The 891,013-nt window shown below is 46.2% G+C and overlaps 5 protein-coding genes, 1 long non-coding RNA gene and 2 pseudogenes across 12 annotated transcripts; 5 read left to right on the top strand and 3 right to left on the bottom strand.

Moving 5' to 3' along the window:
* Positions 1–46,726: 46,726 nt before the first annotated feature.
* On the top strand, positions 46,727–557,662 carry plcb4a (phospholipase C, beta 4a). 6 transcript variants are annotated; one of them, XM_078230348.1, is made up of 42 exons: positions 46,727–47,510; positions 61,030–61,084; positions 187,359–187,474; positions 204,901–204,965; positions 328,251–328,348; positions 337,890–337,970; positions 342,093–342,152; positions 345,668–345,811; positions 351,113–351,192; positions 355,019–355,072; positions 356,616–356,697; positions 363,437–363,537; positions 366,040–366,097; positions 371,488–371,596; positions 381,270–381,480; positions 387,257–387,350; positions 392,576–392,655; positions 392,764–392,848; positions 393,412–393,502; positions 397,018–397,113; positions 397,223–397,243; positions 400,832–400,935; positions 404,900–404,935; positions 413,893–414,034; positions 417,386–417,470; positions 421,335–421,459; positions 422,809–422,860; positions 427,051–427,153; positions 428,110–428,274; positions 433,556–433,760; positions 435,773–435,861; positions 441,216–441,366; positions 449,144–449,193; positions 455,310–455,375; positions 483,533–483,648; positions 492,563–492,638; positions 498,757–498,932; positions 514,021–514,122; positions 515,503–515,560; positions 520,087–520,173; positions 526,247–526,283; positions 556,170–557,662. In XM_078230348.1, the coding sequence occupies exons 5-42, from the start codon at positions 328,265–328,267 to the stop codon at positions 556,256–556,258; spliced, it is 3,645 nt and encodes a 1,214-aa protein (XP_078086474.1). In that variant the 5' UTR covers positions 46,727–47,510; positions 61,030–61,084; positions 187,359–187,474; positions 204,901–204,965; positions 328,251–328,264; the 3' UTR covers positions 556,259–557,662. The 6 variants fall into 6 exon arrangements, with proteins under 6 accessions (XP_078086474.1, XP_078086475.1, XP_078086473.1 ...); XM_078230349.1 differs by having other exon boundaries at positions 204,904–204,965; XM_078230347.1 differs by lacking the exon at positions 187,359–187,474 and adding an exon at positions 237,683–238,094.
* On the bottom strand, positions 309,763–340,441 carry LOC144504667 (uncharacterized). The gene is made up of 3 exons (XR_013499689.1): positions 340,349–340,441; positions 311,034–311,142; positions 309,763–309,931 (listed from the first exon to the last, which is right to left on the bottom strand). It is a non-coding gene; the product is annotated as an uncharacterized LOC144504667 (long non-coding RNA).
* Positions 530,137–530,338, top strand: LOC144504960 (U2 spliceosomal RNA; annotated as a pseudogene).
* A 19,264-nt stretch (positions 557,663–576,926) lies between the features above and the next one.
* Positions 576,927–588,434, top strand: lamp5 (lysosomal associated membrane protein family member 5). Its single transcript, XM_078230498.1, has 6 exons — positions 576,927–576,993; positions 578,567–578,739; positions 581,895–582,026; positions 584,479–584,584; positions 586,907–587,095; positions 587,712–588,434. The coding sequence occupies exons 1-6, from the start codon at positions 576,927–576,929 to the stop codon at positions 587,888–587,890; spliced, it is 846 nt and encodes a 281-aa protein (XP_078086624.1). The 3' UTR covers positions 587,891–588,434.
* Positions 588,435–597,007: 8,573 nt separating this feature from the next.
* Positions 597,008–801,658, bottom strand: pak5 (p21 protein (Cdc42/Rac)-activated kinase 5). 2 transcript variants are annotated; one of them, XM_078230354.1, is made up of 10 exons: positions 801,512–801,658; positions 790,918–791,019; positions 696,404–696,627; positions 645,744–646,550; positions 615,840–616,304; positions 612,709–612,842; positions 604,714–604,840; positions 603,523–603,648; positions 602,419–602,553; positions 597,008–598,183 (listed from the first exon to the last, which is right to left on the bottom strand). In XM_078230354.1, the coding sequence occupies exons 3-10, from the start codon at positions 696,605–696,607 to the stop codon at positions 598,028–598,030; spliced, it is 2,154 nt and encodes a 717-aa protein (XP_078086480.1). In that variant the 5' UTR covers positions 696,608–696,627; positions 790,918–791,019; positions 801,512–801,658; the 3' UTR covers positions 597,008–598,027. The 2 variants fall into 2 exon arrangements, with proteins under 2 accessions (XP_078086480.1, XP_078086479.1); XM_078230353.1 differs by lacking the exons at positions 790,918–791,019; positions 801,512–801,658 and adding an exon at positions 735,257–735,335.
* LOC144504950 (U2 spliceosomal RNA) lies at positions 777,816–777,991 on the top strand (annotated as a pseudogene).
* Positions 801,659–828,607: 26,949 nt separating the features above from the next.
* Positions 828,608–838,297, top strand: LOC144504756 (D-beta-hydroxybutyrate dehydrogenase, mitochondrial). Its single transcript, XM_078230499.1, has 5 exons — positions 828,608–828,983; positions 833,867–834,019; positions 836,384–836,517; positions 836,604–836,855; positions 838,205–838,297. Exons 1-5 carry the CDS (start codon positions 828,608–828,610, stop codon positions 838,295–838,297), a joined length of 1,008 nt encoding a protein of 335 aa, XP_078086625.1.
* An 11,555-nt stretch (positions 838,298–849,852) lies between these two features.
* ankef1a (ankyrin repeat and EF-hand domain containing 1a) lies at positions 849,853–885,713 on the bottom strand. The gene is made up of 9 exons (XM_078230613.1): positions 885,365–885,713; positions 872,596–872,795; positions 871,703–871,852; positions 868,100–868,223; positions 863,943–864,765; positions 861,399–861,625; positions 855,506–855,704; positions 853,200–853,314; positions 849,853–850,011 (listed from the first exon to the last, which is right to left on the bottom strand). Exons 1-9 carry the CDS (start codon positions 885,711–885,713, stop codon positions 849,853–849,855), a joined length of 2,346 nt encoding a protein of 781 aa, XP_078086739.1.
* Positions 885,714–891,013: the final 5,300 nt, after the last annotated feature.

Genomic DNA, 891,013 nt, shown 5'->3' on the forward strand with positions numbered 1-891,013 from the left:
CACTACCTCACCCATTCCCCCTGCCTCTCCTTGCCAATCCATGCCCCCTCAATCCCTCAATGGGCCCTCATATCAACTCATAAAATCATAGAATCCTACAGTGCAGAAGGAGGCTATTCAGCCCATCACATCTGCACCGATCACAACCCTACCAGGCCCTATCCCCATAACCCCATGTATTTACTCTAGCTAGTCCCCCTGACACAAAGGGGCAATTTACCATGGCCAATCAACCTAACCCGCACATCTTTGGACTGTGGTAGAAAACCGGAGCACCCGAAGGAAACCCATGCAGACACAGGGAGAATGTGCAAACTCCACACGGACAGTGACCCAAGCCGGGATTCGAGCCCGGGTCCCTGGTGCTGTGAGGCAGCAGTGCTAACCACTGTGCCACCATGCCGCCCATTCATAGCACTTCCGTGCCCATTCACCAATGAGCCCTCAAGTAACAATGGCATGTATGTAAATGCTTAAACAAACATTTTTAAAAAAAACTACCATTGCATCAACCCTTTAAAAGTGTCAATTGAACAGGACCTTTCCAGTATCAAAAACAGAAACTATGAGACCTTGGAACCTCTTTATCTTATGCAAATAACCATTGAGCCACTGACAAAATAGATCACAGGAAGAAACAAGTCAAACTATCAATCAAGCCTTCTGTCTCAAAAACAGAAAATGCTGGAAAATCTCAGCAAGTCTGTCTACCTTCCATCAAGCCTTCTGTCTCCCTGTTTCAACAAAGAAATTGTTTTAATGGAAGTTTGGGCTCTCAGCCCAGCCTCATTATGTATGCTTTATTTTTGATTACCCTGCTTGATTTGACCTGGCAATAAAGTCATCACTACTCCCCATGTAGCTCAGGCCTCAGATTAAGATGGCAGGTGCGGTCCGATCTTCAACATCAGAGATCCATCTTACAAATTAAAAAAGAGGACCCCACACATTGGAAAGGGGCGTTTGACCTTAGCGTCAAATATTTAAAAGTGGAGTTGACGATTTTGGTAGGACGGTGGCAAAGGAGCGGGAAAGTCTGTGTGAAGTCTGAACGTTCTCCCCATTTCTGCGTGGGTTTCCTCCGGGTTCCTCCCACAGTCCAAAGATGTGCAGGTTAGGTGGATTGGCCATGCTAAATTGCCCTGAGTATCAGAGGGATTAACAGGGTAAATATGTGGGGTTACGGGGATGGGTGGGATTGTGGTCGGTGCAGACCCGATGGGCCGAATGGCCTCCTTCTGCACTGTCGGGATTCTCTGATTCTATGGAAGTGGTGGTACGCCTCCTGTCTGCCTGCCTCGCCTTTGCCACGTTGGGGGTAGGTGGGGTCGGGGGGGGGAGGGGTGGTGGGGGAGCTAAAACTGATTTCTACTTCTGAAATCTGGCCCCTCAGCCCGTCACTGCTGGCAAAGAGAAGCATCTTCATTTGAGCTCCACCCTTGGAAATTACCTTCCGAATTACAATTGATACACTTTTACTGTGGAGAGCCACAAAATTAATTTGCTTTTCATTTCCAATTCAACTAAAACATTAAAAGTAATTATGTATCTATGAATATTAAGTGTATGTGACACAGCTGAGGTGCGTGGTTGTAAACATGGAGTAATTTTATTTGAAAACTCAAATGTCAGTCTCATTTTGAAGGCTCTGGTGAACATGATTAGATGTGACCTAACATACAACTGCAGTGTTACAAGTAAAATAAGAATTGTAAACTAGGATTATCATGCTGATTTGGCACAGTGGACCTTCCCTAGGGGTGAGAAGGTCATCTGCTCAGGCTCACAGATCAACCCCGCAAAACACCATGCTCCACATAGAGATAGAAGGATGTGCATTTATATAGCACCTTTCACAACTAGTGAACATCGCAAAATGCTTTACAGCCAGTCGGGAACTTTAAAGTGAAGTCATTAAGTTTAAATTTATTTATTAGTGTCACTAGTAGGCTTACATTAACACTGCAATGAAGTTACTGTGAAAATCCCCTAGTCGCCACACTCCGGCGCCTGTTCGGGCACACTGAGGGAGAATTTAGCACGGCCAATGCACCCAACCAGCACATCTTTTGGAGTCAATAAGAAGTCTCACAACACCAGGTTAAAGTCCAACAGGTTTATTTGGAATCACGAGCTTTCAGAGCGCTGCTCCTTCATCAGGTGAGTCACTCACCTAGAGGGTATATATCTATATGTAGGATATAAACCTGGTGTTGTGAGACTCCTTACTCTGCCCATCCCAGCCCAATGCTGGCATCTCCATATCATCTTTTGGACTGTGGGAGGAAGCCAGAGCGCCCGGAGGAAACCCACGCAGACACGGGGAGAATGTGCAGCCTCCACATAGACAGTGACCCAAGCTGGGAATCGAACCCGGGTCACTGGCACTGTGAGGCAGCGGTGCTAACCACTGTGCCACCGAGTCATTGGTGTAATGCAGGAAATGCAGCAGGCATTGTGTGCATGGAGTCAGCATACTGAAACATCAGTGTTTAATATACTAGCAAGCATTGGTGATTATGTGGGATATAAAGCACAGCATGAGGACATTCATCCAGCCTCATTATCTGAAAGATTGCAAGGACAGAGCAGTTGCAGGGACACTGCTGCCTGCAGGGAATTGGCTAAAGCCTTGTAGGAAAGGGACTGGAGAGATCAATGCAGACACCTCCTCAAATTTATATCCCACTGCTATTCAAGGGTTTCCCAGTGGGGTTAACACCCTATGATGTTGCAAGGAGTGCAGGCAATGATATAGGTGGGGTTTAGACACGCAAAGCAGGCAACCAGAAGACCAAATCCAATTAAAAAACAATTTACGTGAAGGCGCGTAGCCAAGTTCATAATCGCAGGAACGGATAAAAAATTAAAGTTACCGAGGAAGGTTCTTATCCAATCGGTAATCAGATTCCAAAGCGGCACGGTGGCACAATGGTTGGTACCGCTGCCCCACAATGCTAGGGACCAATTCTGGTCTCGGGTGACTGTCTGTGTGGAGTTTGCACATTCTCCCCATGTCTGCAGTTTCCTCCCACAGTCCAAAGATGCGCTGGGTGGATTGGCCGTGCTAAATTACCCCTCAGTATCAGGGGAATTAACAGGGTAAATACATAGGGTTACAGGGATAGGGCCTGGGTACAGGCTTGATGAGCCAAACAGCCTCCTTCTGCACTATAGGGATTCTATGATTCTATAATTATTAATTACTGCCACTGTTACCAGGTCAAAGACAATCCACTGTCAAATTAAACACCACATAATGTTTCCAGAATCAACATTATGTTAATTTTTATCTATATTACTGCAGCATCTTATCTTCTGGGAGTCAAGGCTGGAGGAGACAGTGACAGCTGGCAACAATGCAGTGTGCTATAAATGTGTTAATCATTCACTCAGCTTAGGCAGCACTTGTAGCATCACAGTGCCTTTCCCATTCCCCTTAAACACAGCCTAAATCATAGGGGACGAGGGAAAGGCTCACACGGGGCATGTTGGCTCATTTTCTGCATCAGCTATCGCCACGATTGAAGAACATTTGTTGATGCTTGGGTTGGATCATTATCCTTCTTCCCAAACACTCGCTGAGGGATTTTTTTTTTCATGGGATGTGGGCGTCACTGGCTGGAAGTTGCCCACCCCTAATTGCTCCTTGAACTGCAGGGCTTGCTAGGCCATCTCAGATGGCAGTTAAAAGTCAACCATGTTGCTGTGGTTCTGGTGTCACATGTAGGCCGTGGAGCCACAATGGTTAGCAGTGCTGCCTCACAACGCCAGAGACCCGGCTTCGATTCCCGGCTTGGGTCACTGTCTGTGTGGAGTCTGCACATTCTCCCCGTTCTGCATGCGTTTCCTCCAGGTGCTCCGGTTTCCTCCCACAGTCCGAAAGACGTGCTGGTTGGGTGCATTGGCTGTGCTAAATTCTCCCTCAGTGTACCCAAACAGGCGCCGGAGTGTGGCGACTAGGGGATTTTCACTGTAACTTCATTGCAGTGTGAACGTAAGTCTACTTGTGGCACTAATAAATAAACTTTAACTTTAAAGAACAGGCGCCGGAGCGTGGCAACTAGGGGATTTTCACAGTAACTTCATTGCAGTGTCAATGTAAGCCTACTTGTGACACTAATAAATAAGCTTAACATAGGCCAGACCAGGTAAGGACAGCAGATTTCCTTCCCTCAACGGCATTAGTAAATCAGATGGGCTTTTACAACGATCACTTCATGATCATCATTAGATTTCTAATTCCATATTTTTTACTGAATTCATATTTCACCATCTGCCGTGGTGGGATTTGAACCCAGGTCCCCAGAGCATTCCCTGGGTCTCTGAATTACTAGCCTGGCAATAATATCACTCTGCCACTGCCTCCCCAGAGTTGGAGTCCAGAGGGGCCGCGGATGAATGAAAAATGCAGAATCAGATCTCTGGGGTCCCACACGTATCAGAGGCTTTCTGGAGCATAGAACATAGTGAACAAACATTTACGCAACTTTGACTCTGGTGCCACTCAACAGGTGTCACCAGAGAAAACCTGACCTCTAAGGTGACCTTGGCACTGACCTTGATGCAGCAAGCAATGGTGGTGTGATAGACTGATTCATAATGAATGAACACATTATGACAGCTTCATTAGCTTGCTTGGCAAGGTGGCTGCAATCTGACATCAGGGACAGGAACCTTTCCTGTTGTATTAGTTAATAACCTACATATGAGCAATCCATCACGCCTTGCACTTCATAAAAAATTTTTCTTTGACGGGATGTGGGCATCATTAGATAGGCCAGCATTTATTGCCCATCCTTGACTGCCCTTAAGAAGCTGGTGGTAGGCCACTTTCCTGAACCACTGCAGTCCATATGCTGTAGGGACACTCTCCATGCCATAATCGAAGGAGGCTTGGAGGGCCGAAGGGCCTGTTGCTGTGCTGTACTGTTCTTTGTTCTTTATAGGTGTTTGTAGGCTATGATTTATTCCAGTGTGAGTGAGATGTCAGTTTGACATTCAGTGGCTTCTATGTTTTTGAAGCGAGAGAAATGATCCTTAGGATTAACTGGCAGCATTTAAAACACAGTAAGAAGTCTCACAGCACCAGGTTAAAGTCCAACAGGTTTATTTGGTAGCACAAGCCACTAGCTTTCGGAGTGCTGACCCTTCATCAGGTGAGTGGGAGTTGTGTTCACAAACAGGGCAAATAAACACAAACTCAATTTACAAAATAATGGTTGGAATGCGAGTCTTCACGGGTAATCAAGTCTTAAAGGTACAGACAATGTGAGTGGAGAGAGCGTTAAGCACAGGTTAAAGAGATGTGTATTGTCTCCAGCCAGGACAGTTAGTGAGATTTTGCAAGCCCAGGCAAATCGTGGGGGTTACAGGTAGTGTGACATGAACCTAAGATCCCGGTTGAGGCCGTCCTCATGTGTGCAGAACTTGGCTATCAGTCTCTGCTCACGACTCTGCGTTGTCGTGTGTCGTGAAGGCCACCTTGGAGAACGCTTACCCGAAGAAGGCATGAGTCAAACTTATAACTCTTGAAGTGTCTCAAAGCTTGAAAGTGTATCTTCAGGTCACGTTCAACCTTGTAAGAAACTTAATCTCTTTATTATTTTCTGACATGTTCTGCCAATGCATCGTTCTACCAATGCATCGTCCCCTGGTGGAGGCTTGTGGAATCAAGGCAGCTTTATGGAGCACCCAATTGGCCATGATCTAAATAAACAAAGGAGCTGAATGGCCTATTGTTGTTAGCAGTGCATCCATGTTCCTATGTTAACCTATGTCCCTATGGGTGGCACAATGGTTAGCACTGCTGCCTCACAGTGTCAGGGATCTGGGTTTGATTCCAACCTCGGGTCACTGTCGGTGCGGAGTCTGCACATTCTCCCCGTGTCTGAGCGGGTTTCCTCCGGGTGCTCCGGTTTCCTCCCACAGTCCGAAAGATGTGCTGGTTAGGTGCATTGGCCGTGCTAAATTCTCCCTCAGTATACCCGAACAGGCTACGGAGTGTGGCGACTAGGGGATTTTCACAGTAACTTCATTGCAGTGTTAATCTAAGCCTACTTGTGACACAAATAAATAATAATAATATAACCACCTGTGGTTTCAAGAATGATGCAAAGTATTAATCGCCAGGGCTACGATCATAAGTAGAAATGTGCTTGTGCTGTATTAACCCTCCAACTGGATGCTATATTCATCTTGATTTGATTTGATTTATTATTGTCACATGTATTAACATACAGTGAAAAGTATTGTTTCTTGCGCGCTATACAGGCAAAATATACCGTTCATAGAGAAGGAAACGAGTGAGTGCAGTGTTACAGTCATAGCTAGGGAGCAGAGAAAGATCGACTTAATGCGAGATAAGTCCATTCGAAAGTCAGGGAAGAAGCTGTCCTTGAATTGGTTGGTACGTGACCTCAGACTTCTGTATCTTATTTTTAAGATCGCAGTTAGAGTCATAGAGGTTTGCAGCATGGATACAGGTCCTTCGGCCCAACTTGTCCATGCCTCCCCTTTGGGAAAAGATATTGACGATCTAGGGCGGCACGGTAGCACAGTGGTTAGCACTGCTGCTTCACAGCTCCAGGGTCCCGGGTTCGATTCCCGGCTCGGGTCACTGTCTGTGTGGAGTTTGCACATTCTCCTCGTGTCTGCGTGGGTTTACTCCGGGTGCTCCGGTTTCCTCCCACAGTCCAAAGATGTGCGGGTTAGGTTGATTGGCCAGGTTAAAAATTGCCCCTTAGAGTCCTGGGATGCGTGGATTAGCGGGTAAATATGTGGGGGTAGGGCCTGGGTGGGATTGTGGTCGGTGCAGACTCGATGGGCCGAATGGCCTCCTTCTGCACTGTAGGGTTTCTATGATTTCTAGCTGATCTGTGCCCCTCATTATTTTATAGACCTCTATAAGATCACCCCTAAGCCTCCTACGCTCCAGAGAAAGAAGTCCCAGTCTATCCAACCTCTCTTTATAACTCAAACCATCAAGTCCCGGTAACATCCTAGTAAATCTTTTCTGCACTCTTTCTAGTTTAATAATATCCTTTCTATAATAGGGTGACCAGAACTGTACACAGTATTCCAAGTGTGACCTTACCAATGTCTTGTACAACTTCAACAAGACGTCCCAACTCCTGTATTCAATGTTCTGACCAATCAAATCAAGCATGCCGAATGCCTTCATTACCACTCTGTCCACCTGTGACTCCAGTTTCAAGGAGCTATAAACCTGTACTCCTCGATCTCTTTGTTCTATAACTCTCCCCAACGCCTACCATTAACTGAGTAAGTCCTGCCCTGGTTCAATCTACCAAAATGCATCACCCCACATTTATTTAAATTAAACTCCATCTGCCATTCGTCAGCCCACTGGCCCAATTGATCAAGATCCCGTTGCAATCCTAGATAACCTTCTTCACTGTCCACTATGTCACCAATCTTCGTGTCATCTGCAAACTTACTAATCATGACTCCTATATTCTCATCCAAATCATTAATATAAATGGCAAATAACACTGGACCCAGCACTGATCCCTGAGGCACACCACTGGTCACAAGCTTCCAGATTGAAAAACAACCCTCTATCTTCTGTCATCAAGCCAATTTTGTATCCATTTGGCTGCCTCACCCTGGATCCCATGAGATTTAACTTTATGCAACAAACTACCATGTGGTACCTTGCCAAAGGCGAGCTAGCTTGAAAGTCGATAAGCATGTGGGAGTCGCAGTAGTGTCTGTGTGGAGTCTGCACGTTCTCCCCGCGCCTGCATGGGTTTCCTCCGGGTGCTCCGGTTTCCTCTCACAGACTGAAAGATATACTGGTTAGGTGCATTGGCTGTGCTAAATTCTCCTTCAGTGTACCCGAACAGGCGCCGGAGCATGGCGACAAGGGGATTTTCACTGTAAATTTATTGCAGTGTTAATGTAAGCCTACTTGTGACACTAATAAAATAACTTTGGAAAAAAAAGGAGAGATTATAATGTAGGGGACTGCAGTATAAAAATTGTCTTGCTTGCTGAGCCTTGGAAACCTTCAGTGCAATATCAGTGTTCAGATTTGACATTTCAAGGGACATCTAAACGAAACAGCTTCTGAAGCTGCACAACATTAATTTCGCTACAAGAGCGTTATTTGCTGGTATTTTGCAAGATTGAAGATAACTGCGAACACTTAGAGGCCTGGGACATGATAATTATGTAATTGCGTTGCAAAGTAGTTCCGTAATAGCCAACAGCTATTTAGAAATAAGATTCCCTGGCAACTGCAGTAAGGGGTGAAATAATACGACTAAACTTTATCTACACTGCAGCAGTACAGGAACAGCGACTCCCAAATTCCATTTCAAAAACAGCTCACAAATCAAGTGAAGAAATACGTTCCAGTTCGAACAGTGTTTGTAAAAACTATCCCCTCTGCCAATTTTCACTGTGTTTCCCTGTGGTGTTAAGAGTTTGTTGGCACTTTGTTCCTTCTGACTATGTGAGTCCCACATAGTGAGCATCAGCAGTTAAGGATAACAGCACAGCCAAGGTCAATTCCACCCTCCCGCCATTCAAAGGTGGCAGGAGTCACTGTAGATCAGTCAGGATGTACCAACAACTGATTTCCATTTCACTCACTAGCCCGTAAGCCCATTAAATGAATATGTGAATATGCCAGTGTTTTAAAAAATAACCCCAGTGGATGATAGAACGTGGTAGGGGCAATGGCAGCGTGGTCATAACGTCACTGGCCAGCAAGAGGACCAAGCTAATCATAGAATCCCTACCGTGCAGAAGGAGGCCACTCGGTCCATCGAGTCTGCACCAACTTGGCACAGTGGTTAACACTACTGCCTCACAGCGCCAGGGACCCTGGTTCGATTCCCGGATTGGGTCACTGTCTGTGCGGAGTCTGCATGTTCTCCCCTTCGCTGTGTGGGTTTCCTCCGGTTGCTCCGGTTTCCTCCCACAGTCCAAAAGATTCCACCATCTGCCCATGGTGGGACTTGAACCCATGTTCCCAGGGCATTGTTGTGCTGGTTAGGTGCATTGGCCGTGCTAAATTATCCCTCAGTGTACCCGAACGGGTGCCGGAGTGTGGCGACTAGGGGATTTTTACAGTCACTTCATTGCATCATTAATGTAAGCCTACTTGTGACACTGATAAATTCTTAAAAATCTCTCCGACAGAGCATCCCACCCAGGCCTATCCTCGTAGCCCCACACATTAACCCCACTGACTTATACATCTTGGGACACTTAAGGGACAACTTAGCATGGCCAATCCACCTAACATCACTGCTCTGAGAACGTGGGTTCAAGTCCCACCATGGGCAGCCAGTGGAATTTAAATCCAATGAATAAATCTGGAATAGAAAGCTAGTCTCAGTGATTGTAATAACAGCAACCATCACCAATTGGTGTTTAAAAACCCCATCTGGTTCACTAATGTCCTTCATAGAATGGAAGGAAATCTGCCATCCTTACCCAGTCTGGTCTGGTCTACATGTGACTCCAACTATTTTGTATAAAACCAAGTAAACTAACTCAAACAAACAGAGGCACAGCCACAGCAATGTGGTTGACTCTTAACTGCCCTCTGAAATGATCTAGCAAGCCACTCAGTTCAAGGGCAATTAGGGATGGACAATGTGACAATGCGACTTGGGGGAGAACTGGGCTACCATCAGGATCTAAAACACGCAAACCAGCCTCCCATCTATTGGCTCTGTCTACACTTCCCGCTGCCTCGGAAAAACAGCCAGCATAATCAAAGACCCCACCCACCCCGGACATTCTCTCTTCCACCTTCTTCCGTTGGGAAAAAGATACAAAAGTCTGAGGTCATGTACCAATTGACTCAAGAACAGCTTCTTCCCTGCTGCCGTCAGACTTTTGAATGGACCTACCTCGCACTAAATTGATCTTTCTCTACACCCTAGCTATGGCTGTAACACGACATTCTGCACTCTCCCCTTTCCTTCTCTATGAATGGTACGCTTTGTCTGAATAGCGTGCAAGAAACAATACTTTTCACTGTATGTGGGGGGCACCGTGGCAAAGTGGTTAGCATTGCTGCCTCACAGTGCCAGGGACCCACATTCAATTCCCAGCTTGGGTCACTGACTGTGTAGAGTCTGGAGTTTTTCCCCGTGTCTGCATGGGTTTCCTCCGGGTGCTCCGGTTTCCTCCCACAGTCTGAAAGACATGCTGGTTAGGATAAAATTCTCCCTCAGTGTACCCGAACAGGTGCTGGAGTGCGGCGACCAGAGGATTTTCACAGTAACTTCATTGCAGTGCTAATGTAAGCCAACTTGCGACTAATGAATAAAATTTACTTTACTTTACTTTGCTAATACATGTGACAATAATAAACCAAATCAAAAATCAGATCAAATCAAAAATCAAATCAAATCAAAAATCAAATCAAACCAAATCAAAAATCAAATCAAATCAAATCAAAAATCAAATCAAAAATCAAATGATCCCAACCGTCATTTGAAAACTAAAGGGGGTAAAATTTCACGCTATAGCTTCATCCTATGGTGCTTATGTAGCAACTTCACCTGTGGCAAATGAATGCAATGTGCACAATAAGTACATCCTGAGTAAATCTGCCCACTCCCTATTAATTGCTGCTTCGATTAATTAGTCAACAACCACTTAAAAACTTCCAATGCCAGATTGTTGTGTTGATCTGTTTTGTGGCCAACTAGTCCCAGAGCAATTTTGGTGTATGCAATAAAGTTACTGCTCATTCTGCAAATGCTGACTCATTAAACTAATACCATTGAAACATGTACAATCAGTTTGAAGCAAATTAAATCTCAGGGGTTTGTGGAACCAACTAACAACAGGCAATTTAAGCAAACTAATAGGAAAACTTTGATTTCAAATGGATTAGAATATTTTTAATTTGACATCCGCCATCACTCAAACCAGCCCCCCATCCATTGACTCTGTCTCCACTTCCCGCTGCCCCAGAAAAGCAGCCAGCATAATCAAGGACCCCCACGACCCCGGACATTCTCTCTTCCACCTTTTCCATCAGGAAAAAGATACACAAGTCTGAGGTCACGTACCAATCGACTCAAGAACAGCTTCTTCCCTGCTGCCATCAAACTTTTGAATGGACCTATCTCACATTAAGTTGATCTTTTTCTGCACCCTCGCTATGACTAACACTACATTCTGCACTCTCTCCTTTCCTTCTCTATGAACGATATGCTGTGTCTGTATAGTGCGCAAGAAACAATACTTTTCACTGTATACTAAACCATAGAATCCCTACAGTGCAGAAGGAGGCCATTCAGCCCATCAAGTCTGCACCGACCACAATCCCACCCAGGCCCTATTCCCATAACCCCACACATTTACGCTGCCAATCCCCCTGACACTAAGGGCAATTTAGCACGGCCAATCAACCTAACCCGCACATCTTTGGACTGTGGGAGGAAACTGGAGCTTCCGGAGGAAACCCACACAGACACAGGGAGAATGTGCAAACTCCACACAGACAGTCACCCGAGGCCAGAATTGAACCCAGGTCCCTGGCGCTGTGAGGCAGCAGTGCCAACCACTGTGCCACCGTAAATCAGATCAAATTACATCAAATCAAGTCAAACCAAAGCAGGCGACAGATGGAAAGTGATATACAAATTCTGAAAAATTATCTTAAATGACAGGGCAAACCTGACATAGCAATTTTTTGTCATCCATGGAGTCACACATTATTATATTCTATATTTTGAATGATAATATCATAAAGTGAATATGTTATAGAGAACTACTTTAACAATTTACAACACCTCATTGCTGATGTGTTTCTAACTGTCTCATTCGCTGTCAAAACCTGTTTAACCATCAAATATTCTGGAATTAGCCTATTATTTACTATCAGATTCACTGCGAACAGTTTTTCAGAACTGACAGCTATTGTGGTTGCATCATCAGCTGGTAGTGCTGACATTAAATGCTATATAAATAAATGCATAAATAAATGCAGTTATGTGAACGTTACAGACAGAAAGGAGTGAATTTAAACTGCTCTAATTTCACCTCTCATTATCCGTCGATAAAACAGAAAGGTCTTCCTCAGAAAAGCAGCCAGCATAATCAAGGACCCCATGCATCCCGGACATACTGGGCAGAGTTCTCCCAAAAAAATTCTTTGGGGGCGATTCTCCCCCAAAAAATTTGAAGTGTTGAATTTGCGGGACAACTGGAGTAATTCACGCTGGTTTTTTCAGTGGGTGTTCGCACTAGAATCTTCCACACTCTGTGCAATGCAGAGGACATCAGCGTGAATATCATTAAATTTCAGGGGGTGGGGCCTATCCCCACGCGGGAGACTGAAACCAGCGGGCCTCGGCACATGCGCAGTGACCCTGCACAGACAGTCTCCCGTTTGCTGGCCAGCTCGATCACTGGCCAGCTCGGGACCTCCGCAGTGCTGCCCGCACCCCACCCACCCCCAACCATTTCCAGGCCCCCCTATGCCAGACCACCCCATCATCATTTCACGATGGGAGAGGGCACCTAGAGTTGAATTAGGCTTGAGGACACCATTTCCAATGTTTTTTTGTTCACTTGTGGACACGGGCATCGCTGGCTGGCCAGCATTTATTGCCCATTCTTGGTTGCCCTTGGAGGGCTGTTGAGAGTCAACACATTGGAGTCACATGTAGGCCAGACCAGGTAAGGATGGCAGATTTCCTTCCCTAAAGGGCATTAGTGAACCAGATGGGTTTTTCCGACAATCGACAATGGTTTCATGGTCATCAATAGATTCTTAATTCCAGATATTTTTATTGAATTCAAATTCCACCACCTGCCGTGGATTTGAACCCGGGTCCCCAGAACATTAGCTGAGTTTCTGGATTAATAGACCAGTGATAATACCACTAGGCCATCGCCTCCCCAGTAATCCAAAGTGTAGATGAGGGCCAGGTGATTGTATCTGAGCAGAGCTTCTTCTATTGCTCCCTGTTCAATGATAAGATGGTAGACAGCAACATTTGCCTGGAGTTCCATTCTCTTTGGTTGTCAAAATAGTGACCAAAGTTAAGATCCAACCGGTTATTAAAGGAATTTGAACAGCTCAAGTCTCGTTCATATGACAGTTTTGGGTTGACCTAACAAGGCCCCTGGTTGAAACCCATTGTGTTTTGGAGCAGGTAAGTGGGCAGGTCATTAACACATATTGGATATTAGGAGTCACAAAGCTCTGCCCTTGTCCTTGGAGACAACTCTGCTGGTCAGAATTCCACTTTAGAAATGCAAAGAAGCCTTTGGGGAGGGGCACTGGTGTCTTTTTTATTTTAAAGATAACAAGACTCTGCTGGTTTGTCTGAAGGTTAGAGATTTCTCTAGTATGAGTCACGGCTAGTCAAGGTAAAGCCCTGGTCCTTTATTTCAGAATAGAAACTTTAATATTACAGACTAGCCCAGTTGGCTTATATTTATGACTTTATATCTTCCTTCTTGTCTCAAACAGAACATAAATCTGATGAACATAAGAGCCAAAACGAAAAGATTTACTGAAATCAGACTCCTGAGACGAAGGGTCATCCAGACTTGAAATGTTAACTTTGTGGGCGAGAGTTGGCGGCCGCAGCCTGGGGGTGATCAGTCACCCATGATGGGTTCCTACCCCTTGCCAGCAAGTGGGAGCTCAGTGCAACCAACAGGAATGTACAAGAACATAGCTGCTGTAAACCAGAAGAGGTGGGAAGCTAGTGTCCTTAAGGTTCAATGCACTTTAACTGAGACCCTTACCTTGGACCAAGACCTTCAGCAGCTTCATGCTGGGACCTTAACTGCAAGGAGAGCAAGCACTTACTAGCTTCACCCCACAGAGACTGCAAACCAAATGGATTGGTGAATCCTTCATTCCCCTTCAGCATTAGCCAACTTGACAATGTACTGGGCAGAGGGGCATTTACCATGAGCCTATTGCCAGAATCAAGTATTTATTGCACAATTTTGTTTTAAAGTTTATTTATTAATGTCACAAGTAGACTTACATTAACACTGCAATGAAGTTACTGTGAAAATCCCCCAGTCACCACACTCCGGTGCCTGTTCGGGTACACTGAGGGAGAATTTAGCACCTAACCAGCACATCTTTTGGACTGTGGGAGGAAACCGGAGCACCCGGGGGAAACCCACGCAGACACGGGGAGAAGGTGTAGACTCCGCACAGACAGTGACCCCAGCCGGGAATCGAACTCGGATCCTTGGCGCTGTGAGGCAGCAGTGCTAACCACTGTGCCACCGTGCCGCCCTCTTGGAGTCCAAAACAATGAGTAAATTGATTGATCCACTGTAATTGCATTCCAATATATCCCCAAGAACCTGTGCAACGTCCTACAGTCCATCAGCCTGATGATTGCCTCTGGCAGTCCGGCAGTATATTTGCAAACTTTCACAGAACCTCGTTCATGAACCGTGCTGTCTTGCCATTCAGATGGTCAAAACTCCATGGTTGCCGCAAACACTTTAAATGTATTACTTACCTTTGTTTCAAAACTTGAAAGATACCAAATACCGTGTCTGCTAATTTACCTTTCAGCCAGAGGATCAGACAGTGGTTTATCACTTTAAAAAGCTTCTTCTTTTGCTGAGGCAGTCACTCGGCATCGAAGACAACTTGCTTCCATTCCGGTTCAATGGATTCTGAAAAGTCCAACGTGCGATCTGCGGACTCTGTCACAGGCAGGGCAGGTGGTGCTCGAAGGGCTGGGTAGATGAGTTGTTTGAATGTTTGTGCCCTCCCTCCAATGCCTCCTTCTCACCTCTGCCTGTTTCCTGACAAAGTCCCTCCATGTTTTCCGTGCCTTCCCAAATGAACCGTCTCCATTCTTCTCGGTCATGGGGCAGGATTTCCCATGAGTCAGTGGGCATGTTTGACCTCTTCAGGGAGGCATTGTGGACCTCCCTCAAGTGTTTGCGCTGTCCTCCTGGGGGTCTCCTGCCGTGACCAAGTTCTAAGTAGAGTAGTCACTTCAGGAGTCTGGTGTCAGGCATTCAAGTGATATCTCCTGCCTGGTGGGGTTGGATTAACATTGATGGTGAGATCCTGGAAAATGTGGAGCATTTTCTCTATCTTGGGATGAAGGCAGGCATGGATGACAGAATTTACCATAATCTCCAATGTGGCAGCTCAGCCTTTGGCTGATGGTGGATAAGAGTATTTGGTCTCTAGGATCTTAAATCGGAGAGTACAGTCATCGTTTATTGGGCAGCAGTTATCCCCACTTTGCCATATGCTTCAGAGAGTTGGACAACCAACGGCAAGAACCAGCACTGGAGGAGAATGAGCAGCAATGTCTTCACAAACTCCTCTGCGTGCTGCATTCTGAATCATAGAATCATAGAGTCCCTACAGCGCAGAAGGATGCTATTTGGCCCATTTATTCTGCACCAACTCTGCAACAGAGCATCTTACCCAGGCCCTACCCAGTACCCCCATGTATTTAAAGTAAAGGAAAGTGAAGTTTATTTATTAGTCACAGGTAAGGCTTACATTAACACTGCAACGAAGTTACTGTGAAATTCCCCTAGTCGCCACATTCCGGCACCTGTTCAGGTCAATGCACCTAACCAGCACGTCTTTCGGACTGTGGGAGGAAACCGGAGCACCCGGAGGAAACCCACGCAAACACGGGGAGAACATGCAAACTCCACACAGACAGTGACCCAAGCCAGGAATGGAACCCAGGTCCCTGGCGCTGTGAGGCAGCAGTGCCACCGTGCCGCCCCCTACCCCACTAATCCCATAACCTCCAAATCTTGGGATACTAAGGGACAATTTACCATGGCCAATCAACCGAACCTGAACATCTTTGGGCACTAAGAGGCAATTAACAATGACCATTCCAACTAACCTACCCATCTTTGGACACTTGGAGCAATTTAGCATGGCCAGTCCATAAGACCATAAGACCATAAGACCATAAGACATAGGAGCGGAAGTAAGGCCATTCGGCCCATCGAGTCCACTCCACCATTCAATCATGGTTGATTTCAACTCCATTTACCCGCTCTCTCCCCATAGCCCTTAATTCCTCGAGAAATCAAGAATTTATCAATTTCTGTCTTGAAGACGCTCAACGTCTTGGCCTCCACAGCCCTCTGTGGCAATGAATTCCACAGACCTACCACTCTCTGGCTGAAGAAATTTCTCCTCATCTCTGTTCTAAAGTGACTCCCTTTTATTCTAAGGCTGTGCCCCCGCGTCCTAGTCTCCCCTGCTAATGGAAACAACTTCCCTACATCCATCCTATCTAAGCCGTTCATTATCTTGTAAGTTTCTATTAGATCTCCCCTCAACCTCCTAAACTCCAATGAATATAATCCCACGATCCTCAGACGTTCATCGTATGTCAGGCCTACCATTCCTGGGATCATCTGTGTGAATCTCCGCTGGACCCGCTCCAGTGCCAGTATGTCCTTCCTGAGGTGTGGGGCCCAAAATTGCTCACAGTACTCCAAATGGGGCCTAACCAGTGCTTTATAAAGCCTCAGAAGTACATCCCTGCTTTTGTATTCCAAGCCTCTTGAGATAAATGACAACATTACATTTGCTTTCTTAATTACGGACTCAACCTGCAAGTTTACCTTTAGAGAATCCTGGACTAGGACTCCAAGTCCCTTTGCACTTTAGCATTATGAATTTTGTCACCGTTTAGAAAATAGTCCATGCCTCTATTCTTTTTTCCAAAGTGCAAGACCTCGCACTTGCCCACGTTGAATTTCATCAGCCCACCTAATCTGCACGTCTTTGGACTCTTAGGGGCAATTTAGCATGGCTAATCCACCTAACCTACCCATTTTTGGACACTTAGGAGCAATTTAGCATGGCCAATCCACCTAACCTGCACTTCTTTGGACTGTGGGAGGAAACCAGAGTACCCGGAGGAAACCCACGCAGACAGAGGAAGAAGGTGCAACCTCCACACGGACAGTCACCCAAGGCCAGAATTGAATCCGTGTTTCTGGCGCTGTGAGTCGGCAGTGCTAATCACTGTACCAGCCCATGTTTTCGAACATTGTGTGTTTCGATCATCAAGAGGATTTCAAAAGAAAATCTCGCAGTTACAATAATTCTGTTCAGTACAGTTACTTTTGATATGTTTCATGCAAAGACTCAACTGCGAATCTCTGTCCGAACGTCGGGAGAATTGACCTTCAAGACTCGAGTAAAGATGGAAAACAGAAAACAACTGTTTTTAAAAATTATATCAAGGGCACGGCATATTGAAGAAAGTTCCTTTCATAAGTTGAGGGACTCTGTTTCAGAGGCGAGTTAGCATGGGCACCAGCTGTGACTGACCAGTATCTCTCCTTTGTTACGGAAAGCCATATGACTGAACATTTCCCAGACATGTTTAAAGATTCCAAAATTGCTGCAAGTGGTGGAGGGGGGGGGGGGGGGGGGGGGGGGTGTGGCGGTAGGGGGGAATGAAAGGTTTGATTGTAAGTGCCATTTGCAGATGGGAATGCAAAAAATTCTCGCTGAGAAGGATAAAATTACAATACTTCATAACTGAATCTGATGAAAGAAGTAATCAGAGCCACACAGCCAGTCAGACAGAATTGCAGAATGGATTAAGATGCAGCAAAGTCAGTAAGTGGGGTGAAATGGAACAAACTCAAGAAGAGATATAAAGGGGATCCTGCCAAGATTTGAAGACAAGTCGGCAGTGAGGAGTATTTAGTCAGGGCAGCGCAGTGGTACAGTGGTTAACACTGCTGCCTCGCAACACCAGGGGCCCAGATTCTGTGGCAATGAATTCCACAGATTCACCACCCTCTGGCTGAAGAAATTCCTCCTCACCTCTGTTCTAAAGGATCATCCCTTTACTCTGAGGCTGTGCCCTTGAATCCTAGTCTTTCCTACTAATGGAAACACCTTCTACCCAGGTCTTTCAGTATTCTATAAGTTTCAATGAGATCCCCCCCCACCTCATCCTTCTAAACTCCATCAAGTACAGACCCAGAGTCCTCAAACGTTCCTCAAACATCAAGTTCTTCATTCCAGGGATCATTCTTGTGAACCTCCTCTGGGCCCTTTCCAAGGCCAGCGCATCCTTCCTTAGATATGGGGCCCAAAATTGCTCATAATACTCCAAATGTGGTCTGACCAGAGCCTTATAAAGCCTCAGCAGTACACACCTAGTTTTGTATTCTAGTCCTCTTGAAATGAATGCTAACATTTCTCATGATGCAGCACGGTGGCACAGTGGTTAACACTGCTGCCTCACAGTGCTAAGGACCCGGGTTCAATTTCAGCCTCGGGTGACTGTCTGTGTAGAATTTGCACATTCTCCCCGTGTCTGCGTGGGTTTCCTCTGGGTGCTCTGGTTTCCTCCCACAGTCCAAAGATGTTCGGGTTAGGTTGATTGGCCATGCTAAATTGCCCCTCAGTGTACCAAGATGTGTAGGTTAGGGGAGCTGGCAGGGTAAATACTTGGGGTTACGGGAATAGGGGCTGTGTGGGATTGTTGTCAGTGCAGGCTCGAAGGACCAAAAGGCCTCCTTCTTCATTGTGGGAATTCTATGATTCTATGAACATTGCATTTGCTTCCCTAACTACTATTGCCAGAGTAAGAAGTCTCACAACACCAGGTTAAAATCCAACAGGTTTATTTGGAATCACGAGCTTTTGGAGCGCTACTCCTTCATCAGGTGAGCGATGACCAGGACTCACCTGAGGAAGGAGCAGCGCTCCGAAAGCTCGTGATTCCAAATAAGCCCGTTGGACTTTAACCTGATTTTATGAGACTTCTTACTGTGCTTATCCCAGTCCAACGCCGGCATCTCCACCTCATGACTATAGTCAAAAGCATTGTGGCTGATTGTTGGCTTAAGCAGTGGCTCTCTCCTTCCCAGTTGCCTCGCTATTCTCGCTCCACAGTCGCGCTTATTAATCAGGAGGCCTTGGCATCATTTTTTGACGATGGATCGCCACTTCGGTCATGCTTAGGCACCTGCCGCGCACGTGTCGATGTTATTGGAGCAGGCGTTCACGAAGGCTTTTGAGATTGCCTTTGAAGCATCTCATTTGGCCCCTGTGTGAATGGGCTCCCTCATCTGCAGCTAGCTTAACGTCGCAAGTGACGCATTTAGAGTTAAGTAGCCGCTGAGCCGCATCAGAATTGTGAAAATGTCATTATCGGATGTAATTTCAAATTGGCCAGATTTCCAGTGTTAACAGCTATGCCAAAGTGAGGAAAGATTGGTCCCTGCGGCAGAAACATGCGGAGCTTCTTGGCGTTAATAAACCGGACGAATTGGGATATTAACACTCAAGGATCAACAGCAGAAAACATCCATAAGAAGCCCTTTTGTAATCTCCACAATGGCTGTGAAAGATTGCAAACTGGAAAAAGCAGCTCCTTTGTTACCACAAATATTTTTTATTACCTTACATTGTTACATTTCATTATCTTTGTAAAACCAAGAGGGATGAATTCTAGGAAGTGTGTATTGAAGGTAAAATGTCAGCATTGTTCAGGACAACTAAACTTAATGGGTGGTGCATTTTGCTTATTTGACCAAGAAGTTATATGACCCTGAAAGTTAGTGTGAATAAAGATGTCAGAGAGAGCACTGGGCCCCCTTACTGGTGACCGAATGCAGGTCACGGCTACATCAAGTCCAGTTTATATAAATTTAGCACTTCCGTTAATTAAATCTCTGCCCCTTGCCGTTTCCAATATTGCATTTGGTGACACTTCTGTTTGGATTCCGGATTATTCATGCTTAACAACCAGACTGTTTCACCCTACAGGTACTGTTGCCTCACAGTACAGCTTCAGAGAAAATATGTCATAACATATGGCATCCAAGTGATTACAGCCACAAACAGTGGCACCCTTAGCAGCAACACAAAAGACTGCTCTTTAAGTGTTTCCTTTCCTTATGTGGATCCAGAATCATTAAGTAAATTATCTATTATTTATTAGCACCAAAGAAAAGATGGGTGGGGTTTTTTTATTCATTCATGGAAATGGGTGTCGCTGGCTGGGCCAGCATTTATTGTGTGGAGATGCCGGCGTTGGACTGGGGTAAACACAGTCAGAAGTTTAACAACACCAGGTTAAAGTCCAACAGGTTTATTTGGTAGCAAAAGCCACACAAGCTTTCGAAGCTCTAAGCCCGTTCTTCAGGTGAGTGGGAATTCTGTTCACAAACAGAGCTTATAAAGACACAGACTCAATTTACATGAATAATGGTTGGAATGCGAATACTTACAACTAATCAAGTCTTTAAGAAACAAAACAATGGGAGTGGAGAGAGCATCAAGACAGGCTAAAAAGATGTGTATTGTCTCCAGACAAGACAGCCAGTGAAACTCTGCAGGTCCACGCAACTGTGGGAGTTACAAATAGTGTGACATGAACCCAATATCCCGGTTGAGGCCGTCCTCGTGTGTGCGGAACTTGGCTATCAGTTTCTGCTCAGCGTTCTCCAAGGCGGCCTTCACGACACACGACAGCGCAGAGTCGCTGAGCAGAAACTGATAGCCAAGTTCCACACACACGAGGACGGCCTCAACCGGGATATTGGGTTCATGTCACACTATTTGTAACTCCCACAGTTGCGTGGACCTGCAGAGTTTCACTGGCTGTCTTGTCTGGAGACAATACACATCTTTTTAGCCTGTCTTGATGCTCTCTCCACTCCCATTGTTTTGTTTCTTAAAGACTTGATTAGTTGTAAGTATTCGCATTCCAACCATTATTCATGTAAATTGAGTCTGTGTCTTTATAAGCTCTGTTTGTGAACAGAATTCCCACTCACCTGAAGAAGGGGCTTAGAGCTTCGAAAGCTTGTGTGGCTTTTGCTACCAAATAAACCAGCATTTATTGCCCAGGGCAGTTGAGAGTCAACCACATTGCAGTGACTCTGGAGTCACATATAGGCCACACTAGGTAAGGACGGCAGATTTCTTTCCCTGAAGGACATTAGTGAGCCAGATGGGTTTTTCCGACAATCGACAATGGTTTCATGGTCATCAGTAGATTCTTAATTCCAGATATTTTTTAATGAATTCAAATTTCACCATCTGCCGTGGCGGGATTCGAACCCGGGTCCCCAGAACATTGGCTGAGTTTCTGGATTAATAGTCTTATCAATAATACCACTAGACCATCGCCTCCTTCGTCACAAAACCGTAAAATCCCACCTGAGATCAACGGACCTTCCCATTGTCCGTCCTTCGCCCGCTCTGATTCCCGTAGCAGGCGGGGCGGTAACATTCCATCAATGTGTTTGAAATTGTGTGTAAAGGATACTGATAGGGCAGCACGGTGACACAATGGTTAGCACTGCTGCCCCACAGCACCAGGGACCCGGGTTCGATTCGATTCCCGGCTTGGATCTCTGTCTGTACGGAGTCTGCACGTTCTCCCCGTGTCTGCATGGGTTTCCTCCAGGTGCTCCTGTTTCCTCCCACAGTCTGAAAGACGTGCTGGTTAGGTGCATCGGCTATGCTAAATTCTCCCTCAGTTTAATTTGATTTGATATATTATTGTCACATGTATTAATAGACAATGAAAAGTATTGTTTCTTGCATGCTATACAGCCAAAGCATACCATTCATAGAGAAGGAAAGGAGAGAGTGTAGAATGTGGTGATATAGTCATAGCTAGGGTGTAAGGAAAGATCAACTTAGTGCGAGGTAGGTCCATTCAAAAGTCTGATGGCAGCAGGGAAGATGCTGTTCTGAAGTCGTTCAGTACCTGATCTCAGACCTTTGTATTTTTTCCCGACAGAAGAAGGTGGAAGAGGGAATGTCCAGGGTGCGTGGGATCCTTGATTATGCTGGCTGCTTTTCTGAGGCAGCGGGAAGTGAAGACAGAAACAGTGTACCCAAACAGGCGCCGAAGTGTGGCGACTGGGGGATTTTCACAGTAACTTAATTGCAGTGTTAATGTAAGCCGACTTCATAGAATCATAGAATCCCTACAGTGCAGAAGAAGGCCATTCGGCCCATCGAGCCTACACCGACAACAATCCCACCCAGACCCTATCCCCGCAACCCTGTGCATTTACCCTAGCTAGTCCACCTAACACTAAGGGGCAATTTAGCATGGCCAATCCACCTAACCTGCACATCTTTTGGACTTGTGACACTAATAAATGAACTTTAAAAAATTTGGAGAGCTGTCTCCCCAAATTTTCCTGTTCTGCCCACAAAAATCCCCGGTATTAAAGTTCTGTGGTAGAGAATTCCACGTGTTCTCTGAGTGAAGAGGTTCTTCCTCAACTCAGTCCTGAATGGCTTGCCCCTTATTCTTAGGCTGTGACGCCTCATTCTGCACTTCCCCAACATCAGGAACATTCTTCCCACATCTCGCCTGTCCAGTCCCGTCAGGATTTCACCTGTTTCTCTGAAATCCCCTCTCATTATTCTAAATTCCAGTGAGTACAAGCCCATGAATAAAACAATTCGTTGGCTTGGTTTCTTCTCAGAGATCTGCAACACGCACTGTCAATTGAATAACCAGAAATGGAGAAAAGGCAGGAACAGGTCAGGTTTTTAAATTACATAGAAATCCTGCCATAAAACAGTCAAACACAGTACAGCAAGCCTGGAGCTCCTGTGGGTCAGTTGGATTGAAATAGATATGTGGGTCATTTAAACAATTAAAATATAAATGACATATTTGGCAGAAACCAGATTGCAACTGCGTACAATTTGGCTTTGGTCTGTGAGACTGAAACATGTGTTCCTGTACAAACATCAGTCCTAATCATATACACACTGCAGCCAACAAAAATGTACAATTCTTGTCAAAGTAGCAAGACCAGTGTTTTAACAGAAACCCAAGATCGCTGGATATGTCAAAGACCTTCTTGTATTCACCTACGGAAAGCAATAGAAGAAACACTGTCAGGACATCTATAATAATAACAGATAACAAAGACCAGGACATAATTATCAGACGATAATAACTTAATGAGTGTATCAATTCCGTCCCGAATGCAGAAATACAAAGACATTTTAATCGCGGCTGTCATATCCCTATAGGTGATTATGAACGGCACGCTGGCACAGTGGTTAGCACTGCTGCCTCACAGCGCCAGGGACCCGGGTTCAATTCCAGCCTCAGGTCACTGCCTGTGTGGGGTTTGCACATTCTCCCCGTGTCTGCATGGGTTTCCTCCAGGTGCTTGGGTTTCCTCCCACAGCCCAAAGATGTGTGGGTTAGGTGGATTGGCCATGCTCAATTGACCCTAGTGTCAGGGAGATTAGTAGGGTAAATGTGTGGAGTTACGGGAATAGGGCCTGGGTGGGATTATGTTCAGTACAGACTCGATGGGCTGAATGGCCTCATTCTGTACTTGTAGGGATTCTATGATTCTATTCTATGAATATATGTATATTCTTATATATTTCTAAAAATAAATAAATCATCATAAATATAAATAAATAATAAAAGTTAAATATATATAGAAATAAATATATATATTCTTGGTGAGAAGGTTCTCTTGCTGAAACTGTGGTGAAATTACTAAGAATAAAGCAGCTGTATGCAACTCAAGACTTGCCAATAGAAAAACATTCCCTGTTACTCAGACATCTCCATGGCTACTTCATTCACTTTACAATATTAATCTTCATTCCAAGCTTTTATGCTCCTCTACAACACATTCCAACTGGGCACAAACACTGCAGGAAACAAGGATTATGCATTAGTAATAGATGCAATCTCGCTAAAGATTACAGATGAGTGGTTAGTTCATTTGCTTTGGTATAATTGGATGAGTTACAACTGTTGAGAAGGTCCCCTGCTCCCTTTTGAATGTTGTCACTGGACTAATGTCCAGCAGCAAGCACTACAGTGGGCAGAAGGTTCCTCAGTTTACTCCTTCTCCAATGGGTAGCACCTCTGGCAGTGCAACACTCCTGCAGTAAGCCATGTCGTCTCGGGATGGGCCATGAGCACAAAGGAAAGTTAACCCAGAGCTGAGACTGCTGCCCCCTAACCCAAGCTAAGGTAATGAAATCAGAATGTATATAGATGTGTATGTGGGGGATAATGAGGGTTTGATGTGTGCTTGCTCAGACCATTGCAAATGCAAGTAATATCTATTTGCTTCATCACGTTTAAGAACACAATCACAGCACTGTGAAGTCTATGCTTATCAAGTGGGAAAAAAAACAATTCCAAGAACTAATATCAGTACTGGGGAAGTCCTAATATCAGTACTGGGGAAGTCCTAATATCAGTACTGGGGATGTTGCTAGAGTCCATTATCAAGGATTTCATAGCTCAGCATTTGGAAGGCAGTGGTATAATCAGACATAGTCAACATGGATTTACAAAAGGGAAATCATGTTTGACAAATCTATTGGAATTCTTTGAGGATGCAGAATTGACCAAGGAGAACCAGTGGATGTGGGTTATTTAGACTTTCAGAAGGCCTCCTTCTAAGGTCTCGCATAGCAGACTGCAATGTAAAGTGAAAGTGCATGGGATTCATAGGATCATAGAATCCCGACAGAGCAGAAGGAGGCCATTCGGCCCACCGAGTCTGCGCCGACCACAATCCCATCCAGGCCCTATTCCCATAACCCCACATATTTACCCTGTTAACCCCCTGACACGATGGTCAATTTAGCATGGCCAATCAATCTAACCCACACATTTTTGGACTGAGCCCTCTCTTCACCCTCTCTTCCCCTTCCCCACCCTCTCCCCCCTTCACCGTGCCCTTTCCTCGGCCTATCCAGCAGCACTTGACCTTTGTTTCATCGTCCAATTTGAAATTGTTCCCTAAATGCCTTCAACCAAGTCATTAATAAATTTATTAGTGTTACAAGTAGGCTTACATTAACACTGCAATGAAGTTACTGTGAAAATCCCCTAGTCGCCACACTCCGATGCCTGTTCGGGTACACTGAGGGGGAATTTTGCACGGCCAATGCGCCTAACCAGCACGTCCTTCGGACTGTGGGAGGAAATCGGAGCACCCGGAGGAAACCCATGCAGACACGGGAAGAATGTGCAGACTCCGCACAGATAGTGACCCAAGCCGGGAATCGAACTGGGGCCCCTGGCACTGTGAGGCAACAGTACTAACCACTGTGCCACCGTGGTTCCTTGCAGGATTCAATTAGTAACTGGACCCTATGCATGACTTCAATGGTTCCTAATTACCATCTGCCGCAACAAATGCAACCAATTCAATGTTCATCTTAAAATTTGCTTGCCAATACCAGGGGATGAGTCACTTCATTGAAGTGGTTAGACTGCTGCCTCACAGCTCCAGGGACCCGGATTTGATTCCCGGCTTGGGTCACTGTCTGTGTGGAGTTTGCACGTTCTCCCCGTGTCTGCTTAGGTTGCCTCTGGGTGCTCCGGTTTCCTCCCACAGTCCAAAAGACGTGCTGGTTAGGTGGATTGGCCATGCTAAATCGCCCCTTAGTATCAGGGGCCTCGTCAGGGTAAATGCATGGGGTTATGGGGATAGGGCCTGGGTGCGATTGTGGTTGGTGCAGACTCAATGGGCCGACTGGCCTCCTTCTGCACTGTAGGATTCTATGATTCTATGAAGGAATTTTCAAAATGGAGCCACACAATATCGATTGGACTATCACCAACCTGCAACCGCCAGTTTCCTAATAATCTCTGCTTTTTCCAAGTGTTCTGCAGCCTACATCTAATAATTCCTTCCAGCAACATACCGACAACAAAAGGCAAAGTAACTCACAGCTTCTGATTTACCATCTATCTTAATTATTTTGACCATATGGGCCTCTCTCCAGTCTTTGGGAAGAAGCCCAAATCCTACCAAGGTAACAGGTTGCATATCACAGCCCCATTTTTATGTACCCCGGGGTGAACACCATCAGGGCGAGTGGTACAAATCTGTTTAAAGAGTCCAATGTTCTTTGATTGCCTGGATGATTGCAGCTCCAATATTCAACAAACTCAACATGATTGAAGCAGCCTGCTTGAATGGTCTCTCATTCGCTGCCTTACTCTCTCCACCACCTGCACACAGCAGTGTGGACCATCTACAGGACACTTCGCAAAAACTCGCCAAGGGTTTTTTGACAGCACCATCCAAACCTATCACGTTCGCCATCTAAAAGGACAAAGGCAGCAAATGCACAGGAACAGCACCATCTGCAAATACCCCTCCAAGGGACTCACCATCCCAACTTGAAACTATATTGCTGTTTCTTCAATATAGTTGGGTCAAAATCCTGGAGCTCCCTGCAAGGTGTAGCTTCATCACATGGCCTGCAGCGGTTCAAGAAGGCATTTCCACAACACCTTCCCAAGAGCAACTCGGGATGGGCAATAAGTCCTGGTCATGTGGGAAACATTTACAGTGAGTGAGAAAAACGGCCTGTTTATGACTATTTCTACAATCCCAGAATCCTACAGTGCAGAAGGAGGCCATTCAGCCCATCGAGCCTGCTCCAACAACAATCCCACCCAGACCCTATCCCCGTAATCCTAGGTACTTACTCTGCTAATTCTCCTGACACTAAGGGGCAATTTACCATAGCCAATCCACCTAATCTGCACATCTTCAGACTGTTGGAGGAAACCGGAGTACCCGGAGGAAACCCACGCAGACACGGGGAGAATGTGCAAACTCCGCACAGACAGTTACCTGAGGTCAGAATTGAATCTGGGTCCTTGGCGCTGTGAGGGATCAATTTGATCACTATCTGTTACCACTGGCAACTCAGCACCATCAATAGTAACAAGAATATATGGAAAGCATCCATTGGATATCTCAGCTAAATCTGTGGACACCACCAGAATATGCCCTGCCCAAAGGCTTCAATTAGTTCTCAATCACTATCAAAAGAATTGTTATCATTAATGCACCATCTCTGGTGTACTAAAAATGTCCAAAGATGTGCGGGTCAGGTTGATTGGCCCTGTTAAATTGACCCGTGTCATGGGGATTAGCAGGGGAAATAAGTGAGGTTACGGGGATAAAGTCTGGGTGGGATTGTGGCCAGTGCAGACTCGATGGGCCGAATGGCCTCCTTCTGCACTGGAGGGATTCTATCACCTTCCAATTGCTTATTTGGCATTCTCTTAGATTCTTTTTCTTATCCTCAAATAAATCTGATAGTTTTTACTATTCTCTTGAGAACTATTTCTCTTGCATCTGGTAGCTTACTTTTTTGTGGGTTAAATTGTCTGCAGATGTTATTATTAAACAATTTGGTTTCATCTTACCTTGTATCCAGCCTTTAATCCAGGGAAGATAGTTTCCATCTCCATTAGTACAGCGTTAAAAGCATTCCACTTTCCATCTGCACTAACAATTAGCCCTTTCTCGTAACATCACCCTAATTGGGAAGTCAGATGTGCTCATAATGTTTTTTGCAACAATAGAATTTACCATGACCAATCCACCCAACCTACCCATCTTTGGACATTAAGGGGCAATTTAGCATGGCCAATCCACCTAACCTAAGGGGAGGCGATAGCCTAGTGGTGTTATTGCTAGACTATTAATCCAGAAACTCAGCCCATGTTCTGGGGACCTGGGCTCAAATCCCGCCACGGCATATGGTGGAATTTGAATTCAATAAAAAAAATATGGAATTAAGAATCTACTGATGACCATGAAACCATTGTCAATTGTCAGAAAAACCCATCTGGTTCACTAATGTCCTTTAGCGAAGGAAATCTGCTGTCCTTACCCGGTCTGGCCTACCTGTGACTCCAGAGCCACAGCAATGTGGTTGACTCTCAACTGCCCTCTGAAATGGCTTAGCGAGCCCCTCAGTTCAAGGGCGGCTCGGGATAGACAATAAATGCTGGCCGAGCCAGCGACGCCTATGTCCCATGAATGAATAAAGAATAAAACAGAGGAACCTACACATCTTTGGATACTAAGGGAAAATTTATCATGGCCAATCCACCTAACCTACACATCTTTGGATACTAAGGAGCAATTTTGCATGCCAATCCACCTAGCTTGCCAATCCACCACATCTGTGGCACGGGTGGCACAGTGGTTAGCACTGCTGCCTCACAGCGCCAGAAACCCAGGTTCAATTCCGGCCTCGGGTCACTGTCTGAGTGTAGGTTGCACATTCTCCCTGTATCTGCATGGGTTTCCTCTGGGTGCTCCAGTTTTCTCCCACAATCCAAAAATGAGCAGGTTTGGTTGATTAGCTATGCTAAATTGCCCCTTAGTGTCAGGGGATTAACAGGGTAAATATGTGGGGTTACAGGAATAGGGCCTGGGTGGGATTGTGGTCGGTGCAGACTCAATGGACCGAGTGGCCTCCTTCTGCACTGTAGGGATTCTATAATATGATTCCATGATCTTTGGAGTGTGGGAGGAAACCGGAGCACCCGGAGGAAACCCATGCAGACAGGGGGAGAATGTGGCGGCATAGTGGCACTGCCTCACAGCACCAGGGACTAGGCTTCGATTCCGGCTCGGGTCACTGTCTGTGTGGAGACTGCACTTTCTCCCCGTGCCTGCGTGGGTTTCCTCTGGGTGCTCTGGTTTCCTCCCACAGTCCGAAAGATGCACAAGTTAGATGCATTGGCCGTGCTAAATTCTCCCTCAGTGCACCTGAACAGGCACCGGAGAGTGGCGACTAGGGGATTTTCACACTAACTGCATTGCAGTGTTAATGTAGGCCTACTTGTGACAAATAAATTAATCAAATAACCGTGCAAACTCCATACTGATGGTCATACATTCACCCGAGGCCCGAATCGAACTTGGGTCCGTGACGCTGTGAAGGCAGCAATGCCAAACACTGTGCCACCATGTCGCTTTTTGAAGTTTGCGTGATATCTCCATAATTGAATGATTCAGGAGTGTTTGTGTACCTGAGGTGATTGATATTAAATTACTTTATTGCTGACTCAGGGACCAGTCGATCTGCTCTTTCAGAATTATGTGCAAGTGTTTCGATGAGTTTCAAATTTGAATTCCTGGATTTAAGCATTGAATATTCTGTAAAATGTAGCTACTGTTTAATTAAACTCTCCGTGGAAATATTCTACCTGACAATTTCACATCTTTCTTAGGAAGTAATTAAGTCCAAGGCCAGTCAGAATATGTTTAGTTCCTTTGCTCTGTGTTCCACCATTATGCACTGTTGACCTCTGTACTAACAAGCTGTGAGGAAAAAGTAGCATTCCATGCAATACGCTTTCATTAATTACCTTGAATCAGAAGTTGAAAAATATTCTGTTAGCAGTAGACGAGTTTTGTCACCTATGGGTTAATTATTCTAAGATTTAAATATGTTACGTAGTGAAAATGCCTCTGTCTGAAGCCAGTGGTCATTTAAAACACTCAAGATGCCATTCAATACATATCACCTTGTAATGATGGACCAGGTCTATTCCAGTGCCTGCTTTCTATGTTAATGAACAATCCAAGCTTCCTTTGAAACCAATGCCACTGTGAGCCACACAAAGTCCAAGGGCGGATTTTCTGGCCGCCATACCCCCAAGACCAGAAAGTCCCGCCTGAGGTCAACAGACCCTTGCATGGTCCGTGACCCGCCCGCTATGATTCCCATGGCGGGCAGGACGGGAAGATTCCGCCCCAAGTCTGCCTTCAGAAACTCCTGAGTTCAATTCCGCCCTGGGTCACTGTCTGTGTGGACTTTGCATGTTCTCCCTGTGTCTGCATGGGTTTCCTCCGGGTGCTCCGATTTCCTCTCACAGTCCAAAAGACGTGCTGGTTAGGTGCATTGGCCATGCTAAATTCTCCCTCAGTGTACCCGAACAGTCGTTGGAGTATGACACCGTAACTTCATTGCAGTGTTAATGCAAGCCTACTTGCGGCACTAATAAATAAACTTGATGTTTAAAAAGTACCTGGATGAGTACTTGGCGCGCCAGAACATTCAAGGCTATGGGCCAAGTGCTGGCAAGTGGGATTAGGTGGGCAGGTCAGGGCCTTTCATGCGTCGGTGTGGACTCGATGGGCTGAAGGGCCTCTTCTGCATTGTAGGATTCTGTGACTTGGTGATTATAAAGCCTCAGGAGTACTCTGACATCTCCTGAAATTTTGAACGGATATCCCATTATGAATCATAATTGGAAGACAAAAGGGGGTTGAAAGAACTGTACCAGACACATCCTTCAAAGCAAAGTAGCAGAAGGAAGAGATTGCAGTGCAAAACTAATACGTCTGAAGGAAGATGGGAGGGAAAGTGGAGCACCAATAGCATAAATCAGTAAAGTCAAATGTCCTGTTTTTGTGCTGTGTACGCTGTGTATTGCTATGTGATTTCATCATAAACTCATTTAGAAGGCAGTAGATAGATGGTCCAACATCTCAAAGGATATGAATTCTATGTTTTGTCTCACTGTGAGTCACACGCTGCAATATCGCAGAATCTCCTGACTATTTCCCTCCCTGGGTACATTTTAACATAACATCAAATTTTAATATGAAAGCCACGCAAGCAAGCTGGTTTTTCTCTGCAATGAATCACCCGATTGAAGGAATTGGGGAAACGCACGACTGACTTTTATCCTAATTCACCCAGTGGGTGAGTTTTCCCCCCCCCCCCCCCCGAGCGACTTAGCTGAAAATGACCCCGCCTGATTTCTGAGGTTGTAGCCTTGTCAGCGGGGTGATTAATGAGGCTGAAACGCGAGCATTCTCCATTAAGGCGGCAATTTAATTCCCCGCTTACTAACACCTTCCACAAGCAGAATGCAATTATAACATACGGAATGCAATTTCCCACTCTTAACATTATTTTCAACTTCGATTCAAACACAACCCTACAAAATTATTCAGGCTGTTGCAAGCAGCTCCCTCTATTGGGTAATGGCAACAGCAGTGCACCAAGTCAAGAAAATAACAAATCCCCAATGTCACCACTTGTCCGGTTTAATGTCAATGATTTGATTTGATTTATTATTGTCGCATGTATTAGTAAAAGTGAAAAGTATTGTTTCGTGCACGCTATACAGACAAAGCATACTGTTCATAGAGAAGTCTGAAAGACATGCTGGTTAGGTGCATTGACCCGAACAGACGCCAGAGTGTGGCGACTAGGGCAATATCACAGTAACTTCATTGCAGTGTTAATGTAAGCCTTACTTGTGACTAATAAATAAACTTTTAACTTTAGGGAGGGAGAGAGTGCAGAATGTGGTGTTACAGTCATAGCTAGGGTGTAGAGAAAGATCAACTTAGTGCGAGTTAGGTCGCTAACCCCCGCTGCGACCTCTGGCCAGGCCACCCAGGGTCAAACAGGAGGGCCTCCTTTTACTGGAGGAGCGTCTCTAGGGAGGTTTCACTGTAAAGTAAAGTTTCTTTATTAGTGTCGCAAGTAGGCTTACATTAACACTGCAATGAAGTTACTGTGAAAATCCCCGAGTCGCCACACTCCGGTGCCTGTTTGGGTACACTGAGGGAGAATTTGGCATGGCCAATGCATCTAACCAGCACGTCTTTCAGATTCTGGGAGGAAACTGGAGCACCTGGAGGAAACCCACGCAGACACGGGGAGAACGTGCAGACTCCACACGGACAGTGACCCAAGCCGGGAATCGAACCTGGGTCCCTGGCACTGTGAGCAGCAGTGCTAACCACTGTGTCAACGTATTGCAATATAAATCTGGATTAAAAGGTGACTGTGAAACAATTGTCGTTAAAAATCCACCTGGTTCACTAATGTCCTTTAGGGAAGGAAATCTGCCGTCCTTACCTGGTCTGACCTACATGTGACTCCAGAGCCACAGCAATGTGGTTGACTCTTAAATGCCCTCAGAGATGGGCAATAAGTGCTGGCCCAGCCAACGATGCCCACATCCCATGAATGAATAAAAAGTTAAGAAAAAAGATCTTTAGTCAGGGAAAGGTTGGAGGGGCAGAGGGTTAAAATACCACTCACCTTGTGATCAGTGGAAATGTTTGTGCTCAGGAGAAAAACACACTCCAAGAAAACATTATTAAAAATACACATATCTGAAGGAGGATGAGAGAAAAAAACAGTGTAAGAAATATGAAAAGCACTTGTATATATTTATTATCCCTTCTTCCTTAGACAGATCGCTTGGGATCGACGTTGACTTGTTTCCATCTCAGTCTGATCGGTTCTGAGGTGCTTAATAATGTCAATGTGTCTTTTGACCTGATTAACCCACCCAAACTACTGATAAGAGGCAGCATTCACTGGTCGTTCACGCCCTGCCACCGTGAATGGAGAATTTGGTGCTCAGCCAAATCTCTATTCCCCACAGCGGGACCGGAAAATCCCAGCGGCAAGCGAGGTCGGAGAATCCAGCCAAAGATCTTCAGACTTCCCCACCCCTCCCAACACATGTTAGAGAGGGGCCTACACTTCACAGCATCGTGCGTAGATTTCTGAAGCCAGTGGCCTACCGAGGAGACGTTCTTAGAATCATAGAAACCCTACAGTGCAGAAGGAGGCCATTCGGCTCATCATGTCTGCACCGACAACAATCCCACCCAAGGCCCCATCCCCACAACCCCATGCATTTAACATGCTAATCTCTTCAAACTACTCATCCCAGGACACTAAGGCGCAATTTAGCACGGCCAATCAACCTAACCCGCACATCTTTGGATTGTGGGAGGAAACCGGAGCACCCGGAGGAAACCCACGTAGACACAGGGAGAAGGTGCAAACTCCGCACAGACAGTGACCCAAGCCGGGAATCGAACCCAGGTCCCTGGAGCTGTGAGGCAGCAGTGCTAACCACTGTGCCACCGTGCCGCCCAGCCTTGACGAGGCTGAAATGCTGAAAGCACAGTGATTGTACCAAAGAGTGAGAACCGGGGTCCCTGTTACTGTGAGGCAGCAGGGCTAACCACTGTGCCAACGTGCCACCCCCATGGATGAAGCTAAGATATAGATCCGCCATAATCTCGTTCAATGGCAGAACAAGTTTGAGGGATTGAATGGCCTACTCTTGTTCCAATGTTCTGAAAGTTTTGTTGAATGCTGAGAAATCCTCCATGAATGATTCAAGTTGGCATTTCTGCCAATTTCTCCATCAAAGCCACCTCGAAAGTAGGTGTTTGTTTACAGGGGAAATCAGAGGTACTTCCCGGACAGAATAAAACACCACAATTTTTTTTTAAATGGGTTCATTCATGAGATGCCGGCATCACTGGCTACACCAATATTCATTGTCCATCCTCTGATGATGCACCTAACCCTATGTTAAAAAATATTCTGTTTAAGTGGTCAAAGGGACCCCTCAAGTTGCAGTGGCAATGCCGTACATTGGCCTTCCAGTTCACTGTTTAGTGGAACAACGCACTTCTGGGGACATTTAATTCTGACAGGAAAATAATACTCCTTGGATGTACACGCGGTGGCACAGTGGTTAGCACTGCTGCCTCACAGCAGCCAAATACCCTGGTTCAATTCCCGACTTGGGTCACTGTGCGGAGTCTGCACGATCCCCCCGTGTCTGCGTGGGTTTCCTCCGCGTGCTCCGGTTTCCTCCCACAGTCCACAAATGTGCAGGTTAGGCTGATTGGCCATGCTAAATTGCCCCTAGCGCAGGGGGATTAGCTGGGTAAATGAAAATTACGGGAATAGGGCCTGGGTGGGATTGTGGTCAGTACAGACTCGATGGGCCAAATGGCCTCCTTCTGCACTGTAGGGATTCTATGATACACAGCTCAATAGTCTCTGTAAATTATCAGTTTAGGTGCAACCTTTTCTCAGTATCTGAAATGGTGCCGCATGAAACATTAATCGGGATTTTAGCTTTGAAAATACAGCCTTATCTATCCTATCTTCTCAGTATTTTGTTTCTCATTTCAGGTTTCTCACATTTCCGGAAGAAAGGGCCCTGTTTGAGTGGCACCCTGCCCACTCCCTTCAACTTCCACTCTCTTCACTACTGACACACCAAGGCTCCTTCAGTAGCATCTTCCAAACCCAGGACCTGCACCACCAAGAAGGAGAAGGGCAGCAGTTGCATGGGAACACCACCAGCTTCGAGTTGCCCCATAAGCCACTCACCAGCCTGACTTGGAAATATATCGTTGTTCCTTCTTTGTCACTGGGTCAACAACCTGGACTTCCCTCCCATGGGCAGCACAGTGGCACAGTGGTTAGCACTGCTGCCTCACAACACCAGGGACCCAGGTTCAATTCCCGGCTTAGGTCACTGTCTATGCGGAGTCTGTACGTTCTCCCCATATCTGCGCGCGCTCTGGTTTCCTCCCACAATCCAAAGATGTGCAGGTTAAATGGATTGGCCATGCTAAATTGCCCCTTAGTGTCTCACGATGTGCAGGTTAGGTGGATTGGCCATATGGTAAACTGCCCCTTAGTGTCCAAAGACGTGTCAATTAGTTAAATTAGCCATGGTAATTGCACGGGGTTGTGGGGATGGGATGGAAGAGAGAATCTGTGTGGGATGTTCTTTCAGAGAAACGGTGCAGACTCGATGGGCTGAACGGCCTCCTCCTGCACTGTAGGGATTCTATGGATTCTATATCAAAATATAATTGGATGGGGGGATAATGTCATAACAAGGGACTTGGGGGGAAGGTGGGATAGGATATTGAATCTGATGATCAGTCGTGATCAGGATGAATGGCAGAACAGGCTCGAAGGGCCGAATGGCCTACTCCTGCTTCTGTTTTCTATGTGTGTTTCGATGTAACCTTTCGGGCTCTAGTTATACCAGTGAAGTTTCTACCATTGGAACTAGACCGTGTGTAAATCCACTAAATGCAGCTTTCACTGATTCTTTGCTGCCATTTTGGGAATCCGAAAGAAACTAAACTGAGACAACACTGGGAATGCAGGGGAGATCAGTCAGTGTTCGTAAAAACAGGTGAACGTTTTGCAGATATCACCATAACAGTGGATTCCACCCACAATATGAATTTGCTTTATTTACATTGGTAAATGCATTGTGGTTGATGAGTAAAATGTAGTCAATGGAACACAATGGAACACCTGGTCCATGTGACTGAGGGAAGACCTGATTATTCACAAAGGCATTATGAAAGCTTTCCTCATGAATTTTAAAGTTGGCAGAAAGGCAAAACATCATCAGGTGCGACACGGTGGCACAGTGGTTAGCACTGCTGCCTCACAGTGCCAGGGACCTGGGTTCGATTCCCGGCTTGGGTCACTGTCTGTGCGGAGTCTGCGCATTCTCTGGGTGCTCCAGTTTCCTCCCACAGTCCGAAAGATGTGCTGGTTGGGTGCATTGGCCGTGCTAAATTCTCCCTCAGTGTACCCGAACAGGTGCTGGAGTGTAGTGACGAGGGGATTTTCACAGTAACTTCATTGCAGTGTTAATTAAGTGCACTCACCTGGTGAAGAAGCAGCGCTCCGAAAGCTCGTGCTACCAAATAAACCTGTTGGACTTTAACCTGGTGTTGTGAAACTACTTACTGTGCCTACCCAAGTCCAACGCTGGCATCTCCACATCAGTAGGAGTTTTAACAACACCAGGTTAAAGTCCAACAGGTTTATTTGGTAGCAAATGCCATTAGCTTTCGGAGCGCTGCTCTTTCGTCAGATGGAGTGGAAATCTGCTCTCAAACTGGGCACAGAGACACAAAATCAAGTTACAGAATACTGATTAGAATGCGAATCTCTACAACCAACCAGATCACATTGTCTGTATCTTTAAGACCTGGTTGGTTGTAGAGATTCGCATTCTAATCAGTATTCTGTAACTTGATTTTGTGTCTCTGTGACCTGTTTGAGAGCAGACTTCCACTCCATCTGACAAAGGAGCAGCGCTCCGAAAGCTAATGGCATTTGCTACCAAATAAACCTGTTGGACTTTAACCTGGTGTTGTTAAAACTCTTACTGTGTTTACCCCAGTCCAACGCCGGCATCTCCACATCATGCAGTGTTAATGTAAGCCTAGTTGTGACATTGATAGATACATTTTAAACATGTTGCTATTCCTTGGCTCACTGCTGCTGTTCCTATTTCATACATTAATAACTCCATTAATCAATTTATTTTTCTTTCTCCTTCATGTTTTGTACCATAGGTTCAAGCTCTCCAACTTTCACGGTCTTGGGTGATGAAGAAGATCCATGTGTTGTTCTCAAACCTTATACCTGTCCTGCTCTTTAACTCTCCCTTAAGAGTCAAGGAAGTCTCTAAATCGTTTGGACTTGTTGTTATTTACGAGCGCTGAGGTTTCCATTTTTCTCTTTTTTGTACTCAATCTCGGGATGTGAGCATTGCTGGCGATGGTGGTGGTAATCCCATGCATCTGCCTGGGAAGAAGGCAGGAAAATGGGAATGAGGAGCATATCAGCCAGGATCGAATGACAGAGCAGATTCGATGGGCCAAATGGCCTAATTCTGCTCCTATATCTTATGAACTTATGAAATTATGAACATAGAATCCCTACAGTACAGAAGGAGGCCAATCAGCCTATTAAGCCCGCACCGACAACAATCCCACCCAGGCCCTATCCCCTTACCCCTGGGAATGCAGGGGAGATCATTTCTCCCATTGGCCATGCTAAACTGCCCCTTAGTGTCAGGGTAAATTAGCAGGGTAAATCTACCCTGCTAATTTACCCTGACACTAAGGGGCAATTTAGCATGGCCAATCCATCTAACCGACACATCTTTGGAGTATGGGAGGAAACCGGAGCACCCGAAGGAAACCCACGCAGACACAGGGAGAATGTGCAAACTCCAAACGGACAGTTATCCAAGGCCGAAATTGAACCTGGGTCCCTGTCGCTGTGAGGCAGCAGTGCCAACCACTGTGCCACAGTGCTGCCATGTGCCTTCTGGAGCCACTGCTGTTCATCAGGTTGTGGTGTTCCCATGTGTCTGCTGTTCTTGTCCTTCTAGATTGCTAGAGGTTGCAGGTTTGGACACTGCTGTCGCTGGATCCTTGGTGAGTTGTTGCAGTGTGTTTTGTAGATGGTACACATTGCTGCCATGTTGCGCTGGCAGTGCAGCGGTGCTTCACAATTGTACCGAACTGTATTGGAGGTTTTGTTAGAAATGTTGTTCACAATTTTGTCTTTGTACGTCAAGGAGGGCTGGTTATGGAGCACTGGAAGTGATCTGCTTTGCTTAGTTTGCGGTTCAGGTTGCTCATGTTTGTTATTAACTCAAAAGTTCTCCCCCCCACCCCATCCAAGTGCCCCAGAAGATTCTGCCAAACAATAACAAAGTGATGGATGAGAGACCTTGAAATGTAATTGCTACAATGTGCTTGCTCCCATCAGGAGGCTATCTAATCTTCAGTTAGCTTTAAGCACCATACCTCGCCCTGTGCCCATCTCCACACTCCATTTCTGCCCCATAGAATTACAAAGTGAACATTGTCAAGGGTTGGCAATTGAAAAAATAAAGACATTCAGCAAATCATAGAATCCCTACAGTGCAGAAGGAGGCCATTTGGCCCATCGAGCCTGCACTGACAACAAGCCCACCCAGGCCCTATCCCCATAACCCCACCTATTCACCCTGCCAGTCCACCTGACACTAAGGGGCAATTTAGCATGGCCAATCAACCTAACTCCCACATATTTGGAGTGTGGGAGGAAACTGGAGGAAACTGGAGAAACCCACACAGTCAGTGCAAACTCCACACAGAGAGTGACCCGAGCCGGGAATCGAACCCGGGTCCCTGGCGCTGTGAGGCAGCAGCGCTAACCACTGTGCTGCCGAGCTGCCCACATTGCCCAAATACATCAGGCAGTAGTGTGATTCAAAAGATAACCTGATAGCATGCAGGAAAGATGGGTTACCCATCACTGCTATCATTGCCTTCGCTGATTCCTGCATCCTCAAAATCCTACAGGTTACCACTTATTAAAAAAATTACCTGAATGAGCCACAAAAATAATTTGACTACAAATCAAAGGCTAGGAATTTTACAAATAACCCATCTCCTGACTTTCCAAAGACTGTCCACTTAAGTACAAGTAGGAGTGTGGTGCAATGGGTGCAGCTCCAACAACACTCGAGAAACTCCACATCATCCAGGACAAAGCAAGCCGTTTGATTGGCACCCCATTAAGTATTCACTCCTTCCACCACTGTGAAGACAAAAACAATGGTCGCTACTCCAATGGAGTCATGACTTTTGAAGTGTTACAGTGCGTAGGTGGTTCCCCCTTTGAGACGTAACGCTGAATCTCCCAATGAGGAATAACTCACCTCATAATCTGTTAAAAGTGTTTGGGAAGGCGAACTGTCCTTCAGTAATGGTTAGTGGGTAACTAACAGAAATACCTGATACTCACTTTAAAATAAACACTTAACAATTTATTTATTTAACTGACAGGGAACCTTAACTGAACAAGTAAAATACCGAATAAAATAAGATTCTACTGGAATGCTGTTCAAATAAATACAATATCCATTCATTAATTTAAAAATTAATAATAGAATTTAGTCACTCTCAAAAAGATATATAATCAGGTTTTGTGGCTTTTGGAATCTTCTGGAGTTTCTCAGTTGATTTCTCTGTCTGTAAGTTCTCTTTTGATTTGGTACCTTTTGTTGGTTCGATAGCGTGTTCTGGCAAGGTGGAGAGCTACTCTCTCCCTCTCAAGACGTGCTATCTCCTGTTTTTCCCCCTTGCACTCTCTTTTATACCTGCGATGACCTATCAATTTTCCAACAATAGGATTGCTCTGCTGTTGTCAACAACATCAAATTCAAATCTTATAGGTTCTTGGTAGCTGAGCACCTGCTTTAAATTGATTGGGCCAAATTCAAAAACATTCAAATGCCTGAAGCCTGTTCCCTTCATAATCTTATATCTTTCCATAAGATCTCCCCTCATTTCTCTGAATTCCAATGAGTATAGCCCCAGTCTACTCAGCCTCTCCACATAAGCTAACCCTCGCAACTCCGGTAACTACAGGATTTCTAGCTATTACTTCAACAAGGACTTTAACAAAACCAAAACCTGGATAAAACTACATAAAACAGTCCTTGTGTAAAAACAGACTTAGAAATTTAAATACATATTTTGTTAAGATTCTGGTGAATTGCTATATTTTCAGAGTTGGGAAATGTTTTCTCTTGAGCTGGGAAGGCAGCCTTGCATCTGATGGGCTCAACATTATTCGAGGAATGAATACTACTGCCTTGAAATCTGCCTTGTTCGAATTTCAGCATCGTAAAAAACAGCTCCCTAACTACCAATTTCATGATGAAGTCCTTGTTTAGGGTTCACGTTTCATAGCAACAGTATAACTTAATCCTTCCTTAAACTTGTTTGGGTGGTGGCGTGCTCTATTGGAGTTAGACCGTGCAGAAGGTCTAGAAGGTATAGACAGTTAGCATCTTTAGGATCAGTGCTGAGGTACTCGTTTAAATTGTCCTGGCCGATGCTTATCACTCAATCAACATCACTAAAACAACAGATTGTCTGCTCCTTGTCACATTGCTGTTTGTGGGAGCTTGCTGTGCACAAATTGACTGCTGCATTGTAACGGTGATTATGCTACAAAGGTACTAGACCACAAGACCATAAGATATAGGAACAGAATTAGGCCATTCGGCCCATCGCGTCTGCTCCGCCATTCAATCATGGCTGATATGATTCTCATTCCCATTCTCCTGCCTTCTCCCCATAACTCTTGATCCCCTTATTGATCAAGAACCTATCTATCTCTGTCTTAAAGACACTCAATGATCTGGCCTCCACAACCCTCTGCAGCAATGCGTTCCACAGATTCACCACTCTCTGGCTGAAGAAATTCCTCCTCATCTCTGTTTTAAAGGAGGGCCCCTTCACTCTGAGACTGTGCCCTCGAGTTCTAGTCTCTCCCACTAATGGAAACAGCCTCTCCAAGTCCACTCTATCTAGGCCTCTCAGTATTGTGTAAGTTTCAATTAGATCCCCCCCTCATCCTTCTAAATCCATCGAATACAGACCCAGGCTCCTCAACCGCTCCTCATATGACAAACCCTTCATTCTTGGGATCATTCTTGTGAACCTCCTCTGGACCCCCTCCAAGGCCAGCACATCCTTCCTTAGGTATGGGGCCCAAAACTGCTCACAATATCCGATATTACATTGGCTTAAAGCGCTTTGGGCTGATAATTAGTCGTGAAAGATGCTACATAAATGCAAGGCCCGCTTTCTATTTTCCTTCCTTGGGTTCACCTGACAGACTTAGCACAAAGAATATCTTTCAAATAATAGTTGTATCAAATAATTGCCCCTGCCGTTTGCCATTAACTCAGTCCATGGTCTCTTCCGCCCTTCCCAAGACGTCCCCTCCCTCCCTCCCGTTTCCATCCTTTCACAGTAACAATCTCTCCAGCCATTGCAGCTTAGCTGTTGTTCTCCACTTACCTTCCGCTGTTTTTTACCTCCATAACCATCCCATAAGACCATATTTCATCTTCTCCACCCTTATTGTTTTTTAACTTGTTCTCTGCTTGCTTTTAAAGGCTTCCCAATCCTGTGGGTTCCCACGACTCCTTGCTTCATGTTGTGCTCTTTCCTTTGCTTTTATGCTATCCCTTGTCAGCCATGGTTGCCTCATCCTCCCCTTAACATGCTTCCGCTTCCTTGGAATGAATTTATGTTGTGCCTCCTGAATTATCCCCAAGAACTCCTGCCACTGTTCATGGAATCTTAGAATTCCTACAGTGCAAAAGTAGGCCATTCGGCCCATCGAGTCTACACCGACAACAATCTCACCCAGGCCCTGTCTCCGTAACCCCACATATTTACCCTGTTAATCCCTCTAACCTACGCATCCCGGGGCACTAAGGGGCAATTTAGCATGGCCAATCAACCGAACCCGCACATCTTTGGACTGTGGGAGGAAGCCTGAGCACCCGGAGGAAACCCAACCAAACACAATCCTACCCAGGCCCTGTCCCCATCACAGCATGCATTTACCCTAGCTTGTCCCCATGACACTAAGGGGCAATTTAGCATGACCAATCCATCTAACCCGCACATCTTTGGAATGTGGGAGGAAACCGGAGCACCTGGAGGGAACCCACGCAGATATGGGGAGAACATGCGAACACCACACAGACAGTGATCCAAGCTGGGAATTGAACCCAGGTTCCTAGAGATGTGAGGCAGCAGTGCTAACCACTGTGCCACCGTGCTGCCACTTCTGTTCCACAGTCTTTCCTGCTAGGCTCCCTTTCCAATCAAATCTGGCGAGCTCCTCCCTCATGGCCTTGTAGTTTCCTTTACTCAATCCCATGATTAGCCTTGCTCCACTGCCCCCATCCATTGGAAGCCTTCATATGTTCCACATCCCAAGTGCCTCTGCATGTTCCAAACTGACAAGGAAAGAAATCAGGATGGGCAAAAGCTGAGTGTTGTTGTTATAGATTTAATCAAATTGACATAAATATGTTCCGGCATTGATATCACTCAGGACATGGTTGTAACTGGTAATGAATCATAGAATCCTACAGTGCAGAAGGAGGCCATTTGATCCATCGAGTCTACACCGACAACAATCCCACCCAGGCCCTATCCCCATGCATTTACCGCCTGCTAGTTCCCCTGACACTAATGGGCAATTTAGCATGGCCAATCTACCTTAACCCACGCATCTTTGAAACCATAGAAACCCTACAGTACAGAAAGAGGCCATTCGGCCCATCGAGTCTGCACCGACCACAATCCCACCCAGGCCCTACCCCCATATCCCTACATATTTACCCACTAATCCCTCTAACCTACGCATCTCAGGACACTAAGGGCAATTTTTAGCATGGCCAATCAACCTAACCCGCACATCTTTGGACTGTGGGAGGAAACCGGAGCACCCGGAGGAAACCCACGCAAACCCACGCAAACCCAAGCCGGGAATTGAACCCGGATCTCTGGCGCTGTGAGGCAGCAGTGCTAACCACTGTGCCACCCCACTGAGAAGAAGGATGGCCACTCAGGTGGCCCAGTCACTAGCCTAGGTTTTTTTTTGGTTGATGGCTGAGTCTATGGATCCAGGTAGAATACAGACACAGTTTAAGAACCAAACATCGTTCACGCCCTGTTACAGTGTTGCAAGCATCATTATTACATAGTTACAGGCTGGAAATTGAATTCTTCAGATGTCAAGAACACTGTGTGATTGTTTCCATCTGTACATGACTTGCTGTTCTTTTTTGATCCTGATCAAATACTATAAATTTCCAGTAACTCTGGATCGGCATATAAAAGAGCTGCCTGCGCTGGTTCAACTAAAAGGTCAGTTTTTACAAACTGCTCAATGTGAACTGCAGGAAGAGAAAGAAGATTCTGAGGCCACATTTTGAATTACAGTAATGAGTGACAATAAACTCTCAGAGAGACACCCGCATTTAGAAGTTGTTTTCAACAAATGAACTTAATGCTCTGGGATTTAATCATTTCATTATTTCGTCAGCTGAAAGCTCATAAAATATCGATTGAAAGTTGACATTCTTTCACTGGTATAAAATGACATGGAGAAAAGAAATGTGTGCATTTAAATAATTTTTAGGATCACTGGATGTCTCACAAAGTGGTTTACAGTCAAAGAAATACTTTTCAAAATTTGATTTGATTTATTATTGTCACATGTATTAACATACGTGAAAAGTGTTGTTTCTTGCACGCTATGCCAGCAAAGAGAAGGAAAGAAGACAGTGCAGAATGTAGTGTTACAGTCATAGCTAGGGTGTAGAGAAAAATCAACTTAGTGCAAGGTAGGTCCATTCAAAAGTCTGATGGCAGCAGGGAAGAAGCTGTTCTTGAGTTGGTTGGTACGTGACCTCAGACTTTTGCATCTTTTTCCCGACGGAAGAAGGTGGAAGAGAGAATGTCCGGGGTGCGTGGGGTCCTTAATTATGCTGGCTGCTTTTCCGAGGCAGCGGGAAGTGTAGACAGAGTCAATGGATGGGAGGCTGGTTGGAATGTGGGGAACACGGCGTCTAATTTGTGCACAGTAAGCTCCCACAAACAGCAATGATGGCACAGTGATCAGCACTGCTGCCTCACAGCGCCAGGGACCCGGGTTTGATTCCCGGCTTGGGTCACTGTCTGTGTGGAGTTTGCACGTTCTCCCACGTGTCTGCGTAGGTTTCCTCCGGGTGCTCCAGTTTCCTTCCACAGTCTGAAGGATGCGCTGGTTAGGTGCATTGGCTGTGCTAAATTTTCCCTCAGTGTACCCGAACAGGCGCCGGAATGTGGCGACTAGGAGATTTTCACAGTAACTTCATTGCAGTGTTAATGTAGCCATGATGTGGAGTTGCCGGTGTTGGACTGGGGTAAGCACAGTAAGTAGTCTCACAACACCAGGTTACCTGAAGGGGCAGCGGTCCGAAAGTTTGTGCTATCAAATAAACCTGTTGGACTTTAACCTGGTTTGTGAGATTACTTACAGTGTTAATGTAAGCCTACTTGTGACACTAATAAATAAACTTTAAAATTTTAATGGGTGGGATTTTCCAGCCACACTCACTCCAAACCCAGAAAATCCCGCCTGATGTCAATGGACCTTTGCAAGGTCCACCCCCTCCCGCCTGCTACAATTCCCATGGCAGGTGGAATGGGAAAATTTCCCTCATCTGTTTTATGGCAATATTGATTCAGTGATAAATATTGGCCAGGACAAGGGGATAACTTGCCTCTTCCTTGAAATATCGCCATGGGATCTTTTACATCCACCTGAATAGGCAGCTGCATGTCTCACTCTCGGACAGTGCAGTGCTGCCTCATTACTGCACTGGAGTGTTGGCCTTGCTTCTCAAGCCCTGGACATAGAATAGAATCATTGCAGAAGAAGGCCATTCAGCCCATCAGGTCTGCACCGACTCTCTGACAGAGCAGCTTACCAGGCCCACTCCCCGCCCTATCCCCGTAACCCCACACATTTACCATGGCTAATCCTCCAAATCTACACATCTTTTGATTTGATTTGATTTATTATTGTCACCTGTATTGGATACAGTGAAAAATGTTGTTTCTTGCATGCTATACAGACAAAGCATACCATTCATAGAGTACACAGGGGAGAAAGAAAGGAAATGGTGCAGAATGTAGCTAGGGTGTAGAGAAAGATCAACTTAATATAAGGTAGGCCCATTTAAAAGTCTGATGGCAGCAGGGAAGAAGCTGTTCTTGAGTCAGATGGTACAGCTAATCCACCTAACCTACACATTTTGGGACACAAAGAGGCAATTTACCATGGCTAATCCACCTAACCTACACATCTTGGGGCACTAAGGGGCAACTTAGCATGGCCAATCCACACATCTTTGGACTGTGGGAGGAAACCAGAGCACCCGAGGAATCCCACGCAGATGCCACACAGTCATCCGAGGCCGAAATTGAACCCGGGTCCCTGGTCCTGTGAGGTTGCAGTGTTAACCACAGCTGCAAAGATCAATGGCATCAATTGTGGTGTGAGAATACTCACGGACATGCAGAGTGTGGGTAACTCCTATCCAGAAGATACCGTATATCGTTTACAAGCAGAGTGTGAAAGGATGAAGTCCCTGAGGTTGAGCGTCAACCACATTGCTGTGGCTTTGGAGCCACATGTAGGCCAGACCGGGTAAGGACAGCAGATTTCCTTCCCTAATAGACATTAGTGAACCAGATGGGTTTTTCCGACAATCGACAATGGTTTCATGGTCATCAGTAGATTCTTAATTCCAGATATTTTTTTATTGAATCCAAATGCCACCATCTGCCGTGATGGGATTCGAACCCAGGTCCCCAGATCGTTAGCTGAGTTTCTGGATTAATAGCTTAGCGATAATACCACTAGGCCATCGCCTCCCCGTTGCTGGCAACCACAGCTGATCAAGAGACACTACAATTCTTTACTTGATGCTTGGGAGGGCAGAACTAGAACATCTGCTACCGACGGGTAAAATTGAGGGCAGCAGGGCTGAAGAGAGAGAGAAAGGAGGAAATGCATCGATAGTTTAGGAAGCGGGACAGGCACAAGATTTGAGAACAACACCAAAATGTTATCAAAGATGGTGAAAGTTATAATTCCAGGATCTCCAACAGTGCAAAACAGGAGAAGAAGGCCTATGGACTGAATGCAGGATGGTGGGATTAGAAAGGGCACTTAGTTCAGCATTGGCAAGATAGGTTGAATGGCTCTTTCTGTGCTGTATCATTTAAAGTTTATTTATTAGTGTCACAAGTAGGCTTACATTCACACTGCAATGAAGTTACTGTGGAAATCCCCTAGCTGCCACACTCCAGCGCCTGCTCGGGTACACTGAGGGAGAATTTAGCATGGCCAATGCACCCTAACCAGCATGTCTTTGGGACTTTGGGAGGAAACCGGAGGAATTCATTACCACAGGAAGTAGTTGATGCCAAAACATTGAATGTATTCAAGAGACGGCTTGATACAGCACTTGGGGTGAATAGGATCGAAAGTTATGGGGAGAAAGCAGGATTAGGCTATTGAGTTGGGCGATCAGCTGATCGTAATGAATGGAGGAGCAGGCTCGAAGGGCCAAATGGCCTCCTCCTGCTCCTATCTTCTATGTAACTCACGCAGACACTGGGAAAACATGCAGACTCCATCACACAAGGCCAGGAATCGATCCCTGGTGCTGTGAGGCCAGTAAGAAGTCTCACAACACCAGGTTAAAGTCCAACAGGTTTATTTGGTAGCAAATACCATAAGCTTTCGGAGCACTGCTCCTTCGTCAGATGGAGTGGAAATGTGAGGCAGCAGTGCTAACCACTGTGCCAATAGATAGAGGCCACTGGACCATAGTATCCTGTTGCACCTGTAGTCTATCTGTCATAAGAAACTTGTTTTCAGGCCAATTTCACAGAGAGAGAAAGAAGTGAATTGCAGAATGCACTCCCTCAGGTACCAGTGACAGTCTCAGTTAATGAGAATGGAATCTTAGCTATTGAGTAACCACAATGTGAAAGTCCTGGTCACAGACCTGTTTGTTATAAGATTGTTGCTTGCTTTCTCAGGTTACAACCTCCTTTCATTGTCCCTCCCTCCCGGTGCAAACTGCCCCGATTTATTTTCTCTCTAGTTGCAACATCAGCAATACATTCGGCATCAAATGTTAAAGGTAAAGCCACACTCTCAGCGCGCAAGAATGCAACAAAGTGTTTTTTTAGTGCATGTTATTTTTCGGGCAAAACAGCAAATCGCCTAAAACATTCGGGGGGCGGGGGGAGCTCAAGCCTGCCATTCTCGGATGCTGCACCAGAGGAGAGAATGTGTCCTCGGGTCCCTTTCACTTTGCACAGCAGCCGAGCCTTCCTGCTACTGCTTTATTATTGGAAAATAGAGGCAAAAAAATAACAATCTTCCACCCAATGCTGGTAAATAAGTTTGCAAAATTTAAAAAAAATGTCTCATTCATTTAGGCAGAGCAATCGTTAATCAGAAGAATCAGGACGTTAGATGCTGGTTAAAATGTTGCGGCATCTTTGCAACAGAGGACAAGGGGCAGCTACAATATGCACAGACGGTGCTAAAACTCACAACCCTGAATTATTATTTTTTATCTACAAGACAATGACGTATGTATTTCCCTAGTAATAGTGGTCACATGTCATTTGAGAGGGACGGTCCAATTGGCTTCCCCTTTGCTGACTGCAGAGTTCCCACCGACTGGAGGATTTTACAGTGAGAATTGCATTAACCTTGGCCGGCGCAGGCTGCACAGCGCTCATTCAGTCTGTTCCATCTGAATGCAATGCTTTTCCCACCTTCCCTCCCTCCTTTCCCTGCTCCTGTGGAGGGAAGCTTGCACCGGGGGGGGCCGCTAGATGAAGCTGGGGCGGGTGGTGTTTGATGGGTGTTTGGCTGCAGAACGTTGGCAGGGAGTTTAGAATCTGAGCCCGGGATAATAGAACGTTGACCCGGGAGTTTAGAATCTGAGCCCGGGATAATGGAACGTTGACCCGGGAAGGGTAGAATCTGAGCCCGGGATAATAGAACGTTGACCCGGGAAGGGTAGAATCTGAGCCCGGGATAATAGAACGTTGACCCGGGAAGGGTAGAATCTGAGCCCGGGATAATAGAACGTTGACCCGGGAGTTTAGAATCTGAGCCCGGGAATGGAACGTTGACCCGGGAAGGGTAGAATCTGAGCCCGGGAATGGAACGCGGCGGAGCGGAGTGAAGCGTGTGCTCCGGGTTGACAGCGGGCGCTTTTCTCCCTCTGTCTCGCAAGTCTTGACATTGTATTTTCCTGCAGCGGTGTGTGTGAGGAGGGAGTGCATGTTTTCCCTCATCTCCTCCCCTCCCCAACCACCCCCCCTGTGAGGTTCAGTTGCGGGGAGGGGCTGGATTTATTTAATTCAGTCCCGAGAATGAAGGGAGACTGAGGACAAGTGGGTGGCAACTGGACAGAAAACCCCCCTCATCGCCACAGCAACCAGCACGCCCACGGCTTCTCCTCCTGCCCGCTGGGTGTAAGACTTTCTCTCTCTCTGTCTAATGCACGCATATGTTTATGTATTACTTCCTATCGCCTTCCTGACGCGGTGTCATTTGAAGGAAGCTGCTCTAATGAGAGGCGCTGGGGCTGGATGCACGAGTGGATTCTGCCGGGGCGAATGCAAAGGACAGCGCTGTGTGCTGACAGGTAGGAGGACAGCCAAGTGTCCCCACTCTCCCCCTGCTCTCACTCTCCCCCTTCATTCCCCCCCCCCCACTCTCCCCCTTCATCACCCCCCCACTCTCCCCCTTCATCACCCCCTCCACTCTCCCCTTCATCCCCCCCACTCTCCCCTTCATCCCCCCCACTCTCCCCCTTCATCACCCCCACTCTCCCCTTCATCCCCCCCACTCTCCCCTTCATCCCCCCCACTCTCCCCTTCATCCCCCCCACTCTCCCCTTCATCCCCCCCCACTCTCCCCTTCATCCCCCCCACTCTCCCCCTTCATCACCCCCCCACTCTCCCCTTTCATCCCCCCACTCTCCCCCCTCCGTCCCCCCTCACTCTCCCCCCTCCGTCTCCCCCCACTCACCCCTCTCCGTCCACCCCCACTCTCCCCCCTCCGTCCACCCCCACTCTCCCCCCTCCGTCCGCTCCCACTCTCCCCCCTCTGTCCCCCCACTCTCCTCCCACCGTCCCCCCCCACTCTCCCCCCTCCGTCTCCCCCCACGCTCCCCCTCCGCCTCCCCCCATTCTCCCCCCTCTGTCCCCCCCCACTTTCCCCCCTCTGCCCCCCCCCACTCTCCCCCCTCCCCCCCCCCACTCTCCCCCTTCATCACCCCCACTCTCCTCCTTCGTCACCCCCACTGTCACCCTTCGTACCCCCCACTCTCCCCCTTCGGCCCCCCCACTCTCCCCCTTCGGCCCCCCCACTCTCCCCCTTCGTCCCCCCCACTCTTCCACTTCGTCCCCCCTACTCTCCCCCTTTGGCCCCCCCACTCTCCCCCTTCGTCACTCCCACTCTCCCCCTTCGTCACCCCCACTCTCCCCCTTCGTCACCCCCACTCTCCCCCTTCGTCACCCCCACTCTCCCCCTTCGTCACCCCCACTCTCCCCCTTCGTCACCCCCACTCTCCCTCTTCGTCCCCCCCACTCTCTCCCTTCGTCCCCCCCACTCTTGCCCCCCTTTGCCCCCCACTCTTGCCCCCCTTTGCCCCCCCCACTCTTGCCTCCCTTTGCCCCCCACTCTTGCCCCCCTTTGCCCCACCCACTCTTGCCGCCCACCCTTGCCCGCCACCCTTGCCTGCCACCCTTGCCCACCGCCCTTGCCAGCCGCCTTTGCCAGCCACCTTTGCCAGCCACCTTTGCCAGCCACCCTTGCCCCCCTTTGCCCCACCCACTCTTGCCCCCCCTTTGCCCCCCACTCGTGCCCCCCTTTGCCCCCGCATCCTTACCCCCTTTGCCCCACCCACTCTTCCCCCCTTTGCCCCAACCACTCTTCTCCCCTTTGCCCCACCCACTCTTCCCCCCTTTGCCCCACCCACTCTTCCCCCCTTTGCCCCACCCACTCTTTCCCTACCTTGCCCCTCCCACTCTTCCCCCCCTTTGCCCCACCCACTCTTCCCCCCTTTACCCCACCCACTCATCCCCCCCTTTGCCCCCCCTCTCTTGCCCCCCTTTGTCCCCCCCACTCTTGCCCCCCTTTGATCCACCCACTCTTGCCCCTCTTTGCCCCCCGCTCTTGCACCCCGCTCTTGCCCCCCGCTCTTGCCCCCCGCTCTTGCCCCCCTTGACCCCCACTCTTGACCCCCACTCTTCCCCTTTGCACCCCCACTCATCCCCCCTGTACCCCTCACTCTTGCCTCCCCTTTGCCCCCCACATTTGCCCACTTTTGCCCCCACTCTTGCCACCCGTTAGCCCCCCAGCCGCCTTTGCCAGCTACCCTTGCCAGCCACCCTTGCCAGCCACCCTTGCCCCCCCTTTGCCCACACCCTTGCCCCCCTTTGCCCCCCACTCTTTACCCCCTTTGCCCCCCACTCTTGCCCCCCTTTGCCCCACGCTCTTGCCCCCTTTCCCCCCACTCTCCCCCACCCACCCTTGCCCCACTTGCCCCACCACCCTTGCCCCCCCTTTGCCCCCCACCCTTTCCCCCTTTTCCCCCCACCCTTGCCCCCTTTGCCACCCCACCCTTGCCCCCTTTGTCCCCCACCCTTGCCCCCTTTGCCCCCCCACTTTTGCCCCCCCACCCTTGCCCCCCTTTGCGTTGCCCCCCTTTAACCCCCACCCTTGCCCCCCTTCGCCCCCACCCTTGCCCCCCACCTTTGCCCCCCCCACCCTTGCCCACAATTGCCCCCCACCCTTGCCCCCCTTTGCCCCCCACCTGTGCCCCCTACCCTTGCCCACCTTTGCGCCCCACCCTTGCCCCACTTTGCCCCCCACCCTTGCCCCCCTTTGCCACCCCCCACCCTTGCCCCCCTTTGCCGCCCCACACTTGCCCCCTTTGACTCCCCACCCTTGCCCCCTTTGCCACCCCCACCCTTGCCCCCCTTTGCCCCCCCACCTTTGCCCTCCCCACCCTTGCCCCCCTTTGCCCCCCCACCCTTGCCCCCCTTTGCCCCCTACCCTTGCCCCCCTTTGCCCCCCCACCTTTGCCCCCCCACCCTTGCCCCCCTTTGCCCCCCCCACCCTTGCACCCTTTGCCCCACCACCCTTGCCCCCCTTTGCCCCCACACCCTTGCCCCACCCACCCTTGTCCCCCTTTGCCCACCACCCTTGCCCCCCTTTGCCCCCCACCCTTGCCCCCCTTTGCCCCCACACCCTTGCACCCCTTTGCCCCACCCTTGCACCCCTTTGCCCCCACCCATGCCCCCCTTTGCCCCACCCACTCTTCCCCCCTTTGCCCCACCCACTCTTCCCCCCTTTGCCCCACCCACTCTTCCCCCCCTTTGCCCCACCCACTCTTCCCCCCCTTTGCCCCACCCACTCTTCCCCCCCTTTGCCCCACCCACTCTTCCCCCCTTTGCCCCACCCACTCTTCCCCCCCTTTGCCCCACCCTCTCTTCCCCCCTTTGCCCCACCCACTCATCCCCCCCTCTCTTGCCCCCCTTTGGCCCCCCCACCCTTGCCCCCCTTTGCCCCCCACCCTTGCCCCCCCTTTGCCCCCCCACCCTTGCCCCCCTTGGCCCCCCCACCTTTGCCCCCCCATCCTTTGCCCCCCACCCTTGCCCCCCTTTGCCCCCACCCTTGCCCCCTTTGCCCCCCCCTTTGCCCCCCACCCTTTCCCCTCTTTGCCCCTCACCCTTGCACCCCCACCCTTCGCCCCCCCCACCCTTCGTCCCCCCACCCTTCGCCCCCCCACCCTTCGCTCCCCACCCTTCGCTCCCCACCCTTCGCCCCCCACCCTTCGCCCCCCCCACCCTTCGCCCCCCACCCTTCGCCCCCCACCCTTCGCCCCCCACCCTTCGCCCCCCCACCCTTCGCCCCCCCACCCTTCGCCCCCCCACCCTTCGCCCCCCCCACTCTTCGCCCCCCCACTCTTCGCCCCCCCACTCTTCGCCCCCCCACTCTTCGCCCCCCCACTCTTCGCCCCCCCACTCTTCGCCCCCCCACTCTTCGCCCCCCCACTCTTCGCCCCCCCACACTTTGCCCCCCCACCCTTTGCCCCCCCCACCCTTTGCCCCCCCACCCTTTGCCCCCCCCACCCTTTGCCCCCCCACCCTTCGCCCCCCCACCCTTCGCCCCCCCACCCTTCGCCCCCCCACCCTTCGCCCCCCACCCTTCGCCCCCCACCCTTCGCCCCCCCACCCTTCGCCCCCCCACCCTTCGCCCCCCCACCCTTCGCCCCCCCACCCTTCGCCCCCCCACCCTTCGCCCCCCCAGCCTTCGCCCCCCCCACCCTTCGCCCCCCCCACCCTTCGCCCCCCCACCTTTCGCCCCCCCCACCCTTCGCCCTCCCACCCTTCGCCCTCCCACCCTTCGCCCCCCCACCCTTTGCCCCCCCACCCTTCGCCCCCCCCACCCTTGCCCCCTTTGCCCCTCCACCCTTGCCCCATTTGCCCCACCACCGTTGCCCCCTTTGCCCCACCAACCTTTCCCCCCCTTTGCCCCCCACCTTTGCCCCCCTTTGCCCCACCACCCTTGCCCCCCTTTGCCCCCACTCTTGCCCCCCTTTGCCCCCCAATCTTGCCACCCTTTGCCCCCCACTCTTGCCTCCCTTTGACCCCCCATTCTTGCCCCCCTTTGCCCCCCACTCTTGCCCCCTTTGCCCCCCTCTTGACGCCCTTTGCCCCCCCACTCTTGCCCCCCTTTCCCCACCCACTCTTGCCGCCCACTCTTGCCGCCCACTCTTGCCGCCCACTCTTGTCCCCCACCCTTGCCCGCCACCCTTGCCCGCCACCCTTGCCCGCCACCCTTGCCCGCCACCCTTGCCAGCCACCCTTGCCCCCCCTTTGCCCACACCCTTGCCCCCCTTTGCCCCCCACTCTTGCCCCCCTTTGCCCCCGCACCCTTCCCCCCTTTGCCCCCGCACCCTTCCCCCCTTTGCCCCCGCACCCTTCCCCCCTTTGCCCCCGCACCCTTCCCCCTTTGCCCCACCCACTCTTCCCCCCCTTTGCCCCACCCACTCTTCCCCCCCTTTGCCCCACCCACTCTTCCCCCCCTTTGCCCCACCCACTCTTCCCCCGTTTGCCCCACCCACTCTTCCCCCCTTTGCCCCACTCACTCTTCCCCCCCTTTGCCCCACCCACTCTTCCCCCCCTTTGCCCCACCCACTCTTCCCCCCTTTGCCCCACCCACTCTTCCCCCCCTTTGCCCCACCCTCTCTTCCCCCCTTTGCCCCCCCTCTCTTGCCCCCCTTTGGCCCCCCCACCCTTGCCCCCCCACCCTTGCCCCCCTTTGGCCCCCAACCTTGCCCCCCTTTGTCCCACACCCTTGCCCCCCTTTGCCCCTCACCCTTGCCCCTCTTTGCCCCTCACCCTTGCCCCCCTTTGCCCCCCTTTGGCCCCCCACTCTTGCCCCCCTTTGCCCCCCCCTTTGCCCCCCCACCCTTGCCCCCTTTGCCCCCCAATCCTTGCCCCCCACCCTTCGCCCCCCCACCCTTCGCCCCACCCACCCTTCGCCCCACCCACCCTTCGCCCTCCCACCCTTCGCCCCCCCACCCTTCGCCCCACCCACCCTTCGCCCCACCCACCCTTCGCCCCACCCACCCTTCGCCCCACCCACCCTTCGCCCCACCCACCCTTCGCCCCACCCACTCTTCGTCCCACCCACCCTTCGCCTCACCCACCCTTCGCCCCACCCACCCTTCACCCCACCCACCCTTCGCCCCCCCACCCCTCGCCCCCCCACCCTTCGCCCCACCCACCCTTCGCCCCCCCACCCTTCGCCCCCCCACCCTTCGCCCCCCCACCCTTCGCCCCCCCACCCTTCGCCCCACCCACCCTTCCCCCCACCCACCCTTCGCCCCCCCCCTTTGTCCCCCCCTCCACTCTTCCCCCAGCAACTTAGACCCAGCGCCTTCCTTTCCAACTCTACCTTTTCATGCAATGTTGCTCTCGAAAAACTAAGTGCTCCGGAGGGTGGCATTTCCTTTTTGCCTTGTGTCGGGCCATCAATTCTCTCCTGGTAGAAATGTCTCCTACAGTTGTAGCGGGCCAAACACAGCCACCTTAAATACCCGAGATAAAAGTGGGAGAACTTGCTGCAAAATGGATGGTTTCAGTATCGACTGCATGGAAAAGATTAAAAAGCTTTGCAATCAGTCCTGACATTTTTTTTAGTCCTAAGTTTGCAGTTGCAACTGGTTCCTGATTGTGACAAGCCCACACTTGATACTTTGTATTGACAAAGGATACTGATTTGATTTGATGTTTAAAACCCCGCAGCAGAGGCTCTTAGATTGCACACGCTGTCTTCAATATTTCAACCTCTGGCCAATATTTAGGGCGACACGGTGGCACAGTGGTTAGCACTGCTGCCTCACAGCGCCAGGGACCTGGGTTCGATTCCCGGCTTGGGTCACTGTGTGGAGTCTGCACGTTCTCCGTGGGTCTGCGTGGGTTTCCTCCGGGTGGTCCGGTTTCCTTCCATAGTCCAAAAGACGTGCTGGTTAGGTGCATTGGCCGTGCTAAATTCTCCCTCCAGGAGAACAGGCGCCAGAGTGTGGCAACTGGGGGATTTTCACAGTAACTTGATTTGATTTATTATTGTCCCATGTATTAGTAAACAGTGAAAAGTATTGTTTCTTGCGTGCTATACAGACAAAGCATACCGTTCATAGTGAAGGAAACGAGAGAGTGCAGAATGTAGTGTTACAGTCATAGCTAGGGTGTAGAGAAAGATCAACTTAATACATGGTAGGTCCATTCAACAGCAGGGAAGAAGCTGTTCTTGAGTCGGTTGGTACGTGACCTTAGATGTTTGTATCTTTTTCACAAAGGAAGAAGGTGGAAGAGAGAATGTCCAGGGTGTGTGGTTATCATTATGCTGGCTGCTTTGCTGAGGCAGCGGGAAGTGTCAATGGATGGGACGCTGGTTTGCATTCATGCCCCCCCCACTCTCATTGCAGTGTTAATGTAAGCCTGCTTGTGACACTAATATATAAACCTTTAAGAAACTATTTGGATTGTGTTATTGTCCCTGAGATTTTTAAGTTCAAAGTTTATTTATTAGTCACAAGTCGGCTTACATTAACACTGCAATGAAGTTGCACACTCCGGCACAATTCGCCACACTCCGGCACCTGTTCGGGTACACTGAGGGAGAATTTAGCATGGCCAATGCACCTAACCAGCACGTCTTTCGGACTGTGGGAGAAAACCAGAGCGCCCGGAGGAAACCCACGCAGCCACGGGGAGAGAACGTGCAGACTCCGCACAGACAGTGACCCAAGCCGGGAATCGAACCCGAGTCCCTGATGCTGTGAGGCAGCAGTGCGAACCACCGTGTCACCCCAATTTCACCTGTTCTAAATGAAGTTTGCATTGTTTGTGAAGGATGCAGTTTGTCTACGCTGCTGTTTCTCGTTTGATATTGCACTTCAGTTCAGAACTTCTTGGGGAAACAAGCTTGTTGGGGTTTTGTTCTGTTAGAGCAGGAACAGTTGTGTCAGTCAGTGTGCCCAGTCGCACTTCCATTAGCTTGATGGGTGCATTGGGTCCTTCTATTGAGCAGCTTGTGGACAGGAGGAGCCCCATTCAGCCCCTCGAGCCTGTTCTGCCCCTTGAACTGGATCTGGGCTGATCATCCATCCTCGCGCCATTTTCCCAAGTCACAGAATCCCTACAGTGCAGAAGGAGGCCATTTAGCCCACCGAGCCTGCACCGACAACAACCCTGCCCAGGCCCTATCCCAGTAACACCACATATTTACCCCCTAATCCCCCTGACACTAAGGGGCAATTTAGCATGACCAATCCACCTAACCTACACATTCTGGGATACTAAGGGACAATTTAGCATGATCAATCCACCTAACCTGCATGTCCTGGGACACTAAGGGGCAATTTAGCATGGCCAATCCACCTAACCTGCACATCTTTGGACATTAAGGGGCAATTTAGCATGGCCAATCCACCTAACCCGCACATCTTTGGACATTAAGGGGCAATTTAGCATGGCCAATCCACTTAACCTGCTTGTCTGTGGACTGTGGGACATGCAGACACGGAGAATGTGCAGACTCCACACAAAATCACCCAAGGCTGGAATGAACCCAGGTCCCTGATGCTGTGAGGCAGCAGTGCTAACCACTGCGCCACCCGCCAAATCCCTGGCTGTTATCAGCTTCCTGGAGACCTGCGGATCTCTCTCTCGAACGTACCCAGCGACTGAGCTTCTGCATCCCTCTGCAGTCGAAAATGCCAAAGGTTCACCACCCTCAAGAGTGAAGAAATTCCTCCAGCATCACTTAGAGTAACGCTGTGGTCCAAGAAGTGGCGCAGAAATATTCTTTCTCCCAGTCGCTCACGTTTTAGCAGCAATTTATTGGGTCAGAGTGTGAGTGAGGGTTGTGAGTTAGGCAATGTGAATAGGGAAAAAAGAATCTTCATGGCCCAACTTTTAAAGCAACCTGAAAAATGCACCCACAGAACCCGATGGGCTGAATGGCCCTGTTGCTGCATGGTAACGTTCCTATTGTTCTATAAAAGCATGTTTGAGTTGCTGTCTTTGTTTAAGAGAAGGATCTCTTCTAATGATTGACAATGTGGCAGGTCGTTGAAGTGTGATTTTGCCGTGGCACCTTTTATTTCTAGACAGTCGCATTGGCAAAATGGAGTTTGACTCGAACTTCACTTGGTAAAGTGGACACACTTGTCGCTGGCATGATGCTTTGTGAGATTTTGTTAAAAAATGATTCCTGGATATGTTTTTTGATGCAAATCCAAGTGGTTGGCAATTCCGATGTGTGGAGGCAGATTCTAGAATTTTGATTCAAGTCACCATTCTCGGCCAAATTTGACGCATTAATAACAAAGTAAATAAGGACAGTCATGTCAATATTACCTTTCTGGTTGCTCAGTGAGAGACTCTGTACAGAAGGGAAGTTGAACCTGTTGGGTTGGAGTTTCAGGGAAAGTCTCTCTTCCAGGGTGGCACGGTGGCACAGTGGTTAGCACTGCTGCTTCACAGCGCCAGGGACCTGGGTTCGATTCCCGGCTTGGGTCATTGACTGTGTGGAGTCTGCACGTTCTCCCCGCGTCCGTGTGGGTTTCCTCTGGGTGCTCTGGTTCCCTCCCACATTCTGAAAGACGTGCTGGGTGGATTGATCCGAACAGGCGCCGGAGTGTGGCAACTCGGGGATTTTCACAGTAACTTTATTGCAGTGTTAATGTAAGCCTACTTGTGACACTAATAAATAAACTTTGACTTTGAAACCTGTTTGCGGATTGTGGGCTATGTCTGCGCACTGACTGAATGTGCTAACTGCTCATTTAAACATTTTGTTATTTCGGAAATTCCGGAGTTAGATTTAAATCCATGTCGAACACAAAGTGAATCAGCTTTTGGGAAGAGGTGGATGTCTTCCTCAGTGAATAATGCGTAAACGGCATAAACACCTTCGGACACACGGATTTAATATTTGTCCCATCTATTTGCGATCCTTTTTGCTGCATTTATTGCTACTGATCGTTGTAATAAACTGAGTTAATTTTAAATTTAATACACCACATTTTCTCTCTGTCTCCCCCTCTCTGCATTAGTCCCGAGCCCATTCTCTCTCCACCCGGATCATCTCTCGCTCAACCTCATTAATTTCTGTCTTGCTTTCACTCCTATCTCTCCCCTCCCCATCGCCCACGCCCGCGCTCGCTCTCTCCCCTCCCCCCCCTCGCACACTCTCGCTCCCTCCCCTTCACCCGCCCTCGCTCCCCTTCCCCACCCCCTCCCCGCCACCCTCACGTGCGCCCGCTCCCTCGACCCCGCCCACCTCACGCGAGCCCGTTCCCTCGATCCCCCCCTCGTGCGCGTCCACTCCCTCGACCCCGCCCCCTCGCGCGCGCCCGCTCCCTTGACCCCGCCCCCCGCGCGCGTGCCCACTCCCTCGACCCTGCTCCCTCGATCCCGCCCCCCTCGCGTGCGCCCGCTCCCTCGACCTCGCCCCCCTCGCGCGCGCCCGCTCCCTCGACCTCGCCCCCCTCGCGCGCGCCTGCTCCCTCGACCCCGCCCCCCTTGCCCGCTCCCTTGACTCCGCCCCCTTCGCGTGCTCCCTCGAACCCGCCCCCCTCGTGGGCCCGCTCCCTCGGCCCCACCCCCCTCATGCGCGCCCGCTCCCTCGACCCCGCCCCCCTCACACGCGCCCGCTCCCTCGACCCCGCCCCCCTCGCGTGGGCCCGCTCCCTCGACCCCGCCCCCCTCGCGCGCGCCCGCTCCCTCGACCCTGCCCCCCTCGCGTGGCCCCGCCCCCTCGCATCGGCCCGCTCCCTCAACCCCGCCCCCCTCGTGCACGCCCGCTCCCTCGACCCCGCCCCCCTCGCGCGTGCCCGCTCCCTCGATCCCGCCCCCCTCGCGCACGCCCGCTCCCTCGACCCCGCCCCCCTCACGCACGCCCACTCCCTGGACCCCGCCCCCCTTGCCCACGCCCGCTCCCTGTACCCCGCCCCCCTCGTGCGCCCCCGCTCCCTTGCTCCCGCCCCCCTCACGCGCGTGCACTCTCCCGCCCCCCTCGCGTGCTCTCCCTCGCCCCCGCCCACCCTCATGGAAGCCCACTTACGCCTCCACTTTCTCAGAAGACTAAGGAAATTTGACATGTCAGCTACGACTCTCACTAACTTGTACAGATGCACCATAGAAAGCATTCTTTCTGCTTGTATCACAGCTTGGTATGGCTCCTGCTCTGCCCAAGACCGCAAGGAACTACAAAGCGTCGTGAATGTAGCCCAGTCCATCACTCAAACCAGCCTCCCATCCATTGACTCTGTCTACACTTCCTGCTGCCTCGACAAAGCAGCCAGCATAATCAAGCACCCCACGCACCCCGGACATTCTCTCTTCCACCTTCTTCCGTTGGGAAAAAGATCCAAAAGTCTGAGGTCACGTAGCAACCGACTCAAGAACAGCTTCTTCCCTGCTGCCATCAGACTTTTGAATGGACCTACCTCGCATTAAGTTGATCTTTCTCTACCCCCTAGCTATGACTGTAACTCTACATTCTGCACTCTCTCCTTTCCTTCTCTGTGAACGGTCTGCTTTGCGCGAGAAACAATACTTTTCACTGTATGTTAATACATGTGACAATAATAAATCAAATCAATCAAACTGCCGAACGTTAAGTGGGATTGATTAGAATTTAACCGGATGGTCCAGTGTGGTGTGTCCCCCAATCGGATATTGTTTCCCTGTGATGTATCGCCTGACTGGTGAAACGTGACTGCAGTAATTGCTGTAAATGGTTTAAAAGGATGAGCAGTCGCAGTGTCACATTTGCCCAGCCTGGGATGAGGTCAGTCCTGCTTGAGCAATCATTGTCTTCCTCAACCCTGATCCTTGTTCTTTTAATCGCTTCTAAAATCAAAACGCTTCTCACCACGTGTCAGAACTCTGGTGTTATTGTTGACCATCCGATTCTTCAATGACCGCTTTTGCTTACGACCGGTTAGATTTGTTGAAAAATAAAGTGTTTTTATAATCAAGTTAAACAAACCAACTTTAAAAGAAGCTGTGTCCTTTGAGCAGCGAAAGCTTCAAAGGGAAGATTGCTTATTTACAAAGCACAATAATGCATCAATATTTGCTTTAAGCAGTCCATTCTCAGGCCGTGCCTCCAGCTAATAGCTGACATAAATATACATGCATAAAAATTACTTGCGTCATTTACTTTGTAATTTCAATTGCGGAAGATATTTTTGACTGAAGCTGCTTCCTCGGCTGTTTAATGACATTCGAAAGTGCTAATTTTAAAATTTTGCTGTCGCGACACGTAAAATTATCCTGTGATATTGATGCTATTGATGCCTTTTTTGGGGCGTTTGTTTAAAATAGCATGGAGTGAACTCTGCATCTGCGGCGTTGGCATTTTAAGTCAAAAGGGTTCAGGGGTCGCTGGCTACTTTCTGATTTGGTATCATGCCTTTGGTATTTGGTATTACGCCTTATTGCGTAACCTACGCGAGTGTCTGGCTTTAGATTGAGTTTAAAGTTTATTTATTCGTGTCACAAGTCGGCTTGCATTAACACTGCAATGAAGTTACTGTGAAAACCCCCTAGTCGCCACACTCCGCCGCCTGAGGGAGAATTTAGCACGGCCAATGCACCTAACCAGCGCATCTTTCGGGCTTTGGGAGGAAACCGGAGCACCCGGAGGAAATCCACGCAGACACGGGGAGAACGTGCAGATTCCCAAGCCGGGAATCGAACCCGGATCCCCGGCACTGTGAGGCAGCAGTGCTAACCACTCTGCCAATTGAAGTAAGGTTTATTTATTAGTCACAAATAGGCTGATATTAACACTGCAACAAAGTTACTGTGAAATTCCCCTAGTCGCCACACTCAGGCGCCTGTTCGGGTCAATGCATCCTAACCAGCACATCTTTCAAACTGTGGGAGGAAACCGGAGGAAACCCACACAGACACGGGGGAGAACGTGCAGACTCCACGCAGACAGTGACCCAAGCCGGGAATCGAACCTGGGTCCCTGGTGCTGTGAGGCAGCAGTGCTAACCCACTGTGCCACCGTGCTGACCCAATGCCTCAGATGATAAAAGCCGAAAGTGCTGGAAAAGCTTTGTGGGTCTGATAGTCTCTGTGGACAGAGAAGACTCCAATCAATGGCTGGGATTTTTCTCTGACCGAGCTGGCTCACCATTGGTCAGTGGTGGGATCTTCCAGTCCCGCCAAAGGTAATGGTTGTTTTCTTTGGCTCACCAGGAAACCCATTGGCCAATGGAGACGGAAAACCCAGTAGGGTGGTGACGGGTCCTGGCTATTAACTCTGGCTGGAATTAGGCCATTCGGCCCATTGAGTCTGCTCCGCCATTCGATCATGACTGATAGGTTTCTCAACCCCATTCTCCCGCCTTTGCCCTTTGAGTCCAAAATGACACTTCAAAAACTGTCCATAGATACTACCAGACCGACAAAAGTTTTCCAGCACTTTGGGATTTTAGTACCCGAGGCATCAGGTGACATGGTGGTTAGCACTGCTGCCTCACAGGACCCGGGTTCGATTTCCCCGCTTGGGTCAGTGTGTGTGTGGAGTTTGCACGTTCTCCCCGTGTCTGCGTGGGTTTCCTCACACAGTCCGAAAGACATACAGGTTAGGTGCATTGGCCAGGCTAAATTCTTCCTCGGTGTACCCGAACAGGCGCCGGAGTGTGGCGACTGGGGGATTTTCACAGTAACTTCATTGCAGTGTCAATGTCAGCTGACTTGTGACACTAATGAATAACTTTTGATCCCATTACCAATCAAGAACCTATTTATCTCTGTCTTAAATACACTCAGTGACGTGCCCTCCACAGCCTTCTGTGGCAATGAATTCCACAGATTCACCACCCTCTGGCTGAAGAAATTCCTCCTCATCTCTGTTCTAAAGGGTCGTCCCTTTACTCTGAGGCTGTGCCCTCGGATTCTAGTCTCTCCTGCTGATGGAAACATCTTCCCCATGTCCACTCTATCCAGACCTTTTGGCATTCTGCAAGTTTAAATGAGATCCCTCCTCATCCTTCTAAACTCCATCGAGTTGCAATATATCAAGATGCTTGTGGTTATTTTTAATATTCTTTAATGACACTGATTTTTCCTTTCTGTCAACTTCTGATTTTTTGATTTGATTTATTATTGTCACATGTATTGGGATACAGTGAAAAGTATTGTTTCTTGCGCGCTATACAGACAATATATACTAATTCTGCTCCTATATCTTATGGTCTTGCCGGCAATGCCCACATCCCATGAAATAATTTTTTAAATCTCAAGTTTTTAGCAAACCTTTCTCTTGGGCTAATTTAGTTTTGATTTAAGTTGGAAAAAGACCCGACCTTTATTGGAATTTAAGGCCTGTGTTTTGGTTGGCATCCACCTTTGTAAGGAGATAAGAAAGCTACGGTGTCTCAACTTCTCAGTATAACATGATAGCAAGGTTTGTTTTGTCAGCGCTGATGCATTTTTTAAATATCAGATCTATTGCAAGCAGCTGAGTCATTCTGCTTATTTAAGAACTTTTTTTTCCCAGAAGAAATGTTATAACATCTTTACAGTGAGGATTGAAAAATAATTTCTTTTTTTTAGGGAAAGAAGAAATTTCTTTACAATGCACACCGACAAATAATTAGATGTGGAACTGGTAAGTGAGCGGCCATTTTGCATTCGGTCTGTGTTGGTGAATGGGTTTGACTTGATTTATAATTGTCGTGTGTATTAGTGTACAGTGAAAAGTATTGTTTCTTGCATGTTATACAGACACAGCATACCATTCATAGAGAAGGAAAGGAGAGAGTGCAGAATGCAGTGTTACAATCATAGCTAGGGTGTAGAGAAAGAGCAACTTAATGCAAGGTAGGCCCATTCAAAAGCCTGCTGGCAGCAGGGAAGAAGTTGTTCTTGAGTCGGTTGGTACGTGACCTCAGACTTTTGTATCTTTTTCCCGACGGAAGGAGGTGGAAGAGAGAATGTCCGGGGTGCGTGGAGTCCTTGATTATGCTGGCTGCTTTGCCAAGGCAGCGGGAAGTGTCGACAGAGTCAGTGGATGGGAGGCTTGTTTCGTGATGGATTGGGCTACATTCATGACCCTTTGTAGTTTCTTGCGGTCTTGGACAGAGCAGGAGCCATACCAAGCTGTGATACAACCAGAAAGAATGCTTTCTATGGTGCATCTGCAAAAGTTGGTGAAAGCCGTAGCGGACATGCCAAATTTTCTTAATCTTTTGAGAAAGTAGAGGCGTTGGTGGGCTTTCTTAACTATAGGTGTCGGCATGGGGGGGACTTGGACAGATTGTTGGTGATCTTGATACCTAAGAACCTGAAGCTCTCGACCAAAAGTCTGATGGCAGCAGGGAAGAAGCTGTTCTTGAGTCGGTTGGTACGTGACCTCAGACTTTTGTATCTTTTTCTCGACGGAAGAAGGTGGAAGAGAGAATGTCCGAGGGTTCCTCGGTTATGCTGGCTGCTTTCCCGAGGCAGCGGGAAGTGTAGATGGGGTCAGTGGATGGGAGGCTGGTTTGCATGATGGACTGGTTCTACCTTGGAGCATGACGCCAGTTCTACAACCTCCTAAATTTGTTGCAGAAAGGACTTGTCTTGAAATATCCTTTTCTCTAGAGCTGGAAAGGTCCAAGGAAGGTTCTTTTCCCAGCTGAACAACACCTGGGACTCCTGTCAATTGAGCGATCCTGTTTATCATCCAGGTCTCTTGTCCCAGCATTGAACCATAGCAAGGTCTTTAAGCCAAGTGATTCATTACGGCTTTGTAAAATAATGCTCTTTGAGTTAATAGTAGCAATTGTAGCCACTGTTTCCTGAGTGGTTGAATTGCTTGTGTACAGATCAGATAATACTTCAGTAGAGTTGATAGTGCTGCGTTACTTACTGCGCCATTGGCTTGAGGAGACAGTTTAACATTTGGACGTATAGTTGTCTAAATTCTTGCCGGAAATCTCCACTCGGCTGTGGCTGGGGTTCTCTGGTGCTGCTGAAAGTGAATATAACAAAGAACAGTACAGCACATAAACAGGCCCTTTGGCCCACCTGTGCCGACACATGACGCCTTTCTAAACTAAAGACCTTTTGCCTTTGACAAAGGGTCATCTGGACCCGAAACGTCAGCTCTTTTCTCTCCTTACAGATGCTGCCAGACCGGCTGAGATTTTCCAGTGTTTTCCCTTTTGGTTTCAGCTTTCAGCATCCGCAGTAATTTGATTTAATCTTTTGCCTCGACATGTTCCGTATCGTTCTATTCGCTGTCTATTCATGTATCTGTCAAGCTGCCTCTTAAATGTTGCTATTGTATATGTTTCTACCACCTCCTCTGGCAGCGCGTTCCAGGCACTTACCACCCTCTGTGTCAAAAACACTTGCCTCTCACGTTTCAGTTCCCCCTTTTACCTTAAACCCATGTCCCCTAGTAATTGACATTTCTGCTCTGGGGAAATAGACCCCGACTATCCATTCTATCCGTGCCTCTCATAATTTTGCAAACTTCTGTCAGGTCGCCCCTCAGCCTCCGACGTTCAAGTGGAACGCCAAGTTCTCCGTTCTCACCTGCAGCAGGGCGGGGCGGACACAGATGAGATTGGAGAATCCCGCCCTCTATCTTTGTTCCAACTAGGTCTGTTTATTTATCGTCCGAGACACGGGTTGTCTTCTCACGCCTTCCAAAACCCCATGCATACTGTGGGATCCTCACCCAAATATTTTCCTTCCCATCCTGTTGGGGAGATCCAAGTTTCACTCAACACCACATAGCGATGCCGTGACCAAAGTATAACGAGCTTGTTGTGTGGGGACCAGTATTGTTATTTAATAATTTGTCTGGTTCTACACTATAATGTGTCACTGTATGCTGCACTACCAGAGTCCCGACAGTGCAGAAGGAGGCCATTCGGCCCATCGAGTCTGCACCGACCACAATCCGACCCAGGCCCTATTCCCACAACCCCACATATTTACCCTGCTAATCCCCCTGACACTAAGGGTCAATCTAGCATGGCCAATCCAAAGCCTGCACGTCTTGGACTGAGAGGGGAAACCGGAGCACCCGGAGGAAACCCACGCAGACACGGGGAGAATGTACAAACTCTACACAGACAGTGACCTGAGGCCGGGAATCGAACCTGGTTCCCTGGCGCTGTGAGGCAGCAGTGCCTGCCACCGTGCCACCCGTAACATGTAAGGTTAGTTTCTCTGGCTGGATGCTCATGTCCGTGGAAATTAAGCTTTTGGCCTACTTTCTCGCCGCAATCTCTTTCCAAAAGAGTACATTTCCGTGCTCATAGAGCCTCATTTGAAAGCAGCAAACTAACCTCAAAAATAGCAAACCAAAACATGGGCTCATTTCCAGAGGGCTGGAATTGAAAAGCAGACAAATATTACTGATGGACCGTGCCTTGGTTAGGCAGCTCTTAGAAGTACAGTGGGCAATTTTGCTCCATGTTACAAATGCCCACATGCGTGGTGGTGATGTGGTTGAACTCTAGAGGACCAGGTATGGGCCACGGGTTCAAATGCAGCTGGTGGAGTTTAAGTTCAATGAGTTAATAGTCTGGAGTATGAAAGTAATTTCAGTCAAGGTGGCTGTGAAATTGTCAATAAAAACCCATCTGGTTCACTAATGTTCTTTAGCGAAGGAAATCTGCTGTCCTTACCTGGTCTGGCCTACATGTGACTCCAGAGCCACAGCAATGTGGCTGGCTCTCAACTGCCCTCTGAAATGGCACAGCGAGCCATTTTTAGTGTTATGTTTTGCTATTAAAGCAGCATTTTAAAAATTGGAGATAATTTTCATTTACCAATGGTAAGGATTTCTCAGGACTTCTTCAAATGTTGCCCATTATTAGGCCCCTGGAGCGTTGACTGTAAGTGAAGCATTTCCAAGGGTGGAATTTTCCCATCTCGCCCGCCACAGGAATTGTAGCAGACGGGACAGAAAATTTGGCGGATCGCTTACAGGTCCGTTGACCTCGGGTGGGAATTTCTGGTTTTGGGGCGTGTGGGGCTAGAAAGACCAGCCCCAGAAGAGGGAATGTGCGAGAACAGAGGAGGTCTTCCAATACCAACATTGACAAGAGCTTGCGGTGATAGTGAGATACAAGTGGAACTTAGAAAACCAAGTGAACTCGAATAATGGGGTCGGTTTAAGGTAACACAAAGTCGGTATTTCTTGGTCGATGAACGAAAAGGCGAAGGAAGCAGATGAGGACTTGCACCATCTGTTCAGGCACCAATTCTATTAATAGGCTTGAGCACACTCCTTCCTCTTTCAGGCAACATGTCCTTATAGAATCCCTACAGTGCAGAAGGAGGCCATTCAGCCTACTGAGTATGCACTGACTCTCTGACAGACTATCTTACCCAGGCCCTCTTTCCCCCACCTTATCACCATATCAGTACACATTTATCATGGCCAATCCACCTAACCTACACATCTTTAGACACACGGGGGCAATTTGGGGCATGACCAATCCACCTAACACACGCATCTTTGCGCACACTGGGGCAATTTAGCATGGCTAATCCATCTAACCTACACATCTTTGGACACTAAGGGGCAATTAAGCATGGCCAATCCACCTAACGCACACATCTTTGTGCAGACGGGGGGCAATTTAACATGGCCAATCCACCTAGCCTACATATCTTTGGACATTAAGGGGCAATTTAGCATGGCCAATCCACCTAACCTGCACATCTTTGGACAACACTGGGGCAATTTAGCATGGCCAATCCACCTAACCTACACATCTTTGCACACTAAGGGGTAATTTAGCATGGCTAATCCACCTAATACACATATCTTTGGACAACACTGGGGCAATTTAACCTGGCTAATCCAGTTAACGTACACATTTTTGGAGTGTGGGAGGAAACAGGAGCACCCGGAGGAAACCACGCAGACATGGGGAGGGCGTGGAGACTCCACACAGTCACCTGAGGCAGGAATCGAACCCGGGTCCCTGGCGTCTTGAGGCTGCCATGCTAACCACCGTGCCACCGTGACGCCCCGGGTTCTAAGAGGGCATTGACGACCATGGACTTCCATTGTTTTGGTCCATGTTTATACTGAGCAAAGTACTGCATTGATTTGCCGTTGCCTTCTGAACAGGAAGCTCCCCTGGCTCTCTCTGCCTGCCGTCAGGCACACCGGAGGGATTTGCTGTCGGGGCGTGTTGCAAACAGCCTCTCTTGACTATCGAGTCCTGAAGTGGGATTTAGAATAGGAGTTGCAGATGTAGAGCTGGGGAGGCTGCCTCTGCGCCACAAGACCTTCGCACACTGGCCATCAGAACTCGAGGAGATTTTCCATTTGGTACAAACACTCATCCAGTATTATTGCAGCAAGGAGCTGGCACTGTCTCTGGCCAGTCTCAAATGTTTAGCTCACAACTTGTCCCAAATGAGCTGCGGTTGCTGTTTTTTTTTGTTTATTCATTCGTGGGACATTCGAGTGGCCAGCATTTATCGCCCATCCCTAGTTGCCCTTGAAACTTGAGCCCTTGAGAATCTCGCTAGGCCATTTCAGAAGGCAGTTGAGAGTCAACCACATTGCTGTGGCTCTGGACTCACATGGAGGCCAGACCAGGCAGCAGATTTCCTTCCCTAAATGCATTGCAAAGTCATAACTGGGTTCTGTGTATAACCACCCATTTTAAAAATAGACATAAAATGACAAAGCAGAATGCAGTGGTTAGCACTGCTGCCTCACAGCGCCGGGGGCCCGGGTTAGATTCCCGGCTAGGGTCACTGCCTGTCTGGAGTTTGCACGTTCTCCCCGTGTCTGCGTGGGTTTCCTGCGGGTGCTCCGGTTTCCTCCCACAGTCCAAAGATGTGCGGGTTAGGTTGATTGGCCATGCTAAATTGACCTTTAGTGTCAGGGGGTTAGCAGGGTAAATAAGTGGGGTTATAGGGATAGGGTCTGGGTGGGATTGTGATCGGTGCAGACTCGATGGGCCAAATGGCCTCTTTCTGCACTGTAAGGATTCTGTGATTCTATCCTGGTATCTGCAATGTCAGGCTTTTCCTCTCTCACTTATCCTGATGCACTTGATTCTGTTTGCTTGTGGTTTTATTAGTTCGGGTTTTAAAAAATTTATTCATTCGTGGCATCACTGGCTGGGTGTGTATTTATTGCCCATCCCTAGTTGCCCTTGGAGGGCAGTTGAGAGTCAACCACATTGCTGTGGCTCTGGAGTCACATGTAGACCAGACCGGGTAAGGACGGCAGGTTTCCTTCCCTAAAGGGACATTAGTGAACCAGATGGGTTTTTCCCACAATGGTTTCATGGTCACCAGTGGGTTCTTAATTCCAGATATTTATTATTGAATTCGAATTCCACCACCTGCCGTGAAGGAATTTGAATCCGGGTTCCCAGAACACAAGCTGAGTTTCTGGATTAATAGCGATAATATCTTAGAAACCCTACAGCACAGAAAGAGGCCATTCGGCCCATCGAGTCTGCACCGACCACAATCCCACCCAGGCCCTACCCCCATATTCCTACATATTTTACCCGCTAATCCCTCGAACCTACACATCTCAGGACACTAAGGGGCAATTTTAGCATAGCCAATCAACCTAACCTGCACGTCTTCAGACTGTGGGAGGAAACCGGAGCACCCGGAGGAAACCCATGCAGACACGGGGAGAATGTGCAAACTCCACACAGACAGTGACCCAAGCCGGGAATCGAACCCAGGTCCCTGGAGGTGTGAAGCTGCCCAATATTACAAACAAAGGCTGGTGGCTGCACTTCTTTGGGTTGTCTAATTGCCGGGATCTGCACTGCAAACCTGGGTGGAAAACAAAAGAACAAAGACTTGTATCTGTGCCGTGCCTGTTAGGACTGTCGGACTTTATAGCCAATGAATTGTAATATAGGAGGACACAAGGTGCCTTGCACTACAATCTTCTTCTGGGCAAAGCCACGACTGGGAGCTTTCTCTCCCAGAACTGCAATGACCAAAACAGAACAAATATTAAAATGCTGGTTCCTAGATACAAGTTGAAACAGAACTGGCATTGCGGTTAATGTGTGTGTTCTTCATGTTTGCCTCCAGGGAAAATGAGTGATAAATAGGCCGACACGTAAGAACAGAATGTGCTAGACTGGAGAGCAGAGTCTGGCTGTGGCTTCATTGTTTCCAATGTTCCCCCCATTCTATTATATTTTTTATTCATCCGTGGGACATGGGCATCGTTGGCTGGCCAGCATTTATTACCCATCCCTCGTCGCCCTTGGAGGGCAATTGAGAGTCGACTACATTGCTGTGGCTCTGGAGTCACATGTAGGCCAGACCAGGTAAGGACAGCAGATTTCCTTCCCTAAAGGGCATTAGTGAACCAGATGGGTTTTCCTGACAATGGTTTCACGGTCATCAGTGGATACTTAATTCCAGATATTTTTTATTGAATTCAAATTCCACTGTCTGCCGTGGCGGGATTCGAACCCGGGTCACCTCTGAACATTAGCTGAGTTTTGGGATTAATAGTCTAGCAATAATGTGGCACAGTGGTTAGCACTGCTGCCTCACAGCGCCAGGGACTGGGTTCGATTCGCAGCTTGGGTCACTGTCTGTGCGGAGTCGGCACGTTCTCCCCGTGTCTGCGTGGGTTTCCTCTGGGTGCTCTGGTTTCCTCCCACAGTCCGAAAACGTGCTGGTTAGGTGCATTGGCCGTGCTAAAATCTCCCTCAGTGTACCCGAACAGGCACCGGAGTGTGGCGACTGGAGGATATTCACAGTAACTTCATTGCAGTGTTAATGTAAGCCTGCTTGTGACGCTAATAAATAAACATCAACCTAATACCACTAGGCCTTTGTGAGAAAATAGGGTCCATAGTCCTCAGCCTGACTCCAGGTCTGTTCCCTTGCTGCGACCTCTTGTTTAGCATGATAGCACGTAGATGTTGGAAGTTGAAGTATCATCTATGCGTTAACACAACCTGTACATGACCTGGAGCTGATTGTGGGTGTCAGTGACTAGCCCCGCTTGGGTTTGTGGTGTTTTTAATGTGTGAATTCTCAGATGATATGAAGGTGCCAGGGTTTACTATTGTAAGTTGAGGTCTGAACGTGCGTGGTACTGAAACGTCAGATGAAATGAAAAAGGTCAACACGGTTGGCCACGAGGCCCTGACCCAGGCCAGAAGCCTGTTCGGCAGTGAAGAGTTAACCATGTGGTTCATGTGGGCCAATGGTGCGATCCAAAGATGTGTAGGTTAGGTGGATTAGCCATGGTAATTGCACAGGGATAGGGTGGGAGGCCATGGGGAACATGCTCCTTTGGGGAGTCAGTGTGGACCCGCTGGGCCAAATGGCCTCCTCCTGCACTGTAGGGATTCTCTATGGTTCCGAAATCACAATGTGCAGGAAGTTTAAAAGATTGCTACTTAAAGGTTAATACTGGGGAAGGTGTAAATTTTCGTAGCCTTTAGAAATGTTCACAATGTTATCTCCGCACATCGGTGACACTTCCTGAGATTAAAAACCGGGAAGGATAAAGGTGTAAAAGTAAAGTGAGAGGAGTGTGCGGAACTGATGCAGACGCTGTGGCCAAATGATAGAGTGGTTCGTCACTCCTTCCTCTCTTTGCTGGCTGGCAGAGTGGATATCGTACAAAGGTAGGCGCAAGAGGAGTTGCTGCAGTGCTCTGTACAACTCCCACTCTGACAGCGCAGCATCTCTGGACCATGCTCCCCTGACCCAGAGCTTCTGGAGGTTATTCTCCTCCGTTGCCAGCACATTAGCATGTCAGAGTGCCAAGGCCAGGAAGTGTGATGGGTGCACCTGCCTACTGCGGTGCTGGCATCTAATGTTCTCCGTGACATTTCGTACAACTTTGGTCACAGCATGTTAGTTTTGGACATCGTTCAAAGAGAACCTCGGCTTGGAACTCTGCCTTCACTTTCTGCCTGCACCTGGAAGTCTTGGGAGCCCTTGAAAGTATTTGTAAATCAATTGTGGAGCAACTTTTTAAACCTTTCTCTTGCACCGCTGAAGTCCTGTCAGTAATTCATATAAAGACATTTGATTTGATTTATTCTTGTCACATAAGATATTGGAGCAGAATTAGGCCAATCGGCCCATCGAGTCCGCTCCTCCATTCGATCATGGCTGATATGCTCCTCATCCCCATTTTCTTGCCTTCTCCCCATAACCCTTCAAATTAAAAATCTGTCTAACTCCTCCTTAAATTTACTCACTGTCCCAGCATCCACCGCACTTTGGGGTAGCGAATCCCACAGATTAACAACCCTTTGGGAGAAGTAGTTTCTCCTCAACTCTGTTTTAAGTTTGCTACCCCTTATCCTAAGACTATGACCTCTCGTCCTAGAATGTCCCACCAGTGGAATCATCCACTCCACGTCTACTTTATCCATACCATGTTTAGGGATTCAGTGAAAAGTATTATTTCTTGCATAGAAGCATAGAAGATAGGAGCAGGAGGAGGCCATTCGGCCCTTCGAGCCTGCTCCGCTACTCATCACAATCATGGCTGATCATCCAACTCAATTGCCTAATCCTGCTTTCTCCCCATAACCTTTGATCCCATTCGCCCCAAGTGCTATATCCAGCCGCCTCTTGAATACATTCAATGTTTTGGCATCAAAGACTTCCTGTGGTAATAAATTCCACAGGAAGTAGTTGGTGCCAACTACATATGCATGCTATACAGACAAAAACATACTAGGATGGCATGGTGGCACAGTAGTTAGCCCTGCTGCTTCACTGCACCAGGGTTCAATTCTGGCCTTGGGTCACTGTGTGGAGTGTGTACGTTCTCCTCGTGTCTGTGTGGGTTTCCTCTGAGTGCTCTGGTTTCCTCCCACAGTCCAAAGATGTGCAGGTTAGGTGCATTGGCCATGCTGAATTGACCCTAATGTCAGGGAATTAGCAAGGTGAATATAAGAGGTTTATGGGGATAGGGCCTGGGTGGGATTGTTGTCAGTGCAGTCTTGATGGGCCGAATGGCCTCCTTCTGCACTGAAGGGATTCTATGATACTGTTCATAGAGTACATTGGGGAGAAGGAAAGGAGTGAGTGCAGAATATAGTGTTACGGGTGTAGAGAAAGATCAACTTAATATAAGGTAGGTCCATTCAAAAGTCTGATGGCAGCAGGGAAGAGGCTGTTCTTGAGTCAGTTGGTACGTAACCTCAGACTTTTGTATCTTTTTCCCGATGGAAGAAGGTGGAAGAGAGAATGTCCGGAGTGTGTGGGGTCCTCGATTATGCTGGCTGCTCTTCCAAGGCAGCGGGAAGTGTAGACAGAGTCAATGGATGGGAGGCGGGTTTGCCTTTGTGGTTACTTAGCAGCCAATAATGAAATTTCAATACAGACTTGCCATAATAATTCCCCTTCATTTCACAAATTCAGAAGTATTATTAAAACCACAGTCCATTGCAAAATCCCAAAGTCTTTTCCACTTTAAGAGCTGATTTGGACATGAAACCTCCTTTGTACCCATTCACAATAATTGCCTTGAGTCTCTTGCACAGAAATAGGCCATGTCCAACTGATTATCTCCCACTCTGATTATTGAATACTTAGATTACAGAAGTGACTATGTTCCAATAGCAGTTAATCGGTTGTGAAGTGCTTCATAATGTCCGAAAACTGCTGTATAAATGCTAATCATGCAAGCGTGCGCGTATGTACCTACACCACCTGGAGCGGTTGGAGAAGGTGGCTTACTACTGCCTTCTGGGGGACAGTGCTGACCTAGCCAGCGACACACTCCTCCTGTGAACAATATTTTTATTCATTCATGGGCTGTGGGCATCGCTGTCTGGGCCACTGTTTATTGCCCACATTGCTGAGGCTCTGGAGTCACATGTAAGCCAAGACCAGGTAAGGACGGCAGATTTCCTTCCCTAATGGACATTAGTGAACCAGATGGGGTTTTTACGGCAATGGTTTTATTTGTGGCCACCATCAGACTTTTAATTAGACTCAAATTTCACCATCTGCCGTGGTGGGATTCGAGCCCGGGTCCCCAGGGTATTAGTCTGGGTCTCTGGATTACTAGTCCAGTGACAATGCCACTATGCCACAGCCTGCCCCTAACTTATTTAAGATAACAACGCTTCAGCTGCATCCTCCAACTGCTATTCTGACTGATCTTCCGGAAACTTCTCGGTGGATGCCCTCTTTTAGTGAATTTGTTTACGGTTTGCAAATGAGACATGAGGCACCTTTTCTACTCATTCATGCACTGTTAATTGGCAGTCACACATGTCCGCAGTAACCTCTGAGGCAAAAAAGAAGGGAGGTGGGGCACCTTAACTGCACTGACAAACATGCCACAGATCCTACTGCAGCCAGTCATGTAGACCATATCCATGGTAAATATATATATTTATTAATGTCACAAGTAGGCTTACATTAACACTGCAATGAATTTACAGTGAAAATCCCCTTGCTGTCACACTCCAACACCTGTTCGGGTGCGCTGAGTGAGGTGACTAAGGGATTTTCATGGTAACTTCATTGCAGTGTTAATGTAACCTTACTTGTGACACTAATAAATAAACTTTTAAAAAAAATTCATGGTCACCATTACTGAGGTGAGCTTTCAATTGTAGATTTTTTTTGTAGTGAATTGAATTTAAATTTTAGCAGTTGCCACAGTGGAATTGGGGCCTGTGTCCTCAGTGTGTTAGCCTGTTCCCTGGCCATTCACACCGGTAGGATTCTCTTGTCCGGCTGGCAACGCACCCCCTGCCATGGGTTTCCCGGCGGCATGGGGAGCTTTAGTGGGAATTCCCATTGCCAGTGGCGGGACCAAAGGATCCCATCACCAGTGAACGGCACGTCACCTCCCGCTGCCGAGGAAATCACTGAAGGCAGGCCAGAGATTCTCGCCACGTGCCTCTGGATATCTCGATCAGTTACGTTCTGACTACATCGCCATCTCCCCGAATGAAATTTATACAGAAATTTCTAACCTTTGCCCTAACCTCTGCAACTGGTCCTGAACTTTCTAACCCACAGACCGTAATCAGTAAGGACAGGCAACAACACCTCCATGTTTATCCTCAACACCGGTGCCCCACAAGGCCGTGTTCTCAGCCCCCGACTATACTCCTTATACACCTATGACTGTGTGGCCAAATTTCTCTCTAACTCGATGTTCAAGTTTGCTGATGACACCACCGTAGTGGGTCAGATCTCAAACAATGATAAGGTGGAGTACAGGAATGAGATAGAGAATCTGGTGAACTGGCGTGGCAATGACAATCTCTCATCAGCAAAACGAAGGAGATAATCATTGACTTCAGGAAGCGGAGTGGAGGACATATCCCCTGTCTATATCAATGGGGCTGAACTGGAAATGGTCGAGAGCGTCAAGTTTCTAGGTGTCCAGATCACAACAACCTGTCCTAGTCCCTCCGACGCTATAGTTAAGAAAGCCCACCAACGACTCGCTTTCCTCCGGAGGCTAAGGAAATTTGGCATGTCAGCTACGATTCTCACCAACTTTTACGGATGCACCATAGAAAGCATTCTTTCTGGTTGTATCGTAGCTTGGACCCCACGCACCCCAGACATTCTCTCTTCCACCCTCTTCTGTTGGGAAAAAGATACAAAGTCTGAGGGCACGTACCAACCGACTCAAGAACAGCTTCTTCCCTGCTGCCATCGGACTTTTGAATGGACCTACCTCATATTAAGTTGATCTTTCTCTGCACCCTAGCTATGAATGTTACACTTCATTCTGCACCCTCTCCTTCTCTATGTACAGTATGCTTTGTCTGTATAACATGCAAGAAACAATACTGTATTTGAATACATGCGACAATAAATCAAATCAGTTTATGGTTGTTGCAAGTCAAAAGCTAGGATTTCACAACTGGCTCTAATCATTACAAGGACTGCAGTGGGTTAGGGAGAATTCTCACTACCATCGATACAAACCAGCAAATGTCGGCTTGATTCTTATCATGATGTGGAGATGCCGGCGTTGGACTGGGGTAAACACAGTAAGGTGTCTAACAACACCAGGTTAAAGTCCAGCAGGTTTATTTGGTAGCAAACGCCACTAGCTTTCGGAGCGCTGCTCCTTCGTCAGGTGAGTGGGAGATCTGCTCATAAACAGCAAACAGGGCATATAAAGACACAAACCCAATTTACAGAATAATGAATACTGATTGGAATGTGAGTCTTTACGGCTAATCAAGTCTTAAAGGTACAGACAATGTGAGTGGAGAGAGCATTAGCACAGGTTAAAGAGATGTGTATTGTCTCCAGACAGGACAGCCAGTGAGACTTTGTGAGTCCAGGCAAGTTGTGGGGGGGTTACAGATAGTGTGACATGAACCCAAGATCCCGGTTGAGGCCGTCCTCATGTGTGCGGAACCTGGCTATCAGTCTCTGCTCAGCAACTCTGCGCTGTCGTGTGTCGTGAAGGCTGCCTTGGAGAACACTTACCCGGAGATCAGATGCTGAATGCCCGTGACCGCTGAAGTGCTCCCCCACAGGAAGAGAACAGTCTTGCCTGGTGATTGTATCACACAGACCCTAAAAGCGATTGGTGACTGAAAGCTTTACACTGATTTCAACAGAACATTTGAATAGATACATTTTGTAATTGTAGAACTGCTACAATAACGCTGAACAATAATTCAAACTCAATATTCAAAGCCTCCTACATACTAAAATGTCTGTGTAGGGCGAAGGTTAGTCTTGAGCGTTACAGGTTTTGCACACAGGGACATCTTTGTTAAGGCACTTACTTTAAATTGGGTTTTTGTTTGAAATAGGAGTTTTTCAGCAGGAAAACCTATGAGTAACAGGAACAGAATAAAAGCACCACAGAATTTCATAGAATAGAATCCCTACAGTGCAGAATGGGGCCATTCGGCCCATCGAGTCTGCACCGACCACAATCCCACCCAGGTCCTATTCCTGTAACCCCAAGTATTTACCCCAGTTAGTCCCCCGGCACTAGGAGTCAATTTAACATGGACAGTCCACCTAACCTGCACATCTTTGGATTTATGAAGGATGGCGCTGAAAAGATTTTCGTCCTACATTCTCTGCTTTTAGACTGTGATGTTTATTGGGCAGGGGTATGAGCTAGAATCATAGAATCCAACAGTGCAGAAGGAGGCCCCATTCGGCCCATTGAGTCTGCACTGACCACAATCCCACTCAGGCCCTATTCCCATAACCTCATGCATTTACCCTAGCTAATCCCCCTGACACTAAGGGTCAACGTAGCATGGCCAATCCACCTAACCCACACATCTTTGGACTGTGGCAGGAAACCGGAGCACTGGGAGGAAACCCACGCAGACCCGGGGAGAACGTGCAAACTCCACACAGTCAGTGACCCAAGGCCGGAATTGAACCCGGGTCCCTGGCGCTGTGAGGCAGCTGTGCTGCCCCAATGTTTAAGTACTATTTGTGACCCCTCAAATACTGAAGCAGTCCATGTCAATATGCAGCAAAACATGGACAATATCACTCATCAGCCCAGGCCTGAGTAAGTAACATTTGTGTCACAAAAGTGCCAGGCAGTGACCATCTTCAACCAACAAGAGAGAATCTGACCGTCTCCCTTTGACATTCATTGGCAGCACCATTGCTGAATTCCCCAATATCACCATCCTGGAGGTTATCATTGACCTGAAATTGAACTGGACCAGCCATATAAATACTGCCTGCATCAGCGTTGCTGCAGGATTGGGTAATGAGCAGGAAGAAAAGGGGAGGTTGTAAGGGGGGTTTTCAAGGCAGCAGACTGTGACCAGTGCAGTGCCCCAGGAAGCATTGCTGGGGACACAGCTTTTGAGAATCTAAATAGATGACTTGGACAAAGAGACCGAGAGTCATGCTTCTTGGACAATACAAAGGGAGGTGGAAATGTAATTTTGGAGGAGGACACAGAGGCTGCAAAGAGAAATGGATGGGTTAAATGAATGAGCAACAAGGTGGCAGATGGATTATAATGTGGGGAAATGTGAAGCTTTTTGCTTTGGTCATAAGAATAGGAAAGAATGGCCGGAATTCTCTGGCCATTCACGCCCCATCTCTGCTACCAGCAAGGATGGAAAACTTGTCTCTCAGCCAAAACTCCATCCACTGCAGCGGGACTGGAGAATCCCACTGGTGTGAACAGTCAGAGAACCCCACCCAATGTTTCTTTAAAAGGGCTATATTATTGCAAATGTTGGTTTTTCCAACAAGCTGCGTTCCATTCGTACAAGGAAAATAAAGTTAACATGCAGGTGCAGCAAGAAATACAGCAAGAGGTGGCACAGTGGTCAGCACTGCTGCCTCACAGCGCCAGGGACCCGGGTTCGATTCCCGGCTTGGTCACTGTGTCTGTGCAGAGTCTGCGTGTTCTCCCCGTGTCTGCGTGGGTTATACCTCCGGGTGCTCCGGTTTCCCATCTCAGTCCGAAAGACGTGCTGGTTAGGTGCATTGGCCGTGCTAAATTCTCCCTCAGTGTACCCGTACAGGCCGGAATGTGGTGACTAGGGGGTTTCCAAGGTAACTTCATTGCAGTGTTAATGTAAGCCTACTTGTGACACGAATAAATAAACTTTTTAAAAAAACTTTAGCCAGGAAGGCAGATTGCGTGTTGGCCTTTACTGAATGGGGATTGAGTAGAGGAGATTGGAGTGCAAGAAAAAGCAAGTCTTGTTACAATTGTACAGGCATTTGGTGAGGCCACACCTGGAATATTGGGTGCAGCCTTGGGCCGGAATGTTACCGACACGCCTGCCCAAGGCTTGTAAGACTGCGCCTGAGACCAACGGAGAATGCTGTTCTGCAAGCCTTGGGGCGGGCGTGCTGGTAAGATCAGGGCCTTGGTCTCCATATTGAAAGGAAGATAGACCGGCCTTGGAGGCGGTACAGAGAAGATTCACCAGGTTGCCCCCTGGGTTGAGAGGGTTGCCCGAAGATGAGAGGCTGAGTAAATTGGGCTTATGTTCTCTGGAGTCCAGAAAAATAAGAGGTGATCTTATTGAAACATACAAGATTCTGAAGGGGCTTGACGGAGTGGACACTGCGAGGCTGCTTACCCCCTTGCTGGGAGCGCTAGACTGGCAGCCGCAGTCTCAAGATAAGGGGCTGATCATTTAGAACCGGGCGGAGGAATTTCTTCACTCAAGAGTTGTGAATCTTTGGAATTCTCTATCCTGAAGACAGCAGATGGCCCCATCTTTGATTATGTATAAAGCCGAGATAGATGGATCTCTCGGAACCAGAGTTTGGGGAATAGATGGGAAAGTCGAGATGAGGCAGGAGATCAGCCATGGTCATATTGAATGGCAGAACGGACTCAAGGAACCGTGCGCACAACCTCCGCTTGAATGCAGTCCTGAAGTTGAGATGAATGGTGGAGTACGGTGCCTTTAACAGTCTATTTACAGAATTGGGACAAATGCTAAATTATGCAAAGTAAGAATGATACTCATTCCAAAAATAAGTGATACAGATGCACGAGAGAAAGCATCCCTTTCGGCTGTTTTTTAAAATTCATTCATGGGACATGGGCATCGCTGGCTGGGCCAGCATTTATTGTCCATCCCTAGTTGCCTGAGCGCAGTTGAGAGTCAACCACATTGCTGTGGCTCTGGAATCACATGTAGGCCAGACCGGGTAACAACGGCAGATTTCCTTCCCTAAAGGACATTAGTGAACCAGATGGGTTTCATGGTTTCATGGTCATCAGTAGACTCTTAATTCCAGGTATTATTTATTGAATTCAAATTCCCCCATCTGCCGTGGCGGGATTCGAACACGGATCCCCCGAACATTAGCTGAGTTTCTGGATTAATTGTCTAGCGATAATACCACGAGACCACTGCCTCCCCTCACAGCTTGTGTGGCTCCTGCACTGACCAAGACTGCAAGAAACTACAAAGGGTTGTGAACGTAGCCCAGTCCATCACGCTAACCAGCCTCCTGTCCATTAACTCTGTCTACACTTCTCACTGCCTCGGAAAAGCAGCCAGCATAACCAAGCACCCCTGACGTACTCTCTTCCACCTTCTTCCGTCGGGAAAAAGATACAAAGGTCTGAGGTCACGTACCAACCGACTCAAGAACAGCTTCTTCCCTGCTGCTGTCAGACTTTTGAATGGACTTACCTCGCATTATGGACCTACCATATATCAAGCTGATCTTTCTCTACACCCTAGCTGTCTGTGACTGTAACACTATGGGCTGGATTTTCCGGTTGCGCCCACCCAAAGTCCGGAAAATCCCGCCCAAGGTCAGCGGGCCTCTGCATGCTCCGTGTCCCGCTTGCTACGATTCCCGTGGCGGGAGGGATAGAAAAATTCCGTCCTACATCCTGAACTCTCTCCTTTCCTTCTCTATGAACAGCATGTTTTGTCTGTCTAACTTTTCACTCTATACTAATACATGTGACAATAAATCAAAACAGAAGTTAAATGCTTTAAATACTCTTCTATAAATGATAAATTAATAAGTGAGGAGTCAGGCCAGGCAGTGAATTGGAGATGGTTTCAAATTTGGTCCCAATTGATGGAATAAAATCTCCCAGCTCTCCATTGCCTGATTAGTTTCCATTTGGATAGAATTTGGACTGTAAGACTGGTGACTGAGAAACACACATCATCATGATTCAGTAACTAACAGACTAAATTCATCACCCATGAGGTGAAATGTGTCAGATGGCTTTTCTCACTTTTAATTACTTAGTGACACACAAAAATGACTGTCGTGAGGAGTGGAAAGATAGCAGTTCAGTGTTAGTGCCCTAAAGGTTGAGATTAAGCCGTTTGAGAAGCCACTTGTCTCTGCCTCTGATGCTAATTCACTTGTCTTTCGGCATTGCGTTAACAAAGAATAAAGAAAAGTACAGCACAGGAACAGGCCCTTCGGCCCTCCAAACCTGCATCGATCATGATGCCTGCCGAAATTAAAACCCTATGCACTTAGAGGCCGTATCCTTCCATTCCCACCCTATTCGTGTATTCGTGTAGTTATCCCTTAAATGCCGCTATCATACCTGCTCCCACCACCCCCCGGGCAGTGCGTTCCAGACATTCACCACCCTCTGTGCAAAAAAAAAACCTGCCTCGCACATCTCCTCTAAACTTTCCCCCACGCAAAGAACAAAGAACAATACAGCACAGGAACAGGCCCTTCGGCCCTCCAAGCCCGCGCCACTCCCCGGTCCAGGATTGAATCCTGAATCCAGGATCCCCGCCCAATTTTCCAGCCTATCTACATACCAATATCCTATCCACCGAGCTGTCCCTCACAGCTACGATGCTTTGTTCATTACAACCTATTAACTCACCCCCACCCCCCCATTCCAGACCATGTGATCTCCAGGGAGAGGCGAAAACCCAGAGTGAAAAACCCCAGGGCCAATATGGGGAAAAAAAAAAATCTGGGAAATTCCTCTCCGACCCCCTGAGGCGATCGAAACGAGTCCAGGAGATCACAATGGCCCTGATCGGAAAATGCTTCCCAACCCTAGTCATTTCCACTTCCACGAACACCATATGAATTCCCTGCACTTTAAACCTATGTCCCCTTGTACTTGACTTTTCTACCTGAGGAAAGAGCATCTGACTATCCACTCTGTCCATGCCACTCTTCATCTTGCAAACCTCTATCAGGTCGCCCCTCAACCTTCGTCGTTCCAGTGAAAACAAAATGAGTTTCTCCAACCTCTCCTCATAGCTAATACCCTCCAGACCAGGCAACATCCTGGTAAACCTCTCCTGTACCCTCTCCAAAGCATCCACATCCTTCTGGTAGTTAAGGTTGTTCTGATTTTAAGTGTGGCACACTAAAATTAACGGAGGTCAGGCAGGATTTTACGACCTCGCTCAGGCGCGACCCGGAAATTCCCGCCTGAGGTCAACAAAGATTTCTGCTGTCGGTCCCTCGCCTGCGCCGATTACATGGAGGGCGAGGTGGTAGAGTTCTGGCCATTATGTTTGACCTTGTCTCGAAGCCTGGTGGGGACTACATTTGGAGTACAGGACTGTGAACCGGGTCTCCTCCATCTTAGGAAAATGGTATAGAAGCCGTGAAGCAAGATGGAAGAAAACGTTGACTTGGATGTTAGTGGAATGGAGAGGTTTTACTGACGAGAAAAGATTAAGCAAGACTGAAGGGTGGCCTTACAAAGACTATCAAGACACTACAAGGTTTTGAGAAGGCAGACCTGGAGAACATATTTTCCACTTGCAGGCAAGGCCAGAAGTAAGGGTCACAAATCTAAGATGGTCATTAATAAATGCAATAGGGAATTCAGGAGAATTGTCCTTACCCGGAGAGTGATTGGAATATGGAAATTGCTACCACATGGAGTATTTGAGTTGAAGAGTGTAGATGTATTTAAGGGGAACCTTACTATATACCAGAGGGACAAAGGAACAGAAGGAGATGTTGATGGGCATTTATCATAGAATCCCTGCAGTGCAGGAGGAGGCCATTCGGCCCATTGAGTCTGCACTGATGCTCCGACAGAGCACCTTATCCAGGCCCTATCCCCGTAACCCCACATATTTACCCCGCCAATCCCGCTAACCGACACATGTTGGGACACTAAGGGGCAATTTAGCACGGCCGATTCACCTAACCTGCACATCTTTGCACTGTGGGAGGAAACCGGAGCACCCGGAGAAAACCCACGCAGACACTGGGAGAATGTGCAGACTCCACGCAGACAGTCACCCAAGACCAGAATTGAACGCTGGTCCCTGAAGCTGTGAGGCAGCAGTGCTAACCATTGTGCCACCGTGCAGATAAAGGTGGGTGGAGAGAAGCTGGTGGATCTTAGGCACCAGTGCAAATCCGTGTACCCAAACAGGCGCTGGAGTGTGGCAACAAAGGGATTTTCACCGTAGCTTCATTGCAGTTTTAATGTAGGCCTACTTGTGACACTAATAAATAATCTTAAACTTTACTAATTGGACTGAAGCAAGAGTTCTGAACGTAAATAACTCTGAGTTGAATTGTGCTGATCTTTTTCTTCTCATTTGAGCCCATTCCTGTGCAAACATCAATTCTGGGTAGCCTCAGCAGAATCGGACAAGCGCTAGGATCCATGATAACTGATATTGTGTAGGTAAACAAATGAGGAAGCAGACAGTGAGCCGGGTAATTAATTATGACCGATTACAGTACTATAATTCTAACCATAGAGCATTCAATATTTGTTTATGAGGGAGAAGGTTAGTATTAATGTTTCCCCTACAGTTATCATCTTCAGGGTGGAGCTGCATTACTCGTAAAGTTTAATATTTATTTATTAGTGTCACAAGTAGGCTTACATTAACACCGCAATGAAGTTACTGTGTAAATCCCCTAGTCACTACACTCCGGACCCTGTTCGGGTAACACTGAGGGAGAATTTAGCACGGCCAATGCACCCTAACCAGCACGTCTTTCGAGCTGTTGAAGGAAACTAGGGCACCCGGAGGAAACCCACGCAGACACGGGGAGAATGTGCAGACTCCACACAGACAGTGACCCGAGGCCGGGAATCGAACCCGGGTCCCTGACACTGTGAGGCAGCAGCGCTAACCACTGTGCCACCGTGCTGCCCTGTTAGTCTTACTCGAATTCTTATTCTTGAGCAGATCATTGCTCTTCTGTTAATAGAGGAAATTGTCAATTAGGCACAGGCCTAATTGATGGTACAGATTGTGGCCGAGACTGCAACTTAACCAGGAGGCTTTGGTGAAGTTCATTTGCAGCTGACAGGCTTTTTTCAGAGTTTAAAAGACAGATTGTAGTCAGAATACAAGGCTGAAGTGGAAAAAAAGAAGCACTTCCATTTTCTTATAGCCCCATTCAAGACTATGAGATATGTCAAAATGCTTTGGAGCCTTTGCGGTGTTGGTGTTGTTTTGAAATGTATTCACTGTTGTAATGGGTGGCACAGTGGTTAGCACTGCTGCCTCACAGTGCCAGAGATCTGGGTTCAATTCCCGGCCTCGGGTCACTGTGTGGAGTCTGTACGTTCTCCCCGTGTCTGCGTGGGTTTCCTCTGGGTGCTCCGGTTTCCTCCCACAGTCCAAAGATGTGTAGGTGGATTGGCCATGCTAAAATTGCCCCTTGTGTGTGTGGGGAATTAGCAGGGTAAATGTGTTGGGTTACGGGAATAGGGCTTGGGTGGGATTGTGGTCGGTACTGGCTTGGTGGGCCGAATGGCCTCCGTCTGCACAGTAGGGATTCTATGTAATGCAGGAAATGTGGCAGCCAATTTGTTGCATAGCAAGCTCCCACAAATAACAATCTGATCGTGATGATCTCTTTGATGTTGATTGAGGGATGAATATTGGCCAGGACACTGTGGCTAACTCCCCTGCTCTTCTCCGAAACAGTGCCTTGGGATCTTTTGTGTCCACCTGACAGGGTGGTTTATCATTTTATTTGTGCAGAACCTGCTCAGCGTTGCACCGGAGAGTCAACCTTATTTTTTAATTTGAGTGATTATTGTCACATGTATTGGGATACAGTGAAAAGTATTGTTTCTTGCGCACTTTACAGACAAAGCATACCATTCGTAGAGTACATGGGGAGAAGGAAAGGAGAAGGTGCAGAATGTAGTGTTACAGTCTCAGCTAGGGTGTAGAGAAAGATCAATTTAATATATGGTAGGTTCATTCAAAAGTCTGACAGCAGTAGGGAAGAAGCTGTTCTTGAATCGATTGGTATGTGATCTCAGACTTTTGTATCTTTTTCCCGACGGAAGAAGGTGGGAGAGAGAATGTCCAGGGTGCGTGAGGTCCTTGGTTATGCTGGCTGCTTTTCCAAGGCAGCGGGAAGTGTAGACAGAGTCAATGGATGGGAGGCTGGTTTGCGTGATGGATTGGGTTGATTTATTATTGTTACATGCATTGGGATACAGTGAAAAGTATTGTTTCTTGTGCACTATACAGACAAAGCATAGAGGACATAGGGGAGAAGGAAAGGAGAGGGTGCAAAATACAGTGTTACAGTCATAGCTAGGGTGTGGAGAAAGATCAACTTAATGCGAGGTAGGTCCATTCAAAAGTCTGACGGCAGCATGGAAGAAGCTGTTCTTCAGTCGATTGGTATGTGACCCCAGGCCTTTGTATCTTTTTCCCGATGGAAGAAGGTGGAAGAGAGAATGTCCGGGTTGCGTTAATTATGCTGGCAGTTTTTCCGATGTAGCAGGAAGTGTAGACAGAAAGGTTTTTTGTGGAACTTGGATGCAATGCTTGTGCAATGCATTGAACTATGGTTGACATTATTTAACTCATTGTTAAATGCTTAACGTTTAACATTTTGTTTGCATGCTAACATTATTACTTTACCCTTTTTACGAAATGCTACAGTTGAGTTTTTGTAAAGTTAAATTCACTGACTGCCACTCAGAGTAATTATTGGTTAGGTTTGACCACAGCACGACAAAACTGGAATCGAAAATCTTTGCTAGAAGTTATTGTGTTGTGTGTGGCAAATGGAATATACCCGTGCTTTTAAGTAATTTGTAGCGAGGCTGGAGTGCAGTTGAATTATAGAAACATAAAAACTAGAAGCAGGAGTAGGCTATTCATTTTGATCATGGTTGATCATCAAATTCAACATCCCGATCCCCCCTTCCCCCCATATCCCTTGATCCCTTTAGCCCCAAGAGCTATATCTAATTTCTTCTTGAAAGCACACAATGTTTTGGCCTCAATTACTTTCTCTCGTGAATTCCACATATTCATCACTCTCTGTTTAAAGTTTATTTATTAGTGTCACAAGTAGGCTTACATTAACACTGCAATAAGGTTACTGTGAAAATCTCCTAGTCGCTATACTCCGGCACTTGTTCGGGTACACTGAGGGGAGAATTTAGCATGGCCAATGCACCTAACCGGCACATCTTTTGGACTGTGGAAGGAAACCGGAGCACCCAGAGAAAACCCACCCAAACATGGGGAGAACGTGCAGACTCCGCACAGACAGTGACCCAAGCTGGGTCCCTGGTGCTGTGAGGCGGCCATGCTAACCGTTGTGCCACCGTGCTGCTCTGGGTGAAGAAATTTCTCCTCCCCTCAGTTCTAAAAGGTTTACCCCTTATCCTCAAACTATGACCCCTAGTTCTTGACTCCCCCAACCATCGGGAACATTCTTTCTGAATCTACCGTTAGAATTTTATAAGTTTCTGTGAGATCCCCTCTCACTCTTGTAAACCCCAATGAGTACACTCCTAACCGACTTAGTCTCTCCACGTATGACAGAGCTGTGTTATATTGAAGTGCAGCTGAGCTTTGTACCATGGATACCATGAATGAGTATACAAATTGATAAATTGTGCTAGTGGTATACGTAGAAAATGAGTGTTCTCTGCAAGAAAGTAAACGTGAAGTTTATTGCTCACTCATTTTCAGAAGCTTCATTTGCCCAACATTAAATCAATTTGTAGTAGCCATTTTCTCTGAGGTAATCTTGTGTATTTTTTTTAAAGCCAGATTACAGCAACCATCATTTCTGGAGCACTCATTAATCACAGCGAGAAATGAGAAAGAGGCAATGAAGACAACTTCAGATGATTAGCTCCACCCCACCTTGACCCCTTTGATTTTATTTTTAAATTTTAACTGTTCTCGACCTTTTATTTCTTCATTGTCTTTATTCTTCATTCCTCCCTCACTCTTTCCCCCAATTTTATCCCCCCCCATTCCTTATCTTTTCTCCCCCTTTGCTTCCCCTTCCCCCTTCTTCTCCATTTTAACTCTCTGCTACATCTTCATCTGTCACAGCTTACCTTGTGATTTCAGCTTCTCTGCCGTTTGGCCATTCACACCTTTTATCCTCTCTGTGGACTGCCATTAGCAGCCTTTCCCCTTGTTTTTGTGGCTCTGACTCATCTTTCATTCCCTCACCCCACAGTATAAAAGTTTATTTATTAGTCACAAGTAAAGCTTACATTGACATTGCGATGAAGTGACAGTGAAATTCGCCTAGTCGCCACACTCCGGCGTCTGTTCGGGTCAGCACTCCTTTTGAACTGTGGGAGGAAACCGGAACACCCGGAGGAAACCCACGCAGACACGGGGAGGACGTGCAAACTCCACACCGACTGTGACCCAAGCCGGGAGTCGAACCTGGGTCCCTGGCTGCTGTGAGGCAGTAGTGCTCACCACTGTGCCACCATGCCGCTTAATTACATCGCTCCCCCTTTCTATGCCTTTTAGCTTTGACAAACAGTCATCTGGACTCGAAACGTCAGCTCTTTTCTCTCCTTGATGCTGCCAGACCTGCTGAGATTTTCCAGCATTTTCTCTTTTGGTTTCAGATTCCAGCATCCGCTGTAATTTGGTTTTGTTTTAGAAAGAGGCTGGTTGTTAAATGGTGAAGGGGTCAGTCGAGGAACTGGCAAATACTTTTCCAGTGGACAGATCGCTATGGTAAAGTGGCACAAGTTTTCCTTGCGCAAGTTTTATCTTTTGTTCAATTTTAATTGCAGAATTGATTCTGGGGAATTCCCCCTCATCCCTTGTCTTATGTTTGTTCACTGTCGGGGAGCTTTTGTTTTCACTTCAGAACACGTGTTGGGCTCCATAGCTCTGTACATTTGCTCAAAAGCACTCAGTGTCACTTTAATTAATCGTACTTCATCTGAACTGCTTGGATCTTTTAGTAAATGACTTCCTGTCATTAGACTCTGGATTCCTGTTCAGAGGGGAACAGTTCGCCTCATGTCCACTGGTTTATTTGTAACAACTTCATTACAAATTGGACAGAAGTAAGAGTTCTGAACATACTCCTTTGAGTCCATTCCTGTGCAAACATCTGAGAGTTCTGGGTGTGGTTCCATGATTTGAAGTTAAGTGATGGGCTTCTTAATTAAAAGCTAAATTATTAGTCCCTTGTTCGAGTGACTTTCTTCCATTCGTCTTAACTTGGAGATTGATGTATTGAATGCTTCTTTTTAGTTTAGTAATAGGATCTCTGACATTGCTGATTGTAAATGGATTATTATTGCCGTATCGGTCTTTATTTTGATTTGATTTATTATTGTCACATGTATTAACATACAGTGAAAAGTGTTGTTTCTTGCGCGCTAAACAGACAAAGCATACCATTCATGGAGAAGGAAAGGAGAGAGTGCAGAATGTAGTGTTACAGTCACAGCTAGTGTGTAGAGAAATATCAACTTAATCCAAAGTAGGTCCATTCAAAAGTCTGACAGCAGCAGGGAAGAAGCTGTTCTTGAGTCAGTTGGTACGTGACCTCAGACTTTTTTTCTTTTTCCCGACAGAAGAAGGTGGAAGAGAATATGTCCGAGGTATGTAGGGTCCTTAATTATGTTGGCTGCTTTTCTGAGGCAGCGGGAAGTGTAGACAGAGTCAGTGGATGGGAGGCTGGTTTGAATGATGGAATGGGCTTCATTCACGACCCTTTGTCGTTTCTTGTGGTCTTGGTCAGCGAGTAACCAAAAAATAGACTGTGGGACAAATCGTAGAATCCCTGCACTACAGAAGGAGGCCATTCGGCCCATCAAGCTTGTACCAACAGCAATCCCACCCAGGCCCTATTCCTGTATTTACCCGAGTTAATCCCCCTGACACCAGGGGGCAATTTTTTAGCACGGCCAATCCACCTAACCTGCACATCTTTGGAGTGTGGGAAGAAACCGGAGCACCCGGAGGAAACCCACGCAGACACGGGGAGAATGTGCAAACTTCACACAGGCAGTGACCCAAGCCAGGAATCGAACCCGGGTCCCTGGCGCTGTGAGGCAGCACTGCTAACCACTGTGCCACTCCCAAATTTTTTATCAGTTAACTGATTTAATTAACTCTATCATTGTTTGCGGGAGCCAGTTTGTAAGGCATGAAATTAAAAGCAATAGCTTGCAAACATACATAAACTCTCAGCTTTGCGTGAGTTATGTAGCTGGTTAGAATTCTTTAAATGGCTTCTATGAAGGCTTGAGTCATAGTCAATTATGTCTTTGAGGCTGTACCATTACTCATGCTTTGTGTGTAATTTCAGTTATATATTCAAAGACATGCTTTTCATTTTGAAATTTGGTTCTGAAGAATATTGGTTGGTTTAAAAATAGGTTTGCCCTTTTGATAGGCCTGCCATTTTTGAAACGAATATTGTTGCCGTCCGTCGCCACACTCTGGCGCCTGTTCGGGGACACTGAGGGAGAATTCAGCATGGCCAATGCACCTAATCAGAGCGTCTTTCGGACTGTGGGAGGAAACCGGAGCACCCGGACGAAACCCACGCAGACACGGGGAGAACATGCAGACTCCGCACAGATAGTGACCCAAGCCGGGAATCGAACCTGGGTCCCTGGCGCTGTGAGGCTGCAGTGCCAACCACTGTGCCACCGCGCCACCAGGGTGATTTACCCACTAAAATTCAATATTGGTGCCACCGTCTTGCATTTTAACCCTCTCTTTTGAACGGGCCATTTGATGCTGCAGGATCTCTTAAGATTGTGCCATCGACTCCCAGGTGCAATTTTAACCTCACAGCCCAAGCAGGGAGCTTGTTATGTGGCTTTCTTGTAAGGTGAAGGGCAGCAGGAAAATTAGAGACCTGTAGACCTCCAGCGTTGCTGTACTCTTTCTCCCCGCGCCCACTGCGCAAACACACAGTCCTCTCAGCCCTTCCTTCCCGTTGTTACCTCTGCATTTAAAAACAACACACAAGTTCATAGAATCCCCGCAGTGCAGGAGGAGGCCATTCAGCCCATCACGTCTGCACTGATGCTCCAAGAGACCATCCCACCTCGGACCACCCATAACCCCACACATTTACCCACCAATCCACCTGGCCCACACATCTTGGGACACTAAGGGGCAATTTAGCATGGCCAATCCACCCAACCTGCACATCTCTGGAGTGTGGGAGGAAAACGGAACACCCGGAGGAAACCCACACAGACACTGGGAGAACGGTGGCACGGTGGTTAGCACTGCTGCCTCACAGCGCCCGGGACCCGGGTTCGATTCCTGGCTTGGGTCACTGCCTTTGTGGGGATTGCACGTTCTCCCCGTGCCTGCGTGGGTTTCCTCCGGCTGCTCCGGTTTCCTCCCACAGTCCGAAAGGCGTGCGGGTTAGGTGGATTGGCCGTGCTAAATTCTCCCTCGGTGTACCCGAACAGGCACCAGAATGTGGCGACTAGGGGATTTTCACAGTAACCTCATTGCCGTGATAATGTAAGTCTACTTGTGACTAATAAATAAACTTTAAAAACGTGAAAACTCGACACAGGCAGTCAGCTGAGGCTGGAATCGAACCTGTGTCCCTGGCGCTGTGAGGGCGCTGTGAGGGAACTGTGGCAACTGTGCCACCGTGCCGCTGATGGCTCACGTGAGCCTCTGCTTCATTTTCCTGCCTTTGCTCCATGTCCATTACCCAACAAAAATCAGCCTTGAAAGCTTCAATTGGCCGACTATCAGTAGTCTGTAGGGAGATGCTTTTAGGAGAGAGTGTTCTGAAGCGTTTGTGATGAAGTGCTTTTTGCTATTACTGCTGAGGGATTATATGTGCTTTCTGAGAGCATTATCTTGGGTTTAATAAGGTAAGCTGTGAAAATCAAGTCATCATCCAACAAACATTCTTGTTAAAAATTCTAAACTTTATTGCTTTTGGGAGTCCTGCCCTTGCCCAGTTGAGCTACATTTGTGAAATACCAGATGAGAGACGGTACGATAAGGTTAGCAGGTGATATTGTAAATATGTCCAAGCACTCTAAGTTCTGGTGAAGGAACATTGCGTGCGGCTTCACCATCAGTGTTGGGCAGCCGCGGGCCAGATTGTTTATGTGGGACCAGGAGGAATGTTCCTTCTCATTGGCCAAACTAATATAAATGTACCTGCTGAACTGTACGTTGGCAGATCCGGGAATTGCTGCGGTGTAGAGCCTGATGCACAGCCTTCTGCCAGTGCAGCTGGAATACCCATTATCCCAAATCCTGGGAGCCCTTCCAGATTTCGGCTCATTTTGATTCTTGGGTACCGCACATCGGACTAGGTCTCCTTACATTACGATAATATGAAAGCAAAAATACTGCGGATGTTGGAATCGGAAACAAAAAAAAACAGGAAAATGCTGGAAAATCTCAGCAGGTCTGACAGCATCTGTGGGGAGAGAATAGAGCTAATGTTTCGAGTCTAGATGATCCTTTGCCTGACGACGGGTCATCCAGATTCAAAACGTTGGTTCTATTCTCTCCCCAAAGATACTGTAAGACCTGCTGAGATTTTCCAGCATTTTCTGTTTTCTTGTTACATTCCATTAACCTAAGCCTAGACTAGCTATAGTCTGAAGTAAAATGGCTACGAAAGTAAGATGTGTCACTGAATAATAAATACAGCATACGTGTAATAGGTTGCTGCCCATGGGTGGCATGGTGGCACAATGGTTAGCACTGCTGCCTCTCAGGGACCCGCGTTTGATTCTGGCCTTGGGTGACTGCCTGTGTGGAGTTTGCACATTCTCCCCATGTCTGCGTGGGTTTCCTTCCACACTCCAAAGATGTGCAGGTTAGGTGGATTGGCCATGCTAAATTTCCCCTTGGTATCCATAGATGAGCAGGTTAGGTGGATTGGCCATGCTAAATTGCCCCTTAGTGCCCCAAGATAGAACATAGAAAAGCTACAGCACAAACAGACCCTTCGGCCCACAAGTTGCGCCGAACCTGTCCCTACCTACTAGGCTTACCCATAACCCTCTATCTTACTAACTTCCATGAACTTATCCAAAAGTCTCTTAAAAGACCCTATCGAATCCGCCTCCACCACCACTACCGGCAGCCGATTCCACGCACCCACCACCCTCTGAGTGAAAAACTTACCCCTAACATCTCCTCTGTACCTACTCCCCAGCACCCTAAACCTGTGACCTCTTGTGGCAGGTTAGATGTGCAGGTTAGGTGGATTGGCCATGCTAAATCTCCCCTTAGTGCCCCAAGATGTTGACCTCTTGTGGCAGGTTAGATGTGCAGGTTAGGTGGATTGGCCATGCTAAATCTCATAAAAATATCTTACTCTTTCCTCGATATCCCTTAATGGATTGGCCATGTTAAATTTCTCCTTAGTGTTCTGAGATGTGAGGGTGAGGTAGAGCAGTGGGGTAAATACATAAGGTTGCAGAAATAGAGCCTGGTCTCTGTCAGAGTCTCAGTGCAGACTCGATGGGTCAAAGGGCCTCCTGCACTGTAGTTATTCTGTGGTGCCATGTGCGATTTTGCTTTTAAGAGGAGCTACAACATGCCGATGTGAAGACAACAACTAGACTTCCTGTGCGAAAAGTCGGGTGCAGTTGACGAGGTTCATGTTGGCTTGGGTCGTGTTGGCTCGGGTCAGGGACCTCCCCCGCACTAAAGGTCGATGAGAGTCAGCAAAAGTGGGGTTCTTGGATGTGTCGAGGTTTTGAGATTTACAGGTTAAAGGATACCTAACCTGTACTGTCCTATAGTGACCGGTGAAGTCCGGTGTACATCGTAGGACCACCATTTGTACATTCAAAGGACCTAATGCCTGTTGCAGCCCCTTCTTCAGGCTGCCCAGAGACTGAGATGTTGACGGGGGAAGTGGGGGAATTGTCATAGAGTCGTAGGGGTTTACAGCATGGAAAAAGTCAGAGTGAATAAGGCAGTCAGTAAAATTCTTGGGAGAATGGAACAAGTGCGTTTTGTCTTCAGCACTTGTCTGAGTTGAACGCATTATGAGTACCCTGTTTGGAATGTGCTGTATTGTTTTTTAAACAAATTAATTACCCAAACTTTATTTTGAAATTCCAGTTCGTATATTTGTTCATATTCTTTTCCATGGCTACAAAGAAATTTGGGCACCATACATGGGCATCAAGGTCCTCCAGCACTGTACAAGGTTATAACTAATGTTATAACACTTGTGTGGTTTACTGGACATTCCATTAATATTTTTAGTCAGTTTGATAACCCCCAGGGCTTGCATGGGGGAATCACTGATTGACCTCACTGTAGGACTCGTTGAACACGAGCTCCCTGAGGATTTGTGATTAACTAACCAGGTGGACCTCGTATACCAAGCCCCTGTATAAAGCAGGCCCCTGAGCGGGTCCATTATTCCAATGTCCCGGTTGGGACCAGTTTGTGTTCACCACCGGCTTGTGGTTTTTGCTTTGTTTTGTGCAAGAAAGCACTGCTCCTTTACAGCTGATTCCTGCAATCACTATCGTGGCACAGTGGTTATCAATGCTCCCTCACAGTGCCATGGAGCCGGGTTCCATTCCAGCCTTGGGTCACTGTCTATATGGAGTTTGCACATTGTCACCGTGTCCATGTGGGTTTCCTCCAAGTGCTCCGGTTTCCTCCCACAGTCCAAAGATGTGCAGGTTAGGTTGATTGGCTGTGCTAAATTGACCTTAGTGTCAGGAGATTAACAGGGTAAATATGTGAGGTTGTGGGAATAGGGCTTGGGTGGGATTGTGGTTGGTGCAGAGTTGATGGGCCGAATAGCCTCCTTCTGCACTGCAGGGATTCTATGATCCTATTCTTTAAGCCAAGTAGAAATATTAGAAAATAACTGAGCTTAAAGCCATGATGAATTCTTTTTTGCGAACAGCATTGGATCGGACGAAGCTAAGGGTGACAGTAAGCTTTTCCACTCACTTTTCCAAGTGCAGCATTGCTACTGGTTGGATTTGTTGGTTTGGTTGATTGTTTCAAAGATTTTTGAGCGATTCAGAAATATATTGTCCCTCATATATAGCCACATCTGCATCAGCGAATATTTCCTGCACCAGGACATTCTTAGGATAATGGCGTCGAAATAGACTTGGGAGGCGATGGCCTCATGGTATCATCGCTAGACTATTAATCCAGAAACTCAGCTAATGTTCTGGGGACCCGGGTTCGAATCCCGCCATGGCAGATGGTGGAATTTGAACTCAATCAAAAATATCTGGAATTAAGAATCTACTAATGGCCATGAAACCATTGCCGATTGTTGGAAAAACCCATCTGGTTCACTAATGTCCTTTAGGGAAGGAAATTTGTCGTCCTTACCCGGTCTGGCCGACATGTGACTCCAGAGCCACAGCAATGTGGTTGACTCTCAACTGCCCTCCAAGGGCAACTAGGGATGGGCAATAAATGCTGGCCAACCAGCGACACCCATGTCTGACGAATGAATAAAAAAGAAGTTGGGGTGTGGAGAAAGATCAATTTAATATGAGGTAGGTCCATTCAAAAGTCTGATGGCAGCAGGGAAGAAACTGTTCTTGAGTCGGTTGGTACGTGTCCTCAGACTTTTTCCCGACGGAAGATGATGGAAGAGAGTATGTCCGGGGTGCGTGGGGTCCTTGATTGTGCTGGCTGCTTTTTCGAGGAAGCGGGAAGTGTAGACAGAGTCAGTGGATGGGAGGCTGGTTTGCGTGATGGACTGGGCTACATTCACGACCGTTTATTGTTTCTTGTGGTCTTGGACAAAGCAGGAGCCCATACGAAGCTGTGATGTGACCAGAAAGGATGTTTTTTAATGTAAATATTGGTGAGAGCTGTAGCAGAAATGCTGAATTTCCTTAGCCTCCTGAGGAAGTAGAGGCATTGGTGGGCTGTCCTAACTGTAGCGCCGGCGTGGAGGGACCAAGGCAGGTTGTTCCCAATGCTTCTCGCTGGCGATGTCATCATTGCTCTGGCTGAAGGGTGAGTTGAAGACTGAATGGCCTTCACCATTTTTCTGAGACTACCTTCTGACCCGCAGGTTCCGTTTCTATCCAGGACATTAGTTTTGCAGATTCTAAACATAAAATGAAACGAGGCAAGTTATTACATCAGTTGCGCTGGGGCCTGAGCACAAAGAAATCTTGATCAGATTAATGTTTCATGTGTTTTATGAGCAAAATAAGTTTTGGAGATCAGGGGACTAATAATTTCCGTTTTTATCACCAGCAGTGCCCTTGCAAATGTGTTGCCTTGAATTTATTAGTGGAGGTTTTCAATAAAGGCCGCAGTTTAGTCACAAATGGCTGAAATTGAACACAAGGCTCGACTGAAGGGTAATTTGCCATTCTCCAACGGCTGCTGAATTATCATCATTTCATTGCTTGATTTGGGCCTTGTTTGTAGGGTTCTAGCTCAAGGAGGGAACTGGAAATTTGCAACACTTGAACACTTTTAAGAGGCGTGGCAGAATGGAGCAGAAGCTCAAAAAGAGCTTAAACCAATTGTCGGTGATGTGAAAGGGAGAGAGAGGGGAAACAGCCATTGGTCAGAACCGAAGGTGAGTCAGAAATCAAGCCATGACACAGAGCCTTCACTCGAGCAAGTGTTAGAGGAGCAGAGCATCTGATCCCTGTTCGATGGCTGGTAAACTGACGATGGTGGTGATGCACGACATTGCATCACAGCAAAGATAGATTTGAATCATAGAATCCCTACAGTGCAGAGGGAGGCCCTTCAGCCCATCAAGTCTGCACCGACTCTCTCCCCACCCTATCCCCTTAATCGCCCACATTTACCATGGCTAATCCACATAACCTGCATGTCTTTGGACACTAAGGGCAATTTAGCATGGCCAGTCCATCTAACCAGCACATCTTTGGACACCAAGGGGCAATTTAGCACGGCCAATCCACCTAGCCAGCATGTCTTTCGGACTGTGGGAGGAAACCCACGCAGACAAGGGGAGAACTTGCAAACTCCACACAGACAGTCACCCAAGCCAGGAATCGAACTCAGGTCCCTGGCGCTGAGTCAGCAGTGCTGACCACTGTGCCACCGTGCCGGAACACGTAACTCGTGAACGACGCAAATGTACGTGCAAAGTCATTTGCAGCAATATCCAAGAGTAAAGACAGCACAAATAAGCCGCAAGCCAAATATCTTTTGGAAAAAGAGGTACAAATCTGCTTTGACATAGGAGCAGGAGTAGGCCCCTGGAGCTCATTCCACTGTGCAATTGGATCACAGCCTGTCCGTACCTGACCTCCCTCGACCTGCTATGGTTCTGCAGCCCCGTCAGCGCCCCTTTCAAAATTTTCAACTGGCTCGTAGCCACAACCATTTTCCGGGTGTGAGGAAGGAGCAGCAGGGAAAGTAAGTTCCAGATCTCCACTATCCTTTGTGTGAAGGACTACCTCCTGACAAAAGCACGCTGCCAGGTGTGGTGGTGCGGGCAGATACAATAGGGGCATTTAGATAAGCACATGAATATGCGAGGAATAGAGGGATATGGACCAAAGGCAGATGGGGCGAGTTTAATTTGGCATCATGTTCAGCACAACATTATGGGCCGAAGGGCCTGTTCTTGTGCTGTTCTATGTTCTATCAACACTGAATGGCCTTAGTCCAATTTTAAAGTTTACACGCCCTTTTTCTGGACTCTCCCATCAAAGGAAATAATTTCTCTCTCAGTCCCGCAATCCCATCAAATCCTTTTATCATCTTAAACATTTCAATTGGATCACTGTTTTAATCTTTTCGATCAAGCGATTACAAGCCTTGACTTCGCAACCTGCTCTCATACCTTAACCCAATATCATCCTGGTAATTCTGCACTGCACCACCTCTGAGGTAGGTTAGCTCTGAGGGAGGTTTCCTCCCACAGTCCAAAGATGTGCGGGCTAGGAGGATTGGCCATGCTAAATTGCCCCTTAATGTCTGGGGGACTAGCTAGGGTAAATGCATGGGGTTATCGGGATAGGGCATGGGTAGGATCGTGGTCGGTGCAGACTCGATGGGCTGAATGGCCTCCTTCTGCACTGTAGGATTCTGATACTGAGCTTGCATAGAATCGGGGAACTTGTGTGTTTCTTGCCTATTAACCTGTTCTGATAGGTGGTAAATATACACCAATATTTTGGAGGCAACATGGCTTGAGTTTCATTGTTTTGTAGTTAATTTTATGGCATCTTATGGAGACTTGCTTTTTATCCACCTGGGACTGCTTTTCTGTTGCATTTACAAAATGAAAAAAAATTCCAACAATTGCATGCACAGAGGAGGCGGTGGCGTAGTGGTATTGTCACTGGGCTAGTGATCCAGGATATTCCTCTGGGGACGGCACGGTAGCACAGTGGTTAGCACTGCTGCTTCACAGCTCCAGGGTCCCGGATTCGATTCCCGGCTCGGGTCACTGTCTGTGTGGAGTTTGCACATTCTCCTCGTGTCTGCGTGGGTTTCCTCCGGGTGCTCCGGTTTCCTCCCACAGTCCAAAGATGTGCGGGTTAGGTTGATTGGCCAGGTTAGAATATTGCCCCTTAGAGTCCTGGGATGCGTAGGTTAGAGGGATTAGCGGGTAAAATATGTGGGGGTGGGGCCTGGGTGGGATTGTGGTCGGTGCAGACTCGATGGGCCGAATGGCCTCCTTCTGCACTGTAGGGTTTCTATGATTTCTATGACACAGGTTCGAATCCCACCACGGCAGATGGTAAAATTTGAATTCAACAAAAATCTGGTACGAAAAGTATAATGATGACCATGAAACCATCATTGATTGTTGTAAAAATCCATCTGGTTCACCCATCTGGTCCCGTAGGGAAGGGAATCGGTTTTCCTTACCCTTTCCTTACATGTGACTCCAGATCCACAGCAATGTGGTTGATTCTTAAACACTCTTGGTGACGGACAATAAATGCAATAAAATTCGAGGTATGTTGGTCTGTGGAGTTTGTTCCACATCTGTGCCTAAAAAAAAAATCTGTGCCTACGCATCTCGGCCTTTTGGCTAAGATGCAAATGAGATCAAGCCTTGGAGGAGGAAACCTCCCCCTCCTCCAATCAGCTTGGCTCATGTAGATCAAGCCCAAGACAGGTGTGAAGGCCCTGTCTTGTCAGCCTGGATCGGAAATGTCTCAACTTGTTGAGACTCTGAATTGGACTTGATTTGATTGAATTGGAAAAGTAAATCTGTGCCTACGAATAAGCTTCATCTGAAGGGTTGTTTTTTAGTTATTTGTGCAGTTACAGTTGCCAAAGCCTCCTCATTCTTTTGCAACCTTTTGTCAAACCATCCACCCAAATCAATCCCTACCCCACAAAAAGGCCACACTTCTGACTCTAGGGCGGGTATCAGTTAATTGCGTTCTGTTAGGAGGCTCTATTCACCTTGCGAGTAGATTCTCGTGCTCAGTGGCAGCGAGGAAAGTTGGCCTTCTGGTGTTTTATTGAACCTTTAGGGCACTTAAACAAAAATCTCTCTCAGACCTGCGCTGTATTTTCCGTTTCTTTTGATGGATTTTTATGGTCGATGTGGAAGTCGCATTAAAAATTGAAAAGCTTCTCTGTGCCGAAGGTTCTGACACTTGCTGTGCCCATGTTGGATAAATGGTATTTAATTGAGTTGAAACGTTCATTTTCTGTCTTCAGGAGGCACTATGTGGTGTCCATTTGGCTTTCTCCCTGGGGTCCAGATCATTTACATTGATTTCAGACCATTTTGGGTGGCACAGTGGTTAGCACTGCTGCCTCACAGCTCCAGGGACCTGGGTTCAATTCCGGCCACGGGTTACTGTCTGGGTGGAGTTTGCAACTTCTCCCCATGTCTGCGTGGGTTTCCTCCGGGAGCTCCGGTTTCCTCCCACAGTCCAAAGATGTGCAGGTTCGGTGGATTGGCCATGCTAAATTGACCCTTAGGGTCAGGGGGAGTGGCAGAGTATTGTGGTTGGTGCAGACTCGATGGGCCGAATGGCCACCTTCTGCACTGTAGGGATTCTATGATTCTAATTTTGGGCATATTGCGATGGAGTTGGGAGAATACATGAGCACAACCTGACAAAGTTTAAAGTTTATTTATTAATGTCACAAGTAGGCTTACACTGCAATGAAGTTACTGTGCAAATCCCCTAGTCACCACACTCCTTGCCTGTTTGGGTACACTGAGGGAGAATTTAGCATGGCCAATGCATCTAACCAGCACATCTTTCGGACTGTGGGAGGAAACCGGTACACCCGGAGGAAACCCACGCAGACATGGGGGGAATGTGCAGACTCCACACAGACAGTGACCCAAGCCAGGAATCGAACCCAGGTCCCTGGTGCTGTGAGGCAGCAGTGCTAACCACTGTGCCACCATGCCACCGGCAGTGAAAGTACATTTGGCAACAAGGTGTATTTTGCACTTACTGACGCTGGACTCCTGACAAGAAGCGATGGCCTAGTGGTATTATCACTAGACTATTAATCCAGAAACTCAGCTAATGATTTGGGGACCCGGGTTCGAATCCCGCCACGCCAGATGGTGGGATTTGAATTGAATAAAAAAAAATGTCTGGAATTAAGAAGCTACTGATGACCATGAAACCATTGTCGATTTGGAAAAAACCCATCTAGTTCACTAATGTCCTTTTAGGGAAGGAAATCTGCCGTCCTTACCCGGTCTGGCCTACATGTGACTCCAGATCCACAGCAATGTGGTTGACTCTCAACTGCCCTCAGGAAACTAGGGCTGGGCAATAAATGCTGGCCCAGCCAGCGACACCCGTGTCCCACGAATGAATAAAAAGAGGAAAGGTATGCGTGCAAGGCAGGAAAGCACCATGTAGCCCAACTTGTTCTGGTGGAGAAGGAAAGGTGACATCTTGCCTCCACAATTGACCCAAAAGGTCAATGTTGAAGGGCACCGTTCACATCCAGTGGCTGATCTGGACGCTGACTTCATTGGACAAGCTGGCAGACAAGAATTGGGTGTTGAGCGGGGTTTTGGAATGCATTGTGCATTGTTAGCAGGTTACAAGAAGACGCCGAGGGGAATAGATTAAAAGTTCACTCCACTTAACGCCACAGATGTTTGGACACCCTCCCAATCAGCTTCCACTTGATGGCATTATGCAAGGCTGCCACATGGAAGGTTTCCCATGCCATTACTAAACAGTGTTGCCTACATTTGCAGCACCAATTAGCAATTGGCAGTTGGTTTTATGGGCCCCTCTGTATTTGATTGTTGTTGTGCTCTTATTGACAGGAAGGGAGGGTGTGGAAATAGTGGAATAATGAAAAGAAATGATGACCTACCTTTTACTGTAAGACCTGCGTACAACATCATACATCCTAATCCCCTCACATTGTCCAGTTTTAAAGCTTATTTATTAGTGTCACAAGTGAGCTCACATTAACACCGCAATGAAGTTACTGTGAAAATCCCCCAGTCGCCACACTCTGGCGCCTGTTCGGGTACACTGAGGGAGAATTTAGCATTGGCCAATCAGCACGTCTTTCGGACTGTGGGAGGAAACCGGAGCACCCGGAGGAAACCCACGCAGACACGGGGAGAACATGCAGACTCCGCACAAACAGTAACTCAAGCCGGGAATCAAACCCGGGTCCCTGGCGCTGAGAGGCAGCAGTACTAACCACTGTGCCGCCCAGTAGACAGACAAAATGGTTTTCAGATATATACGCCGGAATTTTACCACCCCGCCCACCACGGGAATCGGAGCGGGCGACGGGCAGACAATGGGTAGTTCCGTTGACCCCGGGCAGGATTTTAACGGTTTTGAGATGAACAAGGCCTTAAAGTCGCACCCATAAACTTTGTTTACCAGTGATATCAACTGTAAGTGGATGGACTTTGAGTCCAGCTGCTGTGTTGCTAACGTCTTATTGACTCACGTAATTTCTGGCAAAGTCTGGTTAAATATTTAAATGCGTTCAGCATAGTTTATGCATCGCGTGCGTGTGGTGTCGAGGGTCCGTGGATCGCCTTTCGTATTGTCGAGCTATGTCTTTGGGTTGAAATTCATCTTAAGCTGAAAGATGTGAAGTTACCTTCATTTTTATTAACTGGCATTTTCCCTCGGGAAGCTGAACTGATTATTCCTTCAGTCATCTTCAACCTATGGTTTCATAATTGTCTTTTATTGCTCACAGCTGAGAACTATAAAAAGTTGGTTGAAGTAACAGGAGCTAGTGTTTCCAATTACCCTACTGATCCTAACCTTCAATGCCTCCCCTCAAGGATTTGTTGCAAAAATGTCTTTCTGGTGTGCTATAGGACCATTGCAGAAATGTTACTATTAATATATACAAATTTTATATAAATTGTCAAACCCTGGAGGGGGAAAGATTTTAAAATAAATTGCACATTGGGTAAACCAGAGATTGGGTGTAAAGGTTTTATACATGAGATATAAAACACAAGGAACTAATTAAAACATCACGTTGGCCTTATTTATCTGAATGTGTCAAATCTATCCAGACAATTGATTCATAGATGATAAATTCTTTGTAGTATTCAAGCTGACTTTTGAAAAATAAATCAATTTTGCTGTATAGGAATTTTCAAGATCTTAAGCTTAGGATTTACTTAAGGGATCAATTTCAACTGTCCAGTCTGTTGTATTCGCTGCTTGTAATGTGGTCTCCTCTCCATGGCGGAGACCAAATACATATTGGGCAACCGCTTTGTGGAACATGTCCGCTCCGTCCGCAAGCATGACCTCCAAGCTTCTGGTGGTCTGCCATTTTAATTCTCCACCTTGCTTGATCCCCCGCTGATATTTCTCCCCTCGGCCTGCTGCACTGAAGCGTGACAGAATGGAGGTGACGGCCCAGTGGTACTATCGCTAGACTATTAATCCAGAAGCTCAGCTAATGTCCTGGGGACCCTGGTTCGAATCCCACCATGGCAAGTGGTGGAATTTGAATTCAATTTTAAAAAATCTGGCACTAAGAATCTAGTGACCATTTTCAATTGTCATAAAATGACAATCCTCACTCACCTGATGAAGGGACAGTGCTGCAAAAGCTCTTGTTCCAAATAAACCTGTTGGACTTTAACCTGGGTGTTGTGAGACTTCTTACTGTGCTTACCCTAGTCCAACGCCAGCATCTCCACGTCATGTCATAAAGTGAGACCATTGTCAATTGTCATTAAAAACCCATCTGGTTCGCTATTGTCCCTTTAGGGAAGGAAATCTGCCATCTTTACCCGGTCTGGCCTACATGCGAGTCCAGAGCCTCAGCAATGTGGTTGACTCTCAACCGCCCTCTGGCAACTCGCGATGGGCGATAAATGCTGGCCAGCCGCCGACGCACATTTCCTACGAATGAATAGAAAAATACCTTGGCTGGAATTTTACCGCCCCGCTCGCCACGGGAATCGGAGTGGGCGAGGGGCGCACCATGGAAAGGTCTGTTGACCTCGGGCGGGATTCTATGGTCTCGGGATGAGCGAGGCCGTAATATCGCGCCCCTTTGTCTTTCGATTGTGCAACTTGCAACCTTCCAGACTCAATGCTGAGTTCAACAATTTCAGATCACAATCTGTGTGCCATTTTGTTTCCTTTTCTTTGCATGTTTTGTTTTTTTTTCTCTTTATTTTGGGCTTGAACCAAGCGCACCTTTTGTTTCTCTCCCCATCACCACTCCCTTTGTTCCTGGAAGACTTGACTCTTCTGTTATGCCGTCTGTCCTGTCGTCCATCCTATCACTTACCGACTTTTATTGTCCTTGTCCCATCCACCCCTCGCTCAAAACCTTATACACCTCTAACATCTCCCACTTCTGATGTCCTGAAAACACACATTCTTGTTGCTTTATCCAGTGATGCTGCCATACCTGCTGAGTATTTCCAACGTCCGCAAAATACCGCTTTTATGTTGATCATTTGCATCCCTGTGTTATTTTGCTAATATATTAGCCCGTCTGTTTTAGTTTGGTTAACTCAGGGTGGCACAATGGTTAGCACGACTGCCTCATAGCGCCAGGGACCCGGATTTGCTTCCCGGCTTGAGTCACTGTCTGCACATTCTCCCCGTGTCTGCGTGGGTTTCCTCTGGGTGCTCTGGTTTCCTCCCACAGTCCGAAAGACATGCAGGTTAGGTGCATTGGCCGTGCTAAATTCTCCCTCAGTGTACCCGAACAGGCGCCGGAGTGTGACGACTAGGGGATTTTCACAGTAACTTCATTGCGGTGTTAATGTAAGCCTACTTATGACATTAATCATTAAACTTCATCCTCTTGTTGAAATAACAGAGAAGTTTGTGATGAATGAGTTGAGTATTTGTCACTTATAGCAGTGAGTTTCTGCTCACGGTAACAGACGCCATCTTGTTCTTCTCACAATAACGTGTCCTATCTTGAAGTAAATTCAACTTTTGGTATAATCCAAAATCTTATAACTGCAAGATGTTCCTTGCATAGCACCTTTCACGACCTCCAGAGTTCCCCAAGCACTTTACGGCCAATTAAGTACTTTGGGAGTGCAGTCACTCCTGCAATAGAGGAATAGACAGTAGTCCACTTTAGATACAGTCCATTGGCATACAGCAAAATCCCACCAGCAGCCGCGGGATAAGTGAGGAGAGGATCTATCTTTTAGTGATGTGGATGCATAATGAAATGTTCACCATGGGATCCCAGCTTAGCGCCTCATCCCAAAATATAGCTCTTCCCCGAGTACCGCATTGAAGATTAGCCTGGGTGATGTGCTCTCGTCGGATTTGAACCAATCATTTTTGTATGGAACTTGGAGTCATAGAGATATACAGTATGGATACAGGCCCTTAGGCCCAACTCATCCATGCCGACCAGGTTTCCTAAACTGAACTAGCCCCAGTTGCCTGCGTTTTGTTACACCTGTCCCATCCATGTACCTGTCCAAATGTCTTTTAAATGTTGTAATTAGAATCCTACAGTGCAGAAGGGGGCCATTCGGCCCATTAGGTCTGCACTGACCACAATCCCACCCAGGTCCTATCCCCACAATCCCACGCATTTACCCTAGCTAGCTCCCCTGACACTCAGGGGCAATTCAGCATGGTCAATCCACCGAACCTGCACATCTTTGGACTGTGGGAGGAAACCGGAGCACCCGGAGGAAATCCACGCAGACACGGGGAGAACATGCAGACTCCGCACAGACGGTGACCCAAGCCGGGAATCAAACCCTGGGTGTGTGATGCTGTGAGGCAGCATTGCTAACCACTGTGCTACTGTACCCGCCTCTACCCCATCTGGCAACTCATTCCATATACACACCAACCTCTGTGTGAAACATTTGCCCCTCCAGTCCTTTTTCAATCTTTCCCCTCTCACCTTAAACCTATGCCCTCTAGTTTTTGACTCCACTACCCTGGGGGAAAGGACCTTGGCTATTCACCTTATCTATGCCCCTCATGGATTTTATAAACCTCAATAAGGTCACCCCTCATCCTCCTATGCTCCAGGGGAAAAAAGTCCCAGCCTATCCAGCCTTTTCTTTTAATTCAAACCTTCCAGTCCCAGTAACATGCTTGTAAATCGTTTTTGCACCCCTTTCCAGTTTAATAACATCTTCCTATAGCAAGGCGACCAGAATTGTGCGCGGTACTTCAAGTGTGGTCTTATCAATGTCTTGTACAGTCTCCACACGTCTTCCGGAATGTACTCAAGGGCGGATTTACTGCAGATGACTAAAATTGTTACATGCTCCAAGAAGTCCAAGAGATGGATCGGGTCGGATCTCCTGTGTCGAAAGCAGTGTTGACATTCTTTGATAGATTATTGGAAAGATAATCCTCAAATTTACGACTGGTAACCAATTCCATTACTTCAACGTGGAATTGAAGTAAGATTAATGGGTTGGTACTTGGGCTGTGTCAGGGGATTGATTTTGTCTTAAACCCATCACCGTGCCTCATTTTTGTTGAAGGTTTGAATTGTGCCTTGCTGTTCTTATCGAGGTAGGGTCTTGCTGTTTATGTCTTCCCTAGTGAATACCTTGAGGAAATAATCAACCCTCAGTGGATATTGGTGCACCAGTTAGCTTTTTTATTTCACGCCAATTTGATGGCTCAGAATAGAATCCATAGAACAGTGAAGAAGGAGGCCATTCAGCCCATTGAGTTTGCACCGACCACAATCCCACCCAGGCCCTATCCCTGTCACCCCATGTATTTACCCTGCTAATCTCTCTGACAATAAGTGACAATTTAGCACGGCCAATCAACCTAACCCGCATATCTTTGGACTGTGGGAGGAGACCGGAGCACCCGGAGGAAACCCACGCAGACACAGGGAGAACGTGCAGACTCCGCACAGATAGTGACCCAAGCTGGGAATCAAACCCGGGTCCCTGGCGCTGTGAGGCAGCAGTGCTAACCACTGTGCCATCCCGAAGTATACTTAATGTATACTTTCTAACTGACCAGCTTTTTATTCCTGAGTTTATTTTTTGAACTGAAGTCAAATTATCAAAGAACCACAATGAGATTTGAGTCTGCCATATTTGGAACATATTGATTTGATTTATTATTGTCACATGTATTAGTATACAGTGAAAAGTATTGTTTCTTGCAAGCTTTACAGACAAAGCATGCCATTCATAGAGAAGGAAAAGAGATGGTGCAGAATGTAGTGTTACAGTCATAGCTAGGGTGTAGAGAAAGATCAACTTCACGTGAGGTAGGCCCATTCAAAAGTCTGATGGCAGCAGGGAAGAAGCTGTTCTTGAGTCGGTTGGCACGTGTTTTCAGACTTTTGTATCTTTTTCTCAACGGAAGAAGGCTGAAGAGAGAATGTCCGGGGTGCATGGGGTCCTTGATTATGCTGGCTGCTTTTCCGAGGCAGCGGGAAGTGTAGACAGAGTCAATGGATGGGAGGTTGGTATATGTCCCGCCTTTTCGGTTACTAGACCAGTGACTCAAACCTTTGACTACTGCACCATACTTGATGAATTTTATGGCCACTATCCCTTAGGTAGCATACCTATGACTGAATTGTTTACACATTATCTGGGTCCAAAGAACTGTACAGCGCAAGAACAGGCCCTTCGGCCCACCAAACCTGCACTAACACATGACGTCTTTCTAAACTGAAGACCTTTTGCTTTGATGTGGTTTGTATCTCTCTATTCCCTGTCTATTCATGTATCTGTCAAGTGTTCTCAGTCCAAGCTGTCCATTTTTCTTGCAGAGTGTTGATGGCTTATGCAGCACACTGTTTAAATGAGCTTGGACTTACTGACTGGTCTGGAGTAGTTTTTTTCCGAGACTTGCTGCCTCTCAGAGGATCAACTTCTGGATCAACTGGAATACTGTGTACAGTTTTGGTCTCCTTACTTGAGAAAGGATATACTGGCACTGGAGGGGGTGCAGAGGAGATTCACTAGGTTGATTCCGGAGTTGAGAGGATTGGCTTATGAGGAGAGACTGAGTAGACTGGGAGTATATTCATTGGAATTCAGCCGAATGAGGGGAGATCTTATAGAAACATATAAGATTATGAAGGGAATAGATAAGATAGAAGCAGGGAGGTTGTTTCCACTGGCGGGTGAAACTAGAACTAGGGGCCATGGCCTCAAAGTAAGGGGGAGCAGATTTAGGACTGAGTTGAGGAGGAACTTCACCACACAAAGGGTTGTGAATCTGTGGAATTCCCTGCCCAGTGAAGCAGTTGAGTCTACCTCGTTGAATGTTTGTAAGGCAAGGATGGATAGATTTTTGAACAGTAAAGGAATTAAAGGTTATGGTGAGCGGGCGGGTAAGTAGAGCTGAGTCCACAAAAAGATCAGCCATGATCTTATTGAATGGCGGAGCAGGCTCAAGGGGCCAGATGGCCTACTCCTGCTCCTAGTTCTTATGTTCTAACTTTCTTAAATCCGTTTTTGGGATGAGGATGTAACTGGCAAATCCATCATTTATTGCCCATCACCTACGGGAAGATGAGGATAATCATGGATGGGCAGATAGTGAGTAAGGGAGACAGTGGTGTAGCACTGGACTAAAGCAGAGGCCCAGGTTCATCCTCTGGGAAAAGATCCCACTCTAGCAGCTGGTGGAAGTTAAATTCAATTAATTAACAATAAGAATCTGGAGTTGAAAGCTTGTCTCAGTAATGGTGCCCATGAAACTGTCATTGATTGTCATAAAAACCCATCACTAAAGTCCTTATGGGAAGGAGGATTGACAACCTTACCTGGTCTGGCCTACAAGTGGCTTCCCATCCATTGACACTGTCTACACTTCCCACTGCCTCGGCAAAGCAGCCAGCATAATCAAGGACCCCACACACCCCGGTCATTCTCTCTTCCGCCTTCTTCTGTCGGGAAAAAGATACAAAAGTCTGAGTTCGCATACCAACTGATTCAAGAACAGCTTCTTCCCTGCTGTCATCAGATTTTTGAATGGGCCAACCATATATTAAGGGATCGTTCTCTCCACCCTAGCTATGACTGTAACACATTCTGCACTTTCTAATAAAAGCAAATTACTGCGGATGCTGGAATCTGAAACCAAAAGAGAAAACGCTGGAAAATCTCAGCAGGTCTGGCAGCATCTGTAAGGAGAGAAAAGAGCTGATGTTTCGAATCCAGATGACCCTTTGTCAAAGCTTTGACAAAGGGTCACCTGGACTTGAAATGTCAGCTCTTTTCTTCCCTTACAGATGTTGCCAGACCTGCTGAGGTTTTCCAGCGTTTTCTCTTTTGGATTCTACACTCTCTCCTTTCCCTCTCTATGAATGGTATGCTTTGTCGGTATAGCGCACAAGAAACAATACTTTTCACTGTACATTAATACATGTGACAATAAATCAAATCAAATGATGTGACTCCTGACCCACCACAATGTGGTTGACTCTTTAACTGCCCTCTGAAATGGCCTGGGAAGCCATTTAGCTATTTAGGGGTTGGGCAGCAGATGCTGGCCTTGTCAGCGATGCCCCCACATCCCATGAAGGAATAAAATAAAAATGAGGGTGGGACTGCTGAAACATGCGGGGTGAAGGGGCTCCCACAATACTGTTGGATCGGTCCTTCCAGGAAGTTCTTGCAACAATGGTGGAAAGAATGGCGATTGTATTCTTGGGTCCAGGGGGTGATTGGCTCAGAGAGAAAATGTTTGTGTTGGTGTTCCCATGGCTTTGTTGCTTTGGTGCCTCTAGGTGGCATGAGGTTTCTAGGTACTGCCGAAGAAGCCTTGGCATGTGGTTGCAAGGGTGGCAGTGGCAAAGTGGTATTGTCATTGGACTCGTAATCCAGAGACCCAAGACAGGATCCAGTGACCCAGGTTCAAGTCTCACCACGGCAGGTGGTAAAATTTAAGTTCATTAAAAATCTGGAATTAAAAGTCTAATGATGACCATGAAACCATTGCTGATTGCCGGTTTCCTCCCACAGTCCAAAGACGTGTGGGTCAGGTGGATTGGCCTTGCTAAATTGCCCCTTAGTGTCGGGATTAGAAGGGTAAATACATGGGGTTACTGTGATAGGGGCTAGGTGGGATTGTGGTCGGTGCAGACTCGATGGGCTGAATTGCCTCCTTCTGCACTGTACGGATTCTATGATTTGTTAGAAAAACCCATCTGGTTCACTAATGCCTTTTAGGGAAGAAAATCTGCTGCCCTTATTTGGTCTGGACGACACATGACTCCAGAGCCACAGCAATATGGTTGACTCTCAACTGCCCTCGGGCAACTAGGAATGGGCAATAAATGCTGGCCCAACCAGCGACACCCATGTCCCATAAAATGAATTTTTAAAAAAATCCTTTAAGTTCCCTCTACCCCACTGATGAAACAAGTGGATGTTTAAGTCGTTTACTCCCCTGTTTTCTTGATGTATGTGCTTATCTTACTTTAGTCATCCACCTTGGATCTAAAATTATAGATCAGAGTATGTTCTAAATGGTGAATAGCCAGAAGCAGCCGAGGCCCAATTAATCTGTTGGGGACAAGTGTAGAAAAGACAAAACCAAAAAGGCTAATGAAGCCTCGTTCAGCACTTGTTAGCACTGCTGCCTCACAGTGCCAGGGACCCGGGTTCAATTCCGGCCTCAGGTCACTGTCTGTGCGGAGTCTGCACGTTCTCCCCGTGTCTGCGTGGGTTTCCTCCGGGTGCTCTGGTTTCCTCCCACAGTCTGAAGGATGTGCTGGTTAGGTGCTAAATTCTCCCTCAGTGTACCCGAACAGGCGCCGGAGTGTGGCGACTAGGGTATTTTCACAGTAACTTCATTGCACTGTTAATGTAAGCCTACTTGTGACACTAATAAATAAAATAAACTTTATATCCAGAAAACCAGAATGCAAGGGGGTAGAAAACATACTACAACTATGGAAAGTCCTGCACAGACCATAGTTGGAGTACTGTGAGCAATGGAGGGAAGATATTTTAGCCTTCGTGACAGTGTGGTCGATATACTGGAGTGATTCCTGAACTCCCCAAGGGGTAAAATGAGAGATTTTACAAACCTGAAGCATTTTTATCCTTGGCCCATAGGTCAACCCCTGTGTCTGGGAAGGTTTCAGGGATCATCATCTCCTGAAAGTTTAACTTTCACGTTTATTTATTTTCCAACAATGGTTTCATGGTCATCAGTAGATTCTTAATTCCAGATTTTTTTTTTGTTGAATTCAAATTTCACTATCTGCCGTGGTGGGATTCGAACCTGGGTCCCCAGAGTATTACCCTGGGTTTCAGGATTACTAGTCTTGTAACAATACCACTACGCCACCGCCTCCCCTCAATCAGTCAGCTGACCCCATGTTTTGCGTGGTTTAGTTTAGACATCGATGTGACTCACCAAAAAAAATGAGATACAGCAGAAGGAACCAGGCACCTTGTAATAATTAGCTTTCAGCGGTTGAGTTCCCTCTTGCTATCGAGTGACATGAAGTTGGGTATACAGCTGCCCCTATCCAATGTCAATGTCCCTGCCTCAACCATTTCTTCCAGCAGCTCATTCCACATATGTACCACCCTCTGTGTAAAAAAAGTTGCTCCTCTGTTTCCTATTAATTCTTTCCCCTCTTAACTTAAACCTATGTCCTCTAGTTCTCGATTTTCCCAACCCTGGGAAAAAGACGGAGTGCATTCACCCTACCCATGCCTTTCACGATCATATACACATCTATAAGATCACCCTTCAGTCTATGCTCTAACGAAAAAAGTCCTAGCCTCTCCAATCTCTCCCTATAACTCAGTCCCTTAAGTCCTGGCAACATCCTTGTAAATCGCGCTCTCTCCACATCTTTCCTTCAACAAGGCGACCAAAACTGAACACAGTACTCCAGTTCTGGCCTCAGTTGCTGGTGCATCAGTTCGAATCAATAGGCCAAGACTTTTTATTGGATTCTGTGTAACTTTTTGAAGGAAAGAAACTGCCAAGTATCAGCCCTGCCTCTGGGTCCAAAGGTCGTAGCTTCAACTCTCACTCCAGGGACTTAGAATCATAGAATCCCTACAGTGCGCAAGGAGGCCATGTGGTCCATCAGGTCTGCACCGACCACAATCCCACCCAGGCCCAATTCCCATAACCCCACATATTTACCCTGCTAATCCCCTGACACTAGGGTCAATTTAGCATGGACAATCCACCTAACCCCCTCATTGGACTGTGGGAGGAAACCGGAGCACCCGGAGGAAACCCACGCAGACATGGGGAGAAAGTGTAACTCCACACAGACAGGCCGGAATTGAACCCAGGTCCCTGGCGCTGTGAGGCAGCAGTGTTAACCACTGTGCCACCGGGCCACCCATAACTTGAGCAAATAATGCAGATTAATGCTCGACTGCAGGAGTGCTGCACTGTCTAAGGTGTAACCTTTTGCATGAATCATTCACCTCACCCCGTCAGATGGGCATAAAGGATCCCACTTTTTGGAGAAGAGACAGGTAGTTATTTTCTGGTCGCCAGGCCAATATTTGCCCTTCCAACAACATCGCTGACATAGATCAGGTCATTATAACATTGCCGCTTGTTATATGCAGATTGGCAGCCGAGCTTCCTACATTTGCAACAATGCCCACACTTCAAAAGTACTTCATTAGCATATCCTGGAGTTCTGAAAGTTGGAGTCAAAATTTTTTAAATTCATTTTTATGGGATGTAGGCGTCGCTGGCTGGGCCAGCATTTCTTGCCCATCCCTAACTGCCCTCCATTCCAGTGGGCATTTGAGAGTTGACCCCATTGCTGTGGCTCTGGAGTCACATGCAGGCCAGACCAGGTAAGGACGGCAGATTTCCTTCCCTAAAGGATATGAGTTGAACCAGATGTGTTTTTGCGACAATTGACAATGGTTTCACGGTGATCATTTGAATCACAGAATCCTACAGTGCAGAAGGAGGTCATTTGGCCCATCGAGTCTGCACCGACCACAATCCCTCCCAGGCCCTATCCCCATAGCCCCATGCATTTACCCTAAGGTAGTCCCCCTGACACTAAGGGGCAATTTAGCATGGCCAATCCACCTAACCCACACATCTTTGGACTGTGGGAGGAAACAGGAGCACCCGGAGGAAACCCACGCAGACATGGGGAGAACGTACAACCTCCACACAGACAGTGACCCAAGCCGGGAATCAAACCGGGGTCCCTGGCACTGTGAGGCAGCAGTGCTAACCGCTGTGCCACCCCAAATTTGATTTGATTTATTATTGTCACATGTATTAATTGTATTAATACATTAAAAATGTATTAGTATACAGTGAAAAGTATTGTTTTTTGCGCGCTATACGGACAGAGGATACCGTTCATAGAGAAGGAAAGGCGAGAGTGCAGAATGCAGTGTTGCAGTCATATCTAGGGTGTAGAGAACGATCAACTTAATATAAGATTCGTTCATTCAAAAGTCTGATGGCAGCAGGGAAGAAGATTATTAGACTCTTAATTCCAGATTTTTAAAATTGAATTCAAATTTCACCATCCGCCATGGTGGGATTCGAACCGGGTCACCGGATTTGCTGGTCCAGTGACCATCCACTGTACCACTGCCTCCCCTAAAATGGCAACTTCTTTTTGTGTAAGGGAACCTAACGGGAATTGAATCCTTCCCACTATAGGTGGGCCCAAGTAGTTTTTATCTGGTGACGGGATACTTCTCACGATACTTTTCATTGTATACTAATACGTGTGAGAATAAGAATAAATCAAATCAAATCGGACAGCAAAATGACCTTTTTCACTATTTGACTTTCCTTGTGACAGCACCATGACAACACATGATGCAAAGTAACACCCGGTGGTCAGAGCTATGTCACCAGATGCGAGCACGTGGGGTTAATTTTTCGGTTATCGGGTGGTATCTGACAGTTTATAGATCAGCTTCACATTATAGGCCTCAGCTTGGCTTTTCTTGCCAGGGGTTCCAATGGGGCTGAAGGGGGGGGGGGGGGGGGAGCAGTGGGATATCTGACAGGGAAAATTGGCCCCATGAACTCAGTATACAGTAGCATCGACTTTGTCGGCAGTTAATGTGTTACTAAACTCAGCTGCCAACTAAACATGGGAAACCTCGGAGCACTGTTATCAACAGGGCGCACTGGTCTTGCAGGTGCCTTTCAGTGGAAAATGCCACGGGGAATTTACAGTGCATTTTAAAGTGGAATGTTGTTAGCCACAAGACTATTTTTGTCATTCAATAGACAGCCAATACCTGTTGGCTGTTTGCACTTCCTGGTAAGCCATCAATTACTTCATAATTTCAGTTTAATTGGATTCAGTCAGAATTGTTAACTGCGGTGTAGTGGGTGGCACAGTGGTTAGCACTGCTGCCTCACAGCGCCAAGGACCCACGTTCGGTTCCCGGCTAGGGTGACTGTGGACTTTGCATGTTCTCTGGGCCACTGTGTAGAGTCTGCACGTTCTCCCCGTTTCTGCGTGGGTTTCCTCCGGGTGCTCTGGTTTCCTCCCACACTCCAAAGATATGCAGGTTAGGGTGATTGGCCATGCTAAATTTCCCCTTAGTGTCAGGGGGATCAGCTGGGTAAATACATGGGGTTATGGAGATAGGGCCTGGGTGGGATTGTTATCGGTGGAGCCTTGACGGGCTGAATGGCCTCCTCCTGCACTGTAGGGATTCTATGATGTGCTGGCACCATTAAATGTGTCAGATGCATGCAATTTTTATATTGGTAACAGAATCAAAGCCGCCAATAATGAAACTGAACCATCTCGATGAAGTTCTTACAATGTACTGCAGTCTGCATGTTCTCCCCGTGTCTGCGTGGGTTTCCTCCAAGTGTTCCAGTTTCCGCCCACGGTCCGAAAGATGCTCTGGTTAGGCGCATCGGCCGTGCTAGTGTACCCAAACAGACGCCAGATTGTGGCGACTAGGGGATTTTCACAGTAACTTCATTGCAGTGTTAATGTAAGCCTACTTGTGACAATAATAAATAAACTCAAATGTAGTAGGAATAGAGTTGAAGCTGGAGGAACATGAAGAGTAACAGAGCCCGGAAATGGTGAGACGCGGACAATTAAACTGAGCGCAAAGTGTTTAGATGTGGAAGAGTCATTTACAGAAGTTTACACTGTCAATGTCGATTAGAAACGTTAAAATAATGACATTTGGAAGTTGGATTTGCCTAATTTTCTTCTCCGTTGCTGCTTTAAACTTTAGAATCTCTTCCTTTCTCCAAATTGGTAATGTCGAGCCCTTACCCTCATCCAGCAAAAATTGCAGGCACTGGGAATGGGAATCCCAGGATCACCCGCTATTTATAAAGGCCACTGGAGTTAGCCCGACTCTGTGAGAATCCGGCCTTTCATTACGTTGTATCTTGCCAATCGTCCTATCCGAGACGTCTAATATTGTGCAAAGGAATAATGCATGTTCTGTCCTTCAAAGTGAAATATCCGAGACTTTTATTGATGCAATGTTATCATTTCTGTCACAACCATCTTGCAGTCCTTCATGGGCAGTCGGGCAGATTAAAAAATGTTAACCTGATCAGAAATCAGGTAGTCATAGAATCCCTACGGTGCAGAAAAGGCCATTTAGCCCATCGAGTCTGTACTGACTCTCTGACAGAGTATCTTACACAGGCCCTCTCCCTCATCCTACCTCTATGCATTTAGCACGGCCAATCCACCTAACGTGCACATTTTGGGACACTAAGGGGCAATTTAGCATGGTCAATCCCCCTAATCTGCAAATCTTTGGATACTAAGGGGCAATTTAGCATGGCCAATCCCCCTAACCTGCACATCTTTGGATACTAAGGGGCAATTTAGCATGGCCAATCCCCCTAACCTGCACATCTTTGGACACTAAGGGGCAATTTAGCATGGCCAATCCACCTAACCTGCACATCTTTGGATACTAAGGGGCAATTTAGCATGGCCAATCCCCCTAACCTGCACATCTTTGGATACTAAGGGGCAATTTAGCATGGCCAATCCCCCTAACCTGCACATCTTTGGATACTAAGGGGCAATTTAGCATGGCCAATCCCCCTAACCTGCACATCTTTCAGACTGTGGGAGGAAACCGGAGCAAACCCACAGAGACACCGGGAGAATGTGCAGACTACACACACGCGCGCGGCTGGAGCCCGGGGTCCCTGGCGCTGTGAGACAGCAGTGCTGACCACTGCGCTGCCCCAACTGAATGAGAAGTGTGATAAATGAACTTTGACATTGCGCGTAGTGCTTCCTTCTTCCCAGCTTTATTGTATCATTCAGCATTGCCAGTGTGCCTGTGATTTGTGCTCTACTTCAGTAAGTTTATTCATGCAGTGAAACCTCTTGGGCTGCCTCCACTGAGTGTGGGAGCTTGCTAGCACACAGATTTGTGTGCCAATCCCAGTCAGCACTAATACGCCTCTGAGATGATTGGAAGTGCATTTTATGCTGAACGCTATTCTGTGGCTATTTGCAAAATATTCCAGTGTCCCAAGTGGGAGCCGCTGTCACAATTGTAGGAAAATAATTAGGCTGTGTTCTGCTTTCAAGGAAGCTACATAACCCCATCCACTATTACTTTATAGGTTTATTTATTGGTGTCACATGTCAGCTCTCATTAACACTGCAATGAAGTTAGTGTGAGAATCCCCCAGTTGCCACACTCTGGCGCCTGTTCGGGTACACTGAGGGAGAATTTTTAAAATACTTTTCCAATTCAATCAAATCAAATCCAATTCAGAGTCTCAACGAGTTGAGACATTGCCGATCCAGGCTGACGAGACAGGGCCTACACTCCTGTCTTGGGCCTGATCTACATGAGCCAAGCTGATTGGAGGAGGGGGAGGTTTCCTCCTCCAAGACTCGATCTCATTTGTATCTTAGCCAAAAGGCCGAGATGCCGCTTTTAAAAATTGCTTCATATGAAAATGAAGCTTAAATGTGACCCAATGGCCTCAACCAAGCACAGCATCCGATCCACACTACACTTGATCTTAGCCAAAAGGCCGGTACACTGAGGGAGAATTTAGCCTTGCCAATCCCCCTAACCTGCACGTCTTTGGACACTAAGGAGCAATTTAGCATGGCCAATCCATCTAACCTGCACATTTTGGTACACTGAGGGAGAATTTAGCACGGCCAGTGCACCTAACCAGCACGTCTTTCGGACTGTGGGAGGAAACCGGAGCACCCGGAGGAAACCCACGCAGACACCGGGAGGGGGAACTTGCAGACTCCACACAGACAGTGACCCAAACCGGGAATCGAACCTGGGTCCCTGGTGCTGTGAGGCAGCAGTGCTAATCACTATGCATCCATTAAATTTGGCGTATTGCAATCTTTTTACGATTGGCCATTCCAGTTTTTATTTATTTGACTTATTTAAGTCTCTTTGGTTTCCTCCGGAGAGTTCCTGTTTCCTCCCACAGTCCAAAGATGGGTTAGGTGGATTGGCCATGCTAAACTTCCCCTTAGTGTCAGGGGATTAGCAGGGTAAATACATGGGGTTACGGGGATAGGGATGGGTGGGATTGTGGTCGGTGCAGACTCGATGGGCCAAATGGCCTCCTTCTGTACTGTAGGGATTCTATGATAAGAAATGGGAGCAGGAAGAGGCCATTCAGCCCATCGAGGCTATTTCACCAATCAATAAGATCATGGCTGAGCTGATGTGGCCTTAACACCACTTTCCTGCCTACTCCACGTAACCCTTAAAAGCCTTTTGAAAGAAAGACCTGCATTTATATGCAGGGTGGCACAGAGGTTAGCACTGCTGCCTCACAGCGCCAGGGACCCAAATTCAATTCCCAGCCTCGGATCACTGACCGCGCAGAGTCTGCACGTTCTCCCCGTGTCTGCGTGGGTTTCCTCCGGTTGCTCCGGTTTCCTCCCTCGGTCCGAAAGACGTGCTGATTAGCTGCATTGGCCATGCTAAATTGCCCCTTAGTGTAAGGGGATTAGCAGGGGAAATGTGTGGGGTTATGGGAATAGGGCCTGGGTGGGATTGTGGTCGGTACAGACCCGATGGGCTGAATGGCCTCCTTCTGCACTGTAGAGATTCTATTCTACGATTATTTTTCTGAATGAGTGGCTGTTTAACAGCAGAGTTTTTACAGCTGCCTAATAACACTGCTAATGGAAACAGATACGTCTTTTATGTAATTTAACACTTGTACTGATAACATAATCAGCGGTAGAATGTTTTTGCATTTTACAGATACGCTGTAATAAAATAATCATACTCTGATTTTCACTGCTCATGCTGGATATGACCTTATTTCCATAATTTTTCAATGGATTGAGTTATTGCTGTGGGATTTGCTGCTTTTACTGTACATCTACTTGAAGGTCGACGCATTTTTGGGTGGCGCATTCACAGAATTAAGTTTGTTGCTTCTGAAATAAAATATAGATCATCTTGTGGTGGGTGAGGATTGTCTTTGGGGAAGCTGGTAGCATGTGTGTCCGATACCAGTTTGTCCAATAGTTCACAGCCTTGTATTGATTTTCTGAAAGAATCTACCTTTGGTCAGTTGTAAGAACTGCACCGTTTTTTTTATTGTTGTCTGAGTGTTCTGTCGTCTGCATAAAGTGTTGATCCATCATCTGTGCGCCCTGCTGGTTAAACTGACACGCAATCTGTTTCTCCCAGGTTCAGATTGAACCTGTTAAAAATTGCCCGCCTCCTTGGCAAAGACCTTCCTTGAACCCCCGCAGTTGCTTCTCACCTCCGGGCCGCCCGTTTCCCAAGCACGAAGCAGGAATATGCTGATCATTTGTTCATCCACTTTGTGAACATGGTATCCAGGAATTGGATTCTCCAGTATGTACAGGCGCACGCACTCTCTTTCTCTCTCTTGCTCTCTTGTTCGCTCTCTTGTTCGCTCTCTTGTTCGCTCTCTTGTTCGCTCTCTTGTTCGCTCTCTCGTTCGCTCTCTCGTTCGCTCTCTCGTTCGCTCTCTCGTTCGCTCTCTCGTTCGCTCTCTCGTTCGCTCTCTCGTTCGCTCTCCCTTTCGCTCTCCCTTTCGCCCACCCTTTTGCTCTCGTGCTCGTTCTCCTCGCTCTCCAATGAAGACCTTAAAATGGAACCTCAGTTCAGACCAGTACCAGTCATTTCCAAATTTATTCTCTTCTGCTGGCCCCCACGCACCGCCCTCACTGCTCTCAATCTTGGTGGCACAGTGGTTGTCACTGCTGCATCACAGCATCAGAGACCAGGGTTCAATTCCCGACTTGGGTCACTGTCTGTGCGGCGTCTGCACGTTCACCCCGTGTCTGCGTGGGTTTCCTCTAGGTGCTCCAGTTTCCTCCCATAGTCCAAAAGATGTGCTGGTTAGGCCGTGCTCAATTCTCCCTCAGTGTAACCCGAACAGGCGCCAGAGTGTGGCGACGAGGGGATTTTCACAGTAACTTCATTGCAGTGTTAATGTGAGCCTACTTGTGACAATAATAAATAAACTTAAAACTTAACGCCCTTTGGGGAAGGAAATCTGCCGTCCTTACCCTGTCTGGCCTCCATGTGACTCCGGAGCCACAGCAATGTGGTTGACTCTAAACTTCCCTCCAAGGGCAACTAGGGATGGGCAATAAATGCTGGCCAGCCAGCGATGCCCATGTCCCACGAATGAATAAAAACAACAGATTAATGCTGTATACTCCCAGTGCTGTGCGCATCAATATGCAAATGTGTTATTTCCTTCACAAACTGAAGGGAAGGAGATTGAGCACAGCAGTATGTGCTGGACTGTGCATCTGAAAAATCCCTGACCTTTAATTTCCACATCATAGCGCTGGAGGGAACTGGGGGACTGGTAAGAAGAGGGTGAAGGGGAAGCGGGGAAGACCTTTTTTGCAGGAAAGGCGAGAGAATGAGTTTGCACCCACTATAATTAATTTGGAGAGAGGACGACAATATTTTCATTGAATCATAGAATCCCTACAGTGCAGAAGGAGGCCATTCAGCCCAAGGAACCTGCACTCATAACAATGCCATTCTATCCCCATAACCCCTGTGTATTTACCCTAGCTAGCCCCCCTATACTGAGGGGCAATCGTAGCATGGCCAATCCGCCTAACCACCTCACCTAACATTTGTGGGAGTGTTGGAGGAATCCCACGCAGACACGGGGAGAACGTGCAGATTCTACACCGGACAGTGACCCAAGCTGGAATTGAACCCGGGTCCCTGGCACTGTGAGGCAGCGGCGCTAACCGCTGTGCCACCTTTTGGTTGTTCCTCCAAACGTTAGCTCTGGTTCTCTCTCCACCGATCCTGTCAGACCTGCTCAGAATTTCTGGCATTTTCTGTTTTGGCTTGGTACAATGATATTTTTTGTCTCTTTTAGGTTTGTGCATGCTTTTCTTCTTTAGCTGCCCCTTGGGTTTGAGGATGACTTGTGGCTGGATGAGTCCAAAGGTGCAATGCCCAGACTGTTGGGGGAAGTGATGCTTGAAGAGTTGGATTGTTTATTCAAGGGCTGGGTAGAGGTTTATTTGTTCCCTCCAAAGCCTCGGCCTGGTGCCTGCGTGTTCCCAACAAAGTCTTTCGATGTGTTCAGTGCCTTTCTGAATCGGCCATCTCCAATTGGGTCGGTCACGAGCCAGGGATTCTCAGGAATTGGTGGTTTGAACTCTTCGGGGAGACTCTAAGGCCCTCCCTGGTGTCCCCCTGGCGATCTTGTGCCGTGACCAGGCAAGGTAGTCCATTGGAGAGCACCTGTCAGCCACGCCTCTCCAACATCCATTGTGATGCGTTAAAATCGACCTCTAACCCCTCCTCAGCCGTAACCACCGTTTATTCCCTGCCACAAGACTTTTCACCCAAATATTTATTGGGATCGGGTGGGGATTTCTTTCCTTGCTGCAAGTCTTTGCCAAGTAACATGACCAGGAAGCTGCGAAATTCAGCAGTCAGGGGAAAACCTCTTGAGATTGTTGACCTGAATCCGACTGACTGGCTTGCTGCAAGTGCTTCATTATGAAAGCATTGTGCAAGAGGCAGAAAGTTCTCGTATTGTGCTGGACTATTCATTTCACCTGAGGAAGGCTTGAAAACCGTAAGTTAACCTCCTTGCGAACTGCTTAGAAATCCCCCGTAAACCTACCGTGCCTCGCAATAGTTGCCTGATTTGTTGGAAGTATAAAGAATTTAATTTAGTTTCAGCCTGTGCCAATCAGGTGCTGAGTAGCGTATGCTTTTTGTCTTTTGGACTGGCAGAGAAGACGGAATGAGAACATTAAGTGAATTCCTATTCCTATTGTTGTTGTTAAATAGGGTAATTGTTGGCCCTAAGCTATGTAATCTCAGATGTAAACTCCGTTCATGAAGGACAAAACCCACCTGAGGACAGGAATGTGTTATACAAGCATTGGCAGAAAATTGGATGGCTTGCATGGTAACTGGAGACTGAGAGAGAGATCTTATTTGGGGCACGAAGAGGAACAGAGGAAGCCTTTAGAACAGGGAACTTTTTTGGGGGTGGGGTTAGTGGGAAGCAGCACTTGTCAAAGGTGCAGCAAGTAATTAAGAAGGTAAATGGAACTTTCTCCTTCATTGCTGGAGGGATGGAGTTTAAAAACAGCGAGGTTATGTTGCAACTGTATAAGGTGCTGGTGAGGCCACACCTGGAGTACTGTGTACAGTTTTGGTCTCCTGACTTGAGAAAGGATATACTGGCACTGCAGGGGGTGCAGAGGAGATTCACTAGGTTGATTCTGGATTTGAGAGGGTTGTCTTATGAGGAGAGACTGAGTAGACTGGGACTATACTCATTGGAGAGAAGAATGAGGGGAGATTTTGATTTGATTTGATTTGATTTATTATTGTCACATGTATTAACATACAGTGAAAACTATTGTTTCTTGCGCGCTATACAGACAAAAACATACCGTTCATAGAGAAGGAAATGAGAGAGTGCAGAATGTAGTGTTACAGCCCTAGCTAGGGTTAGAGAAAAATCAACTTAATGCAAAGTAAGTCCATTCAAAAGTCTGAAAGCAGCAGGGAAGAAGCTGTTCTTGAGTTGGTTGGTACGTGACCTCAGACTTTTGTATCTTTTTCCCGAAGGAAGAAGGTGGAAGAGAGAATGTCCAGGGTGCGTGGGGTCCTTAATTATGCTGGCTGCTTTGCCGAGGCAGCAGGAAGTGTAGACAGAGTCAATGGATGGGAGGCTGGTTTGCGTGATGGATTGGGCTACATTCATGACCTTTTGTAGTTCCTTGCGGTCTTGGGCAGAGCAGGAGCCATACCAAGCTGTGATGCACCATGGAAAGCATTCTTTCTGATTGTATCTGTAAAAGTTGGTGGGAGTCGTAGCGGACATGCCAAATTTCCTTAGTCTTCTGAGAAAGTAGAGGCATTGGTGGGCTTTCTTAAATACAGTGTTGGCGTCTTATAGAAACATATAAGATTATGAAGGGAATAGATAAAATAGAAGCAGGGAGGTTGTTTCCACTGGCGGGTGAAACTAGAACTAGGGGGCATGGCCTCAAAATAAGGGGGAGCAGATTTCAGACTGAGTTGAGGAGGAACTTCTTCACCCAAAGGGTTGTGAATCTGTGGAATTTCCTGCCCAGTGAAGCAGTTGAGGCTACCTCATTGAATGTTTTTAAGGCAACGATAGATAAATGTTTGAACAGTAAAGGAATTAACGGTTATGGTGAGCGGGTGGGTAAGTGGAGCTGAGTCCACAAAAAGATCAGCCATGATCTTATTGAATGGCGGAGCAGGCTCGAGGGGCCAGATGGCCCACTCCTGCTCCTAGTTCTTATGTTCTTATGTAAGGAAGAAATCCAGTTAAGGTGGCAAGAGAGATGGTCTCCTGGTTCCGCATTGTGCGGCGGATTGTCACAGAAACAAATTGAGGGAGAAATTCTGTGGGGTTTGATCTCTGACTTTGCTGGGAGCAGGAGCAAAAGTGTTCACCTGACCTGACTAGGCCCAACTTATAAAACACTGTGCTACTGATGCACACCAGTAGAGGACGCGCAGTTATGCCAATTTAAGGACTAGTCCTGTCACTCCTTCAACTTACTCAAATTAGCATCTTTGATTTTGTGGCTGGAATTTTCCCCGTCCCGCCTGCCACGGGAATCGTAGCGGACGGGTCACGGGGACCATGCAAAGGTCCGTTGACCTCGGGTGGGATTTTCCGGCCTTGGGGCAAGCACGGCCAGAAAATCACAGAATCCTGCAGTGCAGAAGGAGGCCATTCAGCCCATCGAGTCTGCACCAACCACAATCCCACCCATGCCTTATCCCCATAACCCCATGCATTTACTCTAGCTAGTCCCCCTGACACTAAGGGGCAATTTAGCATGGCCAATCCATCTAACCTACACATCTTTGGATGCTAAGGGGCAATTTTAGCATGGCCAATCCACCTAACCTACACATCTTTGGATGCTAAGGGGCAATTTTAGCATGGCCAATCCACCTAACCTACACAACTTAGGACTGTGGCAGGAAACCGGAGCACCCGGAGGAAACCCACACAGACATGGGGAGAATGTGCAAATTCCACACAGACAGTGACCCAAGCCGGCAATCGAACCCGGGTCCCTGGCGCTGTGAGGCAGCAGTGCTAACCACTATGTCACCGTGCCGCCCACATCCTTTTTTTAAATTGTGTAAATAAAGTTTCATGGGTATTGATGAAAAAGAACAAAAAAGATCCGCAATGTTTTAAAAGCAAACAACACCGACTTATATCTTGCTTTTCATGTAATGAAAGATCCCAAGCTACTTAAAGCCTGAGCAAAAGTATTAATATCTTTGGCACAAATGCTACACGCGGGTTTTGTTTGAAGCAGATAATTGCTTTGATCGACAGAATCTATGGCCAAATTTAGCTCCTGAGAATTTGAAGCTTCTCTTTGGAAGGCAGTCCCCCTTGATACGATGAAAAGCATCAAAGGGCCATCCAGTGCATTGCTTTTTTTAACCAGAAATGGAATATAGAATGAGGCATAAGAATGGAGATTTTTGATTTGATTTGATTTATTATTGTCACAATTTTTTTTCATTCATTCATGGGAGATGGGCATCTCTGGCTGGGCCAGCATTTATTGCCCATCCTTAGTTACCCTTGCACTGAGTGACTGGCATGGCCATTTCAGAAGGCAATTGAGAGTCAACCACATTGCTGTGGCTCTGGAGTCACATGTAGGCCAGACCGGGTAAAGACAGCAGATTTCCTTCCCTAAAGGACATTAGTGAACCAGATGGGTTTTTCCAACAATCGACAATGGTTTCATGGTCATCATTAGATTCTTAATTCCAGATATTTTTTTATTGAATTCGAATTCCACCACCTGCTGTGGCGGGACTTGAACCCGGGTCCCCAGAACATTAGCTGAGTTCCTGGATAGCAATAATACCACTGGGCCATCACCTCCCTGCATGTATTAGTACACAGTGAAAAGTTTTATTTCTTGCGCGCTATGCAGACAAAGCATACCCTTCATACAGAAAGTATAAACACACAGAGGGATCTGGGTGTGCAAGTCCACAGATCCTTAAAGGTGGCAGCACAGGTGGAAAAGGTGGTGAAGAAGGCATATGGCCATGCTTGCCTTTATTGGATGGGCCATAGAGTATAAAAGTTGGCATATGATGTTGCAGTTATATAGAACGTTGGTTAGGCCACATTTGGAATACTGCGTCCAGTTCTGGTCGCCACACTACCAGAAGGACGTGGAGGCTTTGGAGAGAGTGCAGAAAAGGTTTACCAGGATGTTGCCTGGTATGGAGGGTATTAGCTATGAGGTGAGATTGAGTAAACTAGGGTTGTTCTCCCTGGAAAGACGGAGGTTGAGGGGCGACCTAATAGAAGTTTATAAAATTATGAAGGGCATAGATAGGGTGAACAGTTGGAAGCTTTTTCCCAGGTCAGAAATGACAAACACAAGGGGTCACAAGTTCAAGGTAAGGGGGGCAAGGTTCAATACAGATATGCGGGGGACGTTTTTTTACACAGAGGGTGGTGGGGGCCTGGAATGCACTACCAAGCAAGGTGGTTGAGGCAGACACGCTAGGATCATTTAAGACTTATCTAGATAGCCACATGAACAGACTGGGAATAGAGGGATACGAACGGATAGTCTAGTTAGGAACACATGATCGGTGCAGGCTTGGAGGGCAGAAGGGCGTGTTCCTGTGCTGTATTGTTCTTTGTTCTTTGAAAGGCAAGAGTGCAGAATGTAATGTTACAGTCATAGCTGGGGTGTAGAGAAAGATCAACTTAGCGCGAGGTAGGTCCATTCAAAAGTCTGATGGCAGCAGGGAAGAAGCTGCTCTTGAGTCAGTTGGTACGTGATCCCAGACTGTTGTATCTTTTTCCCAACGGAAGAAGGTGGGAGAGAGAATGTCTGGGATGAATGGGGTCCTTGATTATGCCGGCTGCTTTTCCGAGGCAGCGGAAAGTGTAGATGGAGTCAATGGATAGAAGGCTGGTTTGCGTGATGGACTGGGCTACATTCACGACTCTTTGTAGTTTCTTGTGGTCTTAGGCAGGGCAGGAGCCATACCAAGCTGTGATACAGATAGATGAAAATATCCAGTTCATTCTCTGAAGGATGATGAAGGAGCAGCGCTCCGAAAGCTCGTGATTCCAGATAAACCTGTTGGACTTTAACCTGGTGTTGTGAGACTTCTTACTGTGCCCACCCCAGTCCAACGCCGGCATCTCCACATCATGTTTAAATGGGCTTGTGAATGTTAATGCTGCAAACTTGCAGAAGATGAGAACGTCTACAGAATCTTTTTATTCCAAGTGAATGAACATGTCAAGTCAATGTACGTGCCTGTCGTAAACTGATAGATTCAAAGAGGATCATGGTCTCAGGGCATTTACGTGTTGCACCGTACTCTCAGGATAATAAGTGCCAAATGCCAATCACACACCCTCAGAATTTGTGCTTTTTTAAACAAATTCCTGTTTCCTCCAAGGTTTTGGCAAGGATTTTGGGGAACAGGCTTTGGTCTCCTGGGACAAGTGTTCAGTATGTCAAGATACACCACCCTCCTGCTGTGGGGTCTTTTCCGTAATTAGAAATTGGAAAAGATCAGGGCAGAAGGTGGTCTTAAAATCATGCAAATGTAAAGCTTGGGGCCCACACTTCTACAGATGACTAAATTTTCCCAGTTGAGTAATATGACACTCTGGCAGGTAAGACCGAATGAAAACAAGTCAAAATATAAATTGTCCTAAACTAGATTTGGCTCCCCCCCCACACACACACCCCCCACGACCTTTGTCGGGTTTTGATTGACAAGCCATTGTGTCTAATCCTTGTGATGGGAAAATTAATCGTATCACTCCTCTGCACTTCCCTTAGTCGATGTGATTCTCGGGTGAGTGGGAGTGGCAGCTTCAAAGAACAAAGAACAGTGCAGCACAGGAACAGACCCTTCGGCCCACCAAGCCTGCACCGATCACGCTGTCTCATCCAGACCTCTGTCCCTTCTATTCCCTGCCTGTTCACGTGTCTATCCCAGAATTCTGTTCTGCGAGCCTCACCACCCCCCTCCCCCCCCTTTGAACTAGTGGCCCCTTGTGATTGTCATTTCTGCCCTGGGAAAAGGCTTCCAATTGTTCACCTTATCTACGCCCCTCATAATTTCATAAACTTCCGATCAGGTCACCACTCAGCCTCTGCTTCCTGAGAGAGGTTGCAGTCTGCTTGTCTTCCAGCTGGACGAGAGTTGGATCCAGGTGGTCCTTCATCCACGTACAGTGAATAGCGCGTTTTGAGACTTCTTTTGGCAGCAGCAGCAGAGAACTGCCAGCTATTTGAGAGCCTATTCCCATGCTCTTCATCAAATACCATACAGATGGCTCATGCTTAATGTCAACCGCTGCGCACTCCAAGCGCACAATCTTGTACCGCCGTGAGATCCCTGAACCCCCACCTGTTATTTTCTAGAATCTATTCAAGCTGGCCGTTGGCTGTGCAGGGCACATGGCACAATGGTTAGCACTGCTGCCTCACAGCACCAGGGACCCGAGTTCAATTCCCGGCTTGGGCCACTGTCTGTGTGGATTTTGCACGTTCTCCCCACTGTCTGTGTGGGTTTCCTCCCACAGTCTGAAAGACGTGCTGGTTAGGTGCGTCGGCCATGCTAAATTCTCCCTCAGTATACCCGACCAGGCGCTGGAGTGTGGCGACTAGGGGATTTTCATCGTAACTTCATTGCAGGGTTAATGTAAGCCTACTTGTGACACTAAAAAATAAACTTTAAAACTTGTCACCTGACGAAATGTAGATGTCAATGTGCATTATCAACGGCATGACTTTTTGCAGCGATGCCCGCATTCCCGAGGGCTTCCCTGCTGCAGCACGGTGGAACAGTGCTGCCTCATAGCGCTAGGAACCCGAGTTCGATTCCCACCATGCCACCCTCCTTTAAGAAGCCAGTTTGAAGAACTGTCTACCAGAAGACGGCACGGTGGCACAGTGGTTAGCACTGCTGCCTCACAGTGCCAGGGACCACGGTTCGATTCCCGGCTTGGGTCACTCTCTGTGTGGAGTCTGCACGTTCTCCCCGTGTCTGTGTGGGTTTCCTCAGGGTGCTCCGGTTTCCTCCCACGGTCTGAAAGACATGCTGGTTAGATGCATTGACCTGACCAGGCGCCGGAGTGTGGTGACTAGGGGAATTTCACAGTAACTTCATTGCAGTGTTAATGTAAGCCTTACTTGTGACTAATAAATAAACTTTACTTTAAAAAAATGATGGAAAATCTGGCCTATACATTCGATGCATGTCAGAAGCGTGAACTGATTCAACAGGGCCCATAACAAATGCTTTGTTGGTGACCACCAGCCTTCAGTCACTGTCTCCCCTGCTCATATACCCTGCGTGTGTATCATACCCTCCCTCGGGACTCCCTTAGAGTCCGCTTGTGGGCTGAGGGCTATTGAAGTGATGACACTAAAAGTTGTGCTGAGGCTTGTTGCAGGAATGCTTGTTCCTTCAGGTCACCTTGTGTCAGCTCCGCAGTGATGTTGCAGAAGGCACACAGTGCATATTTAGGCTTGTTGTTGCTAGGCAGATAGGAAATTGTAATGGTCTGATTCATTGATTTCCTGAAAATAAGCACGTATTTGAGCGTGTTTGCTAGCTCACTGAGCATATTATAATCTCATCGACAGCACACAATTACAGTGTCAGTCTTTCTCAGCCTCTGCATTCGAGGATCTTTTTTGGTTCCTGCTTATGTTGATTTTCAACCTTTTACTGCAAATTCCCTCCAGGCGGTTACTGGATTAGTGAGGTTTGCTTAACATGCGTGTACCTATCTGATACCTGTCATTGTCTCTGACTCTGACAATCACTGACATATACGGGCATGAGTGTTTTTAGCCTTCATTCTTACTTCACGCTGTGGCGCCTATCATTAACTCCGCTCCTTGTCTCTGGTTGTTTGTATGAATTTTATTTCACTTTCTGTCACTTGGGCGGCACAGTGGTTAGCACTGCTGCCTCGCGGTGCCAGGGACTCAGGTTCGATTCCCGGCTTGGGTCACTGTCTGTGCGGAGTCTGCACATTCTCCCCGTGTCTGCGTGGGTTTCCTCCGGGTGCTCTGGTTTCCTCCCACAGTCCAAAGATGTGCGGGTTAGATTGATTGGCCATGCTAAATTGTCCCTTAGTGTCAGGGGGATTGAAACTATAGAACACCATAGAGTCCCTACAGTGCAGAAGAAGGCCATTCAGCCCATCGAGTCTGCACCGACAACAATCCCATCCCAGGCCCTATCCCCACAACTCCACACATTTACCCTGCTAATCCTTCTAACCTACACATCCCTGGACACTAAGGGGCAATTTAGCACGGCCAATCCACCCAACCCGCACATCTTTGGACTGGGGGAGGAAACCAGAGCACCCGGAGGAAACCCACGCAGACACGGGGAGAACGTGCAAACTCCGCACAGACAGTGACCCAAGCCGGGAATTGAACCCAGGCCCCTGGCGCTGTGAGGCAGCAGTGCTAACCACTGTGCCACTGTGCTGCCCATGGATTGGAATGGAAGGATAAATGCATGGAGTTATGGGTAGCTCCTGGGTGGTGTTGGTGTGGGCTCGATGGGCCCAATGGCCTCCTTCTGCACTGTAGAGATTCTCTGCGCTGGAAGTTCTCTGATGCTCCAACAAATAGACGCCCATGGCCAGTAATACCCATGGAACACTATGCACAAGTTGGCTGCCATGTCCATTGCTCCGAAAGCTAATGCTATTTGCTACCAAATAAACCTGTTGGACTTTAACCTGGTGTTGTGAGACTTCTTACTGTGCTTACCCCAGTCCAACGCCGGCATCTCCACATCATATTTACAAAAAGACATGGGCTACATTTTGAGCAACACATTGGCTTGAAAACATTTTGGGCCAGGATGCTTTTGAGGGCAGAATGGACTGAGGGATGAGGGACACCCAAAGTCCTCATGATCTGGAAGTCAGGATTGGGCCCAGAATTTTAACCTTCAAATTAGTTCACACGAAAGACTTGCAAGTGTTCTGAGCGGCACGGTGGCGAGCACTGCTGCCTCACAGCGCCAGGGACTCGAGTCCGATTCCCGGCTTGGGCCACTGTCTGTGTGGAGTCTGCACGTTCCCCCCATGCCTGCGTGGGTTTCCTCCGGGTGCTCCGGTTTCCTCCCACACTCCAAAGATTTGCGGGTTATCGGTGGGTTCGGTTGCGATAAATTGTGATAAATTGCCCCTAAGTGTCAGGGGGATGGGTAAATCTGTGGGGTTACGGGAATGGGATTGCGGTCAGTGCAGACTCGATGGGCTGATTGGCCTCCTTCTGCACTGTCGGGATTCGGAGTCCTCTTTGCTGAAATTGAGTGTCCCTCCCTCAGTATTGTGCTTCCGAGAGGAGCGGTGGTTTCTCACTGTGAAGACTGGCAGCAAGAAATGCCTAATTTTACGTACTCCCCAGTGCCGTGGGATAATGAACCCTGCACTTAAAATCAATTAAATCCATTGGGTGCACAGCCTTGGCACTGTTAGTCAGGTAGCTCCTTAACCAATCGCAGCTGAGCAATTAAGCAATACTAATGCAGATGAGCATTAGTGCCTGGCAGTGTACCAACAGCGACTGATATCCAGTCCCCAAAGCAGAGCGGTAGAGTTCTCGCTACAGTTTCCTCAGCTATGCTTAATCTGGGCGCTTACGGCTTCAACTTCGAATGTGACTGCGCTGTAAGAGGATCAGTGAAGTGACTTCTGAGCAAGGTGGCAAGAGCCCTTTGAACGTAGCCCAGGTAACGGTTGCATGGTGATCGCCCATAAATGCTTGCGGTTTGAGTGGGCCGCCTCTGGTAACTTGGTTCCGATTTCAGTCCCTGAATTTCTCCTTCGCGTGGGTGAGCGCTTCGTGTCAAGGCCTCCCATAAGAGTCGGGAAGCTGCAAGGAATTATCGGAAAGACGGTTTCCGCCCCCCCTCCTTTATTTTCGTGCGGTGATGGATGGGGGGGGGGGGTTCCTTGATGTAGTGCGGGGAGCCGGATCAGTGGGTGCGTGGGGACGTGAAGCAGAATTTCCTCGCGGCTTCTCCTGGTCGGCTGCTGGGATTTCACGTATCAAATAAACGCACAGAATTCTGAAGGGAATAAATAGGATAGAAGCAGGGAGGCTGTTCCCACTGGCGGGTGAAACTAGAACTAGGGGGCAAGGCCTCAAAATAAGGGGAAGCAGATTTAGGACTGAGTTGAGGAGGAACTTCTTCACCTAAAGGGTGGTGAATCTGTGGAATTCCCTGGCCAGTGAAGCAGTTGAGGCTACCTCATTGAATGTTTTTAAGGCAAAGATAGATAGATTTTTGGACAGTAAAGGAATTAAGGATTGTGGTGAGCGGGCTGGTAATTGGAGCTGAGTCCACGAAAAGATCAGCCATGATCTTATTGAATGGCGGAGCAGGCTCGAGGGGCCTACTCCTTCAGCTAATTCTTATGTTATTATGTTCTTATGCACACCGGTCTTGTTTTACATCCCACCTTGACACATTCCTTTGCTGTGTTGCCGTGTGCTATGTGGAAATTCCATCCGAGGGCAACTGAGCCTGGCCACAGCGCACAATGGCTGCGGGATGGGTTGCCGTGGAGAAAGTCATCTTTCCACCAACCTTGCTTCCGGGCGCTGAGCTGTCCGCACACCACCTCCCTGTTTCTCCCCAACCCCATTCTCAATATGCAGCCCATGGAGTTCAGTTCTCTTCAAGGGCAGGTACTGAACAGAATCCTACAGTGCAGAAGGAGGCTGTTCGGCCCATTGAGTCTGCGCCAACCACAATCCCACCCAGCCCCTATCCCTGTAACCGCTTTCCCTTACCCTAGCTAATCCCACTGACACTAAGGGGCAATGTAGCATGGCCAATCCTCCTGACCCGCACATCTTTGGACTGAGAGAGGAAACCGGAGCATCCGGAGGAAGCCCACACAGACACGGGGAGAATGTGCAACTCTACACAGTAAGAAGTTTAACAACACCAGGTTAAAGTCCAACAGGTTTCAACAGGTCCAACCTGTTGGACTTTAACCTGGTGTTGTTAAACTTCTTACTGTGTTTACCCCAGTCCAACGCCGGCATCTCCACATCACAACTCTACACAGACAGTGACCCAAGCCGGGAATCGAACCAGAGTCCCCGACGCTGTGAGGCAGCAGTGCTAACCACTGTGTTCTATGCCACCCCCCCAATATGGTATAATATATGGTGGGTCCATTCAAAAGTCTGATGGCAGCAGGTAAGAAGCTGTTCTTGTGTCAGTTGGTATAGGATGTCAGGCGTTTGTATGTTTTTCCCGACGGAAGAAGGTGGAAGAGAGAATCATAGAAACCCTACAGCACAGAAAGAGGCCATTTGGCCCATCGAATCTGCACCGACCACAATCCCACCCAGGCCCCACTTCCACATATTTACCCACTAATCCCTCGAACCTACGCATCCCAGGACACTAAGGGGCAATTTTAGCATGGCCAACCAACCTAACCCGCACATCTTTGGACTGTGGAAGGAAACCGGAGCACCCAGAGGAGACCCACGCAGACACGAGGAGAATGTGCAAACTCCACACAGACAGTGACCCAAGCCGGGAATCGAACCCAGGTCCCTGGAGCTGTGAAGCAGCAGTGCTAACCACTGTGCTACCGTGCCGCCCTATATCTCCAGGTTGCGTGTGGTCCTTAATTATGCTGGCTGCTTTTCCCGAGGCAGTGGGAAGTGGAGACAGAGTTAGTGGACGGGAGGTTGGTTTGCGTGATGGATTGGGCTACGTTCACAACCCTTTGTAGTTTCTTGCGGTCTTGGGCAGAGCAGGAGCCATACCAAGCTGTGATACAACCAGAAAGAATGCTTTCTATGGTGCATCTGTAAAAATTGGAGAGAGTTGGGGAAAGAGTCTGGGTAAGATGCTCTATCAGAGTGTTGATGCTGGCAGGATGGGTCGAATGGCCTCCTTCTGTACTGTAGGAATTCTATGATTCTTTGAACTCTCGAATATTAATGAATCTCAGGATCCACTTTGATTTAAGGTGGGGCATGATTTGCAAATACAAATTGAAGTTGAATTGCTTCTTGTATATATCTTGATTGATAAAGATCTGTTAACACCGACAGAAGTTTAGAATCAGAAACTGTGGCTCCACGATCTGTATTCAAGAACATTTTTGAGGTTGTCTCCAATTAACTTGTGGGGCATTCCCAAGGCATCGTCCATCGCCCCCAAGTGAAGTAACAAAAATAATTTCTTTCAGTTGCGTATGCACAGTTTATTGGTGCATCTGAGAAGTCACGATGGACGAAGGCTCGGGATGCATGAGGACACTATCGCTTGGCAAGCTCCTCTCAATGCCAAGCACCGCCTTGACTTGGGCGTATGTCAGTCATCATCGCTGGGGGCAAAGTCCTGAGACACTCTACACAACAGCATGTTTGGGAGTTTTTAATCCTCTCACGGGGTGTGGGCGTTGATGGCAAGGCCAGCTTTTCCTGCCCATCCCTAATTGCGTATGCAAAGGTGGTGGGGGTGAGCCTCCATCTTGGACCGCTGCAGTCCATGTGGTGTAGGTAAACCCATCGTTCTGTTAGGGAGGGAGTTTTAGGATTTTGACCCAATGACAGTGAAGGGGCAGTGATATATTTCCAAGTCAGCATGTCGTGTGGGGCTTTGTAGGGAACTTGCATGTGATGGCGCTCCCGTGCATCTGCCGTCCTCGTCCTTCTGGAGGTTGTGGTTTAGAAAGGGCTGTGAAGGAAACCCTGGAGTGTGTCTTGTCGATGGTTCATTCTGCTGTCAATGTTGAAGGGGTGAATGTCGAAGGTGGTGGAATGGGGTGCCATTCAAGCAGGCTACCTTGTCCTGGATAGTGTCAAACCTCTTGTGTTGTGGGAGCTTCATTCTTTTATCACGCTCCTGATGTGCTTTGTACATTTTGGACATGTTTATAGAATCCCTACTGTGCAGAAGAGACCTTTCGACAGAGTGTCTTTCCGAGGCCTCTCCCCTGCCCTATCCCCGTAACCCCACTAATTTCCCATGGCCAATGGGACACTAAGGGGCGATTTACCTGGACCAATCCACCTAACAGTGGTTCGTACTGTTTGATTACAGCCTTGGGTCACTGTCTGTGTGGAGTCCGCACATTCTCCCCGTGTCTGTGTGGGTTCCCTCCGGCTGCTCCGGTTTCCTCCCAGAGTCCAAAGATGTGCGGGTTCGGTGGATTGGCCATGCTCAATTGCCCCTCTGGGTAAATACGTGGGGTTATGGGGATGGGGCCTGGGTGGGATTGTTGTCGGTGCAGGGTCGATGGTCAAATGGCCTCTTTCTGCACTGCAGGGATTCTATGGATTCTATCTTTGGAATGTGGGAGGAAACCGGAGCACCCGGAGGAAACCCACGCAGACACAGTGAGAACATGCAAACTCCACACAAGGCAGTCACCCCAGGCTGGAATTGAACCCGGTTCCCTGGTGCTAGGAGGCTGCAGTGCTAACCACTGTGCCGCCACGTCACCCATGGTGCGTCAAATGTTTGCCAACTGGTCCCAGTCGTGGGTGGAATTCTCCCGTGGCTTCACTGGTGTTCAGTGTCAGGAGGGAACGGGGGAGAAGAAACTTTTGCAGGAATGAAAAGAATCAGTTTCTCCCTGGATTTTACCCTGGTACCCGCCATGGTGAATCGTGAGACCAGCTGGAGGCCAGCGTGAAACTGATTTGCAACCCGCCATTGGGATGTCCGGTGATTGGAGGCCACGTTTAATTTTAATAGGTGTTGTTTCAGAGTCGATGTGCAGTGAGTGCTGTTTTGCAACCATCTCAAACCTTGCATTTGGGTTGTCAGTGGTAGGAATTTTTGAGCTAATTAACTTTCCCGTTGTGCTGTGTCGGCACAGGTATTTTTACATCGAATGCATAAGGTTACAGAAATGTTATTATCAACTTGTAAATTGTGTTATTGAACAAGGGCTCTGCAGACGTTAGCTCAGGAATTTTAACAAGAGGATCGGGGTGAGTATTTTATCTTTTCAGGGAATGTGAGCATCCATCCTTGGCTGCTCATCCCTAATTGCCGTTGAAACGGGTGCCTGTCTAGGCTGTGGGTCGGGTGTCAGACGTCCAGGTCAGGCAGAGTAAGAACAGCAAATTTCCTTCCCCAAAGCAGTGGCACAGTGGTTAGCACTGCTGCTTCACAGCGCCAGGGTCCCCGGTTTGATTCCCGGCTTGGATCACTGTCTGTTGGAGTCGGCACGTTCTCCCCGCGTCTGCGTGGGTTTCCTTCGGGTGCTCCGGTTTCCTCCCACAATCCGAAAGACGTTTTGGTTAAGGTGCATTGGCCATGCTAAATTCTCCCTTAGTGTACCCGAACAGGCTCCGGAGTGTGGTGACTAGGGGATTTTCACAGTAACTTCATTGCAGTATTGATGTAAGCCGACTTGTGACGCTTATAAATAAACTTAAAGCTTAAACTGAAGTGGACAGAATGGGTTTTTGCAACAATCAATGGTGGCCTCTTAGTCGATGTTACCGAGAGAAGCTGCGGGTGCAATCTTACGACTTTGTCCCACCTGACTTTCGGCAAGGCAATGTGCCACGATCGGTAGAGACGAAACATGAGAAATGTGCCTGGTTTTGTGCCTCCCCTGATCATACTGGCCCAGTTTTGCTGGCGAAATTGGCTTTGTGCCCAAGAGTTAAAAGTTAAAGCTTATTTATTAGTCACAAGTAAAGCTTACATTAACACTGCAATGAAGTTACTGTGAAAATCCCCTAGTCGCCACATTCCGTTGCCTGTTCGGGTCAATGCATCTAACCAGCACGTCTTTCAGACTGTGGGAGGAAACCGGAGCACCTGGAGGAAACCCACGCAGACACGGGAAGAACATGCAAACTCCGCAAGCCAGTGACCCAAGCCTGGAATCGAACCCAGGTCCCTGGCGCTGTGAGGCAGCAGTGCCAACCCCTGTGCCACCGAGCTCAGCAGCTGGCTCCCCTCCCCCCACCCCCGCTGGCGAGATTCGCATCCTGGCACTCCTTTTGCACTTAGTGCCGTAAGATTGTGACCCGCAGCTCACCGGAAGAAAAAACTGTGCCATTTTCTTCCGTTTTCTCACTCATTCGGCACGTAGAACTTTTTTTTGTAAGATCATGCCATAAATATCAAATATATATCCTTGAAGGTGGAGTCACAGGTGGACAGAGTGGTGAAGAAGGCATTCAGCATGCTTGGTTTCATTGCTCAGAACATTGAATACAGGAGTCAGGACGCCTTGTTGAAGTTGTACAGGACATAGGTGAGGTCACACTTGGAATGCTGTGTGTAGTTCTGGTCACCCTATTATAGAAAGGATATTATTAAACTAGAAAGAGTGCAGAAAAGATTTACTAGGCTGCTACCGGGACTTGATGGTTTGAGTTATAAGGAGAGGCTGGATAGACTGGGACTTTTTTTCCCCTGGATCGTAGGGGGCTTAGTGGTGATCTCATAGAGGTCTACAAAATAATGAGGGGCATAGATCAGCTGCATAGTCAACATCTTTTCCCAAAGGTAGGGGAGTCTAAAACTAGAGGGCATAGGTTTAAGGTGAGAGGGGAGAGACACAAAAGGGTCCAGAAGGGCAATTTTTTCACTCAGAGGATGGTGAGTGTCTAGAATGAGCTGCCAGAGGTAGTAATAGAGGCGGGTACAATTTTGTCTTTTAAAAAGCATTTAGACAGTTACATGGGTAAAATGGGTATAGAGGGATATGGGCCAAACGCGGGCAATTGGGACTAGCTCTGTGGTTTAAAAAAAAGGGCGGCATGGACAAGTTGGGCCGAAGGCCCTTTTTCCATGCTTTAAACCCCTATGCCTCTCTAAATTTAAATCTGATATAGATTCTGCTAGCTGCATAAGTGGGATTTGAACCCATATTCTCCCTGAGCCTCTTGATTACTAGCCCTTTATGCCACAGCCTCCCTCTAACAAGAACTGTTATTTCTCTCCTTTTAAGGAATGCGGTCTCTGTGATGCGAACATTTTCTGGGCGCCAAAATACTTTGAGGGATAATTTTAAAGTGGGGGCGGGGGGAACCTTTCATGTCAGTCTTATGTTTAAACCAGTTGTGAAGTTGAAGTGCGTTCTTTTATATATAAGTGTATTGCAGCAATTACTCTGAATGTAGTGTTTGGCCATGAACTACCAAGCCATGCAAAACGGAAAAGATGGATAAGTTTGTTTCAACTTATACGTCAGTTCCAAAATATTTAACAGAAAGAGACTATAATACATACTGATTGTTGTTTTTTGGAACAGTAATTACTAAAGTACGTGACGTAGATAAGATTGGAGAGATTGGGTCTATTGCCCTTGGTGAAGTTGAGGGGATTTGATTGAGATCTTCACAATCAAGAGACATCTGGGCAGAGTAAATTTTCTTTTTAGGGGAGATGATGGCCTAGTGGTATTATCGCTAGACTATTAATCCAGAAACTCAGCTTATGTTCTGGGGACTCGGGTTCGAATCCCGTCATGGCAGCTGATGGAATTTGAGTTCAATAAAAAAAATTTGGAATTAAGAATCTACTGATGACCATGAAACCATTGTCGATTGTTGGAAAAACCCATCTGGTTCCCTTTAGGGAAGGAAATCTGCCGTCCTTATCTGGTCTGGCCGACATGTGACTCCAGAGCCACAGAGTGTGGTTGACTCTCAACTGCCCTCTGGACAAGAGCAATAAGGGAAGGGCTATAAATGCTGGCCAGCCAACCCACAAATGAATAAAGAAAAGTAAAATAAGGAGAAACTGGTGGAAAGATCGAGAGCGAGAGGAAATTGGCAAAAGAATCAGATGTGACATGAGAAGTATTTTCACGCATCAAGTGGTTAGGATCCAGAATGTGCGTGCTCTCTCTCTCTCTCTCGCACGCACGCTCTCTCTCGCTCTCTCTCTCGCGCACATGCTTTCTCTCGCTCTCTCTCTCTCACGCACATGCTCTCTCTCTCGCGCACACGCTCTCTCTCTCTCTCGCGCACACGCTCTCTCTCTCGCGCACATGCTCTCTCTCGCTCTCTCTCTCTCGCGCACACGCTCTCTCTCTCGCGCGCACGTTCTCTTTCGCGCACATGCTCTCTCTCTCTCTCTCTCTCTCTCTCGCGTGCGCTCTCTGCTCTACCTGTACCCCTCCCAGGCGAACAACCCAAACTTCTCCCATCTGTCCATGCCCAGTCTATTGTCGTGTTTGCAGATGCTTGGGAACAGTTTGTCCACAGGGTATGTGACGTGGGGGAGTCTGAAGGGGGATAATTCAAGGAAAAGGTTTGGCCAACACTCCCTCAGCTCAATGTTAAACGAATCGCTCTTTGTAATGGTAATGATATGAATTTGAAGGTATTATGAAATATTTCTCCCAGATCGTTATTTCCTTCAATCATAAGTACTCCAGGTATGTATTTTGTGTGCCAAGAACATAGGTTTGAATTAATGTGAGCCCTTAATCTTTATTCTTTTTTAAGCAACTTTCCAGATAATTGCAGCAACGCTGTAAAAGGAAAGGGATGCACAGAAATGACACTCGCCAAAGAAATCAGTGCTTAGAATATCTGCTTCTTGTCACTGATGTCAGCATGTTGGCTATGGTTCCAAATTCAACAAACGCTGCCTTTAATTCCACCGGATTTCTCCTCAGAATCACAGGATACTACGGTGCAGAAGAGGCCCTTCGGCCCATCGAGTCTGCACCAACGCATGAAAGGCCCTGACCTGCCCACCTAATCCCACTTGTCAGCACTTGGCCTTGAATGTTATGGCGTGCCAAGTACTCATCCAGGTACTTTTTAAAGGCTGTGAGGCATCCCGCCTCCACCACCCTCCCAGGCAGCGCATTCCAGACTGTCACCACCCTCTGGGTAAAAAGGTTTTTCCTCAAATCCCCCCCTAAACCTCCCACCCCTCACTTTTAACTAGTGATACCCTTGTAACTGACCCTTCAACTAACTTCTCCTTCCATCTCGGTCTCTGCTGAGTGAGCCGGTTAGCTGACCGGAGCTGGTCTCTGCAGCAAAGCAAAAACAAAAAAAACCATAGAACCCATCCGTTTTATACTTATAATCGACATCCTCTTCCGCATTTAAATTTTAGACTCAAAAGTAATGGACTTTTGCGCCATCACCTCAATGCTGAAGGTGAGAGCTTGTTTTCTGCTGTGGATAGATTTATATTGTTCAAATATACAAGGAATCATAGAATCCCTACAGCACAGAGGAGGCCATTCGGTCCATCCGGTCTGTACTGACTCTCTGACAGAGTTTCTTACCCAGGACCTCTCCTTCGCCCTATCCCTATAACCCCACACATTTTCCATGGCCAATCCAACCTACCTACACATCTTGGGACACTAAGGGACAATTTAGCATGGCCAATCCAACTAACCTACACATCTTGGGACACTAAGGGACAATTTAGCATGGCCAATCCACCTGATCTGCTCATTTTTGGACACTAATGGACAATTTAGCATGGCCAATCCACCTAACCTACACATCTTGGGACACTAAGGGACAATTTAGCATGGCCAATCCACATGATCTGCACATTTTTGGACACTAATGGGCAATTTAGCATGGCCAATCCACCTAACCTGCACATCTTTGGACTATGGGAGGAAACCGGAGCACCTGGGGGAAACCCACGCAGACAGAGGGAGAACGTGCAAACTCCACACAGAAAGTGACCCAAGCCGGGAATTGAACCCGGGTCCCTGGAGCTGTGAAGCAACAGTGCTAACCACTGTGTCACCGTGCTGCCCCTAAGAAGCAAAATAGAAATAATATTCTGCAGTTTTATGGGTACTTAATTCATATAGTTGTGAGTTGTAGTCAGTCAACCAATTGTAACTGCTGCGTTAACATTCGGATTTCCCCCAGACTGTAATAATATTTTGTTTAGTTTTTGTAGATAGTAATTCAAGTTACACATGAACTAAATTTATACCAGAGGTTTAATTTTACTCTCCCCCACCAGCAGGGTGGATTCCCTCTGGGCTCCCGCCTGTGCCAACCACACAGCAGTTTTACATTGGGGTGGGCAAGACCTCAGATGGCAGACCCACCCAGGCCTCAGTTGAGGCCCTTAAGTGGCCAATTAGTAGCCACTTAAAGGCCCCTTCTCCACCCAGCATTATTTGGCTGGTGAGACCAGTGAATCTCCATGGAGGGAGGCGGGAAAGAATCAAAGGAAGTGATTGAGGAGTGGGGTGGGGGTGTCTCCATCAGAGCCCCCTTTTGTCTGGGAACACCCTCCCCTTATGGCCTGGTGACATGTGGACTATTCCTCTTCCCTCACCCCACACCTCCCCCAAGACTCCAATCGCCCCCACGGTGACCCACTCCCACTCCAGCCGTCCCTCCAATCTGATTGGCCGGCAGCTCTCTAAGACGGAACTTCCTCTCGAGTGAGGAGCAGAAATCCCGCCTCCAGCCAATCATTGCTTCTTGGAGTGTAGATTGTCTTTGGCGTAGTTGGATGGGGGCGTGGGGTGGTGCTGAGGTGTGTTCCCCACTGACTCTTTGGATGGCTGGAGGTAAGCGGCACGGCGGCACAGTGGTTGGCGCTATTGCCTCACAGCGCCAGGGACCAGGTTCAGTTTCAACCTCGGGTCACTGTCTCTGTGGAGTTTGCACATTCTCCCCGTGGCTGTGTGGGTTTCCTCCGGGTGCTCCGGTTTCCTCCCACATTCCAAAGATGTGTGGGTTAGGTTAATTGGCCATGCTAAATTCTCCCTTAGTGTCCGAGGGATTAGCAGGGTGAATGCGTGGTGTTACGGGGATAGGTGGCGGGGATAGGGCATGGGCAGGATTGTTGTGGGTACAGGTTTGATGGGCTGAATGGCCTCCTCCTGCACTGTAGTGACTCTGTGATCCGGAAGATTCAAGTCCCTGTCGATTGCTGTGTGCAGGAATGACTATTGTGAGTCAGATAACGTGCTAAGCCAGAACAATTAAATATAAGTGCACTCGAATCCAACTCGTCGGCAATTTCCCAAATTGCTCTGGTTGCAGGGAGAACCGTAAAGTTTTATTTGGTACTATTTTCAAAACTCTTGCTTTTCGAGTCTTTGCACGCGCTTTATTCTGAGGAATTCCTCATGTAATTGATCTAAAGTAAAATTTATCTATTAGTGTCACAAGTAGGCTTACATTAACACTGCAATGAAGTAACTGTGAAAATCCCTGAGCCGCCACTCTGCGGCGCCTGTTCAGGTACACTGAGGGAGAATTTAGATGGTCAACACACCTAAGCAGCACGTCTTTCGGACTGTGGGAGGAAACCCACGCAGACATGGGGAGAACGTGCAGGCTCCACACAGACAGTGACCCAAACCAGGAATCAAACCCGGGTGCCTGGCGCTGTGAAGCAGCAGTGCTAACCACTGTGCCACCGTGCCACCCTGCCTTGCGTTAGTTCTAGCTGCATTGGCTAGGAAAGATTTTACAAGTAAATATCAAAATGTGTAAATACTGATCCAATTCAGCAATCGGAAGCCAGGTGGTGTAATTCTCAAACCTGGGGGTTGGGGGGGTGGAATCACCCTTTTCTCCTGTCATGTAAATTGTTGTGATGGTTTGAAATTTGGCATTCTTGTGTTTGTCCTGATGAGTCCAAGATGAAAAGCTTCTGCAATGCCTCTCTCTCTCTGCAGCAATTTTCAGGTTAGCAGGTTACGTGACTCACAACGGTCATTCCTGCACAGAGCAGTAGATTTGAGCTTGAATCTTCCGGATCACAGAAGGAGGCCATTCGGTCCATCAAACCTGCACCCACAACAATCCCACCCAGATCCTATCCCCCACCGCCATCACCTCTTGTGTACCACCAAGGTTTCCTGAATCCATCGCATATATCCGGCGCGCGGCAGCATAGCTTAATTTATAAGCGCATGTTAAGAAATGAACAGTGGGCTGAGATTTTTACAACCTCACTCGTCCTGAGACCCGCTCCGATTCCCACGGTAAAATTCCAGCCCATGTGTCTGCCACAGGGGTGTGGAGGTGAATAACATTGATGCATTTAGGGAGAGGTTAGATGAAGACGTGAGGGGAAAGGAATGGAAGGGTGATCTATATGCACCAGCATGGCTCTGCCTGGCTGACTGTTTTTTCTGTGCTGTAACTACATTGCTGTGTCAAGCCATGAAATCCACTAACATTCGGTCAAGTATTTGCATGAAATTTTCAATTTGCGTTTCCCACACAATGCAGGTTTTTTAAAATGCAGTCGGAGAAGGATGTCTGAAGATAAGTAATATAGGAATTGGATAAATGGAAAAAGACCAACATCTTTTTACCATCCCGGTAGTTATATCAGTGATAATTGGCAGTGATAATTGAGTCGTTGTTGAACATTATCTGATCGAGGTGGACAAGATTATGAGGGGTGTGGACAGAGTGGATAAGGAGCAGCTGTTCCCCTAAGTTGAAGGGTCAGTCACGAGGGGACACAAGTTCAAGATGAGGGCCAGCAGGTTTAGGGGAGATTTGAGGAAAAACCTTTTTACCCAGAGGGTGGTGAGGGTCTGGAATGCGCTGCCTGGGAGGGTGGTGGAGGCGGGATGCCTCACATCCTTTAAAAAGTACCTGATCGAGCACTTGGCACTCCATAACATTCAAGGCTATGGGCCAAGGGCTGGTAAATGGGATGAGGCAGGAGGTCAGGTGTTTCATGTGTGTCGGTGCAGAGGCCAAAAGGCCTCTTCTGCACTGTGTGTCTGAGGTCACGTACCAATGGACTCAAGAACAGCTTCTTCCCTGCTGCCATCAGACCTTTAGTCCTATCACATATTAAGTTGATCTTTCTCTGCACCCTAGTTATGTCTGTAACACTACATTCTGCACTCCCTCGTTTCCTTCTCTCTGAACGGTATGTTTTGTCTGTATAGCACGCAAGAAACAATACTTTTCACTGTATCCCAATACAGTGGAAAATAATAAATCAATTTGATGATTCTCTGATAAGCTGTGATGCATAACAATTGGCTTCTGCTACTGATATTTCTAGTTTTAAAAAAAATCTTTCAATCACAATGCAGAACAGAAACCAGTTTAGAAATATTGGGTGGTATTTAACCCCCCCCCCCCGTCTCCAGGGAAGGCCCACTGCACCTGCATACTTCAACTGATGAGGCCTCCCCAATGTGACAGGCACGGAGGCTGCAATGTTAGCGTCTAAGAAATAAGGATGAGTAATTCTTTCAGGCAGAAATTCTTGATAGCGACCAAACTGGTACTGACTGGGCATTGGCTGGTTGTGAATCAATGGCTGGATCCCACTGGGCAGGGTTGGTGGCTGGATCCCACTGGGCAGGGTTGATGGCTGGATCCCACTGGGCGGGGTCGGTGGCTGGATCCCGCGGGGGGGGTGGTGGGGGGTTCAGCGGCGGCTGGATCCCACGAAGGTCATGGAAATGCCCATCGAGACTTGTTGGCCATTCTCCCCCTCTTTGACAATTACCCTCCACTCTTGCGATGAGTGGAATCCGGACCAGTTAAATTCTAATTCTATTCCTGCTCAAGTAATGGAACAAAAGATCAAATAAACATTTCTTCAAAGATTCAGTCGCAGGAAGGTTGTTGCCAAAATGACCATCATTCCATTGGGCAAGATGTTTTGTCTTCACGAGTAATTTTATCTGTGGGACGAGGAGCAAAATAGGCTTTGCTGCAGTGATTGGTTGTTGGGGAAACCAGAGGAAAGAATCTGCAGCATGTTGGTTTGCCATGACGTAGACTGTCAAAGCCCAAGGGATCTGAACCGTAGCAGGGGCCGTTCAAACCGCAAAGAGCCCAGAATCATTCTTCCAAGTTAACTGTTCTTGGGTTTGTGATGAGTAAGTCGACGGGAACTCCTATTGCTGCTTGCTAACAAGCAACCTGTTGTGGTGGTGCGTGGATTTTGGGTGAGGAACTGGGACAGGGTTGTCCTTATCTCCTTGTGCCTCTCGTAGTAAGATTAAGGTGTGTGGTGAACCATCGTTGGTTCACCACTGGGGTTGTTATTGTGTTACTGTTGGGCTAGGGTGTTGTTGTTATGGGGGTTGTACTATGTTGTTGGGATAGGGTGTTTACCTGTCCTAAGTGTTATCATGGCACACTCCAGTGGGGTCCCGCCTCCGGTGGCAGGGTATAAGACCCCCTGCTCCGGCAGGACCCCTTCAGTCTGAACGGGTGAATTTGTGTTAGTAGTTTCATTGTTAATGTATTAAAGCCTTCAGTACTAAAGCCTTGTTTCCGGGTGCTCATTGAGGTGCATCAATTTAATACATTAACTGAGAATATGGAGCAGATCCTAAAACCGGATCGTCTGACACTGGACCCACGTGCGGTCGGTGCAGCTAACACGTTCGAACATTGGTGGAAGTGCTTCGAGGACTACCTGGCAGCCTCGGTAGCTATCACTACGGACAGTGATAGACTCCAGGTCCTCCACGCAAGGGTAAGCGACACGATTTACCTAGCCATTCGTGCAGCTTCCACTTACCAGGGTGCCGTCGAGCTCCTAAAGAATAGGTACATTACGCCACCCAACGAGATTCACGCTCGTTATCTCCTCGCTACACGACGTCGGCAGTCGGGCGAGACCATAGAAGACTACGCCAATGAACTCCTGCAGCTTGCCAGGGCTTGTGACTGTAAGGACGTCTCCGCTGAGCAGTACATGCACGACCTCGCCCGAGACGCGTTCGTAGCAGGGGTAGGGTCCTCGTATATCAGACTTAAATTACTAGAAAAGGGGAAACTCAACTTGACCCAGGCAATGGGGATGGCCGTGAGGTTGGAGGCGGCGTCGAAGAGCTTGGCGCTGTACCCCGAGGACCACGTGCAGTCAACGTGGTTGGAGCAAGCTCTGCTCCCTCCTCGCCCCGCGAACCCGCGCTCCCAGATCGATTCGACGACGGCGGCAGCTCCAGGGGGCCAGCGATGCTATTTTTGCGGTGGGGCTAAGCATCCACGGCAGCAGTGTCCGGCAAGAACGGCAATCTGCAGCCAGTGCGGTAAAAAAGGCCACTACAGCAAAGTCTGCAGGTCCAAACCTAAAAACGGCAGTGCAGCTTGTAACCCTCCAGAACGGAGACCATCTCCTTCGGCGCTGCAGTACCCACGAGGTCCGACCACGTGCGACCTCAGGACGGCGCCATCGTGGCAAACAGAGGAGGAGGAAGACCACCAGGAGTCGCTGCGCTTGGCGCCCTCGCCCATGTGCGATTCATGGGGGCGGCCATCATGGTCCACGACGACTAGGAGCGACCAGCAGGGGTCCTCAGCATCCACATCGGCAGCATGCAGTGACGCCCAGGGGCCAACGGTGGCGTCGATCTCTCTGGATCAGACCAGGCATTTCAGACTGGAACATTCTATGATGGAGGTAAAGGTTAGTGGCAGAACTGTAAATTGTCTGTTTGACAGTGGGAGCACCGAAAGTTTCATACACCCTGAAACTGCTAAAAGGTGTGGACTCCGGGTTCTCCCTGCCAAGCAGACCATTTCCATGGCATCACAGTCCCGGTCTGTACCGATCCAAGGACGATGTATGGTAACTCTTGAGGTACAGGGCACAGTCTACGAGCAATACAGGCTCCTTGTGTTACCTCACCTTTGCGCGCCAATTCTCCTCGGACTAAATTTTATGGTCCACATGAAGAGTGTGATCCTACAGTACGGTGGGCCACTCCCTTCACTGGCCGTAGGGAACCAGCCGCAGCCTCCAAATTGCCCAAAACGCCCCGCGTGCAATCTATCCACCCTGAAGATCACGACACCATCCCTTTTTAAAAATCTGGTACCTGGCTGCAAGCCCATCGCTACTAAAAGTAGGCGTTACAGCGCTGAGGACCGGATCTTTATTAGATCTGAGGTTCAGCGGCTCCTCAAGGAAGGGATCATACAGGCCAGTGCTAGTCCGTGGAGAGCGCAGGTCGTGGTAGTCAAAAGCGGGAACAAACCTCGGATGGTCATCGACTATAGTCAGACCATTAATAGATACACGCAGCTGGATGCGTATCCTCTCCCGCGCATTTCTGATATGGTCAATCAGATTGCGCAGTACCGAGTGTTTTCTACCATAGACCTTAAGTCCGCCTACCATCAACTCCCCATCCGCCCAGAGGACCGACAATATACGGCCTTTGAGGCGGATGGTCGTCTATACCAATTCCTCAGGGTTCCATTTGGTGTCACCAATGGGGTCTCGGTCTTCCAGCGTGCTATGGACCGAATGGTGGACCAGAACGGGTTGCGGGCTACCTTCCTGTACCTGGATAACGTCACCATCTGCGGCCATGACCAGCAGGACCATGACACGAATCTCCAACACTTTCTGCGCACTGCATCTCGCCTGAATCTGACCTATAACAGGGAGAAGTGCGTATTCCGTACGCGTAAGTTAGCCATCCTCGGATACGTGGTGGAATACGGGGTCATTGGCCCTGATCCAGACCGTATGCGACCACTCACTGAACTTCCCTTGCCCGCTAGCACGAAAGCACTCAGGAGATGCCTCAGGTTCTTTTCGTACTATGCACAGTGGGTCCCCAACTATGCGGACAAAGCTCGTCCGCTCATTAAGTCCACGACCTTCCCACTTACGCCGGAGGCCCAATTGGCCTTCAAGGTTTTGAAAAGCGACATTTCGAAAGCCACGATGCACGCGGTGGATGAATCCATCCCCTTCCAGGTGGAGAGTGATGCATCTGATTTCGCCCTAGCCGCCACACTAAACCAGGCAGGCAGGCCCGTCGCGTTTTTTTCCCGCACCCTTCAAGGCCCCGAAATTCGGCACTCAGCGGTGGAGAAGGAGGCTCAGGCCATTGTGGAGGCAGTCAGACACTGGCGCCATTACCTGACAGGTAAGCGGTTCACCCTGATCACGGATCAACGATCCGTGGCGTTTATGTTTAGTAACACGCAGAGGGGCAAGATCAAGAACGATAAGATCTTGCGGTGGAGAATTGAGCTCTCCACCTATAATTACGATATTATGTATCGTCCAGGGAAGCTCAATGAGCCCTCGGATGCCCTCTCGCGCGGAACATGCGCCATCATGCAGGAGGACCGCTTGAAGGCTCTCCACAATGATCTGTGTCATCCTGGAGTCACCAGACTCTACCACTTCATAAAAGCCCGCAACCTACCCTACTCGGTGGAGGAGGTCAGGTCAGTTACTAGAAGTTGTCGGATTTGCGCAGAATGCAAACCACACTTTTATCGACCAGACCGGGCACATTTGGTCAAGGCCACTCGCCCTTTTGAGAGGCTGAGTGTAGATTTTAAGGGCCCCCTTCCCTCAACGGATCGGAATGTCTATTTTCTTAACATAATAGACGAATTTTCCCGGTTTCCGTTTGTTTTCCCCTGTGCGGACACGTCGACTGTCACCGTCATCAAGGCATTCAGTGAGCTTTTTACCCTGTTCGGGTACCCCTGCTATATTCATAGCGACAGGGGCTCGTCGTTCATGAGCAACGACTTGAGGCAATTCCTGCTCTCATTCGGGATTGCCTCTAGTAGAACCACGAGCTACAACCCTAGGGGTAACGGACAGGTGGAAAGGGAGAATGCTACAGTCTGGAAGGCTGTCCTACTGGCACTGAAATCCAAGGGCCTTCCAGTCTCCCGGTGGCAGGAGGTCCTTCCAAATGCGCTCCATTCTATCCGCTCCCTCCTGTGTACGGCAACCAATGCTACTCCCCACGAGAGGATGTTCTCATTCCCTCGGAAGTCGTCCTCGGGGACCTCATTGCCAGCCTGGTTGACGTACCCAGGACCCGTCCTTCTGCGGCGCCATGTGAGGGCTCGCAAGTCCGACCCCTTGGTCGAACCGGTCCAACTCCTCCACGCCAACCCTCAGTATGCCTATGTGGCATATCCTGACGGGCGAGAGGACACTGTCTCCATTAGAGACCTGGCGCCCGCAGGGGACGTAGCAACTCCTGTCGCTCCTATTCCCCCAGTCACAGATCCACTACTCCTCATTACTTCCCCAGACGTGGCGCGGTCAGCACCGGGACCAGTGCATAACACTTTTACTCCCATGTACAGCTTGCCTGAGACTCGGAGATCGGCGCCACCATCACCACCACCACCACCACCAAACGTTCCAGGATCCCCTGCACCATCGCCTCATCAGGGCCGGCCGGCCCGGGAGTCTTTGAGGGGACAGCCAGATGTTGCTTTGAGAGAGCCACCGCAAGCACCTGCTCCGGTTTCGCAACCGGTGTTGAGAAGATCGCAGCGTCGGTGTGGTCCTCCAGACCGTCTGGACTTGTGAATCCTGTTATTTTTTTTTGTCATTGTCTGTTTTCATCCACCCCGCCACCTTTGGTTCCTAAAGGAGGGGTGAATGTGGTGAACCATCGTTGGTTCACCACTGGGGTTGTTATTGTGTTACTGTTGGGCTAGGGTGTTGTTGTTATGGGGGTTGTACTATGTTGTTGGGATAGGGTGTTTACCTGTCCTAAGTGTTATCATGGCACACTCCAGTGGGGTCCCGCCTCCGGTGGCAGGGTATAAGACCCCCTGCTCCGGCAGGACCCCTTCAGTCTGAACGGGTGAATTTGTGTTAGTAGTTTCATTGTTAATGTATTAAAGCCTTCAGTACTAAAGCCTTGTTTCCGGGTGCTCATTGAGGTGCATCAAGGTGGCACAGAGGTTAGCACTGCTGTCTCTCAGCGCCAGGGACCTGACTTCGATTCCCGGCTTGGGCCACTGTCTGTGTGGAGTTTGCACATTCTCCCCTGTGTCTGGGTGGGTTTCCTCCGGGTGCTCCGGTTTCCTCCCACAATCCAAAGATGTGCTGATTAGGGTGGATTGGGCATGGTAAATTGCCCCTTAGTGTCCAAGGATGTGTCAGTTTAGGGGGATTAGGGAGGTAAATGTGTGGGGTTACAGATGTTTTTTATCCCACCCAGGCCCTATCTCCATAACCTATGTATTTACCCTGCTAATCCTTCTGACACTAAGGGGCAATTTACCATGTCCAATCAACCTAACCCGCACATCTTTGCACTGTGGGAGGAAACCGGAGCACCCGGAGGAAACCCACGCAGACACGGGGAGAACGTGCAGACTCCACACAGACAGTGACCCGAGGCCGGAATCAAACCCGGGTCACTGGCACTGAGAGGCAGCAGTGCTAACCGCTGTGCCACCGCGCCGAGTGATTATACCACTAGGCCATCACCTTCCCTGCTCTTTACGGGTGCTACTGGGCATTTCCAGTATTTTGGGGGATTTTTTGTGCAGATATCCAGCACCGCAATGTTTTGCTTTTATATAAATGCAAGTGTTTTCTCTGCCTTGCCAGTCTGTAGTTTAAATAGAAATGCCTTACGTACATGATGATGGCACAGGAACCGATGAGTGAAGTGAATTCAGCAGCTGATTCATAATATTTTGCTGCAAAAATAATTGCATTTTCAAGCTTCGTTTTAGTTTATTAGTGTCACAAGTAGGCTTACATTAACACTGCAATGAAGCTACCATGAAAATCACCCAGTTGCCACACTCCGGCCCCTGTTTGGGTACACTGAGGGAGAATTCAGCATGGCCAATGCACCCTAGTTTCCCCGAGGGCAGTTGAGAGCCAACCACATTGCTGTGACTCGAGTCACATGTAGGCCAGACCAGGTAAGGACGGCAGATTTCCTTCCCGAAAGGACATTAGTGAACATGATAGGTTTTTCCGACAATCAACAATGGTTTCGTGATCACCAGTAAATTATTAATTCCAGAGTGTTTTATATGGAACTCAAATCCCACTCGTAACCCCACGTATTTACCCTGCTAGTCCCAGTGTTTTGGAATGTGGGAGGAAACCGGGGAACCCAGAGGAAACCCACGCAGAAAAGGGGAGAACGTGCAAACTCTGCACAGTCAGTGATCTGAGCTGGGAATCGAACCTGGGTCCCTGGCGCTGTGAGGCGGCAGTGCTAACCACTGTGCCCCCGTGCCGCCCATTACCGATAGTTGCAGAAATTTGAGGGCACGATCTTGCTGGCCATTGCTGGGGAAGAGGCAGGAGAATGGGGATGAGAAAAATATCAGCCATGATTGAATGGCGGAGCAGATACGATGGGCCGAGTGGCCTAATTCTGCTCCTATGTCTTATGGCCATTCACGCTAAGCTCCCGCGGCAGTGAGGTCGGAGAATTTGGCGCCCAGCCAAATTTCCGTTCGCTGCGGAGGAATGGGAAAATCCCTCCGGCGTGACCGGTGGTAAGATTCCTGGCCTGAGAGTTCACCTGCTTCTGATTATTGACATATTAAAGTTCTGGTGGTTATACGTCAGTACAGTGAGCCTGTTGAGTGATGTTCTGCCGTGTCGCAATCACGCTTTCTTTCTGCAGTGCAGTCCTGAAGGTCACAAGTACAAATCAATCCATTACCAGCTCCCTTCCATGTCACTTTCTGAGAGAAATTGTAGCACAGTTCTCAGGGGAAAGTTCTTTTGATATCTGGCTTGCCGTGTTATCTAACACACTGATCTGTATCCACAGGGATAAAAAACGACATCTTCCTGGCACCCCAGCTGGGTGCAAGACGACTGATGGAAGTCGATGGCACAATTATTGTGATGCACTGGTTACTAGGCAGCCTCTGTACAGCCCCAGATAGAATCAGTGCCTCTACAGTGGGAGCAACAGACCAAATAGCAGAGTAATTATTTCTTGAGCTGTGTGCGCGACACCTCTCATTTCAACACCAGCAACAACTAATAGGGGAGATGATGGCATAGTAGTATTATCGCTACGCTACTAATCTAGAAACTCTGGGGACCCGGGTTCGAATCCTGCCATGGCAGCTGGTGGAATTTGAATTCAAAGTTTATTTATTCGTCACACGTAGGCTTACATTAACACTACAATGAAGTTACTGTGAAAATCCCCTAGTCGCCACACTCCGGCAGCTGTTCAGGTACACTGAGGGAGAATTTAGAAAGGCCAATCAACCTAACCAGCACGTCTTTGGACTGTGGGAGGAAACCAGAGCACCTGGAGGAAACCCACGCAGACACGGGGAGAACGTGCAAACTCTTCACAGACAGTGACCCAAAGCGGGAATTGAACCCGGGTCCCTGGCGCTGTGAGGCAGCAGTGCTTGCCACTGTGCCGTCCCCATTGCCACATCAATAAAAAAAAATCTGGAATTAAGAATCTACTGATGACCATGAAACCACTGTCGATTGTCAGAAAACCCATCTGGTTCAGTAATGGCCTTTAGAGAAGGGAATCTGCCATCCTTATCTGGTCTGGCCTACAATGGGATAATGGCAATCTCATTGGACGAGTAATTCAGACTCAGGTTCTGAGGATATGGGTTCAAATTATCCCACCCCTAATGAATTCAATTATTTAACCTGGAATATTAAGTCAGTCTCCGTAATCGTGACCACAAAACCGTGGTCGATCGTTGGGAAAAACCCATTTGGTTCACTAATGTTTTTCAGGGAAGGAAATCTGCCGTCCTTACCCGGTCTGGCCTACATGTGAGTCCAGAGCCACAGCAATGTGATTGACTCTCAACTGCCCTCCAAGAGCAACTGGGGATGGGCAATAAATGCTGGCCAGCCAGCGACGCCCATGTCCCATGAATGAATAAGTAACAAACCTTTGTTATGCAATCAAAATGTTGTAAGGAACTTCAGAGGAACTTCATGTTCCAATGGTCATGCGTCACCCAGCAAGCTACTTGGAATTGCGTGCATTACATTTTTCTCAGTAATGCCAACTCTGGTCCCAATTACACTGAGCCGCTTCTGGATAAATGGTCCATTAAACAGGAAAGGAGGAGAGAATCCAAATTCCTAGTAGACTATAAATACTTTTCTCACCTGGGTGGTGACGATTTCTTATTTATCTTGGCAAGGATAAAGTTTTTTTTCAAAGCGTAAGAAAGGTTTCACTTGCAGATTATCAAATGTTTTTCATCACTAAACACAATGATTGCCAGCTTGTTTTTTTTTCTATTCTTGTATATTATTCTCCGCGATTAATGTACTATTATGTTAGCATGGTGGCACAGTGGTTAGCACTGCTGCCTCACAGCGCCAGGGACCCAAGTTCAGTTCCAGCCTCAGGTCATTGTCTGTGTGGAGTTTGCACCTTCTCCCCGTGTCTGCGTGGGTTTCCTCCGGGTGCTCCGGTTTCCTCCCACAGTCCAAAGATGGGCGGATTAGGTGGATTGTCCATGCCAAATTGCCCCTTAGCGTCAGGGGGGTTAGCAGGGTAAATACGTAGGTTACGGGGATAAGGTCTGGGTGGGATTGTTGTCGGTGCAGGCTCGATGGGCCGAATGGCCTCCTTCTGCACTGGAGGGATTCTATGATACTAAGCCTGGATATTTGACAAGATTTGATTGCGTTGATGAAATGAGTGAAACATTTCATGTGAAATAAGCATGTTGGATGAAAACATAAGTTCCTTTTTGTTCCAGTTATTACGATCATTTGGACATGCTTCCAAAGGTTAGCAAAGGGGGAAAACATGTCCGGAATTATTTAACACGGCAAAATGATTTTATACATGACCTCTTTAAAATAAGCTTTTTTTAATCATTCAAAGGACATGGGTATCGCTGGCTGTGCCAGCATTTATTGCCCATCCCTAGTTGCCCTTGAACTGAGCATCTTGCACGATTATTTCAGAGGGCAGTTGAGAGTCACATGTAGGCCAGACAAGGCAAGGACAGCAGATTTCCTTCTCTGAAGGCCATTAGTGAACCAGATGAGTTTTTTTGACAATCGACAATGGTTTCATGGTCATCTGTAAAGTTAGAAGTTTATTTATTAGTCACAAGTAAGGCTTACATTAACACTGCAATGAAGTTACTGTGAAATTCCCCAATTCGCCACACTCCGGCGCCTGTTTGGGTCAATCCACCTAACCAGCACGTCTTTCAGACTGTGGGAGGAAACCGGAGGAAACCCACACAGACACAGGGAGAAGGTGCAAACTCCACACAGACAATGACCCAAGCGGGAATCGAACCCGGCTCCCTGGCGCTGCGAGGCAGCAGTGCTAACCACTGTGCCATCCAATTCCAGATTTGTAATTCCAGATTTTCATTGAATTCCTATTTCACCATCTGCTGTGCCGGAATTTGAACCGGGGTCCCCAGAGCACTACTCTGGGTCACTAAGCCAGCGACAACACCATTATGCCACCACCTCCAATGCCAATTAAGTAGTGATAAAAATGAAGCATATTCTAATTGGTGTGTAACTGAAGAGTCAAGTGGAGATTGGGCATTCTCACAGGAGGAAATGTTAGCTCAAACCACTCTTGCATGTCTCTCGCTTTCTGGTCGGAGTGCTTATCAGAGGCCTTACACAAAGTCTGCAGCTCGTTCTCTGGGAAGGTGTAAACATTGGAGAATTAATTATCTGTTGTGACAGCGATGGGGAGATTGTCAATAGATCTCCCCGTGGGCCGATTGGGCGAGTGGGGGCTCGTCCCAAGTTTATTTATTAGTGTCACAAGTAAGGCTTACATTAACACTGCAATGGAGTTACTGTGAAAATCCCCTGGTCGCCACACTCCAGCGCCCGTTCAGGTACACTGAGGGAGAATTTAGCACAGCCTTTCGGACTGTGGGAGGAAACCGGAGCAGCCGGAGGAAATCCACGCAGACACGGGGAGAATGTGCAGACTCCGCACAGACAGTGACCCAAGCTGGGAATCGAACCAGGGTCCTTGGCGCTGTGAGGCAGCAGTGCTAACCACTGTGCCGCCGTGCTATAGAGAGGGTTCAAAACCAGCTGGCTCCACCCAGGCTGGCAGTTGAAGGATTCCAGGCCTTGACCTGTACACTGTAGGCACCAGGCAGTACTTTACACACATTGTAAATAAAAAAGAGTGTTGGTAACGGAAGACTGACCTTGGTGAGATTATTACACATCCTCAGGAAAGAAATAATTCAAAATAAATTGGGAATAAATGCTGTGTTCAGTTTCAAATTCTACATTTTGCTCGCATTGTTTAATTAGCACGAATGAATGAGTTTGATTTGATTTATTATTGTCACATGTATTGGGATACAGTGAAAAGTATTGTTTCTTGTGCGCTATACAGACAAAACATGCTGTTCATTGAGTACATAGGGGAGAAGGAAATGAGAGAGTGCAGAATGTAGTGTTACAGTCATAGCTAGGGTGTAGAGAAAGATCAGCTTAATGCGAGGTAGGTCCATTCAAAAGTCTGATGGCAGCAGGGAAGAAGCTGTTCTCGAGTCGGTTGGTACATGACCTCAGACTTTTGTATCTTTTTCCCGACGGAAGAAGGTGGAAGAGAGAATGTCCGGGGTGCGTGGGGTCCTTGATTATGCTGGCTGCTTTTCCGAGGCAGCGGGATGTGTAGACGGGATGTGTAGATGGAGTTAACAGATGGGAGGCTGGTTTACGTGGACTGGACTATGATCGCAACCCTTTGTAGTTGTAGAATGAGTTTGATTTGGAAGGATTTGATGAGTAAACTTGGAGTGCAAAGCAATTCCAAGTGAGCCTCTTGGCTAATGCACGCAGCCAGTGCTAAATGCTGGTAATGTATATATAGTTCCTCTTTGTTAACAGAGTCTGTGGCTTGTTTTTCCCAGGCGTTAAGACCAGCATTATCATGTTCATTCTTGGTGTGAGCTCTTGTTGAATATACAGATCTCCTTCTGAAGGCGGAGGTCAGAACTGACTCCACTAAAGCTAAACTAACAAATTCCGATTAGAACCAAAATGCCCTTGAGACCTATCACTCCATTCACCCTGATGGGAAGCATATTTTATTGTTAGTCTTAAGGGCACCGTTTTCTCTCACCCGCATCATTAGCAACGAGTTAACCAAATATTTGTTCATTTCTCACCATTAAAATGTTCTTATTCTGGTCAGACCCCATTTGGAGTATTGCGAGCAGTTTTGAGCCCCATACCCAAGGAAGGATGTGCTGGCCTTGGAAAGGGGCCAGAGGAGGTTCACAAGAATGATCCTGGAAATTGAAGAGCTTGTCATATGAGGAACGGTTGAGGACTCTGGGTCTGTACTCGTTGGAGTTTAAAAGGATGAGGAGGGATCTTATTGAAACTTACAGGATACTGCGATGCCTGGATAGAGTGGACGTGGAGAGCATGTTTCCACCAGTAGGAAAAACTAGAACCAGAGGGCACAACCTCAGGCTAAAGGGACAATTCTTTAAAACGGAGATGAGGAGGAATCTTTTCAGCCAGAGATTGGAGAATCTGTGGATGTCTTTGCTGCAGAAGGCTGTGGAGGCCAGGTCATTGAGTGTCTTTAAGACAGAGATAGATAGGTTCTTGATTAATAAGAGGATCAGGGGTTATGGGGAAAGGGCAGGAGAATGGGGATGAGTAAAATATCAGCCATGATTGAATGGCAGAGCAGACTCGATGGGCCGAGTGGCCTAATTCTGCTCCTATGTCTTATGGTCTTGTTCAGCATTCACCGTGGTTGAATTGGTAACAAACTGACCTCTACGTCAGAAGGTTGTGGATTCAAGGACTTGAGGACAGATATCCAGGCTGACACCCCAATAATAGAATGTGCTGGAAATAATCAGGTCTGCCAGCATCTCTGGACAGGGAAACAGAGTTCACTGTTCCGGTTGATAGCCTTTCATCACTCCACTGCAGTACTGGCGGGGGGTACCGCGCTGTCTGAGGAGCCTGCCTTGGATGGGATGTTAATCCAGGGCTCCTTCTGTCCTCTCAGGTGCCCATACAAGACCCCAAGGCATGATCTTGACCTGGCCAACATTCATCCCTCGATCGACATCACAAACCTGGCCTTCTCGCATTGTTGTTTGTGGGAGCTTGCTGTGCACAAATTGACTGGCTTGTTTCCCACATTGCAACAGTGGCTCCACTTCAGAAAATACTTCATTGGTTGTAAAGTGCTTTGGAATCATAGAATCCCTACAGTGCAGAAGGAGGCCATTTGGCCCATCGAGTCTGCGCTGACATCTTTTTGTCTTACCCAAGTAGCCCCATGTATTCATCCAGTTAATCCCACTAACCTGGACATCTTTGGACACTAAGGGACAATTTAGCATGGCCAATCCACCTAACCTGCACATCTTGTGACATAAAGGGGCAATTTAGCATGGCCAATCCACCTAACCTGCACATCTTTGAAGTGTGGGAGGAAACCAGAGCACCCGGAGGGAACCCACGCAGACACAGAGAGAAGGTGCAAACTCCACACAGGCAATGACCCAAGCCGGGAATTGAATCCGGGTCCCTGATGCTGTGAGGCAGCAGTGCTAACCACTGTGCCACCATGCCGCCCCCGAGCATTTGAAAGGCACGATCGAATTGCAAGTACTTAATTTTGTTTTTGTGATTACAGTATTTGTTTACTTAAAAACTGTGACTCACACTCTAAAGATCAATTAATAGAATTAAAGCACTTGATAAGGTGTAATAAGAATGCAAGGTGGTTTGTTCTTTTAAAATAACATTTGCTTTCTGTTTATCACCTTACCACATAGTTTCCTGTTATCGATTGTGGCTATCGTAATACAGAAAGGGCCTTGTTCTCATATCATTTACAAACATAGCAAGAAGCATGGCACCCAGGATAGACTTGTGTGTGTCTTATAGAATCATAGAAACTCTGCAGTGCAGAAGGAGGTCATTCAGCCCATCGAGTCTGCACCGACATTAATCCCCCCCCCCCCGGGCCCTATCCCCGTAACCCCACATATTTACCCCGCTAATCCCTCTAACCTACGCATCCCGGGACACTGAGGGAGAATTTCGCATGGCCAATGCACCTAACCCACACATCTTTGGATTGTGGGAGGAAACCGGAGCACCCGGAGGAAACCCACGCAGACACGGGGGAGAATGTGCAAACTCCACACAGACCGTGATCCGAGGCTGGAATTGAACCCTGTTCCCAGGCTGTGTGAGGCAGCAGTGCTAACCACTGTGTCACCCTAATCTTTCCTAACTTCTATTTTGCCTAACTTTTATTTTGATGCAATTACACGCACAAACATTCCTATAAACCCAACTTCAAGGATGCGATATTCTATCAAAAACAATGCCGATTCTATTCCGATTGGACTCACTTGGACATTTGGGGCAGCAGTGCTGCCTCACAGCGCCAGGGACCCCGGTTCGATTCCGGCCTCGGGTCGCTGGCTGTGTGGAGTTTGCACATTCTCCTCGTGTCTATATGGGTTTCCTCCGGGTGCTCCGGTTTCCTCCCACAGTCCAAAGATGTGCAAGTTAGGTGGATTGGCCATGCTAGATTGCCCCTTAGTGTCAGGGGGACTAGCTAGGGTAAATGCATGGGGTTGTGGGGATGGGGGCCTGGGTGGAAATGTGGTCGGTGCAGACTCAACGGGCCGAATGGCCTCCTCCTGCACTGTATAATTCTATGTTTGGTGCGTTTTGCCAAAGACCTGTGCCACACGGGGTGGAATTTTCCTGGGAATCGTAGTGGGCAGGACACGGACCATGCAGAGATCCATTGACTTCGGAAGGGATTCTCCCATCTTGGGGCGAACACGGCCGGAAGATCCTGCCCAGGGATACTTGCCATTTTCAGTTTTGTTGAGCTGCTGCAGATGGCGGAGATGGGCTTTGGATAGGCACGGAATTTACCAAATGATGCATCCCCGATCACTGTTTTTCCCACAAACAAACCGCGAGCCGCAACTTCACTTCAAATCAATGTGTGGAATTCACTGCCACAGAAAGTAGTTGAGGCCAAAACGTTGTGTGATTTCAAGAAGAAATTAGATATAGCTCTTGGGGCTAAAGGGATCAAGGGATATGGGGGGAAGTGGGGATCAGGATATTGAATTCAATGATCAGCCATGATCAAGATGAATGGCGGAGGAGGCTGGAAGGGCCGAATGGCCTCCTGCTTCTAGTTTCGATGTTTCTGTGCTGTCATCAGACTTTTGAATGGACCTACCTTATATTAAGCTGATCTCTCTCTACACCCGAGCTATGAGACTGTAACACTAGCTTCTGCACCCTCTCCTTTCCTTCTCCCCTGCGTGCTCTATGAATGGTATGCTTTGTCTGCATAGTGCGCAAGAAAGAATACTTTTCACTGTATCCCAATACATGTGACAAATCAAATAAAAGGAAGGAGCTGTGAGAAACAAAAGTAAGGACACAAGCGAGAGGAGAGGAAAGGGTAGGTTTTGCTTTTCCCAGAGGGTTGAATGTTTTTTTCTGACAGTCGTGGACTCTGTGTCACTCTCAAGGGATAGCGAATCCCATGGCCGGCAGCTATGTGTCATCTGTGATCAAAGTGAGCCACTGTCCTCCTGTATCACTGATGCTTTTCAGACAGAAACAGATGATGTCTGTTGCCCTCTGGTCTAAATATATCTGTCTCACCAACTGTAGTATTGGTGGGGAGGGGGGTGGCGGGGGAAAGGAAAACAGGTCGCATCATCCTTATAACAGAAGTGACAGCAACAGCAAACCAGATGCGCATGATAGCGGCATTGGTAGAGTCGAGACATTTATTGTACTGTGTGCCTTCACTTCATCTTGCATGGCTTGGTGCTTGCTGCCGATACGGCTTACCTCTGCACGTGTAGGACTGCTGGTGTTTTAATCGCACCTTATCTGACAGGTACAAGTCATTGTTATCTTCCCACTTAGGAATGAGTGAGGTCTTCACCACGAGGACAGAAATTGTTGGAAGTTAACACAGTGGCTCAGGCAGCCCCGGTGGAGAAGTGGAAAAGCCTGAGCCATTGGCTGGGATTTTTCAGTCCCGCCCCCGTGGCGGGAATCGCTAGAGGCGGGGCGGAGAATTTACAGACCAGCTGGAGAACTTTTGGGCAGGAGTTGACAGAGATGGCACAGCGGTTAGCACTGCGGCCCCACAGCGCCAGAGACCCGGGTTCAATTCCCGGCTCGGGTCACTGTCTGTGCGGAGTCTGCACGTTCTCCCCGTGTCTGCGTGGGTTTCCTCCCACAGTCCAAAGATGTGTAGGTTAGCTGGATAGGGCAGTGGGGTGGGCCTGGGTACAAAGAACAAAGAACAATACAGCACAGGAACAGGCCCTTCGGCCCTCCAAGCCCGCGCCGCTCCCCGGTCCAGGATTGAATCCTGAATCCAGGATCCCCGCCCAATTTTCCAGCCTATCTACATACCATTGTAATTTGCTCTGTTCAGAGAGTTGGTGCAGATTTGATGGACCGAATGGCCTCTTGCTGCACTGTAGGGATTCTATGGATTTGCAGCCCTGCGGTCGGCGGGATTGGAAAATTCTCGGTGATTCGCTCTGTTTCTCACTTTCTGTTTTCAGTTCAGATTTCCACCACTAACAGCACCTTGCTTCTGGATCAGTGAGGTCCTGCCTCGATGAGTCCTTTTCTCTTTAATGTCGAGGGTGATCCTTCTTGAACCTTTGGACATGCAGCATTCCTGGCCACCTTTTACTCTGGCCTGGATAACAAGTGTAATTTATCACCCAACTCCCTTATCTTATTCTTTCTGTAGCCTTATCAAATGCTTTGCCTCCGGGTGGGATTTTTCCGGCCCTTTCCTGTTGCTGGGATCCCCACCCGGAACATCCCACCCAGGCCCTATTCCCCTAACCTACACATCTTTAGACACTAAGGGACAATTTAATATGGCCAATCCACCTACCCTGCACATCTTTGGACACTAAGGGACAATTTAGCGTGGCCAATCCACCTGACCTGCACAACTCTGGACACTAAGGGGCAATTTAGACTGGCCGCTCCCCCTAACCTGCACATCTTTGGACTGTGGGAGGAAACAGGGACACCTGGAGGAAACCCACGCAGACACGGGGAGAACGTGCAGATTCCGCACAAACGGTCACCCAAGACAGGAATCGAACCTGGTGCTAGCCACTGTGCCACCCTGCTGCCCAAATAACTCCATTAAGAAGCTCTAATAAAGAGCCAGAATAGGCATGGTGGGCAGAATGGCCTCCTGACCTTTCCATGATCTAATGGCAGCAATAATGCATATTAACTGCCTGCAGCAATCAACTTTGGACTATCACACAGTCTGCAATAACGACCATAAATCAGGTTGTATACATCAACCTGGCTTGTAAGACAACCCTATTTTTCCCAGTCCCAAAATTCATCCTTTAGCATCTACTCAGAACATAAGTCGATCCCCCTTTTCTAGCCATGAGCTGTTGAGCCGAGCGTTAGTAATCACAGTTATGTATGCGGTCTAAGAATGGAGTATAAAGAGACCACAAGGTAAGTAGGTGTAAACTAACTGGAACTGTTTATTAACATGTCATATCTCAAGCACAGTCAGTCCAAGACTAGCTTGGCAAGCTCTGCTCAGGGTGGAGCTTGTGTCTCGGGTCACCTGACACATTTTCTTAAAGGGGCATGCGCCCAACATACAATGCCTTCACACCGAGGTGTAAGGTGTCGAGCAGGACTGTGCTGTGAAGATGCGTGGGAGTTCAAGGTGTGCCCACTCATTAGGTTGCAACCTGATAACATTTCAAAATGGTGACCACCAACGCTGATGTTTTTTGATTTGATTTCTTATTGTCACATGTATTAGTATACAGTGAAAAGTATTGTTTCTTGCATGCTATACAGACAAAGCATACCATTCATAGAGAAGGAAAGGAGAAGGTGCAGAATGTAATGTTACAGTCATAGCTAGAGTGTAGAGAAAGATCAACTTAATGCAAGGTAGGTCCATTCAAAGGTCTGACAGCAGCAGGGAAGAAGCTGTCCTTGAGTCGGTTGGTACGTGACCTCAGACTTTTGTATCTTTTTCCCGAAGGAAGAAGGTGGAAGAGAGAATGTCCGGGATGCATGGGGCCCTTGATTATGCCGGCTGCTTTTCCGAGGCAGCGGGAAGTGTAGACAGAGTCAATTGATGGGAGGCTGGTTTGCTTAAAGGACTGGGCTTTGTTCACGACCCTTTGTAGTTTCTGGCGGCCTTAGCAAAAGCAGGATCCCATATTAGGCTGTGATACATCCAAAAAGAATGCTTTCTATGGTGCATCTATGATTTCACTTTTATAGCCGGGGGAATAGGGCAGCTCGGTGGCACAGTGGTTAGCACTGCGGCCTCACAGCATCAGGGACCCAGGTTCGATTCCTGGCTTGAGTCACTGTCTGTGTGGAGTTTGCACATTCTCCCTGTGTCTGTGTGGGTTTCCTCCGGGTGCTCCGGTTTCCTCCCACACTCCAAAGATGTGCGGGTGAGGTGGATTGGCCGTGCTAAATTGCCACTTAGTGTCAGGGGGACTAGCTAAGAGAAAGTCATGGGGTTATGGGGATAGGGCCTGGGTGGGATTACGCTTGGTGCAGACTCGATGGGCTGAATGGCACTGTAGGAGCCTATGACTCTTAGATAGGTTTCTGACTGGTTTTTCTGAGGCTTCAGAAGAGGACCTCCATGGTAAAGCGAGTATGAGGGGATGTGCAGAACCTGGTGAGGAGCTACCCTGTAAATAGTGGGAAGACTGGAGCAAGAGGGCCTTTTATCTCTGGGACTGATTCTAGTGTCTGCTCTGGCTAGCTCAGTAACAGCAAGGATAGAAGCTTGGAAGACATAATGCGCCTCATTAGTGTGTGACCGAGGGAGACCAGAAAAATAAGATTTACTTTCGCCCGTAATGATTGTTAAGATTGCAGTTGGACAGGGTGAATTTAAAATGGATAGTAAACATTGATTTGGCTGCACTAGATTGCAGTGCTTATCTGTTGTGCTGGTCGGTAATGCCTGACTGCCAATGAAATGCAGTGTCAGTGTACTTGTGTGACTGGTGCTACTAAAAATGCCTCGGAGATTATATTGGCAAGTTGAGTTGCTCCCGTTCCATGCTGCAAAGCTGATTATCTGTGACTGTTGTGTCTTGCTGCTGTACCAAGGAGAATGTGGTATTCACATCAGAACTCTGCTATTCATTTTCCACTGTTGATATATCTGCAGTATTGGAAAACATCTCTCTGACTAGCCCTGTATATTTAAGTGCAAATTGGAAACAACTCCTCCCGTCTCTTGTGTGTTCCAGTGTTGACTTTTAAATCCTCAAATGTGGCTAATTAAAACATACCTCAAGTTTTATTGATGTCTTTTTTAAAGGAATTTCTGCACCAAGGAGTGTGGTGACAGTACTGATAAGGTCCAGATCAGAAACTCCACACTATATTAGGAAGATAGCCTAAACCCTAAGTTTTACATTTGATTTCGTCTGGAGTTTAAACGAATGAGGGGGGATCTCATAGAGACTTATAAAATTCTAACAGGACCAGACAGGGTAGATGCAGGAAGGATGGTCCCGATGGTGGGGGGAGTCCAGAACCAGGGGGTCACAGTCTGAGGATTCAGGGTAGACCATTTAGAACGGAGATGAGGAGACATTTCTTCACCCAAAGAGTGATGAGTCTGTGGAATTCATTGCCACAGGAAGTAGTTGATGCCAAAACCTTGAATGTATTCAAGAGGCGGCTGGATATAGCACTTGGGGCGAATGGGATCAAAGGTTATGGGGAGAAAGCAGGATTAGGCTATTGAGTTGGATGATCAGCCATGGTCGTGATGAATGGCGGAGCAGGCTCGAAGGGCCAAATGGCCTCCTCCTGCTCCTATCTTCTATGTTTCTATGTCTGTGTTTCTATTAGGGTGAGCATAAGATGTTTCACTCCAGGTATGATTCGAGTGACCCACTAGGAAGCTTTTATCAACACAAACTTTATTTAAAGACACAGAATATAACAAAAAGCATTAGTATAACTTCTGCCAACTAAAATACATATACATGGCAAAGTACAGTCCTTAACAGCTAGCTATCTCTGTTGTTCCAATTTAAAGCAATACCCCATAGACATACACCCTTCTTCAAAACTGGATTGCACAAAAATAAATATTCTCACGTAATGCTGCGTTTTCATCTTTTTAACACTTCTGGACAGAGATCCAGACAACACTTTCTAAAACAGCAACTCTCAGAGAGAGATCCACTCTCCTACAGCAGAATCTCCAAGAAATAAACTTATCTCCTGGCGGATTTCAGTCTCCAACTTCAGAGAGGGGAAAAGTGAGATACTGCTCCCTCTCGACTCCAAAAGCAGCGTCTAAGCTTGAACATTCTGTGTAAGCCCAGCTTCCCCATCACCATGACCATACATGCTAACCATCCCAATTATGCCCCACTCTGCAAAGTCCCGGGGAAAACAGCATTAGTTCAGATTAAAAGCCACATTGTAGCGATTAGAAGCAATTATGTTGATGCAGCCACAATACAGGATGTCAGTAGACAGGACGGCACCGCATGCATAAAAAACTGCTACAACAGACCCTGCACAGGAACGTGGCTCAACTACACCTCTTAAAGGCACAGTATCGTCACAGTTCAAAGTGTTAGATAGGAGCAAAGGTAGGCCACTCGAGGCTGTTCCATAAGATTCTGGCCAGGATTTTTCTCCCCCTCGCAGCATTTTTCCCATTGAGTACAACCCATGCCGCTGGGAAAGCGGCGGCGGTGGTGCTCCGTCGGTGGGACCGTAAGATTCCGTTGCGGTGAACGGCAGCAAGATTTTGGCATACGGTTGATCTCAGCTCCACCTTCCTGCCTGCACCCCCCAAAAACCTTGACTTGCTTGCTTACCAAAAAGCACCATCTAACCCAGCCCGAAATAATTTCCAAGATCCCAGCCTTCTTTCCAGGGAAGAGAATTCACGACCTTTGGGAGAAAAAGTTTCTCCACATCTCTGTCTGAAAAGGGGAATGTAATGACTTTAATTAGGCAATTAATGTGGGCCTGTTAGAATATGAACTCCCTGATTAAGGGCCAAATTGATGGGCCAATCAGGGAGCCATTTGCTTTGTATTTAACCAGGCGTGTCAGTTCCTCTGGAACACCGAGTGTAGACCACTAACTGAAAGCACTCTGTGTGCTGCTGCCAGACTTGTAAATACAGGGGTTTTGGTGAAGGGCCTTCTGCCTCCGGGGACTTATTACAGGGAACCTCTTATTTTTAAATTAAAATCCCGTGGTTTCAGTGTCCCCAACGAGAGGGATCAATCTTTGGCTATCCACCCTGTCAAATCCCCTCAGGATCTTGTGTGTTCCAGTAAGCTCATCTCTCAGTCTTCTAAACTCCAAGGGGTGTGGGTTTAACTTGTTTAACCTTTATTTTATATATATTTAGTGTGTAGGTGCAGGCTGGACTTCTCTGACCACCACCACCGCCCCCCCCCCCCCCCCCCCGCCCCCCTGCCCCCCCCGGCAGCTGGGATCTTCCAGTCCCGCTGCAGTGAGTGGAGAATTGGCTATGCGTCGAATTCTCCGCTCTCGCCGCAGCAGTAGCGGGTCATGAGAGACCGGAGAATTTCAGCCCAAAGTTCAAAAACAGTATGTAACTAACTCAACCTGATAACGTATGAATCCTGAGCGTCAACAGAAAATTCAGAGCCTTTTCACTTTCATTCTGTAAATTAAGAGACCTGCATTTTGTAACGTATTACAATTATGGTGTATACTTATTTAAGTTTAAAGTTTATCTAGTAGGCTCACATTAACACTGCAATAAAGTTACTGTGAAAATCCCCTAGTCGCCACATTCCGGTGCCTGTTTGGGTACACTGAGGGAGAATTTAACCCGGCCAATGCACCTAACCAGCATGTCTTTCGGACTGTGGGTTAAAACTGGAGCACCCGAAGGAAACCCACGCAGACATGGGGAAGAACATGCAGACTCCACATAGACAGTGACCCAAGCTGGGAACCAAACCCAGGTCCCTGGTGCTGTGAGGCTGTGCCACCGTGAAAATCATGTTCTGCACATCCTATGCGTGATAGAAAGCATTCTTTCTGGTTGTGCCACAGCTTGGTATGGCTCCTGCTCTGACCAAGACCACAAGAAACTACAAGGGATTGTGAATGTAGCCCTCTATTCATAACTGTGCAATCCTTTTATTATTTCATACCTTGTGGCCACACAATGGCACAGTGGTTAGCACTGCTGCCTCACAGCATCAAGGACCCGAGTTCGATTCCTGGCTTGGGTCACTGTCTGTGTGGAGTCTGCACATTCTCCCCGTGTCTGCATGGATTTCCTCCGGGTGCTCCAGTTTCCTCCCACAGTCTGAAAGACGTGCTGGTTAGGTGCATTGGCCATGCTAAATTCTCCCTCAGTGTGCCCGAACAGGCGCCGGAGTGTAACTTCATTACAGTGTTAATGTGAGCCTACTTGTGATACTAAAAATAAACTACACTTTTGATTTCAGTCAGTTGTGCATAACTATGAATAACGATTTCTTGTTTTTTTTTGTATTCATGTCACATTTTCCTTCCACCTTGATTTTTCAATAAACCAATTATTCGAGTGCTATATGTGTGGAAACATATATATGTTTTAAATTCATTTGTGGGATATGGGTGTCGCTGGCTGGCCAGCATTTATTGCCCATCCCTAGTTGCCCAAGGGCAGTTGAGAATCAACCACATTGCTGTGGCTCTGGAGTCACATGTAGGCCAGACCGGGTAAGGACAGCAGATTTCCTTCCCTAAAAGACATTAGTGAACCAGATGGGTTTTTCCAACAATCGACAATGGTTTCATGGTCATCAGTAGATTCTTAATTCCAGATTCTTATTTTTATTGAATTCAAATTCCATCGTCTGCCGTGGCGGAGATTTGAACCCGAGTCCCCAGAGCTGAGATTCTGGATTAATAGTCTCGCGATAATGCCACTAGGCCATCCCCTCCCCTAAAATACTAAATGTGTGTGCTGAATGTAAGATCAACTGGATAGGCCAGCCACATAATCTTGTATTCCCAGATCATATGAGTTTGCAGTTGAGCTGAATCTTGTGGTCAGCGGACTGTATCTAAGTTATAATTAATAATACCAAACTTATAAAGCTGCGGTGACCCACGTGGGAATGAGGACGGGTAATCTTTTCCACGCAAAATAATTGAAAATTAATACCGGGTAACTTAATTTGAGCAAGCGAGTCTTCGCAACATGGGACCAGGCAAACTGCAGCACTGCATTGGAAAAGTTTAGCAGCAAACATGGGAAAGGTCAGCCACAGGGCATTGTCATTTGTGCCAAGCGGCAGTGTTTCTTTTTAGCGGAACCCCAACACTATCGGAGCAAGGACGATGGAGGCGCAAAGAATGAGTCCAGACGTTTAAATTGGTAATTCATGGAAGCCACTAATATTACCATAAATTCTGGCATACAAGTCGACTTGATATAGGAAATCCTGTTTCGCATATACTATGCGCCATAGAAAGCATTCTTTCTGGTTGTATCACAGCTTGGTATGGCTCCTGCTCTGTCCAAGACCGCAAGGTAGCATGGTAGCACAGTGGTTAGCACTGCTGCTTCACAGCTCCAGGGTCCCGGGTTCGATTCCCGGCTCGGGTCACTGTCTGTGTGGAGTTTGCACATTCTCCTCGTGTCTGCGTGGGTTTCCTCCGGGTGCTCCGGTTTCCTCCCACAGTCCAAAGATGTGCGGGTTAGGTTGATTGGCCAGGTTAAAAATTGTCCCTTGGAGTCCTGGGATGCGTAGGTTAGAGGGATTGGCGGGTAAAATGTGTGGGGGTAGGGCCTGGTTGGGATTGTGGTCGGTGCAGACTCGATGGGCCGAATGGCCTCCTTCTGCACTGTAAGGTTTCTATGTTTCTAAGAAGGGTTGTGAACGAAGCCCAGCCCATCACGCAAACCAGTCTCCCATCCATTGACTCCGTCTACACTTCCCGCTGCCTCGGCAAAGCAGCCAGCATAATCCAGGACCCCACACACCCCGGACATTCTCTCTTCCAGCTTCTCCCGTCAGGAAAAAGATACAACAGTTTGAGGTCACGTGCCAACCGACACAAGAACAGCTTCTTCCCTGCTGCTGTCAGACTTTTGAATGGACCTACCTCGCATTAAGTTGATCTTTCTCTACACCCTAGCTATGACTGTAACACTACATTCTGCGCTCTCCTTTCCCTCTCTATGAACAGTATGCCTTGGTCTGGATAGCGCGCAAGAAACAATACTTTTCACTGTATACTAATACATGTGACAATAATAAATCAGGAAAAAGATACAAAAGACTGGGATCACGTATGTGCCTTAAGTATGTCTTAGGAGGCTTAGGAGTGATCTTACAGAGGTCTATAAAATAATGAGGGGCATAGATCAGCTAGATAGTCAACATCTTTTCCCAAAGGTAGGGGGCCTAAAACGAGAGGGCATAGGTTTACGATTAGAGGGGAAAGATACAAAAGGGTCCAGAGGGGCAATTTTTTCGCACAGAGGGTGGTGAGTGTCTGGAACGAGCTGCCAGAGGTAGTAGTAGAGGCAGATAGAGTTTTGTGTTTTAAAAAGCATTTAGACAGTTACATGGGTAAGATGGATTTGGAGTGATATGGGCCAAATGCAGGCAATTGGACTAGCTTAGTGGTTAAAAAAAGGACAGCATGGGACAAGTTGGGCCGAAGGGCCTGTTTCCATACTGTAAACCTCTATGACTATGTCCCACCCGCAATTAAATAAAGATGTTTAGTTATCACTATTATTTGCCACCCTCACATAATTAGGAACAGGATATGCGTACCACACACAGGGACCATTTCTAGACAAAAATGTTGTATCGGGAACTACCAACTGGTCCACTAGTATGAATATATCTATCATCAGCCAAATTAAAGGGCAGCGAGATTAATTTCTGCTCAAGCCTTCCACTTTGATTTGATTTGATTTATTATTGTCACATGTATTAGTGTAGAGTGAAAAGTATTGTTTCTTGCACAGTCTACGGACAAAACATGCTGTACATCGAGAAGGAAAGGAGAGAGTGCAGAATGTAGTGTTACAGTCACAGCGAGGGTGTAGAGAAAGATCAACTTAATGCGAGGTAGGTCCATTCAAAAGTCTGACAGCAGCAGGGAAGAAGCTGTTTTTGAGTCAGTTGGTACGTGACCTCAGACTTCTGTATCTTTTTCCTGACGAAAGAAGGTGGAAGAGAGAATGTCTGGGGTGCGTGGGGTCCTTAATTATGCTGGCTGCTTTGCCGAGGCAGCGGGGAGTGTAGACAGTGTCAATGGATGGAAGGCTGGTTTGCGCGATGGATTCTGGGCGAAGATGCAAGTTTAGGCCTCCCGCTCTGATTCCCTCCTGCAGGAGAGTGAAGTAGTGATGGAAAGTGGATGGATTTATCACCTTGCCGGAGTTCAGCCCATTTTCTGTGCCCTGGAATTGCTGAGGGTTTGCATCGATACCAGCAGAAGCACTCACCTCAAGTTGCTGGACACTTCATTGGCATCGTGGCCATTCTGACTGCCATTTTCTGTTGGCCTGATTGACAAGATGTCAGGGGGAAAATGCACACACAAGCTTCAGATAGCTGAAGTTGTGAAGCAATGTCCTGTATCCACCCATCTCCCAGTGCGTACTCACCTCACTGAGCAAACCTGTGAAGAGATCGGAGGGGTTGATGGGGTAGGACAGATGGACAGCACTCAAAAGGGAACCGAGCAGAAGGAAGTAGAGTATGAAAGAATATTTTGATGTTTACACAAGAAAATGAGTATTACTTATCACGTAGCAACATCGTGTAGCTCCGGTTCTCTCTTGTGAAACCCCATTTGAAAGCAAGGAGACCGTCACGATGACTTGAATCATAGAATTCCTTCAGTGCAAAAAAAGGCCATTCGGCCCATCAAGTTTGCACCGACTCCCCGACAGAGCGTTTTACCCAGGCTCTCTCCCCCACCCTATCCTCATATCCCCACACATTTAGCATAGCCAATCCACCTAACCTCCACATCTTTGGACACTGAGGGGCAATTTAGCATGGCCAATCCACCAAATCTGCACATCTTTAGACACCAAGGGGCAATTTGGCATGGCCAATCCACCAAGTCTGCACATCTTTGGACACCAAGGGGCAATTTAGCATGGCCAATCCACCCAACCTGCACATCTTTGGACACCAAGGGGCAATTTAGCATGGCCAGTCCACCCAACCTGCACATCTTTGGACTGCGGGAGGAAACCCACGCAAACACGGGGAGAATGTGCAAACTCCACACGGACAGTCTCGCGAGGCCGGAATTGAATCCAGATCCCTGGCGCAGTGCTAACCGCTGTGCCACCACATTTGCATTCCATTGCCAGGTGTTGTGGTTGATGCCTTTGTTGTTCCCTGTGAAAAGATCCAATCCGTCTAGCCTCCTTATGCTAGCTTTCAGAATAAAAATGCAATGTGCGTGCTCAGTAATATCTGCAAGCAAAAAGCTTGGGATGCTGGCCAAGGTAATGTTCCCAAAATGCTCGATTCCCAATCAAATCATCTTGACATTTCATATTTCAAATTATCCAGAGGTAGCAGATCTTATAATGGTGGCTTTATTGAATCTTGGCATCATTTGTTCCATCAGTTGGCTGATTTCCATTGCACTGAACTTTTCTTTTGCCTCTCCCTGTCGCTTTTGTGATATTTTAAAGTAAGATATTTTACTCCTTTAAGACATGCTGCAAATAAGATTTCAACAGATAATGCCTCAATGGGATAAAAACGTTTTTGGGTGCTCGACATGGTTTTCATCACCTCACCCAACAATAAAACATCAGGAAGACTAAAGCCATTGGCTGGCTTGCACAGGGCACCATGGTCCCCGCCACATCCACAAACATCCACTCCCTCCACCACCGACGCTCAGTAGCAGCAGTGTGTACTATCTACAAGGTGCACTGCAGCAATTCACCAAAGATCCTTAGACAGCAACTTCCAAACCCACGACCACTTCCACCTAGAAGGACAAGGACAGCAGATACATGGGAACACCACCACCTGCAAGTTCCCCTCCAAGCCACTCACCATCCTGACTTGGAAATATATCGCCGTTCCTTCACTGTCGCTGGGTCAAAATCCTGGAATTCCCTCCCTAACGGCATTGTGGGTCAACCCACAGCACATGGACTGCAGCGATTCAAGAAGGCAGCTCACCACCACCTTCTCAAGGGCAACTAGGGATGGGTAATAAATGCTGGCCAGCCAGCGACGCCCATGTCCCGTGAATGAACTAGGAGGCCAGGCAATCCCTGAGGAAGAAGACCCATGGAGGCCAGACTTGAAGGGAAGGCTGAGATTTCAGTTCGGCCCCAGTTGGGGGTGGGAGAGAGGGCAGAGAGGCTGTGTTAATGGGAGGTTACGATCTTGGAGGCAGGGGGTTGCCTCTGATTTGCACAGGAGACCCCCTCCTCCTCGCCCTACAACAAGATGCACAGTGAAAGCTGCTGTACTAACTCCCCTGGCTTCCACTTGCGCCAGCCCCATGTAACATAGAGTCAGAATCATAGATAGAATCATAGAATCCCTACAGAGCAGAAGGAGGCCATTCGGCACATCAAATCTGTGCCGACCACAATCCCACCCAGGCCTTATTCCTGTAACCCCACACATTTACCCTGCTAATCTCCCTGACACGAAGGGGCAATTTACCATGGCCAATCAACCTAATCCTCACATTTTTGTACTGTGGGAGGAAACCGGAGCACCAGGAGGAAACCCACGCAGACACAGGGAGAATGTGCAAACTCCACACCGACAATAACCCGAGGCCGGAATTGAACCTGGGTTGCTGGTGCTGTGAGGCAGCAGTGCTAACCACTGTGCCACCCCAAAGGGCACATGAGGCCCATCAGTGGTTATTCATTGACCAGTAAAGAGCCTCAATCGATCTTATGCCTTTGCCCATTACAATATACGGGCAGGTGAGGGCAACATGGAAAATAGGAGCAGGAGGAGGCCACTCGGCCCTTCGAGGCTGCTCCACCATTCATTATGATCTTAGTTGATCATCCAGCTCAATAGCCTGATCCCATCTCTCCCCCCACCCTCCCCGCCCATATCCTTTGGTCCCCTTTGCCCCGCGTGCCATATCTAATTGCTTCTTGAAAACATTCAATGTTTTGACCTCAGCTACTTTCTGTGACAGTGAATTCCACAGGCCGACCACACACTGGGTGCAGAAATTTCTCCTCACCTCAGATGAGATCCAACTATAAATGATTTTGGTTCCCTTATCTGGATGGTCCTCTTCACGGAATCGCACAACCACCACTGTACAGTGGCCCATCGAGTCCACACTGGCTCACTGCAAGAGCATCCCCGTAACCTTGCACATTCGTTCTTTCCAGATAGCAATCCAATTCCCTTTTGATCGAACCCTCCTCCACCACTCTCTCGGGAAGTTTGTTTCAGATTCCAACCATCCTCTGGATGAAAAATGACTCCCTCGTGTCAGTTTTACTCCTTTTGCCAATTATTTTGAATCTGTGTCCCCTGGTTCTTGAATGGGGACAAGTTACTCATTACTTACCCTGTCTGTGCCCCTTGGGATCTTGAACACCTCTGTCAAGTCTCCTATCGGCCTGTGTTTCATCCAGGGAAACAGACCCCACCTTTGCAAGCTGTCCTCACAGCTGGAATTCTTGAGTGGCACAGTGGTTAGCACTGCAGTCTCACAGCTCCAGGGACCCGGGTTTGATTCTCGGCTTGGGTCACCGTCTGTGTGGAGTTTGCACGTTCTTCCCATGCCCCCTGTGGAATTCCTTGCCCAGTGAAGCAGTTGAGGCTACCTCATTGAATGTTTTTAAGGCAACGATAGATAGATTTATGAACAGTAAAGGAATTAAGGGTTATGGTGAGCGGGCGGGTAAGTGGAGCTGAATCTACGAAAAGATCAGCCATGATCTTATTGAATGGCGGAACAGGCTCGAGGGGCCAGATGGCCTACTCCTGCTCCTAGTTCTTCTGTGTCTGCCTGGGTTTCCTCTGGGTGCTCTGGTTTCCTCCCACAGTCCGAAAGACGTGCTAGTTAGGTGCGTTGGGCCGTACTAAATTCTCCCTCAGTGTACCCGAACAGGTGCCGGAGTGTGGCAACTCGGGGATTTTCACAGTAACTTCATTGCAGTGTTAATGTAAGCCTACTTGTGACACTAATAAATAAACTTTAAGCTCCTTTCTCCCTGGAATCATTCTCCGCTCACCTGATGAAGGAGCAGTGCTCCAAAAGCTCGTGAATGCAAATAAACCTATTGGACTTTAACCTGGTGTTGTGAGACTTCTTCCTTTATCCCTGGAACCATTCTTGTGAACCTCCTCTGTACCCTCTCCAATGCTCTTTGTCAAATGTATTTCTGATTAGATGTTATAATTCAATTACCTAATCGGATTGGGTGCTGTACGATGGGAGGAGAAGGGCTGATCGTTCACTGCAATGTGTAATTAAAATGTGGCAGTGCGATGGTTCTGTGATGGGAGGTTACGATAATGGGTGAACACACGCAGCTGGATCAGCTTGTTGTACACTTGGGCTTGGCCCAGGAACTGAGCAATGACAGACAGGTTTTTTTGGAACTGTCAGTTGGTTCGGCTCCTTTTGTTGGAGGGCGGGGGGGGGGAGATGTCATTCGGCACCGCTCTTTTCTTCCTCCCCCCCGGCACCAGCTGTGAGCTGAATCCTACAGGTGCATCCGTGCGGGGAGCCCTTCGTTAAGAGGAGAGTGAATATTTGGCTCAATGATAGGATCAATTCTCCGTTCCCCCACCACCCCCAATGCTGGCGTGCTGAATTTAAAACTGCACCGGCAGCCTTCGGAGTTTCAACATTTGTAATTCCAACCCGCCATCACCAGGCGTCGTTCCAGCGTTGGGAGAACTTGCAAGTAAAACGCGCCCTCCAAACGGAGCTCGGCCGGGCTATTTGCAAAAGAAACAATTTTGGATGGAAAGACATTATTCCCTTTAGATATTGAATAGGCTAGTGGCGAGATCGTACAGCCCCATTCACTCCATTTGGCAGCCAGCCAAATCTCCGTTCAATGCGGTGGGATTGGAAAATCCCACCGGCGTGGATGGTGGTAAGATTCCGGCCATGGTTTTTTCCCCAGGGTCGGGAAGTCCAAAACTAGAGGGCATTGGTTTAAGGCGAGAGGGGAAAGATTTAAAAGGGACCTGAGGGGGCAACTTTTTCACACAGAGGGTGATGCGTGTATGGAATGTGTTGCCAGGGGAGATTTGATTTATTATTGTCACATGTGTTAACATACAGTGAAAAGTATTGTTTCTTGCGCGCTATACAGACAGAGCATACCGTTCATAGAGAAGGAAAGGAGAGAGTGTAGAATGTAGTGTTACAGTCAGGGTAGAGATAGATCAACTTAGTATGAGGTAGGTCCATTCAAAAGTCTGATGGCAGCAGGAAAGAAGCTGTTCTTGAGTCGGTTGGTATGTGGTAGAGATGGGTACAATTACAACATTTAAAAGACATTTGAACAGGTACGTGGATGGGAAAGGTTTAGAGGAATATGGGGCCAAACGCTGGCAAATGGGACTGGTTCAGTTTAGGAAAACCTGGTCGGCATGGACGAGTTGGGCCGAAGGGCCTGTTTCAATACTGTATATCTCCATGATGCTATGGGCAAAATTTCCCCGTCCCGCCCGTCACGGGAATCATAGCGGGCGGGACGCGGACCATGCAAAAGTCCGTTGACCTCAGGCGGGATTATCCGGCCGCGCTCGCCCCGAAACCGGAAAATCCCACCCGAGGTCAACGGACCTTTCCATGGTCCACCCCCTCACCCACTCCGATTCCCGTGGTGGGCGGGACGGTGAAATTCCGGCCAATGATGCTGTCCCTTCAGGGCAGCTCACACCTGCGTCTTCAGTGGTAATATTTTCAAACAATTTTTCTTTTTTTTTTGCTGACAAATTGAGAAAGCTGGTTTATTATTCTTGGTTGTGGAAATTGGTTTCAATGATTTTTAATTTGATTTGTTATTGTCGCATGTATTAGTATACAGTGAAAAGTATTGTTTCTTGAGCGCTGTGCAGACAAAGCATACTGTTCATAGAGAAGGAAAGGAGAGAGTGCAGAATGTAGTGTTACAGTCATAGCTAGGGTATAGAGAAAGATCAACTTAATGCGAGGTAGGTCCATTCAAAAGTCTGACAGCAGCAGGGAAGAAGCTGTTCTTGAGTTGGTTGGTACGTGACTTCAGACTTTTGTATCCTTTTCCCGATGGAAGAAGGTGGAAGAGAGTATGTCTGGGGGTCCTTGATTATGCTGGCTGCTTTTCCGAGGCAGCGGGAAGTGTAGACAGAGTCAATGGATGGGAGGCTGGTTTGCATGATGGGCTGGGCTTCATTCACAACCCTTTGTAGTTTCTTGCAGTCTTGGGCAGAGCAGGAGCCGTACGAAGCTGTGATACAACCAGAAAGAATGCTTTCTGCGGGGCATCTGTAAAAGTTGATGAGAGTCGTCGCTGACATGCCGAATTTCCTTAGCCTCCTGAGAAAGTAGAGGCGTTGGTGGGCTTTCTTAACTATAGTGTCGGCATGGGGGGACCAGGACAGGTTGTTGGTGATCTGGACACCTAAAAACCTGAAGCTCTCGACCATTTCTACTTTGTCCCCATTGATGTAGACATGCCCTCACTACTCTTGTGACACTAGTTGCGATGGAATGAGCTCTGTCAGCAGGTTGGTCAGTGCAGCATCTGAATATGTTTCTTAGCATTTTGCTGATCTGAGTATGCGCTCACGAGTGGTATAGAGCAAGATTGTCTTCATAGGTGATCTAATGGGCCTATGATGTTGGGTTTCCATATTTTGCGTTCTTTTTGTCTTTTGAAGTAGAAACTTAAAGGGAAAAAAATCGAATGGCTGTTCTTCCTAGTACATATTATTTCGCCAATTGCAGACATGAGACACAGAAACAGGATTGTTTTTCGTTCTGAGTTTTAGTCCCAAGTTCCCTAAGCCAGTCCACCTGCTTATTTTATTCATTCATTCACGGGGTGTGGGCATCGCTGGCTAGGCCAGCATTTATTGCCCATCCCTGATTGCCCTTGAGAAGGTCGTGCTGAGCTGCCTTCTTGAACTGCTGCAGTCTATGAGCCACAGTAGTTAGCATTGCTGCCTCACAGCGCCAGGGACCCGGGTTCGATTCCAGCCTTGGGTCACTGTCTGTACGGAATCTGCACGTTCTCCCCATGTCTGCATGGGTTTCCTCCGGTTTCCTCCCACAGTCCAAAGATGCGCGAGTTAGATGGATTGGCCATGCTAAATTGCCCCTTAGTGTCCAAAGATGTGCAGGTTGGGTGGATTGGCCATGCTAAATTGCGCCTTAGTGTCCAAAGATGTGCAGGTTGGGTGGACTGGCCATGCTAAATTGCACCTTAGTGTCCAAAGATGTGCAGGTTGGGTGGATTGGCCATGCTAAATTGCCCCTTAGTGTCCAAAGATGTGCAGGTTGGGTGGATTGGCCATGCTAAATTGCGCCTTAGCGTCCAAAGATGTGCAGGTTGGGTGGATTGGCCATGCTAAATTGCGCCTTAGTGTCCAAAGATGTGCAGGTTGGGTGGATTGGGGGGTGTCCCTGTCGTCTCTACCATTGAGATCTCCCACATCAGTGTAACTTACCTTGGTACAGGGCAAATTGGGTGGCACGATGGCGCAGTCGTTAGGACAAAACAAATCAATCGGCTCCAGTGAAAAAAGCCAGGAGTGTAATATTAGACGAAGGCAGAGCTGCTATTCATAGTTAATTTACTTGAAATACGATTAGATGTTCCTCGGTTTGAAAACAGCTTTTCATATATTGAATGCAAAGACTGGAAATCTGACCAATTTAAAAAGAAAAATAAATATGTCCTGGGTCAGTGTCTTGGGGATTTTTCTTTATTAAGTTGTGCTAAAAATGCAAATAGTTGTACTGAGCCAGACCATATTAACTTCTCAATCTGATGTGGAAAGTTTTGAAAGTGCTTTTTACAGTGCATTTGTTAGACATTAGTTTATGAATTTACTATCAATGCCAAGCGAAGGGAATTTTTCTCAAAGTACTCCCAGAATCCGCTCAAACAAATGGATTCTTACCCCCATTTTTATTTCGCTTCTTCATAAAATGCTGGGAGTCCGGTGGAATTGGGAGTCCGGTGGAATTGGGAGGCTGGTGGGATTGGGAATGCGTTTGTACATGATATTTTCCAAGTGGTAGCTGATATCATAGAATCTTAGAATCCCTACGGTACAGAAGGAGGCCATTCGGGCCAGTGAGTCTGTGCCGACCACAATCCCACCCAGGCCCTATCCCCATAACCCAACATACGTACCCCATTAATCCCCCTAACCTACACATCTTGGGACACTAAGGTAGAATTTAGAATGGCCAATCCACCTAACCAGCACTTCTTGGGACTGTGGGAGCACACACACATATAGATAGACACACACGTACACACACAAACACACACCCCCACCCACACACCCCAGACGAACACACACCCCCCAGACAAGCACACACATACACACCCCAGACAAGCACACACACACACCCCAAACAAGCACACGCACATGCTCCAGACAAGCACACACACACACCCCAGACACGCACACACACACACCCCACCCACACACACACTCCCCACCCACACACACTCACTCCCCACCCACACACACACACCCCATCCACCCACACACCCCACCCACCCACCCACCTACACACACACACACACACACACACACACACAGCTCACACACACATCCTACCTACACACACGCACCCCACCCACACCCCCACCCACACACACACCTCACCCACCCCCACACACACGCATACATACATGCACACATACACATACACACACACACCGCACATGCAGCTCCAGGGTGGGGAGGGTAGTGCTTAGAAGGGCATTTGGGAGTGATGCAGGGTCGGGGGTGTGTGGAGGGGTGGCTGGGGGTCAGGAGAGTAGTCAGGGGTGTGGGAAGGATAATCAGAGCTATGCAGTGGCTGGTGGGGGTGTTTGGGTGGGAAGAGGCAGCGTTCTGTTGCCACGTGGCGGGAAGCTTGGGCAGATGGTCAGTGCTATAGTTACCCAGCAGTTAGAAGTGATTTCAATTATTCTAACTGTTCCTGGGCAACTATTCCGATAAGACAGTCAGAACTATCCAAATTCTCTGACTTATATCGGATTATTGGATGGTTCCCAGTACATCAGGGCTGAAATTTGCCCTGCTGCCGCTGTCAGAGAGGGCGAAGAATTTGGCGCTCAGCCAAATCTTCGTTCACTGCAGCGGGATGGGAGATTCCCGCTGGCATGAACAGCCGGATAATCCCTCCCAGAAGTCTGAACATCCTGGCAATTCCTGTGCAATCCTTAAATGGGGACTTTGGAAAAGGTCTCCCCAACTCATCTACTGGGATAACTCCTGGATATCATGCCAAAGCCCCACCCTGCCTGGAGATGGGAAGTTTGGGGCCAATATTTAGATATTATCTAGAATCAAGAATCTACTGATGACCATGAAACCATTGTCGGAAAAACCCATCTGGTTCACTAATGTCCTTTGGGAAGGAAATCTGCCCTCCTTACCTGGTCTGGCCTACATGTGACTCCAGAGCCACAGCAATGTGGTTGACTCTCAACTGCCCTCCAAGGGCAACTAGGGATGGGCAATAAATGCTGGCCAGCCAGCAACGCCCATGCCCCATGAATGAATAAAAAGATTTGAGGCATAATTCCTTTCGTAATACCACACCACAGTCCAGTGGGCAGTATTTTTTATTTCCTGTTCTGTAACCAGGAAGAAAAAGTTCTTGCCGTGCCAAAGTATCGAGGTGTATTTTCAAGTTCGGAAAACTCAAACTTTCTGAACTGCGCACAATTAAAAGGGGAATAACAGGCTAAAGTTCTGCTTCATCAGATTTCAGATCGAAAGCCTGTTTTTGAGGTTACACTCTGAGATTATCCTTTCTGAAGATATTTGGGGATCAAAATGTTAGAAGTTGAAATCTGTGCAATGAATATATATTTCTGTAATATTTTCTGGACTTGAGAAAGGAAGTTTTAGAAGACTCCCAAATCCTGGTGAATGCACCAAATAAAGTATCAAAAAGAACTATTAACTGACATCCTTCATAGAAAATAGGAGCTAGGCCCTTCGAACCTGCTCCACCATTCAGTGTGCTCAGGCTAATCCTCTATCTCAATTTGATTTGATTTATTATTGTCACATGCATTAGTGTACACTGAAAAGTATTGTTTCTTGCATGCTATACAGACAAAGCATACTGTTCATAAAGAAGGAAACGAGAGAGTGCAGAATGTAGTGTTACAGTCATAGCTAGGGTGTAGAGAAAGATCAGCTTAATGCAAGGTAGGTCCATTCAAAAGTCTGACAGCAGCATGGAAGAAGCTGTTCTTGAGTCAGCTGGTACGTGACCTCAGACTTTTGTACCTTTTTCCCGATGGAAGAAGGTGGAAGAGGGAATGTCCGGGGTGCGTGGGGTTCTTAATTATGCTGGCTGCTTTTCCGAGGCAGTGGGAAGTGTAGACGGAGTCAATGGATGGGAGGCTGGTTTGCGTGATGGATTGGGCTTCATTCACGACCCTTTGTAGTTCGTTGCGATCTTGGACAGAGCAGGTGCCATACCAAGCACCTACATACAACCAGAAAGAATGCTTTCTATGGTGCCTCTGTAAAAATTGGTGAGAGTTATAGCTGACATGCCAAATTTCCTTACTCCATACTCCTGCACTCTCCTTGGTGCCTCCAGTGTCTAGAAATACATGCAATGACTTGGTCTTCACAGCGTTCCGTGGTAGAGAATTCCACAGGTTCACTACCCTCTGAGTGAAGAAACCTCTCCTCCTCCCCAGTCCTTAATGGCTCACCCCGTATCCGAGACTGCGACCGCTTGTTCTAGACGCCCCCGCACCCCCCCACTCCAGCCAGAGGGAACATCCTGCATCTAGTCTGCTCAGCCCTGTCAGCATTTTATACGTTTCAATGAGCTCCCCATCTCATTCTTCTTGGGTGGCACGGTGGCACAGTGGTTAGCACTGCTGCCTCACAGTGCCAGGGACCTGGGTTCGATTCCCAGCTTGGGTCACTGTCTATGTGGAGTTTGCATGTTCTCCCCGTGTCTGTGTGGGTTTCTTCCAGGTGCTCCGGTTTCCTCCCACAGTCCAAAGGTGCGTGGGTTAGGTGTATTGGCCAGGCTAAGTTGCCCCTTAGCGTCAGGGGGACTAGCTAGGGTAAATGCATGGGGTTATGGGTGGGATTGTGGTCAGTGCAGACTCGATGGGCCAAATGGCCTCCTTCTGCACTGTAGGATTCCACGATAAACTCCAGTGAATACAGGGCCAGTCGACCCAATTTCTCCTCGTACAAGAATCCTGTCATTCCAGGAATCAGTCTGGAGAACTTTTCCCCTGACGGACTTGGGAAATAAATCCGAACATTTCAGCTGTCATTTCTGAATGCATAAATCAGCTATGACTGCAGAGGTCATTCTGTATACTTTCCATTTTCTTTCTGAATAAGTGATTCGGAATTCTCAATCCATTTGCAGCTTTGGTTGCAGTGAAGTCACTGCTGTTCTGGTGTAATTATGATTTTGGTGTTATTACTTTGTCACCTCTGTTCAGAGCTGTTGTAAATCTTCACATTATTTGAGGGCTTGTGGCTAACTCGTTGTCTGGGCTGCGTTTATACAGCAGCGTTGCCTAAAGTCTCCCTCAGGTGGTGGTGGTGGTGAGGCATGGTGGCACAGTGATTAGCACCGGGACCCGGGTTCGATTCCTGGCTTGGGTCACTGTCTGTGCAGAGTCTGCACGTTCTCCCCGTGTCTGCAGGGGTTTCCTCCGGGTGCTCCTGTATCCTCCCACAGTCCAAAGATGTGCGGGTTATCATAGAAATCATAGAAACCCTACGGCGCAGAAGGAGGCCATTCGGCCCATCGAGTCTGCACCGACCACAATCCCACCCAGGCCCTACCCCCATATCCCTACATATTTTACCCACTATTCCCTCTAACCTACGCATCTCAGGACTCTTAAGGGGCAATTTTTAGCATGGCCAATCAACCTAATCCGCACATCTTTGGACTGTGGGAGGAAACCGGAGCACCCGGAGGAAACCCACGCAGACACGAGGAGCATGTGCAAACTCCACACAGGGTTAGGTGGATTGGCCTTGCTAAATTGCCCCTTAATGTCAGGGGGACTAGCTAGAGTAAATGCATGGGGTTATGGGGGTAGGCCTGGGTGGGATTGTAGTCTGTGCAGACTCGATGGGCCGAATGGCCTCCTTCTGCACTGTAGCATTCTATGATTCTATGACTAATAAAATAAACTTTGAAAAATTTAAGATGGTTCACGCAATTACTAGACCAAATGTGACATCTAAGTGCACATATTAGGACTAAAAGCTTCGTCAAAGTGGGAGATTTTAAGGAGTGCCCTGGAGGAGATGGCAACGTTTAGGGAGGAAATTTCCCGAGTTTAAGGCCGACCAGTGACCCGGTGGCCGACCAAAGAAATTTCGGATACAGGAGAGGCCGGAATCGGAGCAGCACCAGAGACGAGGGCAGCAGGTACATGGGAAACACCACGACCTGCAAGTTCCCCTCCAAGCCACTCACCATTCCGACTTGGAAATATATCGCTGTTCCTTCGCAGTCGCTGGCTCAAATTCCTGGAATTCCCTCCCTAATGGCATTGTGGGTCAGCACAGTAAGAGTTTTAACAACACCAGGTTAAAGTCCAACAGGTTTATTTGGTAGCAAATGCCATTAGCTTTCGGAGCGCTGCTCCTTCATCAGATGGAGTGGATATCTGCTCTCAAACAGGGCACAGACACAGAAATCAAGTTACAGAATACTGATTAGAATGCGAATCTCTACAGCCAGCCAGATCTTAAAGATACAGACAATGTGAGTCGACAATCACCAGGCAAGACTGTTCTCTTCCTGTGGGGGAGCACTTCAGCGGTCACGGGCATTCAGCCTCTGATCTTCGGGTAAGCGTTCTCCAAGGCGGCCTTCACGACACACGACAGCGCAGAGTCGCTGAGCAGAAACTGATAGCCAAGTTCCGCACACATGAGGACGGCCTAAACCGGGATCTTGGGTTCATGTCATACTATCAGTAATCCCCACAGCTTGCCTCCTGGACTTGCAGAATCTCACTGGCTGTCCTGTCTGGAGACAATACACATCTCTTTAACCTGTGTTTAATGCTCCCTCCACTCACATTGTCTGTATCTTTAAGATCTGGTTGGCTGTAGAGATTCGCATTCTAATCAGTATTCTGTAACTTGATTTTGTGTCTCTGTGCCCTGTTTGAGAGCACATTTCCACTCCATCTGACGAAGGAGCAGTGTGCCGAAAGCTAATGGCATTTGCTACCAAATAAACCTGTTGGACTTTAACCTGGTGTTGTTAAAACTCTCACTGTGTTTACCCCAGTCCAACGCCGGCATCTCCACCTTGTGGGTCAGCACGTGGACTGCAGCGATTCAAGAAGGCAGCTCACCACCACCTTCTCAAGGGGCAATTAGGGATGGGCAATAAATGTTGCCAGCGAGGCTTATGTCCTGTGTTGAATTAAAAAGAAGTCAAACCTGGTAACGTCACAGGGTCGGGAGGCAAGAAGAGAGACGGCTGTTAAGACCATAGAAGGATTTGAAAACTAGGATGATAATTTTAAAGTCGAGGCACTCATGGACTCGAAGCGCAATGTAGGTCAGCGAGCGCGTTGGTGATTGATGAGCATGACTTGGTGAGACAGGCAGCAGTGGTTTTAGATGATTATTTTGTACAGACAGTGCATGTTAGGAAAACAGCCAGAGAGACCAGTGGAATACCGAAGCCCGGAGATAATAAGAGCAATGGATCAGTGTTTGAAAAGCAAGAAGAATTGAAAACAGAATAAATAAGGGGCCTTTTTTCCATTGGGTGAGGGGTTGACAAAGAGGTTTCAAATGTCCGGCAGGGATCATGAGGCAAAAGGTTTTGACACAGGATGTTAGGGTGTGGAATGAATTCCCTCATAACGGGCTGGATGCTGGTTCGATAGCTGCCTTCAAAAGGGATAAACACCAAAATCATAGGATCATAGAATCTCTACAGTGCAGAAGGAGCCAGCTGGCCCATTGAGCCTGCACCGACTCACTGATAGAGCATACCACCCAAGTCCCCTCCCCCGCTGCACCTCCCTATCCCCTTAACCCTGCATATTTATCCTGCTAATCTCCCTAATCTACACATCCATGGATACGAAGGGGCAATTCAGCATGGCCAATCCACCTATGGGCGGCATGGTGCAACAGTGGTTAGCGCTGCTCCTTCAGTTGAGTCTGATGAAGGGGCAACGCTCCGAAAGCTGGTGATTCCAAATAAACCTGTTGGGACTTTACCTGGTGTTATGAGACTTCTTACTGTGCCCATCCCAGTCTAATGCCGGCATCTCCACATCATGGCTACCATTTTGATCATGGCTGATCATCGAATTCAATATCCTGATCCCCCCCCCCTTCTCCCCATATCCCTTGATCCCTTTAGCCCCAAGAGCTATATTTAATATAGATACTCCTCATGATTGATGCCTTTCACTCAATCTTGGCTTTCTATTTTATAAGTTAAGAATATTTTCGCACAATTCTAAGAGATATGGACATGAAGCATTTAAAGCAAATCAATTAGGGACATGGGTTTAAGGTGCGAGGGGCAAGGTTTAAAGGAGATGTACGAGACAAGTTTTTTTACGCAGAGGCTGGAGGATGCCTGGAACTCGTTGCTGGGGGGAGATAGTGGAAGCAGTCCTCAACCGTTCCTCATACAACAACATGTAGGGATATGGGGGTAGGGCCTGGGTGGGATTGTGGTCGGTGCAGACTCGATGGGCCGAATGGCCTCTTCCTGCATTGTAGGGTTTCTATGATCTCTATGATCTCTATGATTTCTATGATATTTATTTTTAAAAATGGGCAGCACAGTAGCATAGTGGCTTCACAGCTCCAGGGACCTGGGTTCGATTCCCGGCTTGGGTCACAGTCTGTGTGGAGTTTGCACATTCTCCTCGTGTCTGCGTGGGTTTCCTCCGGGTGCTCCGGTTTACTCCCACAGTCCAAAGACGTGCGGGTTAGGTTGATTGGCCAGGTTAAAAATTGCCCCTCAGAGTCCTGAGATGTGTAGGTCAGAGGGATTAGCGGGTAAATATGTGGGGGTAGGGCCTGGGTGGGATTGTGGTCGGTGCAGACTCGATGGGCCGAATGGCCTCCTTCGGCACTGTAGGGTTTCTATGATTTCTATGATTTCTATGAACAAGCTCTTCATTCCCAGGATCATTCTTGGGAACCTCCTCTGGACACTTTCCAAGGCCAGCACATCCTTCCTTAGACATGGGGCCCAAAACTGGTCACAGTATTCCAAATGGGGTCTGACCAGAGCCTTATACAGCCTCAGAAGTACATCCCTGCTCCTGTATTCTAGCCCTTTCGACCTCTAGTCCTCTGTTCCACTCGTCTGCCAAAATAAATCCCTCAAATTTGACGAACTCGCTTCTCTATTTGTCGGCCGTCATTATTGCAGCTGTCAGTTTCTTGGGGAAGTGTCCCACCCTCGAGAGGTGGGATGTTTCATTAACATATTTAAATCGTGCTCCCTGAGAACCAGATTTACATTCGGCAGTTACCACACGGCTTTCTCAAGGCCTTGGGAACAATGCAGTAAAAGGGAGGTGGCCTTTGCCCATCACCCTGCAGCTTTCCTCCTTTTATTTGATTTGATTTGATTAGTATATCGTGAAAAGTATTGTTCCTCGTGGACCATACAGACTAAGCATACTGTTCATAGAGTAAATAGGGGAGAGGGAAGGGACAGAGTGCAGAATGTAGTGTTACAGTTATAGCTAGGGTGTAGAGGAAGGCCAGCTTAATATATGGTAGGTCCATTCAAAAGTCTGACGGCAGCAGGGAAGAAGCTGTTCTTGAGTCGGTTGGTACGTGACCTCAGACTTGTGTATCTTTTTTCGAACGGAAGAAGGTGGAAGAGAGAATGCCCGGGGTGCGTGGGGTCCTTAATTATGCTGGCTGCTTTACCGAGGCAGCGGGAAGTGTAGACAGAGTCAATGGATGGGAGGCTGGTTTGCGTGATGGATTGGGCTACATTCATGACCCTTTGTAGTTTCTTGCGGTCTTGGACAGAGCAGGAGCCATACCAAGCTGTGATACATCCGGAAAGGATGCTTTCTATGGTGCATCTGTAAAAATTAGTAAGAGTTGTAGCAGGCATGCCAAATTTCCTTAGCCTCCTGAGCAAGTAGAGGCGTTGGTGGGTTTTCTTAGCTATAGCATCAGCATGAAGGGACCAGGACAGGTTGTTGGTGATCTGGACACCTAAAAACTTGAAGCTCTCGACCATTTCCACTTCATCGCTGTTGATGTAGACAGGGGCATGACCTGCACTACACTTCCTGAAGTCGATGACCATCTCCTTTGCTTTACTGACATTGAGGGAGAGATTATTGTCGATGCACCAGTTCACCAGATTCTCTATCTCTTTCCTGTACTGGGTCTCATCATTGTTTGAGATCTGACCCACTACGGTGGTGTCATCAGCAAACTTGAAAATGGAGTTGGAGGGGAATTTGGCCACACAGTCATAGGTGTACAAGGAGTATAGTAAGGGGCTGAGGACACAGCCTTGTGGGGGACCGGTGTTGAGGATAATGGTGCTATTCCATTTTACCCATTTCTGCTCTGAAGACTACTGTTGGACCTGTATCGACTACTCTTGAGGCAGTGTATTAACACCCTAAAAACTCATGGGGTGCGATCTTACCGGCTGCTCACGCAACTCTCCCACTGCAGCGAAGTTGGAGAATTTGGGAAAATCCCACTGGCACGAACGGCCGTAACATTCCGGCCATGGCTTAAAAATGTTGTTCCTCATGCCACCTCTGCTTTTGTTGCCAAACATTTTATATCTGCGGCCTCCACCCTCTTTATCAACTCTTCAGCCGTTGGGAACAGTTTCTCGTTCACTCTCGCTAAACTCTTCATGATATTCGAACCCTCATCCATTAGTTCGGGACCAGATCAGAAACTCCATGGTATATTATGAAGTTAGCCTGGACCCCAGTTTTGTTTTGATTTTGGCATTAGCCTAGGCATAAGGTGTTTCACTCCAGGTGATTCTATTGATCCACGAGGAAGCTTTTATTAAAACAAATTTTATTTAACAACACTGTTAAAATATAACAAAAAGAATTAGCATAACTTTTACCATGACCAGATATAATTCTTAACAGCTATCTATCTATACAGTTCCAATGTAAGCAATAACCCCAGAGACATAAATCCCTCGACTAAACCAGTTAGCACCTCAATAAAATTGCATGGATTTTAGATTTTTAACCGCTCTGGACCGATACAGACAGACACACGTGTCTTCTTGACTCACATACAGCAGCTTCCAGAGAAAGATCCATCCACTAGCAGCAGAACCTCAGAGAAAGAAACCCATTTTCTGGCAGATCCCAGTCTCCAAATCCAGAGCGAGACAGAGACAGAGAGAGCCGCCTCTCTCTAAAAATCCCAAGCAGCAACTGACTTGATTTCTCTAATCAAGCTCTACTCTGAAAAACCCCAGGGGAAAACACCAAAATACAACACTGCTTTAGCCCAGATTAAAACAAACATTCTAGCAATTAGAACCAATTATGCTTCTGCAGTATCAACAGGGACTGCCGGTTACAGACAAAGCGGCGCTGGGTGAATAGAACTGACTGTTTAAAAAACAATTCCTGCACAAGAAACATGACACAAATATGTTTCTAAAAGGCACAGTATCATCACTCATGCCAGATGATAAGCACATTTTGCAGCACTCCTTGTGGGCCAGGAGAATTGGGTGTTTTTCTAAAAGCCTCTGAAGGAAGCCTTCGCCCTCCCCTCTGCAGAATAGAACATAGAACAGTACAGCACAGAACAGGCCCTTCGGCCCACGATGTTGTGCCGAGCTTTATCTGAAACCAAGATCAAGCTATCCCACTCCCTGTCATCCTGGTGTGCTCCATGTGCCTATCCAATAACCGCTTAAATGTTCCTAAAGTGTCTGACTCCACTATCACTGCAGGCAGTCCATTCCACACCCCAATCACTCTCTGTGTAAAGAACCTACCTCTGATATCCTTCCTATATCTCCCAGGATCTTCTCTCTGCTCCATGCCCTAATTGCTAGCCTCATTATTGGGATAGTACTTCTCCAGGTTTAGGTGTCTGGGAATATGCAATGTCCCATGTTCGGGGGTTGTGGGTTTTAAACAAAAAGAAAAAGACATGGCTTGTACACTTTATTTCAAACTAACAATAGGTTTATTGAAAGAGATGTTCTCTGCACAGAACAAAAACTGAAACTAAACAGCAGCCTGTGCAACAACCTAATGACATCACCATCAAATCATGTGATCAGCTCTTAAAGCAACCATGCAACCATTTAAATATGTAACAGTATAAAATTGTGATGTTGACTTGACAGCATTCAGAGCAAAGTGACGGAATCCTATTTTGCCGAATGACACCTGTTTAGTGATCAGTAGTTGATGGAACCTGCTACAGACACAATCTGAACTGACTATTATATGTGAAGGATCGCAGCACACTCATTGGGCTTGAAGTACTTGTGTTTGAAGCAATGAATTCAGGCTGTAGTGCAGGAAAGAATCACATCATAATAGCATTATACCAGGAGATCCACGCACTCTCCACTCCACCTTTAGAATGGGCAGCAGAATGTCTCTTGCAAGGGTTTATGACTAATTCGGTAATCATGATTTATGGGAAAAGCTGCTTGAAGGAATTAGCCTAGGGTAGTCTGTGTGTGAAGTTTCCAGGCAATGTTCCATTGCAGAGCAATTTCAGGCAATAATATTAAACAAGGTACCTAAATGGATACAAATTGGCTTCTTGACAGAAGCCAGAGGGTGGTTGTAGAGGGTTGTTTTTCAAACTGGAGGCCTGTGACCAGCGGTGTGCCTCAGGGATCAGTGCTGGGTCCACTGTTATTTGTCATTTATATTAATGATTTGGATGAGAATATAGGAAGCATGTTTAGTAAGTTTGAGGATGACACAAAGATTGGTGGCATAGTGGACAATGAAGAAAGTTATCTCCAATTGCAACGGGATCTTGATCAATTGGGCTAGTGGGCTGACAAATGGCAGATGGAGTTTAATTTAGACAAATGCGAGGTGATGCATTTTGGTAGATTGAACCAGGGCAGGACTTACTCAGTTGTAGTGCGTTGGGGAGAGTTACAGAACAAAGAGATCTAAGGGTACATGTTCATATCTCCTTGAAAGTGGAGTCACGGGTGGACAGAGTGGTGAAGAAGGCATTCGGCATGCTTGGTTTCATCGGTCAGAACATTGAATACAGGAGTTGGAATGTCTTGTTGAAGTTGTACAAGACATTGGTAAGGCCACACTTGGAATACTGTGTGCAATTCTGGTCACTCGATTAAACGAAAAAGAGTGCAGAAAAGATTTACTAGAGTGTTACCGGGACTTGATGGATTGAGTTATAAGGGGAGGCTGGATGGACTGGGACTTTTTTCTCTGCAGCGTAGGAGGCTGAGGGGTGACCTTACAGAGGTCTACAAAATAATGAGGGGCACAGATCAGCTAGATAGTCAATATATTTTCCCAAAGGTAGGGGAGTCTAAAACTAGAGGGCATATGTTTAAGGGGAGAGATACAAAAGGGTCCAGAGGGGCAATTTTTTCACACAGAGGGTGGTGAGTGTCTGGAACGAGCTGCCAGAGGTAGTAGTAGAGGCGGGTACAATTTTGTCTTTTAATAAGCATTTAGACAGTTACATGGGTAAGATGGGTATAGAGGGATATGGGCCAAATGCGGGCAATTGGGATTAGCTTAGGGGTTTAAAAAAAAAAGGGCAGCATGGACAAGTGGGCTGAAGGGCCTGTTTCCATGCTGTAAACCTCTATGACTCTAGGTAGATACTTTTGTTTCTGAGTCGGAGAACATAACCTCAAGCCAAGAAAGTCAATCGATGTTCTGTAATACACAGAAAATAATTGGATATCATAGAATCCCTGAGAACCATAGACTTCCTACAGTGCAGAAGGAGGGCATTTGGCCCATCAAGTCTGCACTAACTCTTGCCAAAGTTTACCCTGTAATTGCATGTATTTACCCCGCTAATCTACCTAACCCATATATCTAAGGGGCAATTTTTCATGACCAATCCACCTATCTTTGGACTGTGGGAGGAAACTGGAGAACCCGGAGGAGTAATAAAGGTGTACAGCATGGAAACAGGCCTTTTGGCCCAACTTTTCCATTCCACCCTTTTTTTAAACCACTAAGCTAGTCCCAATTGCCCACATTTGGCCCATATCCCTTTATACCCACCTTACTCATGTAACTGTATAGATGCTTTTTAAAAGACAAAATTGTACCCGCCTTCACTACTACCTCTGGCAGCTTGTTCCAGACACTCGCCACCCTCTGTGTGAAAAAATTGCTCCTCTGGACTCTTTTGTATCTCTCCCCTCTCACTTTAAACCTATGCTGTCTGGTTTTAGACTCCCCTACCTTTGGGAAAAGGTGTTGACTATCTAGCTGATCTATGCCCCTCATTATTTTGTAGACCTCTGTAAGATCACCACTAAGCCCCCTACGATCCAGGGAAAAAAAAGTCCCAGTCTATCCAGCCTCTCCTTATAACTCAAACCATCAAGTCCCGGTAGCATCCTAGTAAATCTTTTCTGCACTCTTTCTACTTTAATAATATCCTTTCTATGATAGGGTGACCAGAACTGTACACAATATTCCAAGTGTGGCCTTACCAATGTCTTGTACGACTTCAACAAGACGTCCCAACTCCTGTATTCAATGTTCTGTCCAATGAAACCAAACATGCCGAATGCCTTCTTCACCACTCTGTCCACCTGTGACTCCACTTTCAAGGAGCTATGAACCTCGATCTCTTTGTTCTGTTACTCTCCCCAACGCGCTACGCAGGAAACCCACGCAGACATGAGGAGAAGGTGCAAAGTCCACGCAGACAGTCACCCGAGGCTGGAATTGAACCCAGATTCCTGGCGCTATGAGGCAGTAGTGCTAACCGTGTGCCACCATGACACGCTATGCTGAAGGGCTTGGGAATTCGAAGCTATGTGACCCACTATTTTATTTTGGTACTGATCTAAACTTTTACCTTGAAGGTGGATTGGACGAGATGTGTTTTTTTTTAATGCTTCACATTTGGCTAAGCAAGGCAGACCTTGTCTCTATATAAAGTTATTGTGAGTTTTTCCTTCAATTGTTCCCTGAGTATTTGGAAACTATTTTTGCACAATACTATTTTTCTTTTTGAAAAGCAATGCCAGCAAAGACTGGGGAGGAAAAAAACTTTCTACATTGCTTACTGACCTAGTTGTACAGATGCTGTGGCTCTTAGAGCATTGTAACCAGTCTGCAAATGGATTAAGGCAATGGGTGACTTGAAAATTTATTTTCTTGGAATGAAAGACTTGTATTGCTACAGTGCCTTTTATGGGACATTCCTAACTTCTTACAGCTAATGATGTTAACTTGAAGGGCTGTGACTGTTATAATGTAGGAAACGCAGCAGCCAGTTGATATACACTAAGCTCCCACAATCCGCAATGCGATATTGGCCAGGGGGATCCCTTTGTTGTAATGTTGGTTGAGCGATAAATAATTGCCACAGACACGAGCGGTAACTCTCCATGGTGCCGTGGCGCCTTTATGCCCACTCAGAGGTGTTTCTGTTCCGATCTCATCCCAAAGAGGGCATCTCCAACAAAGCATTGCCCCTTGCCCCTGCAGTGCCACCCTAGATATCGGTGCTTAAGCCTCTAGAGCGGGAATCATACGCCCTGCCACCTGAACCAGAGCTGCCAAATTGGGTGGCACGGTAGCACAGTGGTTAGCACTGTTGCCTCAAAATGCCAGGGACCCGGGTTCGATTCCAGCCTAGGTGGCTGTGTGGAGTTTGGACCTTTTCCCTGTGTCTGCGTGGGTTTCCGCCAGATGCTCCAATTTCCTCCCACACTCCAAAGATGTGTAGTTTAGGTGGAATGGCCATGCTAAATTGCCCCTTCATGTCCAAAGATGTGTAGGTTAGGGGGAGGGGGGTAAATACGTGGAGATATGGAGATAGGGCCTGGATGGGATAATCTGTCAGAGAGTTGGTGCAGACTTGATGGGCCAAATGGCCTCCTTCTGCATTGTAGGGATTCTATGATTGTATGAGATTCTTCAGTGTGTTCGGAGAATAACTTTGCTCTTTGTGACCCTGAGCCAAATTCTCCGACCTTGCCCATGGCTTCTCCAGTTCCACTGCAGGGAACAGAGATTTGGCTGAGCGCCAAACCTCCAAAGAACGATCCCAGGAATGTAGGGTTTATCATTTGAGATGCGATTGAGGGATCTATACTCGATGGAGTTTAGAAGGATGAGGGGGAGATCTAATTAAAACTTACAAAATACTGAGGGGCCTGGATAGACTGGACGTGGAGAGAATGTTTCCACGAGTGGGAGAGACTAGAACTCGAGGGCACAATCTCAGAGTGAAGGGACGCTCCTTTAAAACTGAGATGAGGAGGACTTTCTTCAGCCAGAGAGTGGTGAATCTGTGGAACTCATTGCCACAGACGGCTGTGGAGGCCAGGTCATTGAATGTCTTTTAGACAGAGATGGATAGGTTTCTTGGTCAATAAGGGGATCAAGGGTTACGGAGAGAAGGCAGGAAAATGGGGATGAGAATCATGTCAGCCATGATTGAATGGCGGAGCGGACTTGATGGGCCGAGTGGCCTAATTCTGCTCCTATATCTTAAATTCTCTGTCCACGGCAGCAGCGGCGGGAGGGGTGTGGACTGTCAGAGCATTCTACTGTCTGGCTGACAGTCATGAGAGATGCAGGTTGGGGGGGGGGGTGTTGCGGAGGGCGGTGCAGCTTATCATAAATATACGTCAAAAACACATTTTCCCCTCATGAAGATTCCAAATTCTGATCTGCATCCAACTAATGTTTGTGAACTTCTGCACCAGTTGCTCACCAGTGACTGGACTCCATGTTCTGTGTTACCACTTTGACTGCTCGTATCTTAGTGAGAATTGGAGATCCTGATAAATCCGGATCGTGGAATCCTCCCTTCATGCCATTATTTAGATGCTTGGTTCAAGATGGGGCAGCACAGTGACACAGTGTTTAGCACTGCTGCCTCACAGCGCCAGGGACCCGAGTTCGATTCCTGGCTTGGGTCACTGTCTGTGTGGAGACTGCACATTCTCCCCGTGTCTGTGTGGGTTTCCTCCGGGCGCTCCGGTTTCCTCCCACAGTCCTAAATGATGTGGGGGTTAGGTTGGGTTGATTGGCCGTGCCATGTTGCCCCTTAGTGTCCCAAGATGTGTAGGTTAGGGAGATTAACAGGGTAAATGTGTGGGGATAGGGCCTGGGGTGGGACTGTTGTCGGTGCAGACTCAGGCTGAATGCCCTCCTTCTGCACTGTGGGGTTTCTATGATTATGTTGGGATATTGTCCTGTGGGGATTGGTGCGGGCAGCCAACCTCAAAGATGTTTTGCCAAAGAAACAGTAAACCAACATGTATTTGCAACATACTCTTTCATTAAACACGCTTGTGAACTTTCGTGAGCAAACCTCTTAAGTTCGCAGTGTTGAGAATGACACAGGAGACAACCATTCTGATTAGTTAGCAACCAGAACCAGCAACTCCGTTGGCAATTTTTAAAATGTCGTTGGCCATGCCTTGGTCCAGATGGTGAGCGCATTTTGCAGCACTCCTTGTGGGCCAGGAGGATCTGGTGTGTTCCTTCAGGAGGACATTCAAGTTTCTCCAGAATACAATAATCGCCACATCTCTCCCTATGAACCTTTCAAGAACATCCATCACATGTCAGATGCCACATTTTTCGAGTCACACTTCAGAGTGCCAAAAATACTTTTTTTTAAAAGTAACCATTTTGGGCTTTTTTTACTTAATCTGACCTGAAACCACAAATTTACAAGGGCCTTCCAATCTGCAAACCATCCTGATCGAACCATACTTAACACTAGCCTCAAGTCGAGGATATTCAGGACAAAGGCAAGTGTTGTCCTAGTGGTATTACCACTGGACTATTGAATCAAAAACTCAGCTCAGTTCTGGGGACGCGGGTTCGAATCCCGCCACAGCAGTTGGTGGAATTCAAATTCAATTTGAAAAATCTGGAATTAAGAATCTACGGATGACCATGAAACCATTGTCGATTATCATAACACCCCATCTGGTTCACTAATGTCCTTTAGGGAAGGAAATCTGCCGTCCTTACCCGGTGTGGACTCCAGAGCCAAAGCAATGTGGTTGACTCTCAACTGCCCTCTGGCCAAGGGCAACTAGGGATGGGCAATAAATGCTGGCCAGCCAGCGATACACAAAGTAGCTTTCCTCTCAAACATTTGGAGCACATACGCACTATTTTGTTTCCTCTTTGTGTACCTGTTTAGCTGATCAGTCGAACTCGCGCCCGAACTCATTGTAGCGACAGAGTCTACAGGCTGCCGGTCTACCATCCAGTTATGTAACAGTGGAAGTGGACCAGCGGATGTGCACCTACCGGCAGGTAAAACCTTTTACAAAATGGAATGGGGGCCATGGGAGTGATGTTCTTTATAATACTGGGATAAAGCCATAGCCACGTGCATGCTGTCTGTTTTTCAAGGCCTGAGAATTCAGTCCTTACCTTGACATGGAACAAGATCATAGGATCCTAGAATCCTACGGTGCAGAAGGAGTCCATTTGGCCCGTCGAGTCTGCACCAGCTCTCTGATGGATAATCTGACCCAGGCCCTATTCCTGTAACCCCACATATTTACTCCACTAATCCTCCTAACCTAATATCTTTGGACATTAAGGGGCAATTTAACATGGCCAATCCACCTAACCTGCACATCTTGGGACACTAAGGGGCAATTTAGCATGGCCAATCCATCTAACCTGCACATCTTGGGACATTGAGGGGCAATTTAGCATGGCTAATCTACCCAACCTGCACATCTTGGGACACTAAAGGGCAATTTAGCATGGCCAATTCACCTAACCTGCGCATCTTGGGACATTAAGGGGCAATTTAGCATGGCTAATCCACCCAACCTGCACATCTTGGGGCACTAAGGGGCAATTTAGCGTGGCCAATCCACCTAACCCACACATCTTTGGAGTGTGGGAAGAAACTGGAGCACCCGGAGGATACCCACGCAGACACGGGGAGACCATACTAACTCCAGACGGAGAGTCACCTGAGACCAGAATTGAACCCGGGTCCCTGGCGCTGTGAGGCAGCAGTGCCACCTCAAAGAAAGTAGGCCATTCAGCCCCTCAAGTCTTTTCTGCCAGCCAATTCATTTTCGTACCATACGTGACTGAGCTCGATTTACCCACATTAGATCTGGATGTCTTGATATCATTAATTCATTAAAAATCTGTCAGCCTCAGCCTTTACACTTCCAACCAATTCGGCAGCAAGAGACCAGGACAATTGATGGTGTTCTGATTTTCTGTGACAACAACTGCAAAAGATATGGAGTTCCTCATTAATTCCTGCCAGTGGAACCTTGCCAAACATTCTGCCCCAGAGTTTGGAATAATATTTGGCCTATGAAGATATTTTTAACTTAGTGAGAATGTTGGTTCTGGGTTAAATTACATTCCTGTTAGAGGAAGAACCTGATACGTCAACTTCGATGCTTAGTTAGGGTCATGGAGAGAGTGGACAATAAATGTTGCCAGCCAGTGATGCCCAGGTCCCACAAATGAATAAAAAGTATATGTTACCCTGGCGATCTTGGATTCTCCCCATCCTATTTCTGACACATCCTGCTGGACTTGTCCATCACGAGTTGCCCTTGGGAAGGTGGTGGTGAGCTGCCTTCTTGAATCGCTGCAGTCCATGTTCTGTGGGTGGACCCACAATGCCATTAGGGAGGGAATTCCAGGATTTTGACCCAGCGACTGTGAAGGAACAATGATATATTTCCAAGTCAGGATGGTGAGTGGCTTTGAGGGGAACTTGCAGGTGGTGGTGTTCCCATGTATCTGCTGCCCTTGTCCTTCTAGATGGAAGTGGTTGTGGGTTTGGAAGGTGCTGTCTAAGGATCTTTGGTGAATTGCTGCAGTGCATCTTGTAGATAGTACACACTGCTGCTACTGAGCGTCGGTGGTGGAGGGAGTGGATGTTTGTCGATGTGGTGCCAATCAAGCGGGGCTGCTTTGTTCTGGATGGTTTCAAGCTTCTTGAATGTTGTTGGAGCTGCACCCATCCAGGCAAGTGGAGAGTATTCCATCGCACTCCTGACTTGTGTCTTGTAGATGGTGGACAGGCTCTGGGGAGTCAGGAGGTGAGTTACTCGCTGCAATATTCCTAGCCTCTAATCTGCTCTTGTAGCCACTGTGTTTATGTGCCGAATCCAGTTGAGTTTCTGGTCAATGGTAACGCTAAGGATGTTGACAGTGGGGGATTCATGATGTGGAGATGCCGGCGTTGGACTGGGGTAAACACAGTAAGGAGTCTAACAACACCAGGTTAAAGTCCAACAGGTTTATTTGATAGCAAACGCCACTAGCTTTCGGAGCGCTGCTCCTTCTTCATCAGGTGAGTGGGAGATCTGCTCAATAGCCAGCAAACAGGGCAGATAAAGACACAAACTCAATTTACAGAATAATGAATAATGATTGGAATGCGAGTCTTTACAGCTAATCAAGTCTTAAAGGTACAAACAATGTGAGTGGAGAGAGCATTAGCACAGGTTAAATAGATGTGTATTGTCTCCAGACAGGGCAGCCAGTGAGACTTTGCAAGTCCAGGCAAGTTGTGGGAGTTACAGATAGCGTGACATGAACCCAAGATCCCGGTTGAGGCCGTCCTTATGTGTGAGGAACCTGGCTATCAGTCTCTGCTCAGCGACTCTGCATTGTCGTGTGTCGTGAAGGCCGCCTTGGGGAATGCTTACCCGAATATCAGAGGCCGAATGCCTCTCAGTTAGTCACGAATGTCACAGGCATTTGGCCTCTGATATTCGAGTAAGCATTCTCCAAGGCGGCCTTCACAACACACGACAGCACAGAGTCGCTGAGCAGAGACTGATAGCCAAGTTCCGCACACATGAGGACGGCCTCAACCGGGATCTTGGGTTCATGTCACACTATCTGTAACTCCCACAACTTGCCTGGACTTGCAAAGTCTCACTGGAGACAATACACATCTCTTTAACCTGTGCTAATGCTCTCTCCACTCACATTGTCTGTACCTTTAAGACTTGATTAGCTGTAAAGACTCGCATTCCAATCATTATTCATTATTCTGTAAATTGGGTTTGTGTCTTTATATGCCCTGTTTGCTGTTTATGAGCAGATCTCCCACTCACCTGACGAAGGAGCAGCGCTCCGAAAGCTAGTGGCATTTGCTACTAAATAAACCTGTTGAACTTTAACCTGGTGTTGTTAGACTCCTTACAGTGGGGGATTCAGTGATGGTAACATCATTGAATGTCAAGGGGCGGTGTTTCATGTGGCCCTTGGCCTCATGGGTTCAGGCCTTCTTGCCTGCTTTTACCTGCCGGTATTCCCAAAAAGCCCAAACCCGTGGGGAGCAATAAAAACACATGTTCAAATGGGGGCAGAAATCCTTAAAACCCATATTATGAAAGCAGATTGGTTAGATGGATAGTTAAAAGGGGGAGGAGCGTATCTGCAAGACATAATGCAGAGAGCTTGTCAGCAACTGAGAAAGTGTCATCTCCTATTTAATGTTAACATGCAAGAAAGATGCCAGGGGTATTATTTTTTCTTCCACACGATTGATTTCCAATAAAATTGCCCGTGGGAAGTCAGAAGACCTGCTGTTTTATAATCTCAGAGGAATCACATCGTTGTACCACACAATATAATATCCCGCCTCTGAGATGAAGCAGTGTTTCAGATGACTAGTTATCTTAAGGTCATAAGATCTAACTCCTTTAAGTAAAACTATTTAAGAATATAATACATATAGGGACAATTGGTAGGTGGTACGGCACTTACTCTCCCATTGAATAAGATCATAGAATCCTACAGTGCAGAAGGAGGCAATTTGGCCCATTTAGTCTGCACTGACTTACCCGTCTTACCCAAACCCTATCACTGTAACCCCATGTATTTATCCCGCTAATCTACATATCTTGGGACACTAACGGACAATTTAGCACGGCCAATCCACCTAACCTGCACATCTTTGGAGTTTGATTGGCACCACATCTACAAACATCCACTCCCTCCACCACCTCAATAGCAGCAGTGTGTACTATCTACCAGATGCACTGCAGTATCTGGGAGGAAACCAGAGCACCCGGAGGAAACACAGGGAGAACTTGCAAACTCCATGCAGTTACCCGAGGCCGGAATTAAACCCGGGTTCCTGGCATTGAGAGACAGCAGTGCTGACCACTGTGTCACCATGCCACCCTCATAGCTGATCCTCCAGCTTAATTCTACTTTTCTACCAGATTCCCATATCCCTCGATTCCCTCATGTGTCTGCAATGCCTTATTCTTATTCATTTGTGGGACATAGGTGTCACTGGCTGGGCCAGCATTTATTGTCCATCCCTAGTTGCCCTTGAACTGAGTGGCTTGCTAGGCCATTTCAGAGGGCAGTTGGGAGAAAAATTAATGGAATGTTATTGTTTATTGCGAGGAGAATTGATTACAAAAGTAGAGAGGTTATGCTTCATTTGTGCAGGACACTGGCGAGACCACATCTGGAGTACTGTGTACCATACTGGGGTATGAAATAGGTTATAGGTGGTTCAGAGAAGATTTACCAGACTAATTCAGGGAATTGACAGGTTATCCTATGCAGAAAGGGGTGGACAGGCTAGGCTTGTATCCACTGGAGTTTAGAAAAGTAAGAGGTAACTTGATCGTAACATCCATGATTCTGAGGGGTGTTGACAGGATGGATTTGGAGAGGATGTTTCCTCTTGTGGGAGAGTCTAGAATCGGGGTCACTGTTTAAAAATTAGGGGTCGCTCATTTAAGACAGAGATGAGAAGTTTTTTTCTCTTGAGGGGTAACAAGTCTTTGGAAGTCCCTTCTTCAAAAGGCGGTGGGAAAATTCTTTGAGGTAGAAAAAACTCTTGAGTAACGAGGGGGTGGAAGGTTACCAGGGGTAGGTATGAAGTTACAGCCAGATCAGCTATGATCTCATTGAATGATGGAACAGGCTCGAAGGGCTGAGTGGCCTACTCCTGCTCCTAGCTCATTCCTTCGCAATTCATGCTCATCAAGTTTGTTCATCAGTTACTGATGGGGACAGTGTTACTTGCGTTGAAATATGGGGTGGGAATTTACAGCTTCACTCGAGCGGGACCAGAAACTCCTGCCCGAGGTCAACGGTCATTTCCATTGTCCATCCCTCGCCCGTTCCGATTCCGTGGCGGGCGGGTGGTAAAAGTCCGGCCATGTAAGCAAGTAAGTTTCCAATTTTATAATTTGACAACTTGTAAACTTAGGTGGTCAAAGTTTATTCGTTAAACTAGAAAGTGTGCAGAAAGGATTTATTGGGATGCTACCGGGACTTGATGGTTTGAGTTATAAGGAGAGGCTGAATAGACTGGGACTTTTTTCTCTGGAGCGTAGGAGACTTAGGGGTGATCTTATAGAGGTCTATAAAATAATGAGGGACATGGATCAGCGAGATGGTCAACATTTTTTCCAAAGATAGGGGAGTCTAAATCTAGAGGGCATAGGTTTAAGGTGAGAGGGGAGAGATACAAAAGGGTCCAGAGGGGCAATTATTTCAATCAGAGGGTGGTGAGTGTCTGGAGCAAGCTGCCAAAGGCACTAGTAGAGGTGGGTACACTTTTGTCTTTTAAAAAACGTTTAGACAGTTACATGGGTAAGATGGGTATAGAGGGATATGCTTCAAGCGCAGGCAATTAGGGCTAGCTTAGTGGCTTAAAAAAAGGGACGGCATGGACAAGGTGGGCCGAAAGGCCTGTTCCCATGCTGTAAACCTCCATGACTCTATTAGTCACAAGTAGGCTTACATTAACACTGCAATGAAGTTCCTGTGATACCCTAAGTAGGAGTTTTCCTCTTAAAATGGATTGAATGTCATCTCTTGGCTCGGTTTGTTTTTATAAGATCGTAAACCTCGGCAGTTGAAGCTTTGGATGGAAGAGCAGTTAAAGACATTTGAGCTGTGGCTGACTATGGCTGATCTGGTTTCAACCTTTGAATCTTATAAGGAGATCATTTATTAAGGGGAGGCTGCATGGTCATAATATTGTGACTGGGGGGTAGTATGAGGCAGATTATATCGAGGTTAGCAGCCCCTCTCCATGCAAGTGGTTATTAGTTCAGATGATGCGTCACACAACAGATAATGAAGCATAGTGTGACCCCCAACAGTGTACAGCTGCTGTTGACCACTAATATTGAAGTAGTTTTTGTGACTAAATCCCGCATGATAATTACCTTCAAAACAGGTCACTGAATTCTATGTTACTTGTCCTTTTTTTTCCCCCTCCGTTCTGATTGCTTTTCATATTTCAATCCGTACTGAGGTTAGCTAATGTTACCATAACACAGCCGCTCAACTTCGTTAAGCTAATTATTTCCAAAGTATAGACCTGGACTTTAAAGCCTCCTTGACAGTCAGAGAGGAGCGAGGGTTTAAAATATAAAAAGCGGGTGCACACTCCTATTCCACCGTGTACACACTCATCGCTGTTGTTCCAGCACAGGTAGTATTCTTTGCAAAGGCAAGAAGCTTCACGAACATGTTTAGACTGGACTCTCACAGTGGCAGTTTGATCGCGATTTAGCAGCTGCCCACCAGGTTTCAATGGTTGAGGCGACCTAGCAACGAATGGAGGCAGTGGTTTGTTAGCTCCAAGAGGTAACTGCTTTTTACAGCACCTCTCGTGGGCCAGGAGGAGCAGGCAGGAGATCTCCCTCCGGCTTCCTCTTTTTACAATCGTGGGCTCTGCTCCTGGCCACGATTTCCTTTCCAACCCCCCAACTAGCCGTGATCTCTCGCATCCCTCCCTTCCAAACGCTAATCTTTTCCTCTGCCCCCCTCCAGGTCCTGATCTGAACCTGCCCCCACCCTCTCCAAATTCTTTCGAATCTTCCACATTGGTTCCAGGCTCTGAGCATCAGCCACTGGTTTTCTCAGCCAGATTGCCAATCTAGCCATTGGCAAGAGGGGAGAGAAGTGAAAAGAATTATAGTGAGGCCCTGCCATAACATTAAGCAAGTGTTATGGTTCAAAGTGCTTTACGAAGCCCTCCTGAATCATAAGTTTTTTTTATGTTGAATTTGGCTAGGATAAGCATAAGATGTTCCACTTCAGGTGTGATTCAAAAGACCCACTGGGGAGCTTTTATCAAACACAGTTTATTTATAAGAATATCGTTAACATATACAGAATGAAAATTAGCGATAACTTTTACCAATTACCAGCAAAAACAAAACTACCACAATAATGTTTAACCCTTAACCAATATATATATCAGATGTTCCAATCAAACCCAGTGTCCAATAAATGAAGCCCTTTAAACAGATTGATTGCTGCACAGGCTGAAACTCCCATGATACGGGAATCCAGTTCCCTGGGTTGAATGCTGATTTCAAATGATCTTGAAAACTCAGAGCAGTTTGTAGTCAGATAGCTCCACAAAATGTTGATTCTTTACTGCAGCATGGCAACAAGCCTTTCTTTCAGCTAACTGGTGTAATTTTCAAAGCAAAACCGAGAGAGAAAGAGACTTCTTTTCCAGCTTGTTTCTAAGACTACCTCTAACCCTGCAGCCAAAGCGAAACTGAAAGCTGAAAATCTTTGGTCACCTGACCTGCCCTCAGTTTTTTTTTCTCCTCCTTCCTAGAACCAGAGGGCACAACCTCAGGCTAAAGGGATGATCCTTTAAAACAGAGACGAGGAGGAATTTCTTCTGCCAGAGGGTGGTGAATCTGTGGAACTCTTTGCCGCAGAAGGCTGTGGAGGCCAGGTCATTGAGTGGCATTAAGACAGAGATGGATAGATTCTTGATTAATAAGGGGATCAGAGGTTATGGGGAAAAGGCAGGAGAATGGGGATGAGAAAAATATCAGCCATGATTGAATGGTGGAGCAAACTCGATGGGCCGAGTGGCCTAATTCTGCTCCCATGTCTGATGGTCTTATGGTTTTCCAGCAATGGCATCACCAAAGGCAGTGACTGTGATTTTTAAAAAAAATCTCTTAAAGGTACACTAACCTCACACAAATGTACCAATCTTGTGGGATTACCCTGTGCCTGCTCCATAAATCTCAGGCCCATAGACATTAGGGCAAGATTCTCCGGCCTCCCAGCCGCGTGTTTCCCGCTGGGATGAAATGGCGCGTTGTTTGCTAGTGGTGGGATTCTCTGGTGAGAATCTGGCAGGTTTCTCACCGCTGCCAATGAGAATTCCCATTGACATCACCCCACACCGGCGGGAAACCCACGGGCAGGGATGCGCTGTTGACGGGACCGGAGAATCCCACCAGTTTGAACGGCTGGAGAATTCCTACCTACGTTATGTTAAAAGTGGAATCATAGAATCCGACAGTGCAGAAGGAGGCCATTCGGCCCATCGAGTCTGCACCGACCACAGTCCCAGCCAGGCCCTATCCCCATAACCCCATGCATTTACCCTGGCTAGTACCCCTGACACTAAGGGACAATTTATCATGGCCAATCCACCTAACCTGCACATCTTTGGACTGAGAGAGGAAACCGGAGCACCCGGAGGAAACCCACGCAGACACTGGGAGAACGTGCAGACTCCACACAGAGAGTGACCCAAGCCGGGAATCGAACCCGGGTCCCTGGCACTGTGAAGCAGCAGTGCTAACCACCGTGCCTCTCCAGTTTTATAAATTTCCGTTTCTCATTTTTATTTTTCACGATTCCTCAACCTTTCCCAATTGTGCATCTCGGGTGCTTCTGTCTCGCCGTTTTATCCTGATTCCTATTTTAAAACCTTGTTTTCCCTTTAAGTGATAAGCCTCCCTTTTCTCCTCTGATGTTACAAATCTGTTTTGGCTGCACTTTCCAAATCAGCTAGCTTAACACCAACCCAGACCTTCCAAGGTCAACCCTAACTGCTCGCGATGGTTAGGAATTGCAATATATGGACAGACTTCAAAGGGTTGCAGCCAAGACGTAAGCCATTCCAAATGTTTTAAATGTATTTTCAGCCCTCCCGTAAGACTCTCTCACGCTGAACAAATGGCTGGCAAAAAAAACCGTTGAGATGGGAAAACAGGCAGAAGCAAACATGATGAAGTAACACAGCACATGACCAACTTGTTCGTTGACCGGTGTGGTAATGTTGCTGTGAGGAAAACTTTCTTATGAATGCACCATGTATGGGGCGGCACGGTGGCACAGTGGTTAGCACTGCTGCCTCACAACTCCAGGGACCAGGGTTTGATTCTGATCTCGGGTCACTGTCAGCGTGGACTGTGCACGTTCTCCCCGTGTCTGCGTGGGTTTCCTCCGGGTGCTCCGGTTTCCTCCCACAGTCGAAATATGTGCAGGTTAGGTGGATTGCCCCTCAATGTCAGGGGTTTTTAGAAATCATAGAAACCCTACAGTACAGAAAGAGGCCATTCGGCCCATCGAGTCTGCACCGACCACAATCCCACCCAGGCCCTATCCCCATATCCCTACATATTTTACCCGCTAATCCCTCTAATCTACACATCCCAGGACACTAAGGGGCAATTTTAGCATGGCCAATCAACCTAACCCGCACATCTTTGGACTGTGGGAGGAAACCGGAGCACCCGGAGGAAACCCACGCAGAGACGAGGAGAATGTGCAAACTCCACACAGACAGTGACCCAAGCCGGGAATCGAACCCAGGTCCCTGGAGCTGTGAAGCAGCAGTGCTAACCACTGTGCTACCATGCCGTTTAGCAGGGTAAATACGTGGGGATTGTGGTTGGTGCAGACTAGATGGGCGGAATGGCCTCCTCCTGCACTGTAGGGATTCTATGATCTATTCTATGATCGTAAATTGCCCCTTAGCGTCCAAAGATGTGTAAATTAGGTGGATTAGCCATGCTAAATTGTCCCTTTGTGTCCAAAGATGTGTAGGTTAGGTGGATTAGCCATGCTAAATTGCCCCTTTGTGTCCAAAGATGTGTAGGTTAGGTGGATTGGCCATGCTAAATTGTCCCTCAGTGTCCCAAGATGTGCTTGTGAGATGAATTAACCATGGTAAATGTGTGGGACTACAGGGATAGGGTGGGGGAAAGGCCTGGGTGAGATACTCTGTCGGAGAGCCGGTGCAAGCCCAATGGGCCGAATGGCCTTTTCTGCACTGTAGGGATTCTATGATAGGTGGTGGCCTGCATCAGCATTGAGTACAATAACTGCAAAACTTGGGACATGTTTGCAAGGTGATGGTGAACCTTAAGGAAACGAGAAGGAAATGAGAATGTAGTGTTACAGTCATAGATAGGGTGTAGAGAAAGATCACGTTAATGCAAGGTAGGTCCATTCAATAGTCTGATGGCAGCAGGGAAGAAGCTGTTCTTGAGTCGGTTGGTACGTGGCCTCAGACTTCTCTATCTTTTTCTCAATGGAAGAAGGCAGAAGAGAGAATGTCCAGAGTGCCTGGGGTCCTTGATTATGCTGGCTGCTTTGCTATGGCAGTGGGAAGTGTAGATGGAGTCAATGGATGGGAGGCTGGTTTGCGTGATGGATTGGGTTACATTCACGACCTTTTGTGGTTTATTCATTCACGTGCATTATTATATCTAAGTTTGGGCTCATTTTTTTTGAAAATACTGGGCAGAATTCTCCGACCTCCTCCTCCACCACAGCTGCCAGCGAGAATGGAAAAACTCTGTTTGCTGCGGCAGCACTGGAGAATGCCAGCCATGGACGGAGGTTTTCGGTGACTATTCAGAAAGGCCAGATGCAAGATCTGGTTTTTAAGTTTTTAATTAGTGTCACAAGTAAGGCTTACATTAACACTGCAATTAAGTTACTGTGAAAATCCCCTAGTCGCCACACTCTGGCGCCTGTTCGGGTCAATGCACCTAACCAGCATGTCTATGGGAGGAAACTGGAGCACCTGGAGGAAACCCACGCAGACACGGGGAGAATGTGCAGACTCCGCACAGACAGTGACCCAAGCTGGGAATTGAACCCGGGTCGTTGGCACTGTGAGGCAGCAATGCTAACCGCTGTGCCACCGTGCAGAAGCGAACTCGAATCTTTACCATTGCGTCCATGGCATTTGAAGTACAAATTCATATTTTGCCAAATTCATAATTTTTTAATTTCATTCTTGGGATATGGGCGTCACTGGCTAGGCCAGCATTTGTTGCCTCTCTCTAATTGATCCTGAGAAGGCAGTGATGAGCTGCTTTCTTGAACCGCTGCAGTCTATGTGGTGTAGATGCACCCACAGTGCTGTTAGGGAGGGAGTTCCAGGATTTTGACCCCAGAGATGGCGAAGGAACTACTGACATATTTCCAAGTCAGGATAGTGTGCTGCTTTGTTGATTTGATTTGTTATTGTCACATGTATTAACATACAGTGAAAAGTATTGTTTCTTGCGTGCTATACAGACAAAGCATACAGTTCATAGATAAGGAAAGGAGAGAGAGTGCAGAATGTCGTGTTACAGTCATAGCTAGGGTGTAGAGAAAGATCAACTTAATGCAAGGTAGGTCTATTCAAAAGTCTGACGGCAGCAGGGAAGAAGCTGTTCTTGAGTCGGTTTGTACGTGACCTCAGACTTTTGTATCTTGTTCCCGACGGAAGAAGATGGAAGAGAGAATGTCCGGGGTGCGTGGGGTCCTTGATTATGCTGGCTGCTTTTCCGAGGCAGCAGGAAGTGTGGACGGAGTCAGTGGATGGGAGGCTGGTTTTGGAGGGGAACCTGCAGAAGGTGCTGTTCCCTACAAGGTGGTAGAGGTCATGGGTTTGGAAGGTGTTGCACCATGACTTTGCCAACGATGCCACAGAAATCCCATTTATCCACCCAAATGGGGTTTTGTCTACACTTCTGTAGGTCGGCAGGAATGTGGGGCTGTAGTTACACTCAGATCAATCATGCTCTTGTTGAATGGTGGCGGAACAGGCTCGAGGGGCTGAGTGGCTTACTTCTGCTCCTAACTTATATGCCCTGTAATAAGTTGCTGTCGTAGAAGGGGAGCAGCTGGAACCTCTCCTTCTATCCTCATGCAGGCGATTGTAGAATTTATTCCACATAATTGGTTTCATTATTTTCTGGAAACTTCTACCACAGGAGTTTCAAACCCATTATCTTCATTTCACCTCAAGCTTCAGAACGTGTCTGAGTGCGCTGGTTCCATTATCTTGCTCATTCCCTGAACCCTTTACTGTTTTTTTTTTATCCATCTAACTCCCTCCTAAGTAACTGCAGTGAAGTGTTCCATATTTTTATCGTGCTTAAGTCAAAATATTTCTGATCTCTTCTGGCATTGATCTTAATGCTTGTCCCCTCTTGTTATCACTTCACCAAGCAGTGGATGAGTACCGTTTGTCTTCTCACCCGTTCTGCCATGATGAGCACTGCAATGAGGCCTCCACTTAACCTTCTTGCGGCTTTTCAAGTCTTTCCTTCCTCTCATCCCAGGCATCAACCTAACTAATCGTGTCACATTCCTCCATGACTCCAATATCTTCTCCCGTATGGGAGTGTCCCCACAAAAAGCACTTGGACTACAATAATGATTCACTCGATGCCTTATACTAAATGGTAGGAACATAGAAAATAAAATAGGCCATTCAGCCCTTCGAGCCTGCTGCTCCATTCATTTTGATCATGGCTGATCATCAAATTCAACATCCTGATCCCTTCTCCCTCCCACATCCCTTGATCACTTTAGCCTCAAGAGCTATATCTAATTTCTTCGTGAAATCACACACAATGTTTTAGCCTCAGCGACATTCTGTGGTAGTGAATTTCACACATTCACCTCTCTCAGGGTGAAGAAATTTCTCCTCACCTCAGTTCTAAAAGGTTTACCCCTTATCCTCAAACTATGACCCCTAGTTCTGGATTCCCCACCATTGGGAACATTCTTCCTGAATCTACCCTGTCGGAATTTTATAAGTTTCTCTGAGATCCCCCCTCACTTTTCTAAACTCCAGCGGATACAATCCTCACCGACTTAGTCTCTCCTCATTTGACAGACCTGCCATCCCAGGAATCAGCCTGGTAAATCTTCGCTGCACTCCCCCTATAGCAAGGACATCCTCCCTCAGAAAAGGAAACCAAAACTGCGCACAATACTCCAGGTGTGGACACACGAACGCCCTGTACAATTGCAGCAAAACGTTTTAGGGTGGCACGGTGGCACAGTAGTTAGCACCTCACAGCTCCAGGGACCGGATTCAATTCCAGCCTTGGTTGACTGTCAGTGTGGAGTTTGCACATTCTCCCCGTGTCTGCGTGGGTTGTCTCCGGGTGCTCCGGTTTCCTCCCACAGTCCAAAGATGTGCGGGTTAGGTTGATTGACCATGCTAAATTGACCCTGGTGTCAGGGGATTAGCAGGGTAAATATGCGGGGTTGCGGGGGGGTAGGCCCTGGGTGGGATTGTGGTCGGTGCAGGCTCGATGGGCCGAATGATCTCCTTCTGCACTGTGGGGATTCTATGATCCTGATCCCTCTGCTCAAATCCCCTCGCTATTGTATTTAGTGCTTTGTATAATCACTCGGATCTGTTTGTGAGAGTGTGCCAATTTAGAAAAGCATAACGAGACAGTGTTGAGCTTAAGAATCATTCTCCACTTCATCTTGTTGCAGTGGGGGAAACGTCGGGGACATCTGGTTAATATTTTGTGCCGGTGAATTAATATGCATATTTGCCTGGCTCCTGTTACTTGTATTCAGAGTTCACCGCACATTTGGTAGGTTTGAGAAAGAGAGTTGCAGCAAGCGATTGTCCTGATGCCCTTCATTTACTTTCTGCTCATCAGACTTTTGAATGGACCTACCCTGCATTAAGTTGATCTTTCTCTACACCCTAGCTATGTCTGTAACACTACATTCTGCACTCTCTCCTTTCCTTCTCTATGAATGGTATGCTTTGTCTGTATAGCGTGCAAGAAACAATACTTCTCACTGTGTACTAAGACATGTGAGAATAATAAATCAAATCAAATCATAACAAAATCAAATCACCTCGGGGTCTGTTTTGCTGTTGACATCTTTGGTTTAGTCCCCACTGCCTTATTTACGAAACCCAATAGAAGGCAGTTAAATTTAGCTTCAAACAAATTTAGTAGTCAATGCTTTTTTAATTGCCTTTTTAAGACCAGTTAAACTTGTTTTAACTACTGGTTCTGCTGGTAGAGTCCTGTGTTGCATCCCACTGAAATGTACTACTTTCACTCTGCCCCACATTCAAGTTTAACTTGAAACTGCTAGTATCCGATTTTACATACTGTCCAATCTTACACTCTTACTTATTTACTGATTAGTGTCACAAGTAGGTTTACATTAACACTGCAATGAAGTTACTGTGAAATGGCGACATTCAATGCTAAAGCATGCGGCTATTCCACGCACATTGACGTTGCACTGTGGGCGTTACCCCATGTATTTGCGCCACTAATCCCCCTAACCTACACATCGTTGGACACTAAGGGGAAATTTGGCATGGCCGATCCACCTAACCCTCACGTCTTTGGACTGTGGGAGGAAACCGGAGCACTTGGAGGAAACCCGCGCAGACACGGGGAGAACGTGCAAACTCCACACAGACAGTCACCCGAGGCTGGAATCAAACCTGGGTCCCTGGCGCTGTGAGGCAGCAGTGCCATCCACTGTGCCTTCTAATGTGAGCTTTTTATAGAATCCCTACTGTGCAGAAGGAGGCCATTTGGCCCATCGAGTCTGCACCGACCACAATCCCACCCAGGCCCTATTCCCATAACCCCACTTATTTACCCTGCTAATCCCCTGACACAAAGGATCAATTTAGCATGGCCGATCAACCTAACCCGCACATCTTTGAACAAAGAACAGTACAGCACAGGAACAGGCCCTTTGGCCCTCCAAGCCTGTGCCGATCATGATGCCTGCCTAAACTTAAACTGTATGCACTTATGGAGTCTGTATCCTTCCATTCCCATCCTATTCATGTATTCATCTAGATGCCCCTTAAGTGCCGCTATTGTACCTGTTCCCACCACCTCCCCAGGCAGCACATTCCTGACATTCACCACCCTCAGTGTGGGAGGAAACCCGAGCACCCAGAGGAAACCCACGCAGACACGGGGAGAACATGCAGACTCCGCACAGACAGTGACCCAAGGCTGGAATTGAACCTGGGTCCCTGGCACTGTGAGGCCACAGTGCTAACCACTGTGCCACCATGCCACACAGTTGCGTGGATTGCTTGAATGAGACAGGGATCAACAAAGCAAGGTAAAGTTTGCATTACCAGCCCCACTGTGACACCTCTTAGAATGAGTAAAGTCAGGGCATCATTATTACAAAGAACAAAGAAAATTACAGCACAAGAACAGGCCCTTCGGCCTTCCAAGCCTGCATCGACCATGCTGCCCGTCTGAACTAAACCTCTCCCCCCTACCTTCCGGTGGCCATATCCCTCTTTTCCCATCCTTTCATGTTTTTGGCCAGGCACCCCTTAAAAGTCACTGTTGGATCTGCTTCCACTACCTTCCCTGGCAGCGAGTTCCAGGCACCCACCACCCTCTGTGTAAAAAACATACCTTGTACATCTCCTTTAAACTTTGCCTCTTGCACCTTAAACCTGTGCCCCCTAGTAATTGGCTCATTCACCCTGGGAAAAAGCTTCTGACTGTCCACTCTGTCCATGCCCCTCATAATCTTGTAGACTTCTATCAGGTCGCCCCTCAACCTCCGTTGTTCCAGTGAGAGCAAACCAAGTTTCTCCAACATCTCCTCATAGCTAATGCCCTCCATACCAGGTGACATCCTGGTAAATCTTTTCTGTACCCTCTCCAAAGTCTCCGCATTCTTCCGGTAGTGTGGCGACCAGAATTGAACACTATATTCCAAGTGTGCGGCCTAACTAAGGTTCTATTTTATTTATTTGTCTGACTGAAAATCTTGTTGTGGAGATGCCGGTATTGGACTGGGGTAAACACCGTAAGAAGTCTCACAACACCAGGTTAAAGTCCAGCAGGTTTATTTGGTAGCACAAGCCACAAGCTTTCGGAGCGCTGCTCCTTCATTGAGGAGCAGTGCTGCGAAAGCTCGTGCTACCAAATAAACCTGTTGGACTTTAACCTGGTGTTGTGAGACTTCTTACTGTGAAAATCTTGTAGCAGTGAGGCAGCACTTCATCACGAGCAGAGGGAGTCAGTGATGAGCGTTTTAGTGCTACTCTCTATGAATCCTCCACTTAACGTAGCAGGTTCTGGGGTCCTGACCTGCCCATGCGGATTGACATCTATCAGGCCATCATGGAGCTTGGACGGAACTAGGATCGTGCTGGCAGGGGGTAATCACTGGCTCAATTAACAGCATTGCTGGCAGATACTCCCGTAGTGAAGAGGGATTTGTACCAAATTACAAAGTCAGCGTTAAAAATAGATTCTACAACTTTAGAGTCCACATAACGTGAGGTTGACATTTCAGCGCAGTACTGAGTGGTACTCTGTCTACACTTCCCGCTGCCTTGGCAAAGCAGCCAGCATAATCAAGGATCCCATGCACCCCAGACATACTCTCTTCCCCCGCCTTCTTCCACCAGGACTAAGATACAAAAGTCTGAGGTCACGTACTAACCGACTCAAGAACAGCTTCTTCCCTGCCGCCATCAGACTTTTGAATGGACCTACCTTATATTAAATTGATCTTTCTCTACATCCTAGCTATGGCAGCTACACTACATTCTGCACCCTCTCCTTGCCTTCTCCTCTATGTACTCTATGAACGGTATGTTTTGTCTGTATAGTGCGCAAGAAACAATACTTTTGACTGCATCCCAATACATGATGCACAGTGGTTAGCACTGCTGCCTCACAGCGCCAGGGACCTGGGTTTGATTCCTGGCTTGGGTTACTGTCTGTGCGGAGTCTGCACGTTCTCCCCATGTCCGCATGGGTTTCCTCCGAGTACTCCGGTTTCCTCCCACAGTCCGAAAGACGTGCTGGTTAGGGTGCATTGGCCGTGCTAAATTCTCCCTCAGTGTAACCCGACCAGGTGCCGGAGTGTGACGACTAGGGGATCTTCACAGTAACTTCATTGCGGTGTTAATGTAAACCTACTTGTGACACTAATAAATAAACTTTAAAGTAAAAAAAAAGCATGTGTGACAATAATAAATTAAATCAAATCAAAAAGTTTGTGTATTCATCTTATTTATGTGATTTGATTGTGAAGCTTTGACTATCGGGAGCTGATTAATAGCTTTTTCTATCTACCTGGTTTACAAAACAAGTTGCTCTAATCTGGACCAGGTTTAATTGATGTTGTTTGTGTTCTTGAACAGTGTCGTTGGAGCCAATCACAATTGCCTTATGTGTCGGGATACAGTCCAAAGATGTGCAGGTTAGGTGGATTGGCCCTGCTAAATTGCTCCTTAGTGTCAGGGGGATTAGCAGGATAAATAGTTGGGGTTACGGGAATGGGGCCTGGGTGGGATTGTGGTCGGTGCCGACTCAATGGGCCGATTGGCCTCCTTCTGCACTGTAGGATTCGATGTAAAGAAAGCAATGAAGAGTTTGCATTTATTTTGCATCTTCCACATCCTCAGGACATTCCATGTTGCCTCACACTCACTGAAGTACTTTGGAATTACTTCTGTTGTGTTAAAATTAATTTATTTCATTGCTTGAATGTCACTTGACACTTTGTAAGTGTGATGCTGTGGAGAGATTTTTGGTGCTATTCTAGGCTGCTGGATGCAAGATTTGCAACGGCACACATGGCTTTTTAAACCTCTTACATCGGAGACGGTCAACAAACCTTTTTTTAAAAAAAATTTTATTCTCTTACAGAAGAAAGCAGCCGATGACGCATTTGCCAAACTAGGACACTCACCCAGACACATAGTCATTGTTTGGTAAGCAACTGTTTTTATTTAACGAGATCCTTGTAAGAGATAGCAGTTGCTAAGGAACACTGAAATGCAGAATTCCTTGTTCATGATCAGGATAGATTTTCTTGTTGCTTTAACGTGGGAGACTTCAGTCAAAAAGTAAAGACCGGTTTGCAGTCGAGGTTGATGTCATCTTCTGTGGCATTAGGCCAAGTCTTGATTTGCATAGCCAATTGCAAATTGAGTTGGTGCTGGAGAGATGGGTGGAAGAGTTGGCTTTGTATTGCTCTTGCTTGTCCTGAGGGCACCTGCCTCTGTTCTCCTCAAATGTCAAATTGTTTGCAGACAGAGATATCTCCTTTTTCTCTCCAGTCCAAGGTTGCAGCTTTATAAAACTTTTGTTAGGCCGCACTTAAGAGTATTGAGTTCATTTCTGGTTGCCACATGACAGCGAGGATGTGGAGGCTTTGGAGAGGGTGCAGAAGAGGTTTACCAGGATGCTGCCTGGATTAGAGGGTATGAACTATAAGGCGAGGCTGGATAAATTGGGATGTTTTCTCTGGAACAGCGGAGGCTGAGGGGAGACCTTTTCGAAGTCTATAAACGTAGGAGAGGGTTGGCAGTCAAACTTCTTTTCCCAGAGTTGAAATTCACCAAAGATCCTTAGCCAGCACCTTCCAAATCCACTTCCATCTAGAAGGACAAGGGCAGCAGATACATGGGAACACCACCACCTGCAAGTTCCCCTCCAAGCCACTCACCATCCTGACTTGGAAATATATCACCATTCCTTCGCAGTCGCTGGGTCAAATTCCTGGAATTCCCTCCCTAATGGCATTGTGGGTCAACCCACAGCACGTGGACTGCAGCGATTCAAGAAGGCAGCTCACCACCACCTTCTCAAGGGCAACTGGGGATGGGCAATAAATGCTGGCCAGCCAGTGATGCCCATGTACCATGAATGAATAAAGAAAAATGTCTAATAGAGGGGGCACGCACTTAAGGCGAGAGGGGGAAAGTTCAAAGGAGATGTGAGGGGCAAGTTTTTTACACCGGGAGTGGTAGGTATCTGGAACACGCTGCCAGGGGTGGCGGTGGAGGCAGATACGATAGGGGTGTTTAAGGGGCTTTTAGATAAGCACATGAATATGTAAGGGATAGAGGGATATGGACCAAGGGCAGGCAGAAGGGATTAGTTTAATTTAGTGTCATGTTCAGCACAACATTGTGGGCCAAAGAGCCTGTTCCTGTGCTGTACTGTTCTGTTCTCTGTTCTGTGTTGTTTTAACTCTGAGGTTAGCTTTGAGACTATCCTCATGTCTAAGTTCGGGATGTCCTGTGGGGCCCGGGGGTGGTGTTCCTGTGCTCGGTTGACTGCAGTGTACTGCCTTTGGTAAATGGGACTCCTCGAGATGGACCACATGAGCCCCCTGGCAAAACTGAGCTCTGATGAATACACTGTCAGTGTGCAGCCACTTTGCAAGAATATCAGTGCTGCCGCCCCCCCCCCCCGCAAGAATATCAGTGCTGCCCCCCCCCGCCCCCCCGCAACCTGCATCTCTCATGACTGTCAGCTAGACAGTAGAATGCTCTGACAGTCCACACCCCTCCCGCCGCTGCTGCTGCCGCCGTGGACAGAGAATTTAAGATATAGGAGCAGAATTAGGCCATTCGGCCCATCGAGTCCGCTCCGCCATTCAATCATGGCTGACATGATTCTCATCCCCATTTTCCTGCCTTCTCTCCGTAACCCTTGATCCCCTTATTGACCAAGAAACCTATCCATCTCTGTCTAAAAGACACTCAATGACCCGGCCTCCACAGCCGTCTGTGACAATGAGTTCCACAGATTCACCATCCTCTGGCTGAAGAAATTCCTCCTCATCTCAATTTTAAAGGAGCGTCCCTTCACTCTGAGATTGTGCCCTCGAGTTCTAGTCTCTCCCACTAGTGGAAACATCCTCTCCACGTCCACTCCATCCAGGCTTCTCAATATTCCAATATATAATACTCAATATATAATATATAATAATAATACTCAATAGTCCAAAGATGTGCGGGTTAGGTTAATTGGCTATGCTAAAATTGCCCTTTAATGTCCTGAGATGTGTAGGTTAGAGGGATTAGTGGGTAAATATGTAGGGATGTGGGGGTAGGGCCTGGGTGGGATTTTGATCGGCGCAGACTCGATGGGCTGAATGGCCTCTTTCTGTGCTGTAGGGTTTCTATGATTTCTATGATTCTGTAAGTTTCAATTAGATTCCCCCTCATCCTTCTAAACTCCATCGAGTGTAGACCCAGAGTCCTCAACCGCTCCTCATATGACAAACCCTTCATTCCTGGGATCATTCTTGTGAACTCCTCTGGACCCCGTCCAAGGCCAGCACATCCTTCCTTGGGTATGGGGCTCAAAACTGCTCGCAATACTCCAAATGGGGTCTGACCAGAGCCTAATACAGCCTTAACAGTACATCCCTGCTCTTGTATTCTAGCCCTCTAGAAATGAACACTAACATTGAATTTGCCTTCTTAACTGCCAACTGAACCTGCATGTTAACCTTAAGAGAGTCCTGAACCAGGACTCCCAAGTCCCTTTGTGCTTCTGATTTCCGAAGCCTTTCCCCATTTAGAATCATAGAATCCCTACAGTGCAGAAGGAGGCCATTCGGCCCATCAGGTTTGCATCGACCACAATCCCATCCATAACCCCGTACATTTACCCTAGTCCCCCTGACATTAAGGGGCAACTTAGCACAGCCAATGCACCCTAACCAGCATGTCTTTCGGACAGTGGGAGGAAACCCACACAGCCACGGGGAGCAAAAAAGAAAATGCTGGAAAATCTCAGCAGGTCTGGCTTGTCATGCTTTGACAAAGGGTCGTCTGGACTCAAAACGTCAGCTTTTTTCTCTCCTTACAGATGCTGCCAGACCTGCTGAGATTTTCCAGCGTTTTCTCTTTTGCTTTCAGATGCCAGCATCCGCAGTAATTTGCTTTTATCCAGACACGAGGAGAATGTGCAAACTCCACACAGACAGTGACCCAAGCCGGGAATCGAAGCCGGGTCCCTGGCGCTGTGAGGCAGCAGTGCTAACCGCTGTGCCGCCCCCAAATTTAGAAAATGTTCAGAAAATAGTCGACGCCTCTATTCGAACTCTCAGAAAGCATTTAGTTTTAGTGAAGGTTAATTTGGGCCAGTGTCAATTTGCACATCACTCAAATGCCGAGTTAAAATTGCGTTTTCAGTCTCGTTGAAGGCCCTTTGCCAATTATGGCGAATTATGACTATTTTTGCACTTTCAACGGATGAGTCAAAGAGGTGATTAAAAGCTCTGATGAAACTCTTCAATTCAACAATTTTAAAATTAAGCGATCGTGCTGGACTCATTAATATTCTGTGATGGTGCCCGCTCTCATAGGTGGCAGCAAGCTGCCTTTGTTCCCGCTGCCACAGAATGGGACATGAAAATGCCAGGAAGTTGCCAGCGAAGACAATTTCAGTTCTTGAAACGAGAAGCTCTCTTTGCAATAATGCTAATCTAAAACAAACATGCCCGCAGTATCCAGCAGCCCCGACAATCAGGCGTGTGATTGTAGATGGTTACAGCCTTTGAGGAAAGCAATAACGCACAATTTGAAATCCTAGATTGTTGAGCTAAAGTAATGTTTTGTGTTCGCAGTGGGTGGATATCCGTCATGAGAAAACTTTCTCTCTTACCCACCTTAAAAGCTTTATTATTGTCAGCATGACAGTGTAAATTGGCCTGTACCATGTTGGCAAACACAGCATCATTTAATATCTCAGGAGTGTGGGAAAGGAGAACCGGAGAAAGGAGAGATGATTCAATGGGAGATTTAGGCAGCGAATGAGAAAAAGGGTAAGACCAGCGTTCAGAGACAATAGACTGTTAAATACCAGGACGAGAAAAGTACTTTGTGAAGCAGTCTCTCTTTCCCTGTTGCTCTTTTTCCTCCGTTTGTCTTTCTTCCCTACCCTTTTCTCTTCCCCATTTTTATCTCTCCCCTGTCTTTCTCTCTCCTGTCTTCCTGCCTCTCTTTCCTACCCTATTTTCTTTTCTCTTTCTCTCTTGCTCTCTTTCCCTTACTCACACACACTGTGACATTCTCTCTCTCACACTCTCACACACTTAGCACAGTGGTTAGCGCTGCTGCTTCCCAGTGCCAGGGACCCAGGTTCGATCCCTGGCTTGGGTCACTGTTTGTGCGGAGTCTGCACGTTCTCCCTGTGTCTGTGTGGGTTTCTTCCAGGTGCTCCGGTTTCCTCCCACATTCTGAAAGACGTGCTGGTTAGGGTGCATTGTCCTGAACAGGCGCCAATTGTGGTGACTAGGGGAATTTTATAGTGACTTCACTGCAGTGTTAATGCAAGCCTTACTTGTGACAAATAAATAATTAAATTAAACACTCTCTCTTACACTCATTCTCTCTCTGTCATGCACTCTCACATTCTCTCTCTTTGACGCTCTCACTCTCGCACTCATATACCCTCACATCTCTCTCTCTCTCTCACACTCACACATTCTCTCTTTCCCTCTCGCTTCATTCTCCCTGTTACTTGGTGGTTCACGTAAAGTTTAAGGTTTATTTATTAGTCACAAGTAGGCTTACATTAACACTGCAATGAAATTACTGTGAAAATCCCCTAGTCGCCACACTCCGGTGCCTGTTCGGGTACTCTGAGGGAGAATTTAGCACGGCCAATGCACCCTAACCAGCACGTCTTTGGACTGTGGGAGGAAACCGGAGCACCCGGAGGAAACCCACGCAGACACGGGGAGAACGTGCAGACTCCACACAGACAGTGACCCGAGCCGGGAATCAAACCCGGGTCCCTGATGCTGTGAGGCAGCAGTGCTAACCACTGTGCCACCGTGCCGCCCACACCTGGAACTACCTCTTGGTATCATCAGCTATTTCTCCTGTCTGTGTGCCCACGCTTGGCAGTGCTTGCCCACGCTTGGCAGTGCTTGCCCACGCTTGGCAGTGCTTGCCCACGCTTGGCAGTGCTTGCCCACGCTTGGCAGTGCTTGCTTGCTCTTCATGTGCGCTCAAGGTTGTCTTTCTCCTCTTGCTTATTTTTCCTGACAAATATATTTTACTAACAGCAAAATCCATTGCAAGGTTGACAGTTCACATTGTGCAATACAGAGCAGGTGGGTTAAACACAGCTCATGGCACTCCAGGGTGCTTTGCTCGACTGAAGACGCAAGTTACATTTGAATCCATTTCTTGATGTGGACTTCACTGGCTGGCCAGCATTTATTGCCCATTCCTAACTACCCTTGAGAAGGTTGTGGTGAGCCGCCATCTTGAACCCTCTGCAGTCCGTGTGGTGTAGGTACACCCACGGTGCTGTTAGGGAGGGAATTCCAGGATTTTGACCCAGCGACAGTGAAGGAACGGCGATATATTTCCAAGTCAGGATGGCAAGTGGCTTGGAGGGGAACGTGCAGGTGGTGGTGTTCTCATGTATCTGCTGCCCTTGTCCTTCTAGATCTCAGCGGTGGTGGGTTTGGAAGGTGCTGTCCAAGGAGTCTTGGTGAGTTTCTGCAGTGCATCTTGTAGATGGTACACACGGCTGCCACAGTGTGCCGGTGATGGAGGGAGTGAATGTTTGTGGTGGGCCTTTCAAAACCTCGAGACATTCCAATGTGTTTGCAGCCCATGAATTTCACTCACTGTTGTAATGTAGCAAACTCTGTAGCCGACCTGTGCACAGCAAGCTCCCACAATGTCGGAATAACCAGATAATCTACCTCAGTGATTTAGTTCAGGGATAGTCAGAATATACCAGGGATAAATCCTCTGCTCTGTTTCGAATAGTGGTATTTTCTCTTGTGCATTTACGGAGAAAGCAGACCGGGTACAAGTTTAATGTCTCATCCGGAAGATGGCACCTCTGACAGTGCAGCACTCGCTCAGTGTTGTCCTGTTGTGCCAGCCTGGACTATTACTGAGGCCAATGCTCAAGGCTTAGGGACGACACGGTGGTTAGCGCTGCTGCCTCACAGCGCCAGGGACCCAGGATCGATTCCCGGCTTGGGTCACTGTCTGTGCGCAGTCTGCACGTTCTCCCCGTGTCTGCGTGGGTTTCCTCCGGGTGCTCCGGTTTCCTCCCACAGTCAGACAGACGTGCTGGTTGGGTGCATTGGTTGTTTGAGCCTCTCGGTTGTTGAAGAGTAGAGGAAACACGAGTCCTGCTCCTTCATAAAATACCTTTATTTCTTTGATCCAACTTCACGCACAATTCTCCACCAACAAAAATAATGCCACCTGTGGCCCCTTTATATATCAGTGATTTCTATTGAATAATTGACATCAAGTTAGGATTTAATTGGAAGGTCTGTTAACCCATTCCGAACATTGGCCATGCTAAATTGTCCCTCAGTGTACCCAAGCAGGCGCCGGAGTGTGACAACTAGGGGATTTTCACAGTAACTTAATTGCTGTGTTAATGTAAGCCTACTTGTGACGCTAAATGAACTAAAGTTAGGGACCCGTACATGTGCGCAAGGACAGGACTGGATTTTAACCAGTGAAACCGCTCAGTCCGTAGAATCCCTGCAGTGCAGAATGAGGCCATTCGGCCCATCGAGTCTGCACCGACCACAATCCCACCCAGGCCCTATCTCTGTAACCCCATATATTTACCCTGCTAATCCCCCTGACACTAGGGTCAATTTACCATGGCCAATCAACCTAACCCACACATCTCTGGACAGTCAATGAGCTTTCAGGACTGGGATATTGGCTTGCACGGCTATCTGCTTGTCACCCCCCCCCAGGCCGGCGGGTCAGTGGGGTTCTGGTTTGGTTACCGGATTCCCCAGTTTGCCGCAGAGATTGGTTTCCGTGCCGATATTATGAAGACTCTACAATAAAGAAACTCTCCTTATCCCGTTTCTTCTCTTTCGTTTCCCAAAGAACATTGATCCTTAATTGGCCTTTGACCCTGAACAGCTTAAGGGTTTGCGTCCTGACTACGGAGGCAGCAGACATTTAGTAAGAAGCCTCACAACGCCAGGTTAAAGTCCAACAGGTTTATTTGGAATCACGAGCTTTTGGAGCGCTGCTCCTTCATCAGGTGAGTAGAGAACACCTCGCCCTCTGGACGTGTGATAGTTCCAACAGTTGGAAGTGGGGCAGCTTGGAGAGTGTTTCCTTGGATGGAAGACTGGCTCTCTCCAATCCAGTTTTAAAATTTATTTTTTAGTGTCACAAGTCGGCTTACATTAACACTGCAGTGAAGTTACTGTGAAAATCCCCGCGTCGCCACACTCCGGCGCCTGTTCGGGTACACTGAGGGAGAATTTAGCAAGGCCCAATGCACCCTAGCCAACATGTCTTTCAGACTGTGGGAGGAAACCGGAGCAGCCGGAGGAAACCCACGCAGACACGGGGAGAACGTGCAGGCTCCGCCCAGTGACCCAAACCGGGAATCGAACCTGGGTCCCTGGCGCTGTGAGGCAGCAGTGCTAACCACTCTGCCACCGTGCAACCCAATCCATCACCATAGACATGGAACTCTGGTTAAAGCTGTATTGCCCTTCAATTCATGCCCTTCGGCCAATACCAAACCCAGGCTTCCTCCCTCAGTATAAGTGGAAAGTTGCCTTCAGCTACAGTTTACCAGTAACTGTGACACTCTGTACGACGCGATGCTTCATATTCTGCGTATTCATTGCCAGAATCATAGAATCCCTACAATGCAGAAGGAGGCCATTCGGCCCATCTAGTCTGCACTGACCACAATCCGACCCAGGCCCTATCCCCATAACCCCCACATATATACCCTTAGCTCGTCCCCCTGACACTAAGGGGCAATTGAGCATGGCCAATCCACCTAACCCGCACTTTTTTAGACTATGGGAGGAAACCGGAGCACCCGGAGGAAACCCACGCAGACACGGGGAGAACGTGCACCATGCAAGTCCTTACGGGGGGGATTTTGGTGAAAAGACATGATTGATGTCAGGATATTCAGTGATCACATGGCCTTATGCATCGAGCGGAACTTCCCTGCGATTGTTTGCAGCCCGCTGCTTGGCGCTCCCACCTCATAACTTGATCCTGGGCCTGGCGAGGGGCAGGCAGAAGCTTTTTATTTTGTACTTCTGGGAAATCTGAACCTGTGAAGCAGAACAAATTTCACAAACTGATCAAGTGCCTCTCGGTGAGAGGAACACTGATACCTGATTCTGTTTAGTTTTGCTAATTATTTTGTGTGTGTCTTTTGTGTGTGCGTTGTGTGTGTGCGTTGTGTGTGTGTGTGCATTGTGTGTGTGTGCGTTGTGTGTGTGTGTGCGTTGTGTGTGTGTGTGCGTTGTGTGTGTGTGTGCATTGTGTGTGTGTGTGCGCGTTGTGTGTGTGCGTTGTGTGTGTGTGCGTTGTGTGTGTGTGTATGCGCGTTTTGTGTGTGCGTTGTGTGTGTGCGTTGTGTGTGTGTTGTGTGTGTGTGCATTGTGTGTGTGTTGTGTGTGTGCGTTTGTGTGTGTGTGCATTGTGTGTGTGCACGTTGCGTGTGTGTGTGTGTGTGCGTGTGTGTTTCTCGCCATTCCCTTTAATATTCTTCAGTCCGGTGAGGGATTTTCCACACCATCCCTTTTCCAGTTCACACCCGAGGTCGACGCCTAGGATTTTAACTTGTCTATTTCTTTTCTTTTCCATTCCCTTCCAGTCACGCCACTGCAGAATTCCCAGAATTTCATTTATCCGGATGAATGTTGTGTCTGTATCGCATGTCTCGAGAATTTTCGAGAGCATTTTTTTTTTGCTCCTGAAGAGAGAACAGTGGATGTTATTGCTTTCACCTTGTGATCCTTTTTGGCAGCACGATAGAATTTGTGGTCAAAATAGCACGGCTGAGAGGCAGCCTCCTTCCTCTCGAAGGAGTGGGCAGTCGGCGGGTGGGGATGGGGGGGAATTACCACTTGAGGGAGTGAAGAGGAATCGAGAGGTTTCATCGCAGGGTCCCCCCCCCATCCCCCCGGTTCCTCGGGGTGTGATTGGACGGGCTGCATATTGAAGACCATCAGTCACTTCTAAGCCGGTTACCGAGGCAACGAGTGATGTCAGACAAGTGCTGCAACATCTGTGAGCTGTTTATTCATAAAGAAAGGTCAGACTTGTTGTCAGCCGAAACAGAGAACTGTGGCAAAACTCTCAATCTGGTGCAGTTGCATTGTGCGTTAGGATGAGTTATTTCAGTTTGCCCAATTTTGTTTTAGACTTCCAGTTGTTTTTGCTTGTGCCTGCGCGTCACAACTGATGTGAGCTGTAGTAGTGGGGGATATAAAGGACCCACGTCTTCGTGAGTAGTCAGCGATTCCGATGTATTTGCGCACAGCTAAGTATTGGGTTCTTTTTTGTTTTCACAGTGATCAGAACTCCCGGCGCACAGACTGAGCAGTTAACAGCTGATCTCGGGTTCGCTGTCTGAGCAGCTATGGGGATGGAAGGCTGCCAAGTGAAAGCTTAGCATGTCTCCATGCTGTGGCTGTTACTGCACTTCAGTTCAAGGACTCGTCACTTCCAGTTGGGTGTTTATTTCAGAGGAGGGGTGGTTGTCCTGACTTCACCTTCCCGTTCACCCTCGAGAGAGAGAGAGAGAGAGAGAGAGAGACAGAGGGGACTCAGCTTTAGGAACCCTGAGGTGGAGATGCTGGCGTTGGACTGGGGTGGGCACAGTAAGAAGCCCCACAGCACCAGGTTGAAGTCCCATCAGGTTTATTTGGTAGCACTCACCTGATGAAGGGGCAGCGCTCCGAAAGCTCGTGATACCAAATAAACCTGATGGACTTTAACCTGGTGTTGGGAGACTACTTGCCAGGAACCCTGGCTGGATTTGCAAGTTGAGCCCAACCAAGAGCTGGCAATGACGATCCCAGTGGCAGCGTCCCTGGTGCCCGTGCGGGTCCCTCGTACCCTTCAGTATTGGTGATGATAGGAAGGATGTGGGCGGCACAGTGGTTGGCATTGCTGCCTCACAGCGCCAGGGACCTGGGTTCGATTTCCGACTTGGGTCACTGTCTGTGCGGAGTCTGCACGTTCTCACCGTGTCTGTGTGGGTTTCCTCCGGGTGCTCTGGTTTCCTCCCACATTCCAAAGATATGCGGGTTAGGTGCATTGGCCGTGCTGAATTGTCCCTTAATGTCAGGGGGACTAGCTAGGGTAAACGTATGGGGTTACGAGGATAGGGCCTCGGTAGGATTGTGGGCGGTGTAGATTCGATGGGCTGAATGGCCTCCTTCTGCACTGTAGGATTCTGTGATGTGAATGCATTGGAGAGAGTGCAGAAGGGATTTACAAGAATGGTTCCAGGGATGAGAAACTCCAGTTCTGAGGATAGATTGGAGAGGTTTGGACTGTTCTCCTTGGACAAGGCGGCATGGACAAGTTGGGCCGAAGGGCCTGTTTCCATGCTGTAAACCTCCATGACTCTATGGGAGAAGAAGGTTGAGAGGAGATTTGAAAGACGTTCAAAACCATGAGGGGACTGGACAGAGTAGAGACGGAGAAACTGTTCCCGCTCGTAAAAGGATCGAGAACGAGAGGGCACAGATTTAAAGTGATTTGCAAATGAAGCAAAGTTGATGAGAGAAAAAAACTTCTTCACACAGCGAGCGGTAGGGGTCTGGATTGCGCTGCCTGGAAGTGTGATGGAGGCAAGTTCAATGGAGACATTCAAGAAGGCATTGGGTGATTATTTGAACAGAAGCAATGTGCAGGGGTACGGGGAAAAGGCAGGAGAATGGCACTAAGCCATGATGCTCGTTTGGAGAGCCGGTGCAGACACAACGGGCCAAATGGTCACCGCCAACGACATAACAATTCTGTGACCCCAATGACCCCCCTCCAACATCTCCCTTCCAATGACCACCTCAGTGAGGTGGCCCTCACTTGCTCACACTCCTATCAATTTAAGCTCCAGTTTCCTCCCACAGTCGGAAAGACGTGCTGGTTAGTTGTATTGGCCGTGCTAAATTCTCCCTCAGTGTACCCGAGCAGGCGACCGAGTGTGGCGACTAGAGGATTTTTACTCATTGCAGTGTCAACGTAAGCCTATTTTTGACTAATAAATAAACTTTAAAACTTAATTGTAGTCACAGTGTCTCGAGCAATAGTTTCTCCTCACACCCCAATGCTGTCATCCCTGGAGCCCCCCCACGGATCCCCCTTTGCCCCCTCCAGCCTTCCTTTCCCTCATCGACCCTTCGACATCCACAGACACGGGGTCAGGTCATAGAGTCATAGAATCCCTACAGTACAGCAGGAGGCTGTTTGTCCCATCGAGTCTGCACTGACCACAGTCTCACCCAGGCCATATCCCTGTAACCCTCATTTACCTTGCTGACCCCCTGATACTAGGGCCAATTAAGCATGGCTAATGCATCTAACCCGCACGTCTTTTGAGGAAACCGAAGGAAACCCACGCAGACACGGGGAGACCCTGCAAACTCCACACAGACAGTGACCCAAGTCAGGAATTGAACCTGGGTCCCTGGCGCTGTGAGGCAGCAGTGCTAACCACTGTGCCACCGTGCTGCCCTAATGTATGTTGAGGACACCCAACTCTACTTTCTCTGTCACTCTTCTTCACCTCTCTGTGCTGTGTTGTCAGGCTGTTTATCCCACATGGAATCTCGTTTGACCCAATAGCTCCTTCCTTCTGACCGAAGCCAGAAACCTTTACAATCCCGTATCACCAGTGACCCAGGGATGGAAGGGAAGAACAGTTAGCCAGGGTCCTGCTTTTGATTATCGTCCAGAGACTCCTGCAGGAAGCTGTCAGTGAGCGGTAGAGGAGAATAGGTTCAGGGTCAAGTGTCACATTGTACCAAGTCATCTTCACACAAAAAAGGATGCTGCACATTTAGGTGAGACATGGGGAGGGGGTGCAGGAAGAGACCAAGATGGAAACACAATAAAGAGACGCACAAGTACGTAGGGGAGCGGCACCTTCAGTCAGTCTTTTGAGTCACTTGTGTCAGCTGTGGGTCATAGATTCTCTACAGTGCAGAAAAGACCATTTGGCCCATCGGGTCTGCACTGATTGTCTGAAAGAGCATCTTACCCAGGCCCTGTCCCTGTAACCCCACGCATTTACCTTGCTAATTCTCCGAGCCTACACCTGAGACACTGAGGGGCAATTTAGACCGGCCAGTGTCTAACCTACACATCTTTGGACACTAAGGGCAGGATTTTTCGGCCTCACTCATTCCAACACCTGCTCCGATTCCCGTGCGGATGGGTCGGTAAAATTCCAGCCTAAGGGGCAACTTAGCATGGCCAATCCACCTAATGCTAAGGGGCAACTTAGCATGGCCAATCCACCTAACGCTAAGGGGCAACTTAGCATGGCCAATCCACCTAACGCTAAGGGGCAATTTAGCATGGCTAATCCATCTAACCTGCACACCTTTGGACACTATGGGGCAATTTAGCACGGCCAATCCACCTGACCTACACATCTTTGGAATGTGGGAGGAAACCGGAGCATCCGTAGGGAACCTAAGCAGACACGGGGAGAATGTGCAGACTCCTCACAGACCCAAGCTGGGAATCGAACTGGTTCCCTGGCCCTGCGGGACAGCAGTGCTAACCACTCTGCCACCGTGCCACCCATTTGACTCAGTTGGTAGCGCACTCGCCCCCCCTGTCCCACCACAGGACTGCAGCACAGAAATGAAAGCCGGGGAGCTCCAGCGTAGTGTTGAGGGAGTGCTGCACGGTTGGAGGTGCCATCTTTCAAATGAGGCAAAAAGAACGAGGCCCCATCTGCCTTTGCTGGTGGTTGTGAAAGATCCCTGTGGCGTTACTTCGGAGGATATCCAGGGATGTTGTGCCCTGTGTCCTGACCCTCAATCAACATCATGAAAACAGACGATCTTGATCACTGTCACTTTGCTGTGGGAGCATGCAGTGCGCAGAGTTGGCTGTCGTGTTCACAGCAGTGACAACAGTTCAAAAAGTACTTTCTGGGCTATAAAAGCACTTGGAGATGTCCCGTAGTTGTGAGAAATAACATAAAATGAACCTTACTGTAGTAACCTCAAAGTTACCAAGCTTCCATATACTTCACAAAACAAATTGCAGATGATCTGTTGGAAGGTATAGATTTAATATCCTTAATGGCTTCTTCAGCTTTGGTCAAATTGTTGTTCATAGAATCATACTATCCACACAATCCATACAGTGCAGAAGGAGGCTATTCGGCCCATCGAGTCTGTACCGGCCCCATTCCCGTAACCCCACATATTTACCCTGCTAATTCTCCTGACACTAAGGGACAATTTAGCATGGCCAGTCAACCTAACGCACACATCTTCGGACTGTGGGAGGAAACTGGAGCACCCGGAGGAAACCCAGGCAGGGATTCTATGTAGGGGTTCTATGATTCCGTGAACATCTACAGAAAGTAGCTGCAATTTTCTGTTGGGAAATGCCCAGGGGAGGAGCGACAGACTTGATAATTGAGCGTTGGTGTGCTGATAGAGAGTGCAGAGGTTTACAGCATGGAAACAGGCCCTTCGCCCCAACTTGTCCGTGCTGCCCCTTTACTTTTAACCACTAAGCTAGTCCCAATTGCCCACATTTGGCCCATATCCCTCTATACCCATCTTACCCATGTAACTGTCTAAACGCTTTTTGAAAGTCAAAATTGTACCCTCCTCTACTACTACCTCTGGCAGCTCGGTCCACACACTCACCACCCTCTGTGTGGAAAATTTATCCCTCTGGATCCTTTTGTATCTCCTCCCTCTCACGTTAAACCTATGCCCTCTAGTTTTAGACTCTAGATACCTTTAGATAACTTTAGATACCTTTAAAGGCTCGGCCCACTCCCCCTGCTGGCGAGAATCACATTTTGCTCATTTCTTTTTCTAAGCGCTGTACGATTGTGCGTGCGAGCTTGCAAAAGATTCAGCACTTAGAATTTTTTTGGTTAGATTGCCCCCCTAAGTCTTTCAAAGTCCCGTCATGGCCTTCAGTGAATTAGAATGTACAAATTCACAACACTGCTATATTTCCTGGTTTTCCCACTAACTTGAGCCAGATTCTTTCTCGAGCTAAGTTAGAGGGACAAGGTGAGGCTGACTGAGGTCCTCATTATGCTAACAAAATATCATGGAACAGGCTTGCAATTAATTGCTTTCCTGTTAGTTCTCTTAAAAATTGTCCCAAAGTGTAAAATACAATCACCATTTTGAGTTTTATAAAGCCGAAAGCATTTCCTGTTGGAGTTCGTAGAGTGAGAGACTGCAGAAAAGGCCCTTCGGCCCATTGGGTCTGTACTGACAATAACTGCCACTAAAGTCACGCTAATCCAATTTTCCTGCACTTGTCCCATATCCTTGCATGTTATGATGTTTCAAGTGCTTATCCAAATATTTTTTAAAGGCTATAAGGTTTCCGGTCTCCATTACCTTCTCAGGCAGTGCATTCCAGATTCTCGCCCCCTCTGAGTGATTTTTATTTCCTCACATCCCCTCTGAATCTCCTGCCCCTCACCATAAATCTACGCCCCCTTGTGATTGATCCCTCAACCAAGGAGAACAGCTGCTCCCTACTCGCCCTGTTCAGACCCGTCATAATCTAACACACTTCAATCATGGCCTCCTTCTACACTGGAGGGATTTTATGATCTATATGTAGATATCCAGTGTAATCTCGGGCCAGTAAGTGACCCATTTTCATGGCAGCACGGTGGCACAGTGGTTAGCACTGCTGCCTCACAGCTCCAGGGATCCAGGTTCAATCCTGGCCTCGGGCCACTGTCTGAGTGGAGTTTGCATGTTCTCCCCGTGTCTGCGTGGGTTTCTTCCGGGTGCTCCGGTTTTCCCCCCACATTCTAGAGATGTGCGGGTAAGGCTGATTGGCCATGCTGAATTGCCCCTTAGTGTCTAAAGATATATAGGTTAGGTGGATTGACCATGGCAAATTGAGCCTTAGTGTCTAAATATGTATTGGTTAGGTGGATTGGCCATGGTAAATTGACCCTGAGTGTCCAAAGATGTGCAGGTTAGGTGGATTGGCCATGGTAAATTGCCCCTTAGTGTCCAAAGATGTGCAGGTTAGGTGGATTGGCCATGCTAAATTGCCCCTTAGTGTCCAAAGATGTGCAGGTTCGGTGGATTGGTCATTGCAAATTGCCCCTTATTGTCTAAAGGTGTATAGGTTAGGTGGATTGGCCATACTAAATTGCCCCTTAGTGTCTAAAGATGGATAGTTTCAGTGGATTGACCATAGTAAATTGCCCCTTAGTGTCCAAAGATATATAGGTTAGGTGGATTTGCCATGGTAAATTCACCCTTAGTATCCAAAGATGTATAGATTAGGTGATTCAGCCATGGCAAATTACCCCTTAGTGTCCAAGATGTCTGGGTTAGGTGAATTGACCATGGCAAATTGCCCATTAGCGTCCAAAGATGTATAGGGGGTTAGGTGGATTTGCCATGTTAAATTGCCCCTTAGTGTCCCAGGATGTATAGGTTAGGTGGATTGGCCATAGTAAATTGCCCCTTAATGTAGAGGGATTAGCAGGGTAAATACTTGGGGTTACGGGGATAGGCCTGGGTGGGATTGGTGTTGGTGCAGGCTCGATGGGCCGAGTGGCCTCCTTCTGCACTGTCGGGATTCTATGTCCCTATTGATGCGCTCAATCTGTTGATGTAAATTACAGAAGGATAGTGATCTAAAGTTTGATTCACGTACGCCCAGATTGTAATCAGTCCTGCCTGCAGCGTTGTCAAGCTACTGCTGCTAAAACAGCACACGACGCTGCACATTGAAATAGGCAGCTTGCAGTGTGGACACTGGGACCAGGCACTCAGCTGTCCCCTCAGGTCACTCTCAGAAACAATGCTGGCCCATTGATTGTATCCTTTGGGAGTATGTGCAGAGTCCTGACCACCGCGCGCAGACACAGGAAACCCATTCACGAGGAGACGGCGGGGGGGGGGGGGGGGGGGGGGGGGCGGAAGAGACATGAAACAAATACAAAATTATAGATCAAAAGATTTTGAACTCCGTGTGATACCTTTTTATCTTTTATCTCGGTAATGCTTAGCCCTTACATGGCCAGACTCAGAATGACAGTCACGCACTCTGTTTCGCTGCAGTGCTTCAGAGTTCACAAAGTTTTTTCTTGCATCCAATCTGTCGAAGATTTACAGATAGCCGGGACGGTTAATCTTCCTTCAATATCTGGGTGCCACCTAATGTTATGCTGCCGGACAGCCATTTGCGTAAATCAGACGGAACAATTAAGAGTCCTCGGAGGGGGGGTCTTGCTTCCGAATGATGTGTTGTTTTCCCAAAGATAGAAGATAAAGTGGGTTTTTTAAATTCCGCCGTAGGTTTGTTTTCAGAACAATCTCTGCTGGATTTCGTGTGACTCCAGTGTCGTCAGTCGGCACGCAAGTCATGTTCGTCCCCTGAAAAGCAGAACACCGTGGACGCGAGGCATCTGAAATCAAAACAGAAAAAAAAGGTGCTGGAAATAGTCAGCGGGTCTGGCAGCATCCGTGGAAAGAGAAGCAAGGTTAACGTTTCAGGTCGATGACCCTTGCATCAGAAACATCCCTCGCTCATTATGGGTGGCGTTGAGAGTTTTTTTGTGTTTTAACTTTATTTATTAACGTCACAAGTAGGCTTACATTAACATGCAATGAAGTTAGTGTGAAAATCCCCTCGTCGCCACACTCCGGCGCCTGTTCAGGTTTTTTAAATTCATTCGTGGGACATGGGTGTCGCTGGCTGGCCAGCATTTATTATCCATCCCTAGTTGCCCTTGGAAGGCAGTTGAGAGTCAACCGCATTGCTGTGGCTCTGGAGTCACATGTAGGCCAGACCATGTAGGGATGGCAGATTTCAGTCACTGAAGCACATTAGTGAACCAGATGGGTTTTTCCAACAATCGACAGTGGTTTCATGGTCACCAGTAGATAATTAATTCCAGAATTTTTTTTACTGAATTCAAATTCCACCATTTGTCGTGGCGGGATTCGAACCCGGGTCCCCAGAACATTAGCTGAGTTTCTGAGACTAGTGATAATAGACTAGCAATAATACCACTCGGCCGTCGCTTCCCCTAAACTAAGGGAGAATTGAGCACGGCCAATGTAGCTAACCAGCACGTCTTTCAGACTGTGGGAGGAAACCGGAGCACCCGGAGGAAACAGACATGCAGACACGGGGAGAACGTGCAGACTCCGCACAGGCAGTGACCCAAGCTGGGAATCGAACCCGGGTCCCTGGCGCTGTGAGGCAGCAGTGCTAACCACTGTGCCATTTAGCATCTTAAATTTGATCCTGACACCAGCTCTATTAATGTTTCACGATTTCTTTTTCCCAATGCCGCATAGACCTTAAGTCATTAGTGACAAGGTTGTTCCTGAGTATGCAGAAGAGAATAGTGCTACATTGCTATTTACATGTCCTGCTGCCTCATTCAGTGTAATTGCGAGCTTTGAGGAGTTGGCATGTTGCAGTTTTTTCCTTTATTTCTCATTAGCAAGTGGGAGAGTAACTCTTAATTGCTACATTCTTATATGGTATTCAAGTATGATAACACTCGCGATGTGAAGACATAGAAATGTGTCCGAGGTGTATTCAAACAAAAATAGAATACTCGACTGGAAAGCATATAATTATATGTTGCATTGCTAAATAAAATATATTTTGAGAGCTCTAATGCTACAATGGTCTATTAGTATCATAATAAGCACTGATACAGACAGTGTAAATAAAATAATGTCCAACATACATTATCGTAAGTAGCAGTTTGTAACGAGTTAGTTGTTTGTGGATGTTCAGTATTATCAGGTTATGAAAAACAACATTCAGAGAGCTCTCTTTCTCTCGGCATGGTGGCGCAGTGGTTAGCACTGCTGCCTCAGAGCGGCATGGACCCGGGTTCAATTCTGGCCTCGGGTCACTGTCTGTGTGGAGTTGGCACGTTCTGCCCGTGTCTGCATGGGTTTCCTCCTAGTGTTCTGGTTTCCTCCCACAGTCCACAGATGTGCAGGTTAGGTTGATTGGCCATGCCAAATTGCCCCTTAGCATCAGGGGGACTAGCTAGGATAAATATGTGGGGCCATGGGGATAGGGGCTGGGTAGGGTTGTGGTCGGTGCAGACTCCATGGGCCGAATGGCCTCCCTCTGCACTGTAGGGATTCTATGAGAATTCAAATTTTACCAATTGCCGTGGTGGGATTCGGAGCTGGGTCCCCATAACATTAATAGTCTAGCGATAATACCACTAGACCATTGTCTCCACGAAGCAACAAGTAAAGCCAGTTGGTGAATTCTGTTTTTCCAAAAGACATTTGAAACATGAAGTAACTCCTCAGAGGCCGGTGTCCCAGATTCCCTTTATTTACAAATTCTATTCCACTCTTAAGAGTGCTTCAGGTACACAATCAGAATCCGGAATGTCGATAGTCCTGGCACTCCTCAATATATACACAGGTGAGGCTCCCTGATTGGGCAGGCAACCGTTACCTCAATCAGAGATATATTTTTGTGTTTAACCAAATAAACAAAATCAACTGAACTTAGGGTAGCTCAATCAGGGACATCTCTTCTGTTTGAACCAAATAAACAAAATCAAACTAACTTAAGGACAACTCAAAAGGGGCAGCCCCCTAAAAGGAGGGGAACCGCCCGAAACAAAAGACAAAGCGGAAAGGAAACTTAAAACATCAAATTAAAATGTGAGTAATGGGGTCAGTAATGCACCCCAGTCCCTGCGGTGCCCAGCGGGCACAGATTAGCTCAATCAGGGAGCTCATACTCCAAGAGGCCCACCCCAATGGCCTCATTGAAGACATTACACAACAAATCTTGCGGACCATCACGGTTTGACCCCGGAGCCAGACCTCAGGATGCCAGTAAGAGTATTCTCAGGATTATTCAGAGAACTATGGTATCGATCTGATTTATGTAGCATATTGGACCCAAACATGGTTCTGCCCAATGAATCTAGTCTGCTGCAGGCAGCCACTGAAGCCCTTATTTTTTTTACCAGATGCAGTAGCCCACAGCTATCAAAAGAATCAGAAATTATGATGATGTCATCAATTACACTGAGTGTAATGATGTAAAACATGTTTGGGGCAAGGCCAACTCAGTGCATGCAAAACCCCACATCTATCAAATGAGGATTTTACTCTCTACGCACTCTCTCTCTCTTGCACTTTCTCTCTCTCTCATTTTCTGTCTCTCTCTCTCGCGTGCGTGTGTGTGTCCCGCACTCTCATTCTCTTCTCTCTTTTCTCTCTTGTCCTGTGTTTGTGTGGCTCTCCCTCTTGCTCTTTCTCTCTTGCACTCTCTCACTCTCTCTCTCGTTCTCTCTCTCATATGTGTCTCTCTTGCACTCTCTCTCGTTCTCTTCTCTGTCTCTTTCTTATTCTCTGTATGTGTCTCTATTTCTCTCTCTTGTGCTTTCTCTTATGCACTTTCTCATTCTCTCTGTCTCTTGCTCTGTGTGTGCGTCTCACTCTCTTGAGCTATCTCTCTGTTGCACGCTCTCATTTTCTCTCTCTCTCTCTTTGCTCTGTGTGTGTCTCTCTCTCTCTGTCTCTTGTTCTTTCTCTCTGTCTCTCTCTTGTTCTGTGTGTGTATGTCTCTCTTGCATTCTCTCTCTCATTCTCTTTCTTGTTCTCTCTGTGTGTGTCTCTCTCTCCTGCACTCACTCTCGTACTTTCTCTTTTGCGCCCTCTCTCTCATTTTCTCTCTTGTTCTTTGTGTGTGTGTGAGTGCGTGTGTGTGAGTGCGTGTGTGTGAGTGCGTGTGTGTGAGTGCGTGTGTGTGTGTGTGTGTGTGTGTCTCTCTTGTGCTCTCCCCCGTCTTTCTCTGTCTTTCTCTCTCTCTCTCTCCCCCTCCCTCCCTCCAGCTCCCCCTTTTTCTCTATCCCTCCTCCAGCAAGATGGTAGCAAGATTCGTTGCCAAGACTTGGGCTAAATATAGAATCATAGAAATGCACAGCACAGAAGGAAACCATTTGGCCCATCGTGCCTTTGGCTGGCTCTTTGACAGAGCAGCTATTCTTAGTCTCACAATGCCCACTTTTTGGCCGTAACCTTTGATTAATTTCCTTATACTCAGGGGCTTCTGTGGGGAGCCTATTATTCCACATATATATTCCATGGCAGGGTGTCTCGGCCAATCAGAGGCAACTTGCCAACCAATCAGCACCTTCTCCTGTAGTATAGGGCGGGGCACCATGGCATAGTGGTTAGCCCCACTGCCTCACAACACCAGGGACCCAGGTTCGATTCCCAGCTTGGGTCACTGTCTGTGCGGAGTCTGCAAGTTCTCCCCTTGTCTGTGTGGGTTTCCTCCGGGTGCTCCGATTTCCTCCCACAACCCGAAAGACGTGCTGGTTAGGGTGCATTGGCCATGCTAAATTCTCCCTCAGTGTACCCAACAGTGTGGCAACTAGGGGATTTTCACAGTAACTTCATTGCACTGTTAATGTAAGCCTACTTGTGGCACTAATAAATAAACTTAAGAAAAAATAAACTTTAAGATTTCCTCCTCTAACGGACATCAGTGAACCAGCTGGGTTTTTCCTTGCAGTGTAAATGTAAGCCTACCTGTGACACGAATAAATAAACTTAAAATGTTGTGATCATTTGAAATTTGGTATTCTTGCACTTGTCCTGATGAAGTTCCTCCTTCAGCTTTTATGTAGAGCTGAGATGAGCGGAGTTAAAAACTGCTCACGGAGGTCTTTAGTTCCTGAAAATTCTACATTTGAATGAGTTTCCTCTTTCTATCTTAATCCTTGTTCTCCAAGCAGTACATATTCTCCCTCAAGGTAATGAAAGATGGTCATGGAAGAATGTAATGCAAGTGCTTGTGGAGCCTCAGCAAATGTTAATCTCAGTAAATTTACCGCCGCCCTTTTGAGTTGCTCAGAAGCAGGAACAATTTAAGTATAAAATGCATTTGGGGTTCATTGACTTGCTCCTATGGGAGCTGTCTTTCTGAAACTTGGAGGGTGTACTTATTAGGCTGTTACAGATAACATTATAATAAAGTATAGTAATTAGACCCGAGCTACATGCTCAAATTACATTAATTACAGAGCAGACTTTCCTTAACGGTTCAAGAATATTTTTATCGCAACCTCCTTCAGTCTATATTTTGACACTCATCCTCTGCACTTCCGACTCTTGTCTCCTGTGAACACCCAGTTTTTTTTCCTAACCCACATTCCGCTTCCGCACTTTCACTTGTTTTGGTCCAGCGTTGGTTCCGATATTCACAACTGGACGCAAGCGCACAGGAAATAGGAGTAGACCACATTGTTTGTCGAGCCTGCTCCGCGGCAAGGTGGCACAGTGGGTTAGCGCTGCTGTCTCACAGCGCCAGGGACCCGGGTTTGATTCCCGGCTTGGGTCACTGTCTGTGTAGAGTTTGCATGTTCTCCCCATGTCTGCGTGGGTTTGCTCCGGGTGCTCCGGTTTCCTCCCACAGTCCAAAGATGTGTGGGTTGGGTCGATTGGCCATGATAAATTGCCCCTTAGTGTCAAGGGGGACTAGCTAGGGTAAATGGATGGGGTTATGGGGAGAGGGCCTGGGTGGGATTGTGGTCGCTGCAGACTCGATGGGCCGAATGCCTCCTTCTGCACTGTAGGGATTCTATGATTCTGTACAATCCTGGCTGATCTTAGGCTTCAACTCCATGTTCCTGCCCACTCCCCAAATCCTTTAATTCCCTGAGAAACCAAAAATCTATCAATCCCACAGCCCATCTCATGGGAGGCATGGTGGCACAGTGGTTAGCACTGCTGCCTCACGGCACCAGGGACCTGGGTTCAGTTCCGGCCTCGGTCACTGTCTGTCTGGAGTCTGCACGTTCTCCCCATGTCTGCGTGGGTTTCCTCTGGGTGCTCCGGTTTCCTCCCACAGTCCGAAAGACATGCTGGTCAGGTGCTAAATTCTCCCTCAGTGTACCCGAACAGGCGCCAGAGTGTGGCAACTAGGGGATTTTCACAGTAACTTCATTGCAGTGTTAATGTAAGCCTACTTGTGACACTAATAAATAAATATATTCAAGGATGAAGCGTCCACAACCCTCTAGGATAGAGAAGTCTAAGGATTGACAACATTTTGAGTGAATTAATTTCTCTTCATCTCAATCCTAAATGACCGGCCCCCTATCCGGTGACTGTGTTTTAGATTCCCTGACCAGCGGAAACAATCTCTCGGCTCCCAACCTATCAAACCCTTCAGAAAATTGTAGCTTGCAATGTGATCCCCTCTCATTCTTCTAACCTCAAATCCCTAACTGCCCTTGAGCTGAGTTGGAGTCATGTGTAAACCGAATCAGTCAGATTTCATAGAATCCCGCCAGTGCAGAAGGAGGCCATTCGAGGCTGCACCGACCACAATCCCACCCAGGCCCTATACCCGTCGCCCCTCATATTTACCCTGCTAATCCCCCTGACACTAGGGGCAATTTAGCATGGCCAATCAACCTAACCCGCACATCTTTGGATTGTGAGAGGAAACCGGAGCACCCGGAGGAAGCCCACGCAGACACGGGTAGAATGTGCAAACTCTACACAAACAGTGACCCAAGCCGGGAATTGAACCCGGGTCCCTGGCGCTGTGAGGCAGCGGTGCTAACCACTGTGCCGCCCCTGATTCGGCCCATCGAGTCTGCACTGACCACAATCCCACCCAGGCCTTATTCCCGTAACCTCACATTTACATGGGATTCCTGTAATCCCATGTAAAGTTAGTAGGATTTTGCAAGCTCAGGCCAAATGGTGGGGGTTACATGTAGTGTGACTTGAAGATGTGACAAGATCCTGGTTGAGGCCGTCCTCATGCGTGCGGAACAGTTTGTTTCCCTGGGCACTAGTCCTGTGACAACACCACTACGTCGCCACCACCTCCCATTGAAAACAACACTGCCACCCAACGAGTCGGAATGGTGGCAAGACTCTGAGCAAACGGTCTATTGTACAGCGGCACCTGTTTACTCAGCAAACAGCAAAGTGAGCAAAGACTGTTTACACAGTCTGTGTACTGTGTGAGCATTACAAAACTTCTGTTCTGTGGAAACCTCTCCCAATAAAAGAAGGGCGCCCCTTTCTGTAAATGCAGCAAGTGGAGGATAGTGAACGGAAGACAAATTTGCTGCATAAAACCAAACCCAATCAGTGTGGTCCCCAGGCCTGATTAATGGGAGAATTGCTCAGTTATCACCATTCTGTTGGGGTATAGAGGTGTCACAATGTGTGGGATCTTTTTCTGAGTGTCAGCTGTCACTCAGTTGGTAGCATGCTTGCCTCTGAGCCACAGGGTTTCACACTCAAGTCCCTGTCCGGGGCTTGAGCACAAAAATCAAGGCCGACTCTCCCATGCAGCACTGTCGGAGTGCTGCACTGACAGAGGTGCCATGTTTTTAGACAAGATATTGAACCAAGGCCTCAGCTGTCTGCTCGGGTGGACATGAACAATCTTATGGGAGCAGAGGAGTTATCCTGGCTTTCCTGGCCAATGGCCATCTCTCAATTAGTATCACAAAAGCAGATTATGTGAGCAATGTCACATTGCTGTTTGAGGGAGCATGCTGTGTGTCAATTGGCTGCTGTGTTTCCGACATTAACAAGTCTCACAACACCAGGTTAAAGTCCAACAGGTTTATCTGGTAGCACGAGCTTTCGGAGCGCTGCTCCTTCATCAGAAGAAGGAGCAGCACTCCGAAAGCTTGTACTACCAAATAAACCTGTTGGAATTTAACCTGGTGTTGTGAGACTTCTTACTGTGCTTACCCCAGTCTAACGCCAGCATCTCCACATCTTTCCTACATTACAACAGTGACTACACTTCAAAGGTATTTAATTGGCTGTAAAGCACTTCATGACATCTATAAATGCAAATATTTTTTTCCCTTTCCTCAGGCTCTTTGTCCGATTGTCGTGCATTTATTTCTGATGATTCCCCACACCACCTCAGCTATTCATGTGTTCTCTGCATCTACCAAATGTCTTCCTCCTGTTGTCTAATGATAATCACTGAAGTATTTAGCCATGCATGCGTGTGTGTGTGTGTGTTGCGTGTGTGCGCGCGCGTGTTTGTGCATGTGTGTGTTTGTGTGTGTGTGCGCGTGTTTATGCGTGTGTGCGCGCGCATGCGTTTGTGTGTGTGTGTGTTTGCCTTGGGATCTTCCATCCATGCTTGCCCCAAGACTGGGAAATCCCCCCTGAGGTCAGCAGACCTTCGCATGGTCTGTATCCTGCCTGCTACAATTCCCGTGGCAGGTGGGACCGGAAAATTGCGCCCTGTCTGTTGAATGTGACTGTACTGTGTGTTTTTACATGTGTGTGTGTTTACACGTGTGTGTACACGTGTGTGTGCACGTGCGTGTGTACATGTGCATGTGTACACGTGCGTGTGTACACGTGTGTGTTTACACGTGTGTGTTTACACATGTGTTTACACGTGCGTGTTTACACGTGTGTGTTTACACGTGTGTGTTTACACGCGTGTTTACACATGTGTGTGTGTTTACACACGTGTGTTTACATGCATGTGTGTGTTTACACGTGTGTGTTTACACGTGTATATGTTTACATGTGTGTGTGTGTTTACACGTGTGTGTGTTTACTTGTGTGCGTGCGTGTGTGTCTTTTAAGGCGGGGAAGGCTGTTCCATTGTAGCTACCACGTAGTCTGGCTGAACTTCACTATCTTTTGTTTCAGGAGAGTTTTCAAGTTGACAATCAACATGTTTGGTCACATTCTGAATACACCTTATAGCCATTGAGAACTGGGCTGAATTTTGTACCTGCGCCCCGCATAAAGTGGTGTATGCTCCCTTCCCACAACCTTCCCAACCATTCCCAAGCACAGTCCCAATCACACACTGAAATCGGCAGCCCGCCTGCCATATTAGGAAGACCAGTTAAAGATCACTGTTAACAAAGATAAAAGCAAATACTGCAGATGCTGGAATCTGAAACAAAACCAGAAAATGCTGGAAAATCTCAGCAGGTCTGACAGCATCTGTGGAGAGAGAATAGAGCCAACGTTTCAAGTCTGGTTGACCCTTCGTCAGAGCCTCGTAACCCCATGGATTTACCATGGCTAATCCCCATAACCTACACATCTTGGGACACTGAAGGACAATTTAGCATGGCCGATCCCCCAACCTGCCCAACTTGGAACACGAAGGGGCAATTTAGCATGGCCAGTCCACCTAACCTGCACATCTTTGGAGTGTGGGAGGAAACCGGAGCACCCGGAGGAAACCCACACAGACACGGGGAGAATGTGCAAATTCCACACAGACAGTGACCCGAGGCTGGAATCGAACCCAGGTCCCTGGTTCTTCAAAGTATACTTGTTGATAGGGTACAAAAAAAAATGGTGTGAATTAAACGAGTATTCTGCGAACCAATCTTTCTGCATCTAATGAAGGTCTTGTGATCGGGAGAAGGAAACAAACATTTGATCTGGCAAAGAGCAGTGTCTGTGTCAAATTAGTCATCAAGTCCTGTCTAGGCTGCCTTTCAAGTGTTTGTTGGTGCTAGCTGAATGTAAAATGCTGAGAAATTATTCAGGAAGAAATTTGAATTGTAAATATCAGTGGAGGCTTTCCAGCAAGCACATTTGTCATGGGAGGCATCAGAATTACATAAGAAAGATGAGTCAGAGTACGAAGGGAATTCGTGACAGACAGGGTGAGAAACTGTGTTGATTTGTACCCATTTTCTTGGTGCTCTGAGTGTCCTGTGAGCTCCAGAATGGTGTCCACAGTGGCTGCATCTCACTGACCTTCACCACTCCTTGATTTGATTTATTATTGTCTCAGTGTAGTGTGGATCGGATGCTGCACTTGGTTGAGGCAATCAGGTTACATTTAAGCTTCATATTCATGCTTAAATGGGATGCAGATGAGATCAAGCCTTGGAGGAGGAAACCTCCCCCTCCTCCAATCAGCTTGGCTCATGTAGATCAGGCCCAAGACAGGTGTGAAGGCCCTGTCTTGTCAGCTTGGATTGGAAATGTCTCAACTTGTTGAGACTCTGAATTGGACTTGATTTGATTGAATTGGAAAAGTAACAAAAAAAAAATTATTGTCACATGTATTAGTATACAGTGAAAAGTATTGTTTCTTGCATGCTAGACAGACAAGACATACCGTTCATAGAGAAGGAAAGGAGAGAGTGCAGAATGTAGTATTACAGTCATAGCTAGGGTGTAGAGAAAGATCAACTTAATGCAAGGTAGGTCCATTCAAAAGTCTGATGGCAGCAGGGAAGAAGCTGTTCTTGAGTCGGTTGGTATGTGAGCGCAGACTTTTGTATCGTTTTCCCAACGGAAGATGATGGAAGAGAGTATGTCCGGGGTGCGTGAGGTCCTTGATTATGCTGGCTGCTTTTCCAAGGCAGCAGGAAGTGTAGACAGAGTCAATGGATGGGAGGCTGGTTTGAGTGATGGATTGGGCTACATTCACGACCCTTTGTAGTTCCTTGTGGCCTTGGGCAGAGCAGGAGCCATACCAAGCTGTGATACAACCAGACAGGATGCTTTCTATGGTGCATCTGTAAAAGTTGGTGAGAGTCGTAGCTGACATGCCAAATTTCCTTTGTCTTCTGAGAAAGTAAAGGCGTTGGTGGGCTTTCTTAACTATGGTGTCGCGTGAGGTCATTGAACTTCTTGCAGCATTGTATCCAGCTCCTCGCGGCTTGACTCCTGACATTGTTCTCCATGACGATCTGCACCCACTGCAGTGCGCCTGTGCCTGGAGGGCCACCTGGCCCGCACGCACAGTGGTTAGCACCGCTGTCTCTTAGCACCAGGGACCCAGGTTCGATTTCACTGGAAATCCCTCATCTGAAGAACAGTGGCTGTAAATCCCCTTCAAGGCAGACTGTGCAGTCAGTTCCTGGAATGGGGTTGAATAATGCTTCTAAGACAGAGACTGGAGTGCTGCCAGCGAAACCCAGCTGACATTGGAATGTGCAGTATATGAGTGAATATTGCATCAAAGGCTGCAGCTAAATAGGTTGTTCTTGCATTCATGTTGGTCGAGACAGCAATGACATTTTATTCTTTTGTACTCCCCCAAGCACGTACTACATAAACGGCACGGGCGTGAGGATGGCACAGTGGTTAGCACTGCTGCCTCACAGCGCCAGGGACCGGGCTCAATTCCCGGCTTGGGTCTGTGTGGGATCTGCACGTTCTCCCCGTGTCTGCGTGGGTTTCCTCCGGGTGCTCCGGTTTCCTCCCACAGTCTGAAAGACGTGCTGGTTAGGGTGCATTGGCCGTGCTAAATTCTCCCTCAGTGGACCCGAACAGGCGCCGGAGTGTGGCGACTCGGGGATTTTCACAGTCACTTCATTGCAGTGTTAACGTAACCCTACTTGTGACACTAATACTAAGACTTCCTCCTCTTTTCCACCAAGACCTCCAAGTACAGCGAGTGGAAAAGTTGAGAGCTCGCTTCCTCCCATACTGTGCATTTTTCAATCCCCTTCCAACAAGGTCAAAGTCACTCACGCCCAACTGCTGGCACCCATTCTAACCGAGTGCAGGTCCCCTTTAAGAGGACAGGACCAGCTCTAAGTGGTGGGAGCCTCTAATTATACTGTCCCCCTGCTGACGTGTTCAGTCAGTCAGTCAGCAGTGCAGTTAATGTTGTCTGGAGGCTGTAATAATTGAATTGCTCAATTAGCACAAAACTGCAGGAGCAGATCGATGGTGCCAGTTTACAGCAGCTTCTAAACTTTACCACAAACCAAAAAGAAAAATGCTGTCTAAGAAACACTGACCGCTGTTTAATAATCATACTTATACCCCAGTAATACATAGGAATCCTACAGTGCAGAAGGAGGCCATTCGGCCCATCGAGTCTGCACCGACCACAATCCCACCCAGGCCCTATCCCCATAACCCCATGCATTTACCCTGTCTAGTCCCCGTTGACACTAGGTAGCAATTTAGCACGGCCAATCAACCTAACCCGCACATCTTAGGACTGTGGGAGGAAACCGGAGCACCCGGAGGAAACCCACGCAGACACGGGGAGAATGTGCAAACTCCACGCAGACAGTGACCCAAGCTGGGAATCGAGCCCCCGGGTTCCTGGCGTTGTGAAGCAGCAGTGCTAAACACTGTGCCAACGTGACGCCCCAAGGACAGGACAGAGACACTTGCTGAAGAAGAATCGCAAATGTTACTCGTGGAGTACCGTAGGGATCAGCTCTTGGTCCGCGATCGTTCACTGTTTGCATTAATGACCTGGAGGAAGGAACAGAATGTACGTTTTTCAAATTTGCCGATGATACGAAGATAGGTGGAAGGGCAGGTTGTGATGAGGATATTGTAATTCTGCAAGGGGATACAGATAGATTGGGTGACTGGACAAAAACCTGGCAAATGGAGTTTAATGTGGGCAAGTGTGAGGTCATGCACTTGGTCGGAGGAATCGAAAGGCAGGTTATTATCTAAATGGAGAGAAACTGCGGGTGAATGAAGTGCAGAGGTGTTCTGGTGCATGAGTCACACAAAGCCAGCAGGCAGGTCCGACAAGTAGTGGCAAACAGCATTTTGGCCTTTATTGCAAAGGGGTTGGAGTTTAAAGATAGGGAGGTTTTGTTGCAATTGTACAGGGTGTTGGCGAGGCCTCACTGGGAACACTGTATACAGTTTTGGTCCCCTTACCTCAAAAAGGAGATAGTAACATTGGAGGCAGTCCAAAGGAGATTCACCAGGCTAATGCCTGGGATGAGAGGGTTGTCCTATCAAGAGAGACTTAATAGTCTGGGTCTGTATTCCTTGGAGCTCAGAAGACTTTATTCAAACATATCAGATCCTGGGGGGACTTGACAGGGTGGATGGTGAGATGTTTTCACTAGTAGGAGAATCTGGAACAAGGGGACATAGTTACAAGATAAAGGAGCGGTCACTTAAAACTGAGATGCGTAGAAATTTCTTCTTGCAGAGGTTGGTGAATCTCTGGAATTCTCTGCCCCAAAGGGTGTGGAGGCTGGATCATTAGAGGTATTTAAAGTGGAGGTGGATAAATATTAAAATAAAAGCAAAATACTGGGGGTGCTGGAACCTGAAACAAAAACAGAAAAATGCTGGAAAATCTCAGCAGGTCTGACAGCATCTGTGGGGCCAGAATCTGTGGATAAATATTTGAATAGAGGGCTGTGAGAAAATGACTCAGAGAAAGACCTGAGACCAGCTTGGATCAGCCATGATCTTATTGAATGACAGGGCATGCTTGGAGGGCCTGGTGGCCCACTCCTGCTTCTTGTTCTTGTGAAGTTTGAAATTGTGGCCAGTTTTACACTGTGTAACTTCTTGTTTCCTCCTGTTAATGGGATAAGGAAGATCAGTCCTTCTGCAGCATCCTTCAATGTGCTGATAATTGAATAGTTGGTGTGTTGAAATGTGGGCATCAATTCCAGTATTCACTGATTTCATAGAATCATAGAAACCCTACAATGCAGAAGCAGGCCATTCGGCCCATCAAGTCTGCACTGACTCTTACCCAGGTCCTAGGCCCTATCCCTGTAACCCCATGTATTTTACCCCACTAATTCCCCCTAACCTATACATATGTTGGGACACTAAGGGGAAATTTAGCACGGCCAATCCATCTAACCTGCACATCTTTGGACTGTGGGAGGAAACCCACACACGACATGGGGAGAACATGCAGACTGGGCACAGACAATGACCCGAGGCCGGAATCGAACCCGGGTCCCTGGCGCTGTGAGGCAGCAGTGCTAACCACTGTGCTGCCCTGAATTACTTTCCTAATAGGCTGCTTACCAACGCAGCTGTTGATTTAACATGTGGAAACAGAAAATTGTCTGCTTGGTGCCAGGGCAGCTTATCACTCCAGTTGGATTGCTTTGGATGGATATTTACTACTACCCAGTTTGACTGTTAGAATAGAATCATAGAATCCTACAGTGCAGACGGAGGCCATTCGGCCCATCGAGTCTGCACCGGCAACTATCCCACCCAGGCCCTATCCCCGTAACCCCACTTATTTACCCTGCTAATCCCTCTAACCTACGCATCCCGGGACACTAAGGGGCAATTTAGCACGGCCAATGCAACTAACCTGCACATCTTCAGACTGTGGGTGGAAACCAAGGCACCTGGAGGAAACCCACGCTGACACAAGGAGAACGTGCAGACTCCGCACAGACAGTGACCCAAGCCGGGAATCGAACCCGGGTCCCTGGCGCTGTGAGGCAGCAGTGCTAACCACTAACCAGTGTCACCGTGCCGCTATTGGGGAAAGTCCCCTATGGACTGGAAAACTGTTGTCTCATCTCATCTTGCTCTGAGCGAATCATGCAGCGAGACTGATATGTGTGAAGGTTTGTGGGCCAAATCGCTCCATTGATCTGAAAGAAATTAAATGATTGCGAGACCGGATGGAGGAGGCAAAGGAAGAATGCATGGGAGGTGACCAGAAATAAAAATGGAAAAAGCTGAAAATACTCAGCAGGTCTGGCGGCGTATGTGGAGAAAGAGAAACAGAGTTAATGGTTTCAACTTCGTGCGCGGCTGGGATTATCCGGTCCCACTGCGGCGAATGGAGTTTTGACTGAGCGCCAAATTCACAGCGGTGACGGAGATCAAAGAATTGTCTGCATCAACGGGGATGAAGTACAAATGGTCAAAAGCTTCAAGATTTTAGGTGTCCAGATCACCAGCAAGCTGTCCTGGTCCCTCCACGATGATGCTACAATTAACAAAAGCTCACCAACGCCTCTACTTTCTCAGGAGACAAAGGAAATTTGGCATGTCGGCTAAGACTCTCACCAATTTTTACAGATGCACCATAGAAAGCATCCTTTCCAGATGTATCACAGCTTGGTATGGCTCCTGCTCGGCCCAAGGCTGCAAGAAACTACAAAGGGTTGTCAACGAAGCCCAGTCCATCACGCAAACCAGCCTCCCATCCATTGACTCTGTCTACACTTCCCGCTGCCTCGGGAAAAGCAGCCAGCATAATTAAGGACCCCACGCACCCCGGACATTCTCTCTTCCACCTTCTTCCATCAGAAAAAGATACAAAAGTCTGAGATCATGTACCAACCGACTCAAGAACTTCCCTGCTGCCATCAGACTTTTGAATGTACTTACCTTGCACTAAGTTGATCTTTTTCTACACCCTAGCTATGACTGTAACACTACATTCTGCACTCTCTCCTTCCCTTCTCTATGAACGGTATGTTTTGTCTGTATAGCGTGCAAGAAACAATACTTTTCACTGTATACTATACATATGACAATAATAAATCAAACAATATCAAAGAATTACAGCCAATGTTTCAGAATGATGGCTTTTCCTTCAAGCCGGGAGTTAAGAGATTTAGATTTTGAGCACGTGATGGATGGGATGAGGGTAAAAGGAAAAGTCGGCGATGGAGTGAGGGCAAGAAAGATTGAACGCCAGAAGAATTGGCCTTCCTGGGGCAAAGAAAATGGTGATGTGGCCAGATAAGAAATGAAGATGCAAGGTTGTGCCTTGAGCCGGAGTGGTGCTGTCCTGAGAGACTGAAACACGTGCAGAAAACAAAATGTGGAGGGGATTGAGTTTACAGTCTGAAATAGTTGAAGTGTCAAGCCCAGGAGGTGCTCAATTGAAAGATGAGATGTTTCTCCTAAAACCGATGTTGAGCTTTTATGGAGCAGCGCTTATCATGAATCTCACCGGGACAGTGCAGCAGGCCAAGGACAGAGCGAGGGTGGGAAATGAAAGTGACAGGTCACCGGCAACTTGGGGTCATAATTGCGGACTGAATAGAACTATCCCACAAAGCGGTCTCCCCATTGTGGAGGAGGCCACATTGTGAACAGTGAATACTGTCGACTAACTTGAAGGAAGTGCGGGGTAAATCTTTGGATGGCACAGCTGTTAGCACTGCTGCCTCACAGCGCCAGGGACCGGGGTTCAATTCTGGCCTCAGATGACTGTGTGGAGTTTGCACGTTCTCCCCGTGTCTGCATGGGTTTCCTCCGGGTGCTCCGGTTTCCTCCCACAGTCCAAAGATGTGTGGGTTAGGTGGATTGGCCATGCTAAATTGCCCCTTAGTGTCAAGGGGATTAGTAGGGTAAATACGTGGAGTTACAGAGATAGGGTCTGGGTGGATTCTTGTTGGCGTAAGCTTGATGGGCCAAATGGCCTCCTTCTGCACTGCAAGGAGTTCTATGAAATTCTGCTTCACCTGAAAGAAGGTTTTGAGGCCTTGGACGACGGGGAGATACAAGACCAGGTGTCAGCATTGTATGGAAAGGTACCATGAGAGGGGAACAGGGTGTTGGGAATGATTGGGAGAGGGGAAGGTGTGTTTGGTGCTGGAATGACTCTGGAGGGGCAGAAATGTCGAAAAATGACCTGTTGAATCACAGAGGGTAGAAGATGAGGACAAGGGGGAAACCCGATGAAAGGCAAGGGGTGAAAGCAGAAGTGTGGGAAATGATGCGGGCATAGTCAAGAGTCTTGTCAACCATGGTGTGGGATATGGGGGGGGATGTGGGGGTGGGTGGAATCCTCAATTGATGAACAAAGAAGCTATCGCAGGCACTCTGATGTGGAAGGTGGCATTACTTTTTATTAGTGCACCATTATTAAGTACTTAAAAATAAGCAAAAGAGAATTGGTTTTACAAAATTATTATTGAAACATTTCCATCCTTCATCTGTTTATCCCAGTGTAAAGATGGTCAGAAACTGGTTCTAAGCCCCATGAGAATGCTGGTGCTTGGAGAACTATCCAAACACTCCAGAATTAGCACGTTAATCACAGCTTGATCGTGATGGATATTCGATAAGTCAATATGTGTTCATGGCATGTTGCATTTTACGTTTGTCCATTTCCAATATGATTAAGAAACGGAATCTGTCTGCCATTATCCAGAGTATAACCGGAGAAGTCGAGAGCTGGACGCAATATTTGATTCATTATTACTGCGTTATGGGGGAAGATCACAACTGGTGAATGCATTAGAAAATATCCATCAGTGTCAGAGTACAGTCTGGAGACTCTGCAGTGCCATTTAGGAATTAAGTGTTGAATGACGTAATCAAGCTTCATGTTACACATCTCCAAATGAAGAGAGAAATTGTGATTTAATTCTTAAAAAGCTGCATCTATCATTCCCCCTTTTGATGCCCAAATGAATAATAGGTATACTGTGACATCGTTGAGGAGTGAGGCATTGCATCCGATGACTGTCACAGTAAAATGTGATTACTAGTTACCTAAAGGAGTAGAGTGTGCCAGGAATTATTTTTTAAAATCATTTGTGGGACATGGGTGTCACTGGCTGGCCAGCATTTATTGCCCATCCCTATTTGCCCCAGGGTAGTTGAGAGTCGACCACATTGCTGTGGCTCTGGAGTCACATGTAGGCCAGACTGGGTAAGGATGACAGATTTCCTTCCCTAAAGTACATTAGTGAACCAGATGGGTTTTTCCGACAATGGTTTCATGGTCATCAGTAGATTCTTAATTCCAGATATTTTTTATTGAATTCAAATTCCACCATCTGCCGTGACGGGATTCGAACCAGGGTCCCCAGAACATTAACTGACTTTCTGGATTAATAGACTAGCGATAATATCATGAGACCATCTCTTATTCCCCTTTTAAAAACTCGTATGGAGAATAGGTATCCTGTGTGATCATTTAAGAGTGAAGCATTGCATCCACTGACTGTCACCGTAAAATGTAATTACTAGTTACCTGAAGGAACTGTCTATAAGAGTGGAATGGTGGCACAGTGGTTAGCACTGCTGCCTCACAGCGCCAGGGACCCGGGTTTGATTCCCGGCTTAGGGTCACTGTCTGTGTGGAATCTGCACATTCTCCCCGTGTCTGCGTGGGTTTCCTCCGGGTGCTCCGGTTTCCTCCCACAGTCTGAAAAACGTGCTGGTTAGGTGCATTGGCCGTGCTAAGTTCTCCCGCAGTGTACCCGAACAGGCGCCGGAGTGTGGCGACAAGGGGCTTTTCACATAACTTCATTGCAGTGTTAATGTAAGCCTACTTGTGATGCTAATAAATAAACTTTAAACTAAAACTAGAATGTGGCTGCGATTCTTTCTGAATAGTTCTGGATCTGAGCCATTCACAAGTGTAGCACATGATGATTAGTCACACTCTTACACCTATCACCCTCCCACATCCTTGTTAAGATCTAATCTTCCCAAGCAAATACAGCAGTCGTTACACCACAGCTAACTCAAACAGAGAAGAATGAAACCGAGTTACACGTTCACCGCAGAAGGCACCTCTTCGCAAAGTCCAGTGTTTTGTTTGGATCCGGGAGTTTCAGGAAGTTCCTCACATCCGTGTTTCTCACTGAAAACTTTGCTCCCGAGTTCATGCTGGGACTTTATTGAGTTCATCCTCATAGAATCCCGACAGTGTGGAAGAAGGCCATTCGGCCCATCGGGCCTGCACCGACCACAATCCCACCCAGGCCCTATCCCCGCAACCCCATGCATTTACCCTCCTAGTGACACTAAGGGGCAATTTAGCATGGCCAATCTATCTAATCCGCGCATCTTTGGACTGTGGGAGGAAACCAGAGCCCCCTGAGGGAACCCATGCAGACACGGGGAGAACGTGCAGACTCCGCGCAGACAGTGACCCGAGGCGGGAATTGAACCCGGGTCCCTGGCGCTGTGAGGCAGCAGTGCTAAACACTGTGCCACTGTGCCACTCAGCTTTATACCTAATTTGCTTTCAACAACAGGCATGATTGGACAGGAACTCAGAAATGCATGATGAATATCACTTTATTATTCATCGAATCGCACAAGAGTTATCTTTCGAAAACCTTTTTAAAAAGTACAATGTAAAATATTACTCAAGTGCACAGATTGAACAGGTTATACATCGTGACTTTTACTTTGCCACTCATTGGTTTTATGGTCAGATTAACCTAAGTGACAGATATTATGGAACTTTATATATTCCCAAAGCTCATGGGCTGAACGTACCTGGTTCCAGATTAGACCAGAGTGTTCAGGAAGTTTCAGGTTTTTTTAATTCATTTGTGGGACATGGGCGTCGCTGGCTGGCCAGCATTTATTGCCCATTCCTAGTTGCCCTAAAACTGAGTGACTCGCTCGCCCATTTCAGAGGGCAGCTGAGAGTCAACCACATTGCTGTGGTTCTGGAGTCACATGTAGGCCAGACCAGGTAAGGGCGGCAGATTTCCTTCCCTGAAGGGCATTTGTGAACCAGATGGGTTTTTCCGACAATGGTTTCAGGGTCATCAGTAGATTCTTAATTCCAGATATTTTTCATTGAATTCAAATTCCACCATCTGCCGTGGCGGGATTCGAACCCGGATCCCCAGAACATTAGCTGAGTTTCTGGATTAATAGTCTCGCGATAATACCACTGCTTATGTCACCATCTGTGCGGAGTTTGCACATTCTCCCCATGTCTGCGCGGGTTTCCTCCGGGTGCTCCGGTTTCCTCCCACAGTCCAAAGATGTGCAGAATAGGTGGATTGGCCATACTAAATTGCCCCTTAGTGTCGAGGAGACTAGCTAGGGTAAATGCATGGGGTTATGAGGATGGGGCCTGGGTGGGATTGTGGTCGGTGCAGACTCGATGGGCCGAATGGCCTTCTGCACTGTAGGGATTCTATGCATGATGCCAGTTAGGTACTTATTTTTCCAGAATTGTAACATGCGGGCTGTGGAAAGATCAGCAGCCGTCATAGAATCATACAGTGCAGAAGAGGCCCTTCGGCCCATCCAGTCTGCACCAGCACACGAGAAACACCTGACCTCCCGCCTATTCCCATTTCCCAGCACCTTGGCCCATAGTTTTGAAATGTTATGACCTCTCAAGTGCTCACCCAGGCACTTTTTAAAGGATGTGAGGCACCCCGCTTCTACCACCCTCCCAGGAGGTGCATTTCAGACCACCAACACCCTCTGGGTAAAAACGTTTTCCCCCCCCCCGAAACCTCCTGTCCCTCACCTTGAACCTGTGTCCCCTCGTGACTGACCCTTCAACTAAGGGGAACAGCTGCCTCCTATCCACTCTGTACATGTCCCTCATAATCTTGTACACTTCGACCAGGCCCCGTTGTTGTAGAAAAATTCTGTTGTTATCATTCTTCTGTCACTTCTCGTAAGCACAGCATGCGTTAGGCTACTGCATAGAATTTTATATCAGCCTTACCAATGCCAACCCAAAAATATTGGTCTGTTTAACGCTAAACAAACCAGAGTCATTTTCCTATTTGTCAGGGCTGGGTTTAGTGCCACAGAGCTCATATCTAATATTTGGAAAGCAACAAACAAGTTTGCGATGGCAAAAGAGAAAACACTGGAAAGTCTCAGCAGGTCTGGCAGCATCTGTAAGGAGAGAAAGGAGCTGATGTTTCTATTCCAGATGACCCTTTGTCAAAGCTAAAAGGCATAGAAAGTGGGAGATATTTATACTGCAGGGGGAGGGAATGAAAAATGAGCCATAGCCCAAAAAAACAAGGGGAAAGCCTGCTAATGGCAGTCCATAGAAAGAAGTCTCACAACATCAGATTAAAGTCCAATAGGTTTATTTGGAATCACAAGCTTTCAGAGCGCAGCTCCTTCATCAGGTGAGTGGGGAGGTAGGTTTCACAAACACGGCATATATAGACAGACACAATTGCCAATGATTACCTGAAAAGATAACTCTTCAAATACATGAAGCATTACCTGAAAAGACTCACATTCCAACCATTATCTTGCAATTGTATCTTTGTCTGTATATGCCGTGTTTGTGAAACCTACCTCTCCACTCACCTGATGAAGGAGCAGCGCTCCGAAAGCTCGTGATTCCAAATAAACCTGTTGGACTTTAACCTGGTGTTGTGAGACTTCTTACTGTGCCCACCCCAGTCCAACGCCGGCATCTCCACATCATTCCATAGCAAGAATAGAAGGTGTGAATGGCCAAATGGCAGAGAAGCTGAAATCAGAGGGTAAACTGTGACAGATGAAGATGTGGGGGGAGGGAGGGGGGGAGATGGGTGGGAGAGAGGTAAAATTGAGAAAAGGGGGGAAAGGGGAAGCAAAGGGGGAGAAAAGCTAAGGAAACGGGGGATAAAATAGGAGGATAGAGTGGAAAAGAAAAATGAAGAAAGACAATATGGAAATAAAAGGTAGAGAACAGGTAAAAATTAAATAAAATGAAAACAAAGGGGTCGAGGTGGGGATCGATGTGATGGGTTGTGGCTCTCTCTGATCTGGAACGATTCTAGGATTATATTCACTGGAGTTTAGAATTTCTAGAGTGAGAGGGGATCTCATAGAAACTTATAAAATTCTAACAGGGTTAGACAGGGTAGATTCAGAAAGAATGTTCCCAATGGTGGGGGAGTCCAGAACTAGGGGGTCATAGTTTGAGGATAAGGGGTAAACCTTTTAGAACTGAGGTGAGGAGGAATTTCTTCATCCAGAGGGTGGTGAATGTGTGGAATTCACTACCACAGAAAGTAGTTGAGGCCAAAACATTGTGTGATTTCAAGATGAAATTATGATGTGGAGGTGCTGACGTTGGACTGGGGTGGGCACAGTAAGAAGTCTCACAACACTAGGGTAAAGTTCAACAGGTTTATTTGGAATCACGAGCTTTCGGAGCGCTGCTCCTTCATCAGGTGTGTCCCACTCACCTGATGAAGGAGCAGCGCTCCAAAAGCTCGTGATTCCAAATAAACCTGTTGAACTTTAACCTGGTGTTGTGACACTTCTTGAGATGAAATTAGATCTAGCTCTTGGGGCTAAAGGGATCAAGGGATATGGGGGGAAGGGGAGATCAGGGTATTGAATTTGATGATCAACCATGATCAAAATGAATGGCGGAGCAGGCTCGAAGGGCCGAATAGCCTCTTCCTGCTTCCAGTTTCTATGAATAATATTCAAGAGGAAGGGCCGAGGCATGTTATTTTCGTTGAGGCCTCTGTGCAAAATACACCTGTACTCTTCAAAGGATAAACGACGTGCCAGTCGCTGGGTCAAAATCCTGGAATTCCCTCCCTAACGGCATTGTGGGTCAACCCACAGAACATGGACTGCAGCGATTCAAGAAGGCAGCTCACCACCACCTTCTCAAGGGCAACTAGGGATGGGTAATAAATGCTGGCCAGCCAGCGACGCCCATGTCCCACGAATGAATAAAAAAAATGTTGACATGGGTCCAGCAGCGTAAACACCATTGGGCTTAAATCAAGGAACAATGTTCAGGAAGAAAGGTGAATAAAAATTCACCGCCCTGGTTTGTTTGATTTTTAAAAACTGGCAGCGAATCGACAAACGACACATGCGGAGCAGGAAGATCAACAGCAGAATAGGATGGCTTTATTGTCGTCACGACAGAACACCTTTGACAAACTGATAAATAGCAGGGGAATAGCGAGCGATTGAGAGGGAGAGAAATTGCCAGCACCCAGCCACAATTTATGTTTTCCTCGGACAAGGATCGATACTGCAGAAGGAGCAGAGGCTTTGACGTGTAGGATGTGTTTTGTTTTTGTTCCGTTTAACTGCTCCTGCGCTATTTCATGTCTGCCGCGTAGATTGGAAACTGTTGTCGACGCAAAAGGTTGAGCCCAGGAGATATTAAACGGGCGATTTGTCTCATGGGGCAGGATATCAATCCAAAGACGTCAGGTGGATTGGCCATGCTAAATTGCGCCTTAATGTCAGGGGGATTGGCGAGGGGCAATGCATGGGGTTATGGGGATAGGGCCTGGGTGGGATTGTGATTGGTGCAGACTCACTGGGCCAAATGGCCTCCTTCTGCACTGCAGGATTCGATAGATTCTATGGATGGTTGCAGCATCGAAGGAGAAGCACCCTGCAGGAGGATTTCCGTTTGCCCACCCTTTCCCCACCTGGCCCTGCAGATCCCACCACCCCCCACCCACCCCCGCCCAGGTGATTATCCAGCTCCCATTTGAAAGCCACGACAGAATCTGCTTCCACCTCGCAGTCGGGCAGTACATTCCGGGCGGCCCGATGGCACCACCGTTAGCGCTGCTGCCTCACAGTTCCAGGGACCCGGGTTCGATTCCCGCCTCGGTCACTGACTGTGTGGAGTTTGCACGTTCTCCCCGTGTCTGCGTGGGTTTCCTCCGGGTGCTCCGGTTTCCTCTCACAGTCCAAAGATGTGCGAGGTAGGTGGATTGGCCGTGCTAAATTGCCCCTGGTTTTGGGGGGATTAGCAGGGTAAATATGTGGGGTTGCGGGGATAGGGTGGGAGTGTTGTCGGTGCTGGCTGGATGGGCCGAATGGCCTACTTCTGCACTGTAGGGATTCTACGATTCCATGCATATTCCATGCATATGAAAGGGGCATGAAATGACAATTATTCATGGCATTGGGCACATAAAACTGAGCACTAGATTCAATCAGGTGGATTGACCACGCTAAATTGTCCCTTAGTGTCAGGGGCAGGGTAAATACATGGGGTTATGGGGATTGGGCCTGGGTGGGATGTTGTCAGTGCAGGCTTGAATGGCCTCCTTCTGCACTGTAGGGATTCTTTGATCTTTTTTATTTATAATATGGCACACAATTCAAAATGTTGAAGAAATATCTAAAGCGGGCACTATGATTTTCTGCTTATATGTTTAAAAATATTGCGCTGTGGGGGATTCTTTGCAACTCTAAGGATAGGTTTTTGATTATTGACTTCCTGCTGTATGTGTTGGCAATAATGAGCTCCAGTAACTAGTACATTCTGAGAGGTTTGTCAGCCGCTGTTTACTTAATCGAATTCTCAGCAGCAGCACCTAGGCCGAGAGAAGATTCTGGTCCTGGATCAGAAAATGAAAAGCTTTGTATTGAGGGCCTGATCGAATCCTCTGTACTGTTCCAGGCATTGCAGCCGAGAACCGTGTTAAGTAAACAGTCGGCTAACAGATTGCTCAGCGTATATTTCGGATTCAATTTACTGGCTGAGGTGTTGCCTCGTTTCCCCCCAAGGCAAATCTCTGCTGAACTGTCCTCGTGATCGTACTGAATTTCGTGGCTTTCGTGGGGAAGGAAAGGAGAGAGTGCAGAATGTAGTGTTACAGTCATAGCCAGGGTGTAGAGAAAGATCACCTTAGTGCGAGGTAGGTCCAGTCAAAAGTCTGACAGCAGCAGGGAAGAAGCTGTTCTTGAGTCGGTTGGTACGTGATCTCAGACTTTTGTATCTTTTTCCCAACGGAAGAAGGTGGAAGAGAGAATGTACGGGGGTGCGTGGGGCCCTTGATTATGCTGGCTGCTTTTTTGAGGCAGCGGGAAGTGTAGACAGAGTCAATGGATGGGAGGCTGGTTTGCGTGATGGATTGGGCTACATTCACAACCTTTTGTAGTTCCTTGCAATCTTGGGCAGAGCAGGAGCTGTGATAGAACCCAGAAAGAATGCTTTCTGTGGTGCATCTGTAAAACCTGTTGAGAGTCGTTGACGGATTTGTACATGTCCATTTTACGCAGCGAATTGTCACGATGGGGAATGTGCTGCCTGAAAGGGCGGGGAAAGCCAATTCCGTGGTAACTTTTGAAAAGGGAAATGGTGCAGACTTGATGGGCCGAAGGGCCTCTTCAGCACTGTATGCATCTATGATTCTATGATAAGGATTTGAAGTGGAACAATTTGCAGGGCTTATGGGATAAGAACCGAGAATCTTCTGGATACTTCTCCCAAAGAGCCGGCTCAAGACACGAAAGCATTTGTGTGCTGAATGGCAAATGGTATGTTGGCCTTCATTGTGAGAGGTTTCGAGTACAGGAGCAGGGATGTGCTGTTGCAATTATACAGGGCCTTGGTGAGGCCACACCGAGAGTATTATGTGCAGTTTTGGTCTCCTTTTCTGAGGAAGGATGTTCTTGCTCTGGAGGGAGTGCAGCGAAGGTTTACCAGGCTGATTCCGGGGATGGTGGGACTGATGTAGGAGGAGAGATTGACTAGGTTAGGATTGTTTTCGCTGGAGTTCAGACGAATGAGGAGGGATCTCATAGAGACTTATAAAATTCTAACAGGACTAGACAGAGTAGATGCAGGGAGGATGTTCTCGAGGGAGTCCAGAACCAGGGGTCACAATCTGAGGACTCGGGGTAGACCATTTAGGATGGAGATGAGGAGATGTTTCTTCACCCAAAGAGTGGTGAGCCTGTGGAATTCATTACCACAGGAAGTAGTTGATGCCAAAACATTGAATGTATTCAAGAGGCGGCTGGATACAGCACTTGGGGAGAATGGGATCAGAGGTTACGGGAAGAAAGCAGGATTAGCCTATTGAGTTGGCTGATCAGCATCGTTATGAATGGCGGAGCAGGCTCGAAGGGCCAAATGGCCTCCTCCTGCTCCTATCTTCTATGTTTCTATGTACCATTCTATAATTTAACGCGGCGCGGGATATGGTGTCAGATGGTGTCAGCCATCTTGCCCTAAGGGGCTACGTTGCAGCTCGGGGCAGAGAGTGGATAGGGCGAGGGCTGTTTTCCTCGGAACAGAGGAGGCTGAGGGGTGACCTAATTGAGAAGTACAAGAGGAGCCCAGACAGGGGAGACAGGAAAGACCTCTTTCCCCAAGCAGAGGGGCCAATTACCGAAGGGGGGGGCCGCCGGGTGGTGGCAGGGTGTGGGGCACAAATTTAAGGTGATTGGTGGAAGGATTAGAGGGGGTGTAGGGGAAAAGCTTCTTCCCCCAGAGGGTGTGGGCATCTGAAGTTCGCTGCCTGGTTTGATGCCTGAGACAGAAACCCTCAACTCATTTAAATAGTGCCTGGATCTGCAGCTGAAGTGCTGTAACCTGCAAAGCTTGGGTCACTGTCTGTGCGGAGTCTGCACATTCTCCCCGTGCCTGCGTGGGTTTCCTCCGGGTGCTCCGGTTTCCTCCCACAGCCTGAAAGACGTGCTGGTTAGGTGTAATGACCCGAACAGGTGCCAGAATGTGGCGACTAGGGGAATTTCACAGTAACTTCATTGCAGTGTTAATGTAAGCCTTACTTGTGACTAATAAATGAACTTTAACTTTAACTGTAAGCTATGGGCTTGGTGCTGGAAGGCACAATAAGAATCGGCTGCTAAGTCTTTCATGTCTTTTTGGGCTGGCACAGACACCTTGGGTTGAATGGCCTCTTTCTGTACTGAAACCTTTCTGTGATACTCCTTACGTGCGATCCCAGGCCTTCCCATTCAGAAAGATTTGGGCCTCAATATAAAGGTTTAGTTTAGTATGTTTATTAGCGTCACATTAACACTGCAATGAAGTTACTGTGAAAATCCTCCAGGTCACGACACTCCGACGCCTGTTCGGGTACACTGAGGGAGAATTTAGCACCGCCAATGTACCTAACCAGTACATCTTTGGAGTGTGGGAGGAAACCGGAGCACCCGGAGGAAACCCGCGCAGACACGGGGAGAACATGCAGACTCCACACAGACAGTGACGCGAGGCCAGAATTGAACCCGGGTCCCTGGCGCTGTGAGGCAACAGTGCTAACCACTGTGCCACCGTGCTGCCCATGCCTGGGACCTGAAGCTATCTGTTATAGCCTTACCATGGCCCTGCGTATGATCAGTTGACCCAGCGTGGCACGATTAGGGGAGGCGATGAAATAGTGGTATTATTGCTAAACCATTAATCCAGAAACTCAGCTAATGTTCAGGGGACCAGGGTTCGAATCCCGCCACGGCAGCTGGTGGAATTTGAATTCAATGAAAAAAAATTGGAATTAAGAATCGACTGATGACCATGAAACCATTGCTGATTGTTGGAAAAACCTATCTGGCTCACTAATGTCCTTTAGGGAAGAAAATCTGCCGTCTTTACCTGGTTTGGCACTGAGGGAGAACTTAGCATGGCCAATCAACCTAACCAGCACATCTTTGGAGTGTGGGAGGTAACTGGAGCACCCGGAGGAAACCCACATAGACACAGGGAGAACATGCAAACTCCATGCTAAATTCTCCCTCAGTGTTACCCAAACAGGCGCCGGAGTGTGGGCGACTGAGGGATTTTCACAGTAACTTCATTGCAGTGTTAATGTAAGCCCTACTTGTGACACTAATAAATAAATTAAACTAAACCTTTATATTGAGACAGTGACTCATGGTTAGCACTGCTGCTTCACAGCACCAGGGACCCAGGTTCGATTCCCGGCTTGGGTCCCTGTCTGTGCGGAGTCTGCACGTTCTCCCCGTGTCTGCGTGGGTTTCCTCCGGGTGCTCCGGTTTCCTCCCACAGTCCGAAAGACGTGCTGGTTAGTTACTAAATTCTCCCTCAGCGCACCCGAATGGAGTGTGACGACGAGGGGATTTTCACAATAATTTAATTGCAAAGTTAATGTGAGTAATAAATAAATAAACTTTAATAAACCCAAGCCGGGAATCGAACCCGGGTCCCTGGCGCTGTGAGGGGCAGCAGTGCTTGCCACCGTGCCGCACCTGTATATAAACTGTCGAAATTGGACTGATGTAAGGTCACCCACCTGAAACCTGGGCTGGGGTTTTCCGACCTCAGCGGCGGCTGGGATTCTCCAGTCCCGCTGCAGTGACTGGAGTTTGGGCTGAGCGCCAAATTCTCCGTTCTCGCTGATGGGGCGTGCGAGACTGGAGAATCCCGGCCGTTAACTCTGTTGCTCTCCCCACTGCTGCTGCCGCCAGCCCTGCTGAGTATGTCCAGCGTTTTCTGTTCTTAATACAGGCCGCAAGCCTTGGCGGTATTTTGCTTCTCTTTGGCAAATGAGGAGGCCAAAGATTGAGAAGGTCGCCTTGTTGAAATAGAGATGGGAACCAACACAGTCATTATCACCATTAACTGGGCAAGAATGGACTCAGTTCATTATATTTTCACGCTAAACTGATGTCAGTTGTATGAAACTTGGGCTGCTTTGGCCCAACGTCTGATGTTAAGCAGACTCGTTCATGACAGAAAATTGGATAGATCACTCGGACACAAATGAGAAACCGTTTGCTGTTTGGAAATTTGATGATTATAAGCAGACTTGGTATGAAACATGAAGGTTAATCATTTTAAGCAAATGGAATCTCTACAGTGCAGAAGGAGGCCACTCAGCCCATCGAGCCCGTACTGACAACAATCCCACCCAGGCCCTATCCCCATAACCCCACATATTTTTGATTTCATTTATTATTGTCACATGTATTAACATACAGTGAAAAGTACTGTTTCTTGCGCAAAGCATACCGTCCATAGAGAAGGAAACAAGTGCAGGATGTAGTGTTACAGTCATAGCTAGGGTGTAGAGAAAGATCAACTTAATGCGAGGTAGGTCCATTCAAAAGTCTGATGGCAGCAGGGAAGAAGCTGTTCTTGAGTCGGTTGATACGTGATCTCAGACTTTGGTATCTTTTTCCCGATGGAAGGTGGTGGAAGGGGGAATGCCCAGGGTGTGTGGGGTCCTTGATATTTCAATTGTACTTACCCCGCCAATCTCCCTGACACTAAGGCACAATTGAGCATGGCCAATCAACCTAACCTGCACATCTTTGGACTGTGGGAGGAAATCGGAGCACCCGGAGGAAACCCACGCAGACACGGGAGGACGTGCAAATTCCACACAGACAGTCACCCGAGGCCGGAGTTGAACTCGGGTCCCTGGCGCTGTGAGGCAGCAGTGCTAACCAGTGTGCCATCGTACTGCATTGATGCCCGCTCCTTTGGGAAGACTTTAAAAAAAGTTTTAATATGCCTGGAACACAGTATAGAAATAATGGAAATTGTGCATCATAGAAATCATAGAAACCCTACAGTGCAGAAGGAGGCCATTCGGCCCATCGAGTCTGCACCGACCGCAATCCCACCCAGGCCCTACCCACACATATTTACCCGCTAATCCCTCTAACCTACGCATTTTAGGATTCTAAGGGGCAATTTTTAACCTGGCCAATCAACTTAACCCACACATCCTTGGACTGTGGAAGGAAACCGGAGCACCCGGAGGAAACCCACGCAGACACGAGGAGAACGTGCAAACTCCACACAGACAGTGACCCGAGCCGGGAATCGAACCCAGGACCCTGGAGCTGTGAAGCAGCAGTGCTAACCACTGCGCTACCGTGCCGCCCATTAAGAATCATCAGAATCAGAGAATCCATGCAGTGCAGAAAGAGGCCATTCGGTCCATCGAGTCTCACCGACCACAATCCCTCCCAGCCCCTAACCCCGTAACCCCACCTATTTACCCTGCTAGTCCCCCTGACACAAAGTGGCAATTTAGCAATGACCAATGCAGATCTTTGGACTCTTACGGTAAAAATATGAGGAGTTACAGGGATAGGGTGGGGGAGGGTGGCACAGCGTCGGGGACCCGGTTTCGATTCCCGGATTGGGTCACTGTCTGTGTGGAGTTTGCACTTTCTCCCCGTGTCTGCGTGGGTTTCCTTCGGGTCCTCCGGTTTCCTCCCACAGTCCAAAGATGCGCAGGTCAGGTGGATTGGCCATGTTAAATTGACCCTTTGTGTCAGGGGGTAAATAACTGGAGTTATGGGGATAGGGCCCGGGTGGGATTGTGGTCAGTGCAGACTCGATAGGCTGAATGGCCTCCTTCTGCGCTGTAGGATTATATGATTCTGTGAGTAAGATACTCGGTCAGAGTTGGTGTAGACTTGATGGGCCGAATGGCTTCCATCTGCACTTTTGGGGTTCCGTCATTCTATGAGACTGCAGAGTGAGCAGCAAAGACAGAAGGTTACATTGAAGGAAGCATTAAAACTGCTACCTCACCTGCGATGAGTGTCTGGGGCCTTGGACGGTGAGGTGAGTGGACAGGCGTTACTATTCCTGCCTTTGTCGAGAAAGGGAACCAAGTGTGAGGGGTGATGAGGAATGGGCCAGGGTGTCACAGAGGGACCGGAATCTTCTAAATTGTGACAGGGAAGGGAAGATGTGTCTGGCACTGGTAACTTTAATTGCTACTGCGGTCAGTACTGTAAACTGTAACCGCGTACCACTCTGAGAGGACAAGATATTAACGAGGCACTGCTCACTCACTGTACTTTATTGCAAAGCTGCCAGAATAGTGCACAGAGTAAACTGACTCCAGTTAGAAATGATCACACGGCGGAAGGAAAATGCAGTTAACAAGGTGCAAATTACTGAACAAACACTTGTTCCTGCCCGAAGGGGAGGAAGCCGGAACCTCCGGAGGAGGCCATTCAGCCCATCGAGCCCACAATCCTACCCAGGCCCTATCCCCATAACCCCATGCATTTACTCTAGCTGGTCCCCCTGACACTAAGGGGCAATTTAGCACAGCCAATGCACCTAACCCGCACACCTTTTAGGAGTGTGGGAGGAAACCGGAGCACCCGGAGGAGACCCACGCAGACACGGGGAGAAGGTGCAAACTCCACACAGACAGTGACCCGAGGCTGGAATTGAACCTGGGTCCCTGGAGCTGTGAGGTGGCAGTGCTAACCATATATATAAATATATATGAATGTGTAATGTGTATCACAGAGCTAATGTTGGAAAATAGAAGGATCTTTCAACATTTCAGCTTTTGCCGCAAAGCCAGAGATTACTGCTGGCAGTGTCCATGATCGGATGCTGGTGGCCTGGTCAAACTTGACTGGAGCAATGAGCTAGTCGTTTGAGTTAAGAATGAGTCTTGGATAAGGGATTTTTAACACCTACTGGGCTGAGACCTCCAGTAAGAGATCGAGCGAGAAAAATGGGGACCTTTTAACAAAGAACGATTGCTTCCTCTCTGCATGACTGCAGTTAATCAGAATGGCAAACGCTGGATAAACCCATAGAATCCTACAGTGCAGAAGGAGGCCATTCAGCCCATCGAGTCTGCACCGACCACAATCCCACCCAGGTCCTATCCCCATAACCCCATGTATTTACCCCAGCTAGTCCCCCTGACACTAAAGGCAATATAGCATGGCCAATCTACCTATCTTTGGACTGTGGGAGGAAACCAGAGCACTCGGAGGAAACCCATGCAGAGATGGGGAGAATGTGCAAACTCCGCACAGACGGTGACCCAAGCCGGGAATCGAACCTGGGTCCCTGGCGCTGTGAGGCAGCAGTGCTAACCACTGCGCCGCCCCTAAAAGCCCAGTGGGTCTGGAAGCATCTGTGGAGGGAGAAACAGAGTTAATGTTTCGAGTCCAAGATGACTTCTTCGGAACTGAAGAGGGTTTGGATTGCGAGGGATTGTATAGTTGGAGAAGAGGTGGAGGAGGAGGTGCAGAATGGAACGTCAGGGATGGGTCAGAGTTCAGGAGAGCTTGACAAAGATGTCATGGTCACTGGACTAAGGGATTTTTAATGGTGGCATTAAGGACTCAAGAAGTGCTGATACGCGATCGTTAATTGCCTCTTCCCAGAATACCACTGTGTTATTTACAAGTGATCTCCAGTGAGTTTATCCATTTTAATGGCAAATTCGCAGTCTGCAGTGCACGGTCCTCTTTAATGTTCAGGAAGCATTCCTGTCGTTCCACCTCCTCATTTTCCATTTCTTTGGGTCAGAATTGTCCTGAGAATCTTTTATAGTTATTAAAGTGATCTTGGCAGACAGTGTGGCTGCGGCTGCCAGACATTTTCAATGACGGTCTCATTGTGGAAAGGTCACCCTTATTTGTACATTTGAATTTCGGCGCTCCTGCCCCAGTTTCCAGAGGGAAGTACCGATTGGAGACAGAAGCTTCTATTTTGATTTACTGCTACACATGGTACTTCCACTGCCTTGGAGAAGATTGCACCTGTTTGCCACATGTCGCGTGATATTGTAGGCACAGTACGAATTAAGCAAAGTAATCGGTAATGTAATAATTTTGCAAGATTATTTCCTCACTCTCCCCCCGTCCCACTCTCTCATGCTCTTCCCCCCCTCGCTCTCTCTCCCCTCGCTCTCTCTCCCCTCGCTCGCTGCCCCCCTCGCTCGCTGCCCCCCTCGCTCGCTGCCCCCCTTGCTCTCTCTCCCCTCGCTCTCTCTCCCCTCGCTCGCTGCCCCCCTCGCTCGCTGCCCCCCTCGCTCGCTGCCCCCCTCGCTCGCTGCCCCCCGCCGCTCTCTCCCCCCGCCGCTCTCTTCCCCCGCCGCTCTCTCCCCTAAGCTGCTTAATTATTAAAGTTTGTGGTCAGGTGCTTTTCGAAGAGCCATAATTCCAAATATGAAGCTCTATTCAATGTGTAGCTAAAAGCAGACCAGATCGAATTATAGAATCCCTTCAATGCAGAAGGAGGCCATTCAGCCCATCGACTTTGCACCGACTCTCTGACAGAATGACTTAACCAGACCCTATCCCCGTAACACTGCACATTCGCCGTGGCCAATCCACCTAACCTACGCATCTTGGGACACTAAGGGCCAATTTAGCATGGCCAATCCACCTAACCCGCACATCTTTCAGATTGTGGGTGGAAACTGGAGCACCCGGAGGAAACCCACGCAGACACGGGGAGAACATGCAGACTCTGCACCGACAGTGACCCGAGGCTGGAATTGAACCCGGGTCCCTGGAGCTGTGAGGGAACAGTGCTAACCACTGCCACCTTGCCACCCAAACATGATGCATTTTGGTAAAAAGTATTTGTCCCTAAAAATAACCAAAATAACGATCAGTTTACCATAAAAAGTAAACTGAGGTGTCTTTGGCATCTTGGAGAAGACTTCGGAGTTTAATTACCTGAAGGGATGTGGGGAAAAGTCTGGTTTCAGTTAGGCCACGATATCCATGAATCAGAGAATCCCTATGGTGCAGAGGTCATTCGGCCCATCGAGTCAGCACTGAATCTGTGCAATGAATCTCTGAATCCTGGGACGGGCTCCAGGTGGTCTCCTCCTTTCTCCATGATTTTTCCTGCAGTTTCTCTTGTTTGCAGGAAGATGCTTCCAGTCATAAACCTGACTTCTGAACTTGAATTTTAATCACGAGTATTTTTTTTTTCAAAAAAAGGTCATCCAGACTCTCAATATTGGGTCTATTCTCTCTCCACAGAAGCTGTCAGACTGCTGAGATTTTCCAGCATTTTTCCGAACTCTGAGACACCCCTTTTCCCAAACGATTGGGCCTAAACACACCGGCCAGGCCCGGCTGCAGTGACGTCGGGCTGCCATGGTTACAGGGTGCCCCGATCAGACACAAAATAACCTCCAATGACCCCACACGACCGCGGAGGTCTCAGGCCAGCCCCTCGCACAAAAGCAATCAGGGCCAGCATCCAACCCTACTCCCCAAACAGTCAATGCCGGCACCCACACACCCCACCCTTGTCCCCGAACATCGCCAGCTTCAGAGCACCCCCCACCCCCGATCCCCAGCCCGCCACCCACCCAACGCAGCCATCGCTGGCATCCCCAGCTCCCTTGTCCATGCATGGGGCCCACACTGTGCCAGGGGGCATTGCGAGGCTATTGCCTGGCCATGTCCCTCTCTCCCCGGGGAGAGGGGGGGGCGAGGGGATTCCCCCCACGACAGGTTCACGTCTGGGTGAAACCTGTTGTAAACTGTGCCCCTGCAGCGAGGTTTGAAAGTACACCTCGGGCGCAGTGTCGGGGAGGGGGCGGTGGGTAAGAACATGTTTATTGTTTAAATGCATTAAAGTCCGGTTCATGCCACTGTGAGTGTGAATGTGATCGCGTCGCCATGGCGATTTCCCCCTTCCGCTGGATCACGAGCCCCCGCCCGTGTTCCCGCAGAGAGTGGGCTCGAGATCCCACCCAAAATCGCGGAAATATATTTATCCCCCTAAAACGTCAGCCTTCGTGATGGCAGAGACACTCTGATTCTGTTCCCAGTGTGGGAAGGTGCGGTGCGTGCAGTTCTGTATTCTTCTCCAAACAATTCCATGGTGTTCCAGATGCAGCAATGGGTTAGTTATTTGGAATGAAGTTTGTACACACAGATTATTCTTGCTGAATCCAATCTGAGCTCCGGCTCTGGCCCTGGATCAGACTGGAGGTGTTATCGGGCCCGTTACTGCAGGCACACAGCGTAGCCAGTTCATTTCAATCCTGTGGATAGTTGTTTGTGTTTGTGGGTATCTCTCGCCCGCTTGCATTGTCGCTCTCTCATCATCCTGTGCTCTCTCACTCTCTCACCCTCTCTATTGCTCTCACACGCTCTTCTTACCTCTCTCACTCACTCTTCTCACACTTTCGTCTGCTCTCACTCTCTCACAGTCACGCTTTCTCTCTCTTGCTCTCTCCCTTTCTCATCGTTTTTTCTCACTCTCTCTTTACTTGCACTCTTCTCTCATTCCCTCACTCCCTCACTCCCCCTCTTACCTCACTCTCTCATCTCTTCCCTCGCTCCCCCTTCCCCTCGCTCCCCCTTCCCCTCGCTCCCCCTTCCCCTCGCTCCCCCTTCCCCTCGCTCCACCTTCCCCTCTCTCCCCCTTCCCCTCGCTCCCCCTACCCCTCGCTCCCCTTACCCCTCGCTCCCCTTCCCCTCGCTCCCCCTTCCCCGCGCTCCCCTTACCCCTCGCTCCCCCTTCCCCTCGCTCCCCTTCCCCTCACTCCCCTTCCCCTCGCTCCCCCTCGCTCCCCCTTCCCCTCGCTCCACCTTCCCCTCGCTCCCCCTTCCCCTCGCTCCCCCTACCCCTCGCTCCCCCTACCCCTCGCTCCCCCTTCCCCTCCCTCCCCTCTTCCCCTCGCTCCCCCTCTACCCTTGCTCCCCCTTTCCCTTGCTCCACCTCTTCCCCTCGCTCCCCCTCTACCCCTCGCCCCCCCTTTCCCTCACTCCCCCTCTTCCCCTCGCACCTTCTCCCTTCGCTCCCCCTCTTCCCTTGCTCCCCCTTCCCTCGCTCCTTCTTTCCTCACTCCTTCTTCCCTCACTCCTTCTTTCCTCACTCCTTCTTCCCTCACTCCTTCTTCCCTCACTCCTTCTTCCCTCACTCCCTCATCCCTAGCTCCCTCACCCCTCGCTCCCTCATCTCTCGCCCCATCTTCCCTCGCCCCATCTTCCCTCACCCCATCTTCCCTCGCCCCATCTTTCCTCGCCCCATCTTTCCTCGCCCCATCTTCCCTCGCCCCATCTTCCCTCGCCCCCTCTTCCCTCGCTCCCTCGTTCCCTCGCCCCCTCGTTCCCTCGTTCCCTCGCTCCCTCGTTCCCTCGCTCCCTCATTCCCTCGCTCCCTCGTTCCCTCGCTCCCTCTATTCCCTCGCTCCCTCTATTTCCTCGCTCCCTCATTCCCTCGCTCCCTCTATTCCCTCGCTCCCTCTATTCCCTCGCTCCCTCTCTTCTCTTGCTCTATCATTCCCTCCCTCATTCACTCACTCCCTCTATTCTCTCGCGCTCTCTCACTTGCTCTCAGAGCTTGCAGTGCGTGACTAATTACCCCCGCGCTAAGCGTCTCAGTGAGAGTGCAGGTGGTTACCCCACCCCGCAGTGCCCGGCGATGTTACCAGTGTTTGATGTGTGGAGACTCAGCAGCCGTCTTTTATAGATATTCAAACAGCAGTAATGTTTTTGACAAGATGTCAGGCAGCATCTGCGGGGGAGGAAAATGGTGCAAAGGTTTCATTAGAAACCCTTTCAAGTCTGCTTCACTTGCCAGGAGCCTAATTTAAACAGCTTTGCAATCCTCTTTGTTATGTAACATTGCAGTGCCCTTTATTATTTTAATAAAATCATGAACTGTACCTTTCCTAAAAAAAAGAGAACTGCATCCAGCTGAGATTAAAGCTGAGGGATATGTCAGATCGGAGCCAGTAATGTAATTGTTAAGGGGTGGCACAGTGGTTAGCACTGCTGCCTCACAGCGCCAGGGACCTGGGTTTGACCCCAGCCTCGGGTCACTGTCTGTGCAGAGTCGGCACATTCTCCCCGTGTCTGTGTGGGTTTCCTCCGGGTGCTCCAGTTTCCTCCCACAGTGCAAAGATGTGCAGTTTAGGAGGATTGGCCATGCTAAATTGCCCCTTAGTTCAGGGTAAATATGTGGGGTTCGGGATAGGGCCTGGGTGGGATTGTTGTCGGTCCAGGCTCGATGGGCCGAATGTCCTCCTTCTGCACTGTAGGGATTCTATGATTCAGTTCTATTCTATTTTTCCATAGTCAGAAAATCCTGATGCAGTCGGAATTCTGAAAGAAGTGCTGGTTTGGTGCGTGGCCATGCTAAGTTCTTCTTCAGTGATTTTGATTTGATTTGATTTATTATTGTCACATGTATTAGTATACAGTGAACAGTATTGTTTCTTGCGCGCTATACAGACAGAGCATACCGTTCATAGAGAAGGAAAGGAGAGAGTGCAGAATGTAGTGTTACAGTCATAGCTGGGGTGTAGAGAAAGATCAGCTTAATGCGAGGTGGGTCCATTCAAAAGTCTGACGGCAGCAGAGAAGAAGCTGTTCTTGAGCTGGTTGGTACGTGACCTCAGACTTTTGTATCTTTTTCCCGAAGGAAGAAGGTGGAAGAGAGAATGTCCGGGGTGCGTGGGGTCCTTAATTATGCTGCTGCTTTGCCAAGGCAACGGGAAGTGTAGACAGAGTACCCGGAGTGTGGCGACGAGGGGATTTTCACAGTAGCTTCACTGCAGTGTTAATGTAAGCCTACTTGTGACTATTAAATAAACTTATTTGTGATTTTATTTTATTGGTGTATTTTCAGGAATATGCAGCTTTTTGTGTTAATTTATGCATTATTTTCTTTGAATTATTTTTGCAATATATGAGGTACTGATGGAGATTAATAGGTGTTGGGGCAAGTGTGGGCTTGCCACGCAAAGCATTGAGTTTTGTCAATACTGTGTTCATTTTCACAAGTGAAAGGATTGTTTTTATAATAGATGTGGAGTGATTTTTATTGATCCTGCCCTGAGTATGTTTTGCAAAGCTGCTCTAACCTCCAGTTGCATTTAGAACTCGTTTTAGTCGCTGAGCCGTAATCATGAATTAATTTAATTCCCATTTTAATAGTTCTAAATTAATACTCATATAACAGCACAAACATATGGATCAGGAGTCGTCCATTTTGGCCCTCGGATCCGACCTTATCATTTAGGGGGCATGGTGGCTCACGGCACTGCTGCCTCACAGCGCCAGGGACACGAGTTCAATTCCAGCCCTGGGTCACTGTCTGTGTGGAGTTTGCACATTCTCCCCATGTCTGCGTGGGTTTCCTCCGGCTGCTCCGGTTTCCTCCCACAGTCCAAAGATGTGCGGGTTAGGTGGATTGGCCGTGCTAAATTGTCCCTTAGCATCAGGGGGACTAGCTAGTGTAAATATGTGGGGTTACGGGGATAGGGCCTGGGTGGGAATGTGGTCGGTAAGATAATGGCTGATCCTCTACCAGTGCTACATCTTCCTGTCCAATCCTGCTTTCCTTGGTATTCAACAACCTATAAATCTAACTCTTGACTGCACTCGAGGACTGAGAATCCCCCTGGAGTCAATCCCACAGGTTTATAAACCTTCGAGTCAAAACCCTTCTCCTCATCTCAGTCCGAGATGACCAAACACTTATTCTGAGACTGTGATTCCGTGTTCACGACTCCCTAGTTGAGGGAAACAGCCTCGCCCTATTTATCTTCTGGATTTTAATTGCCTGTTGGAATGTGTGATATAAAGTGAGCAGTGAAATCTGTCGGTCGTCCGTTGATCGGGCTGACGGTAACTCATTCTCGACCATCATATTCCCGGACGTATCATTGTGGAATAAACCCATCAACTTCACAAGCAGCCTGATTTCAGAATAAATGGAAAGAATTTAGTTCTAGCGATGCGAGCCTCTCTCCCTCTCTGTCTGTCTGTCTCTCTCTGTTTCTCTCTGTCTCTTTTTATCTCTCTCTCTATCTCTGCCTCTGTCTGCTTCTCTCTCGCTTTCTTTGTCTCTCTCTCTATCTGTCTCTCAATGTCTCTCTCTCTCTCTCTTCATCTGTCTGTCTCTCTCTCTCTTTCTTTCTCTCTCTCTGTCTGTCTCTCTCTCTCTGCCCCTTTTTATCTTTGTCTCTTTTTATCTCTCTCTATCTCTCTTTTTATCTCTTTGTCTCTGCCTCTGTCTCTGCTTTTTTTCTCTGCTTCTCTTTCTTTCTCTGTGTCTGTCCCTCTCTCTCTGCCTCTCTTTCTCTCTCTCCCACTTTTGCTCTCTCTCTCTCTTTCTCTCTCTCCCTCTGCCTCTCTCACTCTCTGCCCCTCTCTCTCTCTCTCTGCCCCTCTCTCTCTCAGCCTCTCTCTCTCTCTGCCTCTTTCTCTCTGCCTCTCTCTGCCGCTCTCTCTCTCTGCCCCTCTCTCTCTCTTTCTCTCTCTCTCTCTTTCTCTTTGCTCCTCTCTCTCTTTCTCTGTCTGTCTCTATCTGCCTCACTCTTCTCTCTCTGCCTCTCTCGCTCTCTCACTCGCTCTCTCTCTCGCTCTCTGTCTGCCTCTCTCGCTCTCTCGCGCTCTCTCTGCCTCTCTCTCTGCTCTCTCCCTCTTCTCTCTCCCTCTTCTTTTCTTGCTCTCTCACTCTGTCTGTCTGTCTCTCTCTACTTCATTCTCTCTCTCTTTCTCTCCCCCCCCGCCCCAACCTCGATGATTGGAGAAGCAGTGGAAGCCCATTGTCTGTACTGGAGCCCTGCCTGAGGCGATTTGAAGAGCACTCGGGCACTTAATTGACCAACGTTGGGCCTCCCGTGAGACCAATGACCTCAGAAGGTAGGAGTCCCGCCCCGAGAGCTGCCAGCCAAGCAGGCCCGAGGCTCTCCAGTGCCAACATGCCACCGGGAGTGGTGGCTGCCAGTGATGCTATGAGGCCTTGACCAGAGATCAACACTGGAGGCCTGGACACAGTGGGCCAGGGATTGTGGGGAGGATTGTCGCTGGTGAGTGGGGGTGGGTGTCAGTGTAAGAGGGGATGGGGAACTGGCTTCCATACCCCCAATCTACCGTTCCTCATGCCAGGTATTTTGATTGGGCACTGAGTATCGAGGAACAACCCAAACTCCCATGAGCCGAAAGGCGAACCCAACAATAACAACATTCAAGAGGCATCTTGATGGATACAGGAATATAACATATCTAAGGAAGGATGTGCTGGCCTTGGTGAGGGTCCAGAGGAGGTTGACAAGAATGATCCCTGGAATGAAGAGCTTGTCGTATGAGGAACGGTTGAGGACTCTGGGTCCGTACTCATTGGAGTTTAGAAGGATGAGGGGAAATCTTACTGAAACTTAGAGGATACTGCAAGGCCTGGGTAGAGTGGACGTGGAGAGGGTGTTTCCACCAGTAGGAAAAACTAGAACCAGGGGGCACAAACTCAGGTTAAAACAGAGATGAGGAGGAATTTCTTCAGCCAGAAAGTGGCGAATCTGTGGAACTCTTTGCTGCAGAAGGCTGTGGAGGCCAGGTCATTGAGTGTCTTTAAGACAGAGATAGATAGGTTCTTGATTAATAAGGGGATCAGGGGTTATGGGGAAAAGGCAGGAGAATGGGGATGAGAAACATATCAGCCATGATTGAAAGGCGGAGCAGACCCGGTGGGCCAAATGGCCTAACTTTGCTCCTATGTCTTATGGTCTACTAGGCAGGGAGTAGAGGGATATGGACCACTTAGAGGCAAGAAAATATTAGATTAGAGAGGCATCTGTGTCGGCACAGACTTGTTAGGCCGAAGGGCCTGTTTCTGTGCTGTACTGTTCTTTGTTCTTGCTCTGTGCTTCAGGGGCCATGGGCACCTCTGCAATTCCTATCAAATTCCTGATCCACCATTAAATTTCTGTGGGTTCCGGGAGAATTGTCTCCATGGATCAGAGCAACTGACATCCCGACACCAACGGTCTGGATTCCCGTATCAGGCCCTTCCTGCCCCTGAATAAGACAGTTTTCCCAGTGTCGGGAATCTGACACGTTTACCCCCACCCAATTCCCCCAACCGCCCCCTGCTCCCCGCCACCGTGGCTGCTCTGAAATGCTCCACTATGGGGGTGGCACAGTCGCACTGCTGCCTCACAGCGCCAGGGACCCGGCTTTGATTCTCGCCTTGGGTCACTGTCAGTGTGGAGTCTGCACATTCTCTCCCGTGTTTGCGTGGGTTTCCTCCGGGTGTTCCGGTTTCGCTCCAACAGTCTGGTTCGGTGGATTGGCCACGCTAAATTCTCCCTCTGTGTACCCAAACAGGCGCCTGAGTGTGGCGACTAGAGGATTTTCACAGTAACTTCATTGCAGTGTTAATGTAAGCCTACTTGTGACATGGATAAATAAACTTAAACTTAAATTCATGCTCCCTGAGTTGCAGTTTTTTCACAGCCTGGCTGGGATATTGGAATTAAATTACTCATCCCGTAAGGTGGCCATTTGCAACAATGGGTGGAAAGGTCACGTTTGAACCATTGACTCAAATGTTGGCTGACCCATTGAATGACTCCCTGGAATAAATGTCAACTGCCTGTATCACAGAGCTATGTTCTACTGGGCAGTTGGTATATACATGAGGAAACTGATTGTTTTCTTGTTCTGTGCTGCCATGTTCTGTCAGAGCCTTGTGCTCGATACCTGGAGTTGAACACGTTTAGGATTGGGGAATTTAAAAGCAGTAACCTGAAAAACATTGGCTGGGAAATTAAACCCTATTTGGCGTGTTTGTGATGGTGAGAATCCTGAGGTTGTCCGTAAGAAATTTGGATCATAATCTGTCTCTGCCAGAGGTGTTGAAGTGGAAACAGTTAGTTGGCTTGACGGTGTAAGTCAGAGTCACAACGTTGGTTCCAGGACCTGAAGAGCACTCTTCAAGGCAGTCTTGGTCTTCCAGGTTCCATCAGAGCTCTGACAAAGGGTCAACCAGATTCGAATTATGAGAAGCACGGACAGAGTGGACAGTCAGAGGCTTGTTCCCAGGGGGGAAGTGTCAATTACAAGGGGGCACAGGTTCAAGGTGAGAGGGGGAACGTTTAAGGGAGATGTGCGGGGGAGGTTTTTCACGCACAAAGTGGTGGGTGCCTGGAACGCACTGCCAGAGGAGGTGGCTTAAATGGCTTTATTCTCTCTCCACAGATGCTGTCAAACCTGCTGAGATTTTCCAGCATTCTTGGTTTTTCATAGAATCCCTGCAGTGCAGAAGGAGGCCATTCTGCCCTTCAAGTCTGCACCAACCACAATCCCACCAGGCTCTATTCCCGTAACCCCACATATTTACTCTGCTAATAATACCTGACACGAGGGTTAATTTAGCATGGCCAATCAACCTAACCCGCACATCTTTTACTGTGGGAGGAAACCGGAGCACCCGGAGGAAACCCACGCAGACACAGGGAGAATGTGCAAACTCCATACAGACAGTGACCCTAGCTGGAATTGAACTGGCGCAGGGAGGCAGCAGTGCTAACCACTGTGCCATTGTGTCACCCTTCCTTTTTCAAAGAACAAAGAACAGTACAGCACAGGAACAGGCCCTTCAGCCCTCCAAGCCCGTGCCGATCATGATGCCCTAACTGAACTGTAAAAAACTATCTGCCCTTATTCGGACCATGTCCCTCTATTCCCTCCCTATTCATGCACCCATCCAGATGCCTCTTAAATGTTGCTAATGTGCCTGTTTCCACCACCTCCTCTGGCAGCGAGTTCCAGGCACCCACCACTCTCTGCATGAAAAACTTGCCCCACGCATCGCCCTTAAACTTTTCCCCTCTCACCTTGAACCTGTGCCCCCTTGTAATTGACACTTCCACCCTGGGGAAAAAACCTCTGATTATCCACCCTGCCTATGCCTCTCATGATTTTGTGAACCTCTATCAGGTCTCCCCTCAGCCTCCGTCTTTCCAGTGAAAACAATCCGAGTTTATTCAACCTCTCCTCATAGCCAACACCCTCGAGACCAGGCAACGTCCTGGTGAACCTTCTTTGCACTCTCTCCAAAGCTTCCGCATCCTTCTGGTAGTGTGGTGACCAGAACTGCATGCAATACTCCAAATGCGGCCTAACCAAGGTTTTACATAACAGCAACAACTGATTTGCCAACTCTCGTTCCACCAAAGTAACATTGGCCTTGGCCATCCCTGGCTCGTCCCTTTGCAGTTTGCCTTCCCCCCACTTCCACTGCAAGATTGACTGACCAAATATCCAAAGGTCCCAACCAGTGAGCTGATCAGTCTTGATTTGATTTGATTTATTATTGTCACGTGTATTACTATACAGTGAAAAGTATTGTTTCTTGCGCGCTATACAGACAAAGCATACCGTTCATAGAGAAGGAAAGGGGAGAGTGCAGAATGTAGTGTTACAGTCATAGCTAGGATGAGAAAAAGATCACCTTAATGCAAGGTAGGTCCATTCAAAAGTCTGAGTTGGTTGGTATGTGACCTCAGATTTTTGTATCTTTTTCCTGACGGAAGAAGGTGGAAAAGAGAATGTCTGGGGTACTTGCGGTCCTTAATTATGCTGGCTGCTTTCCTGAGGCAATGGGAAGTGTCAATGGATGGGAGGTTGGTTTGTGATGGATTGGGCTACATTCATGACCTTTTGTAGTTCCTTGCGGTCTTGGGCAGAGCAGGAACCATACCAAGCTGTGATACAGCCAGAAAGAATGCTTTCTATGGTGCATCTGTAAAAGTTGGTGAGAGTTGTAGCGGACATGCCAAATTTCCTCAGTCTTCTAAGAAAGTAGAGGCGTTGGTGGGCTTTCTTAACTATAGTGTCGGCTTGGGGGGACCCGGACAGGTTGTTGGTGATCTGGACACCTAGAAACTTGAAGCTCTCGACCCTTTCTACATCGTCCCTGTTGAACAAGATGCACAACCGGGGAATTACAATGCCCGTTTCTACAGCTCCAGTGTTCACCCCTTCGAATGTGGGGTCACTAAATGGGACATGGAGGATCAAATTCCTCTTGCACTTCCTGCCTCGTTCTCCTTTTCATTTTTAACATATATGTGACATACTTGTGCAGTGAATCATAACCGAAGGTCGTTTCACAGCAAGATCTTGTGTCCAGGATAAACAACTGCACCGGCGATGAATTAATATTTAAAGCACGGCCACTTGCCCTCGGACATATGTTGAACGCTGCAAATCATTTGTCTTTCAAAACTTTTTTTTTTATCTGATGGTGCATAAATGTTAAGGATGTACTGTGGGTCGTTTGTCTAGCAGAGTCTTCGTGGTGCTGTCCTGTCCCTATATCATCTCCTGCGATAAATCCCCCCCCCCAAACAATTCAGCACCCCCCCCCGCAAACAATTTAGCTCGGGAGCGAGCATTACAGTCAACCTGCAAATCCTGACCAAATTTCCTGAACACATCCTGATTTGTGGGATAAGAGTGCGCTCCAGTCCAATAGTTCACCACGATCTGTACAGGGGTGGCTCTCGCTTTGTTTGTTGTGCACAAATTAAGGGAGGTATTTATCCTGAGGCGGAGATTGCAGCCTGTTGTGCAGTTTGTACATTGTTAGTGTAACCACAAGAGTTCCTCGCGCCTTGTATTTTGGTCTTGTGGATTGGCTCCTGCTCTGGTTCTGACTTGCGGTGTTGTTGTGAGTATAATCAAAGCTGCATCCATTCTCTCCTTGTGAGCGAAACCCTGGGAACCTGTAGATAAATCTTTGCTTTCACTTATAGCCGTAATTCCAGCCTGGCAAACTCTTCCACTCCTCCACTCACATTGTCTGTATCTTTAAGAACTGGCTGGCTGTAGGGATTCGCATTCTAATCAGTATTCTGTAACTTGATTTTGTGTCTCTGTATGCCCTGTTTGAGAGCGGATTTCCACTCCATCTGACGAAGGAGCAGCGCGCCGAAAGCCAATGGTATTTGCTACCAAATAACCCTGTTGGACTTTAACCTGGTGTTGTTAAAACTCTCACTGTGTTTACCCCAGTCCAACGCCGGCATCTCCACATCAAAACTCTTGTTCCACGCAGGCGTCCTTCTGAGAAACACCTTGGCATAAATCTATCGTACACTCTTACTGGCTCTTCACCTGATCTTATATAGACTTCGATAAGTTGTTGCTTGCAAAGGGAAATAGATAGGGAGAGCATGTTGCAACTGGCGGGTTTTGCATAATGCTGATGAAACATTTTGTTTGTATAATTGCCCATTACAGCTCAGTTTTCTCTGACTTCGAGCTGTTTTTAGATAATCTCTGACCAATCTTAGATACGTTATTGAGCAGTGTCCACGGTGAAAAGTGTGCTTTTCAATATTGCTGGTTTTTTTACTGTCTCCTAATCTGCAGTCTTGTAAAGGAGCCTTTGAAACAGCAAGTCGTGTGGGTTATATTTTGGATTGTTAAGGTTTTTAAGGCAAAATGAGAAGGTCATCTCATTGATTCTTTCTTGGGTGTTGAAAGATTCACTGCATCTGCCACTGATGGGGTGGATAAGAAGGAACATATCCTCTTAGTCGAGGGGTCAGTAACCAAGGGGCATAGATCTAAGTTACAGGGTAGGACAAATAGAGGGGATTTGAGGAAAAACCTTTTTCACCCAGAGGGGGTGGGAATCTGGAACTCACTGCCTGAAAGGGTGACAGAGCAGGAACCCTCACAACATTTAAGTTTTAAGTTTATTTATTATTGTCGCAAGTAGGCTACCGGAGAGGAAACCCACGCAGCAACGGGGGAGGTTCATGGTGGGAGATATAGGAAGGATATCAGAGGTAGGTTCTTTACGCAGAGAGTGGTTGGGGTGTGGAATGGACTGCCTGCAGTGATAGTGGAGTCAGACACTTTAGGAACATGTAAGCGGTTATTGGATAGGCACATGGAGCACACCAGGATGATAGGGAGTGGGATAGCTTGATCTTGGTTTCAGATAAAGCTCGGCACAACATCGTGGGCCGAAGGGCCTGTTCTGTGCTGTACTGTTCTATGTTCTAACATGCAGACTCTGCACAGACAGTGACCCCCAAGCCAGGAATTGAACCCAAGTCCCTGGTGCTGTGAAGCAGCAGTGCTAACCACTGTGCCACGCATTTAAGCAGCATTTAGATGAGGACTCCAAACGCCATAGCATACAAGGCTACGAACCCAAGTGCTGGAAAAGGGGAATTGGAATAGATAGGTGCTTGATGACCAGCACAGAACGATGGACCGAAGGGCCTCTTTATGCGCCCCATGACCACGACATATCTTTAGATTTTTACAGATATGGCTTCTCCATATAGTGGAATATAGTGTTCAATTCTGGTCGCCACACTACCAGAAGGATGAGGAGGCTATGGAGCGGGTACAGAAATGATTTACCAGGATGTTGCCTGGTATGGAGGACATTAGCTATGAGGAGAGGTTGGAGAAACTTGGTTTGTTCCCACTGGAGCGACGGAGGTTGAGGGGAGACCTGATAGAAGTCTACAAGATTATGAGGGGCATGGACAGAGTGGATAGAAGCTTTTTCCCAGGGTGGAAGAGTCAATTACCAGGTGGCATAGGTTTAAGGTGCGAGGGGCAAGATTTAAAGGAGGCGTACGAGGCAGATTTTTTACGCAGAGGGTGGTGGGTGCCTGGAACTCGCTACCGGGGGAGGTAGTGGAAGCAGATACGATAGTGACTTTTAAGGGGCGTCTTGACAAATAGATGAATAGGATGGGAATAGAGGGATATGGTCCCCGGAAGGGTAGGAGGTTTTAGTTCAGTCGGGCAGCATGGTCAGTGCAGACATGGAGGGCCGAAGGGCCTGTTCCTGTGCTGTAATTTTCTTTATTCTTTATTGTGCCAGTCGCAGCTCCATCGTTGCAAAACCTAAATTACACTTTTCTCAGTTTATTTTCTGTCGATGTCCTGCGTACTGTTATATGGGGCGGCATGGTGGCACAGTGGTTAGCACTGCTGCCTCACATCACTGGGGTCTCGGGTTCGATTCCCGGCTTGGGTCACTGTCTGTGCGGAGTCTGCACGTTCTCCCCGTGTCTGCGTGGGTTTCCTCCGGGTGCTCCGGTTTCCTCTCACAGTCCGAAAGATGTGCCGGTTAGGGTGCATTGGCCAGGCTAAATTCTCCCTCAGTGTACCCGAACAGGCGCCGGAGTGTGGCGACTAGGGGATTTTCACAGTGACTTAATTGCGGTGTTAATGTAAGCCTTACTTGTGACACTAATAAATAAACTTTAAGACTTTATGTTCACTGGTGCTCTCTGCTACGACTGCACCGGTGCGGTCGAAGGTTCTGAGGCGAAGCCATCGGAAACTTGCGCGATTTAAAAACTTTCCACAGCTTGCTCTCCTGACAAGGAGGCCTCGCCTGTCAGCCTTGGGTGTCAGAGGATTGTGTGCAGTGTCAGTATCTACAGCGAGCAGTGCGAGGTTAGGAAGTGGCCCTGGAGAACTGTCATTGTCTATGAGCCGAAATTTATATTAATAGTTCTGCCTTGCCATCACACATCGGCTGGAGTTTGTGTTTTCCGTCTAGGTTTTGTGTATAAGTCTACAGCAGGATCTAAAGATTTGTGAACCCAACAGAGCCAGACTTGAGTTAATTTGCAATATATATCCCGATTCAGATGCGTAGGCTTTATTGCAGTCTGCTCCTCCTCCCGGGCATATCTGGATCCACCCAAATGCAGAAGGATAGGATATTCCCCAGCATGTATAATGCTATCATTTTACATGTCCTGCTTTCTATTCAGGTGGCGTTTGCTGTGTGGTTGCTGTCTCCTGCTGCAAGGCAGTAACAAAATTAGACACAGGCTGTAAAATTTCCTCTTGTGTTCCATTGCGCCGTTGTTGATATCCTAGCTCTACTGGAAAGCTCCGTCGTTCCAGCAGCTGACAGGGTTGCTGGGGTGGGGGTAAGTTGCTTGAAATATATCTTGCGTCATTCCGGTGTAACTTACAGGATCGTAGGATCCCTACAGTGCAGAATGAGGCTATTCAGCCCATCGAGTCTGCACCGACTCCTTGAAGGGTATATTACCCAGGCCCGATCCCCATGACCCCACACGTGGGGTCGGCACGCTGGCACAGTAGTTAACACTGTTGCCTCACAGCACCAGGGACCTGGGTTCAATTCCCGGCTTGTGTCACTGTCTATGCAGAGCCTGCCTTGAGGAGATGCCAGCATTGGACTGGGGTAAACACAGCTTATCTATGTCTGGGCTTGTGTGGCTTTTGATACCAAATAAACCTGTTGGACTTTAACCTGCTGTTGTTAAACTTCTTATTGAGGAATCAAGTCCATGGGACTGTTGTCTGTGCAGCACATTCTCCCCGTGTCTGCGTGGGTTTCCTCCGGGTGCTCTGGTTTCCTCCCACAGTCTGAAAGATTCCATGCTATGCTAAATTCTCCCTCAGTGTACCCGAACAGGCGCCAGAGTGTGGCGACTCGGGGATTTTTACAGTAACTTCATTACAGCGTTGATGTAAACCTACATGTGACTAATAAATAAAACTTTATGTCCCATGGCTAATCCCCCTAACCTCCACCTCTTGGGACGCTAAGGGGCAATTTAGCATGGCCAATCCACCTAACCAGCACGTCGTTCAGACTGTGGGAGGAAACCGGAGCACCCGGAGGAAACCCACGCAGACACGGGGAGAACGTGCAGACTCCGCACAGACAGCCGTCCAAGACCGGAATCGAACCAGGGTCCCTGGTGCTGTGAAGCAGCAGTGATAACCACTGTCCCTCCTTGCCGTGAATGTTGAAGTGTGTTAACTTGCTGAAGACATGCTACAGAATTGTGCGCTTTTAGCGAGGTGTCAGGACATTGATGATCCTGATGCCCGGGTGTACGGAACCCGAATGTATACCAGTTGCTGCTCAGTTGGCATCCTATGTGTCACCTTTATGCCATTATAGTACCTTGAGGAATGAAGCCATGGGTGTAGATGTCGATGGCACTGTTGTTTGGGAGCAGTGCCCACAAAGTTAGTGGGCATGCGTTACATTGATTGATTGATTGATTTATTATTGTCATAGGTATTGGGATACAGTGAAAACTATTGTTTCCTGAGCGCAATGCAGACGAAAGCATATTAATCATAGAGTACAGAGGGGAGAAGGAAAGGAGAGGGTGCAGAATGTAGTGTTACAGTCATAGCTAGGGTGCAGAGAAAGATCAGCTTAATGCAAGGTAGATCCGTTCAAAAGTCTGATGGCAGCAGGGAAGAAGCTGTTTTTGAGTCGGTTGGTGCGTGACCTCAGACTTTTGTATCTTTTTCCCGACGGAAGAAGGTGGAAGAGAGAATGTTCGGGGAGCGTGAGCGTCTTTGATTATCCTGGCTGCTTTTCCAAGGCAGTGGGAAGTGTAGACGGAGTCAATGGATGGGAGGTTGGTTTGCGTGATGGACTGGGCTACGTTCACAAACGTTTGTAGTTTCTTGCAGCCTTGGTCAGAGCAGGAGCCATACCGAGCAGTGATATATCCTAAAGGATGCTTTATAGTGCATCTGTAAAAATTGGTGAGAGTCGTAGAGGACATGTTGAATTTCCTTCACCTCCTGGGAAACTAGAGGCAGTGTGGGCTGTTCCTGGCAGCCTCCATTGTACAGATGCCGAAACTCTGAGGGCTGCTGTCATTTTAGCTGCCAAAGACAGAGCCCTGGTGGGAGTGCCAATCGTGGGGATGAAGTTGGCAGAGATGCCCAGGGCAGCTTTGGAGAGGAACAGCCATCAGGCGCTCAGCCTCTTCAAGCTGCTGTGAGAGTGGGATTAGTTTGCGCACATGTTGTGGGGCGTGGTATCCAGTGGGACACTCTCCTCCACTAACCTGCCTGATTCCCCCTGGTCTGGATACACTGCCGCAGGAACAATTCCTCCGGTCCTGATGGCGCGGAACGTTAGACCCAGCGGGAAGGACGTCGCTTGTCCAGTCGGACAGAGCGTGGAGTTGTGGATGGTGGAGGTCGGGTGTTCCAAAACTCTCTTTTCTGAGAGTAGAGGGAAAGCCGTATGAAAGACCGGAGGAAGCTTCCAGAAGGTGGGATCACGGGAGTGCTGGATAAATTTGACATTCCTCCGGGTGCTCCGGTTTCCTCCCACTGTTCAAAGATGTGGAGGTTAGGTGGATTGGCTGTGCCAATTGACAACAATCCCACCCATGCCCCTACCCCCGTAACCCCATGTATTTACCCTAGCTCGTGCCCCTGACACTAAAGGGCAATTTAGCATGGCCAATCCACCTAACCCGCACATCTTTGGCGTATGGGAGGAAACCGGAGCACCTGGAGGAAACCCATGCAGACAGACAGTGACCCAAGCTGGGAATCGAACCCGGGTCCCTGGCGCTGTGAGGCAGCAGTGCTAACCACTGTGCCGCTGTGCCGCTCCTTCAACAGTTGCAGCACATGAGAGTCCCCTATTTCGCATTCGGGATAAATCTTTTTGGTAAAGTTGCCATTGAGGGGAGTTTCACCCACTTTGTCCTGGCTTCCCGCGGGATTGACTCTATTTTATGCAAAGGTTCCTCTGCTTAGACAGTTGCAAAGCGATTATGTAAACCCCAACCGCGGGACGCAAATGCAAACATTTGGAGCAAAACTCCAAACCTGGCGAATGTTGACAGATCAAACGACCCCAAGTAAAATAATAGCACCGTGGACTCCCTTCTGCTGCACTGTCGGTTTTAACCACCTGAATTGTGTTTGTTATTTAAACACAGTTTAGTTATTGCCATGAGGGGAGAATTGTGCTTTGAAAACAGACTGAGAGTGGGCTACCCTTAATCTAATCAATGTGTGCGACTGTGCATACTGCAGATCCAATTACAGTGATTCATTCTCGAAACCTAAAAGCAGCTTGCGGAGGGTGATAAGCATCTAATTAATTTCAGAAAACTTATAATTGGAAATTCTTTTCCGACTATAAATAATACGTGCCCTTGTATAGATCACAAATACAGGGGAACGATGTTCCAGCAAGCCAGACGCGGCACCCGCCGATAGTGTGAAACTCGCTGTGGGAACTGTTGCACTTGGCGGTTCTTGCTCGTTCTAATTTCACACATTTCACTGCTCCAGCACTCGTTTATTTTTGCAAGAAAATGCCAGAGGAGGGACTATCTCTCAAACACACAGCAGAATCACCTGCTAATGGTGCACTAACTCAAATCGTGTGATGTCAGCTCAAATGCTACTGCTCCAACCACCAACCATTTGTCTTATTTTTTATTCAATCACACGAGGTGGGTGTTGCCGCTGAGGTGAACGGTTATTGCCGATCCCTCATTGCCCTCGAGAGGTGGTGGCGTGTTGCCTCAAATACAACTGAACGGCTCACCGGGTCATTTAAGGCCCAACCGCATTGGCTCTGAAGCCGCATTGGGGCCAGACCGGGTGAGGGTGGCAGATTATATCAGATCGCATTGAATGGCAAGGGAAGGGTTGTGGGGGGGCATGGGTGGGATGGTGGCCGGGCAAGTTAAGAAGGGGCAGTACCGACTCTCTGAGTGCCCTTTAAATGTGGCACCTGGACATTTGACCCCATGATGTAATGGCGGGGACGGATGGCGGAGACGGTTGCCACTGCGGGAATTGGTAAACTCCTCGCAGATGCATTTATGAGTTGAACAGCCCCCGATTGCACGTGGGTGGATGTACCGTCCCACAACGAGAATCATAAGACCATAGGATATAGGAGCAGAATTAGGCCATTTGGCCCATCGAGTCTGCTCCACCGTCCGATCATGGCTGACATGTTTCTCAACCACATTCTCCCACCTTTTCCCCGTGACCTTTGATCCCCTTACCAATCAAAAATCTATCTATCTGTCTTAAATACATTCAATGATCTGGCCTCCACAGCCTTCTGTGGCAATGAATTCCACAGATTCACCACCCTCTGGCTGAAGAAATTTCTCCTCATCTCGGTTCTAAAGGGTTGTCCCTTTACTCTGAGGCTGTGCCCTCGGAACCTAGTCTCTCTGACTAATGGAAACATCTTCCCCATGTCCACTCTCTCCGAGCCTTTCGGTATTCTGTAAGTTTCAGTGAGATCTCCACGCACCACCCCCCCCCCCCCCTTCCTTCTAAACTCCACACAATCACTCCCACTTCTGTGCCCATCACCAAATTCCAGAAGGCAGGATTCCAGCCTCAGCTTCTCTTCATGAGTGATGCAGGGTTGGGAGGATGTGCTGTTTAATCTTGGAGCAGCACACTTAGAACTGCAATTGGAACATTGCGAAGGTGATGGTTGGGATTGGAGAGGGTGGGGCAGGGGGGGGAGTTGGGTGGGGACGGGAGGTTTGGGGGGTTGGGGGTGGAAATGCCAGCTTAGCACTTGAGGGCCACTTGTCCTGACCCGGGGGTAGATTTTGATACTCATGACCATTGCACCTGAAACAAGTGAGGGTTCTCGATTCGAGTTACATAGAACATAGAACATTACAGCACAGAACAGGCCCTTCGGCCCACGATGTTGTGCCGACCTTCATCTGAAACCAAGATATAGAACATAGAACATTACAGCACAGAACAGGCCCTTTTTGTCCCGAGCTGTGAGCTGACGTCCGGATTCCAACAGTTATTTTTATGTCAATTAGCACTGTTACTGTTAGAGCCTGAACTTGCCACAGACAATAACCAGCACAGGTTGCAAAGCGTTTACTTAAAAGAACGTTCCCTTCCTATCATCTAACGTGTCGCTGCATTTTGAGGCATGTTGTCAATGGTTTATAGTGGATCTGGCAACCGAAGTGGTTGAAGTCCCGTTACAGCTGTCTGAAATCAGAAGGCACATCTGGCGATGTACTTTATTCTGCGACAGGATTGCTCTGACACTCACATTTTATCTCGAGGATGCAGGGCAGCAGCAGTAGGGGTGAGGACAGAACATACCCACAGTGCCAGTCGGGGCTTTAATCCTGGCAGCATGTACCCCGTACTTCACCACCGAGAGAGTCCCACAGTTTTATATCATAGAATCATACAGTGCACAAGAGACCCTTCGGCCCGTCAAGTCTGCACTGGCACCATCATCACCTCTTGCATGTTGCAAGTGAGACTACTGCTACCTGGAGCTTTTTTAAAATTCATTCACGGGATGTGGGCATCACTGGCTAGGCCAGCAGTTCATAGAATCTCTACAGTGCTGAAGGAGGCCATTCAGCCCATCAAGTCTGCACTGACCACAATCCCACCCAGGCCCTATTCCCTTAGAGTCATAGAGGTTTACAGCATGGAAACAGGCCCTTCGGCCCAACTTGTCCATGCCGCCCTTTTTTTTAAGCTAGATCCAATTGCCCACGTTTGGACCATATCCCTCTCTACCCATCTTACCTATGTAACTGTCTAAATACTTTTTAAAAGACCAAACTGTACCAGCCTCTACTACTACCTCTGGCAGCTCGTTCCAGACACACGCCACCCTCTGTGTGAAAAAATTGACCCTTTTGTATCTCTCCCCGCTCACCTTAAACCTATGCCCTTGACCCTACGTACTTACCCTGCTAGTCCCCCTGACACTAAGGGGCAATTTAGCATGGCCAATCAACCCAACCCGCACATCTTTGAACTGTGGGAGTAAACCGGAGCACCCGGAGGAAACCCACGCAGACATGGGGAGAAGGTGCAAACTCCACACAGACAGTGACCCGAGGCCGGAATTGAACCCAGGACACTGGCGCTGTGAGGCAGCAGTGCTAACCACTGTGCCACTGTGCTGCCCTTTGTTGCCAATCCTTAATTGCCTGAGTGGCTTGCTATTAAATGTCCCATTTCACAGCACGTTTGAGAGTCAACCACGTTGCTGTGTGGGGCAGGAGTCACATGTAGGTCAGACCAGGTAAGGATGGCAGATTTGGGGGGGGGGGGCGGGGGGCGGCATGGTGGCACAGTGGTTAGCACTGCTGCCTCACAGCGTCAGGGACCCAGGTTCAATTCCCGGGTGACTGTCTGTGTGGAGTCTGCACGTTCTCCCCGTGTCTGCGTGGGTTTCCTCTGGGTGCTCCGGTTTCCTCCCACAATCCGAAAGACGTGCTGGTTAGATGCATTGGCCACGCTAAATTCTCCCTCAGTGTACCTGAACAGGCACCGGAGTGCGGCGACTGGGGGATTTTCACAGTAACTTCATTGCAGTGTGAATGTAAGCCAACTTGTGACTAATGAATAAATAAAGTGAACCAGGTGAGTTTTTATGACATGCGACAGTGGTTTCATGGTCATCCTTAGACATTTACTGCCAGATTTATATTGAATTCAAATTTCTGCCGTGGTGGGATTCGAACCCAGGTCCCCAGCAGCCTGGTTCTCTGGATTACTAGTTCAAGGACAATACCACTCCGCCATTGCCTCTTCAAATGTTCCTTTCTTTGCAGGGCTTCAAGAACCCATGATGTTCTTCTACTTGTCTCTGAAGGACCCAGTGCTATTTCCAGACCCGGAGACTTTCAGACCAATGTATCTCTTCCGAGCGGTCCCAAGTCTGTCACCCTTGGTGATAATGCTATTAGACGTAGCCCTGTTATTTTTTCAGGGTAAAGTGGTGACTGATCTTGAACAGGATATCAAGGTGACACGATAATAATAAAGAGTAAACTCCAAACCGCTGCACTTCCAGCAGCGAGCTGCATTCAAACTTGTGAATCAAACATTGCCTCCAACATGTAGTGTTGTTTCTACAACCTTTACTCGCTTTGAATGAGGCCTCCAGCTGGGAACAGATATCTATCTGTTTCGCTTTGTATTACTTGTAAAGGTAGCATGTATGTGGAGCAGGTTATGCATACAGCTGGTAGGACAAAGATATGTGGGTTAGGTGGATTGGCCATGCTAAATTGGCCTTTCGTGTCAGGGGGACTAGCTAGGGTAAATGCATGGAGTTATGGGGATAAGGCCTAGGTGGGGTTGTGGTCGGTGCAGACTCGATGGGCCGGATGGCCTCCTTCTGCACTGTAGGGATTCTATGACATAAAAAGACTCAAGCCTGGCACTCAAGACTGAAGTTCTTGACTAACCTGACCCAGGCAAGATCCAGTCTCTCCCTCCATCAAGGTCAATGAAGTAACCCTCCCAAACATGGAACATTTCCCTCACATGGGGAATTACCTCTCATGTAAAGCTGACATTGATGAGGAGATCCAACATCATATCCAATCCGTCAGCATTGCTTTCCCTCGGACACCAAAGGACAAGAGTCTTTGATGACTGTGACGTTCGTGTAGATGCCAAGATCCTCATGTCACCAACTCATCTATATGGCTCAGAAACTTGGATTATGTACAGGTGCCATCTCAAGGCCCTGGAGAGATACCATCGACGCTGTCTGAGATGGGTTCTCCACATTAGCTGGAAGGACAGGCTTACTAACATCAGCGTCCTTGAAGGAGCCAAGAACATCAGCATTGAGGCCACGACCATCTGAAACCAGCCAACCAAGTTCCAACTGCCAAAGCAAATCTTCTTCACTCAGCTCAAGAAAGGCTCTGGAACGAGAGGAGGACAAAGGAAACACTTCAAACACACCCTGAAGGCTCACCTCAAGAAATGCAACACAGGCGTCAACGCCTGGGAGACCTTTGCTCAAAAGAGATCTACTTGGAGAAACCTCCTGATTGAAGGGACACAATTCTTCCAGGATGCCAACGGCAAGAGGAGGCCCAGAATAGGAGACTGAGGAAGGATTGCCAGCGATCTAGAGAGCCAGGACCGAACCCACCGCCCGGAAACAGCTGCCAAGTGTGTGGTCGGAGATGTGGCTCTGGGATCGGGCCCATCAGCCACACAAGGACTCACAGAACCCATGATCGGTAACACGGAGTTTCTTAGGTGGACAATCACACTTGTTAGCCAGTGATCGCAAAGAAGAAGGAGAATAAGAAAGCTAAGTGTGTTTCAAGAAGATGGGATCAACTTATCCAGGATCTTGCTTTTGCTGGAAGGTTTGCGATGCAATAGTGTTAGTAGATCCTGTGAATCGTTGATTGGGGTGGCAGTGGTTAGCACTGCTGCCTCACTTCGCGGGGAACCTGGGTTCGATTCCCAGCTTGGGTGACTGTGCAGAGTTTGCACGTTCTCCCCGTGTCTGCGTGGGTTTCCACACAGGGGATTTTCACAGTAACCTCATTGTAGTGCCATCGTAAGCTTACTTGTGACTTTTACTTGTGCTCCAGTTTCCTCCCACAGTCCGAAAGACGTTTTGGTTAAGGTGCACTGGCCATGCTAAATTCTCCCTCAGTGTACCCAAACAGGCGCCGGAGTGTGACGACTAGGGGATTTTCACAGTAACTTCATTGCAGTGTGAATGTAAGCCTAATTGTGACACTAATAAATAAACTTAAACTCACTGTGAGCAAGCCATGGGAAGCGTACAGTGGTAGATTTTGCCAGTGCCACAGTTAGAGTTTAATGAGAGCAGATTGTACCGGGACATGAAGCCACCTTACAGAAATTCCCTTCAATATGGCTTTAAAAAGATACGCTTACCACAACCAATTACTGCACTGACACTTGTTCACCCTGCTCCACAGGAAAAACTCAGCACTTGTGAGTGAAATGTACCAAGGATGTGGCTCACATCACGATCTGAGTTCTATTAGAATGCAGTGTAATGACAAAGGAAGAGAAATAACTATAATTAGAAATCCAATATCATAATTCAATTCTGCGCCTGCACTGAACATTACTAATGAAATGTCAAAAGTCATTTTGCCCGTCTCGTGACGAAGGCTGACTTGTGGGAAAGGTACGTTGACAGTCCTCGATTCGTCTTGGGGAGGGTGGGTGTTGAAGGAACTTTTCAGGCACTAAAATAAAACAAGACTTACCCCAACTTAAAAAGTTGATTTATTATTCACAAGTAGGCTTACATTAACATCGCAATGAAGTTACTGTGAAAATCCCCCAGTCGCCACACTCCGGCGCCTGTTCGAGTACACCGAGGGAGAATTTAGCACGCCCAATCCACCTAACCAGCACATCTTTCAGACTGTGGGAGGAAACCGGAGCACCCGGAGAGAACACAGGGAGAACGTGCAGACTCCACACAGTGGAGTCCACAACGTGACTCCACTCACTCAAGCTGGGAATCGAACCTGGGTCCCTGGCGCTGTGAGGCAGCAATGCTAACTAACCGCTGTGAATCAAAGAGAAAGGTTTAATAAAGAAATTTCATTGCTCCAACACTTGAGGCCTCACCTTGGACCATTCCAAGCTCCCACAAACCCCAGCAGTTTCTTATTTATACTGGAGTCAGCTGACCACCGCATCAGTTTGTCATTGGTTGCATAGTTTACAGGGTCAGCTGACCCTTACAGCATGTTCCCATTGGTCACACTACAACAGATCCAATGTTATCATTGGTTACATTCTAACAGGAGAGGGGCGGGGAGCAATCCAAGTATTTGTTGAAATTGGGTGACCAACATCTGTTAGTTGACCCAACAATGATATTACTGATGAAGTGCATAGTAGTGAGGAAGGTGCAGAAGAAGCTGTTCTTGAGTCGGTTGGTACGTGTCCTCAGACTTTTGTATCTTGTTCCCGACAGAAGAAGGTGGAAGAGAGAATGTCCGGGGTGCGTGGGGTCCTTAATTATGCTGGTTGCTTTTCCGAGGCAGCGGGGCGTATCGACAGAGTCAATGGATGGGACGCTGGTTTGCGTGAGGGATTGGGCTACATTCACAACGTTTTGTAGTTTACAAGTTATAATCTCATTTGAATCCCCAAAATATCAAAGGTTTCCTGTCCTAAAAAAGTAAATTACAACTTGTAGTTTATATTTTCATTTCTGGTGACAAGTTGTAGGGTTGGAATTGTAGCAGAAAGGCATCATTGTAGAAAAGACCCATGACCACTTCCATCTAGAAGGACAAGGGCAGCAAACACATGGGAACACCACCACCTGCAAGTTCCCCTCCAAGCCACTCACTGTCCCGACTTGGAAATATATTGCCGTTCCTTCACAGTTGCTGGGTCAAAATTATGGAATTCTCTCCCTCATGGCATTGTGGGTCACGTGGACTGCAGCGGTTCAAGAAGGCGGCTCACCGGGCCGAACCAGCCTCCCATCCATTGACTCTGTCTACGCTTCCCGCTGCCTTGGCAAAGCAGCCGGCATAATCAAGGACCCCTCGCACCCCGGACATTCTCTCTTCCACCTTCTTCCATTGGGAAAAAGATACAAAAGTCTGAGGTCACGTACCAACCAACTCAAGAACAGCTTCTTCCCTGCTGCTGTCAGACTTTTGAATGGACCTACCTTGCATTAAGTTGATCTTTCTCTACACCCTAGCTATGACTGTAACACTACATTCTGCACCCTCTCCTTTCCTTCTCTGTGAATGGTATGTTTTGTCTGTGTAGCGCACAAGAAACAATACTGTATGTTAATACATGTGACAATAATAAATCAAATCAAATCAACTCGGGATGGGCAATAAATGTTGGCCTAGTCAGTGACTTCCACGAATGAAAAACAAATTAACACATTTATATTTAAAGATTCCTTTTCAAACATGATTAACAACAGAAGTCGTACGACATGTAGAGAATCAGTGAACCTCACCTTCATTGTAACACCGCTCTGCCAAAGATACAAAAAATTAAGTGTGGCTGGAAAGTTTGCATCATTATGAAAACTCCAAGACTTTCCCGGCATTCCTTTTTTTGATTTTCAGGATTGTGTGGGCGATACATGGGGATTGTGTGGGCGATACGTGTATAAAAGCTGTCATCAATGTCTGTGATCGCACGATCAGTGCTGCAAGATCTTAAAATCTCCACGTCGCCGTTTCTGTGACTCCAGCATGGATGAGGGAGGCTGCTTGGGGCACATCTTAGTTGATCCATCCATAAAATACCCTTCATTACAGCATCCAACTGCTTCTTAAATGATTCCAGCATTTTCAGCTTCACTGTTTTTTCAGTGCCCATTCCACGCTTCTATTCTTCTCTGTGTGAAGAATTCCTTGTTAACAGTCCAACCTTCCAAGAATGACTACACCGCCCTCAAAGTACTTCATTAGTGCTTATGCGTACAGGGAATGTGCTGGTATTGTGAAAGGAGCTGTATACATCATTTTCTGCATTTGCCATGCACATTTTGAACCTCCATCAAGTTGCCCTGTGCTTCGAATTTAGCCATGATGTGGAGATGCCGGCGTTGGACTGGGGTAAACACAGTAAGAAGTCTCACAACACCAGGTTAAAGTCCAATAGGTTTATTTTGTAGCATAAGCCACTAGTTTTCAGAGCACTGCTCCAAAACAGGGCATATTATTGTTACCATTATTCTGTAAATTGAGTTTGTGTCTATATATGCCCTGTTTGTGTACAGAACTCCCACTCACCTGATGAAGGAGCAGCGCTCCGAAAGCTAGTGGCTTGTGCTACCAAATAAACCTGTTGGACTTTAACCTGGTGTTGTGAGACTTCTTACTTCCAATTTAGTCCACAGGGTTTTTTTTTCCAGATTTACCTATTTCATCATAATTACTGTCATATATCGAAGGCCACCTCTCAGCTCCCCTCCATCCCTTTCGAGATTGAAAAGTCACATTTATGCAGTATTTCCTAAAGTATTCAGGATTCTAACATTAGGGCATCAGTCAAGTTTCTTCCTGCATTGTCATCACCATTTGAATGTCTTCCTGGGACTGAGAAGACTAGACTTGACATTCAAGGTGTGATCTGACCAGGAAACTACAGAGTTTGACCATCAGACCTAGGAGCAGAATTAGGCCACTCGGCCCATCGGGTCTGCTCCACCATTCAATCATGGCTGATATTTTTCTCATCCCCATTCTCCTGCCTTTTCCCCATAACCCCTGATCCCCTTATTGATCAAGAACCTATCTATCTCTGTCTTAAAGACACTCAATGACCCGGCCTCCACAGCCTTCTGCGGCAAAGAGTTCCACAGATTCACCACTCTCTGGCTGAAGAAATTCCTCCTCAGCTCTGTTTAACGGATCGTCCCTTTAGCCTGAGGTTGTGCCCTCTGGTTCTAGTTTTTCCTACTCGTGGAAACATCCTCTCCACGTCCTTCTAAACTCCAACGAGTACAGACCCAGAGTCCTCAACATTGGACATGACATTCTCTCTCCCGCCTGTATAGTTGAGTATTCTATTAACTCTGTTGATTTGCTCCATGATATTGATCGGATATATTCAGCATAATATCACAGAATTCCGGGTGGCACAGTGGTTAGCACTGCAGCCTCACAGCGCCAGGGACCTGGGTTCAGTTCCGGCCTCGGGTCACTGTCTGTGTGGAGTTTGCACATTCTCTCCGTGTCTGTGTGGGTTTCCTCCGGGTGCTCCGGATTCCTCCCACACTCCAAAGATGTGCGGATAAGGTTGTTTGCCATGCTAAATTGACTCTAGTGTTAGGGGATTGACAGGGTAAATATGTGGGGTTACGGGAATAGGGCCTGGGTGGGATTGTGGTTGATGCAGACTCGATGGGCCGAATGGCCGCCTTCTGCACTGTGGGGATTCATAGAAAGCATCCGGAGGAAACCCACGCAGACACGGGGAGAATGTGCAGACTTCGCACAGACGGTGACCCAAGCCAGGAATTGAACCTGGGTCCCTGGCGCTGTGAGATACCAGTGCTCGCCCCCCGCCCCCTTGTTCCTGTGTATACATGTGACAATAATAAATCAAACAAAATCAAATCAAAATTTCTTTGTACGTGCATGAAATTCACCAATCCATCCCAGATTAAGGTCTAAATTTTACATCGATGCATCTTGAGGTATTTTGTATTATTCTACGACATTTTGTGTTGTGTAGCATTTCTGGACAGGTGGAAATGCCGAAGCATCTCTCGCGCATTCAGATGTTTTATGCATTTCAGCAAACATTGCTAGTGTTGTCAATAAAATGTCAGCACCCCCTGCTACCCTCTTTCCTGGGATTCTGCACCAGGCTAAGTTTCATGAGGCACCTGTGACTTAAGAGCTCATTTTTGTCACTGCTGATTATTTCAGAGTTAGTTCTTGTTGAAAAAAGTTGAGACTGTTCTCGCGGATTTAATTGATTTGATGTTGTAAGTAAGCACTCAGGTACAGCAGGCCGTAAAGAAGGCAAACGGTATGTTGGCCTTCATAGCGAGAGGATTTGAGTATAGGGGTAGGGATGTTTTGCTGCAATTTCTTAGGGCGTTAGTGAGGCCACACCTGGAGTTTTGTGTACAGTTTTGGTGTTCTTACTTGAGGAAGGATGTCCTTGCTATAGAGGGAGCACAGCGAAGGTTTACCAGGCTGATTTCTGGGATGGCACGTCTGTCATGAAGAGAGATTAAGTCAGTTCAGATTATATCCTTTGGAATTCAGAAGAACGAGAGGGGATTTCACAGAAACTTATAAAATTCTAACAGGGTTAGACAGGGTGGATTCAGAAAGAATTTTCCCAATGGTGGGGGAATCCAGAACTAGGGGTCATGGTTTGAGGATAAGGGGTAAACCTTTTAGGACTGTGGTGGGGAGAAATTTCTTCACACAGAGAGTGGCGAAAGTGTGGAATTCACGACCACAGAATGTAGTTGAGGCCAAAACGTTGTGTGATTATAAGAAGAAATTAGATATAGCTCTTGGGGCTAAAGGGATCAAGGGATATGGGGGGGAGCAGGGGATCAGGATATTGAATTCGATGATCCGCCAGGATTGTAATGAATGGCGGAGCGGGCTGGAAGGGCCGAATGGCCTCCTCCTGCTTCTATGTAACTGTGGCAATGTGTTCAGGATGTGTTCACCAAGTTTATGCTGATTATCCTGCTGTTGGTGCTCACATTGAGAAGTGATGCTGGCACTCGCCTTCTGTGCCATTGATGCCAGCCAGACGCCATAGGCAGGATTGTCAGGAGAGGGGCAGGGGGTTATGGAGCACTTCTGCTTCTTACAGAGGCTATCTCTGTTCAGTGACCAAGATTTGGCCGCAGTGGGGGGAGGGGGGGCGGGGGTGAAGGAGTCCCGATTGTAGGCTGAATTCCACTTGGCGCCAGTTAATCTTAATCGCCCATTGATGGGCTTTAATTAGTTGCACGCCACTGATGTGTAGCCATCACCTCCTCTGCCATACCACCAACAGCAGACCCCCCCCATTCCCCCCAATCATCACCCCACAAAATCCAGCCTTTCCAAAGTGACCGCAAGGCCGGCTGGTCATTTAGAAGCTTGGCTCCTAAATCGGGCTCTGGAATGTACATCACAGATGCAAATTTCAGTGTCCGTGTGAGAACACACAAGAACCGGGTTTGCATTTTGTACCTGCCCGAGGCTTGTCTATGCACCTGCCTAAAACGCATATCTTTACACCATCAGCTAGGATTCCCATTCTCTCAATGTGCGCCACACTGTTAACAGCATTATTTTCACAGAGTCCATTTCCCATTGACAAAACCCCAGTAAGTTTCGGTTTATTTATTCATGCCGCATTACATTAACACTGCAATGAAGTTACTGTGAAAATCCCCTAGTTGCCACACTCCGGCACCTGTTCGGGTACACTGAGGCAGAATTTAGCATGGCCCAATGCACCCGAACCAGCACATCTTTCGGACTGTGGGAGGAAACCGGAGCGCCCGGAGGAAACCTACGCAGACACGGGGAGAACGTGCAGACTCCGCACAGACAGTGACCCAAGCTGGGAATCGAACCCGTGTCCCTGGCGCTGTGAGGCAGTGGTGCTAACCACTGTGCTGCCCCTAGATAATCTTCTGTCATCTGGTTATTGAAGAACACTTGCCAGCATTGACATATGCGGATTCGGAATACATGGGGCGGGATTTTCCGGCCGCGCTCGCCCCAAGACCGGAAAATCCTGCCCAAGGTCAACGGACCTTTGCATGGCTCGTGTCCCGCCCGGTACGATTCCCGTGACAGGAGGGACAGGAAAATTCCACCCATGATACTCACGGGTCAATATTACACTGGACCTTGGTGAGACCACATCTGGACTACCTGTGTGGAGTTTGGGTCTCCTTATATTAGAAAAATAGATAGAATTGCTTTGAAAGTAATCCGGAGAAGGTTCACTGGACTCATTCCTGGGATGAAGGCGTTGTCTTGTGAAGAGAGGTTAAGGAGGTCAGGCCCATACACATGTGGAGTTGAGAAGAATGAGAAGTGACCCATTGAAAGTAGAAGAACCTGAGGGGACCCATTAGCGTAGATTCCCTGAGGATGTTTCCACTTGTGGAGGAGATTAAGACAAGGGGATTCAGTTTAAAAATAAGAGGTCTTCCTTTACAGATAGAGATGAAAATAAACTTTTACTCCCAATGGGTTGTTGCATTGGCCATGCTAAATTCTCCCTCAGTGTACCCGAACAGGCGCCGGAGTGTGGCATCTAGGGGATTTTCACTGTAGCTTCATTGCAGTGTTAATGTCAGCCTACTTTTGACACTAATAAAAACACTTTAAAAACCTTAAACTTTACTGTTCAGACCAGTTTTCTTATTTCCCTGTAAATAAATAAACTTCAAACTTGTTGATGTGTGGAATTTTTTTCATAGAATCATAGAACCCTACAGTGCAGAAGGAGGCTATTCGGCCCCTCGAGTCTGCACTGATTCTCCGACAGTGCATCCCACCCAGACCCTATCCCCGTAACCCCACGCATTTACCCTGCTGATCTCCCAAACCTACACATCTTAGGACACTAAGGGGCAATTTAGCGTGGCCAATCCACCTAACCAGCACATCTTTAGACTGTGGGAGGAAACCGGAGCACCCGGAGGAAACCCACGCAGACACGGGGAGAACGTGCAAACTCCACGCAGACAGTGACCCAAGCCGGGAATCGAACCCGGGTCCCTTGCTCTGTGAGGCAGCAGTGTTAACCACTGTGCCACCTTTAGAACATAGAACATAGAACATTACAGCGCAGAACAGGCCCTTCGGCCCACGATGTTGCACCGACCAGTTAAAAAAAAACTGTGACCCTCCAACCTAAACCAATTTCTTTTCGTCCATGAACCTATCTACGGATCTCTTAAACGCCCCCAAACTAGGCGCATTTACAACTGATGCTGGCAGGGCATTCCAATCCCTCACCACCCTCTGGGTAAAGAACCTACCCCTGACATCGGTTCTATAACTACCCCCCCTCAATTTAAAGCCATGCCCCCTCGTGCTGGATTTCTCCATCAGAGGAAAAAGGCTATCACTATCCACCCTATCTAAACCTCTAATCATCTTATATGTTTCAATAAGATCCCCTCTTAGCCGCCGCCTTTCCAGCGAAAACAATCCCAAATCCCTCAGCCTCTCCTCATAGGATCTCCCCTCCATACCAGGCAACATCCTGGTAAACCTCCTCTGCACCCTCTCCAAAGCCTCCACATCCTTCCTGTAATGTGGGGACCAGAACTGCACACAGTACTCCAAGTGCGGCCGCACCAGAGTTGTGTACAGTTGCAACATAACGCTACGACTCCTAAATTCAATCCCCCTACCAATAAACGCCAAGACACCATATGCCTTCTTAACAACCTTATCTACTTGATTCCCAACTTTCAGGGATCTATGCACACATACACCTAGATCCCTCTGCTCCTCCACACTATTCAAAGTCCTCCCGTTAGCCCTATACTCAACACATCTGTTATTCCTACCAAAGTGAATTACCTCACACTTCTCCGCATTAAACTCCATCCGCCACCTCTCGGCCCAACTTTGCAACCTGTCTAAGTCTTCCTGCAAACTACGACACCCTTCCTCACTGTCTACCACACCACCGACTTTGGTGTCATCAGCAAATTTGCTAATCCACCCAACTATACCCTCATCCAGATCATTAATAAATATTACAAACAGCAGTGGCCCCAAAACAGATCCCTGAGGTACACCACTTGTAACCGCACTCCATGATGAATATTTACTATCAACCACCACCCTCTGTTTCCTATCCGCTAGCCAATTCCTGATCCAATTTCCTAGATCACCCCCAATCCCATACATCTGCATTTTCTGCAGAAGCCTACCATGGTGAACCTTATCAAACGCCTTACTAAAATCCATATATACCACGTCCACTGCCTTGCCCCCATCCACCTCCTTGGTCACTTTCTCAAAAAACTCAATAAGGTTAGTAAGGCACGACCTACCTGCCACAAAACCATGCTGACTATCACCTATCAATTCATTACTCTCCAAATAACTATAAATCCTATCCCTTATAATTTTTTCCAACATCTTGCCGACAACAGAAGTGAGACTCACCGGTCTATAATTCCCGGGGAAGTCTCTGTTCCCCTTCTTAAACAATGGGACAACATTCGCTAACCTCCAATCTTCTGGTACTATACCAGAGGCCAACGACGACCTGAAGATCAGAGCCAGAGGCTCTGCAATCACTTCTCTTGCCTCCCAGAGAATCCTTGGATAAATCCCATCCGGACCAGGGGATTTATCTATTTTCAGACCCTCCAGAATATCCTGCACATCCTCCTTATCAACTGTAATACTGTCTATTCTACTCCCCTGCAACCCAGTGTCCTCCTCAGCTATATTCATGTCCCCTTGCGTGAACACCGAAGAGAAATATTGGTTCAATGCTTCACCAATCTCCTCCGGTTCCACACATAACTTCCCTCTGCCATCTATAACTGGCCCTAAACTTGCCCTAACCAACCTTCTGTTCTTGACATACCTATAGAACGCCTTAGGATTCTCTTTAACCCTATCCGCCAAAGTCTTCTCATGTCCCCTTTTAGCCCTTCTAAGCTCGCTCTTCAACTCCCTCTTAGCCAATCTAAAGCTTTCTAGTGCACTACCCGAGTGCTCACGTCTCATCCGAACATAAGCCTCCTTTTTCTTTTTAACCAACAAAGAAACTTTTTTGGTGCACCACGGTTCCCTAGCCCTACCAATTCCTCCTTGCCTGACAGGGACATACCTATCACAGACTCGCAGTAGCTGCTCCTTGAAAAAACTCCACATGTCGGACGTTCCCAGTCCCTGTAATCTCCTAGTCCAACCTATGTTTCCTAATTCTCTCCTAATAGCCTCATAATTACCCTTCCCCCAGCTAAAACCACTGGCCCGAGGTTCATGCCTATCCCTTTCCATCACTAAGGTGAACGTAACCGAATTGTGGTCACTATCACCAAAATGCACACCAACTTCCAAGTCTAGCACCTGGTCTGGCTCATTTCCCAGCACCAGATCCAATATAGCCTCACCTCTAGTTGGCCTGTCTACATACTGAGTCAAAAAACCTTCCTGCACGCTTTGAACAAAAACTGACCCCTCTAACGAGCTAGAGCTATAACAATTCCAGTCAATATTAGTCAAGTTAAAATCCCCCATAACAATTGCCCTATTACTTTCACTCCTAAGCAGGATTGACTCCGCAATCCTTTCCTCAACCTCTCTAGAACTTTTAGGAGGTCTATAAAAGACTCCCAACAGGGTGACCTCTCCTCTCCTATTTCTAATCTCCGCCCATACTACCTCAACAGATAAGTCCTCATCAAACCTCCTCTCTGACACTGTGATACAATCTCTGACCAATAATGCTACCCCTCCCCCTCTTCTACCTCCTTCCCTACTTCGACTAAAACATTTGAACCCCGGGACCTGCAGCATCCATTCCTGCCCCTGCTCTATCCATGTCTCTGAAATAGCCACAACATCGAAGTCCCAGGTACTGATCCACGCTGCAAGTTCACCCACTTTATTGCGAATACTCCTGGCACTGAAGTATACACATTTCAAACCCTGCTCCACCCCACCTCTGCAATGCCGTGCATTGCAGTCCCCATCCATGCATCCCTCACTTTCAGCCCCACTACTCAGGATCCCTCCCCCCCCCCGAATCAGTTTAAACCTCCCTGCATGGCCTTAGCAAATTTACCCCCCAGGATATTGGTCCCCTTCTGATTAAGGTGTAGACCATCCTTCTCATAGAGGTCACACCTTCCCCAGTACGAGCCCCAATTGCTTAAGTACCTGAACCCCTCCCTCCTGCACCATCCCCTCAGCCATGAATTCAAACCTTCCCTCTCCCTATTCCTCTCTAAACTATCCCGTGGTACAGGCAAGAGTCCAGAGATAACCACTCTGTCAGTCTTGGCCTTTAGTTTCCACCCCAACTCCATAAATCCCTGCCTAATATCCCCTTCCCCTATCCTCCCTATGTCGTGTGTCCCCACATGTACAATAACTTGTGGTTTATCTCCCTCCCCCCTAAGAGTCCTGAATACCCTGTCAGACACATCCCGGACCCCAGCCCCTGGTAGGCAACACACCAACCCTGAGTCCCTACCTTTAGTTCCGACCCTCCTATCTGTCCCCTTAATTGTGGAGTCCCCAATCACAAGGCCCAGTCCACAGAGAGTAGTAGAGGCTGGGTCTTTGAATTTGTTTAAGACAGAGCCAGACAGGTTTTTGTTGAGTGAGGCAGTGTCAAGGGTAATGGGGGGGGGGGGGGGGGGCAGGTGCAGATAGGAATGTGGAGTTGAGGCCACAACCAGGTCAGCCATGATTTAACTGAATGGCGGAGTAGGGTCGAAGGCCGAATGGCCTACTGCTGCTCCTATGTTTCTCTGCAGCTCAGGTGCTTGGTCCAAATTAGTTCAACACCCCTAGTTTCATCCCCATCTCTCTTCACTTTCAAGCAGTTCTCTTTAGGTTCCTGGCTTGCTTCCTTTGTAGCCATTTGTTATTGCTTTTGTAAGCGCTGAGTGTGGTTTGCTGTGGCTAATCTGTATCCATTTCTCAGCCCATGCAAATTTTGCGTGCGAATAGCAAGCAAAATAACTTGTTGATGTAAATTATGTTGAGCGACTTTTGAACGGAATTGCAAAACCAGCTCTGTGGTCTAGGTCTAAGCTGCGTCACTGCATAAATGTACATGTGAACCATGGGTTATAAGACATAGGAGCAGAATTAGACCATTTGGCCCATCAGGTCTGGTCCACCATTCAATCATGGCTGATAAGTTTCCCAACCCCGTTCTCCCGCCTCTTCCCCATAACCTTTGATCCCCTTACCAATCAAGAACCTATCTATCTCTGATTTTGATTTGATTTGATTTGATTTATTATTATCGCATGTATTAGTATACAGTGAAAAGTGTTATTTCTTGCGCGCTATACAGACAAAGCATACCGTTCATAGAGAAGGAAAGGAGAGGGTGCAGAATGTAGTGTTACAGTCATAGCTAGGGTGTAGAGAAAGATCAACTTAATGCGAGGTAGGTCCATTCAAAAGTCTGACGGCAGCAGGGAAGAAGCTGTTCTTGAGTCGGTTGGTACATGACCTCAGACTGTCTTAAATACACTCAATGACCCGGCCTTCACTGCCTTCTGTGGCAATGAATTCCACAGATTCACCACCCTCTGGCTGAAGAAATTCCTCCTCATCTCGGTTCTAAAGGATCATCTCTTTACTCTGAGGCTGTGCCTTCGGATCCTAATCTCTCCTACTGATGGAAACATCTTCTCCACGTCCATTCTATCCAGGCCTTTTCAGTATTCCGTAAGTTTCGATGAGATCCCCCCCTCATCCTTCTAAACTCCACCGAGCACAGACCTCATACGTCAAGCCTTTCATTCCCGGGATCATTCTCGTGAATCTCCTCTGGACCCTCTCCAGGGCCGGCACATCCTTGCTTAGATACGGGGCCCCAAATTGCTCGCAAGTGTCCATTAACATTCGCACTGGCATTGAGTAGATTGGCCACAAATTTAAGTCAAAAATCCGTAAGTGCCCTATTAACAACGTTTAATTAAAGATACAAAGGCCTGAGGTCACGTACCAACCGACTCAAGAACAGCTTCTTCCCTGCTGCCATCAGACTTTTGAATGGACCTACCTCGCACTAAGTTGGTCTTTCTCTACATCCTAGCTATGACTGTAACACAACACTCTGCACCCTCTCCTTTCCTTCTCTATGAACGATATGTTTTGTCTGTATAGCGCGCAAGAAACAATACTTTTCACTGCATACTAATACATGTGACAATAATAAATCAAATCAAATCAGTTGCAAAGTGATGGATATGATGCAACATTCTGAAATTATGGGCAGGGTTTTACAGCCTCGTTTGGCCCGAGACCTGAAAATGCCGCCTGAGGTTAACGAACCTTCCCATTGTCCTGCCCCTGGCCCCCTCCGATTCCCGTGGCGGGCAGGACGATAGAATTCCGATGTTGATGTTTTGCCTGCGTGCACCGTCCTGGACACATCTGACCGTCATGTAAATTTAACCCGAGGTTGACGTGAAGAGATCATTCTGCAGTTACTGCCTGTAAAAGGATTTTCCATGTCAGAGTAAGTATGCGTGCGATTACACGGCATCTCCTTGTGGCTTTGCTCAAGCAAAACAAATGGGAGCGCTGTTTACAATCGAGGGCTGTGTTTAGCAAAATTGAAGTGGTTAATGTTCACTTAGCAGAGGCACTTAGTTAGCAAAGCCGCGGTGCCAAGACGCAGAGGGCGCGGGCCACGTGGGAAATGGCTTTGATTACATTCCCGACATGATGCTTGTGTGAGCTTCCCTTTCCTCTGAAGGTGTGCCACAGTCGGAGGACTGAATTTTTGGAATATCTCTGAGAGGCGATCATTTTGTGTCAGATAACGAAGTCAACTGCCCAATTCTGTGATCCTTGCTTTAATTACTTTTGGCATGCGCTTGTGTATCACACAGGGACTGGTCATTAGGGGAAACATGTAAACATGTATTTAGCTTTAAAACTCTGAAATATAGGCCTGTCTGTCTCTAACTTATCTCATTGTTTTATTATAATTTTTCTGTGGTTACCCTATCTGAAACTTCTTTGCATGTGCCTGTGTTTTGCAGATTACATGTTTTCATGCTGTCTCTTCCACGCACTGTTACTGGGACCTTATCTGTATTTCTGGTACTTTGCCAGATAATATTTCTGAGTTTGAACGTTGTCACACTGGAGGAATTCCCTAGTTTGCTGGGGCTGTTAACGCCACAGGGGGAACACCATTTGATAGAAAAGTGGCTCCCCGCCGAGTGTGGTTGACATCTGAGGATGTTTCCTCTTGATCCCGAGTCATGTTAGTGTTTGACAATTGGCCAAATTCATTTCATTATTCACTACTGTTTGTTGAAAACGCTTCAACCAAAAAAATACTCAAACCGCGTTTTGATCTGCAAGTCGAGAGAGTTTGGAACTATAAAACGTCAGTCCAAAGATGTATAGGTTAAGGGGATTGGCCATGCTAAATTGCCCCTTACTGTCCAAAGATGTGCAGGTTGGGTGGATTGGCCATGCTAAATTACTCCTTAGTGTCCAAAGATGTGCAGGTTAGGTGGATTGGCGATGCTAAATTGCCCCTTAGTGTCCAAAGATGTGCAAGTTGGGTGGATTGACCATGCTAAATTGTCCCTTAGTGTCCAATGATGTGCAGGTTAGGTGGGTTGACCAAGCTAAATTGCCCCTTAGTGTCCAAAGATGTGCAGGTTAGATGGACTGGACATGCTAAGTTACCCTTGAGTGTCCAGATATGTGCAGGTTAGGTTGACTGGCCATGTTAAATTATCCCTTCTTGTCCAAAGATGTGCAGGCTAGGTGGACAGGCCATGCTATATTGTCCCTTCGTGTCCAAAGATGTGCAGGTTAGGTGGATTGACCAAGCTAAATTGTCCCTTAGTGTCCAAAGATGTGCAGGTTAGGTGGATTGGCCATGCTAAATTGCCGCTTAGTATCCAAAGATGTGCAGGTTAGGTGGATTGGCCATGCTAAATTGCCCCTTAGTGTCCAAAGATGTTTAGGTTGGATGGATTGGCCATTGTGAATGTGTGGGGTTACGGGATAGGGTGGGGGAAAGGGCCTGAGTAAGGTACTCTGTCAGAGAGAGCCAGTTGCAAACTTAATGGGCCGAATGGCCTCTTTCTGCACTGTAGGGATTCTATGATTCTATGAGTGGAAGCAACCTGATGTTTGGATTCTCTTCATTTCAGTGTTTAATATGGATGTAAGATTTTGGTCTGTTGGCTTTGCGATGATGCTGATGATTGATTTTTCAGTTTCATTGACTGAAGTTTTGCGCCATCCATTCTCATGTGTTAACCATGGTGGGGAAGCAGTTGTAAAACAGGTGTTCTAGATTTTAATACCTATCCCTGCAGTATCTGTGGATGACAGCATTTATCCCAGTACTGATTCTGTACGTATAATTTGTTCCAATCTGGTCAGAAGCCCATTAATCTCAACAGTTCCTAAGTTGCTCCTCTGCATTTAAAGGATATAAGAACATCTGTGTACCTTTGCTCTGCTTTCAAACAATCCCTTGTCAACACTCAGCTCCTCCCACATTGAGCGATTGCGATTGCACCCATTATTATTATTGTTATTAGACATATTTAGACCCTGGCCTGGGCGTACTTAACGTCAAAACTTTTACAGTTTTCATTGCTGGTGTTATAACTGATTCAGAGAGGGGCGCTGCACAGCCAGAGGTGCCATCTTGCAGAGAGGGCTATAATTCGAGCCCACCACTACCCTTTCCGATGGATGTAAAAGATCTAATGGCACAGGAAGAGCAGTTTAGGTTCTCCCTTGTCCAGTGTCCAACATTTATCCCTGAACACCTCAACAAGACAGCAGATTAATTGATGGTCATTATCACTTTGATATGGAACCTTGCTGTGTGTAAATTGGAGTGCTGTGTTTTCTCCATTTGTACCGCAAACTGCCGGCTCCAAGTGGAGAGGATCTCCAAACTTCTTTCTGTGTTTACCCCAGTCCAACGCCGGCATCGCCACATCACTTTCTCCATTTGGGCAGGGACAAGACAGGGCTTGGGAGTGGGTTGAATGCAGACTTAAAAAAACTGAGAACAATTGTAACTTTGAATGGAAAACATTTGTAAATTGTCTACAATCTGAATAAAAATATTGTATTTCATATCGGAAATTTGATAATGCTTCCATTGAAAGCATCTTAAACTAATGAAAATTGCATTGTTGGTGCATTGACTGTGCTTTTATGAGGTTTTACAGATAAATGGCTCGAGGGCAGCTCACTTGGAGAATAGCAGAGGTGTGCCTCAAGATTTCTATAGCATAAAAGTGTGCCATGACGGGTAAAAGGTTGGGAACCACTGCATGAGACCCTTCATCCTCCCTCCCACAAAGTCCCATGATTCTAACAGATTCTTGCCCCAAGGGTCCTAAACTACAGGACAACTTTACTAACACTACCCCCAACTTGTCATCCACAGTTCCTGCGGTTTACCTCTTATCTTGAAGCAACTTACAGCCACCTGCGTAATATTTTAATATGTTAGACTACCTAATACATTAGACTTTACAAAACATGAAGCACATATGAACTTACATCGATAAAATAATGGTAACCAAGGCCGGAGATTTGCAAATGGACCCAAGTCTGCATCCAATTGCAGAGTTCATGCTTCGAGATATCACTAACAATCCTGCAAGACTTTGTAATAAAAATATAAGACCATAAGACATAAGACATAGGAGCGGAAGTAAGGCCATTCGGCCCATCGAGTCCACTCCACCATTCAATCATGGTTGATTTCAACTCCATTTACCCGCTCTCTCCCCATAGCCCTTAATTCCTCGAGAAATCAAGAATTTATCAATTTCTGTCTTGAAGACGCTCAACGTCTCGGCCTCCACAGCCCTCTGTGGCAATGAATTCCACAGACCTACCACTCTCTGGCTGAAGAAATTTCTCCTCATCTCTGTTCTAAAGTGACTCCCTTTTATTCTAAGGCTGTGCCCCTGCGTCCTAGTCTCCCCTGCTAATGGAAACAACTTCCCTACGTCCATCCTATCTAAGCCGTTCATTATCTTGTAAGTTTCTATTAGATCTCCCCTCAACCTCCTAAACTCCAATGAATATAATCCCACGATCCTCAGACGTTCATCGTATGTCAGGCCTACCATTCCTGGGATCATCCGTGTGAATCTCCGCTGGACCCGCTCCAGTGCCAGTATGTCCTTCCTGAGGTGTGGGGCCCAAAATTGCTCACAGTAGAGTGATATATTGCTCACATATAGAGTCATAGAACCCCTACAGTGTAGAAGGAGGCCATTCAGCCCATCGAGTCTGTACCGACTCTCCGACAGAGCATCCCACCCAGGCCCTATCCCTGTAACCCCACGTATTTTACATATAAAGGTGATACGGTGGCACAGTGGCTAACACTGCTGCCTCACAGTGCCAGGGACCCGGGTTCAATTCCAGCCTCGGGTTACTGTCCGTGTGGAGTTTACACATTCTCCCCGTGTCTGCGTGGGTTTCCTCCGGGTGCTCCGGTTTCCTCCCACAGTCCAAAGATATGCGGGTTAGGTTGATTGGCCATGCTAAATTGACCCTCATGTTAGGGGACTCGTAGGGTAAATATGTGGGGTTATGGGGATAGGGCCTATCCCGTGCTTTTATAACACCCCCCTGCTTTTCTTTGTATGTGGGGGGTTGGTTCAGAGTTGGGGGGGCATATTATGCCCCAATTTATTGCCTCATTGGAAATGCAGCAACTATGCAACACTTGCTTAGTCCCACAGGGAAGTGTCGGCCGAGACTGTAAATGCAGCTTGCTGGAGTCAGGCTTGAAGTCTTGACCTCCTGATCTGGGCAGTGACCTCTGACCCCACAAGCTTCAGGGGAGGACAGCCTCCCCTTGACTTTTCTGTCAGAAACGTTGACCTAAATCCCACGGCATAAAATCTTGGATGGGTGAAATACGGAAGAGTGGCAAGCAGTGTGTGCCATACATACGCCCATTGATACAAGTCTGCTCACAGTCAGTAAGATGAGTTCCCATGAGCTAATCAATAAACTGAGGTACGTTGGCTGTTAAGAGATTTCTCCAAAAGACAAATTTGTCGTACTTCCATTTGCTTATGGCATTTTACTTCAGATTGTGTGTGTGTGTGTGTGTGTAAAATATATTGTGAATAAGTATGTCACAATATTAAGAATTTTCAGGAAAGCTTTTTTTTATCAAAAGTTCTTGCGAACGACAACTTTTCCTTTTAGCTATATGAAGTGAGCATGACAAATGAACACCCAAAGAACCTTTTGTACTCGGGCTTTTATTTATTTTTGGTAACTTCATTGAAGATCCATTATCACTTAACAACTGTCCTTCACAAGCACATTAATGTAGTGGGTGTATGATAAGGTTGTCAGCAAGAGAACACTTGAGTTATTCTTGGCCGTGGAACAGCTGTCTGACGATAAGTTTATTTTTGATAAACTACTGAGTCTCAGTCACCAACGTTGACTTGCATTTGCGTAGTGCCTTTCACTTGAAAACTCCCCCCCAAAAAAATCCAGGAATGGATGGTGAGCCCAAGAACCAGGAGTGTCTAAAATCTCAGTCTCAAGAGAGGGGCTTTCCAGAGGGTCTTAATGGAGGGGAGGGTCACGGAGAGAGGTGGAGCACTCAGTTAGGCCATTTATGAGGCTAAGTTGCCTGGAGATGGTGGCGTGAGTGTGGGCATTATTAGGGATGAGAATCAGAGAAATTGATCATTTCTACAAGGTTGTGGGGATGGAAGGGATAACAAAAATGGGAATAGTCAAATTCCTGAATGCCTTTAAATAAAAGGATCACTATTTCCACTCTCTCTCTCTTTCTCTGCCTTTTTCTCCTACCCCCTCTCTTTGTCGTTCTCAGCATTTTGCATTTTCTGCCTCTCTCCCCTACCTCACCCTCTCTCTTTCTCAATGCCTTGTTCTCAGCCAACTCTCTCTGTCTCCCTTTCTGTGTCCAAATATCTCCTTCTGCCTCTCCCTTTCTGTCTCTGTCTCCCTCTTTGCCTCTCCCTCTGCCACACATTCTGCTTCCCTCTCCCTGCTCTGCTCTCTCACTCTCTCTTTCTCTCTTGCTCTGAATTCTGTTCTTTGATTGCTTCTCCCCCTCTCCCTCTCTCTCTCCCTGCCTCCCCTTCTCTTCCCTTTCTCCCCCTTCTCCCCCCCTCTCTCCCTGCCTCTCCCTCTCTCCTCGCCTGCCTCTCTATCTCTCTTCCCCCCTCCCCATCTCTCCCTCTTTTCTCCCCCCCTCTTCCCCCCTCTCCCCCTTGCGCTCCCCTCTCTCCCTCCTCTCCCCCCTCTCCCACCCTCTCCCCCTCTCCTCCCCCTCTCCCCCCTTTCTCCCCCTCTATCCTCCTCTTTCTCCCCCTCTCTCCTCCCTCTTTCCTCTTCTCTCACCCGCCTCCTCTCCCAATCTGCCCCTTTTTCTCCCCCGATCTGCCCCTCTCTCTCCCTGCCTACCCGCCTCTCCCCCTCTTTTTCCCCCTCTCTCTCGCCCCTCTTTCCCCCCCTCTGTCTCCCCCTCTCTCTCCCCCCCTTTCTCCCTCCTCTCTCTCCCTCTCTCTCTCACCCGGCCTCCTTCTCTCTCTCTCCCTGCCTCCCCCTCTTTCTCCCCCCGCTCTCTCCCCCTGCCTCCCCCTCTTGCTTCCCCACCCCCTCTCCCTGCCTCCCCCTCTCTCCCCCTATCTCTCACCCCACCTCCCTCTCTGTCTCTCTCCCTGGCTCCCCTCTCTCTCCCTTTGCTTCTCCTTTCTCCCTCTCGCTTGCTCTGCCCCTCCCAATTATCCTTCATCTTGACTCATTAGTTTGGGAGTTGCAGGACTTGGTGTGGGCCTGTGTAGGCCAACAAGGCAGGAACGATGGCTGGGCTGCACTTAGTGTGGGGCTGATTTGACGGATAGAGGTACACAGAGGAGTTAATGGAAGATAGACGCGGAGAGTAGTGGATTGCTCCACTGGGCAGGTGGCGAAGGCTGAGGCGAAGGGTTTTAGCTGTAGATTGGCGAGTGAGCCGGAGACTGAGAAATGATTCTGAGGTTTAGTTGAACGATCTTGGTGATGGGGTGAGGCAGGAGGGGCCTGAGGTTAACATCCTGGGGTGCAGTGAGGAGGGGTGTTTGTGGAAATGTATGTGAGGGAGGGTGGAAGAAAGCCTGCATCAAGCACAAGCCCTGAATGTCTTTTTACTGTCTTTACTAATATGGCTGATGGTTTGCAATGCAGACTTGTCCTCCATCCGAGACGCTCAGATACCTGATTTGTACCTGAAAAAGGTGTGTATTGTCATCGTAATTCTTTGGTAATTGGCCATGGAGATTTACACGGCCCTGTGGACTGTGGTGGCTGTTTGCTTGACCAAATGTTTCAAGTTTTAAAATTTATCAATTAGTGTCACAAGTCGCCTTACATTAACACTGCAATGAAGTGACTGTGGAAAATCCCCGAGTCACCACACTCCGGCGCCTGTTCGGGTACATCGTGGGAGAATTTAGCACGGCCAATGCACCGAGCCGGCACGTCTTTCAGACTGCGGGAGGAAACCGGAGCACCCGGAGGAAACCCACGCAGACACGGGGAGAATGTGCAGACTCCGCACAGACAGTGACCCAAGCTGGGAATCGAACCCGGGCCCCTGGCGCTGTGAGGCAGCAGTGCCAACCACTGTGCCACCGTGCCACCCCAATGTCCATACCTCATGGCCAAAATTCTTGTTCAATGAGTTAGGGAGCAAAATGGCATAAGCTTTAAAAAGTAGATTATGTTTACATAGGAATTAGATCAAATGTTTAATGTCAATTAAAGTCTTTGAACTATTTTCCATGTCAGACTCCCACACACTGATGCTATACCTGATATATGATGTAATGCAATTATAGAGTCATAGAGGTTTACAGCATGGAAACAGGCCCTTCAACCCAACTTGTCCCTGCTGCCCTTTTTTTTTAAAAGCCCTAAGCTAATCCCAATTGCCCGCATTTGGCCCATATCCCTCTATACCCATCGTACCCATGTAACTGTCTAAATGCTTTTTCAAAGATAAAATTGTACCCGCAAATATGATAATTGTAATTATCATGTGATTTGCAGAGGAACATGCAGGGGGTGGTGTTCCCATGCATTTTCACAGTAACATCATTGCAGTGTTAATGTAAGTCGACATGTGACACCAATAAATAAACTTTAACTTTAAAACTTTAAAAACTTTATCTTCTGGATGGTGCAAAGTCCGTGGCCGGAATTTTCCTGGCCCGCCCACCACGGGAATCGGAGCGGACGAGGGGCGGACAATAGGAAGGTCCGTTGACTTTGGGCAGGATTTTACGGTTTCGGGACGAGTGAGGCCATAAAATCCCACCCCATTGTTCTGGGCTCTTCCAGGTGGTAGAGGTCAGAGATTTGAAAGGTGCTGTCGAAGGAGACTCGGTAAGATCGTTACAATGCATCTTGTACATCGTACATTCTGCTACAACTGCGCATTAGTGGGCCTGAATGGTTAAGGCTTTGAATGGGATGCTGATCAAGCAGGCTGCCTTAGCATGGATGGCATCGTAGAAGGAGGTGAGTTACTTGCTGCAGAATTCCCTCTCCTCTGACCTGCTCTTGTAGCCACAGTGCTTAAGTGGTTGTCCCAGTTTCGTTCTTGGACAACAGTAACCCCCAGGATGTTGATGATGCGGGATTCAATGATGACGATGTCAGACAGCATCATGGGAAGATCTGAGCTGAAGTCCTGTTGGAGATGGTCATTGCCAGGCTGTTGTCCAGGTCTTGCTGCATTTGGACACAGACTGCTTCAGGATCTATGGAGTTGTTGGAGCAACCTCATCTCTGACTTTATGATGAAGAGAAGGCCATTGATGAAGCAGCTGAAGATGGCTGGGCCTAGGAGACTAACCTGAGGAACTTCTGCAGTGTTGTCCTGGGGTTGAAATGATTGATCTTGTTAATCCATAATCCAATTTGTTTATGTTAGGTATGACTCCAACCAGTGATTGCTCCCGGATTCCGTTTGACTCCAGTTTTGTGAGGACTTCTTGATGCCACACCTGGTCAAATACTGCCTTGATATCAAAGGTGTACGCTCTCACCTTACCCCTTGAATTTAGTTCGATTGTCAATGTTTGAGCCAAGGCTTAACTGGTCTGGAGCCAAGTGGTCCTGGCAGAACCCAATTTTGAGTATCAGTGAGCAGGCTATTGCTGAGTAAGTGCTGCTTGATAGCACTGTCGATAACATCTTCCATTATTTTCATAGAATCATAGAATCCCGACAGTGCAGAAGAAGGCCATTTGGCCCATCGAGTCTGCTCCGACCACAATCCCACACAGGCCCTCTCCCCATAACCCCATGCATTTACCCTAGTTAGTCCCCCTGACACTAAGGGGCAATTTGGCATGGCCAATCCACCTAACCCGCACATCTTTGGACTGTGGGAGGAAACTGGAGCACCCGGAGGAAACCCACGCAGACATGGGGAGAACATGCAAACTCCACACAGACAATGACTCGAGGCCGGAATTGAACCTGGGTCCCTGGCGCTGGGGGGGGCAGCAGTGCGAACCACTGTGCCACCATGCTGCCCCAATGGAAATGTCAGGAGTGGGATTTTTGTTGATGATCGAGAGTGGGCTGAAGGGGTGGTAATTGGCCGGATTGGATTTGTCTTGCCTTTTATGGACAGGTTATACCTGGGCAGTTTTCCACATTGTTAGCGAGATGCCAGTGTTTTAGCTGTACTGCAACAGTGAGGGCACAGCTCGTTCTGGAGCACAGATCACAGTGGGATGTTGTCACGTCTCACAGCTGTTGCTGGTCTGGCATCTTCGATTGTTTCACATTGCAGACCACAAGGCTGCATTTATTTTCATTGTAAGTGACTGCATGCTTCGAAACTTGAGCGTCAAGAGTGATATTTGATAATGAGATGGTTCTATTTTGTGTTGCAAATTGGCTCGAAATACATTTGTGTGGATTGCATGCTTGGCATGTGGTTTATGCAATATATGTACATGAGCATCTTAGACGGGATTTTCCGGCCTCGCTCGTCCCGAAACCGGAAAATCCCCTTGGCCATGCTAAATTGCCCCTTATGGTCCAAAAACGTGTAGATTAGATGGATTAGCCATGCTAAATACATGGGGTTATTGGGATGGGACTCCCACAGTCCAAAAGTTTTACAGGTTAGGTGGATTGGCCATGCTAAATTGCTCCTTATTGTCCTTATAGTCTACATCAATGGGGACGAAGTAGAAAGGGTCGAGAGCTTCAAGTTTTTAGGTGTCCAGATCACCAACAACCTGATCTAGTCTCCCCATGCCGACACTATAGTTAAGAAAGCCCCACCAACGCCTCTACTTTCTCAGAAAACTCAGGAAATTTGGCATGTCAGCTACGACTCTCACCAACTTTTACAGATGCACCATAGAAAGCATTCTTTCTGGTTGTATCACAGCTAAATATGGCTTCTGCTCTGCCCAAGACCACAAGGAACCATAAAAGGTCGTGAATGTAGCCCAATCCATCACGCAAACCAGCCTCCCATCCATTGACTCTGTCTACACTTCCCACTGCCTTGACAAAGCAGCCAGCATAATTAAGACCTACGCACCCTGGACATTCTCTCTTCCACCTTCTTCCTTTGGGCAAAAGATACAAAAGTCTGAGGTCACATACCAAACGACTCAAGAATAGCTTCTTCCCTGCTGCTGTCAGATTTTTGAATGGACTTACCTTGCATTAAGTTGATCTTTCTCTGCACCCTAGCTATGACTGTAACACTACATTCTGCACTCTCTCGTTTCCTTCTCTATGAACGGTATGCTTTGTCTGTACAGCGCACAAGAAACAATACTTTTCACTGTATGTTAATACATGTGACAATAAATCAAATCAAGTCAAATCAAATCAAGATGTGTGGATTAGGTGGATTGGCCATGCTAAATTGCCCCTTATTGTCCAAAGATGTGTAGATTAGGTGGATTGGCCATGCTAAATTGCCCCTTATTGTCCAAAGATGTGTAGATTAGATGGATTGGCCATGCTAAATTGCCCCTTGTGGTTCAGCTATGCTAAATATGTGGGGTTCTGGGGATGGGTGCCTGGATGGGGTGCTCTTTCGGAGGGTCAGTGCAGACACGATGGGCTGAATGGCCTCCTTCTGCACTGTAGGGATTGTATGGTTCTGTGTTGACTGACAAAGACATTTTATCCAGCACACCAGGTATAACTCCCCTGATCATCTTCGAACTTGTGTCATGGGATCTCTTACATTCATCCTGGAGGATAAACAGTGCCTCAATTTCATGCCTCATCCAGCAGATGACACCTCCAACAGTGCAGTACTCTCTCGGTACTGCACAGGAGTGTCAACCTAGATTTTTGCCTTTGAACCCTGGAGTGAGACTGGAACCCACAATCTTCTGACTGGGCGATGGGAATGCTACCCACTGAACCACAGCTGACAGTACAAAACTGCTGCGAACAGTGCGCATTATATGTGAAAGCATGTATTTAGTCTGCATTGTAAGTGACTGCGTTATATGCAGTTGCATCTTAAACAAAATTAGTTTATTGGAGGAAAGAATTGTGACTTCCTTTGTAAAATTACGATTCCAGCTCCGTACAAATCTTCCCCCACGTGCTGTGCTACAGGCAAATCAGTAACCCATACACAAGGAGAGCAAACATTATGTACAAGATGTAGTATATGTGAGAGTATGCTATGATAACATTTTATATATTAATTTGTACGAGGGAACTAAATGTATTATCTCCAAATTTGCAGATGATACAAAGTTGGATGGGAGGGTGAGCTGTGAGGAGGATGCAGAGATGCTTCAGCATGATTTGGACAGGCTGAGTGTGTGGGCATCTGCATGGCAGATGCAGTATAATGTGGATAAATGTGAGGTTATCCACCTTGGTAGCAAATATAGGAAGGCAGATTATTATTTGAATTGGTGAGGTGGATACTCAGTGAGACTTTGATGTCCTCGTGCATCAGTCGCTGAAAGCAAGCGTGCAGGTACAGCAGGCAGTAAAGAAGGCAAATGGTATGTTGTTGGCCTTCGTAGCGAGAGTTTTTGAGTATAGGAATAGGGATGTTTTACTGCAAATGTATAGGATGCTAGTGAGGCCACACATGGCATATAGGGGATAAAAGCAATTTACTGCAGATGCTGGAATCTGAAACCAAAAGAGAAAACGCTGGAAAATCTCAGCAGGTCTGGCAGCATCTGTAAGGAGAGAAAAGAGCTGACGTTTCGAGTCCAGATGACCCTTTGTCAAAGCTCAAATGGAAAATGGAATATAGTGAGCAGTTTTGGCGTCCTTATCTGAGAAAGGATGTCCTTGCTACAGAGGGATTGCAACAAAGATTTACCAGGCTGATTCCTGGAATGGCAGGTCTGTCATATGAGGAGAGGATTATATTCGTTGGCGTTTAGAAGAGTGAAAGGGGATCTCATCGAAACTTATAAAATTCTAACAGGGTAGATTCAGAAAAAATGTTTCTGCTGGTGGAAGAGTCCAGGACTAAGGGTCATAGTTTGAGGATAAGGGGTAAACCTTTTCGAACTGAGGATAAGAGGGTGGTGAATGTGTGGAATTCACGACCACAGAAAGTAGTTGAGGCCAAAACGTTGTATGATTTCAAGAAGAAATTAGATGTAGCTCTTGGGGCTAAAGGGATCAAGAGATGTGGGGGGGATGTGGGGATCAGGATATTGAATTTGATGATCAACCATGATCATAATGAATGATGGAGCAGGCTCGAAGGGCCGAATGGCCTACTCCTGCATCTGTTTCATATGTATGTTTCACCGCGGAACGGTGGCACAGTGGTTAGCACTGCTGCCTCACAGCACCAGGGAACCGGGTTTGATTCCCAGCTTGGGTCACTGTCTGTGCGGAGTCTGTACGTTCTCCCCGTGTCTGCGTGGGTTTCCTCCGGGTGTTTCCGGTTTCCTCCCACAGTCTGAAAGATGTGCTGGTTAGGTGCATTGACCTGAACAGGCGCCGGAGTGTGGCGACTCGGGGAATTTCACAGTAACTTCATTGCCGTGTTAATGTCAGCCTTACTTGTGACTAATAAATAAATAGTACATTACAGATGTTCAAGTTATGTGAATTTGTTATGTGGAGCACGTGTTTCGTACAGGAATTATGTATTAAATCGAAGGGATTTTATTCATAGCATCAGTGGGTGATTTCCTAGCATTGCAATCTATAACCACATTTGTTAAGAAACTAAGGAAAATATCCTTTTACTTATTGTATGAAATGAACTTGTCAATATCTGCTATTTGAATCCTTCCACGATTTCCCCAGAGGGGAAGGATTTCATCAAAAGAAATCTATTGCATTGCTAGCAATGCTGGATACAACTGCTTTCATTCTGTTTTAGACACAATTATTTTAAGCAAGTTAATCATTTTGTTTGTTAAACTCCTTTTCTAAAAATCTTACCAGAATGACAAAATTCCCTGGCATGGCAGTGGTATCCATATCAAGTTGCGGCCTTGAATAATCACTTAGTTCTTTTTTAAAAAAGTAATTAAGAGATTTTTTACAGCCCTCAAGTTATTCATTTTATCGTTAGAACATGCCCAGGGATCATAGATTCATAGAATCCCAACAGTACAGAAGGAGGCCAATCGGCCCATCGAGTCTGCATTGACAACAATCCCACACAGGTCCTATTCCTGTAACCCCCCCATATTTACTCTGTTAATCCCCCTGACACTAAGGTCAATTTAGCATGGCCAATCAACCTAACCCGCACATCTTTGGAGTGTGGGAGGAAACCGGAGCACCCGGAGAAAACCCACGCAGACACAGGGAGAATGTGCAGACTCCACACAGACAGTGACCCAAGCCGGGAATTGAACCCGGGTGCCTAGCGCTGTGAGACAGCAGTCTTAACCACTGTGCCACCGTGCCGCCCTTAAAAGTGCAGCACTCTCTTAGTAGTGCCCTGGACTGTCAGCTTAATTTTTGCAAGCAAGCCTGGAGCGGGACTTGAACCTAGAACCTACTCGAGAACAGCTTCTTCCCCGCTGCTGTCAGACTTTTGAATTGGACCTACCCTGCATTAAGTTGATCTTTCTCTACACCCTAGCTATGACTGTAACACTACATTCTGCACTCTCTCCTTTCCTTCTCTATGTACGGTATGCGTGGTCTGCATAGCGGGCAAGAAATGATACTTTTCACTGTATGTTAATACGTGTGACAATAATAAATCAACTCAAATCAAAAATAAATAGAACCTTATGTTTCAGAGGCAAGTGTGCAACAACTGAACCATAGCAGACACACTACTACTGAGCAATCAGTGATTTCATGATTCTATAAAGGATCCCATGGCGCTATCTCGAAGAGAAGCAGGGGGGTTATCCCCTGTGTCCCGGCCAGTATTTATCCCTCAGTCCACATCACAGAAATAGGTGATTGGGTTATTTTAACATTTGCCATTTGGAGTTTGGAGGTTGCTGAGTGCAAATTGGCTGCCATATTTCCGACAACATTTCAAGTGGAACTTCAGTGGTGGTAAAGCACGAGGAGACATCCCGAGCTCCTGAAAGGCGCTATTTCATTGCAAGTTTTGTTTGTTTCTTCTTGCATGCATCAGAATTCATCACCAGTCATTTAAAGTAAAAGTGAAGGTTTATTGATTAGTGTCACAAGTCGGCTTACATTAACACTGCAATGAAGTTACTGTGAAAATCCCCTCGTCGCCACACTCCGTTCAGGTACACTGAGGGAGAATTTAGCAACTAACCAGCACGTCTTTCGGACTGTGGGAGGAAAGCGGAACACCCGGAGGAAACCCACGCAGACACGGGGAGAATGTGCAGACTCCGCACAGACAGTGACCCAAGCCGGGAATCGAACCCGGGTCCCTGGCGCTGATAGAACCAGAGTTTCAACAACACCAGGTTAAAGTCCAACAGGTTTATTTGGTAGCAAACACCATTAGCTTTCGGAGCGCTGCTCCTTCGTCAGATGGAGTGGAAATGTGCTCTCAAACAGGGCACAGAGACACAAAAATCAAGTTACAGAATACTGATTAGAATGCGAATCCCTGCAGCCAACCAGATCTTAAAGATACAGACAATGTGGGTGGAGGGAGCATTAAGCACAGGTTAAAGAGATGTGTATTGTCTCCAGACAGGACAGCCTGCAAGTCCAGGAGGCAAGCTGTGGGGGTTACTGATAATGTGACATAAATCCAACTTCCCGGTTTAGGCCGTCCTCATGTGTGCGGAACTTGGCTATCAGCGACTCTGCGCTGTCGTGTGTCGTGAAGGCCGCCTTGGAGAACGCTCACCTGAAGATCAGAGGCTGAATGCCTGTGATAGAGTCGACATTGGCTCTATTCCCTCTGCACAGATGCTGTCAGACCCGCTGATATTTTCCAGCATTATCAGTTTTTGTTTCAGATTCCAGCATCCACAGTGGCTTTGCTTTTATCTTAGTGCAATGCACCATTGAGACAGTGACCCAAGCCCGGGAATCGAACCCAGATTCCTGGCGCTGTGAGGCAGCAGTGCTACCCACTGCTAACCAGTGCTAACCTTGGAGTGAAGTGTGTGGTTAATATGTGTATCTACGGTCTGGCAACAAGCAGCAATCAGCATTGATATTGGTCAGACAAAATCCTCGACTGACATCGCAGGAGTGCACATCGATTGGACGGACAGCAACCCAAAGCGGCCATTTTGTATTCAGCTCAAGACCTGTGCTGCCGAAGATTTGGAAATCAGATTTTGGCATTTCCGTTGGTACCTGTATTCGCGCCTGGGCACAATATTTCTCATGCGTCCACTGCATGCAGTGTCAGTAATTTGTCAGCGTTACATCAATGCAGAACTGTGCTGCTCTGGGGCTTGGTTTAATTAAAATATCAATTAGGTTCGGAGTGGCTTAGGGTACTAGACAGCTACAGGGACCTTGTCAGTTGTCAGGAGCAAGAAAAGGTTGTTCATGATTTCCAGGATATTTCAGCAAAGTTTACGGATGCCATCTGTAACTCTGTGCCTTGGCCCGATGGCATTTCCTGCATCTTAAAATTAAGGTAATGAAGTAGAAAAGGAAGCTTTAATTCCCACTAAATTTCTCAGTTGTTCACACCTCCTTAATCTTTATGACCTTTAATTTAATGATTAAGGTTGGAAATATGGGGTGGAGGGGGGAGATTTGATTTGATTTATTGTTGTCACATCTATTCGTATACAGTGAAAAGTATTGTTTCTTGTGCGTTATACAGAGAAAGCATACCATTCATAGAGAAGGAAAGGAGAGGGTGCAGAATGTGGTGTTACAGTCATAGCTAGGGTGTAGAGAAAGATCAACTTAATGCGAGGTAGGTTCATTCAAAAGTCTGATGGCAGCAGGGAAGAAGCTGTTCTTGAGTCGGTTGGTACGTGACCTCAGACTTTTGTATCTTTCTCCCAACGGAAGAAGGTGGAAGAGAGTATGTCTGGGGTGTGTGGAGTCCTTGATTATGCCGGCTGCTTTTCTGAGGCAACAGGAAGTGTAGACAGAGTCAATGGATGGGAGGCTGGTTTGCATGATGGACTGGGCTTCATCTTTGTAGAAACTTAAGAGACTATTTCCTCGGGTGGATGTAGCTGTTACTAGGTTCATGGTGGGAGATATAGGAGGGATGTCCAAGGTAGGTTCTTTACTCAGAGAGTGGTTGGGGTGTGGAATGGACTGCCTGCTGTGATAGTGGAGTCGGACACTTTAGGAACTTTCAAGCGGTTATTGGATAGGCACATGGAGCACACTAGAATGATAGGGAGTGGGATAGCTTGATCTTGGTTTCGGAAAAAGCTCGGCACAACATCGTGGGCCAAAGAGCCTGTACTGTGCTGTACTGTTCTATGTTCTATGTTCTAACTTTATAGTTTCTTGCACTCTTGGGCAGAGTAGGAGCCATGCCAAGCTGTGATACAACCAGAAAGTATGCTTTCTGTGGTGCATCTGTAAAAGTTGGTGAGAGTCTTAGCGGACATGCCAAATTTCCTTAGTCTTTTGAGAAAGTAGAGGCATTGGTGGGCTTTCTTAACTATAGCGTCGGCATGGAGGGACCAGGACAGGTTGTTGGTGATCTGGACACCTAAAAACCTGAAGCTCTTGACCATTCTTATTTCGCCCCCACTGATGTAGACAGGGACATACCCTCCACTACACTTCCTGAAGTTGATAACTATCTGCTTTGGGAGAGTGTGTGTGAGAGGGGAGAGAGAGAGAGAGTGGGGATGGGTGGGGGGTGAGAGAGAGAGTGTGTGTGCAGGAGGGAAGAGAGAGAGAGAGAGAGAGAGAGAGTGCAGGAGGGGTGAGAGGGACAGAGTGGGTGTGGGTGGGGGAGAAAGAGTGGGTTGCAGGGTGGGTGGAGGGAGGGAGAGTGGGGGTGTGTGCAGGAGGGAGAGAGAGAGTGTGTGTGGGGGGGGGAGAGAGATTAGGGGTTGGATGGGGGAAGACAGTAGGAGTGTGCGTGGGGGAGAGAAAGTGTGTGTGGGAGGGGGGAGAGAGAGACTGGGAGTGGATGGGGAGAGAGAGTGGGGTGCTGGGAGGAGAGAGAGAGAGTTGGGGTGGGTGTTGGGTAGAGAGAGAGTGGGATTGGTTGGGTGAGAGAGTGGGGTGGATAGGGGGAGAGAGAGAAAGTGTGTGGATGAGGGGAGAAAGAAGAGAGGGTGTATTGAAGCCGTTTTCCTTTGGGCCGCAGGGACGATTGCTATATATAGACTACATCTGCATATAAATGTAAAGTTTATAAAGATGTTCTGCCAGCACAGAGTTTCATACACGGTGAGCAGATATTGAGAAATCGTACACGCATTGACCCACATACAACATGGAACATAGGATGGCCTTTTTTGAGGCCAAGCATTAGATTTTTATGTCATCATCGGTGAGAAGGTCCGCATCATTTATTGGGCTGTCCATGTTTTCATAATAAGGAGTCTAACAACACCAGGTTAAAGTCCAACAGGTTTGTTTGGTAGCAAACGCCACTAGCTTTCGGAGCGCTGCTCCTTCGTCAGATGGAGTGGAATTCCACATCATGTTTTCATAAAGCAAGTGATGTCGGAGTTGCTGTTGTTTCCGGGTTGTTGAGAGGATAGTTTGGTGACAGCAAATACAGTCGCGAGCGCGCACACATACAGCACAAATTCCTTTATTCCCCTCCCCCAAGAAGGTGCTTCAGTGCACCAAATGTGGGATACTTCCCTAATCCCAGCTCCTGCCGTGGCATTCCGACTTTGCCAGCCATCTAACAGCACGCCAGGTTCTGCCTCGTCCTGTCACTTCAACAACTACTTACAAAGCGCCTTTAACACAATGGAAGGTCTTCAGGCACTTCACAGGGGCATAATAAAAAGAGCCACGTAAGGCTTCATTACATCTGATGACCAGTCGCTTAGCCAAGGCGGTAGGTTTTAAGAAACGTTTTAGAAGAGAAAAGCAAGTCAGAGAAGGGTACAGGGAGAGAATTCCAGAGCTTCGGGCCCAGACAACTAAAAGCACAGCCAACAGTGGGGGAATGATTGTCATGGAGTCCTACAGTGTAGAAGGAGGCCATTCGGCCCATCGAGTCTGCACCGACCACAATCCCACCCAGGCCCTAATCCCATACCCTAGCTAGTCCCCCTGACACTAAAGGGCAATTTAGCCTGGCCAATCCGTCTAACCCGCACATCTTTGGACTGCGGGAGGAAACCAGAGCACCAGGAGGAAACCCACGCAGACATGGGGAGAACATGCAGACTCCACACAGACAGTGACCCAAGCTAGGAATCGAACCTGGGTCCCTGGCGCTGTGAGGCAGCAGTGCTAACCACTGCGCCACCGTATGACCGGGAATGCAGAAGACACCAGAAATAGAAGAGCACAGGCGAGTTGGAGCATTGCTGGTTTGGAGGAGATAGGGAGGGAGGGGGAGGAGGCCTTAGGGGAGTGCATTGGGAAGAGGATTTACTGCAAGTTAAAGACACGGGGAGGTAGAGTTTTTAATGACCCAGATCACAGAGGGTAGAATGTGGAAGATGAGCAAGGACTGGGTAGATATCGGCATGTTGAGGGACAATGAAGGTTTGGCCCCAGGTACAATTTAGTGCCATATTCTTTCATTTCTATACCTTCTCCTTTCATTTTGTTATCTTTTAGCACGGGGTTAGACTTGGCCAGTATTTCTAATTCATTTTGAAATACTTAAAGATTGAAGTTGGAGATGTTCTGATTCAAGAGTGATCTTCCCACACCGCAGAACAAGTGTTTCCTGAAGTCTGGGGTGAATCCTGTGGAGTAGTGTAAACACAGTAAGAAGTTTAACAACACCAGGTTAAAGTCCAACAGGTTTATTTGGTAGCAAAAGCCACACAAGCTTGTTGGACTTTAACCTGGTGTTGTTAAACTTCTTACTGTGTTTACCCCAGTCCAACGCCGGCATCTCCACAGCATGAGTAGTGTAAAGGCAGCTTGAATTGCTTCCCTTGTCATTGCAAGGGTTTTTGGCTCCATGAACATGTAGGCCATAGTTTGGATGCTGAATGACTTTTGCTTTATAACCACCATCTGCTTCTCTTTAACACTGAGGATGGCATCGATGATACAGCATTCTTTCGCTGAATGCTCTTCTGCAATAGCTGGCAACGTCCCTTGTTGCTCAGTGAAATTCTGTGCAAGAGATTTCCCACACTGATATTATCAACTTTCTGATATGATTTAATATTGTCACATGTATTGGGATACAGTGAAAGGTATTGTTTCTTGCGCGCTATACAGACAAAACATACCGTTCATAGAGAAGGAAAGGAGAGAGTGCAGAATGTAGTGTTACAGTCATAGCTAGGATGTAGAGAAAGATCAACTTAATACGAAGTAGGTCCATTCAAAAGTCTGATAGCAGCAGGGAAGAAACTGTTCTTGAGTCGGTTGGTACCTGATATCAGACTTTTGTATCTTTTTCCCGATGGAAGAAGATGGAAGAGAGTATGTCTGGGGTGCGTGGGGTCCTTGATTATGCTGGCTGCTTTGCCGAGGCAGCAGGAAGTGTAGACAGCACCAATGGGTGGGAGATTGGTTTGAGCGATGGACTGGGCTTCGTTCATGACCCTTTGTAGTTTCTTGCATCTTGGGCAGAGCAGGAGCCATACCAAGTGTGATATATCCAGATAGGTTGCTTTCTATGATACATCGGTAAAAATTGGTGAGAGTCATAGTGAACATGCTGAATTTCCTTAGCCGCCTGAGAAAGGAGAGGAGTTGGTAAAGTGACTGGCAAAAGAATCAGAGGGAACATGAGGAAGCGTTCCTTTTTCACACACTAGTAAGTTGTGGTCGGGATTTCATGGCAAGTAAGGGTGAGGGAAGCAGATTCAATATTACCTGAAGGATAAACCTTGAGGAGAGACAACAAAAAAGATACAAAAGTCTGAGGTCGCGTACCAATCGACTCAAGAACAGCTTCTTCCCTGCTGCCGTCAGACTTTTGAATGGACCTACCTCGCACTAAATTGATCTTTCTCTACACCCTAGCTATGACTATGACACTAAAGTTTAAAGTTTATTTATTAGTCACAAGTAAGGCTTACATTAACACTGCAATGAAGTTACTGTGAAATTCCCTTAATCGCACAGTCTGGTGCCTGTCAAAGGGGTCAATGCACCTAACCAGCGCGTCTTTCAGATTGTGGGAGGAAACCGGAGCACCCGGAGGAAACCCATGCAGACACGGGGAGAATGTACAAACTCCACACAAGCAGTGACCCAAGCCAGGAATTGAACCAGATCCCTGGCGCCGTGAAGCAGCACTGCTAACCAGTGTGCCACCGTGACGCCCGACATTCTGCACCCTCTCATTTCCTTCTCTATGAACGGTATGCTTTGTCTGTATAGTGCGCAAGAAACAGTACTTTTCACTGTGCACTAATACATGTGACAATAATAAATCAAGTCAAATCAAATCAAAAACTACAGGACAGTGTGGAAAGAGTGGGGGTGGGGATTGGAATTAATAATTTGGCCCTACCAAGGGGCTGGCCCAGGCACCATGGGCTGAATGGCCTCCTTGTGTGCTGCATCATTCTGTGATTCGAAGTGACCTCAACCACAAGTTAGATCAGTTTGTGATTTCCTAATGTGGTTTTAAATGAGGATTTGACGGTTTGCAAACAACAGCCACAAAAAAGCTGCAGAGCAAACACTCAGAGGGGGAACTTCCATTCTTAACCTTGTGATACCCGTGTTTGCCTCCGACGATCAACATTTGCTGAGTATTATGAGGAAATAGCCACGCCACGCCGACCTACTTGAAGTAAGAACGGCCTCAAATTCTAATGCAGGTACGCTCAAGGTGAAATCAGCTAGGTTGCATTTTAAACTGCGACGTTGGCAGTGCGGCGCTGTGTGACCACTATCAGCACATCTGAAATTAACAGAAGGTTGGAAATGCATTACTTGTAGATAGATATACATGGATAGATTGAAATACCGTAAGAAGTTTAACAACACCAGGTTAACGTCCAACAGGTTTATTTGGTAGCAAAAGCCACACAAGCTTTCGGAGCTCCAAGCCCCTTCTTCAGGTGAGTGGGAATTCTGTTCACAAACAGAGCATATAAAGACACAAACTCAATTTACATGAATAATGGTTGGAATGCGAATACTTACAACTAATCAAGTCTTTAAGAAATAAACTTTGTTTCTTAAAGACTTGATTAGTTGTAAGTATTCGCATTCCAACCATTATTCATGTAAATTGAGTTTGTGTCTTTATATGCTCTGTTTGTGAACAGAATTCCCACTCACCTGAAGAAGGGGCTTGGAGCTCCGAAAGCTTGTGTGGCTTTTGCTACCAAATAAACCTGTTGGACTTTAACCTGGTGTTGTTAAACTTCTTACTGTGTTTACCCCAGTCCAACGCCGGCATCTCCACATCTAGATTGAAATAGACATCTTTCTAATAAAAAAGGGATATGGGGAACAGATGGGGAGGTGGATTTGGGACCAGTGAGAGATCAGCCATGATCTCTCACTGTTAGGGTTAGGGTTAGGGGCGGCACAGTAGCACAGTGGTTAGCACTGCTGCTTCACAGCTCCAGGGACCCGGGTTCGATTCCCGGCTTGGGTCACTGTCTGTGTGGAGTTTGCACATTCTCCCTGTGTCTGTGTGGGTTTCCTCCGAGTGCTCCGGTTTCCTCCCACAGTCCAAGTATGTGCGGGTTAGATTGATTGGCCATGTTAAAATTGCTCCTTAGTGTCCTGAGATGGGTAGGTTAGAGAGGTTAGTGGGTAAAATATGTAGGGATATGGGGGTAGGGCCTTGGTGGGATTGACTGGGTGGACGACTCACCTGATGAAGGAGCAGCGCTCCGAAAGCTCATGCTACCAAATAAACCTGTTGGACTTTAACCTGGTATTGTGAGACTTCTCACTGTGTGAAAACTGATGTTGGCAAGACCTTGCCCTGCCCCCTTGCCCCCTCCTCCCTTCCACCCCCGCATCTCATTTCCCGTGGCTTTCCTCACCTGTTATCAGTCCAGCTCCTTGTCTGTCATGAAAGCAAAACGCTGCAGATGCTGGAAATCTGAACCGCAAACTAGAAGTGCTGGGAAAACTCACTGGGCCTGGCAGTGTCTGTGGAGGAAGAAACAGGAGTTATCGTCTCAAGTCGAATTTGACTTCTTCTCAAATCTCCAACAACAATTAAAAGCTGAAGGAATAAGACTCCACACTGTGGCCGAGGTCCCGTTAACCCACCCGCCCCCCCACCCCCCGAAAATGTGCTGAGGTGGCAGAGACTGCCCACCATAGGCCAGCAGTGGGATTTTCCAGTCCCGCCGCTGTTAACAGGCTTTCCCGTTGTTCTCACCCAACGCTGAAATTTGGACTGTTGTTAGAAAAGTATGCAGACTTTAAATGGCCAAGGCTTTCTATGGCATGTTCAGTTTATATTTGATTTGATTTATTATTGTCACATGTATTAGCATTCAGTGAAAAGTATTGTTTCTTGCACGCTATACAGACAGAGCATACCGTTCATAGAGAAGGAAAGGAGAGATTGCAGAATGTAGTGTTACAGTGATAGCGAGGGCATAGAGAAAGATCAGCTTAGTGCGAGGTAGGTCCATTCAAAAGTCTGACGGCAGCAGGGAAGAAGCTGTTCTTGAGTCGATTGGTACGTTGGTTGGTATCCAGTATACAATCACGCTATCTTCACGCCATTCAGTGTGGTTCACTGGTAAACGAGTCAGTGAGATACTGTTTGCACAAAACCTGAATGGTAGCTTTTAGCTTCCTGTGTTTAACCTTGGTCCACATAAATAATAGCAAACACCACGAGCTTCACTGTTACCTTAACAGCAAAACCTGCTCCATTTTGTTTGGAGTTTATGCGGATATTCTGTTTTCCTAAAAAAATAAATGCTTTAATCACCTTCGCTGAAAGGAACTGTTTGCCTTCAAAATGTGTCACCGCTTCTGGGCAAATCATTTTGTTTTGTTGTATTGGTAAACAAATCCAGTGGAATGAATGGGATTCAGATTAACGAGCACTCCAGATCCCATAGCTGGATATGTCCTGACTTTTGACGGGCAGTTTAACGAAAGCAAGTTGGGTGGCACGGTGGCACAGTGGTTAGCACTGCTGCCTCACAGCGCCAGGCACCCGGATTCTAAATTCCAATGAGTATAGTCCCAGTATACTCAGTCTCTCCTCATAAGCCACCCCTCTCAACTACGGAATCAACCGAGTGAATCTCCTCTGCACCCCTTCCACTGCCAGTACATCCTGGACGGCACGGTGGCTAGCACTGCTGCCTCACAGCGCCAGAGACTCGGGTTCGATTCCCAGCTTGGGTCACTGTCTGTGCGGAATCTGCACATTCTCCCCATGTCTGCGTGGGTTTTCTCCAGGTGCTCCGGTTTCCTCCCCCAGTTTCAAAGACGTGTCGGTTAGGCGCGTTGGTCGTGCTAAATTCTCCCTCTGTACCCAAACAGGCGCCGGAGTGTGGCGACTAAGGGATTTTCAGAGCAACTTCATTGCAGTGTTAATGTAAACCTACTTATGACTCTAATGACTCCAAAGATGTGCGGGTCAGGTGGATTGGCCATGCTAGATTGCCCCTTTGTGTCAGGGGGACTAGCTAGGGTAAATGCATGGGGTTGCGGGGATAGGGCTTGAGTGGGATTGTTGTCGGTGCAGAATCGATGGGCCGAATGGCCTCTTTCTGCACTGTAGGGATTCTATGATTCTAATAAATTTTAAACTTAAACGCAAGTAGCAAGTCGAGCGTACAGTTCCTGAATGGTGCCTTCATCTTACTTCTGAGGCTGTGACAATAATGCAGGCAACAATTAGAGATTCCAACCTGTTAGTGTGAGGAACGGCGCGGTGGCACAGTGGCTAGCACTGCTGCTTCACAGCGCCAGGGACCCGGGTTCAATTCCTGGCTTGGGTCACTGTCTGTGTGGAGTCTGCATGTTCTCCCCGTGTCTGCATGGGTTTCCTCCGGGTGCTCCGGTTTCCTCCCACAGTCTGAAAGACCTGCAGGTTAAGTGCATTGGCCGTGCTAAATTCTCCCTCAGTGTACCAGAACAGGTGCCAGAGTGTGGCGACCAGGGGAATTTCACAGTAACTTCATTGCAGTGTTAATTTAAGCCTATGTGACTAATAAATAAACTTTAACTTTGTCTGTGTGGGTTTCCTCCGGGTGCTCCGGTTTCCTCCCACAGTCCAAAGATGTGCGGGTTAGGTTGATTGGCCATGCTAAAATTGCCCCTTAGTGTCCTGGGATGCGTAGATTAGAGGGATTAGTGGGTAAAATATGTAGGGATATGGGGGTGGGGCCTGGGTAGGATTGTGGTCGGTGCAGACTCGATGGGCCGAATGGCCTCTTTCTGTACTGTAGGGTTTCTATGATTCTATGAACTTTTAACTTTTGGAAATGCTGCCTTCTCTGCTACAGGCTGTGCACTAGATTAAAATGCATTGAATATTTTTGCAAAGGATTGCGATTCTTTTTCCACCCACCTCAAGATGCTACTTTTACATCGTAAAATTAGGGACTGGCAAAAAGTGTTTCACTGAGAGATTAGTCAGGAGATCAATTTGCTTTTCCTTTTACTACTTTGTAATTTTCCATTTTCATTTTTTACAAAGAATGTTTTTCTTTGGTATCTTATCCATCGAGTCTTTTCTTCCTCGCTTTTGTGACTTCCCGTTCATTTTCTCCTGCTCCTTTATTTATGTTTCTCATCGTTTTAAGTTCCCCTTCCTCATTTGCATGCCACCTTCTCTGGCAGAGAAGCTGAGTGGTTTGCTCGGCCAGTTCAGAGGGCAGTTGAGAGTCAACCACATTGCCGTTGATCTAGGATTACAGGTCAGCCAGACCAGGTAAGGACGGCAGATTTCCTTCCCGAAAGGGACATGAGTGAACCAGATGGGTTTTTACAACAATCAGCGATAGCTTTCAATTCTTGTTCATCAAATTTAAGTTGTACCAAAATAGTAAAACAGGGAAATAAGAATCCTGCTCTGAACCATAAAATGGGGAAATAAGAAAAGTAAGGTCTGAAAAGTAAAGTTTAAGGTTTTTAAAGTTTATTTTATTAGTGTCACAAGTAGGCTTACTGCGATGAAGTTACTGTGAAAATCCCCTAGTCGCCACACTCCGGTGCCTGTTCGGGTACACTGAGGGAGAATTTAGCACGGCCAATGCACCCTAACCAGCAAGTCTTTTGGACTGTGGGAGGAAACCGGAGCACCCAGAGGAAACCCACACAGACACGGGGAGAACATGCAAACTCCACACAGACAGTGACCCAAGCCGGGAATCGAACCCGGGCCCCTGGCGCTGTGAGGCAGCAGTGCTAACCACTGCGCCACCGTGCCGCCCCCAAACAGGGAAATAAGGATACTGGTCTGAGCTGTTTTCTCCTTCTGGGAGCTATCACCACCCCTTAATTTCTTACCGAAGATTTTGGTGACCAATGGTCTTTCCTCCTGGAGAGATGAGAATTTGGGATCTGACCAGTTAGCTCTCCAAACCCTGTTAAACCCCGATCACGTTGTGTGATGCACGATGTGCTTTTTCTCACCCAACTGCATGTCAGCACACACATTTGTGGAGATGGAGTGAAGACATTGCAGTTTATTGTGGCTGCACCAGCCTGTAACCTGCGGCTTTGCCCTGTCCCCGCACAGCATGTTGCAGATTTGGACTGTGTCTCGATAACTGGATGGGGAGTAGAAGCATATCGCTGAGCAGTAGGGGTCTCCCTCAATCAATCTCACACTTGCTAACAGCATGTAGATTGCCAGAGGCTGGAAAAGATGCCATAAAGTGGGATAACTAATGAGGGAAGGGAATGATAGACCACAAAAACAAAATCTGTTGCAAATTCTATATTTTCGTTCTCACTCGGGCAAGGTTACAGGCCCGAGGGGCATTCCACAGCGACTTGTGTCATTTCCCCTGCTCGCATTGAGAATCTTTACTGCCTGATAATGTGGGTATAGTGCCGTTCATTGTGGCAGAGAGAAAGGCCGAGGAACTGGAAAGGATAGGAGGTCCCACTCATGGAAAGTACTGACCAAGTACTGCTGCTCCACAGCGCCAGGGACACGGGTTCGATTCCCGGCCTCGGGTCACTGTCCGTGCGGAATCTGCACGTTCTCCCCGTGTCTGCGTGGGTTTCCTCTGGGTGCTCCGGTTTCCTCCCACAGTGCGAAAGATGTGCTGGTTAGGTGCATTGGCCATGCTAAATTCTTCCTCAGTGTACCCGAACAGGCGCCAGAGTGTGGCGACTAGGGGATTTTCACAGTAACTTCCCTGCAGTGTTAAGATAAGCCTACTTGTAACACTAATAAATAAACTTTACTGGATCTCGCAGTCTGATCATTTAGCGGCACTGAAGGGGCTGAGAGAGGTGGCGGTGAGGGGGAGCTGGGCGTTGTCAGAGTACAGGTAAAACTGACATTGTGTTTGATGCAATGTCATTGAGGAGCAGCATGCACTGAGAGTTAGGAAGGGGCCCAGGACTGACCCATGGGGCACACCAGAGGTAACAACACAAGTTAGATTTAAATTGTGCCATAAGTGTAATGAACCGTCACAGGATGCACCGTGAATGTTAGAAAACAAAGTGTGGCAGTGGGCCACACAAGGAGACATTGGCGGGATTTTCCGGCCGCGCTCTCCCTAAGGTCAGAAAATCCGGCCCAAGGTCAATGGGCCTTTGCATGGTCAGGTGACCAAAGTCTTGGGTCCCAGAGGCCGACTTTAAGAAGCGTTTCAAAGGCAGAAAGCCAGGTTATGAGGCAAAGAGGGAGGGAATTCTGGAGGTTGGGGCCTAGGCAGCTGAAGGCACAGCCACTTAATGGTGGTGTCGTTATAATTGGGAATGCTCAAGAGGCCAAAATTGGAGGAGTGGAGATATAGAGGTTTACTGCATGGCAACAGGTCCTTCGCCCAATTTATCCATGCCACCCCTTTTTTTTAACCACTAAGCTAATCCCAATTGCCCGCATTTGGCCCATATCCCTCTACACCCATCTTACCCATGTAACTGTCTAAATGCTTTTTAAAATTGTACCCGCCTCTACTACTGCCTCTGGCAGCTTGTTCCAGACACTCACCACCCTTTGTGTGAAACAATTGCCCCGCTGGATCCTTTTGTATCTCTCCCCCCTCACCTTAAACCTATGCCCTCTAGTTTTAGACTCCCCTACTTGGGAAAAGATGTTGACTAGCTGATCTATGCCCCTCATTATTTTATAGACCTCTATAAGATCACCCTTAAGTCTCCTACGCTCCAGGGAATGAAGTCCCAGTCTATCCAGCCTCTCCTTATAATTCAAACCATCAAGTCCCAGTAGCATCCTAGTAAACCTTTTCTGCACTCTTTCCAGTTTAATAATATCCTTTCTATAATAGGGCGACCAGAACTGCACACAGTATTCCAAGTGCTGCCTTACTAATGCTTTGTACAACTTTAACAAGACGTTCCAACTCCTATCTTGGAAAAAAAGTTTATTTATTAGTCACAAGTATGGTTACATTAACACTGCAATGAAGTTACTGTGAAAATCCCCTCGTCACCACACTCTGGACCTGTTAGAGTACACTGAGGGAGAATTTAGCATGGCCAATTCATCTAACCTGCATATCTTTGGAGTGTGGGAGGAAACCGGAGCACCCAGAGGAAACCCACGCAGACACGGAGAGAACGTGCAAACTCCACACAAACAGTGACCCAAGCCGGGAATCGAACCCAGGTCCCTGATGCTGCGAGGCAGCAGTGCTAACCACTGTGCCACTGTGCCTCCCATGGAGGGTGCGGAGCTGGAGGAGATTACAGTGCTAGACAATGGTGGGAACACAGAAAGATTGGAAAATGGAGTTTGGGAGCTGGGAATGCGACAAGAAACCAACTCTCTGGCAATTCTCTGGTTACAATTAAGGAGATAAGAATGAACTGGGCAGACGTGGTTCCGCCCAGCTGAAAGTCTCTGGAGAGGCATTGGAGAAGGATGGTGTAAATGGGTCAAAGGCTACGGACTGGTTGAAACGGGACATTGCGGGCTCGACTGCGCCTCACCCACCTGTGTTCACTGCTGAGGGAAGTGGCAGATTGCAAGCAAAGGAAAAATACTGAGAAAGTGTACGTTGATGAGAGCTACAAGAATGACACTGCTTTCAGCTGTTTACTGGTCCGGGGATTGAAATATAATCACATGATTCCTTTCCGCTACTTCTTCCTAATGGAGTAATGAGCAGCTTATTATATAATTGCCGCTAAGATAATCAGGGCGGTGAGACCTTCGACGGGGTCACGGGGCGACAGAGAAACTGGGAGTTTTTCCCACAGTACAGTAATATTCCAGGGTTACGCCCTGCTGCTAAGAATCTGATCGTTATCACACATTAGGACAGTCATTTCAGATGCTGATATAGAGGAGGAGTAATGCCAAAATTGCACATTTTTGTGGACCGGGAATGATTAAGTTAGTATCCGTCACTTCCAAGCAGAGGAAACATCAATTTTTGACCCCGGGGAAGAGGCCAGAGAAATTCATACTTTGATCACCAATTTCAAGAGTTCATCGAATCCCTACAGTGCAGAGGGAGGCCATTCGGCCCATCGTGTCTGCACCGACCACAATCCCAACCAGGCCCTATCCCCACAACCCCATGCATTTACCCCAGCTAGTCCCCCTAACACTAAGGGGTAATTTAGCATGGCCAATCCAGCTAACCCGCACACCTTTGGACTGTGGGAGGAAACCCACGCAGACACAGGGAGAACGTGCAAACTCCGCACAGACAGTGACCCAAGTGAGGAATTGAACCTGGGGTCCCTGGTGCTGTGAGGCAGCAGTGCTAACCACTGTGCCACCATGCCGCCCCAAGTTCAACAGTAAAATGAGGTGAAAGCTGTATTTTGTTCTGAAATGCAGAACAAGTGAAAATACTGTCCACTATGCAAGTTAAAACTGGGGATTTTCACAGTAACTTCATTGCAGTGTTAATGTAAGCCTACTTGTGACACGAATGAATAAATTTCAAACTGCTGTTGATACTTAATACACCCTTATTTGCCTCACTTTCAAAGGGGCAGTGGTATTGTCACTGGACTAGTAATTCAGAGACCCAGGGTAATACTTTGGGGATAAACCCAAAATACTGCTGATGCTGGAATCTGAAACCAAGACAGAAAAATGCTGGAAAATCTCAGCAAGTCTGACAGCATCTGTGGGGAGAGAATCGAGCCAACGTTTCGAGTCTGGATGACCCTTCATCAGAGGGTTACAAGAGCTCTGACGAGGGTCATCCAGACTCGGAACGTTGGCTCTATTCTCTCTCCACAGATGCTGTCAGACCTGCTGAGACTTTCCAGCATTTTTCTGTTTTTGTTGTTAATGCTTTGGGGACCTGGGTTCGAATCCCACCATGGTAGATGGTGAAATTTGAATTCAATTAAAATCTGGCATTAAAAGTCTAATGATGCCAGTGAGATAATTGTCGATGGTCGTAAAAACCCATCTGGTTCATTAGTGTTCTTTAGGGAAGGAAATCAGCCGCCCTTACCCTGGCTTGGCCTACATGTGACTCCAGATCCACAGCAATGTGGTTGACTCTGAAATGCCCTCAGTGATGGGCAATAAATGCTGACCAGCCAACGACACCCACATCCCATGAATGAATTTAAAAAAGACATTTTTATATTTTGAACATTTTATGTCTTCATTTCTGAAGAAGAGTGAAAGGGAATCGCAACATTAACTCTGTTTCTCTCTGCACAGTTGCTGCCAGACATGCTGAGTATTCTAGGAAATTTTTGTTCTTATCTTTCATTTCCAACGTCCACAGCGTTTTGCTTTTATTTCAATTTTATTTCTACACTAGTTTTCTGCCTTTACTCAACCTCTTCAGAATATGCCTCACATGCTGGGCTACACACTTTCACAGGAAGTAATGCGCGAGTGACTTCTTACACGATTGGGGTTGCACCTTTGAAATTGTAGCCATGGAGCCAGAGAACCCCTACAGTGCAGAAGGAGGCCATTCAGCCCATCGGGTCTGCACTGACTCTCCAAAAGAGCATATTACCCAGGCCCAATCCCCGTAACCCCAAGCATTTACCATGGCCGATCCATCTAACCTGCACGTCTTTAGACACTAAGGGACAATATAAAATGGCCAATCCACCTAACCTACACATCTTCGGACATTTAAGGACGGGATTATCCAGTCGCACTCGCCCCAGTGACAGAAAATCCCGCCCAAGATCTTTGCATGGTCTGTGTCCTGTCGGCACCAAACAGACAAAGCATACCATTCATAGAGAAGGAAACGAGAGAGTGCAGAATGTAGTGTTACAGTCATAGCTAGGGTGTAGAGAAAGATCAACTTAATGCGAGGTAGGTCCATTCAAAAGTCTGATGGCAGCTGGGAAGAAGCTGTTTTTGAGTCGGTTGGTACGTGACCTCAGACTTTTGTATCTCTTTCCTGATGGAAGACTGTGGAAGAGAGTTTGTCCAGGGTGCGTGGGGTCCTCGGTTATGCTGGCTGCTTTTCCGAGGGTGTAGACAGAGTCAATGGATGGGAGGCTGGTTTGCGTGATGGACTGGGCTTCGTTCACAACCCTTTGTAGTTTCTTGTGGTTTGGATACAACCAGAAAGAATGCTTTCTATGGTGCATCTGTAAGAATTGGTAAGAGTTGTAGCTGACATGGTGAATTTCTTTAGCCTCCTGAGAAAGTAGAGGCGTTGGTGGGCTTTCTTAACTATAGCGCGGCATGGAGGGAGCAGGACAGTTTAAGGTTATAATCGGATCAGCTGTGATCTTATTGAATGGCGGCGCAGGCTCGGAGGGGCTGAGTGGCCTACTCCTGCTCCTAATTTGTGTGTTCTGCTCTCAAGTGTCCGTCCATATTGAGGCATCCTGCTTCTGAGTTGAAACTTGAACCCATGACCTTCTAACTTGGAGAAAGAAATGCTACCATTAAGTCTCATTTGACACCCAGAATTGGACTATAAATAGACAGTAAAAGCTTTGTTACCTGGTAAGCTTAGGTGCTTAAACAAAAATGCTATTTAATGGGGTGTTACATTACTCTGAACACGAGACAACAGTGCGGCGTATCTTTAAAAGAAATCGAACTGTCGGACATTTTGGTTGTTCGAGAGCGTTGGGTAGTAGGATTCTGGATAACACAAAGTTTACTGTGCCTTGAGGTAGGAGTAATAAAGTTAATTTATGACTAAGCAAAGGACAGTGTATGAAAAGATAATCACACGCGTGTGAGAGAGAGGACACTGCACAGAAACTTTACGGTGCAGGAGGAAGCCATTCAGCCCATCGAGTCTGCACTGGCCCTCCAAAAGAGCATTCTCCCCAGGCCCATTCCCCTGTCTTATCCCCATAACCTTGAGCTTGCTTTCATTTCAGAAAGCAATCCAATTCCCTTTTGAATACCTCGATCGAACCAGCCTCCACCACCCTCTCAGGAAGTTCCTTCCCGACCGAACGCATATTGTTATGACTTTTGTTTATCAGATGGACCACATGTTAAATAAACCTGAAACTCCTTCACCCTGAAATTATGCTTGACATAGCAAGACTTCATATCAGAAATTTCAAAGCACAGTACAGCTCAGGAACAGGCCCTTTGGCCCTCCAAGCCTGCGCCGATCATGTTTACCTATCTAAATCAACCGCTTGTATCCCTCTATTCCCCCTTTGTTCATATGCCCATCAAGATAAGTCTTAAATGTGGCTAATGTAACTGCCTCAACCACCTCACTTGGCAGTGCATTCCAGGCCCCCACCACCCTCTGTGTAAAAATCTTCCCCCGCACATCTCCACTGAACCTTTCCACCCCTTACCTTGAACTTGTGCCCCCTTGTAATTGTCATTTCTGCCCTGGGGAAAAAGCTTCCAACTGTTCACCCTCTCCATACCCCTCATAATTTTATAAACTTCAATCAGGTCACCCCTCAGCCTCTGTCTTTCCAAGGAGAACAATCCCAGTTTATTCAATCTCTCCTCATAGCTAATACCCTCCATACCAGGCAACATCCTGGTAAACCTTTTCTGCACTCTCTCCAAAGCCTCCGTGTCCTTCTGGTAGCGTGGTGACCAGAATTGGACACAGCATTCCAAATGTGGCCTAACCAACATTTTATACAACTGTGACATAATTTGCCAACCTTTATACTCGATGCCCCGTCCGATGAAGGCAAGCATGCCTATGCTTTCTTTACCACCTTTTCCACCCTGTGCTGCCACTTTTAAGGATCTGTGGACCTGTACTCCCAAATGCTCCGGATTGTTCTGCCATTTATTTTATAGCTCCCACCTGAATTGGATCTTCCAAAATGCGTCACTTCGCATTTGTCCGGATTAAATTCCATCAGCCATTTCTCCACCCAATTTTTTAGTCTGTCTATATGCCCTGCTGTATTCTCTAACAATCTTCATCACGACACGCAACTCCACCAATCTTAGTATCACAGCACTTTGAACTGATTAGTCAAGTATTACAGAGTGACGGTTTGAAAGTCAGTGGGTGGCAGGTTGCGCTTTACGGTATAAATAGATAGTCAGTTCAAATTGAAATTTCTGCTTTGTCACCAGCTAAAGAAGTGACGACAATTGTGGGAATATATTTTGGTGGCTGAGAGCAGATATTGCTACCAGGGGTAACAAATAAATGGGAAGGGCCTATCAGACGTATACTAGACATTACTGGTGTTGTGTGGTGTGGTAATCGGAGCCGGGATTACTGCAGTTCTTTTTTATTCATTTCTACAGGGTGTGAGTGTCGCTGGCTGAGCCCAGCATTTATTGCCCATCCCTAATTGCCCTCCATTTCAGAGGGCATTTGAGAGTCAACCACATTGCTGTGGGGTCTGGAGTCACATGTAGGCCAGACCAGGTAAGGACGGCAGATTTCCTTCTCTAAAGGACATTCAATTTTGTTTGAGTGTCACAATGGGCGGCACGGTAGCACAGTGGTTAGCACTGCTGCTTTACAGCTCTAGGGACCTGGGTTCGATTCCCGGCTTGGGTCACTGTCTGGGTTTCCTCCGGGGTGCTCCGGTTTCCTCCCACAGTCCAAAGATGTGCGGGTTAGGTTGATTGGCCATGCTAAAATTGCCCCTTAGTGTCCTGGGATGCGTAGGTTAGAGGGATTAGCGGGTAAAATATGTAGGGATATGGGGGTAGGGCCTGAGTGGGATTGTGGTCGGTGCAGACTCGATGGGCCGAATGGCCTCTTTCTGTACTGTAGGGTTTCTATGATTTCTATGAAAAGTAGGCTTACATTAACACCGCAATGAAGTCACTGTGGTGTGTGGCAACTGGGGGATTTTCACAGTTACTTCATTGCAGGGTTAATGTAAGTCTACTTGTGACACGAATAAATAAGCCTAAAACTGAGTCGCCACACTCCGGCGCCTGTTCGGTAACACTGAGGGGGAACTTAGCAAGGCCAGTGCACCTGACTGACACGTCTTTTGGACTGTGGGAGCACCCGGCAGAAACCTACGTAGACATGGGGAGAATGTGCACAGACAGTGACCCAAGCCGGGAATCAAACCCGCGTCCCCGGTGCTGTGAGGCAGCAGTGCCAACCACTGTGCCACCGTGCTGCAAACCAGGTTAGTTTTTAACCACAATCGACAGTGGATTTAATTCCAGACTTTTATTGAATTCGAATTTCACCATCTGCCGTGGTGGGATTCGGACCCAGGTCCCCAGAGTGATGCCCTGGGTCCCTGGATTGCTACTGCAGTGATGATTCCACTGTGCCATTGCCTGCCCTTGATTGGTTATTAGCTGTTTAGGTGAGCCTAGATTAGCTGGCTGGCTGAAAAGTATTAAACAAGTAGTCTGCGCACGGAGGAGGAAGAATTAGAAGCGTTGAATTGTTTGGGAGATTCTTCCCAAGAGGTCTTAGCCCTCCGTGTGACATTAGCTTATGGGTCAGAGCTTGGGGAGCGACTCACTGCCAAGCTGTGAGAGACGAGATGGCTGGAAAGATCTGTGTTAGAGAACTGGCAGGAAGGGAGGTCTCGAAAGAAGTTGCTGCCTGGAGACACTTAGATTGTGAGAGGCAGGGAATAGATTCTTGTTGTCTTTACCTGCGGTTTCAGTACGGGAGGGTGATTTGATCTGATTTGATTTGGTTTATTATTGTCACGTGTATTAACATATGGTGAAAATATTGTTTCTTGCACGCTATACAGACAAAACTTACCGTTCATAGAGAAGGAAACGAGAGCGTGCAGAATATAGTGTTACAGTCTTAGCTAGGGTGTAGAGAAAGGTCAACTTAGTGCGAGGTAGGCCCATTCAAAAGTCTGACAGCAACAGAGAAGAAGCTGTTCTTGAGTCGGTTGGTACGTGACCTCAGACTTTTGTATTTTTTTCCCCGACGAAAGAAGGTGGAAGAGAGAATGTTCGGGGTGCGTGGGGTCCTTAATTATGCTGGCTGCTTTGCTGAGGCAGCGGGACGTGTAGACAGAGTCAATGGATGGGAGGCTGGTTTGCGTAATGGATTGGGTTACATTCATGACCTTTTGTAGTTCCTTGCAGTCTTGGGCAGAGCAGGAGCCATACCAAGGTGTGTGATACAACCAGAAAGAATGCTTTCTATGATGCATCTGTAAAAGTTGGTGAGAGTCGTAGCTGACATGCCAAATTTCCTTCGTCTTTTAAGAAAGTAGAGATATTGGTGGGCTTTCTTAACTATAGCGTCGGCATGGGGGGACCAGGACAGGTTGTTGGTGATCTGGACACCTAAAAACTTGAAGCTCTCGACCCTTTCTACCATTGCCACCACTGGCAATGATTTCCTGTCCTGATTAGCAACAGGCAATGTTTATTTATTAGTGTCAGAAGTAGGCTTACATTAAAGTTAAGTTCAAGTTTATTTATTAGTCACAAGTAACGCTTACATTAATACCGCAATGAAGTTACTGTGAAATTCCCCTAGTCACCACAGTCTGGTGCCCGTTCGGGTCAATGCACCTAACCAGCACATCTTTCAGATTGTGGGAGGAAACCGGAGCACTCAGAAGAAACCCACGCAGACATGGGGAGAACGTGCAAACCCTGCACAGACAGTGACCTAAGCCGGGAATCGTACCCAGGTCCCTGGCGCTGTGAGGCGCAGTGCTAACCACTGTGCCACCGTGCCGCCCTCAGTGGCATGATATCATTTGATTTCCAACAACAGTTTTATTTCAAGCCATCAGTGTGATGCAAAATTGACGCGCGTGTGTTTGGAAATTTATGCTTCCCATGAGGTTGTCGTGTTTGTAAGGGCAACGTAATGGACAGATTATCCAGATGATTTTAATTTGATTTGATTTATTATTGTCACATGTATTGGGATACAGTGAAAAATATTGTTTCTTGTGCGCTATACAGACAGAGCACACCGTTCATAGAGAAGGAAAGGAGAGAGTGCAGAATGTAGTGTTACAGTCATAGCTCGGGTGCAGAGAAAGATCAACTTAGTGCGAGGTAGGTCCATTCAAAAGTCTTGACAGCAGCAGGGAAGAAGCTGTTCTTGAGTCGGTTGGTATGGTGACCTCAGACTTTAGTATCTTTTTCCTGACGGAATGGAGAATGTCCGAGGTGTGTGGGATCTTGAGTAACCTGAGTGCAGCAGGTGACAACATATTCACTTTAGCTGTCCCCTCCACCCCGCCCCCCCACAAACCCCTCCGGACACCCTGCACCCAGGAACATGTACGTTTGATGTCTTTTGCCAGGAGCGCTCGGTACATTTGCTTCTCAGACCATGAGATAATAGCGTTCTCGATTTTAATCAGCTATCAAACAGATTCCCGTCGTGCTCACCTTAGTGTTTACTTCCGAATGTCATTAGCGATTATGAAAATAGATAGGAAATGAAGATGCTGACAGTGGAACAGCTGTTACCGAATCCCTCGGTGTGACTCTGCCGCCATCCATTTCTGCTTCATATTTTCTTTTCGCAGCTGGACAGGGCATTTACGAAGAGAGTCTGTTCGCAAAATAAGTTCTTTGTTTGCGATTGCAGTGCCTGATTTGGACAGTCTATCTTGTAACCAAATCTCCAGCATTGCATTGTATTTGAATATATTGTGCGGGGGTGCAGCTAGCCTCCATTTAATTTCAAAGGGAATATATGAATACAAATTCACTTACTATTTTAATATTGCAATAAAAAAAACTCTCTTATCCTGAAACATTTCATATCCCAGTTCATGTTCACTCAGCCAGCTGCCGTACGACTGTGATATAAACAGAGAGGTGCTGGAAATGCTCGCCAGGTCTGGCTGCAAGTACAGAGAGAAAAGCAGAGTGATCGGGGGCGATCTTCCTGGCTTTCCATATCCATTCACCCAGCATGCACTGTGTACAGAAACGAGTTATGTAATAACAGTAGCAAGCGTAGAAATTCTGCGGGGGGGAAAAAAAGTCATTCAGTAATCCACTTAAGAAAAGACTGTTGTACTTACAAGCTTATAAAAATGTCAGTTGGAAAGGTCAACTGTAGTTTCAGTCAGAGAGGCTTTAACTTCGTTAGACCTTTTAATCATAACCAAAGATTTAAGCATTGAGACATTCACGAAGTGAATCTCAGAAAGTGCAACTTGTTATAACCACATAACGATGTTAATCAAGCAAAATCGCTCCACTTCAGTCGGCAAAATGGAACGTCTGAGGAGCTAATGCTCTTGCTGGTGTTTGGCTCTCAGCCGAGCATTCATAATGAGCACAGGTGGAGGAGAACTGTTTCAGTAGAAACAAAGGGTCGGACATCTGGGTTCTCGACCTGTGCTGGAAAAAAAAGCCTCAAAAGACTGTTCTCTCAGAATTGGCCCCGAGTATAAGTCATTAAATGAAAGTAAGTCTTTTGCACTGAGAGTGCAGTGGAATAAAGTTTGTGGCTCTTGACATGGTTTCCCCGGCACTATTTTGGTTGCATTTGGTGAAATAGAAACTTCCAATACATGGCTGGGATTCTCCCAGCCCGCTGCACTGCTCGAACAACGGAAATCAGCGCGGAGCTAATTATGATATTGTTGAAATGAGCATTTCAATATGATTAGCGGGAGATTGGGGCTGGACGGGTAGTGGAAGGGAGGGTGGGGGGGCGGGGTGGGGGCGACATAGAGGCTGAACTGTGGAGATCCAGGAAGCCAGGGATCAGGGGGCTGGGGGGCGGTCGGGGGAGGGGTCGAAAGGCCAGCCGACAATGGGGGCTACTGCGCAGGTGCCGATCTCCGCACTGACAGATCGGCGCATGCGCAGTGGCCCACTCAGCACTCTGCTGCCGGCCTCTGATGTGGGAATAGGCCCCACCCCCTGCTTACCAAAGTAAATCCTGCTGAGGCGCTCTGTGATGCACAGAGTGTCGGAGATTCGCTCTGGTAAGTACGCTAAAAAAAACCAGCAAGAAATACTACGTTTTCCCGCACTTTGGGAATTTAGATTTTCTTTTGGGAGAATCCCGGTCATGATGGCTGAAGTGAGATTCAGGTGTTGAAGGCACAGGATTTCTTTTCTTGAAAGATTGCAGGGTGACATTTGATGCCAACCACCTGTCTGAGTCCCGCCACACCGACACTATAGTTAAGAAAGCCCACGAACGCCTCTACTTCCTCAGGATGCGAACAAAATTCGGCATTTCTGCTACGACTCACCAATTTTTACATATTCACCATAGAAAGCATCCTTTCTGGTTACATCACAGGTTGGCATGGCTCCTGCTCTGCCCAAGACCGCAAAAAACTGTAAAGGGTTGAAAATGAAGCCCAGTCCATCACGCAAACCAGCCTCCCATCCATTGACTCCGTCTACACTTCCCGCTGCCTCGGAAAAGCAGCCAGCATAATTAAGGACCCCACGCACCTCAGACATTCACTCTTCCACTTTTTTCCATCAGGGAAAAGATACAAAAGTCTGAGGTCACGTGCCAACCGACTTAAGAACAGCTTCTTCCCTGCTGCCATCATGCTTTTGAATGGACCTACCATATATTAAGTTGATCTTTCTCTAGACCCTAGCTATGACTGTAACACTACATTCTGTACCCTCTCCTTTCATTCTCTATGAACAGTATGCTTTGTCTGTATAGAAACATAGAAGATAGGAGCAGGAGGAGGCATTTGGCCCTTCGAGCCTGCTCCGCCATTCATCACGATCATGGCTGATCATCCAACTCAATAGCCTAATCCTGCTTACCCACCCCCCCCCTTAACGTTTGATCCCATTCGCCCCAAGTGCTGTATCCAGCCGCCTCTTGAATACATTCAATGTTTTGGCATCAACTACTTCCTGTGGTCATGAATTCCACAGGCTCACCACTCTTTGGGTGAAGAAATGTCTCCTCATCTCCATCCTAAATGGTCTACCCCGAATTCTCAGACTGTGACCCCTGGTTCTGGACTCCCCCACCATCAGGAACAACCTTCCCCCAACTACCCTGTCTAGTCCTGTTAAGAATTTTATAAGTCTCTATGCGAGTCCCCCTTCTTCGTCTGAACTCCAGTGAAAACAATCCTAACCTAGTCAATCTCTGCTCAGTCCCGCCATCCCCTTATAGCGCGCAAGAAACAATACTTTTCACCGTATCCCAATACATGTAGCAATAATAAATCAAATCAAATCAAATGCGTTTTCTGTTTTGGAATCGACAATGGAAAATGCACTTTGCACTTTTCTTATCTGAACAGGGAGGAACTTTTGCTTGAATTATTGAAAATTACTCTCCTTTTGTTCCACTTGGGAACAACCTCCTCTTCTTTCTATTTTTCCTTCTCCCAGTAGCAGCCGATAATCTATTAGTAGGAGAAAAAGGATTTAATTAATTTTCCTTTCAGAAAGAAAGAAAATTACCTCAAGGAGAATGAGGGATTTGAACTTGCTCTGGTCGACCGCAGGATCACTGCAACCAGGGAGGCAGGCAGCAAACTTAGAATTGCACCTGATCTTGTCCAAATTATTAACGATTTATCTCAGGCATTGCGGCAGTTTCAGGTTGCAACTGATTTCCATCAGGGTTACAGGAGATACGGGGAAGGGTGTTGGAGCATTTTGTGACTGGCAAGATGCGTGTTCTTTGAATGTGCTCAGGTTAATAAGATGTAAAATTGGGAAGAGTGTTGGTTTAATATGATTGTTTTTTCAGGTGAATGTTTCTCAGGATTAATTAGTCCTGTGGGTTCTCTTTTTTTAGGCCTCTGAGCAACAATGGCTAAAGCATATGAGTTTCTGTGGCAGAAGGCTGTTCCAGCTTTTATGCAGGATGGAGCTGTTTTTGACAGATACGAAGAGGTAAGTGACATCTTAAAAACAAGTGCCCTTTCCCGACATAATTAGCGTAATTAGGTTCCATTTTAAGCTCCCATCTTTCAATGACAGCCATCGCAGACGGCAGCTTAATTCCCTTGTGCTGGATTTTGCCTTTGTGACACCTCAGAACAAAGTGGGCCGCCTTCCCCTCCGCACTGTTGTGGCAACACGTGGAGATTACCCGTGTGGCTGCAGGAAGGGAAGTGCCAATGCCGAGGCTCCGTCCTTGTGTTCTGAGCTCAGCCTTTGTTTGACTCGAGAGGCTTCATTGTGCCGTTGCCCCAGTTAGCTGACAAAAACCAAAACTCAACACAATGGTGATTGCAATGTGTGCTTTGTGCCTGACAAAGGAACAGAATGGGAAGATTAGTCGCTTGGCATGGCAAATCATAAACCAGTCTTTTATACACACGCTTAAGATACCTGGTACGCCAGGGAAATCTGCCCTGTGTGCAACTTCAGGTGGGTGTGTGGGAGGGGGGCAGCGGGGGTGGGGGGGGTGGGGGGGGGGGGGGGGGGGTAAAGTAATATTAAACCAGACTGTACCCTTGGGAGATTTATTTTTGGAAATTGAAATTTCTTACCAGCTAATTTGTCTGAAGTTCGTTGAATTTATGATTAGTTTGCGCTGGGGAAACTGAAGTGCACCTTGAAATGTTCTCGGACAATATCCGTGCCGGCAGTTCGGAGTAGGAACATGGGAATTGGGAGCAGAAGTCGGCAAATTCAGCCCTTCGAGCCTGCTCCGTCATTCAGTCAGATCATGGCTGATCTCTCCCTGGTCCCAAATCCACCTCCCCACCGTGCTGGGACAGCACCGATGTCGGGTACGCGGGAAAAGCAGTTCCTTCCAGGAACTAGGGAGTGAATTGGGGCCGATTTCCACTGCCTTCCCGTCCTGTTAACTGGCCAAGCAGGGTTTCAGAATGGGTTTGGACACCTCATTAACGCCAGCGATGTGACAGGTCAAAGCACGTGCCAACTTCACAATATAGGCCCTTTTTAATGTGGAAATCATAGAATTTGACAGTGCAGAAGGAGGCCATTCGGCCCATCGAGTTTGCACTGACCACAATCACACCCAGGCCCTATTCCCACAATCCCATGCATTTACCCTAGCTAGTCCCCCTGACACTATGGGGCAATTCAGCATGGCCAATCCACCTAACCCACACATCTTTTGACTGCGGAAGGAAGCCGGAGCACCCGGAGGAAACCCACGCAGACATGGGGAGAACGTGCAAACTCTACACAGACAGTGACCCAAGCTGGGAATCGAACCTGGGTCCCTGGTGCTGTGAGACAGCAGTGCTTAACACTGTGCCACCATGCCAGTTCTTGTCCCGGTTGAGGCCCTTAAATGTTGGTTCATTGTTGGCCACACTTAAGGGCCACTTCTTGCCCAGCCTGAATTTTTAGGCTGGCAGGAGGACTGACCTGGTCAGAGGAAGCCTGAAAATTAACAAGCTCAGATCTCAGGCAGGAGGGTAGTGGAAAGGAGTGGGTGGGATTGGGGACGCCTCCATCATAGACCCCCCCCTGCTGAAGTTGGGAACCTCCCTCAGATGTTAACTGAGGCCCCGTCTAACCTCCTCGGGCAGACACAGTAAACTGCCACACGCCACAATGCTGAAGGAAGGCAGTGGAGTTTTGCTTGGGGACCTGGCCAATATTTATCCCTCAGTCAGGCATAAGTTGGGCTGAAGGGTTTGTTTCCATGCCGTATCTGCTGCCTCATAGCGCCAGGGACTCGGGTTCGATTCCCGGCTTGGGTCGCTATCTGTGCAGAGTCTGCGCGTTCTCCCCGTGTCTGTGTGGGTTTCCTCCGGGTGCTCTGGTTTCCTCCCACAATCCAAAGAAGGTGGATCGGCCGTGCTAAATTCTTGCTCAGTGTACCTGAACAGGCGCCAGAGTGTGGCGACCAGGGGATTTTCACAGTAACTTCATTGCAGTGTTAATGTAAGCCTACTTGTGACACTAATAAACTTTTTTAAAAACTTAAACGTCACAAGCCTTGATTATCCAGTCGCCAACACACTGATGTTTGGAGGGGAGTTTGTTGTGTGCAAGCAAATTGGCTGCTGGGCTGCCCACTTTACAACAGCCTGAAGGCGGGCATGCTGGCTTTCAGTGGTGCTCGCCTGGCACAAACCTGGGTTCCCCCATTGAGGCGTGGAGCTACTCAACTGTGCGTTTAGTGTGGGCTGCACACTGCAAACTAGTAAGAGTTTTAACAACACCAGGTTAAAGTCCAACAGGTTTATTTGGTAGCAAATACCATTAGCTTTCGGAGCGCTGCTCCTTCGTCAGATGGAGTGGAAATCTGCTCTCAAACAGTGCACAGAGACACAAAATCAAGTTACAGAATACTGATTAGAATGCGAATCCCTACAGCCAGCCGCGTCTTAAAGATACAGACAATGTGAGCCAGCCAGGACTTAAAGATACAGACAATGACAATACAGACATTGTCTGTATCTTTAAGACCTGGCTTGCTGTAGGGATTCGCATTCTAATCAGTATTCTGTAACTTGATTTCTGTGTCTGTGCACTGTTTGAGAGCAGATTTCCACTCCATCTGACGAAGGAGCAGCGCTCCGAAAGCTTATGGTATTTGCTACCAAATAAACCTGTTGGACTTTAACCTGGTGTTGTTAAAACTCTTACTGTGTTTACCCCAGTCCAACGCCGGCATCTCCACATCATCACTGCAAACTACCCAGGCAACACAAATTTTGACTGCTGTTTCTATCAGAAGGAAGTGATTTGGTTAATCGCCAATCACAATTTGAGGGGGCTATCCATTTTTGCCCCCAAATAACACAACTCAGACGCACATTATTATCATCTGATTAATTGGTATGCTATAGCACCAATATAAGGATAAATTTCAACGCTCGTGCTTCCGGCAGAGTTGCGTTGTGCTCTGGGAGGCTATATTGGGAATTCAGGTGCACACAGAAAGCTCCGAGCCATGAGCACTGGCTAAAAACTTGCACTATAATGAATCTGTGTCTCATTAGGGCATTGATTTTTGCTGTATCGTAGGATTGGGTTTTTCCGATACATTTGTGAGATGCTATTCTGGTGCTTTCCGTGTTTTATGTTGGACTCTGGGAATATGTCTCTTTGGCTTTGTCATATCTTTAATTGTTGGACGCTATCTGGTTTCACGTTACCTTCAAGGGACTGGATTTTATGGATTATATCTTTTCAACTCTTTTTTTTTTGAAGTGACTCATGGCAGCTTTGGCTATATTTAGCCACCCTTAAAATAGAGGCCTCAGTTCCCCAGTCAAAAAGCTAAATTGCTATCGCTTTACTGATAGCCTTCCTGCGGGAACCGCGCACTGACCAGCTGCAGTGTGAGACCCTCAGCTGTGGGTGGGTGAACCAGTTATTTTTGTCCCTCATCCCGGGCACAAGGTTACGGTGCGGGGGTGGTGTCACCAACTTTATTCATTGAAAGTTCCCTTTTATGGTTCACCATCCCCTGGTAGCTACGCAAGATTGTTACTTTTGAGCATCTGCCAGTCCCTACAATCTGCCTTTTAACCCTTCTACCACCGAAGGCCACCAAAACCAAATGTAATGGATGGATTTTGTTCTCAAACTGTGACACAAAATGGTGGCACAGTGGTTAGCACTGCTGCATCGCAGTGCCAGGGATCTGGGTTCGAGTCCTGACTTGGGTCACTATCTGTGCAGAGTCTGCACGTTCTCCCCATGGTCTGTGTGGGTTTCCTCTGGATGCTCCAGTTTCCTCCCACAGTCCAAAGATGTGAGGGTTAGGTGGATTAGCCATGCTAAATTGATCCATAATGTCCCAAAATATATATAGGTTGGGATTAGCGGGGTAAAATACGTGTGGTTACAAGGATAGGGCCTGGGTAAGAGTTGGTGCAGACTGGATGGGCCGAATGGCCTCTTGCACTGTAGGGATTCTGTGATTGACAAATTTTTGGGCAATGATTTATCCGTCTTCGCCAAAGATTGCTGTTTTGCAGCAGCTGTTTACGAGCTTTGCCTTTCTGGGTGCAGTGTGCCGATGCAATACGACAACCTCACGATTTGCACTTGTGGCTTACCACACTAATTATCATGCAGGATCGACGATTTGTTTGTTCCTCATCAATTGCTGCCTGATTGGGTTGATAAGGTTTCCACAGTGCGACCGACCTTTCGACATCGATGTACTTCATAGAGCCATACAGTACAGGAGAGGCCCTTTGGCCCATTGACTCTGTACTGACAAAGTACACTAAATCTACACTAATCTTACAGAATCATAGAATCCCCTGTAGTGCAGAAGGAGGCATTTCGGCCCATCAAGTCTGCACTGATCACAATCCCTCCCAGGCCCTATCCCCGTAACCCCACATATTCACCCTGCTAGTCCCCCAGACACTAAGGGACAATTTGAAATGGCCGATCCACCTCACCTGCACGTCTTTAGATATTAAGGGCAATTTAGCATGGCCACTCCACCCAACCTGCATATCTTTTGGACACTAAGGGGCAATTTAGCATGCCCAATCCAACTAACCTGCACATCTTTGGATACTAAGGAGCAATTTGGCATGACCAGTCCACCTCCCCTGCACATCTTTGGACTGTGGGAGGAATCTGGAGCACCCGGAGGAAAGTCACAGAGACACAGAGAGAACGTGCAAACCCCACACAGACAGACACCCGAGGTCAGAATTGAACCCGGCTCCCTGGCACTATGAGGCAGCAGTGCTAACCACTGTGCCACTGTGTCACCTTCCAGCAATTGGCCCATATTGAACGTTATGACCTTTCAAGTGCTCATCCACGGACCTTTTGAAGGTTGCGAGGTTTCCCACTTCTACCACCCTCCCAGGCAATGCATTTCCCCTGTACCGATGCTGATTAGCCAGCCGTGCATTTGTAATACTTTCTGCTGACGGTCATTACGTGAATAATCGATAAATGATAAGACAAGGGCAGACAATTGTACGAATGCTTCAAAGTGATTGAATTAATATGCTGCAGTTTAGAATACTTCAGTTACGTAACATCCATTAGTTTTCGCTGGACATTTAGTTGCATAGTGACATTGTGGTCTGTGATTAAAACAAAAAGGTTTTGATACATTAATTTACTGGTTACATGAATCACTCAAATGGTGTTATTTTCTGAAAGGAAATTGATCAGAGTTCTGCACAGTCACACGCTCCAACACTCTCCCCAATGTGAAATGGATTTGTGCTCAATCAGAGAGAGACTCGGTGCTGCACACAGTGCAACGAAAGAAGCTCTTGTCTAAATTAGCAATGACGGCAGTGTTTCACTCCATGCCAATCCAGCATTTTACACAAATGTTTCGTGGAGAAAGAGTGTTTACCATACCATAATATTACGTATTTAAATATTTATCCATATTTGATTAATAAAATAGGACAGTTACAAAAGTATCAGAAATACATACACAAACGGAATGCCACCTCCAGCATGGCACAAGGAGTGGCACAGTGGTTAGCACTGCTGCCTCACAGCGCCAGGGACCCAGGTTCAATTCCTGCTTTGGGTCACTGTCTGAGTGGAGTTTGTACATTCTCCCCGTGTCTGCGTGGGTTTCCTCCGGGTGCTCCGGTTTCCTCCCACAGGCCAAAGATGTGCGGGTGAGGTGGATTGGCCATGCTAAATCACCCCTTAGTGTCAGGGGGACTAACTAGAGTAAATGCATTCACATGGGGTTGTGGGGATAGGGCTTGGGTGGGATTGTGTTCGGTGCAGACTTGATGGGCTGAATGGCCTCCTTCTGCACTGTAGTAGTCTATGGTTCGATTCCTGCTTGGGCCACTGTCAGTGCGGAGTCTGCACGTTCTCCCCCACGTCTGCGTGGGTTTCCTCCGGGTGCTCCGGTTTCCTCCCACAGTCCGAACGACGTGCTGGTTGGTTCATTAGCCATGCTAAATTCTCCCTCAGTGTACCCGAACAGGCGTCAGAGTGTGGTGACTAAGGGATTTTCACAGTAACCTCATTGCAGTGTCAATGTAAGCCGACTTGTGACACTAATCAATGAACTTTAAAAACTGAAGTTCAGAATATTTCTTGCGATGCCAAAGCTACTTTTAATTCTTTATTAACATTCTCCATTTGTGTTAATGTGTATCAGCAGATAAATAGGAGCTAATAACATAATGAATGCACAGGAGATCAGCCGAAGATCACCACATAACTTAGCAAAAGCAGTGATATCAACTCAAGGTTATTGTGTGTGCCGTTGCATTGCAAAAATTAATTTTGATACTTATTGATCATTGCAATGAATATCCCAGAATTTCTAAACTGCTTGCAGAATAATAGAATCCCTACAGTGCAGAAGGAGGCCTTTCGGCCCATCGAGTCTGCAACGACCACAATCCCACCCAGGCCCTTTCCCCATAACCCCATGTATTTACCCGAGCTAGTCCCCATGACACTAATGGGCAATTTGCCATGGCCAATCCACCTAACCTGCACATCTATGGACTGTGGGAGGAAACCGGAGCACCCGGAGGAAACCCACGCAGACACGGGTTGAACGTGCAAACTCCACACAGACAGTGACCCAAGCCGGGAATCGAACCCAGGTCCTTGTCGGTGTGAGGCATGCTAACCCCTGTGCCACCGTGCCGCCCCAAAGGTTAAACAGATTTGCATTCTCCTGCCAATGTTCCTCGAATGCCCCTGCTCTGTGCACAGTCCATTTGTTGAGCTGCATGGCCCCTTTAAGATTGACGCAATGCTGTGTGTGTGTGTGAGTGTGCATCTTAAAGGAACCACTGTTTGTATATGTGGCCTGTTTGTCCCCTGCACAATACGTTCCTGATTGCTGCCTGGTGGCACAGCATTGAGAAAACATTGGCTCGTATCCTTGCAAGCCGCCTGCCATTTGGTTATTGCCCTCTTTCTTTTTATGGCAACCCTTCTGGTAGCGAAGTGTTTAACTGCACATGAAACATACAAATGTTTTTATAAATGGCAGCAAAAGAACACATATTTGGGCTTCATGTTGCATATCAGTATGGGCAAACTCTGAGGGACCAGATTAGAAACACCAAGGTATATTCCGAAGTTAGCCTAGACCCCAACTTTATTTGATTTTGGCATTAGTGCAAGCATAAGATGTTTCACTCCCAGTGTGATTCTATTGATCCACTAGAAAGCTTTTATTAAAACCATAAGACCATAAGACATAGGAGCAGAATTAGGCCATTCGGCCCATCGAGTCTGTGCCGCCATTCAATCATGGCTGATATGTTTCTCATCCCCATTCTCCTACCTTTCCCCCGTAATCCTTGATCCCCTATTGATCAAGAACCAACTATCTCTGCTTAATGACACTCAATGACCCAGCCTCCTCAGCCCTCTGTGGAAATGAGTTCCACAGATTCACCACCCTCTGGCGAAGAAATTCCTCCTCATCTCAGTTTTAACCAACTTTATTTAAGAACACAGTTAGCATCTAAGAAAAAGAATTAGCATAACATAAGATACTTAAACATGACAAAGTATAATTCTTAACCAGCCATCTATCTCTATAGTTCCAATTTAAGCAATATCCCCATAGACGTACACCCTTCTTCAGAACCAATTAGCACCAAAAACGGATACACTCACATGGATGCTAGTTTTCAAGCCTTTTAACCCCTCTGGACAGATACAGAAAGACACCTGCCTTCTGGCTCCCATACAGCAGTTTCCAGAGAAAGATCTACCTTCAAGCAGCAGAACTTCAGAGAAAGAGACCTATTTTCTGGCAAATGCCAGTCTCCAACTTCTAGGGAGAGAAAGAGACAGACAGAGAGCTATTGCTTCTCTCTATAGATCCCAAACAGCAGCTGAGATGAGTTTCTCTGTGCGACCCTAGTCCCGCCCAGTCACATGCCTTACTTCTCAATTAACCTGATCAAAGCCCACTCTGAAAAGCCCCAGGGGAAAGCACTAAAATAACAACCCTGCATTGGTGCAGAATAAAACAAACAATTTTAGCAATTCAGATCAATTATGCTGCTGCAGTAACAACATGGGCTGCCGGGTACAGACAAAACGGCACCAATAATAGAACTGACTGCTAAAACACATACTGCACAAGAAACATGACATAAATATGTTTCTTAAAGGCTCAGTATCATCACATGCACACAGGAATATTTAGACGGAATTAAATGGTGCCTTATTATAAATGTCGTCACGCCGGTACCAGGGGAGGTGGTGGCAATAGACTGAAGGAAGAGTGGAGGTTAGCAGACAAATGGCGGGGGCAAGTCTTGTACAATTCGAGAAGAGTCCTTGATAGTTTTAAGGAGAAAAACATCGCTTTCATTTGCATCAGCTTAATCCTGAGGTGGATCTCTGATCATGCGGCACTGCCTCCTGATTGCTTATAGTACAGAAGAAACTTAGTTATCTGCATAAATGTAAATTCTATTTCTTATAAGTGGACCTCTCAGCTGCAGTCAACGGAATAATTGCGAATGCTGACAACTCATGATGTATTATTATTCAATGCATTAAGGACCACGTGTACTTGTCACTTCACATCTGATTCATTTATTTAAAATATTAGCATAATTCACTAATTGTGTGACCCTTGCTCACTTTAAAATGCACCACAGCAAAGTAACATTTCTTGAGAAATTGAGGAACAGTTTTTTTTTGTCACAGAATCATAGAATCCCTACGGTGCAGAAAAGGCCATTTGGCCCATCGAGTCTGCACCGACTCTCTGACAGAGTATCTTATCCACACCCTCTCCACCACTCTGTCCCTGTAATCCCACACATTTAGCATGGCCAGTCCACCTAACCTACACATCTTTGGACACTGAGGGGCAATTTAGCATGGTCAATCCGTCTAACCTACGCATCTTGGGACATTAAGGGGCAAATTAGCATGGCCAATCCATCTAACCTACACATCTTTGGGCTGTGGGAGGAAACCGGAGCACCTGGAGGAAACCCACGCAGACACGGGGAGAACGTGCAAACTCCACACGCACAGTCACCCAAAGCCGGGAATCGAACCCGAGTCCCTGGCACTGTGAGGCAGCCGTGCTAACCACTGTGCCACCATCACTCTCAACACTTTCTCATCAGATAAAAGCAAATTGCTGCGGCTGCTGGAATCTGAAACCAAAAGAAAAAAGCTTTGACAAAGGGTCATCTGGACTCGAAACATCAGCTCTTTTCTCACCTTACAGCTGCTGCCAGACCTGCTGAGATTTTCCAGCATTTTCTCATCCATGCTCCTTGCACTTTGACCTGTGTCACAGGAGTGAGGGAATGTTAAAACATCCACTAACCCGGGGTCCAGGGTGACCCGGTGAGCGGCTCACCGGAAGCTTTTCCCGGTTCTAAGCTGGCCATCGGGAGGTGCACATTGGGAGAACACACAAAGATTTTCACCCTCTCCAGTCTTGGCACTGCTTGAGGACTGTTCTGCAGATCCTTGATCTTTCTGAGGATGGTCACTAACTGACTTATTATTGACGATTGTCTCTTCTTTCCAACAGGAGTCATCTGTATTGGAACCTAACTGCATCTTTAAGGTGGATGAATTTGGATTCTTCCTCACCTGGAAAAGCGAAGGAAAGGTATTTGTGCCCACAGTTGAACCCTGTGACCGCAGCATTAACCTTTTTTGCTTGTCCAGTCCCTATGTCCTGCATGATAAGCTGCTGTTGTAGAATTCCATTACTAAAAATGAATTAAGTGACAGTAACATTGGGAATAAAGTAAGTTCAAAGATCCAGTGCCAAAAATATTTCACGATGTGGAGATGCCGGTGTTGGACTGGGGTGGACACAGAGAGAAGTCTCACAACACCAGGTTAAAGTCCAACAGGTTTATTTGGAATCACAAGCTTTCGGAGCGCTGCTCCTTCATCTGGTGAGTGGATGAGTGGAGCCTCCACTTACCTGATGAAGGAGCAGTGCTGCAAAAGCTTGTGATTCCAAATAAACCTGTTGGATGTTAACATGGTGTTGTGAGACTAAAAATATTTTAGTGCAATATTTGCCTCAGTTTTAGAAAGAAAAAGATAGACTCTGCGTACCTGAGGTATACTGCAGAAGATTTCTACCTCTAATTTGGTTTGATTTGATTTATTATTGTCACGTGTATTAACATACAGTGAAAAGTATTGTTTCTTGCGCGCTATACAGGCAAAGCATACCGTTCATAGAGAAGGAAAGGCGAGGGTGCAGAATGTAGTGTTACAGTCATAGCTAGGGTGTAGAGAAAGATCAACTTAATACGAGGTAGGTCCATTCAAAAGCCTGATGGCAGCTGGGAAGAAGCTGTTCTTGAATTGGTTGGTACGTGACCTCAGACTTTTGTATCTTTTTCCCGATGGAAAAAGGTGGAAGAGAGAATGCCCGGGGCACGTGGGGTCCTTAATTATGCTGGCTGCTTTTCACAGGCAGCAGGAAGTGTAGACAGAGTCACTGGATGGGAGGCTGGTTTGCTTGATGGATTGGGCTACATTCACAACCTTTTGTAGTTCCTTGCGGTCTTGGGCAGAGCAGGAGCCCACACCAAGCTGTGATTCAACCAGAAAGAATGCTTTCTATGGTGCATCTGTAAAAGTTGGTGAGAATCGTAGCTGACATGCCAAATTTCCTTAGTCTTCTGAGAAAGTAGAGGCGTTGGTGGGCTTTCTTAACTATAGTGTCGGCTTGGGGGGACCAGGACAGGTTGTTGGTGATCTGGACACCCAAAAACTTGAACTCTGTGTACCTACTGTACGCCCTGGGAATCAGAGAGGATGGGAGGGGCGGACAATGCGAAGATCCATTGAGCTCGGGCAGGATTTTACGGTTTCGCGACGAGTGAGGCTGGAAAATCCTGCTCTGTATGTCTAAGGTAAACTGTAGAATGTTTCTACCTTTCTTCTAATTGTATCCAAACAGACTTTGCTGCATAGTCGGAGGAAGCTATCAGTCCCATTGCATGTTTGGGAGAATAATCCGAATTGTATCCCATTTCCTGCCATGCTGTCCATTGCCTTGTATCATCCTCTGCTTCCAGTATATGTCCATGTTTCCTTCAGAAAAACCAGTGTCTCTGCCGCAGCCATTCCTTGTGGCAGAGCGTTCTATTTCCCGACAACTGGAGTGTGAAGTAACTCCCCTATGTAAATGAATGACCTTTCATCATTGACTGTCCAAAAAAAGACTGTTTAATCTCTCGTCTACCTTCACGGTGACACAGTGGTTAACACTGCTGCCTCACAGCTCCAAGGAACCGGGTTCAATTCCAGCTTTGGGTGACTGTGTGGAGTTTGCACGTTTTCCCCGAGTCTGCGTGGGTTTCCTCCAAGCGCTCCGGTTTCCTACACGGTCCAAAGATGTGCAGGTTATGTGGATTGGCCATGCTAAATTGTCCCTTAGTGTGCCAAGATGTGTAGGTTAAGGGGATTAGCCATTCTAAATTGCCCCTTAGTATCCCAGGATCTGTAGGTTAGGCGATTGGCCATGCTAAATAGCCTCTTCGTGTCCCGAGATGTGTAGGTTAGATGGATTGGCCATGCTAAATTGCCCCTTAGTGTCCTGAGATGTGTAGGTTAGGGGGATTAGCAGGGTAAACGAATGGGGTTACGGGGAGAAGATGGGGGGTGGTGCTGGGTAACATGCTCTGTCAGAGGGTCAGTACAGACTCGATGGGCCAAATGGCCTCCTTCCGCACTGTAGGGATTCTATGATGTAACGCTTAACATGTCCATTAAAAATCCTCCTGCTCCAGTGGGGTACCACAATTCACTTGCCACAATGATGGTCTCCAATAGTTGGTGTCATTGTGGTGAACCTACACTTAGTGATCTCTCTGGCTTTAATATTCCTTTGCTAACAGGGCACCCCAGTGATTTACCTCTTGTTCAACCAGTATTTTGTTTCGGTTTGTCCAGCTGTTTTCATCGTTCTACCCTATATCTCAGACACTAAATGCTGTTGGCCATCTTAATTTTACTCACCTGCTTCGAACACTTCCAATTTTTCATTCACTGTGCCGTGTTTTCACATGCTTGTCACTCAATTTCACCCATTGACTCTGTCGACACTTCCCGCTCCCTCGAAAAAGCAGCCAGCATAATTAAGGACCCCACGCAGCCCGGACATTCTCTCTCTTCCTGCTTCCGTTGTGAAAAAGATACAAAAGTCTGAGGTCACGTACCAACCGACTCAAGAACAGCTGCTTCCCTGATGCCATCAGACTTTTGAATGGGCCTACCTCGAATTAAGTTGACCTTTCTCTGCACACTAGCTATGAATGCAACACTACATTCTGCACTCACTCCTTTCCTTCTCTATGAATGGTATGCTTTGTCTATGTAGTGTGCAAGAAACAATACTTTTCACTGTATACCAATACATAGATAAGGTAGTCAACATCTTTTCCCAAAGGTAGGGGAGTCTAACGCTAGAGGGCATAGGTTTAAGGGGAGAGATACAAAAGTGTTCAGAGGGGCAATTTTTTCACACAGAGGGTGGTGAGTGTCTGGAACGAATTACCAGAGGCAGGTTAGTAGAGGCGGGTACAAATTTGTCTTTTAAAAAGCATTAGGCAGTTACATGGGTAAGATGGCTATAGAGGGATATGGGCCAAATGCGGGCAATTGGGACTGGCTTAGTGGTTAAAAAAAAAAGGGCGGCATGGACAAGTTGGGCTGACGGGCCTGTTTCCATGCTGTAAACCTCTATGACTCTGTGACTCTATATGACAATAAATCAAAATCAACTGCGATTTCCAAATAATTGGAACGCTGACCCTTTCCTCACTTTCCTCGTTTTCGTCTCAATTTGAGTGTCACCAACCAGATTGGGCTCCCTGGCACCACCAACCCTGATGTGGAGATGCCGGCGTTGGACTGGGGTAAACACAGTAAGAGTTTTAACAACACCAGGTTAAAGTCCAACAGGTTTATTTGGTAGCAAATGCCATTCGCTTTCGGAGCGCTGCTCCTTCGTCAGATGGAGTGGAAATCTGCCCTCAAACAGGGCACAGAGACACAAAATCAAGTTACAGAATACTGATTAGAATGCGAATCCTTACAACCAGCCAAGTCTCAAAGGTACAGACAATGTGAGTGGAGGGAGCATGAGGCACAGGTTAAAGAAATGTGTATTGTCTCCAGACAGGACAGCCAGTGAGATTCTGCAAGCCTACCAACCCTGCCAGAGCTCAGTGGGAAGGCACCGCATGAGCACAGGGTGGGTGGGTTGGTGCAGGCATCCTTCCAACTTATCCGCTGTGCCAGTGAAAACCAGAGCCTTCTCCTGGGGGTAGGGGATGGTGAGGAGGGGGAATGGCCGAGCCAAGATGCTCTGTCCGAGAGTCGGTGCAGACCCGGTGGTCCGAATGGCCTTCTCATTCTATGATCCTGACCACTTGCATGTTGCGCCATTCCTCCTCTGGCTGCCTGCACTGCTCCAATAAACCTCAGAAAGAGTGCGGAAGGCAAGTTTCTGTTTAACATTGGTTTTTGAGATTGGTTTTTGATCGAGCAGTTGTTCCAGTTGGCACTCTGCTCAGACACCAATGACGAAACATGTGGAAGATCATCAGAAGTTTCCCCTTTATAAACGGCAGGAACCAAATGTCATTGGAACCACAGATGTTTTAACCTCACCTCGCGGTGAAGTAATACTGGCACATGCTCAATCTGCGTTTGCGTCTTGCAAACAGAGCTTAATGAATGTTTTTCCTTTATTTTTAAGGAAGGACAGGTATTGGAATGTTCGATGGTGAACAGTATTCGATATGGGACTATCCCCAAGGTAAGAAGCGGCTTTGTTTGCCTTTTCTCTGGGAGATCAAATGCACAAGAAAGAGGAAACGATAGTAATGTAAGACAATGGCGGAAGTAGATTGATGCGGTCAGGTTATTTGGAAACTATTCTGAAGCAATTGTGAAGATCTGATAAAAAATATCGCTAAGATATTTGAGTAATTTGCATTGCGTAACCAGTTTTCAAGATTAGGTTCTGGCTCGCTTCCCTGGGCCCGTCCTACATGAGTGTTTTTTTAAGTTTATTTATTAGTGCCACAAGTAGACTTACATTAACACTGCAGCGAAGTTACCGTTGCCACACTCCGGCCTGTTCGGCTACACTGAGGGAGAATTTAGCATGGCCAGTGCACCTAACCAGCACGTCTTTCAGACTGTGGAAGGAAACCGGAGCACCCAGAGGAACCCACACAGACACAGGAAGAACGTGCAGACTCCACACAAACAGTGACCCGAGGCCGGAATTAAACCTGGGTCCCGAGCGCTGTGAGGCAGCAGTGCTAAGCACTGTGCCACCACGCTGCCCAAAAAGTCAAAGTGTCCCTGGGTGGGCTTGAACCGCCAACCTTTCAGTTAACAGCCAAACGTGCTAACTGATTGCGCCACATAGACTGGTACGTTTCTCAACCCCATTCTCCCATCTTTTCCCTGTCATCTATGATCCCCTTACCAATCAAGAACCTATCTATCTCTGTCTTAAAGACACTCAATGACCTGATAAACCTCACTGATACTTGCTTTCACTTCGATTCTGAGAACTTTAATAACTATGCTTCCAAATTCCATTCGTCTCTCTTGTCCCATTGAACAAGAGGCGTTCTGGTCGAAGTCATGAGGGTTCTGGACATATAGACAGGAAGAAACTGTTTCCAACGATGGGAGGAGGATCTAGAATAAGAGCTCAGATTTAATGAAATTGGCAAAAGAAGCAATGGAGTCATGAGGAGAAACCTTCTCACCTTGTTATGGGGCCAGGTTAGAAGGATGAGGGGGGGAATCTTATTGAAATTTACAGAATACTGAAAGGCCTGGATAGAGTGGACGTGGGGAAGATGTTTCAATTAGTACAGTGGTTCCTAAACTTTTTTCACTGGGCCGCACTTTCAGAATAAAAATTTGATCGCGCCACACCAAATTTTTTATTGATAATAAATACATTCAAAAACAAAACAAAACAACTCCGAGCAGTGCTTGATTCATAACATAGAACACAACTACTTTATAATATGATCATGGGACATCCAGAAAGTATAAAACAATCACTTTGGAAAAATATCTAATCCATGTTTAAATGTTTCTTTGATTGTCCTTGAATCTTCCCGCCACACTTGCCATCCTCTCTCGCCGCACCAGTGTGGCGCGCCGCACCCTTTGGGAACCACTGAATCAGTAGGAGGGACTAGGATCCGAGGGCACAGCCTCAGAGTAAAGGGACAACCCGTTAGAACCAAGACGAGGAGGAATTTCTTCAACCAAAGGGTAGTGAATCTGTGGAACTCATTGCCACAGAAGGCTGTGGAAACCAAGTCATTGAGTGTCCTTAAGACAGAGATAGATAGGTTCTTGATTGTTAAGGGGATCATAGGTGACAGGGAATAGGCGGGAGAATGGGGTTGAGAAACTTATCAGCCATGATTGAACAGCAGAGCAGACTCGATGGGCTGAATGGCCTAATTCTACTCCTCCATCTTCTGGTCTAAACCCCAAGGAAGATTTACCCCGCTCATCCCCCCGAACTGACACATCCTGGGTCAATCGGGGACAATATAGAGTTGGCCAATCCGCCGAACCTGCACATCAAACGGAACAGACAGACCTGGTTAATGGCTCTGTGAACTCTTCGGTCAGGTACAAAGGACATTTCAGAAGCAGGTGGAGCAAATATGATGAGGTTGGAGAAACTGGGAGAATGGGATGGAGTTTATACAGGACTTGGGGTAAGAAGAATGTCATCCCAGATAGTTGTCACATTGTCAGTGAAGAGGTGATCAGAAGGGAAAAGTTTTAAAGTTTATTTATTAGTGTCACAAGTAGAATAACATTAACACTGCAATGAAGTTACTGTGAAAATCCCCTAGTCGCCACACTCCAGCGCCTGTTCGGGTACACTGAGGGAGAATTTAGCATGGCCAATGCACCCTAACCAGCGCGTCTTTCGGACTGTGGGCAGAAACAGGAGCGCCCAGAGGAAACCCACACAGACACGGGGAGAAAGTGCAGACATCGCACAGACAGTGACCCAAGCCGGGAATCGAGCCCGGGACCCTGGCACTGAGGCAGCAGTGCTAACCATTGTGCCACCATGATGGTGTGTGGGATGGCACAGTGGGAGAAACAAGGGAAAGGATTGCAGTGGCACAGAGACTATGGTGGTAAATGAGGGAGCAAAAGAAGTAGTTGAGGAAAGGGTTGCTTGTCAAATAATCAAGCTTATCTTCTATCAGTGCTTCCCAAATCTTTTCATGGTGTGACCGTATTGGCATTGCCAGAGTGAAAATTTGCAGGCGTGCGGGACCTGTTACGTGAGGCTTCAATGGGTGAGCAAGGTGGAGGCTTTAGTTACTGGAGAGGGGAGGCTTCAGTGGCGGGGGAGAGGTGCGTGAGGCTTTCAACAAACACCTCCCAAGGCACAGGCCTTTTTGCAGCAGCAGCAATTGGGCCTCAGAGAGCAGTCCATTAGGCCACGCCCACCAATAGAAAAGTAAACACGATTTAAAGGGACCTCGCTGCTGTTATAAATCAGCCCAAGCACCCCAGCAGCCATTGCTGCCTCGGCACTGTGGCGCAGTGGTTGGCACTGCTGCCTCACAGCACCCGGGACTTGGGTTCAATTCCGGCCCTGGGTGTCTGTCTGTGTGTGGAGTTTGCACATTCTCTCCGTGTCTGCATGGGTTTTCTCCAGGTGTTTCCTCCCACAGTCCAAAGATGTGCGGGTTAGGTGGATTGGCCATGCTAAATTGCCCCTTAGTGTCCAAAGATGTGCGGGTTAGGTGGATTGGCCATGCTAAATTGCCCCTAAGTGTCCAAAGATGTGCGGGTTAGGTGGATTGGCCATGCTAAATTGCCCCTTAGTGTCCAAAAGATGTGTAGGTTAGGTGGATTGGCCATGCTAAATTGGCCACTTGTGTCCAATGATGTGCAGGTTAGCGGGGTAAATATGTGGAGTTACGGGGAGAGGGCCTGGGAAAGATGCTCTGTTGGACATTCGGTGCAGGCTCAGTGGCCCGAATGGCCTCCTGCAACGTAGGGAATCTATGGCTTCGAAGCCTCATCTTGTGACCCCACGGGGTGGCCACGACTGGGAGTTTGGGAAGCCCTGCTTTAAATAGGTTTCAGTCCGCTAACTTGAACTTCTGTCAGCCGTAGCAAAGTTCAGGTAACAGTAACCGTAATTGTGTGCTGAATGTTGATTCATTACCTTAAATGATCCATTATACAAATGTTTTATCTTCTTCTCTCTCCCCCCCACCAACCCCCCCCCCCACCTTTTCACTTCTGTCCAAGGACCCCAAGATATTGTCTGCTCTTGAGGCTGTTGGAAAATCAGAATATGAGCTGGATGGGAGAATATTTTGTGTTTGCTGCGATGCCGACCTGGTAAATATCAGCTTCACGTATCTCGTGGCTGACAGCACGGAAACAGCTAAGGTACGCATAATTAACACGTCCTCTAAACAAATCAGATGTGGTAAGGACTAATATCTTCACAGTAAAGATGTTCCTATTTTCCTGCCAAATGCTACTATTACCTAATATCACATGGGAGCTTTGGTACTTTTTAGAAAATGGATGTCTGAAATAAATGTGATCTTCTATTTTTTTCTGACTAAAATCTTAATGTAAATTCATAGAATCCCTACAGTGCAGAAGGAGGCCATTCAGCCCATCGAATCTGCACCAACCACAATCCCACCCAGGCCCTACCCCCATAACCCCATGCATTTGCCCTAACTAATCCCCCTGACACGAAGGGGCAGTTTAGCCTGGCCAATCCACCTAACCCGCACGTCTTTTGGACTGTGGGAGAAAACCGGAGCACCCGGAGGAAACCCACGCAGACACAGGGAGAACGTGCAAACTCCATACAGACAGTGACCCAAGCTGGGGGAATCGAACCCGGGTCCCTGGGGCTGTGAGGCAGCAGTGCTAACCACTGTGCCCCCATGCCACACTTGGTTAAATCCATCCATTCTGCTCTGGCCAGACTGTTTGAAGTCTATTTGTTAGTCACAAGTAGGCTTACATTAACACCACAAAGTTACTGTGAAAATCCCCTATTCGCCACACTCCAGCACCTGTTCCGGTACACTGAGGGAGAATTTAGCATGGCCAATGCACCTAACCAGCACATCTTTCGGACTGTGGAGGAAACCGGAGCACCCGAAGGAAACCCATGCAGACACGGGGAGAATGTGCAAACTCCACACAGACAGTGACCCAAACCGGGAATCGAACCCGGGACCCTGGCGCTGTGAGGCAGCAGTGCTAACCACTGTGCCACCGTGCCGCACTTTGTTAAATCCATCCATTCTCCTCTGGCCGCACTTTTTATTGAGGGTTGCCTGTCTTTGGGACGGGGGGTGTTACAAGGTGGGGTGGGCCATCCTTCACTGCAGGGCCGGCTGCAGCAGAACCTCCTTGAGCTGATTGCTAAATGGGGCCCCCAGACACGGGCCGAATTCAGGGCAGTCTAATCCATTAGCCTTTGAACAGCATGGGGCGCTGTCAATCCCAGCCGACCAGACCGTCATGTGTTAAACACTGGAAGTGCAATTAAAGTATCAAAATCAGCTAACGTTTCCTCGCACGTCAACATGAGGGGGGAAGACGTCCCGCCCCGCCTGCCACGGGAAACGTAGTGGGGCGCAGGAGGGCGCGGCGGGGGGGTATCACGCAAAGGTCCGTTGACCTCAGGCGGGATTTTCCAGTTTTGGGGTGAGTGTGGCTGGAAAATCCCACTGCGTATGGTGTCTGATGCGGCACAGCCCTGGGATCACAGAAGTGTGATCGAGTCAAGCGAAAAGAACTCGGAAGAGCCACAGCTGAAATCCTGATCAGTTCATTCCCCACTCTGCTCTCAATGATGTATATCTCAAAGTTTTGTCAATCAGCGTATCTGTGAAGAAAGACAGACCTTTCGATGGTGATGTTTCAGGTGACAGAGCAATTTAAGAACTGCACTGCCCTCTAATGGTGCTGCTTTATGTAAGCAAGCTGTGCCGGATGCAGGGACAAAACAAATGTATGATCAATAATGTGGAGTTAAATTATTAGCTTGTATTCATGGGGTGGGGAGGGGTTTTTCTTCATTCCTCCGTTTTTTCTTTCATGGGATGTGGGCGTCGCTGGCTGGGTCAGCATTTGTTGCCCGTCCCTAATTGTCCCTTGAACTGAGTGGCTTCCCAGGCCATTTAAAAGGGGCAGTCAACCATATTGTTGTGGCTCTGGAGTCACATGTGGGCCAGTGTAATAAGTCTTCGGAGGCAGAAGGCCCTTCACCAAAATTGCAGTGCGCAGAGTGCCATCAGTCAGTTGTCTACTGCGGGAGGGGTGTCAGAGGAACTGACACTCCCAGTTAAGTACAAGGCAAAGACTCCCTCATTGGCCCATCAATTGACTCCTTAATAGGCCTGTATATATTGGCCCATACTCCAATAGGCCAACCTCAATGGCCTGATTGAAGTCATTACAACCAGACCAGGTAAGGACGGCAGATTTCCCTCTCTAAAGGTACATTCGTGAACCAGATGTGTTTTTACAACAATCGACAATGGTTTCACGCTCACTATTTGACTTTTAATTCTAGATTTGTTTGTGCGCATGAAGCTCTTGTATTTAGCCCACTCAGGATAGCATTCAACAGACAATTTATGACTTTTTAATTCGTCAAAAATGACCAGAATTCTACAATTTTTGTGCTCACATGCTTGTTATTGGCAGTCGCAAAAATTCATCAGTTACCATTTTGTGCATGAGCATAAAGTTACCAAATATCACTGTGTGTAGCTGCTTAAAGGGGAAGGTTACACTGGTGGGTTTGTTCCTCTGTCTCTGAATATTTTTTTTTAAACATTGCTTTGAAATTATTTTTTTCTTTCGGCCCTCCTCCGTTAAACTCATCAGTTTCCCAATGAGAACTCGCTTTGCAAAGTGACCACATCGGGCGCTGATGGGGAGACATTGGGGGGGGCATTCAGCACACCACGACCAAGGGAGAGGCAGTAGCCTAGTGGTCTTGTCACTGGGTTAGTAATCCAGAGAGCCAGGGTAATGCTCTGGGGACCCCGGGTTCGAATCCCACCATAGCAGAGGGTGAAATCTGAATTCAATAAAAAAAATCTGGAATTAGAAATCCGATGATGAAACCATTGTGGTAAAAATCCATCTGGTTCACCAATGTCCTCAAGGGAAGAAAATCTGTCATCCTTACGTTAACATATAGAGAGGAACATTAGCATACAGAGGGATCTGGGTGTGCAGGTCCACAGTTCCCTAAAAGTGGCAACACAGGTGGCCAAGGTGATTAAGAAGGCATATGGCATGCTTGCCTTCATTGGCCGGTGCATTGAGTAGAAGAGTTGGGATATCATGTTGCAGCTATATAAAACCTCGGTTAGGCCGCTTTGGAGTACTGTGTGCAGTTCTGGTCACCACACTACCAGAAGGATGTTGATGCTTTGGAGAGAGTGCAAAGAAAGTTCACCAGGATGTTGTCTGGTCTCGAGGGCGTTCACTGTGAGGAGACGTTGAATAAACTCGGATTGTTTTCACTGGAAAGACGGAGGCTGAGGGGAAACCTGATAGAGGACTACAAAATTATGAGAGGCATAGACAGGGTGGATAGTCAGAGGCTTTTTCCCCAGGGTGGAAGTGTCAATTACAAGGGGGCACAGGTTCAAGGTGAGAAGGGGAAAGTTTAAGGGAGATGTGCCGGGGTAGTTTTTCATGCAGAGAGTGGTGGGTGCCTGGAACGCGCTGCCAGAGGAGGTGGTGGAAGCAGGCACATTAGCAACATTTAAGAGGCATTTTGATGGGTACATGAATAGAGAGGGAATAGAGGGATACGGTGCGAGTAAGGACAGAAGGTTTTTCTTTTCGTTTAGTTAGGGCATCATGATCGGCACGGGCTTGGAGGGCCGAAGGGCCTGTTCCTGTGCTGTACTTTGTTCTTTATTCTTGTTCTTAAAAATCTAAAGATGAAACCATTGCCGATTGTCGAAAAAACCCATCTGGTTCACTAATGTCTTTTAGGGAAGGAAATCTGCCGTCCTTACCCAGTCTGGCCTACATGTGATTCCAGACCCACATCGAGGTGGTTAACTCTCAACTACCCTCTGAAATGCCACTCAGTTCAAGGGGCAATTAGGGGTGGGCAACAGATGCTGGCCCAGCCAGCGACGCCCACATCCCATGAAAGAATAAAGGGAAAAAAAACTTTCAGCTGTGCATTTCCTCTTGTACAAAAATATCCAAGAAAATTGGGTAGGCAGTTTGTAGAAGCTTTAAAACAAAATGAAACCCTGGGTCTGATCACAGTCCAGCGAAGTGAATATGCCAAGGGGGATTCCAGCTGCCACAGAGGCTAGCAAAGGAAATGGATATGAGTGGGACACCACTGAGCACCCCCTGTGAACATAGAACCAACAGTTTAAAACTCTAACCAGCAGACATGCACTTTAACACTTTAACAAGCAGGTTTGATTCCCAGCTTGGGTCACTGTCTGTCCGTAGTCTGCACATTCTACCTGTGGGTTTCCTCCATGTTGGAAATGTGCCTGCTTCCACCACCTCCGCTGGCAGGCCGCTCCAGCCACCCATCACTCTCTGCGTGAAAAACTTCCCCTGCACATCTCCCTTAAACTTACTTCCTCGCACCTTGAACCTGTGCCTGTCTGCTCAGGGATAATTTAGCATGGCCAATGCACCTAACCCGCACGTCTTTCGGACTGTGGGAGCAAACCAGAGCACCCGGAGGAAACCCACGTAGACACGAGTAGAACGCGCAGACTCCGCACAGACAGTCACCCAAGCCGGGAATCGAACCTGCTTGCTTAGTTAACAGAGGGAGCCGTAAGGTTGTCAAGCAGTGGCCCCCTTCTCGATGCTGCCTTCAGGTATGTTCAAAGCATCATTAATTTTTAAAGCACTTTATGCTGGAGGAAGTAAGTTACTATTTTATATATTTATTAGTGTCACAAGTTGGCTTACATTAACACTGCAATGAAGTTACTATGAAAATCCCCTAGTCACCACACTTCGGCGCCTGTTCGGGTACACGAAGGGAGAATTTAGCATGGACAATGCACCTAACTAGCACGTCTTTCGGACTGTGGGAGAAAACCGGAGCACCCGGAGGAAACCCATGCAGACACGGGGAGAATGTGCAAACTCCGCACAGACGGTGACCCAACCTGGGAATTGAACCCGGGGTCCCTGGCGCTGTTGCGGAACCCAAATTTGAATCCAATCCAAATTGATTTGATGGAAGTCTTTGTTCATGAAGTCTGATCCCTGTTCCTATTGTAAAAAATCCAACAGAATTGACAGTTTACCAGAAGAGAACACAACGAGCGGTGTGGCACCACTCTGAGGTTCCAAAGAGGGATCTTTACTGTGGCATTTACTAATGCCATACTTAACTTTTTGATTTGATTTATTACGATCACATGTATTAGCATACAGTGAAAAATATTGTTTCTTGCGTGCTACACAGACAAAGCGTACCGTACTTGGAGAAAGAAAGGAGAGGGTGTAGAATGTAATGTTACAGCCATAGCTGGGGTGTAGAGAAAGATCAACTAAACTACTGTGCCAAGGTGCCGCACCTGTATTTACTTGTGCATAGGGGGAATTAAAAGTAAATGGAATTGGGCAGAATTCGGTAAAAGGTTTTGTCAAATGGCAATAGAATGAGTTGACTGAAAATAATGTGTCTTTCTTATCTTTCAGCATTGGGTAGAAGGCTTAAGAGCCATTATTCACAACTTCAAAGCCAACAGCGTGTGCCCCATGACCTGTCTCAAGAAACAGTTAAGTTACCCCTATATCAGTCGCTTATTAATATTGTAGTAACAGATGATGTGGTTGCCTTGCACTGAATTTGCTTTGCTAGTCATGCTCGTAAGCATTTTATTTGACGATACATCACGTGTTAAATCACCCATGTTACGGTAAAACTGGATTATGTAAAAGAGAATGTGACAGCTCAACAAATGTAGAATAAAACAACTGAAGAATTAGCTTGAGGCTTATTCCTTGAAGATGTCTTTCTTTTTAATGTTAAATCTATCTTTGTATAAAATTTCTTTAATGGCTGCGTTAAAAAGCAGACACTGCAAAAGCATTAAATATTTGTACACCGATGTTTGAAGAGCTTTGATTGCAAAGGCTTTATCGTGTGAAGGTTTTGTGAGCATTCTGGTCTAGATTCACGAGGGCTGCGTTGCAACTGAATATAATTTTCTGAACTGAGTGAGAGAGGGTGGCTGCCGCCAGGTCCGACTCAGAATGTGCCAAGTTCATAGAACCATAGAATCCCTACAGTACAGAAGGAGGCCATTCAGCCCATCGGGTCTGTACCGACCACAATCCCCACCCAGGCCCTATTCCCAAAACTCTCGTTTACCCTGCTAATCCCCCTGACGTGGAGATGCCGGCGTTGGACTGGGGTAAACACATTAAGAAGTTTAACAACACCAGGTTAAAGTCCAACAGGTTTATTTGGTAGCAAAAGCCACACAAGCTTTCGGAGCTCTAAGCCCCTTCTTCAGGTGAGTGGGAATTCTGTTCACAAACAGAGCTTATAAAGACACAGACTCAATTTACATGAATAATGGTTGGAATGCGAATACTTACAACTAATCAAGTCTTTAAGAAACGAAACAATGTGAGTGGAGAGAGCATCAAGACAGGCTAAAAAGATGTGTATTGTCTCCAGACAAGACAGCCAGTGAAACTCTGCAGGTCCACGCAACTGTGGGAGTTACAAATAGTGTGACATGAACCCAATATCCCGGTTGAGGCCGTCCTCGTGTGTGCGGAACTTGGCTATCCCCCTGACACCAGGGTCAATTTAGCATGGCCAATCCGCCTAACCCACACATCTTTCGGACTATGGGAGGAAACCGGAGCACCCGGAGGAGGAAACCCACGCAGACACAGGCCAGGAACCCAGGTTTAGTTCCGGCCTCAGGTCGCTGTCTGTGTGGAGTTTGCACATCCTCCCCGTGTCTGCGTGGGTTTCCTCCCACAGTCCAAAGACGCGCAGGTTAGGTGGGTTGGCCATGCTAGATTGACACTAATGTCAGGGGGATTAGCAGGGTAAATGTGTGGGGTTATGGGAATAGGGCCTGGGTGAGATTGTGGTCGGTGCAGACACGATGGGCCGAATGGCCTCCTTCTGCATTGTAGGATCCTATGATTCGAAGGAAAAAGCAAACTCCACACAGACAATGACCCAAGGCTGGAATTGAACCTGGGTCCCTGGCGCTGTGAGGCAGCAGTGAAATCATAGAAACCCTACAGTGCAGAAGGAGGCCATTCGGCCCATTGAGTCTGCACCGACCACAATCCCACCCAGGCCCTACCCCTACCCCCACATATTTACCCACTAATCCCTCTAACCTACGCATCTCAGGACTCCAAGGGGCAATTTTTAACCTGGCCAATCAACCTAACCCGCACATCTTTGGACTGTGGGAGGAAACCGGAGCACCCGGAGGAAACCCACACAGACACGAGGAGAATGTGCAAACTCCACACAGACAGTGACCCGAGCCGGGAATCGAACCCGGGACCCTGGTGCTGTGAGACAGCAGTGCTAACCACTGCGCCACCGCACCACCCTTATAGGAATATTAAAATCCGGAGAACATGATGGGCGAGTGAGAATAAGGGGGTGAAGGATATCAAGCCGATAGTAATGCTGACGATTTAAGACCATAAGATATAGGAGCAGAATTAGGCCATTCAGCCCATCAAGTCTGCTCCAGCATTCAATCATGGCTGATAAGTTTCTCAACCCCATTCTCCTGCTTTTTCCCCATAATCCCTGGTCCCCTTACCAATCAAGGCCTTATCTATCTCTGTCTTAAATGCAGTCAGTGACCTGGCCTCCACAGCCTTTTGTGGCAATGCATTCCATAGACTCAGCACCCAATGGCTGAAGAAATTCCTCCTCATCTCGGTTCTAAAGGATTGTTCTTTTACTCTGAGGTTGTGCCTTCGGATCCTAGTCTCTCTTACACATGGAAACATCTCCCCCCACGTCCACTCTATCTGTCCAGGCCTTTCAGTATTCTGTATTTGCGTTGAGTGTGCCGTGTGCCTTGGGGAGGAAGCCTTTGATGTCAATAGAGTTTGCTGAGCACTTGAAAACAACCTTGAGTTTCCATCCAACTCCTGACATTGATTTTTGGGGTGGACTGTGGTTAGCACCGCTGCCTCACAGCGCCAGGGACCAGGGTTCAATTCCGGAATCGGCTCACTGTGTGGAGTCTGCACGTTCTCCCCATGTCTGAATGGGTTTCTTCTGGGTGCTCCAGTTTCCTCCCACACTTCAAAGATGTGTGGGTTAGGTTGATTGGCCATGCTAAATTGATCCGAGTGTCAGGGGGACCAGCAGGGTAAATATGTGAGGTTATGGGGATTGGGCTTGGGTGGGATTGTGGTCGGTGCAGACTCGATGGGCTGAATGGCCTCCTTCTGCACTGTAGGGATTCTATGATTCTATCCTATGACCTTTTGGACAAGTGCTCCCCTTCTGGTTTCTTACATACTTTGGGAATTCGCTGGCCTTCGCCTCTCAGAATTCACACTCTTCCCGACCCTCCCCATCAGTGGGTCTCACATCTGTTCAAGTACACTCAGCTGGGAGACCCCACCCCATCCCCCTTTTCTCAAAATCTGAGATCTTATCATTCCCAGGAACCCCAGAACTCCTCTTTCCAAACATCACCAGAGCTCTTCCCCCAGGTATTTCTCGGGGACTAGCTCTGAGGAGCACTGAAAACTTGAATGAAGGGCTGGAATGTGGCTTACAGCAGGACCCTGGCGATGGGTGTAGGGACCGGGGCAGACAGACAGACGGCGCGGTCTGGCTGGAAGTGGATGCCGAGATTGGAAGGTTGGTGTGGCTGGAACTGAAGAATTCCAGAGCAGCACCAGTGAAGCAGCTGGATTGGGATTTGGGGAAAATTTCAGACATTTGCAAATCCTTTTTTAATTAAAGTACTCATTTCATTTTAATTATTTTGACATCAAGTCTTTCTTTTTCTTGCAGGAGTCCAAATCTTCCCCTAATTTTTATGTCTGCCGCACTCCTGTTGGTCTTGTCAGTTTTAGAAAGCAGATAGCAAAACTTATCAGTTTTAGATAGCAGTTACATCGAGGTTATTTTAGTAAATGGCCATAATACTCGATAGAGGATGTTTCCACTCGTAGGAATAACTAGAACCAGAGGGCACAACCTCAGACTAAAGGGACGATCCTTTAAAACAGAGATGAGGAGGAATTTCTTCAGCCAGAGAGTGGTGAATCTGGGGAACTCTTAGTCGCAGAAGGCTGTGGAGGCCAGGTCATTGAGTGTCTTTAAGACAGAGGCTGATAGGTTCTTGATTAATAAGGGGATCAGGGGTTACGGGGAGAAGGCAGGAGAATGGGGATGAGAATCATATCAGCCATGATTGAATGGTGGAGCAGACTCAATGGGCCGAATGGCCTAATTCTGCTCCTATGTCTTATGGTCTTATCTGGGATTATGATCATGGTCACTTTTCTGTCTTCAAGTTAAACACTTCTGTTTCCTTTCCGTTCTCACACATGATAAATAATAACGTTGCTTTTTTTTTCTTTCAGCTGGATGAGGCTATCATTTTTGACAAATGTAAATGGAAAAATCCCTGTGAGGAGGTAAGACATGTTTTCTTTTTAGAATACTTTTGTCGCAATCTTTGCCCATCCCTGATAGAAGTCTACAACATGATGAGAGGTATCGATAGGGCGGAGAGTCAGAGGTTTTTTCCCCAGGGTGAAAAGTTCAACCAGAAGAGGGCGCAGGTTTAAGGTGAGAGGGGGTAAGTGTAGGGGACACCTGAAGGGAAAGTTTTTCACACAGAGGGTGGTGGGTGCCTGGAACACGCTGCCAGTGGAGGTGATGGAAGCAGGCACATTCGCAACATTCAAGGTGTATCTGGATAAACACATGAACGAGAGGCCAACAGAGGGATAGAAACCATATTTGGGCGCAGGCTTGATGGGCTGAAGGGCCTGTTCCTGTGCCGTATTATTCTTTGAAAGTTTTCATTTTACATTTGCCATGAAATGCAACAAACCCCCAGAGCCTGGTACAGTACAGAGCCATCCCTATTCCACAGAAAAGACCAGTGAATATTCATCCTGTTTCAATTTATCCATTGTAATAGAATGACTACAGTGCAAGAGATGGCCGTTCGGCCCATCGAGCCTGCAGTGACAACAATCCCACCCAGGTCCTATCCCCTTAACCCCACACATTTACCCTGCTAATCTCCCCAACACTAATGGGCAATTTTAGCATGGCTAATCAACCTAAGCCGCACATCTTTTGGACTGCGGGACGAAACCAGAGCAGCCGGAGGAAACCCACGCAGACACGGGGAGAATGTGCAAATTCGATTCCGGCCTTTTGTGACTGTGTAGAGTTTGCATTCTCCCCGTGCCTGTGTGGGTTTCCTCTGGGTGCTCCGGTTTCCTCCCACAGTCCAAAGATGTGTGGGTTAGGTGGATAGGCCGTGCTAAATTGCCCCTTAGTGTCCAAAGATGTGTAGGTTAGGTGGATTGGCCATGCTAAATTTCCCTTTAGTGTCCCCAGATGTGCCAGTTAGGTGGATTGGCCGTGCTAAATTGCCTCTTTGTGTCAGGGGGACGAGCAGGGTAAATTAGCCTCGAGGGCCGTAAAATGACCCCGGAGTCTGGAAAACCCCAGTTAGCCTCCGTTAATTAACCCAGTCAGCTCTTAATGAGCCTGATTGCCTACCCACAGGACGTGTTCCTGCCGGCCCGATCCTGATCCTGCTTCTGGAAGAATTCCCTGGAGATGGGATGCACCCAAGGACCCGACTTTCCAGCCGACTGGGCTATTTTTAGCTTCCTCCGATCTGCGTTAATTTATTATTATTAATAATCTAACGCAGCAGTCTCACTGGAAAAGGAAGCAAGTATCTCTCTGACATAACTCCTTCGCCTGCCCGAGGATATTTTAATTACCACGATATAGAACTGTGGAGGTTCCAAATTGGTTGTTCTCCAGAAACATCTTCTGGTGTAAAACATATTTTGACAGTTACATTTTCAACCAATGTGTAGCATACAATGTAAACTATTACAGAACAAGCAAAATTATGCTCACCTTTTTTTGTGAGCAATTCATTCCTGAGATTCTGAGTTGTTTCTAAAATTCTCTCATTATTTTCAGCATTACCAGAACCTTTGCCTCAGGCAAGACAGAGAAGGTTATATTTCAGGTACTGAAGGAACTAGGTCTTCCCAGTGGCAAGGTAAGACTCAGAATTCTTGATTTATTCCTTCTGGGTTTCAGTTTTGTCCGACTTAACCGTCTGGGAATAATTTCACCAAAATGGCCGCTGGCTGTGCTTCCAGTCGGTGACTCAGCAAGAGGGCCTTTTCCCAAACCCGTTGTGGCCCAAACCTTCAGAAATTGAAAGCAAATTTGTTTGTGGAAGTTAATATGGCAACAATCACACAAAGGATTAGCCGCTGACTTGAGAGCTTCAAGTTTTTAGGAGTCCAGATCATCAACAACCTATCCTGGTCCCTCCATGCCGACACTATAGTTAAGAAAGCCCACTAACACCTCTACTTTCTCAGAAGACTAAGGAAATTTGGCATGTCAGCTATGACTCTCACCAGCTTTTACAGATGCACCATAGAAAGCATTCTTTCTGGTTGTATCACAGCTTAGTATGGCTCCTGCTCTGCCCAAGACCGCAAGAAACTACAAAAGGCCATGCATGAAGCCCAATCCATCACGCAAACCAGCCTCCCATCCATTGACTCTGTCTATACTTCCCACTGCCTCGGTAAAGCAGCCAGCATAATTAAGGTCCCCACGCACCCCGGACATTCTCTCTTCCACCTTCTTCCTCCGGGAAAAAGATACAAAAATCTGAGGTCACGTACCAACTGACTCAAGAACAGTTTCTTCCCTGCTGCTGTCAGAATTTTGACATTAAGTTGATCTTTCTTTACACCCCAGCAATGACTGTAACACTATGCTCTGCACTCTCTCATTTCCTTCTCTATGAACGGTATGTTTTGTCTGTATAGTGCGCAAGAAACAATACTTTTCACTGTATGTTAATACATGTGACAATAATAAATCAAATCAAATAAAGCCGGGGTATTGTACATTTATTTTAGGCAGTCACTCTTCTGGTGCCCATGACCTTTTGAAAGGGGAGGAGGGAAACTTTGGTGCAAGAGAGGGTTCATGTGTTAAAGGAAAGTTTTTTTGGAAAATAAAATATGATCTGTGAACCCGTCGGGGCCATCGGAAAGCAAACGGCAACACCGTTATTTTGATTCCTGCCTGGACTGTGGGAGGAAACCGGAGGAAACCCACGCAGACACGGGGGAGTACGTGCAGTCTCCACACAGATAGTGACCCGAGGGGGAATCTGTAATAAGTTTGCAGAGGCAGAAGTCCCTTCACCAAAATCCCTTTATTTACAAACTCTAACAGCAGTACACAGAGTGCTCGCAGTCAGCAGTTTATCTCCAGGGGTGTCAGAGGAACTGACACTCCCCGGTTAAATACAAGGCAAAGATTCCCTGATTCGCCCATCGATTGGATCCTTGATCAGGGAGTTCATACTCCAATAGGCCAACCTCAATGGCCTGACTGAAATCATTACAGAATTGAACCCAGGTCCCTGGCACTGTGAGGCAGCAATGCTAACCACTGTGCTGCCATAGACCTACCAGCCCTAGTGTTTAACTGACTCGCTTCTTATTTCTCCATCTCCTGGTTTAACTATTTTATATCTTTTAGTTTTCGCTTTGCTTGTAGTAGTTGAAGCCCAATTTCTGACTATTGCACTATTTTCTTCCGCTACGTTTTACTTTCGAACTATTATCTTTTCCACCACTTCCACAAGAGTCATGAGCATTTCCAAGAATAACTGACGCCACTGGACTGGGAACTCCATGCCTCACCAATCTTGTCATAGAATACAGTGTGGAAGGAGGCCATTCGGCCCATTGAGCCTGCATCGACAACAATCCCACCAGGCCCTATCCCCATAACCAAAGGCATTTACCTTAGCTAGTCCCCCTGACACTAAGGGGCAATTTAGCATGGCCAATCAACCTAACCCGCACATCTTTTGGACTGTGGGAGGAAACCGGAGCACCCGGAGAAAACTCACGCAGACACGGGGAGAACGTGCAAACTCCCCACAGACAGTGACCCAAGCCGGGAATCGAACCCGGGTCCTTGGGACTGTGAGGCAGCAGTGCTCACAGCTGTGCCACCATCTCTGTCATCTCCTCCAGTGCAGGATTGCAGGGTGTGAAGAAATGAGTTGGAGGACCTGCCTTTGACAGATCCTCACGAAAAGTCACATGTAAGCACAGGTCCCTGCTATTGGGAAATCTGATCGACAAAACGCATTCGTTTACGGAATAATTTCGAACATAAATGCTGCTCAAACTCAGTTATAACCAGCATTACTAGAGTGAGTGTTGGTCTTCGAGAAGAAATCCCCTCCCTTGAATCAGGTGAATGATTCAAAGCCTGCTCCACTCAGTCCCAATGAATGAAGAACAGACTATGATCTTGGAATCCTGGACTGGCATTCAGCAGGGGATGTGATGTGTCTTGATGGCATGCCTGGTATCTTAGTGGGAGAGTTTGCACCCCTGACTCAGAAGTCCTTGTGAATGGCAGGTTGTGAGTACATGTTAATGTCCAATGGCAAGCCTCTCCTATTGTAAATAAATTGAATTGATTTGATTTGATTTGATTTATTATTGTCACATGTATTGGGATACAGTGAAAAGTATTGTTTCTCGTGCGCTATACAGACTAAGCATACCGTTCATAGAGTGCATCGGGGAGAAGGAACGGAGAGAGTGCAGAATGTAGTGTTACAGTCATAGCTAGGGTGTAGAGAAAGATCAACTTAATGCAAGGTAGGTCCATTCAAAAGTCTGACAGCAGCAGGGAAGAAGCTGTTCTTGAGTCGATTGGTACGTGACCTCAGACTTTTCTATGTTTCTCCCGAAGGAAGAAGGTGGAAGAGAGAATATCCGGGGTGCGTGGGGTCCTTTGTTATGCTGGCTGCTTTGCCGAGGCAGCGGGAAGTATAGACAGAGTCAATGGATGGGAGGCTGGTTTGCGTGATGGATTGGGCTTCATTCACGATCCTTTATAGACCCTTGCGGTCTTTTGTAGATTTTGCTAAGGGGCATTCTCAAATCTTGTTACTTTTCTTACTCACTTCCTCAGTGAACATGCTGTGAGCTGGGACCCTCACTACTTCACATTTACACAGTGTACCAATCTTACACCTTACAAACCAAAATGTAACTGGATGTTAACATGGATCAGTTTTTCCTTTGTGGTCACTTGTGTCCTCATCACTCTCTGCTCGATGTGTGGACAGGTTGAAAAATGAAGGCATGAGGTGCCCCTGAGGGAAAATAGAGACGTAGAGTATTTTCTAAATGGGGAAAGGCTTAGGAAAGCTGAAGCACAGAGGGACTTGGGAGTCCTGGTTCAAGAATCTCTTCAGGTTAACGTGCAAGGTTCAGTCGGCAGATAGGAAGGCAAACTCCATGCTAGTGTTAATTTCTTGAGGGCTAGAATACAAGAGCAGGGATGTACTTCTGAGGCTGTGTAAGGCTCTGGTCAGACCCCATTTGGAATATTGTGAGCAATTTTGGGCCCCGTATCTGAGGAAGGATGTGCTGGCCTTGGAGGGGGTCCAGAGGAGGTTCACAAGAATGATCCGTGGAATGAAGGGTTTGTCATATGAGGAGACGTTGAGGAGTCTGGGCCTATACTCGATGGAGTTTAGAAGGATGAGGGAGGAATTCATTGAAACTTACAGAATACTGAGAGGCCTAGATGTGGTGGACATGGGGAGGATGTTTCCAGTAGTGGGAGAGACTAGAACTCGAGGGCACAACCTCAGAGTGAAGGGACGCTCCTTCAAAACTGAGATGAGGAGGAATTTCTTCAGCCAGAGGGTGGTGAATCTGTGGAACACTTTGCCGCAGAAGGCTGTGGAGGCCAGGTCATTGAGTGTCTTTAAGACAGAGATAGATAGGTTCTTGATCAATAAGGGAATCAAGGGTTACGGGGAGAAGGCAGGAGAATGGGGATGAGAATTATATCGGCTATGATTGAATGGCGGAGCAGACTCGATGGGCCGAATGGCCTAATTCTGCTCTTATGTCTTATGGTCTTATTTGGGCATTCATAGAAGTTCATAACGTATTCTATGATCTTTTTGGATTAATCCCATTTAAGGTTTACTTTGTGCTTCTTGAGCTTTGGCTACTTGGGGACTGTCATGGTGCGTTCCCATGGTTACAGCTGGTGAGAGCGAGCGCACATCTGTCTGATTTATTTTTAAAACTGCTGGTGCCTTGCAAGAATATTATTTTAGTCCGCTCATGATGTAGCCGTGATAAAACTCTTCAGCCCGTGCTCACGAGGTGACAACTAAATATCACATTCTGGGGAGAAAAAAACTGTGCTCAGCTGAAGGAAAGGGAGAAAGTGCTAGAAGTGTGCAGCACATCATAAATCATTCAGTGTCTGAAAAAAAGATATATAGGTTATTAATTTGAGTGGGAACGTTCGGCAGCTGTCAAATGTTATTCCAAGCCGTATTCATTTGAATTCACGCACCAAAAGATTCAAGAATAGCTTCTTTCCTGCTGTTAACCAGACTTGTGAATGGACCTCTCATATAATAAACTGATCTTCTCTGCACCTTCTCTGTAGCTGTAACACTATATCCTGCACTCTGTTCCGCTACCCTGATGTACTTAGAACAGAGAAAAGTACAGCACAGGAACAGGCCCTTCAAGCCCGTGCCGATCATGATGTCTTAACTGAACTAAAAAAAAAAACTTTCTGCCCTCACTCGGGCCGTATCCCTCTATTCCCTCCCTATTCATGTGCCCATCCAGATGCCTCTTAAATGTTGCTAATGTGCCTGCTTCCACCACCTCCTCGGGCAGCGCGTTCCAGGCACCCACCACTCTCTGCGTGAAAAACTTCCCCCGCACATCTCCCTTAAACTTTCCCCCTCTCACCTTGAGCCTGTGCCCCCTTGAAGTGGACACTTCCACCCTGGGGAAAAAGCCTCTGACTATCCACCCTGTCTATGCCTCTCATAATTTTGTAGACCTCTATCAGATCTCCTCTCAGCCTCCGTCTTTCCAGTGAAAACAATCCTAGTTTATTCAATCTCTCCTCATTGCCAACACCCTCGAGACCAGGCAACATCCTGATGAACCCTCTTTGTGCCCTCTCCAAAGCTTCCATGTCCTTCTGGTAGTGTGGTGACCAGAACTGCACGCAATACTCCAAATGTGGCCGAACCAAGGTTTTATATAGCTGCAACATGATTTCCCAACCTTGTACTCACTGTCCCAGCTGATGAAGGCGAGCATGCCATATGCCTTCTTAATCACCTTGGCCAACTGTGTTGCCACTTTTAGAGAACTGTGGACCTGCATGCCCAGATCCCTCTGTAAATGTTCTTAAGGGTTCTGCCACTTACAGTATAATTCATGAATAGCATGCAAATCAATACTATTTGATTTGGTTTATTATTGTCACGTGTAATGGTATACAGTGAAAAGTATACAGACAAAACATACTGTTCATAGAGTACATAGAGGAGAAGGAAAGGAGAGGATGCAGAATACAGTGTTACAGTTATAGCTAGAGTGTAGAGAAAGATCAACTTAACATAACGTAGGTCCAGTCAAAGACTAATAATTTTCACTGTATCTCGGTACATGCGACAATAATAAATCAAATCAAATTTTACGAAGTAAGCTTTTTCCCCTTTAGCGATATGGCTAATTCACTTGCAAGTGGAACATTAGCATTTATTGCAAAAGGACTGGAGTATAAAAGTAGTGAACTGTTGTTGCAATTGTATCAGGTGTTGGTGAGACCACATCTGGAGTATTGTGCCCAGTTTTGGTCTCCTTATTTGAGGAAGGATGTGGTGGCATTGGAGGCAGTTCAGAGGAGGTTCACCAGATTGATTCCGGGGATGAAGGGGTTGACGTAGGAGGAGACATTAAACAGTTTGGGTTTATACTCGCTGGAGTTTAGAAGGATGAGAGGGGATCTGATCGAGGTCCATAAAACACTAAAAGGGATTGATAAAGTAAATGTAGACCAAATGTTTCGCCTTGTGGGTCAATCTAGAACAAGACGTCACAGGTATAGGTTGAGAGGTGCCAGATTTAAAACTGAGTTTTTTTATTCTTTCATGGGACATGGGCGTCGCTGGGTGGCCAGCATTTATTGCCCATCCCTAGTTGCCCTTACAGGGCAGTTGAGAGTCAACCACATTGCTGTGGCTCTGGAGCCACATGTAGGCCAGACCAGGTAAGGACGGCAGATTTCCTTCCCTAAAGGACATTAGTGAACCAGATGGGTTTTTCCGACAATCGACAATGGTTTCATGGTCATCAGTAGATTCCTAATTCCAGATATTTTTATTGAAATCAAATTCCACCATCTGCCGTGGTGGGATTCGAACCCGGGTCCCCAGAACATGAGCTGAGTTTCTGGATTAATAGTCGAGCGAACATTAAAGCACGAGGTCATGGCACACCCGACCCCCCAATGGGATGAGGAGGAACTACTTCTCGCAGAGGATGGCGCATTTGTGGAACTCGCTGTCCCATCGCGCGGTGGAGTCGGAATCATTGAATGGTTTCAAGCAGGAGATAGATATATATTTTTAAAAACAGGTTAAAGGGATATGGGGAACAGGTGGGGAGGTGGATTTGCGAACAGGGAGAGATCAGCCATGATCTGATTGAATGGCGGAGCAGGCTCGAAGGGCTGAATTTGCCAACTTCTGCTCCTAATTCCTAAGATCCTATGTTTTGTAAACTGGGCATTTCTGATATTGTTTTCATGTCACTTGTACCGACTTTTGCACTACAAAACATCATGAATAATCTTACAAATGTTTCAGTCAGATTTCAGTGGCGTTCTCTTGTCTCTTACAGAATGATGAAATCGAGCCGGCAATTTTCACCTTCGATAAATTTTATGCACTAACGCAAAAAATTTGTCCTCGCACTGACATTGAGGAGTTATTCAAGAAACTGTAAGTTTTGAATAATTAGGGGGTTTGTTGGTATCACTTATTTCTAAACTGAGGCTGAAGGCAGGTCCCTCATGCTAAAGAACCACAGCATACCCATACAGAAGGCTTCATTCTTAATAACACCAAGTAGTTTCTAATGTTAATGCCATCCTGCGCTATATCTGAAACCTTTTTAAACCGAATAAGAAGTGGCGCATTGCGTTAAGATAAAAGCAAAAGACTGCAGATGCTGGAATCTGAAACAAAAACAGAACATGCTGGAAAATATCAGAGGGTCTGACAGCATCTGTGGAGAAGGAATAGAGCCAGTGTTGACTCTATCAGCACCAGGGACCTGGGTTCGATTCCTGGCTTGGGTCACTGTGCGGAGTTTGCACATTCTCCCCGTGTCTGTGTGGGTTTCCTCCGGGTGCTCCGGTTTCCTCCCACAGTCCGAAAGACGTGCTGGTTAGGTGCATTGGCCATGCTAAATTCTCCCTCAGTGTACCCGAACAGGCACCAGAGTGTGGCGACTGGGGGATTTTCACAGTAATTTCATTGCAGCGTTAATGTAAGCCTACTTGTGACACTAATGAATAAACTTTAGAAAAAGTTCTCCACAGATGCTGTCAAACCAGCTGAGATATTCCAGCATTTTCTGCTTTTGGTGCATTGCGCATTTTGCCCATTTATTTCCTTCATTGTAACTGTTCTAGTTACAATAAAGTGATAGTTTAACTGAAACCCTTTCCAAAGTTACCTGAATATCCCTGATAACCAGTGTGGTGTAGAGAGCACCTGGAATCATTTCCCATCTGCTGGACTAACATCTTTGAAGTCTAACCCGCTTGTTTGAATAAAGTATTAACTTATTGTGATTGGTAAACATTTGAAAGATCTTGAGGTATATTTTGCTTGGGGTTCTGAGAAAGTAAATGGTTGAAAGTGGGAATGAAACTTCAAACTATCATTTGTCACAGTTTAAATTCCTTCTTCACTAAACTCCCAATGTCAGTCTTCCTCATGTGACCTTAGATCAAGTGTCCGCCCTCTGCACTGGACACAGCTTCCAGTGCCCGCCCTCTGCACTGGACACTGCTCCCAGTGTCCGTCCTCTGCACTGGACACAGCTTCCAGTGTCTGCCCTCTGCACTGGACACAGCTTCCAGTGTCCGCCCTCTGCACTGGACACTGCTCCCAGTGTCCGTCCTCTGCACTAGACACAGCTTCCAGTGTCACACTGCTTCCAGTGTCAACCCTCTGCATTGTACACTGGTTCCAGTGTCCGCCCTCTGCGCTGGAGACTGCTTCCAGTGTCCGCCCTCTGCACTGGACACTGTTCCCAGTGTCAGCTCTCTGCACTGGGCACAGCTTCCAGATGCATCAGAATGATACCGTAGCTTAAAAGATTAAACTAATGAGGACTGGAAAGGGTCCAAAGGAGGTTCACAAGAATGATCCCTGGAATGAAGAGCTTGTCGTATATGGAACGGTTGAGCACTCTGAGTCTGTCCTCTTTGGAGTTTAGAAGGATGAGGGGGGATCTTATTGAAACTTACAGGATAATGCGAGGCCTGGATAGAGTGGATGTGGAGAGGATGTTTCCACTAGTAGGAAAAACTAGAACCAGAGGGCACAACCTCAGGCTAAAGGGACGATCCTATAGAACAGAAATGAAGAGGAATTTCTTCAGCCAGAGTGGTGAATCTGTAGAACTCCTTGCCGCAGAAAGCTGTGGAGGCCAGGTCATTGAGTGTCTTTGAGACAGAGATAGATAGATTCTTGATTAATAAGTGGATCAGGGGTTATGGGGGAAAGGCAGGAGAATGGGGATGAGAAAAATATCAGCCATGATTGAATGGCGGAGCAGACTTGATGGGCCGAGTGGCCTAATTCTGCTCCTATGTCTTATGGATAGCCATCTTAATAAGAAATGGTGAAAACATTGGGATAATCATGGAAGGGAACTCCCTTTACAGAAGAGGAAAATGTACCCCTTTTTCTGAGCCGAAATCGTTTGCCCGTGATAAGAGATCTCCAAAGGGTTGGAGAGCATGAAATGAATGGATTGCCGTTTATTGTCTTCATCTCGGGAAAGTACAAGTAGCATGTTGAATGTTTGCAGTTTGTACATTTAACCATTTGAGGATTGCAGTAGCCTCCAGGACCAAATGACCTGGGGGAATATTCGGCACTGATTTTCGGAGTATGTTACAGTTAGAGAAACATTGGGCAGGATTCTCCGGCCGCGTTGGCCCCAAAACCGGAAAGTCCCACCCGAGGTCAGCAAACCTTTGTATGGTCCGCCACCCCCCGTCCCCCCCACTACGATTCCCATGGCGGGCGGGGCGGGAAAACTCCCCCCCCCCCCCCCCCCCCCCCCCCATGAAGTTATTCAGTCCACCTTGGAAGTTTCGAGGTGAACATTTTTTAGAGGTATCAGTACTCTGAGGGTTATGTTTTTGAAAATCATTATGCACAGATATGCAAACAACTTACATTTCTTACTGAATTCCTTTACAGCAACGGAGACAAATCTGATTACTTAGCTGTAGACCAATTAGTCAGCTTTCTGAATGAAGTAAGCTTCTTTCTTTCATTTAACTGCGTCACGTACCCTGTTTGTCGCCGCTCGCTTCACCCCTGCCCTCCCAGTGCATGCGACGCACGGTTTGCGCCACTGCTTTCTCCCTGCTCCTCTGTGTTTTTTAATCTGTGTAAGCAACGGCAGCAACACAATGAAGCGTGACTTCTTACAAGATTAAATTTGCTTTTGCTATGGAAGTATTCACTGCATGGCTGCTTCTGGACAATGTACAGTGGATGTTGAGTAGATTGGACCATTACTGTGTTAGAAATGTATGAGTATCTGATAACCTCCCATTGGTGATTCTTCCTCAAGTTGCCGTTGCGTTTCTTTGAGCAAGATGTTCCCTTTTTCAAAAAGATGTGTTTTGTGATCTTTAATTCCACAGCCCCAACGTGGGATCCAGCTGTTGAATGCATTTGTACGTCGCCGATCCTTTATCTGTTGCTCGTCCTGAGACTTTGCACCTTTATTATGTCTGTTTATTGCGCATATCCTCTACTGAAGAAGCAGAGGGAAAATATTTACATGTGTCAAATGTTTGCACATCATTACCCCATTTAATAACTTCAGGGGCTAGAGATCATAGTCATCATGGGAGGTATATATAAACAAATTATTTTTTCCGCCTGCATGTGTATTTTAATCACATCTATAAATACAGCACTCTGCGGAATCTCCCGATTACTGTGGTGTGTATTAAACTTTGACCATATGTGCAAACAGTTCTCATTTTGCATTATTTATGTGATGCCCTTCAGCGGGACCAGCTGATGTTTGTGGGGAAAGTTAGTTTAACCTCCCCTGAGCATGTGCGCCTAAACATCAGGGTGCTACACAGCAACGACATCTAAAACATTGACTTAATCTGTAAAATTGAATCGTAGAAGCCCGACAGGACAAAAGGAGGCCTTTCGGCCCATCGAGCCTGCACCAACAGTAATCTCACCCAGGCCCTATCCCCGTAGCCCCACGTCTTTGCCCTCCTAATCCCCCTGACACTAAGGGTCAATTTAACACGCCCAGTCCACCTAACCTGCACGTTTTTGGACTGTGGGAGAAAATAGCAGCACCCGGAGGAAACCCACGCCGACACTGGGAGAATGTGCAAAGTCCATACAGTCACCCAAGGCCGGAATTGAACCCGGGTCCCTGGCGCTGTGAGGCAGCAGTGCTAACCACTGTGCCGCCAAATTTTATTGAATTCAAATTCCACCATCTTCCACGGCAGGATTTGAACCTGGGTCCCCAGACCATTAGTTGTTTCTGGAATAATAGTCTAGCGATAATACCACTAGGCCATCGCCATAGTGATTTTGATTACCATATAGAAATAGAAGCAGGAGGAGGCCATTCGGCCCTACCAGCCTGCTACGCCATCCATTTTGATCATGGCTTATCATTAAATTCAATATCCTGATCCCCCCTTCCCCTCCATATCCCTTGATCCTTTAGCCCCAAGAGCTATATCTAATTTCTTCTTGAAATCAGATCACATTTTGGCTTCAAATACTTCCTGTGGTCGTGAATTCCACACATTCACCACCCTCTGGGTGAAGAAATTTCTCCTCACCTCAACCCTAGAAGATTAACCCCCTATCCTCAAACTATGACCCCTACTTCCGGGCCCGTCACCATAGAGAACATTCTTCCTGAATCTACCCTGTCAAGCCCTGTTAGAATTTTCTAAGTTTCCATGAGATCCCCTCTTACTCTTCTAAACTCCAGTGAATATAATCCTAGTCTTCCAATCTGACTCCTATTTCTTTTAGGTTATGACTATATGGGATTTTTAAGTGCTTAATATCTGTAGGGATTAGTTTGGAAGCAGGGGAGGAAACCGGAGCATCTGGAGGAAATCCACGCAGACACAGGGAGAAAGTGACCCAACCTGGGAATTGAACCCAGGTCCCTGGCGCTGTGAGGCAGCAGTGCTAGCCATTGTGCCACCATGTCACCCTGTACTATTACCAGCAATGTTAAAAGGGAAAGGAAATGTTGATGTAACAGCTATTTGGAATTTCATAGTAACTTCATTGCAGTGTTAGAGTGTCCTAGAGGTTTATAACATGGAAACAAGCCCTTCAGCCTGTTTCGGTCCATGCCAACCTTTTGTTTAAACCCCTGAGCTAATCCAATTGCCCGCATTTGGCCCATATCCCTCTATACCCATCGTACCCATGTAACTGTCTAAAAGACAAAATTGTACCCGCCTCTACTACTACCTCTGGCAGCTTGTTCTAGACACTCACCACCCTCTGTGTGAAAAAATTGCCCCTCTGGACACTGTTGTATCTCTACCCTCTCACCTTAAACCTATGCCCTCTAGTTTTAGACTCCCCTACCTTCGGGAAAAGATATTGACTGTCTAGTTGATCTGTGCCCCTCATTATTTTATAGACATCTATAAGATCACCCCTCAGCTTCCTACACTCCAGAGAAAAAAGTCCCAGTCTATCCAGCCTCTCCTTATAACTCAAACCATCAAGTCCCGGTAGCATCCTAGTAAATATTTTCTGCACTCTTTCTTGTTTAATAATATCCTTTCTATAATAGGGTGACCAGAATGTGTTAATGTGAGCCTTGTGACTAATAAATAAACTTTAAATCCCTGCTTTCAGCGAAAGTTTGCAAGATATTTGACATACACCAACAGCATAAATGCAGACAATGTGAGAAATAGTTCAAAGATAAGCCAGGGGTACGGGACACACTTTGTTATCTCCAAGGGTCACAGTCCTCTGATTTTGGCATCCCTTCTTTTGATTTGTCACACTTGTGACAAGTTAGTGGGATCCCATTGCAATACATCTCAGCATCATTGACGAAAATTGTGATTACTTTATTGCTCAACTTTTGGGTCAACTTTTAAAGTCCCCCCCCCCCCCCCTTTCAGGTTCAACACAGATGTCAGGGGGACGTAGAGGGTGGTGGGGGCCTGGAATGCACTGCCAAGCAAGGTGATTGAGGCGGACACACTGGGATCGTTTAAGACTTATCTAGATCGCCACATGAACAGACTGGGAATAGAGGGATACAAACGAATGGTCTAGTTGGGCACATGAGCGGCGCAGGCTTGGAGGGCCGAAGGGCCTGTTCCTGTGCAGTATTGTTCTTTGACCCTTTGACAATGTGACTCCTGAAAATGCCCTTCCCCCTCATCATAAGCCCACTACTCAGCAAGGGAATGTGTCACGCTTGACTGATGTTGTGTGCCTAATGCACCCACAAAGCCAAGTTTCACTGCCCCTTAATGATGTCCCAGGTGAGAGTCGCGAATGCAGCACAGACAGGAGTTACAGCCGAGACCATCTGGACTGCATGGATCAGTGTCACTTTGTTCAGTGGATTTACAGCCTCCACCATCTGGGACATGAGAACATTCACATGAACACCTGCTTAGGGATACTCCCTTGGAAATAAAGTTCGTTTTTTTTTCTCTCGTAGCTTGATGTGGTGGCAAAGTAACATTGCAACGCAACAAAGGCATGATGGCACAGTGGTTAGCACTGCTGCTTCACAGCGCCAGGGACACGGGTTCAATTCCGGCCTCGGGTCACTGTCTGTGTGGAGTTTGCACAGTAAGAAGTCTCACAGCACCAGGTTAAAGTCCAACAGGCTTATTTGGTAGCACGAGCTTTCAGAGTATCGCTCCTTCTTCAGGTGAGTGAGGAGTTGTGTTCACAAACAGGGCATACACAGACTCAATTTACAAAATAATGGTTCAAATGCGAGTCTTTACAGGTAATCAAGTCTTTGATTATCTGATTACCTCTCAAGACTCGCATTCCAACCATTATCTTGTAAATTGAGTCTGTGTCTGTGTATGCCCTGTTTGTGAACACAACTCCTCACTCACCTGAAGAAGGAGTGACACTCCGAAAGCTTGTGCTACCAAATAAACCTGTTGGACTTTAACCTGGTGTTGTGAGACTTCTTACTGTGCTTACCCCAGTACAGCGCCGGCTTCTCCACATCATGTGTGGAGTTTGCACATTCTCCCTGTGTCTGTGTGGGTTTCCTCCGGGTGCTCTGGTTTCTTCCCACATTCTGAAAGACGTGCTGGTTAGGTGCATTGACCCGAACAGGCGCCGGAGTGTGGCAACTAGGGGATTTTCACAGTAACTTCATTGCAGTGTTAATGTAAGCCTTACTTGTGACTAATAAATAAACTTTACTTTTACTTTTTTTCTGACTCACAGCTACAGGGACACGGGTTCAATTCCGGCCTTGGGTGACTGTGTGGAGTTTGCACATTCTCCCCGTGTCTGCGTGGGTTTCCTCCGGTTGCTCCGGTTTCTTCCCACAGTCCAAAAATGTGCGGGTTAGGTGCATTGAACATGCTAAATTGCTCCTTAGTGTCAGGGGGATTAGCAGGGTAAATGTGTGGGGTTATGGGGATAGGGCCTGGGTGGGATTGTTGTTGGTGCAGACTCGATGGGTCGAATGGCCTCCTTCTGCACTGTAGGATTCTTTGATTCCATGACAGTTGAGTATTAGTTGTTCATTTGACAACTATTACAGTGTAGCTGACTAACATTAAAAAGCAAATTCAGTTGTGTATTAATTAGGAAACTATTGCAGACTATGTCACACTCAAACACTTGGAGTTATCGTAGCTACCTTTGAATTTGATCAGAAAACTCAAGAATAACAATCTTGCTTGTCGTAATATTAACTTCATTTCATGGCTAGCCCGGACATACATATAGAAGCTTTACTATTTCTGAGAAACAGACAGATTCTTTGGGCGACATTCCAACACTTACTGATCTTTAGCCTAATTTTAGTTAAAGGGATGAATTCAAACAGAAGGGGTTTTCTTTAGAAAGAATGTTGTTACATAATATAGAATCCCTGCTTGTGCAGAAGGAGGCCATTTGGCCCATCGAGCCTGCACTGACCACAATCCCACCCAGCTCCTATTCCGGTAGACTCACATATTTACCCTGCTAGTACCCCTGACACTAAGGGTTAATTTAGCATGGTCAATCAACCTAACCTACACATCTTAGGACACTAAGGGTTAATTTAGCATGGCCGATCAACCTAACTTGCACATCTTTGGAGTGTGGGAGGAAACCCACACAGACATGGGGAGAATGTGCAAACTCCACACAGACAGTGACCCAAGCTGGGAATTGAACCCAGGTCCCTGACACTGTGAGGCAGCGGTGCTAACCACTGTGCCGCCGTGCCGCTTGATTGTTGAATACAAGTGACTAGGGAATAGAGATAAAAGCAATTATTTGATAGTCAATCAGCTGCCTTGCACAATCATTGACACTGCAAAAATGTGCGAGTTAGGTTGATTGGCACTTGCTTTGGGTTATAAGCCACTTCCAGGAAACACTTTAATTCAGGCTTTTCCTTACTGACTGCAGAATCAACGAGACCCTCGACTGAATGAAATTTTGTTCCCCTTCTATGAGTCGAAAAGAGCAATGCAGATACTTGAGAATTATGAGCCTGATGAGGAGTTGCGGAAGCAAGGTAAGCACGCTCCTGTCTCACCTCACTGAAGTGAAAGAGGGTTCTGGTGACGATGGCATTAATCTTCAGCACTCGTCCTTCCTGTTGTTTTTAAACCATTGGCACCATCAGTGCTTTTGTTAACCTTGTTCTTTATTAGTACCTGATGTATACATCAAGGTAAACTGTTACCTATTCTTTGATTTGATTTATTATTGTTGCGTGTTGGGATACAGTGAAAAGTATTGTTTCTTACTCACTCTACATGATGTGGAGATGCCGGCGTTGGACTGGGGTGGGCACAGGAAGAAGTCTCACAACACCAGGTTAAAGTCCAACAGGTTTATTTGGTATCACGAGCTTTCGGAGCATGGCTCCTTCATCAGGTGAATCAATACACCACACAGACAAAGCAAACTGCTCATCGAGTACATAGGGGAGAAGGAAAAGAGAGGGTGCAGAATGTAGTGTTACAGTCACAGCCAGTGTGTAGAGAAAGATCAACTTAATATAAGGTAGGCCCATTCAAAAGTCTTTTTGATTTGATTTAATTCTATTTATTATTGTCACATGTATTAATTGGGCGGCACGGTAGCACAGTGGTTAGCACTGCTGCTTCACAGCTCCAGGGACCTGGGTTTGATTCCCGGCTTGGGTCACTGTCTGTGTGGAGTTTGCACATTCTCCTTGTGTCTGCGTGAGTTTCCTCCGGGTGCTCCGGTTTCCTCCCACAGTCCAAAGATGTGCGGGTTAGGTTGATTGGCCATGCTAAAATTGCCCCTTAGTGTCCTGAGATGCGTAGGTTAGAGGGATTAGTGGGTAAAATATGTAGGGATATGGGGGTAGGGCCTGGGTGGGATTGTGGTCAGTGCAGACTCGATGGGCCGAATGGCCTCTTTCTGCACTGTAGGGTTTCTATGATTTCTAATATACAGTGAAAAGTATTGTTTTTTGCACGTTATACAGACAAAGCATACCGTACATAGAGAAGGAAAGGAGAGAGTGGAGAATGTAGTGTTACAGTCATAGCTGGGGTGTAGAGAAAGATCAGCTTGGTATATGGTAGGTCCATTCAAAGGTCTGATGGCAGCAGGGAAGAAGCTGTTCTTGAGTCGGTTGGTACGTGTTCTCAGACTTTTGTATCCTTTTCCCGACGGAAGATGGTGGAAGAGAGAATGTCTGGGGTGTGTGGGGTCCTTAATTAGACAGCAGCCGATAACAGCACCATATCTGATGACCTACTCATTCCTAAAACACTACATCTGATTTGATTTATTATTGTCACATGTATTAGTATGCAGTGAAAAGTATTGTTTCTTGCGTGCTATACAGACAAAACATACCGTTCATAGAGAAGGAAAGGAGAGGGTGCAGAATGTAGTGTCACAGTCATAGCTAGGGTGCAGAGAAAGATCAACTTAGCGTGAGGTAGGTCCATTCAAAGGTCTGACGGCAGCAGGGAAGAAGCTGTTCTTGAGTTGGTCGGTACGTGGCCTCAGAATTTTGTATCTTTTTCCCGACGGAAAAAGGTGAAAGAGAGAATGTTAGGAGTGAGTGGGATCCTTGATTATGTTGGCTGCAAACTCCACACAGACAGTCACCTGAGACCAGAATTGAACCCAGGTCTCTGGCGCTGTGAGGCAGCAGTGAGGCTAACCACCCGTGCCACCCCGTCGCCCCATTCCTGCTGCTCCTGTTTCCAATGTTTCCATATTAATAAGTTGTTCAGTTCTGAGCTTAAGCTGGAAGATGTGTTCCTGTTGTGAATCTCTGAAGTATTCACCATACGGATTCCTTATTTTACCGTACATCAGGCAGTGAGTGGGGCTATTTCCAAGTAATATCCTTCATACAAAGCATTGTTTCAGGAGCTGCGAGAACTCTCGGGTTGTTTGCCAACTGTGGAGTAACGTATTCTCCCCGCTTAGTTAATGGGTATTTAGTCTTGGCACGTGTATCGAGTCAACAAATTCCTGCAGTGCAGTGGGCTTTTTGTTTGAAAATATATCTATTATTTAGAGCAGCTACAGAATGGAGGAAAGAAAAAAACTGCAGTGCTGATATTTTATTGGTGAAGCAAGTGTTGGACAGAGTGATAAGGTTAGGGGAAATACTCAGTGTACCCAAATATTATACATAGCATTGTACTTTGGTTCTGTTTTCACATCTACTAAAAAGCAATCACCCAGTAGAGTATTAACCACTCATAACACCGCCACCTTTCGTAAGAACTCGATTTGGGCACAATCAGTAATTCTGCTTGAACTTTAAGATGAGTTTTTGAAGTTTTTTTTATTTATTTGTGTCACAAGTAAGGCTTACACTAACACTGCAATGAAGTTACTGTGAAAATCCCCCAGTCGTCACACTCCGGCGCCTGTTCGGATACACTGAGGGAGAATTTAGCATGGTCAATGCACCCAACCCGCACATCTTTGGACTGTGGGAGGAAACTGGAGCACCCGGAGGAAACCCACGCAGACACGGGGGAGAACGTGAAAACTCCGCACAGACAGTGACCCAAGCCGGGAATCGAACCCGGGTCCCTGGCGCTGTGAGGCGGCAGTGCCAACCACTGTGCCAGGTATGGAGTCCAGTAAGGAGAAGAGATTAGACTGTGGAACAAAATGCTGCAAGGGTTATGGCCAGTGCAAAAATAGAAAATGCTGGAAAATCTCAGCAGGCCTGACAGCATTAGCGCAGAAAGAATAGTTTAAAGTTTATTTATTAGTGTCACAAGTAAGCTTACATTAACACTGCAAGTTACTGTGAAAATCCCCAAGTCGCCACACTCCAGCACCTGTTCGGGTACACTGAAGGAGAATTTAGCATCTAAACAACATGCCTTTGGACTGTGGGAGGAAACCGGAGCACCCGGAGGAAACCCACGCAGACACGGGGAGAATGTGCAAACTCCACACAGACAGTGACCCAAGCTGGGAATCGAACCCAGGTTCCTGGTGCTGTGAGACAGCAGTGCTAACCACTGTGCCACCGCGCCGCCCCATGAAGTAACGGGTCGTATTTTCATGCACATTCTGTGACGTAAAGGGCCCGATCTTACTGGCCGTTCACACCACCCTCCTACTGCGGCGAGGTTGGAGAATTTACCATCCAGCCAAACCTCAGCTCACTGCAGCAGGATGGGAAAATCCCACTGGCGTGAATGGCCGTGGGAGCCAGGCCAAAATCTTCAAAGGAGCACCATAATAAAACATATTCCTTTTTATCTTCTCTTTACATTAAACAATATTCACTGGGGTGTTTAATATTGGTAACTTGGTGAAATTTCATTAATATAGCTGTTTTTTTTGATTTGATTTAATTTATTATTGTCACATGTATTAACATACAGTGAAAAGTATTGTTTCTTGCGCGCTATACAGACAAAACATACCGTTCATAGAGAAGGAAAGGAGAGAGTGCAGAATGTATGTTACAGTCATAGCGAGGGTGTAGAGAAAGATCAACTTAATATAAGGTAAGTCCATTCAAAAGTCTGACAGCAGCAGGGAAGAAGCTGTTCTTGAGTCGGTTGATACGTGACCTCAGACTTTTGTATCTTTTTCCCGACGGAAGAAGGTGGAAGAGAGAATGTCCGGGGTGCGTGGGGGGTCCTTAATTTTGCTGGCTGCTTTGCCGAGGCAGCGGGAAGTGTAGACAGAGTCAGTGGTTGGGAGGCTGGTTTGAGTGATGGGGTTGTCACAAAAGTGAATCAAATAATTTTTAAGATTTTAAAGATTTCAAAACTAATGCCCCCCCCCACCCCACCCCCCAAACACACACCCACACACACCCCAACCGCCTGTCCCCAAACCCTCGTCACCTTAGAAACACTACAATGCAGAAGGAGGCCATTCGGCCCATCGAGTCTGCACTGACAACAATCCCACCCTATCCCCAGCACCCAACATATTTACCCCGCTAATCCCTCTAACCTACGCATCCCGGGACACTAAGGGGCAATTTAGCACAGCCAATCCACCTAAAATCAACCTTCTTTGCAACCACACCAAAACACATTGTTTTCTTCTGAAGGTGGGGTCAGTTTTGTGGGCGGAAGTTTTCCAGGGCAGTTGTTTTGTTTTTAAACAGGGTGAAAAGCCACGGAAAGCCGATTTCTGCTCGGCAGAACTTGCATTTAAAATTCCACTATCGTTTGTGCCGGTCTGGCTGGTTTCAGCCAGATTGTGTTGGCAAAAGCCACGGCAACTTCAGTATCTCCCTGTAAGAAGAGAATTTAGCCGTCGTGGTACATTCGCCCACGACATGTCCCCGATCATCTCTGACGGAACAAGTATGTGAAGAAAGAGAAAGACATCGCAACGCCTACCCAAGCTCATTTTTCCAAACCTCCAGCAATGCCCCAACCAAGGTGGCGCAGTGGTTAGCACTGCTGCCTCACAGCACCAGGGACCCAGGTTCAATTCCCGGCTTGGGTCACTGTCTGTGTGGAGTTCTCCCCGTGTCTGCGTGGGTTTCCTCCGGGTGCTCCGATTTCCTCCACATCCAAAGATATGCAGGTTAGGTTGATTGGCCATGACAAATTGCCCCTTAGAGTCAGGGGGGTTAGCAGGGTAAATATGTGGGGTTATGGGGATAGGGTGGGATTGTTGTTGGTGTAGACTCGAATGGCCTCCTTCTGCACTGTCAGGTTTCTGTGGATTCTAGCACGGAGCTCCATCTCAGAACCCGGGGACGTGTCTGTGTGGCGACTCCACAGCCTGCCAGCAGAGGACGCCCAAGTCACCGAAATCACGAAAAGACAAAGTAAAATGTGGGAGATAATTCTTTCCATACACACACTGCTGAAGCTAATCGTGCAGCTGAGAGCTGATGGGAAAAATGCAATGGAGAGTTGACTTTTTAAAATTAGCAGGGGCTGTGTCACCCAGCGGTGACCTGCCCAGAATAGTTTAATATATCTTGACATTTGTAATGGACTCCATTTCCCCAATTTCGATAGCTTTCCATAAAGAGCTTGGCGTCAGTAGCGGGGACTATATTAGGCAAAATGTTCAAAGACTGTCTCACTGTAAGATATATTGCTGCACAGCGGAATCTTGAGGCTGGCTGCCACCTAGTGGGCATCAAGTTAAACTGTTTGCATCAACCATGGGATAAAAACAAAATACTGCGGATGCTGGAATCTGAAACAAAAACAGAAAATGCTGGAAAATCTCAGCAGGTCTGGCAGCATCTGTGGAGAGAGAATAGAGCCCACTTTTCAGATCCGAAAGACCCTTCATCAGAGCTCTGATGAAGGGTCTTCCAGACTTGAAACGTTGCCAAGTTACATGACAATGCGGTGGCAAAGTCTGTTTGTGCAGCACGGTGGCACAGTGGTTAGCACTGCTGCCTCACAGCGCCAGGGACCCAGGTTCAATTCCCAGCTCGGGTCACTGTCTGTGCGGAGTTTGCACCTTCTCCCCGTTTCTGCGTGGGTTTCCTCGGGTGCTCCAGTTTCCTTCCACAGTCTGAAAGACGTGCTGGTTAGGGTGCATTGGCCATGCTAAATTCTCCCTCAGTGTACCTGAACAGGCGCCGGAGTGTGGTGACTAGGGGATTTTCACAGTAACTTCATTGCAGTGTTAATGTAAGCCTATTTGTAATGCTAATAAATAAACTTTAAACTATTCTCTCCCCACAGATGCTGTCAGACCTGCTGAGATTTTCCAGCATTTTCTGTTTTTGCATTGACCATAACCCTTGTAGCTTTTTCTTCCACAGGCTAATCTCTTCTGCTTGTTGGACTTCATACCCGGCACAGTGGTTAGCACTGCTGCCTCACAGCGCCAGGGACCCAGGTTCGATTCCCGGCTTGGGTCACTGTCTGTGTGGAGCTTGCATGTTCTCCCCGTGTCTGCGTGGGATTCCTCCGGGTGCTCCGGTTTCCTTCCACAGTCTGAAAGACATGCTGGTTAGGTGCATTGGCCGTGCTAAATTCCCCCTCAGTGTACCTGAACAGGCGCTGGAGTGTGGCGACTAGGGGATTTTCACGGTAACATTTCGCTGTTTTTTTATACTCATTCATGGGACATGGGCGTCGCCGGCTGGCCAGCATTTATTGTCCATCCCTAGTTGCCCCAAGAGCAATTGAGAGTCAACCACATTGCTGTGGCTCTGGAGGCACATGTAGGCCAGGCCAGGTAAGGATGGCAGATTTCCTTCCCTCCATTGTAACTCTCTCCATAAGGATGAGAAGGGAGTAAGGCAACACCGGATACACTGGACAGAATTTTGGGCATTTGATGTAGGGTGCGGCAAGATGTAGGGTTGGGTGAGGTTGCCGTGGTGGACGGTCTTTACCTGAGTTTGAGTTTTGAGCGGGTGAGGGTTGAACCCACTTGATATCATCAGTTTGGAACTCAGTCTGTTATAACTCCTGGCTTCATTTGTATCCTGCTATAGCCAGCTGTCTGCAGGCAGAAAGTAGCAGCTGGGTGGCTTCAGCAAGGGCGAAATAGTGTCTCCCAAAGATACAAAAGTAAGTCACAGGAGGGAAGTTCAGACTGATTTCGCAAGTGTGAAGAGAGAAACCCCAAACTGCCGAGGCCCAGAATTTAATCGCAGTTCCAATATCAAAATCCTGGAATTCCCTCCATAACGGCATTGTGGGTCAACCCACAGCACGTGGACTGCAGAGATTCAAGAAGGCGGCTCACCACCACCTTCTCATGGGCAACTAGGGATGGGCAATAAATGCTGGCCTAGCCAGCGACGCCCATGTCCCACAAATGAGTAAAAGAAAAAAATTCCAGTTCCTCAAAGCCCGACAGTTGTGAATGTACCCCAGTCCATCAGGCAAACCAGCCTCCCATCCATTGACTCTGTCTACACTTCCCGCTGCCTCGGCAAAGCAGCCGGCATAATTAAGGACCTCACGCACCCCGGACATTCTCTCTTCCACCTTCTTCCATCGGGAAAAAGATACAAAAGTCTGAGGTCACGGACCAACCGACTCAAGAACAGCTTCTTCCCTGCTGCTGTCAGACTTTTGAAGTTGATCTTTCTCCACACCCTAGCTATGACTGTAACACTACATTCTGCACCCTCTCCTTTCCTTCTCTATGAACGGTATGCTTTGTTTGTATAATGCACAAGAAACAATACTTTTCACTGTATTCCAATACACATATCAAATCGAAGGGAAGTTTTTAAAAATAAAGTTATGTTATGTTCTGATCCCTGTAGAGACCTGTAACTTTTAGAAAGAGATTTGAATTTCTAGTTATGGCTGCAAGGATAACACGGGAGTATTTTACACTTTGAAATTCTTACTGTAACAAATGATTACAAGAACCATTGAAACATCAGCCCCAATTATATTTAAATGGCCTTTTGAGGGTCCTTTCCCATTCAACCTCACTTTCAAGCTGGCGGGTGCCCCGGTGAGCGAGGGTGGGGAAATAGAGAAAGGCCTCGCCCTCAATTTCATGCGGGAAGGGTGGGATCGCCTCCGATGGAAGGCCCCTTCTGACTGTTGGAGCCCTCCCCGCACAGAGAGGAGACCTCCAGATTTCCCACCCCCCCCGCCCGACTCAACCCCCTCCTCTCCGATGCCCTATCCATTGACAATCATTGACAATGAGATCCTCCCCCCGCCCCCGGGCATCTCCCTCCCGGGTTTGGGGGGGGGGGGTGGTGGGGTGGTTGCAGGCGATGAGGGTGAGAGTGTCCCCGGATAGGTTGAGCACAAGTTGACCCGTTTACTTTGCCCTGCAGGCACGACCGCAGGAGAGAATTTAAAGGGTCCGTGTGCTTACATGAATTGGCCGCACACAGCAAGAGACCGTTAGAGAGAACAGCGCGTGTTTTCCCAAATGGAATTTTAAATGCAGCAGGAAGTGTGTTGAGTCTTGATGCATGTCATAGAGTCATAAAGCAATACAATATAGAAACAGGCCCTTCGGCCCATCCGGTCCATGCCGACCATGGCGTCCTCCCAGCTAGTCCCAATTGCCCACCTTTGGCCCATGTCCCTCTAATCCTGTCCCATCCATGTACTTATCCAAATGGTTTTTAAATGTTGCTATTGTACCTGCCTCGACCGACCACTTTCTCTGGCAGCTCATTCCATGCACGCACCACTCTCTGCATGAAGAAGGTGCCCCTCAGGTCCCTTTTAAATCTTTCTCCTCTCACCTTAAACCTACACCCTCTAGTTTTCAATTCCCCTTCCCTGGGAAAAAGACTATGTGCGTTCATTCTATCGATGCCCCTCATGATTTTATACACCTCAGTAAGGTCACCCCTCATTCTCCTGCGTTCCAAGGAGTAAAGTCCTAGCTTGGCCAACCTCTCCCTGTAACTCAGCCTACAAGGCCCGGCAACATCCTCATAAAATCTTCCCTGCACTCTTTCCAGTTTATCAATGTAAGAAGTCTCACAACACCAGGTTAAAGTCCAACAGGTTTATTTGGAATCATGAGCTTTCGGAGCGCTGCTCCTTCATCAGGTGAATCCTGATGAAGGAGCTGCGCTCCGAAAGCTCGTGATTCCAAATAAACCTGTTGGGACTTTACCAGGTGTTGTGAGACTTCTTACTGTGCCCCACCCCAGTCCAACGCCGGCATCTCCACGTCATCAGTTTATCAATGTCTTTCCTATAACAAGCGCTGGAATTCTACTGCCGCGCCATGGAATTGGAGCGGGCGAGGGGCGGAAAATGGAAATGCCCATTGACCTCGGGAAGGATTTTCTGGTCTCGCTCGAGCGGGGCTGTAAAATCGCGCCCAAGGTGACCAAAGCTGGACACAATACTCCAACATTTGTTTGTCACCTTTGAGGAACGGCGTTATGGAAAAAGCAAATGGTGAACTTGAATGGGTTCAGAGATGTGTGTTGGGTGGAGGGAGGTAATCCTTTGTCCTCTATTCCATAAAAGCAAATTACTGCAGATGCTGAAACCAAGAGAGAAAACGGTGGAAAATCTCAGCAGGTCTGGCAGCATCTATAAGGAGAGAAAAGGGCTGACGTTCCGAGTCTAGATGACCCTTTGTCAAAGCTAAAAGGCATAGAAAGTGGGAGATATTTATACTGCAGGGTGAGGGAATAAAAGATGAGTCGTGGCCACAGAAACAAGAGGACTCCGGGCTGCCATTAGCAGCCTTTCCCCTGGTTTCTGTGGCTACGACTCATCTCTCATTCCCTCCCCCTCCAGTATAAATATCTCCCACTTTCCATGACTTTTAGCTTTGACAAAGGGTCAGCTGGACTCGAAACGTCAGCTCTTTCTTCTCCTCACAGATGCTGCCAGACCTGCTGAGATTTTCCAGTGTTTTCTCTTTTGGAATCTCTATTACTTGCAACTTTCCTTCCTTAACTGTCCACTCAAAGCGGGTTATTGAAAGCACAGGAAGTGGCATCGATGTGACGGTGTTGTAAACCTTGCTGCTCCATTATCAATGGAGCGTGTACCTTTGCGTTGTGTGCACGAGATTGCCCGCTGTACCGATGCGATACTGAACGCAGAATTGTGCTCTCTGTGTGTGACATGGTTGCCGTTGGTTATTTTTGTTAAGGTGAGAATAAGATTTTCAGCGTGGAGGCCAAACGTCGCACATTAATCAGTTCTGGTTGGTTGCACAGACCCAATTAGTGATGCTGTATTAGCACACATCATGGCACTGACACAGATTTCCGAATCCCCTGCTCCAGTTTGAGTTAAAGCTTATCAATTTTTGTTTTGCAGTGTCTATGTCGTGTGACGGCTTCTGCAGCTACCTGATGTCGGACGAGAATGCCCCGGTCTTCCTCGATCGTTTGGAGCTGTACCAGGAAATGGAGCACCCCCTGTCCCATTACTTTATAAGCTCCTCTCATAACACCTATCTCACAGGGAGGCAGTTTGGAGGCAAATCCTCTGTTGAGATGTACAGACAAGTCCTCTTATCAGGCTGCAGGTTTGTCCTCATGTGTAGAACCTATTCTTAGGACCCAGGCCGGAAAACCCCAAGGTGTTTTCTGAAGTTCGCCCAGATTTCACATTTGGTTTTGGCTTGGGTGAGCAATAGGTGTTTCACTCCAGGTATGATTCAAGTGACCCACAGGGGAGCTTCTATCAGACAAAGTTTATTTAAGAACACTGTTAAGTTTTAAGTTTAGTGTCACAAGTAGGCTTACATTAACACTGCAATGAAGTTACTGTGAAATTCCCCTAGTCGCCACACTCCGGTGCCTGTTCAGGTACACTGAGGGAGAATTTAGCATGGCCCAATGCACCCAACCAGCACGTCTTTCGGACTGTGAGAGGAAACCGGAGCACCCGGAGGAAACCCACGGAGAGAATGTGCAGACTCCACACAGACAGTGACCCAAGCCGGGAATCGAATCCGGGCCCCTGGCGCTGTGAGGCAGCAATGCTAATCACTGTGCCACAGTGCCGTTAAAATACAACACAAAAGAATTAGCAGACCTTTTTCCAATTACAGGACTTAAACATGACACAGTATAACTCCTAACAGCTAGCTATCTATGTTGTTCCAAGACAAATACCATCCTATAGACAGACACCCTTCTCCAGACTAAGCACAGAAAGCAGGTATGCCCATGTGATGCTGGATTTTCCACCTTTTAACACTTGCTGTGAATTGGTCTTTTGAATGTTGGATCAAATCTCTGAGCCTCCACAGTGTTAGAACTTTCAGGAAGCCTCTGGAGAGAGCAAGAGAGAGAGACACTGCCTCCTTCCACCGGCTTCTGGCAGCAACTGAGAAACGAAACGAAAAACTGGATAACTCCTCCACTCTTCCTCGAAATAGTACAACAGGAAATTTTACATTCACCTGAGAGAGAGTCTCAGTTCAACAGCTCACCCAGTAGATGGCGTCTCTGACACTGCGGCACTCCCTCGGGACTGCACTGGAGTGTCAGCCTGGATTTCTGCTCTGGAGTCAGACTGCAGAACCTTGTGAATCAGGGGGGGCAGAGCTCTCCACTGAGGTCCCGCTGGCACACGTGTTAAGTTCGCTCTGTATTAATTCTTCAGAGATAAGTACAGGAAGACATGATGCAGTCCCCATCTGTGATTCCACCTCCATCTCGCCCTCCTTCCCCCACCTCTTAATCTGCCACACTGTATTGTTGACCAAAGACCACGGGCGGCATGGTGGTTAGCACTGCGCCAGGGACCCGGGTTCGATTCCCGGCTTGGGTCACTGTCTGTGCGGAGTCAGCACGTGGGTTTCCTCCGGGTACTCCAATTTCCTTCCGCACTCCATGGATGTGCATTTTAGGTGGATTGGCCATGTTAAATTACTCCTTCGTGTCCAAAGATGTGTAGGTTAGGTGGATTGGCCATGCTAAATTGCCTCCTTCGTGTCCAAAGATGTGTAGGTTAGGTGGATTGGCCATGCTAAATTACTCCTTCGTGTCCAAAGATGTGTAGGTTAGGTGGATTGGCCATGCTAAATTGCCTCCTTCGTGTCCAAAGATGTGTAGGTTAGGTGGATTGGCCATGCTAAATTGCCCCTTAGTGTCCGAAAGATGTGCAGGTCAGGTGGATTGGCCATGCTAAATTGTCCCTTAGTGTCAGGGAGATTAGCAGGGTAAATACGTGGGGTTACGGGGAAAGTGCCTGGGTGGGATTGTTGTTGGTGCAGGCTCAATGGGCCAAATGGCCTCTTTCTGCACTGTAGGGATTCTATAATTCTATGAAATGGTTAAGTCAGAGTAAACAAATTTTGTGACGCGTCTACTGAACATGTCACCATCATGTGTGACACCATCCCAGTTAAGTCTGACATAGGAATACAGCAGTGTCGTTACATTTATCTGGATATGTAGTTATTGCCTGCTCCGCCATTCACTCCGATCATGGGGCTGATCTTGGCCTTCAACTCCATTTCCCTGTCTGTTCCCCATATCCACTGTGCCACCGGGTTACCGGCCCCACTGCCAAACCATTGCCGCTGCACCTTCGGCACGGTGCCGCTTTGCTGACCCTCTCGGGGGGGGGATTCTGATCCCTCCGAGACTGGGTCACGGAATTAAGGCACTTCTGTTAATTGCCTTCGACAGATGCTGAGAAGCTGCAAAATCACCTTTAACGCATCAGTCTCAGCAGCTGAGCGGATGACAGGCTGAAAAATATTGCCCTTGAAAGAACAACAGCTGTCGTGCATCGCAAATTAGGGATTCGGAAAGCACCTGGGGAAATGCAGCACAGTAAAGGACAAAGACTTCTGATGCACTTGGCAAGGACTGTGCTCGAGTGAGAGATTCACCTATAATGTGAAGGATAAGGATTATGATTGTTTTAATGGCTTTGGTTCACTGCTTGGTATCAGTCACACGTAGCTAAACATTTCTACATATAAAATAATAATGTGCGTTGGAGGACATAATCACTCTTAATGTTTGTGTTCATTGTTGATGGAAGCTTAGTGCACCCACCGAGGAGTTCTTTAAATTAGACAAATCCCGCTTTGCCTCCCAGGGAAAATGGAAATTAGTCTTGAACGTTCGATATTTTTCTTCACACAAAAAAAAGGTTTTAATAAAACTGAACTGCAGTTGCATTTTGTTGACGGCATTTCGGTCATATTTATATCAGCTGGGATGTTGCAGGGTTCAAATTGCTCTCAGCTATCCGCGCCGCGAGCCTGTCTCTCAAATTCTGCTCTGACCCATCGCAACACATCCGTTAGCCCATTTTAAGTTGAAGACAGTCAAGTTAAAGAATGCAAATTCTAACCGAGTAGTTGTACAGTGATTGCCGTGGCAAATTTAAGGAAGTCAGGAAGATGTGGGCAGGCCCGGTGGCACAGTGGTTAGCACTGCTGCCTCACAGCGCCAGGGACCCAGGTTCAATTCCGGCCTCGGGTCACTGCCTGTGTGGAGTTTGCACGTTCTCCCTGTGTTTGCGTGGATTTCCTCCGGGAGCTCCGGTTTCCTCCCATAGTCCCATAAGATGTGCAGGTTAGATTGATTGGTCTTGCTAGATTGCTCCTGAGTATCAGGGGGTTGAGCAGGGTAAATATGTGGGGTTACGGGAACAGGGCCTGGATGGGATTGTGGTCAGTACAGACTTGATGGGCTGAATGGCCTCTTTCTGTACTGTAGTGATTCTATAATTCTATGATAAATGAAACCTTAGTGTACATCTGGATTTATTAAATAGTCACTTTTCGTACAGTCATGGGGCGGGATTTTCCGGTTGCGCTCGTCCAAGACCGGAAAATCCCACCTGAGGTCAACGGACCTTCGCATGTTCCACCCCCACCTGCCACGATTCCCATGGCGGGTGGGACAGGACGGGAAAATTCTGCCCATACAGTGCAGAAAAGGCCCTTCAGCCCATCGAGTCTCCACCGACAATATCTACCATTAAAGGCGCATGAATCCCATTTTCCTGCACTTGTCCCACACCTTTGAAGGTTATGATATTTCAAGTGCTCATCCAAATATTTGTTAAAGGTTGTAAGATTTCCGGCCACCACTCCCTTCCCAGGCAGCGCATTCCGGATTCCCGCCACCCTCTGAGTGAAAAAGATTTTTCTCAAATCCCCTCTGAATCTCCTGCCCCCTCACCCTAAAACTATGCCCCCTCGTGATTGACCCCTCAAACAAGGGGAACAGCTGCCTCCTACTCTCTCTCTGTCCATACCCCTCATAATCTTATTCACCTCAATCACGTCCCACCTCAGCCTTCTCTGCTCTAAAGAAAACAATCCAAACCTATCCAGTCTCTCCTTGTGGCTCAAATGTTCCATCCCAGGTAAACGCATTGGTGAACCTCCTCTGTACTCCCTCTGGTGCAATCACATCCTTCCTATAGTGAGGTGTTGAGGACTGCATACTCCAGCTGCAGCCCAACCAATGCTTTGTACAACTCCAACATTACCTCCTTGCTCTTATACTCTATACCACAACTGATGAAAGCAAGTGACCCTGATCCCTTCTTAACTATCCTCTTCTCGTACTCCGCTGACTTCTGGGATCTGTGAATCATCACCCCAAGGTCCCTCTGTTCCCCTGAGCTTTCCAGTGTCCTGCCGTTCATTAAGTGCACCTTCATCTTGTTTCTTCTTCCAAAGTGCATCACCTCGCACTTATCAGTTTATTATTGGTCATATTTTTGCATTCGAATACAAGCTGTATATTAATAATGAGTGGGTTTTAAAACCACCTCCATCAAAGACTATAACCTAAAATAATTTTGGCCTAAACATATAATCAAACCCCCAATCTGGACATATGATTGGATCTCTTGTTTTGCCTTTCTCAAGGAGGGAACAAAAGCCAGAATTTGCATGTCTCAAAATTACTGAGTAGACACGTCCAAATGTACAATGGAAGTTATATTGTTGTAATCTGGCTAGGGATTAATAACATTTTGTTTAAGGCAGATAAAATCTGAAATTCCAGTTACCCACTAAGAGAATATGACACAGTGGTTCGCACTGCTGCCTCATAATGCCAAGAACTCGCGTTCAATTCCCGGCTTGGGTCACTGTCTGTGCGGAGTCTTCACATTCTCCTTGTGTCTGCATGGGTTTCCTCCGGGTGCTCCAGTTTCCTCCCACAGTCCAAAGACGTGCTGGTTAGGTGCACTGGCCGTGCTAAATTCTCCCTCAGTGTACCCAAACAGGTTCCAGAGTGTGGCAACTAGGGGATTTTCACACTATCTCCATTGCAGTGTTAATGTAAGCCTACTTGTGACACTAATAAATAAACTTTAAACCCTAGAATAAAGCTGCAGGATTCCATGGTTTTAAACAAACAAAATAAACTTCACAATATAAGGTCAGCAAAGTAAAGCAATTTAGAATATCTATCTTATACTCTAATGTTCAGAATTAAAACAGCACACTACCCATTAAATGGCAAATCCAACCAGCATGGATTCAACGGATTTATTTGCAACCCACTCACACATCAATGACAACTAAGAACCAGAAAACTTTATTAAAATTGTGTCTCCCTCATGGGGGATTTCAACTCTTCCCTTTCAAAGATTTATTCCCTTAAAAGCTGCTCCACTTCAGATCGCCTCAACAACTGGTCACCTCTGGATGGTTCAATCTCTTCTCCTGAGACTGCATTCCATGGGATTCACAAAGCTGCATCACCATCTTTAATTAGCAGCACAATTCTAACTCTTTTGAAACTGCTAAGCCAGCACTGCCCTGGGATTCTGTAAACTCCAGTCTCCCGGCTGCACTGAGCTATGAATAACTCTCAGAATTTCTCTGCTCTAACTGCGTGGCACAGAACGAGTGATCTTCCACGACCACCTCAACTCCACCAGACCTTTCTGAGCCCTAACTGTCTGGAGTCTGCTCAAAGCTCTCTGGGCTTCTCCGTGAACTGCAAACCACACGTGGTCCAAACTGCAACTAACAGCTGCACCAAAGAGACTGATAAACTGAAAACTGAGAAACTTCTTAAGCTCCACAGATCTCCATGAAGACATGGCCTTTCAAGGTTCACAGTGCTTTTCAAATAATTTAGTCTAGCTCTCAGAAGAATCATCTGACTGGACATCTCATTTGTCACAACATGCTGCAGATAAATTAAGTCCCAAATTCACAGTCAGTTCTATAGTGCTTCATGTAGCATTATATTCAGAATAGAAATACATTTTGTTGTAAATGAACATATGTCATATTTTAGTATCTAAATATTGCACTTGGAATACTCCACCAGGATTATGACCTCTTTATTGTGTTTTAACAGGTGTATTGAATTAGATATATGGGATGGAAAGGGCGAAGACCAAGAGCCAATAATAACACACGGAAAGGCCATGTGCACAGATATTCTTTTTAAGGTAAAGTTGTTTCTTGGAAGAACCTTAAGCAGACAATATTTTTACTTTTTATACTTTCTGTAATTTTGATGTTCATAGAATCATAGAATCCCTACAGTGCAGAAGCTGGCCATTCAGCCCATCGAGTCTGCACCGACTCTCTGATGGAGCATCTTACCCAGGTCCTATCCGCATATTTACCCCATTAATCCCCCTAACCTAGACATCCTGTGACACTAAGGAGCAACTTAGCACGTCCAATCAACCTAACCTGCACATCTTTGGACACTAAGGGGCAATTTAGCATGGCCAATCCACCTAGCCCGCACGCATCTTTGGACCGTGAGAGGAAACCGGAGCACCCGGAGGAAACCCACGCAGGCACGGGGAGAATGTGCAAACTCCACACAGACAGTGACCCAAGGCCGGAATCGAACCCGGGTCCCTGGAGCTGAGAGGCAGCAGTGCTGACCACTGCGCCACCATGTAAAGTAGAGCACAGTCTGCAATCCTAACTTGTGTTCTCGTGGATAATTTTCCAACTTTGGGGGAGACACTGGTGCAGCGGTAATGTCACTGAATTAGTAATCTAGTAGGCCCAGCCTGAGGACACAGGTTCAAATCCCACCATAGCAGTGGTGGAATTTAAATTTTGTGATAAAATCAGGAATTGAAAAACGAGTCTCAGAAATGGTTAGCATGAAACTATCACTCTTTTGTTGCAAAAGTCCATCTTGTTCTTTAAGGGAAGGAAATCGGCCATCCTTATCTGGTCTGACCTAAATGTGACTCCAGATCCACAGTAATGTGATTAATTCTGCAAGTGTACAGAGGACACAGAAAGTCTGCAAAGGGATATAGATAGTGTAAGTGAGTGGGCGAGGGTCTGGCCAATGGAGTACAATGTTGATAAATGTGACTTCATCCATTTTGGTAGAAAAAACAGCAAAATGGACTATTATTTAAAGGGTAAAAAATTGCAGCATGCTGCTGTGCAGAGGGACCTGGGTGTCCTTGTGCATGAATCACAAAAAGTTGGTTTGCAGGTGCAGCAGGTAATTAAGAAGGCAAATGGAATGTTGTCCTTCATTGCTAGAGGGATGGAGTTTAAAAACAGAGGTTATGTTGTAGCTGTATAAGGTGCTGGTGAGGCCACACCTGGAGTACTGCATACAGTTTTGGTCTCCTTACTTGAAAAAGGATTTAAAGTTTGTTTGAAGTTTATTTTCACAGTAACTTTATTGCACTTTTAATGTAAGCCTACTTGTGACACCAGTTATTAGTGTCACAAGTAGGCTTACATCAACACTGCAATGAAATTACCGTGAAAATCCTAGTCGCCACATACTGGAGCCTGTTTGGGTACACTGAGGGAGAATTTAGCATGGCCAATGCACATCTTTCAGACTGTGGGAGGAAACCAGAGCACCCGGAGGAAACCCACGCAGACACGGGGAGAACGTGCAAACTCCATACAGACAGTGACCCAAGCTGGGAATCAAACCCGGGTCCCTGGTGCTGTGAGGCAACAGTGCTAGCCATCGTGCCACCCAGGATGCACTAGCACTGGAGGGGGTGCAGAGGAGATTTACTAGGTTGATTCCAGAGTTGAGAGAGTTGGCTTATGAGGAGAGACTGAGCAGACTGGGACTATACTCATTCGAATTTAGAAGAATGAGGAGGGATCTTAGAGAAACAGATAAAATTATGATGGGAATTAATAAGATAGAAGCAGGGAGGTTGTTTCCACTGGCAGGTGAAACTAGAACTATGGGCATAAACCTTAAAATAAGGTGGTAGCCATGATGTGGAGATGCCAGCGTTGGACTTGGGTAGGCACAGTAAGAAGTCTCACAACACCAGGTTAAAGTCCAACAGGTTTATTTGGTAGCACGAGCTTTCAGAGCACTCCCCCTTTATCAGGTGATGAAGGGGCAGCGTCCCGAAAGCTCGTGCTATCAAATAAACCTGTTGGACTTTAACCTGGTGTTGTGAGACTTCTTACTGTGCTTGAAATAAGGGGGAGCAGATTTAGGACTGAGTTGAGGAGGAACTTCATCACACAAAGGGTTGTGAATCTGTGGAATTCCCTGCCCAGTGAAGCAGTTGAGGCTACCACGTTGAATGTTTTTAAGGCAAAGCTGAATAGATTTTTGAACAGTAAAGGAATTAAGGGTTATGGTGAGTGGAGCTGAGTCCACAAAAAATTCAGCCATGAACTTACTGAATGGTGGAGCAGGCTTGAGAAGCCAGATGGGTTAGTCCTGCTCCTAGTTCTTAAGTTCTTATTATTAAAAGGTGGGAGAATGGGGTTGAGGAGCTTAGCAGCCATGAGTGAATGGCAGAGCAGACTCGATGGGCCAAATAGCCTAATTCTGCTCCTATATCTTATGATCATGAAAAATAAACTGCCAATATGGGACATAATGCACCAGGTTTGGTGAAATATAACGTTTTATAATTAATATCTGATATAAAAAATATACAAACATAATGGCAAATGTGTGGAATTCACTACCACAGAATGTAGTGGAGGCCAAAACGTTGTGTGATTTCAAGAAGAAATTAGATATAGCTCTTGGGGCCAAAGGGATCAAGGGATATAGGGGAAAGGGAGATCAGGATATTGAATTTGATGATCAGCCATGGTCAAACTGAATGGCAGAGAAGGCTCGAAGGGCCGAATGGCCTACTCCTGCTTCTAGTTTCTACAGCTTCATCACTGGGATATTATATGTTAGGTTTCCCATTTAAACACTGAATCAAAGTGTCTCTGCAACTGTTAAAAGTAATGACTTAATGTTGTGGTTCTTCCCATCTGTCACAGTGTAATTCCTCAAAGTAATAATGCATAAATTCAATTGCTTAGATTTGTGTTTACAAAAAAGCAACTTATCTTTTATAATATGGGATTGTAGTCCAGCTATGCAGATTATTAGATGTTCATTGAATAAAGAACATCACGTAGTATCATTAATGTTGTGGCTGTTATGGCATCGTCAAGAGATTTCAGATTTTGTTAGGAGCAAAAGGTATTCATTGATAATATTTGTTGAGTATTCATTGAGGCTGTATAAGGCTCTGGTCAGACCCCATTTGGAGTATTGTGAGCAATTTTGGGCCCCATATCTAAGGAAGGATGTCCTGGACTTGGAAAGGGTCCAGAGGAGGTTTACAAGAATGATTCCTGGAACAAAGAGCTTGTCGTATGAGGAACGGTTGAGGACTCTGGGTCTGTACTCATTGGAATTTAGAAGGATGAGGGGGATCTTATTGAAACTTATAGGATACTGAGAGGCCTGGATAGAGTGGACGTGGAGAGGGCGTTTCCACTAGTAGGAAAAACTAGAACCAGAGGGCAGAACCTCAGGATAAAGGGACAATCCTTTAAAACAGGGATGAGGAGGAATTTCTTCAGCCACGGAGTGATGAATCTGTGGAACTCTTTGCTGCAGAAGGCTGTGGAGGCCAGGTCATTGAGTGTCTTTAAGACAGAGATAGATAGGTTCTTGATTAATAAGGGGGTCAGGGGTTATGGGGAAAAGGCAGGAGAATGGGGATGAGGAAAATATCAGCCATGATTGAATGGCGGAGCAGACTCGATGGGCTGAGTGGCCTAATTCTGCTCCTATGTCTTATGGTCTTATAAGGGAAACTCGGGTATAGGAGGTTTATGCAGCCCGCACCAAGGCTGCCCTGGGGCAGAGGCCTGTTCTACATGGTTCTAGAAGGAAAATGCCTGAGAGAGGGAACCCTCGCTCTGCTGTGACCACTCACTCTTAGGTTGGGATTTTCCAGCCGCGCTCGCCCCAAAACCGGAAATTTCCGCCCGGGATCAACGGACCTTTGCAAGGTCCTGTCTCACCCGCTATGATTCCCGTAGTGGGCAGGACGGAAAAATTGTGCCCTCAGTTTCCATTGGTCCCTCAAGTCAGGTGACTCACTTGTGCTGTGCTGTCTTAAAGTACAGTAAGAAGTTTAACAACACCAGGTTAAAGTCCAACAGGTTTATTTGGTAGCAAAAGCCACACAAGCTTTCGGAGCTCCAAGCCCCTTCCTCAAGTGAGTGGGAATTCTGTTCACAAACAGGGCTTGGAGCTCCGAAAGCTTGTGTGGCTTTTGCTACCAAATAAACCTGTTGGACTTTAACCTGGTGTTGTTAAACTTCTTACTGTGTTTACCCCAGTCCAACGCCGGCATCTCCACATCATGACTGTCTTAAAGTGACAGACACCAGAGAACCATCGAAAAGTTACGACTCAGAACGAGGCCATTCAGTCCATCTTGTCCATGCCAGTCTGAGGACACCCAGGTGCCCTTTCTAATCCCACCTTCCTGCACCCGGCCCATAGCCCTGTAGCTCACAGCACTTAAGGGGCAGATCCAGGTACTTTTTAAAATAGTTTAGGGTTTCTGTCTCTACCACCAACTCGGGTAGAGAATTCCAGACACCACCCTCTGCGTAAAAATGTTTTTGATTTATTATTATTACACATTAGCATACAGTGAAAAATATTGTTTCTTGTGCTATACAGACAAAGCATACCGTTCATAGAAAAGGAAAGGAGAGGGTGCAGAATGTAGTGTTACAGTCATAGCTAGGGTGTAGAGAAAGATCAACTTAATGCGAGGTAGGTCCATTCAAAAGTCTGATGGCAGCAGGGAAGAAGCTGTTCTTGAGTCGGTTGGCACATGACCTCAGACTTTTGTATCGTTTTCCTGACGGATGAAGGTGGAAGAGAGAATGTCCTCGGTACGTGGGGTCCTTAATTATGCTGGCTGCTTTGTCGGGAAGTGTAGACAGAGTCAATGGATGGGAGGCTGGTTTGCATGATGGATTGGGCTACATTCACGACCTTTTGTAGTTTCTTGCAGTCTTGGGCAGTGCAGGAGCCAGACCAAGCTGTGATACAACCAGAAAGAATGCTTTCTATGGTGCAACTGTAAAAGTTGGTGAGAGTCGTAGCTGACATGCCAAATTTCCTTAGCCTCCTGAGAAAGTAGAGGCATTGGTGGGCTTTCTTAACTATAGTGTCAGTATGGGGGGGACCAGGACAGGTTGTTGGTGATCTGGACACCTAAAAACTTGAAGCCCTCGACCATTTCTACTTCATGATGTAGACAGGGGCATGTTCCCCTTCACACCCAAAGAGAAACTTGTAGCTTTATCCACTGTGGCTTTGAAGGATTCAGTGATTATATCAGGCTAATCTAAAATTCGACGACTGCTGTCATTTCCTTGGCAGGATGTAATTCAGGCCATCAAAGAGACAGCGTTCGCGACGTCCGATTATCCTGTGATCCTTTCCTTTGAAAATCACTGCAGGTAAGGTCTTACCTAAAGTTCAATGAATAGTTTTCTGCAGTTCTGTTCATGCTGTAAAGTTCTGTGGACTTGGAGACACAACTGTGCCAAATTCTTCCTGTTTTACAGTAAACCCCAGCAGTACAAGATGGCCAAATACTGCGAAGAAATCTTTGGCGAACTCTTACTGAAGCAACCCCTGGAGCACCATGTAGTATGATTGCTATTTTTATGTACATATAATTTTTTTTTTTCAAAGCAATTCAAATCCAAACCTGTTGCAAAGTGTTGAAGCACAGGCCTATTCGGCATGTCTGTACGTGGCCCAGCGGGCAACCCGCTCGCCTCTGAGTCAAGTGGGGTGGGGGGGGGGTGGTTTCTGGGTCCAAGTCTCATTCAAACGACTTGAGCACAAAAGCCGAGGCTGGCACTTCTGTGCTGTACTGAGGGAGTGCCGCAGTGTCAGAGGTGCTGTTGCTCAGAAGAGAGGTAATGTTCCAGGTTTTTGAATATCGGGGGTGGGGGGAGGCGGTGTGGAGTCTCTCTCCAGTGTCCTGGCAAATATTTATCCCTTGATCAACGTCACAAAATAAGCAGATTGGTTATTATCGCATTGCCATTCGTGGGAGCTTGCTGTGCATAAATTGGCTGCTGTATTTCCTGCAATACACCAGTGACAACACTTCTAAAGTACCTCGTTGGCCATAAGGTGCTTTGGGAAGTCCTGTGGCCACAAAAAGGCACTATATAAATGCAAGTTCTTTCATTGCTTTACAGCTTGAAGCTGGCCGACCCTTGCCCTCCCCGAATGATCTGAAAAGAAAAATACTCATCAAAAATAAACGGTTAAAACCTGAAGTAGAGTCAAGTAAGTTCGTAATCCGTACGATCTGAAGTTTGATTTGATTTGATTTATTATTGTCACATGTATTAGCATACAGTGAAAAGTATTGTCTCTTGCACGCTATACAGACAAAGCATACCGTACATAGCGAAGGAAACGAGAGGGTGCAGAATGTAGTGTTACAGTCATAGCTAGGGTGGAGAGAAAGATCAACTTAATGCAAGGTAGGTCCATTCAAAAGTCTGACGGCAGCAGGAAAGAAGCTGTTCTTGAGTCGATTGGTACATGACCTCAGACTTTTGTATCTTTTTCCCGACAAAAGTTGGAAGAGAGAATGTCCGGGGTGCGTGGGGTCCTTAATTATGCTGCCTGCTTTTCTGAGGCAGCGGGAAGTGTAGACAGAGTCAATGGATGGGAGGCTGGTTTGCGTGATGGATTGGGCTACATTCACGACACTTTGTAGTTTCTTGCGGTCTTGCAGAAGTGATGATTGAACGAGAATAGAGTTTGTACCGAGCAGATTTCATTTCTCCAAAACAGAAGGCTTCCGAATAGCTGGAGAGATGTGTTAAATCTCATTGAATGAAGTGATATCTTATAGAACAGAGCGGCACAGTGGTTAGCACTGCTGCCTCACAGCGCCAGGGACCCGGGTTCGATTCCCAGCTTGGGTGACTGTCTGTGCGGAGTCTGCACGTTCTCCCCGTGTCTGCGTGGGGGTTGAATTTGCAGTGCGTGGCATTTGTCTTATTCATGAATCACTGTGTTGGTCTATACCCTCGTGAAAAGTTCACCCACCTGTTCCTTGTCCAATCCTGCTCCTGGATATTTCTACCTCTCCTGATCCAGACCACACTCTCCCATGGGACCCGGGGTTCGATTCCCGGCTTGGGTCGCTGTCTGTGCAGAGTCTGCAGATTCTCCCCATGGGTTTCCTCCGGGTGCTCCGGTTTCCTCCCACAGTCCGAAAGACGTGCTGGTTAGGCTGCATTGGCCATGCTAAATTCTCCCTCAGTGTACCCGAACAGGTGCCAGAATGTGGCGACTCGGGGATTTTCCCAGTAACTTCATTGAGAGTTAATATAAGGCTACTTGTGACACCAATAAAAGAAACATTATTGCCATCAGAAAGTGCGAACCTGCAGCATTTGTGCAGTCTTGTTAAAGATACTCATAAAACTACATAAAGCAGCCGTGAGACTGTGAGTGACTTTAAGAATCAACATGTCTGGAAGGAACATTAAGAAAGGGTTTCAATCCATTGATATTTCAGTTAAACAAAATACAGTTTCAATTATAATAAAGACCTTTGAACCATACCAACATCTCCATTATAATTACTGACTGGTGGACATTCACTCCTAGGGTGCTGAGAATTGGTTCTTACTTAATGTTTCAGCTTCTAATCATTGTGCTCCAGATATCACTAAATAAATCATGGCTGGAATTTTCCGGTCATTCATGCCAACGGGATTCTTTGGGCCGGCTGCAGTGAGCGGAGATTCGGCTAAGCGCCAAATTCCCCGTCCTCACTTGCAGCGCTGGCGGGGTGTGAGCGTCCGGAAAATTCCGACAAATGTTGCAAAACCCGCAAGTCTTTTACCCAGAAGGTGGTGCCTGGAACTCGCTGCCGGGGGAGGTAATGGAAGCAGATACGATAGTGACTTTTAAGGGGCGTCTGGATAAATGCATGAATAGCTTGGGAATAGAGGGTTATGGTCCCCGGGAGGTTAGGGGGTTTTCGTTCAGATGGGCAGCATGGTCGGTGCAGGCTTGAAGGGCCTGTTCCTGTGCTGTAATTTTCTTTGTTCTTTGTCCCCAGTGTGGTAAGGCTTTGTTTGATGTCTTACCAAGAGATTTGGAGGCTTGCGCAGTTGAACATTGAGGGTGGGATGTTACAGCCAGGCTCATCCTGAAACCATAAAATCCTGACCGAGATCAACAGACCTTCCCATTGTCCGCCCCTCGCCCGCTCCGATTCCTGTGGTGGGCAGGGCGGTAAAATTCTGGCCTAAATGTTTGTTGACAACTCATAACTATATATTTATATATAATAGATCCAAGGTACAACCCTGACTCCATGCTAGCTTCTGCTGGGTAATTACTGTACTTGGTCCATTACCATGTGACTCTCTACATCATACTGTGGGCAATGTTGTTTCCCACATTAACCCACATTAACCCCTGCTATGCCAAACACCCTCATCCTGCATTTAATATTTCCTCTAAACATGAGCCAGTTTAAAAAGATCATTAATTTTAAAATTGTATTCTTGTTACCGCTTTGAATGTTTCACTTTGTGGGATGTGGACCAAACAATCCTTTCATAGTTAGGATAGCCCAAATAGCAGTATAGGAGGCGGTTGTGAAATAAAAAAATTTTTAAAACAAAAAAAGTAATTGAAAGATAGTGCAATATAAAACCGATGCAAGGGCATCTTCTCGAAGGCACAGCTGCCTGCTGTGTAGGAATAATACACTGCAATAAACGAGAAGTCTTTGAGTCCATGTCAGGCTTCATTAAAACGCTTTTATTTCCACATGCATGAGGGAGAATTAGCCCAGACCCAGTGCGATCCAGTCTGTATCAAGGCTGATTCTGAAGATACAAAGGCTGTACGCATTACTGAAACTGTTCTCTGGGGTTCAGAATATTATAGTACAGGATAACATTGATACAGAGAGTTTGAATTGATTATAGTTGATCACATTAGGCGGGCCTATTGTCCTGGGTACTTCACGTTAATCGGTTGTGTCCGACTATCCTTGTCTATCTGTTTTGTGTTACAAAAGCGACGTGTGTGATGAATAGGTTTTGATGGTGTGATAACCGTCCCTTCTCCCCAGTTTCTAGGAACAATGGCTTCTCTAGGCTCGGTGGAGCCTTGCTAATCAGTATCGACCCTGCATTGTTCGCCAAGGCTTTGGAATGATCTCACCTGTAAAGTAACTGTGTTGGCAGTCTGAGATGTTAGTTGGGTATGTCTGCCCGCAGTTACGGTGAACCCCGTGTTTTAACCCTTTCTCAGACATTCCTTTTCCTGCTGTCCCATGTACACCCTGGATTTTTTGATTTGATTTGATTTATTATTGGCACATGTATTAACATACAGTGAAAAGTATTGTCTCTTGCACTATACAGACAAAACATACCGTTCATAGAGAAGGAAACGAGAGAGTGCAGAATGTAGTGTTACAGTCAAAGCTAGGGTGTAGAGAAAGATCAACTTAATGCAAGGTAGGTCCATTCAAAAGTCTGACAGCAGCAAGGAAGAAGCTGTTCTTGAGTCGGTTGTATCTTTTTCCCGACGGAAGAAGGTGGAAGAGAGAATGTCCGGGGTGCGTGGGGTCCTTAATTATGCTGCCTGCTTTGCCGAGGGTTTACCCCAATACTGGATTCTGCCCTACTCCAAGCAGTGTTAGCACGACAGTGCCGGGGGGGGGCCACTGGAACATGAACTTCAGAAAGAATCAGTGAAGGATGTGCTCTCTCGGTTCACCCTCCATCTAACGTTGCATAAATCCATTTTGATTTCAGAACAACTTGAAACTTTCAGGAGTCTGATGGAAGGTGGAGAAACGTCCAGTCCAGCCAGTATGTTGGAAGATGACAATGAGGAAGAAACGGAAAATGGTAACTGTGTTTCAGAAAGTTAGCATTGATTATTTTTTGTTAAAGAATTGCTGTCCCTGTGAACTGTTCGTTTGAATGGTTGTAATTTTTTCTTGTCCTACATTTCTAGCTGACCTCTCTCCGAATTCTGGTAAGAAAAATGGATAAATAACTGAGTCCGGTTTAAAACCGGTTCATTTCCTACCTTCTAATCGTGTTTGCCGGCGCCTTAATCACCTTTCTGAGCGTGACGCGTTACCAAGCACTTAACCATCGCGGGGGTCTAGCAAGTCTGAAATTCACGCAGCTTATCAGGGTGGCTACGGAGAAAGCATATCACTAATCTTCTCAGAGAGAGCAAAATCTTCACGGAAACATGTCGGGGGCACGATCAGGAAATGTTCAGAACTGAACGTTACGTTACGAACTTAACCAAAACTGGACCTCAATTTGATATCTATTTGACATCTTGGCATTGGCGGGAGGGTTTAATTTTTTTAAAACCTCTTAAACCCTCTCTCTGACCTGTCTTCTCCGCAAACACACTGACCTAGTCTAATCGATTAACTGCACCATTTTACCGTCGTACGCGTTCCTGCACTCTGGCGGGGGATCTGAATGAAGATTTTGGCTATCTTCACCACATACACATGCACTTAATCCTCTTAATCTGAAAATAAGGAACTAAAATTTTCCAAACTTTCTGAAATCACTTTATTTTAAAAGATGTTGGTGGGTCAGAACTACAGAAGGTGCACGGAATATGTGACCCACATAATAGGGCGCACAAGTCAAATCGACAAACTTAATCATTCATGATTGTCCCTCGATTACAGATTAAGTAAAACGCGCCGTTTTATCTAATGGCGTTACTATTGCGATCAACGAGGGTTTTGGGGGGAATAAAAGAATGAACCACCACCAACCCCTTTAAGATCTCAAGTACCTCTCAATGATACTGCACTAAATTAACCACCGTGCGTCAGACTTGACCTACTGTACCCCTTTGTGGCCACTGATAACTTCAAGCCTCTGCATGTTAGACGGTGCCGGGATAAGAAATAATCATGCACTCCGCATTTTATGCAAGCGAACTCTTTTCAAAAAGATCTGTCTTAAAAGTTGCATGCTTGTTCAAACTGTTGTGTTGTACTGAGCTGTGTGTCAATGCTGGTACAATGATTTCTGACCCGCACTCCATCCTTCTCCTGGGTGCTTTAAGTCACAAAACATTGTGCCATTTTGTACCTATTTTATAACACACCCTAAAATCACTCTATCTATTGCAAATCCATACTGACCAGTAACCAGTGTGTCAAAGTGTCTCAGTGCCCTCTACTGCCTCGACAATCTCAAGGAGGCCGTAGCGTAGTGGCATTGTCACTGGGCTCGTAATCCAGAGACCCAGGGCAATACTCTGGGGACCCGGGTTTGAACCCCACCACAGCAGATGGTGAAATTTGAATTCAGTAAAAATCTGGAATTAACAGACGAATGACGACCATGAAAGTATCGTCGTAAAAAAAAACCCCCATCTGGTTGACTCATGTCCTTTAGGGAAGGAAATCTGCCGTCCTTACCCGGGTCTGGCCTACATGCGACTCCAGAGCCACAGCAATGTGGTTGACTCTCAACTGCCTTCAGGCAACTAGGGATGGGCAATAAATGCTCGCCCAGCCAGCGATGCCCATGTCCCACAACTGAATAGAAAAAATTGAGCAAATTCACAGAATGAAATCATAGAAACCCTACAGTGCAGAAAGAGGCCATTCGGCCCATCGAGTCTGCACCGACCACAATCCCACCCAGGCCCTACCCCCACATATTTTACCCGCTAATCCCTCTAACCTACGCATCTCAGGACTCTATAAGGGGCAATTTTTAACCTGGCCAATCAACCTAACCCGCACATCTTTGGACTTTGGGAGGAAACCGGAGCACCCGGAGGAAACCCACGCAGACACGAGGAGAATGTGCAAACTCCACACAGACAGTGACCCGAGCCGGGAATCGAACCCGGGACCCTGGAGCTGTGAAGCAGCAGAGCTAACCACTGTGCTACCGTGCCGCCCAGCAATTGTTCAGCATCGCCACAAGTCTCTCTCGCCAAAGTGAGCTGCAGTCTGGCTGGTTTTGCCGACGGCATTATTTTGCAATCCTCCATCCCTCCACACCCATTCATCCCAATGGAAAAGCTGATTGGATTTATCAATATAATTAAAGATAGATGAGGGGCTGCCAGTGAAAAATTAATTACCCAGCACCATACAGTCCTGGGATATACCAACGCAGAAAGCCACGGAAGAAAAGGATTCAAGCAGACAGGGAGTGCGAGCTAACTTGGTTCAAAGCACAATGCTGCGGGTGCTGGAATCTGAAACAAAAACAGAAAATGCTGGAAATACTCAGCAGGTCTGGCAGCATCTGTACAGAGAAAAAATAGAGTTAACGTTTTGAGTCCGTGGGACTCTTCTTCAGAGCTCTGAAGACTAGAAATGGTAACTCAAGTTTCTCTCTCTACAGATCATAGAATCCCTACAGTGCAGTAGGAGACCATTCGGCCCACTGAGTCTGCACCAATCACAATCCCACCCAGACCCTATCCCCATAACCTCATGTGTTTACCATAGCTAGTCCCCCACTGACACTAAGGGGCAATTTAGCATGGCCAATCCACCTAACTCACACATCCTTGGCCTGAGAGGAAACTGGAGCACCCGGAGGAAACCCACATAGACACAGGGAGAATATACAGACTCCACAGAGACAGTGACCCAAGCCGGGAATCGAACCCGGGTCCCTGGCGCTGTGAGGCAGCAGTGCTAACCACAGTGCCACCGTGCCGCCCTAAAGATGCCTCCAGTCTGGATGACTCTTAGACAGAGCTGAAAAGGACGCAACTAGTGCAGTATTTTGATACATTCAGAACTGTGTAGGAGCTCTGATGGAGGGTCATTCAGACTCGAAAGGTTGGCTCTATTGTCTCTCCACAGATGCTGTCAGACCTGCTGAGATTATTCAGCATTTTCTGTTTTTGTTTCGGATTCCAGCATCCGCAGTATTTTGCTTTTATCAAGACGTTCACTGACATAGTCATAGAAACTAGAAGCAGGAGGAGGCCATTCGGCCCTTCGAGCTTGCTCCGCCATTCATCTTGATCATGGCTGATCATCGAATTCAATATCCTGATTCTCCCATATCCCTTGATCACTTTAGCCCCAAGAGCGATATCTAATTTCTTCTTGAAATCAGACAACAGTTTGGCCTCAACCACATTCTGTGGTAGTGAATTCCACACATTCACCACCCTCTGGGTAGAGAAATTTCTCCTCACCTCAGTTCTAAAAGGTTTACGCCTTCTCCTCAAACTATGACCCCTCGTTCTGGACTCTCCCACCATCGGGAACATTCTTTCTGAATCTACCCTGGCTAACCCTGTTAGAATTTTATAAGTTTCTATGAGATCTCACTCTTCTAAACTCCAGTGAATATAATCCTAACCGACTTAATCTCTCCTCATATGACAGACCTGGCCTAGTCAATGGCATTGTGGGGATAACAGGGGTCATGAGTCCACCACAAACAAAATCGTAATCAGTTGTGTGGTGTACAAACCCTTATTCATTTTTCTCTGGATGGGGTGTGCTATAAATTCAGATTACTTTCAACTTTGGTAGTCGTACGATAGCGGCACACTTTCGTTTGATATGAGCAATGATGGTGTTTGTTCCATGTGTAGTCGATCTAAACGAGGAGGCTCACCCTGAGCTGAAATTCAACAGCGAACTTTCCGCCGACGAAATTGGTCGAGAGACGGAGGTGCTCATCAATAGCGTGAAGAAGGTTGGTGTCTTATTTCTACAAGTTCAATATTAGTCGTTGGTGAGGCCGCACTTGGAGTATTGCATACTGTAACTCCTCTACAGTAAGAGGAGAGACATTGATAAACTGGAAAGAGTGCAGGGAAGATTTACAAGGGTGTCCCCGGGATTACTGGACCTGAATTATAGGGAGAAGCTAGGACTTTATTCCTTGGAACACAGGAGAATGAAGGGGTGACCTTATTAAGGTGTATAAAATTATGAGGGGCAGAGATAGGATGAGCGCACATAGGCCAGGATTTTCCAGTCACACTCACCCCAAGACCGGAAAATCCTGCCCGAGGTCAACGGACCTTTCCATGGTGTGTGCGCTCCCCCCCTCCCCATCCCCCGGCCTGCTACGATTTCCATGGCGGGTGGGGTGGGAAAATTCCACCCATAGACTTTTTCCCAGGAAAGGGGAATTGAAAACTAGAAGTCATAGGTTTACGGTGTGAGGGGAAAGATTTAAAAGGGACCAGAGGGACAACGTCTTCACGGGTGGTGTGTATGTGGAAAAAACATTTCTGCCCACTTTTTCTTTAAAGCAAATTGGATGATGTTATAGAAAGCTAAGGCTGGTTTGCGTGATGGATTGGGCTACATTCGCATCCTTTTGTAGTTCTTTGCGGTCTTGGGCAGAGCAGCAGCCATACTAAGCTGCATTGCATCCAGAAAGAATGCTTTCTATGGTGCATCTGTAAAAGTTGGCGAGAGTCATAGAACACATGCCAAATTTGCTTAGTCTTCTGAGAAAGTAGAGGCGTTGGTGGGCTTTCTTAACCACATTGTTGGCATGGGGGGACCAGGACAGGTTGTTGAAGATCTGAACACCTTTTAGGGAAGGCCTACTGCACAATGACCCAATCGGGCAATCAACAGGCCATCTCCACGGGTCCTCCATGTGATCCGGACTCGGGGAGCAGGAAGTCCCACCTGAATTCCCCTGCTGGCCGGTCAGATTCCAGCTGCACTGTTCCTCAGCAGCGCCACCAAAGAAGTGGTGGCTGCTGCAGGAAATACATGATGTGGAGATGCCAGCTTTGGACTGGGGTAAGCACAGTAAGAAGTCTCACAACACCAGGTTAAAGCCAAGAGACAATAAACCAACAGGTTTATTTGGCACTAGCTTTCAGAGTCTCAGGCTCCTTCATCAGGTGAGTGAGGACTTCTGTTCACAAACAGGCCATATACAGACACAGATTTACAAGATAATGGTTGGAATGCGAGTCTTAGAATCGCTGAGCAGAGACTGATAGCCAAGTTCCGCACACATGAGGATGGCCTTGGCCGGGATCTTGGGTTCATGTCACACTATCTGTGGCCTCCACGACTTGCCTGGGCTTGCAAAGTCTCACTAGCTGTCCTGGCTGGAGACAATACACATCTCTTTAACCTGTGCTTGGCCCTCTCTCCACTCACATTGTCTGTACCTTTAAGACTTGATTACCTGTTAAGACTCGCATTCCAACCATTATTTTGTAAATTGAGTTTGTGTCTGTATATGCCCTGTTTGTGAACAGAACTCCCACTTACCTGATGAAAGAGCCTGAGGCTCCGAAAGCTAGTGCTGCCAAATAAACCTGTTGGACTTTAACCTGGTGTTGTGAGACTTCTTACTGTGCAGGAAATACACCCGCCTGAGGCACAGGATCGCTGAACGATGCAAGGCAGAAGCATCTGATGGCTGGCAGTTGGGGAATGAGCGTCTGACGAAGGGTCATCCAGACTCGAAACGTTGGCTCTATTCTCTCTCCACAGATGCTGTCAGACCTGCTGAGATTTTCCAGCATTTTCTGTTTTTGTTTCGGATTCCAGCATCTGCAGTATTTTGCTTTAATACTATATTCTGCACCCTCTCCTTTCCTTCTCCCCTTTGTACTCTATGAACGGTATGTTTTGTCTGTATAGCGCACTAGAAACAATACTTTTCACTGTAACCCAATACATGTGACAATAATGAATCAGTTCTATCCAAAAATTCTTGAAGACCCACATTATCCAATTTGCTTTAAATAAATTGTGTGGATAAATTTGGACCCTGAAGCGAGTTGTCAATATTTTCCAATGGAACCAAAAGGGGCAACGTTGCCACGGTGATGTTTTCTATCCATCAGAGTAACCAATATTCAAAAAGTAGCAAGTCAAAATAATGAGCATGAAGGGAAAATGGAACTCAACAGAACAAAGAAAATTACAGCACAGGAACAGGCCCTCCAGCCCTCCAAGCTTGCAGCGACCATGCTGCCCGACTGAACAAAAATCCCCAAGCTTCCGGGGACCATATCCCTCTGTTCCCATCCTATTCATGCATTTGTCAAGATGCCTCTTAAAAGTCACTATCATATCTGCTTCCACTACCTCCCCTGGCAGCGACGTCCAGGCACCCACCATTCTCTGTGTAAAAAAACTTGCCTCGTACATCTCCTTTAAACCTTGCTCCTCGCACCTTAAACCTATGCCCCCCCGAGTAATTGACTCTTCCACCCTGGGAAATAGCTTCTGACTATCCACTCTGTCCATGCTCCTCATAATCTTGTAGACTTCTATCAGGTCGCCCCTCAACCTCTGTCGCTCCAGTGAGAACAAACCAAGTTTCTCCAACCTCTCATAGCTAATGCCCTCCATACCAGGCAATATCCTGGTAAATCTTTTCTGTACCCTCTCCAAAGCCTCCACATCCTTCTGGCAGTGTGGCGGCCAGAATTGAACACTATATTCCAAGTGCGGCCTAACTAAGGTTCTATAAAGCTGCAACATGACTTGCCAATTTTTAAACTCAATGCCCCAGCTGATGAAGGCAAGCATGCCGTATGCCTTCTTGACTACCTTCTCCACCTGCATTGCCGCTTTCAGTGACCTGTGTACCTGTACACCCAGATCCCTTTGCCTATCAATACTCTTAAGGGATCTGCCTTAAGAATAATCTCAAGGGAAGACATTACGAATATTTGAAGTAAAAACTATGGCTGAGATTCTCCCGTCTCACCCGCTGTGGGAATTGTAGCGAGCAAGACAGAAAATTTGGTGGACCATTCAGCGGTGTGTTGAGCTCAGGTGGGAATTTCCAGTCTTGGGGACGCATGCGGGCAGACAATCCCATCCTATGTGTGGGATTTTCCAGCCCCACATGACGGTTTTCCAGTGAGGGAGGAGACCTGCCATTGGCTGCCGGCGGAATCTTCCAGTCCCGCCAACATCCATGGCCACTTGTGCTGCTCGCTGAATCATAGAATCCCGACAGTGCAAAAGGAGGCCATTCGGCCCATTGAGTCTGCACTGACCACAATCCCATCCAGGCCCTATTCCCATAACCCCATGCATTTACCCTAGCCAATCCCACTGACACCAAGGTTAATTTCGCAATCAACCCAACCCGAACATCTTTCGGACTGTGGGAGGAAAACGGAGCACCTGGAGGAAACCCACGCAGACACGGGGAGAATGTGCAAACTCCACACAGACAGTGACCTGAGGCTGGAATTGAACTCGGATCCCTGCCACTGTGAGGCAGTAGTGCTAACCACTGTGCTGCCCACTATGGACGGGGGGGGGGGGGGGGGGGCAGTGGGGGAGGCGTCATTGGAACATTCAGCCCTACGATACAGCTTGGTGCATTTCGATCAAGATTTTAATTTTAGACATTCAGCCAGGGGTGAGTGATAAGCTTTACTCTTAATGTAAATGGTCTAGAGTTAGAATTGAATGGGAGCAAGGGTTTTCTAACTTTCTCTTCCTCTCAGAATATGGATGTTCTTGATTTTTGTCCCGTGACCAGCGTAACGCACAAACTGCTCGCGGTTACGCTTTCCCTGCCCAAAACCTGCAGAGCCGCAAGCAATTAAGGGATTACAAATCTGTTGTGAATGATCAGGTGTTCATTGGCTGGGGATGAAATTAAACATTGTTACTGAAATTAAACATTGTTACTGTACCTTTCTCTGTAGGTAATCGAGGAAGCAGATCAGGAGAATAATAAAAAGGTGAGGTCTCCTTCTTCACCAGCATTGTGAAAGTTTGGCATTGTCTTCAAAAAAAAGGCCACATTCTCTGTAATAATTATTTTTTTGCTCTACACCAGAAGTGGACAGATATCATCACCGATTAATCGTTTACACTCTTTATCAATTCTGTCTTATCTATTCTCACCACACCTTTGGCAGAGCCAGCACAGCTACTGCCTACCTCCAGAAGTTCAGTACTTTGTGTTCTATCTGCATCATACCTGCCAAGATCGATTGCCAAGACACGTAATCGGTCAGCATTCTTTAAAGTTCTAAAATGTATTTATTAGTGTCACAAGTAGGCTCACATTAACACTGCAACGAAGTTACTGTGAAAATCCCCCAGTCACCACACTCTGGCGTCTGTTCGGGTACACTGAGGGAGAATTTAGCATTGCCAATGCACCTAACCAGCACGTCTTTCAGACTGTGGGAGGAAACTGGAGCACCCGGGTCGCTGGCTCTGTGAGGAGTGTGCGTGCTTGCGTGCATGTGTGTGTTCATTATTCATTGAAGGGAAGCATTTATTGCCCATCCCTAATTGTCCTTCAGATGGTGGTGGTGAGTTGCCTTCTTGAACCGTTGCAGTCCCTGTGGTGTAGGTACACCCATTGTGCTGTTAGGAAGGGAGTTCTACTATTTTTACCTAGTGACTCCGAAGAAGCACTAATATATTTCCAAGTCAGGATGGTGAGTGGCTTGGAGGGGAACTTGCAGGTGGTGGTGTTCCCAGGTGTCTGCTGCCTTTGTCCTTCTAGATGGTAGTGGTTATGGCTTTGGAAGGTGCTATTTAAGGAGCCCTGGTGAGTTCCTCCAGTGCATCTTGTAGCTGTCAACTGTGTGTCAGTGGTGGAGAGGGTGAGTGTTTATGGATGGGGTGCCAATCAAGCGGGTTGCTTTGTCCTTTATTGTGTGGGGATTACTGACAGTGGTTGGAGCTGTTCTCATCCAGGCAAGTGGAGAGTATTCCATCACACTCCTGACTAGTGCCTTCTAGATGATGGAGCCTCTGATCTGCTCTTGTATCCACAGTATTTATATGGCTAGACAAGTTTAGTATCCAGTTAATGGTAATCCCCAGAACGTTGATATTGAGGGATTCAGCAATGGTAAAGCCATTGAATGTCATGGGGCGATGGTTCTCTCTCGCTGGAGGTGGTCATTGCCTGGCCCTTGTGTGACATGAGTATTACTTACCACTCGTCAGCCCAAGCCCAGATATTGTCCAGGTCTTGCTGCATCTCGATATAGACCAGTATCTGAGGAATCGTGAATGGTGCTGAACATTATGCAGTCATCAGCAAACATCCCCACTTCTGACCTTTTAGAATCATAGAATCTCAATATTGCAGAAGGAGGCCATTTGGCCCACCCAATCTGCACCAATAACAATCTCAACCCAGGCCCTATCCTTGTAACCTCACGTAATCCCCTGACACAAAGGGGAAATCCCACCCAGGCTTGTTCCCCATAACCCCAAGTATTTACCCCGCTAATCCCCCAAACCTACACATCTTGGGACACTGGGACAATTTAGCACAGCCAATCCAACTAACCAGCACGTCTTTCGGACTGTGGGAAGAAACTGGAGCCCCTGGAGGAAACCCACGCAGACATGGGGAGAACATGCAAATTCCACACAGTCACCCGAGGCCAGGAATTGAACCCGGGTCCCTGGTGCTATGAGGTAGCAGTGCCAAGCACTGTGCCACTGAGCCGCCCTTTATGATGGAAGGAAGGTCATTGATGAAGCAGCTAAAGATGGTTGGGTCTAAGGCACTGCCCTGAGGAACTCCTGTCGCGATGTCCTGGATCTGAGATGATTGACTTCCAACAAGCACAGCCATCTTCCTTTGTCCTATGTCTGAATCCAACCCAAGGGGGGTTTCCTGCTGATTCTCAGTTTTGCAAGGGCTCCTTGATACCACGCATGGAAACTTCGGGTGGAATTCTCCCAAAAACGTTCTAAGTGTTGAATTCGCGGGAAAACTGGAGTAATTCACACTTTTTTTCAGTGGGAGTTCACACTGGAATCTCCCACACTCTGTGCAATGCAGAGACCACCAGCGCGAATATCATTAGGTTTCAGGTGGCGGGGCCTATTCCCACCCGGGGGGCTGAAACCAGCAGGACTCTGCACATGCGCAGTGGCTCTGAACTGTCAGTTCCCCTGCAGTGCTGCCCCCCAACCCCCCATTGGCCCCATTGCGACCCCCCCCCCCCCATCTATCCGCGAGCCAGCCCCAAACCCACCCCCATCCTGGCCCGCCCCAATCTCCAGATCATTCCCCCACCGGCTGACCAACAACAACACCCCCCCCCCCCCCCCCCCCCCACAGCCCGCCCACAGCCCGCCCCGATCACTGGCCTCCCTCCAGCCACAATCGGATCCCAATGCAGGGTGGCAGCAGGACTCCCCACCCCCACCTCCTTGGCCCCCGCCCCCAATAGGCTCCACCCCCTTGGCACTGCCCCATGCCCAATGGGCATGGGCTTTTTGTCCCTTGGGCAATGCCATGGGGCACAGGTTGCCACTGCCAGGGCGCACCATTCCCCGTCGCCTGACCCCCTGGGAAGCCCCGATTGCCCCCTCACCCCCCCCCCCCCTTTCAGTCCAGCGGGGGTCAGGCCGCTAGTTCCCCGAAAGTGGGGAGCTAGTCTGAACCCCGCTGGAGTGAAACACTCCTGGCGGGGTGGGAGAGGCTAACGGGCCCAGAGAATTCAGTCCCGGGCCCGCTAATAGCATTGAAATAGCATGTAAAATACTATTTAAATGCTAGGCCCGCCTCCCAGCCGATTTCTGATACCACGCAGACGCCGCAGAAACCCGGGCCTAGGAGACACAAGCATGGCGTGAACACTCACGGGAATCCCGTGAATCGGCCGTCACGCAATTCTCCCGGCCCGCTGCACGAAAACATCAGCACACTGGGATGGGAGAATCACCCCCTTCATATCAATTGATAATGTATGCAAATAGATATGTATGATATAAAATACGTATATATGTCCAAGCAACAGGATATATATTTTGGGTTCTACCCCAGCTATTATAAATCCTTGTTCCACCAGAATTGCTGTAATTTAAATTGCAGTCAGCCAAAACAGAGCTCCTTAAAACATATCGTGACTCATATCATCTGAGGCACATACGATTCTCTTTTCAGTTAAACCACATGCTGCATCTTTGGACTGACCGCTGAATCTGTTGTTTGATGCAAGCATCTGGCTAATTTTTCTTCCTGTCGTGTATTTGTGTTGTCATTAGTCTGACAGTCAATGCACCATTGCTTGCCAAGAGGGTAGTTAGTGGCTCTTTCTCGCCTTGCACCAATGTAATTACGTCACTCAGCCTTGGATGAAAGGCATGGGGACCTTGGCTGATTATTCTAATTTTCTCTCTTTCGCTCTCCCTCCCCGCAGAGACGTGATTGGTGTTGTGCTCACGAGCCCCTCTGTCACAATAAAGCTAAGATTAGTAACCCGCCATGTGGGAGGATTTCCTCTGTCCCATATTTCTAGCGGAACAGTAAGCACGTTCTTTAAACAGGCATGCCAACAGATTTGAATGCAAGTAAATATACATTTGTACAGAGCAGTGAATAAGAGGATTAAATGAATCCAGTCCTGCAGCAATTATTTGCAAGCACCTCTCCACACGCTTCCCTACCCCTTTCACCGGGAGGGCAAAAATAAAACACTCAGGAACTGAGGACGTGTCCAACTAAAATGGCCACAAAAGAAATAAAGACACTGAACGTACAAACCAGCAGCAGGAGTGTAGGCCACTCGTCCCCTCGAGCCTGCCCCGCCGGGGCGGCACGGTAGCACAGTGGTTAGCACTGCTGCTTCACAGCTCCAGGGTCCTGGGTTCGATTCCCGGCTCGGGTCACTGTCTGTGTGGAGTTTGCACATTCTCCTCGTGTCTGCGTGGGTTTCCTCCGGGTGCTCCGGTTTCCTCCCACAGTCCAAAGATGTGCGGGTTAGGTTGATTGGCCAGGTTAAAAATTGCCCCTTAGAGTCCTGGGATGCGTAGGTTAGAGGGATTAGCGGGTAAATATGTGGGGGTAGGGCCTGGGTGGGATTGTGGTCGGTGCAGACTCGATGGGCCGAATGGCCTCCTTCTGCATGGTAGGGTTTCTATGATTCTATCCAATAAGATCATGGCTGATCTAATTGTAATCTCATCCCCACACTGCTGCCCACCAATAACCTTTCACCCACTTGGTGGTACGGTGGCACAGTGGTTGGCGCTGCTGCCTCACAGCGCCAGAGACCCGGGTTCGGTTCCTCTGCACGTTCTCCCCGTGTCTGAGTGGGTTTCCTCCAGGTGCTCTGGTTTCCTCTGAAAGACGTGCTGGTTAGGTGCATTGGCCGCGCTAAATTCTCCCCCATTGTACCCGAACAGGCTCTAGAGTGTGGCGACTCGGGGATTTTCACAGTAACTTCATTGCAGTGTTAATGTAAGCCTATTTGTGACACTAATAAATAAACTTTAAACTTATCAAAAATCTATCCATCTCTGCCTCAAAAGTATTCAAAGACTCTACTTCCACTGCCTTTGAGCAAGAGAGTTCCAGAGACTCACCGCCCTCTGAGAAAAAACAGTCACTCAAGGTCGGAATCGAACCTGGGTCATAGAATCATAGGATCCCTACAGTGCGGAAGGAGGCCATTCAGCCCATTGAGTCTGCACCAATGCTCTGACAGAATGTCTGACCCAGGCGCTCTCCTCCCACATGTGTGGTGTGTAACCCCTCACACTCACCATCTAACCAGCACATATTGGTGCACTAAGGGGCAATTAAGCATGGCCGACCCACCTAACCCGCACATCTTTGGAGTGTGGGAGGAAACCGGAGCACCCGGAGGAAACCCACGCAGACACAGGGAGAAGGTGCGAACACCACACAGACAGTGACCTGAGGCTGGAATCGAACCAGGCTCCCTGTGAGGCAGCAGTGCTAACCACTGTGCCAGAGAAAGAAAGATTGAATGGGGACTTGAGGCAAATCATCAACAGATTCATAATAGAAGTACTAATTAAGTAGGTATATAATCGGTATATTGAACTGGGGTTTTTTTGTAATGGTTATTTATGGGCTAGAGCAATACTTCTTGCTTGATTGCCTTTTGAGGAGGTGTGATTGATGATCTGGTGTGTAGGAAACATAGAATCCCTGGTACTAAATGTGCACTCCTCAAATGAAACGGAGTTTCGGTTGATCAGAACACATTCCCACTAAATGTCATATTGAATAATATCATTCTTTGACAGAATTTTTGCCCCTTGGAGGTTTCACTTGTGGTTAATCGCTTCCTTTGACGTTTGAATAGATTGGGTAGAGTTTATGCTGGAGAAACTTACACAGTTTCTGTGGGGAGAAAACGATACTTAAAAGGAGAGTGGCCCTTTGGTTAAGACTTTGTCCTCGAGTGATCTATAATCATTGCGATTTGAAACAACCGGCTGAATTTTCGAGCCGCGCTCGCCCGAAAACTGAAAAATCCCACCCGAGATCAATGGACCTTTGCATGGCCCTCCCGCCCTCTGTGATTCCCATGGTGGGTGGGATGGGAAACCCCCCCCCAGTATATTTGATAAAATCAAACACCCTTCCTGGGTATGCATTAGGCTAAAATGTTCATTTATGTTAAAGCAAACTGCTAATGCAACCATGAGGTATATAAGTATACTTATATCCATGCCCATTGTTCCAGTTGTAGAAGATTAACCAGACAATGCACGGAGAATACTCAAATCTTTTAAGCTTTTATTACCTGCTAGCAAGGAGAACAGACACAGTGGCCGGAATTTTACCGGCACCCCCGCCCCGATTCCCGGGGGCGGGCGAGGCTCGAAGAACGGCATTCTCCCTTGGCCTTGGGTGGGATCATACAAACCTTGGGCGGACGTGCTGGTAGAAGTCTGCCCAGTGACTTTCACTATGGTGTTCTGTCGATTCATACAGATAATTAGCAGTTATAGTTAATTACACCAAATGAGAAACCAGCAACTTTCCAATCCTTCATTTGCATACACAGTCCACCAATCATAGCATAGCTTTTTGTCCTTTCTTATCCAATAGAAAACCGTCTCCTTCATTGGCGTAATGTGTCAACATATCTTGTTTTTTGGGATTTGTCATGGTAACTTGTCTTTGTTTCCATCCTGTGGCCAAGCCCTGGAATGCAGTGTTTATGAAACTGACGCAAGGTTAGATTAGTCTCTTGCCCTGAATATGTGAGCGCTGGCCTCACTGAAGGCCTTGTTTGGCTAATAAACATTTTCCAGTACTTGACAGAGTTGTTTGTCATAACTTAATTTCCACAATTGTTGCAACTTAATTGTTCCCTGCCAACATCTGCAGTTTTGAATTGCTTTTAACTAGAGTTTCACAAGCTTCAGGGGCGGCACGGTAGCACAGTGGTTAGCACTGCTGCTTCACAGCTCCAGGGTCCCGGGTTCGATTCCCGGCTCGGGTCACTGTCTGTGTGGAGTTTGCACATTCTCCTCATGTCTGTGTGGGTTTCCTCCGGGTGCTCTGGTTTCCTCCCACAGTCCAAAGATGTGCGGGTTAGGTTGATTGGCCAGGTTAAAAGAATTGCCCCTTAGAGTCCTGGGATGCGTAGGTTAGAGGGATTAGTGGGTAAATATGTGGGGGTAGGGCCTGGGTGGGATTGTGGTCGGTGCAGACTCGATGAGCCGAATGGCCTCTTTCTGCACTGTAGGGTTTCTATGATTCAGCAACGCCACAGTGTTTTATTTGAAGTGAGCATCCTTAGTCTTGCAGAACAAAGTGAATTAAATATTTGGCCATAGCTGGAATTACAACTTAAGTTCCACGCAGTCAAGATTTAAATGCAACATATTCTTACTGACCATCCATAACCTGTTTTATAGAACCTTTAATGTAATCAAACAGGCCAGGTAGCCTCACAGGAGCATTATGTAACAATAGGGTAGAGGAGGTGGCCTGGGTAAGATACTCTTTCGGAGAGTCGGTGTAGACTCGATGGGCCAACTGGCCTCCTACTGCCCTGTAGGGATTCTATGGATTCTTCTAATTGGAGGAGCGAAGAGCTCGTTGAGGGATGTGGGACTGGAGGGAGTTACAGTGATAGAGGTTTGAAAACCAGGATGTAAATTTGAAAATTAAACAGAAATTCAAGTGTGATCGATTCTCATGTATATGAACTATTTCTGTGTAAAAAATAAGTAATAGATTTCCACTTGCTGGGGGAGATATTTGGGCTGTGTGCGTAGGACCTAAGATTATAGAATCCCGACAGTTCAGAAGGAGGCCATTCGGCCCATCGAGCCTGCACCGACAACAATCCAGGCTCCATCCCAGTAACCCCATACATTTACCCCGCAAATCCCCCTGACACTGAGGGGGAATTTAGCATGGCCAATCAACCTAACCCACACATCTTTGGACTGTGGAAAGAAACCAGAGCATTTGGAGGAAACCCATGCAGATACGGGGAGAAGGTGCAAACTCCACACAGTGACCCCAGGCTGGAATTGAACCCTGGTCCCTGGCGATGTGAGGCAGCGGTGCTAACCACTGTGCCACCATGCCACCCTACTTATGAGCTAACTTTGTGACCTGTACTTTTTCCCCCATATGTGCCCTCAAACCTACTTGCATGTCGGTCAATGTAACATCAACCGTGAATCAGCTCAGGAACATTTAAACAAACAAATTGCTTCGGAACAAAAAATTCCTTGCCGTATTTAAGAGTGGTAACTTGTAGTTGGATTGATGCAGTTGAAAATGAGTTTGTCACAACTAAAAGCATTTCTTAATCCGAGTGACTGGTCTGTCAACTGAGAAAGCTGATTTTGAATAACTGAAAATCACCCGAAGTGAAATACTGCACAGACCATTTGCTAGTGGTGTTGCTGTAAAGGCAGCTTCGAAGCAAATAGACCCAAAAAATCAGAGAAACATCATAGAATCCCGACAGTGCAGAAGGAGGCCATTCAGCCCATCGAGTCTGCACTGACAACAATCCCACCCCAGGCCCTATCCCCACAACCCCACACATTTACCCCGTTAATCCCTCTAAGCTACATATCCCGGGACACTAAGGGGCAATTTAGCATGGCCAATCAACCTAACCCGCACATCTTTGGGACTATGGGAGGAAACCGGAGGAAACCCACGCAGACACGGGGAGAACGTGCAAACGCCAGACAGACAGTGACCGAAGCCGGGAATCGAACCCGGGGTCCCTGGAGCTGTGAGGCAGCAGTGCTAACCACTGCGCCGCCGTGCCGCACAAAATGTACTCAAAAGCGTTTAAAATGTGCCAAACAGCGTCCTTGCACCCCCAAAAAGAAGTAACTTGATTTTTAACAGCCGCCTTGAAGTCCTGAAGCGGGCACAAACCGTGGAACCTCCCAGCAGTGATCGGCCAATGCAGTGACTGGCTAAGCCAGTCTTGTGGACCGAGATCGGGAACACAATGTTTTTCCAGATGGGAGCAAAGTGTCACGGGGCTTCAGTTTGCACTGGACATCAGGGCTGAAATTTTTCCAGCGGGATTCTCCGGCCCCGCTGCAATGAACGGAAGTTTTGGCCGTGTGTCCAATTCTCCCGTCCTGGCTTGCAACAGCGGCAGGGTGTGAACGGTTGGAGATTTCCGTCCCAGTTGCGCTTGGAATCCACAACCTTTTGCGCCGCTCTCGGCCAATTTCAGGCAAATTGCATTGATGGACACAGTATCAGTCACCCTTGGAAAAGTCCAGACCACCATGTCGATGGCACAGTGAGTTTAAGAAACATTTTTGTACATTTTAACGGTATGTGTATATATGGAAATTTCAGTAGTTAGCTGTTCCTTGTGTGAGCATTTATGCTTTGAAGTATTAATTTCTCTGATACAGTACACAATCGATGCTCAAAATGTTCTTCTCCTTTTCGCAGGGGACAATAACAATCGAGGATGAACAAGCTTGGGTATCATCCTATACATATGTTGGTGCCACCACCAATATCCATCCTTACCTATCTGCCATGGTCAACTATGCCCAACCTGTGAAGTTTCAAGGCTTTCAGGTAGCAGAAGGTACACAATTTTTGTTAAAAGTTCTGATTAACAAACAATGCATGCTTCGTCTGCAGAATTTATAAGGTTGCCAGAAGAGTACACTTCAGTTCTGAAAGTGGCGTGATTTCACCCCTGTGATTAGAATGTCAAATAATCTTTGTTCTTTGTTTTTTGCTCTTCTTTGGTCTTCGTTGTTCTAAACATTCAGGCTCAACATTCAATCTCGAGTTTTCCCCCGAGAGTCCGTGTCCGGAGGTGCATCACTTTACAAGATGCATGCTGTTTAAGTTTATGTATTAGTGCCACAAGTAGGCTTACGTTAACACTGCAATGAAGTTACTGTGAAAATCCCATAGTCGCCACACTCCGGCGCCTGTTTGGGTACACTGAGGGAGAATTTAGCTTGGCCAATGCACCTCACCAGCACGGCTTTCGGACTGTGGGAGGAAACCGGAGCACCCGGAGGAAACCCACGCAGACACAAGGAGAACGTACAGACTCCGCACAGACAGTGACCCGAGGCTGGGAATCGAACCCGAGTCCCTGGCGCTGTGAGGCACCAGTGCTAACCACTGTGCCACCAAATTGTTCAAGCCAAAAGAGAAAACGCTGGAAAATCTCAGCAGGTCTGGCAGCATCTGTAAGGAGAGAAAAGAGCTGATGTTTCGAGTCCAGGTGACCCTTTGTCAACTTGTTCAGAAGTTGCCCGAAGAAGGAAGGAGTGAATGTACTTTTTTAAGCGGCAGCTATTGTGGAGAATGAAATATATGTCTGTCTGTCTCTCTCTCTCTCTCTCTCTCTCAGGGAGCAACAAGGCTTGGACGTGAGCCAAAAGAAAACTGGCAGAGCACGAAGAAAAGGGCACATGTCCTCTCTCTGTCCGACCCCAAAAATCTCTCTCTCTCTCTTTCTCCTTCTCCATCCCTCCGTCCTAGTTTGTCTTCTGTTGTCTCCATGAAGTTCACAGCAGGAGGGAGGTGCAGAGGCCTGACCCAGAACAGCCATAACTCAGCACTAGGCTGGAGCAGCAAGGAACCACCATGTCACGATAAGTTAGCTTCTCAGTCATTCAGGAAGCAATCGAGATTAGAAAGTTCACATCCCAACCATTGTTGAATTCCCCCTTTCCTTATCTTTTCTCCCCCTTTGCTTCTCCTATCCCCCTTTTCTCAATTTTACCTCTCTCCCACCCATCTCCCCCCACCCCCCACATCTTAATCTGTCATAGCGTACCCTCTGATTTCAGCTTCTCTGCCGTTTGGCCATTCACACCTTCTATTCTCTCTATGGGCTGCCATTAGCAGCCTTTCCCCTGGTTTTAGTGGTTATGATTCATCTTTCATTCCCTCACCCTGCAGTATGAATATCTCCCACTTTCTATGCTTTTTAGCTTTGACAAAGGGTCATCTGGACTCGAAACGTCAGCTCTTTTCTCTCCTTACAGATGCTGCCAGACCTGCTGAGATTTTCCAGCATTTTTTCTTTAGGTTTCAGATTCCAGCATCTGCAGTAACTTGCTTTTATCGACATGGACAAGTTGGGCCGAAGGGCCTGTTTCCATGCTGTATATCTCTATGACTCTATGATCCTGGGCTTGATCTGGCGATTAGATCATAGAATCCCTACAGTGCAGAAGGAGACCATTTGGCCCATCAAGCCTGCAGTGACAAGAATCCCAATCAGGCCCTATCCTGGTAACCTCATGTATTTACCCTGCTAATTTCCCTGATACTAAGGGGCAATTTAGCATGGCCAATCCACCCTAACCTGCACATCCTTGGACTGTGGGAGGAAACCAGAGCACCCGGAGGAAATCCACACAGACACAGGCAGAGCATGCAAACTCCAAACAGACAGTGGCCCGAGGCCGGAATTGAACCCGGGTCCCTGACGCAGTGAGGCAGCAGTGCTAACCACTGTGCCACCATGCCACCCCTTTGATTTGATTTGAATTCAATAAAAAATACAGAATTAAGTATCTACTGATGACTAGGAAACCATTGTCGATTGTCGGAAAAACCCATCTGGTTCACTAATATCCTTTAGGGAAGGAAACCTGCCATCCTTACCCGGTTTGGCCTACATGTGACTCCAGACCCCAGCAATGTGGTTGACTCATAGAATCCCTGCAGTGCAGGAGGAGGCCATTTGGCCCATCGAGTCTGCACCGACCACAATCCCAACCTGGCCCTTTCCCGGTCACCCCATGTATTTATGCTGCTAACCCCCCCTGACACTTAAGGAGCAATTTAGCATGGCCAATCTACCTAACCAGCACATCCTTGGAGGAAATGGGAGCACCCGCAGGAAACCCACGCAGACACGGGGAGAACGTGCAGACTCCACACAGACAGTGACCCGAGGCCGGAATCGAACCCGGGTCCCTGACACTGTGAGGCAGCAGTGCTAACCACTGTGCCGCCGTGACGCCCTTCTCAAGAGAATTGAGATAGTTTCCAGTTTCACTGTGAGGTCCGCTCACCACTTGATGGCAACAAAGGCTGCCGTTTGCTTCCTCCGTTGCCGCATTCCACACACATCTCAGTTTTAATCTTTCCATTTATTTCAGCATTTTTAATTCTTGCTTTCTCCTCTGGGTTTTTAACATGCATGCCTGTCCTTCACCCCTCAAGAAGCAGTTACGAAAAGGGATAGAGTAGGCAAAAATATAATCCAGCTTTTTAAAGTAATCTCTGAACGCCCCGTATGCCAAATAATTACGGAGGCTAGAGAACGTGCAAGAATAAATCTGCTGCCCATTATCAGCAGCAAGTCCCTTCTTACTCTGCGTGTATATTTTTCCCTCTTAATCTCTCCACGCTCCAAGCACTGCAGCATTTTGCTGCATAGCAGATTGTGCTTGACGTACATACACTTTGCTGTATTAATAAATGACCGTTTCATTTGCAACCACGCAATCCTCCACTACACCATTCACAGCAACGTGGCTTTGGACGTAAATGTCTTTCAAATATGCAGCGTTGCCAGAATGTTTTATCGCCTGGAATATTTATCACCTGCAGTGGGCAAATGTGACCCCCCACCCCACACTCCGCAAAATGTGACAAATCGTTTTTTGGTCACTTTCTCCTGTTTCGTAATATAACGTTCAGGATATTGGAGACAGGACTGTGAAGCTTTGTCGCAGGGCCGGCATTGAGCAGACACTGGAGCCCCCAGGGAATTCGGGGCTCAGTGGTCCATTGCAAGTATTGAGTGTCTGAATGCAAGCGGGGGAATGGTGTTAACGTGAGCTGCAGCACAGCCCCCTGGTCAGAGTCAGAGGAAGCAGCCATACCTGTGTTTTCTAGTTGCTGCCCCGGGCCTATCGGCTTGCTAACCGAGCTTGATGAATTTTTGTTTCCTCAGAACGAAATATCCACTACAACATGTCTTCGTTCAATGAATCGGTTGGTCTCGGGTATCTGAAAACCCACGCGATCGAGTTTGTCAAGTATCCTTTTGTGACGATTTCAAGGAGGCGACGCATTGGGAAGAACTACTGCCAAACTATCTCAGTGGCTCAGAGATCATAGAATCCCTACAGAGCAGAAGGAGGCTGTTCGGCCCATCGAGTCTGCACTGACCACAATCCCACCCAGGCCCTGTCCCTGTAATCCCACATATTTACCCTGTTAATCCCCCTGACACTAAGGGTCAATTTAGCATGGCCAGTCAACCTAACCCGCACATCTTTGGACTGTGGGAGGAAACTGGAGCACCTGGAGGAAACCCACGCAGACACGGGGAGAATGTGCAAACAGACAGTGACCCGAGGCCAGAATTGAACTCCCTAGCGCTAACCTGATCTGCCTGAGTCTACACTGAACTTCCTTTGCCAGTGCTATGTTTGACACTCCTTGAAACTTGGCATTGTTGTGGGAAATTCACCACTTCGGAGTCACACACCCCAACCGCCTGTCCCCAAACCCTCGTCACCTTAGAAACACTACAATGCAGAAGGAGGCCATTCGGCCCATCGAGTCTGCACTGACAACAATCCCACCCTATCCCCAGCACCCAACATATTTACCCCGCTAATCCCTCTAACCTACGCAAACAGTTTTATTCGGACAAAGCTTTGGGACAAGCGCTGCACTCCGCAGTACAGGCAGTCACCTTCTCAACTACACAATGGTAGTTGAGCATCTTTTATACTTTTTAGATAATAGACAGTACGGACATTAGCCGTTAGCACATCGTTACAAGTTGAGTAGACAGGTACGGACATCGACAGTTAACACATCATTGTACATAGAGTGGATACATTTATGCAGTTATGTCCTCTATCAATGACTGGTTTCGATATATACATTTATGTATTTATGTCCCCATCAGTGGCTGATCTTGTTATCAAACTCATTGTTCTGGGACTGCTGTTATCTCAAGTCTTAAGGTGCCTCAAGGTCTGACCAGTTTCCTGCAGCAATTTAGACACTACAGGTTTTAACTCTTTGTGTAACTGTCTGTGCCCAAAGTCAGTGCCTCTTAGTGTCCCTTCCCAGAGTCCATTTTGTGTGCCAGGTAACCATTTTGTGTCCATCACTTTGATTTCACCATAACAGCATCATTTAAGCTGAAGCAGCCCATTGCTTTATTGGCACCCCATCCACAAATGTTAACTCTCTCCATCACCGACGCACAGTGGCAGCGGTGTGTACTATCTACAAGATGCACTGCAGCAACGCGAGGTTCCTTCAAAATGCCTTCCAAATCCACAACCTCTACCATCTAGAAAGACAAGGGCAGCAAACACATGGGAACACTGCCACCTGCAAGTTCCCCTCCAAGCCACTCGCCAGCCTGACTTAGAAATATATCGATCGTTCCTTCACTGTCATTGAATTAAAATCCCGAAACTCCCTCCCTATCAGCACTCTGGGTGTAGCCTACACCCCATGGACTGCAGCAGTTCAAGAAGGCAGCTCACCGCCACCTTCTCAAAGGGCAATTAAGGATGGGTAATAAACACTGGCCGAGCCCACATCCCTTGAATGAATGAAAAAACCTCCCAGGTGAGATATCTGATCCTGAAGAAATTGAGAAGATCGCCCAACAACCTCCTAAATGCGGGCATAATGCATACAACCTTTCCTAAGACCGTAAGACATAGGAGCAGAATTAGGCCACTCAGCCCATCAAGTCTGCCCCGCCATTCAATCATGGCTGATATTTTTCTCATCCCCAGTCTCCTGCCTTTCCCCTATAACCCCTGATCCCCTATTTGATCAAGAACCTATCTATTTGGCCAATATTTATCCAACGTTCAGCGTCACAAAATGCATTATCCGTTCATTATCACATTGCGGATCATGGAAGCTTGTGTGCCTAAACTGACTGCTGCGTTTCTAATCTTAGAGCAGTGATGCCCCCTTCAAAAAGTGCACCATTGATTGTAACAGAGTTTGGGACACGTGTTGGTCATGAAAGGAAACTCATACATCCAAGTCTTTCTTGACAATACTGCATAGAAGATATCGTTCATATTCACACCAATCAACTTTTGAAGTCTTATTAATTATATTGCTGAGGTTTAATGGCAATTGCATTACTAAACAGGTGTTAGCACACCTATAAATGGGGATAGCTGGGACACTGGGCATTGGAGTCGTGTTGGATGTAAACTAAGTCTAAGTTTTTTGTAAGTTTTTTTTATTGTCGCAAGTCGGCTTAGATTAACACTGCAGTGAAGTTACTGTTAAAATCTCCCAGTCGCCATACTCTGGCGCCTGTTCAGCTACACTGAGGGAGAATTTAGCACCTAATCAGCATGTCTTTCGGACTGTGGGAGGAAACCAGAGCACCCGGAGGAAACCCACACAGACACGGGGAGAACGTGTAGACTCCTCACAGACAGTGACCCAAGCCGGGAATCGAACCCGCATCCCTGACGCTGTGAGGCAGCAGTGCTAACCACTGTCCCCACACAATTCCCATGGCCAATCCACCTAACCTGCACATCGTTGGTATGTGGGAGGAAACCGGAATGTACAGTATTTCAGCACACAGGGTGTAATGTCTGAATTTTTTTCTGATGAGAAATGTCCTACAATTTGCTACAGCTTTCACATTGGTTGTAATGGAAAAATCTGTTTACTTAATTTGATTTGATTAGATTTATTATTGTCCCATGTATTGGGATACAGTGAAAAGTATTGTTTCTTGTCCACTGTACAGACAAAAGATACTGTTCATAGGGGAGAAGGAAAGGGGAGGGTGCAGAATATAGTATTGCAGTTACAGATAAGATGTCGAGAAAGATCAGCTAAATCCATTCAAAAGTCTGACAGCAGCAGGGAAGAAGCTGTTCTTGAGTTGGTTGGTAAATGATCCAGACTTTTGTATCTTTTTCTTGACGGAAGAAGGTGGAAGAGAGAATGTCCGGGGTGCGTGGGGTCCTGTTCACTTAAAGATACACTTTTCAGGAACCCGGTTACAACATTGATCATAGAATCTCTAGTGCAGTAGGAGGCCATTCGGCCCATCGAGCATGTGCCAACAACAATCCCACCCAGGTCCTATCCCCGTAACCCCACGTATTTAGCCTCCTAATCACCCTGACACTCAGGGGCAATTTAGCATGGCCAATCAACCCAACCCGTACATCTTTGGACTGTTGGAGGAAATTGGAGCACCCGGAGGAACCCACGCAGACACGGGGAGAACATGCAAACTCCGCACAGACAGTCACCTGAGGCTGGAATTGAACCCAGGTCCCTAGCACTGTGAGGCAGCAGTGCTAACCACCGTGCCGTCCTTGAGGAGAACTTACTGCAATGGCTTTTCACCCAAGTTTCTCTGCAGCTATTAGAAGCTTTTAACCAATGTGAAAAATTAACTAAAAAATCATACGCAGCGTTAGTGCCGATTTTGCGACTTTGATCCTTTTGAAGTGATACTTGGCCGGGATTTTCCAGTACCCGGTGGCATGTTTTCCAGCGGCAGAGGTGACTCACCATTGGCCGTCAATGGGATCTTCCAGTCCCGCCGATGCCAATGGCCATTTGCACTATTTGCCAGCCAGGGAACCCACTACAGTGGGGGTGGGAGGGCAGGGACTGGAAAATCCCGCCAGTGGGAAGGGCTGGAAAATCCCACCAGTGGGAAGGGCTGGAAAATCCCACCAGTGGGAAGGGCTGGAAAATCCCAACCTTAAGTAATGACTGAAACAACACTCTTGCACAAAATAGGGATGGAAAATGATGACTGAAGCGGTTTTGCAAAATGAGAGGAATAAATAATAATGGCAATATTAAAACGCAAGTGTGTAGATACATGCAGCTGCAGCTGTTTTTGGTTCATTTTCCTTAATGAGCAGTTATAACAAGCGACAAATGAGTCGAATTTACCCCAAGGGAGGCCGAGTGGATTCCAGTAATTACATGCCTCAGATCTTCTGGAACGCCGGCTGCCAGATGGTCTCTCTGAACTTCCAGACCCCAGGTATGGAGTGTTGTCCATTCAGCCTGACTCACTATGCAGGAATTAAGAAGCTGCACTCAAACAGATGCCCTGGATGAATCTCAGTCATTTTTGCCAGTAGCATTTCTGTCGGCAGACATATGGCACCGTGTAGAATTGTCTGTGCAACCATGAAGCCATGCAAAATTGCACAGTGAAGCTGCGGTTCTGCGCGGGTTCGAAATTGCAGAATTTTTATCGAATGGGGTCACTGTTTTATCCTAAGCCGACAGAATTTGGATTCAAAGCTTCACATAGGCGAGCTTAGAAACATAGAATCCCTACAGTGCAGAAAGAGGCCATTCGGCCCATCGGGTCTGCACCGACTCTCCAAAATAGAATCCCTACAGTGCAGAAGGAGGCCATTCAGCCCATCAAGCCATAAGACCATAAGACCATAAGACATAGGAGCGGAAGTAAGGCCATTCGGCCCATCGAGTCCACTCCACCATTCAATCATGGTTGATTTCAACTCCATTTACCCGCTCTCTCCCCATAGCCCTTAATTCCTCGAGAAATCAAGAATTTATCAATTTCTGTCTTGAAGACGCTCAACGTCTCGGCCTCCACAGCCCTCTGTGGCAATGAATTCCACAGACCCACCACTCTCTGGCTGAAGAAATTTCTCCTCATCTCTGTTCTAAAGTGACTCCCTTTTATTCTAAGGCTGTGCCCCCGCGTCCTAGTCTCCCCTGTTAATGGAAACAACTTCCCTACGTCCATCCTATCTAAGCCGTTCATTATCTTGTAAGTTTCTATCAGATCTCCCCTCAACCTCCTAAACTCCAATGAATATAATCCCACGATCCTCAGACGTTCATCGTAAACCTGCACCGACAACAATCCCACCCAGGCCCTATCCCATAACCCCACATATTTACCCTGACACTAGGATCAATTTAGCATGGCCAATCAACCTAACCCATACATCTTTGGACTGTGGGAGGAAACCAGAGCACCCAGAGGAAACCCAAACAGACACGGGAAGAACATACAAACTTCACACGGACAGTGACCCCGAGGCCGGAACTGAACCCGGGTCCCTCGCGCTGTGAGGCAGCAGTGCTAACCACTGTGCCACCATGCCACATCTTACTCAGCCCCCCACACCCCCTTTGAAGCAGGCTGATGAATACCTGCATTAAGTTAGCAGGATAGAAAGTTAAATATCTGTTGGGTTTTTTTGTCAATGTTAATATTGAATTGTGAGTTACAAAATCAATGCAACAGTTTTTCTTTAAAATGGCCACTAATTTCCCTTGGGTATCTGAATATTGACACCTGTCCCATCTAACTGATCTAATTCTGTGACCTTTTATGTTGTTTGACAGATTTAGCCATGCAGTTGAATCAGGGGAAGTTTGAGTACAATGGATCATGCGGGTAAGTAACGTATCTCTCCTGCTAAAACAATAATGCAACATTTCGGTTAAACTAAAACAGATCTAAGTATCAGTGTTCAGGAAATTTTCCACATAGTTTATGCTTGCACTTAAACATTTCTCGAGTGTAGATAAGCGACTTCCTTAAAGTATTGTAAGAAGTCTGACAACACCAGGTTAAAGTCCAACAGGCTTATTTGGAATTACGAGCTTTCGGAGCGCTGCTGAGTCACCTGATGAAGGAGCAGCGCTCCGAAAGCTCGTGATTCCAAATAAACCTGTTGGACTTTAACCTGGTGTTGTGAGACTTCTTACTGTGCCCACCCAAGTCCGACTCCTATCTCCACATCATTCCTTAAGGTAAGTAGGATCTCTTTAGACCTCCAAGTTCAGTCCGCACGGTGTTAATATTGGCCAGTTGGGTAAAAAGCGATTGCATCATTCATATTCGCACTGCAACTGCTGTTTCAATAATTGTATGTTCTAAAACAAAAAATGCTCTTCAGTTTGAGCTGCACCACACAGGTAATCTTTGAAATGCTTCACTAAACAGGCCAGATTTTACTGAGTTCAGCATCTTACTGAGGTTAGAAATGGATGGTCGGATGAATGCTTCAAGATTCAAGCTCCTGGTGGCACAGTGGTTAGCACTGCTGCCTCACAACGCCAGGGACCCGGGTTCACTTCCGGCCTCGGGTCACTGTCTGTGTGGAGTTTGCACCTTCTCCCCATATCTGCGTGAGTTTCTTCCAAGTGCTACGTTTACCTCCCACAGTCCAAAGATCTGTAGGTTAGGTGGATTGGCCATGCTAAATTCTTCATTAGTGTCAAAAGATGTACAAGTTAGCTGGATTGAACATGCTAAATTGCCCCTTAGTATCCAAAGATGTGTAGGTTCGGTGGATTAGCTATGCTAAATTGCGCTTAATGTCCAAAAATGTGCAGGGTAGGTGGATTGGCCATGCTAAATTCCTCCCTTTTGAGCAAAGATGTGTAGGTTAGGTGGATTAGCCATGGTTAATGAGTGGGGTTATGGGGATAGAGTAGAGGGCAGAGCCTGGGTTGGATGCTCTCTCAGAGAGTTGGTGCAGACTTGATGGGCTGATTGGCCTCTCTCTGCACTGTCAGGATTCCATTACAAAATCAGACCTCAGTATTCCCTTCAAGGGAATCCTGGAAATTTCAGGACTTCATACTCTGGCATTGCGTGTGTACATTGATATAGTATATGATAAAAGTGCTGCAGCTGAAACTGACTGGCTGTCAAGGGATTAAACCAGAAGGGCAACAGGACTGGCAATGTCCAAAGTGAAATTTCAGCGATGATGGTTGAATCTTTCAGTGGCCATTCACAGGCATGACAGCTCTCACTCATCTGAACTCAGTAAGGATCTTCGCCGAGTTGGATTGGTGGATTCAGATCTCGGGAGTACTCGGTTTAGCTGAAAGCTGACGTAGGAGCCAGTTTTAAAAAAAAGAAATAGAAGTGTGCTGTGGCAGCTGGGAGCAGTGTGATAGCCAAGGGCAGCGAGAAGGATTGAGTACTGGAGAGGCGAGATAGAAATTACCTTCAAGGCAAAAACATTGTGAAAATTTAAAGGCATTGAAAGACAAGTTATTATTAATGTAAATATGTAGAAACCATCGAACCATAGCAATGCAGAAAGAGGCCATTCAGCCCATCGTGTCTTCGTTGGCCAAAATAGAGAGAAATAAATAATCCAGGGTCCTGGGTTCGATTCCCGGCTCGGGTCACTGTCTGTGTGGAGTTTGCACATTCTCCTCGTGTCTGCGTGGGTTTCCTCCGGGTGCTCCGGTTTCCTCCCACAGTCCAAAGATGTGCGGGTTAGGTTGATTGGCCAGGTTAAAAATTGCCCCTTAGAGTCCTGGGATGTGTAGGTTAGAGGGATTAGCGGGTAAAATATGTGGGGGTAGGGCCTGGGTGGGATTGTGGTCGGTGCAGACTCGATGGGCCGAATAGCCTCCTTCTGCACTGTAGGGTTTCTATGATTTCTATGAAACTAGTCGCTCATTTTAATCCCACTTTCCAGCATCTGGTCCCTAGCCTTGCAGGCTACAATACTCCAGATGTAGATGGGCGACACAGTGGCACAGTGGTTAGCACTGTTGCCTCGCAGCTGATGATGTGGAGATGCTGGCGTTGGACTGGGGTAAACACAGTAAGAAGTTTAACAACACCAGGTTAAAGTCCAACAGGTTTATTTGGTAGCAAAAGCCACAAGCTCTTCAGGTGAGAAGGGGCTTAAGGCTCCGAAAGCTTGTGGCTTTTGCTACTAAATAGACCTGTTGGACTTTAGCCTGGTGTTGTTAAACTTCTTACTGTGCCTCACAGCTCCACAGACCCCGGTTCGATTCCCGGCTTGGGTCACTGTCTGTGTGGAGTCTGCACGTTCTTCCCCCGTGTCTGCGTGGGTTTCCTCTGGGTGCTCTGGTTTCCTCCCACACTCCAGAGATGTGCAGGTTAGGTGGATTGGCCATGTTAAATTGTCCCTTAGGGACTAGCTAGGGTAAATACATGGGGTTATGGGCATAGGGCCTTATAGGATTGTGGTCAGTGCAGATGTGATGGGCCAAATGGCCTCCTTCTGCACTGTAGGATTCTATGATTCTATCCAAGTACCTTTTAAATGAGATTAGCGTTTTAGCCTCAATCAACAATTCAGGCAGTGAATTCCAGATACTCACCACCCTCTGGGTGAAAAGAGTTTTCTTCACATCCCCTCTAACCAATCAATTTACACCTGTGACCCCTCAATTGACTCCTCATCTGGGGAAAACAAGTCTTTCCTGTCTCTCCATTTAGACCCCTCATCATTTTGTACACCTCCATTAGGTCACCCCTTAGCCTCTGCTGTTTGAAGGAAATCAATGCTAGCCTATCCAATCTCTCCTCATAGCTGCAATCTCAAACCCTGGCAACTTGTGCTATAAGTTTATCTGATGGAAAGTAAGGCAGCTCAATGAACTGGTGTCACCTCACCAACATTCACTCTGTCTTCCTTTGCTGAGATTGCACGAATGCTCACGTAAACAAACATAGGTTTCTGGTCTGGATTATAAAGAATGTTATTATAATATCCCGGAGTTATTGTGTGAATAAATATCGTTACATAAATAACGTGAAGCTGACGGCACCCAGGTTCACCTCATCATCACTTCTCTCAACTCCTTCACTGTTGCTAAGTGATCCAATTTCTTATCCGACGTCCAGTGTCGGCTGAGCAGAAATTTCCTCCAAATGTTTAGATGACTGAAGCGATTGTTTGCAAACCCCACGCCAAACTTCATTTCCTAGTGACCATCTTCATCCTCATTCCCTTCTCCCCATCCCCTCTCCCCCCCCTCCTCATTCCCCATCCACCTCCCCATCCCTCTCCCCATCCCACTTCCCCTCCTCATCGCCCTCCCCATCCCCCCTCTCCAGCAACAGTCTGAGATGAAACTAGCCTTTTCTCGACAGGGCTTCATATTTGACCCCCGGATGAACTTCTGATCTGATAATCACACCACCCACCCAGACCACGAGTGCAATCTTGCCAGCCCTTCCCCTGTGATGCACCCAGGTTCTTCTACAGGCTCCTCTCTTTGTAATCACTTGCACATCTCTGTTACTCTCAAGTAGAAAAAACTAGAACCAGAGGGCACAACCTCAGGCTAAAGGGACGATCCTTTAAAACAGAGATGAGGAGGAATTTCTTCAACCAGAGAGTGGTGAATCTGTGGAACTCTTTGCCGCAGAAGGCTGTGGAGGCCGGGTCACTGAGTGTCTTAAAGGCAGAGATAGATCGGTTCTTGATTAATAAGGGGATCAGGGGTTATGGGGAAGAAGCAGGAGAATGGGGATGAGAAAAATATCAGCCATGATTGAATAGCAGAGCAGACTCGATGGGCCGAGTGGCCTAATTCTGCTCCTATGTCTTATGGTCTTATGGGCATCTGAGGCAAGCTGTAATAAGATTAGTGAGCAAAAGAAATCGGACGTCTGCAGGCAAAGATGCACTTGTGGCATGATTGCTTCGTTGTGTTGCCCTCCAGGAGTTACACTCTGATTATTGATGATGAAATTCGTAGAGATTTGGCAGAAACCTCAGGTTTTTTCTGTGTACTAGGAATTTGTATAACTTTGTGCTGTAATCTGACTTGCTTTGGAATTCCTTTTATCCCGATTAGTTTCCTGCTTAAGCCTGACTTCATGCGCCGCCCCGATCGAACCTTTGACCCATTCTCCGAGACCCCAGTCGATGGAGTGATTGCAGCAACCTGTTCCGTCCAGGTAGGAGGAGAAAGAATGAACTTACCTTCTTGGAGCAACTAATTCATAATCATATCATCGAATCTCTACATTGCAGAAGGAGGCCATTCGACCCATCGAGTCTGCACCGACAACAATCCCACCCAAGCCCTATCCCCGTAACCCCACATATTTACCCCGTTAATCCCTCTAACCTACGCATCCTGGGACACTAAGAGGCAATTTAGCATGGCCAATCAATCTAACCCGTACATCTTTGGACTGTGGGAAGAAATGGGAGGAAAGCCACGCAGACACGGGGAGAAGGTGCAAACTCCACACAGACTGTGACCCAAACCGGGAATTGAACCCGGGTCCCTGGTGCTGTGAGGCAGCAGCGCTAACCACTGTGCCACTGTACCATCCTAATTGTCACTTCCAAAATCAGTTCACTCTCAACGAATCAGTCTTGACAAATGTTTTGTGTCGGAAAATGATACAATGGATTGCACGCACAAAAGCCAAACAACCCTAACTTAAAGAGCAGTCAATTTATATTTTGATAACCCTATTTGATAAAACAGAGTTGGCTTTCATTCCATCTATACAGGCGGGCACAGTGGTTAGCACATCTACCTCTCAGCTCCAGGGACCTGGGTTCGATTCCTGACTTGGGTCATTGTCTGTGTGGAGTTTGCACATTCTCCACATGTCTGTGTGGGTTTCCTCCGGGTGCTCCAGTTTCCTCCCACAGTCCAAAGTTGAACAGGTTAGGTGGATTGGCCATGCTAAATTGCCCCAATGTGTCAGGGGGACTGACAGGGTAAATATGTGGCGTTACGGGAATAGGGTCTGGATGGGATTGTGCAGACTCGATGGTCCAAATCTACACTGTGGGGATTCTATGATTCTATTTCTCTCTCAGCATCTTCTACTTTGGAATTAATTGAAGAAAATGTTTTGCCATGAATGACAACACTTTTCCTTCTCATTTCCAGGTAATATCAGGTCAGTTTCTTTCAGATAAGAAAATTGGTACGTATGTCGAAGTAGATATGTACGGTCTGCCCACAGACACAATTCGGAAGGAGTTCCGGACCCGAATGGTGATGAACAATGGATTAAACCCAGTGTATAATGAGGAACCCTTTGTGTTTCGAAAGGTGAGTTAGTAATCCAGTATCTAAATTACTTTCAATATCAGTGCTGAGTCTGGCGTCCAGGAATAGGATTAGAAGGTTTGCCTGCCAGCTGGTCAAACTGGAATCGAAAGCACAGAAGGAGGCCCTTCAACCCACCATACCTGTGCTGGCTCTCTGAAAGAACGACCCAATTAGTCCCAATCCATTGCTTGAAAATGCTCGGATTTGAGTTTATGGCCCCTTTTTGGAAGTTGCTATTGAATCTGCTCCACCACCCTTCCAGGTCATAAGAACATAAGAACTAGGAGCAGGGATAGGCCATCTGGCCCCTCGAGCCTGCTCCGCCATTCAATAAGATCATGTGGACTCAGCTCCACTCACCAGAACCCTTAATTCCTTTACTGTTCAAAAATGTATCGATCCTTGCCTTAAAAACATTCAATGAGGTAGTCTCAACTGCTTCACTGGGCAGGGAATTCCACAGATTCACAACCCTTTGTGTGAAGAAGTTCCTTCTCAACTCAGCCCTAAATCTGCTCCCTCTTATTTTGAGGCTATGCTCCCTAGTTCTAGTTTCACCTGCCAGTGGAAACAACCTCCCTGCTTCTATCTTATCTATTCCCTTCATAATCTTATATGTTTCTATAAGATCTCCCCTCATTCTTCTGAATTCCAATGAGTATAGCCCCAGTCTACAGTCTCTCCTCATAAGCCAATCCTGTCAACTCCAGAATCAACCCAGTGACTCTCCTCTGCACCCCCTGCAGTGCCAGTATATCCTTTCTCAAGTAAGGAGACCAAAGCTGTACACAATATTCCACCAGCACCTTATACAGCTGCAACATAATCTCGCTGTTTTTAATGATCGTATGTTCCTGATCCTCATTACTCACTGATTTGTTTTTTTAATTCTCCTCTCTTCCCCCCTGACTATTGCCGTTTTTTTAAATGTGTGCCCTCCAGTTACCAACCTTCCAACCAGCTTCTCCCTATCTACTCTCCTCTCAATCTTTTCCATAGAAACTAGAAGCAGGAGGAGGCCATTCGGCCCTTCGAGCCTGCTCCGCCATTCATCTTGATCATGGCTGATCATCAAATTCAATATCCTGATCCCTTCTCCCTCCCATATCCCTTGATCTTTATCCCCAAGAGCTATATCTAATTTCTTCTTGAAATCAGACAACATTTTGGCCTCAACTACTTTCTGTGGGAGTGAATTCCACACATTCACCACCCTCTGGGTGAAGAAATTTCTCCTCACCTCAGTTCCAAAAGGTTTACCCCTTATCCTCAAACTATGACCCCTAGTTCTGGACTCCCTCATCATTGGGAACATTCTTTCAGAATCTACCCTGTTTACTCTGTTAGAATTTTATAAGTTTCTATGAGATCCCCTCTCACTCTTCTAAACTCCAGTGAATATAATCCTAACCGACTTAGTCTCTCCTCATATGACAGACCTGCCATCCCAGGAATCAGCCTGGTAAACCTTCACTGTGCTCCCTCTATAGCAAGGACACCCTTCCTCAGATAAGGACACCGAAACTGCACACAATACTCCAGGTGTGGCTCCACCAGTGCCCTATACATTTGATTACCTCTTTTAAATCTTCCCATAAACCTTCTCTCTTCCCCGAAGGAGAAGAAATCTGGCTTCTTTCGTGTTTGTGGCTATTTGGCACCCTTCTAAAATTATCCCTCAAGGGACCGGTGTCGCTTCACCAGATTCCCTTTATTTACAAACTCAGTTCCATTCATATCGTGCTTCAAGAACACAGACCGATTCTGGTGTGCCAGTGCATGTGACACTTCCATATTTATTTACAGGTGAGGCCTCCTGATTGGGCAGGCAATTATGACTTCAGTCAGTGAGCTCATACTCCAAGAGGCCAACTTCATGAGTCATAGAGGTTTACAGTATGGAACCAGGCCCTTCGGCCCAACTTGTCCATGTCGGCCCAACTTGTCCATGTCACCCCTTATTTTTAACCACTAAGCGAGTCCCAATTGCCCATATTTGACCCATATCCCTCTATACCCATCTTACCCATGTAACTGTCTAAATGTTTTTTAAAAGACAAAATTGTACCCGCCTCTACTACTACCTCTGGCAGCTCGTTCCAGACACTCACCACCCTCTGTGTGAAAGAAATGCCTCTCTTGGCCCTTTTGTATCTCTTCCCTCTCACCTTAAACCTATGCCCTCTAGTTTTAGACTCCCCTACCTTTGGGAAAAGATATTGACAATCTAACTGATCTATGCCCCTCATTATTTTATAGACCTCTATAAGATCACCTTAAGCCTCCTACGCTTCAGGGAAAAAAGTCCCAGTCTATCCAGCCTCTCCTTATAACTCAAACCATCAAGTCCCGGTAGCATCCTATAAATCTTTTCCGCACTCTTTCTAGCTTCCTGGGCCTCGCTGAGGTCATTCCACCCTTCAATCCGGGTACCAGTCCAGTGTATCTCCTCTCCGAGACCCTGATGTCCTTTCCAAAGCACATTGTGTAGAACTGAACACAGCACATCCGCTGAGTTCCAACCAGTACTTCAGAAAGGTCACCTGGATGTGATTTATTTTGCCTTGTTTGCATTTTTTGCTAACTGTGCAATAATATTTTAAAATAAAAGTTTCTCGTATTTTTTCTGTTGAATCATATTAAAAACCACCCAGTCTGCAAATGTTTTGCCAATGGAGAATGTGTGTGTGTATAACCACATCAATACTTCCCTGTGAGTCCCGAATGCTGAACTCAGCACAGTTTTTCGAGCTTGTATTTTACATGTCATCGGAATGCATTTTGGAAATGTTTTTTTTAAGAAGGTAAGGCGGAATTCCTCCATTTTGAGACTAAGGCCGGAATTCTCCGGCCCTTCACACTCCGCTGCTGCTGCCAGTGAGGATGAAGAATTGGGCGCTCAGCAACCATTCCAGATGGGGGCTCACCATCAGCCGCGGGGGCGGGGGCCAGGGGCCGGGTTTCGGCCACAGACTGCAGCTGATAGCAGCAGAGGCAGTGATAGGTCTCTGCTGTTTTCAGAGCACAGAAACCTGCACATGCACAATGGCATCCTCTGCAGCTATCAGCTAGCTTTCAGGTGATTTAAGACCCGCCCACTCCCCCTCCTGGTGAGAAACAGATCGAGGGTTTTTTTTTAATTGCACATAGTGCATAAGATTCGAATGGTGGCCTCACCGAAATAGCAGATCTGAAACTGTCCCATTTCCATGCTCATTCTGGACTTAGAATTTTTTCGGTAAGATCACCTCCTAAGCGTCAACTTAGCATGCCCAATTCACCTCACCTACACATCTTTGGACTGTAAGAGGAAACCAGAGCACCCAGAGGAACAATGGGGAGAACATGCAAACTCGGGCGGCACAGTGGCACAATGGTTAGCACTGCTGCCTCACAGCACCAGCGACCCAGGTTTGATTCCTGGCTTGGGTCACTCTCTGTGCGGAGTTTCCATGTTCTCCCCATGTCTGCGTGGGTTTCCTCCAGGTGCTCCGGTTTTCTCCGAAAGACGTGCTGGTTAGTTGCATTGGCCAATGCTAAGTTCTCCTTCATTGTACCCGAACAGGCACCAGCCAGAGTGTGGCGACTACAGGATTTTCACAGTAACTTCGTTGCAATGTTAATGTAAGCCTACATGTGACCGATAAATAAATAAAATAAAAAATAAACTAAACTCCACACAGACAGTCAGTCACCCGAGGCCTGAATCGAACCTGGGTCCCTGGCACTGTGAGGCAGCAGTGCTAACCACTGTGCCGCCAGATATCATGGTCTTGTTGATAGAATCATAGAATCTGTACAGTGCAGAAGGAGGCCATTGGGCCCATCGAGTCTGCACCGACCACAATCCCACCCAGGCCCTATCTCCGTCAACCCACGTATTCACCCGAGCTAGTCCCCCTGACACTAAGGGGCAATTTAGCATGGCCAATCCACCTAACATAAGAACATAAGAAATAGGAGCAGGAGTAGGCCATCTAGCCTCTCGAGCCTGCCCCACCATTAATAAGATCATGGCTGATCTGAAGTGGATCAGTTCCACTTACCCACCTGATCCCCATAACCCCTAATTCCCAATCGATCAGGAATCCATCTATCCGTGATTTAAACATATTCAACGAGGTAGCCTCCACCACTTCAGTGGGCAGAGAATTCCAGAGATTCACCACCCTCTGAGAGAAGAAGTTCCTCCTCAACTCTGTCCTAAACTGACCCCCCTTTATTTTGAGGCTGTGCCTTCTAGTTCTAGCTTCCTTTCTAAGTGGAAAGAATCTCTCCACCTCTACCCTATCCAGCCCCTTCATTATCTTATAGGTCTCTATAAGATCCCCCCTCAACCTTCTAAATTCCAACGAGTACAAACCCAATCTGCTCAGTCTCTCCTCATAATCAACACCCCTCATCTCTAGTATCAACCTGGTGAACCTTCTCTGCACTCCCTCCAAGGCCAATATATCCTTCCGCAAACAAGGGGACCAATACTGCACACAGTATTCCAGCTGCGGCCTCACCAATGCCCTGTACAGATGCAGCAAGACATCTCTGCTTTTATATTCTATCCCCCTTGCAATATAGACCAACATCCCATTTGCCTTCTTGATCACCTGTTGCACCTGCAGACTGGGTTTTTGCGTCTCATGCACAAGGATCCCCAGGTCCCTTTGCACAGTAGCATGTTGTAATTTTTTTTCCATTTAGATAATAATCCAATTTGCTCTTATTTTCTCCAAAGTGAATAACCTCGCATTTGTCAACGTTATACTCCATCTGCCAGATCCTCGCCCACTCACTCAGCCTGTCCAAATCTCTCTGCAGACCTTCTACGCCCTCCACACAATTCACTTTTCCACTTATCTTTGTGTCGTCTGCAAACTTTGTTACCCGCACATCTTTGGACTGTGGGAGGAAACCGGAGGAAACCCACACAGACATGGGGAGAACGTGCAGACTCCGCACCGACAGTGACTCGAGGCTGGAATCGAACCTGGGTCCCTGGCGCTGTGAGGCAGCAGTGCTAACCACTGTGCCACCGTGCTGCCAATGATGCAGGGGCACAACTAATACTTGACATGTTTAATTCAAGAAAATAAAAATTCCAGCACAAAATCTGCTTTGCTCAGACGGAGAATTAAATTAAGGTCATGGCTTCCGTTTACTTATACACTCTCAATCACAGCTGCTGGCGGTGTGAATATGTAGCATTGTTATCCTTTCAGGTTTTGAAAATGATTTTGTTTCGGCAGTAAAATCAAAATGGAATGTTTTCTTTGTCATTTTCCAGGTCATTCTGCCCGACCTTGCCGTGTTGAGAATAGCAGTCTACGATGACAACAACAAGCTGATTGGTCAGAGAATCCTGCCTCTGGATGGGCTCCAAGCTGGCTATAGGCACATATCCCTGAGAAATGAAGGCAACAAACCTTTATCATTACCCACCGTCTTCTGTAACATCGTACTCAAAACATATGTCCCCGATGGGTTTGGAGGTGAGTTTATCCACTTCTTAACTATCAGTAGATATCATTATACAGTAACTTCATTGCAGTGTTAATGTAAGCCTACTTGTGGCACCAATAAATTAAGCTTGCTTGGTTTCATTGGTCAGAACATTGAATACAGGGGTTGGGATGCCTTGTTGAAGTTGTACAAGACATTGGTAAGGCCACACTTGGAATACTGTGTACAGTTCTGGTCAGCCTATTATAGAAAGGATATTATTAAACTAGAAAGAGTGCAGAAGAGATTTTCTAGGATGCTACCAGGACTTGATGGTTTGAGTTATAAGGAGAGGCTGGGACTTTTTTCTCTGGAGTATAAGAGGCTTAGGGGTGATCTTATAGAGGTCTATAAAATAATGAGGGGCATAGATTGGCTAGAAAGTCAATATCTTTTCCCAAAGGTAGGGGAGTCTAAAACTAGAGGGCATAGGTTTAAGGTGAGAGGGGAGAGATACAAAAGTGTCCAGAGGGGCAATTTTTTCACACAGAGGGGAGTGAGTGTCTGGAACAAGCTGCCAGAGGCAGTAGTAGAGGCGGGTACAATTTTGTCTTTGAAAAAGCGTTTAGACAGTTACATGGGTAAGATAGGTACAGAGGGATATGGGCCAAATGCGGGCAATTGAGACTGGCTTAGGGGTTAAAAAAAAGGGCAGCATGGACAAGTTGGGCCGAAGGGCCTGTTTCCATGCTGCAAACCTCTATAGAACATAGAACATTACAGCGCAGAACAGGCCCTTCGGCCCACGATGTTGCACCGACCAGTTAAAAAAAAACTGTGACCCTCCAACCTAAACCAATTTCTTTTCGTCCATGAACCTATCTACGGATCTCTTAAACGCCCCCAAACTAGGCGCATTTACTACTGATGCTGGCAGGGCATTCCAATCCCTCACCACCCTCTGGGTAAAGAACCTACCCCTGACATCGGTTCTATAACTACCCCCCCTCAATTTAAAGCCATGCCCCCTCGTGCTGGATTTCTCCATCAGAGGAAAAAGGCTATCACTATCCACCCTATCTAAACCTCTAATCATCTTATATGTTTCAATAAGATCCCCTCTTAGCCGCCGCCTTTCCAGCGAAAACAATCCCAAATCCCTCAGCCTCTCCTCATAGGATCTCCCCTCCATACCAGGCAACATCCTGGTAAACCTCCTCTGCACCCTCTCCAAAGCCTCCACATCCTTCCTGTAATGTGGGGACCAGAACTGCACACAGTACTCCAAGTGCGGCCGCACCAGAGTTGTGTACAGTTGCAACATAACGCTACGACTCCTAAATTCAATCCCCCTACCAATAAACGCCAAGACACCATATGCCTTCTTAACAACCTTATCTACTTGATTCCCAACTTTCAGGGATCTATGCACACATACACCTAGATCCCTCTGCTCCTCCACACTATTCAAAGTCCTCCCGTTAGCCCTATACTCAACACATCTGTTATTCCTACCAAAGTGAATTACCTCACACTTCTCCGCATTAAACTCCATCCGCCACCTCTCGGCCCAACTTTGCAACCTGTCTAAGTCTTCCTGCAAACTACGACACCCTTCCTCACTGTCTACCACACCACCGACTTTGGTGTCATCAGCAAATTTGCTAATCCACCCAACTATACCCTCATCCAGATCATTAATAAATATTACAAACAGCAGTGGCCCCAAAACAGATCCCTGAGGTACACCACTTGTAACCGCACTCCATGATGAATATTTACTATCAACCACCACCCTCTGTTTCCTATCCGCTAGCCAATTCCTGATCCAATTTCCTAGATCACCCCCAATCCCATACATCTGCATTTTCTGCAGAAGCCTACCATTATGACTCTAAGGTTAAAAGCTGGTCAAAATGTGGACATAGGGAGGTGGCTAATCTTGACCTCTGGGCCATAGCTGACCTCGTGTTTACCAGTGCACACCACAGCCATGAAAGTAATAACAGGAATTGTCATTTCTCTGAAATTGCCTGCAGCCCCTTTCCTTTCTCCCCACCAGATATCGTTGATGCTTTATCAGATCCAAAGAAGTTTCTATCAGTCATGGAAAAGAGAGCGGACCAAATGAGGGCGATGGGAATTGAAACTGTACGTAAAACACTTCGTTATTTATTACACACTCAACAGCAAATCATTGAGCTAATTTTCTTCTTGAGTGCCAAAGATCCAGAAAATTGTTTGTTTTTAAGTTGTCGCTTTAAACTAAGAAGTCACGACCAGAAGGTTTTAATATTAGACAATGGTAAATGTACCCAGGAGGAGGTGGATATAACAGCCTCGTAGACTGAAGTCAACCACATTCTCTGGTCTCAGAATTAACAATACTGATGATCTGTTAGCATTTAGGGGAGGTGATGGCCTAGTGGTATTATCGCCAGACTATTAATCCTGAAACACGGCTAATGTTCTGGGGATCCGGGTTCGAATCGCGCCACAGCAGCTGGTGGAATTTGAATTCGATAAAAAGCATCTGGAGTTAAGAATCTACTGATGACCATGAAGCCATTGTCAGAAAAACCCATCTGGTTCATTAATGTCCTTTCGGGAAGGAAATCTGCCATCCTTACCTGGTCTAGCCTACATGTGACTCCAGAGCCCCACACAGCAATGTGGTTGACTCTCAAATGCCCTCCAAGGGTTACTAGGGATGGGCTATAAATGCTGGCCAGCCAGCGACGCCCATGTCCCACGAGTGAATGAAAAAAAAGGTGGATAAGTCCTCCTTTCACAGCTCCTTTGATATCCGGCTTACCTTGTGGTATGTGATGTTTGGACACATTATTGGATGCTCCATTGCTGCAGAATGCAAGTTGTTGGTGTTGCCATTTGAAAGTATCATACGATTCAGACCATTGACAATCTGCTCCTGATGGATTAAGATTTCTATTTATTTCCATGGCCTGATTTTCAAAACTGAAAGCAGGTAGGAAGTAATGAGTTTGAAAATTGTATTAAAAAATTTACACTGCCCCACTGGCAATTGCCCAACTTTTGGATCCTGCTTAAACACTCTGGAAGGAACTGACACAATGGGAGATTTGACCACTGGGCAGTGCCCAGTCATCTCATGTTCCTGCATGTGTCCCTGGAGTTTAGGGACTAGATTGTGATGATGGTCTAGATCCCGATGTGGGCTCGATTTCAGGTTGGGAATCCAGGAGTGGCCACGGCAGGTCAGCATCGGTGGTGATCTTCCTGGAAGTAGCTGTTGGATATGCAGCCTCCGGGCACACCGTCCAGTTAAAGACAGTTAACAGACCAGCATGCCCAACACAGAGCCCCGCAGTGATGCCCGGTTAGCAGGCCCATCAGCAGAGGTGGGCATCGTCAGCGTAGGTAAGAGAGCACAAGGACATCTCAAGGTGGGGTCAGCCTCCGAGAAGTTTTAGAAGTGTGAGGGGGTGGGGGGAAGGAAACAAAACATCGCCACAGTTGCCAGGCCATCAGTGTGGAGGGGGGACCCCTTCCACGGACAGACCTGTGACCACATTTCTGCTGTTCTGCCTCCCATGGCTCTGGGATTTAAAGAAGAATTCACTAAACACCCACAGCCAGTTTCCAGGAGGCCGTCCTCCACACAATGGTTGTGACGATCCCGACAGCATCACAAAGTTGACCATAAGTTCATTGAAATCCTACAGTGCAGAAGGAGGCCATTTGGCCCATCAGGTCAGCACCAACTCTCCGAAAGAGCATCTTGCCCAGGCCCTATCCCCGTAACCCCACACATTTACCCCGCTAATCCCCCTAACTTTTAGAGATTAGAGGGATTAGCAGGTAAAATATGTAGGGATATGGAGGTAGGGCCTGGGTGGGATTGTGGTCGGTGCAGACTCGATGGGCCAAATGGCCTCTTTCTGCACTGTATGGTTTCTATGATTCTATGACCTTGAGACATTAAGGGACAATCCATCTAACCTGCACATTATTTGGGCACTAAGGAGCAATTTAACATGTCCAATCCACATAACCTACACATCTTTGGGCACTCAGGGCAATTTACCGTCGGAAAGATGTGCTGGTTAGATGCATTGGCCGTGTTAAATTCTCCCTCAGTGTACCCGAACAGGTACCGGAGTGTGGCGACTAGGGGATTTTCATAGTAACTTCATTGCAGTGTTAATGTAAGCCTACTTGTGACACTAATAAATAAACGTTAAAAGCTACACCATGGCCAGTCCACGTAACCTACACATCTTGGGACACTAAGGGGCAATTTACCGTGGCCAATCCACTTAACCCGCGCATCTTTGGACTGTGGGAGGAAACCGGAGCACCCGGAGAAACCCTCGCAGACACAGGGAGAGCGTACAGACTCCGCAATGACAGTGACCCAAGCCAGGAATCAAACCCGGGTCCCTGATGCTGTGAGGCAGCAACGCTAACCACTGTGCCACCGTGCCACCCCTAAAGTTAAGACTGATGATTAGCTACCTGCTCTGTCAGTTAGACTCCACCCCCCGCATCCCCCCACCTCCTGAAAGATTAGCCAGAGTCGGGATCATGCTCGGGGGAGCTGTCCTGTCAGAAGATTCTCATTGTGTTCTTGGTTTCCATTCCTATCCCATCTCCAGGGGAAAATACAGCCTCAAGTGTGTACATCAATGGATGCCCGTTGTAGACTATGCTCAAATGTGATAACAACCTTTATCAAATAGCCGATTAGCACTCATTTGACAAAAAATGGTCTCCTGGATAAGTTACTGCAGGGTTTATCACAGGGATTTAAAATCTTACATGATTCACCCTTGCTGGAGGATATCAGGCAGCGAAGTGAGAAACATGTTTATGCAAACAAGCAACTATTTGTTGTGGGCTTAAGTTTAAGCTATGCAGCCCAAACCAGCAGTCTCCATTTAGCCTCTGTTTCCTGGCATGATGTACTCCCCTTTACTCACATCTCACTCAGCCAGATTTACAATCATGTCTGCAGGAGTTAATAAGTGGCCATCAGTGACTGAGCTGCGATTAATTAGCAGAACAACTATAGTAAAGTCCATTAATTCTAATCATGCTACAACTGTTGTGTGATTATCCAACTAAAATATCAAACGCACAGTGCATTCGAGTGGTAGAAGCATGTGTACCTTCGCTCAAGAAGGTTTACTGGGATGCCACCGGGACTTGATGGTTTGAGTTATAAGGAGATGCTGGATAGACTGCGACCTTTTTCCCTGGAGCGTAGGAAGCTTTGGGGTGATCTTATAGAGGTCTATAAAATAGTGAGGGGCATAGATCAGCTAGATAGTCAACATCTTTTCCCAAAGGTAGGGGAGTCTAAAACTAGAGGGCATAGGTTTAAGGTGAGAGGGGAGAGATACTGAAGTGTCCAGAGGGGCAATTTTTTCACACAGAGGGTAGTGAGTGTCTGGAACGAGCTGCCCGAGGCAGTAGTAGAGGCGGGTACAATTTTGTCTTTTAAAAAGCATTTAGGCAGTTACACGGGTAGAATGGGTATAGAGGGATATGGGCCAAATGTGGACAATGGGGACTCACTTAGAAGTTAAAAAAAGGGGCGGCATGGACAAGTTGGGCTGAAAGACCTGTTTCCATACTGTAAACCTCTAAGAAGAAAGCGTGAGAGCTGGGCAAACTCGATTGCAGCAAGATAAATGATGCATAAAGCTATTTTGCAACTGGACGAGATGTTCGTATTCCACCCGTGTGATCTTTCTGCACAGCATCAGCAACTTGTGATTCAGAGCACCTCTGATGTCCCAAAGTCCCATTAAGTTGCATCATGCATAAAAATTCACCAAATCTTGATGTCGATATCACGAGGAGTGTTGAAGACTTGGGTAAAGAGTTGTACTATGAAAATAATGGCCGGATTTTACCGTCCCGCCCGCCACGGGAATCGGAGTGGGCAAGGGGTGGAACGTAGAAAGGTCCATTGACTTCAGGCGGGATTTTACGGTTATGGGACGTAACCTATTTATGACTAATAAATAAACTTTAAAAACTAAACCATGGCCAATCCATCTAACCTACACATCTTTGGACACTAAGGGGCAATTTAGCATGGCCAATCCACCTAACCTACACATCTTTGGACACTAAGGGGCAATTTAGCATGACCAACCCACACATCTTTGGAGTGTGGGAGGAAACGGGAGCACCTGGAGGAAACCCACGCAGACATGGGGAGAACATGCAAACTCAACACAGACAGTCACCCGAGGCCGGAATTGAACCCCGGTCCCTGGCGCTGTGAGGCAGCAATGCTAACCACTGTGCCACCATGCCACCCCTAAAGTTAAGACTGAGTAGCTACCTGCTCTGCCAGTCAGACTCTGCCTCCTGAAAGATTACTTGAGTCAGGATCATGCCAGGAGCTGTACGGCAAGGCCGTAAAATCCCACCCAATAACTGAAACTTATTTAGTGTCATTAATGTGATAAAACACCCCAATGCCCTTCATTGGAGCACTATAAAGGAAAAGATGACAATAAGTCCCATGTTGGGTCAGCTGTCTGAAGGTTTGGGGCTGGATTCTCCAATCTTGCCCGCCCATGAGGGTAGAATGATGGGCCAGATTGTTTACAGTGGCACATGTTATCGATAACAGAATTAAGAAAAATTTGGAGGGAAAATTGATCACTTTCCTATCCTGAACAGATGCCTTGTATCCCTGGTAACCTGTAGATGTCAGATAAGCCACAAAGGCCAACTTTTATATTGACCTGCCAGGTCCAAGTCATAAACGATGTTAGTTTTATATACTTAAGTAATAATAAATAACAGTGGAACAATTTCTGAGTTGATTAACAACTCTACTTGACATCCGTGTATTTCCCGTAGAATTTGAATCATAGAATAGAATCATAGAATCCCCAGAAGGAGGCCATTTGGCCCATCGAGCCTGCACCCACAACAATCCCATCCAGCCCCTAACCCCATAACCCCACATATTTACCCCAAAAATCCCCCTGACACTAATGGGCAATATACCATGGCCGACCCACCAAACCCGCACATCTTTGGGCTGCATGGTGGCACAGCGGTTAGCACTGCTGCCTCACGGCGCCAGGGACTCGGGTTCAATTCTGGCCTCGGGTCACCATCTGTGTGGAGTTTGCACATTCTCCCCGTGTCTGCTTGGGTTTCCTCCGGGTGCTCCGATTTCCTCCCACACTCCAAAGATGTGCGGGTTAGGTGGATTGGACATGCTAAATTGCTCCTTAGTATCAAGGGGATTAGCAGTGTAAATGTGTGGGGTTACAGGAATAGGGCCTGGGTGACGTTGTGGTCGGTACAAACTCGACGGGCCAAATGGCCTCCTCCTGTACTATAGGGTTTCTATGATTCTATGAGTTTGGAGAATTACAATTTGTGTAGAACTGTCTCCGTTTCTAAGGTGACCAATTCGGACAAGATGTCTTCATGCAGAATGTCTATTGGATTGTTTTGTCACACATTATATGTTTGCTTTGAATTTTTAGAGCGATATAGCAGATGTGCCAAATGACAGCTCCAAAAATGATAAAAAAGGGAAAACGAACCCAGTAAAAGCAAGTGTAACGCCACAGAGTAGCTCAGAACTAAGGCAGAACTCCACTTCTGGTCAAGGAATTGGAAATGATGCAAAGAAAGGTAAGAATAAAGAAGCTGATTCATTTTTAAACAATGCTCGTCTTCTTAAATTGTCTTAAGAAAGCTATTGGATTGGAACATTTGAATCATACTATAGGGCGTTGGTGAGGCCACACCTGGAGTATTGTGTGCAGTTTCGGTGTCCTTATCTGAGGAAGGGTGTCCTTGCTGTAGAGGGAGTACAGCGAAAGTTTACCAGGCTGATTCCTGGGATGGCAGGTCTGTCATATGAGGAGAGACTAAGTCGGTTAGGATTATATTGACTGGAGTTTAGAAGAGTGAGAGGGGACCTCAGAGAAACTTATACAAATTCTAACAGGGTTAGACAGGGTAGATTCAGAAAGAATGTTCCCAATGGTGGGGGAGTCCAGAATTAGGGGTCATAGTTTGAGGATAATGGGTAAACCTTTTAGAACTGAGGTGAGGAGAAATTTCTTCACCCAGAGGGTGGTGAATGTGTGGAATTCACTACCACAGAAAGTAGTTGGGGCCAAAATGTTGTCTGATTTCAAGAAGAAATTAGATATAGCTCTTGGGGCTAAAGGGATATTGGGGGAAGGGGAGATCAGGATATTGAATTTGATGATCAGCCACGATCAAGATTAATGGCAGAGCAGGCGCAAAGGGCCGAATGGCTTCTAATTTCTATGTTTCTAGACTGAGTTTGTATATATTGAGCTGCATTTTGGATAACATTCAAGAAGCTTGATATCATCCAGGACAAAGCAGCCCACTTGATTGTCACTCCATCCACCACATTAAACATTTAATCCCTTCACAGCTGATGCACAGTGGCTGCCATGTGAGTACCATCTACAAGATGTACTGCAGTAACTCCATAGGTAGCATCTTCCAAACACGCAACCTCTGCCACCTAGATGTATAAGGGCGGTGGACACATGGGCACACCACCACCTGCAAGTTCCCCTTCAAGCCGCTCACCGTCCTGAATTGGAAATATATCCCCGTTCCTTCACTATCACTGGCTGGGAATCCTTAAACTCCCCCCACTAACAGCATTGTGGGTGTACCTACAACACATGGACTGCAGCGATTCAAGATGGCCACTCACCGCCACCAGGATGGTACGGTGGCACAGTGTTTAGCTCGTTGAATATGTTTAAATCACGGATAGATGGATTCCTGATCGGTAAGGGAATTAGGGGTTATAGGGATCAGGCGGGTAAGTGGAACTGATCCACTTCAGATCAGCCATGATCTTATTGAATGGCGGGGCAGGCTCGAGGGGCTAGATGGCCTACTCCTGCTCCTATTTCTTATGTTCTTATGTTAGCACTGCTGCCTCACAGCACCAGGGATCCGGGTCACTGTCTGTGTGGAGTTTGCACATTCTCCCCGTGTCTGTGTGGGTTTCCTCCGGCTGCTCTGATTTCCTTCCACAGTCCAAAGATGTGCGGGTTAGGTGGATTGGCCGTGCTAAATTGCCCCTTAGTGTCAGGGGGACTAGCTAGAGTAAATACATGGGATTATGGAGATAGGGCCTGGGTGGGATTGTGGTCGGTGCAGACTCGATGGGCTAAATGGCCTCCTTCTGCACTGTAGGATCCTATGATTCTCGAGGGCAATTCAGGATGGGCAATAAATACTGGCCTAGCCAGTGACGCCTGTGAAAGAACAAATTTAATAAAACTATTCGCTGTGGATTTTGGGTCGGGGAACAGCTCCACAATGAGTTTCCAGCTGAATTTCTGAATGTTTGCCGACCTCCCTATCATTGCGTTCACTCCAGATGACTGCCAATAATTGAAGGAAAAATGGACTGCAATAATGACCCTTTGCCAAATTTTAAACATTCTGATTTTCCATTCATTTCCCTACAAGCTCAGACCTACACTGTTTTTTGTGAGAAAGAATTGATCCTTTTGTTGCAGGAGGTTGCACAATTAGGGGCTTCCGTTGAATCTACCATAATTTGTAAATAATATTTCAAACATCTGACAAATGGAAATCTATCCTTGCTTAGACTAAACCACCATTCCATCAGATCTGAGCTGTCAAAATTGTTTTCTCATCATCAAAGCATCTCATATAATCCCTTAAGTATGATAATGGTGAGTATGAGATTGGAAATGAATATGCAATCATAATTGGCAATGGAAAGTGTGACAAAGGTATTATATTTATGAAGATATATGCACATGTCGGCAATACTGTTGTTTCAGGTATCAGTAATTGCAAATTTAACTGGCTTTCCGTAATCTCTATTCATGATGAGCACTGAGTGGTGCAAACAAGCCATAATAGAATTTCAAACTGCGTACTCATACTTCCCTAAAAACAGTTATGTTCTCCCCATGTCCGCATGGGTTTCCTACGGGTGCTCCGGTTTGCTCCCACAGGCCAAAACATTTGATTTGATTTATTATTTTCACATGTATTAGTATACAGTGAAAAGTATTGTTTCTTGCGTGCTATACAGACAAAGCATACCATTCATAGAGAAGGAAAGGAGAGAGTGCAGAATGTAGTGTTACTGTCATAGCTAGAGTGTAGAGAAAGATCAGCTTAATGCAAGGTAGATAAATTCAAATGTCTGATAGCAACAGGAAAGAAGCTATTCTTGGGTTGGTTACCTCAGACTTTTGTATCTTTTTCCCGATGGAAGAAGGTGGAAGAGAGAATGCCCAGGGTGCGTGGGGTCCTTAATTATGCTGGCTGCTTTGCCGAGGCAGCGGGAAGTGTAGACAGAGTCAATGGATGGGAGGCTGGTTTGCGCGATGGATTGGGCTACATTCACAACCTTTTGTATTTCTTGTGGTCTTGGGCAGAGCAGGAGCCATACCAAGCTGTGATACAACCAGAAAGAATGCTTTCTATGGTGCATCTGTAAACAATGGTGAGAGTGGCAGCTGACATGCCAAATTTTCTTAGTCTTCTGAGAAGGATGTGTGGGTTAGGTTGATTGGCCATGCTAAGTTGCCACTTGGAACAAAGAACAAAGAAAATCACAGCACAGGAACAGGCCCTTCGGCCCTCCAAGCCTGCACCGACCATGCTGCCCGTCTGAACTAAAACCCCCTACCCTTCCGGGGACCATATCCCGCTTAGTTTCAGAGGGATTGATGTGGTAAATATGTTGAGTTACCTGTGTCAAGCGAGCACCAACATTTAACATTAGACCAAATGATAATGATAAAAAGGAACAGAGGAACAGTGCAGCAGTGCCCATTAGTGGAATTCACAAGCCCTGTGGGGAATTCTACAATTCCATTGTAGTCAACAGAAGCATATGTAGCCAATATTTAGATCCTGTTAAATAATGATTGGACTGGAAGGCACTACTTGGTGCAACAGCAGAGGCGGTGGCGTAGTAGTAATGTCACCAGGCTAGTCATCCAGAAGTTCAGGCTAATACCATGGGACACAGCTTCAAATCCCACCAATTTAAGCTCAATTAATTCATAAAGTCTGGAATTGAAAGCAAGTCTCAGTAAGAGTATGAAACTGTGATCAGTTGTTGTAAAAACCCTTCGGCCTCACCAACGTCCTTTAGGCAGGAAATCATAGGATCCCTACAGTGCAGGAGGAGGCCATTCAGCCCATTGAGTCTGCACCGACAACAGTCCCACCCAGGCCCTATCCCTGTAACTCCACATATTTACCCTGTTAGCCCCTCTGAAACTAAGTGGCAATTTAGCATGGCGAATCCACCTAACCCACACATCTTTCGGCGTGTGGGAGGAAACCGGAGCACCTGGCGGAAACCCATGCAGACATGGGGAGAACATGCAGACTCCACACAGACAGTGACCCGAGGCCAGAATTGAACCTGGATCCCTGGAGCTATGAGGCAGCAGTGCTAACCACTGTGCCACCTTGTCGCCCTATCGGTTGTCTTTACCCTAGTTTGACCTAGATGCGACTCTAGGTCTGCAGCAATGAGGTTGACCCTTAACTGCCCTCTGAAATGGCCCTACCAAGCCATTAAGTTCAAGGGTGAATCGGAATGGGCAACAAATGCTGGCCTTGCCAGAGATGTCCACATCTCATGAAAGACAGAAGAAGCACACTCATATCCTTGCTCGTTGTCCTTATTATATGATACGATATAAGAGAACAAACACTTTAATCTATCAAAGATATTCCTTCCACAAACCAAGTGAAGCTGGTACTATTGTTCATGGAACAACTGTGGGTAAGAATTCAGTGCAGCACAGTGAAACAACTCCCTGAGCTTGCGGGGTAAACTAGCAAACTCTTTGCTATTAATATTTTTGAATTTGTACCCTGTTAAGAAAACAAAGGTGGTTATAAATATGATATAGTTTTACGTAGGTTTAATTTAATGTTCTGCTCCTGGAAGGGTAAAACCTATAGTTGGATTCTTGCTGGACAAAGGTGTTTATCTGTGTGGGGCTTGTGTTTCTTTTGTGCTTAGAGAAGGCCACGGTGTGAAGAGTAAATAACTACAAGTGGTTGCTTAGCAACCGGGGGCCACTTTCCAGAGGGAAAGGATTTCCTTTGTTCTTAGTTTTAGCTGAATTTGTTGGCAATTGGAGACAGGACACCAGGGAGTGAACATCTCTCAACTCTGTCAGCGGAAGCTGGACAGGACAGGGGAGCTGCAAAGAGGCAGGCTTCCAAGGAACCAGCCACAGTCCAGATAACCAGGGAATTGTGACAGAAAGAATTTCTTATGACAACTGATGCTAAGAGAACAGGGATCAAGGAATTGTTCAAAAGAAGTCCGGAAAGAGTAACCAAGTGTTCTGAGTTAAAGAGACAATTGGAATAGCCAGATTTAAAGTGGGAAAGCAGACTTCAGAGGTAAATCAAAAGTTTGTCGTTTTAATAGAGTATAGGAATCAAGAGTTAAAGCAATTGTGAGCAGTCAAGACAAAGAAATCCTAAAGAAGGTTTGTGTAAAACCTGCATACACAAAATTTTTTTTAACCTTTACTTGATTTTTGATCCGCATATTTAGCCATTTTGATCATGCCTTTAGATTTGCAGATACGATGGGCCAAGTGGCCTCCTTATGCGCCATAACAATTCTGTGATTATAATTCTTCACTCTAATCACAATGTCTGTTTTCCATACCCCTTAAAAGCTAATTTTGTTCCTTGATTTGGTCTCCGGGATGTGGGTGGTGTGGGTAAGACCAGCATTTATTACCTATCCCTAGTTGCCCTTGAAATGAGAATTTTGCTTAACCAATTCAGAGGGCAGTTAAGAATCAACCACATTGCAGTGGGTCTGAAGTCACATGTGGGCCAGATCAGGTAAGGGTGGCAGATTTCGTTCCCTAAAGGAACATCAGTGAACCATAGAAACATAGACGATAGGAGCAGGAGGAGGCCATTTGGCCCTTCGAGCCTGCTCCGTCATTCATCACGATCATGGCTGATCGTTCAACTCAATAACCTAATCCTGCTTTCTCCCAATAACCTTTGATCCCATTCGCCCCAAGTGCTATATCTAGCCACTTCTTGAATACATTAATGTTTTGGCATCAACTACTTCCTGTGGTAATGAGTTCCACAGGCTCACCACTCTTTGGGTGAAGAAATGTCTCCTCATCTCTGTCCTAAATGGTCTACCCCGAATCCTCAGACTGTGATCCCTAGTTCTGGACTCCCCACCATCGGGAACATCCTCCCTGCATCTACCCTGTCTAGTCCTGTTAGAATTTTATAAGTCTCTATGAGATCCCCCCCCACCCCCGACCCATTCATCTGAACGCCAGCAAAAACAATCCTAACCTTGTCAATCTCTCCTCATTCATCAGTCCCGCCATCCCCGGAATCAGCCTGGTAAACCTTCACTGCACTCCCTCGAGAGCAAGAACATCCTTCCTCAGAAAAAAAGACCAAAACTTCACACAATACTCTAGGTGTGGCCTCACCAAGGCCCTGTATAATTGTAACAACACATCCCTGCTCCTGTACTCAAAACCTCTCGCAGTGAAGACCAACATAACATTTGCCTTCTTTACCGCCTGCTGCACCTGCATGCTTACCTCCAGCAACTGGTGCACAAGGACACCCAGGTCCCGCTGCACGCTCCCCTCTCCCAATTTACAGCCATTCAGGTAGCAATCTGCCTTCTTGTTTTTGCTTCCAAAGGGAATAACCTCACACTTATCCAAATTTTACTGCACCTGCCATTGATTTGCCCACTCGCCCAACCTGTCCAGATCATTCTGAAGGATCTCTGCATCCTCGTCACAGTTCATCCTCACACCGATGGGTTTTTATTCAAATCTGGTAGTTTTGTGATTGTTATTTAGCGAGACCAGCATTGTAAAGTCACAGATATTAAAACACTGAATTCAAATTGCCCAAGCTGCTGTGGAGGGGTTCTTGAATCATGACCCCCATTGGTCTGAGCCTCTGGTGACTTTACGTTAGCACGATGCGACCATTGCCTTGTGGTTCCATAGCCACAATCAACCATTCCAAAACTCTCAAATCTCCCCTCTGAAACGCCCAGGACTTTTGTCATTTTGACCATCATCATATCAAATAAAAATTTTTTCCTTCCCTACATTTCCACAAGCAATTCATTGGCTGTGAAACACTTTGGGATGTTCTCATGAAAGGCGCTATATAAATGCAAGTCTTTCTTTTTCGTGATGATTAAAACTCTAATGTTATCCACGTTCCCAATTAGTTCTGGTGAGTTGTTGAATTCTAAATCTGTAATTTGGCTTAGAAAAATCATCAGGTCCTTATTGTTTTAAGGGGAGGTGATGGCCTAGTGGTATTATCGCTACGCTATTAACCCAGAAACTCAGCTGGTGTTCTGGGGACCCGGGTTCAAATCCCGCCACGGCAGATGGTGGAATTTGAATTCAATAAAAGATATCTGGAAGTAAGTATCTACTGGTGACCATGAAACCATTGCCGATTATCGGAAAAAACCCATCTGGTTCCCTTCAGGGAAGGAAATCTGCCGTCCTTATCTGGTCTGGCCTACATATGACTCTAGAGCCACAGCAATGTGGTTGACTCTCAACTGTCCTCTGAAATGGTCAAGCCACTCACCATCACCTTCCTAAGGGCCACTAGGGATGGGCAACAAATGCTGTAAGAAGTTTAACAACACCAGGTTAAAGTCCAACAGGTTTATTTGGTAGCAAAAGCCACACAAGCTTTCGGAGCTGCAAGCCCCTTCTTCAGGTGAGTGGGAATTCTGTTCACAAACAGAGCATATAAAGACACAAACTCAATTTACATGAATAATGGTTGGAATGCGAATATTTACAACTAATCAAGTCTTTAAGAAACAAAACAACGTGAGTGGAGAGAGCATCAAGACAGGCTAAAAAGATGTGTATTGTCTCCAGACAAGACAGCCAGTGAAACTCTGTGGGGGTTACAAATAGTGTGACATGAACCCAATATCCCGGTTGAGGCCGTCCTCGTGTGTGCGGAACTTGGCTATCAGTTTCTGCTCAGCGACTCTGCGCCGTCGTGTGTCGCGAAGGCCGCCTTGGAGAACGCTTACCCGAATATCAGAGGCCGAATGCCCGTGCCAACAAATGCTGGCCAGCCAGCGATGCCCATGTCCCACGGATGAACGAACAAAAAGTTTTTATTATTGTTTTTGGGATCTTCCTGTGAGCAAATTGGCTGCTATAATTCTCAACTTAATCTGCTAGCGTTGTCTCCTCCTTGAATGTTAGTCTCTGCGATGTCTTAAACATCACAGGCAGATCTTCTGTATCCTTGTATAGTTTAATGTGTTTAAAATAACCGGAAAGCGTATCTGTTGCGCTGAATAATTATTACTGGAACTTTATTTTTTTTACAGATACAACGCTCGTACCTCAGGTGAACATTGAGGACTTGAAACAAATGAAGGTAATTTTGAAATAATGTTTTAGAAAGTGCAACTGTTATTTGTTTCTGAGATCTGGATGTTGCTGGCGAGGTTGACTTAAGTTACCCATTCCTAATGAACTGCATTCTTGAAACCACTGCAGCCTGTATGGTTTAGGTACACTCATCATGGTGTTTGGGAGGCTTTTTTAAATTTATTAGTGTCACAAGTAGGCTGACATTAACACCACAATAAAGTTAATGTGGAAATCCCCTGAGTCGTCACACTCTGGCTCGGGCACACCTCCTAGTCGCCACACTCCGGTGCCTGTTTGGGTAACACTGAGGGACAATTTAGCATGGTCAATACACCTAACCAGCACGTCTTTCGGACTGTGGGAGGAAGCACCTGGAGGAAACCCATGTAGACACGGGGAGAACGTGCAGACTCCGCACAGACAGTGACCCGAACTGGGAATCGAACCCTGGCGCTATGAGGCAGCAGCGCTAACCACTGTGCCACCGTGCTGCATTTTGATACTGCAATGATGACGGGGATCTGATCGAGGTATATAAAATACTAAAAGGGCTTGATAAAGTAAACGTAGACCAAATGTCTCCTCTATGGGGCAATCTAGAACAAGAGGTCACAGGTATGGGTTGAGAGGCGGTAGATTTAAAACTGAGATGAGGAGGAACTACTTCTCGCAGAGGGTGGTGAATTTGTGGAACTCGCTGCCCCATCGCGCAGTGGAGACTGAATCATTGAATAGTTTCAAGAAAGAGATAGATATATTTCTAATTTTAAAAAGGGATAAGGGGGTATGGGGAACAGGTGGGGAGGTGGATTTGAGACCAGGGAGAGATCAGCCATGATCTGATTGAATGGCGGAGCAGGCTCGAAGGGCTGAATTTGCCAACATCTGCTCCTAATTCCTATGCTTTTATGAACAGCAAGTGATATATTTCCAACTCAAGATGGTGTACGCAACTTGGAGGGGAATATTCACCTGGTCCTCTCGCAGGCAATAAAGTTTGGAAGATGCTGTTGAAGAGGTTGCTGCAATGCATCTTGTAGATGGTGCATTCTGCTGCCACTGTGCATCGGTGATGGAGGGAATGTATACTTAAACTGGGGAACAAGATGCAAGTCAAGCAGACTGCTCAGACCTGAATCGTGTCGCGTTTCTTGAGTGTTGTTTGGGATCTTTGTCATCTAGGCAAGTGTAGAGCGATCCACCACAAGCTGACTTGTGCGCGATAGATGGTGAAGAGATTTTGGGGACACAGAAGAGGAGTTGCTGCAAATGTCCCATCCTCTAACCTGGTCTTGTACCCTTAGTATTTATGTGACCGATCCAGTTTCTGCTGAATGGTGACCCATCTATACGGAGTTCATGAGGGAATTAGAAACATAGAAACTAGAAGCAGGAGGAGGCCATTCGGCCCTTCGAGCCTGCTCCACCATTCATCTTGATCATGGCTGATCATCAAATTCAATATCCTGATCCCCCCATAAAACGATAATTCTACAGATCGATATACCTTCAGGTTCCCTTTCACTTAGTCTCACAGTCTGTTTCGGTCCCCTTCTCTTTGCCAAGTAGCCATTGCATGGCCAGAAACTTCATTCGTTAACTTGATCAAATGGTCATTACTCAAGTGTGAGCCTTGCAAGTGTGTTGCGGTTGGCTCTCTAGCCACCATGGGCAAAGCTTCACCTTCCCTTCCATATCACCAGCAGGTGCTTCCAGCAAGGGTTGTCAGGTGATATGATTCACACTCGGAGCCCTCGCTAACTTCCCTTCCGCACACCACAGTTCTGAGGCTAACTATATCCCTCCCAATACAATTCCTGATGGGGCCATCTAACCCATCCAGGGATCAAACATTAAGACCTGGACCCGCAGGTTTGCATCTTATCAGGGCAAGGAACAAATTCAGAAAGCATCTGTTGCCCCCCTCGGAGAGTTTCTGCCCCTGAGCGATCTTGCCAGAGTTCCTGTGGCACTGTCTACCCCCCTGACACCAACGAGTAGACAGTTAACCCAATGGCAGGTTGGGGAGACCACTGGGATCCTCCCAGCGTCAGACGGTTCCTCAGGCTGGTGGCCTCCTGGTGGTAAGCTGTGAGGGCCCCTCACTGGCCCTACGAAGGGCCTATGTTGTGGATCCTGTGTATGGCCTGCTTCCTTTATGCATATTTCTGCCTATGCAATTACATTTAAATGCTAAACTTTTAGAGTTAACTTGACCACATTTTAAACGCAGCAGGCATGCTGGGATTGGCTTGAAGGATTAGCTTGAAAAATTGACAGCATCCTTTCAAAGTACAATGCCAGCAGAAACACGCCTTTTCATTAGCCAAAACAAAAGTTTTTCATAAACAACTTCTGCCGAGGCCGCGAGATACGGGTGGATATATTTTGGAACTGTTAGTTCAGTCCAGAGTATGTTTTGAGTTTTTTGTAAGGGTTTTAACAACACCAGGTTAAAGTCCAACAGGTTTATTTGGTAGCAAATACCATTAGCTTTCGGAGCGCTGCTCCTTCGTCAGATGGAGTGGAAATGTGCTCTCAAACAGTGCACAGAGACACAAAATCAAGTTACAGAATACTGATTAGAATGCGAATCCCCATACCAAATAAACCTGTTGGACTTTAACCTGGTGTTGTTAAAACTCTTACTGTGTTCACCCCAGTCCAACGCCGGCATCTCCACATCTTGAGTTTTTTGACCAGCGCAGGACTGACTCTTGCCTGTATCTCTCTCTCTCTCTGTCTCTCTCTCTCTCTCTCTTCCCTTCTCTTTCTCTCTCTCTGTCTCTCTCACTCTCTCTCCAGTCTTTTTCATTTTCTGCAATGTTTTAATTTTAAATTCTGCTCAATAAAAGAAATGTAACGTATCAGTGCCGCCTCCGTCTATTCAGAGGAATGAAAGGACCCTGCAGCCTATAAAAGTGTGAAGGTCGCAGCCTCAGCCACAATTCCTTCCGGCAGATGGGTTTCTCCTCCAGAATGGCGACCCTTCGAGCTGTTAGCAATATTTTTACATATTGATTGGACTTCTGTGGGCACCCCCATTTTGAGAAGCCCTCGCACTCCCCGACCAGCTGCAGCAGCGCCCCCCCATCTCTGCCAGTGCGGCTGCTGCCCCCTGGTGCTGTGGGCCCTCCTATTGGGCCTCCCACTTCGAGCACCTACTGGGTCTCTTTAATCGCATGGCACATGTGGAGACGGCCTGTTAATGAGCCACTCTCCAGGACGGGACTCGGAGCCAGTCCTGACAATGTGGGGAAATTCCAGCTCCATCGGAAAAACTCGACAGTGAGGTACGTTATTGTTAAACGTCACCCATCCAGGAACTATTTGGAGGTATCATGCATGTCTTTAAGTGAAGTTAAAGCAGGATTACTACACATAAACTATTAAAGTAGGTTACTTGGAACGTGGCAACATCTGAGGAGGGAACAAATGGGCCAAAAAGCATTTTGAGACCAGAATCATGTTTTCTTTTACATTTATTTGTGGGACATGGGTGTCGCTGGCTGGTCAGCATTTATTGCCCATCCCTAGTTGTCCTTGAGAAGGTGGTGGTGAGCTGCCTTCTTGAATCGCTGCAGTTCATGTGCTGTAGGTTGACCCACAATGCCGTTAGGGAGGGAATTCCACGATTTTGACCCAGCGACTGCGAAGAAATGGCACTTTATTTCTAAGTCAGAATAATGAGTGGCTTGGAGGGGAACTTGCAGCAGATACATGGGTGGTGTCCCCATGTATCTGCTGCCCTTGTCCTTCTAGATGGAAGTGGTTGTGGGTTTGGAAGGTGCTGTCTAAGGATCTTTGGTGAATTGCTGCAGTGCATCTTGTAGAGAGTACTCACTGCTGCTACTGAGCGTCAGTGGTGGAGGGAGTGGATGTTTGTGGATGTGGTGCCAATCAAGTGGGCTGCTTTGTCCCAGATGGTGTCAAGCTTTCTGAGTGTTGTTGGAGCTGCAGCCATCCAGACAAGTGGGGAGTATTCCATCGCACTCCTGACTTGTGCCTTGTAGATGGTGGATGGGCTTTGGGGAGTCAGGAGGTGAGTTACTCGCTGCAGTATTCCTAGCCTCTGACCTGCTCTTGTAGCCACTGTGTTTATGTGGTGAGTCCGGTTGTATTTCTGGTCAATGGTAACCCCAAGGATGTAGACAGTGGGAGATTCAGTGATGTGCTAAAGAACTGTGGCCTTTTGATTGTTGTGGAAGTTTCATTGTCCACTTGATGGGAACCAGAAACGCTGGTGAAATATCCAAGGTGTGGAGAGATTCCCTATTGTACAGAAAGAGCTCAGGGTGCTTCGTAGTCAATTAAACATTTCTGAAGTGTAGTCACTGTTGTAAATTCGAAGTATTTGCATATCTGGCTTTGTCCCAAACCTCAAGTCCTCTTTTCAAATATTGACCAAGTCAGATTAATATAATGGCCGCGATCTCACCAGCCATTCACGCCGCGCTCCCAAGGTCAGAGAATTTGGCGCCCAGCCAAATCTCCGTCCACTGCAGTGGCATGGGAAAATCCCGCCGGCGTGAATGGCCGTAACGCTGGTGGGATAGGGGAGGTGATGGTCTAGTTGCATTATCGCTGGACCATTAATCCAGAAATTCCACTAATGTTCTGGGGACCCGGGTTCGAATCCAGATGGTGGAATTTGAATTCAATAAAAAATATCTGGAAATAAGAATCTACTGATGACCGTGAAACCATTGTTGGAAAAACCCATCTGGTTCACTAATGTCCTTTAGGGAAGGAAATCTGCCATCCTTACCTGGTCTGCCCTACAGTTGACTCCAGAGCCACAGCAATATGGTTGATTCTCAACTGTCCTCGGACAACTAGGGATGGACAATAAACGCTGGCCCCCAGCGACGCCCAAGTCCCACGAATGAATTTTAAAAAACATTCTGGCTGATGTCTGTAATTCACTTACTGGTCTCCACTGTCCTTTATCTAATACTCAAGTCACACTTCACAGCAACACGCTTTATCCCTGTTACGTTTTGTTAAGTTGATTCAAAAACAGTGGAGTAGGGAATTCCAAAGAGTTCTAATCCTCTTGGTGAAGACAATTCTCCTCATCTCAGTCCTAAATGGCTTATCTCTTATTCTGAGACTGTGGGTGGGATTTTCCAGCCACTCTCGCTCCCAGGGCCGGAAAGCCCCGCCCGAGGTCAACAGACCTTTGCGTGGTCCACTGAACTTACTGTCCCGCCCACTCCGATTCCCATGGCAGGCAGGACAGGAAAATTCCACCCTGTGGTTGTAAAATCACCCTGAGGCATGGAAAGGAAATCCCACAATGCCTGCACCTCTGCGCAGACGCTAAAGTTATTTTATTTGTCACAAGCAGGCTTACCTGCTGTAATGAAGTTACTATAGTTACTATAAAAGTCCCCTAGTTACCACACTCCAGCGCCTGTTTGGGTCAATGCATGTCTTTTGGACTGTGGGAGGAAACCGGAGGAAACCCACACAGACACGGGGAGAACGTACAATCTCCACACAGACAGTGACCCGAGGCTGGAATTGAACCCGGGTCCCTGGTGCTGTGAGGCAGCAATGCTAACCACTGTGCCATCGTGCCGCCCATAAATCCTGAAATTGCAATCAGTGGGTAACGACAGCAAAAGCTCACAGTCTGTCCCCTCAGAAATCCCCGCCAGGTCTATGACTTGTGAAGCTGTGTTGTCTCTGTCTAGGTTTAGTAGTTTTGGGTCAGCATTACAGTAACAAAGCTGCTTCTGATATTTAACCAGCGATACTAGTGTAACGAAATAATTGTAATGCCACAATGCGAGTTAAAAAGAACTCAAAGCCATCCGCCGAGGGAGACGGAGCGTTCACCTGTCAACACTGTGGAGGCTGAATAAAGCAAAACTCCTCCCAGCTTTTGCTAATATCAGTCGGCATGCAAAGACTTTGCACTTGACATTTTTTTGTGGTTGGAAATAATGACCGTCACATCAAGAGAAAGGTACAAAAGATGGCTCTGTTAGCACAAAGCAATGAGATAATTGATATCACCTCTTCATAGCAGGGCATTCCCTGAACTCCCATTGCAATTATGGTGTTTTTTTAGGTTACAAACAATTGAAATCATTTTGTTATTTCATGTTCTAGCCCTACCTGAAATTGTTGAAGAAGCAGCAAAAAGACCTGGCTGCATTAAAGAAGAAACACGCCAAGGTATGTATGTACTCTTCACACCTTCAGGAACTGGGGGAGGCCATTTAGCCCCTCTGAGACAGTCCACCATTCAATTAGTTAATGTTTGAACTGCAATCTTACTCCATATTTGCTCCATGGCCTTTTATACCTTTGCTTTGAAATACTCTTCTGAAAACGGCAATTGATGCTATGTCAATTGTTAATTTTAAACCTGAAATTGGTGTCCTGAGTCCAAAGATGTGCATGTTAGGCGGATTGGCCATGCGAAATTGCCCCTTTGTGTCCCAAGACCTGTAGAGTAGGGGGGATTAGTGGGGCATTATTGACTTGTTCAGTCCCACAGCTCTCCCTACAGTGCAGAAACAGGCCATTCGGCCCATCAGGGCAGCATGGTGGCACAGTGGTTAGCACTGCTGCCTCACGGCACCAGGAACCCGGGCTCAGTTCCCGGTTTGGGTCACTGTCTGTGTGGTGTCTGCACATTCTCCCCGTGTCTTGCGTGGGTTTCCTCCGGGTGCTGTTGTTGCCTCCCACAGTCCAAAGATGTGTGGGTTAGGTGGATTGGCCATGCTAAGTTGCCCCTTAGTGTCAGAGGGACTAGCTAGGGTAAATACATGGGGTGATGGGGATAGGGCCTGGGTGAGATTGTGGTCGGTGCAGACTCAATGGCCTCCTTCTGCATTGTAGGATTCTATGAGTCTGCACCAACTCTTCAACAGAACACCCCACCCAGACCCTATCCCTGTCACCCCAAATGTTTGCCCCACTAATCCCCCCTACTCTACAGGTCTTGGGACACAAAGGGGCAATTTCACATGGCCAATCCACCTAACATGCACATCTTTGGACTCAGGACATCAATTTCAGGTTTAAAATTAACAATTGACATCGCATCAATTGCCGTTTTCAGAAGAGTATTTCAGACTGCCACCTCCCTTTGTGTGAAAACATGTTCCATAATTTCATTGCTCTAAGGTCTGGCCCTTATTTTTAGATGATGTCCCCTCAGTCCTAGACTCCCCAACCAGTGGAAACAGCTTCTTCTCTATCTACCCGAGTTTCCCCTCTAACTCCCGTACCTGCTTCTCTTAACATCTCAAAACTTAAACCAGGTCACCCTTTAACCACTTGAATTCTGGGGAATATCAGCTTGTTGGCAGGATCTTTCTTTGTAATTTAACCCTTGTTGTTAATAGGATCTAGGCTGGTTGATGAAGCTGAAATCAAGGCGCATAGTTTTTCTTTATTGACTTGTTCAGTCCCACAGCTCTCCACCCTATCCCACCCTACCCCACGCAACCCAGTGTCCCAGCTGTGCCTACGTATTTGCTCCATTGCAGAACAATGAATGAAAACAGATGATCAGCAAAATAAGTAATCCAAAGGTGGGGGGGGGGGGGGGGGGGCGGGGAGGGGTGGGGGGGTGGTTGGGGTGACAGCCTCTGGTAGGGCACTGTGCCTAAAACAATGTGTCAAAGGAAATTTATAAACTCAAATCAAAATGGTACCTCTGGGGTGCTGATAATGCACCCCAGCCCCTGCAGCACCCTATATGTAGCAGGGAAGGCAGGGGTATTGGCACCAGACGAGTAATTCAGAGACCCAGGGTAATCCTCTGGGGACCTGGTTTCAAATCCCACTACGGCAGATGGTGAAATTTGAATAAAAATCTGGGATTAAAAGTCTAATGATGATTATGAAACCATTGTTGTAAAAACCCATCTGGTTCACCGATGTCCTTGAGGGAAGGAAATCTGCCCTTCCTACCTGGTCTGGCCTACATGTGACTCCCGAGCCACAGCAATGTGGTTGACTCTCAACTGCCCTCCCATGGAAACTAGGGACGGGCAATAAATGCTGGCCCAGCCAGCGATGCAAACATCCCCTGAACGAATAAAATAAAATTCTCCTGTGATTAAGGGTGGCAGAGTGGTTAGCATTGCTGCCTCACAACGCCAGAGACCCGGTTCACTTCCAGCCTCAGGTCACTGTCTGTGTGGAGTTTCCCCATGTCTGCATGGGTTTCCTCCGGGTGCTCCAGTTTCCTCCCACAGTCCATAGATGTGCGGGTTAGGTTGCTTGGCCATGCTAAATTGACCCTAGTGTCAGGGGATTAGCAGGGTACATATGGGGGGGTTGCAGGAATAGGGCCTGGGTGGGATTGTGATCAGTGCAGACTCGATGGGCTGAATGGCCTCCTTCTGCACTGTAGGGATTCTATAAAACAAATGGTCAGTAAAATAAATGAATTAAGGATGGGGTGACGTCCCCTGGTGAGTCACTGTGGCTGAAACAAGATGTCAAAGGAAATCTAACAAACACTAAATCACAATGTCATCCCGGGGGGGGGGGGGGGGGGGGGGGGGAGAATGTTGATGCACCCAATTTCCCCACGGCATCCACCGGTCACGGAAGGCTTGACACATGCTGGTGGACACCACCTGTCCCCTCTCCAAGGCCAACCAGCCGTGTATATAGCCGTGGTAGAGGGGCAGATTTTCGGGGTTAAACAACCCCCTTGACCGCCCACTGTCTGGACCTGTTAATGACCAATTTGGCCAAGCCCAGGACCAGGTGTTCCCGATTTATATGTGCTCAAAGACTATTAATACCATCTCCTGTTTCCCTGAAGCGTTAACCAACCAAAACAATGTATCTGATAAGACTTTTGATTTGATTTATTATTGTCACATGTATTAGCATCCAGTGAAAAGTATTGTTTCTTGCGCGCTATGCAGACCAAGCATACCGTTCATAGAGAAGGAACAGAGAGAGTGCAGAATGTAGTGTTACAGTCATAGCTAGGGTGTAGAGAAAGATCAGCTTAATGCGAGGTAAGTCCATTCAAAAGTCTGATGGCAGCAGGGAAGAAGCTGTTCTTGATTCGGTTGGTACGTAATTTCAGACTTTTGTACCTTTTTCCCGATGGAAGAAGGTGGAAGAGAGAATGTCCGGGGTGCGTGGGGTCCTTAATTATGCTGGCTGCTTTTCCGAGGCAGCGGGAAGTGTAGACAGAGTCAATGGATGGGAGGCTGGTTTGAGTGATGGACATTAATTCTTGGGAGTTCAAGTTATCATCCTAGTTTGTTTTATCAGTTCCATAATGTGAATGCAGCTCTTATCGCTGTGAAAAATCCACTTTAAGCAACAAATGAGATGCACTTGTTACAAAAAGGATCATTTTGAGAGGGGGAACCACTATTTTATGCCTAACAGTAACAGCACAGATGCAAGATGTACAAGGATGTATGTGGCATAGTGGTTAACACTGCTCCCTCACAGCTCCATGGACCTGGGTTCAATTCCCAGCTTCAGTCAGTCTGTGTGGAGCTTGCACGTTCTCCCCGTGTCTGTGTGGGTTCCCCCCCCACACTCCAAAGATGTGCAGGTCAAGTTCTTTAGACATGCTAAATTGCCCCTTAGATCTCGGGATGTGTAGGTTAGAGGGCTTAGCGAGGTAAATATGTGGGGTTACGGGATAGGGCCTGGGTGGGATTGTGGTCAATGCAGACTCGATGGGCTGAATGGCCTTCCTCTCCACTGTAGGGTTTCTATGATTCTATGAAGGCAACATTTTCTGAATTGAGTTGTTTTGCTTCTCTCTGGAGTTGAAAGATTAAAAAATGAATCGTGTTGCAGAGGCTATTAATATCTATGAAAGCAGCCTCAAGGTAGGAACGATAATGTAACTATTTAACATTCATGTTATGGCTTGTAATCTTACTTATCTCTGCTCAGTAATCGTTGGGTGAAAGGACAGTGTTCCTACCTGCGGCGATGCCAGATCATCGAAACATAAGAAATAGGAGCTGGAGTGGCCATTTGGCCCATCAAGCCTGCTCCACCATTCAACAAGTTAGTGTCTGATCGCCCACCTCAACTGATCTCCTGACATTATCACCATTTCCCCGAAATCCCGTCAACCTCTGACTCAAATATACTCAGTGAGTGAGCATGTAAGCTCTCCGGAGTAGAGAATTCCCGAGGGTCCTATCCATTCTCCCACCCCTCAGCTCCATCAGAAAGTGATCCAACACCTTGAACTGACACTGTGACCCAGTGTTCTCTATTCACCAATCAGGGGAAACAACCTCTCAGTGCCTACCCTGTCAAACCCGATAAAAATGTTATTTATTTCAACGAGATCGCCTCTCGTTCTTCTAAACTCCAGGGAACTTAGGCCCAGTTTACTCAGTCTCTTCTCATAGGACAATCTCGCGCACCAGTCAAATTGTTCTCGGTTACATGACATACAAAAGCATGGAGGAGTCCTTCAACTGGTAAATGCCCTACTTTAAGATGTGCAAGGTGAGAAATTTCGCCAGATCGAGTTTAACTGGAAGGGACATTAGTTGGATTTCTTTATGGGCATGGACCCAGTATCTGCTGTACCCAGGTAACCCAGTAGGTCCAGAAGACAAACCTGGGCAGATCTCCACAGTCTGCAAGCGAATTATCTCTGGCAAGCATTACATTAAGGTTTAATATCTGGACATGAATAATATTTCAAGCGATGTTATATTTGGATCAGCACTTCTGTGCGATAAGAACTGGTTTAGCATTTTGCAAGATTATTCTTGGTTCTTAATCTTGCTTGCACAAATTTAGTTAGCATTAATATTTAGCATTAATAATATAAGAATGTATATCCTTTGTCAGTGGGAACCAATCTTAATGAATAAAATATTGAAAACACTTGCCTTTACTGGTCACAATGAAGGTATGAATGTATTCTTTGCAATTTTAGCTGTCCTCTCCTCGCCTAATGTTTTAATGTCAGCCGTGGCTCAGTGGGTAGCACTCTCGCCTTTGAATCAGAAGGTTGTGGGTTCAGGTCCCACTCCAAAGGCTTGAGCACACAACGGGTTTAGGGCGGTATTGAAGGAGTGCTGCCCTGTCAGAGGCAAACTTACCAAAAAAAATTCTAAGTTCCAAACAAGCATGAAAACGGGAAAGAATCGCGTTTTTTTGGGGGCGAGTTAAAAATGGAATCTTACCTCAATCTGTCAAAAAAAAGAACCTCATTCTGTTTTCCATCAGGAGGGGGCGGGGCCTAAGCTTGCGGAAAGCCAGCAGATAGCAGCGGAGGGCGACATTGCGCTTTCTCATTCACTGCCTCCCTTCACTGACTCACCCACAAGAGGAAATACCTTTTCCATGTCCACCTTGTCAAGATCATTCAGGATCTTGTATACTTCAATCAAGTCATTCATCACGCTTCTAAACTCCAGTGGAAACAAGCCCAGCCTTTCCAACCGAGACACTTACGTCACCTAAGTAGTTGCTTAGGCATAGGGATCGTAACATAATAAGTAGAAGCAGCGATAGGCATAGGCCCTCTCAAGCCTGTTCCGGCATCTGATAAAATCATCAAACCTCATTGTCAGTTACCTTTCTCCTCTTGATGCCCCCACATATCTTTGAGATCAAGCGATCTCAACCACAGAGTGTACTCAACAAGTGAGCATTCACAACCCCATGAGGAAGAGAACTCCAAAGGTTTGCAATCCTCCAAGTGAGGAAATTCCTCAGTCCCAAGTCACCGTCCCCTTATCAAAGAACAAAGAAAATTACAGCGCAGGGACAGGCGCTTCGTCCTGCACTCACCATGCTAACCAACTTAACTAAACCCCCTACCCTTCCAGGATCATATCCCTCTATTCCCATCCTATTCATGTATTTGTCAAGACGCCCCTTAAAAGTCACTATTGTATCTGCTTCCACTACCCCCGGCAATGAGTTCCAGGCACCCGGCACCCTCTGTGTAAAAAATCTGCCTCGTGCATCTCCTTTAATCCTTGTGCCTTGCACCTTAAACTGTGCCCCCTAATAATTGACTCTTCCACCCTGGGAAAAGGTTTCTGACTATTCACTGTGTCCATGTCTCTCATAATCTTGTAGACTTCTATCAGATCACCCCTCAACCTCCGTCGTTCCAGTGAGAACAAACCAAGTTTCTACAACCTCTCCTCATAGCTGATGCACTCCATACCAGGCAACATCCCGGTAAATCTTTTTTGTGCCCTCTCCAAAGCCTCCACATCCTTCTGGTAGTGTGGCGACCAGAATTGAACACTATATTCCAAGTGCAGCCTAACTAAGGTCCTACAAAGCTGCAACATGACTTGCCAATTTTTAAACTCAGTGCCCCAGCCAATGAAGGCAAGCATGCCATATGCCTTCTTGACTACCTTCTCCACCTGTATTGCCACTTTCAGTGACCTGTGTACCTGTACACCCAGATCCCTCTGCCTATCAATACTCTTAAGGGTTCTGCCATTTACTGTATATTTCCTATCTGTATTAGACCTTCCAAAATGCATTACCTCACATTTGGCCGGATTGAACTCCATCTGCCACCTCTCCATGCAAGTCTCCAACTGTTCTATATCCTGCTGTATCCTCTGATGGTCCTCATCGCTATCTGCAAATTCACCAACCTTTGTGTCATCCGCAAACTTACTAATCAATCCAGTTACATTTTCCTCCAAATCATTTATAGATATTACAAACAGCACAGGTCCCAGCGCTGATCACTGAGGAACACCTCTTGTCACAGCCCTCCATTCAGAAATGCACCCTTCCACTGCTACCCTCTGTCTTCTTTGACCGAGCCAGTTTTGTATCCGCGTAGCCAGCTCACCTCTGATCCCATGCAACTTCACCTTCTGCACCAGTCTGCCATGAGGGACCTTGTCAAAGGCCTTACTGATGTCCATGTAGACAACATCCACTGCCCGACCCTCATCAATCATCATCGTCACTTCCTCGAAAAACTCGATCAAGTTCGTGAGACACGATCTCCCCTTTACAATATCATGTTGCCTCTCACTAAAACGTCCACTTATTTCCAAGTGGGAATAAACCCAGTCTCGAAGAATCCTTTCCAATAATTTCCCTACCACTGATGTAAGGCTCACCAGCCTGTAATTACCTGGATTATCCTTGCTACCCTTCTTAAACAAAGAAACAACATTGGCTATTCTCCAATCCTCTGGGACCTCCCCTGTAGCCAGTGAGGATACAAAGGTTTCTCTCGAGACCCCAGCAATTTCCTCCCTTGCCTCTCTCAGTATTATGGAGTATATCCCATCAGGCCCTGGGGACTTGTCTACCTTAATGTTTCTCAAGAACCCCAATACCTCCTCCTTTTTGATCTCAACATGACTCAAACTATCTACACATCCTTTACCAGACTCATCATCCACCAAGTCCTTCTCTTTAGTGAATACTGACGCAAAGTACTCATTTAAGACCTCACCCATTTCCTCTGGCTCCACGCATAGATTCCCTCCCTTGTCCTTGAGTGGGCCAACCCTCTCCCTGGCTACCCTCTTGCTCTTTATATATGTATAAAAAGCCTTGGGATCTTCCTTAATCCTGTTAGCCAAGGTTTTTTCGTGACCCCTTTTAGCCCTCCTTACTCCTTGCTTAAGTTTCTTTCTACTTTCCTTGTATTCCACACTTGCTTTGTGTGTTCCCAGCTTCCTAGCTTTGAAAAATACTTCCTTTTTTTCTTTGACTAGGCTCACAATATCTCTCGCTATCCAAGATTCCCAAAACTTGCCACACTTATCCTTCATCCTTACAGGAATGTGCCAGTCCTGAATCCCTTTCAACTTACACTTGAAAGCCTCCCACATGCCAAATGTTGATTTGCCCTCAAACATCCGCCCCCAACCTACATTATTCAGTTCCTGCCTAATATTGTTGTCATTAGCCTTCCCCCAATTTAGCACCTTGACTTGAGGACTACACTTATCTTTGTCCATCAGTACCTTAAAGCTTACTGAATTGTGGTCACTGTTCCCGAACTGCTCCCCTACTGAAACATCGACCACCTGGCCGAGCTCATTCCCCAATACCAGGTCCAATATGGCCCCTTCCCTAGTTGGACTATCTACATCCTGTTTCAAGAAGTTCTCCTGGATGCTCCTGACAAACTCTCCCCCATCCACATCCTAGCACTAAGTGAGTCCCAGTCAATATCGGGAAAGTTAAAATCTCCCATCACAACAATCCTGTTACTTTTACACCTTGCCAAAATCTGCCTACATATCTGTTCCCCTATCTCCCGTTGGCAGTTGGGTGGCCTATAGTAAACCCCCAACATTGTGACTACACCCTTCCTATTTCTGAGCTCTACCCATATTGCCTCGCTGTATGAGCCTTCTGAGGTGTCCTCCCGGAGTACAGCTGTGATATTCTCCTTATGTGGAGATGCCGGCGTTGGACTGGGGTGAACACAGTAAGAAGTTTAACACAGACACAGACATCAAGTTTCTACACGCAAACTGCCGGCTCCAAGTGGAGAGGATCGCCAAGAAGATCGCGCATATCGACACAGACATCAAGTTTCTACATTTAACCTGGTGTTGTTAAACTTCTTACTATATTCTCCTTAACCAGTAGTACAACTCCCCCACCCCTTTTACATCCCCCTCTATCCCGTCTGAAACATCTGTATCCTTGGATGTTAAGCTGCCAATCCTGTCCTTCCCTTAACCAAGTCTCTGTAATAGCAACAGCATCATAGTTCCTAGTACTAATCCAAGCTCTAAGTTCATCTGCCTTACCTGTTACACTTCTCAAATTGAAACAAATGCACTTCAGTCCACCAGACCCTCTTTGATTAGCAGCCTCACCCTGCCTGCTGTTTCTCTGAGTCTTACTGGCCCTACTCTCTGGTTCCCCTTCAGCTAATTCACCTTTGCTTTGGTTCCCCCCCCCCCCCCCCCCCCCCCCCCCCGACCAAACTAGTTTAAATCCTCCCGTGTGACAGTAGCAAACCTCCCAACCAGAATATTTATGCCCTTCCAGTTTAGATGCAACCCGTCCTTCTTGTACAGGTCCCACCTGACCCGAAAGAGACCCCAATGGTCCAGATCCCTGAAACCCTCCCTCCTACACCAGCTGTTTAGCCACGTGTTGAGCTGCACTATCCTCCTATTCCTAGCCTCACTAGCGAGTGGCACAGGGAGTAATCCTGAGATTACAACCCTACAGGTCCTGCTTTTTAACTTTCTACCTAACTCCCTCAACTGCTGCTGCAGGACCTCATCACTCTCCCTACCTATGCCGTTAGTACCAATATGTACCATGGCTGTTCACCCTCTCCCTTCAGAATACTTTCTGCCCGTTGAGAGACATCCTGGACCCAGGCACCAGGGAGGCAACATCCTGTGAGTATTCCGAAACTCTCCACCTGGGGGTATGTTTCCATTCAAGTCCATTCAGAATCGTACATGTTTCAATGAGATCCGCTCTCATTCTCCGCAATCCCAGCAATAAAGTACAGAAGAGAATAACATTTAACGCTAAATGTCTCCTCACCAGAAGTTGATACATGGCTTTTTCCAACTAGATTAGGAACACTGGCTGAACTCTCTTTTTACAGGGTGAACTTTTTAATGCTTTACTGCTGCTCTACTTACTGCTCTCTTATGGGGAGGGGATGGCCTCGCTGGTCTATCAATCCAGAAACTCAACTCATGTTCTGGGGACCCCGGGTTCGAATCCCGTCACGGCAGATGGCGGAATTTGAATTCAGTAAAAAATATCTGGAATTAAGAATCTACCGATGAACCATGAAACCATTGTGGGAAAAACCCCATCTGGTTCACTGATGTCCTTTAGGGAAGGAAATCTGCCCTCCTTACTTGGTCTGGCCTTCATGTGACTCCAGAGCCACAGCAATGTGGTTGACTCTCAACTGCCCTCCGAAATGGCCTAGCAAAACCACTCAGTTCAAGGGCGACTAGGGATGGGCAATAAATGTTGGCCAGTCAGTGACGGCCCATGTCCCATGAATGAATTTTTAAAATATTGAAATAAAACTGAATTATTGACTCAAGAAATGTAGCTGACCTTTGGGGCAATTTGGCATTCATGTGCATTATTTACACCGATCTGAAAATCTAGCCTGCAGCAAGCAATTAGGAAGGCTAATGGAATGTTGGCCTTTATTGCAAGAGGTTTTGAATACAGGAGTAGTCTTGCTTTAATTGTATAGAACCTCAGATAGAGCGCATCTGGGATACTTTGTGCAATTTTGGTGTCTTTACCAGAGGAAGGATAATATTGCCATGGAGGGAGTGCATCAAAGGTCCACCAGATTTGTTCCTGGGATGGTGGGACTATCCTGCGGAGAGAGACTGGGGAAGCTTTGTCTATTTTCTCCAAAATATTGAAGAATGAGAGATGATCTCATTGAAACCCACAAAATACTTAAAGGGATGGACAGAATAGATGTGGGTAAGATGTTTTCCCTGGGTTGGGGGAGTCCAGAACCAGGGAACACCATTTCAGAGTAAGGGGGAAGCCACTTAGGACCTAGATGAGGAGAAATGATTTTGTTCAGAGGGAATTTAAGTTTTAAGTTTAAGATTTTAAATTTATCTATTAGTGTCACAAGTAGGCCTACATTAACGCATGGTAGCACAATGGTTAGCACTGCTGCTTCACAGCTCCAGGGTCCTGGGTTCGATTCCCGGCTTCGGTCACTGTCTGTGTGGAGTTTGCACATTCTCTTCGTGTCTGCGTGGGTTTCCTCCGGGTGCTCCGGTTTCCTCCCACAGTCCAAAGATGTGCGGGTTAGGTTGATTGACCATGCTAAAATTGCCCCTGAGATGCGTAGTTTAGAGGGATTAGCGGGTAAATATGTAGGGATAAGGGAGCAGGGCTTGGGTGGGATTGTGGTCGGTGCAGACTCGATGGGCCAAATGGCCTCTTTCTGCACTGTAGGGTTTCTATGATTCTATGATTAACACTGCAATGAAGTGACTGTGAAATTCTCCCAGTCACCACACTTTGGCGCCTGTTCGGGTGCACTGAGGGAGAATTTAGCACGGCCAATGCACCTAACCAGCACGTCTTTCGGACTGTGGGAGGAAACCGGAGCACCCGGAGGAAACTCACGCAGACACAGGGAGAACGTGCAGACTCCGCACAGACAGTGACCCAAACCAGGAATCGAACCCGGCTCCCTGGCACTGTGAGGCAGCAGCGCTAACCATTGTACCGCCCTGTAATTCTTTAATCCAGAGGGCAAGCTCTGTCATTCAGCATGTTTAAAGCACAGATTGACAGATTTCTGAATACAAGTTATACTTTATATTTATTTATTAGTGTCACAAGTAGGCTTACATTAACACTGCAATGAAGTTACTGTGAAAATCCCCGAGTCGCCACACTCCGGCGCCTGTTCGGGTACACTGAGGGAGAATTTAGCATGGTCAATGCACCTAACCAGCACGTCTTTTGGACTGTGGGAGGAAACCGGAGCCCCCCGGAGGAAACCCATGCAGACATGGGGAGAACGTGCAGGCTCCGCGCAGACAGTGACCCAACCCAGGGATCGAATCCGGGTCCCTGGCGTTGTGAGGCAGCAGTGCTAACCACTGTACAAGTGATGTAAAGGGATCTGGGGATCGTATGGGGAAAAGGCATTGAAGCGGATGATCAGCCATGATCGTATTGAAGGGCTGAATGGCCTACTCCTATGTTCCTATGAGATTATACACTCGAAATAAATGTTAGTGGGAAAATAAATAGGTTAATGCCTCTTAAAATAATGGACAGGGGACTCTGATGTGCAAGTGTTAGTCCAGATTTTCTACCAGAGGTACAGTAGATCATGAATCATGCCAGCCCAGCACTGTGAGCAGCGTCCCTGTTTATAATTTCACGGGTCAGCATTCACATTAATATTTCAGGTGAGCTCTCTGGCAACAGGACGACCTCCAAGTGATAGTTTGTCCTTGGAGAGTGAGTAATCGCGAATTGCTGCAGGATTTAATGCCAGGCTCCGGTGTCATGTCATTGGCTCCCGGACAATCGAAGGAACTTTTGTCTTTCGAGAAATGTCTTGTCAGTCAGTTCAGCGGGAAAGCAGAGCGCACCCCACCCACGTTGTGGTGGAGATACTGACGCAAAGGAGTGAGCGAGGATTTTGTTTGGCACAGAGCAACTCCCGAGGCCTGAGGAAACAGGGCAACAGAAGGAAATGGTCAGGGCAGTGAGTGTAAATCCAAACAGCGCGCCACCATATTTGCCCTCAGTCTTGGTAAATGATGTTACCAGGTCAGGCTGGTTAAAATTTTCAATATGCAGAACCATTTACATTGGGCTCTCCTTCACGCTCTGATCAAGTATTTCAATTCGTACCAGTACTTACAGGGAGATGGTGGTGCAGTGGTAATATCATTGGACCAGAGGTCCAGATTACTGTCCTGGGGACGCAGGATCAAATCTGACCATGGCAGCTGGCAGAATTTAAATTTAATTCATAAATCTGGAATGTAAAGCGGATCTGAGTAGTGTCATAGACTCATAGAGGTTTACAGCATGGAAACAGGCCCTTCGGCCCAACTTGTCCATGCCGCCCAGCTTTTACCACTCAGCTGGCCCCAATTGCCTGCGTTTGGCCCATATCCCTCTATACCCATCTTACCCATGTGACTATCTAAATGCTTTTTGAGACAAAATTGTACCCGCCTCTACTACTACCTCTGGGAGCTCGTTCCAGACACTCACCACACTCTGTGTGAAAAAATTGCCCCTCTGGATCCTTTTGTATCTCTCCCCTCTCACCTGAAACCTATGCCCTCTAGTTTTAGACTCCTCTACCTTTGGGAAAAGATATTGACTATCTTGCTGATCTATGTCCCTCATTATTTTATAGACGTCTATAAGATCACCCCTAAGTCTCTTACACTCCAGAGAAAAAAGTCCCAGTCTATCCAGCCTCTCCTTATAACTCAAACAACCAAGTCCCGGTAGCATCCTGGTAAATCTTTTCTGCACTCTTTCTAGTTTAATAATATCCTTTCTATAATAGTGGTGAGAATAAAACTGTTATCGATCGTTGCAAAATCCACTTGGTTCGCAAATGTCCACTCAGTCTTTGCTGAAAAAAAAGAGACATAGAATCCCTACAGTACAGACGGAGGCCATTCAGCCCATTGAGCCTGCACTGACAGCAATCCCACCCAGGCCCTATCCCCATAACCCCATGTAGTTGAAAGAGACTCAATATGTGGACGTTTTGCTTTTCTCTGCAAAGGACAGGGCTTTGTGTATATATGTAGCATCGAGCATGTGTAAGTGACCAACACAGAACGCCCGACTAATATTGTTAAATTGGTTTCCAATGTAATTCATAGTTTTGGTTTCCATAAGCAGATTTAATATTAATTAAGTCTTGGTGTGCACCCATACTGAGCAAGTTAAGTCAAGGAATTAGCAACGCTGTAGTTCTGGGGTAGGTCCCATGGTTCAAACCTGGCCTTCATAGTGAAAGTTAATTTTGTTGGCTCTCGGCTATGTTACTGGTTGGCACGTGGCATTGAAGCCATTGCAAAAGAGAGAAAAGGATTAGCCTTCTCACCAGAGGAAATAGGAGCGGAAGAAGGTCATCCTCAATCCAATCGAGTACTCGACCCCCAATCCCCTGCGATCTCACCTTCTGGATCAGTCTTTTATGCGGCACCTTGCCAAACATCTTCTAGAAGTCTAGATATACCACATCCACAGGTTCCCCATTATCCATCTTGCTGGTTATGTCCTCAAAGAACTCAAGCAAATGCGTCAAGCATGACTTACCCTTCATAAAACCATGCTGACAATGGTAGATTGAGCTTTGTCTTTCCAAATGTTCACTCATCTCCTCCTCAATGATTGATTCCAGCAACTTCTCCACCGCAGAGGTCAAGCTAACCGGCCTATACTTCCCTACCACCCACCCTCCTTCCCAGGTTTTACACATGGAGCAAGTTCTGCCGTAGTTAACTCATCAAAAACCCGCGTCATGACCCTTCACCCCTGTGTTCACTGACTCACTTTGGCTCTCACTCAGTGCCTCAGTTTTAAAAAGCTCATCCCTGTTTGTGCGAATCCCTCCATGGCCTTGCCTCCACTCTACCTCGGGGTAATCTCCACCAACCCCACAGCCCTGTGGGATAAACCTCGTAGCAGTGGGGGCCACGTCTTCACCTGCCGATCGATTCCCAGAGCTTGAGAATTCCGTCCCTCAACCTCACTGCCTCCCGACCCCTCTCCCCCCCGCCTGTAGCCCCTAACTCTTTGACCAGATGTTTGGTCACCCGCTCCAATATCTCCTCATGTGACTCAGTGTTATCACTATAGAATCCCTACAGTGCGGAAGGAGGCCATTCGGCCCATCGAGTCTGCGCTGACCACAATCCCACCCAGGCCCTATCCCCGTAACCCCACATATTTACCCTGCTAATCCCCCCGACACTGGGGTCAATTTAGCATGGCCAATCAGCCTAACCCGTGCATCTTTGGACTGTGGGAGGAAATCCGAGCACCCGGAGGAAACCCACGCAGACACGGAGAGAAGGTGCAAACTCCACAGAGACAGTGACCCGAGCCCAGAATTGAACCCGGGTCCCTGGCGCTGTGAGGCAGCAGTGACCATAAGACATAGGAACAGAATTAGGCTAATTGGCCCATCGAGTCGGCTCCGTCATTCAATCATGGCTGATATTTTTCTCATCCACATTCTCCTGCCTTTTCCCCATAACCCCTGATCCTCTTATTAATTAAGAACTTATCTATCTCTGTCTTAAAGACACTCAATGACCTGGCCCCCACAGCCCTCTGCGGCAAAGAGTTCCACACATTCTCTAGTTGAAGAAATTCCTCCTCATCTCTGTTTTAAAGGATCGTCCCTTTAGCCTGAGGTTGTGCCTCTGGTTCTAGTTTTTCCTACTAGTGGAAACATCCACTCCACATCCACTCTATCCAGGCCTCGCAGCATGCTGTAAGTTTCAGTAAGATCCTCCCCCCATCCTTCTAAACTCCAATGAGTACAGACCCAGAGTCCTCAACCGTTCCTCGTACGACAAGCTCTTCATTCCAGGGATCATCCTTGTGAATCTCCTCTGGACCCCTTCCAAGGCCGGCACATCCTTCCTTAGATACGGGGCCCAAAACTGCTCACAATACTCCAAATGGGGTCTGATCAGAGCCTTATACAGCCTCAGAAGCACATCCCTGCTCTTGTATTCTAGCCCTCTCGACATGAAAGCTAACATTGCATTTGCCTTCCTAACCGCCGACTGAACCTGCACGTTAACCTTAAGAGAATCTTGAACAATGACTCCCAAGTCTCTTTATGTTACAGTGCTAGCCACCGTGGCTGTTATATTAAATTCTGTTTCTCCAGTGAAGCTCCTTGGGACATTTCACTATGTTAAAGGTTCTAAATGAACACACACAGTTGATATTTTAGACAAAGATAATCAAGAGACCATTCATCTAGCCCTCCCAGTTGAGATAATGCAGAGAAACAGTAATTCCAATGGTAACAAAAGAGGAACCCAGTGAAATTATCTGAATGGTATCCAGGCTCAGCTTCCAGAGGTAAGATGCTAGTCATTGCTGGTGTGCAGGGTAAGTCATACAGCTGTGAGTTGGTGAATATAATTCCTGTTGTATAATTGAATCTTCGATTCATTGGGATTCAAACAGCCAAATCAAGCTTTTTCCATTGATTCCTAATTGTTTCCAGCTGTTATCTCTGGCCCTTTGCGTAAAGGAACTTTTCCATTGTGCGAATTGGCACAAATGCAGCAGCACCCGTGGTCACGTAGGTGGTCTGAACTTTAACATTTCTCCTCCATTACGGCACGGTAGCACAGTGGTTAGCACTGCTGCTTCACAGCTCCAGGGTCCTGGGTTCGATTCCCGGCTCGGGCCACTGTCTGTGTGGAGTTTGCACATTCTCCTCGTGTCTGCGTGGGTTTCCTCCGGGTGCTCCGGTTTCCTCCCACAGTCCAAAGATGTGTGGGTTGGGTTGATTGGCCCGGTTAAAAATTGTCCCTGAGATGTGTAGTTAGAGGGATTAGCGGGTAAATATGTGGGGGTAGGGCCTGGGTGGGATTGTGGTCGGTGCAGACTCGATGGGCCGAATGGCCTCCTTCTGCACTGTAGGGTTTCTATGTTTCTATTACCAACCAGCTCCCAATGACTTCACTGCCCTTTTCAATCCGGACAACCCTTTGTTACTGTTGGATTTGATTTAGGATTATTTTCCTACAGAGTTCTTAGAATCATAGAATCCCGACAGCGCAGAAGGAGGCCATTTGGCCCATCGAGTCTGCACCGACCACAATCCCACCCTATTCCCGTAACCCCTCATATTTACCCTGCTAATCCCCCTCACACAAGGATTAATTTATCATGGCCAATCAACCTAACCCGCACATCTTCAGACTGTTGGAGGAAACTGGAGCACCCGGAGGAAACCCACGCAGACACGGGGGAGAACGTGCAAACTCCACACAGACAGTGACCCGAGGCCAGAATTTAACCAGGGTCCCTGGCGCTGTGAGGCAGCAGTGCTAACCACTGTGCTGCCCCATTCTTGTTTGCTATTTGGGGCCCCGCATTTCAGGAAGGATGTGGAGACTTCAGAAAGGGTGCAGGAAAGATTGATGTGAACGGTTACAGGGTTGAGGGCCTTCAGTTGCATGGACATCAGTTGGGGATGTTCTCCTTAGAGAAGAGAAAGTCGAGAGGAGGTTTGATAGAGGTGTTCAAAGCCATGAAGGGTCTGGACGGAGTGGATGGAGGGAAACCGTTGCCTTCACTGGAAGGGTCAGGAACCAGCAGACACATGTTTCGCATGACAAAAGAATTAAAGGGAGAAAAAAACCATGCGGGAAAAAAAACATTTTACACAGCGGGTAGTTGCAATCTGGAATGCACTTTTATTTATTTATTAGTGTCACAAGTAGGCTTACATTAACAGTGCAATGAAGTTACTGTGAAAATCCCCTAGCCGCCACACTCCGGCACCTGTTCGGGTACACTGAGGGAGAATTTAGCATGGCCAATGCACCTAACCAACACCGCTTTCGGACTGTGGGAGGAAACCGGAGCGCACCCCCACAGAGACACGGGGAGAATGTGCAGACTCCACACAGACAGTGACCCAAACTGGGAATCGAACCCGGGTCCTTGGTGCTGTGAGGCAGCAGTGCTAACCACTGTGCCACCCTGTAATTCTTTCATCCAGAGGGCAAGCCCCAAGATTCAGCATGTTTAAAGCACAGATTGACAGATTTCTGAATACAAGTTATACTTTATATTTATTTATTAGTCACAAGTAGGCTTAAATTAACACTGCAATGAAGTTACTGTGAAAATCCCCGAGTCGCCACACTCCGGCGCCTGTTCGGGTACACTGAGGGAGAATTTAGCATGGCCAATGCACCCTAACCAGCATGTCTTTCGGACTGCAGGAGGAACCAAAGCACCCGGAGGAAACCCACGCAGACATGGGGAGAATGTGCAGACTCCGCACAGACAGTGACCCAAGCCGGGAATGGAACCCAGGTCCCTGGCGCTGTGAGGCAGCAGTGCTAACCACTGTGCTACCCCACTTGCCTGAAAGGCTGTTGGAGACAGATTCAACCATGGCTTTCAAAAGGGAATTGGATCAGTCCCTGAAGGAAAGTTGAAAAAAAAACAGGGCTATGGGGAAGGGATAGACGAATGGGACTGGATAATTAGATAAAAAATTTGATGGGCCAAATGGTCTCCTTTGGTGCTGTAACAAAGAAGTTCGGAGCAGGAGGAGGCCATTTAGCCCTTTGAGCCTGCTCCGCCATTCATCACAATCATGGCTGGTCATCCAACTCAGTAGCCATATCCTGGTTTCTCCCCATAACCTTTGATCCCATTCGCCCCAAGTGCTATATCCAGCCGCCTCTTGAATACAAGTAACCATTCCAAGATTCCGTTTCTATGGGAACTAAAATGATTGACATCTGACTTCACATCCTATCTCCTTGACAAAGGGACTCCCTCCACCTATTCAATGCTCATTGGTGAGGAACATGGTGACTGCACAGAGGATTCGGCAAATGGAGAAAGTACTTTGGGTATAAGCCTGGCATTGGAAATCTGAGAAGTGCGGAATAGTGCAGATGCTGAAAGTCTGAAATAGAAACAAAAAATGCTGGAAATACGTAACAGGTCAGGCAGTGTCCGTGGAGAGAGAAAGTCAATAGAGTTAACGTTTCAGGTCTGTGTCCTTTCATGAGAGGTTGCGCAGTGGTATTGTTACTGGACTAGTAACCCAGAGACCCAGGGTAATGCTCCAGTGACCCGGGTTCGAATCCCGCCACGGCAGATGGTGAAATTTGAATTCAGTAAAAATAATCTGGAATTAGGAATCTTAACGATGACCATGAAATCATTGTCGATTGTCGGAAAAACCCATACGGCTCTCTAATATCCTTTAGGGCAGGAAATCTGTCGTCCTTACCTGGTCTGGCCTACGTGTGACTCCAGAGCCACAGCAATGTGGTTGACTCTTAAATGTCCTCAGAGATGGTCAATACATGCCGGCCCAGCCAGCGACGCCCACACCCCGTGAACGAATATTTAGAACTGGGAAGAGTTAGAGATCGAATAGGTTCATACGTTAATTCAGAGATGGGCAATTGGCCCTGTGATTCCAAAGGCTTATTTTTGTGATAAATTGACTCTCAGTTCTATTAATTAAACATCACAAGTTACTGGTCTTGTATATTTGAAGGAAGAAGCGAAGGAATAAAATGGACAAAATATTAGATTTTAAATGTTGCCATTTCTGTTGCTGCCAAATTTTATGAAGTGTGATAGACAAAGGCATCTGAAACAGAAGTCCAGGAAGGAAAAAAAAACACTTCAAAATGGGGGCAAGTTTGTTCCTAAATTTCCAATGGCACCCAAACATAGAAAAGAAGCAGGAGTAGACTGTTTGGCCCTTCTACTGAGGTCCAAAACACGATAAACCAAGCAGCACTCGAATTGCAAATAACTGGGAAACCGTTCCCCTGCTGCCTTCCTGCTAATCCAAGAGAGACTTAGGCCCTGATTTTAACGGCACGGTCACCCCGAAATCGGGGCGGGCGAGGCTCGCAGAACGACATTCCCCGTTGGCCTCAGGCGCGATCCTACAAACCTCGGGCGAGCGTGCCAGTAAAGTCAGGGCCTTACACTCAATCTCAGAACCGTAGCTGTACAGAAAGAGACTATTCGGTCCATCGGGTCTGTGCCGGTTCTCAGTAGCAGTAATTCACTCTATGCCATGCCTTCGTCTTCTCTTCATAACCCTGCACATTCTCCCTTTTCAAATAGCAATCCAATTCCCTCTCAAACATCTCGACTGAACCTGCCTCCAGCACGCTCTCGCTCAGGCAGTCTATTCCAGATCCTAACTATTCACTGAGTAAAAATATTTCTCCTCATATTCTCCGTTGCTTTATTTGTGACAATCGCCTTAAATCGGTGCCGTCTTCCACCAATGGGAATGGTTTCTCCCTATCTGCTCTGTCTGGTTCCCTCAGGATTTTGATCACCTCCATCAAACCTCCTCCTCTCTGAGGAAAAGTCACAACATCTTCAATCTATCCACGTTAATAGAAACAGAAAAACATAGAAACTGGAAGTAGCAGTAGGCCATTCGGCCCTTCGAGCCTGTTCCGCCATTCATTTTGATCATGGCTGATCATCAAAATCAATATCCTGTTCCCCCCTCTTCTTCCCGTATCCCTTTAGCCCCAAGAGCTAAATCTATATTAGAGCTATATGTTTTATATATATAATAAAGCAAAAGTTCTATTTCAAACTCTGTGGTGTAAACCATAGAATCCCTACAGTGCAGAAGGAGGCCATTCGGCCCATCTAGTCTGCATAATCCCACCCAGGCCCTCTTCCCGTAGCACCACATATTTACCCTGCTAATCCCGCTGACACTATGGGGCTATTTAGCAAGGCCAATCCACCTAACCCGCACATCTTTGGACTGTGGGAGGAAACCGGAGCACCCGGAGGAAACCCACGCAGACACGGGGAGCAAACTCCACACTAACAATGACCCGAGGCCGGAATTGAACCCGGGTCCCTGGCGCTGTGAGGCAGCAGTGCTAACCACTGTGCCACCGTTCCGCCCACTGCACAGGTTGTATCGAATTATTATCCTCACTTCTGTGCTTGCCAACAGCATGCAAGCTGATTCATTTGCTTATGCGCATCAGGCTATCCAGTTGTGCGTCATTCTTCTGACTGGGATTAAAATCCCAATGAGGGTATTGGCATCTGCTGCCTGCCGACGCTGACGTCTTTCTCGCGGTCTGGGTGAAAGACTTTTCTTTGGATCTTAAAAGCGCAAGAAAGAATTCACAGGCTCTTCCTTCTTTATGTTGAAGTGTATTTTTTCTGAAATAAGCGGTGCTTTTAATAAAGCTACCTTTATTGCATCAGCCAGTGGAAAGGAATTGCAATCCCAGATTGTGTTAACTAAAGGTGAAATGAGGTCAGTGTTGAGCTAACTAATGGTCATACTTGCGTGAAGGCAAAACCCATTTTATGGTGATTTTGTTTGCTGCCTTTTATTGCCTTGATTTATTAGATTTAATAGAAATGGCTCTAAAACCTCGGAACAATCTTCATATCCAGAGTAGCAAAGGTACCTCAAAATGGTGGCTTTTAAATAGTGGGCGAGATTTTATGACCTCACTCGAGCGAGACCGAAAATTTCCACCCGAGGTCAAAGGGCAATTCCATTGCCCGCCCCTCGCCCGCTAGGATTCTGTGGCGGGCGAGGCGGTGATCTTGAAGAGCATTGTCAGCTCCGACTCTTTCCCTTCAGAACTGTTGTTCCCATAATAAAAGCAAATCACTGCGGATGCTGGAATCTGAAACCAAAAGAGAAAATGCTGGAAAATCTCAGCAGGAGATTTTCTGCCACCCCACCCCCCCCCCTCCGCCCCACCATATCTTCATCTGTCACAGCTTACTCTGATTTCAGCTTCTCTGCCGTTAGCCATTCTCACCCTTTATTCTCTCTCTGGGCTGCCATTAGCAGCCTTTCCCCTGGTTTCTGTGGCTATGACTCATCTTTCATTCCCTCCCCCTGCAGTATAAATATCTCCCACTTTCTATGCCTTTCAGCTTTGACAAAGGGTCATCTGGACTCAAAACGTCAGCTCTTTTCTCTCCTTACAGATGCTGCCAGACCTGCTGAGATTTTCCAGCATTTTCTCTTTTGGTGTCAACATAATTCTTTCTTCCTTACCAATGCATCCAGAGTGGATTTTTTTGAGACCATGGGTGGGATTTTACAGCCCTGCTCGTCCAGAAACCTTCAAATCCCCAAGGTCAACGGACCTTTCCATTGTCCGCCTCTCACCACCTCCGATTCCCGTGGCAGGCGAGCCAGTAAACTTTCGGCCCACATCTAGAGGGGTATACTTGCATTAGAAGCAGTTACGGGAAGGTTCACTATTCTCATTCCTGGGATGAAGGGGTTGTCTTACGGGGCAAGGCCCTGGAGTTTAGAAGAATGAGGGGGGATCTTATAGAAACATATAAGATTATGAAGGGAACGGATAAGATAGAAGCAGGGAGGTTGTTTCCACTGGCAGGTGAAACTAGGGGGCAGAGCCTCAAAATAAGGGGGAACAGAGTTCGGACTGAGTTGAGGAGGAAATTCTTCACCCAAAGGGTTGTGAATCTCTGGAATTCCTCGCCCAGTGAAGCAGTTGAGGCTACCTCGTTAAATGTTTTTAAGGCAAAGATAGATTTTTGAACAGTAAAGGAATTAAGGGTTATGGTGAGCGGGTGGGTAAGTGGAGCTGAGTCCACGAGAACATCAACCATGATCTTATTGAATGACAGAGCAGGCTCAAGGGGCCAGATAGCCGACTCCTGCTCCTAGTTCTTATGTGATCTTATTGAAACATGTAAGATTCTGAGGAGGCTGGACTGAGTAGATTCTGAGAGGAATCAAGAACTTGGCAGCACAGTACAAAAATGAGGGGCTTCTCGGTGAAGACGGAGACGAGGTGGAATTTATTCTCTCAGAGGGTTGTTAGAATGTGGAATTCTCTTCCCCAGTGGAGGCTGAATCGTAGAATCCCTACAGTGCAGAAGGAGGCCATTCAGCCCATTGAGTCTGCACCGACCACAATCCCACCCAGGCCCTATTCCCATTACCCCACATATTTACCCTGCCAATTCCCCCTGACACTAGGGTTAATCTAGCATGGCCAATCAACCTAACCTGCACATCTTTGGACTGTGGGAAGAAACCGGAGCACCCGGAGGAAACCCATGCAGACATGGGGGAGAACGTGCAGAGTCCACACAGACAGTGACCCGAGGCCGGAATCGAACCCGGGTCCCTGGCGTTGTGAAGCAGCAGTGCTAACCACTGTGCCACCCGCATTATTTTTTGACAAAATAAATGAATCACAAGCAAATTGTGTACGGGATTTCTTTTGCATTTCATTATAATTGTGAATAGTTTATGTTTAAATTGAGAGGTTTGCAGTGTTGGAGACCCCAGTTGTCAAGAGCTATAAGTGAAATCTGAAAAAAATTCAGCTTGAAAAACAGTAACTTTTTCACTAACAAATGGCCATTTCCTGTCATGCAGCTGAATGTACCAACAGGTAATCAAGAAGAAAAGTGTAAACAAATAGTAAAGGGGAAAGACATGTTAATTACCATTTGTATGTCATGCTTACTTGGAATCTGTGTTTGATTGCAAATTGGTGCAGCTCTTTTCTGGAAGCGGAGGTTAATTATTTATTTGAACACTACTTTGTCCAACGCTCCTGGGTATGCTCCGGGGAATTCATCTGGATTCCATATTTCCAATTGGCGTCATATGCTTACTGTAACTTCCAGGAAGATAATTAAGGGAAGTGGCTTTTTGTAGAGTTCAGTTTCATGTTTACCATGGTTTATTTTATTCATTCGTGGGACACGGGTGTCGCTGGCTGACCACCATTTATTGCCTATCCCTCGTCACCCTTGTTCAGAGGGCAGTTGAGAGTCAACCACATTGCTGTGGCTCTGGAGTCACATGCAGGCCAGACCAGGTACGGACGGCAGATTTCCTTCCCCAAAGGGACATCAGTGAACCAGATGGGTTTTACCAGCAATCGACAATGGTTTCATGGCCATCAGTAGACTCTGAATTCCAGATTTGTTAAATTGAATTCAAATTCCACCATCTGCCGTGGCGGGATTCGAACCCGGGTCCCCAGAACATTAGCAGAGTTTCTGGATTAATACTCTAGCAAGAAGACCACTAGGCCATCACCTCCCCAATAGGGTTACTGTAAGTTTTGACAATTTTCTGTTAATTTACACAGCTATATACATCAATTATCATGCCCTTTACATAAAGGACCTGATTCTAACTAGATACTGTGTGCTAAACTCCCAAAGTTTTACAATTGCCACTACCTACACCATCTGTATTTATCGTGAATGCAATCTTTATCAGGCCGATACGGTCTAAAGCTCTTGGGGCTAAAGGGATCAATTGATATGGGGGCGGGGGGGGGGGGGGGGGGGGGGTGGGGGGCGGTGCAGGATCAGGATATTGAATTTGATGATCAGCCATGGTCAAAATGAATGGCGGAGCAGGCTCGAAGGGCCGAATGGCCTCCTCCTGCTTCTAGTTTCTCTGTTTCTCTATCACTAACCCCCTAGTCAACATGTTAGGTATCAGTTACAAAGTACGAAGTGCACCAGCTTTTTTCATAAAGTTTTGTCCAAACCATATTGAAAGGTTTCTCTTACATGAAACATTTTCACGTTCAGTTTTGCTGCTGTGTTATTAGCCTTCGTCACTGATAGGAGCTGAAAGTCACACCAAAAGGAGCCAGAACTGCCCAGGGACTTTATTCTTTTAAGAAACTCCATAAAACCTGCGGCTTAAAAACCCACCTGGCCCACTGATGTCCTTTAGCGAAGGAAATCTGCCATCCTTACCTGAAGCAAAAACAGAAAATGCTGGAAAATCTCAGCAGGTCTGACAGCATCTGTGGAGAGAGAATAGAGCCAATGTTTTGAGTCTAAGTTTCCTGAACCAGCTCTGTCTGACGAAGGGTCATCCAGACTCGACACGTTGGCTCTATTCTCTCCCCACAGATACTATCAGATCTGCATCCGCAGTATTTTGCTTTTATATTACCCAGTCTGGCCTACATGTGACTCCAGAGCCACAGCAATGTGGTTGACTCTCAACCGCCCTCGGGCAACTAGGGATGGGCAATAAATGCTGGCCCAGCCAGCGACGCCCATGTCCCAAGACTGAATTTTTTTAAAAAGCTCTCGGTCATCACAGCGAAAACCAGCGGGGAGCATCCGACATTTGTCTTAACTTGCAGCTGGTTGAAGATGCCAGTGCCATCCACTTTCTGGCTGTCTCCTATGGTTAACAAGGCAAACAGCTGATGGAGACTACAGGGAGTCCTCTTTGACTGACCACACTGCTATGACAGTAGGTCATCGGAAATTGGAAGCTTCGATGAGCAATTCCAGCTGCATACACTCTGAAATTCCTGTCCTCTACACCCATCCCCCTCCCCCATCTCTACCTCCTCTCTGCACATCTACCCTTGAGCCATTCCTTAAAACCAGTCTCTTCAACCAATCTGGTCTAATGACCTCCTGAAAAGGAAAATGTTGGAAAATCTCAGCAGGTCTGACAACCTCTGTGGAGAGAGAATAGAGCCAACGTTTCGAGTCTGGATGACCCTTCGTCAGAACCAAAGACAAAGAAAATAGGACGAGATTTATACTGTAAAGGAGGGGGGGAGCCGAATTGAGTAGGATATCAGACAAAAGGACAAAGGGATTGTAAATGGTGGTTATAAAGGCTGAGAATGGCCCTACCAGCAAGCTTTCCATCTTCTTCCCCCTCCCCCCACCACCCACCTCACTAAGGCCATCTGCCACTTGCCTCAGATTCTCATTTGACACTCTGCACCTTTGTTCTGCCACTTACACATTCTGATCTCTTAATGGACGCTATTAGCCCCATTCTCAGCCTTTACTAAATCATTTACATTCCCATTGTCCATTTGTCTATGATATCTTACTCAATTACACAACACACCTCCCCCACCTCCCCTTACAGTATAATTTTCTTCGATTTTCTTTGTCTTTGGTTCTGACGAAAGGTCATCCAGGCTCGAAAAGTTGGCTCTATTCTCGCTCCACAGATACTGCCATGCCTGCCTGGATTTTCCAGCATTTTCCTATTTCTGTTTCAGATTCCAGCATCTGCAGTGTTCTGCTGGTATCTAATACCTCCTCGTGTGGCTCGGTGTCCAATTATGTTTGATAACACTTGTGATGCACTTTGGGATGCGTTACTGTGTTAAAGGCATGATATAAATGCACATTGTTGTTGCTCCTGATGATACATTGAGATAGTTCATAAGTTCATAGGATATAGGAGCAGAATTAGGCCATTCGGCCCATCAAGTCCGCTCCGCCATTCGATCATTGCTGATATGCTCCTCATCCCCATTTTCCTGCCTTCTCCCCATAACCCTTCAACCCATTACCCATTAAAAATCTGTCTAACTCCTCCTTAAATTTACTCACTGTCCCAGCATCCACCGCACTTTGGGGAAGCGAATTCCTCAGATTCACAACCCTTTGGGAGAAGTAGTTTCTCCTCCACTCTGTTTTAAATTTGCTGCCCCTTATCCTAAGACTATGACCTCTCATCCCAGAATGCCCCACAAGAGGAAGCATCCGCTCCACGCCTACTTTATCCATACCTTTTATCATCTTGAGTGTCTCAATTTGATCTCCCCTCATTCTTCTAAATTCCGAAGAGTATGGGCCTAAACTGTTCAATCTCTCTTCTCACGGCAAACCCCTCATCTCTGGATTCAATCTAGTGAACCTCCTCTGAACTGCCTCCAATGCCACTACATCTTTCCTCAAATAAGGGGACCAAAACTGTGCGCAGTACTCCAGGTGCGGCCTCACCAATGCCGGGATGATTTTAATCCCACTATATATACCGTTAGGACAAATGCACATACATGCGCGTTGAAGACTGTATCGCAATGGTTTACAGCTGCATTCTTGTTTATCAGTAATTATTCAATGGATGAAATAACAGTGATTTGCTGAAGTGTTCATATTTGAAATTTAATGTTTCTATTTGCAGCAGCTTTTTTTTAAAATCAAGCCAACATTTTTAATGATTGACGGGAGATGTTTGGTTAGAAATTTTGAATTTAAACAGTTCAGTGCATGGAAGTGTATATCCCTGGATCCACAAACCTAATAATTCCAACGCTGATACAGATTATAACTGAAACCAATTCCCTCATTGTCAGTTTCTATCCAGACCATTTCGGAATTAAAATTAAATCATGCAAATTGATGTTGAAATTATTTCATTAAAATCTTGTTTTGGCTGTGGTTCAATTAAGACAGTCATCAACTGACTTTCCATCCTAATCATTTCAATGTAAACGCTTTACAATCAGTTTATATGCTGAGATGGAAATTCACAATGTTAATGGTCGGATGTGAGTGTGTCTAGTAAGGTTCAGAGTGATCATTGATGGCCAGCTTTCTGATCTGAGGTGGACGCTGCACACACAACACGTCAACTAACCTCAGATCCTGTCACAGAGGTTTACAGCATGGAAACAGGCCCTTCAGCCCTTCTTGTCCATGCTACACTTTTTTTTAACCACTAAGCTCGTCCCAAATGCCTGTGTTTGGCCCACATCCCTCTTGCCCATGTAACTTTGTGTATGTGGACCCGGCTTTTTGCCTCCCAATGCCAAGCCTGGACAATCTCCTTTCTCATTTCCCTTGGTGATTTATTTTGTTTGGCTTGTCAGTTCCTGCAGCCGTACCAGGGCTTCAAGTCCGATGAGCCCATCATCCATCCTGACACTTCAATGCAGCGCTGAGGGAGAGCTACACTCTCAGAAATACTATCTTTTCAATGAGATATTAAACAAGGCCCCATCTACCTGTTAAAATAGGCCATAGAGTCATAGAGGTTTACAGCATGGAAACAGGCCCTTCGGCCCAACTTGTCCATGCCGCCCTTTTTTTTTACCGCTAAGCGAGTCCCAATTGCCCACGTTTGGCCCATATTCCTCCATACCCATCTTACCCATGTAACTATCTAAATGCTTTTTAAAAGACAAAATTGTACCTGCCTCTACTACTACCTCTGGCAGCTTGTTCCAGACACTCATTACCCTCGAAGTGAAAAAATTGCCTCTCTGGACACTTTTGTATCTCTCCCCTCTCACCTTAAACCTATGCCCTCTAGTTTTAGACTCTCCTATCTTTAGGAAAAGATGTTGACTATCTAGCTGATCCAAGCCCCTCATTATTTTATAGACCTCTTTAAGGTCACCCCTAAGCCTCCTACATTCCAGGGAAGAAAGGTCCCAGTCTATCCAGCCTCTCCTCATAACTCAAACCATCAAGTCCCGGTAGCATCCTAGTAAATCTTTTCTGCATTCTTAGTTTAATAGTAATGTTATTTGAGTAAGCATTTAGCCCTCCACGCGCCCAAGCACTTTGTACAGGTTTGGTCTCCAAGGGAACAATGTATTTCATGGAATCATAACAGTGCAGAAGAGGCCATTCGGCCCATCGAGTCCGCACTGACCCTCTGACCTAGTATCTTACCCAGCCCCTCTTCCCCGCCCTATCCTTGTAACCCCACTCATGGCTAATCCATCCAACCGACATGTCTTTTGGAATGTGCGAGGAAACCGGAGCACCCGGAGGAAACCCATGCAGACACGGGAAGGACGTGCAAACTCCACACAGACAGTGACCCAAGCCAGAAATGGAACCCAGGCCCCTGGCATTGTGAGCCTCAGCATATATCTAGTCCCTCAATCAGGCACTGGGTGCATGCACCCCAAAGGTGAACAAATGGCTGCACAGATAGACCTGTCATGCATGGCAGATGGTGACAGGCCCGTTACTGAGTTAATCCTAGGAGCGGTAAGATGGGCTCTTAAGTGGTCATTAATTGCCCACTTAAGAACCTCAATTGGCGCTGGGAGAGGAAGGTTGACCATGGGCCTTCAAGCCCAGAATGTAACTCAGGCAGAGGCAGGAAGATGGCGGCGTCTGCTGCATCACTATCATGCCTAAATAAATGTCCTTCCTACTTTCCAGCTCACCACCAGCGAGAGCAGAAGGTTCTGTACCGTCAGTGAGCAAGTCAACTCAGCCAACATGTCCTCCTGTTCTGGGTGGTGCAGGGGGGGGTTTGTATTATGGTGTCCCCCTTATCTAATATTCTACCAAACTGTCAAAACACTGCCGCTGATGACTAATTCTTGTTTCAGGAGCACAGCACGACTCAGAAATCACATTGTATGCAAGTGGACAAAATGGTGGCGCAGCACGACAAGGAAAAGTTAACGCAAGAGAAGATTCTGGAAAAGGCAATCAAGAAAAAGGGGTAGGTGCCGGCTTATTTCTCAATAACTGCAACGTGTGGTGTGATACCGTGAGGAGGTATTCTTGTACATTGAGGGAAGAAGGTGAAGTGAAGAACCGTGAGAACACAACACACACACGGCGGGGTTTTATGGCCTCGCTCATCCCAAAATCGTAAAACCCCGCCCGAGGTCAATGGACCTTTCCACGGTCCGCCCCCCTCGCCCCCTCTGATGGGTGGGGCAGTAAAATTCCTGAGTGGGCGGGGCTTCTCCAACCTCATCCACGGCTCCTCCGACCTCATGCGTGGCTCACCCGCTAATCCCTCTAACATACGCATCCCAGGACATTAAGGGGCAATTTAGCACAGCCAATGCACTTAACCCGCACATCTTTGGAGGAAACCAGAGCACCCAGAGGAAACCCACGCAGACACAGGGAGAATGTGCCAACTCCACACAGACGGTGACCCAAGCCGGGAATCGAACCTGGTCCCTGGCGCTGTGAGGCAGCAGTGCTAACCACTGTGCCACCGTGCCGTCTATTCTTGTCTCTGAGTTTTAAGCTGGGGGCTAAGTTGTAGTTCTGGCTCGTCTTTTCGGATGGTAGAGGAAAGGCAGGGCAGGGGAAGCCTCCTGCCTTCTCCCAACAGGCTTGTTTTTACACAGTGATCTATTCAATCCCCTTATTGTGCCTTCCATTCTTTAGTCCCTGGTGTCAAACAGTCCTGCAAATCTCCATCAGTCATTGTCAGTGGAATCTTCGAAAATCACAAGCACCATGTTAGTGTTGATATCATGCTAGATTAGCACATGACGCAGAAAGCATTGGAAGGTGATGTTGATGGGGTTAGGTCAAGAAGGGATGGGGGTTAGTATGGAGTATAACTGCCAGTTGGGACAGATGGCCTGTTTTTGTTTTGTAGGCCTCAACATGAACAAACCCACCAATTGGGAGTTGTCTCCGTGTCTTTGGCCATACTTTAGCAGAACAAGACCATGCCATTGGCGTTAGTAGAATCAGGCTTCAATATTGGGGTTGAAAAGTTTAGAGAATGTCTCCTTGGGGGTTTTTAATGGGGTTGGGGATTGGGTACAAGGATGTGCTTTCAAGGCTATGGGCCAAGTGCTGATAAATGGGATTAGGTGGGACTTTGGGTGTTTCTCGCGTGTCAGTGCAGTCAATGGGTCGAAGGGCCTCTTCTGTACTGTATGATTCTATGAAGTAACCATCATTCCAAAAGTCTCCTGAACGCGAATCCCTAATATCATATAAGTTGCCAATTTTAATACACAAGTTGCACCTAAGGGCAGGGCTTCTCCGACCTCATCTGTGGCTGCCCCTCTAACCTACGCATCCCGGGACACTAAGGGGCAATTCAGCACGGTTAATGCACTTAACCTGCACATCTTTGGAGGAAACCAGAGCACCTGGAGGAAACCCATGCAGATACGGGGAGAACGTGCAAACTCCACACAGACGGTGACCCAAACCGGGAATCAAACCCATATCCCTGGCCCTGTGAGACAGCAGTGCCAACCACTGTGCCATCATGCCGCTCATTCTTATTGAATGCCAGGATGTGATCTCTAATGAGCTGTAATATCCATGATGAAGGACCCCTCATTTTGCTTACCAGACAGACATTCGGAAACAAGCCCAGAGAGAGTGTTTCAAAATTCTACTGTTGTCCTTCTGCAGGCATTCGGGTGGCACAGTGGTTAGCACTGCTGCCTCACAGCGCCAGGGACCCGGGTTCAATTCCGGCCTCGGGTCACTGTCTGTGTGGAGTTTGCACATTCTCCCTGTGTCTGCGTGGGTTTCCTCCGGGTGCTCCGGTTTCCTCCCACAGTCCGAAGATGTGCAGGTTAGGTGGATTGGCCATGCTAAATTGACCCCAGTGTTGAGGGATTAAGGGTAAATATGTGGGGTTGTGGGAATAGGACCTGGGTGGGATTGTTGTCGATGCAGACTCGATGGGCCAAACGGCCTCCTTCTGCACTGTAGGGATTCTATGATTCTATGAACCAATTGGTGCAAAGCACTCTTCCCACACTTGATGTGCAGTCAAAATGTCCACCGGTTTCACAAGCTCTTTACGATGGGCGCAATCTTAAGGATTAAATATTTTTTTTAAAGATATACCAGGTGCAGACATAAAAGAGTTAAACTCTTCCAGCCCTTAATCATTTGCATTTCAGTAGACATTCGCACATAATGGTGCACTATTCAAAATAAATTGTATCACACTGTTTTCTAATTTGCATTATTTTCAAAAGCCTCAGCGGACTAAGGTTCATTGTTTGATATACATTCAGGTGCATATGAGGGTTGGAGATGGGGGTGGAAAGAATGGCGGGGAGGGGGAGGGGTGGGGGGGGAGGAGGCTGAGTAAAATTTCAATGGTCTACACATTCTAAACATCCCCTCATTGTTTTTGGAACAAAAAAGGTGTCAACAATTTCTGGTAGCAGTTGAATGGAATTAATAAGTATTTTATAAATCATTCACTGTCAGCATTCACTGCGTGGCAGTTCTTTTCCCTCGGACTCATAATATTGTGGGTTCAAGACTGATTTCAGAGTCTTTGAGCCTGCAGTCTGGGGCTACAGTCTTCAGTACAGTCCTGGGGAAGTGTGGATGATCTGAGCTGTTGGCCAGGATTCTCCCGGTCCAGGGCAGTCCAGTAGGCCAGCGATCGAGGGGTGGGGGGTGGGGGGGGTGGTGGTGGAGTCTGTAAGGCCGGCGATCAGTGGGTTGCAGGGCTGGCCAGCGATCGGACACCAGTGATCCGGAGATCATAAAACTAGGAGCAGGAGTAGGCCATCTGGCCCCTCGAACCTGCTCCGCCATTCAATAAGATCATGGCTGATCTTTTCGTGGACTCAGCTCCACTTACCCGCCCGCTCACCATGACCCTTAATAACTTTATTGTTCAAAAATTTACCTATGCTTGTCTTAAAAACATTCAATGAGGTAGCCTCAACTGCTTCACTGGGTAGGGAATTCCACAGATTCACAACCCTTTGGGTGAAGAAATTCCTCCTTAACTCAGTCCTAAATCTGCTCCCCCTTATTTTGAGGCCATGCCCCCTTGTCCCAGTTTCACCTGCCAGTGGAAACAACCTCCCTGCTTCTATCTTATCTATTCCCTTCATAATCTTATATGTTTCTATTAGATCGCCCCTCATTCTTCTGAATTCCAGGCCGATGATGGGGGGGGCCAGTGCACATGCGCCAATCTCCACCAGACAGATCGACACATGCGCAGTGGCCCACTCAGCGCGATGCTGTCGGCCTCGGATGGGATGAGGCCTCCCCAACACTTACCAGAGGGAATCACGCTGAGGCGCTCTGCAATGCTCAGAGTGTTGAAGCTTCGCTCTGGTAAGTACGTCCAAAAAACAAGTGGGAAATACACCCACTTTCCCGCCCGTTGGGCACTTAGTTTTTTTTTAGGAGAATCTTGTTGTCTTTTGGGGTGAGACGGTAAGTCTCTCGAGTGGCACAAAAGATCAAAGAAGAGAAGAGGGTAGAAATTGGTGTGTGTTGTCGCCTATTTTTCCCGCATGGAGAGCAGAGTAAAGCAGAACCAGTTTTCCAATTGGGATAGGCTGTGACCAATCACATGCCTAAATGTGGCCTGGGATTTTCACCATTGGCGGGACCGGAAGATCCCGCCAACAAGAGCAGCTGGAAAATCCCACCCATGGTGTCTGAGCATTCTGGAGTCCACCATACTTAGAGCCAGGAGTAATTTCGACTAAGATCTAATCATAGCATAGACTCAAAGAATCCCGACAGTGCAGAAGGAGGCCATTCGGCCCATTGAGTCAGCAGCGGCCACAATCCCATCCAAGCCCTATTCCCATAGCCCCACATATTTACCCTGTTAATCCTCCTGACTCTAAGGGGCAATTTGGCGTGACCAATCCACCTAACCCACACATCTTTGGATTGTGGAAGGAAACCGGAGCAGCCAGAGGAAACCCACCCAGACACGGGGAGAATGTACAAACTCCACACAGACAGTGGCCCCAGGCCAGAATTTAACCCGGGTCTCTGGCGCTGTGAGGCAGCAGTGCTAACCACTGTGCCACCCACTCAATCGTGACTATACTGGAATCAGGTTCTTGAAGGGTGTCAGTGTGGTAAAGCAGGGGGTGGGGGGGAGGGCGGAATTGGGGTTAAGATAGGTGGTTTGTCTTTGACAGGCGCAGACGCAATGGGTTGAAGGGCTTTTTTCTATGCTGTAGACCTCTGTGACTCTGATCTGTTGATAGGCCCCTTTGTATGCAAGTCACTGATAAATGAGTTCATTAACTGTGTCACACTTTGGGGTGTACTGAACGAAGGTGCCTCCAGACTCTAGGCGAATGTGAGGTATTATTAGTGCAAAAATGAGCAGGTTAGGGGGATTGGCCATGCTAAATTTCCCCTTAGTGTCCAAAGATATGCAGGTTAGGGAGGTTAGAGGGCTAAATACATGGGGTTAAGGGAATGGAGAGGGGGTTGTCAGCCTGGGCAAGATGCTCCGTCAGAGAGTCGGAGCAGACTCGTTGGGCTGAATGGCCTCCCTCTGCATTGTAGGGATTCTATGATTAGCTAGAATCCAGAAATTGGAAGGCAGGGGTTTTATGCTGGATTGTCTTTTGCATCATAGAACCCCTGCAATGCAGAAGGAGGCCATTCAGCCTATCGAGCCTGCACCAACTCTCTGAAAGAGCGTTTTACACAGGCCCTCCCCTTCACCATATCCCTGTAACCCCGCCCATTTACCATGCTAACCCACCTAACCTGCACATTTTTGAACACTAAGGGACAATTTAGCATGGCCAATCCACCTAATCTGCACATTGTTGGACACTAAGATGCAATTTAGTATGGCCAATCCACCTAACCTGCACATTTTTGGAGTGTGGGAGGAAACCGGAGCACCCGGAGTAAACCCACGCAGAATGATCACACCATCAGGAATAAAACAAACTTGAAGGAGATGGCCGCGTTAATTCTCTCAATTAAATATGCAATTAAAGCCAATATTAATTGGGATTAATTTTCCCAGTTACTTTGCAGGCCCAGAATAAAGGTGGTAATCTTCAATCCAGTTGTAACATCTCAGCTGTAACCAGAGTACCACCCTCGCTTCTGCCCCACACTAGTTGAGTTTCTTTAATAGTTTGATTGTTTTAAATCTTAAATGATTAAAAATGTAGATTTGGGAGCTCAAGTCCCATTTATGTCAATGTCAATTTGATCAGACTGATTGCTGACCCAGATCTCCTGTCTCACACACACAGACATATCAAATTCCTAACCTATCAGTGGTAATATATAATTAGGTTTGGAAATAAGATTCACTTTGTCTATGAGGATGTGTTGATATCTGGATTAAGTGTCTCCCATCTTTGAAGTTTATCCCTAATTTTCATCTAGGCTTACATCGGAACATAGGAATTAGGAGCAGAAGGAGGCAATTCAGCCCTTCGAGCCTGCTCCGTCATTCAATCTGATCGTGGCTGATCTCTCCCTGGTCTCAAATCCACCTCCCCACCTATTCCCCATATCCCTTTAACCAGTTTTTTTATTAGAAATATATCCATCTCCTCTTGAAACCATTCAACGATTCAGACTCCACCGCGCTATGGGACAGCGAGTTTCACAAATTCACCATCCTCTGCGAGAAGTAGTTCCTCCTCATCTCAGTTTTAAATCTATCGTCTCTCAACCCATACCTGTGACCTCTTGTTCGAGGTTGCCCCACAAGGGGAAACATTTGGTCTCCGTTTACTTTTATCAATTCCTTTTAGTATTTTATATCCCTCGATCAGATCCCCTCTCATCCTTCTAAACTCCAGCGAGTATAAACCCAAACTGTTTAATCTCTCCTCATACGTCAACCCCTTCATCCCCGGAATCAATCTGGTGAACCTCCTCTGAACTGCCTCCAACGCCACCACATCCTTCCTCAAATAAGGAGACCAAAACTGGGCACAATACTCCAGATGTGGTCTCACCAACACCCAATACAATTGCAACAACACTTCTCTGCTTTTATCCTCCAGTCCTTTTGGAATTAATGGCAACATTCCATTTGCCTTTTAAAAAAATGCTGCACCTGGGGGAGGGCGGGGGGTGGGGGGAGGAGGGGTGGGGGGGGAGGGTAGGGTGGAGGGGGGGGAGGGTGGGGGGGGGAGGAGGGGTGGGGGGGAGGGCGGGGGGTGGGGGGGAGGGGGGGGGAGGGGAATCTGACCTGTGCAATTTCATGGCTCACAAAATCACAATCGACCCACATGTGACTTATTAAAGATTTCACATGGGGGTGGGTTTGGTGGTGATTTGAGAGACACGAAGCAATTCGTGAGGAGTGTGGAAGTGGACTGATTAGAAGGCCAATGAGGTTATCTAACACAGCAACCCATCTCCCAACGTCATTTGAAGGCCCTCTAATCACCAACCCCCTCCATGCCAGCTCACATTCCCCGATAGTACCAATGCCTCTTCACAATCATTGATACTGAACCAAGTAATACAAGGGAAAAAAATCATTGTAATCCTTTAAGAAAAGTGCAGCACTGGAACAGGCCCTTCGGCCCTCCAAAACCACCTACTAGGTTTGCAAACAAACAAGGAGCTGCTCATTATTAGCTCATAAAGTTTTAACAGTTCTTGGTTCAATAAGACGACTTGTTGAGCTGAAGTTTTTTGAAACCCAGCCAAGCATTCATAATGGAGCAGCTGTTGTGACAAAAGCTTCCAGCTCCACTGACAGAATAGATGTGCATTTCAAAGCAGACTGCCTGCCAAGGAATGAAGGGGAAGCAGGTGCGGACTTCTTTTTTCAACCTTCAGAAGCAGAGATTTGTTTAAACAGCCTGACCCGCCAGTCCAATTAAACCAGAGCACAAAAGCATGACTGCAGAGAATTTTCTATTACATTTTTCAATACATTATGGTCCCTTTTCCATTGATTTGATTTGATATTGTCACATGTATGAGTATACAGTGAAAAGTATTGTTTCTTGCGCGCTTTACAGACAGAGCATACCATTCATAGAGAAGGAAATGAGAGAGTTCAGAATGTTGTGTTACAGTCATGGCTAGGGTGAAGAGAAAGATCGACTTAATGCAAGGTATGTCCATTCAAAAGTCTGATGGCAGCAGGGAAGAAACTGTTCTTGAGTCAGTTGGTATGTGTCCTCAGATTTCTGTATCTTTTTCCCGACGGAAGAAGGTGGAAAAGAGAATGTTCGGGGTGTGTGGGACCCTTAATTATGCTGGCTGCTTTGCCAAGGCAGCGGGAAGTGTAGACAGAGTCAATGGATGGGAGGCTGGTTTGCGTGATGGATTAGGCCACATTCACGACCCTTTGTAGTTTCTTGTGGTTTTGGGCAGAGTAGGAGCCACACCAAGCTGTGATACAACCAGAAAGAATGCTCCCAGAAGTAATGCATGTGACCAGTTACACATTGCTGGCCAGTGAAACTTTGCAGCACAGGTCCCTCTGATGAAGCATCGCATTGAAAAAACATCTACGGTGCAGCACCTAAAGTGACAATTGATGGTACAAAATGTTCATGACTCCTGAACAGGCTTTCCATTTCTTCACAAACTCTGAAACCTGGCATGCTTTTAGTAGGCTTCCCAAACCCCGCAGCACCAGACGAAAATGGTGCGTGGGGGAGGGAGTGGAATCTAATTTCCGTTCACCGTTTAAAATGGGGAACCCAACCTCAGTGGTGTCCACCAGACATTCCTGATCTGCAACAAGGCCGGAGGAAAATGGTGCTGAATCGGGATGCAATAATAAAATCAAATTTCCTTCCAAAAAAACATCAAAATGTACACCAGAATCACAGATCCAAACAAATATAGCCCAAAGTCTTCAGTCTTGATAAGACTGTAGTTGACTCTATAATGTATGGGCTGATCATGTGGCAACAAGCACATAGACCTTAAATTCGTTGGTTATGCAATACCCATAGAATCGTAGAATCCCGATGGTGCACAAGGAGGCCATTCGGCCTATCACGTCTGCACCAACTCAGCATCTTACCACCACCCGCCCAACTCCCATAACCCTAATCCACCTTACCTCGTCAACCGAACCTGCACATCTTTGGGCACTAAGGGGAAGTTTAGCATGGCCAATCAACCTAAGCTGTACATCTTTGGGCAACAAGGAGCAATTTAGCATGGCCAATCCACCTAACCTGCACATCTTTGGACATTAAGGGGCAATTTAGCATGGCCAATCCACCTAGCCTGCACATCTTTGGACACTAAGGAGCAATTTAGCATGGCCAATCCACCTAACCTGCACATCTTTGGACACTAAGAGGTAATTTAGCATGGCCAATCCACCTAACTTGCACATCTTTGGACACTAAGAGGTAATTTAGCATGGCCAATCCAGCGAACCTGCACATCTTTGGACTGTGAGAGAAAACCAGAGCACCCGGAGGGAAACCCACGCAGACACGGGGAGAACATGCAACCTCCATGTTAGCTTTAAGAATGTAAACAGCATCTTGATAACTGCTCTCACCCAAATCCTTGCCCATAGATTTCAACACACTCCCCGAAAAGCCAGGGTCACAGTCGCATTCAAACGTACTGTTGATCCATTAATAACGTGTGGGACTGTCACAAGTGCACTGTCCTGGCATATTTCTTATGAGTGCAGGATTGCCTCAGATCTCTGAAGTACCTTATCCCAACTGTTTGCCATCAAGGATATGATCCAATGATTCACGATGCAAATATGTTACGGTCAAGAAACTACCTCCCTTTATGCCAGGAAAATAAATGATTACATTTCTTAATATGCTTCAGCGTTCAGTCTCCTGAGATGAGCCAGCACTCTGATTATTAGTAACCAGGGGCAATAGGATAGAAACGTTATTCATGTTCACTCCGTTTTCCTTATTTTTCAGAGAAAATAATTGTACTGATTTGAAGAAAGAAACAGAGGTCAAAATAGAAGCACTTTCATCAGACCACAAGCTAAAGGTATTGCAATGTTGCATTTTAAACTATTCTACACAATCCAGTTCTATACTAAACGACGTATCAGAATGACTAGCAATGTGGATTCCGACTGAACCTGCATAAGATAGGAATGCCAGCAACAAGTCAGAAAATAATTTGCGTTTTGCTGAAAAAAGAGACATTGTCGAAGCTTTGCACCTTGCACGCATCAGAACAGATGCAAAAATGCCAAATTTCAAAGGGAACAACACTTTCTGCTGCATAAGTAAAGGGTGCTGATTGGTTGGCAAGTTGACTCTGATTGGTTCCAGGGAAATTTCTCGAGCAGCGTAATTTGTTGCTCCCTTTGAAATTTGGCATTCTTGCATCTGTCCTGATGAGTGCAAGGCAAGAAGCTTTGATGGTATGTCTCTTTTCTCAGCAATACTCTGTACTAGCAAGCAAAAATTGGTGTTTAGTAACAACTTATTGGTGTGCAATCTATATGTTGAAAGTTTCCCCTATAATTTTCATCAACGTCCAAATAAGTCGTTTAATATGTTCCAAACACTGCTTTTCTCTCCAAGTTGACTATTATATTTACGCTTCCAAAGGTTTCATGCAGTATTCCAAATTAACAAGGGCGGGGTTTTACGGCCTCACTCGACCCGAAACCGGAAAATCCCGCCCAATGTCAATGGACATTTCCATTGTCCGCCCCCTGCCCACTCCAATTCCGTGGTGGGCGGGGTGGTCAGATTCCGGCGAAAATCTCTTGGAAAGAAAATTAGTGACCATCTAAAATTTTATTCACCAGTAAGTTCGATTCAGATGATCTCTAAATAGGTAGGCATACCAATAAATGCCAGCTTTGGAATGCACAGGAGAACATTATCACCAAATGAAACTCCATTCTTAACACTATCACAAACTCACATCTTCACAAGGCAGAGCAGTTGCAACTATAATCCTTCCAGCCATTGATAGATAAGAACAAGGGTGAGATACTCCAATCTCCCAGCCGCGTGGTTTCCGCCGGCGGGAGGTGGCTCATTGTTTACTAGTGACCCAGATTCTGTGGTCCTGCCACTGTCCATGGGAATTCCCATCGACATCACCCCACGCCAGTGGGAAACCCGTGGGTGGGGGTGCGCTGCCAGTGGGACCAAAGAATCCCACCAGCATGGACGGCGAAGAATTCCGGCCCATCTTTCTCATTTTGTCATTAGTTTCTTAGTTGACGGTGAAATCCCCAATGTCTTTTATACAGTACTTAGTAGCTTTATGCACTTGTATGACATCCTTTTGTCCGTTATTCATCATTACCATAGAACCACTACAGTGCAGAAGAAGGCCATTCAGCCCATTAAGTCTGCACCAACTCTTCAACAAAGCATCCCACCCAGGCCCTATTCCTGTAGCCCCTTGTTATTCTAGGTGTTGCTTGTCTACATCAGGCAACACCTGTGTTAAATTACCAAACAAAGAAATGTTATACAAGGATGTTAAGGTCATACGTTACAACAGGGATGGGAGGAGTGCGCAGTTTCTCTAGCCCCACTTCTCCACAAGTCGAACTATTAATTTAAAAGTTAATTCACTCATCAAAATGGCCAATTATTTACCTTCATTATCGTTAGACCCAGAATGAAAGAAACTGGACCCAACCTTCTTTCAATAAACGTAGAATGGTTGATTTATTATAAAACAAAACTTTTTTTTAAACCAGTTGGAAGAACTGGTTTAAGTTTATTTATTAGTATCACACGTAGGCTTACATTAACACTGCAATGAGGTTCCACAATCCGGCACCTGTTCGGATACACTGAGGGAGAATTTAGCATGGCCCAAACCAATATGTCTTTCGGAGTGTGGGAGGAAACCGGAGGAAACCCATGGACTCACGGGGAGAACGTGCAGACTCCCACACACAATGACCCAAGCCGAGAATTGGACCCGGGTCCCTGGCACTGTGAGGCAGCAGTGCTAACCACAGTGCACGTTCTCCCCACGTCTGCATGGGTTTCCTCCGGGTGCTCCGATTTCCTCCCATAATCCGAAAGACCTGCTGGTTCAGTGCATTGGCCATGCTAAATTCTCCCTCAGTGTACCCAAACAAACGGCGGAGTGTGGCGACTAGGGGATTTTCACAGTAACTTCATTACCGTGCCAACATGCCGCCATGGTTAACACGCAATCCGGAAGTATAACTATCCCGTTTAAAATTCCCAAGCGCACGCACAGACAAACAAATAGAGGACAAACAGATTGGGGTCTCTGCAGAGATGGGCAGTTGAAGAGCAGACTTTGGGGACAAAAAAAAGATAAAGTTTGCAGGGTTTCAACCATGTCGATCTGGAGCATCCTCATGTGAAGACAGATCATTAGTCAAAGTAGTGACCTGCAGGCCGTCACCAATGTAGCTTTGGCGTGGAGGAAAATAGAGCCAGATCAGTCTTCCTCATCTCAGCTTCTTGGGTTCCATTGCCATGTGGGTTCCTAACCGGATACTGACAATCACACAGTTTTGGGGAAGGCAAAGGGAGTGCAAGATGGGCATTCCTCCGTTCAGTCCCAACTGAAATCAAAAAACAAGCTCAAAACCTAAAGCCTGTCATGTGTTTTCCAGTAAATCACGAGTTTCTGTCTTTAAACCATTTTTTGTCCCTCCCGTCAATGAAAATAATTGTGACGCAAACAACTCCTCCCCCATCAAGTGGCATGCCGGTCATGTGATTTCTTGGGAAAGAAATGCTTGCCCCCCAGTCCAAAGGTAAACCTATGACCTTTTTTTCAAAAAGAATTCAAATACCCAAATAACGCAACGTCCTTCCAAATACCAAAAGAGAAACACAGCTTGCGAAGATATGGTTTTCTCAATTTGCAGCACAGCAACTCACAGACGCTAGACTCCACTTGACACCTCTGCAGGGCACAGTTGAGATTGGTAATCTAGCACGAAGTGTGTTTTATAGACATCGGAATGATGTTCAGAACTGCTGTGAGGGGAATGTATTTTAAACGCATTGACTGATCTTAGAAGCTTAGTGGAAGTTTCTTTACATTGATAATTCTGCTGATAGCTTTCTGAAAGAAACTGTGCATTGAATTTTCAGAGGCCTGAATAAATTTCAGCTGTTCTGTGCATTGGATGTCTCTGATTCAGAACAGGACTGGGAAATTACAAAACCGTAAAGTCTATTTTCATCACAGAATCACAGGGCGGCACGGTAGCACAGTGGTTCGCACTGCTGCTTTGCAGCACCAGGGACCCGGGTTCGATTCCTGGTTTTGGTCACTGTCTGTGTGGAGCCTGCGCATTCTCCCCGTGTCTGCGTGGGTTTCCTCCCACATTCTGAAAGACGTGTATTGACTCGAAAAGGCGCCGGACTGTGGCGGCTAGGGGAATTTCACAGTAACTACAATGAAGTGTTAATGTAAGCATTACTTGTGACTAATAAATAAACTTTAAACGTTAGAAACACGACAGTGCAGAAGGAGGCTATTCGGCCCATTGAGTCTGCACTGACAACAATCCCACCTCGGCTTTATCCCTGTAACCCCACATATTTACCCCTCTAATCCTTCTAACCTACACTCCTGGGACACTAAGGGGCAGTTTAGCATGGCCAATCCACCTAACCTGCACGTCTTTCAGAGTGTGGGAGGAAACCAGAGCACCCGGAGGAAACCAAAAACAGACACAGGGAGAACTTGCAGACTCCGTTCGCAGAGTGACCCAAGCCGGGGATTGAACCCGGGTCCCTGGCGCTGTGAGGCAGCAGTGCTTTAAGGCAGCACTAGATAGATTCTTGATTAACGAGGGGGGTGAAAGGTTATCGGGGTCGGAAGAAATGTGGGGTTGAGGTTACAATCACATCAGCCATGAATAAACTGGGAGCTGCTATTGGACGAGTCAGTAAGAAGTTTAACAACACCAGGTTAAAGTCCAACAGGTTTATTTGGTAGCAAACGCCACGTCCTCATAGAAACCCTACAGTGCAGAAAGAGGCCATTCAGCCCATCGAGTCTGCACCAACCACAATCCCACCCAGGCCCTACCCCCATATCCCTACATATTTTACCCGCTAATCCCTCTAACCTAAGCATCTCAGGATACTAAGGGGCAATTTTAGCATGGCCAATCAACCGAACCCGCACATCTTTGGACTGTGGGAGGAAACCAGAGCACCCGGAGGAAACCCACGCAGACACGAGGAGAATGTGCAAACTCCACACAGACAGTGACCCGAGCCAGGAATCGAACCCAGGTCCCTGGAGCTGTGAAGCAGCAGTGCTAACCACTGTGCTACCATGCTGTCCTACAGGGAAGTCAATCAGTGACTCCTCCAGGCAAGTGCTGGAGGTTTATCAAGAGGAGGAAATTTCAGAGTTTAGGGCTCAGATGGTGGAAGGAATCGCTACTAATGGTGTGATGAAAGAAATGCCAGACGTAGACATGGGGAATGCAGAGTTGCAGAGGGTGGTAAGGCTGGAGGAGTTTAGGGTATGTAAGGCAATTTGACTGCTTCTTATAATGTACTTACCCCAGGAATTGATTGCTGCCCCTGCTGTTTATTGATTTGATGTTTTGTATTTCAAACTGTATCGTACAAACTGTTCCTACTAATTCAGGGTTTTTTACATTCGATCAGTATTTTATGTCTTTGACTGTGGAAGGATGTGGTGTGCGTGTTCTGAACCTTACAGGGAGTGAGACCGTGTAACAGGCGCCGCATAAGACATAGGAGCAGATTTAGGCCACTCGGCCCATCGAGTCTGCTTCTAGTTTTAGAATTTTTAAGTTTTAGAACCCTCTGGTTGTAGCTTTTCCTACTAGCATGTTGCCTGACATTTGGAAGACTCACAACTGTGCGCCCGATTTGCCACACTTCTGATTTCCAATCCACTCAGTGTAGCAGCCTTGAAATTCCATCGGGAGGGATTTTCCCACTTTTTGGGAGACAGGAAGCACCCCCAGTAAACAGTGTAAATGGCTTTCCAGAGGAATGTTGTTATCCTGTGATAACATTCTGTATTAGAAACACAGAAACTAGAAGCAGGAGTAGACCATTCGGCCCTTTGAGCCTGCTGCTCCATTCATTTTGATCATGGCTGATCATCGAATTCAACATCCTGATCCCCCCCTTTCCCCCATATCCCTTGATCCCTTAAGCCCCAAGAGCTATATCTAATTTCTTCTTGAAATCACACAACGTTTTGGCCTCAACTACTTTCTGTGGTAGTGAATTCCACACATTCACCACCCTCTGGGTGAAGAAATTTCTCCTCACCTCAGTTCTAAAAGGTATTACACCTTATCCTCAAACTATGACCCCCTAGTTCTGGACTCCCCCACCATCGGGAACTTTCTTTCTGAATCTACTCTGTTTAACCCTGTTTGAATTTTATAAGTTTCTAAAAGATCCCCTCTCATTCTTCTAAACTCCAGTGAATACAATCTCACCGACTTAGTCTCTCCTCAGATGACAGACCTGCCATCCCAGGAATCAGCCTGGTTAACCTTTGCTGTGCTCCCTCTACAGCGAGGACATTCTTCCTCAGATAAGGACACCAAAACTGCACAATATATTCCAGATGTGGTCTCACCAACACCCCCTGCAATTGCAGCAAAACACCCCTATCCCTGTACTAGTTCTGGACTCCCCCACTATTGGGAACATTCTTTCTGAATCTACCCATAGTATTAACGCCATACCTTGTATTGTGCCTTCGTCCATTTTTAACAATTTCTCTTGCATGCAATGTTTCACTTCCATAAATAAAGTGCTCTCCAGCCTGATGTCAGCCTGCGCCAGAAGCATTGCTAACTGAAAACTAAACACGAAACAGCAATCCAATCCGTTTAGAACCTGCCCAGTAACAATTCTGGAATAATAACTATCTCCAACATCTGGGTAAGACTGCGCCATTTGAGTTTATGGGCGGGATTTTCCATCCGCGCTCACCCCCAAGGCCAGAAAATCCTGACCGAGGTCAACGGACCTTTGCATGGTCTGCCCAAGCAGATTCCTGTGGCGGGCGGGACGGGAAAATTCCGCCCTCTGAGTCTATATTAACCAGTCCAGCGACCTTCCTATAAGCCCAACTGGGCCTGCGTTCGGTGGGATGTGACCTGTGGTGTTCTTCCTTTCGACAGGTGAAAGAGATCGTTACCCAGCAGACCAAGGAATGGTCGGAAATGATCAATGTACATTGTGCCGAGGAACAGGAGCTAAGGGACCTTCACCTGAGCCAGCAGTGCGACTTGTTAAAGAAACTACTCATCAGTATGCACGAGCAACAAAGTCAACACCTCAAACTGATCCACGATAGGTACGTACCAAGGTTGCAGAGCTCTGTCCCAGTGTTTGGTGGGTAGGTACAAACATGCCCACGGACACCAGTCAACAGCATCAACCCCTTGGTTGCTGCTGGTTGTCAGATTTTTAGCTGGGAGTAGCAGCCACTCCAGAGTTGTCTCCCCAATAGGGCGGCACGGTGGCACAGTAGTTAGCACTGCTGCCTCGCAGCGCCAGGGACCCGGGTTCAATTCCCGTCTTGGGTCACTGTCTGTGTGCAGTTCTCCCTATGTCTTTGACAAAGGGTCATCTGGACTCCAAACGTCAGCTCTTTTCTCTCCTTACAGATGCTGCCAGACCTGCTGAGATTTTGCAGCATTTTCTCTTTTGGTTTCAGATTCCAGCATCCGCAGTAATTTGCTTTTTTCTCCCCGTGTCTGCGTGGGTTTCCTCCGGGTGCTCGGCTTTCCTCCCACAGTCCGAAAGACGTGCTAGTTAGGTGCGTTGGCCATGCTAAATTCTCCCTCACTGTACCCAAACAGGCACCGGAGTGTGGCGACTAGGGGATTTTCACAGTAACTTCATTGCAGTGTTAATGTAAACCTACTGAGACATGTATGAATAAACTGAAACCTAACTTGAATAGGGTGGCACAGTGGTGCAGTGGTTAGCACTGCTGCCTCAGAGCACTAGCAACCCGGGTTTGATTCGGGCCTCGGGCCACTGTCTGTGTGGAGTTTGCATGTTCTCCCCATGTCTGCGTGGGTTTCCTCCGGGGGCTCCGGTTTCTTCCCACACTCCAAAGATGTGCGGGTTAGGTTGATTGACCATGCTAAATTGACCCTTAGTGTCAGGGGGATTAGCAGAGTAAATATGTGGGGTTATGGGGATAGAACCTGGGAGGGATTGTTGTCGGTGCAGACTCGATGGGCCAAATTTCCTCATTCTGCACTTTAGGGATTCTATGATTCTAAATATGGGGAAATGAACTTCAGTATTCTGTAATAATGAGCGATGGCAGCCATTGCATTGTTCGTTGTTGTCATGGCTTAGACTGGCCTGGGCATAATAGATGTTGATACACGTGGTGGGATTGGCTTTTTTAATCGTTCACCGATAACCCGTCCCCCCTTGCCCCTTCCCTCAGCATTTGTAGAGGTGGCACTGAGGAAGGGAAGTGGGATGCCACTTCTGCTCGGGAACCCTGGCCTCCTTGATGTAAGTTGATAGACCATCCGGAGTCTGCCTCCACCTCCCCAGCAACCACCAACCCCCCCCAAAAAAACTAACCAGGAAACTCCACGGGGGGGGGGGGGGTCCAATGGATGGGCAGACATCCTAACCAGCCACATGCTCAGTGATGCTCCCATCACTTGGTCAAATCTAGCACCATTGGCACAGAGAAATCGGTATATATCTCCACGCCAATTAATAAAGCAAATCCTGATGTTACAACCTGTCTAGCGCTTGCAATGTAATATTGTTGATGGCACATCTAACCGCAGCAAAAGTATGGTGCAGAAAGAGGCCATTTAGCCCAGAGCAAAGAAAGTAACCGCTCATTTTAATCCCACTTTCTATCACCTGGTCCGTAGCCTTGTAGGTTCCAGTACTTCGGATACAGATCCAGGAACTTTTTAAATGAGTTTAGTATTTCAGCCTCAACCACCAACTTAAGCAGCAAATTCCAGATGCCCACCACCCTCTGGGTGAAAAAGTTTTCCTCATGTCCCCTCTAAACCTTCTACCAATCGCCTTATTTGACCCCTCAGCTAAGGAAACAAGTCTTTCCTGTCTACCCTGTTCAGGCCCCTAACCATTTTCAACACCTCAATTAGATCCTTCCTTAGCCTACTTTGCTCTGAGGAAAACAACCCGAGCCTATCCAATCTCTCCTCATAGCTGCAATTTTCAAGCCCTGGGAACATTCTTGTAAATCTCTTCTGCTCTCTCCCCAGAGCAATTCTGTTCCTCTTGTAACGTGGTGACCAGAACTATACACCAAATTCCAGCTGTAGCTTCACCAGCCTTTTGGACAGTTCAGTCATTACATCCCTGCTTTTGTATTCAACGTAGTAAGAGTTTTAACAACACCAGGTTAAAGTCCAACAGATTTATTTGGTAGCAAATGCCATTAGCTTTCGGAGCGCTGCTCCTTCGTCAGATGGAGTGGAAATCTGCTCTCAAACAGGGCACAGAGACACAAAATCAAGTTACAGAATACTGATCAGAATGCGAATCTCTACAACCAACCAGGTCTTAAAGATACAGACAATGTGAGTGGAGGGAGCATTAAGCACAGGTTAAAGAGATGTGTATTGTCTCTAGACAGGACAGCCTGTATTCAACGCCTGACCTTATTACGGAAATCGTACCATGTGCTTTCTTTACCACCTTGTCCACCTGTCCTGCCACCTTTAAGGACCTGTGGACATGCACTCCAAGGTCTCTCACTTCCTCAACCCCTCTCAATATCCTCCCGGATGTTGAGCACTCCCTTGCTTTACTGCCCTCCCCTTTTCCTCACCCTTTTCCGGATTGAATTCCATTCGCCACTTCTCTGCCCAATCAACCAAACCATTGCTCTCATTCTGGAGATGGCAGCTGTCCTCTTCACCATCAACTACGCAGCCAATTTTTGTGTCAGCTGCGAATTTCCCAATCATGCCTCTCATTTATGCAATGTCCAAATGGAAGTCTCCAGATTTTAAAATTCTGGGAGGCACATACATTAGCATCTTCAAAAAGTAACAAAGCTGCATTTCTTCAGTGCTCCTGTGTATGATATTAGAAAAGCGAGCCCTGAAATGTATTCCAGGGTGGCTAACTTATATAAGAGTTGAATCAGGGTAATCCTGTTCATTCGGAAACAGGAGCAAGTGTCTCCCCCGTCTTCCCCCCCCCCTCCCCCACACCCCGTTCATTTGGAAACAGGAGCAAATGTCTCTCTCCAACCCCCCCACCCTCACACACACACACACACACACACTCACACACACACAAAGGGATTTCCCACTGATTTGGTGTTCCCACTGGGTTCTACTGAATGCCCCAATCGTTAATTCCTGGACGTAAGGGATGGCAGAGAAAACCAGAGGTTAAGCCCTTTGGCTTCTTGTGCAACTGGAGAACAAAAGGACTGAAAAACACACACTGGCCCTTTTAACCCAATCAGCCCAGAGGAAAACTGAGGCCGTTTGATCACCTGCCCATTTTACACCTGCGTTTTGTTGGCCCTTCACTTTAGGTTTTTAAGTTAGCGCCACAAGTAGACTTACATTAACACTGCAATGAAGTTACTGTGAAAATCCCCGAGTCGCCACACTCTGGCGCCTGTTCGGGAACGTGTGACCCCCCCCCCTATTCAAGGAGGTGGGTTACATAATGTTTGATTGCTCTGAGTTTGAATATGTGAGTCTGCTTACTATTGATGCTCACTGCGCTTCAGTAGTTAAGTCTGGATGTAGACTCAGAAGAGCGAGTGAGCTGTCGTAGTTTCTGGAAGCCAGAGCTGTAAACATGGAGCAGACATTTTAAAGAATTGGGGATAAAACGTGTTACACACATAGAAACTAGCATCATTTGTGTCGAATTCCTGTCGGCCTGGGTTCCCAAGTGTTGGCGTCCTCAAGATAAGCGCTTGGCAAGTTCGTAACCTTCTCCTGAGACTTCCAACCACCTGCCCTGCACCCCCCACCCACCCACTCAACCCTGAAGGAACTGTCCATCTGCAGTGTGGACCTTCTGTTTCCACAGCCAACAGGGACACCTCCCATCTCGTCCCCCCTCCCCCGCCGCTCAACTGAAGACCTAGCTGCCAGTTTGATGTGGGCGTCACTGGCAAGGCCAACATTTATTGCCCATCACCAATTGCCCTTCAGAAGGTGGTGGTGAGCCGCCTTCTTGAACCGCTACAGTCCACGTGGTGTAGGTACACCCACAGTGCTATTACGGAGAGAGTTCCAGGATTTTGACCCCACTACAGTGAAGGAACGGCTGACATTGTTCCAACTTAGGGTGGTTTTGGTTTGTGTGGTGGGGCGGGGGTGGGGTGGGGGGGGAGGGGGGGGGTGAAACGCAGTAGAGTGAGGATGTCATACAACAAATAAGGTTTACGACATAGCAGACAATTAAAACCCAGTAAGGTACCAAGCATTTCAGACTCACCCACAGGATTGATCTCGATCTGTTAGAATGGTTGGACCTCCCTCGGTGGATTTCTGAAACCTTGGGCCTTGTTCCATTTCCCTGAATTTGATTTCTCATCTCAGCCTCCTCCTTGTATTTTTAGGCTTCTGCAAACATGAGACAAGAAAAGTTATGCCATTATTGTGTTGTCAAGTTCCACTTCTATCCAGTGTTAAAGTTTAATTATTATCACAAGTAGGCTTACATTAACACTGCAGTGAAGTTACTGTCGCTCGGAAATAATTTGATTGGGAGTGCCTAAAGCTTGAAGTTGTTGAGTAAAAGTCCTGAATTTAAGTCTGTTTATTTCATAGAACCTCTACAGTGCAGAAGGAGGCCATTCAGCCCATCCGGTCTGCATGAACGCTCTCTGACAAAGTGCGTTTCCAGGACCTTTCCCCAACCCTATCCCCATAACCCCACAGATTTACCATGGCTAATACCCCTAAACTACACATCTTGGGACACCAAGGGGCAATTTAGCACGGCCAATCCTCCTAACCTGCACATCTTTGGATTGTGGGAGGAAACTGGAGCACCCGGAGGAAACCCACGCAGACACGGGGAGAATGTGCAAACTCCACACAGACAGACACCCAGGACTGGAATCGAACCCGGGTCCAGCAGCAGTGCTAACCACTGTGCCACCGCGCCGCCCAAATTTAACCCAAAATTTTTAATATATGTTAAGTTCTGTTTCAGATGATTAAATGATGTTTTTGCCTTCGAACTGAGTATTCAGTTTAGACTGTTAACGGTGAACCATTTGCATAGGGACTATAAGTTTTATTTGTTACCGAATGCAAGTTGTTGGAGCACAAATTGTAAAATTTAAGTTTATTTATTAGTCTCACAAGTAGGCTTACATTAACACGGCAATGAAGTTACTGTGGAAATCCCCCAGTCACCACACTCCGGCGCCTGTTCGGGTACACGGACGGAGAATTTAGCATGGTCCATGCAGCTAACCAGTACATCTTTCGGACTGTGGGAGGAAACCAGAGCACCCGGAGGAAACCCACGCAGACACGGGGAAAATGTGCAGACTGTAAAGACAGTGACCAAAGCCGGGAACCGAACCCTGGTCCTTGGTGCTGTGAAGCAGCAGTGCTAACCACTGTGCCACCGTGTCATCCTGTGGGATCTTGCTGTTCTCAAATGGCTCCACACTCACTTACAGAGCTTACAGACGTCACTTAAAGTGGAGCTTGTCAGAGTTGCCTTATGTTTTGGCAGCTCAGATCTCAATTCTGCTGCCTGATCACAAACCTTCCCTCAAACATTCCCACATGCACACGGGAGCTATTTTCCCAGTTTCCCTCCTTCCCCTGTGCAAGTAGTAATCACAAGTGCCAAAGCACTAACTCCAAGCTGTGATATCCTCACTTGGCCTTGAAGCATCTGCCTTGCGGCAGCTTGGGGCATGTACTCCTCACCCCATATCCACTATCCCTCAATTTCAGTTTCCCCGCACAAAACTATGCTGTCTATCACTAAACAAGTCCATTCACTCAAAATGCGAATAAATCCTGTCTCTCAGAATCTTCTCCAACTGCTTCCCCACCACTGACGTCAGGCTCACCGGCCTGTAAGAACATAAGAACTAGGAGCTAGGAGTAGGCCATTTGGCCCCTTGAGCCTGCTCTGCCATTTTATAAGATCATGGCTGATCTTTTCGTGGACTCAGCTCCACTTACCCACCCATTCACCATAACCCTTACTTCCTTTACCGTTCAAAAATCTATCTTATCTTTTCCTTAATTACACTGGCTGCTCAGAAAAGCAGCCGGCATAATCAAGGACCCCACGCACTCCGGACATTCTCTCTTCCACCTTCTTCCATCGGGAAAAAGACACAAACGTTTGAGGTCACGCACCAACCGACTCATAGAGTAATCGAGGTTTGCAGCATGGAAACAGGCCCTTCAGCCCAACTTGTCCATGCCGCTTTTTTTTTTAAACCCCTAAGCTAATCCCAATTGACCCATATCCCTCTATACCCATCTTACCCATGTAACTGTCTAAATGTTTTTGAAAAGATAAAATTGTCCCCGCCTCTACTACTACCTCTGGCAGCTTGTTCCAGACACTCACCACCCTCTGTGTGAAAAAATTGCCCCTCTGGACCCTTTTGTGTCTCTCCCCTCTCATCTTAAACCTATGCCCTCTAGTTTTAAACTCCCCTACCTTTGGGAAAAGATTTTGACTATCTAGCTGATCTATGCCCCTCATTATTTTATAGACCTCTATAAGATCACCTCTTAGCCTTCTACGCTCCAGAGAAAAAAGTCCTAGTCTATCCAGCCCCTCCTTATAACTCAAACCATCAAGTCCCAGTAGCATCCTAGTAAATCTTTTCTGCATTCTTTCGAGTTTAATAATATCCTTTCTATAATAGGGTGATCAAAACTGTACACAATACTCCAAGTGTGGCCTTACCAATGTCTTGTATAACTTCAACAAGATGTCCCAACTCCTGTATTCAGTGTTCTGACCAATGAAACCAAGCACGCTGAATGCCTTCTTCACCACTCTGTCCACCTGTGACTCTACTTTCAAGGAGCTATGAACATGTACCCCTGGGCCTCTTTGCTCTGTAACTCTCCCCAACGCTCTACCATTAACTGAGTAAGTCCTGCCCTGGTTCAATCTACCAAAATGCATCACCTCGCATTTATCTAAATTAAACTCCATCTGCCATTCGTCAGCCCACTGGCCCAATTGATCAAGATTAATAAGAAACAATAAGAAATCAAATCAAACCTTAAAAACATTCAATGAGGTAGCCTCAACTTCTTCACTGGGCTGGGAATTCCACAGATTCACAACTCTTTGGGTGAAGAAGTTCCTCCTCAACTCATTCCTAAATCTGCCCTTATTTTGAGGCCATGCCCCCTAGTTCTGGTTTCACCCACCAGTGGAAACAACCTCCCTGCTTCTATCTTATCCCCTTCATAATTGTATATGTTTCTATATCCCCCCCCTCATTATTCTGAATTCCAATGAGCATAGTCCCAGTCTACTCAGTCTCTCCTCATAAGCCAACCCTCTCAACTCCGGAATCAACCTAGTGAATCTCCTCTGCACCCCCTCCAGTGCCGGTATTATCCTTTCTCAAGTAAGGAGACCAAAACTGTACACAGTACTCAAGTTGTGGCCTCACCAGCACCTTATACCTGGATTATCCCTGTTTCCCTTCTTAAATAAAGGAACAACATTGGCCATGTGGATGGAGGGTTTTAGGTATGAGGAGAGGTTGGATAAACTCGGATTGTTTTCACTGGAAAGACGGAGGGGCGACCAGATAGAAGTCTACAAAATTATGAGAGGCATAGGATAGGGTGGATAGTCAGAGGCTTTTTCCAAGGGTGGAAGGGTCAACTAAAAGAGGACACAGGTTTAAGGTGAGAGGGGGTAAGTTTAGGGGAGACGTGGGGGAACGTTTTTCACACAGAGGGTGGTGGGTGCCTGGAACGCATTGTCAGTGGAGGTGGTGGAAGCAGGCACATTAGTAACATTCAAGGTGTAACTTGATAGACATATGAATGGGAGGTGAACAGAGGGATAGAAACCACATATCAGCATTGGCTCAGTGGGCCGAAGGGCCTGTTACTGTGCTGTATTGTTCTTTGTCAGTCACACGGGAACTGTCCATCATAATCTCCTCAACTGCGTAACATGCCAAGTCCATTGATTCTTGGCGTAGTCAGACATCATGAGATATACATGGTCCTTTTCTTCCCATGAGCACCACAGCATGAAGGAAACTTATTTATAGTACCTATCACATCGTTAGATCACTCAGCAGTCAATGAATTCCTTAAGTATTGTGGCCCAGATAGAAAGCATCCTATCCGGATGTATCACAGCTCGGGATGGCTCCTGCTCTGTCCAAGACTGCAAGAAACTACAAAGGGCTGTGAATGTAGCCCAGTCCCTCATGCAAACCAACCTCCCATCCATTGACACTGTCTACACTTCCTTCGGAAAACAGCCAGCATAATTAAGGACCCCACCCACCCGGACATACTCTCTTCCACCTTCTTCCATCGGGAAAAAGGTACAAAAGTCTGAGAACAAGTACCAACCGACTCAAGAACAGCTTCTTCCCTGCTGCCATCAGACCTTTGAATGGACTTACCAATATATTAATCTCATCTTTCTCTTCACCCTACCTGTGACTGCCACACTATAATCTGCACCCTATCCTTTTCCTTTTCCCCTATGTACTTTATGTACGGTATGTTTTGTCTGTATAGCGTGCAAGAAACAATACTTTTCACTGTATCCCAGTACATGTGACAATAATAAACCAAATCCATTTGCAAGCAGCAATATTGTACAACAGGGATGAGATGAATGACCAGTTAAACCATCTTGTTGGCGAGGATAGCGGGGCAAATGTTGATCAGGACACCAACACAGCACCCATCGTCTTCTTGACGTTTCATGTGAATCCTTAACACCTATTATAGAAAGGATATTATTAAACTCGAAAGAGTGCAGAAAAGATTTACTAGGATGCTACCGGGACTTGATGGTTTGAGTTATAAGGAGAGGCTGGATAGACTTGGACTTTTTTCCCTGGAGCATAGGAAACTTAGGGGTGATCTTATAGAGGTCTATAAAATAATGAGGGATACAGATCAGCTAGATAGTCAACATCTTTTCCCAAAGTTAGGGGAGTCTAAAACTAGAGGGCATAGGTTTAAGGTGAGAGGGGAAAGATACAAAAGGGTCCAGAGGGGCAATTTTTTCATTCAGAGGGTGATGAGTGTCTGGAGCAAGCTGCCAGAGTTGGTAGTAGAAGTGGATACAATTTTGTATTTTAAAAAGCATTTAGATAGTTACATGGCTAAGATGGATATAGAGAGATATGGGCCAAACACGGGCAATTGGGACTAGTTTAGGGTTAAAAAAAAGGGGCGGCATGAACAAGTTGGGCCGAAGGGCCTGTTTCCATGCTGTAAACCTCTATGACTCAATGACCTATTTTAACAGGTAGATGGGGCCTTGTTTAATATCTCATTGTAAAGATAGTATTTCTGAGAGTGTAGCTCTCCCTCAGCGCTGCATTGAAGTGACGGGATGGATGATGGGCTCATCGGACTTGAAGCCCTGGTATTGCTGCAGGAACTGACAAGCCAAACAAAATAAATCACCAAGGGAAATGAGAAAGGAGATTGTCCAGGCCTGGCATTGGGAGGCAAAGCCTGATCCACACAGACAAACCACCCCAAGGTTCAGATCAGTTTAAAGTTTATTTATTAGTGTCACAAGTAAAGTTTACATTAACACTGCAATGAAGTTACTGTGAAAATCCCCTAGTCGCCACACTCCGGCACCTGTTCGGGTACACTAATGGAGAATTTAGCATGGCCAATGCACCTAACCTGCACGTCTTTCGAACTGTGGGAGGAAACCGGAGCACCCGGAGGAAACCCACGCAGACATGGGGAGAACATGCAGACCCCGCTCAGACAGTGACCCAAGCCAAGAATCGAACTCAGGTCCCCAGCTGTGCTAACCACTGTGCCACCTTTGCCAGGGTTCAGGAAGTAACGTAAGAGGAAACAGAGAAAGTAGGTGCAGGAGTAGGCCATTCGGCTCTTCAATTCTGCACCACCATTCAGTGTGATCATGGCTGATCATGCACCTTCAGTATCCCACTCCCGCTTTCTCTCCATACCCCTTGGTCCCTTCAGCCGCAATGGCCACATCCAGCTCCCTCTTGAACATATCTAATGAACTGGCCCCAACAGTTTTCTGTGGTAGAGAATCCCACAGGTTCATAGCTCTCTAAGTGAAGAAGTTCTTCCGCATCTCAGTCCTGAATGGCTTTACCCCTTATTCTTAGACTGTAACGCCTAGTTCTGGATTTCCCCAACATCAGGAACATTCTTCCCACATCTCGCCTGTCCAGTCCCATCAGGCTTTTATATGTTTCTATCAGATCCACTCTCATTTTTCCAAATTCCAGTGAGTATAAGCCCATTCAATCCAGTCTCTCTTCATATGTCCTGCTATTCCAGGAGTCAGTCTGGTGAAGGAGCGGGAATGGGGTGCAGCGGTTTGCGATCAGTTTGTTCTCAGTGGAAAGAGGTGGGCCTTTGGGATTAACTGTTGGGGAAAGAAGGAAAAGGTGGGGATGGAGGTGAGGTGCTGCGGCTAAGGGGATCAGAGATGCATGGCCGTGGAGTGTGCTTGAAGTAAACATTCTCAGTTGCAAGCTTATAAAAGTGCATTGAAATAAGTTCTCTTCGTCTCAACAGCTTTGAAATAATCGGAATAATGGATAATAAGTGGTTAGAAGATCATAATCTAATCAAAGCATTGAAATTGCATCTCCAATTATAGCGTGAAGTATGAGTGTTTTATACATGTGTTCCTGGAATATCAATTGGTTTTCAACTTTGAAAGCCCTCCATTCTATTTGTTAGTGTTTATATTTAGATTTTTGGGGCCACGACTGATTGGTGATGGAAGGAGCATTTAAAACACAGTTCATTCAACTCAGTATCCTTCCACCACTTCCCCCAAAATGGGAGAAACAGTGTGGGTGTGAAGGTACAATAAAAAATATACATAGATAGACACTGATAATTGTGCTTAAGTAACCACGTTCTTCATCCTTGCCAGTCGTCATACCAAGCCTTGAAACTGAACAATAATTATTTTGGATTTTTTTTTTCTTTGTTCTTGAGGTATGAGCAATACTGGCAGAATACCAATCACTTAAGGTTTATTTATTAGTGTCACAAGTAGGCTCACATTAACAGTGCAATGAAGTTACTGTGAAAATCCCCTAGTCGCCACACTCTGGCGCCTGTTTGGGTACACTGAGGGAGAATTTAGCACGGCCAATGCACCCTAACCAGTGCGTCTTTCAGACTGTGGAGGAAACCCACACAGACACGGGGAGAATGTGCAGACTCCGTACACACAGCGACCCAAGCCGGGAATCGAACCTGGGTCCCTGGCGCTAGCAGTGCTAACCATTGTGCCACCGTGCCTGTCATTGGGTGTTCCTGATTGTTCTGATAGGAATAAGCGTTAACCACAAACAGCGCGTCTTAAGTATTTTTTTTCAATACTTGCGGTTGTACAGAACTTTCTAAGCATGGTGAGCTGTGCGGAGGATAGTGTAGAGCCACAGAAGTATATAAACAGGTTGGCGGAATGGCGGACAGGTGACAGATGAAACTTAATGCAGAGGAGTGTGAAGTGATTCATTTTTGTAGAAAGCATACAGAGAGGCAACCTAAAATAAAGGGTACAATTCTAAAGAAGGTGCAGGAACAGAGGAACCTGGGTGCATAAGTCATTGAAGGTGGCAGCGCAGGTTGACAGCATAGTTAGTAATGCATACAGTATCCTAGACTTCATCAATAGAAGCATAGCGTATAAAAGATGGGGAGATATGTTAAGATTGTATAGGACACTGGTTTGGCCTCAACTGGAGTATTGTGTCCAGCTCTAGGCACCACACTTTAGGAAGGATGTGAAGATATTAGAGTGCGGATAAGATTCTGGTGAATGGTTCCAGAATCATAGAATCTCTACAATGCAGAGGGAGGCAATTCGGCCCATCAAGTCTGAACTGATGACAATCCCACCCAGGCCCTATCCCCATAACCCTATGTATTTATCCTGCTCGTCCCCCTGACACTCGGGGGCAATTTAGCATGGCCAATCCACCATCTTTGGACTGTGGGAGGAAACCGGAGCGCCCATTGGAAACACACGCAGACACTGGGAGAACGTGCAAACTCCACACAGTCACCTGAGGCTGGGAATTGAACCCGGGTCCCTGGCGCTGTGAGGCAGCGGTGCTAGCCACCGTGCCGCCCACCGTGGTGGGTTCTATTTGAAAATTGGCTAGAAATAAACATTGCAGGCGCATCCTTGGTTTTACAATTTGGGTTTGTTGTGAGAGTTAGACCGTTCTCATACAAGTGTCACAAGGTTCAAGCCAGTTGTTTGAACCCACGGTGAACAAAAGCCCATTGTAAAAAGATGTTTCCCAGTCAAATTAATCGCGCTAAAATTGTGATATTCATTAAAGAAGAAAAGATATCATTATTTGCCTGATTGGACAAAAGTGTCTTTGATCTGAGGTACAATCTTACTTCAATCAGCGATGGTAAACTTGGGATTTACATGAGGGCGCAGGCAGGTCGCATTTATTTGTTAAGGAGCACTTAGCATTCTGAATATTGATGCCTTTGTTGTTCAGTGTGGTTTATTTTGGTGCTGCTAGGATACAAGATCTAATAAATCTATATTTTCTAAAAAGCATCTCTTTGTAATTGCCCAAACAACACAGCACAGATGTTTGTTACTATAAGACCATAAGACACAGGAGCAGAATTAGGCCACTCGGCCCATCGAGTCTGCTCCGCCATTCAATCATGGCTGGTATTTTTCTCATCCCCATTCTCCTGCCCCAAACTATGCCTCAACCCATCCTCACAAGAAAGCATGAGCCCAATCTGATGCAAAACATCTGTATGACACATATAACTGAATGTTCCGTCGCATCTTAGCAACATCAGATTTAACATTAGGCTACTAGACTCGAGGTTTGTGCTTACCTAATACTGCAGTGTCCGAAAGAAAGCTTATTAAAGCACAGTTCCCATCACAGGAGGCTAAGATGTAGTCATCGGAGATGATGGCCTCGTGGTGTTATCGCGAGACTATTCATCCATAAACTCAACTAATGTTCTGGGGACCCGGGTTCGAATCCCGCCACGGCGGATGGTGGAATTTGAATTCAATTTTAAAAATCTGCACTCAAGAATCTGCTGATGAAAATGAAACAATTGTTGGAAAAACCCATCTGGTTCGCTAAATGTCCTGTAGGAAAGGAAATCTGCCGTCCTTACCTGGTCAGGCCTCCATGTGACTCCAGAGCTACAGCAATGTGGTTGACTCTCAACTGCCCTCTCAAGGGCAACTTATTTTTATTCATTCATGGGATGTGGGCATCTAAGAGTCAACCACATTGTTGTGGATCTGGACTCAGACATAAACCAGACCGGGTAAGGACAGCAGATTTCCTTCCCTAAAGGACATTAGTGAATCAGATGGGTTTTCCGACAATTAACAATGGTTTGTTGGTCTTCATTAAGACTTTTAATTCCAGATTTTTATTGAATTCAAATTTCATCATCTGCTGTGGTGGGATTGGAACCTGGGTCTCCAGAGAATTACTCTGGGCCTCTGGATTACTCATCCAGTGACAATGCCACTACACCACTAGCTCCCTTTGATGGGATGGGCAATAAATGTTGGCCAGCCAGCGACGCCCATGTCACACGAATGAAAAAAAATACTAAAATTAGCTGGTACTTCAGTTTTAAAATGTATTCTGTGTGATCTTTCACATGTTTTAACATTAATTGAATTACTTTTAAAAAATCTATATCAGTTTCTATGTTTTTCTGTCACATTTGTCAGATGTATTGAGCGCTATACAGACAAAGCATACCGTTCATAGAGTACATGGGGAGAAGGAAAGGAAAGAGTGTAGAATATAAGGTGGAATTTTCCCATCCCGCCCGCCACGGGAATTGTAGTGGGCGGGACACGGAGCATGCAAAGATCCGTTGACCGTTGGGCGGGATTTTCCAGACTTTGGGCGAGCATGGCCAGAAAATCTCGCCCACAGTGTTACAATCATAGCGAGGGTGTAGAGAAAGGTCAACTTAGTGTGAGGTGGGTCCATTCCAAAGTCTGATGGCAGCAGGGAAGAAGCTATTCTTGAATCAATTGGTTCGGGCTTTTGTATCCTTTTCCCGATGGAAGAAGGTGGAAGAGAGAATGTCCGGGGTGCATAGAGTCCTTGATTATGCTGGCTGCTTTTCCGAGGCAGCGGGAAGTGTAGACAGAGTCAATGGATGGGAGGCTGGTTTGTGTAATGGCTGGGCTACGTTCAGAACCTTTTGTAGTTTCTTGCGGTCTTGGGCAGAACAGGAGCCATACCAAGCTGGGATACATCCGGAAAGGATGCTTTCTGTGGTGCATCTGTAAAAATTGGTGAGAGTCGGAAAATGGCAATGGAATAAGCATTAACTGTCCTCTGTTTTTCAAAAGGCAAACTGGAAACACTGGTTGTGATATTAAATTATTCAACTCAACAAATGTTTGAGTCTGGGGGGGGCCGTTAATGGTCCAATCAAAAGATGTGGCCCTTCCTGCTGGTGGCATCTTGCAGTCTTAACCTAAACCCCCCACCCAGTCCGTTCCCCGGTGGTGGAGGGGTGACTAGGGGAGAGATACAAAAGGGTCCAGAGGGGCAATTTTTTCACACAGAGGGTGTGAATGTCTGGAACAAGCTGCTAGAGGCAGTAGTAGAGGCAGGTACAATTTTGTCTTTTAAAAAGCATTTAGACAGTTACATGGGTAAGATGAGTATAATGGGGTATAGGCCAAATGCGGGCAATTGGGACTAGTTTAGTGGTTTAAAAAAAGGGTGGTATGGACAAGTTGGGCCGAAAGGCCTGTTTCCATGCTGTAAACCTCTATGACTCTATGATTCAAGGGATGCAAAACCCCATTGGCATCAGCAGGACCAGAAGATCCTGTCACTGGCCAATGGTGGGCCACCTCCACTGTCGGAAAATATGCCATGGGGTTGGGGAGTGTGGGGGGGGGGGGGTGGTGGGGATTGGAAAATCCCACCCATGGTGTTGGAAAATCCCACCCCCCATGGTGTTGTTCCACTGTTTCATTGGGAAGGTACGGGAGAGTGAGAACAGAATGGAAAATTAAAATGGCGAGTGTGTGGAAGCTCAGGGTCGCGCTTGAGAACTGAACTGAGGTGCGCAGAGCAAAATCGCGCAATCTGCCTTTGGGGTCCCCAGCGCAGGGGAGACTACCCCGTGAGCAGCGAATCGCCGTTGATCTGTCTACTGTGTTTGTGTCATTAGACTCAGCAAGGAAATGCGTGCCAACCAGGCGAAGAGTTCCATGGAGAACAGTAAAGCCATAAGCCAGGACAAAAGCATCAAAAACAAAGCAGAAAGAGAAAGGCAAGTTGACCTTCTGCAGTAAAGAAAAATCAGAGAAACGCATTGATGTTACCTGTATGAGGTGAGCTGCTTGCAAGGAACTCGGAAGAATAACTTTCTTCCTTGTCTAGCCTGTCTCACCTGGTCAATACACAGCTTTCCAATCTGTGTGTACTACCTTTTACATTTACAAGAATATAATTGATAGGCGCTGCTTCCTTCATTTTTAATGCTCTGATACATTGAGGTTTTAAAATGATGATGCTAAACTATGATGCTTCACAATGCATTGTCGCCTTGTAAAGCTTTGGGCAGGATCTTACTCCCCATTCACGCCACGCTCCCGCTGCAACGAGGTCGGAGAATTTGGTGGCCAGCCAAATCTCCGTTCATCGCGGCGGGATGGGAAAATCCTGGTGAACGGTGGAAAGATTCCGGCCTTTCCATCTGCATTTTCTTACTGCACGATATTTTTCTCGCAAGATCTATAAAATATTTGCACTTCTGTCTTTGTTGATTTATTTCTTTGGATTGTTTTCGAATCCATGTCTTCATTTTTGGAATTCTACAAGTCTACGAGAAGGGAAGCCGCCGGAATCTCCATTCTGACCGGAATTTCATTTCAGTGCATTTAATTTTGTACACAGTGGGGAGGCGATGGCCTAGTGTTATTATCATTCGACTATTAATCCAGAAACTCAGCTAATGTTCTGGGAGACCTGGGTTCGAATCCCACCACGGCAAATGGTGGGATTTGAATTCAATTTGAAGAAAACTGAAATTAAGAATCTACTGATGACCGTGAAACCATTGTCGGAGAAACCCATCTGGTTCACGAATGTCCTTTAGGGAAAGAAATCTGCCGTCCTTACCCGGTCTGGCCTACATGTGACTCCAGAGCCACAGCAATGTGGTTGACTCTCAATTGCCTTCGGGGCAACTGGTCACAGCCAGTGACGCCCATGTCCCACAAATGAATAAAAAAACATTATACTGTCGACGGGGCTGGTCAGAGACTGACTATTTGTGCAATGTGTTTCAGATAGGGGCAATTTGTTGTTAGAACAAAACGTGGCGAGAACGCATCCAGAGGGCATAGGTTTAAGTTAAGAGGGGAAATAATTAATGGGGACCCAAGGAACAACGTTTTTTCACAGAGGGTGGTACGTATGTGGAATGTGCTGCCGGTAGAAGTGGTTGAGGCAGGGACATTGACAACATTTAAAAGGCATTGGGACAGATACATGGATAGGAAAGGTTTAGAGGGATATGGGCCAAATGCAGGCAAATGGGGTTGGCTGAGATGGGCTTTTTGGTCAGCATGGACTAGCTTGGGCCGAAGGGCCTGTCTCCGTGCCGTAGATTCTGTGATTCAAACGTTTTGATGTTTTCTCTTTTCAGGCGAGTCCGAGAACTGAACAGTAGTAACACTAAAAAGTTCTTAGAGGAACGGAAACGGGTATGTCGCCATGCATTATTGCAAATATTTAATTCAATTGATCATACTGTGTAACTGTAGTTCAAGGCTAATTTACATTTGGTCTATTGAAAGAAGTGAGCTGTATTAGCCAGTCCCTCATCACAGCATTATCAAGGCGCAGAAGGTGGCCATTTGGCCCATCATGAGCTGCTTCATATTGCATCCCCGTTGTATAATACAGCGGATGAAGGAAGATGATTTGGGGTGCGATGGGAACATTGGACAGAATGTTGGATGGGAGTCTTGCTTGCTGGTAGGAGACCTGGTGAGAGCCCGGGTTGCCCCCTTTGGGGTCAGCCAGCTGGTTTTAAGTGCCATTGAGGCATTTAGGTGCCTGCGGCGAATCTTCCCTGAGGTCAAGGACCTCAGGAGCAGGAAGCCAATCCATCCCTCTCCCCAGAGCTGCCAGGCAGTCAGAGGTTGGCAACTGCTGTAAATGCCACCAAGGGAACGGCAGTAGCTGCCAACAGTGCACCCACCAAAGTGGCAGTGCCTGTCTGCTGTTAAAACCCTCATCCATGAATTTCCCGCGTTGATTATTCCAATGCTCTCCTGGCCAGTCTCCTATTCAGCACCCTCCATAAATGTCACCTATCAGGAACACCAGAGACAGCAGCAGGGGTAGACCACATCATCCAAAGCTATGATGCCCACATCCAAACTAGAAAGAGTGCAGAAAAGATTTACTAGGATGCTGCTGGGTCTTGCGCTTTGACAAAGGGTCATCTGGACTCGAAACGTCAGCTCTTTTCTCTCCTTACAGATGCTGTCAGACCTGCTGAGATTTTCCAGCATTTTTTCTTTTGCTCCTGGGCCTTGATGGTTTGAGTTATAAGGAGAGGCTGGATAGACTGGGACTTTTTTCCCTGGAGCGTAAGAGACATCGGGGTGATCTTATAGAGATCTAAAAGTAAAGTTAAAAGTTTATTTATTCGTCACAAGTAAGGCTTACATTAACACTGCAATGAAGTTACTGTGAAATTCCCCTAGTCGCCACACTCCAGCACCTGTTCGGGTCAATGCACCTAACCCGCACATCTTTCAGGCTGTGGGAGGAAACTGGAGCACCCGGAGGAAACCAACGCAGACACGGGGAGAATGTGCAAATTCCACACAGACTGGTGATCCAAGCTGGGAATCAAACCCGGGTCCCTAGCGCTGTGAAGCAGCACTGCTAATCAATGTGTTACTGTGCCGTCTATAAAATAATGAGGGGCATCGATCAACTAGATAGTCAACATCTTTTCCTAAAGGTAGGGGAGTCTAAAACTAGAGGGCATAGGTTTAAGGAGAGATACAAGTGTCCAGAGGGGCAATTTTTTCACACAGAGGGTGGTGAGTGTCTGGAACGAGCTGCCAGAGGTAGTAGTAGAGGTGGGTACAATTTTTAAAAAGCATTTAGACAGTTACATGGGTCTAGAGGGATATGGGCCAAACGTGGGCAATTGGGACTAGCTTAGTGGTTAAAAAAATAGGATGGCATGGACAAGTTGGGCCGAAGGGCCTGCTGTAAACCTCTACGACTCTATCCTCCATTCTAGAAGCTACAAAACTAATGCTCAGAATGGACCGGGCAAACCCAAATCCATTCCTGGCTTGCTCCAAAAACCAAATTCAAAATCCAGTTCAATCCAATACATGGTCTCGACGAGAGACAAACAAGATCCAAGCTGACAAGATGAGGCATTGCACCCCATCTCGGCCTTAACCTGACACTTGATCTTAGCCAAAGCTCGCACCAAGTCTCATCCACCCATCACCCTGGGTCTGCTGACCTGCTCTGGCTCCCAGTCCAGCAATGCCTAAAATTCAACGCTCTCATCCCTGTGTTCAATCCCATTTGTGGCTTCTCGCCATCCTATTTCTGTGATCTCCTCCAACCCTACGTCCCTCCGAGAACCATTGACAAGACTCTTAACTGCACCATTCACTGAACTATTGTGGTTGTAAGAGGGGTTCGGAGGCTGGCTATCCCCACCCCACTTAATAATTTCCCAAATCCATTCTACAAGGGACAAGTCAGGTGTGAGTGGAATACTTGCCTGGATCAGTGCAGCTCCAACAATGCTTGGGGAGCTCAATGGCAGCCAAGTCAAAGCAGCCTGCTTGATCAGAATCTCCTCCGGGGGTTAAACTATCACTCCCCCCCAGCAGCTGCAGTATGAGTGGTCTGCACACACTGCATCAACTCGGTGGCACGGTAGCACAGTGGTTAGCACTGCTGCTTCACAGCTCCAGGGTCCCGGGTTCGATTCCTGGCTCGGGTCACTGTCTGTGTGGAGTTTGCACATTCTCCTCGTGTCTGCGTGGGTTTCCTCCGGGTGCTCCGGTTTCCTCCCACAGTCCAAAGATGTGCGGGTTAGGTTGATTGGCCTGGTTAAAAATTGCCCCTTAGAGTCCTGGGATGCGTAGGTTAGAGGGATTAGCGGGTAAATATGTGGGGGTAGGGCTTGGGTGGGATTGTGGTCGGTGCAGACTCGATGGGCTGAATGGCCTCCTTCTGCACTGTAGGGTTTCTATGATTCTATGAACTCACCAAGTCGCCTCCCTCACCCGCAACTTCTACCACCTGAGACGCCAAGGGCAGCAGGTCCATGGAGACACCACCACCTGCAAGTCCCCTTTCAGGCCATTTGGTCATTCCTTCGCTCGCCAATGGGTGAAAAGTCTGGAACTGACTGAGAGTGCCTTCACCACACGGACTGCAGCATTCAGTGTGACTCATTGCCATCATCCCAAGGGCAATTAAGGATGGGCAATAGATTGTTAACCCTGCCAGCAATGCCCACATCCCATGAATGAATACATTTCGGGTAAAGCTCTGCACTCCTCCATCTCTGGAATCTTGCACTTCTGGAATGTTCTGTGCCCCACCAGACATGCCTTCAGCAATTGAGGCCCTAAAACCTGCCTGTGTAAACATCTCCATCTCTGTCTCAAAGCTGGTTAAAAGCAAATAACTACGGATGCTGGAATTTGAAACCAAAAGAGAAAATGCCGGAAAATCTCGGCAGGTCTGGCAGCATCTGTAAGGAGAGAAAAGAGTTTCAGGCCATTTGGCCCATCAAGCCTGCACCGATAACAATCCCACCAGGCCCTATCCCCGTGACCCCCACGTATTTTCCCTGCTAATCCACCTGACACGAAGGGGCAATTTAGCATGGCCAGTCAGCCTGACCAGCACGTCTTTCAGACTGTGGAAGGAAACCGGAGCATCCGGTGGAAATCCACGCCAACAGGACTGAATGGAGCTGGAATGGCTCAAGGGGCTAAAATGGTTGCCTCCTGTTCTAATGTTCCTCATGTTGAAATGGGAAGGAGTACTTGGCGCACTAGCATGGAAGATGAATATACGAATTAGGAGCAGAAGTAGACAAATTCAGCCTTTCAAGTCTGCTCCGCCATTCAGTCAAATCATGGCTGATCTCTCCCTGGCCCCAAATCCACCTCCCCACCAGTTCCCCACATCCCCTTATCACTTTTTAAAATTTGAAATGTATCTATCTGCTTCTTAAAACCATTCAACAGTTCAAACGCGCTATGGGACAGCGAGTTCCACAAATAATGATAGCATTGTCTGTTTTTAGCTCAGCACCCTCTTGGTACGCCATGCCAGTCTGGTGCCCAGTAGATGGTCCAGCCCTCGTATTTGCCCCAGTTGCTTTGAAAATGACAGGGCTTGTTGTTTTAACCAAGAGGGATCTTTAGCGTTCAACAAGCTCAAGGTTAAGAGGTCTTCACGTTACTTAAAAGAGTCTAGATTAACCTTATTCTTGTTCTTTTTTAATATATTTGCGTATTAATGACTGCAGGGTATGTTTACACCTGGCAGTGTATAATTTCTTTTGTCTGTTTACTAATGAGAATTTCGCATTGAACGTGACATACTTCCTCGACTTTATACGGACAATAATAGAATCCCGACAGTGCAGAAGGAGGCCATTTGGCCCATCGAGCCTGTACTGATAACAATCCAACCCAGGCCCTATTCCCGTGACTCCATGTATTTACCCTGCATGGCCGATCAGCCTAACCAGCACGTCTTCCGGACTGTGGGAGGAAACCGGAGCACCCGGAGGAAACTCACGCAGACACAGGAAGAACATGCAGACTTCACACAGACAGTCACCTGAGGCCGGAATTGAACCTGGGTCCCTGAGGCAGCAGTGCTCACCACTGTGCCACTGCGCCCGCCCCTATATCGATGCGACATTCCAAATGCCAAAACCAATTCCAGCATTCCAACGCAGAGGGTTTACGCAGTAAATGTAAGAAACTGGTGAACCGTTTATGTATGATGTGGAGGTGCTAGCATTGGACTGGGGTGGGCACAGTAAGAAGTCCCACTCACCTGAGGAAGGAGCAGTGCTCCGAAAGCTCGTGATTCCAAATAAACCTGTTGGACTTTAACCTGGTGTTGTGAGACTTCTTACTTTGTGCCGTTTATATATGTCAGCGATCGGGGACTTCTGCGCAATGTAACTGCGACATGTTCTTATTTACAGCTCGCCATGAAGCAATCTAAGGAAATGGACCAATTGGTGAAAGCCCAGCTTGAACAATTGGAAGTCTTGGAGAGACAAAATGACCAGGTAGTGATTTTAGACATTCAGTGTGTATATAATATTAGATTGCGTCACGCAATGAGGGGGAAAACAAAAGGACCATTGACTTTTTTCCAAACGAACCGGCACGGTGGCACAGTGGTTAGCACTACTGCCTCACAGCTCCAGGGACCTGGGTTCGATTCCCGGCTTGGCTCACCGTCTGTACGGAGTTTGCACATTCTCCCCGTGTCTGCGTGGGTTTCCCCCAGGTGCTCCGGTTTCCTCCCACAGTCCGAAAGACGTGTTGGTTAGGTGCACCGGCCATGCCGAATTCACCCACACTGTACCCAAATTGGTGCCGGTTTCCTCCCACAATCCGAAAAATGTGTGGGTTAGGTGGATTGGCCACGCTAAATTGCCCCCTTGGTGTTTCGGGATGCGTAGGTTAGCGGGGTAAATGTGTGGGATTACTGGGGATAGGGCCTGGGTGGGATTGTGGTCGGTGCAGACACGATGGGCCGAATGGCCTCCTTCTGCACTGTAGGGATTCTATGATTCTAACCGTCAAGGTTTCCTGCCTCTGGGCTAAGGCAGTCAGGGATGAAATAAACCGAAAGGTATGACTGCTGCATCACGGGGAGTCCATGGCAATGAGATCCCCATCGGTAAAAACCAGCCAGGCTGTTATGCAGAGGATCAGGATGAGGGAATTGTTACACAAAAAATTATTTATTCCAGGAGGTCTTTTCCCTCATTCGTCTGTCAAGGGCACAAAAGCCGAACAAGCACAAAAGAGTAGGATTCTGATTTAATTACTGGTTAATTGTGCAACACATATACCGAGCCATTTTAGTCCTTTGTTCCCTGATGGGTGAAACAAAAGGATTCACCAAAAAAGCACAGCTTGAGTTCCGAAGCGTGATGTTGTCCCCTAGCACCGTACAGTGGATCGGTGCAAATTATCATTTAAGGTTGACATGACATTAACTTCTAAATAGCTACTGCCTTTTTTTAAAAAAATGTCAGTGTACAGAACAATTCGGGCAACCGTCGTGATCTTTTCGAACAATTCTATTAATCTTTATAATCAGCGATGAACAGTTCTAATCTACTTTTTGAAAGCCGCAAACCAGGCTTTGGTCACAAAGACTTGTGTCAAACAGAATGAAAATGACTCCGCACGGAACAATGCAGAATTACAAATATTGGCGGCGCAGTGGTGAGCACTGCTGCCTCACAGCGCCAGGGTCCCGGGTTCGATTCCTGGCTTGGGTCACTGTCTGTGCGGAGTCTGCACGTCCTCCCCTGTGTCTGCCCGGATTTTCTCCGGGTGCTCCGGTTTCCCCCCACAGTCCAAAGATGTGCGGGTCAGGTGGATTGGCCATGCTTAATTGCCCCTTAGTCCAGGGGGACTAGCTAAGGTAAATGCATGGGGTTACGGGAATAGGGCCTGGGTGGGATTGTGGTCAGTGCAGACTCGATGGGCCGAATGGCCTGCTTCTGCGCTGTAGGATTCTTTGATTCTCTGATTCTATATCTGCTGCCATTCACAAACTTGATACTACATGCAAGAGCCACCAAAATCTTTGTCTTAAATTGGATTTCGATCTTGCATTTTATAAAACTTCATCATTTAAATATTCAAATGCTAACTTGTGCAGGTTAGTCATTTTCAAAGTGTAAGAACTTCAGATGTATTAGGCACGGTGGCACAGTGATTAGCACTGCTGTCTCACATCACCAGGGACCCGGATTCGATTCCCAGCCTCGGGTCACTGTCCGTGCGGAGTCTGCACGTTCTCCCCATGTCTGCATGGGTTTCCTCCAGTTTTCTCCCACACTCCAAAGATGTGCGGGTTAGATGGATTAGCCATGGGAAATGCTTGGGGTTATGAGGATAAGGTGGGGGAGAGGGTCTGGGCAACTTCCCCTGTCAGAGAATTGGTGCAGACTCGATGGGCCAAATGGCCTTTAATACATTGTTGGGAATCTATGATTCTTACATTTTGTAGCCTGCGCCTCGAGAACATGTTTCTGACATTTCTGGTTCTTTTCAAAAATATTTGGATCGTTAATTTTATGGGTCAAGGAAGCCGTTGCTTCAGTAGTTATCCAATAGCATTCATCATAGAATCCCTACAGTGCAGAAGGAGGCCATTTGGCCCATCGAGCCTGCACCGACAACAATCCCATCCAGGTCTTATCCCTGATACTCCATGTATTTACCCTGCTCGTCCCCCTGACACTAAGGGTCACTTTAGCTTGTTCATCCTTCCAACACACGCGCCAATGGCAAGCAGTAAGAGTGGGAGAGCTCTTAGGGCCTGCCATTGGCGTATGTGTTGGAAGGATGACCAAGTTGATAGTCAACCTCATTGGCCGCATTATGAATGCACCTATCTTGGCCATCAAATCCTGGGATGGGACTTAAACCTGGAGTTTCTGACCCAGGGCAGGGAACGCTAACCACTGCGCCACAAGACTTCCCAGTTGAGTTGTGCCGGACAGAAATATTCCAGGTTCCGATGGATTTTCCCATCCCGCCGCGGTGGACGGAAGTTTGGCTGGCCGCCAAATTCTCTGACTTGGCTGCAGCAGGAGCGTGGCATGAACGGGCGGTGAGATCTTACCCTCTGTCCGGAACTCTACCACCTCGCCCGCCACAGAATTGGCACGGGCGAGGGTCCGACAAAGGAAATCTCCACTCACCTCGGGCAGGAATTTCCAGTCTCGCCCAAGCGAGGTTGTAAAATCCCGCCCTCTGCCTCCAGCCTAAATCGAGTCAGCTGATCTCAGTGTTGTGTTGAAATCTCCCTCAGTCTTCCTGCACCGGAGGAGTGGGGGAAATGTCAGCCAGGGTTTAGGCCCCCGATTGTTATGCAGCTGTGCATATATGGTTGTCAGGTCAACTAGGGTAGGCCCCTGATTGGTTAACCAGCTGACATTGTGATAAAGTCTTGCATATGAGGGTTGGATAGGTTTGCAAGAGATTGGAAAGCAGCTGAACCTCACTCCAACATTGAGTTTTACAGGGTGGATTTATGCTCCCGAGACGGGTAGCTCCAATCAGGAAATTTCCAGGCCCGGCGCACCCACCTCGGGAAAAAGTGTCATACATAGCAAGTGGGGGCCACTGCAGAACGGAGTCGGGACCCACCACCCCAATGCAGGTTGACAACTGTTGCCAAGTGTCAAGGTGGGCTGTTTAAAAGCCCTAGCTGTTTTGTTAAATATTAGGCCCTCTCGCCCTTATCCCATCACCACACCCACCCGTTATCCTTGCACCACCCATGACAACTCATGCCCGCCACCCACCGTATAGCCCTTGTAGCCTTCTTGCTAACTCATGTCCCCAGCCCACTCCTCTGGCTCCTTCCGGCCTCGATGCCAACCCAAGCCCTCCAGTCCACTTTGGCTCTATAGCCTCCGTGACAACTCATGCTCTCCCCCATCTATCCACTGCTCTGGCACTTACAGCCTCCATGTCAAGTGGGGTGGCACAGTGGTTAGCACTGCTGCCTCACAGCGCCAGGGACCCGGGTTCAATTCCAGATCACTGTCTATGTGGAGTTTACACATTCTCCCCGTCTGCGTGGGTTTCTTCTGGGTGCTCCAGTTTCCTCCCACAGTCCAAAGATGTGCGGGTTAAGTGGATTGGCCGTGCTAAGTTGCCCCTTAGTATCAGGGAGATTAGCAGGGTAAATACGTGGGGTTACGAGGGTAGCGCCTGGGTGGAGTTGTAGTTGGTGCAGACTTGATGGGCCAAATGTCCTCCTTCTGCACTGTAAGGATTCTCATGGACATTATAAGTCCTCATGCCAACACATGCCCCTCCCCCACCCAATAATACCTCCATGCCAACTAACCCAATATCCACGATGGGAATACATCCAGAGCCAGGGTGAGAAGAAATAAAATGAAGATCTAAATACCTGCATAGTTTTCACTATATTAATGCCCATTCATGAAATCCCATTCAAAACATTAAAAGCCCTTCCAGTACTTAACCCCACATCAGAACAAACAGACTTGTATATATAATACAACATGCAAGGCGGCTAATCCTTTAATAACCTCTTTAAATTCCCAATCAAATTGGGAAATTATGGCCATCCTACTGGAATAATAATAGTTTATGGAAAGCAGCCAAGTATTAGTCATGATAAAATGATAGACCTTGGGTTAATGTCAACAAACAGCTAAAAGATTTTTAAAAAATTTTCATTGACTTAAGCAGACTGGATAATTTTTAAGTACTGGGGATTTAAATTATTTTACAGGTTGATTTTTTTTAATACTCTGACACAGGCAGACTGGTCTTTCAATTTTTAAAGTGCTGGGGCTTTAACTAGCTTGACAGCTCTGTGGACTTTATCTGCTCTTCACGAATTTTTACTCTCCTCCATCAATTCATAGCTCTCAGACTGCGGAATAAAGCCCTTGCTACGGCAAAAATAGGGTCTGTTTGAACTCAGCACTAAGTTCAAAGGGCCCTTTCCCCGATCAACAAAAGTGGGATCTGCCGGAAAGGGGGGCAGAACATTCAGATCTTTGTCCCGCTCGCTGCTTTTAAAAGAGCCCAGAGTCATCGCAACTCTGCGAAAATCCAATGCATTGTCTTCAGCGGATGAGAGAAAAGGGAGGAATTTAATGACCTTGAAAAGAAGAAAGAAAATATTTTGTCCGTAGATGCAGACGTAAATGTTTGTCTCACCAGGATTAAAGATTTTCTTCCTGTTAAAAAACAGTGAGAACCCCAGACAAAAAAATTAAAATGTATCCATGGCTAGAACTAAAGACCATCATAATCGGCTAGAGTTTCCTGGATTGCGTTTGCCCAGGGTTTACACTGAGAATTTACACCCAAATTTCCTGTGGAGCTCATTTGCCATATAAAAACAAGCATTAGGGCAAAGTGGTCAAGAAGGCAAATTTAACAGACTGTCTCTTCACTCTCATTGTCCTCTGAACTTGTCGGTCCTGTTCCTCTTCCATTTTTCAGAGTTGACCCATTGTGCCGGCCATTTTACCTCTTCTCATCTCATGTTGTGTGGTGAGCGGTGGGGTGGCGAGGGGTGGGTCCTTAAAAAATGCATGGGAACTGACAGAACTCTTAAGTGCAGTGCAGCCATCTCGAAATGGCTGAGATAGCCACACAGTTCAAGGGCAATGAAGGATGAGCAACGAATGCTGGCCTTTCAACCAATGCCCACATGCCATGAAAGAATTATTTTTAACGGGTGGCCCAGTTCTGCATTCGCCTCAAGCCTAGCCATAGTTTGACTCCATCACGTACATGAATTTTATTGTCTGAAATGTCTCAACAGAGCAGCTTTGCTTGCACTCATGTGTCCATTTCTTTGAAGATGGGAAGGGAGGAGATGAAAGTAAAAGTTGGCGGTGAAGGGGTGTTCCATCCTCTACGATTCCATGTCTTACATTAATCAAAACTGCCGATGTACCGTTAGAACGCTTTGCATCTTTCCTTGCGCTTTTGTAACATCTGCGAGCCAAAATTCTCCTTCAGCACCGCCCACTGTCTGAGGCGAACCTTCGCAAACCTATTTGAGTCCCTCCATCAAAAAAAAAACCTCAAGAGCATTTTCTGCCGAAGATGTTTTGAAGGCGCAATCTTTTGCCGCTACAGCCAGCTCGGTGGCGGGCTCTATGTGTCTTCCAACTGCAGTCTAATTGTTCAGTAGAGGTATGTTGCTTAATAATCACCAGCACAACTCATCTTGCAAGCTGCAGTTGATGTTGGCAACATCCAGATATTTTTAGCATCTTTCTGTTGCCTCCATCTCTGTCATTTCTCTTTTCTGTTCTGTGCCTGGGTTCTTCCCATTCATTGTCCGCCAGTCTCCTATTCGCACTGCCTTCTGGAAAATGAGCACGCATTAACAGACGATTTACATGTTTTTTTCATTGCTACATTCATGATCGTTTAGTGAGAAAATGCGGTATTCCAAAAGACCATGTTGAATTTATTGTTTTTTCTTTCCCCATTAGAATTCAGATGTAAAAGGCATTGTAATAATGTTTTTATTGAACACTGGCATTTCATTTAATTTTACATTTTTTGGTTTATAATCATTGACTATTATTTTTGCACATACAGCTGCTGAAATCATGTCATACAGGGTCTGGCATTCAAGGTAGGACTGTTCTTAATTACCAAGCAACAATGAAATCTGTTGTTCCATTTTAACAATAGTTCATATCCAGATATATATGAGTGTACAGTGATTGAAATTAGTTGTTAATATTGTTTGATGTGAAAATGGAAACTTTTTAGTGCATCAAGCAAGGCGTGACGTATGTGGAGCATTTGAGGACTCTGGGTCTGTCCTCAGAGAGTCATACAGCGCAGAAGGAGGCCATTTGGCCCATCGAGTCTGCACTGACCACAATCCCACCCAGACCCGATCCCCATAACCCCCATGTATTTACTCCGGCTAGTTCCCCTGACACTAAGGGGCAATTTAACATGGCCAATCCACCTAACTCACACATCTTTGGACTGTGGGAGGAAACTGGAGCACCCGGAGGAAACCCACGCAGATACGGGGAGAATGTGCAAGCTCCACTCGACGGAGTTTAGAAGGATGGGGGGTAGGGTGAGGGGATCTCATTGAAACTTACAGAAATACTGAAAGGCCTGGATAGAGTGGACATGGGGAAGATGTTTCCATTAGTAGGAGAGACTGGGATCTGAGGACACAGCCTCAGAGTAAAGGTAACGACCCTTTAGAACTGATATGGGGTGGCACAGTGGTTAGCACAACTGCCTCACAGTGCCTAGCACAACTGCCTCACAGTGCCTAGCACAACTGCCTCACAGTGCCAGGGACCTGGGTTCGATTCCCGGCTTGGGCCACTGTCTTTGTGGAGTTTGCACATTCTCCCCGTGTCTACCTGGGTTTCCTCTGAGTGCTCCAGTTTCCTCCCACAGTCCAAAGATGTGCGGGTTAGGTTGATTGGCCATGCTAAATTGCCCATTAGTGTCCCCGGGTGTGTAGGTTAGAGGAATTAGTGGGGTGAATGTGTGGAGTTGTGGGGATAGGGCCTGGGGTGGGATTGTGGTCAGTGCAGACTCGATGGGTCAAAAGGCCTCCTTCTGCACTGTAGGGATTCTACGATTCTATGAATTTCTTCAGCCAGAGGGTGGTGAATCTGTGGAATTCATTGCCACAGAAGGCTGTGGAAGACGGGTCATTGAGTATCTTTAAGACAGAGATGGATAGGTTCTTGATTGGTAAGGGGATCAAAGGTTACAGGGAAAAGGTGGGAGAATGGGCTTGAGAAAACGTATCAGCCATGATCAAAAGGCGGAGCAGACTCAATGGGCTGAGTGGCCTAATTCTGCTCCTATATTTTATGGTCCTATCAGCCATGGAGTTTTGCCGGCCTATAATTGAGATGCTATCACTAACCCCAGGCTCTCCTGGGCTGAGTCCAGAAATCATAGGGAATTAAAGGTAGCCGGAGTCAGAGACCACAGTTCTATTGGTTCTGTTCACATCACCGGCTCACGTTAGAATTGTTTGACTGCAGATATGAGGAAATATCCTTCACTGAAATGAAGGGTGGCCTTCTGAACATACAAATTAAGGGCAGGCCACTCGGCCCCTTGAACCTGCTCTGCTATCCAATAAGATCATGGCTGATCTGATTGTAACCTCAACTCCACATTCCTGCTGACCCCCTGATAACTTTTCACCCCCAGATAACCTTTCACCCCCTCGTTGAGCAAGAATCTATCTAATTCTGCCCTAAAAGTATTCAAAGACTCTGCTTCCACTGCCTTTTGTGGAAGAGAATTCCAGAGACTCATGACCCTTTGAAAGAAAAAAATTCTCCTCATCTCTGTCTTAAATAGGCCACCCCTTATTTTTAAAACAGTGACCCCAACCCCCCATTCTAGATTCTCCCACAAGAGAAAACGTCCTCTCCACATCCACCCTGTCAATACCCCTCAGGATCTTGAAGGTTTTGGTCAAGTGGCTTCTTACTCTTCTAAACTCCAGTGGATACAAACATACCCTGTCCAATCTTTCCTCATAAGATACCCCGCCCATTCCTGGTATTATAACGTAAAGGGTTATGGGGATAAAGGAAAGTTTATTTATTAGTGTCACAAGTAATAGTTTGGGTAAAAGGCACTAAAGTGTCCAATCAGCCAGGATCATGTTGAAGGACGGAGAAGGTTTGCCAGGCTGAATGGCCTACACCTGTACCTATGTTCCTAATAATCTGGTAAATCTTCTCTGACCTCCTAAAGTATTTAACATCTTCCGTTAAACAAGGAAACTAATGCTGTACACAGTACTCCGGATGTGGCCTCACCAATGCCCTGTACAAAGATGGATAGCTGCGTCAGAGTTCTACCGCCCGGCCCATCACAGAATCGGAGCTGGCAAGGGGCGGACAACAGAAATGCCCATTGACCTTGGGTGGGAATTTCCGGTCTTGCCCGAGCAAGGCCGTAGAATCCCGTCCATGAGCTTTGGGAAGTATTTGGTGTGTTGCAGGGGGTTAGAATTTGTGGAGTTTTCACAATAATAGTCAAGCTACAGCTTTGTAATAAAATGCATTAAGTACTGGGCAAAGTAATCAATCATTGTTAAAGGCACGTAGCTCGTTCAATATGTCAGGACAGATACAAAACGCCAAATGCCTTTCTTATGTCCCTTGTGATTCGATGATTGGGGGTCACTTTTACCTTTGCTGCCCAGGTAGTAACTTAGTAAAGAGAGTTGCCGACCCTTTACCAACCTGCTCCCGCGGACACAAGTTGGTGAAGGGGCTCCACAATGAGCAGTTGACGCGCTCTGGCAGATCACTACCGGCCAGCAAGGTTGCGAGTTATCCCCATTGCTTCAACCAGATTTGAAAACCACATTCACAAATAAAAAAGACATTCGTGCAAACAAGGGCCGGAATTTACACCCCTCCCCCGTGTTTGTAGGCAGGGGTGTAGGGCTGATCTAATGCAACTATATTCACGGCTGGGTGGCCATGGAGAAGGGAGCGTGCGGTGTCCGTGGGCACCATTGAGGCCTTCCGTGCTCATTGGGCACCGCAGGGACTGGGGCTGTATTATCCACCTCTTCAATCACATTTTGATTGAATGTTTTAAGTTTCCTTTCTGCTTTGCATTTTGTTTCGGGCGGTCACTTTCTTTCTTGCGGGCTGCCCTTCTTGCTTTGTCCCTGAGTTTGGTTTCGTTTAGTTCAATTGGTTTACCGAAAAGAGTGATGTGGGGCTGGTTAAGATCAATTGGGTTCATTTTGCACAATCGACACCTGACCAGTTTCACCTGTCCTCTTATCAGCTGATTGACAATACTTGACGTTTGCACACAAGGCCATGTTCGCTACCCCAAACTCTTAGCTACTTATCCAACTGACTCACCTGGCAAGGTGAAAGGTCAGATGAAACAACGAGTTAATAAGACACAATTGCAATTCCAAACCACATATGTGGGACTTGTTCAAATGAGAATTGTTTAAAATGCCCGTTCTTTTCCAAACAAAAGCCGTTCGGTGAGTCTCTCCGGTCTCCCAGCCACGTGTTTCCCACCGACAGGAGGTGGCGCGCTGTTTGCTGGCAGCGGGATTCTCTGGTCGCTCCGCTGTCAATGGGAATTCCCATTGATGTCACCCCCACACCAGTGGGAAACCCACGGACGGGGGTGCACTGCCGGCAGGACCAGAGAATCTGTGAATGACCAGAAAATTCCGGCCAACATTTTTACATGTTTTATAATATTATTTATTAAATTAGTATATCCCTAAACTGTGGAGAAACCAGGCACAGTATCAGTATTCACATGCAACAGAATTTGTTTTGGGCTTATGAAACATTGACCTTAATGTGGTACAGAATTCTAGTAAGTAGTCTCACAACACCAAGTTAAAGTCCAACAGGTTTATTTGGTATCATGAGCTTTCAGAGCGCTACTCCTTCATCAGGTGAATGAGTGTGTGAGTGCCCACTCACCTGATGATCGCTTCTCGGCCTTTTGGCTAAGATCAAGTGTAGTTATGCGGATGCTGCACTTGGTTGAGGTCATTGGGTTGCAATTAAGTTTCATATGTTTCATATGAAGCAATTTTTAAAAGCGGTATCTCGGCCTTTTGGCTAAGATGCAAATGAGATCAAGTCTTGGAGGAGGAATTGCTTTCCCTCCTCCAATCAGCTTGGCTCATGTAGATCAGGCCCAGGACAGGGTAATTTGGTCGCTTGCCCTGTCTTGCCAGCCTGGATCGGAAATGTCTCAACTTGTTGGGACTCTGAATTGGACTTGATTTGATTGAATTGGAAAAGTATTTTTTTAAAAAGGAGCAGCGCTCTGAAAGCCCATAAACCTGTTGGACTTTAACCAGGTGTCGTGAGACATCTTATTGTGCCCACCCCAGTCCAATGCCGGCATCTTCACATCACAGAATTGAGGTGAGGTGAATGTAACATGGCCAGTGCACCGAACCAACACTCCTTTTGGGCTGTGGGAGGAAACCGGAGCAACAGCAGGAAACCCACACAGACACGGGGAGAAGGTGCAAACTCCACACAGTCAGTCGCCCAAGTTAGGAATCGAACCCGGGTCCCTGGCACTGTGAGGCAGCAATGCTAACCACTGTGCCACCGTGCCACCCCTTTGTCTTGTGTCCATGACATCTTTATCATTTAATCTCTTCTCAGCTCCAAACTACCCCCGATCTCATGTTTCCCTCTGCTGGCTTCAGCCCCTTTCTTCAATAACAGAGAAACTCATCACACTTCTATCTCTCTTCAGCTCTGAAGAAGAGTCACACAGACTCTTAACTCTGTTTCTCTCTCGACAGATGCCGACAGACCCGCTGAGTTTTTCCAGCATTTTTATTTCACATTTGAAGGTTACCTCTCTGCCCCATTACACAGTCCCCGAGAAACTGCACAGTAGAATGAAATAAGCTTTAATCAAGTATTAACCCCTCACAGATTCGCTCTTGAGACAGTAGAATTGTGCAAACCAATTCTGCATTGGTTTGCAGTTAAGAATTTAGTTCTCTGAAAATATTAGATGTGGATATAATTTACAGTTGATAAATAACACCTTCAATATTCTGATATTTTTGATACTTTGGTTTGTGCCCTTCTCTTTAACATTACTGAGGGAAAATAAATAAATGCATCACAAAGAATTTAAGAAGGTTTGCTCAGAAATGTGGGGGGAAAAAAGCATTCTATCTATAAACCTTACCCCTATTCCTGGCAGCAACTTGCAGAGAAAGATTTCAGGTGATGCAACACTTTATTATATTATTCCTCTAAGTTCAAAGTTTATTTATTAGTGTCACAAGTAGGCTGACATTAACATTGCAATGAAGTTACTGTGAAAATCCCCGAGTCGCCACACTCCAGCGCCTGTTTGGGTACACTGAGGGAGGATTTAGCAAGGCCAATGCACCCCAAGATTTTGAGCTTCAAAGCGTGAGGAAGCTCCTGCGATGTTAACAATGAGGAGGGTCCTGAGGAGATCTACTTGTTCTTAATAGAACCGTGGGCAGCACGGTGGCACAGTGGTTAGCACTGCTGCCTCACAGCGCCAGGGACCCAGGTTCAATTCCCGGCCTCGGGTCACTGTCTGTGCGGAGCCTGCACGTTCTCCCCATGTCTGCGTGGGTTTCCTCCGGGTGCTCCGGTTTCCTCCTGCAGTTCGAAAGTCATGCTGGTTAGGTTGACCATGCTAAATTGACCCAAGTGTCAGGGGGATTAGCAGGGTAAATATGTGGGGTTGTGGGAATAGGGCCTGGGTGGGATTGTAGTTGGTGCAGACTGGATGGGCCGAATGGCCTCCTTCTGCACTGTAGGGATTGTATGATTCTAGGATGTCTCATGCTCCAAGGTGGCTCCTGCATATGTTCTGTTTAAATGCCTTATGGAGTCACCGATTGAGAGTTCCTTCACTCCACACACACACACGTACACACACGTACACGTACACACAAATGTGCACACACGTACACACATACACGTACACACACACACGTACACACACACATGTACACACGTAGGGGACAACTGCCAGAAGAAACACAGTGCGACTGGATACATTGTTTTGAGATTCTGTGCGCCCCACAGAAATTTCTGTTTGAGACTATGGTCCTGGAAAACATGCTTTTGACAGAAGTAGATATTTTCTGCGTCTGTATATCTCAGGGGAGATTTGAGATGGGATAAAATTGTTCATTTAGTTTGTGGGTAGAAATTTGTGAGGACTTTTAGATTTACCTCCTGTCAAAATATTTGCACCAGTCCAGTAGTCTAAGCTGTTTATTGAACAAACTGTGTAATCCTGGATGGTAAATGCTTCAATAACTGACAAGCCAAGAAGGTTTGGTGCCATTGAAAGACATTGGGCGGGATATTACGGTCTCGCTCGTCCCAAAGCCGCAAAATCCCATCCGAGGTCAATGAATCTTTCCATTGTCCGCCCCTTGCCCGCTCCGATTCCTGTGGCAGATGGGGCGGTAAAATTCCAGCCATTCACTCATCAAGCCCTGCCCTGTGTGATGCCAGAGTGGAATGGGCACCAAGGGGGGTGTTGGCAAATCCACCAGAGCTCATTGTCATCAGATTTCCACATATTCCCTGCACCTTAAACTCAGGCTCAAGGAATGTCCAGGGCAGATATTTTCATTTTGATATTGGAAGGTATTTTAGTGACGCCTGTCCTTGTTTTTAAGAATCCTTACAGTGCGAAAAGGAGGCCATTCAACCCATCGAGTCTGCACCAATCACAATCCCAACCAGGCCCTATCCCCGTAATCCCACATATTTATCCTGTTAGTCCCCAATGAACCTCAAAACAATGTGTCCAGTCACACTGTGTTTCTTCTGGCAGCTGTCCCCTATGTGTGTGTGTGTGTGTGTGTGTGTACGTACATTAAGGGGCAATTTAGCACGGCCAATCAACCTAACCCGCACATCTTTGGAGTGTGGGAGAAAACCGGAGCATTTATTTTACTGACCATTTGTTATATAGAATCCCTACAGTGCAGAAGGAGGCCATTCAGCCCATCGAGTTTGCACTGACCACAATCCCACCCAGGCCCTATTCCCGCAACCCCTGCTAATTCCCCTGACAGTAGGGTCAACTTAGCACGGCCAATCCACCTAATTCGCACATCTTTAGAGTGTGGAAGGAAACCGGAGCACCCGGAGGAAACCCACGCAGACACGGGGAGAACGTGCAAACTCCACACAGACAGTGACCCAAGGCCGGATTTGAACCCAGACCCCTGGCGCTGTGAGGCAGCAGTGCTAACCACTGTGCCACCGTGCCGCCCCATGTTCCCCCCCCGTGAATCGGTTGAGTTTGCCCTTAGGAAAAGAGGTGGGTGTATTCTAGGCTCACAACAAGGTCGATTTAAACGAGATCTGTTTTGCTTTGAGAATGATCATTGGAATGTGCTCGCCGTCCTTCGCTTTGCGCCCACATTTATCGGGAGCAATAAAGAGATTTGAAAACAAGGATGTGAGAATTCCGAGATCGGATGCAGCTTGACTGGAAAACAATGTAGGTCCATGAAAATGGAGGGGTATCAGGGGACCGGGACTTGGTGCGAGTTAAGGCATGAACAGCAATGTCTTATCTCTTTCTGGAGATATTCCGAGCAGTGGAGCCCTGTATAATAATTCTGTAGATCTGAGCTCCCTGCAAGTTGACCTCAGGTGTACTCTGTTGGTTCACAGAATGAGTCAGGACAAGCCTTTGTCTTGGTTTCTGGACATTGATCTGAGGCCTGAACAATGGAATTAAACCTAGCATGTTATTAGTATAAAATATTTGCAGTTTCTCTCCTCATCTAATCTGAATCACAGGATACTACAGTGTAGAAGAGGCTCTTCAACTCATCAAATCTGCACCAAGGCAATAAAGGTCCCGACCTGCCCACCTAATCCCACTTGCCAGCACTTGGCCCGTGAATGCCTTGAATGTTATGGCGTGCCAAGTGCTCATTCAGATACTTTTTAAAGGATGTGAGGCATCCCGCCTCCACCACCCTCCCAGGCAGCGCATTCCAGACCCTCACCACCCTCTGGGTAAAAATGTTTTTCCTCAAATCCCCCCAAACCTCCCAACCCTCACTCTCAACTTGTGTCCCCTTGTCACCGACCCTTCAACTAAGGGGAACAGCTGCTCCCTATCCACCCTCTCCATAATCTTGTACACCTCAATCAGATCTCCCCTCAGTCTTCTCTGCTCCAGAGAAAACAGCCCAAGTCTATCCAACCTCTCTTTATAACTTAAATGTTCCATCCCAGGCAGCATCCTGGTGAATCTCATCTGCACCCCTTCCAGTGCGATCACACCCTTCCTATAATGTGGTAACCAGAACTATACACAGTACTCCAGCTGTGGCCTCACCAAAGTTCAATACAACTCCGAAATGGCTTCCCTGCTTTTGTAATCTATACCCCGAAGACTCTGCTAATTTCAGGGTAAATTAACTCTGATGCAAAGTTCCCTTTAATTTATAACTGTGATAGATATTCAGACAATAATATTTCTGTGGCACTTGTTGTAGGAGGTTGAGATCTGCTACAATGCAGATGGAAAATAGGATTATATTTGTTAATTCATTTGAGTCATTTCATTGGATGCCAGTTACCATGGTACCATAATTATCACTCGTATTTTCATCATAGTCGTTTGGAGTTCGCCATTGCTTCTATTTCATGATTTGTGATTGTATTCTGCAAATTTGCTGCATAGTTTTGTGCACACAGATGGTGTTGTTTCAAATTATCTTTTTCAACTGATTTTCAGTCAAAACCATTCTTGTTTTCTTTGCAACGGCCTTAAAAACTACACAAAGCGAGGTTTGTGTCACTTTAAGTAAGCAATTCATGTCACAGGTGTGAGGGGGAACAAACGACAAATCTCTGCAAACTCACCATTCTTTTAGCCAGGCCGAAAAAATATCAAGCCCTCACATCAGAATTCAGACACCTGAGGCGGGATTTTCCGGCCACACTCGCCCCGAAACCGGAAAATCCCACCCAAGGTCAACGGACCTTTCCATGGTCCGCCCCTCACCCACTACGATTCCCGTGGTGGGTGGAACAGGAAAATTTGCCCCCTGATGTTAGTATTTTTTTAATTCACTCATGGGACAAGGACGTGGCTGGCTGGCCAGCATTTATTGCCCATCCTTAGTTGTCCAAGGGCTGTTGAGAGTCATTTATTTCTCATCCCTAATTGCCCTTGTTCACAGGGCAGTTGAGTGTCAACCACATTGCTGTGGCTCTGGAGTCACATGTAGGCCAGGCCAGGTAAGGTCAGCAGATTTCCTTCCCTAAAGGACATTAGGGTGGCATGTGGCACAGTGGTTAGCGCAGCTGCCTCAGAGTGCCAGGGTCCCAAGTTCAGTTCCGGCCTCGGGTCACTGTCTGTGTGGAGATTGAACATTCTCCCCGTGTCTACGTGGGTTTCCTCCCGCAGCCCAAAGATGTGTAAGCTAGGTTGATTGGCCATGCTAAATTGCTCCTTAGTGTCAGGAGGATTAGCAGGGTAAATGTGTAAGTTTCCAGGAATAGGGTCTGGGTGGGATTGTGGTCGGTGCAGACTCGATGGGTCGAATGGCCTCCTCCTGTACTGTAGGGATTCTATCTTTCTATGACATCAGTGAACCGGATGGTTTTTTCTGACAATCGACAATGGTTTCATGGTCATCAGTAGATTCTTAATTCCAGATATTTTTTATTGAATTCAAATTCCACCATTTGCCGTGGTGGGATTCGAACCCGGGTCCACAGAACATTAGCTGGAGTTTCTGGATTCATGGTCTGGCGATAATACCATGGGGAGCCATCGTCTCCCCATGGCTTCTCTCTGCACTCTGCACGTCAAAAATGGATGAGTTAGGATTACGAAATCAATGAGACCCCAGCTCATTTTAAACAGACCTTTAAGTACAGAGAGGGATAACCTCCAGAAAATGTTACTGCCATGTGCAAACCAGATATATAATGCATATCAAATTCCAAAAAGAACATAAAATGGAGATATTGGGCTAAATGTTCCAATTTCATTCTCTTCATAAGCCCAAAGCCTCTGTTTCTGCTCCAGATTCACTGATGTTTCTATCTTAGCGTTCAAAATGAGAAGAGTCAATGCCGCATTGGGGGAGAATCTGCAGGGGGACCTTCTAGATTCGGTGTCGGGTGATGGGGGGCTGTGGGGGGGGGGGGGGAGAGCGGTGGGGGGGATGGGGGGGGGTCCAGGAGTTATTCCCGGAGTCCTATCTTCATTCTCAGGAGGTCCATCTTCCAGCCTCAGAATGTTCCTGGAGATCCATCATAGCAAAATGAAACATCTCTACAGGAACATCGGAACAAGAATTGGGCGGCACGGTAGCACAGTGGTTAGCACTGCTGCTTCACAGCTCCAGGGTCCTGGGTTCGATTCCCGGCTTGGGTCACTGTCTGTGTGGAGTTTGCACATTCTCCTTGTGTCTGCGTGGGTTTCCTCCGGGTGCTCCGGTTTCCTCCCACAGTCCAAAGATGTGCAGGTTAGGTTGATTGGCCATGCTAAAATTGCCCCTTAGTGTCCTGGGATGTGTAGATTAGAGGGATTAGCGGGTAAAATATGTTGGGATATGGGGGTAGGGCCTGGGTGGGATTGTGGTCGGTGCAGACTCGATGGGCCGAATGGCCTCTTTCTGTACTGTAGGGTTTCTATGATTCTATGATTCTATAATAGCCCATTTTCACCCTTGGGCCTGTTCTGCCATTCATTGAGCTGATGATGTTCCATGATGGAATTTAAATTTCATTAACAACTCTGGAATATAAAGCTGATCTGAGGAGATGTGACCATGACAACTAGCCTCGATTCTCATAAAACCACATCTGGTTCACTAATGTCCTTGAGGGAAGGAAATCTGCCATCCTTACCTGGTCTGGCCTACATGTGACTCCAGAGCCACAGCAATGTGGTTGACTTTTAAGTGCCCCGAGCAAGCCACTGGGGAACAAATGTTGGCTTATCCAGCGACATCTACATCCCATGAAAAAATAGAATAAAAGGTACTGCTCACCTTATGGAATGGGATAATGATTGGGTGGATGGTCTAAGCTTTAGGAAAAGACAGCGTAGAAAATGCAGCAGCTAATTTGCACTTAGCAAACTGTGAACTGGAAGGAATCTGGGACGGCTCGGTGGCACAGTGGTTAGCACTGCTGCCTCAGAGCGCCAGGGGCCCAGGTTTGTTTCCCGGCTTGGGTCACTGTCTGTGCGGAGTGTGCACGTTCTCCCCGTGTCTGCAAGGGTTTCCTCCGGGGGCTCCGGTTTCCTCCCACAATCCAAGGATGTGTGGGTTAGGTGGATTGGCCCCTTAATATGGGAGGAATAGTTCGGGTAAATGCATGGGGTTATGGGGATAGGGCCTGGGTGAGATCGTGGTCAGTGCAGACTCGATAGGCCGAATAGCCTCCTTCTGCACTCTAAGATTCTATGAATCAGTGAACTGGGAGGAATAGCGACAGGTCTCTACGGAGAGTGGTACTAAGCTTCATTCTGTAAATCACCCCCCAATACCGGCATATGGAGGAGTTTCACACGTGAGTTGGGCACTAATTGTCGCTGTCAGAGAAAAATTGTTTCCTTTGGGAGACTGGGGATGGAATTCCCCCAAGTCCCCGCCAGCGGGTTGAGTGGTGAGCGATGGGGAAGGGGGTGAGAATACATCAGAGACCCAAATATTGATTTTATGCCAGTGCAAATTTACAGCGAGATCTTCCACCGATGCCCGCCATGGTTGGACTGGGACACCCATGTATGAACTTCATTTGCATTCTGCTAATGGGATGCAGATGAAGGCATAACCAGCCACCCCCAACTCTCTGCAGTGCCAGCGGGCAAATACCCTGGCGTGGAACACGTCAGGGACAACGTGCCATGCAAATGTCAGGGCTCACCTGAACAATGGCTGGGTGACGGCTACCCAGGACCCCGGAACACCACAGCAATGGGTGGGGAGGGTGGGAAACATCTGCAGGAAGACCTTGCAGATCCGGTGTCCTGGGGGGGGTTCCAAGAATTATTCCCGAGGTCCCATCTTCGTTCTCAGTGAGGTCCGTCTTCCAGCCTCAGAATGTTCCTGGAGATCCACCTCCATTTTCGGGAAGTCCACCTTCTCTCCTCAATCATGGGTCGGCGGTGTTGGGAGCCTTTTCAATATGGCGGCAGGATATGATGGCGGATTGCGCGCCATCAGGCCTTCCCCGCCACAGAGTGTGGTGCAGAACGCCCAAGTTGCATAATCAATTAGGTGGCGGCCCGTCGATTTGGCATGCTTCCCCGCCGGCCTCTGCAGCGGGGAACGCTCCACGTTCCCACCCCACTGCCACGGGACCTTGCCATCGGATGGGAGAATTCCTCCGTAGAGCTCGAGGCACCTTTCGGAGAATGCTGTTGGGGAAACACATCGATATCCAAGTTCATTTGTGGGGAGCTTGCAACACTTGAGAGCAGGACAGTGACAGGGCACCTTTGGACTTCAGACTTTTGCAGAAAATTAGCAGGTCTTTGTCAGTGAGCGTCTTGGGCATTGAACTGGCAAGGTGGATAGGGGGTGGTCAGGTTCCCAAAGGGGCGTCGGGGTGCGGGGGTAGGGGAGATTGAGCCAGGTCATATTCATAGAGGTTTACAGCATAGAAACAGGCCCTTTGGCCCAACTTGTCCATGCCGCCCAGTTTTTACCACGAAGCTAATCCCAATTGCCCGCATTTGGCCCATATCCCTCTATACCCATCTTACTTATGTAACTGTCTAAATGCTTTTTAAAAGACAAAATTGTACCCGCCTCTACTACTACCTCTGGCGGGGGCAGGAGGGTGTTAGTTGAGGATGAACCCTGTTGCCGGGCGGGGGTGGGTGGTCGGTAATTAAGAGGGTGGGATAGTCCCCTGGGAGTGGGTAATCAGGGTGTGGGGGAGTCCCCCCTGGGTTTGGGATGTGGGAGGAGTCCCATGTTGGGGGGAGGTGGCAGTAAGTATGTGTCAATAGTTATCTAGAAGCTAAAAGTGGTTTTAATTCTGTTAAATCTTCCTGGGTAACTCCTGATGTAAGACAGTCAAAACTATCCAAGTGTTGGATTTAAGGGTCTCAATGACATTTTCAAGATGGTTCCAAGTGCAGGGTAATCACCCATCGGAAGTTTGTACTTTTGGTGTAATTTCTGTGCAAGCCTTACCTGGAAACCTCTGAGGGGCATTGGGGGGGGCAGGAGGATTCTTTGGGGTACATCCTCCCCCAGATACGCTGACCTAAAGCTCGGAGGTTACAGCCCAATAGCTATGCTCACTTGAGCCCTCCCTGCTGCGGCACAGTGGGTTAGCACTGCTGTCTCACAGCGTCAGGGAACCGGTTCGATTCCCGGCTTGGGTCACTGTCCGTGCGGAGTTGGCACATTCTCCCCGTGTCTGCGTGGGTTTCCTCCGGCTGCTCCGGTTTCCTCCCACACTCCAAAGACGTGCAGGTTAGGTTGATTGGCCATGCTAAATTGCCCCTTAGTGTCGGAGTAAATGCATGGGGCTGTGGGGATCGTGCCTGGGTCAGATTGTTGTCGGTGTGGGCTCGATGGGCTGAATGGCAATGTTGGGAATCGAAAATGCGGCCGAGTGTGATCATGATGAGCCTTAAAGAGCCCTGTCGAATATTTTCGCCTTTATACAGTGCCCTTATCACATCCTTCCAAAATGCATCGCGTACAGTGAATTAGTTAGAAGTGCCATTATGGTTCTTATGTAAGCAATTGGAAAGGTAAGGCCCCCGTTCAGCATTCGGGAGGAGGTGGAGATTGCGTTCCATTAAAAAAGCTGAAAATTAGACCTCGCAATTATACATTTGGATGCAACCACCCACTCCCTCTCTTCCGTACAGTCATCTGAGCATTAAATCACCCTGTGCTATTCACCCACATAATCTCTCAAATCACGAACAATCAATCAAATGCCAGTTTATGTGTTTACCTCAGGCAGTAAATCATGTATCATCTTACTCACACACAACAGCCTCAGTGCTTTCCAAACCCACCCCTAGCTGTAACAAAAAAAAACTTAACAGTCATGTTAAAGTCAGAGACTTCCACCTCTTGAAAATACAAATTGCAGCATTGCCTTACTGTCCACATAGTCTATTTGATGTAAGGTTAATTGTATCGCAGTGTTGTAAACAGATTAGCACTGATTAAACGCATTAGGAATGTTTTTTAATGCACTGCGCCAATACAATTTATTACCGCTCTCAGCTAGCTCTGTGACAAACAAGTGACAGCTATTAATCCTTCAACGTAGCTTGATTCAGTTTCCTCGAGGCGGTTTACTCTGTTAAAACAATTAACCATCGTGTAAAAAAAAAAATGTTTAAACTGCCCGTGACAACGCAGTCCATGTGCAAAAACATGGCGAGGTACATTTCCACCGTAATCTTGACAGCAGGTTAGCGGAACTCCTGGAGTAGTGGCCGTGGATGGACGTGCACCCAAGGCAGTAACGGAAGTTCGGGGAAAACCCCAACAGAAATGTCACCTTAAACAGTCTCAGCAGTTGTTCTCGCTGCTGTCCATGGTAATTAAATCATTCAGGAGCTTGGCTCCATTGCTATCATCCTGGCACACTTGTAAATTAGTCAAACAGCAAACCGGCATTTTCATTTGTAGACACTTGCATGGCAAAATATGTGAAATATGTACTGGGTAGCCCTTTTAACCAGCATCATGACAAGTACTATGCAGGCAGTTATTTCAATGCTTTCTATCATTATTTTTTTTATTAATGTCACAAGTAGGCTTACATTAACACTGCAATGAAGTTACTGTGTCGCCACACTCCGGCGTCTGTTCGGGTACACTCGGAGAATTTAGCACGGCCAATGCATCCTAACCAGCACGTCTTCCGGACTGTGGGAGGAAACCGGAGCACCCGGAGGAAACCCACGCAGACACGGGGAGAACATGCAGACTCCGCACAGACAGTGAGCCAAGCCGGGAATCGAACCCGGGTCTCTGGCGCTGTGAGGCAGCAGTGCTAACCACTGTGCCACCGTATGCCACTCGTGAGTGATTGCTTTCTTCTACTAAAATAGAATCATAGAATCCCTACAGTACGGAAGGCGGCCATTCGGCCCAGCGAGTCCGTACTGACCACAGTCCGACCCTATTCCCATAACCCTCATTTACCCCGCTAATCCTCCTGACACTAGGGTCAATTTAGCACGGCCAATCAACCTAACCCACACATCTCTGGACCATTAAATTAGGAATTTTCCCCATTCTCTCCCCTTACCTTAGCTCTTCATCTGAATGTCCTGAGCCGTTCCGTGCTGGTCTGTCCACTCTTCTCTTGCCCTCTGGATTCTTGGGTAAGCTCAGCAGCACAAAGGACTCAACCCTGCATTCCTTTACTCAGTGACCCGTACATTGGCTTCCCCAACCTTTAGTGCGAATGACAAGGAAGCACTACAGCCTCAGTTTGCAAGCCACATTGCAGAATATCACTGCATTCCAGGACTGGGTGAAAACAATGGAATTTATACAAATGAAAATGATCTGTACTATTAAGTTATAAACCAAAATGTAAAGATTTTTCCAATATACCGAAATCCTAACAGATAGCAGGTACAATATTAACACAAACTGTACTGTTAGGTTAATCCTCACATTTAAAAGACATACCTTAAAATATAGTCGCTGTTCTCTGGTACCTCATTCTCGGAATAATTCCACTATGCCATGGTAACAGGAATATTTTCAAATTATTCTCAGGAAGGAAATGGGTAAAGTGAATCATAGCATCGTGAAAATAGGAATAATTTGAGTACCCAATAGCTCTAATCCACATCATTATCCTTTTATATAATTTGTTGAAATGCCTCATTATATAATTTACTTGCGTACTAGTTTGACAAGCCATTAGGTTTTTTTTACAAATTTTTTTCTGACCTAGATATGAATTGAGTTATTTGATGGAAATATCTGTAATTACTGCTGCTCAGATGGACAGATGATGGTTTTTTATGCTAAAATCTGCCCTAGATAAAATGGTCCAAAGTAACACGATATTTTAGGCAGGTTCCTAAAGAGCAGTAGTATAGGGCAAGGTGGAAGTGATGGTGGTCATCACTCCTACAGGAACAATGGGTGACACAAGCTAACAGAAGGGATTTTCATTGCTGAGGACTGTCCAGAAGGTTTCTCCAAATGAATTGTTTGTGGGTTTTTTCAGTCCCCACACCCTTGCATCTCCGACCAGGATTTAGGGTCTCTGTACTCCATGGACCTTTCAGCTCCAATTGGTCTAGTTTAAAGTTTATTTAAAGTTGTCTCAGGTAGGCTTACTTTAACACTGCAATGACATTACAGTGAAAACCCCCGAGTCGCCACACTCCGGCGCCTGTTCGGGTACACTGAGGGAGAAGCCACTCCGCCCTGATGAAGGAGCAGCGCTCCGAAACCTCGTGATTCCAAATAAACCTGTTGGACTTTAACCTGGTGTTGTGAGACTTCTTACTGTGAGGGAGAATTTAGCATGGCCAGTGCACCTAACCAGCATGTCTTTCGGACTGTGGGAGGAAACCGGAGCACCCGGTGGAAACCCACGCAGACACGGGGAGAACTGCACACAGACAGTGACCCAAGCCAGGAATCGAACCCGGGGTCCCCGGCACTGAGGCAGCAGTGCCAACCACTGTTTGATCCTCTGTATGAAATTGGCTGCAAGATTAACACCAGAACTTTTTAAGTAGTAGTTTTTAAAAAGTAGTTTATTTATTAGTTACAAGTAGGCTTACATTAACACTGCAATGAAGTTACTGGGTCCCTGGCGCTGTGAGGCAGCAGTGCTAACCACTGTGCCACCGTGGACTAAGCCAGGAACTGAACTCTGAAGGGCGATTATGGATTGTGAGACATTCTTCCCTTGAAAACAGAAGATTTAGAAGCTCCGTTGGTTGGACGGCCGGTTCGTGATGCAAAGTGACGCTAACAGCGCGGGTTCAATTCCCGTACCCGTATTCTCAAGTTTCTCAACCTTGCCTGAGGTGTGGTGAACCTCAGGTTAAATCAGCACCAGTCAGCTCTCCCCCTCAGAGGGGTCCTCTGGGACTATGGTGGCATCTAGATTTTTCTAGACTTGCACAGGGTTTTGAAAAGGTTCTTGCCAGTTGGCAACGTAAGACGCTTTGCCATCTAAAGGAGCTCAAGACGCAGAGGGGCATAGCTGCAAAAAGAGGCAAGTGAACAGGTAATTCAGATCGGACTTCCTTTGCAGCAAGGTTGACCGAGCAGAATGAGCACAGCTCATCAAACGGAAATTTCTGAAATGGTTTCAAAAGAAAAGTAGGCAGTCAAAAGTATTGCGGGTTATTACATTTTATAAGTGATCTATAGAAGTGGTTGTTTTCAGGCTACAGCCTGGATCACGGCAATCCAACTCATAAGAGTTAGCAAACTCCATTCTAAACCACAGTTCGAGATGCATTCAAATTAATGAGATTCTTATCGAAATGTTTGTATCTGCTTGGGCGGGAGGGGGGGGGAGGGCGGGGGGGGGGGGGGGGGGTTGTCCCCTGAAATGTCTCTCAGTGACCCAAGAAGGCAAAAAGTTTGAGACGTTCAAGGGGTAGAAAGATCTTGCAACCAAAAAGGGGGATATTACATGTATCACAGCCTGTGTGGCTCCTGCTCCGACCAAGACCGCAAGAAACTACAAAGGGTTGTGAACGCAGCCCAGTCCCATCATGCAAACCGGCCTCCCATCCATTGAAACCATAGAAACCCGACAGTGCAGAAAGAGGCCATTCGGCCCATCGAGTCTGCACCGACAACAATCCTACCCAGGCCCTATCCCCGTATCCCTACATAGTTACCTGCTAATCCCTCTAACCCTCATATTTACCCATTAATCCTTATAATCTACGCATCCCGGGACACTAAGGGGCAATTTAGCTTGGCCAATCAACCTAACCCACACATCTTTGGACTGTGGGAGGAAACCGGAGCACCCGGAGGAAACCCACGCAGACACGGGGAGAATGTGCAAACTCCACACAGACAGTGACCCAAGCCAGGAATCGAACCCAGGTCCCTGGAGCTGTGAAGCAGCAGTGCTAACCACTGTGCTACCGTGCCGCCCAACTCCGTCTACACTTTCCACTGCCTCGGGAAAAGCAACCAGCATAATCAAGGACCCCACACACCCCGGACATTCTCTCGTCCACCTTCCGTCAGGAAAAAGATACAAAAGTCTGAGGTCACGTACCAACAGACTCAAGAACAGCTTCTTCCCTGCTGCCGTCAGACCTTTGAATGGACCTACCTTATATTGAGTTGACCTTTCTCTATACCCTGGCTATGACTGTAACACTACATTCTGCACTCTTTCCTTTCCTTCACCCCTATGTACTCCATTTGATCTTTCTCTACACCCTAGCTCTGACTGTAACACTAGATTCTGCACTTTCTTCTTTCCTTCTCCCCTATGTACTCTTATGAACGGTATGTTGTGTCAGTATAGGACGTAAGAAACAATGCGTTTCACTGCATCCCAATAGATGTGACAATAATAAATCAAATCAAATCTAAAACTCAGAATGATTGAACAGGTTGAATAGACAAGTCATCCCCTCCTTACTGAAATACGTTAATATGTGATTTATTTTTAATGTGGAGAGTTAGTTACGTTCTGTAATAAAGCTGAAAGTGAAATTCCGTCGCGATCCCTCTCTCTGAACCAAACAATTCGCTTAATGAAAATAAGAAATGGTGTCGTTTCTGCAGTGGAGAGGCGATGCGCACTGTCAGTTTTATACCTGATTGCCAAGTTGAAAGACTACCTCAGTGTGTTGCAAATGATTCTTTGTTTGATCCAATTTGTGTGTGAATATAGTTGCAGTGTGAAGTGGAGGGATCAGTGAATCTGTTGTTTCTGCTGTGAACCTTTCCCTTTCCCATCCTCCTTCATTAAGCACACACGCTATTAATTTATGTCCAGCAGAGAACATAATATACTTCAGCTGGAGACTGGAAATGGCAGGGGAATTGATGTTGCTAAATTATGAGTTAATGGAAGGCTCTCACTTTGAGCGAATTTCTGTCACTCAGTTTAGAGTAATAGAGGTTACAGTGTGCGCCATGTATAAAACGCACTGCAGCAACCCATCACACTTCCAAACCCACGATCTCTCACACTTCGAAGGACAAGGGCAGCAAACGCATGCATGGGAACACCACCACCAGACGGTGGCACAGTAGTTAGCACAGCACCAGAGACCCGGGTTCAATTCCAGCCTCGGGTCATTGTCTGTGTGGAGTTTGCACATTCTCCCCCTGTCAGCGTGGGTTTCCTCCGGGTGCTCCGGTTTCCTCCCACAGTCCAAAGATGTGCAGGTTAGGTTGATTGGCCATGCTAAATTGACCCTCGTGTCAGGGGGATTAGCAGAGTAAATATGTGGGGTTATGGGAATAGGACCTGGTTGGGATTGTGGTTGGTGCAGACTCGATGGGCTGAATGTCCTCCTTCTGCATTGTAGGGATTCTGTGATAAGCCCCACACCATCCTGACTTGGAAATATATCACCATTCCTGCATTGTCGCTGGGTCAAAAATCTTGGAACTCCCTCCCACTGTGGGTGTACCTACACCAGATGGACTGCAGCAATTCAAGAAGGCGGCTCACCATCACCTTCTCAGGGGCAAATAGAGGGGAGGCGTTGGCCTGGTGGTATTATTAGATTATTAATCCAGAATTTAGTTAATGTTCTGGGGACCCGGGATCAAATCCCATCATGGCAGGTGGTGGAATTTGAATTCAACAAAAAAAAATCTGGAATTGAGAGTCTACTGATGACCATAAGACCATAAGACCATAAGACATAGGAGCGGAAGTAAGGCCATTCGGCCCATCGAGTCCACTCCACCATTCAATCATGGTTGATTTCAACTCCATTTACCCGCTCTCTCCCCATAGCCCTTAATTCCTCGAGAAATCAAGAATTTATCAATTTCTGTCTTGAAGACGCTCAACGTCTCGGCCTCCACAGCCCTCTGTGGCAATGAATTCCACAGACCCACCACTCTCTGGCTGAAGAAATTTCTCCTCATCTCTGTTCTAAAGTGACTCCCTTTTATTCTAAGGCTGTGCCCCCGCGTCCTAGTCTCCCCTGTTAATGGAAACAACTTCCCTACGTCCATCCTATCTAAGCCGTTCATTATCTTGTAAGTTTCTATCAGATCTCCCCTCAACCTCCTAAACTCCAATGAATATAATCCCACGATCCTCAGACGTTCATCGTATGTCAGGCCTACCATTCCTGGGATCATCCGTGTGAATCTCCGCTGGACCCGCTCCAGTGCCAGTATGTCCTTCCTGAGGTGTGGGGCCCAAAATTGCTCACAGTACTCCAAATGGGGCCTAACCAGTGCTTTATAAAGCCTCAGAAGTACATCCCTGCTTTTGTATTCCAAGCCTCTTGAGATAAATGACAACATTACATTTGCTTTCTTAATTACGGACTCAACCTGCAAGTTTACCTTTAGAGAATCCTGGACTAGGACTCCCAAGTCCCTTTGCACTTTAGCATTATGAATTTTGTCACCGTTTAGAAAATAGTCCATGCCTCTATTCTTTTTTCCAAAGTGTACGACCTCGCACTTGCCCACGTTGAATTTCATCAGCCACTTCTTGGACCACTCTCCTAAACTGTCTAAATCTTTCTGCAGCCTCCCCACCTCCTCAATACTACCTGCCCCTCCACCTATCTTTGTATCATCGGCAAACTTGGCCAGAATGCTCCCAGTCCCGTCATCTAGATCGTTAATATATAAAGAGAACAGCTGTGGCCCCAACACTGAACCCTGTGGGACACCACTTGTCACCGGTTGCCATTCTGAGAAAGAACCTTTTATCCCAACTCTCTGCCTTCTGTCTGACAGCCAATCGTCAATCCATGTTAGTACCTTGCCTCGAATACCATGGGCCCTTATTTTACTCAGCAGTCTCCCGTGAGGCACCTTGTCAAAGGCCTTTTGGAAGTCAAGATAGATAACATCCATTGGCTCTCCTTGGTCTAACCTATTTGTTATCTCTTCAAAGAACTCTAACAGGTTTGTCAGGCACGACCTCCCCTTACTAAATCCATGCTGACTTGTCTTAATCCGACCCTGCACTTCCAAGAATTTAGAAATCTCATCCTTAACGATGGATTCTAGAATTTTGCCAACAACTGAGGTTAGGCTAATTGGCCTATAATTTTCCATCTTTTTTCTTGTTCCCTTCTTGAACAGTGGGGTTACAACAGCGATTTTCCAATCCTCTGGGACTTTCCCTGACTCCAGTGACTTTTGAAAGATCATAACTAACGCCTCCACTATTTCTTCAGCTATCTCCTTTAGAACTCTAGGATGTAGCCCATCTGGGCCCGGAGATTTATCAATTTTCAGACCTTTTAGTTTCTCTAGCACTTTCTCCTTTGTGATGGCAACCATATTCAACTCTGCCCCCTGACTTTCCTGAATTGTTGGGATATTACTCATGTCTTCTACTGTGAAGACTGACGCAAAGTACTTATTAAGTTCCTCAGCTATTTCCTTGTCTCCCATCACTAGATTACCAGCGTCATTTTGGAGCGGCCCAATGTCTACTTTTGCCTCCCGTTTGTTTGACCATGAAACCATTGTCGATTGTCGGAAAAACCCATCTAGTTCACTAATGTCTCTTTAGGGAAGGAAATCTGCCATCTTTACCCAGTCTGGCCTACATGTGACGGACTAGTGCTGCCAAATAAACCTGTTGGACTTTAACCTGGTGTTGTGAGACTTCTTACTGTGCTTACCCCAGTCCAACGCCGGCATCTCCACATTATGGCTACATATGACTCCAGAGCCACAGCAATGTGGTTGACTCTCAGTTGCCCTTGGGCAACTAGGGATGGGCAATAAATGCTGGCCAGCCAGCAACGCCCATGTCCCATGAATAAATTTTTTAAAAATAGAGGTGGGCAGCCAGGAGGACATTCAGCCCATCGTATTAAAGAATAAAAAAGTAGGCATATTCTACACTAGGTTAGGAGTATCGCTATCTACAAAGATACTTGTGTTGTCTGTGAGATATGCTATACAGACATTGTGCATGTTTGCTCAAGTGCTTTTACTTTAGGAGACAGAGAAAGGACTGTGGTTGAAACTTAGCTTTATTAGAACCACTCATGGATTAAAGAAATAATTCTTATGCAATAGATTAAGTTAACTTTCCCCAAGCTAGGCTAATTGCCTGAGAAATAGATATTACCCGATCTGGTGAAATCAATTGGGCTATTGGATTCAATTCACTGAGCTCACGGCGACAGATGAACTCTGGGTCCTCTGCGCACGAAGGCGGGTCTCACACGCCCCCTTGCGTTGACCCAGGTCACAGTGGAGTCTTTGCTGAAGTTTGTCTTGAATGTGGCTGTTTTATCCGTATCTTTCCTTCTTCGAATGTTCCCTGGCCTACACCCAATGAGGTTAGGCCAGGTTATCCACATATCTCTTTAATAGCAGTGAGTCTGGCTGAAACTAGGGAATACACAATCATAATGCCTTCTGGCTGAGTACCTCCTGATGGGTTTTGGGCCATAACGATTCTTCCATTGTAAAGCTTGAGGATATGGATTGGTACAGAAGAAGATGCAATAGATAGGTTAAATGCTAGTTTTATATTTAGCCGCACAGGTGTCTAATAGGCACACAAGCCCATGACCAAACCAATCTATTAAGAAATCTACAAGTGTTCTAGTATCTAATGTTGACCCAGTCCCTTTGGCATTGGCTTTCTTAACATTTCACACCACGCTCCATCACTGGCTCAGATACGTTGAAGCGAGGAATTTCAGATAATGCGGTATCGGTGATTCCAGTGAGTGTGACAAAGTAGAGGTGAGCAGGAATAGACCTTCCCAAATGCTGAGCCAAGAGATCTGGAACTCATGGGAGCTGCTTTCGCCATAAGGACGCTTTTGAATCTTGCACATTGGTGAGTCACGTAGAATCGAGCCAAGCAGTGCACCAGAAAGGGCTGGCATGGAAGAGTTCTGTGAGCTTCATGGGTACATGACAATTCCACATCTGCCCTGTCAAAATCCAGAGAATTCTGCAGCAAGCCTTCGTTGCCAGCCGCCTAAGGCTGTGAATGATTGCCCCACCAAGGTCCAAATGGTTGCCATCAAGACCTGAGGTGGCAGGGCTGAATGGGCTATTTTTACTGGTTTGAATAGACTTGACTGGCAGAAGAACAGGAAGGACTTCACCGCATCATGTGAAATATTGGTGAGATCATAAAGGCATCATGATAGTTTCTTGAAAAGTGAGCAATGACTTGGATGATTGCTAATGAGTGAATTTTAAATCTCCTGTTATAGAGCGTTGGTTAAGCTTCCCCACTGAATACCCAGACAGGGCTACCAACTTGATTCAGGCAATGGTTGGCAAGGTAATTTGGAGTCAGATGGAAGAAATACCAGCATCCACTGATAAGCCTGCCCTCCAGGTTCCATTAATGATCAGGCAATTCCCTGGGGTACTGCAGACCTACCTGCCTCAGGTATTGGTCTGATCAATAGGTTTGCACTAGTTCCAAACTTCAATCTTCAGGCATTTCTTCATGGAGCTACCTTGACCCCAGAGAAACCAGAACACCTTTCCTGCCTCGGTCACTTATTTGCCCGCCCAACATGGAATGCGGCAATGCTTTGCCATCTTCATTCCGTTGGAATGTGCTACACCCAATCAACAGTGGCACCAACCCTTTGGAAATGCCAAATTTCAGTCATTAATGTGGACAATTAACCTCTAGATATTTGATTTGATTTGATTTGACTCCAAAGGAGTGCGGGTTAGGTTGATTGGCCATGCTAAATTGACCCTTCGTGCCAGGGGGATTGGCAGGGTAAGTATGTGGGGTTTAGGGGTGTAGGGCCTGGGTGGGATTGTTGCCAGTGCAGTCTGGATGGGCCAAATGATCTCCTTCTGCACTGTAGGGATTCTATGATCCTATGATTTATTATTGTCACATGTATTGGGATACAGCGAAACATATTGTTTCTTGTGCACTATACAGACAAAGCATACCGTTCATAGAGTACACAGGGGCGAAGGAAAGGAAATGGTGCAGAATGTAGTGTTGCAGTCATAGCGAGGGTGTGGAGAAAGATCGGCTTAATATATGGTAGGTCCATTCAAAAGTATGGTGGCAGCAGGGAAGAGGCTGCTCTTAAGTTGGTTGGTACGTGACCTCAGACTTTTGTATCTTTTTCCCGATGGAAGAGAGAATGTCCGGGGTGCGTGGGGTCCTTAATTATGCTGGCTGCTTTCCCGAGGCAGCGGGAAGTGTAGACAGAGTCGATCCATGGGAGGCTGGTTTGCGTGATGGACTGGGCTATGTTCACGACCTTTTTATGGTTCTTGCCGTCTGGTCAGTGCAGGAGCCCATACCAAGCTGTGATACATCCTGAAAGGATGCTTTCCATGGTGCATCTGTAAAAATGTTCTCATCCCTTGCTGCCAGTTCCAAGTCTCAAAATTTCCTCATGAGCTTTAGCAACCCTCAGGGTGGTACAGTCGTCTTGAATTGATTTTGATTTGATTTATTATTGTCACATGTATTAGCATACAGTGAAAAGTATTGTTTCTTGCGCGCTATACAGACAAAGCATACCGTTCATAGAGAAGGAAGGAGAATGTAATGTTACAGTCATAGCTAGGGTATGGAAAAATAAAAGAGTTAGAATGAAGTTTTAGAAGCAAAGAACGAGAGTAAAAGATAGAATTAGAGGATATGCTGGGCACAACTTGCAAGAAGTTGCCTCACTAGGGCATCATCTTGGAATCTTCAAAGGGAAGTTTATCACTTGTCAGCCTCCATCTGGTTCTTGACATCCAACTTATCTGTCACCAACTGCCTAATGCAAATCTTTATATGAGGAGCCATGGACACTGTGTGGTTAATTCACAGAGCCAGGGACACTGTGTGGTTAATTCACAGAGCTAGGGACACTGCATGATTAATTTTCAGAGCCAGGGACACTGTGTGATTAATTCTCAGAGCCAGGGACACTATGTGGTTAATTCCTGCTCCACTATTCCCAGTGATTGTCTATTGATTGTTATAGGTCTGAGCTTTCCTTCTTTGCACCGTGTGCTTTTTTTACCACACACACGTTTCGTGGCTTGATTCTAAATCTTGCAGACAAGCCCAAGGCTTACCTGAAGTACCGAAACATCCAAAAAACCAAGAGAGATATTTTCCAGCTGATTTCAGGGTTTGCAGATAAGTATCCAGGTGTATTGTCTTTGTTGGTGAGCAGTGCAATTGGCCCCAGTAAAATTTGAGTCATTGCTACTATTCATTTGCACACTTGTCAAGCTTTCGCTACTATCAGATTTGGTGTTCTGCTTGAGCGATTGTCCCTCAGTGAGAGTCATGATGTGGAGATGTCGGAGTTGGACTGGGGTAAGAGTCCTCAGTGAGAGGACAGAGCTACTCAAAGCTCCAATGCACAAAAATACAAAACAGGACAGTTGAGTAAGGAATAAAAGCAGAAAGTGCTGGATGAACTCAGCAGATCTGGCAGCAGCTGTGGAGCAAGTTTAAGTTAAGTTTATTTATTAGTGTCACAAGTAGGCTAACATTAACACTGCAATGAAGTTACTGTGAAAATCCCCTAGTCGCCACTTTCTGGCGCCTGTTCGGGTACACTGAGGGAGAATTTAGCATGGCCAGTGCACCTAACCAGCACGTCTTTCGGACTGTGGGAGGAAACCGGAGCACCCGGAGGAAACCCACGCAGACACAGGGAGAACGTGCAAACTCCACACAGACAGTGACCCAAGCCAGAAATCGAACCTGGGTCCCTGGCACTGTGAGGCAGCAATGCTAACCACTGTGCCACCGTGCTGCCTAACATTTGAAGTCAGTATAAGTTCTTCAGAGCTCTGAAGAAGAGTCACACTGACTCAAAATATTAACCGTATTTGCTCTCTCCACCTCTCTGCCAGACCTGCTGAGCTTTTCCAGCATTTTCTGCTTTTATTTCAGGTTTACTGCACTAGAGTATTTTGCTTTTATATTGATTGTGGAAGTTGAGCACAGATGCAGTTGAGTGTCCTGGATTTCATGGATTGAACTTACCAGAGCTACCAGATATGGCAAGTGGGAGGGGGGGGGGGGGGGGGGTGGTGTGTGTGATTCTCCCATCCCGCTGCGCTAGTTTTTTAGCGTAGCGGGCCGGGGGAATCACATGTCAGCCGAATCGCGGGATTCCCACGAGCTGCACTTGCATCCCGCAGGCCTGGATTTCCAGCGGCATCTGTCTGGTGCCAGAAATCAGCTGAGAGGCGGGCCTAGCATTTAAATAGTATTTTACATACTATTTCAATGCTATTAGCAGGCCCGGGACTGAATTCTCTGGGCCCGCTAGCCTCTCCCACCCTGCCAGGAGTATTTCACTCCGGCAGGGTTCAGACTAGCTCCTCACTTTCGGGGAACTAGCGGGACGACCCCGCTGGAGTGAAGGGGGGGCAATCGGGGCCCCACAGGGGGTTGGATGGCGTGGTGGTGCCCCCTGGGCATGGGCACCATGGCACTGCCAACCTGTGCCCCCCTGGCACTGCCCAAGGGGCAAAGTACCCATGCCCAGGGGATACCTTGGCACTGCCCATCAGGCGTTGGGCAGCACCAAGGGGGCAGCGCCTATTGGGCACGGGGCTTAGGGGGCGATCGGTGGGGGTGGGGGCTCCACTGGCACTCTGCATTGGGATCCGGTCAGGGCAGGAGGGAGGCCAGCAATTGGGGCGCGCTGGGGGTCAGCCAGGGGGGGGTGGGAGGGTCTGCCTGCCGGGAGGGGGGGGTGGATTGTCACTGCTGGGGGCAGGGGGCTGGAGATCGGGCAGTCCAGGATGTGGGGGGGTTGGCGTTCGGGGCTGGTCCTGGAATGGATGGGGGTGCCACGATCGGGCTGTGGGAGGATTAGGGGGGGCAGCACTGCGAGGGTCACGGGTTGGCCAGCGATTGAGCTGGCCAGCAAACGGGAGGCTGACAGTTCAGGGCCACTGTGCATGCGCAGAGTTCCGCTGGTTTCAGCTTCCCGGGTGGGAATAGGTCCCACTCCCTGAAATCGAATGGTATTCACACTGGCAGTGCACAGAGTGTGGGAGATTCCAGTGTGAACTCCCATTGAAAAAAACAAAGTGATTTACTCCAGTTTTCCCGCAAGGAGGTGGGAAATCTGCCATTTTGACAGTCCTTCAAAGGGCTCTACTGATTTTAGTGTGTCTCACATATGAAGAGGAAAGATATACCCGGAGCAGGTTTATGAGGAATCAGTCCAGAAAAATGGAACTCTTTGCTAATGTGTGTGTAAGCTGTAGCTGTCTGAATCCATCTTTTGTTATTTTTGTAAATGTTGTCATTAACCTGCTGCGAGCAACGTCTGATGAAAAACATGGACAGTAGGAAGATTTATTCAATGTCACATGCCATTCAATGACTGCAATTTTCTGTTTGTTTTACAATGTAATGGGGCAGCACGGTGGCACAGTGGTTGGCACTGCTGCCTCACAGCGCCAGGGACTCGAGTTCGATTCCCGGCTTGGGTCACTGTCTGTGTGGAGTTTGCACATTCTCCCCGTGTCTGTCTGGGTTTCCTCCGGGTTCTCTGGTTTCCTCCCACAGTCCAAAGATGTATGTGAGGGTTAGGCTGATTGGCCATGCTAAATTGCCCCTTAGTGCCAGGGGGACTAGCCAGGGTAAATGTATGGGGTTAGGGCCTCAGTGGGATTGTGGTCGATGCAGACTCGATGGGCCGAATGGCCTCCTTCTGCACTGTAGGGATTCGATGAACTTTACAACACTTTCAATTATGAAGTTGACAGTCCACTCAACGCCAACCTGTTCTTCCAAATGCTGAATATCTACGAATATAATTATTGTTGATTGTGAAACTTAATTGCTGGGAAGGAGGAGAGGGGGACCTTACTTTGAGAGTTTCAATGCATTAATCAAACTTTCCCTTGGAGCTAATGATGCAACAAACAAACCTCTTCTGTTGCTTCTAATGCACCATCGAAAAACATTAGCCGGAATTTTACCAGCCCGCCCGCCATGGGAATCGGAGCAGACGAGGGGCGGAGCATGGGAAGGTGTGTTGACCTCGGGCGGGATTTTACAGTTTCGGCTCGAGCGAGGCCACAAAATCCCACCCACTCGCACTTAGCTGATTTGTTTTGATTTATTGTTGTCATGTATTGGGACACAGTGAAAAGTATTGTTTTTTGCGCGCTATACAGACAAAGCATACCATTCATAGAGTACATAGGAGAGAAGGAAAGGAGAGAGTGCAGAATGTAGTGTTACAGTTATAGCTAGGGTGTAGAGAAAGATCAACTTAATACGAGATAGGTCCATTCAAAAGTCTGACAGCAGCAGGGAAGAAGCTGTTCTTGAGTTGGTTGGTACGTGATCTCAGACTTTTGTATTTTTTTCCCTGGTGGAAGAAGGTGGAAGAGAGAATGTCCGGGGTGCGTGGGATCCTTAATTATGCTGGCTGCTTTTCTGAGGCAATGGGAAGTGTAGACGGAGTCAATGAGTGGGAAGCTGGTTTGTGTGATAGACTGGGCTCCAACCCTTTGTAGTTTCTTGCGGTCTTGGTCAGAGCAGGAGCCATACCAAGCTGTGATATGTCCAGAAAGGATGCCTTCTATGGTGCATCTGTAAACACTGGTGAGAGTCTTGGCGGACATGCCAAGTTTTCTTTGCCCCCTGAGGAAGCAGAGGCGTCGGGCTTTCTTAACTATAACGTCTGCGTGGAGGGACCAGGACAGGATGTTGGTGATCTGGACACCTAGAAACCTGACCAGGGAACTATTGTGTCAATGAGGAGGGACCAGGACAGGTTATTGGCGAGCTGGACACCTAGAAACTTGACCAGGGAACTATCACTTCAATGCGGAGGGACCAGGACAGGTTGTTGGTGATCTGGATACCCAGAAACTTGACCAGGGAACTATCGCGCCAATGCAGAGGGACGAGGACAGGTTGTTGGTGAGCTGGACACCTCGAAACTTGACCAGGGAACTATTGCATTAGTGTGGAGGGACCAGGACAGGTTGTTGGTGATCTGGACACCTAGAAACTTGACCAGGGAACTATCACTTCAATGTGGAGGGACCAGGACAGGTTGTTGGTGATCTGGACACCTAGAAACTTGACCAGGGAACTATCACTTCAATGTGGAGGGACCAGGACAGGTTGTTGGTGATCTGGACACCTAGAAACTTGACCAGGGAACTATCACTTCAATGTGGAGGGACCAGGACAGGTTGTTGGTGATCTGGACACCTAGAAACTTGACCAGGGAGCTATCACATAAGTGAGGAGGGACCAGGACAGGTTGTCAGTGATCTGGACACCTAGAAACTTGACCAGGGAACTATCGCGCCAATGCGGAAGGACCAGGACATGTTGTCGGTGATCTGGACACCCAGAAACTTGATCAGGGAACTATCGCGCCAATGTGGAGGGACCAGGACAGGTTGTTAGTGAGCTGGACACCTAGAAACTTGACCAGGGAACTATCGCATTAGTGTGGAGAGACCAGGACAGGTTGTTGGTGATCTGGACACCTAGAAACTTGACCAGGGAACTATCACGTAAGTGAGGGGGGACCAGGACAGGTTGTTGGTGAGCTGGATATCTAGAAACTTGACCAGGAAATTAGTTAGGACATTTCGACCAAACTGACTGTGAAAATAATATTACCAATCCTAATTTAGGCAGGGGGACGATAAAGGCTCCGTGGGGGGTTGACAGAGATCGCGTTCTGATCACGTTACCACTCCAGAACATGTAGTACAGTCTGACAGGTTTAGCACTACTGGACGAGCTATGTGTGTTCATTCTTTCTCCACCATTACAAAACTGTGAAGTAGAGTGACGCTATTCTTCTTCCTCTTTCTCAGGCAAAAGAGATGCGGCAGATGGTGAAGCTGGAAGCAGAGATGGCTCGAAGGCCAGCAACAGTTGTCTGAGTTCCCCAGAAACAGACTGAGGCCAGTGTCAGTGAGGCATACCACCAACAGTAACGTCCAAAATACCAACACTTAACAATTTTTGCCATCTCCTCTTACCTCACAAGTCTCCTATCGCCAGCAGCTTTCCGTATCGAAGGATCTCCGTACACCCAAATGAATGGCGTTGATGCCATGAGCACTTTAAAAGGTTGCTGATTCTACTTGATATGTGTCCAGATAATTTTCTTTGCGTCACCGTCTCTTGTAAAGGAAGGCAGTAAAGGCGAAGGCAGTTCTTTTGACTTCGTTTTGTTTAATTAATATCCAAGGGATGGAAAACGGCTATGGCAGATTGGTAAGGGAGTTACCAAAGCTATAGATGACATGCATTGTAAGAACAGCATTAAACTAGTGAGGACATTTCGACCAAATTTTGTCATTTGCCAGGAAACCTTCCATATCCTTTTATTTAAGTCTGCATGCATTGCCAATAAATATTCAAAAGCCTGAAAACTTGCAGGTCCATCCACCAGAGTCCTGTCAAGCTCACAACTACTGATGTAAAACTCGATGCGTGGAGCTTTCAGGGGCTAATTGCAGAGACAAATATTGGATCTTGCTTGTCCAAAATGGAAAACCTAATCCGACCTTTATGATCCTTCTGACATGACGCATAATGTTGACCAGAACAGATCAAAGGCGAACACCACGCAAATAGTGGCTTTAGGTACCAAACTAAAGATTGTCATTTTAAGGCAGAAGATAGATACATCCATTAATTTAAATGTTCCTCTCTTTGCATGGGTCTTGCACAAGTAACTGGCTTGTAGTTTACAAAGGATTACTGCATGTTTATACTCCTCTGGAGATGTCCTTGCGTGCCCATCAATATAGACTGCCTGAAATATTGGGAGTTCCGTCAGCAGAAGTATGAAGCAAATAGGTGTATTGATAACTTTCCCAAAGTCGATACCAATGAATCAATCTAAAACAAAACAATTTGCTATTTTCAGCACCTGAAACTGTCCGGGACTCATTCAGAGATCTTTGTCAGGGGTTGTTGGTCAGGGAATACCCTTGTTAAAAATGTCGATGCGCATAATTTCTTTTTAAATGTATAAAACGCATACACCGCCTTTTACACTTCTTCCTTTGCAATATACAAGAATGTGAACAGGATGAGGCAAAATGGATTCACACTGAAATTAATGTACTTTATCATCAAAACGAGAAAATAATTAAGATTAGAAATGTTGAATCAGGGAGTTTATTTAATATTCTAAGCACATAATGTGAACAAAAGAAATGATATCTTTTCTTACACTGGGGCAGGAATGTAGAACATCTTGTTTTCTAATCGAATACACATAAAGTTCTCAACAAAGTTTGCTGAGGTTTGGAGCTACTGTAGCTTAAGAGTCTTGTAGTCCAACCAGCTTGTGCCAGACCAGACATCCACCCAATTGTTTTACTTCAAGCATTTATCGGAGTACAGTTTGACAGTGTTGGACAATATTGTCCAATTCGTTCCAATGTGACGTCCTGAGCAATCCCAGATCCCCTACAGCAATATGTCTTCAGCTGTGAAGTAAAATAAAACCATCTCCAGCGACACTGCAGCAAGCCGACTCAATATTCCTGGCAGCTCAACACCGCCAGTAGTGCACCATTTTATTTCATTACGCAATGCCTTGGGGAGGTGTCAAACCTGTGTCTGAACAGTGTCTAAAATGTTCTTGCCAAATGATAACATGGGTTAATGTGACCCGAGCAAGTTTCCCAGTAATATCCGCTGCGTTACACAAAAGAAGGCAAATGAGCGCCCGTCTCAGAGCAGAAATGTTGAAATATATCACGATGAAATACTGTATGTAAATATGTATTTAATACTATAACATCATTTAAGACCAAAATGTGTTTTAAGGCATATCAATTATCTTAAGGGCTGTGTGGTCATGCGGACTTGCTAAGAATATATTTGTTTCCAAGAATGCAATTTCATGTTATCAGCCATTTTGAGGGATACTTCTCCAGCAAGCCATTTTTACCCTCTTAAAACCAGTAGCTTTGACAACATATCAATTATGGTATTGTATATGTAAGGTGGGTATTACTAAAATGTATTTTGTGTACTACTGTAACAGTCCTTTCAATGTGTCACTGGTATACCTAACTGACGCAGGTGGGTTACTAGAACTGCTGCTTTCACAAGGAAATGAAAAATGAAAATTGAACTATCTAAATTTTGTAACTCGGGTATATAGTTCGAAAAATGAAACACAAATTTAGTTCTGTTTGCTGGTAGATAAAATGGCTGTTATGTTTTCTATCGGGTAACTGTCCTACTGCTTATATACTTAGCTATGTAGGTTTGCTAAAAGGCAGGCTGTTTTACAGCGATCACTTACATGTATTGGTTTTGTTTAAAATATATATAAATATATATATATAGAAAGAGAGAGATTTGGTGAAGGTGTTTTATATTTATATCTGTCCAATTACAAGGTAGAACATCATGAACTCTTAATTAATGTTCTCTTGATTCTTTAATACAGTTTTATAGTTTCTGTACCCCATTATAAATAAACGACAAATGTGAGAAGCGACTCGTGGCTAGAGTTTTATTGGAATCGCGCACATCGCGTATAATTGCTATGATGCTGAGGGAAGGCGATGGCCTAGGGGCGGCGCGGTGGCACAGTGGTTAGCACTGCTGCTTCACAGCGCCAGGGACTCGGGTTCGATTCCCGGCTTGGGTGACCGTCTGTGTGGAGTTTGCACCTTCTCCCTGTGTCTGCGTGGGTTTCCTCCGAGTGCTCCGGTTTCCTCCCACATTCTGAAAGACGTGCTGGTTAGGGTGCATTGAAGCAAACAAGCGGCGGACTAGGGGAATTTCACAGTAACTTCACTGCAGTGTTAATGCCAGCCTTACTTGTGACTAATAAATAAATTAACTTTAGTGTATTCTCGCTGGACTATTAATCTCAGCTAACGTCCTGGGGACCCGGGTTCGAATCCCACCACGGCAGATGGTGAATTTAAATTAAATTAAATATATATGGAATTAAGAATCGATGAAACCATTGTCGATTGTCGGAAAAATCCATCTGGTTCATTAATGTCCTTTAGGGAAGGAAATCTGCCATCCTTATCCGGTCTGGCCTACATGTGACTCCAGGGCCACAGCAATGTGGTTGACTCTCAATCACTGATCCACATCGAATGTTATAGACACTTGTCTTTGCGTTTTGCAAGCACAAGCTGGTTGGATATGGTCACAACAGCCAAAGTACTGATTGCCTTTTCCAACGGAACAAAAACTTGCGAGACAGCCATTCGCTAGTTCATTCCCCATCCTTAACCAACCAGAGGCACCCTGTCTAGTTTGAATATGAAACAAAAGGTTTGGAAGGGACTGCGTGCAGATGGATAACATCCCCATGTTTTTATTACCTAAAGCCAATAAAGCCACACTTCAATCATTCATGGCTGATGCCGTTCTCATTGTGTACTTATTTTTTTGCACAAGTCCTTGAGAAACCAGAGGACAGGCTACACATTCCTCTCTCAACACTTCAAGCCCATCTCATTTATATTGGAAATCCTCCTGTTATATGATACAGAGGATCTTCAACACTCCATGTAGCTCAGCAATAACATGCTGCTTTTAAACGTTGCGTCTGCTTCGTCACAACAGAGTAATCTGGCCGAAACAGCTTTGTAAGGACGCTTCAGGGTCCTTCCAAACTGCAATGAGACCCATCTTCTGGTTCTGCATTCTACTAGCTAATTTGAGAATGATCTCAAATTCCAGGAATCCAAATTACGAAGATTTTCTGTTGTCCAACTCTACCTTCAAGGGCAATGACATCCTGTCTAAGACTGAACAACCCGCAGGTATAAAATCCACGGCATATAAAATACAGGATTTTTCTTTATCGTTTCACTTTGGGGTTGGTATGACTCATCAACTAAACAGAAACACAGCCAGTTCCCTTCACTCTCCAACACTTCAGATACCAGATTTCTCACCTGTCCCTCTGCTTTTAGACCAATGATCCTTATAATCTGGTAGGTCTTTATCTAAAGGTCTTATAAAGGGGATAATGCAGAAAAATAGCATTGAGGTGGAAGACCATCTCTGATCCAATTGAATGGTGTAGCAGACTCAAGGGGCCGAATGGCCAACTCATGCTCCTATTTCCTATGCTCCTACAGGCTTTGGGTCAAATTGCAAGCCTTTGTTATAGCCCTCGGACTAGATTTTATTCAGATCCTGTGTTTCTCAAAAGTCCAACAACTGTGCCACATCTTTTACTGCTGCCCTGGTTATGCACCCACCCTTGTTATGATTTGCCTCAGATTTTAATAAAGCTGCCATCCCTTCTGTCTTTTATTCATTTGTGGGACTGGCCATCATCTGTTGCCCATCCCTCATTACCCTTGTTCAGAGGACAGTTGAGAGTCAATCACATTGCTGTAACTCTGGAGTCACATATAGGCCAGGCCGGGTAAGGACAGCAGATTTCCTTCCCTAAAGTGGATGGAGTATGAAAGCAAGGAGATTTTGTCGAATTTGTATAAGATGCTAATTTGGCCTCAGCTAGAGCACTGTGTCCATAAGACCATAAGACACAGGAGCAGAGTTAGGCCACTCGGCCCATCGAGTCTGCTCCACCATTCAACCATGGCTGATATTTTTCTCATCCCCATTCTCCTGCCTTTTCCCTATAATCCCTGACCACCTTATTAATCAAGAACCTATCTTTCTCTGTCTTAAAGACACTCAATGATCTGGCCTCCACAGCCTTCTGCGGCAAAGAGTTCCACAGATTCACCACTCTCTGGCTGAAGAAATTCCTTCTCATCCCTGTTTTAAAGGATCATCCCTTTAGTCTGAGGTTGTGCCCTCTGGTTCTAGTTTTTCCTACATAGAAACCCTACAGTGCAGAAAGAGGCCATTTGGCCCATCGAGTCTGCACCGACCACAATCCCACCCAGGCCCTACCCCCTTACCCTACATATTTACCCGCTAATCCCTCTAACCTACGCATCTAAGGACACTAAGGGGCAATTTTAGCATAGCCAATCAACCTAACCTGCACATCTTTGGACTGTGGGAGGAAACCGGAACACCCGGAGGAAACCCACGCAGACACGAGGAGAATGTGCAAACTCCACACAGACAGTGACCCAAGCCAGGTGCCTGGAGCTGTGAAGCAGCAGTGCTAACCACTGCGCCACCGTGCCACCCTAAAATCAAAAAGGTACTAGTGGAAACATCCTCTCCACGTCCACTCTATCCAGGCCTCGCAGTATCCTGTAAGTTTCAAGAAGATCCCCCCTCATCCTTCTAAACTCCAACGAGTACAGACCCAGAGTCCTCAATCGTTCCTCATACAACAAGCTCTTCATTCCAGAAATCATTTTTGTGAACCTCCTCTGGACCCTTTCCAAGGCCAGCACATCCTTCCTTAGATACGGGGCCCAAAACCACTCCCAATATTCCAAATGGGGTCTGACCAGAGCCTTATACAGCCTCAGAAGTACATCCCTGCTCTTGTATTCTAGGCCTCTCGAATGAATGCTAACTTTGCATTTGTCTTTCTAACTGCCGAATGAACCTGCACGTTAACCTTAAGAGAAGCTTGAACAAGGACACCCAAATCACTTTGTGTTTCTGATTTCCTAAGCATTTCCCTGTTTAGAAAATATTTTATGCCTCCATTCCTCCTTCCAAAGTGCATAACCTCTCACTTTTCCACATTGTATTCCATCTGCCACTTCTTTGCCCACTCTCCTAACCGGCCCAAGTCCTTCTGCAGCCCCCTGCTTCCTCAATACCACCTGTCCCTCTACATATCTTTGTATCATCTGCAAACTTAGCAACAGTGCCTTCAGTTCCTTCTTCCAAATCGTTAATGTATATTGTGAAACGTTGTGGTCCCAGCACCGACTCCTGAGGCACATCACTAGTCACTGATTGCCATCCTGAAAAGGACCCCTTAATCCCCACTCTCTGCCTTCTGCCACTCAGCCAATCCTCTATCCATGCCAGGACCTTACCCTTAACGCCCTTACTCTTAACTTATTTAACAGGCTCCTATGCAGCACCTTGTCAAAGGCCTTCTGGAAATCTAAATAAATCACATCCACTGGTTCTCCTTTATCTAACTTCCTTGTTATCTCCTCAAAGAACTCTGACAGATTTGTCAGACATGACCTCTCCTTGACAAAGCCGTGCTGACTCAGTCCTATTTTATCATGCACTTCCAAGTACTCCGCAATCTCATCTTTAATAATGGACTCTAAAATCTTACCAATGACCGAAATCAGGCTAACCGGCCTATAATTTCCCGTCTGCTGCCTCCCTCCCTTCTTAAACAGCGGTGTTACATTATCTACTTTCCAGTCCTCTAGGACCCTCCCTGCCTCCAGTGATTCCTGAAAGATCACCACCAATGCCTCCACAATTTCCTCAGCTATCCCTTTTAGAACCCTGGGGTGTAGTCCATCCGGTCCAGGTGGTTTATCCACCTTCAGACCTTTCAGTTTCCCCAGAACCTTCCCCTTCGTGATGGCCACTACACTCCCCTGTGCCCCCTGACTCTCCTGGAGCTCTGGCATCCCACCGGTGTCTTCCACTGTGAAGACTGATGCAAAGTAACTATTCAGTTCCTCTGCCATTGCTTTGTTTCCTATTATTACTTCTCCAGCCTCATTTTCCAGTGATCCAATATCTATTTTTGCCTCTCTCCTACCTTTTATATATTGAAAAAAACTCTTCCTATCTTTTTTAAATTACTAACTAGCTCATATTTCATCTTCTCCCCCCCCCCCCCTTATTGCTTTTTAGTCATCCTCTGTTCGTTTTTAAAGGCTTTCCAATCCTCTAGCTTCCCACTAATCCTCGCCACTTTGTATGCTTTTTCTTTTGTTTTTATGCTGTCCTTGACTTCCCTCGTCAGCCATTGATGCCTCGTCCTCCCCTCAGCATGTTTCCTCCTCCTTGGGATGAATTTCTATTGTGCCTCCTGAATAACCCCCAAAAACTCCCGCCATTGCTGTTCCACTGTCTTCTCTGCTAGGCTCCGTTTCCAATCAACTCTGGCCAGTTCCTCCCTCAAATCTTTGTAGTTACCTTTATTTAGTTGTAATACCGTTACATCTGATTCCAGCTTCTCCCTCTCAAACTGCAGTTCTGGGAAGTCTCACAATGTGGAGATGCCGGTGTTGGACTGGGGTGAACACAGTAAGAGTTTTAACAACACCAGGTTAAAGTCCAACAGGTTTATTTGGTAGCAAATACCATAAGCTTTCGGAGCGCTGCTCCTTCGTCAGATGGAGTGGAAATGTGCTCTCAAACAGGGCACAGAGACACAAAATCAAGTTACAGAATACTGATTAGAATGCGAATCCCTACAGCCAGCCAGGCCTTAAAGATACAGACAATGTGGGTGGAGGGAGCATTAAGCACAGGTTAAAGAGATGTGTATTGTCTCCAGACAGGACAGCCTGCAAGTCCAGGAGGCAAGCTATGGGGGTTACTGATAATGTGACATAAATCCAACATCCCGGTTTAGGCCGTCCTCATGTGTGCGGAACTTGGCTACAAGTCTCACAATACCAGGTTAAAGTCCAACAGGTTTGTTTGGAGTAAGTAAACCTGTTGGACTTTAACCTAGTGTTGTGAGACTTCTTACTGTGTCCACCCCACTCCAACACCAGCATCTCCTCATCAGTTCTGGGAGCCACACTTTAGGAAGGATGTGAAGGCATTTGAGAGAGTGCTGAAGCGAGAGGGTGGCACGGTGGCACAGTGGTTAGCAATGCTGCCTCACAGCTCCAGGGACCTGGGTATGATTCACGGCTTGGGTCACTGTGTGTGGAATTTGCATGTTATCCCCGTGTCTGTGTGGGTTTCCTTCGGGTGCTCCGGTTTCCTCCCACAGTCTGAAAGACCTGCTGGTTAGGTGCATTGACCCGAACAGGCGCCGAAATGTGGCAACTAAGGGAATTTCATGGTAACTTCATTGCAGTGTTAATGTAAGCCTTACATGTGACTAATAAATAAATAAACTTTATGATTCAAGAGAATGGTCCCAGGGATGAGGAACTTCATTTACAAAGAAAGATTGGAGAAGTTGGGACTGTTTTCTCCTGAGGAGAGATGGCTAAGAGGAGATTTGTGGAGATGTTCAAATCATGAGAGGGTTGGACAGAGGAGATAGGAAAAAAACTGTTCCCACTCATGAAAGGATCGAGAAACGAGAGGGCACAGATTTAAAGTAATTGGCTAAAGAAGCAAAAGTGATATTAGAAAAACCTTTTTCACAGAGTAAGTGGTCAGGGAGTGGAGTGCACTGCCTGAGTGCATAATGAGGTCAGGTTCAACCCAGACATTCAAAATGGAACTAGACTCTGATCTGAAGAGGAAGAATTTCCAAGGTTATGGTGCAAAGTTGGGAGGATGGAATTAAGTGCATTACGCATTCAAAGAGCTGGTGCAGACACAAAGGGTGGCCTTGTGGGTTGGTAGAGGATATGGATTTGGAAGGGTGCTGATGAAGGAAAATTGGTAAGTTGCTGCAGTGCATCTTGTAGATGGTGTACACTGCTGCCACTGGTGGCAGAGTGAGGAAATGATTTAAGATGGTGGATGGGAGGGGATGCCAAAGAAGCGGGCTGCCTGTTCTGGACGGGTTGAATTTCTTGAGTGTTGTTGGGGCTCCACGCATCCAGTCAAGTGGGGGGAATTCCATCACATTCCTGACTTGTGCCTTGTAGATGGTGGGGAGAATTTGGGGAGTTAGGAGACGAGTTAGGTGCTGCAGGATTCCCAGCTTCTGACCTGCCCTTGTAGCCACAGCACGGTGGCACTGCTACCTCACAGCGCCAGGAACCTGGGTTCGATTCCCGGCTTGGGTCACTGTGCGGAATCTGTACGTTCTCCCCATGTCTGCGTGGGTTTCCTCCCACAGTCTGAAAGACTTGCTGGTTAGGTGCATTGACCCGAACAGGCGCCGGAGTGTGGCGACGAGGGGAATTTCACAGTAACTTCATTGCAGTGTTAATGCAAGCCTTACTTGTGACTAATAAATAAACTTTAATTTATGTAGCTTTTCCAGGTAAACCTTTGGTCAATTGTAATCCCCAGGGTGTTAGTGATGAGAGGATTCAATTTATTAACAGCTATTTACATCTGTTTAATTGTTATACTTCCAGAACTTTTAAACAATTACTGTGCTAGTGGCACTGTTCCAACAACCTGCCAGAGAAATGGCCAAAGCATTCATCTTACATTGCTAATTAATGCACGCACTGGTATTAAAATGTAGTTTTAGTTAGCCCCAACCACTGCCTGAAGACCTTATTAATGCATTAATATTTCATACAGATTGTACTGGCACAGAATTTCAGAAGGAGAACAGATTTGTATTAAAACCGAGAACAGCAAATGTTGAGGAACGCAACAAGTCGACCCACAAAAAATATCAAAGGACTTTATTTTGCGTGGCAGCAACATTCACTGCTGACCTTGAAGAAAGCTGCCCAGAAAGATTTAGTTATCTCTGTGGCACAGACTCTGTCTTCACATTCACATTCTCTCCATCATGTTCATTGACTCTACCACCATGCTGAATGGATAGATTCAGAACACAACTAGCAACTCAAGACTGGCCACCCATGAGGCACTGTGGGCCATCAGCAGCAGCAAAATTGTACTCGACCACAATCTGTAACCTCATAGCCCGGCATATCCCCCACTCTGCCATTACCATTGAGTCAGGGTATCAACCCTGGTTCAATGAAGAATGCAGGAGGGCATGCCAGGAGCAGCACCAGGCTATCTAAAACTGAGGCATCAACCTGGAAGACACCAGTGGGATGCCAGAGCTCCAGGAGAGTCAGGGGGCACAGGGGAGTGTAGTGGCCATCACGAAGGGGAAGGTTCTGGGGAAACTGAAAGGTCTGAAGATGGATAAACCACCTGGACCGGATGGACTACATCTACAGGATTCTAAAAGGGATAGCTGAGGAAATTGTGGAGGCATTGGTGGTGATCTTTCAGGAATCACTGGAGGCAGGGAGGGTCCTAGAGGACTGGAAAGTAGATAATGTAACACCACTGTTTAAGAAGGGAGGGAGGCAGCAGACGGGAAATTATAGGCCGGTTAGCCTGACTTCGGTCATTGGTAAGATTTTAGAGTCCATTATTAAAGATGAGATTGCGGAGTACTTGGAAGTGCATGATAAAATAGGACTGAGTCAGCACGGCTTTGTCAAGGAGAGGTCATGTCTGACAAATCTATCAGAGTTCTTTGAGGAGATAACAAGGAAGTTAGATAAAGGAGAACCAGTGGACATGATTTATTTTAGATTTCCAGAAGGCCCTTGACAAGGTGCTGCATAGGAGCCTGTTAAATAAGCTACAACATTGGAATGCTCGGGTGCCATCAGTAGAAGAACACATAGAATCCTACAGTGCAGAAGGAGGCCATTCGGCCCATCGAGTCTGCACTGACCATAATCCCACCCAGGCTCTATCCCCATAACCCCACGCATTTACTCTAGCTAATCCCCCTGACACTAAGAGGCAATTTAACACGGCCAATTCACCTAACCCACACATCTTTGGACTGTGGGAGGAAACCGGAGCACCCGGAGGAAACCCACGCAGACACAGGGAGAACGTGCAAACTCCACATATACAGGGACCCGAGGCTGGAATTGAACCTGGGTTCCTAGCGCTGTGAGGCAGTAGTTCTAACCACTGTGTCACCGTGCCACCCCAGACATTAGACGGAGCTAAGTGATCATACAGCCAACAGAGCAGGTCTCAACTCTGCAGTCCTGCCATATCCAGTTGTGAATGCTAGTGGACAATTGAACAACCAATAGGTGGAGGAGGCTCCACGAATATCCCCATCCTCAATGATGGGGGAGCCTAGCACATCAATTTCAAAGAGAAGGCTGAAGCATTTGCAACCATCTTCAGACAGAAGTGCCAGTTGGATGATCCACCTCAACCTCCTTCTGAGTTCCCCAGCATCTCAGAGGCCAGTCTTCAGCCAATTCGGTTCACTCCAAGTGATATCAAGAAATGGCTAAAGGCATTGGATATTGCAAAGGCAATGGACCCTAACAATGTTCCACCATAGTTCTGAAGACTTGTGCTCCAGAACTTGCCTTGTCCCTAGCCAAGCTATTCCAGTACAGTTACAACACTGGCAGCTACCGAGCAAAACTGGAATTTGTGGGAATCAGGGGGAAAGCTCTCTCCTGTTTGGAGTCATTCCTGGCACAAAGGAAGATGGTCGTGGTGGTTGGAGGCCAATCATCTCAGCTCCAGGACATCACTGTAGCAGTCCCTCAGGGTTAGTGTCCAAGGCCCAACCACCTTTATCTGCATGATCTGCTGCCTTTGGATTCTTTCCCATTTCCCTTTTGCTTTGATTGGTGCTGTTTTAAACATTTTTGTACACTTTTCCAGCTTTGTGCTGTCTCTTATCGGTTTAGCCATCAGCTGATTTTTGGGGGTGGGGTTGGGAGCGAATAGAGCTCTTGTCCCTTTGGAATATGAGCTGGGCGGCATGGCGACACAGTGGTCAGCACTGCTGCCTCACAGTGCCAGAGACCCGGGTTCGAATCCAGGCTTGGGTCACTGTCTGTGTGGAGTTTGCATGTTCTCCCCGTGTCTGCATGGGTTTCCTCCGGGTGCTCCGGTTTCCTCCCACACTCCCAAAATGTGCAGGTCAGGTGGATTGGCCATGCTAAATTGCCCCTTGGTGTCCAAAGATGTGTAGGTTAGGTGGATTGGCCATGTTAAATTGCCCCTTGGTGTCCAAAGATGTGTAGGTTAGGTGGATTGGCCATGTTAAATTGCCCCTTGGTGTCCAAAGATGTGTGGGTTAGGTGGATTGACCATGTTAAATTGCCCCTTGGTGTCCAAAGATGTGTAGGTTACGTGAATTGGCCATGTTAAATTGCCCTTTGGTGCCTAAAGATGCGTGGGTTAGGTGGATTGGCCATGTTAAATTGCCCCTTAGTGTCCAAAGATGTGTGGGTTAGGTGGATTAGCCATGTTAAATTGCCCCTTAGTGTCCAAAGATGTGTAGGTTAGATGGATTGGCCATGTTAAATTGTCCAAAAATGAATAGGCAAGGGGAATTAGCGGGATAAATTTGTGGGGTTATGGGGATAGGACCTGGATAAGATGCTCTGTCGGAGAGTCCAAAGATGTGCGGGTTAGGTGGATTGGCCATGCTAAATTGCCTCTTTGTGTCAGGGGGAGTAGCTAGGGTAAATGCATGGGGTTATGAGGATAGGGCCTGGGTGGGATTGTTATTGGTGCAGACTCGACGGGCCGAATGGCCTTCTCCTGCACTGTACGGATTCTATGATGAGCATCAGAGAGGATACAAGGTTCAGGGGGTGGCCAGACTGACACTGAATCCTAAATTAATCTTTTTCTTTTCCTATCAGTAACTGTTGTGCGTGTTCTGCTTAACTGTATTTTTTCCTACGCACACCAGTGTATGGAGAGAAGGGGCAAAATAACTTTTACCGTCTTCATTTATTGCACCAAGACATGAGCTCCCGCCCCACCTGGCAATCTTTACCCCCAGTTTCAATAGCAATGTACTTTGTGCACATTCCTGTCATTTACTTTGCGATTCAAGAAATTTTAAATAAAGTTAGTGCAGAGGCTGACACTCGATCTGATCAGTTCATGTTATTGGCACGACTGGAGAAAACTAATTTGGTGCGATCCTGTCACAGACTGTTATAGCGGAGAGACGGATCATTCATTCCGAGTCAATGTTTCTCTCTAAGAGCCTTCGCAACAGGATCAAGTTCAACGCCAGGTAGGGAAGGGGGAAATGCAAAACAGCTGCTCAGATTCTAGATTTAGGTAAAGCTGACTTCAGTGCGATGAGGCGGAGTCCATTCACAGTACATGGTCAAGGCAGTTAATGGGTTAAACAGGAAAAAAGCAGCGGGAGGTGTTCGAGAAGAATTTCATATGATACAGAATCACTTAGAATCACCTACAGTGCAGAAGGAGGCCATTCAGCCCTGTCTGCACCAACTCTTACCCAGGTTTACCCCGTAACCCCACACAATTATTCCACTAATTTCCCATAACCTAGATATCTTGGGACAATATGGGGCAATTTAGCACGGCCAATCCACCTAACCCACAAATCGGAGCACCCGGAGGTCTGTTGTCAGTCTGTGTGTGTTTGTGTCTGTGTGTATCTTTGGGACAGTAAGAAGTCTCACAACACCAGGTTAAAGTGCAACAGGTTTATTTGGTAGCAAATACCATCATGTATCTTTGGGTGCATGCGTGTGTGTGTATCTGTGGATGTGAGTGTGTCTGTGTGCATCTGTGTGGGTATGTATGTGTTTGTATATCTGTGGGTGTGTGTGCCTGTCTGTCCGAGTTGGTGTGTATATATGTCTGTGTGTCCGTATGTGTGTCTGTGTGTTTGTGTCTGCATGTACATGTCCACGTGTGTGTGTGAATGTCAGTGTGTGTCTGTGTGAATGTCAGTGTGTGTGTAGAGGCTATCTCTTGGCTATGGAATGGACAGGTGGAAGGAACACTGAGCAAACAGTCGGAGTTTGGTGATGTGCTTTTGTTGAGAATCAGCAGTTTGGAGCTGGAACGGGAGGGAGCTCCCAAACGCGGCAACCTCGAACTCCAGATAATTCTCAGGAATGACTATGCAAATCACCCCTGGCCCTTCTGCCAGCCAGATTCTGAGAGTTGTGTTGCCTCGGTGACTGTGTGTTGTGGAGAGGGGTTGGCTGTATAAATAAGCAGCATTCTCCCTGTGTCTGGAGTAGGGTGAAAGCGACAGAAAGCTTCTCGTGTTGCTGCCGCTGACTCTCCACTGATAACCCAGTGTTTCTTAGGGGGGGTGGGGGGAGGGAGATGGGGGGACTGTGGAGGTGGGGTAGAGTGATTGAGGAGGGGTAGGGGCAGATTGAGCGGGTGGCGATAGGGTAGGGGGAGTAGTGGAGGTGGTGGGGGGGATTGAGGAGGGGGGGGATTGAGGAGGGGGGGAATTGAGGTGGGGGAAAGGCGTCCAGTCCCCACATGGAGCCAGCAGCCAGCAGCCTGTCCAGGAGCCTCGGGGGGGAGTGTTGGGGCCCTGAGTGGGAGAGTGGTGGTCCCAGAGAGGAGTGCAGGTGTCCTGGGGAGGGGAGCGGGTGTCCCGAGAAAGACTGCAGGGGTCCAGGAGAGGAGCGTGGGCGTCCCAGGGAGGAGAGCGAAGGTCCCCGAGGGGAGTGCGGGGTTCCCGGGGAGGGGAGCGGGCTCCGAGCGCTGCTGGATGCCATCTCCAGGGGGCAGCTCCGCCTGGCCCGGATCATCCTGGAGGCAGCGGGGGAGGGGCTGCTGGAGGCCCGGGGCCCGGGGGCCCGCACTCCGCTCATGTTCTCAGTGCTGCTGCCGGATCCGGGGGCCCGGGGCCGCTTGCTGCGCCTCTTCCTGGGGAGGGGGGCCCGGGTGAACAGTCAGGACGGGGATGGGCGCACAGCTCTCAGCCTGGCCTGCGAGCGAGGCTTCCTGGACTCGGTCCGCTTGCTGGTCCAGCACAACGCCCACCCCGAGCTGGCTGACCGCTGGGGGAACACCCCGCTCCTGTACGCAGCCGCCACTGGCCACGGAGATGTGCTCGACTTCCTGGTCAGAGCCTTCAAGCGCCTGGGGCTGGACATCGAGCACCACAACCGGGTGGGCAACTCTGCCCGGGGGGTGGCCACCTTCCTGGGCCATCGCCATTGTGTCCAGGCTCTGGGCACTGTGCCCAGGAGAGGGGCACAGGGAATCCAGCTGCCCCCCTGCCAGGGTGCAGGACAGCTCAGAGGAACCAGAGACACTTACCCCCTGGATAGGGACAGAGATAGAGACAGGAATAGGGACAGAGAGACAAACAGAGAGATAGACAGAGAGATAGACAGAGAGAGTGACAGAGAGACAGACAGGAAAATAGACTGGGACAGAGAGAGAGAGATAGACAGAGAGATAGACAGAAAGATAGACAGAGAGACAGACAGAGAGACAGACAGGAAAATAGACTGGGACAGAGAGAGAGACATAGACAGAAAGATAGATTGGGTGATAGACAGGGACAGAGATAGAGAGACAGATAGAGAGAAAAATAGGGACAGAGACAGGGACAGAGACAAGGGTCGAGACAGAAACACAGACAGAGATGGGGACAAGGAGAGGGATAGAGACAGAAACAGGGACAGAAATATTTACTCCCTTGACAGAGACAGGGACAGAGAGACAGACAGAGGCACAGAGAGTGACAGAAACAGGGACAGAAACAGGGACAGAGATAGGGGCAGAGACAGGGTCAGGGTGAGGGCAGCAGCTCTCTGGACACGTTTGGAGTCCATGGGTTCTATTGATGAAGAGGAGAGGGATCAGGATGGGCACCAGGATCAGGATCGGGACAATCCTTCCTCCCAGAACCCCCAGTCGCCCAGATCCCGGCTCCGCTCCCGCAGTGTGCAGTATTCCGGCCACTCTGAGACCTGGAGCTGCCTCCTGCCACCTCTGATCGCGGATGTTTGCCCCCTGGGGAATGCAGCCCCTCACTCCCCACGGCCAGCCAGGAGTGCAGCCACCCCATGGGGCCAGACTGGAGTCAGCACCCTGGACATCCTGCTCACCCCCCTCAGCTCTTACCCCAAGAGGGGGGCTTTGGGGCCAGCTGCCCCCCAGGGTAGGGACAGCCCGGGGCTCCTACTCTTCCAGCACAGCTATTACCAGAAGCGATGCAGCCTCCCCACCAGCGCTCTGCCAGCCCCAGCCCCGGACAGGCTGCTGCCCTCCCGCAAGCCCGAAGCTGCTGCCCGGGGCAAGAGCCCGGCTGTGCCCAATGCCAGCTCCACCACCTTCTCCACCCTGGGCAGTAAGCTCCTCCGGCGATTCACTTTTCCCCATTTTCGGAAAGACAGCGGGGGTGAGGACAGGGGGAGTGCTGCAGCCCGCGGGATGTCCCGCTCCGAGACATTCCCAATTGCCAGCAATCACCTCCAGATCTCCAACAAAGCCAGTATTGACAGCATCAGCGGGGTGCAGTGTGAATTCGACTTCCAACTCAAGGAGAACTCATAGCAAAGGAATACTCGGAGGCAGAATCCACCCTCGGGATGTGCTGGCCGTAAGGGTCGGGGGAATCCCTCTGCTCCCCCCACTTCAGGCTCACCCAGCGGTCCTTGTACCAAAACGGAAAACGCTGGAAAATCTCAGCAGGTCTGACAGCATCTGTGGAGAGAGAATGGAGCCAACGTTTCGAGTCTGGATGACCCTTCGTCAGCGCCGTAAGGACATGTCAGTGGCACCAATATGGAAAGTGGCATCACTGGAAAAGATGCGGCAGAGGCGAAAAGGAACTGAGAGAACGGGATAGACTCCTTACAAGTGTGAAGAGCTGCAGTCAAGGTCCCACGGGCTTTGCAATGGATACTTGTGGTCAGCCTTTCACTGGAGATGGAGACCGAGAGGTCATGGAAGGGAAGTGTCGGAGATGGACCTTGTGAAGGTGAGACAGGGGTGGAAATTGGAAGCGAAACTGATCGTATTTTTTCCAGGTGCAAAGCAGAGCATGAAGTGACACCCAGTCATTGATGCAAGAGTTGTGGGAGGGGGGGGTTAGAGTAGGACTGGAACAGGGGAATGCTCCACATACCCCCATAAAGAGACAGGCATAACTGGGACCCATGCGAGTGCCCATAGCCACACCTGTGTTCTTTGTAACCCAGGGGGCTCTGTTTCTCCTGGGGGGGAGGTTGTTAGTTCAGACGGGGGGGGTGGGGGGGGGGGGGAGGAAATTTTCCCCAGCCTGGGCTGCTGAACTCAAACCCACCTTCAGACTGAAAGAACTCAAATCTTCAAAGCAATATTATTACTATATTGAATCAAACAGTGCAGAGAGGATGCACTGCCCGACGGACAGTTAAATGGCACACGCAACACAAGGAGGAGGCCATTCAACCCACAGTGCCTGTACTAGCCCCTTGCTATCCAATTAACCCATGACTCCTGAACTTTTATACATTTGGAAGTATTTAACAGACTCCTTTTAACAAACTTTCTCACGCCTCAAAATCCTGAGACTGTCTATTTCGTCCTGAGTTGAACTCTTGCTGTGACTTTTGACTTCTGTGGAGAGCTTTTGGAAGGATGAACATGTTGAGGGGCATTCACCTGGCTCCATGTCTCTGAGTCAAAAATATTGAGGAAGGAGCAGCGGTCCGAAAGCTCGTGATTCCAAATAAACCTGTTGGACTTTAACCTGGCGTTGTGAGACTTCTTACTGTGCCCACCCCGGTCCAACACCGGCATCTCCGCATCACAAATATTGAAGTCACAGCTTTAAGAGTTATGAAACTTAAGGTCAGCGTAAACCAGCACTAATACAAACTGTGCCCTTGGTGTACACTGGGTTAAGTTTTCATCTGGGCAGGCTTTTGTTTCAAAGAACTGGCCCCATTGCAAATAAGTTTCTTGCTCAAAATTCCAATGCTAACATTATAATTCTCGGATTTAATCCTTAGCCTTTATCTCAATACCATTTGTAACATGAACCAGAATGTGTGAATACTTCTCTAACTCTGAACGAAGTTCTATTCTATCAATATGTGTTTCTCTTCGTCTTTGATACAATTTATCTGTGATACATTTGGCGAGAATTTCAATGGTTTCCAGGCAATAATACTTAACTGGGCATCAGACTCTTACGAGCCAATGTGTTCTAAGCAAAATATAGATATATATATATATTATAATATAAAATCATGTAATCGCAGGATATTTGTGAAATGACAGTGTTTGCAGAGAAGTTCCAGGCAATTGTGTTTAATCCAAATAAACTTTCTTGTGATCTGAGCCGGAGTCATTATCATTACTGGGTTCAGGTGAGCCCATGCGACGGTTCAATTCACATCCCCGCATCATTTAAAACGTTTTGCAAATTGTAGTGAAATGCAAAAAATAAAAACCTCAAGATTGGCGCATTTCCAGAGACCTTATTCTCAGACTTTGGATGAAGTCGTGCAGTTCAGAAATAAATCTTTCTCCATGGATAATCTCTGCTTGTCGTGACTTACGGAGGAGTTTGATGGCATTGTGTGGGCTCGCTGGCTGATCAGACAATGCCTTGGTGCAGACTTACTCAGCTCACTTCAGAGAGGCTCAGCTCTGCCACAGAACCCAGCTCCACCACAGAGCCCAGCTCTGCGACAGAGCCCAGCTCCACCACAGAGCCCAGCTCCACCACAGAGCCCAGCTCCACTACAGAGCCCTGAGCCCACCTCCACCACAGAGCTAAGCTCTACCACAGAGCCCTGAGCCCAGCTCCACCACAGAGCCCAGCTCCGCCACAGAGCCCAGCTCCGCCACAGAGTCCAGCTCTGCCACAGAGCCCAGCTCCACCACAGAGCCCAGCTCCACCATAGAGCACAGCTCCACCATAGAGCCCTGAGCACAGCTCCGCCACAGAGCCCAGCTCTGCCACAGAGCACAGCTCCGCCACAGAGCCCAGCTCCACCATAGAGCACAGCTCCACCATAGAGCCCTGAGCACAGCTCCGCCACAGAGCCCAGCTCTGCCACAGAGCACAGCTCCGCCACAGAGCCCAGCTCCGCCACAGAGCCCTGAGCACAGCTCCACCACAGAGCCCTGAGTGCAGCTCCACCACAGAGCCCTGAGTCCTGCTCTGCCATAGAGCATAGCTCCACCACAGAGCCCAGCTCCGCCACAGAGCCCAGCTCCACCATAGAGCACTGAGCACAGCTTTGCCACAAAACGCATTCCACCACAGAGCCATGTTAAAGTTAAGGTTAAAGTTTATTTATCAGTCACAAGTAAGGCTTTCATTAACACTGCAATGAAGTTACTATGAAATTCCCTTGGTCGCCACACTCGAGCGCCTGTTCGGGTCAATGCACCAAACCAGCACATCTTTCAAACTGTGGGAGGAAACCAGACCACCCGGAGGAAACCTACGCAAACACGGGGAGAATGTGCAAACTCCACACCAGACAGTGACCCAAAGCCGGGAATCAAACCCGGGTCCCTGGCGCTGTGAGGCAGCAGTACTCACCACTGTGCCACCGTGCCCCACCATGAGCTCAACTGCGCCACGGAGCCCTGAGCACAGCTCCACCACAGAGCCCAGCTCCGTCACAGAGCCCGGCTCCACCACAGAGCCCTGAGTACACTCCACCACAGAGACCTGAGCCCAGCTCCACCGCAGAGCCCAGATCTGCCACAGAGCCCAACTCCACCACAGAGTGCTGAGCCCAGCTCCACCATAGAGTCCTGAGCACAGCTCCACCACAGAGCTCTGAGCCCAGCTCCACCACAGAGCCCAGACCAGTCACAGAGCCCAGCTCCACCACTGAGCCCAGTTCCTTCACAGAGCCCTGAGTCCAATTCCACCACAGAGTCCAGCTCCACCACAGATCCAGCTCTGCCACAGAGCCCAGCTCCATCACAGAGCCTGAGCCAGCTCCACCACAGAGCCCTGAGCCCAGCTCCACCACTGAGTCCAGCTCCACCACAGAGCCCAGCTCCACCACAGAGCTCAGCTCCACCAGAGAGCCCTGAGCACAGCTCCACCCTGAGCCCAGCTGTACTACAGAGCCCGGCTACACCACAGAGCCCTGAGTCCAGCTCCACCAATGAGTCCAGCTCCACCACAGAGCTCAGCTCCACCACAGAGCTCAGCTCCACCACAGAGCTCAGCTCCACCACAGAGCCCTGAGCACAGCTCCACCACAGAGCCCAGCTCCACCATGGAGCCCAGCTCCACCACAGAGTCCAGCTGCGCCACAGAGCCCAACTCCACCACAGAGCCCTGAGCACAGCTCCACCACAGAGCCCTGAGCCCAGCTCCACCACAGAGCCCAGTTCCACCACAGAGCCCAACTCCACCACAGAGCCCTGAGCACAGCTCCACCACAGAGCCCTGAGCCCAGCTCCACCACAGAGCCCAGTTCCACCACAGAGCCCAACTCCACCACAGAGCCCTGAGCACAGCTCCACCACAGAGCCCTGAGCCCAGCTCCACCACAGAGCCCAGTTCCACCACAGAGCCCAACTCCACCACAGAGCCCTGAGCACAGCTCCACCACAGAGCCCTGAGCCCAGCTCCACAACAGAGCCCAGTTCCACCACAGAGCCCAACTCCACCACAGAGCCCTGAGCCCAGCTCCAGCACAGAGCCCAGCTCCGCCACAGAGCCCAACTCCACCACAGAGCCCTGAGCCCAGCTCCAGCACAGAGCCCAGCTCCGCCACAGAGCCCAGCTCCACCACAGAGCCCAGCTCCGCCACAGAGCGCTGAGTCCTCTCGGCTGCCAGGAAAGCCTGTGCCACAGAGCCGGGGCGCTGCTCTCTGCTACTCACACTGCACCAAAGAATCCACTCTGGGATTCCTCAGCACCGCTCTGCGTATTTCTCTCTCTCTCCTTTTTCCACAGCCTCTCTCTCCAGTGGAGGCAGCACAGATCAACCCCCCTCCCCTCCCCCCCTCAATCCCTCCCCAATCTGTCAGAGAGAAGGAGGGGGGGGTGGGGGGGGGGGGGGGCAGCTCCTGGCTCTGCCACTTCCAGCACTGGGCTGCGGGACAGCAGAAGGCTTACTCAGCAAGTGCGGGCTTTCTACTCCAGCAGTATGGGGACGAGCAGGAGGCTTCATCACTTCAGCCCAGCAGCTCTTCACATCCTGGGCTGCATCCTCAGTGAGTACCCCTCTGTAACAGCAAGGCTACTGGAATAGGTTTCAACAAGGCTACTTACTGCACAAGCACCCAGAATAGATTGCAACATCTCTCCACAGGCAACATCGTATTAGAGAGGGAGGGGGGGAAAGAGAGAGAGAATCCAGGTAAAAGGCTTCTATCACAGGCTGGAAATGTGTTTGAGGACATTACCAAAAAAAGAGGTCTCAAAACCGACCAGCTAAGCATTTATCCGCAGTTTTTACACATATTAACCCCTTAAGTACTAAAAGATGTTTAAATTTAATTTCAGGAGACACACTAAATTGTGGTCAGGCTAAAAGACTGACAGATTAAGAGACTAATATCTCATGGGGGGGAGGGGGGGGGGATAATATCTGATTGAGAGGAAGGTTGTTAGATTTTGTTCTGTCGATTTATCGCCAATAATTACACTTGAAAAAAAAGTACTGCAGTCCTCAGGGGGATAACCGACAATGGCGTTCCCGGGACTTCTGAATTTTTTATTGAGCCTAAAAGGATATGGCACGATTTTATTTATAAGAAATCTTACTTATAAAAATAAGAGCGCCAGGGAAGAGGCTTTTTTTGCGCAGTTATTTCAAGTAAGTTAACCTGCGCTCTGTTAGAGTGGCACAGTGCACTGGACTCGATTGCTAATACTGCCTTGGACACTGGACTGCACAGCCCACTCCACTACTCTCTGGTTAGCCTGTGTGTCATTGGGAGGGCTCTGGTTCACTTTCCTGCTATGTTCACCTCTCCCAAAGCTGCAAAAGCTCCAACTATCATCTTACAACAAATCATTGGCTCGGTACAATAACTCAATGACAGAGGGAGAGAGGTTGCTATTTTGTTACATGGATGGAGAGGGTTCTCTCACTAACAATCTGCCCTCACCTCATTTCTTTCTATATTTGAAGAGGTCATTCTGATTTTCTCATCACTCCTGTTTTAATGTGAGTGCGTGTGTGTGTGGAGGTAAGTCTGTGTATGTGTCTGTGTGTCTGTGTGAGTTTGTGTGTGAGTGGCAGTGTGTGTATGTGAGTGTGTGTGTGTCAGTGTGTGGGTGTATGTGTGTGAGTGTGTGTGTTTTTGTGTGTGTGTGTGGAGGTATGTGGGTGTGTGTGGGGTGTGTGTGGGTGTGTGTGTATATATATGTGTGTGGGGGGTGTGTCAGTGGGTGTGTGTGTGGGGGGGGGTGTCAGTGTGTGTTTGCGTGAGTGTGGGTGAGTGTGTGTGTGAGTGTGGGTGAGTGTGTGTATGTGAGTGTGTGTGTCAGTGTGGGTGAGTGTGTGTGTGAGTGTGTGTGTCAGTGTGTGTGTGTGTCAGTGTGGGTGAGTGTGTGTGAGTGTGTGTCTGTGGGTGAGTGTGGGTATGTGTGTCAGTGTGTGTGAGAGTGTGCGTGTGTGTGTGTGTCAGTGTGTGTGAGTGTGTGTCAGTGTGGGTGAGTGTGTGTGAGTGGGTATGTGTGTCAGTGTGTGTGAGTCTGTTGGGGGGAATGTTCCTGGAGCTTTTTGTGTTGCAGGGTGTGAGAGGTTCTGTCTCTTGCTTTCCCCCCTCCCCATTGCAGATGTGCTGCCGGGGGTCGGTGCGGAACTGGAGACCGAAAATCTTTCGGGGCTTTCGACCGATCCCTATAAAGACATCTTTGTGGTTCGGGAAAACGGGACTACCTGCCTGATGGCCGAATTCGCAGCAAAATTCAGTGTCGCCTACGATGCAAGAGCCAGTAACTATGTGGATGTAAGGGAGTAAGCAACATATACACCCACACTCCCCCTCACGCACACACTGACACACACCCCCCACCGCCCCCCCCCCACACACACACACACACCCTCACACACACTGACACATACACTGACACACTCCCCCCACACACACCCTAACACACACTGACACACTCCCCTCCCACACACACACCCTAACACACACTGACACACTCCCCCCACACACACTGATACACACAACCCCCTCACACATACACACCCTAACACACACTGACACACACACACCCTAACACACACACACCCTAACACACACTGACACACACACACACACCCTAACACACATCCTAACACACACTCACACACACACTCACACACACACACCCTAACACACACTCCCCCCACACACACTGACACACATACTCACACACACACTCACATACACACACTCACACACACACTCGCACTCACATGCACGCTCACACACACACTCACACACACAGACCCTAACACACACTCCCCCACACACACACCCTAACACACACACTCACACACACTCTCACACATACAATCACACACACACTCATACACACACACATCACACACACCCCCTCACACACACACTCTCTCACACACACGCACTCTCATATACACACACACACACTCTCATATGCACACACACTCTCACACATACACACACACACACACACTCAGACACACACACAACACACACTCTCACATGCACACACTCTCATTCATACACACTCACTCACAACACACACCTTCACACACACACCCCCACACCCCCCACACACATACACACCCACTGACACACAGCCACACACACACACACTCCTACACACATACACATTCACACACACACATACTCTCACATGCACACACTCTCATACATACATGCACACTCACACTCACAACACACACCTCCACATACTCACCCCCAGCCCCCCCACACACACACCCACACATCCCCACACACACACACACACACATCCCCACACACACCCACACATCCCTACACACACACACATCCCCACACACACAAATATTCAATAAGGTCCAAATTGAAATAAACATGCCAAACTAAATAAAAATAACTCCACGCATTCAAAAAACAAATTGTTTAAAATCTTTTAATTTAAGGATATTTGTAGCTTCAGCTGATTTTATTGGCCGGGTTCATTTCACCTTTCAGTTTCTTATTTGGTGCACTCACTGTGAGATTAACCCTGTGTGTGACTGTAACTCATTACAGAACCTCACTGTGAGATTAACCCTGTGTGTGGCTGTAGCTCATTACAGAACATCAAAGAACAAAGAACAATACAGCACAGGAACAGGCCCTTCGGCCCTCCAAGCCCGCGCCGCTCCCCGGTCCAGGATTGAATCCTGAATCCAGGATCCCCGCCCAATTTTCCAGCCTATCTACATACCAATATCCTATCCGCCGAGCTGTCCCTCACAGCTACGATGCTTTGTTCATTACAACCTATTAACTCACCCCCACCCCCCCATTCCAGACCATGTGATCTCCAGGGAGAGGCGAAAACCCAGAGTGAAAAACCCCAGGGCCAATATGGGGAAAAAAAAATCTGGGAAATTCCTCTCCGACCCCCTGAGGCGATCGAAACGAGTCCAGGAGATCACAATGGCCCTGATCGGAAAATGCTTCCCAACCCTAGTCATTTCCACTTCCACGAACACCATATGAATTCCCTGCCCCCGAGACAGGTTCCCAACTATCCGCAGTCTTGCTCTGTACTGGCACCAGCAAGATGATCATAGAATGAAGCCTTGAAACGAGAAACAAGGAACAATTAGCCCGCGCCGCTCCCTGGTCCAAACTAGACCACTCTTTTGTATCCCTCCATTCCCACTCCGTTCATATAGCTGTCTAGATAAGTCTTAAACGTTCCCAGTGTGTCCGCCTCCACCACCTTGCCCGGCAACACATTCCAGGCCCCCACGACCCTCTGTGTGAAATATGTCCTTCTGATATCTGTGTTAAACCTCCCCCACTTCACCTTGAACCTATGACCCCTCGTGAACGTCACCACCGACCCGGGGAAAAGCTTCCCACCGTTCACCCTATCCATGCCTTTCATAATTTTATACACCTCTATTAAGTCTCCCCTCATCCTCCGTCTTTCCAAGGAGAACAACCCCAGTTTCCCCAATCTCTCCTGTGAGGTTAACCCTGTGTGTGGTATTAGCTCATTACAGAACATCACTGTGAGATTAACCTTGTGTGTGGTGTTAGCTCATTACAGAACATCACTGTGAGATTAACCCTGTGTGTGGTATTAGCTCAGTACAGAACATCACTGTGAGATTAACCCTGTGTGTGGTATTAGCTCATTACAGAACATCACTGTGAGATTAACCCTGTGTGTGGTATTAGCTCATTACAGAACATCACTGTGAGATTAACCCTGTGTGTGGCTGTAGCTCATTACAGAACATCACTGTGAGATTAACCCTGTGTGTGGTGTTAGCTCATTACAGAACATCACTGTGAGATTAACCCTGTGTGTGGTGTTAGCTCATTACAGAATATCACTGTGAGATTAACCCTGTGTGTGGCTGTCGCTCATTATAGAACCTCACTGTGAGATTAACCCTGTGTGTGGTATTAGCTCATTACAGAACATCACTGTGAGATTAACCCTGTGTGTGGTATTAGCTCATTACAGTACATCATTGTGAGATTAACCCTGTGTGTGGCTGTCGCTCATTACAGAACATCACTGTGAGATTAACCCTGTGTGTGGTGTTAGCTCATTACAGAACATCACTGTGAGATTAACCCTGTGTGTGGTATTAGCTCAGTACAGAACATCACTGTGAGATTAACCCTGTGTGTGGCTGTAGCTCATTACAGAACATCACTGTGAGATTAATCCTGTGTGTGGTGTTAGCTCATTACAGAACATCACTGTGAGATTAACCCTGTGTGTGGCTGTAGCTCATTACAGAACATCACTGTGAGATTAATCCTGTGTTTGGCTGTAACTCATTACAGAACATCACTGTGAGATTAACCCTGTGTGTGGCTGTCGCTCATTATAGAACCTCACTGTGAGATTAACCCTGTGTGTGGTATTAGCTCATTACAGAACATCACTGTGAGATTAACCCTGTGTGTGGTGTTAGCTCATTACAGAACAAGCCTATGTTTCAATTCCACGTGGAGCAGACGTGAAGGGGAAATGCGGAAACAACGAATCGGAATTGCAAATCACCTGGCTGGACGACGCTTACAGTTTTAAACTCTTCTTTGTGAAGGTAAAACCGACTCCCGGGCTGGGGGTGAAGGGGCTGGGACTCTCATTCTGCTCGATAACCTGACTTCCTGGGCAGAAAGGCCTGCACCCTGGACAGAATCCTGGCCGGCTTTGAGAGTCCATTCAAAGCAAAATGCAGCAAATGCTGGAAACACTCAGCCGGCCTGGCAGCATCAGGGGATTGAAAGAGAGAGAGAGAGAAAGAGGCAGCAGTCAAAGGTCTCTGTCTGTGGAAAGAGATAGAGAGAGAGGGGGGAGAGAGAGAGGGGGGAGTTAAAGGTCTCTGTCTGTGGAAAGAGAAAGAGAGATGGAGTGAGAGGGGAGAGAGAGGGGAGTTAAAGGTCTCTGTCTGTGTACCAATGTGGAGAGAGATAGAGAGAGAGAGGAAGGGAGGGTGGAGTTAAAGGTCTCTGTGACCCTTCATCAGCCCTGGGGACAGTTAGAAATTTGAGGACAGAGTTTGGGCCAGACAGGAGTGTGTGATAGGACGGGAGGGATGGGGAGATTGAGTGACAGCAAGAGATTGGTATTTGAGGGTGGGGAGGGAATGGGGAGGGGGTGGGGGGGCGGAAGCAAAAAAAAATAAACAAAAATATTTGTTTTTGGAGCAGGAAAAACTGAAATGAGAATTATAACACAAAACTTAAAAATGAAATCATAGAATCTATAGAATCCCTACAGTGCAGAATGAGGCCATTCGGCCCATCGGGTCTGCACCGACCACAATCCCTCCCAGATCCTATCCCTGTAACCTTACACATTTACCCCGCTAATCCGTCTAACCTACACATCCCAGGACACTAAGGGTCAATTTAGCACGGCCAATGCACCTAACCCGCACAATGAAAATTCCCGAGTTGCCACACTCCGGTGCCTGTTCGGGTACACTAAGGGAGAATTTAGCACGGCCAATGCACCCTAACCAGCACATTGTTCGGACTGTGGAGGAAACCAGAGCACCCGGAGGAAACCCACGCAGACATAGGGAGAATGTGCAAACTCCGCACAGAGACCCAAGCTGGGAATTGAACCCGGGTCCCTGGTGCTGCGAAGTAGCAATGCTAACCACTGTGCCGCCGTGCTGCCCCAAATGAAACAATCGGGGTTGGGTTGGGGGTAGAGTTTACAGCCTGAAGTTGCAGAACTCAATGTTGAGGTTTGGAGTGTGTGGAGGTGTCCAGTTCACAGATAAGGCACTGTTTGGATGGCACAGTGGTTAGCACTGCTGCCTCACAGCGCCAGGGATCGGGGTTCGATTCCCGGCTTGGGTCACTGTCAGTGTGGAGTCTGCACGTTCTCCCCGTGTCTGCGTGGGTTTCCTCCAGGTGCTCTGGTTTCCTCCCACAGTCCGAACAACGTGCTGGTTAGGGTGCATTGGCCGTGCTAAATTCTCCCTCAGTGTACCCGAACAGGCGCCGGAGTGTGGCGACTGGGGGATTTTCACAGTAACTTCATTACGGTGTTAATGTAAACCTACTTGTGACACTAATAAATAAACTTTAAACTTTTGAAGGCTTGAGGCTTGGGGTGTGTGGAAGTGTCCAGTTCAAAGATAAGGCGCTGTTCCCAGTTCCCTGAGGAAAGGTCACACAGACTGAACTCTCTTTCTCTCCCCCCACACATATGCTGCCAGATCTGCTGAGTGTTTTTAGCGGGGTTTTTCTAATACATTTATTTGAGATTTCCAGATTATAGAACCATAAAATCCCTACAGTGCAGGAGGAGGCCATTCGGCCCATCGGCACGGTGGCACAGTGGTTAGCACTGCTGCCTCACAGTGTCAGGGACTTGGGTTCGATTCCCGGCTTGGGTCACTGTCTGTGTGGAGTCTGCACGTTCTCCCTGTGTCTGCGTGGGTTTCCTCCGGGTGCTCCGGTTTCCTCCCATAGCCCAAAGATGTGCGGGTTAGGTGGATTGTTAAATTGACCCTCAGTGTCAGGAGGATTAGCTAAGGTAAATCTGGGGTTACGGGGGTAGGGCCTGGGTGGGATTGTTGTCAGTGCAGACTCGATGGGCCAAATGGCCTCATTCTGCACTGTCGGGATTCTTTAGGGATTCTATGAGCCTGCACCAACAACAATCCCACCCAGGCCCTATCCCTGTGACCCCACATATTTACCCTGCTCATCCCCCTGACACTGAGATGCAATTATGCATGGCCAATCAACCTAACCCGCACATCTTTGGTTCAGCAGTAATTCCATTTTCACATTCCAGGTTTTGCATTCCCGATCATTTTCACAGCATGGGCCTCAGTCAGCAAGTTTCCAGTGCTAAATATATTTGAAAATGCAGGGAGTCCAAGTCCAGCACAGAGAGGTGGCCACGTTAATTCAGGTTATTGGTGTTATAATGATCTTGATCAGAGTTCTGTACAATCGGCTGCAGTTCAGAGAATGTGAATGCATTTGGAATATCGCCCCCGTGATTAGAAAACTTTGAACTTTTTACAGGAGACTCGCAACATGTCCACAAGGCAGGACCATTACTGGAAAATCAACAAGATCCAGTTCAGTTACGACTTATCGGATCCCATCCACTTCAAGGACGCGGCTAACAGTGAGTCGGTTCATTGCGCCCTTCAGTAAAACGGGGTTCCGGCCCATTGATGTTTTTTTAAGATCATTCCCACCTCGTTAGGAATCTGGGAATGCGGTTGAAGTCTCTGCTTCAAGATTTCTATGGGATTCCCAGCCAACAGTAACATCGCTGCTTCAACTCCAACACCAGCAGATTTCATTAAGGGCCCATCCCTTTGCTCTCTTTAATACTGGGCAGATATCACTCCACCCTGACTGGGCAGGCTTTACTGGAAAGAGCCAATTGAACCCAGTAACATATTTGATTTATTATTGTCACATGTATTGGGATACAGTGAAAAGTATTGTTTCTTGCACACTATACAGACAAAGCATACCATTCATAGAGTACTTGGGGAGAAGGAAAGGAGGGGGTGCAGAATGCAGGTGTTACAGTCACAGCTAGGGTGTAGAGAAAGATCAGCTTAATATATGGCAGGTCCATTCAAAAGTCTGACAGCAGCAGGGAAGAAGCTTTTCTTGAGTCGGTTGGTACGTGACCTCAGACTTTTGTATTTTTCCTCCCTCTCTTAATTCTTCTTTCATTCCCGCTCTACTTCTCATTCTGTACCTGATGTAACAATACTTCAACTCCCCCTTCTCTCTTCTTCCTCCTTTTCTTTGACTTAATTTGATTTATTATTGTCACACACTGGGATACAGTGAAAAGTATTGTTTCTTGTGCGCTATACGGACAAAGCATACCGTTCATAGAGAAGGAAAGGAGAGGGTGCAGAATGTAGTGTTACAGTCATAGCTAGGGTGTAGAGAAAGATCAACTTAATATAAGGTAGGTACAATCAAAAGTCTGATGGCAGCAGGGAAGACGCTGTTCTTGAGTCGATTTGTACGTGATCTCAGACACTTGCACCTTTTTTCCTGGCAGAAGAAGGTGGAAGAGAGTAGAATCACTACAGAAAGAATAGGTAGATCGTATGATTTTTAAATTGAGCAGAAAAAATATACAAACAGCGCACATTTAGGGAAGTCTCAAAAATAGGAACATTGCTGCGACCATCTCATTAGACATAAATTAGTGTACAAACCAGCCAGGAATGAAGTATTTGGATGAGCACATGAAACGCCACAGCATGCAAGGCCAGGGACCAAGTGCTGGAAAATGGGAACGGTATATCTTTGGAACTCTTTGCCACAGAGAGCTGTGGAGTCCTTGTGAATATTTAAAGCTGAGATAGATTTTTGATCAGTGAGGGAATCAAGGGTTACTGGGAAAGGGCAGGAAAGTGGACGTGAGGAATGTCTGATCAGCCATGATCCCATGGAATGGCGGGGCAGGCTCGAGGGGCTGAACAGCCTCCTCCTGTTCCTATTAATTATGGTCTTGGATAGGTGGTTGATGGCCAGTGCAGACATGATGGGCCAAAGGGCCTCTTTCTGTGCTGTGACTATATGACTCATTAGATTTAAATCACATTGACAATGTTTTAGTGAATGCAGACTTTTACACAAAAATACAAAAGTCTCTACAAAAGTCTGAGGACATGTACCAACCGACTCAAGAACAGCTTCTTCCCTGCTGCCATCAGACTTTTGAATGGACCTACCTCCGAACTAGGTTGATCTTTCTCTACACCCTAGCTATGACTGTAACACTACATTCTGCACTGTCTCCTTTCCTTCTCTATGTACAGTATGCTTTGTCTGCATAGCACGCAAGAAATAATACTTCACACTGTATGCAAATACATGTGACAATAATAAATCAAATCAAATCAAACATCTCTTTTGATTTGATTATTGTTGCATGTATTGGGATACAGTGAAAAGTATTGTTTCTTGCACACTCTACAGACAAAGCATACCGTTCATAGGGAAAGAAAGGAGAGGGTGCAGAATGTAGTGTTACAGCCATAGATAGGGTGTAGAGAAAGATCAGCTTAAGATCTAAATTGGTTTAACCATTGTTACCTTGGAATATAAGAAGAAATTCGATGTAGCTCTTGGGGCTAAAGGGATCAAGGGATGAAGGGGGGGGTCAGGATATTGAATTTGATGATCAGGCCATGATCAAAATGAATGGGGGAGCAGGCTGGAAGGGCCGAACGGCCTTCTCCTGTTTCTATTTTCTGTATCTATCGAAGGAGTATCCACAAACTATTGCCCTCACCGACATTTCACCCTGTAATTAGCCTTCTGTCCGGCGGGTGTTTGTAGATGTTACAATGCAGTCTATATTTTAGACGGTAGTCCCCTTCTCTTTCTGCGGGAAGAGCCTCTTTTTGTTTTGCTGATGTTGCTTTTGTGATTCAACGCGAAATGACCGAGGGCTTTCCTTCCGCAGGCGGGAAGCACACGGCCACATCTCACCGCCTCTCCCTCTTTGTCACCCCGGCTGGCAAGTCGTACAAGTGCGAGGCTCAGGAGACCGTCTCCCTCATCTCCAGCGACCACCAGAAAGTGGTCGCCATCCTTCTGTCCCAGATCCACATCCAGCCGTTCGGCATTAAGCGCGACTTCATATTTAGCGAAGGTAAAAGTAGGGGGGTGTGGGTGGGGGGGATATAGGCTGGGTGCTGGGGAGAAGAGCTTCCCCTCATCATCTACTCTGACCACTTTGGGAGAGCATGTATTCTATCTCCCATTTTGACTTGGATGTTTGAAAGGTTTTAAAGTGTATTTTTGCGTTCAAAGATACAGTGCATCTATTTGCATTAACCAAAAAATGTACTTGACTCAAATCTCACATTTAGCTTTAACTTTTAAAAGATTTAAAGGTATATTTTCGTGTTGAAACATTTACTTAGCTTAACCAAAAAATATACTTGACTCAAATCTTGTATTTAACTATAACCTTTGAAAGATTTTAAGGAATATTTTTGTGTTCGAACTTATACAGCGTTAACCAAAAAATATAACGGACCCAAGTCTCACATTTAGCTAGAGCATTTTAAAGATTTAAAGTGTACATACTTGTGTTCGACCATATAATGCATTTATTTTTATTAACCAATAATATACTTGACTCAAGTCTCACATTTAGCTATAACTTAAAAAATACACTTATTTGTTAAATTGGAACGCAGATCCCAGATTGCATTTCCAAAGTTCATGTGGCTTTTCTTTTCTCTCTGTGTATTTTATCTCAGCTTCGAAATGCGTGGTGGATGAGCAGGAGCAGTTGGAGGAGACTTTGCCCCTCATTCTGGGACTGACCCTGGGACTCCTTATCGTGGTCATCTTGTCAGTGTATCACATCCACCACAAACTCACCGCCACCAGCCAAGTGCAGATACCCAGGGACAGATCCGAGTACAAACACATGTAAAAGAAAGAGAGGAGAGAGAGACGTGGAGAGGGGGGAAAAAAACTCCCAGTGAAATAGCACAGGAAACACCAACAGCCACAAGGAATTGTCACAGATAGTAATTCACCCTCTGTAGAACACATGTAAATACAACCGCCCCGGTGTGTTGCTGTACATACTTACTGCTGCTTCCTTTGTTTAAAGTTAATAATGTGACAGGGGACGCCTGCAAAAGCAGAGTGCCCCACCAATAGATTAAAACTAGCGTTTAAAATGACTTGCAAGTTTACCAATCCGATGTTAGTGTTAACCATAACTTAATGAGAATTTAAAAAGCTGTTACAGACGATTTCGAAACTGCCTAATATTAATGAGGAGGTTCAATTGAATTTGGTTCCTTCGAATGCTACTTGCTGGAATCCTGTTCACGGGGCAAGCACGGGTCATTTAGCCGAGTGTGTGTACATATTCTCATCAATGTTTCAGGGGGGGCGGGGATACAAACATGTTCAGCTCATGGTCCGGAATGCAAATATGCTCATGAAATAAATCGAAATAATTTTTTAAAAAGAGAACTCCTTGTGTTTTAATCTATGCATTCATTCAGAATTGCTATTCCTGCAGTCTGGGGAATGTTTTTAAGGCAAGAATAGATAGACTTTTGAACAGTAAAGGAATTAAGGGTTATGGTGAGCGGGCAGGTAAGTGGAGCTGAGTCCACAAAAAGATCAGCCATGATCTTATTGAATGGCGGAGCAGGCTCGAGGGGCCAGATGGCCTACTCCTGCTCCAAGTTCTTATGTTCTTATGTCAGCACGCTTTGCATTCTTGTTGTAAGGTTTTTGGTGAATTATATATACATATAACATTGGCAAACTTTAGAATCATAGAATCCCTACAGAGCAGCAGGAGGCCATTCGGCCCATCGAGTCTGCACCGGCCACAATCCCACCCAGGCCCTATTCCCGTAACCCCACATATTTACCCTGTTAATCCCCTGACACTAAGGGGCAATTTAGCACGGCCAGTCAACCTGACCAGCACGTCTTTGGATTGTAGGAGGAAGCCGGAGGAAACCCACGCAGAGTATCACAAATAGTAATTCACCCTCTGTAGAATACATGTAAATGCAACCGCCCCGATGTGAGAATGGGAAGAATGTGCAGACTCCACACAGACAATGACCCAAGGCAGGAATCGAACCCGGGTCCCTGGTGCTGTGAGGCAGCTGTGCTAACCACTGTGCCACTGCGCCGCCCCTTAGTTTGAGTCAAACTGGCATTGCTGGATTGAATGTGGCTCCCAGCTCCAATTGGGAAAAGACTGCAAATTTCCTTCAGCTCTGACACCGCTGAAAAGTCCAGCATTTTAGGGATTACTCACCCGGGGTTTACACATGTCAGCAATTCTTGGTGAGAACCAAGTGTTCAGGAAAACAAAAGGTTAACATTGTGAAAGGCATTGAGAGGTAAGTCTGTACACTTTCTGATTCTTTTGGGGGTTTCAAAGTGAGAAGTGCACAAATACCTCTCAGAAGTCGATATTTATCTATATTAGATCAATACCTGTCGGGAATGTGCAGACACCAAAAGAGGAAATGCCGGAAAATCTCAGCAGGTCTGACAGCCTCTGTAAGGAGAGAAAAGAGCTGACGTTTCGAGTCCAGATGACCCTTTGTCAATAATTTCTCCAATATGCCTTGTGGTCCATAGAGTCATAGAATCCCTACAGTAAGGAAGGAAGTATTTCTGTCCATGGAGTCTGGGCCATCTCTCCAACACAGCATCTTACCCAGACCCTGGAGTTTTCATTCCTGTCCACACCTACTTTATTACATAGGCTGCCCTGACTCAAAATTAGAAAGAAACTCAAACAGGTCTGGCAGCATCTGTGAAGAGAGAGAGAGAGAGAGAAACAGAATTATAGAATCCCTACAGTGCAGAAGGAGGCCATTCAGCCCATCGAGTCTGCACTGACTACAACCCCACCCAGACTCTATTCCCATAACCCTATGCATTTTACCCCAGTTCGTCCCCCTGACACTAAGGGGCAATTTAGCATGGCCAATCAATGTACATCTTTGGACTGTGGAAGGAAACCGGAGCAACTGGAGGAAACCCACGCAGACACGGGGAGAACGTGGAAACTCCACACAGACAGTGACCCGAGGCCGGAATCGAACCTGGCGCTGTGAGGCATCAGTGCTAACCACTGTTCATCTTTTGCATTCAACATGAATCTTTTTCAGAGCTCCAGCATCCACAGTATTGTTTTTGTTAAATTTAATAAACTGCTCTACTTGTTTATTTGTTTGATGGAGAGTGTCCACACCCCCCTCCTCCTCCCCCTCCCAACCCACCCCACTCTCCAAATCAGGACAGCCAGAGGAGGGACTTCATTCTGGTGACTGCATCTTACCCATTTGGGGTCATTTGGAAAGTGCCTCATCTTAGGAAAGTAAGGCAAATCATTCGCTCGGTTTCAAACAAAAGATTGGAAAGTGACCCCCCCTCCTCCATAATAAAACTGTCCATGAAAAAATACTTTTGTTAGTTGTAATAGGCGGGAGGAAACACCTAGTAATTACATCTTTCTTTTAAAGACATATTTTAAAAATAACCATCTGTTTATACACAGTGGTGTCATTTCCCCAAAATTCCTTATTGTGTGGGTGGGATTCTCCGGCCGCGCTCGCCCAGAAACTGGAGAATCCCGCCCAAGGTCAATGGACCTTTGTGTTGTCCATCCCCCACCCGCTACGATTCCCGGGAGAATTCCACCAAGCTAATAGAATGGAAAACCACTCGGCTTTATTTGCAGTTGAGCCTTCTTTTGAAACCCAATGGCCGGAATTTTGCCAGCACGCCGACCCAGATTCTGGGGGCGGGCAAGGTTCGGAAAACGGCATTCTCTGTTGGCCTCGGACGTACGTGCCGATAAAATTCCACCCAATAAAGCAGTTTGCTGCTTTTAAAATAAAGTCGGTCAAATTCACGGGGATTTTATAACTGTTTAATTTACTGTCAGTTTTGTGCTGATCCCCCCCCCCCCCTCAACCCCCTCTGCCCTCCCCCTTTCCCAAAGCTCGACCAGCCCAGGTCAGTCCTGCCAGGTCCTGTGTTGTGAGGTCCTTCCTCTGTCACTCGCTCACTTATGTCATTGTTGGGAGAAACATTTCATGATGTCTGGGCGATGTGACTAATCACCGCCTCCCAGTCACGAAGCCACTGTCGGCTATAATGCGGCTCTTAATTTGTTTTAAATTCGAGAGGAAAAGTTAAACAGATGGTGAAACATTGTATTCGTATCAACCCTGGCAGGTTTTCAGATGAAGAAAAATTCATATTAAAAATAGATGGTGAGGATAACTGAACTATAAATGTAAACATATTCATTTTTGTTTTGCAATATAATATAATTAAATATATATTATATACACATATATATATAATTAAAAGAATAAACCATTCTATTAGTACGATGGCCAATAAAACTTGTTGTACAAACTTTTCAATTTTGGTTTAAGTTAGCTCTTACATTAGATAGGATCTTGAATCAGAATCCCTACAGTGCAGAAGGAGGCCATTCAGCCCATCGCGTCTGCACCGACAACAATCCCACCCAGGCCCTATCCCCATATCTCCATGCATTTACCCTAGCTAGTCCCCCTGACACTAAGGGGCAATTTTAGCATGACCAATCCACCTAGGCAGCACACCTTTGGACTGTGGGAGGAAACTGGAGCGCCTGGAGGAAACCCACGCAGACATGGGGAGAATGTGCAAACTCCACACAGGCAGTGACCCAAGCCGGGAATCAAACCAGGGTCTCTGGTGCTATGAGGTAGCAGTGCTAACCACTGTGCCACTGTGCCAATCTACCCTGCAAATTAATTCAAATAGTTTTTTTGCTACTTTTATACCTGGAATTATAATTTAAAGTTAATGAAAGTCCAATTTCTTCTGGACACAAAGCTTCTATGAAGATTTGATTTATTGTCATTGGGATACAGTGAGAAGTATTGTTTCTTGCGCACTATACAAAGCATACTGTTCATAGACTATATAGGGGAGAAGGAAAGGAGAGGGTGCAGAATGTAATGTTACAGTCATAGCTAGGGTGCAGAGAAAGATCAGCTTAATATAGGGTAGGATCATTCAAAAGTCTGACAGCAGCAGGGAAGAAGCTGTTCTTGAGTCGGTTGGTACCTGATGTCAGACTTTTGTTTCTTTTTACCGATGGAAGAAAGTGGAAGAGAGAATGTCCAGGATGTGTGGGGTTCTTGATTATGCTAGCTGCTTTTCTGAGGTAACGGGAAGTGTAGACGGAGTCAATGGATGGGAGGCTGGTTTGTGTGATGGACTGGGCTATGTTCACAACCCTTTGTAGTTTCTTGTGGTCACGGTCAGAGCAGGAGCCATACCAAGCTGTGATACAACCAGAAAGAATGCTTTCTATGGTGCATCTGTAAAAGTTGGTGAGCGTCGTAGCGGACATGCCAAATTTCCTTAGCCTCCTGAGAAAGTAAAGGTGTTGGTGGGCTTTCTTAACTATAGCATCAGTGTGGTGGGACCAGGACAGGTTGTTGGTGATCTGGACACCTAGAAACTTGAAGAACTTGACCATTTCCACTTAATCCCCATTGATGTAGCCAGGGGCATGTTTTCCACTACACTTCCTGAAGTCGATGACTTTCCTTCATTTTACTGACATTGAGGGAGAGATTATTGTCGTTGTACCATGCCACCAAATTCTCTATCTCTTTCAGAAGAGTCAGCAATACAGGAATATAACCAGGACAAGATTATCATTAAGACCTCTAATTTTTTGAAAGTCTGTTAGTTAGTTACAGCATGAAACAATGTGAAATATATTTTTAGCATTGAAAGTGCATAACACATTTAATCTATCATCACTGTCGTTCTCATTCTAAATGAAAACCAACCTTGTTCTGGCAACCTGTGCCATTTGTACTAGTAATTGAGGTTTTGAGGTAGATACTCAACTGTAATATGTCTTCCAGGTCTTATGTCTATTTTTTATAATGAAGGCAATTTAAAGTAAAGTAAAACGTTTTTAAAGTTAAAGTTTATTCATTAGTCACAAGTAAGGCTTACATTAACACTGCAACGAAGTTACTGTGAAAATCCCCTAGTTGCTACATTCCGGGGCCTGTTCGGGTCAATGCACCTAACTAGCATGTCTTTCAGACTGTGGGAGAAAACTGGAGCACCCGGAGGAAACCCATGCCAACACGGGGAGAATGTGCAGACTCCGCACAGAGTGACCCAAGCCGGGAATCAAACCCGGGTCCCTGGCTCTGTGAGGCAGCAGTGCTAACCACTGTGCCACCGTGCTGCCCAAAATTCATTTATTTTTTAAATGTAGGTGAAGCACATCATTTACACCTGAGTATTCACCTGATGAAGGAGCAGCATTCCTAAAGCTCGTGATTCCAGATAAACCTGTTGGACTTTAACCTGGTGTTGTGGGACTTCTTGTGTGCTGTGGTTAGCACTGCTGCCTCACAGTGCCAGACCTTGGGTTCGATTCCCAGCTTGGGTCACTGTCTGTGCGGAGTTTGCATGTTCTCCCCATGTCTGCGTGGGTTTCCTCCGGGTGCTTCGGTTTCCTTCCACAGTCGGAAAGATGTGCTGGTCAGGTGCATTGGCTATGCTAAATTCTCCCTCAGTCTCCCCAAATAGGTGCCAGAGTGTGGCGACTAGGGGATTTTCACAGTAACTTCATTGCAGTGTTAATGTAAGCCTACTTGTGACACTAATAAATAAACTTTAAAACTTCTTCATGTGTCTGCTCTGGAGTAGAATACTCATTTGATTTGTTCTGTTGCTGATGAAAGCTGTGTCATTCTTCATTGATAACCTTGGAGGGGTAGGAATCGTTAGAAACACTAAACAAGGACAAATAGTCCATCACTGTTTTCTACTGACATGATACCTGCACTTACAATGACTATTTGCTGATAGTTTGCTGGAGGGGGGATTAGGTTAATAGTGCTCACTCTCAGAGTGGTGATTTCAAGCCAGTGCCTCATTTTATTAACAACTTATCCATAAATATCACCCACAGGTATTGCCTGCATTTGACGTCTTTGAGTCCTGACATTGATTTTCTTCCAATCTATAGGGGGAGGCGATGCCTAGTGGTATTATCGCTTGACTGTTAATCCAGAAACTCAGCTAACGTTCTGTGGACCCGGGTTCGAATCCTGCCATGGCAGATGGTGGAATTTGAATTCAATAAGAAATATTTGGAATTAAGAATTTACTGATGACCGTGAAACCATTGTCGAATGTCAGAAAAACCCATTTGGTTCACTAATGTCCTTTAGGGAAGGAAATCTGCCGTCCTTACCTGGTCTAGCCTACATGTGACTCCAGAGCCACAGCAATGGGTTGACTCTCAACTAGGAATGGGCAATAAATGCTGGCCAGCCAGCGACGCCCACGTCCCACGAATGAATAAAAAAAATACTCAACAGGTGTAATCGTTTGTTCCCAGGTCCCAGCACAAACTTTGGAACAACAGATTAGAGTACATCCTTCACAGGGTTTGAATGGAAAATTGAGCTGTGGAGCACATTCTCTTTATCTGGTTCAATCACAATACTATAAAGGGGTCGCACCAATATTGTACTAAGGCACCTGACAAACAAAATTGCAGGTTAAGATTTTGAGATAGGTTGTTTTGCCCTCATATGCAGAGTATTCTGCAGGGGGAGGCCAATATTACTGTTATATATTTTACATATTCCTTTCTACATCTATTGGCCATGTACATCAGTTTTATTTACTCAAGTGCACATTAAAAAAACATGCACTCAATGAAACTCCAGCTCCAATATTTGATTGTAATGTGTCCCCATGAAGCTTACTTGTAAAATCCTTCTAGAATGTTCATGCATTTCTCAAATGTTCAAATTCATTTTCATAATGTTCCTTATTTGCTGGATCTAGTTGAGTGTATTCACCACTTTGATGGTAGCCCGTGAAGTCAGCCATTCTTAAAGCTACCCTGAATCATGCCCCATCTCTAAAGGTTTACCATTCTATGCTTTAATTTTCTTCATTCTTTCATGTGATGTAGGGCAAGGCCATCATTTTAGGTCCATCCCTAATTGCTCTTGAACGGAGTGGCTTACTAGGCCATTTCAAAGGGGCCTTGAAGAGTCAACCACATTACTATGGGTCTGGAGTCCACACTGGGTAAGGACAAAGTCTTTCCTTCCCTAATGGACATTAATAAACCAGATGGGCTTTTACAACGATCAGTGATGGTCGTCTTCACCGAGTAGCTTTATATGCCAGATTTATTTAATTAAACTTAAATTCCACCAGCTGCTGGGGTGAGATTTGAATCCTGTATCCAGAGTATTACCCTGGGCATCTGGATTAGCAACAGAGATTGAGATGCCTAAACTGGATCTGTCAGATATCAGATAGCCAACCCTTCAGACCTACAGTGGTTATGGAATTACTCGCATCCACAGGAAGCCAAGGACATTGCAATAATCTCCAGTGTCATTGACGATGTGGTCTTGAGAACAGTCCTGTATTTCAATTGGTCTTATTCCGAGCACAAAGAGGAGGCTGGACAACAATAGTATGGGGTTGGGGGGGGGGAATAGATCCAAATGTTACCAGGGAACTGTGGTCTTACCTGTTTGATAATGTGCCAACATGTCAACATATAATGGAGAGGGCCTCCGAGCACATCAAGTGTTGGGAAACTTTTTCTTGAACCTAATTAGAATGCTCTATGTAGGTGAAAAATATATTGTTTGGGGAACCATAGAATCCCTACAGTGCAGGAGACCATTTGGCCCATCAAGTCTGCACTGACTGACCGACTGAGCATCCCATCCCATCCAGGCCCAAGTATTCACCCCGCTAATCCCCCTAATCTGCACATCTTTGGACTGTGCGTGGAAACCGGAGCACCCGGAGGGAACTCTCACAGACATGAGGAGAACGTGCAAACCCCATACAGAGACTGACCCAAGGCTGGAATCTCTCCGTGTCTGCATGGGTTTCCTGAGTGCTCTGGATTCCTCCCACAGTCCAAAGATGTGCAGGTTAGGTGGACTGGCTATGCTAAATTGCTCCTTAGTGTCAGTCAGAGAGTCAGTGCAAGCTCAATGGGCCAAATGGCTTCTTTCTGCACTGTTATTTAACCAAAAACTAGGTCAGCACACACAGGAATGATGTGTGAATGGGACTTGGTGCAAGTTTGATTTCATAGTCATTCATAACATCCATTCCTTATTGTTTACTTTCCTGATGGTACATCAATTTTCTAGTTAACAGTGAAATTACTAAACCAAAGACAACCACAACAATCTTGCCGCCAAAAGGTGTCATTCATGAGGAGGCAATGGCCTAGCAGTATTATCACTGGACTATTAATCCAGAAACTCAGCTACTGCTCTGGGGACCCGGGTTCGAATCCTGCCACGGCAGATGGTGAAATTTGAATTCAATAAAATAAATCTGGAATTAAGAATCTACTGATGACCATGAAACCATTATTGATTGTCGGGAAAAACCCATCTGCTTCACTTGTGTCCTTTAGGGAAGGAAATCTGCCATCCTTACCTGACCTGGGCCTACATGTGACTCCAGAGCCCACAGTAATGTGGTTGACACTTAACTGCCCTCGGACAACTAGCAACAGAGATTGAGATGCCTAAGATGGGTCTGTCAGAAATCGGATGTGGAGGTGCCGGCGTTGGACTGGGGTCGCCATAGCCATAGCCAATCCTTCAGACCTACAGTGGTTATGGAATTACTGGCATCCACAGGAAGCCAAGGACGTTGCAGTAATCTCCAGTGTCATTGCCGATGTGGTCTTGAGAACAGTGCAAATGCTGGCCAGCCAGCAAAGTCCATGTCCCACAGATGAATAAAAAAAAACTGATAATCTGACAGATGAGTGTTGTAAATGCAAACTTAGGTATTTTGCGATGGCTGGTATTCTCCAACCTTGTCCGCAGCTGGGATTCTCCAGCCCCACTGCTGTGAGCTCCAAATTCTCCGTTCTCATTGGCAGCGGTGGTACGACATCGGGGAATTTTGGCCCTTTGTGAATGTTGCGGCAAAGCAAAGGCATTAATTTTTTAAATAAATAACCAGCATCATTTATTTCCTCTGTAGAGGCGCACAAGTGTCACTCAATGCAGTACTATAGCTTACTAAGTTTCCATCAAACTTTGCATGACTGTCAACATGCAACCACATTTAACAAACATCACATTTAATTTAATGTTATAAACATTCACTGACGAGTAGACAGCAGCAAAAATTATTTTTAAAAAAATCATAAAGTATCACGTGGTCAAGCAAAATTGTGTTAATGTATCAAAACGAACAAGTTATTTAGTGACCAATGCAGTGCCTCAAGTCTGTTTCAGTAAATAAATTTGGAACAAGTTCGTTAATGAATGCAACTCAAAGCATTTCCTCCTACAAAGTGACAAACCCCACCCATGTAAAGGTCTTGTTAATGTCCCTGAAAATATTCTCTTAATACTGATTGCTATCACAACAGTTACTGCACCACAAAATACTGTTAGTTTTTCAGAGAAGGAAAAAAAAACAAGGTAGGTAAGATACAAATCCAATCCAAAATACATTGCACGTCTAGTGTGGAAAAAGTGCGTACCAAAGGAAAAAAAAAGTCACCATTTTATAGAAATACAAATTCCACACATTTCACTGAGCCAGACTCTGCAGGAGAGTCCTGAATGTGCTGCACTCTATTACAAAGTCTGAGCCTTCGAGCCTGACACGAATTTCGTCCCCTGCACATGTTGAAAGACAGTCAAACTGACCTCCCGAGGAAACTAGGCTCCGGAAGGTACCGATTGAAGTCACCAGCCAAATCATGAGAAACACACCTCACGACTGCCTGATTGATTACACTGCGGCACTTGGTACACCAGCAGCTCAGGGGACTGGAGTACAACGCGCGATACATATTCCTTTATTTTTGCTTTGTATATCTTTGAACCGCAGTTTCGAGAAAGGTCGTAATCTGTTTTCACTGTGACACCCTTCAGCCTTCTTCATTCACATTTTCCGGTGCTGTCGTCTATTGTTTAATTCTCATTTCAATGATGTGCTCAGAGGTTCTCTCCATTCAGCGATATCTGTACTGCCTCATGAGAGGTACAATACAGGACGGGGGTCCGGCTAGCTTGAGGAACGGATGCTTTATTAATTCTGGTGCGGATGCCCTTTGTAAAGGATCCCTCACTAACATCAAGTCCAGGAACGATCGCAGCACGGATGAAGCCTAAAGCACGTCAAGAGAAAAAAAAAAACATGAAATAAAGGGTCTGAAAATGGAGAACATTCCACATTACCTTCCAACTGTCTCAGAGAAATATTCAACTTGCTCACAGATTAACAACACATTTACTTTTTCCTTACATCTATTCGCAAATGCCATAATTATGTTGGTTCATTATATTAAGATCAATAATTAAAAAACAAAATCCACTTGTCCATAATGCATCCATTTAAAAATCATGTTTTCTGGTGAAGCTTCATCATGTTACTATATACCTTTGTGTATCTTCCTCTGAACCTGTACGCCATCCTCACATTCCATTTTTGAATCTTTTAAATGTTATGCCTGCCTTTGTGCTTCTGTTTTTCTCCTGTTTTCTGTACGCATTTGTCTGCTGCTCTCTCTGCAATCCCTGTCTGTCTACCATTCTCTTTCAACCGCTTCCAATTTGCTTTTCCCTGGATTGAGTTTTTTTGCCTCTCTTGCTCTAGGTTGCCTTTGGATCACCAGCCTTCTTTCCGTTGTGTGGTTTCCTCTCTCATTGTGTTTGTGTGTGGTGTTTGTGTGTTTTATATATATATAAAATATATAAAGTTTATTTATTAGTGTCACAAGTAGGCTTACATTGACACTGCAATGAAGTTACTGTGAAAATCCTCTAGTCTCCACACTCCGGTGCCTGTTCGGGTACACTGAGGGAGAATTTAGCATGGCCAATCCACCTAACCAGCACGTCTTTTGGACTGTGGGAGGAAACCGAAGCACCCGGAGGAAACCCACGCAGACACGGGGAGAACATGCAGACTCCGCACAGACAGTGACCCAAACCGGGATTATATGTATGTGTGTGTTTCCTGATTAGTATCGCACCCTTTCTGATTTCCTGTCTCGCACCATCAGTAGTCAAACAGGAGCACAAATAGTGTTCCCATCAAAACATACCTTCATGAAACATTTCAGAGTTCACATTTTGTTTTGGAGTTTTTAAGTGACCACCTTACTCTCCTCAGGCTTTCACCTGCGCTCTAGATTATTGCACTGACTATAACAGAAGCAAGCTATAATCCTCCTTTGCAGTGAAAATGCTCAAATTACGACACGTGGGAAATTACAGATACAAGGCTCGGTAAATTTATAGATTAATCAAACCTCTTCATCTCCCTGCGATGGTGCTGGCAAAGCAACAAACTTAAAAACTCTCAGCGTTTCGGAGAGGCTGAGATATTTGATGATAAATAAATAATTAACCAAACACAGGAAATTAGATTGGACAGACAAGTTTAGTTATTTTCTTGCAAATCGGCCCGGTGGTTAGCACTGCTGCCTCACAGCTCCTGGGACCCGGGTTCGATTCCCGGCTTGGGTCATTGTGGGTTTCCTCCGGGTGCTCCGGTTTCCTCCCACAGTCCTATAGACGTGCTGGTTAGGGTGCATTGGCCAGGCTAAATTCTCCCTCCGCGTACCCGAACAGGCGCCGGAGTGTGGCGGCCAGAGGATTTTCACAGTAACTTCATTGCAGTGTTAATGTAAGCCGACTTGCGACACTAAATAAAATAATAAATCCTGTAATTTCTCAACACCTTCACTTGCACTAGTAACCTGCTTAAACTAGTGGAGAATGCAAATGGCCAATTAAAAAATATTTTGCAATAATATTTTATCCGATCGATTCCACTTTGCTTCTTTGGTTGTTTTTTTTTCTAATCGCGAGTAGTTTGACAGAGATGAATATTAATTTCTGGTTTCTGAATGTTGATTGGCACATTCCGTAACTATTTATGATTTGCTGCTATTTAATTGGAAGTTTATTGAGCCAATCAAGGGCAAGGAATTTACCTACATACCTAAAAATAAAGTTAAATATTTGCATACTTGCCTAAAGACAAGATTGACCTCGAGTTGGAACAGAAGATAAGCAAAAGACTAGAATTCAATTACTGACATTAATTGAACTTCTCAGGTAATCATCCTTCATCTGAAAGGTGATGTATTCACCACTCACAGTTTCAATTAAATTTCCTCTCTACATTTGAGTCATGCTCACATTGAAAAACCGAATGAAGATGTTACCTCACAAGAGCAAGATAGAAAGCCCCAATATGAAGTATAAATAATATCTCTAACGTCCCCAAATCAAAAGAGAAACATTAATTATTAATCAGAACATGCCACGATGTGCAATTCTGCCTTTAAGAAAATGCAGTACAAATCGATTCTGAAGCGGTGTTAGAGTTCATCAGAGATTTGCACATATCGAATAACTTTTTCTTGTCTAATTTGAAGATGAGAGTTTCAGTGCAAGTCGATTTGGACATCTCACGAGATTTTCCGCTCCTGCCGCTATTCCAACCCCCATGCTTTGCAATTTGGCAGATCATGCGCACTGTCCATTGCCCAACTTGCTGAGGACGGCACGGTGCCACAGTGGTTAGCACTGCTGCCTCACAGCGCCAGAGACCCGGGTTCGATTCCCGACTTGGGTCACTGTCTGTGTGGAGTTTGCATGTTCTCCTCGTGTCTGCATGGGTTTCCTCCGGGTGCTCCGGTTTCTCCCCCCCCCCCCCCCCCCCCCCCCCACAGGTGCATTGGCCATGCGAAACTGCCCCTTAGTGTTCCGGGATGTGTAGGTTAGAGAGATTGGCGAGGTAAATATGTGGGGTTATGGGGATAGGATCTAGGTGGGATTGTTGCCGGTGCAAACTCAATGGGCCGAATGGCCTCCTCCTGCACTGTAGGGATCCTATGGATTCTATACTGTGTTCAATAAGGTTTCTGACAGTCACAAGGCAGTGACAGTATCTTAGCTGCTCAGGTGTCAACAGGCACTTTGTAAGCCATTGCCTCTTGACCCCAAGAGCCAGCTACATTTCTGGAAGAGAGAATTACATAGAAACACAGAAAATAGAAGCAGGAGTAGGTCATCTGACCCTTCGAACCAGATGGGTTTTCCCGACCATGGTTTCATGGTCATCAGTAGATTCTTAATTCCAGATATTTTTTATAATCAAATTCCACTACCTGCCGTGGTGGAATTCGAACCCGGGTCCCCAGAACATTAGCTAAGTTTCTGGATTAATAGTCTAGTGACAATAACACTCGGTCATCCCCTCCCCGATATCCAGGGGAATACAAGCCAAGACTATACAATCTGTCCTCATAATTAACCTTTCAGCCCAGTATTATTCTGGTCAATCTGCACTGCACCCGCCACCCTCACCCCCCACTCTAAGGCCAATATATCTGTCCAGAGGGGCAGTGCCCAGAACTGAATGCAATCTTTCGGATGGGGTCTAACCAACCAGAGCTCTGTCACAAGGAACATAACCTTCTCCTCTTTGTATTCCAACCCTCTAAGAGTTAAAGGCCAGCACTCTATTAGTCTTTTAAACTGAACAACTAAGGTATATAATCACTGGTGTGGGGTTACCTGGAACATTACTGAGCAGGACACTGCACTACTGAAGTGAAAGTTCAACTGGCTGAATAGGTCTGGAGACTTGTTGCAAAATGGCCTGCACAAAAGTGCGCTGCGTCATTGTAGCGTGCGACACATTGCACCATCTGAAATTACAGAGCGGATTGCAGTTTCCTGAAGCAAAGCAACTGGACAAGGCATCATTTGAGACTGAAAGTTTGGAGAAAGGTGAGGGAGACACAGAGAAAAAGGGCAGCACAACTGATTGCAGCCACTGAAGTTAGGCAGCAGTTGATAACAGCACCACCTCTGGTGACCTACTCATTCCTGAAACGTTACATTTGATTTGATTTATTATTGTCACATGTATTAGTATATAGTGAAAAGTATTGTTTCTTGCACACTAGACAAAGCATACCGTTCATAGAGGAGGAAAGGAGAGGGTGCAGAACGTAGCATTATAGTCATAATTAGGGTGTACAGAAAGATCAACTTAATATGAGGTATTGAATTAGAACATTGATAGAAAGTTTATAAGAGTTACAGTTTTAAAAGCATAGAGCAATTGTAAAAGATAGAATTAGATGGTATGCTGGGCACAGCTCACACGAAATCGGCAGGCTCCGCGCCATCTTGGAAGCATAAAGCCCCCACATAAAGCCCCTCCTTGTTTTCTCCCTAATCACTCCATTGAAGCTAGCCTGAAACCTTGGCCAGCAAGTGTTTTTTTTGGAGTCACCTCACTCTGGATTAAAACCAAACCCCGCTTGCTGAAAGATAAATTGTCTGAGATGATTTGAAAGAACTAGTTTGGAAATTCTACCTTGTGTACATCTTTTAATCTTGGGGGGAGATTGTCTCGTATTCTCCTCATGGCTTGGAGTGGTGGCTCATTGAAGTACGGTGGTTCACCATCCACCATTTCTATTACCATGACCCCAAGAGACCATATATCCACCTGAAAAATAATTTAATTTCATCCATTAAAACACACAAAAATAATCTAATATCTCGATCACGGCCCCTGAATCAATAGTCCGGATATAATTAAAAATTTAACAATGCATTGTGATTCATGCCATTAAATGTTATAATTTAGAGACTTCTGTCAGGGACCAGGTCAGAAACCCCAAAGATATTATGAAGTTAGACGAGACCCCAACTATTTTTGGCATTATTGGGAGGATATGGTGTTTCACCCCAGGTGTGATTCTAGTGACATACTAGGAAGCTTTTATCAAAACAAACTTTATTTTTACAATACAGTTTAATGATAATGAATGAATTAGCTCAACTTTTACCACTTAAACATGACAAGATACAATTCTTAACAGCTTACCTATCTCTATTAGTTCCAATTAAGCAATATTACTCTTATAGACTTAAACTCCTCTACAACATCAGTTAGCAAACAACGCAGGCTTATGTGTTTTGAACTTGTTCAGACAGTCATAGTTTGAACACTTCTGGAGAGACACTTGTCTTCTGAAAGCTGCAAAACAGAAGCCTCCAGAGAGAGAGAGAGAGGGAGACCTCTTGTTTCTTTCAGAACCAAGCAGAAATGGCTTGTTTTTCTCTGTAAGCTTAAATCCTCCCTTTAGCAAATGACTCTGTCCCTTGCCAATCAACCTAATCAAACCCGACTCTGAAACCCCAGGGGCAAAAAACAAAAATAAACAAAAAAATGCATCAACTCAGATTAAAACAAATATATCCCTGGCTAAAATCAACACTTAGCCTGTATTCTCAGCATCTGAGCTGCCTGGTGCAGACAAATCAGCACCATGTTAACAGAGCTGAATTCTAAACATACCCCTTTCAAGAAAGATGATAAAAATACACCTCTTAAAGGCACAGTATTCTCACACCACCAAGTCTGGTCTCACATGGAAACATGCTGCACAATCCCAGGTGGTCTTATTCTTACTTCAGTTCCATAAGGTAATCTGGAGATGACCTCTGGAGCCATCCAGTATGGCGTTCCAACCAGGGACTTCCTCCTCGGGACTTCTTTTGACACTTGAGCACAGAACCCAAAATCTGACAATTTAATCTAAAACAAAACATAAAATAGTAAAGTCAAGTTCCTGTGCAAAACTATCACCTACTATTATCCTCAAGGTGTTTCTTTTGCAAGTCCTACAACTTAAACTATAAATGCTGGGAGTAAAAGTGGAAAAGGTTTCTGTGGTTTCTCACTGGTTATTAAATATACTAACATCCTATTAACCATATAATCGTTCACTGGAACGACGGAGGTTGAGGGGAGACCTGATAGAAGTCTACAAGATTATGAGAGGCATGGACAGAGTGGATAGTCAGAAGCTTTTTCCCAGGATAGAAGAGTCAATTACTAGGGGGCAGAGGTTTAAGGTGTGAGGGGCAAGGTTTAAAGGAAATGTACGAGGCAGATTTTTTACACAGAGAGTAGTGGGCGCCTGGAACTCGTTGCCGGTAGTGGAAGCGGATATGGTAGTGAATTTTAAGGGGCATCTTGACAACTACATGAATAGGATGGGGAACAGAGGGATATGGTCCCTGGAAGGGTAGGGAGTTTTAGTTAAGTCGGGCAGCATGGTCGGTGCAGGCTTGGAGGGCCGAAGGGCCTGTTCCTGTGCTGTAATTTTCTTTGTTCTTTGTTCAAAGCTGAAAAGAGAGACATGTTGCTGAAGCTTTTCATCTTGCACTCATCAGCACAAACGCAAGAATGCCAAATTTCAAACTATCACAACAATTTATACTACAGGAGACAAAGGTGCTGATTGGTTGGTAAGTTGACTCTGATTGGCCAAGGCATTGCCAGAGAGAAAGCAGCAGGAAACTATAGATTCCCTAAGCTCTCAGATAGTTCAATAAAGGTGTAAGGCCTAAACATATTCCCTTTGCCTGCAGAGAACTGGTCCTTGTGTGTGAAGATATGTCTAGCAAGCTTAAATGAGCCACATTATGAGCTGGAACGATTATCTTAAATTCATTGCTAGTGGAGTTATTGGCACACTCAGAATTGTTCAGCTAATGCTGCCAATCGTGGAGCGATGTGTTAATCACATTCCATTAATTACTTAGTCATCCAATTATGACACAGATTGTAGGGAAAACTATCAACAATATTGCTTACCCTGCCGTCACTGGTTAGAAGTATAGAGTCACTCTTTATATCCCTGTGGATGACTCCCTGAGAATGAAGATATGATAGAGCCTTCAAAACAGAAAAGCAAACTGTTGCTATTTGTTCTTCATTCATTCTGCAAACAAAAGACACAAAAAAACACATGGTTACAACTATTCACTGCTAAATAGAAAAAATATCTTCCACTCCAGGTCACTTACTGATGTTATCATGATCCGTGCCACAGCCTGGTCCACATATATGTCCAAAAAGATTTTAATTCTATCCCAACCTTTGTCACACAGTTTTTTTTTGCTAAAACATTGGGGTTGTGGATTAGGGAGCAAAGTTGGATTTTGTGTTATTCTACTTCTCTTCCAAATTGAATAAGATTTGTTCAGGATCTGTTTCCCTTGGCCCAATGGAAATGAATAGAAGGTGCTATTGTTTAATCCTTTGATCTTATTTGACAGCTTGCTTTTTCAACTTTCTAACAGTATAGCGGTGCACTATGAACTGTATGCAATCAGGAAAACAAGTCAAGAATTTCTGGGCGGCACAGTGGTTAGCACTGCTGCCTCATAGCGCCAGGGTCCCAGATTCAATTCCGGCCTCGGGTCACTGTCTGTGTGGAATTTGTACTTTCTCCCCATGTCTGCATGAGTTTCCTCCGGGTGCTTTGATTTCCTCCCGCACTCCAAAGATGTGCGAGTTAGGTTAATTGGCCATGTTAAATTGACCCTAGTGTCAGGGGGATTAGCAGGGTAAACGAGTGGGGTCACAGGAGTAGGGCCTGGGTGGGATAGTGGTCCATGCAGGCTCGATGGGCCGAATAGCCTCCTTCTGCACTGCAGGGATTATATGGATTCTATCCTGGATTATGGAGTTGATTTTATTCTTAATGATTACCCAATAAATATACTTTCCTTCTTCCAACTGAACCAGTCAAAAACTTTAATCAAATTCAAATATCCAATGAATGACCTGTTGTGGAACATCTATAATTGGTTCAGCTTTCTTTTTACTCTTAGTTACCATCAAATGGTAATCTCTAATTCTTCTTAACAAAATTTGGAAAGTAATCTGGAGAAATATAGGATTCATCGACACATGCACCGGAATTTTCTACGGAATCGTGGCGGGCGGGACACGGACCATGCAAAGGTCCCCTAACCTTGGATGGGATTTTCCAGCCTTAGGGCGAGCGCAGCTCACAATGTTACACGAAACTGAAATACGTTTTAAGGTTGCGCATCTTGCCTGGGGCAAAATTGGAAGAACCAAGTCACCAGATTTCACAAGACATAAAACGCAGCAAAGAAATGCTAATTCTTGGGAATTTAATCACAAAAATAAATCATTATCTCAATCGAGCCGACAGAGTAGAGTTTGGAAGTGCAATGCAAAAGGTATCATTAACCCACCGAGAGATGGTTCAATGTGCTCGAACAGCCATATGGCAAAACAAAACCATCTGTTCAAAAACCTGACTACAGGGAAAACATGGGGGCTGGAATAACATGAACATTGCAAAGTTAAAACTGTAAGTCAATGGGGTGAATTTTAGTGTCCCGCCTGCCACGGGAATCATAGCGGGCGGGGGCGGCGGGATCATGCAGAGGTCCATTGACCTCAGGCAGGATTTTCTGGTTTTGGGGTGAGCGAGGCCGGAAAATCCCACCCAATATATTATTAAATGTTTTTAAAAATCAAATTGATTTCTAAACGTTTGCACCTTCCCTTAGAAATGCCTACTGCCATATTTAGAACATTTTCTTGGTCTTCTTCCTTGATGTGGGGCTACTTGGCACACATTTCTTTTCTTTATTCTTTCATGTCGGCACCAATGGCAAGGACAGCATTTGCTGTCTATCCCTAATTGCCCTTGAACATTGTTGGCTTCCTAGGCCATTTCAGAGGGCATTTAAGAGTAGATCACATTGCTGTGGGCTCTGGAGTTACAGGTAGGCCAGACTGGGTAAGGATGGCAGATTTCCTTCCCTAGAGGACATTAGTGAACCAGATGGGATTTTTATGACAATCAATGCCAGAAAGTGGTCACTATCCACTTTCAATTCCAGATTTATGGGATTTGAATCCATGTCCCCAGAACATTAGTCTGGGCCTCTGGATAAAAATAGACACAAGAAGGCAACTCCTAAATAACGCTCTGCTGTTTTCATAGAATCACAGAATCCCTACAATGCAGAAGGAGGTTATTCGACCCATCGAGCCTGCACCGGCAACAATCCCACCCAGCCCCTATTCCTGTGACCTCATGTATTTACCCTGTTAATCCCCCTAATCTGCACATCTTGGGATACTAAGGCACAATTTAGCATGGGCAATCAACCTAACCTGTACATATTTGGACTGTGGGAGGAAACTGGAGTACCCGGAGGAAACCCACGGGGAGAACCTGCACACTTCACACAGACAGTCACCTGAGGCCGGAATTGAACCCAGGTTCCTGGCGCTGTGAGGAAGCAGTGCTAACTACTGTGCCACCCCAATCAAAGTGGAGAATGTGGGCAGTTGACTGAAAAAGGTTAGAAGACATTGCAGAAATTACGCATTTCTGCTTGAAGCACAGTTGACATAGTACAATCCACTTTCAGATTTTGTCAATTGTCCAACACACCACACATTTAAATTGTCCCATTTACACAGAATGAACCAACACTACTCCAGTTCCTAGGAAGTAGGAGAAAGGCTTGCAGAATTTCCAATATCTTGCTGGATAATTCCTGATATAACACTGATTATCTGCAAAGGAAAAATTGATGATCATAAAGGCGACAATCAGCAGCACCTCGTTTCCGTGGTAACAATGTAAACTCTTTAAACAATTTGCAATCTTCAAATTCACTCCCTCTTGGCTGACAAAAATCAACCAAGCATAGGCCAAGCTCCAGGAGTGAAACGCAGGTCCTCCCAAAGAATAGATGTCACAGGTCCCTATGTTGCGTGCCAGGTGACACACATTGTTTTTTCGGTAAGGAAAGGCTGGAGAGACCAATCTGACCCCATCCCACGGCAAAACAAACTGGGCCAACCCTTAGGCATCATAGAAACATAGAAGATAGGAGCAGGAGGAGGCCATTCAGTCCTTCGAGCCTGCTCCGCAATTCATCACGATCATGTCTGATCATCCAACTCAATAGCCTGATCCTGCTTTCTCCCCATAACCTTCGATCCCATTCACCCCAAGTGCTATATCTAGCCACCTCCTGAATACATTCACTGTTTTGGCACCAACGACTTCCTGTGGTAATGAATTCCACAGGCTCACCACTCCAAATATAATTTTGGGGTAAGGAAATGTAATTTCTGGTAGGTCTGTTCAATTGTTGTGGCATATTACAGAGTGCTAATCATATAGTTATATCTCAGGAAGAGCACAAAGTTAGGAAGCATTTGAATTATAAGTTCACGGGCATTAATAATATGAAGTCATGATGTTTTTCGCCATTAAGGAAGATTCTTGGGTTTGGTTAAATTGATTTTGACACTTTTAACAGGTTAACATTGGGGCTGCACGGCGGCACAGTGGTTAGCATGGCTGCCTCACAGCTCCAGGGACCTGGGTTTGATTCCCGGCTTGGGTCACTGTCTGTGTGCAGTCTGCACGTTCTCCCCGTGTCTGCGTGGGTTTCCTCCGGTTTCCTCCCACACTCCAAAGATGTGCGGGTTGGCTGGATTGGCCATGCTAAATTTCTCCTTAGTGTCAGGGGGACTAGCCAGGGTAAATGCATGGGGTTATTACGATAAGGCCTGGGTGGGATTGTGGTTGGTGCAGACTCGATGGGTAGAATGGCCTCCTTCTGCACTGTAGGATTCTATGAAAGTCTATGAAAGTAATTCCTACTCCTGGTTTACTAAAGCTCTAGTTGAAGTTCTTGCAGATGGAGTTTTGCGCCGTCCCCGATATTGGTGGATTTTATGTGCGATCGAGGGAGGGGTTTTGATGGGGAAGTAAGTCTGGGTTTCCCTGCATAAAATTTTTATCTCGCCCAGCGCAAATTCATCTTTGCATTGATGTATGTCTTAGGTCCTTAGATGCTTGATTTGTGCAGCAAATGCATGCCTGTAAACCTAAAATCAACGTGAAGATCACACTGAACACAGAATTCCATTCCGATTTAGCTGTATCGATAAGAGCAGCCTCGGTATGGAGCAACATTGTGTTGATCTCAGTATAATAACATATCTCATGATGATGGTATCCAAGAGGGAAAGTGAAGACAGCTAATGACAGGCCTGATATCAGTCTCTGGGAAAATGCTGGAATCTGTAATGCACTTCGAAAATCACAGTATGATCAGACAAAGTCATCCACGGTTTTACTACATGCAATCATGTTTGAGAAATTAATTAGAGCCTTTTGAGGAAGTAACAGGCATGGCAGATGCAGTATACTTGTCCCAAATGACTTTCAATAAGGTGCCACACAAAAGGTTAATTCACAAGATAAGGAGGCATGGAGTTGGAGGTATGGTTGGAGGATTGGTTAATGGTCAGGAAGGTAGATACGGTGATTCTGTTGACAGCAATGGAAGAGCCTCAGTCTTTGTGATTGTCCAACAAGTTCAAGGTTCTTGCAGCCTGTGTGGAGGAGAGCAGAGACTGTATAGTTAGGGGGATGGACACTGTTCCATGCAGCTGAGTGCGAGTCCTGAAGCTTGTGATCCCTGTCTGGTGCCAGAGTTAAGGATATTTCCTCCAGGTGGAAGAGGAACTTGGAGCAGGAGGGAAAGGATCCAGTTGTCAGAGTTCACATTGAGTGCCAACAATATAGGTAGGACTAAGCAAAAGGTTCTGCTGAGGGAGGACGAGAAGCTAAGGGCTAAGTTAAAAAGCAGAGCTGCAAAGGTAATAATCTCTGGATTACTACCTGAACCACTGGCAAATTGGCGCAGGGTAAATAAAGTTTAAAATTTATTTATTAGTCACAAGTAAGGCTTACATTCACACTGCAATGAAGTATGTGTGAAATTCCCCTAGTCGCCACACTCCGGCGCCTGTTCGGGTCAATGGATCAGAGAATGTGTGGCTCAAGAATTGGTATGGGAGAACTAGGGAGGCACAGTTTAAAAGTAAAAGTTCAAGACAGAGACGAGGAGGAATTTCTTCTCTCAGATAGTCGCTCGTCTTGGGAATTCGCTTCCACAAAGAGCAGTGGAGGCTGGGTCATTGAATATTTTCACCGTTGAGCAAGACAGATTTTCGATCTACAAGGCAGTCAAGGGGTATGGGGGACAGTTAGGAAAATTGAATTATGGCCACAATCAGATCAGCCTTGATCTTATTGAATGGTGGAGCAGGCTCGATGGGCTGAATGGCCTTCCCCTGCTCCTACTTCCTATGATCTTTGAAGCAGAGATGAGGGATAATTGGGGCAAGTTGAAGTTGGCAGGTTGTAATTAATGGAGTTCTGGGGCCTCAGCTCTTTACAAAGAGGGAGATAGAATAATGTATTTACGTTTGCTGATGTTGCAAGTGAAGCTTTTAAATGTTAATGATCAGAGAGACTTGGGTATACTCAGTCAAAGGACAGAGGAAGTTACGATGTAGGTACAGCAAGCAATTAGAATGATAAATGGTATACAGGCCTTTAGAGCAAGGGGGTTGGAATTCAAGAATAAGGAAGATTTAGACCATAAGATATAGGAGCAGAATTAGGTCATTCGGTCCATCAAGTCTGCTCCACCATTCAATCATGGCTGATATGTTTCTCAACCCCATTCTCCCACCTTTTCCCCATAACCTTTGATCCCCTTACCAATCAAGAACCTAACTACAATTGTGCAGGGCTTCAGTGAGACCACACTTGGAGTACCTGAAATGCAGTTTTGCGCTCCATATGTAAGGGAATTGCTTGCATTGGAAGTGGCACGGCAACGATTCACTAGATTGGTTGCTGGGATGAGAAAGTTGTCCTATGACGAGAGGATGAGCAAATTGGACTTACATTTGCCGGAGTTTAAAAGAGTGAGAGATGATCTCAATGAAACATACAAGATTCTGAAGGGGCTTGACAGGGTAGATACTGAGAGGCTGTTTCCCTATCACGAAACCTCTTCACTCAGAGGGTTAGGAGTGTTTGCAATTCTCTATCCACCTCACATGGCTTGTGAGGTTGAGAAACATATCAATTCCCTGTCCCCATGGCTTGTGAATGTTCCATGTTTTGGCTTTATTTAAGATTTCGACAGACAGATGTATGGTCTCTCAGGGAATCAAGAGATATGGGGAGATGGGGTTGAGGCAGACAAACAATAATGATCGCACTAAATGGTGGAGCCGGTTCAAGGAGTCGTATGGCCTTCAACTACTCCCTTTCCTTATGATCTGATGTAACATCAAGGCCGGAATTTTACCGTCCCGCCCGCCACGGGAATTGGAGGGGATGAGGGGTGGTTATGGGGAGATCCGTTGACCTCGGGAGGGATTTGGGATGAGCGAAGCTGTAAAATCCCGCCCCTAGCGTTATATATGCTAATACAATATATACATTACCCTGCCTGCACAAAGAAACTCTGGGTTTGGAGGGAGCTGATGTCCAAAATGAATGATGCTTGCTACTTATATAATTTACATATACCACTGAATTCTGATGAAGGATCTAACTGATCTTCTGGTTCCAGCAAGGAGTCATTCTCCAAAGGAGCACCAGTAAAAGAACTCTCACTGCAAGGTTGTAGCCCTGCCCCTGATGTTGACCAGTGCTTCCTTCGAGTGGGCCTGGAGACTCAGCACTAGTGAATTCACCCTGCTAAGCCATTCTTTTCTTTTCCGTTTGCTGATGGGCATTTCCAACATTCATTACAGTGAATTAATTGCATCAAGTTTAACCTGGATAAAAGCAAGTTACTGCGGACGCTGGAATCTGAAACCAACAGAGAGAATGCTGGAAAATCTCAGCAGGTCTGGCAGCATCTGTAAGGAGAGAAAAGAGCTGACGTTTCGAGTACAGATGACCCTTTAGCCCTTTATCAAGGGATTGAGTTTCAGAGCCAGGAGGTCATGTTGCAACTGTACAAAACTCTGGTGCGGCTGCACTTGGAGTATTGCGTACAGTTCTGGTCGCCGTATTATAGGAAGGATGTGGAAGTGTTGGAAAGGGTGCAGAGGAGATTTACCAGGATGTTGCCTGGTATGGTGGGAAAATCGTATGAGGAAAGGCTGAGGGGCTTGAGGTTGTTTTCGTTAGAGAGAAGAAGGTTAAGAGGTGACTTAATAGAGGCATACAAGATGATCAGAGGATTAGATAGGGTGGATAGTGAGAGCCTTTTTCCTTGGATGGTGATGGCTAACACTAGGGGACATAGCTTTAAATTGAGGGGTGATAGATATAGGACAGATGTTAGAGGTAGGTTCTTTACTCAGAGAGTAGTAAGGGCATGGAATGCCCTGCCTGCAGCAGTAGTAGACTCATCAACATTAAGAACATTCAAATGGTTATTGGATAAACATATGGATGATATTGGAATAGTGTAGGTTAGATGGGCTTTAGATTGGTTTCACTGGTCGGCGCAACATCGAGGGCCGAAGGGTCTGTACTGCGCTGTAATGTTCTATGTTTATCAAAGCTCTGAAAAGGGGTCATCTGGACTCGAAACATCAGCTCTTTTCTCTCCTTACAGATGCTGCCAGACCTGCTGAAACTTTCCAGCATTCTCTCTTTTGGTATCAAGTTTAATCTTCTCAGCATGATGAGACAATATCATTGAGTGTACTTTACTCAGGCCTGGCCAGTATTTCATTACTGAAGTAACATTTTGTATGAGCTAACAGACAGAGAGTGGGTGCAGCTCCTTTGATGCTACCATTAACACATCAAATCGCTAACATCAGTTCCCACTAAGATTTCATTTGTAGGGCTCAGACCGTATTAACTTTGTAATTAGTTATGTTTGGAACAAAACCAGTTTATAGTTTAAAAATGCTTTAGCTTTCAGCGAGATGAGGTAGCCAGTGAAATTCAGAGATTTGGAAACATACCTTGTATGTGTAACAATGTCTGTTAAAGCACCACCTTCCAGGAACTCCATAACTACCCATAACTCATCTCCAACCAAGTAACTGTTGTACATGTCCACCACGTTTTCATGGTGGTAATCACGCATAATGACAACCTACAGGTTTTTTAAAAAGCACAAGATCAGAATATCATAGATCTCTGGAGCAGATTATAAATCATGAAAGCAGACAAGATGTAAATTATTACATTTTAAAGTTGCATCATTGAATCGAATCCCTACAGTGCGGAAGGAGGCCATTCGGCCCATCCAGCCTGCACCGACAACAATCCCACCCAGGCCCTATCCCCGTGTATTTACCTCACTAATCTTCCCGGCACTAAGGGGCAATTTAACGTGGCCAATCCACCTAACCTGCACATCTTTGGACTGTGGGAGGAAACTGGAGCACCCAGAAGAAACCCACGCAGACACGGGGAGAACGTGCAGACTCTGCACAGACAGAGACCCAAGGCCGGAATTGAACCCTGTCCCTGGCGCTGTGAGCAAGTGCTGCTAACCACCAGGCATGCAGCCCATATAATTATGTTTTTCTTTAAATCCACAGTAGTAATGCTCATAATGTTACAACATTCATAATGCAGAAGATAGTGATAAGGTAGAGGACACATGAGAGCCCTATCACAAGCCAGCAGTTGAAATTTGCCAACTTAACATCTGGTAACAAAGAAAAGGTCTTTATTCTGTACTGTGCAGTCACAAAAAATCCCAGAGTACCAAGTCCTTTTTTAAATGAAAAAAAGGGGCACACCTGATCATTCCCCAAAGCGCCATGCAGACAGCCCAATTACTCAAGTGTGCCCTTCAGAAAACATTGTAAAGGAAGGCAAAAGTAACAAGGCAGAAGAAATTATCCAGCAGCACCAGTGGGAAAAAAAACTAAAGCTTCAACATTTAAAGGACAAGCTCCCAAAGGACTCTCTGCTAAAAATGAAATGTGTTTTCCATATGGGTTGCGAGTTCAGGAGAAGAAAGAAATTGTGTGTGAGAGAGAGAGGGTACATAAGAGAGATTCCCAAACACATCTATGTTTTGCGGCTGCAAAGTTAAAAGGTTAATTTGTTAGTGTCACAAGTAGGACAAGTAGACACTGCAATGAAGTTACTGTGAAAATCCCCAAGTCGCCACACTCCGGCACCTGTTCGGGTACACTGAGGGAGAATTTAGCATGGTCAATGCACCTAACCAGCACGTCTTTCAGACTGTGGGAGGAAACTGGAGCACCCGGAGGAAACCCATGCAGACACGGGGAGAACATGCAGACTCCACACAGGCAATGACCCAAACAGGAATTGAACCCGGGTCTCTGGAGCTGTGAGGCAGCAGTGCTAACCAATGTGCCACCAAAGGGAGTATCTTCTGAAGAGGTACTTTTAAAAATGGGAATAACAAGTTTCATGGGCTAGCTACATCGCAATCTTCCATCTGACTTGTACGTAATTCATTTAATGTTTGTTCTATCGATAATAATTGGTTTATCCATTCAAATTACTGTCAGATAATGGACTCCTAAGGTTAGTCAATTTAAAATGGGGTTATATGTGCAGTCACTGCTTCCTTCGTAGTACTGGTCACATGTTTTCCCTGACTTTGCCAAATTAATTGGAGCTGGATAAGTTGTGAGCAATCATTGTACTCAACAGTTTCACTCGCTCTCTAATCACTTTGGATAAAAACACGCTTAGACACCTCTTTTGGCTCACATCCCTCCACGTGGGTCCCCACTGCTGCCTCAAGCCTATTCTCCAAGTGTACGCAGCCAACACAGGCGAATCAACATTCTCACACTAATGCATGACCTTACCAGATTGCATTAGCGAGAACAGAATGCATTTAATTTAACAGCTATTAGGATATTCCATTGAGCTATTTCCCATACTGTTCCCAGTTAACCACTTTATTTCGAGGAATTATTGGGCATCCTTAACTTTTTTCTGTCCAAAGAGACTTTAAGCTCAGGCACCTTCCTTCAACCCCTGCAACTATTTCTACTTTTTATCCCTAAGTAGACCCTGGGATATACTGGACCTCAGGCACCAGCCGGAGAAGTGATAGGTGTGAAAGTTCCTGCAGCGTACTGCCACAACTCTGAGTTTTGAGTAGCATAATGAATTTGCAGAAAGCCAGATTTGACAGTAGGGCATGGGTTTTAGTTTAAAAGTAAATTGAAAAAACTGTTCTGTTTAATTTTCTTTAATTCAATAACCTTAGTCTGTTTAATTTCCTTTAATCAACCCCTCCAATCCAGTGGCACAGTGGTTAGCGCTGCTGCCTCACAGCGCCAGGGACCTGGGTTCAATTCCCGGCTTGGGCCACTGTCTGTGTGGAGTTTGCACGTTCTCCCCGTGTCTGCGTGGGTTTCCTCCGGGTGCTCCGATTTCCTCCCACAGTCCGAAAGGCATGCGGGTTAGGTTGATTGGCCATGCTAAATTGCTGCTTAGTGTCGGGGCATTAGCAGGGTAAATACGTGCGGTTATGGGAATAGGACCTGGGTGGGATTGTTGTCGGTGCAGACTCGATGGGCCGAATGGCCACCCTCCGCACTGTAGGGATTCTATAATTCTATGAAGCTGACCGACCTGCGGTGCACTTAGAGCTTAAAGATTTACCCCCTTTGCAGTTCATTTATTACTAATCTGGCCGTTTGAACAGCTCTCTGCTGGTACAGTTTAAGCTTTCAGCACTAACGCAAAAGGGCACCCATGGTACTTGAAATCACTGCTGTTGTCAGCTCAGTTACTGATTAAACGACAATCCAGAATATTTCACGTTAAATACAAATTAAAATGCGCAAACCTACCCCTGCAATCCATTGTTATAGCTTTGCCAGTTGAACATTCACACAAAAACAAAACCCCTGGTTCCAAAAGCTCGAAATATTTAGTTATTAATCGGAAACCATTGGAAAAGAATTGAGTATCAGAGCATTATAACACTCTCAATATGCATCAGCATATATGTCTTGACGGGAGAAAAAAATCTAGTCGGATAATACCAAGGAGAAATAATCTTAATCAATCAATCTCACTGGCTCAAATTCTGAGAATTATTTCATATCGCGTTCTCATGTAAGAAAAGGACATGTTCTCTAACCTCATTGAAGAGTAGTTCCCTCCTCTGCTGTTTTCTTAAGTCCATCTTCTTCACTGCCACTCGTTTTCCAGTGTGCTTCTCCGTGACGATGCAAACGATGCCTGTGGAGCCCTCGCCGATCTTGATGAAGTTTTCCAAGTACTCCCGCGGGTCGCCTGCGTTGACGACGAGTTGCAGGGCAGCCCTGAACTGCTCGTGGGACACGCGCGTGGGCTGCTGCTGCGTCGACGAACTCCAGCTTGGATACTGGTAAGCACCTTGGTTAACATACTGAAAATTCGATTGAGGAGGCGGTGGCGTATTGTGATACTGAGATGTTTTGCAGTATGAGGATGGAAAATAATGGCTAGATGTTGCGTAGATGGGGTTGGTTGGACACTGAGGTAGTTTGGATGGGCCTCGCGGATAGGTGTCTGACCAAGTCATCTGAGGACTTACACCCCTTTGCAGTTTTTCATAATCCACCTATAACACACAAAAAAAACTAACGGATAATCCAATTATGCTCATGTTCTTTCTAAAACCTTAACAGCTTGCTGCAAACCCAATAATCCCTACCGACAAGGTCTAACCTCTTTATGACAAAATGTACACGGTCTCAATGGAAGGCCTTAGACACTGCCTCACGATGTATCACAATTGCAAATAATTACAGCCACTGATTCATTTAATCAATCACTTTCACCAGCAGTGCTCGGGGATGGACAGGACATAAAATGCAACACTGCTATCAATTGCTAGCACCACTGCTGGCTGTCTGCCAGGAGTCCCCCGATCCATGTTCGTTAAATGCACATTAATCTGAATTTGGCAGAGTAATCAAGGACCCAACTGAACTGTGAAATTGAATTCTGCGGTGGAACATCATTTGCCCGCTTTATGCTAAGACAGCAGGAGAGAAATACCATGGCATCAATTTGTCACTGCTATCTGCTGTTAAGATGGAGAGGACTGAGTGTCCAATGCCTTTAGATTACATTATACTTGGGAGAATTATCATTGATAAAAGATCAGCATTCGAAGAGGAAATTCATTGCCCATCTCAAATTGGAAAGTTTGATCGAAATTTGCGTAATTTAAAAGCCATACTTCCTCGAATGATTCCCTTCCTTAACAAGAGACATGCCATTGCTGATAACATAGATAACAATATCCCTCACTAAAAGAAAGTACTCATGTAGGTCCTGTGGTAAAGACAGTGGTTAAAAAAAAGCACTGATATATGCTGTAGGGAGGCAACACAGCAAACCGGACATGTTGGATCACAATCTTGTGCATCTCTCGAGTCCCCCCCCTCCCCTGCCCAACCGCCCTCTATATTGGTGGCATCCAAACTTTGCAATCTGTTCTATGATCATCAAGCTCACTCCTCCTTGTGTTTATACTCAGCATTTGTTGGTTTGTCCTGTTTGAATTTAATGGCTTCGGAAATTTGGACTGGGTCATTCTTATCATGACTACGACGCTGATGGGATGATGGGTCTGCGATTTGAAATGCAATGCCAGTTAATGGGAACATGGATTTGGAGGCCCTACGTCAAAAAAACTTGATGTAGGGCCTCCAAAGGTCCATTAGACACATCTATGGGCTTGAGACCAGAAGTTTGGGCACCCTGCCATCACATGCTAAGCTGCATTGCTAATAATGAGGTAACAACTGGAGGCCAGTCAGGAACAGACTCTCAACAAGCTGCTCCTTTACATACAGTAGCAGTTGTTTGCATTACAGCATTGGGGTAGTCTTTGAAGCCATTCGCCCAGGTCCCTTCAATTGGCATGGGTAGTGTGCAGCTTAGGCTCAACAAGAAATGGGATGGAGAATAAACATAAATACGCATGACTATTAGATAAATTAACTATTACTGCTTCCCATTACTGGATGAGAACTGCTCAAGTCAGACAATAACTTAGACTCTCAATCATCATGGTTCATGGCATATTATGTGTAATTTGTGATCTAAAAGAAAATGTTCAGGATTTCTCACTAACTGGCAGCGTTCTGTGGAGATTGTGCTGTAATATATTCTGATCTAATGTGGCAGGATACAGGTTTGAGTGTGCAATTTCCCAGCAATGTCATTAGGGAGCTGTGCTAAGTGGATGAAGGGCAATTCTTCATGGTAAAGCCATGAAAGCTGGAGGTCCAAATTACCTGGGCTGTTCTTACATAGAAACCTCAATGAGGCTCCTCAGATAAGGTCAAAGGCTAGGAATCCTGCGGCAAACAACTCAACTCCTGACTCCCCAAAGCCTGTCCACCATCTACAAGGCACAAGTCAGGAGTATGATGGAATACTCCCCACTTGCCTGGATGAGTGCAGCTCCAACAACACTCAAGAAGCTTGACACCATTCAGGACAAAGTAGCCCGCTTGATTGGCACCACATCTGCAAACATTCACTGCCGCCACCACCAACGCATAGTAGTAGCCGTGTGTACCATCTACAAGATGCACTGCAGGAACTCATCAAGGGCTCCTTAGGCAGCACCTTCCAAACCCACTATACTATGTAGAAGGACAAGGGCAGCAGATACTTGGGAACACCAGCATATGGATGTTCCCTTCCAAGCCACTCATCACTCCAAATTAGAACTATATCACAGTTCCACCACCGTCAGAATCCTGGAAAACTCTCCCTAACAGCACAGTGGGTGTACCTGCACCAGATGGACTGCAGTGACTCCGGAAGGCAGCTCTCCACCACCTTCCCAAGGAAAGTTAGAGATGGGCAATAAATGCTGGCCTAGCCGGTGAAGCCCTATCTCATGAGTACATTTTCAAAAACTTTATAAAAGCTGGGAAGAGGCTGCCTTTCCATTATCTTGTCATTGCAACGTGATGAGGTGCCGGAGCAGCTAAAATGAGGCAGGATGAATGAATGAAGTGGAACAAATTCGAAAAATTGTAGCTATTTGGAATTAGTATTTAACATTTATTCAATTCGCTTCTCCTAATAATCAGCATACTACAGAACGGCGTTTCCTTCCACCTCCACCTGCAACTTCCAAAAAAAAAGTTGAAACAAATTCATATTTGCAAAATTTGCATTCCACGGAAACTGTAAAACAAGGCACAGCAATGATCAATGTTCAAATCTTTCTGTTCTGCAAGACAGAGTCTGTTATTGTCAGTAAGCACGCTCGGGTACTTTCCACAATCAGTTGCATTATTTAGACAGAAGGATAGCAGATTAAAGCAAATTGAATCCTTCCTACTACTGTACATTTAATATTTTCAAAATAGGAATTATTTTATATAGATATAAGTATATACACACATACACAAAATGTATATACACACTCACAAACACACACAAAGTATAAGCCTGTTGCCCCATTTCTATTAAGAAAGCATTTCAGAAAATCAGGAACATTTTGGAGCTATTACCAGAGAACAGCAAATGGTTCTATTACACGATAATAAAAGCCATCACTGTTTTTGTCAATTGCTGTATTAGTATGCCACTTCAAACCGTGTATAGGAAAAATATGCAATGTATTTTCTGACTGTACTGCACTATGTTACTGCACATGGTGCATCAATAGCGTCTGCGTATCGCTGAGACTGACTCACTCCCCAAGGAAAGCCTTTCACAGCTTGTAAACACAGCCTGCAGTCAAGATCAAGTCAACAGTGAAGATTATACTCTGACATGGAATCTATCACAGAAAGCTCAGGAAAATAGAACAACTTGATTCTGCGGAGTGACTCCAAGGGTTCTTTTTGCCCCCCTGTTCTCCCCCATTAGGGAGGCAGTATGTCCCTTTTGCAACAGGACCAAATATCTGGTTGCAAAACGGCGAGTGGGTTATGACGCCAAATAGATCCCATCCAGAAAACCATCCCGGCAAATTAATTTGAGATGGAAAAACTCGTTCAACAATATATTTTTTGCTGGATGTCATCACAGTAACAGGACCTTAGGAAAAGATAAGAGAAAAAAAAACTACAGTGCTAACCTGGAATCTACGACAGAATTTTGCTTAGATAGACCAAAATCAGGCCTCTGTTACTCAAGAATAGAGAAAGCAGCAGCCAGCAAAAATAACTAATAATAAAAATAATTGAATGTTTGTAATGAAGCTCACTCAACTATAATCTAAATGATGGAAAAAAATCAGGTGGCCTCTTATAGGTGCACAATACTCAACCCGGTCTTCCTCTATATGCTTCACCTGGGTGACCCTTTGGATACATGCAGAAAAATCTGGTCTATGACTTTAAAGAGAGACAATATAGTTATACAATAACAAGATATAGTTAGGGTGGACAGCAAACACTGAGCATTTCCAATCTCAGCCTGGGTTGTTGAGGGGACTCTTCAAGTTAGCAACTGCTGCTGTTGTGTGTTAGACCATATTTAGTCAGCTGTAGTTCGAAGATGTGCTGGTTAGGGTGCATTGGCCATGCTAAATTTTCCCTCAGTGTACCCAAACAGGCACCGGAGTGTGGCAACTAGGGGATTTTCACAGTAACTTCATTGCAGTGTGAATGTAAGCCTACTTGTGACTAATAAATAAACTTAACTGTATTCCTGACAGCAAAATAGCACAGTAAATAAAAAAAATACATGCCATGACCTGAACGAGGCCCACGATGTGGACCTCTTAGAATACGAGCTCCCTGATTGAGGCATAATGGCTTGTCCAAACTTGGAGTCTTACATGTCTACACAATGAGGTGTGTCAGGGTCACTGGCACTCTGGGTTTATGCCCTCCACGAGGAAGTACCTGTCTGAATGTCACTTACTGCGTAAATAAATCTAAATTTGGTGAAGGGACACCGGGGGCGGGGGAGGCTCAGAAAAGTAGCTCTCTGTTTCTTGAAACTATGGACGGCTTAAGTGCCCACACCATTTCTGTTTAACCCAGCAAAACCGTTGTGACTCGGTCGACCTGTGTGAACCTTCCCCATTCAGCGGAGAAGGTTGCAGTATCCAGTGGAATAAAGCTTTAAGACAGAGGCAGCAAGGTAGATTTTTTAATTGGTAATGTCAAATTTTAATGAATGTAACTATCCAGAGAAAGAGTGAGAGACCTAGAATGAGGATTTCCAGTTTGGATGCAGGAAAGGCAGAAGGTCCCCCAACTATTTTGGCAGAAACGTAGTTTCTCAACGTTCCTGTACAGGGAAAATGGGTGGGAAAGGCTTGGAAGTGGATTTCAAGAACACTTCTGAAAGACTATTGAGCATTTTTGCAACATTTTCATCCTTTTCTTTCTGTTCTGGCTTGTGGCTTGGAACCATTGTGGTAATGGTTGTTGCGCAAGACTATCTTTTGGCAATAAGAACAGCAGTGCCCACATGGGTTTTCTACTGGGAGTCACCCGACACGGTGGCACTGTGGTTAGCACTGCTGCCTCACCAACTCCAGGGACCTGGGTTCGATTCCCGGCTTGGGTCACTGTCTGTGTGGAGTTTGCACGTTCTCCCTGTGTCTGTGTGGGTTTCCTCCGGATGCTCTGGTTTCCCACAGTCCAAAGATGTGCAGGTTAGGTGCATTGGCCATGCTAAATTGCCCCTCAATGTCCTGGGATGTGTAGGTTAGAGGGATTAGTGGGGTAAATATGTGGGATTACGGGGATAGAGCCTGGGTGGGATCGTTTCAGTGGAGACTCGATGGACCGAATGGCCTCCTTCTCCACTGTAGGATTCTATGACACTTGTGATCTTTGGAGGAAGACTGCCAATGAAAGCAGACAGTAGACATGCTCTGCCCCTGCCTTGAGCGCTCTCACATTCACATCCACAGTGGAACAGAGGACCACATCTTTTCAACAGACTAAAGATGCAGAAACCTCCAACCACCAAGGGGAGATATGAATGACAGACATGATGGAATGAATGCAATGTGTTACAGCCTGGCTAATCCTAATGCTGGATGGTACTTTGGAATCACCCCAACTACAATACTGCATGCTCCAGGTGATGAACAAAAGTGGTCAGCAATACCTGAATGACTGCAGTCATCGTGATGCCACCAATATCTGTACAACTACCTGACAATAGGGATTCTCGTACTCCAGGTCAGCAGAGAGCTGGATGCGGTGCGGATGGCACGAAGATTTGTGGACTTGCTGATAGTGCCAGAGATTGTCAGAGGATACAACAGGATATCGATAGATTGAACACAGAAATGGCAGATGAAGTTTGATCTGGATAAATGCGAGGTGATGCATTTTGGAGGATCAAATTTAGGTGTGAATTATACTGTAAATGGCAGTAACCTTAGGAACATTAACATACAGAAGGATCTGGGTGTGCAGGTCCACAGTTCCCCAAGAGTGGCAGCACAGGTGGTCATGGTGATTAAGACAACATATGGTATGCTTACCTTTATTGGCCGGGGCATTGAGTACAAGAGTTGGGAAATCATGTTGCAGCTATATAAAACCTTGGTTAGGCCGCATTTGGAGTATTGTGTGCAGTTCTGGTCACCACATTATCAGAAGGATGTGAAAGAGAGTGCAAAGAAGTTTCACCAGGATTTTGCCTGGTCTCGAGGGTGTTGGCAATGAGGAAAGGTTGAATAAACTAGGATTGTTTTCACTGGAAAGACGGAGGCTGAGTTGAGGCCTGATAGAGGTCTACAAAATTATGAGAGACATAGGGAGGATAGTGAGAGGCTTTTCCCCAGGGTGGAAGTGTCAATTACAAGGGGGCACAGGTTCAAGGTGAGAGCGGGAAAGTTTAAGGGAGATGTGTGGGGGAAGCTTTTCATGCAGAGAGTGGTGGGTGCCTGGAACTCGCTGCCAGAGGAGGTGGTGGAAGCAGGCACATTAGCAACATTTAAGAGGCATCTGGATGGGTACATGAATAGGGAGGAAATAGAGGGATATAGTCAGGTAAGGGCAAAAGATTTGTTTTTTAGTTTAGTTGGGACATCATGATCAGCACGAGCTTGAGGGGCCGAAGGGCCTGTTCCTGTGCTGTACTTCTCTTTGTTCTTTGTCAAAAGCTCAATTCCTGGCCTCACGTTAAGTTTCCTTCTTGCACAAGGTATCATGAATAATGGTGTTGCTGAGTTGATTAAGAAGAATTGCATAGTAAAACAGCATCTGCAGTGGGCTGGCCAACAAGGGGTCCGTAGTTGAAATGTCAGTTTAGCCCATGTTTAGTGCAGGGCGACATCTTGATAGAGGAATTGAAGCTTACGCTATGAATGGTTTGCTGGAGGATCGCTAAGCAGCCACTTAAATTGCCTGCTTGTGCTCATTCAGAAGGCTATGCAATATTTTGGTTTTGGCCTCACACTCTCCCCTAAAAGCAACCAGCTGATTATGAGTAAACTAGTAATTGCAGAGGTTACTTAAAGTCATATCACATTTTTACTGTTCACTTTTATTTTATTTATTAGTGTCACAAATAGGCTTACATTAACACTGCAATGAAGTTACTGTGAAGATCCCCTAGTCGCCACACTCTGCCGCCTGTTTGGGTACACTGATGCAGAATTTAGCATGGCCAATGCACCCAACTAGCACATCTTTCAGACTGTGGAAGGAAATCGGAGCACCCAGAGGAAACCCACGCAGACATGGGGAGAATGTGCAGACTCCGCACAGTTACCCAAGCTGGAAATCGTACCACGTCCCTGGCGCTGTGAGGTAGCAGTGCTAACCACTGTGGCATCCCGTGCTGCCCAATATTAAAAGAGGAATAAATAATTGAGAGGATCAAAGGGAGGTACAAGGGAATATTGATAAGATGGTCGCATGGGTAAAATGAGGCAGATACAATTTAATACATAAAAATGCCACGTTTTGTATTTTGGTTAAAAAAGGGCAAAGATTATATTTTAAATGGAAGGCGGTTAGGTGATATGAGTGGAGAGATTTGGAGGTTTAGGTTAGCAAGACATTAAGGAAACACCATAAATGATTTAAGATCATAAAAAACGGCAACCAGAAAATTAAGTTTCACAGCAAGAGGTATAGAATATAAAACTTGAAATTCAAAGTGAACCTATATAATCCTTTGTAATTAAGCTCACAGTTAGAGAACTGCATGCAGTTTTTAGAGCCAATGATATAGGGAAGCTGTTTAATTCACCAGGAATTATAACAGATTCACTGAAATGATGCCTGGCATGAGGTAATATAAACACAATGAGAAGCTTGCAAATTTGAGGCTATTTTTGTTGGAGCTGAGGAGATGACAAGCTGATTTGTTTTTGGTGTTTAAAATTATGATGGGATAGGACGTAGGAAAGACATTGATAAACTGGAAAGTGTAATGACTTCAAGCAGGCCATTGAGGTTGGCCTATTGGAATATGAACTCCCTAATTAAGGAGTCAATTGGGGAGTCTTTTCCTTGTATTTAACCAGGAGTGTCAGTTCCTCCGAGACTCCCGAAGGTAGACTGCTGACTGATAGCACCCTGTGTACTAAAGGGATTTTGGTGAAGGGACTTCTGCCTCCGAGGTCTTATTACAGAAAGAGTGCAAAGAAGATTTACGAGGATGTTGCCAGGACTAGTGGGCCCGAGTTATAGGGAGAGGTTGGCCAGGCTAGGACTTTATTTCTTGCAACGTAGGAGAATGAGGGGTGACCTTATTGAGGTGTACAAAATCATGAGGGGCATAGATAGGATGAATTCACATAGTCTTTGTCCCAGGGAAGGGGAATTGAAAACTAGAGGGCATAGGTTTAAGGTGAAAAGATTTAAAAGGGACCGGAAGGGCAACTTCTTCACGCAGAGGGTGGTGCGTATATGGAATGAGCTGTCAGAGAAAGTGGTTGAGGCAGGTACAATAGCAACATTTAAAAAGTACATGGATGGGAAAGGATGAGCAGGATATGGGCCAAACGCGGGCAACTGGGACTAGCTGGGAGGGTGCCATAGATCGGTTGGGCCGAAGGGCCTGTTTCTGCGCTGTCTTGCTATATGACTCCATGACTGGGGAGATAAAAGCAGATTCTTGCCTGGGAGTCCAATTACCACCTAGGCCTAAGCGGGGAAACCTGAAGCTTATCCTCCTTCGAGCCGCTAATTTGAATGGGGGGGGGTAAATGATAAACTGTTGAGGGTCATACACACAAAACGCACCCACTCATTTGCTGAGATTATTAAGTCACCACAAGCCTTTAAACTTTGTCATAATTTTCTTACTGAAAAGAAACAAGGCTATTTGAGACATTGTCCCTCCCACCCATTCGTTTAAAAACTCATTAAAAACCAAAAGTGACTGCAACACAAGGCTGAGAGAACATGAAGCCATATGGCAGGTAAATTTTAGTCACCTTGTCCAATATCACATCGATGATAACCATGTTTAGATCCACCACTGCCAAAATGGTCAACTTATTCTGTGTGTTAGAAGCAACAATTCTGACGCTGGCAAATGGTTTGTGCTATTTGCCCTGTAAGTAATAACTGCGGACACGAAGTGGCCGGGCGCTGTACCTGCACCCAGCTGTTGATGTCTTTAAGTCTGTATCGAGGACTGCCACGCATGTGGATCCAAACTTCATAATAGACCTAGTCACTGAAAGAAGCTCTGCCTACAACAGCTAAAACTGCTGGGGCATTTGACAAATAATAAAAATTATAGGCAGAAGACTTGATTTTACTCCCAGTGGTCACAGGGTGGGAGTACAATTATGGGTAAGATGAAAACACGCTGATCCTACTTCATTGAACCAAAATCCATCCACTGAACTTGAAGAAATTTTACACCTTTCCACAAGTCTCAGCTCAAAGAACTGACAAGTGTAACCAGGGGTTCGTGCTCATGGGTATAATTTGCATCTTAAAGCCTGAATGAATGACTTTTATCAGTAGAATCATTGCAGGCTTAGCAGACCATAATCGAGCGCTCCATGTTTAAGAAGTTTGAGTCAACCATGAAAACAGCAAAACACAATGCATTGTATGGTTTAGTCTAAGCCAATGAAAAGCCTGAAGATAGAGCGACTCGTGGTCATTGCAGCTGGGAAGAGACTTTAACCACCACTGAACGTCCCAAAGCGCTTTGCAGACAACCAAGTACTTTTGAAAGGTGTTGTTCTGCAGGAAACACAGCAGCCAATTTGCACACGGTAAGCGCCCCCCAATGGCAGCAATGTGAGAATGTGGGGGCAGCACGGTGGCACAGTGGTTAACACTGCTGCCTCACAGCTCCAGGGACCTGGGTTTGATTCCTGGCTTGGGCCACTGTCTGTGTGGAGTCTACACGTTCTCCCCTGTGTCTGCATGGATTTCCTCCGGGTGCTCCGGTTTCCTCCCACACGCCAAAGATGTGTGGGTTAGGTTGATCAGCTATGCTAAAATTGACCCTAGTTTTGTGGGGATTAGCAGGGTGAATGTGTGAGTTTATGGGGATAGGGTGGGATTGTGGTCAGTGCAGGTTCGATGGGCTGAATGGCCTCCTTCTGTACTGTCGGGATTCTATGATGATAATGCCCAAGTAACCTGTTCTTGTGATGTTGATTGAGGAATAGATATTGGCCAGGACACTGTGGGTAACTCACCTGTTCTTCAAAATAGGGCCATGGGATCTTCTACACTCACCTCAATGACAAAGGGGCCTTCGTTTAACGGTTCATCGAAAATACGGTGCCTCCAACAGCACAACACTCCTTCAGATCTGCAATAGAGTGGCAGCCTTGATAATTCATTCGTACCTTTTGGTACATAGCCGCTGCTATGATGTTTTTGAATCACATACACCCATTGTTGGGCAAGCTCTAGTCCAAGTATTTTGTAGCAAGAAATAGCTGTCCTGATAATGCAGGAAAAATGATAAAATTCGCAAGGATCAAGTCCTCAGATAGGGTGGAATGGTGGCACAATGGGTTCAATTCCTGGCTTGGGTCACTGTCTGTGTGGAGTCTGCACGTTCTCCCCGTGTCTGCTTGGGTTTCCTCCGGGTGCTCCAATTTCCTCCCACAGTCTGAAAGACATGCTGGAGTTCAGACGAATGAGGTGGGCTCTCATAGAGGCTTATATAATTCTAACAGGACTAGACAGGGTAGATGCAGGGAGGATGTGCCTAATGGTGGGGTCACAGTCTGATTCGGGGTAGACCATTTAGGATGGAGATGAAGAGACATTTCTTCACCCAAAGAGTGGTGAGCCTGTGGAATTCATTACCACAGGAAGTAGTTGATGCCAAAACACTGAATGTATTCAAGAGGCCGCTAGATATAGCACTTGGGGTGAATGGGATCAAAGGTTATGGGGAGAAAGCAGGATTAGGCTATTGAGTTGGACAATCAACCAAGATCGTGATGAATGGCGGAGCAGACTCGAATGGCCTCCTCCTACTCCTATTTTCTATGTTTGGTGCAATGGTCATGCTAAATTCTCCCTTAGCGTACCTGAACAGGCGCCGGAGTGTGGCGGCTGGGGGATTTTCACAGTAACTTCACTGCAGTGTTAATGTAAGCCTACTTGTGACGATAATAAATAAGCTTAAACATAAACAGGAAAAATGGCAGAAATGCCACAGTATTCACCATTATACATCATTGTGACAATTCGTGCCAAATTAGATATTCCCCACTGACAGACATGTTAAGGTCCTGTCAAATCAACAGCATTGCAGATGGGGACAGGTTTGAATATGCTTAAGTTTATATTGGCCAATGACACTAGTGCAGGAGAAGTTGCAGCATTAACCCTGTTACATTGCTGCTGAGTGGCAACCAATAGAGATGATCTGCTGTGTTGCAGTTCTGTGACCGGTGTGAAACCTGATGTAAAGATGTGAGAGATTAAGTACCCTTTTGGACAATTTAAATCATACATGACCCTCTCTTGGACATGTTCACTTCCAAGTATTTTATGTTATGTTATTGTTCAGATAATGCAAGGCAATTTATAAAATGTCCAAGAGATCAAGAGCACAGGTAAGCAGGAAAGTATACCTTCGTATGGGCAGTAAAGAAAAAAATCACATTTCATTTTGGAAAATTAAATATTTTACATGCCGTGTGGGTTTTTAAAGGTTATTGTGATGGTTAAATCTTCTCTCTTTCAATGCTGCTCCACATATTTGATGAAGTATATTATTTTAGTGCCCCGATTCTTTTTACTATCATCTCAATGTGTCAGCCATCTGACACGATGACAATGTAAACACTTTATCAGTGTGGCTTAGTCACAACACTCAGCCTCTTGAATCAGAAAGCACTGGAGAACATAACCCTACGTGAACATGACACTTTGCTGCAGCACTGACAAACTGAGGCGCCATCTGCTTGTGGAGCAGCACATAAACATTCCATTGCACTATTCAAAGATATGATGTGGAGTTGCCAACGTTGGAGTGGAGTGGGCACAGTGAGAAGTCTCACAACACCAGGTTAAAGTCCAACAGGTTTATTTGGTGTCACGAGCTTTCGAAGCGCTGCTCCTTCATCAGGTGAGTGGAGAGTTGGGTTCACAAACACGGCATATATAGATACGGACTCAATTGCAAGGTAATGGTTGGAAACCGTTGGACTTTAACCTGGTGTTGTGAGACTTCTTACTGTATGATAGCCAAGTTCCACACACATGAGGATGACCTCAACCGGGATCTTGGGTCATGTCACACTACGTGTAACCCCCACCATTTGGCCTGGGCTTGCAAAATCCTACTAACTGTCCTGGCTTAAGGCAATTCACACCTCTTTAACCTGTCATTATCCCTCTCTCCACTCGCATTGTCTGTACCTATAAAGACTTGATTACCTGTAAAGACTCGCATTCCAAACATTATCTTGCAATTGAGTCTGTGTCTATATATGCCCTGTTTGTGAACCCAACTCTCCACTCACCTGATGAAGGAGCAACGCTTCGAAAGCTCGTGATTCCAAATAAACCTGACTTTAACCTGGTGTTGTGAAACTTCTTACTGTGCCTATTCGAAGCTGGACAGGAAGTTTATCTGCTGTGGTGGCTAACACAGAAAATGATTCGATCTTTTATCTCTTTGTTGTTTGTGGGACTCTGTTATCCTGAAACTGGCTATCAATTTTAGCTGCGTAAAAATGTTGGTACCGCAAAGATAATTCATTGGGTCTCTCTGAGGAAGCAAAGAGTTCTACATAAAGGCAAGTTCTTTCCTTTAAAAAAAAATTCAACCCAGTGTGCTCCTAAGGATGTATATACTATAATCACAGTCTCTTGCATGTAAGATATCCAGCAGAAGTTGAAAGATTGTCCTCCATCAAGTATGGTGAGAACCCAATTAAACACTGGGTGGTATTCAATGGAAGTAGAAATGATCGCGAGCTTCAGGTTTTTAGGTGTCCAGATCACCAACAACCTGTCCTGGTCCCCCCCATGCCGACACTATAGTTAAGAAAGCCCACCAACGCCTCTACTTTCTCAGAAGACTAAAGAAGTTTGGCATGTCAGCTATGACTCTCACCAACTTTTACAGATGCACCATAGAAAACATTCTTTCTGATTGTATCACAGCTTGGTATGCCTCCTGCTCTGTCCAAGACCACAAGAAACTACAAAAGGTCTTGAACGTAGTCCAATCCATCACGCAAACCAGCCTCCCATCCATTGATTCTGTCGACACTTTCCGCTGCCTTGGCAAAGCAGCCAGCATAATTAAGGACCCGAACATTCTCTCTTCCACCTTCTTCCGTCGGGAAAAAGGTACAAAAGTCTGAGGTCATGTACCAACCGACCCAAGAATAGCTTCTTCCCTGCTGCTGTCAGACTTTGAATGGACCGACCTTGCATTTAAGTTGATCTTTCTTTATGCCCTAGATATGACTGTAACAGTACATTCTGCACTCTCTCACTTCCTTCTCAATGAACGGTATGCTTTGTCTGTATAGCGTGCAAGAAACAATACATTTCACTGTATACTAATACATGTGACAATAATAAATCAAATCAAATGATGGGGGTCTCACCCACTGGCTGCAGAGCTGATGAGTGCCCCGCGATGGAAATTTTAGGGAATTCCCGTGAATAAGGCCACTCGGACACTTAAAAGGACGGTAGCCGGCCTTCCCCAGGATCGAGGACCCCAGGGGCCAGATTCCTGTCTGCTGAGAGCTCCAATCCATCAGAGGCGACTAACTACATTGAAAGCAGTGTTGTTGGGAGGTGGCGGTAGCTACGACAACAACATGAGACCTGGTAACATCGCTGCAGCCCAGGATTAGGAGGTGGCTCTCAGCAGGGATCCACGCATCCTGAAACTTGTTCCTCGACCACACATTGAGTGCATCTGAATGAGGGGAGGGAGGGAGGGAGGGAGGGAGGGAGGAAGGGAGGGAGCACCCCCCTCCCCTGCCCCCCATCAGAAGTCCGCAAGCGACCCCACAGTGTCTTGCTTGTAGCGCTCACCACTTGGTGAGTCGCTGGGGTTGGTAGCAGCAGAACTGGGAAAAGGCCCTTAAGTGGGCATTAACTGCCAGCCAGGGGACTTCCCACCACAGAATTAATAGTGGTGGAGGTGGGAAAGCAGCAGGGCCCCCATTCACCAGCCTCCTGCCTGATTAAATGTGCCCACCACTAAACTCACCATGGGGGAGGGCATTAAATTCCGCCCATCGTTTTAACATTTCTCCCTTATATACTGAGTGGTGATTCCTTCTTCAGTGACAATAGAGGCAAAACCACCATTGAAACTGTCCTCCAAGTAAATAAAAGGTGTGCAGCTTTACATGATTGCCATTTTGGGATGCATTCACCATTATAACATAATGGGCAATAACTTGATATCAAAATAATGGTACAGCTAGCCACACTCACTTTAATTTATTCGCAAATGGTATTGCTACTTTGGGTGAATGAAAAAGGAGCAGATAATCCAAAAGTTGCCATCTAAATTGTGCCATTCTGCCTATAAATTTAAAACAACGGCCTCCACCCTGTCGCTCACCACTCCGAAGCATTGAATGGCCTTGGGTTCCTGTTTTTGCAAGCAATACAAGAACAAGATTCGTTACAAAAAATTGTCTCATCTTTTTCAATTTGAGCTCCCTTTTGATGATGTGAAAGTGTTTGTTCCTGTCAATCAATGGGCAGGATTTTCCGATGCTGTCCATGTCAGGACCTGCTGCGAGCGAGAATGGAAAATTTGGTGTTCTGGCCAAAAACTCCATTCACTTCCAGTAGCACCGGAAAATCCCAGCCACGGACGAGGGTGGAAAATTTCGGCCAACCTCTCTAGGACTGAAAACTAACTATTACGGGTGTGGAGTCTCATTTCATCAGATTTCAATTGTTGTTGGGGTTTTATTTTTACAAAATTCACGAAGGCGAGGCGAACTGGATCATCACACTCGCAAGGGATTTAACATTGAAAGCAATTCTTATTACACCTCATTTCCTTTGTTTTCATTTTCCATATGGGATTTGACATTGGATGCGCCCACTGTAATTTACCCTTCCTTCTCAGTCCTGACACTGTTAATTTCATGAACCTTCAGTTTGATAATGAAATGCACAGTTGCTTACCCTGTTCATTCAGGTTCCAGACGTGCACTTTCCCTCTCATTACACCATTGTCAATTCAAGACTTTCAGCAGCTTGTCTGGCAAGGGCCAGATGCAAGGGCAAGTCGAATACTGGCAGAAACCGTGAGATACTCTGTTACGTCAAATTACGACCCAGTATTTTGGTCTCACCAAGAGCAGGGCACAGCAGTCTGCCATGCATTACTTTTAACGTTCATACAGTTAGAGTCACCAATCCTAACCTGCTAAATCCTAGTCCAACCCTATTTGGCCTCCAGTCTCCTTTTCTTAAAATCCATCTTGCTACTTCTTCCAACTTACGAGTTTCTTGTTTTATCAGTACGGCTGCAATTCCAGAAAGTTTTCCAATATTCAACTGAATATTCAACACAAAGATTAAACATGATCATGCTTCAAATCCTTTAAACTCACACCATGCATTGCTGAGGATCCAATGGAAGGTTGGGGGGGGGGGGAGGAGGAGGGAAAGTGAGAACGTTGGGGATGGCAATGCCCAAGGAAGTGGTGTGAGTCCCAGAAGGAGTGCCCTTGCTCCTGACACTTCCCACCCAGGGTCCAAAGGGGCGAAGAAGAAAACTTAAAAGAAAGATAGTCAAGTCAACAGCAGAAAGAAAAACTGTGCCAGCTGTCTCACTTAAATAGAATCATAGCATCCCTACAGTGCAGAAGGAGGCCATTTGGCCCATCGAGTCTGCACCAACCACAATCGCACCCAGGCCCTATCCCCACAACCCCATGCATTTACCCTAGCTTATCCCCATGACACTAAGGTGCAATTCAGCATGACCAATCAACCTAACCTGCACATCTTTGGACTAGGAAGAGTCACGGTCAAACCTTATGGGCATGATTTTGTTCTTTGGGTCAGGACCCTTACTTATTAAAATATGATATTAGCTGAGAAAAAGTTGTTAGGTTGTAATTGAGTACTGGGAGTGGAAGAAGAATGGACCGTGTTGACTCACGTAACAAAATATCAAGTAATATTGTAGAGACGTAGGGCGGGATTCTTCCGGCCGCACCCGCCCCAAACCGGAAATTCCCACCCGAGGTCCAATGAACTTTGCATGGTCCTGTCCCGCCCGCTAAGACTCCCGTGGATGGCAGGACGGGAAAATTCCACCCGTGATGCATGTATATTCAAATGGAGAGTGTGATCAGAACATGTGAACAAGATACATTTGAATAGAGGCTTTGATTTTTAACCCTCTGGATTGGAATACCTGTAAAGTTCAGTAAAGGTTGTTTAGTCCTTTCACCCATTAAATTTCAATCTTGGTGTTCTAATCTTTACAGCAGAGGCTGGTGTAACGTCACTGCAGTGTTAATGTAAGCCTACTAGTGTCACAAGTAGGCTTACATTAACACTGCAGTGAAGCTACTGTGAAAATCCCCTCGTCGCCACATTCTGGCACCTGTTCGGGTACACTGAGGGAGAATTTAGCATGGTCAATGCACCTAACCAGCACGTCTTTCGGACTGTGGGAGGAAACCGGAGCACCCAGAGGAAACCCACGCAGACACGGGGAGAACATGCAAACTCCACACAGACAGTGACCCAAGCCGGGAATCGAACCCGGGTACCTGGTGCTGTGAGGCAGCAGTGCTAACCACTGTGCTGCCTCAATTGTAAGGTTACAATTTTAATTTCAGTTCCTCCACTTAATGGGCTGCAGTTACTAGGATGACTAATTATTTAGTACATTTGTAGCAATCAAAAAATAAATGTTTCAGAACAAAATGGTTATGAGTATCCAGTTGCAAGCTTTCAGTTGCAAGTTTTCTTCCATGTGACACTTAATAAAGTGATTGTACACGGGTAAATACCAGGCGAACTGATATTGCCCATTTTCCAAAGTGATCTAGTGTCCGTTAAGTGGAGGTTTCATGCCAGGTTTAGGAAAACAATGATTTTTAATTAAATTATTGAACTGAGAAACAAAAATTCACAAATGAAAAGGTCCAGCGTGAATTTACATGATCCTACTTTTAGCAGCAATTGAGGGAGTAGGAATGATGGATTGTAAATTCAACAAGGTATGCAACTTCAAATTTCTGAATTCAGAACCTACAATACACACATCTTATTGTAAGCAGCATGGGGGTACTTACTTCATTTTTACTATATTTGGATACAGTTTCATATCCCAATACATTTTGTATTTTTCTTTTGTAGACTAACTTTTCCTTAAAAAGGTTGTTTTTTTTCTTCTCTGTAACTCTAACTGGGCGACATGGTGGCACAGTGATTAACACTGCTGCCTCACAGCGCCAGGGACCCGGGTTCGATTCCCGGCTTGGGTCACTGTCTGCAGCGTGGAGTTTGCACGTTCTCCCAGTGTCTGTGTTGCTTTCCTCCGGGTGCTCAGGTTTCCTCCCACACTCCAAAGATGCGCAGGCTAGGTGGATTGGCCGTGCTAAATTGCCCCTTCGTGTCAGGGGGATTAGCAAGGTAAATACGTGGGGTTAGGGGGGGGGATAGGGCCTGGATGGAATTGTGATCGGTGCAGACTCAATGGGACGTGCAGTCTCCTTCCGCATGTAGGATTCTATCATTCGATGAACTCATGGAGTTTCCAAGTAGTGTGATTAAACATCAGTGGCAAGTACAGCAGAATATTAATATTTAATTAAATTACTCAGTCTGCTCTCGATTTCACGTTTAACTCATACTCGATTAATACCCAAATGCAGCTCGATGATTCCAACTTTCTCACTGAAGTGCTTCCCTTTACAAGGAGACATAGGGATGGAATTCTTATATCTGGGACTTAGTCCCGTGGCTGAGGGGGGAGGGGGGAAGGAGGGGGGGGGGGGGGGGAGGAGGGGGGAGGCGAGGGGAATGTTCCCCGCTGCAGAGGCCAGTGAGAAGTCACGTCATATCTTCCGGCCCTGACCTCATTAATTATGCACCATGGGGTTTAAAGCCATATTCCCTGGCAGGGTGAGCGTGATGGCGAGTCGCACCATCATACCTGTGCGCCATATTAAAAAGGCACCCGACATCTCTCACCCACCACTGAAGAAAGAAGATGGACCTCCTGAAAATAATGGATCTCCACTGAGGTGGAAGATTGACCTCCTGAAAAAGCTGGGATCGTCCGGAACACTCGAGGCTGGAAGGTGGATCTCCTTGATGACGCTGAATCTGCAATCATCCACCTGTCGATGCTCCCCCGAATACTGTGGTGTTCCTGGGTCCAGGGTTGCTAATGGCCTCCATCCTGAATTCTAGAGGCAGCAGCGGGCATGGTTCAGGCAAGTCTTGACTTTCACATGCCACGTTCTTCCAGGCGAGTTCTGGACTGGTGTTTTCCAGCTGGTGTCAGAGAATCGGGCGTGGGGAGGGGAAGAATCTGGTCAGGCCACCATCCGCATCCCATTAGTGTGATGCAAATCAGTTTCACGCCGGTTGCCAGCGGGTTTCCCGATCCGCCATCATGGAGGAAGATCCCGTGGGAAATTCATGCTGGCGCAAAGCAAGGTTTTGAAGTCTCGTTGAATGCTCCCCCTCCCTCCCACCATTGTACCCGCCTGTGGGGCCACGGGAGAATTCTGCCCGAGCTCTCTGAAATTTGACTGCGCCCAGAAACAAGCTCACAGGAGGCGAGAACCAATTGAACTGGTGCTGACAGCTCACTGCAAATGTTTCAGGGTGCGTATTATATAGCAATATTAGAAAGTCTTTCAAGTGGACATGTATCTGTGATATGGCTACAATGCTGGACCTGTTTAAACACTGGTTAAGTTGCCTATCAGAATGTTATATAATCCCCAAACAAGGAGGGAGAGGAAGGGGAAAAAATCTCAACAAGTGAAAAATATCCTTTTTTGCAACTGGGGTCAGTGAATAATGTACTTTTCTGCTTTTGGAATCCAGTGTTATCAAACCACAAATGACCACATGTAAAATACTGCTCTTCATAGTCTGTCCAAGCCGAAATACACTTTGTATTGTTCATGGGATGAGTGTGTAATTGGCAAGGCCAGAATTTATCGCCCATCCCTCGGTAGTGCTGAACCATCTTCTGAACAGTGGATTGGTTGGCTAGGCCATTTCAGAAGATAGCTAATGATCAACCACATTGCTAAAGGGTCTGGAATCTCACATATACAAGGCCTGGTAAGGATGGCAGATTTCCTTCCCTGAAGGAACATTAGTGAACCAGATGGGTTTTTATGACAAGCCATTACTGAAGATAGCTTTTTTTTGTTCCAGATTGATTTGAGTGACTGAATTTAAATTCCCCAATTGCCATGGTGGGATCTGAGCTCATGGCCGGAATTCTCCAGCCCCTTGGCCACTGACGGAGAATTTGGCACTCAGCCAAATTTCCATTCACTACAGGAGGACCAGAGAATCCCACTGGCGTGAACAACCGGAGGATCCCACCCCATGTCTCCCACTCACTAGTCCAGCAGCAGGATCACTACGCTTCTTTCTCGGCATCCTATTTTCCATCACCAGTTATTTTTCTGACTTCAGTGAGAATGCCAACGTAGTGTCAATTTGAAGCATGGGAAAGATTTATGACATAGAAGGAGGCCATTTGGCCATCTGCGTCCCTGCTGTCTGAAAAGGAGTATCCAGTTTTATCCCCCCATGCAGCTCTTGGTCTGTAATCTGTGTCAGATCATGGACATGTTTGCACAGTCTCAACAGGCGGAGAGAGAAGAACTCATGCCAGCAAGTCCAAGTCGGATTTAACCTATGTCCTGGGTCAAAGGAAAATATTTACTATCGCACCAGTGAAACACAATTCAATCCATAGAACCATATAAAAGTCACAGCGCAGAAGGGGGCCATTTGGCTCATGTTGCACATGCCAGCCCAAGGACACCCAGGTGCCCTTTCTAATCCCACCTTCCTGCAACCGGCCCATAGCCCTGCAGCTTACAGCACTTAAGGTGCAGATCCACGTACTTTTTAAAAAGAGTTTAAGGTCTCTGCCTACTCAGGCAGTAAATTCCAGACACCCACCACCCACTGTGTAAAAAAAAACCATCCTCCTTCTGACCCCTCTACACCTACTGCCACTTGTCTTGAATCTATGTCCAATAGTTCTAGAATTCTCCACCAAGTGATAGAATTTTATCCTTTCCCCTCTATCTCTTCCTTTCATAAATTTGTACACCCCTATCCAGGCACCCCTTAGCCTTCTTTGTTCCAAGGAAAATAACCCCAACCTATCCAACCTTTCAAAATAACCTCAACCTATCCAACCTTTCAAAATTAAGATCCTAGCTAACTATGACTTTCTGTCGATTAAGAAAATACATGTTAAACATTGTCTGTAAACTCAAGAAGTAATTAAATTCATCATATGATATCAGGGTCTCACCAACAACTAGAAGTGACTGAGTTAGAGTGTTGCTGAATGTGATGTTCTGGAGTAAAGTATGAATGTTACATTTAAAAATGTACACTCGATGGTCATAATGGGGCGGCACAGTGGTTAGCACTGCTGCCTCACAGCGCCAGGGACCCGGGTTCAATTCCGGCCTCAGGTCACTGTCTGTGCGGAGTTTGCACTTTCTCCCCGTGTCTGTGTGGGTTTCCTCCGGGTGCTCCAGTTTCCTCCCACAGTCCAAAGATGTGCGGGTTAGGTTGATTGACAATGCTAAATTGCCTCGAGCGTCAGGGGTAAATGCAGGTTACAGGAATAGGGCCTGGGTAGGATTGTGGTCGGTACAGACTTGACGGGCCAAATGGCCTCCTTCTACTGTAGGGATTCTAATGCATAGTTATACATATTCATTTTGAATCAACATTTTAATTTTTAAAACGTAATTAGAGAGGTGCGTAAAATAAATTACTACAAAATGCTTGAAAGTAATCAATAGTCAATTAAAATCAGTTTTGTTTTCCCTACAGAGTTAAGTTTTCAATGCACTGTGCATTTTAAATGAACTAAAACTCTGTTTCAGCACCCTCTAGTATATCCTCTCCCTGATAAACCACTCCACAGAGTAAAATCAACATGAATAGAAAGGAAATGAAAAGGTCTAGGAAAATAATGACTGCATTAGATAAATGATCCCATGCACAATTTAACTTGACTATGCCAGACGAATAATTACTTACTGCGAGTGGAGTCTAATCTCTACATTATCTTCACTTTAATATCAATGGAGTTAAAGGTTCCTGTACTGTACTTGGAGACAAGAAAGGAAGCGTAAAATCTGCCAGGTTACCAGATTTTTGGAGACCGCTCTTGCCTGATTCCCAAAATGCATCCTGGTGTTCCAGGAGGGAAGGCAGTGGTATCGTGGTATTGTTGCTGGACTAGTAATCCAGAGACCCAAGGTAATGGACTGAGGACATGGGTTCGAATCCCACCATGGCAGATGGTGAAAATTGAATTCAGTAAGAATCTGGAATTAAAAGTCTAATAGTGACCATGAAATCATTGGTGATTGTTGTAAAAATCCATCTGGTTCACTAATGTCCTTTAGGGAAGGCACGGTGGCACAGCGGTTAGCACTGCTGCCTCACAGCACCAGGGACCCAGTTTCAATTCCGGCCTCGGGTCACTGTCTGTGTGGAGTTTGCACTTTCTGCCCGTGTCTGCGTGGGCTTCCTCCGGGTGCTCCGGTTTCTTCCCACACTCCAAAGATGTGTGGGTTAGGTTGATTGGCCATGCTAAATTGACCTTGGTGTCAGGGGGATTAGCAGGGTAAATGTGTGGGGTTGCGGGAAGAGGGTCTGGGTGGGATTGTGGTCGGTACAGACTCGATGGGCTGAATGGCCTCCTTCTGTACTGTAGGGATTCTATGGTTCTATAAAATGTGTCATCCTTACCTGGTCTGGCCTACATGTGACTCCAGATCCACAGCAATGTGGTTAACTCCTACACGCCCTCAGGAGTGGGCAATAAATGCTGCCCAACTGTTGATGCCCACATCCCATGAATGAATAAAAAAAAGGATCTGAAAGAACTGTGTCTAAATTCAAATTAAATTTTATAATTGTTAGGCCACTTACCAAATGATGATTTTGAAATTTTGCACATAAACCACAAGACTGGGAAGACAGCAGGTTAGATTTCTCATGTGTTCTGAATTAGATAACAGGAATGGGATTTAGGACATTTAACCTCTTGAGCCTGTTTCACAGTTCTCAGCTGGGATGGGGCCAGAGTTGGTATAATTGGTTGTGGCCCATCTCGTTCTCAAGTTAGGGGGTGGGGGGAATGCATGGGAGGTACCATGCCCCAAGTAGAAGTCTCACAACACCAGGTTAAAGTCCAACAGGTTTATTTGGAATCACGAGCTTTCAGCGACTGCTCCTTCATCAGGTGAGTCAACATCATGCCCCAAGAAGGCATTGGTGACCATGGACGGCCATTGGATTGGCCCATGATTATGTCTGCCAATATACTGCACTGGTTTGTCATTGCCTTCTGCATATGGTGACCAGGGAACACTCCCACTCTTTGCCATCTGTCCCGATGCATTGGAAGGATTTTGCAGGTTGATAATCAACCTATTTAGCCAGTTATGAACACACCTTCCATGGCCAGATTGAAACTTCCGGCCGAGAGGTGGAGATGCTACCATGGCACCACAAGCCCCCTGAATAAGGGAGTAAAGGGAGGGGAAAAAAATCCTGATTCCCTCGTGCTACACATTGACTCTGCTGGAAAGTGGGCACACAGGTACATAGGGTGAAGTGTAAATCAAACTCAGCTATGGTACCTGCCACAGTCATTTCACGTCTAAATCACAAATGATGGATAACCATTTAGACACGGCATTGAATAAAGTAAGGAGACTTCTGTCTGGTGATCCATTACCCATGAAGAGTTAGACGTCCAGGGAGGAACGAAAGAAATAAAAAGGAAACTGGTGAATCATAGAATCCTACAGTGCAGAAGGAGGCCATTCAGCCCATCGAGTCTACACTGATCTCAATCCCACCCAGGCCCTATTCCCCATGCATTTACCATAGCTAGTCCCCATGACACTAATGGCAATTTAGCATGGCCAATCCACCTAACCCGCACATCTTTGGACTGTGGGAGGAAACCAGAGCACCTGGAGGAAACCCACGCAGACACGGGGAGAATGTGCAGACTCTGCACAGAGAGTGACCCAAGCCAGGAATCGAACCCGGGTCCCTGGTGCTGCAAGGCAGCAGTGCTAATCACTGTGCCACCGTGTCTCTGGTGTGTAGTTATACAAAAGAATATTCAAAAATCTACAAGGGCAAGTTTGATTGTGCAAGGAAAAAAGCTGATCAGACCTACATATATACTTCAAGCTTTTGATTAGTTACAACGGGCGGAATTTTCCTAAAATGTGTTAGGTTCAGACTGCAAATGCGTCTCTCCGGTTGCATAGCCAAGTTTTCACTCCAGGTTTCCTTCTTAAACATATTCAATAACTTGTCCTCCATAGCCATCTGTGGTAGAGAATTCCACAGGAGCACGACTCTCAGTGAAGAAGTTTCTCCTCATTTCAGCCCTAAATTACATACCCCGCATCATGAGGCTGCAACCCCTTGTTTTTGATGTCCCCAGCCAGAGGAAACAACATCACTGCATCCAGTCTGTCTAGTCGTCAGAATTTTATACGTTTTAATGAGATCCCTTCTCACTCTTCTAAACTCCAGTGAACATAGGCCTGGTCCACCCAATCTTTACCCGAACAGGTGCCGGATTGTGGCGACTAGGGGAATTTCACAGTAACTTCATTGCAGTATAATGTAAGCCTTACTTGTGACTAATAAACTTTATCTCTCCTCAACAGTTCTGTCATTTCTGGAATCAGTCTGATGAACCTTCCAGGCACTCACTCTATGGCAAGTATATATTTTCTTTGGCAAGGAGACCAAAACTGCACACAATACTTCAGGTATGGTCTCACCAAGGCCCTATATAGATGGCACTGACAGCATTATAATTCAGAACTGAATTAAGGCAAGAACAAAATGCTTCTCCATTTTATAATTGCACTGATGTTTTGATCACATCGGTGGCCAGAGGGGAATGCACTTGCTGGTATGTCCAAATGTTACAATCACTCTACATCTCTGATAATTCTTTCAGAAAGTGAAAAAACAAGATCTCCGTTCACAGACGTTTACAGCACAGAAGGAGGCCATTCGGTCTATTGTGTCCATGCCAGTCAACAAAGATCTGACTACACCGATCCCAGTTTCTAGCGCTTGGTCCATAGCCCTGGAGGTTGCTCAGCCCAAGTGAATAGCTAAACACTTCTTAAATATTACGAGAATTTCTGACTCAACCACCCTTTCAGGCAGCGAGTTCCAGAGTTTCTCCTCAACTACCCTCTGAGGCTTCTACTTCTTATCTTAAATCTCTGCCCCCTGGTTATTGACCCCTCTAACTAATGGAAAAAAGTGCCTTCTTATCCACCCTATCTATGCCCCTCATAATCTTATGCAGCTTTATCAGGTCCCCTCTCAATCTTCGCTACTCCAATCTTTCCTTATAACTCAGATCCCTCAACCCAGGCAGCATCCTGATTAATCCCCTCTTCATTTAGTGAATTGCTGCAGTGCATCTTGTAGGTAGTACACACTGCTGCGACTGAACGTCGGTGGTGGAGGGAGTGGATGTTGGTAGATGTGGTGCCAATCCAGCGGGCTGCTTTGTCCTGGATGGTGTCAAGCTTCTTGAGTGTTATTGGAGCTTCACCCATCCAGGCAAGTAGGGAGTATTCCATCACACTCCTGATTTGTGCCTTGTAGATGATGGACAGGCTTTGGGGAGTCAGGAGGTGAGTTACTCGCCGCAGTATTCCTAGTCTCTGACCTGCTCTTGTAGCCATTGTGTTTAGTGAGTGGTGTGGTGAGTCCAGTTGAGTTTCTGGTCAATGGCAACCCCCAGGATGTTGACAGTGGGGGATTCAGTGATGGTAACACCATTGAATGTCAAGGGGCGGTGGTCAGAGTGTTTCTTATTGGTGATGGTCATTGCCTCAGTGTCAACTTTTGTTTCATAATGCACCACGAGACAATTTAACTATTTTAAGGCTGCTATATAAATCGCAACCTTCATATAATGTGGTGACCAGAACTGCACACAGTATTCCAGTTGTGGCAAACCAGAGTTTTACACAGTTCCAACATGACCTCCTTGCTTTTGTACTCTAATAAAGGCAAGCCTTATCTACCTGCCCTGCCACCCTTCAGGGATCTGTGGATTTGTCCTCCAATGTCCCTCTGATCTTCAGTACGTTCCAGCGTCCTACCATTTGTAGCATAATCCTTTGCCTTGTTCGCCCCTCCCTAAGTGCATTACCTCACACTTTTCCGGGTTACATTCTATTTGCCACTGATTGGAGAATTAAAATAAATGGCCAGAGATAGCTGTTAATATTCGCCATGTGGTTTTATCCCATTATCTCTAGTTTTCACAGGGGAGGAGTTCCAACTGCGTCCCTTCCTTGTGTGTAGCTGCCGAGATCCTATTAAAGGTTCAAATTTATTTATTAGTGTCACAAGTAGGCTTACATTAACACTGCAATGAAGTTACTGTGAAAATCCCCTAGTCGCCACACTCTGGCGCCTGATCGCGTACACTGAGGGAGAATTTAGCACCAAACCAGCATGTCTTATGGACTGTGGGAGGAAACCAGAGCACCTGGAGGGAACCCACACAGACATGGGGAGAACATGCAGATTCCACACAGACAGTGACCCAAGCCGGGAATCGAACTGGGTCCCTGGCAGCAGTGCTAACCACTGTGCCACCGTGCCGTTCATACTTAATGTTTGAAGAAATACTACACATTGAACAGTTTAAAAATAAGCCTGTGCATATAATTAGTAAGAGCCACAATCCTTGATAACAAAACTCAGTTGCTGACCACACCTTGACATCTTGCATTGATCAGGACAGATGCAAGAATACCAGATTTCAAAAGGAACAATTTATACTACATGAGAAAAGGATGCTCATTGGTTAGCAAGTGGATGATTGGTCAAGGCTTTGCTATGGTGATTGCACCAGGGATCTGAACATGCCCAAACATTGTACCTATTTCAATTCAACAAAAGCATGGGAGGCAACTGTTCCCTGGTGCATTCCTCATGGCAACTTCAAGATGAATCAGAATCCACTTGCCAACCAATTAGCACCCTTTTCACATGCAGTATGAATTGTTAGTCCCTTTGAAATCTGATATTCTTGTGTCTGTCCTAATGCTTGCAAGACAAAACGCTTGGACAGTTCGTCTCTTTTTTCAGCAATGTTCAAGCGTCTTCATAAAGGATATTGCTCCATTAACAGCTAAAAATAATTAACTTTTTCTGTGACAGATTATCATAGTTAATTTTAGTATAGCACGGAACTCTGTCAAATCAGGCAAAATGAGTAGAGAAGACAGGAGGAATTTCTAAGCGGAACTATTTATGTGGCCCTCATGAGTTTGTGTTTGAGACTAAATCTGGGTATCTATACTACACTAAAGCATTACGTAAGTCTCTAAGTCCTCAATATCTCACTTGATCCCTCCACTGCCTCGGATTTGTTCTGATGCCAATCAAACAAATTTTTGTGCACTCTGCACAGAATGCTGGCTGCGGTGAGAAAACTGATATGTAGCTCTCCAGCTGCACAACTAAGCTTTCTCTCCAGATGTTATGGCACTCTGCACAAAAATTTGGAAGCATAGTTTTTGCCATCACATTGGCGGTGTGGGGCCTAATAGACCCAACAATGCTGGCTCCATGGAGATGGGCACCTCAATCTGCACAGTAGAAAATACTCCCCGCCACCTTCACACAGAAACAGACAGCTGCCCTCACAGTGAAGGGGACCACCCCTCCCCAATGGAGCCCCCCAGAGCCCTTAGCGCTCTGCCACTTCCTGGGCGGGAACCTCATTACGTCACCAGCGAGGGGTGGGAAAAATTAGATCTTGCCGGGGAGATTCTCGTTTTCCGATTCTCGCGGGATTTTGTGCCCACTGTTTGCACTCACAGTAAAATTGCCCCCATATTATTGCAAGAGCAGACATTTTTTCCAACTAGATATTGGGAAACCACAAGTCATTCCCCACAAAATTCATTCCTTAGCCACCAACTCCACCCCTCACCCTGGCCACTGTCTCAGGAGAAGTCGACCTCAAAACATGGGCGCTGTTTTTGGTACTGATCTGAGTTTCTGACCCTTCTTCCTCCCCTTCATTAAGACCCTTTCAGCTCAAGAACATCACCTGTCTCTGCCCCTGTCTCAGCTCAATTGCTGCTGAAGTCCTCACCAATGCCTCTGTCACCTCTGGACTCAGTTTTTTTAATGCTTTCCTCATTGGCATTACAAACGCTCTGTAAACTCGAGACCATCCAACATTCATAACTCACACCAATTCCTGTTCACCCATCACCAGGGATACCTCACTGCCCAACTCAGCCCGACAATACCTTGATTTTAAAATTCTCATTCTTGTTTGAAAATCCTTCCATGGCATTGCCCCTCCTATTTCTGTCATCCTCTCCAGCCCCACAATCCTACAAGATCTCTAAGCTCCACCAATTCCAGCCCTGATGCACATGCCAGATTTTTGTTTTTCCTGCATTCACGGCCGTGTCTTCAGCTTCCCAGCTCCGGAATTCCCTCTGCAAACGTCTCTGCCTCTCTCTCCTTCTTTAAGATGCTCATTAATACCAACCTCTTTGACCGACTTTTGGTCACCATTCCTAATATCCCATGTGCATCACTTGTTTTTAATTCATTCGTGGGATATGGGTGTCACTGGCTAGGCCAGCATTTATTGCCCATCCCTAGTTGCCCTTGAGAAGGTGGTGGTGAGCCGCCTTCTTGAATCGCTGCAGTTCATGCGTTGTGGGTTGACCCACAATGCCGTTAGGGAGGGAATATCAGGATTTTAACTCAGCGACTGTGAAGGAACGGCGATATATTTCCAAGTCAGGATGGTGAGCGGCTTGGAGGGAACTTGCAGATGGCGGTGTTCCCATGTATCTGCTACCCTTGTCCTTCTAGATGGAAGCGGTTGCGGGTTTGGAAGGTGCTGTCTAAGGATCTTTAGTGAAATGCTGCAGTGCATCTTGTAGATAGTACACACTGCTGCTACTGAGTGTCGGTGGTGGAGGGAGTGGATGTTGGTCGATGTGGTGCCAATCCAGCGGGCTGCTTTGTCCTGGATGGTGTCAAGCTTCTTGAGTGTTATTGGAGCTTCACCCATCCAGGCAAGTAGGGAGTATTCCATCACACTCCTGATTTGTGCCTTGTAGCTGATGGACAGGCTTTGGGGAGTCAGGAGGTGAGTTACTCGCCGCAGTATTCCTAGTCTCTGACCTGCTCTTGTAGCCATTGTGTTTATGTGGTGAGTCCAGTTGAGTTTCTGGTCAATGGCAACCCCCAGGATGTTGACAGTAGGGGATTCAGTGATGGTAACACCATTGAATGTCAAGGGGCGGTGGTCAGAGTGTCTCTTATTGGTGATGGTCATTGCCTCAGTGTCAACTTTTGTTTCATAATGCACCACGAGACAGTTTAACTATTTTAAGGCTGCTATATAAAGGCAATTTGGGCTAAAAGGGAGAAACGACCAACAAAGCCTGGATGTGTATTGCCAAAGTGGGCGTTCACAGCGAGGTACCAATTGCAGAGCTGTCCTGCTAGAGACCAAGGTGTGGGTTGCTTTATCCATCCTCTTAGCCGCAGTACAAATGGATCTCGGGTGACACAGCTGCGAACAACTGATCGATCTTTATTCCCAACAAAAAATAACTTACGGAAACACCAGCTTAAAAAATGAAAAAAAAAGCTAAACACTGTCACACGTCAGACTGTCTGTATGACAATGGACTGGCAGCACAGAGCTGCTGCTGCTTAATTTCCTACAATGTTGGTTCTCATACTCGTTCTATTTAGGAATGCACTTCTGAAAGATGTAGGAAAAACCGGTGGCTCTGTTGGCCACTCGTGCATTTCCTGGTAAGCAGATTAGAGCAGCACTGATTGATGAATGTGCAAAATCAGAATAGAAATATAAAATGGTTCTGTGATTTGCAAAAACACAAGAATGATTAGCAAAATGTACAGCATCCTAACCATACAATGCCAATACTGATCTCCATGACATAACTGAAGAATCTTCAGCACAATCAGTAGGGGGGACAATTGTTCACAGACTTGACAGTCATTTTACCTCTTCATTTAATTATATTTGTAATACATAACTACTTTCTTACTTACGTATCAAGGTTGCTTTAAAACGTTAATGACTGTATTTTTCTTGTTGACTCTTTAAATCCATTAAGACCAAACGCCTTTAGAAGAAAGCATTTGTTTTAAAATTCAAAGAGTACGATTACACTTGAATCAGCTAATAAAAGCGGAGTGGGTAGGTAGATAAATTGTAACTAGGGAGGATGGAGATCCAATGAAATCAAACCACACAGTGCCACGCAGTGATGGAATGCAGATGTGAATACAAGTGCTGAAGGCTTGAATATGAAAGTGGCCTTTACCTTCGGAATGGATGATACAGCCGTCGACTCCGACAGCCTTGGATATGTGTATGAACTATATGCATGTCCAGTGGGATGTGTTGACTTAAATGCACTGGCAGCATATGGCACACTTGGCTCCTGCAGTCCAGATCCTGATTTTGATCTCTGTCTCATAGTTGGCTGAGGACTTGTCTGTATGACATAGGATGACTTTGGTCGCTTGTCCAAGTCTTCCCTTTGGGGATCTGGACCCCAGTCTTTCTCTTTGCATTCCAATTTTTCCCTAGGGATTTCTCTTTGAGCATTTCTAGAAGGTGTACTTTGTTGGTGTCTCCTGTGAACTGGTGGTGACCTTTGAGCTCTTGGGGAGTCCCTGCTTGCCATAATGTGGTCTGTAGGCCTAATCTTTGACACCAAATACGCATAATAGTCTGGTGGCAATCTACCAAAATCTCCCTTGTGCGCATTTTCTTCTAAGTAATATGTTTCTACAGACCGAACTCTGTTAGAATCCTGGCCATTTTGTTGAGCAGCTTTGTTATATTTGAGATGTCCGTCCCAGTCTTCGACGTGATTGCTCTGTTCTTTGAATTTCCCTGCTGTAAACTCGTTTGGAGGTTCAATATCATATGAGTGTCTGAGATAATAATGGCTGTAGCCATTTTCTTCAGGACTGCACAGGCTATGGTTGGAATTTTTCTGTGGTGGAGCAGGTGGACTCTCCCTACGCAGAGAGTTTGAGCGAGTTACAGAAATATCATTGAACTCTTCCAAAAGGCCATTTAAAGAGGTGTCTTTCCATGCTCTGTTTCCTCTGACTATAGTCTGTAACAAAAAATAAATCAGTTAATATAGATGGAGGGTACACTGAATCATGCTTAATATCAGAATACAGCAGTCAATGCTTTAAAGCTCAATGTAATCCTTTGCATAGAACATTTTTTGATGTTTCTCTGGGAGACAAATTGTCATCAATTACAAATATTCACTCCTATTCTCATTTTAAAATGTCTATCTGGTGTTGGGTTGTGTCGGTCCGATCGAAATGCCCATCCAATCCTTTCCACTTGGTCTCAAGTATTCCCATGAGAACTGCCAATGAGGTAGAATTATAGAATACCTCCAGGGCAGGAGGAGGCCATTTGGCCCATCGAACCTGCACTGACAACACTCTATCCCCGTAACCCCACGTATTTACCCTGCTAGTCCCCCTGATATCAAGGGGCAATTTAGCTTGGCCAATCCACCTAACCGATACAACTTTTGGATTGTGGGAAGAAACCAGAGCACCTGGAGGAAACCCTTGCAGGCACGGGGAGAACGTGCAAACTCCACACAGAAAGTCACCCGAGGCCAGAATTGAAGCTGGGGCACAGCCGCTGTGAGGCAGCAGTGCTAACCACTGTGCCACCATGCCGCCCGGTGGTAGATGTCACTCAATCCTGATCAACTGGCTTGGGGGTTTGGGTGGCGAGTAGATAGGGAAGGATAAGAACACATTGGATTTAACGCTTTGAGTGCTGGTGGTGCTCTCAGTGACGGACTCCTTTCTAAATTGTTCTTCCCTTTGTATGGGCCACTTTCTGCAAAACTGGTCTAGAAATAAAACCGCAATTGCTGAAAATTTGCAATAAGAAACAGAACCGTTGGAAATACACAACACATCAGTCATCATTTGAAAAACAAAGTGATCATGTAATGTCAGCAGTCGGCATCCTCCATCATGGACTTGCTGTGTATTTCTAACATTTTCTGTTCTTATAAAAGGTTCCACCTGTCAAATATTTTCTGTTGAATAATATCAATGAAGTGTTCAAAATGAGGATAATTCACAGTTACTGAAGTCAAATTACTGGCTAATTTGAAAATATTAAAAATAAAATCATCACTTTGGTGCTATTCACATTACTCAATTTGAATTGATAGAAAGTTTAACCGTCACCACAGAAAATGGCCGGAACTTTCTGGCCTATCACGCCGGCGGGATCTTCTGCTGCGGGTTTCACGGCGGTGACAATGGGAAATCTCGTTGACAACGGAGAGGCCAGAAGATCCTGCCGCCAGTGAATGGCGGGACACCTCCCACCACCGCGAAACACGTGGCGAGTTGCACAGTAAATCCCGCCCAAATGTCTACATGATCAGACGTGGTATAGGAAGAAAAGTATAGCTCTCTCAGCTTGCGTTGAAATCCAGTAGCCATTCACAGTGTATAATGTCAAATTTCAACGTTAGAGCGGAATTAATTATATTTTGTCAATACCATGCAATAATTAGTATTTGAATTGAAAAACATTTTTTTCAAACTTTTTGGAATGTTCAGTGCCATACTCATCATTAGAACCGGAAATTCACAATTTATTTTTGCTCAATTTGTCAACAAGCATTAAGTTGATTGTTAGTTATTCTTCAGGTGAAGATGTAGATTTTGTTTTATTCATTCGTGGGATATGGGTGTTGCTGGCTGGCCAGCATTTATTGCCCATCCCTAATGGCCCTTGAGAAGGTGGTGGTGAGCTGCCTTCTATGGGTTGACCCACAATGCCGTTAGGGAGGGAATTCCAGGATTTTGACCAGCGACTGCGAAGGAACGACGATATATTTCCAAGTCAGGATGGTGGGTGGCTTGCAGGGGAACGTGCAGGTGGTGGTGTTCGCATGTGTCTGTTGCCCTTTGTCCTTCTACGTGGAAGTGGTCGTGGGTTTGGAAGGTGCTGTCTAAGGATCTTTGAAGATGCAGTGCATCTCGAAGATCGTACACACTGCTGCTACTGAGCGTCGGTGGTGGAGGGAGTGGATGTTTGTAGATCAAGCAGGTTGCTTTGTCCTGGATGGTGTCAAGCCCCTTGAGTGTTGTTGGAGCTGCGCCCATCCAGGCAAGTGGGGAGTGGTCCATCACACTCCTGACTTGTGCCTTGTAGATGGTGGATAGGCTTTGGGGAGTCAGGAGGTGCATGCAAAAAACCTTTCTAATGCAGCCCTGAGAAAAAATTGGGATGCATTTCAATTTTCAGGTATTTTATTCCAGACCTTCTCCCCTCCCTTTGAGTCCCTCCCCGGCAAATTAATTTATTTGCATAAAATTTAGCGATGAGAGTGGGGTGGTAAGAACACTTCATATCCTTGTCTCCAAACAATGAAAGAAAATGTCCCTCAGGGAAGGAAATCTGCTGTCCTTATCCGGTCTGGCCTACATGTGACTCCAGATCCACAGCAATGTGGTTGACTCTCAACTGCTCTCCAAGGACAACTAGTGATGGGCAATAAATGCTGGCCAGCCGGCGATGCCCACGTCCTATGAATCAATAAAAAAAATATAGTTTTCAGAAGCCACTTTGGAAGAAAGGCTGTTGAGCTGATCGTGCCAATCAAGACTGCAAAGAAACGCCCTCAATCAGACATTCACTACTGCAACGATGACGACTGCTTAGTAATTCTAAATGATGTGGAGATGCCGGCGTTGGACTGGGGTAAACACAGTAAGAAGTTTAACAACACCAGGTTAAAGTCCAACAGGTTTATTTGGTAGCAAAAGCCACACAAGCTTTCGGAGCTGCAAGCCCCTTCTTCAGATGAGTGGGAATTCTGTTCACAAACAGAGTTTATAAAGACACAGACTCAATTTACATGAATACTGGTTGGAATGCGAATACTTACAACTAATCAAGTCTTTAAGAAACAAAACAATGGGAGTGGAGAGAGCATCAAGACAGGCTAAAAAGATGTGTATTGTCTCCAGACAAGACAGCCAGTGAAACTCTGCAGGTCCACGCAACTGTGGGCGTTACAAATAGTGTGACATGAACCCAATATCCCGGTTGAGGCCGTCCGCGTGTGTGCGGAACTTGGCTATCAGTTTCTGCTCAGCGACTCTGCGCTGTCGTGTGTCGCGAAGGCCGCCTTGGAGAACGCTTACCCGAATATCAGAGGCCGAATGCCCGTGACCGCTGAAGTGCTCCCCAACAGGAAGAGAACAGTCTTGTCTGGTGATTGTCGAGCGGTGTTCATTCATCCGTTGTCGCAGCGTCTGCATAGTTTCCCCAATGTACCATGCCTCGGGACATCCGAGGTACCCAATGATACATTGGGGAAACTATGCAGACGCTGCGACAACGGATGAATGAACACCGCTCGACAATCACCAGGCAAGACTGTTCTCTTCCTGTTGGGGAGCACTTCAGCGGTCACGGGCATTCGGCCTCTGATATTCGGGTAAGCGTTCTCCAAGGCGGCCTTCGCGACACACGACAGCACAGAGTCGCTGAGCAGAAACTGATAGCCAAGTTCCGCACACACGCGGACGGTCTCAACCGGGATATTGGGTTCATGTCACACTATTTGTAACGCCCACAGTTGCGTGGACCTGCAGAGTTTCACTGGCTGTCTTGTCTGGAGACAATACACATCTTTTTAGCCTGTCTTGATGCTCTCTCCACTCAAATTGTTTTGTTTCTTAAAGACTTGATTAGTTGTAAGTATTCGCATTCCAACCAGTATTCATGTAAATTGAGTCTGTGTCTTTATAAACTCTGTTTGTGAACAGAATTCCCACTCACCTGAAGAAGGGGCTTAGAGCTTCGAAAGCTTGTGTGGCTTTTGCTACCAAATAAACCTGTTGGACTTTAACCTGGTGTTGTTAAACTTCTTACTATAGTAATTCTAAAGCCAGTCTGCTATAATGCACTTCCCTTTGAACACTTCCTAGCATTTGCATGGGGTAAGATTCATAGAATCATAGAATCCCTCCAGTGCAGGAGGAGGCCATTTGGCCCATCGAGTCTGCACCGACCACAATCCCATCCAGCCCCCATTCCTGTAACCCCACTTGTTTACCCTGCTAATCCCCCTGACACTTGGGTCAATTTAACATGGCCAATCCACCTAACCCGCACATCTTTGGACTGTGGGGGAGGAAACCGGAGCAACCGGAAGAAACCCACGCAGACACTGGGAGAATATCCAAACTCCACACCGACAGTGACCCGAGGTGGGAATTGAACCCGGGTCCCTGGCGCTGTGAGGCAGCAGTGCTGACCGCTGTGGCACCGTGTCGTCCAATGTTTTCTTTTTTGCCCTGATTATAGTTAAACCACATCAACAAAGACAACAGGTACAGTTGTCCCACATTGTGTTCTATAGTAGGTAGCACATTTGCAGAATATTGCATGTCAAATTTGAATGATTATAGTAGTTACATTCCCAGCCTACAACCTGATATAAATGTGATTCCATTGGGGGGGGGGGAAGAAAACCTCCTTTTTCAACGGAGATAACTCCTGATGCAAAAATCTGCATTCATTAAAAGTCTTGTGCATAAGATATTGCACATCAAATGCTTGGGATGGCACACTGAAACCGCCTGCAGCAAAGAAAAAAAAATCAAACCTTTCTCGTTAGCTGAAATACTTATTATGTTGAAATATGATCAGGAAAGATTCCAGAGAAAAGCAACTAATTCAAATGCCACAATTTCAACCAATCAGGCCGTCCAATTTAATTCCCAGCACCACTCTGGTTTCTGAGCCCGTTGAAAATGCAGTCGTATAAATAACGTTGACAATATCAGAAATGAACACCACTAAAGTCATCGGGTAAATCCTGAAGCGGAGAGACAAGAGGAAGAAAACGAGCGCGAGGGGAAAGGGTGTTCTAGTTTCCAACATTCTGCTGTGGGAAACAATACCAAGAGAGACCCAAGAACCAAGTGGGAAAGGATTCTTAAAGCGATCCAGGGATTTCGTGCTGCTGTTGACAAATTCTGCAGCAGATCCGGGAAGCAAGGGGTTTTTAATCCATAGTCATATGGAATTGCAATTCCCCAGACAGCACGGTTTCAACCAGCACAAGAGGCTACACGAAAGATGACAACCATGCTCCAGATGTCAGACTAACCCTGTGTAATACCATTGGCAATCCAGCTAGTATTTGTAAGTAAACATACTGTGGTTGTTGACATATAAGCCAACCTTTGCAGCCTCGAAGAATCCTTCCAAAAACAGGTGTTGACTTTTACGTCGAGTAGGAAAGTTGGAATACCAGCGCGCAAAAATGGGTGTTCGCCATTTTGAAACATCATTTGCTTCCAACTCAGAAAGTGGGTGTGTTATCAACTCCTGAGCACTTTCTCAACACAGCTTGATCCCTTATGCCCAGTTATAAGGTACTGGTAAGTAAGACATGCCTATGTGGGAAGGAAAATTGAGGCGGACTACAAATGCCAGCATGGCATGTCCTGGTTGAAAAAGGGACGGTTGACTTATACACCAAGTATGTGCAAAAATAGGATATCCAGGGCTGGACAAATGGGGTCATCATATATTCCAGGTCAACTTATAAGTCAGGATTTATGGTATTTCATTATTTTCCATCCTAATTCAATAGTTTGTCACAGATCCTACAAACACCACTGAGATAATGACCAGAATATCTGCTCTAATGACACCAATTGAGGTATAGGCTATGGTCACGGCATGGAGAATTCTCTTGCTCCTCTTTTGAATAGTGCCAGGAGTTCTTTCATATCCCCTGGAGAGGTCAGGCGGAATCTTGGCTTAGGATCTGAAGGGCAGCACCTCAGACAATGCAGCTCTTCCTCAGTGCATTGCACAGGTTCAGAACTGAGGTGCAGAGAGTGAAAACCACGAGAAAACATGCAAAATCCTTCAGAGTTGTAGCTGAGATTTACTAGGTGGATGTGAAGGGAGTTGCAAAAATACCTGCCTGTCACACACCACAATGCTGCTGTGCACGGTATTGATCCAGGGGCATGCAAACTATAGTAATATCTATTATTAAATCCATTTTCATTTGAAACTAATCTGAGGTGCAAAGATCACAGTGACAAGGTCTATTTAATTTTACTTAACGAGCTGTGGCCCCTAATCAATAGCAATTTTATTGATTTTCAGAGTTTCATCCTGTTCTCAATATACCATACAGGATTTCAGACTCACTGTGATTGAAGCATTCAATATTACCCAACAGACCAGTTTCGGCTTCTTCCAATGTGGTTTTACAAACTGAATGTCAAGCTGCAGCGCAGTGAGTTATAACACTGTTCTATAGCTTCTGCACATACAGGCTTAGGCCCAGGTCCAGGCCGATGGTAAGAAAATATTTTCGCTCTGAAGGCTGCTGAATTCTAAAATTAATAAGCCTTGCAGCCAAGATAAACTGTTGGTACAGCGCTGAAATAGACATACTGGGTATCCGACCCAATAAAGTCGCCATAGTCCCAGCTGAGGGGGCGATTTTAACCCAAAGATCACCACAACTCAGCTGAGGTGCAAGATTGAGAAGGCCCATGAGTAACCTCAGCCAGTACGGGAATTGAACCCACTTTGTTCTTGTCACTCTGCATCACTAACTAGCTCTCCAGCCAACTGAGCTAACCGACTCCCCAACCCAATGTTGTATTACTGGTGCAGACAAAATATCCCTCTCTAAAAATGACTGCAAATACTTGTTCCAAAAGTGGGGAAGCTGAGTACCAGGGGAAATAATCTTAAAAACAGAGCCAGTCTAAGGAGAGAAATCAGGAAATAATTCTTCATGCAAAAAGTGGCAGAAGTGTAGAACTCTCTCCCACAACAAGCAATAGGCACTCGCTCAATTAATAATTTAAAATCCAAAATTTTTGCTCAGGAATTATAGAAAAGGATCTGGAGCAAGGCTATTAATCCAGAATAAAAGCAAATTATTGCAGATGCTGGAATCTGAAACCAAAAGAGAAAATGCTGGAAAATCTCAGCAGGTCTGGCAACATCTGTGAGAGAAAAGAGCTGACATTTCCAGTCCTCACGACCCTTTGTCAAAGCTTTTCTCTCCTTACAGATGCTGCCAGACCTGCTATTAATCCAAAACACAGTAAGAGTTTTAACAACACTAGGTTAAAGTCCAACAGGTTTATTTGGTAGCAAACACCATTAGCTTTCAGAGCTCCGAAAGCTCCATTAGCTCCGAAAGCTAATGGCATTTGCTACCAAATAAACCTGTTGGACTTTAACCTGGTGTTGTTAAAACTCTTACTGTGTTTACCCCAGTCCAACGCCGGCATCTCCACATCATTAATCCAGAAACTCAGCTAATGTTCTGGGGATCTGGGTTTGAATCCCACCACGGCAGATGGTGGAATTTGAATTCAATAAAAAATATATCAGGAATTAAGAATCTACTGATGACCATATACTCGTTGTCGATTGTCGGAAAAATCCATCTGGTTCACGAATGTCCTCTAGGGGAGGAAATCTGCCGTCCTTACCTGGTCTGGCCTACATGCGACTCCAGAGCCACAGCAATATGGTTGCCTCTCAACTGCTCTTGGACAACTAGGGATGGGCAATAAATGTTGGCTGGTCAGTGATGCCTATGTACCACGAATGAATTTTAAAAAGGCAGGTGGATAGTGTAAAGATACAATCTCCTCAGTGTATGGCGGCAACAGGCCTGAAGTGCAGAATGTCCAACACCTATTCTTTTATCCCTATTCATCGGCAGCGCAGTATTTCTGCATCTAGCAATCCCTTTTATCTTTTTCCTTGCTGGCTTGCACTTTTTGCCTCTTTTTTAAAAAAAAAACCCCATCTTGCTGCTGATAAAGTAATTTAGGTCACATGTCAATATTCTAGACATCTGATAACTGCATGAACAAGGTGCCAAAGCTTCAGTCATTCAGTGTTAAAAAAAACAAACCAAACTTTAATGTGCGATTTCCTAATTACGTGAAACGCGGTATTTGAAACTGTTTGTAAGCGAATGAATGAATTTAAATCAGGGTAGTCAATAAAAATGACAGGAAAAACATGTTTATTCCACCCATGGTAACAACTACTAAATAAATTTGAAAAAATTAATTGGTAATATTGTAGAGGTAAGGAAGGGGAAAGAACAGGATGCTTTTAAAAAAGCACTTTTTTTTACTGTAAACATTTAAAATTCTTTGAGCAGATGAAATTATGTTTTACAGGCATTACAGTGGCATGAAAGCAATAAAGCCTTTATATGCCTGATCATCATAGAATCCTACAGTGCGGAAGGAGGCCATTCAGCCCATCGAGTCCACACCGACCACAATCCCACCCAGGCCTTATCCCCATAACCCCAAGCTAATCCCCCTGACACTAAGGGGCAATTTAGCATGGCCAATCCACCTAACCTGCACATCATTGGACTTGATGAATTTATGTTTTACTGCCATTACAGTCGTATCAAAGCAATAAAGCCTTTATGTGCCTGATGTCACAGCAGTATTAAATTTAAGAAATTTCTGCTCAGCCTTGTAGTGGGGAAGTTGAAATTAAATTGGCTGCTTAAATGCTAATTTGTTTTAAAAGATTGATTAGCTGGATTATGTTGCGAGGTGAACAACTGAGAATAAGCCCATCACAGAGATGTCATTTTCTCAAATCAACAATTAAAGATGAAATTTTACTTTCTAAATTTTTGAGGTAAAATGCCGGATGGGATTTTCCGGCCGCGGGCACCCCAAGACCGGAAATCCCCGCCCGAACTTAAAACAGGCCTTGAAACAGTCCGACAAATTTTTTCTATCGCCCGTTACAATTCCCACGGACGGGCAAGACAGGAAATTTCATCCACTGTCTTTACAGTAAACTGTATTTCATACTTTATGCTAAAAAGTTTCTCTTTAAGGTGGCGCAGTGGTTAGCACTGCTGCCTCTCAGCGCCAGGGACCCAAGTTCAATTCCGGCCTTGGGTGACTGTCGGTGTGGAGTTTGCACATTCTCCCCGTGTCTGCGTGGGTTTCCTCCCATGCTTCCTCCCACAGTGCAATGATGTGCGGGTTAGGCTGATTGACCATGCTAAATTGACCCAAAGGTCAGGGGGATTAACAGTGTAAATATGTGGTGTTACGGGAATAGGGCCTGGGCGGGATTGTAATTGGTGTAGACTTGATGGGCTGAATGGCCTCCTTCTGCATTGTAGGGATTCTATGATTTAGCTTCAGTCAAGAAATGTAGCCTCACTTGTTCTTCCCTGCACCGAAAAAGCATTCAATAATTTTGCTCGCAAATACTGAGAAGCCATTGCTTTATTCCAAAATCATTCACGCAACAGGAATGGAGTTATCTCACCAGTTTTTGTTAACCTGTTATTTTACCAGGTCACTGAGTAAATTGCTTACAACCAACTACTTGAGTACAAATAGAATCCCCATAGTGCAGAAGGAGGCCATCTGGCCCATTGAGCCTACACTGACAACAACCCAACCCAGCCCCGACCCCCGCAACCCCACACATTTACCCCGACAACCCCCCGAACCGACATATATTGGGACACTAAGGGGCAATTTAGAATGGCCAATCAACCTAACCCACACAACTTTGGACTGTGGGAGGAAACTGGAGCACCCGGAGGAAACCCACGTAGACACGGGGAGAAAATGCAAACTCCATGCAGTGACCCGAGGCCGGAATCGAACCTGGGTCCCTGGCGCTGTGAGGCAACAGTGCTAACCACTGTGCCACCGTATAGTGTGATCACAGCCCCATCTTTGTACAAGTAAACTTTTAACCTCGATATAATTACAAATGTTAATATCCACAATCGCTGTTTATTATAAATTAGTTACATATTTTAGTTCCAAGCGTATTTATCAAGGTAGAGCACATTGAACTGACACAAGATGCAAGGACAAAAGGGAAATTCTAATCATTAAAGACTATCGAGTTTCAAATATCACAATGTCATCTCATATATACGGTTTAAAGTCAAACATTTTCAAGTGCCTGCCTTTCATTTCCATTTTATTGCTTTTGGAGCTGTTCTGGGGGTTTGTTCTGGATTTCAGTGACAGCGGCCATTTTTCATGAGGCTCCTTGCACAGTCTGTTCTTTGATGATAAGCTGCAATGGGAAAATATTTCCTGTTTGCAGAAAGACTTGCTCCCTCTCAGCAGCAGAATAAGACTCAAAGCAAATTAACCGTGATAAAATAGCTGAAGGCATAATTAATAACCCTACCCCTTTAATGCCTCTCATCTATCGCATAGCACAAGTTCAACCACCCAACGCACAAAGTTGCACTGTAATAATTCTAAATGAACTGCTAACTGAAGGACAAGATGGCAACTCCTTTCCAGCTCTCATTTTCAACACTTCCTTCATCGAGATTGTAAATCATCTATGGTGACACTTTTACTTTTAATCACACTACTGAATTCCAGGACTATCAGATTGTATTTATTTCCACTAGATGCAAAATCTATAAGCATTTATTTTCATTAGACTGCCATCATATTTCATCTTCATGCTTACCAGGAAATAAATTCCAGAAAAGCTGGTCCTGTCGCGGTCAATGGGATTTTCCCTTGTTCGCATCCTCTGCCACTGGGGAACCTACGGTGGGGGCCCATGTTAGAGTGACCCATATGGAATTTGATGCTATTGAGCCTTTCAGAAATGTATTTTAATCATGTTTCTCTGCAGTTCTTTTAAGAGGACCGTTTGTGCTTGTTGCTGTCCTGTCAGAGTCAACGTTGTTTTATTGTTGTTAGAGTCATATAATAGGTTTTTCTTTATTTTTCATCTGGGCCTAATGTGATGTCCTGGAATTTTACAACCCTTTTGAATTGTTGGGGGGAAGAATGAATGGCAGGGACAGGTTTTTTTTGTCAAAAGAGTTTTTACTTTCAGTTTTGGTTGCTGGCTAGTTAGAAGGTGTTTGGAGTCCCGGCTGGATGCAGCGTGTTTGTCTCTCACCCTAGTATTAGAAATTCTGCTGGCTAGTTAGAAACAGTTTCTTTGCCTTTCTGGAGTGAAAATGTTACTGTTGGTGGTTTGCTAACTAAAGGCAAGCAATGGCTCTATCTCTACCTCGAGGCAGGCTGAAAACGCCAGGGCAGGGAGGTCAGAGATTCAATTCTCCATCCAAAGAACTAATTCACAGCAGACATTGCAGAGCTAGAAAATCCAGCATCATGTGAACATTCTTATTTTCTGTGCTAAACCTGGGACGGGTGTGTGTTTGTAAGAGTGTTTGGTTGGAACAGTGCGTTTAGTTGTTAAGGTTTCTACAATATCATGGTTGCTTTTTTCTTGTTTGTATTTGATAAAAATTATTGCTAATTTTCTTTCTATATGTTAACTGTATTCTTAAATAAACTTTGTTTGATAAAAGCTCCCTAATGGGTCATTTGAATCATACCTGGAGTGAAACATCTTATCTTACCCATGCCAAATTCAAAGTGCAAAACTAGGCTGACTTCATAAAATACCTTGGAGTTTCTGACCTTGGGTTACAACAAATTAAAGATGCATTTTATAACATAACGTAATTTTCCATCTTCTCCTTCAATTAACATTTCTGGCATGAACTGATTGGGCCAAATGGTCCGTTTCCCTACCATGAATTCTATGTAATTGACAAGCAATCAAATGGGAGTAGAATCCCAAAATCATACAGCACAGAGGGAGGCTATTTAAGGCATATCATGCCTGTATGTGTTCTTGAAAAAGTGTTGAGACAATTTCTCCAACTCCCCTGTTTTTTTCTCAAAATGGACATTACAAGTTATGACAGTATTTGTAATGGTTGTGCACGGTCCTCAAAGATCTAACCACCCAGCAGTAACGAGGCTCGGACATGTTCCTGTCAGCCACCGCATGGTAGAAGCACCTCTCTCAACCTGCCAACCATTTCTAAACTGCCAGCATTGGTGAGCGGATATTTCCTCTGGTTAAACACTGGGAACACTGAATCCATGGTCTTCTGCCCTCACTGCAAACTTTGGTCCCAAGCCACCAACCCTCCCCAACCCCAACCTTCGCCCTGGCAACCATCTAAAGATGAATCAGACTGGTCCACAACCTTAGGTGCCTCATCTGACCACAAGATGAGGCTGTGGCCACTGAGCTTCTGCTTCTTGCTGAAATCCTCATCCATGACATTCCTGAAATATACTTTAATGGGAATATGTTTTGGCAGCATAAGATTCAATGGGCTGAAAGGTCTTTCCATCCAAATTGATGTTCTGACCTTGGGATACAATACATAGCTGCTGGTTGGATCCAAAATAATGTTCATTTGGTATTTACTCAATTACCAATTAGATATCAAGACAGATTATCTGGACCTGTTAAAGAGCTGAAGGGGCTGGAATGCATCATATTAACAGAGGACAGTCACACTGGATGAATGGTCTTGCTTATTATTACTTTCCAGGACTTTTGGGGTGCCCAACTTCTAATTGTGGTGGCGACTGTCAGCAATTAAGTCATGTGTAAAATACAGACCAAAGATAAATAAATCTATTGAAAAAGGAAAAACCCACCAGGAGCCTGGGTGAATAAAACAAAATCATACTATACACTGATTACTACAGGAAAATTAATTAATGGAGATAATAATGACACGGCACGGTAGCACAGTGGTTAGCACTGCTGCTTCACAGCTCCAGGGACCTGGGTTCGATTCCCGGCTTGGGTCACTGTCTGTGTGGAGTTTTCACATTCTCCTCGTGTCTGCATGGGTTTCCTCTGGATGCTCCGGTTTCTTCCCACAGTCCAAAGATGTGCGGGTTAGGTTGATTGGCCAGGTTAAAAAAATTGCCCCTTAGAGTCCTGAGATGCGTAGGTTTGAGGGATTAGCGGGTAAATATGTGGGGGTAGGGCCTGGGTGGGATTGTGGTCGGTGCAGACTCGATGGGCCGAATGGCCTCCTTCTGCACTGTAGGGATTCTATGATTCATCTTCAAGAGCGCACTCTCAAAATGGCTGACTGCTGCTTTTCTCCCAGTACTCTTTTTAGCTTTTAGGGGGAGATGGTAGCATAGTGGACTTAATACAGAGGCCCAGCCGAACGTTCTGGGGAGGCGATGGTCTGGTGGTATTACCGCTAGACTATTCATCCAGAAACTCAGCTGTATGTGCTGGGGACTCAGGTTCGAATCCCACCACAGCAGGTGGTGGAACTTGAGTTCCACAAAAAATACCTGGAATTAAGAATCTACTAATGACCATGAAACCATTGTCGATTGTCGGAAAAACCCATCTGATTCGCTAATGTCCTTTCGGGAAGGAAACCTGCTGTCCTTACCTAGTCTGGCCTACATGTGATTCCAGAGCCACAGCAATGTGGTTGATTCCCAACTGCCCTCCAAGGACAACTAGGGATGGGTAATAAGTGCTGGCCCAGCCAGTGACGCCCATGTCCAACAAATGAATAAACAAAAAAGAACGAAGGAATCTCGAATTGAATGGTAATGATGATTTATCACCGATTGTTGTAAAAATTCCTCCCACAGTCCAAAGATGTGCAGGTTAGGTGGACTGGCCATGCTAAATTGCTCCTTAGTGTCAGTCAGAGAATCAGTGCAGATTCGATGAGTCAAATGGCTTCCTTCTGCACTGTAGGGATTCTATTCTATAAGATGGGGATGAGCCAGGCCATGGACTAATCTGCAAACAATGATACGAAACTCAGATTTGAAGTGTCATTTAACCTAGGTCAGCACACACAGGGATGATGTGTGAATGTGTGAATGGGACTTGGTGCAAGTTTGGTTTCATAGTCATTCATAACATCCATTCCTTATTGTTTATTTCCCTGATGGTACAATAATTTTCTATTTAAGAGTGAAATTACTAAACCAAAGACAACCACAACAATCCTGCAGCACAATAGGTATCATTCATGGAGAGGCGATGGCCTAGTGGTATTATCGCTGGACTATTAATCCAGAAACTCTGGGGACCCGGGTTCGAATCCTGCCACGGCAGATGGTGGAATTTGAATTCAATAAAAAAATCTGGAATTAAGAATCTACTGATGACCACGAAACCATTGTCGGAAAAACCTATCTGGCTCACTAATGTCCTTCAGGGAAGGAAATTTGCAGTCCTTACCTGGTCTGGCCTACATGTGACTCCAGAGTCACAGCAATGTGGTTGACTCTCAACAGGCCTCCAAGGGCAACTAGGGATGGGCAATAAATGCTGGCCAGCCAGCGACGCCCATGTCCCACAAATGAATAAAAAAGAAACAAAGGAATCTAGAATTGAATGGTGGTGACGATTTATCATCGATTGTTGTAAAAATCATTTGGTTCATTAATGCCCTTTAGGGAAGGAAATCTGGCATACATGCGACTCCAGATATACCTTGCCTCTTAACTGTCCTCAGTTCAAAGACAACAAATGCTGGCCTTGCCCACATGAAAGAATCCATTTTTTTTTTAAGAGGCACAACATATTTCAGGCGAAACATCTGGGAGTAGCACATCAAGGTAATTTAAGTGGGTTTGAATAATTACTGTGGCCTTAATGAGGGCAGTGAAAATCAGCAACGCCTCTGAGCATGGAGAAAACAGGGAGAAGCAGACCTTAATGCTGCTCTCCAGAACTCCTACCCTACTCATCAGAAGATGATTAGCTGTATTGGCAATCCTGGTCAAGATCAGCCCCATCATCTTAGACCCAATTGTCAGATTCTTCAAACCCTACTCACCCTGTTATCACCTGCATTAGCAGCGCAACTGATGAGAGAACCGTCAGGCCCCAATATCTCTAACCAGGCAACTAATATAGATCTGGCAACATGAAAATCATGGTTAGGAGAAAAGTTAAGACAAATGTTTTTCTTATTTCTATATTTTTAATTGATCAATTTCTTCATTTGAGGAAAAAAAACGCATTTATAGAATCCCTCCTGAACTGTCCAGAACAAGGCCATTTGGCCCATCAAACCTGCACTGACTCTCCAACAGCGCATCTTACCCAGGCCCAACTCCCACTGCCCTATCCCCGTAACCCTGCGCATTTACAATTGCAAATCTACTTAATCTACATATCTTGGGACACTAAGGGGCAATTTAGCATGGCCAATCCATCTAACATTTGGAGTGAGAGGGGAAACTGGAGCACCTGGAGGAAACCCACTCAGACAGGGGGAAAACGTGCAAACTCCACACAATCACCCAAGTCTGGAATCGAATGTGGGTCCCTGGCACTGTGAGGCAGCCGTGCTAACCACTGTGCCACCGTGCCACCTGTGTGTAGCATTGCTCACAGTTTCAGCACATCCCAAATTGCTTTACAATCAATAGATTAATTTTGAAATGCAGCCACTGTTGTTACACTAGAAAATGCAACATGTAAATTGTGAACAAGTCTTCACACACAACCGAATAAATGATTCACACATAATGAACAGTACAGATGGCAGTGGTCTTGCCTAATAGCTGGCGAGCAAGCAAGAGCCTCCATTGGGGAAGTCCTCTCAGGCACTTAAATAGCCAGCAGTGGACTTTCCCTGGGATCCTTGATCCCAGGGGTGGAATTCCCACCCTCCTGAGCTAGCGATTGCAGGCAGCCATAGAGGACGCAATGTCAGCTGCAAGGATGCACCCAGAGAATGGTCTAGGATCACCATAGACCTAGGCCACAGGTGAGTGAGGTTAAGGAGCTTGCAGGAGACATGGGTGGAAGGGCTTCGGCAGCAAGGGTAATGGGTGGCTCTTAGCAGGCACGCCCTTCACCGATGCTGGGTCCCTCAGTCAGACACCAAATACTTGTGAAGGAGATCTGTCCGGTAGCCCGCAAGCAAATATGCCAGGATTTGCATTTCGCATTTTGGGCTTCCCACATGGCTAGTGTCATAGTTATCGCTGGAGATGGGGCCCTAAAGTGGGCATGAGTTGCCATGGCGGGGCAGAGAGGCTGTCCAGATGCCTTCTCATGCCAGACTTAATTGAGGCAGAGGCAGAAAGGCAGTGGGGATCCCTCCTGCATCCAAACTTGCCATTGTGAAAGGATGTTAAATATTGTCCACTCCGGTGGTGTTGGTTCAGCGAGGAATGAAGACCCAGTGAATAACTTACATTTATATAATGATTATAATGTTTTAAAAGTTCCATTTGCACTTAATAAATGCAAATAGGAACAGAAAGAGGTGCCATGAGTTAAAGTTTATTTATTAGTCATGAGTAGGCTTACATTAACAATGCAATGAAGTTCCTGTGAAAATCCCCTAGTCGCCACACTCTGTTCTGGTACACTGAAGGACAATTTAGTATGGCCAATGCACCTAACCAGCACTTCTTTCGAACTGTGGGAGGAAACTCCCGGAGCACCTGGAGGAAACCCACGCAGACACGGGGAGAACGTACAAACTCCGCACATGACCCAAGCTGGGAATCGAACTCCGGTCCCTGGCAGTAGTGCTAACCACCGTGCCGCCCCGGGAACGATTAAGGAAATGGTTTGGACAATACAGCTGGGGTTTGAGAAAGCTTTCAAAGGGTCAAGTAAAATAGAAAGTAGGAGAGAGCGAAAAGAAACGGTGGAGAGAGGAAAAGTGAGCGAAAAGAGAGACAAAGAAAAGGAAAGGGGAGAGAGAAACAGAAATGGAAGAAGTGTGGCAAGGAAAGAATGTGAGTGAATGTGAGAAGGAAAGAGAAAGTGATATGTTACGGACACGGACGAGAGAGAACCGAAAACCCGTTCCCTTCTTTTACTGCCCATAATCAGTGTGATTCTGGAAAGGAAGGTGTGTGTGTTTCTTCATCCAGAATGTGTGTGGACAATTTGAATAATCAACAGCGAGCCTTTTGTGGGTTTAACTAAAAAGGATTACTTATTCATGTGTCTACCCCAGACACAAAAGAACAGTTTGTAATTAATGTCATTGGTTCATCTTAGGTAAAACACACGGTACCAGCCTGATGAAGAACAGGGTTTTCGCTCCTCAAGTATAGTTAGATGAAGTCAATGGCCAAGGTTGTATACCAGAGTCATTGTAGAATTCTTTTTAAATAGCGCACTTTCTGCATGTCAAAAAGTTAGTTATTTGTAGTGTTATTTATTTGTTTGTTAGTTATTTGTTATCAGCAGGTCAGTTTTCTGTACCGGTAGACTTGAAGGGCAACAGACTTGGAGGAGAACTTATGAAGTTGCAGTTTCCAGTTCTTGCTGCGTTTCCAGATGTTGCTGTGTTTTCTGCTGCTGCTCTTCTGCCTCTTCCAGACAACCCTTGGTTTTACACAGTCCCTCTTTCTGAATATGGCGTTGAACCTCGTCGAATAGCCACAACCTGAGTCTTTTTGTGTGGACATTCACTCTGGGGGGTTGAAAAAATTACCTTCTTTGTTTCTGAGAAGACCCATTCAGATCAGAAAATCTCTTGCGGGTGGTCTGAGGAGATGGTTAATGACATGTTTTTAGCTTGGAATGTGTCCTTTTGTCCTTTCAAGAGAGTGCGGCAGTTTGAATTCACAGATCACATCAGGTGACTCTTAGCGGCCATTTCTTGCAACATTTTCATGCCCCTTTTCAAAGAAAAGTCAGTTCCAGAAGATTCCACACTGATTACAGACATGGCTGAGAAAGAACTGCAACCCCTGTTCCCTTCTCTTACTTAGTGTCTGTAATCTGTAAGGGCTTAAAAGTTAAGAATGTGGCATGCCCTTTACTGGGCAGGACAGGTAGAAGAGATAGAAAGTGAGGGAAACAGGAGAGAGGCAGAATAGGAACGGTGAATAAAAAGAAAAAAAATGTTCCGTCTGTACATGAACATTTGGAGTAGGGGTAGGTCACTCGGCCCCTCGAGCCTGCTCTGCCATTCCCCAAGATCATGGATGATCTGATTGTAACTTCAACCCCACATTCCTGCCTACCCCTGAAAACCTTGTCACTCCCTTGTTAATCAAGAATCTATCTAACTCTTCCTTAAAAATATTCAAAGACTCTGCTTCCACTGCCCTTGGAGGAAGAGACTTCCAAAGACTCTCAACTCTTTGCGAGAGAAAAATATTCTAGAGAATGAGGCCATGGTGGCTGTCTGCTCTGCCATCAATGATGGAGTTAAAGGTACAGAAGACATATGAAAGGTACAGTAAGACTAAAGGGTTCTGGAAGTGTTGGGAAGTGGAAAGTGGGAAAGGTGAAACAAGGCTGAAAGATGTTAATCATAGAATCCCTACAGTGCAGGAGGCCGCCATTTGGCCCATCAAGTCTGCACCAACCACAATCCCACCCAGATCCTATCCCCACATATTTACCCTGCTAGTCTTCCTGACACCAAGGGACAATTTTCCATGACCAATCAACCTAACCTGCACATCTTTGGACTGTGGGAGGAAACCTGAGCACCCGGAGGAAACCCACCCAGACAAGGGGAAAACATGCAAACTCCACAGGGTGGTATAAGCAATGGAAGGGGGGATTTGAAGAAATAGATGTGCAGACGTGATCGTATTAATACACCATAGGACAGGGAGCTAGTGTAGATTAGGCGGAATAGGGATCATGGCAATCAATCAGGGCTTAGTGTGGGACAGAATATGGTCAGCAAGTTGAAGTTCGTGAAAGAAAAGAGTTGGAATATCAAATCAAAGTGACAAAAGCAAAGTGTAGGAATGAAAGGAGGAGTGGATTTGGACAGGTGGAAATAGGTGATGAAGTAGTGTGAAACTCATCTCAGGAACTACGAGGATGCCAATATTTCTCATGATCTGGTCAAACCTTAGTGAGCAGCCAAGGAGACAAACGAAGGAAGTGGTGGCTGAAAACATTGGGTCCCATTTTCCTGATTTCATTTATAGGACGTTGTGACACATCAGGACTGAACATCAAACATGCAGCACTGATTTAAGCAGTGGATTCTGGAGATATGGCGGCAAGTAGCATCAGGTGTCATCAAAGAGTTTCCACTGTGGGCACAATTGGTGGGTGATCCGGGTGCAAAATAGTGTTAGATTTAACAGGTGTTTCTTCTCTCAATTTTCCCTCAATTCACTTGCATATCATCAAACGTGAGGGAGGTGGGGACCAAACTTACAAAACAAATTCTAAGTGCTGAACAAGCGTGAAAACGGGAGAGTTTCAGACTCGTATTTTAGGCAAATTGAAAAATGCAATCTTATGACACCCAGTCAAAAAAAAGCCACAATGCGATTCCCGCCAGGACGGAGAGGGAGCAGAGCCCAATCTCACTGGAAAGCCAGCTACTGAGCTCTAGGGGTGCCATTACGCAGGTGCCCTGATCTCCCAGTACACTGTGTGCACAGAGGGGTGGATTTTCCCATTCCGCCCGTCACGGGAATCGGAGTGGGCGACGAGTGGGCCATCGAAAGGTCTGTTGCCCTCGGGCAGGATTTTCCGTTTTCATGGCCACAAAATCCCAGTGTACTGGGAACTGAGAGATCTCGTCACCCACCCCCCATCACGAACATCAAGACCCGCCATTGATCGCTCCCTATGCTGGGCTCTCCCCGTACCCCCCTAAACCCCAAGGGGCAAAGCCTGGCCCTGACCCCGAACGCCTGGAGGCTTCAATGGTCTCCATTCCCACCAGTGAGACCATCATGTCTGGTCCCGGCTGCAAAGCCGATTTCACTAGCAAATCAGTGAAAGCAACGTTGCGAGAGGCGAACGATCAGGCGGGAACCCGATTTTCCACCTCTTACCCGATCTTACCGGCTTCGCGGCCAATCGACCGGTGTGACGAGCTGGAACGATCGCCCCCAAAATCTTTCATGAAGCAGCACAATTGGGCAGTGTTTCAAAGCATACTTTTAAAAAAACATTCTTTAATATATTCCAAAGCAGGAACTTAGTGCAATTTGATTAATACAGCTGTAAATGGGTCTATCATTAAAATATCATTTCTAATTAGTGATTAATCCATCACCTGAACCAGATTTTAAATGGAGAGCTCTGAAGATGATGGGCAGAAAGCTTGTTTAAGAGTCTTCTAGAATCATAGAATAGGATACAATACCGACATTCCTGGAGGAGGCCATTTGGCCCATTGAGTCTGCACCGACAACAATCCCACCCAGGCCCTATCCCCGTAACCCCACATATTTACCCTACTAAGCCCCCTGACATTCCCCGAACACCAAGGAGCAATTTAGCACGGCCAATCAACCTAACCTGCACATTTTTCGACTGTGGGAAGAAACCAGAGCACCCGGAGGAAACCCACACAGACACGGGGAGACGCGCAAACTCCACACAGTGACCCGGGAATTGAACCTGCGTCCCTGGTGGTGTGAGGCAGCAGTGCTAACCACTGTGCCACCATGCTGCTGCTCTGTTTCTAGAGGAAAGAGGGTCGAGATTGGCCATAGCTAATGCACGACAGATTTATTTTTAAAAAATTATTTGTTCATGGGATGTGGGTGTCGCTGGCTAGGCCAGCACTTATTGCCTGTGCCTAACTGCCCTTGAGAAGGTGGCGGTGAGCTGTCTTCTTGAACTGCTGCAGCTTGTGGTGTAGGTACAGCCCGTGTGATGCAGGCACACCCACAGTGCTGTTTGGGGGAGAGTTGCAGGATTTTGAACCAGCGATGGTGAAGGAACGGCAATGTGGTTCTAAGTTAGGATTGTCTGTGACTGGAGGGGAACTTGCAGATGGGTGTGTTTCATCCATCTGCTGTCCTTGCCCTTCTAGATGGTAGAGTTCATGGGTCAGGAAGGTGCTGTCGAAGCAGCCTTGGCTAGTTGCTGAAGTGCATCTTGTAAATGGTACACACTGCTGTCATTGTGTATTGGTGGTGGAGGGAGTGGAGAAAGGTTGAGGGTATTTTTTTTTTTGAAGAGAATGTAATTTCAGAGGTGTTAAAAAGAACGAGGGATGGTGCCTGGGGAAAGGGAAACGACAGAACCAATTAGCAAATCAGCCAGGAGGGGATATCGAGTGGTCAGAAGTCCGGAGGGGATTGGATTAAAAACACCAGAAAAGAACAAGAAGAATAAGGAGAAAGGGAATAAGGAAAGAATAGGGAAAAATTGCACAATGGTAGCGATCAGACACTCACTGGGCTGAACATTTGTTTTGAGAAAGAGGGTACAGGGACTGTTTCCGGGACATGAAGCCATCCATGGGGGAAACTCCCACTCATTGGAATTCTGGCTGGGCCTCCCCTTTAATTGACATGGCGACAGGTTTCCAGTCCAATTAAGGGAGGCAGGCTGGACTTTTGAAAGTTGAGGAACTTTCCAGTTTCTGAGGAGTGCTCAGCTGCCGTGAATTGTAAATATTGATAGGGCAGCTGGAGAATACTAATCTTAGGGGCTAAGAAAATACTTCACACTTAAAGAAAAATATAAAAGTTACATACTAATCCTAGATCCTAAATTCATTGCACTCTAATCACACTTTGGGTAAAGACATTTCCCCTGTATTCCCTGCTGCATTTATAAGGGCGGCACGGTAGCACAGTGGTGCCTCACTGTGCCAGGGACCCGTGTTCGATTCCCGGCTTGGGTCATTATCTGTGCGGAGTTTGCACGTTCTCCTCGTGTCGACTTCCTCCGGGGGCTCTGGTTTTCCCCCACAGTCCGAAAGATGTGCTGGTTAGGTACATTGGCCATGCTAAATTCTCCTTCAGTGTACCCAAACAGGTGCCGGAGTGTGGCAACTAGGGGATTTTCACAGCAACTTCACTGCAGCTTTAATGTAACTTGTGACTAATAAATAAACTTCAACTTTTTCTTCATATTTATGATCCCTGGTCATGTCTACCTACTAGTGGAAATATCTTCTGTGCACCTATCCTATCAAACCCATTCATAATCTTGAGGACCTCGATCAGGATTTTTTTTCCAAAGAGGACCAGCCTATTCAATCTTTCCTGATAGGTATAACCTCTCAGCTTTGATACTATTCCACTAAATCTTCTTTGCGCCTTCTCCAATGCTTCTGTATCCATTTAATAAAATGGAGACCAGAACTTTTCACAGTGCTCCAAGTGTGGTTTAACCAAAATTCTGGCCAAGTTGAGATAATTGTGCTGGTTTTCAGTTCTATCTCTTGGTAAGAATGAACCCTGGTGCTTTGTTTGCTTTTTTTTTTGTTAATGATCTTATTAACCTGTGGCTGTGTTGTGTATTTGTACTCCCATGTCCTTCTACCCCATTTTGATGCTTATTTTCCAAGGAATATGCATTCTCCTTATTCTTTCTGACAAAATGACACTACCTTATACTTACCTGCACCCAAGTTTTATTTGCCAATTACATCCCATTCTGCAAGCTTATTAATATCTAAGATGCATGGGATTTACGGCGTCGCTCGTCCCGAAACCGTAAAATCCCGCTCAAGGTCAACGGACTTTTCCATGGTCCGCCCCTCGCCCACTCCGATTCCTGTGGCGGGCAGGACAGTAGAATTCTGGCCGATGTGTCAAGCCAGACATGATGACCGGTCTGGATGCATATCAAGTGTCTCCCTGCTCATCTTATACTAGCGCCACAGGACATTTTACATTCAACGGAGCAGCAAATTTAGTTTTCACGTCTCAAGTGAAAGTCACCATTCCCATGCGACACTGGACTGTCAGCTGCGTTTATGTGTTCAAGACGTAATGGGGGCATAAATCTACAGCCCTCTGACTGAGAAGTGAGAGCGCTACAACTGAACTGACGCGTTGACACACAATAACATACATAATTAATGGAACCTATTTGATCTGGTACAATGCTGTAATTCAAGACTTGATTTAACGCGATTACAGCACTTGCAGAACAAACTTAAAGTTCATTCAGTAGTGTAAAGGTCAGAGTGCTTTTGCATTCCACAATTTGAAGTACAAGTTAGGCAAACATTTTCAAAGAGCAGAAGGTAAATAAAAATGCATGAATTTCACTTGCAATTATAAAAAACCTGCCAGAAAGAGCTGTCGTCGTTGTCTCATTCAACACATTCATGAAGGCAACTGTCTGATTCCCAAATCAACGCAGAGGGATATGAGCACATTAAGGCGTATAGGTGATATAATGATGCCTGTTAGTTCTGTACATGGATTGAAAGAGCAATGGAGGTGTTAAGTTAGCTATTTCTCATCTTGACAGTTACTGCTTTTCAAACTGCTTTGATTTAAAAAAAAATTAAATCTAAAAGAACCTTGCACACTGATTTACAAAATGAGTTCTCTTCATAAGGAACCTGAATATCAACAGTTCATTCCATATCTAATTGCCAGCTAACAAAGCCAGCACTTTATCACCCATCAATGGTTGCCCGTGAAAAAGATGGTGAACCACCTGCTTGAACACAGCTGTGACTGGCTTGCTAGACCATTTCGGAAGTAGTTCAGAGTCAATCACATTGCTCTGGGTCTGGCATTGCATATCGGCCATACCAGGCAAGTACAATAGATTTCTTGTTTCCCGAAAGGATATTAGTAAACCAGACAAAATAGTAGTTTCGCAGTCACCATTTCTGATCGGAGCTTTTTAATTCCAGTTTTATTTAATCAATCGAATTTAAATTCCTCCAGCTGCCATGGTGGGATTTGAACTCATGTCTCTGGGCGGCACAGTGGTTAGCACTGCTGCCCCACAGCGCCAGGGACCGGGGTTCAATTCCGGCCTCGGGTCACTGTCTGTGTGGAGTTTGCCCGTTCTCCCCGTGTCTGTGTGGGTTTCCTCCGGGTGCTCCGGTTTCTTCCCACAGTCCAAAGATGTGCGGGTTAGGTTGATTGGCCATGCTAAATTGACGCTGTTAGGGGATTAGCAGGGTAAATATGTGGGGTTACGGGAATAGGGCCTGGGTGGGATTGTGGTCAGTGCAGAATCGATGGGCCGAATGTCCTCCTTCTGCACTGTAGGGATTCTACGGTTAGTCCAGGCCTCTGGAACTCTCGGCCAACATTTATTTCCGTAGGTAAACCTTCAACCTCCTCGAAGGGCACCAGGTATCAAAGGGAAGGATAAAAATAAAGGTTTGATCGCCACAAGATCAAAATGTCAGCAGGGCATTCATGACAACCTATCTCTAAGTGCAGTATGTGTGTGTGTTTGTTTTGCCAGGTTGAACAGAAACTACATGCATTCACACAAAAGTTTATCATAAATCAATCGTCATTTGAAAAAAAAATTTAAAACTTAGTATTCAATAATATTTTAACAAATATACACTGAACAAAGAAAATTACAGCACAGGAACAGGCCCTTTGGCCTCCAAGCCTACGCTGACCATGCTGCCCGTTTGAACTAAAATGCCCTACTCTTCCAGGGACCATATCCCTCTATTCCCATCCTATTCATGTATTTGTCCAAATGCCCCTTAAAAGTCACTATCGTATCTGCTTCCACTACCTCCCCCGGCAATGAAGTTCCAGGCACCCACCACCCTCTGTTTAAAAAACTTGCCTCGTACATCTCCTTTAAACCTTGCCCCTCGCACCTTAAACCTAGTAATTGACTCTTCCACCCTGGGAAAAAGCTTCTGACTACCCACTGGTTGGTACCCTTCCTGCATATGAAAAAACAAAACGACAAGCAATCCAAACTTGTGGAATAGCATTGTATACATTGGTATAGAAACAGAAAATGCTGGTTAAAACTCAGCAGGTCTGGCAGCAACTGTAGAGAGAGAAAACAAAGTCCACGTTGCGAGTCCAGTATGACTTCTTCAGGACTCTCGTTCCACAGGTAGTTCAGATCCTGCTAAGTTTTTGCAGCATTTTCTGTTTTAATTTCAGATTTCCAGCACCTAGTGTTTTGCTTTATTGTACACACTGATAACTTATTTGTTCAATGCAAGTTCTTGAAGAATTGCTCTGTCTAATAACAGGTTTTTGCAGCATATAGCGGTTTATACTCTTTGTCGCAACAATACTTTTCAAATTTAAATGTGAATGAGCCCGTGCAACAGAGGACGAAGCCAGAATGCACTTAGTTCAAGTGGTGACAGAAACACAGAGTTCACTTCAGTGAAAGTACAGACAGTCATTATTGATGTCAGGCTCAAGGGAGATATTAAAAATGGGCAAGAATTGTACAATGTAACTGCATTGACTGTTGGAGTAAATCATTAATGCATAATTAAACAAACTGCAGTACAAAGAGAAATCAGCTATAGTTATCAGTTTAGATCCGCTTTCTTTGCAGAATCTTCAACAGCAGCTTAACATTTTCTGGCTGAAGGTTTTAAATATTGTGCATAGCTGTCGTGGATCAAAGTAATCATCTAATCTTTAAAAGTAATGTGTACTATTCCACAAGGCACAAGATACAATCCATTCAGCAGTGGTACTCTTTAGTGCATCAATACATGCCTCATCATCAGTACTGCTTTTGAACTTCAGTCGTAGGTTTACTGATAAGGCTCGGGTTTTCACCAGGACATGAGCCTCTCTGTCACGGCGAAATGGCAGACAAGCCTGCAAATCGCAAATTCCCCCCAACATGGCATTTCCCCTTTTTTGAGTGGATGGGAATGGTGGCGGTTCATGTTTCATGCATGCGTGGTTCACAGATGCGGCGTGCCATTTAAATCATCAGCTGCGGCCACTCGAGCCAGATTCTGGCAGCCCATGAATGAAACGGGACTTTCTGCAGCATAGGTGTCAGCCTTGGCACAATTGGTAGCACACTCGCCTCTGAAACACAAAGTTCTGGATATGAGTCTCACTCCAGGCTCAATTACAAAGGGCTGACACTCCAATGCAATACTGAGGGAGCATCACACTGTCAGAGGTGCCATCTTCAGGATGATATGTTAATCCTTGGCCCCCACAAGCCTGTTCAGGTTGATGCAAAAGATCCCCGGCTCTATTTTGAAGAGGAGCGGTGTAAGAAGTCTCACAACACCAGGTTAAAGTCCAAGATGTTTATTTGGAATCATGAGCTTTCAGAGCGCTGCTCCTTCATCAGGTGATTCCAAATAAACTTGTTGGACTTTAACCTGGCGTTGTGAGGCTTCTTACTGTGCCCACCCCAGTCCAACGCCGGCATCTCCACATCGAAGAAGAGCACAGGAGTTATCACCAATTTGCTGGCCAACATTCATCCCTCAATCAACATCACAAACAGATTTATCTGGTCATTATTACATTGCTGTTTGTGGGAGTTTTCATAACACAAATTAGCTGCTGCATTTCCGACATTGAAGTGAGGTTCAGTGGTTCCCAACCTTTTGTATGTCACAGCACATCTTTACACTGTTAAAATATTTTAAGGCACATCTTCTAGTTTCTCGAAATGAACTGCCTGCTAGCAAAAACCTTTCATCTTTAAAACCTCCTAAAAACAAATCAAGCCATTTTTGCCTTCTACAATTTCCTTTAGTTTAAAAAGTTTACAATGAAAACCAGCTTGTGTGTCAAATACAATATCTTTTATTGAAAGAAAGTGTACCCAATTTAAAAGTGTTAGATTTCAATTGTTTTCAGTTTTTTTTAAGTCTGCATTTCTCAATGTGAAAGTCCATAAATGAAGGAAATACTGTGAGCAGCAACTTTCCGACAACCTTACTGTGGCACCTGGGACTGCCGCTGGGAGCAAAGTCTCTCGATCTGGGAAAGAATCTGGACAAGGCAACTCGCAGGTCTTGCTCCACTGACAGGAGCTCCCTCCTTTTATTTTTTACTTAAGCTAGTACCAAGGACGTCAACTTGCACAGTAGGTTGTGGGAAATGGTAACAGCACTGCCATAGCGCATGGTGGCACAGTGGTTAGCACTGCTGCCTCACAGCGCCAGGGACCAGAGTTCGATTCCCAGCTTGGGTCACTGTCTGTGCGGAGTTTGCACATTCTCCCCATGTCTGCATGGGTTTCCTCCGGGTGCTTTGGTTTCCTCTCACAGTCCGAAAGACGTGCTGGTTAGGTGCATTGGCAATGCTAAATTCTCCCTCAGTGTACCCGAACAGATGCCGGAATGTGGCGACTTGGGGATTTTCACAGTAATTTCATTGCAGTGTTAATGTAAGCCGACTTGTGACAATAATAAATAAATAGCACAGTCTGTGTCCTGAGGCATCTCTGAAAATTTCAGTTTCAGTGTACAGTCCACCCTGAGCTCTGCGAATTCCTCTTGTTCTTTTGATTACAATTTATTTGATGATTCAAGAGGAAGTGAACTAAATGGATCATGCACTCATCAAAAACATCCATACTTGTAGAAGAGAAATAGCATTCAAACGTCTCTTGTAGTGTTTTAAGATGTATGGAAATGAGGTTGAGCACAGTTTTTTGTCAGCAGGGATTTGCTGATTGAATATCTCAGTTGCTACTTTTTCCTGCCAAAGGGCCAGTTTTGATCTGAAGCCTTGAAGTTTATCTCTGGCAGTTAAAATGTCCTTGTCTATCCCCTACATTTCAACATTCAGCTCATTTAGATGGCTAAATATATCTGAAAGATATGCAAGCTTAGAACACCCAGAATCATCATATATTAAATCTTTGTGTGGCAATTCATGCAGAGCAGAAAACTATTTCATCGCATTACAGAGCTCGAGAGAGGACCTTTCCCTGAGACAGCTATCGCATTTCTGCGTGCATGAGAAAACCCTGGTACTTGGCACTCACCTCTTCACACAAAATAGTAAACCAGCACGATTCTGAAGGACGTGACTTCACATAATTCACGATTTTGTCTAACACTGCAGTTAACTTATGTAGCATTGTTTTGGCAACAAGGGCTTCATGATGCAGGATACAGTGGCTGACCTGAATGTCAGGATTCTGTTATTTCACCTTACTCACGAATCCTTTGACATTTCCCACCATGGAAGCTGCTCCATCAGTGCAGATGCTATTGCACTTGGTGCAGTTAAGACTGTTTTCCTCCAGAAAAGCAAAAGATTCCCTCTCTGGTCGCAATTCCTTTCAAAAGAAGAAATTCTCTTTGGTAGAATCCCTGTCAACACACCTGACGTTGGCTATGATCTGGCAGAGTCCGCTCATATCCGTGGAGTCAATTTGCAGGGAAAACTTTCCACTCATACCCAATTTCTCTTGAAGCACCTGTTTAATATCAATTGACATTTTGTCAATGTGTCATTTGTATTATTAGAAAAAGGAACTTGTCCATTTCTTTGGCAGCATTAGCTCCCAACATCAATCTTGCAGTACTTTTGCAAGCCGGCAGAATTAGGGTTTCGGCAATGGTGTGTGGCTTCTTTGATTTCACTGAGTTTAACCACCAGATAACTCGCCTCCTGTACGTTATCTGAAACCTGCATGCACTCCATCATAAGCTGCTTTTGCTTTTATGTTTTGTTCTCTCAGGTGCTTGAGGTACGCGATATCGTCGCTGGAGAGTGAATGGTGCTCTGTATTGAAATGGTGCCTCAACTTATTTGGTACCATTGCAGCATTTGAGAGCTTCTCCCTGAGAATTAGGAATTCTGGGACAGGACAAGAGGCATCACTGGTCCACAAAAATCCAAAGGCCAAGTAACTGTCATTGTCCTGTAAATGTATGAACCTCGCCTTTTTCTCCTGAGGTTCTGTTCTTATAGCCACACCTGAATCAAAGTGGGATTCTTCACTTCTCTTCGAGAACTTATCCACGGCAAACTGCCATCAATCACACCACACTGCACAATAAATGCCCGGAGGCATAAACTTATCAGCACAATTTTCATTTTGGGGCTGTGCTAAGCTGGAAACTATTCCTTCAAAAGGTGCATCCTTGCCCCAACATCTCGCAATACGGAGTTACCAACCTTCAGTGCCCTTCATGGATCTTCAGGGCTTCTTTTGGGGTCTCTTCAACCACTATAACTTCTCCTAAGCACCTGACTAATGTGAAAAAACTAAAGCAGCACATGTACAGTCCTTTCACAACCAGCACATGCGCGGAACTCTGAGATTCGTTGGACCTTTCAGATGCTGACCACAGACCTGAAGCCGAAAGTTAGTTCACAAGTTCATAAGATATTGAATTACAATTAGGCCATTTGGTCCATCGACTCTACTCCGCCATTCGATCATGGTTGATATGCTCCTCATCCCTATTTTCCTGCCTTCTCCCCATAACCCTTCAACCTATTGCCAATTAAAAATCTGTCTAACTCCCCCTTAAATTTACTCACTGTCCCAGCATTCATCGCACTTTAGGGCAGCGAATTCCACAGATTCACAACTCTTTGGGAGAAGTAGTTTCTCCTCAACTCTGTTTTAAATTTGCTATCCGTTATCCAAAGACAATGACCTCTCATCCTAGAATGTCCCACAAGAGGAAGCATCCACTCCACGTCTACTTTATCCACACCTTTTATCATCGTATAAACCTTAATTTGATCTCCCCTCATTCTTCTAAATTCCAGAGAGTATAGGCCTAAACAATTGGCCTAAATATGTTAGCTTTAGGTTATTGACATTAAGTTTTAACCATTTTGAATTTAATTTTTGGCACACAGGAGAGGTGATGGTCTAGTGGTATTATCGCTAGACTATTAATCCAATAACTCAGCTAATGTTCTGGGGACCCAGGTTCAAATCCTGCCACGGCAGATGGTGGAATTTGAATTTTGGAATTAAGAATCTATTGATGACCACGAAACCATTGTTGACTGTCGGAAAAACCCATTTGGTTCACTAATGCCCTTCAGGGAAGGAAATCTGCCAAACCTACCTGGTCTGGCCTACATGCAACTCCAGAGCCACAACAATGTGGTTGACTCTCAATTGCCCTTGGGCAACTAAGGATGGGCAATAAATGCTGGCCAGCCAGCGATGTCCATTTTCCACGAATGAATTTAAAAAAAAGCTGGTGTAGTCACTGTTGTAAAAAAAAAGTACTTGAAACCATTTTAAAAAAGCATTGTGGAAATCCAGGTCTTTTCTTTCTATAACAAGTATTATTTTCAGGACTAATTTGCAACCCCTCCCATTGTGGTCCAAGAGGCGTGCCCATTCAGAAAAAAAGAGCGCATGGTTTGAAGTTTATTTATTGATGTCACAAGTAGGCTTACCTTAACACTGCAATGAAGTTACTGTGAAAATCTCCTAGTCGCCACACTCCGGCGCCTGTTCAGGTACACTGAGGGAGAATTTAGTATGGTCAATGCACCTAACCAGCATGTCTTTTGGACTGTGGGAGGAAACCGGAGCACCCGGAGGAAACCCACGCAGACGCGGGGAGAACGTGCAGACTCCGTACAGACAGTGACCTAAGCCGGGAATCGAAGCCGGGTCCCTGGCGCTGTGAGGGAGTAGTGCTAACCGTGGTATATATCACAAGCTGGTGAAAAATGGTTCCCATGCATATTTGCTACCACTGTCAGTGTTGAGTAGTATAAACCGCAATCCCACAACATTTAGAGGGGATGATCTACAGAAGATAATTGAACCTGAGGTGTCATTTACTGACTGATCATACTTGTTACAACAGTCAGATTTGAGCTGCAACCCAACATTAGTTCGAGGCAATCAGGTGTACAGTGACTTGCACGTTAATGAGGTGTGAATGGCTGAGCATCTGTTTCAAATGCTCAAAACAGTGACGCTGTAATCGTCTCTCATGGCATTTTCTTCCCCATTCAGGGTGAGTCAGCGGACTAAACTAGTGCTGCAGCTCAAGACCCACCTTGGCCATGTTGGAGGCTTGGTAGCACCAATAAGAGGAGAAGTTTCTTCAGCCAGAGGGTGGTGAATCTGTGGAACTCTTTGCCGCAGAAGGTTGTGGAGGCCAGGTCATGGAGTGTCTTTACGATAGAGATAGGTAGGTTCTTGATTGGTAAGGGGATCAAAGGATACGGGGAAAAGACGGGAGAATGGGGTTGAGAAACTCAGCCATGATTGAATGGCGGAGCAGACTCGATGGGCCAAATGGCCTAATTACCATTTTCCACTTGTCAGGCATCCTTTTTGTAAAGTGTAGAATGGGAAAGCAAAGACGTGATAATTTTTCCCCAAATACTTATTGGTGCTACCAAGGCTCCAAGATGGCCAAGGTGGGTCTCAAGCTGCAGCACTAGTTTAGTCCGCTGACTCTCCCCGAATGGGGAAGAAAATGCCATTAGAGACGATTACAGCGTCACCGTTTTGAGCATTTGAAACAGATGTTCAGCCATTCACACCTCATTAATGTGCAATTCATTCAATACCTGATTGCCTCGAACTAATGTTGGGTTGCAGCTCAAACCTGACTGCTGTAACAAGCATGATCAGTGAGTAAATGACACCTCAGGTTCAATTATCTTGTGTAGATCGTCCCCTCTAAATGGTGTGGGTTACGGTTTATACTACTCAACACTGACTGTGGTAGCAAACATGCATGGGAACCATTTTCCACCAGCTTGTGATATACCACGCAAAGAAGGCCACCTGGATCAATGCATGCTTTTTCTGAATGGGAATGCCTCTTGGATCACAATGGAAGGGGTTGCAAATTTGTCCTGAAAATAATCTTCTCCTCATCTTGATTCTAAAGGATTGTCTCTCTATTTTGAGGTTGCGTCCTCGTGTTCTCGTCTCTCCTACTAATGGAAACATCTTCCCCACGTCCACTCCATCTGGATCTTTCTGAATTCTGTAAGTTTCAATGAGATCCCCCCTCATCGTTCTAAACTCCATCGAGTACAGACCCAGAGTTCTCAAATACTTCTTGTGCGTCAAGCCTTTCATTCCCTGGACCACTCCCATGAACCTCCTCTGGACCCTCTCCAAGGCCAGCACATCCTTTCTCAGATACGTGGCCCAAAATTGCTCACAATATTCCAAATTACCGTCTTAACTTAAATATCACAAGATTAATGTGGATGAGAAAAGCCATTCACCCCATTTTTGTTCAGCCATTTTGAAAGATAGATTGCAGGGTCTTTACATCCATTATTCTAGCCGGACATTCATTTCATGTATCGACAGGTTTTCTTTGCAAAGATCTCCCCATCTTTCCTAAATTTGCCTTTTAGAATTTGAACTTGTGAACCCTTGTCTAAACATCATGATTTCAGCTTCTGGCTACCTACACTATTTTGCAGAAATATACAACAGAAAGCCAATTTTGGACAAAACCCATAAATTGGCCAATATTATGCTAACTTTGTGTTATTAAATGATTGTTAGCATCACACTATTAAGTAAATTCTAACTAATCCCTCAAACAATACCCTTTCTTTTAACCTGTATGACCACTCTGATTCTATTGCACCTCTATTAAAGTTGTCAAAGCTTTTCATCTTGCACTCATCAGGACAGTTCGCAAAAATACCAATTATAAAGGGAGTAACAATTTATACTGCATGAGAAGAGGGTGCTGATGGGTTGGCAAGTGGACTCAGGTTGGTAGAGACATTGCCATGGAGAATGCACCAGGGAACCGTTAACTGCCAAGCTTTTGTTCAAACTCAAAAGGCAGGTTGACTCTGGTTGGTGAAAGTATTGCCATGGGGAATGAACCACTGAATAGATGTACCATACACTTTCGTTTAGTTGAAAAAGGTACAATGTGTGGACATGCTCCTTCATCTGTAAAGGACAGGGCCCTGCGTGTGAATATATGTAGCTTCCAGCATGCAGAACTGAGTCACTGCTAGCTCACCTGTTGATATTAAATTGTCAGTGTAATTCCTACACAATTAGGATTGTTTAAATTAAAGCAAAATACTCCAGATGCTTGAATCTGAAACAAAAACAGAAAATGCTGGAAAATCTCAACAGGTCTGACAGCATCTGTGCAGAGAAAACAGAGCCAACATTTCAATTCTATATGGCCCAGACTGTTTAGTAAGAATTGCCCAATCGCTTGTTGAGGGGGTGGGGGGGCCATAGCCATTCCCTAATTCATTTGCCATGGCAATGCCTTGTCTAATCAGAGACGACCTACCTGATTTGAATTTGAACAAAAGCTCGACAGTTTACTGCTCCCTGGTGCATTCTCCATGGCAACACCTCTGCCAGAATCCGCTTGCCAATCAGCACTCTCTATACAGTATAAATTGCTGTTCCCTTCACACAATTTGATATTCTTGCAAACGGTCCGAAGTGCAAAATGAAATGCGTCGACAGCCTGTCTCTTTTTTCAGCAATACTCAAAAGCTACCAAATGACTGACTTTCAATGAAGTATTTTTCGAAGTCTATAATCCTTCACTATTAATTAAATGTTTTCTAGAATAATTTGGAACTTAAGCATTTATATCTCCACATCCGATGTCGGAGAGGGCAAACAACATTCTCAGTCACCCCAAAGGCGTTTCTAAAATCGAATACATCTTCGCAGCAGTCACCAACAGCTCTGCTGTTAAGTTAGACGTGATCCTGGTGGCTTCTGTGTTGCTCACCTTTCCCACTCACTGAGGTTTGGCAGCTGTCCGAAGCTCCTGTTAAAACTGTCTGAGTGGGTGGATGCTGAGACAGTAAACAGGAATGAATCATCTGGCAGTCTTTTCAACTTACTGTTTAGGAACTGGAGTTAAATTAATAATCAAAGTCTACTGTATTTGATTACTGTCTAATTAGCCTGCGTGCTTTTGAAAAGGGTGACACTGTGACAATGCTAATAGCACCAATGCTCGATTGTGGGGAATGGGGAATTTATGCAGAAGGCTCTTAGATAAAAACAGGAAATACTAAATTCATAAACTATCATTCAGCATCTCAAACAAAAAGATCAAGATTAATCCTACCGAGCATTTGTGGGCTCATTGACCCATCTTTACTTTCAGACACTAACAGATCTGTTACTCATTTAGTTAGATATAGCTATCTATAATTCACAATCTCATATGCAGCCCAATGAAATGGGGTTCTTATAATATAGAGGAGCTATGATTTCCCCATGTGTAAGTGAGTTTGTAAATCAAGTCCAGGGATGAGGGGTTTGTCGTATGAAGAGAGATTGAACAGTTTAGGCCTCTACTCTCTGGAATTTAGAAGAATGAGGGGAGATCAGATTGAGGTATACAAGATGATAAAAGGCATGGATAAAGTAGACGTGGAGCGGATGCTTCCTCTTGTGGGGCATTCTAGAAAGAGAGGTCACAGTCTTAGGATAAGGGGTAGCAAGATTAAAACAGATTTGAGGAGAAACTACTTCTCCCAAAGGGTTGTGAATCTGTGGAATTCGCTATCCCAAAGTACGGTGGATGCTGGGACAGTGAGTAAATTTGAGGAATTATTCAGATTTTTAATTGGCAATGGTTGAAGGGTTATGGGGAGAAGGCAGGAAAATGGGGATGAGGATTGGCCTAATTCTGCTCCTATATTTTATGAACTTATAAGTCGCAATGTGCGAGTTTATCAAACTGTGATACGATCCATGGTCAGTCTGGTGTTTATTGCTTACTAATGCCATACCTCCGGTACAAAACAAGAAACAGTAAGTGGTGTGCCTCAGGGATCAGTTTTAGGACCGCAATTGTTTACGATTTACATAGATGATTTGGAGTTGGGGACCAAGTGTAGTGTGTCAAAATTCGCAGATGACACTAAGATCGGTGGAAGAGCAAAGTGTGCAGAGGACGCTGAAAGTCTGTAAAGGGATGTAGATAGTCTAAGTGAGTGGGCGAGGGTCTGGCGGATGGAGTACAATGTTGGTAAATGTGAGGTCATCCATTTTGGTAGGAATAACAGCAAAATGACTATTGTTTAAATGGTAAAAAATTGCAGCATGCTGCTGTGCAGAGGGACCTGGGTGTCCTTGTGCAGGAATCTCAAGGAGTTGGTTTGCAGGTGCAGTAGGTAATTACAAAGGCAAATGGAATTTTGTCCTTCATTGCTAGAGGGGTGGAGCTTAAAAACAGCACGGTTATGTTGCAGTTGTATAAGGTGCTGGTGAGGACACACCTAGAATACTGTGTACAGTTTTGGTCTCCTTATTTGAGAAAGGATATACTGGCGCTGGAGGGAGTGCAGAAGAGATTCACTAGGTTGATTCCGGAGTTGAGAGAGTTGGCTTATGAGGAGAGACTGAGTAGACTGGGGCTATACTCATTGGAATTCAGAAGAATGAGGGGAGATTTTATAGAAACTGATAAGATTATGAAGGGAACAAATAAGATAGAAGCAGGGAAGTTGTTTCCACTGGCAGGTGAAACTAGAACTAGGGGGCATAGCCTCAAAATAAGGAGAAGCAGATTTAGGACTGAGGAGGAACTTCTTCACACAAAGGGTTGTGAATCTGTGGAATTCCCTGCCCAGTGAAGCATTTGAGGCTACCTCAGTGAATGTTTTTAAGGTAAGGATAGATAAATTTTTGAACAGTAAAGGAATTAAGGGTTATGGTGAGCGGGCGGGTAAGTGGAGCTGAGTCCACAAAAAGATCAGCCATGATCTTATTGAATGGCGGAGCAGGCTCGAGGGGCCAGATGGCCTACTCCTGCTCTGAGTCCTTATGTTCTTAATACAGATAGAGTGCCGCAAATCCGCTACCCAAAAACCGGCAGTGTCTGAAAACTGGACATATTTTCCCACACTCCAGTGAAAGCTGACCCACTTGACCCAGCACAAAGGTTTGTGGAGTTGCCGAAGACCGATTGGCTTTGCGCACCTGACCTTTCTCACGCTCCAGCGAACCTTGACCCCACTCGAACCAGCTCAGACTGATCCACCCCACCCAACCCACACAGAAGCGCCTAACCCAAACCCGGTGACCAATAAAATAGATAACCCTGTGCAGGTCGAAAAAAAATTGAAAATTGTAATTAAGTCATTCCGATTTCTTTCCTCAAAAACCGGCAGATCCAGCATGGATCTGGCCCTGAGATTTCCTGATTTGAGGGGCGGCACGGGTGGTTAGCACTGCTGCTTCATAGTGCTTGGGACCCGGGTTCAATTCCCGCTTGGGTCACTGTCGGTGTGGAGTTTGCACGTTCTCCCCGTGTCTGCGTGGGTTTCCTCCGCGTGCTCCAGATTCCTCCCACAGTCTGAAAGACGCGCTGGTTAGGGTGCATTGACCCGAACAAGCGCCGGCCTGTGACGACGCGGGAAATTTCACAGTAACTTCATTGCAGTGTTAATGTAAGCCTTACTTGTGACTAATAAATAAATTTTAAAATAACTTTCTGCCTGTATACACATACATGGTTCTACAGTCCAATGTACAATGCAACAAGAAATTAATTGGTATATATGATTTGGTCTGGCAGTATTTCTCGGAAATGCATTGTTTTCCTGTGATTGCACAATATAGTCTCCTATTGCCCAAATACCAAACAAAGCCCTTATAAAAATAATTCACTGTCTTTGAGCACAGCACCATCAGGAACTGTGTTGATTTTTCACCCATCTTGATCATTAAGTCCTGACAAATACTTGGTAAATTCTGTAGGATGCTGTGGTGATGGATGTATTTTTTGAACCATTTTTGGGATGATGGTGGTATTTTGTAAAGAAGTGTGTGTATGCGTGTCCATCCATGGGGGCGCAGAGGGGTGGAGAGTCATTATCGACAGTTTAGCTGGTGTGAACGGAAACATAATAGGATAAAAGTGTTAGATTCATTCATTTGTAATGAGAGATTATGGTGAGGTAGGATTTACAAGTAAATAGGTTGGATCTAAAAATTTGCATTAGTAGATCAGTGGGAACTTGGCTTGTCAACTGTTGAATTTCAAAGAGAAGTTTAGAAGATTTTATAATTTGAGAAGCTTTTGAGTTCAAAGAAGTGTTTGAGAACAATGGAATCTGAGATGAGATAAAATATATTTAAGGAAAGATGTTCAGGCGAGTTGTGGCGACTGTGTGGGGGAAATGTTCAATTCCAATTCACAGCGGCACAGTGGTTAGCACTGCTGCCTCACAGCGCCAGGGACCCAGGTTCGATTCCCAGCTTGGGTGACTGTCTGTGTGGAGTTTGCACATTCTTCCTGTGTTTGCGTGGGTTTCCTCCAGGTGCTCCAGTTTCCTTCCAAAGTCCAAAGATGTAGGGGTTAGATGGATGGTCATGCTAAATTACTCCTTAGTGTCAGGGGGACTAGCTAGGATAAATTCACGGGGTTATGGGGATAGGAGCTGGGTGGGATTGTGGTCAGTGCAGATTCGATGGGCCGAATGGTCTCCTTCTGCACTGTAGGGATTCTAAGATCTCCTGGAAGGGGAAGAGGGAGGGTCAGGGAGTGTCATGAAGTCCAAATCTATGTGCTGAGGAGGTGTGAAAGTTGTGAATTTGAAGTAACCATCTAGGTTCAACCCAGAAAAGTCTTTGTTTTTTTTTAAGAAAGCAATTTTGTTCTGAACCTTCTTTCTGGATTTTCTTACCTGAGTGGAAGTGTTTGAGGGGATTACGTGGTATGCCTTTATTAAACAACAATTCTTTGCTTTGGGTAACATTACTGGATTTTTATAGTTAAAATCTATGAGGGAGTTGTTTCCAAGAAGGTAGTTTACGTGTGTTTTGGCCAAGTGTGTTTTCTTGGGGTTGCTCTGTAAGCTTGTTTTAACTGCTCATTTTATTTATTTTCTCCACTCAGTTGCCCCTCAATGTAGTTTCTATGGTCCCATTAATGTACAACCTTTGCCTACGTGTGCCTGTTGTCTCCAGCCCCTTTCCTTCACCCTGGTGATGATCTTGTTTCTTTCTTTCCTGCCTTGACTCCCATTCATTAACTTCATCATTCTGACCTGCCACTCTCTGACTTTGTTCATTTACTTGCTTCTTTGCAACTCGTCTTTTCTCATTTATTTAATCCTTTTCACCTCGGATCACTCATCTGCTCATCTCCTTCGTTCTAGCCCCAATCCTTCTTAATTATTTTATTTCCAACTGGAGCCTCTCTCATTTATTTCACTTTTACAGACACTGATATCACCACAGATCAATAAAACTCTATAATCAATGCCATATGATGGTCACCATCTATCTATAAACATGCACATTAAAAGCCTTGCAAATTATGTCCACTTCCTGTCTACAGTAACCCTACTTTGTGTTGCATGAATTTTAAGTCCCATTTTCATGGCCAGTATTTATAATGAGAAAAGCTATGTTGATATTACATCATGGGGATCCTACGTCAACAATTTGTAAATGGAAAAACCTGCGTCAACATTTGCCTGTCACACCAAGTCTAGGGTGGCACAGTGGTTACCACTGATGCCTCACAGCGCCAGGGACCAGGTTTGATTCCCGGCTTGGGTCACTGTCTGTGCAGAGTCTGCACGTTCTCCCCGTGTCTGCGTGGGTTTCCTCCGGGTGCTCCGGTTTCCTCCCAGTCGGAAAGACGTGCTGGTTAGGGTGCACTGGCCAGGCTAAATTCTCCCTTAGTGTACCCAAACAGGCGCCGGAGTGTGACAACTAGGGGGTTTTCACAGTAACTTCATTGCAGTGTTAATGTAAGCCTACTTGTGACACTAATAAATAAACTTTAACACTGGTCACCAGCGGGCACATGGCACCAGCTTCTCCAGTTCTTTTTGGATTGCTTTCACATAATCTTTCTCTCACAACTGACTTCTCACAACGACGTAGGTGATATTAACACAATCCAAGACTGGGGATGAAAACAGAAAGTGTCGGGAAAACTCAGCATGTCTGACAGTGTGGGTGGAGAGTGAAAAAGAGAGTGTTAACATTGCAAGCCCGTCTGGCTCTTCTTCAGAGCTGCAGAGAGATAGAAGATTGGGAAGCCGCTTAAAGAATTACAAGGACAACAAAATAGTGCAAGATCAATCACAATGATGGCAAACAGTGCAACATCCTGTTATCTCAAGAAATTTTGGGAGGTATGCTGGATGTATATTAAGCTTTAGGGTTATTTTATTGAAAGGGTGAAAACAGGAGGTAAATAGGCACTGTGCTACCAAGTGAACAGTGAAAGCTGACCATTACTTTAAGTAACACTCAAAATCCTCAGCAACAACTTGCTTACCCAATCAGCGGCTTGTAAAAAAAAGTTAAAGTTTATTTATTAGTCACAAGTAGGCTTATATTAACACTGCAATGAAGTCACTGTTAAAATCCCCTAGTCGCCACACTAGGTGGCACAGTGGTTAGCACCGCTGCCGCACAGTGGCAGGGACCCGGGTTCTATTCCGGCCTTGGGTTGCTGTCTGTGTAGAGTTTGCACGTTCTTCCCGTGTCTGCGTGGGTTTTCTCTGGGAGCTTCAGTTTCCTCCCACAGTCCCAAAGAGTTACTTAGGTGCATTGGCCATGCTAAATTCTCTCAGTATACCCAAAAGGTGCCGGAGTGTGGCGACTCGGGGATTTTCACAGTAATTTCATTGCAGTGTTAATGTAAGCCTACTTATGGCTAATAAATAAACTTTAACCAGCATATCTTTAAACTGTGGGAGGAAACTGGAGCACCCGGGGGAAACCCACGCAGACGCGGGGAGAACATGCAAACGCCACACAGACAGTGACCCGAGCCGGGAATCGAGCCTGGGTCTCTGGCGCCGTGAGGCAGTAGTGCTAACCACTGTGCCACCGTGTGAGAAGAGAGCGTCATGTCAAATGTGAGCCACCAAAATGTCATGCAGCCACCTTAAATGAGCAGGGAATCAACTCCTTAATGATCCTCTAGGTGATGGAGATCAAGCAAGCGCCAGGAACCAAGATGGTCTGCTGCACCAAACGCAGGCTAAATCGGTGTTTCAACTTGACACCCTGTTATGGGGATCTCGTAGCCTCTTTCGTGCTTAAAGTATCCAGGAAAGATTGCTCTTGTGTTCAGTGTGTGATTCCTGCCCGAACCTTTTACTTCCTGCCTAATATATTTTTGGAGTGATTGAATGTTTGCGTAACTTTTTACCCTTGTCGTTCAGGTCCCCCAGCACCAGGTGACACTGTTATTCCGTCATGCTCTATCAGTCAACTCCATTTCTGTTGGTGGCACTTCAGGTAAAGTTTTCATTTTCAGGTTCTTTGTTCGCCGTGGTCTCTACGCTCTGCACGTTTCTCCTGACTTCTCTCCAACATGTCTATTCACTTATGAACGAGGCCCTTGCCCTCTGCAACTGTATTGTAGATGACTGCATTAATATCACTGCTTTAAAGAAAACCTTCAGAATCATGGAATCTGTACAATGCAGGAGGAGGCCATTCGGCCCATCGAGCCTGCATCGACAACAATCTCACCCAGGCCCTATCCCCATAACCCCACGTATTTACCCTAGCTAGTCCCCCCTGACACTAAGGAGCAATTTAGCATGGCCAATCTACCTAACCCGCACATCTTTGATGTATGGGAGGAAAGCGGAACACCCGGAGGAAACCCACGCAGACACGGGGAGAACGTGCAAACTCCACACAGACAGTAGCCCGAGGCTGGAATTGAACCTGTGCAGGTTAGGTGGATTGGCCATGCTAAATTGCCCCTTGGTGTTTGGGAGATTAGCAGGGCAAATACTTGGGGTTACGGGGATCGGACCTGGGTGAGATTGTCGTCGGTGTAAACTCGGGCTGAATGGCTTCTTTTTAGGGATCCTATGATTCTTAAATGAAACAAGTTTACTGGTGGGCATATAGCGGAGGACAAAAATTTTGATATTCCTGCGGTGAGGTATGGAGAATCAATACCTTGACTGTCAGATGAAAAAGAGTCAGAACAAGAACAAATGAGTGATTGCAAAGAGAGGGGGATTGAAAATATGTATTATACATTGAACAACTTGGTAAAGGATGAACTAAACTGTTGTGACCTCTAGAGGGCAGCCTTACTTCATTTTCACCAAAGCAAAGTCGGCCGAATTAAGTTCTTGTTCAATGTGCTTGTGGAGAAACAAGGACTTGATATATTGGAGACAATTTAGCCTTAACCATTCCCAAATAGTAATTTTATAATTTTCCGACACTATGAAATACATACAAATTTGAAACATTTTAAATAAGCTTTGTTTAAAGTGTTAACACGTGTATTTGTAATTGCAGAAGTTCAATGTGGTAGATGTCTCAAATTCTATTCAGAGTTACAGAAAAACACAGAGATTGATTTAATCTGGGCAAAAGTTTTCACACAAAGACACAGTTTCCACTGTGCAACACTACTTGTGTCCCGTGACAGTACAGCGACAGCAAGCTTCAAAGATACCCCCAGTATTGCACAAATATTTGATTTATTACTGTCACATGTATTGGGATGCAGTGAAAAGTATTGTTTCTTGCGCGCTATACAGACAAAGCACACCATTCATAGAGAAGGAAAGGAGAGGGTGCAGAATGTGTTACAGTCATAGCTAGGATGTAGAGAAAGATCAACTTATCGAAATATCTAAAATACATGTCAAGTCCTTGTTTAAGGGTGGCACAGTGGTTAGCACTGCTGCCTCACAGCGCCAGGGATCTAGGTTCAATTCCAGCCTGGGGTCACTGCCTGTGTGGAGTTCACACATTCTCCCCATGTCTGCGTGGGTTTCCTCCGGGTGCTCCGGTTTCCTCCCACAAGTCCAAAGATGTGCGGGTTAGGTGGATTGGCTGTGTTAAATTGACCCTAGTGCCAGGGAGATTAGCAGGGTGGATATGTGGGGTTACGGGAATAGGACCTGGGTGGGATTGTGGTCGGTGCAGACTCAATGGGCCAAATGGCCTCCTTCTGCACTGTCGGGATTCTATTCTATGACAACGAAGGTTCCTATCAGATGTTGCCATCCATATACCTTGATGGTTTTTTGGCTAATACCTCATTTCATACAACATACTGCAGCAGCAATCATCAACTGAACATACCACCAAAACCTGACGCATCTCCTGTCCTGGTAACATGCAATGTAATACCAAGATCAGGACTGAAAAGAAACTGTCATCTGAAAGCACATTTCTTTTGTGACACCAAAAACATACGAAACAAAAACACTTGATCTGCAAAAACACTTTGATCTCCAGTTATAATATTCTCCCTTTCAAACAATCGCCTCTACTCTCTGGAATTTGGAAGATTGAGGGGAGATCAAATTGAGGTCGACAAGACGATAAAAGGTCATGGATAAAGTAGACGTGGAGCAGGTGCTTCCTCTTGTGGGGCATTCTAGGATGAGAGGCCATAGTCTTAGGATAAGGGGCAGCAAGATTAAAACAGAGTTGAGGAGAAACTATCATTCAGCATCTCAAAAAGATCAAGATTAACCCTACCGAGCATTTGTGGGTTCATTGACCCATCTTTATTTTCAGACACTAACAGATCTGTTACTCATTTACCTAGATATAGCTATCTATAATTCACAATCTCATATGCAGCCCAATGAAATGGCATTCTTATAACACAGAGGAGCTGTGATTTCCCCATGTGTAAGTGAGTTTGTAAATCAAGTCCAGGGATGAGGGGTTTGTTGTATGAAGAGAGATTGAACAGTTTAGGCCTCTACTCTCTGGAATTTAGAAGAATGAGGGGAGATCAGATTGAGGTCTACAAGATGATAAAAGGTCTGGATAAAGCAGACTTGGAGTGGATGCTTCCTCTTGTGGGGCATTCTAGGACATGAGGTCATAGTCTTTGGATAAGGGGTAGCGAATTTCAAGCAGAGTTGAGGAGAAACTACTTCTCCCAAAGGGTTGTAAATCTGTGGAATTCGCAATCCCAAAGTGCGGTGGATGCTGGGACAGTGAGTAAATTTAAGGAGCAGTTAGATTTTTAATTGGTAATGGGGTTGAAGGGTTATGGGGAGAAGGCAGGAAAATGGGGATGAGGAGCATATCAGCCATGATCGAATGGCGGAACGGACTCGACGGGCCGAATGGCCTAATTCTGCTCCAGTATCTTATGAATTTACGACCATTGACTCTGAAAATTCCAATAGCTTTCACCAACTGAAACTGAGCGGTCACTGTGAAAGATCCTGGATCCGTGTGTTTCTTGCCTGTGCAATGTACTGCTGGAAACACGGACAAAGGCTTCATGTTATCACCACCAATTCAGGCCCACGCTGTGCGCTCTCTTCAATTCAAATATTAATTAATCAATCCCACATAAAAAGGGGAGCCGGCAATTCTCCCGTTTGCAGAACACATGCAGTTTTCTGATCTTCCCATTTTCAAAGGCTCATTAAAGGTCAGCCAAGGCTCTCTTGTCGGGAACTGGAATTTCATAGCTGCCACGTTTATCTCTCTGTCAGACACTTGCCAACATACTGGGATCCCCTCTGCATATTGCAATGGGATGCGTGAGTACTTAAATCACAAAAATATTGAAACAGCGTAACATAACATCTTAGTAACAAAACACGAAAGAACATAAATTCCATAGCATTCGAGTGCTGGAAGAAATCTCAATATATTTTACATGCAGCATCATAGGCGGTGCTAATCTGGTTGTCTCGTCATCGACAACACATACTTTCCCCTTTGAAGAGAGGAGGAGAAAAGAAGCCAGCAATGCAGAACGTACACTATAGAATCCCTACATAGTCATAGAGGTTTACAGCATGGAAACAGGCCTTTCGGCCCAACTTGTCCATGCCGCCCTTTTTTTTTAAAAACCCCTACGCTAATCCTAATTGCCCGCATTTGGCCCATATCCCTCCATACCCATCGTACCCATGTAAGTGTCTAAATGCTTTTTAAAAGACAAAATTGTACCCGCCTCTACTACTACCTCTGGCAGCTTGTTCCAGACACACACCACCCTCTGTGTGAAACATTTGCCCTCTGGACCCTTTTGTATCTCTGCCCTCTCACCTTAAACCTATGCCCTCTAGTTTTAGATTCCCCTACCTTTGGGAAAAGATATTGGCTAAATAGCTGATCTGTGCCCCTCATTATTTTATAGACCTCTATAAGATCACCCCTCAGCCTCCTACGCTCCAGAGAAAAACGTCCCAGTCTATCCAGCCTCTCCTTATAACTCAATCCAGCAAGTCCCGGTAGCATCCTAGTAAATCTTTTAGAAACATAGAAAAACTACAGCACAAAACAGGCCCTTCGGCCCCACAAGTTGTGCCGAACATATCCTTGCACTCTTTCTAGTTTAATAATATCCTTTCTATAATACGGTGACCAGAATTGCACACAGTATTCCAAGTGTGGTCTTACCAATGTTTTGTACAACTTCAACAATACATTCCAACTCCTGTATTCAACGTTCTGACCAATGAAACCAAACATGCCGAATGCCTTCTTCACCACTCTGTCCACCTGTGACTCCACTTTCAAGGAGCTATGAACATGTACCCCTAGATCTCTTTGTTCTGTAACTCTCCCCAACGCCCTAAAATTAACTGAGTAAGTCCTGCCCTGGTTCAATCTACCAAAATGCATCACCTCGCATTTGTCTAAATTAAACTCCATCTGCCATTCATCAGCCCACTGGCCCAATTGATCAAGATCCCATTGCAATTGGAGATAACTTTCTTCACTGTCCACTATGCCACCAATCTTAGTGTCATCTGCAAACTTACTAACCATGCCTCCTATATTCTCATCCAAATCATTAATATAAATGACAAATAACAGTGGACCCAGTACTGCTCCCTGAGGCACACCGCTGGTCACAGGCCTCCAGTTTGAAAAACAATTCTCTACAACCACCCTCCTCTGGCTTCTGTCAAGAAGCCAATTTTGTATCCATTTAGATACCTCACCCTGAATCCCGAGAGATTTAACCTTATGCAACAACCTACCATGCAGTACCTTGTCAAAGGCCTTGCTAAAGTCCATGTAGATAACATCAACTGCACTGCCCTCATCTACCTTCTTGGTTACCCCTTCAAAAAACTCAATCAAATTTGTGAGACATGATTTTCCACTCACAAAACCATGCTGACTGTCCCTAATCAGTACTTGCGTCTCTAAAAGCCTGTAGATCTTGTCTCTCAAAATACCTTCCTACAGTACAGAAGGCGGCCATTCGGCCCATCGAGCCTGCACCGACAACAATCCCACCCTATCCCAGTAACCCCACATATTTACCCGGCTAATCCCCCCGAAACTTGGGTCAATTTAGCATGGCCAATCCACCTAACCCAAGCAGTTTTGCACTGTGGGAGGAAACCGGAGCACCTGGAGGAAACCCATGCAGACACGGGGAGAACCTGCAGACTCAACACAGACAGTGACCCAAGCCGGTAATTGAACCTGGGTCCTTGGTGTTGTGAAGCAGCAGTGCTAACCACTGGGCCACCATAGTTCTCATTTATTCAGCATTGGGGACATTTTGAACCAGATAGCTTTGTCTACTTACCCAAAATACTAATGCTATTGTGCCATTTGTACATATTATCAACACAGATAGATTAAAGATATTGGTAACCCACCATGGATGTCTATCTTGGTGGAGAGGCTTGTGTGCTCCGATGGCCCCTTGTCAGGGGCTCCTTGCTTGTGGGAGGGCCACCCCGGCAGCAAAATCACAGGGAGGTGCCAGACAAAGCCCAGTTCAAAATGTCCTCAATGGCAGAACACTCAAGGGGAGGCGATGGCCTAGTGGTATTATCGCTAGACTATTAATCCAGAAAGTCAGCAAATGTTCTAGGGACTGGGGTTCGAATCCCCACACGGCAGATGGTGGAATTTGAATTCAATAAAAATTATCTGGAATTAAGAATCCACCGATGACCATGAAACCATTGCCGATTCTCAGAAAAACCCATCTGGTTCACTAATGTCCTTGAGGGAAGGAAATCTGCTGTCCTTACCCAGTCTGGCCTACACGTGACCCCAGAGCCACAGCAAAGTGGTTGACTCTCAATTACCCGCGGGCAACTAGAGATGGGCAATAAATGCTGGCCAGCCAGTGATGTCCATGTCCCATGAATGAACCGGAAAAAAAAGAAGAAAGAAGAGTGTGCATCTCACCTGCTGCAGAGTTGGGAGAAGTCTGCATTGGCAAGGAGGCCCTGGTCATTGTGATTTGACACATCACCAAAATCTGATCTCCCATCTGTCAAGATTGTGTGGACAATGACATTGTCCCGACAATGACATTGTCCCAAGGTCTCCACGTTAAACAAAGTTCACACGCAAGTTCTCACCAGGGTCCATTGCCATGTCCTGCGGTGATGGAGGATTGGCAATAGGGACAGGGTTGTGAACATGGCAGTCCCTAGTCAGGTATCTGCACACAGATAATAGATGCCCGAAGGCTACTGGACACCTGGGCAGCAGCATCTGTGACTGAGCTGTCCTCTTCAGGATACCCTCTGCACACTCGAAATGGGGAGGGGGCTGGAAAACCTGCCCTAAAAATATCTTCGTGGTTTAAGAAAGAAAACGTTATATTTTACAACTTGGAATGTTAGAACACTCAGACAGCAAAAACTGCAATCATATCATGTGAGCAATCAAGACTCCAAATTGGTATTGAGGCTCTCAATGAGACCCACTTTCCTGTTGGGGACAAATGTTGGGGACTACTACTCGGGAATAGAATCAAATTGGAGGTCAATCATTCCAGTCCCAGAACATTGCTGCAGGAATTCCTCAGAGTACTCCTAGGCCCAACCGTCTTCAGCTGCTTCAGCAATGACCTTCCCTCCATCACAAGGTCAGATGTACACTGATGACCCCACCATTTGCAACTCCTCAGATACTGAAACAGACTATGTCCATATACAACAAAATCTGGACACTATTCAGGTCTGGGCTGATAACTGTCAAGTGACATTCACACCACACAAGTGACAGGCAATGACCATCTCAAACGAGAGAGAATCTAACCATCTCCCCATGACATTCAAAGCATTACCACTGCTGAATCCTCCACAATCAACCTCTTGGGAGTTATAAATGACCAGAAATTGAACTGGACCAGCCATATAAATACTGTAGCTACAAGAGGTGGTCAGGGGCTGGAAATGTTTCAGAGAATAACTTGCCTCCTGACTCCCCAAAGCCTGTCCACCACCTACAAGGCACAAGTCAGGAGCATGATGGAATATACTTTACTTATCATAGAAACCCTACAGTGCAGAAGGAGGCCATTCGGCCCATCGAGTCTGCACCGACCACAATCCCACCCAGGCCCTACCCCCACATATTTACCCGCTAATCCCTCTAACCTACGCATCTCAGGACTCTAAGGGGCAATTTTTAACCTAGCCAATCAACCTAACCCGCACATCTTTGGACTCTGGAAGGAAACCGGAGCACCCGGAGGAAACCCACGCAGACACGAGGAGAATGTGCAAACTCCACACAGACAGCGAACCAAGCCGGGAATCGAACCCAGGTCATTGGAGCTGTGAAGCAGCAGTGCTAACCACTGTTGGATGAGTGCAATGTCAACAACACTCAAGAAGCTCAACACCATCCAGGACAAAGCAGCCAACTTGATTGTCACCCCGTCAACCACATTAAATATTTATTGCCTCCAGCACTTGACATACAGTGGGAGCAGTGTGTATCATCTACATGAGGCACTAATGCATTACAGTAACTCATAAATGGTCCTTCAAAAGCAGCTACCAAACCGGCAAACTCTATTACCTGGGAACAGCTACACCTGAACATTCTCCTCCAAGACACATCACCTCGACTTGGAAATATATCAACATTTCTTCACCGTCACTGGGTGAAAATCCTGGTGCTCCCTCCCTAACAGCACTGTGGGCGTAGCTACACCACATGGACTGCAGCAGTTCAAGGCGGTGGGTAGCTCACCACCATCTTCTCAAGGGCAGTAAGTGTTTGGCAATAAATGTTGGCCTAGTCAGTGATGTCCACATCCCATGAAGGAATTTTAACAAAAACCTCAGTACACCCAGCCCTATTTTCTCAGCTCACTGATGCCCACATCTCAAGAATGAATAAATAGAAACAAGGAGTCGATAACATGAATAAGGTGTGTAAAGAGAAAAAGGTTGACGAAAATGAATGCAGGTACCTTACAGTCAGAAACTGGAAAATTCATAATGGGGAATAAAGAAATGGCTGAGGTATTAAATTTGTACTTTGCTTCAGACTTCACAAAGGAAGACGCGAGTAATGTACCAGCAGTTCTGAGGGAAACAAGTTTTATGAGGAGCCGAAGGAAATCAGCATTAGTAGAAAAGTGTTTTTTGGGGAAACTGTTGGGATTGAAGGTGAATAAATCTCCATGTCCTGATAATCTTCATCTCAGAGTACTTAAGGAATTAGCCCTGGAAATAGTAGATCCATTGGTGGTTATTTTCCAAAATTCTTTGGACTGGATCCAAAAGATTGGAGGGTAGTTAATGTAAGCCCGCTATTCACAAAGGGAGGTAGTGAGAAAACAGGGAACCATTCACAATAAAATGACAATGCAAATAAAAGAATTGCATTTATATAGCACCTCTCGTGATCATGAGAGGCTGATTCCTGGGATGGCAGGTCTGTCATTTGAGGAGAGACTAAGTTGGTTAGGATTATATTCACTGGAGTTTAGAAGAGTGAGAGGGGATCTCATAGAAACTTATAAAATTCTAACAGGGTTAGACAGGGTAGATTCAGAAAGAATGTTCCCGATGGTGGGGGAGTCCAGAACTAGGGGTCATAGTTTGAGGATAAGGAGTAAACCTTTTAGAACTGAGGTGAGGAGAAATTTCTTCACCCAGAGGGTGATGAATGTATGGAATTTACTACCACAGAATGTAGTCGAGGCCAAAACGTTGTGTGATTTCAAGAAGGAATTAGATATAGTTCTTGGGGTTAAGGGGATCAAGGGATATGGAGGGGAAGGTGGGGGGGATGAGGACATTGAATTTGATGACCAGCCATGATCAAAATGAATGGCGGAGCAAGCTCAAAGGGCCGAATGGCCTACTCCTGCTTCTAGTTTCTAACAAAGCAAATCAGCCATGCATTGCATATCTGGTATGATGACAGAAAATGAGAAAAGGAAATAAAGTTTTGAAGACGACAGTAACTTTTCCCATGCTAGCTGCACTGCAAAATGATTTACAAAATGTGAACAGAAGGCGAATTTTAGTTATGCGGTGCGCTTGTTCAAATTCCTGGGGACCCGGGTTTGAATCCCGCCATGACAGAAGGTGCAATTTTAATTCAATTAAAAGTATCTGGATTAAGAATCTGCTGATGACCGTGAAACCATTGTCGATTGTCGGAAAACCCCATCTGGTTCACTAATGTCCTTTAGGGAAGGAAATCTGCCAACCTTACCTGGTCTGGCCTACATGTGACTCTCAACTGCTCCAAGACTGTCAACAAATGTTGAAAAAAGTATGTCTGGGTTTGCTAACTGTATTTATTTAAAAGTGGGTTTGATCTATGCATGAATGTGCCCTATTTGGAAGTGGAACAGTCATTAGCTAGAAAGTAAAGATGTTTCCTTTCAGTTTATAATATTGTTTAAACTGTGTTATTAAATAAAGTTTGTTTCACTATAAAAGATTCCTACTTTGTCAGTGGAATAATTCCTGGAAGGAATTCCCTTTCCTCACATTTATGCCAAAAAAATTGTTGAGGTGTAGCCTGGCTTCCTAATGTAATTTGGGGTTCTGGTCCAGGACACTAATAGTAGGTACATGCACAGCGCTGTCTTCAACACAATTCAATCTACAAAGGGGTGATTCCACAAGGCAGGCTGCAGACAGTAACAATATTTACAAATTATAGATGCCTAAACCAATTAAGAGCTAGAAGACACTTCCAGTTGAGAGGCAGGACGCAGCAGTCGTTTTCATGTTAACAAACCACCAACCCTACTGCCCTCAGCCTTGGAACAGGAGCTTTGAAGTCACCAGCCTCTCTCACCAAGTACCTTAATCTACCTTGGAGCAAAAGAACTGTTGGCGCATTACACAGTAGCAGAGTTCCCACATTTTGAGAGTAATGTCCCTCACTGCTTCTATTTTGGCAGAAGTACAAAAAATTGACTGTGCTATACTTTGTAGTCACATGGCGAAGATCCTAAGTTTTGGCTAAACGTGAACGTATTATTTACAGGTTGTTTGTCACAAACTCTATTCCCAAGCTGCGAATGTCGTACGGTTACATTATAGATAATAGCACCTAACCTTTCAGTACAATAAAATTGTATAACATAGTAAAACTGCAAAAGTCAATGCAGGTTGGAAGCTACCACACAAAGAGATAAACCCTGTATCTTCATAGGAGCTAAAATTTCAATATAATAAAACTAAATGCAAAAGTCAGTGCAGCCGAGAAACTACCACATGAGAAGAGCTGAATCTGTACCTTCATAGGAGCTAACTGGATGGGAGTTATGCAGGATGGATCAACCACGGGTTTGGGTCTATTTGCTGTGTCTGCAAGCAAACTTTGCCACTGCTGAGGAAGTCCCGTGAATTTCTGCTCATGGTGGTCAAATCCAGTGTGAACGCGATGCTCAAAGTTGGAAGGTGCAGAGATTTCGAGACGTTTCTTCTTCTTTCCGAACATGCCGGGAAATCCTAATAGACCTGCAACAATATTAGAGGACAAGATACCGTGAAGTGCTTATTAATCTTAACAGGATGACAGATGGGAAAAGCAGAAGTCACTTGTGCCATTTTAAGGGCAAAACTGGAGAACTGGGAGGAATGTGCTAAATTCTATAATGGTGCAGTCCAAACTGAACGAATAGTGTACAGGTTAGAAAACATATCAAACGTGCATTATGTGAACATAACATTTGTCCATTCTTGTGGGTAGGTTGCAGAAATATTAACTGAGGCAGCTTTAAAACAAATCATTTTCAGAAATGAACGATATGTGGCGGCACGGTGGCACAGTGGTTAGCACTGTTGCCTCACAGTGCCAGGGACTCGGGTTCGATTCCCGGCTTGGGTCGCTGTCTGGGTGGAGTCTGCACGTTCTCCCCGTGGGTTTCCTCCGGATGCTCCGATTTCCTCCCACAGTCCAAAGATCTGCGGGTTAGGTTGATTGGCCATGCTAAAATTGACCCTAGTGTCAGGGCATTAGCAGGGTAAATGTGTGGGATTACGGGAATAGGGCCTGGATGGGATTGTGGTCGGTGCAGACTCAATAGGCCGAACGGCCTCCTTACGCACTGTGGGGATTCTAGGATTCTATGGGACAGTAAATCCTCATGTCAAGTCGGCCTGCCGAATGGTGTTTTGTTTTAAAGTTGTTTATTCTTAAGATTCGCAGATTTACGTCACAATTTCCATTTTTACGTCATTATTGCGCGAGTTGCGTGTCACCATTGCTGACAGTGAAGCAATGGAAAAGTGCAGTCAAAAGGTTTGGCTACAACCTCAGGAATTGACTCAGGAGATTCCCAGATCACTCCCGATTCTGCCCTACTTGGTGCCTTGCTCCAGGTGTGCTCACTGCCTCACTCCAAATGGCCAGAAGTACTACTGGTTCCACATCCAGGAATAGAGGCTGAGGGGATTGTGGGAGAGACTTGTTGGGGAAGCTAATTCCAGTTTGCACATTCATTTGTATTGAAAAATCAGATTTGTTTTACATTTATGTTAAAAATCACACTTTTAAAGAACACTAGGATGTTAAGCATAGCATTACAGTTTTGTTTCCCTCCAACTTCATAATGTGCATCAGTGATGTTACTTGCTTAAAACTATTAGGTACAGAGTCTGTGCTTTGGGCGCAATCAGGAAATTGCACCCAAAACAGGCTGAAGTTAATATGCCCCCATTGGCTGTGTTTTCAGCAGGGTAGAGAGGGCATGTAAGAGAGCTCAGGTGCTGCCCCACCACCTCTTGTCCGTCCACAAGTTGGCGGCTATAATACACTAGGTGGGCAAGTGTCAAAATTCCAAGGGGCAATTCTCCCAGCCCGCTGCTCTCGCGGTGCAGTGGGCCAGGAGACATAAGCGGAGGCCATGTAGTGGGTTACCCGCTGGGCGCCATGGCCCCCATGCATCTCCGGCCACTGGATTTACGGCGTCACCAGCTCCATGCCAGAAATTGGCGGGGAGCTGATTTGAATACTTAAAATTGAATTTAAATAACATTAGTGTTTCACTCCAGCCGGGTTTACAACAGCTTCCCACTAGCGGGGAGCTGGTGGCACGACCTCACTTGAGTAAAAGGGGTTGGGGTAAGGTGAGGTGCCCCATGGGCATTTCCAACCTGGCAGTGCCAGCCTGGGCCCCTGGCACTGCCCAAGGGGAAAAGTGGCAATGCACAGGGGGCATCTTGGCTCTGCCCACCAGGCATCACGCAGTGCCAAGGGGGCAGGCCCTAATGGGGAGGCGATCGCTGGGGGTCCTGCTGCCACTCTGCACTCAGGATCAGTGACAGACAGAGGGAGGCCAGCGATCGGGGCTGGATATCGGGGTGGAGAGTGGTAGGCTTGCCGGGGTGGAGGGGGCGGGGGAGGGAGACACACGGCCAACGATGGGGAATCGGGAGGCCGGCAGTGCGGGATTACTATGCATGCGCCGATCTCGGTGCTGACAGATTGGCGCATGCGCAGTGGCCCGCTCAGCTCTCTGCTGCCAGCCTCGCCAGCGGGAATAGGCCCTGTCCACTGGTTTTTAACATGATTCAAGCTAGAACGCGGTGATGCCAAGAATGTGGAAGATTCATTTTGAAAGTCCTGCTGAAAAATCAGCCAGATTTACTCCAGCTTTTACGCACATTTGGCACTTAGAATTTTTTGGGGAGAATTCCACCCCCAGTGTCTAATAGAATACCTTTGATTCATCCATGGCAGGCAGCAGAGCAGTGCATCATCAATAGGGATGTAACAGAAACATAGGAATCTCGGAACAATAGTCAAACAGAATCATACACCTTTATAAATGTATCTAATTCATCAATCATAATTCTTTGGTACCTCGCACATACAATTCCTAAAAGATTAACAGACTTGTGATGCTGTGTAAATCTTCTTATATAAATTAGATTGCTATTTTGAAAGGAAAAGAAAGATTTGCATCAAAAAGCATGTTTCTTATCTCAAAGTGTTTTAAAGTGCAGCACAGTGGTTAGCACTGCTGCCTCACAGCACCAGGGACCCGGGTTTGATTCCTGCCTTGGGTCAATGTCTATGCGGAGTCTGCACATTCTCCCCATGTCTGCGTGGGTTTTCTCCGGGTACTTCGGTTTCCTTCCACAGTCTGAAAGACGTGCTGGTTAGGGTGCATTGGCCAATCTAAATTCTCCCTCAGTGTACCCGAACAGGCGCCGGAGTGTGGCGACTGGGGAATTTTCACAGTAACTTCATTGCAGTGTAAATGTAAGCCTACTTGTGACACAAATAGATAAACTTAAAGTCAATTAAGTATTTTTGAAATGTGGCCACTGTTGTAATGTAGGAGCACTTTACCCAATCTCAACTGAAGGGTAGGATAAGCAACAAATTCGGCTTGGATGAACCACTGAATAGACGGTTTACACAGCATTTCACACACTTCTCTTCAATTTCTCTTTATACACAGTAAAAATAAAACCAAAGTATTTATGAAGCTAAAATAATGCTGCTAACTAAAAATACTTCCTCAGTCATTCCGTTCCCTGACTGATGATCAATCATTCGGAGTAAAAGGACATATTTCTGCATTTGGCTGTTATCCTATTTTTGTATGCTTTCTAAAAAATCCTAACAATGGTATCCTAACAACAACTTGTATATATAACAAACAAATTGTTTTTCTGGAGATGGTCGGGGGAGGCAAGTGTTTTTCGAAACTGCCCCCAATATGTCACAAACCCACAAGGTCCTTTTTGTAATTCCCTGAGATCCTAGCAACAGGATCGAAGGCACAAAGAGAACCAAATGACCCATGGTACAGCAAACAAAATTGACGATTCAGAATACTACAATGTGGCTTCTCTTTTCAGTTCTGAATAGAGAACTATTGGATCAACTTGTGCTTTGCTGGGATGATAATTTAAACAAAACTCAAGACACCAATTAGAGATATTCCAATATGCTTTCAATTATCAATTTATCCGAAACATACTTCTTTAGACAGAGTTCAAAGTCAAACGTGAATAGCCTGCTTGTGCTGTGTTGTGCAAACTACTGTAAGCTAGATGCATGAAAACCAAGTAGAACTCAGGGGAGACACACATAAACTTGTCCCCTCTGCATGAGAGGGGGAAATCTCTTGTCAGCGCCTGGTACCTTGGAAATCCAGAGGCTGGATCACTTGTACTTGAAGCTCCCAACTGTTATTAAGGCTTTTATCAATAGCAGAGGTGGGTACAATTTTATCAATTATCAATTTTTATCAATATCAGTAGAGGCAGGTACAATTTTGTCTTTTAAAAAGCATTTAGACAGTTAGATGGGTAAAATGGGTATAGAAGGATATGGGCCAAAAGCGGGCAAGTGGGACTAGCTTAGTGGTTAAAAAAAGAACGGCATGGACAAGTTGGGCCGAAGGGCCTGTTTTCATGCTGTAAACCTCTATGACTCTAATTGGTGGTCAGATCACTACTTGTTCCCATGATGATAAGAAACTGTATTCCTGGCAGTTGTGAAGGAATGGGACGGAGGAACTAAAAGGAGTGCCTCTGTAGGTCAACGGGAGAGTGCAACCTGCTGAAAATGTCAATAATGGGACAGTGGAAAAAGTTCAGAGGGAACCTCAGTGAAAATCATTTCAAGTTCAAATCCAATTTACTGTTAACCAAAGTTGCTAATACTTTAATCTAGCAGTAACTGCTCATCCTCCCTTGTGTGAAGATATCCAAAGAAGGGGAAGGCAGCTTATTTCAAGCATCGATAGCGCTTTGGATTACTGTGATAATAGATTGTGGAGAGAGTGTGGCCTCTCTGAGGAGATATTTTGGATGTACCTGGTCTCGAAGTACTTCCAAGGATTAGGGTAAATCACAAGCAGCCAGGTGGGAATGCAGTTAAACAGGAATTCTCACTGGAAAGACGGAGGCTGAGGGGCGACCTGATAGAAGTCTACAGGATTATGAGGGGCATGGACAGAGTGGATGGTCCGAAGTTTTTTCCCAGGGTGGAAGAGTCAATTACTTGGGGGCATAGGTTTAAGGTGTGAGGGGCAAGATTTAAAGGAGATGTACAAGGCAAGTTTTTTTACACAAGGGGTGATAGGTGCCTGGAACTCGCTGCCGGGGGAGCAGATACGATAGTGACTTTTAAGGGACAAATACATGAATAGGATGGGAACAGAGGGATATGGTCCCCGGAAAGGTAAGGGGTTTTAGTTCAGTCGGGCAGCATGGTCAGTGCAGACTTGGAGGGCCGAAGGGCCTGTCCCTGTGCTGTAATTTTCTTTGTTCTTTGTAAACTTGGTCAATCATTCAATACCAGCCCCATTGCACAAATGCCAAGTTTAAGACATTTTGGAGTCTGGATCAAAGTTAAAGTTTATTTATTAGTGTCACAAGTAGGCTTACATTACATTGTAATGAAGTTACTGTGAAAATCTTCTAGTCGCCACACTCCAGCGCCTGTTCGGGTACACAGAGAGGATTTAGCATGGCCAATCAACCTAACCAGCACACCTTTGGACTGTGGGGGGGGAAGCCAGAGCACCTGGAGGAAACCCACACAGACACGGGGAGAATGTGCAGACTCCACACAGATAGTGACCCAAGCTGGGAATCGAACCTGCATCCCTGGTGCTGTGAGACAGCAGTGCTAACCACTGTGCCACCGTGCCGCCCCAGCATCCAGGAACAGAAAAGATGGCAAATCCCTCTCAGGAAAATGGGGTTGGGCTGACCAGCTATATTATTCATCCATCTCTTTAAAAGACACCAGATCAGACTTGCCTGTAAGCACTTGGAACATGCATAAACTTTTCTCCACAATTTACTTTCAGGATATTTATTAGTGTAATCCAATGATATGATCCAATCTGACGCAGACAATAACTGATTCCCAGCTTATATATTACGACTTCAAAGATGAGCAATGAATCCACCTTTGCAAAATTATACATAGTCCCTTATAGAAACATTACTAAATAACTATTGGTGGAAATAAACATCTATTTTGTGCATAAAACCCATTCTTTATAATCGTGTATTACAGACATTTCTAATTAGTAAAATATTACAGTTACGTTAATGTCAAGAAAGGGGTTGTCGACGACTCTTAGTTTGTTTATTTATTAGTCACAAGTAAGGTTACTGTGAAATTCCCCTAGTCGCCACATTCTGGCACCTGTTCGAGTCAATGTGCCCAACCAGCACGTCTTTCGGGCTGTGGGAGGAAACTGGAGCACCCGGAGGAAACCCATGCAGACACGGGGAGAATGTGCAAACTCCACACAGACAGCGATCCAAGCCGGGAATCAAACCCGGGTCCCTGGCGCTGTGAGGCAGCAATGCTAACCGCTGTGCCACCATGCCACCCCCAGAGTCTTCTCTGAGACTGTGTTCAGCAACTGTTAAACAACGGTGATACATATCTCATATTTAATTAATGGGACAAATAGGATTTATAACACCTTGTAAAATTACACATGTTCAAAATGAACACTTATTTGCTTCTTTAAAATTAAATTCTAATTCCATTCAGCATATACAAACTGATATGCAAGACAACTAACAAAATATGACCCTCTGTTTAATTACACTATGAGAACAATGGAGGATTTTTGAATGGGTAATTTGATAGCTAACATGCAGATTTTAAAGTGTAATTCTCTTATGCTGTGAGAAATATAATAATATTGAATAGCAAACAGCATTATATAAATGTTTATAAATTATATGCTATTTATTAGTCCCCAAAACCTCACGAGTGAGAATAAAGGTTCAAATTTGTAGAAGACATCTCTATATATCTCTATATAATTAAAAGTCTTGCCCAAGGATACTAATCTGGTAATGGTGACTTGCATAAATTAAAATCAAGCGACGCTTGACTCATTTGCCACACTTGCCCCCTCCCCCTGGAGGGAGCAGGTTCAAGCCCCATTCCAGGACTGGAGCTCAGTGCAGTACTGACGGAATGCTACACTGCTGGAGATGCTATCTTCCAGACGAGGCATTTAGTGAGCCGAGGCATTTGATGAAGATGGACGGTCTGCTCAGGGGGGATATAAAAGATCCCATAGTAATTTCTTTGAAGAACAAGAGGAACTTTCATTACCACCACCAAAACAAATTAACTGTTCTTTCATTTCATTGCCGTTTGCGGGTTACGATTTTGCATAAATTAGATGTTGCATTTGCATACAAAATGGCAAGACTACACTTCAGAAAGACTAACTAAATAGCTGCAAACAGCTTTCGATCATACTGCAGATGTGAAAGACGCCAAGCAAAGCCTTTTTTCTTTAAATTCATTGACAGATTTAAATAGAAGTCACATAAATAACATCCATAACGCATGCTAAGGAAATCTCAGCCACTCGTACAACTTGCTTGACATAGTACCCCCCACTTACAATCATAGAATCCCTACTGTGCAGAAGGAGGCCATTTGGCCCATCAAGTCTGCACCGGCCACAATCCCACCCAGGCCCTATCCCCATAACCCCATGCATTTACCTGAGCTAGTCCCCCTGACACTAACGGGCAATTTAGCATGGCCAATCCACCTGACCCGCACATCTTTGGAGTGTGGGAGGAAACCGGAGCACCCGGAGGAAACCATGCAGACACGGGGAGAACTCCACACAGACGGTGACCCAAGCCGGGAATTGAACTCATGTCCCTGGCACTGTGAGGCAGCAGTGCTAACCACTGTGCCACCGTGCCCCCCACATCCCATTTTATGTCTGTCACCTTCTACAGAGAGTAAACCGAGGGAGGGTGGACAGAGCACTCTGGCACACCTGTTAATAGCCAGTATTGCTGTCGATAAGAGAATTTCTTTTTTAGCTTTATAAACACAGCCAGATTTTTGACTGGAAAATACAAGAGCATACTCTTGTGGATCTTGTACTACCACCTTCTGGATTTTCTGCAGTCCCCTCCCTCCACCACGCCATGGTTTCCAGTGGCAAAGGCAGCCCGCCATTGGCCGCCGGCAGGATCATCCGCTACCGCTGATGTTTACGGCATTTTGCGTGGCTTGCCCCTCCCCGCCACTGGGAACCTGCTATTGGGGGAGGGGTGCCTCAAACATGGGCCCTGCTTAAAAATGATAATTTGGAACATCCGTCAGCTAGCAACAGCAACAGAGCTAATGCGCGAAATATTTCTCCCACTCGTGTTTTGCGGCGGCAAAAGGTGGCACGGACTTGCTGGCAGCGGGATCTTATGGTTCCGCCATTGTCAAAGGGGTTTCCCATTGAACACACCCCACTCCGCCAGGAAACTTGCAGTGGGGCTGTGCCCGTCAGCAGACCCCCAAGATGGCATGAACGGTAGCAAGGTTTGGCAAATGTGAATCTACACTGAGCTACATTTTTATCATTGATCATAGAATCCCTACAACAATCCCACTCTGGCCCCATCCTGGTACCTCACATATTTACCCTGCTAAATCCCCTGACTCTAAGGGGCATTTTAGCATGGCCAATCCACCTAATCCGCACACCTTTGGACTGGGGGAGGAAACCGGAGCACCCAGAGGAAACCCACGCAGGCACGGGGAGAACGTGCAAACTCCACACAAACAGTCACCCAAAGCCAGAATTGAACCCTAGCACTGTGAGGCCGCAGTGCTAACCACTGTGCCACCTTGTGACTTTGATGACTTTTACCAGAATTTGCATTGAAGTTGATGGTTAACTGAAAGAAAGCCAATGCAACATCCTGTTTCTGGAAGTCTCGAAGTTTTAATTTTGAAATCCGGAACTCTGCGCAAGTTCTCTCCGATCTGACTTGGATTGAGGAAACACTGACCATCACTAACAAGCTCCAGAGCACAGACAACAAGAAAAGTTGCGGAGCCAATGAAATATTTTTGATAAAAAAGAATCATAAGCATTGCTTTAAAACAGAGCACAGCATGGTAATAATAGCAGGATAGCATTAATGCGAGGCGTGGATAGAGTGGATGTGGAGAGGATGTTTCCACTAGTAGGAAAAACTAGAACCAGAGGGCACAACCTCAGGCTAAAGGGACGATCCTTTAAAACAGAGATGAGGAGGAATTTCTTCAGCCAGAGAGTGGTGAATCTGTGGAACTCTTTGCCGCAGAAGGCTGTGGAGGCCAGGTCATTGAGTGTCTTTAAGACAGAGATAGATAGGTTCTTGATTAATAAGGGGATCAGGGGGTATGGGGAAAAGGCAGGAGAATGGGGATCAGAAAATAAAATCAGCCATGATTGAATGGCAGAGCAGACTCGATAGCCGAGTGGCCAAATTCTGCTCCTATGTCTTATGGTCTTAAATGAGGCCAATAGTTAGAACCGGAAAGTCTTTGAAGTTATTGAAAACTTTTCATTTGCCTTTGCAATACAATATATTTAAAACTCAACATATTTATGTAACTCATAATTGCGTAGAATCCTCATCAATAGAAACATGTTTCCAAGTGCTGACAAAGCAGAGGTGGAAAGGTGAACACTGATTAAGAAGAAAATGAAAAGAAAGACGCAAGGAACAAAGGAACCGTGGGGTCTGAAAACATGGTCAAAGAGAGGGTTTTCAAAAGACTTCCAAATGCATGTAGATTAGAAGCCAGATGAAGGGTGGAAACAGTAGTTCACAACTGAGTTGAACCGAAAGAATTTCAGAAATTTCTCATGGGGGGAAAGTCAGCCAGTGCTTGGCAAGAAGTGTTGGCTTGATGGAAGTGTGGGATTTTACATGGATGAAAAGGTGGCTGTGGCACTTATCAAGGGATTAAGGTTTCAGCAGCAAAGGGGTAAAGATATGGATGGAGGCAGGCAAGAAGATATCATTTTACTCACATTATGTGGATTCTCAAAAAAATTATGGGTTAGCTATTTAATTCTTCACAAGGCATGCACATTTTGATATATTAATTATTCAGATGAATTATTCATGAGCAGAGAAATTATGTCTAGAGAAACCAATCTCTCGTAATAAGAAGCCCTATTTAAAATGGAGGTAAAGTCTATATTTTATTTGATGCCCCTTATGAGAAAGAAATAAGGCAACCATGTTGAGATAAAAAAATACAAACAACTCAATGCAAATTAGAAAGATTCAAACATTTTTGATTCAGTTCATTTCTAAAGAACCATTTATATCAAAATTTAAATTTCTAAAACAGTGATTGTAATTCACAATAGGGTAGGCAAGTTATTTATAATGTTAATACTCCATCTCTTGGTACATTAACATCTTTGTTGCTAAAAGCAATTTAATTAAATTTACTGATTAAGCAAATCTGCTTATATGTGAGATGCTCAAAGATTTGTTGTAGTGTTGAAAAACCCATCACAAAGCACACGCTTCCACTAACCAGGGATGTATTGCCCTTATCTGCTTCTTGGCAGTGTTCTGTGAAAAAAGATTAGAGCTTAGCATTTTTATTTTAGAATAACAGTGAAACATAAGTTACTATGAGTTGCAAACAAAACATAATGACTCAGGCTGCATTGTCAAGCAGCAACTGAACACCGCCACTATCAAGTCGTACCACCATCCGAACTTGGAAGTATATCATTGCTTCTTCATTGTCACTGGACTAAGCTCCTGGAACACTCTGGCCAACATCATTGTGGGTGTACATACATCACTTACACTGCAGCAACTAAAGGCAGCGGTTTCTCAAGGGCATCTTCTCAAGGGCAATGAGGAGTGGGCAATAAATGCCAACCTTGCCAACAACTTTCACATTCAATGAACAAATAAATAAATTCAGAAGAACTCTCAGAATTTGGGGAATCTCGGACAACTAGTGCAATAATATAAAATCAGAATTATGGTTGAAAACCGTGACCAGATATCATTCATTAGTTGTCTAAGTGAATCTCAGCTTCACAGATCTGTTCATCCCCAATTATTCTTGCCCGCTGAGGATAAGGAGTAAACCCTTTAGGACTGAGGCGAGGAGAAATTTCTTCACCCAGAGGGTGGTGAATGTGTGGAATTCACAACCACGGAATGTAGTTGAGGCCAAAACATTGTCTGATTTCAAGAAGAAATTAGATATAACTCTTGGGGCTTAAGGGATCAAGGGATATAGAGGGAAGTGATATGGAGGGAAGTGGGGGATCAGGATATTGAATTTGATGATCAGCCATGATCGAAATGAATGGCAGAGCAGGCTCGAAGGGCCGAATAGCCTACCCCTGCTTCTAGTTTCTATACTGAAGACCCCCCCCCTCCTCTGATAGCAGGTTCCCAGTTGTGGAGAGGGGCAAGCCACGCAAAATGCCGTAGACATCGGCGGGCGGGGATGATCCTGCCGGCCAATGGCGGGCTGTCTCCGCCACGGGAAAACATGGCAGGATGGGGGGAGGGGGCTGCAGAATCTTAAATCTATCTTAAAATGAAGTTTTAAGATAGAACATTTGAACCTGTGATTTAGGGTGCAGTTAAACTATTATTTTTTTTACACTAACCCAAAGCAATTTCAGGTGTGCATCAACCTGGAAGTGCATTCATGAGTCAGGTCTCTGACTTATGGGCGGAATTCAGTCCAGTAGACTACCTCATATCAGCTTGAACACAGTTAAACTCCAGCTTGGTGAGGCAGCTTTCCACGATGCCCCAGTAGTCCACTGGACCTCCTTGTGACTTTAGAAACTTACTGTTCAATGCTTTTACTACAATCCCTTGCCCCTCTTCAAACATTAACCATTAACCTCCTGGGAATGGAGCACTACGTGTTGCACCCAAAAGCAACTTCTGCACAGCTGCTGTCCTGCAGTCCTCAATATAGAAACGTAGTAACTAGAAACAGGAGGAGGCCATTCGGCCCTTCGAGCCTTCTCCGCCATTCATTTTGATCATGGCTGATCATCAAATTCAATATCCAGATCCCCCTTCTCCCCATATCCCTTGATCCTTTTAGCCCCAAGAGCTATATCTAATTTCTTCTGGAAATCAGACTATGTTTTGGCCTCAGCTACATTCTGTGGTAGTGAATTCCACACATTCACCACCCTCTGGGTGAAGAAATTTCTCCTCACCTCAGTTCTAAAAGGTTTATCCCTTATTCTCAAACTATGATCCCTAGTTCTGGACTCTTTCACCATCGGCAACATTCTTTCTGAATCTACCCTGTCTAATCCTGTTAGAATTTTATAAGTTTCTATGAGATCCCCTCTCACTCTTCTAAACTCCAATGAATTTAATCCTAACCAATTTAGTCTCTCCTCACATGACAGACCTGCCATCCCAGGAATCAGCCTGGTAAACGTTCGCTGTGCAAGGGCATCCTTCCTCAGATAAGGACACCAAAACTGCACACAATACTCCAGGTGTGGCCTCACCAATGCCCTAAAGATCACAGTTGGGTGCATACCTTCTGCTTAAGGTCAAATACCTATTTAAATCTATCAGAAACTGTTGTACAAAAATTAAAATATAAACACTGCTACATCAATTCCAGACAAAAGGCCCATGATTGTAATCTTTCTGCAATAAATAGAAAATATTTGATGACTTAAGACACTGACAATATATTATATGCTACTGTAGAGATATACTGTATAATGGTGGGTGACACAGTGGTTAGCACTGCTGCCTCACAGCGCCAGGGACCCGTGTTCGATTCCCAGCTTAGGTCACTGCCTGTGTGGAGTTTGCACATTCTCCCAATGTCCGCGTGGGTTTCCTCCGGGTGCTCCGGTTTCCACCCACAGTCCAAAGATGTGTGGGTTAGGTGGATTGGCCATGCTAAATTGCCCCTTAGTGTCAGGGGGACTAGTTAGGGAAAATGCATGGGATTATAGGGACAGGGCCTGGGTGGGATTGTGGTCAGTGCAGACTCGATGGGTGGAATGGCCTCCTTCTGCATTCTAGGATTCAATGAGGAGCTTAATTCCTTTCATTGGCCATAAATGAATCTGATCATGTCTTCTTTACTGCATTTATCTTATTGAAAGTAAATTAAAACACAACAAGTTATCGACAATTTATTACTTAAATGCAGTCTTCAGGAACGAGATAGCACCCCCTCTCCCTCTCATATATAACGTGCCTGGAATATGGAAGGGAAGAAAATAAGACAGGTGTATTAGCCTCATCTCCTACCTATTCCATCCAAACTCTAGGGATGGGATTTTCTAAACCCCACCCCCTTGGCCATGTTCAAACATTGACCATTAACCTCCTGGGAATGGAGCACTACGTGTTGCACCCAAAAGCAACTTCTGAACAAAGAACAAAGAACCATACAGCACAGGAACAGGCCCTTCGGCCCTCCAAGCCCGCGCCGCTCCCTGGTCCAAACTAGACCATTTTTTTGTATCCCTCCATTCCCACTCCGTTCATGTGGCTATCGAGATAAGTCTTAAACGTTCCCAGTTTGTCCGCCTCCACCAACTTGCCCGGCAGCGCATTCCAGGCCCCCACCACCCTCTGTGTAAAATACGTCCTTCTGATATCCGTGTTAAACCTCCCCCCCCCCCCCCCCCCCGAACCTATGACCCCTCGCGAACGTCACCACCGACCTGGGAAAAAGCTTCCCATCGTTCACTCTATCTATGCCTTTCATAATTTTATACACCTCTATTAGGTCACCCCTCATCCTCCGTCTTTCCAGTGAGAACAACCCCAGTTTACACAATCTCTCCTCATAACTAAGCCCTTCCATACCAGGCAACATCCTGGTAAACCTCTTCTGCACTCTCTCTAAAGCCTCCACGTCCTTCTGGTAGTGTGGCGACCAGAACTGGGCGCAGTATTCCAAATACGGCTGAACCAACGTTCTATACAACTGCAACATCAGCCCCCAACTTTTATACTCTATGCCCCGTCCTATAAAGGCAAGCATGCCATATGCCTTCTTCACTACCTTCTCCACTTGTGACGTCACCTTCAAGGATCTGTGGACTTGCACACCCAGGTCCCTCTGCGTATCTACACCCTTTATAGTTCTGCCATTTATCATATAGCTCCCCCTACATTAGTTCTACCAAAATGCATCACTTCGCATTTATCTGGATCTGCACAGCTGCTGTCCTGCAGTCCTCAATATAGAAATATAGTAATGTAGAAACTAGAAGCAGTAGGCTATTCAGCCCTTCGAGCCAACGACAGAGGAGACTCACCACTGATCGCAGCAGGGTCTTCCAGTCCCGCCGGGGAACCTGCTGCGGGGAAAATGCCTTAGGCAGGGCCGGAAGATCCTGGCAGCAGGAAGGGCTGGAAAATCCCATCCTGGGGGTTGAATGTGCATTTTCTTTCTTCAGCATTGGTACCTCTTACCTGTATTTTACCTGCAGACTCCATTCGGAGTTTTGTAATACAAGTTCAGTGATAAAGTAGAAATGGATATTTATAAATATGGTTAGCGCAGCAGCTGTAGTTATCAACTGGCCTACAGAATAATGAGGTGACGTAACAAAGAGGAACGGACAAGGGAGGGAATTGCTATCAGAAAGAGAAAGCAAAAAGGAACCGGGGAATGAGTATAAACAATGAACAGAAAGATAAAGGGTGGGATTTTCTGGCCATACTACAATTCCCATGGCGGGCAGGACGGGAAAATTCCACCCAAGTTAAAGTTAAATTATTAGTCACAAGTAAGGCTTACATTAACATTGCAATGAAGTTAATGTGAAATTCCCCTGGTCACCACACTCCGGCGCCTGTTCGGGTCAATGCACCCTAACCAGCACATCTTTCAGACTGTGGGAGGAATTCGGAGCACCCGGAGGAAACCCACGCAGACATGGGGAGAACGTGCAAACTCCGCACAGTGACTCAAGCCGGGAATCGAACCCCAGGTTCCTGGCACTGTGAGGCAGCAGTGCTAACCACTGAGCCACTATGCCGCCCTTAGAGAATTCGAAATTAGGAAACTTTCAGTGAGACATTCATAGGAAGACATCATCAATCTCCTTTATGAGCAATGCTACGTTAACTACTAAGTTTAAAGAATTTCACTCAGGTTGGGTTGTGTGTGGGGGCGGGGGGGGGGGATTGGAAACACTGATGTTAAATGTTCTAGGACAATCTAAAAAGTTGATTCTAATGGGAAGAAAAAAAAACGGAAGTGAATTTTTGGGAGATCACCATGTGCAGTTGTGGAAAATGACAAGAAAATGTCAACTCAAACGAATGATGACTTGGTACACAGCACCTGCAAGGGAAGGAGACTCCTACATATCCTGACCCTGTGTAATGCATTACTTCAATACGGGAAGCAGGCCAACTTCTTAATCCAGTTTCAGACATTGCTTCCAATATATCTTTTTAAATAGAATATTATGATCACTTAATATAGCAGCCACAAAGTAATTGTTTCCATTTTAAATCAATGAGATGTTCGAATAGGCTGTTCTGCCTCTAAAATGTCCCAACGTCCCAGGATCCTTCCTCCATTGATCCCAGATCCTTTGACCTGCTACCATGGTCTGAGAACCTTCTTTGCCAGTGCTCTGGAACCTAGGATCCTCCCTCTTAGTGCTCCCAGGCTTTCAATTCTGAGAATCCTTTCCAGTTCTTTCAAGTTCCCCAAAGGCCCCATCCGCTGTCCTTGATAATACTAATTGCTCAAAAGCTCTGCTTCTTTAAGTCTCAAACTAATGCTATGGGTGATCTGCTAGCATCATGCAGTAACATAGAGGGGGCAATCTTATCAGCATGTCCCATCGGTCAATTGGCGTGGCGAACAGGTAAGATCGGACACGAGGCAAAAATCATGTTTGCGCCTGGTGTCTGGGGCGGCAATCCTAAGGGGGCAAGGGGGAGTAGTGTTATGTCCCGGTGGTTATTGGGGGGTGCATTTTGTACACTGGGAGATCGGACTGCCTGCAAAATGGCGTCCCTAGACTCAGCAGCCGACTTCCCAGTGATAATAGGCTCCGTCCCTCCCCCTACTGGCAAGAATCGCATTTGGGCTTTTTTTTAAACAAAGTGCTGTATGATTGCAACTGGAAGCTCACCCCAAAAAATGGATGCGATTCTCTCCTGTTTTCACACTCGTTGGGCATTTAGGATTATTTTTGATAAGATCGCCCCCATAATGTTGCATCAATGTTGTATAAAACAACACATCTGGTTCACCATAAGCTCTGCATTAGAACTCCCCTGGTACAATAAATGGAAACAATTTACTGTAGTTACAAATCAATTATTATACTTTTGACATGACAAATAATGCACATGTACTTACATTTTTCCCTTCATATCACTATAACTGTGTGGCTAAAATACTGATTCATAACATACCTAAAAGAATGAGTAGCTTTAATTTTATACAATAGTTTTGGGAGAGTCTGGTATTAGGTCATTGGGAAAATATTTCAACCCTTCAACATGTTGAGGAATTTAGAATTACTTCAAACCACCCACAAGTTAAATAATTATTTGCAGAGATACATGCACCAGGTTCCTAGAGCTGCATCCTTAGGAGACACAGGCACATTTTCAGACCTAAGTGAATCTAACTTCTCTTCTACATTCCATGCAGGTATAGACTCCAGTATACACATCCAGGACTGGCATCTGAAACTACTGTCGAGTCCATTACCCATAAAAATAGATGGCCTGATGCCTGTTTGAGACCCCAAACCGAAACTAGCTGGTGCCAGCCTGTCTGAATTCAAGATAACCATGTCAACAGTGCTGACCTACAGATGAAAGTCTGGCAGCATGTGGCACCTGTGTATATTAGTCAAACAACCTGGGAACAAGTGCTGGCTCCTTCACCTTAAGGAAGCTGATGGGATAAGCCAACACAATCATTTATCAGCTGTATGCCCCAAGTACATGTTCCCTTCCAGCTCTTCCATATTTACTGCTAAGCCATGCCAATTCCTCACGTGCAACCGAAGTTCTATTAGCTTCTCATATTTACTCGTGCTTCAGCAGGATACATTCAAGTTGAAGATTAAAACTTATGTCTTCAAATGCTTGGACATGACAATGCAGCACGTCCTCAGTACGGCACCGAGGTGTCAGACTAGATTATGTGCTTATAGTCTTTGGAGCAGGACTTGCAACCAAATCCCTGTGACTCAGGTAGAATAAAGGAAGGAAGACTTGCTATGTGTTGGACCAATTGAGCCAAGCTGTCAATCAGGATAATAAATGGGCACTGGTATGCTGCTCGCCAACATACTCAAGAGAAAATACAATGATGCAGAAAGTCACTGTGGTGCGGTGAGAAAGAGCTGAATTTTCTTCTAGATCATTTACAAGGATGTTGCCTGGATTGAGTGGCATGCCTTATGAGGATAGGCTGAGGGAGCTCGGTCTTTTCTCCTTGGAGAGACGAAGGATGAGAGGAGACCTAATAGAGGTGTATAAGATGTTGAGAGGCATAGATCGGGTGGACTCTGAGGCTTTTTCCCAGGGTGGAAATGTCTGCTACGAGAGGACACAGGTTTAAGGTGCTGGGGGGTAGGTACAGGGGAGATGTTAGGGGTAAGTTTTTCACACAGAGGGTGGTGGGCGAGTGGAATCGGCTGCCGTCAGTGGTGGTGGAGGCGAACTCAATAGGGTCTTTTAAGAGACTCCTGGATGAGTACATGGAGCTTAATAGGATGGAGGGTTATAGGTAGGTCTAGAAGGTAGGGATGTGTTCGGCACAACTTGTGGGCCAAAGGGCCTGTTTGTGCTGTAGTTTTTCTATGTTTCTATCATTATTTCATTACCACATGTCTGTCACAGTGCGCGTGATCCTTCAACTTGCAATATCTGAAGACCAATTCTCTCTTTTTCAAAATACACGCAATGCGTACAAATACAGAAAATCTTTCGTTGCCTGAATATAAAAACCATATGGGCAATGCATGCACGCCCCTTAAAAGACATGGTAGGTGATTAATGCAATAAAATTCTCTCCTGGCCCAGTGGCAAGTTGAGCAGAAATGCGACAATCACCTACAAGAAATGGGAGCTGCACAGCAAATTGGGAGGAAATGAAAGTGTCACAGTGAATCACTACGATTTCCGACAACATAATTACTGTTCCAGCGAATCATGGCAAATTCTAAAAATCTAGCACATCATACTGAACGGCTCCAAGAAACAGACATCATGTCGAAGTCTGCAATAATTGAGCGTGACTGCAAGTGTGCACTGGTATTGCTAAAAGTAACATTTTTAAATGTACCTACCAGTTGGTGGATATTATCTTTGTTTAAAACTCTGAAGTGCTTCCGTACAAAAAGGCCGCATAACTACTTAAAACAAGGAATTAAGTATGGAAGATGGAAAAATTTGGCAGAATGTTTCTCTGTAGCTGTCAGTTCAATTTGCTAAAAAAAACTGGCAGAGATTCAGCGACTATTATGGCGTGTCAGAAGATACAGTATAGTGACAGATATTTGATCTCCTATGGCATTGCTTGTGGGAAAGAAATTCTCTTCTTAAAACTGTCAACGCTTCTGTCCCATTATCTTAATTCTTTACCACCTCTTTTACATGCAGTTTGCATGCTATCTTTAACTGTCTTCAGATATCAGACTTCCTATGTTGCTCCCAAGTAAATGTTCTTTCACTGATCCATTCAGTTTCCATCTCTTCATGTTTTTGTACGACAAACACAGAGGAAATGGAGGCCAGAAATCAGTGAGCACTGATGAAGAGAAAATGAATTCGGGGGGGTGGGCACTGTGTACACAGTGCACTGGGAGAGCGGGGAGACTGGTCCAATTCATTTTCTGGTCAATGGTAACCCCCAGGGTGTAAATAGTGGGATGGTAACTGTCAAAGGGGGATAGTTAGATTCTCTTTTGTTGGAGATGGTCATTGTCTGACACGAATATTGGTTCTTACTTATCAGCCCAAGTCTATAAATCTTGTCCATATGCTGCACGTGCACATAGACTGCTTCAGTATCTTGAAGAGTAGAGAATGAACACTTTGCAATCATCAGTGAACAGCCCCCTCTGACCTTATGATCGAGGGAAAGTCATCCAAGATTGTTGGACCCAGGATTGGGGAAGCTGTGAAGCTCCAGTGTGTGAAGATTACATTGGAGGCCGCTTTGAAGACAGGCTGATGTCCTGGTCTGATCCAGAAACACAGCAGACACGAAGACTAAAAGGCAATTCAGGTGCCTTATCAGATACAGTAAATTCACATACAGTAAATTCAGATACAGTAAATTCCGGGGCTGCAGTGAAGGGAAAGCAAACAGGAATGATAGGAAATCTCAAGTTTAGGCCCCTTAGAAAGGATGAGTCTCTGAGGGACAACTAATTGGATTTTCATCAATAGTTGCGTCATTTTATAGGTAAGCTCTGACATACGTTTTGCAAATCGTATCAGTTCTGATGTTGTTGTTTTGCTACTTTGTGTGTGGCTCTTTAAAGAAACAACATGGTGCCACACGAAATGTTGAAAAAAACTGAACAATTGGATTGGTACATTTTGTGGCAGTTGCTAGTTTTGGTTGTTAACTTTGAAATTGAAAAGGGCAATTTGATATATTTTTGTATAGTTTGGTGGCTTGTGATGTGTGCTTTACCTACGAGGAGAATCATGTGTGTGCAATTAGTTTAAGTTTATTTATTAGTGTCACATGTAGGCTTGCAATGAAGTTACTGTGAAAATCCCCTAGCCACCACACTCAGGTGCTTGTTCAGGTGCACTGAGGGAGAATTTAGCATGGCCAATGCACCTAACCAGCACATCTTTCGGACTGTGGGAGGAAACCAGAGCACCCGGAGGAAACCAGAACACCACGCAGACAGAGAGAGAACATGTAGACTCCACATAGACGGTGACCCAAACCGGGAATCGAATTTGGGTCCCTGGAGCTGTGAGGCAGCGGTGCTAACCACTGTGCCACCACTGAGAATAGTTTTCACTCTTCCTTTCCTTCTTACTCCAGCCTCACTTAAAGCGTTCAATGATTAATCCCCAAATGTATACAGATTGGTTTTCTGGATTATTTTGCATAACTTTTTTTTAAAATTACATTGACCACATCTCTTACAACATTCCAAACACTTTAGATGGAAAGATCTGATCAAGTAATTAGCTAAAACAGTTGAAAGACAATACAGTTGTTCTTTGGCAATTACAGTCCTGATCAGTCAAAAATATCACATGGATAAGCTTCAATTTCACTTGTTTGCACAATGGACCAAGATGGACCACATTTTTGCAGGAAGATTAAACAATAACATAAGCTGGGAGTGCTCAAAGAAGTCGCAAAAGCGTGCAAGGCTGAAGAAAATGGGAAATAAAAATATTATGGCTTAGGATAGATGTTAAACACATCACTGTCCCTGACTAGCTTGTTTTTTAGCTCACCAAGGCTGAAACATAACACACTCCGGTAAACCGACGGATTTTTGCTTGGCAAATTTTGGTTGCTGTGAAACAGCACCAGGGAGAAACTGAACAACACAAAGGTGTTAGGATGATGTACTAAGCAACAGAAGGAGGTGGTTATAAGGAACAGTGAAAACATGGCAGGTGACAATGTAAGTGGGTGGTAGCAAGGTACTAAGCAACACAAAAGGGTGGCAACAACCTACTGAGCAATGCGAGGACAGCAAGAACTGATGTATAACCTGAAATTTTCTATTCTCTAATACGGACATCTGGATTTGAGATTAAATGAATACCTGGTAAGGACCTGAACAGAGCATTGTCCAGAGTTTTTGCTGGTAACAGTCCCAAAAGACCAGTCTTGATGGAAGTCCTCACAGAGGAGTTGAAATGCAGATTGAAAAACAGGCTTACTCTCCTAAATATGGTTAAAAAGCCTTGGTGTTAATGAATTTGATAAAGTTCTCTTTTACAGTACTGTCATCACATATATTCTCAGGCTGGCCTTGGGCCATTTGCTGGTAAAACCCATGGGGAAACTACACAGTTCTGCTGTATTTGCCTGAACATCTTACAGAGCTGTCTGCTGTTGTACATTTCCCAAAGGAAACAATGATTTATTTTCTGGTTGTGGGTTTGTCTCTGTGCATGTACGTGTACGTATTCTTGTGTTACCTTTGCGAACATTGAGACAATACTTCACCAAAAATGGATCCTCAATAGAAATATTACCCCTACCCACCATGTTTGTTTAAAAATTATACGAAGCTTACAAATATGATAAGAGAATACAATTAAAGCTGATGAAATATAGTCTTGGGAGCATTAGACAAATCAACATTTTAATACTGATCCTGCCAGCAAGCTCCTTCACACAATCCAAAAGCCATGATTACCTCCATAATGTTAACATAAATAAATAGACTGTATCTATCAAGGAGTGAAAGATGAAGAAAACATAGGCTAAAATATTATATACTATACATGCTCATTTCTTAGGCAATTTAAATCTCCTGCATTATTTTACATTATCCTACCTTCTTAGTCTACAGTGTGTTTTTCATTGGTGTTCAAGAAACAGAAGTGAAATAAATCATTAAAATACTCGAACACTGACAGAGAAACCATTGTGAAATACATTATAAACCAGTACCAAAGAACAGATCATGCCAGTAAAATACTGTTTTAACTGTACATATTACAGCCAAACAGGCATTATTTAAGTACCTCATGATAAAAATATATTTTTTTTCCCTGTGTAAAATACTTACCCCAGTATAGCTGGAAAACAGGTATCAACAAAAGAACTTATGCAGCTTGCCTACACTGCAGTTCGTCTGCAAAAAAAAAATCAGGAATTCCACATGAGACAGTGTGAAACTGAATATGTTGCCTGCCATTTATCTTGATGATCTATGCACCATATTAAACCAGTGAACACAGTACCTTCCTCACAGTCAAAGCTGCTCTCTTTGGCAACACTACAGCAGCGATGGTCAATTCCAGGCAGCAGATTCCTCAGTGAAATGAAAGGGTCAGATATGGAATTGGTCAGGTAGTATTAAAGAGAGAACCAAATATGATAGAAGGAAACACACAACAGGCATCTGTTTATGTTCTACAAAACAAAACCCACGCAATTAGTACAATGCCCTTAACTGGGAGTTATGGATGCAAATGAATCTGCTACCAAACCAGCTGATGTGTTGGCTGGCTGCATCAAACCAATGTGTAAGAAGCGGTTCAAGGGAGGTCATTCGACGCGCCATACAGTCACGGTTTCTGCATGAATTGTGGTGTCAACATTTATGTTTTATTTTGAATTTGTTCAATGTACGCAACTATAAACAAGACAGCGACTGAGAGGAGGAGCCCGTTTAAATTGAAGCAATTAACTTTCCCCTCTCAGGCAATTTATCCACTGGATTTCCCCAGGCTCTGCAGTACGATGAGATCCTGTGGCTGGGAATTAAGGAGCAGGTGCAGAATGAGTGGAATAGGATTCTGCACTGGTGGATCATTCAGCTACATGGATTAGCGAAACAATGCTGTGAAAGATCACTTAATATAATTCTATGCTAAACAGATGCAAGAAAAATTAGTGCTTCAACCATACTTGTTCCTCTTTAACAGGACACTTTCTGATGGGAAGGGGAAAGGATAGAGGCTTGCAAGCTCACTTGCATACAATACATTTTATGTACGTGTATTCCTGGAATTCATTTTCATGACTTATTCTGCAGTATTTTCATAATGCTGTATATTACAGTATGCATTTGGAAATTCTAGTGATTCGTCAATTTGCACAGTCTCAGAAAGACCATGTTGTAAATCAGTTCCAATGGATTTTCTTTGACTACAAAAATATTCATTTTTTTCTCCAGTTTAAAATCTGGTCAAGATAGCTCGGTACTGGATGATTCTATGACAAATATGCTGTCTTGTCAGTGAACTACAACTCATTGTGGCTTCTAGACTAAAAATCATCCAGTCAACTTCTCACTTGGAGAAATTCATTATACAATACGACAAGCGAATACATAACTTCTCTCTGTGTGGGGCGCTGGTCAACAATTTGAAAAGCCGTTGTGTGAAATTATAGAATGGCTAGTTCCTGTTTGGGAGATAGTTCAGAGTGAAAAGCCCAGAATTGGAGGACAAGACAGCCTGTTCCAAAAGTTCCCCACATGCAGAGCAACAGCACCAGATGAATAGTAAGTACATATAACCTGCCTGCCTAATTGAGGTGGCACAGTGGTTAGCACTGCTGCCTCACAGCGCCAGGGATCCGGGTTTGATTCCCGGCTTGTGTCACTGTCTGTGGAGTCTGCACGTTCTCCCCGTGTCTGCGTGGGTTTCCTCCGGGTGCTCTGGTTTCCTCTCAGTCCAAAGATGGGTTAGGTGGATTGGCCATGCTAAATTGCCCCTTAGTGTCAGGGGGACTAGATAGGGTAAATGCATGGGGTTACGGGGATAGGGTCTGGGTGGGATTGTGGTCGGTGCAGACTCAATGGGCCAAATGGCCTCCTCTGCACTGCAGGATTCTATGATGCTATAATGCTATGATTCTAATTGAAGAATGGTATAAATTGCAGAAACCCAAAATCTGGCAGAGATGGAAAAGAAACAAAGAACTTTGATAAAATAGGGAACATAAATATTCTCCAAACATTGCCATTGCTGAAACCCGCGAATACAAGATTTTTAAGACCCATGTTTTGTTTTAAACTTTCTAATAGCAGAGGTGAAAGTGCCAACTGTTTCTCTCAATTCTGGTTTTCCCTGTATTTGCTTAGTTTGTCCAGCCCCATGCAAACAGATATTTCGGAACAGCGCACAAGCAGCTATGAAGCGATCATTCATCTTCATGAAGATACAGCAGCAGAGAACTTCACGCAAAGGTAGAAGATCCACTGCAGCAAGTTTATGTATCAAAATGGACTTCCTGAATTTTTGTAGCACCTTGCTTGACCTCAGGTCATTTCAAAGTGCTGCACAGCCAATTAACTACTTATGTAGTCACTGCTTAACTGTAGTGAAAAGTGTGAATTCCACCAGGATTTTAAGTACAATGCAGAAAACTCGTAATTCCATTTTGTGCCCTATTTCAGTGCCTTTAATAGGGTAAATTTTGATAAGTGGAATGAAATGATAATTGCAGTGCTTACCTTCCACCAGTGTAATTTTCTGGGTTGATCTGATGGGTCTCAGTGTAAATTCTGGATAGATTTCTTTCTTCCTCAAATTGCAATTAAACTCACTAAAAGAATATTTCTAACCAACACTTCCAAATCTTTATACAATTTTCAGAATGTCTTGGCATCATGTTAAGTATCTATCAAAATATGTTCTCTGATATGTTTTGAAATATAAAAATGTTGTGAATTTTGAAAATGCAATGTGTTTGAGCTATAATTAAGGAAAATTAATTGATATTGTACGATTGTACAAACTTACCTATTGATAGACAAGATCACAATTACTGCATGGGGATAATGAATGTAAATGTTACATTGCTGTAACACTGAGAACGTGACAGCCGGGATTCTCCCAAACAAATTCCAAGTCCCCAATTCGCGTGAAAACAGGAGTAACACCCGCCGGTTTTTTCAGCGTGATTTTCAGAGCAAATCTCCGACACTCAGTGCATCACAGAGTGCTTCAGTGCGATTCACTCTTGAAATCTAGGAGCGGGGCCTATTCCCACCCAGGAGGCCAGCAGCATAGCGCTGAGCGAGCCACTGTGCATGCGCCGATCTGTCAGCGTGGAGATCGGCACGTGTGCACTGGCCCCGCCTTGCTGACCTCCAGATTTCTGGCCTTCCTGATCGGTGGCCAGTCCCGCAACCTCCGTGATAGCTGGCCTTCTGACAATCCCGATCCCCCCCTCCTCCAACAGTCCCTATTCCACCCCGAAGACTTCAGTCCTGGGACCGCTAAATATGAACTTCAATATTGAAGTCAGCTCCGTGCCAATTTCTGGCATGGAGCCGATTATGCTGAAATTCTTGGTCGCAGAAACTCTCGGAGGCTGTGATGCCCAGCAGGAAGCCCGCGAAACAGCCCCCGCTTATGTCTCCCAGCCCGCTACACTACTAGAGCAGCGCAGCGGACTGGGAGAATTGGCGCTGACATGTTTAAGAGCATTTTACTGATTTGAATCTCATCCTCACTGGATCTACCACAATCACCACTTTTTCTTTTTTTCCACCTATATCACTGACTGAATTCTATCAGCAAATTTCCCACATGAACTTTAAGCACGGACAATGCATATGTCTTTCAGTACTTCATTTTAACTTCTTGTTGTATGTGCACTTTCTGAATTGTGTTGACACAGCAAGTTAGCACCCGCTCTTTTTCCCTCTGAAATCCGGCACTGAATACTTTCTGGACTGATCGGACAAAAGGCTGACTGAGTACCCAACGTGACCATAGCTGATCCGCTATGACTGCACTCAGTTACAGCTATTTCATTCATGCAGTGCCTTTAACATAATAAAATGCCTCACAGGATCAAACAAAATTTGACACCAAACCATGCAAGATATTTTAGGATGGAGGACCGAAAACTTAGTCAAAGAGGTAGATTTTAAGGAGTGGCTTAAAGAGGGAGAGAGAGAGAGGTAGAGATGACAAGAGGTTTGCAAAGGGAATTCCAGCACTTAGGATCTGAAGGCATGGTTGCTGATAATGGAGCAATCAAAATCCTCAAGCAGCCAAAATTAGAGGTGTACAGATAACTCGGAGAATTCTAAGTTTAGTGGAGATTATCGAGAAAAGGGACAGAATTTTAACGGTCCCCCACTGACAGATTTGTAGGCGGGGGAACCCTTGAAAGTTCTCGGGTGGTTTTCCCATTGTCCGCCCACCCTTGCCCAACCTGCCCGTAATTTTATATAGGGCAGGCAAGGCCGAGGGCAGCCAACCAGCCAGCCCCACCCTCGTCCCAATTGAGGCATTTAAGTGGCCAGTTATCAGCAACTTAAGGGCTGCGTGCCACCCAGGCTCAGGCACCCAACTTTAACCTCGGGTAGGAAAGAAGGGAGCGGCTCCCTCCAAGCCCCCTTTTCACATTAGGCGCAGCTCACTCCCACCCTCCACAAGGTCTGTCCCTCATGGGTGCTCCCACCTCTCACTCCCCTGGCCTCTCCATCAAGAGCCCTATTCCTTGCACCCCATCTCTCTGGGCCTCATTACCTCTTTCTGCTGAGACTCTCTCGCACTAACCTGGTCCTTGACTCTGGGACTTGGCTTGCAGTCCCAGTCCTGATCGTTGCTGTCATTGGCCCTGCTGGAACTACAGGCTGGCCAGAAGTTCTTTGGAATAATGAAATCTAAAGACAATAAATAAATGGATGAGGGTTTTAATAGCAGAGGAATTGAAGCGGGGCAGAGCCGGGTGGTGTCACGGGTGTGTTCTCTCAGTAATGGCACAGATTTATGGTCAGAAGCTCATCTCAGGGTTAAATGCAAACACCAAGGTGGCAAATATCTCATTCAACCTCAGACAGTTGCCAGGGACAGGGATGGAGTCGGTAGTGAGGAAACAGACTTTGTGGTGATATCCAAAGACAGCTGCGGGCTGGACTGGCACAGCAGGAAGGCGAAATGAGAGCAAAGCAAACTCAACTCGCTGCCAAGAAGATAATGGAAAAAAGTGTGCAATTATTGGAACAGGAAAATTCCACGAAAAAGACATACTGATTGATAATCAGAGGGTATTATGTATGTAACGTAATGTTCCTGGTACAGAACTTCATAAAATTGGAACACATATTTTGAATTTGGGCAAGGTCTTGGCTTTATGATCTATTTACAGCAACTGAAGCAAACGTTTACTCTCTAATTTGAGAATTAAAAGGTGGTGATTTAACTTTTCTATGGAAGGTATATAATTAGCGGTCTTGAACTCTGCTTCACTATTTCAAAGAGCAGGGGAAGTATCCCTGGTGTCCTCGACAAAATTTACCCCCAATCAACATCACAGAAACAGGTTATCTGGTCACTATCACATTGCTGTTTTTTGGGGGGTTTGCTGTGTGCAAAGCGGCTGCCGCATTGCCAGCTTCACAACATCGACTAAACTTCAGAAGAGATAGTAAATTGTTTTGGGATGCCCTGTGCTTTGTGACAGATGCTATACTAACACAAGTCATTTTTTTCCCCCCACCTTCATATCTAACTGTTGCAAATTTGGATCTTGGCTACAGTGGCACGAGTCATTGCTGTGTGTTCTGAGTGGCTTGAGTCTAGTAATGAGTCTGTACTGCCCAAGACTGAACTATGCAACAGTGTGACAGGTTATAACAATAGTACCCCACTAGTGTTCTCTGGGCTTGCCTAATCCTTTCTAATGCAGAAAGAGAAAACATGTTAAGATAAGGTCAGATATAAATCGTTAAGCAGTAACGATCGGACTCACCGATATAAATTAGTGCAAATTGCCTTCACCAAGTAATACAAATGATTCCCCAGAGGAGTGGTCCTGCTTGCTTAACATAAAGCAACTTCTAACAAGCCTCCTGTGTTTTGGTCAGCCCTTACAGTATTCAGTTTAAAAATCTGTCAGAGGGCTTCTGCCATTTTCTGTTCATTTTCTAGCATGCATGGTCCGTGGGGAAGATTTGTGCCAGACAACCCCTGCCGAGTGTCCAGGACCAAGGACCTCTCAACATAATGCGTACGAACTGTTATCTATTATTGAGACAGGCTAATGAATTATTTATTGTTTACAACTTTGGGGGAAACCACTTCAATGCCTAGCCCATTAGTATGTTAACCTTCTGTCACCTTGGGCGCTTTTCAAAAAAAAACTTCCGAATCCACTGAAGTGCCCAACATTTAAATGGTTACTCATTTCCAAATCCTTTTGGAGCCAATATAGTGAAAAGGATACTTGAAATATTACAGTACCATTTTTGTTCACCTTTTTTGAAACTCATAAGCATAATAAAATGGTAAGCAACACATGGCACATTGAAGATAAACTTGTATGAGATTTTTAACTCTTTCGAAACCCATCTACACAGAGTGAATGGAATTGGGTTGCTCAAAGCACGTGAGGTTTAGCAGTGATGGGGAAAGGGCTCGGGTTGATGTTCTGAGGTTTGGCAACATTCAGAAGATCCTGGGCAGTTTTTTGATTTGATTTATTATTGTCACATGTATTGGGATATAGCGAAAAGTATTGTTTCTTGCACACAATACAAAGCATACTGTTCATAGAGTACATAGGCAGAAGGAAAGGAGAGGGTACAGAGTATAGTGTTACAGTCATAGCTAGGGTGTAGAGAAAGATCAACTTCAAATCTGTAAGCGATTGAAACAGAACATTGTTAGTGAGTTTGAAAGAGTTAGAGTACAGTTTTAAAAGCACAGAACCAGAGTAAAAGATGAGAGTTAGAGGGTATGCTGGGGACAACTCGCAAGAAGTCGCCATGCTCCGGTTCTTGGATATTGCTACAATTGCTGGTGGTATGGTCGGCATGGTGGCACAGTGGTTAGCATTGATGCCTCACAGCGCCAGGGTCCCGGGTTCAATCCCGGCTTGGGTCACTGTCTGTGTGGAGTTTGCACGTTCTCCCGTGTCTGCATGGGTTTCCTCCAAGTGCTCCAGTTTCCTCCCACAGTTTGAAAGACATGTTGGTTAGGCGCATTGACCCGAACAGGCGCTGGACTGTGGCAACTAGGGGAATTTCACAGCAACTTCATTGCTATGTTAATGTAAGCCTATTTGTGACTAATTGAATAAACTTTAACTTTAGTTTCTGGTATTGGAAATGGGTGTTTGATTTACTGAACGATTCCTGGGATTCGGCAGTACTATGGAGGGGTCTCAACGTCTGGAAGGTTTGACCAAATTCAATCAATTGATCCAACTTTAGAGAGAGGTGTCTTGATCTGGGACCAATGGGGAGAGTTACAAAGGTTGCAGAATGGAGGATGGAACGGTGCAGGAAAAGATAACAGAGATGTTAGCACATGGGTTTGAGCAGATAATTTAGGCTGACACTTTAGTGCAGTACTCCTTCAATACCACACAGTCTTTCAATGAGATAAGCCAATGTCCCAGCTGCCCTCTCAGGTGGGTGTAAATTATCCTGTGGCACTACTCAAAGAGAGAAGGGGAATTCTTCTTGAGCCCTGACTATCATTTATCCCTCAACCAACATCACTTAACAGGCCGAGGCTAGACTATCAAAATTGAGTTATGTGAACTGTGCTGTATCTATAAGAGGCAGCCATTTTGTTCTGTAACACAAGCTTCACCTCCAACTATCAAACTAAAAATTGAACTCATTACCTGATCATTTATTTTGCTGCAGACTGTGGGACTTTGCTGTGTACACCCATGTCATAAACACAGCAAGGCACTTGCTAAGGAACTCATCACTTTGTAGATACAACTAATTATATTACAACTCCTGATAAACTTCAACTCCACCATAATGGTTTGTATAATGAGAGTGTTTGGTTCTGTGTAATGGTTAGAACTTGCATGTGGGTAGTGATTAAATGATGGTTGTTTTCAGTGATTTCAAGGAAAAATGTTGGCACTGTGATTGAAAATTGTACATTCATGTATCAAATGTCTCCCCTTGAAAATGTCAACCCTGACAAAAGCTTCCCTAAAGGTCAATACGCCAGACTTCCTGACACAGATTCTCTCAAGGTTATGTACAAGGTAAAAGTGAAGGCTGAAGTGTTTTGTGAACCTCTCACAAATCAAGATTAAATGTTGATATATTTTTAAGATATCCTAGCAATTCATAGTTCCAACCATTGCTAACATATTTCCTTATATGTCATTAACGTGTGCAACAGATAAATGTCAAAGCTGGAGCAGTATACTAAGTATCTGCATTGGCTTGGAAATATGAATTTTAAACACTTGCCTTTCCTAAAATATCACATCCAGTTTTAGAATACAGATATGGAATTTTGTATTGTTGAAGGAAGTAGTAGCTGCTACAATGGTGATACAATCTTTATTCCTGGACTTTAGCTAAATACTCCCATTGACAAACACATCTAAAAGGAAAGTACGGCGCGAGGCAAGGAAATCACCACATTGTTGGTGCTTCAAAAAAAAAACCACTAGCCAATTGTTTCTCAACTGTTGGACTAATTATACATCCCTGTATGGCTTGTTCAGATGGCTACCAACCATACATGCCCATCCAACAAACTGGTAAAAGCTGATAACAGCTTTAAGGAATACACAGGACATCAAAAGGCCAATAAGAACCATCTGGCTAGTCCCATGGTTTATAGATAAAATATGTATGTAAAATATATTTCTGACCATACTGATCAAAAGTTTCAACTATTTATCCCTTCCTCTCATTCATTGATATAAATCAGCCCACGGTCCCCTGTGCAAGTTAATTCCACTTTCTGCATAAAGTAATTAAATCTGAACTATCTTTTCGACCTCCCTGTTCAAAGTTTAGGGCTATACTCTTTTGTAGAATCTATGAATATGCGAAACAGGTTAATATTTATCTTGTCTCTTGCATTTAGAATCTTAAGTATATCAATAAAATCACCCCTAATCTTCTATTCTCCAATGTAAACATTCACAGCTTCTGTAACAACTCATGTTCAAATTGTGCATTTAATGTTGTAAAGCATCCCAAGGAGCTAGACATCAATTAAAAACATTATTGATTCTGATCCGCAGAAGGAAAAATCAGGGCATAATTAAGAGTGTAGAGATTGCAAAGACTTGTGGGACTGGTTAGGGAGGGATGAGGTCATGGAGGGACATGGAAACAAGGATGAAGATTTTAAAACTGAGACATTGTTGGACAAGGAGCTGGTGAAGATCATCAAACACAGGGGTGATGGATGAATGAGATTTGGAGTGAATTAAGCAGAGGCTTGGATGAACACTAGATGATATAGGATGGAAAAGAGGAGGTCTGTGAGGAGAGCTTTGATGGCAACAACGGCATGAGTAAAGATTTCAGCAGCAGATGAAACAAAGCAGGATCACATCACAGGTGAGTGATGTGACGGAGTGGATGTGGGCATTCTTGGCAATGATGATATATGATTGGAAACTCATCTTGGGGTCAAACACAACACTGAGGTTGTGAGCAGTACTGTTCAGCTCAGAAGCTTATGGGGTGTAATGGGTGGACAAGGAAGCACTTTGTGAAGTTAAGGTGCCGAGCTACCAACTCAGTAGCCATTTGCTTCATCCTCTCCAATGCCTGAATATTCTTCCCGCAAGATTATTACAGTTTGCTATTGTAATCAGAATTGTAAATAAGTGCTCCTTCGGGGCTAAACCAGCAGTCAGTTCAAGCTGGATCACTACTTTATGCTTGGCTCCATTCCTTTGGTTTATTGCCCAAGATCTTTGCTTTACTCTTTGCTTCACACTGTACTGATGGCTTCACCAATTTACACATGAGTACCCTTAAATCCTTCTCTTGTACTTTGTCCAGTATAATAATTCAGTTTAGAATTTTTATTAATTGTCATGACTTTGTATTTTCCATCATAAATCGACAGCCAGTATCAAGTGTTTTCTGACGAAAGTTAGCACAAGCCATGCACTCTTGAATTTTCAGTTGAGACGAAGCATACAAGTAATAATTGACGACTTCAGAAAGCAAAGTGGAAATGGCCGAGAGCTTCAGGTTTCTAGGTGTCCAGATCACCAACAACCTGTCCTAGTCCCTCCCCGCTGACGCTATAGTTAAGAAAGCCCACCAACGCCTCTACTTTCTCAGGAGGCTAAGGAAATTAGGGACGTCAGCCACGACTCTCACCAACTTTTACAGATGCACCATAGAAAGCATTCTTTCTAGTTGTATTATGGCTTAATATGGCTCCTGCTCTGCCTCAGACCACAAGAAACTACAAAGGGTCATGAACGAATTCCAGATGAAGCAAACCAGCCTCCCATCCACTGGCACTGTCTACACCTCCCGCTGCCTCGGAAAAGCAGCCAGCACAATCAAGGACCCCATGCACCTCGGACATTCTCTCTTCCGCCTTCTAACGTCGGGAAAAAGATTCAAAAGTCTGAGGTCGCATACCATCTGACTCAGGAACAACTTCTTCCCTGCTGCACCAGACTTTTGAATGGACTTCCCTTGCATTAAGTTGATCTTTTTCAACACCCTAGCTATGCCTGTAACACTACATTCTGCACTCTCTCATTTCCTTCTGTGAACAGTATGCTTTGTCTGTATTGCACACAAGAAACAATACTTTTCACTGTATACTAATACACGTAATAAAAATAAATCAAATCAAAACAAATCAAAATTCCACATATTCAATAACCTCTGCAGAAAGTAATTAAATCTGAACCAGCTTTTCAATCTCCCTGTTCAAAGTTTAGGACTATGCCCTTTTGTAAAATCTCTAAATATATGCTGGAGATTCAATATCAAAAGAATCACAGAATCCTTACAGTGCAGAAGGAAGCCATTCGGCCCATCAAGTCTGCACGGACCACAATCCCAGGCTGTATTCCCACAACCCCACATATTTATCCTGCTAATCCCCTGACTCTATGGTCAACTTAGCATGGCCAATTAACCTAACCCGCACATCTTTGGACTGTGAGAGGAAACCGGAGCAAACCCAGAGGAAACCCACACAGACACAGGGAGAATGTGCAAACCCCATACAGACAGTGACCCGAGGCCAGAATTGAACCCGGGTCCCTGGTACTGTGAGGCAGCAGTGCTAACCGCTGTGCCGCCCAGTGTAATTGCACGTGTACACATGCTTCAGTGTGCAGATACAAACAGCAGATTGTAGGTATTTTGAGGCACGTTTCGAAGTGCCAGGCAACATGGGACATTTGACAGCGAATTGGCACAAACTCCAACATCACAAAATCATCTGGTGAAGAATTGCCTGCTATTTTGTGTTCACATCTTTTGCAGCTCCTGATGTCTATTAGTTCTTTGATCAGGCAGAACTTGATTGAGTCAGAGGATGAGAGCCTTGAGGTGTTGAAGACAAACAGACTCAAGTCTGAAATCTGGTCAGTAAAGACAGCTTCAATTTTATCACTAGCTATTTAAAAACTTTGAAATAAAGATAAAGTAAAGTTTATTTATTAGTGTCACAAGTAGGCTTTACATCAACACTGCACTGAAGTTACTGTGAAAATCCCCTAGCCGCCACACTCCGTGCCTGTTCAGATACACTGAGGGAGAATTTAGCATGGCCAATGCACCTAACCAGCACGTCTTTTGGACTGTGGGAGGAAACCAGAGCACCCGGAGGAAACCCATGCAGACACGTTGAGAACGTGCAGACTCCGCACAGACAGAGACCCAAGCCGGGAATCGAACCTGTGTACCTGGCACTGTGAGGTAGCAGTGCTAACCACTGTGCCACCGTGAAAGATTGAGATTTTCCCAGTTTGTCACAGAATGAACATTTTGCTTTTGTCACATTCATAACTAGATGTAGTGGGTTATGCGAATAATGTCATCATTTGAGACACCGAGAGGTTGAACTGCTTGGCATTACAAGAATTTGTTCTAGATAACATACTGTTCTCTGGTTGTACTGCCCAGCAGTTATAGAGCAAACCAAGGAATGGCTTAGACAAACCAGTAACTTCACACTTCAATACATTTGCAATTTTGTGGCAGTTCAGTATCAGCTATTCTCCTTTCAAGATCATAACACTACGAGCCTTAATTTCAGTACATAAGATATGTGGTACTGCATTCATCGCACTTGCTTTGACAAATAGTCCGAAACCGCAATCCATCATTTCTATTAAACACTGTGTTCAAGTTTCATTTTCCCTTGGGGAACACACAAGTACCACAATTTTATGTACCACCATATGCTTCCGCTGAACGAAGTATCATTTGCCTGTGATATACACAGGAGTTTGTTTTGTGTACAAAACAAAACTGCCAATCAAGATGATACATTTTATTCTGAAGTAAGACTAGAACAAACCAAGTTCCAAACGTTATTTAACAAACTGGATTGTGGAGTTGATTTATGCATATAACCTTCACAGAAGCTACAGCAATACCTACCTGGGAAGTTTCCCATTTATACATCGGCTACTTTACGGGCAAACACAGAGAAGAGTCCTTTCAAGATTAAGGACAAGGTACTTGGAGCTGTTTGTGGATGTTCTCCAAGCACCGTCATAAGCAGACAGTAAGAAATCTCACAACACCAGGGGGTTAAAGTCCAACAGGTTCATTTGGAATCACAAATTTAGGAGCGCTGATTTGCCTGATGAAGGAGCAGAGCTCCGAAAGCTCATGCTTCCAAAAAAACCTATTGGACTTTAATAAAAGCAAATTACTGCGGATGCTGGAATCTGAAACCAAATGCTGGAAAATCTCAGCAGGTCTGGCAGCATCTGTAAGAAGAGAAAAGAGCTGACGTTTCGAGTCCAGACGACCAGTTTTGTCCAACTTGAGTCCAGCTTTGACGAAGGGTCGCCTGGACTCGAAACGTCAGCTCTTTTCTCTCCTTACAGATGCTGCCAGACCTGCTGAGATTTTCCAGCATTTTCACTGTCGGGTCTTTAACCACAGCTTAGGGAGAGAAGCAGCTCAGAGCTGCTGCGTTCCAAGCTGGCCTGAAGTTCTCCTGTCCTTGGTCTTTGCACAGATGTGGTGTATTTTAACACATTTATAGGGATGGAGAAAATGATCAAAAGTGCTCAATTACCACATGACCATCATTCTTGAGGTAAAGTTGAACTTCTTCATGCCAGGAGCGGCAGTGGTTAGCAGTGCTGCCTTACAGCGTCAGGAACTGGGTTCGATTCCCGTTTTGGGTCGCTGTCTGTGCAGAATCTGCACGTTCTCCTCATGTATGTGTGGGTTTCCTCCGGGTGCTCTGGTTTCCTCCCACAGTCCAAAGATGTATGGGTTAGGTTGATTGGTCATGCTAAATTGCCCCTTAGTGTCAGGGGGATTAGTAGGGTAAATGCATGGGTGAGATTGTTGTCGGTGCAGACTCGATGGGCTGAAAATGGCCTCCTGAATGGCGCTATAGAGATTCAATGATTCTATGATCATCTTGTTTCATATCCTTCTCCCTCCTAGATGACGTGTATTCCATGCTAAGCTGTTTGAATACGTGAGGAAGAACACACATCTCACTGTTAACAGGGTTCATGAGAGTTCTTGGTCAGTAGCTACCTGCAATAGCATCAATGTTTCAGGGCACGATTAACTGAAGTGGGTAGAAAAATGAATCATCAATCAGAAACATAAACTAGTATACTATTAAACGGTCATGCAGATCAAACAACAATTGAAAAACTATTTATTTGGCCATTCTCCTGTCTTTTGTCCTTTCACCTTTACCTACTCTGTTTAATTGCTCCTTATGATTCCTTCCCTGCGCTTCTTGTTCCTGATAGTGGCATCTATTTGGCCCAACTTTTTCATCTCGACCTCTGCTAAAACCGATTTATCTCAAGTTTGGAGAGGAATTTTTAAAATATGCAAATTTCTTTTCAAGTGTCACAATAAGCTTTTGAGGCCAGACCAGATTCTTTGCTACACTTAGAGATATAGAAACCCTTCCAGTACAGAAGGAGGCCATTCAGCCCATCGAGTCTGTACCAACCACAATCCCACGTACGCCCTATCCCCGTAACCCCACACATTTACCCTGCTAATCCCCCGACACTAGGGTCAATGTAGGACTGTCAATCCACCTAAACTGCACATCTTTGGACTTTTTGACAGTGTGCCATACATTGCACAGATTTGCAACTTAGAAACACAGGCAGAAACAAAATGTCAATTTCAATTCTTAGAAAAACACTGAGAAAAACAAAATGTTGACATTTTATCACCAAGCTAAACAGTACATTGAATTCCTGTCAGATTAGCACAACAGATTTCAAGGAAGTTTTTAGCAATAATAACTTGGCAACAAATAAATCATCTTTATGCCCCTCATAATCATGTGACTGGTTTGTTGCAATGCACTGTAACATTATTTGTGTTTTGATTAAATTGGAACCAGAACATTACAAAATATAAATTTCTACAACTTTCAGCATAATATTTCCATTTAGGAGCATTTTGACCGTGTTTGAACTCTAATATTTAGCCACTCTTCCAGTATACCAACTATTAAATAATAATGCTCCAAATGCAAATATTGTTCTTCAGAAACCTAAATAAACCATCCAGCAAATTAGTGTCAAGAAAACCAGTCAAGAATACTTCTGTTTCGTGCCATTTGTCCCAAATTGGAAAAGCTTTATTGATTCGTTTTGAGAGAAGCTTGCAACATTTAGTGGCCTGTTTAAGTTTATTTACTAGTGTCACAAGTAGGCTTACATTAACACTGCAATGAAATTACTGTGAAAATCTTCTCGTCGTCACACTCCGGCGCCTGTTCGGGTACACTGAGGGAGAATTTAGCACGGCCAATGCACCCTAACCAGCACGTCTTTCGGACTGTGGGAGGAAACTGGCGCACCCGGAAGAAACCTATGCAGACACGGGGGAGAACGAGCAACTCCACACAGGAGAGACCAGGCAGTTGGGAGCTTGAAAACACAGTTCCAAGCAGCTTGGTCGAGGAGGCTGGTGGGAAAGAGATTTTTTTTCACAGGAAGTTTATTTATTCATTTGTGGGACATGGGCATCACTGGCTGGTCAGCATTTATTGCCCATCCCTAGTCACCCTTGAACTGAGTGGCTTTCTAGACCATTTCAAGAGGGCAGTTGAGAGTCAACCAAATTGCTGTGGCTCTGGAGTCACATGTAGGCCAGACTGGGTAAGGATGGCAGATTTCCTTCCCGAAAGGACAGAAGAAGAAGAAAGTGGGGTTGGAAGACGATAGCAGGATGTGGATGGTGAGGGATGCAAGGTCAGTGGTCAGAGATGGCCTCACCAGATATGAAAACCGTGGATGTAGAAAAGAAGTTGTTGAAGGATGACTGAACGTAGATAGGAGAGTGGAGGGAAAGGCAAAGGGAGCACAGGATCTGACCAAGGTCATTTTTAGATTGTGGAAATGCAAATTCTTCACAGAACATAACTGAAATCTCATTTTGCAGGGAAATCAGGAGGAGCTGATATCTAAATAAGGCGGCACACACTATTGACTCTATGACTATGTTCCAATTACTGAAACAACCTAAAACAACAATATATTCATGTTAGAGGAACACATTAGAAGTTACAACTGTCAAGTCTTCTGGAACTTGCTTGGTTATTTGAGGAAGTTATAGAGAAGTTTTCCAGAGATTTTTTTAAACTGATGAGGTTTTATTTTTTCTATGCTAGGACTGGACACAATTGAGGGATGGAGGGATGAATGGGACTACACCATGTCTGGATGGGGCGAGCCTGATTACTTGTAAAAGTAATATTTGCCGAGTGTATGTGCAGTGCCTTCCCCTCATTTTATTCAAAAAAGTTTCCCTTTGTAATTGTACTAAATTATTTGACTAGTTTAAGGGTTTTTGCAATCCATTATGTTCAATATACCAGAGAAAATCATCTTACAAAAATGCTCATCTACAATGTCATCACAAATGACAAACTATATCAACTCAAATCCAGAGAACTTAGATGCAACTGCACAAGCGTCAAAGCTTAAGGGCCCCAAAACATACACAAAGTGCTGCTGAAAGCAATTATGTAAAGCAGGATAATCTACTTATACAAGGCATTTAAAAACTCCCCCCATTTAACCTCAGAGCCACCTCACCATTTAGGGTACTGCTGAAAAAATACATTTTGTCAAAGTTTTTTGTCTTGCACTCATCAGGACAATGTCAGGGGAAGCAACACCTTTTACTGCACGAGAAGAATGCTGGTTGGTTGATAAATTGAATCTGATTAGCAGAGGCCTTGCTATGGAGAGTGCACCTGTTAGTGGTGACAGACAATTAACTGCCAAGCATTGTTTGAAATTTAAACCAGGCAGCTCGACTCCAATTGGTCAAGAAATTGCCCGGAGGAATGAACCAGCGAACGGTTCTGTTTAACTGAAACAAGTACAATGTATACACATGTTCTTTCTGTCAAGCTGGCGACATATGACATCGTATGAAACCCCGGGGTTTTTTTAAAAAAAGTACTTAAGCTGTTTACAATTTCTTCTCAAATATTTAACATCCTCAAAAACAGTGTGGACCTCAGGATGCGGTGAGAGCCGTCCGAAGAACATTGTATGTCCCGGAGATACTTGTAATCCTGGATGTATTCGAAACACAAAGGATGGAACCTCAGTTGGAAACCACCATTTTGATATTTTCTTTTCTAATCCCCCCTTCCCCACAGGGCCACCTGTAACTTGTTTTGCTTTCAGAGTGCTGACCCTTGTTCTGCTATTAACACATTCTGCTGGCTTAACTTTATGCCATTATTACCACCTTCTTTAGTCTTTAACACTCCCTTGTGTCCATGACATTTCTGTTAACCTTTCCTGAGCTCCCAATTATCCCCGACCTTACACCCTGTTCCATTTTCTCCACATCACTGTCTAGCTATGTAATCCATCACATTTCTACCTTTCTTCAGCTCAAAAGATGGAGGGTGGCACCGTGGTTAGCACTGTGGCCTCTCAGCGTCAGGGACCTGGGTTCAATTCCAGCGTTGGGTGACTGTCTGTGTGGAGTTTGCACATTCTCCCCATGTCTGCGTGGGTTTCCTCCGGGTGCTTCGGCTTCCTCCCACAGTCCAAAGATGTGCGGGTTAGGTGGATTGGCCATGATAAATTGCCCCTTACTGTCAGGGGGATGAGTAGGATAAATACATGGGGTTACAGGGATAGGGCCTGGATGGGATTGTTGTCGGTGCAGGCTCGATGGGCCAAATGGCCTCCTTCTGCACTATAGGGATTCTATGATATGGACTCAAAATGTTAGCTCAGGTTCTCTCTCCACAGATGCTGCCAGACCTGTTGAGATTTTTTCCAGTATTTTCTCTTTTAATTCCTGGAATGAATCAAGAATGCACAGCACATCTAGATTCTAAGTCAAAGCACAAGACGAGGTTTTAAAAAAATAGTACTTAGGCTATTTACAATTTCTTTGCAAATATTTATCATCCTCAAATGCTGAATCTACACATATATTTAGGAATAACGCAGTATTCGCAGGCACACGCTGCAATCTGCTTTACTACGATAGGCTATAGACTAGTACAAGTATCCCAAACACAGTATTACAAAATCCTAATGGAATTGGTAAAGATTATAGCTCTACTATTTAAAAATTGCCTTTGAAACACTGATCTTAGTAGTATCTACAAACATTACCTGTTTTAAAAAAACGGTTACACTATTTCACTCAGTCTTTTTATAGACCGTAACTGTCCAGCAAAATAAATTATTAACTCTCCAATACTCATTACTCACCTGGGAAATGATGCATGCTCTTGCCTCACGCTAAGAGCCACACACGCTGTTTGAACCCTGTAAAAGTTCTGGTTGAATAACGCGTTTCCTGACAAGCCAGTTTAACATCATAGTAAGTATTCTGCAACATTGGACAGTGCAGGACTTAGAGAGTTTACATAAATGCAGAACTATAAAAAAAAGTCTGCGTTTCGGCACAGCGTGTATGTTTTTACACGATCTGATAACTTCAAAATTGACATGGGTCCAAAACGGCAGACACCAGAAACTGTCAGACAAAACAAGTTCCGTTCTCCTGCTTTACCATCTGACTGCAAATCACTCAGGATAGACGACAGGATACAGATTCCAGTCAGCCAGGGATTTTGGTCGGAATGCTTCCGTCAGCATTTGTTCTTTACAGCTGTTTCTGAGAGTTACTTAGACATAGATGCAAATATCTTCTTAGAATTAAATGGCAATGAACATTTCCAAGCCAATGTAGAAGATAATAAATCATTATCAGCTGTCAAGGTCTTCAAGGCAACAGAATGGAAGATGGTGCATTCTGGATTCAAGTGGTCTAAGGCATCTTAGCATAGAGCGAAAGCAGTTTGACTGACAGAACAACGGTTTGGTTCCCTCTTGAGACACAATATCATTTTATCACTAATTCTGGGTGCTTGGCATTGCACCTGCTGCAGTCAGTAACAGAGCACTGGCTATATTGTGCTCAGATTTCACTGTGCCCTGGTTAGTGCTGATGTAATGTTATTTATTAAAGTCTTTGGGATTATTTTGCACAATGAGATCTTTTGTTATGTCTGCCAGTTTATCTAAATGCCTTAGGTTATCGATGAATGAATATAGTACATGAGCACTGGACCAAAAAAAATGTAGCCACCAGCTGTTTACAACTACAAATGGATTAAAATGGTATGTGCGTGTTAGAAGCATGCAATAGTTTACTCAGGAACTCTTCAGATGGCCACCTCAACGAGCACTTTGCCAAGCTTCTCAAGATAGAGAAGTATTGTGTATTTCTTTATCACCAATATTTAACAATTATGAGGAAATTAACCCTTTCAGCACTAATGCAGAAAACAATGACCGAGTCAAAATTTCAATTTCAACACACTTTGGAAAGGCAATAGCCTAGTGGTATTATCACCAGACTATTAATCCAGAAATTCAGGTCATGTTCTGGGGACCTGGGTTCGAACCCTGCCATGCAGATGCTGGGATTTGAATTCAATACAAATTATCTGGAATTAAGAATCTACTGATGACCATGAAACCATTGTCGATTGTTGGAAAAGTCCATCTGGTTCACCAATGACCTTTAGGGAAGGAAATCTGCCATCCCTACACGGTCTGGTCGACATGTGACTCCAGAACCACAGCAAATTGTTGACTCTCAACTGTCCTCTAAGGGCAACTAGGGATGGGCAATAAATGCTGGCCAGCCAGCGACACCCATGTCCCATGAATGATTAAAAAGAAAAGGAAATCTTGCCATACTGTGCTGACTTGTCAATAACATTGAAGACTATGTTGGTATTGAATTAAGTTCTAAGAGCGACACAAAGGCTCAGTGATACACTGTGACACGATAGTTAACTCTGCCTCAATAATTTTATACGTTAAAATTTACTTACAATTTTAAAAATTGCATTTCTCAGCACTTTTTACACCTTCTAGACATCCCACATAGATTTATAGTCAATGATATTCAAGGTGTTTTTTTGCTATTCTTTCATGGGATGTGTTGCAGGCAAGGCCAGCATTTGTTGCCCATCCCACCCCAAATTGCCCTTACAAATGCTGCGATGAGCCGCCTTCTTGAACTGCTGCAGTCCATTCGTTCTAGGCACACTCACAGTGCTGTTAGAATGGGAGTTCCAGGATTTTGACCCAGTGACAGTGAGTGTAGCTAACAAGCCAAGGCGGTGTGTCGTGGCTTGCAGTGGAGCTTGCATGTGGTGTTCCCATGGATTTGTTGCCCTCTCCTTTCTAGGTGATAGTGGTTGCAGGTTTGGAATTTGAGTTCGAAGGAACCTTGGTGAGTTGCTACAGTTCATCTTATAGATAGTACACACTGCTGCCACTGTGCATCGATGGTGAAGGGAATGAATGTTCATGTGATGGACAGGATGCTGATCAAGTAGGTGGCTTTGTCCTGGATGGTGTCAATTTTGTTCAGTGTTGTAATTTAGGAAACACAGCTGGAATTTGTACACAGCAAACTCCCACATATACTAATGTGAGAATGACAAGATAACCTGTTTTAAGGTGTTGGTTGAGGGATAAATATTGACTAGTTCACTGGTGCTAACTCTCCTGATCATCTTCACTGCAATGCCGTGGGATCTTTTACATCCACCTGAAAGGGAAAACGAGGCCTTGATTTAACATCTCATTCGAAAGACCACTTGGCATTGGAGTTCAGCCTAGATTTTGGTGTTCAAGTCCTGGAGTAGGACCTGAATTCACAGCCTTCTGACTAAAGGCCTTCTGCTAGATTCCTATCGTACTTATCATAGATATTTTTAAAATCTGTGTTAGTGGGTGTGTTTCAAAAATATAGCACTCCACCTTGGTGAGGTTTCACTGATAGAAATCGTGTGCACATCTGAGAGGCCATTTTGAGCTCCATGAACCTAAATCAAATTCAAAGAATATTGACAAGCAAGCCCATTACATTGGTTGTAAAATCAATGCTGTGAACATTCAACTTGGCTCAGCTGATAGCACTTCATCTCCCCGAATCCAACGAGCACAACCTTAGTACCCTGAGATGAGACTCCAAATCCATGTCTTTAACATTACAAAGACTGCCAATTGCACCTTTGTAATAGCTTCCATGCCCATTTCTACCTCAATATGTCTGGCATTCATGCTTTTCCCATTTTCGCATTGAAGTATTCCAGTGTTCTCTCAAACAGAATCCATTTCTCCAACTTTAATAAACCTCAACACATCCAAAATTTTGATTCCCATTCACTACCCAGCACTGGGTCCCAAGCAACCTGCCGACAATGACTTCCAGTCCTCCAGCACCTGAAATTCACAATTCTCATTTTAGGAGTTAAATTCTGCATGGTCCCAGATCTCCTGATCGCTCAAACCTCTTTCAGCCTTACAACACTCCCTGAAGCTCTCCACCCCTACTCCAAGCTCCTGCGCATTCCCTCCTCCATTTGCCTTACCATTGGCCATCCTTCAATTGAAAACCCTTCGATCCATCACTTATTCATCCCACGTACAGGCTCACTGAACAGCTTATCCAGCCTTAGACATGCAATACTCAACTTACCAAAGTAAGAAATCTCACAACACCAGGTTAAAGTCCAACAGGTGAATTTGGTATCACGGGCTTTCAGAGTGCTGCTCCTTCATCAGGTGAGTGGCCTTGACACCAGGACTTTAGCCTGGTGTTGTGAGACTTCTTACTGTGCCCATCCCAATGCCGGCATCTTCACATCATGGCTACCAACTTCCCAAAAGTGGACGACAAATTACAAATATCAAAACAATTTGCAGACTGCCAAGATAATGCAAGGAATTTTAGGATATTTGCTCATTGCACAGACACTTTCATCCACTGGATTTGAAATTCCAAGTACTCTACTTTGTTATCTTTCTAAATGCGGATCCATACAATTCACTACCCCACACACAGCATTTTAACCATCAGTACTTGAATTACCCTTCATGCACAGCAACAGTGAATATGCCAGTATCACAGAAAGACTTCATACACCTCCTGAGGTTTTTCAAATACCTTGTTCTGCCAGAGAGATGCAGCTAATCAGTTAGTCATTTATCAGATGTTAAAATCAGTTACCGGCTCACTGACATCATTAAAATGGAAGCCAACAGTTACAGGTCAACAAATAGATCTCATTTTCGAGGACTGATATCACCCGACAACTTTGACTTGACAAGAGTACGCAGATAGATATGGAACCTGTGGTTCATCAAATCACACGGATACATCTCCAAATCTAACAAAATGAATTGCAACAGGATGTAAATGTGTTTAAGCACACTTGAGGGATTCTCCAATATCCTGCTAAGCAAGAGGGGCAACAGTATAGTGGACAAATCTCCATTTTACAACACTGCTGTTTGGCTCATTAATTCAGCACCTTTGAACTGAGGTCACATCAATTGCCTCAGCCTGCTGATGAAGGCACATGGCACGGAATACAGCAAAGTAACAATAATGCCTATGTGGAAAAGAGCCAGCTGAATTATCAGAAGAAATAATTATATTTCCTTTCGGCTTTGGACTTCTCTGAGCTAACATTAGGCATAGTTTCCCATAATGTTCAATTAGAATCTTGGACAAAGAAATGCTGTCTACTTCAAAACAGAAACAATGTGATAGGGAGACATCCAAGGTACAAGAGACTGCGCTTCAAATAACATATACCAAGATTGACGACTAACTCTCTGGGTTCATGATGACCTTATTTATGTTTAACATTTATATGGATCTATCGGTACGAGTTGAGGTCTCGTCTGACCATCAAGACTCTGTGTTTAGTATCTCACAGAGCTGTCAACTCAGAAAAACAGAACAGCCACCACTGTCCATTAATGTCTTTGTCTCTCACTGGGGCAAAGTTCCTTCCCAAGCAGAAAGATGGAATACAAAAACAACTGCTTAACGTTCGAAGTTGCACTCGACGGGAATTCATTACATTGGCAGACATGTATGGCAAAATGATAACCTCTTCGCTAAGTCTGTCAGGAGTAAAGGAAAGCATAAGATTCTACAGCTCTATCAGTTTCTCAAATGGGGTAGCCATTTAAACTATCTACAGTGAAAAACACTCCCTTTCCATATAAACATTGTACTCCATCATCAAACTGCAGTACTTTATTTAGAATATAATGAAAAAAATGACATTTCTTTTGACTTTGCTTGTGGTTGTGATCACAAAGCCAGATAGCAATACAATTATTGTACTGGAGGAGAATAATTCTAAAATTTAAGTTTTTATTTGTATACAGCAATGGATAATTTGACAAAAACTTAATTACTCACAAAAGGCTTATCTTGGTAAGCAGTTTCAGGACTCAATAAAAGAGCTATAAATTAACACACATGCATCAGAGTATTGTCCCTCCAACCATATGTCAATATGTATTTCAATCTGTTATCGGGACACGAGGGATGACAGGAATTTCAATACCTTGCTATCTTTGGATCATTATGAATATGTATTCAAGCTCACACTGAAGCTAATTAAATGTAAAGAGTTCAATCATTCGGGACATCCATTCTTGAGAGGAAAGAGAGGGATATCAGATCTCTCCATCAAAGCAGCCAAATAATTCGAGCACGTTTCTCTCCATAGGATGTGTGAGAATACGACAACTGCCCACAGCTCAGCTCACTTGCCTCAGTGAATTTAATCAATTCCTGGTTTAATTATCAAATGCTTTCAGCATGAGACAAAGATGAGACAGCAATGAACACAAAGAGATTTTCTTAAGGCCTTGTTTAAAATTATATATTCTGGTGATGTGTTGGCATTGTCTACAGGAGAACATGCAATTTTACATTAATCCTCTGATTACCAATATCATTATTGATGGGGAAGGCCATATAGTACATTTGATTCACACCAGAAATCCAGGCAGGAGCCAACTGACACTTGTTTGAGCGTGGAATGATTGCTGGTATTTGGGAGTCGGCGGGGTCACTTCAGATGGCAGGAAGGGAATCCCCACCTTCTGAAAAAAATCAGTGTCAGAGTAAGTCAGGTCACAGTCTTGCGAAATATTTAAACAAAACATTTCATTCGACTTATAACTTCCTGCTCATGATGCACTGTCTACTAAAGACAGGAACATTTATACAAGTTATATTTGTAATACATTATCCTGTTAAAATGTAGGGGTATCTGTGTAACTACAAAAGGTCGTGACTGTAGCCCAATCCATCACGCAAACCAGCCTCCCATCCATTGACTCTGTCTACACTTCCCGCTGCCTTGGAAAAGCAGCCAGCATAATTAAGGACCCCACGCACCCTGGACATACTCTCTTCCACCTTCTTCCGTTGAGAAAAAGATACAAAAGTCTGAGGTCACGTACCAACCGACTCAAGAACAGCTTCTTCCCTGCTGCCATCAGACTTTTGAATGGACCTACCTTGCACTAAGTTGATCTTTCTCTACACCTGACCTATGACAGTAACACTACATTCTGCACCTTCTTTCCTTCTCTGTGAACGGTATGCTTTGTCTGTATAGCACGCAAGAAACAATACTTTTCACTGTATAGAATATATGTGACAATAATAAATCAAATCAAATCAAATTTAGGGCTACAAAGTTAAACTGTTCTGCGGTCTTGAATGGGCTTCAAGCTGCCAATTAAAATCCCTGGCATTTTTTTTTTGGAGGAGAGTCAGTTCAAAGACTCCAGATACTTTGCTTTGCGCTATGTGGAGCAGACATTTGCATTGGCCACTGACATCAGAGAACACAGATACATTGGACCCAATAGTTATGGGGAGGCCAGAAGGTGCAAGGCAGGCTGGAGGTGGCTGAAGAATCCAGCAAGGGTGTGAAAATGGGACTTCTGCCGAACTTAACAGCAGAACCTTGTTACCATTTTTTTGGATCTAGTTCCCAGCCAATTTAGAATCATAGAATCCTACAGTGCATAAGGAGGGCATTTGGCCCATCGAGTCTGCACCAACCACAATCCCACCCAGGCCCTATCCCCATAACGCCATGCATTTACCCTAGCTAGTCCCCATGACACTAAGGGGTCATTTTAGTATGGCCAATCCACATAAGCTGCACATCTTTGGACTGTGGGAGGAAACCGGAGCACCCGGAGGAAACCCACGCAGACACGGTGAGAATGTGCAAACTCCACACAGAAGTGACAGAAGCCAGGAATCGTACCTGGGTCCCTGGCGCTGTGAGGCAGCAGTGCTAACCACTGCGCCGCCCAGGTTGGATTTTTGCCACCATGTGCTTTGTACCAGTGATGTCCAGTAAGATCTCCTACTGAAAGGACAGTTCTCTCTCTTTCAACCAACTCCCCACCCTGCCCATTCCCATAAATGTTTAAAACTTCAAAAAGGTGGAGAAAATATGGGTGATTGACAGAATATTGAAATATGTTAGAATATCAGAAAATACAGTAACAAAAATTAAACTTAGCAAGCTAACTTTTAGTTCATAAAAACAGAAAGTGCTGGAAAACTCAGCAGGTCTGGCAGCATCTATGGAGAGAGAAAAAGAGTTAACATTTCGAGTCCAATAGATTCTTCTTTGGAACTATCTTTTACTTACTCTTATAAGCTACAATCTACTGAATTCAGTACTCAAAGCAATTACTAACTCTAGCCTCAAGTGCGAAAGGTATATGTTGAATTTAACTGTAGCTAATATCACTTGAGAGCAATTAGACCCACAGTAATTTAATCCAGAGCAAATCAAATTGTCTATGTGTGGTTAAATCTAAACCTTAGGGCAATGGGTGATTTGTAAGATTTATAAACTGTGGAAGTTTGCCAACATTACAATCCATATTCCTCTAAAGTATGGCTTGAAATCTCTACATGGAGTAGCTTGACTGAATTCCGTCTGTTCTTTTGTACAATCACAAGTAGAAAAGTAAAAGGAAGAAACGTGGGACTGATCTTTGCAACTTTTTTCTGCTATTTTCCCTCTGCCCTTGCAAAGAGATTGTCTGGGATGTGGTTCCAGATACGCCAGTTGCCTCAAAACGCTTCAACAATCTCCACGTGGTAGCCCAATCAATAAGGCGGAATTTTCCGGGAAAAAAAATGACAGTGTCGTTTTGGGCGATCTTCCTGCACTTAGTCATTATTTGGGGAAAGGGTGAGTTCTGTACCAGTTCTGAGGAGAGGGGCCTAAATATACCGGCAAGCCCAGCCATTTTTAAAGGACGACCCATCTCAAAGTGAAATTGAAGACCCCCCCCCAATTCTCCCCATGGATACTAGGAAGCCCCCCCCCTTCCCCATCACTGAAGGCATATTTCTCCACCCCCCCCAACATAGATCACTGGCATTGGGGTCCTCCCAATGGGTCTCCTCCCTTCAACATCCTCAAGTCCTATCCCTGACAGTGCTGACCCAGCAATACCAGTTGGCACTGCCAGGATGCCAGACCTTCTAAGATCAGATACTCAGCACAATGCAGTAATTGAATTTGTAATTTTCTTGATTGATGGTTCAGATACTGACTGTAAACTCCAGACTTGCTTGCATAATCTGAAGGGGGAGAACTGTGTTCAGGAAAGTTATCCTTGTAATAGTTAAATCAAGAAGGAGCTCTTCAACTACCAGATTAAGCAATTACCTGCTTCAACAAGAGTATCAAGGACCATTTTTAATGTATTATGGAATACTGCAAACATAGATACATAGGAGCTGGATTAGGCTATTTGGCTTTTTTAGCCTGCTTCACCATTCAATAAGATCATGGGGGATCTGGTTATGGTCTCAACTCCACTTTGCTCTCTAGCCCCCATTACCCTTGACTCCACTGTTTTTCAAAAATCTGTCTAACTCTGCCTTGAATAAAGTAAATGATCCAGCCTCCATTCCTCTCTGGGGAAGAGAATTCCACAGACTAACAATCCTCAAGATTCCCCTCATCTCCGTCTTAAAAGGGAGTCCTCTTACACTTAAACTGTGTCGCCTAGTTCTAGTCATAGAATCATAGAACCCTACAGTGCAGCAGGAGGCCATTCAGCCCATCGAGTCTGCATCGACCACAATCCCACCCAGACCCAATCCCCATAACCCCATGTATTTACCCTAACTAGTCCCCTTGACACTGTGGTGAACCATTGTTGGTTCCCACCAGGTAGTGCTGAGCCATGGTCTGGCCAGTACTATGAGTCTGTATATATGTTACTGTTGGGGTTAGGGTTGGGCTGTTCTACCTGTTAATATAGTCCTTATGGTACACCCCAGTCAGCTCCGCCTCCTGGGAGAGGTATAAAGGTCACTGCTCTGCCTGGTGACCCTTTAGTCTGGGATCGTATACTGTATATGGTAGCTCTGTTATTGTTGGCAATAAAAGCCTTTATTTCCCGAGTACATCCAGCCTCTCGTGTGTTATATCGCGCCTCAGACACTAAGGTGCAATTTAGCATGGCCAATCTTTGGACTGTGGGAGGAAACCGGAGCACGTGGAGGAAACCCAAGCAGACATGGGAGAATGTGCAAACTCCACACAGACAATGACCCAAGCCGAGAATCGAACCCGGGTCCCTGGTGCTGTGAGGTAGCAGTGCTAACCTCTGTGCTGAACACGTCACTCCCACAAGTGGAAACATCCTACCAGTATCCACCCTATCAAGTCTCCTAAGGATTGTACATGTTTCAACAACAACTCTCATTCTAAATTATGAGCGCGGCTCAAAAAACCTGAAATGTATGTTGGTGAAATGTGCATTTCTTGACATGAAGCACCATCAAAGAACAAAAAATAACTGCTGTGACAGGATTAAAGATTGCTTCTGTTGACAGCAGTACAGCAACAAAATGAAAACCAAATGATGTGTAAGTATGTCTGCTAGTCCAACTCATCTTTCTCAAGCTTACCAACTGCTCCTTACAGTCAGTGTTTGGGAATAAGGCAGAGCTTGTTAACAATGTTATTTTGCTATTTATGGCAGGTTTAAATTCCAGTCAGTGTTGGCAGTAACAGTGACGACAGGATGCTGGAAAATTCTACCCAAGGAGCCTAATCCTACCATTGACAACTAAGAATTCCAGAAGCACGTCTCAGTTTAATGAACAGGAAACTAGCATTTGTAACAAGAAAGTACTATGGGCATGTGCTTATTAACTATTAAACACAATCCCGGTTTCTCCGCTGTGCAGATGACCTTGGCTATAAGTTAGTTATTATCTGCTAGCGATGAAAATTTTTCAAATGCACAGCTGGCTCCCAGATGAATCAGGCCAGCAATTGCAACTCTATGTGAAAGCCATCAACAGTGACAGTCGTATCAGCAGCCTTATTCTTCCCTTTGGTGAAAGCCTGTAGCTGTTGCTACAATAAACAAACTATTTTAAAAGTCGTGAGTGAAGAAATAATTCAGACCCAAATTAGAGGCTGCATCCAGAATCCTGTAATCACCTTCTAATAATTCACCTATTAAATATTTGTTTTTCTCAATTATGTGCAGCAAAGTCAAACTGGGAATAACATCTGTCTTGCATGCAAAATCCTTGGAAAGGATTTCAAACACTGCACACAGAAACACAATTTAATGTTAAGAGGAGAATGTAAAGTCTCTCAAATGTTGCGATAATTGACAAATGATTAATCAAGGATCCCACGTACCCTGGACGTTCTCTCGTCCACTTTCTTCCGTCGGGAAAAAAATACAAAAGTCTGAGGACACGTACCAACCGACTCAAGAACAGCTTCTTCCCTGCTGCCATCGGACCTTTGAATGGACCTACCTTGCATTAAGTTGATCTTTCTCTACACTCTAGCTATGACTGTAACACTGCATTCTGCACTCTCTCCTTTCCTTCTCTATGAACAGTATGCTCTGTCTGTATACTGCACAAGAAACAATACTTTTCACTGTATACTAAAACATGTGACAATAGTAAATCAAATAAATCAAATCAAAATGACTAAATGTTTCTCAATGACTTTTAAAACGGGTTTGAATAGGAGAAAGAAGACATTCTACTGCAATCGCCAACGCTTAAACATCCATGTTTAAAATGGGCATTCATCCATGTCAGCCAAAAAAATTATATCCATTACCCGCTTGCATTAGCTGGCAGTGCAATACTGAGGGAGTGCTGCACTGTTAGAAGTGCCGACTTTCAGTTGAGATGTCAAACCGAGACTCTGCCTGTTCTTTCAGGTGGGTGTAAAAGATCACAAGATCTATTCTGAGGAAGAGCAGGAGAGTTATCTGCAGTGTCCCGGCCGATATTTGGCTCTTATTCAAAATCACTCAAAAGCAGGTTATCTGGGTTATTATAACATTGACGCTTGTGGGAACTTGCTTTGCGCAAATCGGTTGTCACGTTTCCGACATACAACAATGGAGAGATACTTCATTGGCTGCAAAGTGCTTTGAGGTGCCTTGAGGTAATGAAAGGTGCTATATAGAAAGGTGCAAGTATTTCTTTCTGCTCAATTATCTTTCGCGTACTTAAGCCCTTCTTACCACCTCCAAGTGGTATGGAGTTACAAATTTGCACTAAGCACTGACAAAGGTATTTCCCGTAGTCTTGGTTAGTTTATTCAGTGGTAAAGTACACTATTCTTGCTGATTATTGTAAATGTAATACCATGTTAGACCAACGTGTAGAGTAGAAACATTGCGGTTGCACAACAGAGCCTGCTATATGTGTTGGGGACTGTCCATAATTTTATGTTATTTCCAATTGACACCACCTCACATTCAATGGCAAAGGTCAGGGGGAGGAATTGGAGAAACATGACTAAAGGCAACAGGCCAACCGAAGCATTAGAGTAGGCAAATTAGATAGTCTAAGTCTAAGCAGGTTAAGGAAGCTTTCAGCACAGTCTAGAATATGCAAAGAGCAAAAGTGGAGTGGGAGAAACTATTAGTCGTTAACTCCAGTTACAATAAAACACACTAAATAGCAACAGCAATATTTATAGCACAGACTTCAGTATTGGCCGTACAATTAAGCTACTGATATATCAGTTTGAGATACTAGATGCTCTGCCTCCTGAGGGTTTCACACGGCCAACAGCAACTCCAAAGTAAAAACTGTCGGATTTGCTAGATTTGGCAGTCAGGAAGACTCCGTTTTACTGGGTCTTTCCAGCCAGCAAGCTTACTGAGTCTAGCAATTTTAATTTTCAGTTGCTGCTGGCGGTGTCAACCTCTCAGACAGTGTCGCCAACAGCTCAGCACTCCACCAAAGCCAATATAAAAAAAAATTTAAATCAAGGACACCAGTTTTTAAAAAATACCAGCGGATCCATCAGGGTTGACAAACTGATTAAAATGATTTAAATTTCAGATGACTGATCTGTCTTCTCTTTGTAAACCTGCTGTATTTGTATTCTTAACAGGTTTGATACATTATAGTTACACTTCTGTAAATATACAGAACTATACACAAAAATCCTTGAGTATCCGCACTGGTTTGAGTGTTATCACAGTCTCTTATCTCTCAAGACTGCGACTGAATTCACAACCGCTGAGGAACTCAGCGGCATATTTCACATGGCAACAATTTTTAACATCCCAAAGTAGCTTGGAAGTGTTAAGCTGAATGATCCAACCCTGCAGCAGTTGGCCATCCAAATTCCAACTGTGTTACAGCCTTATCTGAAAATATGTTACGTATCCAACTCTAGTTACTGTTAATTACATGGAGTCACCAGGCCTTGTGAGCATCAGACTTTCCGCAGAGCACAGTTGCAATATCAGAAATTGCTTTTAAACACATTTCAATAAACACACTCAGATCTTAACAAATAATCAAATTTAATTGCATGCGTGATATGCATCAGCAGAAGCAGCGGGCACATTTATATTGATTTAACTCGATTAAACCACATATTCAGCAACATATTGTAAAAATCGGAGGATCATGGGTCATCAAATATACAGAATGGTTAAGGATAACTTCCAACATTTGTAGAAGCGCACTGCTAAAACAAAACTATATACAGAGGGCTGAATTTTCATTCTGAATTTCGACTGATTGGCCATGATAACTTGCCCCTTAATGTCAGGGGGATCAGGAGAGTAAATATATGGGGTTACAGGGATAGGACAGTACCTGGGTGGGATTATTGTCGGTGCAGGCTCGATGGGCCAAATGGCCTCCTCCTACACTGTCAATTCTATGATTCTATTGTATTCCATGATCCCACTGTTAGTATGAAATATGAACCCACAAATGCCTGTGGCAGGACTCAAAGGGCAATTCTGAAGGAGGCAGCTAATTAAGTGGTTGCTTTTTCAAGGCCCATTCAATTAAGGACAGTATGTAGACACCCGGTTCTGGAGGGCCAAGAGGCAGCCTGCCAGCAGTCAAGGTGGGCGGGGGGGTGATGCACAAGGGCTGGCCACAGATCAAGTAAGAAGGTCAAGAAGGGTTAGGGTCTTTGAAAAATCAGGGGTGAAAGCCACACACACTACTGGGCACTGATGAATGGAAGCTTCTGGCTCTGATGTCTGTCCACCCTACTGCAGGAGTAGGCCACTCAGCCCTCAAGCCTGCGCCATTCAATACAATCATAACTGATCCCGTTGTAACAACTCCACATTCCCATATATCCCTGCTAACCTTTCACCCCCTTGGTTAAGAAGAATCTATCAACTCTGTCTTAAAAATATTCAAAGATTCCGCTTCTACTGCCTCTCGAGGAAGAATGTTCCAAAGAAAAATTTCTCCTCATCTCTGTCTTAAATGGGCAACACCTTATTTTTAAACAGTAACCCCCAATTTTAGATTCTCCCACAAGAGGAAACCTCCTCTCCACATCCACCCTATCAAGACCCCTCAGGACCTTGTATGTTTTAAACAAATCACCTCTTACTCTTCTGAACTGCAGCGAATACAAACCTTGCCTGTCCAGTGTTTTCTCATAAAGCAACTCTCCCATTCCAGGATTAGTCTAGTAAACGTTCTCTGAACTGCTTCCAACACATTTATGTCCTTCCTTAAATAAGGAGACCAGATGTGGTCTCACCAATGCCCTGTACAACTGGAACATAACCTCTCTTTTTTTGTCTTTAATTACCTTGCAATAAACAGTAACATTCTGTTAACTTTCCAAATTATTTGTTGAACCTTTATATTAACCTTTTGTGACCCATGCATTAGGATACCCTGATCTCTCGGCATCCGAGAGCTCTGCAATCTCATTTAAATAATATGCTTTTTCAAAATTTTTCTTGCCAAAATGGACAATTTTGCATTTTCCCATTTGCCAGATCTTTTCCCAGTCATTTAACCTATTTATATCCCTTTTGTAGTCTCTTACGTCCGCTTCACAACTTACTTTCCTAGCTATCTTTGTGTCATTAGCAAGTTTAGCAACCATACCTTCAGTTCCTTTTTCTAAGTCATTTATACAAATTGTAAAAAGCTGAGGCCCCAACACTGATCCCTGTGGCACACCACTTGTTTCATCTTGCCAAACTGAAAAAGGTCCATATATGCCTGCTTCCCGTTAGCTAGCCAATCTTCTATCCATGCCAATATGTTACCCCCAGCCCATGAGCTTTTATTCTCTGCAATAACCTTTGAAGTGGCACTTTATCAAATGCCTTCTGGAAATTTAAGTACAGCACATCCACAGGTTTCCCTTTATCCACAGCATTTGTTTCTTCCTCAAAGAACTCCAATAAATTGATTAAACATGATTTCCCCTTCATAAAACCACGTTGACTAGGCCTGATTATCTTGATATTTTCCAAGTATCCTGCTATTAATTGCTTCTAACATTTTCCTATGACAGATGTTAAGTTAACTGGCCTGTAGTTACCTGCCTCTGTCTCCCTCCTTTTTGAATAAAGGAGTTACATTCGTTACTTTCCAGTCCAATGAAATATTCCCCGAATCTAGGGAATTTTGCAAGCCTGAAACCAACTATCTTGCTTGCCATTTGTTTTAACACCCTAGAATGAAGTCCATCAGGACACGGGCACTTGCCAACTCACAGCTCCAACAATTTACTCAGTACCACTTCATAGGTGATTATAATTCTTCTGAGTATCTCCCTCCCATTTCCTGACTTACAACTATTTCTAAAAATGTAACTTGCATCCTCTGCAGTGAAGACTGATGTTCAATTGATGTCATCTCCCAATTTTCCATTGTTAATTCCCCAGACTCACTTTCTATAGAATCAACACTTACATCAACTCTTTTCCCTTTTAAATATCTATAGAAACTCTTTATATGTTTTATATTTCTGGTTTGCTTTAATGCATATTCTAATTTTTCTCTCATTATTAATCTTTTAGTCATTCTTTGATGTTTTTATATTCTGTCCAATCTTCTAACCTGCCACCCACCTTTGCGCAATTATATGCTTACGGTTTGATACTATCTTTTAAGTTAACCACAAATGGCAGGTCCTCCCCTTGGATTTTTTCTTTCTCATTGAAATGTATCTATTCTCTGTATTCTGGAATATTCTGTGAAATGTCGGCCACTCTAATTAAATTGACCTGTGCCTTCACTTAATTGGCCAGTTCACTTTGGCTAGCTCTGCCCTCATGCCCTCAAATTGTCCAAACTTTTCGTCCTCAAACTGAATGTAAAATTCAATCGTATTATGATTGTTGCTATCTAGGGGCGCCTTCATTATGGGGCCATTAATGAATGTTATCTTGTTGCATAATGCCAGGTCTTGCATATTCTGCTTTCTGGTTGGTTCCAAAACGTGCTATTCTGAGAAACTACCCATATAACCACAGAATCAGGACAGTGCAGAAGAAGCCGTTTGACCCATTGAGTCTGCACTGACTCTCCAAAAGAGCAATTTACCCAGCACCACCCCCTCACCCTATCCCCGTGCATTTACCATGGCCAATCCACCCAACCTCCACATCTTTGGACACTAAGGGACAATTGAGCCTGGCCAATCCACTTAACCTGCGCATCTTAGGAATGTGGGAGGAATCAGAGCATCTGGAGGAAACCCACGCAGACACGGGGAGAATGTGCAAACTCCACATAGACAGACACCCAAGGCCGGAATTGAACCCGTGTTCCTGGCGCTGCGAGGAGCAGTGCTAACACCATGCCCATCCGGAAAACATTCTATAAACTTTTCATCAAGTCTACCTTTGCCCACCTGATTTTTCCACTGTAGATTACAATCCCCCATGGTTATCACCATATCTTTGTGCCAAGATCCCATTATTTCTTCCTTTATAGTCAATCATTATATATGGATACTGTCAGGGGCCTGCACATCACTCCCATGTGACCTCTTGTCTTTATCATTTCCCATCTCTACCCAAACAGCTTCTACATTCTGGTTTCCTGAACTTGGGTCACCCTTCTCTATTGTGCTAATACCATCATGAATTAATAGGACCACCCCTCCACCTTTTCCTCACTTCCCGTCCTTTCTAAATGTCATGTACCATTGATATTCAGGCCCTAATCTAAGTCATCCTGCAGCCATGTCGCTATAATAGTTATAAGATCATACTCATTTATTTCTATTTGTCCTATTCCTGGGCAGTCTCCTGAGGTGACAGGTGCCCTGTGCAATGGATCGAAAATCTGGTCCGTGATGGAAGAGTGCCCATCGGGCGGCACGGTGGCACAGTGGTTAGCACTGCTGCCTCACAGCACCAGGGACCCGGGTTCGATTCCGGCCTCGGGTCACTGTCTGTGTGGAGTTTGCACACTCTCCCCATGTCTGCGTGGGTTTCCTCCCACAGTTCAAAGATGTGCAGGTAGGGTGGATTGGCCATGCTAAATTGACCCTAGTGTCAGGGGGATTAGCAGGGTAAATATGTGGGGTTATGGGAACAGGGCCTGGGTGGGATTGTGGTCGATGCAGACTTGATGGGCCGAATGGCCTTCTTCTGCACTGTAGGCTTCTATGATTCTATCATTAAGCCCCTATTGGTTACTCGCTGCAGTCAGAAGGGTAACCATTTCCCCCATCAATCCAACTCCTCCATAATCCCATGGAGGCACCCAGTGGGATTTCCCTCCCATTTTAGGGCTTCCCTTTCTCTTGTCCGCTGCCACAGGTGATTGGAAATTTAGCCCAGAATGTTTTGTGTGCAATTTTTGACTAATACAATGATCTCCACAAGTCTGTAATCAAAAAAGTTTTAACGTTAAATCTGTCAGGTGAATATTCCTTACCTCTTGTAATTCATAGGACAGGAAAATTGGCATTTGTAACTAAAGAGGTGACAGCTTAAATTGTACAAAATAATCAAGATTTTAAATTCTGCTTGGTTATGGCGGCACGGTGGCACAGTGGTTAGCACTGCTGCCTCACAGTGCCAGAGACCCAGGTTCAATTCTGGCCTCGGGTCGCTGTCTGCGTGGAATATGCTCATTCTCCCCGTGTCTGCGTGGGTTTCCTCCGGGTACTCCAGTTTTTCTCCCACAGCCCAAAGAGGTTGATTGGCCATGCTAAGTTGACCCTAGTGTCAGGGGGATTAGCTAGGGTAAATGCATGGGGCTCTGGCCTGGGTGGGATTGTGGTCGGTACAGACTCAATGGACTGAATGGCTTCTTTCTGTATTGCAGGGATTCTATTATTCTCTATGAGTATATATGCTGAAGGCAAATAAAAACATCTGAACACACGAAGCAATGTAAACTTTCAGTCCTTCTTATCCAGAACCTGATGGTAAATCATCTGAAGTCACCAAACCAGCATTACTGCAGAGAAACGCTAAGTACTGCAGGTGCAAGAAAACTGGAATAAAAACAGAAAACCCTTGCAGAATCTGTTGAGACAGAAGCGCAGTTAATCATGACCTTTTGCCTCCTCCCTCCCCACTATCCAAGGTGCCAAACATTCCTGCAATTTAATTTAAAAATAAATAGGTACTTATTACATTGCCATTACTTGAAGAACATGATGTTTAAAAATGGCAAACTTGTTATTGTGGTGCAATCTAAGAAAGCAGCAAGAACAGATTCATTTTGTTCTGCCGGTGCTTTTGAAAAATACGTGCCATAAGGGGGAAAAGAAATAATGAACTGCTTCACTCTGTGCCATCCTCTGTCACAGAGGTGGGTTCCTCTGCCACCCCTCCTCATTCGCCCTGCTTACAACCCCTGCTCCACCAAACAGACACACAAAGTAGCTGCTAAAACCGGATGAAACGAAGTTAGGTTTGAATTGTAAACTTCAGTCGCCTCCCATTTTAATTCCCAAGCTGACCTCTCTGTCCTTGGCCTCTTGCACTGTTCCAATGAAGCTATGCATTTCATTAGTGTTGTTTCAACATTGCTTTTTGAATTAGAAACATCAAGATTACCAGAAAGGGTATCTGGTCAAACTAACAAGAGATTTGTTATTCACATTTACACCTCCTCTAAGCCCATCTTTTTTGTTTCCTTATTCGTCCTGTTACCATTCCATTTTTTCTTCTGCCATCTTTCCCACTGACATGCACGGCGGGATTTTACGCCTTTGCTTGGGAGAGACCGGAAATTCCAGCCCAAGGTCAACAGAGATTTTCGTTGTCAGACCCTCACTCACTCCGATTCCATGGTGGGCAAGATGATAGAGTTCCGGCCATAATCTTTCCTGCCTTCAACCCTATCACAGACCTTTCTTTTTGATAAAAGCAAATTACTGTGGATGCTGGAATCTGAAACCAAAAAAGGGAAAACGCTGGAAAAGCTCAGCAGGTCTGGCAGCATCTGTAAGGAGAGAAAAGAGCTGACGTTTCAAGTCCAGCTGACCCTTTGTCAAAGCTAAAAGGCATAGAAAGTGGGAGATATTTATACTGCAGGGTGAGGGAATGAAAGATGAGTCATAGCCACAGAAACCAGGGGAAAGGCTGCTATTAGCTGTCCACAAAGAGAATAAAGAGTGTGAATGGCCAAACGGCAGAGAAGCTGTAAGCTGTGACAGATGAAAATGTTGGGGGAGGGGGAAAAATAGGACCGAGATAGAATGTAGAGAAGGGGACGTGGGGGAAGAAAAAGTAAGGGAAGGGGGATGAAGTAAAGGGGAAAAGAGTGGGGGGGGGGGGGGGGGGTGGGAAGAAAAATGAAGGAAGACAATAAAGAAATAAAAGGTAGAGAACAGTAAAAAATTAAACAAAATAGAATGAAAACAAAGGGATCGAGATGGGGTAGAGCAAATCATCTGAAGTTGTTAAATTCAATGTTGAGACCGAAAGGTTGTAAAGTGCCGAGCCGGAAGATGAGATGCTGTTCCTCCCGTTTGCCCCCACACTCTTTTTCTTGACCCTATATTTGCAAAAGGCTGTTAACATTTTCCGAAAGAAAAATAAATACAAATGCTGGGAATAGTATAGTGGAAGCATTAACTATCTTTACACGGTAGAACAAAAATAAATCAATATAGGAGACTGTTTCCATTGTCTATTTATAAAGAGTATGATAGCATGGAAATGCTAACAACATTGTATAGAGAAGAAACTGTATTGATGTCAACTAGACCACTCCAGATCTAGGATCAGACAGCAGGTCATGGCAAAGGGAAAGCCAATCCATCAATGTGCTGGCTGGAAGGCATAAATATACTGATGTGTCGTGTTATACGGGTCAATATTCATGGCAATAACTCTGATGAAGTCAAGTACTGTTTGCACTGTGAGTTATAACACTCTGTCCCACCATTGTGTGAGAAAGGATGTGATACCAAAGTCAACAAGCAGAGCGCTTGAAATTCCAGTGAAATTGCACATACGTTGTTGTTGGGCGTAATTTCATTAGAAAGGGGCTGGTTTACTCTGATCATTGTCAGGGACAGTAATTCACCAAAAACATCAATCTTTTCACAAAAAAACATTTGAACCATTTCAATGCAGGGGTTTTCCAACATGAACATTGTGAGATACATGAAGTCTCTTTATAGGGTTGCCAACTTACCAGGATTGGCCTAGAATCCCCAGGAATTGAAGATCTATCTCCAGGACACTGCTTTTTTAAAAAAAAAATTAGCGTCACAAGTAGGCTTATATTGCCACTGCAATGAAGTTGCTGTGAAAATTCCCTAGTCGCCACACTCTGGCAGCTGTTCGGGTACACTGAGGGAGAATTTAGCATGGCCAATGCATCTAACCAGCACGTCTTTCGGACTTGTGGGAGGAAACCGGAGCACCCGGAAGAAACCCATGCAGACGGGGGGAGAACGTGCAAACTCTGCACAGACAGTGACCCAAGCCGGGAATCAAATCCGTGTACTTGACACTGAGGCAGCAGTGCTAATCACTGTGCCGCCCCTGTGAGCAACCTTGGAGAAATATCATAGTGGCATTAAGAGTAGATTTTTATTTGAACATTCCTTTTTACCAGATAAAAAATTCTGAAAATTAGGGAAGGCAAAGGCTGTTTAGCTGACTTCAAACATCATCCAATTGGGTGATGAGTCTTTTAGTTTTCCAATTGGCGGAGGAAGACTGTGCGTCACAAGAATGGGTGTGTTGGCTGGTGAATGGCTGGAGCTTGGGAGAAAATCATGTGATTAAACCTCCAGGAATACATTTAATCACAGTTGGCAACCCCATCCCTTTACTGCTGGCATGCCAAGGAAGGACCTGTGGTCTGGAGATTTCTCCCACCGTAATCAGAGCTCCACTTCCTAAATTTCTTCTGATTCAAGCATCCAGTGCAAGAGATGGGAAAATTGGTGAGAAAGTGAAACTAAAACCACCCTTGCAGGGAAGAAATCCTCACGTTTTAAGTAAAATGAGCTAAAAGTTAACCCACTCTCGCATCACGGTCCAGCCCAACACTGCATGAATCAGAGAAAGTAGAATTATAATTCTGGGTTCATATGTGCCGAGTTTGATCTCTTAAGAATTTATCAATATTCCGCATCTGTAGTTTCAAGACAACAATGTGCCCACGCTTCTAGCCAAGCTTTACACCTGCAATGCAGAACATTGGAGCAGGCAGAGCTCTGTCCTAATATGGAACCTCAAAAACAGCAATTGCAATGTTGAAACTAGCTCTTTTTTCAACTTGAAAGACATTGACCCACATTATCATAATGCTGTTAGGGGTGAATATGTCCGGCTTGTTTACGCAATGTATTACAGCTTACACAGGAAGATGCTGTGTGGGGCTTTATCCCTTATTCTCTTCCTCAATCTGTTACCCTCGCTGACGGTCGAGCTCTCTCCAGCCTCCTTTCCTCGCATGCTATTCTGCACCACATCTCATATTTCCATTCCGACCGTCCTAATGTGGGCAGTGTATCTTCTGAAATGGTTTTAAATCATTTGATCACATAACCATTTCACAGGATATAAATATGTCATTTCTTATCTGAAAGGCTCTTTATTAAAAATAAATTCAGAAGTTAGATAGGTAAAAAAGTGTCTAGATTGTGATGCTTTGTTAATCCAGTGTCCTGCGAGAATATCAACATGGTTGTTTGAGTTATTCTGACGCCTAAAGGGGCCGAATCTTCGAAGATGCATCACTCAGATTGGTTAGTGATGGAGCTTTCTTTGAAATATCAAAGTTATAAGATGGTGTTTGACACTAATAAGATAGTAGTGGTGGAAGTTATTTGCAGAAATCTGAACCATGTTTATATGGTATTAATTGAATATCACAGCATCGGAGATTCTCTAATATACATTGAAGAGTGTCCCTGTAAACAGCAGAGGTGCACCTTTAAGCAAGCCAGCTCTCAACCTCAGCATGAAAAAATGAGAATAATACATTACAGAAATTAAAACATTCTGCCTGTTATCAGACAGCTATAAGAAAATATAAATATGTCATTTAAATATATACATTATCCAAAAATCAAGAGAAATTTAAGTCACATAGTTAGATATGGCTAACAGCGCAGAAACAACATTTATCCAGAAGAGGATGCAAGAGGAACAGATATTTAGCTCGATGGACAGGGATTTACCACGTTATCTTGTAGGTCTCACATCCATCATCCCAGAGGCGTAGATTCATAGGTCCTACAGTACAGAAGGAGGCCATTCGGCCCATCGAGCCTGCACCGACTATAATCCCACCCGGGTCCCATCCCCGCAACCCCATGCATTTACCCTGGCTAGTCCCCCTGACACTAATTTAGCACGGCTAATCCACCTAACCCGCACACCTTTGGACTATGGGAACAAACCGGAGCACCAGGAGGAAGCCAATGCAGACACAGGGAGAACGTGCAAACTCCACACAGATAGTGACCCAAGCTAGGAATCGAACCCGGGTCCCTGGCACTGTGAGGCAGCAGTGCTAACCACTGTGCCGCCGTCCACAAAGACAAGGTGAACTTCACCAACTCAGCAGGTTGAGGCTGTATAAGTTCCGGAAACATTGCTAACACTGAGCATGTAGACATCAATCTATCCAATAGATTGTCTACTTATTGTTGTTAAATTATCATTAACTGAAGTGCCCAGTCATAAAGAAATGCCATCAAAATGATTATTTTCAGGCCCTGATCTCAATATTGTAAATTTATCAGCAAGTCAGCTGATGCTGAATTGCCGTGACATAAGTGAACTGGATTTGCAGCCTCATTGTTCATTCCACCAATTAACCCCATGTACTAAAGAGTTACAGACTCAATGTTAAATGTTACTAATTATGAGGAGGTTAATAACCAATTGTTAGTTCGTGACTTGATTCTCCATCTTTTGATGATTTGTCAAAGGTTAATTTGTTCATCAGCAGTGTGTGCTAATTGGTGGGTGGTAGTGTAAAGGCTAATATCATTCAGACTGATCGATGAATGACAGTTCAGCAAAACAAATTTAGGCATCATTCTGTCCTGGACATAGACTATGGTGGGAACTCAGATTGAGAAGTTAAGGATTCATCCGCCGTTTAATATTTCTCTCAGAGTACTGATTCCATGCTGCACCATCTTTGAATCATTTTTTTCAACTAACAGATCACCATGGCCAGAATTTTACCGCCTCGCCCGCCCCAAAGGAATTCTCCGTCAGCCATGGGCGGGCGAGGTGGTAAAATTCTGGCACATAAGACCATAAGATATGGGAGCAGAATTAGGCCATTTGGCCCAACGAGTCTGCTCCTCCATTCAATCATGGCTGATATGATTCTCATCCTTATTCTCCTGTCTTCTCCTCGTAACCCTTGATCCCCTTATTGATCAAGAACCTATCCATCTCTGTCTTAAACACACTCAATGACCTGGCCTCCACAGCACTCTCTGGCAATGAATTCCACAGATTCACCACCCTCTGGCTGAAGAAATTCCTCCTCATCTCAGTTTTAAAGGAGCGTCCTTTCCCTCTGAGGTTGTGCCCTCAAGTTCTAGTCTCTCCCATTAGTGGAAACATCCTCTCCACATCTATTCTATCGAGGCCTCTCAGTATTCTGTAAGTTTCAATTAGATCCCCCCTCATCCTTCTAAACTCCATCAAGTGTAGATCCAGAACTGCTCTGCATATGACAAACCCTTCATTCCTGGGATCATTCTTGTGAACCTCCTCTGAACCCTTTCCAAGGCCGACACATCCTGTCGGTTATGGAGCCCATAACTGCTCATATAATTAAGTGATTATTGTTTACTTCAGAGAAATAGGTTTAGCTCAGAGAAGGTAGAGAGAGACAAATGAGGTGATCTGAGCACCTCTACCTTATGCTATTCACACAGAGGCCCAGAGTGTCATGGTGCAGGCTGAAAGTTCGAACCAGCAGACTTTCTGACCCATCACACCCATCTTCTTTAAAAAGATTTTCATTCTGGGGGGCAGCATTGGAGTCAGCAGTCCAGAGAATTTTGTTGCAATATCATGGTGGTGCAATTAGCCAGGGTGATGTTGTTAAATAACATCTCTGTCTCCCATGGTACATTTATGGAAAGTAGGTAGGACAAAGACTGAAAGAATCCACAATGCTGGCCTGAAGGAGCCTAGCGTACAACAATTTGTGCCTATTGGTATCATATTACATGTTAACTGTAAGATTGTCCTGATCTCAGTGCATTTTTGGTTTGAGTCTCCATAAACACATCTCTACTGTCTTTACTAGGTTACTCAACTTCAGCACATCAAGTCAGAATTTAGCCTTTTCTAATTTGAGGAGACAGAAGAAAGTTTTATCACAGTCAGTAGCTATTTTCTGGTATAATTACTAATATAATTTAAACTGGTTGATGCACAAGTTAAGCAAGCCAAATTTAGGCATAATTCTCTCCTCGTACTAAACTCTGCTAGGACATCTGGCAAATGCTTGTTGAGAAGTCAAAAGAGTGAGTTTGTACAGGAAACTAGCTGTGTGTAATACAATGGAAAGACCTGATAGTACGGCCTACATAGCATACAAGATCATGGAAGGTCCAACCCTCCTCATGTTGGTCCTTTCTTTTGTTAAGAATTAGGGCGGGATTTTCCAGCTGCGCTTGCCCCGAAACCAGAAAATCCCGCCTGAGGTCACCGGACCTTTCCTTGGTCTGTTCCTCGTCCACTACAATTCTTGTGGCGGGTGGAACAGGAAAATTCATCCCTTCCTTTAAAGTATGACCTGAGTTATCCCAAGTGTGCAAAGGCAAAGAATGTGGGAAGAAATTCTGTGGTAGCTCACCTTAAAACTATCGCTTTCCACTGTCCAATAATTTGAGCTTTGCTGAAAAAAGACATTTTGTCAAATCTTTTCATCTTGAACAGATCAGGACAATTACAAGAATAATAATATCAGTAGAAACAACAACTTTATACTGTATGGAAGAGAAGATTAATTGGCTGGCAAAAGAACTCTGATTGGTAAAAGGGTTGCCAGTTAATGGTAGCTGACAGTTAACCGCCAAGCATTGTTTGAAAAATTAAGCCAGACAGCTTGACTCTAATTGGTCAAGGCATTGCCCTGAGGAATGAATCAGTGAATGACTATCACTTATTTTGGTTAGCTGAAACATGTACGTGGCTGGAATTTTCTGGCTGTTCACGCCGGTAAGATCTTTTGGTCCTGCACCTGTGTACAAAACATAACAGTGACAACCAATTTAAGATTGTCAGCTGGGCTTGGAGTGTGGCGCATGGGTGTATACTGGAAGCTACATATATTAATAACGGGGCCCTGTTCTTTGCAGACAGAAAGAACATGTACACACATTGCACCTGTTCCAGCTAAACAAATTAAGTGATCGTCATTTGCTGGTTCATTCCTCAGGGCAATGCTTTGACCAATCAGGATCAAGCTGCCTGGTTAAATTTCAACCATGCTTGGCAGTTAACTGCCAGTCATCATTAACTCTCTCTGGCAAGCATCGACCAATCAGAATCCACTTGCCAACCAATCAGCACCCTCTTCTCATATACTATGCAGTTGTTGTTTCTGCTGACATTGGCGTTCATGTGATTGTCCTGATGAACGCAAGATGAAAAGCTTTGACAATGGGCTGGATTCTCTAACCTCGATGTGGAGATGCCGGCGTTGGACTGGGGTAAACACAGTAAGAAGTTTAACAACACCAGGTTAAAGTCCAACAGGTTTATTTGGTAGCAAAAGCCACACTCTAACCTCGCCCACAGCTGGGATTCTCCGGAGCCACTACAGTGAATTGAGGTTTGGCTGAGCGCCTAGTTTCCGTTCACGCTGGCAGTGGCAGTGGAACATGAACAGTCAGTGAATTCCAGCTAATATGTCTTTTTTCAGCAATATCCTAGTTCTGTACTACCAAATGGCAATGTGAGTGTTATGAATGCATTGAATAGGTGTTTAATGGGATTGAGGGCTATAGATAGGCCTAGAGGTAGGGATATGATCAGCGCAACTTGTGGGCCGAAGGGCCTGTTTGTGCTGTGGCTTTCTATGTTCTATGTTCTATGTGTTACTAAGGTAATATGGGAAGCTTCACTTTTACATTTTAGCAAGTTGAATTAATTGAGAATTTTAGTACTTAACTTGAAAATAAAAGCAAGTGTGTAAGTGGTTGGATATGGGTAGTCAGGTAGTATGCACACCAGTGATTACAGTCACGTGTTTGCTGTGAGGAACAGATTCAACATTGACAGAATTGCAGTAAATAGAAAATATAACAAAGTACTAGGCATCTTCTGTGTAAAACTGTCAAATAAATACGTTAATGTGGACTTTAATTAATTATCGAATTGTTATGGTTAACAGAAGGGAAAAGGAGTAATCCTGCCTAACCTTGCCCGCAGGGTATTTGGTGTTTAGAATGATATAGAAGCACCAAGTGATTGGGTAAACACATTCATAGAATCCCTACAATACAGAAGGAGTTCATTTAGCCCATCGAGTCTGCACTATATCTCTGACAGAGTACCTTACCCAGGCCCTCTGCCCTATCCCCATAACCCCACATATTTATCCCACTAATTCCCCTAGTCGACACATCTTGGGACACTAGATGGCAATTTAACAATCCACCTAACCCGCACATCTTTGGACTGTGGGAGGAAACCGGAGCACCCGGAGGAAACCCACGCATACAAAGGGGTGGGGGGGTGTCACCCGAGGCCAGAATTGTACCCGGGTCCCTGGTGCTGTGAGGCAGCAGTGCTAACCACTGTGCCACTGTAGACTATTTATCTAGAATAGGCATATGAGAACATTTACACAGAGGTATAAAGCTTGGAGACGTCAGAGTTGACTGCTGTGTGCTCTGCTCAAAATAAAAAGTGCAACTGAAGATGGATTTCACGACACACTTCCCATCTGAAGGCAAATTACAACACAGGGTCAGTTCAACATGTTTCCGTTATTTGAAAGGGATTCATCTCAAACATCATCAGATTCAATTAGTAGGAACACTTGCTTTATTTGTATACACCAAGGCAGAAAAATAGATTCAAAAATCAAGTTTTGTCTTCATTGTTTAAAATTGTTAACATAGTGCATGAGGGTTTTTGATTTGATGTGTTAATTATTATATTTCTCAGCAGTATGTCACGGTGTGTACATCATATACTGTTCAGCAGCACGCTATTTGTTTTTTTAAAAGAGCTTTGATCGTTGATAGTTTCTGCTTCACACAAATCCAATCCTCCTTTGAAGTTAACAGCTGTTTAAAGCCTAACATAAAATGCTTTAAGATTGTATTGGACTTTCAAAAATAAAACTGTTCCAGTAAACACTTCTACAAATAAATCATTCTTCAGAAGCCTGAATAATGATTTAGTCAGTGTACAATCTAATATCAAATCAAAAATTGCATTTATTCCTCCGTTTCATCCTTACATTTGATTATTTGTACAATTAAAATGCTGCTTCTTGTCTGTTGGGATCTAATTTTCCTCCACATTAATTGCAGAGAAGTGAACTGAATGGTGCTACAACTTCTAATTGAATCAATATGAAAGATTATTAAATGATTTTCTGTTCTCATTTTAAAGGGGCCATGGAAACAATTCAACTAGACCTACCTGCAGTTGACCTTAAAAGCCAGTTACGGTTTTATTTCCTGTTTGAGTTCGTATCCAAACTTATTTTCCAGAGGTACCATAAACAGAATATTTAGTGAGGATCAAAGGAGTTCATACATATTCTTAAGCTTGTTCCTTCACCAAATGAAATGATCTACTGGGTCATGGGGGTCTGTTGTGACTTTGTATAATATTAAGTGGGTGAAAACAAATTAGTGACCCCAATCATAGAATTATAGAATCCCTACGGTGCAGTAAGAGGCCATTCAGCTCATCAAGTCTGCACCGATAACAATCCCACCCAGGCCCTATCCCTGTAACTCCATGTATTTACGCTGCTCGTCTCCCTGACACCAAGGGGCAACCTATCATGGCCAATCCACCTAACCAGCACATCTTTCGACTGTGGGAGGAAACCGGAGCACCGGGAGAAAACCCTCGCAGACACAGGGAGAACACGCAAACTCCACACAGACAGTGACCCAATGTCAAAATTGAACCCAGCCGTGCTAACCACCGTGCCGCCACGACCTGTTTTACATCTCTCCAGATTTTTAATTTCATTAGCATCATTTTTATTCTCAGATGAAAACAATTTGGGGCATGATACCATAAATGTGCTAGAACGTTTTTTGGCTTTGCAAACAGTGGGGAGAACTACAAAAGGAGGATGTAGATGGATTAGCAGAATGGTCAAGCACCTGGCAAGATGCAGTTGTATGTAGAGAAAGTGTGGAGTAACGCATTCTTGGAGGAAATACAAGAAATGAAGGGTGATTCTCCCAAAAAAGTTCTAAGTGCTGAATTGGCAGGAAAACTGGTGTAAATCACGATTGTTTTTTCAGTGGGAGTTCAGACTCGAATCTCCCACTCTCTGTGCACTGCAGAGGTCACAATCGGGAATACTATTAAAAGCTCGAGGGGAGGGACCTATTCACGCAAAAGTCTTATCAGTTCTGGACCTCTGCGCATGCACATTGGCCCCGAACTGTCAGCCTCCCGTTTTCTGGCCAGCTCAATCACTGGCCAACCCGGGACCCCGCAGTGCTGCCCCCCTCCCCCTTCCCCCCCCCCACCCACCGACCCCATGGACCGATCGCAGCTCCCAGGAGCATTCCTGGACCAGGCCTGGCCCCCTCCCATCCCAGAGCTCCGCAATCTCCAGCCCCCCCTGCTCCCCAGGAGTGACAATCCCCCCCAACCCCGGCAGAACCCTCCCCCAAGCCTGCCCCAATCGCTGGCCTCCCTCCAGCCCTGACCGATCCCCATGCAGAGTGGCAGCGGGACCCCCCCCCTCCCCCATCGATCACCCCCCAAGTCCTGCCCACAATAGGCCCTGCTCCCTAGGCCCCACCCCCTTGGCATTGCCTGATGCCCGATGGTCAGTGCCAAGGTGCCACCTGCATGGGTACTTTGTCCCTTGGGCAGTATCAGGGGACACAGGCTGTCACTGCCAGGGTGCCAATGCCCAGGGGGCACCACCACCCCACCCCCTGGAAGGGCTCCGATTGCCCCCCCCTTCACTCCAGTGGGGTCTCCCGCTAGTTCCCTGAAAGCGGGGAGCTACTCTAAACCCCGCCGGAGTGAAATACTCCTGGTGAGTGGGAGATGCTATCGGGTCCGGATAATTCAGTCCCGGACCCAATAATGACATTTAAATTACGTTATAAATAGATTAAAATCACTTATCTGGTCTTCCTGTCGGTTTCCAGCGTGGTCTTGACCGCGCCTGCTATCCGCGGTTGGAGACGCACAAGTGTCGGGAACGCATGCGTGAATCCTGCGAAATGGCCGACTTGTGCATCTCCCAACTCGACATGCCAAAAAATTAACGCGTTGCGATGGGAGAATCGGGCCCACGGAATTCACAATAGGAAAAAAAAGGCTGCGCAGAGACCAAAGTCTTCAAATACATTCTTCCTTGGACGTCAGAGTACCATGAAAAGGGAAACAGCCTCCGAGTTTTAGAATTAAAATGAATTTGGATGAGAATTTCTGAAATTTGTACAAAGTCACATTTAGAGCATGGTGTGCAATTTTGGGCATTCCAAAAAGGGTCATAATGCCATAAAGAGTATTCAGAGTAGATTCATCTGATTGATACTGAGGATAGAGCTTTGTTAGAAAACATTGAAACTTTTCCCCAACAGAGAAAGCCGAAAGATTGAATTGATGAATTGAAAATTATGGAAGCTTGTGAATGTGCAGCTGGAAAGCCTATTGTCTGTGGTTGGCAGGTCAATGACAAGTGATTGGCAACTTAAAACAGCCACTACTACAGTGAAGAGAGTGGTTAGAGCATAGATTCCTTTTTCACAAGATGCAACTGAGACTGAAACCATTTTTCAAGGATTTGTGCAAAACAGACGAAGACCATAAGACATAGGAGCAGAATTAGGCCACTCGGCCCATCGCGTCTGCGCCGCCATTCAATCATGGCTGATATTTTTCTCATCCCCATTCTCCTGTAACCCCTGATCCCAGTGCCGGATTTAGGCATAAGCTAAACAAGCTACAGCTTAGGGCCTCACAATCCGCAGGGGCCTCACAAAATTTCAGAAGGTTTACAATGAAGAGAACATTTAAGAGCGGATACCAGAAAAGAAAAAGAAAGCACCAGCTTGAAGAGCAACTCAAAAAATTACCAAAGGTTGACAGTTACTTTACTCCAGAAACAGATAAGGATCCACAAACCCAAGGTGATCAGCAAAGTCCAAAGCAATCACAACATAGTGCCTCTGCTACTGAGACAACAGAGTCTGGAATCTCAGCTGAGGAAAACACTGGAAGTGATGCAAATGTGAGCATTGCAGAGCCGACATCCACAGTTGAAACAACAAAATTCACGAAATTCAATGATGTAGGTCAATGGGGTGTCTTAACCGAGGATGAACTCCTCGGTTATCAGTAAATAATCATTTGAAAATAATTTGTATTTTTCACTTTAAATACCTTGCTATTAAATAATTAAAAGGCATAATTATGTTTTCAATTTTTTTGTGGCGACCCAAGGTCCTGTTTTGGTACACAGCTTTGTGAGACCTTTTGGTGTAACTTTCTAACAAGGGGCCTCCAAGCTTTATATAGCTTCGGGCCTCACCAAGTCTAAATCCGGCACTGCCTGGTCCCCTTATTAATCAAGAACCTATCTATCTCTGTCTTAAAGACACTCGATGACCTGGCCTCCACATCTTCTGCGACAAAGAGCTCCACAGATTCGCCACTCTCTGGCTGAAGAAATTCCTCCTCATCGCTGTTCTAGTTTTTCCTACTAGTGGAAACATCCTCTCCACTTCCACCTAATCCTGTAAGTTTCAATAAGATCCCCCCCCATCCTTCTAAACTCCAATGAGTACAGACCCAGAGTCCTCAACTGTTCCTCACGCGACAAGCTCTTCATTCCAGGGATCATTCTTGTGAACTTCCTCTGGACCCTTTCCAAGGCCAAGATACAAGGACCGTGGAGAGAAGAGGGCTTAGGGATTATTTTTGCATTGTCTTAGCGGACAGCCGCATAAACATGATGTAAACTTATATGGTTGTAATTCAATTCCACCTGTGTATTAATCTCTGCTCCGCAAAGATAAGCAGCACCGTTCAGTCATAACCTCCAGCATTCAACTCTAGCCTGTTCGCAGAAACAGTTGCATAGCATTTGTTTACTTCAGTTCATACCCGTCACCATAGCCTTCAGTGTTAGTTCCAGATATGTATCCAGCTCACCCCTGAATCAATTTGTTCAGGATCAACTGCACTTGCATCTCCTGGTCAACACCTATTCCTCAACCAACGCCATCAAAACAAAATAACTGGTGACTTGCTCAAGGCTGTTTACCAGCTCTACTATGCAGAGTTTGGTGCCTGTCTTTGTCTACTCAGTAACCACACTTTAAAGTAGGTAATTGACCATGAAGCACTCTGGTAAGTCCTGACGACATGACAGGCATTGCATAAAAGAAAATTTATTTTTTCCCTAAATACTCCATTATTCCACAAGAGCACTCCAAATAGTTTCCTTGATATCTTGACGTAGCTTAATATGCACATTTCGGTTACATTTGATGGTCAAAATAATCTGATAATTAGACCTTTGGAGATTTTCCGGCTGTGCTTGCCCCGAAACCGGAAAATCCCACCCGAGGTCAATGGACATTTCCATGGTCCGCCCCTCGCCCGCTCCAATTCCTGTGGCAGGTGGGATGGTAAAATTCACTCCTTGGTCTCAACAAGGTGATGGTGTTATGTGCTTATTCCCCTTCTTTTTTTGTTCTGCACAATTTTTAGTTGTAAGCAGTGGGAATGTAGTGTGTGTGTTAATAACTAAACATGATGCAGTGTGATGCTACTGATTTCCAAAAGTGTATTCCTAATCTGCAAATATATCACTGCAAAGAGTTTTCCAAAAGTACAATGATATACCTTAAGATTAGGAATTCAAAGAGTTTTTGAGAAGTGACCAAAATTTTACATGGGAAAGGGTTACTGAGTCAGTTTGAATCACTTCTTAGTGAATGAATATTTATTGCCATTCACAGAGGCCTGATGTAGGTCCCCTGATTGTCCTCTCAACCGGAAATCAAAGTAAAAAAGTGCAAAGAGAAAAACAAGTACCTTAAAGTGAGTCCATATATTGCTGTACTTTGTGCAACTACATGGAATGAATAGAATGGAGAGCAATTTGGGAGCCTGCCCAGACTGAAATCCATCAATAAAATCTGGCAGGTTTGTTGGTGACAGAATCTCTGATGTTGTACAAAAGGGGCAAACAGCAAGGAGCAGAGAGTCATTGGACAGAATTTTCCCGTCCCGCCCGCCACGGGAATTGTAGCAGGTGGGGGTGGGCACACCATGCAAAGGTCTGTTGACCTCGGGCGGGATTTTCCGGTCTTGGGGTGCGCGCGGCCGGAAAATCCTGCCCATTATCTTTTCATGGTCCATTTACCAGGAGAATCTCCAGGAGTTAAAGTGGCTTAGGTCTCGTATTCAATTCCTTGTGGTTGGATTGCTGCCCTCAACTTTGCTAGAATTAAAATCAAAGCTTAAGCCAAGGGAGAAAATGACAAGACTGTGAACTGAGGAGACTACAGTTGTGTTTCAATCTTGGATCAGTTGGTAGTACGCTGCTGTTTGTGGGAATTTGCTGAGCATAACTTGGCTATGCCTCTCCTATATTACGACAGTAGCTACACTTCAAAAAGAACTTCAGTGGCTGCACAGCACTTTGAGACCACCAGTGGTCTTGAAAGACGCTATATAAATGCAGGTCTTTCTTTTTAACTTTTACCTGAAATTTACAGATTGAAGCAACATAGTTTAGAGTTATGTATACATTATCTCAAACAAAACCTGATATACTGTACATCCAAACAACCAGGTCGTGTGTACTATGCACTCTGAAATAAAAATAATTTTCTATTCTGGGATCTCTGTGGAAAAATAACAGACTTCTTCATTAAGGTTGGGATATGAGACATGATATCAAAAAAATGAGCATTTTGGACTTTTATATTAGTATCTCCGTATATATCTTATACATAAATGTTACTAAGATTATGCAGCAGGCTTTGAATATTTCCCTCCTGCACAGCATTATGGCAGGGAATAAATGTAGAGTATTTCGCCCTCAGACTCAATTTTAGATCTACTGGAATGATCTGCAGCTCAAGCATTCGAAACTTCCATGCCCTTCCCCCACCTAACATTCTCTGCCAGTAAAATAGTGCACAATTTCCCATATACCTTTCCCTTCCCCAAGTATAATTCTTTCTTCAGGCCATGCATCCTTTCCCAAGCTAACTCACAATCCAAAAAAGATTGCTTTCTTTCTCAATGCTGCGACCACTTAACTCACTCCCCAGTGACAATTTCCCTCCAACTGCCTTTCCCAGTTCACCACTAAATCCTAAGTGATCTTAAAAACAAAACTTATCAAAAATGATATACAGCTCTAATGGTGATAAAAGACATCCACACACTCAATTCAGGATCCCGTGTCTCTACGTGGAAAACATGTTGGACACAAATTCAGTTCGCTAAACCTTTCCATCCATTTACAGTTAAAAAGATCAATGCTGCTAATTAATATACGCCAAAATAATTAGACCAAAATATCAAACACAGGTTCGTTAAATTAATTCTGGGAAAAAACTAAATAATAGAACAGTATATTGAATCAGTTACATCTCAAAATGAATTGATTATTCCCTCTGAAGATGTCTTTGAAGCACACTGGGCCATGACCTTACAAGTTGTACCATATATGGGTTGAAGTACTGAGAAGATCAGCCTCCCATCTGATTGAGGCCATCTGTATGCTCATTTCACACAGCAGTTCAACACTTCCTTGTTAAATGAACTGAGAGTTTTTCCACATTCCTTTTAATTAGCGCACATCTTATTTTAATTAACATGACAATTCAAAATAGTTCATACATTACAAACAAAACATTTACTGGAATTAATTGGAAAAAGATAAAACCTTCATTTAATTGCTGGACAACACTATCCAGTCACTTTGCTCCTGACAGCGCTCCTGCAATGGTAACCTATTCAGTATCTTTAAAAAATATCCATAGGTAAGAATATAGGAAGAGGAATAGACCATTCAGCCCCTCAAGCCTGTTTCATAAGAACATAAGAAATAGGAGCAGGAGTAGGCCATCTAGCCCCTCGAGCCTGCCCCGCCATTCAATAAGATCATGGCTGATCTGAAGTGGATCAGTTCCACTTACCCGCCTGATCCCTATAACCCCTAATTCCCTTACCGATCAGGAATCCATCTATCCGTGATTTAAACATATTCAACGAGGTAGCCTCCACCACTTCAGTGGGCAGAGAATTCCAGAGATTCACCACCCTCTGAGAGAAGAAGTTCCTCCTCAACTCTGTCCTAAACTGACCCCCCTTTATTTTGAGGCTGTGCCTTCTAGTTCTAGCTTCCTTTCTAAGTGGAAAGAATCTCTCCACCTCTACCCTATCCAGCCCCTTCATTATCTTATAGGTCTCTATAAGATCCCCCCCTCCCCTCAGCCTTCTAAATTCCAACGCGTACAAACCCAATTTGCTCAGTCTCTCCTCATAATCAACACCCCTCATCTCTGGCATCAACCTGGTGAACCTTCTCTGCACTCCCTCCAAGGCCAATATATCCTTCCGCAAATAAGGGGACCAATACTGCACACAGTATTCCAGCTGCGGCCTCACCAATGCCCTGTACAGATGCAGCAAGACATCTCTGCTTTTATATTCTATCCCCCTTGCGATATAGGCCAACATCATTCAGTTAGATCGTGACTGATCTGTATCTCAACTTCACTGACGTACCTTTTGATTAGCGATTCTTGCTGCCCTGACCTAACAAACAAATCTAACTCAACTATGAAAATTTCAACTGAGCCAGCATCATCAGGCAAGAAGTTGCAGATTTCAATAATCAGCTTCTTCCCTGCTGCTGTCAGACTTTTGAATGGACCTACCTCGCACTAAGTTGATCTTTCTCTACACCCTAGCTGTGACTAACACTACATTTTGCACTCTCTCGTTTCCTTCTCTATGAACGGTATGCTTTGAGTGTATAGCATTCCAGAAACAATACTTTTCACTGTACACTAATACATGTGACAATAATAAAATAAAATCAAAATATGTCAGTTTTTAAAAAATGATTTTGTCCTTTGCAAGCAGTACCTCACTATTAGGAAGATATTATATACTGGTCCTTTTGAAGTCATTTGAAATTTAACAGATTATAAACACAAAAACAATTTTGCATTAATATAGTACCTTTATAGCAAGTGCTTCATAGAAATGCGAATAAAAAATTATACTGGGCACTGTCAGAGATTCATTCTGAAAATCATGCTAAAAATACCAATTATAACATCAGACATGGCTTAGCCATCATGCATTTTTGCCTGAGAAATAATAGTCCCTCTCCAAATTAGCAATAAGCATTGCGTCAATATGAAGTCATCAACACTTCAATGGTGAAGGTGTAAAATTCCAAAGTGAATACTGCTCCTGCAGCTGAAGTAATGGAAAAAGTGGCAGGCCATTTTTAATGTGACTTGTTAAATTTGCCACCAATGGAAGTGAAAGGGACTCCTGGGGTCTCCGCAGTCTTAATTATTCATATAACGAATCGTAAATGAAGATATAATTATTTCCGTCCACCAGGATCATAAAACATCAAAGGTGATTTGCAAAACAATAAGCTAAAAAAAAGCCCGCACAAATCTGCAAACCACCTGCATGTATAAATGAATCAACATGGACCAATAAGCCAATACCACAGGATTGTAAAATAAACACATGCTAAACACAATGGAAAACCAATGGGGATTATCACCAACACTGTGCCTATAATACAGATTGAGTGGGACGGAAAAGGTTTTATACTTGAAAGTTTGGAGTTGGCTGTGCATTTTAGTTCATTAGCATGAACGGCAGTTGTGTGCAATTTGCTTCTTTACTCTTATACTGTTACTGTTGTTAAGTAGTCTAACCAGTATGATAATCAAACCAGTTTCAAATCTACCTTCGCAGCCTGTGTTCAGAATAGGAATATACTGTCATTGTGAAAAACAAAAATGCAGATTTTACTGGAAAAATATTGGCGTATTAAACATGCAAGTTATTCTTAATATGCAACTCAGCCAGGAGATTCAATAGATATTTATTTAGTTACAAATCTTAAGAGCTTTTGGTCAATTTACAATGCTGTCTCACCCTTAGCTGCCCTGTTATTTTCAAGAACATTTTGGATATGCATGTCAATTGCTCATTAAAACCACCACGGAAAGTTAGGACTGGGACTTAACAAGGTAAGTACATTTTTTAAAACAATGTGTTCATTGTTAATACAATCTCTCTAATCGAGAAAGGGGAAAATATAAACTAATCAATCATAAACCCAGCATGTTGTCAGAGATTTTAAAAATATCAAGTTATAAATTTTAAGTTTTTAAAAAATTTATGGGTGGAATGGTGGCCCAGTGGTTAGCACTGCTGCCTCACAACTCTAGGGACTCGGGTTTAATTCCAGCCTTGGGTGACTGTGTGCAGTTTGCATGTCCTCCCGTGTCTGCATGGGTTTCTTCCGGGCACTCCAGTTTCCTCCTACAGTCCAATGATGTGTTGGTCAGATGGATTGGCCATGCTAAATTGCCCCTTAGTGTCCCAAGATGTCTGTCTAGGTTAGATGGTTCAGAAATGTGTGGGGTTATGGAGGTGCGGGAGGGAGGGCCTGGGTGAGTTGCTCTGTCAGCGAGTCAATGCAGACTCAATTGGCCTCTTTTACACTTTCAGACTCTGTTTCTCCCTCCCTCTCTCTTGATCGAATTCTTCCTTTCCTTTTTATTTCTCTTTCTCTACTTGATATGACTCTAATTAACAGACTCTCTTCTGCACTTTGTTTCTTTCTCAATCCTTAAGTCTAATTTGGTAAAAGTAATATATTGTCAGTCACACTGATCACAAAGGTCTCAGATATTCCATTGCCCTCAACACGCCATTGCCATCTTATATGGGTACCAGTTACATGGGTAAGATGGGTTATAGAGGGAAATGAGTCAAACGCGAGCAATTGGGACTAGTTTAATGGTTAAAAAAACGAGACCCGTTTCCATGCTGTAAACCTCTATGATTCTACAACCATCTCACGCTTCCAGCAAGGTCCAACACAAAATATTTCAAGCTGAAGAGTGCAGAAAAATGTGTAACTAATAGCACACATTGTGAGATGTTCCTCTCCTGCAGGATCTGGCTCATTTCTTGATACCATAAAATAATTAATTTGCATTTTTATTTACACAGCATTTTTTAAAAATTCAATATAGCTCATAACTGCACACAGCAGTAACCAAAGCAACTTCTAGCCTACCGTTCAAAAACATAGAAACTAGAAGCAGGAGTAGGCCATTCGGCCCTTCGAGCCTGCTCTGCCACTCATTTTAATCATGGCTGATCATCAAATTCAACATCCTGATCCCTCCTTTCCCCCCATATCCCTTGATCCTTTTAGCCCCAAGAGCTATATCTAATTTCTTCTTGAAATCACACAATGTTTTGGCCTCCACTACATTCTGTGGTAGTGAATTCCACAGATTCACCACCCTCTGGGTGAAGAAATTTCTCCTCACCTCAGTTCTAAAAGGTTTACCCCATATCCTTAAACTATGACCCCCCGAGTTCTGGATTCCTCCACCATCGGGAACGTTCTTTCTGAATCTACCCTGTCCAATCCAGTTAGAATTTTATAAGTTTCTTGGGTAGGTTGCTGAGAAAGGCAACATTTGACATAACAACTTTACTCAGATTCTAAATATGCAAGAAAGAGATTTTGATCAACCGTTTGAAGAGTGCCACATTTTCATTGAAAGACTGCAGTCCTCCAAAGTTCAACTGAAAGCACATCTCGCCCTCTGCATTAATGTGTGCACTGCAAAAGCAAAGTGCCTGTATAAAGGACAATTTATCATCGGTCAATCAACCTCACTGTTAAAACAAAAATAAATACATTATTGATCTCTGAAAAACTAATACCACAGCACACACAAATCACAACACAATTGCCTTTTAAACTACAGTACAACAAAGCAATTATATCAGAGTTCAAAATGGTTTACATAGGCCTCTGGGGAGAAGGTGGTTCAATATTCCAACTACAGAACTAGGCCTTCCACAGAGTTTCTCAGCACGCTGTACACCTTGAGTCACTCAATCAAGGTTCCCTCCTGCCTGGGCTGAAAAGTCCATCAAAGCCACAAACGACATCCTATCTGACTGTAATTGTGGTAAACTAACCTTCCTCAACCCATACGCACCCTTGAACAAGATTGACCAATCGCCCCCCCGCCCCGCCCCCACCCTCAGCCAGCTGGGTGGAACTATACAGGCTTGTTTCCATGCTTATCTACACAGTCATAGCCAGATAATCAACTATAATGGTTTCTCTTCCCACCACGTTACATCTGGAGTCTCCCAGGATGAATCCTGGTCGTTTCCTGTTTCTCATCCTAATGTTTTCCCTCGGCCACATCTTCTGAAAGGGCGTCAGGCTCCGCTTGTACATTGACAACACCCAGCTCTACCTTACCACCACCTCTCTCAATCCTACACTGCTTTTAAATTGTCAGACTGCTTACTGGCAAGCCAGTGCTGGAAGAGCAGAGATTTCCTCCAATTAAATACTGGGAAGTCTGAAGTCATCACCTTCCATCCCCAACACAATCTCCATTCCCCAGCCACAAACTCCGTCCTTCTCCATAGCAATTGTCGGAGGCTGAACCAGACTGTTTTCAACCTTGGTGTCACACTTGACTCAGTGAAGGAATTCCGTCCCCATATCTGTGCCGGGCTGACAAGTGGCAAGTAACATTCACGCCACACAAATGCCACGCAATGACCATCACCAATAAGAGACACTCTAACCACCGCCTCTGAACATTGAATCCCCCACTGTCAACATCCTTGGGGTTCCATTTACCTGAAACTCAACTGGACTCACCACATAACCACCAGTGGCTACAAGAGTAGGTCAGAGGTTAGGAATGCTGCGGCGAGTAACTCACCTCCTGACTCCCCAAAGCCTATCCACCATCTACAAGGCACAAGTCAGGAGTGTGGTGGAATACTCCCCACTTGCCTGGATGGCTACAGCTCCAACAACACTGAAGAAGCTTGACACCATCCAGGGCAAAGCAGCCCCGCTTGATTGGCACCACATCTACAAACTTACACTCCCTCCACCAGCATCGCTCAGTAGCAGCAGTGTGTACTATCTACAAGATGCACTGCAGCAATTCACCAAAGATCCTTAGACAGCACCTTCCAAACCCACAACCATTTCCATCTAGAAGGACAAGAGCAGCAAGTTCCCATCCAAGCCACTAATGTTCCTGATTTGGAAATATATCGTCATTCCTTCACAGTTGCTGGGTCAATTCCTCCCTAACGACATTGTGGGGGTCAACCTACAGCATGTTGACTGCAGCGATTCAAGAAGGCAGCTCACCACCATCTTCTCAAGGGCAACTAGGGCTTGTCAATAAATGCTGGCCCAGCCAGCAATGCCTATGTCCCACGAATGAATAAAACAGCATCACCAAAACTGCCTATTTTCACATCCGTTGCATTACCAAATTCCACCCCAGCTCACCTGTTGTTGAAATACTCATTCCAAGCAGTCATTACTCCTAGACTTGACTACTCCAGCATTCTTCTGGCCAGCTTCCCATCTTCCACCCTACATCAACCAAGATCATCCAACCACATCCTAACCTGCATCAAGTCCAAAGATCAAGTCCAGATCCAAAGATGTGCGGGTTAGGTTGATTGGCCATGCTAAAATTGCCCCTGAGTGTCCTGAGATGCGTAGGTTAGAGGGGTTAGTGGGTAAAATATGTAGGGATATGGGGGTAGGGCCTGGGTGGGATTGTGGTTGGTGCAGACTCGATGGGCCGAATGGCCTCTTTCTGTACTGTAGGGTTTCTATGATTTCTATGAAGTCCTGTTCACCCAGCACCCCTGTGCTCGCTGACTACACTGGTTGCCAGTCCAGCAACACTTGAATATTAAAATTCTCATCCTTGTTTTCAATCCTTCCTTGGCCTTACCCATCCATATATTACTTGCTCCCCCAGCTCTACAACCCTCTGAGATCTGTGCACTGCTCCACATTTGATTTCTTGCCCATTTTATTCCAATGGCTTCACCATTGCTGGCCACACCTTCAGCTGCTTGACCCCCAAGCTCTGGAATTTTCTTCCTAAACCTCTTCACCTTTCTACATTTCTTCAGACGCTCCTTAAAACCTGCCTCTTAGACCAAGCTTTTGGGCATCAGTCCAAATGCTTACGAAGTGACCTGGTGTCAAATTTTGTTTGATGCCACTCCTGTGAAGTATGTTGGGATGTTTGACTATGTTAAAGGTGTGCGAGTTGTTGTTACAGTGCATTTTTACGAACACTTTCTCTTCCCCTCTCAGTCAGGTTTGGGAATGAGCTACATATGTTAAAGCAGCCCATTTATTCAGCCATACATATCGCACTTTTGGGCATTCACTACATGGGTGGCACGATGGCACAGTGGTTAGCAATGCTTCCTCACAGCGTCAGGGACCCAGGTTCAATTCCAGTCTCGGGTCACTGTCTGTGTGGAGTTTGCACTTTCTCCCCATGTCTGTGTGGGTTTCCTCTGGGTGCTCCGGTTTTCTCCCACAGTCCAAAGATGTGCGGGTTAGGTTGATTGATCATGCTAAATTGATCCTAGTGTCAGGGGGATTAACAGGGTAAATGAGGATTACGGAAATACGACCCGGGCGGGACTGTTCAGACTCGATGGGCTGAATGGCCTCATTCTGTACTGCAGGGATTCTATGGTTCTATGAAAGACATCAGATAAGTGCAAGTTGTTCCTGTAGGTTCAACGAGACCAGGCCAACACAACTAGCTAAAACATCAGATGGGCTAACATGCAGAAAACAAGACCTTTCTTCAGGAAATAAATGTCAGAGATACACAACATAGAAATGCACAGCTAGCTGTCACCATTATACAAAGTCTTTTAGAAAATAGAGCTTGGTGCAGGCAGCTGATTTGATCTTGTCGGTATCATCCCACAGCTGGAGTTGAAAGAGAAGCAATTATTATCAATGGAACAGTATAAATTGTATTTCTATTCAAAACTGGCTATAACAATTCCTAACATATAGTCAGGCTGCCTCCATCCCAATTTGTAGACTAAGGTTTAAAATTTCTACAGAGGTTCTTTGGGCATCCATATTTTACAGATCAAAATAATGTAGATTTTCTTAAAAACTGTGCCTTTTTGTTCGTAAGCATTTTATGGTGTCAGCAGGTCCTGCAAGAGAGGGACATTTCACAGCATGGACCCACCATCAGTTCCACTTTTTCTTACACCCTCTAGCTTGAAATTTATTGGGTTATATATTACTGGAAATGGTGGTAGCAACAGTGCTGTGAGTGAAATGAGACATCTAGGAGCTTGGGTTATTGATCCTGCTGATACAAAGGGTCGTGAATGAAGCCCAGTCCATCACACAAACCAACCTCCCATCCACTGATTCTGTCCACAGGCTGCCTCGGAAAAGCAGCCAACATAATCAATGACCCCATGCACCCCGGACATTCTCTCTTCCACCTTCTTCCGTCAGGAAAAAGATACAAAGTCTGAGGTCACGTACCAACTGACTCAAGAACAGCTTCTTCCCTGCTGCCATCAGACTTTTGAATAGACCTACCTTGTACTAAGTTAATCTTTCTCTACACCCTAGCTCTGACTGTGACACTACATTCTGCACTCTCCCCTTTTCTTCTCTATGAAAGGTGTGCTTTGTCTGCATAGTGCGCAAGAAACAATACTTTTCACTGTATCCCAATACATGTGACAATAATAAATCAAATTAAGTCAAAGAAAAGGAGGAATAAGAGAGAAGGAGAACTGAAATATTGTTACAACGGATACAGAAAGAGAAATAGAGTGGGAATGAAAGATGAATTAAGAGAGGGAGAAAAGATACAGAAAAGAAAAGTCGGAAAAAAGTTCCATTTTAGAAATCTTAAAAATATCAAATTTAAACGTGCTGGAAAGAGATTGAACAGCATCAAGTTTCCCTATTCCTAGTTAGAGATGATGCTTGACATTGCTTTGAAATGATTTCATTGTTAAAAAGGTTAAACTTCAGTCCTAACTTTGTGCAGCGAGTTTAGTAGGCAATAGATGTGCATATCCAGGGCCAAGGGCAAAACGCAAGAGAAACGGCTCTTCCAGCAGGGGACAGATAACCCCATGTAATTTCTGCCCCATGTTTCCATAAAAGAATACCAAGAAATACAAAACTTGGAAAAAAAATCAAAGTAATTTGCATTTTTAACAAGTATTTTTGTAAATACATTTGGTTGGTATTACATGATTTTAGTTAAGCCCATTAATGCTCAGAACCTTTATCGAGAACCTCCCTATAAACTTAAATGGAAATCATTTCAGAAACAGCTAAAATCATATAATCCCTATAGTGCAGAAGGAGGCCATTCAGCCCAGCGACCCTGCACCGACAACAATCCCACCCAAGCCTTATCCCCGTAACCCCACATATTTACCCTGCTCGTCCCCTTGACAATTTATTATGGCCAATCAACCTAACCCACACATCATTGAACTGGGGAAGGAAACCAGAGCACCCACAGGAAACCCACATAGGCACGGGGAGAATGTGTAAACTCCACACAGACAGTCACCTGAGACTGGAATCGAACCCGGGACCGTGCCAACCACTGTGCCACCATGCCACTAATCTTGTCTATAACGTTTTTTTGCTAGTTGCTTTAAGAGTTCTCTTTCCAGTGCACATATAAAATACTTCCCAAATAATTTAAGATATAATACAGAAATACAACAGGACACGTGAAATAATTATGTACCCTCAGACAGGTACAAAACATATTCAACAAATATATCCATACACATTCAATATAGTGTTATCGAAACAAACAGCTTGTGTGTGCGAATTGCTTCTCGGCCTTTTGGCTAAGATCAAGTGTAGTATCTGTTCTTATCAGTTTAAGGCCTTTTGGCTAAGATCAAGTGTAGTATGGAGAGGATGCTGCACTTGGTTGAGGTCATTAGGTTACATTGAAGCTTCATATGTTTCATATGAAGCAATTTTTAAAAGCGGCATCTTTTGGCTAAGATGCAGATGAGCCCAAGTCTTGGAGGAGGAACCTCCCCCTTCTCCAATCAGCTTGGCTCATGTAGATCGGGCCCAGGACAGGGTGATTTGGCCGCTTGCCCTGTCTTGTCAGCCTGGATCTGAAATGTCTCAACTTGTTGAGACTCTGAATTGGATTTGATTTGATTGAATTGGAAAAGTATTAAAAAAAAAGAGAGCACTGTATGAATATGTGATTAAAGATATAAAATTCATTTTATTCTAAGTGGTGTCCATTCTTTTACTCCACCAATGTACTGTTCATGATTCCTTTTGGAAAGTGCTCAGGTATTAGCACCATTGTAGTCTGGTGTGCTCAAACATGCAATCTGACACTCATTATTTCTTGGAAAGGGCCAAAGAGTTAGAATAGAGTTTTAAAAGCACGAGAGTAAAAGATAGAATTAGAGGGTATGCTGGGCACAGCTTGCAAGAAGTCGCCATGCTCCGGTGCCATCTTGAAGTCAGGAAACGTTCTATTGTCCTGTACCTATCATCAGCAACGCACACTCCGGTTTTCAAGCTTATCTTATTCTCTCCCAATCCTTTCAGTCTTGTCTTCTTCAAATACAGTTTCTCATGTTAAATCAGCCACTCCCAATTTCATGAGACCCATCTCCGATACGTTCTCATTCAAGCTAAATTCTTGGGTCTCATTTTCTCCTCTGTCCTCGTTTGATCTTATGAGACTTTTCTATTCAATATTAGAAAATATTGCATGTAATTTTGTATTTGTTGAACTGAAAGGTCTTCATTTTTCTCGCTTGTGTTTCCAGTAGTGGAACCTCTAATTATAGCTAACAGCATCTAATTTCAAATTACCGACTGAAATCCGGCACGTTTCAAAATCAATTAAAAATAGACAGCATGGCAGTACAGTTCTGCAATAGTTTTTTTTGTGCAATCAGTTTGAGAAATCCAACATACACCACATTTTTTTCCACATAAGTCTCTAACACAACCCTTAATAAAAATGTGCAATTAACACTTGACCTGTTAATCAGCAAGATAATCACAAAAGAGATGTTAGCCAATGGATATTGAAATACGTTTTATTGTAGCATCATATTAAAGTTTGTTTTATGGAGTACAAATGCAGTAAAAATGTTCCAATTTACCTTGACTGCATGTAAATTTTCAAAGAACCCGACAGTGCAGAAGGCGGCCATTCGGCCCATCGAGTCTGCACCGACAGTTTAGCATGGCCAATGCACCTAATCCACACATCTTTGGACTGTGGGAGGAAACTGGAGCACCTGGGGGAAACCCACGCAGGCACGGGGAGAATGTGCAGACTTCACACAAACAGTGACCCAAGCCGGGAATCGAACCCAGGTACCTGGAGCTAACCACTGTGCCACCATGCCACCCCTGTGGATAATGTGGACTATAATTAAGTGAAATTCCACTGGACAGCAAACTTTGCATTGCATCATCTAAGTATATGACTGCTTAATGCATTCTCCATTATGCCAAGCAATAAGACTGTTATCTTCACCACCACTGAACAGGAACAAGATTGGAACAATTCTCCAGAATGAACTTTCTCCATTTTTTATTGAATTCACATCATGCCTCATGGTACATTTTATGTCATATGGTATTGAGAGATACAGCAACATATTCGCTTAGTGCTTTTAGTGTAATATGAAAGGTTCAAGGGCATTTTGTAGGCATGTTAGAAAACTAAATTTTGATACCAAGTTGCATAAGGAGATACTAGGCCAGATGGCCAAAAGCTTGGTCAAAGAGGTAGATTTTAAGGAGTACCTCAAAGGAGAAAAGGAAGGTAGAGAGGTTGAGAGGTGTAAGGAGGGAATTCCAGAGCTTAGGGCCTATTAAGTTGAAGCATGGTTGGATAAGTGTAGATACCTTGGCTGGATGATCTATCATCATTCCATAAGTTTTATTATGTTTTGCTTTTGAAGTCTTACTAATCGTGAAGGAAAAACGTCATTGAGTAATTAGCAGCAATTATTATTCAAAACTGTTACTAACTGAAGCTCACCATAAAGATGCTGCCAAAACCACAGTAAAATATGAGAGGAGGTCACAAAGCAATAGCACAAAGCGTCACCCTTGGCTCAGTTGGCAACACTCATGCCTTAGTCCAGAGCTTTGAGCACATAATCTAGGCTGACACGTCTGTGCAGTATTGAGTGAGTGCTGCATTGCCAAAAGATGCCACCTTTCCAAACAGACATTAAACAAAGGATCGTCTGCACTCGAGTGTGAAAGATTCCACTGCATTGATTGAAGAACAGTTTTATTCTCCCCCAATACTGACCTCGGCTGGAATATATCAATTCTGGGCATCACATTTCAGGGAGTTTGTCAAAGCCTTTGAGAGATTGCAGGAGGAGATTTAGGAGAATTCAATTCAAGTTGTGGAGTTCAATTATGTGGAGAAACTTGAGAAACTGGTGTTGTTCTCATTAGACTAGAAAAATTAAGGGGAAATTTAACAGAAGAGTTCAAGATTATGTAATGTTTTGAGAGAGTAAATAGGGAATACTGTTCCCACTAGCTGATGTTCAGTAACCACAGGCAACAAGGGGAGATTTTTGTTTTCTAAAATGCATTGCTTGACAGGCAATAAGTAACTTTCTATTGTGAATTGGATTAATATTTGAAAGACACTGAGGAGAAAGCAAGTAGGGCTAGTTTAATTGGTCTTTCAAAGACCCAGCACAGGTATGAAGGGCCTAATAACCTCCTTCTCTGCGTAATTAGCCTATTGTTGGTACCAAACACTTCAAATCATAAGGTACAGAAAATTATTTGTTAGTAATATTGCAAAAATACCATTAGTTCCACCTTCTGGACATTAGAGCACTGCCGACACATGGATTAAATGACCTCCTTTTGTGCTGTATGATTTGATAACTCATTGGCATTTTGGGAATAACTGCAATGAGCAAGTCATCTAACTTTCAGACTCATCCACACAGTATAATTCACAGTTCTACAGTGAGAACCTAAGGCTGCAATTTATTGCATTCAGATGACAATGTTGATCATTGGCTTAAGCTTCACTCCAATATGGCCACTGAACCATTTGATTAGGTTACTGTACAATCTTGTATCTTGCTTCCAGCGAGCTGTTATTTTACCCGATTCCAGTCGCAATTATCAGATTGCACTGTTAGGTCGTGCACTGATGCACAATGCTATAGGATTCGTACATTAAACTAGTCACCATTGCAGGCCTAAAGCAAGCCCAACAGTCGTGCTCACGACTCGTTATGCTATTACAAAGATGATTCGTCATCTCCATGCAATTGCCGACTATTACTGAGCATAACCAATCAAGTAAAATGAAATTTGTAGGATATGGACATCTTCAGGGCTGACATAAGCTATCCCTTTTTTTAAGAAACAGTTGTTCTCATTTTCAAATGGCCATTGGATGTAATGTAAAAAGTTGCCAAGAATCTTGAAGAGCCAGCTGAGATGACGGTGATCAGCAACACTAAACAGCTACAACGATGCTACCAATCTCTTCCAAACACACCAGTATTCAGCTCCACTCACTTGACAGTTTTATAGCCCAAGTTCCTGCCTTATTTGCTCTCACTTGCAACAGAGTGCAACTTCAGTAATGAACTGCACTTCTCAGTTCCACTTACCAGCGTTAGATAGGTCACAGGATCAAACAAAAGGGGGAAATGTGATGACAGCTTGTGCCAGTATATTGAAGCTTCTTAAAGCATACCTTAGAATGTATTAAGAGCATTTAAGAAGGAAAACACAACAGTTACACTACGCATAGGGGTGAAACTGAGCAGCCAGTGTGCAGGAAGGCTGATTAATAACTAGGACTTTCAGGCCTGTCCATCACTTTGCGGTAACAATGAGGCCTGGAACAGCCTTTCACCTTCACTCAGCAAAGTCAAAGCTCCTCAAGGAAGCAGTCCCACCATCAGGAATTGGGGGAAAGAATGTAGGATCAGGGGAGAAGAGCTGCCAGCAAAGGAATGTATAGATAAAATGCTATGGCAGGAAAGATGGTTCTTCCTTCATTGTTCGCATATGCTTTCCCTGATTAGAGAGGTGTAAGGGGGAATCCTGATGGTTTAAAAAAATCTTACTAACCTATTAGACATTAAGGTACTGATAGAACTACCAGCATTAAGTTAAATGACTTTTAAAACAAGCTTATTAGCTAACAAGAAAGCAGTTTACACATGAGATGCAGTAAGAGATTTAAACAAGTGATTCTGATTTTAAAACATATATGCTGATATTTTGAATGTATTTTTAAGGTATATTGTTCACTTTCATTAAAGGCAATTTGCTGCAAAGCATCATGGTAAAAGGCATCAGTGTGAAGCCATATTCCAAGAGCATGTTTAAACCTTGAGAATATGCAAGATTTATCAGTAAAGTTTCAGACAGAGAGAACATTTCGGACACTTAATCATATTTCATGAATAGGGTTTATTCACTGTCCAGACAAGATGGATGCATGCCCAGTGGAGTCATGTACTAATCTGGTTTGGCAGTGACCTTTAAGGGAATCCATGAGAACGTTCATTTGAACTTTGGACTAGCATCTGATGTTACTAGGCAACACAGGATTTGGGGTTAACCAAGACAGGAGTTAGCTTCCGGGTTTTACAGACTAATAAAATGCCATTATACCAGAGGGTAAGATGCAGTTAGCCAAGATATATGACAGGTATTATTGTTCATTTGTGTATATTGAAGATGACTGATTTTAAGCTAATGACAGGTGAGAGTAATTGATAAGAAAACCTATAATTGATCTGTTTTGAATTGTATATGTCAGATTTCATTGGAGAGGTCTAGCTGCTCTATCTCAGATCCTTTCGATGGTCTCCAAGCGGCCGCTGGTCTAAATAAAGTTACATCTTTAAACTGAGACACTGGCTTTATGAGTCTTGTATTGTCTAAAGTTAAGGCAATACCGGCCACCTCAAGTATCCCACCAACCAGAGGTTGGCAAGATCACTGTATGCCAGTCAGTTTGAGGCAGCAGTGGGTTTTCTTATGTAAACATTTTTTTTGCTGAATGGACAGTTCCTTACTCAACATCCATTGCAGCAGAGAATCCACTCTATCCCCTGGACAGGGCCATGCAAACATTCAACCCCAGAACTAGAATGGTTTCTCTCTCAAGTAAAGAGCATCTCATTCCACAAAATGGGCGGCACGGTAGCACAGTGGTTAGCACTGCTGCTTCACAGCTCCAGGGTCCCGGGTTCGATTCCCAGATCGGGTCACTGTCTGTGTGGAGTTTGCACATTCTCCTCGTGTCTGCGAGGGTTTCCTCCGGGTGCTCCCGTTTCCTCCCACAGTCCAAAGATGTGCGAGTTAGGTTGATTGGCCAGGTTAAAAATTGCCCCTTAGAGTCCTGAGATGTGTAGGTTAGAGGGATTAGTGGGTAAAATATGTGGGGGTAGGGCCTGGGTGGGATTGTGGTCGGTGCAGACTCGATGGGCCGAATGGCCTCCTTCTGCACTGTAGGGTTTCCATGATTTCTTTCTTTCTATGAAATCAGCAAATGCACTGCTGCCTCACATTGACCTCACAAAAGGGAAGAGCTCCAAGAGAATTTGGGGGCAGAAAGGAAGCAAGCTACAAGGGGAATTGTCATTGAAACATTCACTGAGTTGGGATCAGATACAACAGCTTTGCAACAAGCAGAGTCCAGTGTTTTGAGTAGGAAGAGGGGTTAGGCAGTCAATCATGCGTACATTTGTTAGCTTCCATAGTTTCGGAGTGCCTCTTGAATATTTTACCATGAAGGTTATTGGGTCTCTCAATAAGAATCCATTTTTGGGACTGTCAGTTCATACAAATTTTGCTGTATAACTTCGTGTTGAGTGCTATCCTTGTCATAAGCAAATGCTACCACCAATTCTTTGTTGTCCTCCATGCCTGACACTATACATTTTTTGTTAATATTGTGTAATTGTAAAGTTACTCAGGAACTGAAAATTTCACTTCTGAAAGATCCGAGCTCTGTATTGAACCTATTCATTAAGACAACATCAAAACATGTTTGTTAAATTCATTAAACCAGTTTAAATAATTAAACCGTTATAATCTTTACAGAACATGATAGCCACATTCAGTTGCATAAGTTAGAAGAAATGCTGCACTGCATTACCGGAAGTTGATTGTCAGTGTAATCATTTTCTGTCAGTTTAATCATTTACAAAGTCACACTTAAAGGATTGATATAAAAGTGAGAATTTTAATCTCAGGAGGCTTCCTTGCCAGTGATAATTCTGGATCTAAAACATGCAACTTTCTCAGTAGTGGACAAAAATGTAAAAGGATAATTTTATCAATTCGGTTTTCTGTTAACCCATTCTCAGAGTGATGGACTAAGTATTAAACTCAGGTTTCATATTTAATAATAATGCTATTATTCACAAGAATAATTAATAATTCCCTGGAATTAAGAGCTTGTCATATGAGGAACGGTTGAGGACTCTGAGTCTGTACTCGTTGGGAGTTTAAAAGGATGAGGGGTCATTTATTGAAACTTACAGGATACTGCGAGGCCTGGATAGAGTGGACGTGGAGAGGATGTTTCCACTAGTGGGAAAAACTAGAATCAGAGAGCACAACCTCAGGCTAAAGGGATGATCCTTTAAAACAGAGATGAGGAGGAATTTCTTCAGCCAGAGGGTGGTGAATCTGTGGAACTCTTTGCCGCAGAAGGCTGTGGAGGCCAGGTCATTGAGTGTCTTTAAGACAGAGATAGATAGGTTCTTGATTAATAAGGGGTTCAGGGGTTATGGGGGAAAGGCAGGAGAATGGGGATGAGAAAAGTATCAGCCATGTTTGAATGGCGGAGCAGACGCCATGGGCCGAGTGGTTGAATTCTGCTCCTATGTCTTAGTACAGCACAGGAAACAGGCCCTTCGGCCCTCCAAAATGGTTCTTATGGTTCTATTGTACAAATTCTCCTCAGAAAAAAAAACTTACTGTCCCAATCATGTTTGAATTTGTGACAAAGGAAAATATCCACAAGTAGTGTAGTATGTTCAGTTAGACAGGTAATACAAAACAAGAAAGATGAGAAGACAGCATGAGACAGTGTCCCTGCAACGTATTTTCAGTTATATTTAGGGAGGAGCTTTCCTTCATTTTGTTTTCAGTGACAGCTGTCTTTTTAGCAGCCTTAATTTTTATTGGCCAAAGAGTAGTTAAGGAGATTTACCTTCTGGGTCCATCCAGCTGCTACCCACGGAAAAGCGTAAAGCTTATTAACAGAATTATTTGAATCTACCAAACCTCGTGTCAGCTTGTCATACCAGAAAGAGGTATTCTTTGTTTTAAAATGCTGTGCTTTGAATTCAAACAATTTATTTAAGCTCTAACATTTAAATTGTAATTTAATAGCCTGCACTGATCGCAAAGAATGATGGTGCACTAATGTCAATACAGGATGGCTCTCTATTGTATCCAAGACAATTAATTGATGCTTGGGGACTAAAAGATGGATTGAAGCCAAACCAAAGTACAGCGTAATCAAGTGGTGCCTCCATCCGTGTGAAAATTGCTCGCTGTGTCTTATTTTGGTATAATTATATTTGGTACAATCTGTTTCCTTAATTTCCAACTCCTTTTCAACATGCTTCACTTCATTGCTCTTTGTGATTCTCATATTTCCCCACTTCCACTCAAAGTACTCGTTGGACCCAATTTCATTCATCATGGACCAGCAACTGAACCCATCACCAGTATTCCTTTCAGTTCCAGTACTTTACTAACACAAGGGGAATCAGCTCAAAGTTAAAAGCAAAACAATTAAGGAGAGAAGATAATAAATTCCTCCATGTTTATTACTTCTTCATAAAGCGTTCAAAAACTAGGAATAGCATTCAATTATATTGTGATTTGCTTGTTAAAACAAAGAAGTTGCAAATGCAAAACCACAGATAAAAGAATACAGGTGTCAGCCTTGCCTGAGTCAGAAGGGGTTTCAAGCCATTTCTAAACTAACGTGTTAGTGAAACACTGTTTAAGTGCTGCATTATTAGAAGCGCCAGTTTCCAGATGAGGCATTAAACCAATTTCATGTGCCCTCTTTGGTGAAATTAGAAGTTCCCACAGAAGCTCCAGATAAGAGAGTTTGGGAGCTCTCAGAGTATTCAAATATTATTTATTCCTCAACCAACACCTTAGAATAGACTTGGTGGTCAGAAATCTAATTTCTGTTTGTGGGACCCTACTGTTACTTTTCCCTATGTTATAGCAGTAACTATACTTCAAAGCTTAAGTCATTTCTTTGTGAAAGGCACCATAGAAATGCAATTATTTCTTTCTTTACAATTCAGGAATCAGGTTTGTGAAGTTAATGTACCTTTAGGAATTTTTTTTAAAAAATCATGTACTCTGCCGTTGTAAACAAACTTTTTGCATGTGTTTTTCTCATTGTTGCCGGGCTGAATGGAGATGTCCTTTTATTGCTACTTCAATAGCTTAAATGGGGGTTGGTTATGTTTACTCTGGGATTGATTTTATGGCCCTGCATTGTTCGGAGGAAGGTCATGGGATCAGCTCAGTTCTTTTTCTTCCTTGGGAATTCAAGTTTTCATTTGCTGTTTTTGGCTGGCAGCAGCGTTTTAGTTTAGAAGGGAGTGGACATCAGACTGAAAGCAGTGTCTCCTTCTCTCTCCCTAGTTTTGGAAATTCTGCTGTTTAGTTGAAAGCCTTCCTGGAGTAGAAAACCTGCTGTTGTTGGGGGCTGGACCAGAGTCTGTCTCTGGTGTTTTAGGAAGCTGTCTTGTCTTCAAACTGTTCGGAGTGAATCCAAAGAGCTACAGACTTCAATCAAAGGACTCAACTTCCAGTATCACGTGAGCATTAGTCTGAAAAAGGATCTTTTGTCTATGGGATTGGTTTGATTGGAACCTTGTAGATATCTTTGTTAAGGGTTATGATTTTTTGTTTCTTGTTTGTAATTGATAAAAGTTCTTGCTAATTTTCTTACTATACATGTTAACTATATTCTCAAATAAACTTTGTTTGACAAAAGCTCCCCAGTGGGTCACTTGAATCATACCTATAATTCGTCTCATGTGAAACATGTCATGTTTATCCTAGTCAAATTCAAGATGCAAAACTTATGATCCAGGCAGGCTCCATACAATACTTTGTAGTTTCTGACCTGAACCATAACAGGTTCCAAACTGGAAACTGGTGCACACTAAGAGGTGTGTGGCCATGTCCAGCAATGAGTTCAACACAAGTTCAATTGTTATTGGATGCAATATAATTCCAGTCTGGTATAAATCCACAACTAAAAGTGCCCAGTGAGTTCTGGAAACTTCTTAAACTTATAATAAATAGATAGATGCATAAATAAGTACTTACATTTATATTTGTAAATAAAAATGAATAAATCAATAAATAAGTATCAGAGTCAACATGATTTCTTGAAAGGGAAATTTTTTTGACTAATTTATTGGAGCTCTAAGGAAGTGACAAGCAACTTGGATAAAGGAGAACCTATGGATATGCTGTACTTGATTTCCAGAAGGCATTTGACATGGTTCCACATCACAGGTTACCAGTCAAAATGGGAGATCATGGTGTAGGGGGTAACATATTAGCATGGGTATGAAGTTCAACCATTATTGTTATTATAACTCCCAGCCAGGGAATTCCTCGATTCTACACCCATTTCCTTATGAAGCTGTTCATTTTGGCAGGAAATTCTTAAACGGATTACAGTTGCAGAATTCTCAGGTGCGGAGGGATCTAAGTGTTCTACTGCAAGTGTCACAAAAAGTTAGTATGCGGGAACAGCAAGTAATTCAAGTGGCTAATAGAATGTTATCCTTTATTACAACAGGAATTGAACATAAAAGTAAATATGTTAGGCTTCAGTTATGCGGAGTATAGGTGAGACCACACCTCGAATACTGTGTGCAGTTTTGGTCCTCTTATTTAAGGAAGGATGTAAATGCATTGGAAGCGATTCAGGAGAGGTTTACTAGATTGGTACCTGGAATGAGTGGGTTGTCTTATGAGGAAAGGTTGGACTGACTGGGCTTGTTTCCACTGGAGTTTAGAAGAGTGAGGGGTGACTTGATTGGAGTATATAAGATCCTGTATGGTTTTGACAAGTAGACTTGAAAAGAATGTTTGCACTTGTGGGTGAGTCCAGAACTAGAAGGCACTGTTTTAAAATTAGGGGTTGCCCATTTAGGACAGAGGCGAGGAGAATTTTTTCCTCTGAGGTTTGTGTGACTTTGGAACTCTGCCTCAGAAGGTGGTGGAGATGAGGTCACTGAATATTTTTAAGGCGAGGTAGATAAATTTTTGTTAGGCAAAGGAATCAAAGGTTATGGGGGATAGATGGGAATGTAGAACTTGAAATGCAAACAGATCAGCCATGATTTCATTGAACGGCAGAGCAGGCTTAACATAGAACATAGAAAGTCACAGCACAAACAGGCCCTTCGGCCCACAAGTTGCGCCGATCACATCCCCACCTCTAGGCCTATCTATAGCCCTCAATCCCATTAAATCCCATGTACTCATCCAGAAGTCTCTTAAAAGACCCCAACGAGTTTGCCTCCACCACCACCGACGTCAGCCGATTCCACTCACCCACCACCCTCTGAGTGAAAAACTTACCCCTGACATCCCCCCTGTACCTACCCCCCAGCACCTTAAACCTGTGTCCTCTCGTAGCAACCATTTCAGCCCTTGGAAATAGCCTCTGAGAGTCCACCCTATCCAGACCCCTCAACATCTTGTAAACCTCTATCAGGTCACCTCTCATCCTTCGTCTCTCCAGGGAGAAGAGACCAAGCTCCCTCAACCTATCCTCATAAGGCATGCCCCCCAATCCAGGCAACATCCTTGTAAATCTCCTCTGCACCCTTTCAATGGCTTCAACATCTTTCCTAGAAAAAACATCTTTTTCTAGGCTTGAGGGGCAAGAGGCAGCAGATCCGAGAGATGTCCTCACCACTATGACAGTGTAAACAACTTCTCTGAAGGAAATCTGCAGGCCTCTCATCTCTTTAGGTCATGGATGCAAGCTCCATGTGTAATGATCAAGCCCCTGAAGACAAATCTGGAATCCTCTAGTTCAGATTCCAATTCCTTGACCAGTGCGAGGTTGGCGTGAGGAGAAGGATCCACAAGGCTCCTTTGGCAAAGGTAAAACATTAAATTTAACTTTTGGTTTGTAAATACAAAGGACCCACTGGTGCGGCTGCAATTATTAATTAATTTCTCAATTTAAGATGACGCCAAGTACTCAGCAAAATGAGAGGAAATGCCATGTGTATTTATATAGATTTGATCACAGTGTTGACTCCCGATAATCTATGCAGAATCATTGACTACCATCAGGTTTGGGGAACAAGATGATCGACAAACTCCACTCGTTTTGACTCAGCTCTATGACGTCTTCTATAGCATCACTTCCACTTTCTTCCTTCCATTCTGCAATGCTTTGAGGGATTAAACCGATAGGGGTGTTGTTTTATCGGAACAGCATTCCATACGACAACCTCATGTACTACATCATTAGTCCTCCCCATTCTATTTTGATATAGGCCCTCATAAAACTGTAACAAGTCTTTTAATTCAGTTCTCTCTTCCTGAGACAGATAGCTCACTACCTTATTCCATTCCTTAAGGACTTCTTCATTACCCAATTTATTCTGAGGCACATCAAAATCCACATCCTCTGGATTTGATTCCTCACTCTGAGTGGCAGTAACTAATACCTGTTTCTCCTGGTTCCCTTAGCCTGCCATAGTACTGTTTTAGCATGTTCACATGACATACCCTATACATTTTTTTTCCTATCTGGCAGCTTTACCAGATAATTCACCTGACTTAATTTCTTCTCAATCTGATAGGGACCACCAAATCTTGTTTGAAGGTATCTCCTACCACTGATAAGAGCACCAATACTTTAGCCCCACGGACAAACGTACGAATTTTAGATTTCTTATGTGCTTCTTGTTTCACTAGGTGCTGTGCCACCTTCAAGTGCTGTCTAGCTAATTCACCCTCTCTGTTTAATCTTTCTCTCACCTCAGATCCAAGCAGAGCAAAATGAATTCTCCAAGAAAAATACAGCGTATTTGTTTTACAGAGTGGTATTCATCTATGCTATGCAAGCATCAACAATTTTGTATCAATATAGCAGATTTAATGTGGTAAAATGTCCTAAGACACTTTCCAGGAGCGTTACAAAACAAAGCTGTTACCAAGCTACATAAGGAGATGTTAGGACAATTGACCTAAAGTTTGGTCAAAGAGATGGGTTTTAAGGCAAAGAGAGATACAAGGACTTTAATACAGGGATGAAAAAAAAACATATGCTTCATAAGGTGCAGAACTCTGAGCAAATAACTTTTTAGCAGATTTCTGAGGGTGGGGAGGCACCTATTTATTTCTCAGCAACGACCACAGAGCTCATGAGCACTTCCAAAATAAAATCATGCTGTACAAACTTTCATACTGTAATAAGTCTTCGGACGCAGAGGTCCCTTCACCAAAATCCCTTTATTTACAAACTCCAGCAGCAGGACACAGAGTGCTAGCAGTCTACCTCTGAGGGTGTCAGAGGAACTGACACTCCCCGGTTAAATACAAAGCAAAGACTCCCTGATTGGCCTATCAATTGGATCCTTAATCAGGGAGTTCATACTCCAATAGGCCAACCTCAATGGCCTGACTGAAGTCATTACACACACCCAAAGGCGAACAACCTTTTTGTTAACCCAAAGACACATTTTAACTGAATTGTATTGAAAATATTTGTAAAGAAGAGCAGGGAATGACAGTGTTGAAGAATGTAGAATGGGGAATCGAACTCAGAGGAGTGCTGCAGCACTATCAATGAGACAAGGAGATATGAGACAACAGTACATACTGCAATCATTACCTGTTAGCGATTTACAGCTGGCATCCTGCTCGTGCCCCGGTAGTCATGTCACGACCCACAAATTTGGGATCTTTGTTACAAACCAACCTTTCCACTTTCATGCTGCAAGTTTAAAGAAAACACTTTTAATCATGGTAAAAGATTTCAAAAGAAAAGAAATAGTGTTTCTGCGTTCATGGCTAAGTTACATATTGGTCAATGGCAACATTTATACTGTGTGTGCGCCTCCCTCTACCTTTCTTCATCTAACAATATCAGCATAACGGTCTATTCCTTTCTTCTTTGAGTTTTTGCTAGCTTCTCCTTAAGTGCATCTATACTACTTGCCTCAGTTACTCCTTGTGGTAGTGAGTTCTATGTCTTTATCACTATTGGGCCAAAGAGTTTGCTCCCGAATTACCCATTGGATTTATTAACAACAATGAATTATTCTTGATCTCTAGTTTAGGAATTCCTCACAAGTGAAAACATTTTTCTAATATTCCCAAGAGGCTTAATGCCATTGTTCCAGGGGAGTCAGATAAATCACTGCTGTTCTCCAGCCAGTGTAGCCCCCAGGTGGTCAGGGACATGGGGGTATGCCTGCATTGCGGGGCGGATCTCTGATGCCCCAATGCCAGCAGGGGTGGTGGTCAGGTCACCCTGGAAGGATGGGCCAGGGGGAGCAGATATCCGGGGGGGGAAGTGATTGATAGATCTCTCTTGCACAGAACAGAGAGATCTGCACATGCGCGATTGCACCCTCTACTTTAGGCTACTGGCTTTCCAGCGAGCTCAGGTCCTGCCCCCTCCCCCTGTTGGCAGGAAACAGATTTAGCATTATTTCTTTGGACAGAGTGGCATAAGATTGGACTTGTGGCCTCGCCAAGCAAATGAATCTGGAACCCCCCATTTACACGGGTCAGAGGTGAAGAGGAACCTGATCATTAAATGTTGGGGGATGGTTGGTCCTCTGTGGCCGAGGGTGTTCCCCATTTTCTGGTGGTCCCGAAGTCCATCAGGGGGCGGGGAGGGGGGTCTTTAATTTGAGGACAGGGTGCCCTTCTCTGTGCAGTAAGAAGTCTAACAACACCAGGTTAAAGTCCAACAGGTTTATTTGGTAGCACAAGCCACAAGCTTTCGGAGCACTACCCCTTCAAGTGGGAGTTCTGTTCACAAACAGGGAATATAAAGACACAAACTCAATTTACAAAATAATGGTTGGAATGCGCGTCTTTACAGGTAATCAAGTCTTAAAGGTACAGACAATGTGAGTGGAGAGAGGGTTAAGCACAGGTTAAAGAGATGTGTACTGTCTCCGGCCAGGACAGTTAGTGAGATTTTGCAAGCCCAGGCAAGCCGTGGGGATTACAGATAGTGTGACATGAACCCAAGATTCCGGTTGAGGCCATCCTCATGTGCGCGGAACTTGGCTATCAGTTTCTGCTCAGCGATTCTGCGTTGTCGTGTGTTGTGAAGGCCACCTTGGAGAACGCTTACCCAAAGATCAGAGGCTGAATGCCCGTGACTGCTGAAGTGTTCCCCAACAGGAAGAGAACACTCCTGCCTGGTGATTGTCCAGCGGTGTTCATTCATCCGTTGTCATAGCGTCTGCATGGTCTCCCCAATGTACCATGCCTCGGGACATCCCTTCCTGCAGCGTATCAGGTAGGCAACGTTGGCCGAGTTGCAAGAGTAAGTACCGTGTACCTGGTGGATGATGTTCTGACGGTGAGATGATGGCATCCGTGTCGATGATCCGGCACGTTTTTCAGAGGTTGGTGTGGCAGGGTTGTGTGGTGTCGTGGTCACTGTTCTCCTGAAGGCTAGGTAGTTTGCTGCGGACGATGGTCTGTTTGAGGTTGTGCGGTTGTTTGAAGGCAAGAAGTGGGGGTGTGGGGATGGCCTTGGCGAGATGTTTGTCTTCATCAATGACATGTTGAAGGCTCCGGAGAAGATGTCGTAGCTTCTCCAGCTCTGGGGAAGTACTGGATGATGAAGGGTACTCTGTCCGCCATGTCCCGTGTTTTTCTTCTGAGGAGATCGATGCGGTTTTTCGCTGTGGCGCGTTGGAACTATCGTTCGATGAGTCGAGCGTCATATCCTGTTCTTATGAGGGCATCTTTCAGCATTTGGAGGTGTCTGTTGCAATCCTCCTCATCTGAACAGATCCTGTGTATACGGAGGGCTTGGGGGGAATTTACTGGTCGTTCACTCTGGCAGAACTTTCTGGTCCTGCTGCAATGAACGGACATTTGGTTGAGCGCCAAATTCTCCATCCTTGCTTGCAGTGGCAGCAGGGCGTGAACAGCCAGAGAATTCCAGCCAAGATGTCTGCAGTTTTCCTCATAAGGGGTTTAAGTTAATCAGAAAATGGTTAAATTCAGCAGGTTGGCACCACCAATATAGGGAGAAACAGAATTAACATTTTGAGCCCATGTGACTCTTCTACAGAACAGATGCTGCAAGACCTGCTGAGTTTTTCCACAATTTTCTGTTTTTATTTCAAATTTCCACCTTCCACAGTGTTTTGTTTTTATTGAAGTTAATGATATGGTTTCTTGGATAAAGGGATGGTTTGGAAATTGCAGATGATTAGGAAATTGCAGATGATTAGCTGGAATCTCTATCTGGGACCTCCCAAGTATGCGTGGGGACAGATGGCTGGGAGGTCTTTTTTTTGGTTGGTATTTATTCTTGGGGTATCCCACTGAAGCAGTTAATCAGAACCTTGAAGCAGCTTTGAGATGCAGAGAGAAATCTGCCAGGAGCTGCAGAACAGAAGCAAAGGGCTATTGCAAACCAAGTGTGTTTTCTGATTTTGGAATCACTCAGCAAGAAAGCAATGAAGCCTGTGCTTAATCTGGGGTGTCTACAATTGTGTGGTTTTGGAGGGTTGCCAACCGATGGAAATAGCAGCAGAACAGGGAAGCATCCTATTGAGATTTTTAGGCTTAAAGAATAACTGTTTATGAAATGTACACTGGAGCTCCATTCACAATTTCTCAGTCTGCAACATCAACGTCCAGGGTGCCACCAATGACCAGAAACTAGATCAGCCACATAAACGCTATGGCTACCAGAATAGTCATAGAATCCCTACAGTGCAGAAGACGGCCATTTGGCCCATCGAGTCTGTATCGACCATAGTCCCACCCAGGCCCTATTCCCGTAACCCCACTCACTTACCCTCTGACACTAAGGTTAATTTAGGAAGGCCAATCAACCTAACCTACACATCTTTGGACAGTGGGAGGAAACCGGAGCACCCGGAGGAAACCCACGCAGACATGGGGAGAATGTACAAACTCCACACAGACAGTGACCCCGGGAATTGAACCCGGGTCCCTGGCGCTGTGAGCCAGTGGCTCATCTCTCACTTCCAAAGCCTGTCTACTATCTAAAAGACACATCTAGGACTGTGGTGGAATACTCTCCACATGTCTGGTTGGGTGCAATTCTTAACAACTCAAGAAGTTTGACATGATCTAGGACAAAACAATCCATTTGATTGGCATCCTTTCACTCACTTAAACATCCAATCCCTCTGCCATCAGCATTTCATTGCTAAGGTACATACTATCCAAACTATGCACCGCAGCAATTTGCCAAGTCTTCCCCAGCAGTACTTCCCAAATCTGTCATCTCCACCATCTGGGAAGACAAGAGCAGAAGGTGCATGAGAACACCATCATCTCCAGGTCACACATCTTCCTCACTGTGGCATATACTGCCATTTTTGTCATTGTCCTGCGTGGTAATTGTGGAGCCCACCAACCTCAGAAGACTGTTGGAGCACCATCACTGCACCGCCTGTAGTAGTTCAAGAAGGTCAATCCCCAACCCAAGGAAATCTAGAGATTGACAATAAATACTAGCCTTGCCAGTGAGGATTGCATGCAGATATTGGAAAAAAAATTACTGACGGCACGGTGGCACAGTGCTTAGCACTGCTGTCTTATAGCATCAGGGACCCGGGTTCAATTCCAACCTCAGGTAGCTGTCTCTGTAAAGTTTGTACGCACTCCCTGTGTCTGCGTGGGTTTCCTCCGGGTGCTCCAGTGCATATTTTGGATAGTATGTGCCATAGCAATGATACATCGATGGCAGAGGGATTGGATGTTTAAGTCAGTGAAAGGATGCCAATCAAAAGGATTGCGTTGTCCTAGATTATGTCAAACATCCTGAGCTGTTGGAGTTGCACCCAACCAGACATGTGGAGAGTGTTCCATCACAGTCCCAGATGTGTCTTCTAGGTAGTAGACAGGCTTTGGAAGTGAGAGGTGAGCTATTTGCAATAGAATACATTAGCACTGCTGCCTCACAGTGCCAGGGACCCGGGTTCAATCCCGGCCTTGGGTCACTGCTTGTGTGGAGTTTGCACGCTCTCTTTGTGTCTGCATGGATTTCCTCCGGGTCCTCCGGTTTCCGAAAGACGTGCAGGTTAGGTTGATTGGCCATGCTAAATTGCCCCTTAGTGTCAGGGAGATTAGCAGGGGTTAAGGGGACAGGGCTGTGGGATTGTTGGTGATGCAGGCTCGATGGGCCAAAGGTCCCTCTTTCTCAATTGTAGGGATTCTATCATTCCGGGACGCGAGCGCCTTGGACTGTAAAACTGGCAGTACAGCATTCACGAGGGGATAAGAACCAATTTTTATACTATCCTCACCCAACATCCACATGCGCAAATTTTTCCAGCAGGGATTGCTTAAGGATTAAATGTAGCGGGACCCTGGCCAATTTTCCATTCCATAACCCCGGGAGGCATTATCAACTGTAACAACTCTATCACTGTGATCAGCCAACACAGCAGCTTCCTTGTTATTGCTCGGTCACTTACTGGATCAATCCTCATTGGAGAGTCCGGATGAATTGCGGTAGCTTTGTCAAGAGGCTATTGCAGGTCAAAAAAGAATATTTTAGGGTACTAAATGGATCCACCTTTATAGGATTCAAACTCTATGCATGTTTTTTAAAAAATTTCTTTTAAACATACATATGGGAAAATGTGTCTCTTAATATTATGGTTACATTAATCTGAATGGACTGATTTAGATCGAATTTGCCATTCACACGCCAATAGCCAAATCAAGTTCATAACGTAGAGTTTTAGCTTCACTGTTGAAACAATTACACTAACTAATGATGCATTAAGTTAGCTTGTATTATCTAGAGATGTATTTTTATTCATACAAGGTTTTTTTCAAATGTTTGCAGTTATAAGTATAGCATTTATCATTCCACGTTTTGGCATGCTTCGTAAATGAAATTATTTCACATACCCTCTATGTGCAAATAAATATTCCTGCGAAATAAAGTAATCTCCTTTTTCCTTTGTGCATTTGCATTAAATGCTGCAAAGGCTGTCGTAGCAATTAAAAGATTTTCAAAAATGATAATCCAATCTGTTTTAGATGCAGAAAGTTTCTTATCTCTTCCTTCAGACTATAGAATTAAAGATACAGATTTACTTTCACCTTCAACAGGAGGAATAGTTCAGATTTCTTCCAAGAATCATCTTGATATTCGGGAATAGGATGCATAATGAGGCTTCCTGAATTTGCAAAGATGTTTGAGAGGTGATCTGGGAGGTATTTTTCCTGATACACAACATAACTATTCAAAGAGTAAGTTTGGAACACTGAGAAAACTCCCCATAGAAATAAATATATCAAGGAGTCTTTAGGTTTATAGAACAAATATTGACAAAGCTACTAAAATCAAACTTTGGGTGTGAATCAAATATCATTTCATGCTAATTTATTGGTTTAGACTAGGGATCAAATCCTCACAGTTCGTAAACCTTTTCTCAGTTTCACACACACATCCAAATTCTTGGACATTATGGGCAAAGTTGGGTGGGAGGGTGAGATGTGAGGAGAATGCAGAGATGCTTCAGCGTGATTTGGACAGGCTGTGTGGGGGCATCTGCATGGCAGATGTGGTATAATGTGAATAAATGTGAGGTTATCCACTTCGGTAGCAATAATAGGAAGACATATTATTAGTTGAATGGGTATAAATTGAGAGAGGTGGATACCCAACAAGACCTTGGAGTCCTCGTGCATCAGTCGCTGAAAGTAAGCGTGCAGGTATAGCAGGCAGTAAAGAAGGCAAATGGTATGTTGGCCTTCACAGCAAGAAGATTTGAGTATAGGGATAGGGATGTTTTGCTGCAATTGTATAGGGCGTTGGTGAGGCAGCACGTCAAGTATTGTGTGCAATTTTCATGTCCTGTTCTTGCTACAGAGCAAGTATAATGCAGGTTTACCAGGCTGATTCCAGGAATGGCAGGTCTGTCATACGAGGAGAGACTAAATTGGTTAGGATTATATTTACTGGAGTTTAGAAGAGAGAGAGGTGATCTCATAGAAACTTATAAAATTTTCTAACAGGGTTGGACAGGGTAGATTCAGAAAGAATGTTCCCAGTGGTGGGGGAATCCAGAACTAGGGGTCATAGTTTGATGATAAGGGGTAAATCTTTCAGAACTGAGGCGAGGAGAAATTTCTTCACCCAGAGGGTGGTGAATGTGTGGAATTCACTACCACAGAATTAGCTGAGGCCAAAACGTTGTCTGATTTCAAGAAGAAATTAGATATAAGAGGGGGCTAAAAGGATCAAGGGATATGGGAGGAAGGGGGGGGATCAGGATATTGAATTCGATGATCAGCCATGATCAAAATGAATAGCAGAGCAGGCTCGAAGGGCCGAATGGCCTACTCCTAGTTTCTATGACTTCTACAATACAATTATATTTAATCCACAAATCATGCATCATCCTTTGCAACAGTTCTGATCAGTTTTTGAAGGGCTGTGTCAAGTTTCTTTAGGATGGGTCAATGGAACAGTATGGGGAATGATGTAGAAACACACCTCAGGCCACAGAGAGATAAATTGATGTAGGACAAGCAGTAAAACCAATATAATTTTTCAAAAGATGGCATTTTGCCTCACAATTCCTGCTACCACCATCCGGCAGCCAAGATCCTATGGTGCCAATTATCAGCTGTTTTATTTTGAAGAACAAAGACCACAAAGGAAATTTAAAATTAATTTTTCAGTGAAAACTTCCACATAAGATCATTTTTTAAAAATTAATCCACTGCACAGGGAATGACATTGGATCTATATTGATACGAATAAGATACTGACACACTAGTGCTATGAGTACTAGTGTTAGTTCTACTTCCTGACTACAAAACAGCTAAAAATAAACTCCCCAACCTCCCCATGGACATGGAGGATCCCTCACAATCATTGGGGTGATCCAACCTCACCACACAACCATGGGCACGACCCTCCCCACACAAACACTGCTGTGACCAGAAGACCATAAGATGTAGGAGCAGAATTAGGCCACTCGGCCCATCGAGTCTGCTCCGCCATTCAATCATGGCTGATATTTTTCTCATCCCCATTCTCCTGCCTTTCCCCCATAACCCCTGATCCCCTTATTAATCAAGAACCTATCTATCTCTGTCTTAAAGACACTCAATGACCTGGCCTCCACAGCCTTCTGCAGGAAAGAGTTCCACAGATTCACCACTCTCTGGCTGAAGAAATTCCTCATCTCTGTTTTGAAGGATCGCCCCTTTAGTCTGAGGTTGTGCCCTCTAGTTCTAGTTTTTCCTACTAGTAGAAACATCCTCTCCACTTCCACCCAATCCAGGCCCTGCAGTATCCTGTAAGTTTCAATAAGATCCCCACATCCTTCTAAAGTCCAACAAGTACAGATCATGAGTCCTCAACCGTTCCTCATACGACAAACTCTTCATTCCAGGGATCATTCTTGTGAATCTCCTCTGGATCCTTTCCAAGGCCAGCACATCCTTCTTTAGATATGGGGCCCAAAACTGCTCACAATATTCCAAATGGGGTCTGACCAGAGCCTTATACAGCCTCAGAAGTACATCCCTGCTCTTGTATTCTAGCCCTCTCGACATGAATGCTAACATTGCATTTGCCATCCTAACTGCTGACTGAACCTGCACGTTAACCTTAAGAGAATCTTGAACAATGACTCCCAAGTCCCTTTGTGTATCTGATTTCCTAAGCATTTCCCATTTATAAAATAGTCTATGCTTCCATTCCTCCTTCCAAAGTGCATGACCTCACACTTTTCCACATTGCATTCCATCTGTCACTTCTCTGCCTACTCTCCTAGCCTGTCCAAGTCCTTCTGCAGCCCCCCCACCCCCGCACCCTCAATACTACCTCTGCCTCTACATATCTTTGTATCATCTGCAAACTTAGCAACAGTGCCTTCAGTTCCTTCTTCCAAATCGTTAATGTATATTGTGAAAAGTTGTGGTCCCAGCACCGACTCCTGAGGCACATCACTAGTCACCAGCTGCCATCCTGAAAAAGACCCCTTTATCCCCATTCTCTGCCTTCTGCCAGTCAGCCAATCCTCTATCCATGCCAGGATCTTACCCTTAACACCATGGACACTTAACTTATTTAACAGTCTCCAATGTGGCACCTTGTCAAAGGTTCTGGAAATCTAAATAAATCACGTCCACTGGTTCTCCTTTATCTAACTTCCTATTACCTCCTCAAAGAACTCTAACAGATTTTTCAGACATGACCTCCCCTTGACAAAGCCGTGCTGAATCAGTCCTATTTTACCATGCACTTAAAAGTACTTCGTGATTTCTTCATTAATAATGGACTCCAAAATCTTGCCAATGAAGTCAGGCTAACCGACCTATAACTTCTCGTCTGCTCCCTTCTTAAACAATGGTGTTACATTAGTTACTTTCCAGTCCTCTGGTACCCTCCCTGCCTCCAGTGATTCCTGAAAGATCATCACCAATGCCTCCACAATTTCCTCAGCTATCTCTTTTAGAACCCTGGGGTGTAGTCCATCCGGTCCAGGTGATTTATCCACCTTCAGACCTTTCAGTTTCCCCAGAACCTTCTCTTTAGTGATGGCCATTACATTTTCTGGACTCCCCCACCCCCCACACACGAGCCATGCGGCAACCAACCAACCACACCCCTCAAGGCATTCCCCCTCCCTCCATCCCTCCCCACGAGATGTCAGAGCACTCCCTTCACCTCCACCCACCATCCCACAAGGCATCAGGGTGCACTTTCCCCACCACACACAAGGGGAATCCCTCCAAATGGTGCTCCCCAGAGGGACCACCCTTGGCAGTGCTGGGTTGGCACTGACAGGGGGCAGTGTCAAGGTGCTGGGGCGGTGCCACCACCCAGGGGCTATACTACCTGTGTGCCCCTCGCATGGTAATCATGACTGGTTTTTGTTTTGCGAGACGGGGGGTTGGCAAGATAAGGCGACAGATCCGAAAAATAGCAAGGGGAGGCGGCGAGGCCGGGGGCCCCGTGCGGTGGCGAGGCGGGAGGTCCGGGCAATTGCAAGGGGGGTCCGGAAAATAGCGAGGTGGGAGTGTCCGGGAAATAGCGAGGCGGGGCTCCAGGAAACAGCGAGGGGAGGTCCGGAGTATAGCGAGGAGGTTCCAGAAAATATTATGGGGGGGTTCTGGAAAATAGGGAGGGGTGCTCCAGGAGATAAAGCACAGGAGGAATGCATTAAATTCACCTCTGATTCAGCTTGTGAACTATTTGTTATGTTTGGTTTTTGAAACAACATGTGTATAATAATAAATAAAAAGAGAAAACCCAAGCAGTAATGAATGCAGTTTAAAATCATGAATTTCATGTTTACACTGTGAATGTGTCCAAAAAACAAACGTGTTACTAATTACAAAGGGAAAAGCCAAAATCTCTTTTTGTATTCTCAGAGTACAACATTTCTTTTGTATTTCTCAGGATAGAATGAAACAGAAATAAAACAATGTACACAAATACTGCACGCAAACTCACAATATGGTCAGTCAATTGGAAATGCATCTTATATAATGTGGGGACAAGGCAAATATGCTCTTTTTCAACTGCCCCCTATTTATTTTTAAGATGCACACCTCTACAAAAAAGAAATTCTCACACATGGGATATATACTCTTTCACACGGTGCTGATAGAAAACTATTCCACTGGACTGCAATACTATGCCGCAGACAGAATGTGATGTTGGAGGGCACTGGAGGAAGCATATGCCAGAGAGGTGCGAACCTGGTTTGAAGGGGTGATTTGCATTCAAGCGGAAGAAAGGAAGCAGACAGCAAACAGGCTGATGTTAAAAAGGTGAGGGAGAGGGAGGGAGGGAGCACCTTTGGCACTTGGGGGCGACCCCAGTGTGTGGTTTTAAATGAGAAGGGGGCAGCCACACTTGATATTTTGTGTCAGAAAGAACACAACCCCCCCACACACACTGCACAGCTCTGGGCTTCAATAAGACCACCAGCTTCTCCCTCAGCATTGCACCTGCTCCTAACCAAGGGAGGGGGAGATTAGAGCAGGAGAGAGGGCAGGCAGGCTGTCCAGCTGGGTAATTCAGCACCACACTCTTTGTCTGTGGAGAAAGTTAATATCATTCCCCCCACCCCCTTGTGCCAGACTCAAACAAAGCTGCTGTCAGGCTGCAGTTTAAACCCCCCCCATCATCCCCAACCGCCTGACTGAACCATCAGGGACACCATGTCACTGTCAGCTGGACGCTGCTATGAAATGACAGATTTTAACCTTACCTCCTTTCGGGAAAATCAAGATCGATCTGTGTTTGTGTGATACAATATCGCTCTCTCCCTCCTCCTCCTCCCCCCCCGGGTCACTCCACAGTCGCCATGTTCCCCCTGTCTACCACACGGTGAGGAGGCTGCCACATCCGGGCCGCCAGGAGGGGCGGCGCCAGGCACGCGGAGACGGTGAGTGGGCGGAGCCTGGGGAGGGGGAGACGGGCAGGGAGGGCGGAGCCAGGGAGCGGGAAGGCGGGAGCTAGGCACGCGGCGAGAGAGAGAGGGCGGAGCCAGGCACGCGGCGAGATAGAGAGGGAGGAGCTAGGCATGCGGCGAGAGAGAGGGCGGAGCCAGGCACGCGGCGAGATAGAGAGGGCGGAGCCGGGCACGCGGCGAGAGTGAGAGGGAGGAGCTAGGCACGCGGCGAGAGAGAGGGCGGAGCCAGACACGCGGCGACATAGAGAGGGCGGAGCCGGGGCACGCGGCGAGAGTGAGAGGGAGGAGCTAGGCACGCGGCGAGGGAACGAGGGCGGGGACCGAGAAAGGGGAGGGCGGAGCCAGTGAGGGCGGAGCCAGGCACCCGGCGAGAGAGAGAGAGCAGGATCGCCGAGGGAGGCGCAAGGAGGGCGGAGCCAGTGAAAGGGAGGGCGGTGCCAGGCACGCGGCGAGGGAGAGAAGGCAGGGGTGGCGAAGGGAAAGAGCGGAAACCGGGTGGGGCCCGGCACGTGGAGTGGGAGAGAGATAGCGGGGCCAGGCAAGTATAGAGCACACGACTAAGAACATCGTGAGGCAGAGCGCAGAGGAAGGGGCGTGGCAAAGCAAGCAGGGGGCGGGGCCGACACGCGGTGAGAGGGCGGGTCCAGGCAAGCAGGGGGCGGGGCCAGCCACGTAGTGGTGAGGTGGGAGTCTCGCTGACCGCAGGGGGTATGGAGGCGGGGCCAGGCACGCGGTGAAAGGATGAGGCTGAGTGTGGAGAAGGGGGCGGGGCCAGACACGTGGTGGTGAGGCGGGAGCCTATCGCCAGCAGCGGGGTGGCTGGAGGGCGGGGCGATGCTGCGCAGCAGCTGACAATGGGGAGCTGGTGGAGTTAGGCGCATGCACCTGAGGGAATGGCGTGCTGCAATGAGCACGTGGCCCATTCACACTGTTGGAGTCCAGTACATTGCAGCAATATTTAGGATGCTCCAGTTTGCAACTCCCCAAAGAACATATTGTGTCAAAATCATTCCTTTCAGGGTTTTCTTTTAAGTTGCAAGCTAGCTTAGATTGGTATAAATCCCATTCAAAGTTCTTCCCAAAGTTGGCAACATGTATAATTCAGAATCCATTTTCTACACCTTTGGATGCTTTTTCTGTTTTCATCCTTCTTTACTTGGAGACCGATCCCTTTGGGAAGCGTATTGGAGGACATGCCTCTGTGTACATCAACAGGGATCAAGTAGAAATAGTCGAAGCTTCAGGTTTCTAGGTGTCCAGATCACCAACAGCCTGTCCTGATCGCTCCATGCCGATGCTACAATTTAAAAAACCCACCAACACCTCTATTTTCTCAGGAGGCGAAGGAAATTTGGCAAGTCGGCTGCAACTCTCACCAATTTTTACAGGTGCACCATAGAAAGCATCCTTGTCTGATGCATTAAAGCTCGGTATTGCTCCTGCTCTGACCAAAACCACAAGAAACTACAATGGGTCGCAAATGAAGCCCAGTCCATCACACAAACCAATCTCCCATCCATTGACTCTGTCAACAATTCGCACTGCCTCGGAAAAGCAGCCAGCTTAATCAAGGACCCCACGCACCCCAAACATACTCTCTTCCACCTTCTTCAGTCAGGGAAAAGATACAAAAGTCTGAGGTCATGTCCAACTGACTGAAGAACAGCTTCTTCCCTGCTGCCATCAGACTTTTGAATGGACCTACCTTACATTAAGTTGATCTTTCTCTACAGCCTAGCTATGACTGTTAACATTACATTCTGCACTCTCTCCTTCTCTCTTTTGTACCCTATGAATGGTATACTTTGACTATGACACGCAAGAAACAATGCTTTTGTATATCAATACATGTGACAATAATAAATCAAAACAGTCATTTTTTAAAGTTATTTGTCTTTTAACCTGGGGAGTGGTAAAGCTGAGACTAATGATTTGGGGACACGGGTTCTAATCCCACTATGACAGTTGGTGGAAAATGAAATTCAATTTATAAGTCATCAATAGTTGTAAAAAAACTGGTTCACTCATAACCTATTGGGAAGGAAATCTGCCGTCCTTACATAGTCTGGCCCACATGTGACTCCAGACCCATAGCAATGTAGTTGACTATTGAAATTACCTAGCAAGCCACTTAGCTCAATAGCAATCAGAGATGGGCAAAAAAACTTTGATTTTGTCAGTAATGCCCACACCCACACCAACAGCTCTACTTTCTGAGACGACTAAGGAAATTTGAAATGTCAGCTATCACTCTCACCAACCTTTATAGATGCACCATAGAAAGCATTCTTTCTGGTTGTATCACAGCTTGGTATGGCTCCTGCTCTGCCCAAGACCGCAAAAAACTGCAAAGGGTTGTGAATGTAGCCCAATCCATCACGCAAACTAGCCTCCCATCCATTGACTCTTCCTACACTTCTCTCTGCCTCGGCAAAGCAGCCAGTTTAATTAAGGACACTATGCACCCCAGACATTCTCTCTTCCACCTTCCATCAGGAAAAAGATAGAAAAGTCTGAGATCATATCCCAACCAACTCAAAAATAGCTTCTCCCCTGCTGCCATCAGACTTTTGAATGGATCTACCTCACACTAAGTTGATCTTCCTCTACACCTTAGCTATGACTATAACACTACATTCTGTACTCGCTCCTTTCCTTCTCTATGAACACAAGAAACAATACTTTTCACTGTATACTAATACATGTGACAATAATAAATCAAAATTGGCGTGACTTTTAATTTAATAATATCTGGGTTACCCACTAACTTAGTGAAGGCACGGTTGGTTATACAGTAGAGGACAGTTTTAAAACATATGATTCTTGACCATCTGGCTTCATTACAATAATGAAAAAAGGTAACCTTTTGTGAGGATTTCTTAATGATCATAACACTTTCTCAAACTGCTACTAAGTCACTTGGTGGGTTATATTGTCGACATGTTTGACTGCTTCTCCAGGGCTGACTAATCTTAGAAGAACTTCAATCTGAAAACCTACTTTTCTTCCACTGTGATACTAAAATCTTCTGCCTGGTTTCACACCCTTGACATTTTCCCACCATCAATCCATCCCTTTATCTGCAGGGGTATGTTATGGGTTAGACAGATTATATTGTATGGTCTGCTGGGAAAGGTATTGAAAGTGAGGTCTTTGAGCTTGTCACTTTGGCTGCATTTTTCCCAGCATTCATCTGACAGGGAAGACTAACTCCATGAAGCTTCTGTGGAGTGATGTCCCACCAAACTTGAATTTTACTTTAAGTAGTGATTATGAGTAATGCTTGTGAAATTTTCATTCATTTTTGTCTCTTACTTGGTGTACTGTAGTTCACTCCAACACTCCTTCAGGCAATTGTAACCATCTTCTCTGTGTCTACCCTATGAAACTCCTTCATTGTTTAAAGATCTTTTTATGACCAGGGTAGACATGTACAAGAACTTTCCTTTTCATTTCCACTCCTCGATTGGTCGTAACAGGGTTTTTGGGCACAGTGGCACAGTGGTTAGCACTGCTGCCTCACAGCTCCAGGGACCTAGGTTCGATTCCCGCCTTGGGTCGCTGTCTGTGTGGAGTTTGCACATTCTCTGCGTGGGTTTCCTCCACATGCTCCGGTTTCCTCCCACAGTCCAAACATATGCAGGTTAGGTTGATTGGCCATGCAAAATTGACCCTAGTGTCAGGGTAATAAGCAGGGTAAATATGTGGGTTTGCGGGAACAGGGCCTTGGTGGATTTGCAGTCGGTGCAGATTCGATGGGCCGAATGGCCTCTTTCTGCATTGTAGGGATTCTATGAAATTTATAAGGATGAAGGTATTAATTCAAAGTGCGTGCTTAATCATCTACTTACAGATTGCAAAGAAACCAGTCTGACAGGTTTTTTGAATTTAAATTAAAGAGGTTAGTTTGCATTGAGCTAAACAAAAAAGCAGGTAAAAATATAAAGACATTTTAAAAGATAAACCCACATTCCAACCTCCACAACACACACACACACATGCAAAATTACAAGTTCTATGGTAGGAGGTTATTCTGTTGTCAAATCAAAATTCCCTGACAAAAGGCAAAAAAATAGCGAGTTCACTGTTTCTGAGTCCTTTGTTGGTATCCATGGTTGAGGCAGATTTTTTCCAGTGGAGTGGAGGCTGATGTAAACTGAAATTTCTGCAGATAGTCTATTGAAACCAAAATCTGTTTTTAATAAAAGTTGGATCCTTTTTAATGGAATTTTTCTATCTCTGTGGTGGCTTCCAAAATTTATCAGAGATGGTCTTGAATTTGGGAGAGAAAGGGAGCGACATGGTGTTGCTTTTCCATTGGCAGATTTCTTCCAGACTCTTTTTTAGCAGCTTGGATGTTGTAACAAAATACATTTCAAATCACTATCCTGGTCACATGACCTCTTTTCCCATAGTGATTTCAGAAGGTAACTGATTAGCTCATGGCTGGACTGAGCTTGGTCTTATGATCCCGCAGGTGGAAGTGCTATGTGAGCCAATCCCCAAAAAGGGAAACTTGACAAGTCATCACAACTGTTTTCTAATTGTATTTTACCACAGGAAATTAAGTGTATTGAGCTCAGGAACCAGAAATTCCAGTAACACCTCTGGCTGTTCTAAATATTAAAAATAACACATTTATTAACAAAAGAAAACGTGAACACACAAGATTACATTTACAATGAGTCAAACAGATCATTTCCCCGAAAGATTCTTACTTGGTTAGATTCACAAATAAACACCCCTTTAGGCAACAGTCCTTATAGATATTTAACCTATGAAATTCCAGTAATATTACCACAAGGCATAACCCACTGTTGTTCTCAAGGTGGTATTTCAGAAGGCTTCTTTCTCTCTCTCTCACTCAAGACTTTCAAGACTTTAAACTAAAATCCTGCTTTCTAGGATAACCAGACACTTCCCTAGGGTGGCTCATTTCACTTCTTCACACTTCTGTTGCAGCACAGAGCACTCCCTTAGGATATCTTACATGGTCACACCTCAACGCTCTTCACTCTCTTTAAATATGTTTTTTCTCTTTCATCTTTTCCCACTGTCCTTACCCTTCTTTAAAATTTACCTTTCCCAGGATATAAATTATTTCATGTTCTCCTTATGGCCGGCACTTTCAGGTAAAATAAAATTTAAGAACTTTGCTTTATTTATTATGACTTTTTAAAGTTGTAATTTCCCTATTTCCTCCTTTTGAAATTTAACAGCTAAAACCCCAAATCATCACTTGTCTCCTAATGCAAGCTTCTACCCATGTTGTGTTTACCTGTAGAACATCCAACCTGGTCCTATTCTCTGCCAATCTCAACCTTTCACACCTAACCCTTTTGATGTCCTCAACTTTGTAGCCACTCAGTCCCCAATTTAGATAGATTAGCCATATACCTGCGCACAGCTGTGCACACACAACCCCCCTCAATCTTGCTTCACAGAATACAACATTAGATACCAGAAATATTAACAAAAACATTTTATTCATACTTTCAACCTCATGGAAAAATGAACCATGATAATTCAAAAAAGACAGTTTCATTGTCTCAGCCCATTTCACGTTATTTATTATATTTATCTATGTACACAAAACTATGAGTATATGTCTCTGCTTTGAAGATAGCAAATACTGCGCTCTAGCTCAGTTTCAGTTCATCTTTTGAAGCAGTTCTTGACATCAGCAGGGGTGACACTCTGTCTTGCCATGTCTTAATTGTAATTCACATTTGAAACTTCCAGCTGCATTTGCTGCCGATGCGATGCATGCATCGTTGTATGCTGATGACATGCCCAATGTGATGATACTGTGCCTTTAAGAAATGTATTTTAATCATGTTTCTCTGCAAGATGCATTGTCGGCACTGTGTTGTCTGTCGCCGGTGTCCTTTATTGTTACTGAGACAGTATAATCGACATCATGTTGATTTTAATCTGAACTAATGCAGTACTCTGTGGTTTTTATGGTCCCTCGGGATTGCTGGATAGAGTTTGATTTGGGGGTGATTGACAGGTCATGTCATATGACTGAGGGACAGCTATTTTTCACAGTGCATCAGAGGTTTTAATTTTGTTTCAGAAGCAACTTGAAGCTGACAGAAGCAACATGGTTTATCCCTCTCTCTGGAGTTGGGAGTTTTTTTGTTTAGTAAGTGTTGCTGTGTTGGAAGCTGTCAGGGACTGGATTTAGCTCTCTGAAATTTTGCTGTTTTGAGAATATATCCTTCTCTGCAAACAAGTCACCTAGATTTCTGTCCATAGGTTACAAAGCTGAAAATCCAGCATCATGTGAACATACTTGTTTTTCTGCTAATTCTGAAGGAGGGTGCATGTCTGTAGGATATTGCTTTACATTTGGAACAACAGAGATAGCTAGCTGTTAGGAGTTAAACTGTGTCATGTTGAAGCCTTGTAATTGGTAAAAGTTTTATGCTAATTCTTTTTGTTATATTCTAACTGTGTTCTTAAATAAATTTTGTTTGATAAAAGCTTCCTAGTGGGTCACCTGAATCATACCTGGAATGAAACACCTAATGCTCACCAGTGCCAAAAGCAAATGTAAAACTTAGGGTCTAGGCTAACTTCACAAAGCACTTTGGAGTCTTGGGCCTGGGTCTTAACACCAGGTTAAATGGCCACCATATTTATACCGGACAACATGCTTCACTGGCCTTGGCAGCGGGATGATTCCACAACAAGAGGCCCAACCAGCCTTTCAGAGTTGATGACTTTCTATCCTGGAGTGACAGTGATGGACATTGGACATTGGAAACTCCATTTACAGGCAGTTAGAAGGGATGGATTTACAGGCGGGAAACTAAAATATTTTCCTTCTTGGAAGTTTTACTGTAGCCATGTTATTCAGTGTTTTGAAACTTTGTCTCACTATCCCAGTAGTGCAAGTTTATTTATTAGTCACAAGTAAGGCTTACATTAACACTGCAATGAAGTTACTGTGAAATTCCCCTAGTCGTCACACTCCGGCGCCTGTTTGGGTCAATGCACCTGGGTTAGGCATCTGGCACGTCTTCCAGACTGTGGGAGGAAACCAGAGCACCTGGAGGAAACCCACGCAGACACGGGGAGGACGTGCAAGCACCGCACAGACAGTGACCCAAGCCGGGAATCGAACCCGGGTCCCTGGAGCTGTGAGGCAGCAGTGCTAACCACTGTGCCACTGTGCCGCCCTGGAGGGACTGGAGGTTGCTATAAATGTTAGACTATATTGCCTCTCCTCATTCTTCCCCCTTCTGCCACTCTGAGTTCCAAGCTGCAAGCGCTAGCAGTGATGTCATTGAATTGCTACGCGTGCACAGATCAACGCTTATGCAGACAGGTAATGGGGGCCATCTTGCGTGGCAATATTGCATTGGCAGGAGACACTGTGCACTAAGAAACACTTCTTAGAAATAGCTTCACCTCAGACAGATCCAATTCACCTTGAATCAAGATAATAAAGCCACATTTTCATTTGTTGTACTTTCACAGAAGACTGGTTTGACAGGCTTTGTTGAATTGCCTTAATTGGAGAAAAAAATGGGCCCAAATTTAATGATCGATGACTCATGAGACATAACTGTTTGTCAATCTTTCTGCAGCTCACAGCACTTTTCAAACAACCTTAAGGATCAGTGCCTTTACCTCATTGTATTCCAAGTTCATGCATCAAGCTAGTTGTCTGTTCCATTTTAATTAGCCTTTGTCCTGTCAATAGGATAAAATCTTTGCCCTCGTCAAATGATGGTCTCTGACATTCGTTCTGCCAGCTTAGAGAGTCAAGGTTTACTGAAAATGAACCCATTTAAAAATTACTTTCAGTGACTGTAAAAGCCTAGCTACCAAATTATAAGTGGCTTCATTTAAAATATTTCTTCCATGTTTCCTAGCAGTTAGACTTGGTTAGCTGGGAACTGGGAGTCCCAGACTGGCAGAATCCTCAGCATTAGCATTGGAGTATTCTTTTTTCCCCCTTCTTAAAAAGTGAAATTCCTTACTCTCCTCTTTCTTGCTGCGAGACATGGACTGGGGTTCCCCCACGATTGGGTGGGGTCTGTTCAGTGGCGGGATTGGAAAATCTTGTGAGAGGGCCCCCCACCTGTTTCCGTTTGACGCCAATCCAGGAAGAGATTATTCCCGTCCATGGCAGGCTGTGTTTCCCACTGTCGAATGGTGAAAGTTAAATTTTAATAAACTTGCATCTCATTTGTGGGAGCTATAAAATAAATAAAATAAATGGCAGAAGCATCAGGAGCATAGACACACAGAGAGAGCTGGGTGTTGTTTCTTCAGAAGGAACTCGCAGACGATAAAAATATAACAAAACTTATTCCAACTTATAAATCAAAGAAAGGTTTTAATAAAGAAACCTCATTATCCCAAACTTGGGGCCTCGCCCTAGGCCAATCCAAGTTCCCCACAATTCCCAACAGGTTCTTATTTATAGTCAGCTGATCAGCTGACTATCACATCATTCTGTAATTGGTTGCATGGTTTACTGGGTCAGCTGACTCTTACAGCTTGTTACCATTGGTCACATTACATCTGATAGAAAGTTGTCACCAGTTACATTCTAACAGCGTGCAGGTCCACAGATCCTTCAAAGTGGCAGCACAGAAAAGGTGACGAGGAAAGCATGTGGCATGCTTGCCTCCATTGGATGGGGCATCGAGTATAAAAGTTGGCAAATTATGTTATAGTTATATAAAATATTGGTTAGGCCACATTTGGAATCTGTGTCCAATTCTGGTCACCACACTGCCAGAAGGACATGGAAGCTTTGGAGAGAGTGCAGAAAAGGTTTACCAGGATGTTGCCTGGTATGGAGGGTATTAGCCATGAGGCGAGATTGGATAAACTGGGATTGTTCTCCCTGGAAAGACAGAGGCCGAGGGGGTAACCTGATAGAAGTTTATAAAATTATGAGGGGTATGGATAGGGTAAACAGTTGGAAGCTTTTTCCCAGGGCAGAAATGACAATTACAAGGGGGCACAAGTTCAAGGTAAGGGGGGAAAGGTTCAGTGGAGATGTGCGGGGGAAGTTTTTTACACAGAGGGTGGTGGGGGCCTGGAATGCACTGCCAAGTGAGGTGGTTGAGGCAGATACGTTAGCGTCATTTAAGACTTGTCCAGGTCGGCACATGAACAGATGGGGAATAGAGGGATATAAGTGGTCTAGATAGGACAATGTGATCGGCGCAGGCTTGGAGAGCTGAAGGGCCTGTTCCTGAGCTGTACTGTTCTTTGTTCTTTCTTCATTACCATGCCCATACTCTAGAATCAAAATTAAATCGGCGTGATTTGCAACTTCTTTTAAAAGACTTGCACCTGGTGACTGGAACGTCAAGAGGAATTTGGAGGTCAGTGCACTTAACTTAGTGCACGCTCATGAGGATCTTAATGGCTGGAAATGGCAGGAAGTGGCTCTGCGGATTCAGTGGAGGTGGGGGGGGGGCGGGGGGATTCACAGGTAAGTCCCCACAGCAGCTTTTTGGTGGCTGGCTAGTGGTGTTGGGGTAACACCAGTGCCGGAGGGAAGGAAGGGAAGGGAACCTCGGGGCAAGGGCTACAGTGCTGGAGGAAAGGAAGGGAAGGGAAGAAGGGAACATCGGGGCAAGGAGTGGAAAGGATCATGGCAGCGCTGTCGGGAAATTGATGTTTAATGATTACTTTCAGTTTAATTCACACCCAATCAAAGTAAGTCAACCTAGTATGGTTGGGATTCTGGGACACAAAATCCTGGGACACATGCTCATCACATGACTTGTTCTTCGCGTCACATTCAAACTTGACAGGGACAAATCATATGGCCTTAAAGCACTGATAGAACCATAGAATTTAATCATAGAATCCCTACAGTGTAGAAAGAGGCCATTCAGCCCATCAAGACTGCACTGACTCTCCAAAACAGCATCCAACCTAGGCCCTCCCCTCCGTCCCATCTCCGTAACTCTACACATTTTTACCATGGCTAATCCATCTAACCTACATGGGGCAATTTAGCATGACAAATCCACCTAATCTGCACACCTTTGGACTGTGGGAGGAAACCGGAGCACCCGGAGGAAACCCATGCAGACATGGGGAGAATGTGCAAACTTCACACAGACAGTGACCCAAGCCGGGAATCGAACCCAGATCCCTGGAGCTGTGAGGCAGCAGTGCTAACCACTGTGCCAACGTGCTGCCCCTAAGCTTTTTCCCAGGGTTGAAGAGTCAATTACTAGGGGGCATAGATTTTAGGTGCGAGGGGCAAGGTTTAAAGGAGATGTACGAGGCAAGTTTTTTACACAGAGTGTGGTAGGTGCCTGGAACTCGCTGCCAGGGAGGCAGTGGAAGCAGATACAATAGTGACTTTTTAGAGGCATCTGGACAAATACATGAATTGGATGGGAATAGAGGGATATGGCCCCCGGAAGGGTAGGAGGTTTTAGTTCAGATGGGCAGCATGGTCGGTGCAGCTTTGGAGGGCCGAAGGGTCTGTTCCTGCGCTGTAATTTTCTTTGTGGCATAGTGGACAGTGAAGAAGGTTATTTCTGATTGTAACGGGATCTTGATCAATTGGGCCAGTGGGCTGATGAATGGAAGATGGAGCTTAATTTAGATAAAGGCGAAGTGATGCATTTTGATCGTTCGAACCAGGGCAGGACTAACTCAGTTAATGGTAGGGCATCGGGGAGAGTTCAAGAACTATGACATCTCGGGGTATAGGTTCATAGCTCCTTGAAAGTGAAGTCACAGGTGGACAAAGTGGTGAAAAAGGCATTCAGCATGCTTGGTTTCATTTGTCAGAACCTTGAATACAGGTGTTGGGACGTCTTGTTGAAGTTGTACAAGACATTGGTAAGGTCACACTTGGAATACTGTGTACAGTTCTGGTCACCCTATTATAGAAAGGATATTATTAAACTAGAAAGAGTGCAGAAGAGATTTACTAGGATGCTACCAGGACTTGATGGTTTGAGTTATAAGGAGAGGGTTAATAGACTGGAACTTTTCTCTCTGAAGCGTGAGGGGTGATCTTACAGAGGTCTATGAAATAATGAGTGGCATAGATCAGCTAGAAAGTCAATACCTTTTCCCAAAGGTAGGGGAGTCTAAAACCAGAGGGCATAAGTTTAAGGTGAGAGATACAAAAGTGTCCAGAGGGGCAATTTTTTCACATAGGGTGGTGAGTGTCTGGAACAAGCTGCCAGAGGTAGTAGTAGAGGCGGGTACAATTTTGTCTTTTCAAAAACGTTTTACCAGTTGCATGGGTAAGACGGATATGGGCCAAATGCGGGCAATTGGGACTAGCTTAAGGGTTTAAAAAAAAGGCAGCATGGACAAATTGGGCAAATCCATGCTGTAAACCTCTATGACTCTATAGTTCTTTGTTCTAATGTAAGACCTCAAGGTTGAACAAGTACTGCTACGGAACTATCAGACTCCCTCGCTATTAGCAGTATCAGCTCCATTCTCTAAAGTCCTATTGTGCAAAGAAAAACAAGTATGAAAAGAGTCAACCTTGTGCATTGAATTAGTGCAATTTAACTTGTGATGTTTAGAGGAAGTCACTTCATTTCACATTATGTAAACCATCTTTGATTTTGTAAGTTTATAATTAAGTTCTGTAATTAACTTTCATAACTCTGTAGTTCTTTTAAATGTTAATGTCTGTTAGTTGAATGCATCATGTTATGTTGAGCGTACAAATCACTTTCAAACATTGATATGTATTTGATATAGACTTTGTGTAATTCCTGTAACTCTGTAAATTTACAGAACTATTCTGTAAATTCAATTGACTTATACCAAGCAGGGACTAATGCAACAAAAACAAAATATAAAAAAGCAGTTGTCTCATTAAAAACACATTGATAAGAACCTGCTTTCATGAAGTTACCTATTGATCGATGAGACATTGCATGTTGTTTTATCTCAAGCAAATGCAGACAGCAAAACATTTTTTAAAAAGTACCTGGATGAGCACTTAGCATGTCATAACACTCAAGGCTATGGGACACATGCTGGTAAACTGGATTATGTAGGTAGGTAGGTTAGACTTAGAATCTCTACAGTACAGAAGGAGGCCATCCGGCCCATCGAGTCTGTACAATCCCACCCAGGCCCTATTCCCGTAACCACACGCATTTACCCTGCTAATCCCCCTGACACCACGGTCAATTTATCATCATCAATCAATCTTTGGACTATGGGAGGAAACCGGAGCACCCGGAGGAAATCCACACAGACCACGGGGAGAATGTACACAGACAGTGACCCGAGGCCGGAATTGGACCTGGGGCTCTGGCGTTGCGAGGCAGCAGTGCTAACCACTGTGCCAACGTGCTGGCCCTTGATGGGCCGAAGAGCCTCTTCTGCACTGTATGATTCTGTGATTCTATTCTCACTTTTATTCTACATATCTTTTGCATTAGAAATTTATAAACTTATTTATTAGTTTTAAGGTAATGAGCAACTTTACCATTCTATCCTTTGTTTTAAAAGTAAAGTAACTCATTCCAAGTAATCAGGGAGAAGTAACAGCAATCCTGATGGGCCAAATGGCATTTTTCTGCACTGTAGGGATTCTATGGAAAAGTGGCTACAATCATATCGCTGTCGGGTAGATTGTTGTGTGCATTGGAATGGTTGCAGGTGTACATGAAATCTACCAACTGTTTTATGGGCAAGGGCTTCCCAATCAGGGAAAATGCCTATTGACCAACAAAGTGAAAATCTTATTTCTGACATGCAAATGTGAGCTTTGAGCTGAGCCTCAGTGCAGCCAGAATGAAAAGGTGGTGACCGTGCACAGTCTCTGCAGCCATTCACTCGAGAACCATATGTTTTCGCTCGAACTAGCTACGCCACTCTGCGAGGCCATGTGTTTGTGCTCCAACTAGCCATGCCACCCTGGGGCCATAGACTTTGAGCTCTATCTAGCCATGCCACTTCACGAAATTTAAACCACATTTATGCTGGAGAATCTAACAACCCATTTGAGAATTGTCAAGACCCGTGAGTGTAATAGAATCCATAGAATCCTACAGCGCAGAAGGAGGCCATTCAGCCCATCGAGTCTGCACCGACCACAACCCTAACCAGGCCCTATTCCCGTAACCCCACATATTTACCCTGCTAATCCCCCTGATACCAGGGTCAATTTAGCATGGCCAATCAACCTAACCTGCACATCTTTGAACCAGAGAGAGCACCTGGAGTGCAGTCAATAGCACCGAGAAGCATGGGAAATCTTGCTTCTGTGTAGAAATTGATAATACATTTCTTTATTTGCCCCCATCCAGTACCAAACTTTATAAAATTGACAGTTCTGGCAAACAAAGTGTTAAAGACTTGTCTTGTGCTAATATGGACTACAAACTGACTAACATGACAGAGCCCAGAAGTCATATCATGGAATAAACATGCGCAATAAAAAAACATTCAAGGCTGTGATCACCTTCTGAGCAATGATTGGCACGGTCATGGATCCAGGTGGGGACTTTGATTTGATTTGATTTATTATTGTCACATGTATTGGGACACAGTGAAAAGTATTGTTTCTTGCGCGCTACACAGACAAAGCATACCGTTCATAGAGAAGGAAAGGAGAGAGTGCAGAATGTAGTGTTACAGTCATAGCTAGGGTGTAGAGAAAGATCAACTTAATGCAAGATAAGTCCATTCAAAAGTCTGATGGCATCAGGGAAGAAACTGTTCTTCAGTCTGTTGGTACGTGACCTCAGACTTTTGTATCTTTTTCCCAACAGAAGAAGGTGGAAGAGAGAATGTGCGTGAGGTCCTTAATTATACTGTCTGCTTTGCCGAGGCAGCGGGAAGTGTAGACAGAGTCAATAGATGGGAGGCTGGTTTGCGTGAAGGATTGGGCTACATTCACGACCTTTTGTAGTTCCTTGTGATCTTGGGCAGAGCAGGAGCCATACCAAGTTGTGATATAACCAGAAAGAATGCTTTCTATAGTGCATCTGTAAAGGGTGGTGAGTGTCGTAGCTGACATGCCAAATTTCCTGAGTCTTCTGGGAAAGTAGAGGCGTTGGTGGGCTTTCAATTCAATTGGGACATCAATTCAGTTGCAACGGGGAGGGATAGAGATGCTTCAGGATTGCTTCAAAACTCTCTACGCCACTGGGAACACCATTATGCAGCCTTTAAACTATTTCCCCGTAATCCCTAGCCTCCAGGAGGACTCAGCTTTGAGGCTGGAGCCTTAAGATTTTTCAAAAAGATGCAGCGAAAAAGAGAATTGTGTTTGAAATTTCTTTTTTAATTTCTAAAAGTTTATAAGGATGAGGGAGGGATCTCACTGATACTTACAGAATACTGAACGGCCTGGATAGAGTGGACGCGGGGAAAGTGTTTCCATTAGTAGGAGAGACTAGGATCCGAGGGCACAGCCTCAGGGTAAAGGGATGACCCTTTAGAACCGAGATGAGGAGGGTGGTGAATCTGTGGGATTCATTGCCACAGACGGCTTGGAGGCCAGGTCATTGAGTGTCTTTAAGACAGAGATAGATAGATTCTTGATTGGTAAGGGGGTCAAAAGTTGTAGAGAAAAGGCTGGGGAATGGGGATGAGAAGCATATCAGCCATGGTTGAATGGTGGGGCAGACTCGATGGGCCAAATGGCCTAATTCTGCTCCTATATGTTATGGTCTAACCTGTGTAGTTTGCCTTTTATGGTTCCACTTGCACCTTTAGCACATTGACCTCTGGCAGGGTAGCCTACCTGGTACCAGCACGTGTCAGAAAGACATCATCTTGTCCTCAACTCAATTTTAGATGAGTGCTCCTTTATCATGCCCTCCAAACTAGGGATGCATTAACCATATGCAGAGTGCAAACCCAGTGGACCAAGTTCCTGCTCTAAATTCTTGTCATCCCCATGCACAAAAACACCACCATAATGTCCCTCCAAACCCATTTCTTTAATTACAGAGCTGCACCAGCTGAAATCCTCAACTATGAAGCCAATAGCTTGTCTGGATGAGCAAGCAAAGAAGCAAATTTTACTCCTGGTTTAATGCCAATATGATGGGTACAAACAAAATAAAACTGCTGCTTATTGGCAAGAGCCAGGTGCCATGAGGTCGATTGTCATCCTTTCCAAGTTCAACATGAAATAATTTCAATGCTGCTGAAAAATGAGACATGTTACCGAACATTTTCATCTGGCACTCATTAGGACAAGTACAAGAATTCCAAATTTCAAAAGATTAATACCACTAGGAGAAAAAGGTGCTGATTGGTTGGCAAGTCAACTCTGATTGGTTCAGGGACTGCTCTGGAGAAAGCAACATAGAATCATAGACTCCCTACAGCGCAGAAGGGGGCCATTTGGCCCATCAAGTCTGCACCAGCCACAATTCCACCCAGGCCCTATTCCCGTAACCCCACGCATTTACTTCAGCTAGTCCCCCGACACTAAGAGGCAATTTAGCATTGCCAATCCACCTAACCTGCACATCTTTGAACTGTGGAAGGAAACCCACGCAAACATAGGGAGATTGCGCAAACACCGCACAGACAGTGACCCAAGCCGGGAATCAAACCCGGGTTCCTGGCGCTGTGAGGCAGCAATGCTAACCACTGTGCCATTGTGCTGCCCCATGGAACATGGAACTATAGATTCCTCATACGTCTGTGTAAGTTAAAAAAGATGCAAGGCTTGAGCATCTTCCTCTTGTTTGCAACATATGAACCCCTGCGACTGAATGTAAGTTGCTTTGACCATGCATAAATGAGCCAGCCACCTGTAGGACTGTTTGCTCTCTTGTGAGATGACTTTTCACCTTGGCATTGTTCGCAAATGAACACCACTGGCACAACCTTAGGTTAAATACACACTCAGAAATTCAACCAAAAATATATCAGAGTTCATGCAAGTGGCTCCTTTACACTTGGGAGAAGCCAAAAATTTAAAAGTGTAGGTTCTGCTTTAAAAGCTTTCAGAATTTCTCAGTTCACTTGGAGGCAAAAGGATTTCCTGTGTCTGTCGCAACAATAGCTGCCTGAATCGACTGACTGCCTACAGAGTTCACATGCTCAGTGTTTTACTTTAAAGTCACAAACTTGTCAAGGCCTGATCTTTTTTTGCTCTCAGCTGAGATCAGATTCGTGATTTTCCCTGATTACTCTATTTCGAAGCAAACTCGGAAATCAGGTGTTCAGGCGCCGACTCAGGGATCGAGCTTTAATTTTTCAAACCGCACTTCTGACTCTGAATTATTTAAGTATTTCTCAGGACTTGCTGTAGCCTGGTGTTTCAAAAGATTTTGCTCACCTCCTGATCAGACAGCACTCTGGGACCTGAAGCTGGACTTCCAAAGGAGATTCAATGAAGTCCTCTGCTGTCATAAGGAATTTTAAATTTCTTCCCTCAGCTTCCAAGCCTTTCTTTGGAGTTTTTTCCTTTGTGCTTCTGGAGCTTCTTTTCAGGTCAGGCTATTGTGTGAATTTTTTTTCTCAGTCTTCCTGCATTTTAATTTTTTTCTGCACTTTCTGCAAGGTCTTGGGTTTTACAACATGGTGGCAGCTTGTGAAGAGTCAGATACAGTTCTGTAGATTTGAAGAGGTCTTCATAGTCACATGTAAGTTAACTAGTCTTTAACTGTATTTTTGAAATTAGTTCAAAGGGTACAAGCTAGGAGCTGTCTCCGTGCTGGCTGGTACACACAGCTCTGGTCAACACTAAACTGAGGTCATGTGCCTCGTCCACCAATGTGTAGGAGGTACTGTACTCAGTCCCACTTTAACTCTGTACGTGTGGACCCCTATACTACACTGACTAACACAGATTATGATGTGGAGGTGCCGGCATTGGACTGGGGTGGGCGCAATAAGAAGTCTCACAGCACCAGGTTAAAGTCCAACAGGTTTATTTGGAATCACGAGCTTTCGGAGCGCTGCTCCTTCATCAGGTGAATGGAGGAAGAAGCAGGGCTCCCGAAAGCTCATGATTCCAAATAAACTTGCTGGACTTTAACCTGGTGCTGTGAGACTTCTTACTAACACAGATTAGAGGTGGGTGAGCTTGTGGAGGGATTTAAAATTAAGGATGAGAATTTTAAAGTTGCCAGAACAGAAGTCAATGCAGGTCAGCCACAAAGGGGAGGAGAGTGAGTGGAACTTGGGGCATGTTAAGGTATGGGCAACAGAGTTTTGAGGAGCTCAGGATTACAGAGAGCGCAGTGTACACTGGTATCGACTCTCCAGTCTGTCACCAGCTACAAAGCAACTCAAAGCAGCTTCACAATTTATTTTCCCAAAATTATTCTTTATTTTATAAACTTTGTACAGTCCAAAACATTGCAAATGGACATTACAGAAAGTGCAGTAAAATGCAACTTCTCTCCATGCACCACATTACACTCTGAAGTGCCTCAATATATTTGCAAAACATGAGATATTTACAAGATCAGAAATACAGCCTGAAGGGTTCTACACATATTCCAATCTCCCGATATTCTATGGTTCAGAGGTTTTATATGGTGGCCTTTTCCCTATTGAGTCTTTGCAGCGGCTTCCCCAAGCTTTAGTGTGTCACTCAGAACGTAGTCCTGGAATGTGCCAGTCTGCAACACTCCGTCTTGAACAATTCTTCATAATATTTCAGAATGAAATTATAAGGAGTATTTGTCCAGTATGGTGCAAAGCAGGATTGACAAGGCGCACAAGTGTTCCATTGTGCATCTTAGGCATTGTAGAAAACCTATAGGGGCGATCTTACCGTCTCGTTCTGCTGGGCGATGGGCAGGGCGAGCTGGCAAGATCGCGAGACAGGCGGAAAATCGAGTTTGCGCCCGATTTCTCATCTATCACAATTTTACCAGCTCCGGATAAATGGCGAGCTAGAATTTAATTATTATTAGTCAGCCCGGGACGGAATCAGATGCTGCGCAGTCTGCAACCAGCGATTGACCTGGGGAAGGGGGGCCGGCATGGAAAGGGGAGTGGGGCGATTGACTGGGCCGGGTCGGGACAGGGGGCAATCAGCCGGTCCGTTTCGGGGGGAGGTGGAGGTGGGAGGGGACGATTAGCCAGCCCGTGTAGATGGGGGGTGGAAATTGGCCAACTTTTGCACAGAACAGAAAGGGGCGGCACGGTAGCACAGTGGTTAGCACTGCTGCTTCACAGCTCCAGGATCCCGGGTTCGATTCCCGGCTCGGGTCACTGTCTGTGTGGAGTTTGCACATTCTCCTCGTGTCTGCGTGGGTTTCCTCCGGGTGCTCCGGTTTCCTCCCACAGTCCAAAGATGTGCGGGTTAGGTTGATTGGCCAGGTTAAAAATTGTCCCTTAGAGTCCTGGGATGTGTACGTTAGAGGGATTAGTGGGTAAAATATGTGGGGGGAGGGCCTGGGTGGGATTGTGGTCGGTGCAGACTCGATGGGCCGAATGGCCTCCTTCTGCACTGTAGGGTTTCTATGTTAAAAAATGCTATGTCTATCTGCGCATGTGCGATTGCAACCTCTGCTGTCAGCTGCCGGCTTTCATGCGATCTTAGGCCCTGCCCCCTCCCCTGATGGCAGGAAACAGATCTTGCTTCATTCTTTGCTCAGAGTGTGGTAAGAGTAGATTTGTAACTCACCCAAAAAAATCAGTGCAATTCTCTCCCATTTTCATGCTCGTTCAGCACTTAAAATCTTTTTGGTAAGATCGCTCCCATAATCTTAGCAAAATCTTTTTAAGATTACCTGAATGTGGTCATTGATGCATATCCTCTGCAAATATTAATAAAGCAGCCACGAGCCACCATGGAGTGAAATGCTGTGCATGTTTTTTTTTATTTAGTCTTTCATGGGATGTGGGTGTCACTGGCATGGCCAGCATTTGTTGCCCATCCCTAATTGTCCTTGATCTGATTGGCTTGTTGGGCCATGTTGGAGGGCAGTTAAAAGTCAACCACATTGCTGTGGCTCTGGAGTCACATGTAGGCCAGACCAGGTAAGGACAGCAGATTTCCTTCCCTAAAGGATATTAGAGCTAGGTTTTTTACCAGTGATGACAATTATCATGGTCACCCATTACTGAGATTAGCTTTATATAATTCCAGATTTTATTAATTGATTTTAAATTCCACCAGTTGCCATGGTGGGATTTGAATTTGTGTCCCCAGAGCATCAGCCTGGACCTCTCGCGTATTAGTCCAGTGACATGTCCACAAAACCATTGCCTCCCCTTAACGTGCTTGTAACACTACAGTCTGCACTCTCTCGATTCCTTCTGTGCAGCGCGCAAGAAGCAATACTTTTCATTGAGTGCTAATACATGTGACAATAATAAATCAAATCAATTCAAATCAAATCAAAGCATATGTAAGGCTTCTCCTGATAGGCAGGTTATGAGGGCCAATCTCATTATGGACGTGGACTGGTTGTTATGGATTATGCACACCCAAGCTGTTCTTTTATTAATGACATTGGATGATTGCGAGCGCCAGGTATTGTACCCATGCCCAAACTATAAGTTGCCTCTGCTAATTCTGAGCCAGGAGTTGCTTGCATGAAACCTTACGATTTCACATCCTGGAATTACAGGTCCCAGGACACTAAAATCATCCACAAACCTATATATTTATTTTCTCTCAGTGGCACCCAGTAGATGGTGCTATGTGCATATAACAATGACATGCAAAATGCAAAAATACTTTTAAAGATAGCCAAGGACACAGTTCTTCCATTTCTTCCTTATTTGATTTGATTTATTATTGTCACGTGTATTAGTATACATTGAAAAGTATTGCTTCTTGCGCGCTATCCAGACAAAGCATACCATTCATAAAGAAGGAAAGGAGAGGGCGCAGAATGTAGTGTCACAGTTATAGCTAGGGTGTAGAGAAAGATCAACTTAACGTGAGGTAGGTCCATTCAAAAGTCTGATGGCAGCAGGGAAGAAGCTGTTCTTGAGTCGGTTGGTACGGGACCTCAAAATTTTGTATCTTTTGTAGTTTCAAGATACGGGATTTGAATTTGAGTTGCAAACTGGCTATGCCTGTATTCAAAACAGTTGTTCAAAAACGAATGCACACACTAAATTCCGAGAAAATTGGGTACTGACAGAGATGTGCCTGCCCCTATTGACTTGTCTATTTGCCAGATGAAGGCGTTGTCCCAGAAATACTGTCATTTACAGCAGAATTGCACCTGATAGAAGCCAACAGAAAATTAAGGTAAGTTCCTTCCCTGCAGTGAGAGGCTTATCATCCACGCCTCTGAAGGACAGTTAGGGATGGGCAATAAATAGTGGCCTGGCCAGTGATACTCACGTCCCAAGAATAAATAGAAAAGTCACATGTCTGACCAGGAAATGGCTGCATCCACAGGCTGTGACTGTGTGGTGAACCATAGTTGGTTACCACTATGAGTGCTGAGCCATGGATGGTCAGCACTATGGGTACTTGTAGATATGTTACTGTAATTACTGTTGGTGTTAGGGTTGGGCTGTTCTACCTGTCGATATTGTTCTGTGGTACACTCCAGTTGGCTCCGCCTACCAGGGGAAGTATAAAGGTCACTACACTGCCTGGAGACCCTTTAGTCTGGGATTGTATTGTATATAGTGTGCTCCATTCTTGTCAGTAATAAAAGCCTTTATTTCCCAGGTACAATCTAGCCTCCCGCGTGATTTAATCGCGCATCAATTTTATTACTGACAAGATTTTTGAAAACCATGGAGCAAATGTTGAAACCCGATCGGCTTACTTTAGATCCACGTGCGGCAGGAGCGTCAAACACTTTCGACCATTGGTTAAAGTGTTTTCAAGACTACATCGATGCCTCAACAGCCATTCAAAACGACGCCGATAGACTGCGGGTCCTCCATGCGAGGGTAAGCGACACAGTATACTTAGCAATCCGCAATGCCCAAGACTACAAAGGGGCCATCGAACTACTTAAGAAGCGGTACAACAAACCACCAAACGAGATCCATGCTCGACACCTTCTAGCCACTCGACGGCGGCAGTCCGGCGAAACGACAGAACAGTACCTGGGTGAACTTCAGCAGCTAGCCAGAGCCTGCAACTGCAAGTCAGTGTCGGCGGCCCAGTATACGAGCGACTTGATCCGCGATGCGTTCGTGGCGGGTATCGGCTCGTCGTACATTCGCCTCCAGCTGCTAGAGCAAGGTAATCTAGACCTCGCTAAGTCAGTAGAATTGGCTGACGCTATGGAGACGGCCTCCAGAAGCCTAGAAACGTACCCCACCGACCACGTGGGAACATCGTGGCAAGTCCAGCCACCGACCCTACTTTATTCAGCGGCTCCGAAAAACTGCGCGGTTGTGTTTCCAACCTCGGACCTGACGACGGCGGCAGCTCCAGGAGGCCCGCGGTGTTACTTCTGTGGATTGGCGAAACACCCTCGGCAACGATGTCCAGCCAGAACGGTATTGTGCTCCGCGTGCGGAAAGAAAGGGCATTATGCCAAAGTCTGCAGGACCAAACCACCCTCCAAACATAGCAGTGCGGCGTGTGATTCTCCTGAGCCTGTCTCTTTGTCTCCAGCGTCTTCGAGGTCTTCTACCACGTGCGATTCCAGAGCGCCGCCATTCCTGACGATGGAGACGCAAGACATGTGCGACCTGCAGGGGCCGCCACTTTTAGCGCCACCGACCACGTGCAATCCATGGACGCAGCCATTTTGGTCGGCACTGACCGCGGACGACCAGCAGGGGTCATCATCATCAACCATCTCAGCTGCCTGCAGCGGCACCCAAGACCCAACGGTGGCGTCAATCATCCTGGACCAGGCCAAGCCTCACAGACTCGACAAGTCCATGATGGACATAGAGGTAAATGGACGCCAAATTCATTGTTTGTTTGACAGCGGGAGCACGGAGAGCTTCATTCACCCTGACACCGTGAAACGGTGCGGTCTCCGAGTACGGACTGTCAGACAGACAATTTCGATGGTGTCGAGGTCCCGGTCTGTTACCGTGCTAGGGAGCTGCGTGGTCAACCTGACGGTGCGGGGCACAGTTTACGAGAACTTCAGGCTCCTTGTGTTAACGCACCTTTGCGCTGCAATGCTCCTGGGACTAGACTTTATAGTCCACCTGAGGAGTGTAACCCTGCAGTACAATGGGCCACTTCCTCCACTTTCAGTGGGAGCACAGCAGCCTCCAAATTGCCCAGCGCGCTCCACGTGTAGCCTCTTGACATTCAGAATCACCCCACCATCCTTATTCGAGAATCTAGTGCCAGGCTGCAAGCCCATCGCAACCAAGAGCAGGCGTTACAGCGCTAAGGATCGGATCTTTATTCGATCTGAAGTTCAGCGGCTCCTCAGGGAAGGGATCATCCAACCTAGCTCTAGTCCATGGAGAGCGCAAGTAGTGGTGGTTAAAACTGGACACAAACCCCGGATGGTCATAGACTATAGTCAGACCATTAATAGATACACGCAGCTGGATGCGTATCCTCTCCCGCGCATATCTGACATGGTCAACCAGATTGCGCAGTACCGGGTGTTCTCCACCATTGACTTGAAGTCAGCTTACCACCAGCTCCCCATTCGCCCAGAGGACCGAAAATACACGGCCTTTGAGGCGGATGGTCGTCTTTATCACTTTTTAAGGGTTCCCTTTGGCGTCACGAATGGGGTCTCGGTCTTCCAGCATGCAATGGACCGAATGGTGGACCAAAACGGGCTGCGGGCTACCTTCCCGTACCTGGATAACGTCACTATCTGCGGCCATGACCAGCAGGACCACGATGCCAACCTCCTTAGATTTTTACGCACTGCGTCTCGCCTGAATCTGACCTACAACAGGGAGAAGTGCGTATTTCGCAAGCGCCGTTTAGCAATTCTCAGATACGTGGTGGAAAACGGGGTCCTTGGCCCTGATCCAGACCGTATGCGTCCCCTCCTGGAACTTCCCCTGCCCACTAGCATCAAAGCACTGAGAAGATGCTTAAGCTTCTTCTCATGCTATGCACAGTGGGTTCCCAATTATGCGGACAAAGCCCGTCCGCTCATCAAGTCTACCTCCTTTCCCCTAGCAACAGAGGCTCGCTTAGCCTTTGAAGGGATAAAAGCCGACATCGTGAAAGCCACAATGCACGCTGTTGATGAGTCCATCCCCTTTCAGGTGGAGAGTGATGCATCGGATTTCGCCCTGGCCGCCACACTTAACCAGGCAGGCAGGCCCGTCGCCTTTTTCTCTCGCACCCTCCAAGGCCCCGAAATTCGACACTCTGCGGTGGAAAAGGAGGCCCAGGCCATTGTGGAGGCCGTTCGGCATTGGCGCCATTACTTGGTGGGAAAACGATTCACCCTGCTCACGGACCAGCGGTCCGTAGTGTTCATGTTCAACAACACGTTACGGGGTAAGATCAAAAATGATAAAATCTTGAGGTGGAGAATCGAACTCTCCACCTACAATTATGATATCATGTACCGTCCAGGGAAGCTCAATGAGCCCTCTGACACCCTGTCGCGTGGAACATGTGCAAGTGTGCAGGAGAATCGATTACAGGCCCTCCACAATTATCTCTGCCATCCGGGGGTCACTCGGCTCTTCCATTTCATAAAGGCCTGGAATCTACCCTACTCAGTGGATGATGTCAGGTCCATAACCCGAAGCTGCCAGGTATGTGCTGAATGCAAACCGCACTTCTACCGACCTGACAGGGCACACCTCATTAAAGCCACTCACCCTTTTGAAAGACTGAGTGTGGACTTTAAGGGCCCCCTTCCTTCGACAGATCGGAACGTGTACTTCCTCAATGTGATTGACGAGTACTCACGATTCCCTTTTGTCATTCCCTGTTCTGATACGACCACTGCCACGGTCATTAAAGCATTACGGGATCTTTTCACCCTGTTCGGTTACCCCAGCTATATCCACAGTGATAGGGGCTCGTCATTCATGAGTGACGACTTGAGGCAATACCTGCTCTCAAAAGGGATTGCCTCAAGTAGAACTATGAGTTACAACCCTAGGGGTAACGGACAGGTTGAACGAGAAAATGCTACAGTCTGGAAGGCTGTCTTACTGGCGTTGAGGTCTAATGGTCTTCCAGTCTTCCCTTGGCAAGAGGTGCTCTCTGATGCGCTCCATTCTATCCGCTCACTCCTGTGTACGGCAATCAACGCTACTCCACATGAGAGGATGTTTTCCTTCCCTAGGAAGTCTTCCTCTGGGACCTCATTACCGTCTTAGTTGACGCACTCAGGACCTGTCCTCCTGCGGCGGCATGTTAGGACCCGCAAGTCCGACCCTTTGGTTGAACAGGTCCATCTCCTCCACGCCAACCCTCAATATGCCTATGTGGCATATCCTGACGGGCGAGAGGACACGGTCTCTATTAGAGATCTGGCGCCAGCAGGGGACTTGGACCCCCCGACCCTTATCTCCCCTCCTGACACGATGCGGGCAGTATCGGGACCACCACTTAATCCTCTTACTCCCGTGTACAGCTTGCCTGAGTCCAGGAGATTGTCACCCCCTCGAGGCGTGCTCGAGTCCAGCAGATTGTCGCCACCTCGTGGTCCACCTGTCCGTGAGGAACTGGAGGAGTCACTGGACACCGCCTTGGAGAGAAGGTCACCACGGTCACCAGAACCGGCGTTACCGCCAGTGTTGAGGAGGTCGCAGAGACGGTGCGGTCCTCCAATACGACTGAACTTGCACAATCATAGAAATCATAGAAACCCTACAGTACAGAAAGAGGCCATTCGGCCCATCGAGTCTGCACCAACCACAATCCCACCCAGGCCCTACCCCCATATCCCTACATATTTTACCCACTAATCCCTCTAATCTACGCATCCCAGGAGACTAAGGGGCAATTTTAGCATGGCCAATCAACCTAACCCACACATCTTTGGACTGTGGGAGGAAACCGGAGCACCCGGAGGAAACCCATGCAGACACGAGGAGAATGTGCAAACTCCACAAAGACAGTGACCCAAGCCGGGAATCGAACCCAGGTCCCTGGAGCTGTGAAGCAGCAGTGCTAACCACTGTGCTACCGTGCTGCCCTAAACTTGTGATTATATGAACAGTTGTTCTGTTTTTTTTGCCCCACCGGCCTTTGTTTTTAAAGGAGGGGTGAATGTGGTGAACCATAGTTGGTTACCACTATGAGTGCTGAGACATGGATGGTCAGCACTATGGGGTTTGTAGATATGTTACTGTAATTACTGTTGGTGTTAGGGTTGGGCTGTTCTACCTGTTGATATTGTTCTGTGGTACACTCCAGTTGGCTCCGCCTACCAGGGGAAGTATAAAGGTCACTGCACTGCCTGGAGACCCTTTAGTTTGGGATTGTATTGTATATAGTGTGCTCCATTCTTGTCAGTAATAAAAGCCTTTATTTTCCGGGTACAATCTAGCCTCCCGAGTGATTTAATCGCGCATCAGACTGTCCACAGTTTACATCTGAAAAATCGGCTATGACTGGAGTAAGTAAAAACATTCCCTTGCTGAGCTGCACCACAAGAAACAATGCACTGTCCATTAGGTGAAGAAACCTTTTGCTGCCCTTTGTTTCCATTAGGTTCGCTGCAGACAAAACAAAGAACAAAGAAAATTGCAGCACAGGAACAGGCCCTTTGGCCCTCCAAGCCTGCACTGACCATGCTGCCCATCTGAACTAAAACCCCATACCCTTCCGGTGAACCATATCCCTCTATTCCCATCCTATTCATGTATTTGTCAATGTCTACATGGGTTTCCTCCGGGTGTTCCAGTTTCCTCCCACAGTCCAAATATGCGCAGGTCAGGTTGATTGGCTATGCTAAATTGCTCCTTAGTGTCCCAAGATATATATAGAGGTTAGGGGGATTAGTGGGGTAAATACATGGGGTTATGGGGTGAGCCTGGGTAAGAGTCGGTGCAGACTCAATGGGCTGAATGGCTTCCTTTTGCACTGTCGGGATCCTATGATAATCAGATAGACAATGCAGCACCAAGCACCACCCAACGGGGAAGATGGACAACTTTGGGGCTAGTGTTCCATTAGTGTATAGACCAGAATGCTCCTTTGGGGACTTAACAACATTTGAAATAGGAGCAGGAGTAGGTCATATATCCTGGCATGAGGCACAGTGGTTAGCACTGCTGCCTCAAAGCGCCAGGGACCCGGGTTTGATTCCTGGCTTGGGTCACTGTGTGTGCGGAGTCTGCACGTTCTCCCCGTGTCTATGTGGGTTTCCTCCGGGTGCTCCGGTTTCCTCCCACAGTCCGAAAAATGTGCTGGTTAGGTGCATTGGCCGTGCTAAATTCTCCCTCAGTGTACCCGAACAGGCGCCGGAGTGTGGTGACTTGGGCATTTTCACAGTAACTTCAGTGCAGTGTTAATGTAAGCCTTCTTGTGAAGGGGGGGGTGCCTCTACTTCAAGAGGCAAACGGGTGACTGTTGACAATCAAGGAGGAAGCAGGAAAGGTGTGTCCGAATGATTTACAGTCTTCACATATTTTGGATACTGGTTTAACGTGCTTGATGTGAGTCGGATCTTGGATATCACTGAACGGCTGCAGAAACATTCACAATGCGCTGAACTGCCTTTGTGGCTCAAATTTCTCTTGTGCAAATGATCTTGTATTTCAGTCAATCGACGGATCTGTGTGTTTGAAAACAAGGAAACAATTTGCAAAATGCACAAAGGATGGAGAACGATCTTTCAGCTCAAGATTGATTAATAGAGTCTTGTGAAATTGGGTCCTTCAAAGTTCCTCGATTTGTTTTGCAAATCATTCCTTCCACTGCCTTGCTTGGTCTTTATTTTGCCGAATAGCTCAGTTGAAAGACTGCAGTAAAGGCTGGGGGATTTTGTCACTGCTGAGTCTTGGATGGTCTCTGCAGAGACTGGGTAGCACCAAGTAGACCTGATTCAGCAGACCCCAGAAGAAAGTGCAGACACACACACAACTTGAAAGCGACTGAGGATGTCGATAGCTGTGCAGGTGTGCGCTGTTCCCCTGCTGGTGGGGGCTCTCTATTGGTTTGGCTGGGTGGCTTTTCCCCTGATCCCTCCTCTGATCTGGATGGTGTTTCGGAAGCAGACGGCTGCTCGCGTTGAGGGCAAAGGCAGAGCTGTGTTGATCACCGGCTGTGACACTGGCTTTGGGCAACTTTTGGCCAAGCAGCTTGATGGGCTGGGCTTCCGTGTGTTTGCAAGCTGCTTGTACCCGGACGGGCAAGGGGCGCAGAGCCTCAAGAGGGAATGCTCCCAGGAGCTGAAAGTGCTCAAACTCGACGTCACCCTGGACGAGGATGTGGCCAAAGCGAAGGAATTTGTGGAAGCCAATCTGCCAGCTGAAGGTATTTGCTGCGATTGTGATTATATTAAAAACTGATCATCTGCTTGCTTTTTTAACACTGCTGTTTGGGAAGGCAATGGCCTAGTGGTATTATCGCTAGACTATTGCTGTGACAAATGGTGTTCCTCAGGGATCAGTGCTGGGACCTCTGCTGTTTGTAATATATATAAATGATTTGGAGGAAAATGTAACTGGATTGATTAGTAAGTTTGCGGACGACACAAAGGTTGGTGGATTTGCAGAAAGCGATGAGGACCATCAGAGGATATAGCAGGATATAGATCAATTGGCGATTTGGGCGGAGAGATGGTAGATGGAGTTTAATCCGGACAAATGTGAGGTAATGCATTTTGGAAGGTCTAATACAGATAAGAAATATACAGTTAATGGCAGAACCGTTAAGAGTATTGATAGGCAAAGGGATCTGGGTGTAAAGGTACACAGGTCACTGAAAGTGGCAATGCAAGTGGAGAAGATAGTCAAGAAGGCATATAGCATATGCTTGCCTTCATCGGTTGGGGTATTGAGTTTAAAAGTTGGCAAGTCATGTTGCAGCTTTATAGAATCTTAGTTAGGCCGCACTTGGAATATAGGGTTCAATTCTGGTCGCCACGTACCAGAAGGATGTGGAGGCTTTGAAGCAGGTACAGAAAAGATTTACCAGGATGTTGCCTGGTATGGAGGGCATTAGCTGTGAGGAGAGGTCGGAGAAACTTGGTTTGTTCTCACTGGAACGACAGAGGTTGAGGGGGAACCTGATAGAAGTCTACAAGATTATGAGAAGCATGGACAGAGTGGATAATCAGAAACTTTCTCCCAGGTTGGAAGAGTCAATTATTAGGGGGCACAGGTTTAAGGTATGAGGGGCAAGGTTTAAAGGAGATGTACGAGGCAGATGTTTTACACAGAGAGTAGTGGGTGCCTGGAACTCGTTGCCGGGGGAGGTAGTGGAAGTGGATACGGTAGTGACATTTAAGGGGCATCTTGACAAATACATGAATAGGATGGAAATAGAGGGATATGGTCCTCGGAAGGGCAGGGGGTTTTAGTTCAGTCGGGCAGCATGGTCAGTGCAGGCTTGGAGGGCCGAAGGGCCTGTTCCTGTGCTGTAATTTTCTTTGTTCTTTGTTTCTTTGTTCTTTGTATTAATCCAGAAACTCAGCTAATGTTCTGGGGACCCGGGTTCGAATCCCTCCACGGCAGATGGTGCAATTCAAATTCAATTTTAAAATATCTGGAATTAAGAATCTAATGATGACAATGAAACCATTGTCAATTGTCGGAAAAACCCATCTGGTTGACTTATGTCCTTCTGGGGAAGGAAATCTGCCGTCCTTACCTGGTCTGGTCTACATGTGACTCCAGAGCCACAGCAATGTGGTTGACTCTCAACTGCCTTCTGAGATGGTCATAGACTCCCTTCAGTGCAAAAGGAGGCCCATTGTATCTGCACTGATCATAATCCCACCCAGTCCCTATCCCTATAACACCACATATTTACCCTGACACTAGGGTCAATTTAACATGGCCAATCCACCTAACCCGCACATCTTTGGACTGTGGGAGGAAACCAGAGCACCTGGAGGAAACCCATGCAGACATAGGGAGAATGTGGAAACTCCACTCAGACAGTGACCCAAGCCAGGAATCGAACCTGGATCCCTGGCGCTGTGAGACAGCAGTCCTAACCACTGAACCACGGTGCCGCCCCATTGCTTGGGGAAGGAAATTGCCGTCCTGAGCTGGTCTGGCCTACATGTGACTCCAGAGCCACAGCAATGTGGTTGACTATCAACTACCCTCTGAACAAGGACAACTAGGGATGGGCCGTAAATGCTGGCCAGCCATCGATGCCCATATCCCATGAATGAATTTAAAAAAAAATTTTTTTTTGGTTCTTTTTGGCGGTGGGAGAATAAGTAATTAAGGGAAAAAGGCGGACTTGAAATGTTTTTGAGAACAATGTGGTTGACTCTCAACTGCCCTCCAGGGGCAACTAGGGATGGGCAATAAATGCTGGCCAGCCAGCGATGCCCATGTCCCACAAATGAATGAAAAAAAGCCACATTTCATGTTGCAACACTTCAAAAAATATTTAATTGGTAAGGCACTTTAAAATGCTCATCAGATATGAAAGATGCTATATAGAATCATAGAATCCCTACAGTGCAGAAGGAGACCATTCAGCCCATAGAGTCTGCACTGACAACAATCCCACCCAGGCCTCATCACTGCAACCCCACATATTTAGCCCACTAATCCCTCTAACCTACGCATCCCGGGATACGAAGGGTCAATTTAGCATGGCCAATGCACCTAAATCATACATCTTTGGACTGTGGGATATATAAATGGGAGCCTTTGTTTTCTTTCTATCTAACATCATTCCTGAATGGCTTGGCTCTGAGTTTAAGGTCGTGTCCTCTTGTCCTCTGTCCCCACCCCAACCAACAGAAAACAAATCTCTCAATTTAGCATATCCGTCTCTTTCCTGTCCGGTTCCTTCCGCAGCCTCAATCAAATCTCACCTTAACTTTTTTAGATACAAGGACTGTCACACACACATAGCTTAACTGACCAATTGCAGTTGCTGCATTGGGGAATCTATTTTTGCCCAAGTCCTCCGGTGTGTTTGACACTCAGACTCTTGCTTGCCACATTCATTTGTACTCTGGTGGGGGGGTTGGGGGGGTGGGGGGGTGTGGTGGCGGGGGGGGTTGGGGGTGTGGTGGGGGGTTGGGGGGGTGGGTGGGGGGTTGGGGGGGTCGGGGGGTGGGGTGGGGGGGTGGGTTCGGGGGGGTGTGGTGGGGGGGGTGGGGTGGGGCAGTAGGGGGAGGGGTAGGCGGGCCAATCATTCTTTGGCGGCGTGGGGAGGGAGGAGGAGGAGGAGGAGGAGGCGGGTCAGATGTATCTCTGGTGGAGGGGGGAAGGAAAGCCAGATCATTGCCCCCTCCCCCCCTTCAGACAATCATTCTCGGGGTGGGGGAAGCCCGATCATTCTCTGATGGGCAGGGGGGGGGAGTGCGGGGGGGACCCGATCATTCTCTGTGGGGGGAGGGGGAGTTAATTCTGTCCCATCACATGTCTAATTCTGATCATCCCTGTTATAAATGCGACTTAGATTGTATTTCACTTGCCATGAATGTTGTTTTTATTCCCCTACACCAGCAAGTTCAGAAGAAATAGAAATTATCTTATTACCATTTCCCAAATTATCTTCTAAACTTGGAAATGCAGCTCTTAGAATTTACTGCAAGTTGGCTGTTTCTAAACACAATTCCAAAGGTTGTTGAATCAAGCAATGGTTATTTGTATACGCACCTATATGTTTCAATACACAATTTAAATAAAGGCCTGGATATGTACCTCGGCGAATTTTGCAAGTAAAGGCAGCAGAGAGAAGGGATTCCACAGCTATAATAGTGCACTTAATTAGCAAAACTGTCAAAGTGCTCGGCTGTATGTGAAATATACATTGAGGGAGGCCAGATGGATCTCTGGTGAGGGGTGAGGGGGGGGTGGGTGGGTACTCTGCCACTATGCGGGCGATCGGTGGGAGGAAAGGGGGCAGGAGGTCGCAATCTGTCTGGGTAGGGGGGGTTGGTGGGTGGATAAGGGGGACAGTTATGTTATGGGGGTGGAGCGATGTCTGTGGGGGCTATCTCTCCCGCTTTTCGCTCTCGCCCAGTTTATCCGCTTTTTGCGGCCCGGGAGCAATGTGACAGGGGCGCGTTTTTCAATTTTTTTTTTCCACTGCGCATGCGCAGTTCAAAGCTCTGATCGGAGCAGCAGCGTTTCGGGAGCGATAAGCCCCGCCCACAGCGTGATTCAGACTCGCAATTTTTTTTTCAGGCTGGTTGCGTATGGGAGCGTCTGAGAGCAGATTCCCAAGTCGCATGTAATTGCGCCCAGATTCAGCACTTCGAATGAAAATGGTAAAATCAGGCCCCTAGTCTCTATCTCTCTATCTACAAAGTTTGTATTTATTTTTCTTCATAATTATCCATGGGCAAAAAATGTGACAAATTTGTCTGGAATTTGGAACTGGCTGTCCTGCTGAGAAAATCTCGTGATAAGCTTAATTGTTTCTTGGTTTCAGCGACAATGACATTATCCCTTCTAAACAGACTCACACTAACACTGAATGAGCTCTCTTTACAAAGATCAGAACTGTTTACAAGACTCACTGAAGGGCAGCACGGTGGCACAGTGGTGAGCGCTGCTGCCTCACAGCGCCAGGGAACCGGGTTCAATTCCGGCCTCGGGTCACTGTCTGTGCAGAGTCTGCACGTTCTCCCCCGTGTCTGCGTGGGTTTCCTCCGGGTGCTCCGATTTCCTCCCACAGTCCGAAACACGTGCGGGTTAGGTGGATTGACCATGCTAAATTGCCCCTTAGTGCCAGGGGGACTAGCTAGGGTAAATGCATGGGGTTATGGGGATAGGGCCTGGGTGGGATTGTGGTCGGTGCAGGTTCGATGGGCCGAATGGCCTCCTTCTGCGCTGTAGGATTCTATGATCGTGCACCCAAGCTTGCTCTGGTTTCTTCTCACAGTCCGGAGGACGTGCTGGTTAGGGTGCATTTGCCATGCTAAAGTTTTCCCTCAGTGTATCCGAACAGGCGCCGGAGTGTGGCGACTAGGTGATTTTCACAACAACTTCATTGTAGTGTCATCATGAAAGGTGCTATATAAATGCAAACCTTTCTTTCATTCCCATCTGTGTACATTTTTTGAAATAATTGATTTTACGATATGAACAATAGCGGCAAAGCAGAATTTATTACCTATCCCGAGTTACATTAAGTGCCCGAAACTTAGTAACTAATAAATAAATTTAAAACAAAAGTAAACTGAACTGTACTGACATGCTGAGGTTTTGTTTCAGGTCTGTGGGGATTAGTCAACAATGCTGGCATTTCCGAATGGGGCGAGGTGGAATGGAACAACATTCAAGTCTATCAAAGGCATGCTGACATTAATCTGTGGGGAAGCATCCGGATGGCTCACGCATTCAGTCCACTTCTTCGACAATCTAAAGGTCGGTTCAGATCTTGTGGTGCTCTTACTTTCACTCAAACACACGTGTTCAAAGTCCCACCACTTTAATTGAGGCCTGTAGGATCACTGTGGTAGCTAAGACACTTCATCTAAGTGTTTGGAATTATCCCCTGCCCACCTGATAGCTTGTTAAAAAGGCTAGTTATCCTTATAGGGAAATATATAGATGGCGCAGTGGTTAGCACTGCTGCCTCACAGCACCAGGGACCCGGGTTCAATTCAGGCCTTGGGTGACTGTCTGTGTGGAGTTTGCACATTCTCCCCGTGTCTGCGTGGGTTTCCTCCGGGTACTCCAATTTCCTCCTGCAGTCCAAAGATGTGCAGGTTAGATGGATTGGCCATGCTAAATTGCCCCTTAGTGTCCGAAGATATGTAGGTTAGGGGATTAGCAGAGTAAATATGTAGGATTATGGGGATAGAGCCTGGGTGGGATGATCTGTCGGAGAGTTGGTGCAGACCCGATGGGCTGAATGACCTCTTTCCGCATTGTCTGGATTCTTTGATTCCTCTTCGCAGAAGAGTCACACGTATTTGAAATGTGAACTATTTTTCTGTCTTCACGGATGCTGCCAGACTTGCTGAGACTTTCCAGCAATTTTTTTTATTCACTCGTGGGACATGGGCATCACTGGCTGGGCCAGCATTTATTGCCCATCCCTAGTTGCCCATGAGAAGGTGGTGGTGAGCCGCCTTCTTCTTGAAACGCTGATACAGCAGAGTGGCTTGCTGGGTCATTTCAGAGGGCAGCTGAGAGTCAACCACATTGCTGTGGCCCTGGAGTCACATGTAGGCCAGACCAGGTAAGGACTGCAAATTTCCTTCCCTAAAAGACTCACTGTCCAGGTGGGTTTTTCCGACAATGGCTTCATGGTCATCAGTAGATTCTTAATTCCCACTTTTTAAAATTGAATTCATATTCCATTATCTGCCGTGGCGGGATTCGAACCCTGGTCCCCAGAACATTAGCTGAGTTTCTGGATTAATAGTCTGGCGATAATACCACTAGGCCATCGCCTCCATGTTTGGCTTTTATTTCCAGCATCCACAGTATTTTGCTTTTATCTCACCAATAGGTGCATAAGGCACATTGCATTGACCCGAACAGGCACCAGAGTGTGGCAACTAGGGGAATTTCACAGTAACTTCATTGCAGTGTTAATTTAAGACTTACTTGTGACGAATAAATAAACTTAAATTTTTAGGGTGGCACGGTGGCACAGTGGTTTAGCACTACTGCCTCATGGCACCAGGGACCCGGGTTTGATTCCTGGCTTGGATCACTGTCTGCATGTAGTTTGTACATTCTCCCCCTGCCTGCATGGATTTCCTCCGGGTGCTCCGGTTTCCTCCCACAGTCCGAAAGACGTGCTGGCTAGGTGCATTGGCCAGGCTAAATTCTCCCTCAGTGTACCCGAACAGGCGCTGGAGTGTGGCGACTAGGGATTTTCACAGTAACTTCATTGCAGTGTTAATGTAAGCCTTACTTGTGACTAATAAATAAACTTAAACTTATCTGCCAGGATTTCCAGATAGAATAGGATACCACCAGATGTACCCACAAGGGAAATGCAGGAGAGACAGAAGGATTGTATTTTCCCTCTTCCACTGGATTAGGGCAGTGAGCGAGCAGTAAAGACTGGCGGAAATAAATCGGTCATAATATCTTTCCCCTCCCTTGATGTGGAGATGCCGGCATTGGACTGGGATGGGCACAGTAAGAAGTCTCACAACACCAGGTTAAAGTCCAACAGATTTATTTGGTTGCACGAGCTTTCGGAGCGCTGCTCCTTCATCAGGTGAGTGGAGAGTCGGGTTCACAAACAGGGCATATAGAGACAAAGACACAATTGCAAGATAATGGTTGGAACCTGTTGGACTTTAACCTGGCATTGTGAGACTTCTTACTGTATGATAGCCAAGTTCTGCACACATGAGGACGGCCTCAACCGGGATCTTGGGTTCATGTCACACTACGTGCCATTTGGCCTGGGCTTGAGACAATTCATACCCCTTTAACCTGTGATTATCCCTCTCTCCACTCGCAATGTCTGTACCTGTAAAGACTTCATTTTCTGTAAAGACTCGCATTCCAACCATTATCTTGCAATTGAGTCTGTTTCTATATATGCCCTGTTTGTGAACCCAGCTCTCCACTCACCTGATGAAGGGGCAGCGCTCTGAAAGCTCGTGATTCCAAATAAACCTGTTGGGCTTTAACCTGATGTTGTCAAACTTCTTACTGTTTCCCCTCCCTTGGCACAGCTTTCCTTACTGTACAGTGGATCTTCCAGACTGTTTACTTTTTGTTATTCTGAAAAGTAACTTTCATTCTAATGCCTTTCAGGTTGCTTTATTTTTATGTCTAGCATGTCTGCATTTATTCACGTTGTGGCTACCAGCGCCTATGTGATCACTAAGTGTGGCATAGAAGCATTTGCAGATTGCCTGAGGCTTGAGATGGAGAAATTTGGAGTGAAGGTAAACTACCAATACCAAGTTTTCAGGTCGGACAACCAGGAAGAGAAAACCAAAGATGTTTTACTAAAGTGCACTATTCCCTCCAGGTTAGTCTCATTGAACCAGGGAACTATGCATCAGCAACAAACATTCTGAAAGTACAGACATGTGAGGAGATGTGGAATGGATTAAATGATGCTGCAAAACGTGTCTACAGCAAAGAGTACATCCAGCTATGCATTGATTACATACAGAATGTTACGAAAGGCAAACCCCGGAATCCTATGGATGTCACAAATACCATCATTGAAGCTTTGGTGTCTCCCAATCCCAAGGCAAGATACCTTGTGGTTTCCATGGTTGAAAGGGCCATTATTTTTATGTGTGTCCACTTTCCGACCTGGTTCACGGATGCTTTTTTCTGTTCTGTCGGAGGATATAGTAAGTTCAAAGACTTGGTGGTTTCTCAAATAAAAAAACGAGGATGAAGCAGCCATGGTTTAAAATTGGGTGTTGGAGGTACCGATGTGGTGGGGTTTGATAAAAGCAGTGATAATCTTGTAGTCTTTACTTCATATTGTGCTTGTATATTTATGTCAAAGCTATAAGAAATTGTTTTAAAAATCGTGAATAGTTTTCATCAACTTTGCCTTCCTTCAATCACGACCTATAACTAATTGTTATTCCTACTTATGTTATTTGCTACTTTAGAACCATAGAAAAGTGACAGCACAGAAGGAGGCCATTCAGCCCACCTTGTCCATGCCAGCCCAATAACACCCAGGTGCCCTTTCTAATCCCACTTTCCTGCACCCGGCCCATAGCCCTGTAGTTTACAGCACCCAGAGTGCAGATCCAGGTACTTTTTAAAAAAAGAGTTTAGAGTCTCTGCCTCCACCATCAACTCGGCAGCGAATTCCAGACCCCCGCCACCCTCTGTGTAAAAAACAGTTTTTTCTCATGTCCCCTCAGCCACTTATCTTGAATCTATGAGCCCTGAATCTAGAATTCTCCAACAATTTTATCCTGCCCACTCTATTGCTTCCCCTCATAATTCTGTACACCTCTATCAAGTCACACCTCAGCCTTCTTTGTTCCAAGGAAAATAACTCCAACCTATCCAGTCTCTCCTCATAGCTACACTTTTCCAGCCATGGAAAAGTGTAGCTATTCTTGTGACGCTCCTCTGTCTACACTCTCTCCGGAGCAATTATGTCCTTCCTGTAATATGGTGACCAGAACTGCACACAATACTCCAGTTGTGGCCTCACCAGTGTTTTACAACTTCCAACATTATATCCTTACACAGCCTCAAAATAAAGGGGGGGTCAGTTTCGGACAGAGTTGAGGAGGAACTTCTTCTCTCAGAGGGTGGTGAATCTCTGGAATTCTCTGCCCACTGAAGTGGTGGAGGCTACCTCGTTGAATATGTTTAAATCACGGATAGATGGATTCCTGATCGGTAAGGGAATTAGGGGTTATAGGGATCAGGCGGGTAAGTGGAACTGATCCACTTCAGATCAGCCATGATCTTATTGAATGGCGGGGCAGGCTCGAGGGACTAGATGGCCTACTCCTGCTCCTAGTTCTTATGTTCTTATTCAATACCTCTGCCAATGAAGGAGAGCATTCCACATGCCATCTTTACAACCTTTATAAAATATTTTGCTGGACACTAGAAGTATTTTATTTTTATTATTTTGAGCAGGTAACTAAGGTGGTAAATGAGGAAGTATCTAGGAATGTTATTTATATGCACTTCCAGAAGGCATTGGATAACTTTGATATAGGAGACTACTAACAAAATGAGTGTGTATGGAATTGCAGGCAATCAGTTGACCCAGACTTAGAATTGACTAAGTAGGAGATATAGAGTAGAAACAGATTGGCAGGATGTGGCTAATCATGTCCTCTAAAGATTGGTACTGGAGCCTCAGTTTTTGCACTATGTTTATAAACTATCCCGATGCAAGAATTGCTGTCAAGCACTGCTACCTCACAGCGCCAGGGACCCAGGTTCAATTCCGGTGTCGGGTCACTGTCTGTGTGGAGTTTGCATGTTCTCCCAGTGTCTGTGTGGGTTTCCTCCGGGTGCTCCGGTTTCCTCCCACACTCCAAAGATGTGCGGGTTAGGTAGATTGGCCATGATAAATTGACCCTAGTGTCAGGGGGATTAGCAGGGTAAAAATATGGGGTTACAGGAAGAGGGCCTGTGTGGGATTGTGGTCGGTGAAACTCGATGGGTCGAATAGCCTCCTTCTATGTTCTATACTGTAGGGATTCTATGATTCAATGATCCAATTAGGTGGCAAGGTAAATAATGTACAAAATCATGCCATATACCAGTTTGATTCCTGGCTTGGGTCACTGTTGTGTGGAATTTGCATATTCTCCCCATGTCTGTGTGGGTTTCCTCCGGATGCTCTGGTTTCCTCCCATGGTCCAAAGATGTGCTGGTTAGGTACATTAGCCATGCTAAATTCTCCCTCAGTGTACCCAGACAGATGCTGGAGTGTGGCAACGAGGGGATTTTCACATAACTTCATTGCAGTGTTAATGTAAGCCTACTTGTGGCTAATAAATAAATAAACTTTTATAAATAAATGAAAATTCGTCATCCCTGGGTATAAGATTACCCCATTTTCTTTTGGCTAAAAATCCTGCCTTTGCCTGCGATCAGGGTATAACTCAACCCCATATTTTTCTGTTAATAAAATTCCTCGCTCTGCAGGGATTATATTATGTTTGAAAATTTCCCAATTCCCACCTCATTGAGGCACGTCCACCAGAGGTAAATGGGAGCAAGTTGATTTTTCACAACTACCAAATAACAATAATGAAAAAACAAGAAAGTAGCCTTGCCTACTCTGAGAAACTGAGATCAGAGCTCTCCTGTTTCTCGGGTACAATTCCGAAAGTGTCTGACTCCACTATCACTGCAGGCAGTCCATTCCACACCCCAACCACTCTCTGCGTAAAGAGCCTACCTCTGATATCCTTCCTATATCTCCCACCACGAACCCTATAGTTATGCCCCCTTGTAATAGCTCCATCCACCCGAGGAAATAGTCTTTGAACGTTCACTCTATCTATCCCCTTCATCATTTTATAAACCTCTATTAAGTCTCCCCTCAGCCTCCTCCACTCCAGAGCCCTAGCTCCCTCAACCTTTCCTCATAAGACCTACCCTCCAAACCAGGCAGCATCCTGGTAAATCTCCTCTGCACTCTTTCCAGTGCTTCCACATCCTTCTTATAGTGAGGTGACCAGAACTGCACACAATATTCCAAATGTGGTCTCACCAAGGTCCTGCACAGTTGCAGCATAACCCCACGGCTCTTAAACTCCAACCCCCTGTTAATAAAAGCTAACACAATATAGGCCTTCTTCACAGCTCTATCCACTTGAGTGGCAACCTTTAGAGATCTGTGGATATGGACCCCAAGATCTCTCTGTTCCTCCACAGTCTTCAGAACCCTACCTTTGACCTTGTAATCCACATTTAAATTAGTCCTACCAAAATGAATCACCTCACATTTATCAGGGTTAAACTCCATTTGCCATTTTTCAGCCCAGCTTTGCATCCTATCTATGTCTCTTTGCAGCCTACAACAGCCCTCCACCTCATCCACTACTCCACCAATCTTGGTGTCATCAGCAAATTTACTGATCCACCCTTCAGCCCCCTCCTCTAAGTCATTAATAAAAATCACAAAGAACAGAGGACCAAGCACGGATCCCTGTGGCACTCCGCTAGCAACCTGCCTCCAATCCGAAAATTTTCCATCCACCACCACCCTCTGTCTTCGATCAGACAGCCAGTTACCTAACTTTCCCTCTATCCCACACCTCCTCACTTTCATCACCAGCCGACCATGGGGGACCTTATCAAACGCCTTACTAAAATCCATGTATATGACATCAACTGCCCTACCTTCATCAACACACTTAGTTACCTCCTCAAAAAATTCAATCAAATTTGTGAGGTATGACTTACCCTTCACGAATCCGTGCTGACTATCCCGGATTAATCCGCATCTTTCTAAATGGTCGTAAATCCCATCCCTAAGGACCTTTTCCATCAATTTACCAACCACCGAAGTAAGACTAACCGGTCTATAATTACCAGGGTCATTTCTATTCCCTTTCTTAAACAGAGGAACAACATTCGCCATTCTCCAGTCCTCTGGCACCATCCCCGTGGACAGCGAGGACCCAAAGATCAAAGCCAATGAGATGAGCTTGATTATTACTCTGATCTCCTGGTTTGCCTCCCACACTCTACTCTCCATAAACTTGACGTCATCTTCTCTTTCACATGTCCTTACTCACCTTGTGTCCTCTTCGCCTGTGCTCGCTGATCCATTGACTCTGTAGCCCAATCCATCACGCAAACCAGCCTCCCATCCATTGACTCTGTCTACACTTCCCACTGCCTGGGAAAAGCAGCCAACATAACTAAGGACCCCACACACCCCGGGCATTCTCTTTTCCACCTTCTTCTGTCGGGAAAAAGATACACAAGTCTGAGGTCACGTACCAACCGACTCAAGAACAGCTTCTTCCCTGCTGCCATCTGACTTTTGAATGGATCTAGCTTGCACCAAAATGGTCTTTATCAACACCCTAGCTATGACTGTAACACTATACTCTGCACTCTCTCCTTTCCTTCTCTATGTATGGTATGCTTTGTCTGTATAGCGTGCAAGAAACAATACTTTTCACTGTATACTAATACCTGTGACAATAATAAATCAAATCAAATAGACAGACTCCTGATCAAGCAAAATCTCAATTTGAAAATTGTGATCCATGTTTTTGTATCTATCCATGGTTTTGCCCCTCCCTCTCTCTGTAATCAGTTCCAGTCTCCGAGATATCAGTGTCCTTCTATGTCTGGCCTCTTGTGCTTTCTGGATTTGAATTGCTCCACTCAGGACGACCTTGCCCTCAGCTGCCATAACCCACAGCTCTGCATTTCCCTCCCTAATCGGCACGGTGGCACAGTGGTTAGCGCTGCTGCCTCACGGCGCCAGGGAGCCGGGTTCGATTCCCGGCTCAGGTCACTGTCTGTGCAGAGTCTGCACGTTCTCCCCGTGTCCGTGTGGGTTTCCTCTGGGTGCTCCGGTTTCTTCCCACAGTACGAAAGATGTGCTGGTTAGGTGCATTGGCCATGCTAAATTCTCCCTCAGTGTACCCGAACAGGCGCCGGAGTGTGGCGACACGGTGATTGTCACAGTAACTTCACTGCAGTGTTAATATAAGCCTACTTGTGACATTAGTAAATAAATAAATAATCCTCTAAGCTTCTGTATCTTGTTTCAGGACCATCTTTAGAACCTACCTCTTCGACCAATCTTTCTTGTCACTTATCCTAATAGCTCTTTATGGGACTCAGAATCAAAATTTGCTTTATAATGCTCCTTATGAAACACCTTGGGACATTTTATTGCGTTCAAGGTGCTAGGGTGACTGCAAATTGTTGTCAAGTGTTAAGAAATATGGATCCAAAGTGGGTGGATAGATTTGAAATCAACCATTTGAATAATTGAATAGGAAGGTCTCACAACACCAGGTTAAAGTACAACAGGTTTATTTGGAATCACGAGCTTTCGGAACGCTGCTCCTTCATCAGGTGAGTCACCTGAGCGGCACAGTGGCACAGTGGTTAGCACTGCTGTCTCACAGCGCCAGAGACCCAGGTTCAATTCTGGCCTCAGGTGACTGTGTGGAGTTTGCATGTTCTCCCCACCTGCGTGGGTTTCCTCCTGGTGCTCTGGTTTCCTCCCACAGTCCAAAGATGTGCAGGTTAAGTGGATTGGCCATGCTAAATTGTTCCTTAGTGCCAGGGGACTAGCAGGGTAAATATGCGGGCTTACAGGCATAGAGCCTGGGTGGGATTGTGGTTGGTGCAGACTTGATGGGCTGAATGACCTCTTTCTGCACTGTAGAGATTCTATGATTCCAAATAAACCTGTTGGACTTTAACCTGATGTCGTGAGAGTTCTTACTGTGCCCACCTCAGTCCAACGCCGGCATCTCCACGTCATGGCTAATTGAATAGGGTGAAGTAGGCCATTTTCCAAAAGCCATATTTTTATTATCTCATCAATATTCACCTCATTAAACATATTCATTTATTGGACTGATTGGCACCATTCATAACGTGCCCACAATGCAGAGGGGAACACCCGAATGGACATTCGTTTAAATCCCCCTCTGCACAGCTGAGAGACCTTTAATTTCAAAGCCGACAAAAGATCCTTATTCTGCCCAGCAACAGCACGAAGCTGCATTTTAAACCGGCCTTTGGCCAGAAGATCGGGATATCTGCGAGTCAAGACCTGGAGTGGGATATATGGCATAACCGGACTGTCAATAAAATATTACAGGAATAAAATGGCCAAGGCAGGCAGAGAAACTTAATAAACTAGGATAAAAAGAATAAAAGATTAGATTAAATCCCCCTGCACACAGCAGGACAAAATGACATTAACACCTAATCTCGCAAGCATAGAATACAGACACAAAACAGTAGAGATCGATTTAGATAAGGGGACACATCGAGAGGATAATGGGAAACACATTAAAACACCGGGGCAAGAACAGGCAGTCCCATTAACACGGACACACACCATACAGATGCAAATTGACAAGTCTCTCAGGGAACTTCCTGACCAGACAGGCCACTTTATAAGTATTGTAAAAATGTATGAGCAAATGTTCCCGCTCGAATTTGGATTCCTATAAATATCCAGAGCAAATGTATAACTATTGAGATCAAGGTGGCCAAGCACTGTTTCTAAGCTGGCTACAGGGGTCTCCCTGGGTTCCCAGTAATTGTACAATAAAGAAAAACGCTTTGAACATTGCCTTGCGACTCGACCTCTTGAATGCACTGGTACAAGGGATTTTTCCCTACAACAAGGGGAAGATGTTTGAGGTGCTGAATGATCTAATATTTCTATAATACTGTTGCAGGCAAAAATACCTCAGACTAGTCGTAGGTCAAAATACAGTGGTTTATTTGCACAATTGTCCGATGCCTAACACGGCCTCAGACCTCTCAGCAAATACAGGTTAAGAACATATATTTATACCCCCCCCCGTCACATCTGCAGGTTTCCCAGGCCCCTCAGGTTCCCAGGCTGTGGCTTGTCCTCCATCGTGAGAACCTTGCTGCCTTGGCGGTTTATTCACGGTTCTCTCGAGGCCGCGATTGTTGTTGCTCTCTGTGGACACCTGTGGGGCAGTCTCGCACAAACAAGTTCGCTGGCATACAGAGCTGCAGGGGCCGATATACAACAATTTATGTACGTTTGTAGGTACTGTATAATTTATATCAGTAAGGATATGATGAATATATATGAATGTATCATTATACGATCACAGAAGGCCTGCATGTAGGCTCCACTGTTACACAGCAGTACATAATATTAAAGAACACAAAATGACTACCCGCTGCGTTAGCCATATTCCTGAACAGATTCACCAGGAAAAACATACTTTTGCATACAATAGCTGCTGCCCTTAGCTGTTCGGATACATGAAAAACAGGTTCTGCAGACATGAAAACAAGTACAATGCGTCTCACAAACCTTCAAGTATTTCTCTCAAGTGTGACAAAAGTTCATTAACCCTTTCCTGTCTTCATTACAATATGCAAATTTATATTGATTTGATTATGCCATGGAAAGAGGTGACAAAATCAATAAAGGAAATAAAAGTTGGAGTTCTGGTATTGTCTTTGACTGGTTTTACACCCTCTTTAACTGTGCAGCTGTGAAGTATTTCAAACTAACTGTGCATTGTCTGTAAATGAAAGGTAAAGAATAAGAGATCTTTCTTCAATAATTATCGTGTCAACTTTTTCAATGATATTTCTGAAAGATGCCTCCACTGTTAAGGCACAGCTGAAGGTAAATGCTGATCTGCCCAAATCCCAAAGGGAAACTTGAAATGTCTGCCGAAATATTGTTTGCAATTTTCACCCTCTGGGTGAGAGTCTTTTCTTTCCTCACATCACAGAGGAGGTGATGGCCTCGTGGCCCCAGGAACTCAGCTAATGTTCTGGAGACCCGGGTTCGAATCCTGCCACGGCAGATAGTGGAATTTGAATTCAACATCTGAAATTAAGAATCTACTGGGGCGGCACGTTGGCACATTGGATAGCACTGCTGCCTCACAGTGCCAAGGACCCGTGTTCAATTCCCAGCTTGGGTCAGTGTCTGTGTGGAGTCTGCATGTTCTCCTGGTGTCTGCATGGGTTTCCTCCGGGTGCTCCAGTTTCGTCCCAAAACAGTCCGAAAGACGTGCTGGTTAGGGTGCATTGGCCATGTTAAATTCTCCCTCAGTGTACCCGAACAGGCATCGGAGTGTGGCGACTAGGAGATTTTCACAGTAACTTCATTGCAGTGTTAATGACAGCCTACCTGTGACACTAATAAATAAACTTTAAACTTTACTGATGACCATGAAATCATAGTCGGAAAAACCCATCTGATTCACGAATGTCCTTTATGGAAGAAAATCTACCGTCCTTAACTGGTCTGGCCTACATGTGACTCCAGAGCCACAACAGACTGTCAACTGCCCTCGAGCAACAAGGGTTGGGCAATAAATGCTGGCCAGCCAGCGACACTCATATCCCACGAATGAATAAAAGAATCACCTTTACACTGTTAAATTGTGGAGAATCAGCATGTTGTACGATTCTAATGACGACTGTGAGAAACAACTTGATTGTAAATGATTTGATCGATGATTAGTTATTTTCTCTATTCTCCAAAATCAGTGAAGTTTTTGAAAGCAAAACACTGCAGGCACTTGAAATCTGATATAAGAAACAGGAAATGCTGGAAATACTCCATGGGTTAGGTAATATCTGTAGAGATAAGAAAGACAGGTAATGTCGATGATTCTTATGTGTTTTGATATCTGTACGACAGGATGCAATCTGTTATAAGAGAGGACAGTCTAAAAGCAAGTCAACTTTCGAGGGCACCCGATGCCCAGAGACAGTTACTGGGAGGTGTTGTCTCTTCCTGCTCCTAATTCATCTCACCAACTTTTACAGATGCACCATAGAAAGCATTCTTTCTGGTTGTATCACAGCTTGGTACGGCTCCTGCTCTGCCCAAGACTGCAAGAAACTACTAAGGGTCGTGAATGATTCCCAGTCCATCACGCAATCCAGCCTCCCATCCATTGACTCTGTCTATACTTCCTGCTGGCTCGGAAAAGCAGCCAGCATAATCAAGGGCCCCACGCACCCCGGACATTCTCTCTTCCACCTTCTTCCATCGGGAAAAAGGTACAAAAGTCTGAGGTCACGTACCAACCGACTCAAGAACAGCTTCTTCCCTGCTGCTGTCAGACCTTTGAATGGACCTACCTCACATTAAGTTGATCTTTCTCTACACCCTAGCTGTGACTGTTAACACTACATTCTGCACTCTCTCCTTCTCCCCTATGTACTCTATGAATAGTATGCTTTGTCTGTATAGCGTGGAAGAAACAATACTTTTCACTGTATCCCAATAAATGTGACAATAATAAATCAAATCATATTTATGTGTTATTTAAGCCTTTCAACTCCTTGTAGATACTCTCCGAAGTCTACATTCTCACTTTGCCCAAATTATTTGGTTTCCCATTGCCTCATTCCCACCAGAATTCACGCAAAAAATAAATATTCCTGCCATTGCTTAAGGGTGGCATGGTGACACAGTAGTTAGCACTGCTGCCTCACAGCGCCAGAGACCTGGGTTCAATTCCTGGCTTTGGGTCACTGTCTGTGTGGGATCTGCACGTTCTCCCCGTGTCTGTGTGTGTGTTCCGGTTTCCTCCCACACTCCAAAGATGTGCAGGTTAGGTGGATTGGCCGTGCTAAATTGCCCCATGGTGTCAGGGAGACTAGCTAGGATAAATGCATGGGGTTATGGGGATAGGGCCTGGGTGGGATTGTGGTCGGTGCAGACTCGATGGGCCAAATGGCCTCCTTCTGTACTGTAGGATTCTATGATTCTATGCTTCAGCTATGACTTCCCCAATTCTATCCATTCTCGGGTGCCTCAAAAAAGTAGCTAAAATTTGAGCCGTAATCAAGCACCTGGGAGCCCAGCCAATAACCCACCACGAATGAGTGGAAACGTAGGCAACAGATGATATGTTGACTTGGTGAAACATGGCCAAAATGATGGGCTACATTAAAACCATTTTCGTGTGCCAGCAACCTGTGGCCTTACAAATGTGGAGCAAGAAAGTGGGAGAAATGCTAAAGGATTCTGCCAGTGTTTCTCTTGGCCCCTGCACTGATGTTGCCTACAGTTTGTACCATACTTGGCATAGCATGAGTACTGTGCAATGGTCAACAATTAGTCTCAATGGAACCCTTGGTAGCTCTCGGTTGATTCAAATTTCATGGATGGCTCCAAACTGGTCAAGACAGTTGTAATCTATCCCAAGGGCAATTGATTAGCTCCCTAAAATGATATTTTATAGATGTGAATAGATAAATTTGCATACATTCTTGCAGATTCTTAGTGACAAAATCTCAAGAAATCAAAACATCACCAAGTTTCCTCCGAGTGCTCTGATTTCCTCCCACGGTCCAAAGATGTGTGGGTTAGTTGAGTGGCCAAGCTAAATTGCCCCTAGTGTCAGAGGATGAGCAGAGTAAATATGTGGGTAATGGGAATAGGGCCTGGGTGGGATTGTGGTCGGTGCAGACTCAATGGGCCGAATGGCCTCCATCTGCAGTGTAGGGATTCTATGATAACCACTGAATTGTTTAAAAAAAATAACAAATATTTTCAGAAAATTAATAGAGGTTAAACCACAATTTAACAATCTTACCATATAGCTGTCTACCTGCTGAGCAGAAATTTCTTCACTCAGAGGGTTGTGAATCTTTGGAGTTCTCCGATGAGCTTTGGATGCTCAGTTGTTCAAGACCGATGTTGTTAGATTTCTGGGGAAATCAAGGTGAAGGGGGATAGGATGGGGATGTGAAATGGAGGTAGATGATAAGCCATGATCCTATCGAGTGGAGGTCAAGGGGTCGAATGGCCTACTCCTACTTCTGATGTTCTTAATTTTTTTTAATGTGTCTTTTGCTGCAATGGAGAAAATGAGGATTGACAGTTGTGAGTCTCTGCTAATCCCAATGCCCGAATTCCATGGTACACTTGGCAGCAAATCCTTACATCAGCGAACTAAAGGACAAATTAATGAATCAGTTACTGGAGAACAATCCAATTTAGGATTGGTTATTTTTTGTCATATGCTATAGCAATGTCAAAATCCATAGAGACCCGAATCGACATTCCTGGCTTAAAGGGGTTAAGTGAGACAATAATGGGAATTAATCAATACATAGAATCCTTACAGTGCAGAAGGAGGCCATTCGTCCCAATGAGCCTGCACCGACCACAATCCCACCCAAGTTCTGTCCACATAACCCCACGTATTTACCCACCTAATCCCCCTGACATTAGGGGCAATTTAGCATGGCCAATCAACCTAACCCGCACAGCTTTGGACAATTTGGAGAGTTACAATTTGTGTAATGTAGAAATTCGAGCATTTTTTCCTTTGCACTGGCATTGAGGCCAATCTGACAACTTCAGCCCTGTCGATGAGCAGAATGTTAGGTTCACTAAAAAGAATCAATCATAGAATCCCTACAGTGCAGAAAGAGGCCATTCAGCCCATCGAGCCTGCACTGACAACAATCCCACCCAGGCCCTATTCCCGTAACCCCAAAAATTTACCCTCCTAATCCGCCTGACACTAAGGGGCAATTTAGCATGGCCAATCAACTTAACCCACACATCTTTGGGAGGAAACCCATGCAGATATGGGAAGAATATGCAAACTCCACACAGTCACCTGAGGCCAGAATTGAACCCAGGTCCCTGGCGCTGTGAGGCAACAGTTCTGACCATTGTGCCACCAAATACTGCAGTGTAATGAAAATTGCAATGTGCATTTTGACCACTTGAGGCTGCCATACACACACCAACCGAGGGAGTTTGGAGAAATACAGAAGAATCTATGTTTCAACATCATATGCAGCAGTTTGTTTCTTACTGAATGTGGTTGAACCTTACTGTTTTATCCCAAGAACATCACATGTATGGTATGATGCAACGTTCTTGTGTCACATTTTCTTCTTGGATCACAATCATCCCCAGAATATCTTCCATATTCATCAACGCTAATCAGATACACTGAAGTTCCCCAGCGCCTGATTGGATTTGAAGCTGCTTTCCTGAAAGGGACACCAACTGGACCTTCTATGCCTATGCAGATAAAGGTCCAGTGGTACCATTGGGACTTGACAGCTATTTTAACCCAAGGATTGTGTGGTGAAGTTGTTCTGACCTTCCCAACAGACTAACTCAACAAGTGTAGCAGTCAGAGCCACAAAAGGTGCATTGGAACTAATGTTTGCCTTTTCCTGTGCATCCAGGAATGATCAGGGGGAAAGAAAATGTCTCCTGTTTCCTCCCACAGTCCAAAGATGTGCAGGTTAGGTGGATTGGCCATGCTAAATTGCCCCTTAGTGTCAGGGGGATCAGGAGTGTAACTTCTTGGGGTTACGGGGATAGGGCCTGGGTGGGATTGTTGTCAGTGCAGACTCGATGGGCCAAATGGCCTCCTTCTGCACTGTAGGGATTCTATGATTGGTCCTTGGGTTTCCATTTTCCCTTTGCTGCATGACTCTTTTCTCACAGCCATTTACCCAGGCACTGGGCACAGTAGCTTAGGCCTTGCCCGCTACTGGCATCAGACACATACATACCATTCCTCATTTTGTGGAACGTCAAAAGAATTACATTAGAAAACAGCAAAATTGAATGGTTTTTATTGTGGCTTTCATTTGGCTACATGCTGGGTGGTACAATGCTTGGTGCATGCAGCAATGACATTACTGAGCCTGTATGACTTTCCCAGGATTAACACAATTAACGTATTGAGGGGAAACACTGGGTGCAATGAAAGCCTTTGATTGGGACTTTGTGCAGTCGTAGATGAGGGGTCTAAAGTCTATAAGGAATAAGGCTGGATTATTGGCCAAACATACTACTGTGAATCATCACTACTAATGCTCATGAATGACTGTGGGAATGGGAGTACACCTTGAATTTCCAATGGGGAGCAGATACTGAAACGTGGCAGAGAACCACGTTTTGAAACATTCCCAACATATCGCAGTCTTTACAAGTGGGAAATTAAGAGTTTCACAAGTCCTTGTAACAAAAAGAAAACCAATTCTGCTGTATCTGTTTTCTATCCTTTCACTTTCCTCTGATTAACGTTATCTTTTCCAATGTCAGCGTGAGATCCTCCCTATTTGACCACTGTAGGCTCCAATTCTTCCAACTTCTTCTTGAGGTTTTTCTTGAAGGGCATCAAGAAATCATTAAAATCCACTTCGTAGGTGAATCGCTCCCGGTTCTCCACTCTCCTCTGAATGAGCTCCTCGGTGGTTGGTGGGCTACCCCATATCTTCAAAAAAAATGGAAAATGCTCTTAAACCGTATGAAATTCCAATATTACACATTCACAGTGATAACTGACCGTTTTAGTGCAGATCACATTCGCAGTTAACATGTGCCACCTTCTTATGTTTTATGGAAAGGACAAACAAATCATTACAAGTTGTACTGCACTTACTTTTGGCCCTGATGAAGGTCACCTAAACTCATTATCTGTGATGTAGTTAATAGTCCTCTGTAACTTATTGTACAACAAACCACAGGGTAACATTGGAGGGTTTGCTTTGGTTTAAACATCTTCCTGATTCCCTGAATTCAGTTGTATATGTTATATCCAGATTAAATGACAGAACTATTTCGGTTGGATTTGACATCATGCCAAGAGTGGCACAGTGGTTAGCACTGCTCCCTCACAGCGTCAGGGACCCGGGTTCTATTCCGGCCTTGGGTCACTGCCTGTATGGAGTCTGCACGTTCTCTCTGTGTCCGTGTGGGTTTCCTCTGGGTGCTCCGGTTTCCTCCCACACTCCAAAGATGAGTGGGTTAAGAACTAGGAGCAGGTGTAGGCCATCTGGCCTCTCGAGCCTGCTCCGCCATTCAATAAGATCGTAGCTGGTTAGGTGGATTGGCCATGCTAAATTCCCCCTTAGGACCCTCAGGCCCTTGATGTTGGGGATGGCGGAGAGAGTCGAGCAATATTGAAGGTATGGGGTACATTTTCATAGTCATAATGTGGTGGCGTGAACCACACATTCCTCATGGAACACACTTTGAAGCCACTCCCATATTGTGATTTGTGTAGGCTGGGTCAGGTATCAAAACTCAAGAGATTATACCTTACTGAAAAGATTGAAAGGTAACCTCTTCTCCAGAAACAATAAAGACTATGGCATGACTTGACATGGGTCTTCAGGACTGTGAATGGGTTTGGAAGTATAGGTTTCAAGTAGATGTTCCCACTTCTGGGAGAGGACGGGTACTTGGGCCCTTAATCATAAAATACCTACAGTACAGAAGCAGGCCCTTTGGCCCATCGAGTCTGCACCGACCACAATCCCACCCAAGCCCTATTTCCGTAATGCCACACATTTACTCTGCTTATCTCCCTGACACTAAGGGGCAATTTAGCATGGCCAATCAACCTAACCCGCACATCTTTGGACTGTGGGAGGAAACTGGAGCAGCCGGAGGAAACCCACGCAGACACGGGGAGAATGTGCGAACTCCACACAGTGACCCGAGACCGAAATCGAACCCGGGTCCTTGGCGCTATGAGGCAGTATTGCTAACCACTGTGCCACCCTAAATGATAAGATAATCACTAATAAATTGAATAGGGAATTCACGAGAGACCCAAAGTGTGATCAGAGTGTTGAACTGGTTACCACAGGGAGGAGTTGAGGTGAAGGGAATGTCTGAGAGAGAGAGAGAGGCATGGATGACAAAACATTAAAAATGGCATGATATTTTTACTCAAAATAATTTTTGGATCATTGGAAAAAGGTTGGGAGTGTGGAGTGTTGCGAATGCAGCAATCTTGTTGGCGATCTGGCCACTGAGGGAATTGTTTAACTAGTTGGGATTTGTTAAAACTTTAACTGCAATATATTTGGGGCGGCACGGTGGCACAGTGGTTAGCACTGCTGCCTCACAGCGCCAGGGACCCAGGTTCGATTCCGGCCTCGGGTCACTGTCTGTGTGGAGTTTGCATATTTTCCCCGTGTCTGCGTGGGTTTCCTCCGGGTGCTCTGGTTTCCTGCCACACTCCAAAGATGTGTGGGTTAGGTTGATTGGTCATACTAGATTGACCTTAGTGTCAGGGGGATTAGCAGGGTAAATGTGTGGGGTTGTGGGGATAGGGTCTGGGTGGGATTGTGTTCGGTACAGACTCGATGGGCTAAATGGCCTCCTTCTGCATTGTAGGGATTCTATGATATCAATTGTGAAGAGAGAGTTGATGTTCCAATTTGCTGTCAAACAGGACCGCTCTGTTGTCGGATGGATCTGATAACAGGGCTCGTTCTGTTGGCTGCGCATCTCATTTGAGGGATATGAAAGTGCTGTACTATCTTTTGGATATTTTTGGTTGAGGAATAGGGCCTGGTTTGGATTATTTTCACCAAAACCAAACTAAAACTAACTTAAGAACAAAGAAAATTACAGCACAGGAACAGGCTCTTCAGTCCTCCACGCCTGCACTGACCATGCTGCCCGTCTGAACTAAAACCCCCTACCTTTCCAGGTGTTAGAATATAACCAGTGACAACTTTGTATTGGATGTAATGTGACCAATGGTAACAAGCTATAAAAGTCAGCTGACCCAATAAACCTTGGAACCAATTACAGAATGATGTGATGGTCAGCTGACCAATTGACTCAGTATAAATAAGAACCTGTTGGGAATGGTGGAGGAACTTGGATTGGCCCAGGGCAAGGCCCCAAGGTTGGAGTTATGAAGTTTCTTTATTAAGCCCTTTCTTTGATTTACAAGTTGGAGTAAATTTTGTTATATGTTTATTGTCTGCATTTGAAGAGTTCCTTCTGAAGAAACATCAGGGACGATATCCCTCTATTCCCATCCTATTTATGTATTTGTCAAGACGCCCCTTAAAAGTCCTTATCATATCTGCTTCCACTACATCCCCTGGCAGTGAGTTCCAGGCACTCACTACCCTCTGTGTAAAAAACTTGCCTTGTATATCTACTTTAAACCTTGCCCCTCACACCTTAAACCTATGCCCCCTAATAATTGACTCTTCCATCCTGGGAAAAAGCTTCTGACTATCCACTCTGTCCATGCCCCTCATAACCTTGTAGACTTTGATCAGGTCACTCTTGTGTGTTCTAGTGGAAAATATGGACTAACCACAAAACAGGATTTGTCTTTGTGTTTATTGTCCCGTTCACCTTGTCATTTTAGAGATGGAATGACAAAACATCAAATTCAGAATTCAGACAAACTGGCAAACTGACCCAACTAAACTCAAAGGGTGGACTTTTCCCATCCTGCCCGCCATGGGAATCATAGCGGGTGGGGAGGACCATACAAAAATCCGTTGACCTCAGGCGGGATTTCAAGTCTTGGGGGCGAGCGGGATCAGAAAATCCTGCCCTAAGAATGCTTGCTGGCTTTTGGATCTTGGAGCATCTTAGCAATTTGTTAAAGAAGGGATATTTTTGCAGAGGGTCTGTACTTACGTTTTTTGGTACAAAGGTAATGTCAATTTTCTTGGCCATGCCACTATTTAGCATTTCACTCTTTCTTGCTATGCTGTCCTTAGGATAATCTCTCTTTGGTGATCTTAATCGATGAGTCAGAATTGGGAGTTGTGGCTGTTGGAATAAAGTGTGTTTGAGTCAAAGGGAGGTATTTATTTTAAGTGGGGTTTTATCTGACAAAGGTGAGAATGCATGTTCCAGGATTCAGTTAAAGATTTATTTCAGTGAAGCAAATTCTCAGAATTAAGACATTACTTGCCAGGAGCTATGAACTCTTACACTTATGTAGAAAATGAGTCACTTAGGCCTGCAGTGCTTACAATTTATAGGAACAGGAGGTCTTTAGCTCCTTGAGCCTGTTCCACCAATCAATGGGCTCCTGGCTGATCTTTAACCAAACATCATCTATCAGACATCGTCTTAGGGGAGGCAGTGGCATAGTGGTATTATCACTGGACTTGTAATCCAGAGACCCGGGGTAATGCTGTGGGGACTCGGGTTCAAATCCTACCACGGTAGATGGCATAACTTGAATTCAATAAAAGTCTGGAATTAAAAGTCTAATGATTACCATGAAATCATTGTCGGAAAAGCCCATTTGGTTCACTAATGTCCTTCAGGGAAGGAAATCTGTCACCCTTACCTGGTCTGGCCTACATGTGACTCCAGATCCACAGTAAGGTGGCTGACTCTTAAATGTCCTCAGGGATGGGCAATAAATGCTGGCCCAGCCATGAACGAATAAAAAAAAACTGGGGAGCGAGTGGCATAGTGATATTGTCAAGGACTAGTAATCCAGAGCAAGATCTGGGGACCTGGGTTCGAATCCCGCCAAGGCAGATGGTGAAATTTGAATTTAATAAAAAAAATCTGGACTTAAAAGTTTGATGATGGCCAATTGTCAATTGTCATAAAAACCCATCTGGTTCACTAATGTCCATTTGGGAAGGAAATGTGCTGTTCTTACCCGGTCTGGCCTACATGTGACTCCAGACCCACAGCAATGTGGTTGACTCTCAACTGTCCTCTGAAATGGAGGCCAGTTAGGGACGGGCAATAAATGCTGGCCCAGCCAGTGATGCTCACGTCCCATGAAATGAATAAATAAAAATTTGCCCCATATTCCTTTCAAATCTTGGTTAAAAGGATCCATCATTCTCAGATTGAATCTATCGATCTAGCATCAATTGTCATTTGTGGAAGAGTATTTCAAACTGCTACCATCCTTTATCAAAGCTAAAAGGGTCAACTGGACTCGAGGGTCAACAAAGGGTCAACTGGACTCGAAACGTCAGCTCTTTTCTCTCCTTACAGATGCTGCCAGACCTGCTGAGATTTTCCAGCAATTTCTCTTTTGGTTTCAGATTCCAGCATCCGCAGTAATTATCCACTGCTACCATCTTTTCCATATAGAAGTCTTAGTTGTGCTCTTGAAAGCTCTCATTTCCAGACTAACCAATGGGTATAAGCCCTCACTATCTAGCATAGCTGCCCCCTTTTAATCTTTGGAAAAATTTGGGTCAAAACATCCCTTAATCGTTTAAATTTCAGAAATACACTTTTAGCTCTCCTTGTAATTAAATCTTTAGAATCCAGGTATCATTCCGGTTAGCTCAGTTGGCTGGACAAACTAGTTTGTAGATCAAATTGGTGCCAATATCAAGGAGTTTGATAATAAAAACAGAAAATGCTGGATAAACTCAGCAGCAGTTCGGGCGGCACGGTGGCACAGTGGTTAGCACTCCTGCCTCACAGCGCCAGGGACCCGGGTTCGGTTCCGGCCTCTGGTCACTGTCTGTGTGGGGTTTGCACATTCTCCCCATGTCTGCGTGGGTTTCCTCTGGTTGCTCCAGTTTCCTCCCACTGTCCAAAGATGTGCAGCTTAGGTGGATTGGCCATGCTAAATTGCCTCTTAGTTTCAGGGGATTAGCTGGGTAAATATGTGGGATTATGGGAATAAGGCCTGGGTGGGATTGTGGTCGTTGCAGACTCGATGGGCCAAATGGCCTCCTTCTGCACTGTAGGGATTCTATGAGGTCTGGCAGCATCTATGGAAAGAGAAACAAGAGTTAATGTTTCGTGTCCATATGATCCTTCTGTAGAACCTGTTCTAGTTGAGATAGATTCGTCCTTGTCCTTTCCGTCGTAGGAAATAATAATTCTTTACTCTGGTTCAGTGAATAATCACCAAGGACTTGCCTTGGGGCAGAGAACTCGAAGCAGAAAGTAGACTACATTTTCAAAGTAAATTGGGCTTTCGAAAAGTCTTCAAGAATGAGGTATATGAGGAGCTGTTTACCATCTCTGCCTGAGAAGATTTAGCTGCTGCAGTCTGAGGCCGAGAAGGGGCAGCGCTGCCTCCTTTTGCACCTTTTGCTGCCTTTTTCAGCTTGTCTTTTTTCGGAAGGCTGTCCAGCTTTTCTTTGACCACTCGGATTATTCTCACGTCCGCATAGGCGTTGGCAAGGTCCAAAGCATTTTGCCCTAGTTTTAATGGATACAAGAGAAAAAAAGTAGCCAGGGTGTAGCGTCACATTGCAAAACGTACTGTGCATTTAAGGACCAGGGTCATCATCCGATGTCAACCAAATTTCTCCTTCAGGACCAAAGATATAATTGAGCAAACACAATTGTGCCAAGGCTTAATATGACTTTATGAACTTCAAAGAGACATTATAAAAATTAGATAACTATGCATATGTCTCTTGTAAGAGCTCAGAACATTTCACAGGCAATGAAATATCTTTGAAGTGTAGTCACTGTTGTAATGTCACAAACATGTCAGCTAATTTGCGCACATTAAGGTGATACAAACAGGAATGAGGTAACTACTTAGCAGTTTTTATTGATGTTTGGTCAGGTATAAACCTTGGCCAGAATTTTGGGAGAACTCCCTTATTCTTCAAATATCGCCATGGGATTTTGTTTTTAAAAATGAGGTTGCAGATGGTTTAATATTTAATTCCAAAGCACCACGTCTGAAAGGCAGCAATGTCTAAGTACTTACCTCACTTGTGAATGAGAAATTCATTTGTTTAACACATCGCACAGTGACTGTAGATGTGAGCAATAACCATAAGACATAGGGGCAGAAGTAGGCCATTCAGCCCATTGGGTCTGCTCAGCCATTCAATCATATCATGACTGATCTGATATGATTAATCTCAACTCCATCTTCCTGCCTTATCCCCATAACCTTTGATTCCTTTATGCATTTAAAAGTCTGCCATCAAAACGTTGTGGTGTTTGACTTTAATAGAACAGCACGACAGCACAGTTGCTATCACTGCTGCCTCACAGCTCTAGGGACTCGGTTCGATTCTGGCCTTGGGTGACTGTCTGTGTGGAGTTTGCACGTTTTCCCCATATCTACTTGGTTTCTTCCGGGTGCTCTGGTTTCGTCCCGCAGTTCAAAGATGTGCAGGTTAGGTGGATTGGCCATGCTAAATTGCCCCTTCATGTCCAGAGATGTGTAGGTTAGGTAGATTGGCCATATTAAATTGCCCTTAGAGTCCAAAGATGTGCAGGTTATGTGGATTGGCCATGCTAAATTGCTCCTCAATGTCCAAAGATGTGTCGGTTAGATGGATTAGCCATGGGAATTGTGTGGGATTACGGGGGTAGGGCAGGGGGAGAGGGCCTGAGTGAGATGCTCTGTTAGGGAGTTGGTGCAGACTCGATGGGCCAAATGGTCTCTTCTGCACTGTCAGGACTCTATGACTCTCAATGGGCTACATGGCCTCTTTTTTTCCTGACAATTTCTAGAATGACTCTAATTTTACATTAAATATTGTTTAGGAGAATCTCATAAATGGCGATATCAGGTGTGGCCCAGTGCGGCATGGTGGCACACTGGGCACCGGCCCATTCCAAGGGAACGGGGCCAGACCAGGGTGGGCTGACGAGTTGGGGAGGGGGTGGGGGGGAGATCTGCTGCCGCTCTGCATTGTGTGATTGGTTGTGGGAGAGGGGGTGATCAATCCAGCTGAGGGGTGGGGAGAGGAGAGTTGCGAATGGCAGCGGGGCCCCACGGTAGCGTGGGGGTGCTGAGTCACAGAGGCTAGCTATAGCAGTAGAGGCAGTGACAGCTCTCTGCTGCTCCCAGAGCAGAGACCTGCACATGCACAATTGAGAAAGGATTAGTTGGCTATCTAATTGTGAGAGAACTCTTGGGGACGGGTGATCATAATATGGTAGAATTCTTTGTCAAGGTGGATAATGATGTAGTTGATTCTGAGACCAAAGTCCTGAATCTCAATAAAGGCATGAATTGGCCATGTTGGACTGGGAAACATTACTGAAAGGAAAAACAGTGGACAGGCAATGGCAGACATTTAAAAAATAGATAGGTGAACTCCAGAAGTTGTTTATTCCTGTTTGGCACAAGAGTGGGAAGGGAATTGTGGCCAAACCATGGCTTACAAGGGAAATTAGAGATAGCATCAGATTCAAGGAAGAAACATACACATTGGCAAGAAAAAGTAATAGGCCTGAGGATTGGGAGCAATCCTCAGCAAATTCAGCAAAGGAGGACCAAGGGGTTGATTAAGAAGGGAAAAATAGAGTATGAAAGTAAGCTAGCAGGGAACATAAAAACTGACTGTAAAAGTTTCTATAGGTATATAAAGAGAAAAAGATTGACAAAAACAAATGTGGGCCCCTCACAGTCAAAAACAGAAAAATTCATAAAGGGGAATAAAGAAATAGCTGAGGAATTAAATTTGTACTTTGCTTCACAAAGAAAGACATGAATAATGTACCAGAAGTTCTGAGAGAAACATGTTTTAGTGAGGAGCTGTAGGAAATCAGCATTAGTAGAGAAATGGTTTTTGGGGAAATTGTTGGGATTGAAGGTGGATAAATCTCCAGGTCCTGATAATCTTCATCCCAGAGTACTTAAGGAAGTGACCCTGGAAATAGTAGATCCTTTAGTGGTTATTTTCCAAAATTCTTTGGACTCTGGACTGGTTCCTACAGATTGGAGAGTAGCTAATCTAAGCCTGCTATTCAAAAAGGGAGGTAGAGAGAAAACAGGGAACTATAGACCAGTGAGCATAACATCGGTACTGGGGAAGTTACTGGAGTCCATTATCAAGGATTTCATAACTCAGCAGTTGGAAGGCAGTGGTATAATCAGACAAAGTCAGCGTGGATTTACAAAAGGGAAAGCATGCTTGACGAATCTATTGGAATTCTTTGAGGATGTAACTAGTAGAGTTGATGGAGGAGAGCCAGTGGATAGTGGTTTAGTTAGACTTTCAGGAGGCTTTTGACAAATTCTCACATAACAGACTGCGATGTAAAGTTAAAGCACATGGAATTGCAGGTAACGTCTTGAGATGGATAGAAAGCTGGTTAGCAGATAGGAAGAAAAGAATTGACATAAATGGTATTTTTATGATTGGCAGTCAGTGGCTAGTGGAATTCTGCAGGGATCTGTGCTAGGACCCCAACTGTTCAGATTATATATTAATGATTTGGAAGAGGGAACTGAATGTATTATCTCCAAATTTGCAGATGATACAAAGTTGGGTGGGAGGGTGAGCTGTGGGGAGGATGCAGGGATGTTTCAGCGTGATTTGGACAGGCTGAGTGTGTGAGCATCTGCATGGCAGATGCAGTATAATGTGGATAAATGTAAGGTTATCCACTTTGATAGCAATAATAGGACGACAGATTATTACTTGACTGGGTGTAAATTGAGTGAGGTGGATACTCAGCGAGACCTTGGAGTCCTCACGCATCAGTCACTGAAAGTAAGCACGCAGATACAGCAGGCAAGAAGGCAAATGGTATGTTGGCCTTCATAGCGAGAGGATTTGAGTATACGGATAGGGGAGTTTTGCTGGCGGGCATTGGTGAGGCCACACCTGGAGTATTGTCCGCAGTTTCGGTGTCCTTATCTGAGGAAGAATGTCCTTGCTATTCAGGGAGTACAGCGAAGGTTTACCAGGCTGATTCCTGGGATGGCAGGTCTGTCATATGAGGAGAGACCAGGTCGGTTAGGATTGTATTCACTGGAGTTTAGAAGAGAGAGAAGGGATCTCATAGAAACTTATAAAATTCTAACAGGGTTAGACAGGATAGATTCAGAAAGAATGTTCTCGATGGTTGTGGGGGGGGTGGGGGGGGGGGGTCTAGAACTAGGGGTCATAGCTTGAGGATAAGGGGTAAACCTTTTAGAGCTGAGGTGAGGAGAAATTTCTTCATCCAGAGGATGGTGAATGTGTGGAATTCACGAATAGCTCTTGGGGCTAAAGGGATCAAGGGATATGGGGGGAAGGGGGGGGGTAGTCAGGATATTGAATTCGATGATCAGCCATGACCAAATTCAATGGCAGAGCAGACTCGAAGGGTCAAATGGGCTACTCTTGCTTCTAGTATATATGTTTCTATGTGCCTTCTGCTGTTATTGGCCAGCTTTCTGGCGGTTTAAGCCCTGCCCACTCCCCCTCCAGGCGAGAAACGGATTTCAGGATTTTTTTCATGCACCGAATGCAAAATATTTGACATTTCGACTTGCCGAAAAAATGGATCCGAAACTCTCCCCATTTTCATGCTCATTCTGGGCTTAGAATTTTTTTCATAAGATCACCCGTATTGTGTTCTCTCATTGGTTTTCCTCTTCGGTTCTCTTAACATTCTGAAAGCATGAATCAGCAAATTGGGATAGCAAATCTTCACTTGGACACGGTGGAGCTAAAAATGAGGAGAGCTGCAAATGACTCAATTTAAACTGTAAGAAGTTTCACAACACCAGGTTAAAGTCCAACAGGTTTATTTGGAATCACGAGCTTTCGGAGCGCTGCTCCTTCATCAGGTGAAGGAGCAGTGCTCCAAAAGCTCGTGATTCCAAATAAACCTGTGGACTTTAATCTGGTGTTGTGAGACTTCTTACTGTGCCCACCCCAGTCCATAAGACCATAAGACATAGGAGCAGAATTAGGCCACTCGGCCCATTGAGTTTGCTTCGCCATTCAATCATGGCTGATATTTTTCTTATCCCCATTCTCCTGCCTTTTCCCCAAAACCCCTGACCCCCTTATTAATCAAGAACCTATCTATCTCTGTCTTAAAGACACTCAATGACCTGGCCTCCACAGCCTTCTGCGGCAAAGAATTCCACAGATCCACCACATTCTGGCTCAAGAAATTCCTCCTCATCTCTGTTTTGAAGGATCGTCCCTTTAGCCTGAGGTTGTGCCCTCTAGTTCTAGTTTTTCCTACTAGTGGAAACATCCTCTCCACATCCACTCTATCCAGGCCTCACAGTATCCTGTAAGTTTCAATAAGATCCCCCACATCCTTCTAAAGTCCAATGAGTACAGACCCAGAGTCCTCAACCGTTCCTCATACGACAAACTCTTCATTCCAGGGATCATTCTTGTGAATCTCTTCTGGATCCTTTCCACGGCCAGCACATCCTTAGATACGGGGCCCAAAACTGTTCACAATATTCCAAATGGGGTCTGACCAGAGCCTTATACAGCCTCAAAAGTACATCCCTGCTCTTGTATTCTAGCCCTCTCGACATGAAAGCTAACATTGCATTTGCCTTCCTAACCGCCGACTGAACCTGCACGTTAACCTTAAGAGAAGCTTGAACAGTGACTCCCAAGTCCCTTTGTGCTTCTGATTTCCTGAGCATTTTCCCAATTAGAAAATAGTCTGTGCCTCCATTCCTCCTTTCAAAGTGCATAACCTCACACTTTTCCACATTGTATTCCATCTACCGCTTTTTTGCCCACTCTCCTAACCTGTCCAAGTCCTTCTGCAGCCCCCCTGCTTCCTCAATACTACCTGTCCCTCTAAATATCTTTGTATCATCTGCAAACTTAGCAACGCTGCCTTCAGCTCCTTTCTCCAAATCGTTAATGTATATTGTGAAAAGTTGTGGTCCCAGCACCGACTCCTGAGGCACATCACTAGTCACCGGCTGCCATCCTGAAAAAGACCCCTTTATCCCCACTCTCTGCCTTCTGCCAGTCAGCCAATCCTCTATCCATGCCAGGATCTTACCCATAACGCCATGGGCACTTAACGCCGCCACCTCCACATCATCGCTTTAAACTGTCACGACAAGTTCAAATCTGCCCCCAGTATCTTTTTACAGTAAATATTCTCTTTCAGTTTTGGTTCATAACATTTGTAGATCATGTCTCTCAGTGCTAGCATTACCTTTATTGTTCTCCATGTCAACACGAGCCCCGTGGTTAATCAGATACGTTACACAGTCCAATCTGCAGCTTTCAATTGCTCTCATCAGTGGCGTGGCTCCATTTATGGAAGTAGCATTAATCAATGCGCCATTATTCAGTAGCAATTCGACAATGTCCTGCTGTCCTGAATGGCAAGCGTGATGAAGGGGTGTCCACAGTAGATTATCGTATGCATTCACATTAGCCCTAGGAGTACACAAAGATTTACAACAGAACTGTATGAAAGATGGTTAGTTTCTAATGCAACTTTTCACTTTATTTGAGTGTGCATTTTCTAATATTTAACCAGAGGTTAATATGCTCCCTTAGGAAAATATCATACAATATGACATCTGCTTTAAGAGGAATATTAGTGTAATGATAAATGATTTCCTGAAAATGTTTTAAAAGTTCATTTATTAGTCATAAGTAGGCTTACATTAACGCTGCAATGAAGTTACTGTGAAAATGCCCTAGTCACCACACTCCGGTGCCTGCTCGGGTACACTGAGGGAGAATTTACCATGGTCAATACACCTAACCAGCACTTGTTTCAGACTGTGGGAGGACCCGGAGGAAACCCATGCAGACACGGGGAGAACGTGCAAACTCCACACAGACAGTGACCCAAGCTGGGAATCGAACCCGGGTCCCTGGTGCTGTGAGGCAGCAGTGCTAACCACTGTGCTACCGTGTAAAGAATAGCATGGTATTACTGCAAATCTTATGTTTGATGTACTATCCATTCAAGCGCCACAATGCAAAGCCAATATTTCCTCAATCCAGAATTACCCAACCTTAAACACCCAAAATATAACAACAGCAAATAAAGGCAAATGTCTTAAGAAAGGAATTTAAAACAAATGCTGACCATTAAGTCTTCAAGTTTCAATCTCACGCTATTTTCTGACCAACTGCAGTTTGAGTTTAACCCAATAAGCATTCGATTAGAATAGTAGACTTCTGCTGGGAGATATTAAGCCCCATTTCCTGTTTGGAATAGAATCATTGAATCTTCAGTGCAGAAGGAGGCCATTTGGCCCATCAAATCTGCACTGACCACAATCCCATCCAAGTCCTATCCCATAACCCCATGCATTTATCCTAGCTAGTCCCCCTGACATTAAGGGGTAATGTAGCCTAGCCAATCCACCTAACCCGCACATCTTCGTACTGTGGGAGAAAACCGGAGCACCCGGAGGAAACCCACGCAGACACAGGGAGAACGTGCTGACTCCACACAGACAGTGACCCAAGCCGGGAATTGAACCCGGGTTCCTGGCGCTGTGAGGCAGCAGTGCTAACCACTGTGCCTGTGCCAGTGTGAATAGGAAACTTTCAGCCTAAAAATCCAGCAACATCCATTTTTGGCCATCGAGTATGACCCATCTTTGTCCCATATCCTTTCATGCCCCTAGCTAACAAAAGTCTATCGAGCTCAGAATTAAAATTAACAATTAATCCAGCATTAATTGTCACCTGCGGAACAAAATTCCAAAATTCAATGCCCCATGTGGAAAACTGCTTCCTAATTTCACACTGGCTGTATTTCTTTGACCAGTTCTCCTAATCCTAGACTCCCCGACCAATGAATATATTTTCCCCAAATTTGCTCCATCTATTTTCCTTGAGACTTGGCTCAAACAGGGTGGCACGGTGGTTAGCACAGCTGCCTCACAACGACAGAGACCCAGGTTCAATCTGGCTTTGGGTGTGCAGACATTTCACATTCTCCCCGTGCCTGTGTGGGTTTCCTCCGGGTGCTCTGGTTTCCTCCCACAGTCCAAAGATGTGATGATTAGGTGGATTGGCCATGCTAAATTGCCCCTTAGTGTCCAAAGATGTGCAAGTTAGATGGATTGGCCATGCTAAATTGCCCCTTAGTGTCCAAAGATGTGCAAGTTAGATGGATTGGCCATGCTAAATTGTCCCTCAGTGTCCAAAGATATGTAGGTTAGATGGATTAGCCATGCTAAATGTGTGGGGTTACGGGAATAGGGCAGAGCAGGGTGAGTGGGCCTGGGTAAGATGCTCTTTTGGAGAGTCGGTGCAGACTTGATGGGCTGACCGCTCACCTTCTGCACTGCAGGGATTCTATGGTTCTATGGTAAATAGCTCAAATAGGCAATGTGGTGAACCACAGTTGGTTACCACTATGAGTGCTGAGCCATGGATGGTCAGCACTATGGGTATTTGTAGATATGTTACTGTTGTCACTGTTGGGGTTAGGGTTGGGCTGTTCTACCTGTTGATATTGTTCTGTGGTACACTCCAGTTGGCTCCGCCTACCTGGAGGAGTATAAAGGTCACTGCACTGTCTGGTGACCCTTTAGTCTGGAATTGTATTGTATATAGTGTGCTCCATTCTTGTTAGTAATAAAAGCCTTTATTTCCCGGGTACAATCTAGCCTCCCGAGTGATTTAATCGCGCATCAGGCAATTTTGCCGAAAAATTGATACAGCATCGATGACCATACTAAATTCAAAATGAACGTAACATCATCCAGGATTGAGTCAGACATACTTTGTTTCCACGAGGTATTTGGCAAGTGTAAAATTTCCATCTGCGCAGGCTGCCATAAGCGGAGTTGTGAAGAATTTGTCCTGCACGTTGACCGGTACTCCCTGGAAAAATGCTTTCTTCAAGGATTGCATATCTTCTGCTTTTGCCGCGTAGTTAATATTTGTATACACCTTCTCCGGCTTCTCCAGGTACCATGCGGAGTCGTCCTGCAGGGGATGCTCTGGTGGGTTATCTCGGCTAAATCTATTCCTATCCGTAAAAGTCTTGAAGCTTTCAATCATAAACTCTGGTGGGCCTCCATCTTCACGTCGAGTGATATATTCTTCCGGAAGAGTGCAGATTGGTATTGGGATTGCTAACTTGCCTTTTTTGCCGCGTTTGCCTTTCTTCCCCTTTTTCTTCTTTGGCTCATATGAAGACATGAGGTAAACCTTCTCAAGGTATTTGGTGCCTTTAAAGAACTCATTGACGTCAATAACTCCAGTCCGGGCCTTGTCGTGGGCGGCCATTAGCGCAGTTATTTCTTCTTCCTTCATCGGCACGTTCTTTTCCATGAGAATCGCGGCAAAGTCCTCCTTGGCCAACGTGCCGTCGCCCCGGTCCATTGTGGCAAATAAATTCCGAAGAGCGAGCTCGTGATACAGAGACCAGTCGTACAGCCGGATGGCCCAGGGGGCATTGGGATTCTTCACGTCGGGTTTGGAGTATTTGGTGAAGAGACGCTCGGCCTTACGGAGCTCCTTCACCACGGCTTTGTGGCCGTTGGCTTTGGCTGCGGCCGCCGGAGTTTTCTGCTGTAGGTTTTTTAGTTTGGGGTTGCTCCCTAAGAGGAACAAAAGCCAAGGATGCAAATGAGAGAGGAATATCAAACTGTGCAAGAAACTTCACACTTTTTTTGTCATTGCCCCTTACCCTTCTGCTCTGCATTCCTACTGAAGATCAGTAAGTTGCACAACTTACATAGAAACACAGAAGATAGGAGCAGGAGGAGGCCATTCAGCCCTTCGAGCCTACTCAGCCATTCACCATGATCATGGCTGATCGCCCAACTCAATAGCCTAATCCTGCTTTCTCCCCATAACCTTTGATCTCATTCGCCCCAAGTGCTATATCCAGCCGCCTCTTGAATACATTCAGTGTTTTGGCACCAACTACTTCCTGTGGTAATGAATTCCACAGGCTCACCACTCCTTGGGTGAAGAAATGTCTCCTCATCTCTGTCCTGGGCGGCACGGTAGCACAGTGGTTAGCACTGCTGCTTCACAGCTCCAGGGACCTGGGTTCGATTCCCGGCTTGGGTCACTGTCTGTGTGGAGTTTGCACATTCTCCTCGTGTCTGCGTGGGTTTCCTCCGGGTGCTCCGGTTTCCTCCCACACTCCAAAGATGTGCGGGTTAGGTTGATTGGCCATGCTAAAATTGCCCCTTAGTGTCCTGGGATTAGCGGGTAAAATATGTAGGGATATGGGAGTAGGGCCTGGGTGGGATTGTGGTCGGTGCAGACTCGATGGGCTGAATGGCCTCTTTCTGTACTGTAGGGTTTCTATGATTAAATGGTCTGCCCCGAATCCTCAGACTGTGCTGGATAATCAATGTAACCGATTCGATCTAAAACTTGCACTTGATGCCATATATTGAAAACTTATGGGCCCCACAGGATTTTCTAACCATAACCATCTCTAGCTCCATCTGTAGATAGAAGGGGTGGCACGGTGGCATTGTGGTTAGCACTGCTGCCTCACAGTGCCAGGGACCTGGGTTCGATTCCCGATTTGGGTCATTGTCTGTGCGGAGTCTGCACGTTCTCCCCGTATCTGCGTGGGTTTCCTCTGGGTGCTCTGGTTTCCTCCCACAGTCCAAAAGACATGCTGGTTAGGTGCATTGGCCATGCTAAATTCTCCCTCAGTGTACCCGAATAGCACCAGAGTGTGGCGACTATGGGATTTTCACAGTAACTTCATTGCGGCGTTAATGTAAGCCTACTTGTGACAATAATAAATAAACTTTCAACTTTAAGGAACTCTGCTGGTGACTGGCATTTCAAACTGGCCTACAATAATCCTGCTAATGAGCAACTAGAATCAACATTCACCTTGCCTGGCAGGAACTGAGCACAGGAGAGATTAAAATGGGTCACTTACTGGCCTGAGATTACACTGGATATCTACTTATAGATCATAGAATCCCTACAGTGCAGAAGGAGGCCATTTGGCCCATCCAGTATCTTGCCCAGGCCCTCTCCACCATCCTATCCCTGTAACCACACATATTTACTATGGTTAATCCATCTAACCTACACATCCTGGGACACTAAAGGGCAACTTGACTATGGCCAATCCACCTAGTCTGCACATCCTTGGACTGTGAGAGGAAACCAGAGCAATCCCATACAGATACTGGGAGAATGTGCAAACTCCACGCAGACAACTACCCAAGGCTGGAATCGAACCAGGGTCTCTGGCGCTGTGAGGCAGCCGTGCTCACCACTGTGCCACCCTGTAGAAAATGTTTGCAGGATCGTGAGGAAAGAGGAGGGAAATGGATTAGACAAACTCCTTCAAAGGACTGGCACATGCTTGATGGGCCGAACAGACATCTTTTTTATGAAGCTACATTCTCATCCAGCAGCATAGCATTGTTGCCAACTTTGAAATCACATAATTTAAATATAAAGGTCATGGCTTGGTAGTGAAGCTGCCACAGGAACCTGCGGAGAGTGGCCAGGAGAGGCTGAGCTAAGTAATGTGTTTTAGTACATGGGTGGATGGCTTGGGATCTAGAAAGAGCAAGACAACTGCTCTGCACTCCAGGAAAATTCCTGGACTCTGCCCCCTCTGCCCCAGTTCTCACTACACTGAGATCCCTCCCAACCAGCCCGCTGTGTATTTACTGTGTGCCAGGGTCGAGTTCCTTGTGCTCCCTGCGGCAGCTGCTTCCCAATTCAGATCTTTGCATCTGGTGTGTCTTGAAATTGTTAGGATCTGGAATACTCTGCCGGAAAGGGCAGTGGAAGCAGATCCAACTGTAACTTCCAAATGGGAAATTAGATAAATCCTTGAAGTACAGGGTGGCACAGTGGTTGGCACTGCTGCCTTACAGCGCCAGGGACTCGGGTTTGATTCCTGGCTTTGGGTCACTGTCTGTGCGGAGTTTGCACGTTCTCCCCGTGTCTGCGTGGGTTTCCTCCGGGTGCTCCGGTTTCCTCCCACAGTCCAAAGATGTGTGGGTTAGGTTGATTGGCCATGCTAAATTGGCCCTTACTGTCAGGGGGACTGGCAGGGTAAATACGTGGGGTTTTAGGGATAGGGACTGTGTGGAATTGTGGTCAGTGCTGACTCGATGGGCAAATGGCCTTCTTCTGCACTGTAGGGATTCTATGATTCTATGAACAGGGGTGGGAGAGAGAACTTTGCCAGATTGTGGGGAAAGAACGGTGAAATGTGGGATAGCTCATTCAAAGCAGTTACAACAGGCCGAATGGCCTCCTTCTATACCATGGCATAGTGGTTAGCACTGCTGCCTCATAGCACCAAGGACCCGGGTTCAATTCCAGCCTCCAGTGACTCTGTGTAGAGTTTGCATATTCTCCCCATGTCTGCGTGGGTTTCCTCCGGATGCTCCAGTTTCTCCTACAGTCCAAAGATGTGCAGCTACTCCCATGTGCAGGCTCAGTGGATTGGCCATGCTAAATTGCCCTTTAGTTTTCCAAGACGTGTAGCTTAGATGGATTAGCCTTGGTATATACGTGGGGTTACGGGAATAGGGTGGGGTGGTGGGCCTGGGAAAGATGCTCTGTCAGACTTGACGGGTCGAATGGCCTTCTTCTGCACTGTAGGGATTCTATGATTCTATAATTCATTCTCACCATTGCTTTGGGGAGATTTTAGATATTAAAATTAGGTCGGAAAGGCCTCGTGACCTTGCAGATCTCCAGAGGCGCTGCACTTTCCTTGCATATGAAGACGGCCTTGAGCCTGAAGCAGATGGATGCCTGACTAGAAGCCAGTCCCCAGAATCAAAGACTTGATGGCACATGGGAAAGCTTTCTGGGTCTTCTGTGGGCCACTCCCAGTGCATCAAGAAGTTAAAACTCCCGCCAGAAGCGCAGGAGATGCCTTGTGAAGCACCATCTAGGCTTCAAGAACTTAGTGACCCTTACCTCTTTGTGCCAAAAACTTGGCCGTATCAATGAAGCCTCCCAGTGCTGCCAGATGCAGTGCTGTATTTCCGTCCAAATTAATAACATTAAGGTCACAATCATGTGCAACCAAGGCTCGAATAACCTGAAAGAAAGATACGTGTCAGCAAACAGCAATCTCGTTTTCGTGCTTTTCCTTCGGCTTTCTTTACTTTGACCTCTTCCCACCATTAATGCATTATGTGTGATGGCGCTCTGGAATTTTAGTACCAGCACGGGCTCAAACAGAGCTTTCTAAGTGGATCATCTCATTGAGGAATTGTCATGGGCTTTCTCACACTTGCACAAATAATTTGACCCTGGAAGGCATGACACAAACAAAGGTGGGCATCACCTTGATCAAGTATTAACCGCTTTTTACAAGAGACTCACATCAAGGTTGGTTCCAACGCACAAATTCTGCCGAACATAGCTGGCACTGTAATATTTTCCTGGACTAAATTGTGACTAAATAGATATTTGGGACTGTCCACAATTTGGGCATTTAAGTGAACACTCTGTATCCACATAAGATACAAGCAAATTACTGCGACTGAATGTTGTGATGTGCCAAGTGCTCATCCAGGTGCAGTTTAAAGGATGTGAGGCAACCCGCCTCCACCACCTCCCAGCCAGACTGTTAACAACCTTGGTGTCATCTTTGACCCCAAGAGGTGACTGATCCCATTGATGTTATCTCTTTCTCTCTGAGGTTAAGGAAATTTGGCATGTCTGCAACGACTCTCACCAACTTCTACAGATGCACCATAGAAAACATTCTTTCTGGTTGTATCACAGCATGGTATGGCTCCTGCTTTGCCCAAGACTGCAAGAAACTACAAACTACAAAGAACATAGCCCAATCCATCACGCAAACCAGCCTCTCATCCATTGACTCTGTCTACACTTCCCGCTGCCTCGGCAAAGCAACCAGCATAATTAAGGACCCCACGCACCCCGGACATTCTCTCTTCCACCTTCTTCTGTTGGGAAACAGAGACAAAAGTCTGAGGTCACGTACCAATCGACTCAAGAACAGCTTCTTCCCTGCTGCCATCAGACTAAGTTGATCTTAAACACTAAGTTGATCTTTCTCTGCACCTTAACTTTGACTGTAACACTACATTCTGCACTCTCTCCTTTCCTTCCCTGTGCTTTGTCTGTATAACACGCGAGAAACAATACTTTTCACTGTATACTAATACGTGTGACAATAATAAATCAAATCAAATCTAACTCGTCAAGCCTCTTTTCATAATGTTACCCCTCAATCTTGTTAACATCCTAGTGAATTTAGCTATGAGGAGAGGTTGGAAAAATTTGGTTTGTTCTCACTGGAACGACGGAGGGGCAACCTGATAGAAGTCTACAAGATTATGAGGGGCATGGACAGAATGGATAGTCAGAAGCTTTTTCCCAGGATGGAAGAGTCAATTACTAGGGGGCACAGGTTTAAGGTGCGAGGGGCAAGGTTTAAAGGAGATGTACGAGGCAGGTTTTTTACAGAGGGTGATGGGTGCCTGGAACTCGCTGCCGGGGGAGGTAGTGGAAGTGGATACGATAGTGACTTTTAAGGGGCGTCTGGACAAATACATGAATAGGATGGGAATAGAGGGATATGGTCTCCGGAAGGGTCGGGGGTTTTAGTTCAGTTGGGCAGCATGGTTGGTGCAGGCTTGGAGGGCTGAAGGGCCTGTTCCTGTGCTGTAATTTTCTTTGTTCTTTGTATCAACACTGCAGCTTCCTCCATTGCTTAACCAAAACTGCACACATCACATCGTTCTACTGGGGCAGAGTTAAGAGATGATTCAAAAAGGAAAAAGGATTACTGATGCGCATGGGAGAGCTAGCAGGAGCGTGAGGTTAGACCAGGTGGCTTAAGTGAAGAAAGGACCAACAAAAACCAAATGGTTAGCTGCTGCATCCAGCATCTTGGTGATTCAGCAGCATATAGCATGAGTTACATTCAACCCTCCTGTGAAGTAGAGTCGTACTACCAAAATGAAGATAACACATTTATTATAAAGCACACAAGAAAGCATGGATTTGAAAAGAAACCTCACTGGGCTCAGCAGCCATGCAGTGGCATTCATTGCTGACCTCAAAGGAATGTGTGATATATGTGTATATGTTGGGGTCTAGGGTGTGGACTGCCACTTCAAGTGTGCATCAGATGATCCCCATGTCTGCGTGGGTTTCCTCCGGGTGCTCCGGTTTCCTCCCACAGTCCAAAGATGTGCGGATTAGGTGGATTGGCCAAGCTAAATCATCCCTTAGTATCAGGGGGATTAGCAGGGCAAATGCATGGGGTTATGGGGATAGGGCCTGGGTGGGATCGGTGTAGACTCGATGGGCCAAATGACCTCTTTCTGCACTGTCGGGATTCTATGACCCCTGGGTAATTAGCTCCTGATGTGGAGATGCCGGCGTTGGACTGGGGTAAACACAGTAAGAAGTTTAACAACACCAGGTTAAAGTCCAACCTGGTTAAAGGTTGGACTTTAACCTGGTGTTGTTAAACTTCTTACTGTAATTAGCTCCTCCCAGTGCGGGACTCTGTTGGGCTGTCTTAACCTGACTGTGAATCCAGTAAGAAGTCTCACAACACCAGGTTAAAGTCCAACAGGTTTATTTGGAATCATGAGCTTGCAGAGCGCTGCCCCTTCATCCGGTGAATGCCAGCATCCCCACATCATGGCGGACTGTGAATGAGTGCACACCCTTAAATAATGAGTTCAAAGTTTATTTACTCGTGTGACGAGTAGGAGTGAAGCTGATCATTAGTAATTATGAACGCTGTATTTCGTTAAAAACCCAGTTACACCTCAGTCTACAAAGATATAATCTTGCAAATGAGACTGAGAAGAAGAGCAGAGGCTGTCATTGGTTCAGTGATTTCTGATTCAATATCTCAACAGCGCACCCACTGGAGATATCTAGACTAACAGGTATATCTTCTGGGGTTTCCACTTCAGTTTATTTATTTAAATTTATTTATTACATAATTACATTTATTTATTACATTAACACTGCAATGATGTTACTGTGAAAATCCCCTAGTCGCCACCCTCCGGTGCCTGTTCGGGTACACTGAGAGCTAGTGGCTTTTGCTACCAAATAAACCTGTTGGACTTTAACCTGGTGTTGTGAGACTCCTTACGGAGAATTTAGCACAGACAACGCACCTAACCGCACCTTCCAGACTGTAGGAGGAAACCGGAGCACTCGGAGGAAACCAGGGAGAATATGCAGACTCCGCACAGACAGCGACCCAAGCCGGGAATCGAACCCGGCTCCCTGGCGCTGTGAGGCAGCAGTGCCAACCACTGTGCCACCGTGCCGCCCCTAGGCTCTGTGAGGCAGCAGTTCTCGCCATTGTGCCTCTTGTGTGAACTTCAGACGTTGCTGTCAGTTTCAGGGGAGGGGTAATGAGGGCAAACGCTTGACACCTTTACTGCCAATACTCCCACAAAAACCAGACAAGTATATTTAAGATTTGATGCAGTTCCTGCGACAGACAGGAGAGTAGAGTTAATTCAGTGACTAAAGCATCAGAGGGGATTTGCGCCATCTCTATTTCCGTACCTCAAAATGCCCCCCTTGTGCAGCGAAATGTGCAGCGTTGTACCGCTCGTTTTGTAGGACATTAATCTCACACCCTTTCTCCAGTATAGCACAGACAACCTCGATCGCCCCTTCTCGTGACGCTTCCATCAAAGCCGTGTGACCCGTTACCTATAAAAGTCATTAAAGTGAGAAAAGTTTCATCAAGCCCCATCCACAGAAAAAAAGTCAAACTTTGTTACTTGCAGCCAGCAATGAGGTTAAATTATTACGCACTGAAATAAACTGAACTGCTGATCACAAAGGTAGGGATAGGGTTGGATGAACAATGTGCCACTCCCCAGTATGATACCAATCTGCCCACAGGAAATCTATCAATGCGCAACATCACTGGTCCTCTTTGACCAACTGTAAGACCAAAAGACATAGAAGCAGAATGAGGCCACTCGGCCCATCGAGTCTGCTCCGCCATTCAATCATGGCTGATATTTTTCTCATCCCCATTCTCCTGCCTTTCCCCCATAACCCCTGACCCCCTTATTAATCAACTCACCTCCTCTTGCTCCCAGTCCTAAGCAAGAGTGGTTGACAAAAGAGAGGACTTGAGGAAAGGTTTTTTTTTACACAATCTGGAATGCACTGTCAGAAGGGCTGTAAATGCAGACTCAACGGAAACATTCAAAAGAGAGACTTGTTCACATACCTGAAGGAGATTTTTTTCCATAGGCAACAAGGAAAGAACAGAGGAGTAGGATTCATCGGAAAGCTCTACAAAAGAATCAGCATGGGCAAAATGGCTGGATGGCCTCCTCCTGTGCTGTAGCATTAAGTGTTTCGATGATGCTACGCAGCTAGTTGTCTAAGTGGCCTATCTAGTCTGGTTGGCTTACCCGGTTCACTTGGGACATCCTTACCTCATACCTAGAATTTGGATCAGCTCCTTTCTCTAGTATCTGGAGACACATCTCAGTGCAGGCTGCAGCCTGTTCACAGGCTAGCAAGAAGACTGGCTTTCCATTGTTTGAGCAGTTGTTAATGTCAGCTCCGTGTGCGAGCGCAATCTCCAAGCAACGAAGGTGGCGAACGGTGGGAGCGATGCAGTAATAGAGAATGCCTGCATAAAATTGGGGAGAAAGAAAACACTGAAGAGAAAAAAAATTCATAGGTGAAAACAATTCGATTCAATCCCCTCCAATTCGACTTTCAAGTTTGCTGACAACACCACCGTAGTGGGTCGGATCTCAAACAATGACGAGACAGAGTACAAGAATGAGATAAAGAATCTGATGAACTGGTGCGGCAACAATAGTCTCTCCCTCAATGTCAACAAAACGAAGGAGATTGTCATTGATATCAGGAAGCGTAAAGGAGAACATGTCCCTGTCTACATCAATGAGGACGAAGTAGAAAGGGTCGAGAGCTTCAAGGTTTTAGGTGTCCAGATCACCAACAGCCTGTTCTAGTCCCCCCATGCCAACACTATAGTTAAGAAAGCCCACCAATGCCTCTACTTTCTCAGAAGACAAAGGAAATTTGGCATGTTAGCTACGACTCTCACCAACTTTTACAGATACACCATAGAAAGCATTCTTTCTGGTTGTATCACAGCCTGGTATGGCTCCTGGTCTACCCAAGACCGCAAGGAACTACAAAAGGTTGTGAATGTAGCCCAATTCATCACGCAAACCAGCTCCCATCCACTGACTCTGTCTACACTTCCCACTGCCTCGGAAAAGCAGCCGGCATTATTAAGGACCCCACGCACCCCGGACATTCTCTCTTCCACCTTCTTCCTTCGGGAAAAAGATACAAAAGTCTGAGGACACGTACCAACCGACTCAAGAACAGCTTCTTCTCTGCTGCTGTCAGACTTTTGAATGGACCTACCTTGCATTAAGTTGATCTTTCTCTACACCCTAGCTATGACTGTAACACTACATTCTGCACTCTCTCCTTTCCTTCTCTATGAACGGTATGTTTTGGCTGTATTGTGCGCAAGAAACAATACTTTTCACTGTATGTTAATACATGTGACAATAATAAATCAAATCAAATTCCATAGCTGATATAATTCTGCATGATACCGAGATATCTTGAAACCTGGATAAAAGCAAATTACTGCGGATGCTGGAATCTTTGCTGAGCACCTTCGGTCTGTGCGCAGTCAGGACCCTGACCTTCCGGTTGCTGCCATTTTAACCCACGATCCTGCTCCCCGTGCCCACATGTCTGTCCTTGGCCCGCTGCAATGTTCCAGTGAAGCTCAACGCAAACTGGAGGAACAGCATCTCATCTTCCGGCTCGGCACTTTACAGCCTTCTGGTCTCAACATCGAATTCAACAACTTCAGATGATTTGCTCTACCCCACCTCCACCCCTTTGTTTTCATTCTATTTTATTTAATTTTTTACTGTTCTCTACCTTTTATTTCTTTATGGTCTTCCTTCATTTTTCTTCCCACCCCACTCTTTCCTTCCCCTTACTTCATCCCTCTTCCCTTACCTTTTCTTTCCCCTCTTATCCTTTTCCACATTCTACCTCTGTCCCATTCCTTCCCCCCTCCCCCAACATCTTCATCTGTCACAGCTTACAGCTTCTCGGCCATTCAGACCCTTTATTCTCTCTGTGGACAGCTATTGGCAACCTTCCCCCCCACCCCGGTTTCTATGGCTATGACTCATCTTTCATTCCCTCCCCCTGCAGTATAAATATCTCCCACTTTCTATGTCTTTTAGCTTTGACAAAGGACTTTGACTCGAAACATCAGCTCTTTTCTCTCCTTACAGATGCTGCCAGACCTGCTGAGATTTTCCAGCATTTTCTCTTTTGGTACCTCGAAACCTGTTTGCTTTAATTATAGCTGTGTGGTAATGAGTGTGAGCCTTAAAAGAGTGAGGCACTCTAACACATAAACTTCTGGGCTGCGGCATATTCTGACCCAGCCACAGTGAAGGAACGGCGATGTATTTCCAAGTCAGGATGCTGTGTGTGGCCTGGAGAAGAAATTTACAGGTGGTGGTGTCCCCATGTATCTGCTGCCCTTGTCCTTCTAGATGGAAGTGGTCATGGGTTTGGAAGGTGCTGTCTAAGGATCTTTGGTGAATTGCTGCAGTGCATCTTGTAGATAGTACACACTGCTGCCACTGAGCGTCGGTGGTGGAGGGAGTGGATGTTTGTGGATGTGATGCCAATCAAGCGGGGCTGCTTTGTCCTGGGTGGTGTCGAGCTTCTTGAGTGTTGTTGGAGCTGCACCCATCCAGGCAAGTGGGGAGTATTCCATCACACTCCTGACTTGTGCCTTGTCGATGGTGGACAGATATTTGGGGAGTCAGGAGGTGAGTTAATCGCTGCAGGATTCCTTGCCTCTGACCTGCTCTTTTCAGCATTGTATTTATATTGCCAGTCCGGTTCAGTTTCTGATCAATGCTAAACACACTATCAACATCCTGGGGGACTCAGCGGTGGTAATGCCATTGAGTATCAACGGGAGATGGTTAAGATTCTCTCATGTCAGAGATTGAAATTGCCTGGCACTTGTGTGGTGCAAATGTTACTTGCCACTTAACAGCCCAAGCCTGAATATTGTCCAGGTCTTGCTGCATATGGACACAGAGAGTGACTCACGGATGCCTAGTCTTGAGTTGTTGTAACTGTTCAAAGTTTACCCAGAGACAAAAACAGAAAGTGCTGGAAAATCTCAGCAGGTCTGACAGCATCTGTGGAGAGAGAATAGAGTCAACGTTTCAAGTCTGGATGATCCTTCGTCCTCTGACAAAGGGTCATCCAGACTTGAAACGTTGGCTCTATTCTTTGAATCTGAATTTGATTTATTATTGTGACATGTATTAATATACAGTGAAAAGTATTGTTTCTTGCGCGCTGTACAGACAAAGCATACCATTCATAGAGAAGGAAAGGAGAGATTGCAGAAAAGAACAAAGAACAAAGAACAGTACAGCACAGGAAACAGGCCCTTCGGCCCTCCAAGCCTGTGCCTCTCCTTGGTCCAACTAGACCAATCGTTTGTATCCCTCCATTCCCAGGCTGCTCATGTGACTATCCAGATAAGTCTTAAACGATGTCAGCGTGCCTGCCTCCACCACCCTACTTGGCAGCGCATTCCAGGCCCCCACCACCCTCTGTGTAAAAAACGTCCCTCTGATGTCTGAGTTATACTTCGCCCCTCTCAGCTTGAGCCCGTGACCCCTCGTGATCGTCACCTCCGACCTGGGAAAAAGCTTCCCACTGTTCACCCTATCTGTACCCTTCATAATCTTGTATACCTCTATTAGATCTCCCCTCATTCTCCGTCTTTCCAAGGAGAACAACCCCAGTCTACCCAATCTCTCCTCATAGCTATGACCCTCCATACCAGGCAACATCCTGGTAAACCTTCTCTGCACTCTCTCCAATGCCTCCACGTCCTTCTGGTAGTGCGGCGACCAGAACTGGACGCAGTACTCCAAATGTGGCCTCCAGAATGTTACAGTCATAGCGAGGGTGCAGAGAAAGATCAACTTAATGCGAGGTAGGTCCATTCAAATGTCTGATGGCATTTCTTGAGTCAGTTGGTACGTGATCTCAGACTTTTGTAGCTTTTTCCTGATGGAAGAAGGTGGAAGAGAGAATGTCTGGGGTGTATGGGGTCCATGATTATGCTGGCTGCTTTTCCAAGGCAGCGGGAAGTGCAGACAGAGTCAATGGATGGGAGGCTGGTTTGAGTGATGGACTGGGCTTCATCCTCTCTCTACAGATGCTGTCAGACGTGAGGTTTTCTAGCATTTTCTGTTTTTGTTTCAGATTCCAGCATCCACAGTATTTTGCTTTTATCTTAGTAATCCAGAGACCCAGGGTAATGTTCCAGGGACCCAAGTTCGAATCCCACCACGGCAAATGGGAATATTTGAATGAAATAAAAAATCTGGAATTTAAAAAGTCTCCTGATTATTGCAAAAACCCATCTGGTTCAGTAATGTCTTTTAGGGAAGGAAATTTGCCATCCTTACCTGATCTGGGGTGGCACGATGACACAGTGGTTAGCACAGTTGCCTCACAACGCCAGGGATCCAGGTTTGATGACTGGCTTGGGTCACTGTCTGTGTGGAGTCTGCACGTTCTCCCCGTGTCTGCATGGGTGCTCCGGTTTCCTCCCACAGTTTCCTCCCACATCTCCCAAAGATGTGCAGGTTAGGTGGATTGGCCATGCTAAATTGGCCCTCAGTGTCAGGGAGACTAGCTAGGGTAAATTCATGGTGTAATGGGGATAGGGCCTGGATGGGATTGTGGCCGATGCAAATGCGATGGGCCGAATGGCCTCCCTCTGTGCTTTAGGATTCTATGATTCTATGATCTGGCCTACATGTGACTCCAGACCCACAACAATGTAGTTGACTCTTAACTGCCCTCCAAAATGGGCAATTAGGGATGGGCAACAAATGTTGGCCCAGCCAGTGACACCACAGCCCATTAAAAAAGGCTCCCTGATTTGTAATATCTCTAACATGCAACACAGGAGCAGGAGTAGGCCATTTGGCCCTTTGCGAGCCTTCTCTACCATTCAATAAGATCATGACAGATCTGGTTGTCGTCCCTGCTCCACTTTCCTGTCTGCCCCCCCACCTCCCCACCATCCCACCTACAATTCTACCTCCAAAGACTTATTACAGTGTATTCAACATGACTTGCCATCAAGGTACATTATATCTTAAGAAATTCCTTTTTACATAGCAGTTCCTTGGATTATCATCACCGCAAGCTAAGGCATGTTTATCTTTTGTTACAGTGAAGTACCCAGGAGTTAAGTCCTAGATGCGGTAGCCATAACATGATCAAAATATTGTATTGCCTTTTGAATTGGAGTCTTGTTATGTTACCACCAGATTACTACCCGAGTGGCAGTCACTACAAGCGCCACTGTTTTAATTACAGTTTTCAAGTTAGGTGCAAATCCCCCAGGCTGTGTTTATATTACAGGATGGTTGTAACAATCGGTTCGGCATAAACTCCGCGAATGTTTTGGAAACTGTTCTGTTTACGTTGCTGAGCAGTCAGAATATGGGTCCAGTTTGCCACAGTCTAGGCCTGAATGTCCCCATAATCTGAAGTCCTCCCTCGTGTCGTTCTAGCCATTAAGCTGTCAGATCTTCTGGCTTCTCCCACTATTTTCAAATTCTCGTCCTTTTTTTCAAATCCGCCCCTCCAATGACCCGACCCCTTTAAAGTTTATTTATTAGTATCACAAGTAGGCTCACATTAACACTGCAATGAAGTTACTGTGAAAATCCCCTAGTTGCCACACTCTGGCACCTGTTCGGGTACACTGAGGGATAATTTAGCACGGCCAATGCACCTAACCAGCATGTCTTTTGCTCTGTGGGAGGAAACTGGAGGAAACCCACGCAGACACGGGGAGAACGTGCAGACTCCGCACAGACAATGACCCAAGCCGGGATTTGAACCGTGAGGCAGCAGTGCTAACCACTGTGCTATCCACGAAATTAGGTCGTTAAACTGTAGCCGATAATTTAGGGTGGTGTTTTAATTTTGCAGTCTCTTTTGGGAGGGTGTTTCCTCCCCCCCAGCTTATTCCTCACATTTGCCTCTTGGATCTCGAGCTCATTATATACACTGAGATTAGTGAAGGTGTGCTGCATTGTCAAAGGTAGGCACCTTCTTCAAGATGAGGTGTTAAACCAAGGTGTTAAACTTCACCAAAACAGGTCTGCACATTCAAGCAGCATCTGTGTTTGAATGGAAGGACAGCAAAGAAAGAGTAATTAAGTGAGAAAAATTGTTGAATTCAGCAGGGGATTTATTGATATTAATTTAATTACGAGAGATCCAAATGGAATTGAATCTTTAAAAAAATCAACCCATTTAGTGTTTGTGAATTGTGCACTATTTGCCTAATTCACTGGTGTGTGTACCGGGAATACAAGGGTGTGATATACCAGGGTACATGGAATAGGTCCCATAATGAGATCAAGTTACTGCAAACAGATGTTGCTGTTTAAAAGTATAAATTTTGTATATTGCTATATTTGGCCATGGTGTGGAATTCAGTTGCTATCTTTGAAGAATTAATTAAAAGGCAGGTTATTTTTGTTTTCTCTCGACAAACTGCCTACTAAAAAAGAAGCCTTTGATGGGAAGTGACGGCAGTGCGCAGGAACATAACGCGGCTTCAACAGGTGCTTCAACAGCACCTGTGACCTCCACCATCTAGAAGGACAAGGAGCAGCAGACACATGGGAACACCATCACCTGCAAGTTCCCCGCCAAGCCACTCACCATCGTGACTTGGAAATATGTCACCGTTCCCTCACTGTTGCTGAGTCAGAACCCTGAACCACCCTCCCTGGCAGCTCTGTGGGCACGGGGGTGGGGAAACAGAGAATCGCGACCAAAGTATAAAACCATGAACGTCTTTCTTTTATCATAAACTGTAAGAAAACAATAGTTATCCCTGGTGTCCAACTGAATATCTATTCCTCAAATCAATATCACCGTCAACATCAAAATAGATTATTTGGCCATTCATAGAATCCCTACAGTGCAGAAGGAGGTCATTCGGCCCATCTAGACTGCGTCAACCACAATCCTACCTAGTCCCCACTCCCACAATCCCATACATTTACCCTGCTAACCCTCCGACACTAGGGTCAATTTAGCATGGCCAATCAACCGAACCCGCACATCTTTGGACTGTGGGAGGAAACCGGAGCACCCAGAAGAAACCCGAGCAGACACGGGGAGAATGTGCAGACTCCACACAGACAGTGATCGAAGCTGGGAATCGAACCCAGGTCCCTGGTGCTGAAAGGCAGCAGAGCTAACCACTGTGCCACTGTCCCTCCACATTACTATTAGTGGGATCTTGCTGTGCACCAATTGGCTGCCGTTTTTCCTACATGCCAACAATGACTACACTTCAAAAAGCGTTTCATCAGCTGTAAAGCACTTTGGATATTCTGAGGTTGTGAAACGTACTCTGTGAAGGCAAGTCCTTGTTTTACAGGAAGGGTTTGCAGGGCGGCACGGTGGCACGGTGGTTAGCACTGCTGCCCCACAGCGCCAGGGACCAGGGTTCGATTCCCGGCTTGTGTCACTGTCTGTGCGGAGTTTGCACATTCTCCCCGTGTCTTGGTGGGTTCCCTACAGGTGCTTCGGTTTCCGCCTACACTCCAGAGATGTGTGGGTTAGGTTGAACTACTGTGTTAAATTGCCCCTTAATGTCAGGGGGATTAGCAGGGTAAATGCATGAGTTACAGGGATAGGGCCTGTGGAGGGGGATTGTTGTCGGTGCAGGCTCAATGGGCCAAATGGCCTCCTTTCTGCACTGTATTTTATTTACTTATTTTGTTTAGTAACATCACAAGTAGGCTTACATTAACACTTGAATGAAGTTACTGTGAAAATCCCCCAGTCACCACATTCCGGCGTCTGTTCACATACACTGAGGGAGAATTTAGCATGGCCAATCCACCAAACCAGCATATCTTTGGACTGTGGGAGGAAACCAGAGCACCCGGAGGAAACCCATGCAGACATGGGGAGAATGTGCAGACTCCACACAGACAGTGAACGAAGCCGAGAATCGAACCCAGGTCCCTGGCAGTGTGAGGCAGCAGTGCTAACCACTGTGCCACCGTGCCTATGATTCTATGATATAAGGACCACAGAAAGCACACAACAAAGATTCACTAGATTGACAGCAGAAATGGAGGTTATGGCTACAAGGAATGATTAAAGCGGATCGAGTATAAGCTTTCAAAATTCTGGAAGAATTTCCATGGGTAAATAATCAAATATTGTTTCCATTCCTTGTCAAATTGCTAACAAGGAGGCACAGGTTAACATTCAAACAGCACAATAAATTTCACAACAGCTTCTGACAAGCTGCAAACACTTCTAGACACAAGATGATCAATCACAAGTAGTAGCTAAGTGGTCCGTCTGCCTTTAAAGCATCAACAGTAAATACAGTTAAATAGGAAATCAGAGGATTGAGTGACGTGCTGCATCATCACTGCACACAACTACCTTATTCTATCTCAACAACAGATGTAAGGGTTAAACTTTGGAAAGCAAAGTCAAATTATTTAACCCTTCTTACAAAAACAGACCACCGTATGGATCTGTTTGATTCCACTTTAATGGTCCAGGGTGGATATCACACGCTTAAACGTTTCGCTGAACAGGGTGGCACTGTGGTTAGCACTGATGCCTCACAGCGCCAGGGACCCGGGTTCAATTCTGGCCTTGGGTCACTGTCTGTGTGGAGTTTGCACATTCCTCCCGTGTCTGCGTGGGTTTCCTCCGGGTGCTCCGGTTTCCACCCACTGTTCAAAGATGTCTGGGTTAGGTGGATTGGCGATGCTAAATTGCCCCTTAGCGTCAGGGGAAGTAGCTGGGTCGATACATAAGGTTATAGGGACATGGCCTGGATGGGGAATGTTGTCGAGGCAGGTTTAATGAGCCAAACGGCCTCCTTCTGCACCATAAGGATCCTATAAGACGTTTGTCGAAGCTTTCCATCTTGCACTCATCAGATAAATTTAGAAAAAAAAACAATGACAGGAGAAAACAACATATTCATACTGTATGAGAAGGGAGTGCTGATTGGTTAGCAAAAGGATTCTGAAAGGCAGAGGCATTGCAATGGAGAATGCACCAGTTGATGGGAACTGACAGTTAACCGCAAAGCATTGTTTGAAATTTAACCCAGGCTGCTTGACTCAGAATTATATTGCTTCCCCTGGCATTGGTGTTTTCTTGCGAATTGCCCTAATGAGTGCAAAGTGAAAAGGTTTGCCAAACAATGTCAATCTTTCTCAGCAAGTTCTGTACTATTAAACTGTATTTTGCAGTTCAGTGGGGTTCATTTGTGGTTAGATGTGATACCACACCAGGGCTCATGGGGTACCCTTCACATCTCAAATCCTAGATAGTTGACACTCCTTGTAACATGCTCATATTATTGGAGAATCAGAAAGCCCATCCACCCAGTGCTGTAAGCTGGAGAGTTGTGGACACATTGCCAGGACTTTTAGTCCATTAATCACATTTTGTGCTGGCGAGCTGAATGTAGCAAATGAGAAACTAAGAGGCTAAAATTCCGTGGGGACTTCTTCCACTGATCTGTCATAACATTGGCAGAGCCGCTACAGAAATCCTGAAAGCAAAGTGCATAAACAATGGGGCAGGTTGTTGCAGGAAGAAATAAAGGCACGCTAACAGATTGGCAAATTCGGAGATAGAATAATTGAATCCTACAGTGCAGAAGGGCCCATCCAGGCCCTATCCCCATAACCCCATGCATTTACCCCATCTGGTCCCCCTGACAGTAAGGGGAAATTTATCATGGCCAATCCACCTCTCCCGCACATCTTTGGACTGTGGAAGGAAAACGGATCACCCGGAGGAAACCCACGCAGACATGGGAAGAACGTGCAAACCCCACACAGACAGTGACCCAAGCCGGGAATCGAACCCAGGTCCCTGGCGCTGTGAGGCAGCAGTGCTAACCACCGTGCCACCCTGTTTTTTTTTAGGGTGGGGGGGGGGGGGGGAGCAGTTGTTGGAGGATAGGGTTATCTGATTCTGGGTGGGGTCCGATTTGAGGGTGGGTCTAGGGGAAAGAGAGAAAAGTACTTGTCTCTTCAATGCAGCAATTCTCACCTTCCCCTAGCCTTCCTCAGGAAACTTGGCTGGCCCAGGTTTAACGTTGAAAGGCAGATAAAGTTTGAGGCATCCAAACTTATTATAAATGAACGATCAACTCAGCTCTTGAGAGTGGGTAACTCCTGTCTCAGCTCAGTTAAAAACTGGAAGTGAGTGGGTTGGAGACTGGTTGGGGTCAGGTATGAGAGCTTTAAAAAATACTTTCACGTCCAACTTGTCAAAAAAACGACTCATTTTTGAAGGTTGTAATTACTCCCGATGGTTTGAGTCACAATATCTGGAAGTTGCTGGCCCATTTACTCTGCTCTGCCACTTTGCTTCACTCAGATGCCCTCTCACCCTAAGCCATCCCATTATTTTTTAAGGACTTTGTGTTCTGTATAAGGATCATTTGGATCCGAAACATTGGACGGGATTTTCCAGTTGCACTCGCCCCAAGATCAAGACCAATATATTCTTTCCGGTTGTATCACAGCTTGGTATGGCTCCTGCTCCGTCCAAGACCGCAATAAACTACAAAAGGTCGTGAACGAAGCCCAGTCCATCACTCAAACCAGCCTCCCATCCATTGACTCTGTCTACAATTTCTACTGCCTCGGAAAAGCAGCCAGCATAATCAAGGACCCTGTGCACCCTGGGCATTCTCTCTTCCACCTTCTTCTGTCGGGAAAAAGATACAAAAGTCTGAGGTCACGTATCAACCGACTCAAGAACAGCTTCTTCCCTGCTGCCATCAGACTTTTGAATGGACCTACCTCGCATTAAGTTGAACTTTCTCTACACCCTAGCTATGACGGTAACACTACATTCTCCAGTCTCTCCTTTCCTTCTCTATGAATGGTATGCTTTGTCTGTATAGCGCGCAAGAAGCAATACTTTTCACTGTACACCACTACATGTGACAATAATAAATTTAATCAAAAAAGACCGGAAAATCCCGCCCGAGGTGAACGGACCTTTGAGTGATCCAGATCCCACCCGCTATGATTCCAGTGGCAGGCTGGACAGGAAAATTCTGCACATTAACTGTGCTTCTCTCCAAGATGCTGCCAGACCTGCTGAGTTTACCCTGCATTTCAAGAACTTGTGGAATTGCACATTAATTGACTATTAAGCTTACTGCGGAAGTTTAAGTCTGGTAAGCAGCTTTATAACAATGCAATAATTTTCAGTGCAATGCCAGTCTGTCTCATTGAACGATTTGCAAGGTAAAAACTGGTGTTACAGGATTAGGGCCTGGGTGGGATTGTTATTGGTGCAGGCTGGATGGGCCGAATGGCCTCCTTCTGCACTGTAGGGATTCTATGATACTAGTTGCACCTCGTATTAATTTGTTTGAGAAAGGTGGGGGCATAGCTTTAATATAAATCGGGGGACAGGAACACAAGGCTCTCTTTCACTCCAGATCAATATTAAATGGAACTGGAGAGAAACCGTAGAGGATTGAGATAAGTATTATACAATAAAGTCTCTCAAGTATCACACCGTCATGATTCTTACTCTGTTGCAATTTTTGATAACCATACCTGTGACTTTTCATGATTTTCATTTTTGCAAATGTTGATTTGCAAACAGGATCTGCAGGCATTTAGAGAGGCAATGACTGAATAGGGACAGTCAGCATGGCTTTGTGAGTGGAAAATCATGTCTCACAAATTTGATTGAGTTTTTTGAAGGGGTAATGAAGAAGGTAGATTAGGGCAGTGCAATCGATGTTTTCTACGTGGACTTTGGCAAGGCCTTTGACAAAGTACCGATTGGTAGGTTGCATAAGGATGAGGTAGCTAATTGGATACAAAATTGGCTTGACGACAGAAGATGGTTGTGGAGGGTTGTTTTTCAAACTGGAGGCCTGTGACCAGCGGTGTGCCTCATCGATCAGTACTGGGTCCACTGTTATTTGTCATTTATATTAATGATTTGGATGAAAATTTAGGAGGCATGGTGGTACGTTTGCAGATGACACCAAGATTGGTGACATAGTGGACAGTGAAGAAGGTTATCTAGGATTGCAACGGGATCTTGATCAATTGGGCCAGTGGGCTGACGAATGGTAGATGGAGTTTAATTTAGATAAATGTGAGATGCATTTTGGTAGATTGAACCAGGGCAGGACTTACTCAGTTAATGGTAGGGCGTTGGAGAGAGTTATAGAGCAAAGAGATTTGGGGTAAAGGTTCATAGCTCCTTGAAAGTGCAGTCACAGGTGAACAGGGTTGAGAAGAAGGCATTTGGCATGCTTGGTTTCATTGGTCAGAACATTGAATACAGAAGTTGGGATGTCTTGTTGAAGTTGTACAAGGCAATGGCAAGGCCAAACTTAGATTACTGTGTACAGTTCTGGTCACCCTATTATAGAAAGGATATTATTAAACTTGAAAGAATGCAGAAAAGATTTACAAGGATGCTTCCGGTACTTGGTGGTTTGAGTTATAAGGAGAGGCTGGATAGACTGGGACTTATTTCTCTGGATCGAGAAGGCTGACATATTCAGTGATCACAATCTTATAGAGGTCCATAAAATAATGAGGGGCATAGATAAGTCAACATCTTTTCCCAAAGATAGGGGAGTCTAAAACTAGAGGGCATAGGTTTAAGGTGAGAGGGGAGAGATAGAAAAGTGTCCAGAGGGGCAATTTTTTCAAACAGAGGGTGGTGAGTGTCTGGAACAAGCTGCCAGAGGAAGTAGTAGAGGCGGATACAATTTTGTCTTTTAAAAAGTATTTAGACAGTTACACGGATAAGATGGGTATAAAGGGATTTGGGCCAAATGCGGGCAATTGGGATTAGCTTAGTGGTTAAAAAAAAGAGCGGCATGGACAAGTTGGGCCGAAGGGCCTGTTTCCATGCTGTAAACCTCTATAAATCTGTCATATTTTGACAATGATAAATCCATGATCTTCTAAGAAATTACCACCATAACTTTGCAGCCTTGTTCATGTACAGTGCATGCCACACAAAACATAGGAACCATCCAAGTGTTCATGGTCACACTCTCACCTTTGCCGTCCTTGTCCACCAGGGTCATATCTCCATGTGCCTCTGCCAGAGCCTCCAGAGTTCTGTCGTGTCCCACTTCAGCTGCGATCATTGCGGCGGTGCGCCCGTTCTTATCCACCACATTGGACTCAGCCCCCAGCGAGAGCAGCAGCTTACAGATCTCCACATCGTTGGCCACCGAGGCCAGGTGTAAGGCATATTCCCCCTGACAGGGTTCGCTCAGATTCACCAAGTGCGGCACTCCGAGAGTCAGCAGCTTCTCGATCTCGGCTTTATCCCGCTGCCGGACATACTGGATCAGTTTGTAAACCTGCAGGATCTGAAGGCGCCCCTGGGCTATGCCGGTCATCTCACCATTGCCAGCTCAGCCCCTCCTCACACTGCAATCTTCTAAATTCATAAAAAACAATCACATATTCAGTGATCACAGTCGAATTGTATCCCCTCCCTCCCCTCCCGCCCTCACTCCCCCCCCTCCCTCCCTCCCCCTCACCCCCTCCCTCCCCCCTCCTCCCCCCTCACCCCCTCCCTCCCCCCTCTCCCCTCACCCCCTCCCTCCCCCCCTCCTCCCCCTCACCCCCTCCCTCCCCCCCTCCTCCCCCTCACCCCCTCCCTCCCCCCCTCCTTCCCCCCCTCCTCCCCCCTCACCCCCTCCCTCCCTCCCTCACCCCCCTCCCTCCCTCCCTCACCCCCTCTCCCTCCCTCCCTCCCCCCCTCTCCCTCCCTCCCTCCCCCTCCCTCCCTCTCCCCCCTCCCTCCCCCCTCCTCCCCCCCTCCTCCCCCTCACCCCCTCCCTCCCCCCTCCTCCCCCCTCACCCCCTCCCTCCCCCCCTCCTCCCCCTCACCCCCTCCCTCCCCCCCTCCTTCCCCCCCTCCTCCCCCCTCACCCCCTCCCTCCCTCCCTCACCCCCTCCCTCCCCCTCCCACCCTCTCCCCCCTCCCTCCCTCACCCCCCTCCCTCGCTCACCCCCTCCCTCGCTCCCTCACTCCCCTCCCTCCCTCACTCCCCTCACTCCCCTCCCTCCCTCCCTCACCCCCCTCCCTTACCCCCCTCCCTCCCTCTCCTGCCCCTCTCCCTCCCTTACCCCCCTCCCTTACCCCCCTCCCTCCCTCTCCTGCCCCTCTCCCTCCCTTACCCCCCTCCCTCCCCCCCTCCCTTACCCCCCTCCCTCCCTCTCTGCCATCCCCCACCATTCATCTCCCTCCTCCTTTCTCCTCCTGTCCCCCTCTTCACCCCCACCCCTCCACCTCCTCCTGCCACTTTGCATTTGGCCCATATCCCTCTAGAACCATCTTACCCATGTAACTATCTAAATGCTTTTTAAAAGACAAAATTGTACCCGCCTCTACTACTATCTCTGGCAGCTTGTTCCAGACACTCACCAGTCTGTGTGTGAAAAAATTGCCCCTCTCGATCCTTTTGTATCTCTCCCCTTTCACCTTAAACCTATGCCCTCTAGTTTTAGACTCCCCTGCCTTTGGGAAAAGATGTTGACTATCTACCTGATCTATGCCCCTCATTATTTTATAGACCTCTATAAGGTCACCCCTCAGCCTCCTACGCTCCAGGGAAAAAAATCCCATTCTTTTATAGAATCCTACAGTGCAGAAAGAGGCCATTCGGCCCATTAAGTCTGCACCAACCACAATCCCACCCAGGCCCTATCCACATATCCCTATATATTTACCCACTAACCCCTCTAACCTATGCATCCTGGGACACTAAGGGGCAATTTAGAATGGCCAATCAACCTAGCCCGCACATCTTTGGACTGTGGGAGGAAACTGGAGAACCCGGAGGAAACCACACAGACACAGGGAGAATGTGCAAACTCCACACAGACAGCGACCCGAGCTGGGATTCGAACCCAGGTCCCTGGAGCTATGAAGCAGCAGTGCTAACCACTTTGCTACCGTGCCGCCCTATCCAGCCTCCCGTTATAACTCAAACCATCAAGTCCGGTAGCATCCTAGGAAATCTTTCATGCACTCTTTCTACTTTAATAATATACTTTCTACAATAGGGTGACCAGAACTGTACACAGCATTCCAAGTGTGGCCTTACCAATGTCTTGTACAACAAGACGTCCCAACTCCTGTATTTAATGTTCTGAGCGTTGAAACCAAGCATGTTGAATGCCTTCTTCACCATTCTGTCCACCTGTGACTCCACTTTCAAGGGGCAATGAACCTGTACCCTGAGCTCTCTTGTTTGTAACTCTCCCCAAACTCCTATCATTAACTGAGTAAGTCCTGCCCTCATTCAATCTACCAAAATGCATCACCTCGCATTTATCTCAATTAAACTACATCTACCATGCATCACTCCCCCCCTCCACCCCCTCACACCCCTCCACCCCCTCACACCCCTCCACCCCCTCACACCCCTCCACCTCCTCACACCCCTCCACCTCCTCACACCCTCCACCTCCACCCCCTCACACTCCCCCTATCTCCACCCCATCACTCATCCCTCCCTCACTCTCCCCCTCCCTCCACCCCCTCACTCTCCCCCTCCCTCCACCCACCCACCTCCCCCTCCCTCCACCCACCCACTCTCCCCTCCCTCCACCCACCCACTCTCCCCCTCCCTCCACCCACCCACTCTCCCCCTCCCTCCACCCACCCACTCTCCCCCTCCCCTCACTCTCCCCCTCCCCTCACTCTCCCCCTCCCTCCACCCCCTCACTCCACCCCCTCACTCTCCCCCTCACTCCACCCCCTCACTCTCCCCCTCCCTCCACCCCCTCACCTCCCCCCTCCCTCCACCCCCTCACTCTCCCCCTCCCTCCACCCCCTCACTCTCCCCTCCCTCCACCCACCCACTCTCCCCCTCCCTCCACCCACCCACTCTCCCCCCTCCCTCCACCCACCCACTCTCCCCCTCCCTCCACCCACCCACTCTCCCCCTCCCTCCACCCACCCACTCTCCCCCTCCCTCCACCCACCCACTCCCCCCTCCCTCCACCCACCCACTCTCCCCCTCCCTCCCACCCACCCACTCTCCCCCTCCCTCCACCCCCTCACTCTCCCCTTCCCTCCACCCCCTCACTCTCCCCTTCCCTCCACCCCCTCACTCTCCCCTTCCCTCCACCCCCTCACTCTCCCCTTCCCTCCACCCCCTCACTCTCCCCCTTCCCTCCACCCCCTCACTCTCCCCTTCCCTCCACCCCCTCACTCTCCCCTTCCCTCCACCCCCTCACTCTCCCCTTCCCTCCACCCCCTCACTCTCCCCTTCCCTCCACCCCCTCACTCTCCCCTTCCCTCCACCCCCTCCTCCACCCCTCCCTCCACCCCCTCACTCCACCCCCTCCCTCCACCCCCTCACTCTCCCCCTCCCTCCACCCCCTCACTCTCCCCCTCCCTCCACCCCCTCACTCTCCCCCTCCCTCCACCCCCTCACTCTCCCCCTCCCTCCACCCCTCACTCTCCCCCTCCCTCCACCCCCTCACTCTCCCCCTCCCTCCACCCCCTCACTCTCCCCTCCCTCCACCCCCTCACTCTCCCCCTCCCTCCACCCCCTCACTCTCCCCCACCCCCTCACTCTCCCCCTCCCTCCACCCCCTCACTCTCCCCCTCCCTCCACCCCCTCACTCTCCCCCTCCCTCCACCCCCTCACTCTCCCCCTCCCTCCACCCCCTCACTCTCCCCCTCCCTCCACCCCCCTCACTCTCCCCCTCCCTCCACCCCCTCACTCTCCCCCTCCCTCCACCCCCTCACTCTCCCCCTCCCTCCACCCCCTCACTCTCCCCCTCCCTCCACCCCCTCACTCTCCCCCTCCCTCCACCCCCTCACTCCACCCCCTCACTCTCCCCCTCCCTCCACCCCCTCACTCTCCCCCTCCCTCCACCCCTCACTCTCCCCCTCCCTCCACCCCCTCACTCTCCCCCTCCCTCCACCCCCTCACTCTCCCCCTCCCTCCACCCCCTCACTCTCCCCCTCCCTCCACCCCCTCACTCTCCCCCTCCCTCCACCCCCTCACTCTCCCCCTCCCTCCACCCCCTCACTCTCCCCCTCCCTCCACCCCCTCACTCTACCCCTCCCTCCATCTCCTGATCCCTCATTCCCCTCCCTCCACCTCCTGACGCCTCAGTCCTCTCTTCCCCCCAGCCCTCTTCCTGATCCCTCATGTCTGTGTTTGTCTGGGTTATCTGGCTGCTGTCACACATGTCTCTCTCTCTCTCTACTCCACAACTTGGGAGTGAAGGGGACGGGGTGTCTACTCAACAACTTAAAGATAAAATACCGCGGACGCTGAGGATCTGAAACAAAAACATTTGAGAAAGTGCTGGATAAACTCAGCGGGTCTGCTGGCATCTGGAGAGAGAAACACAATTAACGCTGCATCCAACATGACTCATTCCTATACCTGTCCATGATCATTTACTGGAAGCGAACGCAATTTCAGCCCCCAAAAAATGCGGACCAATCAATTTAACCCCCAACCCGACAAAACTGTATATAATAAGAGTCGTAAGTCGGGTGGGTGTTGATTAAAGCACTTACATCCCGCAGCAACCAGACACAGTGCGGAGATCCCAGTTAAAGCAGTGGGGGAGGTCAAGGGATAGAAGTTGGCAAAACAGGGCAAAAGAATGAAGGATAGGTCCAGGGGTATCCCCACTGCCGCTGCTTCTCCAGTCAGCTGTGGATACCAGAGGGAAACACAAAGAGAGTGTAGCGAGTTTTGGAACCAAAGCACATCGGCTGCCATGGCAACAGAACGCGGCGACATTACAAGTAACAAGGAAATGGAAGGGCTTCCACGCCACGTGGGAGGAAGCATTGTAAAGGACTCCTCAACTCCGGGCGACTGTTGGAGCAGATATTTGTTGCTGGAGGGTTGTGTGTATGGGTTTTTTGTGTGTCTTTTTTTTGGACTGCTTTTTAACCCGAGACACGACAGGGATACAGCTGGGCTGCGAGTCACTGGGGAGGTCTCGGGTGCCCCGTTCCAAACAGTCTCCCCCGCAGGTTAGGTGGATTAGCAATGCTTAAATTGCCCCTTATTGTCGCAAAAATGGACTGGTTAGGTGAATTCGCCATACTTAAATTGCCTGAGTGTCCAAAGATGTGCGGGTTAGGAGGCTTGGCCATGCTAAATTGCCCCTCACTATCCAAAGATGTTTAGGTTAGGTGGATTGGCCATGCTAAATTGTCCCTTAGTGTCACAGAGATGTGAGGGTTGGGGGATTAGCCATTGTAAATGCGCAGGCGGTGGGGGGCCTGAGTAAGATGCTCTTTTGGAGAGTCGAATGGCCTCGTTCTGCATCATAGGGATTCTGGTTCTGGGGAAGGGATAGGGGAGAGGAACATGGTTAACCTTTCAGGCTGATGTTGACCTTTCATCAGAACTGCAAAATGTTCAGATATTTATACAGTTTTGGTGCAAGTGGGCACTTGGGGTCGGGAAGTCACACCCTGTAATGAGGTCAGTGGGTTGCAGTCTCAGGATATAGGGTGGGCCATTTAGGACTGAGATGAGGAGAAATTTCTTCACTTACGAGGTTAGTGAACCTGTGGAATTCCCTACCACTGAGGGGATTGTAGAAGCCAGGTCACTGAAAATATTTAAGAAGGGAATAGATAGACATCTAATCTCTAGAGACAGTGTGGGGAGAGCACGGCAGTGTGGTGTTGAGATGGAGG

Source organism: Mustelus asterias, chromosome 15 (assembly GCF_964213995.1).
Source record: "Mustelus asterias chromosome 15, sMusAst1.hap1.1, whole genome shotgun sequence".
Lineage (NCBI taxonomy): Eukaryota > Metazoa > Chordata > Chondrichthyes > Carcharhiniformes > Triakidae > Mustelus > Mustelus asterias.

Coding starts and splice junctions, on each gene's coding strand:
- plcb4a (XM_078230348.1), top strand. CDS start 328,265: ATGGCTAAAGCATATGAGTTTCTGTGGCAGAAGGCTGTTCCAGCTTTT. Junction 342,153..345,667: donor GATATGGGACTATCCCCAAG/GTAAGAAGCGGC, acceptor CTTCTGTCCAAG/GACCCCAAGATATTGTCTGC. Junction 355,073..356,615: donor GGAAAAATCCCTGTGAGGAG/GTAAGACATGTT, acceptor CATTATTTTCAG/CATTACCAGAACCTTTGCCT.
- pak5 (XM_078230353.1), bottom strand. Junction 604,841..612,708: donor GACATTGTTACACATACAAG/GTATGTTTCCAA, acceptor TTTTGTTTGCAG/AATGAATGAAGAACAAATAG. Junction 598,184..602,418: donor GATTAAAAGATGTACACAAG/GTAGAATTTCCA, acceptor GACGTGCTTTAG/GCTTCATCCGTGCTGCGATC.
- ankef1a (XM_078230613.1), bottom strand. CDS start 885,713: ATGACCGGCATAGCCCAGGGGCGCCTTCAGATCCTGCAGGTTTACAAA. Junction 868,224..871,702: donor CACAAGGGGGGCATTTTGAG/GTACGGAAATAG, acceptor TCTTTCTTTCAG/GTTATTCGAGCCTTGGTTGC. Junction 855,705..861,398: donor TGACATGGAGAACAATAAAG/GTAATGCTAGCA, acceptor CATTAAAACTAG/GGCAAAATGCTTTGGACCTT.
- LOC144504756 (XM_078230499.1), top strand. CDS start 828,608: ATGTCGATAGCTGTGCAGGTGTGCGCTGTTCCCCTGCTGGTGGGGGCT. Junction 828,984..833,866: donor AGCCAATCTGCCAGCTGAAG/GTATTTGCTGCG, acceptor GTTTTGTTTCAG/GTCTGTGGGGATTAGTCAAC. Junction 836,856..838,204: donor GATACCTTGTGGTTTCCATG/GTTGAAAGGGCC, acceptor TATTTTGAGCAG/GTAACTAAGGTGGTAAATGA.
- lamp5 (XM_078230498.1), top strand. CDS start 576,927: ATGGGGACGAGCAGGAGGCTTCATCACTTCAGCCCAGCAGCTCTTCAC. Junction 578,740..581,894: donor GAGCCAGTAACTATGTGGAT/GTAAGGGAGTAA, acceptor GTGTGGTGTTAG/CTCATTACAGAACAAGCCTA. Junction 587,096..587,711: donor CGACTTCATATTTAGCGAAG/GTAAAAGTAGGG, acceptor ATTTTATCTCAG/CTTCGAAATGCGTGGTGGAT.